The following is a 1,153,433-nucleotide window of genomic DNA, read 5'->3' as shown; positions in this document are numbered from 1 at the left end:
GCATACCCATCACCCAAAGAGAGATTGTCCTCCATCATCCTCTATCCAGTTTTCTTTGTACCCCTCTCCCTTCTTCCCTCTCCCCACCCCCCATAACCACCACACTCCTGTCCATGTCTCTTAGTCTCGTTTTTATGTCCCACCAATGTATGGAATCCTGCAGATCTTGTTTTTTTCTGATTCACTTATTTCACTCCGCATAATGTTATCAAGATTCCACCATTCTGCTGTAAGTGATCCGATGTCATCATTTCTTCTAGCTGAATAGTATACCATGGTGTATATGTGCCCCATCTTCTTTATCCAGTCTTCTATTTTTTTTACAGTGATTAAAAGCCTTTAAGCAAACTCTTGGCCAATACAGCAAGAATCCATAAAAGAGTAGTGTCCTAAACATGTTCACCAAGTCCAAGTTGGCCCCATCACCATGCCAAATCGCTGAAAAATGCAACCCAACCACAGTTCAGTCTGTTAGGAGCTGTCACAGGGAGCAGGAGTCCAGGAAAAGTCCACATCCAGGAAAAGTCCACATGGCACTGGAGTTGTCACCATTCTATACTTTGCAGCTCATGTCCAAGTCCCAATGACCGCTGCTTCTAGCTGGTAATGATTCAGGTAGACTGGAAAAGCCATTTGCAGCATGCATGGATATGGAGCTTCTGTTCTCCTCTGCCTGGAGAGATGAGACCAGGTTGCTTTTCCCTGGAGCTCTGTGACTGTGGCATGGTAAAGAGAACCTTGGGATACACTAAGCTGGGTGGCAAAGGTAGATTCATAATAGAAGTTGGCAAAAGGGGGAAAGAGAGCTCTAAATTAGGAGTAGGTCCCAGCCTGAAATATGAGTGGGGCATTGAGGTAGGAGGGATAAAGGAAACACTATATATTAAGCAAAGCAGCAGCAAATAGGACTATCAACACCCACAACAGAGATCTTTGAGGGAAGAATAAAAAACCTGACTATTCAGGCAAAACATAGTTAAGTGACCCTTGTGCAAATGAGATCAGTTTACCTGCTTCTTGGAAGAAATACCCTAGGCTCGTCCACAGTGTCGTAGATGGGGCCGATGGCCCTGGGCACCTTCAGCCTTCAGTGGCAAACCCCAGCTTTCTGGGCAAGGTTAGGTCATAGGTGGCTGGAGCAGGGCTGGAAGAGACTGAACCCTCCCTTAGAGGAGCGAGGGGGAAGCCTACCTTCCAGTGTCCCTGTTTCCTCACAGCAGAGGCATGTAAGCCTGGCAGGCTTTAGCTCAATGACCTTCCTTTCCACTATTGAAGCAGGATCCAGATGGCATCCTATGAGACCCCTTTGGGGCATTGGAGCCTTTAAGGGTGTATCCTAAAAGCTGGTAGTTCCCCTGATCTCTATTGGGCTTTTTCTGCCTCTAGGTATCTTAAAAACCATGCTCAGAAGATCTCTCTGAGGGGTTTGAGGATCCCCATCTGCCTATATAAATCTTTTCCATATATCTGGAGGTATTTGGAAAAAGACAAAACAGTGTTATTAGCTGGATCTAATAAAGAAGGTAGTAGTTTGTAGGTGAAAAATATTTGGAAAGATATATCTATTATAAATATATATGTACCTAATATAAGAACATCTAATTATACAAAGCAGATTTTGATGGACATAAAGAGCTAGATCATTAGCAATACTATAATAGTATGGGATTTTAATACCCAACTAACATCAATGCATAGAACATCCAGACAGAAAATTAAAAAAGAAATAGCGACCTTAAATGATACACTAGAATGGATTTAATAGATATCTCCAGAACTTTTCACCCCAAAGCAGGAGAATATACATTCTTTTCAAGTGCTCACAGTACATTCTCTAGGATAGACCACGTGTTAGGACACAAAAAAAAGTCTTAATAAATTTAAGATTGAAATCATATAAGCACCTTCTCTGACCACAACAGCATGAAACTAGAAATCAACTACAATAGAAAAACTGAAAAACATTTAAATACTTGAAGCCTAAATGACATGCTATTAAATGGGTTAACAATAAGATCAAGGAGGAAATAAATACCTTCCTTGAAACAAATGAAAATGAACATGCAACAACTCAAAATTTATGGGACACAGCAAAAGCAGTCCTGAGAGGAAGTTTGTTGCATTACAGGCATACCTTAAGAAGCTAGAAAAAGCTCAGATTAACAATTCAACCCTGCATCTAAAGGAACTAGAAAAAAAAACAGCATGTAAAGCCTGGAAGAAGTAGAAAGAAAAAAAAACCAATAAGGATCATAATGGAAATAAATTACATAGAGGCAAAAAACAAACAAAAAAACAATACCGAAGATCAATGTAACCAAGAGCTGGTTCTTGAAAAGGTAAATAAGATAGATGAACTTTTAACCAGACTCACCAAGAAAAAAAGAGAGAGGGCTCAAATAAATAAAACTAGAAATGAGAGTGGAGAAATAACAATGAGCACAGCAGAAATTCAAAGGATTGTAAGAAAATATTATGAAGAACTGAATGCCTCAAAATGGGACAACTATGATGAAATGGATAAATTTCTTGAAAAACACAGTCATTCAAAATCAAAATGGAAAAATCAGAAAACCTAAACAGACTGATTATACCAAATGAGACTGAAATAGTTATCAAAAAAAACTCCCAACAAACAAAAGTCTTAGGCCTAATGGCTTCACAGATGAATTTTACCAAATATTCAAAGAAGAACTAAATCCTATTCTCAAGCTATTTCAAAAAATTCAAGATGAGGGAAAATTTCCAAATTCCTTTTATGAAGTGAATATAATCCTCATCCAAAACAGGTAAAGACACTACAAAGAAAGAAAACTATAGGCCAACATTACTGATGAACTTAGATGCTAAAATTCTCAACAAAATATTAGCAAATTAGATCCAGCAATACATAAAAAAATCATACATCATTATGAAGTGGGATTTATTCTGGGGAGAAAAGGTAGGTATAATATTCACAAATTAATCAATATAATTAGTCACATAAACAAAATGAAGAATAAAAATCACATGATAATATCAATAGATCAGAAAAAGCATTTGATAAAATCCAGCACCCATTCATGATCAAAACCCTCAGCAAAGTGGGAATACAGGGAACATACCTCAAGCTGATAAAGGCCATCTATGACAAATCCACAGCTAACATCATACTAAATGGGAAAACACTAAAAGCAATCACCTTAAGACCAGGAACAAGGCAGGGGTGTCCCCTTTCACCACTCAACATAGTTCTGGAAGTCCTAGCTACAGAAATTATACAAGAAGAAGAAATAAAAGGCATCCAAATTGGAGAAGAAATAGTAAAAATTTCATTATTAGCTGATGATTTGATACTGTACATAGACAACTCTAAAGTCTCAGTCAAAAAACTACTGGACCTGATAAATGAATTCAGCAAGATGGCACAATATAAAGTCAATATTCAGAAATCAGTGGCATTTATATACACCATCAATGAACTGTGAGAATGAGAAATTAAGGAAACAATCCGCTTCTCTATTTTAACAACAAAAAAATAAAGTACCTAGGAGTAAATTTAACCAAGGAGGTTGAAGATCTGTACTCAGAAAATTATAAAACATTGATAAAATAAATCAAGGGAGATACAAACAAGTGAAAGCATATACCATGTTCATGAATAGGTAGAACAAACATCATTAAAATGTTTGTACTACCTAAAGGAATCTATAAATTCAATGCAATTCTTTTTAAAATACCAATGTCATACTTCAAAGATATAGAACAAATATCCTATAAATTTACACCAAAAAAGAACATGAATAGCCTCAGCAATCTTGAAAAGGAAGAATAAAGTGGGAAGTATCACACTTCCTGATATCAAGTTATACTACAAGGCCATTGTACTCAAAACAGCTTGATACTGGTATAAGAACAGGCATATAGATCAATGGAACAGAATAAAAAACCCAGAAATAAACCCACACCTTTATGGTCAATTGATATTTGACAAAGGAGGTAAAAGCATACAATGGAGTAAAGACAGTCTCTTTAAAAAATGGTGCTGGAAAAATTGGAGAAATACATGCAAAAAAAAATAAATAAAACTAGACCACCAACTTATACCATTCACAAAAATAAACTCAAAATGTTTTATCCATTAATATAAATATTAGTTGGGAAAACATAAGCATCTTCAAAGAAAACATAGGGAGTAAGCTCTCTGACATTTCTCGCAGCAATATATTAGCTGATTTATCTCCATGGGCAAGTGAAATAAAGGACAGGATGGACAAATGTGACTATATCAAACTAAAAAGCTTTTGGACAGCAGAAACAACATGAACAAAATAAAAAGATAACCTACACAATAGGAGAACATATTTGCCAGTATGTCCAATATGGGGTTAATAACCAAAATTTACAAAGACCTTGTAAAACTCAACACTAGAAAAGTAAACAATCCAATCAAAAATTTTGCAAAAGAACTGAATAGACACTTCTCCAACGAGGACATACAGATGGCCAATGGGCATATGAAAAAATGTTTAACATCACTAATCATTAGAGAAATGCAAATTAAAACCACAATGAGATACTACCTCACACCTGTCAGAATGGCACTCATTAACAAAACAACACATAACAAGTGCTGGTGAGGGTGTGGAGAAAAGGGAACCCTCCTGCACTGCTGGTAGGAATGCAGACTGGTGCAGCCACTGTGGAAAACAGTATGGAGATTCCTCAAAAAATTAAAAATCAAACTCCCTTTTTACCCAGGTATTTCACTTCTAGGAATATATCCTAAGAATAATAAATCACCTATTCAAAAGAAGAAATGCACCCCCATGTTTATTGCAGCATTGTTTACAATAGCCAAGATCTGGAAACAGCCCAAGTGTCCATCAGTAGACAAGTGGATCAAAAAGTGCTGGTACATATACACAATGGAATATATGTGGCCATGAAAAAGAAGGAAATCTTACCCTTTGTAGCAACATGGATGGACCTGGAGGTATGCTAAGCGAAATAAGCCAGGCAAAGAAAGAAAAATATTATATGACCTCTCTTATATGAGCAGTCCAATGAACAATGAGAACTGAGGAATGGAAGAGGCAGAAAAAGGGTCAAAGAGTCTAGAGGGAAAGGAGGAGAGGAGAGGATTAAAGAAAGGAAAGACATTAGTGAAAGTATATAAACATAACACAGAGAGATAGAAGGCAGGAATAGTAAATTTTGGAGGAAAAGGGGGAAGGTGGTGGGAGGGGCAAAAAGGGTATCAAGGAGAACAAGGGGGAGGGAGAGAGATATATTTGGGGGTACACTTTTAACTATGTAAACTCTACAAATTAAAGTCATAAAAAATAAAAGTAAAAATATACATATATACTTGCAAACACAATAGATTGCATTATAGGAAAAAACCCTAAGCTTAGAGAACCTGAATCTATATATATAAAACCACATTGAGATACTATCTCACACCTGAATGGCACTCATTAACAAAACAACACATAACAAGTGCTGGTGATGGTGTGGAGAAAAGGGAACCTTCCTGCACTGCCATATATATATATATCGTATAATATATATGTATAATATATATATATCGTATATATATTAGACAATAGGTATGCCTGCCTTTTTCTCCAGAGGAAGAATTATTTTTCTTATCTTGTTTAGTAAGCATACTTGTATCTGCCTTTTGCTGTTGAGGGAGACAGTTCTCTGTCTGCCAAGGAAGCAATCTTACTTTTTGCTTCAGAGGGAGAAATTATCTCCACTTCCAAGGTTATTTTTTTTATACAAACATATTTTGTATAAAGACTGCCTCACTTGCAAGATATTTCGAGGCTAATTGAGAATTTGTCTTCCCACAACTGTAATGAAGAGATATTTTCTTATAGAAAGTATTTGTAGTGATGTTGTTATATTTCTCAAAAAACGTGATCATTTGCAGAAAGTTTGCCTGACCAAGTGGTGGTGCAGTGTATAGAGCATTAGACTGGGATGCAGAGCACCAAGGTTCAAAACCCCGAGGTTGCCAGCTTAAGCGTGGGCTCATACGTATGACCTCATGGTCACCAGCTTGAGCTCAAGGTCGCTGGCTTGAGCAAGTGGTCACTCACTCTGCTGTAGCCCTCCAGTCAAGGCAGATATGAGAAAGCAGTCAGTGAACAACCAAGGTGCTGCAATGAAGACGTGATGCTCCTCATCTCCTCCCTTTCTGTCTGTCCCTAACTTTCTCTCTTTCTCAGTCTCTGTCTCTGTCACACACACAAAGAAATCTGCAGAAAGTTTTATAATTACAATATATTTAAGTGCTGAACAAAAATTCCTGTATAGAACAATAATATTGTTCCATGAGCTTCATTGAGCATTTAATATATATTTTTAGAAATGGTATTGTGCCGTAGGTAAAGTAGGGGCTTTGGAGACAGACAAGGTTGATTTTTATTGCCAATTAGGCTGTGTCTTCATACATCAGTGAATAAAAAAAATTCTTTAAGATTTTTTTCTTATTCTGTTCTATTTAATCCCAGGAAAAACAGATGAAATTGGAGAGGGTTAGTATTTTCCCCTACGTCAATGCTAAATGAAGATACTCAGGATTCAAGCCAAGGTCTATCTGACTCCCAATCCTGAATTCTTATCTACTGTATAATTACAAATTCATGAAGTACCTGATATAATCAGTGTAAGGTATTTTTCCCTGCCGAGAAGGAAGGAACAGGGCTCGGAGCCACGAAGTGTGGAATAACAAAAAGGCTTTATTCAGTACAGTGTTCCTCGGACGAGATTCACTGGCCTGGAAGATGGAGGTCAGGAAAATCGCACACGGAGAGACCGCGTGGGTAAATTTAAAAAGGGGTCCCTCCAGGGAAGTCGGGCTAATGTGATGTAGAGAAATCTCACTGGCTGACAGTCAGTCGCTTTTTTTCCAAGGACTCCTAGGAAGTTTCTTTTGGCGCGCTTGACTGTGGGCGGTCCTAGCCAAAGTTCGTGGGCCTAGGTTCCCCACGTGACCATCCCTCATTATCCACCAACCTTACAATCAGTAACAGGTATTTTACTTCTAGTAGTCAGAATTATGTGAGAAGTTGGCCAACATAACTAGAATGTATTCCGAACTACTCCTTGGAAACAGACTAGTGGCAGTTATGTTAAGAGCAGAGAACATCCCCAGAAACAGATCTGTCGTTGTTGTAGAAGTTGTTTTAAGAAAAAAACTTGATATAAGAAAGAAATTTTCATCCATCCACCTGGACATTTTTTATAGGCTGCTGAGATTGTTTGGCTAGAATAGCCTGTAGACACGAAATATGATTTAAATTTATATATTAATTGGTTCATATGTGCCAAAACATTGGGGCAGTGTTTCAAAATATTTACTTTATTTTTCTAGTCAGACACAGAAGAATGTTTTTTACTTCATTGGCTTGGTGTTGGTGGCCAGAGCCATGCTCCATTATTTCAGGTAAGTTATACAAATGAGATTTATATCTGCTTATGTTTTCATCTCTGTGTACTTGGCATTATCAAGTTTGTCTAAATTCTTCTACTTAGAATTTTATTTTGTTTTCATTATGTATTTCCTGGGTGTTAATAATATGAAAACAATGTAGAAGTACCAATTTATCAGTACATTTATCATAGAAATGGAAACATAAAGTGATATTTTTCTGAGATGACAGGTGTATATTTCTATTTTAGATTTAATTCCAATGATAGGACAGTAGATTCTCAAATTCTGTACAGAGTTTATCATCTGACATATTTATTTTGCTAACCTTTAAAATTTTAATTTGGTTGACTACTGTTTTTATTATTGCTGGAATTTATGCTGTTCTATTTTTCTTGCTCAATGGTATAATTGACTCTACTGCCCAGATGTTTGGATAGAGTCCTCTGCCAATAATTAGTAAATACTAATATTTAAGGCTTAGGAAATGAGCTTTGATCCTAAAATAAATGTTTACTTCTGGGACATGCATTTGACTTACCATATAATGTGAGTTTCCTTTGCCCAGATTAATGCTAGAGTTAGCTTGTGAAGAAAGCCAATTAAGTACAGATTAGCCCTAGAAAACAAATGCCTTTTAAACACAGGCTGTTTGCAAAGGGGCACAGCCTATTGGCAAAACATCAAAGTAGAAAGCTGAGGAATTGCATTTTAACCCATTTTAACTACTAGATGATTAATTTGGGGAAAATCTCTTAACTTTTTGGTGATCATTTACTTATTTATGATGATAACACACAGACATCTCTAAAACTGATATATGTGTATAAAATGTATCTGACTTGCACATATAAAATTTATATGTATTTATTTCTTGTTTATTTTATTTCTTTTAACTTTTGTGTAGTGTTTAAACAAGCAATATTGTAGACACAGACAACAGAGGGTGGTTACAGAGGGGAAGAGAGTGGGGCAGAATGAAGAGGGTAGTGTGGGTCTACATATGGTAACAGAGGGAGCCTAGATTCGGGGTGATGAGCAAACAGCACACTATACCAATGATATATTACACAATTATACTCCAGACACATATAATGTTCTTAATTAATGTTACCCTCATAAACTTAGTAAGTAAAAAATTTTTATGAAGTATTCTGTAAACCTCTATGTTCTAGTTCTTATTAATGTACAACTCACTCCAAAATATAGTGGCTTAAAACAACAGCAACCTTTTTTTCTCCTCCTCCTTCTTCATCTGCAGTTTGAGCACAGCTTGGTGGGGTAGCTCACCTCTGCTTTTTGGATGGAAGCTAGCCAGTTTGTTTTCAAGATGGCTCTCTCACATGGCTAGCAAGTTGGTACAGGCCATTTTCTGGGAACTCAGTCAGTACTGTGGGCTGGGGTCTGGTTCATCTTCATCTGAAAGGCTCTGTTGCCTGTTAGAAGTTTCTCATAGCATAGTGACTGAGTTGTCAGAGACAGGAAGTGAAAGCTGCTACTTTTATAAAGACTGGACTCAGAAACAGATATGGTGTTACTTTCGCTATTTTCTATTTTAAATTTGCACTAAGCCCTGTTCAAGGGAGGAACTATAGTTACCACCTTTCAATGAGAGGTGTGTAAAAAAATTTGTTTTATGGCCACCATATTGTATAGATGATTCTTGAACTACTGGAAAATATATCATGTATCATTGTGAATAGCATCCCTAATATTTGATTAACATCTATTTTTTCCCTTGATGTTATACATCTTCCCTCGCTATTAGAGTCATAGTTTATTTTAAAGTCATAGTTTATTTAAGTTTATTTAAAAAGAAGCAAAACACCATTTATTGTTGCCACTTATTTCTAAAAGTAAGACTCATAAAAATATGCAAAACAACTTGAATTAAGATAATTCAACTTGACCAGATGATGGTTCAGTGGATAGAGCATTAGCCTGGGAGGCAGGTTCAAAACCTCGAGGTCACCAGCTTGAGTGTGGGCTCATCCAGCTTAAGTGTGGGCTCAGCAGCTTGAGAATGGGGTTTCTGGCTTGAGCGTGAGATCATAGACATGACCCCACGGTCATTGGCTTGAGCCCAAAGTTTGCTAGCTGAAGCCCAAGGTTGCTGGCTTGAACAAAGGGTCACTTGCTCTGCTGGAGCCCCCTGGTCAAGGCACGTATGAGAAGGCAATAAATGAACAACTAAGCAGTCACAATGAAGAATTGATGCTTCTTATCTCTCTCCCTTCCTGACTGTCCTTGTCTGTCCCTGTCTCTGTCTCTTTCTCTGTCTCTGTCACAAAAAAAAAAAAAGAAAAAGAAAAAGAAAATCCAAACACATTACTGAGGAATGCTCTTTCAATGTGACATCAATGTATCAGCAAAAGGAAGCCTACAGTCTGACCTGTGGTGGCGCAGTGGGATAAAGCGTCGACCTGGAACACTGAGGTTGCCGGTTCGAAACCCTGGGCTTGCCTGGTCAAGGCACATATGGGAGTTGGTGCTTCCTGCTCCTCCCCCTTCTCTCTCTCTCTCTCTCTCTCTCTCTCTCTCTCTCTCCCCTCTCTCTAAAATTCAATAAATAAAATATTAAAAAAAAAAGGAAAGCCTACAGCAGAACTACTGGTCAGTTTTTTAATCATTTTTTTATTTTTCAGTTACAATTGACATACAATATTATATTAGTCTCAGGTGTACACTCCAGTGATTAGACATTATTCAACTTTCTAGATGACCATCCTGATAAATCTTGCATCCATTGACATCATATATAGTTATTAGATTATTGTTGACTATATTCCCTATGCTGTACTTTACATTCCTGTGACTATTCTGCAAAAACCAATTTGTACTTCTTAATTTATTCACCATTTTCTTCTGCCCTCAAAACCCCCTCTCATCTGGCAACCATCAAAATATTCACTGTATCTCTGAGCCTGTTTCTGTTCTGCTTGTTTGTTTATTTTGTTTTTTTAGATTCAGTTGTTGATATATATTTATTGCCATTTTTTATTCATACTTTTGATCTTTTATTATTTTTTCTTCTTAAAGAAGACCCTTTGTCATTTTGTGCAATACTGGTTTGGTGGTGATAAACTCTGTTAGCTTTTTCTTGTCTGGGAAGCTCTTTAAATTTCCTTTGATTCTAAATTATAGCTTTACTGCATAGATTCATCTTGGTTGTGGGTCCATGCTTTTCATCACTTCAAATATTTCTTGCCACTCCCTTCTAGCCTGCAAAGTTTCTGTTGAGAAAGCAACTGACAGTCTTATGAGAGCTCCCCTGTAGGTACTAACTGCTTTTCTTTTGTGGCTTTTAAGATTCTCTCCTCGTCTTTAACCTTTTGCATCTTAAATATGAAAAGTCTTGGTGTGGGCCTCTTTGGGTTCATGTATGTCTATTTATTCATGGACTACACTTCTTGGACTGGTATGTCTATTTCCTTTACCAGGTTAGAGAAGTTTTCTGTCATTATTTTTTAAAATAGACTTTCAATGTACCTTTACTGGGACACCCATGATGCGAATGTTGTAGGTTTCCTGTAGGTTACAGTGGCACAGTTTTCCCATTCACTGGAGCTGGGGACCCTCATGTTGTAGTTGGGGCTTGATTGCTCTTGGCATGTCAGTGGGAGGAATATAACCCCAAGCTAATTGGCTGCGAAGACCGGCTGTGACCACCATGGAGGATCAGCACTTCAGGTGCCCACTTCAGAAAGTAGGAACTTCAGTGGGGCTCTGGTGCCCGCTGAGTCTGCCTCTTAAATTCATCATTTTTGGAGGTGGTTGGGTAGTTCTTTGATATGATCTGGAGCTGTCCACTGGGTACACTGGCTCTGGGCCCTCCTAGATAGGGGAGGCCAGTGTCAGCCACCACTAGTGGTCTGCTCAGGCTCCCTGGCATGAGCTACAAAGTCATCTGCTGATGGCTGTTACTTGTGCCTGGCTTGGAGTTGCCAGAAGAGGCTGAGCTGTGAACCAAGGCTGGCTGCTGCTAGTGCTGGGCTTTGGCCACTTAGTGTGTGGTACAAGGCACACTAAAGCCAGATGCTATTTGTTTGAGAAATTTAGGAAAGTCTGACGATGAGCCAAGACACAGAGGTGGATTTAACAGCGAGTGTACCAGGCATGAGCCCTGGGCCCCAACTTCTGAAGGGCCCTACAAAACTCCAACTTTACACTTTTTTCTAATGACACATAGTTTAGTTTTATATGTGCAATTTTAATTACATACAAGTTTACAATTGGTGGTAAAACTTGATAGTATGTTTATATTTGCTTATTTTCATTATTTCATTACTCTGCTGCATATTATACACATACTACACTGCATAGGCCCCGCACAGCTGTGCTACCACTCATTGGAGCAATAGAATCATATTCTCTACTTTGTACTTACAAAGGTTCTTCTGCAGTGCAGACTTACTATATACATAAATACTCAGGGATGTAAATTAGTTCGTGGATATGTACTTGTTTAATTTACTGTTTTAAAAATAGTTTTCTGTGTTTATAAATAAAAATTTAGGTAAGTTGAAGTTATATTAAAACAAAATTTATTCTTATTGTTGAAATACGTATTAAGATAAAATTAATTCCTATTGTTACATCAATGCCTGGATTTTCTTAGTTTATAAATAATTTTTGAATTTTAATTAATCATTAATTTACAGCATTATAACAAAAAAATATCTTTTCTAGTATTCTAATCATTCAGACTATTAAATTATATATTTTTCTTTTCACTGGTAGCTAGAATAATGAAACGACATTTATCAGGGGCTGAAAAAAGACGTGAGCAAGTTGCCAAGCAACAGAAAGGAGCATTGGACAAATTTATAACTGGCCCTGGCCATTCAGGTCATCATAATTCAAGCAACAATGAAGATGAAGAACAAGGAGTTTCTATCAGTCAACAAAAAGAGTTACTTGAAGTTGAAAACCAAGGTATAAAAGAAAGCAATGATGATGAAGAAAATGAAGAACCAGTCAACAGTCATCCGGGTACAAAACCAGTAGAAAAAAATATAGAAGAAAGTCCATTAGAAAATATTGAAATGAAAACAGAATATATTCCATTTGAAGTTCACTAAAAGATATTGCTCTCTGGCCTAATGTTTTGTCTAATAAAATGGTTGAATTTCTAATTTCAAATAAACCAAGAAGTATAGGCAATATAACTATACTTAAATTGGTCTATAAACATGGTGAGCATATTTACTAGAGACTTGTATAAAGACCATTTTTACAGAAAAATTTCTAATGGTGAAAAAGAAGAAAGAACATAGCTAATTTTTTTCTGAAACATCCAAAACAATTTATTTATACCCATGCATAATGTTTTTGGGCTCAAAGCCTAAGTTGACTATAGGGTTTCAAATTTGGAAAAATAATGTAATAACTTTGTCTGATCATGAAATGTCAAAAGAACATGTCACTTCAGTATGTACATTATACAAATGCTCCTCTATGTTAAATCGCATCAATGTTCAAAATCTGCAAATTACATTGCAAAAAGAAAATTATTGGAGAGAAATTCTGCAAGGAATCGTATCCACAATATAATTCTTCACAAGTTTGAGCATTGCTTTTAGATGCCGTAATGAGAGGGCAACATTTTTGATAAAAGGCAATTATTTGACTAGTGTGGAGTATTTGAGTGAATATGATGATTTTTTAAAGTTGCACTTACAAAAGTATGTAAATCAAGGTAGTGGACTTGTAAATTATTTATTGCATCAGATGTGTAATAAACTTTTGCAAATAATTGCCAATTCTCTTATGGCATACATTGTGGAGGAAATAAAATGCACAAAATATTATAGTATTATTTTAGATTCTACACCTGATGTTCTGCATATGGATCAGCTTACTTTTGTAGTACGCTACTTATCGGCAAATGGGGATGTTAAAGAAATATTTTTAAAGTTCTTCCCTATAGAAAGATATGATGCTGAGTGTCTAGAAGAGATAGTTTTATCTACCTTGCAAAATTTGCCAATAGATATAAAATATTGCTGTGTACAATCGGACGACAATGCAGCAAATATGTTGGGTAGGTACATGGGTCTGCAAACAAGAATAAGACAACATGCTTCATCAGCAACGTTTATTCCTTGCTCTAGTCATTCACTTAATGTAGTTGCTAATGTTGCTGCAGAGAGTTGTAGTAGTGCTTCCAGATATTTTTTATTTGTGCAAATTTGTTTGTTTTTTTCTCTGCAACAATGTTTCAATGGAACATGTTATGCAATAAAGTAGCTAAAAGTTCTTATACATTAAAGAAATTTTTCAGATACAAGGTGGTCTGCCAGGACTGATACAGTTTTAGGGTTAAAATGTGGTTACAAAAATATAAAAGAGGCATTAGATGAGTGCAATTCAACAACAAAAAAATTGTTATTGAAACAAATCATTACTTCAAGAAATGAATGATTATGAAATTGCTGTAATGACAGTCCTATGAAATAAAATTTTGCAAAGGATCAATGCAACAAGTAAATCTTTACAATTTGTTGACTGCACAATTGTTAAAGGTGCATCATTATTAAAATATCTAGAAATTCTTATTAATAAAAACATTAGACATAATTTCAACAAAATCGAATCAAAAGTTAAACAACTAACAAATAAAACATTTGAAGATGATTGCAAGAGAACATGTACAGAAAATCCAAAGGAATTTTTTTACATAATGTACTCTGTGTAATATGTGATCATTTAATAGCAGAACTGAACCAACATGGAAAAATCTATGAAAATGTTATAAGTAGTTTTAGAGTTCTTTTTGTGTTTACATTGTGTATAGAAGAAAAGAAAAAATGCATTAATAATTTAATAGAAATGTAGAAAGATGACATTGATTCAAGTAATTTTAAAGATGATTTGGAACAGTTTTTAATCTTTTTAGATGAAGAAGACAAGTGATCAATTAATAATATATACAAAAAAACATTAGGTATGAAAGCAACTTTTCCAAATGTGGAAATTATTTTGAAAATTTTATTAACCATGCCAATTTCAAATGCATCAGAGGAATGCTCATTTTCTTGTCTAAAAAGAATACAAAATTATCTAAGAAATTCAATATCAGAGGAAAGACTTAATAATATGGCTATTTTATATAGAGAGCTATTTACTTAAAATTATTGATTGTGATGAGATAGTAAGTTTGCAAAATAAAAAGCAAAAAGACAATTTATTTAAATGTTTTCACATTTGTAATTTTAATATCAAGTAAAATTCTATGATTTTTTTGTTCAAATTTCTGACTGTTACTCCTATTATACGTATACTATCATTAATTATAATTATACTTTTACATATGTTCAACTATTAGTTCAAAACTTTGTGATTATTATGCTATTATTAATTATACTATATATATACTCAAATTTTATTGGAAATACAACATTAATAGTATATATTATTATTATTTTTTCAGAGATAGAGAGTCAGAGAGAGGGATAGACAGGAACAGACAGACAGGAACAGAGAGATGAGAAGCATCAATCATTAGTATTTCATATTTCATTGTGCATTGTGAAACCTTAGTTGTTCATTGATTGCTTTCTCATATGTGCCTTGACTGTGGGCCTTCAGCAGACCGAGTAACCTCTTGCTTGAGCCAGTGACCCTTGGGTCCAATCTGGTGAGCTTTTGCTCAAACCTATGAGCCCATGCTCAAGCTGGCGACCTTGGGGTCTCGAACCTGGGTCCGAATCGGCATCCCAGTCCGATGCTTTATCCACTGCGCCACTGCCTGGTCAGGCCATATTATTTTTGATTTATTTAAAAATATAGTTAACATGTATTTTTATTTTCCCTGTCTCTCTCTTTTTTTTAAGGTGTCAATATTTTCTTTTGCGCCTGAGGCCTCAAACTGACCTTAATCTGCCTCTGCCAAGACATACCATCTGTATGGAAATCCACCGTAAACACTTTGAGTGGGCCGAAAGGTTGGTGAGGTGGGATCTTAGGAAATTATCAGGGTGGGTGAACTGTGTTAGGCAGGGTGAGAGTCTGAGATATGGTACCCACCTGCCAGCTGTGTGGGGAAGAGCTCACACGGAGAACTATAGCCCCTGCCAGCACTTCTGTCCATGACAAAGCTGTCTCTCTGGCTTCAGTCTTGCTGCTGAACACTTCAGTTCTTTCCTATATGTCCCTGGTTGCTTCTGAGCTGCTGACTCAATACTGGAGCTCAGTGAGACTGAGCCCTAGTAAGTCTGTGTGCAGGCCCTTTAAGAGGAACTGCCTGGGACTCCAATGGCCCTCTGTATCACTCAGCCACAATCCCTGCTGGTTTTCACAGTCAGAGGTTATGGGGATTTCTCTTCTTGACACTGGAACTCTGGGCTGGGGAGCCTGGTGTGGGACTAGGAACCCTCACTGCTCAGGGGGACATATGCAGGTGGAATATCCATCCCAATTTTTATGTGCCACATGTGGGTGCCACAGTTACAATCTCCACCCCCTCCTACCAGTCTCAATGTGGCTTTTTCTTTATATCCTCAGTTGTTAGTGTTATATTGGAACAGTGAGAAACAAATGTCTTGCCACACAATGAATCAATTAGCCAAAATAAGAAATTAGGAGTCTTTAATTAGCCGGTTACGTGGACCACATGGAAACCTACGTCGTTCAAATCAATGTGGCCCTGACTGCAGTTTGGAGTTAGGTTTTATAGGGAGAATTACATACTGATTGAGGAATGGGGAGGGGAGAAAGCATAGAGTAAACAAAGCAGTGAAACAAGCTTTCTTACAATATTTATCTATAGGGTTAGTTCAGGGAGAAACATTCTGAGAACATCTTCTACTTTGCAAAGCTAGTCCAAGGCCAGAGTCTGGGAAACCAGCCTCAAGGCCAACAGGGAGTAACTTAGTAAGTTCTGCTAAAAATCTTTTTGTTTTAGAGAAAGTAAGTTTGCCAAAAATTATTTATGTTTAAGAGCCAGCCTTTCTTTTCTACACTTCATTCTCTACTGGTTTTAATTAAATTTTAATCAAATCACTGACTTATTTTTATTGCTATCTTCTTGTATTGGTGTGTATTGATTTCTGATTACTATTAATTTGATAGAGTTTATCCTCTCTTGAACAAACCTTATTATAAAATTAATCAAACATGGTCCTACTGTCAGACAAGTTAAAATCAAAGAAGACCAATTGCTGTAGACAAAAGCTATGGTGACTAATTAAACATTCTTTGGAAGTAATTCTGACTGTTCAAATTATTTTCTTCCTTTTTTCTATGTTTTCCTTAAACAATAATAGGCTTTCTATAATTATACTAGAATTATTAGCATAGAAGTAAGAAGTTTCTCTTAATGCTGCACATAAGCTACCTTGTTGAAGGAAAAGTAAATTTAAGTCTTTTTTATTTTGTATACAAATAAACTTGAGGCATAACATTTGCTAGAATACAGAGGCTTATTCTGTTCCCTAAGCCTGTTGTGTTTTTTTTCTCTTCGTACAAACCGCTTATAATTTGCACAAACCTTCTTCAACTTACATAAACTTTCTTATCTATTCAGAAATAACTACTTTTCATAACAACTTACTTTTTCTCTTTTCTTAAAAGTAAATTTATATCTTATACCTTCTATTATCAAAACTACACAATCCATTTTTAATCAGAACTCTTAATTTTTAAATATTTTAACCTTAAGTGACAACTTAAGTTAGCAATAAATAATTTTCTTTTAAAATATGTTTGTTGTTTAATTTTTGGTGGCGTCCTCCCTCTAAGTAGCTTGTCGGACACATGATTAATATTTATATGTTACTTTACAGGGGTAGCTATGAGTATATATATTTTTTATTTACTTTGTAGCTTTTTTTTCTTAGTGAAGGGACCTACAAACCCCTTCTCTATGACTCATAGCAGTGCATGCATCAAATCTTAAGATGACTCGCTCTGGGCTTCTCCCAATTCGAGCTCCCCATCCTTCCCAAAGTTCAATTATAAAGGAGTCCCACACAGTGAGGTTCCTTAAGCTTCTGTCATAAGTAGACCAGCCAGCTTCCAGTTTGTAGCTGGAGCAGGGCATGTGTCCTTCTCAGGGTAAACTTACAGGGGTTGGTGGGATCCGTTTGCATCGTGTCTGTCTCCGAGGGGGTCTTCAAGGGAGCCTAGGGGGAAGGGGCATCGCCCTGCCTAACACAATTCTATGTGGGTGAATTTTTCCCAATATGGGGTATATTTAGCTTCTAGCAAAACTAGGGGGAGTAAGTCAGTCCAGTTTTCACAAGTTTCTAAAATAAATTTAGTTAATACTTCTTCCAGAGTTTGGTTCATTCATTCAACTTGTTCCAAGCTCTGAGGCCTATAAGCATAATGCAACTTCCAATTACTGTTAAGTGCCTTTCCTACTAGCTGTGAGACCTTAGATACAAATGCAGGCCCATTATTAGGTCTCATATTAATGGGCAAGTAAAATCTGGGAATAATTTTATATAGCAATTTCTTAACAACTGTTATTGTGGTCCCATTTCTAGTAGGAAAAACTCCTACCTATCCTGAAAAGGTGTCAGTAAAAACGGATATTTATATCCCTGTGCTAGCAGCTTTATCTCAGTGAAATCTATCTTCTAACATTCTCCTGGGAAAGCTCCTCTAGTTGGTTATAAAGAGGTGTCTCTGGCAGTAAGCATTCTGGTAAAGTCACTAAGATTTCTCAGGACCCTACTGATTTTAAAGCAACTTCTTTGGCTGCCTTATCTGCTGCCTGATTTCCTTTGCCTCTGTTGAGTCCCCTTTCTGGTGTCCTGGGTGATGAATAAGGGCTACAGTTTCCAGCAACCAAATAGCTTCTAGTAAAGCTAAAATCCCTTCTTTGTTTTTAATATCCTTATCAGTAGATGTCAGGAATCCTCTCTCCTTATACATTGCTGCATGAACATGAGCAGTAGCAAAAGCATACCTACTGTCAGTGTAAATGTTGAGCTTCTTCCTTTTGGCCCACCTCAATGCCTGGGTGAGAGCAATAGGTTCTGCCTGTTGAGCTGAGGTCCCATGGGGCAAGGCTTGGGCCCATATGGTCTCATCAGGAGTTACTACAGCCACTCCAGCATATTGAACTCCATCTAGAAAAAAACTGCTGCCATCAGTGAATAGCTGAACTTCTGCACTAAATAGAGGTACATCAGTATGGTCTAGTCTTGCAGTTTGAACAGAGTCTAACACTTCAGAGCAGTCATAAAGGGGATGCTTGGTTCTTCGTCAGGCATGAGGCTTGCTGGATTGCCTGAATCTGGAAAAACTTAATGCTAGGCTGATCTATGAGCAGGGCTTGATACTATGTGATTCTAGCATTAGATATCTACCTAAGCAAAGTCTCTACTGTATATGGGGCTTTCAGGAACAGTTCTAGCCCCATGGTTAGTTTATCTGCTCCCTTCACTAGTATGGCAGTGGCTGCTATGGCTCAGAGATAGTTTGGTCATCCAGATGCAACAGGGTCCAGCCGCTTAGAGAGATAAGCAATGGGCCTGCCCATGGCCCTAAAGTTTGGGTCAAACTTTATTGCTATTCCTTTGCTTTTATGAACAAAGAGCTGAAAAGGCTTTGTAATGTTGGGCAAAGCCAGGGCAGGGGCCTCAGTGAGGGCCTTCTTGAGGGTTTCAAAAACTTCTTGTTTCTTATCTGTCCAAATTAACTCTTGGGCTCCTGCTGTACAGGAGTATAAAGGCTTGGCTATCTCTGCAAACCTAGGGATCCACAACCTGCAGTATCCAACTGCCCTGAGAAATTCTCAAACTTGTCTCTTGCTAGTGGGGGTTGGGATTCGAAGGATTGTCTCTATACGACTGGAGGAGAGTGTGCTTTCCCACCTCAATGTGGTAGCCTAGATAGGTCACCTTGGAGGTGCAGAGTTGTGCATTCTTAGCTGACACCCAGACCCCCAGGGTCTGCAGTGTTTGTAGAAGTCCCTCAGTGGCTGTGCAGCAGCTTACCTCCGTTTCCGCAGCTAGAAGCAAATCATCTGCATACTGTAGCAGCGTGCATTCCAGATGTTCCTGGCGGAAGGCGAGCAGGTCCTGATATAATGCCTCATTGAAGAGGATCGGTGAATTCTTGAAGACCTGTGGGAATCTGGTTTAGGTTGGTTGTCCTGAAATGCCTGCTTCTGGGTCATTCTACTTGAAGAATGGGCTGGCTTGCAGGGTCCAGGAGAATACTGAAGAAAGTATTTTTCAAATCTAAGACAGTGTAAAGTTTCAAGTCTGGTGACAACAGGCTTTAAAGTGTGTAAGGGCACAGTTGGGTGTATTGTCTCAACCCATTTATTTACCTCCTGTAAGTCTTGGACTGGATGATAGTCTTTGGTGCCTGGCTTCTGGACAGGCAGTAAAGGAGCATTCCATTGGGATTGGCAAGGAACAAGAATATCAACTTCTAACAGTATTTTAATATGAGTACTTGCTTCCCTGAGAGCAGTCTGAGGAGGGCAGTGAGAACAGAGTGAGAAGCTCTAGTGCTAGTGAGGAAGTCTACCGAGTAGCCTCCTGCTTGTAAAGGCTAACAGGTGTGGAGCCCTGGCCCCGTCAGTCCTCCTTTAGATTAAAGATTCTTGGAGTCTGCTGTGACTTTCCTTTCAGCTTTGGACAGTCTTCCAATGTCCTTCTTCTTTACAATATGCGCACTGATTTCTGCTTAACTCAGGCTTCCTTTTCTTTTTCTTTTTCTTTTTTTTTTGTATTTTTCTGAAGCTGGAAATGGGGAGAGACAGTCAGACAGACTCCCGCATGCGCCCGACTGGGATCCACCCGGCACGCCCACCAGGGGCGACGCTCTGCCCACCAGGGGGCGATGCTCTGCCCCTCCAGGGCATCGCTCTGCCATGACCAGAGCCACTCTAGCACCTGGGGCAGAGGCCAAGGAGCCATCCCCAGCTCCCGGGCCATCTTTGCTCCAATGGAGCCTTGGCTGCGGGAGGGGAAGAGAAAGACAGAAGGGAAGGGGGGGGGGTGGAGAAGCAAATGGGCGCTTCTCCTATGTGCCCTGGCTGGGAATCGAACCCGGGTCCCCCCGCACACCAGGCCGACGCTCTACCACTGAGCCAACCAGCCAGGGCCTTTCTTTTCTTTTTATTCTGGTGTTCTAAAACAGCTACAACTACCTTTGTTATTTTCTTAGTCTGTTTCTCCTGAAGGGTGCCTCTGTTATTATAAACTTCCTGAGCTATTTTTAACAATTGGTAAATTACTATCCCTGGGAAGCCTTCTAATTTTTGTAGCTTCCTCCTGATATCTGAAGCAGACTGTGACATGAAAGCTAAGTTAGCTGCCCTAGCATTCTCTGGTTCCTCAGGGTCTAGAGGTGTGTAGACCCTGTAAGCTTTTTGCAGTCTCTCTAAGAAAGCTGAGGGAGTTCCTGGGGGCCCTGGATAACCTCTGACACCTTAGATAAATTCATGGATTTCTTAGCAGCTTCCCTGATCCCCGCTTACAGAAACTGGTGAAAAGTGTTCAAAACTTCCCATCCTGCAGTAGTGTTAGGGTCCCATTTAGGATGGACCATGGGGAGCACCTTATCAAGGCGGTCCTGATTGTCTTCCTCAGAGCTATTGCTCCCCAGCAGGATAGCTTTTCTAGCCTCTGATTTTATTCTTTCTCCCTCTCTAGTAGTAAACAAAGTAATTAAAAGTTGCTGGCATTCATCCTAGGTGGGGCAATGTGTGTACAGCACAGGTTCCAACAGTCGTGTTATAGCCTGAGGCTTCTCTGCTGTGGATGGAGCTGATGGAGGAAGAAGATATGGAGAGGGCAATCCTGAACCTTCCTGAACTAGAGCCCTCCACTGATCTATATATGGAACTGGTCTGGGTGGCCTGGAAGCTTAGCTATTACATTCCATCCAGCTCTGACATCTCTAGGATCTAATAAGCCCTGTTTTGGTCACTTTACCCCAAAGGATGGCCATTCTAGTTCACAAAGAGTGCAAAGTCTCCTTTTGCTTAGTTTTACACTATAGTTATCAGAAAATCCAATTTTGAAATTCTTAAGCATACACTCAAGAGGAGTTTGACTCTTACTTTGCCCTTCCTTCCCCCATTGTTACAAACAATATGAGTACAAATGAACTTCCCAAGATCATAAAAGGGATCGTGAACCGAGGTTTCATGTGCCAGTTCTCTAAAATGTCCCCGGTTGGATCATATTTTGGAGAACCAAAGAACAAAGAACTTTCAGACAAAGAGGGAAGGGGATGCCCATGGAGAGCCACAAACTGGAAACTCAGGCTCAGGTGCCTGAGCTCTTTATTCACACATTTACTCAGGGGTTTCAACACAGAGCTAGAATAACAAAACAAAAGTGAAGAAGGAGATCTCAGCAGAAGTAAAATCAGAGAGGGAACCTTTAAGATAAAGGTCCTCTCTCCAGAAAAGAATGCAGGAAGAAGATACTGAAGAAGGACCAAATTAGGAGATGTCTCTTAGGATATCCTGTAAAAATAAATGGAAGTGGCAAAACAGACAGAGGGCAGGAATATGGACCCAACTCCAAATGTGTCCTGGGAAGCTTGAGGTAGGACTCAATCCCAGCAACTGTCTTCCCAAAAGCACACAAATCCCTCTTTCAGACAACACTCTGCTAACATCTTGGCCTTGGCGAGCCCATTTCGGAGATCAATAGTGTCCAACACTCGATGACAATAGTACAGACGGCTAGCCACAGACAGACAGATTACAGATTGAGCAGATTGCAAATCTGCTCTACTTAACTTTGGAGGCTTTCTTGAAGACTCCAAATGGGTGGAAGGGCATGCTGATTGTCTACAGCTGACTGTCAGACAGAAAAGACCAGTGGGGCCATGGAATGTCTCAGGTGGCACCTGCCTTGCTAGGTTTCTGCTCCTGGCAGTCAGACCAAGGAGGTCAGCTCCCTGCTTGTGTTGCAAAGACAAAAAGATAAATGAGTCCAAAGGACTCTTATCTCACTGGGGCCTCCATATGTTATATCGGAACAGTGAGAAACAAACGTCTTGCCACACAATCAATCAGTTAGCCAAATTAAGAAATTAGGAGTCTTTAATTAGCCAGCTACAGGGACTGCATGGAAATCTAAGTAATTCCAATCAATGAAGCCCTGACTGCAGTTTGGAGTTAGGTTGCATAGGGAGAATTACATACTGATTGAGGAATGGGGAAAGGAGAAAGCATAACAGTAAAAGAAAGCACTGAAACAAGCTTTCTTACAATGTTTATCTATAGGGTTAGTTCAGGAAGAAACATTCAGAGAACTCCTACTGCTTTGCAAAGCTAGTCCAGGGCCAGAGTCTGGGAAAACAGCCTCAAGGCCAACAGGGAATAACTTACTTTCAGAAAAAGTAAGTTCTGCTAAAAGTCTTTTTGTTTCAGAGAAAGTAAGTTTGCCAGAAATTATTCGTGTTTAAGAGCCTTTCTTTTCTACACTTCAGTTAGGACTTCTGTTCAGCTAGATTTCAGGAGGTTCTGAATGATGGTTTTTCTATAGTTCAGTTGTGTTTTTGATGTATGAGAGGTTCTGAGAACTACTAGTAGTCAGTTTTGATAACTTTAGAGCATAAATACATTACATCTGAGCACTTTCCCACCATTCTAATCAAGGTCATTGATAAGCATTCTCAACAAGAAGGGGAAGAAGTCATAATCAGTTTGAGAAAACACTGTACATGATGGGGTAGAGTAGACTTGGCCATGGTTAGCTCAGCATGGGAACCAGGATCTCTAAGCAGCTCCAGAACAGTGAAATAAGGTGGAGACACTGAGTAAACAGAAAGGTCACAAGTCCTATAAAATACCCACTGAAGCACAATTTCAGAGGTTTTTTTAGCACAGTTTTAGAACAGTTTAGAACAGTTTAGTTTGGAAGATGCATATACAATATAAAATGGGATGAGTAGGAGAACATAGTTTCAAAAAACAAACCAACATAGTTTAAGTCAATATAAAATACTAACTAAAGCTAAATTCTAAAGACTCCTGCAATAACAGGGGCATCTGTTCTGGCCCATGTCCTTCCAGGAGTTTTAAGAAGAAAGGAGATGGCCACATGACAGTTGCTTGCATCCTGGTTACCTTCTGTAAAGATTTGCCTAACTCCTCAAGCATAGAGAAATCCTTGGCACTCCTCTCCGCTCTCCTGACAGCCCTCACTTCTGATAGTGTTAGCATAAGTGGCTAGATATTAATAAAAGAGAAGGGACCCAAACTGGCTAAGCTCAATTTGACTGGAAGCTACAGCTTCACATGCTCCAGTGGATAGCTGATTGCCCTGCCAAGTGGATTAATATTCCTCCAGAACAGCCTTTCTAATCTCCCCAGGGGACAACCAGCCATTAGGTTAGCTAGGATCATGGAGGGAGAGATAAAACAATAAAGAGGAAAGTCCCCTGCTTTTTGCATGCCCAGTAAAAGCCAAGATGGCACAGGGGAGGTGCTTCTACTTTTTTATGTTTATTTTATAGATTTTAGAGAGACGATGGGAGAAATAAAGAGAGAGAGAGAGAGAAGCATCAATTTATTCCTGTATGTGCACTGACCTAGGATCAAACTGGCAACCTCTGGATTTCCAGATGATGCTCTAACCAATGGAGCTATCTGGCCAGGGTGGAGGTGCTTCTACTTTGAGGCATGTGCAATAGGAAGGAGGATGACAACCATAATGGGGACCTCTCTAGTCTGGGAAAGGGATCGAATTGGGTAGGGGAAGAGCCAATATACCCGTGAAAGATTGGAAAAGAGATTGGTTAGTTTAAAAGAAAAGCCTCTCTTTTCCAAGTCAGAGGTAATATATAATCAGCTTAACAAAGGCCAATTTTTGGAGCCCTCCTCTGCCTGTTGGTTTGCTCATTCTTTCACCTGTTGGGTGTTACAGCACAGTGCCAGCAGACTTGTTGCAAGGAGCAGACTAAGGTAACCAAATCCGAACAGAGATTGAACTGGACTAAGCTTTGGCATGGACTGACCTTAACTATGCCTTGCCAGTGCCCACCAATGGCACAGAATTTCTGGAACCTAGCCCTTCTTATGGACTTGGTGAAGACAAGGCTAGACTTCTTCCTCAGCAGTAGAGCTGAGCCCTGTGGTTGTGGATAAAACATGGGGCACCTGCAGGCCATCATTTATTTCTACCCTGATAAACCTTACCACTACACCTTACACTCACATGTGAATGCTCTCCTTGTGACTCCATGGGAGAACCACATTTCCATGAGCAATTATAGCACTTTTATGTTTATTACAGTTTTTTAGGCTACATGTGCTTTTCCTTTACCTAATATACCATGATACCATAATTTGTGGCATGAAATAAATTATTATTCTTTGGTCGAATGTGTGGCTTTGTATTCCATTAAGCAGTACATCCCACTTTTGCACAACTTGACTCATTCTTCTTGATTGGTATAAAACCACCTCTTGGTTCTCACTGTTAAGTTTGTAGAGAAATATTTATCTCTCGAAAGGGCCTCATGAACCAAAAACTGGTTTCTTTGGTCACAGCCACACCCAGTAATGATTTAAGATTATATTTTCAACTAGTTTCTTACCACAACATCATGCACAATTAACTTAAAAGTAAATACTTTAATAATTTTTTCCACTGAGAAGGAAGATTGAACAATGTAAAATGGTTTATGTTGGTCAAATAAGTTTATAAATATGATATATATGTTTGCTCGCTTATAGTTTGCATTGAGTGTGGGGGACACGCTGTAAGCAGGCCGGGTCGTTATAGCCTAAGGCTTAGTTTTAAGACTAAGCTTTTCCCCACATCCTTGACTGATGGCATGATGTGGGTGGTGCACTCTCATGAGGAATCCCATTATGCCTCAGATAAGTGACTTTGTATCAGAGACTTCCTTGTTTGTATATTGGATTAAAGGTTTTGATTTCTATACTATAAAGTAGGACAGATCGGGAGCTTGCTCTCTCTCAGTTCCTGCTGTCACCATTGCAGGGACCTCCCTGATCCCTTGCCCTCCATGGGAAAAGCAGGTTTTCTGCTTTTCCCTTGTCTTCTCTTCTGACTTGCCTGTCTTGGTGAGACACCAATAAACAGAATGGCCCACCATCCTCCCAGTTTGCCACTTCATTACTGTCTGCCTGAATCCAATTGGAACCTGTGTGTGAATGGCCATGATGGTGGCTCCTGGTCTTACAGTTTATTTCTGCCTTACTTATATTTGTTTTTTATTGAAAAATGATACCAAATATACATTTCTTACTCTCATACCTTCTTTCTTTTTCCAGTCTCTCATCTCTGTTTCTTATGATCACCTTCCAGTATATACTGCTTGCATGCAAATTCTTGCCTTAGGCTCTATGTTTTGGGAAATCTGAGCCATGATATCAGAAAAAAGGACAAAGGCAAGAAGGCTCAGGTACTGAAGTATTCCTAAACACTGGTGTTTATTTATTCACTTGGCTGTTCACTGCTGTCTTTACATGTTGATCTCTTTTTATTTTGTTATAGAAGATATATTTTGGAGAAAAACTGTGCTGTACAACAGCCTTTCCAATCTCCATGGTAATGGTATTGTGTAGGTATTTACAAGAAAGTATAGAAGCATATGAGAACATAATAAAAAAAGGCTCAACTACAAATGACTTGTGCTCTATTAGTATTTTTCTTTTGCCTAATTCTACATTCAAGTACACAGGTCAACTCATAAACATGGTGCTACCAATATGTAAACGTCATGTGGATTTTACTTTCCATGTTTACAGAATTGAAAAACAAAAATTAAAAAATAAGTTAGAAACATCAATTTTTTGAGAAATTAGAAAAATATAAGAAGCAAAGTAGACACTAGTCCAGCGATGTTTTGATAAAGGTGTCTACATAATGCTTGGGTTCTGCATTTTAGCAGCTTAATTGAATTTATGTATAAGGCAATTATGTACTTGCATTTTCTGCCTTATTATTGTCTTTCTTCTTCCTTGTTGAGGCGTGGCATCATTTTTAAACACCCTTTTGTGATCTTTACTCAGCTTTGAACTGGTAATAACCACGTTGATGAGATGACTGCATAGCAAACAGTAGCGCCTTTCACATTAATCATATTCAATGTATATTTCAAATTTCTTCCTAAAATTCTGGAAAATTTGGATGATTTACTAATCTTTTTGGTATCCTTGAATAACCTAGATGTTTTAGTGCATATTTTTCAATATGAAAGATTCATGTAAGCATAGGAAAGTAACTTGCTGAACCTAATGATAAAATTGCCATTGGGTCACACAATAGATTAGAACAGCAAAATGGAATATTATCTGGAGAGAAAGCAGCAGTTTTTGCTAGTGCACATGAGTGTTCTTGTTCTTTCTCCCTAGGACCGCAAGATATCCTATCTCTATTTTTCCTTTATATGTTTGCTTCATTCTTTCTCTCTCTTCAAAACAGCACCAGACTTATGTGGTCTCCCACCTACATGTTCAAGAGGTACATGCTATATTTGTACTATATATCCCAGATACTTTAAGATGCACCATTCATTTATATATTACTAAGCAAACATACTGGCTATGAAATATGATGCATAAACTATTGGCAGATGCCTTGTGATTTCAGACATGCTAAATCCTATCTCTTAGCATCAGTGAATTATGATACTGAAATGTCTTGTGTCTGGTTTTTAAATTACTGGAGAGAGAAAGCCTGAGTGGTTCAGTAGTCAATGAGTTGTCTCCTTCACACTCAGGTGTCTAACTCAGATCCAATCAGCCACAGCGCAAAGTACTACTGCTGGCTAAGGGGGGAGTTCTCAGGCAAGGAGCAGGTGGGTGGAGGGAGAACAAGAATTAAAAAGGTTGTCTAATGTATACTAGTCTTAGTATTTTCTAGAGTTTTACTTTCAATATTTTTCTAGCAAAAAAAATTATATATTTATTCTTAGGTTTTCTGTTGATTTTGAGTTACTGGGAAATATGGGTTGAAAGCTATGAGAGCAAATATGTATATATTATGTTATTAATTTAGAAATAAAAATACCTCTGAGTGTTTAAAGTTTTATTATGGGGGCACAGCTATACATTTCAAATAATTTCCACTTTGTTCAGGTTTTGGGTATGACTTTACTAAAAATTAATATTTAATTATTTATTTTGAGATAACTTTAGACTTACAGAAGAGTTGCAGAAATAGTACAGAGACATCTCAGATGCCCTTCTCTCAGCTTCCCCTCAAGCCAACATCTCACAAAACCACATAGAAATGATGAAAACTAAGAAATTAACCTCAGTATACAGAGTATTATTAGCTAACATGGAAACTTCACTGGATTGCACCAGTTTTCTGGTAATGCCGTATTTTGCTCCCATGAGCCAATCCTGGTTCCAGATCACATTCAATTGTTCTGTCTCTTTGAGTCTCCTTCAGTGTCTCCTTGTCTTTGTAACATTGCCATTTTTAAAGAGTATTGGCCAGTTGTGTTGAAGAGGGTTCCTCAATCTGGCTTTAGCTGATTTCAGCTGATTAGAATGATATTATGCACAATCAGGAAGGATACCTGAGAGCTATCAGTACATACTGTCAGGGGTCCATGATGTCAATGTATATTATTTGTTATGTTAACCTTGGTTAACCACTTGGTTAAGGTGATGTTTGTAAAGGTTTTCTATTGCAAAAGTAACTATTTCTTTCACTTGAAATTACTAGATATTTTGGGGAGATCTTTTCGTCTGCCTAAAGGTCCTGTTCTGCCATCCAGATGCGTTCTTACACTCTTTGATGAATACTTTTCTCTCAGCACTTTACTTTCTGATACCACAAGATGCCCCTGGCTTACCTTGTGCTATTGCTGCCTCAACCTTGAAATCAACCAGAGTTCTAAGGAGCCTTTGCTCCTTTAATTGGAGAATGGCATTTGGAAACTAAGATGTGAGTACTAGAGGTGTTCATTTTCACTGGGGTGTCATTTTTTCTAATGCCTTTCAGTAAACAGAAGTAGGAAATAATATGTACATATGGTAACCCATATCTACTTTTCTCTGAATCTCTGTCCCATATTTTAAAAACACCATTCCTTCTTTAATGCAATCCACACCTTCAGCTTTATTCTAAAAAAATTAGATATTTTTTCATTATGGTTGGAATATAGAATCTGTTCAATATTTATTCTTTGGAATTTATTGAGACTTCCTTATATTGAGACCTAATCCAGTAATTTATTTTAGTAAATTCTTTTCATAGGTACTTGAAAAGAATCTGTGTTCTGCTTGTTAGATACAAAATTCTTTATATAGCTAATAGCTGAGCATATTGTCCAGACATTCTATATCTCTGGTTTTTGTTTTATTTTTTCTGCTTGATATTTGATTACAGAATGAACTTTATTACAGTAGTTCTCAAAGTGTGGTCACGGGATCTGCAGCATTAGTATGTCACTGAAGAACTTGTTAGAAATGCAAATTCTTAGGTTCCCCTCTAGATGGGAATTTTACTCCTTTGTAGATGATCAGCTCTTTTCTCTCTGAAATGCTTTAGAACTTTCTACTTGTATGATGTTCTTAAAATATCCCGTCATTTGTTTTCCTGTGGATTATTATTATTTTTTCTTATCTTATATTCAACACACTCTCTGATACCTTTTGGTGAGAGTCCTTTTGTCCGTTTTTAATTCTGAGAAAGTTATCTTTATTATTTCTTCAATACTTTGCCCCTTCAAATTTGTACTTTTCTTCTAGGGTTCTTATAATCTCTATCCTGGTATTATATATTTTCAAATTCTTTAGCTTTGAAAATAACTTTATTTTTATTATCTTTTTCTGCTACTTTCTCAGCTTCTCAATTTACTTTTCCAACTCATCAATGTGCTCTTAAAACAATATTCATCTTACTGCTTAATTTATGTATCATATTCATTATTTCAAATATTTTATTTTTGTAATTAATATTACACTTGATCCTATGTGTAATTACTTTTTCTACCTTCAAATTGCAAATAACATTTTAAATATTTTTACCAAGGGTTTTAAATAGTCATTTCTTTTTTTTTAATTAATTTTAATGGGGTGACATTGATCAATTAGGGTACATAGGTTTAGAGAAAACATCTCCAGGTTATTTTGACATTTGATTATGTTGCATACCCATCACCCAAAGTCAAATTGTCTTCCATCATCTTCTATCTGGTTTTCTTTGTGCCTCTCCTCTCCCCCACCCTGATAACCACCACACTCATGTCCCTGAGTCTCATTTATATGTCCCACCTATGTATGGAATCATATAGTTCTTAGTTTTTTCTGATTTACTTATTTCACTCAGTATAATATTACCAAGGTTCATCCATGTTGTTGTAACTGATCCTATATCATCATTTCATATGGCTGAGTAGTATTCTATAGTATATATGTACCACATCTTCTTTATCGAATCTTCTATTGAAGGGATTTTTGGTTGTTTCCATGTCTTGGCCACTGTGAACAATGCTGCAATGAACATGGGGCTGCATGTATCTGTACGTACCAGTGTGTTTGAGTTTTGGGGGTATATACCCAGGAGAGGAAGTTCTGGGTCATATGATAGTTCTATTTGTAATTTTTTGAGGAACCACCATACTTTCTTCCATAATGGTTGTACTACTTTACATTCCCACCAAAAGTGGATGAGGGTTCCTTTTTCTCCACAGCCTCTCCAATACTAATTATTACCTGTCTTGTTGATAATAGCTGTTATAACAGGTGTGAGGTGGTATCCCATTATAGTCTTGATTTGTATTTCTCTAATAGCTAATGAAGATGAGCATCTTTTCATATATCTGTTGGCCATTTGTATTTCTTTTGGAAGAAGTGTCTGTTCATGTCCTCTTCCCATTTTTTTATTGGATTGTTTGCTTATTGTTGAGTTTTATGAGTTCTTTGTATATTTTGGATATTAGGCCCTTATCTGTGCTATTGTTTGAAAATATCATCTCCCATTAGTTAGCTGTCTGTATGTTTTGTTGTCGGTTTCTTTTGCTGTGCAAATACTTCTTAGTCTGATGTAGTCCGATTCATTTATCTTTGTCTTCACTTTCCTTACTTTTGGAGTCAAATTCATAAAGTGCTCTTTATAAGCAAGGTCCATAAGTTTAGTACCTATGTTTTCTTCTATGTGATTTATTGTTTCAGGTCTTATATTAAGGTCTTTGATCCATTTTGAATTAATTTTAGTACAAGGAGACAAACTGTAGTTGAGTTTCATTCTTTTGCATGTGGTTTTCCAGTTTTTCCAGCACCATTTGTTGAAGAGGCTTTCTTTTCTCCATTAGGTGTTGTTGGCCCCTTTATCAAAAATTATTTGACCATATACATGTGGTTTTATTTCTGGCCTTTCTACTCTGTACCATTGGTCTGAGTGTCTATTTTTCTGCCAATCACATGCTGTTTTGATTACCATGGCTCTATAATATAAATTTGAAGTCAGATATTGTAATGCCCCCAGCTTTGTTCTTTTACCTTAGGATTGCTTTGGCTATTAGAGGTTCCTTATAGTTCCATATAAACCTGATGATTTTTTGTTCCATTTCCTTTAAAAATGACATTGGAATTTTGATGGGAATTGCATTAATTTTGTATGTCGCTTTGGGTAATATAATCATTTTGACTATATTTATTCTTTTCCATTTTATTATATCGTTTTTTATTTTCCTTAACAATGCTTTGTAGTTTTGATTATATAGGTCCTTTACATTCTTTGTTATGTTTATTCCTAGGTATTCTATTTTTTGTGTTGTTGCAAGCATGAAGGGGATTATTTTTTTGAGCTTGTTGTCTGATGTTTCAATGTTGGCTTATAGGAAGGCAATGGACTTTTGTTTATTAATTTAGTATCCTGTGACCTTACTGTATTGGTTTATTGTTTCTAGTAGTCTTTTTGTGGAGTCTTTGGGGTTTTCAATGTATAAGATCATATCATCTGCAAAAAGTGAAACCTTTACTTCTTCTTTCCCAATATGGATGTCTTTTATTTCTTTCTCTTTTCTGACAGCTCTGGCTAGAACTTTTAGCATATGTTGAATAAGAGTATAGACAGTGAGCAACATTGCCTTGTTCTTAATTTTAGAGAAAAAGTCTTCAGTTTTTTGCCATTTAATATGATGTTAGCTGATGGTTTATTATAACTGGCCTTTATTATGTTGAGATATTTTCCTTCTATACCCATTTTGTTGAGTGTTTTACACATAAAATGATCTTGTATTTTATCAAATGCCTTTTCTGCATCTATTGATAAGATCATATGGTTTTTGTTCTTTGTTTTGTTGATATGATGTATTATGTTAACTGTTTTACATATGTTGAAACATCCTTGTGATTTTAGGATGAATCACACTTGATCATGATGAATTATTTTTTTTAATTTGTTGTTGTATTTGATTTGTTAGTATTTTGTTTAGTATTTTAGCTTCTGTATTCATTAGAGATATTGGTCTGTAGTTTTCTTTTTGTGTTGTCCTTGCCAGGTTTTGGTATGAGGGTTATGTTGGCCTCATAAAATGTGTTTGGCAGTATTGCTTCTTCTTTGTTTTTTGGAAGACTTTGAGTAGAATAGGAACCCAGTCTTCTTTGAATGTTTGATACAATTTACTAGTATAACCATCTGGCCCTGGACTTTTATTTTTGAGGAGGTTTTTTTTTTTTTCTAATTTAAAATTTTTTTTTTTATTTTTCCAAAGCTGGAAACGGGAGAGACAGTCAGACAGACTCCCGCATGCGCCCGACCAGGATCCACCCGGCACGCCCACCAGGGGGCGATGCTCTGCCCACCAGGGGGCGATGCTCTGCCCCTCCGGGGTGTCGCTCCGTCGTGACCAGAGCCACTCTAGCACCTGGGGCAGAGGCCAAGGAGCCATCCCCAGTGCCCAGGCTATCTTTGCTGCAATGGAGCCTCGCTGCAGGAGGGGAAGAGAGAGACAGAGAGGAAGGAGAGGGGGAGGGGTGGAGAAGCAGATGGGTGCTTCTCCTGTGTGCCCTGGCTGGGAATCGAACCCGGGACCCCTGCACGCCAAGCCAACACTCCACTACTGAGCCAACTGGCCAGGGCCTGGGGAAGTTTTTGATAGTTGTTTCTATTTCATCTCTGTTTATGGATCTGTTTAGGCTTTCTGCTTCTTCATGACACAGTCTGGGAAGGTTGCGTTGTTCTAGAAATTCATCCGTTTCTTCTAGATTGTTAAATTTGATGGCATACAGTTTCTTATAGTATTCTACAATAATTATTTGTATATCTATGCTACCTGTGGTGATTTCTCCTCTTTCATTTTGGATTTTTCTTATATGAGTCCTTTCTCTCTTTTCCTTGGTGAGTCTTGTCAAGGGTTTGTCAATTTTGTTGATCTTTTTAAAGAACCAGATCCTTGTTATTTTAATTTTTTTATAGTTTTTCTGTTCTCTATTTTGTTTATTTCTGCTCTTATTTTTATTATTTTCTTTCTCCTGCAGGTTTTGGGTTGTCTTGTTCTTCTTCTAGTTCCTTAAGATGTAAAGTTAAGTTGTTTATTTGGGCTCTCTCTTGTTTGTTCATATAGGCCTGTAGTGATATAAACTTCCCTTTTATTACTGCTTTTGCTGCATCCCAGAGATTCTGATTATTTTTGTTTGTATGTATCTTTTGATTTCTGCTTTTATTTCTTCTTTGATCCACTCATTTTTTATAAGTATGATGCTTAGTTTCCACATTTTTGTTGATTTGTTTACCTCCTTTTTGCAGTTGAATTCTATTTTCAAGGCTTTATAATCAGAAAATATGCTTGGTATAATTTCAATCTTTCTAAATTCGTTGATGTTATTTTTATGGCCTAACATATGGTCAATTCTTGAGAATGTTTCATGTACATTAGAGAAAAATGTATTCTCTGATACTTTGGAATTAAATGTCCTGTAGATGTCTATCATATCCAATTGTTGTAGTGTTTCATTTAAGGCCAATATTCTTTATTGATTTTCTGTTTGGATGAATGATCTAAAGCTGTCAATGGTGTATTGAGGTCTCCAAGTACGATTGTATTTTTGTCAGTTTTTGTATTTAGGTCAGTCAGTAGCTGTCTTATATATTTTGGTGCTCCTTGGTTTGGTGCATATATATTAAGAAGTGTTATGTCTTCTTGATTCAATGTCTCCTTTATCATTATGAAATGACTGTATTTATTTCTGATTACCATAACTGTCTTGTAGTAAGCATTGTTAGATATGAGTATTGCTACACCTGCTTACTTTGGATGTTATTTGCTTGGATTATTGTTTTCTAACCTTTCACTTTATATTTGTTTTTATCCTTGTAGCTTAGATGTGTTTTTTGTAGGCAGCATACAGTTGGATTTTCTTTTTTAATACATTCTGCTACTCTGTGTCTTTTTATTGGTGAGTTCAATCCATTTAGATATAGTGTAATTATTGACACTTGAGGGTTTCCTATTGCCACTGTATATATTTCTTTCTGATAGTTTTGTATTTTGTTTCATTCTTCTTTAATTTTATCATTTGTTTTTGTTTGGTTGTAATCCAGACTTCTTTTCTCTGTTATTTCTTATTTCTAGTCATATGCTTCTGTGGTGGTTTTTTCAGGGGTGATTACATTAAATAATAGCAAGGATACATATCATGATCATTATAGTACATTATTTCATGAGTACTTCTGCACTCCAGTCTCCTTTGCTACTGTTAATCTTTGTCCTCTCCAGTTTTTTATTTTTGTTGTCACAGATTAATCTTGTTTTTATTACGATCTTGATGGAGTTTTTACTTGTAGTTTTGTGTTTTTTTGTTCTTTGTATCTGGTTGGAAAACCCCCTTTCATATTTCCTGAAGTGGTAGTTTTCTGGTGATAAATTCCCTCATCTTTTCTGTATCTGTGAATGTTTTTATTTCTCCTTTGTATTTGAAGGATAGCTTTGATGGTGTAGTATTCTTGGCTGGAAGTTCCTCTCTTTCAGAAATTTAAATATTGGGGTCCATTCTCTTCTAGCTTGTAGAGTTTCTGCTAAGAAATCTGTTGATAATCTAATGAGCCTTCTTTATATATTATATTCTTCTTTTCCCTGGCTGTGTTGAGAATTTTTTCTTTGTCATTTGTTTGTGCCAATTTCATTATGATGTGCCTTGGTGTAGGTTTGTAAGGGTTAAGAATACTTGGTGTTCTGTTTGCTTCTTGAATTCGAGACTTTAGTTAATTTCATAGGCTTTGAAAATTCTCATCTATTATTTGTTTGAATATGTTCTCCATTCTATTTTCTCTCCCTTCTTCTTCTGATATACCCATTATTCTTATGTTGCTTTTTCTGAAGAAGTAAGACAATTCTGTAGGGTTTTCTCATTTTTTAAATTTGTGAGTCTTTCTCCTCTTCTCTCTCTAATGCCTGTAGTTGCCTGTCTTCTATGTCACTAATTTTCTCCTCTATCTGGCCTGTTTTATTGGCTAAGATTGTTACCTCATTTTTCAGTTCATGTATTGAGTTTTTTTTATCTCTGTTTGATTCATTTTCATAGTTTCAATTTCCTTGGTGATGTATTCTTTCTGTTCATTGAACTGTTTTTTGAGCTCCCTAAGTTGCTTTTCTGTGTTTTTTTATATATCCCTGAGTATTTTTAGAACTTCAATTTTAAATTCTCTGTCATTTAATTCCAAGGTTTCCTACCTATTGAAACGTTTTTCTGTAAAATTTTTCTCAACTATCTGAGCTACATCTCTGTCTTTTGTATCTATGATATTTAATTTCTTTTTCCTTAGTGGCATTTGAGAGTGGTATTGTTAATATCAATAATAAGAGTTGATAAAAAAAGAAAAAATTTGGAAAAATTCAGTGAAAAATTGAAAATTCAATTGTGCTAAGTGGAACAAAAATACGTAGAATAGAGGACCTGAGTTGGGGGAGGTGATAATGAGGCAAAAAAAGAGGCAAGAACCCACATAATGTCATAAGACAGAAATTTGGATCAAGAACAATATAATTTGTTTATAAATGATGGTTGAATGAGAGAAATGGTGTAAAAGGAGAGAAGAAAAATAAAAAGAGAAAAATATACTGTGAAAAATAAAAATTCTATTTTATTGAGTAAAACTAAAACTACATAGAATGGAGAGCCAGATTTGAGGGAAATGCTAAAGATATAATAAGTGAAGTAAAAAGCACACAAAATGCTACAAAAAATTTGAATCTAGAATAAAATAATTTGTTTTATGGGTGAGATTCAAATGAGAAAAATTGAAAGAGCAAAGAGGAAACAAAAAAAAAGGAAAGAGAGAAAAAAACTGAGTTAAGTTTTTTGGAATGTAACACTCATAAAAAAATGAAAAAGTAACACCTATGGGTAATAAAGTTCAAAATGAAAAGAAAAGAATAAAATGGAAAAAGGATAAAATGACCAAGGTGGAAGAAAAAGAGAAAGATAAAAAATACAAGAAAAAAAAATAATGTTATAAAGACTGTAGATTTTTTCTGGTTTAGACAAGTTGTCTTGTTCCTTTTTCTTTCTTCTCTCTCTTTTTGGCCGGTGGCACTGTTCCCCAGGTTCTGCTCCTGTGGCACTCTTAGGCTGATGTTTGCAGTTGATGTATTGCTATAGTGATGACATAAACTAGGCTTCAGTCCCATTGGTAGGTGAGGCTTGTCAGTGTTTGCAGGCTCCGACAATGGTAGAGTCCATTTTCCCTGAGCCTCTTCCCAAATCTTCCTTTCTGAACCAGCAGCCTGGGGATCTAGCTGTGAATTTTCCCCAGCTATTGCCTGGAGAGTGAGAGGCTCTAAGAGCTGCCAAATTCCCCCTCTATCCCTTCTCAAATAGGGTTCTGGGTAAGGCTTTGCCAGCCAGTGCCGCCAGCATAATCAGGCAGGGCTGGGAGCCAATTACTTTTCAGGTGTCTTTCGATGAGCCTCCTGGCATATCTAGTATGCCTTAGCACTCCTCAGGTCTACTCTCCCCAGGCTTGATGTACTTTGTAATCCAAATCAGCTGGCTGGAAGATGCCCCAGTCAATGCCTGCAGAGCAAGAGGTCCTAAAAGCTTCCTAGTCCCTCCTCCAGGTTCGTATAAAGCACAGCTCTGTATATGAAAGCTTTGTCATCCAGAGCCACCAGCTCAAGCAGGCAAGGGAGTGAGCTGATTTCTGGTTCTACTTAAATTTGCCTCAGCTCTTCATGTGTCTGCTTTCCATAGGCTTCTCCCTTGTTAGGAAGTCTACAGCCTAGCCTGCCCAAATTCCGCATTTTCTCTGTGGTCTGTTCTGTGGGACTGTAGTTTTTAACCTGTATTGGCTGGCTGGAAGTTGCCCCAGCCACTGCCTGTGGAGCAGAGGCCCTGAGAACTATCAAGTCCCTTCTCTGGGTCCCCTTAAATAACAGTCCTTGGAAAGAAGGCTTTGTCAGCCAGAGCCACCAGCATAAACCCACCGGTCAGTGAGCAGACTGTGGATTAGGCTCCTTTTAGCACTCAGAGGATCTGCTCTCCAGAGGCTGTCTGCGCACCCTTTCCCCCACCACTTTCACAGTTCTCTTTCCCGGGAATGTGCTTTGTTCACTTGTATGGCTGTCAGAGGTGCCCATAGGAAAGCTGGTTCTTTGTGCACTTCCTGCACGCTGCTGTTTGGGGCACCGAGATTATACAGAGACTTTGGTCACAGCCCATGCAGAGGGCCTCTGTTGACAGTCTCTGTCCCAGCACTTCTGTCCGGGAATGTGGGTGCCCATGCCTGAGGTGCCAGGTGGACCCACTCTCACACTGCCCACGCTTGCTGATTGGGAGACCGGGAGTAACCAAGGCAACTGTTCGCCCACCTCTGCTGGGGTCTGCAACTGGCATTAGCTCTGTGTTTGCTGAGCCACGGGCACACTCTCTCCTTGGCTTGAATGTCTCTGCCCTAGCCTAGCTTTTTCCATGCCCCCAGCCCTCCCTTTCTCTCAGTTCCAAGTGAAAGCAGCCCTTGCTCAGGTCAATGAGGAAAGCGGAATACTCTGTTCTCCATCTTATTTCCTTCAGAGTGGGTTATATATTCAGCCACCTTTCGCCCAATCGTACCTTTGTTTGATGTATGTATATTTTAGCAAATTCAACAATTAGAGACAGAAAAACAATCACAGGTGCTCTAATTGTTGAATTTGCTGAAATTTCAGGGAGAGGTTTTGGGAGCCCCCCTCACAGTGTCATTTCTCTGACATCACTTTCTTAAATAGTCATTTCTTAATCCTTCCAACTCATTAATTCTTCTGTAGATTTTATAGATTTCTAATTTGACATCATTTATTTGAAGTCATTTCAAACCTCAGTTGGCTAGTTATTTTGTCTGTGTGTGTTTTTCTAGGGTACCCTCTGGCAATGTGAATTTTGAAAGAGCCAGAAATCTAGGCCCTAATCACTGTCATTCTGGACAGTTGTTGGGAAAGAAGACGGGCCACACATTTGATTAGGGGACACCAGTCATCACTGAACTCTACCTTGAATAACTGCACCTATAACTACCTTTTGTCCTTGATGGAGAGAAACAGCACTGAGTGGGTAATGACTCCCTTAGGTTTTATTTCACCAGCCCAGGGAGTGTTAAACAGGAGTGGAGAGAAATGCAAGAGGGCCATAGTTGTATTGTACTTCGACTTCTAATAAGTCGAACTCTCCAGCAGTTTTTGTTCAGCTATAATCACCTCCCTAACCAACCAAAAAGACCTGGGCTGTTGGTGCAAATTTCTGTGGTAAACATAATGGTTTTCCATGGTAACATAAGGGACAGGAAAGAATAACATTTAAACAGCTTTCCTTCACACCATTCTTTTACAGCTGTTAGTCATCTTTCTACTTCCCTTCTTACATCTACATCTATACCAAGTTAAGACTGTTTCCATTCCCTTCAGGAATTTCTCACATTTGATTCACTTATTTGATTCAATTTTTCCTGGTTCTGGAATCCACGTTTGCTTCCTGATTCTATATTTCTCCAGGGTTGGATTTTGGGAAAAGATGTTAGCAGTTCTATGCTGCATTGCCATCTTAATTTGCATTGATCTATGACTATAGACTACACTTGGACTGAACTCTTGGATACCCTCCAGTCCCAATAGCCACTGCTGCCTTGCCATTGTCCTGGAGCATGAATCATGGCTAGTGGAAGTCAGAGAACTAGCAGAGCCTGAACACTTAAGATTCCTATTCATAAATTTTCTGCCCTTCTTTAATGCTTCTTAGGAATCCACATATGGACTATGCTAGGTTCAGGGACTTATCTTCTTTCCTTCAATTCTCATTTTTTTCTTCTTTTTAAAAATCATATATACATGGTTTTATTAACAAATGTCACCCCAATAAATTTAATAAAAAAGCTGTAAAAATTTCTAAGAGAGTAGATCTCACATGTCCTCATTACATAAGAGAAATGGTAATTATATGACAAAACAGTGGTTTTAGCTACAGCTGCCTTGGAAATCACTTTGCAATCCATAAATGTACCAATTCAACATGTTGTATACCTCAAAGTTATACAATGTTATATGTCAGTAACATGTCAATAAATCTGCAGAAAGGGTGATGTTTACAATGAAAAAAATGTACATATTTTTAACAGTAAGATAGATCAATTTTGGATATTGAACTATTTACAAATTGTATCCTACTCTGTATTTTTCTGTGACCTGCTTTTGCTAATGTTGAGTAAGTGAAATTAACAAATTCTCCTGCCAACCCAGAAAATATCTTCACAATGGTAATAGAAAAAGAAAACAATTGTATTACTGAATAAACATTAAAGCAGTGTGATGTTCATCACAGGCAAGTGGCATTACAAAATAATACCAAGTTGTTTTCCAAAATTGTTGAATCAACTTACCTCAGTCTAAAAAAGTATTGTTTATTGTTCTATTTATTACTATTGTTTTATTTATTGCTACTTGCTAAAGTTGGGTTTTAACATTTTTGCCAATCTGGTGAGTGTAAAACACTCTTTCATGGTTTAATATTTGTATCCCTGTTTAAAAATAAGATTAGATAAAGAAGGTGCTACATTTATACAATAGCATACTACTTAACCAGAAAAAAATTATATACTGCTATTTGTGACAACATGGATGGACCTTGAGAATATCGTGCTAAGCACAATAAACCAGACAGAAAAGTCAAGAACCATATTATTCACTCATATGTGAGATATAAAACTGAAACTCATAGATCTTTGTATTGATAACAGTATTTTTTTTTTGACCGAGACAGAGTCAGAGCAAGAGACAGACAGGGACAGATAGACAGAAAGGGAGAGAAATGAGCAGCATCAATTCTTTGTTGCAGCATCTTAGTTGTTTGTTGATTGCTTGTTCATTGATTGCTTTCTCATCTGTACCTTGATGGTGGGGAGACTACAGCAGAGTGAGTGACCCCTTGCTCAAGCCAGTGACCTTGGACTTCAAGCCAGCAACCATTGGGCTCCAGCCAGCAACCATGGAGTCATGTCTATGATCCCATGCTCAAGCCAGTGACCCAGTACTCAAGCTGGCAAGCCTGCACTCAAGCTGAAGGAGCCCACACTCAAGCCTGTGACCTCTGCATCCCAGTCCGACGCTTTATCCACTGTGCCACTGCCTGGTTAGGCTAAAGCATAGTATTGTGGTTACCAGGGGGAAGGGGACATGGGGAGTAGTAAAGGGTAAAGAATGTTAAGTATTGTATATGGTGACAAAAAAAGACTTGACTTTGGGTGGTGAGCACAAAATGCAGTATACAGATTGTGTATCATAGAATTGTACACTTGAAACCTGTATTATTTTATTAACCAATGTCATTCCAATAAATTTAATATAAAAAATGGGCTACAGAATTTTTTGATTATGGACTCAAAAGACTTCTAGCCACTCCTGACATAAAAAGATGTCAAAAATTTCTCATGTCTTTTTTTTCATGTTAAATTAAGATATTACTGAAAATAGCATTCTCTACAAGCTCACCTCAATTATTTCTTGGATGATTGCTCGAAACATCCACAGCTCTTTTTGGAATTTCACTGGGGAAATTACAGTAGACTTGTTTAAATAGCACCCTCCTTCCTCATGGAGTCAACTCAGGATGGGCTAGAATGTGCAGATAAAAGTAGGTGTTTCTCTAAATGGGAGAACTCCACAGCTTAATGGTGTTTTTATTGTGTCAATGTGCACAGCATTGACACCAACATACAAAAATAAAATTGGGCACATCTCCATTTATTTAGTAGATATTTATATTTCTTCTTTTGCCCATTTTTCAATTTGTTGTTTATTATTTACTTTTGATATATAACAATCATTTATGTATTTCTGATTTATGCTCTGTGAATTATAAAAATATATTTTATGCTTAATATTTGAGTTTACATTTCTTTTTAAAATTTCTCTTAATAAAAATATATCTTACTTTTAATGGGTCAAGTGTATTTATTGTTTAATCATGGTTGATGCTTTTGAGTCTTGTTTTAAAAAGTCATACTTATTGCAGGGTCCTGAAGATATTCACCTACGTATATTTTTTAAATTAAACAACTTTGTTCTCACATTCTAAGCTTTAATTTTTTAGAATTTATTTTTCTGTGTGGTGTGTGCTGGAGGTCCTGTTTCTGTGTTATGTGTTTAATCAGTTATTATAGCATCAGTGGTTTTTAGCTTCAGTTTTTAAGACCCAGTTCATCCCTCCTGACAGAAAGCCAGATTGTGTTTCTATGATTATAAGGGTCAGCCTGGCAGCTTTCTGCTTCAGAGGGCTCTATCTGGAGCCACGTGAGTATTGGTGCAGAAACAAATAAATTGAAAATATTTGTTTTTCTACTTTTTAATTTTCTTAAAATCTGCTATTAATTCTCTTCTTTATCTTCCTGGTTTATACTTTTAAGTTTTTATGACTTTTAAAGGCTCTTTTCTGAGACTGTTTCTTTGCATTTTTAATATAACTATGTTGTGATTTTTCTACTAAAAAAGAAATCCTGCGTATTTCTCAGTTTTGTCATTTCTAAAAAGTTCTTAAAAATTATTCTTCAGTTTTTTGTTTTTTCTTGCTTTTTTTCCCCTCCCACTTCTGTATTCTTTCTGTCTGGAACCTCTTAAATTCTCTTGTTTAGTTTGAGTGCATTTAGGTACTTTCTTCAGATTTATCTTCTGGTTTTGTTTTATGAGCTGTTTAATTCTCCACCTGAGTCTTGAACTTCAATGCTTATTATACTTTATTTTTAGACCTTTTACTGGGTTCTTTGTCAAATTGTCTTGGTCAGTTTTTATATATTCTTTTCTTTATTGATTTTAATTTGTTGTGTTTACATAATTACAAATGTACCCCTGAATATATCTCCCTCCCTCCCCCCATGTTCTCATGATACCCCTTTTGCCCCTCCACCACCACCTTTACCCCTTCCCTCCATGATCTACTATCCTGCCTTCTATCTCTCTGTGTTATTTGTATATACTTTCACTAATGTCCCTCATTTGTTTGATCCTCTCCCCTCATTCCCTTTCCCTCTGGATTCTCTTAAACCTTCTCTGCCTCCTTTCCATTCCTCAGTTCAAATTGTTCATTGGACTCCTCATATGAGTGAGGTCATATGATATTTTTCATTCTCTGTCTAGCTTATTTTGCTTACCATAATAGACTCCAGATTCATTCATGTTGTCAAAAAGAGTAAGATTCCCTTCTTTTTCAAGGCTGCATAGTATTCCATTGTGTATATGTACCACTGCTTTTTATTCCACTCGTCCACTGATGGACACTTGGGCTGTTTCCAGATCTTGGCTATAGTAAACTATGCTGCAATAAACATGGAAGTGTATTTCTTCTTTTGAATCAGTGATTTGTTATTTTTAGAATATATTCCTAGAGTTGGAATAGCTGGGTCAAAAGGCAGTTCAATTTTTAATTTTTTGAGGAATCTCCATACTGTTTTCCACAGTGGCTGCACCAGTCTGCATTCCCACCAGCAGTGCAGGAGGGTTCCCTTTTCTCCACACCCTCACCAGCACTTCTTATGTGTTGTTTTGTTAATGGATGACATTCTGACAGGTGTGAGGTAGTATCTCATTGTGGTTTTAATTTGCATTTCTCTAGTGATTAGTGATGTTGAACATTTTTCTAATGCCCATAGGCCATCTGTATGTCCTCTTTAGAGAAATGTCTATTCAGTTCTTTTGCAAATTTTTTGATTGGATTGTTTACTTTCCTAGTGTTGAGTTTTACAAGATTTTGTAGATTTTGGTTATTAACTCCTTATCAAATGTTTTGACGAATATGTTCTCCCATTGTGTGGGTTGTCTTTTTATTTTGTTCATATTGTCTTTTGCTGTGCAAAAGCTTTTTAGTTTGATATAGTCCCATTTGTTAATCCTGTCCTTTATTTCACTTGCCCATGGAGTTAAATCAGCAAATATATTGCTGTGAGAGATGTCACAGAGCTTACTGCCTATGTTTTCTTCCAAGACGATCATTGTTTTCTGACTTACATTAAAGTCTTTTATCCATTTTGAGTTTATTTTTGTGAATGGTTAAATTGTTGATCTAATTTCATTTTTTTTTTGCATGTATTTTTCCAATTTTCCCAACACCATTTGTTAAAGAGGCTGTCTTTACTCCACTGTATGCTTTTACCTCCTTTGTTAAATATCAATTGAGCATAAAGGTGTGGGTTTATTTCTGGGTTCTCTGCTCTGTTCCATTGATCTGTATGCCTGTTTTTATGCCAGTACCAAGCTGTTTTGATTACAATGTCTTGTATTATAACTTGAGATCAGAAAGTGCGATACCTCTGCTTTATTTTTCTTTTTCAAGATTGCTGAGGCTATTCATGTTCTTTTTTGGTACTATATAAATTTTGAGAATATTTGTTCTATATCTTTGAAGTATGACATTGGTATTTTAATAGAAATAGCATTGAATTTATATATTGCTTTGGGTAGTATAGACATTTTAATGATATTTATTCTTTCTATCCATGAACATGGTATATGCTTCCACTTGTTTGTATCTTCCTTGATTTCTTTTATTAATGTTTTATCATTTTCCAAGTACAGATATTTAACATCCTTGGTTAAATTTACTCCTAAGTACTTTATTTTTTTGTTGTTGCAATAGTGAAGGGGATGGTTTCCTTACTTTCTCTTTCTGACAGTTCATTGTTGGTATATATAAATGTCACTAATATCTGACTATTGATTATATATTCTGCCATGTTACAGCTTTCATTTATCAGTTCCAGTAATTTATTTATTTATTATTTAATTTTATTTTTTTTTCTATTTTTCTGAAGTTGGAAATGGGGAGGCAGTCAGACAGACTCCTGCATGCACCGGACCGGGATCCACCCAGCATGCCCACCAGGGGGCAATGCTCTGCCCATCTGGGGCATTGCTCTGTTGCAACCAGAGCCATTCTAGTGCCTGAGGCAGAGGCCACAGAGCCATCCTCAGCACCTGGGCCAACTTTGCTCCAATGGAGCCTTGGCTGCGGGAGGGGAAGAGAGAGACAGAGAGAAAGAAGAGGGAGAGGTGTGGAGAAGCAGATGGGCACCTCTCCTGTGTGCCCTGGCCAGGAATCAAACCTGGGACTCCTGCATGCCAGGCTGACACTCTACCACTGAGCCAACCGGCCATGGCTCCAGTAGTTTTTTGACTGAGACTTTAGAGTTTTCTATGTACAGTATCAAGTCATCAGCAAATAATGATAGTTTTACTTCTTCTTTTCCAATTTGGATGCCTTTTATTTCTTCTTCTTGTCTAATTGCTGTGGCTAGGACTTCCAGAACTATGTTGAATAAGAGTGGTGACAGGGGGCACCCCTGCCTTGTTTTTATTTTTAAGAAGATTGCTTTTAATTTTTACCCATTGAGTATGATGTTGGCTGTGAGTTTGTCATAGATGGCCTTTATCATGTTGAGGTATGTTCCCTGTATTCCCACTTTGCTGAGAGTTTTGGTCATAAATGTGTGCTGAATTTTATCAAATGCTTTTTCTGCATCTATTAATATTATCATGTGGTTTTTAACCTTCCTTTTGTTTATGTGTTGAATCACATTGATTGACTTGTGAATATTGTACTAGGCTTGCATCGTCAGAATAAATCCCACTTGATAATGATGTATAATTTTTTTCATGTATTTCTGGATCCAATTTGCTAATATTTTGTTGAGAATTTTAGCATCTATATTCATCAGGGATGTTGGCCAATAGTTTTTTTCCTTTGGAGTGTTTTTGCCTGGTTTTGAAATGAGGATTATTTTCACCTCATAAAAGGAGTTTGGAAGTTTTCACTCTTCTTGAATTTTTTGAAATAGTTTGAGAAAGATAGGAGTTAGTTCTTTTTTGAATATTTGGTAAAATTCGCTTGTGAAGCCATCAGGCCCAGAACTTTTGTTGTTGGGAGTTTTTTGATAATCGTCTCAGTCTCTTTTGGTGTAATCAATGTGTTTAGGTTTTCTGATTTTTCCAGATTGATTTTTGAATGATTATATTTTTCAAGGAAGTTATCTATTTTATTGAGGATGTCCCATTTTTGTGCATTCAGTTCTTTATTGTATTTTCTTACAATTCTTTGAATTTCTGCTGTTAGTTGTTACTTCTCCTCTCTCATTTTTTATTTTACTTATTTGAGCCCTCTCTCTTTTTTCTTGGTGAGTCTGGTTAAAGGTCCATCAATTTTTTTGACCTTCTCAAAGAACCATTTCTTGGTTTCATTGATCTTCTGTATGTTGTTTTTTTTTTTCTTTTGCATCTATGTCATTTATTTCTGCTCTGATCTTTATTATTTCCTTTCTTTTACTTCCTCTGGGTTTTACTTGCTATTTTTATTCTAGTTCTTTTAGAAGCAGGGTTAAGTTGCTAATTTAAGCTTTTTTTCTTCTTCTTCTTCTTAAGGTATGCCTGTAATGCTATGAACTTCCTCTCAGGACTGCTTTTGCTGTGTCCCATAAATTTTGAGTTGTTGTATGTTCATTTTCATTTGTTTCAGAAAGTTTTTTTATTTCTTCCTTGATTTTATTGTTAACTCATTCATTATTTAATAGCATGCCATTTAGTCTCCAAGTGTTTGAATGTTTTTCAGTTTTTCTATTGTAGTTGATTTCTAGTTTCATGCTATTGTGGTCAGAGAAGGTATTTGACATGATTTCAATCTTCTTAAATTTATTAAGACTTTTTTTGTGTCCTAATATGTAGTCTATCCTATAACATGTACCATGAGCACTTGAAAAGAATGTATGTTCTCCTACTTTGGAGTGAAAAGTTCCGGAGATATCTATTAAATCCAATTGATCTATTGTGTCATTTAAAGCCACTGTTTTTTTGTTAATTTTCTGTGTGAAGGTTCTATGAATATTAGTGGGGTATTAAAATCTCCTACTGTTATAGTATTGCTGATTATCTAGTCCTTTATGTCCATCAAAATCAGCTTTATCTATTTAGGTTCTCCTATATTAGGCACATATATTTTTAATAGTTATATCTTCCAGTTGGATTGCTCCTTTTTATCATTATGTAGTGACCTTTTTTATCCCTTACTATAGCCTTTGTTTTAAAGATATTTTGTCAGATATCAGTATTGATAGCTCAGCTTTTTTTTCCTTTCTGTTTGCTTGAAATATTTTTTTCCATTCTTTTACTCTAAGTCTATGTATATTTTTGTTTTGTGATGGGTCTCTTATAGACAGCATATGTATGGGTCCAATTTTCTTATCCATGCAGCTACCCTATGTCTTTTGATTGGAACATTTAATCCATTTACATTTAAGATTATTATTGATATGTAGTTGTTTATTGCCATTTTATTCTTTACATCTATAATTCTCTTTTTCTGAATTTCTTTGTTTATTTGCTCTTTCTACAGTAAGCCCCTTAACATTTTTTGCAGTACTGGTTTGGTTATAATAAATTCCTTGAGTTTTTTTTTTTTTCTGGGAAGCTTTTTATTTTTCTTTCAATTTAAAAAAATAATCTTGCTGGATAAAGAAGTCTTTGTTGTAAGCTCTAGTTTTGCATTACTTTAAATATTTCTTGCCATTTTCACCTGGCCTCAAGTTTTTCTGTTGAAAAGTCGGATGCCATCTTTATGGGAGCTCCTCTATAAGTAATTTACTTCTTTTCTCTTGCTGCTTTTAGCATTTTTTCTTTATCTCTTATCTTTGGTACTTTAACTATGATGTGTCTTTTTTTTTTTTTTTGTATTTTTCTGAAGCTGGAAACAGGGAGAGACAGTCAGACAGACTCCCGCATGCACCCGACCGGGATCCACCCGGCACGCCCACCAGGGGCGATGCTCTGCCCACCAGGGGGCGATGCTCTGCCCCTCCGGGGTGTCGCTCTGCCACGACCAGAGCCACTCTAGCGCCTGGGGCAGAGGCCAAGGAGCCATCCCCAGCGCCCGGGCCATCTTTGCTCCAATGGAGCCTCGGCTGCGGGAGGGGAAGAGAGAGACAGAGAGGAAGGAGGGGGGGTGGAGAAGCAAATGGGCACTTCTCCTATGTGCCCTGGCCGGGAATCGAACCCAGGTCCCCCGCACACCAGGCCGACGCTCTACCTCTGAGCCAAGCGGCCAGGGCCAACTATGATGTGTCTTGATGTAGGCCTCATTGGATTCCTCTTTAATGGAACTCTCTGTGCTTCTTGAACTTGTGTGACTTTTTCCTTCATCAATTTAAGAAAGTTTTTAGCTATGATTTCTTCAAACAGGTTCTCTTCCCTTGTTCTTTCTTGTCTCCTTCAGGAACCTATATGATGTGGATGTTATTTCTCCACATATTCTCACAGAATTCTCTTATAGTTTTCTCAGACTTTTTGAGCCTCTTTTCTTTTTGCTGCTCTGTTTCTGTGTTTTTATTTAACTTGTCCTCTAATTCACTGCTTTAATCCTCTGCTTCATCAAGCCTGCTGTTAAATCCTTCTAGTGTAGTCTTTATTTCTGATATTGTAATTGTCATTTCTGGTTGATTATTTTTTATGATTTCAGTATTCGTTTTGATGCTTGCAATTTCTTTATTTAGCTGCTCATTAAGTCCATTTATTGTAACTCTGAGATCCTCAAGCATCCTAACAATCATTATTTTACTCTGCATGCAGTAATTTGGTTACTTGGTCTCATTCAGTTCTTTTTCTGGGGATTTCTCTTGTTGATTTATATGGATTACATTCCTCTGTCTTTCCATTTTTTCTTTGTGCAGTTTGCATTCTTGTTAGGGTTGTGGGTCTGAGGTTGGTTTATGGAATATGGCTTCTTCTCCAGGTCTTTATCTTACAGCCTTTGTTTATTGCTTGGATTTTAATTCTCCTTAACTAGTAGAATCACTTAAAAGTCTTAATTTTTCTTCTGTTGTTTGCTAAGCCTTGCAGGAAGCTTTTGTATTTGCAGGGTGCTTCTGTGTTTAGAATGGGGGCAATGGGCATATCTTGTTCTTTGGCCCCAGGTAAAACTCTATCTAGGAATGCGGTGGGTGAGACCTCTGAGAACCCGAAGGTGTGGTCTGTGCAGTGACTCTCTGGGGGCAGAGTGTGTTCTTCATATCAGAAGGGTGAGGTGTAGCTCAGGCATCCCCAGAAACCCGAGTCACTGCCTCTCCTCTTTACTTCCTTTTTTCCAAATGACCTTTCACGTTCATGGAGCTGGAGAGCTTTTTGGAGGTGGGTCAACTGGCTCAACACTAGGCTTGTGCTGGATGGAGGGAACATTCCCCCACCCAACTATGGCTGCCTTGGCACTGGAGAATAACTCAGCTCAGGTATTTTTCTCCCTGTGACCATTTGTGTCCCCGTGTTTTGATTTTCCCACTCTTCTCATGCAAGACGAGTCCTCTCAGCCCTCCTATCTTCCAGAGCCCCAAGCAAGTGGTTGTGAGCAATATTTTCTGCACTGGACCTTTAAGGCTGCAACTTCTTCACCAGCTGTTTTCCACAGACAGAACTCCTGCTCTTCTCCCCACTCAATGTTGTCTCTTCCAGCTCTGGAAGGCTATCTCTTCCAGTCTCTGGGTTTCTAGACAGGGGCTCTGGTTCTGGACTGAGGACCCCCACCTCTCCTGGTCTCTCTCCTCGCAATGAAAAATCCTCTGGACCCTCAGCCTCCCTTTGCTCCTGGGAGCTGGGGATCCCACACCATGTTCCTGCATTTCCTACCAGGTTCGGTGTGGTTTCTTCTGTGCTCTTTTGTTTTTGAGTCTGTTCTTTTAGTCCAAAGTTGGTTTATCACAATTATTGTTCTTAAATTAATTTTTAATCCAGTTTTGTTCTGGGAGGTGCCAGTCCATGCATCTGCCTACTCCACTGCCATCTTCTGGAGCTTCATTTTTTATATCTTCTTGATTTTTGCCTATGGTTTGGTTATTCTTTCTTTTTTCAATTAATTATGGTTGATACATAATTTATTGTAATATTAGTTTCAGGTATACAGCATAGTGATTCAATATTTATATACCTAACACAGTGATCACCATAATGTCTAGTTATTATCTATAACTGTACGTAGTTCTTACAATAACATTGATTTCATTCTTTAGGACATACATTACATCCCCATAATTAAGTTTTATAACTGGATGTTTGTACTCTTTAAAATTTTTATTCCAGGCCCTGGCTGGTTTGCTCAGTGGTAGAGCTTCCACCTCGCATGTGGAAGTCCCAGGTCCAATTCTCAGTCAGGGCACACAGGAGAAATGACCATCTACTTCTTCAACTCTTCCCCTCTCCCTTCTCTCTCTCTCTCTCTCTCTGTCTCTCTTGCTTCCCCTCTCACAGCCATGGCTTGAATGATATGACCATGTTGGCCTTGGGCACTGAGGATGGCTCCATGGTCTTGCTTCATGGGTAACATAACTCAGTTGCCAAGCAATGGCGCAGTAGCCCCTGATGGGCAGAGCATCAGTCTCATACAGGCGTGTCAGATGCATTTTGGTAGGGGTGCATATGGGAGTCTCTCTGCCTTCCCACCTCTCACTTATTAAAAATAATAAAATTTTCTTTTCCTTTTCCAATTATTCTCCTACCCTCTCCCCTCTGGAAACCATCACTTTGTTTTCTGTATCAATTAGTTTTCTTCTGTTCTGTTTTGTTTACTTTTTCTGCTTTTTTAGATTCCACATATGTGAAAATACCTAACATTTGTGTTTCTCTGTCCAAGTTATTTCACTTAACATTAATACTCTTTAGGTCCATTTATGTTGTCACAAATGGCAAATTTTATCCTTTTTAAAGAGGAGTCATATTTCATTTTATATGTGTACCGTATTTTTTCATCCAGTTGTCTGTGTATGGACACATATCTTGTCTATTGTAAACAATGCTGCAATAAACATAGGGGTACATATACATCTTTTTGAATTGTTTTTATATTCTTCCTTAATTATTTTCTCTTCTGTGCATTCTGATATTAAATCCTTGGGTATACAAATCTGTTGTTTTTGTTTCTACTGACTCTCACTCAGGATAACTTGTTTTTGCATATGTTTGATAATTATTGTGGAGTAATATTTGATTGTGGGAAAATCCTTTGGGGGCTGACTGGAAGATGCTTTTCTCCAGAGATGTATGTGATCATCCTGGGTCCACTTTAATTAATATTTTGGCTTCTACTTTCCAAAATCATACATGTAATACAAAATGAAGCCCAACTCACATGTGGTGGCAGGTCTATGGACAAAATATTTAATAAAAACCATTTTTCTTCTTCCTTATTACTCCCTGGAACCAAGGCTGTGATGGATGGGTGTACTTCTTAGCTTCCTTTGCCACCAGGCTGAGTTGTTTAGGCATTTTTTATTCTGGTAAAATTGTTATTTTCATGTGTGTGAGTTTATATCCAGCAGTTTTCATTCCAGCAAAGACTCTGAGTCCTTTCTTCATTTACCAGCATGGTGAGGCTTGTGACACTAAAACTCTAGACTCCTATTTTTGGCATTTGTCCCCAGAACACTTGCAGCTTCATATTCCCTTTACAACTCAACTTTTAGCTTATCACCATCATCATTATTTCTCACCTTTGTAAATTTTTCAGACTTTCTTTTTAGGTTAACAATACATTTGAAATATATAATTTTTGTAATTTATCTAATATCAATATATTTTTTAATTTTTTAAAATTTTTTATTTATTCATTTTAGAGAGGAGAGGGAGAGACAGAGAGAGAGAAAGAGAGAGAGAGAGAGAGAGAAGAGACAGAGAGAGAAGAGGGGAGGTGCTGGAAGCATCAACTCCCATATGTGCCTTGACCAGGCAAGCTCAGGGTTTCGAACCGGCAACCTCAGCATTTCCAGGTCAACGCTTTATCCACTGCGCCACCACAGGTCAGGCTCTAATATCAATATTTTAATGCAGTAGGTTAGAATAGTGGGTTCAGAATATTAATTTCTAAATGGCCAGAAACAAAGGTCTCATCGTGTTTTCAGAAATAGAAGGAACTGACATTTCAATTATTCTGATTCCCCGGGGAAAAAGGAAATGTAAGAAATAAATAATTGTCTTGTAATATGAGAAGGTATATTACAAATATATCAAAATTTTGGGAGGTGATGTAACTAGATATCACTAAGGGAGGACATTTTACTTTAGTCACATTTTCTGCAATGCCTGCAAGTATAAAAAAAGCTGATTTATTAATTCTATTCTCTCTGTTACTGTGAAGCTATTGCCCAAAATTACTTTTAAAGGATACAGATTGTAGTCAAATACTCAAGAAGAAGACACAATGTACAGGAAATCTCAATCGCAGTATTTCTAATAAAGTTTTCTTGATTAAGTTTCTGTTCTAAGATCTTCCTTTCTGCCAGTATCTACCACATAAATGTTATATCTTAGAGTTGATAAAATTTCAGTATCTGCTGAATGTTCTTGTATTTAGAATGTCCTGATTATTTTAATATAAACCAAGTAATAACACTCCAAAAATTAAATTAACATATCTTTTATAAATTTTATTTAAAATGTAAAAATCAGGAAGAATGGAAAATATGTAGTAACCCTGGAAAATTTAAATGCCCTCCTGATTTATTTTTCTTTTCTATTTGTACCACAGAGAACTATCAGAATATTTTCTTAAAGCACCAAATCTCAGTATGTAGCCCTTTCATCATTCAAGAAACTTTAATTAATTTCTAGTTCTAATTCCTTATTTGACATTTCTATGTGGATGCACATTTTACAGTCAAGTATTATTTATCTGAATCCTAACTTAACTATCTCATCTCATTAAATCAAGATCTGTTAAAGTATTCCCATATACTGTATTCTGTGCAAGGCAAAGTGAATTATGGATGAACTAGGCATGGTACATATCTTCCAGTTGACGTTTAGTCCAATGGGTACAAAGATGAAGGACAGAAAACATAAAAAATTCACATGGAATGGTAAGTGTTATAATGTAAGTTTATGCAAGAACCCTTTCTTTTTCTTACTTCTCATAGCATTTTATCTTTATCTTTCATATGACATTATTACTGTCACATTTTAGCATAGTTTTTTTGTTTGTTTGTTTGTTTGTTTTTTTGTATTTTTCTGAAGTTGGAAACAGGTAGACAGTCCTACAGACTCCCACATGCGCCTGACTGGGATCTACCCAGCATGTCCACCGGGGGCGATGCTCTGCCCATCTGGGGCGTCACTCTGTTGCAACCAGAGCCATTCTAGCACCTGAGGCAGAGGCCATGGAGCCATCCTCAGCACCCGGGCCAACTCTGCTCCAATGGAGCCTTGGCTGCAGAGGGGAAGAGAGAGACAGAGAGGAAGGAGAGGGGGGAGGGCACTTCTCCTGTGTGCCCTGGCCAGGAATCAAACCCGGGACTCCTGCATGCCAGGCCAATGCTCTACCACTGAGCCAACCAGCCAGGGCTAGCATAGTTTTTTATAACTAATTTTTTTGAGGTGCAAGATATGTATATTACGGTTTGTGATTTTTTTAAAAACAATTTTGTAAGAGCAGTTTTAGAATCATAGGAAAACTGAAGGGATGGTATAGAAATATCTCATATACCCTCAGCCTCCACACATGCACAGCCTCTCTTATTATCAATCTCCCTCACTAGAGTGGCATTTGTTACTACTGATGAACCTTCCTAGACACATTATAATCACCCTGAGGCCATAGCTTAATTAGGGTTCAATGTTGGTGGAATACTTTCTTTGACTATGGACAATATATGATTACATGTGTCTGCCATTATAGTATCATACAGAGTATTTTTACTGCCCTAACAATCCTCTGTACTCTGCTATTCATCCCACCCTCCTCCCTATGATCTCCTTTTTAATTTATTAACACATTTTAACTGAATGTTTTTCATGGAAAAATAGCAATAATGTAACAACAATAAAAATATAAATTATTTAAATATTGTTAACTATGTGAGAGTCTCTATTCTAGTGTTTGAATATATGAATTTATTTAATTTATACAACTACTTTGTGAATTGGATACTATCATTATCCCTGTTCAACTGATGAAGAGACTAAGGCATAAGTTAGTTTAATTACTTGCTCAAACTCACATAGTTACTAATGCAAAGCCCAGAGCTGGATACAGTAGGTAGTCAGTAAATATATATATTGAAGACATAACAAATTAATAATAGGTAGTTGTTTAAAAAAAACTTAAATTCAAAAGACTTGGAAATTCTACATCTAATATTAATGCATTTTCCTTTGGTTTTAGGCTCTATAATATATGGAGACTATATAACTATATGTGCATTAAAGAATTTTATTCATGTTTGATGGGAAACCCCTTAGTTTCTTTGCCCTAAGACATGAAATATGACACATTTTACCTTTAGTAAGTCTTTGGTTTTGTTAATTTGTTTGTTTTTGTTTTTGTTTTTTTTTACAGAGACAGAGAGAGAGAGTCAGTGAGAGAGATAGACAGGGACGGAGAGATGAGAAGCATCAATCATTAGTTTTTCGTTGCGCATTGTGACACTTTAGTTGTTCATTGAATGCTTTCTCTTATGTGCCTTGACCGTGGGGTTACAGCAGACTGAGTAACCCCTTGCTCGAGCCAGTGACCTTGGGTCCAAGCTGGTGAGCTTTTGCTCTAACCAGATGAGCCTGCGCTCAAGTTGGCAACCTCAGGGTCTCGAACCCGGGTCCTCTGCATCCCAGTCCGATGCTCCATCCACTGCACCACCACCTGGTCAGGCTGTTAACTTGTTTTTTAGTTAGATTGTTCTCAAAGGACAAACTTCATTGGCATGCTAAACATTTCTCATGTTTTACATGAAAACTTCCCCAATGCTCTGAATATAAATAAGCCTCACCTGCAATGCATAACAAATGACTTTATAACTTGCATATTAATAGAACACACTGAGCCAGAAGTCATTTGGAAAGTTGGACCCTTTTTGTCGTCCTTGTTCTTTATCTTTAGGCCCTCAGATAGCTTCTCAGAGCTCAAGTTTCCCAACCAACTCCTTTTACAGACAAACAAGCTACAGTTCAGAGAGCTCTGCCTCACCTGAGACCACACCATAAGTTAAGAGAGAACAAAAATGAGAGTTTATGTGACATTCGAATAAAAACTATAAAATACATTAATAGGCTTGGTAAAATAACTTAAAAAGAACTGGTCCAGTAAGTACAGCACATTCCCGGAATAGATGAGACCAGACTCCCAGGATGAATAAGACAGATGAGTCCTAGAGATAGGGAAGTCGCTAGACTCCCAGGATGACTAGGAGCTGATAAGTCCTTGAGATAAGGAAGTCGTAAAAACTCCTAAGATAGTTAATGTGACCACATCCTAAGGGATAGATAGGGACATTTCCAGCTGGGGGCTTTCAACTGTATGACTGGTTACTAAGGCACATGACTAAAATTTGATTTGGAGGAGCCAATTGCTAAATGCCAAATTCGCTTCTGTATGAACTGCTTGCTTGCTACGCTATAAAAACCCCTAGATTGTAGGCGCTCGGTGTGGCTCTTGTGACTACCACTTGAGGGTCCACCCCTGCGCAGGTTAATTTTGCTTTGTTTTGTTCTCTTTTTCTCTTGGCCATAAAACTTTGTCTGAAACTCTCCAAACGTCTCCAGTGTCTGTTTTACCCGGCGAGTGTAACATTTAGAGATGAGACTGACATGCACTGAAGAATCAGATTCATGATTAGAGGATAGTGTGAACTATTACCTTGAAAAAATTATATGCACCATTCCTTGTATTCAAGCAATTTACAGTTAGGAGAAGAAAATACAGGGGTACAAAGTATTACACCATAAAGCAGGCTGATAGGGTATCCACAGGTAATAGAGGCTAGGGGATTGAGGAATAATAGAGGTGCATTCTAGCTGTTGTATTTAGGAAAGCTGCCAATTCATTTATTCATTGGACACATTTTTATCTAGAATATGTTCCAAATACCATTCTACATGTTGGAGAATCAGTAGGGAACAAGGTAGACATGCTTTGTCCTCATGGAATTTGTATCCTGATCAAGAGAGATTGTTAACAAAGCAGAAGTAAGTGAAGACCAGTGTCAACAGAGAGAATAAGCAATGACAATTTATTCAGAACTTGGGAGTCAGCTACTACCATCACTTGCATTTGGTACAGATTCAAAGACAGGCAGAGGAGTGGAAAGCTTTATAATAAAGAGAAAGGGAAGCTTCAGGTGTGCTCTTATTGGATGCTGCTGACATGGCGAAGCTGTAGGCAGTGAACACTTTATGTAATTGGTTAGGGGTATATACTGTATTTTTCACTCCATAGATGCAACTGACCATAAGACACACCAAGGGTTTTAAGGAGGAAAATAAGAAAAAAAATATTCTGAACCAAATGATGTGTTAAAATATTTAATAAAATACTGTATTTTTTGCTCCATAAGACACATGGGCATTTGTCCCTACACTTTTCTGGGAAAAAAAGTGTGTGTTATGGAACAAAAAATAGGTATTTGTTTTGTTTTGTTTTGTTTTTCCCAGGTAGCCCTAAATTGGAAGAAGTCCAAAAATTAAGAAAGTGCTCAGTCCTGGCCATTTAGAGCTATTTTGTTATAGGGGTTATTGTTTGGCTTCCTAGAATGGTTATTAGAGATAATTGATTTGTTACAAGTTTGATTAATGATAATAGGTTGACTTCCTGGGCTGTTTCCTGCCGACTGTGGGTAAGAATTCTATTTTTACATATGAACTAGCCCCTGATTATTTGTATATCTAGTATCTCAACAAGAAACAAACAGTGTAAATAATACAAATAGCCTGACTAGACAGTGGCATAGTGGATAGAGCAGCAGACTGATATGCAGAAGACCCAGGTTAGAAAGCCCCAGGTCTCCAGCTTGAGCACAGGCTCATTTTGCTTGAGCACAGGCTCACCAGCTTGAGTGCAGGGTTGCTGGCTTAAGCGTGGAACCATAGACATGACCCCATGGTTGCTGGCTTGAGCTGAAAGGTTGCTGGCTTGAGCCCAAGGTCCCTGGCTTGAGCAAGGGGTCACTTACTCTGCTGTAGTTTCCTGGTCAAGGCACATATGAGAAAGCAATCAATGAACAACTAATGTACCGCAATGAAGAACTGATGCTTCTCATATCTCTTCCTTTCTGTCTGTCCCTATTTGTCCCTTTCTGTCTCTCTCTCTCTCTGTGTCACACACACAAAATAAAATAAAATAATAATAATACAAATAAATGATGTAAAAAAATTTTCAGGTAAAGGAATGAAGTGTAATTAAGAGGTGAAAAGGGTCTTATTTTAGATATGGTAGGTCAACAGGTATTCTCTGGAAAAAAAAATGACCATGAGTATAGAAATTTGAATTATGTGAAGGAGAAAGCCATGAGACATTTGGGAAGTTGAGAAGTGAGAAAAATCTGGTGGAGGATAAAACAAGTGTAAAGGCTCAGAGCAGAAAGAAGTTCAACCTCTTTTTTCAAGTGCTGAGGAACAGCAGGAGGCCCAGGGTAGGGAATGAGCATGGTGAGTGTTGAGGGCAGCGAGTCTGGTTCAGGGAGAGATGTCAGCTGGGACTGGGTTGTTGTTTCCATGCCCTCTAGATCTTATTCTGAGGTCATCAAAAGTCACTGGCAGTGAGACGAGCTAATTGCTAAATGTCAGTTTGGCTACCACTTGGAGAATAGTAGCTACACAGTCAAATGTGGAAACATGGAGAATGGTTAGTAAGCTAATTGTGAGTGCAAGCTTGAGAATAGTTAAGGCAGAGAGGAAGGAACATTTTGATGTGAAGGAATGGTATCAGCAAATTAGAGGCAGTAAAGAGATATTTATGACAGGGAATGGAGAAACATTCAGGTTGACTGGAGATCTTGTGTTCCAGGCAAAGGGTGGCTGATAAATTGATACTGTAATCTAAGGCAAAATTGTGCAACGCATAGGCTTTGTTAATTAGGAAATAAGCCTCTGCTGACAGAGTAATATCATTAAAACCTTGGTTACAATACTTTATTTCTGTGTGATTTGCTTAGTGGGAGAGGGAGTTTGTTAGCAGAAACACTGGTGCTGAAGTTATCTCAATGAGACAGTCCTGAAATAGTGTGAATAGGAGGAATCAGGGAAGGAATGGATTTTGTTTTTGTTTCAAGAACTCCAAAGAACGAAGAACAAATTCTATTGGGTGGGATAGATGCAGCTTCATATGTTACAAGGCACTACTGTAGCTGTAACACAATTTTTAATTTCATCCATTAGAGCTGGGCCAAGTGTAGTTTCAAATGATAGGAAAGAATATAAAGCAATGACATTCTAAATAATGCAAGAGCCTCAGGCAACATGGGTCAGGAAGATACAATGCCTCTGCCTAAAGCTAGGGAGGTCTAAACATCTTCACCTCACATAGTAGTAGAAAGCCTGTGTTGGAAGTCACCGTACAGAAAGTGGAGGTCAGTTTCAAAGCACATTTTAGTTTCCATCCTGTCTTCCTTCTCTTTGCGTTTTTTTTTTATTTTTATTTATTCATTTTAGAGAGGAGAGGGAGAGAGAGAGAGAGAGAGAGAGAGAGAGAGAGGGGAGAGACAGAAGGGGGGGAGGAGCTGGAAGCATCAACTCCCATATGTGCCTTGAGCAGGCAAGCCCAGGGTTTTGAACTGGTGACCTCAGCATTTCCAGGTCAATGCTTTATCCACTGCGCCACCACAGGTCAGGCTCTCTTTGCGTTTTAAAGCAGCTGAGCTGGGACTGCAGATAAAATTTCTAGTCTTGTTCTTCCTGGGCAATATTAGAATTTTCCTCTGGCATAAAACTGGCAAGCATAATTTTAAAGCATATTCATGTCTTTATACATATACCTTTGCTAATATTTCAAATTATTCCCTGAGGAAATACTACTAGAAGAGAAATGAAGGGTCCTTTCTAGTTTGGTTTTGTTCCTAATAGCTCTTGCATTGTCCTTGAGAATGTAGGAAGGTGGTGAGTCTTTTATTATTCTTTCAAATGCAAATGTGAGAAGTTCAACATGAATTACAGAAACACATCAATGGCTGACATGGAATGAGATAGTAGTGATCACTCAAGTGACTACTGATTTGTACTTGGGTTTTCATATATCTTTAATCGTCAAAGCAGTTCTACAACACAGGCCATTTTTATTCTCACTTTGCAAGTGTGGAAACTGAGGCTGTGAGGGTTAGCCAAAGGTCTTCAAACCTCTATATTAACTCGAGAGACTGTGCTTTTAATCTGACCATGCAGACAAACAAAATGAACTAGACAATAGCTTGACCTACATACATGTTAGTCATTCCTGGTTAACCTTGGGAAGGTGCTAGCCTCTCAAGTTCTCACACTCCTTCCATCTTCTCTCGTCTGCTGAAACTGTTCTCCTCAGAGTTCGTGCTCCCTGTCCTCTCCACTCCCACTTTCCTTGCATTAGCCCTAATAACTGTAGCCACGATGCGGTGAGGTTTTACTGCAGTGTAGTTAAGGGTTCATTACCTTTGCTTGTAGTTCATTCTCCAGTGTAAATTCAGTAGTTACGGAGTAGTGATTTTGTTGTTATCATAAAATTATTTGTACAAAAGACCCTGAAGGACTAAACATTCTTTATTGCGTCCTTTTCAAGACCTTGACCCCAGCCACTCCTCCCCACCCCTCTTGCCAAACCCAAATTGTCCACTTGGCAGCTGCTGAGCTGTCTTCTCACTTCTGGTGCCCTGCCTGCACCATGGCTAACCCCACCTGTTTCCCTGAACCTTCTGTAAATGTGAACAGAAACAAATTTGCAGAATAATATTGGTTGGGGCGTTTCTTTATAAAAGATTTTCTTTAGCTATTTTAGAAACATGTTTTTCAACTCAATTGACCTGATTGACATTTGATGTCACGCATTTTAGCCACAGTTTGTAAAAACCATCTCATCTTACAAGCTCATGCCTCAACAGCAATATAAAACAATAATAAAATCATTTATTAAGCAATTACTTACTTCCAGGCTCTGAGCAGTCTCCATACACTACTGTCATTTATTTCTTAGAAGAAATGCATGAGATGTAATTGATCCTGTTTTAAAAATAATGATACTGAAGTTTAGTTTAAGTAACTTCCCAATGTCACACACATAGAAGTGAGACTTTAGTTTCTAAGCCAACAGTACTGGGCCCCAAAACCCAGGTTTCTAACTTCGACAGAGCCCACATCTGACTAGACAAGACACTCCTAAAACAACTGCAGTTTCAGTTATGTTTAATTTTTTGTTACATAATCAGATCTATAAATGCACACTAAAATTTTCTCTTTGATTAACAAATTATATTGTCTGACCAGGCAGTGGTGTAGTGGATAGAACGTTGGACAGGGACGCGGAGGACCCAGGTTCAAAACTTGGAGGTCGCCAACTTGAGCGCAGGCTCATCTGGTTTGAGCAAGGCTCACCAGCTTGAGCCCAAGGTTGCTGGCTTGAGCGAGGGGTCACTCAGTCTGCTGTAGCCCCCAGGTCAAGGCACATATGAGAAAGCAATCAGTGAACAACTAAGGTGCCACAACAAAGAATTGATGCTTCTCATCTCTCTCCCTTTCTGTCTGTCTGTCCCTATCTGTCCCTCTCTCTGTCTCTATCTCTGTCATACACACAAAAAAATTATATTTAAATGGGTCTTTTATTGGCTCTTCTTTCTCTCACAATACTTTTCTTGTAAAAGCAAATGTGACTGCAATATCTTTTCACAAACAAAAGGCAAAAGAAAGCACCTCACTGGGCTAAAAAGTCTCTTAATTTGTGCTTCAGTGATACATTTGAAGACCATAGGCCAATGCTCAAGTACATATTTTTATAGTCTGAAAGGATGAAATTATGTTATTTATTTAAAATTTAAGAAAATCTTTAAGATTGCTTGACTGAGTTTATCTAAATGACATTATTTTCTGGACAATTTTTATTAAAAATCACTTTATTGATACTTTTTATAAATGTTGTTATTAAATATATATATGAGCCACTTATTTAGCCATTTGTGCTTTTCCTGAGATTGAACCAGCTGACCAGGAAATGCTTAGCTGTCGGTGGCTTCTTGCTGTCTGCCTAGTCTTTAAGATCTGACAGATAGCTTTAAACAAATGCCTTGTAGTTTCCAAAGATAACTGGACAACCGTGTCATCTGTCAGTGACGTTGTTAATTATGCTTTAGACTACGAATTCTGCAGCTAAGTCCATGTCTTAGTCATCTCATTTTTTATTCAGTTTTTCTGCATGTGCAACTGCTATTGTTCAATGAAGAGGCCACAGTCTTAATCATTTGCTGGGCTATCATTACGAGGATGGATTTGCATTAAAGCTAATCAAGCTTTTTAAAAGAAAACCCTCAAATTATATATAAAATTCAATGTTATTGATTCATGATATTGAGTAGGTCAGTCTTTTCATGACTATAAAATATTTTTTGTATGAATATGACATAATTTTCTGTTTTTCTGTTGGACATTTTTGTTATTCGCAGTTATTTATTTACTTATATTTTTTGCTATTACTAAGCAAGTTGTTTGGTTCAATATACACATATCTAGATGCACACATGAAAAATTTTCTGTGGGTCATATACTTAGGTATAGAATTGCTTAATGACAAAGTATGCACATTTTCAACTGTGTAGAAATTGCCAAATTGCTATGTAAAGTGATTGTATCAATTTACATCCCATATGCAATATATAAGGACCCCATGATTTCATATTATTGTTAAAACAATATTGCTAGACTCCTTATTTTTTTGCCTATTTAATGAATATAAAAGATATCTTTAGCTGGTGTTAATTTACATTTTTATGATTACTGGTTATTCTCATTTCAGTGGTCTCCTGTTTATTTTTCTATGAAGTCCCTGTATTTGTTTATATTTCTATTGGCTTGTGTCTTTTCTTAATTGATTTTTAGGACTTCTTCATACATTTTGGATACTAATTCTTTATTGATGAAGATAATAGTGCAAGGATTTGCCTTATGTAGATCTCTTTTAATTGGTATTAGTAACATTTATAAATTTAAAAATTGAGTCTTACATTTTTTGTTGGATTTGATGCCCCAAAACTTTTATTTTTGTAGTTTGAGGAAATGTAAATCATTAAAGACATTCTTTTTGGTGGTAACAGAAGAGCTTCTAATGTTAAAAACTAAAGTTTTTTAATATAAAAGAATACAAATAAAAAGTAGAAAGTATGTAAATTATGGAGAACTCTATTGAACCTGTAATTTATAAACTATACAGTGCTTCATAAATGTAAGTAATTTGTTTTTTTATGTGCGTAGGAGAGTAGTTAGGAGAGAAGAAAGTTTCTAAAGTAAGATTAAAATGTCCTGTTTCATATTAATTAATATTGTAACCATACTCTGTGCCTTTAACGTTATGGTTTCATCTTTATTAGCTATGGTATGTATATTGGAACCATATGTTTGTTGTGTATTATGTAGGTCTGGTTTCTGTTGATTAATATTATGTTGCAATGATTCATCCAAGTTTTGTGACTGGCTATAGGCAATTCATTTCATTTATTCTGTTATACGAATATATCCCAATCTATTCTACTTTTTGAGAAATATTTTGGTTGTTCCCATTTTCTGTTGTTGTTGTTATCATGAACAATGCCAATGTGCACGATTTTGTATATGTCTTGATGCACACACATATGCAGCTTTATTGGATATATACCTGAGAATGGAATTATTGGGTCATTAGAAGAGCATTATGTTCCGTTTTGGTGGATAATGCCAAACAGTTTTTCATAGTGGCTATACCAGTTTTCGCTTCCCAGCACTGTTGAAAAGTTCTTATTTTTCTACATCATCAACAAAATCTGGTACTGATGGCATTTTAAAATTTAACTATTCTGGTGGGTGGCTAGCGGTATTTTATTGTAGTTTTATTTTACTGTCCCTGATGATTAATGGTGGTAAGAATGATGCTAAGTACTTTTTCTTATATTTGTTGTTCATTGGATATTTGCTTTTTGAAATGCCTTTTGTGGTTTTTGCCCATTTTTTAAGTTTGGTAAAAATGGTTTTATATATGTATTTGAGCCATGTGTCCTATGGCAAAGGTGTTCTCCCATGCTGTGACTTGGCTTTTCATTTCTTTTTTTTTTTACTGCTGTTGTTTATTATAAGGATGGTCTAAATTTTAATATAGTTTAATTTTGCAATCTTTTTTGTTATAGTTAGTGATCCTTTTGTTCTGTTTAAGAAATATGTTTATATTTTACGGTCATGAATATATTCTCCTTTACTGTTGTAGATATTCTTTATGTTTTATACTTACATCTGTAATCCAATTGAAACTTTTTGTATGTTGAGTTTTATTTTTCTTCCCTCAGAGGATATCCACTCGCCCCTACACCAGTTAATGAAAAAACCATCCTTTCCTCACTAATGTACAGTGCTATCTTTTTATCTCTCAAGTGTTTGTATAAATATGAGTCTGTTTTAGAATTCTTTTCTCCATTACATTAGTTTATTAATGTGTCCTAGTGTCAACAGCATAATGCTTTAATTGTTTTAAATTTACAATACATTTTAATATTAGTATTGTGAATCTTCTCTACTTGTTTTTCCCCCTCTAAGGGCATATTATCTAACCTTGGCTGTTGCTTTGATAAAATGTTTAGAACCAATTTATTTATTTCTATAAGAAAACTATTGTATTTAATTGGTGATTGCATTTAATCTAAGAATTTATTTAGGAAAAATTGACATCTTTTAATATCGAGTTCTTACAAATTAAGTGCCCATCAGTAAATTAATGGATAAAGATGTGGTACCAATATATAATGGAATAGTACTCAGCTGTAAAAAAAAATTACAGTCTTACTATTTGTGACAATATGTATGATTCATGCTGCACAAAGATTTTTTTTTGTTTTTTTTGTTTTGTTTTTTTTCATTTTTCTGAAGCTGGAAACAAGGAGAGACAGTCAGACAGACTCCCGCATGCGCCCGACCGGGATCCACCCATGGGGCGACGCTCTGCCCACCAGGGGGCGATGCTCTGCCCATCCTGGGCGTCGCCATGTTGTGACCAGAGCCACTCTAGCGCCTGAGGCAGAGGCCACAGAGCCATCCCAGTGCCCGGGCCATCTTTGCTCCAATGGAGCCTTGGCTGTGGGAGGGGAAGAGAGAGACAGAGAGGAAAGCACAGCGGAGGGGTGGAGAAGCAAATAGGCGCTTCTCCTGTGTGCCCTGGCCGGGAATCGAACCCGGGTCCTCTGCACGCTAGGCCGACGCTCTACCGCTGAGCCAACCGGCCAGGGCTTGCACGAAGTTTTAAAACATGCAATTCCTGATTATTTAGTTAGGGGCATTGACCTCTTTTTCCTTAGACTTTCAATGAAAAATGACAACAGACAATACAACAATAGCCATCCAGTGTAAAAAGGGTGAAAGGATTAAATAATAAAAGTTGTTAGTTACTCCCTGACTAGGAGGTGGCACAGAGGATAGAGTTCTACCTGGGATGCTGATGACCCAGGCTGGGAAACCTGAGGTTGCTGGCTTGAGCTCAGGCTTATCAAGCTTGAGTGCTGGTTCATCCAGCTTGAGTGTGGACTCGCTAGCTTGAGTGCAGGATTGCCGGCTTGAGCGTGGGATCACAAACATTATTCTATGGTCAACGGCTTGGCCCTAAAGGTTGATGGTTGGAAGCCCAAGGTCACTGGCTAAGGCCCAAGGTCGCTGGCTTGAGCAAGGGTTCACTGGTTCAGCTAGAGCCCACTGGTCAAAGCACATATGAGAAAGCAATCAATGAACAACTAAAATGCCTTAAGTATGAGTTGATGCTTCTCACCTCTCTGTCTGTCTGTCTCTCTCTGTCTTTCTCTCTCTCACTAAAAAAAAACAAAAAAACATTGGTAGTTATAAAATAGTCATAGGGATATCAATGAGACATAAAGTATATAGTTATAGCCTAACCAGGAGGTGGCGCAGTGGATAGAGCGTCGGACTAGGATGTGGAGGACCCAGGTTCGAGACCCCAAGGTCGCCAGCTTGAGTGCGGGCTCATCTGATTTGAGCAGAAGGCTCACCAGCTTGGACCCAAGGTTGCTGGCTTGAGCAAGGGGTTATTCAGTCTGCTGAACGCCCGCGGTCAAGGCACATATGAGAAAGCAATCAATGAACAACTAAGGTGTCATAATGCACAAGGAAAAACTAATGATTGATGCTTCTCATCTCTCTGTTCCTGTCTGTCTGTTCCTGTCTATCCCTCACTCTGACTCTCTCTCTGTCTCTGTAAAAAAAAAAAAAAAAAAAAAGAATATAGTTAATAATATTTTAGTAACTACATATGGTGCCGAGTGTGCTAGATGCATTGAAAAGATCACTTCATATATTATATAAACGTCTAACAAGTATGCTGTATACTTGAAACTAACATAAAATAATATTGAATGTCAACTGTAATTAAAAAATTAAAAAATATATAATAAATAAAGTAAAATAAATATTGAGTCTTCCAGTCTATGGGCACAATAAATTTTTTCATTTGTTTTGGTCTTGCACAATTTCTCTCATTATTGTTTTATAGTTTTCTATGTAGATGTCTTTTATATCTTTTGCTAGATTTACTCATAAATTTCTAATTTTTGTTGCCATTCTAAATGATTGTTATTAAAACTATCAATTGAGTTCTTTATTTAATATATTTTATTTTTCAATTTTGTTATAGAATGTTCATTTGATTTATTTTATAGATTCTAATTTTTCATTAAATTTCTTCATTCTTTTATCTATTTGATCCATATTTTCTTTATTTAACATATTAAACCTATTTTAAAATTTTTGCTAACTATATATTTTGATTATCTGTATGCTCATTTCTATTGTCTGCCCCCTTTTTTTTTTATTGGTAACATTTTCTTCCTTCTTCAGAGTTGCAGTAGTTTTTTATTATATGTTGAACATTTATATATGTTAGGCATATAAAGAACTTTAGATATTTCTAAAGTTCTGTAAACTTCTACCAGAGAGGATTCTCTATTTTCTCTATTGAGCAGATAAAACGAGAATCTTGTTATCTCAGTTCAATTCAAAATTGAACTAGGTTGAAGTGGAGTTGGAGTTTTAGTTACACAGTCTACCTCTCGCTCATCTTTACTTCTAGGATTTGTCTCTCCCAGACCTCTGGCTTAGAGCCAGGATGGTCTTATTTTTCTCAGGTGGGAAACCTTGTAATAGCTCCAGTTCTATGTTTGAGAGCCAATTCTAAAAATGTGCAGCATATTTCATAGCCTGCACATTTTTAAATTTTGGCAAAAATTGAAGGAGAAACTTGACAGTATACTTTTTTTTTTTAAATAAATTTTTATTAATGTTAATGGGATGACATTAATAAATCAGGGTACATATATTCAAAGAAAACATGTCCAGGTTATCTTGTCATTAAATTATGTTGCATACCCCTCACCCAGAGACAGATTGTCCTCCGCCACCCTCTATCTAGTTTTCTCTGTGCCCCTCCCCCTCACCCTAACTCTCTCCCTCCCTCCCTCCTGCATCCTCCCTCCCCCCACCCCTGGTAACCACCACACTCTTGTCCATGTCCTTAGTCTCATTTTTATGTTCCACCAATGTATGGAATCATGTAGTTCTTGTTTTTTTCTGATTTACTTATTTCACTCCGTATAATGTTATCAAGATCCCACCATTTTGCTGTAAATGATCCAATGTCATCATTTCTTATGGCTGAGTAGTATTCCATAGTGTATATGTGCCACATCTTCTTTATCCAGTCTTCTATTGAAGGGCTTTTTGGTTGTTTCCATGTCTTGGCCACTGTGAACAGTGCTGCAATGAACATGGGGCTACATGTGTCTTTACGTATCAATGTTTCTGAGGTTTTGGGGTATATACCCAGTAGAGGGATTGCTGGGTCATAAGGTAGTTCTATTTGCAGTTTTTTGAGGAACCACCATACTTTCCTCCATAATGGTTGTACTACTTTACAGTTCCACCAACAGTGGATGAGAGTTCCCTTTTCTCCGCAGCCTCTCCAACATTTGCTATTACCCGTCTTGTTGATAATAGCTAATCTAGCAGGGGTGAGGTGGTATCTCATTGTAGTTTTGATTTGCATTTCTCTAATAACTAATGAAGCTGAGCATCTTTTCATATATCTGTTGGCCATTTGTATTTCTTCCTGGGAGAAGTGTCTGTTCATGTCCTCTTCCCATTTTTTTATTGGATTGTTTGTTTGTTTGTTGTTGAGTTTTATGAGTTCTTTGTAAATTTTGGATATTAGGCCCTTATCTGAGCTGTTGTTTGAAAATATCATTTCCCATTTAGTTGGCTGTCTGTTTATTTTGATATCGATTATACTAGTGAATTCTATCAAACATTCAAAGAAGACTTGGTTCCTATTCTACTCAAAGTCTTCCAAAAAATTGAAGAAGAAGCAATACTTCCAAACACATTTTATGAGGCCAACATAACCCTCATACCAAAACCTGGCAAGGATGGCACAAAGAAAGAAAACTACAGACCAATATCTCTAATGAATACAGATGCTAAAATACTAAACAAAATACTGGCAAATCGAATACAACAACATATTAAAAAAATAATACATCTTGACAGTATACTTGAAGTAAGTTTTTTTTTTCTTCTAAGCATTGAGAAACAGAGAATTTCCATCTGCCTGTATAAGACTTTGAACTGTGTCTCCTTACATCTTTATAGTCTTAGAATGCAGAAAATGCCCTTTAAATATATCAGCAATTGTTTTAGGTCCCTCAATTTTTTAATTTGTCAGACTATTTGACTATGAATACTCAAAAACTTTTCTAGTCTACATTTTCCCATTAGAGGTTCTGTGCTTATGGAAATCTGAAGCCTGAACAACCTAGTTTTTAGTCTACAACCAAAATAACCTCATGTTCCGTGTGAAAAATAATTTGCTGTTATTAGCTCCCCTGAGAAAGTTTCTCCCCTTACACACTTTTTAGAATTCTCCTTAGAATTTTATTTTGTCTAACCTTTTGCTTCTTTGGACTCCTAGTACCTTTAAACATGATTTTAATAATTAATTTTTCCCTAATTGCTACAGTAGCATTTGGCCTGCTGTGAAATAGCTATAACCTTGTTTGTTTGGGTTGATTATTTTTATTTTCCTTCTTTATTGGCTTTTTAGTTATATAGTTATTTCTCTATCTTTTAGTTGTTACCCTGGATTTTACAGAATAAACTCCTATTCCTTTTTCCTGGACAATAGAAGGTATTTGTACTATGTAATTTTTGTAAAAAATTACAAAATTTAATTACCTAAACCAACAATTGTTATTTCTTGTGTTTCTGTGGTGATTAGGCTGACTTGGAGAATTCTAACTTAGATTTTCTTATATGGCTCTAATTAGATGATGACTAGGGCTAGAATTATGTATATTAAGGCTCAAATGGGCTGAGTGTTCTTGATGACTCACTTATATGCTTGGTAGATAATGCTGACTATTGGTTGAGAGCTCAGCTGGGATTATCAATTAAGAACTTTTCTATGACCTAAAGTCCTTTTGTATCTTTTCCTTTTTTTCTTTCTTTCTCTTTTCCTTTTTTCTTTCTTTCTCTTTTCTTTTTCTTTCTTTCTTTCTTTCTTTCTTTCTTTCTTTCTTTCTTTCTTTCTTTCTTTCTTTCTTTCCTTCTTTCTTTCTTTCCTCCTTTCAAGTGAGAGGAGAGGAGACAGAGAGACAGACTTCTGCATACACTTGGACTGAGATCCACCCAAAAAGGCTCCTTACTGGGGGATGCTCTGCCCATCTAAGGTTATTGCTTGGCAACCAAGCTAATTTTAGAGCTTGAGGTGGAGGCTCCACAAAAAATCCTCAGCCCCAACTTGCTATAACCAATCAAGCCCTGGATGTGGGAGAGGAAGAGAGAAGTGGGAGGGTGAGGGTTGGAGAAGCAGATGGTCGCTTCTCCTGTAGGCCCTTATTGGGAATTGAACCTGGGGCATCTACATGTTGGGCCAATGCACTACCACTGAGCCAACTAGCCAGGGCCATAAGTAGCTTTCAAAAATCCCCTCCTCAGTGAATCATGTCCCCTAGTATTCACAGCATTATGCATTCTCTTAGCCTTGAGTCTGAGCTGACACTGTGACTCAATTTTTAACCATAGAATATGGAGAAAATTATGTCACTGACTACTGAAGCAATGTCACAAGAAGCCTGGCAACTTCCACTAGGGTCTCTTAGTATGTTTATCCATGAGGTGTTTCCTTATGGAATTCAGTTAGCATGATGTTCACACTCAAATTAGGTGGAAGACCATGGAAAAGTGCTCAGGTTGGCAGTTCCTTCTCAATTGGTCTTTAACTTCAAGTCAAGATCTAACTTTGAGAATCTTTATAAAGCCTTAATCTTATCTGACTCTTCTGGAATTAGAAAATATTTCTGGGGGAAAATAGTTTGAAATACTAGATTCCTCTCTAGTATTCTTCATGGCTATGCATTCTTTTTTATTGCCTCATTATAGATCTTTAAAGAACTTTTCTGCAGCCTTCTAGTTTTTCTCTGAAGAGAATACTAGATTGCCATTATATAAAGGAGTATTTCCATATATGCTTTTAAAACTTTTAACATTGAATTTCTAAGAAATCTAATTAGGACAATCCTCTACTTCATTTCAGTATCATTAACCATTCAGCAGAGTGCAACTTTCATATTGAGTAGAGATAGGACACGGTGGGGATGGAGATAAAAGACAAATTTTGTTGATTCCCCTCTCCTTGAATTACTTCTCAAATACCCTCATCTTATAGTTTATATATTTTGATTTTGGGCTTATGCCAGCAGAATGACAGCTTTTTAATACCAAAATTATATGAAAATATTTATAAGAAAACCTGGGGGGAAAATCTATCCACCCAACCATTTGTCTACTATATAGGCTTTAAGTCCTTGAGGTTGTGCCTTATTTATATCTCACTGTACTTTATGACAATACAGTGGAACCATCTACTTATGTTTCTAAGTCCATGGTACAAAATAAAATGTCCTCAAGGACAAGAACAATTTCTATTTATCTTCTATCCATAGCACCCTAACATGACTGTCACACTGTCACAGGACTCGGCAGTGCATCTTGATCTGACCCGACAAGAGGCACAGCTGTGGTTCTAAGGATTTCAACAGTTTAGGTCTTGTAGCTTTTAGGTAGGAAGAACTAAATATAAATAAAACTGAGTTTAAATATTTTGTGCTTATCAAGGACAAATCATCTAGCATTTTCTGGTATAAAACAGGGCTTAATTCAATATTAAATGATCGTGATGGTCATTAAGTAAAATAAAAATATCAACATTAAGTTATCAGGAAAAAAGAATCTGTCACTGAATTTCTTCAACCATCCTATTCTTTTCTTTTGCTAGAAAAATTACTAGCAAAAAGATAATTAAAAATTACTAATTATCATCATATACAACTGATATTACTTGACCTTCACCTAGCACTGTTATAAATTCAAAAATAGTTTATATGTGGAAAGCAAATATTTACTGATTACTTATCACTTGCCAGGCATTACCTGTGACTAAAGGGAGACATGGTCACGAACTAATAAGGTAAACACTGTTTTCAATTGCATAGTGAAGTACAAAGGAAAACACAACTAATAAGCTTTTTTTTTTTTCCCCAGAGACAGAGAGAGAGTCAGAGAGAGGGATACATAGGGACAGACAGACAAGAACAGAGAGATGAGAAGCATCAATCATTAGTTTTTCCTTGCACATTATGACACCTTAGTTATTCATTGATTGCTTTCTCAATTGTGCCTTGACTGCGGGCCTTCAGCTGACTGAGTAACCCCTTGCTCGAGCCAGCGACCTTGGGTCCAAGCTGATGAGCTTCTGCTCAAACCAGATGAGCCCATGCTAAATCTGGCAACCTCAGGGTCTTGAACCTGGGTCCTCAGCATCCCAGTCTGACACTCCATCCACTGCGCCACTGCCCGGTCAGGCACTAATAAGCTTTATAAGTTTAAAATAAGTCATCACTGCTGAAGACTGAGACTGAAGCGGTCAGGTCTCAAGGTAGACACAGAACTGGAAGAGTGGCATGGCTTTATAAGTTGAAAGATACACTGGTTAGTTAAAATCCTTAAAATTGTGTGACCTAATTGGAGATGAGTAGACTGGTTTAATTCATAGTCTATAAAATAACAAATCGAAAAAATGTTTACTTTTTGAAAGACACTATTGAGACAATAAAAAGATTTACTGAGATAAAGTATTTGCAAATAAAGTGTTTGAATAAAGATCTACATTTAGAATATATAAAGAAATATCAAAACTCAATAATAAGGAAGCAAACAACCCAATTTTAAAAATGGGCCAGTTTTTTTTTGTTGTTGTTTTTTTTTTTGTATTTTTCTGAAGCTGGAAATGGGGAGAGACAGTCAGACAGACTCCCGCATGCGCCCGACTGGGATCCACCTGGCACGCCCACCAGGGGCGATGCTCTCCCCACCAGGGGGCGATGCTCTGCCCCTCCAGGGCGTCGCTCTGTTGTGACCAGAGCCACTCTAGCGCCTGGGGCAGAGGCCAAGGAGCCATCCCCAGTGCCCGGGCCATCTTTGCTCCAATGGAGCCTTGGCTGCGGGAGGGGAAGAGAGAGACAGAGAGGAAGGGGGGGGGGTGGAGAAGCAAATGGGCGCTTCTCCTATGTGCCCTGGCCGGGAATTGAACCCGGGTCCCCCGCACGCCAGGCCGACCGCTCTACCGCTGAGCTAACCGGCCAGGGCAAAAATGGGCCAGTTTTTAAATAACGGACATATTGATAGAAAATAAACATTTGAAAAGATGTTCATCATCCTTTGCCTTTAGGAAATGCAATAAAAAACTACAGTGGATACAACTACACACGTTTTTAAATGATTGAATACATCAAGTGCTGATAGAATGTAGGAGACCTAGACTTCTCACACACGGCTGGTGGAAATGTAATATAGTCTGACCTACTGTATGATCCTAGCCATTTTACTCCTAAGTATTTACCCAAGAGAAACTGAAGTGTAAATCCATTCAGAGACTTGCACACTAACATTCATGACATCTTTATTTGTAATAACCCAAAAATGGAAACAATCTGAATGTCTTTTGTCAAGTGAATGGATCAATTGTGGTATATCCATATACTAGAATATTACTCAATAGTAGAATCAAAAGAACTATTGATACAACCAACAACATGGATAAATCACAAGAAGTTTTGCTGAGTGAAGAATGCTAGACAAAAGGAGTTAATACTCTGTAATATAAAATTCTAGAAAATGTAGATTACTCTAAAATGAGAACCCTGATAAGTGGTTGCCTGGTGTATTAGCTATCTTTTGTATACAACAATAGATAAATTTACTAACTTAAAACAATATATATTTAGTTTCTCATATTTTCTTGAGTTAAATGTCTGGGCACAGCTTAGGTTGGTCCTCTACAAGGCTGTGATCAAGATGTCAGTCAGGATTAGGTTCTCATTTGAGGCCAGACTGTGAGAAAAAATCAGCTTTCAAGTTCAGGTAGTTGAAGGGTCAGTTTTCAAGTTCAAGCAACTTTTCTCTGGTTTGGAGCTAGAAGCTACACTCAGTCCCTTGCATTATGGCCCTTTCCATATGGCATCTCACAAACTAACAGCTTTCTTCCTCAGAGCTAGGCAGGGACATTGCAATCCATGTACATTACCATGCCTATGTTATCACATATATTCTGTCACCTTTGCTATAGTCTATTAGTTAGAAACAAGTCACAGGTTCAACCCACACTCAAGGGGCCGACTTGGCAGGCATCAGAGCCCTGCTGAAGTGAGTCCTGCTCTGTGGGGTGGGCCCTGGCACAGCTGATCTTCTACAGTGGTCAGAGGTCAGTGATCACTGGTCATAGCCAGTCCTTGCAGCTGATTGGCCTGGGGGTAAATCCCTCCCATTAACATGCCAACAACAATCAAGGCTCAACTACAACAAGAGGGTATACACAGCCAACACTTGAGAAGGCATCTTGAGGGCCCAGCTTGGGTAATTGGGGAGGCTGTGCCACTGGATCCTACAGGACACTTACTACATTAAGCCACTCTACAAAGCCTGGGAGACATAGCTGTTCTACCTAATATATAGAAACAAACACAGGGAGGCTGCCAAATTGAAGAGACAAAGAAATATGTCTCAAATGAAAAAACAAAGCAAAACCCCATAGAATGAACTAAACAAAATGGAGACAATCACTCTACTAGATGCGGAGTTCAAAACACTGGTTATAAGGCTGCTCAGTGAACTTAGTAAGAATCTCAACAGCATAAAAATGAGCCAGTCAGACATAAAGAATAGACTAACTAAAATGAAGAACAATTCATAGGGGGTCAAGAATAGAGTAGATGGAGCCAAGAATCAAATTAAAGATTTGGAATATAAGAAAGCAAAAAACACCCAATCAGAATAGAAAAAAAAAAAAAGAATCTAGAAAAATGAAGATAGTGTAAGGAGACTCTGAGATAACTTCATGACTACCAACATTCACATCATGAGATTGTGGAAAGGGGAATATAGAGAGCCAGAAATTGAAAATCTATTTGAAAAAATAATGACAGGAAACTTCCTTAACTTGTTGAAGGAAATAGACATACAAGTTTAGGAAACACAGAGTCCCAAACAAGATGAACCCAAAGAGGTCCACATCAAGACACATCATGATTAAAATACCAAAGGTTAAAGACAGAAAGAATTTTAAAAGTAACAAAAGCATTTGTTACATACAAGAGAGCTCCCATAAGACTGTCAGCTGATTTCTCAATGGAAACTTGGAAAGCCAAAAGGGAGTGGCAAGAAATATTCAAAGTGATGTTAGAAAGTAATGTCCTATAGCTAAGATTGCTCTACTAAGCAATGATATCACTTAGAATCAAAGGATAGATAAAGAGCTTTCTAATGAGTGTAGTCTCCATCCCACTGGGAACTACCACTGTCACCTGGAAAAAAATCTGCTCAAGACACAAACTGATGTCAAAAGGAAAAGGGAGAGGCTGTCAACAGAGACAGTCTGAATCTTCTTCTCCCTCAGCTTTTATTGATCAGAAGCAGAACAAAGTTAACAAAATTATAGAGGAGGGAGATCAAGTGACAAGAAGAAAGAATGACTAATGTACTTCTTGCTGACATGGAAAAAGGGCTAATTTCAGATAGTACATTCTTATTCTTTTGCTAATTAACAAGCACAAAGGAAGGAGCAATCTAGAACTCTCTAGGTTAATTTCCTAAAGCCCATTCACATGCATTCCTTTGAGTCTGCACAAAGGTCACTCATTCACACAGTTTCTTGGTGTTTGTATCCAAGAGATATATTCACATCACAGTTCTTAACTAAAGTTTCCCAGTCCAAGTCATAGAGCAGGGGTCCCCAAACTACAGCCCTGCATGCGGCCCCCTGAGGCCATTTATCGAGCCTCCTTCGCACTTCTGGAAGGGACACTGGTGGTCAGTGAGAGGAGCACATTGACCATCTCATTAGCCAAAAGCAGGCCCATAGTTCCCATTGAAATACTGGTCAGTTTGTTGATTTAAATTTATTTGTTCTTTATTTTAAATATTGTATTTGTTCCCATTTTGATTTTTTACTTTAAAATAAGATGTGCAGTGTGCATACGGATTTGTTCATATTTTTTTTATAGTCCGGCCCTCCAATGGTCTGAAGAACAGTGAACTGGCCCCCTGTGTAAAAGTTTGGGGACCCCTGCCATAGAGGGTTCAAAGTTAGATGGGTGATTCCCTAAAAATGAGAAAAAACTATAGAAGTTTATCACCACCAAACCAGTATTATGTGAAAAGTTAAAGGATCTTCTTAAAGAAGAAGAGGGAAAAAACTTAAAAATATGAACAATAAAATGAAGAAACAAAACAAAACACCAAGAACAATATAAATGAACAAGCAGAACAAAAACAGACTCATAGATACAGAGGTTTTGATGGTTGCCAGAACAGAGGGATGTTGGAAAGAATGGTGAAGAATGTGAAGGGATTAAGAAGTACAAATTGGTAGTTACAGCATAGTCGTGGGGATGTAAAGTACAGCATAAGAAATGTACTCAACAATATTCTAACAGGTGGGGTCAAGATTTATCAGTATGATCACTTAGTAAGATAGGTATTGTTTAATCACTGGGGTATACACCTGAAACTAATGTAATAAAATATGGCAATTGTTGGTCAGATAAGTTTGTAAATATGATATAGATGTTTGCTCATTTATAGTTTGCATTGGGTGTGGGGGACAGGCTGTAAACAGGCAGGGTCATTATAGCCTAAGGCTTAGTTTTAAGACTAAGCCTTTCCCGCCCTAAATGACTTTGTATCACAGACTTCCTTGTTTGTATATTGGATTAAATGTTTTTATTTCTACACTATAAAATGGGGCAGACCTGAAGCTTGCTCTCTCGGTTCTTGAGATTAGCATTAGAGAGGAGAGTAGAGAAAGGAGAGCAGAGAAAGGCTACGTGGAGGAAAGGAGAAGAAGCCAAGATGGCAGAGTGCTGAAGGAGAAGCCAGTTTGTGCAGTTTGTGTAGAGAGAAGGAGATGGGAAAGAGAGGTGAATAAGGCTGGTGAGGTAGAAACCTTTGATTCTAGGAAACTCAGGTAAGTCAGTGGCTTTGGGAGCCCTGAATGTAAAGGGAAGTGTTTTCCCACTGTGTGTATTTCTTGCACACCGGGTGCAAGCTAGGATTAAAGCTAATGGCCCACCCGTTTTTGGCTCCGTTGTTTCATTACCGTCTGTCCGAATCAAATGCAAACCTGCATGGGCCAGGCAGCTGTGATGGTGGCCATGGCTACTGGCTTTACAGCAATTATAATTAAAAACAAAAGATGATTTTTAAAATAATAAAAATCAAGGCCTGTCAGGTTTCTAAGAAGCAGATAAATTGAACTGAATAAGGTGAAGTGTGGATTTTAATGTGGTATGTACTTATAGTAAAAAATTGTTCTACACATCTGTGAAGACCAAATATTGTACTGTTAGCTGTCTGGAAAATTTCCTGGCAAATTATGAACTGTTTCTTTTTTCCATTCTAGTATCCAGTGCATGGTGAAGGTGTTGTTTTTCTGGGTGACTCTGGGGACAGAATGGAGGTCTTCTTTGATTGTTAAGGTTCTGTTGCTTCAAGTTGAATAGTGTGGACAAACTATTCCAGGTCTACTTTGTGGATAGCTAAGATGACTTGCCTAAAGGAAAGAATTGTTCTGTGTAACCATCTAGAATCCATAAAGGATTAATTAAATTATATGAAGGTTTAATTAAAGAAAGATGTTTTTCTGAATCAACTTGACTCTTTTTCCCCTTTGATGCTCATGGCATAAGAATGCATTTAAAAGTGGAAGAGTAACAGGAAAAGTATAGATGTGGTGACTGTCCAGGCATATTTTTGGAAGCCTAGACCCATCAAGCCTTGGACAATTCTTCCTCAGATTGTGGAGTTGGCTTTGCATCCTAAATAAAATGGAAGCTAGAGAGATAATAGAGAGTGAAAACATGCATAATTAAATGCATAGCTCCCAAACCAGTGGTTGTAAGATTGGTCAACAGACTGGACATAGAATGCCCTTTTCCACACATGACCATGTTATATGTATACCATGAGGATAAAATGGTTTGAAAGTACTAATTTAACTAACTGGTGTAGAAGGATAATACTCTGTGTTGTTGTTTTTATATATATATTTGTGCCTTACCATTATATCTTTAACACAATAAGCAATCTTTTACCTTATTATAAGTGCATTTGCAAAAGCAAAGCATATTTATTATTCAAAAGGAAAATCAACAAGATTTAAGGTGTGCACAAACACATGAATCAAGTACCAGGAATAACATTTCCTTTCAAGTCAGACACTTCTTGGGTTACTTTGTTAATGAGGGGGTCATCAAATAAATTGGAGTGATGAAGATCTGTTCTGTAGGTAAGCAGTTGAATAAAAAAAAAATTACCTTCCCTTAGTTCTAATGAAAAATGCTTCAATTTAAGTGAGTGCATTTTGTAGCACTGCTCTCCATATTTAGGGAACTATAAGCTGAAAACTAAGCATTCTTGCTGGGTCAAGATATCACCTAAGATAGATAAATCAAGGTTGCTTTGTGTTTTTCTTTTTATAAATGGTGCTGAATTGCTATTTATTTTCTCTTGTAAGGTTAATACAAATTTTAGCAGCATTCTTTTCTCCATATTTTCTACTTTAGTGACTGAAGCCACTAAATTCTTAATCCTGTAAGTCAGAAATGTGAAAGTTATCTTTGATGTGTTCTTTTTTTTGTCTCTCATATTGAATTAGTCAAATCTCTTTAATATTCTCTCTATTGTTTATGCCTTAGTTTATGATCCCATGGATTATTTCAACAAATTCTTTATTGGTTTCTCAAAATTCAAACCTCTACTCTCTCTTTTGTCCATCTTCCACATTGCTACAAGAATGTTCTTCCTAAAATGCAAGTGTGCTTTTATTGATTTCTGTTTCCTGAAAGATAAAAATCAAGTTTTTTGAATAAAGGGTTAACAAAACTCTTTTCCCTTCTACATGAGACATTAATCTTGAATTAAGTGTTTCTTTTCCTTTAAAAACTTATAAAGATGGAATGTCAGCTGCATTACTGGGCCATATTTCTAATGGTAAAACGGGCTGTCACTGCTATACTGCATCTAGCCTAGGTGAATTGTGAGTTGGAAACCACAGCTTTGGGCTCCTTGAGTGGATTTCTGGAAGATGTTAAAGAGAAATTTTTAAACTCCCAGCCTGCCCACCAGTCTACCAGAAATTTCATGCTGGTCCCCACCCTGATGTTGTATGAATATTATGGACCCAATGATATTAGTTGAATTTGCTTATGCTCATTGTTATTTCTGCCTTAGCAGTCCCTGAAATAATTTTTCTATTTTCATTGGTCTCCAAATGTAAAAAGTTTGAAAGCCACTGGTCCAGAGGACTGTTACAAGAGATGTTGGTTTCCATGTGGGTCATGGGGCTACTAAATTGATGCAGCTCCTATATCCCCCAATAAAATCTCACTCTTTAGCACCAGAGTGTTGGTTGGGTGGGAACAAGAAGACTAATCTCTGTGCTCTGTGAAGATTTCTTCTGAACAAACATGCTTGACACTACCTTGTTGGTATGTCCATGTCCTTCTAAATTAATCCTGTGTCAAGTGTAGCCTCTTACAGTCCTGTGGGTTTGTCTGTTTAGCTAAACTCAAAGATCAACAGGAGGGGAAGTTAGAATCATATGCCAGTTCTTGTTTCTTCTTCCCATGTTTTTCTCCAGCAACTCTCAGACTCATTTCTTATTGAATACATACTGTTTTATCTGTAGTTCTCTGCCTATGATACACTCCCTCAAGCTCAGGTTACTCTGCATTTTTTCTTTCTCCTCTTTTTCTCTTCCTTTTTCTTCTCTTTCTCTCCTTCCTATCTTCCACCTTTTTCTCCAGAACATTATTATTCTGATGAATTTTAGTATTTGAAGTTTCAGCCAATAAAATTCATCTACAATGCATTCCTTAGCTATCTTAGAGGAAGGACAGATCAGGCTTACTGTCTGTTTCCTTTATGATCTGATGCTGTGAGTAACTTTTCATTCTTTTTTGAATAACTGAAAAAAGAAATCCAAAGAAGAATAATATTGAGACATGTAAGCATTGTATGAGAATATCAGTGTTCATAAATAAGTTTTATTAGAATGTAGCTATGTTTATTTATTTATTGTTTACATTGCCTACAGCTGCTTTTGAACCATAGTGGCAAAGTTGGGTCATTGTGACAGACGGTTGGACTCACAAAACCTAAATTATTTATTTACTGTCAGGAATTTTTACAGACAAAATTTGCTAACCACTACTCTAGAGCAACTGTTCAAAAGAAATTTCTATGCGATGGACATGCTTAAATTTCCACTCTTCAATATGGTTGCTACTAGCCTCACATGACTGTTAACATTTAGAGTAATAAAAATTAAATAAAGTAAAAAACTCAGTCCCTTACCCACACTAGCCACTTGTGTCTGGTCACTAATATATAGCACTAGTCTAGAAATCTGGCTCTGTTGTGTTGGATAATCTCACAGCACTCTAACATAACTGTTTTACTACATTTAAAAAATTGTTTGATGACTTCTTATTTTTTAAAAACTTTTTTGACATAGATAGTAAATTTTCAGAAGTAATTTCCTTTAATTATACTGGACCTTTGAGCATTAGGGTCTATTATAGTACGTGGTAAATGGCAAAACCTCAATAAAAGTTTATCTAACTGCTACATAGATATATATGGTTTATTGAGCTACTTTTTTCTTTTTTTTTAATTTTTTATTATTATTATTATTATTATTATTATTATTTTAATTATAATTTTATTTTTTTAATGGGGCGACATCAATAAATCAGGTTACATATATTCAAAGATCAACAAGTCCAGGTTATCTTGTCTTTCAATTATGTTGCATACCCATCACCCAAAGTCAGATTGTCCTCTGTCACCTTCTATCTAGTTTTCTTTGTGCCCCTCCCCCTCCCCCTTTCCCTCTCCCTTTCCCCCCTTCCCCCATAACCACCACACTCTTATCAATGTCTCTTAGTTTCACTTTTATGTCCCACCTACGTATGAAATAATGCAGTTCCTGGTTTTTTCTGATTTACTTATTTCACTTCGTATAATGTTATCAAGATCCCACCATTTTGCTGTAAATGATCCGATGTCATCATTTCTTATGGCTGAGTAGTATTCCATAGTGTATATGTGCCACATCTTCTTTATCCAGTCATCTATTGACGGGCTTTTTGGTTGTTTCCATGTCCTGGCCACTGTGAACAATGCTGCAATGAACATGGGGCTGCATGTGTCTTTACGTATCAATGTTTCTGAGTTTTTGGGGTATATACCCAGTAGAGGGATTGCTGGGTCATAAAGTAGTTCTATTTTCAGTTTTTTGAGGAACCACCATACTTTCTTCCATAATGGTTGTACTACTTTACATTCCCACCAACAGTGTATGAGGGTTCCTTTTTCTCCACAGCCTCTCCAACATTTGCTATTACCTGTCTTGTTAATAACAGCTAATCGAACAGGTGTGAGGTGGTATCTCATTGCAGTTTTGATTTGCATTTCTCTAATAACTAAAGAAGATGAGCATCTTTTCATATATCTGTTGGCCATTTGTACTTCCATCTGGGAGAAGTGTCTGTTCATGTCCTCTTCCCATTTTTTTATTGGATTGTTTGTTTGTTTGTTGTTGAGTTTTATGAGTTCTTTGTATATTTTGGATATTAGGCCCTTATCTGAGCTGTTGTTTGAAAATATCATTTCCCATTTAGTTGGCTTTCTGTTTATTTTGTTATCAGTTTCTCTTGCTGAGCAAAAACTTCTTAGTCTGATGTAGTTTCATTCATTAATTTTTGCCTTCACTTCTCTTGCCATTGGAGTCAAATTCATAAAATGCTCTTTAAAACCCAGGTCCATGAGTTTAGTACCTATGTCTTCTTCTATGTACTTAATTGTTTCAGGTCTTATGTTTAGATCTTTGATCCATTTTGAGTTAATTTTAGTACAGGGGGAAAAACTGTAGTCCAGTTTCATTCTTTTGCATGTGGCTTTCCAGTTTTCCCAACACCATTTATTGAAGAGGCTTTCTTTTCTCCATTGTATGTTCTTGGCCCCTTTATCAAAAATTATTTGACTATATATATGTGGTTTTATTTCTGGACTTTCTATTCTGTTCCATTGGTCTGAGTGTCTATTTTTCTGCCAATACCATGCTGTTTTGATTGTCGTGGCCCTATAATAGAGTTTGAAGTCAGGTATTGTAATGCCCCCAGCTTCATTCTTTTTCTTTAGGATTACTTTGGCTATTCGGGGTTTTTTACAGTTCCATATAAATCTAATGATTTTTTGCTCTATTTCTTTAAAAAATGTCATTGGAATTTTGATGGGAATTGCATTAAATTTCTATATTGCTTTGGGTAATATAGCCATCTTGATTATATTTATTCTTCCTAGCCAAGAACAAGGAATATTCTTCCATCTCATTATATCTTTCTCAATTTCTCTTAACAATGGTTTATAGTTTTCATTATATAAGTCCTTTACATTCTTTGTTATGTTTATTCCTAAGTATTTTATTTTTTTGTTGCAATTGTGAAGGGGTTTATTCTTTTGAGTTCATTCTCAATTGTTTCATTGTTGGCATATAGAAAGGCTATTGACTTCTGTATGTTAATTTTGTATCCTGCGACCTTACTGTATTGGCTTATTGTTTCTAGTAGTCTTTTTGTGGATTCTTTGGGGTTTTTGATGTATAGGATCATATCATCTGCAAAAAGTGATACCTTTACTTCTTCTTTTCTGATATGGATGCTTTTTATTTCTTTGTCTTGTCTGATTGCTCTGGCTAGAACCTCTAATACCACATTAAATAAGAGTGGAGAGAGTGGACAACCCTGTCTTGTTCCTGATTTAAGGGGGAAAGCCTTCAGTTTAGTGCCATTTAATATGATGTTAGCTGATGTTAGCTGTGATGTTTATCACATATGGCCTTTATCATGTTGAGATATTTTCCTTCTATACCCATTTTGTTGAGAGTCTTAAACATAAAATTGTGTTGTATTTTATCGAAAGCCTTTTCTGCGTCTATTGATAAGATCATGTGGTTTTTGTTCTTTGTTTTGTTGATATGGTGTATTACATTAACCGTTTTACGTATGTTGAACCATCCTTGAGATTCTGGGATGAATCCCACTTGATCATGATGTATTATTTTTTTAATATGTTGTTGTATTCGATTTGCTAGTATTTTGTTTAGTATTTTAGCATCTGTATTCATTAGAGATATTGGTCTGTAGTTTTCTTTTTTTGTGCCATCCTTGCCTGGTTTTGGTATGAGGGTTATGTTGGCCTCATAAAATGTGTTTGGAAGTATTGCTTCTTCTTCAATTTTTTGGAAGACTTTGAGGAGAATAGGAACCAAGTCTTCTTTGAATGTTTGATAAAATTTGCTGGTATATCCGTCAGGGCCTGGACTTTTATTTTTGGGGAGGTTTTTAATGGTTTTTTCTATTTCTTCTCTACTAATAGGTCTGTTTAGGCTTTCTGCTTTTTCTTGACTCAGTCTAGGATGGTTGTATTGTTCTAGGAATTTATCCATTTCTTCTAGATTGTTGAATTTAGTGGCATAAAGTTTTTCATAGTATTCTACAATAATTCTTTGTATATCTTACGGTGTCCATGGTGATTTCTCCTCTTTCATTTTGGATTTTGTTTATATGAGTTCTTTCTCCTTTTTCCTTGGTAAGTCTTGCCAAGGGTTTGTCAATTTTATTGATCTTTTCAAAGAACCAGCTCTTTTTTCTATTAATTTTTTCTATAGTTTTACTGTTCTCTATTTCATTTATATCTGCTCTGATTTTTATTATCTCCTTTCTTCGGCTGGTTTTGGGTTGCTTTTTTCTTCTTTTTCTAGTTCCTTAAGGTGTGAAGTTAAGTGGTTCACTTGGGCTCTCTCTTGTTTGTTCATATATGCCTGAAGTGATATGAACTTCCTTCTTATCACTGCTTTTGCTGCATCCCATAGATTCTGATATGTTGTATTGTCATTTTCATTAGTCTGTATATATCTTTTGATCTCTGCACTTATTTCTTCTTTGACCCATTCATTTTTTAAAAGTATGTTGTTTAGTTTCCACATTTTTGTGGGATTTTTTTCCTTCTTTTTGCAGTTGAATTCTAGTTTCAAGGCTTTATGATCAGAAAATATGCTTGGTACAACTTCGATTTTTCTGAATTTGCTGATGTTGTTTTTGTGGCCCAACATATGGTCAATTCTTGAGAATGATCCATGTACACTGGAGAAAAATGTATACTCAGTCACTTTGGGATGAAATGTCCTGTAGATGTCTATCATATCCAGGTGCTCTAGTGTTTTGTTTAAGGCCACTATATCTTTGTTGATTCTCTGTTTGGATGACCGATCTAGAGCCGTCAGCGGTGTATTGAGGTCTCCAAGTATGATTGTATTTTTGTCAGTTTTTGTTTTAAGGTCAATAAGTAGCTGTCTTATATATTTTGTTGTTCCTTGGTTTGGTGCATATATATTAAGAATTGTTATGTCTTCTTGATTCAGTGTCCCCATAGCCATTATGAAATGGCCATTTTTGTCTCTGAGTACTTTCGTTGTCTTGTAGTCAGCATTATCAGTTATGAGTATTGCTACGCCTGCTTTTTTTTTTTGGATGTTATTTGCTTGGAGTATTGTTTTCCAGCCTTTCACTTTGAATTGGTTTTTATCCTTGTTACTTAAATGAGTTTCCTGTAGGCAGCATACAGTTGGATTTTCTTTTTTAATCCATTCTGCTACTCTGTGTCTTTTTATTGGTCAGTTTAATCCGTTTACATTTAGTGTAATTATTGACACTTGTGAGTTCCCTATTGCCATTTTATATCTTCCTTTCTGTTAGTTTTGTGTCTTGTTTGATCCTTCTCTTTCGTTTTTTTATCTTTTGTTTTTATTTGGTTGTATTCCATACATCTTTCCACTGTTGCTATCTTTTTTATCTCATGTGCTTCTGTGGTGGTTTTTTCAATGGTGGTTACCTTTAGGTAATGAAAAGGGTTCCTACCCTGTTCATTGTAGCGCACTATTTTGTGAGTACTTTTGCACTCCATCGTCCTTTGCTACTGTTAATCTCCATCCTCTCCCCCCCTTTTTTTTGTTGTTGTCACAGTTTAAATTTGGTTTTATTGTGTTCTTCTTGGAGCTTTTACTTGTGGCTTTATTTTTTTTTTGTTCTTTGTATCTGATTGGAGAACCCCCTTTAGTAATTCCTGGATTGGGGGTTTTCTGATGATAAATTCCCTCATCTTTTCTGTATCTGTGAATGTTTTTATTTCTCCTTCATATTTGAAGGATAGCTTTGATGGGTATAGTATTCGTGGCTGAAAGTTCCTCTCTTTCAGGACTTTAAATATTGGGGTCCACTCTCTTCTAGCTTGTAGAGTTTCTGCTGAGAAATCTGATGATAATCTAATGGGTCTTCCTTTATATGTTGTATTCTTCTTTTCCCTGGCTGCCTTGAGAATTTTTTCTTTGCCATTGGTTTGTGCCAATTTCATTATGATGTGCCTTGAAGTAGGTTTGTTGGGTTTAAGAAAACTCGGAGTTCTGTTTGCTTCATGAATTTGAGGCTTTAGTTCTTTCCACAGGCTTGGGAAGTTCTCATCTATTATTTGTTTGAGTATGTTCTCCATTCCATTTTCTCTCTCTTCTCCCTCTGATATACCTATTATTCTTATGTTATTCTTTCTGATGGAGTCAGATAATTCTTATAGGGCTATCTCATTTTTTTTAATTTTTGAGTCTCTTTCTTCTTCTCTCTGTTGTGCCTCAAGTTGCTTGTCTTCTATTTCACTAATCCTCTCTTCTATCTGGCCTGTTCTATTAGCCAAGCTTGTTACCTCGTTTTTCAGCTCGTGAATTGAGTTTTTCATCTCTGTTTGATTTGTTTTTATAGTTTCAATTTCCTTGGGCATATATTCTTTGTGTTCATTGAGTTGTTTTCTGAGCTCCCTAAATTGCCTTTCTGTGTTTTCTTGTATATCTCTGAGTATTTCTAGGATTTCTATCTTGAATTCTCTGTCATTTAACTCCAAGTTTTCCAATATATTAAATTTTTTCTCCATAGATTTTTCCTCATCTATCTGTGTTACTTCTCTTTCTTTTGTATCCATGATATTCGATTTTCTCTTCCTTAATGGCATCTGAGGGTGGTTTTGTTGATAGTATTAATGAGATTTAATAAAAAATAAAAAGGTAAAAAAATAAAATATCAAAAAAAGTTTTTTTTTTAAAAAATTAATAATGATATAAAGAAAAATAAAATAAAATAAAAATTTTAAAAAAGGAAATTATTCCCCCCCTCCTTTTTTTTCTCTCCTCTCCTCTCCCCTCTTTCTTGAGAAAATCTTGTGGCGAACTGTGAATTATATTGTATTTAATAGAACAAACAATGCCTGTAATGGAGGGCCTGAATTGGGGAAAAGTAATAAAGGGGAAGAAAAAAAAATAAAAAAAATAAAAAATAAATAAAAAATAAATTTAAAAAAAGGGGGGGTATGGACCCACAAAAAGCAAATAATGAAAAAATTTGGATCAGGAATAAAATGATTTGCATTTAGGTGTTGGTTGACTAAGAATTATGATGAGAGGAGTAAGAGGGAAACAGGAAAATGGGGGGACAAATTAAAAAATTACTATTGTATTTAGTGGAACAAGAGCTTGATAAAATGGAGAGCCAGGGATGGGAGCACTGCTAGTGAGTTAAAAAGGTGAAGTAAAACCCCCCCCAAAATGCCACAAACATAAGTTTGAGTCCCCGATAAAATAATTTGTTTATTATTGAGGTTTGAATGAGAGGAGACGTAAAAGAGAAAGGAAGAAACTAATATAGAGGGAGAAAAGAAAGAGAGAGAGAGAAAAAAAAGAGGGAACCACTAAAAGAAGAAACAAGAAAAAAGAGGAGAGAGAGAGAGAGAGAGAGAGAGAGTTAAGGGTTTTGGAGTGCAACCCTCATAGAGAGAAAGGAAGAGGAAAGAAAAGATAATGGGAGATGTAACACTTATGGGTAGTGTAGTTCAAGGAGAGGAGAGAGTAAGACCGGTAGTGAGTTAAACGACCAAATTGGAGGAGGAAAAAAAAAGAAAAAAAAATGAAGGATGAAGGTAAGAGAAACAAACGAACAAATATAATAAAATGGGATAGGTTATAAAGTCTGCGGATTATTCTGATTTTGAGAGGTTATCTTCTTTCTTTTTCTTTTCTCTCTCTCTTCCTGGTTGGTGACTCTGTACCCCGGGTTCTGCCCCTTTGGCACGCTCAGGTAGAGGTTTGCAGTTGATAAGTCTCTATGGCGATGTCATGTATTGTGCTTCAGTCTTGTTGGCAGTCGAGGCTCATTAGCATTTATAGGTTCTGACAGTGAGAGAGTCCGTGTTCCTGGAGCCTCTCTCCTAATCTTTCCTTCCTCAATTAGTAGCCTGAAAATCCAGCTATGGGGTTGCTGCTGCCTCTGCCTGGATAGTAAGAGGCTCAAAGAGCTGGCAACTCCCCCCTCTATTCCCACTCAGCACAGGGCTCTGGGTAAGGCTCAGTCAGTCAGAGCCGCTAGCATAATCAGCGGGGGCTTCCGCCCACTCAAAGACCTCTGGCTCTGCCACTCTGTCCAGTAACACGGGCGGGTCTGCGCGCGCAGACCAGGATGTTAGACCAGAAGTCTCGCCCTCTGAGTGAAACCCCCCGCCCGCACTGAAAAGTTCCAGTGTTGGAATTGGCTCTCGCTCTGTCCCCGTGTGCGGCTTTTTCAAGGCGCTGGGGCAGCCCATGACTCCGCCCTCGGCCCACACAAAGGCCCCCGACTCTGCCCCTTCGTGGGACAACACGGGCTCCCACTCCGGATGTGCTGGGAGGAGTCTCCTGCCCACTCTCCGTGTGCGCAGATCAGGATGTGAGGCTGGAGTCTCACCCTCTGAGTGAAACCTCCCGCCTGCACTGAAAAGTTCCAGTGTTGGAATAAGCTCTCGCTCCCTCCCCGTGTGCGGCTCTCCCCGGGTGCTGGGGCAACCCGGAGGCTTTCAGCCCACACAAAGGCCTCTGACTCTGCCTCTCTGTGGAGTAACACGGGCGCACCCTCCGGGGGCTTTGGAAGGAATCTCTCGCCCACTATGCACCAACCAGGGGATCAGGTAAAATGGCTGCCCCGCTTGTCTTTCTTTGTCTGGGTTTGGCATGAGTGTTAGCTGTATTGCCCGGGTTGTCACAGGAACAGTTTTTCCTTGGCTTGGATCTCCGTGCCACAGCCTGGTTCAGCCGTTTGTGCCGCGGCCTGGATCTATTCACCCCCTTTGCCCGCCTTAGTTTCTATATTCTCAGTTTCCAGTGAAAATCGCCCTGTTTAGGTTAGTGAGGAAGGCGGAGCATTTCTTACTCCCTATTTCCTTCGGGGTTTGGTTATATATTTAGCCAATTTTTCGCTCGATCATACCTTTGGGTGTATTGCGAAACATCTGGAGGCTCCAAGGATAGGTTTTTCTGTTTCTGGTTGAAGATCTTGTTGAGGTTTGGGGGAGATTTATCGGTATCGCTTCCTACCCCGCCATTACTCTGACGTCATCTCCCAGCTACTTTTTTCAGAGTCATTATAAAGACTTTAGGAATCTACTATATAATATGACTAGACTTGTCAAAATGACCAACAGCATGATCACTCCTCTCTATCAACCAGGCTTTGTAATAGGCATTACTAGATTCACAAACTTAATTTGATTCCCACAAATCTGCAAAGTAATTTATTTATTATAGTCATCATTATATAGCTAGAGAAGAAAAGATCACTCTTCTTGCACTAAGTTTCAGTCCCCGCATTTGAGGATTTCAGATTCATAAAAGGAAGATTTTTTTGACCAATTAAGTGATTCTCTTATGCAGAATTTTAATAATCCAGAATAAGTGAGATGGGATGATATTTAGGGACAGAAAAAAAATCTCTAATATTTTTTTTTGAAATCTCATTATATGGGTAATTATCTACTGTGTTTTTTTTTTCTTTTTATTTATTTATTTATTTAATTTAGATTACTGTTGACATTTAACATTATATTAGTTTATTAGTTTTAGGTGTACAATATAGTGGTCAGAGATTTATATAAATAACAAAGGGATTACCCAGTAAGTCTAATACCCACCTGACACTATGCTTGTGTTTTTATTCATGGATTCCAAAGATGTTTAAATAATATTATTTCATTTATTCACATGGTGGGGCTAGGTATCAGAGGCACACTACCCTAAAATATGGCACCTTGGCTTGTTGAATCTTTTAAGCTAAATGAGTTTGAGAAAACAGCAGAAGCTGTCCTTCTCTTCCCTCTCTCCTGAAACAGATCACAACACCTTCATGGGAGAGGAGCCCTTCCTATACTCAGAGGAAAGGTACGTGGTAAATGGTAACTTATTCTCTGAAGACAAATAGACACTGAGAAGGATCTACACAAACAGGGCTTGCTCAGTTTCCTACATGTACCTCATATACTTTAACTTACCATACTCTTCATGACTGCTCATTCTTCATCAATACTCGCATATATTCTGGTTGCTCCTTCAGGTCTTTATTTCCTTATGCAGGCTCCCATATCATGTAAAACTTATGGTCAATGAATTTGCATGCTTTCTTCCTGTTAATCCATCTTTGTCAGTTTAATGTCCAGACCCAGTCAGGGACTCTATGGCGCTCGAGTCAAACTTATTTTTTCCCCTCCATATCACTCTACCTTATCCTTTGGAGTCATCTACAATCTCTGTGAGATAAATATTGCAAATGTTAATGTATGTTCTTCTAGACCATATATTATTTTTCAAGATATTAATCAGATTTAGCTTTTATATAATACAATCATTCTATGATCATTTTTTCTGTGCACTTGCTTTTATGGCTGAATTATATATCTTTGAGATAATTATGTTAGTGCATGTCTCATTAGCTATTGCCACAATAATGCTGTGTAACAAAAGCCTCCAAAACTTTATTTTTTTTAGTATTTTTCCAAAGTGAGCAGTGAGAGAAGGCAGAAAGACAGACTCCTACATATGCCTGACCAGGATCCACCAGGCATGCTCACCGGGGGCGATGCTAAGCCTATTTGGGGCAGTGCTCCTCTGCAACTGGAGCCATTCTAGCACCTGAGGCAGAGGTCATGGAGTCGTTCTCAGTGCCAGGGCAAACTTTGCTTCAGTAGAGCCTTGGCTGTGGGAGAGGAAGAGAGAAACAGAGAGAAAGGAGAAGGGGAGGATAGAGAAGCAGATGGGCACTTCTCCTGTGTTCCCTGGCCAAGAATTGAACCCAGGACTTCCACATGCCTGGCCGATGCTTTACCACTGAGCCAACTGCTCAGGGCCAAAAGTCCCCAAAACTTAATGACTGAAAACAATAGTCATTTATTACTTCTAATGAGTCCATCATTTAGTTTGATAGTTCTATCCATTGGGCTGATCTCATGTGGGTTTTAATGCATTGGCTGACAAATGTGCTAGGAGCTGGCTGATCTCTACTGACCTGAGCTGGAAAACTTGGCTGTTCTCTATGTACCTCTCACATTTCTCAAAAGGCTAGCTCATGCATTTATAACCATGGAGGCAAGGAGCCAAGAGTTGGGAGGAAACATGCAAGAGGGGTGTCAAGCTTCTGTTGGCATCAAATTTGCTACTGTCCCATTGACCAAAGCATATGACAAGGGAAACCCAGAATCAGTGTGGGAAATGAACTAACAAGAGTGTGAGAAATTGAGGCCATTAATGCAACTGATTACAATACTAATGCAGCATGATTTTAATTCTGCATAATACAATATTGTTGTACCAAAATTTATTAATATGACCCCCATAATGAACAATATGGATGCTTATAGTTTTCACTATTATAAATATTGTTGCAAGGGATACTTTATATACAATTAATTTTTTAAAAGGGATCTATTTCAAGAAAATCTAAATTTTTATATTTCATTGAAAGGAAAATAAATGTTGTAAAAAATATTATTTATGTAAATCCAGGAAAAAGGCTGCTTCCCTGAAATTACATTACTGATTTCTGCCTTTGAAAGCAACATTTTGTGCCCATAACTTGAAATTTTGACTTACTATTGAATTGGGGAAGAACAAAGGGTATTGTTTTTTCCAATTTCCTTTTGCCCGTCTGTAATGGTTTAAAGCGGGTTCCAATAAGGAGAAATAGAAGTTTAGGAACTGAACAACACATAATGTCACGTGAAACTCTATTGTATATTTACTCTTTCTTTATAGAGTATTGTTGATGTCATAACAAGTAGGGCCTTGTGTCATTTAAAAAAAATTTTTAATTAGCATATATGGTTATTTTCTTCTGGGGTCTACAAATAAAAATAGTATTAATTAAAAGTGACATTGAGACCAATATAATAATTAACAATTCCATATACCTTCTTCCTGTTCTAACTACATACATGAAGCAGTGCCTAGCATTTAGTAAGTATTTAAAAAACTTCTATTGAATAAAAGTCAAACTTTGTTTGCAACCACACTATATGTCCCTTAGAATGGAGATTAGATAACAGGATAACTGGGCTGAGGTTTGAGATCTGAGAGATCTTACGCATCAGCTTCTCAAGGACAGCTTTATACAGTGTGAGGATTCTGTTTTGCTTCATTATTCATTTGGTGTCTGAGATGCTGAAAATAATAACTTTTTACCATTATGCAATTCCATTTAGTCTTAGACATGAGTCCTTAAGGTGCAACATAAAGACCAACATAATAGAAATAGATTTGTAAAGAGCCAGGGCCTTGTTAGGGGATCATGTAATTGAAGTCAATTTTCTTAATATAATGAGAGTAGCCAAGGCCTAAAAGCTGAATTTAAAAGGAAAAGATTTATGCAAGTATGAAAAATACCAAATCATTATATAATGAAAGCAATTTTTCTCTTCTGTGATTGCATTTCCTAATAAGTCAAGGTTCAATTTATTTTACTTATAAATGAATATCTGCATTTGTTCTGCCTCCTCCCTGTTTGATTACAAGAGTTTTAGTTCAGAGATCAGGGGATAAATACGGTGCCATCAGTCATACTTAAAGGTGGTGATTATATATAATCACCAAATTCAATTAAGAATATGGAAAACATTTTAAAAAAAAACATTTCCATTTAAAAAGAAGTACAATTTTATTTTTCTTGACAAGAAAAAAAATATAATCTAAAACAGAATAACATATTAGCTATGATTTTTGTCATCCTGAAAAAAAAATAAAAGCATATTCTTTCATTAATGATAAAGGTTACCACTCACATTATGTGCATTAATCTACTGAATTTGTGCTTCCAAGCAGAAAAATATGTCAAATATTTAGAAACTCTTTTGCCCTAAAAATTTAGAAGTCTCTCAGAAATAATGCCTTAACCACATTTAAATTTGGTCTTAGAAGAAAACATGTGGTACTATTGCCTAAGGCAACTTATATTTCTCCAAGTCACACAGGAGTACATGAGGTGGTATGAGGGTCCATATAGAAATACCTCAAAAACGGTCTTCTTATATTTGCTGATGAGAAAGAGAGAGAGACAGACAGGAAGGGAGAGAGATGAGAAGCATCAACTCATAGTTGTTGCACCTTAATTGTTCATTGATTGTTTTCTCATATATGCCTTAACTGGGGGGCTTAAGCCAAGCCAGTGATCCCTTGCTCAAGCCAGCAACCTTGGGCTTCAAGCCAATGACCTTTGGGCTCAAACTGGCACCTCCACTCTCAAGCTGGATGAGCATGTGCTCAAGCCAGTGACCTAGGGGTTTCAAACTTGGGTCCTCAGAATCCCTGGCCAATGCTTGGTCCACTGCACCACTGACTAGTCAGGCTATTTGCTGACTCTTAACACTAGCTGCTCACACAGAGCCCCTGGAGCCCTGCCCCCATCACGTTAGTAAGTCCCCTGGGCTGTCTGAGGGCAAGGCTTTCCCCATCTTACAGTGCTCATCTTCTTCACTGCTACCCAAGCCCTACCTCACCAACACTGGCTGTTCGTGACATTGCTGGGGGTTGATCAGCATGGCCATAGGTGGCAGCAGTCACTGGGAGAACTTATTATGCTGAGGTGGGCTGCTTCTCTTCCCAGTGACTGTCTTTGAGGTACAATAATGCCAATTTAGAGAAACCATTCTATTAAATAGTTCATTTTTTTTATGAGCAAGATCAAATGCAAGTTGTGCATGACCAACATTTCTGAAGGAAGAAATTCAGGCTTCCCTACATTTAACCTAAAATTTTAAAAGATAAGTGATGGCAATGGTGGTGATTCTAGTACAATACTGTCTGCTTATATGTTTATAATTATTATTGTTATTTTCCATTTGGGTGACATCATTACCTTTCTTTGGAAGTAAAGGGCTGAATAATTTCTGTTTAGTGAAAACATTAGTGCTGTATGATAGTGTTAGTAGTTAGGCTGAAATTTATAATTTATGTAATTCTAACACAATAATACAGTCATAAAGTTGTGAATTTTACAGTTTATTAAACTTATGTATATTATAGAATCGGATCTTCATAACAACATTGTGAATGTAGATAATGGATTGTGTCTCTAATTAAATCTCACACATGAAGAAACTGAGGCTTAAGCACTTAACTTGTCTAAAGTAGTGCAGTTAGCAACTGACAAAGACAAAATTTGAAGCCAGTTCACTTGATTTAAATAAACACATTTCCTCCTTTGCTACGAGTATTTAGAGAGGCTGTTACTTTCTTATAATTTATTCCAGTGGTCCCCAACCTTTATTGGGCCATGGACCTGTTTAATGTCAGAAAATATTTTCACGGACCGGCCTTTAGGGTGAGATGGATAAATGTATCACGTGACCGAGACAAGCATCAAGAGTGAGTCTTAGACGAATGTAACAGAGGGAATCTGGTCATTTTTTAAAAATAAAACATCATTCAGACTTAAATATAAATAAAACAGAAATAATGTAAGTTATTTATTCTTTCTCTGCGGACCAGTACCAAATGGCCCACACTCTGGTACTGGTCTGTGGCCTGGGGGTTGGGGACCACTGATTTATTAAAAAGGTCGTCTGTCATTTTGTGGTTCCATTTCTCACATGTGTGAATTCAGATACACACATATTCCATGAGTTTGTTTTACATATTACACGTCCCCTGTATTTTTTTGCTGAGCTTCTTCTCTTTCCTCTTTTCTTCCCTTTCCCATCTAATCACCCTGATCATCCAACTCAAGTATCCAGTGCTGACAACATGTTCTTACTCTTTTCCTGTAAAATATACAGATACATGGATATCAATAATAATTACACAATAGTAAACACAGGTTTCTACATTTTGCTTTTCTCACTTAATGCAATATAAAAATCTCTCCAAATTTAAAAGTTCTGCCTGACCAGGCAGTGGCGCAGTGGATAGTGGTGCATTGGACTGGGATGCGGAGGACCCAGGTTCGAGACCCTGAGGTCCCCAGCTTAAGCGTGGGCTCATCTGGTTTAAGCAAAAGCTCACCAGCTTGAACCCAAAGTCGCTAGCTTGAGCAAGGGGTTACTGTCTGCTGAAGCCCCACGGTCAAGGTACATATGAGAAAGCAATCAATGAAAGCTAAGGTGTCGCAACAAAAAACTGATGATTGATGCTTCTCATCTCTCTCTGTTCCTGTCTGTAACTTTCTATCCCTCTGACTGACTCTCTCTTTGCTTCTCTCTCTCTCTCTCTTTTAATTATTTATTTTTTATTAAGTGAGAGGCAGGGAAGCAGAAATAGGCTCCCACATGTGCCCCGACTGGGATCCACCTGATGAGCTTCTACCAGGGGATGCTTTGCCGGGCTGGACTGCAGCTCCATTGCTTGGCAACTGAGCAATTTTAGCACCTGAGGCCAAGGCCATGGAGTCATCCTCAATGTCTGGGGCCAACTTTGCTCAAATCATTCAAGTCATGGCTGTAGGGAGGGCAGAGAGAGGCAGAATGGAGGGGAGGAGAAGCAGATGATCACTTCTCCTGTGTCCCCTGACAGGAAATTGAACCTAGGACTTCCACACACCAGCTAACGCTCTACAACTGAACTAACCAGCCAGGGCCTAAAACCTCTCATTCATTTCTTTTTAATTGGTTATATATTATATCATGGTTGGTCATACTATAAATTGTCCAGTGATTCTTTCATGATGGGCATTTTAGTTTATATGCAATTTTATCCCCTATCAGCAGTGTTATAATTAAGATATTATATATAAGATATTTTATATAAGATATTATATATATATATATGATTGTTATGTTGAAGGGGTACAATATTCTTAATTTTAATAGTTGCTAATACCTTTTTTCCCAAAGTTTCCAATATAGGGTTGTAAGAAGCACACTTCCACAAAAAGTGTGTGAGAGTAAACTTTTCTTTAGATTCTACCTGAAAGAAATAATTTTATTATTTTTAATTTTTGCCAATCTATGGAAATAAGATGGTATCGTACAGTATATTTTTTAAGTGAGAGAAGGGATGACAGTAAGACAAACTCTGCGTGTGCCAGACTGGGATCCACCTGCAACCCCTGTCTAGGGCTAATGCTTGAGTCAACAGAGCTATTTTTAGAGTCTGGGGCTGATGTGCTTGGACCAACTGAGCTATCCTCAGTGCCCATGGCCAACACTAGAACCAAATGAGCCACTGGTACAGGAGGGGAGAGAGAGAAAGAAGGGGGAGAGGGAGGAGAGAAGTAGATGGTCACTTCTCCTGTGTTCTCTGACTGGAAGTTGAACTCGGGATGTCCATACATTAGGCTGATGCTCTATCTACTGAGCCAATTGGCCAGGGCCTCACAGTAACTTAAATTTGCACTTCCTTTACTGCGACTATAGTTGAACATCTTTCAAAATATATATATTTATGTCACTTAGGTGAGAGCTTTTATGAATTGCTTTACCAAGTCCTCAGTGCATTTTGCACATGGTAATTTACCTCTTCTGTGGTTATTTGTAAGAATTTATTTTATATTACTGTATTATATTTTAATTCTTCATGGTTTGCATTATGATATTTTCAAAACCTCTTACTGAAATGTTAGATTACAGTATCTTCTATTATAAATTTTTTCATTAATTTTAATGGGGCAAGGTTAAGAAATCAGGGTACATATGTTCAGAGGAAACATCTCCAGGTTATTTTGATATTTAATTATGTTGCATACCCATCACCCAAAGTCAAATTGTCTTTCATCACCTTCTATCTGGTTTTCTTTGTGCCCCTCCCCTTCCCCAACCCCACCCTCTGTAACCACCACACTCTTGTCCATGTCTCTGAGTCTCATTTTTATATCTTACCTATGTATGGAATCATATAGTATATATGTACCATATCTTCTTTTTTTTTTTTTTTTTTTTTTAATAATTTTATTTTTTTTTTAATGGGGTGACATCAATAAATCAGGATACATATATTCAAAGATAACAAGTCCAGGTTATCTTGTCGTTCAATTATGTTGCATACCCACCACCCAAAGTCAGATTGTCCTCTGTCACTTTCTATCTTGTTTTCTTTGTGCCCCTCCCCACCCCCTATCCCTCTCCCATTCCCCCCTTCCCCCCCCCCCCCGTAACCACCACACTCTTATCAATGTCTCTTAGTTTCACTTTTATGTCCCACCTACGTATGGAATAATGCAGTTCCTGTTTTTTTCTGATTTAGTTATTTCGCTTCGTATCATGTTATCAAGATCCCACCATTTTGCTGTAAATGATCCGATGTCATCATTTCTTATGGCTGAGTAGTATTCCATAGTGTATATGTGCCACATCTTCTTTATCCAGTCATCTATTGATGGGCTTTTTGGTTGTTTCCATGTCCTGGCCACTGTGAACAACGCTGCAATAAACATGGGGATGCATGTGTCTTTACGTATCAATGTTTCTGAGTTTTTGGGATATATACCCAGTAGAGGGATTGCTGGGTCATAAGGTAGTTCTATTTTCAGTTTTTTGAGGAACCACCATACTTTCTTCCATAATGGTTGTACTACTTTACATTCCCACCAACAGTGGATGAGGGTTCCTTTTTCTCCACAGCCTCTCCAACACTTGCTATTACCTGACTTGCTAATAACAGCTAATCGAACAGGTGTGAGGTGGTATCTCATTGCCGTTTTGATTTGCATTTCTCTAATAGCTAAAGAAGATGAGCATCTTTTCATATATCTGTTGGCCATTTGTAATTCTTCCTGGGAGAAGTGTCTATTCATATCCTCTTCCCATTTTTTTATTGGATTGTTTGTTTGTTTGTTGTTGAGTTTTATGAGATCTTTGTATATTTTGGATATTAGGCCCTTATCTGAGCTGTTGTTTGAAAATATCATTTCCCATTTAGTTGGCTTTCTGTTTATTTTGTTATCAGTTTCTCTTGCTGAGCAAAAACTTCTTAGTCTGATGTAGTCCCATTCATTAATTTTTGCCTTCACTTCTCTTGCCATTGGAGTCAAATTCATAAAGTGTTCTTTAAAACCCAGGTCCCTGAGTTGAGTACCTATGTCTTCTTCTATGTACTTAATTATTTCAGGTCTTATGTTTAGACCTTTGATCCATTTTGAGTTAATTTTTGTACGGGGGAGAGACTGTAGTCCAGTTTCATTCTTTTGCGTGTGGCTTTCCAGTTTTCCCAGCACCATTTATTGAAGAGGCTTTCTTTTCTCCATTGTGTGTTGTTGGCCCCTTTATCAAAAATTATTTGACTATATATATGTGGTTTTATTTCTGGACTTTCTATTCTGTTCCATTGGTCTGAGTGTCTATTTTTCTGCCAATACCATGCTGTTTTGATTGTCGTGGCCCTATAATAGAGTTTGAAGTCAGGTATTGAAATGCCCCCAGCTTCATTCTTTTTCTTTAGGATTGCTTTGGCTATTCGGGGTTTTTTATAGTTCCATATAAATCTGATGATTTTTTGCTCTATTTCTTTAAAAAATGTCATTGGAAGTTTGATGGGAATTGCATTAAATTTGTATATTGCTTTGGGTAATATGGCCATCTTGATTATATTTATTCTTCCTAGCCAAGAACAAGGTATATTCTTCCATCTCATTATATCTTTTTCGATTTCCCTTAACAATGGTTTATAGTTTTCATTATATAAGTCCTTTACGTTCTTTGTTATGTTTATTCCTAAGCATTTTATTTTTTTTGTTGCAATCGTGAAGGGGATTATTCTTTTGAGTTCCTTCTCAGTTGTTTCATTGTTGGCATATAAAAAGGCTATTGACTTCTGTATGTTAATTTTGTATCCTGCGACCTTACTGTATTGGCTTATTGTTTCTAGTAGTCTTTTTGTGGATTCTTTGGGGTTTTTGATGTATAGGATCATATCATCTGCAAAAAGTGATACCTTTACATCTTCTTTTCCGATATGGATGCCTTTTATTTCTTTGTCTTGTCTGATTGCTCTGGCTAGAACCTCTAGTACCACATTAAATAAGAGTGGAGAGAGTGGACAACCCTGTCTTGTTCCTGATTTAAGGGGGAAAGCCTTCAGTTTTGTGCCATTTAATATGATGTTAGCTGATGGTTTATCATATATGGCCTTTATCATGTTGAGATATTTTCCTTCTATACCCATTTTGTTGAGAGTCTTAAACATAAAATTGTGTTGTATTTTATCGAAAGCCTTTTCTGCGTCTATTGATAAGATCATGTGGTTTTTGTTCTTTGTTTTGTTGATATGGTGTATTACATTAACCGTTTTACGTATGTTGAACCATCCTTGAGATTCTGGGATGAATCCCACTTGATCATGATGTATTATTTTTTTAATATGTTGTTGTATTCGATTTGCTAGTATTTTGTTTAGTATTTTAGCATCTGTATTCATTAGAGATATTGGTCTGTAGTTTTCTTTTTTTGTGCCATCCTTGTCTGGTTTTGGTATGAGGGTTATGTTGGCCTCATAAAATGTGTTTGGAAGTATTGCTTCTTCTTCAATTTTTTGGAAGACTTTGAGTAGAATAGGAACCAAGTCTTCTTTGAATGTTTGATAAAATTCGCTGGTATAGCCGTCAGGGCCTGGACTTTTATTTTTGGGGAGGTTTTTAATGGTTTTTTCTATTTCTTCTCTACTGATAGGTCTGTTTAGGCTTTCTGCTTCTTCTTGACTCAGTCTAGGAAGGTTGTATTTTTCTAGGAATTTATCCATTTCTTCTAGGTTGTTGAATTTAGTGGCATAAAGTTTTTCATAGTATTCTACAATAATTCTTTGTATATCTACGGTGTCCATGGTGATTTCTCCTCTTTCATTTTGGATTTTTTTTATATGAGTTCTTTCTCTTTTTTCCTTGGTAAGTCTTGCCAAGGGTTTGTCAATTTTGTTGATCTTTTCAAAGAACCAGCTCCTTGTTCTATTAATTTTTTCTATAGTTTTTCTGTTCTCTAATTCATTTATTTCTGCTCTGATTTTTATTATCTCCTTTCTTCGGCTGGTTTTGGGTTGTCTTTGTTCTTCTTTTTCTAGTTCCTTAAGGTGTGAAGTTAAGTGGTTCACTTGGGCTCTCTCTTGTTTGTTCATATATGCCTGAAGTGATATGAACTTCCCTCTTATCACTGCTTTTGCTGCATCCCATAGATTCTGATATGTCGTATTATCATTTTCATTAGTCTGTATATATCTTTTGATTTCTGCACTTATTTCTTCTTTGACCCATTCATTTTTTAAAAGTATGTTGTTTAGTTTCCACATTTTTGTGGGATTTTTTTCCTCTTTTTTGAAGTTGAATTCTAGTTTCAAGGCTTTATGATCAGAAAATATGCTTGGTACAACTTCAATTTTTCTGAATTTGCTGATGTTGTTTTTGTGGCCCAACATATGGTCAATTCTTGAGAATGATCCATGTACACTGGAGAAAAATGTATACTCAGTCACTTTGGGATGAAATGTCCTGTAGATGTCTATCATATCCAGGTGCTCTAGTGTTTTGTTTAAGGCCACTGTGTCTTTGTTGATTCTCTGTTTGGATGACCGATCTAGAGCAGTCAGCGGTGTATTGAGGTCTCCAAGTATGATTGTGTTTTTGTCAGTTTTTGTTTTAAGATCAATAAGTAGCTGTCTTATATATTTTGGTGCTCCTTGGTTTGGTGCATATATATTAAGAATTGTTATGTCTTCTTGATTCAGTGTCCCCTTAGCCATTATGAAATGGCCATTTTTGTCTCTGAGTACTTTTCCTGTCTTGTAGTCAGCATTATCCGATATGAGTATTGCTACACCTGCTTTTTTTTGGATGTTATTTGCTTGGAGTATTGTTTTCCAGCCTTTCACTTTGAATTTGTTTTTATCCTTGTTACTTAGATGAGTTTCCTGTAGGCAGCATACAGTTGGATTTTCTTTTTTAATCCATTCTGCTACTCTGTGCCTTTTTATTGGTGAGTTTAATCCGTTTACATTTAGTGTAATTATTGATACTTGTGAGTTCCCTATTGCCATGTCATATCTTGCTTTCTGTTAGTTTTGTGTCTTGTTTGATCCTTCTCTTTTGTTTTTCTATCTTTTCTTTTTATTTGGTTGTATTCCATACATCTTTCCTCTGTTGCTATCTTTTTTATCTCATGTGCTTCTGTGGTGGTTTTTTCAATGGTGGTTACCTTTGAGTAATGAAAAGGGTCCCTACCCTGTTCATTGTAGCGAACTATTTTGTGAGTACTTTTGCACTCCATCGTCCTTTGCTACTGTTAATCTCCATCTTCTCCCCCTCTTTCTTTTTGTTGTTGTCACAGTTTAAATTTGGTTTTATTGTGTTCTTCTTGGAGCTTTTACTTGTGGCTCTGTTTTTTTTTGTTCTTTGTATCTGATTGGAGAACCCCCTTTAGTAATTCCTGGAGTGGGGGTTTTCTGATGATAAATTCCCTCATCTTTTCTGTATCTGTGAATGCTTTTATTTCTCCTTCATATTTAAAGGATAGCTTTGATGGGTATAGTATTCGTGGCTGAAAGTTCCTCTCTTTCAGGACTTTAAATATTGGGGTCCACTCTCTTCTAGCTTGTAGAGTTTCTGCTGAGAAATCTGATGATAATCTAATGGGCCTTCCTTTATATGTTGTATTCTTCTTTTCCCTGGCTGCCTTGAGAATTTTTTCTTTGCTGTTGGTTTGTGTCAATTTCATTATGATATGCCTTGGAGTAGGTTTGTTGGGGTTAAGAAAACTTGGAGTTCTGTTTGCTTCTTGAACTTGAGGCTTTAGTTCTTTCCACAGGCTTGGGAAGTTCTCATCTATTATTTGTTTGAGTATGTTCTCCATTCCATTTTCTCTCTCTTCTCCCTCTGATATACCTATTATTCTTATGTTATTCTTTTTGATGGAGTCAGATAATTCTTGTAGGGCTATCTCATTTTTTTTAATTTTTGAGTCTCTTTCTTCTTCTCTCTGTTGTGCCTCAAGTTGCTTGTCTTCTATTTCACTAATCCTCTCTTCTATCTGACCTGTTCTATTAGCTAAGCTTGTTACTTCGTTTTTTAGCTCGGGAATTGAGTTTTTCATCTCTGTTTGATTTGTTTTTATAGTTTCAGTTTCCTTGGACATATATTCTTTGTGTTCATTGAGTTGTTTTCTGAGCTCCCTAAATTGCCTTTCTGTGTTTTCTTGTATATCTCGGAGGATTTTTAGGATTTCTATCTTGAATTCTCTGTCATTTAGCTCCAAGGTTTCCAATATATTAAATTTTTTCTCCATAGATTTTTCCTCATCTAGCTGTGTTACCTCTCTTTCTTTTGTATCCATGATATTCGATTTTCTCTTCCTTAATGGCATCTGAGGGTGGTTTTGTTGATAGTATTAATGAGATTTAATAAAGAATAAAAAGTTTAAAAAAATAATAAAAAAAATAAAAAATCGAAAAGAGTTGTTTTTTTAAAAAAAATTAATAATGAAATAAAGAAAAATAAAATAAAATAAAAATTAAAAAAAAAAAAAAAGGAAATTATTCCCCCCCTCCTTTTTTCCTCTCCTCTCCTCTCCCCTCTTTCTTGATAAAATCTTGTGGTGGACTGTGAATTATAACAAACAATGCCTGTGATGGAGGGCCTGAATTGGGGAAAAGTAATAAAGGGGGAAAAAAAAAAGAAAAAAGAAAAAAAAAGAGCGTATGGACCCACAAAAAGCAAATAAGGAAAAAATTTGGGTCAAGAATAAAATGATTTGCTTTTAGGTGTTGGTTGTCTAAGAGTTATGATGAGAGGATTAAGAGGAAAACAGAAAAATGGGGGGACAAATTAAAAAATTACTATTGTATTTAGTAGAACAAGAACTACATAATATGGAGAGCCAGGGATGGGAACACTGCTAGTGAGTTAAAAGGGTGAAGTAAAAACCCCCCAAAATGCCACAAACATAAGTTTGAGTCCCAGATAAGATAATTTGTTTGTTATTGAGGTTTGAATGAGAGGAGATGTAAAGGAGAAAGGAAGAAACTAATATAGAGGGAGAAAAGAAAGAGAGAGAGAGAGAAAAAAGAGGGAACCACTAAAAGAAGAAAAAAGAAAGGAGAGAGCGAGAGAGAGAGTTAAGGGCTTTGGAGTGCAACCCTCACAGAGAGAAAGGAAGAGAAGAGAAAAGACAATGGGAGATGTAACACCCATGGGTAGTGTAGCTCAAGGAGAGGAGAGAGTGAGACCAGTAGAGAGTTAATCGGCCAAATTGGAGAAGGAAAAAAAAAAGTATCAAGAATGAAGATAAGAGAAACAGACGAACAAATATAATAAAATGGGATAGGTTATAAAGTCTGCAGATTATTCTTGATTTTGAGAGGTTATCTTCTTGCTTTTTCTTTTCTCTCCCTCCTCCTGGTCGGTGACTCTGTACCCCGGGTTTTGCCCCTTTGGCACGCTCAGGTGGAGGTTTGCAGTTGATAAGTCTCTATGGCAATGTCATGTATTGTGCTTTAGTCTCGTTGGCAGTCGAAGCTCATTAGCATTTATAGGCTCCGACAGTGAGAGAGTCCGTGTTCCTGGAGCCTTTCTCCTAGTCTTTCCTTCCTCAATTAGTAGCCTGATAATCCAGCTATGGGGTTGCTGCTGCCTCTGCCTGGATAGGAAGAGGCTCAAAGAACTGGCAACTCCCCACTCTATTTCCACTCAGCACAGGGCTCTGGGTAAGGCTCAGTCAGTCAGAGCTGCTAGCATAATCAGGCGAGCTTTCCGGCCACTCAAAGACCTCTGGTTCTGCCACTCTGTCCGGTAACACAGGCGGGCGCCCACTTCCGGGGCGCTTGGAGGAAACTCTCACTCACTGGCTGCGCGCGCAGACCAGGATATCCGGCCAGCAGTCTCACGCTCTGAGTGAAACCCCCAACCGCAGGGAAAAGTTGCAGCGTTGGAATTGAGTCTCGCTCCGTCCCCGTGCGCGGCTTTTGCAAGGCGCTAGGGCAGCGAGATTCTGCTTTGGCCCACACAAAGGCCCCTGACTCTGCCCCTCTGTGCGATAACACGGGTGCGCACTGCCGAGGCACTCGGAGGAATCGCTCACTCCTTATCTGCGCGCGCAAACCCGGATATGAGGCCGGCTGCGTTTCCCTCTGAGTGAAACAGCCTCCAGCACGGAAAATCTCCACCATTGGAATTAGTTCTCACTCCCTCCCATGCGTGGCTTTCCCAGGGCGCTGGGGCTGCCCAGAGACTCTGCCCTCGGCCCACAGAAAGGCCTCTGACCCTGCCTCTCCGTGGGGCAACACGGGCACCCACTCTCGGGGCCTAGGAAGAAATTCTCGCCCACTAACTGCACACCGACCAGGAGACCGGGTAAAATGGCCGCGCCGCTTGTCTTTCTTTGTTTGGGTTTGGCGCGAGTGTTAGCTTGTATTGCCCGGGTTGCCACAGGATCAGATTTTCCTAGGCTTGAATCTCCGTGCCACAGCCTGGTTCGGCCGTTTGTGTCGCGGCCTGGATGTATTCACCCCCTTTGCCCACCTCAGTTTCTATATTCACAGTTACCAGAGAAAGCCGCCCTGTTTAGGTTAGTGAGGAAGGCGGAGCATTTCTTACTCCCTATTTCCTTCGGGGTTTGGTTATATATTTAGCCAATTTTTCACTCAATCATACCTTTGGGTGTATTGCGAAGCATCTGGAAGCTCCAAGTATAGGTTTTTCTGTTTCTGGTTGAAGATCTTGTTGAGGTTTGGGGGAGATTTATCGGTATCGCTTCCTACCCCGCCATTACTCTGACGTCATCTCTGTACCATATCTTCTTTATCCAAACATCTATTGAAGGGCTTTTTGGTTGTTTTCATTTCTTGGCCACTGTGAACAATGCTGCAATGAACATGGGGCTGCATGTGTCTTTACATACTAATGTTTTTGAGTTTTGGGGGTATATACCCAGTTGAGGAATTGCTGGGTCATATGGTAGTTCTATTTTTAGTTTTTTGAGGTACCACCATACTTTCTTCCATAATGGTTGTACTACTTTACATTCCCATCAACAGTGGATGAGGGTTCCTTTTTCTCCACAGCCTCTCCAACACTTGTTATTACCTGTCTTGTTGATAATAGCTAATCTAACAGGTGTGAGGTGGTATCTCATTGTGGTTTTGCATTTTTTTAATAGCTAATGATTTAAAAAATTTTTAGAACTCAATAAGTTTTCCTTTTTGTTTTATAGCTACTGGGTTCCTATTGGTGGCAAATAATCTAAGAAAATCGAAGAAAATTTCTTAGCTTGTATATTGTACAAAAATCTTGTTTTATGCTTTAAATTTAAATAATTTGTACTTGTAAAATTAATTTAAGTATATGATAAAAAATGGGTTTGTTTTCATTTTCTTCCAGATGCAAAGCTACTTGCTCCAGTATCATTAGTTAAATATCACAGTTTTCTACTGAATTACAATTATTCTTTAATCATGGTGATTTATCAAATACAGACTATTTCTGGATTATGTTTTGAAATTCTTTATCAGGAATTGTGAAGGCTGAGATTTTATCCTACTTCTTATTTAACAAGTTAGCCTGCCATAGGTTTATAGATGCTGAAAGAAAATACAAGTCTCCTGATTCAGAGGCCAAGAACAGTTTACTGCTCACAATAGCAGTAGCTCTCGTTTCTAAGTTTTCTGACCCAGGTTCTCTGAGCCCTAATTCCTTCATGGTATGCAAGAAGGGTTAGGTAACACTGCTTTAGCTGTATTACTTGAATGTTGATATGCTTCAAGTTCTTTCACTCAGTTCAAAAAATTTATAATTTCCATTGTGGATTTCTTTGGCTCATGTTTTTAAATGTGTTGTTTATTTTCAAATCTGAGGATTTCTTATATTTCTTATATTTCTTTTCATTGATAATTTTTTTATTGTGATCAGAGAACACACATTATTTTGTTTTTTTTTTTTGTTTTTATTTACTTTTTTAAAATAGTTTTTTTTACTTTTTAATTACATTTGACATATTATATTATATAAATTTCAGATGTACTACCCACTAATTAGACATTTATATAAATTACCATATTTCCCTAGGTATAAGATGCACCTTAGATTTGGGGCACTAAATTTGAAAAAAAAAATGTATTACATAAAGTTATTGAACTCAAGTTGTATTCATCATAAAATTCATACAACTCTTCATCGTCAAAACTCCCATCTGTGTCTGATGATGAATCACTTTCTTCAACAATGAGTGCAAAACAAGTGTGAAAAAGCAAGAAATGCAAGTAAAAAAAAATCTACAACCACTGTATAAGACATATCCAGTTTTTAGACCCCCAATTTTTTTTAAATGATGTGTCTTATACATGGGGAAATACGGTACAAAGCAACCACCCCAATAAAACCGGTACCTATCTGAAAACATACATAGTTACTACAATATTATTGACTATATTCTCTATGCTGTTCACTACATCTCCATGACAAGTCTGTAACTACCAATTTGTACTTCTAAATCCCTTCACCTTTTTCATTCATCCATAATCTTCTTCCACTTGGCAATGTCAGAAGTTTCTCTGTATCTATAAGTCTGTTTTTAGTCAGATTGTTTATTAATTTTGTGTTTTACATTCAACATATAAGTAAAAAAATGTGGCATTTCTTTTCCTCCGACTTATTTCACTTAGCACAATACTCTCTAGCTCCATCATGAGTTGCATATGGCAAGATTTCATTCTTTTTAAGGGTTGAGCTATATTCCATTGTATATATGTACAACATCTTCTTTATCCATTCATCTATTGATGGACACTTTGATTGATTCCATATCTTGGCTATTGTAAATAATACTGCAATGAACATATGGATGTATATGTCCTTCTGAACGAGTGCTTCAAGTTTTTTTGGTATTTCATAGAATTGGCATTGCTGATCTTTCTTTATCTTTTGTTATAGCCTTTGTTTTAAAAGCTATTTTGTCTGGTAGAATTACTGCTACCTCAGCTTTTCTGTCTTTATTTGGTTTCATTTTTATAAAATATCTTTTTCTATTCCTTTTATTTTAGTCTGTATGTATTTTTAGATCTTAAGTGAGTCTCTTATAGATAACATATGTAAGGGTTTTGTTTTATACATTCAGCCACCATATATCTTTTGATTGGAACATTAAATCCATTTACATTTAAATTAATTGTTGATAGATAGGTATTTATTGATATTTTATTTTTTGCATTAAATTTTTTTTTTATTAAAGAAGGCCCTGTAACATTTCTTTGTAATACTGGTTTGGTGGTGATGTACTCCTTTAACTTTTTTCTTGTCTAGAAAGCTCTTTGTTTATCCTTTGATTCTAGAAAATAGCTTTGCTGTGTAAGTGATCTTGGTTGCAGGTCCTTGCTTTTCATCACTTTGAATATTTTATACCATTTCCTTCTGGCCTGCAAAGTCTCTGCTGAGAAATCATCTGACAGTCTTATGGGAGCTTCCTTATGGGAATTAATTGCTTTTTTCTTGCTTCTTTTAAGACTCTCTTTGTCTTTAATTTTAGCATATGAATTGTGATGTGTCTTGTTGTGGGCCTCTTGGGCTTCATCTTGTTTGGGTCCCTCTGCACCTATTGAACTTGTGCATGTTTTCTTCACCAGCTTAAAAAAAATTTTAGTCATTATTTTTTAAAATTGGTCCTCAATCCCTGACTCCCCCTTTTCTCCTTCTGGTTCCCCTGTGATATGGATGTTATTATGCTTAATGTTGTCCCAGAAATCCCTTTAATTACCCCCTTTAAAAAAATTTTTTTCAACCCTGGCCAGTTGGCTCAGTGGTAGAGCGTCGGCCTGATGTGCGGAAGTCCCTAGTTCGATTCCTGGCCAGGGCACACAGGAGAGGTGCCCATCTGCTTCTCCACCCCTCCCCCTCTCCTTCCTCTCTGTCTCTCTCTTCCCCTCCTGCAGCCAAGGCTCCATTGGAGCAAAAGATGGCCCGGGCGCTGGGGATGGCTCCTTGGCCTCTGCCCCAGGCACTAGAGTGGCTCTGGTCGTGACAGAGCAATGCCCCGGATGGGCAGAGCATCACCCCCTGGTGGGCGTGCCGGGTGGATCCCGGTCGGGCGCATGCGGGAGTCTGTCTGACTGCCTCCCCGTTTCCAGCTTCAGAAAAGTACAAAAAAATATATTTTTTTTTCTTGCTGCTCTGGTTGTTTTCTGCTACTTTGTCTTTCAAATAGCTATTCCAGCCCTCTGCTTCCTCTAATCTACTGTTCATTTTTTCCCATGTATTCTCAAATTTTTTATTTATTTATTTTATTTTTTAATTGATTTTAGGAAGGAAAGAGAGAAAGAGAAAGATAGAGAGAGTGAGAGAGAGAAGAGTAGAGGAGCAAGAAGCCTATTATTCTTATGTTATTCTTTTTGATGGAGTCAGACAATTCCTGTAGAGCTTTCTCATTTTTTTAAATTTTTGAGTCTTCTTCTTTGTGTTGTGCCTCAAGTTGCTTGTCTTCTTTGTCACTAATCCTACCTTCTATCGGGACTATTCTATTAGCTAAGCTTGTTACCTCATTTTTCAGCTCGTGAATTGAGTTTTTCATCTCTGTTTGATTTGTTTTTATAGTTTCAATTTCCTTGGAAATATATTCTTTGTGTTCATTGAGTTGTTTTCTGAGATCCTTAAGTTGCCTTTCTGTGTTTCATGTATATCTCTGAGTATTTTTAGGATTTCTATTTTAAATTCTCTGTTCTTTAGCTCCAAGGTTTCCTATGTATTAAATTTTTTCTCCATAGATTTTTCCTCCTCTATCTGTGCTACCTCTCTGTCTATTGTATCCATGATATTTGATTTTTTTTTCTTAATGGCATCTGAGGGTGGTTTTGTTGATAGTATTAATAAGAATTAATAAGGAATAAAAAGTTAAAAAAATAAGAATAAAAAAGAAGTAAAAAAAATTATTATCCCCCCCTCTTTTTTCCTCTCCTCTCTTCTTTCTTCCTTCTTGAGAAAATCTTTTGGTGAATTGTGAATTATACTGTGCTAAATAGAACAAGCACTACCTATAATGGAGGGCCTGAGTTGGGGAAAAGTGATAAAGGGGCAAAAAAGGGGGTATGGACCCACACAATGCAAAAAGGAAAAAATTTGGGTCAAGAATAAAATGATTTTTTTTTAGGTGATGGTTGACTAAGAGATATGATGAGAGGAATAAGAAGGAAACAGGAAAAGGGGTGAAAATTTAAAAATTTCTATTGTATTTAGTGGAGCAAGAACTAGATAAAATGGAGAGCCTGGGTTGGGAGCACTGCTAATGAGTTAAAAAAGCGAAGTAAAAAACCCCCAAAGTGCCACAAAGAAAAATTTGCGTCCCAGATAAAATAATTTGTTCATGATTGAGGATTGAATGAGAGGAAAATTAAAGGAAAAAAGAAGAAACTAATATAGAAGGAGAAATAAAAGAAAGAGGAAAATGCAAAAAGAAAGAAAAGGAATAAAAGGAGAGAGAGAGAGTTAAGGGTTTTGGAGTGCAACCCACATAGAGAGAAAGGAAGAAGAAAGAAATGATAATGGCAGATGTAACACTTATGGGTAGTGTAGTTCAAGGAGAGGAGAGAATAAGACTGGCAGAGAATTAAATGACCAAATTGGAAGAGAAAGAAAATATTCAAGACAAGAAGATAAGAGAAACAAACGAACAAATATAATAAAATGGGATAGGTTATAAAGTCTGTGGATTATTCTTGATTTTGAGAGGTTATCTTTTTGCTCTTTGATTCTAGGAAACCTGGATAAGTCAGTGGTTTTGGGAGCCCTGAATGGAAAGGGAAGTGTTTTCCCACTGTGTGTATTTCTTGCCCACCAAGTGCAAGCTAGGATTAAAGATAATGGCTCGTCAGTTCTTGGCTCCATTGTTTCATTACCATCTGTTGGAATCTAATGTGAACCTGCGTTGGCCAAGTAGCTGTGATGGTGGCCGTGGCTACTGGCCATACAATGATTAATGAACATCAATTCAAGGCTTTTATCCTATCATTATATCCTCTTCTTTTTACATTTACTCTTCCATATAATTCTCAAAACAATTCTAAGAGGCTATGAGTTAGGTAATATTAGTATTCTCATTTTACAGATAAGGAAACTGAGACATGGAACAAGTGATATGTCTACAACCTATATTACACAGCTAGAAAGTGGCAGAACCAAGATTTATATGAAGCCACTAAAAATGGAGATTTAAGCTATTTATCATTATTTTTCTCATTATAAGTATATCCAAGAAGGATGTTTTGGGTATGACATTTTTATATTATGAGATTACTAACTTAGAATTTTTAACAGAGGTAAATTTAGTGGATCAAATGACAAGAAAAAAGTTTTGAATGTCTTTGACAGTGTCAAGTTGTTTTTCAAAGGACTACACAAATTTATACCACTTAACAATCTGTAACATTCTTGTTCTACTTTTCTTGGGTGTCCTGCTGAAGTGTCCCAGTCTAGGTAGTTTCTTAGTTTGCACTAAAGATAACTATGGTGTATTCTTAATTATTTTAATGTTGAAATGGTTATACAGTTTAAACAAATGAAAGATATAATCTGTTGAGATATGGCCTTAATGCTCAAGGAGCTTTCTTTGTACTTTAATTGCAGGAAGATAATACACTTCTATGTGGAAAGATAACTGATGCTCTAAGTATCCATATGATAAGAGTAAATAAATAGCATGGACAATAAGAATCTTGGTTCTAGCATTTTTCTTCTGTGCTGGCATTTCCGTGTCACGAGATATTGCAGAGGAAGTCAGTTCAGATTCCATCTACTACAAGAAATTGACTACATAAAAAGAGCATCCAGGACCCTGCATCTTCATTGCCAGCTCACCAAACTCCCATCCACAGACCCAGTTAGGGCCTCTATTACTGAGAATGATTTTCTAATTTAAGCCATATTGATTGATATTTTTACTTAGGTTTGTTTTATTATTAAAAGGAATATTCTTTAGGATAGAGCTTACTCTTCATTGCTAATTACATTTTTTAAAAATCCACTTAATTCTTGTGAAGTTTACATTTGCATAGGGAATTGGGGACATTGTAATTCAGTTTACTCTACTTCTGAATAACTATATGTAAAATATTCTTGAGAAAGAATTCATGTAATTGCTTACATATTTTTATTTTAATTGATTTTAGAGAGAGGGGAAGGTAAGAGTGTGAGAGAAAGAGAAAGAAACATTGATTTGTTGTTCCATTGATTTATATATTTATTGGTTGATTCTTATATGTGCCCTGACCAGGAATCAAAGCTACAACCTTGGCTTATTAGGCTGATACTCAACCAACTAGGCTACATGGCCAGGTGTAATTGCTTTACAGAAGGCTAATTTTTTTTTAAATATTTTATTTATTGATTTTTTAGAGAGAGAAGATTGAGAGAGAGAGACACAGAGAGAGAGAAGGGGGAGGAGCAGGAAGCATCAACTCCCATATGTGCCTTGACCAGGCAAGCCCAAGGTTTTGAACCGGCGACCTCAGTGTTCCAGGTCGACGCTTTATCCCACTGTGCCACCACAGGTCAGGCCAAGAAGGCTAATTTTCAATCTGCCTTTGATGCAAAGGTTGGTATCTTATGACTGTGTATGGTTAGACCAGAAGGCTAATGGATCAGGTTCATAGCCTGTTTTCATGTCAACAAATTATGTTTGGAAATATGCTTATAGACTGCCATGTTTAAAGGCCTTACCTAAACAATTGAATTATTTCCCCCATCAAAATTCATATGTTGAAGCCCTACCCCAAATGCGATGGCATTTGGAGATAAGGCCTTAGGGAGGGAAATAATTAGGTTTATGTGAGTTCATGAAGGTAAGGCCCTCATGATAGGATTAGTGCCATTATAAGAAATCTCTCTCTCTCTCCCCACTCTAACTCTTTCTCCCTCCCTCCCTTTGGTTCTCCCCCCCTCTCTTTCTTTATCTCTCTTACAGTGATGTAAGGACCAATGAAAAGTTGGTCATCAACAAGCCAGGAAGACTGCCTTCACCAGAATGCAACCACGCTGGCACCTTGATCTTGGACATGTAGCTTCCAGAACTGGGAGAAAAAAATTTCCATTGTTTAAGTCACCTGGTCTATAGTATTTTGTATGACAGCATAAACTAAAGCACCACTTTCTTGTCTAAATGTCCTGTTTTAATTGCCATTATCTACGACTCATCTGAGGGATTTCTCTCAGGTATTCCAAGTCAGTTCACTCAGCAGTCCGGAAAATGCTGAGAAATTCACTAATGCTCTTCCTACTCTCAGCAACTCTCAACCGCTGGTGGGTGGCCTCTCTCTGGGGGATCACTCTGAGGGTGTATTCTAAGTCACTTATCACCCACAATGCTAGCAGGCATCATCAACCACAATGCAGCTTTTATTTGGCTGCTTTCACCTTGCTGTCATATCCATAGTCCCTAATGGGAATTTCCTATGCCTCCCAAGCTACTGGTACTTAAATCCTTCCTGAGGATCTGCTTCTGTTGGAACACAAGACATGCTAAATGCTATCACCCTCCCCTCTTTTGCCATTTTGTGGAGTGATATCGCTGATTGCAATGGAAGAAATTTCTGAAATCTTGAAACACAAACTTGGGCATCATCTATTATTGGAAAAATATCTAAGCACAAGCTCTAATCCTGGTGGTTTAATAATACATTTTTTCTTTCCCACAACACCCAGGCAACATATGCATGTTTGTGTGGAGTATGTATGTATTTACAGTGAGTATTTTATTATTTTTCTGCTGGTCACATAACAGGCTCTCTCTCTCTTATGTAGCATAATTCACCCAAGCAAGGGCAGGCCCTATTAAGTCACCACACTGCAAGGGGTACTGCTTATTTTGTTTGGGTGCTCTGGGTGCCATAATCTTCACTGCAGTTATTCATCGGAGATGCATGTAGAGTATGTAGCTCAGTCATACTAGTTGTTGGATAGGCAAATACTCCTAAACTGGTTGCTAAATGTCTGCTTTCCTGATACTCCTAAGTAGTATCCTTTTTCCCCTCCCTCTCTCTCCAAGCTGTCCAAACCCTCCTGACTGGTCTCACCATCCAGATCTGAGAACTGAAAGGTAAATGCATACACATTCAATTTCAGCCCTACATATTAAACAACAACAAAATATATAGGTTCACTTAAATGTAGAAATTTTAAAGACATTCTTATAATTAGTTTGAATGAGTGAGTCTACTCAAAATAAGCTCTTCTTATTTTTACTTAAGAATTAGCTTATTTATTTATTGTTATCAGCTACCTAAAACATAAATATATATAAATGTGTGTATATATACACACACACATGAATGTCCATTTTATGTGTTTGTGTATGTAATCATGTATACATAACAAATATCTAATGCGTTCGTAACCAGTGAGTGTCACAGTGCTGCCTCTACTCTGGTCCCACTTCTATAGTCCTGTACTTCTCCTTGGATACTCCTTCATATTGTCCTTTATTTTTACCAACTCTTAATGCATGTAGAAGAAAGCTCAGCTTTAGCTTAACACATCTGGGCTCCTATAGCTGGATTGTGGGGTGACCCCATCAGGGTACAAAGTACTGATCCGAACAAGGGGACTTTATAAGTTAAGAGTCAGCTAAAGAGTCAGCTAAACACGTCTCCTTCTTTCTGTTGATGTGAACAGGATTCTGTCTCCTTTGTTAAAGTCCCTGGTAAGTACCTCTAGCCTGTTATCCTACGAATGGGTTTCCTTCCACTATGGAGTTTTGTCTGGTTTCTGTTCTGTGAACTCTCTAATCCTTTTGTGCCAGTGGGAGGAGTTTATAGAAGTTAAAGAAGAACAGCTTCTGGGCTTGATAATAACCTTAAAAAGTCTTGTTTGGCACACAAAATTATGATACTTCTTTTATTTTAACAGAAAATATTTCTCCTGATGTAGTGAAGTTGTCACCTTTTGAATGCATCAAGTCCAGTAGTGAACATTGTACTTTCAAATGAATCATTGTATTTACTTTCCTCAACATCAGTATGAGTCAGGATATTGGAAATGCTTCAATGTACATTTAAAGATGAGGACACTAAAGTTCAATATTTTGTGGGCTTTATTTCACTTCACCAATATAAATGGCCACATTAATAATGGCAACAACAAGCACAGCTTGAATGCTGTGTAAGAACATTGCTTTCTTGAGTCTCCTCACATAAATGCAGACTCCTATAGCTAGAGTCAAATATAGGCAATTTGTATGAAAAAGGATGCTCATAGATTCATATTCTGGAAGTGAGTGGGTATATGTAAAATGTGATTTTAAAAATGCTGCTAATAATTCAGCATGTGTTTCATTTCTAATCACATCCTTCTGGCTGGTTTCGTTGCTCTTTATTTTTTACTCGGTCAACATATTACCTTCTTTTCCTCATTGTGTTTCCTCTTTATTTTTGCACTGGCCTCAGACATGATCATATGCCTAAAAATCTTTATTATTTGGATTACTAGAAAGCAACCTGATAACCACAATTCTCTTCCCCACTTTCATTTTGTTTCTGTGAGATACAGAGAAGACAATTGGAATTCCTGGGAAAGATCATAGGGATCATTTCTCAATGAAGTGACCATACTTATGCAATTTGAGTGCCCTGGAGTATCTAACATGGAGTCATATGGGCATAAGGCACATGCCTGTTGAATGAATGCTTGAAGTAGAGGAGAACAAGACCAGTAATAAAAATTTACACCTTTCAAATAAAAGGAAGGGAAAAGTACAAGAGTGACCATTTTAAAAGACATTATTTATTGATTTTATAGAGAAAAGAATAGAGATAAGGACTGAGAAATATCAACTTATAGTTTAGTTGTTCATTGATTGATTACTTTTCATATGTGCCTTGACTGAGCAAGCCCAGCATTTGAATTTAGTGACCTCAGCATTCCAGGTCAATCAGACAAACTCAGATTAGAATGATGTGACAAAATATGTCAATTTATGTTCTATATAAAAAAATCAATACATTTTTTCATAGTCATTTAGTCTAGTCATTGATGCACTCAAAAAATGAACTTCTTATTTTGTGCCAACCTTCATGACAGATGGTATGAGGGTACCATGGATACAATGGTGAGTATAAATAGATATGGCTTTTGTTATCATAGTTTATGATTTACTGGGATACAAATAATAACTGTATAATATTTATGGTTTTTCTGATTGTAAGCAGATGTAAAATCAGCCTGCCAAAGATAAAAGTGGTGGAGGTGGGTAGGAGTTTTTGGCACATATAACTGAAAGTTAGAGGTTATTATTTAGACATTATTGGACCAGGTAGCTATCACTCGCCATTTCCTCTCGTTGTTTTCTTGTTGGGCAGCTGGTTTTCAGGCGGGTTCTCTCCACAGCTTAGCCAAGGTGACTCCTTGAGCTCTAGGTTTATATGGCCTCAGCACCTGTGAGCTCAGAAGAAGGTAAATGTTCCATTCTCTGTTGTTCCTCCTGAGATTGTTTTGTATTGGGCTGGCAATTGCTGGATGTGGAAAAACCGCTTACCCAGGTCTGTGGCTGCAGTAGGTGAAACTCTACCCTCATGTAAACCACTTTCTCTATAAAAAGAGTGTTTGTGTTTCAGAATAAGGAAGGAGAGATAATACACAGGCAAAACTAATTATAAATATAATATATAGTAGTAATTCTACTGTACACACTAATGTATCAGTACCACATTTCTTCTAAACAATAGCAAAAATATAAATTATTCATTTGAAAAAATGAAATATAATACTAGAAAATAAAGTAAAAAGCAGTAAAAGTGTTTGAAAATAAAATGACAATAAAAGTTGCTTGTACATATAAAGTGCTTATTTTATGACTACAACAATCATCTTTCTCTGGCCCTGGCCGGTTTGCTCAGTGGTAGAGCGTCGGCCTGGTGTACAGGAGTCCCAGGTTTGATTCCCGGCCAGGGCACACAGGAGAAGCGCCCATCTGCTTCTCCACCCCTCCCCCTCTCCTTCATCTCTGTCTCTCTCTTCCCCACCCGCAGCCAGGGCTCCATTGGAGCAAAGTTTGCCCGGGAGCTGAGGATGGCTCTGTGGCCTCTGCCTCAGGCGCTATAATGGCTCTGATTGCAGCAGAGCGACACCCCAGATGAGCAGAGCATCGCTCCCTGCTGGGCATGCCAGGTGGATCCTGGTCAGGTGCATGCAGGAGTCTGTCTGACTGCCTCCCCGTTTCCAGCTTCAGAAAAATACAAAAAAAAATCATTTTTTTCTAAAAAAATTTTTTATTGATTGATCTTAGAGAGAAAGAGTGAGAGAGATCCAGAAACATTGATCTCTTCCTGTATGTGCCCTGACCAGGGATCGAAGTGACAACCTTTGTGTATCTAGACAACACTCTAACCAGCTGAGCTATTCGGCTACGGCAACAACAATCATCTTTTTTAAATGGAAAAAACATTAGCAGTATTCTTTTAAAAATCATCAAAAAGCCACATATACTGTTGCCATTATATATTATATATTCACCAATTTACTGGATGTTTTGGCTATGTGGTTAGTCAGTAAAAAGAAATGAACAGCATAAAGATTAGAAAGGAAGAAATTCAATTATTGTTGATTTTGTTTGATATAGTTATCTGTCTAAAAATTTTTTAAAAATAATCTACTGGCAAATTATTACAAGTTATTAGGTCTATGAAAAGATTAGCAAGGAGACTGGATATAAGATTAACATAAATAAAGGTTTTTTTAAAACACCATTTATAATAGCAAAAAACTATTATATTTATATAAATAAATCTAAAAAGATGTATAAGATCTATAATTATAACACTTTATTAAAGGCATTGAAGCAGACTCAGCAAATAAAGAATCATGTCAAATTCATGCATGTGGGTGTGGCTGTCTTGGACGATAGAACTGAGGTAATCTATGATGGTCAGCAAGATAAAGGACAAGATAAAGACACCTCTGGGGCAGTATTTAGTTAATAATTTTTTTTATTACATTGTGTATAAAAAAGGAAAAATCAAGAGGCTTAACACCCAAGAAAAGAATCCAGTGATTTATTTAGAAGGGTTTTAGTACCTTCTGAAGTCAGTTTCTCAGAAAGCCATGTGGACATTTCTTTCCTTTACAAATGCTAGAATAAATTATATCAGTGGTGTGCTGATAAACATTTAACAACTGAATTTCCAAGAAAAAGGAAATCTGATATTTAGCATTTCCTGGTTTCTGAATTGTCAATTCTCCCACCATGCCATTTGAACTTACTGAAGGTGAGTACGGGAAGAGATGCATACGTTTGAGCTCTTATGAGCCAGTCCCAGCACACCACAGCCTGTGTTAGTATCTGCCTGTGGGTTTCAATGGACAGATGTGGAGCTTGAAACATGGGTGGGATGACCTCTTTTGATTTCTGTTCTTATGATATTATACCTTCAGCTTTGAGGTCCTTTAGGTAATAGAGAATATAGACATGCATTGTTATTTCAAATATATTTGACTTCCTTACCTACACTATTGAAATCTAAAGTAATTTACTTAATAATTTCTAGATTGAATTTTCAACAACAAAGAGAAGAGGTAGTTTCCCCAAATAGTGAAACATATAAAAACAGAACATCAAGTTTAGTAATTGGTCAATTGCAACTCAGATAGAACAACCTAGAGACTGATAACTTTAACATGAAAGTCACTATTAATGTTCTGTTCAATTCTTTTATCTTTTACACCACTAACTCAACCCTGAACCCCACCTCGCTCTTCCCCATGGTTACAGTTAGTACCATGGATTATTAGGCCAAGGTTCAGACACAAGGAACAAAGATAAAACAACATACATTTGAACTTTGATATGCTGCTGCTTCTCTGTAAAGGAAATTTCCTTTCACTAAGTGACAGGTGAAATGACACCAGGTAAAAGAATAGCCATGTGTCAGTGGGAGGGAGAAAAGATAAAATAATACTATTAAAAAACTTTCAGGAACTATGAAGAAAATTCAAGAAAATCTGTTAACACCATTTCAACTAAAAGATTCTTTCATTACATGTGTTAAGCTTATATATCAAAGTATAATCTGGATATGTAAAAAAGTACTATTTCAATCTTTTACAAATAAAGTTTGTTTAAAAGAAAATGTAGAGCATTTGAAATTCTAGGTAATTTTTTACTAAAAATGAAGATATTAAATATATTCTCCCTTTTTCTCCCTGTACACCTAAGTAGCACAGGCAATTGGAAAATAGTTATAGCAGGTATTAAAATGGCTTCTGAAACCCAATATAAAGGTTTTAGAGGTTTGGTGACCTTTCTTATTTCTAAAATATAGAGTTAAGGAAAAATGATTTGATTATGGAGAGGATTGAAGTAGTTTAGAGTTGGTAATTGACCCCATGTTCCCAGTCTCAGGTGTTCATTTACTCTGTGTTCAGTCTGGATTCGGAAGAAAGAGGCAGCCTTGCAGAAGCCCTTTCAGTACGCCTTCAATTTCAGCTCAGAGTCTGATCTCCGGATCAGCGCTTTTCAACCTGTGTGCAGTGGCGGGCCCTCTGCAGTGCTGTAAGTGTTTTTAAAACATGCAATATCTGACTGTTTAGTTAGAGACACTGACCTCTTTTCCCTTAGATTGTCAAATAAAAAAAATGATAACAGCGAAGATGATAACTGTTCAGTGTGAATGAATCAAAATTAAACTTGTTTTTGTTTTTTGTGTGTGGTGTGTGTGTGTCAGGTTACAGAAAATATATTTTTTGGAGTGTTCCAGAATTTTTGTAATTAGTTTATGTGTGCCATGAGATGAAAATGTTATAAATCACTGCTCTAAATGCAATATTATGCAAATCTCATTTGGACATCAAGCACTTAGAAGCTACCATTTTAGAAAGGCCTCAAAATTTCAACCAATGTTTAATTTGCAGCATGAAATGAAATATTAATACAGAAACAGAACAAATGGCACCTAAAAAGCTAGAGTAAGAGACTATGTCATATATTAACAAACAGAATAATATACATTGTTCTGTACTGCTCACAAAAATTAGGGGATATTTCAAAATGATTATGAAGTGATAATAAAAGAAGCATTTAATTTTTTTTTATTAAACAAGAACATCAGAAAAGCAAACAAGTCAAAGAAAGTTGTTTGATTATGCAAATGAGATGCAAAACCAACTTTTATTTCATTGGTGAAAATGCACTGTACAAAAGGCTGAAAGCACTGGAGTGTCTGCACATTCCCTGATCCCCTAATTTTTGTGAGCAGCGTAGTTTCTCCAAAATGGTGTTGGAATATACAATAATGAAAAACAAAACATGCTTTGTTAAAATCTTTAAAAAAATAGCACCAAGTAATAAATAAAGATGACTGTAGGAGTTTTTTTGTACTTATTTTTATTTACTTATTTTTTATTAAATTATTTTTATTGAATTTATTTTATTGAATGTATTGAGGTAACACGGCTTAATAAAATCTTACAGGTTTCAGGCGTACAATTCTACAACACGTCATCTGTACACTGCACTCTGTGCTCACCGCCCCAAGTCAGGTCTCCCTCCATCACCATCTCTCCCCCATCGACCCTCCTCCACCTACTTCCAATCCTCTTTCTTTCCTGAAATCCCTGCACTGTTGTTTGTGTCTCTAGGTTTTATTCTATGCTTAATTCCTTCATCTTTTTCACCCAGCTCCCCAACTTCTAGCCCCTCAAGTAAATTTAGAACAAATAAAATACTTATTTACATAATGCATAGGAAAATAAGGACATTATAAAATGTTAATAATGTTAAAGTGTCATGGATAGGAGATAACATCAAACCCTATTATTCACAGGTACTGTAGTGCTAATTTACTGTCATGCTAAAATTTATTTGTGACATCAAAATCAACACTTGCCGTGATTTTGCAAGCATTCATGGACATGTACAGATTGGCAAACATTTTGATTCACTTGAAGCTCATGTTCCCTACTGAGGTTAAAGAAGGTGGTATTCTACCTTCTTGTTCTAGGTCTCATACTGTAAACAAGTATTCTTTTCACAGTCCATTAGTGCCATATTTTTTGCTAAATGTCACTAATCATTAGGGAAATGTAAATCAGAGCCACAGTTGTTAGTATGGCTATTATAAAAAATATCACAAAAGAAAAAAATGTTGACAAGGATGTAAAAGAGTAAAACCCTGTACACTGTTGGGAATACAAAATGGTAGAGCTGTTATGGAAAACAGTAAAAAGGTTCCATTTGTTTGCATTTTTTTCGAGGGTTATCTGTTGTTAAAATGGCCCCCAAGGATAGTGCTGAAGTACTATCTAGTGTACCTAAGAACAAGAGCCAGTGATGTGTCTTATGAAGAAAACACATGTTAGGTAAGCTTCATCAGTCATGAGTTCTGGTGCTATTGGCTGTGAGTTCAATGTTCATGAATCAACAGTATATGCAGCTAATATATATATAATGGGAGTCTTTAATCATAAACACAGTAGAACAAGATTAACTAATGACAGTTGAGCAAAATGTTGTGACCAGAGACCACAAAAACTTAATCCTTAGGAGCAATGGTTCAGTGTTCATTAATTTCCTGTCAGAGTGACTTTATGGGACATAACTACAATGAATAAAGAGAATTTGCTATATTTAATATGTTATGCTTGGAAACTCAGCATATTTGAAAGAAACATCCACATTTTAAGGCTGTTGATTCAGAGTACTGTGTCACGTGAAATTACTTGGAATCAGAAAAAAACTAGACTGAGTAGACTGGTTTGATACAGTAGGCAAGGTCTTTTGTTTTCAAAATATTATTTCAAAAGAGCTGATCAAATGAAGCCCAAAGTCTTGAATAATACCAACACATGGAAGTAATATGTAAGGGACAGGGCATGGGTTATGAAATTAGAAAGAGCCAGAAACTCCTTCTTTGTCTAGACATGTGACAATTTATGGGATGCCATCCATCCTCCAGATTATCACTGACTAGATGAAGATGTAGGGTTTTTTTCTTTTTGTGGATACTAGTTTCATTTTTAATTACTTCCTAATGTAATATGATAAACAATTTGACCATGCTTCATTGCAAAACTTGAATTAATATTTGTAATTACTCCTTCACATACAATTGAAAAACATAGGATATAAAGTGCTTTGATGCTTTGGAAGAGAAAACTATTGATTAACTTTTTTAAACAAGTCAAAATATGCTCTTAACTTAGTGAGTCATTAATATAATATTAGTTCTTGTTGGGCAGATAAAATATATTATGCTCACTTTGTTAAAAAATGGTGCTGCCCACGTGGAAGCCCATCTGCCAGGTGATTGCTTGGGATGGGCGTGATTGTATTAATGTGTGTTGGGGGCGGGCTGTGGGCAGGCAGGATCCTTGTAGCCTGGTGCTTGGTTTTGGGACTCAAGCCTTCCCACCCTTTTTGATGTGGGGTGGTGCACTCTCATGAGGAATCCCATTATGCCTCAGATAAGTGACTTTGTATCAGAGACTTCCTTATTTGTATATTAGATTAAAGGTTTTGGTTTCTACACTATAAAATGGGGCAGACCGGGAGCTTGCTCTCTCAGTTCCTGAGATTAGCATTAGAGAGGAGAGCAAGAAGGCCATGTGGAAGAGGACAGGAGAAGCAGCCAAGATGGCAGAATGCTAAAGGAGAAGCCAGTTTGTGTATAGTTTGTGCAGGGAGAAGGAAGGAGATGGGGAACAGAGGTGAATAAGGCTGGTGAGCTAGAAACTTTAGATTCTAGGAAACTTGGATAAGTCAGTAGCTTTGTGAGCACTGAATGAGTGGGTTTTAAAGCCCAGTGTGTGTTTTTACTTGCCTGCTGGGTGCAAGCTAGGATTAAAGATGATGGCCCACCAGTTTTTGGCTCCATTGTTTCATTACCATCTGTCCGAATCCAATGCAAACCTGCTTTGACCAGGCTGGTGTGATGATGATCGTGGATACTGGCTTAACATTTGGTGTAGTCTGTGGCAGGATTCAATACAGATTGGCAAGGAGCCACTACAGCTAGTGCTCTACTTATGACCACGACTGGTTCTGACAGACCGGTCATAACACAATTTGGTCGTAAGTTGAGTAGGCTATATGTACAGTACTGTGAAATGATGTTATAAAAATCTTTAAGTCATATTTTACCATAATTTTCTTTCATTATTGTTATATATCATAATTTTTTTGTTCATTTTATGCAATTTGTATCATCTCTACATCATTTTGTTTCTTATTTTTACATTCGTCAGGTTTAAGTAAAACACTTCATTACCGGTACAACTGGTTTAATATTTGCAAAGACAATTTCCTCTTGGTAGACGTCTTGAGAGTGGTTTGATGAAAAATATCCAAGACACAAAACACAAATTGCTGTACCGAGTCTGGGATAATAGTTGAAATGGTGCACGTGGAGATGGTAGTGCTGCTGGAAGCTGGTCCGCACTGTTGTACGCCCAGCTGGACAATGCTTGCACTGCCAGACGTGGAGCAGTAGTGGCTAGTGATTGTGGTCATAAAGTCAAATGGTCGTAAGTTGCATAGGTCATAAGTCGATCGATATTTGTACCACCTTTGAGTGGTGGAGTAGAGGACTGGCTGCTGTTATGGTTCCCCATGGCTGTCTTTTTGGGTACCATAGGCTGGCTGACTTTTACAGCCATGCGTGAGGAAACTGAGAGCTCTGTGGAAGAGGCTGCCTGGGACCTGCAAACTGAGCAGTGGAAGGAGCTGGAGCAAACATGGGAGAGACAGATGCTGACCCTGGAGCTGGAAGAAGCACTGGAGGCAGAGGTTGACCAGGTTTGCAAGATTCACCTGGAAATGGAGCAGACACTGGAGAAGGAATCATAGGTTCGTGAGTGGCAGCTTGCCCTGGACATTGTGGAGAGCCAGCAGGAGCGGGAGGAGGCCGAGGCTGAGGCCAGAGCTGGGGCTGCAAGGTCTGCAGAGCAGAAGGTGGTGGCAGCCCGGATCTCGAGCCTGACAGTAGGAGCTAATGTTTTCAGTTCCTCTTTGGAGGAAGTAAAGCCAGGATCCATGGCCACCACCACAGCCGCCTGGCCCATGCAGGTTCGCATTGGATTCGGACAGTCAGTAAAGAAACAACAGAGCCAAAAACTGGTGGGCCATCATCTTTAATCCTAGCTTGCACCCGGCGGGCAAGTAAAAACACACACTGGGCTCCAAAACCCACTCATTCAGTGCTCACAAAACTACTGACTTATCCGAGTTCTCCTAGAACAGCGGTTCTCAACCTGTGGGTTGCGACCCTGGAGAGGGTCGAACGACCAAAACACAGGGGTCACCTAAAGCCATCAGGTTAAGAACCGCTGTCCTAGAATCAAAGGTTTCTAGTTCACCAGACTTATTCACTTCTGTTCCCCATCTCCTTCCTTCTCCCTGCACAAACTCTGCACAAACTGGCTTCTCCTTCAGCACTCCACCATCTTGGCTGCTTCTCCTGGCCTCCTCCATGTGGCCTTTCTCTGCTCTCTGCTCTGCTCTCTCTGCTCTAATGCTAATCTCAGGAACCAAGAGAGCAAGCTCCCGGTCTGCCCCACTTTATAGTGAAAAAAAATCAAAACCTTTAATTCAATATACAAAATAGGGAAGTCTCTAATACAAAGTCACTTATCTGAGGCATGATGGAATTGTACCACCCCACATCAAAAAGGGTGGAAAAGGCTTAGTCCTAAAACCAAATCCCAGGCTACAAGGATCCTGCCTGCCCACAGCCCACCCCCAACACACATTAATATCACCTGGGTGACAGGCTTCCATGTGGGCAGCGCCATCTTTAACAAAGTGAGCATAATATATTTTATCTGCCCAACAATCCACCCCTATGCTCACTTTACTACCCACAATCTACATCACTGGCATCCCTGTGCAAGGAAATTAGGCATATTACACAAATTACAACATGACAAATCATACAATTTCAACAATCACAAAGGTACATTTCACCAGTCTCTGAGCACTTTGCCAAAAGCGCAAAATGTCCTTGGCCTTCTTTCTAGCCATGGGAAAAGCTTCCTGGGGCAGGGGAGTGCTTCCAGCAAAGCTGCCCCCCACCCCCATCAGGGTATTTCACATTGTCCAAAATCTGTAAGTCCATCCAACAAAGGAGCCAGTGCCCACTTCAGTCATAGTCGAAGAATCAGTCCATGCACATGGGGCATTAGCCACCCCCCTCATTCCTGCAGTCCTGGCAGGTCTTACACTGTCCCAAAGAGGAGCACGTGGCAATGGCAGTCAGCATTTCCATCTCTGCTCTGTAGAGCATGATGGCATTCACCCCTATGTCCCAAAATGTCAGCGAACCCACCAGCAGTTTAGCAAGCACTCCCTGCTGTTCCAGGGGCCACTAGGCATGCAAGCCTGGCTTCCGGGACGTCTGCTTATCCTCCTGCCACAGCTGTCACCGTTTACCTTGTGGAGTCTGTGAATCACAACTCCGGCCCAATTCTCCTCATCCTCCAAAGATGAACTGAAAACACCAGCTAGCGCTGCCAGAATCGAGCCCTGGGCTGCTGCCACCTTCTGCTCCGCAGGCCTTGCAGCCCCAGCCCTGGCCTCGGCCCCGGCCTCCTGCTGCTGCTGCTGGCTTTCCACAATGTCCAGGGCAATCTGCAACTCACAAACCTGTGAGTCCTCCTCCAGCAGCTGCTCCATTTCCAGGCAAATCTCGTGAACCTGGTCAGCTTCCTCCGGTGCTTGCTTCAGCACCAGGGTCGGCATCTCTTTCTTCCGTGTTTGCTCCAGCTCCTTCCACTGCTCGGTTTGCAGGTCCCAGGCAGCCTCTTCCACAGAGCTCTCGGTTTCCTCTCGCATGACTGTAAATGCCAGCCAGCCTATGGCCCCCAAAAGGACAGTCATGGGAAACCATAACAGCAGCCAGTCCTCTACTCCACCGCTCAAAGGTGGTGGAGGTTCCTTGCCAATCTGTATAGAATCCTGCCACAGACTACGCCAAATGTGAAGCGAGTTGCCAGGGCCACTATCACAGCCACCTGGCCCCTGCAGGTTCGCATTGGATTTGGACAGTTGGTAAAGAAACAACGGAGCCAAAAACTGGTGGGCCATCATCTTTAATCCTAGCTTGCACCCAGCAGGCAAGTAAAAACACACACTGGGCTCCCAAACCCACTCATTCAGTGCTCACAAAGCTACTGACTTATTTGAGTTCTCCTAGAATCAAAGGTTTCTAGTTCACCAGACTTATTCACCACTGTTCTCCAACTCCTTCCTTCTCTCGGCACAAACTGGCTTCTCCCTCAGCACTCCACCATCTTCGCTGCTTCTCCTGGCCTCCTCCATGTGGCCTTTCTCTGCTCTCCTCTCTAATGTTAATCTCAGGAACCAAGAGAGCAAGCTCTCGGTCTGCCCCACTTTGTAGTGTAGTAATCAAAACCTTTAATTCAATATACAAAATAGGGAAGTCTCTAATACAGTCACTTATCTGAGGCATGATGGAATTGTACCACCCCACATCAAAAAGGGTGGGAAAGGCTTAGTCCTAAAACCAAGCCCCAGGCTACAAGGATCCTGCCTGCCACAGCCCACCCCCAACACACATTAATATCACCTGGGTGACAGGCTTCCATGTGGGCAGCGCCATCTTTAACAAAGTGAATATAATATATTTTATCTTCCCAACAGAGGATGAGGAGAATCGAGCTGTAGTTGCAATCCGCAGACTCCAGAAGGTGAGAGGCCAGCAGCAAGGAGTATTTATTATACCCCTGGTAGGTCTGTGATTTTGGGACATAGGGGTGGCTGCCATCATGCTCTCCAGAGCAGAGATGGAAATGCTGACTGGCATTGCTACATGCTCCTCTTTGGGACAGTGTAAGACCTGCCAAGATGGCAGGCATGAGGGGGGTGGCTGAAGCCTCATGTGCATGGACTGATTTCCTGGACTATGAACGGAGTGGGCACTGGCTTCTTTGTTGGATGGACTTAGGATTTTGGACAATGTGAAATACTCTGATGGAGGTGAGGGGCAGCTTTGCTGGAGGCTCTTCCCCTGTCCTGGGAAGTTTTTCTCATGGCTAGAAAGAAGGCAAAGGACATTTTGTACTTTTGGTAAAGTACTCAGAGACTGGTAAAATGTACCTTTGTAATTGTTGAAATTGTATGACTTGTCATGTTGTTGTAATTTGTGTAATGTGCCTAATTTCCTTGCATAGGAATGCCGGTGGTATAGATTGTGGGTAGTAAAGTGAGCATAGGGTTGGGTTGTTGGACAGATAAAATATATTATGCTCACTTTGTTAAAGATGGTGCTGCCCACGTAGAAGCCTGTCTTCCAGGTAATTGCTTGGGATGGGCATGATTGTATTAATGTGTATTGGGGACTGGCTGTGGGCAGTCAGGATCCTTGTAGCCTGGTGCTTGGTTTTGGAACTAAGACTTTTCCACCCTTTTTGATGTGGGGTGATGCACTCTCATGAGGAATCTCATTATGCCTCAGATAAGTGACTTTGTATCAGAGACTTCCTTATTTGTATATTGGATTAAAGGTTTTGATTTCTACACTATAAAATGGGGGCAGACCGGGAGCTTGCTCTCTCAGTTCCTGAGACTAGCATTAGAGAGGAGAGCAGAGAAGGCCATGTGGAGGAGGCCAGGAGAAGCAGCCAAGATGGCAGAATTCTAAAGGAGAAGCCAGTTTGTGCAGAGTTTGTGCAGGGAGAAGGAAGGAGATGGGGAACAGAGGTGAATAAGGCTGGTGAGCTAGAAACCTTAGATTCTAGGAAACTTGGATAAGTCAGTAGCTTTGTGAGCACTGAATGAGTGGGTTTTAAAGCCCAGTGTGTGTTTTTACTTGCCTGCTGGGTGCAAGCTAGGATTAAAGATGATGGCCCACCAGTTCTTGGCTCCATTGTTTCATTACCATCTGTCCAAATCTAATGTGAACCTGCATGGGCCAGGTGGCTGTGATAGTGGCTGCAGCAACTGGCTTTACAGTTCTGAAAATAAATTTACTATATTCTTTAAAGCTGACTTACTAGAACATTATTTTTAATTTTAAGAATCAGAGCTTTAGAACACATATGCTTGTTTTGAGAATTCTACTTTACTAGAATATTTTATATTATTGCAATCTAATTTTGTAATAAAGAACTTCATCTATGCCTTCTCTTATTGAATTTATTGGTATGACATTGGTTCACAAAACCAAACATAATTAAGTGTACTACTCAATAAACATCATTTGCACACTTTCTCATGCACCCATTGCCCCAGTGCCCCAAGCAAAGTCTCTTTCTGTCCCGATTTTCCCCTTCTTTGGAACTTCCACCTACCCCACCCCCAGTCTACTTTCCTTCTGGCTCTCACCACACTCTTATCTGGGTCTGTGTGTTATATTATTTTGCTTAATGCCACAGACCAGCGCAGCTCCTAATAGCGGTGCAGATTTAAGGAAACATACTCATCAAGAAAAAACGGGACCAGGAGGACTCTTCAAACGCTGATGGCAATATCCGAGTGCCCCATAGCCCCAATTTGCTTTATTATATAGCCATATGCAAACCAAGAAAGCCCTTGATACAAAGTTACACATCGGAGGGTAAAACAGGAACTCTCCGAAGGCATAAACAGGAATCCCCCCACCATGCATAAGTGAAATCAACCAACATCTGAACAAACAAAGAGTAAGAGGAAGGGCATGTAAATTGCTTCCAGCAACTTAAGGAAGCAAGTGAAGTAGGTGCAAATACTCAGCTTCATAGCCAATATGGAGGTGAAGGGGGGAGAATTTAGCCTTTTGCTAAGCCTCAAATCTACAGTGGCTTTTTGCCATTTACGGTCCACAACAGCTTAATCCTTTTATCTTCTTTTATCCAGACCCCATGCCCCTCCCCTCTGACTGCTGTCAGTCTGTTCCCTGTATCTGCCTCTGTCCCTATTTTGTTTCTCAGTATATTTTGTTTATTAGAGTCCACATATAAGTGAGCTCATAGAGTGTTTTTCTTTCATCTATGCCTTTAAACATGATAACATGAAACGGGCAGGGCTGCAGAGCAATTATGTTTTAGATGAGACTTCTGGCAAACAGAAAGCTAATAGTAAACTAAATCTTTCTTGCCTTATGGAGCAAATTGGAAGTGACAGTTCAGGAGCAAATGAGTGAAAGAGCAGTAGGGACTTTACTAGATGATTGTTGGTTTTGCCATTTTGTACCCATTTGTTTTTCTCTGGGAAGAGTAGTCCAATTTTCTTCTGGAGGATCACATTCCTTCCTGTGTAGGAAAAATACTCACTGTTTTTCTTTACATTCAATACTTCTGGTCACCAAATGTGTGAGTTGTTGTTTTTTTCTCACACTGACCATTTTTCTAAAACCACCTTCATGTCTTACAATTTGATTCCATTCTGACACTATCTACTAGAGTTCCTATAAGTTAAGGACTTAGTCTCAAAGCACTACCCCACTTTCAATGCTAATTGTGAGTCTCAGGTTGTCATCCATACTTTTGACCAACTGGCTGTAAATTGGTGATCTCAGGAATCTCAAGTTTGACAATGACTCATAGAACTCAGGAAATACTTACCTATAGTTTACCAGTTTATCATAAAGAATATAATGAAGATCCAGATGAATAAGAGTCCTGAGCACAAGAACTTCTGTGTCCTGTGGAGTTGGTGCACCTCCCTCCTGGTACACAGATTTGTTTACTAACCTGGCCGCTCGCCGAACTCCATATGTTTGAGATTTTTATGGAGGCTTTATTATGTAAGCATGATCAATTATTAACTCAATTTCCTGCTGAAAGTCCCAAGCTTCCTACCATGGCTTGGACTTTCTGTTGACCAGCCTTCCCTCCAGAAACCCACTGAGCCTCCTCTCAATAGAACAAAAGATGCTTCTAATACCAAAGAAAGTACAAGAAATTTAGGGGTTCTGTGTCAGATACGCCTACAACTCAGGAAATTACAAGGGTTTTAGGAGGTCTGTGTCATGAAACAAGATCAAAGACAAAAAATGAGCAGAAATTTGGGGCAGGTACAGATTATAAACATTTATTATTATTTATTTTCACACTCATTCTTACTCTATATGCTGAATCCTTAGACCTCTAACTCAATCTTGGCTCCTTCCAGCACCACATTTCATTGGTCACAGTGATTAGTTTAATGATGGACTTAAACTAATCAGAACCAAGGACATATCTGCTGGGACTTCTGGGGGAGTGAAGCATGTGCTTTCATTGACCCATTTAGCTCCCTCACATCAAGAAGGAGGCATAACTGTCTCTCTTAAGAGCCAATGATAAAATTGGAGAATGAAGCCAGCACAGAGGAAGGCAGAGTTGAGATAAAAAAACTGAAGTCTGTGACAGCACTTCACACCATAGAATAGACTGTTCAGCTTTTAAAAAATACTAGTTTTCTTTAGGTTTTTCACTCTTACAACTAAAAATGCCTCAATAGCATCAGGTATCCAACTTTCACAGTCCCAAATTTTAAAGTTGATGGATGTTTTAGTGTCAAATCCCACATTTTACCTTACAATAAAACAGAAATAAGTATGCAGCATTTATTTTTAAAGGAGAAATATACCAGGCATTCTTCATAACCATGTGGAGAGTTTAACCTTTGCCCTACAGAGGCACATGAACATACAATATTACCAAGAATACAAATATAACAATATTAGTTTTAATATTTTCTCTGGTTGTTTAAATTTCTGTTAAAGGCTGATATTTTAAACAAAACATAGTATTTCTTCACCACATCTTAGACGATGTTGACTACAAATGCACTTCAAATACATTCCCGTTGTGTTTAAAATTTTTTTTTTATTTTAAGAAAATAAATGTTGACATCTCCACTTATTAAGTTAGAATAGGTTGATTGATTCAACCATAAAAATGGGCATAATTCAAATGACCTTGTCTATAATATTACATTAATCATGTTAATGAGAAGGTTCAGATACAATTTCTCTTGGTTTCTAAGATACTTTGTATAAGAAAGTTGAAGATTGTGTACTTAAAATTTTTCATGTACAACTATGCTCAATTGGTTCTGCTTTTTCAACTTTCATATCTGTTAGGAGATTGTAGTACAGCATTTTAAAATCTTCCTGGTAAGGCCCTGGGCAGTTGGCTCAGCAGTAGAGTGTCGGCCCGGCATATGGAAGTCCTGCATTTGATTCTCGGCCAGGGCACACAGGAGGAGCGCCCATCTGCTTCTCCACTACCCCCTCTCCTTTCTCTCTATCTTTCTCTTTCCTTCCCACAGCCAAGGTTCCATGAGAGCAAGGTTGACCTGGGCGCTGAGGATGGCTCCATGGCCTCCACCTCAGGCACTAGAATGGCTTCGATTGCAGTGGAGCAATGCCCCAGATGGGCAGAGCATCACTTCCTGCTGGGCATGCTGGGTGGATCCCTGTGGGGCACATGCAGGAGTCTATCTGTCTGCCTCCATCCTCCACCCCACCCTACCCCACTTCTTACTTCAAAAAAATACCAAATTAAAAAAAAAATCTTCCTGTTAAAGTGTATTCTATACAGTTGGGTTACTAATCAAAATGATTGAATCGATACATCTAGATCCTATTTGATAAAGTACACAGATGATTTGTGCCTCTAAGAGACATTTTTAAAATATGACCTTTAATGTGAAAAAGCAAATTGTGTTTATTTGATTTTGGAAAGAGTTTTGTCATAAACCAGTCAGGCTCTCTCTCTATAGTTTTAGAACAAAATTCATTTTGAAAAATACAACTATAAATTCAGTGTGTTGCAAGTCATTTAGAGCAGTGGTCCCCAACCCCCGGGCTGTGGACCTGTACCAGTTGTGGGCCATTTGGTACTGGTCCGCAATGAAAGAATAAATAATTTACATTATTTCCGTTTTATTTATATTGAAGTCTGAACAATGTTTTGTTTTTTAAAAATGACCAGTTTCCCTCTGTTACATCCGTCTAAGATTCACTCTTGATGCTTGTCTCAGTCATGTGATACATTTATCTGTCCCACCCTAAAGGCCAGTCTGTGAAAATAGTTTCTGACATTAAACCAGTCCATGGCCCAAAAAAGGTTGGAGACCACTGGGTTAGAGAGAATGTGGGCAAGCCCAGGAAATGAGAGGTAACAGCCTTGGTCAGCAGATTGAAGAACTCAAGCCCAGTCCCTAACCTTACTCAGATATTTATTAGCCATTACAAATAACTCAGATATTTATTAGCCATTACAAATAGAAAGCAGAAGTTTTCAGTGGTAAAGGACAAGGATTATGCTGACTCCTAATCTCTGTTCTGAGAGCCTAAACTTTTTTTGTTACTAAATCTTATCCTGCTGTTTTGCTGTTCCAAGCATGCATTGTTTCTAGTACCAGGTCAGAGAGGCCCCTGGACTCTCTTCCACTTAAGGCTCTTGCCTTAGGGCACCTTGCTGTTTCTGATTGTTATTCCACCCTCTGATAATATTGTTACTGTGATAATATTGATAACATAAATATTGTTGACAAGTGAACTACATTGCATTCAATGATAATATTTTATGTACAGCCTTGTTTCTCTTGGAAAGTACTTATCTTTTTGTGTTGTTTGTGGCATAGTTTCTGATAGAACTGTAAAACTTCTTTCAAGATATAATGCATTATGTTCTTCCCAACACATATCAGTTTATCCTTGGGCACATAAATCCTAGAGACTAGAGACTTCTACCCATGTCCTCTAATGCAGACTGCTATTATCTAGGTCTGCTCTATAGTTGTCATGTATGATCCAGAAATTTTGCTGCTTTCTTGTGTAGATTACTACTTCAAAAGCAAAGTGTTTGTGACCTTTGTTTAAAAAGATCCTTATTTTCCCCTTACCATTGCTTTGTATTGTACATAGAATTCTAATTTTAAATTATTTTCTTTTTTTCATTGAATTTGTTGGGGTGACGTTGGTTAATAAAATTATATAGGTTTCAGGTATATACAGTTCTACAAATCATCATCCATATATTGTATTGTGTGCTCACTACCCCAAGTCAAGTCTCCTAATCACCATATATTCATGCTTAACCCTCTTCTACCTCCCCCCAACACCTTTCCCTCTCATAATCACCATACTGTTTTCTGTCTATGCGTATGGTTTTTTCTTAATTTCTTGATTCTTTTTCCAGGCTCCTTACACCTCCTTCTGACAGCTGACAGCCTGCTCTCTATCTATGAGTCTGTTTCTATTTTGTTTGTTAGTTCATTAGATTCCACATATAAGTGAAATTATATGGTACTTGTCTTTCTCTGGCTTATTTCACTTAGCATAATATTCTCTAGGTCCATCCATGCTTATAGCAAAAGGTAAGATTTCCTTTTTTTTTATGTGGAGTAGTATTCCATTATGTAAATGTACTACAGCTTTTTAATTTTTTTAATTTTACTTTTATTTTTAAAATTTATTTTATTTTACTCTTTAAAATACTTATTTTATGAAATTTAATGGGGTAACATTGGTTAATAAGATCATATAAGTTTTAAGAGTACATTTCTATGATACAAGATCTGTATATTGCATTGTATACCCATTACCTAAAGTCAGACCATATTTCATCACCTTATATTTGGCTCCCTTTACCCCCCTGCCACCTGCTACCCTTTCCCTCTGGTAACCACCACACTATTATCTATGTGTATGAGTCTCATTTTTATATCCCACACATGAGTAAAATCATATAATTCTTAGCTCTCTCTGACTGACTTATTTTGCTTAGCATAATACTCTCTCTCTCTCTCTCTCTCTCTCTTTTTTGAGAAGCAAGGAGGCAGAGAAAAAAACTCCTACATGTGTCCCGATGGGGATCTACCCAGAAATATCCCTATGGGGTGATGCTCTGCCCATCTGGGGCAGTTGCTCTGTTGCTTGGCAAATGAGCTATTTTAGCACCTGAGACAAGGCCATGGAGCCATCCTCAGTGCCAGGGGCCAACTTGCTCATACCATTTGAGCCATGGCTATGGGAGGAGAAGAGAGAAATAAAGAGAAGGGAGAGGGGAAGGGATGGAAAAGCAGATGGTCACTTCTCCTGTGTACCCTGACTGGGAATCGAACGTGGGACATCCACACATGGGGCTGACACTCCACCACTGAGCAAACCACCCAGGGCAGCATAATATTCTCAAAGGCTATCCTTGTTGTCACAAATGGCAGTATTTCATCTTTTCTTATGGCTAAGTAGTATTTCATTGTATATACATACCACGTCTTCTTTATCCAATCCTCTATCAAAGGATAATTTAATTGTCTCCATGTCTTGGCCATTGTGAATAATGCTGTGATGAACATGGGGTGTGTATGTCTTTGCAAAAAATGTATTTGAGTTTTTTGGGTAGATACTCAGTGGAAGGAGTGGGGTGTTATGATAACACTACTCTTACTTCTTTGTTTCCTTTTATTTTTAAGCTATATATCTCAGTTTTGGTTTTTGTGTGGGTAGTTTCCATTGTTATTGAGAAAGAAAGCATAATGTATAAGGTAGTCCTATGAATTTGTCTTATGAATGCTTCTGCCCTCAATTCTCCTTTGCTAATTCAGAGATTTACCTCCTCCCCTTTTATATTTTTGTTTTGACAAATCATCCCCATGTTGTAAGTTTATTGTAAATCTCACTTGTAGTTTTGTGATGTTTTATTCTTTGTTTTAGGTAGAATACTTTTTATATGACTTATTTCACTTAGTATAACACCCTCAGGTTTCATCCATGTTGATGCAAATGGTAGAGTTTTCTTTCTCATGACTGAAAAATATTCCACTGTATGTATACATACCACATTTTCTTTATTCATTATCCACTGGTGGAAATGTAGGGGCTTTCCATGTTTTGACTGAATATTGTAAATAATGCTGAAGATATCTTTTTGAGATAGTGACTTAATTTCCTTCAGAAATATACCCAAAAGTAGGATTGCTAGATCATAAAGAAGTTTCTCTTTTAATATTTTGTATATATCTCCCCACTCTTTCCTGCCCTGCAAAGATCCCACTGAGAAAACATTGATAGTCCTATAGGGCTCCCTTGTTTGAGATAAGTCACTTTTGCTGCTTTTGAATTTTTTCTTTGACTTTGATTTTTGACAATTTAGTTACAATGTGCCTTTTTGTTGTACATTCTGTGTTCAATTCATTTGGGTTCCTTTGAGCCTCATGAAACTGGATGTTTGTTTCTCTCCCCAAGGTTAGGAAATTTTTATCCATTATTTATTTAAATAGACTTTCTGTCCCTTTTCTTTCTTTTCTCCTTCTAGGATTCATATAAAAAAACCCACATTGTTTCCCTATGGTCGTCCTAAAAATCTTGTAGGTTTTCTTCACTCTTTTAAAATTGTTTTATTTATTTTTAATTTATTAGAAAAACATTTTTCACCAAACCATACAGATTGCAAGTATACAACTCAATACAACACCGTCTGCACCCTGAATCGTGCACCCTTAGCCTTGAGCAAAGTCACTTTCCACCCCTCGCCCACTTGCTCTCCACTTACCCCACCTCCCTTTCTCTCTGGCTAGTGCCACCCTCTTATCTGTTTCTATGTGTTATGTATATTTCTTTTTTTGGCTAATCCTTTCACCTTCTTTCATTCAGTCTCTCGCCCACCTCCCTTCTGACAGCTGTCTACCTGTTCCATGTGTCCATGCTTCTGTTTCTATTTTGCTCATTAGTTTATTTTGTTCATTAGATTTCACATGTAAGTGAGATTATAGGGTGTTTGTCTTTCTCTGACTGGCTTATTTTACTTAGCATGATAATCTCCAGCTTTATCCATGCTGTCCTAGAAAGTAAGATTTCCTTGTTTTTTACAGCTGTGTAGTATTTCATTGTGTAAATGTACCACAGCTTTTTTATCCACTGATGGGCTGTTTCCAGATACTGGCCATTGTAAATAATGTTCAATGAAGATGATGGTGCATATATTCTTTCAAATTACTGTTTCAGATTTTTGGGATATATTTCCAGAAGTGGGATAGCTGGGTCAAAAATGCAGATCCATTTTTAATTTTTTAAAGAAATTTCTGTACTGTTTTCTATAGAGGCTGTACGAGTCTACATTTCTACCAACAGGACAGAAATGTTCCCTTCTTTCCACATTCTTGCTAGCACTTGTTATTTGTAGATTTGTTGATGAGAGAGAGGTGTGAGGTGGTATCTCATTGTGTTTTTAATTTGCATCTTTCTGATGATTAGTGATGTTGAACATTTTTTCATATGCCCAGTAGCCACCTGTATGTCCTCTTTAGAGGGGTGTCTGTCAGGCCTTTTTCCCATTTTTAAATTGGATTGTCTTCCTGCTGTTGAGTTTTATAAATTCTTTATGAATTTTGGTTTTCAACCCCTTATCAGATGTTTCAGTGACTATGTTCTCTCCCATACAATGGGTAATATTTTTTATTTTGTTGATAGTTTCATTTGATTATCAAAAGCTTTTTAGTTTCATGTAATTCCATTTGTTTTCTTGTTTCACATGCCTGAGATTTATTGGAAAAAATATTGCTATGAGAAATGTCTGATCTTTTACTGCCTGTGTTTTATTCTAAGATTTTTATGGTTTTGAAACTTGCATTTAAGTCTTTTTTTTTTCTTTTCATTTCGAGTTTACTCTTGTGAATAGTATAAATTGGTGGTCTGGTTTTATTTATTTATTTATTTATTTATTTATTTATTATTTTGTATGCATCTTTCTAATGTACCCACCACCATCTTTTTTTTTGTATTTTTCTGAGGTTGGAAATGGGGAGGCAGTCAGACTCCCGCATGTGCCCGACAGGGATCCACCTGGCATACCCACCAGGGGGCGATGCTCTGCCCATCTGGGGCATTGCTCTACTGCAATCAGAGCCACTCTAGCGCCTGAGGCAGAGGCCACAGAGCCATCCTCAGCGCCCAGGCAAACTTTACTCCAATGGAGCCCTGGCTGCGGGAGGGGAAGAGAGAGACAGAGATGAAGGAGAGGGGGAGGGGTGGAGAAGCAGATGGGCACTTCTCTTGTGTGCCCTGGCCGGGAATCCAACCCAGGACTCCTGCACACCAGGCCGACACTCTACCCCACCACCATTTATTAAAGAGACTTTCTTTACTCTATTGTATGGTCTTGCCTTCTTTGTCAAATATTAATTGACCATAAAGGCGTGGGTTTATTTCTGGGTTCTCTGTTCTGTTTCATTGATCTGTATGCCGTTCTTATACCAGTACCAAGCTGTTCTGATTACAGTGGACTTGTAGTATAGCTTGGCATCAAGTAGTATGATACCTCCCACTTTGCTCTTCATTATTAAAATTGCTGAGGCTATTCAGGTTCTTTTTTTATTCTGTATAACATTTTGGAATATTTATTAAAATCTGTAAAGTACAGGATTGGTGTTTTAATCAGAATTTCATTGAAGCTATAGATTGTTTTGGGAAGTATAGACATTTAATGATGTTAATTCTTCCAATTCATGAACACAGTATATGCTTCCCCTTGTTTATATATTTTTTTATTTCATTTTTCTTTTTTCAATGTCTTTTAATTTTCTGAGTACAAGTCTTTTACCTCCTTGGTTAAATTTATTCCTAGGCACTTTACTTTCTATTGTTGTTGCCATAGTAAATGAGATTATTTCCTTAATTTCTTTTTTTTTTTTTTTCCATTTTTCCGAAGCTGGAAATGGGGAGGCAGTCAGACAGACTCTTGCATGCACCCGACCGTGATCCACCCAGCATGCCCACCAGGGGTGATGCTCTGCCCATCTGGGGCATCGCTCTGTTGCAACCAGAGCCATTCTAGCACCTGAGGCAGAGGCCATGGAGCCATCCTCAGCGCCTGGGCAAACTTTGCTCCAATGGAGCCTTGGCTGCAGGAGGGGAAGAGAGAGACAGAGAGGAAGGAGAGGGGGAGGGGTGGAGAAGCAGATGGGCACCTCTCCTGTGTGCCCTGGCTGGGAATCGAACCCGGGACTCCTGAACGCCAGGCTGACGCTCTACCGCTGAGCCAACCAGCCAGGGACTAATTTCTTTTTATAATAGTTCATTATTGATGTATAAAAATGTCACTGATTTTTAAATATTAATTTTACATCTTCCTACTGTGCCAAATTCATTTAGTAAGTCTAGTAGGTTTTGGTGGAGACTTTAGGGTTTTCTATGTACAGTATCATGCCATCAGCAAATAATGACAGTTTTACTCCTTCCATTCCCAATTGGATGTTTTTTATTTTTTCTTCTTGTATGATTGCTGTGTCTAGGCTAGGACATTCACTACTATGTTGATTAAGAGTGGTGACATCCTTTTCTTGTTCCTGATCTTTAGGGGAATCTTTTAGTTTTTGCTCATTGAGTATGATGTTGACTCTCAGTCTGTCATATATGTATTTATTATGTTGAGGTATGGTCCCTCTATTACCACTTTGCTGAGAGTTTTGATCATAAATATATGCTGAATTTTATCAAGTGCTTTTCCCACATCTATCAATATGATCACGTAATTTTTATCCTTCATTTTGTTTATGTGATATATTACATTTACTGATTTGTGGATCTTGTATTAGTCTTGCATCCCAGAATAAACACTTTATCATGGTGTATGATCTTCTTAATATTTTGTTGGATGTGGTTTGCTAATTTTTTGTTGAGAATTTTAGCTTCTATCTTTATCTTGGATATTAGCCTATAGGTTTAATTTTCCTTTTCAGTGTCTTTAGATAGTTTTGGAATTAATTTAATGCTTGCTTGTAAAACAAGCTTGAAAGTCTTCCTTCTTTTGAATATTTTAGACTATTTTCTTTCTTAATTAAATAATTTTTAAAAGATCTGACATCAGGTTTTCTGTTTTTTCTTCATTTTTCAAGTCTGCTGTTGAAGATCTTCAGTGAATTTTTTATTAGAAAATTTGACATATAACATTGTATAAATTTAGGTGTACAGTGTGCTAATTTGATACATTTGTATAGTGTAATTTGGTTATTAATTTACCTTCTATTGAATTTTTTAGTTCAGTTATTACATTCTTCATTTCTAGAATTTCTTTTGATGTTTTTTTATTTGTTTGCTAAACTTCTCATTCTGTTCCTAAATTGTTCTACTACTTTTGTTTAGTTGTCTTTCTGAGTGTTTTTATTGTTTGCTGAATACTTTTTAAAAATTTTGATAGGCTATAGATCTTTATATCTTTAGGGTCAGTCATTGGAGCTTTATTAGCTACCCTTAGTGGTTGTTATATTTACCCAATTCTTTTTAATCCTTGTACCTTTGCATTGGTATCTGTGAATTTGAGTAAGAGGTCTCTTCTTCCAGACATTGTGAGTTCATTTCAGCAGAGAAAGACCTTGACCATTAGTTCATTTTTTGTTACTATATTGGTCCTCTGGCAGCATTTGCAGGCAGACAACTCTTGCTATTAAAATCTCTAGTTGTGTGAGGCCACAGCTTATACTCTGAATTTGGGGATTGGGTGTTGTTACATGTGCTCTTTGGTTGAGTGGGACTGCTGACCAGATTTCATTTTCAAGTGGATTTAGTGGGAAGGCTTCCCAGTTGAGTGAAACTGTGGACTGTGCTCTATAATCCCACTCTTGGGTGGGTTGTGCCTTAAGCTGTGTTCCTTGAATGGATGGTTCCACTGGCTGAACTTTATATGTTCAAGCAGGGATATAGGTTGGACTTTATGGTCAGATGAAGCCTCAAAATATACCCCAAACTTGGGCAGGGATACAGTCTGTACTTTGCAATGAGGTGGGCTATTGGCTGTGCTCCATATTTGGTCAAAGTCATTGGTCAGATCCTTTGGCTGGGGAGGGCCTTAAATTGAACCCACCAATTAAGTGAGGCTGGAAACTGTGTTCAGCATGTGTACAGTGAAGTATTCTGAGCTCCCTTGCTTGGTAGAATTGTAGGCTGGGATCTGCATCTGTGTGGTATCATTGACTCTATGACAACATGTGCTCAGAATAGAGACAACATGGAGGAGACACACAATGGATATGTAACAGAAGCAAGAATAATAATCTTGTCTTGGTGTAAGCCCTAGTATAAGTGGATAAGTGTTCTTTCTCTCTTTCTTTCTTTCTTCTTTCTTTCTTTCTTTCTTTCTTTCTTTCTTTCTTTCTTTCTTTCTTTCTTTCATCTTTCTTTCTCTTTCTTTCTCTCTCTCTCTTTCTTTTTCTTTTCTTTTTTAACCATGATATAACTTGATAAAAGTTGAGTGAGGTGTGAAATGGAGTTTTCTTTTTTTATTGCCTTGAGGTATGACCATTTTATTTTCATAGGTTTTAGTCCTTTTTATAAAAGTAGAAGCTCAGTACATACTTTAAACTGAATTAGTAGTTTGTAAAGTAAGTATATAATTTTTAATGAATTTGTTTCCAAGAAAGAGAAAATCAACTTAAACTGGTTTAACAGTGAGGAAAGTTCACTGATTCACATTCCAGGGAAATACAAAGGTGAAAGAGTCTTCAAGCCTGGTTTGATAGTGACTCATTCAGTTCACTAAGAACTGAATTTATCTATGTCTTTCCAATCTGCCTTTGATAATGTCAGCTTTATGCTTATTTTTCCTTATTTAAATAATGATACTGCCAATTACTGCCAGGGCTATGTGTTTTCTTGTCAACACTGGGGAGAGAGAAGGGCCTTTCTAGAAACTCACAGAGCAGTTACACATCTTTCTTGAAAGCACAATAAACCTCTTGAATTTTAGTGATGGGAAGTGAGTCACACATATATTTCTGAAATAATAACTATAATGTATTAACCTCAGCCTCAGAAACAGATTCAACTAGGTATGGTTAGGCTATCCTTAAAAGATATGGGAAGTGAGTTTGCCCAAGGTAATAAATACTTATATGAGCTGGACAAAATTGCAAAGAATACTATACATAAATGCAGCTTTTAAAATCAATCCTTGTATATGAATATGTTATACCTTGTATAAGATGATTTGAATTTTTGATTTTTGCTGAATATTGCTGTGCCTTTAGCATAGCCCAAGAGAAGTAGTAATTTAAGATATTGTGATCTGGTTGCTGCACCAGTGGTTGTGCAGTGGATAGAGCATTGACCTGGGACCTCATGGTTGCCAGCTTCAATGAGGGCTCATCTGGCTTGAGTGCAGGTTCACCAGTTTGAGCATGTAGTCGCCAGCTTGAGTGTCAGATTATCAGCAAGATCCCAACCTTGCTGGCTTAAAGCCCAAGGTCGTTGACTTAAGCCCAAGGTCCATGATTTGAGCAAGAGGTCACTGGCTCCACTTGAGCCCCTTGGTCAAGGCATATATGAAAAGTAGTCAATGAACAACTAAAGTGATGCAACTATGATTTGATACTTCTCAACCCCCTCCCCCTTCCTCTCTCTCTTTCTCTAAAAAAAAAGACATTATGATCAGGCAAGCACAAGACCCATTTAATATGGCCCCTAGATCATTTATCCATGCAAAATCCCAAATGTGATTCCAGTTTTTATACTGTCATGTTCTCCCTTTCACTACATAGCATTCTCTCCCACCCTCTCCTTTTCCTTTCTCTCTCTTCCTCATCTCTCTTTATAACTGATATGTAAATATATGTTTATAATCTATTTGTATCTATCTAATCTACTTATTTATTAATTATTTATTTCAAAGAAATGCTAAAATATATTGTTTTGTATGTCTGTTTCTTTTGATTTGTTTTATAATTACTAAGTTAATGTTGTTTTCTGAAAAATAGCTTCAAGTTTATCAAAATGTATTTCATAGCATATTATATTCCTGGAAAAGTTGCTGGATTAATATACAACCTCAAAATGAATAATCAAAATAAATTTTAATGAAACATTCTTGATTTTCCGTCTTCAGTTGAATATAGCCAAAGTAATTATAAATACTTAGAATTGTTTTATTTTATTTTCTCATAACTATTAACAGGTGTTTGAAGCATGATATAAATTTGACCATCAAAATTTACTTAAAATTTTGATTTTTCTTCTTATTTATCTAATTCTCAAACAGAGATGGTCCAAAGATTTTGCTGAGACACCATTTTACTTTGAATAGTTGATAATCAATCTGATTTTTCTGTTGTGCTAGATGATTGACTGATCATTTATTTATTACATGTCTCAGTGTTTTTTATTTCAAAATAAAATTTTAAAGGGCATTAAATCAATTAGAATACATTTGACAATCATTGCAGATTAGTTGTATGTGGAGCCCTAACCTTTTTTATTTTGTTAAATGTGCAGTGATAAATACAACACTGAAAACTGCTAAGAATCTCATTAAATTATTTTTTATTTTATTCATTTTAGAGGAGAGAGAGAGAGGGGGGGGGGGAGGAGCAGTAAGCATCAACTCTCATATGTGTCTTGACCGGCAAGCCCAGGGTTTTGAACCGGCGACCTCAGCATTCCGGATTGATGCTTTATCCACTGCACCACCACAGGTCAGGCAAGAATCTCATTAAAATGAGAGAAAACTTTACAATAAAATTTTCCAATTTAAAAAAATCCTTCTAATGTGTCCTAAATTTTGAAGTTTCTGTTTTGTAAATGCATGCATAGATTACAAACCAGCAGTTTCCTAGTTAAAAATGCCTAAATTTCCTAGTTAAAATGCAATATTGAAATTAAGTCAACCTGTGATTAATATTTGCATTTTAAAAAGAGAGTATATGTTGTAAGGCACTTGCTTTTAATTTTCTAATCACAGTATTGTAAACTTCTTTATTTGGTGGTTTCTCCCTTTCCAACCGGTAGTTATTTCTCAGTGAATCCATCAGAAAGATGCCCAGGGGATATCAAAGGTGGTAAAACCCAACTGCATATAAAGCTCAGCAACAATGAGCAAGAAGAAGAGCAGTTCAAGTGTTTGGCTGAAAATGAAGTTTCTGAGGGATGCAGTAATATAATTTTGGGTATTAATTGGGACCAATGCCAGTGTGTCCAAAGGAGGCATTTTTCTACAGTTGGGAATAGGGTGCTTGCCTTTTTGCCTGTAATTATATTCTTAGACTTTTATTCCAGGAAGGAATAAAAGGAGGGCATAAATATATTTTAAAGGCATAATGGGAAAAGCAATTACTTTTCATCAGGCAGAACTAAATTTTAATCCCAATAACACCTCTAGTTTTATTTGAATTTACGGAAAATTTTATCTCACCATTTTAAGATTAGGAGTCACCACTGGGTAGTAGGAAGAGTAAAGTTAAGTGAGTTGACATGGGCAAGAATCGGACATAGCTGCCACATGGTAGGGAATGGTCAGTGCCCTCCTTGCCTGCCCTCTTTCTTTACCCACTCTTTCTTTACATTTCTCCCCCAAAAAGAGGAAGTGGGAAGGTGCGGGCAGCTGTGTTAGGCTTGCTCGCTGGCTCATCAGCTGCAGCGCTTTGCCTGATTGCTCGGTAAGCGCATGGCACTGCCATGTGTGTACGGCCTATATAAGGCTATGGGTGCTTGCACTCAGGTGGATTGTGAATGGTGGTTTGTGGATTGCCTGCCTGCCACTGTGATGGGCTATTTTTTGCTGTTTTCTCTGCCTGAGAAGTTTTCCCTGCTTGTTTTTTCATCTGCCTGTTGTGAGAATCCATTATACGGTAATGGTCCAACCTTTTTCAGCTCCACAGGTTTTCTTCCATCTGCCCAAATCCGATGTAGACTTACCTGGCTTGACCGTGGCATTACACCTGGTGTAGTGGGCAGGATTTGGAGCAGATGGGTATGGAGTTACCTATACCCTTGAAGGGTGGGGTAGAGGAGTGGTCGCTGTTCTCCAGTGTATGGTTCCCTGTGGCTGTCCTTTTGGGGGCCGTAGGCTGGGTGTTTTTTACAGTCCCGTGAGAGGAAACTGAGAGCTCTGTGTGAGAGGCTGCCCAAGGTTGAGAGCTCCAGGGTGAGCTGCAGACCTAGCGGCAACTACGGCACGAGCTGGAACGGTCACTGGAGAAAGAGCTGCAGATCCAAGAACTGCAGGTCAGGCTGCAAGCTGAGAACCAGCAACAGCATGAACTGGAGCAAATGCTGGAGAGGGAGGCTGACTGGGTTTAGAGCTACAGTGTGAGATGCAGATTGAGCACCAGTGGTGCTTAGAACTGGAATGGTCTCTGGAGAAGGAGTTACAGGTTCACAAGTTGCAGTTTGCCCTGGAAGCTGAATGTTGGCAGCAACAGCTGTTGGAGAAACAATTGTGGATTCAAGAGTTTGAGAGTCAGCTTCATGCCAAGAACCAGCAGCTGCAGGAGCTGAACTGGGCACAGAAGACAGAGCTGCATTCCTGCCGGAGGAGCAGCTCTGAGTTAGCAGGTGCAGGCATTTCCAACACCACTTCTTCTGAGTGGGAGGCTCGGACTGCAACTGCTATCCACAGACTCAGAGCCTGGCTAGTGGTTGCCAATAAGGTAAAGACCCAGCAGCCAAGAGTCCCTCTGCGGCAAGCACAGCCTTCTCCACAGGTAGTGGAACAATCTTTGGTCTGATCCTATACCCAGGAAGAGCAGATGGAGTAAGTGGTGCAATTACCCACTGAGCCCCTGGCAGCCTGGTTGCTGCAGGGGTGGATGGCATCATGCTCTCAGGAACAGAGGTGGACCATAAGGCTGTGAGGGCTGCTGTCCATGCTGCTCCCCTGACTAACAAGAGAAATAGGCCAGTAAAGATTACCCAAACACAGATGTGGGTAGATTTGATTGTGGCTGGGGCAGAGAGGGAGAAATTAGGTGGCAAACCTAATAAAGTCTTGTTGGAGCTTTGACAGCAGCTTGATCAGAACAGAGGTTCCAGCTGCTGAAAAAGTAAGGGAAGTGGGTGGCTCCAGCATCTGCCAGGAAAATGGCTGGTGTTCAGGTTCAGCTGAGAACTGTCAGGGCAGCACAGGCCTTGAATGTGTTTGTCCACCAAGCCCTGTGAGCTTGGACTTCTGAGGGCTTTGGATGGAGGTTGAGGCAATGGACAGTGCACTTATGGAAAGGTGCTGAGGTCTGTTAAGATCTATATGGCTAGTTACCTGTAATGGACTTTATACCTTGATGATTCGCACAGAGAGCCGGGCTATCTATCATGGACTGCTTTTCACCCATTTGCAGAGATGAACCAGGTTACTTTCTTCAATGGACATGGTCCTAGACTGTACAGGCCCCCTACCTATGATGAGGGGCCTTGTTGGCATTGTGGGGTAAGGGTTAGAGGTGGGCCTCCAGTTAATTCCTTGGGCAGAGTGCTCACGGAAACATTGTGAAGGGCACCTTTGTAATTGTCATTTTTGGTGTGTATGTAATGTATCTATTACGAGGTGAGCAACTCTAAACGGGTAGAATATGGGGCAGCTGCGGTAGGCTTGCTTGCTGATTTACCAGCTGCAAGCCCGTTGCCTAATTAGTGCGTGAGCATGTGGCAGTGCCACGTGTGTATGGCCTGTGTTAGGATATGGGTGCTTATGCTGAGGGGTATTGTGGATGGCAGATTGTGAGTTGCCTTCCTGTCACTGTGATGGGCCATTCTTTGCTGTTTGCTTTGCCTGAGAAGAGGTTTTCCCAGCCTGTTTTTTTGTCTGCCCATTGTGAGACTCTATTAAGTGGTAATGGCCCAGTGTGCCTTTCGGGTTCGCAGTATTTCTATCTGCCCGAACCCAATATGGACCTGCCTGGCCTTGGCCACCAGCATTACAGAAGGTCCCAAGATTAATGTGTAACCCCTTGTTTAGTTGTGAGCTGTCTCAGAATGGGACAACTGTTTCTGAAATTTATGTGAAGGAGGGACTATATTTGATTTCTTACACATTAGGATATAGGTTTTTCACATCACAAAATGGTTTTAATAATTAGGAAAATTATTATACACAAAATTATAATATGTGTAATGCTCCTGGCCAAGGCCAGGCAGGGCTGCATTGAATTTGGGCAGACAGTAGAGGAACTGTGGAGCCGGAAAGCGTTCCCATTTATTGGAGGCTCACAGAGACAGGTGAATGAATAAACAAAGGAAAACCTGCTCTTTGCAGTGGAGGGCAAGGGATCAGGGCCACCGCCCCTCACGGTGGCAGCTGAGGGAATCAGGGAACCACCACACCTCGCAGTGGTGGGAGAGCCATCTGGGAGAATTGTCCCCAAGGGAAAGCACCCATAGCTTTTCATAGAGACACACATGTGCCTCTGCCACGTACTCTTGTGACTAATCGTGCAAAGTGCTTATAGCCAGAAAACCAAAGAGCAAGTCTAACACAGCTGTTTTTCTCACAACATGCTATACAAGGAAGAAGCACTTTAGAATTAGAGACACCTGAACTCAAAAACAGTGGTCCTAGAGTCATGGTAAAACCCTTTATTTTCTCTGAGTTCCAGTTTCCTCTTTCTTCGATTGAGGTAAAAACAAAAATATGTGAGAGATGGTACGTATGAATTCATGTAGCACAGAGCTTGGCACTTAGTAGGCTCTCAGTGAATTTTGCATCTTGGGGCTCCATTATCACAGATAAAGTAAGCTGTGCCAAGTATTCATCCAGGAACTGCCTGCTGAAAGAATTAAAAAGTCGTCTGTGTGCAGGTCCTGCCTGGGGTCTCCCTGCGCACAGCTGCCACTGATCATTGCTGAACTGCTCGGTTAGCCTGGCAGCAAGCTGTTGCTCTCAGACAACTTGTATATTGGGGAAGAGACTTCAAATGATTTCAGAGAATGTACCTGGATTTCAATTCATTCTAAAAGGAATCTCAAGCAATTTGATGACCTACGGTTTAAACTTATTTTTTTCAAATTCTTTGATATAACTTGCTCTCTTTTAAAAAAGAAAGTTGATATAGGACATAATGAATTATTTTGACAGTAACAACACTCAGTGCCAATGGTGTTACATGTTGCATCAGTCAGGAAAGTAGTAAAAGTTTATTGCTTTACTTAAAACCATTAACGCTGAGCATAAGCACTAAATTAGTTTTAAATGCTTTACATTCAAAATTCATGGAACATGATTGGCCATGCTTATAAATTTAGCTGCTGCCAGCAACTGATATATAAATTTAACAGTGAGGATCGAGTTTGGGGATTATAGGTGAAGTGATTAAGATATGCATATAGAAAGGATATTAGCCTTGGCTGTGAAATTAGCTTTGGCCATGATGTGTGTAGGGAAAACAGCTGTGTTAGACTTGCTCGCTTGCACTTTGCATGATTAGTGTGTGAGCCCGTGGCAGAAAGACGTGTGTAAAGCCCGTATAAGGCTACGGGTTCTTTCCTTTGGTGCATGGATAGCTTGCCTGCAACCATGAGGAGCAGTTTGCCTGTTTGCTCGCCTGTCATGAGAAAAGATTTTCCCCTGCCTGTTTGCTCGCCCACTGTTGGAAGAATCTAATAAAAGAGAATGGCCTAATGCTTTCGGCTCTGCAGTTCCTCCACCGTCTTCCCGGGTCCAACAGGAACCTGCCTGGGCTCAGCTACAGCATTACAATGTGGTTTATTGAAGAGTAAGTCCATTCTTGAGCTTGTAGCAGGTCTTTGTGGACAAAAAGGGGGCCATGTCTAAACCTGACAAACTCAGGGGTGGCCTGCATGGCAGGCAGCCTTACACACTCAGAGACTGAAAGTAACCACAAAGGATGGTCTGAAATTAAAACTAACTGAAAGCAAGTCATGACTGGTAGTCATGCCCTAGATGGGTATCTTCTCTGACAAAGGTCAGTTTTACTTATACTGAATCTGTCTATTGTCTTTCTGCATTTAGGTAACAGACCTTTGGAATGTCAGGGTGGTTTCCTTTCTCCAGACCCCTCAGGGCACAATCACCACCAGAGCAGGAAACCACAGAGCCCCTCACTGTTATTGTTAGTCTGTTCATTGTTAACTGTTAACCATCCTATACCCTCCAATGTAAAAGTAGTTTGTATCTACCTATTAGTTTTACTTTTTATCCAGTCTCAGATTTCTCTACTTTGCTTTCTCCCGCCTCCCTAACACAGTGAATGTCATGTAACCCCCTTACTTCTTCTCCTTTGATTCCGGTGTATAAAATGTACTGCGATTTCCTGGATCATTTTCTCAATCCATTGAGATTTTGCTTCCTGGCAATTGTCATCAATTTGGCTCAAAGAAACTCATAAAGAATCGCTACAGGTTTGGACTTTTCTAACACTGGCACCTTAATACCTCCCTCTCCTCCCAGTTACCGTTTTCAATAGCTCCCATGAATAAATACACTTAGGAGGATACTTTTGGTAACAGTTGCTTCAAACTTTTCATGTCCATACATACTGTTCACAGCTTCCAAGATAATAAGCAGAAATCTTTCACTTGAAGTAGATTCTCAGTCCTACTCTGATGGAACCAGCATTATGAATTTGGATTTCAGGGAAATCTCATGAAATTTTCTTAGCTATCTGCTCCTGCTCATTAAAGTACAGAGCAGGGATTCTCAAATTGTAAGTATATCAACAATACCTGAGGGTTTGTTAAACTCGATTACTTGGCCTCTTTTCCAGAGACTGGGACTGGGTTTAGGAATCTGTATTTCTGTAATGTTTCCAGGTTGTTAGTATGGGGAACACACTTTGAGAACCACTGGTACCAGGGAAGGGCTCAAGTAGGATGATTTATGTTACAAATAATTAAATACCTGGCTAAAGTGGCTTAAACAACAGCAATTATCTTGCATTAGTAAGAAATCCAGAAATATAAAGTTTCAGAGTTAGTGTAATGGCACAAGGGTCATCAAGGGCTTACAGGTACCTTCTTTCCATACTTCTGTGACATCCTCATTGTGTTGGTTATGTTTTCCTCATATCACTGGGTAGCTTGTGTTGCAGGAAGCGATAGGATTCTTTCATAGAGTCATGAGAGATGCATTTTGCGGAGCCACACTTAGGAGGACTTGAGGCAGAGTAAGATTCACTGGAGCAAAAACAGAGGACTCTACCCAGGTGCCCGTGTCCAGTATCTCACACATGACCAGATGAGTCAGCTCCATCGCCCTGCAGGAGAATCCCAGACCCACACCTGCACCTTGGCTAAGAGGGCCAACACCCAGAGAAGCAGAACTTCTCTGTGTCTCATTTCCCCATCCAGATGTCTCCTGCCAAGGCATGATGGCACCCAGGCTGAGACCAGTGCTCTTGGACCTGTGTGGCTGCCAGGCCCACACAGCTGCTACGGACAGAGAGCATGTGAACAAATGAGACCTGGGCCTTAGTTAAACTTTGATTCTATCTCCCTGGGTTTGGGAAGGAATAAGCTTTCTTTCAAAATAACCAATCTTCTTCCTAATGCTTGTGCTGGTCTCTCTCTTTACCCAGTCCCTTCCCTGGATCTTTCAGGCTATTGTGCCCTTTTTCCATCTGGTCTTTTCCTCAGATTGTGCTCAGGTTAGACTCCTCCCCTCATGTCACCCTTTTGGCTCCTACTGCACATGTCTCAGCAGAAGAACGCCCCCCCCCCCCGTGCCATCTTGTGTTTTACTGTGCATGGGTCCAGCAAGGAATTTCCCCTTTACTGGTTCTTCCCCCAACTACCCCACCCCTGTATACTGGGGGGTATGGACTGATTCTTTCCTGGGGAGATTAGAAAAACAGTACTTCTTCCCTACTTGGAGGAGGAAGGGATGTTAACCTCCTTGGCGGGGCAATGCACTGTATTCTAGAGCAGTGGTCCCCAGCCTTTTTTGGGCCACGGACCGGTTTAATGTCAGAAAATATTTTCACGGACCAGCCTTTAGGGTGGGATGGATAAATGTATCACGTGGCTGAGACAAGCGTCAAGAGTGAGTCTTAGATGGATGTAACAGAGGGAATCTGGTCATTTTTTAAAAATAAAACATCGTTCAGACTTACATATAAATAAAACGGAAATAATGTAAGTTATTTATTCTTTTTCTGCAAGACGGTACCAAATGACCCACGAACCGGTACCGGTCCGCGGCCCAGGGGACCACTGTTCTAGAGCATCTGGAAATTGTAGCTTCCAAGTCAAACTGGCTTAGCCAGTTCAGCTCCCTTCTCTTTTGTTAACAACTGACTTAGGCCTACACTAACACAAGCATGAGGTACCGACACAACAGTATTTGGAAGCAGACAGAGAGGATAAAAGTATTTTCGGTATCTGCTATGGGAACACTCTTAGCCAGATTCCCCAAATCTACATCCTCCAGTTTATACTATTTTCACAAAAGGAAACTTCATCTTTATAGTGCTCAGGGCGACATCTGGGACTCGTTCTTGATTTTGGAAATAATTCTTTAGCACAGTTTAGTAGCTTTAACTTAACAATATATCCCAAATCTGGCCCTGGCCAGTTGCCTCAGCGGTAGAGGATTGGCCAGATGTGTGGAAGTCCTGGATTTGATTCCCAGCTAGGGCACACAGGAGAAGCGCCCATCTGCTTCTCCACCCTTCCCCTTCTTTTTTTTCTCTATCACTCTCTTCTCCTCCTGCAGCCAAGACTCAAAGGACAGCTCCATGGCCTCCGCCTCAGACACTAGAATGGCTCTGGTTGCAGCGGAGCAACACCCCAGATGGGCAGAGCATCGCCCCATGGTGGGCATGCCGGGTGGATCCCAGTCAGGAGCTTGCAGGAGTCTGTCTCTCTTTCTCCTCGCTTCTCACTTCAGAAACACACACACACACACACACACACACACGAATTTGTCCCAAATCTGACCTTTTCTCCAATCTTTCATAGCTGAAAACTGATACAAACCAGCATTCTCTAGGTTGTCTCTCCTCTGGATGTTCTCACTGCTCCCACCTTGGCTTTCTTAAATTTATTTCCAGCACAAGAGCCAGAATAATTCTGTTGTTTTGTTTTGTTTTAAACTAAGTGGGAGGCAGAGAGGCAGAGACAGACTCCTGCATGAGCCCTGACCAGGATCCACCTGGAAAGCTCTCCTTGGGGAGAGCTCTGCCCATCTGGGGTGTTGCTCTGTTGCTTGGCAACTGAGCTATTTTAGCACCTGAGGAGAGGTCATGGAGACTTCCTAAGCACCCAGGGCCAACTTACTTGAACCATTCGAGCCTAGGCTTTGAGGAAGGAGAAAAGAGAGGGGGGGGAGGGGTGGAGAAGCAGATGGTTGCTTTTCCTGTGTGCCCTGACCAGGAACTCAGAACTTCCACATGCCAGGCTGACGTGCTACCACTGAGCTAAGCAGCCAGGGTCAATTCTGTTCGGATATAAGTAAGATCTTGTCACCACAGTTTAAAATGCTTCAATGGACTCACATCTCATTACAATTTGAGAACCAAAGTGTTGCACTGGCCTAGAAGGTTCCTTAATAATCTGCTTCCCTCCCCACCTTACTGCCCCTAGACCATGCCAGGTGTGTTCTCACCTTGGGACATTTGCTTTTACTGTTCTCTTTCATGATCTGTTTCTTACTTTCTTTAGGCCTTCCTTATATGTTACTTCCTGACTCAGTGGAGAGCCCTTTATCACTCTATTTACAATTTCATCAATGACACTTGTTACTCACTATTTCCCCTTTCTGTCTGTTTTTCATTTGCAACACTTATGACCACATGTTATCCTTTATCTTTTACTTATTTATTGTTTATTGATTTACTAAATTAATTTATTAATTTTTAAAACTTTCTCCACTAGCATTTGACTTCTACAACAGTAGCAACGTTTGCTATTTTAATTGCTCTATCATCAGAACTTAGAAGAGGACCTGGAACATAGATATCACTAAAAGGTATTTGTTGAATAATTGAATGAATCATCACACAGTCATTTAAAATTAATATAATAAATACTAAGCATATACAAAGTAAAGCCAATGGTATAATGAACCAGTTGTACCAATCACCCAGCTTCAACAATGATCATTTTTTTTTACTATTCTTAGTCTGCCTAGCTTATTTATCCTTTAGTCAATGACAATTTAGTGGGCACTCAATTATATTTATTTATTTATTTATTTTAAGAGAGGCAGGGAGAGAGAGAGAGACAGGAACATAGAACTGCTCCTGTATGTGCCCTGACCAGGGAATTGAACTAGCAACCTCTGTGCTCCAGGATGATGCTCCAACTATCTGAGTTATCGCCAGAGCTTAATTTTTATTGATTTTTAGAGAGATGGGGAAGGGAAGCATCATTTGTTGTTCTGCTCAGTCATGCACTCATTGGTTGCTTCCCATGTGTGTCCTAACTGGGGATCAAACCTGAAATCTTGTCATTCTGGGATAACGCTAGTAACCAACGGAGCTAACAGGCCAGGGAAGCTGTTAATTTTCTAGTTAAAAGTCTCTTCATGAGCTATTTTTAATTCTAAAAGTTTAATTTATTGATTTTTCTCTTGTGGTTATTTCTTTTTGCTTTCTAGAAATATTTGCTTAACTTCAGGTGTAATGTAATTTTGTTTTGTTTTGTTTTAAAAGTATGATGATTTTTTTCTTTACATTTAGGACTGCTTTATCTCAGAATAATTTTTGTATATGGTATATAATATGGGTAAAGGTTGTTTACTAATTTTTCCATTAGGATATCCCATTGTACCAGCAGTATTTGTTGAAAATATTTTCCTTTCCCCATTTGATTTATTTGAGAGCTTTGTTAAAAATCAATTAACTATATAAATGAAGGTCTATATCTAAACTCTCTATTGTTTTTCAGTACTCTAATTACCTATCTCTATTCCAAGTCCAAACGGATACTGTGGCTTTATAGCAACCCTTCTAGACTGGTGGCACAGGATCTCCAGCTTTGTCTTTTCTTTTGCAATATTGTTTTGAGTGTTCTAGACCCTTTATATTTCTATATAAATTTTAAACATAGCTGTTCAATTGCTATAAGAATACTTTCCTGTGATTTTGATTAGTATGGTTTTCTGGCTTAACATATTGTCTGCTTAACAATGTTTACATTCATTTGAAAAGAAATATATACTTCAGTTGGAAGATATAGTGTCTATAAATGCCAAAGATCAAGTTGGTTGGTGTCTAATCGTTCTATCTATTACTGAGGAGGAATGAAAAATATAACCAGCTCTGATGTTCACTTTTTAATTTTATTTTATACTTCATGTAATTTGAAGCTTTATAGTTAGGTGTAAACATTAAGTGTTATGTCCTCATGATGCATGAACTCTTTTTCATGATGAAATGTCTCTCTTTATTTTTGGTAATACTTCTTGTCTGAGTGTCTATTATGTCCACTGTTAATATAGTTCACAAGTTTGTATTATACTACTTCACTTTTACAAAAGATATTAGTGCCTGTTTATGCTACCTGAAAGAAATTTGAGAAGGATTTTCATTTTAATGTGAAAAACCATTACACTACTAATGCAGGTCTTTCATAAAAGTGAAATGGTGTCTCATGGACTTTAGGATAGGGGGGTACTGTTCAGAGGCAGATTAAGGTCAGTTGAGGCCCCAAGCACAGAAGAAAATATTGGGCCCCTTAAAAAAGAGACAAAAAATAAAAAATGCATGTTAACCATGTTTTTAAATAAATAAAAATATTATGTACTATTAATGTTAAAATTGCACATATGAAACCAAACGTGGTGTCATTAGAAAAAGGGTAAAGTTGAGGTTTGGGGGAGCCCTTCAGAAATCGGGACCCAGGGCTTGCGTCCAGTGTGCCCTCAGTTAAATCTGCCTCTAGTACCTTTAGTTTCACGCCATTTTGACTTACAAAAGCTTTCCTAGAAATGCTCTACTTTTGTTTTTTTTGTTTGTTTTGTTTTTTTAATAATTTTATTTTTTTAATGGTGCGACATCAATAAATCAGGATACATATATTCAAAGATCAACAAGTCCAGGTTATCTTGTCTTTCAATTATGTTGCATACCCATCACCCAAAGTCAGATTGTCCTCTGTCACCTTCTATCTAGTTTTCTTTGTGCCCCTCCCCCTCCCCCTTTCCCTCTCCCTTTCCCCCCCCCCCTAACCACCACACTCTTATCAATGTCTCTTAGTTTCACTTTTATGTCCCACCTACGTATGGAATAATGCAGTTCCTGTTTTTTTCTGATTTACTTATTTCACTTCGTATAATGTTATCAATATCCCACCATTTTGCTGTAAATGATCCAATAGAAATGCTCTACTTTTGGATAGCAGAAGAAACCTGTGTCATTTTTTAATCCCTTTTAATTCATTTTAATTGTATCTATATTAAAGTACATCTTTTAAAGACATTATATTATAGGGCCCTATTTTTTTATTTAGGCTGCCAACATTTGCCTTCTTGGAGGAAAGTTTAGCTCCTTTAAAATTAATGTAATTGTTGACATGGTTGGATTTAAATCTACCATTTTATTAATTGTTTTTGATTTGTCTCATCTCTTTTTAATTTTTTTTTTTTGTTTTTGCTTTTTTCCTGTTTTCTTTAGAGCAAACCAAACAATTCTAAAATATTTTATTTTGATGCTTATAGTGACATTTTAGTTCTTATGAAAATATTTAGTGGTATTCTAGGAATTTCAGCTTTTATCTTTAACTAATAACTTATTTAGAGTTAATATTGTATTAATTCATTAAAAAATACAGGAAACTTTTATCAGTATAATACTGTTTGCTCCTCTCTTCCTCGTGACATCGTACCATACATTATAACTACATATGTTATCACCTCTATGATATAATTTTTGTTTTAAACTTTTATACAATATAAAAAAATTAAGCTGGCCCTGTCCGGTTGGCTCAGTGGTAGAGCGTCAGCCTGGCGTGCAGGAGTCCCGGGTTCGATTCCCGGCCAAGCCACACAGGAGAGGCGCCCATCTGCCTCTCCACCCTTCCCCCTCTCCTTCCTCTCTGTCTCTCTCTTCCCCTCCCGCAGCGAGGCTCCATTGGAGCAGAGATGGCCCGGGTGCTGGGGATGGCTCCTTGGCCTCTGCCCCAGGCGCTAGAGTGGCTCTGGTCGCAACAGAGTGACGCCCAGAAGGGGCAGAGCATCACCCCCTGGTGGGCGTGCTGGGTGGATCCCGGCCGGGCGCATGCGGAAGTCTGTCTGGCTGTCTCTCCCCGTTTCCAGCTTCAGAAAAATACAAAAAAAAAAAAAAAAAAAAAAAGGCTATTTTGTGATTGATTCTATTTTATATTTTGTGATGGATTAAACATGGCCACAAATACTTATTTTTTGCTACTACTTCTATTGAAATGTGGAATCTAATACCCTATCCTTGTGAACTTGGAACAGACTTTAATGCTTGATCAATAAAATACAGTGAAGGTAATGTTCTCAGTCTGCCAATGTTAGCACATAGAAAACTCTGCAGCTTTTTCTGACTTTCTTGTAACATTTTCTCTTGTAACTCAGCCACCATGAGGTGAGAAGCCCAAAGACATCTGGAAAAATCTTTAGTGAGCTCCTAGCCAGGAGCCATATCAACTGCCAGCTGTAAAGGGAGTCATCTTAAGGCTCCTGCTAGTTGTGTCTTTAGATGACTCCAGCCTCCACTGCCTTCTGACTACAACCGTATGTGAAAGATCCCAAGTAAGTGTTGCCCGGATGATCCCATTAACCTACAGGCACATGAGAGAGAATAATACATTTATATATTAGGTTACTATGTTTACGGGTGGTTTATTAGACTGTTATATATAATACACTCATATTCTTATCATTTTACCTCCAGTTATCACCTGGTGTCATTTGCCTTTAGTCTGAGAAACTTGTATTAGCATTTCTTTTTTTTTTCTTTATTATTAATTTTAATGGAGTGACATTGATTAATTAGGGTACATAGATTCAGAGAAAACATCTCCAGGTCATTTTGATATTGATAATGTTGCATACCCATCACCCAAACTCAAATTGTCTTCCGTCACCTTCTATTTGGTTTTTTTTTTGTGCCCTTCCCAACCCCCCCACCCTTCCCTTCCCCTCCCCTTGGTAACCACCACACTCTTGTTCATGTCTCTGAGTCTGATTTTTGTGTCCCACCTATGTATGGAATCATAGTTCTTAGTTTTTTCTGATTTTCTTATTTCACTCAGTATAATGTTATCAAGGTCCATCCATGTTGTAAATGATCCTATGAAATCATTTCTTATGGCTGAGTAGTATTCCATAGTATATATTTACCACATCTTCTTTATCTATTGAAGGATTTTTTGGTCATCTATTGAAGGGCTTTTTTGGTTGTTTCCCTGTCATGACCACTGTGAACAGTGCTGCAATAAACATGGAGCTGCATGTGTCTTTATGTGCCAGTGTTTTGAGTTTTAGGGGTATATACCCAGTAGAGGAATTGCTGGGTCATATGGTAGTTCTATTTTTAATTTTTTGAGGAACCACCATACTTTCTTCCATAATGGTTGTACTACTTTACATTCCCACCAACAGTGGATGAGGGTTCCTTTTTCTCCACAGCCTCTCCAACACTTATTACCTGTCTTGTTAATAATAGCTATTCTAACAGGTGTGAGGTGGTATCTCATTGTAGTTTTGATTTGCATTTCTCTAATAGCTAATGAATATGAGCATCTTTTCATATATCTGTTGGACATTTGTATTTCTTCCTGGGAGAAGTGTCTGTTCATGTCCTCTTCCCAATTTTTATTGGATTGTTTGCTTGATTGTTGTTGAATTTTATGAGTTCTTTGTACATTTTGGATATTAGGTCCTTATCTGTGCTGTTGTTTGAAAATATCATCTCCCATTTAGTTGGCTGTCTGTTTGTTTTGTTGTCAGTTTCTCTTGTTGTACAAAAGCTTCTTAGTCTGACGTAGTACAATTCATATATCTTTGCCTTCACTTCCCTTGCCTTTGGAGTCAAATTTATAAAGTTCTCTTTATAACCAAGGTCCATGAGTTTAGTACCTATGTTTTCTTCTGTGTCATTTATTGTGTTGGGTCTTATATTTAGGTCTTTGATTCCTTTTGAATTAATTTTAGTACAAGGGGACAAACTGTAGTCGAGTTTCATTCTTTTGCATGTGGCTTTCCAATTTTCCCAGCACCATTTGTTGAAGAGGTCTTCTTTTCTCCATTATGTGTTGTTGGCCACTTTATCAAAGATTATTTGACCATATATAAGTGGTTTTATCTCTGAGCTCTCTATTCTGTTTCATTGGTCTGAGTGTCTATATTTCTGCCAATAACATGCGGTTTTGATTATCGTGGTTCTATAATATAATTTGAATTCAGGAATTGTAATGCCCCTAGCTTTGTTTTTTTTCCTTAGGATTACTTTGGCTATTTGGGGTTTCTTATAGTTCCATATAAACCTGATGATTTTTTTGTTCCATTTCTTTAAGAAATGACATTGAAATTTTGATGGAAATTGCCTTAAATTTGTATATCGCTTTGGGTAATATAGTCATTTTGACTATATTTATTCTTCCTGTCCAAGAACAAGAAAGATTTTTTAATTCATTGTATCTTTTTCAATTTTCCTTAACAATGCTTTGTAGTTTTCATTATATAGGTCCTTTACATTCTTTGTTATATGTATTCCTAGGTAATTTATATTTTTTGTTGCCACTATGAAGGGGATTATTTCTTTGATTTTGTTTTCTGATTGTTCATTGTTGGCATTTAGGAAGGAAATAATAGACTTTTGTATATTAATTTTGTATCCTGTGACCTTACTGTATTGGTTTATTGTTTCTAATAGTCTTTTTGTGCAGTCATTGGGGTTTTTGATGTACAGGATCATATCATCTGCCAAAAGTGAAACCTTTATTTCTTCTTTCCCAATATGAATGCCTTTTATTTCTTTCTCTTGTCTGATTGCTCTGGCTAGAACTTCCAGCACTATGTTGAATAAGAGTGGAGAGAGTGGACAAAACCTTGTCTTATTCCTGATTTTAGAGGTAAAGCCCTCAGTTTTATGCCATTTAATATGATGTTACCTGATGGCTTATCATAAATGGCATTTATTATGGTGAAATATTTTCCTTCTATACCCATTTTGTTGAGTGTTTTAAACATAAAATGGTGTTGAATTTTATCAAATGCCTTTTCTGCATCTATTAATAAGATTATGTGATTTTCTTTGTTTTGTTGATATGGTGTATTATGTTAACTGTTTTACGTATGTTAAACCATCCTTGTGATTCTGGGATGAATCCCACTTGATCATGATGAATTATTTTTTTAATGTATTGTTCTATTCAATTTGCTAGTATTTTGTTTAGTATTTTAGCATCTGTATTCATTAGAGATATTGGTCTGTAGTTTTTTTTTCTTTGTGTTGTCCTTGCCAGGTTTTGGTACGAGAGTTATGTTGGCCTCATAAAATGTATTTGGAAGTATTGCTTCTTTTTCAATTTTTTGGAAGACTTTGAATATAATAGGAATCAAGTCTTCTTTGAATGTTTGATAGAATTCACTAGTATAGCCGTCTGGCCCTGGACTTTTATTTTTTGGTTTTTGATAGTTGTTTCTCTATCCTCTGTTCTTATGGGTCTGTTTAGGTTTTCTGCTTCTTAATGACTCAGTCTAGGAAGATTGTATTGTTCTAGAAATTTATCCATTTCTTCTAGATCGATAAATTTGGTGACATATAGTTTTTCATAGTATTCTACAATAATTCTTTGTATATCTATGCTATCTGTGGTGATTTCTCCTCTTTGATTTTGTTTATATGAGTCCTTTTTATTTTTTCCATTGTGAGTCTTGCTAAGGGTTTGTCAATTTTGTTGATCTTTTTAAAGAACCAGCTCCTTGTTTTATTGATTTTTTCTATAGTTTTTCTGTTCTCTATTTCATTTATTTCTGCTCTGATTTTAATTATTTTCTTTCTTCTGCTGGTTTTGGGTTGCCTTTGTTCTTCTTTTTCTAGTTCCTTAAGATGTGAACTTAAGTTGTTTAGTTGGGCTCTCTCTTGTTTTTTCATATAGGCCTGTAGTGATATAAACTTTCCTCTTATTATTGCTTTTGCTGCACCCAGAAATACTGATATGTCATATTGTTATTTTCTTTTGTCTGTATGTATCTTCCGATCTCTGCTTTTATTTCTTCTTTGACCCACTCATTTTTTAAAAGTATGTTGTTTAATTTCCACATTTTTGTGGGTTTGTTTACTTCACTCCCACCAGCGGGACGGACCAGGTTGACTAGAACTGCAAAAGTTGTTGGTTTTAATAAAAATGTTCGCCATCACGCGTTTACTTCTTTTTTGCACTGAATTCTAGTTTCAAAGCTTTATGGACAGACAATATGCTTCGTATAATTTTAATTTTTCTGAATTTTTTGTTATTTTTGTTGCCCAACACATGGTCAATTCTTGAGAAGCTTCATGTACACTGGAGATAAATATATATTCTAGCACTTTGGGATGAAATGTCCTGTAGATGTCTATCATATCCAATTTTTCTAGTGCTTTGTTTAAGGCCTATATTTCTTTATTTATTTTCTGTTTGAATGAACTATCTAGAGCTGTCAGCAGTGTATTGAGGTCTTTAAATATGATTGTATTTTTGTTGGTTTTTATTTTTAGGTCAGTCAGTAGCTGTCATATATTTTGTTGTTCCTTATTTTGGTGCATATATATTAAGAAATACTATGGATTCTTAATTCAATATCCCCTTTATTATTATGAAATGACCATCTTTGTCTCTGATACCTTTGCTGTCTTCTGGTCAGCATTGTTAGATATGAGTATGGCTACACCTACTTTTGTTTGGATGTTATTTGTTTGGAGAATCGTTTTTCAACCTTTCACTTTGAATTTGTTTTTATCCTTGCAGCTTAAATGTGTTTTTTGAAGGCAGCATGCATTTGGATTTTCCTTTTTAATCTATTCTGCTACTCTGTGTCTTTTTATTTGTGAGTTCAATCCATTTATACTTAGTGTAATTGTTGACACTTGAGGGTTTCCTATTGCCATTTTATATATTGCTTTCTGATAGTTTTGTATCTTGTTTGGTTCTTCTCTTTTGTTTTTTTATCATTTGTTTTTGGTTGGTTGTATTCCATACTTCTTTTCTCTGTTACTTCTTTTTATAAGTCATGTGTTTCTGAGGTGATTTTTTCAGGGATAGTTACCATTAAGTAATAGAAAGGATACATATCATGTTCATTGTAATACATTATCTCATGAGTGCTTCTGCACTCCATCCTCCTTTGCTACTGTTAATCTCCATCCTCTCCCCCCCTTTTTTTATTTTTCTTGTCACAGATTAATCTTGTTTTTATTGTGATCTTGATGGAGCTTTTACTTGTAGTTTTGTTTTGTTTTGTTCTTTATATCTGGTAGGAAAACTCCCTTTAGTATTTCCTGAAGTGGTGGTTTTCTGATGATAAATTCCCTTATCTTTTTTATATCTATGAATGTTTTTATTTCTCCTTCATATTTGAAGGATAGCTTTGATGGATATAGTATTCTTGGCTGGAAGTTTATCTCTTTCAGAACTTTAAATATTGGGGTCTACTCTGTTCTAGCTTGTAGAGTTTCTGCTGAGAAATCTGATGATAATCTAAGGGGCCTTCCTTTATATGTTGTATTCTTCTTTTCCCTATCTTCCTTGAAAATTTTTTCTTTGTCATTGATTTGTGCTAATTTTATTATGATGTGCCTTGGAGTAGTTTTGTTAGGGTTAAAATAACTTGATGTTCTGTTTGCTTCTTGAATTCGAGGCTCTAATTCTTTCCACAGGCTTGGGAAGTTTTTGTCTATTATTTGTTTGAATATGTTCTCCATTCCATTTTCTCTCTCTTCTCCTTCTAATATACCCATTATTTTTATGTTGCTCTTTCTAATGGAGTTAGACAATTCCTGTAAAGCTTTCTCATTATTTTTTAATTCGTGAGTCTCTCTCCTCTTCTCTCTGTAGTGTCTTTAGTTGCCTGTGTTCTATGTCAATAACTCTCTCCTCGATCTGGTCTGTCCTATTAGCTAAGCTTGTTACCTCATTTTTCAGTTCATGAATTGAGTTTTTTATCTTTCCTTGATTCATTTTCATAGTTTCAATTTCTTTGGTGATGTATTCTTTCTGTTTATTGAATTGTTTTTTGAGCTCCCTAAATTGCCTTTCTATGCTTTCTTGTATTTCCCTGAGTATTTTTAGGACTTCAATTTTAAATTCTTTTGTCATTTAACTCCAAGTTTTCCAAGCAATTGAAATTTTTTTCTATAGATTTTTCCTCATCTATCTGAGCTACATCTCTGTCTTTTGTATCTATGATATTTGATTTCTATTTTTAATGGCATTTGATTGCTGTTTTGTTAATAACACTAATAAGAGTTTAAAAATTAAAATTTTTTAAGAAAACAGTGAGAAAATGAAAATTCTGTTGTGCTAAGTGGAACAAAAACTATATATAATGGAGAGCATGAGTTGGGTGGAAATGACAAATAGATTAAAAAATGAGGTAAAAAGCACACAAAATGCCACTTGGAAAAAATTTAAATTAAGAATAAAATAATTTTTTTGTAAGTGATGATCAAATGAGAGAAAAAGTGAAAGAGAAAATAAGAAACAAGAAGAGAGAGAGAGAAAAATAAGAGTTATGGTTTTTGGAATGTAACCCTCATAGAAAAAGCAAAAATAAAAAATGTAACACCTATGGGTAATGAAGCTCAAAATGAAAAGGAAGGAATAAAATGAAAAGAGGATAAAATGATCAAGGTGGAGACAAAAGATGAAAGATACTAGAAAAAACTGGAAAAAGTTATAAAGAATGTGATTTTTTTCTTGGTTTTGAGAGGTTATCTTTTCTTTTTTCTATTTTCTTTTTCTTTTTGGCACTTTACCCCAGGTTTTGTCCCCGTGGCACTCTTAAGTAGAGATTTACAGTTGATGTGTCTCTATGGTGATGGCATAGCTAGGCCTCAGTCCCATTGATAGGCAGGGCTTGTTAGGGTTTGCAGGCTCTGACAATGTGAGAGTCAGTTTTCCCAGTTCCTCTCCCAAAATCTCTCCTTCTTGAGCAAACAGCCTTGGGACCCAGCTGTGAAGTTGCTCCAGCCACTGCTTGGAGAGCAAGAGGCTCTAAGAGCTGCCAAATCCTCCCTCTAGCCCCATTCAAAGCACAGTTCTGGGTAAGGTTTTGCCAGCCAGAGCCACCATTGTAAGCAGGCAGGGCTGGGAGCCGATTGCTTTTCAGGTGTTTTTCTGTGAGCCTCTGGGCATGTCTAGTATGCCTCAGTGCTCTGAGGGTCTACTCTTCCCAGGTTTCTTGCAGTTTGTAACCTGTATCAGCTGGCGGGAAGATGCCCCAGCCACTGCCTGCAGAACAAGAAGTCCTAAAAGCTGCCAAGTCCCTCCTCCAGGTCCGCTCAAAGTCAGTTCTGGGTAAGGCTTTGTCAACCAGAGCCACCAGCGAAAGTAGGCAGGGCAGTGAGCTGACTTCTGCCCAGGCTCCTTTCTAAGGTTCCCTGGGTATGTCTAGTTAAATTTGCCTCAGTGCTCCATGGGTCTGCTCTCCCCAGATTTCTCTGTTATTGGGAAGGCTACAGCCCAGCCTGACCAACTTCCACAGTGTTCTCTGAGGTCTTCTCTATAGGAATGTGCTTTGTAACCTGCATCGGCTGGCAGGAAGTTGCCCCAGCTACTACCTGTAGATCAAGAGACCCTAAGAACTTCCAAGTCCCTTCTCCAGGTCCACTCAAAGCACAGCTCTGGGTAAGAAGGCTTTGTCAACAAGAGCTGCCAGTGTAAGCAGGCAGACTGTGGGTTAGGCTCCTTTCTAAGGGTTCCAGGGTATGTCTAGTTTGCCTCAGCATTCCGCGGATCTGATCTCCAGAAGCTTCTCCCTTGTGCCGTTTGGTAGCCTACAGGAAACTGCTTGTACGCTCAGCCCCCACCACTTCTGCAGGTCTGTTCTGTGGGAATGTGCTTTCTATCCTGTATAAGGCTGGCGGAGGTGCCTTGCCCAGACAGGTCCAGGCCTAGGGAACCCGGCTCTTGTGCACTTCCCACACTGTTGGTCAGGGAGCCAGGATTACACAGGAACTCTGGCTACAGCCCATGCAGAAGTCTGCTGCTAACAGTCTCTGGCCCAGCCCCTTCATCCGCAAATGCACTTGCCCATACCAGACGCACCAGGTGGAACCACTTGCACACTGCCTGCAATCACAGACCGGGCGTGAACAAAGCCCAAAGCCTCTTTGGTGTCAGTCTCTGTAGGCAACCCTCTTGACCACATCTGCTGAGGTCTGCTGCTTGTGCTAGCTTTGTGTCCACAATCTCAGGCTGAGTTGCTGGTGTACTCTCTCCTCAGCTTGAACATTTGCCCTAGCCCAGCTTCTTCCCTCTCCCCTAGCCCTCCCTTCCTCTCAGTTCCAAGTGAAAGCAGCCCTTCCTCAGGTCAGCAAGGAAAGTGGAGTACTCCGTTCTCCATCTTATTTCATTCAGAGTGGATTATATATTCAGCTATCTTTTTGCCCAATCGTACCTTTGTTTGATGTATGTGAATTTCAGATGCTCCTGCGATTTTCTGTCTCTAGTTGTTGAATTTGTTGAAATTTCAGGGAGAGATATCGGGAGCACCATCATGGTGCCATTTCTCTGACATTACTCCAGCATTTCTAATGATGCAGATTTGTGGTGCTAAATGTTTACATTTTATTAATAATCTGAAATGTCTGTTTTGCCTTTTATTTTTGAAGAATAGTTTCACTGGATATACAATGCTGAGTTTACAATTCTTTTCTTCTCTAGCAGTTAATCTTGTCCCATTGTTTAGCCTCTGAAGCTAATAATGAGAAGTTAGCAATAAATTTTAAAATAATTGTTCTCATGCTGCTTCAATAATTTCCCTTTTCTTTTTACTTTAGCTGTTTGATTATGATGTGTCTGACTTGATGTTTATTCTGTCTGAGGCTGGGTAAACTCAAATATATAAATTAACATCTCATCAAATTTGGGAATTTGTTGGCTATTATTTTTTCAGTTTGGGTAGTTTCTTTTAACATATCCTTAAGTTCAGAGAGTCTTTCCTCATATGTCATGTTCAGTCTACTAATGAGCCTATGAAAGGCATTTTTTATTTCTGTTACAGTGTTTTTGATCTCTAGTATTTTTTTAAGTCTTAGAATCTCCATCTCTCTGCTTGCATTTTCCATCCGTTTTTGCATATTGTTTAGTTTTCCATTACATTAGATTACATAAACATTAATCACAGTTGTTTTTAAATTCAGTAAAATAATTATAATATTTATGCCATATCTGATTCTGGTTTTGATGCTTGTTCAATCTCTTCAAGCTGTCTGTGTGTATGTTTTTTTTTTTATTTTTTGTGTGTTGGTTTGTTGTGTGTGTGTGTGTGTGTGTGTGCATGCACGCCTTTTAGTATGCCTTTAATTTCCCTCTGATAGCCAGATATGATGTACTGGGTAAAAAAAAAATATCAGTAATGAAGCTGTTAGTAATGTGGTGGTAAGGAAGGAGAAAGGGGAAGCATCTCATACTCCTATAATTTGATGTCAGTCTTTTAGTAAGCCTGTGTCTTGAGCTGTAAAAATTATAAGTGCTTCTTTATCTATCTATCTATCTATCTATCTATCTATCTATCTATCTATCTATCTATCTATCAATCATCTATTATCTGTCATCTATCATTATTTTTTCCCTAGATGGTACAGGATGGCTAGCAAAGATGAGTTAGGTATTTCCCTCCCCCAGGTTGGTTCAGCTCTGATAAAATTTCAATAAATTAGGCTCTGATAAAATAGTTTTTCTCAAGGGCTGGCCCCTTTTAAGAAGAACAAAGTTTTCTGGTATATTTCAAATGGTTACATTCCCCACCCCTACCAGAAGTCCAGAGGGATTTTTCTTTCACTGTCACTATGAGAACCTGGTAGCGCTCCTGGAGATAAAACTCACATCAGTGAAAGTCTTCCCCTCATATTTGGGTCTCCTTAGAATTTTTAATTCTTAGACTTGTCCACACTGAGCCTTCAGCAATTTTAGAATGACTGAAGGAGGTAAACAAAACTAGATTGGTAGGAGTTTAGATGTTATTTCAAGTATGATTGGAAGTCTTTGGAAGGTTAAATAAGGAGTGATTGGATCTGATTTATGATTTAAAAATATTTTTTCCTAATTTGTGAAGACAGGAATATGATACAGTGGGTAGGACAAATGTAGAAGTTAGGAAACCAACAAGGAGGCTCTTTCAGTTTTCCAAATGAGTGTTGATAACTGAGTGCCATTATACAGCTAGATTCTATCCCAGAGCAGCCTAGAATATTTCCAAAAGCAGAAAGGACAAATTCTATGTATTCAGTGGCCTCTGAAAGCAATATGTCATTTATACTTTACTCTCAGTTTCTGGAATAAATATTGCATGCCAGAAAGCAATGGCTTTATATTAAGCCTTATTTTCATCAACTTTATAGTCCATCCCAAATAATTATTTGTCACTTCCTGAAATTGTATCATATTTCCCAATTCTGTACTTCTACACATGACATTTCTTCCTGTTGGAAATGTATTCCTTATACATTTAAATATTTATTTTTGAGATCTTATTCAAATGCTACTGAGGACAGTTTTCTATTTTCTCCTCACCTCTGATGCAATTTTATTATATTTTTCAAGGTGTAAGCTATATGCTAGTGTGCACTGTAACTGCTATTTTGTAATGTCAAGTACAATAAAAACCTAAGAAGTTATCTTAATTGCTTGGTACATTGGAAATTCACAATTTCATGGGTGCTGACAAAAGACACAAGACTCCTAAGTCAGAGACAAAGGATTTTAATGCTTATGCCATAAAAGGCAATATGAGCTTTATGTTTTATTAGTTGTTCTTGCCCCACAAGTTCTATAAGAATAACACAGAAAAGCCCAGGAGAATTCTGTATAGTCAGAGACTTTGTGTCACACTTGAGGAACAAAAAACTTAGGAAATCTGAATATTTTATAATGCAACACAAATAAGTCTTCTAGATTTTTCTCTAGAGGGAGACATATTTTACACTGAATGATCAGCAAACCTGCCCTTTACACTCTGTCTTCCAAGATATGCATTCCATCAACATCTTTAAAGATAGCCTGGAATATAAAGGCAGTTTGCATTTCTGTTCCTAAGACATGCAAAATCATAAGAGACCGATGGAGAATAGTCTCCAAATGCCATTACTACAAGGATCCAGTTCCTAAATGTTTGATATTTAGGCCACCCAGTCTATGATATATTTTTTTATATAGAACAAACTTATTGAGATATATGCTTATGTCACCTATATTTTAAACAAGTGCCTCTGCATCTAGGTACTCAAGAAAATATGTATTAAGCAAAAGAAATACCTGACTATATTGCTTCTTCCTACTGACTGCATCTATCCAAATCTTACTAATATGTATTAATACCGATTTTATATATTTATTTAAACAAAAACATTTTAAAATGTGTTTAATGTTTATAATGATGTTAGTTCAATTTTTTTAGAGAGCACAGATTGGGGGAAATTAACTTGTCAGGTATTTTCTAAAATGTTACAGATTTAAAGGTATGAGAGATAACACAAAGAGGTTTACCTTAATAGGAAGTAAGGAAATCTTGGAAAAGGCAGTTCAGAGAATGTGTCCTGGCTAAGTATCAACTTGTCAGCTTGCACAGGGAAGAGATTCTTTAGCCAGACAGCAAGCATGTACAGTGGCTCCAAAAGAGAAACCCCAAATTCCAAGGTTCTCAGTCATAACAATCAAGTAAGCTATGATACTTAGTTCTGCAGTATTTCTGAGGGGAGCACCATTGCTGTTTTCTTCAGGAAAATTCTTCATGGTTAGGAGTTTCCTAATGAATTTCAGGACGTCTAGCATCTCTCACTCTCAGGTCTTTTGTGTGAGCAAAACTCTCCAGGTACTATTTGCTATATATATTTGTAAAAATATACCCTTTAGCAAAACAAAATAAAACAAAACAATCTGCCCTAAAGAAATGATATAGTTCCTTATTGAGAACTACTGGGTGAGGTGTAAAGGTCACACACTAATATACTGTGTGTCAATATAAAGATAAAATCTGATGCTTTACTGTGTCAGTGACTGAAATTGTGGACACAGGCTCTTTGAGGCAAACCCTACAGATAAGTATTAAAATTCTTTTTAGATGCAATCTTCCCCATATAACTAATAAATTTTCTATATCTTGTTTATACTTGTGTGTGTGTGTGTGTGTGTGTGTGTGTGTGTGTGTGTGTGTGACAGAGACAGAGAGAGGGACAGATAGGGACAGACAGACTGGAAGGGAGAGAGATGAGAAGCATCAGTTCTTCTTTGCAGCACCTTAGTTGTTCATTGATTGCTTTCTCATATGTGCCTTGACTGGGGGGCTATAGCAGACTGAGTGACCCTTTGCTCAAGCCAGTGACCTTGGGCTCAAACTGGTGAGCCTTGCTCAAACCAGATGAGCCCGTGCTGAAGCTGCTGACCTTGGGGTTTCAAACCTGGCTCCTTCACGTCCCAATCTGATGTTCTATCCACTGTGCCACTGACTGGTCAGGTTTGTTTATACTTTCTTAATCCAGCACCTTTTATTCACTTGTTTAAAATGATTGTTGGGCTGTCACAGTGTGCCAGATATAGTTTTGGTTGTTGGATAAGAAAATGCTTCTGGTTTATAAAGTTTGCATTCTATTAGGAGGAGATACATAATAAAAGTATGCAATTAAAATGAGTAATCTCATATGGTATCAACTCCTTTGGAGAAAACAGGGCTGAAAATTGCCATGAGGAGGGGTAAGGAGAGGTTTCTTTGATTCATAGCAATTCAGGGAAGTTGCCATAGGATGGCATAATTAAATGGATATAAAAAAGATAATAGGAGGTTAGGCCTAGGAAGAGTTGATGGGAATATGTTTCACAGGGAGGGAGGAGCAAAGGTGCTGAAGAGAAAAAATAGTGTATGTGTTTTGTACTAATTAATTATTGGATACTACCTCATGACACCTTTTATGATCACAAAGGTAACGGTTATCCTTTATCCTGTCCTTTACAGGGACTTCACATTCATTAGCTCATTTAATCCTCACAACGATCTGAGACGCATACGTAGTTACTAATTTAGAGATGTGACAACTCTGTCTTGGAGAGGTCCAGTCACTCAACAATTTGGATATAAATGCATGTCATGTTGTCTAGTTATACCTGTTTCTGACTTATTAATTTATTTTGTTTCTCTCTTGCTTTCCTAGATAGATCTTAGGTTTTATTTTAAAAAATAACATATTTGTCAGCTTGGAATAACATAACAAAATACTGTTACTGGAACATGCTATGATTCATGTTTCCCATCACCCTTTCAGCCAGTTTATGAGAGACAGGGACCAAGTAGGTATAAGAGTGTCTTTAATTCAAATTGCAGCAACTTGAGAAGGCTAGGGTCTAAAAACAGTATTAACAGTGCCCTGATGATGACTGTTTTTATAGGGTTTCCAGGGCTGTTAGTAATGGTGTTAGAGGCAAAAGTCCATGCAGTTAGTCATGTGACAACGTGCAGGAGATGAGGGTTCAGGTGGCAGGCATGGCTTCCGTACAAGTTCTTCTGATGACAACACAGGCCCAATTAGCATGGTCCTCTCTGGTCTTTTTGGTAAATCTTCAAGAGAGCCAGGACCTGATGCCTCTGAGACCATCTGCTTCTGGGAATTGTCTGCAAAAAAGATTCCTTGTTTTCATAGGAGACAAAGAAAAGATTTAAGATGTGTAAACTAAGTTTCTAATTAATTTATAGGCCTTAACTTTTCACAGTACATCCTGTGACTAAGCTTTTTCAAAGAACTATTGTGATTTAAACTTTTCTAATCTTCAGATCAGGCCACAAGTAAACTTTCCCACTTTTCACTGCATTTCAAAGTAAAGGCCAGGGAGCCATTAAGAGAGAATAAGAAACACATTAACTATTGATATTTCCTAACCCTTACATATCTCCTATTTATTACAACTAAAAAACGACTATAATTGAAGCCAAATTTCTAACTTTTGGGTTCCCTATCAACACTATCGACTGAGTGGCTTCAAGGAGAGAAACTTATGGCTGGAAGTCCAGGCTCAAGATGATAGCTGATTGGTTCCTGGTGAGAAACTTTTTCACTGTGTCCTCAACATGGTGGGGAAAGAGAGAGCTCTGGTCTCTCTTCCTCTTCTTAGAAAGACATTAATCCCAACATGGGACACGACAGTTATAATCTCATCTAGGCCTAATGAATGCCTCTCCTCTAAGTACCATTATATTGTAAATTAGGGTTTCACCAGATGAATTTTGGGGGGACACATTCAGTTCATACTATATGGGAACTGTGTATTGTATACATTGGGCACCTTCTAAAATACTAATCAACAAAAGAGTAAAACAATATTACTAGAATGAAAACTAACCTATTTTACCTAACTAATTCCAATTTGTCTTGTAGATTTCAGTGTAGCTGCTAGCTTTCCAGGACATCCGGGGTTAGCTGTGTCTCCAAAATGCTTTCCTAGTATCTTACTCAGCCATTAGTGATTTCTTGTCTTTTCTCCCTGACTTTGTAAGGTCTTTGAAAACAATTACCATTTTATTCCTAGTGGGGGTGCTGTACCTTGAACACAGCAGCTCAATAATGATTTCATTAAATTGATCTATCAATCCTTGGCATAGTAAAAGCTTTCTATATCTTAATTTTCTCATCTATAACATATAGATAATCTATTTCATTTGGTTAAAAGAATTCTGTGAACTGATGGCTATGGAAGGATTGTTGTGGAAGACGTCCAAACCTGTATGATTTTTTATGAGTTTATTTGAGCCAAGCTGATGGCAATTGCCAGGAGGCAAAATTTCAAGAGATTGAGAAAATGCTCCAGAAAATGGTCTTTCACTACTTATTATATACATTAGAATCAAAGGGGAAGACGTAAGGAGTTACGTGAAATCCATTGGTGATAGATTAAGGAGGCAGGAGAAAGCAATTTAGTGAAATCTCTGACATTGGACAAAAAGTAAAACAAATAGGTACATAATTCTTTTACATAGATGGGTATAGGGTAGTTAGCAGTAAACAAATAAATATGATAATAACAACAAGGGGATTTGTGGTCTTTGCTCTGGTACAGTGGTTGTGTCCAGGGGTTCAGAGAAAAAGAAAATTAATTTGATATTCCAAATGTATGTTATCAGGTATGTTATCTTAGGTATAAAAAGACAACAGACAGGCTAAAGTAAAGATTGAATCTTTGTTTGGGAAATATACTGCTCTGCCAAATGACTACTTGCCATGAACTGCTTTTAGTTACAAAGTTTTCATTTCAGACCATCCTGTTTGGTTACTTTCTGTCTCTGAGTTTGTAAGGCTATACCATGCAAACCTTCTCTGAGCTTGTCAGGTTTAGTATGTGGCCTCTTTTTTATCATATTTCTTTTTTTCCCCCTTGTCTCCTCATCCACCATTTATTTGTTCTCTTTTAAAGTTCTTCACTTTACTTGCAACATACCTATGATTTAGCTATCTATAAAGGTTAAGCAAACTGGAGTAGGTGATTTCAAAATGGATCTATATTTCTAGAATAATGGGTGTAGTTCTTTAAATGCCAAGACTAAAACAGCATGATGATTGTTTTGTCTGACAGTGACCTTTATCACACTAAAGATATAAGCAATAGATTTTTCTGGTTCTCCTGTAAAAGGTTTATAATAGCACTACATTAAGTTCTTTGATATGCCTAAATTACATTAGTGATAGGTTAAAAACATAGAGAAACAATTTTCAACCAGAAAATGAGGCCACATTTTCTGGCACACATAAACATTTATCAGGGTAGTGGGATAAAACATTAGAAATTATGACTATTCTGGAAAATCTAAGGAGGTATACACATGGGTCTAGGTAATTTTAAGGTACATTATTATTTTTATCAGAAGTTATTTATTTTACAAAGCTCCTTGAAGATAATGAAATTTATTTATAAATATATACAAATAATATAGATATAAATAGATTTAACTAAAAATGAGAAGACGTATAAGGAGTACCTGATCATTGTATTTTTATTTTTAATTAATTTTATGTTTATCAACATAATATATGCACTTGATATTAAAATGCCAAGCTTGCCGTAAATGGCAGGAGTCTGCCATCCTAATCCTTCTCAGCCTTTAATCTCTTTCTACAAAGGCAATAACTTTCTACAAAGTCTTGCTGTTTCTTTTAACATTTACATCTATATTGTTAAACAACGTGCAAATGTTATTTCTTGATTGTTGGTTTTAGACTTTGATGCCTTCCTGTTATGGTGACTGATAATGTGCTTCTCTTAGACCACTTCACTCATTGGCCACCACCACCATCATCCTGGTGTAGTTATATTCCAGTTTTTATTTACACCAATAATCAGTGCTTGCATTATCGTTATTATGTGACTACTGTTGATGATTTTTTTTTCTGGCACAACCTCTCTTTTCTTTTTTCCTGGAATTAACAGCAGCTTTGTTTTTTTAAATAAAATTTTGCTTAGTATTTTCTTTACTCATTTTGATTTTCTACCAAATACTCAATAGACCAATAATTTTCCAAATATTCAAACACATCAATTAACCCACACTTTCTGTTTCCCTAGAAGCCTCCTGCTGTAGCCCTCTGCCCCGCACCTGCCTGGATGGACTGCCCTTGAGGTGAGCTGCACAGCTTTCATCCTGGGACCTCACATAGTCTAGCCCCCAGTGTTAGAAAGACTATGTCTTGAATCCCATGTCTTCCTCGCTTGGTTTTTTTCCTTGTTATTCTATAACACATTTGATTGGAGGTTTCTAAGGAAAAGAACAATGATAAATGTTTGGCACTTACCTGTTTTGAAGTATCGTTTTCTTGGTAAACTTAAAAGTTGATTTACAGTTTCACTGGGTTTACAATTCTAGGTTGAAAGTAATTTTCCTTTAGAATTTTGACCCTATTGATTTATTACTTTCACATCCCCATTGTTGTTGTATGAGAAGTGCAGGGCCATTGTAATCTTTTAGATATAATATGCTTCTCTTACTCAGATATATATGGCCAGATATAATTTTATATATGCTATACACATATATATGTAAACTTTTCATTTTGGAATGATATTAAAATTCCAAAAATGTTGTAATAATAATACAAATAATTCTTATGTATTCTCATCCAGACTCCCTGAGTTCTTAAATTATTTTCTTAATAATTCACTTCTTCTGTATTCTCTGCTCTCTCTCTCTAAAATCTTCATTACTGTGATGTTGAATGGACTGAGTCAGTTCTTAGATTTTCTCATATTTGTCTGTTTTTAGCTTTGATCTACTTTCTGGTATATTTTGCTTGTTCTGTCTGGCATCTCCCATTCACCTAATCCACGTGGGTGGCAGGAATTGGGTGCTTGGGTGATGCAGTCTCCAAAGCTTGGCCTCCTGGGTCACACAACAAAATGGAGTGAGAAGCAGGGTGGTCTGGATAAACAAATGGAGAATATCTCATTCTCTGCTGTGCACTCAAAAATAATAATACAAAAAAAACCTAATTGGAGAATATAGGATTCTGTAGAGGACAATCTTTGGTCTTCTATCATATAGAGGCCTATCTTTAATTTTCTATATAATAAGAAATGGAGGAGAAAGGGAAGGAGAAGGACCTGCCCATGCTAGGTTACAGACAGATCTGAAAGCCTCAGATTTGTGTACTGGACTTTAACAAAATCTTAATTTTTATTTCTGTTGAGGAAGGAGACCCCTCCTTCAAATAAGAGGCTTCAAGGATATTTTATAATTCAGGCCAAGTGTTCAGAGAGAATTTGTAAATATATTTTGTACTTGTGTAATTTACAAAAGCTCAAAATGGCTGACATATTCCTGCTTAGGAAGGGCTGTTATATTATAAATAAAGAGGTTTTCATACTTAGAAAGTTTTGAATAGAAGGAGGAAGGAGACTTGGACCCCCTACCTTCTATACACCTGGGTGAAAGAAGGTAAAACAGCTACAAATATAGGAGGGGAAGGGATATTTGAGTAGCCCTTTCCTCTTCCCCTTTTTTTTCCTTAATGGGAGATTTACAAATGATTATCCTCTGGCATCCTGTAAGCCCCCCCTCCATCCTGAAATTGTGTGATTGACAACAAAGGAATCAGGAGACCCATGAATGTGAACTTATGTTCTGTAAAAGGTCTATAAGATGTAAGAAATCTAATTTCAGGAAGCATATGTCTTTGCAGCTATAGCCCCGTGTGCTCTGCCAGCTTAATAAATTCTCTTTTTCTTCTTATACATTATCTGAGTGTCAATCCTCCGAGTTTTTGCTCTCCTGCAACACTAACTTAACTTTGCTTTCCAAGGCATCAGTGCCTCCGATGCTGAAATCATCAGGATTTCTATGAGACACTAACTTTTATCCTCCTCCTCTCTGCTAAAGTCATTCACAGTCTCTCCGTCTACTCTCCAGCATGCAAACCTTTGTTGAAATGGTTGAAACCTCATTTCTGCTATTAAATTTTGTATGGCCAGTAGTCATGGCCGTTGTGGCCATTCACATGCAAGTTCCCATTAGATTTGGACAGACGGTAAAGAAACAGTGGAGCCAAAAAATGGTGGGCCATTCCTTTATTCAAGTCTCATACCAACTGATGAGCAAACACACAGGCAAAACACACTTTCCTTTCACTCAGCTCACAAAGCTACTGACACATTCTCCATTTCCACAACCAGGAGAATCTTCTCCAGTTCCTCTGAGAATCAAAGACCTCACCAGTCTCAGAAGAGCTCACAAAAGCCCCTCACCTCCCCATCTGCCAATATGGCTTATTACTCTCTGCAAAACTGGCTTCTCTCTTCTTCTTCTCTCTGCAAAACATTAGCATAACAATGGCCCTTCCCAAGCAGGAAGGTAATCTGCAATTTCACAGATCTACATATACCTGATGTTGCCCAGCCTCCAATGCAAACTATAAACCAATAACCATAAAAATCATATTTTAAACTTATTTGACCAATAAATTTCTTTCATAATCTCAGTACTTTTGCATTTATAGCTTTGGGTCTTTTATCTTTATTAGTTAGTTTAGGAATCAAGGTGACTGCTATGGTTAACTAACATTCTTAAATATTTTATAAATTGGTTCAATAAGTCTCACAAATGGAGTCAGAAAATTCAGTAAGTTAAGAGTAGTGAATAAGAGCAATTTCATCTACTAAGCAGCTTTTTTACTCTAGAAATTCATTAATGTAAAAACTATATGTACAATGGAAAATACTGTTTTATACAGTATTGAGTATATCAAGGGGCTTATTATTATCTAGTGTTTTGGTCATTTTTTTTGTCTTTAAAAACAGGCAAAAGAATGTGTGATGTTACTATTTTTAATGTGGAGTCATAAGCCTGGCAGGGACATATGCGTATTCACCACTTCTTATCCTGCTTGTCCTCTGGCAAGAGTGCTCATACACTGAACTGCAGAGCATGAGGGAGAAAGAAGGAAAGGAACTGAGTTATCCCCCCTTGAATGATTGAGAGCTGGTTACAGCAGGCACTACCAAAGGAGATATGCTCAGGGTCCATTGAATCAAACATATTTATAACTCAGTCCTTTGCATTTGTAATTTAACAATTGAATTAGTTCCATCTAGCTGGCAGCAGATGGTGTGTGATTATTGCTTTCCTAATAAAGAAGAGCCTGTCAATACTTGTTAAATATGGATTAAGCCAAGGGTTACTGCCACTTCTTGGGTTTTCATTAATGTAGTTTATTCAGTTTAAATTTGGCAATTAAAATGTGTAGAAATATTAAAGCAGACTTTGATAGACTTAAAGGGCGAGATCAACAGCAATACTATAATAGTAGGGGATTTCAATACCCCATTAACATCATTAGATAGATCCTCAAGAAAGAAAATTAACAAAGAAACAGCAGACTTAAAGGACATATTAAATCAACTCGATTTAATAGATATTTTCAGAACCTTTCACTCTAAAACAGCAGAATATACATTCTTTTCAAGCACTCATGGTACATTCTCTAGAATAGACCACATGTTAGGGCACAAAAGCAGGCTCAGCAAATTTAAGAAGATTGAAATCATATCGAACACTTTCTCTGATCACAATGGCATTAAACTAGAAATCAACCACAATAGAAAAATTGAAAAACATTCAAACACTTGAAAACTAAATAGTACGTTATTAAACAATGAATGGGTTAATATTGAGATCAAAGAAGAAATTAAAAAATTCCTAGAAACAAATGATAATGAGCATACATCAACTCAAAATTTATGGGACACAGCAAAAGCAGTCCTGAGAGGGAAGTTTATAGCATTACAGGCATACCTCAAGAAGCTAGAAAAAGCTCAAATAAACAACCTAACCCTGCATCTAAAAGAACTAGAAAAAGAACAGCAAGTAAAGCCCAGAGCTAGTAAAAGGAAGGAAATAATAAAGATCAGAGCAGAAATAAATGACATAGAGGCTAAAGAAACAATACAGAGGATCAATGAAACCAGGAGCTGGTTCTTTGAAATGGTAAACAAGATCGATGAACCTTTAACAAGACTCACCAAGAAAAAAAGAGAGAGGACTCAAATAAATAAAATTAGAAACGAGAGTGGAGAAATAACAACTGACACAACAGAAATACAAAATATTGTAAGAAAATACTGTGAAGAACTGTACGCCAAAAAACTAGACAACCTAGATGAAATGGACAAATTCCTTGAATCATATAATCTTCCAAAAATCAATCTGGAAGAATCAGAAAACCTAAACAGACCAATTACAACAAATGAGATTCAAACAGCTATCAAATAACTCCCCAAAAAGAAAAGTCCTGGGCCTGATGGCTTCACAAGTGAATTCTACCAAATATTCAAAGAAGAACTAACTCCTATCCTTCTCAAGCTATTTCAAAAAATTCAAGAGGAAGGAAGACTTCCAAACTCCTTTTATGTGGCGAGCATAATTCTGATTCCAAAACCAGGTAAAGACAACACAAAAAAAGAAAATTATAGGCCAATATCCCTGATGAACTTAGATGCAAAAATCCTCAACAAAATATTAGCAAACCAGATCCAGCAATATATGGAAAAAATCATACACCATGATCAAGTAGGATTTATTCTTGGGAGGCAAGGCTGGTATAATATTCGCAAATCAATCAATGTGATTCATCACATAAACAAAAGAAAGGAGAAAAACCACATGATAATTTCAATAGATGCAGAAAAAGCATTTGATAAAGTCCAGCACCCATTCATGATCAAACTCTCAGCAAAGTGGGAATACAGGGTACATACCTCAACATGATAAAGGCCATGTATGACAAACCCACAGCCAACATCATACTCAATGGGCAAAAATTAAAAGCAATCCCCTTAAGATCAGGAACAAGGCAGGGGTGCCCCCTTTCACCACTCTTATTCAACATAGTTCTGGAATTCCTAGCCACAGCAATCAGACAAGAAAAAGAAATAAAAGGCATCCAAATTGGAAAAGAAGAAGTAAAACGATCATTATTTGCAGATGACATGATATCATATATAGAAAACCCTAAAGTCTCAGTCAAAAAACTACTAGACCTGATAAATGAATTTGGCAAGGTGGCAGGATATAAAATACTCAGAAATCAGAGGCATTTTTATACACTAATAATGAACTTTCAGAAAGAGAAATCAGGGAATCAATCCCCTTTACCATTGCAACCAAAAAAATAAAGTACCTAGGAATAAATCTAACCAAGGAGATTAAAGACTTGTACTCGGAAAATTATAAAACATTGATAAAAGAAATCAGGGAAGATACGAATAAGTGGAGGCATATACCATGCTCATGGTTAGAAAGAATAAACATCATTAAAATGTCTATATTACCCAAAGCAATTTATAAATTCAATGCAATACCGATTAAAATACCAATGACTTACTTCAAAGACATAGAACACATATTCCAAAAATTTATACGGAACCAAAAAAGAACACGAATAGCCTCAGCAACCCTGAAAAGGAAGAAAAAAGCGGGAGGTATCACACTTCCAGATATCAAGTTATATTATAAGGCCATTGTACTAAAAACAGCATGGTACTGGCATAAGAATAGGCACATAGATCAATGGAACAGAACAGAGAACTCAGAAATAAACCCACAGCTCTATGGACAACTGATATTTGACAAAGGAGGTAAGACAATACAATGGAGTAAAGACAGCCTCTTCAACAAATGGTGTTGGGAAAACTGGACAGCTACCTGCAAAAAAATGAAACTAGACCACCAACTTACACCACTCACAAAAATAAACTCAAAATGGATAAAAGACTTGAATGTAAGCCGTGAAACCATAAGCATCTTAGAAGAAAACATAGGCAGTAAGCTCTCTGACATCTCTTGCAGCAATATATTTGCTGATTTGTCTCCACAGGCAAGTGAAATAAAAGACAGGATAAACAAATGGGACTTTATCAAACTAAAAAGCTTCTGCACAGCTAAAGACAATAAGAACAGAATAAAAAGACAAACTACACAATGGGAGAATATATTTGATATAGCATCTGATAAGGGATTAATAACCAAAATTTATAAAGAACTTGTAAAACTTAATACCAGGAAGACAAACAATCCAATCCAAAAAATGGGCAAAAGAAATGAATAGACACTTCTCCAAAGAGGACACACAGATGGCCAACAGGCATATGAAAAAATGTTCAACATCACTAATGATTAGAGAAATGCAAATTAAAACCACAATGAGATATCACCTCACACCAGTCAGAATGGTGCTCATCAATAAAACAACACAGAATAAGTGCTGGTGAGGATGTGGAGAAAAGGGAACCCTCCTGCACTGCTGGTGGGAATGCAGACTGGTGCAGCCACTGTGGAAAACAGTATGGAGATTCCTCAAGAAATTAACAATCGAACTGCCTTTTGACCCAGCTATCCCACTGTTAGGAATATACCCCAAGAACACCATAGCACTGTCTGAAAAGAAGAAATGCACCCCCATGTTTATGGCAGCATTGTTCACAATAGCAAAGATTTGGAAACAGCCCAAGTGTCCATCAGAGGACGAGTGGATTAAAAAGCTTTGGTATATATATACTATGGAATACTACTCAGTCATAAGAAATGATGACATAGGATCTTTTACAACAACATGGATGGGCCTTGATAACATTATACTGAGTGAAAGAAGTAAATCAGAAAAAACTAAGAACTATATGTTTCCATACATAGGTGGGACATAAAGATGAGACTCAGAGACATGAACAACAAACAGTGTTGGGGTTACAGGGTGGAGGGAGGAGAGGGAGGGGGTTGGGGGGAGGGGAGGGGCACAAAGGTCATGGCTTTTCAGCATTTGCCATATTCCCCCTTTAATCTATAGACAGACACCAAATATTAACGTATGGTGTTCCCACTATAAAGACTGCTGTCTTAGGGACAAATGCTGATAAACTATTTCAGCAGTTCCTCCTTCTTCAAAGACTTATATGTCAACATAGAGCTCCATGTTTCATAGGACATACTCAAACTCACTCCATGCTCCCTGGAGCTTTAGCACAAGGAAATGCCCCCCCCCCTTTTTTTTTTAGTATTTTTTATTTATTTATTTTTTGTATTTTTCTGAGGATGGGGATGGGGAGGCAGTCAGACAGACTCCTGCATGCGCCTGACTGGGATCCACCTGGCATGCCTACCAGGGAGGAATACTCTGCACATCTGGGGTGTTGCTCTGTTACAACCAGAGCCATTCTATCGACTGGGGTGGAGGCCATGGGGCCATCCTTAGTGCCCAGGGTGGCTTTGCTCCAGTGGAGCCTTGGCTGCAGGCGGGAGGAGAGAGACAAAGAGGAAGGAGGGGGAGGGGTGGAGAGGTAGATGGGCGCTTCTCCTGTGTGCTCTGGCCAGGAATCGAACCCGGGAATCCTGCACACCAGGCCAATGGCTCCGACGGGTCTACAATATCATGCTTTTTACTTAAAAAAAAGAAATTACATTTCTTTTGAATGCTGATGAACAGGAGACACCAAATCTTTTTCGCCTGCAAACTACTACCTTCTTTATTAGATCTAGCTAATAACAGTGTTCTGTCTTTTTTCCAAATAGCTCCAGATATATGGAAAAGATTTATATAGGCGGATGGGGATCCTCAAACCCCTCAGCGAGATCTTCTGAGCATGGCTTTTAAGATACCTAGAGGCAGAAAAAGCCCAATAGAGATCAGGGGAACTACCAGCTTTTAGGATACACCCTTAAAGGCTCCAACGCCCCAAAGGGGTCTCATAGGATGCCATCTGGGTCCTGCTTCAATAGTGGAAAGGAAGGTCATTGAGCTAAAGCCTGCCAGGCTTACACGCCTCTGCTGTGAGGAAACAGGGACACTGGAAGGTGGGCTTCCCCCTCGCTCCTCTAAGGGAGGGTCCAGTCTCTTCCAGCCCTGCTCCAGCTACCTATGACCTAACCTTGCCCAGAAAGCTGGGGTTTGCCACTGAAGGCTGAAGGTGCCCAGGGCCGTTGGCCCCATCTACGACACTGTGGACGAGCCTAGGGTATTTCTTCCAAGAAGCAGGTAAACTGATCTCATTTGCACAAGGGCCACTTATCTATGTTTTGCCTGAATAGTCAGGTTTTTTATTCTTCCCTCAAAGATCTCTGTTGTGGGTGTTGATAGTCCTATTTTCTGCTACTTTGCTTAATATATAGTGTTTCCTTTATCCCTCCTACCTCAATGCCCCACTCATATTTCAGGCTGGGACCTACTCCTAATTTAGAGCTCTCTTTCCTCCTTTTGCCAACTTGTATTATGAATTTACCTTTGCCACACAGCTTAGTGTATCCCAAGGTTCTCTTTACCAGGCCACAGTCACAGAGCTCCAGGGAAAAGCAACCTGGTCTCAACTCTCCAGGCAGAGGAGAACAGAAGCTCCATATCCACGCATGCTGCAAATGGCTTTTTCTAGTCTACCTGAATCATTACCAGCTAGAAGCAGTGGTCATTGTGACTTGGACATGAGCTGCAAAGTATAGAATGGTGACAACAATTCCAGTGCCATGTGGACTTTTCCTGTGGGGAACTTTTCTGGACTCCTGCTCCCTGTGACAGCTCCTAACAGACTGAACTGTGGTTGGGTTGCATTTTTCAGGGATTTGGCATGGTGATGGGGCCGACTTGGACATGGGGAACATGTTAAGGACACTACTCTTTTAGGGATTCTTGCTATATTGGCCAAGAGTTTGCTTAAAGGCTTTTAATCACTGTAAAAAAAAATAGAGGACTGGATGAAGAAGATGGGGCACATATACACCATGGTATACTATTCAGCTAGGAGAAATGATGACATCGGATCACTTACAGCGGAATGGTGGAGTCTTGGTAGCATTGTGCGGGGTGAAATAAGCGAATCAGAAAAAACAGGAACTGCAGGATTCAGGAACTGCAGGATTCCATACATTGGTGGGACATAAAAGCAGGACTAAGAGGCATGGACAGGAGTGTGGTGTTTACGGGGGGTGGGGGGAGGGAAGGAGGGAAAGGAGGAGGGGGAGGGGTACAGAGAGAACTGGATGGAGGATGGCGGAGGACGATCTCTCTTCGGGTGATGGGTATGCAACAGAACTAAATGACAAGATAACCTGGAGATGTTTTCTTTGAATGTATGTACCCTGATTTATTGATGTCACCCCATTAAAATAAAAATTTATTTAAAAAAATGTGTAGAAATCTTATACTTCACCTATGCATTATGCATCATGGCACCTTAACTTTAAACCGAAGTAGTTCGGTAGTGATTTCTTCTGGAAATATATCTTTTTTTTTCTATTTTAAGTTTGAAAATAAAAATGTTCCTGTGTAAACGTAGGCAGAAGTCTGCATATTTTAAAATGATTATGTTTGTGAAATGTTATCCTCAAGCCTGGGAGACTTTGCAGCCTGCAGATATACTCGCCATTCTCTCTGGTTAAGAGGAAGGCAGCTTGTGAGGAACAAACACAGGCTTCCTTACAGTCCAAGCAGCCTAGTGAATTTTTTTTGATTAATTTTAATGGGGTGACATTGGTAAATCAGAGTACATATGTTCAAAGAAAACTTCTCCAGGTTATTTTGACATTTGATTATGCTGCATTCCCATCACCCAAAGTCCAATTGTCTTCCGTCACCTTCTAACTAATTTTCTTCATGCCCCTCCCCTCCCCCCACCCCCTCCCTCTCCTCCCCCCACCCTGTAACCCCCGCACTCTTGTCTTTGTCTCCAAGTCTCATTTTTATGTCCCACCTATGCATGGAATTATATAGTTCTTAGTTTTTTCTGATTTACTTATTTCACTCAGTATAATGTTATCAAGGTCCATCCATGTTGTTGTAAATGATCTGATGTCATCATTTCTTATGGCTGAGTAGTATTCCATAGTGTATATGTACCAAAGCTTTTTAATCCACTCTTCCACTGATGGACACTTGGGCTGTTTCCAGATCTTCGCAATTGTGAACAATGCTGCCATAAACATGGGGGTGCATTTCTTCTTTTCAAACAGTGCTATGGTGTTCTTGGGGTATATTCCTAACAGTGGGATAGCTGGGTCAAAAGGCAGTTCGATTGTTAATTTCTTGAGGAATCTCCATACTGTTTTCCACAGTGGCTGCACCAGTCTGCATTCCCACCAGCAGTGCAGGAGGGTTCCCTTTTCTCCACATCCTCACCAGCACTTATTCTGTGTTGTTTTGTTGATGAGCACCATTCTGACTGGTGTGAGGTGATATCTCATTGTGGTTTTAATTTGCAGCCTAGTGAATTTAAATCATATTTTTTTCTCTTCAGGAACTAACCATATTAAAAAAAATAAAAAGATATATTATTATCCAGCAAGTATATAAACCTGTTCAGAATAGTTTCTTTTTTCTAATTGACTGCTTTCGCTGAAACTAAAGTTAATTTAAAAAATCATTTGGAAGTTTTCAGAGTAGAACTTCCTGTGTTAGACTGAGTGGAACCCATTGAAATATGTACTGAAGGCAAAATAGTGCAAATCATTTTGTCTTAGGCTTGAGGTGTGTGTGTGTATTTGTGTGAATGTGTTTTATGATATTTTTTTCTAGGGTTTTTTGATCACTGCTGTTTGCAGGGTTTTGCCTTTCCTGCAATTCATCATTCATCCTCACGACATTTTCCGGGGAAATCTCTATTTCAGACACAGGTCCAAGCGTAGTCCCTGGTGATGTTCCTTTTTCTCCCTCCAGGGCTTCATTGATCATTCGACTTGGTGAATTCATCACTTTCCTCTCAGCTTCTGAGAGCTCATCACTCATCTGTTTTCTGACTTAGATGCCTCTTTTTTCTACTTAGAAAAATATATTTTTGCCAGAGATTTTAAAAAAATTTATTGATTGAGAGAGAGAGGAAGCTAGACACACAGAGAGAAGCATCAACTCGTTGTTCCACTTAGTTGTTTCATTTAGATGTATATTCATGGATTGCCCTGATCGGGGATCAAACCTGCACCTCAGCATGTGGATGTTGATGTTTTATTCACTGAGCCACCCAGCCAGGGAACCAGTTATTTATTTTTAAAGAAAGCTTTTAGATGAATGTGTATGTGTGTGTATGTAGGTGTGTGCATGTGTGGATGTCATGAGGTACTAGAATAAAATAAGCATAGTTATAGAAAGAGATAGTAAATATTGCAAAGGCAGATGTATCTTGTTAAGTTGAAGAAACTTGCCAATACAATCCAATAAAATCCCAGTCTATTTGCCCTAGCTGGTTGGTTCAGTGGTAGAGTGTTGGCCTGGTGTGTGGAAGTCCCAGGTTCAGTTCCTGGCCAGGGCACACAGGAGAAGTGCCCATCTGCTCCACTCTTCACCCTCACCTTCCTCTCTATCTCTCTCTTCACCTCCCGTAGCCAAGGCTCCATTGGAGTAAAGTTGGCCCAGGTGCTGACGATGGCTCCATGGCCTCTGCCTCAGGCACTAGAATGGCTCCAGCTGCAACGTAGCAACGCCCCAGATGGGCAGAGCATCACCCCCTAGTGGACATGCCAGGTGGATTCTGGTCAGGCACATGTGGGAGTCTGTCTCTCTGCCTCCCCTCCACTCACTGAATTTAAACATACAAACAAACCCAATCTATTAGGGCTTTGATCCTTCATCTACAGTTGCTTGGATATAAATTAGGAGACATATAGGTCAAATCATATACAGATTTTTAGGAAATCAGCAATTTAGAGTATCAAAAATTTTTATACTCTAATTTTTAATTATGCAATGTGATATTTGAAAAAATTTTCAGTAAGAATTAACAGGACTTGGTACCATTGTATTAGGTGTTAAGAGAGGACAGAGTTAAATAACTTGAAAAATCTTGATCTTTGGTGTTTATCTTGAATCTAAATTCATCATCATTAATATTAATATAGATAATAGCTATCATATATGAAAATAATTGTTTCAGATATAATTCCATGATAAATATTTCATATATATGTGAATGATCATCTAATAATCTATTCTATGAGGACAATTATTCTGAATTTCGTGGAGTGGGAAAGGGAGGATCAGAGAGGTTAACTAACTTACACAGATTACATGGGTAAAAGGTGGTGAAGTCTGAGTTCTCAGTTCAACTTCCTGACTCCAGAGTCTGTCCCATAGGCACCAAGTCCTTCTTCATTGTGCCCGGACTGTGTCCCTTGTCCAACAGTTGTCCCCAGTGCGTTTACTTCCTCTCATGTTCTGTAAGAGCATTTTGATATGTCTTCTTTCTCCTTGAGCCCCTGGTTTTTACTACCCTCTACTAATTTTTTCAGCTCATGACTTTGCTTTCTACATCTCTAAGAAAATTAAAGCATTCCAAAAAGAACTTCCTAACACTCTACTGTTCTACTGCTCTGCCTTACAAAGACATGATTCAAATGTCAGAAAAACTCCTGAGTCCTTTATGATATTAACTTTTATGCAACTTAATGTATGATCTCATTTGGAGATTTGGCTTACACCTACCTAAATCTGTGATTGCGTATACTTGACCTCATTGACAGTGAATATGGATCAGCTGCCCTGCAAGCCCCTCCACCCCCTGACACTGGGGTACGTCGCCTTTCACCAACTCAAGGGTAATCCTGCAGAAGTGCCCTCCTCTTGTGCATTGTTCATATTTGCTTTTCTTCTGGGTTATTCTCATGAACCTACAAATAGGTCATCACTTCCTGCTTCTTAGACAAAGAAGCTCCTTCGATCCTACATATATTTTTAGCCCCTTTTTACTGTTTTCACCTGTGATGATGAAACTCTTAGAAAAACTTACTTATAATCACTTTCTGAAATTCCTCTTTTCTCATTTGGTTTGAACTCCCAGAAAGCTCTTGCCTGCTGCTGTTGACAAGTCACCAATAACCTTGACCTTGTTGCTGTGCCCATCAGTGACTCCTCTTAGCTGTCTGCTCAGCTTCATTAACATTGTTGATCACTGTCTCCCTTTTCTTTCCCTCCCTCCATTCCCTCCTCCCTCCCTTCTTCCTTCCTCCTATTAATGTACAGGGAAGGCAAAGGCAGTTTACAGTTGTTCATTTGGAAAATAATACAGTGATTACTAAATAATAATACAAAAATAAATTCTGTTTGACAGCCTCACAACTGTAAACCTACTTTTGTTCCCATCCTGTATACTATACATACAATCACTTTTATTTCAGTTTTAATTTTAATTTTTTCCAAGTACAATTAACACTCAATATAATATTTGCTTCAGGTATACAACATTTGATTTCACTTATATGTGGAATCTAAAAAAAACCCAAAAACACCAGAAAATAAATGAACAAACAAAACAAAAACAAACTCACAGATGCAGAGAACTGACTGGTGGTTACCAGATGGGAGGGCGGTCGGGGGGCTGGATCAAAGGTGAAGGGATTGGGAAGTACAAACTGGTAGTTACAGAAGAGTCATGGGCAGGTAGAGTACAGCATAGGGAATACAACCAGTTTCTTTGTAAATGTAGTTTGTGGAACGACCGTACTGGCTTTCATTCTACTTCGTTTTTCCTTATCTTTCTGACCCCAGACACTGGAGTGACCCAGGAGTCAAAGTTCTCTCTCTACCATGGTGCTCTCCAGCTGCAACGTGGCTTTCAGTACTGTTTACATCAGCTTTTCCTGAGCAGCATTGCAGAGTCTCTTAGACTCACTTTCTTTGGTTCTCGCTCTGCATTCGCTTTGATCCACATATCTGCACTTTTGTTTTGCTGCCTCCTGTATGACATAGACCTAATGTTTGTGTCCTTTCAAAATCCATATGCTGAAACCTAATCCCCAAGATAATGATATTTGGAAGTGGGGCCTTTGGGAGTGATTATGTGAGAATGAATGAAATTTATGTTCTTGTTAGACTTCAGAGTGCTCTCTGCTCCCTTCTCCCATGTGAGGACACAGAGAGAAGGTGCCATCTATGAACCAGAACGTGGATCCTCATCAGACGCCCAATCATCTTGGATGTTATACATCAATTTTTGTTGTTTGTGGGCTGCCCAGTCTGTGGCATTCTGTTAGAGCAGCCAAGTGGACTGAGACACTGATAGAGTCTTCTCTAGTAATGTCATCTGGAGACCTGTCTGCATGTGCCACTCATCCATGCTTGTGTGACCCAGCAAGGCGTTAACACTGGAGGTGAGAGCCAGTGGATAAATTCTTCTGTCTTCACTTTGCAACTGTCCTGTCACAGTCAAGTTTGCTGTCCCATTCCCTGGTGCTTTTGGTTTTTTTACTCCTTCAAAATTCTTCTAAAAATGAGAGCAAGAAAAGAGTACCATTCACCTATTCAGTAAAATACTCCAAACAGAGCTTTAACAAAAATATTATGCATCTTTTTACTATATTCCAGAATTGCCCACAACAGTTATATGCCATAATCTAATTGTGGATCGTATATTCTGTGTCTATCTACTGTGTTGAATTATACTCATTGTAAACCTTTTGATTGTTTCATAAGCAATTTCTCTGTTGCTATAATGTACCACACATAAATAAATGATGGTTTATTTTTTCCTTGCCTAATTTACTTTCTAGTTTCCAGTTAAACAATCAGAGATATCTTGCTTTCATATAGGTGCTATTCCAGTTTCTTCTTGATTTGATCTCATCTTTATCTCAGTGAATCTCTATGGCTTTTCTCCCAGTTTTCCTTGCTTTTGTTAACCATCTGCTTTGAACTATCTCTCAGTGTCTTGCTGCAAATGTCTCCGGCCCATACTTTCTCACCTCTAGCCCATATCATTCACATTTTGTGTTCTCTGACTTTGGATTTTATTCAACTATAATTCTAAGAACTTGGAACATATCTTGGCCTTTAAAAGGTTGAAGCAGAAAGTAGCTCAAGATAAAATAAAATGGTGACTAGAGAAACACCAGATGTGTCTTTGTTTACCATTGAAAAGTGAAAAAGGAAAAAAAAATATTTTTATTATTCCACTTGGACATCTTCCCTTTCAAGCTTTTGAAGCTCCACTCTATGAAGTTTTATAATAATAACAAGCAGCCTGTCCTGGGGCCCCCTTCCTCTCACTCCTACGTCTGCACTCTTGCCAAAGAACAAAGGGGAAAGGGCAAGTACAAAAGCAAATGTCAAGGAACTGCATCAGCAAGATTTAATCACAACACTTGGCATATTCTGTGTCTGACTTGTCTGTCTAGCTCCATCTTTAAACCTACCATGCCAGGTCTTACTTATGTTACATGGAGAGATAAGAATTTTAGTCATTTGTTAGGTAACAAAAGTAACATAATTGAAGTTTCACTCTTTTTTCTAAATACAAACACACATGGACACACACCCATGGACACACAATTGTTTTCTTCATTTATAATTCTGTATTTTCTGAACTGATCACCTTAACTCTAGACATCTATCCTTGTGATGTTGCCAAGTTGTTCAGACCTAAGTCCTTTAATTTTCCTTTTTATGTGAATTGATTGCTAACTTCTCTCTGTAACCTTTTTATTTGGTGCCATTCTTCTCTGGCTGCCTTTGTCAAAGCTGGCTCTCAAAACTTTACAACAAAACCTTTGGATGAATTTATTGTTCAACAGGCAAGGAAGAATATGACCTTACAAAGCTTGGCAGTGTCTCATTTGGAGATTTGGCTTAACACAGGTCTTTCATTGTAAGGACTTGTTTAGAATTGGGTAATAATTATAATATGTATTACAAGAGTTCAGAATGATTGGAAACAATAGATGAGGATTTTGTGGCAGATTCAAGGAATTTGAAGGTACATTCCCAAGGATAGTTTGGGAAGAGGAAGAAATGCTGAGGAAGACAGTGAAAGACTGCAGAGCCACATAGAGGAAGGCAGTATGATACACTTTTGACTTTCACATCGGTCTAAGTCTTGGGATTGACAGTTTGGTTTTCACCTTCTACCTTATTTCTATCCATGAAGAACTAAAATACCTAAAAATAAATGTGCTTTTTCTGACATGCTCCTCATGAATAGAGAGATGATTATTCTTTATCCAGTGGGGGATATTTTCTAGTATGAAGTTGAAACATGCTGGTGTCTTTGGTCAACTTTTTATGTTACCAAGTTATATGTAGTGTCTGGAACAATTTAAACTTTAGTCTGTTGCCATTTTTACAATGCCATTTGTGGTTGCTATAAAAAAGTCAGTACACTAAATCCCCTTCAGTAGTGTTTCAGCCTTTGGATATGGTACACCACTAAAGTCCATTTCTTGTGCTATAGGTGTTAAGAAAAAACATTTTTACATACATTAGGGTGAGAGCTACTTCCTCATGAATTGTACCTAATGGTTCTAATTGTACCTCTTGGGTTGTGTAGAATAAGGTTTAGCAATCCCATATAAATGATCTCCAAACACTGAAAACAATAGTATGATTTTCCTTGATTCCTTTTTCCTTCTAAACTGCTTAGGACAAACATTTGGGTCAATGTACAATCTTGATCGTCCTCTTGATCTCCTCTTGAAAAGATTGTCAATATTTCTTTTAAAGCAGGACATTCAAACCTGAATAATTCTGAAGGAGCTGTCAGACACTCTAAATTGGGAACAGAACTATCACTTGAACCCTGAACACTTCAAAAAACAAAAAATTAAATGAACTCTTTTGGATGTCATATCACACATTAATCACATAATGTTAATGTCATAAAAGACTCAGGAGTTTTTCCTGAGTGTTTGGTAGCCACATTTGAACCATGTCTTTGTAAGGCAGAGCAGTAGAGCAATTAGACACATAGTCTTAGGAACAGCACTACTGAGCCTTTAACTCCAGCTTCATTGATTACTAGTTAGGTGAACTTGGGCAACTCATTAACTCTCTGACTCTTAGTTTTGAAATTGAAAATAGGATTAGAAAATGATGTATCTCATTGGATACTATGAGGATCCATGTGACGTCATGTCAATTTCTACCAACAGCGAGCGCCTGGTATGGAATAAAGGGCTGATAAATAATAGCATTTACTATATTGTAGGCATCTCTACTTTTCAAAATAAAAATAGCATTTTATTACAAAAATTAGTACATGTACATCACTTTAAAAAGCAATCTATAATGCAAGTTATAGGAAAAATATAATTTCATAATCAAATTACCACTGTCTTAATTTTACTCATTGTCTTCTACATATTTCTGTATGTATTCGTATCCATATGCCTTTGAAAAATGTTATTAAATAAAATTCTACACATGCAGTCTGTGTATTATTTAATATATGAACATCTTACCATGTCATTTTTTACAGCTCTGTTTCAAGGGTCAGCAAAAATTTTCTGGAATTGGCCAAATAGTAAATATTTTATCTAACCTGCAAGTCACATGTAGTTTTTGATACATAATATTCTTTGTGGTTTTTTGTTATTGTAGTTGTTTGTTTTATAGCACTTTATTTTTTTCATAAAATACTTTAATTGAGTCATTTAATGAATTCCATAAGATGCATGTGCATTTATAAGATTTTTATTTTTCAGTGCTAACATCTAAAGGTCTGATAACAGAGTCCCCAAGTCTATAGGTAGAAACATAACTCTGTGTGACTATTATTCTAGGTTCCCATTTATTTCTCGCTAACCTACCTGGACTTTTATACTGTATTTACTAACACCACAAAGTCTAACAAGTGGCAAAGTCATAAAATTTGCATTGCTGGTTTAAAAAAAAACCCAGACAATTTAGAATTATTTCGAAGTTAACCAATGAACTCCAATCCATTATTTCTTTTTTGTGGGGGAAGGCTTGATGATGAATCTTTATTTTTTTATTTAAAAATAATAATTAATGTATTTTTAACTTATTGAGATGACATGGGTCATCAAACCATTTAGGTTTCGAGTGTACAACTCAATATAACACCATCTACATACCACATTGTGTACCCTTTACCCCAAGCAAAGTCTCTTTCTGTCCCCATTACCCCCCTTTGCCCTCCTCTCCACCTCCGCACCTCCTCATCCCCCTTTCCCTCTGGCTATTGCCACTCTGTTGTCTGTTTCTCTATGTTTATTCTGTGTATATGATTTTGGCTGATCCCTTCACTTTCTTTCATCCACTTCCCTCATGCCTCTCCCTTCTGACAGCTGTCCTTCTATTCCTTGTGACCCTGCCTCTGTTTCTATTTTGTTCATCAGTTTACTTTGTTCATTGGATTCCAGATATAAGTGAGATCATAGCACTTTACATATATAAAAACCATTTCTTAGCTCACAGGCTGTACAATAATAGGCCATGATCAAATTTGGCCTACAACCCTACAACCCATAGTTTGTCAACCCCTGATTTATAAAATAACTTTTCAATAAATAATTTGTACAAGTTATAATATTTATTAAACTTTTACACTACTTACATTTTTTCCCCTATTTTAAGAAACTGGGATGAATTTTGGTTAATTTTTTTCTATTGATTTTTAGAGAGAAAGGAGGGGGAGAGAGAGAAAGAGAAGTACATTGACTTGTTCCATTATTGATGCATTCATTGGCTGTTTCTTGTACATGCCCTGACCAGGGATCAAAACCACAACCTGGAAATATTGGATCAATGCTCTCACAACTGAGTGCCCTGTACAAAATTTTATACACAATTTTTTGAACAATTTTGCTTTCTTCTCAGAGAAAATTTTAGAACTGTAATTGTTGTGTTACATTTTTAAATGCATATTAAAAATGTTATCTTAAACTTTAAGCTAAATAAGAGTTTAAATTAGAAACCTGATTCTGTCCTCTGAATTTTTGGGTATTTTCCACAGCTTTGATTATTGGAGAATGTCTTCAGAAGTCCCACTTCTAAGTCAGTGCTAAGGTCAAAGCAGAGTGGTGTAGTGTTCAATTACCTACCTACTTTTACTTTGGTATCATGCATTTTGAAATTGTTTGGAAAATTTTTGAAACAAGAACTGAATTCTATATAACTGTAGTTTTATCAAAGATACATTTTTGTCAGCTAATTCCCAATAATATTAGAGGTTATCAAAAGACTAGCAGAAATAATGATTGGTTTCTTTCTCTATGGTTCACATACTTCATTTGAACCATTCCAAAATATTTTTCTAAATTGGTACCAAACCCTAGCCTGCAGTCTGTAGAGTCTATTGTTTATTAGTTGTGAGCACTTTTCTGTGGGGTTACTCTGTCATGGGTTGGGGGTATACTGATAAACAAGATCTCATCATCTTGTCCTCAATCCTAGTGGGGAGCAGACTAATGGGTTATTAGACTGCTCTCTGAAATTAACACGAGATACCTAAAAGTCAAGGCTTTCTTTGTGTAGTAGCCATATTCAAAACTCTACTAACTTTAAGAGTGCAAAGATGACTGATGGAATTTTTTCCCTGAGTTGTCTCAGTATCCTGGGAGATCAAAACTGAATTAGAGGCACTAATTATGTCACTTCCCTCTATCAAATGGGTGCAGAGCAAACCTTGTGAATGAATGAATGTCTTAAACATATGAATTGAACAGAAAACTAAAAATATTGACTAATCCACTTTAATTGTTAGGTTACAGTGATAGTGGTTCTGGATTCTATGACCAGAGTATGAATTTCCTGTTTTAAGAGTTACACAAATGAGAAGAATAAAAAAAGGAAAATTAGAACATTTTGGTCTTAATAGAACTACTCAAAAGTCATATGTCAAGAAGATTTTGAAAGCATCATTACTTTAAGAAACTCTATAATTCTTTTCATTTGTTCTGGTGAATTCCTGGTTTCAGTACCTGGTTGCGTTTTGAGGACAAAGTGCAATTTATGTCACTCAGTGGAGTTAAGCCATTCAAAAGTTTTTGAAATCAGAAAGTACTGCTGTGGGCATATTGTTATAACTGAATATATCAGTTTTTACACCAAGGAGACAAGTGAGTCCTGAACTTCAAAGATGGATTATATAGGAGTCTTGATGGGGATGAAATCAAACTTCTTTCCTGTGATCCATTTCAGTCTTTGAGACTATATTTCATCCCCCTGACAATAAATCTGATGCTGTAGAAGTGTGTCCCCTGAGCCAGAACCCAGAGTCTCAGTACTAACTGAGACTCAGACTTTTCTTGTTGTAGTGATTATAATTTTTTTAGCTTTTTTTTCCTTCTGTTGACAGTTTTAATCTGATGGTGGTAGCCACAGCACTGTAACTTAATGACAGTCCTTTGCCAATAGAAACAAAAAAAGGTGCCGTCACTGGCAGGATTCACTGCCTTATTTCTTTATTTCACAAATCCCTTTTCTTTTGGTAAGTGTGTCTTCTGGTGAATTCAAGTTATTCCAGTACATCACATTTTAAGCTCAAAAGTACAAACCTTTTTAGTAGCCTACAAAGCCTCAGCCATGACTCCAGCCTGCTTTCCAGATGTAGTCCCTCTGTGCCCGCTGTGTGCCAGCCACTATGCTTAAAGCCCGAACATGGCAGGCAGTTGCCTACATCTGTACATTTGCTCAAACCCCTTTTTATGCCTTCCAATAAGAATGTCCTTCTACCAGCTTTATCTCCCACATCAACATTTTTCTGATTCTCTAAACTGACATGCCAAAGCTTTTTAAAAATTTTAATTAATTTTATTTTATTGTTAACATGGATTCATGTGTCCCACTCAATATAACACCCTCTCCCCAACCCCTGTGTCCCTATTTAGACCCCATTTACCCCTCTCTCCTTAATTCCTTCTTCCCCTCCCCTCTGGGATTTGCTGTCCTGTTATCTGTATCTCTGTGTTATGTATATATAATTTCACTAATCCCCTTATCCCCCTTCCCTCTGACAGCTGTCCCTCTGCTCCCTGTGACCTCACCTCTGCCTCTATTCCATTCCTCAGTTCACTTTGTTCATTAGATTCCACATATAAGTGAGGTCATATGGTATTTGTCTTTCTCTGCCTGACTTATTTCACTTAGCATAATGCTCTTCAGGTCCATCCATGCCATCGCAAAAGGTAAGATTTCCTTCTTTTTCATGGCTGTGTAAAATTCCACTGTGTATATGTACCACTGCTGTGTGTGTGTGTGTGTGTGTGTTACAGAGACAGAGACAGGGAGAGGGACAGACAGACAGGAAGAAAGAGAGATGAGAAGCAATAATTCTTCATTGAGGCACCAGAGTTGATTGCTTTTGACCAGGGGTCTACAAAAGACTGAGTGGCCCCTTGCTCAAAGCAGTGACCTTGGGCTCAAGCTGGTGAGCCTTGCTCAAACCAGATCGAGGTTTTGAACCTGGGTCCTCTGCATCCCAGTCTGGTGCTCTATTTACTGCACCACCACCTGGTCAGGAATATACCACTGCTTTTTAATCCACTCATCCACTGACGGCCACTTGGGCTATTTCCAGATCTTGGCTATTGTAAACATAAACAATGCTGCAATAAACATGGGGGTGCATATCTTCTCTTGAATCAGTGATTTGGTATTCTTAGTCTATATTTCTAAAAGTGGAATAACGGGGTCAAAAAGCAGTTTCATTTTTAATTTTGGGGGGAATCTCCATACTGTTTTCCACAGTGGCCGCACCAGTCTGCATTCCCACCAGTAGTGCAGGAGGGTTCCCTTTTCTCCACATCCTCGCCAGCACTTATTGTGTGTTGATTTGTTAATGAGAGTCATTCTGACTGGTGTGAGGTGATAATCTCATTGTGGTTTTAATTTGCATTTCTCTGATGATTAGTGACATTGAACATTTTTTTATAGTCCTGTTGACTGTATGTCCTCTTTGGAGAACTGTCTATTCAGTTCTTTTGCACATTTTTAAACTGGATTGTTTACATTCCTGGTGTTGAGTTTTAGAAGCTCTTCATAAATTTTGGTTATTAATCCCTTATCAGATGTATTGGCGAACATGTTCTCCCATTGTGTGGATTGTCTTTCTATTTTGTTCATGGTGTCTTTTGCTGTGCAAAAGCTTTTTTGTTTGATATAGTCCCATCTGTTTATTTTGTCCTTTATTTCACTTGCCCGTGGAGATAAACTGGCAAAAATATTGCTACAAGTGATATTGGAGAGTTTACTGCCTATGTTTTCTTCCAAGATGTTTATGGTTTTGTGACTTACATTTAAGTCTTTTATCCATTTTGAGTTTATTTTTGTGAATGGTGTAAGTTGGTGGTCTAGTTTCATTTTTTGCAGGTAGCTGTCCAATTTTCCCAACAACATTTATTAAAGAGACTGTCTTTACTCCATTGTCTGCTATTATCTCCTTTGTCAAAGATCAATTGACCATAAAGACGTGGATTATTTCTGGGTTCTCTGTTCTGTTCCATTGATCTGTATGTCTGTTCTTATGGCAGTACCAAGCTGTTTTGAGTACAATGGCCTTGTAGTAAAACTTAGTATCAGGAAGTGTGATACCTCTCACTTTCTTCTTTATTTTCAAGATTGCTGAGTCTATTCGTGTTCCTTTCTGGTTTCATATAATTTTTGGAATATTTGTTCTATTTCTTTGAAGTATACCATTGGTATTCTAATAGGAATTGCATATAATTTATAGATTGCTTTGGTTAATGTTGACATTTTAATGATGTTTATTCTTCCTATCTATGAACATGGTATATGCTTTCACTTATTTGTATCTTCCTTGATTTCTTTTTTTCATGAAGTGTGTTCGTAACATGAGAAGGTACCCTCATTTGTTCATCTTGCATTTACTAGGTTCTCTGCCATCTTACTCTATTAGAGTAACTTTTGCCTTCTAAGAAAAACATTTTATTCAGCTATAAGGCTAGGTGTCCTGTGAGTTTTCAGCAAGACCATGAGAGCACTGGAGCACTGTGGCATTCACAAAGTCTTCTTTTAAATAGCCTTGACATGATACTGTACATAAAAAACCCTAAAGTCTCAGTCAAAAAAACCTCTAGACCTATTAAATGAATTTGGCAAGGTGGCAGGATATAAAATTAATATTCATAAATCAGTGGCATTTTTATACACCAACAATAAATTGTCTGAAAGAGAAATTAAATAAACAATCCCTTTCACTATTGCAAAAAAAAAGAATGAAGTACCTAGTAGTAAATTTAACAAAGAAGGTAAAAGACTTGTACTCAGAAAAGTATAAAACATTGAAAAAAAATATTGATCTTAAAAATAAATAAATAAAGCAGATTGACCCAAAGACAGATAGCTGAAAGTGCTGGGGGAAAAGAAAGTAAAATGGACAACCACCATTATTATTAGCTCATCTCTTAAGAGTTGTGAAATTGCAACCTCCCTAAAAAATTGAAGCTACATGGTTTGTTATTCAGTGTCAGTGGAAAATGGAGCCATTCTATTTTCTTGTATTTGTACAATATATTGGGTAATTGCTGTGATTTAAATTTTTTATATTCCTGGGCAGTAACTTAAGGGTACTTCCTGTACACAACACCATAAATGCCATTAATCTTATGTGCACTATAGCTAAGATCACCTCCAAACCACATATAGATAGCATCTGCTATGGAATGATAACAACTAAAGCTTACATCATTAAGCAAATTTCTGTTTGGAAAACGCTTCAAAAGATATATCTCAATGATTCGTTTAACCCAAATTAGAGTATCAATTATAACTGTTCTTTTGGATGAATATTAAAATAATTTAGACAGGTTGAATTATAATGTTTAAATATATATTTACTTTAAAGAATTTTAAATATTAAAATAAAAATTATATACAATAAAACAATAAGAGCAATGAGATAAATCATTGGTTTGTTTGTAGTTTTAGAAAATATTATTAGTTTAAAATAAGCTTTGAAAAAACCAATTGAAGAGTAAGAGAGTTCTTGGAGAGATTTTAAAAATGAACTTTTCCTTAAATTTGAAATCAATATTTTACCTTATTTCTTAAGTTCAAAATCAATATTAGGTAAATAAAAAAAACTGACTAGTTTGCACAAAAAGAAGAGCTGGGCCATTTCGTTTCAGAAGCATGGATTAATCAACATAGAGGCTAAATGAGTGAAGAGGTGGAACTAAATCTGAAGTTCTTGACATCTAGAGAGGGCAGAGCAGCCATGAGAGGGACGATCTGCAAGACACAGTTGAACAGTTGAGGAAGATCTCTGAGTAAGCAGCTGAAGCTCTGAGGAGAGAGAGGGGAAAGAGGCAACTCTAGAGCCTGAGAAAACGCATGTGTCCATAGTATCAGAGTAAGAATGAGGAGAGAGGGAGAAGGCATCCATTTCCAGAGCCTCTCAGTTTTTGAATTTCTCATCTATTTCCTCCATTACCAACCAAACTGCCCTGTACCATCTCCTGTTTTCTAGGTCATTACTCCACTTCTATTCCTGTTCGTCTTCTACCCTTCCTCAAGCAGGAGCCACAACAACCTTTTAAAATGTAGGTCAGATGATGAAATGCTTCTGGGAAAAAAAAATCTCCTAAAGGAGATTTTCTCCTTGTGTAATTAGGATCCTTCCACCTCTCTGACCTTTTTCTAGCCTCCTTCCATGTGCTCAGCTGCACTGACAAGCTGCCTGTTCCTCAAATGTGCCATGCTTTTTCTTTTATATGTCATAGGAAACTCACATCTGCTATTCTAGTTGCTTGGAATGTGCTTCCTCCAGATTGTCCCATGAGTGACTTTAAGCCTTAGCTTAAATGGTACCTTCTCAAAAAATAGCCTCACCACCTTCTTTCTTTCTTTCTTTCTTTCTTTCTTTCTTTCTTTCTTTCTTTCTTTCTTTCTTTCTTTCTTTCTTTCTTTCTTTCTTTCTTTCTTTCTTTCTTTCTTTCTTTCTTTTTCCTGAAGTGAGAAGCAGGGAGGCAGAGAGACAGACTCCTGTATGCACCTCTCCAGGCTCCACCTGGCATGCTCACTAGGGGGCGATGCTCTGCTCATCTGGGGCATTGCTCTTTTGCATCCGGAGCCATTCTAGTGCCTGAGGCAAAGGCCATAGAGCCATCCTCAGCGCCTGGGCCAACTTCGCTCCAATAGAGCTTTGGCTGTGGGAGGAGAAGAGAGAGATAAGAGAGAAACGAGAGGGGAAAGGGTTGAGAAGCAGATGGGTGCTTCTGTGTTCCCTGGCCAGGAATCGAACCTGGGACTTCCACATGCTGGACCAATGCTCTACCACTGAGCCAACCAGCCAGGGCCTCACCAACTCCTTTCTGTTGTTACTTATTGTTTCTATTTCCCATAGAACTTAAGAGTATTTGAATTTTTTCCTTGCTTTCCACCTTCCCTCCCTCCCTTCTTCTCCCCTTCCCTTCCCTTCCCTTCCCTTCCCTTCCCTTCCCTTCTTTCCATAACTGAGACTGAGAGGGTGCCAGGATCGCAGGGTGCTGCAGTGAAGTAGCTTAGGTAACTAGGGGACAGAGTGGAGGAGGGAAAGGGGGGAGAGACTGCCTTCGAAATTCTAAATAGAGTTGAACTTACACTTGTGCTGTCTCTGGGTAGTGATAGAGATGGGAGACAGAGTATCGGGAGTTTTAAGGAGAGAGGGAGATAAGGGGACCACAATAATTTAGAAGTTGAACTAGCATTCAAAGCAATTCCGTCTCTCTTCCTTCTTTTCTGCTTATTCACAAGTTGACATAGACTATGGAATATTTTTCCTTGGGGCTTAGCCTTGTGGAGTTCATACCCCCAATGCTGAGATCTGATGGGAGGGCTGAAGCCATCTAGCCCAGCTTCTGGATTTCTGGGGAGGAACTTGTATCAGGGGTGTTGTGAAGATACAAGCTGTCTCTTTTACTGCAGAGAAAAAGTCAAGGTGTGAAATGCCCTGAGTGTCATGTGGCTGAAAACCTGAACCTTGTGCTTACAGGTATCTTGAAAAAAGATAGTCTGAACAGCTTTGGAGATCTGACTTCCTTTCCACTCTTTTTACTTACGCACAGTCAGCTCTCTCTAGGGTAGTGTTTATTTTGTGGCGGAAACCTGTAATAACCAGTGCCTACTCCACTGTGGAGGAAAGCATCTGAACACGCACTTTGGGAGATCATAGAATTTTGATTACTCCAAGCCACTGGACCACTCTTCCTCAGGTGGTAATGTGGGCTGGGCTCCCACCATGAGCTGCTTTTGGCATTTGCACTGGCTGCCCATTCTCAAGCTGGCTGTCCTCTCACTAAATTGGCAGTATTATGCTATTGAAAAGTAGAGCTAGCTGCTAGAATTCATGTGAGTGCCAGAACACACTGAATAGCTCAACTTAAAACACATCTAATGCACTTTTTTTTTTTTTTGTATTTTTCTGAAGTTGGAAATGAGAGGCAGTCAGACAGACTCCCGCATGCGCCCAACCGGGATCCACCCGGCATGCCCACCAGGAGGCAATGCTCTGCCTATTCAGGGTGTTGCTCTGTTGCGACCAGAGCCATTCTAGCGCCTGAGGCAGAGGCCACAGAGCCATCCTCAGTGCCCGGGCCATCTTTGCTCCAATGGAGCCTTGGCTGCGGGAGGGGAAGAGAGAGACAGAGAAGAAGGAGAGGGGGAGGGGTGGAGAAGCAGATGGGCGCTTTTCCTGTGTGCCCTGGCTGGGAATCGAACCCGGGACTCCAGCATGCCAGGCCAATGCTCTACCACTGAGCCAACCAGCCAGGGCCTCTAATGCACTTTTATCCCCAAGTTTCTGAGTTGATTTGTTCTCTCTCCCAGTGAGGGCAGGACAAACCAGAGAAAAAGGGGGAGGGGCAGGCATGTTATACCTTTACCAGTGCAAAAGTAAACAAAGACACCAAAATGGGAATAAACAGAGACAATTTTTCAGTATTTGCTATAGCAAGAGTCAGTCTCTGTTACTGCCACAGAGACTCAAAGTCAGGCAGAGAAGTAGGGAAGCTTTATAATGAAAAAAAGAAAGGAAGGCTTTGGGTGTGCCCTCATTGGACATGTTTGGCATGGAGAAGCTGGAGATGGACTAGCTACCTGAAATGAGGCATGCTATGTAACTGATTTGGGGAGGATAGTTGATTTCCTCTTGTTGATGCAGACTTGGACACAACACCAAAATGGAAAGAGACTGGCGGCCATTGAGCCATAGTCTATGTTAACTTCTGAATAAGCAGAAAAGAAGGAAGGGAGATGCAATCTCTCTGGAAGAGAAACAGAATCTCTGGAAGAGATTGCAGAGAATTGGAATAATTATTTCCCTAAATGTTTGGTATTGGTCACTAGTGTTATCATCTGGGTCTGGTGCTTTCTGTTTTAAAGGTTATTAATCATCAGTTGAATTTCCTTAATAGATATGGGCCTAGCTTGAGCCAATTTTCATGTCTGGAACCCACTGATTGAAAGGCGGCCATGTCCATAGGATGAAAGACTACAAAATCATGAAAAATGTGCACTATATTCTCCAAGCCCTTTCCCAGAGTTCCTATGAGCATTTAGTTGGGTGTGCCCTACACTGGGTATGTTAATCCTGGTCCTTTAAGAAGTAAACATCAGGATAGAATAGTAATTGTGCAGAAAGCCACTGCGCCTGGGTGCATCTGGCCTGCATGCAGCTGAGAACAGAGGAAGGGCCCTACTCGGCCTTGAGTGACCTGGCAAGGGAGGCCACTAAAACAACTTGAAGGCTGTTCATGGCATTGATGCCAAAAGCAGGGCCAGTGGTGACACAATGGATAGTGTGTCGGACTGGGATAACAAAGGACACAGGTTTGAAGGCCCAAGGGATTTCCAGCCTGAAAACAGGCTTGGAATCATTGTGTCTCCATCAGAGCACATGTCCCACCTGACCCAAACTCTCTATATATCTCTGTTTTCCTTAATCCTCCATTGCCCCCACTCAGGTCTTTACTTCCTCACGTTTGTTGTGGCACAATTGGAATCTGCGAGCTAACTCTTGAAATATCTCCTAAAGTTTACTCTTTAACTCTTGCCTAGTATTTTGAAACCAGCTAAAAGTTGATTATAAATTATTTCCAGCCATTCCACTTATAGGAATATATCCCAAGGACACCATATCATCAACTGAAAAAAGAAATTCACCCCCATGTTTATGGCAGCATTGTTCACAATAGCGAAGATCTGGAAACAGCCCAAGTGTCCGTCAGTGGACGAGTGGATTAAAAAGCTGTGGTACATATGCACAATGGAAACCTATGGGGCTATGAAAAAGAAGGAAACATTACCTTCTGCAACAATATGGAGGGACCTGGAAACTATTATGTTGAGTAAAATAAGCCAGGCAGAGAAAGAAAAATATTGTATGACCTCACTCATTTGAGGAATCCAATGAACAGTGTGAACTGAGGAACGGAATTGAGACAGAGGAGGGATTAAAGGGACCAGAGGAAAAGAGGACAGAGGGAAAGGGGATGATAGGAGGGGATAAACATGAAGGGAAGGGGGGAGGGCGCTGTAGGGAGAGGAGCAATGGAGATGTTGAGGGGAGTGGGGGGGAGGCATTCGGGATGACCCTAGAATCTATGTAAACACAAAAAAATTTAAAAAAATTTTCTGCCTAACTTAATAGAATATTTTTGTTTGTTGTGTGTTGTTGATCGTTAATTGACTTGTTCACAAATATGGTTGCTGACTCTGGTATCTAGGATGGGTCATCTTGATCTGATTTAGTTTCAAAGCAGTGGAAACCCTGTCAACATGGAAGGATTAGGCACTGTATTTTGTGGCAAAAGTTGTACCATTTCATTTATGTTGAAATATGGATTGAACAGTATGTTGAAGAGAACTTGGCAGACCAAGTCACTGCTATGAAAACCATTATGGTTGATAAAGAAATACAAGGGTTATACCATCGGCTGGAGGCAATTCTTAAAGAAAGAAAATTACAGACTTAGGCTATTAAATCTTTAGCAAAAGCATGGACCAGGAAATTTCAATGCTTTCCTAAATTAGCTTTTTTTTTTTTTTTTGCTTATGGATTGTAAAGCCAGTAGCCACAGCCCCCATCACAGCTGCCTGACCCATGTAGGTTCACAATTAATCTGGACAGATCGTAAAGAAACTGTAGAAACAAAAACTGATGGTCCAGGCCCTGGCCAGTTGGCTCAGCGGTAGAGCGTCGGCCTGGCGTGCAGGGGACCTGGGTTCGATTCCTGGCCAGGGCACATAGGAGTAGCACCCATTTGCTTCTCCACCCCCCTCCTTCCTCTCTGTCTCTCTCTTCCCCTCCCGCAGCCAAGGCTCCATTGGAGCAAAGATGGCCCGGGCGCTGGGGATGGCTCCTTAGCCTCTGCCCCAGGCGCTAGAGTGGCTCTGGTTGCGGCAGAGCGAGGCCCCAGAGGGGCAGAGCATCACCCCCTGGTGGGCAGAGCATCACCCCCTGGTGGGCGTGCCGGGTGGATCCCGGTCGGGCGCATGCGGGAGTCTGTCTGACTGTCTCTCCCCGTTTCCAGCTTCAGAAAAATACAAAAAAAAAACTGGTGGTCCATTTTTTTTTATTTAGACTCATACTTGGCAAGTGAGTAAAAACACACAGTGGGAAAACACTTCCCTTTTCATTCAGGGCTCCCAAAGCCACTGACTCATCTGAGTTTTCCTAGAATCAAAGGTTTCTACCTCACCAGTCTTATTCACCTCTGTTCCCCATCTCCTTCTCCTGTACAAACTGTCTTCTCTTTCACCATTCCGCCATTTTGGCTGCCTCTTCCATGTGTCCTCCCTGCTCTGCTACAACATGGGCTCCTCTTCTCTCTACCCTGGAACAACATAGTCTCCTCCTCTCTAAGAACATGGTTTCTCTCTCCCTAATGGCCTCCTAGCTCCACCTTTTAAAACCTTTCAGTTAAAAGCCCCTCCCCCAACACACATTAGCATAACCAAGCTTCTTCCCAAGCAAGAAGGGCAATTAGCTGTATCACATGAAAGCATCACCATGTGAGAGCAGTGGCCATCTTTAACAGAGTGAGCAAAAAATAACTTATCTGCCCTGCCTGACATGGACCAAGTCTGTTTTTGCAATTTGTTTCTTTTAAAAATGTAGTTTGAATCTATAGACTCACTAAGGCTCTTACATAAATGTCAGGGTGTTGATTATGAAAGTGTGGGACCTTCAGAATTGGAATGGCAAATTAGGGAGGGTTTGGATGACTGCAAGTAACTCTAATTCCTTCCCACCACTCCACCTGCACTCCAGCTTCCCTTGCAAAGAGAAGTAGTCCTTCCTCCTGCTGAGCCTGGTTCTACTTGCCTGGAGTTATGCAGTCACCTCATTTGGAGAAAGGACTTCACTGAGCATTCGGGTTTTTCTTCTTATTTCCACCATTCCCACCATTTCCAGAACTGTAAACAGACCTGTGAAGAGTAGACTGACACACCAAAAAGATTTTAATCTTTTGTTCACTCATATCAGTAGAAAATGGAAAATATGCACAATAAAGAGGTTGAATTAGGTAAGGAAAAACATAATTTTGAACTGAGTTGAAGATTTCTTTATTTTTAAGCATCTAGAATTGGTTTTAGGTGATTGCTCAGATCAGCTGCTTGAGACCTAGTCTCTATAGAGGCTTATATTAAGTTAATTTGGGATACCCGTAATGAAGAGGTAGGAATTCAAGACTTGGGATAATAGAAATGTTGAAGCAAATATTTGGTAACCAATAACAAATGGTCATCAGTGGGATTTTTAGTATGCTTTGTTCATTCATTGCCCATTCTATATGAAGTGAATTCTAGAAGATCCCATGTAATAAAACATTTAGAAGTACTTTAATGAACAGAATATCAGTATTCTTACAAAATATTATAGTGATTAACTTATTCATATTTAATGTAAAGTGGAGATGATGGTATCTCAAAATAATGCTGGACACTGATGAAACTAAATTGTCAGATGCAAGAGTAGCATGATTATTATAATACTCATAATAGCCAGCAAAGCCAGGCACACTACGGATCATTGGTGGTAGCTAACAGAGTTGGCTATGCAGTGAAATAAAAGAGCTGGGTCACTTATTAAAATCCTATATGGTTTGATATGAAAAAAAATTATCTGGGTCTTGTTTCTGTGCTAGTCAGTGATAATGGCTCACTAGAAAATGGGAAATAGACCCTGGTTCTAAGTTTAGGTTAACTCGTTTCTATCCAGAAAATCACCCTGGTCCTATCATTCAGAGATATCAGATGGTTAGAAATAAGTAGACTTTATATACAACTCCACCTGTCAGTGGCTCATAGGTTCTGTAAAATCATGCTGTGGGTATTTTTTTTTTCAGAGGCTGAAAGAGTAGTTTGGAATACACGTACTCGGTGGTATTTTCACATTGAATCCTGGTCCAATGAATGAGTTCTATTGTGGTGCTGTGTAGTGTGGTGGTTGCCAGGGAGAGGGGAATGGGGGAGGAGAGGAGGGTATAGGGGAGATAACTGGTGATAGACAGAGACTTGAGTTGGGTTGGTGAACACACAATACCGTGTACAGGTGATGTGTTGTAGAATTGTGCACCTGAAACCTCTACAATTTTGTTAATGAGTGTCATCCCAATAAATTCAATAAAAACCAGATCAGTAAAGGAGAATGACGTATGGGGCAATATATGGGGAAAACCAGGGATAACTTCCAGAATTCCTCACGTTTTGGAGTCACACAGCACGCGCTTAATTCCAGCAACACATTGTGACAACACAGGCAAAATGACACCAACTAGCAGAGCTCCTCAGATACTCAGTGGGGGTTAGTTAAGCAGGCAGATTCTGCCTGACACATCCCCAAATTCCAGACTCCCAGAGGAAACCAAGGGTCAGTATAAACTACACTTTTGTTTGTCCAAATGGTTCAGGCATAGTGAGCCACTCTTACCATTCCAAATGCTGGAAATATTCCCAGAATGGAAGTTCCCAGACATCAATCAAAGGCCAACGTTGTAAGCATGCCTTCTAAGGACAGCAGCCAGTTCCGCTATGTCCACTCTTTCCTGCACAGGTGGGAACGCACAGAGGAGGCTCCACCTCAGGGGTCTGCAGGGATTGGTGCTACAGCTGGCAGTAACTCCTCTTACCCCTAATTTGACCTACCCCCTTGCCCTTTCAGAGGGTGATGGGTCTTGGAAAATAATGGAAGATTATTGAAAGTATAATCAGATTATGACTCTGGAAGCAGTTACTCTTCCACATGTAGGTTCTTTACTGAAACATATCAGTAAAGCCCTTATATAGCTGTCAAAGCAGTAAATGTATTAATTTTCTTTACCCCCAAAGCAGAGAATGCTAAAAATTCCTTTGTTCTCAGTTAAGAGGGACAGCAATATACCTTCACTATCATACCTCAGAACACAATCCACTCACTTGCTGTCAGTCATAATGTGGTCTGAAGATGCCTTGATGGTCTCACTGGTGCACAGCACCTCATGCTCTTCCACTGTAAGTGCAGCATTCTTCTGAAGACTCTGGTAAGCATGGATGAGCAGGACGCCTAACTACGGTGATGAAATCCACATGTCACAGAGGTTAGGTGGTAAGTACAGTGGGTATACAGGGTTCCGGTACCTTCATGAAGTTCTGGGGATGTAGACAACTCTCCAAGTGAGAGGCTGTTTGCCGCATCTTACACCTGATGCCTCTAACAAAGATAGGAAATTTGGTTGGCCTATTTGAATTTTGGAAGCAAACTGTGAACCAAAGAAAGTGTAAGGCTGTGTGGTACCTAAAACAAGACACAGTTCCTGAGTTCTTTGGAAGATCAGTATGCTTGATAAGACTATGTCCAACTGTGTGAGGGAATCGTGTTGTAGGTCCCTACAATAGTGTGGTTAAGCCAGCAAATAGCTATTCTCATGAAAATAGCTACTGAGCTCAAATTGAGACTAAATTCCTGACACTGATGATACTGCAACTTGAGCTGCTCAAACTACATTGAATGTAATATGATCCACTGAATCATGACTGTGAGTGGGACAGACTGCATTCCATCACGAATGGAAGCAGTCTACATAAACCAGGACTGACCAGGCTCTGAAGACTCAAATACATTCTAGAAACCCATGGCTCATACCACGGCATCTGTTCATAATACCTTATCATTTAGATATGTGGTTTTAAATTTTTTCTCCTTTTAAAAATATTTTTTCTTTTTGATTTTGCACTGAATGCCATTGCCATCAGAGAGTCATCTGCATAATACTGTCTTTTAAATCTTCTGAAACTGGTTTTATGAATTCTCATTTTTTTCATGTATTCTTGTTGCATGCAGAACTCAAAATATAACCATTATCTGCTGTAAATAAACCCCCTCCAATTGTTAATCATCTCAACATTTATTTTGTCCTCTATCCTGAGTAACCATATACTAAGTTTAAGTTCAATTGTATTTTTTTCCTTACCACAATGAAAATGTTATCCAGTATCTTAAATTTGTTACACATGCCATTCTCTGATTTGTTTATATTGTTGCTTTTGAGCAGTTAACTGCCAGTCTAAATAATATTTCTTTGTAGATAACAGGTTTTGTCTCTAATTGATTTTAAAACTTCACTTTTCCTTGGAGTTCTTCAATTTAACTGTTGTGTCTAGCTGAATATTTCTTTTTAGTTAAGCTACACCTTGAATTTTAGAGTTCATGATTTTCCTCATTTCTGGAAAATGCTCACTTCAAACATTGCCTCTCCCTATTTTCTCTTTTCTCTCCCTTATAATTTACATTTGGTCACATGTTGGACTCTATCATTCTGTGTTCTAGGCTCTTATACTATATATTTTTTCATATTTATCTCCCAATTCACTAAATGCTATATTCATGATCACTTTTAAAGACTATGCCTACTCTCTTTTTTCTTGTGTTTATTTTAAAGCTTTGGTGCATAATTATTTTATTTTAACTATCACATAATGCCAATGCATACATTCTAAAATTTTTCTTACAATCTATATTTTAGGATGGTCATTTAGTAATAAATGCTGGTGTGTTGTCCTTACCCCATCCTATTCTTTTTTAACTCTGGGGATTTGCTTTACATTTTTCAAGCTCAGGACTCAGTTATATATTTCAAAGTCTTTCACATTCTACTTGGTCCAATATTTAATATTTCTTTCTTTTTTTTTTTTGTAGTTTGAGAGTTGGCTTAGTTTTTAAAATGAAAATATAATCCACTATTTTCTAGCCCAAACTGGATGTAGTGTGTGAACCTTTTAAAATAAATTTCCCAGGTTGTAAATTCTTTTAAGTCGGGGACATTGTCTTACTCTTCCTTACATCCCTCCCATCTTCCTTCCCCACCCAGTTAACTAGCATAAAGTAGATGCTCAATTTTTTCTTTTTAAAAGATAAAACAATGTGGTCATTGTAAATGAGTTTGCTCTGTCAGTTTTAAATATTTTGCCTTTTGGAATCCCAGCCAGTGGCTCCTATTATTGAAAATATACAGTTGACCCTTAAACAATATGGGTTTGAACTGTATGAGTCCACTTTTCCCTATAACACTATAAATGTATTTTCTCTTCTTTATGATTTTCTTAATAACCTTTCTCTAATTTACTTTATTTTAAGAATACAGTATATAATACACATAACATACAAAATATATTTAATCAACTGATTCTGTTCCAGTAAGACTTCTGGTAAGGATTAGGCTATATAGTCAGTTTTGGGGCATCAAAAGTCATACATAGATTTTTAACAGTACAGGCAGTCAGTGCCCCTAATGCTTGTGTTGTTCAAGGCTCAACTATAATTTGATAAAAAATTACATGGTTATTTTCTTTTCCTATCTTGGATTTTCATTTAATTTAATTATGTGAGCTTGGGCAGCTGAGTAATAATTTTAGAAGTAGAAGCAGGAAACAAGGCCATGGGTGTTTGAATCTAATGAGACAATGTGTTTGAAACTCAGTGGTAGAGCACGGGGCTCTGTAAGACTTATTTCCCTTCCTCAAAAACTGGACCAAAACAGCCTGGTTTCTATCAGTATGTTTCTTCCTTGCCCTTTTTGATACATATAGAGAAAAAGTGATAAGGAATTTATCAGCTGAAAACAACTTTATCTTTTGGCCACAAAATATAAATTTGTTTTATAAAATATTATACTACTGAATTATACTGGTTTACTTTGGGTGCCACCCTTCTGGTGCATTTCTTATTTAAGTGATGAATGGCAGGTAAAACAGTATAGGATAATGTTCTTTTTACTAGATAATTACTGTTAATAAAGGAGTTTCTCAGCAGAACTACACAATACACAACTATGACAGTAACAAAATATGTGATTTTTTAAAAAAATGAAAAATAGGGAATATATAAAATGTTACAGGACGTGTATGCAGAATCAGAATGTCAAATCGAAACATTTCTGTTCAAAACCCTTCTCTTTGTATGCTTTGCTACTCTTTTATACTTCTCTTCCCCCTTCCCTTCTAAGAAAAACTTGAAACAGGCTTTGGCGTGATATAATCATTTAGTTATTTAGTGTGTGAGGAGTGTTGGAGTGCATTTATAATGTAACACAACATTGCAATTTCAAAATCAAAAGTGCTTTTTAAAGTAACACAAGATTTAGACATGGAAATGCAACATTGACCACAGAAATGATACGCCTTTTATACAGTAGCATTTTAAAATCTTAGTCATTGTGTTGAAATGATTAGAAGCCCTCATTAATTTATTTTAATTACCAAGAACCTATTTAGCAATTACTATGTGCCAGAAACTCTGCTGATACCTGGGGTTACAATAGTGAGAAAGTCATGATTCTGCTTCAATATTATAGACATGTCAGAAATCACAGAAGTAAACAGACAATGGCCATATCAGACCTGTAAGTGGTAAGAAGAATGAGAACAGAAGACTGAGGAAACCCAGGAATGAAATTTAACTCAGCCTGGAAAAATGATCCATGATAGCTTAGGGAAATTCCTCTAAGTTGGAAAATCAAGAATAATTTGTATCAACCTGATAATTGGGGTAGGAAAATGATCTCAGAGCTGGAGACTGGAGACAGTATGTTCAGAGCACAGCCAGTGAAATAGTTTTGTAAATTTGTGACTGAGAAGATAAGGCAGGGTAAAATAAGCAGTAAACCTTAAATGGTAAGCTGTGTTTGTAAGCCATGCTCAGGAGTGTGACATTTATACTGATTTCGGAATGGAAACATAGAGGAGTTGATTGGTGCTTTAGAATGACTGCTCTATCTGAAGAACTGAAAATGCATTGTGGGTAAGAGAAACATCTGGTCGGGGGTGCTGCTGAGATGAGAATTAATGGGTCTTAAACTGATATATAGACTACATAAGACTTGATAATTGATAGGTAGAGTGAGTGAAAGTGGTTCAGGACCAACATACAGGTTCCTGGCTTGGAAGTTGGACCAGAAAGGTGCCATTCATTGAAATATAAAATATGGGAGTGATAGTTGATTGGCAGGGAGTAGGAAAGGGAGATGAGTTTAGTTTTTGATTATAGGAGACATGTCTTTTAGGCTGTCTTGTCTATGTCTTTGTGTGTGTGTGTGTGTGTGTGTGTGTGTGTATACTCACAAGAAGACTTAATATAAATTTGAGCAACATATCACATCAGGACTGCAGATATAGATTTGTGAGACAACAATGTATATAGATAATACTTAAAATTATAAGTGTGAAGAAAAAGCCTAGAAAAAAGTGAAAAAAATGTATAATTTGCACAGAGAGGAGGACAACTGTGAAATTAAGGGTCATCAGCATTTAAGAGACATAAAGAAGAGTAGGCAAGGTATCACTCACTTACAAACCAGAGAAGTAGGGGAAACAAATATTTTTGAAGTTGGAGTGAAGTGCAGAGCAATGAAACACTAGATCACGTGGCGTGTTCAATGACAGGGCAAAATTACAGATTTTCTGCCCAGAATCCTCAATTCTCACACCTTAGAATTTTATTTTTATTGGTTCTTTTTTTTCTAGACTGTAGGGGAAATCTTACTTTCCTCACATCTTTTTTAAATATGCAGGATGCATTCTCTACTCCTGTGGTATAGTTCTTTATACTGTACCTTCTCCAATTGCTTTTTATACTCTCCCGAGCTATCTTGGTCTCTTGCTGTTATATTGCAGAAGTTAAAAGAAAGAATTTGAAAAGGAACTTTAACATGTCTTTAAATCAAATATAAGTATTCAGCTTCATATAACTTCTATAATTATCCATCTTCATAGAGTTTTATTATTAATATGTCATTGTGTTCTGAACTTTAGTATATTGCGCTTTCTGTGTATACATCTGAAATCTTGTGTTTCACTGTAAAAGCAAATGAAAATGAACTTACTACTGAAGAAAGAACACTGCACTCAGCAATATGATATTCGAATTCTAGCTGCTAATACCAGCTTATTACATTTTCCCATGTCTCTTAACTTTCTTTGGCCCAAGTTATGTGATTTGTAAAATAATAATCTTCAATGTCTCTTTAACTTTTAAAATCTTACTGTTCTCAATTTATATAAACAAGCAACACAAAGTCTATTCAATTATAAAAGATAAGCCTTTATTCTCACAGAGCAATTCTATTATTTGGGCCTGAAATATTTGAGTAAGTTTAGTAACCACATTAATGTTGTAAATTACATACATTTTATTAAATAAGCATAGGAATGAATGCAGAAGATTTATTGTGGCTCCCCTCCATTTATGTGCTACTTACTCCCTTTTATTGTAAATTTTCTTTGGGGAGCTAGCATGAACATAATGGCTTACATTGTCAAACGTGGTATAAATAGGGCAATAAACATGACTGTTTACCTACATATAGATATGGTGCAATTACTCAAGTTAAATATTTTTTAAAGACACTCCCCTGAAAGACTACAGGAACTGCCTTGGGAGTCATTTGTTAGGGTTGTGGATAGTTAGCCACAGAATCCAGTCATAAGAGGCAAACCTGAAAAAGGAAAAACAGAGAAAGTAAAAAGTGTTTCTAATTATGCACTCACCTGTTCCAACTGCCTGAAGTCTAATAGGCATACCCCGCAGTGTTCTTCTGCCTGGCCAGAATGTTAGCGTTCCCAGAGAAGGAGGCTGGTTGTGTCCCTGGGATTTTCTGTGCTTTCCTCTCTGCACTGCTGCTGCAGCAAGGAGCAGAGGCCTTTCAGTGTGGCAATGGGGTCTCTGTGCCGTCTGACAACGTGTGTGACTTCACAGATCACTGTGGTGACAAGAGCGATGAACAGCAATGTAAGTTCCATTCCTCTCTTTTCTCCAATTTCTGTGTCTCTTTACACCAGGGGCCGATGCGCAGACTGGGGAGATTCAGGTAGATTTATTTTATAAACCTGCAGTGTGAAGCAGAAACTAAAATATGTTTTTCATTAAAGGGGCCCATACATAAAAATTACTCTAATTAAACAATATGAAATTGTTAAGATCCTAATTAGATGTATTCTAAAACCATTTTTACTGCTATATAGAAAGAATGATGGGCAGAAATGTAGCTGTTTATGTTATATTAGTGGAACAAAATTCAAGAGAAGTGCATTGTGGAGCTTTAAAATTCTGTGATGGCAATGATAAGCTTAAAGTTGAATTCAGCATAAAATATTTTAAATAAATTCTAAATTAAATGAGTAGATATTATTTTGCAGTAAGATGGTACCCACAATGAAATGATTACACAGTGACCACAACTCTCTCTCTGGCTTGTACCACTTGATCTCAGGGTGGAGGAAAGAGCAGAGGCTCACAGAGCACAGGACCTCGCACTGGGTCCTGGATGAACCATCTGCTAAGTGCGTGATCTTGAACCTCCACTTTATTATAAGAGGACTTGAAGTGAAATAAACCAACTCTCATGAGCAGGAAAGTACTCCATTACTTCCTGGTGCAATACTAATAAAAGGAGACCATTTACCACAGGAAGACATGGGTAAAGACACGCATGTGTTTGCAGTTTCTCTTGCAACATTATCTGCTGGAGGAATTACTGCATTCACCAATGGAACCAGTGCTGTTCTTACATGTGATCACCTTTCATTAACAACCTTTTTATACAATTAAATGGATTCATTGTTGATTCATAGTAATATTGACTCACTTGTCTGAAGGCACTCATTCTAGTATTTTAGATTATTTTACTCAAATGTATTTTCTATTTTTCCTTAGATATTATATTAATTAGTGTTTACAGAATTATTTTGTTCAGATAGCTATATTAATTTGTATATATAGAATTTCTTCTGCTAAAATAGCTTCTACATATTCCATTTTGCTATTGGTGGCCTTCTGTTTACATATTCAGTCATTACATTCAAACATGAAAAAAGTTTACTGAAAAATTGCTTCTCCATTGAAGAAAACAGTCTAATGATTGTTGTCCCAGAGCCAGATCTGGGATAGCTATGGTGCACTTGGTAACTATTAGATACAAAGCACAGCCAAGACAAGGATCCATTAATATCTGTTTAGTTTCACCAGAGGGGCTCCCTGTGGGCATGCTGCCCACCCTCTCTGGCCCACAGGCCTGTCTGTGGAAGCCCTTGCTGGCTTCTCTGGTGAGCAGCGGAGAGGAACTGCCCCGCTGGTCTGAGAAGTGCAAAGCCCCTTCCATTATTAATCTCCATGAAGCTTCCTTTACTCTCTTGCTGTGATAACGTGTATGGTCCTGCTTCAGGGCCAAGGTTAATGTGAAGAAGGAGAAAGCCACTGGGTAGAAAGGGTCCCGGCTGCCTGAAAGATTCTGGTAAGTTGCAGCTATGGAGGAAAAGAAGTAACACATCAGTCGAAAAAGATTTCTTTTTAAGTGTTACATGGGGTGATCACCTTTTGCCACTCTCGCTTTTCGTTTCCATTTCTGAGAAGTTTCCCCTTTGCTTATTTCATTAAAAATGTGGACCGTACCCAGTAGATAAAATTGAGAATCACTTTAAGTGTGGGTTTCTTTTGTGTACTACACCAAGGGGGAAATACTGAGAAAGAATAATGGCCAATTTCTCTCCTGAAAATTTGTGATGCTACATTTACCAATGAGATTTTTTTAGAAGCTAACTTTATAATGATGTTAAACTAGTCACATTTTGAAAAATAAATCAACCTGTGCTCCCTTTTAATATGATGTGATCTTTAAGAAATAGATTAATATGTTGACTTTTCTTAATGAAATTGGCATCAGTGAAGTTGAGTTTCAGATGCAATGAGTATTATTCATAGGTTTTTAAAAATGTTCTTATTTTAAGTGATAAAACTCTTTTTAAGAATACTCAAACCATTTAACTCAGGTGTTTGTTTGTTTGTTTTTACATTAGGTTTATGGAGACTGAATTTCCCAATGGAAAATATGCTATTTATACACACTATTAGAACTTACTATCTAGTGAGCAGGAAAAATCATTTTTATGTGTAACAATTATTTGGTCCTAGTGTTGACAAGAATCTGTCTTTGTTAGAATTTATTGATATTCTGAGCTAGGGAAAGAAATATGGGAAGGTCTGGATGTATTTTTTTAAAGAGAATCATATCGCATGTTTTGTACTGTCTGTTTTCAAGCTGATCCCTATTTCCTGGTTTTCATCCCCTTGTATCTTGTTTATTTATTTTAATGTCAAAGTCAAGACTAAGTATAGAGATAGTCTAATGTTTCTTCTAATAATTTGCTCCAAATTATTTTATGTACAAAGGCTTTACTCTGCTTTATTTTTCTTAACAATAAAGGCAGCTGTGTTACTTATGTTACCACCATTCAAATCCAAACCAATCAGAAAATTACAAAATGTACTGTTGCTACAATGTTGAGATATATTTTATGTAATGGGTCCCTCTCTCTGGAATGCTTCCAGTAAATATACCTAGAAACTTATTGTTGCCTTATCTGAAGTTAGTATTAAAACTAGCCATTATATACATTCACTTTTAGAGGTAAATTTATTCTAAATTTACTGTGACTCAAAGATGAAGAAAATATATTCAGTTTATGAAATACTTTTCCCCTTACCTACGTGACATGCTTAAGAAAGTTTTCGTTCACTCTAGCATATTTATAAGCTGATAGGAATCTATTTTATACTTTGGCTTGATGGAACATATTATAAAGATTTGAGATTTTACAAACATTTTGAATTTAAGAACCAGAATTCTTTTTCAAAGTGTAATTATTTCATATACATCTAAATTTATATGTGAAATATGCAAAAAGTACCTTAGAGGTGCATTCTCAAAATTTGGGAGGTGACAGTGTTTAATGAGGTGATATACTAAGTGAAACTTTATTTCTTCACTAGAGTGACATTAATATCAAGTACTTTTAAAAGTAATTGACTCATTAAAATACTTGAAGGTAAAGTGCTGATAGAGTGAAATTGAGGCTTCATGTGCAATATTTATTTTATAACATTGCATGCACAATTTTTATACACATTGTCATGAAGCAACTAATAAAAATACTTTAACAATTCTATTTACCTTAGCAACATATCTTAGTTTAGCCTACCATCACATATATCATAGACTAGGTGGTTTAAACAAGAAACATTTATTTCTCACAGTTCTAGGGCCTGGGAAATCCAAGATCAAAATGCTAGAAGAATTGATGTCCTTTGAGGGCCCTTTCATGGTTTGCAGACAGCTGTGTTCTTGCCACGTCCTCACGTGACAGAGAAAAGTCATCTCCAGTGTCTCTTCTTATAAGGGCACTGAACCCTCATGACCCAATCACATCTCAAAGACCTCACCTCCAAATACATCACATTAGGTATTAGAGCTTAAACATGTGCATTTTAGAAGGATACCAACATTCAGTCCATAGCTCAACAGAGTTATGATATGTAAGAAATTAATAATAAATATGTAAAACTTAGCTCAGGAAAATTAGAAAATTTTCACAGATTGCAGTCTTGGCCTAAGTGAAAACCATAGTTTTGAGTCCTATAATATTACCCTAATTTTGTGTAACAACTTGAGCACACTGAATTGGGTACTCAATGAAAAATAGCAAAACATCTTTTTTATTCATTGCATTGGGCAGACTAATTAAGACCATTTTACTTTAAAATCTCTGGAACTCTTCTCTTTGGCAGCATTGGATGTTTAAAATGCTGCTGTGCACAGTTGTGTAACATAAATCATTTTCCTTTTTAGATTTTGATGTCTAAAACTGTTTCACAGTTGTGAGCTATTTTTGTTCATAATGGGCAATGGAAACTTTAAGGCAAAGATGAACCACATGCCAGATGGGCTGTCCTTTCATCTTTGAGTTTGTGAAAACATGTTTGTAAAAATGAGGAAGCATCCTTGGTACATGATCTGAAAATTGGCTGGACAGTGAACCTCCCTCCCAAGAGAGAGGTTAAAACATTACTGAATATTTGTCTTGATCCATCCTTCAGAGTTTCTATTACAATCCCAACAAAAGATGCCTTACAACAAATAGGGCAAACTCGAAGGAACATATATCTGGGTGTTGGTCAAATAAGTGTGTAAATATGATATATAGGTTTGCTCGCTTATAGTTTGCATTGGGTGTGGGGGACAGGCTGTAAGCAGGCAGGGTTGTTATACCCTAAGGCTTAGTTTTAAGACTAAGCCTTTCCCATCCTAAGTGACTTTGTATCAGAGACTTCCTTAATTGTATATTGAATTAAATGTTTGGATTTTTACACTATGAAATGGGGCAGACTGGGAACTCGCTCTCTCTCGGTTCCTGAGGTTAGCATTAGAGAGGAGAGGAGAGAAAGGCCATGTGGAGGATAGAAGAAGCAGCCAAGATGGTGGAGTTCTAAAGGAGAAGCCAATTTGTGCAGAGAGAAAGAGATGGGGAACAGAGGTGATTAAGGCTGGTGAGGTAGAAACCTTTAATTCTAGGAAACTTGGATAAGTCAGTGGCTTTGGGAGCCCTGAATGGAAAGGGAAGTGTTTTCCCACTGTGTGTATTTCTTGCCTGCCGGGTGCAAGCTAGGATTAAAGGTAATGGCCCACCAGTTCTTGGCTCCATTGTTTCATTACTGTCTGTTCTAATCAAATGTGAACCTGCACTGGCCAGGCGGCTGTGATGGTGGCCATGGATACTGGCTTTACACCGGGTGATACTCTAAATAAAAAAGCAAGTCTTTATGAAATTATGCCACCCTTCTGGAGATACAATGTTAGCCCCATTAGTGCAGGGTGTTTATCTACATTTTCTAGAAGGCTGATTAGTGTAGTCAATAAGTATTTGATATACTGATTGATTACTGGATTACTGACTGGCTGCATGCATGATTGGGGAAATTCTCAGCTGCATTTTTTTATTTTATCATGGAATTAGATAAAACTGCTCAGTCTTGCAATGCAGTCTGCTCTTGTTTTGTGACTCAAGTGTGCAAGTTGATATCAGCCAAGAAGGACATTCATTTGGTAAAATCCCTTTGAAAAGTTCAAAGACACCTCAATGATATCAAATGCTGAACTGTTTCTTTCACTAGAAAAATGTTTTCTGAAGCCAGTATCTGCATATAGATAGCTGAAGCTTGTCATCCCACATAACTTTTCTGTTTGTCAATAAACATCATTTCTCTATGTGCATGTTGACACAAAAGGCTTGACTAGGAGTTCTGAAAGAAGACTTGCATTCTATTGTCAAAATTATCAAATTTTTGAAAGCCAGACCTTGAATTACAGCTTTTAAATAAGTTTCCATCAAAGAAATAGGAATAGAATATAATGTTCTTTACTGCCCAGAAATAATTATGACTTTCCAGTGAATAAATCTTGGAATGATTGACTGGATTTAGAAGAGAAATTTTAATTATTTTGAGAGAAATTGAAAACCCATTTAGAAAAAGAAATGACAAGAGTTCATTTATTGTGAATTAGTTTCCTTGATGGAAAAGTTTGTACATGCAAGACATATCATTTTCTAATCAGAGTTCTGTATTCACCATTATAGAAACCACTAAAAAAAATCCTTAAGATCTTCTGGCCAAACTGTCTCTCTGGAACAGAATTATATGTAAACAGCTATGCAACAATTGTAGTACCTGAGTGTATACTGCTGCAAGTTGGAGGGAATGCTGTGCCTTCTCCATATTTCTGCAGAAAACACCAAACACAAACACTAGAGGCCTCCTTTGAAGGTTACTAAGCTTAAACCATGTTAAAGGCAAAACACTGCTTGATAATCCTTTTCTCATTGACATAGCTATCAACAATGATGAAATTACTGCCAAAGATATTCTGAGTAAGTGGAGAATAAAGTCAACTATATGACAAGAATCCAACATAAGTAATATTGAATAATTCTGGATGGGTTAAGGAAATGCTTATTCCATTTGCTATTGCATACCTTTGTGAACTGAGGTTTTTCCTGTTTCTATCCCAATGAAAATATTAAAATCAATTCAGTGTAAAATATAACAAACATTTCTTGATAAAAAATTAATTAATATTTTCAAATTGCCAGGCCAAATAATATAAATCTTTCATTGAAATCTATTTTTGGAAATAATTAGTTTTTACCTCTACTTAATTAGAATTTTTGAATGTCTTCATCCTTTGTAAGAACTGGCAATTATTCTTGACAGTTAAAGAGAGTAAAGAAGATAATTATTTGTGAAATGTTTTTCTATGTTATCTACATGAAGGAATTCATTTTCTATATAGTTGAATGAATTTTATGTAAACTTTTATGACTATGTAATTCATTGTTTTTCTTAAAAAGTAAAACACTGAATGAACTAGGAATAAAGAAAACTACTTCAACACATTGAAAGGTAAGTATAAAAAATCCACAGCTAACTTCTTACTCAGTGGTGAAAGACCGAAAGCTTTCCTTCTAAGATCAGGAATAAGAAAGGATGCCCTCTTTTGTTACTTCTATCAACACAATATTGGAAGTTCCTGCTATAGTAATTAGATAAGAAAAAGTAATAAAAGACATTCAAATTCGAAATTAACAAGTAAAATTATTTCTGTTCACAGAAAATATGATTCTTAAACATGGAACACCATAAAGATTCTATCAGAAAGTGTTAGAACAAATAAATGCATTCAGTGAAGTTGCAAGATATGAAATTAACATATAAAAGTCGGTTGTATTTTTATACACTAACAATGAACAATCTGAAAATGAAATTAAGAAAACAGTTCCATTTTCAATAGCATCAAATAATAAAATGCTTAGTAATAAACCTAACCAAAGAGACAAAAACATGTCTATGAAAAATTAGAAATTGTTGCTGAAAGAAATTAAAGAAGATACAAATAATTTGGAAGAAATCCATGTGTTCATGAATTGGAAGGATTAATACTATTTACATGTTAATACAATTCAAAGTAATCTACAGATTTATTGTAATCTCTAAAATGTTTTTTCTTTTTTTTTTTTGCAAAGTAGTACAATCCATTGTAAAATGTATATGGAATTTCAAGGGGACCCAAATAACAAAAACAATCCTGCAAAATAACACGGTTATAATTCTCACACTTCCTGATTTCCAAACTTATTAGAAAATCACAATAATTAATAGTGTAAAATTTACATAAATACAGACATATGGGCTAATGGAATAGAGCACCTAACAATAAGCTCTCTCAGTTATGGTCAAATAATTTTCAAAAAGTATACCAACACCATTCAGTGGGAAAAACCACTCTTTTCAAAAAACAGTGTAAAAAATTTGACATTCATACAAAAAAATTAAAGTTGGATCCTTACACCATATACAAATTTAACTCAAAATGGATTGAAGACTTAAATGTAAGAGCTAATACCACAAAATTCTTAAAGGAAAACTTAAGGAAAAAAAATTGTAATATTGAGTTAGGCAATGATGTTTTTAGATATAATACTAAAGTCACAGGCAGAAAAAAAATTAGACTTAAAATAAAAATATTTTGCACATCAAAGCACACTAGCAGAATGAAAAGACAATCAATAGAATGAGGAAAAATATTTGCAAGTCATACAACTGATAAAAGATCGATATGCAGAATATATAAGGAACTCTTACAAGCCAACCACATTAAAACAACCTGATTTAACAAATGGTCAAAGAACTTGAATAGACATTTATCCAAAGATATATAAATGTTCAAAAAATACATAAAAAGATGTTTATCTTCACTAATCATTTGGGAAATATAAGTCAAAACCACAACGAGGTACCAGCTCATACCCATTAGAATGGTTGTTATAAACAACAGACAAAAACACCAGAAAATAACAAGTATTGGAACATGGTGAGAAATTGAAATGCTTGTGCATTGTCAGTGGGAATGTAAAATCTTATTGAATCTGTGAAAACAATATGGCAAGTCCTCAAAAAAATAAAATAGAATTACCAATTGATACAGCAATTTTACTTCTGGAAATATATCCAAAAGAAATGAAAGCAGAGATTCCAACAGATATTTGTACATCTGTGTTCATAGCAGCCTTACTCATCAAAACAAAGAGGTGAAAGACACCCAAGAGTTTAGCAATAGATGAATGGATACACAAAAGGTGGTGTATATATATATGCAATATTATTCAGCTTCAAAAAGGAAGGACGTTTTGACACATGCTACAACATAGGTATAATGTGAGGACATTATATGGTGAAATAAACCAGTTTAAAGAACAAATTAAGTATGTTTTTACTTATCTGAGTTATCTAGAGTAGTCAAATTCATAGAGACAGAAAGTAGAATGGTGGTTCCCAGGGGATGGAGGGAGGGAGGAATGAGGAGTTATTATTTAAGGAATATGCAGTTCAGTTGGGGAAAATGTAAAAGTTCTAGATGGTGGTGATGGCTGCATAACAATATGAATGTATTTAATATCAGAACTGTGCAACTAAAATGGTAAATTTTATTTCATGTGTATTTTTGCATAATTTAAATGAAAAAAAGTGGTATTTATCACTAAGGAAAAACTACGACTGTGCTTCATAAAAGTTTTAGGAGGAAAGTAGATATGCATTATTAAGCTGGGCTCAGGTGATATAGTGGTTTGCTTTTAATAACTCCTACCTCTCCCCTTTTAGATTGCTCCTAATTGTTATATTTTTTTCTGTATTCTAAGAACATTGTAATGATCTACCTATACCATTCTTAATTAATCCTGAATTCTGCACCAATTTCTCCACTATTACTACTACTAAAACTATATTCTACTCCTTCCCACTTTCTCAGAAGCATGCCCTAACTTATTTTTAGGGATATAATTTAATATTTTTCTTCCCATTAAGGTGCTAATGATTGTATCTATGACAAACTCTTTAGTGAATTTTACTGAGAATCTGCACTGCGGAAGCCAACTCAGGAGATAATTGGGCTTTCCAAGAAACCACAAATTTCAACACAGAGACATGGACTACAATGTTTCTGACCTTTGGGATAAAGTTGAAAACAAAATTATGAGTTCTACACATTCGAAAATCCTAGGAACGTGGATTCTAACAATAAGTTCCTGCATACCCTTCCTCATTGTTGCATACACTGTCCAACTGTTACAATTTAGTGATAGCTCTGGTAGCAGAAATATGCATGTAGGCAGATTTTAATGTAGCAAATAGTTTCAGATTTGAATGTAGATGTGTGGCATGTGAAATTAAAAGGTAAATCATTCACAATTCAAGAAAAATTGTTTAAATGATTTAAGAAATACAATTTTCTATTGGGAGAAATGATACTTAGAAAATGTTCTGGTGCATTTTTGAAAAATCCACCAGTTATTAAAAGTTCATGACTACTTTTTAAAATAAGAATTAGTGGAAAATGTATGCTCATTAGTTTCATTTTATAACAACACAACAACAAAATCTGTTAAGACTGGCGGGAAAATATTTTATTTAGCTATTTTTTTTCTACCACTTTCAGAAATCATCATCATTATTTTTGTGTATTAAAAAGAGCAAAGAATATTGCCAATAGACATCAACTGGTAATTATACTGTGAAGTAATTTCTTGGTACTTATAAAATGTTTGACACCTATATGAGAATGTTGTACATTTCATACACAAAATTGCTAAAATATGCTAATAAAATAGTTTTAAATATTTTGTAATCACAGATCATTGTAAAAATGGCTAGGAACTAAAGGCAACTATAACAATACCTATTTATGCAGGTACATGCATAGCTATTTAAATGTACACACATATATACTGTACAACTAACTACTATATGTAATTTAGTTTACTTTTGTTCAACCAAAGTCCCTGAACCACTAGAGGTCCATGGGAGTAATAATTAGGATATTCTGGCTATATCAAATGCTCAAAGGCATTATGGAGATTGTAAATTTAACCATGGTATGATTCAACCAAATTTCTTTGCTTTTGGATAGAATGACATCAATTCTTTTCTGAAAACACTAGGCTGACTAGTTCTTAGGCTGACTAGAACCTATGATACACATCTAATTCTAGGTCTTAGATAAAAATGGGACAGTTAGATCTTAGAACAGAGCTTTAAGAGCTCATGTCCTGGAGTCAAAAAGACCTGGCTCTAATCTTGATGCCAGCACTCACTGGCATTCTACCTTGGGCGAGTTACTTAATGCCTCTAACACATCGCCTATGTTTTATAATATTTAAATAAGGAAAAATGCCTGCTTCATAAGGAATAAATAAAAGCTTGCAAATAGAATATCTAACACAGAACAAACTATGATTCTAAACTGTGATTATTAAATTCCCCATTATTATTACAGAATACAGTCAGTTTGTAAAATCTTTCAAAAAGAGAATCGAAGTAAAACTAATAAAATAGACCATTGGTAATAAAGCAGGTTTAATTAATGTTGTTTAACAGTGATGTTTCTAAATCAGCTTTTAGTTTTGATGTAGATAATCTCAAGAACATGCATCAGATGTATTATTATTAAATAGTATTTTGTCCAAAGTGTAATTAAAAATTCATTGCTTGTGAGAATGTAAACTGATATAGCCACTATGGAAAACAGCATAAAGACTCCTCAAAAAAAATTAAGAATAGAATTACCATATGACCCAGCCAACTTTCTTCAGGTATCTACAGAAAAAAATTCAAAAACATTTATTCGTAAAGATAAATGCACCTTTATGTTCACTATAGCGTTATTCATGGTAGTCAAGACAGAGACAACAAAAGTGTCCTTTGAAAGAGGAGTGGATAAAGACAGCATGGTACATATATACTATGGAATATTACTCAGCCATAAGAAAAGATAAAATACTGCCACTTGTAGGAATATCAGACTAAGCAAAATAAGTCAGAGAGAAAAAGTCAAGAACAATATGATTTCACTCATATGTGGAATATAAAACTGAAAGCTAAAAATGAACAAACAATTCAGAGACCAAGACAACAATATTGTGGTTATCAGAGGGAAAGGGTTATGGGGTGGGAGGTAGTAAAGGGTAGAGGGAGTAACATTTTGGCGACAGAAGTTTTGAGTGGGATGATAAACACACAATGCACTATGCAGATGAGGTATTATAAAACTGTAATGATAAACCTACGTTATTTTATTAACCTTAGTAAATTTTAAAAATGTTTTTAAACATTTAAAAACACATTTAATTTGTGACTAGGTTGCCAAGCAGTATCTAACAACCAGCACATTTATGCCTACTATGGCTCATGCAACCAGCCAGGGCAAGAACAATCTTGTCAAAGGGAAATCTCCAGAGTTACTAAGGATTACAGCTCAGGAAGGGGTGATTTGCAATTGAGACAACATTTTTTTTTTTTTTAAGGTTGAATGTCTCTTAATATATCCAGGAATTTTTTTTTTTTTGATAATGGAATAAAGCCTTACCTGAGTGTTTATTGTAAACAATCAAGTGTCCCAATCTTGTTGGATCATTTATACCCTGCCCCCCACATCTTCCCTACCCCCTCCACAGAAGCCAGAAGGAGATGCCTTTTCTGTGGTAAAAGCATTCGCAATTTCAAGAACATTGAGGTTCAACAGGGAGATGCTTTGTTTAATTCCAGGGGACCATCACAGATATATGGGTGGTTGAGTTGTGAACTGAGGATACTTGGTGATTTGATCTGTCCAAACCTGAAATTCTGATATGCCTATGAAGTTGTGTTGAACACGTAACCTTAATAATAATTCCTCATATTTTTTGGTGCCTATAAGTTGTCAAGTGTTTTTATGTACATTATGTTATTAGATCTTCACACCAATTGCTTAAGGGAGACAGGCAGGATGTCATTATTTTAATCTTACAATTGAAGAAAAGGGCTTGCACTCAGTTAAGAGACAAAACTGGTATTAGGTCCTTAGTCTTCTGCTCTTGTGCGGTCTTCTTTCTCTCTGTCTATACTGGTTTTTGTGTGTAATGACTTATTAGAATGTCATGTACAAAAAACCTTTACATTAATAAAGTAAACTTAAATGTGAAAAATAATCCTTGTGTTAATATACATTTGTCATTTGTTGCTAAGCAGTTTTATTTTCTATTATTTCCTTATTTCTTAAGAAGTCAAATGGGTTGTGAAAGCTGAAGTCTTTTTTTCTCTCACTAGGCTCGAATTATGAAAGATGTGATTTTGAAGATGGGCTCTGTAATATAACACAAGATCAGAGTTTGCAACTTGGTTGGACAAACAGAAATGGAATGACTAGTCTAACAGCTCCATTTTATGATCACAATGGTGATATATCTGGTAAATGCTATGAGTTTCTTTTCTTTCTTTCTTTCTTTCTTTCTTTCTTTCTTTCTTTCTTTCTTTCTTTCATTTCTTCCTTTTTTTTGTCAAATGTTTGATTATAGCAGTAGAATCTTGAGTGATATTTAGATATGAACAAGTATAATGTCTAATTTTCTTTCATCCTTAACCATTTTCAAGATATTTATTATTTTAAAATATCACACTGAATTTTTATAATTGGGTTTCTGGGATCTAGAAGTCTAAGTAGATCATAATTGGATGTAAAACTGAAAGCAGCCTAGTGTTGGATACATTTTGACGCTTTATGGAAATTGTGAAATTTAAACAGCATAATGTTACATAGATTAATTCATCAATTTAGGTTTTGCTTTTTGCTGGACTGATTTCAGCTCTGTCCAGTAACATTTATCTCCTTGGCTGACTAGAAAGCTATGATGGGCTGCCTTTGAAATAGCTCTGGAACCAGACATTTATCAGTTTCTTTATTTGTTAACTAATGAACTTCATTCATTCATCATTTTGTACCAGGTGATTAAGATATTTTAGTGAGCAAAAATTAACTCCATGCCTGCCCTCATCTGATGGGCTTACATGTGATATGAAAACAAGTAATGCATTGCCTGTCAAAACTAATTAAAGGCTAGTGATATTTTTTATAAAAGTGATATTCCTCTTAAATTTAAGTACAATAAATGTTAAATATAAGTATGTGCTGAGAGATAATTTAAAGCAAGATAATAATCAAGCACTAGATGTTAATTGTTTGGAAATGTTTACATAATACATGTGTGCACTAGAATCCTGGCTCCATCACTTGTAAGTTGTATGATCTTGATCAATTTACTATTTTAAGCGTTGTATGTGTCCATTTTAAAGGGGGAATAATGTTGTTTAGTTCATAGACTAGTTGATTTAAAAGCTAATTGAGATAGTGTTGGTAAAACTTGTCATAAAATACTTACACTCAAGAAAGTTTATGCCTGACCAGGTGCAGTGGATAGAGCGTCGGACTGGGATGCGGAGGACCCAGGTTCGAGACCCCGAGGTTACCAGCTTGAGTGCTCATCTGGTTTGAGCAAAGCTCACCAGCTTGAACCCAAGGTCACTGGCTCGAGCAAGGGGTTACTCGGTCTACTGAAGGCCCACGGTCAAGGCACATATGAGAAAGCAATCAATGAACAACTAAGGTGTTGCAACAAAAAAATGGATGATTGATGCTTCTCATCTCTCTTTGTTCCTGTCTGTCTGTCCCTATCTATCATTCTCTCTGACTCTCTCTCTGTTTCTGTAAAAAAAAGAAAAGTTTATATTTAGTATATTTTTGAATTACTTTGGTGTTGCTAGCTTTAACTTCTATATAAGTAACATGGAGTTTATTTTGCTTGGCTGTGATGTCAGAAATACCTGGAGATTATAATGCTAATGAAGTAAGCCAGGTAGAGAAAGACAAATACCATATGATCTCACTTATATGTGAGATCTAATGAACAAAACAGACTGATGAACGAAGTAGAAACATAGACAGGGACACATAGAACAACTGAGAGCTGTGAGAGGAGGGAGGGTGAGGTGACCGAATGAAAATGTGAAGGGATTAAGCAAACGCACACACATGGATAACATGTAGACATAGATAATAGAGTGGTAATTAGCCAGAGGAAAAGGGGTAGAGGGTAGGTGGAGGTGGGCAAAGGAAATAAAGATGAAAAGAGACTGCTTGGGGTGATAGGCTCACAATGCAGTGTGCAGGTGCTGTTTTACTGAGTTGTACACTTGAAACCTGTACCACAATACATTCAATAAATAAAAAATGATTTTCTTAAAATGAAGTACTGCCATTTGCAACAATGTGCATGCATTTTGAGAATATCATGCTAAGCAAAATAATACAGGAAAAAGTCAAGAACCATATGATTTCACTCATATGTAGGATGTAAAACTGAAAGCAGCAAAAGAACAAAAAAGACAAACAAAACTTACAGACCCAGAAAACAGTAATGATTACCAGAAGGAAAGGGTGTAGGCGGTTTGTGAAGGGTATGGGGGTTGAGTGTGTGGTGTCGAAAGGAAGTCTGGCTTTCGTATTCAGCACATAATGAAATATACAAATGCTGTACCATAGAATTGTACACTTGAAACCTATATAACTTTATTAACCAATGTCACCTCACTACAAGAGTACAAATGAAAAAATATTAAAAATTGTTTTCTAAAAATAATTTTAACAGTTGTTAGGATTAAGCCAGTTTTATCACAACAAAAGAGACCAGCTTTACTAACAGGACCAATGACACACTCCAATACATAGACCTTTCATTATGGATTCGATTATGTTAGATGGTGATGTTGAATCCGGTTCCCAACATTTAGCTATTGCAGTGCCTTACGAATTGTATGACCTCGTATTTCTCTCCTTTAAAACTTCCCCCTATTTGTTCCTCTTATTAGAAGATTTTCTACAGCATGCATTTACTCAACCTAGTCTTCTTCATGGGCAGAATACCTAATATTTTCTCTTTTTCTTGTGTGTGGCTCTTAATATTTTTTGTTGCCTCCTCATCTTGCAGTTAGACAACATCAATATCTCCATCATCATGCTTTCCTCTTTTCTTTCCTTTTTTCCTTCTTCTTCTTTTTCTTTTTTTCTCTTGTTTTGCCATGCTAACTTTTTGATAGCCTAGTCAAGAGATACAAAACTGAGATGTTAGCTATATAGGCAGACACCCTTTTAGCCATAACTCTTGGTTTGATTTAAAATCTCTAGAAACAAACTAAATGGGCTTGAACTTGCTAGCTATGTGGTCTCAGTTTTCTCATCTGTAAAGTGGGAATAATAATAATACAAGCCTCAGGGAAAATGGGGCCAATATTGCCTGGCATATAATTGAAGGCTGATATTAATAATATTGATGCATGTCTTACAACTATAGTTACATATTTTTTAAAGTGAGAAGAGGGGAGGTAGTAACAGACTCCCATATGCTCCCCAACCAGAATGCACCCAGCAACTGCAGTCTGGGGCTGATGCTTGGACCAACAGAGCTATCCTCATCACCAGCAGCACAAGCTCGAACCAACTGAGCCACTGGGTGAGAGAGGGAAAGAGAAAGAGGAGGGGGAGATAGAAAAGTAGAGAAGCAGATGGTCGCTTCTCCTGTGTGCCCTGACCGGGGATAGAACTAGGGACATCCACATACTGGGCCAATGCTTTATCTCTGACAGAGCCCAATTATGTATTAAAATATGAATATTTTTCTACAGATAATTTTAAATAAGCAAATTTTTGCCTTTATATATTATCTGTTTGAAGTGTTGATAGAAAAACAGTCTGGTTGGAACCTTGTCTCCTTTCAAAAATCCTTATTTCATGAGTGTTAATACAATTTTTGATTATTTATTCTTAAAATAATTTGCCAGTGTTCCAAAACATTATTTTTCATAATGTAATTAATGTTTTAAAAGTTTTGAGAGATAAATTTGAAAATCTATTAGAACATTAAGAACATCCTTGTTTCAGTACTTGAATCTGCTAAAGTGAAGAGATTACAATGTAGTCCTGATTTTAAAAAAGATCACTTTTTATTTGTATTTAAATTTAATTTAAGTGGGAATATTGGAACTTTTGTTACTTTAGTCAGTTGTTAAATTGGAGCTGAAATACATATATTATGAAATGTACACACACTATTAAACAGCATCCAATCTTTTTTGTTGTTGTTGTTCTAAAAAAGTATGATGTTCTTATCCAAGGATTTGAGGGCCTTTGCTAGTCTCCATAACCACACCTGCAGTGACCCATTGCTGAGCATTTTTTGATCATGTGGAATTGTTGGGCAGCAAACAATAGTTTTGAATGTTTCATCTACATTGTGTTGTCATGACCATATTAACTTTATTTTACTTAGTAAGTTATAAGCAGGTTTATGTGCCCACTTATTTTTTACTTGTTTAGTTTCCCCTCTTGACAGTTTATTGTAAAAATTTTCAAGCATATAAAGAAGTTGGAAAGATTTACTGTGAATAGACATATACCCACCACTAAGCCTATACAATTCAAATAACTCTGTTTTATCAAATATCTATTCATCTAACCAACCCTTTCTCCATTCATCCATCCATTGTATTTGCAAAACATTCAAAGACAGTTGCAAGAATCACTTTACCCCAAATATATTAGCATGGTATCTTTAACTAGATGTGGGAATCTGCAAACCATGGCCTTGAGTCAATTTCTGATTTCTGTAAATAAAATTTTATAGGCAAACAGACATGCTCACTAATTCACAAATTATCTATGGCTGCTTTTGTGCTACAACCTTGGAACTGAGTGACTGTGATGAGACCATATGGTTCCATAAAGTCTAAATAATCTGGCTCTTTATGAAAAGTATGTCTGCTCCCACACTAGAGTCGGTATTCAGAGTTCTTTTTATTTCTTTTTCAAGTAAAACTTAAATGATATAAAGACACCAATGGTAAGTGTGTTATTTGATGAAGTCTGACAAATGAGTTCACCTGTGCAACCAATCCCTAAAAAATGTGGGACATTACTGTCACGTGACCGGTACCCTCCTAGACCATCATTCTTTTACCCTGCCCTCTCAGCACAATCACTGATCCCAGCCAACACCCATAGATTGGTTTAGCCTGTTCTAGAACTTGATATAAATGAACTCATACAGTATATGCAACACAATATATACACTCTTGCATAAGGCTTTTACACTTAGCATAATACTTTCAGATTCATCCATGTTGTATCATGTATCATTAGTTCTTTCTTTTATTGCTGGCTAGTATGTAATTGTATGGATTATTCACCCATACCCCATTGGTTGACACCTTTATTTCTTTCCTATTTTGGGCTATAATAATAAAACTGCTATGAATATTCTTGTACAAATCTTTGTGAGCACATATTTTTAAATCTCTTTGGTAAATACCTAGAAGTGAAATGCTGTGTCAATATATGTTTAGTTTTGTGAAAAATGCCAGAACTTTTTTTAAGGGGATTGTACCATTTCACACTCTCCCAGCTAGCTATGAGATTTCTTATGTTCCACTCCTTTGTAAAGACAGTGTATTCAGTGTTGTCTATTTTTATTCTGCTAAATATATAGGAGTATCTCACTGTGATTTGAATATAAATTTTCCTGATGACTGCTAGTACTGATCACTTTGCATGAGCCTATTGGCTATATTTTGTGAACTTTCATCTCACATATTTTACCTGTTTTACTTAAAAAAAAAAATCTCTATTTTTTCGGAATGGTTTTAGATTCACCACAAAATTGAGCAGAAGTTATAGAGATGTCCCATACACCTCCTCATCCCCCACAGGCACGCAACCTCCCCCACTATGAAAATTCCACACTAGACAGGCACATTTGTCAGAATGGATGAACCAACATGGATACATCATTGCTACCCAAAGTCCATAGTGTATGTTCAGGTTCCCTTTTAGTGTTCTGTAATTTTGCCTTTTCCTGTGACATAGAGTTGGAATCAAACACTGTATAACATTTTCTCTTCTCCTCTTCTCTTCTCTTCTCTTCTCTTCTCTTTTCTCCTCCCTCAGTCCCTCCATCCCTCCCTCCTTCTCTTCCTTCCTTCCTTTCTTTTTTTCCTTTTTTGTTTTATTCAGTGAGAGGAGGAGAGACAGACTCCTACATGTGCCCCGCCCAGGATCCACCCACCAAGTGTACTAGGAGGTGATGCTCTGCCCATCTGGGATGTTGCTCCATTGCTCAGCAACTGAGCTCTCCTTAGTGCCTGAGGCTGAGGTTATGGAGCCACTCGCTCCAATCGAGCTATGGCTGCAGGAAGAGGATAGAGAGAGAGTGAGAGTGGAAAGGGTGGAGAAGCAGATGGGTGCTTCTCTAGAACTGTGTGCTTTAACTGGGAATCAAACCCAGAACATCCACATGCCAGGCCAATGCTCTACCCCTGAGCCAACCAGCCAAGGCATATAGCATTTTCAAGTTGGCGTCTTTCACTAAGTAATATATATTTAAGGTTCCTCCATGTCTTCATGGCTTGATAGCCCATATCTCTATTTTTTTTTTTTTACTAAATTTACTGGGGTGACATTGGTTGATGAAATTATATCAGTTTCAAGTGTAAAATTCTAATATACATCATTTATATATTGCATTGTGTGTTTACCACCCAGTCCATTCTCCTTTTGTGATAATATGTTTATCCCCCTTTACCCTCTTCAGCCTCCTCTCACCCCCTTCTGCTCTGGTAACCACCATAATTTTGTCTGTGTCTATGAGTTTGTTTATTTGTTTTGTATGTGTGTTTGTTGCTTTCAATTTTATAACTTTATGACTGAAACCCTTTTCTGTCTGACTTATTTCACTTTGCATGATTCTTTCAAGATCCATCCATGTTGTTTTAAATGGCAATATTTCATCATTTCTTATTGTTAAGTAGCATTGCATTGTATATATGTATCATATCTTCTTTATCCAACACCCAATATTTTAGTACTGAATAATATTCCAATGTCTGAATATACCACAGTTTATTCACCTACTGAAGAGTATCTTGGTTGCTTCTACCTTTGGCAATTATAAATAAAGCTGCTATTATATCTATGTCCAGGTTTCATATGGATCTAAGTTTTCAACTATTTTGTATAAATGCCAACAAGCATAATCACTGGATCACATTGTGCAATTATGTTTATTTTTATAAGAAACTACCAAACTATCTTCCAATGTGAAGTACTGTTGTGTGTTCCTATCATCAATAAATGAGAGTTCTTTGAACTTTTTTATTTTTATTTCTTATATTTTTTTGTATTTTTCTGAAGTTGGAAATGGGGAGGCAGTCAGACAGACTCCCACATGTGCCCGACTGGGATCCACCCGGCACGCCAACCAGGGGGCGATGCTCTGCCCATCTGGGACGTCACTCTGTTGCAACTAGAGCCACTCTAGTGCCTGAGGCAGAGGTCATAGAGCCATCCTCAGCATCTGAGCCAACTTTGCTCCAATGGAGCCTTGGCTGTGGGATGGGAAGAGAGAGACAGAGAGGAAGGAGAGAGGGAAGGGTGGAGAAGCAGATGGGCACTTCTCCTGTGTGCCCTGGCCGGGAATCAAACCCAAGACTCCTGCACGCCAGGCCGATGCTCTACCACTGAGCCAATTGGCCAGGGCTTTTTGAACTTTTTATATATCTTGAAATCCCATTCTTTGTGAGATTTATGTTTACAGATAGTTTTTTTCAAGTCTATGAAATGTAGGGCTAATCTTCTTATTGATAGTTTTTGAGTGATAGTCTTTAACTTTTATAAAATTCATTTTTTCTCGTATGTTCTATTATGTCATATCTGTTGACATGAAATTATTCTTAATGATCATTTATTCTTCCAATGTCAGTAGAATGTGTAGCAACAACCCCTTTATTCCTGCTGTTGCTTATTTGTGTTTTATCTCCTCTATTTCCTCTCTGCTTCTCTTCTACTTTGTATTTCTTTTTGCTTTTTTACTTTTCTTGCTTCCTAAGGTTGGACTTTTGATTCACTAATTTTGATATGTTATATATTTATTATTCAGTTCAAACAGTTTCTAATTTCCCTTGTGGCTTATTCTTTGACTCATGGGGTATTTAGAAGTGTGTTGACTTTCTAAATATATTGTATGTGCATTTTCTACATATTATTATTGACTTTTAATTTAATTACATTTCAATTAGAGAGCATTTTTTTATTTCAACCTTTTAAAACAGGGGTCTCAAACTCAACTCAGCATGTGGGCCGCAGAGCAAGATCACAGCCGTCCGGCAGGCCGCACTAGGTCTACAAAAGGCAACTGTTACGCAACACTTTTCTCACTGCAGTTGAAAACAGTCTGCGGGCCGCACAAAATTGTTCGGCGGGCCGCATGCGGCCCACGGGCCGTGAGTTTGAGACCCCTGTTTTAAAATATTTTGAGACTTTTATTAATAATACTGCACATACTCTAACTTGGTGAAGATTACCGTATAAATTTGAAAATAATGTGTATTCTGCCATTACTGGGTGTGGTGGTCTATAACTATCAATTATTTCATAAAATAGAGTATAAGTCATATGCCTTTTCTGATCTCTTGATAAGTTGTTCTATCAATTGCTGACAGAGGGGTATGAAAATTATTTTATTACTTTTCAGTTTCATCTTTTTAAAAATTTTTATTGACTTTATTGGGGTGACATTGGTTAATAAAATGAGATAGGTTTCAGTTGTACAATTCTATAATGCTTCATCTGTATTGTGTGTTCATTTCCCCAAGTCAAGTCTCCTTCCATCACCATTTATCCTTGCTTTACACTCTTCTACCTCTCCCACTCTCATTTTCCTCTAGTCCTTTAAAATATATTTTGCCCTTTATATCTGTCAAATTTTGTTTTATATATTTTAAAGCTCTACTATGAAATGTAAATACATATATTAAATCATTTCTAATATGTTGATACATTTATTATGGTAAAATGCCCCTTTCATCTCTACCAATGAAATTTGTTAAAGTCTATTAAAGCTAATATTGATATAGTCACTATTTTTTGTATTATTGTTATTTTTTTTTGTATTTTTCTGCAGTAGGAGCAGGGAGGCAGAGAGACAGACTCCTGCATGTGCCCAACTGGAATCCACCTGGCAAGTCCACTAGAGGGCGATGCTCTGCCCATATGGAGAGTTGCTCTGTTGTAACTGGAGCCATTCTAGCACCTAAGGTGGAGACCTTGGAACCATCCTCAGTACCCGGGCCAATTTTGCTCCTAGGGAACCTTGGCTGCGGGAGGGGAAGAGAGACAAAGAGAAAGTAGAGGGGGCAGGGTGGAGAAGCAGATGGGTGCTTCTCCTATGTTCCCTGGCCGGGAATCAAACCTGGGACTTCCACATGCTGGGTTGAAACTCTACCACTGAGCCAACCAGCCAAGGTTTGATATAGTCACTTTCTTCTCTCCTTTTATTTGTTTTCAACTGATCTGTGTCTTTTATAGACAACGTATACAGGGGTGAACAAAAGTAGGCTTACAGTTGTGTGTATGAAAATAATACACACAAATAATATGTATAATAATAAATGATAATGCAAGGATAAACTTACAACTGAAAATTTATTTTTCCCACTCCTGCAGTTAAATGTTGATTTTGTATACATTCTGTTCATTCTGAGAATTTTCACTGGCATGCTTAATTAATTTAATTTAATAAAATTAATGGTATTGTTAGAGTTATGTTTACATTTTCTTACGTGTTTTCTATTTGAGGATTCTATTTTTGATTCTTCTGTTCCTCTTTTCTGCCTTCCTTAGGATTATTTAAATATTTTTCTTAAATTCTGTTTCAGTTGACATTTTAAGTAAATGTCTTTTTCTTAATTAATTTTAATTTATTGTGTTTACATGGATTCAAGTGTCCCATTGAATGTAACTCCCTCAACCCCCATCCCTGTGTCATTTTTTATACCTCTTTTCTCCCCCTCCCCCTAAATCTGTCCCCCCTTCCCTCTGGGACTTGTTGTCCTGATATCTGTATCTCTGTGTTATGTATATATAATTTCACTAATCGTTCACCTTCTCTAATCCCATCCCCTCATCTCCCTTCCCTCTGATAGCTGTCCCTCTGGTCCCTGCGACCCCGCCTCTGCCTCTATTTCATTCCTCAGTTCACTTTGTTCATTAGATTCCACATATAAGTGAGATCATATGGTATTTGTCTTTCTCTGCCTGGCTTATTTCACTTAGAATAATAATCTCCAGGTCCATTCATACTGTCACAAAAGATAAGATTTCCTGTTTTTCATGACCATGTAGTATTACATTGTGAATATGTACCACAGCTTTTTAAAGCACTCGTCCCCTGATTGAACTTGGGGTGTTTCAGGATCTTGGCTATTGTAAACAATGCTGCAATAAACATGGGTGTGCATATCTTCTTTTGAATCAATGATTTAGTGTTCTTAGAATATATTCCTAAAAGTGTGATAGCTGGGTCAAAAGGCAATTCCATTTTTAATTTTTTAAGGAATCTCCATACTGTTTTCCACAGTAGCTGCACCAGTCTGCATTCCCACCAGCAGTGCAGGAGGGGTCCCTTTTCTCCATACCCTTGCCAACACTTATTGTGTGTTGTTTTGTTAATGAGTGCCATTCTGAAAGGTGTGAGATAGTATCTCATTGTGGTTTTATTTTTCACTTCTCTGATGATTAGTGACATTTAACATTTTTTCATATGCCTACTGGACATTTGTCTGTCCTCTTTGGAAAAGTGTTCATTTCTTTTACCCATTTTTTAAAATTTCATTTAGACAATTAATTTTAATGGGGTGATATTGATCAATTAGAGTACATAGATTCAGAGAAGATGTCTCTGAATCATTTTGACATTTGACTATGTTGTATACCCATCACCCAAAGTCATATTGTCCTCTGTCACTTTTTATTTGGTTTTCTTTATGCCCCTCCCCTTCCCCACCCCTCCCTCTCCTCCCTTCCCCTCCTCCTGGTAACCACTGCACTCTTATCCATGTTCATGAGCCTCAATTTTGTATCCCAACTCTGTATGGAATCATACAGTTTTCAGTTCTTTCTGATTTACTTATTTCACTCAGTATAATGTTATCAAGGTCCATCCATGTTGTAGTAAATGATCCTATGTCCTCATTTCTTATGGCTGAGTAGTATTCCATAGTATATATGTATCACATCTTTATCTATTCTTCTATTGAAGGGCTTTTTAGTTGTTTCCATGTCTTGGCCACTGTAAACAATGCTGCAATAAACATGGGGCTGCATGTGTCTTTATGAACCAATGTTTTTGAGTTTTGGGGTTATATACCCAGTAGAGGGATTGCTGGGTCAAATGGTACTTCTATTCTTAATTTTTTAAGGAACCACCATATTTTCTTCCATAATGGTTGTATTACTTTACATTCCCACCAACAATGAATGAGGGGTCCTTTTTCTCCACAACCTCTCCAACACTTGTTGTTACCTGTTTTGTTGATAATAGCTAATCTAACAAGTGTGAGGTGGTATCTCTTTGTAGTTTTGATTTGCTTTTCTCTAGTAGCTAGTGAAGATGAACATCTTTTCATATATGTTTTGGCCATTTGTATATCTTTCTAAAAGATGTGTCTGTTCATATCCTCTTCCCATTTTTTATTAGATTGTTGGATTGTTTGTTGTTGAGTTTTGTGAGTTCTTTGTATATTTTGGAGTTTTGACCCTTATTTGAGCTGTTGTTTGAGAATATCATCTCCCATTTAGTTGGCTTTTTGTTTTGTTGTCAGTTTATTTTGCTGTGCAAAAGCTTCTTAGTCTGATATAGTACCATTCATTTATATTTGCCTTCACTTCCCTTGCCTTTGGAGTCAAATTCATAAAATGTTCTTTATGGCCAAGACCCATGAGTTAGGTACCTATGTTTTCTTCTATGTAATTTATTCTTTCAGGTATTTTTTAGGTCTTTGATCCATTTTGAATTAATTTTGATACAAGGGGACAAACTGTAGTCTAGTTTCATTCTTTTGCATGCCACTTTCCAGTTTTCCCAGCACCATTTACTGAAGAGGCTTTCTTTTCTCCATTGTGTATTTTTGGCTCCTTCAAAGACTATTTGACCATATACATGTGGTTTTATTTCTGGGCTTTCTATTCTGTTCCATTGGTCTGAGTGTCTGTTTTTCTGCCAATACCATTCTGTTTTGATTATCATGGCCTTATAATATAATTTGAAGTCAGGTATTATAATGCCCCCAGCTTCATTCTTTTTCCTTAGGTGATTTGGCAATTGTTTTTTTTTTTATAGTTCTATATAAACCTGATGATTTTTTGTTCCATTTCTTTAAAAAATGAAATTGGAATTTTGATGGGAATTGCATTAAATTTGTATATTGCTTTAGGTAATATGGTCATTTTGACAATATTTTTTCTGCCTATCCAAGAACAAGAAATATTTTTCCATTTCATTGTATCTTTTTTGATTTCCCTTAACAATGTTTTGTAGTTTTCATTATATAGGTCCTTTACATTCTCTGTTATGTTTATTCCTAGGTATTTTATTTAATTTTTTGTTGCAATCATAAAAGGGATTATTTTTTTAGTTCATTTTCTGATGTTTCACTGTTGACATATAGGAAGGCAATAGACTTCTGTATATTAATTTTGTATCCTGCGACCTTACTGTATCGGTTTATTGTTTCTAATAGTCTTTTTGTGGAGACTTTGGGGTGTTCTATGTACAGGATCATATCATCTGCAAAAAGTCAAACTTTACTTCTTCTTTTCCAATACGAATGCCTTTTATTTCTTTCTCTTGTCTGATTGTGTTGGCTAGAACTTCCAGCACTTTGTTGAATAAGAGTGGGAAGAGTGGGCAGCTGTATCTTCTTCCTGATTTTATAGGAAATGTTTTCAGTTTTTTGCCATTTAATATGGTAATAGCTGAAGTCTGCCAAAAATGGCCTTTATTTTGTTGAGATATTTTCTTCCTATCCCCATTTTTGAATGTTTTTAAACATAAAATTACGTATTTTATCAAATGCCTTTTCTTTTTTTATTATTTTTATTTTATTTATTCATTTTGAAAGGAGAGAGAGAGGGAGAGAGAGAGAGAGAGAGGAGAGATAGAGAGAGAGAAGGGAGGAAGAGCAGGAAGCGTCAACTCCCATATGTGCCTTGACCAGGCAAGCCCAGGGTTTCGAACCGGCGACCTCAGCATTTCCAGGTCGACGCTTTATCCACTGCACTACCACAGGTCAGGCTCGAATGCCTTTTCTTTATCCATTGATAGGATCATATGGTTTTTGTTCTTTTTTTTTTTTTTTGATATGGTGCATTATGTTTACTGTCTTATGTATGTTGAATTATTCTTATGATTCCAGGATGAATCCCACTGGATTCTGATGAATTATTATTTTTTTATGTATATATATTTTTTTATTCATAAAGTCTATACCTATACCATCATTTTTTTTTAATTATAATTTTATTTTTTTAATGGGGCGACATCAATAAATCAGGTTACATATATTCAAAGATCAACAAGTCCAGGTTATCTTGTCTTTCAATTATGTTGCATACCCATCACCCAAAGTCAGATTGTCCTCTGTCACCTTCTATCTAGTTTTCTTTGTGCCCCTCCCCCTCCCCCTTTCCCTCTCCCTTTCCCCCCTCCCCCCGTAACCACCACACTCTTATCAATGTCTCTTAGTTTCACTTTTATGTCCCACCTACGTATGGAATAATGCAGTTCCTGTTTTTTTCTGATTTACTTATTTCATTTCGTATAATGTTATCAAGATCCCACCATTTTGCTGTAAATGATCCGATGTCATCATTTCTTATGGCTGAGTAGTATTCCATAGTGTATATGTGCCACATCTTCTTTATCCAGTCATCTATTGACGGGCTTTTTGGTTGTTTCCATGTCCTGGCCACTGTGAACAATGCTGCAATGAACATGGGGCTGCATGTGTCTTTACGTAACAATGTTTCTGAGTTTTGGGGGTATATACCCAGTAGAGGGATTGCTGGGGCATAAGGTAGTTCTATTTTCAGTTTTTTGAGGAACCACCATACTTTCTTCCATAATGGTTGTACTACTTTACGTTCCCACCAACAGTGTATGAGGGTTCCTTTTTCTCCACAGCCTCTCCAACATTTGCTATTACCTGTCTTGTTAATAATAGCTAATCTAACAGGTGTGAGGTGGTATCTCATTGCAGTTTTGATTTGCATTTCTCTAATAACTAAAGAAGATGAGCATCTTTTCATATATCTGTTGGCCATTTGTACTTCCTCCTGGGAGAAGTGTCTGTTCATGTCCTCTTCCCATTTTTTTATTGGATTGTTTGTTTGTTTGTTGTTGAGTTTTATGAGTTCTTTGTATATTTTGGATATTAGACCCTTATCTGAGCTGTAGTTTGAAAATATCATTTCCCATTTAGTTGGCTTTCTGTTTATTTTGTTATCAGTTTCTCTTGCTGAGCAAAAACTTCTTAGTCTGATGTAGTTTCATTCATTAATTTTTGCCTTCACTTCTCTTGCCATTGGAGTCAAATTCATAAAATGCTCTTTAAAACCCAGGTCCATGAGTTTAGTACCTATGTCTTCTTCTATGTACTTAATTGTTTCAGGTCTTATGTTTAGATCTTTGATCCATTTTGAGTTAATTTTAGTACAGGGGGACAAACTGTAGTCCAGTTTCATTCTTTTGCATGTGGTTTTCCAGTTTTCCCAGCACCATTTTGTGAAGAGGCTTTCTTTTCTCCATTGTATGTTCTTGGCCCCTTTATCAAAAATTATTTGACTGTATATATATGGTTTTATTTCTGGACTTTCTATTCTGTTCCATTGGTCTGAGTGTCTATTTTTCTGCCAATACCATGCTGTTTTGATTGTCGTGGCCCTATAATAGAGTTTGAAGTCAGGTATTGTAATGCCCCCAGCTTCATTCTTTTTCTTTAGGATTGCTTTCGCTATTTGGGGTTTTTTATAGTTCCATATAAATCTGATGATTTTTTGCTCTATTTCTTTAAAAAATGTCATTGGAAGTTTGATGGGAATTGCATTAAATTTGTATATTGCTTTGGGTAATATAGCCATCTTGATTATATTTATTCTTCCTAGCCAAGAACAAGGTATATTCTTCCATCTCATTATATCTTTTTCGATTTCCCTTAACAATGGTTTATAGTTTTCATTATATAAGTCCTTTACATTCTTTGTTATGTTTATTCCTAAGTATTTTATTTTTTTTGTTGCAATCGTGAAGGGGATTATTCTTTTAAGTTCCTTCTCAGTTGTTTCATTGTTGGCATATAGAAAGGCTATTGACTTCTGTATGTTAATTTTGTATCCTGCGACCTTACTGTATTGGCTTATTGTTTCTAGTAGTCTTTTTGTGGATTCTTTGGGGTTTTCGATGTATAGGATCATATCATCTGCAAAAAGTGATACCTTTACTTCTTCTTTTCCGATATGGATGCCTTTTATTTCTTTGTCTTGTCTGATTGCTCTGGCTAGAACCTCTAGTACCATATAAAATAAGAGTGGAGAGAGTGGACAACCCTGTCTTGTTCCTGGTTTAAGGGGGAAAGCCTTCAGTTTAGTGCCATTTAATATGATGTTAGCTGATGGTTTATCATATATGGCCTTTATCATGTTGAGATATTTTCCTTCTATACCCATTTTGTTGAGAGTCTTAAACATAAAATTGTGTTGTATTTTATCAAAAGCCTTTTCTGCGTCTATTGATAAGATCATGTGGTTTTTGTTCTTTGTTTTGTTGATATGGTGTATTACGATAACCGTTTTACGTACGTTGAACCATCCTTGAGATTCTGGGATGAATCCCACTTGATCATGATGTATTGTGTGTTTGCTAGTATTTTGTTTAGTATTTTAGCATCTGTATTCATTAGAGATATTGGTCTGTAGTTTTCTTTTTTTGTGCCATCCTTGCCTGGTTTTGGTATGAGGGTTATGTTGGCCTCATAAAATGTGTTTGGAAGTGTTGCTTCTTCTTCAATTTTTTGGAAGACTTTCAGTAGAATAGGAACCAAGTCTTCTTTGAATGTTTGATAAAATTCACTGGTATAGCCGTCAGGTCCTGGACTTTTATTTTTGGGGAGGTTTTTAATGGTTTTTTCTATTTCTTCTCTACTAATAGGTCTGTTTAGGCTTTCTGCTTCTTCTTGACTCAGTCTAGGAAGGTTGTATTGTTCTAGGAATTTATCCATTTCTTTTAGATTGTTGATTTTAGTGGCATAAAGTTTTTCATAGTATTCTACAATAATTCTTTGTATATCTATGGTGTCCGCGATGATTTCTCCTCTTTCATTTTGGATTTTGTTTATATGAATTCTTTCTCTTTTTTCCTTGGTAAGTCTTGCCAAGGGTTTGTCAATTTTATTGATCTTTTCAAAGAACCAGCTCTTTGTTCTATTAATTTTTTCTATAGTTTTACTGTTCTCTATTTCATTTATTTCTCCTCTGATTTTTATTATCTCCTTTCTTTGGCTAGTTTTGGGTTGTTTTTGTTCTTCTTTTTCTAGTTCCTTAAGGTGTGAAGTTAAGTGGTTCACTTGGGCTGTCTCTTGTTTGTTCATATATGCCTGAAGTGATATGAACTTCCCTCTTATCACTGCTTTTGCTGCATCCCATAGATTCTGATATGTCGTATTGTCATTTTCATTAGTCTGTATATATCTTTTGATCTCTGCACTTATTTCTTCTTTGACCCATTCATTTTTTAAAAGTATGTTGTTTAGTTTCCACATTTTTGTGGGATTTTTTTCCTCCTTTTTGCAGTTGAATTCTAGTTTCAAGGCTCTATGATCAGAAAATATGCTTGGTACAACTTCGATTTTTCTGAATTTCCTGATGTTGTGTTTGTGGCCCAACATATGGTCAATTCTTGAGAATGATCCATGTACACTGGAGAAAAATGTATACTCAGTCACTTTGGGATGAAATGTCCTGTAGATGTCTATCATATCCAGGTGCTCTAGTGTTTTGTTTAAGGCCACTATATCTTTGTTGATTCTCTGTTTGGATGACCGATCTAGAGCCGTCAGCGGTGTATTGAGGTCTCCAAGTATGATTGTATTTTTGTCAGTTTTTGTTTTAAGGTCAATAAGTAGCTGTCTTATATATTTTGGTGCTCCTTGGTTTGGTGCATATATATTAAGAATTGTTATGTCTTCTTGATTCAGTGTCCCCTTAGCCATTATGAAATGGCCATTTTTGTCTCTGAGTACTTTTTTTTTCTTGTAGTCAGCATTATCAGATATGAGTATTGCTATGCCTGCTGTTTTTTGGATGTTATTTGCTTGGAGTATTGTTTTCCAGCCTTTCACTTTGAGTTTGTTTTTTTCCTTGTTACTTAGATGAATTTCCTGTAGGCAGCATACAGTTGGATTTTCTTTTTTAATCCATTCTGCTACTCTGTGTCTTTTTATTGGTGAGTTTAATACGTTTACATTTAGTGTAATTATTGACACTTGTGAGTTCCCTATTGCCATTTTATAGATTGCTTTCTGTTAGTTTTGTGTCTTGTTTGATCCTTTTCTTTTCTTTTTTTATTTTTTGTTTTTATTTGGTTGTATTCCATACATCTTTCCACTGTTGCTATCTTTTTTATCTCGTGCTTCTGTGGTGGTTTTTTCAATGGTGGTTACCTTTAGGTAATGAAAAGGGTTCCTACCCTGTTCATTATAGCGCACTATTTTGTGAGTATTTTGCACTCCATTGTCCTTTGCTACTGTTAATCTCCATCCTCTCCCCCCTTTCTTTTTGTTGTTGTCACAGTTTAAATTTGGTTTTATTGTGTTCTTCTTGGAACTTTTACTTGTGGCTTTATTTTCTTTGTTCTTTGTATCTGATTGGAGAACCCCCTTTAGTAATTCCTGGAGTGGGGGTTTTCTGATGATAAATTCCCTCATCTTTTCTGTATTCGTGAATGTTTTTATTTCTCCTTCATATTTGAAGGATAGCTTTGATGGGTATAGTATTCGTGGCTGAAAGTTCCTCTCTTTCAGGACTTTAAATATTGGGGTCCACTCTCTTCTAGCTTGTAGAGTTTCTGTTGAGAAATCTGATGATAATCTAATAGGCCTTCCTTTATATGTTGTATTCTTCTTTTCCCTGGCTGCCTTGAGAATTTTTTCCTTGCCATTGGTTTGTGCCAATTTCATTATGATGTGCCTTGGAGTAGGTTTGTTGGGGTTAAGAAAACTCAGAGTTCTGTTTGCTTCATGAATTTGAGGCTTTAGTTCTTTCCAGAGGCTTGGGAAGTTCTCATCTATTATTTGTTTGAGTATGTTCTCCATTCCATTTTCTCTCTCTTCTCCCTCTGATATACCTATTATTCTTATGTTAGTTTTTCTGATGGAGTCAGATAATTCTTGTAGGGCTATCTCATTTTTTTTCATTTTTGAGTCTCTTCCTTCCTCTCTCTGTTGTGCCTCAAGTTGCTTGTCTTCTATTTCACTAATCCTCTCTTCTATCTGGCCTGTTCTATTAGCCAAGCTTGTTACCTCGTTTTTCAGCTCGTGAATTGAGTTTTTCATCTCTGTTTGATTTGTTTTTATAGTTTCAATTTCCTTGGACATATATTCTTTGTGTTCATTGAGTTGTTTTCTGAGCTCCCTAAATTGCCTTTCTGTGTTTTCTTGTATATCTCTGAGTATTTTTAGGATTTCTATCTTGAATTCTCTGTCATTTAACTTCAAGGTTTCCAATATATTAAATTTTTTCTCCATAGATTTTTCCTTTTCTATCTGTGTTACCTCTCTTTCTTTTGTATCCATGATATTCGATTTTCTCTTCCTTAATGGCATCTGAGGGTGGTTTTATTGATAGTATTAATGAGATTTAATAAAAAATAAAAAGTTAAAAAAAATAAAAAATTGAAAAAAGTTGTTTTTTTTTAAAAAAAAATTAATAATGAAATAAAGAAAAATAAATTAAAATAAAAATTTAAAAAAAGGAAATTATTTCCCCCCTCCTTTTTTTCTCTCCTCTCCTCTCCCCTCTTTCTTGAGAAAATCTTGTGGTGAACTGTGAATTATATTGTATTTAATAGAACAAACAATGCCTGTAATGGAGGACCTGAATTGGGGAAAAGTAATAACGGGCAAGAAAAAAAATAAATAAATAAATAAAAAGGGGTGGGGGTATGAACCCTCAAAAAGCAAATAATGAAAAAATTTGGATCAACAATAAAATGATTTGCATTTAGGTGTTGGTTGACTAAGAGTTATGATGAGAGGAGTAAGAGGGAAACAGGAAAATGGGGGGACAAATTAAAAAATTACTATTGTATTTAGTGGAACAAGAACTAGATAAAATGGAGAGCCAGGGATGGGAGCACTGCTAGTGAGTTAAAAAGGTGAAGTAAAAACCCCCCAAAATGCCACAAACATAAGTTTGAGTCCCAGATAAGATAATTTGTTTGTTATTGAGGTTTGAATGAGAGGAGATGTAAAGGAGAAAGGAAGAAACTAATATAGAGGGAGAAAAGAAGAGAGAGAGAGAGAGAAAAAAGAGGGAACCACTAAAAGAAAAAAAAAGAAAAAAGAGGAGAGAGAGAGAGAGTTAAGGGTTTTGGAGTGCAACCCTCATAGAGAGAAAGGAAGAGGAAAGATAAGATAATGGGAGATGTAACACTTATGGGTACTGTAGTTCAAGGAGAGGAGAGAGTAAGGCCAGTAGGGAGTTAAACGACCAAATTGGAGGAGGAAAAAAAAAATAAAAAAGGAAAAAAAAATCAAGGATGAAGATAAGAGAAACAAACGAACAAATATAATAAAATGGGATAGGTTATAAAGTCTGTGGATTATTCTGATTTTGAGAGGTTATCTTCTTGCTTTTTCTTTTCTCTCCCTCTTCCTGGTTGGCAACTCTGTACCCCGGGTTCTGCCCCTTTGGCATGCTCAGGTAGAGGTTTGCAGTTGATAAGTCTCTATGGTGATGTCATGTATTGTGCTTCAGTCTCGTTGGCAGTCGAGGCTCATTAGCGTTTATAGGCTCCGACAGTGAGAGAGTCTGTGTTCCAGGAGCCTCTCTCCTAGTCTTTCCTTCCTCAACCAGCAGCCTGAGAATCCAGCTATGGGGTTGCTGCTGCCTCTGCCTGGATAGTAAGAGGCTCAAAGAGCGGGCAACTCCCCACTCTTATTTCCACTCAGCACAGGGCTCTGGGTAAGGCTCAGTCAGTCAGAGCTGCTAGCATAATCAGGCGGGGCTTCCGCCTACTCAAAGACCTCTGGCTCTGTCACTCTGTCCAATAATACGGGCGGGTCTTCGCGTGCAGACCAGGATGTTAGACCGGAAGTCTCGCACTCTGAGTGAAACCCTGCGCCCGCAATGAAAAGTTCCAATGTTGGAATTGGCTCTCGCTCGTCCCAGTGTGCCGCTCTTTCAAGGCGCTGGGGCAGCCCGTGACTCTGCCCTCGGCCCACACAAAGGCCACTGACTCTGCCCCTTCGTGGGACAACATGGGCTCCCACTCCGGAGGTGCTGGGAGGAGTCTCCTTCCCACTCTCCATGCGCGCAGACCAGGATGTGAGGTCGGAGTCTCGCCCTCTGAGTGAAACCTCCCGCCCGCACTGAAAAGTTCCAGTGTTGGAATTAGCTCTCGCTCCCTCCCCGTGTGCGGCTCTCCCCGGGTGCTGGGGCAGCCCGGAGGCTTTCGGCCCACACAAAGACCTTTGACTCTGCCTCTCTGTGGAGTAACATGGGGTACCCTCCGGGGGCTTTGGAAGGAATCTCTCGCCCACTATGCGCCTACCAGGGGATCAGGTAAAATGGCTGTGCCGCTTGTCTTTCTTTGTCTGGGTTTGGTGTGAGTGTTAGCTGTATTGCCCAGGTTGTCACAGGAACAGTTTTTCCTTGGCTTGGATCTCCGTGCCACAGCCTGGTTCGGCCGTTTGTGCTGCGGCCTGGATCTATTCACCCCCTTTGCCCGCCTTAGTTTCTATATTCTCAGTTTCCAGTGAAAATCGCCCTGTTTAGGTTAGTGAGGAAGGTGGAGCATTTCTTACTCCCTATTTCCTTTGGTGTTTGGTTATATATTTAGCCAATTTTTCGCTCGATCATACCTTTGGGTGTATTGCGAAACATCTGGAGGCTCCAAGGATAGGTTTTTCTGTTTCTGGTTGAAGATCTTGTTGAGGTTTGGGGGAGATTTATCGGTATCGCTTCCTACTCCGCCATTACTCTGACGTCATCTCCGAATTATTTTTTTAATGTGTTGTATTCATTTACTAGTACTTTATTTAGGATTTTAGCATCTGTATTTATTAAAGATATTGATCTGTAGTTTTCTGGGGGGGGGGGGGGGTTTGGTTGTTTTTTTTTGTTTGTTTTTTGTTGGTTTTTTTTTTGTCTTTGCCAGGTTTTGGTCTGAGGGTTATGTTGGTCTCATAAAATGTATTTGGAATTATTGCTTCTTCTTCAATTTTTTTGGAAGATTTTGAGTAGAATAGGAACCAAGTCTTCTTTGAATGTTTAATAAAATTCACTCTTATAGCCGTCTGGCCCTGGACTTTTATTTTTTGGTAGGTTTTTAAAAAATTTTTAAATTAAATTTAATGCAGTAACATTGACAAATCAAGGTACATATGTTGAGAGAAAACATCTCCAGATTATTTTGACATTTCATTATGCTGCATACCCCTCACCCAGAGTCAAATTGTCTTCCATCACTTTCTATCTGGTTTTCTTTGTGCTCCTCACCTCCCCCCACCCCCCTCTCTTCTTCCTCGCTCCATCTCCTGCCCACACCCTCCCCCGTTACAGTCACACTCTTGTCCATGTCTCTGAGTCTCATTTTTATGTCCCATCTATGTATGGATTCATATAGTTCTTAGTTTTTTCTGATTTACTTATTTCACTCCGTATAATGTTATCAAGGTCCGTCCATGTTATTATAAGTGATCCTATGTCATCATTTCTTATGGCTGAGTAGTATCCCATAGTATATATGTACCAAAGCTTTTTAATCCACTAGTCCTCTAATGGATACTTGGGCTGTTTCCAGATCTTCGCAATTGTGAACAATGCTGCCACAAACATGGGGGTGCATTTCTCCTTTTGGAGCAGTTCTATGGTGTCCTTGGGGTATATTCCTAAAAGTGGCATAGCTGGGTCAAAAGGCAGTTTGATTTTCAGTTTTTTGAGGAATCTCCATACTGTTTTCCACAGAGGCTGCACCAATCTGCATTCCCACCAGCAGTGCAGGAGGGTTGCCTTTTCTCCACATCCTCGCCAGCACTTATTCTGTGTTGTTTTGTTGATGAGTGCAATTCTCACTGGTGTGAGGTGATATCACATTGTGGTTTTAATTTGCATTTCTCTAATGATTAGTGATGTTGAGCATTTTTTCATATGCCTATTGGCCATCTGTATGTCCTCTTGGAGAAGTGTCTATTCATATCTTTTTTTTTTTTCTTTTTGCGGGTTGACACTTTATTCACTGACCCACCTGGCCAAGGCTGGGAGAGTACTTCTTATTATAATGTGCATTTTAATGAGTAGTCACGTTTTTAAGGAACAATGTTATGGACTGTTTGCTATGGCAGCATCATGAGTAAAAGGTTGTGAACAGGAATCAGATAGCCTGGGCTCAGTCTGGCTCTGCCTTTCTTGAGTTATGTGGCCCTGGTCAGGTTCGTTTTTTTTGTTTTTCCCCAATAATTTTATTTTTAATGGGGTGACATCAATAAATCAGGATACATATATCCAAAGATAACAAGTCCAGGTTATCTTGTCTTTCAATTATGTTGCATACCCATCACCCAAAGTCAGATTGTCCTCTGTCACCTCTATCTAGTTTTCTTTGTGCCCCTCCCCCTCCCCCTTTCCCTCTCCCTTTCCCCCCTCCCCACTTAACCACCACACTCTTATCAATGTCTCTTAGTTTCACTTTTATGTCCCACCTACGTATGGAATAATGCAGTTACTGGTTTTTTCTGCTTTACTTATTTCTCTTCGTATCATGTTATCAAGATCCCACCATTTTGCTGTAAATGATCCGATGTCATCATTTCTTATGGCTGAGTAGTATTCCATAGTGTATATGTGCCACATCTTCTTTATCCAGTCATCTATTGATGGGCTTTTTGGTTGTTTCCATGTCCTGGCCACTGTAAACAATGCTGCAATGAACATGGGGCTGCGTGTGTTTTTTTTGTTTTGTTTTTTTGTTTGTTTGTTTTTTGCATTTTTCTGAAGCTGGAAACAGGGAGAGACAGTCTGACAGACTCCCGCATGCGCCAACCGGGATCCACCCGGCACGCCCACCAGGGGGCGACGCTCTTCCCACCAGGGGGCGATGCTCTGCCCATCCTGGGCGTCGCCATGTTGCGACCAGAGCCACTCTAGCGCCTGAGGCAGAGGCCACAGAGCCATCCCCAGCGCCCGGGCAATCTTTGCTCCAATGGAGCCTTGGCTGCGGGAGGGGAAGAGAGAGACAGAGAGGAAGGCGCGGCGGAGGGGTGGAGAAGCAAATGGGCGCTTCTCCTGTGTGCCCTGGCCGGGAATCGAACCCGGGTCCTCCGCACGCTAGGCTGATGCTCTACCGCTGAGCCAACCGGCCAGGGCCGCATGTGATTTTACATATCAATGTTTCTGAGTTTTGGGGGTATATACCCAGTAGAGGGATTGCTGGGTCATAAGGTAGTTCTATTTTCAGTTTTTTGAGGAACCACCATACTTTCTTCCATAATGGTTGTACTACTTTACATTCCCACCAACAGTGTATGAGGGTTCCTTTTTCTCCACAGCCTCTCCAACATTTGCTATTACCTGTCTTGTTAATAATAGCTAATCTAACAGGTGTGAGGTGGTATCTCATTGCAGTTTTGATTTGCATTTCTCTAATAACTAAAGAAGATGAGCATCTTTTCATATATCTGTTGGCCATTTGTACTTCCATCTGGGAGAAGTGTCTGTTCATGTCCTCTTCCCATTTTTTTATTGGATTGTTTGTTTGTTTGTTGTTGAGTTTTATGAGTTCTTTGTATATTTTGGATATTAGGCCCTTATCTGAGCTGTTGTTTGAAAATATCATTTCCCATTTAGTTGGCTTTCTGTTTATTTTGTTATCAGTTTCTCTTGCTGAGCAAAAACTTCTTAGTCTGATGTAGTTTCATTCATTAATTTTTGCCTTCACTTCTCTTGCCTTTGGAGTCAAATTCATAAAATGCTTTTTAAAACCCAGGCTCATGAGTTGAGCACATATGTCTTCTTCTATGTACTTAATTGTTTCAGGTCTTATGTTTAGATCTTTGATCCATTTTGAGTTAATTTTAGTACAGGGGAACAAATTGTAGTCCAGTTTCATTCTTTTGTATGTGGCTTTCCAGTTTTCCCAGCACCATTTCGTGAAGAGGCTTTCTTTTCTCCATTGTGTGTTGTTGGCCCCTTTATTCTATTCCTTTCTTTTTCCCACTTTTTGTTTGGATTGTTTGTCTTCCTGTTGTTGAGATTTACAAGTTCATTATAAATTTTGGTTATTAACCCCTTATCAGATATATTTTCAAATATGTTCTCTCATTGTGTGGTTTGTCTTTTTATTCTGTTCTTATTGTCTTTAGCTGTGCAAAAGCTTTTTAGTTTGATATAGTCCCATTTGTTTGTTCTGTCTTTTATTTCACTTCCCCGTCGAGATAAATCAGCAAATATATTGCTCCGAGAAATGTTAGAGAGCTTACTGCCTATGTTTTCTTCTAAGATGCTTATGGTTTCACGGCTTACATTTAAGTATTTTATCCATTTTGAGTTAATTTTTGTGAATGGTGTAAGTTGGTGGTCTAGGTTCATTTTTTGCAGGTAGCTGTCCATTTTTCCCAACATCATTTATTAAAGAGGCTTTACTCCATTGTATTTCCTTACCTCCTTTGTCAAATATCAGTTGTCCATAAAAGTGTGGGTTTATTTCTGGGTTCTCTGTTCTGTTCCACTAATATATATGTCTGTTCTTATGCCAGTATCATGCTGTTTTGATTACAATGGCCTTGTACTATAACTTGATATCAGAAAGTGTGATACCTCCCACTTTATTCTTTATTTTTTTAAGATTGCTGAGGCTATTTGTGTTCTCTTTTGGTTCCATATAAATTTTTGAAATATGTGATCTATATCTTTGAAGTATATCATTGGTATTTTAATTGGTATTGCATTGAATTTATAAATTGCTTTGAGTAATATAGACATTTTAATGATGTTTATTCTTCCTAACCATGAGCATGGTATATGATTCCACTTGTTTGTATCTTCCTTGATTTCTTTTATCAATGTTTTATAATTTTCCGAGTACAAGTCTTTAGTCTCCTTGGTTAATTTTACTCCTAGTTACTTTATTTTTTTGGTTGTAATAGTGAAGGGGATTGTTTCCTTAATTTCTCTATCTGACTATTCATTGTTGGCGTATAAAAATACCTCTGATTTCTGAGTATTAATTTTATATCCTGTCACTTTCCTGAATTCATTTATCAGGTTCAGTAGTTTTTTCACTGAGACTTTAGGGTTTTCTATATACAATATCATATCATCTGCAAATAATGATAGTTTTACTTCTTCTTTTCCAACTTGAATGCCTTTTATTTCTTCTTCTTGTCTTATTGCTGTGCTAGGACTTCCAGGACTATGTTGAATAAGAGTAATGAAAGGGGGCACCCCTGCCTTGTTCCTGATCTTAAGGTGATTGCTTTTAATTTTTGCTCATTGAGTGTGATGCTGTTGGCTGTGGGTTTGTCATAGATGTCTTTTATCATGTTGAGGTATGTTCCCTGTATTCCCACTTTGCTGAGAGTTCTGATCATGAATGGGTGCTGGATTTCATAAAATGCTTTTTCTGCATCTATTGAAATTACCATATGGTTTTTCTTTTTCTTTTTGTTTATGTGATGAATCACATTGATTGATTTGCAAATATTGTACCAGCCTTGCCTCCCCAGAATAAATCCCACTTGATCATAGTGTATGATTTTTTCCTTATATTATTGGATCTGGTTTGCTAATATTTTGCTGAGGATTTTAGCATCTAAATTCATCAGGGATATTGGCCTATAATTTTCTTTCTTTGTGTTGTCTTTGACTGGTTTTGGAATCGGAATTATGTTCACCTCATAAAAGGATCTTGGCAGTCTTCCTTCCTCTTGAATTTTTTGAAATAGCTTGAGAAGGATAGGAGTTAGTTCTTCTTTGAATATTTTGTAGAATTCACTTGTGAAGCCATCAGGTCCCAGACTTTTCTTTGTTGGGAGTTTTTTGATAACTGTTTCGATCTCCTTTGTTGTAATCGGTCTGTTTAGGTTTTCTGATTCTTCCAAATTGATTTTTGGAAGATTTTATGTTTCAAGGTATTTTTCCCTTTCATCTAGGTTGTCTAGTTTTTTGGCATACAGTTCTTCATAGTATTTTCTTACAATATTTTGTATTTCTGTTGTGTCAGTTGTTATTTCTCCACTCTCATTTCTAATTTTATTTATTTGAGTCCTCTCTCTTTTTTTCTTGGTGAGTCTAGTTAAAGGTTCATTGATCTTGTTTACCTTTTGATAGAACCAGCTCCTAGTTTCATTGATCCTCTGTATTGTTTCTTTAGCCTCTATGTCATTTATTTCTACTTTGATCTTTATTATTTCCTTCCTTCTACTACATTTGGGCTTTACTTGCTCTTTTTTTTTCTAGTTCTTTTAGATGTAGGGTTAAGTTGTTTATTTGAGATTTTTCTAGTTTATTAAAGTGGGCCTGTAGTGCTACTGCTTTTGCTGTATCCCTTTAATTTTGAGCTGTTGCATACTCATTGTCATTTGTTTCTAGGAATTTTTTTGTTTCTTCTTTGAACTCATTCTTAATCCATTTGTTATTTAATAACCTGCTATTTAGTTGCTATGTGTTTGAGAACTTTTGAGCTTTTCTGTTGTGGTTGATTTCTAGTTTCATGCCATTGTGATCAAAGTGCTTGATATGATTTTAATCTTCTTAAATTTGTTGAGACCATTTTTGTGCCCTAACATGTGGTCTATCCTAGAAAATGTACCATGAGCACTTGAAAAGAATTTATATTCTGCTGCTTTAGGGTGAAAGATTCTGAAGATATCTATTAAATTGAGTTGATCTAGTGTGTTCTTTAAGTCTGCTGTTTCTTTGTTAATTTTCTTTCTTGAGGCTCTATCTAGTGATGTTAGTGGAGTATTGAAATCCCCTACTTTTATAGTATTGCTGTTGATCTCGCCCTTTATATCCATCAAAGTCTGCTTTGTATATTTAGGTGCTCCGATATTAGGTGCATAGATATTTATAATAGTTATATCTTCCTGTTGGATTACTCCTTTTATCATTATGTAGTGGCCTTCTTTATCTCTTACTATATCCTTTGTTTAAAAGTTCATTTTGTCTTATATAAATATTGCTACCCCAACTTTTCTTTTTTTCATTTCCATTTGCATGAAATGTTTTTTTCCATCCTTTTACCTTCAATTATGGGCATCTTTTTTTTTAAGGTGTGACAGCTCTTGTAGACAGCATATGGACAGGTCCTATTTTCTTATCCATGCAGGTACCCTATGCCTTTTGATTGGATCATTTAATCCATTTACATTTAAGGTTATTATTGATATGTAGTTGTTTATTGCCATTTTATTCTTTAAAGCTGTATTCCTCTTTTGCTATATTCTTTCCCCCCTTTGATTTGTTTACAACAGGCCCCTTCACATTTCATGCAGCATTGGTTTGATTGTAATGAATTCCTTGAGTTTTTTTTGTCTGGGAAGCGTTTTATTTTTCCTTCAATTTTAAATAATAGCGTTGCTGGATAAAATAGTCTTGATTGTACGTTCTTGTTCTGCATTACTTTGAATATTTTTTGCCATTTTCTTCTGGCCTCAAGTGTTTCTGTTGAGAAGTCGGATGTCATCCTTATTGGAGCTCCTTTGTAGGTGATAGTTTTTTGTTTTTTTTTCTCTTGCAGCTTTTAATATTTTCTTTTTATCACTTAGCTTTGGTATTTTAATTATGATGTGTCTGGTGTAGGTTTCTTGGGTTTCTCTTTAATGGAGTAGTCTGTGCTTCTTGAACTTGTGAGAGTTCCTCCTGCATTAATTTAGGGAAGTTTTCCACTGTGATATGATTGAACAAAGTTTCTATCCCTTTTTCTTTCTCTTCTTCTTCAGGAATCCCTATGATGCAGATGTTATTTCTCTTCATGTTGTCATAGAGCTCTCTTAGAGTTTCCTCAGACTTTTTTTTTCTTCTCTGCCTTCTTGCGTTCATTCAAGTTGTCCTCCAACTTGCTGATTTGATCCTCAGCTCTATCCATCCTGTTTTTAATTCCTTCCATTGTAGTCTTCATTTCTGATATTGTATTTGTCATCTCTGACTGATTCTTTTTTAATATTTCAATATTCATTTTTATACTTGCTATTTCTTTATTTAGCTGTTTGTAATGACTATTCATTGTTCTTCTAAGATCCCTAAGCATCCTTACAATTATTATTTTAAACTCTGAATCCAGAAGTTTGGTTATTTCCATTTCACTCAGTTCTTCTTAAGATTTCTCTTGTGGTTTCATTTGGATTTCACTTCTTTGTCTTCTCATTATGTCTGTGCATTTGGGTATTTTGTTTGTAGAGCTTGTTGAGTCTAGGCTTGGTGTTGTCTCCCTCCAGTTTTCAATTGTGTCATTTCTAGGTCTTCTTGGGTTAGCATCAGCTATTATTTGTAATCCACTTTTGGATTTAGGCTGCTTTGAAGTCTTGATTTGTTTGTTTTCTTAACAGGTGATAGTTTTGTTTACTCATATCAGCAGGGGGTTTCCTTGAAACTGTATCCAGGAATGAAGTAGGTGTAACCTGAGACTCTGAAGGCCTCATCTACCAGTTAATCTCTCTGGGGGCAGGGTATTTTCTCAGCTTCAGTAAGGGGAGGTGTATCTCAGATCCCCATGGAGATCTGAGTTACTGCTCCTCCTCCGCACTTCTTGTTTTCAGCTGTGTCCTGTTGTGCTGACTGGAACTGGAGAGATGTCTGGAGATCTGTGATCTGGAAGCAATTTATTCTTTTATTTTGTGGAAGGATCAGTCCTTTCTCCAGCTATGGCCACTTCCAGCACTGGATGAGTCAGCTCTTTAGGTCGTCCCCTGCATTCCTCTGCCCCTCACCATCTGTCCCTCTCTCCCCCCTTTCCTCTTGGAAGAAAAGCCAGTCCTTTCAACACACCTCGCTCCCTGGTTGCCAGGCAAGTGGCTGTGAGCAGTATTTTCTGCTCTTTTCCCTGGAGTGAGATGAGAGCCCCTCTGGCCTCTCAGCCTCACCCCCGCCTCTGTACCTGTAAGCAGGGGAGATTAAGGCACTTTCTACCAGGTTTGTTGTGGCTTCTTCTTTGCTCCTTGGTTTTTGAGAGCTGTTCTTGTAGTCCAGAGTTGGTTTTTCATGCTGTGTATTCCTCAATTGATTTGTATTCCAGTTTGGTGGTGAGAGCTGGGAGTCTGCCTACTCCGCTGTCATCTTCAGGTCCCCCATTTTTGTATGTTTTTGATAGATGTTTCTATTTCCTTCCTGCTTATGAGTCTGTTTAGGCTTTCTGCTTCTTCATGACTCAGTCTAGGAAGATTGTATTTTTTTTAGGAATTTATCCATTTCTTCTAGATTGTTAAATTTGGTGACATATAGTTTTTCATAGTATTCTACAATAATTCTTTGTATATCTATGATATCTGTGGTGATTTCTCCTTTTCATTTTGGATGTGAGCCTTTTTTCCTTTTTCCATAGTGAGTCTTGCTAAGGGTTTGTCAATTTTCTTTTTCTTTTTAAAGAATCAGCTCTTTGTTTTATTGATATTTTCTATAGTTTTTCTGTTCTCTTTTTTATTTACTTCTTCTCTGATTATTATTATTTCCCCTTTGTGCTTGTTTTGGGTTGCTTCTGTTCTTGTTTTTCTAGTTCCTTAAGATGTGATGTTAAGTTGTTTACTTGGACTCTCTCCTGTTTGTTCACCTAAGCCTGTAGTGATATGAACTTCTCTCTTATTACTGCTTTTGCTGCATCCCAGAGATTCTTATATGTTGTGTTGTCATTTTCGTTTGTCTGTATGTATCTCTTGATTTCTGCTTTTATTTCTTCTTTGACCCAGTCATTTTTTAGAAGTATGCTGTTTAATTTTCACATTTTTGTGGGTTTGTTTATTTCTTTTTTGCAGTGGAATTCTAGTTTCAAAGCTCTATGGTCAGAGAATATGCCTCGTATAATTTCAAACTTTCTGAATTTGTTGATGTTAGTTTTGTGGCCCAACATATGGTCAATTCTTCAGAATGTTTTATGTACACTAGAAAAAAATGTAAACTCTGGTGTTTTGGGATGAAATGTTCTGTTGATGTCTATCATATCAAATTTTTCTAGTGTGTCATTTAAGACCAATATTGCTTTATTGATTTTCAGTTTGGATGAATGATCTAGAGCCATCAGCAGTGTATAGAGGTTTCCAAGTATGATTGTAATTTTATTTTTAGATCAATTAGTTGATGTCTTATATACTTTGGTAATCCTTGTTTTGGTGCATATATATTAAGAAGTGTATGTCTTCTTGATTTAATGTCCCCTTTATCATTATGAAATGATCATCTTTGTCTCTGATTACCTTTGCAGTCTTTTAGTCAGCATTGTTAGATATGAGTATGGCTACACCTGCTTTTCTTTGGATGTTATTGCTTGGAGAATTGTTTTCCAACCTTTCATTTTGAATTTATTTTTGTCCTTGTAGCATAAATGTGTTTCTTGTAGGCAGCATACATTTGGATTTTCTTTTTTGATTTACTCTGCTACTCTGTGTCTTTTCATTGGTGAGTTCAATTGATTTGCATTTAATGTAATTATTGACACTTGAGGGATTCCTATTGCCATTTTATATATTGCTTTCTGATAGCTCTGTATCTTGTTTGGTTCTTCTCTTTTGTTTTTCTGTCATTTGTTTTTGTTTGGTTGTATTTCATACTACTTTCCTCTGTTTCTTCTTTTTTTTAAGCCATGTGTTTCTGTGTGATATTTTAAGGGGTGGTTACTATTAGGTAATAAAAAGGCTATGTATTATATTTATTGTAGTACATTATCTCATGAGTGCTTCTGCACGCCATCCTCCTTTGCTACTGTTAATCTTTATCCTCTCCTCTTTTTTGTTTTTGTTTTCAGAGATTAGTTCTGTTTTTATTGTGATCTTGTGCTGCTTTTACTTGTAATTTTGGGGGTTTTTTTCTTTGTATCTGGTTGGATAATCCCTTTTAGTATTTCCTGAAGTGGGTGTTTTCTGGTGATAAATTCCCTCATCTTCTCTATATATGTGAGTGTTCTTATTTCCCCTTTGTATGTGAAGGATAGCTTTGATGGATATAGTATTCTTGGCTGGAAGTTCCTCTCTTTCAGAACTTTAAATATTGGGTTCTACTCTCTTCTGGCTTGTAGAGTTTCTGCTGAGAAATCTGATGATAGCCTAATTGGCCTTCTTTTATATTTATATTCTTCTTTTCCTTGGCTGCCTTGAGAATTTTCTCTTTGCAATTGGTTTGTGATAATTTCATTATGATGTGCCTTCAAGTAGGTCTGTTTAGGTTAAGGTAACTCGGTGTTCTGTTTGCTTTTTGGATTCAAGGCTCTAATCTTTCCACAGTCTTGGGAATTTCTTATCAAGTTTTTGTTTGAATATGTTCTCCGTTCCATTTTTTCTCTCTTCTCCTTATGATATACCATTATTCTTATGTTGCTCTTTCTGATGGAATCAGACACTCCCTGTAGGGCTTACTCATTTTTTTAAAATTTGTGAGTCTTCTCTCCTCTTCTCTCTGTAGTATCTCTAGTTGGCTGTCTTCTATGTCACTAATTCTCCCCTCTATCTGGTCTATTGTATTAGCTAAGCTTGTTACCTCATTTTTCAGTTCATGTATTGAATTTTTTATCTCTGTTTGGTTACTTTTTTAAGTTTCAACTTCCTTGGTATAGTATTCTTTTTGTTCATTATATATTTTTTTGAGATTTCTAAATTTTCTTTCTGTGCTTTCTTGTATTTACTTGAGTATTTTTAGAACTTCATTTTTTAATTCTCTGTCATTAATTTTAAGTTTTCCAAACAAATTTTTTTCCTAGAGATTTTTTCATCTTCTATCTGAGCTACCTCTTTGTACTTTTTACCCATGATATTTTTATTTCTTTTTCCTTAATAGCATTTGAGAGTGGTATTGTTAATATGACTAATAAGAGATAATTAAAAAAATAAAATAAAAATTGAAAAGATACAGTGAAAAAATGAAAATGCTATAATGATAAGTGGAAAAACAATTACAGAGAACAGGGAGCAGGAACTTAGGGAAAATCACAAAAGAGAAAAAAAGAAGTAAAAAATATGCAAAATGCCAAAAAGAAAAATATGAATCCAAAGTATAATAATTTTTTGATAAATGATCAAATAAGAGAATCAAAATAAAACGTAATGGTTTTTGAAATGAAACCCTCATAAAAAACAAGAATGAAAAATGTAATATCTATGAATAATTAAGTTTAAGAGGAAAAGGAAAGAATAAAAAGGAAAGAAGATAAAATGTCCAAAATGGAAAAAAAAAGAGAAGTTATAAAAAATGTATTTTTTTCCTGGTTTTGAGAGGTAGCTTCTTCCCCCTTTTTCTTTTTTGGTGCTATACTACAGTTTTGCCCCTGTGGGGCTCTTGAGGAGAGGTTTGCTGTTGTGTAGCTATGGCAATGAGGTAGGCTGGAACTCAGTCCTGTTGGTAGGCGGGGCTTGTTAGGGCTTGGAGGCTCTGACAATGGGAGTCTCAGTTAGTTTTCTAGGTGCCTCTTCCCACATCTCTCTCACCTGAGCTAGCAGCCTGGGGACTTAGCTGTTAGGTTTACTCCAGACACAGCTTGCAGAGCAAGAGGCTCTAAGAGTAGCCAAGTCCTTCCTCCAGCACCGCTCAAGGCACAGTTTTGGGTAAGGCTTTGCCAACTAGAGCCACCAGCGAAAGCAGACAGGGCTGGGAGCTGATTGCAGATCAAGTGCCTTTCTAAGGGCCCAGGCATGTCTAATATGCCTCAGCACTCCACAGTTCTAATCTCCACAGGCTTCTTCTCCCTTGTGCACTGTTTGGTAGCCTGCAGCAAGCCACATGCGCACCCAGCCCCCACGAATTCAGCAGTGCACATGGAGGTTTGCTCCTGTCCACTTAGATGCACAGCACCTGTAATCTCCATCAAAGCTGGGAATGCAGGAATGTGCATTGAAACTTGTATCAACCCTGCAGAGGCACTCTATCCAGGCAGTCCCAGGCCTAGGGATCTTGTTCCTTGCTCACTTTCCATGCTAGTAGTCGCAGAGCCGGGATTAAACAAAGATGCTGGCAACAGCCCACACAGATGTCCAATGCTGATAATCTCGAGCTAAGCATTCAGCCCACGGGCACGCGCACCCTTTCCAGAGGTGCCAGGTGGATCCAATTGCACACTGCCTGTGATGGCAGAGCCAAGAGCGCACTAGCTGCTGGCATTGGTGCTAGTTTCTTCAGGTACTCCCCCCCCCCCACTGACAACCTTTGTTGGAGCCTGCCACACATGCTCACTCTGTGTCTGCGATGTCAGGCAATACCGGCATGTTCTCTCCTCTGCTTGATCATTCATCTTAACCCAGCTCCTTCCCTTTGCCCCAGACCCTTTGCTGCTTCACTTGATCCCAGACAAAAGAGGCCCTTCCTCAGATTGGTGAGGAAAGCAAAATACTCCATTCTCTGTCTTATTCTCTTCAGGTTAGATTATATATTCAGTCACCTTTTCACCCAGTCATACCTTTGTCTGGTGTGTGTATATTTTAGGTGCTCCTGAGAGTATTTCTGTGTCTTTAGTTGTTGAATCTGGTGAAATTTCAAGAGGAGATATCGAGAACACCCCTCACGGTGCCTTTTCTCTGACGTTGAGTTCTTTTGCCCATTTTTTAATTGGATTGTCTACCTTCCTGGTATTAAGTTTTAGAAGTTCTTTATAAATTTTGGTTATTAACCCCTTATCAGACATATTGGGGTCTTTATGAAGAAGATGGGCTTGGTGGTACTGTCCTCTAGGCTACTTCTTTTTCTTGTTCTTGGAATGCTACTTGAGGGTACAATTTTCCCTCTTGTTGCATGTGAGTATTAGATGCATTTGGTCCTTTAAGGGTACGGTTATCCCTTCAGGTTGGCTGGCTCTAAGAGTCAACTTTGATCATGTGTATTATACATTGTGCAATGTCTGTCCTGTTGGGTGTGTTTATTCTCCACAGTGTCTGTTGCCTGCTAGACTCCACCTTTGTGTGTGTTTGTGTGTTGCTTGTGTAGCTAGCTGAGTCTAGAGTTAGTGCTGTCTGCCACCCACTACAAGTAGTGTTGGTTCTAGTACTTCTTGGGTTGGTGTCAGCTGTTGTTTGTAACCTGCTGTGGGCTACCAGTCTGCAGCTACTGCACTTTTCACTGTTTGTGTCTGCATTTTCTGTGCCTGGGTACTGTGGGAGGGGCCAACCCCTGTATAAGGATTAGCTTCCTCGTGCTTAGAGATGACAGCAGCTCTGTAGAAGCCCCAAGCTCTGTAAGATTTGTACTTTTCAGCTGCTCCTCCTCCTCTTGCAGCTTCCTGGTCTTCCCACAGAGTCTTCTGTAGAAAAACTATGGTGTGAGCCCAGACTGGCTTCACCCAACTAACCCATTTACAGGTTGCATACTTGGTGGGCTAGGGCAGCTGAGGTTGTGAATACAAAGTTACTGAGACCCCTTACATCAGGGGTCTCTTGGTCAGGAGTTTAGTATGGGGCTTGTGGCCCTAACTCCAGAGCTTGATCCCTCAGCCACTGCTAGATACTCAAATTTTATTTCTCCCCAAAAAAGGTGAGCAGCAGGTTTAGACCAAGTGTGGCCGACAGTCCCTCTGCAGAAGTTCTTTCAACTGGTGAGACCCTAGTCTCAGAGAGGAAGACTGACAGAGTCCTCTCCTGAGGCTGACTGTGCTTCTCCCGAAGGTGGCTAAGCCCCTCAACCAGATCCAACAATACAATCACAAGGACCCACACATTAAATGTCCATGCTCCAATCCTCTCTCCCTTTCTCTTGTGGAATCTAGCCCTGCAGGGCAAGATATCCACCGCTCAGGCTGGCTGACTGTGAAGCTCTACCTTATCCAATGCACATGAGTTGCTGTGCCAGTGTTGATCGCAGAGAGTGGAACTCACCTCAGCTGGGCCAGATGTGAGGTGTTTTTCCTTAGGATACCACTCTAACAAGGGTTTGTAGGTCCTGAACCAATGCTTTCCACAGCTCTGGATGTGCCAGCCCTGGGCCTCCCTGGCAGGAACCTGGCACAGACCAGTGGGAGACACTGCCCATGATTGGTCCTATGCAACCTTCTTGGAGCTACAAGAAATTCAGATTTTATGGCTGCCTCTGCTGGGCCCAGGTATACATGGAAATACCAAACTGCACTCCTAGCTGGTTTTTACCCACACTGGTGCTGGGGGAAGTTCTGCTCAAATTGTCTAGTTTCTCTGAGTCTTGCCTAGGTATATGTCTTAACATTTAATTTTAGTGGTTCATCTAGGAATTATGGAGTAAATTCTTAACTCCTTATAGTTCACTTAAAATTGACATTATATAATTATACAGATGATAAAGAAAACTTAGAAGCTTAGATTCATTTCTTTCTTTCTCGTTGCCTTTTTATAGTGGTCACATATATTTCATCTATAATTTATACATTATAAATCTCAGAGTGAATATTACAATTTTGTTTTAACAATATTAAAGAAAAATATGTTCTTTTATTATATTTACTACTTGCAATATTCTTTATTTTTTCTGACTAAATTATTGTTTACTGTTATTTTTCTTAAGCTAGAAGAATTTCCTTTAGTATTCTTGCAGTCCAGTTCAATAATAAATTATGTGTTTTCCTTTACTGAAATGTATTCTCATTAGAATAGCATTTCATGGAAATATTTTTTTTTTATTTTGGTGCTTTAAAGATATTTCATTTCTTTCGGCTTCTTTAGTTTCTGACATATTCACAATTATTCAAATTATTTTGTTTTTGCTATTTAATATGGTTTTATATTTTGATGTTTTGAAGATTTGATCTTTTATGTTGATTTTAAGCAATTTGGCTATGCTGTGCCTCGGCATGAGATTTTTATAATCTTACTTGAATTAAATAAACTTCATGAATCTGAAATTATGTTTTTTCACCAGTCTTGGAAAATATTCTTCCTTATTAATTCAGATATTATTTTCTGCCTCTTTCTTTCAATCTTTTCCTTCTTGGACTTTAGTCATTTAATATATAAGACAACAGGTTTAAATATTGTTACTGAGTGTCCCATCATATATTTTGATATGTTTTCTCTGTTTTTCACATTGAAAAAATTTAATTGATTTATCTTTAAGTTCTGTGATAATTTCCTTTGTTATCTTGATTATTCTTATAAGCATATCCAATGATTTTTAGAACTTTAGATATTGTATTAAATTTTCATTTGTTTGTTTTTAAAATTTTAATTTCTCTACTAAAATTTTCTATATATTTTCATTATAAACATATTTTTTACCTCATTGAGCATAAATATAATTGCAGTTTTAAAATTCTTGTTTGCATCACCCTAGAATTGACCTTTGTTGATTGTTTTTCACCAATATTATAGTCATATTTTCATGATTCTTTGTGTATCAAATAATTTTGGTATATCTCTTTAACAGTATGAATTTAATATTGTGGAATCTCTGGGTTCTGTTATATTCTTTAACAGAGTGCTTATGATTTAAGTGGATGGAGCCTCTTTAGGCTTAAATTGAAAACTCTGTCTAATTTGTTGTGGGCAGTAGTTCAGATATAAATTTGTCCTTCTAGTTTCCTTCACATGGATGTTTCAGTTTTTTTCTTGTTTTTTTTTTTTCCTTTTCTGCATTTTTCTGAAGCTGGAAACGGGGAGGCAGTCAGACAGACTCCCGCATGTGCCCAACCGGGATCCACCCAGCACACCCACCAGGGGGCGATGCTCTGCCCATCTGGGGCGTCGCTCTGCTGCTACCAGAGCCACTCTAGCGCCTGAGGCAGAAGCCACAGAGCCATCCTCAGCACCCGGGCCATCTTTTACTCCAATGGAGCCTCGGCTGCAGGAGGGGAAGAGAGAGACAGAGAAGAAGGAGAGGGGGAGGGGTGGAGAAGCAGATGGGCACTTTTCCTGTGTGCCCTGGTCGGAAATCGAACCCGGGACTTCTGCATGCCAGGCCAACGCTCTACCACTGAGCCAACCGGCCAGGGCCCGATGTTTCAGTTTTAATGAGAGATTTGGGTAAAGTTTATTTGTAGAACATGAGTCAACCTTGCTTTTGGCTTACTTGTTTCTAGAATTTTTTTGTTTACTTATGGTAGACCTGGCCATCCTAGGTCCTTTTTCTGATTCTTTGGGCAAAGATATAGCACCATTCTATCAAAGTTTTAGCCACTCCGGCCAGCTCCAACTGCACCCTAACCTCAGGCCAGAACCTGAGGGAATCTAACTTGTTTTGATTTATTCCTTCAAGTCTCCATTCCCATTACATATGTACCTTCTGTTTATCTTTAAAATCTCCTGAAGTTCCAGGTTTTAGTTTTTTTAAAAAAATAGAAAACATTATATTACTCCCTGTGTTTTCTAATGCTAGTGTGTCCTAAACTGCTTTATGCTGTCCTTTCTGGAGGTTGCTAGGAACCATAACCCATTTCTTAATACTTATCAGGCTGTATTATGTGGACAGTAAATTAGATTTTTTTTTTTAAGGAAAACTAGCAGAAGACAAAAAATTGGGAAGAAGAAACTTACATTCTCAATCTCTATGTTTTTTCAGCCTTGATAATCTTAACATCTATTTAGTTTGGAATCAGTGAAAAATTAATGTTCATTTATTCTCTTATGTATTTATTATTTCAAAAACTTTGTATTGAGGATTTCTGTTGCTCCACATACTATTTTAGGACCTGCAGATATAATAGTTCTTGTCCCCAGCGAATTTATAATCTAGTGATGGAGACAAAAATCTCATGCCCATTCTATTCCAGAGATCTGCATATGTCTTTTTAAAGGGCCAGACTGTAAATAATTTTGGTTTTTAGGCCACACAGTCCATGTCCCAGCTACTCCGCTCTGCCACTGTATTGTGAAAGTAGGTATAAACAATACATAAGGATTAAGCCTGGCTGTGTTATAATGAAATTTTATACTTGAACACTTGAATTTATAATCCATATGACTTTTACATGCCATAAAATATTATTTTGAAAATTTTCAACCATTTAAACATGTAAAAACTTTTAGCTCCTAGGCCATACAAAACCAGGTAGCAGGTGCCATTTGTCTGTGGGCTGTAGTTAGTTTGCTACTTCCTAGTCTGTTTAATAAACATTGGAGTATTTTTGCATCTGACAATATGCAGTTTTGGTGGTGATACATGAGTGAAGGATAAAATCTTTCCTCTAAGTACTAACAGATAAGTTATAATCTTAACTTTAGTAGTCAGTGTTCACTTCTATAGCAAACAGGTGAAGCCTTCCTTGTTGTATGTACCCTGATTCTGTGTAAGAATCAGATTTATTATTTCTGTTATTTAAAAAGTTATCTGAATTTTTAATTAATGAAATTTTATAGCCATTAAGCCTTTTTTTGCAATAAAATATAATATTTGTGTTCACGCAGTAGAATTACAGTGCTATTCTATTTGTCTTGTTTTAATGTTGTAGTTACACTATTTTAAAAGTAAAAAGTAAAGATGAAAAATTTATTTTATGTTTATATACACATATTTATATAACAGTGGTGACAATTATTCATTTTAATTCAAAATCTTTTATTAACCCCAGTGTGTGTGAGGCATCATAATAAATCTGAATATTATAAAGACTATTAAAATATTTGTTGCATATTAGGTGTTTATGATCTCTTTGGAAACACTTTTAAGAATAATAAATTAGTCTATGGCATACCATTCTGAGCCCACCTGGTCTCACCTGATCTCAGAAGCTAAGCAGAGTCGGGCCTGGTTAGTACTTGGATGGGAGAATAATACTATTAATTACAACACAGGGAGAAATTTGAAAGGTGCTATTATGTTAGTCTAAGCAAGTTGTCCTGTAATTACAAGGAAATTCTTACACTGAAAAGGAGTGGGCATTTGGGAAAAGACTTGAAAAGTGAATGATTGTCAGTGGACAGTGAGGAAAAAGAAAAGATATCTTAAACTGAAAGAATGGTATAAGGACCATACAGAGATACTGGTTGTGCTCAGGCAATAATATAGCAGTCTGCTATGATTATAGGATACTATCTCTGGAAATGAAGATTAGGCCAAAAGTGTATTTGGGAATATCAAGAATATGTCACCAAAAGGCTACTGATGTTACTCATCAATACCATGCCCTTTGCTCTTTTTCCTACTCTACCCAAACTCCTTCACAGTTGACAATTTTCATTCTGTTGCTGTCCAAACAGGCAGCCAAAATGAGAGACATTGATGGATGTGGCGGTGGCTGAGGAGCTGCATAAAGAATTTCAAGGGCATACACATTTAGTACTTAATGATTCATTCTTCCACAAGGCGTATTTTGTGGAGAGCCTTAGTTTCTTCCATAAATTTTTTGATTATCAAGCTAATATTATCAAGGTCTTTGATATGTGCCTGCATGAGTGTGTATATTAAAGCAGTAAGCTATGTGAGTTTTCCATAATTCCTTAACAAATTTTATGCCTATTTTTATGGCATACTATAACTTGTTTATTTTTCCATTTCTTTTATTTCAAATTCAGACTAATACATCAGTCAAGGAGAGTTGGCAATTTAGATGATTATTTGAATTAACTGGTATGACATCAATAAAATTTCTCCACATAAGTAGTTAAGCTGTCAAATATCTTCAAGTAAATAATAAATGTTATTTATTTAATTAGAGCTAAAATATATTCTATAATTTATCCATAGAAATATTTTCTTATGTGTAATTTGCTTTCCTTTTCACAGGAAGGTTATCTTTGCAGGCAGATGGCTTACTTATTGGTTCAATTTATAAGGGTACATATTTTTTACATGAATTTAGTCACAAGAGAGAAAACATAAACTTAACAGAAATACACAAAGTCAAATATTAGTATGTCAAAATAAATACAATACACATTTCAAGAAATCCTTCAAACTATAATCACATTATCAGTGGACTAGATTCTGTCAAATTAAAGTGGGCAGGAAATTTTACCAATTGAAGTGACAGAACCAACTCCTGTTCTCTGCAAACCAAGTCTGGCAACTGTAATTAGCAGTCGCATTGATTCATTGTGTCCTACAATGTACAGAGCGTCAAGAACATTAGGCTTTATAGACTTTGGTCAACACCTTAAAAACAACAAATGGAGCAAGAGAACTAAATTAGTACCTACCTAAATATTACAGGGAGAATTCTAAAGATGCATCCTTCACCCCAAGGATTCCCATTCCCAAGTTATTCAATCAAACACTAATCGAGATATTTCTGTGAAATAACTTTGTAGGTGTCATTAATGTTATTATTGAGATAGCCTTAAAGTAGGAAAGTTGTTCTGGACAATTCAAGTGGCCCCGAAGCAATAACATGGTTCTTTAGGACTTTCCATATCTGTCCTTGGCAAAGAGAGATAGTCTTAATTTCTGTTCCCATTCTAGATGCCTTTTATTGGACTTCTTTGATGATTGTCTGACTAGAAACTTTAGTGCAATGTTGAGTAGAAGTGGTATTGCAGTTATCCTTATCTTACTCCTGTTAGAAACTTTTTCAATCTTTTCATTTTGTTATGATATTAACTGAGGATTTTTGGTAGACACCATTTATTAGGTAAGCATGTTCCCTTCTGTGAATATTATGTTAAGTGTTTTTATCATGAGAAAGTGTTAGACTTTGTCAAAAGTGTTTTCTGCAGCTATTGAGTTGATCACGTGGTTCTTGGCCTTGATCAGTTTATAGTGATTAGTTTTCATATGTGGAATTAACTTTGCATTCTCAGTATCAATTCTACATGAATATGTTGGGTAATCCTTTTTTAGATCCTGTTCAATGAGGCTTTCTGGTATTTTCTTTAGTTTTTTTACATTTTTATTTGCCATGGATATTGATTTCTCATTTTCTTGTGATGTGTTTGGTTTTGGAATCAAGATAATAGTGCCTTCACAAAATGGGTTGGGAAATGACCTCTCCTAATTTGTGAAAAAGTTTGTGAAGTGTAGGTGTTAATTCTTCTTTAAATGTGTTGTATAATTTACTAGTTATCCTTCTTTGACTGAGAATTTCTTTGTTGAAAGCTTTTCTGTTGTTGTTAAAAAGGTTTTTCTAATGATTTCATTGCATTTACTTATAATTTATTCAGATTTTCTATTTCCTCTTTTCAAAAATATTTTTTAATTTTTTAATCACAGTTGACATACAATACTATATTTGTTTCAGGTATATAACATTGTGATTAGACATTTATGTAACTTACAATGTCATCACCCCCAATAAATCTATTACCTGATATCATAGTTATGACAATATTATTGACTATATTACCTATACTATACTTTACATGCCCCTGACTGTTTTATAACTTGTAATTCTTAATTCTTTCTTCTTTTTTACCCATCTCCTAACCTTCCTTCCATTTGGTAATTATCAAAATGTTCTCTGTATGTGTTTGTTTCTGTTTTGTTTATTATTTTTTTGTTCACTTGTTTGTTTTAGATTCCACATATAAGTAAAATCATCTGGCATTTGTCTTTCTCTGACTGATTTATTTCATTCAGTAAAATACCCTGTAGGTTCATACATGTTGTTGCCAATGGCAAGATGTCATTTCTTTTTATAGCTGAGGCAGATTTTCGTAGTAAATACATACCACTTCTTTTTTATTCATTCATTAATTAATGGACATTTAGGTTGCTTCCATATCTTTTTCATTGTAAATAATGATGCAATAAACATATGGATACAAATGATACAGATGTCTTTTTGAATTAGTTCTTGGGTTTCTTTGGATTAATACAGTGGTGGGACCCAGCTGGTTCGCACCAGTTCTGCAGAACCAATACCTAATCTTTTGTTGAGTTGTTCAAATGGCACTTGTAATCAGGGTTCTCTCTAAGATGGGCGCCTGGGCAGTTGCCCAATGTGGAAATCACAAATTTACATTCCTTACTCTTTTTTTGTGTGTTCATCTGTGCAACAGTGTATTCTAAAACACCATAGTAATGATCATTCTGTCCATAGGTGAAAAAAATTGCAAGTGAGGATGCCAATTAAGAAGCAATATGGAAATATCTTAAATAACAGTTTTACTGGTTTTTGTCAGGTATTATTAAATATTTTTTCATTAATATTTTAAAGCTCTTTTTATAACATAATATAGTTTTGTGTATGCTTTTGTTACTCTTTTTTTTTCAAAAGTTTTTTATTTGTATATGTGTGTGTGTGACAGAGACAGAGGGAAAGACAGAGAGGACAGATAGGGACAGACAGACAGGAAGGGAGAGAGATGAGAAACATCTATTCTTTGTTGCAACACCTTAGTTGTTCATTGATTGCTTTCTCATATGTGCCTTGACTGTGGGTCTTGAGCAGACTAAGTGACCCCTTGCTCAAGCCAGCGACCTTGGGTTCAAGCTGGTGAGCTGTGCTCAAACCAGATGAGCTCACGCTCAAGCTGGCAACCTCATGGTTTTAAACCTGGGTCCTATGTGTCCCAGTTTGACACTGCCACCACCTCATCAGGCTCTTTTGTTATTCTTACTTAAGTATTAAATACATGAAATAATAAAATATCTTTTAGTATATCAATTTTTTATACTTAAAATGGTCATTAGGGCATAGGTCCAGTTGTTAAATTATTTGAATCCCACCACTAAATAAATACCCAGAAGAAGAATTGCTAGGTTTCCCCCTCGCATTAATCTCTTATATTGTACTGAGTGTTTACCACCCCAAGTCAAATACCTACCATCATCATTTATATCACTTTTACCCTCTACTACCTTCACCCACCTCCCTTTCCCTGTCATATTCAATGTACTGTTAGTCTATTTTTTTGGCTTAATCCTTTTACCTTTTCCACCCAGACCCTCAAAACTCTCACTGACAGCTGTCAGTCTGTTCTCTGTATTTGTGAGTCTGTTTCTATTTTGTTTGTTCTATGTTTTACTTGGTAGAATCCACATATAAATGAAATCATATGGTACTTGTCTTTTTCTGACTGGCTTATTTTACTTAGCATAATACTGTCCAAGTCCACCCGTGCTGTCACAAAAGGTAAGATTTTCTTCTTTTCTACAGAGTACTCCATTGTGTAAATGTACCACAGCTTTTTTTTTATCCACTCATGGGCACTTGAGCTGTTCCAAATTTTGGCTATTGTAAATAATGCTGCAATAAACATAGGGGTGCATATAATGTTTCAGATTAATGTTTTGGGTGTCTTTGGATATATTCCCAGAAGTAGAATTGCTGGGTCATAAGGCAGTTCTATTTTTAATTTTTTGAGGTAACTCTATACTGCTTTCTACAGTGTCAACACCAATCTGCATTTCTACCAACAATACATGAGGTTTCCCTTTCTCCCACATCTTTGCAACACTTGCTGTATGTTGAATTTTTGATGATAGCTATTCTGACAGATGTGAGGAGATATATCATTGTGGTTTTAATTTGCATTTTTCTGATGTTTAGTGATGTTGGGCATTTTTTGATGTCTATTGGTCATGTGTATATCCTCTTTGGAAAACTATCTATTCAGGTCCTTTGTCCATTTTTTAATTGAACTGTTTGCTTTTTAATGTTTTGTTTTATAAGTTTTCAATATATTTTGGATATTAACCCCTTATTAGACATATCATTGTCAAATATGTTTCTCCATTTAGTGGGTTGTCTTTTCATTTTGTTGATAATTTTATTTACAGTACAAAAACCTTTAGTGTGATGTAATCCCATTTGTTTATTTTTTTCTCCTTGCCGGAGGATATATATCAGAAAAAATAATGCTAGTAAAATTTTCAATATTTTATTGCCTATATTTCTTCTAGGATTATTATCATTTCACATACAATATTTAATCCTCTAATCTATTTTGAATTTATTCTTGTGTGTGGTGTAAAAAAGTGGTTTATTTTCTTTTATTTTTTGCATGTGTCTGTACAATTTTCTCAATACCGTTTATTGAATAGTCTGTCTTTACATCTGAAGATGTTTTGAGTAATATGGACATTTTAATATGTTAATTCTTCCTATCCATGAACACAGTATATGCTTACACTTATTTGCATCTTCTTCAATTTCTTTCTTCAGTGTCTTATTAATTTCCAAGTACATCATGGGCAAAATTTATGCCTAGGTATTTTATTTATTTTGAGGTTTGTGAATGAGATTCTTCTATTAGTTCATCTTTCATGTATAAAAAATGCAACTGATTCTTGTATACTTATTTTTTATTCTGTTGCTTTACTCTTCATTTATCCATTCTAGTAGTTTTTTGTTAGAATATTTAGGGTTCTCTATATTCAATATCATGTCATCTGCAAATAATGACAGTTTTACTTCCTTTCCACTTTGGATGCCTTTTATTTTTTCTTATCTGATCACTGTGGTTAGAATATTCAGTACTAATTTGAATAAGAGTGGTGAAAGTGGGCATCCTGTCTGGCTCCTGATCTTAAGGAAAATGTTTATAGATTTTGCCCATTGAATATGATGTTGACTGTGGGTTTGTCATGTATGGCATTGTTGAGGTATATTCTCTTTATATTAAATTTGCTGAGTTTCTTCTTCCTTTTTTTTTTAATAAATGGATGCTGGATTTTATCAAATGCCTTTTCTGCAACTTTGATAGAAGGATATGATTTTTATCATTCATTTTGTTTATAATGTGTATTATGCTTATTGATATGTGAATATTTGACTACCCCTTTATTCCTGAAATAAATCACAATTAATCATGGTATATAATCTTTTTAATGAATTGCTGCATCTGGTTTGCTAATATTTTGTGGAGAATTTTAGCATTTATGTTTACCAGGGATATAGACCTATAATATTATTTCTTTGTAGTGCTTTATTTGTATTTGGAATTGAGATAATGCTGGCCTCATAAAATGAAGTTGGGAGTTTTTTCTTCTCTTGAGTTTTTTGGAATAGTTTGAGAAGGAGAAGTGTTAGTTCTTTGAATGTTTGGTAAATTTACCTGTGAAGCTATCCAGTTCAGGACTTTTGTTTGTTGGAAGTTTTGTTTTTTGTTTTGCTTTGTTTTGTTTGTTTTACTACTTTAATTTTACTATACTAACAAAAACTAGGGGATATTTCAAAATGAATATGAAACGATAAAATATCGCCTAATTTTTGTGAGCAGTATAGTTGTAATCTGTCTATTCAGAGTCTCTGATTCTTTCTGATTCAGTTTAGAAAAATCATGTTTCTAAGAATTTATTAATTTCATCCATTTATGCAATTTGTTGGCATATATACTGCTCACAAAAATTAGGAGATATTTCAAAATGCACTTTCAAGGTCAGGGAATGTGCAGATACTCGAGTACTTTCAGCCTTTTGTATAGTGCATTTTCTAATGAAATAAAAGTTGGTTTTGCATCTCATTTGCATAATTGAACAACTTTCTTTAACTTGTTAGCTTTTCTGAAGTTTTTGTTTAATAAAAAAATCAAATGCTTCTTTTTTAAATTGCTTCATATTAATTTTGAAATATCCCGTAATTATTGTGAGCAAATTTTTTTTTTAATCTTTTGTATTTCTGTGGTGTCAGTTTTTACTTCTTTTTTGTTTCTGATTATGTGTATTTGCATCTTTTTTCTTTTTTTTAAATTAATGAGTCTGGGTGAAGTTTTGTCAATCTTGTTTATTTTTTTCAAAGAATACGCTGTTGGTTTTATTTATCTTTTGAATTTTATTTTTGGATTCTATTTATTTCTGCTTTGATGTTTATTATTTCCTTTCTTCTACTCACTTTGGACTTTGTTTGTTGTTTTTTTGTTAGTTCCTTTAACTGAAAAGTTATATTGTTTATTTGAGATTTTTCTTGATTCTTGAGGTATGCTTGTACTGCTGTGAATTTTCTTTTAAGGGCTGCATTCTCTGTGTCCCAGACTTTGGGTTCTTGTATTATTTTTCATTTTTAAAGACATACTTTGTTTTCTTTTGTTTTTCCTTGTCATATTTAACCCATTCATTGTGTGTTTTCAGTTTTCTTTCCTTGTGATTGATTTCTGGTTTCTTACCATTATGATCAGAGAAAATGATTGATGTGATTTCAATCGTCCTAAATTAACTGAGGTTTGTTTTCTGTTGTAACATGTGGTCTATATTAAAAAATGTTCCATGTCCACATGAAAAGAATGTTTATTCTGCTGCTTTGGAGTGAAATGCTCTGAAGATATCAATTAAATCTATTAGATCTAGTGTATAAGGCTCCTATTTCCTTGTTAACTTTCTGTATATCAAGTAAATCTATCTAATCTAGTGTATCATTTGAGGTCATTGTTTCCTTGTTGATTTTCTGTCTAGAAGACCTATCCCTTGATACCAGTGGGGTATTAAAAATCCCCTACTATGATGTGTTGCTGTCAATATCTCCTTTATGTCCATCAAGATTTATTTTATATATTTAGGCACTACTCTATTAGGTGCATAAATATTTACAAGGGTTGTATCCTCTTGTTGGATTGCTCCTCTTATCAATAGGTAGTATCCTTCTTTGTATTTTACTATAGCCTTTGTTTTAAACTCTATTATGTCAGATATAAGTATTTCTATCCCAGCTTTTACTTTCATTTCCCTTTACATGAAATATCTATCTTTTTCCTTTTCTTTCCTTTTAGCTTGTGTGTATTTTTTGTTCTCGGGTGGGTCTCTTGTAGACAACATATGTACAGGTCTTGTTTTCTTATCTATTCAGCTACCCTATGTCTTTTGATTGGAGCATTTAAGTAATTTCTGTTTAAAGTGATTATTGATAGATACAGAATAATCGCCAGTTTATCCTTTTTACTATGTTCTTCTGTTTCTTTTTTTTCTTCTTCTTAAAGAACCTTTAATATTCTTTGTAATACTGGTTGGTATTAACAAACTTCTTTAGTTTTTTCTTATCTGGGAAGTTCTTTACTTCTCCTTCAATTTTAAATGATAGCCTTGGTTGGTAAAGTAATCTTGGTTCCAGATCTTTGCTTTTTATCAGTTTGACTATTTTGTGCCATTCTCTTCTGTCCTGAAATATTTCTCTTGAGAAGTCAGCTGACATTCCTATGGGGCCTCCTTTGTAAGTCACTAAGTTTCTTTTACTGCTGTTAGGATTCTCTCTTTTTCTTTAAATTTTGCCTTTTTAATTTTGATGTATTTTGGTGTGGGCCTCTTCAGCTTCATCTTGTTTGAGACTCTCTGTACTTCCTAGACTTGTGTGTTATTTTTCTTCATCAGGTTAGGATACTTTTCAGTCATTATTTCTTAAAATAGGTTTTCAATCTCCTGTTCATTCTCTTGCCCTTAGGTATCCCAATGATGTGGATGCTCGTTCTCTTCATGTTGACCCAAAGATCCCTTAAATCATTGTTATTAAATTGTTTTTTCTCTTTGTTGCTTTGATTGGATGTGTTTTGCTCTCTTGTCTTCTAAATTTCTGATTCATTCCTCTGCTTCATTCATCCTACTGTTTATCCCTTTTTAGTATATTCTTTATATCATATATTGTATTTTTCATTTCCTCTGGGTTCTTTTTTTATGGTTTTATGTCCTTTTTCATGCCGCTGTAGTTCTCATAAATTCCATTTAGTTCTCAATAAGTTCCTTGAGCACCCTTACAACATTTTTGAACTCTATACCTGGGAAATTGCATGCCCCCATTTCATTAAGCACTTTTTTTCTGGAGATTTTTTTTTTTTTTTCATTAGGAGCATGTTTCTCTGTCTCCTCATTTTGGATGTCACTTTGTGTTTATTTTTATGTATTAGGTGGATCCTCTGTGACTCAGTCTTGGTAGGGTGAGTGGTCTTATGTAGTAAGATTATGTGGGATCTAGTAGAGCAGTTTTCTTTATCTGCCTCTACCTAACCATCTGTGGGCTCTCTGTTAGGCTCAGTCACTGAAAGTCATATGGTATCTGGGGACACTCAATTTGTGTGAGGTATTTTCTCAGTGAGTCGCCAGGTAGGGGTGATTGTTGTTCACCAGATCTATACAGGTTCAACCTCAGTAACAGTGTTGGGTTTAGTGGTACTCAGAAAATATTCCAGTGTATGTCAAGTCTAGCTGTCACCTTCTGGGTGCATGCACACACCTTTGTGGTGTGGCAGGGTTTCAAGGAATCATCAGGGTGAGGCCAATAGAGTTTATCAGTCTCCCAAAGACCAAGACTTGGCTGTGTGAAGGAAGGCTCTGTACTGCTGTGGTGCATGAGGGAAAGTTTCCCCATTTCAGACCACACAACTCAATCTGTCTCAGATTGTACCAGGAGCCCCACTGCAGCATTGCAAAGCTGCTGGGAGTTGGGAGAAGAGAGGTAACAGTCAGGTTTGGAGGAATTTTAAGACAGTGTCTCCCATTCCAGAATCACACAACTCAGTCTGTCATGAATTCTACCCAGAATTTGGCAGGTGGAACCACCAGGAGTTGAAAACGTGGGGCTGCTGGGATCCTGGAGAATGAAGCTAGCAAATCTCTCTCATGAGGAGGTTTTCAAGAAAGTTGGAAAAAGAACTCGTACTTCAAATCCACACAACTCATTCATTGAAACTCCCTGAGTATGCCCCAACCTCTACACCCCTGCCCTGGTAGCCCATTCTTTAACAGGGCACAAAAACTGCAGAATTGGGTGACAGAAAGTCCAGAGGGTGGGGCCATGACATTCTCCCAGACTGATGCTGCATGGAGGTGCTTGTTCTATCCAAGAAAGATGGTGCCTGTTGTATGGGAGAATGACTCTACAAAGGTCTGTTGTATGGAAAATGACTCCTGGTGGCTTTCCCTTCAGCTCTCTCTCCAGAGCAACAAAACTCAGTCCCTCTTTACACAACTACAATCTGTACTGCTGTCCTTGTGCAAGAGCCCAGGATGAGTGGCTATAAACAAGATTTTGTGTGTTGACCCTTTAAGAATGCACCTGTGTCTCTAGCATACTCACGTCTCTCCCTGGAAGACAGAATCCCCACTGATTTTCACAGGCAAATGCTATGTGGTTGCTTCTTATTTTTTTATACAATACATCAACCTTAAACTTTTAATTGGACTCTTTATCTATTTACATATAACAAAATTACAGCTGTGATAGTTTTTACCTTCCATCTGCTTTTTGTTTTCTGTCTGTCTTATGTTTTTTTTGTGTGTTACACTGATATTTTCTAGTGTACCACAGTAATTCACTATTTTCACAATATATATTGTATTTGAACTATTTTTTAGTGGCTTTCCTGGGGATTAAAACAATCTAGGTTAGATTAATAACAATGTAATTATAATAGAATATGAAAACATTTGTTCTACCTAGCTCCATTCTTCCTTTATGCCTTTACTGCCATAAATTGCATCTTTATATATTGTGTATTCATCAATATTGAATTATAATTTTGATTTTTTATCATAATATCCAATTATAAGATACTGATATTTATATTGTCTTTACTGACATTCTCTATATCTGCAGAGAAAATGAATTTTATCTAAGACTATTATTTTTTCTCTGTTATTTTAACTGAGGCATATTTCTGTCATAGTTGAACACACTTTTTTTTCCAAAAGTTTTGACATTTTAACCTTTGTCAGGCTTTGAACCTCATCATAGTGATTCATTCCTGCAGCCTGATATTTGAAAAATATTCTTAAGAAGTGGTAATATTTCACTACTAAAATACTTAATTTTTTGAGATCCTTTGAACTAGTTTGTTACTCTGTAGTATACAACAAGATTTATGTTTTTCCTGCTCACAATCATTTCCATTAAACTCTTAGAACTTGTGAAATGAAGGGAACACAAGATGCCTAGTAACAGTTGAAGAAAGTGAGACTGAAAATTCTACCTTCTCTTTCCTGAGAACTGGTTGGTGGAATTCACTGCCACAGTTATTGGATTTAGCTCAAAACTTGATTCATTGTTTTTGTTGGCTTTATATTTTGTATTCTTTCTTTTTCTGGTTGTCTATCTTGGTTATACTTGGACTTTACTCCAACACCTACCCAGCAACTGAGAAAAGAATAATTTTGAAAACCCTTTAACATAAACTTTTACCATCGTAAATGAAATCATGTTGTTTATGTTCTTTGTAATTTTAATAATTAACATTTTATTATAAGTTTATTTTAGTATGTTCTAAAGATATGCTATGCAGTTGCTTCTATGGAAGTGGGCTTAAATATGAATTTATGAATTGTATAAATAAGTAAATATATATTAGAGATTAATAGGATACCTAATGAGGACAATGTTGATATGTTAAGATGCTCTTTCAAGAAGTAAGAGGGGTGTGTATAAAGAACAGTGGATACATTTTTTGTTATCAGCTTTATAAATTTTTTTTTTTTGATGTTTAGAGCCAATAGTAGGAAGAAATGTCAGATGAGGGAATCAGCCTGTGGGAAAACCTTACACTACCAAGGGTCTGCTTCTTTCTTTTATATTCATGGAAAGTAAGAGAACTTTTTATAACACAGTATTCAGCGGTGAGATTCAGCTGGTTCACACTGGTTTAGCAGAACCAATACCTGATTTTCTGTTGAGTTTAGTGAACTAGTTGTTAAAATGGCACTTGTAATCAGGGTTCTCTCTAAGGTGGGCCCCTGGACAGCTGCCCAAAGTAGAAATCACAAATTTACAGCCCTTACTCTTTTTTAACATTCTTCTGTGCAACAGCATGTTCTAAGTGCCCATAGTAATGTTCATTCCGCCCATAGGTAAAAAAGATTTGACAGAACTATGCTTGTAATATGTATTTATTCATTTCATAAAACTCATTGTAGTTTTGATGAAATACTGCATTTTTAATCGCCTTGTGTTTGTTACTTCAGTAAAGAAATATACAACATAAAGAGAAAAAGTGCCAAACTATCTGGGGTGACAAGCTGTCATTGGAAATATGTTAAATAACAGTTTTATTGTTTGTTGTTAGGTATTATTTAATATTTTTGTTAATGTGTTAAACTCTTTCTTATATTATAAGAATAGTTTTATGTACATATTTTAATGTTCTTATTTAGTATTAAATGCATGAAATAATAAACTAAGTTTCAGTATATCTTTTTTTATACTTAAAATGGTCATTAAGGTCAAGAACCAGTTGTTAAATTATTTGAATCCCACCACTGATGGTATTCTTCTCTAAGAAATATTTTCATCTGCAATTAAAGAAATTCTATACTCATATTATTAGGGAGTCAGGTAAAATTAAGCATTTAAAAAGATATCTATTATTTCCACTAAGTTGTAATTAAAGTCAGAAAACAGATATTGATATTGGGTTCATTTTCAACACTTTTTTTCCCCCATGAAAAGAAAGCTTATTACTAGAACAAACGTTGAAAGATCTCAAACTGTTTCTGAAGATAAGTTTTACTTTGTATGATAACCTGAACATTAAATTTTATTTAATTGCTGATGAAATACAGAATAATATATAGTGTCATAGACATAATAAATGTATAGTTTATATTTATCAAACCCCCTACTTATTTAAAAAGTATTATTTTATTTAAAATGCTGCTTTATTATTTATTAGCACAATTGAATCTGGTTTTTGACCACATGTTTTTAAGTAAACATGATTAATTTAAGTAATTTTCTTGACAAATGAAAGCAATTTTTTCTGTATATTCATGAATGCTTTGTAGTAGCTAAATATTTATAAACAATGATTTAAGGCCTGTTGGATACTATTACCCTTTGTATTACTAATAATATTATTTAAACCTAGAACAATAATTTCATATGGATGTTTATGCCCATTTAATTACTTACTTGCTAATGTTTGCTTTACCTGATGAATATGAAGTAAGAGCAAACTAATGATGGTTCTCTTGTATCACCATGATACCAGCTCTTCATCTAAATTGTATTTATATAATAATTCTAAGGAATACATTCTCAGAACATTTTTCTGTCATTGCTGAGATGTCAATTATGTACCTGATTGTATCTGTAAGTAACATTAATGTTATTTTTTTCTGCTTAATTAGAGTATAATTTTGGAATAAGTCTAGAGAAAAAGAATTTTTTAAGTTGTCATAAGTTAACTATTGATCTTTTTCAATGATGTGACAATTAAATTTGATTAACAACCCAGCTTTAAAATACCACTGAATAGTTTGGGTAACTATATGATCATAATCATTATCAACATAATTTTTTCCATTCTTTTTGACAAACAATGGCACACCAAACAGAGAGGCAGAAAATAATAGCTCCCAGATTATATACTGTAACCTTGTCAAGCATTGCAGGAAATCTCTGAAAGCCCAGGAAATGTTCTACATTTATTTTGCAGTCTTTTAAACAGTACATGGCACCATCTGTACTGTAGCACAGAAAAGAGTATCAGGGCTCAGTGTTGTTTTCCATAATCCTGGGAAAAGCTGGAACTACTTGATCAAAGTCTTTCTGGAGAAAATCACAGCAAACAATGATCTTTTTCAAAAAATTTTTACTTAATTGCTTATTTTGATGGGCAGTCCTAAGATGATGTTTTCTCAGTATACCGTCTTCACAGAGTTATAACTTCCTATGTCATAGAAGGTGAATTGGGCTATGAATTGCTGCCCATAATAGTGTTATAGGACTATAATCACAACTAGTTATTTCAATAGGGGTATAATAAAGTAAAAATATCAATCAAACCATTTGCTGTTGCAAATGTGTGGCTAAATGTTTTGTTCTTTGAACAAGAATGTATTGATCTGTTGTGGAGAGAAGCCTGATTTACTGTCTGGTGTATTAACAAAGCTGACCAGCAATTCCTCTGACTCTTGTTTCTAACAGCACACTTTCTCTCACTGGCCTACAAAGTGGACTCTCCTTCAAGCTTAAGAAGCCGAGTCTTTCTTCCAACAACTAACCAACATGCTTGTCAGGTATTTGAATGCACATAGCATTTTAAAACTTTTCACAGTTGGGAACTTCTTTATTATGATTGTTTGGATATTAATTATTTTTCACAGATTACATTTTATTACTTCTTCAGCCATGTGAGTGGCAAATTAACAACTGGCCTTCAAACGACCTGCGGTGGTCCTATTCAGCCTTTATGGCAAAACACAGCTGGGACCCGAAATCTGTGGGAGAGAAACGTCATCAAAATCCAGTCCTCCCAGAAATTTCAGGTATGTGTGTTGTTTTTTCTATGTATTTGAAAGAAAGATGATAAAATACACATTTAAAAAATTAAGTTAAAGGCAGGGAGTCAGAGAGACAGACTACCACATTACCCAGACCAGGGTACACCAAGGAAGCCCCCTACGAGGGGGATGCTCTGCCCAGCAGGGGCCACTGCTCTGTTGCTTGGCAACCGAGCTATCTCAGCATCTCAGGCAAGGCCATGGAAACATCCTCAGCATCCAGGACCAACTTGCTTGAACCATTCGAGCCATTTCTCTGGGAGAGGAAGAGACAGAGAGAGAGAGAGAGAGAGAGAAAGGGGTAGAGAAGCAGATGGTCGTTTCTCATGTGTGCTCTGACCACAACTGAACCCTGGGCTTCCACACATTGGGTTGATGCTCTACCTCTGAGCCAACCGGCTAGGACAGATACAGATTTTTTAATACCAGTTGAATTAAAAAAGAAATTACTAATTCTCCTAGTTGTCTGAGGACTGAGGGCTTGACCAGGACTTTCAAGTGCTGAGACCAAATAGCCCCATAAAATTGGGGTGGCCAGTCACCTTAAAAGACATTTAAAGAAAGGTTTTAAGTTTACATATCAAAACCAAAGTTGATATGTATTACAATATATTGATATAGCATTAAAATATGACCTAATTCTCATCTTGACTTCTTGAGTCCCCCTTATTTTCTTCATTTCTCTTATTATTACACCGTCCTGTTTTTTTATTTCTTTTTCTTTGTAATTTAAAAAAATTAATTATTGATTTGAGAGAGATAAGGAAGGAGGAAGAGAGAGAGAGAGAGAGAGAGAGATCAATTTGTTGTTCTACTGTATTTATGCACTCATTGGTTGAGTCTTGTATGTGCCCTGACCAGGTATTGAACCTGCAACCTTGGTGTATCTGTATGACACTCACAACACCTGAGCTACCTGGACAAGGCTCATTTCTTATTCTTAAGAATAACTTTCCCTTCAGACTCTTCTCATGCTTTTGAGAGAACAGGGTTATGCTGGGTGACGAGGAAAGAGAGTATTTGATTTAAATTCCAAATATGGTTGAAATGAAATAATTGTATATATATTTCATAGTTAAACTCAAATTACTCAATACAACCTTTATTTTCCAAAATGTTTTTGAGAATTAAATCCAATGCAGTCCTATAAAAGATAAACTTATTTATGAAACCTATTAAAACATATATGGTGGAAATTATAATCTAATGTTCTTAGAAAAGTATTGCATATTTTAATATTTGGGACAGCCAAGTAAAATTTTTCCAGTTAAAAAGGGGTTCCTAAAGCATTTTATTCTCAATGAATTTGCTTTTTAAACCTAATTTTTGAGCCAATTTTATCCCCAAAGGATTCCTTTTTCATCTGTTATTAGAATAGTATAATATAATATTATCAATTTTATAATTTTATGAAGTACAAAATCATCTGACATGTGATAAATTTAGAACTTTCTTAAATATATGATTTGAATTGGGTTGAACTTTAGGTACAGCTATTTTGAATGACTAAGAGAAAAGACAGGAGAATGAGCAGGATCTCTGTTATAAAAACAATTATAAGATAAAAGAATGGCACATTTCCTTAACTGAGCTGTCACAAAATCACTGAAATTTGGAGTTTTCAGACTTTTGTAAACTAAGTGGAGATTTGAAAAAGATCAAAGAAAAGCCCTTGGTAGATGGTTACATGACTCCTGAACAGATAGGACTTAAGTAGAATTGCATGGTTGGAGACATAATTGTGTCATTTTGAGACTGCACTCTATTGAAGTCAAATATCGGTGTGTATTAGGAAGTTGTTTGAAGCCATCAGGCATTTAAGTTTTCCTGTGAATGACTAATTCATTTATTTAACAAAAACATATATGGGGCACTTGGGATGTACTAGGTGGGAATTAGAAAATGTTCCCAGCTCCATGTTAATGGGAAAAGATTTTTCCCCCCAGCTCTATTGAGATATAATTGATATGTAATTGTGTAAAAGGAAGAGTATATGATGATGATTTGATGCACATATATATTGTGGAACGATGACCACAATAAAGTTACTTAACACATCCATCACTTTATATAATTATATGTTGATTTTTTTTTTGGTTATTGTGTGGTGAAAACTTTTAGGATCTAGTCTCTCAGCAACTTTCAAGTATATGTGATGGTATTATTAGCTCTGTTCACCAAACTTCATGTCAGATACCCAGAACTTATTCATCTTATAACTGGAAGTTTGTATCCTTTGGCCAACATGTCCCTATTTCCCTCACACCACAGCCCCTAACAACTACCATTCTACTCTTTGTTTGGCTTTTTTAGATTATATATACATAAGTGAGATTATATAGTATTTATTATTCTTTGTCTGACTTAATTCAATTAGTGTAATACCTTCTAGGTCTATCAATGTTGTCATTAATAGTAGGAGTTTCCTTTTTTCTAAATTACTTTTTTCCTTTTTATTAAGTGAAAGATGGGGAGGCAGAGAGACAGACTTCTGCATGCGCCCCTGACCAGATCGGGATCCACCCGGCAAGCCCCCTACTGGCAGATGCTCTGTCCATCTGGGCCACTGCTCCATTGCTTGGCAACTGAGGTATTTCAGTGCCTGAGGCAAGGCCATGGAGCCATCCTCAGTGCTTGGGGCCAACTTTGCTTAAACCATTTGAGCAATGTTTGCAAGAGGCAAGGAGAGAGAGAGAAAGAAAGAGAGAGAGAAGAGGTAGGGTTGGAGAAGCAGATGGTCACTTCTCCTGTGTTCCTTGACCAGGAAGTGAACCCTGGATTTCTACACGCTGGACCGATGCTCTACTGCTGAGCCAACCAACCAAGGCTAAGTTACTTTTTTATATGTATACACCACATCTTCTCTATTTATTTCTTCATCCACAGACACTTGAGTTATTTCCATGTCTTGGTTGTTGTGAATAATGCTGCAGATATGTGAGTACAGATATTTCTTTGAGATAGTGATTTCACTTTTATTGAATATATGCCCAGAAATGGAGTTACTGGATCATATGGTAGTTTTATGTATAACTTTTTAAGAAATTTCATATTGTTTTTCATAGTGGCTGCAACAATTTACACTCCCACCAACAATGCATAAGAGTTCCCCTTTCTTCACATCTTTGCCAACACATTATCTCTTGTCTTTTTGATAACAACCATTCTAACATGTGTGAAGCATATCTCATTGTGGTTTTGATTTGCACTTTCCTAATGATCAGTGATCTTGACACCTTTTCATGTACCTGTTGGCCATTTGCATAAACCTCTACCTGTTCAGGTTTTCTGCTCATATTTTTATTCTTTTTTTCCATTGAATTGTATGAGTTTCTTACATATTTTGGATAGTAACCACTTATCTGATATACAGTTAGCAAAGAGGACATTTCTGACAAGCATGAAAATGAGACAGAATGTGTTTCCAGATTTGGCAGGGAGTAGTGTGTAGAATGAGAACCCATACACCAACAATGTATCTGATTTGTTGTGGATGCTCTGGTGTTATTAACTGCTAGAAGTTTCTAGTTTAGTTCCTACATTTTATTTCATATTTCCCTGTGTCTCTCGATAATGACAAAAGCAATAATACAGAACCAGGAGTGCTTTTGAGGGCCCTGAGTTGACTAGATGCCAAAGGTGAACCTGCTGAAGTCACTTTGGTCTGTGTGCTTCTGTGAACTTTAATGGCTGAAATGAGAATCTGTCTATGTATAAATTTTGTCACTGGTTACATAGCTTTCCCCACTTTAAAACAGAGTAGATAGTGAAAGAGTCTTAAACTATCTTATGTCAAACTATCTTTAGTTCAGGGTCTTTACTAGCAAAGCAATAGATTTGGCTGTTAGGCAGATCTGGAATCTGCTGGATCTTGTAGGTTAAACCTTTTAAAATAACTTCTTTATTTTCCTTAGCTGTCCATTCCCAAATGGCACATTGTGTGGGTTGATGATCAAATATGCTGTTCTTCTGAGTGCTTTAAAATGCAGCGGTGGCTTCATTCAAAGCAGCGCATGCATTTTTTCCCCCCAATACAGTCACTGCTGTTATGACAAGGGTGCTCCTACCTTAAAGGCTTTGTAAAAATGAGGAAACTATATGACTCTTTGGGGATCTTTGGCTACATCAATCTTTAAGATCGCAGGTATGCATTAGTTCTCTCCTGTCAGCAGGGGAGCAGATGTTCATTTGCTTCTGTTGAGCTGGACAGCAGCCAAGTGCGGTGCTTGTGATCCTGCCGGTGCCCTCCATAGCACGTTCCTGAAAAACTCCGCTGAGAGGCTTATTTGGAGCATTCTGTAATCACCTTCTCCAGACAGTATCTGCTGCCTCATCAATTTACAATTCTCTGAGTATTATTGTTTTTTGCAATTTCCCCTCCATGCTGCCTTCTGATCATTTAAAAGTCATTCATGCTTCCTTTGGAAATACTAAATCAGAAGGTGTAGTCCCAGTCGGGCCCTGGCTCAGCTCTAGCTTCTGACACAGCCTCTGCTGGGAGGGCCTGTAACATATGGAAGGTCCATCCCTCAATAAAATTGAGCGCATATTCAGTTCTGAGGTTCGTAAACAAAGAATGATGTTAATGCATTCAATCAATATAGAGGGTTGCATTTCAATAAATTCATAAAATCTTTAAGAAATTATATCAGCAACCATTTATTGAGCATTTCCTGTGTAAGGACGCTTTCTTTAGTCCTTTGTGTATATTATCATATTGATGCTTCAGAGCAGTGCTCTGCACTAAAACTATAATTTACCCCACTGTTCACATGAGGATCATGAGCTTTAGACAGTGGAATAACCTAGTAAATTCTAACCAGATTAGAACCTAAAATAGTTTGGTTTCGACTCTCAATCATTGAGTCACTGGCCCATAATAATTTTTTCTTGTCATGCTAAAACATTATAAAGATTTATAAAATATAGAAATAATCCAACCCCCAGATTTGGACAAATTTGTTGCCTGAAACTCATTAAATATTCGTTTGTCTGCTGTGACGGGGAAAACAATATTATTATGCATTGCAGGCTGCTGATTAACTGCAATCACATTTTTAAAAATTGCAGACATAAACAATTGTGCTTTTGTCCTAAAATGTTCATGGAAGCAAAGAGTAAAACAATCTCGCCTGACCAGGCAGTGGCTCAGTGGATAGAGCGTCAGACTGGGAGGCAGAGGACCCGGTTCGAGACCTCGAGGTCGCTAGCTTGAGTGCAGGCTCATCTGGTTTGAGCAAAGCTCACCAGCTTGGACCAAGGTTGCTGGCTTGAGCAAGGGGTCACTCAGTCTGCTGTAGCCCCACGGTCAAGGCACATATGAGAAAGCAATCAATGAACAACTAAGGTACCGCAACGAAAAACTGATGAATGATGCTTCTCATCTCTCTGCGTTCCTGTCTGTCTGTCCCTATCTATCCCTCTCTCTGTTTCTGAAAAAAAAAATAATAAAAAGAGTAAAACAATCTCAACATATAGGAGAAATTTTTTCCCAAACTCAAATGAAACCTTTCCTTATTTTCCCCTCTTTTCTGTTCTTGAAGGGAGCTGTGTATTGGTTTTATGGGTAGAAAGAAGGAAATACTATGTTACTGACTATAGTTTTCAAGTTGAATGTTTGAGTTGTTAAGGTAAATGAGCACTCAGTACCTGAATTTTAAGAAGATATGGGAGAATTTTTAATGTTATTATTTACTTGTCATTTCTTTGATATTCCATTTAGAAGTGCCAGAGAATTTTCAGCATCCTCTCTTCCTAAAATAATAGAATTCATTAATACAAAAAAATATGTTATTCATGCAAATAAATATAAGTTGTTACCTTAATTTTCATATTCCACTCTGAAAGTTTTCAAAACTATTACCTAATTATTACCTAAGACCTTTTACCTTTTAATTCAAGAATATTTACTATGTAAGCATATGATGAGGAAAAGATTATCTTTTTGTGTTTCACATATTTACTTGGGACATGATATTGAATGTGTACTACTAATTGAGAAAACTCTAATATAATAAATATCATTATAAGAGTTTCCATTCATGTAGTTACTAACATAATCCAGCTGGGTTCATGTCCATTATTCACATATTGCCGAAGTTTCAGCTAAGAGTTGAAGCAAGTAGCTTGAGTGCTGAGCCTTCTGCCCCCTTCAGAGGCTGTCTTCTCTTCAAATGTTTGGGTGGAAGGAATTTGTGTCATGTTTACTATGGGATCAGAGCAGGTTGTTCTGTCTTTTGTGATGTTGCCAACTCCTGACTATCATTTATGCTGTTGATTAGTTTTTATTCTGCCACCTTTTAGCTCTTTTATTATTTTCCCTAACACAGTTGAAATGAGGTGGATGGTTGGAGAGAAAAGGCTTTGCCCAAGTTTTGGAGAAAACAAGGAATGTTAGACATCACTTTCCTAAGAAATACAATGACTATACACCAACACAGCCTCTGAGCATAGGACCTGGCTTTTTCAAATCATCTTGGGGTTTTACATTCTTATGTATTCAACCCATACCTTGTTCTAGGATCCCAAAATTCCTGGAAAAATCTTTTTGTTCAAATATATTTAATTAGGTGACCTAGTATGCCTGATGAATCTTGTGTTTTATAGCTACAAAGACCCATCAGTAAATTCACCTACACTTAGAGAAATAATTCTTTCCATTAGAAAAATGGCCCCTCTTGCTGAATCAGTAGGCTCCAAGGGCAACCAATTTCACACTTCAGTTACACCAAGTTCACATTAATTTAGTTAAATTGATAAATATGTTATATGTAGCCTGACCTGTGGTGGCGCAGTGGATAAAGCATTGACCTGGAAATGCTGAGGTCGCCGGTTCGAAATCCTGGGCTTGCCTGGTCAAGGCACATATGGGAGTTGATGCTTCCAGCTCCTCCCCCCCCTTCTCTCTCTCTGTCTCTCCTCTCTCTCTCTCTCTCTCTCTCTCTCTCCTTCTCCTCTGTAAAATGAATAAATAAAAAAATAAGTAAAAAATGAACTTTAAAAAAAATATGTTATATGTATTACAAACTCTGGTGAGGAGAGGATTGAAGGTAAGAGAGTTATTTAAATTAGATTTACTTTATTGGATCATGTGTAAAGATAGAGCATTGCAAAGGGCAGGGGAAGAAGAGAAGGCTTAATAGGTCTTAACTGATTGGAGAGGAGACTGGAGGAGAGAGTGGTTCTAAAGGTCCATTCGGAGTTTTGAGCATTGAAGAGTAGGTCTTCTGGTACCACGGTCAAGAGAATGAGCATCAGGTAATAGGTCCAGTTCCAGGGTAAGGAACATTTTGAATGAGAAGTGACTTGATGGCATCTGAGTAAAAGTGCCAGCAGGCTGTGGCAGTATGGGAGGTGAGCCCAGGAACAAGTGGACATTTGTGATGTAAATTTATATTTCATCAACCTGGGTAACAGTTGAAACCCTGAGGATAAATGGGTTTGGCGAGAGAGTGTGGAGAAAAAGGGAAGAGCCTGGTGATTAGTTAACACTTATTTTCTACTTGTCTCTTTTAATATGGCTACAGTAGGTGTGTGTAAGCTCAGCTCAGCAAGAACTGGGGACTGTATCTATACAAAAAGGGTTTCAAGAAGAATAAAATATAATTCTGTAGAAAATTGATTTTTTTCTATAAACACACTCTTCATATAATAGCTCACATATTTTAATAAATTTATGTTATAATAGCTAACACATTTAAATACCAACTATATATCAAATGATGTTGTGCATATATATCTCATTTATCCTTGTATAAGCCTTATCATATAGGTAAGAACTTATTATTATTATTATTATTATTATTTGCATTTTTCCGAAACTGGAAACAGGGAGGCAGTCAGACAGACTCCCGCATGCACCCGACCGGGATCCATCCAGCATGCCCACCAGGGGTCAAAGCTCTGCCCCTCTGGGGCATTGCTCTGTTGCATCCAGAGCCATTCTAGCGCCTGAGGCAGAGGTCACAGAGCCATCCTCAGCATCCGGGCCATCTTTGCTCTAATGGAGCCTGGCTGCGGGAGGGGAAGAGAGAGACAAAGAGGAAGGAGGGGGGGAGGGGGGGAGAAGCAGATGGGCACTTCTCCTGTGTGCCCTGGCCGGGAATCAAACCAGGGACTCCTGCACGCCAGGCTGACGCTCTACCACTGAGCCAACCGGCCAGGGCCAGAACTTATTATTATTGTCAGTACCCTTTTACAAAGAAGAAAACTGAGCTATAGAGATCTTGAGTAACTTCTCCAAGGTCATGTTGCTAGCAGTACGGTGTAGCTGGGTCCTGATCCCAAGTAGTGTGGTTCCAAATATACGCTTTAACTACTCTGCTATACTGCCCTCATATAAAACCATCACTACACAACAATCTTTGATAGGCCTTTTTCAACATGGTCCTTCCATGAAAGTAGTCACATGGTTGTTATGTTTAATGTGAAGGAAAGCTGACTTTCTTAGGGCTGTATGTTGACAAGATGCTCAGTAGGTTATGGATGTTTTCATATTTTTAACAGACTAGCAGATAGCAGCTGGTCTGATAGTAAATAAATAACCTGCCAGGATTGACTGAATACAGACCAGTTGTTAAGCTAAAAAGCAGTGCTGACTCTTTAAAATAAAGTATTTATATTATAAACAAGGCTGACCAATGAACACAAATGTAATGTATACATGAATTAAACCTCAAATGTCAGTAGTATTTAGTAAGGGTGGGATAATACTCTTTACCTACACACTTATTTCTTGTTGCTTTAAGTAATTAGAAACTGGAGAATAGTTTCTTTCTAAGTTTCTCAGACTTGTTATACTTACATATTTCTCTTGGTGCAGACTTGGTTGATGTTTTAAAATGTCAGTCATTTTAACAGTAAGTCACTGAACAACCATTTCGAATCATTGCCTGCTATGTTTATTTTTTATTATTATTTTTAAATTTTATTTGTTGACTTTATAAAGAAAAGGGAGAGAGAGAGAGAGAGAGAGAGAGAGAGAGGCTTGTGGGAGGAGTGGAAAGCATCAGTTCATAGCAGCTTCTTATATGTGCCTTGACTGGGCAAGTCCAGAGTTTTTGAACTGGTGACCTTAGCATTACAGGTTGACGCCTCATCCACTGAGCCACCACAGGTCAGGTTATCCCAGCTGTGTTTTTAGATCATGACAGAAAATGTGTGACAGAAAATGTGTCTTACACCCAAGGTAATACTGTGAGTTAACTTTAGAAAAACAGAGGTAGAAATGGGCCAAAGTTGCAAAATGCCAAGAACTGTAGTTTAAGGTGGAGCCAGTTACAAAAGCTGGTAAATACTAAATAGTATGAACACATGGGAACCAAACACAGAATGTGACTATGAGGCAGAAGTCAGGTGAATATTGCATCTTTTCACAGACATATTACCTAGCCTGTGCTGGACATGTGAGTGAAAAATGACAGATATTTTCTTGTCCTTGAGCATACATGCTGTGATATCTTTCCACTTGGAATTGGGGTGTTCACCCAAGTGTTTCCAGGATGTGACATGTTTCTTATTGGTAGGCTTTCTACCTTAATGATGTTCTTTGCTTTGTATTTTTGTTCGGTTTTGCTTTTCTTCTGCAGGTTGTTTTACTTTCTTTTTCTTATTTTTTTTAAAGATTTGCAAATAATTTTATTTCATTTTATGCAGGTTGTTTTTCAAGGTCAATTGATTTCAACTAAGGAACAGAATGAAGTTATAGCTATTGATGATATATCTTTCAGTTTAGGCTGCTTGCCTGCAAATGGTAAGAACTTTTTCTCATTTTAATCCTTATTGTGTATAATAAATTCAGTGCAACGTAAACTTTGTAATGACTTTGATCTGTTTATTTTTGCCTGATAGTTTACAATGTCTTGTTTTCCACTGTGCTAGTACATTGTATCATAATGACTAGATTTTTGCTAGAAATGAATATAGGCTATTTTTTACTGACTCCTAGAAAGAGTTAAAGGGAATAATTTAGTTTCAGATTTGAAATCTTGTACCAATGTTTACACTGACTAGTTAAATTGTGCCAAGAGAACTCTGTGCGGTCTAGCAAACTGAAAAAACAATAACAACAACAAAAAAACCCAACAAACAAAAAACACTGACCTCCATAGACTTGAAATTGAATTCTTACAGAGTTGGTGAAATTATTCCATTGAGAGACACAAATAAAGATAGATATTAGCTATAATCTATTTTCTATTTAGACTGAAACAACTAGATTGATAAACGACACATATCAGATCTAAAAAAATGATCCATATTGGTCCCTTAATTATATTAACTGAAAAATATTCAGTTCCCCATTCACATTGTTCTCAATAGAAAAGTTTTATATTAAAATTTAATTTGACTAGGCAAAATTAATGTAGTCTAATAATCAGGCAGGATTTTTATATATATCATGTAGTTGACAGATTTTCCCCTTTTTAAATTTTATTATACTGTAGCATAATTTATCAGAATAAATATAGTTATTTTTAGAGAGGATTCCAAGTTATAATTTGGTGTAAAGTTATGGTAATTGTAGTAATATTTCAAGAACAGGAGAGATGGGTTGGTCTGCTTAAAAGAGACCAAGAAATCTTGATAAAGGATGTCCTTATTGTGCTTGGATTTTAAACAGCACTCCTGCACATATGATAAGAACTTATAAGTATGTACTACCCAGACAAAGATAGGGTTTTATAGGAGCTGATGAAAACCCATCCTAATACTGGAGCATATAAAGGTCTCTTTCATCTTTGTAATATATATCTTTCATCTTTGTATATATATTGTGCTCAGTATATCTTAGGTAAGAAATCACTATATGATGAGTTGAATACAGATAAATCGAAATGGAGTACTTTAAGGGGATGAAGTGTAACTCTCTTCCATTCCTAGAAGTAAATAATTGAAGTATAAACTTCAATGTCTTTTCACTAAAAGAACATAACATTTATTAGCCTTTTCAGAAGGGATGCAATATATCAGTACAGAACACATAGTTAACTTCAGGCAAAGCAAACTCTATTGACTATTCTGTTATTCAAATGTCCCTTAATATTCCCTCTTCTGTTACCCTGCATGATATTCCTGGGTCCACAGCACAACCAGCTAATGCTTGATTTTCAATAAGACATCTAGTTCTTGACTTTGATCACTTCATTAGTGTCTTTATATATCTCAGTTTTATAGTTTCCAGAGAAATTGAAGTCAGCCATAAAAAAGTGATTCCTAACTAGTGTGAATTATTGGCCAATTTACTTAATCACCCTCAAAGGTGAACAAGACAATAAAATCAGTCATTGGCTAGACTTTCCAAACTGTTAGGAATTTAGGAACTGGCTTCTGTCAGTGAAATTTTGTATTATAAATTTATACAGGAGCACACTGGGGTTGTGTTATGGAATTAAAATCACCTGTAATAAGATTCTACTTTATTTCAGACATGCACTTTCTCTCCATCTTTGGCCCTGGGAACCAGAGCCATTTCCATAATTTCCCATGATAAAAATGCTGGGTCAAAGACCAATGTTGATGAACCATAATAAATCACAAAAGATAAATGCCATATCTTTTCATAAGCACTTACCAGAACTATATAAAATTATTATACAAAGAAAAAAGCAATAGTATTGGGAGTGAGAGTATCATAAAGTTGGACATTCAAGAAAGAATTCTGGTCAAATAGAAAAACATTAGACCCTACAGTTTCTAAGACAATAGTTCTAGATAATATTATAACCATATTGTTTTTGAGGTGATGTGATAATGAAGTTTACTAAAGATGAGGCATGAGTTTTAAAGCTAAGTTATTGGCTAGACATTTTATATGGATATAAATGTGATACAAAATTGCAAGATCTGGGACTACAGAAGAGAACTTGGACATCCAAGACTAAAGTCTTCGATAAATATGGAAAGCAGACTTGTATGGACACAGGGCGATGAATTAGATATCATGAGCCAAGATGTTTTTGCACACAGAAGAGTAAATCGTTATGTAGAAGCAACAATTTGGACTTAATTTTAGGCCTTGTGTTTTATGGGATATTGGGAAAGGATGTCCACCCTTGGTAAAGGTGCAAAGGAGGTGATCTTACGGAGAAAGCCAGTATTCAGATAGGTAACATGGTGTGTTCTCTAAAGGTGAGTCTGCAGGGAGTTTTGTGTTTTGCTTCTGAAGCAGCGTGAGAATTGAGGAACTATCTCAAGTTTCGGAGGAAAATATCACCAGGAGGATTAATAATGGAGAAAAAGGATAAGCATGATGGAATGAGATTGGCATTTCAATGAAGTTGCATTTTGTTAAAAGTAAGAATATGAGAGATGGTAAAATGGTATAACATTGAATTTCCAAATGAGGCTCTCCAGTCAAGTTCAGGCACTAGCCTGATAGACTAAACCTAGCTAATTATTAGAATCACGTGGAGGAGTGATTGATTTGGGGTTCCACTCCAGACTTTCTGATGGGACTCACTGAGGATGGGGCCTGCATTTTAATAATGTTCTCTAGCATTCTTTGTGAAGCCAGCCCATCTCAGGTTTAAGAGCAGAACTGGCATTTGGGATGCTGGTCCATGTTGATTACTGAATCAATGACTGTCCTGGGTCAGAATCCAGCTATCCCAAATCAGTGCTTTCAGTCTCATGTCATCCTGGTGATGACAGTCCAGGGTAGTGGGCACATCTGAGACAGGTAGGCAGCCAACACAACATGTTCCAGAGATCTCCATCAGAAAATTGTGCTCCAAAGGAGGATAAAATTAGGAATGCATTTGGATGCAAAAAACAAATGTTTTCATAGGTGACTTATGAAAATAGAGGAGATAGACAGTTATGGCATAGTTTCTTCAATACATCACATATATTTTTTTAATTATAATTTTATTTTTTTAATGGGGCAACATCAATAAATCAGGTTACATATATTCAAAGATCAACAAGTCCAGGTAATCTTGTCTATCAATTATGTTGCATACCCATCACCCAAAGTCAGATTGTCCTCTGTCACCTTCTATCTAGTTTTCTTTGTGCCCCTCCCCCTCCCCCTTTCCCTCTCCCTTTCCCCCCTCCCCCCGTAACCACCACACTCTTATCAATGTCTCTTAGTTTCACTTTTATGTCCCACCTACGTATGGAATAATGCAGTTCCTGGTTTTTTCTGATTTACTTATTTCACTTCGTATAATGTTATCAAGATCCCACCATTTTGCTGTAAATGTTCCGATGTCATCATTTCTTATGGCTGAGTAGTATTCCATAGTCATCACATATTTTCTAATACTGTTAAAGTAAAAAACATTGTGTTAGGTAAAGGCAATGTTTTTGGTCCAGTCATTGGCTGAACAATTGTTACAGACTTCCATCCTCCAGCACTAACAAAATAAATTTTGTTGGTTTAAACCATCCAGTGTATGGTACAGTACTTTGTTTTGGCAGCCCAAGTAAACTGAGATGTCTACTAATGAAGATAAATAATATTTTAATACAATATAATAAAAATAAAAATTAATAAAAAATCAATTATGAACAAAATATAAAAATGTTGAATAAATGCAGAATTAGTATTATTGAATTTTTCAGGCTCTGGTATGGATTGGCCAGGCACTAGTGTGCTATAAAACAAACTTTAAGAATTAAATTTTTTTTTTTTAATTTATTGTGTTAACATGGCTTCACGTTTCCCACTCAATATAACACCCTCCACCCACTGATTTAGCTCCCCCTCCCCCATGCAAAATCTCTTTCCATCCCCATTTCACCCCGTTTGCCCCCCTTTCCCTATCTTCACCCCACCTTTCCCTCTGGGACTTACTGCCCTGTTATCTGTATCTATATGTTATGTATATATAATTTGGCTAATCCTTTTATGTTCTTTGATCCCATCTCTTCATCCCCCTGCTCCCTGTAACCCTGCCTTAGTTTCTATTTTGTTCTTCAGTTTATTTAGTTCATTAGATTCCACATATAAGTGAGATCATATGATATTTCTCTCCCTTGGCTTGGCTTATTTCACTTAGTTTAATTATTTCCAGGTCCATCCATGCCATTCCAAGAGGTAAGATTTTCTTCCTTTTCAAAGATGTGTAGTATTCCATTGCGTATTCCATTCCTGCTTTTTTATCCACTCGTCCACTGTTGGATGCTTGGGCTGTTTCCAGATTTTGGCTACTGTTAACAAGGCTACAATAAATATGAGGGTGCATATCTTCTTTTGAATTAGTGGTTTGGGAGTCTTAGGATATATTCCTAAAAGTGGGATAGCTGGGTCATATGGCAGTTCCATTTTTAGTTTTTTGAGGAATCTCCATACTGTTTTCCACAGTGGCTGCACCAGTATGCATTCCCACCAGCAGTGCAGGAGGGTTCCCTTTTCTCCACACCCTTGCCAGCACTTATTGTGTGCTGATTTGCTAATCACAGTCATTCTGGCAGGTGTGAGACTGTATCTTATTATACTTTTAATTTGCATTTCTCTGATGATTAGTGACATTGAACAGTTTTTCATATGCCTGTTGGCCATCTGTATGTCCTCTTTGGAAAGGTGTCTATTTAGTTCCTTTGTCCATTTTTTAATTGTATTGTTTACCTTCCTGGTGTTGAGCTTTAGAAATTCTTTGTAAATTTTGGTTATTAACCCATTAACCTCTAATCAGATATATCAGTGTTCTCCCTTGGAGTAGGTTGTCTTTTTATTTTGTTAATAGTATCTTTTGCTGTGCAAACCTTTTTAGTTTGATATAATCCAATTTGTTTATTTTGTCTGTTATTTCTCTTGCCCACAGAGATGTATTGGACAAAATATTGGTACAAGAGATATTGGCGAATTTACTGCCTGTTTTCTTCCAAGGTTTTTATGGTTTCGGGACTTACATTTAAGTCTTTTATCTATTTTGTGTTTGTGTTTTGTGAATGGTGTAAGTTGGTAGTCTAGTTTCATGTTTTTGCATGTACTTATCCACTTTTCCCAACAGTATTTGTTAAAGGCACTGTCTTTATTTTATGCTCTTACCTCTTTGGTCAAATGTTAATTGACCGTATCGGCATTGGTTTATTTCTGGATTCTCTGTTCTGTTCTGTTAATTTGTATGCCTGTTTTTATGCCAGTACCAACCTGTTTCGATTGAAATGGCCTTGTAGTATAACCTTATATCAGGAAGTGTGATACCACCCATTCTGTTTTTCATTTTCAAGATTGCAGAGGCTATTTAGGTTCTTTTTTGGTTCCACATAAACTTTTGGAATATTTGTTCTACATCTTTGAAGTATACCATTGATATTTTAATAAGAATTGCATTGAATCTATAGATTACTTTGGGTAGTGTATGGTCACCACTGTTGTCGCCATTCACATGCAGGTTCTCATTGAATTCGGACAGATGGTAAAGAAACAGTGGCTCCAAAAGATGGTGGACCATTTTGTTTATTTAAGTCTTGCTCTGGCCAATGAGCAAACACACAGGGAAAACACTTCTCTTTCGTTCAAGGCTCTCAAAGCCCTGATGCATTCCCCAGTTCCACAACCAGGAGAATCTTCTCTAGTTCCTCCTAGAATCAAGGGCCCCCACAAGCCTCAGGAGGGCTCTCAAAGCCCCTCAGCTCTGGTTCCACATCTGAACATCTTTTCTCTCTCTGCACAACTGGCATCTTCTTCAGCACTCTGCATTCTCTCTGCTCTCCCTGCAAATCTGGCTGGGCCCACAAAGACCCCTCCTCCAGCAAACATTAGCAAAGCAATGGCCCCTCCCTATCAGAAATGCAATCCACCATTTGCAATCAACTGCCCTGCTCTGAGGGCAAGCACACATGTGATTGCCCAGAGCTGTTTTTTAACAATAAAAGTCAACAAACTCAAAAAATACAAATTTTATGAACTCATTTGCCCAACAGTTTGCATAGACATTTTAATGTGTAAATATTCCCATCCATGAACTCAGTATATGCTTCTACTTGTTTGTGTTTTCTTTGATTTCTTTTTTCAGTGTCTTATAATTTTCTAAGTACAAGTTTTTACCTTCCTAAATTTATTCTTAAATACAAAAATTAAAAATAGAATAGTATCTTTTTAAAGCTGGAAAAATTCTGATGGTGAGGATGTATTACATAGATTAAGTATAGTATTATTTTTAGAGAAAAAATATAACTATTCTTTTACTACATATATTTCTCTTTACTATTGAAATGTCAATTACTTCATAAAAGTATAAGATTTAGGTATTTTAATGTTTTTTGAACATTTTGCATGTTGGACAAATAAACTAAATTTTAAAAATAATATTAAAGAAATCATTTAGAATATTTTCATACCTTCAAACAATGTAATTGTAATTACAGCTTTTCTTAAGATATAAATATGAACTGTACATTTATTGAATAGGAAGATCTCTTCAAACTTCACCAAGGTAGCAATTATATGAGATAAAGTCAAGGTTTGTGACTCTAAGTAAGAATGTGCTTAATTACTGCTTCTTGAATAACACTGATTCTTGATTAAATGCTTATTATAATTTTTATAAAGATTGCATGCTGTGGATCATATGTAGAATATTTTTACTATTCTGTGAATATTTTTATATTGGTCTGCCAGAACGCTGCCTTTGTCAAATTTATAAAAGCCTGAAATACACATGTTATCCCTTAGTGAGTCTCAGAATGATGCATACGTTTTATCCAGTTAAATAACTGAGAACCTAGTTCCCTTTTTTAAAAAAATCTTACTAACTTTTAACTACTTGTTCATATCTAATAACTGTTCACTGAAATCCATTACTAATTTATAATTTAAGAAAATTGACAGAGAGGGTCTAAAGCCGGTGGAGTCAAAAGTGGATGTTGATTATAATATTTATTGTACTGGCCTTGAGAATTGAATTTCTTTCTCTACCATCTGAGAGAATCTGGCCAATTTCATATAACCTGCTTCAACAAGATAAGATTTAAAGGATGGTAGGTACTAAATATGTGGTCTCATTGGTACAGAGATCTTAAAATGTTTGTCAAAGATTCATCCTGCTGATCATGCATCATTAATGAAGAATTTTAAAAAATAATAATTTTCTATAGCTAGATTGTGGTGTATGTAAAAATGATAGAGAAAGAATATGAAGAGGGAGAGATAATGAATATAAATATAAATAATTGACATTTTTAAATAGTTTTAAGCTCTGGGATAAACACACTAAAATAAAAATGTTATTAGAAGATTAATTGAGTGACAACTTATACCCCCATGACATTGCTTTCATGGTTGTAAGTTCTAGTTTGGAGCCAAAGGTAACAAATGTGGTTGATATTGGTGAAAAATATTTAATACCAATAAGTACAAGTTACATTTTAAATTCCATGCAATTTATACTTGACTCTTTTGCTATTCTTGTTTACAGTACTTTTGCGAGGTTCTTTTGTCTTGTATAAATAGTGAAAAATTAAAAGTAATATACAACATTTAGTTGAACTATAGCCAATATTTAATTATGTAGCTCTAAAGGGGAGAAGATTTATAGCTATTATACAAATCCAAAGAAATTACAGTTTGAATTGTTTCATGGTAATTGTCATTGTGCCATCATAGCTTCATTTATAGCACACACTCCCTTAGTTGCATTTGCAGTTTTATTTTCGGTGGATTTCCCATTCAGAGGGCTTTGCATATTCATTATTTGTAAGCTTCCATTAGGAGAAACTGGATTATGGATGTTATTTGTAGATCATTTTCATAACCAATCACTTCAATTTCATTTCAAATAAAAATGTAAACAATTTATATAGAGTGTATGATATTTTAAATTTCGATAAATTTTTCTTAACTCTTTCATTTATCCATTAGTGAAATGAGAATATATTGAGCATATATATTGTACCAAAAATTTTTCTAGACACTGGGCAGAGTAACAAAGGAAACAAACAGTAATCACTGCATTCATGGAGCTTACATATTAGTCAGAGGGAAAAAGACTCTAAGCAAATAAACAAAGATATATTTTATGCCAAGCAGTGATACGTGCTATGGGGAAAAATAAAACAGAAAACCAAGATGAGGTGAGGGTGAGATGAAGTTTTAGAGCAGTCAGTCATGGTCACGTGAAGATCATAGTTTGTGAGAAAAAAAACCAAGTTGTTGATCGAGCAAGTGATGTGTACATCGGAAGGTACTATAAATGCAGAGCCTGAGGAAAGAGAAAGCCAGGCCTATATGAGGATGATCATGGTGAAGACTTTTCTGTTTACTTCATGAAGGCTAGAAAGCCATAAAGTGGTTTTGAGCAGAGGAGACATGACCTGACTCACATTCTAGGACAAAGACAGAAACATAGAAGGAAAATAACTTATTACTTAAATCCAGAAAGAATGCAGTTCCATTGAATACGAGTAGTGCAGGTGGTAGGACAGTCAGATTCTTGATGTGTTTCTAGATAAAGGAAAGACATGCTGATGGATAGTATATGTTCAATGTGAGAGACAAAAATGGCTCCAAATATCTTACCTGAACTAGACGGATGGAGTTGTCATGAACTAAGATGGAAAGGAATGTGGGAGGAGAAAGTTTGGTCAGAGACAATCAGAACATTAGTCTTGGACAATATTTCTATCGAGATGTGTGCTAGTTAGCCAGGGGAAGGGGCCAAGTCCACAGCAGGCTATCTATGTGGGAGTCCAGTAAATGTCTGGGCAAATAAGATTTAGTTTTATGAGTCAGTGGCATGTGAGAAATGTTTTAAAGGTGTGAGACTAGGTGAGAAAAAGAAGGTCATGACTGTAGAGAAGAGATCCAAGGACAGAGCTTTGGGAGACTAACGTGGCTTTCTGTAACCTTGAGGAGGCAAGGAAAACCTCACAAAAAGACTGAGAATGAACAGCTAGTAATTTAAGGAAAAAAAAACAAGAGGAAAAAATTATGTACAAGAATCTAGGGAAAAAACATTTCAAGAAGGGGGCTGATCAACTAGGTCCAATATTACCCATATGGCAGGTATGTAGAGAGGAAAAATTAAATACTAGAGTTAGCAACAAAGATGTCAACCTTTTCATATGCAGTTCCAGTGGAATGGTAGGGTTAAAAAAGGGAGGAAAAAGTTCTTATAGATGCTACAACATGAATGATCCTTGAAAATATTATGTTTAATGGAAGAAGTCAATAACAAAAGGCTGCACATGGAATAATTCCATTCATATAGAATGTATAGAATGAGCACATCCATCCAGTGGTTTTCCACAGCCAGTCTGTCGATCGGTGCTGGTCCACCAGAAATTTTGAGGCAGTTCACAAAAGAATGAAATACCCTGATGGTTGCTAGAGGCTTGTGGGATGAGGGAGGAGAGAATGAGGATTGCTATTAATAGTTATGGAACTTTATTTTGGAATGATGAAAATGTTTTGAAATTAGCTACTGATGATGATTGTAGAACATTGTGAATGTGCTAAAAGCCATTGAATTGTATATTTACACATGATTAAAGTAGGTTTAATGTTATCTGAATTTTACCTCAATAAAAATATTGACAATAACCTTATTGGAACAGGTTCAAGAGAAAATGGTGGAGGAGAGCTGGAGTGCGGTCAAAGAGAATATGAAAAACTCAGAAGAGTTAGTTGGAGAGAGTCGTAGGTTCAGGTTCAGCCTCCTTAAGATGGGTGAACTTCAGCCACATTGTGTACTGGGGCCTGTTCCATGAGAATGTGCTGCTGTAAGGAGAAGAGGAAATTGCTGAAATAATTTCTGAGACAGGCAACAGGAGATGCATTTTCTATACGAATGAAAGAAATGGTCTTAGAACAGAGCATGGCTCATTGATCCAGTTTCTGGGGGAAAAACATGGGGACAGCTGTGTAGGAAGATTGATGGTGGGATCTGTGAAGTTTTCTTCTGATTATTCTTATGAAATGTGAAGCAAATGATCAGCTGAAAATGATGAGGTAGAAAGAAGAATGATAAGCTGACATGAAGGAGGAGGTAGAAATTTAAGGGAGGGGGTAAAGTTTTTTGAATAATTGTCTAGGGATAGAGGAAAAGGAAAGAATTAGAGAATGTAGTATGGGATTGCTACAATACAGTGAAGAGAGTAGTCTCAAATATGTCATTTTAATTGTCATAGTATCAAAGTCCTCTATACTCAAGGTCTGCTGCACAGATGCAGGATGGGGTAGGTGGTGGGTTTTGTGTAGATCTGAGCCTGTTCATGGTGATGCCTTCAGCTAGGAATGCTTGGGGCACTCACTGGGGTTCTTACTACTTGTGGCAGACCCCACAATACTTTTCTTCCTGGAACCACTATTGTGGCTGGACCAGCCCTTGAGGTGGTTCTTAAGATCGGGGGAGGCACCTCAGCAACAAACATCAGAACAGTTTGAAAAAACAAGGCTCATTACTCAAAAGTCCTAGAGGATACAGGGTTCTCCTGGGGCCACACAACTAGGTCATGATGGAGAAAAAGAGAGAGACTGGGAGAGAGCACCAGGGTTTCTTTCATTATTGGAATAAAGGGCAGGGTACCTAAGGTTTTATGGGTTCACTCTTTATTGGTGAATTTAAAAATAAGTGCAGGGAAGGGAAAATCAGGTTAGTCAAACAGTCAGTTATCTAGGTAACCCTGAGCTTTCTAAAATGAGAACTTCATGGGTGGGGGCTGTCTGGATCTTTATCCAGTTCTGTACCTGGCTATGTGTTTATTTGAGATGGATGCTGTATGGCCAGTAGTCGCAGCCGTTGTGGCCATTCACATTGCAGGTTCTCATTGAATTCGGACAGACGGTAAAGAAACAGTGAAGCCAGAAAATGATGGGCTATTCCTTTATTCAAGTCTTGCACCAGCTGACAAGCAAACACACAGGGCTCCCAAGCCATGACACATTCTCTGGCTCCATAACCAGGAGAATCTTCTCCAGTTCCTCCTAGAATCAAAGGCCTCACCAGTCTCAGTGGAGCTCATGAAGCCCCTCACCTCCGGTTCCCCATCTGCACACCTTCTCTTTCTCTGCAAACATAGCTCCTTTCCGCCTCTTATTCTCTTTTTGAAACAGGCTGGGGGCAATCAAAATCCTCCCCCAGAAAACATTAGCAAAACAATGGTCCTTCCTAAGCAGGAAGATAATTTGCAATTTCACAGACCACTTATACCTGGCACTGCCTAGCCCCCAATGCAAACTATAAGCAAGCAAACATAAAAATCATATTTTACAAACTTATTTGACCAACAGATGCCCTTGAAATAGGTGCTTCAGCAATCAAAAGCTTAATGTAAGGCACTTACTTGATAATTACAAAAGCTAATTGTTCAGCCCTTTGACTATATGGAGAGTTGTACTTACTAGTTTTTGCCCTTAGAGTATTGGGAAGCCTGAGAAGGGCCAGGGATGAGGGGTTATCTTACATCTATCTATAAGAAGGGAAAGAGGACATGACAGAGGACTGAAGGAAATGGTAAGATGGTAGGACCATTAGCTGGTAGGGCATGATGCTGTAAAAAAATTTTTACAGTTGAGATACTAGAAGGAGTGAGCTGGCACAATAGGGATGAAGGTTGTGGACTAGATCACAAGGAAATGTAATCGTTAGTAGTGATAATACTCAGAGGAATGGCAGTGCCCCAGTGTCCATAGATGACTGCAACAAACTGGTTCTTTGATGTCAAGAAAATCAAAACTTCAGTATTTAGGAAAGCGAGAGTGAGAATTATCTGGAAATGGAAACTGAGGCAGGAGGGACACTTGGGAAAATGAGTTTGTAAAATTTGTATTTTCTAAGTTGCTCACTTTTATTGTTAAAAATGGCCGCTGCCCACGTGAATGATGCTGTGCAGGTAAGGGTGCTAATTACCTTCCTGCTTGGGAAGGAGCTTTGTTATGCTCATGTGTGCTGGAGGAGGGGTTTTACGCCAAAAGGTTTTAAGAAGAAAGAAAAAAATAAGGAGGCCATGTTTTTGCAGAGTGAGAGCAGGGAAGAAGTGTGCGGAGGAGAAGCAGCAGCCAAGATGGCAGAGTGCTGAAGGAGAAGAGAGTTTGGGCAGAGAGAAGGAAATGGGAAACCAGAGGTGACTTAAACTGGTGGGGGGCCTTTAATTCTAGAAAAAAACAGAAAAGATTCTCCTGGTTGTGGAACAGGAGAATGTGTGAGTGGGGTTTGGTGCCCTGTGTATTTATTTACTTGCCTGCTGGTGTGAGGCAATGGCCCACCAGTTTTCGATTCTGCTGTTTCTTTACCATCTGTCCGAATCTAATGGGAACCTACACATACCTGGCAGTGACAGCAGCAGTGATGGCAGCAACTATTGGCCATACAGACCACTTTGAGGGGGATGTGGGAGGGAAAACATCCATCATTAAAGAGGGCAGCAGTGAAAATAGTTTCAGGGCAGATCCAGCTTCTAGTTAAAGAGGACACCATATGTTACATTTTATGCATGAACTATTTTTCTTCTTCTAAATAATAGGTTCTTAGTTTTCACGTTAGGGCAGATTACTTATGTGGAGTTGGAAAATTTGGTTTTGGCCTTCACCACTGAGAGCTGATTAAAGTTCAGAAACATTGTCATGGTTTATTCTCTCTCTCTCTCTCTCTCTCTCTCTCTCCCCAAAGGGTGATGCCATCATAATGAGGTTGTAGAGCAAGTGTTCATGTTCTAAGAAATATATAAGTCTCCTAACTACTTCTGCATCTCACTCTTGCCAATTTAAATTTATCAGATGAAACTTTACCATGTCAGGAAGTATTGGATACTAAGAAAGAACTCTGCCATCCTGGTACAAGTCTCTGCAGATCTGACTCTACAGTTGAAGAATTAAGGTGTAAGTATTAAATTGACATGTCCAACTTGTTGGCGTGTTGTCCATTCATGAGACTTATCACTAATGGGAATATCAGATACTCACTTGCCTTTTTGTAATTCATGCCCAAGTGTTAGCTGCAGTGTTACTGGCATTTTAGCTGGAATATTATTGGAATTTGTTAACAAGTGAACAATACTAAATATGACAATTTACATTGATGTTGTTTTGTAAAATAGTTCCTTTAAAGACCACTGTAGATATATATGCAATGATTCTTCTTTAAAATTTTGGTGTGATTATGAGTAGTCAATGATGTTAAGCCTAATCTGGAGGGACCCGAAACATTGAAGACACAAACAAAGTCCATTGATTACACGCCAAAGCTTTATTGTCTAGCTTGGCCAAGCGGCGGCTCCTCCAAAAGGGTCTGAGGGAGTGCGCGCCGGCCCTTTGTTCTACTTGGTTTTTATAGTTTTGTAAGTGGGAAGTACAGAAGCAAAAATTGTAATTAGTAGCCCTTTACCACTATTGGTTATAGTCATCTGTCCTTTAACATGATAGGACCATGTTCAATTTGCAAGCCATACATCTTTTTGGAGAAAACAAAATTTACAAGTCAACACAATGACAGAAACATATCTTTTTACATATTAAAAGGTATTCCCATATTATCTAGTGTTCATCTGCTATCTCTCTGTCCAGAGTCACACGTGTTAACTATATGCTTTACATAGGAGAGGTAGTTTCCATGGGGACAAATACCCGCAAATGGCTCATAGTTATAAGAAAAGGTTTATTTTGGCTTTTCTCTCCCTGCACCTGGCTAGCCATTCACCCCTTTCCCCACAGGTGTGGTGGAATGTCTGGGGATCCATGTTTTCCTCCCTTTGCATTTACAATATAATGCCAAGGTCCATCCTGGTTATGCCAATCACATAGTACAGAGACTATTCTCACAATTTCTCTGCACACCTTAACCCAAATTAATAAAATGTTCTCCAAGCCTCTTAAAATATTAATACTAATTCTGTAGTTTTTGTTACCTTATAACACCTGTGGGTGAAGTGGCTCCAGTGGCTCCTCAAATGATGTAAGCAAACTTATTTCCATAAAGTAGCCAAGGTCAGATATTATACTATTTAAAAAATCAACACCAAAGATAGAAACTTTTCATTATTTATGGCAATGGTTCTCATTTTTGAGAATGCCAATCTAAGTCAGTTGAATAACTTGAAAAATAGAGTTGCTGGTCCACTATAAGGCTTATTGAATCAAAATGTCCAGGTATGCTTTTGTGTGTGTGTTTATATGTGTATGTATTTAAGCCTCATTGCAACACTTAACTGTGGTAGTAGCCACTCTCATAGATGGTGAGAGTTCACCAAGGTTTTTCTCTCCTCTTTTCAGTGTGTCAGCCCTGTGGGTTTGAATTTGACATGTGTGACTGGGCATCAGAAGCACCTGCTGGGCAAATTTCCTGGATGCGAACAAAAGCAAGAGAAATTCCTGCATTAGAATCTACACCTCAGCAGGATAAAAGTAGTGATGATGAAGGTAGGAAATAAGACATAATATCTTTTATATATTATTTTTAGAATTTGGCTGTATTGTGACTAGTATGAAGGCATTTATTTGGGGGTCTTCATGAACATACTGGGTATATTTTATAGAAACAATTTTATGTCATAGGTATTGAAAGTGAGAAAAATAATTTCTTTTTTTTTATTTATTCATTTAGAGAGGAGAGGGAGAGACAGAGAGAGAGAGAGACAGAGAGAGAGAGGAGAGACAGAGAGAGAGAAGGGGGGAGGAGCTGGAAGCATCAACTCCCATATGTGCCTTGACCAGGCAAGCCCAGGGTTTCGAACCGGCAACCTCAGCATTTCCAGGTCGAAGCTTTATCCACTGCGCCACCACAGGTCAGGCGAGAAAAATAATTTCTAACAGTATAAAGAAAAAATTATACTAGATTATTTTAATTTTTTTAAATTTTATTATTTTCTTATTAGGAGACAATAGATTTTGTGTGAACAACAAAAAAATGTTTTAGCAAGTCTGTTAGCTCCATCACTGCAGTATTTATTGTCCATGAGTTTCATCCTCTTATTCTAACACTATGTTTGTGATTTCTGTGTACTTTTCTTTACGTGGCTTTGTCTTTTTCTAAAATGTTTTTGGAGGGATATTGTTAGTCTTTTTAAAAATTTGTAATTTAAATTTTAATTCCAGCAGAAACTAATCTACTTCCATGTAGATTTTATTATATCCATAGTTTTGCCTTTTCCAGAGTATCATCTAGTTCAGCGGTTCTCAACCTGTGGTTGCGACCCCGGGGGGGGGGGGGGGGGGTGTCAAACGACCAAAACACAGGGGTCGCTTTGGGGTCGGGACCCACAGGTTGAGAACCACTAATCTAGTTGGAGTCACATATATAATATAGCTTTTTCAGATTAACTCCTTAGTAATATGTATTTAAGGTTTCTTCACGTCCTTCAATGGGCTTGAGAGCTCACGTCTTTTTAACGCCTGAGAGTACAGTTGTCCCTCGCCATATCATGGTTCACTTTTTACGGTCTCACTGTATCGTGGATTTTTAAATTGTATATATCTAATTTTGTATCATGGATTTTTCATTATGTCACAGGATTTCGCAGTATATAGATATTTTTATATATTTATTATTTTAATTATTTTTGCAGTAAAATAAGCACAGGAAGTGTTTATGAATGTGAGAAAGGTTTATAAGAGTGTAGGGAGAGTATATAAATCTTAAAATATATATAAATAATAAAAAAAATATAAGGTCGCTACTTCACAGATTTTTGCCTATTGCGGGGTGTTCTGGAACCTAACACCTGTGATAGACGAGGGACCACTGTGTTCCAATGTCTGGATGTACTATAATTTATCCACTCACCTATGAATAAAGCTACTCTGAATATACATATGCCGGTTTTTATGTGGATCTAAGTCTTCAGCTCCTTTGAGTAAATACCATGAAAGATGATTACTGAATCATTTGCTAACAGTATGTTTAATTTTCTAAGAAACCACCAAACTGTCTTCCAAAGTGTGTACCATATTGTTGTGTTTCTCAACAGAAATGAATAAAATTTCTTTTGCTCCTCATTCTCTCCAAAATTTGGTGTTGTCAGTGTTTTGGATTTTGGCCATTTTATGAGGTGTGTCATGACATCTTATTGTTTTAATTTTCTTTTTTTATTTTTTATTTTGACAGAAATAGACAGAGAGAGGAACAGATAGGGACAGACAGACAGCAAGGGAGAGAGATGAGAAGTATCAATTCTTCGTTACAGCACCTTAGTTCTTCATTGATTACTTTCTCATATGTGCCTTGACCAGGGGACCACAACAGACCGAATCATCCCTTTCTCAAGCCAGCAACCTTGGACTCAAGGTGGTGAGCCTTGCTCAAACCAGATGAGCCTGTGCTCAAGTTGGCAACCTCAGGGTTTTGAATCTGGGTCCTCTGCATCCCTGTATGATGATCTATCCACTGTGCCACCACTTGGTCAGGCTAATTTTCATTTTCTTAATGACATATTAGTTGGAGCTCTTTTCATATACATACTTTTCATCTGTATATCTTCTTCAGTTAGATGTCTGTTAAGGTATTTGGTTGTTCTTTTATTTAAATTTTTTCTCATTGGCTTAGATGCTTTAATTTATATGTTTTATATTTTAATGGCTATTTAATATTTTTAACATATAGCTTTAATATTAGATTTATTTAACAAAACCTAAATTGCTTCAGTATATTTGTCTCTGAAATGAAAGGAACTTGACATAATTTAATTATTATTTTAACACCTTTTTTTGGACTTGAATTATAGTTTAATATTTTCAAAAACACTTAAATAAATATATTTTGAAGCTATTATATTTTCAATTATTACAATGATATATTTTCTTATTTTCCCTACTCACTGTTCTTTTATTTCATCCTCTCAAAGTTCTTTTTTATTTTTTTATTTTATTTACTGATATTCAGAGAGAGAGGAAGGTGGGGGAGAGAGAGACAGGAGCATTGATCTGCTCCTGTCTGTGCCTGACTGGGTTGATCCAGCAACCTCTGCTCTTCAGGATGGTGCTCTAACCAATGAAGCCATCTGCCCAGGGCTCATCCTAGCTCTTTTCCTTTTCCTTCTTGCAAAGGTTCACTTTTTAAACTAAAAGTTCTTTTATTTATAAAAGATTTGTGGTGATGAACTAGCTCAGTATTTATAAACTTCAAACATTTTTTAATTGGCCTCACACCTAAATAATAAGCTGCCTGGTCATACAATTTTAGAATAAAAGTCTGTTTATTTCATTTTTAACTACATGGAGATAGTCCTTTGTCTTTTTTTTTAATGTGACAGAGACAGAGAGAGACAGAGAGAGACAGAGAGAGGGACAGATAGGGACAGACAGACAGGAAGGGAGAGAGATGAGAAGCATCAAGTCATTGCAGCACCTTAGTTCATTGATTGCTTTCTCATATGTGGCCTTGACCGGGGGCTACAACAGACTGAGTGACCCCTTGCTCAAGCCACAACCTTGGGCTCAAACTGGTGAGCCTTGCTCAAACCAGCAACCTCAAGGTTTCTAACCTGGGTCCTCCATGTCCCAGTCTGATGCTCTATCCACTGTGCCACCACCTGGTCAGGCCTTTATCTTCTGATATCTACTGTAGACTTACACTTTCTTTACCCTTCCTCCATTCTTGCCTGATTTTTTCTCTGTACCTACCTCCTTGCTCTGTGATTTTGTTGTAGCATTACTTAGTTCTCCAATACCTTATCTGATTAACAATACTAAAGTAGTGTTTCTTATTTCATGGCAATGCTTGGAGTTTTACACATCCTGTCTCATAGCCATCCATAGCCTGAAATGGTGACCGTAGGCATATTTTCCACCTCAGTTTATAAGCAGAGTTCCCATCCCTGGTCATCGTTGAGAGAATGGATTGTTCTCCAGCTTTTCTAAAATTTAAATTATCAATAGTTAAAAGTCAAGCTACCACCACCTGCTTCTCATTCCAAAGCCCAAGTTCTGTGTTTTCAGTGCAGCTCATCACTTAGAATATCGGTTCTTTCTTCTCTCTCAAGATGGCATTTGATCTGTCTCTGCTTTTGTAAAAATGCATTTTACATTTATTATTACTTGTGTATAGGTCAGATGCAAAGTATTAACTTACTGTGCTATTTTGATTAAAGTCTAACATTTCTGGTAAATAACAGTTCACTTAATTTAAACTTACAGTTTTTAGAAGCTGCAAGAATATTTACTAATTTACAAAAAATAAAGTATTTGAAATACTTTATTTTTAAAAATTAAGGTTGTAAATTTATAAAAATATCATTGTATCTCTGCACTGTTTATATTGTTGAGTTAAAGAAGAATCCAAATTGGTTGTAAGCATCAGATGAGAAAAAGATTTTGGCAATATTTTTAGGTACTACAAAATTCACAAGTATAGTTTAGTAGGACTGTAGATGTTTGATGATTCCATTTAATTTGGCTAAAAAAAGATGGCTTTTTAATTTATATTCTGTCAAACTATAAAGGTTTTTCTATGAAAGATAGAAAAATAATCAAAAGGGAAAAGAATTTTGGGAAGATGAGAAATTCTTTTTTTTTTTTTTTTTTTTTTTTTCCATTTTTCTGAAGCTGGAAACAGGGAGAGACAGTTAGACAGACTCCCGCATGCGCCCGACCGGGATCCACCCGGCACGCCCACCAGGGGCGATGCTCTGCCCACCAGGGGGCGATGCTCTGCCCATCCTGGGCGTCGCCATGTTGCGACCAGAGCCACTCTAGCGCCTGAGGCAGAGGCCACAGAGCCATCCCCAGTGCCCGGGCCATCTTTGCTCCAATGGAGCCTTGGCTGCGGGAGGGGAAGAGAGAGACAGAGAGGAAAGCTCGGCAGCGGAGGGGTGGAGAAGCAAATGGGCGCTTCTCCTGTGTGCCCTGGCCGGGAATCGAACCCGGGTCCTCCGCACGCTAGGCCAACGCTCTACCACTGAGCCAACCGGCCAGGGCGAGAAATTCTTGATTAAAAAAAGATTGCATTGAGATATTTAAAAGGAAATGATAATTTGGTGGTATAAAGATTTCTTTTTCTTTGTTTTTCAAGTGAGAGAGTGAGAGACAGACAGACTCTGCATGCACCCTGACCAGAACCCACCAGCCAACCTCCATCTGGAGCCCATGCTCTTCCCATCTGGGGCTGCTGGCCACCAAGCTATTCTTACCGCCTGAGGCAGAGGCTCCAAGAAACCATCCTTAGTGCCCAGCCGATGTGCTCAAACTAATCGAGCCATGGCTGTGGGAAAAGAAGAGAGAGAAGAGGGAGAGAGGGGGGTGGAGAAGCATATGGTTGCTTCTCCTATGTGTCCTGACCAGAAATTGAACCCAGGACATCCACATGCCCAGGCAACACTCTACCACTGAGCCATACAGCCAGGGCCAGTATAGAGATTTTTATACCAGTTTTTTACAAAACTATTGGTTTTTCAGATGGAGGGCATTATCAAACTTTAATTTCAGAAATTAGGAGCAGATTTTGATACATTTTAGAGAGCACACGTGGAAATGAAAATATCATTTGTAATTGATGTAATTATTACAAACTATCATATATTTTTAAATAAAATATTTATGATTCACGTCTGATTTTGAAAACTTTAGAAATAATTTTGTTCAAACAGAAAATAGCTATTTTTCTCTAAATTTCTTTTTTCTTTATTTTTCAGGTTACTATATGTGGCTAGGAGCTAAGCATGCTTCTACTCTTAGCCGTTTAGACAGCAAGGCTTATCTAAATAGCTCTATGTGTCGCTGCTTAGGCAAAAGCTGCCATCTTCAGTTTTATTACACTCTGGAAAGCAGTGTTCTGAGCGTAGGTCTATACAATAATAAGGTAAAAAAAATTACATTTATTTTAAAATGTTTGAATAAATGAAATTTCTATTCTTGGCAACTTGTGTTTCTATTTTTCAGTTGTGTAGGCTTTATGTATTTAACTTGACTTTATTTAGTATGCCTTTAAAAAAAATATTAACAAGTTAGTTTAGGAAACATTGTCATGTACAAAAGCTAATGTGATAACTGCACTATGTATTTCCTAAAACTCTTAAAATTCATGAAAGCCTATTAAAGAAATGATAGGTCTAATACAATGAGCTATTTGGGAATCTTTCATTATCTCTGTATGGAAGCTCTGATGTGATCTGTTTTGAATTTTAGATCTACATGCCATTAATGCTGTAAATATGATGGAAGCAAATTACTTGTTCTGGTCTATAGATACAATTTCAAAGGCTGGCAATTACTGATTAAATACAGATAAATAAGTAATTTGAATTTAAAAAATGATACCCTAGGCAGAGTGTAAGTTATAGTGTTAATACTTATAAATAAAACAAATCCAAACCTTTTTTAAAAAAAAAATTACTTGAACAAAAAACTATACAAGTGGGCAAGTATTTGAGCCACTGAGAATTTATTTTGTGAAGAACAATTTACTTATAAATAGATGTAAAGAAATCATAGGGTTAAAGAGTGATCATTTTAGAAATGGGAAACATTTGACAATAGTTGCAGGAATTCTGACATTAAAAAAAGGAAGACAGTGAAAGCATCCGAATTCATTTTCCTTGGCTCAGGATGCTTTGGGTAAATCCAGCTGAAACTCCCACATGACATCAACTATACTCATTTTTTTAACAAAGGGTTACTTATCAATTGCCACTAACTATCTGTCAGTAGCATTTTCTTCTGAAGCTTGAAGTACCATTATAATTAATCCTCAAGGATCAGAATGCTGATTAGCAAGATACCTAAAAATTAAAGAAAAGTTCTTTTTCTTCCTAGGTCTATTACATCACCTTTAACCTTTTCCTTTTGTGTCATTTTCATCATGCCCAGCCTTTTTCTTTATAGTTTACTTCTCCAAGACAGTCACAGAGTTCTAAAGCATAAAGTTGGATGAATACTCTCATCAGATAGCCTAATACATTTCCTTTTGCTATATGAATGAGACACAATTTCTAGCAATCTGTAACTATGTTATAGTTTTTAGTACTGCATATTTTGTAGTAGTATTTGGCAGCGTAATGCCCTGTAATCTATTTGATCTATTTAATCTAATTTGGTTAGGTGTGCTGGGTGGAGGGGTTAAAACATCTCCCTGCCTTTTCTGTAGTTCACCAAAATTCCTAGATATATGGGAGCAATATTACCAAAAAAAAAAAAAAAGTTTAAACTTTACTGATATATGTTGTAATACTTATATCTTAAGTATCTTTCAGTTATTACCTGTGCCGTGTAAACCAAGCCCAGGAAGCCTCTCTGCAAATTGCAGCCCTGTATAATTTCCAACTTCCTTTTCAACAAAGAAACTCTAGAATAATTTTGTTATGCTTATGTTATAGTTTAAGATGCTTAAAAATATATGGTCCTATGATAGTGCTTTCACATGGCAAATAATTAATATTCAGTAAATGTTTAATAAGTTATTAACCTAAATTTAAGGAGAAATTTGTATCATATATGTTCTAATTCAGGGGGGTTATTTTAATCTATCCTGAACACCAGTGACAGATTTTTTTTAAATTTTATTTATTCATTTTAGAGAGGAGAGAGAAAGGGAGAGAGACAGAGATGGAGAGAGAGGGGAGAGAGAGACAGAGAGAGAAGTGGGGAGGAGCTGGAAGCATCAACTCCCATATGTGCCTTGACCAGGCAAGCCCAGGGTTTTGAACCAGCGACCTCAGCATTTCCAGGTCGACGCTTTATCCACTGCGCCACCATAGGTCAGGCAGTGACAGATTTTTAAAGTTTTAATATATGTCAAATAGAGTTAGCAATTACTGAAAATGAGCAATATCACTTTTCTGATGGCTTTGGGATGATACAAGAAAAGAGTGAAACACATTGGTTTTAGATACTACCTCATACAATAAGAAAAGAGTAATCAACAATCTATTTCCCACATTATGAGAAAGAAGTTAATCATTGAGAACTGATGTGGTGTATTAATTGAACCACTAAGTATACATCATAGTGTTGACTGATGTTTGATTCATTAGTTTACCCAGTATTCTGCAAGACAGTGTTCTATCTCTTTTGACATTTAATGTGCTATTCTTTATACATGTAACATGTATGTCACTAATGCAAAATCTGCCTCAGCCTGACCAGGCAGTGGTGCAGTGGATAGAGCGTCGGACTGGGACGTGGAGGACCCAGGAACGAGATCTCGACATCGCCAGCTTGAGTGCCGGCTCATTGGGTTTGAGCAAGGCTCACTAACTTGAGCCCAAGGTCACTGGCTCAGGCAAGACATCACTCAGTCTGCTGTAGCCCCCAGGTCAAGGCACATATGAGAAATCAATCAATGAACTAAGGAACTGCAACAAAGAATTGATGCTTCTCATCTCTCTCCCTTCCTGTCTGTCTGTCCCTATCGGTCCCTATCTCTGACTTTCTCTGTCTCTGCCACAAAAGGAAAAAAAAAATCTGCCTCAAAGTACAGGTTGATGTTTTTATCACAAACTTAAAAATTATCCCAAATCTATTATTTACAAAATAGCTCTTGATGAAATGATCATTTACCTCTTCCATGAATCTAATGAAGGAAAAACCTTTACAATATGTGCAAGTAAATCAAGAAATACCTAGTGAGAATACTGAGACATTTTCTTTATATTAAAAGAACATTAGAACTTGAGAAATAAAATACACAGGCGAGAGTCAAGTTGTAAATCGTTGACTCAGATTCAAGTCAGTTTATGGGTATAGAAGTTCTAGTTTGTGCCATCTAACAGTTGTTGGAATTAAGTCTCTGTTCATTATATATTAAGGCAATAATCATAGCAACAGCCTTTTCTTTGAGAGAGAGAGAGATAGGAAGAGAGATGAGAAGCATGAAGTTGTAGTTGCGTCACTTTAGTTGTTCATTGATTGCTTCTCATATGTGCCAAGCCAGTGACCTTGGGCTTCAATCCAGCAACCATGGGATTATGTCCATGATTCTACACTGAAGTAGGGGACCCCACGCTCAAGCCAGCAACCTCGGCGTTCCAGTTTGATGCTCTATCCGTTCTGACACCACTGGTCAGGCACAACAGCCATTTTTTTTTTTTTTTATCCTAAGGAGTGTTTCCTTGTTACTGAGCCAAGAACAGTGCCCAGACTGTGGTCCTCTTATATATTTTCTAACTTTCTGCTGGCAAGTGGGAAGAAAACAGTAAAGACAGGAAAGACAATGCCTTAGAAAGTTTCTTTTATTGGATATATTACAGTTCTTAAAACCATAATTACCTTTCCTTGATGGAAAATCTTTACCCAAGTACATGATCCTATCACTACATGCAATCAAAAGTAGTTAAAAGTGAATAAAGTAAAACCTTAAATTAGTAACATTGATTGAATTCACAGGAAGAGGGAAAGATAAGCTGAGATCTCTAAGATATTTAGTAATAAATATTTTTCTTGGGTGGTAAAATGGCATTGTTGGTGCTCAACCGGGGGAGTAAGGAAGGGCATTTTTAAAGTTTTTACTTATTGATTCAGATACTCATCAATTAGAACATCACTTGAAGGGCTTTTCTGAGCTGAGGGTCTCTTTTATATTGACAGCTGTTCCAGGTAAGTAGGTAAGTGTCTGTGAGGACAAATAAAAGCTGATTTTATTTAGTTAGGGTTAATTAGGTTTTTTTTTCCATTGCTATGTCATGAGACAGGAAAAGTGGTAGAAAAATCTAGATTTCATACACAATATACCATTAACTTAAGTGTATGAAAGCCAATTAAGTTTAGAAAATACTCTGTTCACTTTTCAAAAAAATGTAAATGTATTGTTCTTTCAGTAGAACAGAGGGGAATCAGTCATTGTGAAAAAAGAGCACAGTTGTACTCAACTATTCTCATAAAATGAAAGTGAGGGGAAATGATAAATGCAACTTGTTAGGCACTGTTATTAAAAGCAGGTGTGGAGGAGACAAGCATCTTGTTGCAAAACATCTGAAGTTATATAGGAAATAATTGGAAGAAAAACTAGTTGTATGTCTCAACTTTAAATAATTACAATTCGGAGTGACGTCACGGAAATGGTGCCGTGAGCAGCGCGTCTGACAGATCTCCCCAAAATCTCAACAAATTTATCAACTAGAAACAGAAAAATATATCCTCAGAGCATCCCGGAGTTCCACACACACACACACAGAAAGCGAAAGGACTGTTGCCGAGAAGGGAATACGCCTGTGGTGAGTCAACCCACACGTGCAGCTACCTGTGCCGCGGTCTGGAGTCCCGGCTACCGTTGTGCGCTAAGAAGCCGCACGCGCGCCCTGTGCCGCCATCCCGGAGTCCCGGCTACCGGCGTGCGCTAAGAAGCCGAGCGCGCACCTCGTGCCGCCATCCCGGAGTCCCGGCTGCCGGCGTGCGCTAAGAAGCCGCGCGTGCGCCCCGTGCCGCCGTCCGGGAGTCCTGGCTAAGGCGTGCGCTGAGAAGCCGCGCGTGCGCCCCGTGCCGCCGTCCGGGAGTCCTGGCTAAGGCGTGCGCTGAGAAGCCGCCCGCGCGCCCCTGTGCCGCAGTCCAGGAGGGGCGCCAAACCTGTCTTTCCTAGTCAGGAGATTCTCTCCGGGGGCGGGGCACCTCACCCAGCTATTCAAGCTAACAATCAAGCGTTGGGGGAGGGGCGGCGCAGGCAGCCTGAAATACTCTCTGGAGCACAGCTGCGGATATCACTGAAATTAGCTTAACCCATGAAATCTACGCACCCACGGGGTTCTAATTGATAAGATCTCTCCCAGTTCAGCGATCCAAGACAAGAGGCATAATATTTTTCAGTGCCGTTCGCTAAAGGAGCGGGGGAAACTTCTGATTGACAGAGCCTCCATATTCAGGGATATACCTAACAAGAGGGACTTGGCAGATATTAAGATCTATACAGCAAGCAGCGAATAGTGCATCTTCTTCCCAGCCAAAACAGGCTACAAAGTGTGGAAAGCCTGGGTTGAGTGGTCCAACTGAATGGAAGTCACTGAACAGTCACCTTGACAACAATTGACTCCCAGCCCCACCTGATTACGCTGGAGGCTCTGACTGCCAGAGCCTTACCCAGAGCCTTGTGCTGAGTGAGGATAGAGTGGGGATTTCCCAGCTCTTTGAGCCTCTTACTCCCCAGACAGAAGCAGTGGCAGCCTCATAGCTGGATCACCAGGCTGCTAATTCAGGAAGGAGAGACTAGGGGAGAGACTCCAGGAAAGCAAACTCTCTCATCGTTGGACTCTGCAAACGCCAACAAGCCTTGACTACCAACGAGACTAAAGTCAATTATATGACATTGCCATAGAATCCCATCAACTGCAAATCCCTACCTAATCGTGACACAGGGGCAGAACCTGGGGTACAGAGTCACCGACCAGGAAGAGGGAGAGAAAAGTAAAAGGAAGAAGTTAACCTCTCAAAATCAAGAAAAATCCACAGACTTTATAACTTGTTCCACTAATTCTTTGTTGTTATTGTTTCTTTCTTCTTACTTATTGCATTTAATATTTGTATTTTCTCCACCTCGGTCCTTTTATTCTCTGCCCATCGTATGCTACCCTTTTCTTGAACTACACTACCCATGAGTGTTACATTTTATTTCTTTTATTCATCTTTACTATCCTTTAGGGTTACACTCCAAAACCCTTAAGTCTCACTCTCTCCCCTTTTGTTTTCTTTTTGGGTTTTTTTTGTTTTTTTTTTCCTTTCCATTTTTTTCTTCCTTTGTTTCTCTCTTTTTCTTATTTTTTCCTTTCTATTCGTTTCTTCTTTTCTCCTTTTACTTTTCCTCCCAGTTAATCCTCAATCACGAACAAATTATTTAATTTGGGACTCAAGGTTTTTTTTTTGTTTTTTTTTTGTTGTTGTTTGTTCTTTTTTATTTTTTTTTTCTTTTCTGCTTTTGTTCTTGGTTTTCCTTTATTTGTTTGTTTTTGTGGCATTTTGGGTACTTTTTACATTGCTTTTTAACTCACTAGTATTCCTCCCAACCCAAAGTCTCCATTGTATTTAGTCTTCACTCCACTTAATACAACAGATTTTTACTTATTATTTTTATTTTTTCTTCTTTAAATATTATTATTTTTTTTCTCCTTTTTTCTGTTTCCCTCTTAGCCCTCTCATTATATCTCTTAGTCGACCATTATTTACAAGCAAATCATTTTATGCTTGTCTAAGATATTCTGCGATTTTTTTTTCTGTTTTTATTTTTATTTATTTATTTATTTATTTATTTTTTGCATTTAGTAGGTCCCTACTCCCTTTTTTGCTCCTTGAATTCTTCACCCCAAATCAGGCCCTCCGTTATAGGCAGTTTTTGTTCCATTTAGCATAATATAATTCACAGATCATCACGATATTTCCCTAAAGAGGTGAGAGGAGGGGAGGAGAAGAAAGAAAGAAGGAGAAAATAATAAATTATTACTTTAACAAAAAAAATACAAAACCACAAGTAACAGCTCCACCAAGAAAACAATAAAACCAAACTTAAACTGTGACAACAAAAGAAAAAAAAAGGGGGAAAAAAGATGAAGATTAACAGTAGCAGAGGACGATGAAGCATAGAAATACTCATAAGAAAGGGTACTACAATGAATATGGTAGATACCCTTTTCATTACTTAATGGTAACCACCCTTGAAAAAACCACCACAAAAACACTTGACTTAAAAAAGGTAGCAACAGAAGAAAGAAGTATGGAATACAAACAAACAAAAACAAACAATAGAAAAAAAAAAGAGAAGAATCAAACAAGGTACAAAACTAACAGAAAGCAATTTATAAAATGGCAATAGGGAACCCACAAGAGTCAATAATTACACTAAATGTAAATGGATTAAACTTACCAATAAAAAGACACAGAGTAGCAGAATGGATTAAAAAAGAAAATCCAACTGTATGCTGCCTACAAGAAACTCATCTAAGCATCAAGGATAAAAACAAATTCAAAGTGAAAGGCTGGAAAACAATACTCCAAGCAAACAACACCCAAAAAAAAGCAGGTGTAGCAATACTCATATCTGATAATGCTGACTACAAGACAGAAAAAGTACTCAGAGACAAAAATGGTCATTTCATAATGATTAAGGGGACACTGAATCAAGAACACATAACAATCCTTAATATATATGCACCAAACCAAGGAACACCAAAATATATAAGACAGCTACTTATTGACCTTAAATCAAAAACTAACAAAAATACAATCATACTTGGAGACCTCAATACACCGCTGACGGCTCTAGATCGGTCATCCAAACAGAGAATCAATAAAGATATAGTGGCTTTAAACGAAATACTGAAACACCTGGATATGACAGATATCTACAGGACACTTCATCCCAAAGCGACAGAGTATACATTTTTCTCCAGTGTACATGGAACATTCTCAAGAATTGACCATATGTTGGGCCACAAAGACAATATCAGCAAATTTAGAAAAATTGAAATTGTATCAAGTATATTCACTGATCATAAAGCCTTGAAACTAGAATTCAACTGTAAAAAAGAGGGGGAAAGCCCACAAAATTGTGGAAACTAAACAACATACTTCTAAAAAATGAATGAGTCAAAGAAGAAATAAGCGCAGAGATCAAAAGATATATACAGACAAATGAAAATGAAAATACGACATATCAGAATCTCTGGGATGCAGCAAAAGCAGTAATAAGAGGAAAGTTCATATCACTTCAGGCCTATATGAACAAACAAGAGAGAGCCGAAGTAAACCACTTAACTTCACACCTTAAAGGAGCTTGAAAAAGAATAACAAAGACAACCCAAAACCAGCCGAAGAAAGGAGATAATAAAAATCAGAGCAGAAATAAATGAAATAGAGAACAGAAAAACTATAGAAAAAATCAATAAAACAAGGAGCTGGTTCTTTGAAAAGATCAACAAAATCGACAAACCCTTGGCAAGACTCACCAAGGAAAGAAGACACAGGACTCAAATAAATAAAATCCACAATGAAAGAGGAGAAATCACCACAGACATCATAGATATACAAATAATTATTGTAGAATACTATGAAAAACTATATGCCACCAAATACAACAATCTAGAAGAAATGGATAAATTCCTAGAACAATACAACCTTCCTAAACTGAGTCATGAAGAAGCAGAAAGACTAAACAGACCAATCAGCAGGGAGGAAATAGAAAAAACTATTAAAAACCTCCCCAAAAATAAAAGTCCAGGCCCAGACGGTTATACTAGTGAATTCTATCAAACATTCAAAGAAGACTTGGTTCCTATTCTACTCAAAGTCTTCCAAAAAATTGAAGAAGAAGCAATACTTCCAAACACATTTTATGAGGCCAACATAACCCTCATACCAAAACCAGGCAAGGATGGCACAAAGAAAGAAAACTACAGACCAATATCTCTAATGAATACAGATGCTAAAATACTAAACAAAATACTGGCAAATCGAATACAACATATTAAAAAAATAATACATCATGATCAAGTGGGATTCATCCCAGAATCTCAAGGATGGATCAACATACGTAAAACGGTTAACATAATACACCATATCAACAAAACAAAGAACAAAAACCACATGATCTTATCAATAGATGCAGAAAAGGCTTTCGATAAAATACAACACAATTTTATGTTTAAGACTCTCAACAAAATGGGTATAGAAGGAAAATATCTCAACATGATAAAGGCCATATATGATAAACCATCAGCCAACATCATATTAAATGGCGTAAAACTGAGGACTTTCCACCTTAAATCAAGAACATGACAGGGTTGTCCACTCTCTCCACTCTTATTTAACGTGGTGCTAGAAGTTTTGTCCAGAGCAATCAGACAAGACAAAGAAATAAAAGGCATCCATATTGGAAAAGAAGTAGTAAAGGTATCACTTTTTGCTGATCATATGATCCTATACATCGAAAACCCAAAGGACTCCACAAAAAGATTACTAGAAACAATAAACCAATACAGTAAGGTTGCAGGATACAAAATTAACATACAAAAGTCCATAGCCTTTCTATATGCCAACAATGAAATATTAGAAAACGAACTCAAAAAAATAATCCCCTTCACGATTGAAACAAAAAATAATAAAATACCTAGGAATAAACATAACAAAGAATGTAAAGGAACTATATAACGAAAACTATAAGGCATTGCTAAGAGAAATAGAAAAAGACACAATGAGATGGAAAAATATTCCTTGTTCTTGGATAGGAAGAATAAATATTATTAAAATTGCCATATTACCCAAAGTAATATATAAATTTAATGCAATTCCCATCAAAATTCCTATGACATTTTTTAAAGAAATGGAACAAAAAATCATAAGATTTATATGGAACTATAAAAAACCCCGAATAGCCAAAGCAATCCTAAGGAAAAAGAATGAAGCTCGGGGCATTACAATACCTGACTTTAAACTATATTACAGGGCCACAATAATCAAAACTGTATGGTATTGGCAGAAAAATAGACACTCAGACCAATGGAACAGAATAGAAAGCTCAGAAATAAAGCCACATATATATGGTCAAATAATCTTTGATAAAGGGGCCAACAACACAAAATGGAGAAAAGAAAGCCTCTTCAACAAATGGTGTTGGGAAAACTGGAAAGCCACATGCAAAAGAATGAAACTCGACTACAGCCTGTCCCCGTGTACTAAAATTAATTCAAAATGGATCAAAGACCTAAATATAAGATCTGAAACAATAAAGTACATAGAAGAAGACATAGGCACTAAACTCATGGACCTGGGTTTTAAAGAACATTTTATGAACTTGACCCCAATGGCAAGAGAAGTGAAGGCAAAGATAAATGAATGGGACTACATCAGAATAAAAAGTTTTTGCTCAGCAAGAGAAACTGATATCAAAATAAACAGACAGCCAACTAAATGGGAACTGATATTTTCAAACAACAGCTCAGATAAGGGCCTGATATCCAAAATTTACAAAGAACTCATAAAACTCAACAACAAACAAAGAAACAATCCAATAAAAAAATGGGAAGAGTACATGAACAGACTTCTCCCAGGAAGAGATACAAATGGCCAACAGATATATGAAAAGATGCTCAGCTTCATTAGTTATTAGAGAAATGCAAATCAAAACTACAATGAGATACCACCTCACCCCTGTTAGATTAGCTATTATCAACAAGACAGGTAATAGCAAATGTTGGAGAGGCTGTGGAGAAAAAGGAACCCTCATCCACTGTTGGTGGGAATGTAAAGTAGTACAACCATTATGGAAGATACTATGGTGGTTCCTCAAAAAACTGAAAATAGAACTACCTTATGACCCAGCAATCCCTCTACTGGGTATATACCCCAAAACCTCAGAATCATTGATACGTAAAGACACATGTAGCCCCATGTTCATTGCAGCACTGTTCACAGTGGCCAAGACATGGAAACAACCAAAAAACCCTTCAATAGAAGACTGGATAAAGAAGATGTGGCACATATACACTATGGAATACTACTCAGCCATAAGAAATGATGACATCAGATCATTTACAGCAAAATGGTGGGATCTTGATAACATTATACGGAGTGAAATAAGGAAATCAGAAAAAAACAAGAACTACATGATTCCATACATTGGTGGAACATAAAAACGAGACTAAGAGACATGGACAAGAGAGTGGTGGTTACCAGGGGTGGGGGGAGGGAGGACGCAGGAGGGAGGGGGGGTGAGAGTTAGGGAGAGGGGGAGGGGCACAGAGAAAACTAGACAGAGGGTGACGGAGGACAATCTGACTCTGGGTGAGGGGTATGCAACATAATTTAATGACAAGATAACCTAGACATGTTTTCTTTGAATATATGTATCCTGAATTATTAATGGCATCCCATCAACATTAATAAAAATTTATAAAAAAAATAAAATAAAATAAAAAAATAAAAAATAAATTTAAAAATAAATAAATAAATAAATAAATAATTCCAATTCATCTTGATGTGACCTGGAAGCTATCAGCTGAAAATATACTGCTCACTAAATTTAGGAGATATTTCAAAATAAATATGAAGCTATAAAATATCCCCTAATTTTTGTGAGCAGAATATGTCTACCACATATATTTCTATCTGGTAGGAGTCTTAAGAGTCAATAAAAATAAGTAATATAATGAAGTGCATTTTAATAGATTTAGACTATCTTTTGAAACAGTTCAGACTTGGAAAGTGGAGTAGTCATCAGAGGTTAAGAGACTAAGTTGAAAGTAGATTAATTTTTTAGAAAATTGCAGGTATGAATCAAATAACTGAAGCCAAGTGAGGAGATAAATGCTTATAAGAGTTTGAAAAATATGAGTGTCATGTGTCATTACAACTCGAGGCCACTTTCCAGGGCTGCTGCCTGGTGTCACAGTAAAAGGAGGACACAGAGAAAGGCTCAAAGCTCAACCTAAGACATATTTATGCTAAGTTATGCATTTTCATTATTTTGATATATGAAGAATTAGTGCATCCTATTGGTAAATATTATGAGGTCCCATTTCCTTATTTTTCTTTTAAAAATTCTCACACAGCTTTTTCACCAACACTTTAGATTTCTTAGCACTTAATATCATATCATACAGGTAGGGTAAACTTTATTAAAATGTAATCAGGAGAGTACATATGTAAATATGAGAGTAGGATTTGGGGAATAAATAATATTCTTTTCTTCTACTCAAAGGAAGAAGAAATATTTTGGACATATAACACATCAACTCACAGTAAATGGGTGAAAGCAGATGTGTTAATACCGGAAGGACTGAAGACATTTAAGGTATAAAAGGGGAAAGCAAGTATTTTTATAAGTTTTATTATTAGCTTTGAAGTAGTGAATTTATCACCAATTGCTAAATTTAAATTACTATTTAAGTTTGAGATATCAACTTAGATGTTGGAGAGAGCAATTATTTACTTTTCATTGTTCCTAGCCCTTCTTAAGTCAAATGTCCCCTGAGTAGAGGACACCAAGTGTGACTACTTTGGTTTAAAGCTTCCTCATTTTCTATGGGCTCCCTCACGAGCATCCGAACACCATACATTACAACTAGGGAAGCAAACTGCATTATGAAGCAGATAAAAAATAAATTGGGATTGAAAAGCAGTAATTCACATCTTTATAACACATCATAACTCTACCTATACAGAGATATAATTGAAATATACATATGCTCAGTGCTCAGTGGGAAGCCTGTATTTTAAAAAATTTACTTGGGGTTTTATTGAGATTGTGCAAAAAATATATATCTAAACATTTTCTTAAATTTTCATATTAAATGTTTGCCTTTCTTTTCTACTATTATGGCACTATCACAAAGTATACTTAGTGGGGTAACATTTAAATATCCAGTATTATTAATTGCTATTTTGAATTTTAATTTTGAAGTACATTACTTTACTTAAGATTACATTTATTTTGTGTTGTATATAGAGTATATAAATATATTTATACTAGATGTGAGTAGAGGTATGGCTCATAAAACCAATTTTATTTTTTATGCTAATGCCATATTCATATATTTTTCTAGGTGTTAAAAAAGAGAACTCAAATTATACTGACTGATAATCATGAGATTTTTAGCATTTTGTTTACCACTGAGTTTGGGATTTCTGAACCATTACATTTTTGTAGCAATCTCAGTAAAGTTTAGTTTTTTATTGTAGCCTATCAAGTTAACATCTTGACAATATTTTAATTTTTCTAAGTTAATATCTACCTTTATAACTTCTGAAAGAAGTACTAAAGGATTGGAGTTTTATTCTTTTTTACCTAGACTGAATATTAAAATGTTATTAAATTCAAAAATAAAATAAAGTAAAATATAAATACAATAATTTTGAAGTCATTCTAGATTTCCAAATACAAATTAAATGTAATTAGATTTTCTATAGTGGCAGATTTTTGAAACTTAAATTAAAAATTTTCAATTTTGAGACTTAAGTTTAAACTCTTCAATATTTGTAAATGAAACAGATATTTTTGCATATCTGATGTCTTGCTGCTTTGAAAATATACAGCTTTAGGTCCAATGATTTTTATAATTTTTTTTTACTATGATACTCATTATGGAGAAAGTATACAGTAGCATACAAAATTTTCTTATTATTAAATATAATTTAAATTTAATATTATTTTCTAGACTAAATCATTAAATATATTTGCAAACCAAACTTGACCTTAAGTAATTCTTAACAAACAAATATATATATGTTCTTCATGTTTTTGCTAAAAAGAAAATTTATTCAGAAACTTTAAACTGAAGAGACAAAAGAAGTCAGCTTTTATTCCTAGTATTTTATTTACATAACAATGTCCAGACAGCACTGTTCAACAGAACTTTCTGTGGTAATAGAAAAAAATTGTTTTTCTTCTTTTCCAAGTGAGAGGAGGGGAGATAGACTTCTGCATGTGTCCTGGCTGTGATACACCTGGCAAACATCATCTGGGACCAGTGCTTTGCCCATCTGGTGCCATGCTCACAACTGAGCTATTTTTAGTGCCCGAGGCAGAGCCTCCAGAAAGCTGTCCTCAGTGCCTGGGGCCAATATGCTTGGACCAATCGAGCCATGGCTGCAAGAGAGACAGGGAGAGGGAGAGGGAGAAACAGATGGTCACTTCACCTTTGTGCCCTACTGGGAATCGAACCCAGGACATCCACATGCTGGTCTGATGCTCTACCACTGAGCCAACCTACAAGGACCAAAAATTTTCTATATCTTTGCTCTCCAATATGGTAGCCACTAACTACACGTGGTTACTTGAACTCTTGATATGTGTCTACTATGACTGAGGAGCTGAATTTTAATGAATTTAAATTGAATAAAATATTCTTATGTAGCTAGTGGCTACCATACTAGACAGAAGACAATTGGTTATTTGCTATACAGTCAACTATTTCTATCTCTCCTTTACTCTTGTTCATAACTATTGTTCATGGTAGAACCTCAAGGAATATTAATGCTTTGACATTATCTTACATTGGACTAGCAACATATGATTGTTTTACTTGGCTAATATTGTATACATCAGAAAAGCTGACAATTTGAAGAAAATTAGCTTTACTTTCTTTAATTTGCACTTCTTTGATATTATTAAAGATATTGTGCTTAGATAAAAATAAATAGATTTTTATATTTATTCTTTAAAATTTTGATTCTTTTGTTGCATTCCTCACTATTTGCCAGACATTTGTCTCTATGCATTTCAATACTACTTTCAGTAGTTAAAAAATAAGATGCATAGTTCTTGCTGTGTGTGTAGTGACAATACTTACTCTTTCTTGAATATTAAATAAAGAGAAACACAAAGATGATGATCAAGTAAAAAGTTTGCAGTCAGGGACATTGTCGATTGTTAAGTGAGATGCTGCATTGCCTGTGATCATGGTTGGGTTCTCAAAGGCCTCAGTAGATCTAATGTGCCCATCAATCTTACATGTGTGAGTTAAACTTCTCAAATAGGACCTTTGCTATCAATTGTATGTGTCTGCTCTTTAAATAGGTTTTTTCTTAATAATTATATTTCTTTTATTATTAGTAGTAGTCTTTTTAAGAGATGATGAACACATACATTTTTTCCCCCTCACTAAAGATTATTTTTGAAGGTGTTCTTTTGAGCCAGAAGAGTTTTATTGGGCTAGACCAGCTCTGGGTCTATGTCTGGGCACCAGCCCCATCCAGAAAGCCTTGCTCAGCAGATGAATTCCCTTGTGCCAGCGGCCAGTGCATTGCCCAGGAATCAGTCTGTGACTCTCGGCAGGATTGTTCTGATAGGAGTGATGAAGATCCAGTGATCTGCTGTAAGTCAATCAATATATTACTCATTAACATGCTCAAAATCATGACGGTGGTTGGATTTAAAATACTAATCTTTGTTTTAAACAAGGTAAAGCTAATATGTAATAAGATGAATGAACATTCTCATTCTGAAGCCAAGAGCACTGTTCTATGTGGGGGTCTCTATGCTAATAAAATATTTTGGTAGTCACTGCTAACACTGCAAAACTCTCTGTTAAATAGATGAATAGTTTTGATTAGTGTTGTTTTTGTTTGTGTTTGTCTGTGTGTGTATAGATGTATATGTGCTTTCATTAAAAAGAAAAATGGGTGGGAAAGGGAACTCTTTCTAGTTTTCCCTTGGAGACATATATTATGAATTGCTAACGTTTATAAATGTAGGACTTTTTCCATGCTGACCAATTTTATAGGAAGCTGTGGGCAGAGTGTTAACAGGAGAAAGGCTGCCATTACCTCAGACTGACATGATGACTACAGAAATCATGTCACCCACAGTTGGCATTCATATTTTGGCATAAAGGCCCAACACCTTTCTGTCAGGCCTTTTATACAGAATCTTTGATAGGAGTGATGACAAATTTTATATCTATTCAATCCTAGTCATATTTAAAAGGAATATAATTTAAACACATGATGGTTCTCATATAATTTAGCAACTAAGATGTGTGTCTCTTTAGAAATGATGAATTCCGCCTGACCAGGTAGTTGCACAGTGGATAGAGCATCAGACTGGGACGCAGAGGACCCAGGTTCAAAACATCAAGGTCACCAACTTTAGTGCAGGCTCATCTGGCTTGAGCACAGGCTCACTGGCTTGAGGACAGGCTCACCAGCTTTAGCAAGGGGTTGTTGGCTTGAGCGTAGGATAATAGACATGATCCCATGGTTACTGGCTTAAGCCCAAAAGGTCACTGGATTGAAGAACAAGGTTGCTGGCTTACGCCCAAGGTTGCTGGCTTGAGCAAGGGGTCACTCACTCTGCTGTAATGCCCTGGTTAAGGCACATATGAGAAGGCAATCAATGAACAACTAAAGAGCTGCAATGAAAAATTGATGCTTCAAAAAAAAAAAAAAAGAAATGATGGATTTTAATTAAATGAAGCTAATTCCTATATCTCAAACAAGTGGGTTTAAAAAAACTATTAAAATTTGAAATTTATTTTGATGCAGTGTTTTATTTTAGTGATGTGTTTTGTTGAGCAGTAGAAAAACACTGTAACAAGGTGAACGTCACCTTTTTTATGGGAAGCTCTTTGTACCATATGCTTCTGTTGGGTAAGTAAGGGTTGTATTAAGAGCAATGAAGGAGATAGGAAAAGAAGGAAGAAATCTTCTATCAATAGCAATTCAATTAATTCCTCAAACACCTAGCTTTAAAGCATAGTTTCAAACAAAATAATCCACTTACCAATATGATCTCAATGGAATTTCGGGGTGGTTTCCTTTTTGAATCCCCTCCAAAAAAATCAATGTGGGGACAATTTATTTTCTCTAATGTGAGTTTCAGATTCTTTTCTGTGCTTTATTTGAAGTTTTTACAATTTGGTTTATTTCTTTTGCAGAAATTCACCTTTCTAATGGTTTGCATTATTCTCAATTTCAATAACTGAAAGAAATATATTTGCTGACTTTTCAATTGTGTTTTTCCTATGTTCTTTTAAAATAATTCCATTGATTTGAGAGGTAGAAAGAGGAATAAGGAGAGAGAAAGAAAAGCATTGGCTTGTCTCCCTTAGTTTTTCTGTTCAGTTGTGTTCCCATTGGTTTCTCCTCTGTGTGCCCTAACTGTGGGTCAGCCCAGTACATGAGAAGTCCTATGTTCTTTTCAAATTGATTTTCTTATTCCAATTCCACCTGGAGTATTAGTAGATATTTTAGCATTGACTTTGGATATATTTTCCCATTTCTATTCCTATACTGAGGCTTTCTTGATTAAACTTCTGGCATTTTTCCAGGAGTAAGTATACCATTCTGCTATGTCCTTGGTATGAATGCAGGGACAAATGTCTGTGCTAACCAGGAAATAGGTTACTTCTTAGCCTGTTAAGTTTCCCAAATAGTTTTACCTTATTTGACAAAAAAAAAACCACCTGGCATGTTTGCTTGACTGAGATAACTTGATATAGGGGATATGACATAACAATTTAGGCATGTTACAAAATATCTATATATTTTCATGCAATTATCCATATACTTTTATGCAAACATGAGTATTTCATGTAAATATCTGTACAATAAATTTTGTTCTGAGAAAATTATTTATATAGCAATTGAATTAAAAATGTTACACTATTTTCTGCACTAACGTATTTATTTATGTATACATACGCATGCATATGTATAAACCACTTTGAAACATTTTACATATACTTTTATGTTTATATTTTATTTTAATTTGTAATACAGAGATGTCTTAAAATGGATGTTTCAAATGTATGAAGCACAAGAAAAATGCTTTTATATCTTCTTTTTATTCCACTTTTGTCCTAAAGATTTAGAAGTTTATACATACAGTTTGAATAGCACCAAGAATACTAACCACATTCTGGAGACTTAATAAATATTAACTTGTGAATATTGTCAGTGTACTATATACTCAGTATAATAAATATTTCTGTTTGACCCAAAAGGCACACACATTCAGGTGCTCTTTCAATTACCAAGTTCCTCTTTTAGATACTATGGTATTTTTAACAAACGTAGTTGGCTGAGCCTCTAGCCCAGTGCCTTTTCAACATCAGTTGATTTTAAAGTGAAATTGGTTTTTTGCTAGAGTATTGCTGCTATAGTGTCCCTGGTGAACCAGCATCAGTTTCACCTGGAGGCTCTTACCAAATGCAGGACCTCCAGCCCCATCCCAGTCTTACAGAGCCAAAAGTTGCATTTTTAATAATGTCTCGGGTGATTCGTATGTATGTTAAAGTTTGAGAATCACTGTGCTAAGTAAGCCTCAGAAATAGAGACAGCTGAGAGAGAAAACAGATACAGACTTAAGGCAAATTAGAGACCTTTCACAAAAGAAGCCAAAATCCCCAGTAACTTGTTGCATCCACCGGGTACGAGAACAAACGTCAGAGACTTTCAGGAGTTTAGATGTTACTTTATTGGCCAGTTTAACCTGCGCAGGGGTGAACTCCCAAGATGTCCGGAGACACCGTACTCACAAGGAGCTGCAAAAGGGAGTCGTGCCTGGCACTTACAGCTAGGTCCTTATATATCCTAAGCGAGCAAGCATTTACAGAAGCAGGTGTGGCAATTAGCTATTCGCTAGGGAGGTCACACACAGCATAGCAACAGGGGCTGGAGCATAGCAACAGGGGCCAGTTTTAGCTTAGTGGCGAATTTCAAACATAAACTTCTGATAAGGGTCTCTGACCTTCTTTGTCCTCAACCTCACAGGGACCCTATCAGCACTCCCTGTTCCTTCAATAGTTACACTCTTGGCAGCCCCAGCATATCAGCACTCCCTGAATCTAACATAACTCACTAATTCCTGCGAGCATCGCTGTACCAAACAATATATATATTTTTAAGTTTTATCAAGGTATAATTGATATACTTAAAAAAAAAAACCCTGCACATAATTAATGCATACAACTTGATGAGTTTGGACCAATACATACACCAGTGAAAACATATCTGTACACTTCACCTCCAAAAGTTTTCCTGTGCTTTTTTTTCTTCCTTTCCATTTTTTCTTCTCCCATCCTCCCTCCCTTCCCCTTGCTTCCTGCCTCATTTTTTGTAACAGGAACACTAATGAGGTCAACCCTCTAAGTGAGCCAACCACGCTCATGGTGGCCGTGGGGGCTGAGGTGCTGGCCGGGTTACCTGTACCCACCATTAGCCCTACTCGGCACCACAACCCCCCTCACCAGCTGCAAAAATGAGGGTGCAGAGGCGGGCAGCTGGTAGCACCAGGGTGGGTGGGGACACCTTCCTGCTTCCTCCTTCTCCTTGTGCTCTTTCCCAGACTTCCACAGCCCTGCTGGGGGGGAGAGCCACCTCCACCGGGCCTGCGGGCTGGGAGCCCCCATGTGGCCACGCAGGTGTGGCTGCTGGTCTGCACAGGACGCCACCGGGGTGCTTCCCAGCCACCAGTGGGGCCCTGTCCTGGACCTCCCACTGGCCCCCTTCTAGGTGAGGGGCGAGCAGAACCCCAGGGCACAGAGGGAGAAAGGGGGCAGCAGCTGAGCTCTGAGCCCCGAAGGAGCAAGCGATGTGGGCGAGGGAGGTGCCTGGCCGCAGTCAGCAGGAGGACAGGCACTGGGTGCCGTGGGGTGTGCTAGGAGCCAGAGGGATAGGACCCCCAGGGCTGTGATCCAGGGCAGCTGCGGATGTGGACAGGTCTGGCCACGGAGGGAAAGACTGAGTGGAGAGGGTGAGAAGTGCATGTGCTCCCCTTCTCAGCGCAGAAGTATGGCGGTGTGAAGCAGCTGTGTTAGGGTTGCTGGGGGTTATCAGCTGCAAGCACCTTGCATAATTGGTATGTGAGTGTGTCCTATATGTAAGGTATTTTTCCCCTGCTGAGAAAGAAGGAACAGGGCTCGGAGCCGCAAAGTGTGGAATAATAAAAGGCTTTATTGAGTACAGAGCACGCATTCGCCCGGTGAGGTTCCCTGGCCCCGAGGAAAGATGGAGGCCAGGGAAATTGCAAGGATTAAATTGTGTGGTAGATATTTAAAGGGGTCCCTTTAGGGAAGTGGGGCTACTATGACGTGGTGAAATTTCACTGACGGGCAGACAGTCGCTTTTTTCCAAAGGGTTCATGTGAAGCCTCCTTTGGCACGCTTGGTTGTGGGTGGTCCTAGCCAAAGTTCACGGGTCTGAGTTCCCCAAGTGACCATCCCCATTATCCACCAACCTTACACTATATAAGGCTGCTGGCGCTCACAGGGACTGTGGATGTATTGATTGCCTGTCTGCCACTGTGAGGGGCCATTTTGCTGTTTGTTTGCCTGAGGTGGTTTTGCGGCCTTTGTGCTTATTTGCTGTTGTGAGACTTTATTAAACCGAATGGCCCAACTCTTCCCAGTTCCAGTTTTTCTACCGACTGCTGGAATCCAATGTGAACCAGCCTGGTGTGGGTGGAGCGCAGAGTGCATTCCTAGCAGCTTTGGCTGATGCAATGTTGTGAGAACACTCCAGCTCCCAGAACCCTCCTGGGCACACCCAGGAAGGGAGCTCGCCCGCTATAAGGAAGTGACTTAGCGCCAACCAGGCAGCTCCCTGACCTTTTCAGCCATTGGCTTTGAGGAACACGCTGTAACATCCTATTGGCTGAACCCATGTATATAAGCTAGCTTACTTCCTGAATAAAGTGGATCTGCATCACTGAACCTGGTCCCTGGAGTCGGGTCTTTGCGTCTCCGTTGTCCTCACCCCCAGCAGGACTTGTCCACAACTGGTGCCCGAATGTCGGGCAAGGACCTAACCGGCATCCAAGGGATGGGTGAGTGACCCTCTGCAATGGGAAACCTTCTCCCCCACTCTTGAGCCCCACACGCCATATTGCAGAGTAGGCGAGTTAAAGTTAGTGAAAAGGGTCTCTGTACCTACTGGGAGATCCTCTCTGGTTTCAATCCTTGGTTCTGGGATGCGCCTCTCTGGGACCCCAATACTTGGGCCCAAGCTTTCCGGTGCATCCCTTCAGCAGAAGTACATGGGGGACTAACCTTCCCTCTCGGCCTCACTCCTGCCCTGCTAGCAATACATGCCTGCCTGACCAGTGCTCCTGCTGGGGACCCTCCACTGGTGTCAAAGATATTGCAGGCTGCCCCTTTCTCTGAGAAGCCCCTACCTCCCTATTCACCCGCCTCCACTGAGGAGGAAAGTAGTTTAACCTCCAAGTTTGACAAAATCGCGGCTGAGCGCGCAGAAACAAAGCCAACCGAATTGCTAACTGCTCCATCAGCTCTGCCCCTGGAAAAGTGGAAGTCGCTACTTCCGCATTCCCTGCCAGAGCTCAGTGCCCCACCCCAGTTTCTCAGACGCCATTTTCTCCAACACGTGTTCCTGCTACAGACCCATGGGCCAGCTTATACGCCCCCAGGTGTCTTTTTTCTTTCTGTCTGTCCTATCTATTTTTCTGTATCTCTCGCTCTCTCTGAAATGATGCTAGAATGACTGAGCCAAGGCACAGTGGCGGGGAACACACCCTCTTCAAATGCAAGGGAGAGGTTATGCTTGTGTTACTCAGCCAATTTGAATCCCAGGAGCCCCCCCCCCCCAACCTGCTTGACAGGGTTTCTTGGGAACCCACTAAATGGTTCAGTCTTCACCTGTCCAAAGCCACAGCCCTGGCCTTCTCCACACCAACTACGCCTGAGGGGAGGAGGTCCTCAGTGCTCCAGAAGAAGGCCTCGTGGCCGGCGTGCACGCCCCATCACCTGGGGGGATGTGGAGGCTTTAGTGGGTCAGGCCCAGAGAATTGTGCCTGACAGGACCCCAGGCCCTGGTGCTCTGTTCTTATGTGTGCTGTAGTAACCACTGACTCCCAGACGCAGGTGGTGGCAGCCCAGGGATTAAGCCCGACAGCACGAGCTGGTGTTTTCAGTTCATCTTTGGAGGATGAGGAGAATTGGGCCGGAATTGCGATTCGCAGACTCCAGAAGGTAAATGGCAGCAGCTGTGGCGGGAGGATAAATGGAAGCCAGGCTTGCTTTGCTGAGTGGCTGCTGGAATGGCAGGGAGTGCCTGCTACACCGCTGGTGGGTTCACTGACATTTTGGGACATAGGGGTGGGTATAATCATGCTCTCCAGAGCAGAGATGGAAATGCTGACTGCCATTGCCACGTGCTCCTCTTTGGGACAGTGTAAGACCTGCCAGGATGGCAGGAATGAGAGGGTGGCTGAGGCTTCATGTGAATGGACTGATTTCTTAGACTACAACCCGAGTGAGCACTGGCTCCTTTGTTGGATGGACTTATGGATTTTGGACAATGTGAAATACCCTGATGGGGGTGGGAGGCAGCTTTGCTGGAAGCACTCCCCTGCCCTGAGAAGCTTTTCCCATGGCAAGAAAGAAGTCCGGGGACATTTTGTGCTTTTGGCAAAGTGCTCAGAGACTGGTGAAATGTACCTTTGTAATTGTTGAATTTATATGATTTGTGATGTAATTAGTTTAATGTACCTTGCAACCATATGCAGTACGCAGCCCATGGCAAGCCATCCATTCTGTGTTTGGATGCTGGGACCTATGTGGGAAGGTGGCGTGCATGAACCTACATCCATTTTTTACAATCAAAATGGAACTGTGTTTAACAGCACCTAGATGGTCTCTGTAACACAATGGGAGGGGAATGACATCCTGACACCTAGGAGGAATCCCCTGTTTAAGACCCCCGTCCTATTTCCTAACTAGTTGAACATTACAGAAGCTTGCCTCATTGTTTAATCGAGCTAATCTATTAGCATATAGTATAATAGGTATTATAGTTGTTTTAGTTCTAGGGTTCCATTGCATAATGTTGTAGCATTCAGAAGCTACAAGAACAGCAAGCTATCATTCATCAAGTTCAATTGGCCTTAATTAAAAGAGAAGGGGGAGATGTGGGTGGAGTGCAGAGCACCTTTCTAGCAGCTGTGGCTGATGCAATGCTGTGAGAACACTCCAGCTCCCAGAAGCCTCCTGGGCATACCCAGGAAGGAAGCTCGCCCACTATAAGGAAGTGACTTAGTGCCAACCACGCAGCTCCCTGACCATTTCAGCCATTGGCTTTGAGGAACATGCTGTAACACCTTATAGGCTGAACCTGTGTATATAAGCTAGCTTACTTCCTGAATAAAGTGCATCTGCATCACTGAACCTGGTCCCCTGAGTTGGGTCTTTGTATCTCCATCGTCCTTACCCCCAGCAGGACTTGTCCACAGCCTGGCCTTGGCCACCAGCATTATATGTGGTGTAGTGGCAGGATTTGAAGCAGGTTGGTATGGAGACACCCATACTCTTCAGGGGTGGAATAGTGGAGTGGGTGTTCTGGTTGGGGACTATGTGCTGGGTATTTTTTAAAATTCTGTGAGAAGAAACCAAGAGCTCTGTGCAAGAAGCTGAGTGAGATCAAAAGCTCCAGGATGAGCAGCAATGACTGCGTGAACTGGAGTAAGTGCTGGAGATGGAGGCCAACTGGGTTCAAGAGCTGCAAGGCACAATGGTGCCTGAAACTAGAGCAATCTGCAGGTTCACAAGTTGCAGATTGCCCTGGAAGTTGAACGTTGGCAGCTGAACTTGTTGGAGGAATGTCAGAAACTCGAGAGTCAGCTTCAGGCCCAGAGCTAGCAGCCGCAGGACCCAAAATAGGCATGTAAAATGGAACTGCATTTCTGCAGGCAGAGTTACTCTTGAGTTGGCAAGAGCAGGAGTTTCCGACTCCTCTGAGGGGAAGGCTCCAGCTGCAACTGCCACCCACAGACACAGAGCCCCACCAGTGGTCACCAATAAAGTAAAGACCCAGCACACTCAGGAGCAGCCACAGTCTCCTCCCCAGGTAGTACAGCACTCTCTGTTTCTGCCCTACATCCAGTCAGAGCTGATAGAGTTGGGGGTGAAATTCAGGCAGAAATCCATGGAGCTGCTGGCAGCCTGGTTATTGAGGTTGTGGTACATAGGGGTGGATGGTATCATGCTCTCTGGAACAGAGATGGAGAAATTGGCTGCCATTACCACACACTCCTCCTTGAGGCAGTGTTATCAGACCTGCTATGACAACCCAGGGGACCATACCCTATTAGAATGGGTGATGGTCTGTTGGTAAGAATGTAAAGTAGTACAACCACTATGGAAGAAAGTATGGCGATTCCTCATAAAATTAAGAATAGAACTACCATATGACCCAGCAATTCTTTTACTGGGTATATAACTGCAAAACTCAAAATCATTGGTACGGAAAGACACATACAGCCCCATGTTCATCACAGCATTGTTCATGGTGGCCAACACATGGAAACAACCAAAATCCCTTCAATAGAAGATTGGATAAAGAAGATGTGGTACATATACACTATGGAGTACTACTAAGCCATAAGAAATGATGACAGAATCATTTACGACAACGTGGATGGACCTTGATAACATTATAATGAGTGAAATTAGTAAATCAGAAAAAAAACTAAGAACTGTATGACTTCATACTTAGGTGGGACACAAAATTGAGACTTGCAGACATAGATAAGAGTGCAGTAGTTACCAGGAGGAGTTGAAGGGAGGAGACGGAGGGGACGGTGGGAGGGGAGGGGCATAAAGAAAATCAAATGAAGGGTGATGAAGGACAATTTGACTTTGGGTGATGGGTATACAACAACATAATCAAATGTCAAAATGATCTAGAGATATTTTCTCTAAATCTATGTGCTCTAGTTGTCCAATGTCACCCCATTAAAATCTCTAACTAAAACTATAATTAAAAAAATAGTTACTAAATGGACAGAAGAAAAAAAATGGGTGATGGCTGCCACTCGTACAGTCTGGCAGAATGCTAGGGACTTACTGGGGGCAGTGAGTTGGTGGCAGTGCTACAGTTAGTTAGTAAAGGTCCTTTGGAAATTAGGTATGAAGAATGCTGCTTTCCACCCAGGGTCCTGTGGACCAGACGAGGAAGTGTTTATGGCCGGGATGTGGGATCTTATCCTCTGCAGCGCCCCATCAGCACTTTTTGGGTCACTAGTGGCTACCCTGGGCCCCTATGTGGGACAGCCTATCAATGCAGTTACACAGATGGTAGCAGATTTGGAGGAGCTGGAGGTAGCACGGAATCACAAAACAGTGAGGGCTGCTGCTGCTGCTGCCCACCCTCCCACCCCCACAAACAAGAGAAATAGGCCTGTGAAAGTTACCCGAACACAGATGTGGTGAGATTTGATTGCAGCCAGGGCAGATAAAGAAAAATTAGATGGCAAGCCTAATAAAGTCTTGTTGGAGCTTTGGCAGCAGCTTGAGTCAGAACAGAGGTTTCAACTGCTGAAAAAGTGAGTGAATCAGATGGCCCCAGCATCTGCCAGGAAAATGGCTAGCATTCCAGTTATAGGATCCTCACGTCTGTTGTCCCAGTTTGAATAGGGGAAGGATGAGGGACCCGTCCTACAGGAATGGACAGGAGCCAAAGGCCGCATGTGAAATTGGCAGTCCATTGGTACCCTTCTAATGTGCAGCAAGTGTTGGCATTAGAAGGTAATAGGTGGGGTTTTTTTACAGCAACAGCAGCTAAGAGAACTGTTAAGGCGACACAGGCCTTGAATGTGTTCGATCCTGCCAGGCTGTAATGCTGGTGGCCAAGGCCAGGCAGGTTCACATGGATTTGGGCAAATGGTAGAGAAACTGTGGAGCTGGGAAGTGTTGGGCCATACCCATTTATTGGAGGCTCACAAAGACAGGCGAGCAAATAACGAAAAGTGCAAAAGCTAATACACAAAGGAAAACCTGCTATTCGCCTAAGGGCAAGGGAGCAAGGAAAACCACAGCTCACAATGAAGGGAGAGAGCTCTGGGAGAATTGCCATCCAGGGGGCAGCACTCACAGCTTTATACAGGCTCTGCACACGTGCCTGTACCACGTGCTCATGCACTAATCAGGCAAAGTGCTTGCAGTTGGTAAACCTGCGAGCAAGCCTAACACAGCTGTCCCACACAGGTACTGTGATCTTGTTGAGCAGTTTGTATGAGGCTGTGGCAGTGGACAGCACACTATGGAAAGGTGCTGAGGTCCATTAATACAGAGCTGTGTGCCTAGTTGCCTGTAATGGACTTTTACCTTGGTGATTTGCACAGACAATCGGGCTGTCTATCATGGACTGACTCTTGGACTGTGACCAGAGGGGGACACTGACTCCCTTGTTGGATGGACATGCCACCTTTGGACAGCATGAGAGACGCTGATGGGGGCGGCTCACCCTGTTGCACAGACGCACCAAAGATACGTTTTGCTCTCAGTGGTCATGGCTGTGGACTGTATAGGCCCCCCCTACCATGGGTGGCCTTGTTGACACCATGGGTTGGGGAGTTGGAGGTGGCCTCCAGTTTGCTCCTTGGGCAAAATGCTCAAAGAGATATTGTGAAGGACACCTTTGTAATTATTTTGTTGTTGCTGTAGTCTCTGTTTGATGTCATGTAGATTGTGAAGTGAGCAACCCTAAAGGGGTGGAATTTGGGGCAGCTGTGCTAGGCTTGCTTGTGCGGTTACCAGTTGCAAGCACTTTGCCTGATTGATACGTGAGTGTGTGGCTTAGCCACGTGTGTATATACAGCTATGGGTGCTTGAGCTCCAGAGAAATAGGGGAGTGTGGATGCTGGATTGCCTGCCTGTCACTGTAAGGGACCATTTTGCTATTTGTTTGCCTGAGAGGCGGTGTCCCCCTGCCTGTGTGCTTGTCCGCCATTGTGAGACTTTATTAAATGGAATGGTTCAACCCCTTCTGACACTTTTTCTACCATCTGCCTGAATCCACTGTGAATGTGCCTGGCTTCGGCCACCGGCATTACAGGCTGTTAGCACTGCAGGGATTTCACAGCCTTTAGTAAAGCATCTATCTGTGTGTGGTGTGCACACTAACGTTACTTCAGGTCACTTTGCAGAATTTGCCAGAAGTCTTATAAGCCTCCCGGCATGGAGAGGGAGTATCAGCTGTCAGATTTGTAAACAGACTAGGTGCTCCCATGTCGGGAGCCGATCCACTAATGCTGGCTAACTAGGTCACAGCAGAAGAAGATCCACAACTGCTGGTTGACAAAGTCACAGCAAAAGAAGATAGAGTCACCGCAGTAAAGACCAACAGCTGCGGGTTGACAAAGTCACCACAAGGAAAGGCACGATACTTCCCCCTTTAATCTTTCGAATTAATCTGGCCTTATATCCCCCCTTTTTCTGGGTGTGTGCTATTATTTGTGGCACAGGGATAATAGTACCGTGCTTTCCCTGTAGATTTGTAGTAATTTCTTTGGAAATGAGACAGAAGGTGTAAGTTCCACAGAAAAACCTGTAAGCCCCTTGATCTGGGCTCGTAAACATAAGAGGCTGGCTATGATATCCCTCGTAAAGGGTTAAGTTTGTAGGAGAATTTCTTCTTAATCATGTTAGAAAGAATAGATTGTGACTTGTGAATGGGTAGAAGGCAGTGGCTGTGCACAGAGCACCTTTTGGCCTTCACTTAATTCATCATTTTTCCTCCCTAGCCTTTTCATGTAATAGAGTAGAGAAACTTTCCTTTCTTCTTGCTTATTTGATCTGCAGATAGTGGAACACTCTAAGAAGAATATAGTTAGAATTTACTAGTGTGTGAATATAGTAAATAAATAAAGTTTAACTAGACATAGAATCTTAGGTAAGGTGTTATAGAATGGCCCATTGCGTGGCCTGGGATGGGAACGCAGTCAGCAAGAAAAGAATGTTTTGCTAAGAGAATTGTTTTATGACTGAAGGCAGTTGCTGGGCTTTCTCAGTGAGACACTCTCATGAGGTTTGTATACCTCCCCAAAAATTCTTTCTTCAGATAATGAGAGGTATGGAAGGGCATACATAGAAGCAATAGCAATTAATGTCTTCTGAAATTATGTTGCTACTAAGCTATCTTGCGAGTGCACTCTATATATCTTTAAGTAAAAGTTACTCTTAATGTTATGTCAATTTCTTAATGGGCAAGCCTTTTGTTATCTTGTGAGGAAAGTTAGGACACTGCATAAACTCAAGGCCATTTGCCTGAGCAAGTGGTGGTCCTTTGCTAGTCCTTAATGATTTTGTCTGTTAATCTCTCTCTGCCCCTTGACTCACAACAACAGTAAAGTTGAGTTATTAGTTAGTACTAATCCTTTAAAAGCTTTTACCGATGTTATCGCTATTCAAGTTATTTTTTAATTGTACTTTGAATGATTTGCCACCTGATTTGTAGTTTATAGATATAAATTAACTGTTATCTGGAAACATGTAAACATAGTGAAACAGAAGCAATGATTAATACCATGTAATTGTAACTTGGTGTGTGTGTATAAAAAAGGAGCTGTACTAGCATTTGAGAGAGATGCCTGGCAGTAAATGCTAACTAGAGAATAAAGAGAAAGAAAAGAATTCGGCTCTCTCACTCGATTTTGCCGACGCCGTCTCCTCCTGTGGGACCCCTGGGTCCCCCCCGGGGCTGGACCCCGGCACTCCCACCCAGGAAAATTCTGCCACATCTACCCTTAAAGGCCACATAGTCAAGATTTGCGCAGGAGATGCAAAGGCAAATGTAGATCTTGTATCAGCAGTTTCAGCTTCAAAGCTTCAAATAGATCATTCAAGTGATGGGGAAAAACAAGACACACACACAATACATAAAGCGGTTCTGTGAAAGTGTGCCCTTGGAGCAGATAAATGATCTATATTCTACACCCCTTTCTCATTCCTCTGCATTCTTCTCAAACTACGCCAGGAAAAGTTGTATTTTGACAAAGGCTTTAAATAAAAGTATTGCAAAACAATGGAAAAATAAAGTGCAGAATATAGTCTTGTTGACAGTAGGCACTGTATTGTACAGCAGGTCTCTAAAACTGATTCATCTTATATAACTGAAATTTTATAACCACTGAACAACTCCCCATGTTCCTGCCTCCCCAGCCCCTGATGACCCCTGTTCTATTCTCTGTTTCTATGACTTTGAGTATTTTAGATACCTCATATATTGGAATCAATGTACTAAATGAAATAACCAGTCAGAGAGAGACAAATACTGCATGAGTTGAAACAATAGTTTTTTGATGATTACTAAGTGATCCTATATTAAATATAGACATTTAATAAAACACAGTATTCAGTATATTTAATGTTTCTCATAAAATAAATAAAATATAATGTATAAAATATATAAAAGTATACATTAGCTAGCTGAACAATTTACATAGAAAATATACCTAATGTTTAGACTTGCTACAACATGGATGAACCTTGAAGACATGCTAAGTAAAATAAGCTAATCACCAAGGGCAAATAACATATAATTCTACTTATGTAAGTTACATATAGAAATCAAATTCATAGAAATAGAAGTCAGAATGATAGTTGCTGGGGTAAGGGGTGATGGGGAGTTAGTGCTTAATGAGTATGGGTTTCTCTGTGGGAAGATGAAAAAATTCTAGAGGTATATAATGGTGATGGTTGTACAGCAGTGTGAATGTATTTAATCCACTGAGCTGTACACTTAAAAATGGCTAAAAAGGTAAATTTTATGCTATGCATATTCTACAACATTAAAATTTTGAAATAATATATATCTAATTTTCAACCATAAAAAATATTTTAAAAATACTCTGTGTATGTGCTCCAAAAAGAATGGAAGGATACATAGATCTGTGTTTAAATCACAACAGTGAAAAGTAATATGGGGGAGAAATTCTTTTACTTTTAGAACTTGTTAGAGCATTTTTAAATGCTAATATAAGTTTTGACACTTCAAAGGAAAACTTGGAACAATATTTAAGTGAAAGAAGCTTAAATCAAGAATCCAATGCAATGTATCTAATTTTTAAAAATATTTAAAGAATTTATTGATTTCAGAGAGAAAGAAAGAGGGAGAGAGAAAGAAACATCAATTTGTTGTTCCACTTACTTATGCATTCCTTGGTTGATTTTTTTTTTTTAATGTGCTCTGAGCAGAAATCAAACCCACAACCTTGGCATATTGGGACAATACTCTAATCATCTGATCACGGTGCAATATACTTAATTTTCATTGAGATATTGTTTCTGGATAACTTTCATATTTAAAAAAATATATTGAATTCTAAAATAGTTCCCAAAAGCCAAGGGAAGTATGTATGTGTGTATATATATATATATATATATATATATATATATATATATATATATATGGCCTGACCTGTGGTGGCACAGTGGATAAAGCGTCGACCTGGAAATGCTGAGGTCTCCGGTTCGAAACCCTGGGCTTGCCTGGTCAAGGCACATATGGGAGTTGATGCTTCTAGCTCCTCCCCCTTCTCTCTCTCTGTTTCTCTCTCTCCCTCTCTCTCTCCTCTCTGAAAGTGAATAAATAAAATTAAAAAAAACAGAAAAAAAAAACCAGAAATTATATCTATATATCTATATATATCTATATCTATCTATCTATCTATGTTTAGTGGGAAAAAAGATTCTTGTGGTTTCTTTATAAATATTAACAGAAATGTTTATATAATGTAACCATACTAAAATCTAGCATCTGCCTATTGAATGGAACATTCCTTGTTCATTTCTGTATGTACAGTTTTCTTCTCTGATAGAACTTCTGAACTAGAGAATTCATAAATATTTTAACTTTTATGATTTAGAAGAATTTTTCTCAGCTGCTACAATTAAATTGTTTTTCTTCTGCCAATATACTGCAGCAGTTAAATATACAACAGGAGGCTTTGTCATAAATAAAAATATTACTCTAAGTGATGAACTCAGTGAAATTTCACTAAAATTATGAACAATAGCATATCATACTCTGATCAGAGATGGTGAAATGTATTATATAATCCAAAAATTTAAGTAACAACCACTAAATAATAAAAATCACTGTTTACAATGAATATATTTTGTTATAATATTAATAAATGATCTTTACAATTTTATCAATATATAATATTTAATATATTACATATAAGATATAAGTATAAGATATCATAATATTTGACCCTCCTGATTTTCTTCATATTTTTATAACTTTACTGTAAACTTTTTAAAATTATATATGGGAAATACTAATGGAATACCTTCAACTTTGGTGACTAAAATTTGACTTATATTTTGTAGTGCAATTAAATTCTAGAATTTTAGCTTTCAAAAAAGTCCTTGAAGTATACTAAAACACACTCTATTGGTAGAAACAACTGAACAATTTACCACAATTTTTACAGAACTGCTTGTACCATTTTGCTTTTCTATATACTTATAGTGATGCATTTTAAAAATTATCACTTTTCAAAGGACAGTGGTGATCCATGGAAAGTACAATAAGTGGTGTTTCAATTGATAAAACATCCAGCTAATGAAAAAAATGATTTGAACTTTTCCTTTTAAAGCCAAATTTTAATAATTATACAATCCAAAGTTATTATGTCTTGAAATCATCTCTACAGCTTTGAAGTTAAGTGTGAAAAGTTCGTTGAAGGGTCTGGTGATGCTTGGGTCACGCTGTACTTTTTATTTTCACACTCATTGGTCTTCTAGCCATTTCACACCATTGCTTATTTGAGAAGTAGGATGGACACTGCCATGATAGGCTACTTCAGAGGCTACCTGCAGTGAATAAATTATTTGTACTTGAATCCTTTGTGTATCAATACATAATTTATTAATAGACTGTATTTAATTTATTGCTTATATAGGGACAGTTAATAGGAAAAAGGAGAAGTTGGTAATTATTATGCAAGGACAACAGGCATAAACTGGAAACTGGGCATTTCTGGGCAGATGTGAAGTCACCCTACCGATGCAGATTTTCTACCAGGGAAATATGTCTCTTAGGAGTTGGGAATACCCTTGGGGGAAATAGAAAGATTCCTTGACTAAGTTCATAACAATGAATTTGGAACTTGTAAGCACATTTAAGAGGCCAAGTATATATTTCAAAATTTGTTTAGCTTTGCATCCACCAACTGAGTTAGAAGAGCTGGGAGGTAGCCTAGTAGATGGCAAAGTTCATAGAAGACCAATACAGTACACCAGAAGATTTTCTGGATGCTCAGAGAGACAGGCACAGCTAGGTCATAGGTGCTTAAGGTTACATAGAAAACCAGAGTTGATTCTCCTTTGAGGAGTAAGTTTTTATCAATAGCAGTATCCTATAAACTCTTCTCGCTGAACTGAGAGAAGAAAAACATACTCAGAAGCAGTAGATTTCCAGTTAGCTGTAAGGGTAAATGTCATTTCCTGTCATTGACTTACCATGAAGGAATGAGCACCATTTTTCATTATTATACTATAGTTAATTCATTTAGTTTTATTTTTTGGGATAACCATTTGAGGGAGAAAATATTAGCTTGTAAGAAAAACATATCCTACATCATATATCTATTAATCTGGTTATCTAAATAAGCATGCTTTAAGATCTAAACATTTGATTTATCTGTACATAAAATTCAGTGGCATTATTTGCATAGTGCACTTTAGTGTTTCAGAATTGACATGTTAGTGATAAAATATCTGGTCATGAAACCAGGCATTCCTGTTTAGATATTTGAAAATCCTTTGATTAAAATATATGAACTTAGTAAGGGAGGTGGAGGGATAGAGCAAAAAAGGATACACACAAAACAAAACATGGACACAGACAACAGTGTGGTGATTTCTGGGATAGGTGGTTGAGGAAGGTATGGGGGCATAAATGATGATGGTGAAGCCTTGACTTCATGGAGGGAGCAAACACAAAATACAGTGTACAGAGATGTATCATAAAATTGGGCACCTGAAACATGTATAATTATTTTAACTAGTTTTGCCCTAATAAATTCACCTTAAAAAAACCTACTTAATATACTGGTCAAATGGTCATATTATTTAAAATTGAAAATAATGGTAGGAGCAAGCATATGGTAATGGAGTCTTTTTAATTAAGAGACATGGTGCCGGGTGTAGGAAGGTTTCAAAGTGTAAGCTTTGGCATTAGGCAGTTCAAAGAATAGCAGTCCCATTTACAAAAACCTTAGGCAAGTTGCATACTGCTAAAGTTACATTTTACTTATTTTAAAAAATAATTACACTTACTGTGGAGAGTATTTGTGAAGACTAATACTATATGCAAAATACCAGGACATACTTAGAGCCCAGTGGTAAGTCTATTGTATTGTTATTAAAATAATAGCATTATAATCTTAGTGAGCTTGTGAAACTATGTATTTTGTGACCAAGAATTATTTTGATATCCTTTTTGCTGTTGTAAAAAAATGCATCTACATAGAGAGAAATATGTTGAAACATTTTAAAGTAATTGTAATTTATATTAAATCTACTGATTCTTATTTTAGAAAATAAGCACATAAAAACTAATATTTCAAAAGCACAAATCAACTTGTTAGAATTTCTAGTTTACTGCTCAACCCTCTGAGATTTGCTTTATTTTTCTCACTAATTTGCTGAAAAATCTGTGGAAAAAATGCTTATGAATCGTACCCCAAATCCTGACTTTCACTAGCACTAGTTCTTCTGTGATAAATATAGACAGTTAAAGTAGTTTTAAATATTTTAGTTATGTATTAAAGGAAAAACAACAATTTAGAATATCTAATTTACCTGCAATTCCAAAATGGTAAGCCATTTTTATTTTTAGAAACTGTTAAAATAGTAAAATAGAATGAATACCAACATGCTGAACTCAACTTTTTTAGATGCTCAGAATTAATTTAAATTCCTTACCTTTATATGGATATTTTTAAACCACCATGTGAGTAGGTGAATCTTGTTCATCTTGGCCCGTGAGTTAGTTATTCCCTGAAAAGCTGTAGAGTTTCACTTTGCAATTTAATATAATGGAGATGGCCAACCAAGATGAAATGTGTTAGACTTGTAGATAAATATACAATAGCAGGGTGTGCCTCACACAGCACATGGAAAACTATGTGAAATTGGAAAAGTAAAACAGTCCTGATAATCAAAAAAACATTCTTTACCAAGTAGAATGATTATTCTTACCTAAGTTGACTGACTAGTATAGGTCAGTGTTTCACTGTATGCTCCAACTTTATTTTTCCTCACCTGTTTTCTTTTCCATGTACAACAGCACATCATCTCCTATGTGACTTTGAATCTGGTTTCTGTGGCTGGGAGCCATTTCTCACAGAAAAGTCACACTGGAAATTTGTGAGAGAGTTGACCAGTGGAAAGAACCATCTTCCTGAGGCTGATCACCCAGCAAACACAAATCATGGTAGGCCATTAAAAAAAAGTTGTCTTTCTTTCAGGGTGCGGAATGATGATACTACGTATTTTCATTTCTGTTTGTAGATTATGTACATGGATTTCTTGTTTGTCTTGCTTTAAACTCTCCCGATCATCTTAATAATTTTTAACTTAATAAAAATTCAAGTTAATTGAATTTCTTGTTTTAATAATCGACATTTTTGTTGATGCATTTTTGAAAAAAAGATTAGATTGAAGGCACAAAGAGAGGAGGAAAAGTCTTCTGATAATCTTCTCCACTTGCCAGGGATTATGTACGGTAGGCTTGCCTCTATTTTAGACCAATCCAATTTTTGTAAAACAGTTCTCATTCTGAGAACTGAGAAAAGAGATTCAGCACAATCTTTATATCTACAAATAATTGAATGTAACTTAATCACTCTTAAGGCCTCTTTATAAAAAACACTCTTGCTTCTTCCTCATATATTTTTAACTACCATTACAATTTTTACATATCCTCTTAAAGTAGAACAACCATAACTACACATAGCATTCCAATAAAGATTTGTGAACCTTCTCCAAAAACAAAGTTTCTTCTATTTTTTCTTTTTTGTTTAGATGCCATTGCCCAGATACATTAGTATCAAATTAACTTTAAAATAACCCAACAGTACTGTAGATCCTCTGTAATCTCCTATATCCCCATTGAACATTATTTTATATGTTTCTCTTTTGATATTTCCAAAGAAGTATGTCAAAACTAACAGTGCTGACCATATATATATATTTTTTTTTTCTGAAGCTGGAAACGGGGAGAGACAGTCAGACAGACTCCCGCATGTGCCCGACCGGGATCCACCCGGCACGCCCACCAGGGGCGACGCTCTGCCCACCAGGGGGCGATGCTCTGCCCCTCCGGGGGGTCACTCTGCCGCAACCAGAGCCACTCTAGCGCCTGTGGCAGAGGCCAAGGAGCCATCCCCAGCGCCCGGGCCATCTTTGCTCCAATGGAGCCTTGGCTGCGGGAGGGGAAGAGAGAGACAGAGAGGAAGGAGGGGGGGGTGGAGAAGCAAATGGGCGCTTCTCCTGTGTGCCCTGGCCGGGAATCGAACCCGGGTCCCCCGCACCCCAGGCCGACACTCTACCGCTGAGCCAACCAGCCAGGGCCAGACCATATTTTAATTTTAGCCATTGTAAATTGAAGTTGGTGGGGGAGGATAGTAGTTTATGGTAGGGAAACTTTGGCTATCCATCTATTGTCTAAAACTGTAAAACCAGCTCATTGTTTGACAGTGGAGTAAGGTCTTAATTTATGCTTTTGTGCCAATGAGTTTTATTTTTCTTTAATATTATTTTGGAAAAAGGGATTAAATGTAAAGTTTATAATAGAAAGGGGACTATTAATCTTTGTAACTGTATATTTCCGGTATGTTTTCTCCAAACTCATATAATGCATTGTTTCCTTATCTTTTCTTAAACCAACTGTTTAGTACATACCATATACATACAAGATCTAGGTGTGCACCAGTGGAAGCCATGGTCTCTGTATTGAGATCACACTCTAATAACTGAAGCAAATACATAAGGATTTGCAATAAGATATGATAAATGTTTTATAGAGGATGAATGGTGACTCCAATGGATTTGAGATGCTTCACTGAAAGAGAGGACTCCTGAAGTGAGCACTGAAGATAAATGAAAAGTACTCAGGAAGGCAGAAATAAGGGGTCAAGGAGAGGTGGCAGAACAAAGAAGAGATGGCAAGGAATGCATTTTAATTAGAGGAAATGTACTGAAGGAAAATGGGTGTATGTAGGTAGATCTAGTAGAAAGATGTGCCTGTCTGAACAAGGAGTATAGAAAAGATAACACAGGAGAGGAAGTAAGGGGACTGCAGAGGGTGCCTATTGTTATAATTTTATTTATGGTTTGGACTCGCAAGGAATAAGACACATCAGATGAAAGTAGTGCAAGCAGAGGACTGAAACTCAGAAGAGGAATCTGTCCTGAGAAACTGCACACTATGTATTTATTGAGTTCCAAAAGCCACAGCTCAGCAGATGAAACTAGAAAGCTACATGCCTTTTTTTTCCCATTCGTACCATCCCTAATCCTGTACGTCTACTGTTTCCTTCATGATCAAAGACACAAGAAGAGTCAGAGTCTCAGAGTTTATCAATCATAAAGGACATCTGGTTCTCAAAGGCATTTCTCCAAGAACCCTGTGTACTTGTATTCAAGTGACCCCAGGCCAGTCTCCTGTTATAGTTTATACTCTCCAAGATCTCTGGTCTCCAGGTAACCCCTGCTCTGAAGTTAACCACCGTTCATATTTGTGCAAGGTCTTCCCTTCATATCGCCCTTTTAGTGTAGCTCGCACCTTATGTAGTATAAGAGATAACATGGCAGATTTCTGCTATATTTTGCTTTGATGTCGATTTCCTCTTCTTCTGACTATAATAAAAAATATGTAAAACAAATGATTAGTATAATGCCTTTTATAGTTCCTCCAGAAATCTTAAACTGTTTTAGAGGATTCAAATTCCTGATTTCATCAGAAATAGCAGTTAATAAATTTTCTCCATCAATCAATTTCAACTGATCCTTAAAAGTGGTGTCAATATGCTTTTGTAAATCTAAAATTTCCATAGTTAAATTTCCATGATTTAACAAGTGTTTTTTAACATTTTCCCAAGGGAAATTAGTATAATTCCAAGGAATAGGGGTAATACAAAAAGTAGTCACATTCCAATCACATTTTAGCTTAATTTGTCATTGCAGACTAACAATTTGATCTCCTAACATAATCACAGTCTAAATCATTAACCTTAGCACTAATTTTGCTATCTATACATTGTCAAGAAGACTACAGTTGTTCAGAATTTTTATGCCATTTTTGTACACAGTCCACAGTATACTTTGATGTAATGCAACTCCAGATACAGCAGCCATGGTGGTTACAGCTATTCATCCCATAATGATGGCGAGGATCCATCCAACCAGTCTCTTGGTTCACTTCAAAGACTTAACGAGATGTTGTAATAGCATCATAGAAGGGGAATCTTGCCACATCCAGTGCATTTGTACTGGAATTCAGACTCCTGTTCTGGCTTTTAAAATGTATAGACTTTGACTATTTTTATTAAAATGAATGGAAGAGGTAATACATGTATAAAAAGCACAGTTATTGCAAGTTATAGAATAATTTTCAGCTGTCCATTTGGTTTCACCAATAATAAACATATAAGGCAATCTAACACAAGCAGATATAAAATGTGTCTCATTCTTTTTAAAGGTTAACATAGTATGATTAGAAGGATGATTTCTCCTTTCCACACTGGCATATGTTTAAGTGCCATAGCTATTTTCCACAAATGATATTGTATAGGAACAAATTTTATGTGAAGAGCTTGAGGTGACATCCCTCTTCCATGCCATATGATAGTATGATTACCTTGACCATCAGCTGTAATTGAACCATTGTTCTTATGCCACCTTATCAGCACACTGCCCTTTAACTCAAGCAGAACCATGAGGGTTCCAATCTATGATGTTTCCATAGGAAATATTAAGTAAAACCTGAGCAGTTTCACCTCTGCAATTTTCCCAATGTACCCATTCACTTAGCTGATTAACAATTGCAGTATGACAGGATGGTATATCAGGTGGAAGTTCAGGACCATGTACAGATGTATTACCTTTAAATCCATATCCTTGTAATAAAAGCAAATTTTTTTTTCCTTCTTCTTTACTGTTATCTTTACAATAGAGAGCCAAGTGTAAGCTTCTATTTTTAAATAATGTGGCTCATATCCTATAAATGTAAGTAATCTCTCAATTCCTGTTGTATAATTTTCTAATCTTATTCCTTTTTCCGAAGATACTAAGTGGCCTGTATCATCAAAAGGTCCTGGAAGCCAATTAAAATCATTAACAAAAATAGGAACGGCACTATCTTACCAATGAATAGCTCTAGCTAATGGAGGATTAGGGATGTATGCCCAGTAACTAAAATTTCAGCCATACTTACCAGAGTTGTACCAGGCAATAATTGCTAAGAACAGATTAGTAGCATTTTGTTCCTTTCTAGTAGCTTGTAGCATCTCTTTTTGTGTGTGTGGTTTGTGTGTGTGTGTGTGTGTGTGTGTGTGTGTGTGTGTGTGTGTGTGTGTAGCATCTTTTTACTCTCAAATGTCAGCTTTTTAAGTTGAGCCCAACTTGGTATTTTAGCCCTCTCAGTACTAGGCAGTAGTACCTTTAAGGTTCTTCTTCCAAGGTTCAAGGCTTCCGTCTTGGCAATGAAAGGATATCGAGAGAATCTATTTCTCTTGCTCATGTTGTTAGTTTAATTCTGTGGGCAGGGTTCCAAAGGACTTCCCTGGATTCTGAAATGACACAAGCAAACCCTCTTCCCCAATGTTGCACTACACCAGGTACCCATTGAGCCAATTCATTTTTATAATGCACAGGTTGTTTAATCTTAGAACTATTATTTTTTGTCCAATGTCTGCAGCAGTCAAATTATCCTCTCTTGTATTTAAGAAATTTAAAGTAAATAAAGCTTTATGTAACATAATTCTAGGGGATAATTTCCTTTCTTCCTTCTCCTCCCTTTTGTTTAAGTAACATATTTTTTAGAGCACGATTACTGTGCTCAATAATTGCCTGTCCTTGTGGATTATATGGAATTCCAGTAGTATGTTTAATATATATTCCAGAATGCTAAGACCTGGTTGTAAGTGCCCAATGGGTTGAATTATTGAATTAACTTCACGAAGATCAGTAAGCATTATCCATTTCCCAGATTTTTTCTTTACTACAAAGACTGGAGAATTCCAAGGACTTTGTGATTCCTCTATATGTCCTAATTCTAAGTGAGTCTGTACCAATATATGTAAAGCTTCAAACTTCTCTCCTTTCAGCGACCACTGCTCAACCCATATTGGTTTTTTACTTAACCATTATCAATATCAGACATTACTTCACAAGCTGGAGGACAGGAGGATTTAGAATCAGACTGTAATGTCTGCAAAGCCAAGGAAATGGAATTACAAAGAGAACAAACAGAAAGAGGAATAGTATCTCCTTGTTGATGAGCACCCCGTGAAGCTCTCATTATTTGTTTCCATGTTTTCAAACTTAAATCAACTTTTCCTTGTGGCTGGAACCAATGACAATGCTTCCTAACATTTTAAAAAAGTAACTTAAAATTCTTATCTTTAACAGTTATACCGGACCCCTTTAACAATGCTTGTAGTATTTTTATATACTGAGTCTCAACAGATGGATGGGGAATTCCCCATTACTCTGCCTAAAATATCCTGAAGGTTTCACTTTTGGTTCTTGAAGGCATTCCTCCAAGAATCCTGCGTACTTGCATTCAAGTAACCCCAGGCCAGTCTCCTGTTATGGTTAACACACTCCAAGATCTTTTGTCTCCAAGTAACCCTTGCTCTGAAGTTAACCACCGTTCATATTTGTGCAGGGTCTTTCCCTTCAGCCTATAACTGTAAAATTTATCTAGAGGATAATGGTGACTCATTAGTCATATTTAAGCATGCAACCAATCAGATTTGTTCTAGAAAGCTATTCTTGCTGAGATGAGGGTAATGGAGAGGTTGAAAGACTGGGGTAAAACGTAACAAACGGATTAAAGTAATATCAATGAGAGGTAATATTGGCCTAAGCCAAGGCAGTGATTCATCAAAGAAAACTCACAGTGTGTGTGGTGACATTATGTGACATCTACCATAGAGGGTAGTGAGCTCACTGGCTGCCTGGGTGTTTGATGCTGCTTGCACACATTTGCTAATACCTCCGTGATTCAGAATTCTAGCTGGAAAATAGGAAAAATAAAATACCTTCCAAGTAAAATTATTATGAGAATTAAATGAAATAATACCCCTTAGGGTTTTTCATATAGTAAGAGCTCAATAAATATCAATATATATTTCTTGTCCATTCTAACAGAAATACTGGGAATACCACCAGTTACAATTCAAAAACACATTTATAATTCACAATCAGACTCTTGCCATCTTATAATTACCTGTTAATTATGATTCATGCTTAAAAAGATGATAAACCAGCTCCTTTGTTAAATATTTAAGACCCATTTTTGTTTTCCTGTGATAGAAACAATATTGAAAGGTAACAATAGATTGGTCAAACTGGAGGCAGCTGTTATAATTCAAAGGTGAGAACAAAGAAATTGAAGTCTTTTTCTTTTCAGAAAAGACAAAGAATTATCTCAACGAGTCAACATTTATCACCTATGATTGTGATTATACAACCTTAAGATAATCACTAACAGTCTTAAGTCAAAAATGAGGAGGAAAATAAACCAGTATGGGCAGTTCCCGGTTTCCAACATGACAGGTTCTGTAGGTTTGTTCTTAAGTTGAATTTGTGCATGAGTTGGAACAGGTACATTTACCTATTAAATGCAACTTAGGCCTGTCCTGTGGTGGTGCAGTGGATCAAGCATCAACCTGGAACACTGAGGTCGCCAGTTCAAAACCCTGGGCTTGCCTGGTCAAGGCACATAAGGGAGTTGATGCTTCCTGCTCCTCCCTCCTTCTCTCTCTCTCTCTCTCTCTCTCTCTCTCTCTCCCTTCGTCTCTCTTCTCTAAAATGAATAAATAAATAAAAATAATTTAAATGCAACTTAGATGTTTGTCTTGACATAACATTTATTTTTACTTTTCTGTGCATTCTCAAATACAACCTTATGATTAGAAGATGGACTTGTTGGAGAGGATGGGACTGGTGTTAGAGTCAGGGTTTCATTCTGCTGCTGGAGTCAGTTTCTTGAAGTAGCATCAAGGGAGGTTTGTACAGAGCTTTTCTTTTTCTTGACATAAATGGCCCTGTAGCATCTTGGACCTTTGGTAACTGTATGTTAAACTTTGGTGAACCTCTCTGTATTAGGATCTGGCTCCTCTAACTTTGCCATTTCTGCTTCAATGAGATGAAATGCATCACCTCACTTTTTATACAAAAACATTTTCAGTTCTGGAGTTTCTAGGTTCCTGTTTTCTTCCCTAAATGCTATCATCTACTGCTCTAGTTTCATCAGGTCTTCATTGGTTAGTTCTTTGCCATAGAGTTGAGTAACTGCGATATCATTTACACTGATAGCCAACTGTAGTTGATTACCAGTAGCCCTTATGCCACTCTGTTCCTAAGTATGAGTTGTATGTAAATCAGATGTCTACAATTTGGGGACTTAGAGTACTCAGAAGAGAATAGGAGAGAGTGAAATGGAAGTTTCTGGGGAAATGCAACAGAGTCCATCTTATAGCTTTCACATCAAAGACCACAGAGTTTCAGTTCATTTTGTTTTTAGAGCTTTGTGTTTATTGACTACAGCTTTAAAAAAGTTTAATATCTAGCATTTTTTATACACACACAGTCCCATATGTACTTTTATATAAAAGATAAATGGGTTGACATTATGTAGCTTATTTTTTTTGAGTGAAGCCTTGATTTTCCTACTCTTCTCTTTTGATTGGCTTCTACTTTCTCATTTTTACCTGTTCTGTTAAACATCCAGCCTGTACACATAGTATATATGTAGAAGTATTTTTGTGATTGTTTATTTTACCAAAATTGAGATCATATTATAGCTATTATCCTTGTTTTTGTCACTAAAGATAGTTCATGGCAATTCCTCCATGTCATCATTGCACATTAATATATAATTTAAATGCAGTACAATTCAACTTTTTTGGTACACAGTTCACTAAGTCTGAATAAACACGTACTATTGTGTAAACATCATAAGATGTAAAACAGCTCCATCCCCCCCTCCAAAATTCTGCTATTCCATCTCTACTTCGCAGCTCTCTCACCTCCAGCCACTAGCATCTGCTGATCTGATTTGTGTCTATAGTTTTGCCTTCATCAAAATGTAAATGAAACCACACAATGTGTAGCTTTTTGAGCCTGGTTTCTCTCAACCCAAGCGCAATGGATTTGAGATTCATCCATGTTGTTGATGGCAGTGGTAGTCCCTTTCTTTTTTATTGCTCAGTGGTCTTTCATTGCATGTATCAACCACCGCTTGTTTTCCACTCACTAGCTGAAGGACGTTTGGGTTGTTTCTAAATGTTTGGTCATTATGAATATATTATAAAATTTGCATATAGCTTTTTGTCTGAACATAAGTTTTCATTTGACTAGAATTCTCTACCTGATAATTGTTTTTTTGTTTTTCTCTCTGGTGGTGAGAAAAGCCTATTGTAGGCTGTTTGTCACCTTTGGGACATGTTGCAGCTGCCTGTTTCATGTTTACCCCAGCCTCAGGTAGTTCCCTCACCTTCATGCACTGGTCAGTGCTCATACAGAAATATGGCAGGGGCTGGAGACCTCTCTGCAGATCTCTGCAGCTCTCTTTCTGTCACCCTCTCCTTACCGCACTCTTCAGCCACCTGGATGTCTCCAAAGTACCAACTTCATCAACTTGAAGAGACCACCACCTCCCTCCTGGTTTCTTGTTTTCTATGTGGCAGCTGGAGACTCTGTCTAGATGGTGTGCTGGGGTGATTGTATGGCTTAGCTCATTTGCTACCCCTCTTTCAGAGATCATTTTCCAGTGATGCTTCATTCCTATTGTCCTACATTTGAAAACAATATATATATACTTATTTTGCAGGGTTAGAACAGAAGAGTAAATCTGGTCCATGCTGCTCAACCTTGCCTCAAAATAAAGGAAGCCTGTTTCATTTTGTTTTTTTCATTTCTTTGAACTGGATATGCTTATGTATCTAGTCATTCTCCATATAGATTGACAGTATCATAGCAATGTTCTCAAAATTCATTCTTGTACACATTTTCTTACATAGGGTATATTTAATACTATGCAATAGTTAACTGGGTTTGAGACTTCTATATTTTCATGAAGAGATGAGTATTTATCTTTTTAATAAATATTGATAGATTACTTTCCCTACAAATTTTAATAGTTAAATTTTAACTAGCAAAATAGGAGTGAATATTTTCATTTACCTACCATAGTCATTTTATTCTTTTAAAATTTTAATTTGTGAATATAAAATTATTTTTTATAGATGTAAAATGATTTCTTATATGTAGTCATTATTTATATTTCTTTGAAAAGGATGTTTTCAAATGTTTCTAACTTCTCAATTTACTTATATCTCTTTAGTTTCTCTAAATAATATTTTATAGCTTTCAATGTATAAATTTGAAAAATCTTTTGCTGACATTTTCCTGGGCTTTTGATATTTATATTTTACCATTGCTAGTATGATAGAAAAGCAATTTTAAATATTGACCTTATATCCAATTACCTTGCTAATTTTATTTATTATAGTAAATGTGTGTGTGTGTGTGTGTGTGTGTGTGTGTGTGTATATATATATATATATATATATATATATATATTAAATGAGAGGGTGAGAGGCAGGGAGACAGAGAAACACACTCCTGCATGCACCCCTACCAGGATCCATCCTGCAAGTCCATTAGGGGTTGATGCTCTTATCTGGGGCTGTTGCTCTGTTGTTTTGCAACAGAGCAATTTTAGTGCCTGAGGCAAGACCATGGAGCCATTCTAAGTGCCCAGGGTCAAATTGTTTCAACTGAGCCATGGCTGGGAAGAGAGGGAGTCAGAGAGAGAGAGAGAGAGAGAGAAAGGGGGGTGGAGAAGCAGATGGTTGTGCCCTGACTAGGAATCAAACCTGGGACTTCCACACTCCAGGCCAATGCTCTACTGCTGAGCCAACCGGCCAGGGATATGTTTATTCTTTAGTATTTTCTAGGTTCACAATTATTTTGTCTGTAAATAACGACAGTTTATTTTCTGCTTTCTAAATCTGTGTGTGTGTGTGTGTGTGTGTGTGTGTGTGTGTGTGTGATTGAGCTGCCTAGGATTTCTGAAAAAAATGCTAAAGACCCTGGGACTGGGTTCAGAGTTTATATTCTTTTTACCCTTTAGTTTCTTACATACATTTTAATACCATATCATTCATTTTTCAAATATTTGGTTAAAATTCTATTAGGATTGCATTTAGCTTCCAAATAAATTTTTACTAACAATATTCTTACATTATTATGTAAAAATACATTATAGGTTTCTTTTTATTAGAGAGTTTATAGTCTTGTACAAAGTTTTATAATATTCTTCTTATAAGTTCTGTCCCTTATTAAATTTATTTCTGTGTAATTTGTATTACTGTTAGTATAAAGAGAATATTTCTTATCATTTCTATAATTATATCTTATTGCTATAGTTAGTAAAAATAACTATAAAATATTTGTTTTCACTTACCTTATTGAATTCTTTTATTAATACTTGTCATTATTTGAAAAATAGAATTCCTGAGACATTCTACTTTTGCAATCATATTACTGGCAAAACATGAGAACCCTTTTTCTACTTTTCTATTATGTTTACTAAATATATTATTTCCTTGATGTCTGTATTTGCATGACCTATAAGATAATATTAGTCTAAGATAATTGACATTACTTAATATTATCTCTAATTAATGACAAAAATTTCTAGTTAGTTACTCATTTTAACTAAACTATTTTTTTTCCATGGGGCTGTACATTTCTAGTAGATGTTTTAAAATCACATTTCAATTTATCTTGTGGTATAACAATTATTCAAACTCTTTTTCATCTTTCAGATTTTGGAGTTTTAATGTTTTTATGTTCCATTCTTCATTAAGTGATTATTTGAAATTGCATATACTTTTAAATGTTTGAAGGAGTAAGATCTATGAATATTCATTAATTTTTAGAATTTTGATTATACTTTTGAAAACATTCATTGGAGTTTTACTTAAACCTGGGGATTTTAAATTTGGAATAATTCTTTATGGGGGTAATGGAGAACTTAATGAATTTATGTGTATGCTGTTTCTATTAGTCTTAGGTTGGAATTTGGGAATAGTAGTCTTTATCCTTCCCAGTCAGCTTTGAGATTTCAGACCATATAAACTGGGTTCTATTTTTCCCACTCAGAAGTGACATTGCTGACTTGCAACCTTGGTTATTTTGTGGTTATTTTTACAGATGTGGAAGTATCTCTAAAATAATAAATTTTAATTCAGAAATCCTTTCATTTCTGTGCAGTCAGCATTGACTTTTATCTAGAAATATCACCTTCTGAATTTGGTATTTTCCAGTAAAAGTAGTTGGCTTTCCAAGGTGCCTATCACTTTGTGATTATCAGAAGGCAGAATCAGACCTGACATTGTTTGGCATAGCCTTCCTTTTAAATATTCCAAATTCAACCACAATAACTCCCTCCTGACAGCAGTTCAGATGTGTGACCTTTTGAGCTAAGAGATGTTATCCCCTGTACACTTGTCATGAGCACATTCACTGTTCTTAAAATCATTCCGATTAGATCTTTAATTAAGCTTCCATCCCCACCAGTACACACAACAATGTCACACATGGAAGTGCCAGGAGAAACTCAACTAATCCCATAGGCTTGTATCCTTCATTACTTTATGAAGAAACTTAAAAATAAAATTCTCATGTGAGTTTCCTTAGGGCATACTGAATACCTAATTGTAAATTTATAAGTTTAATTTAACTTAATTTCAAATTCTATGTTGTGAGTTGAACCAATAAAACATTAGTTTAGAGGATTAGTTCAAGAGATTGTTTTTAATCAATTGGATTTTATTTTAGGTTGTTTAATGTTATTCATCTGAAAGCACTTTTGATTGTCTACAGAGCTTAACAGTAAATAAATAAAAGTATAATTTTCTTTATTGATAGTTGAATGTGTGCAAGGATAAGAAATGCTAAATGTAAAACAGTAAAATGTCTATCCATATGGCTTTATGTTTGTTTTTTCAGGATTGTATATTTATTTTCGGTCGCATCAATTGCCTGGAGTAGCCAAGCTTGGAAGTCCTATTCTTACAAAATTACTTACTGCCTCTAACCCATGTCAGGTAATTATTGAAATTTCCATTGGTCATTCTGTGGTTGTCAAATGTTATGCTTGAGCTATTCATACTAGCAAATGTCTGCTGTTTACCACTATTTTCATGATGAACCGAGACATTTCTATGAATTATTTCAACATGAAATGCCATGTCCTTTCAAAAGATCATTTGTGACATATAACTCACACCACTCACAGGGGGTGGTATTTAAGAATATTTCTATCATTTTATGTTCTTTCACATAATTCTTTCAATAATCTATAAACTGTGGATATATGTTGTCAAAACTGCCTTTTATTTTAGCCAATAATGTTAATTGAGTAAAATAAAATCAGTTAAATAAATGCCTGTTGTAAAAAGATGAAAGGATGAATTAAAAAAAGATAAATATGTGCAGAAAAAAAATAATTATATTTTCTGAAATTTTATTTTTTAAATTAATCCTCCTGGTTCTATATAAACACAGACAGGAGATTAGGATACTCAATTCATTTCAAAAGCACAATAGAGAAGAAAGCGGAGATCTGGAGTCAGGTGGACTTGGTGCAAATCTCAGCTCTGCCACTTATTGGATCTTAGTTCTTCCACAGATTCAATGCTCTCTGCGAGACTCAGTGTCTACTGCGAAGTACTCATATTAACATACCTTCTTCACATCCTTGTGAGGATTAAAATGTGATTAAATAAATCACCTGGCAAAGTATCTGGCACAAAATAGGTGTTTACTAAACATAATTTCTAAAAACTAGATTAGATGTTTCTATTTAGCTTGCCTTGTTTTCACTCCTTTGACATTTCTGACATGTCTCTAAGTCCTTAGAATTTCAGTTCATACATATATATATATATTTACTTATCAAAAAATAATGAAGAGATCAATACTGGCACATACTAAATTCATTACCTGTAAATACAGGTTACAACACTTTACTCAGGCATTCCTGGTGATAAGCCTTCAGAGAAAGACAAGCACCATATGATTTCACTCACATGTGGAATCTAATGAACAAAATAAACTAAAAACCAAAATAGAAACAGGCTTATAGGAAAGGAAAACAGACTGACAGCTGTCAAAGGGGCTGCGTGAAAAAAAGCAATGGAATTAAGCAAAAGAAAAACTTATGGACACATACAGCAGTGTGGGGATGGCAGAGGGGAGTGGGCAGAGGAGGAGAGGGAAGAGGGGGGATAGATGGTTGGAGAGGGAGACTTGACTCAGAGTAGTGAACACACAGTGCAATGTACAGATGATGTATTGTAGAGTTGTGCACTTGAAACCTGTATAATTTTTATTGACCAATATTACCACAATAAACTGAATAAAAATTTAAAAATAAATAAATAAATTATAAATCATTCAGAGGTATAAATATAGTTATGTTTTCAGCTTGATAGAAGTCTGAAAGTCCCCAAAATTTTTAATAGATGTCCTTCCTCCTTTTTTGTCTATTTCATTTTGTTTTGTTTTGTTTAAGAAATCCTGGAGATTTTCCTTGTTCTTTCAAGAAAGACATTGGATACAAAGGGATAGAATGTATTAACTCTACCTCTTAAAATTTTTATATTTATTGATGTTAGAAAGAGATGAAGGGGGTTGAAAGAGAGAGAGAGAAAGAATGAGAAAAAGAAAGAAAAAGAAAAAAAAAGAAAGAAAGAAAGAAGAAAAGAAAGGAAGGAAGAAAAAGAAAAAGAGAAGAAGGAAGGAAGGGAGGAAGGGAAGGAAGGGAAGGGAAGGGAAGGAAGGAAGGAAGGAAGGAAGGAAGGAAGGAAGGAAGGAAGGAAGGAAGGAAGGAAGGAAGGAAGGAAGGAAGGGAGGGAGGGAGGGAGGGAGGGAGGGAGGGAGGGAGGGAGGGAGGGAGGGAGGGAGGGAGGGAGGAAGATTGATTTGTTTTTCCAACTATTCGTGCATTCATTGGTTGATTGTTCTATGTGCCTTGGCCAGGGATTGAAGCAACCTTGGTGTACTGGGATAATGCACTAACAAACTGAGCTACCAGGGCAGGGTCAGTTAATGATACCTCTTTTACAAACATTTGAACACAGACCTTAAGAGCTTATTACACACTTCTGAGACTCACTGAGAAATCATGTTTTTGTTTATTTTTTCTTTTTAGATAATTTACATTTTCCATTGTACATTTGTGGTCACTGAGATTGTGTATTAATTTTAGATTATTTCTACTTGAGAATATTTTTCTCTACTGCTATTTAAATTTGAAGCTTCTCTGTGGGTAGTTATTTCGGTGAGGACCCAGTGAAAGCAATGTACAGTTTGGATGCTGGACATTTCACCTCTCTGAACCAAGTCCTCAACCTCCCAAAGCCTTAAATACTGATTTAATTGTTTGATTTCATTTCTGGAAAAGTAAGAGTGCTTCAAAAACCCATTATAGACTGCCAGAGAGGTATTTTTTTTTATATTTTCTCTGCATCTGCTTTAATATTAATAATCTTTGAGTTATAGGGAGGAATATTTGGATTACTTTATGATATTTTCTAGCTTAGGAAGTAGTACTAGACTTTTAGAGAACATTTTTTTTATAGTCTGGGATATACTTATCTAATGTTATCTCCAAAAGGAATGTTCTAACAATATAATTCTACTTTCTTATGTCTGCAGTAATGTTTGATTCTTTCTTTTTTTTGGGGGGGGGGGCTTTGTATTTTTTTTTTTATATATAATTTTATTTTTTTAATGGGGTGACATCAATAAATCAGGATACATATATTCAAAGATAACAAGTCCAGGTTATCTTGTCGTTCAATTATGTTGCATACCCACCACCCAAAGTCAGATTGTCCTCTGTCACCTTCTATCTTGTTTTCTTTGTGCTCCTCCCCACCCCCTATCCCTCTCCCATTCCCCCCTCCCCCCAGTAACCAAAATTGCAGAATAAGGGAACAAAGCAAATTCTTATCATCTTGAGTAATCAGAAAATCCAGATGATCTTCCTAACTGGAACATATCGACTATAGTTATATTCATGGAATAACAAATGTCCTTCATTATAAAATGATAAAGTGCAACAATGAGATAACCAGGCACTTTGTATGATCAAAGCCTTCATTATATAACATTATATGATTTTTTTCTCCTACATAATCATATGGGGCTAATACAGCTAAGAACATTTTTTAAAAGGGTTTTAAAAGAACATGAAGCTTTCTTTTGGGTGTTTTTCTTCTAACAGCAGACCTTTCAGGTTATTTTGCATTATTAACTTGTACTTTATGCATAGCCAACACATGGCATCAACATGCACAATTGTTCCTAGTTTATCATTGTTCAAGATGTGGACTTCATTTAAAAGCTTTAAACCTTCCTTCAGTCCCTGGGAGAAACTTGGCATTTTTCTCTTTAATAGCCATGAGTAAAGACAAACTGAACATGTGGAAGCCAGAAACCAGTATTTCTTACTGATATTGAAATGTGGTTACTGTTTTCAATTAGCCAGGAAGTATCAAAGATGAAGGGGAGTTATGTGAGTTAATATATTATGAGTTCTCATATTTACATTACTGTACAAAAGACATAATATCTCACTTTTAGGATTTCACAATTAAATATTGGAAGATTCATACTATAAAGCTTCTGATTCTTTATATATTTTGTATATTTAAAAAATTCATAAATTAAAAAAAGTGAGGAAGCTATCAAGGCAAAGAGAGATGAAGCAAGAGATGCGTTGGTGCCCACACCAAGTGTATTAGAGCCAGGCTGCCCATTTGCATTAAGTTTTTCAGCAGCCAGTGCAGAGAACACACACCAGTCATCATTTGGTTCAGATTGTAGAAGGTAAAAATTAAAAAACAAAACAAAGTAAGTTCACAGACTTCTGACTTGAATGCTCACAATGATACAAATATAAACATTTTTTATCTGATTCAGTGCAAAGGGAACTTACCTACTCTGTGTTGATCATAGCCCTTCATGCTGGGCCAACTTAGACACATGCTTGTCCTAACAAAAAGCAGAGCATAGTGAGGGGTACTGACAACAATTCAGCATTAGGTGCTACAAGAGAGTTAGTGTAGTATAACAATAATAACCCACTTACAACAACTCTCTCAATGAGTTCTGAGAAGCCATGTCGTACAGTGTTCCCCATACAAAGCGATAGACTCACACTGAGGACAAATGAAGGGAAAACAAGTAATTATGGAATAGGGCTTGGAGTAAATGGTGCAGACATGCTTTGTTTCCTGATTTTGTTTAATCCAAGGATAGTTGTTAACATTTGAAGGATTCTAGAGGAAGCAAAAGTTATGGGCTATATATTAAGTAGGTAATCTCTCCACTTAACGTGTATATGATCAAAACACATGGAGCTTAATTGGTAAATGAGAAAAACAGGTTATACTTTACTGAGAATTCCAAACTTCTACATAAGCTTGTTTATAAAGACTGCACAGGCAAAAATATAATTGCTTCTAGGAGTCATTAAAATCACTACGGTAATGGTGAGGCGCGTGTGTATGTGTGTGTGTGTGTGTGTGTATGTGTGTGTGTGTGTGTGTGTGTGTGTGTATGTGTGAGAGAGAGAGAGAGAGAGAGAGAGAGAGAGAGAGAGGGAGAGAGAGAGATCCTTTTTCAATACTGACTTATTGCCAGCAGAATTTTGAGGAGCTACAGATATTATACTGTTTCCTTTTCTTCTCTTTTCTTTCCTTTTTTTCTTGCTAGTTTTATTATTCTAGATCTTGAAGATAGAGCAGGTGTAGCAAAACAGACAGGGTCCAATTTAAAGAGGGGATGGCAGAGGTAGCTGAGCATTGGAATATGGCTGAGTAAGGGCATGAGGAGAGGACAGGCAGCTCTGAGACAGGGAAGCATTTGGAACAAAGACCATAGGGAAGTTTAGGAAAGAAGCAGAAAATTTGAAGAGTGGAGTTTCAATCAGAGGCCAACCAAAGGCAAATAAAATAGAAAATAGAGAAATAAGAAAGAAGTCATTTTAAGCTTCTAAAAAATGTCCTGTTCTACCCATCACAGAATTAAGTATCAGAGAGCCTAATTACTCCTATGTAGAACTGGCCACTCCCCCAGGGAACATGTCAGGGCACCTTGGAAACCAAAGAACAGGTGGCTCTGCTGAGATTATCAGCACTCCTGTTTAGTAATCACCTGTACTCAGTAGCCAGTGAGTAAGTCACTTGATAAGATGTCCTTTCCTTTTGTAGTAAAATTGATAATTTGATATTTTTAAACATGCAAATAAGATAAAATCAGAGAATACAATTAAAAACAATAAAAATTTGACCTTTATTTTTTTCTCTTCAGTTTATAATGAAAGAAACTGCTTTGTTAGAAGCTTTTTTAATCACATGAAATTCTCTTGAATACAGGGATTCGTGTTTTGTATAAGTCACACTACGTATAAACGTGCCTTACTAAAAATCCAAGAGAAATAAAACCAGGCCTTTAATATTAACATTGTATTTAATTGCTTTTTAATGAATCAGGTATGAATCAAGAAAATCATTTTTTAATGATAATAAGTAATACATAAATTTTAAAAGATTGGTGTAATTTTGACCTACATGCTTTGCAGCTCTCTTTAGTAGAACTTTCTGTGATGATGGAAATTTTTCCTTTGCTGTGTGGACTATAGCCACTAGCTACATACAGCTACCAAGCACTTAAAATATTATAAGTATAACTAAGAATAGAATTTTAAAATTTTGTTTAATGTTAATTATTTCACATGAAAATAACCACACTTTTTCATACCTTTGTCATTATGCACATTATACCTAATCATTCCTTTCCTTTGCACTCTCCCCCATAGAACTCTGAGGACTGTAAGGACGCTGAATGCCTTGTACATTTTCTGACACAAAGCAGATTTTCTCCTTTCTCTCTCTCTCCCCATCTTCTTTCTTTCTCCCAGTTTCTCTCTCTCTCTTTCTCCCTTTCTCTCTTCCTCTCTCACTCCCTCTTCCACTCCCTCCCTCCAAAATTCATACTTAAGCTAATGGTCCGCTCATTCCTCCCTTTGCTCTTTCAATACTTATTAACTGAATATCTACTGAATACAAATTGCCATGATAGGTCCTGTGAGGAATCCACAACATGCATCCTGGTTTTGAGTTTCTTTCTTGTTGTTCTAATACTAGTGTGTATCAGATTGAGAGCCTCAGACCTTACACACTTGGTGAGTCCTTATCAGGAATCACAGCTGCATTAAAAACTTTTGTTCTCTGCTTTCAGTCTTACAAATATTAAATGTGAAAGATTTGTAGAAGGTCTCTTGTTGTATAATAAAGTCAAGAATTCTTTTTAAGCCTGACCTTTGGTGGCGCAGTGGATAAAGTGTCGACCTGGAAATGCTGAGGTCGCCGATTCGAAACCCTGGGCTTGCCTGGTCAAGGCACATATGGGAGTTGATGCTTCCAGCTCCTCCACCCCTTCTCTTTCTCTGTCTCTCCTCTCTTTCTCTCTCTCTGTCTCTCCCTCTCCTCTCTAAAATGAATAAATTAAAAATTAAAAAAAAAGAATTCTCTTTAAGTCTCTATACTGCCAATTATGTTAAAATAGTAAATTAAATATAAGTTCTAAGCCCTTATCCTATTGAATATGAATCCCATTGGTTCTCATTCTTAATACACTATTAAAATATGTTGGCTCTGGTGATACACTGAGACAGTTTGACAGCCAAAAATTCTGATAGCACATCTCTTGTACAACTAGGTTTAAAGCTCTGTTTTGCATATTTACTAGCTTGGAACATGTTGAAATTACAGCAGGGATCTAAAATTTTATTGTAATTGGGGAACCTACGCCCTCCTTTTGCATGGAATTAAATTACACATTTATTTGACTTTACATTTCTGCTTACCTGTCAAGGTGAGAGCATGTGAACCTGGTAGTGAAATCTAAAATGAAGTGGACAGCCAGAACAAATTATTTTTTGATCAGAGGGTGGCAATTAAGTAGACATTGAAAAAAATTTTCATACCACATTAGAACGAAAAAGACTTGATATTTTAAAATTAACAAGTTTTAAAACAGAATTTAACAAGATTTTACCCACTTTCATCTCCACAGAAATTGGTATCATCAGTGAAATAAATGCATAGCCTATACATATGCACTAATATCAGCCCATGTAACAAAATAAAAGCACAATAATGAAAGAAAAAAGCAAAAAATATATATATAACATATAGTAAAACTAAAAAGGAATCACTTTGAATCCAAAGAGAACGATTTCGTTTCTGTGGGGCCTCCTCTCTAAATGTTCTGTTTTTCCTTAAAAAATGCTGCCTTAAGATTCTGTGTCATAATGAGAAAGAGGAAAAAAAAAAAATGACCGCTGTGTGTCTGAACCTGTTTTTGTGGAGGTTTAGTTGACATATTTTATAGAGTGAATTATCCAACCATTGAAGGAATTAATTTTTGCCTTCCACAGTGCCTGGTGCTTAGTCAATGGTCAGTAATATTGGTTAATAAATTGACAATGCTGAAGTCTATGTTATAGCTACTGCTATCAGCACCTAAAATAATCTTCCCTCTATATTTTCTTTACTACATAGTTAACTTGTCCAACTTTAAAATTATATCATCTTCAATGCTGAGGACTAAGGCTTCCTAATTTCAAAAAGGAACAATATTTTACTTGGATTAAATAATTAATGAGTAGTATCATATGAGGTCCAAATTTTTTTGATGTCACAACACGAAAGGGATTAATGATAAGTAGTTATTATAATTATCTTTTATGTGAGAAAATGATTTTTTTCTTTAAAAGTTTTTATTTATTTTAGAAAGGCAAGAGAGAGAGAGAGAGAGAGAGAGAGAGAGAGAGATGGTAGGGAAGAGCAGGAAGCATCTACTTCCATATGTGCCCTGACCAGACAAGCCCCAGGTTTCAGATCAGAGACCTCAGTGGGCTAGATCAACACTTGATCCACTGCACCACCACAGGTCAGGCAAGAAAACAATTTTTCAAGAAAATTTTTTCTTGGTTTGGTGTTGAGAGATCAAGGAGAATGAATAACAATCCCTGGTTTTGTAGCTGAGACAGACAAGTGCCTCCCCAGATTTATAGGAATCAACAAAGGAGGCTCCTGGAAAACTGCATGATACTGTGGACAGATATATGTGCTCACACTTGCTTTGGCAGTATGTTAATGCTCCACTTCTTTTCTTTTCTCTCTCTCTCTTTTTTGAGTGAAGCAGGGAGAGAGAGAGACAGAAACATAGAGTTGCTCCTGTATGGATGGAGAATCAAACTCACAACATCTGTCTCTGGGAGGATGCTCCAATTGACTGAGCTATCTGGCCAGGGCTTAATTTATTATTATTATATTTTTATTTTCAGAGAGACATAGAGAGGAAGGAAAAGAGAGGGGAGGGGTAAAGGAAGCATTCATTTGTTGTTCCCGCAGTTGTACATTTATTGGTTGTTTCCCATGTGTACCCTGACCGGAGAGCAAACCTACAACCATGTTGTTTTGGGACAATTCTCTTAAGAAATGAGGGTGGGCCTCACTTCTTTAGACATCTCCATGATAGGGTTTTTTTTTTGTTTTTGTTTTTTTTAATAACTTTTTATTAATGGTAATGGGATGACATTAATAAATCAGGGTACATATATTCAAAGAAAACATGTCTAGGTTATTTTGTCATTAAATTATGTTGCATACCCCTTGCCAAAAGTCAGATTGTCCTCCGCCACCCTCTATCTAGTTCTCTGTGCCCCTCCCCCTCCCCCTAACTCTCTCCATCCCCCCCACCCCTGGTAACCACCGCTCTCTTGTCCATGTCTCTTAGTCTCGTTTTTTTGTTCCACCAATGTATGGAATCATGTAGTTCTTGTTTTTTTCTGATTTACTTATTTCACTCCGTATAATGTTATCAAGATCCCAACATTTTGCTGTAAATGATCTGATGTCATCATTTCTTATGGCTGAGTAGTATTCCATAGTGTATATGTGCCACATCTTCTTTATCCAGTCTTTTATTGAAGGGCTTTTTGGTTGTTTCCATGTCTTGGCCACTGTGAACAGTGCTGCAATGAACATGGGGCTACATGTGTCTTTACGTATCAATGTTTCTGAGGTTTTGGGGTATATACCCAGTAGAGGGATTGCTGGGTCATAGGTAGTTCTATTTGCAGTTTTTGAGGAACCACCATACTTTCCTCCATAATGGTTGTACTACTTTACAGTCCCACCAACAGTGGATGAGAGTTCCCTTTTCTCCGCAGCCTCTCCAACATTTGCTATTACCTGTCTTGTTGATAATAGCTAATCTAACAGGTGTGAGGTGGTATCTCATTGTAGTTTTGATTTGCATTTCTCTAATAACTAATGAGGCTGAGCATCTTTTCATATATCTGTTGGCCATTTGTATCTCTTCCTGGGAGAAGTGTCTGTTCATGTCCTCTTCCCATTTTTTTATTGGATTGTTTGTTTGTTTGTTGTTGAGTTTTATGAGTTCTTTGTAAATTTTGGATATTAGGCCCTTATCTGAGCTGTTGTTTGAAAATATCAGTTCCCATTTAGTTGGCTGTCTGTTTATTTTGATATCAGTTTCTCTTGCTGAGCAAAAACTTTTTATTCTGATGTAGTCCCATTCATTTATCTTTGCCTTCACTTCTCTTGCCATTGGAGTCAAGTTCATAAAATGTTCTTTAAAACCCAGGTCCATGATTTTAGTACCTATGCCTTCTTCCATGTACTTTATTGTTTCAGGTCTTATATTTAGGTCTTTGATCCATTTTGAATTAATTTTAGTACACGGGGACAGGCTGTAGTCAAGTTTCGTTCTTTTGCATGTGGCTTTCCAGTTTTCCCAACACCATTTGTTGAAGAGGCTTTCTTTTCTCCATTGTGTGTTGTTGGCCCCTTTATCAAAGATTATTTGACCATATATATGTGGTTTTATTTCTGGGCTTTCTATTCTCTTCCATTGGTCTGAGTGTCTATTTTTCTGCCAATACCATGCTGTTTTGATTATCGTGGCCCTATAATATAGTTTAAAGTTAGGTATTGTAATGCCCCAGCTTCATTCTTTTTCGTTAGGATTGTTTTGGCTATTCAGGGTTTTTTGTAGTTCCATATAAATCTGATGATTTTTTGTTCCATTTCATTAAAAAATCTCATAGGAATTTTGATGGGAATTGCATTAAATTTATATATTGCTTTGGGTAATATGGCCATTTTAATTATATTTATTCTTCCTATCCAAGGACAAGGAATATTTTTCCATCTCATTGTGTCTTTTTCTATTTCTCTTAATAATGCCTTGTAGTTTTCGTTATATAGGTCCTTTACATTCTTTGTTATGTTTATTCCTAGGTATTTTATTTTTTTTGTTGCAATCGTGAAGGGGATTATTTTATTGAGCTTGTTTTCTAATATTTCATTGTTGGCATATAGAAAGGCTATGGACTTTTGTATGTTAATTTTGTATCCTGCGACCTTACTGTATTGGTTTATTGTTTCTAATAATCTTTTTGTGGAGTCCTTCGGGTTTTCGATGTATAGGATCATATCATCAGCAAAAAGTGATACCTTTACTTCTTCTTTTCCGATATGGATGCCTTTTATTTCTTTGTCTTGTCTGATTGCTCTGGCTAGAACTTCTAACACCACGTTAAATAAGAGTGGAGAGAGTGGACAACCCTGTCTTGTTCCTGATTTAAGGTAGAAAGTCCTCAGTTTTATGCCGTTTAATATGATGTTGGCTGATGGTTTATCATATATGGCCTTTATCATGTTGAGATATTTTCCTTCTATACCCATTTTGTTGAGAGTCTTAAACATAAAATTGTGTTGTATTTTATCAAAAGCCTTTTCTGCATCTATTGATAAGATCATGTGGTTTTTGTTCGTTGTTTTGTTGATATGGTGTATTACGTTAACCGTTTTGCGTATGTTGAACCATCCTTGAGATTCTGGGATGAATCCCACTTGATCATGATGTATTATGTTTTTAATATGTTGTTGTATTCGGTTTGCCAGTATTTTGTTTAGTATTTTAGCATCTGTATTCATTAGAGATATTGGTCTGTAGTTTTCTTTCTTTGTGCCATCCTTGCCAGGTTTTGGTATGAGGGTTATGTTGGCCTCATAAAATGTGTTTGGAAGTATTGTTTCTTCTTCAATTTTTTGGAAGACTTTGAGTAGAATAGAAACCAAGTCTTCTTTGAATGTTTGATAGAATTCACTAGTATAACCGTCTGGGCCTGGACTTTTATTTTTGGGGAGGTTTTTAATAGTTTTTTCTATTTTCTCCCTGCTGATTGGTCTGTTTAGGCTTTCTGCTTCTTCATGACTCAGTCTAGGAAGGTTGTATTGTTTTAGGAATTTATCCATTTCTTCTAGATTGTTGTATTTGGTGGCATATAGTTTTTCATAGTATTCTACAATAATTCTTTGTATATCTATGATGTCTGTGGTGATCTCTCCTCTTTCATTTTGGATTTTATTTATTTGAGTCCTGTGCCTTTTTTCCTTGGTGAGTCTTGCCAAGGGTTTGTCAATTTTGTTGATCTTTTCAAAGAACCAGCTCCTTGTTTTATTGTTTTTTTCTATAGTTTTTCTGTTCTCTATTTCATTTATTTCTGCTCTGATTTTTATTATCTCCTTTCTTCGGCTGGTTTTGGGTTGTCTTTATTCTTCTTTTTCTAGTTCCTTAAGGTGTGAAGTTAAGTGGTTTACTTCGGCTCTCTCTTGTGTGTTCATATAGGCCTGAAGTGATATGAACTTTCCTCTTATTACTGCTTTTGCTGCATCCCAGAGATTCTGATATGTCGTATTTTCATTTTCATTTGTCTGTATATATCTTTTTATCTCTGCGCTTATTTCTTCTTTGACCCATTCATTTTTTAGAAGTATGTTGTTTAGTTTCCACATTTTTGTGGGTTTTTCCCCCTCTTTTTTGCAGTTGAATTCTAGTTTCAAGGCTTTATGATCAGAAAATATGCTTGGTACAATTTCAATTTTTCTAAATTTGCTGATATTGTCTTTGTGGCCCAACATATGGTCAATTCTTGAGAATGTTCCATGTACACTAGAGAAAAATGTATACTCTGTTGCTTTGGGATGAAGTGTCCTATAGATGTCTATCATATCCAGGTGTTCTAGTATTTCGTTTAAGGCCACTATATCTTTATTGATTCTCCGTTTGGATGACAGATCTAGAGCCGTCAGCGGTATATTGAGGTCTCCAAGTATGATTGTATTTTTGTTAGTTTTTGTTTTAAGGTCAATAAGTAGCTGTCTTATATATTTTGGTGCTCCTTGGTTTGGTGCATATATATTAAGGATTGTTATGTCTTCTTGATTCAACTTCCCCTTAATCATTATGAAATGACCATTTTTGTCTCTGAGTACTTTTTCTGTCTTGTAGTCAGCATTATTAGATATGAGTATTGCTACACCTGCTTTTTTTTTGGGTGTTGTTTGCTTGGAGTATTGTTTTCCAGCCTTTTACTTTGAATTTGTTTTTATCCTTGTTGCTTAGATGTGTTTCTTGTAGGCAGCATATAGTTAGTTTTTATTCATTATTTCTCATATGTGCCTTGACCTGAAGGATCCAGCTGAGCCAGTGAACCCTTGCTCGAGCCAGTAACCTTCAGCTCAATCCAGTGACCATGGGCTTTAAGCCAGCGACCTTTGGACTCAATACAATGACCATGGGATCTTGTCCATGATCCTACACAAAAAACAGTGACCCTGCGCTCAAGCTGGTGAGCCTGTACTCAGGCTGGATGAGTCAGCACTCAAGCCAGCAACCTCAGGGTTTTGAACCTGGGACCTCAGCATCACAGGTTGACACTTTGTTCACTGTACCACCACTGGTCAGGCTGTAAGTCTTTAAAAATATATATTAAATTTATTGGGGTGGCATTGGTTAATAAAATAATACAGGTTTCAGGTGTAAAATTCTATAATACATCATCTGTAAATGCAATTTATGTTCACCACCCCAAGCCATATTTCTCTTTATCACCATCTGTTTCCCCTCATACAATTCAGCAACAACAAAACAGTTCAGTTTAAAAAATGGACAGAGCCTCTAAAACAGACACTTTCCCCAAGAAAACATACAAATGGTGAACAGATATATGAAAAGACACTCAACTTCACTAGTTATAGGGCAAATGCAAATAAAAACCAAAATGATATACCACCATACAGCAGTTAGACAAGAAATAACAACTGTTGGTAATGATGTGGAGAGAAAGGAACACTCATATACTCTAGTAGGAATATAAATTGGTACAGACACTATTGAAAACAATGTGAAGTTTCCTTGGGGAAAGTGTCTGTTTTGGATCTCTGTCCATTTTTTTAAATTGAACTGTTTTGTTGTTGTTGAATTGTATGAGTTCTTTATATATTTTGTATATTAGCCCCTTATGGAAAATATTATTTGTAGCCCTGGCTTGTTGGCTCAGTGGATAGAGGGTTGGCCCAGCATATGAACAACTCGGGTTCAATTCTCAATCAGGGCACAAAAGAGAAGTGACCATCTGCTTCTGTCCCCCTTTTCCCCTCCTGCAGCCAGTGGCTTGATTGGTTTGGGCGTCAGCCCTAGGTGCAGAGGATAGCTCTGTTGATTCGATCATTGGCCCCAGACATGGGTCAGGCATATTCCAGTCGGGGACCATGCAGAGATCTGTCTCACTATTACCCCTCCTCAAAAAGAAAAATGTTGTTTGCAAATATTTTGTCCCATTCAGGTGGTTACCTTTTGTTTTGTTGATGGTTCCTTTTTCTGTGCAGAAGGCTTTTAATTTTATATAGCATATTTATTGTTAAAAAGGTAAAAATACGATATATCCCAGTCTATACCTTAAGCTGTCTTCCAATAATATACTATACTTGTGGCTTAAATTGTCACATAGCAATATTTTAATTTTAAATTATTAATTTGCATGTTTTAAAGCACTTCTATAAAAATTAATTTCTATTTAAATTTTGTTTGTCACTTCAAATGACTATATAATAAAATTTATGTTTCAGAATCAACTTGGATTTCAAAAGCAAAATCATTGTGTTTGGAAAAGTGACTTAAGGCCAGCAAAAAATTTAAATCTTGACTGTAAAATTCTCTGTTTAAATTCAAAACATAATCTTTTTACATCATAGATAGAGTTTGGCTAATTCTTTGACTTAATACTTTATAGAGAATTTAAATTAAGGGACAGGAAGATCCTCATGCAAATGGACCCCAAATAGTCAAATAGGCAGTTTTGAAAGTCTAATCATTACTTAAGTCCTGCAAGCTCATTGCAACAGTGTACATCATGCCTGTGGTTACTTTGCCATTCTACCACTGATTGATATTTTGGTCACTTCTACTCCTGGACCTCAATTAATAAACAGTATTGCAAATGTTGCCTGAAAATTACCACACTTCATTTTTCTTTATCTGTATAAATAAAAAACATTTGCACCTGGATGTCAGGTGCATCATATGTTCTGAAGTTATGTTTCCTTAATCAACATAGTAAGTGGGAAACTTGCATTCTTAGAGGAGCTAAATGTACTAATCAAGGATGACATAGGAGAAAAAATTCTTGATTGAGACCTGGATTAAAGAACTTTTAATCAAAAGGTCGTTATTAAAGACATTTTTCATTGGATAGTATAATTTTATATTCTAACTTTATATTTGGTAACATATAATTACTCTATTCTTAATGCATGTCCTGGGCTTATGAAAACCCTTTTCACATCCTGCATGTGTGTGTGCACGTGCCTCTGTGCATTTCTCATAGACGTTTAAGAATGCAAAGCAGCAGATTTGATGACTAATGAGTTTTTGATGGTTAACCAGCCTTACTTTATTTCTCTTATTTAATTAAACATTTTCCTTCTTTTAATCAAATACCACATCACCCTAATTGGAGCAGTAGCATGACCTCAAAGATGGCATTGAAGAAAATGTACTTGGGGGCAGAAGTGTGGCTAAAGGTTGTAAACTATCACAAAAGTCAACTTTACCAGAAGTCTCAGAAATTTTTATCTCACAGAGAATTATTTTTGTAAATAAACTTAAAACTCACTTATTTGTACCTCAATCCAAATACCAGCTCAGTTGATTAAAGCATAACTCTAATTAGACCAAAGCCATGTGTATTATTCCTGAAAGGTTCAATGGTTTCACACAAAAGAAATAAAAAGTGTTTACTGTTTTTTCAAAGTTGTTCAGTAAGCAGTTATAGGCTCTCCTTTATGGAATTTAGTATTACCACCAGACAGAAGTCTAGGACCAGCACTGGAAAGGGCGTTGAAAAGATATCAAGTCCCACTGGTAGTGGATTTAGATGTGTTTGTGGGGCAGAATGGCCAGGGTTTTACCTCAGCCTTGTACTTCAGTTAATGCCTTTGAAAGCTTCAGCTGGCATTGCTAAGGACAACAACCCTTGAGAACAATTCTTAGAATTGGCCTTATGTTTACATTTGAAGCACCAGACTCATGATGGAAATAGCAAATTGTACTTGGATTTGTCCTTCTCCACAGCCTTTTTTTTAAGCATATTTAAAAAGCAGTATTCATGAAACAATTATGCATTCTTTTTACTTGTTAGAGAAATGGATGGTTTACTCTCTTATCTCTTAAATTTAAAGGAGGATGTGTGCTGCATGAGGATGCAGGATGCATTGCATCCAGCAAGTTCTGTGATTTTACGTCTGACAGCCCAGATAGAGCAGATGAAGCTGATTGCGGTGAGTGAGTATTTTGGTCACTTAGTCACTTTTAGTGACTTTTCATTACTTTAGTAGTCACTTGGCTAAGATTTATGTGTGTGTATTCACTCTGTGAATATAAAGTGCACACAACTCTAGAGAGGGGTGTTTAATGAAGACAGAATTGTGACTTCTCACAACTGAAATGACTTGTAGTTGGAAGCGAACCAGAATAGCTTTAAAACAGTAGCAATGAGTGAAGACATGCTCCTTTCAATTTTGCTGTGTTGAAATATAAAACTTGAAATAGATGCAAGAAAGAATTCAAAAGACAAGAACAAGAGCTTATTGTAAATATTCTTTTAGTAAGTTGCTTTTGCTATTTTTAGAAGCTCTAACGTTATCCTAACACCTCTGGAAATTTAATAAAGCTTTTGCAAAAGGATTTATATAACTACTGTTGAAGAAAATAAGGACAGATAAAAGGGAAGATTGCAGGAATATCATTATTGGACCCCATGCCTCCATACCCCATGTCTAAGTAGTTTTCAGTAAAGAAAAAATGGTGGGGCATGGACATGTCCATGAGGTATGGAGGAGAACAGAGTTGGAGAGACTTGCAGCCAGCATGCAGAACATAGATCAGAATGATGCATTTTGATACAATGGCAAGGTTGCCATGCTGTGACTCACCACAAACCTTTCTTGAGTGTCTGCTCTGTGCCGAGAGAGCCATTAAAGAATAAAGTGTGATCATTTTCCTCAAGAAACGTTGCCTATAAGGAAGAAACACTTCAGCAGTGTTTAGTAGTACTTCACTGTAATTATAACTAGAACAGAAGTGTAAGCAAAGTGCTATTTTAACTCTAAGGAGTTGGAGAATGTATTCTCTGGATGGTAGATAATTTCTCAGTGGAAATTTCTTAAAATGCTTTCTGGCTGTATCAAAAGACTGATATACTGACAGGTCATCCAGGGATTAGTGGTTTGATCTGCCTTTGGTATACATTGACTGTTATCAAATATACCTGGCTCAGGAATTTTATCTATATAAACTCTTTTAATCATCAAAACAAGTCTAACAGGTAGGCACTATTATCATTATCCTCACTTTAAGACTTTCTCATCAGTTCGTGCCCGTTCATGAGAGAGAAACCACGCAAGAAATTTGAACAGGGAAGATTTAATATAAAGAATTAAAGTGAAGTAAATAAAATGGTAAAAGAGAACAGTAAAGAAGAAAGGAGTAACAAATGTGGAGAGCAGCTTCTGCATCTAGGGCTGAGAAAGAGAATTCAAGGAAAGAATCCATTTGGATAAGTATATATATCTTACCTACACCCAACACTGGGATTTAGTCTTTATCAGAGAGGGTGTGACTGGGACACATTGGAGTGTGGGGACATTATGGGGGCGAGATTTCACAGCTGATGGCCATAGGCCACAATGCCTGAGAAACTCACTGAAGGTCCCTCTACATTGCTTGCAGTCACAGGGCAAGAGGAAAATAGAAGTATCCTGGAACCAAAAATAGAAGTTCCTTCCTCTATTATGCTTTGTGGTACCTATCTTGTTTTCTCTACTGAAAAGTCTAACATTGTGTGAACTAGTTCAAAAGAAAAATGTTTATAGGACTCAGTTCCAGTATGTCAAACCAGGGCAAAGGGGACATTTGTAGCCGAGACACAGTAAATGTATAATTGTGTCTTACCTAACATTGTCTAGTGTGTAATTGATGGACTCCCATTTTCAGTGCATGCAATCTGCCGTGGGAACCCATATTCTTAACCACATCACTGGCCCTTCTATCCTTTCAAGATCTTTATTAAATTGAGAATGATAGTTCTCAGAAATGAAGAGTTGCCTTTATGAGCAGTTTGAGCAACAGGAAGTTTGAAGCAAGAGATAAAGATTTCAGTTTTGGAGGTAAAATTATGCTCTTCCTAAGGTCCCTAGGAAGTCAAATAGTAACTTAGTAAATTCTGTATAGAAATTTAAACAAGTGATGTACTTATAAATGACCACGAAACAAAATGTATTCTCTTTAGTAAATTGCTTCTTTAATCACATTATATTTAATAAATCTGAAATGTACTGAACTGCCCTCAATTCCTGCAGGGCATTGAAAGATTATTTTCTTTTCTTTTTTTTTTTTTATAAATTTTTATTAATGTTAATGGGATGACATTAATAATTCAGGGTACATATATTCAAAGAAAACATGTCTAGGTTATCTTGTCATTAAATTATGTTGCATACCCCTCACCCAGAGTCAGATTGTCCTCCGTCACCCTCTATCTAGTTTTCTCTGTGCCCCTCCCCTTCCCCCTAACTCTCTCCCTCCTTCCCTCCTGCGTCCTGCCTCCCCCCACCCCTGGTAACCACCGCTCTCTTGTCCATGTCTCTTAGTCTCATTTTTATGTTCCAACAATGTATGGAATCATGTAGTTCTTGTTTTTTTCTGATTTACTTATTTCACTCCGTATAATGTTATCAAGATCCCACCATTTTGCTGTAAATGATCTGATGTCATCATTTCTTATGGCTGAGTAGTATTCCATAGTGTATATGTGCCACATCTTCTTTATCCAGTCTTCTATTGAAGGGCTTTTTGATTGTTTCCATGTCTTGGCCACTGTGAACAGTACTGCAATGAACATGGGGCTACATGTGTCTTTACGTATCAATGATTCTGAGGTTTTGGGGTATATACCCAGTAGAGGGATTGCTGGGTCATAAAGTAGTTCTATTTTCAGTTTTTTGAGGAACCACCATAATTTCCTCCATAATGGTTGTACTACTTTACATTCCCACCAACAGTGGATGAGGGTTCCTTTTTCTCCACAGCCTCTCCAACATTTGCTATTACCCGTCTTGTTGATAATAGCTAATCTAACAGGGGTGAGGTGGTATCTCATTGTAGTTTTGATTTGCATTTCTCTAATAACTAAGGAAGGTGAGCATCTTTTCATATATCTGTTGGCCATTTGTATTTCTTCCTGGGAGAAGTGTCTGTTCATGTCCTCTTCCCATTTTTATTATTGGATTGTTTGTTTGTTGTTGAGTTTTATGAGTTCTTTGTAAATTTTGGATATTAGGCCCTTATCTGAGCTGTTGTTTGAAAATATCAGTTCCCATTTAGTTGGCTGTCTGTTTATTTTGATATCAGTTTCTCTTGCTGAGCAAAAACTTTTTATTTTGATGTAGTCCCATTCATTTATCTTTGCCTTAACTTCTCTTGCCATTGGAGTCAAGTTCCTAAAATGTTCTTTAAAACCCAGGTCCATGAGTTTAGTGCCTATGTCTTCTTCTATGTACTTTATTGTTTCAGATCTTATATTTAGGTTTTTGATCAAACTTTGAATTAATTTTAGTACACGGGGACAGGCTGTAGTCAAGTTTCATTCTTTTGCATGTGGCCTTCCAGTTTTCCCAACACCATTTGTTGAAGAGGCTATCTTTTCTCTATTTTGTGTTGTTGGCCCCTTTATCAAAGATTATTTGACCATATATATGTGGTTTTATTTCTGGGCTTTCTATTCTCTTCCATTGGTCTGAGTGTCTATTTTTCTGCCAATATCATGCAGTTTTGATTATTGTGGCCCTATAATATAGTTTAAAGTCAGGTATTGTAATGCCCCCAGCTTCATTCTTTTTCCTTAGGATTGCTTTGGCTATTCGAGGTTTTTTATAGTTCCATATAAATCTTATGATTTTTTGTTCCATTTCTTTAAAAAATGTCATAGGAATTTTGATGGGAATTGCATTAAATTTATATATTACTTTGGGTAATATGGCCATTTTAATTATATTTATTCTTCTTATCCAAGAACAAGGGATATTTTTCCATATATTGTGTCTTTTTCTATTTCTCTTAGCAATGCCTTGTAGTTTTCTTTATATAGGTCCTTTACATACTTTGTTATGTTTATTCCTAGGTATTTTATTTTTTTTGTTGCAATCGTGAAGGGGATTATTTTTTTGAGTTCGTTTTCTAATATTTCATTGTTGGCATATAGAAAGGCTATGGACTTTTGTATGTTAATTTTGTATCCTGCGACCTTACTGTATTGGTTTATTGTTTCTAGTAATCTCTTTGTGGAGTCCTTTGGGTTTTTGATGTATAGGATCATATCATCAACAAAAAGTTATACCTTTACTTCTTCTTTTCCAATATGGATGCCTTTTATTTCTTTGTCTTGTCTGATTGCTCTGGCCAGAACTTCTAGCACCACGTTAAATAAGAGTGGAGAGAGTGGACAACCCTGTCGTGTTCCTGATTTAAGGTGGAAAGTCCTCAGTTTTATGCCATTTAATATGATGTTGGCTGATAGTTTATCATATATGGCCTTTATCATGTTGAGATATTTTCCTTCTGTACCCATTTTGCTGAGAGTCTTAAATATAAAATTGTGTTGTATTTTATCAAAAGCCTTTTCTGCATCTATTAATAAGATCATGTGGCTTTTGTTCTTTGTTTTGTTGATATGGTGTATTACATTAACCGTTTTACGTATGTTGAACCATCCTTGAGATTCTGGGATGAATCCCACTTGATCATGATGTATTATTTTTTTAATATGTTGTTGTATTCGATTTGCTAATATTTTGTTTAGTATTTTAGCATCTGTATTCATTAGAGATATTGGTCTGTAGTTTTCTTTCTTTGTGCCATCCTTGCCAGGTTTTGGTATGAGGGTTATGTTGGCCTCATAAAATGTGTTTGGAAGTATTGCTTCTTCTTCAATTTTTTGGAAGACTTTGAGTAGAATAGGAACCAAGTCTTCTTTGAATGTTTGATAGAATTCACTAGTATAACCGTCTGGGCCTGGACTTTTATTTTTGGGGAGGTTTTTAATAGTTTTTTCTATTTCCTTCCTGCTGATTGGTCTGTTTAGGCTTTCTGCTTCTTCATGACTCAGTTTAGGAAGGTTGTATTGTTCTAGGAATTTATCCATTTCTTCTAGATAGTTGTATTTGGTGGCATATAGTTTTTCATATTATTCTACAATAATTCTTTGTATATCTATGATGTCTGTGGTGATCTCTCCTCTTCCATTTTGGATATTATTTATTTGAGTCCTGTGTCTTTTTTCCTTGGTGAGTCTTGCCAAGGGTTTGTCGATTTTGTTGATCTTTTCAAAGAACCAGCTCCTTGTTTTATTGATTTTTTCTATAGTTTTTCTGTTCTCTATATCGTTTATTTCTGCTCTGATTTTTATTATCTCCTTTCTTCGGTTGGTTTTGGGTTTTCTTTGTTCTTCTTTTTCTAGTTCCTTAAGGTGTGAAGTTAAGTGGTTTACTTCCACTCTCTCTTGTTTGTTCATATAGGCCTGAAGTGATATGAACTTTCCTCTTATTACTGCTTTTGCTGCATCCCAGAGATTCTGATATGTCGTATTTTCATTTTCATTTGTCTGTATGTATCTTTTGATCTCTGCGCTTATTTCTTCTTTGACCCATTCATTTTTTAGAAGTATGTTGTTTAGTTTCCACAATTTTGTGGGGTTTTCCCCCTCTTTTTTACAGTTGAATTCTAGTTTCAAGGCTTTGTGATCAGAAAAGATTATTTTCTAGACATGAAAAGAAGATGAAGATCACTATTAGGCAATGGACCCATGACCACAGTGCACTGGGATAAAATGAGCAAATAAACTCCAGTTCTCTAGAGTCTGTTTTCATTTCTTTGCCTGCTTTATTGCAGAACTTATTATATATTGGGAATCTGTATATTCATAGAAATGCTAATTCTTCATCCCATTTTTATAGACCTATGCATTAAAGATTCTGACACTGAGTTGAGATAAAATAAAGTCACTGGGAAGAATTTAGAGGAGTTGAGTAAGAGAAAGGAGAAAAGTGCATGGATTTTAAGCTGAGTGTCTAGCATTGAACTTGCCAGCATATTAATTTCCCCATAGAAAACTTAACTGCTTGAAAAAAACAGATATTTTCTGTAAGTGGAAAAAGACAATGCCACCCTCAGGATTGTTATTCATAAATATAAACCTTTCTTAAAAAGACCATTGATATTCTGGAATTTTAAATATTTAATATTTTGATGCAGTTTATTCCAATTTTCTCATTTTCATGAACATTGCTAATCCAACTTGATTTCTTTTTCTTTTAGATAAAAATGAATATGGCCTACTACAGAAATAGTTATTAAACTTACTAAGAATTAGGTTATCAGTGCCTCTGAAATATCTCTAAACCTGTTAAAAATATTTATGTTTTAACCAATTTTGATAAAAAATATTTTAAAAAGTTCTTAGATTAAAAAAAGTTTGGCACTAGAGCACCTGGATATGATAGACATCTACAGGACATTTCATCCCAAAGTGACTGAGTATACATTTTTCTCCAGTGTACATGGATCATTCTCAAGAATTGACCATATGTTGGGTCACAAAAACAACATCAGCAAATTCAGAAAAATTGAAGTTGTACCAAGCATATTTTCTGATCATAAAGCCTTGAAACTAGAATTCAACTGCAAAAAAGAGGAAAAAAATCAAACAAAAATGTTTACTTAACAAAAAAAAAATTTACATGTCTTTTGAATGCTGATGAACAGGAGACACCAAATCTTTTTCGCCTGCAAACTACTACCTTCTTTATTAGATCTAGCTAATAACAGTGTTCTGTCTTTTTCCCAAATAGCTCCAGATATATGGAAAAGATTTATATAGGGGGATGGGGATCCTCAAACCCCTCAGCGAGATTTTCTGAGAATGGCTTTTAAGATACCTAGAGGCAGAAGAAGCCCAATAGAGATCAGGGGGAACTACCAGCTTTTAGGATACACCCTTAAAGGCTCCAGCACCCCAAAGGGGTCTCATAGGATGCCATCTGGGTCCTGCTTCAATAGTGGAAAGGAAGGTCATTGAGCTAAAGCCTGCCAGGCTTACACACCTCTGCTGTGAGGAAACAGGGACACTGGAAGGTGGGCTTCCCCCTTGCTCCTCTAAGGGAGGGTTCAGTCTCTTCCAGCCCTGCTCCAGCCACCTATGACCTAACCTTGCCCAGAAAGCTGGGGTTTGCCACTGAAGGCTGAAGGTGCCCAGGGCCGTCGGCCCCATCTACAACACTGTGGACGAGCCTAGGGTATTTCTTCCAAGAAGCAGGTAAACTGATCTCATTCGCACAAGGGCCACTTATCTATGTTTTGCCTGAATAGTCAGGTTTTTTATTCTTCCCTCAAAGATCTCTGTTGTGGGTGTTGATAGTCCTATTTTCTGCTGCTTTGCTTAATATATAGTGTTTCCTTTATCCCTCCTACCTCAATGCCCCACTCATATTTCAGGCTGGGACCTACTCTTAATTTAGAGCTCTCTTTCCTCCTTTTGCCAACTGGTATTATGAATTTACCTTTGCCACCCAGCTTAGTGTATCCCAAGGTTCTCTTTACCAGGCCACAGTCACAGAGCTCCAGGGAAAAGCAACCTGGTCTCAACTCTCCAGGCAGAGGAGAACAGAAGCTCCATATCCACGCATGCTGCAAATGGCTTTTTCCAGTCTACATGAATCATTACCAGCTAGAAGCAGCGGTCAATGGGACTTGGACATGAGCTGCAAAGTATAGAATGGTGACAACAATTCCAGTGCCATGCGGACTTTTCCTGTGTGGAACTTTCCTGGACTCCTGCTCCCTGTGACAGCTCCTAACTGACTGAACTGTGGTTGGGTTGCATTTTTCAGGGATTTGGCATGGTGATGGGGCCACCTTGGACTTGGGGAACATGTTAAGGACACTACTCATTTATGGATTCTTGCTGTATTGGCCAAGAGTTTGCTTAAAGGCTTTTAATCAACGTAAAAAAAATAGAGGACTGGATGAAGAAGATGGGGCACATATACACCATGGTATATTATTCAGCTAGGAGAAATGGTGACATCGGATCACTTATAGCGGAATGGTGGAGTCTTGGTAGCATTGTGCAGGGTGAAATAAGCGAATCAGAAAAAAACAGGAACTGCAGGATTTCATACATTAGTGGGACATAAAAGCAAGACTAAGAGGCATGAACAGGAGTGTTGTGGCTATGGGAGGTGGAGGGAGGGAAGGAGGGAGAGGGGGAGGGGGAGGGGTACAGAGAGAACTGGATGGAGGGTGGCGGAGGACGATCTCTCTTCGGGTGATGGGTATGCAACATAACTAAATGACAAGATAACCTGGAAATGTTTTCTTTGAATGTATGTACCCTGATTTATTGATGTCACCCCATTAAAATAAAAAATTATTTATAAAAAAAAAAGAAAAAAAAAAGATATATACAGACTAATGAAAATGACAATACGACATAACAGAATCTATGGGATGCAGCAAAAGCAGTGATAAGAGGGAAGTTCATATCACTTCAGGCATATATGAACAAACAAGAGAGAGCCCAAGTAAACCACTTAACTTCCCACCTTAAGGAACTAGAAAAAGAAGAACAAAGAAAACCCAAAACCAGCCAAAGAAAGGAGATAATAAAAATCAGAGCAGAAATAAATGAATGAGAGAACAGAAAAACTATAGAAAAAATTAATAGAACAAGGAGCTGGTTCTTTGAAAAGATCAACAAAATTGACAAACCCTTGGCAAGACTTACCAAGGAAAAAAGAGAAAGAACTCATATAAACAAAATCCAAAATGAAAGAGGAGAAATCACCACGGACACCGTAGATATACAAAGAATTATTGTAGAATAATATGAAAACCTTTATACCACTAAATTCAACAACCTAGAAGAAATGGATAAATTCCTAGAACAATACAACCTTCCTAGACTTACGCAAGAAGAAGCAGAAAGCCTAAACAGACCTATCAGTAGAGAAGAAATAAAAAAAACCATTTAAAACCTCCCCCAAAATAAAAGTCCAGGCCCTGACGGTTATACTAGTGAATTCTATTAAACATTCAAAGAAGACTTGGTTCCTATTCTACTCAAAGTCTTCCAAAAAATTGAAGAAGAAGCAATACTTCCAAACACATTTTATGAGGCCAACATAACCCTCATACCAAAACCAGGCAAGGATGGCACAAAAAAAGAAAACTACAGACCAATATCTCTAATGAATACAGATGCTACAATACTAAACAAAATACTAGCAAATTGAATACAAAAACATATTAAAAAAATAATACATCATGATCAAGTGGGATTCATCCCAGAATCTCAAGGATGGTTCAACATACGTAAAACGGTTAATGTAATACACCATATCAACAAAACAAAGAACAAAAACCACATGATCGTATCAATAGATGCAGAAAAGGCTTTCGATAAAATACAACACAATTTTATGTTTAAGACTCTCAACAAAATGGGTATAGAAGGAAAATATCTCAACATGATAAAGGCCATATATGATAAACCATCAGCTAACATCATATTAAATGGCACTAAACTGAAGTCTTTCCCCCTTAAATCAGGAACAAGACAGGGTTGTCCACTCTCTCCACTCTTATTTTATGTGGTACTAGAGGTTCTAGCAAGAGCAGTCAGACAAGACAAAGAAATAAAAGGCATCCGTATCGGAAAAGAAGAAGTAAAGGTATCACTTTTTGCAGATGATATGATCCTATACATTGAAAACCCAAAGAATCCACAAAAAGACTACTAGAAACAATAGGCCAATACAGTAAGGTCGCCGGATACAAAATTAACATACAGAAGTCAATAGCCTTTCTATATGCCAACAATGAAACAACTGAGAACAAACTCAAAAGAATAATACCCTTCACGATTGCAACAAAAAAAATAAAATACTTAGGAATAAACATAACAAAGAATGTAAAGGACTTATATAATGAAAACTATAAACCATTGTTAAGGGAAATCGAAAAAGATATAATGAGATGGAAGAATATACCTTGTTCTTGGCTAGGAAGAATAAATATAATCAAGATGGCTATATTACCCAAAGCAATTTATAAATTTAATGCAATTCCCATCAAACTTCCAATGACGTTTTTTAAAGAAATAGAGCAAAAAATCATCAGATTTATATGGAACTATAGAAAACCCCGAACAGCCAAAGCAATCCTAAAGAAAAAGAATGAAGCTGGGGGCATTACAATACCTGACTTCAAACTCTATTATAGGGCCACGACAATCAAAACAGCATGGTATTGGCAGAAAAATAGACACTCAGACCAATGGAACAGAATAGAAAGTCCAGAAATAAAACCACATATATATAGTCAAATAATTTTTGATAAAGGGGCCAACAACACAAAATGGAGAAAAGAAAGCCTCTTCAATAAATGGTGCTGGGAAAACTGGAAAGCCACATGCAAAAGAATGAAACTGGACTACAGTTTGTCCCCCTGTACAAAAATTAACTCAAAATGGATCAAAGATCTAAACATAAGACCTGAAACAATTAAGTACATAGAAGAAAACATAGGTACTCAACTCATGGACCTAGGTTTTAAAGAGCATTTTATGAATTTGACTCCATAGGCAAGAGAAGTGAAGGCAAAAATTAATGAATGGGACTACATCAGACTAAGAAGTTTTTGCTCAGCAAGAGAAACTGATAACAAAATAAACAGAAAGCCAACTAAATGGGAAGTGATATTTTCAAACAACAGCTCAGATAAGGGCCTAATATCCAAAATATACAAAGAACTCATAAAACTCAACAACAAACAAACAATCCAATAAAAAAATGGGAAGAGGATATGAATAGACACTTCTCCCAGGAAGAAATACAAATGGCCAACAGATATATGAAAAGATGCTCATCTTCTTTAGCTATTAGAGAAATGCAAATCATAACGGCAATGAGATACCACCTCACATCTGTTCGATTAGCTATTATTAGCAAGACAGGTAATAGCAAATGTTGGAGAGGCTGTGGAGAAAAAGGAACCCTCATCCACTGTTGGTAGGAATGTAAAGTAGTACAACCATTATGGAAGAAAGTATGGTGGTTCCTCAAAAAACTGAAAATAGAAGTACCTTATGACCCAGCAATCCCTCTACTGGGTATATACCCCAAAAACTCAGAAACATTGATACATAAAGACACATGCAGCCCCATGTTTATTGCAGCATTGTTCACTGTGGCCAGGACATGGAAACAACCAATAAGCCCTTCAATAGAAGACTGGATAAAGAAGATGTGGCACATATACACTATGGAATACTACTCAGCCATAAGAAATGATGACATCGGAACATTTACAGCAAAATGGTGGGATCTTGATAACATGATACGAAGCGAAATAAGTAAATCAGAAAAAACCAGGAACTGCATTATTCCATACGTAGGTGGGACATAAAAGTGAAACTAAGACATTGATAAGAGTGTGGTGGTTATGGGGGGGAGGGGGGAATGGGAGAGGAAAAGGGGGTGGGGAGGGGCACAAAGAAAACAAGATAGAAGGTGACAGAGGACAATCTGACTTTGGGTGGTGGGTATGCAACATAATTGAACGACAAGAAAACCTGGACTTGTTATCTTTGAATATATGTATCCTGATTTATTGATGTCACCCCATTAAAAAAATAAAATTATTAATAATAAAAAAAAAAGTTTGGGAGTCATGAAGTTTATAACATTTTTTAGAACTTTGATAACCTTTGATGATAAGTGAATATTTCTATAATTCTTTATATTATAATATAAAACTACAATTATTTCAATTGCAACCTAGGTGTTAATGTTTCCAAAGAGTTTCTTTTTTTTCTTCATCCCTCCCTCCCTCCCTCCCTTCCTCTCTCACTCCTTCACTCCCTCTCTCCCTTCCTCCCTTCTCTTACTCCATCTCCTCTTCCTTTCTTTCTTTCTTGGACAGTTAAAGATACGATACACGGATTATGGTACTAAATTAAGTTTCTCCAGTAGTTATTTATGGTGACTGAAGAACTGAATACCTACATAGCAGGGCAGATACAACATTGTTAGCAGAATTTGCCTTGGCTTCAGACCCTAATGGGGTACGCTGCAGGGTAAAGCTCTGATTTTTCTCTGGGCATGGTAGGAACATATCAGAAAAGTTCGTGCCAGAGTGATTACTGAGTTTGTGCTGTTATTTATGAAGAACTTTTGCAAGAAATCTGTATGTCTTCATTTAAGAGAATGTCAGAGTATCTCAGCCTTCAAGCCCAACTTGGCATCAGTAGAAGAAACCCTAAAAGAGTTTGGGAGCTCGGGTGGGAGACAGAGAGCAGAGTGAGTGCCAGGGTCCAGGTGTGTGCATAGAGTTCAGGGTTCTGAAAAGTCCATTTCCCATGCACAGTGTAGAAATATGCCACTGTCATCCTTTATAAGGACAGCTATTTTATTTTTCCTAGATTAAAAGATTAAAATTGTTAATTTGTATTATTTCTTTAGGATAGGCACTAAAATTAAATTATTGACTATAATGTTTATTTAATGACACTCAATGAATTTTGTCCTTTTTCTTTAATTTTGGCAAAGGGTTACTTTGTCAATAAATATACCAGCAAAACAGAAGGTTCCAGTTATACTGCACTTGAACTTCATTTTGAAATTTGCTTTAACTTATCTGTGATCATGAAGACACTGTTCAGAAGTTCCCATTTTTTTGAACAAATATTTAGTTTTCTTGAAGACTAAACTTGTAAGGACTACTTTACAGTGTTTAGTCTAGAAACTAACTGATATATTGGAGAATGAAGACTTCATATGTCAAATAGTGTCAGTGATAACATTTTTTCATTTTCTCATGTCACATTGGATAAACAGGATATATATATATATATATATATACACACACACACACACAATTTTGATCTAGTCTCTACTATGTAAAGCAAATGAGAAAGCCAATTTAGTACTTTGCAAAGATTTTTTATTTTAAAAGTTTTTTATTTTATTTTAAGGTCCTTGTCCACAAGAAACAAATTCTAGCATGGAAGATAGAAAACAACCCAAAATAATGAACAGGAAAACATACTATAAGTTAGAAAGTGGTAAGTGAAAAGAACTGAGCAAGATTAAGAAGGTCTAAGAATAAGAGGATGTGGGAGTGACAAAGGGGTAAAATTTTATTTGATTAATTTTAATGGGGTGACATTGATAAATCAGGGTATATATGTTCAGAGAAAACATCTCTACATTATTTTGACATTTGATTAAGCTCCATTCCCATCACCCAAAGTCCAATTGTCTTCCGTCACCTTCTAACTGGTTTTGTTTGTGCTCCTCCCCTCCCCCAACCCCCCTCCTCCCCCCTCCCCCGGAACCCCAACACTGCTGTCCATGTCTCTGAGTTTCATTTTTATGTCCCACCTCTGTATGGAATCATACAGTTCTTAGTTTTAATGATTTACTTATTTCGCTTAGTATAAGGTTATCAAGGTCCATCCATGTGTTTGTAAATGATCCAATGTCATCATTTCTTATGGCTGAGTAGTATTCCATACTATATATGTACCAAAGCTTTTTAATCCACTCGTCAACTGACAGACACTTGGGCTGTTTCCAGATCTTTGCTATTGTGAACAATGCTGCCACAAACATGGGAGTGCATTTCTCCTTTTGGAACAGTGCTATGGAGTTCTTAGGGTATATTCCTAAAAGTGGAATAAAAGTGGGATAGGTGAGTCAAAAGGCAGTTTGATTTTTAATTTTTTGAGGAATTTCCATACTGTTTTCCACAGTGGCTGCACCAGTCTTCATTCCCACCAGCAGTGCAGGAGGGTTCCCTTTTCTCCACATCCTCGCCAGCACTTATTCTGTGTTGTTTTGTTGATGAGCACCATTGTGAACCAGCACTTATTCTGTGTTGTTTTGTTGATGAGCACCATTGTGACCCCTGTGAGGTGATATCTTATTGAGGCTTTAATTTGCATTTCTATAATGATTAGTGATGTTGAACATTTTCCTATTGGCCATCTGTATGTCCTCTTTGGAGAAGTGTCTATTCATTTCTTTTGCCCAATTTTTGATTGGATTGTCTTTCTGATATTGAGTTTTACAAGTTCTTTATAATTTTTGGTTATTAACCCCTTATAAGATGTATTGTCAAATATATTCTCCCACTGTGTAGTTTGTCTTTTTATTCTGTTCTTATTGTCTTTAGCTGTGCAGAAGCTTTTTAGTTTGATATAGTCCCATTTGTTTATCCTGTCTCTTATTTCACTTGCCCGTGGAGATAAATCGGCAAATATATTGCTGCGAGAGATGTTGGAGAGCTTACTGCCTATGTTTTCTTCTAAGATACTTACAGTTTCACGACTGACATTTAAGTCTTTTATCCATTTTGAGTTTATTTTTGTGAATGGTGTAAGTTGGTGGTCTAGTTTCATTTTTTTGCAGGTAGCTGTCCAATTTTCCCAACACCATTTATTTAAGAGTCTGTCTTTACTCCATTGTATACTCTTACCTCCTTTGTCAAACATCAGTTTGTCCATAGAGCTGTGGGTTTATTTCTGGGTTCTCTGTTCTGTTCCATTGATCTATATGCCTGTTCTTATGCCTGTACCAGGCTGTTTTGAGTACAATGGCCTTATAGTATAACTTGATATCCGGAAGTGTAATATAATACCTCCCACTTTATTCTTCCTTTTCAAGATTGCTGAGGCTATTTGTGTTCTCTTTTGGTTCCATATAAAGTTTTGGAATATGTGTTCTATATCTTTAAAGTAAGTCACTGTTATTTTAATCAGTATTGCATTGAATTTATAAATTGCTTTGAGTAATGTAGACGTTTTAATGATGTTTATTCTTCGTAACCATGAGCACGGTATATGTTTCCACTTGTTTGTATCTTCCTTCATTTCATTTATCAATGTTTTATAATTTTCCTAGTACAAGTCTTTAATCTCCCTGGTTAAATTTATTCCTAGGTACTTTATTTTTTTGGTTGCAATAGTAAAGGGGATTGCTTCCTTAATTTCTCTTTCTGACAGTTCATTGTTAGTATATAAAAATGCCTCTGATTTCTGAGTATTAATTTTATATCCTGCAACCTTGCTGAATTCATTTAGCAGGTCTAGTAGTCTTTTGACTGAGACTTTAGGGTTTTCTGTATACAATATCATATCATCTGCAAATAGTGAAAGTTTTACTTCTTCTTTTCCAATTTGGATGCCTGTTATTTCTTTTTCTTGTCTGATTGCTGTGGTTAGGACTTCCAGAACTATGTTGAATAAGAGTGGTAATGACCTGACCTGTGGTGGCACAGTGGGTAAAGTGTCAACCTGGACACGCTGAGGTTGCTGGTTCAAAACCCTGGGCTTGCCTGGTCAAGGCACATATGGGAGTTGATGCTTCCTGCTCCTCCCCCCTTCTTTCACTCTCTCTCTCTCTCTCTCTCTCTCTTCCCTCTCTATAATGAATAAATAAAAAATCTTTAAAAAAATAAAAATAAAAAAATATATATAAGAGTGGTAAAAGAGGGCCCCTGCCGTGTTCCTGATCTTAAGGGGATTGCTTTGAATTTTTGCCCATTGAGTATGATATTGGCTGTGGGTTTGTCATACATGGCCTTTATCATGTTGAGGTATGTTCCCTGTATTCCCACTTTGCTGAGAGTTTTGATCATGAATGGGTGCAGGATTTTATCAAATACTTTTTCTGCATCTATTGAAATTATCATGTGGTTTTTCTCCTTCCTTTTGTTTCTGTGATGAATCACATTGATTGATTTGCAAATATTGTACCAGCCTTGTCTCCCAAGAATAAATCCCACTTGATCATGGTGTATGATTTTTTCCATATATTGCTGGATCTGGTTTGCTAATATTTTGTTGAGAATTTTAGCATCTAAATTCATCAGTGATATTGGCCTACAATTTTCTTTCTTTGTGTTGTCTTTGCCTGGTTTTGGAATCAGAATTATACTTGCCTCATAAAAGGAGCTTGAAAGTATTCCTTCCTCTTGAATTTTTTTTTTTAATAATTTTATTTTTTTAATGGGGCGACATCAATAAATCAAGATACATATATTCAAAGATGACAAGTCCAGGTTATCTTGTCGTTCACTTATGTTGCATACCCATCACCCAAAGTCAGATTGTGCTCTGTCACCTTCTATCTAGTTTTCTTTGTGCCGCTCCCCCTCCCACTTTCCCTCTCCCTTTCCCCTCTCCCCCCCGTAACCACCACACTCTTATCAATGTCTCTTAGTTTCACTTTTATGTCCCACCTACGTATGGAATAATGCAGTTCCTGGTTTTTTCTGATTTACTTATTTCGCTTCGTATCATGTTATCAAGATCCCACCATTTTGCTGTAAATGATCCGATGTCATCGTTTCTTATGGGTGAGTAGTATTCCATAGTGTATATGTGCCATATCTTCTTTATCCAGTCATCTATTGAAGGGCTTTTTGGTTGTTTCCATGTCCTGGCCACAGTGAACAATGCTGCAATAAACATGGGGCTGCATGTGTCTTTACGTATCAATGTTTCTGAGTTTTGGGGGTATATACCCAGTAGAGGGATTGCTGGGTCATAAGGTACTTCTATTTTCAATTTTTTGAGGAACCACCATATTTTCTTCCATAATGGTTGTACTATTTTACATTCCTATCAACAATGGATGAGGGTTCCTTTTTCTCCACAGCCTCTCCAACATTTGCTATTACCTGTCTTGCTAATAATAGCTAATCGAACAGATGTGAGGTGGTATCTCATTGCCGTTTTGATTTGCATTTCTCTAATAGCTAAAGAAGATGAGCATCTTTTCATATATCTGTTGGCCATTTGTATTTCTTCCTAGGAGAAGTGTCTGTTCATATCCTCTTCCCATTTTTTTATTGGATTGTTTGTTTGTTTGTTGTTGAGTTTTATGAGTTCTTTGTATATTTTGGATATTAGGCCCTTATCTGAGCTGTTGTTTGAAAATATCACTTCCCATTTAGTTGGCTTTCTGTTTATTTTGTTATCAGTTTCTCTTGCTGAGCAAAAACTTCTTACTCTGATGTAGTCCCATTCATTAATTTTTGCCTTCACTTCTCTTGCCTGTGGAGTCAAATTCATAAAATGCTCTTTAAAACCCAGGTCCATGAGTTGAGTACCTATGTCTTCTTCTATGTACTTAATTGTTTCAGGTCTTATGTTTAGATCTTTGATCCATGTTGAGTTAATTTTTGTACAGTGGGACAAACTAGTCCAGTTTCATTCTTTTGCATTTGGCTTTCCAGTTTTCCCAGCACCATTTATTGAAGAGGCTTTCTTTTCTCCATTGTGTGTTGTTGGCCCCTTTATCAAAAATTATTTGACTATATATATGTGGTTTTATTTCTGGACTTTCTATTCTGTTCCATTGGTATGAGTGTCTATTTTTCTGCCAATACCATGATGTTTTGATTGTCGTGGCCCTATAATAGAGTTTGAAGTCAGGTATTGTAATGCCCCCAGCTTCATTCTTTTTCTTTAGGATTGCTTTGGCTGTTCGGGGTTTTCTATAGTTCCATATAAATCTGATGATTTTTTGCTCTATTTCTTTAAAAAACGTCATTGGAAGTTTGATGGGAATTGCATTAAATTTATAAATTGCTTTGGGTAATATAGCCATCTTGATTATATTTATTCTTCCTAGCCAAGAACAAGGTATATTCTTCCATCTCATTATATCTTTTTCGATTTCCCTTAACAATGGTTTATAGTTTTCATTATATAAGTCCTTTACATTCTTTGTTATGTTTATTCCTAAGTATTTTATTTTTTTTGTTGCAATCGTGAAGGGGATTATTCTTTTGAGTTTGTTCTCAGTTGTTTCATTGTTGGCATATAGAAAGGCTATTGACTTCTGTATGTTAATTTTGTATCCGGCGACCTTACTGTATTGGCCTATTGTTTCTAGTAGTCTTTTTGTGGATTCTTTGGGTTTTCAATGTATAGGATCATATCATCTGCAAAAAGTGATACCTTTACTTCTTCTTTTCCGATACAGATGCCATTTATTTCTTTGTCTTGTCTGATTGCTCTGTCTAGAACCTCTAGTACCACATAAAATAAGAGTGGAGAGAGTGGACAACCCTGTCTTGTTCCTGATTTAAGGGGGAAAGCCTTCAGTTTAGTGCCATTTAATATGATGTTAGCTGATGGTTTATCATATATGGCCTTTATCATGTTGAGATATTTTCCTTCTATACCCATTTTGTTGAGAGTCTTAAACATAAAATTGTGTTGTATTTTATCAAAAGCCTTTTCTACGTCTATTGATAAGATCATGTGGTTTTTGGGTTGTTTTTTTTTTGTTGATATGGTGTATTACGTTAACCGTTTTACGTATGTTGAACCATCCTTGAGATACTGGGATGAATCCCACTTGATCATGATGTATTATTTTTTTATTATGTTGTTGTATTCAATTTGCTAGTATTTTGTTTAGTATTTTAGCATCTGTATTCATTAGAGATATTGGTCTGTAGTTTTCTTTTTTTGTGCCATCCTTGCCTGGTTTTGGTATGAGGGTTATGTTGGCCTCATAAAATGTGTTTGGAAGTATTGCTTCTTCTTCAATTTTTTGGAAGACTTTGAGTAGAATAGGAACCAAGTCTTCTTTGAATGTTTGATAAAATTCACTGGTATAGCTGTCAGGGCATGGACTTTTATTTTTGGGGAGGTTTTTAATGGTTTTTTCTATTTCTTCTCTACTGATAGGTCTGTTTAGCCTTTCTGCTTCTTCTTGCGTAAGTCTAGGAAGGTTGTATTGTTCTAGGAATTTATCCATTTCTTCTAGGTTGTTGAATTTAGTGGCATAAAGTTTTTCATAGTATTCTTCAATAATTCTTTGTATATCTATGGTGTCCGTGGTGATTTCTCCTCTTTCATTTTGGATTTTATTTATATGAGTTGTTTCTCCTTTTTCCTTGGTAAGTCTTGCCAAGGGTTTGTCAATTTTGTTGATCTTTTCAAAGAACCAGCTCCTTGTTTTATTGATTTTTTCTATAGTTTTTCTGTTCTCTATTTCATTTATTTCTGCTCTGATTTTTATTATCTCCTTTCTTCGGCTGGTTTTGGGTTGTCTTTGTTCTTCTTTTTCTAGTTCCTTAAGGTGTGAAGTTAAGTGGTTCACTTGGGCTCTCTCTTGTTTGTTCATATATGCCTGAAGTGATATGAACTTCCCTCTTATCACTGTTTTTGCTGCATCCCATAGATTCTGATATGTCGTATTGTCATTTTCATTAGTCTGTATATATCTTTTGATCTCTGCACTTATTTCTTCTTTGACCCATTCATTTTTTAAAAGTATGTTGTATAGTTTCCACATTTTTATGGGATTTTTTTCCTCTTTTTTGCAGTTGAATTCTAGTTTCAAGGCTTCATGATCAGAATATATGCTTGGTACAACTTCAATTTTTCTGAACTTGCTGATGTTGTTTTTGTGGCCCAACATATGGTCAATTCTTGAGAATGATCCATGTACACTGGAGAAAAATGTATACTCAGTCACTTTGGGATGAAATGTCCTGTAGATGTCTATCATGTCCAGGTGCTCTAGTGTTTTATTTAAGGCCACTATGTCTTTGTTGATTCTCTGTTTGGATGACCAATCTAGAGCTGTCAGCGGTGTATTGAGGTCTCCAATTATGATTGTATTTTTGTCAGGTTTTGCTTTAAGGTCAATAAGTAGCTGTCTTATATATTTTGGTGCTCCTTGGTTTGGTGCATATATATTGAGAATTGTTATGTCTTCTTGATTCAGTGTCCCCTTAGCCATTATTAAATGGCCATTTTTGTCTCTGAGTATTTTGCTGTCTTGTAGTCAGCATTATCCGATATGAGTATTGCTACGCCTGCTTTTTTTTTGGATGTTATTTGCTTGGAGTATTGTTTTCCAGCCTTTCACTTTGAATTTGTTTTTATCCTTGTTACTTAGATGAGTTTCCTGTAGGCAGCATACAGTTGGATTTTCTTTTTTAATCCATTCTGCTACTCTGTGTCTTTTTTTTGTTGTTGTTGCTGTTTGGTTTTTGTTTTTATTTATTTATTTATTTATTTATTATTTTTATTATTAAATTTAATGCAGTGACATTGATAAATCAGGGTACATATGTTGAGAGAAAATATCTCTAGATTATTTTGACATTTGATTGTGCTGTATACCCCTCCCGCAAAGTTAAATTGTCTTCTGTCACCTTCTGTCTGGTTTTTTTTGTGCCCCTCCCCTCCCCTAACCCCTCTCTCCTTCTTCACCCCATCCCCCCTCCCCCAACCCCCCGCCCCTGTTACCATCACATTCTTGTTCATGTCTCTGAGTCTCATTTCTATGTCCCTTCTATGTATGGATTCATCTTAGTTTTTTTTCTGATTTACTTATTTCACTCCGTATAATGTTGTCAAGGTCCATCCATGTTGTTGTAAATGGTCCGATGTCATCATTTCTTATGGCTGAGTAGTATTCCATAGTGTATATGTACCAAAGCTTTTTAATCCACTCATCCTCTGACGGACACTTGGGCTGTTTCCAGATCTTCGCTATTGTGAACAATGCTGCCACAAACATGCGGGTGCATTTCTCCTTTTTGAGCCGTTCTTTGGTGTCCTTGGGGTATATTCCTAAAAGTGGGATAGCTGGGTCAAAAGGCAGTTCTATTTTCAGTTTTTTGAGGAATCTCCATACTGTTTTCTACAGTGGCTGCACCAGTCTGCATTCCCACCCTCAGTGTAGGAGGGTTCCCTTTTCTCCACATCCTCGCCAGCACTTATTCTGTGTTGTTTTGTTGATAAGCGCCATTCTGACTGGTGTGAGGTGATATCTCATTGTGGTTTTAATTTGCATTTCTCTAATGATTAGTGATGTTGAGCATTTTTTCATATGCCTATTGACCATCTGTATGTCCTCTTTGGAGAAGTGTCTATTTATCTCTTTTGCCCATTTTTGGATTGACTTGTTTGTCTTCCTGGTGTTGAGTTTTACAAGTTCTTTATAAATTTTGGTTATTAACCACTTATCAGACGTATTGTCAAATATGTTCTTCCATTGTGTAGTTTGTCTTTTTATTCTGTTCTTGTTGTCTTTAGCTGTGCAAAAGCTTTTTAGTTTGATATAGTCCCATTTGTTTATTCTGTCTTTTATTTCACTTCCCCGTGGAGATAAATCAGCAAATATATTGCTCCGAGAGATGTCAGAGAGCTTACTGCCTATGTTTTCTTCTAAGATGCTCATGGTTTCACGACCTACATTCAAGTCTTTTATCCATTTTGAGTTTATTTTTGTGAGTGGTGTAAGCTGGTGATCTAGTTTCATTTTTTTGTAGGTAGCTATCCAATTTTCCCAACACCATTTGTTAAAGAGGCTTTCTTTACTCCATTGTATTTCCTTACCTCCTTTGTCAAATATCCGTTGTCCATAGAACTGTGGGTTTATTTCTGGGTTCTCTGTTATGTTCCATTGATCTATATGCCTGTTCTTATGCCAGTACCAGGCTGTTTTGAGTACAATGGCCTTGTAGTATAACTTGATATCAGGAAGTGTGATACCTTCCACTTTATTCTTCTTTTTTAAGATTGCTGAGGCTATTCGTGTTCTCTTTTGGTTCCATATAAATTTTTGGAATATGTGTTCTATATCTTTGAAGTATGTCATTGGTATTTTAATTGGTATTGCATTGAATTTATAGATTGCTTTGGGTAATATAGACATTTTAATGATGTTTATTCTTCCTAATCATGAGCACGGTATATGCTTCCACTTGTTTGTATCTTCCTTGATTTCTTTTATCAATGTTTTATAATTTTCCGAGTACAAGTCTTTAGTCTCCTTGGTTAAGTTTACTTCTAGGTACTTTATTTTTTTGGTTGTAATTGTGAAGGTGATTGTTTCCTTAATTTCTCTTTCTGACTGTTCATTGTTGGTGTATAAAAATGCTTCTGATTTCTGAGTATTGATTTTATATCCTGCCACTTTGCTGAATTTATTTATCAGGTCCAGTAGTTTTTTGACTGAGACTTTAGGGTTTTCTATATACAATATCATATCATCTGCAAATAATGATAGTTTTACTTCTTCTTTTCCTACTTGAATGCCTTTTATTTCTTCTTCTTGTCTGATTGCTGTGGCTAGGACTTCCAGGACTATGTTAAATAAGAATGGTGAAAGGGGGCACCCCTGCCTTTTTCCTGATCTTAAGGGTATTGCTTTTAATTTTTTCCCATTGAGTATGTTGTTGGCTGTGGGTTTCTCATAGATGGCTTTTCTCATGTTGAGGTATGTTCCCTGTATTCCCACTTTGCTGAGAGTTTTGATCATAAATGGGTGCTGGATTTTATCAAATGCTTTTTCTGTATCTATTGAAATTATCATATGGTTTTTCTCCTTCTTTTTGTTTATGTGATGAATCACATTGATTGATTTATGAATATTGTACCAGCCTTGCCTCCCCAGAATAAATCCCACTTGATCATGGTGTATGATTTTTTCCATATATTGTTGGATCCGGTTTGCTAATATTTTGTTGAGGATTTTAGCATCTATATTCATCAGAGATATTGGCCTATAATTTTCTTTCTTTGTGTTGTCTTTGCCTGGTTTTGGAATCAGAATTATGCTCGCCTCATAAAAGGAGCTTGGCAGTCTTCCTTCCTCTTGAATTTTTTGAAATAGTTTGAGAAGGATAGGAGTTAGTTCTTTGAATATTTGGTAGAATTCCGTTGTGAAGCCATCAGGCCCAGGACTTTTCTTTGTTGGGAGTTTTTTGATAACTGTTTCGATCTCATTTGTTGTAATCGGTCTGTTTAGGTTTTCTGATTTTCCAGATTGATTTTTGGAAGATTGTATGTTTCAAGGAATTTGTCCATTTCATCTAGGTTGTCTAGTTTTTTGGCATACATTTCTTCATAGTATTTTCTTACAATATTTTGTATTTCTGTTGTGTCAGTTGTTATTTCTCCTCTCTCATTTCTAATTTTATTTATTTGAGTCCTCTCTCTCTTTTTCATGGTGAGTCTGCTTAAAGGTTCATCAATCTTGTTTACCTTTTCAAAGAACCATCTCCTAGTTTCATTGATCCTCTGTATTGTTTCTTTAGCCTCTATGTCATTTATTTCTGCTCTGATTTTTATTATTTCCTTCCTTCTATTACATTTGGACTTTACTTGCTGTTCTTTTTCTAATTCTTTTAGATGCAGGGTTAAGTTGTTTATTTGAGCTTTTTCTAGCATCTGAAAGTGTGCCTGTAGTGCTATGAACTTCCCTCTCAGCCCTGCTTTCGCTGTGTCCCATAAATTTTGAGTAGTTGTATGCTCATTGTCATTCGTTTCTAGGAATTTTTTTATTTCTTCTTTGATCTCATTCTTAATCCATTCATTATTTAACACCCTGCTATTTAGTTTCCATGTGTTTCAGAATTTTTGAGCTTTTCTTCTGTGATTCATTTCTAGTTTCATGCCGTTGTGATCGGAGAAAGTGTTTGATATGATTTCAATCTTCTTAAATTTGTTGAGAGCACTTTTGTGCCCTAACATGTGGTCTATCCTAGAGAATGTACCATGAGCACTTGAAAAGAATGTATATTCTGGTGCTTTAGGATGTAAGGTTCTGAAGATATCTATTAAATCGAGTTGATCTAGTGTTTCCAATAAGTCTGCTGTTTCTTTGTTAATTTTCTTTCTTGAGGACCTACCTAGTGATGTTAGTGGGGTATTGAAATCCCCTACTATTATAGTATTGCTGTTGATCTCGCCCTTTAAATCCGTCAAAGTCTGTTTTATATATTTGGGTGCTCCTATATTAGGTGCATAGATATTTATAATAGTTATATCTTTCTGTTGGATTACTCCCTTTATCATTATGTAGTGGCCTTCTTTATCTCTTACTATATCCTTTGTTTTAAAGTCCAATTTGTCTGATATAAGTATTGCTACCCCAGCTTTTTTTTCATTTCCGTTTGCATGAAACGTTTTTTTCCATCCTTTTACCTTCAATCTATGTGTGTCTTTTGTTCTAAGGTGTGTCTCTTGTAGACAACATATGTATGGGTCCTGTTTTCTTATCCACACAGCTACCCTATGTCTTTTGATTGGATCATTTAATCCATTTACATTTAAGTTTATTATTGATATGTAGTTGTTTATTGCCATTTTCTTCTTTAAAGGTGTATTCCTTGTTTTTTTTTCTGTATTCTTTTCCCACTTTGATCTGTTTACACCAGGCCCCTTAATATTTCTGGCAGCATTGGTTTGGTTGTAATGAATTCCTTGAGTTGTTTTTTGTCTGGGAAGCTTTTTATTTCTCCTTCGATTTTAAATGATAGCCTTGCTGGATAAAGTAGTCTTGGTTGTAGGTTCTTGTTCTGCATTACTTTGAATATTTCTTGCCATTCCCTTCTGGCCTCAAGTGTTTCTGTTGAGAAGTCAGATGTCATCCTTATGGGGGCTCCTTTGTAGGTGATAACTTTCTTTTCTCTTGCAGCTTTTAATATTTGCTCTTTATCGCTTAGCCTTGGTATTTTAATTATGATGTGTCTTGGTGTAGGTTTCTTTGGGTTTCTCTTTAATGGAGTCCTCTGTGCTTCTTGGATTTGTGAGAGTTTCTCTTGCATTAATTTAGGGAAGTTTTCAGCTATGATATGATTGAACAAAGTCTCTATCCCTTGTTCTTTTTCTTCTTCTTCAGGAACCCCTATGATGCGGATGTTATTTCTCTTCATGTTGTCACAGAGCTCTCTAAGAGTTTCCTCTGACTTTTTGAGTCTTTTTTCTCTTTTCTTCTCTGCTTTCATGCCTTCATTCCAGTTGTCCTCTAACTCGCTGATTCGATCCTCTGCCCTATCTATCCTGTTTTTAATTCCTTCCATTGTGGTCTTTATTTCTGATATTGTATTTGTCGTCTCCAACTGATTCTTTTTTATACTTGCTATTTCTTTATTTAGGTTTTCAAACTGCCCCTCCATTGTTGTTCTAAGATCCCTAAGCATCCTTACAATCATTATTTTGAACTCCACATCTGGAAGTTTGATTATTTCCATATCACTCAGTTCATCTCTCGAAGGTGTCTCTTGTGGTTTCATTTGTATTGCACGCCTTTGTCTTCTCATCTTCTTTTTTTGTTTTGTTTTATTTGTAGAGTTGGGTGAGTCTAGGCTTGGTGTTGTCTGCCTCCAGTTTTCAGTTGTGTTATTTCTAGGTCTTCTTGGGTTGGTATCAGCTATTATTTGTAATCCACTTTCGGATTTGGGCAGCTTTGAAGTCTTGATTTGTTTGTTTTCTTAACAGGTGATAGTCTTGTTAACTGATCTCAGCAGGGGGCTTCCTTGAAACTGTAACCAGGAATGCTGTGGGTGTAACCTGAGATGCTGAAGGTCTCTTCCACCAACTAATCTCACTGGGGGCAGGGTGTTTTCTCAGCTTCAGTAGGAGGAGTTGTATCTCAGATCTCCATGGAGACCTGAGTTACTGCCCCTCCTCCCCACTTCTTGTCTTCAGCTGTGTCTTGTTGCGCTGATTGGAGCTGGATAGATGTCCAGAGATCTCTGATCCGGAGGCACTTCAGCTCTGTTTTGTGAAAGGTTCAGTCCCTCCCCCAGCTATGGCCGCCTCCAGCACGAATGAGTCAGCTTTTTTATTTCGTTTCTTGCATACCTTAGCCCCTCACAGTCTGTCCCTCTCCCTGTCCTTTCCACTTGGGAGATAAGCTGGTCTTTTCAACCCACCTTGCTCCCTGGTCGCCAGGTAAGTGGCTGTGAGCAGTAGTTTCTGCTCTTTTTCCTCTGTGAAATCCTCTCTGAGCTCTCAGCCTCACACACCCCCTTCCGTTCCTGTAAGCAGAGGAGATTCAGGCACTCCTTACCAGGATTATTGTGGCTTCTTCTTTGCTCCTTGGTTTTTGAGAGCTGTTCTTGCAGTTCAGTGTTGGTTTTTCATGCTGATTTTTTCTAAATTGATATGTATTCCAGTTTGGTGTTGAGAGCTGGGTGTCTGTGCGTCCGCCTACTCCACTGCCATCTTGGAGCTCCCTGTGTCTTTTTATTGGTGAGCTTAATCTGTTTACATTTAGTGTAGTTATTGACACTTGTGAGTTCCCTATTGCCATTTTATATCTTGCTTTCTGTTAGTTTTGTGTCTTGTTTGATCCTTCTCTTTCAATTTTCTATCTTTTGTTTTTATTTGGTTGTATTCCATACGTCTTTCCTCTATTGCTATCTTTTTTATCTCATGTGCATCTGTGGTGGTTTTTTCAATGGTGGTTACCTTTAAGTAATGAAAAGGGTTCCTACCCTGTTCATTGTAGCAAACCATTTTGTGAGTACTTTTGCATTCCATCGTCCTTTACTACTTTTAAACTCCATCCTCTCCCCCCCTTTCCTTTTGTTGTTGTCACAGTTTTTTTTTGTTTGTTTGTTTGTTTTTTGTTTTTCTTTTCTGAAGCTGGAAACAGGGAGAGATAGTCAGACAGACTCCCGCATGCGCCCGACTGGGATCCACCCGGCACACCCGCCAGGGGCGATGCTCTGCCCACCAGGAGGCGATGCTCTGCCCATCCTGGGTGTCACCATGTTGTGACCAGAGCCACTCTAGTGCCTGAGGCACAGGCCACAGAGCCATCCCCAGCGCCCAGGCCATCTTTGCTCCAATGGAGCCTCTTCTGCAGAAGGGGAAGAGAAAGACAGAGAGGAAGGCGCGGCGGAGGGGTGGAGAAGCAAATGGGTGCTTCTCCTGTGTGCCCTGGCTGGGAATCGAACCCGGGTCCTCCGCATGCTAGGCCGACGCTCTACCAGTTGTCACTGTTTAAATTTGGTTTTATTGTGTTTTTCTTGGAGCTTTTACTTGTGGCTCTGTTTTTTTTTTTTTTTTTTGTTCTTTGTATCTGATTGGAGAACCCCCTTTAGTAATTCCTGGAGTGGGGTTTTTATGATGATAAATTCCCTCATCTTTTCTGTATCTGTGAATGTTTTTATTTCTCCTTCATATTTGAAGGATAGCTTTGATGAGTATAGTATTCGTGGCTGAAAGTTCCTCTCTTTCATGACTTTAAATATTGGGGTCCACTCTCTTTTAGCTTGTAGAGTTCCTGCTGAGAAATCTGATGATAATCTAATGGGCCTTCCTTTATATGTTGTATTCTTCTTTTCCCTGGCTGCCTTGAGATTTTTTCTTTCCTGTTGGTTTGTGCCAATTTCATTATGATATGCCTTGGAGTAGGTTTGTTGGGGTTAAGAAAACTCAGAATTCTGTTTGCTTCTTGAACTTGAGGCTTTAGTTCTTTCCACAGGCTTGGGAAGTTCTCATCTATTATTTGTTTGAGTATGTTCTCCATTCCATTTTCTCTCTCTTCTCCCTCTGATATACCTATTATTCTTATGTTATTCTTTTTGATGGAGTCAGATAATTCTTGTAGGGCTATCTCATTTTTTTTAATTTTTAGTCTCTTTCTTCTTCTCTTTGTTTTGCCTCAAGTTGCTTGTCTTCTATTTCAGTAATCCTCTCTTCTATCTGACCTGTTCTATTAGCTAAGCTTGTTACTTCATTTTTCAGCTCGTGAATTGAGTTTTTCATCTCTGTTTGATTTGTTTTTATAGTTTCAATTTCCTTGGACATATATTCTTTGTGTTCATTGAGTTGTTTTCTGAGCTCCCTAAATTGCCTTTCTGTGTTTTCTTGTATATCTCGGAGGATTTTTAGGATTTCTCTCTTGAATTCTCTGTCATTTAGCTCCAAGGTTTCCAATATATTAAATTTTTTCTCCATAGATTTTTCCTCATCTAGCTGTGTTACCTCTCTTTCTTTTGTATTCATGATATTTGATTTTCTCTTCCTTAATGGCACCTGAGGGTGGTTTTGTTGATAGTATTAATGAGATTTAATAAAGAATAAAATGTTAAAAAAATAAAAAATTGAAGAGATGGTTTTTTTAAAAAAATTAATAATGAAATAAAGAAAAATAAAATAAAATAAAAATTTTAAAAAAAGGAAATTACTCCCCCCCCCCTCTCTTTTTCCTCTCCTCTCTTCTCCCCTCTTTCTCGAGAAAATCTTGTGGTGAACTGTGAATTATAACAAACAATGCTTGTAATGGAGGGCCTGAATTGGGGAAAAGTAATAAAGGGGCAAAAAAAAAAAAAGAAAAAGAAAAAAGAAGGGGTTATCGACCCACAAAAAGCAAATAAAAAAAAAATTTGGGTCAAGAATAAAATGATTTGCTTTTAGGTGTTCGTTGACTAAGAGTTATGATGAGAGGTATAAGAGGAAAACAGAAAAATGGGGGGACAAATTAAAAAATTACTATTGTATTTAGTGGAACAAGAACTAGATAAAATGAAGAGCCAGGGATGGGAGCACTGCTACTGAGTTAAAAAGGTGAAATAAAAACCCCCCAAAATGCCACAAACATAAGTTTGAGTCCCAGATAAGATAATTTGTTTGTTACTGAGGTTTGAATGAGAGGAGATGTAAAGGAGAAAGGAAGAAACTAATATAGAGGGAGAAAAGAAAGAGAGAGAGAGAAAAAAAGAGGGAACCACTAAATGAAGAAAAAAGAAAAAAGAGGAGAGAGAGAGAGAGAAAGAGAGAGAGAATTAAGGGTTTTGGAGTGCAACCCTCATAGAGAGAAAGGAAGAGGAGAGAAAAGATAATGGGAGATGTAACACTTATGGGTAATGTAGTTCAAGGAGAGGAGAGAGTAAGACCGGCAGAGAGTTAATCGGCCAAATTGGAGGAGAAAAAATATATCAAGAATGAAGATAAGAGAAACAAACGAACAAATATAATAAAATGGGATAGGTTATAAAGTCTGCAGATTATTCTTGATTTTGAGAGGTTATCTTCTTGATTTTTCTTTTCTCTCCCTATTCCTGGTCAGTGACTCTGTACCCCGGGTTCTGCCCCTTTGGCATGCTCAGGTAGAGGTTTGTAGTTGATAAGTCTCTATGGCGATGTCATGTATTATGCTTTAGTCTCGTTGGCAGTCGAGGCTCATTAGCATTTATAGGCTCCGCCAGTGATAGAGTCCATGTTCCTGGAGCCTTTCTCTTAGTCTTTCCTTCCTCAATTTGTAGCCTGATAATCCAGCTATGGGGTTGCTGCTGCCTCTGCCTGGATAGTAAGAGGCTCAAAGAGCTGGCAACTCCCCACTCTATTTCCACTCAGCACAGGGCTCTGGGTAAGGCTCAGTCAGTCAGAGCTGCTAGCATAATCAGGCGGGGTTTCCACCCACTCAAAGACCTCTGGCTCTGCCACTCTGTCCGGTAACACAGGCGGGCACCCACTCCCGGGGCGATTGGAGGAAACTCTCGCTCACTATCTGCGCCCACAGACCAGGATATCCGGCTGGCAGTTTCACGCTCTGAGTGAAACCCCCAACTGCATGGAAAAGTTCCTGCATTGGAATTGGCTCTCGCTCCGTCCCCGTGCGCGGCTTTTGCAAGGCGCTGGGGTGACCCGAGATTCCGCTTTGGCCCACACAAAGGCCCCTGACTCTGCCCCTCTGTGCGATAACACGGGCGTGTACTGCCGAGGCACTCGGAGGAATCTCTAGCTATCTGCGCGTGCAGACCAGGATATCAGCTCGGCCGCTGCGTTTCCCTCTGAGTGAAACCCCCACCAGCACGGAAAAGTTCTACCATTGGAATTAGTTCTCGCTCCCTCCCATGCGTGGCTTTCCCAGGGCGCTGGGGCTGCCCAGAGATTCTGCTTTCGGCCCACACAAAGGCCTCTGCCTCTGCCTCTCTGTGGGGTAACATGGGCACCCACTCCCGGGGCTTTGGTAGAAATCTCTCGCCCACTATCTGCACGCATCGACCAGGAGATCGGGTAAAATGGATGCCCCGCTTGTCTTTCTTTGTCTGAGTTTGGTGCGAGTGTTAGCTTGTATTGCCCGGGTTGCCACAGGAACAGTTTTTCCTCGGCTTGGATCTTCGTGCCACAGCCTGGTTAGGCCATTTGTGCTGCGGCCTGGATCTATTCACCCCCTTTGCCTGCCTCAGTTTCTATATTCACGGATTGCAGAGAAAGCCGCCCTGTTTAGGTTAGTGAGGAAGGCGGAGCATTTCTTACTCCCTATTTCCTTCAGGGTTTGGTTATATATTTAGTCAATTTTTCGCTCGACCATACCTTCGGGTGTATTGCAAAACATCTGGAGGCTCCAAGGATAGATTTTTCTGTTTCTGGTTAAAGATCTTGTTGAGTTTTGGGGGAGATTTATCGGTATCGCTTCCTACCCCGCCATTACTCTGACGTCATCTCCTCTTGAATTTTTTGAAATAGCTTGAGAAGGATTGGAGTTAGTTCTTCTTTGAATATTTGGTAGAATTCACTTGTGAAGCCATCAGGCCCCAGACTTTTCTTTGTTGGGAGTTTTTTTGATAACTGTTTCAATCTCATTTGTTGTAATCGGTCTTTTTAGGTTTTCTGATTCTTCCAGATTAATTTTTGGAAGATTATATGTTTCAAGGAATTTGTCCATTTCATCTAGGCTGTCTAGTTTTTTGGCATACAGTTCTTCATAGTATTTTCTTACAATATTTTGTATTTCTGTTGTGTAAGTTGTTGTTTCTCCACTCTCATTTCTAATTTTATTTATTTGAGTCCTCTCTCTTTCTTTCTTGTTGAGTCTTGTTAAAGGTTCATCGATCTTGTTTACGTTTTCAAAGAATCATCTCCTGGTTTCATTGATCCTCTCTATTATTTCTTTAGCCTCTATGTCATTTATTTCTGCTCTGATCTTTACTATTTCCTTCCTTCTACTAGCTCTGGGCTTTACTTGCTGTTATTTTTCTAGTTCTTTTAGATGCAGGGTCAAGTTGTTTATTTGTTTTTTCTAGCTTCTTGAAGTATGCCTGTAATGCTATGAACTTTCCTCTCAGGACTGCTTTTTCTGTGTCCCATAAACTTTGAGTTGATATATACTCGTTATCATTTGTTTCTAGGAATTTTTTTATTTCTCCTTTGATCTCATTGTTAACCCATTCGTTATAACATGCTATTTAGTTTCCAAGTATTTGAGTATTTTTCAGTTTTTCTATTGTGGTTGATTTCTAGTTTCATGCCATTGTGATCAGAGAAAGTGCTCAATATGGTTTTAATCTTCTTAAATTTGTTGAGGCCACTTTTGTGCCCTAACATGTGATCTATCCTAGAGAATGTACCATGAGCACTTGAAAAGAATGTATATTCTGCTGCTTTAGGGTGAAAAGTTCTGAAGATATCTATTAAATCGAATTGATCTAGTATGTCCTTTAAGTCTGCTGTTTCTTTGTTAATTTTCTTTCTTGAGGATCTATCTATTAATGTTTGTGGGGTATTGAAATCCCCTACTATGATAGTATTGCTGTTGATAGTATTGCCCTTTAAATCCATCAAAGTCTGCTTTACATATTTAGGTGCTCCTATATTAGGTGCGTAGATATTTATAACGGTTGTATCTTCCTGTTGGATTGCTCCCTTTATCATTATGTAGTGACTTTCTTTATCTCTTAGTATATTCTTTGTTTTAAAGTCCATTTTGTCTGATATAAGTATTGCTTCCCCAGCTTGTTTTTCATTTCCATTTGCGTGAATATTTTTTCCATTCTTTTATCTTCAGTCTATGTGAATCTTTTGTTTTAAGGTATGTCTCTTGTAGACAGCATATGTATGGGTCCTGTTTTCTTATCCACACAGCTACCCTATGTCTTTGGATCAGATCATTTAATCCATTTACATTTAAGCTTATTATTGATATGTAATTGTTTATTTCTATTTTATTCTTTAAAACTGTATTCCTCTTTTGCTATATTCTTTTTCTTCTTTGATATGTTTACAACAGGCCCCTTAGTATTTCTTACAGTCTTGGTTTGGTTGTAGGGAATTTCTTGAGTTTTTTGGGGGGTCTGGAAAGCTTTTTATTTTCCTTCAATTTTAAACAATAACCTTGCTGCATAAAGTAGTCTTGGCTGTAGGCTCTTGTTTTGCATTACTTTGAATATTTCTTGCCATTCCCTTCTGGCCTCAAGTGTTTCTGTTTAGAAGTTGGAATTCATCCATATGGGGGCTCCTTTTTAGGTGATAGTCTTTTTTTTCTCTAGCAGCTTTTAATATTTTCTCTTTATCACTTAGCTTTGGTATTTTAATTATGATGTGTCTTGGTGTAGATTTCTTTGGGTTTCTCTTTAATGGAGTTCTCTGTGCTTCTTGAACTTGTGAGACATTTTCCTGCCTTAATTGAGGGAAGATTTCAGCTATGATATGTTTGAACAAAGTCTCTATCCTTTATTCTTTCTCTTCTTCTTCAGGAACCCCTATGATGCAGATGTTATTTCTCTTCATGTTGTCACAGAGCTCTCTTAGAGTTTCCTCAGACTTTTTGAGTCTCTTCTTTTTTTCTGCTTTGCTTCCATGCCTTCATTTATCTTGTCCTCTAACTCGCTGATTTGATTCTCAGCTTCATCCATCCTGCTTTTAATTCCTTCCATTGTGTTCTTCATTTCTTATATTGTATTTGTCATTTCTGACTGATTATTTTTTATTATTTCAATGTCCTTTTTTATATTTTCTATCTCTTTAGGTGTTCATAATGACTGTCTATTGTTCTAATATCTTTGAGCATCTTAACAGTTGATATTTTAAACTCTGCATCTTGTAATTTGGTTATATCTGACTCACTCAGATCCTTTTCTGGGGATTTCTCTTGATTCATTTTTGTTGCAATTCCCTGCTTTCTTATTTTGTCTGTGTAAAAGAAGGTTTTGACCACTGGCGTCCACTGTGTGTGTTCTCTGTGTTCCCTATGTGTGGTTTGTCTGCAGGCCACAACCCCCTCTGCTGTGGCTGCCTAGGGCGTTCAGGTATGGGCGTTGCGGTGCCTGCCCACTCTTGCTGTGGTTTCCACCTCTCCTTCAAGGGAGAGGCTGTGATCACGTGCTTGCTTATACAAGTCTCGGTGGACTTGGCCTTCGCCCCGCCCCCATGGGTGGCATTATGCTCGGCCCTGAGGACAGGGGTAAGCACCTTTGCTCAGCTGTCAGTCTCTGCCTGATTCCGTGCTTTTGTCCCGCCCTTGCAGGAGAAGCCTGCTCATGAGATGGTTGTAAGCCTTGGCTCCACAGGCTGGGCAGGGCTGCATGCCCAAACTCAGTTGCTGGACTCAGCCTATTCTGGGCTTTTGGCTCCACCCCACGGGAGGAGCCCACTTCCAAGTCAGGCTACAAGCCTCGGTTCTGCAGGTGGTGCAGGGCTGTGCTCCTGCACCCTTACTCTAGGGTGGGTCTCCACCCCTTCTGGGGTTCCTGCCCTTCCCCCCCCACACAGGCTGGATTGCAGAAGGCCCACAGCTGGGCTTGACCACATTTGTACATCCCTTCCTTCCCAGCCAGGCAAGACTGAGCTCACACCTGAGCCTCAGTGGTGGCCAGCCAGCCTCCGCCCTTGCCGACAGAACCATGCTTCTGTGTCCCGCAGCCACCCATCCTCAGGCAAGCCCTCAGCTTTGTGGGTGGTTGCGCTGCAGCTCAGCCCCTGAGACTCACTACTGTAGTCCCGAAATCTCCCTCCTAAGCGACTCTGCTCTGAGTGCCCCGGGAGAGCTCGTTTGGCTGGTGTCCTGCTTCCTTTTCCTGATATTGCTGTTTCCAGAGGAAATATTCACTTCAGATTTGGGAAGTGACTCAGCCCAGGGTTTAGGGTGGCTGTCTCTCAAAATGTTTCTCCCTGTGCCTCCTAGATTACACTCTCTTCCTGCTACTCCAGTCCTCTCCTCTCTCCCTGTACCCTGGAGCCCTGGGCAAGTGGTTGTGAGAGAGGTTTTCTGAGCAGTCCTTTTAAGAAGAATCCTGGGTCTGCAAAATCAGTCTCTTTCTCACAAACAGTATCCTGTCTTGTTTCCAGCTAAATACTGTCCATACACCTCTTCTAGGCTCTGGGGCTGCAGGCTGGGGCTTTGTTCCTGGGACTCAGGACCCTCCCCTCTCTGCTAAACTCACTTCCCACCACGCGAGTCTCTCCCAGCTTCTGTTCACTCCAGGGAGCTGGGCAGCCCTCTCCGCATTTCTGCTTTTCCTATCAGACTCAGTGTGCCTTCTTCAGTGTTCCTTGGTTGAAGAGTCCTCTTAGTTTAGTCCAAAATTGGTTTTTCCAGATGATGGTTCTTAAAATTAGTTTGTAATCCACTTTGGTTCTGGGAGGTGGATGTTGATACTTCCACCTACTCCATCACCATCTTGTCTCCTTTGCAAAGATATTTTAATATTCTCAAACAACATTTTTTGAACTCTATAATATATTACTATCTAAAAACTTTTTAGTCTGAAATTGATGGGCTTTTCTTTCTAAAAATAGATCTAAAGAATTTCTTATTTCCTACTAATCTCTGTGCTCATGGGAAAAACCACATAAGTCAATAATTGATATTTAAATTTAATAAAGCCTAAGCAAAGACAGGTCACACGTATAGGAAAAATAAATGTTTTATAATTTTTTTTATTTACTTTTTTTCCCTTCTTTTCCAAGTGAGAGGAGGGGAGGTAGACAGACTCCTGTCTGCACCCCAACTGGGATCCACACAAAGACCTTGATCTGGGCTGATGCTCTCTACTCATCTGTAGAAATGCTTGCAACTGAGCTATTTTTAACACCTGAGGTGGAGGCTCCACAGAGCCATCCCCAGCACCTGGGGCCAATGAGCTCAAACCAATCAAGCTATGGCTATAGAAGGGGGAGGGGGAGGAGAGAGAAAGAGAGAGAGAGAGAGAGAGAGAGAGAGAAGGGGGAGGAGTAGAGAAAGAGATGGTCACATCTCCTGTGTGCCCTGACCAGGAATTGATCCTGGGACATCTACATGCTGAGCTGACACTCTACCACTGAACCAATGGCCAGGGCTCTCATTTACTTTTACAAACATAGATACTGTTGTCTGTTTTCCCCAAACTACTATATCTTTCAGAATCTTTAATGCATACATTAATAAAAATGGGGTGAATAATTAGCACCCATGAATCTATCCATGAATGAATAGATCTCCAGTATAAAATTAGTTCTGCAAAGGGCAGGCAAAAAATGAAAACAAAGCCTCAGAGATGTGGAGTTCCATTTGCTAATTGTTTAAACTCATTTTCCTATGGTCATGGGTCCATTGCCAAATAGTGATCTCTTTCTTTTTCTCAAGTCTTTAAAACAATCTTTTAAGTCCCTGAAACACAGTACTGTGTTTTATTGGAGGCAATTTAGTACATTTCAGGTTATGAAATGTAATGTGATTGAAGAAATAATATGTGGTTAAAAATGTGGGTTCTGGAAACAGATACCTGGCTTAAAACAGAGCTTGACCAGTAACAGACTGAACAATTTTAGGTAAGTGTGCCATTTATAAATTGATTGTGTCTAAGTTCCAAATTCATCTGTTTCTTGCCCTGCTCTGAGTGAAACACTGAAATGGACTATATAAATATTTCTTTTTTGACTAGTGCACACATGTTAGGCTTTGTAAGGAGAGAGCACAGGATGTATACTGCAAAGCATAATATATAAAGGAGCATCTCTTTTTGGATCCAATGTACCTTTTTTTCCCTTTTGGGTGCATCCCGATGGATAATTTCTTCCTTACCCTACTGGGTATTAACCAGTGTGTATGTGTGTGTGTTTGTCTTCTACTTAGGGCTGCAATATTTTTCACATATTTTCTGAAAAAAAAAAGTTTTTGAAAAGCTATTTTTAGGTAATATTGGATATATTTAAATTTAATTATAAAATTAAAGGCTTCTTAAGCTAACATATCTTTCTGAATTACCACAAATTACTTTTTATTTTAATAAAGATGTGAAAATAATCTGCTATTTTCTATTTTATATTGTATATGATTTTCCATAGACTTGACTACACAGAAAAAAAGTTTCTTAAAATAAACCTATATTTCTTCATTTTTGAGCATCTTACATTTTTATTACATGCATGTTGGTAAAAAGACTAGGTATTTATCATAGTAAACTGGATTCTCATTTTCTTCATATTGTTCTCAAATTATAATCTAGGTATTGTTTTTCAGTCAAAAACAAAATAATCAAACAAAAAACTTCCTTAGAGGTATTTTTAAAATATTGGAATGGGAAGTTGTTTCTAGTGAAGGGTCATTTCTGTGATATAAAACCAAGTAGAGAAAAAAGCCCATTCATTCTCATCTATGGAGGCATTGATCACTGAGGGATAAAAAGAGAAAATTATTTCTGTAGACAAATAAAATCTGGTAAATTACTCATGATAGTTTGATCAATTTCTGCCATAGATAATTATGATGTTGAATTGGTGAAATTCAGGATAGTAGATATCAAATAGATATGATAGTAGATATTTAAAAAATAAAAGATTCTTCTTTTACAGTTGAAATTGTATTAAGAATATAATCTGTGTGGTTAATAAGAAAATCTTTTTCTATGATTATTTAAGATTAAATTTAATATATTATTAGTGGTATCTATGAAGAGTGAATTTTTTCTGTGCATTACATTGAGCACATTTTGGCTTTTATATTTCAGCAATAGCATTGTTCTTTACTCTAAGAATTATAAATTAGATGTTGAAGTATCTTTGTTTGTAAGCTCATGTATATCAATCCTTTTTTTCTCATATTTATTACTCTTGTATATTTTGTTCTGTTTTCATTTTAGTGAAGTAAGTAATGAGAAGTATAAAAAGGTATAATAATTCTACTCTTTTCAACAATAAGTTTCCTTAGAAAGAAATGTCTCTTTGCCTTGCCAGAACTTTACTACTATTTATAGTAAAATTTACATTTTCTTTCAATGTTGATATAAATGTTTCTCTTTGGACTATGGACTTAAAGAAAGCTAAAAGACCATATGATAATAATATAAATACCCCCTAACGCACTTATAAAGCACTTATTTTGTATCTAACATTGTTTACAATATATTTATACATATTAACTAGTTTATAGCTAATAAAAGTGAAGCACAAAGAAAATGAAATTCATGGCCCTTCCTATGGTCAGTCAAGTAGTTTAGAGTAGAAGTCAGCATGCAAAGTGAATCTCAGAGATTGATTTTAATTTTTTCACTAAATTTTCCTGGATGATGAAAATGAAAAGATTCTCAAGTAATGTAGACTTCTTCATACCTATGGGCATTTGGAACAAAGACTTTTATTTTATTTTATTTTTTTTTGTATTTTTCTGAAGTTGGAAACGGGGAGGCAGTCAGACAGACTCCCGCATGCGCCCGACCAGGATCCACCTGGCATGCCCACCAGGGAGCAATGCTCTGCCCATTTGGGGCATTGCTCTGTTGCAACCAAAGCCATTCTAGCACTTGAGGCAGAGGCCATAGAGCCATCCTCAGTTCCCAGGCCAACTTTGCTCCAATGGAGCCTTGGCTGCGGGAGGGGAAGAGAGAGACAGAGAGGAAGGAGAGGGGGAGGGGTGGAGAAGCAGATGGGCGCTTCTCCTGTGTGCCCTCACCGGGAATCAAACCCGGGACTCCTGCATGCCACGCTGACACTCTACCACTGAGCCAACCAACCAGGGCCAGAAGAAAGACTTTTAAAAATAACTGTTTAACATCTACTAAAAGGAAAGTATATAGTGTATGCAAAGATGTTTAATATATTTGGTCTGCTGTGGGGTAGTTTGCAATTTATATTATAAGATACAAAATTTATATAAAATCATAACTAATAGAAAAAGCTAGTATAAGGAGTGTCTAGGAGAGGTAGGAATAAAACTATGAGATAAGATGCATAAGGAGGAGTCTTAATGAAAATTTGAGAATAAAGCTATTTCTTGTCTTAAATTGGATTCCATAAGACAGAGGGACAGTTGGCTAGGGATAGAGTTTGAATTACAGAATGGAGATGTTCATAAAAAGTTAAGTGTGAGGCAACTTGCTAGAAAAGTTTTTACTTGTGGATTTAATTTTGTATCACAGGGGTAAAGGAACAGGTATTTTGGGAGGGTGATTGGAGAGATAGGTTAAAAACCTTGAGGTTAGTTCATTCATTCAATAGATATTTAACAAGCATGATACTTGGTTCGAAAGCTATTACAGAGTAAATAAGGCATATGTGGTTATTGCCTTCATAGAGATTCCAATCTAGTGCGGAAAACTACAATACACTAATACATACAGAACTCCAAGTTTGATGAGAGATATGTAGGAGTTACAGAATGACCGGTGATAATTATATATAATTTTATATATATAAATATATAATTTACTCATTTTAGACAGAGAGAGAGAGAAGTAAGGGGAAGAGCAGGAAGCATCAACTCCCATATGTGTCTTGAACAGGCAAACCCAGGGCTTCGAACCAGTGACCTCAGCATTGCAGGTTAATGCTTTATCCACTGTGCCACCACAGGTCAGGCCATGTGATAGTTATAGAAGCATTCTATTTTTGGCCCTAGTGTGAAGGTATTAGGATTTTTTTTAAGTATTTTTAAAATCAGACATTTTAAAGCAATTCTACATTCACAGAAAAATGGAAGGTACAGAGATCTCCCACTTACCCCCTGTCATCACTCATGCATAGCCTTCTCCATTGTCAACATGGCCCATCAAAATGGGAAATTTGTTATAATTGTTGAACCTACACTGACATAACATAATCACCTGAAGTACTAGATTACCTCAGAGTTCATTCTTGATGTTGTTTGGAAAAACCCATTATTTTGGTGTCTTACAGAATATTTTCACAGCCCTAAAAACCCTCTGTGCTCTGCCTCTTTATCTCAATCTCTCCCCCAAATACAGGCACCACTCATCTCTAATGTCTCCATAGTTTGCTTTACCCAGAATGTCATATATACTGCTAACAATAATTAGAGGATATTTTCAAAATGAATATGAAGTGTAGTTGGAATCACATAGTATGTACCTTTACCTTATTGGCTCCTGTCACTTAGTAATATGAATTTATGGTTCCTACATGTCTTTTCATTGTTGATAGATCATTTCTTATTAGGACTGAATAATAATTCCAATGTCCAATATTTTATATGAATAAAACTTCTATAACATCCATGTACAGATTTTTATGTTAATATAAGTTTTCAACTCTTTAGGGTAAGTATCAAGGAACACAATTACTATATGATATGCTAAAAGCATGTTTAGCTTTTTGAGAAACTGACAAACTGTCTTCCAGAGTGCCTGTGCCATTTTGTTTACCATCAGTGATGACTGAGTGTTTCTGTTGCTTCATATCCTTACCAGCATTTGATGTTCTCAGTATTTTGCATTTTGACCATTCTAATAGGGTGCGGTGATATCTTATTGTTATTTTAATTTGTATTTCTTTGATAATACTGAGGACAATTTTTTTTTCATTTTCTGTTGCATGAAGTTTTAGAACTGTTTCTATATACATCTGCATCACTGATTCAAAATCTGAACTCTATTTTTTGGTGCATGCTCTAGTTTTTATGCAATTTTAATTTCTTTTTGTTACAGTTAATGGCATGCATTGGTTCTTAAATTGAAGTTAAAGGGCAATGACTCTTGGATTGAACATAACCACAAGGCAATTAATGTTTTACAAACATCACTTTTACATAATTATAATTGTTTTTAAATGTAAGAAATTATTATCTGATAAAAACACCCTCTTATTTTGTTTTAAGATTGAATTATGACTTCTTTGAGTAGGCATAAATATAATAGTCCTGATACCTTCTGTTATATATGTGGCTGTTATACACTTCAATGTCAAAGGTGCAATATTTCATTATTTGTGACATGTGCATATATTTCCTATTTTCAAGTTCCCCTTGGCGAATACGACAAGAATTGGGCTCCTCATATTGTGTGTCATAATTGTGAGGAAATGCTTCGTGACTGGACAAAAGGAAAACTCAAAGGAATGCCTTCTGGTATTCCCATGGTTTGGCGTGAACCTAAGAATCACAGCAGTGACTGTTATTTCTGTCTGATCCATACAAAGGACATCGGCAAGAAAAAATGGCATATGATTGCATATGCTAATATTCCTTCAGCAATACGACCTATCCCACACTCTGAGACACTCCCAGTTCCAGTTTTCAATGGTTTTATTTCTCCTAAGGACAAAGAAAGTGAACACGGTGATCAAGTGCATTTTGAAAAGATGCATGAGGAAATGGTTGTAGAATCTGAAGGGTCTTCTTCTGATGCCAAGAAGTCATTAACCCCTCAGCAGTTTAGCTAACCGGAATTGAATGTCTTAGAAATTTGGGCCTATCAAAGTAAGCAGCTGAGTTATTAGCCTTCAGGCTTCAAGAAAAGAATGTACTTCACTGGTCAGTTAAAGTATAGCATTTGAGGAAGCATGAACAAATTTTTGTGGACATTTTTCCTGAAGACAAACACTTTGTTTACTGCCATGATATCAGTAGTCTTCTCAGCCAGCTAGGTGTTACCACTTACTGTCCAACAGAATGGTGGCTATTTCTTGACAGCTCTAAACAGGGTCTGAAATATGTTCTCCTACACAATGGTAATTTTTATGCAGCGGTTCCAATTGGTTACTCAACTCATCTGTGAGAAGATTATAATGACATAAAAATTGTCCTCGACTTTCTGAAGTATGAGGAGCATATCTGGATCATCTGTGTGGATCTTAAAATGGTAAATTTCCTGCTAGGACAACAGAGAGGTTTCATGAAGTATCCCTTGCTTTCTGTGTTTGTGGGACAGCCAAGCTTGGGAGAAACACTGGACACAGAAGGAATGGCCGAAACGTGAAGCTCTGGAAGCAGGGATGCAAAATATTGTGAATGAACCTGTAGTTAATCAAGACAGGATCGTTTTCCCCCCACTTCACATCAAAGTTAGCTTAATGAAGCAATTTGTTCAGGCTTTGAATAGAGAAAGTGAATGCTTTCAACATATTATTTCTGCTTTTCCTGTCTTGTCTTTCAAGAAGTCAGAAGCAGGTGTACTCGATGGACCTCAAATTCGAACCCTCATACATGACAAAGAATTTGCCAGGAAAATGAATAAGGAGGAGAAAGCAGCATGGCAGTCTTTTGTGGCAGTTACAAAGAACTTCCTTGCAACAGAAAAGCAGAAAACTATGAACTTCTGGTTGAAAGGATTCTGTTGGCTTTCCACGACATTGTATGTAACATGAGCATTAAGATTCACTTCCTGAACAGTCACCTTAATAAGTTTCCTGAAAATTTTGGAGCTGTTAGTGATGAGCAGAATACTGCTGGAGCATCAAATGAAATTGTCTTCCACAAGAACACAAACAAAGAGCTATAAATGCAAATTTTTGCCTGAATAGTGTTTAAATAAGTTTTGTGCAAATTTTATGATTAAAATAAGTGTTTTAACATGTTCTATTTTGAAATTGTAGACAAATTCTGATGCAATCATATCTTTTAGTGTATTAGTGTATTTACTGCATTAAACAAATTATATTTTCACAAAGATGATGCCTAAGAAGACATTCTACTTCATTATGTTAAACTAAATGTTGAAAATTTTACAATAAGATGAAAATCTAAAATCTTAAATTGCAAAAACTGTAGCTTACAGAGAAAAATTGTCAGATTTGAGATCAGCACACTCGAATTAGGTAAGAACAAGTGTTTTTGTGGATGCAACAAAAATTTTGTTCCCCAGTGTGATATGTTACATGGAACATCTTTCCATATGCTTATTTGCCAGCTCTATATCTTCTTTGATGAGGTACCTGTTCAGATTTTTGACCTACTTTCTAATCATTTAGTTTGTTTTCTTACTGTTGAGTTTTAAGAACTTCTTCTTTTGTATATTTTAGATAACAATCTTTTATCAATGTTCCTTTTGTAAGCATTTTCTCCCAGTATAGGGTTTGTATTCTCTTGACCTTGACATTGTCTTTCACAGAACAGAATTTAATTTCAATGAAGTACAGCTTATCAATTATTTCTTTCATGGATCATGCTTTGGTGCTGTATTAAAAAATCATCACCATACCCAAGGTCATCTAGGATTTCTTCTTTGTTAACTTATGGGAGTTTTATAGTTTTGCATTTTATATTTAGGACTGTGATTCATTTTTAGTTCCTTTTGGTGAAGAATGTAAAGTCGTTGTCTAGATTAATTATTTTGCATGTGATAGTCCAGTTTTTTGTTGTTGTTGTTTGTTTGTTTTTGTACTTTTCTGAAGCTGGAAACAGGGAGAGACAGTCAGACAGACTCCTGCATACGCCCAACTGGGATCCACCCGGCACGCCCACCAGGGGGCGGCGCTCTGCCCACCAGGGGGCGATGCTCTGCCCACCAGGGGGCGATGCTCTGCCCCTCTGGGGCGTCGCACTGTTGCGACCAGAGCCACTCTAGCGCCTGGGGCAGAGGCCAAGGAGCCATCCCCAGCACCCGGGCCATCCTTGCTCCAATGGAGCCTCGCTGTGGGAGGGGAAGAGAGACTGAGAGGAAGGAGAGGGGTAGGGGTGGAGAAGCAGATGGGTGCTTCTCCTGTGTGCCCTGGCCGGGAATCGAACCCGGGACTTCTGCACACCAGGCCGATGCTCTACCACTGAGCCAACCGGCCAGGGCCAGTCCAGTTGTTACAACATTATTTGCTGAAAAGTCCATCTTTTCTTTTTTGTGTTGCCTTTGTTTCTTTGTCAGGATGAATTGACTATACTTGTGTGGAACACATTAATTTCTAAAAGAAAAGTGATGGAATAAATTTGAATAGCTTGGTCAAAGTAAATGGTATGTTCTAAAAAGAAGAAATGATCTGTGACATGATGTTAAAATGGCAGAGGGATAAAGTATTCTTGATTTATTAAAGAAACAGAAATAATAAAGGTAACTTGAGCAGAAATACAAGAGGGGCCCAGAGATTGTTGGAGGTTATCTTAACCATGTTAAAGATTGGACATTATACTTAATAACAAGGAAGCCATTTAAGGATTTTTAAGCAGTATGAGATGAAGAATTAATTTTTAAGTTGTTTAAATTTTCATACTCTGGCTGCAGTGCATAGTATGATTTGAAGGAGAGAATATGAAAGCAATGGTTTCAGACAGAGAATTTTGGAGTAAAGATAAGAGATTAATGTTGACTGAACTGGCATGTAGAAATACATTATAATAAAAAAAAATTTAAATTGAACCTAAAAGTAAAGAAATACTTGATTTGCAAGAAAGGGGAAAAGGATATTCTAAGTAATACTTCTAAGTTTTTACCTCAAGTTTCAGGATAGAGTGGGCAAAAGGAGGCCAGCAAGGTAGAGGGAGGAGATCATTATTGTCTATATTTTAGACAGTTGTGGCACTAACAAGAGAGCAGAGGGTTGGAGAAATAATTATTGAATTCATTAAAAAAAATAAAAGTTATTGAAGCTCTGGTGTTGGGTAGGGTTTACCAGGGAGAAAGTATAGAGTAAGACGCAGTGTTTTTAACTAAATCTCTGACACTGATGACACTACTTGAAGTTTTCTACTCCACATGATGTATGCATACTTAACTAATCCTCCTTTGAGGTAATTAATATATAATTATAAATAAGAAATTATAAAGATCAAATACTGAACCTAAGGTGACATTCAGCATTAGTGAATTATGACAAAAGAGAAACCTATTTAAAAATTATGAATGGATGGGCTGATAAGTATGATTATATTAGGGTACCAACTTAAGTAAGTCTAACTCTGTAATCAAACCAAAAATTAGAGGAAAAATGAGAAATAAGAAAATTTTATTTTGGAAAAAGGAAGGTCACAGATGGATGCTTGCAAAAAATGTGTATTGAGTTATTTAGTGCTTGCCATGTGCCAAGCATTCTTAAATACTCCACAATATGTAAAACAGACAAACATCCCTCTTCTCTTGGAGCTTGCTTCCAAGTAGGAGATTGACTAAAACTATAATGAATGAGTAAATGGCATATTGTTTTATAAGGGGATATAGGTCATAGAAAAAATAAAGCAAGATAAAGGCAACAGGGGAGTAATGGAGGAAAGAACTTTGCAATTTTAGGCCAGCAGTGATATGTTACATTCTTTTTACACTTTCAATTTCTCTGAATTCTTCTACAGTGATTTGGATAATTTTTTTTTTGTATTTTTTTGAAGTGAGAAGTGGGGTGGCAGAAAGACAGACTCCCACATTTTCCCAACCGGGATGCATGCTCCTGATCAGGATCCACCTGGCATGGCCACTAGGGGGTGATGCTTTGTGCATCTGGGCCATTGCTTCGTTGCAACCAGAGCCATTCTAGCACCTGAGGAGGAGGCCATGGAGCCATCCTCAGCACCCGGGCCAACTTTGCTCCAATGGAGCCTTGGCTGCAGGAGGGGAAGAGAAAGATAGAGAGAAAGAGCAGGGGAAAGGTGGAGAAACATATGGGCACTTCTTTGTGCCCTGGCAGGGAATTGAACCCAGGACTTCCACTCACTAGGTCAATGCTCTACCACTGAGCCAACCGGCCAGGGCTAAAAAAATTTTTATTCTAAAGCATTTATTGATTACATTTGGCTTACCCAAATATCACCATATCTTAGGTTAATTCATTAGTAACCGTGGTTACATCTGCAAAATCTGTTTGCCACTTAACAGCAGGGGACAGAGACCATGGAACTATGTTAAAATTCTCTCTACTACAGTTCTATCTCTGGTCCCCAAGATTTCTCTAATATGCAAAATATACTTACCCTCTCCCAAGGTTTCAAAGTATCTCATTCTGTTATAGCTATAATAAAAATTTTAAATGCTCAACTAAATTGTATCAGTTCAAGAGTCTAGAATAATTATCCTAATTATCTAATCAGGTTTAGGTGAAGTACAACTTCTGAGTACAATTTCTTCCATTTGTTGACTTTTGAAATGAAAGAAAAGTTACTTTCTTCCAACATTTTTAATATACAATTATGGGAAAGCCATAGTATAACAAATGACTTTTTGGTTAAAAAAGGGAAGGAGAATGGGAAGTAAAATGGAGTTACTGGTCCAAAACAATTTTGAAATTTAGCTGTGCAAACTTCAGCTGGAATTTCTTTATTAAGTTGTAATACTTGAATTCTTGCTTCTGCCATCTGGACTATTGATTCTGCCATTGGGTTTCTTAGTTCCTTAGTTCCACCCTATGAATAAATTTTCCTTTTTCATGAAAGGTAGTACAAGGTTTTGTATGTTTTTTCTTTTTTTGCAATAACTGAGACCTCTCCAACTCTACTCTAAGATCCACTGTTTAATGACACTGTCTATTTTTCTAGCTCTCTTCCTCTAATTCCATAATTCTATCAATATATTGATGTTTCCAATACCATCTATTGATCATACCAAAGTGCCAATATTCCTCATTCCATTATATATTTACTTGACTTCTTGTGCATTTTAAATTCCATGGTCTAATATTGTGACAACTTCCTTATGCTGACCTTCAATCACCTTGCTGGGTTTTTAAAAAATATGTCATTATCACTAAAGCACAAACTGATTAAGTGTGGCTTTCAGATTACCCAGAGCCAGAATCTTCACAGCTGAAAGTATAGCTGGCAAAGAAAAAAAAAAAAGAATATCATCTGTTCTCCTTTTAAATTAATGATCACTGTTCTAGACAGGATTGTTAGTACTGCCCAGGATCCCCACTTCATTCCCTACCCAATGTCCTCAAAAAACAATCCATATTTTTCTCCCATCTTTTCTAACATCTGTCTTCTATTTTTATATCCCTATTCTCAACTAACAATCTTACATCCTATTTCACTAGAAAATAAAAACCAAAAGAGGATTTTCATTAGCTCTGACACCTCTTCTAACTGTAAACTATACCTTTTCTCCTTTACCATGGATTAATATCACGCGCCTCACAATAGCCAACTCTTCTTCTTCAAAGTGGAAACCATCTCTGCTTGCTCAGCAGCACTGCTCCAGGAATGTTTCTTCTCTACTAGATACTTTCTGTCAGTATAAAAACATGTTTTTATTTCTTATATCTTAAACAAATCTCTTGATCTCACTTCCGTTTCAGCTATCACAGCATTTTTCTCCAGTCCTTTTCAAAGCATACTTCTCAAAAGAAATAACTATATCCACTATCTTAACTTTTCTTTCTGAATTGCCTCTTAATTCAATCAGGGCCTTGCTGTCACCACTCAACAGAAACTGTCTCTTCAAAGTCATCAATAGTCTATTCTCAATCTTCATTTCACCCATCAACAGCATTTGACACAGATGGTAAAACCCTTCTCCTTACAATATTTACTTAACATCGCTTTTGTGTCACCAAAAACTACCCTATTGATATTTTTCTATTTGTATGCCTTATTCTTGCCAATCTGATTATTTTCTGATTTATATCTTTCTCCTGGACTTCCTACTTGAACTTCAGACTCATATATCTGGCTCTGTCCTTGACATTATCACTTGAATACGTAAAAGCAATCTCAAATATAATGTGTCCATAACCTAGGTTCTGATTTCTTACTGCATCCAAACCTGCTTTTTCACATTGCTCTCTATCTCATGGTAGCTTCATTGTTTGAAATACTGAGGTTAAGACTTTGAAATCATGTTGATTTCCTTCTTTTTCTGTTATTAGATAATTCAATAATGTCTATCTTAAGCATGTATCCAGAATGCGTCATCCTTAATTTCTTTGCTACCTTGGCTAAGATCACTATCATTTTTGTTCTGATTTTTGCAATATTCTCCTGTATCTTTTCTTGTGCGTCCAACCCTAAATCTGCCTTTTCTCAATGTAATAGCCACAGTGATCATATTAAGTAAGAACTTGTCATTCCTTTGTTTGAAACATCCCAACTGTTTCCAATTACACTCAAAATTGAGTACCAAAATTTAAAGTGACTTTTCTAATTTCACCTATTACTACTCTCCTTTACTCACCATTCTGGAAATATCCTGGTGTCTGATATTTCTGGACCATGAGAGGCATGCTCTTGCCTCAAGATTCTTGCCCTTGCTATTCCCTTTGTGTTGAGTATTCTTTGTCTACATAACCACATTCTTGGCTTTCTAACCTATCCTTCAAGAGTTTATCTAGTTGCCAACTTTTCTAGGAAGTGTCTATTGATCACCATCTATAAAATTTAACCCTTCTTTATAACACTCTATTTCTTTCTTTATTTTATTTTTCTTTTTAGCCCTACTGTGACTAGTAGACTATATCATATTTATTTATCTTACTTTTCCACTATCTTCCCTAATGTTCCTACCTTCCTCCCTTCTATTAATTAAACTCCATGAAGACAGAGATAATTTTTCTGTTTTATTTTCCCCTTTTTACTTTATTGTTCTTTCTCAGACCCCCTACATGTGCCAACCATATAGCATATGCTCAATAAATATTTGCCAAATGAATGAATAAAAAAATTAATGAGTACATAGTCATCATGACTCTACCATAATTACCTATTTGCTTACAAATTTCCCACACTGGATTTAATCTCCTTAGTGGTGGGCACTATACATATAATATTTAATGAAGTGTGTATGTCAGTGCTGTGATGGTTCTTAAACTTTATTTATAAGCAAACAAGTTAGTTTCCCATAAATGTATCGATGCAGCAGAAGAAGTGAGACTCCTGGATCAGAGACAAAGGACTGTATTACCAGTGGTATAGCAAACAGCATAAGTGTCATGTTTATCTTTGTTCCTCTTACCCTCTAAGGTCCAGGGGTAACATAAAGGGTCCCACGTTTCTGTACATAAATAGTGAGTTTGCATAAGAGCTAAGAAAACCTGAGCTTATGGACCACAGACCTTTTATAATGAGTTTTGTTTTGTTTTTTTTGAAATTAAAGCAGTGAAGAATTATTTTTTTTAAATTATTTTTATTTATTTATTCATTTTAGAGGAGAGAGAGAGAGAGAGAGAGAGAAAGGGGGAGGAGCAGGAAGCTTCAACTCCCATATGTGCCTTGACCGGGCAAGCCCAGGGTTTTGAACCGGCAACCTCAGCATTCCAGGTCGACACTTTATCCACTGCGCCACCACAGGTCAGGCTTATAATGAGTTTTAAAGAAAACTCCTGTGTCCTTGCTTTAGAAGAAGGCATTATTTTTATTATATTATATGGAATAATACATTGCTCTTGGTGGTAGATGAAGTCACTCTCTATTTTCATGACTCTTTGCTGTTTAAATATCCTTGAAGGAATGGTCTAGAACAAAGAAACAATTAATGGCTCAACTTGTAACACATGAGAAACCCATGGAGAAGCATTTCACAGAAGTGTCTTCATTGGTCAGATCACAAGAGACTCTTAAAACTAGATGGAGACTAGGCCCTGGCCAGTTGGCTCAGTGGTAGAGCATTGGCCTGGCATGCAGGAGTCCCGGGTTCGATTCCCGGCCAGGGAACACAGGAGAAGCGCCCATCTGCTTCTCTACTCCTCCCCCTCTCCTTCCTCTCTGTCTCTCTCTTCCCCTCCGGTAGCCAAGGCTCCATTGGAGCAAAAGTTTGCCCGGGCGCTGAGGATGGCTCTGTGGCCTCTGCCTCGGGCGCTAGAATGGCTCTGATTGTGGCAGAGCCATGCCCCAGAGGGCATGCCGAGTGGATCCCGGTCGGGTGCATGCGGGAGTCTGTTTGACTGCCTCCCCGTTTCCAACTTCAGAAAAATACCAAAAAAAAACAAACCAAAAAACTATATGGAGAATAAAGTAATTAATCATTCTTATTTTAAATATAATTATTTTGCAGGTAAAATATTGGTACTTATGCACTAATATTCCTTTAAAAGTTTTCTTTATTTATATTCACTAATATAGACATCATTTAATTGCATAATACTTTTGCAAATACTCCATTACTATTAAATATTATGTTTAAATAAATGATGAAAGTTAACTATTGATGAAATCTAGAGTTTAAAAACATTAAACCATTTGAATGAGTGAAAAGTGCTGAAACTCAGAGAGAGAACCCCAGGAGAAAACAGGTTCTAAAATGGGATATATAGTATTAATGCACTTGAAGCTTGTAGTAACCTCTGCTTACTCAAATGAAATACAACCTCACCGAACTTAAGCCAGCATACTAGAATTCTCCATTGACTTTTGTCCTCCATGCAACAGGAGGGTCAAGAAATCTGGAGTAAAAATAAATAAATAAAAGTTTAAAAGAGAAAAGAGAGTCAATCTAGTGGATTTATAGTTATTATATAGTTTAAAATCTACTTCTAGAGTATATTCTATAATCACACATGTTTAGGTTATATATGATATTGAATTAAAAAATATAGCACGGTACCTGGCATATAACATCTGTTCAAAAGTGTTTAACTATCATTATTATATATATATTTTTTATTTACTAAGAGTAAAATAATTTTTTAAAAGCACTAGCTTTTTTTTTTTTTTTTTTTTTTTTTTACAGAGACAGGAGAGAGTCAGAGAGAGGGATAGATAGGAACAGACAGACAGAAACGGAGAGATATGAGAAGCATCAATCATCAGTTTTTTGTTGCGACACCTTAGTTGTTCATTGATTGCTTTCTCATATGTGCCTTGACCATGGGGCTGCAGCAGACAGAGTAACCCCTTGCTCGAGCCAGCGACCTTGGGTCCACACTGGTGAGCTTTGCTCAAAACAGATGAGCACACGCTCAAGCTGGCGACCTCAGGGTCTCAAACCTGGATCCTCTGCATCCAGTCCGATGCTCTATCCACTGCGCCACCGCCTGGTCAGGCAAGCACCAGCTTTGACATCAGATCTAGAATTGTGCCAGTAATTATGAGCACTGAGAAATTATATGTTGCTCTTCTTTTAACCTTATATTTTTCATCTCTACAATGGGACAATCATATTCTCCGTATTTTATGACCATCAAATAAGATGACATACATATACTGAATGGATGTATTCTACACTAAATTTATGTTTGCTGGTTCAGATCTCTCTGTGAACTACAGTGGTGGTCCTCAGCTGGGCTCTAGGTTTCTAACTCTTTGCCATTCCTACTTGCTTATTTAACCATTTCTCTTTCTTTCCCTAACCTGAGCATCGTTAGCCTTTGTGGCGAAAGCCAGGAGAAAATTTGAAGTTCAAGCATGCGATGTCTGGAGACATATTTTTACCTATAAATTTTGTTTTTGATTTCTTTTTATTAAATATAATACTTCTATTCCTTAACTATTAAGATGCTTTAAGGGCAGTTTTAGTTTCAGAGAAAAGTTGAGGGAAACGTAAAGACTTTTCCCATGTATTCCCAATCCCCACACATACATAGACTCCCCATTATCAACATCCCCCACAAAGTGGGACATGTATTATAATTTATAAGCCTACACTGATACCTCATAATTACCTAAGGTTCATAATTTATATTAGGGTTCACTCTTGGTGGTGTACCTTTTATAGGTTTGTTCAAAAGTATAAAGACACATGTCCATCATTATGGCACCATACAGAGTAGTTTTATTGTCATGGAAACCCGGTGTGCTTCACCTATTCATCCTCCCCCTCCCACAACTGCTGACAAGCACAGACCTTTTCATTGTCTCTGTAGTTTTGCCTTTTCCAGAATGTCATAATTGGAGTCATACAGTATGTAGCCTTTTCATAATGGTTCCTTTCACTTAATCATATACATTTACATTTCTTCTGTGGCTTTTCATAGCTTGATAGCCTATTTCTTTTTAGCACTGAATAATATCCCATTGTATGAATGTGCCACAATGTTTATTTATCCATTCATTTACTGAAAAACATCTTGGTTGCTCCCAAGTTTTGATGGTTTGTGAATAAAGCTGTTATAAACATTCATGCACAACTTTTTATGTGGACATGAGTTTTCAATGCCTTTGGATAAATGTTAAGCATCTTTCTGAAAATTTTTAAGTCTTTTTGGAAGGTCCAAATGATCAGTTTAGACTTCTCTTTTGTGTACTTTGTGTTTATGCCTTACAAACAAACCTCTGTAGATGTCACTGAAACCATTAGAAGAATTCTAAGTCAGTGAATATAAAATGAGACAGGGTCTGATTCTGAATTTTCTTTTTTTCCTTCACAAGCTCCCTTGGCTCCTATATGCGTTAGTCTTTTGCTTATGTGGAAAGATCTAAAAAGGACACTGATAGTTCAGGACGGTAGATCTAGTTGTTTTCCACCAAATACCCTCTAACATCTTTTCCCCAAGGGTAACTAATGAATTATATGTACATAAGTAATTGAGCTCAATAGCTAACTGCTATTGAGTCACTAACTTTTCTACCCATAGCTATAAAGTTGACATGAATGACTTTTATAAATTCGGTCAGTGTCCTGTTATGAATATAATAGCCCCTAGCCCAAAACTAGTACACAACAATCCCTGAGTAAATGGTAACTGTGATTGTTATTGCAAATTGAGATGATTCTGGTGATGATGATAATTGAGACAGTTGATAATCATGCTCCCCAAACAGTGAAAAATCCTTAAATCTCAATTATTAAAACACACCTAGAATATTGTAGTTCTGTCAGAAAAAGATATACTTAATTTTCAGAAACCATTCTAATGAGGTCTGTCTGGTTAACAGCTAACCAGAGGTTAATGTCATCTGATTATTATATACTAGTAAGCCCGGCGGTCATACAAAATGACCGCTGTTCTAGATATTATAAATTGTAATTAAAATGATTTGTGCAAAGGTGTCTGCTAATTCAAACTGAATTACCCAGGGCAGGTGGCGAGGATGCCCCTTTGCTTAGTGCCCCATGGGGTTTCCCCATTCTACTTGCTTAATTGCTTAAAGTAGAGTGCAATGAAGGAAACCACTGGCGGTACATTTCTTAAGAGCCACCGCTAGCTCAATAAATAAAGGTGATTTAAATAATAAAATGTTAATTCACATGTCAAAGATTTCTTTGTACACAACATTTCTTGTGTAGATCTTTCCATCATTTTTAAGCTCGCCTTGCAGAGGACCATCAATTATTTTTAATTTTATGTCCATTCTTTCATGAACTCTTGAACAGGCAACATAAAGTTGACCGTGTCTAAATGCAGGCTCAGGTAAAAAAATGCCAGCACGCTTAAGCATTTGGCCCTGAGACTTATTGATGGTCATAGCAAAGGCAAGTTTTACAGGAAATTGTCTACGTCTCAATTGAAACGGCAACCCTGGTTGAGATGGAGCCAAATCAATTCTTGGAATGACATGTATTTCACCTTTAGAGGAGCCAGTCAAAGACTTAGCTATTATGACATTATTTTTCAGTTGGAGGACCTCTAGTCTTGTACCATTGCAAAGAACCCTTCTGGTGTTAAGATTTCTTAACAGCATAATAATTGCTCCAATCTTTAACCTCAATTTGTGAGGTGGCATGCCAGAAGGTGACAGACTATTTAAAAATTCCATTGGAAAGTTGTTGGCACTCGCTTTATTATCAGCTACAACGGAATCAACACTTAAATATGTTGTGTCGTTCCCTTCTATGATATTTAAGACATCATCATTTAGTTTGTCTACATCAGAATTTTTAGGACAATATTGCCCTTTCACTAATTTCACTGATGTTTCCAGGCTGGATTTTATTACCAAAAACCCAATCCACTAAACTATCTTTGCATATCATTGACAAAGGAATCTTGACAACATCTTCACTCAATCCATTATCATCAGAAAGAGTTCCATTTCCAAGTTTTAAAAGCCACTCACTATATTCGGGGTCATTTGACCTCATGTTCATTGTCAGTGGGAGTTTCTTAAATAAATCCCATGATTTTGCAAATATTATGCTATTTTGTATTATTGCGGCTTGTGGAGCATGAGGCAATACTGATAGACATTGTCTAAAGTCACCTCCAAGAAGTAAAACTTTTCCTCCAAATGGATAATCATTTTTCATGATTTCTTTTAACAACCTGTCAGTTGTATCCACGGTCAAATTGATTAGTTTCTATCTTGAAGTTTAAGGACTGACAGTGTTCACATTTAATATTCATGTCACCAGAGGAATGCTCAAAAATAAAAGTTTCTCCGTTTGAAACTGTTTTAATCCTTTTTGCTTTTTGGTCAGCATTACTCTGTCGTTTTTTTGCATTTCTCTCCTGCCTTTGTTCAAGAGACTCATTTTGTCAAGACAGGCTTTTTTGTCTTGCATCTGAGGCAAGCCTTGTTTCTCTATGCTCATCAATCTCATTTTGCCGAGAAAGACGCATTTGCTCTGCGACTGAAGCAAGCCTTGTCTTTCTCTGCTCAGTGGTTTCTTTTTGTCGAGAAAGCCGTTTTTGTGCAGCTTTAGCTCCTTTTCTCTCCTCTTCAGTGCTGTATTTTCTAGGAGGCATTCTTAAAAGAAATTATGTTAAGACGTAGTTTTTATGTAAAACAGATGATTGCCAATGCAAACAAATGTTCACCTTCCCCTGACACGCTCAATTTGCATTCAGCCTTAAATTGTTTCAAAAGCAGATGATTGCCAATGCAAACAAATGTTCACCTTCCCCCTGACCGGCTCAATTTGTGTTCAGCTGTGGCAACTTCACCCCATTGGCTAGTACGGTTACGCAAGCAACCAATAAGCTATTGCGACAAACAGACACTTAAGCCGCATATAATAAAGATGGAATCACTTGAGGTGAATTTTTAAATGTGTATAGAAATCTAATTATATAGGAACAAAGTATATTATAGCCTATTAGAAATTTAACGGTATAATCATCTGTTAAAATCACAATCTTTGAAGGGCCTTATGGAAGAGAACTATAAAATTGCTGCTATAGTTTCTTTTACTACCATATCAATATTCTTTCTTTTCCACAGCACTATCTCCCTGAATAAGATAAGGTTGCCTTTCCAAGTAACTATGGGGGATAAATTTTATACAGTAGCAATATTCTGTTTTCTTTTTATGTTTTCATAACAAGAACTCCTAGATCCTATTTTCAAAATTGTCTGAAAAGGAAACAAAAGTATTTGCTTCCTCAGTGATGGAAAAGGCTTCAACGTACTTTGAAACCGGAGCAATTTATGTTCATTTATGGGTTATTGGCATATTATGTATTTACAAATAGAGATGGCCTTTAAAATGCAACCTTAAATATTCTTAGCATTTATTCCCAACTAGTTATATTTATCATTCTTTTTTCCTTCAAGTGCCATTTAATTTGCTTCACCATGGAGTTCTCGATTTGAGAAATTTGTATTCTAAATATAGCAGTACTTCATTTGGCAGTACTAATATAGCAGTACTAATTTATATTTTTTCTATATGTTTTCTAATATATCATTATCCCTTATTAAAGTTGACACAACGTTTTTAAAGTATTTATTTTAAAATATATTCATACATTTTCATTGACTTTCTTTTTCAAATACGATTTATATTCCATATTAGTTTTTATTGGCTTCAGGTGTACACCACATTGATTAAACAATTATATACTTTACTGAATGTTCCCTTCCAATTGACTTTTTTTGTTTGTTTGTTTTTTACAGAGAGAGAGTCAGAGAAGGGGGTAGATAGGGACAGACAGACAGGAATGGAGATCAGTTTTTTGCTGCGACACCTTAATTGTTCATTGATTGCTTTCTCATATGTGCCCTGACTGCAGGTCTTCAGCAGACCAAGTAACCCCTTGCTCAAGCCAGCGACCTTGGGTCCAAGCTGGTGAGCTTTGCTCAAACCAGATAAGCCTGGGCTCAAGCTGGCGACCTCTGGGTCTCGAACCTGGGTCCTCCGCATCCCAGTCCGACACTCTATCCACTGCGCCACCACCTGGTCAGGCCCCCATTGACCTTTGATAAAATTTGAAATACTATGCTCTCCATATTTCCAGCCAGGAAACTTGACTTAAAACAAATACATTTTAGAAATCAGATATTTATATATAAAAACTATTAAAAATTAAATTATTATTATTTTACTGTTTACTTCATATTTTTCCTTAAATAGAAGTAGCATATTCAAAATTGAAAATGCTTTATAATTAAGTTTAAAATGTTGCACTCGCCGGGCAAAACAAACACTGGAGATGTTTGGAGAGTTTCAGACAAAGTTTTATGGCCAAGAGAAAAAGAAAACAAAACAAAGCAAAACAAACCTGCGCAGGGGTGAGCTCAGGTGGTAGTCACAAGAGCCACACCGAGCGCCTACAGTCTAGGGGTTTTTATAGCGTAGCAAGCAAGCAGTTTATACAGAAGCGAATTTGGCGTTTAGCAATTGGCTCCCCCAAATTAAATTTTAGTCACGTGCCTTAGTAACCAGTCATACAGTTGAAAGCCCCAGCTGGAAATGTCCCTATCTATCCCCTAGGATGTGGTTACATTTACTATCTTAGGAGTTTTTACGACTTCCTTATCTCAAGGACTCCTCAGCTCCTAGCCATCCTGGGAGTCTAACGACTTCTCTATCTCAAGGACTCCTCAGCTCCTAGCCATCCTGGGAGTCTGGGCTCATCTGTTTACTGGACTAGTTCCTTTGAAGTTATTTCTAAAGCCCATTAATGTATTTTATGGCTTTTATTCGAATGTCACAAAAAATGCCTTTACAGTTTTATATTTTATAATCTCATTGAGTGATTTATTTTATTCTTTTATTCTCTAAATTTACTGCTTACTTCTTGAGTTCTTTTACAAAGGAACACTATATCCAAGGATAAAAATAGCCAATGAACAAGAATTTCAAGGTAATATTCATCAGTGCGAGTGAACCTCACTGTGTTGGGATATAGAGTTAATAGCTGAACATCCACACTAAGCAAATTTAGATTGTGCTTTTTTTTGGTTTATTCTTTTTACAGTCTAATGATATTTAACAGTTATTGTCAATAGTTTCAGAAAGAATATTAGACTAAGAGTCAGAATATTTGGATTCCAAACCCTCTCTACAACTTCCTAACTATATGACTTTGTTAATAACTTCACCAAACCTTCCCTATAAAATAATGATGATAATAATAATAATAATAATAATAATAGCTTCCTCATAACGGCTGTTATGAAAGTTAGATCTAGATAAAGCATGCAGTAGTACAGAATTTATTACATAGGATATTCACTGAACATTAGCTATATTAATATACTGCTATTATTATAACTTTCTTTTCTTTTCTTCCTCTTCTCTTCCTCCTGGAAGTTAATTGATTTTTCTGTATATTTACCTGAAAACTAGGTCAAATTATTCTTCCTTGTACAATTAAGCAATAAATACAAGGCTATAGGTAATATTAAAGTTCTATAAAAACGGGAAGTAAGCAACGTGGCTGAATAATGCTGCTTCTTAGAATACTTGAAAAGATTGAATTTTTAAAATTGATAAATCTGCATTATCAACATTCAGTTTGATTAGCACAACTCCAGGTTTTTCAGATCAGAATAAACCCCTTTTTTTCTTTGAATGTATTCCTTGATGTACTTAGACGAGCCTAACAAGGTGATTTTCATTGTATTCTACCTTTTGTAAAGTGTGTGAACACTTTGAAGAGCCACCAAAAAGTCACATGAACAGTCAATTCTAAAAGTCACATTTTTGTTCTTCAGCCTCCAAATGTGACTTTGAAGCAAATAGCTGTGGTTGGTTTGAAGCCATCAGTGGTGACCATTTTGACTGGACATGGAGCTCCAGAAGTAGCCTTTCTGCCAGTATTGAGCAGCAGGCCCCACCCCATGATCACACTCACAATACTGCTCAAGGTAAGAAGTAAGCAGAAGCTTTGGTAACTACCTCAGTTTCCCTTTGGTCAGGTTTGAGAGGAGAGAGAGAAGCAGATAACATTTCATATTGCCACAACATATAGGGAGGTTGTACGTTATCGATTATACTTTTGTTGTCTGCATAAGAATGGAGTACAGATATATTTTTGCCTGAATTAACTAAAATTACCAGTTGCTTCTTCTAGGCATCATTTAGACTTTCATATAGGTTATAGTTTAATATTTATAAGAGCAAAATTGACTAACAATCACTTTTATTGATTTTTAATTGTTGTATGGTCTTAATTTTAGATGGACATGGAACTTATTTACTGTAGGGTTAAAAGAGAGATGTCTCACTTTATTATCCAATAGGTTAATTTATGATTTGTTTTTGCATACCAATAGGGCATTTTCTGTTCATTCTCAAGGAAAGCAGCAGCTTGTCACAAGTTGCTAAACTCCAGAGCCCAACTTTCAGCCAGACAGGAAGAGGATGCACGTTTTCTTTCTGGTAAATATCAAAAACAATGGTCAATTACCCTAGCAGCCCCATGGTTTCAGGCTTACTCCTGCAAGTAGTAGACCTTATGAGTTGCCTCAGGTTTTGCTTTAAAATAATACTGCTTTAGATCCACAAAATTAGCATTTTACTTAAGAGCTCATTATCAGTGTTTGTTGTGTTCTTTCAAAAAATGAAAGGGACTCTTTCCCTCCAACAATGGGTTGTAATTTAATTAGCACTGCTTCTTCTGCTTCGGACTGAACTCCTTGAGAAAGGTGCCTGAGGTCCTGAGAGTCAGAGTATGCACATTAACAGATAAGCTTTGCAAACGCACAGCCAGGATTACTATAAGGAATAAAGGCATCCATTATGCTAACTAATTATTAATTGTTGACTGAGAGTCTAAAATTTAACTGTGTAGTCTGTTCCATGAATCATTTCCATTTCTCTTGTTTATGCTTCTTCAGGTTTTATAACTATGGCCTGTCAGTAGGAGCTGCTGTCCTCCAGCTGCATGTGGAAAACTCCAAAGACTCCACAGTACTCTGGAGAGTGTTATATAACCAGGGCCACCAGTGGTCACAGGCCACTGTTCAGCTTGGGCGCCTTACGCAGCCCTTCCATTTGTCACTAGAAAAAGTCAGTCTTGGCATTTATGATGGGGTCTCAGCTATTGATGACATCAGTTTTGATAATTGTACCCTTCCACTCCCTGCTGAGAGCTGTGAAGGACCAGACCGTTTCTGGTGTGGACACACCAAGGCTTGCATACACAGACTTCAGCTCTGTGATCTGCTGGATGACTGCGGTGACCACACTGATGAAGATGACTGTGGTAAGCATCTTCTAGTTTCTATTATGTTGATAGTGGTAATATTAAGTTTCCTGTTTCTAAGTGATCAAGTCAAAAAAACTAAGCATTGTTCCAGGGTTGCTGAATGTTTTGTGTGATATCATTAATCAATAGTCAAGCCATCAGTATTTATTGTGTAAATTATAAAACAAATATTCAGGATACACTGTTGGACATAACTACAGAGTCCCTGCTGTCATGGAGCTTAAAGCCTAATTGAGGAGAGATATTATTCAAATGTTTAATAAATAAATGTAAAATAGCAATGTTGACTGGACTTACAGATAGATGTGACATGACTTCATGTAATAGCAGCATTGGACTTCTAGAGGTGATGACTTAGCTGAGATTTGAAAAATAATAAATCAAAGCTTACACGCAGAAGCTTCAGTATGTGACTGCATGGCAGACGGGAGATAGATAAAGTGTGGCTGGTGCCAGGAGAAAGGGGAAATAAGGTACAATGTAAGGATCGAGATGGAAGGGGAAGCAAGATTTGCAGGTCTTTTTTAGTCCATATAAAAGAAGTTGTTCCTCATGTGAAGATTTTCAAGGAGGACAGTATAATAAAATTGGCATATTTGAAAATGTCACTATGGATATGGTGTGTAATAAATGTATTCAAGGAGAATGGATTTGGGAGATCCATTAGGAAGCCATAGCAGTAGTTAGCAGAAGAGTTGGCAGCTTGTCATAGTGATAAGGATGGAGATGAAGGGATTAAAGTTTGGATAAATATCTATTTAGGAGGGGCATTTGATGATGTTTTGGTCATAGGGAGCAAAGATGAGTCTAAGTTTCTAGTTTAAATTACCAAAAAGTCTGTGTATCTGATGGTTGTGTAGGTTTTGCAATTTAATAAACTTAGTTCCACTTAGTACTTAATGCAACTGCTCCTGAAAATACAACAGAAGCTAATAGTTGTTTTATTTTTCAATAACTGTTATAAAGTACTGCACCCCAGATTCTGAAAGGCACTGTACCTCACTTCATCGAATTCACGTAGAGACACCCAGTTCAGAAAAGTTTTGAAGAGTTTAATTAAAGGAGGAGATTTATTAAATATGCCCGCCACATATGGCTGACAGAGGGCAACAGACCCAAATTGTGTGCGAGCCCCCAAAATAGTTCAGGGGCTGTTGATATACCCTTGATCACACACGGGTGGGGGAGAGCATGACATCATGGCACAAGTTGACAAAATTTGTTTAGGGGATACACAGAAACATTAAGACTTTCAAGGTAACACAATCAAAGATGTTTACAAATCTTTCAGGGTTCATCTTCCCTCACTAGCCTAGAGGTATTTTACTCTCAAGATTCCAGGGAGGGGGAGGAATTACAGTCAATGCAAGGTGGTATGTAAATTATGCCTCCCATTGAAAGAGAAGAAGTTTCTGGTTAACCTTTATTTTAGATTTAAACTAAATGATCCATTGTTCTTGCAAGTCAGAAACTTCTACATTCTTCTCCCTCCCCTCCCTGAAGGAGGAACGGGACAGAAAAGCCTGACAGGAAAGCTTGACCTTTCCTCCCAGAATATCAAATCAATTTTCAGCTTTTTGATACCTTACAACATTACAAAACTTTATCAGGAAAAAAATGTGTATATTTTTTCCCCAGAAACAGCAGTAACACTTAAAAATCAAGGTATCTATTACTTTGGGAAGCCAATTATAAACCAAAGTAAAGCCACAGAATGCTAGGTACATCAAAGAAAACAATACATTAGGAAATTTTCATATAAATCATCGTAGAAAGTTTTGCATATACATGTGTGATCTTTGATATAGTCAGAAATTTTATTACACAGCTGATGTTCAAGTACATATAAACAAATGATTTCAACAATGGATATTATAAGAAGTGTTGCTTTTTCTACATCTAATTTATTTCTTGCAAATTCAGAAAGCCTTGTCATCTTTTTTCAAGCTCTCCAAATTCCACTCTTTAAAAAAAATGTTGCTCTATTGCTAAAAGTAAGCAAATTATCCTCAAACATGTCAGTATTAACTTCATAAAATGGGTTATGGAAATAACAATTAGAATATAAATATACTTCTTTTGACTAAGTATTAATGAAAGGATATAGTAGTGGCATTAGTCTGTCAGTTCCATCTACACAAATTACTTTATTATATAGAATACATTAGACATACCAAATGCTCACTGTGTTTCCTGAAATATGTTTAGGGTCATGGTCTTTTTTATAAGGCGGAGCTACCAGTACTCCCTTTTGAGATGAAGATTGAAGATGTAGTCAGTATGAAAACAGACAACATACAAATCTGTTAGCATTATGTCAAAAAAACTCAGCAGCTTGACATTCTCTTTCTGCTCTGTAGCCAGAGACTGACACCTAGAGAGCATGCCCTGCGTCCCCAGTTCACATCACAGCTAGGCTTGATTAGTCACAACTGAGGAAATATCAGACGAAAGCACATCCTCACTTGACATTTACTCACGTGGTTCCCTTTAGCTCTAAGCTCCTGGTTCCGGTTTTCAGATATCTATGATTAGTTCTTGCCCAGCTGCATTTCTTCACATATGCTTTTATCTATTGTTTGAATATTTTTTCACCTTTGATGCCATATGCAGTTATAGTAAGACAAATAAGTGATAGCTGACATTTATTTTTCAAAAATATTAAATTATGTAAATGAAGCTAAAATGTAGGAATAGTCATAAATTCTAACTCCTGTCCCTTTTGCCCAAATAATGTCAAATGTACATTTGTCCCATTTATTCTAAATAAATACTTAGTATTGACAAAATCCTCACATCTTGAAAAATGAATATGTTCCTGTGTTATCCTAGAAATTTAGGTAGACTATTTAATTGATAAAGGAAGAGTCAACTCTTTATAAGTGGTTTGAATTTCTGTAGTGACTGAAGGCTTTAGAAGTTTATTTTTTATTTTTTTTAATTTATATTTAAGTCTGAATGATGTTTTATTTTTAAAAAATGACCGATTCTCTCTTATATCCATCAAAGACTCATTCTTTTTTTTTTTAATTTTTATTAATTTTAATGAGGTGATATCCATAAATCAGGGTACATAGGTTCAAAGAAAACATGTCCAGGTTATTTTGTCATTCAATTATGTTGCATACCCTTCACCCAAAGTCAATTGTCCTCCATAACTGCCGGGGTCCAGCCCCGGGGGGGATCCAGGGGTCCCACAGGAGGAGACGGCGTCGGCGAAATCGAGTGAGAGAGCCGAATTCTTTTCTTTCTCTTTATTCTCTTGTTAGCATTTACTGCCAGGCATCTCTCTCAAATGCTAGTACAGCTCCTTTTTTATACACACACACCAAGTTACAATTACATGGTATTAATCATTGCTTCTGTTTCACTATGTTTACATGTTTCCAGATAACAGTTAATTTATATCTATAAACTACAAATCAGGTGGCAAATCATTCAACGTACAATTAAAAAATAACTTGAATAGCAATAACATCGGTAAAAGCTTTTAAAGGATTAGTACTAACTAATAACTCAACTTTACTGTTGTTGTGAGTCAAGGGGCAGAGAGAGATTAACAGACAAAATCATTAGGGAGTAGCAAAGGACCACCACTTGCTCAGGCAAATGGCCTTGAGTTTATGCAGTGTCCTGACTTTTCTCACAAAATAACAAAAGGCTTGCCCATTAAGAAATTGACATAACATTAAGAGTAACTTTTACTTAAAGATATATAGAGTGCACTCGCAAGATAGCTTAGTAGCAACATAATTTCAGAAGACATTAATTGCTATTGCTTCTATGGATGCCCCCCCCCCCCATACCTCTCATTATCAGAAGAAAGAATTTTTGGGAAAGTTTATAAATCTCATGAGTGTCTCACTGAGAAAGTCCAGCAACTGCCTTCAGTCATAAAACAATTCTCTTAGCAAAACATCCTTTTCTTGCTGACTGCATTCCCATCCCAGGTCATGCAACGGGCCATTCCATAACACCTTACCTAAGATTCTATTGTCTAGTCAAACTTTATTTATTTACTATATTCACACACTAGCTAAGTTCTAACTATATTCTTTTTAACATGATTAATAAGAAGAAATTCTCCTACAAACTTAACCCTTTATGAGGGATATCATAGCCAGCCTCTTATGTTTATGAGCCCAGTTCAAGGGGCTTACAGGCTTTTCTGTGGAACTTACACCTTCTGTCTCATTTCCAAAGAAATTACTACAAATCTACAGGGAAAGTACGGTACTATTATCCCTGTGCCACAAATAATAGCACACACCCAGAAAAAGGGGGGATATAAGGCCAGATTAATTCAAAAGATTAAAGGGGGAAGTATCGTGCCTTTCCTTGCGGTGACTTTGTCAACCCGCAGCTGTTGGTCTTACTGCGGTGACTCTATCTTCTTTTGCTGTGACTTTGTCAACCAGCAGTTGTGGATCTTCTTCTGCTGTGACCTAGTTAGCCAGCATTAGTGGATCGGCTCCCGACATCTCCCCCTTTTTTATTATTTAAATAAAGCTTTTGTATTTTCACCGTTGTTTCTCTGAGATTGCTGTTTAAGAGTCGGAACATGACTGGAAGGACAAGAAGAGTGATAATTGCCACAGCTATTATTATGCCTATATCAGTAGCCAGAGAGGTCAGGCCATGCATAGAAAACATACTTTTAATGTTTTCAACAAATTGATCAGCTACTTCTGAGGCAGAGACTAAAGAGCCTGAATGTCCTAAGTTTTGTATCTGCTGATGTAATTCCCTTAAATCTAAACTAATATCACTATTATTCCATACACCTAACAAATGATTCTGTACATTATTCCATGCTATGATAGACTGATTGTATTCTAAAGGAGTCACACATATCCACCTGAATCCTGCATGGCATCTAAGAGTCTTCTAGCTTTCATAGCTAACAGCTCATTACATATGTGAATAAAAGCCTCCTCTAAAGCATTCACTTTCAATTCTAACTTCCTATCTATAGTCTCCTGTACTGCTAATGCAAGAGATATATTACGAGATAAACTATCCACATGATTTGCAGTGTGAACTGATTGAGCTAAAGCAGTGGTGGAAGCAGCTACAGATCCTATAATAGCAATAAGAGCAGTAATTCCCAAAATCAATTCGGCAACAAATCGCTTTCCTCGATGGTGAGCAAGCGCTTCAGAAGCAGCCTGTAGTGCATGCAACCCTGGGTCATCATACCAAGGCTGAGACAGACTAACAGGTAACATCACATAAGGTGGCTGCCGCAAAATAAACATAACTTGAGCTTTGGTGTCATAAGATAGACAGTTTGTTAAAACACAGCGAGAGCAGGAAATGCTAAATATAGAATTATAAGTACTAACAGAAAGATTACTGTCCATAGTAGCAATCAAGAGTACATAAGGAGCCTGTACACAAGCCTGAACAAAAATATTCTGAACAGGATAAGGGTAAGGCCTAACCAAATATGCTGGTGCAGCAGCTGCAATTAGCTGCCAAAGCTTTGTTTGATACCTGGTGGTTAATTCATCCTGATAAGTCAGCTGTGCAGGTATCCATCCAGCAGACTGCCAACGTGTGATGATTTTATTTAAAGGATTATATTTATCTGACCAACTGTAATCATCTCTCATTTTCTGCACTAATTTTCTATAATCATATTCAAAATAAGGACTAGACCAATCTTGTACAGTGAAATTAACAGCATATGCAGTATAATTCATATAATTGTAATATGCACATTCTTGCCATGGGGGAAAACCAAATCTATTCTCCACAGACCACCAGTAAGGCTCTTGAGTTGCCTTTTTTGGAGGATAAAGTTTACATGGGTGAAATCCCTTAGGAGGCAATGTAACAGGATTATACTCATGGGTGTCAGGGCCTCCAGGCATTAAAATTGTGAGAGACCATAAGTCTCTTGTTGGGTGTCCAGGTTTATTACTTTTAGGAGAGTCAGTCAAAATAGTCTTAAGTGTAGTAGAAAAACATCCAGAGATCTTGTGAGTATTATTAAACATAAAACATATAGGTATTTTATCTGTTTTTCCATGAAATGAGAAATTTGAATCAGTTTTATGCATAATAAAAGAACTACATGATCCTCCCAAAAACTTAGTATGATTATTAAACACAGGTATATCATCTCCTCCCCAAGTAACAGGCTTAACTAATGGTGGATTTGGAATCTAAGCCCAATAAGATTTGTTTTGTTCAGTAGCCTCAACATTAAGTACCTGAATTTAAAGTACAGCTAGCATAGCAATAAACATATTAACAGGGTTACGATGTATATTTTGTCGATGACAAATTAAATTAGCCCTCTCAGTCAATGCCTTCAACTGGTCCCAGGTTGGTGGGTTGACAGTTCTAGTAGAGTGAATCATCCGTTGACTGTGATAGGGAGGTCGTCTAGCTTCCTGTAGTGACAATCGCTGCATCACTCGAGTAATAGGATTATACAGAGAGTTCTTTGATGGCTTTTGCTGGAAAGTCACTGGTGATGCGGGTGGCACAGAAGTCTCCTTCTGGCTGGGAGGGGGCAGCAGTGGCAGCAGAGGCCTCTGGTGAGACATGGCGAATCAGCCGGTCTGGGATCCAAAGAGGCGAGTCAGCGTCCTGTGGAAATATACAAGCATACCCTCTCCCCTGAGTTAGAATTACATCTGGACCTTTCCATTGACCTGTCAATAAATCCTTCTACTTTGCTATTGGTTTAGGCTTATCCAGATCCAGATTCCAGTGTCTCAGGTGTTGAATAATCCTGTATATTAGTATTTAAAAGAAATTTTTTAAAGTAATAAGCATGATAAAAAAGATTTGCAGGAGTTCCAGTATATGAGTTTTCTGTATTAATTTAAAGAACACGTTAAAGCTGGAAAATTCTAGTGTGGCTTTTATTATTTTTCTATATTAAAAAAAAATCTACACCTTTGTTGGGTAAATCTACTCTGCTTCATGCTCTGCAGTGGCAGCAAGTAGCCTGAAGCTTGAAGTAGTTTAGTCAAAATTAACAAGTCTTTAGGATTCATATTTCATATTATTTAAATTTAAATGAGCGCGCTTTACTTGTTTCAATTAAAATTATAAATTGGTAGGGATGATATTTTATAATATTAGAGCCGGCATATTCAATTTTTGCATGCAAGAACTTAAAAAATCACATTTAGACAACATTAAACAAAGACCAAACACAAACAAGAATCAGACAAAGTAGACAAATAAGAGAGAAACCCGGGATTTTAGAGATTGGAATATGGCCTGCTTGATTTTTACACAGGGCAATTTTGATTGGAACATATTGGATAGAAACTAAACAGAACTCTCTCTCAAAAAGTCTTGAGAACGGCCGTTTATGAGATTACGTTTAGCTATATCCAAACAGGTGTTCCCTTTGCCCTCTTTTCAGGCATAGAACAGGAAAGAAATAAAATGAGTTGAGAGAAAGAGGAGAACAAAAAAAACTGTAATTTTTCCAAACTCTTAAGTCCTTCTATTTACTAAAGAAAATCAGTAATAACACAACTTTAAAACTCATCTTAGTCTCTAATCATTCTTAAATTCTAATAGCTGCTGCAACCGGCAGCCGAAATCCCTCCATTTCAACCCCCACAAGAGGCTTGCTTCTCATATTTTGCATGGAGGCATGGGTGGTTCAGTGGTAGAACTCCCGCCTGCCACGCGGGAGGCCCGGGTGAGGTCTGAGACAGACCGGAGTTGACAAATGGATTCAGGCTGGCCCCAATTGTTATTGGGGCCTGAGGCTGGCCCCCTTGCCAGTTTCCCTGATTACTACTTGGATTGCTTGCTAGATTTTGATTTTGTGGGGGCTGCCATTCTATTCCTAAATTTGGTCCTAATGGCTGTCTGTTTTTGTGAAATTTAGAACGGCACAGCTTTGCCCAATGATATCCTTTTTGACAGCGTGGACACAAAGTCTTAGGCAATGGGACATTATTATTAGCATTATTAATTACGGGAGCTGTCCCTTGCACTCCTGGGCCTGCTTGCCCACTCTTGTTAGGGCATTGTCGGCTAAAGTGGCCCGTTTGATTACAAGTAAAGCAAGTAAGACTTCCCTTAGAGGAAGCTTCATTGACAGAAGGCATTTTTCCTTGATACATAGTCTTAATAAATTGAGGATACGTTTCTCCTTTTAAAGCTGCAGCAATAGTTACTCCCTGAACAAAAGCAGGATTTACATCCTGACAGGCTTTGATGAAATCTCCTATCGTTCCTTCTCTCCTCACTGACCGCAACATAGCCTGGCAAGTGGAATTAGCATTTTCATAAGCCAACTGTTTAATTATAATATCTCCTGCCGCCTCATTTGAAATAACTCTTCTTACTGCTTGAATCAACCGAGCAACAAACTCCTCATAAGGTTCATCACCTTTCTGTTTTACTCCTACCACAGTAACATCTCCACCAGACAAAGCTGGCAACTTTCTCCAAGCTGATATAGCACAATTATTCACTTGTATCAAAGCTGGTTTAGAAAGTTTTAACTGTTCACTGACATCAGCAAATTCTCCTTCTCCCGTAATCATTTCTCTAATCACAGGATTATGAGTCCTCCGATTCCTAACTGCCTGTTGTTTAGCTTGCTCCTCATATTCAGCTCTCCAAAGGAGATAATTTCCTCCAGATAAACAAGCTTTAGCCACTTGTTCCCAATCATAAGGAGTCATCCAATTATGAGAAACTGTTTCTATCAAAGACATAGTATAAGGAGAGGTGGGTCCATATTGACTGCAAGCCATTTTCAACTCTTTCAATAATTTATAAGAAAGCGGCTCCCATGTAGGATCCTCCTCATCAAATTCACCAGCCACAGCCACAGGAAAACATAATGCCAAATCAGTTTCCCCTTGGTCGCAAGAAGCTTGAATTGCCTTCTGCAACCCTGTTAACCCAGATGATTTTTTCTTTTCATTAACATCTGGTGATTGTACTGGTAGAGGCAAGGACATTTTAATAGCCTTATTTTTATCCTTTTTGTCAGTCTTGGAGGGATATAATATGGGCAAGACTGTTTTTGATTTCCAATCCTCATTATCCCTATTATTTTTAGCTGCCTCATCTTCTAATTCAGCCTCATCTTTTGGAGATAAAAGATTTTCACTATCATCCTGATGTTTACTTAATTTTAAAGAGGCCATAGCATGATTTGTAGTATCTTGAGACTGCCTTTTACTTCTAATTAACGGAGTCTCTTCTTTTGGAGGAGCAGTTGCCTTAGAAAGTTTATACATCTCATGTTCTGGATTTAAGGCATCTTTAATCAAGCTCCATAAAGCAACTGTATCAACTGGGACCTTTTCTGGTCCATGTACCTCATAATAAAGTTTTAAATCTTCTCCAACTTGAACCCATTCCTCGAAATCAAGCGTTCCCTCATCTGGAAACCATGGAGAACATTTTTGTATGAATTTCATAAAACGAGCTACTTGTTTAGTGGAAACATTAACTCCTTTTTGGGAAAGTGTATACTTAATGACTTTTATAAAGAGTCTTCTTTCTTTAGACTCAGTATGGCCCATGACTTCTCAAAATCTTAAGTTCTGAAATTCTCCACCTATCCTCACCCTGTCTTTCTTACAGGGGGGTCTGCAGCACCCTGAGTGGAGTCCTAGCCGTCCCGAGACAACGAGGGGGGATTACCTGTAGGTCCCTGTTCGGGCGCCAAATGCCGGGGTCCAGCCCCGGGGGGGATCCAGGGGTCCCACAGGAGGAGACGGCGTCGGCGAAATCGAGTGAGAGAGCCGAATTCTTTTCTTTCTCTTTATTCTCTTGTTAGCATTTACTGCCAGGCATCTCTCTCAAATGCTAGTACAGCTCCTTTTTTATACACACACACCAAGTTACAATTACATGGTATTAATCATTGCTTCTGTTTCACTATGTTTACATGTTTCCAGATAACAGTTAATTTATATCTATAAACTACAAATCAGGTGGCAAATCATTCAACGTACAATTAAAAAATAACTTGAATAGCAATAACATCGGTAAAAGCTTTTAAAGGATTAGTACTAACTAATAACTCAACTTTACTGTTGTTGTGAGTCAAGGGGCAGAGAGAGATTAACAGACAAAATCATTAGGGAGTAGCAAAGGACCACCACTTGCTCAGGCAAATGGCCTTGAGTTTATGCAGTGTCCTGACTTTTCTCACAAAATAACAAAAGGCTTGCCCATTAAGAAATTGACATAACATTAAGAGTAACTTTTACTTAAAGATATATAGAGTGCACTCGCAAGATAGCTTAGTAGCAACATAATTTCAGAAGACATTAATTGCTATTGCTTCTATGGATGCACCCCCCCCCCCCATACCTCTCATTATCAGAAGAAAGAATTTTTGGGAAAGTTTATAAATCTCATGAGTGTCTCACTGAGAAAGTCCAGCAACTGCCTTCAGTCATAAAACAATTCTCTTAGCAAAACATCCTTTTCTTGCTGACTGCATTCCCATCCCAGGTCATGCAACGGGCCATTCCATAACACCTTACCTAAGATTCTATTGTCTAGTCAAACTTTATTTATTTACTATATTCACACACTAGCTAAGTTCTAACTATATTCTTTTTAACATGATTAATAAGAAGAAATTCTCCTACAAACTTAACCCTTTATGAGGGATATCATAGCCAGCCTCTTATGTTTATGAGCCCAGTTCAAGGGGCTTACAGGCTTTTCTGTGGAACTTACACCTTCTGTCTCATTTCCAAAGAAATTACTACAAATCTACAGGGAAAGTACGGTACTATTATCCCTGTGCCACAAATAATAGCACACACCCAGAAAAAGGGGGGATATAAGGCCAGATTAATTCAAAAGATTAAAGGGGGAAGTATCGTGCCTTTCCTTGCGGTGACTTTGTCAACCCGCAGCTGTTGGTCTTACTGCGGTGACTCTATCTTCTTTTGCTGTGACTTTGTCAACCAGCAGTTGTGGATCTTCTTCTGCTGTGACCTAGTTAGCCAGCATTAGTGGATCGGCTCCCGACAATTAACCTTCTATCTAGTTTTCTTTGTGCCCCTCCCCTTCCCCTTGTCTCTCCCCTGCCCCCCCCCCTAACCACCACACTCATGTCCATGTCTTTTAGTCTCATTTTTATGTCCCACCTATATATGGAATCATGCAGTTTTTTTCTGATTTACTTAATTCACTCTGTATAATGTTATCAAGATCCAACCATTTTGTTGTAAATAATCTGATGTCATCATTTCTTATGGCTGAGTAGTATTCCATAGTGTATATGTGCCACATCTTCTTTATCCAGTCACCTATTAAAGGACTTTTAGGTTGTTTCCATGTCTTGGCCACTGTGAACAATGCTGCAATGAACATGGGGCTGCATGTGTCTTTACATATCAATGTTTCTGAGTTTTGGGGGTATATACCCAGTAGAAGGATTGCTGGGTCATAAGGTAGTTCTATTTTCAGTTTTTTGAGGAACCACCATACTTTCTTCCATAATGGTTGTAAGACTTTACATTCCCACCAACAGTGAATGAGGGTTCTTTTTCTCCACAACCTTTTCAACATTTGCTATTACCTGTCTTGTTGATAATAGCTAATCTAACAGGTATGAGGTGGTATCTCATTGTAGTTTTTTGTTTGTTTGTTTGTTTGTTTTTTTGTATTTTTCTGAAGTTGGAAACGGGGAGAGACAGTCAGACAGACTCCCACATGCGCCTGACCGGGATCCACCCGGCACGCCCACCAGGGCCGATGCTCTGCCCCTCCAGGGCATCGCTCTGCCGCAACCAGAGCCACTCTAGCGCCTGGGGAAGAGGCCAAGGAGCCATCCCCAGCACCCGGGCCATCTTTGTTCCAATGGAGCCTTGGCTGCGGGAGGAGAAGAGAGAGACAGAGAGGAAGGAGGGGGGTTGGAGAAGCAAATGGGTGCTTCTCCTATGTGCCCTGGCCGGGAATTGGACCCGGGTCCCACGCACGCCAGGCCAACGCTCTACCGCTGAGCCAACCGGCCAGGGCCTCATTGTAGTTTTGATTTGCATTTCTCTAATAACTAATGAAGATGAGCATCTTTTCGTATATCTGTTGGCCATTTGTATTTCTTCCTGGGAGAAGTGTCTGTTCATGTCCTCTTCCCTTTTTTTTATTGGCTTGTTTGTCTGTTTGTTGTTGAGTTTTATGAGTTCCTTGTATATTTTGGATATTAGGCCCTTATCTGAACTGTTGTTTGAAAATATCATTTCCCATTTAGTTGGCTGTCTGTTTGTTGTCAATTTATCTTGCTGAGCAAAAACTTGTAGTCTGATGTAGTCCCATTCATTTATCTTTTCCTTCACTTCTCTTGCCTTTGTAGTCAAATTCAAAAAATGCTCTTTAAAAGCAAGGTCCATGAGTTTATAACCTATGTCTTCTTCGATGTACTTTATTGTTTCAGGTCTTATATTTAGGCCTTTGATCCATTTTGAATTAATTTTAGTATAAGAGGACAAACTGTAGTCAAGTTTCATTCTTTTGCATGAGGCTTTCCAGTTTTCACAGCACCATTTGTTGAAGAGGCTTTCTTTTCTCCATTGTGTGTTGTGGCCCCTTTATCGAAAATTATTTGACCATATACATGGGTTTTATTTCTGGGATTTCTATTCTATCCATTGGTCGGAGTGTCTGCTTTTCTGCCAATACCATGCTATTTTAATTATCGTGGCTCTATAATATAGTTTGAAGTCAGGTCTTATAATGCCCCCAGCTTCGTTCTTTTTCATAGCTCTGGCTATTTGGGGTTTTTATAGTTCCATATAAGCCTGATGATTTTTTGTTCCATTTCTTTAAAAAATGACATTGGAATTTTGATGGGAATTGCATTAAATTTGTATATTGCTTTGGGTAATATGGCCATTTTGATTATATTTATTCTTCCTATCCAAGAACAAGGAATATTTTCCCAACTCATTGTATCTTTTTTTATTTCCCTTGTCTGTTATTTGTTTGAATATGTTCTCCATTCCATTTTCTCTCTCTTCTCCCTCTGATATACTTGTTATTCTTATGTTAGTCTTTTTGATGGAGTCAGACAACTCCTGTAGGGCTTTTTCATTTTTTTTAGTTTTTGAGTCTCTTTCTTCTTCTCTCTGTTATGCCTCAAGTTGCTTGTCTTCTATTTCACTAATCCTACCTTCTACCTGGCCTGTTCTATTAGCTAAGATTGTTATGTCGTTTTTCAGTTCATGAATTGAGTTATTCATCTCTGTTTGATTTGTTTTTATAGTTTCAATTTCCTTGGTAATATATTCTTTGTGTTCGTTGAGTTGTTTTCTGGGCTCCCTAAATTGCCTTTCTGTGTTTTCTTGTATATCTCTGAGTATTTTTAGGATTTCTATTTTATTCTCTGTCATTTAGCTCCAAGGTTTCCAATATATTAAATATTTTCTCCATAGATTTTTCCTCATCTATCTGTGCTACATCACTGTCTTTTGTATCCATGATATTCGATTTCCTTTTTCTTAATGGCTTCTGAGGGTGGTTTGGTTGATAACACTAATGAGAATTAATAAAGAGTAAAAAGTAAAAAATAAAAATAAAAAATGTGGAAAAGAAGGAAATTTATTATTTCCCCCTTTTTTTCTTCCTCTCCTCTCCCCTCCTCCTTGAGAAAAAAATTGTGATGAACTGTGAATTATATTGTGCTAACTGGAACAAAAACTACCTATAATGAAGGGCCTGAGTTGGGGAGAAGTGATAAAGGGGCAAAAAGGAGGTAGGGACCCACAAAATGCAAAAAAGGCAAAAAATTGGGTCAAGAATAAAATGATTTGCTTGTAAGTAATGGTCGACTAAGAGATATAATGAGAGGGATAAGAGGGAAACAGAAAAAAGAAAAAAAATTAAAAATTACTTTTGTATTAAGTGGAGCAAAAACTAGATAGAATAGAGAGCTGGGGTTGGGAGGAATGCTAATGAGTTAAAAAGCAAAGTAAAAAGCACCCAAAGTGCCACAAAGAAAAATTTGAGTCCCAAATAAAAGAATTTGTTTGTGATTGAGGATTGAATGAGAGGAAAAGTAAAGGAGAAAAGAAGAAACTAATATAGAGGGAGAAAAAAAAAGAGGAAAAGAGAAAAGAATAAAAAAGAACAAAGAGAGAGAGAGAGTTAAGGGTTTCGGAGTGCAACCATCATAGACAGAAAGGAAGAAGAAAAGAAAGAAAATGGAAATGTAACACTATGGGTAGTGTAGTTCAAGAAGAGGAAAGAATAAGACGGGCAGAAAATAAAAGGACCAAGGTGGAAGAGAAAGAAAATAATCAAGACAGGAAGATGAAAGAAACAAACAAAAAAAATGAAAAAAGTTATAAAGTCTGTGGATATTTTTTTATTTTGAGAGGTTATCTTCTTCCTTTTTTTCCCTCTCCCTCTTCCTGTTTGGTGACTCTGTACCCTAGGCTCTGCCCCTTTGGCATGCTTAGGTAGAGATTTGCAGTTTATAAGTTTCTATGGAGATGTCATATATTAGGCTTCAGTCTCGTTGGTAGGTCGAGGCTTGTTAGCATTTGCAGGCTCCGACAATGAGAGAGTCCGTTTTCCCGGAGCCTCTCTCCTAGTCTCTCCATCCTGAATTAGCAGCCTGATGATCCAGCTATGGGGTTGCAGCTGCCTCTGCCTGGAGAGTAAGAGGCTCAAAGAGCTGGCAAATCCCCACTCTATCCCTACTCAGCACAGGGCTCTGGGTAAGGCTCTGTCAGTCAGAGCCGCCAGCGTAATCAGGCGGGGCTGGGAACCAATTTCTCTCAAGGTGCCTTTCTATGATCCTCCAGGCTTGTTCAGCATGCCTAGTACTCTATGGGACCACTCTCCCCAGGCTTTTTGCACTTTGTAACCTGTTTTGGCTGAAAGGAAGATGCCCTAGTCACTGCTTGCAGAACTCGAGGTCTTAAAAGCTGCCAAGACCCTCTTTTTAACGTATAGCCCTGAGTATGAAAGCTCTGCCAATCAGAAGTTGCCCCCACCCCTACGTGCATAGCAAGAGGCACTAAAAAATATCACACCTCTTGTCTTAGATCGCTGAACTAAGAGTGATCTTGTCAGTTAGAGCTGCATAGGTCAGTTGGGAGGTGAGCAGACTGTGGGTTAAGCTAATTTCAGCAATTGGATCTGCAGATCTGCTCCCGAGTCAGACTGCAAGCTGCTTGTGCACCCCTCCCCCTAACACTTTTGTATTTTTTTTTTTCCCCAGGGATGTTAGCTTGAATGGCTGGGTGAGGCACCCGCTGCCCAGAGCAATTTGGGCGTAGGGAATTTCGCTTTCACACACTCCCCGCGCCGCTGTTCAGGGTGCAGGGACCACACCGAGATTCTGGTCACAGCCCACGCAAAGGCCTCTGACCCTGACCCTCTGTCTGGGAACATGGGCGCCCACTCCCGGGGCGCTAGGAGGAACCTCTCACACACTATCTGCTCTCACTGACCAGGATATTGGGGCTAATGGCAGCTGCTGCTCACCCGTCTTTGACATGGTCTGGCGCGGGCATTAGCTCGCGTTGGCTGGGTCACCATGGGCACACTCTTTCCTTGGCTTGGATGTCTGTGCCACAGCCTGGCTCCCTCCACACCCTTAACCCCCTTTAGCCCCCGCTCTCTCTCAATCCCAAGTGAAAGCAGCCCTTGCTCAGGTTAGTGAGGAAGGCGGAGTGTTCCTTTCTCCATCTTATTTCCTTTGGGTTTGATTATATATTTAGTCAGTTTTTTGCTCGATCATACCTTCATTTTCAGAATGTGGGATTTTTAGACGCTCCAAGGATAGATTTTTCTGTCTCTGGTTGAAGAACTTGTTGAAATTTTGGGGAGATTTATCAGTAGCGCTCCTCATGGCGCCATTTCCCTGACATCACTCGGCTTTAGAAGTTTAAAACCTCCAGTCCAAAGGAGCTACAATGCAGCAAGCTGAAAAGACTACCACTGAAGAGATGCAGCTAGAATCAGCAAGGCACGTGATAGAACATTCAGCATAGAAAGGGGTGGAATGTTTAGGGCACATTGGAAAGATGGTGCTTGCTAACAGGAAGGACAAAGGGGAAGTTAATTTCATTTGGGAACAGTAATGCTTAAAGATAGCAGAGTTCAGATTTAAGTTTAGGTTAAATAAATGTATGCTCAAGGATTTTGAGTAGAGAAGAAAAATGATAAACTTTCACAGAAGGATGGTTATTCTGGCACGGGGTGAAAGGGACACTTGGAACTGGGGTTGCATGGAGCCAAGAGAAGAGTTTCTCAGAGGAAGATCTGGAAAATGTCTGCTTCATAATTATCTTGGTTACTTGGCAAAAACACAAATTTCTGGACTTCACCCTATATCTAACAAACTAGTATTTGTATAGGCTTTATTATATAGCAATTTTACTCTGTATATCTGATGATTCAGAAGACTGAGACCCATTTAAATATGACTCATCTCAGCAATGCATGTTAGAATCACCAAGGGAGATGATAAAATGTCTTTTTTCTTTTTGTATTTTTCTGAAGTGAGAAGTGGAGAGGCAGAGAGACAGACTCCTGCATGCACCCACCCGGGATCCACCCATCATGCCCACTAGGGGGCGTTGCTCTGCCCATCTGGGGCATTACTCCATTGCAACTGGAGCCATTCTAGCACCTGAGGTGGAGGCCATGGAGCCATCCTCAGCGCCCAGACCAACTTTGCTCCAGTGAAGCATTGGCTGTGAGAGGGGAAGAGAGAGAGATATATAGAAAGGAGAAGGGGAGGGGTGAAGAAGCAGATGGTCACTTCTCCTCTGTGCCCTGACCGGGAATCAAACCCAGGACATCCACACGCAGGGCTGACACTCTACCACTGAGCAACCAGCCAGTGCTAGATTATCTTGATGACTGGCTGTATCATTTGGACCACTTAAATCAACACTTCTTGAAGATTAATTCTGGGCTTTGGTGTTTCTTTTGTTTATTCTTTTAGTGTTCACTGAATTATTAAATTCAGCTAAGGTTGAAATCTACTGAGCCAGAAATTTGTTGTAGTGAGCCAGCTGTTGGTTTGTGGTGGTTTGTCTAGCGTTATGGTAATAGAAATGGAGAAGGATAGGCATGAATGGCATTTGGAAAATAACAGCCAAAATAATTCCCCCTTCAGTCCATAGACTATTACAACCTGATGTATTATCTGGGATTTGTTCACTCTTTTATAATTTAATTGTTGCAATTTTTTAGACTAAATTGCTTACTTTGGCAGGAGTAAAATATAAACTAGTATTCTTAATCATAACTGTTTTTATCCTTATTTTTTACTATTATTTAATGCCAATTTCAGCACCTGAACTACAATGTAACTTTGAAATTGGAATTTGCAACTGGAAACAAGATACAGAAGATGATTTTGATTGGACCAGGAATCAGGGGCCAACATCAACACTTAACACAGGGCCAATGAAGGATAATACTTTGGGCACAGCAAGTGGCCACTATCTCTACATAGAATCTTCAGAGCCACAGGTTTTCCAAAACTCAGCTGCTTTACTCAGCCCAATCCTTAATGCCACTAGTACAGGACGCTGCACCTTCCGCCTCTATTACCACATGTTCGGAAAGCACATTTATAGGCTGGCCATCTACCAGCGGATCTGGAGTAACACAAGGGGGCAGTTGCTGTGGCAGATATTTGGGAATCAAGGCAACAGATGGATAAGGAAACACCTCGACATTTCCAGCAGACAGCCTTTTCAGGTATGGATAATGGGTTTCCTAATGTGTATTGGAAATGCATCCTAATGTCTAAGGAACATGAAAGGTTGCTGTATTCTTGAATTTAAAGCAGGTGGAATTTGATAAAAGTTACTTTGGTACACATTTATCATTTAATCAAGGGTATGCCAAAGCTTGTTAAGTTTCTTTCCTCCTTGACTACCCCCAATAATGTGTGATTAAAATCTTTAAAGATGGGCACATGGCATTGAAAACAGCTGCCAGGTCCTTTGATTTCAAGTATTCATTCTACTGAAAAATCTGGAGGGAAAAGAAATTTGGTACCATCTCTGGCCTTCTGAAAAAAGTTAAGAATCTTCTTTGTGTTGTTTGGAATAGTTTATCTGAATTTTTCACATTTTATAGGTAAGCCGTGGGAATCCAGGAAGAGTGTATGCTTTGTTGGAAAACCACACAGCCACTCAGGAGCAGAGCTACATCCAGTTCTCTGTACTCCTGGTGCAATAGCTTATTCTCGCCTGCCTTCTCCTAAAAGTCCAATTTATAACAGAGAGTTCGAATGCATCTGTGATTTTCACAGACGGCATGTGTAAATGACTTTTACATAAAACTATCTATTTATTTCTCAGCAATTCCCTGAAGTGGGTAAGTTAGAGATCCCTTTTGTCAATTTTATAATTATGAAGAGAAAACTTAGAAAATATATCACTAATTTTCACAATATATAAGTCCTATAAAATTGTACTTACTTTTCCCACACTTTTTATAAATATATTTCAGAAGTCATTTCCAGATTTCCATGATGCAGAATAAAGTGTGGCATGACAGCCTTATGAACATGGAGAGTGGGGCCTTTAGATATTGTAATTTCTGGAAATCCCAAGACTTTCTGAATGTGTTTGATGCTTACAGTGCTGGTCATTCATACTAATTATAAAATAATTTACTATCCTGATACTAATAATATTCTATATTACATTATTAATTGGCACATTGCTCTTAATGAAATCATATAAAATTCTGCAGAGAAATGGTTTGTATATGGACATGATATAGTGAGTCAAAATAATGTTTCTTTTTCCCAAAGATATTTTCTTGGATATTTTGCATTTCAACTGGTTTATTTTTGTAAGTGTGGGTCTGAGGTGAGATAGTGTCTGCGAGCCTGTGATCCTGTACTAACATTGTGGGATACATTCATGTATGACAAGCAGTGTTCCATTCATTCCAGGCACTACCTACCACCAGCATAATGTTCTAACTCGATCCTTAAGTGTTTGGATCCAAAACAGTTTACTGTGCATGTTTTATCCTAGACTGCCATTGGATGGCAGTCTTAAAATTTTAAATCCTGGACAGTTTGTCCATCTTTTCCTTTTGAAGAAGTCTTATTTCTTTTTCTAAGCTGGTTTGCCTAATGTGATCAATAAGACTGCTTCATTAAAAAAAAAAATTATTTACAATTTCTTAGGATTCACTGCTAAATTCTTTTCCCAGCGTGCTTTTTAGGTAGGAAACACCTCTCTTTCTCTCCAGTCTGTACCACCAGTGCAAAATTTCCCTGAAAAATCAATACAGCAAAACAACTCTCTATAGAGCACCTGTGTGGAGGGTCACATCAACATGTCAACAAAGGAAGGTATTTGAGCCATTTTCAATTGTAGAGGCTAGTGAATAAAAATAACAGAAGAGTCACTTTACCACAACTGTTTAAAGAAAATTTCAAGTTATAGCTTCTAAAGAGTTTTAAATTCACAGTACTGATCATACTACTGAACTTCTGAAAGGACAGTTTCTAATAAAAAAAGATAATGAGGTTTGTTTTTTTTTATCAGATATGGTCTTACCCACACGTCACATTTTTACTTACACTTAAATGAGGGTCTACCTACATAATGAACAATAACTATTTCACACAAGTACCTATTACCTCATGTCTTCAGCTGCCCCCTTTTTTTATTGGTGACACACTACAAATGTTATATCAGAATTATAATATTTGAGTACAACTTGAATTATTGTATTTAACATTAAAATTACTTCAAGCATTTTCTTGCTTGAATGTTTCCTTTGCAAAAACATATATTTATGTATATGGTAGATGTGGGGAGAGTAAATGTACTTTCAAAGAAAAGATTGTTTATCTAGACTTCTTTATACATCAGAACTTCCTAACTCACTGTTAAAGGATTCTGTTGTGTTCTGGCAACATCCTAAGAGTGGTTCTCAAAGTGTGCGCCAGGGCACACTGGTGTACCCTAGGAGATTTCCAGGTGCACCCTGTGGTATTCCAGAGAAATATGTGCCTGTTGGGGAACAAAAAACCAACAGGGTTTTTGGAGTTTAGATTTTTGGGGTACAGAGGTGTGGGGAATTGGCTGTAGGCTGACAGTCTGCCCAACCCCCCACCTCACTTGCCTGATTAGGTTGCAAAAGGCTGTTAAGCTGTGGTGCTGGATGGTTTACACTACCCACCATGTTCCCCAGAAAGACTGGAGGCAAGTTTCTTCTTTATTTGATGCAAAGTTGATATGTATGGTGGGGGTTTTCTACACTCAACACAGTTAAGAGTTAAAAGAGAGAAATTCTTCGATGTATTGATGAGGAAATGAGAGTTTGCCTTTCAAATATATGCCCAAACATTGAAAAAATTGTTAGGACACATCAGGCTCATGTTTCTCATAAGCACAAGAATGAAATAACTTAACACATACATGCCAGAACCTGCTGAATTTACTAAATCTTACTAAGAATGTATCTATCTATCTATCTATCTATCTATCTATTTATATATATATAAATAACTTTTTTTGTTGTTTTTATTTTTTAACTCCTCTTATTTATGAATTCTAAAAAGCATAACTCTAAAAATATAACATAAAAATGTTTTTTAATGTCAGAATAAATTTAATTTTGTCATATATATTTTGGTTAATTACCATAAAGTATGCTTGGACCTTATTTTTTTTTCTTTAATATTTGACTTAATTATTATAACACATTTCTCAGAAATTTGTATATAGTGTGCCTACAATTATTTGTAGGATTTTAAATGTGCCCCAACATCAAAAAGTTTGAGAACCACTGTCGTAAGGTATAAAGAAAAAGATTTTTCCCAGGTGCATTTTGTTGTGAAAGAATTTAAAAAATCTATTCATAATCATAATTTATTTTTTCATTTGTGGAATATACCTTTACATCCTAAATGGTGCATCAGATTTCAGTACTCCTTGGAAACAATATTTCTGAAGTTGTGTTGTAAATAAAACAGGACCATATTTAATAATGTTAGGTTGACCCCGTTTTCCATAAAATTATGTACAGAAATGCTAAAAGTCTAAATTATATATGCAGCTTCATATAAAATTTTTCTTTAAAGTGTGTATAGTTGCTATAATTTGCACTGAAAAGTTTTGGATGACTGGCTTGCATCTGGTGTAAAAACACTCAGATTAGTTGCTCACTGAACATACATTAAAACTTCCACAATCGGCCCTGGCTGGTTGGCTCAGTGGTAGAGAGTCGGCCTGGCGTGCGAAAGTCCCGGGTTCGATTCCCAGCCAGGGCACACAGGAGAGGCGCCCATCTGCTTCTCCACCCCTCCCCCTCTCCTTCCTCTCTGTCTCTCTCTTCCCCTCCCGCAGCCGAGGCTCCTTTGGAGCAAAAGATGGCCCGGGCGCTGGAGATGGCTCCTTGGCCTCTGCCCCAGGCGCTAGAGTGGCTCTGGTCGCGACAGAGCGACGCCCTGGATGGCAGAGCATCACCCCCTGGTGGGCGTGCCGGGTGGATCCCGGTCGGGCGCATGCGGGAGTCTGTCTGACTGCCTCCCTGTTTCCAGCTTCAGAAAAACAAACAAACAAAAAAACTTCCACAATCTTAGATTCTTGAATGAATCTTTCACAATCTTAAATTTATTTCATACTATCTTCTTCAACTAGACTCAGATACAATCACAACTTATTATGTCAACTTTTCATCCAATCCTGATACAAAGTGATGAACTTGGTTTCCAGGCTGAAGAACAAGAAACTAGAAAAGGGGAGAAGAAAAGGTTAGGTCGAGGTTATTGCCACGGCATATGTACCCGAAAACAAACTTAATTTCTTTCTTCCTTTTTCCCTTTCTTTCTTTCAATTTTTTTTTAATTTATATAGAAAATTATAATTTTCTAAATAAAATTAATTAAATTTAATTTTTGGTGACAGTGATCAATAAGAGTGCCTAGGTTTCAGGTAACTATTTCTACAGCATTTGAAGTGTTGATTGTATATGTATGCCCATCACCTAAAGTCAAATCATTTACAGTTACCATATATTTTCCCTCTTTACTCACCTTCCCCCACTTACCTCCCCCACAATCCCCTTCTCCTGGTAACAACTTCACTTTTATTTATGTCCATGAGTCTCATTTTTATATCCTACCTATGTATGAAATAATATAGTTCTTAGCTTTTTCTGACTTACTTATTTCACTTAGTAGAATGTTCTCAAGGCCCACTCATATTGTTTTAAATGGCAATACAGCTAGTGCTTGACTTACAACCACGATTGGTTCCGACAGACCAGTCGTAACATGATTTGGTCATAAGTTGAGTAGGCTATATGTACAGTACTGTGAAATGATGTTATAAAAATCTTTAAGTCATATTTTATTATAATTTTCTTTCACTATTGTTATATATCATAGTTTTCTTTGTTCATTTTATGCCATTTGTATCATCTTTACACCATTTTGTTTCTTATTTTCACATTCGTCAGGTTTAAGTAAAACACTGCATTACCAGTACAACTGGTTTAATATTTGCAAAGACAATTTCCTCTTGGTAGACATCTTGGGAGTGGTTTGATGAAAAATATCCAAGACACAAAACACAAATTGATGTACTGAGTCTGGGATAATAGTTGAAATGGTGCACTCGGAGATGGTAGTGCTTCCAGAAGCTGGTCCGCACTGTCGTATGCCCAGCTGGGCAATGCTTGCGCTGCCAGACGCGGAGCAGTCATGGCTAGAGATTGTGGTCATAAAGTCGAATGGTCGTAAATTGCATAGGTTGTAAGTCAATCAATATTTGTATGTCTTCATTTCTTATGGCTGAGTACCCACTGTATATATGTACAAGATCTTCTTTTATTCAGCCTTCTATCAAAGGACATTTTGGTTGTTTCCATATCTTGGCCACTCTAAATAATGCAATAAACATGGGATGCATGTGTCTTTGTGTACTAATGTTTTCAAGGTTTTGGTAGATACCCTAGAGGAATTACTGGGTCATATGGTAGTTCTAGTCTTAATTTGTTGAGGAACCACCATACTTTCTTCCATAATGGCTGTTACCAGTTTACATTTCCACCAGCAGTGAATGAGGCTTCCTTTTCCTCCACAGCTTCTCCAACACTTGTTATTACCTGTCTTGTTGATAATAGCAAATCTAACAGGTGTGAGGTGGTATCTCATTTGTAGTTTTGATTTGCATTTTCCTAATAGCTAGTGAAGTTGAGCATCTTTCCATATATCTGTTTGCCATTTGTATGTCTTCTTGGGAGAAGTATCTGCTCAGGTCCCAGCCCCATTTTTTATTGGGTCATTTGCTTGTTTGTGGCTGAGCTTTGTAAGTTCTTTATACATATTTGATATTAACCCCTTATCAGAGCTATTGTTTATAAATATCATCTTTCATTTGGCTGGCTTACTTTTTGTTTTGTCATCAATTTCTTTTGCTGTGCAGAAGCTTTTTAGATTGATATAATACCATACATTTATTTTTTTCTTTCTTCCCTTGCCTTTGATGTCAATTTCATGAAACATTCGCTATGGCCAAGTTTCATAAGTTTACCACCTATGTTTTCTTCTATGTAACTTCCTGTTTCAGATCTTATATTTAGGTCTTTGACTAATTTTTTAATAAATCTATTATTTAAATCTTATTCTACTTGTTGTAATTTCTATAATGCTAATATATTAACCCTCCAAAATTACAATAAAATATAATTATGGATAATTAAGCATTGGAAATATACTTTATATACACATAGGTAGGCAAAAGTAAGTTTACAGTTATGAATATGTGAGTTTATTCTTGATTATGATTTATTAATTATTGTATTATTTATTTGTGTTACAACTATAATATATACTTTTGCCCATCTCTATTATTAGTGACATATAATGTATTTTATTATAGGTCATTGAGCATTGCAAAATCATAAAAAGTAATATATACCATGGTAATATTCAAACCTTTCTATATTCCATGTTGAAAAGAAACAAAGAAAAAGAAGAAGGCAAAAAATATATAGATTTGGGTTGTGGGGTTAAATTTTTAAGAATTGCCAATGAGTTGTTCAAAAAGGATTAGAAAATTATTAAATATAAATGAATGCTTCAATTCTAGGGTGTCCTTTATCCCTTCATAGTCTATGTCCTATTTTGAAGCTTCATATAACCATAATTTTGTTTGCCCCTTTTCCCCTGGTGCTGCATATATGCGTAATATGGGCACTTTCTACTCATGGATACTTCCAAATCATTTTACTCTGCCTTCTGGCTAGGTGTGGTAGAATGGACTGAAAAAACATAGACCCAGTATGGGTAGTTGCCATGTCTGATTTTGCATATTTGCCACAGAGAGGCTGTAAGCTGAGGAGCTATGAGTGGTGTTAAAATCTCAGTTGTGGAATTTATTTGCCATTTTAAATTTGCATGAAAATGCTGGATGTGCTAATAGCTGCTCTGCTGGCCTCTTCTCTGTAAGTAAGTATTTCACTACACTTGTGTGAAGCTGACATATGAAGATGTGTATTAGATTATCAGTGCTGGGTTATTTTGCTAAAAACTATAACATACCAGATAAGAATCTTCTTATTCAGACTGTAGCTCTGTATCTGGCTATAGAAACAAAAGCAACAGTTTCTTTCCTTCTGATGTAGTGTTCTCTAGAAATAAACTCTATGAAATGGCTTTCAAATGTGGTTTTCTCTGCTGATCCAACCTTGTTTTGATCATGTGAAACACTTTAGATTTGCCTTTCCTCCATAATTTTTTAACCATGTAACATATTGAACCAAATAGTTTTGCTAGCTGATATTAATGACACAAGATTTTGGCTTTTATCTCAGGAGAAAATCAATGAGTCACAGCATTCACTAAAAAAATGTATGGGACCTCTTTGTAATTCTTTGTTAGATGATTACTTTATCTTGATTTATGCCTTTAAACTTTTTCTCCTTCAAGAGAAAATATTGTATCACCATCTTTGAGAGCAAAGCAATCTTTATCGATTTATGCTCTGAGTATAGCCTCCTTCCAGGACGATTTATAGGACATATTACCTCACAAGAGATTACAGACACAATACCTCTTGTTTTCTTAAACATGGCAGATTAATGATTTTGGTTTATATCAAATTTTTATATCAAAGTTTTAGTAAAAATATTCCTTCCTAAGGTAAAAGGAGATTGTAGTATTTTTTTGTTTGTTTCTACTCTAGTGCTTCCCAAAATTTTAGGGTCTAAAAAGAATTCAGTGTTCTTGGTTTTAACAGAATTGTCCTTAGAGCAGGATTGCCATTTGGAACTGCTTTAGGAGCTGTTCTGAAACTATTTTCAAAACAGCATTGTCAACTATTGCCAAATTGAAATCTGATTATGAACTTTTAAAAACTGTTTTTTAAATGGAATTTAAGATACTATCTTCCAAGTTATTTTTCTTAAACCTAAACACACATTCTAGTTTATTTTATTATGTCATTATTTGTGTTGGAAATAATATTTTACTTTGTTACCATTTTAAATCTTTTTATTGAGCTGAAAACTTTTTAGGTTTCCTTTGTACTCATATAGAAAAATGTTCTTTACATTTTATGAAAGAAAGCCCTTTACTAAGGGGTAAAAAAAAAAAATAAGAATGAATGCAATTCTGAAATGCTTTAGGTTAAAGATGTTTATTGATTCCTGAACTAGTCTAATGGAAGGTAAGAAGGAGAGAATGAAAGTGTTTAAGAGTCCTGAAAAAAGATAAAAATAAAAGTCCTTATAATCCCAAACTTATGATCTATTGGGGAATTCCATGATGACATTAAGGCCTCTTTACTGAATATTGGACAAAAATTTTTGCTCCCAATTTCTGTAAGAGTTGCTACATATAGACATTTTATTTGCATTTGAAACAACTAAAATTTCCAGGAAAATTGGAATTTGCATGTGTCATTAGTATGATTATTATTTTAACTGCAGTGTTCCTATTGCTTCAATTGCTACAGAGCAGACCTTTGCTCACCGTGTCCCTGTAGTTTTATCTAAATTAAAACACAGTCAAAAGCAATCAAAATAACTGAAGAGCACACGGGCTGTGTCTTAGGATAAAATTTAGATTTTTTAATCAAATGCCATGTGTAACTACTTGTTTTGACCTCTAAGACTCTATTGCTCCTCCTATGGTATAGTTGTCCCTGGCATTCTGACCTCTGATTTGATTACATTTTAAGCTATATTCTTGTTTCTTTCTCTGTGTCTGATACTTCTTCTCTCATTGGTAATGAAAGCTTCTTCTATCACTCGGCATTCTTCTTGCTCAGATATCTGCTAAAACAGAGGTAGGTGTTTTATGTGTCAGTCTATCTAAATAAACTGCATCCTGAGACTACAATGTGTACTTTTATATGTATATAACAAATTATAATGTTATACTATCACCATTATTTATATAATGTTATAATTTTACATTAACTTGGAACTACTATTTGGTGTAAAATGTGAGTTTATTTTATTTCATATTTTAAGGAGCTCAGATTAAAGTTGAATTTTTGGTAATATAAACTTGACCTTTCACTATATTATAGAGTATATTCAAGTTTTTGTACAAACATAGTATGGGTCTTTGGAGTAAAACTGCTTAAGTTCAAATCCTGGCTCTGTCATGTATAGCATAGAGCTTTAGGAAAATTATATAACCTCTGTGAGCCATGGTTTCTTTACCTATAACTGGATATAATAATAATACTTACCTTGCATAACTTTTGTAAAATTTACATATATATATACATAAATTCTTAGAAAAGACAAAGCATACAGTAACAACTAACAACAGCTAACAACAAATGTTAACAACAAAAACTATAATAAATATACAATAATAATAATTATACTAGGTATTATTATTAAGTTGAAAAATAAAAATTGAAAACTTTCATTAAACTAGAATAAACATTATAGGATCTCTATCCCTTTCTAAATGGTTGAGGACATAAAAGCCATTTGTACTATCTGTATACTCAGTTATTCTGAACAAAAAAAAAGTCATTTTTTCTCTCATGGTAGCCAGACTAAAATGCCTCATATTTCTCTTACTATTCAATAGAATGATAAAGGTCATTAGTACTAAATAATAGTCATAATGACAGAGTTCACTGAAATTTAAAAGAAAAAAGTTTTGCAAAATTTACAGCAATAATTTGGACAACTTAGATGAAATGGACACAAATTACCAAAACTACTCAATAAGAAAAAGAAAATGCAAAATATCCTCTATCAGTTAAAGGAATTTATTTCACATTTAAAACTTTACATAAGAAAAACTCCAGACCTGGTTATATCCTCTGAATCAAAGTCAAAAAGGAAAAGAAAGGAGGAAGAAACATTTCCCAACAGAGGCCCGTATTATCTTGATACCAAAAGTTGTTACAACAGAAGAAAATGAGTAACCAATATATGTTATGAACTTAGATGACATTTTTCAAAGCAATATTAAAAAATGATAATATATTATAATTAAGTGGGGTTTATCTCAGTAATACAAGATTGGATTAACAACTGAAAATCCACCATGTTAGTAGAAAAGAGGAGATAAATTCTGTGATCATCTCAATAGAGGAATACAAAGAATTTACAAAATCTAACACCCTTTTACAATTAAAACTCTCAGCAAGCTAAGAATAGAAAGGAACCTTTGCAAACTGATAAAAATGTGCTTACCAAAAAGATCATCTACAGCTACTTAATGATGAAATACTTGATGCATTCTACATAAGACTTGGAAGAATGCAAGGATATTCACTCTTTCCAAGTCTTTTAAATATTATACAAGTGGTCCAAAGCAGCTTGACCAATCGGTGGTGCAGTGGATGGAGCGTCGGACTGGGATGCGGAAGGACCCAGGTTCGAGACCCCGAGGTCGCCAGCTTGAGCGCGGGCTCATCTGGCTTGAGCAAAGAGCTTACCAGCTTGAACCCAAGGTTGCTGGCTCCAGCAAGGGGTTACTCGGTCAGCTGAAGGCCCATGGTCAAGGCACATATGAGAAAGCAATCAATGAACAACTAAGGTGTCACAATGAAAAACTGATGATTGATGCTTCTCATCTCTCTCCGTTTCTGCCAATCTGTCCCTCTCTTTGACTCTCTCTCTGTCCCTGTAAAAAAAAAAAAAGAAAGAAAAAGAGGTCCAAACCAGTGAATGCAAAGGGAGAGAATAAAAAAGGAGGGAATGAAGGAAGGGAGGGCAGAAGCAAAGGGAGGGAGAAAAGGAAGGAGAGGAGAGGAGAGGAGAGGAGAGGAGAGGAGAGGAGAGGAGAGGAGAGGAGAGGAGAGGAGAGGAGAGGAAAGGAGAGGAGAGGAGAGGAGAGGAGAGGAGAGGAGAGGAAAGGAGGAGAGAAGGAGAAAAGAGAAGGAAGGAAGAAAAAAGAAAAGAGGCATATATTTTGGAAAGGAAAAAAACACTATTGTCAGATGACATGAATGTATACTTAGAAAGTTTCTAAGAACATGCAGAAGGTGCTAAAAGTAATAAATGGATTTAAGCCAACTTGTAGGTAAAAGGTCAATAAATAATATTAATTGTATAACAAGCACTTTAAAAAATACATTACATAAACAACTCAACATACAATGACATTAAACATAACAAAATACTTAGGTACAAATTTAATAAAAAAATGTGCAGATCTGAAATTTATAAAACAGTAATGTGTGAAATTAAAATCAATATGACCAGGCTATGGCAGAGTATATAGCAGGGGTCCCCAAACTATGGCCCGTGGGCCGCATGTGGCCCCCTGAGGCCATTTATCTGGCCCCTGCCACATTTCTGGAAGGGGCACCTCTTTCATTGGTGGTCAGTGAGAGGAGCACATTGACCATCTCATTAGCCAAAAGCAGGCCCATAGTTCCCATTAAAATACTGGTTAGTTTGTTGATTTAAATTTACTTGTTTTTTATTTTATTTATTTATTTATTTATTTATTTATTTTTGGTTCTTTATTTTAAATATTGTATTTGTTCCCATTTTGTTTTGTTTTTTTACTTTAAAATAAGATATGTGCAGTGTGCATAGGGATTTGTTCATAGTTTTTTTTTATAGTCCGGCCCTCCAATGGTCTGAGGGACAGTGAACTGGCCCTCTGTGTAAAAAGTTTGGGGACCCCTGGTATATAGAGTGTTGGACTGGGATGCAAAGGACCCAGGTTCAAAACCCCGAGGTTGCCAGCTTGAGCATGGGCTCATCTGGTTGGAGCAAGCCTCACTAGCTTGAGCCCAAGGCCGCTGGCTTGAGCCCAAAGTCACTGGCTTGAGCAAAGGGTCACTTGGTCAGCTGTAGATCTCTTTCCCCCCCACCCCCCCAGTCAAGGCACATATGAGAAAACAATCAATGCACAACTAAGGTGCCGCAATGAAGAGTTGATGCTTTTCATCTTTCTCCCTGTCTGTCTGTCCCTATATGTCCCTCTCTCTGTCTCTCTCTGTCTCTGTCCAAAAGAAAGGAAAAAAAATCTAAATAAATGGAAATGTATATGTGAATTTCACAGATAAAATCTTAATTCTTATTAAATAATAATTTCCAAATTTGTGTCTAGAATCAATGTGACTTCAATCAACCATATAGGCCTTTTTGGAAAAATTACAGAGCTGATTCTAAATTTTTATGGAAATACAGATGTCTTAGTATAACCAAAGCACTTGAAGAAGAGGAAGAGCAGGAAGAAAGAAGAGGAGGGAGAAGGAGAAGAAAAAGAAAAAAGAAGGAGAAGAGGAAGAATAAGAAGAAGAAGAAGGAGGAGGAGGAGGAGGAGGGGAAGGAGGAGAAGGAGGAGGAAGAGGAGGAGGAGAAGGAGGAGGAAGAAGGAAGAATAATAATAATGAAGTTGGAGAACTTAACATTCTAGATTTCAAGAGATATTACAAAGTTGCTTTAACAGAATAAGAAGTTTAGAACAGACCCAGTCTTGGATAGCCAGTTGTAATTTCAATAGAGAAATAAAAATCTCTTTTAAAATGTTTCTGTCAAAACTGAATATTAATGGAAAATATGAACTTCAGCACTTCACACCATAATCTCAAAGCAACTCAAGATATACCGTATTTCCCCATGTATAAGACGCTCCCATGTATAAGACATACCTTAATTTTGGGGTCCAAAATTTGAAAAAAAATATATTACATAATTTTATTCATCATAAAATTCATACAATTCCTCATTATTGTCAAAACTCCCATCCATTAGTTTGTCATCATCTATGTCTGATGACGAATCACCGTCTTCAACAATGAGTGCTAAAACAAATGCAAAAAAGCAGGAAATGCAAGTAAAAAAATCTACAACCACTGTATAAGACACACCTAGTTTTTAGACCCCAAATTTTTCAAAAAAGGGTACATATATTTTATATATATATGTAAAAATAAAATTATAAAACATGTAGAAAACACAAGAAAACCTTTAATGAGCTTGATAACTGCAGGGCATTTGGTCCTGTCCAAAATGTCCATGGAGACATTCAGTCCAAGCCATATGGTCCTTGAAATTTTGTCCTGTTTAAAACATATATCACTAATTATTGCTCTCTAAAGATTCATAAATAAGAAAAGTAAAACATAGAAAAAGACAATGTTTTAAGAGTGATGATCAATATATAGATTTTAATTATTCTTTTAGTTTTAGTCACCTAACAGGATAGGTTATGTAGTTTTGATTCACTGGCTGTGAATGAACTGTGTCCACACAGTTTCTTATGAGCAGTTTGTCGTAGATACTGTTGTGCATGATGCCAGTGCTCTCTCAGAATGAAGTAAGTACTCCTCCCCCAACTGTGCCAAGTGTTGGCAGCTAATGCTTTCCTGCCGATTCTCTCTTAGAAATTGCCTTGTAGAGGGTTGACTTGTCAAGGTGTGATGCCCCCTCTTCTAAGACAGCTCAAATCGGAACAGCCAATGGAGGGTATAAAATCTCAGTATTCTTGACTCAATTTAGGGCAACTCCCCAGTTCCCTGAGGCCTTCCTTGTGACTGCATCATAGCTCAACTGCTCCCTCCATTCAGCCCTGCTGCTTTCTCTCCCCTGCAGTTATTGATTCCAACGGAGTTGCCCAGTAAAAGTTCCGCACCCACATCTTTATCTCAGATATGTTTAACAGGGAAAAAGAACTGACATATTTTTCCTAGGTTCTGGCCGTAATTCTAATTAGTCATGAAATGCCAAAGCCAGATATGGGAGCTTTACCTTGTGTTTTTCCTTATACCTTCTATTTCTACCAAAGCTTTACTCTTCTAGACATAAAACAAAATTAATAATTACAGTTAATATTTATTTAATGCTTCCCTTGTGCCAGGTGCTGTGTTTTTTAAATGGCCCTTTTATAATCTCTGCAAAACACTAAAAGGAGGAGAGTTCTACTCTCTCATGGTGAAAATGAAGATTTTTCTGTAAAGTGTTAACATTAGGAGGCTCAGGCCCTGGCTGGTTCGCTCAGTGGTAGAGCATCGACCTGGCGTGCAGGAGTCCCGGGTTCGATTCCCGGCCAGGGCACACAGGAGAAGCACCCATCTGCTTCTCCACCCTCCCCTTCTCCTTCCTCTCTGTCTCTCTCTTCCCCTCCTGCAGCCAAGGCTCCATTGGAACAAAGTTGGCCCGGGCACTGAGGATGGCTCTGTGGCCTCTGCCTCAGGCACTAGAATGGCCCTGGTTGCAACAGAGCAACGCCCCAGATCGGCAGAGCATCGCCCCCTGGTGGGCGTGCCAGGTGGATCCCGGTCGGGTGCATGCGGGAGTCTGTCTGTCTGACTGCCTCCCCATTTCCAACTTCAGAAAAATACAACAACAACAACAACAAAAAAAAAAGTTAGGAGCAGGGGTCCCCAAACTTTTTACACAGGGGGCCAGTTCACTGTCCCTCAGACTGTTGGAGGGCCAGACTATAAAAAAAATATGAACAAATCCCTGTGCACATTGCACATATATTATTTTAAAGTAAAAAAACAAAACGGGAACAAATACAATATTTAAAATAAAGAATGAGTAAATTTAAATCAACAAATCAACAAACTGACCAGTATTTCAATGGGAACTATGCTCCTCTCACTGACCACCAATGAAAGAGGTGCCCCTTCTGGAAGTGCGGTGGGGGCCGGATAAATGGCCTCAGGGGGCCACATGCGGCCCGCGGGCCGTAGTTTGGGGACCCCTGGTTAGGGGGCTCAGACTGAAGGACATCGAGGAGACTCCATTTTTTATTTTTGCATCTTTTCTATGAGTTTAAAATTAGGTAAAATAAAATGGTTTAAAACATTGAGTAGTGGAACTAGGTTTTTAAGATTTGCATCAGTGTAGAGTTTAAGTTCTAAATTCATAACCTAAGTAATACAAGTGTGTGCCCTTTTGCACAGATTGGAATGGAGTGTTTGTCCTCTCAACAGTCACTTGCAACGTCCTGCTATGGATATATGAAGTATATAAATTATCAGTTCAATATTAGCACTTTGATTATAATTACCAAAAAAAAGGGACCGACTTCTTGTGATTTTCACTGTATCAGCTAAAATCAAAAGTACATATGCAAGCTTACAGATGAATTTTAGTGAATATAGAGTTATCAATGCCCAGGTAAATCAGTATGTGACTCCTACCCTCTTCCCACTTGCTTTTTCAGTGTTCCAATGATGCAACATAATGGGCCAGTCAGCTTGTCTCCCCACACTTTCAGTTAATAGCATTTTATCTTTAGCACTTTGTCATCTTTAAGATACAACTTATCTTTTCTCACAGACCCCAGTTCTTGCAATGCAAAAGAATCCTTTATTTGAATAAGACTGTCCCATTAAAATAGCTTTCCAAGAAGCTTTAAAAAAATATCATTGGAAATTAGTATTCTTCCTACTGATTTTCAACATGGTGACCCTTTGTATTTCCAGCATGTGTGAAGATGAGAAATTTATTTTCTATTTTGTATAAAGCATAGTGTAATGTAATGACAAACAAAATTGTAATGGAAAATAAGTAAAATTTTAAAGTCAGTTTCCTTCTATTTGAAACATTGGATTAATATGAATTAGTATATATATATTTTATCATGTTTACAAATAATTTACATTTTTTTTTTTGTATTTTTTCTGAAGCTGGAAACGGGGAGAGACAGACAGACTCCCGCATGCGCCCGACCGGGATCCACCCGGCACGCCCACCAGGAGCGATGCTCTGCCCACCAGGGGGCGATGCTCTGCCCCTCCGGGGCGTCGCTCTGCCGCGACCAGAGCCACTCTAGCACCTGGGGCAGAGGCCAAGGAGCCATCCCCAGCGCCCGGGCCATCTTTGCTCCAATGAAGCCTTGGCTGCAGGAGGGGAAGAGAGAGACAGAGAGGAAGGTGGGGGTGGGGGTGGAGAAGAAAATGGGTGCCTCTCCTATGTGCCCTGGCGGGAAATTGAACCCAGGTCCCCCCCCCCCCCCCTGCATGCCAGGCCGACGCGACAGGGCTACCTTTTTTTAAATAATCAGTTAATTGAGCCAATCAGAAGGGACTACTAGATAGGTTAGTCTGCTGGCTGTGAGGAGGCCTTGTTGAAGTGGGACAATCAAAGATAAATCAGGACTTTGGTGGGAACAGCAGGAACCATTATATTAGGAGTCATCAGGTGAAATGCAGAATAAATGGGGAAAGGAAGAGAGAGGAGAAAGTTTAGGGAGAAAGATTAGCTGGTTTAAGACAGTTTAGAACTTGGAGGTTTCTGTTGGACATTAAAACAGAAATGTCCAGCTACTGGTTGGGGGGGAAAAAGCAATCTGAAGTTTAGGGTAGAAGTGTAGATTGATGAGATATTTGGGATTGGATTATGTATGGAGAGTATTTAAAGTGTGAAGAACAGAGAGCTGATCAAAAATAGGTGCTTTTCAAGCACAAGTTTTGATCTCAGGCTTTGAGCAGTTGGTGCAGATGTGATAGGACAACACTTGCCTGGATGAACATAGCTCATGGCCTCAGCAGGTGGAATATCATGCAGATGTCACTTAGGATATTCATGCAGGTGCAAGCCAGGTGTCTGGGAGAGTTTATGTCCATGGGGCCACCCACGACCAATAAAAGAGGGAGCCCTTTTCTCCTTCTAGATTGACAATTTTTAGATTATTTTATAGAGCTCCTTAGAAAATCGGTTAGGTTCCAATGCAGCTATAACCAAGTTGATAAACCATTCTTTCTTTTTTTATTTTAATTTATTTTTTTGAAATTAAATCTACCGGGACGACATTGGTCAACAAGAGCACATAGCCTTTCGGTGAACATCGCTATATCCTTTAAGCTGCTGACTGTGCTATGTGCCCACCACCCAAAGTCAAGTAATTTTCTGTCACTGTATATTTGTCCTGCTTTTCACCCATCCCCCCCACCTTCTCTCCTAGGTAACCATTTTTATCTATATCCATAAGTCTCAGTTTTACATTCTTCCTGTGTATAAAATCATATAGTTCTTAGCTTTTTCTGATTTACTTATTTCACTTATTATGATATTCTCAAGGTCCATCCATATTGTTGTAAATTGCACTATGTCATCATTTCTTATGGCTGAGTAGCATTCCATTGTATATATGTACCACATCTTCATTATCCAATCCTCTATCAAAGGACAATTTGGTTGTTTCTATGTCTCAGCTACTGTGAATAATGCTGCAATGAACAAGGTGTGCATGTGTCTTTGAATACCATTGTTTCTGAGTTTTTTAGGTAGATATCCAGTAGAGGGATTACTGGGTCATATGGAAATTCTATTCTTAATTTTCTGAGGAACCACCACATTTTCTTCCATAATGGCTGTACCAGTTTACATTCCCACCAGCTGTGAGTGAGGATTCCTTTTTCTCCACAGCCTCTCCAACACTTGTTATTACCTTTCTTGTTCATTACAGCCAATCTTACATGTGTGAAGTGGTATCTCATTGTACTTTTGATTTGCAGCTAGCGAAGATGAGCATTTTTTAATATATCAGTTGGCCATTTGTATGTCTCCTTGTAAGATGTCTGTTCAGGTTTTCTTCCTATTTTTAAATCTGATTGTTTGTTTGTTTGTTGTTAAACTTCATGAGTTTTTTTTTATATATTTTGGATAATAGCCCCTAATCAGAGCTGTTGTTTGTGAATATCATCTCCCATTTGTTTGGCTGTCTGTTTTATTATCAGGATGAACCATGCTTTCTTTTTTCTTTTATTTATTTTTTATTCAGTGAGAGGAGGGGAGACAAAGAGACAGCCTCCCGCATGCACCCTGACAGGGCACCACCCAGCAAGCCCACTAGGAGGCAGGCTCTGCCCATCTGGAGCATTGCTCTGTTGCTCAGTAACCGAGCTCTTCTTAGCACCTGAGGCAGAGGCTGTATGGAAAACCATCCTCGGTGCCCAGGACCAACTCATTCCAATTGAGCCATGGCTACAGGAGGGGAGAGAAAGAGAGAGAGAGAGAAAAGAAAGAGAGAAAAGTGAGGGGGGCATAGAGAAGTAGTAGATGGGCGCTTCTCCTGTGTGCCCTGACCAGGAATTGAAACTGGGACATCACATGCTGGGCTGATGCTCTACCACAGAGCCAACTGGCCAGGGCCAAACTATTCTTTCAATGAGCCTTCTTTCCTTCCCTTCATCACTCTGACCCTCACTCTTTCCTCCTGGATTAACTCTCAAAATAAATGCTCGCTTTCCAGTATTTTCTTTCACATTAGGAAAAATATTTTGAAATTCCATTTGATATCCCACTTGATAAAAATATTTGGTGTCCCATATCTCAAAAACTTAGGTGCTTACCTATAAAACACCAAAGCCACATAAAGAAGAAAATTATATAGAAAATTTGGCTTTACAGATGAAGCTGTCAATTTCTAAAATACTTTAATATGTTATCATAGATATGCCTTTCACTGTTATAAGCCTCATCTAATAGTAGAGTTCACTTAAGAGCATATTATATAACATATTTTGTATTTCAGAAGATTAGTTAGGACTCTCTTATAATTGCGAAGATCTATAAATGTTTCTAACACATTTTTCCCCCAGTTTTAGAACTACAGTGAACACAAAGCTCTTAAACTTTACTTTGATAAAAATGAAATATGGTACCTAAAAAATGCTACTTTGAACAGTTTAGTCTCAATTATTTAACATTTAGTGATTTGGTAAGATAGTTTTACATTTTTAAATTCTTTATTTAAAAGTTAAAGATTGTGAAAGGACCTTTTAATTGTGTCATTGATCCTCACAGTCACAACAGCTTTAATCTATACCAGGCATTTGCAAACTCTTCCTGTTAAGAGCTAGGTAGTAAATATTTTAGGCTCCGTGCTCTGTTCCAATTAAAAACAAAACACAACTTATTTATTTTTAATCATCAGGCTTCTAATTAAAGAAAGAAACTTTATTTATAAGTTTGCTGATCCCTGGTTCTTATAACTAGCCACTGTGGAGTCCACCAAGAATTATATTCTTTTAATATTGTAATAGCAGAATCTCTTTTCCATTTTATTTATTTTATTTTTTTGAGAGGGACAGGGAGAGAGAGAGAAGTATCAACTCATTGTTCCACTTAGCTGTGCACCAATTGATTGTACAAGCAAGATTTCTGTTGTTGATCTTAGAAATCATCTGTCATCCTTAGATGTATATGATCCTTAATGTTATTCTATTTTTCTTTTATTCTGTGATGTCACATTACCAATCCAAACATAACCTTTAAATGTTTTCAAACATTGCCTGACCAAGCAGTGGCGCAGTAGATAGAGCATCAGGCTGGGACGCAGAGGACCCAGGTTTAAACCCTGAGGTCACCAGCTTGAATGTGGGCTCATCCAGCTTGAGTGCAGGGTTGCTGGCTTGAGTGTGGGGTTGCTGGCTTGAGCATGGGATCATAGTCATGACTCCATAGTCACTGGTTTGAGCCCAAAGGTCGCTGGCTCGAGCAAGGGGTCATTCACTCTGCTGTAGCACCCCCCCCCCCCCCGTCAAGGCACATATGAGAAAGCAATCAATAAACAACTAAGGTGCCGCAATGAAGAATTGATGCTTCTCATCTCTCTCCCTTCCTGTCTGTTGGTCCCTATCTGTCTCTCTCTCTCTGTCTCTGTCACAAAAAAATAAAAAAAGAGAGAATGTTTTCAAATATCATAATTTGGTAAGATTTCTTTAAATGGTTACCAACCATTTCTTTAAGTGTTAAACAACCACCACTAACTGGCTTTTCTTCTCTTACTGTGGAGATAGAACACATAATTTTTAATTAAAAGATATATTTGGAATTGAGCATCTATTTTAAGGAATATATAATAAAACAAGCTTAGCATAGAACCTGTCTTCTGGCACCCTAGAAGGCTATAACATAAGTAACGGTTCTCTGATGAGGTTGAAAATAAAATGTTTTCAAAAACTTAATAGAATAGTTTGGAAAGAGGTCACTAACCGAAGGCTGAAGGAGATGCAAAAGAGTGTGAAAGCAAGGCTTTGAGAAGGAAGACCTTTTAACTCTAAGATTCTTATGAAATCTATAGAAGTGAGTGCCCTATCCTTAAATTAAGCCAAAGAAATCATTTTTACAAATCTGTATATTATCTAAAAACGTGTCTTAAATGAATATCTAGTTTTCTAAGAATAGCCCTTTACCCATGCCTTAAGATGTGTTAGGTGACATTCTGTTTTATTACTACGGCGCGTCATGCTGTTTATAGATTATTTAATTTACTACATTTATTCCCCCACTGACTCTTTCCTCAGAGGCCTTACCTTTCAATGCAAGCTTAGGTAATTTTATGTAAAATTAATTTTTAAGAGATTAGTGAGAGATGAGACTTTGTTTCCATGTGATTAAAAGTTAGTAGACCTCCTGGGCTAGTGATTGTTTTTAAAAAGATTGTCACTTACATTTCTGTGGAACCAGCAGACATGTCAAAATGCAACTCAAAAACCAGGATGTTTTATATGTGTACCTAGACTGTAGATTGACATAGAGACTTGATTATTGCAGAGTTCATCTGCCAGGCAAAATGTCAACTAGTGGTCCTGTATCTTGGTCTCTTTAACACATTAAAAGGGTATAGCTGTGGTTGTGCATTAAGAGCAAGGACAGCTGTCCCTGTTATGTGGATGCCTATCTGTACTTTCCACAGGGGATGGTGAGCTGAACAATAAAACAGGAGCAGTGAGAATCATATCTCAACTTACTTTAAATTTTATAATGATGTCTCATGATTTCTGTCACTAAATTTGCAGCTTTGTGCAAACACACCTTTTAAAATCCCAGGGATGAAGAGAAAATTTAAATAAATTCTGTACTAAGTGGCTATTGTTCTTCTTCTTTTATTTCAACTTTAAAATATTGTCATTAAAGGATATTCCTATTTCACACAAACTTAAATACCCAGAATTCACTATGAGATACAGTGTTATTTTCCATGTAGCATAGGGAATGATGGAGAACTAGAGAAAACAGAATAGATTTTTAAGGCCCTGTTTGGCTCAGCGATAGAGCCTCAGCCTGGTGTATGAAAGTCCCAGGTTCAAAGTCCCTGGTCAGAGCAAACAGGAGAAGTGATCATCTGTTTCTCTACCCCTTCCCCCCTCTCTCACTCTCTCTCTTCCCTTCCCGCAGCCAAGGCTTGAATGGTTTGAGAAAAGTTGACCCAGATTGCTGAGGATGGCTCCATGACTTCTGCCTCAGGTGTTAAAAAGAGATTGTTTGCTAAGCAATGGAGCAACACTAAGCCCTGATGGGCAGAGCATTGCCCCTAGTGGGCTTTCTGGATGGATACCTGTCAGTAGGGGCAGGTCTGTCTCTGCCTCCCTGCCTCTCATTTAGATGAAAAAAAAGAATAGATTTTTAAGAAGTAGAAAATTATATTATAATGCTCAATGTTTTACTTTAAAATTAAACAGTGTTTCCTTTTAACAAATTTTGTATCTAGGACATACTCATCTGTGTAAATACTTTAAAGTAAAATTACATAATGAATATAAATGTGCAAGAAAAAATGTGTGACAGGAAATACAGGGTGGGCAAAAGTAAGTTTATAGTTGTGAGTTCACAAAACAATTTATTCTTGTATTGTTATTTATTAATCATTGTGTTATTTTATGTATGAACCACTGTGAACATATTTTTGCCCCCCCCGTATTGTATTAATAATATTACAGTGCTAAACACTTAGTAGATTTTATATATTTATAATCAGAATTAATAAATATCTAAATGCAAATAATTATCTAAATTGCTCTTGTATTATTTACATAGCTTCCCCTTTCATTTAACTCATATTAGTCACTATCAGATTAGCATGAAAGCTCAGAAGCATGATAAAAGTAAATATAACAAGAAAAGTAAAATTTTTGTTAAAGTGTTTGGACTTTAAACCAGTCAAGTAAAAAACCATTTTTTTAGTGTTTTGGATATTATTTTGCCAACAGTCTATCTGTAGACCTTTGGGTGAATTATTTAAAGTTTCTGGTGCTCATTTATTCAAATAAAAATAAAGCTTTTGGATTCTAAATGTTCTCTAAGTCCCATTCCATGCATAAATTATTTTTTAAAATAATTATAACATTAAAAAGTTGTTGAAAGCCTGCCTAAAACTAATATAGTTATCAAATGCAGGCAGGTAATTTAAAAGAAATCTTTCCAATAAATGCAATTTATATTTTCCAAATAGAAAGTGGTGTCAGAGAAATAGCTGAAGACTGAGAGAAGGAACTGAAAATGTAGATATAGTAAATTTAGCAGTGAAATAGGAAGAGAAGAGAACAAAACCATACAAATACAGGTAGATATTGAATTGGAATCCAGGAACAAGGCTGTGTCACAAAGAGACATAAGGACATGATGTGTTATAAAATAGTGTACGTTAAACCTGTATACTTTTATTAACCAATGTCACCCTCAATAAATTCAACAAAAAGTGTTAAACAGAAAAAAGAAATAAGATTTCTCAATAGTTTATATATGTAGTATGAAATACTGAGACAAATCATTATATTTTGCACCTTTTATTTTATAATCATCAAGAGAAACCTTATAAGTTTTAGTTGAAATTGGAAGTTTCATTTTCCCCTAAAATGTCACTGTGCCAGGTGCTGTGTATGCAGTACATGCCCCTCAGTGAGCCCCGTGTAGCCGTCCTGACAGTCCCGAGAGGAGGCAGACATAGTGCTGTTCAAGTACTGATATAACTTAAAAAATGGGGAAAGTTTGTAAAGCACAGTAGGTTGAACTTGAGTGATCAAGGAAAGCTTCTCTAAGGAAGTGACATCTAGACTGACACTTGAAGTGGAATTTTTAATTCACAATGTTCTCTAGTGGGTATTATAGGATATTGAATTATAGCAAAGGAGAAATGTGGATTCTTGATTGGGTTTAAATGTATGACCTGGTTTTTCTTACTTTAGGTCTGGATCAGTTTTAAGTTGCTACTTAGAAGTAGAGGTTACCCTGGCTGGATTAGCTCAGTTGATTAGAGCATTGTCCCAAAGCACAGAGGTTGCCAGTTCAATTCCCAACCAGAACACATACAGGAACAGATCAATGTTTCTGTTTCTCTCTCTCTCTTTCTAAAATCATTAAGATAAATAAAAAAAGTGGGGGTAGATTTAGAGTCTCCTCCTTTCATAAGGACGATAAGGGACATGGGGTTATTTTTATAAAAATACTTGTATATAAAATGATAAACTATAGTTTTTTTCCTTGAAATATTATCATTAGTGGTGTGGAAGATAAGAATAAGTCTGATGATTAAAAATTTTTTTTAAGAATTTTAGAACTATGCTACTTTAATGAGAATTTAATTTTGGTACCTGTGAGCCAATTCGACAGTATTACATTGTATTCGATTAAAATCTTATTACTGTATACAATTCTCCACAGTGGCTGCACAAGTCTGCATTCCCACCAGTAGTGCAGGAGGGTTCCTTTTTCTCTACATTCTCGCCAGCACTTGTGTGTTGTTTGGATTTCCTCAAAAAATTAAAAATGGAACTGCCTTTTGACCCAGCTATCCCACTTTTAGGAATATATCCTAAGATTATCAAATCACTGATTCAGAAGAAGAAATGTACCCCATGTTTATTTTAGCATTGTTCACAATAGCCAAGATCTGGAAACAGCCCAAGCGTCTGTCAGTAGATGAGTGGATTAAAATGCTGTGGTACATATACACAATGGAATACTATGTGGTTGTGAAAAAAAAAATCTTACCTTTTGTGACAGCATGGATGGACCTGGAGATTATTATGCTAAGTGAAATAAGCCAGGCAGAGAAAAACAAATAGCATATGATCTCACTTACATGTGGAATCTAATGAACAAAGTGAACTGAGGAATGGAATAGAGGCAGAGGTGGGGTCCAGGGAGCAGAGGAACAGCTGTCAGAGGGAAGGGGGATGAGGGATGGAGTCAGAGACGGTGAAGGGATTAGTGAAATTATATATACATAACACAGAGATACAGATAACAAGACAGCAAATCCCAGAGGGAACGGAGGGGGAGGGAGGGAGATGGGGGGATGGGGCAAAGGGGTATACAAAGGGACACAGGGGTGAGGGTGAGGGAGTTATATTCAATGGGACACCTGAATTCATTTAAACACAATAAATTAAAATTAATAAAAAAAATAAAAAGAGAATAAAGCAGGAAGTATACAAAATTTTCTGATGCTTCAGGAAAAGCAAAAAAAAAATCTTATTACTGTATATCTTATTGAATCATTTTAAAATCATAAATACACAATTTTCTGAGCTTTATAATCAATAGTTCTAAATCTTCTTTACTTTTCTATTGCTAAAATTTATCAAGCTCTTTTCAATTAAATGCTTCTTTGTAACCTCCAATCAAATAGGTTCTATATGAATTTTTAGGACTGGATGAATATTTGTTCTTATTCAAATAATAGATGAATGTGAAATGTGGAATGGGTTACATGGTAGATGAGTCCCCAGAAGATGCTTTAAAATTGCATTGAGTTTGTAGAATTTCTAGTAACAAATTAGCTACAAATTGATCATCGCTGTCTTCTTTTGAAATCCATTTATGTAAGTTCCAGAAAGGCACTATTATATATTGAAGGGGGGCAACCTGCCCAGATTTGGGCCTTCCTGTATGTACATCTGAAGTGCCATAGAAATGTAGTTGAAATAACCTCTATGATTTCCCATTCCCTTAAAAACCATGGAAAGCAAATAAATCTGATATGACCTGAATAGTTGAGGTGGTTTTTTTTGTTTGTTTTTGTTTGTTTCTTTGTTTTTTATGTTTTGGCCTTTTTCATTCAAGAAGAATAACAGAAAGAATTCTATCTAAATAAAGAAACATGAATGAAATTTTGAATGACCTTATTTCTTTCACCACATTCCCCACTCCTTGATTTTTTTTTAAAAAAAATCTCCACCTCAACACAGCAGAAACTCTGAAGGGAACAAATGGGTGGAAATAAAGTTTGGCCAGCAGCATAAAGGTGGCCTTCTCTAAAAGTATTAAATAATGAAGTATTATAGAGGAGGAAAGATGGCTGCATTGTTGTGAACATTTCAGTTTACACATACTTTAAGGTTCTTTCACAAACTAAATATATCAGCCATGTAGCACCATCCAACTGTACTGTTAGGAGACAACTAAAAACTCTTTCTTTAAAGTTTTATATGCTTTTTTATGTTTTCACTTTTTTACGTTCAATATTTATATTTTCTTTCATAACACAATTCTTTTTGGATTCTTTGTGTTCTGCACAGTTCAACCTCTGAGGAAAGGATGTATTTGAATAGATTTACCTGGAGATAATTGCTTACATTCCTGAGTAAACACCTTCTTCCCTCCTTCTTCCCTTCTCTTCCCTTCTTTTCTCTTCCTTTCCTTTTTTTTCCTTCTCTCTTTCTGAAGATAAGCAGATGTCAAGGTTTCTCTTCTATGATACAACCCACTGCAGGTGCAGGAAAACATCTGGCCCTCATCATGTTATAGTAGTTATTGCATGTAGCATTAGTTTCTTCCTTTTTATTGCTGAGTGGTATTCCATCGTCTAGATCTACCAAAGTTTGTTTATCTATTTACCATTTAAGGAATATCTGAATTGTTTCCAAATTTTAGACATCATTAATAAAGCATTGTTAAACTTTGTAAACAGGTTTTTGTTTAGACATGTCTTCATTTCTCTTGAGTAAATGAATACCTATATAGGATTACCACATCATATGAAAGTGTGTGTTTAATTGTGTAAGAAATTGCGAAAACATTTTCCAAGGTGGCTGTACCATTTTAAATTCTCACCAGCAATGCATTGGAGTTCCTGTAGTTCAACATATGACATTTGCTTCTATAAATTTTAAAAAGGAATTTCTTTATTTTGAGTCTTTCTGGAGATGCATTATATTAAATATTGATACATTATGCTAAAATTTTATATTCTTTTCCAATGCATGATGGCTAAAGTAATTGCCAATTTGAATTAATTCCATTTTTTCTATCTTATGAGTTAATAAAGCCTATAAAACACAAAAACATATATATACATACATATATCTTTTAAAGCTAAGTAATTAAAGATTGGCAAATATTTTGATTAGATTGTGTGTTATATATAATAAACAATAGTTTTCAAATCATTTAAACATTTCTGGTCAATAATTTTATTTTCTTGAAGAATGAGTTCAGGTGAGTCCCTAGAGTCTTATTAATATTTGAATTTTTAGTTATATTAGAACTAAAAATTTCAAAGTAGTTGACAAGGCCACTCCATCTTTATTTGAGCATGCAGCAGCCCATGAAAAGAACAACTAAGAAGAGCTAGATTAATTTATAAAATTCCAGGCCAACAATAGTTTTAATGTAAGCAGAATTGGCCTTTCTAGATAATGCAGGCCATTTAAGATGGAATTTTCAATTGCCCTGTAAATCATTCAGTAACGTACTAATGAAATTTAGTATAATTTGGCTTTCCTAATTTTTAGAATGGCAATACTATCTCACATACAATAACATTTATATTTGAATATTTTTCTATTTATTCTGGGACAATCACCATAAGTGAAAGTAAATTTCCAGAAAAGAGACACTTAGTCTCTTTTTGTGGGATTATTTTCTTAGAACTAGGTTTTTAGGATATTTTGCAAAGTTTCTTACAAAACTAGATTAAATAACAGGATAAAAACAGAAATAAATCTCAATATTTATAACTTTTTCTCAAGATGTGACTTGTCCTCAAGTAGGCTTTTTAAAAATGGCTGCCTTAAAAAAAATAAAAATAAAATAAAAATGGCTGCCTTAATTTAATATTCAAAAGAGGCTGCGACTGCAATTACATATACAGATTGATATTTTTAGTATCTCAACTTAAAACTATTGTTTGTTATTTCTCAAGGATGCTGACATTTAGAGGATTAGGAAGTTGAAGATATTTTGTTAAAAATTACTACTAAATTGTGTCTTAAAGCAAGACCCAACTGTCCTCTGCCCAGAACTATTTCTGTTTCTTCTCTTTGACATTGAATGCTGATAGAAGCAATATCAAAGTGCTTATCATATAATGTGAAGTAAACTCCAAAACAAATACGCCTATGGAGACAGCCTCCACTCAGAAATGCTGCTTACCTCATGTGGCCCACAAATGAGAAAATTTGTAATTTTTACAAATGGCCAATTTTTAACAAAAGAATACTTTGGAACAGTTGAGCCCACACACTCAAATGGAATTAAATATATGTATATATCCTAAAATTATCTTACAGATATTTTTTTTGAGAGAGAGAGGATGCAGGGGAAAGAGAAAGAGAGAGAGAAGAGAGAGGAGATTTAGCTTGTTGTTCCTCTTAGTTGTGCACCCATTGACTGCTTCTTACACATGCCCTGATCAGGGCAAAAACTTGTGCCCACAGGATCAAGCATGCAACCTCAGCTCTCCAGGTTGATGGTCTGTCCACTGTGCCACTGGCCAAGACATCTTACAGATATTTATATGTAACAAGCATGCTTTTTATCAACTTTGGAACAAATGCATAAACAAGAACTAAATAAACTAACAAAAACTCATAGAACCAGCAGTATGGTGGTTACCAAAGGGGAGGGAGGATGGAGTCAAATATGTGGTGACAGAAGATGATTTGACTTTGGGAAGTGAACACAATCCAATATACAGATGATGCATCACAAAATTGTATACTTAAAGCCTACATAATTTTATTAACCAATGTTATCCCAATAAAATTTAATTTTAAAAAGTCAACTTTTAGAATATGATATCAATGTTCTATCTCTTCTCATTAATTAATTAAGATAATCATGAGTAGCATAGCCAAGTCAATGATGTTAATTCTTACATACCTTAGTTTTTCCTTTTTCTTGCATCTTGTGAGCCTTTGATTAGCATATCCTATGTGGTATTGCAGTGGGATAGATGCATAATGATCCAAGAATTTTTTTAGTAATTAATTAGTCTTTATGACATTTTTCCATTGTTTAACCAACTACAGTCTTGTTTTCAATAAAATAAAGAATAATCTTTCATTTTTTTATTAGAATTGTTTGGTTTTTGTACAGTATTCTTCCTGAATTTTTGTTTTCTCTGCCTATGGTGTTACTTTGACTCCTGCTGGAGGTGAAAAGAACAGTGCCTTTTATTTGGAGCAGTCTTGTGTCAAGCAGCAGGACACTTCTGCACACCACTGTTCAGTGTTCCTCAGACAGTAGTAGGCAGACTATTTGCTCATTGGTTAGATACGTCAACCTTTCCCACGCCGATTAATTCTTGTAGTGACAAATCAGGGAGAAATACTGCTAGTTCTCAAAGAAGACTAAAAAGTTAAAGGAAGATGTCAAAAGGTTTGAAATCATTAATCTGACCTTTGAAAATTTTCCTTTAACACATCAATAAATATTATATGAGTCAAGTTTTAATGGAGGGTAGAATTTGAAAAATTAAATAAAATTTCAACTCTCGCATATATCATTTATGAAGAAAAATGAAATGAAAACATATATCCATCTAGTAGTGGAAAAAGAGATCGTGTTTTTAAAGTTTGAGTTTGCTGCCCTGGCGGGATAGCTCAGTCGATAGAGTGTCAGCCTGAGCACAACGGTTCCCGGTTAGAACCCCTGGTCAGGGCACATACAGGAACAGATCGATGTTCCTGTTTGTCTCTCTCTTTCCCTTACTCTACTTTTAAAATCAATAAATAAAATAATAAAATAAAATAAAGTTTGAGTTTGCTTGAAGTTCATTATTAAATTAGAGCAGGATTCCTAGTAAGTATGCAACATATTTGCATAAGTATTAAAATAATTCATCATGATTAATTTTATTATAGTAAATCTCAGCCCTAATCACAATCTGCTGTATACTGCAGTGGTTTGTCAGTATTTCATATTTTACTAGAGTTTTGATGGAATTGCAGTTTCTGTAACAGCACAGACATCATCTGAGTTCACTGTGATTAATGTGGTTCTGAAGGAGATTTAATAACGATTAGCCGGTTTCATAAAGTGTTGCAGAATCAGGTCAGTGTGAGAAAAGTTGTAAAGCTCTTCCATATGTACGTTCTAGCAAGTAACTCTGGTAGCAAATTGGATTTTCTAAGGATGAAGAAGTTTAACCTTGGAAACAGATGAACTACTAGGGCAATGGTGGGAAAAGGGGACAATAATTCACCTTCAAATACTTAAAGGATGAGAAGAAAACATGGCAAGTCTAGAAATAATGGTTGACAGTTGTAGGGAAGTAAATATCACACTGATATGGACTTCTTGACTTCAACAGGCCCGACAAGGTATGGAGTATCCTGTGTGTAGGGACATACAGGTAGAGGCAAGATGCCTACTTGTGAAGACTATTGCAAAATATTTTTTAGAATGGTTCAGGAGAAAGTTCACTTCAGGTAAATTCTGAATTCCTTTTCAGCTATGAGACTTCATATATTAGTTTTTTTATAATGACAACAAATCTTTTATATTTTTCTTAGATTTTGGTAGAGGCATCAGTGGGAGATGGCTTCACAGGAGACATTGCAATTGATGATCTGTCATTTATGGACTGTATCCTCTATCCTGGTAAGAGAATGTATTTCTGTAGATGACTATTTTGGCCTGTTTACTTAAAAACCCTGCCAAAAAAAAGAACATTTCATTTTAACAAGTATTCCAAATTACCCTTAATTCTATTCTCTCAAATATATGAACTCTGAAAGAGATTATTGTAAATCTTTGCTAGTAATTAAATTCAAAATCTCTGCAAAGATAGTGAAAAAGTTTGGATCAGTTGTGTTCATCATCACATGCAAAATATTAGGAAATCATGCCTGAAGTTAAACTGTAATTCCATTATATTTGAGGGGTTTTAATAACTAAATTGTTTGCCTTGTAATTGCATTGTTTTGGAGACTTTACTAACCTCCAAGTTACCTTCAATGATGTTTTATTCTCAGGATACACTTTATATATTCTTTTTTTTTTTTTAAAGTTGTCCACATTTGTTTTAATAAAGAGAATCCACAATTTTGAGTATGTACTAATTGTCAAAAAGGACACAATTTGCTCTTTAGCATAGTTTGGATCAAGTGAAACCCTGAATAATAATCATAGCAATAATAAAAACATACATTTCTATACCGGCTTCACAGTTTACAGAATGCTGATGGTGTTTCATTTTATTTGTGATGATGTGGTAATTCATTTGTTGGTTGTCCTTAACTCTCTCCTGCCAGGGTGGTTTGGATTATTCAGACACTGTAGAGAAAGATTTTTAACCTTCTACATGTCAGGCAGAAAGTTATTCTTGCTGGACCAGGTGGTGGTGCAGTGGACAGAGTGTTGACCTGGGATGCTGAGGACCCAGGTTTGAAACCCCAAGGTCACAGGATTGAGGACAGGCTCACCAGCTTGACTGAGGGGTCACTGGCATGAACATGGGATCATAGACATGAGCCCAGAGGTCGCTGGCTTGAAGCCCAAGGTCGCTGGCTTTCTTGAAGCCCAAGGATGCTGACTTGAGCAAGGGGTCACTGGCTCAGCTGGAACCCCCCAGTCAAGGCATGCATGAGAATCAATCAATGAACAACTAAAAGTGTTGCAACTATAAATTGATGCTTCTCTTCTCTCTCCCTTCCTGTCTGTCTGTTTCTCTCTCAAAAAGAAAAAAAAAATCATTCTTCTAATCTCCCTCTTTTTGTCTTGCTTTCCCACTCAAAAGGCCCTTCCTTTCTTTTTACTCTTGGGGTGGAGGAAGTGGTGGGATTCAGCCAGTTTGTACCAGTTTGACAGAACTGATACCTAATTTTTTGTTGAGTTTGGCGAACTGGTTGTTAAAATGGCACTTGTAATCAGGGTTCTCTCTAAGGTGGGCACCTAGGCAGCCACCCAATGTGGAAATTACAAATTTACATTCCTTATTCATTTTTAACATTCATCTGCGAAAAGCATATTCTTTTTTTTTTCTTTTTTTTCCTTTCTTTCTTTTGCCCCACCCCCTCCCCTTTCCCTCTCCCTTTCCCCCCTCCCCCCCATAACCACCACACTCTTATCAATGTCTCTTAGTTTCACTTTTCTGTCCCACCTACGTATGGAATAATGCAGTTCCTGGTTTTTCTGATTTACTTATTTCACTTCGTATAATGTTATAAGATCTCACAATTTTGCTGTAAATGATCCGATGTCATCATTTCTTATGCTGAGTAGTATTCCATAGTGTATATGTGCCACATCTTCTTTATCCAGTCATCTATTGACGGGCTTTTTGGTTGTTTCCATGTCCTGGCCACTGAAAAATGCTGCAATAAACATGGGGCTGCATATTTATTCTTTGACCCATTCATTTTTTAAAAGTATGTTGTTTAGTTTCCACATTTTTGTGGAATTTTTTCCTCTTTTTTGCAGTTGAATTCTAGTTTCAAGGCTTTATGATCAGAAAATATGCTTGGTACAACTTCGATTTTTCTGAATTTGCTGATGTTGTTTTTGTGGCCCAACATATGGTCAATTCTTGAGAATGATCCATGTACACTGGAGAAAAATGTATACTCAGTCACTTTGGGATGAAATGTCCTGTAGATGTCTATCATATCCAGGTGCTCTAGTGTTTTGTTTAAGGCCACTATATCTTTGTTGATTCTCTGTTTGGATGACCGATCTAGAGCTGTCAGCAGTGTATTGAGGTCTCCAAGTATGATTGTATTTTTGTCAGTTTTTGTTTTAAGGTCAATAAGTAGCTGTCTTATATATTTTGGTGTTCCTTGGTTTGGTGCATATGTATTAAGAATTGTTATATCTTCTTGATTCAGTGTCCCCTTAGCCATTATGAAATGGCCATTTTTGTCTCTGAGTACTTTTGCTGTCTTGTAGTCAGCATTATCCGATATGAGTATTGCTATGCCTCCTTTTTTTTGGATGTTATTTGCTTGGAGTATTGTTTTCCAGCCTTTCACTTTGAATTTGTTTTTATCCTTGTTACTTAGATGAGTTTCCTGTAGGCAGCATACAGTTGGAATTTCTTTTTTAATCCATTCTGCTACTCTGTGCCTTTTTATTGGTGAGTTTAATCCGTTTCCATTTTGTGTAATTATTGACACTTGTGAGTTCCCTATTGCCATTTTATATCTTGCTTTCTGTTAGTTTTGTGTCTTGTTTGATCCTTCTCTTTCGTTTTTATATCTTTTGTTTTTATTTGGATGTATTCCATATGTCTTTCCTCTGTTGCTATCTTTTTTATCTCATGTGCATCTGTGGTGGTTTTTTCAATGGTGGTTACCTTTAAGTAATGAAAAGGGTTCCTACCATGTTCATTGTAGTGCACTATTTTGTGAGTACTTTTGCACTTCATCGTCTTTTGCTACTGTTAATCTCCATCCTCTCGCCCCCTTTCTTTTTGTTGTTGTCACAGTTTAAATTTGGTTTTATTGTGTTCTTCTTGGAGCTTTTACTTGTGGCTCTGTTTTTTTCCATTCTTTGTATCTGTTTGGAGAACCCCCTTTAGTAATTCTTGGAGTTGGGGTTTTCTGATGATAAATTCCCTCATCTTTTCTGTATCTGTGAATGTTTTTATTTCTCCTTCATATTTAAAGGATAGCTTTGATGGGTATAGTATTCGTGGCTGGAAGTTCCTCTCTTTCAGGACTTTAAATATTGGGATCCACTCTCTTCTAGCTTGTAGAGTTTCTGCTGAGAAATCTGATGATAATCTAATGGGCCTTCCTTTATATGTTTTATTCTTCTTTTCCCTGGCTGCCTTGAGAATTTTTTCTTTGACGTTGGTTTGCGCCAATTTCATTATGATGTGCCTTCGAGTAGGTTTGTTGGGGTTAAGAAAACTCAGAGTTCTCTTTGCTTCTTGAATTTGAGGCTTTAGTTCTTTACACATGCTCGGGAAGTTCTCATCTATTTTTTGTTTGAGTATGTTCTCCATTCCATTTTCTCTCTCTTCTTTCTCTGATACACCTATTATTTTTTTTTATAATAATTTTATTTTTTTAATGGGGTGACATCAATAAATCAGGATACATATATTCAAAGATAACAAGTCCAGGTTATCTTGTCGTTCAATTATGTTGCATACCCATCACCGAAAGTCAGATTGTCCTCTGTCACCTTCTATCTTGTTTTCTTTGTGCCCCTCCCTCTCCCCCTTTCCCTCTCCCATTCCCCCCTATCCCCCATAACCACCACACTCTTATCAATGTCTCTTAGTTTCACTTTTATGTCCCACCTACGTATGGAATAATGCAGTTCCTGGTTTTTTTCTGATTTACTTATTTCGCTTCGTATCATGTTATCAAGATCCCACCATTTTGCTGTAAATTATCCGATGTCATCATTTCTTATGGCTAAGTAGTATTCCATAGTGTATATGTGCCACATCTTCTTTATCCAGTCATCTATTGACGGGCTTTTTGGTTGTTTCCATGTCCTGGCCACTGCGAAAAATGCTGCAATAAACATGGGGCTGCATGTGTCTTTACGTTTCAATGTTTCTGAGTTTTTGGGGTATATACCCAGTAGAGGGATTGCTGGGTCATAAGGTAGTTCTATTTTCAGTTTTTTGAGGAACCACCATAGTATCTTCCATAATGGTTGTACTACTTTACATTCCCACCAACAGTGTATGAGGGTTCCTTTTTCTCCACAGCCTCTCCAACATTTGCTATTACCTGTCTTGCTAATAATAGCTAATCGAACAGGTGTGAGGTGGTATCTCATTGCAGTTTTGATTTGCATTTCTCTAATAGATAAAGAAGATGAGCATCTTTTCATATATCTGTTGGCCATTTGTATTTCTTCCTGGGAGAAGTGTCTGTTCATGTCCTCTTCCCATTTTTTTATTGGATTGGTTGTTGTTTGTTGTTGAGTTTTATGAGTTCTTTGTATATTTTGGATATTAGGCCCTTATCTGAGCTGTTGTTTGAAAATATCATTTCCCATTTAGTTGGCTTTCTGTTTATTTTGTTATCAGTTTCTCTTGCTGAGCTAAAACTTCTTAGTCTGATGTAGTCCCATTCATTAATTTTTGCCTTTACTTCTCTTGCCTGTGGAGTCAAATTCATAAAATGCTCTTTAAAAGCCAGGTCCATGAGTTGAGTACCTATGTCTTCTTCTATGTACTTAATTGTTTCAGGTCTTATGTTTAGATCTTTGATCCATTTTGAGTTAATTTTAGTACAGGGAGACAGATTGTAGTCCAGTTTCATTTTTTTGCATGTGGCTTTCCAGTTTTCCAAGCAACATTTATTGAAGAGGCTTTCTTTTCTCCATTGTGTGTTGTTGGCCCCTTTATCAAAAATTATTTGACTATATATATGTGGTTTTATTTCTGGACTTTCTATTCTGTTCCATTGGTCTGAGTGTCTATTTTTCTGCCAATACCATGCTGTTTTGATTGTCGTGGCCCTATAATAGAGTTTGAAGTCAGGTATTGTAATGCCCCCAGCTTCATTCTTTTTCTTTAGGATTGCTTTGGCTGTTCGGGGTTTTCTATAGTTCCATATAAATCTGATGATTTTTTGCTCTATTTCTTTAAAAAACGTCATTGGAAGTTTGATGGGAATTGCATTAAATTTATAAATTGCTTTGGGTAATATAGCCATCTTGATTATATTTATTCTTCCTAGCCAAGAACAAGGTATATTCTTCCATCTCATTGTATCTTTTTCGATTTCCCTTAACAATGGTTTATAGTTTTCATTATATAAGTCCTTTACATTCTTTGTTATGTTTATTTCTAAGTATTTTTTTTTTTTTGTTGCAATCGTGAAGGGGATTATTCTTTTGAGTTCCTTCTCAATTGTTTCATTGTTGGCATATAGAAAGGCTATTGACTTCTGTATGTTAATTTTGTATCCTGCGACCTTACTCTATTGACTTATTGTTTCCAGTAGTCTTTTTGTGGATTCTTTGGGGTTTTCGATATAAACGATCATATCATCTGCAAAAAGTGATACCTTTACTTCTTCTTTTCGGATATGGATGAATTTATTTCTTTGTCTTGTCTGATTGCTCTGGCTAGAACCTCTAGTACCACATTAAATAAGAGTGGAGAGAGTGGACAACCCTGTCTTGTTCCTGATTTAAGGGGGAAAGCCTTCAGTTTAGTGCCATTTAATATGATGTTAGCTGATGGTTTATCATATATGGCCTTTATCATGTTGAGATATTTTCCTTCTATACCCATTTTGTTGAGAGTCTTAAACATGAAATTGTGTTGTATTTTATCAAAAGCCTTTTCTGCATCTATTGATAAGATCATGTTGTTTTTGTTCTTTGTTTTGTTACGTTAACCGTTTTACGTATGTTGAACCATCCTTGAGATTCTGGGATGAATCCCACTTGATCATGATGTATTATTTTTTTAATATGTTGTTGTATTCGCTTTGCTAGTATTTTGTTTAGTATTATAGCATCTGTATTCATTAGAGATATTGGTCTGTAGTTTTCTTTTTTTGTGCCATCCTTGTCTGGTTTTGGTATGAGGGTTATGTTGGCCTCATAAAATGTGTTTGGAAGTATTGCTTCTTCTTCAATTTTTTGGAAGACTTTGAGTAGAATAGGAACAAAGTCTTCTTTGAATGTTTGATAAAATTCACTAGTATAGCCATCAGGGCCTGGACTTTTATTTTTGGAGAGATTTTTAATGGTTCTTTCTATTTCTTCTCTACTAATACGTCTGTTTAGGCTTTCTGCTTCTTCTTGCGTCAGTCTAGGAAGGTTGTATTGTTCTAGGAATTTATCCATTTCTTCTAGGTTGTTGAATTTAGTGGCATAAAGTTTTTCATAGTATTCTACAATAATTCTTTGTATATCTACGGTGTCCGTGGTGATTTCTCCTCTTTCATTTTGGATTTTGTTTATATGAGTTCTTTCTCTTTTTTCCTTGGTAAGTCTTGCCAAGGGTTTGTCAATTTTGTTGATCTTTTCAAAGAACCAGCTCCTTGTTCTATTAATTTTTTCTATAGTTTTTCTGTTCTCTAATTCATTTCTTTCTGCTCTGATTTTTATTATTTCCTTTCTTCGGCTGGTTTTGGGTTTTCTTTGTTCTTCTTTTTCTAGTTCCTTAAGGTGTGAAGTTAAGTGATTCACTTGGGCTCTCTCTTGTTTGTTCATATAGGCCTGAAGTGATATGAACTTCCCTCTTATCACTGCTTTTGCTGCATCCCATAGATTCTGATATGTCGTATTGTCATTTTCATTAGTCTGTATATATCTTTTGATCTCTGCACTTATTTCTTTTTTGATCCATTCATTTTTTAAAAGTATGTTGTTTAGTTTCCACATTTTTGTGGGATTTTTTTCCTCTTTTTTGCAGTTGAATTCTAGTTTCAAGGCTTTATAATCAGAAAATATGCTTGGTACAACTTTGATTTTTCTGAACTTGCTGATGTTGTTTTTGTGGCCCAACATATGGTCAATTCTTGAGAATGATCCATGTACACTGGAGAAAAATGTATACTCAGTCACTTTGGGATGAAATGTCCTGTAGATGTCTATCCTATCCAGGTGCTCTAGTGTTTTGTTTAAGGCCACTATGTCTTTGTTGATTCTCTGTTTGGATGACCGACCTAGAGCCGTCAGCGGTGTATTGAGGTATCCAAGTATGATTGTATTTTTGTCAGTTTTTGTTTTAAGATCAATAAGTAGCTGTCTTATATATTTTGGTGTTCCTTGGTTTGGTGCATATGTATTAAGAATTGTTATGTCTTCTTGATTCAGTGTCCCCTTAGCCATTATGAAATGGCCATTTTTGTCTCTGAGTACTTTTGCTGTCTTGTAGTCAGCATTATCCGATATGAGTATTGCTATGCCTCCTTTTTTTTGGATGTTATTTGCTTGGAGTATTGTTTTCCAGCCTTTCACTTTGAATTTGTTTTATCCTTGTTACTTAGATGAGTTTCCTGTAGGCAGCATACAGTTGGAATTTCTTTTTTAATCCATTCTGCTACTCTGTGCCTTTTTATTGGTGAGTTTAATCCGTTTCCATTTAGTGTAATTATTGACACTTGTGAGTTCCCTATTGCCATTTTATATCTTGCTTTCTGTTAGTTTTGTGTCTTGTTTGATCCTTCTCTTTCGTTTTTATATCTTTTGTTTTTATTTGGTTTTATTCCATACATCTTTTCTCTGTTGCTATCTTTTTTATCTCATTTGCTTCTGTGTTGGTTTTTTCAATGGTGGTTACCTTTGAGTAATGAAAAGGGTTCATACTCTGTTCATTGTAGTGCACTATTTTGTGAGTACTTTTGCACTCCATCGTCCTTTGCTACTGTTAATCTCCATCCTCTCGCCCCCTTTCTTTTTGTTGTTGTCACAGTTTAAATTTGGTTTTATTGTGTTCTTCTTGGAGCTTTTACTTGTGGCTCTGTTTTTTTCCATTCTTTGTATCTGATTGGAGAACCCCCTTTAGTAATTCTTGGAGTTGGGGTTTTCTGATGATAAATTCCCTCATCTTTTCTGTATCTGTGAATGTTTTTATTTCTCCTTCATATTTGAAGGATGGCTTTGATGGGTATAGTATTCGTGGCTGAAAGTTCCTCTCTTTCAGGACTTTAAATATTGGGGTCCACTCTCTTCTAGCTTGTAGAGTTTCTGCTGAGAAATCTGATGATAATCTAATGGGCCTTCCTTTATATATTGTATTCTTCTTTTCCCTGGCTGCCTTGAGAATTTTTTCTTTTCCGTTGGTTTGTCCTAATTTCATTATGATGTGCCTTGGAGTAGGTTTGTTGGGGTTAAGAAAACTCGGAGTTCTGTTTGCTTCTTGAACTTGAGGCTTTAGTTCTTTCCACAGGCTTGGGAAGTTCTCATCTATTATTTGTTTGAGTATGTTCTCCATTCCATTTTCTCTCTCTTCTCCCTCTGATATACCTATTATTCTTATGTTATTCTTTTTGTTGGAGTCAGATAATTCTTGTAGGGCTATCTCATTTTTTTTTATTTTTGAGTCTCTTTCTTCTTCTCTCTGTTGTGCCTCAAGTTGCTTGTCTTCTATTTCACTAATCCTCCCTTCTATCTGACCTGTTCTATTAGCTAAGCTTGTTACTTCGTTTTTCAGCTTGTGATTTGAGTTTTTCATCTCTTTTTTATTTGTTTTTATAGTTTCAATTTCCTTGGACATATATTCTTTGTGTTCATTGAGTTGTTTTCTGAGCTTCCTAAATTGCCTTTCTGTGTTTTCTTGTATATCTCGGAGGATTTTTAGGATTTCTATCTTGAATTCTCTGTCATTTAGCTCCAAGGTTTCCAATACTTTACATTTTTTCTCCAGAGATTTTTCCTCATCTAGCTGTGTTACTTCTCTTTCTTTTGTATCCATGATATTCAATTTTCTCTTCCTTAATGGCACCTGAGGGTGGTTTTGTTGATGGTATTAATGAGATTTAATAAAGAATACAAAGTTAAAAAAATAAAAAATCGAAAAGAGGGTTTTTTTTAAAAAATTAATAATGAAATAAAAATAAAATAAAATAAAAATTTAAAAAAGGAAATTATTCCCCTCCTCTTTTTTTTCTTTCCTCTCCTCTCCCTTCTTTCTTGAGAAAATCTTGTGGTGAACTGTGAATTATAACAAACAATGCCTGTAATGGAGGGCCTGAATTGGGGAAAAGTAATAAAGGGGCAAATAAAAGAAGAAAAAAAAAAGAAGGGTGTATGGACCCACAAAAAGCAAATAAGGAAAAAATTTGGGTCAAGAATAAAATGATTTGCTTTTAGGTGTTGGTTGACTAATGTTATGATGAGAGGAATAAGAGGGAAACAGGAAAATGGGGGGGAAAATTAAAAAAATTACTATTGTTTTTAGTTGAACAAGAACTAGATAAAATGGAGAGCCAGGGATCGGAGCACTGCTAGTGAGTTAAAAAGGTGAAGTAAAAAAACCCCAAAATGCCACAAAGATACGTTTGATTCCCAGATAAAATAATTTGTTTGTTATTGAGGTTTGAATGAGAGGAGATGTAAAGGAGAAAGGAAGAAACTAATAAATAGGGAGAAAAGAAAGAGAGAGAGAGAAAAAAAGAGGGAACCACTAAAAGAAGAAAAAAGAAAAAAGAGGAGAGAGAGAGAGTGAAGGTTTTTGGAGTGCAACCCTCATAGAGAGAAAGGAAGAGGAGAGAAAAGATAATGGGAGATGTAACACTTATGGATAGTGTAGTTGAAGGAGAGGAGAGAGTAAGACCGGCAGAAAGTTAATCGGCCAAATTGGAGGAGGAAAAAAAATATCAAGAATGAAGATAAGAGAAACAAACGAACAAATATAATAAAATGGGATAGGTTATAAAGTCTGCAGATTATTCTTGATTTTGAGAGGTTATCTTCTTGCTTTTTCTTTTCTCTCCCTATTCCTGGTCGGTGACTCTGTACCCTGGGGTCTGCCCCTTTGGCACGCTCAGGTAGAGGTTTGCAGTTTATAAGACTCTATGGCGATGTCATGTATTGTGCTTTAGTCTCATTGGCAGTCGAGGCTCATTAGCATTTATAGGCTCCGACAGTGAGAGAGTCCATGTTCCTGGAGCCTTTCTCCTAGTCTTTCCTTCCTCAATTAGTAGCCTGATAATCCAGCTATGGGGTTGCTGCTGCCTCTGCCTGGATAGTAAGAGGCTCAAAGAGCTGGCAACTCTTACTATCCAGGGCTCTGGGTAAAGCTCAGTCAGTCAGAGCTGCTAGCATAATCAGGTGGGGTTTCCACCCACTCAAAGACCTCTGGCTCTGCCACACTGTCCGGTAACACAGGCGGGTGCCCACTTCTGGGGCGCTTGGAGGAAACTCTCGCTCACTATCTGCACGCGCAGACCAGGATATCCGGCCAGCAGTCTCATGGTCTGAGTGAAACCCCCAACCACATGGAGAAGTTCCTGCATTGGAATTGGCTCTTGCTCCGTCCCCGTGCGCGGCTTTTGCAAGGCGCTGGGGAGACCCAAGATTCCGCTTTGGCCCACACAAAGGCCCCTGACTCTGCCCCTCTGTGCGATAACACGGGCGCGCACTGCTGAGGTACTTGGAGGAATCTCTCTCTCACTATCTGCGCGTGCAGACCAGGATATGAGGCCGGCCGCGTTTCCCTCTGAGTGAATCCCCTGCCAGCACGGAAAAGTTCCACTGTTGGAATTAGTTCTCGCTCCCTCCCATGCGCGGCTTTCCCAGGGCACTGGGGCTGACCAGAGATTCCGCTTTCGGCCCACCCCAAGGCCTCTGACTCTGCCTCTTTGTGGGGTAACACGGGTACCCACTCCCGGGGCTTAGGAAGAAATCTCTTGCCCACTATCTGCGCGCGCCGACCAGGAGATCAGGTAAAATGGCTGCTTCCCTTGTCTTTCTTTGGGTTTGGCGTGATTGTTAGCTTGTATTGCCCGGGTTGCCACAGGATCAGTTTTTCCTTGGCTTGGATCTCCATGCCACAGCCTGGTTCGGCCGTTTGTGCCGCAGCCTGGATCTATTCAACCCCTTTGCCCGCCTCAGTTTCTATATTCACAGATCCCAGAGAAAGCCGCCCTGTTTAGCTTAGTGAGGAAAGTGGAGCATTTCTTACTCCCTATTTCCTTCGGGGTTTGGTTATATATTTAGCCAATTTTTCGCTCAACCATACCTTCGGGTGTGTTGCGAAACATCTGGAGGCTCCAAGGATAGGTTTTTCTGTTTCTGGTTGAAGATCTTGTTGAGTTTTGTGGGAGATTTATCGGTATCACTTCCTACCCCGCCATTACTCTGACGTCATCTCCCTATTATTCTTATGTTATTCTGTTTGATGGAGTCAGATAATTCTTGTAGGGCTATCTCATTTTTTTTAATTTTTGAGTCTCTTTCTTCTTCTCTCTGTTGTGCCTCAAGTTGTTTGTCTTCTATTTCACTAATCCTCTCTTCTATCTGGCCTGTTCTATTAGCTAAACTTGTTACCTCATTTTTCAGCTCGTGATTTGAGTTTTTCATCTCCGTTTGATTTGTTTTTATAGTTTCAATTTCCTTGGAAATATATTCTTTGTGTTCATTGAGTTGTTTTCTGAGCTCCCTAAATTGCCTTTCTGTGTTTTCTTGTATATCTCAGAGGATTTTTAGAATTTCTATATTAAATTCTCTTTCATTTAGCTCCAAGGTTTCCAATATATTACATTTTTCTCCATAGATTTTTCCTCATCTAGCTGTGTTACCTCTCTTTCTTTTGTATCCATGATATTTGATTTTCTCTTCCTTAATGGCATCTGAGGGTGGTTTTGTTGATAGTATTAATGAGATTTAATAAAGAATAAAAAGTTAAAAAAAATAAAAAATTGAAAAGAGTTGTTTTTTTTAAAAAAATTAATAATGAAATAAAGAAAAATAAAATTAAAATTAAAAAAAAAGAAATTATTCCTCCCCCTCCTTTTTTTCTCTCCTCTCCTCTCCCCTCTTTCTTGAGAAAATCTTGTGGTGAACTTAGAATTATATTGTACTAAATAAAACAAACAATTCCTGTAATGGAGGGCCTGAATTGGGGAGAAGTAATAAAGGGGCAAAAAAAAAAAAAAGAAAAAAGAAAAAAAAAGGGTGTATGGACCCACAAAAAGCAAACAAGAAACAATATTGGGTCAAGATTAAAATGATTTGCTTTTAGGTGTTGGTTGACTAAGAGTTATGATGAGAGGAATAAGAGGGAAACAGGAAAATGGGGGGAAAAATTAAAAAAATTACTATTGTATTTAGTGGAACAAGAACTAGATAAAATGGAGAGCCAGGGATGGGAGCACTGCTAGTGTGTTAAAAAGGTGAAGTTAAAACCCCCCCAAATGCCACAAACATAAGTTTAAGTCCCAGATAAGATATTATTCGTTATTGAGATTTGAATGAGAGGAGACGTAAAGGAGAAAGGAAGAAAGTAATATAGAGGGAGAAAAGAAAGAGAGAGAGGGAGAAAAAAGAGGGAACCCCTAAAAGAAGAAAAAAGAAAAAAGAGGAGAAAGAGAGAGAGAAAGAGAGTTAAGGGTTTTGGAGTGCAACCCTCATAGAGAGAAAGGAAGAGGAAAGAAAAGATAATGGGAGATGTAACACTTATGGGTAGTGTAGTTCAAGGAGAGGAAAGAGTAAGACCGGCAGAGAGTTAATCGGCCAATTGGAGGAGGAAAAAAAATATCAAGAATGAGGATAAGAGATACAAACGAACAAATATAATAAAATGTGATAGGCTATAAAGTCTGCGTATTATTCTTGATTTTGAGAGGTTATCTTCTTGCTTTTTCTTTTCTCTCCCTATTCCTGGTCGGTGACTCTGTACCTTTGGTTCTGCCCCTTTGGCACACTCAGGTAGAGGTTTGCAATTGATAAGTCTCTATGGCAATGTCGTGTATTGTGCTTCAGTCTCGTTGGCAGTCGAGGCTCATTAGCATTTATAGGCTCCGCCAGTGATAAAGTCCATGTTCCTGGAGCCTTTCTCCTAGTCTTTCCTTCCTCAATTAGTAGCCTGATAATCCAGCTATGGGGTTGCTGCTGCCTCTGTCTGGATAGTAAGAGGCTCAATGAGCTGGCAACTCCCCACTCTATTCCCACTCAGCACAGGGCTCTGGGTAAGGCTCAGTCAGTCAGAGCTGCTAGCATAATCAGGTAGGGCTTCCGCCCACTCAAAGACCTCTGGCTCTGCCACCCTGTGGGATAACATGGGCGTGCACTGCCGAGGCACTTGGAGGAATCTCTTGCCCACTATCTGCGGGCTCAGATCAGGATATCAGGCCAGCCACCTCACCCTCTGAGTGAAACCCCCTCCCGCACGGAAAAGTTCCAGCGTTGGAATTGGCTCTCGCTCTGTCCCCATGCTCGGCTTTCCCAGGGCACTGGGGTGGCCCGGAGATTCCGCTTTTGCCCCACACAGAGGCCTCTGACTCTTTTCCTCTGTGGGGTAACACGGGCGCCCACTCCTGAGGTGCTGGGAGGAATCTCTCGCTCACTCTCCGTGCGCGCAGACCAGGACATCAGGCCAGCCGCCTCACCCTCTAAGTGAATCCCCCTCCCGCACGGAAAAGTTCCAGCGTTGGAATTAGTTCTCGCTCCCTCTCCATGTGCGGCTTTCCCAGGGCGCTGTGGTGGCCCGGAGATTCCGCTTTTGGCCCACACAAAGGCTTCTGACTCTGCCTCTGTGTGGGACAACACGGGCGCACACTCTCGGGGCTTTGGAAGGAATCTCTCGCCCACTATCTGCTCGCGCCGACCAGGGGATCGGAGAAAATGGCTGCCCCGCTTGTCTTTCTTTGTCTGGGTTTGGCGCGAGTGTTAGCTTATATTGCTTGGGTTGCCACAGGAACAGTTTTTCCTCGACCTGGATCTCTGTGCCACAGCCTGGTTCGGCCATTTGTGCCGCGGCCTAGATCTATTCACCCCCTTTGCCCGCCTCAGTTTCTATATTCTCAGTCCCCAGTGAAAGCCGCCCTGTTTAGGTTAGTGAGGAAGGCGGAGCGTTTCTTACTCCCTATTTCCTTCGTGGTTTGATTATATATTTAGCCAATTTTTCGCTCGACCATACCTTCGGGTGTATTGCGAAACATCTGGAGGCTCCAAGGATAGGTTTTCCTGTTTCTGGTTGAAGATCTTGTTGAGTTTTGTGGGAGATTTATCAGTATCGCTTCCTACCATGCCATTACTCTGACGTCATTCCCACTTTATATATTCTTAAGGATTGTTGTCAAACATTTTCTCTCCGTTTTACAGCTTCTCCATTAAAAACTCAAACATGTTTCCAGATATATGTGTGTGTGTGTGTGTGTGTGTGTGTGTGTGTGTGTGTGTGTATATATATATACACATACATAATATACATATAGTTTATTATTATATATATACATAAAACTATTCTCAGCATTTCCCCTGAACTGCAGTCTTATGTACTAAACACCTACTCAACATTTCAACTTAGATTTCTAATTGGAATCTCAAAGATGACAGAAAAAATAACTTGAAATAAGCCCCAGGGGAAGCTCATTCCGGCCTGTGCTATGGATCCAGTAGTCCTAGGTATCAAGCTCGTAGGGGATGATGCTGGCAGTGAGGCTTGAGGCTCTTAAAATACATGACAAGGGGGAGCATAGCCTTTTTCCTGGAGTGACCAGAGGCTGGGTATTGAAAAGTCAATCACAATAATCCCTGTAGAAAGCACTCTTGTGAGCTGACAGCTCAACCCCAGCCCTGCTCCATCAGCAGCCCCTGCCCAGACATCGTCAGAGGGCTGATTCCAGTTCTTTCCCCTCGAAACAATGTGACACAGCTTTGGTTTTCCACCTCATCATCATCTGCGCAGGGTTAACCACCATCACCACTCTGTGCAGTGGGGCCCACAGAACTTTGCAGGAAACCCAATCCTTCTCTGGGAAGCCAGCAAGAAGGAAATCAGAACTGAACAAGTTTTCTCTAACTCTCAAGGTCTAAAAGTAAATTGTTGGTTTCCACATGCCCTTCAATTTTGCCTTTCCTCCATGCCTCCCTTTATCAGTAAATGACAGTTTCTTTCTAGTCACTTATTCTTCATTAACAAGTCTGGTCAGCCACCAGCTTTAGGTGTATCCATAGTTCACTTCTCATGCTTTCCCTCTTCTCCTTTTGGTCCAAGCCAGCATTGTCTGTGAATGGGTTCTTGCAATTGGTTTTTAAGGGCTCTGTGTACCTTTACCCTTGAACCATATAATCTGATCTCAAAACAGTAACCAGAATTGTCCTTTTTAAACTTAGAGAAGGTCATGTCATCCTGTTATTAGAGTTTTCCTATGACCATCTGATCTCATTTAGAGCAAAAAATACTGAACTTCTTCCAATAGCTTTCAAGGAATAAATAACTGGCTCCCATATACATCTCTGAATTCACCTTCCACTAGAGCACCTCAAATTGACTTCTTTCAATTATAAGGCCTTTTAACTAATCCTTTACCACCCCAACCTATTTATGCCTCAGGGCTTTTATACCTGATCGTCCCTCTCCCTGGAATATGCTTCTCCCAGATATCCTTTTGATTGTGTTCTTTACTTCTTTCTAATCTCTGTTCAGTTCTCCTTTAGTGAGGCCTTATCTGAACACTACACAATCAAGGGCACACACAGGCATACACACAAAGTTTCTTCTTATCTGGTGTTTTTCTTTCTTTTCCCTGTTACTTCTTTACAACACTTATCCCTCTTATAGTTAAATTCCTCTCCCCCACACAATAATGAGAGCTGCGTGAGAGCATGAATTGTACCTGTTCATTGCCTTATCCCAGCAGCTTACATAGTGTCTGGTACATAGAAGTTCCCAATAAATATTCATTGGTTAAATGGATGGGTAGAGAAATGTTTATATTGTTTATATACTTTGTTATATATTTTAGTTTATTATTATTACTAAAGTATTAAGTACTTCTACATGCAAGATATTATGTCATGTGTCAGTCAATTATTCTTAAAAGCCATATCTCAGTGACTTACAACCACAAGCATTTATTTTATATTCTTAATTTGGTTAGTATAGAACAATAACAATATGTATTTCTCATTTATAGCTCTCCATAATTCTATGTAGCTCTAAGCTATGTGTCTCTGCTCTGTGTGTCCTATCTGTCTAGGTCCAAGGCTAAATGACCAAATTCTGATGGGATATGTTTTGTTGTCAAGGAGGAGGGCAGGAAAAAGAGAGCATACTTAAAGCTACTATTGGACATGGTATGCATCATGTCTGCTCATGTCTGTTGGTCACAGCAAGTCATGCAGTCGAGCCTAAAAATGGGACAAGGAAATAGTCTCTACTGACAGGGAGCTTGGCAAGGGAATGTAAATATAGACACCATAGTAAACCTATCACTCATATGTATCATTTTGTATAATTTTATAACCTTTTCAGAGTCTAGAAAGGGCCTGGTCTGTTGTTGGTGAACAAATGTTGAATGGTGAATTAAATTGACCCTTTTGTTACCCAATTTTATGGAGCAAACTGAGAAGGAGATAACTTGATATTATGAAGTGGCAGAATATGATTGTATGCTTATTTGGACCATAATATTAACCTTTGTTATAAAGCTCACTAAATCTACTAATTTAGAAAAGAAGATACTACAATTTCCATTTTACAGATGTGAAAAATTAAACTTAAGGAGCATAAGTGACCGGAAGGAGAATGCACAGTTGAGGGAGAAATGAGATTTTCACCTAAGCTTGTCTGATACCAGTGGCCTAGGATTTTTTCAACTTGCCTCCCACTCTGAGGTAAAGGAGCATCACCATGACCCGAGCAGCAGAGAACATCAAAGAATACAGTGTCTGCACTGACACTGTCACTCCAGTTATCATGTTAAATACATTCTGTGGCTGACAGTTCCAAGGTGCAGAGAGAAGAGCTGCCAGAACCATGGCAGGGACGTGGAATGTCAGTCACAGAGCATCAGTCCCTATTTTCTGGTTCAAGTATTGGAAGAAAAATATGGAATTCTCAAAACTGTCTGAACCGTGCGGTTTTAATGTTGGCTTCATAACAAAAGAAACTTTGAGTTGAAACCACAAAGCCTGTCGTAGCCATAAGTTTAAGAAATTTGAGGTGATCTTGCCATAAGATGAAAAGAAAAATAAATATTAGGTTCTTAATGAAAATAGTGTTCTTAATGAACAGTTTTACTCATGACATCAGGTTTACAGAGGTGGGGGCCATACATATAGGTTTACTTACAGACATTAATTTGCTTTCAGTATAAACTGACTATCCACATCATTTTTTTCTCCTTGGTTAATAAAACAAAACAACTAAAAAACATACAGATGAATACAAAATATTGACCTGATCTCCAAAGTATGGATTTTTACATTTCCTATAATTTTTATTTTATACTAAAAGTGATTAAGAAGTAGATTATTTTATTTTTTATCTATTTTTTTAACATCAAACTTTTTCTCTCATGCCCTCCTTGTTTCTTTTAATGACATCAGTATTCTTAGAAACCCAGGACTGGAATTACACCATATCCTTCTACTTTTCCTTAAACAGGCCCACTTGCAAATCTAGCTGACGCCAACTTCAAAATATTTATCACAACTTTCTGTTTTTTTCCATTACCTCTGCTGTGACCCGGATTCAAAAGTATTGACTTGAATAGGCTTCTTAACTGCAAACTTTCGTTAATTTTTTCCCGATGGTGTTCATTGTAAACTTAGTTTCTTTCTCCTTTGTTCTACCTAGAGCATCACTGTTTGCTCTTCCATCTCCACTCTTTCCTATTTTCTAGCTTCTGGTTGTTTCTAACTTAATTTTTAAATTCATTTTTAATTATGGATCATATTTCATTGTAATATTTTGGCAATATTGATTCTTATTTAAAAACTGGTCCAGGAGGATACTAGAGAAAAAAACTATTTAGGCAAGATTAATTACATTTCTGTGGAAGTAGGCAAATTTAACCATGTACCTAAATCCTATCATTCTTTGCCTCAGTGCATGAATATGTTGGCCATTTCCAAAGTAGATGGTGATGGGGAAAGATGGCAAAGTAAAATAGCTCCCCTCACGTTGAATCAGACTTTCAGAGTACATTATTAAGTAAGAATTGTTGCCAGACATTCAGATTTAAAAATGAATATCCCAAAGGAAATATCTGTTTCACATTATATTTTTTTATGTGACACGAGAAAAGCAAAAAGTATGTTTCTTTCAGCAGAACACATATGGCAGTTTACTTTTTTACATCAAGGATTATTGGGAGGTAGCTGGGTTATTTGGAAAAATGAAGCCATGACTATATGATATCACGACATACTGCTTGCAAATGGAAGAAGTAATTGCCTATGCATTTTTAAATTTAATTTAAAATTTCCGAATTCAATTTAGTTACTAGCAGTATTAATTATTAGAAAGACTTTCACATTCAAGGTGGTTTAGTGTTTTACCTTTCTCGGGAAAATTGTTACTAAGTCAGTGGCATATCTTGCAATTTAGGATGCCTTAAAATTAAGAAAGTGTGGTGAATATTTATAGGATGTTTAACAGCGATTTTTATCATGCCCTCCCCCGCCTGATGACAGTCTTTTTGTTTTTGCTGTTGAACTGAGTGAGCTGATAGAAATTTTCGCATCCTTCTTCATTAGTTATAATATCTCAAAAGTTTTAATTTTAAATGCATGTTTCAAGTTTTCTGTTTTCCATGAAAAGCAGTTTTTACAATGTGAATAAGATGGCAAGGGAAAAAGTGTGAGTGCTTTTGTCTTCACATTTAAGCTACCACCTGCAGCTTTTACCTTATTATAATAAGCTATTTGTTGTATCTATTACATTTATCTCAGAATAATGAATTATGTGAAAGCACTAAGTTTTAAGTGCTTTGTATTTTTCTAAAGGAAATATACACTTTGAAGAAAATACAAAACAATTGTAAATATTTGCAGTTTAATAAAAGATTTCAAGGCAAAAATAAAGAAATATGAGATTAAGTAATTGTGATCTTAAATATACTAGTTTTAGCATATTTGATATTCTCATAAAATGATTTGTATATACCAAGGGAAAAAAATCACCCAAAGCCAAAGGTCAATCAAACTTAGTATTGTTATTTTTTTCTAGAGAATAAAGATAGACAAATAACTAACTTAACCTAATTTAAATTTAAAACTTTTAAATTTTGTCACCTTTAATTGAGGGAATTGCTAACTGCCAAAAATGAAGAAGGCTGATAAAATACTAATGTTTTACTTTTAGAATTGTCCAACTGATACTGCAGCTTACTTATAGTCACTTTTAAATTAGTATAATATCTGTAAAAATGGAAAATATCTTGTACTATCTGGACAATTGTGTTGAATACATGTATTAAAGTGAAAAATATTTCAGAAAGAGCTGATTTGATATTGAAGACAGGAACATAGGAAAGAGTGGAGATGGAAGAGCAAACAGTGATGCTCTAGGTAGAACAAAGGAGAAAGAAACTAAGTTTACGATGAACACCATCGGGAAAAAATTAACGAAAGTTTGCAGTTAAGAAGCCTATTCAAGTCAATACCTTTGAATCCGGGTAACAGCAGAGATAATGGAAAAAAACAGAAAGTTGTGATAAATATTTTGAAGTTGGCGTCAGCTAGATTTGCAAGTGGGCCCGTTTAAGGAAAAGTAGAAGGATATGGTGTAATTCCAGTCCTGGGTTGCTAAGAATACTGATGTCATTAAAAAAACAAAAAGGGAAGGGCATGAGAGAAAAAGTTTGATGTTAAAAAAATAGATAAAAATAAAATAATCTACTTCTTAATCACTTTTAGTATAAAATAAAAATTATAGGAAATGTAAAAATCCATACTTTGGAGATCAGGTCAATATTTTGTATTCATATGTATGTTTTTTAGTTTTTCAGTTGTTTTGGCTTGTGAGTATAATTCTAAGTTACTGTACTAAGTGCAGTAGGAAAAATGTATGCTTTACCCTGGAGCTATACATATTTCAGATTTTTCAAGTTTCTGAAGATTATGTTTAAAGCTCAAGTAGACTTTTTTTTTGTAGTCTTTTAGTTTTTTTTATTTTTTATTTTTTTATAATTTTATTTTTTTAATGGGGTGACATCAATAAATCAGGATATATATATTCAAAGATAACAAGTCCAGGTTATCTTGTCGTTCAATTATTTGCATATTCATCAGCCAAAGTCATATTGTCCTCTGTCACCTTCTATCTTGTTTTCTTTGTGCCCCTCCCCCTCCCCCTTTCCCTCCCCCATTCCCCCCTCCCCCCTGTAACCACCACACTCTTATCAATGTCTCTTAGTTTCACTTTAATGTCCCACCTACGTATGGAATAATGCAGTTCCTGGTTTTTTCTGATTTACTTATTTCGCTTCGTATCATGTTATCAAGATCCCACCATTTTGCTGTAAATGTTCCGATGTCATCATTTCTTATGGCTGAGTAGTATTCCATAGTGTATATGTGCCACATCTTCTTTATCCAGTCATCTATTGACGGGCTTTTTGGTTGTTTCCATGTCCTGGCCACTGTGAACAATGCTGCAATAAACATGGGGCTGCATGTGTCTTTACGTATCAATGTTTCTGAGTTTTTGGGGTTTATACCCAGTAGAGGGATTGCTGGGTCATAAAGTAGTTCCATTTTCAGTTTTTTGAGGAACCACCATAGTTTCTTCCATAATGGTTGTACTACTTTACATTCCCACCAACAGTGTATGAGGGTTCCTTTTTCTCCACAGCCTCTCCAACATTTGCTATTACCTGTCTTGCTAATAATAGCTAATCGAACAGGTGTGAGGTGGTATCTCATTGCAGTTTTGATTTGCATTTCTCTAATAGATAAAGAAGATGAGCATCTTTTCATATATCTGTTGGCCATTTGTATTTCTTCCTGGGAGAAGTGTCTGTTCATGTCCTCTTCCCATTTTTTTATTGGATTGGTTGTTGTTTGTTGTTGAGTTTTATGAGTTCTTTGTATATTTTGGATATTAGGCCCTTATCTGAGCTGTTGTTTGAAAATATCATTTCCCATTTAGTTGGCTTTCTGTTTATTTTGTTATCAGTTTCTCTTGCTGAGCTAAAACTTCTTAGTCTGATGTAGTCCCATTCATTAATTTTTGTCTTCACTTCTCTTGCCTGTGGAGTCAAATTCATAAAATGCTCTTTAAAACCCAGGTCCATGAGTAGAGTACCTATGTCTTCTTCTATGTACTTAATTGTTTCAGGTCTTATGTTTAGATCTTTGATCAATTTTGAGTTAATTTTTGTACAGGGGGAGAGACTGTAGTCCAGTTTCATTCTTTTGCATGTGGCTTTTCAGTTTTCCAAGCACCATTTATTGAAGAGGCTTTCTTTTCTCCATTGTGTGTTGTTGGCCCCTTTATCAAAAATTATTTGACTATATATATGTGGTTTTATTTCTGGGTTTTCTATTCTGTTCCATTGGTCTGAGTGTCTATTTTTCTGGCAATACCATGCTGTTTTGATTGTCGTGGCCCTATAATATAGTTTGATGTCAGGTATTGTAATGCCCCCAGCTTCATTCTTTTTCTTTAGGATTGCTTTGGCTATTCGGGGTTTTTTATAGTTCCATATAAATCTGATGATTTTTTGTTCTATTTCTTTAAAAAACGTCATTGGAAGTTTGATGGAAATTGCATTAAATTTGTATATTGCTTTGGGTAATATAGCAATCTTGATTATATTTATTCTTCCTAGCCAAGAACAAGGTATATTCTTCCATCTCATTATATCTTTTATGATTTCCCTTAACAATGGTTTATAGTTTTCAATATATAAGTCCTTTACATTCTTTGTTATGTTTATTCCTAAGTATTTTATTTTTTTTCTTGCAATCGTGAAGGGGATTATTCTTTTGAGTTTATTCTCAGTTGTTTCATTGTTGGCATATAGAAAGGCTATTGACTTCTGTATGTTAATTTTGTATCCTGCGACCTTACTGTATTGTCTTATTGTTTCTAGTAGTCTTTTTGTGGATTCTTTGGGGTTTTCGATGTATAGGATCATATCATCTGCAAAAAGTGATACCTTTACTTCTTCTTTTCCAATATGGATGCCTTTTATTTCTTTGTCTTGTCTGATTGCTCTGGCTAGAACCTCTAGTACCACATTAAATAAGAGTGGAGAGAGTGGACAACCCTGTCTTGTTCCTGATTTAAGGGGGAAAGCCTTCAGTTTGGTGCCATTTAATATGATGTTAGCTGATGGTTTATCATATATGGCCTTTATCATGTTGAGATATTTTCCTTCTATACCCATTTTGTTGAGAGTCTTAAACATAAAATTGTGTTGTATTTTATCGAAAGCCTTTTCTGCGTCTATTGATAAGATCATGTGGTTTTTGTTCTTTGTTTTGTTGATATGGTGTACTACGTTAACCATTTTACGTATGTTGAACCATCCTTGAGATTCTGGGATGAATCCCACTTGATCATGATGTATTATTTTTTTAATATGTTGTTGTATTCGATTTGCTAGTATTTTGTTTAGTATTTTAGCATCTGTATTCATTAGAGATATTGGTCTGTAGTTTTCTTTTTTTGGGCCATCCTTGCCTGGTTTTGGTATGAGGGTTATGTTGGCCTCATAAAATGTGTTTGGAAGTATTGCTTCTTCTTCAATTTTTTGGAAGACTTTGAGTAGAATAGGAACCAAGTCTTCTTTGAATGTTTGATAAAATTCGCTGGTATCGCCGTCAGGGCCTGGACTTTTATTTTTGGGGAGGTTTTTAATGGTTTTTTCTATTTCTTCTCTACTGATAGGTCTGTTTAGGCTTTCTGCTTCCTCTTGCGTCAGTCTAGGAAGGTTGTATTGTTCTAGGAATTTATCCATTTCCTCTAGGTTGTTGAATTTAGTGGCATAAAGTTTTTCATAGTATTCTACAATAATTCTTTGTATATCTACGGTGTCCGTGGTGATTTCTCGTCTTTCATTTGGATTTTGTTTATATGAGTTCTTTCTCTTTTTTCCTTGGTAAGTCTTGCCAAGGGTTTGTCAATTTTGTTGATCTTTTCAAAGAACCAGCTCCTTGTTCTATTAATTTTTTCTATAGTTTTTCTGTTCTCTAATTCATATATTTTGGCTCTGATTTTTATTATCTCCTTTCTTCGACTGGTTTTGGGTTTTCTTTGTTCTTCTTTTTCTAGTTCCTTAAGGTGTGAAGTTAAGGGGTTCACTTGGGCTCTCTCTTGTTTGTTCATATAGGCCTGAAGTGATATGAACTTCCCTCTTTTCACTGCTTTTGCTGCATCCCATAGATTCTGATATGTCGTATTGTCATTTTCATTAGTCTGTATATATCTTTTGATCTCTGCACTTATTTCTTCTTTGACCCATTCATTTTTTAAAAGTATGTTGTTTGGTTTCCGCATTTTTGTGGGATTTTTTCCCTCTTTTTTGCAGTTGAATTCTAGTTTCAAGGCTTTATGATCAGAAAATATGTTTGGTACAACTTCAATTTTTCTGAACTTGCTGATGTTGTTTTTGTGGCCCAACATATGGTCAATTCTTGAGAATGATCCATGTACACTGGAGAAAAATGTATACTTAGTCACTTTGGGATGAAATGTTCTTTAGATGTCTAACATATCCAGGTGCTCTAGTGTTTTGTTTAAGGCCACTATGTCTTTGTTGATTCTCTGTTTGGATGACCGATCTAGAGCCGTCAGCGGTGTATTGAGGTCTCCAAGTATGATTGTATTTTTGTCAGTTTTTGTTTTAAGGTCAATAAGTAGCTGTCTTATATATTTTGGTGCTCCTTGGTTTGGTGCATATATATTAAGAATTGTTATGTCTTCTTGATTCAGTGTCCCCTTAGCCATTATGAAATAGCCATTTTTGTCTCTGAGTACTTTTTTTTTCTTGTAGTCAGCATTATCAGATATGAGTATTGCTACGCCTGCTTTTTTTTGGATGTTATTTGCTTGGAGTATTGTTTTCCAGCCTTTCACTTTGAATTTGTTTTTATCCTTGTTACTTAGATGAGTTTCCTGTAGGCAGCATACAGTTGGATTTTCTTTTTTAATCCATTCTGCTACTCTGTGCCTTTTTATTGGTGAGTTTAATCCGTTTACATTTAGTATAATTATTGATACTTGTGAGTTCCCTATTGCCATTTTATATCTTGCTTTCTGTTAGTTTTGTGTCTTGTTTGATCCTTCTCTTTCATTTTTCTATCTTTTGTTTTTATTTGGGTGTATTCCATACATCTTTCCTCTGTTGCTATCTTTTTTATCTCATGTGCTTCTGTGGTGTTTTTTTCAATGGTGGTTACCTTGGAGTAATTAAAAGGGTCCCTACGCTGTTCATTGTAGCGCACTATTTTGTGAGTACTTTTGCACTCCTTCGTCCTTTGCCACTGTTAATCTCCATCCTCTCCCACTCTTTCTTTTTGTTGTTGTCACAGTTTAAATTTGGTTTTATTGTGTTCTTCTTGGAGCTTTTACTTGTGGCTCTGTTTTTTTCCATTCTTTGTATCTGATTGGAGAACCCCCTTTAGTAATTCCTGGAGTGGGGGTTTTCTGATGATAAATTCCCTCATCTTTTCTGTATCTGTGAATGTTTTCATCCTTCTCTTCATTTTTCTATCTGAAGGATAGCTTTGATGGGTATAGTATTCGTGGCTGAAAGTTCCTCTCTTTCAGGACTTTAAATATTGGGGTCCACTCTCTTCTAGCTTGTAGAGTTTCTGCTGAGAAATCTGATGATAATCTGATGGGCCTTCCTTTATATGTTGTATTCTTCTTTTCCCTGGCTGCCTTGAGAATTTTTTCTTTGCTGTTGGTTTGTGTCAATTTCATTATGATATGCCTTGGAGTAGGTTTGTTGGGGTTAAGAAAACTCAGAGTTCTGTTTGCTTCTTGAACTTGAGGCTTTAGTTCTTTCAACAGGCTTGGGAAGTTCTCATCTATTATTTGTTTGAGTATGTTCTCCATTCCATTTTCTCTCTCTTCTCCCTCTGATATACCTATTATTCTTATGTTATTCTTTTTGATGGAGTCAGATAATTCTTGTAGGGCTATCTCATTTTTTTTTATTTTTGAGTCTGTTTCTTCTTCTCTCTGTTGTGCCTCAAGTTGCTTGTCTTCTATTTCACTAATTCTCTCTTCTATCTGACCTGTTCTATTAGCTAAGCTTGTTACTTCGTTTTTCAGCTTGTGAATTGAGTTTTTCATCTCTGTTTGATTTGTTTTTATAGTTTCAATTTCCTTGGACATATATTCTTTGTGTTCATTGAGTTGTTTTCTGAGCTTCCTAAATTGCCTTTCTGTGTTTTCTTGTATATCTCAGAGGATTTTTAGGATTTCTCTCTTGAATTCTCTGTCATTTAGCTCCAAGGTTTCCAATATATTAAATTTTTTCTCCATAGATTTTTCCTCATCTAGCTGTGTTACCTCTCTTTCTTTTATATCCATGATATTCAATTTTCTCTTCCTTAATGGCACCTGAGGGTGGTTTTGTTGATAGTATTAATGAGATTTAATAAAGAATAAAAAGTTAAAAAAAATTAAAAAATAAAAATCGAAGAGTTGTTTTTTTTTAAAAAAATTAATAATGAAATAAAGAAAAATAAAATAAAATAAAAATTTTAAAAAAAGGAAATTATTCCCCCCTCCTTTTTTCCTCTCCTCTCCTCTCCCCTTTTCCTTGAGAAAATCTTGTGGTGAACTGTGAATTATAACAAACAATGCCTGTGATGGGGGGCCTGAATTGAGGAAAAGTAATAAAGGGGCAAAAAATAAAAAAAATAAAAAATAAAAGGGGGTATGGACCCACAAAAAGCAAATAAGGAAAAAATTTGAGTCAAGAATAAAATGATTTGCTTTTAGGTGTTGGTTGTCTAAGAGTTATGATTAGAGGAATAAGAGGAAAACGGAAAAATGGGGGGACAAATTAAAAAATTACTATTGTATTTAGTGGAACAAGAACTAGATAAAATGGAGAGCCAGGGATGGGAGCACTGCTAGTGAGTTAAAAAGGTGAAGTAAAAACCCCCCAAAATGCCACAAACATAAGTTTGAGTCCCAGATAAGATAATTTGTTTGTTATTGAGGTTTGAATGACAGGAGATGTAAAGAAGAAAGGAAGAAACTAATATAGAGGGCAAAAAGAAAGAGAGAGAGAAAAAAAAAGAGGGAACCACTAAAAGAAGAAAAAAAAAGGAGAGAGAGAGAGAGAGAGAGTGAAGGGTTTTGGAGTGCAACCCTCATAGAGAGAAAGGAAGAGGAGAGAATAGATAATGGGAGATGTAACACTTATGGGTAGTGTAGTTCAAGGAGAGGAGAGAGTAAGACTGGCAGAGAGTTAATCGGCCAAATTGGAGGAGGAAAAAAAGTATCAAGAATGAAGATAAGAGAAACAGACGAACAAATATAATAAAATGGGATAGGTTATAAAGTCTGCAGATTATTCTTGATTTTGAGAGGTTATCTTCTTGATTTTTCTTTTCTCTTTCTCTTCCTGGTCAGTGACTCTGTACACCGGGTTCTGCCCCTTTGGCACGCTCGGGTAGAGGTTTGCAATTGATAAGTCTCTATGGCAATGTCATGTATTGTGCTTTAGTCTCGTTGGCAGTCGAGGCTCATTAGCATTTATAGGTTCCAAAAGTGAGAGAGTCCATGTTCCTGGAGCCTTTCTCCTAGTCTTTCCTTCCTCAATTAGTAGCCTGATAATCCAGCTATGGGGTTGCTGCTGCCTCTGCCTGGATAGTAAGAGGCTCAAAGAGCTGGCAACTCCCCACTCTATTTCCACTCAGCACAGCACTCTGGGTAAGGCTCAGTCAGTCAGAGCTGCTAGCATAATCAGGCGGGCTTTCCACCCACTCAAAGACCTCTGGCTCTGCCACTCTGTCCGGTAACATAGGCGGGCGCCCACTTCCGGGGCGCTTGGAGAAAACTCTTGCTCACTATCTGCGTGCGCAGACCAGGATATCTGGCCAGCAGTCTCACGCTCTGAGTGAAACCCCCAACCGCATGGAAAAGTTGCAGCATTGGAATTGGCTCTCGCTCCGTACCCATGCGCGGCTTTTGCAAGGCGCTGTGGCGGCCCGAGATTCCGCTTTGGCCCACACAAAGGCCCCTGACTCTGCCCCTCTGTGCGATAACACTGGCGCGCACTGCCAAAGTACTCGGAGGAATCTCTCACTCTCTATCTGTGCATGCAGACCAGGATATGAGGCCGGCCGCGTTTCCCTCTGAGTGAAACCCCCACCAGCACGGAAAATTTCCACCATTGGAATTAGTTCTCGCTCCCTCCCGTGCGCGGCTTTCCCAGGGCACTGGGGCTGCCCAGATATTCTGCTTTCGACCCACAGAAAGGCCTCTGACTCTGCTTCTCTGTGGGGTAACACGGGCACCCACTCCCGGGGCTTCGGAAGAAATCTCTCGCCCACTAACTGCGCACCGACCAGGAGATCGGGTAAAATGGCTGCCCCGCTTGTCTTTCTTTGTCTGGGTTTGGCGCAAGTGTTAGCTGTATTGTATTGTCCGGGTTGCCACAGGATCAGTTTTTCCTCAGCTTGGATCTCCGTGCCACAGCCTGGTTCGGCCGTTTGTGCCGCGGCCTGTATCTATTCACCCCCTTTGCCTGCCTCAGTTTCTATATTCACAGTTACCGGAGAAAGCCGCCCTGTTTAGGTTAGTGAGGAAGGCGGAGCATTTCTTACTCCCTAATTCCTTCGGGGTTTGGTTATATATTTAGCCAATTTTTCACTTGACCATACCTTCGGGTGTATTGCAAAGCATCTGGAGGCTCCAAGTATAGGTTTTTCTGTTTCTGGTTGAAGATCTTGTTGAGTTTTGGGGGAGATTTATCGGTATCGCTTCCTACCCCGCCATTTCTCTGACCTCAAGTAGACTTTTTAAATTACATATATTTCTTTACATTAGAGGTCACTGGAAAAACATGTGCATAGTAACCTAAAGATAGGTAAATGGCATTATCAGTCTAGTAATTCACACAATTATGATATGTCTAAAGCTGGTAATAATTTATTAAGAACTAGGGATGTTAAAATATCAATTTTATTGGTTAATTATTATGGGAATGACTATAAGGGGAGAAGTCTAAAATAAAACAAGTTGGAAAATCTGTTCTGTCAGAATGATTGTATTATATGTAATGTATATAGTATTTGTTACGAGGAACTTACAGAGCAAAAAGTTAGAACATGGAATCCATCTGGAGCCTGAATCATCTACACAAAATGACAGATGTGCAGTTGGGTGGGTTTGCCTGTGGCTTAGGGATGAGAGGAAGATCACATCAACCAGAATAATCTCTACTTCTCAGTGAGTGCAGAATTCAGTCATTTGCATTTCACTTTTATAATTTTGTTACATCTGCAAAGGTATCACTGTTGTTTCTGTTCGGAAATTTAACGCTATCATTGCTACCAACTTTATCCTTTCTATGTAATTCTAGACATAATAATAATAATACCAATCTCTGCTCTGTACTGAATGTTTATGGCACATCAATTTTTATATATTGAAACCTTAATCTTCAATGTGATGACCTTTGGAGGTAGGGCCTCTGCGAGATAATTAGAGTTCAGTTAAGTCATAAATGTGCTGCCCTCATGGTAAAGTTAGTTTCTAATAAGGAGTGAAAGACAAGAGGTATCTCTGTGCACATGTACCAAAAAAAGGACACGTGAGGACTTACTAGGAATGGAACTCTCACCAAGAACCCTACTGTGCTTTCATTCTGATCTTGGACTTCCAGCCTACAAGAACTACAAGAAAGAGGTTTCTGTTGTTTAAACTATCTCTTATGTAGTATTATGTAGTGTCAGGAACCTTGCAGTTCTTGCCATGCCTTAGTCACCAAATAACGTGTTGGCTAAACCATATTCCTGGGATCTGTTTTACTTCTACCTGGCAGAGTCTAATGAATCAGCTACAACCCTATCTTCCCTCTTATAAATACCACTATTGTCAAAGTTTGGCTCCAGAGTAAGAATCACTCTTCTCAATATGTCTTTTGGTATTCTCAAATACAAACATATTGGGATTATTTGGTTATTGAGATTTGCTCATTCTGGTGGAATAGCAAAGAATAATGAGGAAAGGATAAATAATCTCATAATCTTATGATTTCTTTTTTAGAGTAGTGGTGTTTTTTACCTATTATTCTGATCCTTTCTGAGATGAAAAATGAGTTTTATCTACTGTTCCTGAGTATTATCTCACCAATCTCCTCTTTCTAAAACCACTCATGCCCATGATTTCCTACTAAGGGGAACTGATTGCTACTTTAAATTGAAATCAAGCCCAAATGCAGTTAAGACTACTGATTTTAATAAGATGGAAAACCAGATAATCTGAAAACTATAATACTGACATATACCAAGAAATGTCAAATATAATATTTATTTAATTGTGTTAAGCTGATTTAGAAAAGAGAAATCCTCAGGTGAGAAAAACAAAGAGAATACTTAAAAATAGAACAGAAGGCATAATGTGACTGCCAGAGTTAGGGAGTAACAGAATATGGGATGATGAGAGCGAGGAAAAGGGTTAGGAGGGCTAGAGGGATAGAATACCCTTGGGTGGGGTTCTAAAAGAAACAACTCTAAGTTATCTAGAAGTACTCTTCTATAAATAAGCTCATAATGGAGCCTCCTAGACAATTCAAGCATAATAAATTATGGTAGCCAGCTTCCAAAATCACCCAAGTGATCCCAAATCTTGGAATTCATGCCCTCTATACCACTCCCCTTTCAGATTGAGAAGGAGTGACCTCCGTAACCAATGACTCATGTGGCAAAGTCTAGTCCAAAGCTAGACTTCTACTTTCTTCTCCTGGATCATTTGCTTTGAGGGAAACCAGATACCAAGTCAAAAAGATACTCAGGAAACCCTGTGGAGAAAATCCAGGAACTAAGGCCTCCTGCCAATCACAGTACTAACTCCCTAGGTATGTGAACAAGCTCCCTGAGAAGCAGATCCTCCAGTGCAGTTAAGCCTGCAGAGGACTTCAACCCTGACTGACATAGTAACAATATCCTTTTGGACACTCTATCAGGTCCTCCTAGCTAAGCCTCTGCTGCATTTCAGACTTAAAAAATTGTGCAAGATTAGATATTAGTTTAAACTTCTGAAGTTTGTAGATTTGTTACTCAGGTATAGAAAACTAATAAAAAAATAATTTAAAATATTAAAAAAATTCCAAGCCATAACAAAATGGCATGGCATTGTTAAAACACACACACACACACACACACACACACACACAATATATATATATATATATATATAAATATCAAACTCGCCTTCTCGATATGAGAAATAAAGTCAATGAAATAAATTTTTTTTTTTTTTTTTTCCATTTTTCTGAAGCTGGAAACGGGGGAGAGACAGTCAGACAGACTCCCGCATGCGCCCGACCGGGATCCACCCGGCACGCCCACCATGGGGCGATGCTCTGCCCACCAGGGGGCGATGCTCTGCCCATCCTGGGCGTCGCCATATTGCGACCAGAGCCACTCTAGCGCCTGGGGCAGAGGCCACAGAGCCATCCCCAGCGCCCGGGCCATCTTTGCTCCAATGGAGCCTTGGCTGCGGGAGGGGAAGAGAGAGACAGAGAGGAAAGTGCGGCGGAGGGGTGGAGAAGCAAATGGGCGCTTCTCCTGTGTGCCCTGGCCGGGAATCGAACCCGGGTCCTCCGCACGCTAGGCCGACGCTCTACCGCTGAGCCAACCGGCCAGGGCGAAATAAAATTTTTAGTGGATGAATTAAATAAATAAAAGGCAACATCTTTATTGCAATTAGTTAGATAGAAAATAGCTATAATAAAATTGCAGGGTACAATATATAGTTAGAAAACAGGAAAATAGGGACAGGAGGATTATTTGAAGGATGGGATCATAAAAACTAATGGAATTCCAGCGATATAAAAAGAAAATTATTGAGAAGCAATTTTCAGAGTATAATTGCTCAGAATTAATATAATACATGGATTTAAGAAGCTTAGAGGGGTGATCACATTATAAGGTATAAAAATGTGGACTTACTATATGGTACACCTGAAAGTGATAAAACCAGTAGAAGATAGTTTACCAACTATGCATAAATAAATAAAAAAATAGAAAAGGAAGCTTAGTGAACCTCATGCAAACATTATAATAAGACTAAATCCAGGTCTAGAGTCATGAAAATAAATTTTAAAACCTACAAGAAATATATTATAATAAAAACATTTAGAGATTAAGCCCAGAGGAAGTATAAGGAAGGAAATAATAAAGATCAGAGTGGAAATAAATGACATAGAGGCTAAGAAACAATACAGAGGATTAATAAAACCAAGAGCTGGTTCTTTGAAAAGATAACCAAGATTGATGAACCTTTAATCAGGCTCATCAAGAAAAAGAGAGAGAGAGAACTCAAATAAATAAAATTAAAAATGAAAGTGGAGAAGTAACAACTGACACCACAGAAATACAAAAGATTGTAAGAAAATACTATGAAGATTGATAAGCTAATAAATTGGATAACCTAGAAGAAATGGATAAATTCCTAGAAACATACACAATCTTCTAAAATTCAATCTGTATCAGTAAACTTAAACAGACCAATTACAACGAATGAAATTGAAACATTTCCCAGTAAACAAAAGTCCTAGACTGGATGGTTTTACAGGCAAATTTTACCAAACATTCAAAGGAGAACTAACACCTATTCTTCTCAAGCTATTTAAAAAATTACAAGTGGAGAGAAGACTTCCAAGATCCTTTTATGAGGCAAACATTATCCTCATTCCAAAACTAGGTAAAGACACTACAAAGAAAGAAAACTATAGGCCAATATCCCTGGTGAACTTACATGCTAAAATTCTCAACAAAATATTATTAGAAAACCAGATCCAGCAATATATGAAAAAAATTATACATCCTGATCAAGTGGGATTTATTCTGGGGGGCAAGGCTGATACAATATTTGCAAATCAATAAATGTGATTTATTACATAAACAAAAGGAAAGATAAAAATCACATAAAAATACCAATAGATGCAGAAAAAGCATTTGATAAAATCCAACAACCATTTATGATCAAAACTCTCAGCAAAGTGAGAAAACAGAAAACATACCTCAACATAATAAAGACCATCTATAACAAACCCACAGCCAACATCATACTCAATGGGCAAAAATTAAAAGCAATCTCCTTAAGATCACGAACAAGGCAGGGATGCCCCCTTTCACCATTTATTCAACATATTTCTGAGAGTGCTAGCCACAGCAATCAGACAAGAAGAAGAAATAAAAGATATCAAAATTGGAAAAGAAGAAGCAAAACAGTCATTATTTGCTAATGACATGATACTGAACATAGAAAACCCTTAAGTCTCATTCAAAAGACTACTAGACCTCATAAATAAATTTGGCAAGGTGGCAGGATATAATATTAATATTCAGAAATCAATGGCATTTTTATACACCAACAATAAACTCTCTGAAAGAGAAATTAAGGAAGAAATTCCCTTCACAATTACAACAAAACTAATAAAGTACCTACTAGTAAATTTAACAAGGGAGAAAAAAGACTTGTACTTGGAAAATTATAAAACATTGAACAACTAAATTAAGGAAGTTACAAACAAGTGGAAGCATATACCATGTTCATGGATAGGAAGAATAAACATCATTAAAATGTCTATATTACTCCAAGCAATCTATACATTCAATGCAATTCCTATGAAAATACCAATGGCATACTTCAAAGATATAGAACAAATATTCCAAAAATTTATATGGAACCAAAAAAGAACACAAATAGCCTCAGCAATCTTAAAAATGAAGAATAAAGTGGAAGATATCACACTTCCTTATATCAAATTATACTACAAGACCATTGTAATCAAAAGAACTTGGTACTGGCATATGAACAGGCATACAGATCAATAGAAAAGATCAGAGAACCCAGAAATAAACCCACACCTTTATGGTCAATTGATATTTGACAAAGGAGGTAAGAGCAGACAATGGAGTAAAGACAGTCTCTTTAATAAATGGTGTTGGGAAAATTGGACAGCTACATGAAAAAAATAAAACATGACCACCAACTTACACCATTCACAAAAATAAACTCAAAGTAAATAAAAAGTCTAAAATGTAAGTCGTGAAACCATAAACATCTTGGAAGAAACATAGGCAGTAAACTCTTTGATATATCTTATATAAAATATAGTAATATTTTTGCTGATTTATCTTCACACGCAGTGAAATAAAGGACAGGATGAACAAATGGGACTAAATCAGATTTAAAAACTTTTGCACAGCAAAAGACACCATTAACAAAATAAAAAGACAACCCACACAATGGGAGACCATAATCTCCAATACACCTGATAAGTGCTTAGTAACCAAAATTTATAAAGAACTTCTAAAACTGTACACCAGGAAGGTAAACAATCCAATTAAAAATGGGCAAAAGAAATGAATAGACACTTCTCCAAAGAGAACATACAGATGGCCAATAGGTGTATGAAAAAATGTTCAATGTCACTAATCTTCTAAGAAATGCAAATTAAAACCACATGAGATACCACTTTACACCTGTCAGAATGGCTCTCATTAACAAATCAACACACAGTAAGTGTTGGTGAGGGTGTGGAGAAAAGGGAACCCCTGCACTGCTGGTGGGAATGCAGACTGGTGCAGCCACTGTGGATAACAGTATGTAGTTTCTTCAAAAAATTTAAAATGGAACTGCCTTTTGACCCAGCTATCCGAATTTTAGGAATATATTCTAAGAATACCAAATCACTGATTCAAAAGAAGATATGCACCCCCATGTTAATTGCAGCATTCTTTACAATAGCCAAGATCTGGAAGCAGCCCAAATATCCATGAGTGGACAAGTGGATTAAAATGTTGTGGGACATATACACAATGGAGTACTACACAGTTGTGAAAAAGAAGGAAATATTTCCTTTTGCGATGGCAAGGATGAACCTGGAAATTATTATACTAAGTGTTAAAATAAGCCATGCAGAGAAAGACAAATACCATATGATCTCACTTGTATGTGGAATCTAATGAACAAAGTGAACTGAGGAATGGAATAGAGGCAAAGGCGGGTAACAGGGAGCAGAGGGACAGCTGTCGGAGGGAAGGGGGACAAGGGGATGGGATCAGAGAAGGTGAGGGGTTTAGTGAAATTATATATATATAACACAGAGATACAGATGACAGGACAGCAAATACCAGAAAGAAGAGGGGAGGGAGTTAGGGAGAGAGTGGCAAAGGGGATATAAATATGGACATGAGGGTGGGGATGAGGGAGTTATATTGAGTGGGACACTTGAATCCATGTTAACACAGTAAATTAAAATTAATAAAAACTTAAATAATGTAATTAATTAATGTAAATAAATAGAGATTAAAATACAATTATAAAACAACTACAAATAGACTGATAACTAACATCACAACAGCAAGAATTGAAGTCAAAGACATTTAAATGTTGTATTCAATGTTCTGAGAAATTATAACAGTATAGAGTAAAACAAAGTTCAAGAATTAGAGTCAAAAAAGGCATTCAGAGAATAACATCCAAAACTGAACAAGAAATATCTTTATTTCTCTAGTCTTTGGTTTTACCAAATAAACTACATAAATGTGAATATCAGAAAGAGACAAAATGAACTCATCAAGAACAGATATGCAAAAGGAAAGATATAGTAAAAGAAACTGAAAAACACATGGGTAAATTTAAACATACCAATGGTTAATGAGTATGTATTACAACCATAATATGCACTGCTAGGTCCTGGGCGTTGGTTCAGTGGTAGAGCGTCAGCCCAGCTTGTGGATATCCTGGGTTCGATTCCTGGTTAGGGCACACAGAGAAGCACCATCTTCTTCTTCACCTCATCTCTTCTTGCTTCTCTCTCTCTCTCTCTCTCTCTCTCTCTCTCTCTCTCTCTCTCTTCACCTCCTGCAGCCATGGCTCTATTGGAATGAGTTGGCCCCAGACACTGAGGATGGCTCCATGGCCTTCATTTCAGGCACTAAGAAGATCTTGGTTGCTGAGCATGAAGCAACACCCCAGATGGGCAGAGCATTGCCCCCTAGTGGGACTTTGGGCTTGCTGAGTGGATCCTGGTCAGGGCCCATGAGGAGGCTGTCTCTCTGCCTCCCTTTCTCTTACTGAAAAATAGGTATCTATATATAAACACTGCTGAGAAGTATAGAAATTGATGCAATTAGTTTGATGCACTTAATCTAGTAAAGGTGAAATTGAACATGCTCTGTGACCAAGCAATGCCACTTTTAGATACAGAGGGTGAATGTATAAAATAAACAAAAAAACCCTGAAACCTACTCAACTCAAACATTAATGCCTGAACATGTGAGATATTCATACAGTGAAATATTATACAACAGTCAAAATAATGAATTATACAAGAACATGCCTGATCACAGATGAATTCACATGATGTTGAGTAAAACAATCAAGTAGTAAAAGATTATATACTGAATGAGACCATTCATCTAAAGTTTAAATCTTAACAAAGTTTATTTATTTAAAATGATCTACATGTTACTCACTTAATACAGTCACTATTCTAATTAGTTTTTCACATTTTATTTAATCATATAATGATGTAATGAATAAGCATAATAAAAGATTGTTTGCTATATATCAATATATTCAAATTAGCAAAATGAGTGGTAATCTCTATCATAAATTTATGGAATTGAGGTATAATGAAAGATTTTCCTGACAATTTTATCCACTAGTCTGCAAACTATTTTATTTCAATGACTGCATATTTGATTTAAATCCATTGCACCTACTATGTACATGGCATAGGGTTGTTATTAATAAATGTTTATTAAATAATTTACTGTATAAATTAATCAACTTCTATGAATTTCTTTTTAATTCTGTAATTACAGAAATTATTTTTTTAATTGTTTTAATACTTCTAGATGAATACTTCTGGTATGGGTCTTTCTTGCAACCTTGAATCTTGACTACATGAGGATGTGTGAGAGAAAGATGAAGAGATGTTAGATTCATGGTAGCAGTGGAAGGACAAAGTTCATTTCCTTGGTGGACTAGAAGGTTTGCTCAGACCTTGACTCTAGTTCCATATTCCAGCACCTGGAGCTCCCTTGGTTTCTTCTGATATTCTAAGCCCCATTCTTAGGCCTCCTGTTTATTCAGTGAGCTCCAAATTGTTTTTCAAAAATTTCCATCTACACCTTCACATGTTTTTATAATCAAAGATATCCAGAGTTATTTGCCATTGCTAAGACCAAGAACCATAATTTATATGCTTACATAAGAAAGTTCAGTAGATTAGCAAATACTTTCAGATATTCTATGTTGAATGTGAAACATTTTTAGATAACCTTATTGTATAAAATCTGTAAGAAATGAAAAACCTGCTAAATGACACCTTAATATTCTTCCTTTCAAGGTAATTTGCCAGTGACCCTTCCAACTCCACCAGAAACTTTAATCCCAGTAACATTACCTCCACACAACTGTACAGACAATGAATTTGTCTGCAGGTCCAATGGCCAATGTGTTGAAAAAATTCAGACATGTGATTTTAGATATGACTGCTCTGACAAATCAGATGAATCATTCTGTGGTAAGTAAATTTCTAAATTTTAATTAAATATAGCCATAAAACAGATACAAAAATACCTGCATAATCTCTAAGGTACATAGCCTAAGCCTAATGTCCTAGTTAGAAAATTTCAACATAGCAACTTCTTAATATAAACACTCTGTATCTGACAAATAAAATACAAGACTCAGCATGTATTCTTCCATCATGCCCAACAAGAGATAAGTGTCCTTTAATTTATGTTTTGGATTAAAAACACTTAGTTTTCATGGACCTGAATACAGGATTTTCACACATGACTTAGGAATGCTTAGGGAGGAAGCATTATAAAACCCTCAAATTAGATGAATTTGTTCAAATTTTCTCAATGCCAAACTGCACATATAAAATAATTTCTATGCAAGATATTCAGAGTTCATGAAAAACTGGTTCTAATACAGACTGGCCCTTCAACACCAATGTCCTATTGAAAGATTGTTTTCATTTACCAATATCTGCCAATCCAAAGATTTTCCAAAATGGATCAAAGGAAAACTATTAATTTACAAGTGACCTCAGACAAAGATAAAGTCAGAGGAGAATTATTAGTCTGTATCTGAATGGGCAAAGCACAAGATCAAGCGGAATAAACACTGTGACATTTTCCTCTCCCTGCTCTTTATTTAGTAGTATGTGAATTTACTCTACTATCATATTCTCAAGGGTCCTGATAATATTAAAGGTTCAGGTCATATGGATAATATAGAGTTCAGTGAAAACCTAATTTGTTACCTTGTCAAGAAATTTTAGAACTTAAAAATTTTTAAAGGTTCATATTTATTCTTTTAACACAGAAATAAAATGATTCTAAGGAAAAATTATTAATTTATTAACCCAAACTGAAAACCTCATAAAATAAAAACTGACTTATTTTGTGAATGAGATGGGACAGTAATTAACTCAAGTGGTTATCATATTGTACATCACAGATGGAAGATAATAAACAAGTTATGGTATTCAGACTTTATCACGGGGTGACATTAAAATCCTCTTACAATCATACTTAAGTTGTGAAATTTGTAAATTGTATAAAAAATCTAATTAATTATACCTAGTAAATATCTTTGGTGCATACTGACTTTCCTCTTAGTTCAATTTTATTAACAATATTTATGATTGGAAGCTAAGTTTGATAAGTTTTTAAGTGTCATGAATGATGTTTACTATTAAATTATTACTTTTAAAACAAAGGAATATTTATTTACTTTGAATAAACATGAATTATTACTATTTTATTTCTGAGTGAATTGTGCATTATTTCTTCCCTCTCTTTGAAAGATGAACTCTGATAAATATGTCTGTCCCCTAATGTCTTACATTTTCTGATGTTTTTTATTGTGCTAAGAGTATAACATGAGACCTACCATCATAACACATTTTTAAGTGTATAACACAGTATTGTTGACTACAGGTACAGTATTGTACAGCAGCTCTTCAGACCTTATTCTTCTTGCTCGACTGAAACTTTATGCCCTCAAGTAGTTCTGTTTTTAATCTATAATGTTTATCTCTTTTAATGATATGAAGGACAGAATTTTATTGAGTCCTAAATCTCTGTACAAGATAAATATAATATGATCAATATTAATATTAGAGATTAAGTGACACACCTGAATGTCATTATTAAAAAAAATTTTTGATGGAGTTTTTTATCTCAGCTTTTACATTAAATCTTGACCCCAAGTTCCTAAGAGGTATAGTGGCATCCAGGCATCCCCAAACTACGGCCCGCGGGCCACATGCAGCCCCCTGAGGCCATTTATCTGGCCCCCCGCCACACTTCCGGAAGGGGCACCTCTTTCATTGGTGGTCAGTGAGAGGGCACTGTATGTGGCGGCCCTCTAATGGTCTGAGGGACAGTGAACTGGCTCCCTATGTAAAAAGTTTGGGGACCTCTGGATGCCATTTAAAAGCTGAGGGCATACCAGGCTTTTTATAGTATATATAAGAACTCATTGAATTGAATCAGTGGAGGATGTAAGACTGACAGATAGACACATGAACACATTAAGAGGAAGAGAAAGAGAGAGAGCATTTTCACACAGAACCAATGAATATAAAAAAAGACATAATTATGTGCAATATTAGAATGCACTCATTACAAGAATATTGAAGACTTTCAAGCAAAGAGATCCAATATAAAAGTTATTGTAAATTTTATTACTTTGAACCTAAGTAGTTTAAAATTTGAAACAACTCCTTCAGAGACTGAGCTAAAGTTTAGCTTTGTTAATATCATTGTGGAAAAAGAACAGACATCAGAACTTAGAGGTCATGCAAGCAATGTCAGTGTTATGTTAGAAGACACTGGCAATGTTTACATTGCTGCTGTAGGAGCTAATTAAAATCTCACTTCCTTATGAAAGCAGAATCCCCATATTTCAATTACTATTGATATTTGCCTATAATCACTTCGATTTCTTTAAAACTTCTCTAGTAATTATAAAAATTGTTTGCCTAATTATTTTAATTATGCTAAAAGTTAGACTATAATTTAAAAAAACAAGAGTTAGAAAGTGGTTGGTGATACAGGTAGAAATCACCATTTATTGACAAATTTATTTTGATTAGCTGATCCTGTCTTTGTTCTATCTTATTCAAGCAATGGAAGTTTGCAGCTTTGAAGAAGAAAGCCTGTGTGAATGGTACCAGTCAATCCCTAAAGATTTAATTCAAGATTCAAACACATTCATGTGGGGGCTTGGTAATGGAACCAGTATTCACCAGGGGGAAGAAAACCACAGGCCATCTGTGGACCATACGAAGTAAGTGAGCACACATGTGGCACGTGTCTCTCGGGAATTCCTTGCGCAGCCAGACTCCTGCCCCACCACCTTCCCGCAGGCCTGCGCTGCTGTGGAGATGGACGTTTAATTTACAGAATGGGAGGGCTTCAGTATATTCTTTCATGTGACATTGAAAAGGTTCAACTGAAAAAGGAGTGAGTGCTGTTTTGAAACACATACAAAGTAGAGAAAAGCATGAGTAAGTAGAGAAAAATAATTTGTAATATCACCACTCATTAAAAAGCACTGTGAATATGTTGTTTTAAAGTGATCTCTTTATTTCTCCCCATCAAATCCGTTTTCTCCTTCTCCTCTTCCAGCTCTTCCTTTACTTCCTTGCCACTTTCCCTCTTTTTCCAATCTTTACTTTTCATCATCATTTATTTTGATCTTTCCTTGGTCTTAACGTACACCTTTCCCATTTGTAGTCCACAGATATCCTGAGTGCTCACTGTCCTGCATGATCCCAGCCTTCTTTCCTTTTAATTTTTTCAAGGAAATGTACTGAAGACAACAGGGTATTCCCCGTTTATATCACAGAGAATCTTTTCAAAACCTTTATGCCTTCACACTTATCCACTGTCAAAGCTTCATTACCCTGAGCTTCTATGGCTGGTGTTTTAAAGAAAACTGGTGTGTTTGCTGCTTCCTCTGCGATTGCCTTGTACTCAGGGAGAGTCACGATGCCTGTAGTGTGCAATGATTTTCTTCTCCTGGGTGGCTTTTCGCCTTAGATTTCTGAGCTCTCTTTTGTTACTGTTTTTGTTCTATTAAAATGGTTCCATGCTATCGATTTCAGCATTGGCAGTCAAGCTGCTCAAAGTAAATAGAAAAGCAGATACCAGTACTTTTTTTTGATCACCTATGACAGCTGGCAAATAATTTTTGAAATTTCAATATACAAATTTTTCTTGGGTTATTTCTGATTTAAGGAAAAGCAAAGGTTAATTTCAAAAACCTTTTCTGCCTCAGGCAGATAAACCACATCTCATTAATAATCTATATTTCCATGAAGAAAAAGGCAAATTAGAATTTCACTTCTGCCTGACTGGTGGTGACGCAGTGGTTTGAGCATGATTCAAAACCCCAAGGTTGCCATCTCAAGCGTGGACTTGCCAGGTGAATGCAGGGTTGCTGGCTTGAGCCCAAAGTCACTGGCTTAAGCAAGAGATCACTGACTCAGTTTGAGCTCTCCCCTCCCAACAAGGCACATGTGAGAAGCAATCAATTAAAAACAACTAAAGTGAGGCAACTATGAGTTGATGCTTCTCATCTCTCTCCTCCCTCTTTGTCTCTTAAAAAAAAGGAAGAAGAATTTCACTTCTAAGTGGTAAAGGTATAGATAGAAATATGGTAACATATTAAAAGCTCAGTTACATAATTAGTTTTAATACTTGTCTTTCACTCCATCCCCACCCCCAAGAGACTATATGTCCTGAATAGTCTCAGGGACTGTGATTTCCTATAGTATTGAATTATTTCTAAGTGACTGTATATAGAAAGGCTCCATGATTATTTGTTGAATGAATTACTTGATGATTAGAATCTATATATTTATGCTTTATGATTATAAATTACAAAGCACAAAATAATTATATTTTAAATAGGAGTACTTAATAATCAGACAACCGTTAAGAGATGTGCTCTACATGACAGTTTTTACTGGACTGAACAAAACCCAGTTGCCAGTCAAAAGATAATTTTAAGATGATTTAATGAGAAGACACTTGATTGCTTGCCAGTTCATAAGGAACACACTGGACAGCACTCCCAGAGCAGTGTGTCCCCAAACTTGAATTTGTCTTTCTTTAGAGAAATCATGTATAAACATCATGGTGAGCTTGTCATCACATGTGTAGGTGAAAACATTTCTGAGCCTGTGCAGTTACCAAACATGCCTATACATACATTACATGTTCAAAACTGGTGGAAAATCTCCACTCCTGGGAAGAGATTTTAGTATTACAGTGATGATATAATGAGAAAAGTTCATGAGGAGGTCAGCAGTAGGCCCTGCAGGCTGCTTCTGCCAACCCTGGGCAGTTGGAACTTGATAAGCCCCAGTTTCTGCAAATCACTCCCCAGGTTTTCTTTAAAGGACAGGTCTGACTATTGTGAGAGTTAGGGATGGAATAGGTATGTAATAAATTTTGATTAAGTCTCAGCCCTTATGTTAAACTCTTAGCAGATTAGCATGTAGTTAGAGCACCTTATAATAATTAGAGTGATTGATCTAAGTGGGTTTACAGGTTAATCTAAGCAAAGTCATGAATTCAAATAAAAGTTAGTCTAGGCTAGGTGACCTGCAATGCTAATACATGTACAGTACTAGGTTACACAGTGAATCATGGAGGAGGAGCTGTCCCTAAGCTCCTATCTCCTCTTGCCTTCCTCTCCCCTCTTTCTAGGCTTCAAGGAAGGTTTGATATTTTTTACTATGTGGTAAAAAATAGTTCTTCCACATCATATATCTAACCCTATGGCTTATAGTAAAACTCCAAGTTCAGTTTTCTAAGTTTTGTTTTTTATATTAAAAGGGAACCTATTCTAATTAAGAAAATGCCTTTCTCTCTCAAATGTCTGGCTCAAGAAATTTAAAAATAGGTTTTAAGACCATCACATCTGAATAGTTTTAAAGACCAGTTTTACAAATCAGAAAGCTCTGTGCCAGTTCTTTCTCTTCTCATTCCTTGGTTCCAGTTCTCCCTGAGGTGAAGAATGCTTCTGGCTCAGGTTGGTGAGCATCACCCATAAGCAAGTGCAAAAGAAAGAAAGCACATGAACACATTTAAATATTCAGTGAAGAATATGCACATGAACACTTTATCCATTCAGTGAAGAATATGCAGGGAAGTTCTCATTAGTTAGTCCAGTCTTAGATGAGATCTTAACATGTGTTTTTCATCAAGAAAATGAAACAGTAAAAGCTAAATACAGTGATACCCCACTGCTCCCCCCCCACTTTGATGGATTAAACTTTGTACCTAAAGATGTGGAGTTAACTCTGTCATCTAAAATAAGAATTACATCTTTATTTTTTACTTTCTTATTTGTGGGAGAGTCACAACATTTCATACAGCTAGTTTATTCAGAACTTTCATATAGCTTAAAAAAATGTCATATCTTTTTCTCTCAGGCTGGTCATATGCAGCCATGGCCTTGGCCCAGTTCTTGATGAATGGATTTTCTCTTCTCCCTGCTCAACAGGGGCCGAATAAGGGCACCTGGCATGATTTTTTTTCAAGATTGAAATCAAAGCATATACAAATAAATATTTTTCTCAGTTTTAATCCAGTAAAATAATAAAGTGCATTTAGTGTAAATATTATCAGTTGCATTTTACGTGTTCTTTCAAGATTGGGGTTGGATGAAATTAGAATTTTCTTTAACTTACATAATAAAAAAGAACATTTAGTAGAAACATATTTCTTAGTATTTTTGGGAAAAAAACCAATCTTGTGAAAAAGGGAAAAAACAGAAAAAAATGAGTTTATATCCATTCATTTCCAGGAAATACTGGTAAACTTGGGGAAAACATTAGTCCTACTCAGCTGAGAATATTTAAAACTTGTTATTTGCTTATCATTGAATCAAGGTATTTGAATCACCTAGCATCTGAGTGTTGTAGATAATTCACATTTAAATGTTTAGTATATTATAGGTTTGGAAATATTGTATAATTATTCTTCCAGGTGTGAAATTTCATATGATCTCAGAATCCTTTACTCTGACAATCAGCAGTCAGTTTAATTGGCCACGATTTTTAGTCCAACCAGTTTTATCAAAGTATATATGCTGGTTCATAGCTACATAATATAAATTTCATAATAATATTATCTCAAACAAAAAAACCTCTGTTTGACCCAGTTTAATCATTTTTTACTGTGAGAAGGCAAGGAGAGCAAAGCTGAGTCCTTGGTCCTCAAATTCATTTTATTTGACTAAATTCTCATTTATTGCTTAAATAAGTTTTAATATTAAGATTTATTAGGAATATAAACTCCTCATCTCTGGCAAACTTACAATCTCCACCCTTTATTATTCAGATGGAATGATGTTTAGTGGAACAGGTATGTATATGCTAAATTAGTTGTTTCCAGTGGTGCTCATAGAAGCCTTAGGGTAGTTTCCTCAAGCTGTGGACTGAAGGCTAATGAAAATTTATACATGTATATAATATATTTATAGTAATTGCAGATTTTGAAGCACTTAGATTAAAAATTTAGAGAATAAGTTTCAGAAGTTGGCAATGGAGTAGGTGGATGTTCAAAATGCTACCTCCCAAGACCAAACTGGATTACAACTTAAGAACAGTCATCTTGAAAAATCAATTTAGGACTAAACAAAGAGAACTCTATAACCAAGGTTCACAGAAGAAGCCACAACAAAACTGGTAGGAAGGGCCAGGACTTGAAGAGGGCTGCTTCGCTCCCAGGAGCGAGCAAGGGGGAGGGTCTGCAAGGACCCTCACTGTGAGGAGAGTGGCACTGAGTGGTGTGGATCCTCAACCCCAAGCCTGAAGCCTCAGCTTAGGGCCCCAGAGTCTATAAAAGGAGCTGGGACAGTATTTAATGGTGAAAAGAGCCGGGTTACTGTTTGCAAGAAAGAGACAGAACTCTCAGACCCAGGCTCCATTTAAAGGGCCCGCACAGAAAACTTCCTTCATAGCCACTTACCCAGGGCTCAGGTGGCAGAGAGAGCTGAGAGGACTGGATTTGTGAGAGGAGAGTGTAAACTCGAAGGCCCAGGGAGAGACACTGTGGGTAAGGCCACCCCTGTGCTGAGTCATTCCCTAATACTAAGCTGGCTATTTTTCCTGGGAGAAGCAGCACCAGCAAAGGGAGGCAATTACTCTGCCCACCAGAGTCTTTTTAGCTCCTCAGGGAAAAGGGTTGCTCAGAAGCAGGGGGCACATCAGGGACACAGGTTTTGGGTGGTGAGGCCTGAGCCCCCACACACTATTGAGTACTCCCCGGAGGGTGGGCAGGCCAAAGGCAGGGGCACACTCAGTAGTGAGCAGAACAAACCTCTGGATCTCAGAGGCCACACCCACTGAACTCCTGTGGCCACAGCCAACTGAGGTCTGAAATTAAAAAAAAAAGAAGTCTGTATACAATGACACCTGAGGCCAAGGGGCAAGCCACACCCACTACCTTTCCTAATCTCTGAATTACTGTGCTGAGCCCAACAAGCAGCCAGCAGTAAAAGGGGGCATAAGGCAGGACTCAGGGGAAATTGAACTTTTTAGCAGACTTTCCCCAGGCCAAAAGTAGTTAAAAGCCAGCTTAGGAGTACAGCTGATATTAACAATGGCACCTGGGACCAGAGGAGTTAGCCACAAACTCTGGATTACTTGGGGCTCCAAGAAGGTTGTTAAGGGCCAGTCATAGGCAGTGACCCCCACAGGTCTGTGCCAGGTTCCTGCCAGGGAGGTCCAGGGCTGGCATATCCAGCAGCCAGATGTAGAAAACCAAACAAACCTTTTTAGAGTGGTATCTTAATAAAAGATTCCTCACAACTGACACAATTAAGGAATAGAAAATGCCAACACAAACAGCGAAAACAACAGTAGCTGCTGACAAGAAGCCCACAGTGGATTACAAACAACAGCTGATGCCAACCCAAGAAGATCTAGAAACAACACAACTGGAAGCTGGGGGCAGAAAACACCAACCCTAGACTCAGCAAGCTACACAAACAGCTCACCCAAAGGAGGAGTCTATACACAGACAAAATAGGAAGACAGAGAAATGCAATCCAAATGAATCCACAAGAGAAATCCCCAGAAAAAGAACTGAATGAGATGGTAGTAACCAAACTACTGGATGCAGAGTTAAAAACAATGATTTTTAGAATGCTCAAAAATCTTAGAGCAACAATGGATGGACATAATGAGCAACTAAATAAAGAGATAGCAAGCATCAAAACTGGCATTGAGATCATTAAAAATAAGCAGTCAGAAATAACAAGTACAATATCAGAAATAAAGACTTCACTAGAAAGAATTAACAGTGGGCTGGATAAAGCAGAGGACTGCATCAACAATTTAGAGAATAAGATAAACAAAAGCACAGAAGCAGAACAGCAAAAGGAAAAGAGGGTCAAAAAGTCTGAGGAAACTCTAAGAGACCTCTGTGACAACATGAAGAGAAACATCATCTGCATCATAGGAGTTCCTGAAGGAGAAGAAAAAGGACAAAGAATAGAGAAAATGTTTGAAGAAATCATAGCTGATAAGTTCCCTAAATTGATGAAGGAAAAAGTCACAAGAGTTCAAGAAGCACCGAAAGTCCCATTAAAGAGAAACCCAAAGAGGCCTACACCAACAAACATCATAAATTAAATACCAAATTTAAGAGACGAAGAAAGAATACTAAAAGCTGCAAGAGAAATGCAGTAAATTACCTACAGAGGAGCCCCCATAAGAATGACACCCAACTATCTAGGATAGACCACATGTTAGGACACAAAATGAGTCTCAATAAATTTAAGAAGATTGAAATCATATCAAGCATTTTCTCTGATCACAGTGGCATGAAACTAGAAATCAACTACAATAGAAAAACTGGAAAACATTCAAACAGTTTGAGGGTAAATAGCGTGTTATTAAATAAAGAATGGGTTAATGAGATCAAGGAAGAAATAAAAATTTTTTTGAAACAAATTAAAGTGAACATACAATAACAAAATCTATGGGACACAGCTAAAGCAGTCCTGAGAGGGAAGTTCATAGCATTAAGGTATACCTTAAAAACCAAGAAAAAACTCAGGTAAACAACTTAATCCTGCATTTTAAAGAATTAGAAAAAGAACAACAAATAAGGCCCAGAGGAAGTAGAAGGAAGGAAATAATAAAGATGAGAGTAGAAATAAATTACATAGAGGCTAAAAATACAATACAGGAGATCAATGAAACAAAGAGCTGGTTCTTTGAAAAGGTAAACAAAATACTAATATATGAACCATTAACCAGACTCACCAAGAAAAAAGAAAGGAGACTCAAATAAATAAAATTAAAATAAAAGTGGAGAAATAATATCTGACACCACAGAAATACAAAGAATTGTAACAAAATACTATGAAGATCAGTATGCCAAAAAACTGGACAACCTAGATAAAATGGATAAATTTCTTGAAACATATAATCTTTCAAAAATTAATCTGGAAGAATCAGAAAACCTAAACAGGCCAATAACAACAAGTGAAATTGAAAGGGTTATCAAAAAACTCCCAACAAACAAAAGTCCTGGACTGGATGGCTTCACAGGTGAATTTTACCAAGTATTAAAAAAAGAATTAACACCTATCCTTCTCAAGCTATTTCAAAATTCAAGAAGAGGGAAGACTTCTAAACTCCTTTTAAGAGGCAAGCATAATCCTCATTCCGAAGCAAGGTAAAGACACTACAAAGTAAGAAAACTATAGACCAATATTCCTGGTGAATCTAGATGCTAAAATTCTCAGCAAAATATTAGCAAACTGAATTCAGCAATTCATGAAAAAGATCATACATTATGATCATAGATTATGGGGAAGCAAGGCTAGTACAATATTTGTAAATCAATCAATGTGATTCATCACATAAACAAAAAGAAGGATAAAAATCACATGATAATATCAATAGATGCAAAAAAGGCATTTGATAAAAATCCAACACCCATTTATAGTAAAAACTATCAGCAAAGTGGAAATACAGGGAACATACCTCAACATGATAAAGGCTGTCTACAATAAATCCACAGCCAACATCATACTCAATGAGTAAAAATTACAAGCAGTCCCCGTAAGATCAGGAACAAGGCAGAGGAGCCCCCTTTCACCACTCTTATTCAACATAGTTCTGGAATTCTTAGCCACAGTAATCAGACAAGAAGAAGAAATAAAAGGCATCCAGATTGGAAATGAAGAAGTAAAACTGTCATTATTTGCTGGTGACATGATACTGTACATAGAAAACCTTAAATCCTCAGTCAAAAAACTACTATACCTAATAAATTCGAAAAGGTGGCAGGATATAAAATTAATACTCAGAGATAATTGGCATTTTTATACGCCAGCAATAAACTATCTGAAAAAAAATAAGGAAACAATCCCCTTTATTATTGCAACAAAACTAATAAAGTACCTATTAGTAAATTTAACCAACAAGGTAAAAGACTTGTACTCGGAAAATTATAAAACATTGATAAAAGAAATCAAGGAGGATACAAACAAGTGGAAGCATATACTGTGTTAATGGATAGGAAGAATAAACATCATTAAAATATCTATATTACCCAAAGTAATCTATACATTCAATGCAATTTCTATGAAAATATCGATAGCATACTTCAAAAATATAAAAGAAATATTCCAAAAATGTATATGGAACCCCCCAAAAAAACCAAACAAACCACCAATAGCCTCAGCAATCCAGAAAAAGGAGAATAAAGTGGGCGGTATCACACTTTCTGATATCAAGTTATACTACAAGGCCATTGAACTCACAATACTTTGGTGCTGGCATAAGAAAAGATCAATGGAACAGAACAGAGAACCCAGAAATAAACTCACACCTTTATGGCCAATTGGTATTTGACAAGGGAAGTAAGAGCATAAGTGGAATAAAGACGGTCTCTTTAACAAATGGTGTTGGAAATATTGGACAGATACATGCAAAAAAGTGAAACTAGACCATCAATTTACACCATACACAAAATTAAACTCAAAATGGATAAAAGGCTTAAATGTAAGTCATAAAACCATAAACATTTTGGAAGAAAACATAGGAGGTAAACTCTCCAACATCTCTTGTAGCAATATCTTTGCTGGTTTTTTTTCATGGGCAAGTGAAATACAGGACAGGATGAACAAATGCGACTTTATCCAGCTAAATAGCTTTTGCACAGCAAAAGACAACATAAAGGAAATGAAAAGACTACCCACACAATGGGAGAACATATTCACCAGTATGTCTGATAAGAGGTTAATAACAAAAGTTTATAAAGTATTTCTAAAACTCAACACCATAAAGGTAAAGAATCGAATTAAAAAATGGGAAAAAGAACTGAACAAACAGTTCTCCAAAAAGGACATACAGATGGCCAGTAGACATATGAAAAAATGTTCAACACCACTAATCATTAGAGAAATGCAAATTAAACCACAATGAGATATCACTTCACACCTGTCAGAATGGTGCTCATTAACAAAACAACACATAATAAGTGCTGGAGAGGGTGTGGAGAAAAGGGAACCCTCCTGCACTGCTAGTGGGGATGCAGACTGTTGCAGCCACTGTGGAGAAGTGTATGGGGTTTTCTCAAAAAATTAAAAATGGAACTACCTTTTGACCCAGCTATCCCACTTTTAGGAATATATCCTAAAAACCCCAAATCACTGATTCAAAAGAAAATATGCACCCCCATGTTTATTGTTTACAATAGCCAAGATCTGGAAACAGCCCAAGTGTCTATCAGTGGACGAGTGAATTAAAAAATGTGGTACAGGCCCTGGCCGGTTGGCTCAGTGGTGGAGCGTCGGCCTGGTGTGCGGGGGACCTGGGTTTGGTTCCCGGCCAGGGCACATAAGAGAAGCGCCCATTTGCTTCTCCACCCCCTCCCCTCCTTCCTCTCTGTCTCTCTCTCTTCCCCTCCCACAGCGGAGGCTCCATTGGAGCAAAGATGGCCCGGGCGCTGGGGATGGCTCCTTGGCCTCTGCCCCAGGTGCTAGAGTGGCTGTGGTCGCAACAGAGTGACGCCCCGGAGGGGCAGAGCATCGCCCCCTGGTGGGCAGAGCATCGCCCCTGTTGGGCATGCTGGGTGGATCCCGGTCGGGCGCATGCAGCAGTCTGTCTGACTTTCTCTCCCCGTTTCCAGCTTCAGAAAAATACAAAAAAAAAATGTGGTACATATACACAATGGAATACTATGTGGCCATGAAAAGAGGTAAATTTTACCTTTTGTGACAGCATGGATGGATCTGCAGATTATTATGCTAAGTGAAATAAGTCAGGTGGAGAAAGACAAATATCATATGATCTTGCTTATATGTGGAATCTAATGAACAAAATGAACTGAGGAACGGAATAGAGGCAGAGGTCGGATCAAAGGGACCATAGGAACAGCATTCAGAGAAAAGGGGGTTGGGGGATAGGATCAGAGAAGGTAAAGGGATTCTTAAAATTATATATACATAACACAGAGATATAGATAGCAGGACAGCAAATCCTAGATCCATGATGGTGAACCTTTTTATAAAAACTGCCCACTTTTGCAGTGCTGGTCAACCTGGTCCCTCCCGCCCACTTGTGGCGCCCTTTGGTTGCTCCACTACTGCCCACCATAAAAGCTGGACTGCCTACTAGTGGGCGGGAGGGACCAGGTTGACCAGCACTGCAAAAGTGGGCAGTTTTTATAAAAAGGTTTGCTGTCACAGTCCTAGATAGAAGGAGGAGGTTGTTTACAGAGGGGGACAAGGGTATGAAGAAGGGCATTGGTGTGGGGGGTGAGGGAGTTATATTTGGTGTACACTTGAATCCATGTAAACACAATAAATTAAAATTAATAGAAAATTTTTAAAAAATTAAGAGAATAAAATTTAGAATCTATTTTTAGTATAATTCCTGGATGGTTCTAGAACCTCATGTTTAGGCTCCTCCACAGCAAGAAGTGGGGAAGGTATGGCTGAAAGACAGCAAGTGGCTCTCTTACCCCGATTCCAATGTTGATTAGAGCAGATTTGTTTTTTCTCAATCTAGTGAATAATTTAAAATAGTGTATAAAATATTTCAGAACAAAGAAATTAAAAAAATGTTCTAAGGTAATTAAATTTAAAAATAATATGTAATTTGTGTGCTGTAAAGTAACTATTATAATTGAGAAATAGTTTGAGAGAAAGCTCTTTACTCTAAGTAATTCTAAGAAACATATCATTTCAAGGTATCCTCTTTAATGCTCCATTTGTTGTATAATACCCAACATCTTTTCTGAAACCTTTTGGCCTAAGTGTTCTTTACTTTCTAATTCTAATCAAAATGACCCCTGTGATTCTGTTAGACCAAAACAAACTTACCAATCTTATGGTTATTTGGAAAAGACAAATATTTTTAAATATTTTGGAATTTAGGGTTTGATTACAGATTGTTCAGAAACTATTTGAATATGAACCATCTCATTCAACATGCTGATTAGATGAAACACAATTTCTCAAGTATTTTATTTATAAAGTGGAAGTATTTTTTTCTTAGATTTTTATTTTTATTTATTTATTTTTTTTTTTGTATTTTTCTGAAGCTGGAAATGGGGAGAGACAGACAGACAGACTCCCGCATGCGCCCGACCGGGATCCACCTGGCACACCCACCAGGGGCGACACTCTGCCCACCAGGGGGCGATGCTTTGCCCCTCCTGGGCATCGCTCTGTTGCGACCAGAGCCACTCTAGCGCCTGGGGCAGATGCCAAGGAGCCATCCCGAGCGCCCAGGCCATCTTTGCTCCAATGGAGCCTCCGCTGCGGGAGGGGAAGAGAGAGACAGAGAGGAAGGAGGGGGGGATGGAGAAGCAAATAGGCGCCTCTCCTATGTGCCCTGGCCGGGAATCGAACCCGGGTCCCCCGCACACCAGGCCGACACTCTACCGCTGAGCCAACCAGCCAGGGCCAGATTTTTATTTTTATGTATAATAAAAAGATCATTATCTTCCAGGTAGAAGTGAAACATAGCTCTCACTGTGGCAAAAGCACCTACACTCCTATATATATTATGCATTAATACAAGCTTGACGTCATAAACTAAAAGGCACATAGATGAGGTAAATTGTCTTTTTGACATAACTGTGCATATCATAATGTAGCTAAATTCTGGATATAAATGTTGATGAAAATTTCAGTAAAACTTAAAATATTTTAATGTTTTCTCCTCTGCAATAGTAGCAATGTTCAAAGTGTTAGTCTCTTAGACATTAAATACCAGAATTATTGCTTTCTGAGAGCCTTCTCTGGTAAGAAGTTATGTTAATATTTTATAGGCTAATTTAAATACCTTATCAATCTTCCAACATAATTTCTAAAAGATTCAGTTTTATAAATCTTGAATAGTGGTTAAATACCAGCCTTTAGAAACACTTGCTGAAATAAAAAGTATAAATGGTCAAAATTTAAATTAACTGTTGTAATTTTCTCTTAACTATTTTAATACCTGTGGAAGTGGTATTTCTGGCAGTGTTACTGCAAGACTGAATGTAAAGCATAATTTATGTCAAAAACACAAGAAAACATTGTTTTTATGTTAGTGTCCTTGAGTTAAGCACTCATCTTTATATTTGCGTTCTTTATATATGCATATATACTAGTAATTAGTTTTAAGTAATTTGAATGCCTTTAGTTTTAATTTTCTTTCAATGTATTTTAGCTTGAGAAGTAACTTAAATAATTAACTACAGTGACTTGAAAACATGAAAGTTAAGAGAAATTAATGCAGGAAATAATGCTTGTAAACTATACCTAAAATAATGTACTTAGGTATAATATTTGCTATTTAAGGTAAAGTTTTAAGAATATATTTATGACTTGGTTTGTTGGTGCAATGGCAGAGTGAGAGATACCCTTGATCCCTCCCCTTGAAATTCAAACAATATAAACAGCTATAAGTCAGCAAAGGAACACCAGCTGGGCTTCAGAGAGGTGAGAAAACCAGTGTCTGGGTGTTCTTCTGCCAGGAGGAGCCGAGAGCTTGAGGGGAAACCTTGAGGAGTGCTAAACCAGAGCAGTGACTGAATGTGAGGACAGGGCAGAAGATGATACTCTGGTACACTGCTGGTGTTCCCATGGTCTGCCCATGGCCTGCACTTGGGACAAAGAAAAGGAAATATCATACAAAGAACCAAGCCGCCCTCCCCCAATTTCCCAGATCCCACCTCTCTCCCTACAGAAACTAATAGTGGCATTCCCTAGAACTAACTCTGCAGAACCATTGGTTTCTCTGAAGAATAGGGCACTCTCTGGCTGGTCCTTCATCTTTCAGGACACATGGAAGAACATGCAGAGGCCCAGGATTGCCATTGCCATAAAGAAGAACAAAAAAGATGAAAAAGTCCTAACAGCCCACCTGCCCCCATCATCTTGTCTATGCTATAGAGTCAGCTGGGGGATTTCACAGAGCTAAAACTTGTAATACAGCACCACCTACTGGAAAATAATAGAAAAACCTTTTGGAACAAACTACTAATAAAATGCCACTTAGACACAGAAGGAGTCCACTGAATACTGTGAATAACCAAGAAAGAGACATGGTTCAGAAAGAAAACAGAAAATCTTCAGAGAGCAACTTAAGTCACATGGAAACTTGGGAATTAAACGACAGAGAATTCAAAACTGAAGTTCTGAAAATACTCAAGGTGATGTGAGAAAACACTCTTAGGCAATTTGATGCACTCAGAAAACAAATTAATGAACAAGTATTTCACCAAAGGTTGAAATTTTAAAAAAGAACCAATCAGAAAGAATAATATAAGAATAATAGGTATACTAGAAGGAGAAAAAATGGAGAAGGGAATGAAGAGACTATTCTAACAAATATTTATAATTGATGAAAACTTCCCAAACCTATAAAAAAGAGTTAGAGGCTCAAGTCCAAGAAGCCAACACACCTAGTCACACCTAGTTACCTCCACCCAAACAGGCTTAGTCCAAGGCACATTGCATTAAAACTGTCAAAAATCAATGACAAATAAAGAATCCTCATGGCAGCTAAGGAAAAGAAGAAACTAAATATAAAGGAGAGCCCATCAGTTATCATCAGACCTCTCAACTGAAACTCTACATGCCAATAGAAAGTGAACTCAAACATTCAAAGTAAGGAATTACCAGCCAAGATTACTATTTCCATCAAAGTTACCTTTTTTTTTTTTTGGTATTTTTCTGAAGCTGGAAATGGGGAGAGACAATCAGACAGATTCCCGCATGCGCCCAACCGGGATCCACCCGGCACACCCACCAGGGGTGACGCTCTGCCCACCAGGGGGCGATGCTCTGCCCCTCCAGGGCGTCGCTCTACCACGACCAGAGCTACTCTAGCGCCTGGGGCAGAGGCCAAGGAGCCATCCCCAGCGCCCGGGCCATCTTTGCTCCCAATGGAGCCTTGGCTGCGGGAGGGGAAGAGAGACAGAGAGGAAGGAGGGGAGGTGGGGGTGGAGAAGCAAATGGGCACTTCTCCTATGTGCCCTGGCCGGGAATCAAACCTGGGTCCCCCGCACGTAAGGCCGACGCTCTACCGCTGAGCCAACCGGCCAGGGCTCAAAGTTAACTTTTAAGTACAAAGGAGAAATGCAAACTTTTCTAGATATACAAAAGCTGAGGGAATTTATCACCAGAAAACCTCCATTGCAGGAAATACTCGAGTGTGATTCTACCTGACAGAAATGCCAAAAAATATAAAACTACAAGTAAAAGCTCCAAGGAGCTTACAATATAAACAAGGATAATCTATGACAACAAAAACATAAAAGAGGAGGGAATAAAGTTCTGAATTAGAAAATGAAGAATAAGGGAAGGAGCATTCATAAAAGTAAGAAATGTTGTATATATTAAACTTTTTTTTAATCAATAACAAAACTGAAATACATAGCTTAAAAAAGAGGAAACAGAAGAAAGAAATATGAAATACCACTAAACAAAAACAGCTGACAGAAATATAAAGGAAAAAATAAAGGACACACAGAGGTACCAGAAAACAAAACATAAAATGGCTATAGGAAATCTTCAAGCATCAATAATTACCCTAGATATAAATAGACTAAACTTGCTAAGAAAGAGGCACAAAGTAGCAGATTGGATCAAAAAAACAAAACCCAACAATATACTTCCTTCAATAGATACAAGTTGCCTTCACTGGACACAAGCTGCAAAAACAAAAGTAGAATCAAAGTGAAATGTTGGAAACAATTCTTCAAGTAAATAATGCCTGAAGAAAAGCAGGTATAGCCATACTTATATCTGACAGTACTTATTTCAAGACAACAAAGGTAACAAGAGACAAAGATAGACATTTAATAATGATAAAGGGGACACTATATCAAGAAGACATAATTCTTTTAATATATATACACCAGATCAGGAAGCACCAAAATATATATAATCACTAGCAGAGCTAAAAGGAGAAACAGACAAAAAAAAAAAGTTATAGTTGGAGATCTCAATACTCTATTGACAGTTCTAGATAGATCCAAACAGAGAATCAACAAAGAACTATTGGCCTTAAAGGACACAATAAGCCAAATGGACATAACTGACATTTAGAGAACTTTTAATGCCAGAATATCAAATTATACATACATTCTTTTCCAGTGCACATAGAACATTTCAGGGATAGATTATATGATGGGTCACAAAATTAGCCATAACAAATTCAAGAAGACTGAAATTATACCAAGCATTTTCTCTGACAATATGCTCTGAAATTAGAATTCAACTTAAAAGGAAAGTAAAAAAAAAAAAAAAAAAAAAAAAAAAAAAATTTTTTTAAACCCACGGAAATGTTTAAATTAAACAACATACTTCAGAAAATGACTGGCTGAAAAAAGAAATAAAAGATCAGGTCAGCCCTGGCCGGTTGGCTCAGCGGTAGAGCGTCGGCCTAGCGTGCGGAGGACCCGGGTTCGATTCCCGGCCAGGGCACATAGGAGAAGCGCCCATTTGCTTCTCCACCCCTCCGCCGCGCTTTCCTCTCTGTCTCTCTCTTCCCCTCCCGCAGCCAAGGCTCCATTGGAGCAAAGATGGCCCGGGCGCTGGGCATGGCTCTGTGGCCTCTGCCTCAGGCGCTAGAGTGGCTCTGGTCGCAATATGGCGACGCCCAGGATGGGCAGAGCATCGCCCCCTGGGGGGCCGAGCACCGCCCCTGGTGGGTGTGCCGGGTGGATCCCGGTCGGGCGCATGCGGGAGTCTGTCTGACTGTCTCTCCCTGTTTCTAGCTTCAGAAAAATGAAAAAAAAAAAAAAAAAAAAAAAAAAGATCAGGTCAAAAGGTATATACAGATAAATAAAAATGACAATATGACATATCAAAACTTCTGGGATGCAGTGAAAGCAGCAGTCAGAGGTAGATAGAGTTTATATTATTACAGGCCTATCTCAAGAAATAAGAGAAATCAAAAGTAAGCCATCTAACATTACATCTTAAAGAACAACAAAAAGAACAAAGGCACTTAAAGGTTAGCAGAAGAAAGAAAATATTAATAATTAGAGCAGAACTAAATGAAATAAAAAAACTATAGAAAAAATTAATACAACAAAGAGTTGGTTCTTTGACAAGATCAATAAAATAGACAAACCCTTGATAAGCTCACTAAGGAAAAAAAGAAATATTTATCTAAACAAAATCTGAAATAAAAGAGGAGTTACTACAGACATCATAGATACACAAAGAATCATACTAGAATACTATGAAAGAGTATATGCCTCCAAATTCAACAATTTAGAAGACATAGATAAGTTCCTAGACCTCTACAATCTTTCTAAACTGTGTCATGAAGAAGTGGAAAACCTAAATAAACCAATAAAGTGAGAAACAAAACAACTATCAAAAACCTCCCCCAAAATAAAAGTCTAGGACCAGATGACTTCACTAGCAAATTCTACCAAACATTCAAGGATGTGATACCTATCTTTCTCTAAGTCTTTCAAAAAATTTAAGAGGTAATACTTTCTAACATATTTTATGAAGCCTACGTAACACTTATACTAAAACCTAGCAATGACAACACACAAAAATGACACTACAGACCATTCATCTCTAATGAATACAGATACTAAAATCTTAAACAAAATGCTAGCATATCAAATACAAGAACTCATTAAAAAAAGTAATATATCATGATCAAATGGGATTTATTCCAAGAACACAAGGATGGCTCAGCCTACTCAAATCAATCAATCTAATACACCACATTAACAAAACAAAGAACAAAAATCATATGACTCTATGAATAGATGCAAAAAGGCATCTATAAGATACAGCATTGTTATGATTAAAACAGTCAATAAAATGCATATAGAAGGAAAGTACCTCAACATAATAAAGGCCATATGTGATAAACCATCAGCCAATATCATATTCAATGATGAAATAGTGAAACCTTTTCCTCTAAAATCAGTACCAAGACAAGGATGCCCACTTTCTCTACTCTCTTATTCAACAGAGTTCTGGAAGGCCAAGCCAGAGAAACCAGGCAAGAGAAAGAAATAAAAGGCATCCATACTGGGAAAGAAGATGGCATGGTTTTGTATATAGAAAATCTTAAAGACTTCACCAAAAAACTATTAGAAACATTAATAAATACAGTAATATTGCAGGATACAAAATCAATATACAAGTTTACTGCTTTCCTATATGCCAACAACAAACCTCAGAAAATGAAATAAAAAAAACAATTTATTTTACAATTGCAACAACGATGAAATATCTAAGAATAAACTTAACCCTTTGAATAGTGAGTTTTATTCATGCTCACTAACCCCAGGGAGGGAGTTTTTTTTAAAAAATAAAATTAGTTTCAGTTACAGTTATATTAACTTAAAATAATGTTTGTTTGATAGCCAATTTATGGAAACAAGAAGAACATACATTTGCCTTTTTTTAATGTTGCCCTACACATTTTTAAAATAAACATTTTTGTTGCAATGATACTCTGGATGGCCAGGAGGCACGAGAACGTACATGAATGTCCGTACTACTCAAAGGCTTAACAAAGTATGTAAAAGCCCAATATTCTGAAAAGTACAAAGCATTCTTAAAAGAAATTGAAAAGGACACAACAGAATGGAAAACTGTTCTGTGTTTGTGGATTGGAAAACTTAACATAGTTAAAAGGGCATTTTACCCAAAGCAATATACAGATTTAATGCAATTTTCATTAAAACCTTGATGTCAGTTTTTAAAGAAATAGAACAAAAGTCACCATATTTGTATGGAACCACAAAGACCCTGAATATCCAAAACAACCCTGTGAAAAAAGAATGAAGCCCGAGGTGTGACAGTACCTGACTTCAAGTTACACTACAGAGCCACATAATCAAAACAGCCTTGTATTGGCAGGAAAAGAGACGTGCAGACCAATGGAACCGAGTCGAGAGCCCCAAAATAAAAACAACATCTATATGGGCAAATAACCTTTGACAAAGGAGCCAAAAACACAATAGAGAAAAGAAAGCCTCTTCAAAAATTGGTGCTGCGAAAACTGGAAAGTCACATGCAAAAGAATAAAACTTGCCTATAATTTATCTTCCTGTACAAAAATTAATTCAAAATGGATCAAAGGCATAATTATAAGATCTGAAACAATAAATTACATTGAAGAAAACATAGCTAATAAACTTATGGACCTTGAACACAGAGAATATTTTATGAATTTGACCCCAAAGGCAAGGGATAAGGCAAAAATAAAGGAATGAGACTATATCAAACTAAGAAGCTTCTGCACAGCAAAAGAAACTGACAACAAAAAAAACAAAAGGTAGCCAACTAAATGGGAGATGATATTTGCATGCCATAACTGCAATAAGGAGTTAATATCCAAAATATATAAAGAACTCACAAAGGTCAACAACAAAATATCCTATTAAAAAATGGGAGAGGACTTGAACAGACATTTCTTTTATGAACATACAAATAAATAGATATATGAAAAGATGGTCATCTTTATTAGCTATTAGTGAAATGAAAATCTAAAATACAATGAGATACCACCTTACACCTGTTAGATTGGCTGTTATCAACAAGACACATGTGCCCTCATGTTTACTGCAGCATTATTCATAGTGGCCAAGACTTAGAAGCAACTAAAATGTCCTCTGATAGAGGGCTGTATAAAGATGTGGTGCATATATACAACTAGCTGCTATTTTGACTTGTAAAATTGAAAAATATGAATATATACAGCTAGCTGCTACTTTCTTTGACCTGTGAAATTGAAAAAGATAAATACTCACTGTCTGGCAAGCATACAAAAAATAAACACCATTATATGTACTGTTTGCAAAATGGCATATTTTGGAAAAGAACTTAAAATTATAAATCAAATGTTTTAAAATATAATATTAATTAATATAAAAATTATGCTCTGTTAGGATTTTTTTACACCCAGAATATAATCTGTGATATGTACAAAGTTGCATGTTATTCAGTGCAGACTGAATAAATTTGGTATAATCAAAAAGCAACTTATAAATCAAATAGTGAGAAACTGAATTACTGAATTATGTTGCATCAATTTAATGGGTTTCTATTGGCCTGTTATGTATTGGTAAATAGGCCCTGGCTGGTTGGCTCAGTGGTAGAACATCAGATCTACATGTGGATGTCCCAGTTTCTATTCCTAGTCAGGAAACACAGGAGAAGCAACCATCTTCTCCACCCTTCCCGCTTCTTTTTCCTCTTCTTCCTTATCTCCTTCTCCTTCTCCTTCTCCTTCTCCTTCTCCTTCTCCTTCTCCTTCTCCTTCTCCTTCTCCTTCTCCTCCTCCTCCACCTACTCCTCCTTTTTCTTCTTTCTTCTTTTCTTATTCCTCTTCTTCTTTTTTCTCTCTCTCTCTCTCCCCACTATTCCTTCCTTGCAGCCATGGCTCAATTGGTTCGAGTGCATCAGCCCTGGGCACTGAGGATTGTTCTGTAGAGCAGTGGTCCTCAACCTTTTTTGGGCCACGGACTGGTTTAATGTCAGAAAATATTTTCACGGACTGGCCTTTAGGGTGGGATGGATAAATGTATCACATGACCGAGACAAGTGTCAAGATTGAGTCTTAGATGGATGTAACAGTGGGAATCTGGTCATTTTTTAAAAGTAAAACATCGTTCAGACTTAAATATAAATAAAACGAAAATAATGTAAGTTATTTATTCTTTCTCTGAAGACCAGTACCAAATGGCCCACGGACTGGAACCGGTCCGCGGCCCGGGAGTTGGGGACCACTGCTGTAGAGCCTCCCTCTCAGGTGCTAAAGATAGCTCATATGAGAGCATGGCCCCAGACTGGGGTTGCTGGGATCCTATCAGGGTACATGCGGTAGTCTGTCTCTATCTCTTTCCTCTTCTCACTTGAAAAAAAAGTATTGGTAAATAGGTTCTTACAGATTGTATATAAAATAAAAAGTGGATTTGACAACAATGTGTCAAATTTCCCTCTGCCTTACTCTTGTAAAAACACTTGTAACTCTAGTTAGCCTCCTTCCAGAATATACAGGTTAATCACTCAAACCCAGATCGTCAGTTTTATCACATCTGCATAGGTTTTGCCATGTAAAGTAAGAGGTTTTGCAGGTTCCAGAGATTAGAACCTGGTATATAAGAGGCCATTACTGAGCCTACTATCATGAAAAATCCTGAAATCAAATAACATTAGGTTTAACCCAGATTCAGCATTCGTTAGCTGTGTGGACTTGATTGTATAAACTCTCTGCATTTTAGTTTTGTTATCTGAAAAAATGGGCATAAGTATATATATACATCTAATATGGTTATTCTCAGCCACAAGTAAGAAAAATCATGCAAAACAATTATCAAAGTACATGTCTCATAAACAACTTTAAATGTGTAGTTATTACAGTGTTTTTAAGATTGGAAGGACATGTTGGGTCAAATTGCAGAGAGCCTGAAATGCTATGTGTAGGAAAAACAGCTGTGTTAGGCTTACTCGCTTGCACTTTACATGATTAGTGCATGGGTACGTGGCAGCGCCATGTGTGCATAGCCTATGTAAGTAAGGCAATGGGTGCTTGCCCTCAGGGTGGATTGCGGATCGCTTGCCCACCACTGTAAGGGGCTGTTTTGCTGTTTGTTTGCCTAGTCCCATGAGAAGAGGTTTTCCCCTGCCTGTTTACTTGTCTGTCATTGGGAGAATGTATTAAATAGGAACGGCACAACGCTTTCCAGCTCCACAGTTCCTCTAACTTGTGCCTGAATCCAATAGTAACCTGCCTGTCCTCGGCCACCGGCATTACACTATGCTGAGGAGTTTAACATTCACAGTAGCACAGGGATGTGGTGGGGGGCTGTTGGGGCACACAGGAATCAATTGAGGTTTTCTTTATACAAATGAATCAGAAGATAATAGAAACAATTTAAAGTAAAATCTGATATATGAGTAAAGACAAGATTGAGAAAAAAAAAGCTGGAAGAAAATTAGTTGAAATAATTGAGAGGGTTTTATTGACACAAACTAGAGGGAAATAGAATCTCGGAAAAGTAAAGACCTTATATGTCTTCCCTGGACCATAAGCAACGGAGGCAGTGCCATTGTTATTATCTATTTTTTACAATTTATCCTGAATGAATGACTGCCTTTCTATAGTACTAAAGATGAATTTTCTGTTCTGTTTGTAACATACACTCACTCTCAATACACTATGAATTATTGTCAGGCATAAAGGGAAAAGGATGGTTCTCTAAGAGGGGATAGAGAAATTCACAAAAATAAAGGATGCCACTTAGAAAAGATGAAAACAAGTTATCACTTTAGTAAAGAAGTGAAAGTATAATAACTTTTGTTTTTGAGGTTGGCATCATATCGTTGATGGCTGTGAAAGATAACGTAACAAAATATTGTGGGCAGAATATGTCTAAAAAATAGCATTACAGATTCCTGCAAAGCAATGCATATTAAAGTTTGAGGGTACTGAGTATATCAGAATTAAGTTGGATGAGAATCTTGACTAGAATTTACTGAGGATGGTGGAGAATATACTTGGCCGTGTTCAGGATGCCAGGAAGGAAATGGTTATCATTTATGGTAATGTTTGTCAAGTAAACTATTATCAAGTGGAGAGTAAGGGAGGTTGAAATGTAAATAACTTTTATCTGTCTTTAGAGTTATAATTTGTTTCAGGAATACCCTCATGGCTATCATCACTTTTCATATATTTAGCATTAATTCCATCAATTGTTTTTTGTACATATCTATCTGGGTTAATTTTTTTTCTCCTACTAGGTTTAAGTCTCATAGGGTCCACTGGCCTTATTATATTTTTAATGTCTTTTCTAAATTCCACCACTAAGAAAAGTGCTTTGAAAATACTTTTTTGGGAGATTGCTTCATAAAGTGTCTTCCTAGTTAGCCAAATGCATATCTTACTATAATTTGCATTGAAACATCTTAAATTTAGTCTAATGAAAACACTTATTCACCTGCTTGATTTAGAACTATTTCAAATTGATACTTTAATCTTCATTTTAAACATTATTAATTTAGTTTAATATTTTCAATGACCAAGGATTACCCAAAATGTGGGTCTTTAAACTTCTGTCTACTTGAAATAAATTCACTAACTTGCACTTGAACTTTTCTGTGGATTTTGAGATACTAAAATAAATTGAACAAAATTAATATGATCTACATGAGGTTCAGTATAAAAATATACAGTGAGCTTTAATAGAGCAAAAAAGAAGCCTCTACTATCTCCTACATTTGTTGTCTATTCCTCTGTAAGCATAGAAATATGCGTGAGGGAAGACTGCGATTTCTTTATGATGTGAAGCTTTTTGTTGAAATGAAATGCTTGTATTTTGCATTTTAAAGAGATATTTATTTATAGAATGATATTTAATGTACCTATCTAAGTATCTCTGACTCTAAGAACATAAATAATTCTTGAGAGTTTATAAGATATTCAAATTAAACTGTAAAGTAGGAGCAGAGGTAGTTTTCATTAATAATGCTATTTAGCACAGAATTTTCTCCTAAGTACTATTTCCATTGATCTTACAGAGTCTATCTTTTAGAACTGCAGTCATAATAAATTCAAAATATAGTTCCTTAATCTCGTGGACTTTTTCAGTTAGGTTGCTATTTAGAACGAATAGTCCTCAAGTTCTTTGTGGCATTCTTATCCAGGAAGAGTAGTTTTACCTTAATTACCAAGGGTGATCAGCAGATCAGACCAAAAAAGGAATATGTTTTTTGGGTTGTTTATATCTGTTCTGTTTAAAAGATCATGTAACCAAAGGATGGAAGAAAGATTGTGGTCAGGGATTAACATAAGGAAGAAAATATAATAATAATTACTTTTCATTTACAAATAGGTAAATATTTCTCAAATATTTAAAATGCATCTATAAATTTATTAAAATGTTTGCTTTAAAAGTGTCTATTAAAATACATGAAATGTATTTTTTAAATCATGCATAGTCTTTCACATAATAGATACTAACACAAATGTGCTTAAAAGTCATAATCCAAATGTATGAACTAAAGAAAATTATTATGTTCATTCAAGTATTTCTTCTTTAAGTCACTTTTCTTTGGAGACTTTATGTGATTTAGTTATCAGTGGTAAGTTTTAACTAGAATAAAAATAAATTATATCTGTTTTTTATACTTAAAACCTATCTTTAATTTGTTTATTTCAAAGAATAGTACTACAACAGTTAAGTGAACACTGATAAAGAAAATTGGGAACCCCTGGTTGGTTGGCTTATGGTAGAGCGTCAGCCTGGCATGGGGATGTCACGGATTTGATTCTGGTCAGCGCAAACAGGATAAGCGCCCATCTGCTTTTCCACCCCTCCTCCTCACATCTCTCTCTCTCTCTCTCTCTCTCTTCCACTCCCACAGCCATAGCTCTATTGTTTTGAGTGCATTGTCCTTGGGTGCTGAAGATGGCTCCTTGTAGCCTCTGCCTCAGGTGCTAAAACTAGTTCAGTTGTGAGCATGGCCCCAGACAGGGGTTGCTGGGTGGATCCCTGCCAGGGTACATGTGGGAGTCTCTCTATCTCCCTTTCTCTCACTTGGAAAAGAAGAAAAAAAAATGGGGAAAATGCCAGGTTGATAAACAAATTCTGATATTTAAGTGAGTATGTGTTTTTCAGCTTGTCCTCTGACTACACAAAACTAACAGGAAGCTCTGGTAAATGAACAGCAGTGGCTTTCACATAATGAAGCATTCTAGAAACGAGAAGAGTCCTAATCGAGTGTTTGTTAAGTGATAGATAGACTTGCTAAGGTGTCTTCCATACATAATTATGTTAAGTCTTCCCAGTGAACTTTGGGATTTCATATAATTATCCCTGTTTTACAAGTAAGCAAACCAAGGTTTAATAATGCTTGCCTGTGAGCACCCCATTTAGTAGCTTAAGAGCTGGGAACTGTAAATTTAAATTTTACAAATGCTCATGTGCTCTTAAATATTATTCTGATCTTGTTGTGAGTCTCTTTTTCCCTTTTTTATTTTTTTATTTATTTTTTTATATTCTGTGAGAGGAGAGGAGGCAGAGACGGACTCCCACATGCGTCCCGCCAGGGATCCACCTGGCAAGGCCACTAAGGGCCGATGTTCTGGCCACCTGGGGCATTGCTCTTTTGCTCAGCAACTGAATTCTTCATAGTGCCTAAGGTGTAGGTCATGGAGCCATCCTCAGTGCCCAGGGCCAACTTGCTCCATCGGAGCCATTGCTGCTGGAAGGGAAGAAAGAGAGGGCTAGAGAGAGAGAGAGAAGTGAGAAGGGGAGGGGTAGAGAAGCAGATGAGCACTTCTCCCATGTGCCCTGACCAGGAATCAAACCCAGGACAGCCACATGCTGAGCTGATGCCCTACCACTGAGCCAACCAGCCAGGGCTTTGAATCTCTCTTGCTTAAAAGCCATGTGTTTGAAAGAGTTGACATGACTTGAGTGCATTTTTATACCACAGGAGATGAAGAGACAGAAAACTGGTACTCTTTCAATAATTCTAAAGAAAAGGAAGGAAAGATAGATGATGTACTAGTGATGGCAACCAGGAGTGAAAACAATAGCCAAGAAATGTTTAAAGCCCCAAACCATTTTTGTCTTCTTTCTTAATATACAAAAGCCAGATTTTGTTGACATTAGCCAATCAAGGTGATATCATACTGTTTTGCTAGAGATTGTTTTAGTATTTGTCATTCTCAAACATTCGTCCAAATCACCTGGAGAGCTTGTTAAAACAGAAATTCTGGGCTCCCTCCAGCATTTTTTATTAGGTAGGGCTGGGGGGACCTGAAAATTTACATTTTTCACAAGTTCCCAGGTGATGCTGCTGCTGGTTTGGCAACCATACTTTGAGGGCCTGTTTGTTTAGTCAAGATCTGGTGCTCAACATTGTCAGCATGCTGGAATTACATGGAGACACTGATAAAAGATACTGAAATCCAGTGCTTATGTGGACAACCCAAAACACAAGCTCCAGGCACCATTCCTTGCCTGATTCTCAGGCAAGAATGGCTCCAAGAAATGAGCTTCTAACTTTACTTTTTCACTATCTTCAACTTCTTGTGTATGTGCTCACATGACTGGACTATTTTTTTATACCTCCACCTCCCCAAAGATAACTATTTCCTCTTCTACAATTCCAGTTCTTTTATTTTCTAGTTATTTGTTGTTCTGAAATGCTGTACAGTTTGTAACTTGGCAACTGGGAGTCTGACTTTCCCACCTAAGAGTTTTATGTGAGGAACAAGCATGCTTTGGAATGATTTTTCTTTGCATAAGTACATGAATATTTTTTTGTGCATGTTATGTTTTCCCCTGAGTTTTAACACACACAAAAAAGTGTGTGCTGGTTTTTAAGAATAGTTAAAATATTTAATTGTCTTTTTGTTATTGACTCAAAAATATTATTCAATTTATATGACCATTTTAGCTTTTACAGGTTTATATTAAAATATGATTTCTTCTGAGGCTTTTTACCCTTTATGCAGTTTTAACTGAATTTATTGGGGTATAGATTCAGGTGTGAAACTCAATGAAACATTATCTGCATATACTGCATTGTGTGCCTGTCACCCAAGCAAAATCTTTGTCCCCATTTCTCCACTTTATTCATCTCTACCTACCTCTGAGCCCCCATTTTTCTCTGGCTATCACCACACTGTTGTCTGTGTCTACATGTTTACATATGTATGTAAAACATGTAGAATAGTATGTAAAACATGTAGAATATATATGATCCATTCCCCTCACCCCTTCTCCTCTGAAGCCGTCAGTCTGTTCTATGTATCCATGCTTCGGTTTCTATTTTGTCACTCACTTTAATTTGTTCATTAAATTTCACATGTAAGTGAGATCAGCCTCCTCTCTTTGTATAAGTCTGTTTCTATTTTGCTTGTGGGTTTAGTTCATTTTGTTCATTAGATTCCATGTATGAGTAAAATCATATAGCACTTGTCTTTCTCTGACTGGCTTATTTCACTCAGCATAAAAATTTCTAGATCTATCCATCCTGTCACAAAAGGTAAGATTTCCTTCTTATTTATGACTGAGTAGCATTCCACATGTAAATATATCACAGTTTTTTTATCTGCTTATCTACTGATGTTCACTGTTACCCAGATCTTAGCTATTGTAAATAACGCTGCCATTAACATAGGGAGACATTCATTTTCCAAATTAATATTTCAGGATTTTTAGGATATATTCCCAGAAGTGGAATTGCTGGCCAAAATGCAGTTCCATTTTTAATTTTTTAAACTACCTGATTTGATTTTGGGTGTATATCCTCTTTGGAGAAGTGTCTCTTTAGGTCCTTTGCCAATGTTTTAATTGGATTGTTTGCCTTCCTGGTGTTAAGTTATATTAGTTCTTTATGTATTTTGGAAGTTAACCCCTAATCACATGTATCTGGCTTGATTTTTTTCAATGGAGAAAATACAGAGGTCTTCATTAACTTGTGGGCAGATCTTTTGGGAATAACAAGATTATTTGAAGTTTTATTGATTTTTTTCCTTCAAGGTTTTAGTATTAACAAGAATTGCCTTGAAACAAATGCTCAATATAAAGACCTGACTGATATTTGAAAAGACCCAGCATTACGTTATGATAAATTATAATAGGTTTATAAAGGATAAAGTTAATTATCTTACTGGTTATTCATATATTGAGTTATTGAACTAATACACCACTCACAAAAATTAGGGGATATTTCAAAATGAATATAAAGCAATAAAAAAAAGGCATTGGATTATTTTCATTAAACAAGAACATCAGAAAAGCAAACAAGTCAAAGAAAGTTGTTCAATTATGCAAATGAGGTACAAAACTAACTTTTATTTTATTGATGAAAATGCACTATATAAAAGGCTGAAAGTACTGGAGTATCTGCATGTTCCCTGATCTTGAAAGTGCACATCCAGCAATTTCCCAGCCCTTGCAATGCCCCTGCAACACGACTTGCCCAAATGCAAAGTCTGGAGGGTCATAGGACGTCTTGACGCTGGTCAAACACAGACAATAGTGGCAACAGCACTTGGAATATCCCAAAGCATCATTAGCAGACTGTGGAATCTCTTTAAAGAGACTGGCACAGTATGAAGAAGACAAGGGCAGGTTCACCCATCTACCACAACAGCAAGAGATGACTGATACTTGACCTTATTGGCAAGAAGGAACAAGTGCAGCAATGCAACAGAGCTGCCGGGACAGTTTCTTGCTGCCATTAGACGATGGATATACACCCAGACAGTACAAAATCAGTTCCATTATGTTGGACTGCATGCTCAGTGACCAATGGTAGGCATTCTGTTATCTGCTAAATGCTGTAGAACCCATAGAAGGTGGGCTGATGAGCATTGTCGTTGGACTCATGATCAGTGGTCAACTGTCCTCTTCTCTGATGAGTCATGGTTCAGTCTGCAGCCTGACAACCATCATGTCCTGATCTGCCGTGAACAAGAAACACAGGAGAATCTACGTTTCATGTGAGAAAAGATTCCTTCGGTGATGGTGAAATCATGGTGTGGGCTGGCATCAGCTTTGGTGGTTGTACCAACCTCCGCATCATCAGAAACAGATTGCTGACTGCTATCAGATATCAAGATGAGGTCCTGCACCCTATAGTGGTACTCTATTCTGGAGCAGTTGGAAGCAACTTTCTTTTCATGGACAATAATACCAAGCCCCACTGTGCATGTCTTGTCAACAATGTGCTTCAGGAGGCAGGAATCGAACGCATGGACTGGCCTTCACATTCTCCAGACCTGAATCCCATTGAACGTGCTTGGGATGCACTGGGAAGATGTCTGGCAAACCGTCCAGTGCCTCCTACAACACTTCTTGAGCTGGAGGTTGCCCTGGAGCAAGAGTGGCAGAGGATCCCACAGGAACTGCTGGACAGTCTGACCCTGTCCTGCCCCATGGCTGTCAGTATGTTTTGGCAGTTTGGGGTGACCATACATCCTACTGAATAGACGATATATGGCACTCTGGTCCAGTTTGACATGCTTCTGTTTACCCCACAGATATGTCACTTGCTACTCAATCATGACAATTGAGTTTATATCTCATTTGCATAATTGCACAACTTTCTTTGACTTGTTTGCTTTTCTGATGTTCTTTTCTAATAAAGAAAATCAAATGCTTCTTTTTTTATCACTTCATATTCATTTTGAAATTTCGCCTAATTTTGTGAGCAGTGTACATACCAGTATTTGCTAAACAAAGTCACTGAATAAATCATTAGGCAAATCTTACTTTGTTTTTTCTTTATGAAGATATTTCTGAAAAATTAGATTTTAGTCTGTTATAAGTACATGATATAATTTTACTGAAAATTTGATTTAGTTTGTGTTTTTTTGAGACCCTGAATTATATTACTCTTTATGCCTTTCTGTTTGTAATCTAATATTAGTGATTCTGTGAAACATATTGAATGCATTTAAGTGATCATGTTTTATTCATGGCTCCATTTAGTGTCTCTTCTCTTTTTTGGTCTTATTATTTTATATGTGTTTGTGTGTATTTGTGTCTTTTAATTTATGTTATTTATCATATGTAAATTTGTAAATAACATTTTCAAAAATAAGTTGAGATTTAAGTATAATAATAAAATTATTTTAAGGAATTGCAAGCAATATTAATCTCATTAAGAATGTACTGGTTTTGTGAATTTTGTTTTAGTTAGACTAATTCATTATTTACTTATAATACTTTTTATTTTTATAAAATAATTTCATTTTCTTCATTATTATTCAGCATAAAATAATTTAAAAGAATTCTTAAATTTTACATTGATAAGATTAAAAGCAATTTAGAGATAGTTTTGCATAGAAAAAGATAAATACCATGTAATTGCACTTGTATTTTGGTTATAAAAAATTAAGTAAATGAATATATAAAACAGAAACAAACTCATAGATACAGAGAACAAATTGATGGTTGTAAAAAGGAGGGGGGTTAGGGAAATGGATGAAAATAATAAAGGGATTAATATATATAAATTTCCAGATATAAAAATAATCACAGGGATGTAAAGTATGAAATGAAGAGTATAGTTTATAATATTATAACAACTATATATGGTGCCAAATGGATCTTAGACTTATGAGGTTAATCACTTCCTAAGTTATATACATGTCTAATCACTGTTGTAAATCTGAAATTAATATAATATTGTATGTCAACTGTAATTGAACAAAAAGTTTTTAAATAACATCTTTGGTTGTTTTCTGATTAGCAACCCCTGTATTAAATTTAAGTTTTAAAATAGAAAAGAGATTTCTGCATACCTGTTATGAAAAATATTTTAAGCAATAACAGAAGGGGATGAAAGAATTTTAAAATTTAAGAATACAAATAAGACAAATTTTAAAAATTTGAAATCATTTAAAACATAATAGAAGGTCTATAAAAAAGGTACAGTTATTTGAGCAAAGAGGTGTGCAGCTTGATAGTGCACAAAATAAAGATGAACAAATAAACCACATTATGATAAAAAGTATGTTTTGGAATGGCTCTAAAAAGCCACACACAGTTTCACCAAGCAACAATAAAGTGGTGGTTGTCCCCATCATGGAGGAATGATAAACATGAGTTTTATAATATAAAAATTTAATAACTCAGAGAAAGTGGATAGCCGACAAATATTTGACATCCAGATTCAGTACCTTGGTGACTGGAGGATAGGCTGTACCTCAAACAGAAATGAAGATCTCTTGAAAAGGAGATGTTCTGCAAGACAGCAGATAAGAAATCCAAGGAAGGAAATTGGTACCTGAGAAAAATATTCTATTTGTAGTGGGTAATGTTGATTGTTAAACAATATGTTCCCCCTGTCCACTGGAAATCATCAGTGCCATAGGGATATGTAATCACTCAGCCATAAGACAAAAACATGACTATAGAACCTGTAAAGGTATCTTCTTCTAGTTAGCAGGACTAGAAAAGGGAAAGAAGGACCCCATTTACATTTGCATCAAAGTATATATATGAGTAAATTTAACCAAGGATGTAAAAAACCTGTATTCAGAAAATTAGGAAATTGAAGAAAGACATAGAAATTACAAACAAGTGGAAGTGTATACTATTTTCATTGATAGGAAAAATTAATATCATTAAAATGTCCAGATTACCAAAAGCAATATATAGGTTCAATGTAATTCCTATGAATAGATGAATGGCATATTTTACAGAACTAGAACAAATATTCTAAAAATTTATAAGGAACCCCAAAAGGCCCTAAATAGCAAACTTGAGTTAAAAGAATAATGTGGGTTTTACTTCCTGATATCAGGCTATACTATAAGGTCATACTAGTCAAAAGAGCCTGGAAGTAGCATAAAAGCAGACATATCGGTAAATGGAACAGAATAAAGAGCTCAGAAATAAATCCACATCTTTATGTTAGTATTTGACAAAGAAGGCAAAACATACAATGAGGTAAGGACAGTCTATTTAATAAATGGTATTGAGAAAATTGTACAGATACATGCAAAAAAATAAAATAAAACTTGTCACCTTGTTACACCATACACAGGAATAAACTCAAAATGGATTAAATACTTAAATATAATACTTGAAACCATAAAAATCCTAGAAGAAAACAGGTAGTAAAAATTTCAGACATTTCTTATAGCAATATTTTTCTGATATGTTTCCACAAGCAAAAAAAAAAAGAAAATAAATAAATGAGACTACATCAAACTAAAATGTTTTTTCATAACAAAGAAAACCATTCACAAAATGCAAAGACATTCTGAATGTGAGAATCTATTCACCAAAGATATATCTGATAAAGGGTTAATATTTAAAATACAGAAAAACTTATAAAACTCAATACCCAAAAATCAAACGATACAATTTAAAAATGGGCATAAAACCTGAATAGATACATCTCCCAGGAGGACATACAGATGTGCAACAGACATGAAAAAATGCTCAACATCACTAATCATCAGAGAAATACAAATTAAAACCACAATGAGATATCCCCTCACACCTGACATGATGGCTATAATTAATAAATTAACAAACAACAAGCATTGGTGAGGGTGTGGAGAAAAGAGAACCCTCCTTCACTGCTGGTAGAAATGCAGACCTGTGCAGCCACTGTGGAAAACAAAAAATTAAAAATGGAACTGCTTCTTGACCCAGTATTCTACTTCTGGAAATATATCCTAAGAATCCTGGAGTACTAATTCAAAAAAATCTATGGACCCCTATGTTCATAGAAGCACTATTTACAATAGCCAAGGTTTGGAAGCAGCCTTTGTGCCCATCAGTAGATGAGTGGATTAAAAAAATGGAATACTACTCAGCCTTTAAAAAAAAAAAAAAAAAAAGGAAATCTTACCTTTGTGATAGCGTGCATGTACCTAGAGAGTATTATACTGAGTGAAATAAGCCAGTCAGGGAAAGACAAATATCATATAATTTAATTTATATGTGGAATCAAATAAACAAAATAAACAAACAAAATGGAAACAGTCTCAAAGATACAGAGAACAGACAGCTGTCAGAGGAGAAAGGGATTGTGGGACTGGGTGAAAATCTCATAGACACAGATGATAGTCTGGTTCTTACAGAGAGAATAGGGTTGGGAGAGTGAGATTGGTGAAGGAGGGGATGAAGAGTGAGGGAAGGAAACTTGATTTTGACTGAGGAACACAATTCTTTATACAGATGATGCATTATAGAATTGTATACTTGAAACCTACATAATTTCATTAATCAATGTTACCCCAATAAATTCAATAATTTTTTTTTAATGGGAAAAGAAAAGCACACAATATCTTGGCAGAGAGGCTGAGATGCTGGAAAGCATAGGATTAAGAAAAACTGCTGAGTTTGGCTTTCCCTTGAGAAGCTTAGCTCCAATCAGTTCAGTCCATACTTGAATTAAGGTAATTTGCTGCTTGACAGTCTGTCTGCCAGAAGTAACCATTTATATTCTGTAGAGGGATATATTATCAAGAGCCTCAAATGCCCTGCCTATTCCTATGCACAATGTGTAAAAACAAACTAAGGTAAACCTGGAATTCTGTACTCAGCAAAATATTGTTCTAAAATGAAGACTCCATAAACATATTTGCAGGACACACAGTGCAATGTACAGATGATATATTACAAAATATTATTCTTAAAACCTATATAATTTTAGTAACCAACGGTACTGTTATGAATTCAATTATTTTTTAAAAAAAATACATTTGCCAACAAATTAAGAGAATTTGTCACCTGTGGATTCACACTAAAGGAAATAATAAAGGAAATTCTAGAGCCAAAGGAAAATAATCCTAGATAGAAATAAGGAAATAAATAGATGAAAAGCTAAAAGATAAATATATGAATTAGTGTATATGGTGATTGACTATATAAAATAATAGTATTTATGGCCTTAATATATAAAATAATATATTAATTAAAATACACAGAATTAATACCATTAAGAGCAGAAGTACCAGGCCCTTTCAGAATAACATGGCTGGTACCTCTGGAAATCTGTGTCTCAATTAAACAGGAAAATATTACCATGTTTTTTCAGAACTCTGGGAATTAAATAAAGGCAAGCAACCATCCAGGAATGTTTTTAAAAAGTGGTTTCTTTCATGCTTGTCTAACCTCATCCTAATCTATTCATAATATCTATAGTCATCTTAAAAACCACCAAACAGCCTTGTAATTTCTGTTGCTGTGAAAACTAGCAGTTTAGTAGACACTGGAGGGACAGAAAGGATTTAAATCTCCCCACAAATTCATTCCCCAGATAATTGTCACTATTTGACTGACAGATCACTGAAAAAATGTTGTCCTGGTTTGTCCTATATGTCCTGATTCACAGCTAAGAGAACAAACTTACTCTCATGGAATTTGTTAAAAATAATCAGGTGCAATTTATTTGAAGTTACCTGAGACCATTACAAACTGTGGCACACAAGAGTCTGAACAAACTACTCAAAAAAGAAACCTGGGGAATGAGGTCTATAAATGGTTTTGACATGATTCGCAATATTCCTGAGAAGACTATGGATATGCACAAGGCTGTGTCGATGCCTAGGAAATACCTGAGAAAGTCTTGTGTAAACAGAAAGTGAAGTCAAAGGCAAATGAATTGCTTACTAGAGTATTGTAAACATGCCCTCAAACATACATGGAGCCCCTTAGCAAAAGCTGAGTTCCATATTGGTTCAATGCATTTAAAGAAATTTACACTCCATCATTTGACCGCAAAGCTAATGAGGCAGTCTTCAGTGGCTGCACACACTGATGGGTAAAGATTTTAGAAAATTAGTCCATAATGTCACTTAAAATACCAACAAAAACAACAGCAAACAGAAGCAGCAACAAACCCTGGGGGAGGAGATATTATTTTCTTTTCTTTTTTTTTTTTTAATTGGATGTCTTGCAGGGTTTTCTTTTTAATTTTTATTAATTTTACTAGGGTGACATCAATAAATCAGGGTACATATGTTCAAAGAAAACATGTCCAGGTTATCTTATAATCAATTATGTTGCATACCCATCACCCAAAGTCAGATTGTCCTCCGTCACCTTCTATCTAGTTTTCTTTGTGCCCCTCCCCCTTTTCCTCTCCCTCCTCCCCCCAACCACCACACTCTTATCAATGTTTCTTAGTCTCATTTTTATGTCCCACCTACGTATGGAATAATGCAGTTCTTGGTTTTTTCTGATTTACTTATTTCACTCCGTATAATGTTATCAAGATCCCACCATTTTGTTGTAAATGATCCGATGTCATCATTTCTTATGGCTGAGTAGTATTCCATAGTGTATATGTGCCCATCTTCTTTATCCAGTCTTTTATTGAAGGGCTTTTTGGTTGTTTCCATGTCTTGGCCACTGTGAACAATGCTGCAATGAACATGGGGCTACATGTGTCTTTATGTATCAATGTTTCTGAGTTTCTGGGGTATATACCCAGTAGAGGGATTGCTGGGTCATAAGGTAGTTCTATTTTCAGTTTTTTGAGGAACCACCATACTTTCTTCCATAATGGTTGTACTACTTTACATTCCCACCAACAGTGAATGAGGGTTCCTTTTTCTCCACAGCCTCTCCAACATTTGCTATTACCTGTCTTGTTGATAATAGCTGATCCAGCAGGTGTGAGGTGGTAAAGAGATATGGTTTTCTGAGTTTAGAGGGTCACAGTTTGGCTCACACACAGGAAAAGAAACAGTCAAAAGCAATTTAGGAAGCCTAGACATTGAACTTACTAGACAAAGACATTAAATCAGATATTATAAATATGTTTCAAGAACTAAAAGAATTAAAATAGTTAAAAGTAATATACACATGCCTTACAAAATATGAAATATCAATAATATAGAAATTATCAAAAGGAACCAAATAAATTCTGAAGTTGTAAAGCTCAATAGCTAAAATGAAATATTCATTAGAAAGGAATAATAGTAATACATGTATGATGTAAATGCAGTACAATTGGGTGATTAATTGGGAATGCAAGGTAAAGAGCATCTAAAGAGACCATTAATTTTTAACTTGGAAATCTGGGATGGCAGAATTCCAATTAGAAATTTTCTGTAGAAACAGAAGGTAACCCATTTTACTTTTGAATTTTTAAATTTAGAACACCTTACAGACTTTCCAGATAAGTGTCCTTCATCTCCTTTACTTGGTGTTAAGATTATTCCTCAGATTTATTGAGATATAATTGACATTTAACATTTTGTAAGTTTAAGTTGTACAAAGTAGTGATTCTATATGTGTATATATGGCAAAAAGGATTACAACAGTAAGGTTAGTTAGCACATTTATTATTAAGGACATTTATTATCCAGCTAAGTTTTCTTATTTTGGCCTCGTCATTAACCCACTCTTCCATTCATCCAGCAGATCCTTTTATTCTTCAAATATGATTCTGTTACATGACAGAGTGCCTTTATTCAACAACCTCCTCAACAGAATTCTGAATTTAGTTAAAAGTCAACTCTTCTGGGAAAATTTTCCTGATCCCTCTCTCCAGTCTAATCCAAATAGTTCTTCTTTTCGTATTCTCTGCATTATAGCACATATTCCTGAATACCATCAATAGTAATTCACTTGACTAACTCCTTCATGATACTATCAGCATCTCAAGGAAAAGGGACACCTACTTGGACTGTTTTAGTCAGTATCTAGCATAGTGCTAGTTACATGCCAGGTGACTCTAAGAAAATACAGACAATATGAATGATGAAAAGATAAGACAACAATGTTCAAACATTTAATACTTTTACTAAAGTAGGATAATCCTTAAAAGATCAAGTTAAGCTGAAGGCAAAACCAAAGGAGATTGGTAACAATAAAATTTTAAAGATAAAATTAGTTTTCTAAGTTTCCACAGATATATTATTTTTATTAATTTTGGATATTTTTACATCAGCTGTATAGTTTCTTATATAAAAAAAGACACAGAAAAATGTCTTGAAATTTTATTTGGGGAAAATCACTAGATTTGACATTAAATATTCTCATGTTCTCCTTAAAGTAGAGAGCTAAATTTCTTGCCAAAGATTATTTTGCAGTCTCTTTTAAATTAAATACTGTTGGGCAGATAAAATATATTATGCTCACTTTGTTTAAGACGGCGCTGCCCACAAGGAGGCCATCGCCCAGGTGATATTAATGTGTGTCTCTGTGGGCAGGTAGAATCCTTGTAGCCTGGTGCTTGGTTTTGGGATTAAGCCTTTCCCACCCGTTTTGATGTGGGGTGGTACAATCCAATCATGCCTCAGAGAAGTGACTTTGTATTAGAGACTTCCCTATTTTGTATATTGGATTAAAGGTTTGGAATCTACACTATGGTGGCGCAGTGGATAAAGTGTCGACCTGGAAATGCTGAGGTCGCCAGTTCGAAACCCTGGGCTTGCCTGGTCAAGGCACATATGGGAGTTGATGCTTCCAGCTCCTCCCCCTTCTCTCTCTCTGTCTCTCCTCTCTGTCTCTCCCTCTCCTCTCTAAAAAATGAATAAATAAATTTAAAAATAAAAAATAAAAAATAAATAAATAAATAAAATGGGGGCAGAATGAGAGCTTGCGCTCTTGGTTCCTGGGATGATTAGCATGAGAGAGCAGAGGGAGCAGAGCAGAGAGCAGAAAGAGGTCATGTGGCCAGGAGAAGCAGCCAAGATGGCGGAGTGCTGAGTGAGATGCCAGTTTGTACAGAGTTTGTATCTGGGATAAGGAAGGAGATGGGGAACTGAGGAGAATAAGGCTGGTGAGCTAGAAACCTTTGATTCTAGGAAACTCGGATAAGTCAGTGGCTTTGTGAGCACTGAATGTGAGTGGGTTTTGGAGCCCAGTGTATGTTTTACTTGCCCGCCGGGTGCAAGCTAGGATTAAAGACTATGGCCCACCAGTTTGTGGCTCCGTTGTTTCTTTACCTACTGTCCGAATCCAATGTGAACCTGCATGGGCTGGGCTGCTCTGATGGTGGCCCTGGCTGTGGCCGCTGACCTTACAAATACAAAGTTTTCTAACCAAACACAGTCATACTGCTAGCTAGGATGTCATAAACTCATGCTATCTGGGAATAGTATTAGTGAGGTAATTAGAAAATATAGACTTTAAAATTATTTTATTTTATTTATCATTACATCATTTTAAATTAAATTCAGTATTTTAATTTATTTGTGTGTGTGCAGAGACAAAGAAAGGGACAGATAGGGACAGACAGACAGAAAGGGAGACAAATGAAAAGCATCGATTCTTCATTGGGGCACCTTAGTTGTTCATTGATTGCTTTCTCATGTGTACCTTGATGGGGGTAGGGGGGCGGTTAAGCATGGAGAGCGACCCTTGCTCAAGCCAGCAACCTTGGGCTCAAGCTGGTGAGCCTTGCTCAGGCCAGATGAGCCCACGCTCTAGCCAGCAACCTTGGGGTTTTGAACCTGGATCCTCTGTGTCCCGGTCTGATGCTCTATCCACTGCCTGGTCAGGCAGTAATTTAATTTTTTATCAAAAAAAAATTTTAAAACATATAAACATAAATATGCAATAATTTCAGGCAATAAAATCAGCCTACCTTAAAGCCTGGGGTAAAATAAAAGGACATGATAGATAAGCTTTTTATGAAATGAAAAAATCTACTGCTAAATTATCCTGGACCAGACCTTTTTACTATTTATGTTCAAATCAAAAAGTGTTTCCTTGTAACAATAGTTACCTGTGGTAGCTTGTACATTTCTATTTAATTACTAGGACTGGCTTCCTATAGGTTTCAGTCTAACATTTTGTACTGGTATTATTAGAAAAATAGACAATTAGCCACAAAGAACTGTGGTCTTGTCTGTTTAAGTTTCAAAATATTTCTAACATTATCTCTCTTTTTATACATTCAAAATTTAGATTGACCATTCCATCACAGGCCAGAGATACTATAAATAACAAATCATGGCTGATGAGCATAGCTGTAGAATAATGTAAAGGTCAAAGAAGGTAATTCATGATCATCCTTAACAAAGTATACAAGTCATTAAAATACTGATATTCAACTTGAACTCTGATGGCAAAGTACAGAGAAGTAATAGCACAGCATGACTCCCCTCATTTACATATGATTAGGAGGAGGATAAGAACTAGAAGCAGTTCATCTGCTCTCTCAACAAATATATAAATCGAACTGTCAGCTTAGTAGATAGTTTTCAACATTGTAGCTAGTACTTACTCATATTCTATTACTAATTTAATTTCCAGTTCAGTAGAATCGCTTTAAAAAATGGTTCAAAGGTGGAAGTATTTAAAATCTCAATATAGCATAGCCTGTAACATTCGACAATAACAGGAAAAACAATAATATTTAAATACAGGAATTATTTAAATTTTGAGCATAAGATGCCTTCTTGTTTTTTCTAGTCCCTGGTAATATGGAAAAGTAAGAATCTGATTGGAAAAACCTTGACTCATGTATATTTGTAATTATCATTTACATCTGACAAGCTTATTTTACATTTACATAGACAGCTTCCTTGTATATTTCTTTTACCCCATAAAGAAGCAGTCTAACACTGACTATAGGTTATTGAATAAGCAAAACTGCTTCTCAAAGGAAGGTATATCTGAAAAGTAGTCTTTTCATTATAGATATTACTTTTTTGAGACAGAGTGTAGATTTCTGCACATGCCCATTCTCCTTTTAGCTCTTATAGTCCCACAACTAAATTTACTAGTTAATAAAAGGGGGGGAGCTTAAAAATAGCTGTGTTTTTCAATCTTCTTTATGTCATGGGAACTACAGAAAATGGTAATGCTGGTAAGATACACCAGGCAAATCAGTGGAGATTTGAGGATGTCTTTAGTTGTATGATGTTTAAGATAAACATTAATAAATAAATGCATTTACTGTAAATATGGCTAGGCTGGCTCATGTTGTTTCAATATATAGTAAGAGTTCACTTTTAGTTATTCTTGTTGGACATTGAAATCAATAACATAATGACTATATCATTTATGTAACATATTAAAATTTATTAAGCAATTTAGTGTCTTTTACCTTATTTCTATTTATAATATACATCAGCCTCTGTGTCTATAGATCCTTTCTTTTGTGCTAGATGAGCCCTACCTCATTCTCTAGAGAGAATCCTGGTACATTTGTTCCAATTGATGAAGCTACAATGACATATTAAAACACCCAAAAGTCATATTTTTCATTATGGCTCCTCTTGATGTGACGCATTAAATGGATTTGTACAAATATATAATGACATCTATTCAGCATTATGGTATTAGACAGAATATTTTCATTGCTCTAAAAATATTCTGTGCTCTGTCTATTCATCCCTTACTCCAAACCTGGTAACTATTGAACTTTTACTTTCTTTCATAAATTTTCTTTTTCAGAATGTCATATTGTAAGAATCATACAGTATGTGGCCTTTTAAAATTGGATATTTTGACTTATTAATATGCATATAAAGTTCCCCTATGTCTTTTCATGGCTTGATAGCTCATTTATTTTTAGCACCAAATAATATTTTATTGTTGAATGTACCAAAGTTTATATATTCACCTAATAAAGGACATCTTTGTTTCTTCCAAGTTTTGACAATTATGAATAAAGTTGCTATAAACTTCCATGGCAGGTTTTTGTGTGGACATAAATTCTCAACACTTTTAGGTAAATACCAAGGAATGTATTTTCTGGATCATATGGTAAGAGTATGTTTAATCACGTTAGAAAACACCATACTGTCTTCCAAAGTGGCTGTACCATTTTGCATTCCCATCAGCAATGAATGAGACTTACTATTTATTCCCCACATCTTTCCAGGATTTGGTGGTGCTAGTGTTCTAGACTTTGACTATTCTAATAATTGTAGTGGTAACTCATTGTTTTACTTTTCACTTCTCTGATGGCATATGAATGAATGGAACATCTTTTCATATGACTATTTGCCATCTGTATATATTCTTTGGTTAGGTGTCTGTTCAGGTCTTGGTCCATTGCTTAATTGGGTAGGGTTGGTTATTAGATTTTTTTTTATTGAGTTTTAAAAATTCTTTGTATATTTTGGTTAGCAGTGCTCATTAGATGTGAATGTTTATGTAAGTTTAAGACAAGTGTGTAGTTTGCTGTTGTTAAATAAAGTAATTTATAGATGTCAGTTATATACAGTTGATTAATGTCATTTTGTTCAACTATGTTCTTACTGATCTTTTACCTTCTATATGTGTTCATTTCTGATAGGAGGGTGTTGAAGTTTCTAAGTAAGATAGTGAACTCATTTATTTCTCTATTAGTTTTTGCATCACATAGTTTGTAACACTTTTTATTTCTTATAGATTTCTAATATGTTTTCACAGCTAGGTCAAAAAGTTTTTAGTAGAAGATATTGCTAATGTAGTGACTCTCAAAGATAAGTCATTAGTCTTGTTTTAGTCAGTCACTTGGCAAATATTTATTGACTGCTTACTATGTGACAGACTTTTTATTTTTATTTTTTGGTCAAATATATTACAGGTGTGTGATTTTTAAAAAAGAACAATATAATGAACAATTTGTTATACAACCACAAAATTTTTGTTAGAGACATGGATACATGGAACAGACTGACAGCTGTTGAGGAGAGAAGAGGAACTGGATCAGAGAAGATAAAAGGATTAAAACAAAAAAACATATATATATATATATATATATATATATATATATATATATATATACACATACACATGTATAACAGGTAGACACAGACAACACGTGATAACCAAAGGGAAAAGGGGTATGTGGAGGTAGGCAAAGGGGGGTGGGTAAATAGGGATGAAAATACTATGCTTTGGGCAATGGGCACAGGAGGCAGCATGCAGATGATGATTTATTGAGTTGCACACTGAACCTGTACCTCAATAAATTCAACTTAAAAAAGTAAATAAATATTTTTAAAAATTTGTGTGTGTGAATGTTATGCACTGTGATTCTCAAATACATTTGACTTGAATGAATTCCAACCCATACCCCTCCCAACTACCTTTTTCCATACTTTTTCTTTTTTTTTACTAAAACATCTGACCTAGTTTCTATACAGTATGTAATAGCAAATAAGCTGTTTTAAATTCAAGCATCAAAATTTTGTTTTTATCTTATTTATTTTCCCCAGAGGGTTCATTTGAAAAATAAAGCTTAAATATCTACTTCTCTAGGTATTTCTTTTGGATTGGCATTTTGATTTAGCAACTTGGAATTGTAAATACCATTTTAACTGTTATTGTCAGTGGTTTCAGGCAGTGAGTCTTAATGTTTAGCATGCACCAGAATAAACTGGAGAATTTGCTAAACAGATTGCTGAACCCTTCCTCAGAGTTTCCTTCAGTAGGTCTGATGGAGACAGGGTCCCCAAGAATCTGCATTTTAAACAACTTCCCAGGTGATCCTACTGGTTCAGACACCACTCTTAGAGGACAACTAGTTTGGGGTATAAAAACATGGGGAGACAGATCAAAGTCCAGTCCTGGGTTCTATACTCATCAAGAGAATTACCACTGCAAATTATATAAAAAGTATCTTGTTTATGAAGTAGTAATGATTATAATACTACTTTCCCAGACATGTTGTGAGTGTCCAATGACAAACTATTAATATTCTCTAATTTAAAAAGTGAACTAAAAACCTCCAATATGTTTTTTATACATCTCAACACTTGGTGTTCCTTTGGCTTAAAATCTATTTTATAAAGAACATACTTATATTAGTGAGACTTTTAAAATCCTGCTTTGAAAGATAAGTAAATGCAACCACATGGTGTCATTTCTTAGACTTTTAAATTTTCAAGTTTTTAAAAATGTTTTTCTACTTGCCTCACAAAGACTGTTCTTTAGTGAGTGTCATATAATATTGATACAGGAACTATGGGTGCTCTTAAAAAAATAGTTGGCTTTGGTACCTTTGTCATTGAATTTTGAGCTGGTAAAACCCTCAGGTGATTATATAAAATTTCAACCAATGTTCAATACTTCATTTTTATTTCATGAGGCTAGGGAAGAGAAATCCAAAAGTACTCTGCTAAAATTGTAAGTCCTTTTTTAAAATTGAGATGCCTTGCATTTGCAAAGGAGAGTTTTGGCATTTAAAGTATGTACTGCTTTTATTTAGCAACAGATACAAGAAATATTTATTGATTATCGATTGAGTTTAAATCACTTTAGAAGGGGTTATAGATACTATAATAAATTAGTTAAAATATATGCTTTTATGTGTTAATATAATGGAGCATATTGTTTCATATTCAATGAATTAAAATCTAATATGGAAATCTATTTTTAAAGTTATGTATAAAATGCAATGAAATTTTTAACTAAGGTAATAAGTAAGTTTGAATTAAGGAATTTTGAATCTAGGAATCTAAGAAGGCTTGGAAATGAGACTGTTTTGATGTATGTTGAATGTAGAGGATAAATCAAAATATTATAGAGAAAGGACTAATTGCGGGGTTTATTAGTATGCCCAGAAGACAGATTGGTATAAGAAAGACAGAACAAAGGAAGTGCACGATATATTAGAGTAACTGCATGGGCATATACAATGAGTATAAATCTATGTATCTACGTTAATGTACATTTAAGTTGAAGCCAGATATTCATGTGGAAAGTTATTCCTCAGAGCCCAATGAGGTGAGATTTAGCCATAGAATAATGGTGAGCAAACTATGGCCTGTGGGCCAATTCTGGCTTGATCCCTGTCTTTGTAAAAATAATTTTATTGAAACACGATAAATCCATTTATTTAGGCAGTTCATGAATGCTTTTATGCTGTAAAACTGAGTTGAATCATTGTAGTAGAGACTATACAGCCCACAAAGCCTAAAATATTGACTGCATAGCCTTTTTCTTTTTCTTTTCATTTTTCCAAAGCTGGAAGCGAGGAGGCAGTCAGACAGACTTCCACATGCGCCCGACCAGATCCACACGGCATGCCCACCAGGGGGCGATGCTCTGCTCCTCTGGGGTGTCGCTCTGTTGCATCCAGAGCCATTCTAGTGCCTGAGGCAGAGGCCACAGAGCCATCCTCAGCGCCCAGGCCATCTTTGCTCCAATGGAGCCTCGGCTGCGGGAGGGGAAGAGAGAAACAGAGAGGAAGGAGAGGGGGAGGGGTGGAGAAGCAGATGAGCGCTTCTCCTGTGTGCCCTGGCCGGGAATCGAACCCGGGACTCCTGCACGCCAGGCTGACACTCTATCACTGAGCCAACCAGCCAGGGCCTATATGGCCTTTTTTGAAGACATCCTTTGAGCCTAGTTATATACCAATGCAGTATGAAATACAGTCTGTGGGTTGTTCATTATAAATACATCACTAGATGAAGAGTTTGCACTAGAATGCAAATTTACTCACTGCTTCCTTTACAAAGAAACCTCATATGAAAAATAAATATGTCAGTTGGTCTGGATAGTGTGTGTAGTGAATTGATACATATTTTATTGAAGCTTTTTATTTACCAACACAGAGTTTAGCTCAAGAATCTAACTGAGTCATTAAAAATGTATTGAATATTTCTCAGCAGGGTGGTAGAATCAGATGAGCATTTTAGAAAGGATCAATAAGTTCAAATATAATTGTTTTGTCTCTTCTGCAAGACTATAGCATAGTGTGGAGGGCATGTGTAGAGTTTTGGAATAAAACAGAACTGGTTTCATACTTTGGGGAGTCAGCTAGCAAGGAGATTGGACGCTCAAGAAAGAATGTTTATTTTCCTTTGATTTATATTCCAAAAACACTACATAAGAACTTTGATTGGTCTGGTTTAAGAAGCCTATCCCAGCAACTGAAGGATCAGAAACTTTGTTTGTTATATTACACAATGGATTTTGGTGGGAGAGGTGGGGAGCTATTCGACACAGCAAGAATGGTTCACTACATATACTAGGGTAAAACTATGGGAACCATCAGAAGAACTGGATTATCAAACACTTTGTATTTCTGCTACTTATGAAGCTGATAAAGTTCATAACAACTCTTAGTAGAAAATATTGATCAGTTATGATAAAATAGCCTACAATATTATAATAAATCAAAAGGTATATCTCAGCCTGAAGAATAAGCCCAGAGAATATGTCCCTTGTCTGGAATATTTACAAAATCAAAGGTCAATTGACCCAACTTAAAAATATTTTAATCAGTTCATGTAGAGTATTTTTTTATTATTAATTAGAGAAAATACCTAAGATCCTCAAGTAAGAAGGGGGTGAAGATAATATTTTAATTGCTTAAGCTGTGTAATTATAAGACTTTAAAAACCGATTACTTGTGAGACCTAGGAGACTTTCTTTAAAATAGCATGCACTGTCAATCAGATCTCTTTATAATGACTTTTTTTTTTAAAATAACTTGTATATCATTACCTAGAATCTTTACATTTACAACACCTAAGTATATAACACTACTTTCTTTAAAATTTTACTGCTATATGGCTTATGATATGTTTTATTAGAAAAGACATATTTCTATATAAAGCATTCTATTTCATGCCTTTCATAAGAAGGCAATTCGAAGGCTGGTAGAGAGATGCTGTTATTTCATGGGTGACAGCACAGTTAGGTGTGATCATTACTGCTGTACTCTTTATTAGGAAGGGTTGATTTCTTTTGCAGGTACATGGTTGAGTAATCTCACCCCAGACACAGGCAAGTGTTTGTGTAATTCTTCATTTTTCCAATAGGAATCATACATACATCATGTGCCCAAGCAAATGCACACAAGATACACCACGATTCTGGCAGCTGTTTTCATGGTGTGAGAGAAACACACAAATGCACTTTTGTTGTTGAGAACTTTCACCTTGATCTCCTGTCCTGTCTCCCTTTTCTTCCTTGTATACGAGGAGATATTTCAGAAATATATAACTATAAAGACTTTTCTTCAATAATTTACTTTATTCTTGTGACTGAATTTTCTGGATTACATTGTATTAGGAAAATTTTAAATTCTTATCATTTTCATTATATACTTTCTGGGAAACCAATACAGGGACCTCAAGTTGAACTATAGACTAGATCAGGGGTCCCCAAACTGTGGCCCCCTGAGGCCATTTATCTGCCCCCACTGCACTTCCGAAAGGGGCACCTCTTTCATTGGTGGTCAGTGAGAGGAGCACAGGATGCGGACACAAAGTGCGGCGTGCTCACGTACAGTACTACTTCTGGTGACGCGGGATGCATGCGTCACAGCTCAGGAAGCGCATCATATCACTTGGTATGGCTAGCAGTGACAAATATGGAACCAGACATTGACCATCTCATTAGCCAAAAGCAGGCCCATAATTCCCATTGAAATACTGGTCAATTTGTTGATTTAAATTTACTTGTTCTTTATTTTAAATATTGTATTTGTTCCCATTTTATTTTTTTACTTTAAAATAAGATATGTGCAGTATGCATAGGGATTTGTTCATAGTTTTTTTTTTTTTATAGTCCGGCCCTCAAACGGTCTGAAGGACAGTGAACTAGCCCCCTGTATAAAAAGTTTGAGGACCCCTGGACTAGATACTTTTTATCATTGCCAGAATTGTAACTTTTAGTCACTTAAATCCTCTATGGTCTCCAGATATGTTAGCTTTGTTCTGTCTCTTCTGATGGTTGCTCTTTTTTACCTCCCTAGGACACATTATCAACTTTTCAAATATAATTTCACCTGAATCCACTGTTCTGTCATTTCCTTCATCTTTTATTTCCATATGTGTTCTACCCATTTTAAACACACTTGTTTATTTTATTTACCAAGTATTTTTGAAGGTCTACTATGAACCATGCACTGATTAGGAAACAAACTATACATAGCCCCCCAGCACAAATATAAACATTTTGACATTTTGGAATATTTCATCCAGTTCTTGTTTGTATGTATGTTTATAGTTTCATAATATGTATATATAGCCACACACACACATACACACATATATATTGTTGACCATGTGGGATAGTGCATGTTATTTAGTTGGCAGTCAATAAGTGTTTAATTTATTAAACCTGGTATACCTGTTTTCTCCCATTCACCAGCTTTTTAATCATTGTATTGGTGTCTTTGATAAACAGAAACCCTTAATTTGAATGCAACCTCATTTTTTAATATTTCCTCTTATGGTTAGTAATTTTTATATATTGTTTAAAGAAAGTTTCTAATTCCTACATTATAAGATATTATATTAGCTTAGATAGGCTTCATTGTTTTACCTTCCACATTCCTGGTAAAATTTACCTGGAGTTTATTATTTTTGAATGGCTACCTAATTTATTTAGTCCAAAATGAAAAGATTTTCCTTTCCATAACTGCTTGAAGAGCCTAACTTTTCATAAATCATATGTACAAATATTTGTGGATTAGTTTCAGGATTAATACATTCATTTTTCCTGCCCATTTGTCTGTCTTTACTCCAATAACACTCTGTTTTGATTGTTCTACCTTTGTATTGGATCTTGACATCTGATAGAGTAACTTCTCCACCTTTGTTCTCCTTCACAATAAAATAGGCTATACTTAGTTCTTGATTTTTCTTTATTTAAAAAAATGTTTAAAATTTAAATTGCAATTGATATTCAATATGTATTATTTTCAAGTGTATATATAGCATAGAGGTAATCCCCTGGATAAGTCTAGTACCCACCTGATACCATAAATAGTTATTCTATTTGAAGCTTTGAATCAGTTGTCAGTTTCTGGGGAAAACATCTATTAAAATTGTGCTGAATCTCAATGAATATATATATCAATTAATCATTCATATATCCATCTTTGTTCTTAGTACCCCTGAGAATCTAGGATATTAAACATAAAGGAACAAAACTGGAAGTTATTATAAATTGAGACACAATTCAGAAACATTAATACAAAATCTTACCTCTTAAGAATGATCTTAATTTATATCCCCTGTGGTTTGCAGGACACTGAACTCTTTTTACCATTAGTAGCAACTAATAACATAAACATAACTGCAAATCACAGCTACCATTTATGAAATAATAACATTTGCCAGCTACTGATGTGTCAGATGTTCCACTCACTTTATTTATAATTTCTATTAAGATCATACATGGAATTATCCCATTTTACAAGTGGTACATTGTCCCAGTAGTACATTTTATAGGGAAAAAAATCAGTCCAATACAGGATCACATATCACACCTAGTTTTTATTTCTTCTTAGTGTCTTTCAAACTGGAATGATATTTAATTATTTCCATCATTATTTTCTTCTTTTGTTTGAAACTAGTAGAGAGAAGGCATACTAAAAATTATCTACCAGCTTATTAAAATATGTTTAATTAAAACTGACCTAAATTAATAGAGAATAAATGTGAACCTGCAAGACTTCTAGACATAAGATCAGAACCCGGGGCCACTTCTCTTTCTGGTTTTTATGCATTATATATATTTATGCCTCTTCATAAGTTATTTAGTACTTCAGGGTCTTATTCTGCCTACATGAAAATAACCCCTACAAAGTTGATTAGAGTATTCTATGTATATCATTGTAAAAATAATAAAACAAGTTATTAAAGAGTAGACCTGGTAATCACAGTTTTTGCCATAATTTGTACACATTATACTTGTTGATATACAGATTCAAACTCAAAATAATAGAGTAATTATTTTTGCTGAGGGCTATGAGTCATCATCATGCTATAAAACGTTCTTATACTTTTAGGAAAAATTATAGAATGATAAAATATGATCAGTGACAAACTACATTTTATAATTTTCTTTTTTACATATAAACATCATACTTTCCCTAGAAAAACTGCAGATGGCTGGTACCTGTACGCTGATAGTTCAAATGGAAAATTTGGTGACATGGCTGACATCCTCACTCCTCTTATTTCACTCACGGGACCAAACTGTACCCTGGTGTTCTGGACTCATATGAATGGAGCCACTGTTGGTTCTCTTCAGGTACTGCTTCGAGTATTGTATTTTTCTGAGTTTCTTATATCAAAATACATAATATATAATTTAGCATTATTAAAATATAGTCTGCTAATAAATAAAAATGAACAATTTATAAATACTTCACTAGTTTTAACATGGTATGATTGGAAAAATGTTTTAGCAAATTTAACCTGAATGGCTAGTAGGATATATATTTTTTTTACTGTTGAATTTACAATTTTTGTCTTTATTCTGAGGTTGCAGCTTCTGTGTAATCCAGTTTTCCACTTGAGCTTTTTCATGTAGGTTTCAGTATCAGTGTTCTGAGAACAGCACAAATGACTATGCATTCTTTAGTGAAACTGTGTGTGCCTTCCTCATGTTGTTTTTGGTGGTCCTGGTGCTCATTCTCCCGCTGGTCTTTTTTCAAATTCTTTCTTTGTAAAAAGATTACATTGTTTCAAACTTACAAAATGTTACAAGCACTTTATGGACAACAGTGCAGCCTCACTCAGAGATTTACTAGTTGCCTATTGTCCCAGTCACATATTCTATAGGGAAAAAATCAGGCTAATACAGGATCACATATCACACCTAGTTTTTATTTTTTCTTAAGTGTCTTTCAAATATTCCTTAATTTTCCTAGAATTTTATGACACTGATATTTTAAAAAATTGTTATTCAATTATTTTGTAATGTTTCTCAATTTGGATTGGTGAATGTTAACCTGCTCCCGCCCAGTAACATCAGCCATATTGCCTTCTTTATAGCGCATCCCATTGCTTAGTACGTGATGTCTATTAGTTTCAGAACTTTTGTTCCCCATGTTGTTAATAAATATTTTGTTAAGAAATATTTTGTGTATAAAATCATGATCTCAACTCAATTTGCCCACTTATTTTTGCATCCTTTAGAATTTTGTAATGAATTTTACTATGATGACTCTATAATTGTAATTTTCCAAATTCATTATTTTGTCTACTTTTGTAGGTTAGTTTTTCTTTTCCTTTTTTTTTTGTATTTTTCTGAAGTTGGAAACGGGGAGGCAGTCAGACAGACACTCGCATGCGCCCAACCGGGATTCACCCGGCATGCCCACCAAGGAGTGATGCTCTGCCCATCTGGGGCATTGCTCTGTTGCAACCAGAGCCATCCTCAGCACCTGGGCCAACTTTGCTCCAATGGAGCCTTGGCTGCAGGAGGGGAAGAGAGAGACAGAGAGGAAGGAGAGGGGTAGGGGTGGAGAAGCAGATGGGCGCTCCTCCTGTGTGCCCTGGCCGGGAATCGAACCTGGGACTCCTGCATGCCAGGCCGACACTCTACCACTGAGTCAACTGGCAAGGGCTGTAGGTTGGTTTTCTTATGTTAAAAAAATAAATTCCCTTCCTGGCAGGTTTGCTCAGTGGTAGAGCGTCAACCTAGCGTGTGGAAGTCCCGGGTTCGATTCCCAGCAAGGGCACACTGGAGAGGCGCCCATCTGTTTCTCCACTCTTCCCCCTCTCTTTTTTCTCTATCTCTCTCTTCACCTCCCACAGCAGCCAAGGCTCCATTGGAGCAAAGATGGCCTGGGCACTGAGGATGGCTCCATGGCTTCTACCTCAGGTGCTAGAATGACTCCAATTGCAACAGAGCAACACCCTAGATGGGCAGAGCATCGCCCCCTAGTGGACTTGCTGGTGGATCCTGGTCAGGTGCATGCAGTAGTCCATCTGTCTGACACCCTGCTTCTCACTTCAGGAAAAAAGAAAATTATTTTTCCCCATTTTATTGATCCATTTTTTGAACATTTGTTGATATATCAGTGTGGATTCATGGATTCCTATTGCACTCAATTTATCATCTATTACTTTAATTTTTTTTTATTTAAATTGTCCCAAATTTGGACATAGGAACCCTTTAAGCTGATTTCTTTGTTCCTTTGACAATCTCATTACTCTTTGAGTATTTCTTTTTTTTTATGTCAAAAAAGATGTTTTAGGACAGGTTCATCTTATTTTAATCCTGTTTCATCCTGGGAATTAACTATTTCTCAAAGGGGCCCTGGTTACTTTTAGAAAACTCAGTTGTACAGGTAAACCTGAGAGAGGTCTTGGAATCCGAACGCACACTCTTAGATCCTGTCTACCACATCTGAAATGCCTTAAGTAGTATACAGTTTATAAGTAATATGTGTACATACATCATTTACATAGAGAAGCTAACTCAGTTTTTTAAAGCATCTCCTTTTATACTCATTTTTATAGCTTATATAATGTTTTCTAGGAAGCCATGTCTGAAGAATAAATTCCAAAATTTTAGAATTGTTTACCTTGAACAGTTTTTAGACCAGGGATATTACAATAGAAACAGCCATAGATAAGGACTGTCTTCGCCCCATCAAATAACAGTAAGATATTGACAAAAAAGTCTGTTTTTATCATATTTGCAAGGCGATTACACTTGAGTTACCTGCTGTTTTTTTCCCCAGTAAAGAGAGAGAAATAGAACACAGACGAGCTGCTAAACTACTTCTTTCCCAGTTGCTTGATCATAATTTTAATATTCGGTGTTTCTCCCTCTTCCAATTTTATTACTATCTTTGTCTAGGGTTTTTCTGGTCATGTTAAATATTTATTTTTCCAAATACATTTTTAGATAAATATAGTATTTCAAAAATGTATTTTTTAAAATTGGAAACATTAAATTGCTAGATAAAATTCAGAAGAATTGTCTTCTTTATTAAGATGAGACATTTTATCAAAACAATTTAAAAGTAAACTTGTTCATATGTGCATGTTTGGTAATCTGAAAGTATTCAAATAGTCTTGTGGATTGAAGTTGCAATTTATCACTTGTTTTACATTGCTTTTTGAAAAATAACTTTAGGCAAAATGATCAATACATTTTATTGCAGGTTTTCATTAGAAAAATAATTATTGCCTACTATATTTTGTAGTTGAGATTAATTATCTAAAATATGCTTTCATTTACTGATAAGATTTTGTATAAATAGAAAAAAATTATAAAACAGTATGAAAATTTTATATGTAATTATTAAATAGTTAAAATAGTAATACATAAAAAAATAGTAATACATAAAATCTTTATTTTCATGTATGGCTGAATAACACTAACTGTTGTATTACTATTGTATGTTGCATGAACACATTTTTTCTTAGTCATATGTATATAGAGTAATATTCATACAAAGGATATCTGCTTCCCAGATATTCTTTCTAGTATCCATCAATACTGATTTTTATTTTTTTGAAAATTATATTTTCATGACTTTTATAACATACTGAATTTTATAGACAAGGAATTTGGTGATATATTTGCTAGCCACATATTATTTGGTAAAACAAGACTAGAAATTCTACTACTATGAGCCTAGCCATTTGAACTTAATTTTAAAAAATACATAATGAAACCATTTAAAAGTTATCTTTACTTTAAAAAGTCAAAACCATCACAAACCCTTTACCTGAATCATTATATGATTTGTACAGATTATATTTTTAAAAAGTATTGTTAAAAATAATTAAATAAACCATCTAAGTGGAATCATTCTGTTCCCTGACTCTCCTCGGTTGCTCCCTTGATGGCTCATTTTATATCATTCTGAGAGAAGAAAAGTAATAATTTGTCTGCTGAGACTAATCTAAATTTTACCTTAGAATGAAGAGACAATACTGATGAGAATTTGTAGTTTCAAGGCTGTTGGGTAGGGAGATATTACTAGCATCGCATGAGTAGGGCCTGCTCAGATCACCCATGTGTGCTGGGAAAACTGAATGTGCTCACACTGTAATGGCACCACTGTCCCCACTGAAGCCAAGAAGATGAAGAAGGCCATTCTGAAAAGAGTGTTTTAGTAAGTAATTTGTGCTTTATAGTTGACTACATGGATATTACTTAATATATAAAATTCCAATTGTTACTGCTGTTAGATTTTAAAACAGTTAATGTAGTTAGAGTTCTTAATTAAATGGTGTCCAGATACCTTCTGACTTGACTAACATATATTCTTGCTCACTTTTATTACACAAAGCTTGTGAGGTACCCTGGAGACACAGGGCTGTATAGAAACAAAAACATCTAATGAAAAATGTCTCAGCTTTTCTCTCAGGGACTTCCTGTTGATATTAAAAAAATTTTTAATGAGAAAATTCTACATGTTTAAAATGTATCAACACAAATCATTCAGCACTTTTTACTTGAATTATCTTTGCAGGTACTCAGCATGAAAAACAATGTTACTTCTAAATTGTGGGCTCAAAGCGGACAGCAAGGTTCACAGTGGAAAAAAGTAGAATTGTTTTTAGGCATTCATTCACAAGTGCAGGTTTGTAATCCAAGTACTTGAATGAAGGAATGTTGTTTAATTTTTAAATTGAATTTTATTTGGGATGGCAGTGGTTAAAACAATTATACAGGATTCAGGTACCCAGTTCTACACCACATCTATGTACACAATATTGTGTTCACCCCACAGAGTCAAGTCTTTGTCCCTTGCCATTTGTCCCCCCATACCCTTCTCTACATGCCCCACCCCCAGCAATCACTACACTTGTCTGTGTCCATGAGTTTCTTTTCTCTCCCCTACTTCACGCCATATCCTCCCCCAGCAGTAGTCAGCCTCTCTCTTGGTATAAGGAGGCTTCTCGTTTCCACGTTAGTTCATTTTGTTCATTAGATTCTACATATGACTGAAATCATACGGAATTTGTCTTTCTCTAACTGGGCTATTTTACTTTGTGTAAAACACTCAAAGTCCATCCATGCTGTCACAAAAGGTGAGATTTTATTCTTTTTTATGGCCACATAGATTTCCATTATGGAAATTACCACAATTTTTTATCCACTCATCTATTGATGACACATGGGCTGTTTCCAGCTCTTATAAATAATGCTGCAGTGAACATGGGGGTGCATATATATTTTTTTAATTAGTGTTTCAGGATTCTTAGGATAAATTCCCAAAAGTGGGATTGCTGGGTCAAAAGGCAGTTTCATTTTTAGTTTTTAGTCTGGTTTTATTTATTTATTTATTTTGCTCTAATCTGTCTGATTTTCTCATGTGTGTCCTGACTGGGGATTGAACGCAGGACATCAGCACGTAAGGCCAAATCTCTATCCACTGAGCTAACCAGCCAGGGCCACAACCTAAATACCTATTTCCCCATGGATAAGATGCACATTTTTTTGAAAACTTTGGGGTCTAAAAACTGGGTGCATCTTATACAGTGGTTGTAGTTTTTTTACTTGCATTTCTCGCTTTTTTGCGCTTATTTGGGGGCTCATTATTGAAGACAGTGATTTGTCATCAGACACAGATGAGGACACGCTCATGAATGGGAATTTTGACAGTGATGAGAAGTTGTATGAATTTTATGAGGAATAAAACTTGAGGTCAATAACTTTATGTAATACTTTTCTTTTCAAAATTCAGGCCCCACAATTAAGGTGCATCTTATACATAACAGTATCTTATACATGGGGAAATACAGTAATATATTGAAAATTTTTCATTTTATTTTTAGTAAATTTTACTTACTTAAATAGTAAATTTCTGACTAGGACCAAGTGTTTTTTATTATATATTCCATTGATCAGTATACCTTTTTTTAATGCTTTTTTATTAGTATGGCCTTATAGTTAGTTTGATATCAGGTAGCATGATTATTTTTTTAATTAAGTGAGAGGCGGGGAGGCAGAGAGACAGACTCCCGCAGGCACCCTGATCAGAATCCGCCCAGCAAGCCTCCCTACCAGGAGATGCTCTGCCCATCTGGAGCTGCTGCTCTATTGCTCAGCAACTGAGCTATTTTAGCACCTGAGGTGAGGCCATGGAGCCATCCTTAGCACCTGGAGCCAACTGTGCTTTCAAACCATTCAAGCTACGGCTGCGGGAGTGGAGAGAGAGAGAAAAAAAGAGAAGGAGGATGGAGAAGCAGATAGTCACTTTTTCTGTGTGCCCTGACAGGAAACGGAACCTGGGACTTCCATACGCCAGGCTGACGCTCTATCACTGAGCCATCCGGTCGGAGCCATGATTCTTTCCATTTTGTTCTCTCCCTCTTCTCTCTCCCTCTTCCCCTCTTGTAGCCAATGGCTCAACTCGTTCTAGCATCGGCCCTGCCACTTAGGATAGCTTGGTTGATTCAAGCATCAGCTCCAGATGGGTGTTGCCAGGTGGATCTAGGTTGCAGCGCATGTGGGAGTCTCTCTCGATCTCCTCTCCCCTCACTTAAAAATAAAAAAGGTTGTAAAGAAAAATAGACATTTTGAGGTTGAAATCCTATTTTAAAACAATATTAAAAGTATCTGTAAATAAGCTTAAAAGTTTTATGTCTTTAAATTTTTCATAACACTAAAACATTACTTCATGCTACCTTATTTACTTAACTAAATCATCAAGTCCTTGGGAGCATTTACTCTGCCTTAGTTATGTTTTTATTTCCAGTACTCCCAATAGATAATTATACATTTGTTGAATGTATTACTAAGAAGGTCCAGTGTTTTATAAACCTAAGATTTCTTAGGGACACCTTTAAATAAACAAGATTGTAAACTTGGCTAAGGAAAAGTGTATGGCTCCTGAAGAATGAAGTCTAATATTTTCAGAGTAACCTTTGTTTTTCATGCTTGATGTTAGCCTACATTTCTAACCTGAATGGTGCCTATATATACATATGTTGTATGAATACATACATAATTTTCCACAGAAATTTCCAATTTTCAGAATGTTCTAATTTCTCACCATTAGACAACTATGCTTTTCAGAACATTTAATTTTAATGACAACTATCCTCCTTTCCACAGTCTCCCATATATAAAAAACATATCCATTTAATTTTTTTTCTTTTTGTATTTTTCTGAAGTTGGAAACAGGGAGGCAATCAGACAGACTCCCGCGTGTGCCCAACCAAGATCCACCCGGCATGCCCACCAGGCGGCGATGCTCTACCCATCTTGGGGCATCGCTCTGCCTCATTCAGAGCCATTCCAGTGTCTGAGGCAGAGGCCACAGAGCCATCCTCAGCGCTCGGGTCAACTTTGCTTCAATGGAGCCTTGGCTGCGGGAGGGGAAGAGAGAGACAGAGAGGAAGAAGAGGGGGAGGGGTGGAGAAGCAGATGGGCGCTTCTCCTATGTGCCCTGGCCAGGAATCGAACCTGGGACTCCTGCACACCAGGCCGACACTCTACCACTGAGCAAACCAGCCAGGGCCTAAGAACACATCCATTTTATAAATATATTCTCAGAAATATAAATTATATTAATTCATTTAAATTTGATTAAAATGACATATTTTTAAAAACATTATATTATTGAACTTTATTAGAGATAACAGATTTACTTAATTTTAAAGTTTTTTTGGGGGGAGAAACAAAATTATGTGATGTATTTGTCTTAATCTTGATTATAATAATATTAGGAGGATAAGACCTGTATATATCTGACAATTAAAGAATAGATCAGGCCCTGGTCAGTTGACTCAGTTGGATAGAGGGTCGACCTGGCATTTGGATGTCCCAGGTTTGATTCTCAGTAAGGGCACACAAGAGAAGCAACCATCTCCTTCTCTCTCTCTTCCTCTCCCCCTTCTCTCCCTCTTACCCTGCCACAGCCAGTGGTTCAACTGGTTTGAACATTGGCCAGGCATTCAGGATGGCTCAGTTGGTAAGATCAAGTCAGCCTCAGATTCTGAGAATAGCTCTGTTGATTCGAGCACCTGCCCCAGATTGGGGTTGCCAGGTGAATCCCAGTCAGGGCACATGTAGGAGTCTGTCTCATTATCTCCTCTCCTCTCTTAAAAAAATAAAAATCAATAACATAAATAAAAAAAAACAAAAATAAAGACCAGAACATAGATTAAAATATTAAAATGAAAAAATTACATGCCAAAATATTTGGTATGGATTTTATGTTTTTGGACTATCAGGAAATCAAGAGCTCTATGGATGTGTGTGTATTGGTTTAAAAATTTATTTTGGGCAGAATAAGAGTGTTCTTGGAAGATGAGCACAACACAATCAACTGTTCAAATGCTATAGAAATGTTTACCTAAAACTTATATACTCTTATTGATCAATGTCATCCCATTAAATATAATTTTCTAAATAGAATTTTAAAAAAATTATAGTTAAGGAACGACTATAAAACTAAATTTCATTTAAGAAAAAGAAAATGAGGCAAATATCTATTCATCTTAACTGCACAGGGCTTAATTCTATAAATATAGAATTACAGTGGTACCTTGAGATACGAATTTAATTTGTTCTGTAACTGAGCTTGTAAGTCAGTCAACTTATGTATCAAACTGCCAATACTGGACCCGTGCGCCAACACGCCAACTAGCTGCAGCTTCCCGAATCATGACTCATATCTTGGAAGTTTGCTCGAATCTCAAACAAAAATATGGACCGAGTCGCAGCTCGTATCTTAAAATTCATGTTGGTCTGTTCGTATCTCAAGGTACCACTGTAGTTACTTCTAGATAGAAGATATATTGCTAATTATTACATGTACAGTCCTCTACATATGCAGCAGAAGTATCCACTGCAGTGTTTGTATCTATAGTCATGTCCTATGTCTGACAGATTAGCCCCTCTCAACTCCAGTGGAAGCACAGGCTAGGTACAGCTGTACAAAGACATTGATACAGCATTATTCCTATCTCCTTAAAATGGTAAATGTAATAAATCCTCCTATATTTTTGGTTTCTCACTAGAATCTAGGTTTTTTAAGGGTTATTTGTAGATAATTTAGGAAATGAGTAAGAAGTAAGTTCAACCTGATGACGTAAATATTGGAGAGCAATTTAACAGCCTTGTACAACATGAGATTTATTATTGAAATGATTCTACCTGTTCAACTGCCAAGATCTTTTAACTTAGGCAAAGAATCCTCAGCAACAACATTAGGAGGTTTTACTGCTGCCAGACATAAGCTTTCCTCATCCCACCCCCTCACCAGGAAATGAAATCCTAACTAGTTTTGTGTAAGTAGAATACAGGATTGGGCTCCAGTAGGTTTACAGTTGTGAATACAAAAAACACAAAGTTTATTCTTGTATTCTTATTTATTAATTATTGTATTTTTTCTTTTTGACAGAGACAGAGAGTCAGAGGGATGGATAGATAGAGACAAACAGACAGGAAGGAAGAGAAATGAGAAGCATCAATTTTTCCTTGAGGCACTTTAGTTGTTCGTTGATTGCTTTCTCATATGTGCCTTGACCATGGGGCTACAGCAGACCGAGTAACCCCTTGCTCAATCCAGCGACTTTGGGTCCCAGCTAGTGAGCTTTGCTCAAACCAGATGAACTTGCGCTCAAGCTGGTGACCTTTGGGTTTCAAACCTGGGTCCTCTGTGTCCCAGTCCGACACTCTATCCACTGTGCCACCACCTGGTCAGGCTAATTATTGTATTTTTTCCCATATGAACAACTGTAAACCTACTTTTGCTTCACCCTGTATTTATGTAGTACTATCATCACAGAATGACATTAAAGGGGATTTAAGCAAGAGGAATCAATTAGTAATTTAACCTTTCCAATATTTAATTTTTAACATATTGAAATTTGATTGAAGAGAAATATACTCATGTTGTTTAAATCTTCTTTTATGTAATTCCCTGATTCTTTCAGTAAAAACTCATTAAATACCTACTATGTGCAAAGCAAAGTACTGTGTAGTGGAGCTGTAGTGATGAGCTGGCGTACTGTTTGTGATTCTTCTACTTTTACAAAATCATTTCCTTTAGTCTCAGAAAGACAAATGGCTCTAACCCTTGAGTAAAAGTATAAAACATTTTTAGAAATTACATGCTGAATTAGCAGTAGGTTGTTATCAGAGTTTTATTTGGAAACCTGCACATTTAAACAGAATCTTTAATTATAATAATTTTTTAACCAAAGCAATCATACACACACACACACACACACACACACACACACACACACATATATATATAAAACTACTAATAGCTAAGAACTACTCCAGTAATTTAAAAAACACTCCTTTAGTTTTCACAATAACTGTGTGAGGTTCATACTATTATTATCACCACATATAAATCTGAATACAAAAATACACTCTATATGTGGCCCACTTTATTCCTCCCCTTCTCCCACCCCTCTCCCTCTGGTAACCATTCACTTTTATCTTTGTCCACGAGTTTTGGTTTTATATCCCACCTATGTGTGAAATCATATATTTCTTAGATTTTTCTGATTTACTTATTTTGCTGAGCATAATATTGTCAAGGACCATCCATGTTGTTGCAGATGGCAATAGTTCATCATTTGTTATGGCTATCTTATTCAGATTTCAGTCTAATGTCCTGTAGTTAGTGGTTGCTCTAAGTTTTGAATTCTTGATGGACAGTTCAACTGAAACTGGTTTCCCTCCCTCCCTTCCTCCCTTCCTCCCTTCCTCCCTTCCTCCCTCCTTCCCTCCCTCCCTCCCTCCCTTCCTTCCTTCCCTCCCTTCCTTCCTTCCTTCCGTCCTTCCTTCCTTCCTTGTTTCCTTCCATCTCTATCTCTCTTTTTTCAGATTGTTTTCAGGGCAAAACGTGGTGTCAGTTACATGGGAGATGTAGCAGTGGATGATATTTCCTTTCAAGACTGTTCTCCCCTGCTAAGCCCAGACAGAAAGTGTGCTGCTGAAGAATTCACATGCGCCAACAAGCACTGCATTGCCCAGGAAAAGCTGTGTGATTTTGTGAATGATTGCGGTGATAATTCAGACGAGACTACCTTCACTTGCAGTAAGTGAAAGTGTTCTGTTTCCTTACATTCGCCTGTCTCCCACATCCTTAATGAATGTGGTGTGTTAATTGTTGAAACACACTGTGTCCATATTTTGCAGCAGCCAAGGCAGGTAGGTTTATCTGACTGTTTAAATACAGTACTTTCTCCCTCTCAATACTTAATTGTGAACCAGAATTCATTTAAAACTTGACGATGGCCTGACCAGGCTGTGGCGCAGTGGATAGAGCATCCAACTGGGATGCGGAAGGACCCAGGTTTGAGACCCTGAGGTTGCCGGCTTGAGCGCAGGCTCATATGGCTTGAGTAAAAAGCTCACCAACTTGGACCCAGGTGTCGCTGGCTCAAGCAAGGGGTCTGCTGAAGGCCCGTGGTCATGGGACATATGAGAAAGCAATCAATGAACAGCTGAGGTGTCGCAGTGAAAAACTGATTGATGCTTTTCATCTCTCTCCGTTCCTGTCTGTCCCTGTCTATCCCTCTATCTGACTCTCTATGTCCCTGAAAAAGAAACACAAAAAAACAACAACAACAACAATAAAACTTGATGATGAATTGGTGTGAATTAATTGGAGATAAATTTAAAAACAGGTATGTTCAAAAGCAAACAGAATGGAAACAAGTATTTTTCCTGTGAAAAAAAGTTTTGGAAAAAAGACAAGCAGAATATCCACAAAAACCAATTCATGTAAAGTTATCAAGCCTCCGTGCTTTGATGCATTTCATAAAGTAATCATTCTTTCATGTAAATGATGAGATGTGATCAGTTGTTTAAACACCAAAATTGCATACCCAGATATTACATAAATATACAAGGTAATCTCCTAAAGGAGATACATATCAGCTATGTGATAGTGTTGTGGGAGATTGACTTATAATAAACAGCACCTACTAAAGTAGCCTTAGCCAGATGGGCTATATGTGCTCATTCAAGTAATTCTGTAAAATTGTGCAATACATCAGTTGCCTGATTTCATTGCAAATGAGGTGAATACAGATTGTCAAAATGAAGTTTGACAAAGTATTCCACTATACTAGTAATAATTTCTGGGCTAAAATATTATAGCTTGATATTTTTTTTTGTCTCTTGAAACCAAATCTGTAATATCAAGAATAAACTTCAGTATAAGAGGAGCTCATACTTACAAAGAACTTCTGACGTTCAAAGCCCTTTGGTCTGCAAATCTTCACTGAAGCTTTAGAAAACCTTGAGGGGGTAAGTAGGGCAGATATCACCAGTGCATTCCACAGATGAAGTCAGGAACAACAGTGGTTAAGACTTTGTCAAAGTTTATCGAACTGGCATTGACAGAGTTGATCCCATGAACCATTACTGTGGCCCAATTTACTGTACTACTTCTGTGTAAAACTGAATCATAAAAAAAATAGTAGATGTACAATTGTATTTATAGCATATTTACAATTGTGGATTCTTTCTTACAATATCCATTATTATCATATACAAACTGAACAAAAATGTCTGGCAAATCTCAAATTCTGTGTTAATATTTATCTCTACTTTATTAATATTTTCTGCTGTATTTATAAACTGCAACAAATGTTCTTACATATTCATTATTGCCATTTTCATGTGAATATTACACAAATCTATTACGTTATCAGTCAAATAGAGTGGGTATTATGCTTTTGAGTTTTATTTGTAATGTTGCCAATGCATCTCTTTCCCAAGATATAATTTAATGCAATCCTTTTAGTACTGAAACTACAAATTATTTCTGACCAAATTTCCTTGATTCTTTGCATTTAGGAACTAACATTGTGAAATTTCTAGGAATTCATCCTCTGTGTTGAGAAAAGGATGCTGACATACTCAGAGGGTCAGAAATGTATTGAAATTGAAATTTGCTGTCTTGGTAGTTCTTTAGTATGGTAAAAACAAAGGGAAAAGAAATCATGAGCCTTTGGAGGAAATGTTGAACTCAAGGTGCTCTTTGGTGAACTGATTGCTGATTCACTTTAAGTGTGAGTGGGCCTACTTCTATCAGTAATACTAGAGCAAGAAAGCTTAATTAGTCCCAGCTAGTACATAGAAAAAAGAAAATTTTTTTTAGCTTCTTAGAACAAATAAACAAACTAACAAAAAACTTGCAAGAAACTCTAAAAGTAACCCACATTTTTATATTAGTTCTCATTACATGAGTATGAGTTCTTTTTACATAGCATTGCTTATTTTTATTATGTATTTAAAATTTATCTCATTCTACTGTTTTAAATGTTATGTTTTAATTATAGATGGCTAAAATCTGCTCTCTTATGAGTGCTGTTACTTATCCTTATAACTTTGATGTTCTAATTACACCCAGAAAAGTAGATGGGGGATGTAATTACCATAGGAACTGATCTCAGAAGTTTGCCTGACAACCAACTAATAATTTAGGCTTCAGTTCAATAATCTTTGGGTTGTTGTTGTTGTTGTTTTGAGAATTCTAAATAAAGGGTGAATAGTTATCACAATTCCAGGAAAACTTCTCAATTATCATTAGGTAGAAATATGACACATAGAAATAGCAAAGAGAATTTAAAAACTCAAATATTTTTAAAGGCTTAGACTACTTCTGATGAAGGAAAAGAAAATACTCCTTTATAAACAAAAGTAACTGCTACTTTAATTTTCTATATATCAGTGTAAACTCACAAAGTAAAATCTAGCAGAAAAATTAGAATGTTAATTATTGCTTTATAATATAAATAATGTGCCTGACCAGGCGGTGGCGCAATGGATAGAGTGTCAGACTGGGATGCAGAGGACCCAGGTTCGAGACCCCGAGGTCGCCAGCTTGAGCGCGGACTCATCTGGGTTGAGCAAAAGCTCACCAGCTTGGACTCAAGGTCACTGGCTCAAGCAAGAGGTTACTTGGTCTGCTGAAGGCCCGCGGTCAAGGCACATATGAGAAAGCAATCAATGAACAACTAAGGTGTTGCAATACGCAATGAAAAACTAATGATTGATGCTTCTCATTTCTCTTCATTCCTGTCTGTCTGTCCCTGTCTATCCCTCTCTCTGACTCACTCTCTGACTCTGTAAAAAAAAATTAAAAAAAAAATAATATAAATAATGTCTAAAATATAGGACATAGTCAAAGAAGAAAGTGATTTCTGTATGAGGGAACTGTACAATCTAATTTGAATATATCTTTGCCATTGACATTGTGGCTTTTTTCCGAAAAAAAAATTTTGTTTTTCTATACATTCTAATCAATATATTTATTGTTGATATACAGTTAAGAATATCTCAGTGGTACTCACAATAATTTAATTCTCTGTGATTAGTAAAGATGCTAAATATTTGATAAATATCATTGATAAGTAATCTGAACCTAATGGGCAAATGTAACACTTTATTACTAATTGCAGATATCTATTCTTTTCAAGCACATACAGAAGATTTACATAAAAGTGTATATAATAAAACATTGAGCAAATTTACATAATTTTAATTGGTTAAAGTAGCATAGATTATCTCTTTTTAAATATGCTGTGAATCAATTATAAGACAAAAGCTAGAAAATCCTATTGGTTAGGAGAAAGATACAGTTAATATGTGCTTCCCCCCAAAAAAATTCAGAATATAATTAGCAAATAATAATACATAAAATCTGTTAGATTTAGGTAAGTGAATACTTAGAGAAAAATTTGTAGACTTAACCTTTAAGTTAGAAACTTTCTTACTTCATTCTTAGTCAATAATCATATAAAATCTAAGCAAGCATTCTGTAATTAACACTGGAGTACCTGACACTGTTTCCATTCACTCATTTGGTAACCATTGGGGGGGCACCTCCACTATATGAAGCCCTAGAGCAAAACAAAGAAAAACAAGATCGTCTCTGAATCATTGTGAATCTCCTTGTATAAAAAAAGTGACAAGTATGTAAACATTTACATTACAAATGAGCATTAAAGAAGTGAAAAGCATTTTGGGGGGAGTGAAGGAAAGATAATTTAGTCACATCTGAATACTAGTTCCAACATGGGCTTTTATAAATGCAACATGTCATTTTGAAAACAACTAGTATATTTTGGGTTTTTTTCATATACATACTTTGTTAACCATAAACTGTGAATAGCTTTTCTTTTCTTTGGGAGCTTTTGTTAGAAAGTAGGTCAGATATCATCATATTAATAAACCAGGCTTCCTGTGAGGGATCAGCTGTGCTAAGCTTCAGGAATTCATTGCTGCAGGCTCTAGGTGAGTGACTGGGGGTGTAGAATGTTTTATTGTCTTTCCAAAATTACCTCACTGGTCAGGACTTGATGTTTTAAGTAACATGTTAGTATGTTTTCCAAATTCTGAAATAAGGTCCTCAGGGAAGACAAAATTATGCATGAGGGACTTCTCTGGAACGATTTCTGCATTGTAAAATTTTAAAACGTTGATATTATGAATGAGATTTTTCCAAATTGTTCCCCAAAACCCTTTTTATATAAAAACCAATATTTGTTTTACAGAACAATTGTTCTTTAAAACAGTTTAGAAAGAATTATTTGTAGAATCTATTATTACTTCATAGAATAAGGAAATATTAAAGAAATGACTATATCACAAGTTTCTAACAATGTCACTCAATAATAATTGGAACATGGCATTAATTCTTTAAAATTTGAATTTTGAAATAATTATGGATTCATAGATAGTTACAAAGATAGTACAGAGAAATCCTGTATAACCTTTATGCAGTTTACATCTTATATAACTATAGTATCATATCAATGCCAGGAAATTGACATTCGTTTAATATTCATGTATAGTTCTGTGGCAGTTTATTGCATATGTAAATTTTTTCATCATTGCAATAAAGATAGTCCATCTCCACAAAGATCTCCTTGAACTGCTCTGTGAGAGTTACACTTACTCCCACCATCCCTAACCCTGGAAAACCAGTGCTTCATTCTTCATTTCTAGTCTGTCATATCAAAAAGTTACATAAATCAACCATGCATTATGTGACTTTTTGGTACTGTTGTTTTTCATTTAGCTTAATTCTCTTGTGATCTGTTCAACCTATTTTGTATATAAATTATTTTCTCTTTTTGTTACTGACTCTATTCAATGCTCTAGCTATAACATACCATAGTGCTAGTTTCCAGAGAGGCTGTGACATTTTATATTCCCGCGAATAATGTATGAGAGATCCAGTTTCTCCACATCCTTGTGAATATTTGTGTATATCAGGGGTCGGAAACTTTTTTGGCTGAGAGAGCCATGAGTGCCACATATTTTAAAATGTAATTCTGTGAGAGCCATACAACGACCCATGTACATTACACATTATCCAATAAAAATTTGGTGTTGTCCCAGAGGACAGCTGTGATTGGCTCCAGCCACCCACAACCATGAACATGAACGGTAGGAAATGAATGGATTGTAATACATGAGAATTTTTTTTTTTTTAATTCATTTTAGAAAGGAGAGAGAAAGGGAGAGAGAGAGAGGAGAGAGACAAGGGGGGGGGAGCAGGAAGCATCAACTCCCATATGTGCCTTGATCAGGCAAGCCCAGGGTTTCGAACCGGCGACCTCAGCATTTCCAGGTCGATGCTTTATCCACTACGCCACCACAGGTCAGGCGAGAATGTTTTATATTTTTAACATTATTATTTTTTTTATTAAAGATATGTCTGCGAGAGCTATAGGTTCTCTACCTCTGTTATATATGATAACTACTTTATTTGTATTTTTGCTGTTCTTACAGATGTAAAACAAGATCTCATCATGGCCTTAATTTGCATTTACCTAATGATGTTGAACATCTCACATATTCTTTGCCATCTGTATTCTCCTTGGTGAAATGTTTATCTCTTTTGCCTGTTTTCTAATCAGATTTTTTTAACTTTTAAATTTTGAGTTCTTATGTATTACAGATATAAATCCTTTTACAGATAAGTAAGTGGCAAATATTTACTTCTAAGCTTTAGAATGATTTTTATTCTTTTAACAGAACAAAGAGCAAACTTTTTTATGCTAATATTAATTTTTTTTCTTTTAGAGATTATGCTTTTGATTACATGTCTAAGAACACCTCACCAAGACCTATGTCTTAGATTTTCTTCTAATTTTTTTTTAAACTTGTACATCATATTTTACATTTAAATCTATGATCCATTTTGTTAACTTTTGTATAAGGTTTTTATGTGAGCTTTAAGTCAAGATTTTGTTTTGCCTATCCAATTGTACCAACACTATAAACAAGGTTCTCCTTCCGTAATTTAACTGTTTTGTATCTTTGTCAAAAATTAGTTGGTTGTACTTTTGTGAAGCAATTTTTGAGTTCTGTTTTTTATTCTATTGATCTAAGTGTCTATTTCTCATCAATACCACTTATTCTTGGTAACTAAAGGTACATAATATAATAATCTTGAAATCAAATACTGTATTTCCTCCTAATTTATTATTTTTCAAAATTGTTTTAGTTATTCCAGTTCCTTAACTTCCTATATAAGTTTTAGAAAAATTATGCTTATATCTAGAAAAGTGCTATACTTTTGATCATTTCATTAAGCATGTATATCAATTTGGGAGAAATATATTTGATACATTGAGTCTTCAAATCCATGAATACAGTGTTTTTGTCCATTATTTAGATTTTGTTTTATTTCTGTCATTACTGTTTTATAATTTTCAGCCTACAAGTCCTATATGTATTTCATAAGATTTACACCTTCATATTTCATTATTTACCAGATTGCAAATGGTATATATTTAAAATTTTTGTTTCTATGTGTTCATTGACAATATATATAAATACAATTAATTTTATATGTTGATCTTATGTCCTTTGACCTTGCTGACTCATTCATCAGTTGTCAGAATTTTATAATACACTCCTTTGATTTTTCTGTGCAGACCAGACCATCAAGTCATTGAAAAATTGGAACAGTTTTAAGTCTTCCTTCCAATTTATGTAGAATTATCCAATTGGACTATCTAAACCTGGAGATTTTCAGAATTTTTAAAAATTTGAATTAGGTTTCCTTGATAGTTATAAAACAACTCAAATAATTTTGTATTATATGTTTTTGCTTTGCAAGAAATAAGTCCATTTCATCTAATTGTCAAATTTATGCATGTGGAGTTGTGAGTAGTATTATTGTATCATCCTTTTGATATCTACAGGGTCTATGATATTTCCTGTTTCATTTCTGCAATAGATAATTTGTCTCTTGATATTTTCTTTGATATTCATATTTATTAAAAATGTCAATTAATTAAATAAAAAGAAACAATATAGCTCCAATCCCTTTATAAATATAATATAAATAATTTTTCAAAATATGATATAAAGTTCAAATAACTAAATAATGTAATGAAAGAATTATGGAGATGCTGAGAATAAAAGAAATTAATCTAAGCTCTTTAAAACAGGGATTTTAACACTAAGACTTCTATGAAGATTCACTTTCACTCATACATTTTGAATCTCCATTCTAGCATTTATTACATTCCATAAAATGTGAGAGAAATCCAGTAGGACATGTTTATTTATGAATCAGCCCCAATAGCTAGTAAATTTCTACTGAATAAATTGAAAAATGAATCACCAACCAATAAATAAATTCTGTAACTTCCCTGACCTGGCAGACAATGAAGATAGTGATGAAGAATCATTTAATTTCTGCTTGAAAATTTTTATAAAAGGTAATACACTGCCTCACATTAAAAGCCTTTTCAACTGTCAGTCACTTCTTGATTTAAATGTTATATTCTAATATTAAATCAGTGTTTCCATATTTTCCCAGTATGGGTATCTGATGATAATATATTTTACTACTTGTACTTGTACATGATAATAAAACTTCAAGTATTGGAAATAGGCACCATCATTTCTGCACATCTTTTCACAGTCCTCATTCTTATGTTTGTTATCATGATATCAAAGTAAATATTGTTGAATGCTTTAATAGCATCCTTTATGCATGGTTTTAAATTTCTATTGTCTAGTCTTTCACACATTGGATAGTTTTAATTCTCAATTTTTTTTAAACATGGAAATTCAATTTTTAAAAAATACTACAAGTAACCATGATTAGACCATCACAATATGGTCTCTTCCTGTCTACCATAACATGGTCATATAGCCTGAGAATTTTTATACTTTAATTTTTATTCTTTTAGTCTTATGTTGCTCTTGACTAACAAGAATGAATAGGGAGTTTGTTGAATAAATACTAATAGGTAAAAAAGGTCCTAGATGGTATGAGAGGGGCTTGACCATATTATTCTTCAACTCTTAGCTCTTTAATTGTGTAATACTAAGCAAAGTACTATAACTCTGAACTTCAGCTTTCTCATCAATCAAAAAATAAGAATCATCACTATTGTATAGAAATGTGAGACTTAAATAAAAGATATAAAGAGAATGCTCAGGACCTGCCTGACACACACTTATTTAATACACAGAAGCCCTCTTTCCTGTCAGTTTTTCATTTTCTTAAATGTGCCTTATTTATAACATATGCTCAATAAGTGTATATTGAATGAATAAGTGAATAGAGTGGTGAAATCTTAAAATTAGAATTTGATGGTAGGATTTTAAAAAGACTTGGGTGATGCTCTTTCAAAATGATTTATTTTTTTTAAACGAAATAGCCATTTCATGCTGATGAAGTTAATGATCGATAGAAAAATTGTAGCATTTAGAAAAGCAGAAACTAGCTTAATTGATTATACAGCTGTAGACAAAGGTTATCATTTCCTTCCCGATGACACATCTGTCTGGCACTGGCATTAATCATTCCACGAAATGCCAGGAATTGGCTTCTGTACAGAAGACTACTGGCTGTTTTCTCCCCTGGTACCTGTAGGGAATAGTAAAGTTGTTCTCTCTCACCACAGTGATGAGAAATTGAAAGAACTTATACCTGCTTATTGTATCTCTCCAGTGATATGTTAGAATTAAACTTTCTAAGGGAATGTATCCTCCAATCTCTAGTAGGTATCAAAAGAAAAAATACTATTTACATTATTGAGATTCATTTGTATGAGTTTTGAAACCAAATGTTTTTTAGGAGCAAACATCATTCTTCATACAAATATCTTCTCTAGATGCTAGTCTATATCATAATCGAGTCCACATAGGCTACTGAATTTTCCAACACAAGAGCAACTGAATTAATTACGTCATTTTATAATGCTCAACCAAGTCCACAGTTCAGATTCTACACAAGATTCTGAGTTGGGGTTTGGTATTATTTTAATAAGATTTACCTCCCTTCAGTCCTCTGAAATAACACTTAGGAGAATGCTAATATTCTGAATTAAAGGAAGTTATAAGAATTACAGTCTATTCTAGGAAAGAGTAAACTATCAAAATAAGTTTCAAATGTAATTTTATCACAATTAGCAGTTGGACAGAAAACACCATCCTATTCATTTGGTAACAGAGACTATGACAGAAAAAAATTTCTCATCCTGGCCAGTCAGCTCAGTGATAGAGCATTGACCTTACATGTAGAAGTCCTGGATTCTGTTCCTGGTCAGGGCATAGCACACAGGAGAAATGAACATTTGCTACTACTTCCATCTCTGTTCTCTCTCTCTCTCTCTCTCTCTCTCTCTCTCTTTCTCCCTCCCCTTCCCACAGCCATGGCTCAATTAATTCAAATGCATCATCCCTGGTCACTAAGGATGATTCTGTGGAGCCTGGGCCTCAGGCGCTAAAAATAGCTTGGTATTTTATATCTGCCCAGATGGGCAGAGCATTGGCTCCAGACAGGAATAACTGGGTGGATCCTGGTCAGGGTGCATGTAGGAGTTTGTCTCACTATCTCCCCTCCTCTCACTTAAAAATTTTTTTTCTATCCTGGAAAATATAATAAATCAATGTTAATCTGACTGTTAAATTAAACCATTGAAAAAACCATTAGTCCTGATGCTTTCTTAAATTTTTCAATGTTTAGTTCTTTCAAAAGCTCAAAATTATCATTTTAAACCATACTTTATTGTTGGGCAAGTTCTTTACTGGAAAGTATGATTAAGTAAATTCTAATCTTCATAGTCTTACATACTTTAAAATAGTATAGAAACCATGATAAAATCTGTATGTTTTTCTCCACCTTATTGACTACAAAGAGAATAGGGATTACTTTGTATATTCAAACATGTTTATCTAATCTGTGCTAACCAGGAGAATGTATCTATAAAGAAAAACATGGTTTTGATGCCTAGCACACTTTGGAAATTCTTAAGAATACTGTAATACAATAGTGATCATTTTTCATCTAGGAATTGCCATGGTTTCAGCTAGAACGTATTTCTGTCTTCCTTTGGCCTGGGTATTGAATAGCAGTTCCCTGAGAATTTTGGTGGCAAAATTATTTCTACTCTCATTTAGATAAAATTTCCTAAAAATATTTGAACAATTGTTCAAACAAGTGTTCTTTAAGAGAGAGATCTTTATCTAAATATAGATCAGCATGTTGAAACTTGGGTTTTTCTCAAGTATTTTTAGTCTTTGGATGCCATCTCACATAAAATTATGGTTGTAATTTTCAGTTGTAATATTCAAACAAAACTTAATATAGAATTACTGTTATCTAATAATTCTAAATAGTATATTTTATTTCTTATTATCAAATTAATCACACATTGGTTTTATGCTGTATCATGCATATTTGCTTAAAATAAAAACTATAAAATGTAGCCTAAACATAAAATTTTATAAGATATTATACCTCAATTACACAATACTTGGTTTTATAATATCTTACCTTATATTATTAACCTTGTGATTTACTGTGCAGAATTCAAAAAAGATGTTTGTATAATTCCAACTATCAAGTTCTGTATCTGAGAAGCTTGGAAGTCACAACTCTGTCCTAACAGTAAAATGCTGAACAGAGTGAAAAACCAATAGCTTTCCTGGGAGCCATAAGATTATGGGTGATGGGGGAAGTTGAAAAGGGTATAGGAGAGATAAATGGTAATGGACAAATACTTGTCTTGGTGGAGTGGGGGGTGAATACACTATACAATGTACAGAGATATGTTGCAGAATTGGGCACCTTAAACCTGTATAATTTTATTAACCAGTATCATCCCAATAAATTCAATTAAGAAATAGAAAAACACTGTAACCAAAATGAAGAATGCCTTTTATGGCCTTATTCATAGCCTGACACAACTAAGAAAAATATCTGAACTAGAGGATTTCACAACAGAAATCACCAAAACTGGAAAACAAAAAGACTGAGAAGAACACAACAAACTACATCGCACTATCCAAGGACTTTAGGACAAACTATAACATATGGGTAATGGGAATTTCAGAAGAAGAAAGAGAAAAGGAACAGAAGAACTATGTGAAACAACAACTGAGAATGTTCTCAAATTAATGTCAAGCACAAAACCACAGATTCAGAAAGCTCAGAGATTATAAAGCAGAATAAATACCCTTTCCTCCCCCTGCCAAAAAAATTACACCTTCCTAAGCACATTATACTCAAAGTAAAGAAAAATCAAAGTTTCAGTAAAATTATGTAAAAATGTCATTGGAAAGAAGTACCTTACCTATAGAGGAACATAGGTAGAATGACATCTGGCTTCTTCTCAGACATCATGTAGTCAAGAAGAGAGTGGAATGTATTTAAAATGTGAGGGTGGGGAAAAGCTACTAAATGAAAATTCATACACTGAAAAATTTTCAGTCAAAAGTGAAGGAGAGAGTAGTGACATCAGAGAAATGGCACCATGAGGTGTGCTCCCAATTTCTCCCCCTGAAATTTCAACAAATGCAACAACTAAAGCCAGAGAAAAAAATCTCAGGAGCATCTGAAAGATACCCACACCAGACAAAGGTATGATTAGGTGAAAAGGTAGCTGAATATATAATCCACTCTGAAGGAAATAAGATGGAGAACGGAGTATTCTGTTTTCCTCACTGATCTGAGGAAGGGCTACATTTGTCTGGAACCAAGAGAAATGAAAGATCTGGGGTAGAGGAAGAAGTTGGGGTAGGGTGAATGATCAAGCATAGGAGAGAGCATGTCGGCTTGGCCTTAGATCGCAGATGCAGGGCTGGGACAAGCAGCATGCTCCAACAGAGGTTGTGAGTTGTGTTGCCCATGGAGGCCAGTGCTGGAGCGGCTTTCTGTGCTCCTGGTCCACAATTGTGGGTGGTGTGCGAGTGGCCCCACCTGGTGCCCTGGCAAGGGTGCACGTGCTTCTGGGCAGAAGGGCTAGGCCCAAGATTGTCAGCAGTGGACTTCTGCATGGGCCATAGCTAGCATTTCTGTGTGGTCTCGGTTCCCCGACCAACAGCACGAAGTACACAAGGGCCAGGAGCCCTAGGCCTAACCTGTCCAGGCCGCGCACTCTGTAAGTGGATACAGATCTCAATCGCATTCCTGCATTCCCAGCACTGACTGAGATCACAGGCATTGTGCACTAAGTGGGCAGGAGAAGACCTCCATGTGCACTGCGGAAGTCATGGGGGCTAGGTGTGCACGCGGCTTGCTGCAGGCTACCAAATGGTGCACAAGGGAGAAAAGCCTGTGGAGATTAGACCCGTGGAGAGCTGAGGTATACAAGACATGCCTGGGGGCCCTTAGAAAGCAACCTGATCTGCAATTGGCTCCCAGCCCCCCAGCATGCTGAGACCAGCTAGACCAGTCTGCTGGCCCTTAGAAAGGCACCAGACTGCAATCAGCTCCCAGCCCTGCTTGCTTTTGCTGGTGGCTCTGGTTGGCACAGCCTTACACAGAACTGTGCTTTGAGCAGTGCTGGAAGAAGGACCCGGCTGCTCTTAGAGCCTCTTACTCTGCAAGTAGTGCCTGAGGCAACCTCACAGCTAAGTCCCCAGGCTGCTAGCTTAGGAGGGAGAAATGTAAGGAGACGTACTTTGAAAACTAACTGAGTCTCCCATTGTGAAAGCCTGCAAACCCTAATAAGACCTGTGACTACGGAACTGAGGTCCAGCCGAAGTCATTGCCATACTGACACAACACCAAATCACTGCTAAACAGCCTAACAGGGGCAAATGGTAGTACAGCACCACCTGCCAGAAAAAAAGCTAACTTTTAAAACCAGAAAAAAAATAATTTTTTATAACTTCTTTTTCTTTATTTATTTTTCTTTTTTCCACATTGTTCATTTTATCTTCTTTCCTTTACCATTCAAACTTCATTATTCATAGTTGTTACATTTTTCATTCTTGTTTTTTAACTTTTTTTTCTTCTTTTCTCTTTTATTTCTTTTTCTTTTTCTCTCATTTGATCATCATTTATCAAAAAATTATTCTATTTTGGATTCATATTTTTCTTTGTGGCAATTTGCATGTTTTTTACTTCATTTTCTTTATCTCTTTGTCATTATCCCTCAGTTCTGGCTTCCCATAATCTGTAGTTCTTTATCGACTTCTCATAATAGATTTTTTATTTTTTCACTGTATTCTTTCAATTTTTATTTTATAATATTTTAAATTATCTCTTATTAGTGTTACTAAAAATAGCATTCTCAAATATCATTAAAAAAAGAAATAAGATATAATGGATACAAAAGATAGAGCAGTAGCTCAGATAGATGATGAAAAATCTCTAGAAAAAAATTTCAATTGCTTGGAAACCTTGGAGTTAAATGATAGAGAATTAAAAATTGAAGTGCTAAAAATACTCAGAGAAGTACAAGAAAGCATGGAAAGGCAATTTAGAGAGCTCAAAAAACAATTCAATGAACAAAATGAGTACATTACCAAGGAAATTGAAAATATAAAAAGAAGTCAAAGAGAGATTATAAACTCAATACATAAACTGAAAAACTAGGTAAAAAGCTTAGCTAATAGAACAGGCCAGATAGAGGAGAGAGTTAGTGATGTAGAACACAGGAAACTAGAGACACTTCAGAGAGAAGAGAGAGACTTATTAAATTTTTAAAAAATTAGAAAACCGTACAGGAATTGTCTGACTCCATCAGAAAGAGCAACATAAGAATAATGGTATATCAGAAGGAAAAGAGAGAGAAAATGGAATAGAGAACATAGTCAAACAAGCCTGTGAAAAGAATTAGAGCCTTGAATCCAAGAAGCAAACAGAACACTGAGTTACCTTAACTCAAACAGACCTAATCCAACGCACATTGTAATGAATTTATCACAAACCAATGACAAAAAATTCTCAAGGCAGCCAGGGAAAAGAAGAATACAACATATAAAAGAAGGCCCATTAGGCTATCATCAGATTTCTCAGCAGAAACTCTACAAGCCCGAAAAGAGTGGACCCCAATATTTAAAGTTTTGAAAGAGAGGTACTTCCAGCCAAGAATACTATATCCATCAATGCTATCCTTCAAATAAAAACATTCATAAATACAAAAAAGATAAGGGAATTTATCACCAGAAAACACCCACTTCAGGAAATACTAAAAGGGATTATCCAAACCGATACAAAGAATAAAACAAAACAAAATTACAAATAAAAGCCCAACAAGTTCACAATAAAAACAAGAATAATCTGTGACAACAAAAACAAAATAGCAAAGTGGCAAAGATTAATAGTAGCAAAGGAGGATGGAGTGCAGAAGCACTCATGAAATAATGTACTACAATGAATATGATATATATACTTTTTATTACCTAATGGTATCCACCCCTGAAAAAACCACTACAGAAACACATGGTTTAAAGAAAAAGAAACAGCAGAAAGAAGTATGAAATACAACCAAACAAAATCAAATTACAGAAAAACAAAAGAGAAGAACCAAACAAGATACAGAGCTATTTATTTTATATATAAAATGGCAATAGGAAACCCTCAAGTGTCAATAATTACATTAAATGTAAATGGATTGGACTCACCAATAAAAAGACACCGGTAGCAGAGTGGATCAAAAAAGACAATCCAACTGTATGCTGCCTTCAAGAAAGAGATTTAAGCTATAAGGATAAAAAAAAATTCAAAGTGAAAGGTGGGAAAAAAATTCTCCAAGAAAATAATATCCAAAGAAAAGCAGGTGTAGCCATACTCATATCTAATAATGCTGACTAAAGACAGAAAAGGTAATCAGAGACAAACATGGTCATTTCATAATGATAAAAGAGACATTGAATCAAGAAGACATAACACTTCTTAAAATAGATGCACCAAAACAGGTAGCACCAAAGTATATAAGACATCTACTAACTGATCTAAAAATAAAAAATTAAAAAAAAAGTCATAAGTGAAGACTTCAATACACCTCTGATGGCTCTAGATTGTTCATCCAAACAGAAAATCAATAAACAAATATGGGCCTTAAACAAAACACTAGAACAATTGGGTATGATAGACATCTACAGGACATTTCATCCCAAGGCACCAGAGTATACATTTTTCTCCAGGGTTCATGGAACATTCTCAAGAATTGACCATATGTTGGGCCACAAAAATAACATTAACAAATTTAGAAAGATAGAGATTATACCAAGCATATTCTCTGATCATAAAGCTTTGAAACTAAAATTCAACTGCAAAAAAAAGAAGTAAACAAACCCATGAAAATGTGGAAATTAAATAACATCTAAAAAATGAATGGGTCAAATATAAATAAAAGCAGAGATCAAAAGATACATACAGAGAAATGAAAATGACAACACAACACATCAGATTCTCTGAGATGCAGCAAAAACAGTAATAAGGGGAAGTTCTTATCACTGCAGGCTTATATGAACAAACAAAAGAGAGCCCAAGTAAACAACTAAACATCACATCCTAAGGAACTAGAAAAAGAAGAACAAAGGCAAACCAAAAACAGCAGAAGAAAGGAAATAATAAAAATCAGAGCAGAAATAAATGAAATAGAGAACAGAAAAACGATAGGAAAAACCAATAAATCAAGGAGCTGGTTCTTTGAAAATATCAAAAAAATTGAAAAACCCTTGGCAAGACTCACTAAGGAAAAAAGAGAAAGGACTCATATAAACAAAATCCAAAATGAAAGAGAAGAAATTACCACAGATATCATAGATATACAAAGAATTATCATAGAATATTATGAAAAACTATATGCTACCAAATTTAACAATCTAAAAAAAAATGGAAAAATTCCTAGAACAATAAAATCTTTCTAGACTGAGTCATGAAGAAGTAGATAGCCTAAACAGACCCATAAGCAGGGAGGAAATAGAAAAAACTATCAAAACCTCCCAAAAAATAAAAGTCCAGGGCCAGACGGCTATACTAGTGAATTTTATCAAACATTCAAAGAAGATTTGGTTCCTATTCTACTCAAAGTCTTCCAAAAAATTGAAGAGGAAGCAATACTTCTAAACACATTTTATGAGGCCAACGTAACCCTCATACCAAAACCTGGCAAGGACAACACAAAAAAGAAAACTACAGACCACTATCTCTAATGAATACAGATGCTAAATTCCTAAACAAAATACTAGCAAATTGAATACAACAATATATTAAAAAATAATACATCATGACCAAGTGGGATTCATCCCGGAATAACAAGGATGGTTCAACATACATAAATCAGTTATCATAATACACTAAACAAAACAAAGGACAAAAACCATATGATTCTATCAATGGATGCAGAAAAGGCATTTGATAAAATACATCATGTTATGTTTAAAACACTCAACAAAATGGGGATAAAAGAAAAATATCTCAGCATAATTAAGACCATTTATGACAAACCATCAGCTAATATCATATTAAATGGCAAAAAACTGAAGATGTTTCCTCTAAAATTAAGAACAAGGCAATGTTGCCCACTGTCTACACTCTTATTCAACATATGCTGGAAGTTCTAGCCAGAGCTGTCAGAAAAGAGAAAGAAATAAAAGGCATCCATATTGGGAAAGAAGTAAAGGTTTTACTTTTTTGTAGATGATATGATCCTATGTATCGAAAACCCCAAAGACTCCTCAAAAAGACTATTAGATACAATAAACCAATACAGTAAGGTCATAGGGTACAAAATTAATATACAGAAATCTATTGCCTTCCATTATACCAAAAATGAAACATCAGGAAATGTACTCAAAAAAAACAATCTCCTTCATCGTTGCAAAAAAAATAAAATACCTAGTAATAAACATAAGAAAGAATGTAAAGGACCTATATATAATAAAATCTACAAAGCATTATTAAGAGAAATCAAAAAAGATACAATGAAATAGAAAAATATTCCTTGTTCTTGGATAGGAAGAATAAATATAGTCAAAATGACCATATTACCCAAAGTGATAAAAAAATTTAATGCAATTCCCATCAAAATTCCAGTGACATTTTTTAAAGAAATGGAATAAAAATCATCAGGTTTATACAGAACTATAAAAAAACCCAAATAGCCAAAGTACTACCAAGGAAAATAGAATAAAGCTTGGTACAATACAATACCTGATTTCAAATTATATTATAGAGCCATGATAATCAAAACAGCATGGTATTGGTAGAAAAATAGACTCTCAGACCAATGGAACAGAATAGAAAGTCCAGAAATAAAACCACATATATATGGTCAAATAATCTTTCAAAAAGGAGCCAAAAACACACAATGGAGAAAAGAAAGCCTCTCCAATAAATGGTGCTGGGAAAACTGGAAAGCCACATGCAAAAGAATGAAACTCAACTACAATTTGTCCCTTTGTACTAAAATTAATTCAAAACAGATCAAAGATCTAAATATAAGACCTGAAACAATAAAGTATATAGAAGAAAACATAGGTACTAAACTCATGAACCTTGGCCATAAAGAGCACTTTATGAATTTGACTCCAAAGGCAAGAGAAGTGAAGGCAAAGATAAATGAATGGGACTACATCAGACTAAGAAGCTTTTGCACAGCAAAAGAAACTGACAACAAAGCAAACAGACAGCCAACTAAATGGGAGATGATATTTTCAAACAACAGCACAGATAAGGGACTAATATCCAAAATATACAAAGAACTCATAAAACTCAACAACAAACAAGCAAACAATCCAATAAAAAAATGGGAAGAGGACATGAACAGACACTTCTCTCAGGAAGAAATACAAATGGCCAACAGATATATGAAAAGATGCTCACCTTCATTAGCTATTAGATAAGTGCAAATTAAAAGTACAATGAGATACACCTTACACCTGTTAGATTAGCTATTATCAACAGGACAGGTAACAACAAGTGTTGGAGAGGCTGTGGAGAAAAAGGAACCCTCATTCACTGTTGATGGGAATGTAAAGTAGTATAACCATTATGGAAGAAAGTTTGGTGGTTCCTCAAAAAATTAAGAATAGATCTACCATATGATCCAGCAATTCCTCTACTGGGTATATACCCCCATAACTGAAAAACACTGGTATTAAAGACACATGCAGCCCCATGTTCATCGCAGCATTGTTCACAGTGGCTAAATCATGGAAACAACCAAAAAGCCCTTCAATAGATGATTGAATAAAGAAAATGTGGTACATATATACTATGGAATACTATTCAGCCATAAGAAATGATGACATAGTACAGGGGTCCCCAAACTACGGCCCGCGGGCCACATGCGGCCCCCTGAGGCCACTTATTCAGCCCCCGCTGCACTTCCAGAAGGGGCATGTCTTTCATTGGTAGTCAGTGAGAGAAGCAGATTGACCATCTCATTAGCCAAAAGCAGGCTCATAGTTCCCATTGAAATACTGGTCAGTTTGTTGATTTAAATTTACTTGTTCTTTAATTTAAATATTGTATTTGTTCCTGTTTTGTTTTTTACTTTAAAATAAGATATGTGCAATGTGCATAGGTATTTGTTCATAGTTTTCTTTTTATAGTCTGGCCCTCCAACAGTCTGAAGGACAGTGATCTGGCCCCCTGTGTAAAAAGTTTGGGGACCCCTGACATAGGATCATTTACAACAACATAGATGGAACTTGATAACATTATACTGAGTGAAATAAGTAAATCAGAAAAAAAACTAAGAACTGTATGATTTCATACATAGGTGGGACACAAAATTGAGACTCATGACATGGACAAGAGTGTGGTGGTTACCAGGGGAAGGGTAAGGGAGGTGAAGGAAGGGAAGTGAGGGTGATGGTAGGGGCATAATGGAAACCAAATAAGAAGTGACAGGGGACAGTTTGACTTTGGGTGATGAGTGTACAACATAATCAAATGTCAAAATAATCTGGAGATGTTTTCTCTGAATCTATGTATATAATTAATCAATCTCACCCTGTTGAAATTAATTGTCTAAATAAATTTTTTTTTAAAAAATGAAGGAGAAAGACTGCTTTAGACAAAAAGGGGGACTATTTTGCCACTAGTGGTACCTTGCAATAATGTTGTTTTTTGGTTTGGGGTTTTTTTTTCTGATTTACTTATTTCACTTCATATAATGTCATCAAGATCCCACCATTTTGTTGTAAATGATCCGATGTCATCATTTCTTATGGCTGAGTAGTTTACCATAGTGTATATGTGCCACATCTTCTTTATCCAGTCTTCTATTTTTTTTTACAGTGATTAAAGCCTTTAAGCAAATTCTTGGCCAATAGAGCAAGAATCCATAAAAGAGTAGTATCCTTAGCATGTTCACCAAGTCCAAGTTGACACCAACACCATTCCAAATCCCTGCAAATGCAACCCAACCCCAGTTCAGTCCGTTAGGAGCTGTCACAAGGAGCAGGAGTCCAGAAAAAGTCCACATCCAGGAAAAGTCTGCATGGCACTGGAATTGTTGTCACAATTCTATACTTTGCAGCTCACTTCCAAGTCCCAATGATTACTGCTTCTAGCTGGTAATGATTCAGGTAGACTGGAAAAGCCATCTGCAGCATGTGTGGAGATGGAGCTTCTATTCTCCTCTGCCTGGAGAGATGAGACCAGGTTGCTTTTCCCTGGAGCTATGCGACTGTGGCATGGTAAAGAGAACCTTGGGATACGCTAAGCTGGGTGGCAAAGGTAAATTCATAATAGAAGTTGGCAAAAGGGAGAGAGAGAGCTCTAAATTAAGAGTAGGTCCCAGCCTGAAAAATGAGTAGGGCATTGAGGTAGGAGGAATAAAAGAAACACTATATATTAAGCAAAGCAGCAGAAAATAGGACTATCAACACCCACAACAGAGATCCTCGAGGGAAGAATAAAAAACCTGACTATTCAGGCAAGACATAGTTAAGTGGCCTTTTGTGCAAGTGAGAACAGTTTACCTGCTTCTTGGAAGAAATACCCTAGGCTCATCCGCAGTGTCATAGATGGGGCCAATGGCCCTGGACATCTTCAGCCTTCAGTGGCAAACCCCAGCATTCTGGGAAAGGTTAGGTCATAGTTGGCTGGAGCAGGGCTGGAAGAGACTGAATATAGGAAGGTCTTTGAGCTAAATCCTGCCAGGCTTATATGCCTTTGCTGTGAGGAAAAAGGGACACTTGAAGGTAGGCTTCCCCCTCACTCCAATAATGTTGTTTTTCAGAGAGAAGGAAAATGATATAGACAGAAAATGTTGTATATCAGATCTGCATTAATGGAGGCCATGAGTGAAGAAGGAATAAGTGAAGATAAAATAAAACATTTAATTTTTCTTATTTTTAATTGATCTACCAGATAACACTGTTCAAAATAAAATAGCAACAATGCATTTTATGTTTATTTATATCTCATATATATATTTATATATTCATGTATGCTTTTATATATGATAAAAGTATTATAGCAATGGTACAAGGAATGGTAGGAAGAAATAAAGATTATATTTTTTGTTATAAGGTACTTACAGTACTCATGAAGGGACATAATGTTATTTGAAAGTGGATTTGTATTATTTGTAAAGGTATAATATAACACTAGGAAAATCCGTAAAAAAAATAATAATGTATAACTAATATGCTAAGAAAGGAGAGAAAATGCAATCAAAATATTCAATTAAAACCATAAAAAGCAGAAAAAGTTTAAAAGACAAAAATGGGATAAAAAATTAAGGGCAATGAATTGAAAATAATAAATATTTAAGATATTAATTGGGCTTTCTCAATGATCACTTTGAACATCAATGATCTAAATCCACCAATTAAAAATAATTTTTCAGAGTGGATAAAAAAAAAGACCCAACTATATGTTGCCTATAAGAAACCCACTTTAAATATAAACACATGTACAAATTGAAAGTAAATATATGGAGGGATATATATCATGGTTAAACTAAACAAAAGAAAGCTGGAGTAGCTATATAAATTTCAGACAAAGCTGACATCAAAGAAAGAAAGCTATCATAGATAAATAAGAGCGTTACAGAACGATAAAGGGCTGAATTCTCTAAGGCATGACAGTGTATGAGTAAGTACATAACAACAGAATGTTATGTAAGCTATGTGTGACAAAACTAATAGTCTTGCATAGAAATTATTGAAGCCATTATTATAGTTGGGAATTTCTTTACTTCTCTATCAGAAGTAGATAGATCCCTCATGCAGAAATTCAAGAAGTTAATTCAATAATTCTTAGTATCCAGGAAACGGAAGAAAAAAACTTAAACAACATTAGTAATAAGATATTTTGTAAATACTAAAGAGATAGTTGGTATTTAATGCAACTTAACATTTAATTTCTGCAACTTATAATAAATTTTCAAATCTTTGAACTTTTTACCTTTTCTGCTTCACAATTTTCTATCCTTAAAATGAGGATATATTTACAAAATAATTATCATTATTAATAACTTATGCTTTAAGCAACATTTCCCAAGCCCAACTGTATTGTGAAATAATAAACTTCTTAAATTTCCTACCAAGCCTGGAGAAGCAAAGATGAAGGAGAGAAGACATGTTACTGTAAAAGGAAGGAAATATCACCCTTTGTGTCAGCATGGATGAATTTGGAGAGCATTATGCTAAGAAATAGCTAGACAGAGAAAGTCAAATGCCATAAGATTTCATTCATATGTGGAATCTAATGAGCAAAATAGAGAAGAGACTCAGAGAGAGAGAGAACAGGTTGACAGCTGTCTGTGGGGGATGGAACTAGGAGGGAAGCAACTGAGAGCAAAAAAAAAGAGAAAAACTCATGAACATGACCAACAATGTGGTGATTGCCAGGGGTGGGGTGGGGTGGAGAGTGGAATGGGAGGGAGGTAGAGGAGGGTATAGGGGGATAAGTGGTGATAGATGGAGACTTGACTTGGGGTAGTGAACGTACAATTCGGTATACAGACGATCTGTTGTAGAATGGAGCACCTGAAACCCGTATTATTTTGTTAGCTGGTGTCATTCCACTAAATTTCATAAAAAGAAAATAAATAAACAAATTACATTGACCAAATAGGTACTTGGTAGAGAAAATGTGTGCAATGCTAAAATATTTTCTCACTGGTTTTGAGACTGGGAACCAGATTTGTGAAGAAATAAACTTACACAACCCATAGAAATAACTTTGTGTAGCAAACTAAAATACTGTTTGAATGTTGCTGTCAGGATGATATTGTAAAGTTTTTAATATTATGTGATGTGTCACGACCACTGTAGTTTTGGATTGCATGCCTTAAAGTCAGATAGTTTCCTCCTTCTCTTTACCACAAATTGGGAAATGTTTTGCAGGAACCTCCAGTGGGCGCTGTGATTTTGAATTTGATCTTTGTTCCTGGGAGCAGTAGCAGGACGATGACATTGACTGGAATCTGAAAGCCAGCAGCATCCCTGCTGCAGGCACAGAGCCAGCGGCTGATCACACCTTGCGGAATGCGTCTGGTCATTACATCTTCATAAAGAGCTTGTTTCCTCAGCAGCCCATGAGAGCAGCCAGAATTTCAAGCCCAGTCATAAGTAGGAGAAGCAAAAACTGCAAGGTATGGAAAAAACAAATATTATGGTCATCTTCTGATAGAGACAAATATGGAAAATTAAATGGTCAGGATCAAATTGAAGATGTGTTTGAATTTATTCAACTTGGGATATGCGAGGGAGAAAGAAGGTAGGTAAGGATGAGAAGGAAGGATTGTTAGAACTTTAGGAAGAATTTATTCTGCAGATACATTTCATAAATATTAGAATTTGAAAACCATTGGAAAATTTCATAGTAGTTATCCATGGATAATAGATACTAAAGGAGTAATATACCAGTTGTTTTACTTCAGGAAGTTTAGTACATATTGAAATTGTGAAAATATTATCATCAGAAAAAAATTAAACATATATTTAAATATATCCAAAAATTAATTAGAGATACTTGGAGTTACAATAAAATGTTTGAAGATGTATTCATGGAAAAAGAAAGACTGAACTTGGTTGGCCCTTAAAAACATAGAATATTTTCTGTAGGCAGTAAGCAAAAATATTTTGTTTGGTCATTATCCTGTGGAAATTTGAAGAAAATCTGTATAAAGTGTTAAAACAGCTCTTATGGTAAAACAGCCTCACAAAGTGCCTATGTATACACAATTCTTCACTTTCCTTTACCTGTTTGTTTGATGGTGTTTAGTCCACAAAAAATTAGAATCAGTGACATTAGGAACTTAAACAACTACATATAATATAAAGTTAGCCCTCAGAAATAACTTCACAAGAATCTTGCTTTTGAGAAAATGCTATGTAAATAATTGTGCCACTTAGTTGAATTTACAATGAAAAGTTCAGTCTTCCTAAGATCTGAACACGTGTATTCTGACCAGTGTGCTTCCTAAAGTTGGACACTAACAGTGTATTTCCCAAAGTTGGACACTAAAAGAAAAGCCAATTATATCCCCAAAGTTGCTAGCTGATCAGAGAAATCAGGCTAGGGGGTAATGGTATGATTTAATTTGTTACTGTCTTTAAATTCTAATGTTCTTCTGTAGCTTCCTCCACAATATTGAGAGCCCTAACCCTGGGAGGGGACATTAAATTGTTGCTCAAAGGCTCCCTTGATTGCACTTGTGCCTATTAAAGATGCTTGCTCTTGTTTCATACTTCAAACCTACCACTGGCACAGTGTTAATTAATATATGTTAAACCTTTGGTTTGTTTTAGGAGTTATTCTGTCTGAGTTTAAGTTGATTTCATAGGTAAAGTCTCAGATAGTAATCTCATCTCTCTTATCTCTTCAGGTGCATTTGATAGAACTTTTGTCATTAGATTCAGAGATTTTTTTGCAAGAAAGTGACATGTTCAGATCAGAGTTATAGAGAGAATGCTCAATCAGCAGTTCAGAATTAATATAATAGATCATATGGAATTATATTAAACTTTAATTAGCCTGACAAAAAAATTGACTTTTAATCAAATATTTGGTTTGTTTTTATTGTCTTCCAATTTATTTAATAATTTTTCAAAAATAAAGCCCAAACACACCAGATTTTATATATGTTGAGTATCTATAAAGCAATATATATAAATATACATATATATATTACAAATAAGTATTAGTCTTAGGAAGAAAATTAAAAATTAAACATGAATTATATAAAATTCCAGTTTGACTTTACTCTGAAAATGTTCAAAAGATTTTTCTTTTCATACTGTAATAACCAAGGCTTTCATCCATCTCTATTTTTCCCTGGTCCCAGAGCTATAGTCCCTCCTGTTTTAAACATCTGTGTGAGAATAATGAAGTATGCCTAGAAGAAATGTCAAAAATTAATGATGAATGGTTTATTTTATAAATATTTATGATATAGTTTGAATACAAAGAAGTAAGGAAAGGTCATGATGGGAATGATTGGTTCTCTCATATAAAAAATGTGTTTATTAAATAAGCAGAGTGACTTCCCAAATTTTCATGAAAATTCTGTCACTTGACCTTGTAGAATACCTTCAAACAGAAAAAAACAAATTGGAGATTTTTCTTCCTTTTGAGAAATGGGTGGTGGGAGAGATGCAGACAGAGATTGATGAGGGAAGAGATCAAACCTGTGAGCAACAAAAATTTGCAGTGAAAATGCCTCTTTAGAGTTCAGTACTTCACAGATTTTTATTCACTCACCTGTCCTGTGATAAAGTTATGCTTTCATCAGTTGTCCTCTGCAGAATTGAAAGTATTTAGATGTTTGTTTACACAATAATCTGATGGCATCACTCACAAAATGGTCTCAAGAAGATAGGAAACTATTTACCGTGATGTAAAAATATATGTCCCCTGTTGCTTATACACATAAGAAAACAAAAGAGACCATGTCTGTGACTAGAAGAGATCCAGGTAGACAGGTGCTGTGCCCATCAGGTTGTTTTTTTCTCTGGACTGTTCATGCTGCCAAAAAGTCTGGCCCCATTCCCTCTTTTTTCTCACTCTAATAAAGTTATACCACCCTGGTTTTACCTGGACAAGGCACAGTGGTCATAAATCTCATGTTTCCAACATTGACTGTAGTATAATACCTGAAGGTTTCATCAGCTGGAAATTTTTTTTTAAATTTTTTTTTATAAATAAATTTTTATTTTAATGGGGTGACATCAATAAATCCGGGTACACATATTCAAAGAAAACATTTCCAGGTTATTTTGTCATTTAGTTCTGTTGCATACCCATCACCCAAAGAGAGATCGTCCTCTGTCACCCTCAGCTGGAAAATTTGAGTCATTTACATGGCTTGCGTGTTCTTGGTGATTTTTAAAGTATGCATTACATATATTGTACAATCATATCCTTTACTTTTTAAACACATCCATTTTTCTTTCTCTAGAGTGTGATATGCAATACTGCTATTGTTTCCCAAATGTCTTTTCCTGAGTGAAGATCAACTCCTATTACAGTTTTCCTCATCCATGCAAGTGACAAAAAAAAGTTCAAAAACCCTATGAGTTCCTGTTCTTCCTAACCTATACTGTTCGTTCTCACAATTTTTTTAATTATCCCCTTCTATCTAACAATCATTAAAAAACTAATCAAATTCACCTTTGAAATGTTAAAATATTCATTAATTTTTACTCAGGAAAATCTCCCAAGGCTGCTCTTCTAAAGCATGTTTCTAGCATTTTGAATAAAATTTAGATAATTACTGTTCCAGTGATTTTGCTATGTGTAGTGGAGCCTGGAGGATTTTATAGAACTGAAAATATGTTTCAAGTACAAGAATGTGGTGGAATAAGCAAGAGAATACTCTGCTATTTTGAGAAAGTGACTCAAGTTTCATGAGATTGAAAATAATTGTCTTTAGCCCTGCTATTTCTTAATCCTGAAAAGACTTTTTATATATGCATCATTTTTTAGTCATGTTTTACTCCTTTAATAGTGGATGTTAAGAGTTTATCAAGGAATTCTGCTCTTAGAAATCACATAAAGAAAGTAAACTCTTCATTTTTTCAACTAAATTTCTGTTTGATCATGATTGTAGTGTCTTCCATATATAGCAACATATGATTTAAGGCTAGTCTAACTTCACTCAGTGTAAGAGTACTCACAGAGCAATAGGACATAAAGATTTAGTTTTCCTTCTAGAATCTATTAATAAAGAAGAGGGCAAGATGATATGATTAAAAATAAAATGGAATTAATTGTGCTAATTATATATAATATTCTTATTCTTGGTTACAGATAATTTTTTATTATCACATGTATGGAAAGGGCATTGGGGCACTCGCCTTGATCCAAGTATCAGTTTCAAATCGAACAAAGTTCCTAGTTAACCTCACTGAAGAACAAGGCAACTTCTGGCAGCGGAAGGAACTGTTATTGTCTGGTGATGAGGACTTCCAACTTAAATTTGAAGGTAGTGTTGGGAAAGGACACCGTGGTGATATTGCGCTGGATGACATTGTGTTTACAAAGAGTTGTCTGCCATCCCATCAATCAATGAAAGAACAGCTGGTGATGCCTCCTCCAACAGGTACATTTTAATTTGTGTTTGTTTGGTGCTTTCACAAGGTAGGAGGTGGTAAGGAAAAAAGAAAATGAAAAGAAATGACAGAAACAACTTGTAATTTACTGCTTTTGTGATAAAAAAAAATGTATTCTAAAAAGTTACCTTTCATGTATTTTCTTAAAGAATTGTCTTCTAAATGTTCTCCAAACTTCAGTATATTTAACAGTTTCTGAGTTTTCTGTTTAATCAGCTTCATCTTAGAACAATGAAATAAGAGAAGACTCCTTTGTTGGGAGTCTGATACAGAATATAAGCTTTAAAAAATATAAACTTAATAAAACATAAGAACATCAAGGGCAGAATTATTCAATTTTTATTAGAGATTACTGTAGTTATACTGTTTACTGTATTCTTTTTAGACTGAAGAACATTTCAATTTGAGTGGCTATATTTATGTATTTAAAATAAGTTAGATGATTAAATATGTCCATATACTCTTTTTTTTTTTTTTTGTATTTTTCTGAAGTTGGAAACAGGGAGGCAGTCAGACAGACTCCTGCATGCACCCTACCGGGATCCACCTGGCATGCCCACCAGGGGGTGATGCCCTGCCCATCTGGGGCATCACTCTGTTGCGACCAGAGCCATTCTAGTGCCTGAGGCAGAGGCCATGGAGCCATCCTCAGCGCCCGGGCCAACTTTGCTCCAATGGAGCCTCAGCTGCGGGAGGGGAAGAGAGAGACAGAGAGGAAGGAGAGGGGGAGGGGTGGAGAAGCAGATGGGCACTTCTCTTGTGTGCCCTGGCCGGGAATCAAACCCGGGACTCCTACATGCCAGGCCGAAGCTCTACCACTGAGACAACTGGCCAGGGCCTTTTACTTAAAATACTCTTTTACTTAAAATAACTTTTGATAATTTGTCTAAAAAAGTATATTAAAATTTTGAGTTGAAAGATGTTCAATATAAAACATGCAGTGACAATGTTGTAAGAAGTGAAAATAGCAACTACCATGAATGCAGAAATATGAGATAAAAATAAATGCAATGTGTGTGTTATTAAAATGACGAACAAATTTTGTAAGCTGATAACAGGACATATATTTATATTTAAACCCTGAGTTTAGCATCAAAAATAAAAATGTTTTTCTTTGGTAGCTAAATGATTTCTCCTGTAATAATGAAAGCGTAGTGTTTTAAAAAGAATGAACTTGTTTGCTTTGACTTTAAAGATGGTGAATGTTTAAGGAATATTGACATTTCTGCCTTTACCCATCCATTTCAAAGAGAGTGTTTTAAATTGGTTACAACAGAGCTTCTAGATAAAAGTGTTGCTGTTGAGAACTAAACAGGTTCTTATCCTACTATGAATCTGGCACTATAGGGGTTCCTAAAGAAGAAGAGAAAGAACAAAGGATAGAAACTTTGTTCAATGAAATCATACTTAAAAATTTTCCTAAATTGATGCAGGAAAAAGTCACATAAGTGTGAGAGGCACAGAGAATTACATTAAAGAGAAACCCAAAGAAATCTACACCAAAACACATCATAATTAAAATACCAAGGCTAAGTGATAAACTGAAAATATTAAAAGCTGCTAGAGAAAAAAAGGCTATCATGTACAAAGAAGCCCCCATAAGGTTGACATCTGGCTTCTTAACAGAAACACTTGAGGCTAAAAGGGAAAGGCAAGAATTTTCAAAGTAATGCAGAACAAGAGCCTAAAACCAAGAGTACTTCATCAGCAAGGCTATTATTTAAAATTAAGGGAGAAATAAAAAGCTTGCCAGACCAAAAAAAAAAAAAAAAAAAAAAACCCAACAACTCAAGGAATTCATTGCAACCAAGCGAATGCTATAAGAAAAGTTAAAGGGCCTGTTGTAAACATATAAAAGGGGGGGGGGGAAATATAGCAAAAGAGAAATACAGCTTTAAAAAATAAAATGGCAATAAACAACTAAATATCAATAATAACCTTAAATGTAAATGGATTAAATGATCCAATCAAAAGACATAGAGTAGCTGCGTGGCTAAGAAAACAGGACCCATACATATGCTGTCTACAAGAGATGCACCTTAAAACAAGAGGCACATAACTAAAGGTAAAAGGATGGAAAAAAAATATTTCATGCAAATGGAAATGAAAAAAATAAACCTAAGGTAGCAATACTTATATTAGACAAAATGGACTTTAAAACAAAGGCGATAGTGAAAGATAAAGAAGGTCACAACATAATGATAAAGAGAGCAATCCAACAGAAAGATATAACCATTATAAATATCTACACACCTAACATAGAAGCACCTAAATATATAAAGCAGATATTGATGGATATAAAGGGTGAGATCAACAGTAATACTATAATAGTAGGGGATTTCAATACCCCACTAGCATCACTAGATAGATCCTCAAGAAAAAAAAATTAACAAAGAAACAGCAGACTTAAAGGACACACTAGATCAACTGGATTTAGTAGATATCTTCAGAACCTTTCACCTTAAAGCAGTAGAATATACATTATTTTCAAGTGCTCATGGTACATTCTCTGAAATAGACCTCATGTTAGGGCACAAAAGCAGTCTCAACAAATTTAAGAAGATTGAAATCATATCAAGAATTTTCTCTGATCACAATGGCATGAAACTAGAAATCAACCACAACAGAAGAACTGAAAAATACTCAAACACTTGGAAACTAAATAGCATGTTATTAAATAACGAATGGGTTAACAATGAGATCAAAGAAGAAAAAAAATTCCTAGAAACGAATGATAAGGAGCATACAACAACTCAAAATTTATAGGACACAGCAAAAGCAGTACTGAGAGGGAAGTTCATAGCATTACAGGCATTCCTTAAGAAGCTAGAAAAAGCTCAAATGAACAACTTTACCCTGTATCTAAAAGAACTTGAAAAAGAACAGCAAGTAAAGACCAGAGGTGGTAGAAGGAAGGAAATAATAAAGATCAGAGAAAAATAAATGACATAGAGGCTAAAGAAACAATACAGAGGATCAATGAAACAAAGAGCTGTTTCCTTGAAAAGGTAAACAAGATCAATGAACCTTTGAGCAGACTCGCCAAGAAAAAAAGAGAGAGGACTCAAATAAATAAAAGTAGAAATGATACTGGAGAAATAAAAACTGACATAACAGAAATATAAAAGATTGTAAGAAAATACTATGAAGAACTATTTGCCAAAAAATTAGACAACCTAGATGAAATGGAAATATTCCTTGAAACATAATATTTTAAAAATCAATCAGGAAGAATCAGAAAACCTAAACAGACTGATTACAGCAAATGAGATTGAAACAGTTATCAAAAAACTCCCAACACACAAAAACCCAGGCCGCAAGGCTTCACAAGTGAATTCAACCAAATATTCAAAGAACAACTAACTCCTATCCTTCTCAAGCTATTTCAAAAAAATTAAGAGGAAGAATGACTTCCAAGCTACTTTTATGGGGTGAGTATAATTCATATTCCAAAACCAGGCAAAGACAACACAAAAAAAGAAAATTATAGGCCAATATTCCTGATGGATCTAGATGCTAAAATCCTCAACAAAATATTAACCAACCGGATCCAGCAATATATGAAAAAAATGATACACCATGATCAAGTGGGATTTATTCTGGGGAGGCAAGGCTGGTACAATATTCACAAATCAATCCATGTGATTCATCATATAAACAAAAGGAAGGAGATAACCCACATGATAATTTCAATAGACGCAGAAAAAGCATTTGATAAAATCTAGCAACCATTCATGATCAAATCTCTCAGCAAAGTGGGAATACAAGGAACATACCTCAACATGATAAAAGCCATCTATGAGAAACCCACAGCCAACATCATACTCCATGGGCAAAAATTAAAAGCAATCCCCTTAAGATCAGGAAAAAGGCAGGGGTGCTCCCTTTCACCACTCTTATTCAACATAGTCCTGGAAGTCCTAGCTATAGCAATCAGACAAGGAGAAGAATAAAAGGCATCCAAATTGGAAAAGAAGAAGTAAAACTATCATTATTTGCAGATGATATGATATTGTAAATAGAAAATCCTAAAGTCTCAGTCAAAAAATTACTGGACCTGATAAATAAATTCAGGAAGGTGGCAAGATATCAAATTAATACTCAGAAATCAGAGGCATTTTTATACACCAACAATGAACTGTCTGAAAGAGAAATTAAGGAAACAATCCCCTTCACTATTGCAACAAAAAAAATAAAGTATCTAGGAGTAAATTTAACCAAGGAGATTAAAGACTTGTGCTTGGAAAATTATAAAACATTGTTTAAAAAAATCAAGGAAGATACAAACAAGTGGAAGCATATACCGTGCTCATGGTTAGGAAGAATAAACATCATTAAAATGTCTGTGTTACCCAAAGCATTTCATAAATTCAATGCAATACCAATTAAAATACCAATGACATACTTCAAAGATATAGATCACATATTCCAAAAATATATATGGAACAAAAAAGAAGACAAATAGCCTCTGCAATCTTGAAATGGAAGAATAAAGTGGGAGGTATCACACTTCCTGATATCAAGTTATACTACAAGGCCATTATACTCAAAACAGCATGGTACTGGCATAAGAACAGGCACATAGATCAATGGAACAGGACAGAGAACCCAGAAATAAACCCACACCTTTATGGATAACTGATATTTGACAAAGGATGTAAGAGCATACAATGGAATAAAGACAGCCTCTTTCACAAATGGTGTTGGGAAAATTGGACAGCTACCTGCAAAAAAATGAATCTAGACCACCAACTTACACCATTCACAAAAATAAACTCGAGGAAAGGACTCTGGTCACCCACCCAGAAAGGTGAGGTCCAAGATTGAAGGTAGAAACAGGTAGAACTTTCTAAGAGATCCTGTCACACCCCTGGCCACAGCATTCTGTGGCCACCCAGAGACTCAGTATATAACATAAGAGTCATTTAAAACTAGGCTCCTGACCTGAAGATGGCAGCGGAGTAGGCAGATGCACAGACTCCCAGCTCACACCACCAAACTGGATTATAAACTAATTTATAAACAATCACCATGAAAAACCAAATCTGGACTACAAGAACAGCTTTTAAAAACCAAGGAGCAAAGAAGAAGCCACAACAAACCTGGTAGAGAGCGCCTGAATCTCCCCTGCTTACAGGAACAGTGAGGGTGAGGGGTGAGGCTGGGCTCTCACTCCAAGGAAAAAGCAGTAAATACTGCTCACAGCCACTTGTCTGGCAACCAGGGAATGAGGTGTTTTGAAAGGGCCCTCTTGTCTTCTAAAAAGAAAGGAGAGAGAGAGAGACGGATGATGGGGGGAAGAGGAATATAGATGTTGACATGAAAAGCTGACTCTTTCAGTGCTGGAGGTGGCCATAACTGGGGGAGGGGCTGATCCTTCCACAAAGCAAAATACAAAAGTACGTCCAGGTCACAGAGATATAGTCATCTCTCCAGCTCCAATCAGCGCAACAAGACACAACTGAAAAATAAACTCAAAATGGATAAGAAATTTAAATATTAGCCATGAAACCATAAGCATCCTAGAAGGAAACATAGGCAATAATCTCTCTGACATCTCTCACAGCAATATATTTGCCGATTTAACTCCACGGCAAGGGAAATAAAAGAAAGGATTAAAAAAATGGAACTATATCAAAATAAAAAGCTTTTTGCACAGCTAAAGACAATAAGAACAGATTAAAAAGACAAACTACACAATGGGAGAACATATTCAACAATATGTCTGATAAGGGGTTAATAACCAAAATTTATAAAAAAACTTGTAAAACTTAACACTGGGAAGATAAACAGTCCAATCAAAAAATGGGCAAAAGAAATGAATAGACACTTCTCTAAAGAGGACATACAGATGGCCAATAGGCATATGAAAAAATGCTCAACATCACTAATCATTAGAGAAATGCAATGTAAAACCACAATGAGATATCACCTCACACCAGTCAGAATGGTGCTAATCAACAAAATATCACAGAATAAGTGCTGGCGAGGATGTGGAGAAAAGGGAACCCTCCTGCACTGCTGGTGGGAATGAAGACTGGTGCAGCCACTGTGGAAAACAGTATGAAGATTCCTCAAAAAATTAAAAATCAAACTGTCTTTTGACCCAGTTATCTCACTTTTAGGAATATACCCCAAGAACACCATACCACTATTTCAAAAGGAGAAATGTACCCCCATATTTATGGCAGCATTCTTTACAATTTTGAAGATCTGGCAACAGTCCAAGTGTCCGTCAGTGGATGAGTGGATTAAAAAGCAGTGCTACATATATACAATGGAATACTATGGGGCCATGAAAAAGAAGGAAATCTTACCTTTTGCGACAACTTGGATGGACATGGAAACTATTATGTTAAGTGAAATAAGCCAGGCAGAAAAAGAAAGATATCATATGACCTCACTCATTTGAGGAATCCAATGAACAATGTGAACTGAGGAATGGAATTGAGACAGTGGAGAGATCAAAGGGACCAGAGAAAAAGAGAACAGAGGGAAAGGGGATGATAGGAGGGGATAAAGCTGAAGGGAAGTGGGGAGGGCTCTATGGGGAGGGGGGCAAGGTAGATGTTGAGGAGAATATGGAGGAGGAGGGATGCTTTGGGGGCAACACTAGAATCTATGTAAACTGAATAAATTAAAAAAAAAAAAGATGAGAATGCATCTGTTGAGGACATTTGATTTGAGACAGTTTTACCAGATGCTTCAAATTCCCTTCTCCTAGCTGTGTGCTGCATAATTTCTCACAGACACAACTTCCTCATGTATAAAGCAAAGATATTGTCACCTACTTCTTAGTTTCTTAGGTTCTTAAGAATAAAAAGTGGTAATTGCCTATATAATTTGTCTAGCCTCATGGCTGGTATATGATAGGCATTTATTCAATAAAATCATCTCATTTTATATTATTTGATATTTTGAGGCACCTTTATCAGATACACATTCCTTAGTCAGTGTATCTGTTAGAGAGTAAGCCTTTATTATTTGCATTTTTATTAAAACATGTTTTTATCATTTGTTTTGACAAAATTATTTTTCTTGCAGAGATCACAGGTATATAATTATTTTATAATACATTATAATCATTTAGTTCTATCATATATTGATAACATCTTTAATTATTTTGATATGTCATAAGTAATGTGTATGTAAGTTTGTATCTTTGTAAATGTTTAATATTTTTTTATTTCTCATTACTGAAAATATACTTAACTTGGAACTTTCACCGATTAAAGAAGGGTAAATGCCATTATGTTCCAGAAATAGTGGCTTACATTTATTAACATTGTGGAAGTAACTCCAGTTCATGCAGACATTTTATCTATATTCATGTATGCAGGCTAATAACTCCATCAAGAAATTTAAAAATAGAATAGACAAGAGGAGACAAAACATGTATATTTGAGAAAATACCATTGAAGGGAATCTGAAATTAGTCATTCTAATTAGTCAAATAAGACCCAAGGCTTTATTAACAAAATTAGTCTTAAATTATTATTGTTATATTTCAGAGCTTATTTATGGTTATTTATTTATTATTTATTTATTTTTAGAAAGGAAGGCTCATTTTTTATTATTGAGTAGATTTAGTAAGGATATAAATAAGCATGAAGAAATGCATTCATAAAAATTCCTCTTTTAGAATTTTTTTTTTTTTTTTTGTATTTTCCTGAAGCTGGAAACGGGGAGAGACAATCAGACAGACTCCCGCATGAGCCTAACTGGGATCCACCCGGCACGCCCACTAGGGGGCAATGCTCTGCCCACCAGGAGGCGATGCTCTGCCCCTCCAGGGCGTCGCTCTGTTGCGACCAGAGCCACTCTAGCACCTGGGCAGAGGCCAAGGAGTCATCCCCAGCGCCCGGGCTATCTTTACTCCAATGGAGCCTTGGCTTCGGGAGGGGAAGAGAGAGACAGAGAGGAAGGAGGAGGGGGTGGAGAAGCAAATGGGCGCTTCTCCTATGTGCCCTGGCCGGGAATCGAAACTGGGTCCCCCGCACGCCAGTCCAACGCTCTACTGCTGAGCCAACGGGCCAGAGCCAGGATACATATTTTCAAAGAAAACATGTCTAGGTTATCTTGTTGTTCAATTATGTTGCATACCCATCACCCAAAGTCAGATTGTCCTCTGTCACCTTCTATCTAGTTTTCTTTGTGCCCCTCCCCTTCCTCTTTCCCTCTCCCTCTCCCCCCTCCCCCCATAACCACCACACTCTTATCAATGTCTCTTAGTCTCACTTTTATGTCCCACCTACGTATGGAATAATGCAGTCCCTGGTTTTTTCTGATTTACTTATTTCACTTCGTATAATGTTATAAGATCCCACCATTTTGCTGTAAATGATCCGATGTCATCATTTCTTATGGCTGAGTAGTATTCCATAGTGTATATGTGCCACATCTTCTTTATCCAGTCATCTATGACGGGCTTTTTGGTTGTTTCCATGTCCTGGCCACTGTGAACAATGCTGCAATGAACATGGGGCTGCATGTGTCTTTACGTACCAATGTTTCTAAGTTTTGGGGTATATACCCAGTAGAGGGATTGCTGGGTCATAAGGTAGTTCTATTTTCAGTTTTTTGAGGAACCACCATACTTTCTTCCATAATGGTTGTACTACTTTACATTCCCACCAACAGTGAATGAGGGTTCCTTTTTCTCCACAGCCTCTCCAACATTTGCTATTACCTGTCTTGTTAATAATAGCTAATCTAACAGGTGTGAGGTGGTATCTCATTGCAGTTTTGATTTGCATTTCTTTAATTACTAAACAAGATGAGCATCTTTTCATATATTTCTTGGCCATTTGTATTTCTTCCTAGGAGAAGTGTCTGTTCATGTCCTTTTCCCATTTTTTTATTGTTTATTTCCCATTGTTTGTTGTTGAGTTTTATGAGTTCTTTGTATATTTTGGATATTAGGCCCTTATCTGAACTGTTGTTTGAAAATATCATTTCACATTTAGTTGGCTGTCTGTTTATTTTGTTATCAGTTTCTCTTGCTGAGCAAAACCTTCTTAGTCTAATGTAATCCCATTCATTAATTTTTTACTTCACTTCTCTTGCCTTTGGAGTCAAATTCATAAAATGCTCTTTAAAACCCAAGTCCAGAAGTTTAGTACCTATGTCTTCTTCTATGTACTTTTTTGTTTCAGGTCTTATATTTAGATCTTTGATCCATTTTGAGTTAATTTTATTGTAGTACAGGGGGAAAAACTGTAGTCGAGTTTCATTCTTTTGCATGTGGCTTTCTAGTTTTCCCAGCACCATTTGTTGAAGAGGCTTTCTTTTCTCCATTGTGTGTTCTTGGCCCCTTTATCAAAAATTATTTGACTATATATATGTGGTTTTATTTCTGGGTTTTCTATTCTGTTCCATTGGTCTGAGTATCTATTTTTCTGCCAATACCATGCTGTTTTGATTGTCGTGGCCCTATAATATAGTTTGAAGTCAAGTATTGTAATGCCTCCAGCTTCATTCTTTTTCTTTAGGATTGCTTTGGCTATTTGGGGTTTTTTATAGTTCCATATAAATCTGATGATTTTTTGTTCCAATTTTATAAAAAATGTCATTGAATTTTGATGGGAATTGCATTAAATTTGTATATTGCTTTGGGTAATATGGCCATCTTGATTATATTTATTCTTCCTAACCAAGAACAAGGAATATTCTTCCATCTCATTATATCTTTTTTGATTTCCCTTAACAATGCTTTATAGTTTTCATTATATAAGTCCTTTACACTCTTTGTTATGTTTATTACTAGGTATTTTATTTTTTTTGTTGTAATCGTGAAGGGGATTATTCTTTTGAGTTTGTTCTCAAATGTTTCATTGTTGGCATATAGAAAGGCTATGAACTTCTGTATGTTAATTTTGTATCCTGTGACCTTACTGTATTGGCTTATTGTTTCTAGTTGTCTTTTTGTAGATTCTTTGGGGTTTTCGATGTATAGGATCATATTATCTGCAAAAAGTGATACCTTTACTTCTTCTTTTCCGATATAGATGCCTTTTATTTCTTTCTCTTGTCTGATTGCTCTGGCTAAAACCTCTAGTACCACATTAAATAAGAGTGGAGAGAGTGGACAACCCTGTCTTGTTCCTGATTTAAGGGGGAAAACCTTCAGTTTAGTGCCATTTAATATGATGTTTGCTGATGGTTTATCATATATGGCCTTTATCATGTTGAGATATTTTCCTTCTATACCCATTTTGTTGAGACTCTTAAACATAAAATTGTGTTGTATTTTATCAAAAGCCTTTTCTGCATCTATTGATAAGATCATGTGGTTTTTGTTCTTTGTTTTGTTGATATGGTGTACTACGTTAACCGTTTTACGTATGTTGAACCATCCTTGAGATTCTGGGATGAATCCCATTTGATCATGATGTATTATTTTTTTAATATGTTGTTGTATTCAATTTGCTAGTATTTTGTTTACTTTTTTAGCATCTGTATTCATTAAAGATATTGGTCTGTAGCTTTCTTTTTTTGTGCCATCCTTGCCTGGTTTTGGTATGAGGGTTATGTTGGCCTCATAAAATGTGTTTGGAAGTATTGCTTCTTCTTCAATTTTCTGGAAGACTTTCAGTAGAATAGGAACCACGTCTTCTTTGAATGTTTGATAAAATTCTCTGGTATAGCCATCTGGGCCTGGACTTTTAATTTTGGGGATGTTTTTAATGGTTTTTTTATTTCTTCTCTATTATTAGGTCTGTTTAGGCTTTCTGCTTCTTGACTCAGTCTAGGAAGGTTGTATTGTTCTATGAATTTATCCATTTCTTCTAGGTTGTTGAATTTAGTGGCATAAACTTTTTCATAGTATTCTACAATAATTCTTTGTATATCTATGATGTCCGTGGTGATTTCTCCTCTTTCATTTTGGATTTTGTTTATATGAGTTCTTTCTCTTTTTTCCTTGGTAAGTCTTGCCAAGGGTTTGTCAATTTTGTTGATCTTTTCAAAGAACCAGCTCCTTGTTCTATTAATTTTTTCTATAGTTTTTCTGTTCTCTATTTCATTTATTTCTGCTCTGATTTTTATTATCTCCTTTCTTCAGCTGGTTTTGGGTTGTCTTTGTTCTTCTTTTTCTAGTTCCTTAAGACGTGAAATTAAGTGGTTCACTTGGGCTCTCTCTTGTTTGTTCATATATGCCTGAAGTGATATGAACTTCCCTCTTATCACTGCTTTTGCTGCATCCCATAGATTCTGATATGTCGTATTGTCATTTTCATTTGTCTGTATATATCTTTTGATCTTTGCAATTATTTCTTCTTTGACCCATTCATTTTTTTAAAAATATGTTGTTTAGTTTCCACATTTTTGTGGGATTTTTTTCTTCTTTTTGCAGTTGAATTCTAGTTTCAAGGCTTTATGATCAAAAATATGCTTGGTACAACTTCAATTTTTCTGAATTTGCTGATGTTGTTTTTGTGGCCCAACATATGGTCAATTCTTGAGAATAATCCATGTACCCTTGAGAAAAATATATACTCTGGTGCCTTGGGATGAAATGTCCTGTAGATGTCTATCATACCCAATTGTTCTAGTGTTTTGTTTAAGGCCCATATTTGTTTATTGATTTTCTGTTTGGATGACCGATCTAGAGCCGTCAGCAGTGTATTGAGGTCTCCAAGTATGATTGTATTTTTCTCAGTTTTTGTTTTAAGGTCAATAAGTAGCTGTCTTACATATTTTGGTGTTCCTTGGTTTGGTGCATATATATTAAGAATTGTTATGTCTTCTTGATTCAGTGTCCCCTTAGCCATTATGAAATGGCCATTTTTTTCTCTGAGTACTTTTGCTGTCTTGTAGTCAGCATTATCCGATATGAGTATTGCTATGCCTCCTTTTTTTTTGGATGTTATTTGCTTGGAGTATTGTTTTCCAGTCTTTCACTTTGAATTTGTTTTTATCCTTGTTGCTTAGATAATTTTCTTGTAGGCAGCATACAATTGGATTTTCTTTTTTAATCCATTCTGCTACTCTGTGCCTTTTACTGGTGAGTTTAATTCGTTTACATTTAGTGTAATTATTGACACTTGTGAGTTCCCTATTGCCATTTTATAGATTCCTTTCTGTTAGTTTTGTGTCTTGTTTGATCCTTCTCTTTCTTTTTTTATCTTTTTTTTTTATTTGGTTGTATTCCATATATCTTTCCTCTGTTGCTATCTTTTTTAAATCATCTGCTTCTGTGGTGGTTCTTTCAATGGTGGGTACCATTAAGTAATGAAAATGGTTCCTAACCTGTTGATCGTAGTGCACTATCTTGTGACTACTTTTGCACTCCATCGTTTCTTACTACTGTTAATCTCCATCTTCTCGCCCCCTTTCTTTTTGTTGTTGTCACAGTTTAAATTTGGTTTTATTATGTTCTTCATGGAGCTTTTACTTGTGGCTTTGTTTTTTTTTTTTTTTTTTTTTTTTTTGTTCTTTGTATCTGATTGGAGAACCCTCTTTAGTAATTCCTGGAGTGGGGGGTTTCTGATAATAAATTCCCTCATCTTTTCTGTATCTGTGAATGTTTTTATTTCTCCTTCATATTTGAAGGATAGCTTTGATGGGTATAGTATTCATGGCTGAAAGTTCCTCTCTTTCAGTACTTTAAATATTAGGGTCCACTCCCTTCTAGCCTGTAGAGTTTCTGTTGAGAAATCTGATGATAATCTAGTGGGCCTTCCTTTATATGTTGTGTTCTTCTTTTCCCTGGCTGCCTTGAGAATTTTTTCTTTGCCGTTGGTTTGCGCCAATATCATTATGATGTGCCTTGGAATAGGATTGTTGGGGTTAAGGAAACTCAGAGTTCTGTTTGCTTCTTGAAATTGAGGCTTTAGTTCTTTCAACAGGCTTGGGAAGTTCTCATCTATTATTTGTTTGAGTATGTTCTCCATTCCATTTTCTCTCTCTTCTCTCTCTGATATACCTATTATTCTTATGTAATTCTTTTTGATGGAGTCAGATAATTCCTGTAGGGCTATCTCATTTTTTTAAATTTTTGAGTCTCTTTCTTCTTCTCTCTGTTGTGCCTCAAGTTGTTTGTCTTCTATGTCACTAATCCTACCTTCTATCTGACCTGTTCTATTAGCTAAGCTTGTTACCTCGTTTTTCAGCTTGTGAATTGAGTTTTTAATCTGTGTTTGATTGGTTTTTATAGTTTCAATTTCCTTGGAAATATATTCTTTGTGTTCATTGAGTTGTTTTCTGAGCTCCCTAAGTTGCCTTTCTGTGTTTTCTTGTATATCTCTGAGTATTTTTAGGATTTCTATTTTAAATTCTCTGTCATTTAACTCCAAGGTTTTCAATATATTAAACTTTTTCTCCATAGATTTTTCCTCATCTATCTGTGTTACCTCTCTTTCTTTTGTATCCATGATATTTTATTTTCTCTTCCTTAATGGCATCTGAGGGTGGTTTTGTTGATAGTATTAATGAGATTTAATAAAGAATAAAAAGTTAAAAACATAAAAATAAATAATAGAAAATATTTTTTTTTAAAAAAACATTAAAAAGAGATAAAAAATATTTTTAAAAAAGGAAATTATTCCCCCCTCTCTTTTTTTCTTCTCCTCTCCTCTCCCCTCTTTCTTGAGAAAAATCTTGTGGTGAACTGTGAATTATATTGTAATAAATAGAACAAACAATGCCTGTAATGGAGGGCCTGATTTGGGGAGAAGTAATAAAGGGGCAAAAAAAGTGGGTATGACCCACAAACAGCAAATAATGATAAAATTTGTGTCAAGAATAAAATGATTTGCTTTTAGGTGTTGGTTGACTAAGAGCTATGATGAGAGGAATAAGAGAGAAACAGGAAAATGGAGGGAAAATTAAAAAATTACTATTGTATTTAGTGGAATAAGAACTAGATAAAATGGAGAGCCAGGGATGGGAGCACTGCTAGTGAGTTAAAAAAGTGAAGTAAACCCCTCCCAAAATGCCACAAACATAAGTTTGAGTCCCAGATAAGATAATTTGTTTGTTATTGAAGATTGAATGAGAGGAGACATAAAGGAGAAAAGAAGAAAGTAATATAGAGGGAGAAAAGAAAGAGAGAGAAAAAAAGAGGGAACTATTAAAAGAAGAAAAAAGAAAAAAGAGGAGAGAGAGAGAGTTAAGGGTTTTGGAGTGCAACCCTCATAGAGAGAAAGAAGAGGAAAGAAAAGATAATGGGAGATGCAAAACTTATGGTTAGTGTAGTTCAAGAAGAGGAGAGAGTAAGACTGGCAGAGAATTAAATGGCCAAATTGAAGGAGGAAAAAAAAAATCAAGAATGAAGAGAAACAAATGAACAAATATAATAAAATGGTATAGGTTATAAAGTCTGTGGATTATTCTTGATTTTGAGAGGTTATCTTCTTGCTTTTTCTTTTCTCTCCCTCTTCCTGGTCGGTGACTCTGTACCCCAGGTTCTGCCGCTGTGGCATGCTCAGGTAGAGGTTTGCAGTTGATAAGTCTTTATGGCGATGTCATATATTGGGCTTCAGTCTCATTGGCAGTCGAGGCTCATTAGCATTTATAGGCTCCGACAGTGAGAGAGTTCATGTTCCTGGAGCCTCTCTCCTAGTCTTTCCTTCCTCAATTAGTAGCCTGATAATCCAGCTATGGGGTTGCTGCTGCCTCTGCCTGGATATTATGAGGCTCAAAGAGCTGGCAACTCCCCACTCTATTCTCACTCAGCACAGGGCTCTGGGTAAGGCTCAGTCAGTCAGAGCTGCTAGCATAATCAGGCAGGGCTTCCGCCCACACAAAGACCTCTGGCTCTCTGGCTCTGCCACACTGTCCAGTAACACGGGCGGGCGCCCACTCCCGGGGCACTCAGAGGAAACTCTCGCTCACTTTTTGTGCACAGACCAGGATATCAGGCCGGCAGTCTCACACTCTGAGTGAAACCCCCGCCCGCCCAGAAAAGTTTCAGCATTGGAATTGGCTCTTGCTCCCTCCCCGTGCGCAGCTTTTTCAGGGGGCGCTGGGTTGGTCCGAGATTCCGCTTTATGAAGTTTTTTTATTTTTATTTTTTGCTTAATCCCTTCACCTTTCCCCCCAGCTTTCCAACCCCTCTCTCCTCTAATAGTTTATTTTGAGGGCAACTCTGTTAATTGCTAAGTTATGATGGATATAAGTTGTTTAATAAATTTAAGTATGAAAAATAAAACAACCAAGATTCCTCTTCTGAATGTTTATATGCAAATCAGTCACTTTCATATTCTCAGTATTATTGTCAGATACTTAATAAAACCTCTAAGTATAATGATGTCAGGAACCAAACGTGTATGTGTGTGTGTGTTGTGAGTTTTATGTCCCCACAGTTATTTCCAAATTTGAGTTATAGAACAAGTATATTTGATAATACAACATTGTAATCAACTTTTGCTTTCAAAATGTATGTAAGGCATTGGGAACTGAATAGATTAGCTCCTCTTTGAATTCATTCATTTTCCTGAAATATTTGGCAGTTGCTAAAAGACTGCTACCTACTGATTAGAATGCTGTCATAGCAAATCAGTCAAGAGTCCTGAGTTAAGGAAATCTGGCTCAGTATACTTGGCTTTATAATTTAGTGAATCTTGTACACAGTGTTTGCTGCAAAGTGCATGCTTTTGATGTTTAAAAACGTAAACTTGGACTTCTTACTGTGTAATCAGTCACCTAATCCACTTAACCTCACTAGTTACTTTTCTTTCCTATAAAAATGGAGTAATTTACTCCTAAGAGATTTGAAAAAGTAATTGAGATAACATACAGTATATTTAAAAATATACATTTAGCATATAGTTGGTTTTCAGCTATTTTCCTTTATTTGCCACTCATTCGGGGGGGGGGGGTGGAGGATGAAATAAAACTACAAAGTTGAAATTTATTAAAATTATATTGTCTATTTGCTGGTTTTTCTTTTTCACAGTTCATTCAGTGCTCGAAGCAGTGGTTTAGACCCTTTTTGTTCTTTCAAAGGAATTACTCTCACAAAAGCACCAAAATATCCAATTGCTAAATTTGCTGATTTTATTTATTACTTATAATAAGTGATGGAAAGAAAAGATATATCACTGAAAATCACAGATGCTGATGACTTGGCTGGATATGGTATGGGTGGGAAGAGGAAAGAAGTTAAATTTTAAGTATAGACAAACTCCTCATAATGTTTTATAAGTTAATGTTTTTTAACTAGAACACCTCTTGGTCTTAATACTTGAATTCATAGAATACACATATCACTTCTTACTCTTTCTATTTCACTAGAATACTATTTAAAGAATATATTATACAGAAAAAATTTTCAAGTTTATTACAAATACAACTGGTAGACAAAAAGGTTTTGAAAATTTCATGCAGTGGCAATACAGAGGCTGTTAATCATGGGTGTTGTTATAGTTAGGAGAAGCATCACAGCAGCAAATGCACCATGAGCCATTATTTCATTGTGCATTTGTCCTGAGTATGTTTCTCCTGTATATGTAGGACACATAGGATATTGATATGTAGCCATCGTTTTATTTGATGTAAACAATGAATGCTCCATGAAATTGAGAAAGTGTCAGAGAAAATTGAGGAAATGAAAGCAATGTAAGTGAAAAAGAGATTAAAATATAAGAGAAGATAAAAGGATACAACCTTTTGGCCAAGGACATCTGGCTTTGGAAAAGAGGCAGATTAAAAAATTGTTGAAGAGCCCTTATGTTATGTTACCAAGGGATTCACTACTGGATTATGTAACTGTATAATGGTAGGCTAAGGAAGATGGCCAGCAAATCCAGCTGATACACATCACTGGCTTCTCTGGCTTTGATTTTAATGGGTACTTTTTCTAGGTAACTGCAGGGAATATTTAAATTATTACTGAGTGCTGTAGACTACAAGCAACTTTTAATAGTAACAGATCCTCACTTCTTCCAAATCAGATCAGATCGTGTAAATAATACAGATGAACTCAGACAAAAAATTTACATGAAGTTTAATTGAGCAAAGACTTGAAGGAAGTTTGAAAATTGCCAATGAAATATCAAAAAGCATCAAAGTGTATAAAGGTGGAGTATCTATCCCTTGGATACTCTGTGATATCTGATGGCTAATTCCTAAGCCTCCCTTAAGTCTTTGCTCAATAAACTGCATTACATTAATTTTTTATTGTCTGTGTTTACCTCTATTAGAAACTGTAAAATAAAACACTACACCATAATATATGTGCCTGTGTTTTTCACAAACATGGTCCTCACTGAAATGTTTATAATCAATGGTAATCAACCTGGTCCCTACCGCCCACTAGTGGGCATTCCAGCTTTCATGGTGGGCGGTAGTGGAGCAACCAAAGTATAAATAAAAAGATAGATTTAACTATAGTACATTGTTTTATAAAGATTTATTCTGCCAAACAGCAAAAATATGACATAAAGTACTTGGTAAGTAATTATTATTATATGCTTTAACTTGCTGTAACTCTGCTTTATAAATTTTATAAAGTAAAGTTACTTCCCAACTTTATAAATCACCATTACTGTGGAACCAGTGGGTGGTTAGAAAATTTTACTACTAACAGAGATACAAAAGTGGGCGGTAGGTATAAAAAGGTTGACTACTCCTGGTTTATATTATATGCAATGTTAGAAATTACTGTGTTATCTTGGTTAAAAAGATAAAATTAAACTATTTTTACTGTTTGAGATTCCAAAATACATTCTGATTAAATTTAAAAAAGCAAGATCATATAATAAGCTATTTAAATCAATTCACTTAAGTGAAACACACAGTTTACATTTCTCTAGGAAGGAAAATCTGATTGTATGGGAACCAAATATATTTCATGTCTTAATGAACTTAATATGTTGGAAAATATCTGCTTTACTTAAAATGCCAATTGGCTGTACCTTATTTAAATAGTGGAGAGATATGCAGTTTAAAATACTTTAATTTTAAACTCTATCATTGTTCCACCAAGAAAATGTCTTTCATGTAAGGATTTTTTCCACATGTGCCATTTCTTTCACTTTGTGATAAGAATATGGAGCATTAGGATATTCATGTGCTGTTTCTTTAACTGATATTTGGGCTTTCCAATGCATGTTGTCTGCTTAAACAAACAAATGGATAAGTAATCAAAATAAAATTATCTAATTGCAATATCATTTGAAATTACAAAATGGAAGATATAATATTTTGCGACAAAATAAACATTGCCTCTTTTTGAAATATTTTTATCTCAAAAGATTTTAATGAAAAAAAGCTTAAAAATCTTTAGATTCAATTTGCTGATTTGTTTTTACTTTTATCTTTCTGTGATTTATTTTCTTGCTTTCTGAAATAGTCTATAAGAAGTCTCTTTAATAATGATCTTTAATTTCTAATTAGGTTAAATGCTTTAGTCTGGATGTGATATTTGAAAGGCAGTTACACAGATGTGCAGGTTTGACTGGGCAGTTATTTTCTGTTAGATATTGTTGAGAGGCATTTTCCCCTGTCTCTTGGCTTCTATTCATTGTTATGATCAAGAAATCAGCTCTCAATCTAATTGCTATTTCTTTGTAAGTAATGCCCCCCGTTTTTTTGCCTCTGCTTTTCTTTCTCTGGTATTCTACTAAATCATGTGATTAAGATAGGGTTCTTTTTATTTCTCTTGCTTGAGGTTCAGAGAACTTTTGCAATCTGAGGATTGATGTGTTTCATGAATTCTGAAACATTCTAAGCAATTATGACTTTGAATATTGCTTTTCTCATCTGGATCTCTCCTAAGACTTATGTTTAATCTTCTCATTTTATCTTTTCCTTTTAAGAAATGAAGTGTAATTCAATATAGCAGAATGTGCAGATTTTCAGTATGCAATACAATGGATTTTAACAAATGCATACAAACATAATACAAAACACATCAAAATATAAAACATTTTTATCACCCCAGAAATTTTCCTTGTTCTTTTTGTTAGTAATATTGCCCACTATTTCATCAATCAGAGGCAACCAATGGTGGTGTTTATCATCATAGTTTAGATTTGTGTTTCATGAGCTTCCCGTTAAGGGTGTGACTGACTCCTTTTGTTTAGCATGAGGTTTTTAAAATTCATCCACATTGTTGAGTGTATCACTATTTTGTTTCTTTTTATCTGGGACTAATATTCAATTTTATGAATATATCACAATGCGTTTATTTATTCTGTTGATGAGCAAATGATTTGTTTAAAATTATAGGATATTACAACTTAAGCTGCTATGAAAATGTGTCCACATCTCTTTATAGAACTATATCTTATATCTTACATACAAATACCTGAAACTGAAATTACTTGATCCTGGAAAAGATGTATGTTTTACTTTATAAGATATAACAAAATAATATTCAAAAAAGATTATATACTGCTTATATACAGATTATAAAATAAGCTTTTCTGCTCACAAAAATTAGAGGATAATTTATCTCTTCATATTCATTTTGAAATATCTCCTATTTTTTTGTGAGCAGTATAGCTTATTTTATAATCCCACCAATAATGTATGAGTTTGTCAGTTGCTACTCATTCTTACCAGTATTCAGTGTGTTTGTATTTTTAATCTTAGAAAGCCTAGTGCATATAAAGTGGTATCTCACTATGGTTTCGGTTTACTATTTCCTAATGATTTTTTTATACTTGTTGGTTATCTGTATATATTGCTCTATAGAGTTTCTATTTAAACACTTTGTATACACTTGTATGTTTAATATTGAGTGATAGATATTTGTTATATACTCAGGATACAAGTATCAGCCTATGTATGTATTTCAAACCCCTTCCCCCTCTCTCCCCACTTCCCGTGAATGTTCTATTTCCTTAATGGTGCCATCTCATAATGAAAACTTCCAATTTGTAAATGTGTTATATAATGATTGCTGCTTTTTATGCCTCTTTAATCTTTCTTATCCAAGGTCACAAAGATACTTTGTATTTCCTCAAAATTTTAAGTTTTGGCTTTACTTTTAGGTCTCTGATTCATCATGAGTTAATATCATGTATGATATTTCAACATTATTTATTGAAGTGACTTTTGCTTACCTATTGATTGCCTGGAAGTTTTTGTCAAAAAAATTTTTAAATCTTATAAGTGTATAGATGAAAAAACCAGTACTTTATTCTCTTCCAATAAACTATTTGTCTAATTTTACTACCTGTTCTGTTATACACATTTTTATATAAAGTGTATAGACATGTCAAGATAAGCTGCAGGGCCCCCTGAGATCTGCCTCCACCTGCTGGCTGCCCGTCTGGCTCAGAGCCTGAAAGTGGTTCTAGCAGTGTGTGAGTTGTGTGATGCAGGTTCTCAGTGATAACCAGGTAGGGGATAGTGGTGTTCACCAGAATGATACAGATTCAATCTTGACACCAGTGCTGGGTCTGAGGTCATTCAGCAAAAATCTTAGAATACATCAAGTCTGGTGGCCACCTGCCTGGGGCCTGTGAACCTTTGGTGAGGCAAGATCTCAGGGAGTTGTCAGGGTGAACCCAGTGGAGTTCGTCAGGCTAAAACAGATTAATATTTGGTTATGTGGAGGGAAGGCTAGGCTCAGGAACTTTGGCACTGTTGGGTGTACTGGAAAAAAATGCCCCTCTCCAGAGGCCACATAATTCAGTCTCTCCTTCTGTGTCTGACACCCTCTGAGTTGTCCTGGATCAAATTGAGTGTTCCTAAAGAACGATTGCAGTGAGTCCAGGCTGGCCACAACTAGCTGACTTTTCGGCCTGGCACAAGTTGTTGCGGTGGGCCACAAGGAGTCAGGAGAATGGCTTTAGTGCATTTCCCCAGGCTGATGCCATAAGGAGGAAGGTGCTCCACCTGGGAAAGATGGAATCTGTGAGTGGTGTGGGGGAAGGCCTCAACACAAGAACAGTGGTGGGTGTTCCTCTAGTCCCCTCCTTAAGCCATACAATCCAATTTCTCCCTGTATGATTCCCGTCCAGTGTGAGCTGCTGACCTTCTGCCAGATTTCAGAGTAAGTGCCCATGAGTGATATTTTGTGCATTGGTCCTTTAATAAGTCACCTGGGTTTCTAGAAGTTCCCAGACTCACCCTGGTGGACAAAATCCCCACTGATTTTTTTTTTATAAATAAATTTTTATTTTAATGGGGTGACATCAATAAATCAGGGTTCATATATTCAAAGAAAACATTTCCAGGTTATCTTGTCATTTAGTTCTGTTGCATACCCATTATCCAAAGAGAGATAGTCCTCCATCACCCTCTATCCAGTTTTCTTTGTACCCCTCCCCCTCCCTCTCCCCCTCTCCCTTCTTCCCTCCCCCCACCCCCCGTAATCACCACACTCCTGTCCATGTCTCTTAGTCTCGCTTTTATGTCCCGCCAATGTATGGAATCCTGTAGTTCTTGTTTTTTTCTGATTCACTTATTTCACTCTGCATAATGTTATCAAGATTCCACCATTCTGCTGTAAGTGATCCGATGTCATCATTTCTTCTAGCTGAATAGTATACCATGGTGTATATGTGCCACATCTTTATCCAGTCTTCTATTTTTTTTACAGTGATTAAAAGCCTTTAAGCAAACTCTTGGCCAATACAACAAGAATCCATAAAAGAGTAGTGTCCTTAACATGTTCACCAAGTCCAAGTTGGTCCCATCACCATGCCAAAACCCTGAAAAATGCAACCCAACCACAGTTCAGTCTGTTAGGAGCTGTCACAGGGAGCAGGAGTCCAGGAAAAGTCTGCATGGCACTGGAATTGTTGTCACCATTCTATACTTTGCAGCTCATGTCCAAGTCTCATTGACCACTGCTTCTAGCTGGTAATGATTCTGGTAGACTGGAAAAGCCATTTGCAGCATGCGTGGATATGGAGCTTCTGTTCTTCTCTGCCTGGAGAGATGAGACCAGGTTGCTTTTCCCTGGAGCTATGCAACTGTGGCATGGTAAAGAGAACCTTGGAATACACTAAGCTGGGTGGCAAAGGTAGATTCATGATAGAAGTTGGCAAAAGGGGGAAAGAGAGCTCTAAATTAGGAGTAGGTCCCAGCCTGAAATATGAGTGGGGCATTGAGGTAGGAGGGATAAAGGAAACACTATATATTAAGCAAAGCAGCAGAAAATAGGACTATCAACACCCACAACAGAGATCTTTGAGGGAAGAATAAAAAACCTGACTATTCAGGCAAAACATAGTTAAGTGACTCTTGTGCAAAAGAGATCAGTTTACCTGCTTCTTGGAAGAAATACCCTAGGCTCATCCACAGTGTTGTAGATGGGGCCGACGGCCCTGGGCACCTTCAGCCTTCAGTGGCAAGCCCCAGCTTTCTGGGCAAGGTAAGGTCATAGGTGGCTGGAGCAGGGCTGGAAGAGACTGAACCCTCCCTTAGAGGAGCGAGGGGGAAGCCTACCTTCCAATGTCCCTGTTTCCTCACAGCAGAGGCATGTAAGCCTGGCAGGCTTTAGCTCAATGACCTTCCTTTCCATTATTGAAGCAGGACCCAGATGGCATCCTATGAGACCCCTTTGGGGCGTTGGAGTCTTTAAGGGTGTATCCTAAAAGCTGGTAGTTCCCTGATCTCTATTGGGCTTTTTCTGCCTCTAGGTATCTTAAAAGCCATGCTCAGAAGATCTCGCTGAGGGGTTTGAGGATCCCCATCCGCCTATATAAATCTTTTCCATATATCTGGACCCACTGATTTTTACAGCCAGATGTTATGTGGGTTGTTTCTGGCACTGGTGATCTGGGATGGGGAGCTGGACATGGGGTTAAGCCCCCTTGGTTCTTGACTGATGTGACTGGAATCTTTGCAGCTGAGATGATCCTCTGGATTCTCAACTACCACATGTGTGTGTGCATGGCCAGCCTTTTTTCACATCTCTACATTTCCTACTGCTCTGAATGTAGCTTCTTCTGCAAAGCTTTAGTTAGAAACTTCTGTTCAGTTAGTCTTCAGGTGATTATTCATGCTGATTGATAATTTAGTTGTAATTTCTATTTGGTCCAAGAAGGTAAATGTGACTTCTACTTTCTCTGCCACCATCTTGCATTTTACTTCTTAACCATTTTTAACAATTTATCTCAAAATATTTTTATTTTTTAGTGCTATTGTTAGTAGTACCTTTTTATTTTACTTTATTTTACAAAGGTTCATTGTTAGGATGTAAAACTATGACTATCTTTGATAATTTTATATCTTAACAGCTTTACAAAATTCACATAAATAATTTTATAGTCACCTTTTCACAAATTCATTAGAGACTTAAAATCATGGAACATATAATAAAATATAGTATTATTCTTTATTTCCAAACTTTAGGACTTTATTTTTCTTTCTGGCTTAGATATCCAGAACAGTATTCCAGCCACCACTGCAGCTTTTATTAGTTTAAGACATTTTATTCTATTTCTAATCTAAGAATTAATCATGATTATATATTAACTTTTATCAAATACTATTTCTGAATGTGTGAAAAAATTATGGTCTTTCTTCTTTAATATCTAACTGTGAGTATTACATTAACTGATTTTCAAACCTTGAACAAGCTTTACATTCTTAAAATTAACCCCACTTGATTAGAAAGTATTATTCTGTATATATGTTGATAGAATTTAAATGGTAAATTTTTGTTGAAGATTTTTGCATATGTATTAATGAAAGCACTGTTCTGTAACTTTCTTTTCTTGTAACTTATAATTACTTCATTTTCTATTATACGTATCACACATATTTATATATTTATTTTGTTTTACTCTCACAGAAATTTAAATTGCATGGTGGCATTTAAAAAATTGCTTTGTTTACTACCCAACACTTAGTTGCAGCTCGGTATGTAATTATTTTCTACATAAATTAATTAGAAAGGCAAAGTGAATTCCCACAGATATGTGTATGCAGGTGGTTCATAAGGCAATCAATCAATATTGGGTCAGGAGGCACAAACTGCAGAAACAATATCTTTGAGAAAACACAGAAGTGTACAATTACCTCATAGAGTTGACTATATTTAAGAGGACTTCATATCTCAATTATTCAGTCAAATGAATAAAATAGAACATAAACAAAGAAGAAATAATTTTATAAGAACTTAAATATAATCAACATGAATATATATGGTAAGGTAAAAAATAATATTTATATAGTTATAATAATATATCAACATTGAGTATAAATGTAACCAAAAATGATAGGAACTCTTCAATATATGAGAGGAGAGAAACATATGTATTGGAGAGGGAGTCATATAAGGCTTGTACCCTTATTCCCCTTAACACAAAGGCCATAGATTATACCTGCACTTGAAAAATCATGAACTAGTTTTATAAATATCTTCTTTAGACACATGCAGAAAATGCCAAAGTAGAAAGAGTTAAAAATAAGTTTATGCAAAGTATGACAGTCGACTTAGTGTCAGATAAGACGTAGGCTACTTGAAGTAGTATTCACCTTTTAAAACTCCATACATAAATTATTTTACTAAATAGTGAAAATTAATTTTGGTAAGAGAGGTTATTTGTAACACATAGGTTTGACTGTTCTAATTTTTAAAATAATCAGATTTATCAAGACTGGTAGTACCAATCAGGCCATATATTGTCATTCTAATTCCCATTTCATTTTGTCAATATAGTCCTTATAAATAATCTTCAGTAAGATCTTAAATAATGGAAAAAATGAATATTCTTGTGAATTAAGGTCTTGGCTAAATAGTTTATATTAGTAGACTTTCAAAGGTAAAATTCTTAGAAAATGTAAATTTATAATATTTTAGGAAAAAAAATAAGTCTTTACTAAGATTTATGCTATTTCAATACATAAAACAGAAAAATAAAATCTGCTCTCATTTTTTTTTTCCAAAAGGCTTTCTGTTTGCATTTTAGACAATTTATAAGGTTAACAAGGCAAAGACTGAGGGAAAAGATTTCTGTAAAATGTTTAAAGAAATACATCCTCGTGTATTTCTCACACCTTTTTTATTTTCTTTTTTTTTACAGAGACAGAGCGAGAGTTAAGGGATAGATGGGGACAGACAAACAGGAATGCACAGAGATGAGAAGCATCAATTATCAGTTTTTCGTTTTGGCACTTTAGTTGTTCATTGATTGCTTTCTCTTATATGCCTTGACCGTGGGGCTATAGCAGACCGAGTAACCCTTGCTCAAGCCAGCAACCTTGGGTCCAAGCTAGTGAGCTTTGCTCAAACCAGATGAGCCCACACTCAAGCTGGCGACCTTGGGGTCTCGAACCTGGGTCCTCCGCATCCCAGTCTGACGCTCTATCCACTGCGCCACTGCCTGGTCAGGCTATTTCTCACACTTTTATGGGTAGTTTTCTCACCTTGAATTCCCCTTGCATTTGTAGGCTAGACATTCACAATGTTTTCCTAAAAATTATAAAGGTCTCTTAGCCAAGAAGCTTTGACAGTTTTCACACTGTTGTGGCTATGACCCTGACATCAAAGTGAAAATATAGGTCAGCATGGAAACTAAAAAATTGGAATTTTCTGTTGCTAGATTTGCACTGAATATATAAAAACACACATTTATTAATTCAAAAACAATTTGTGACTAGCTAGTTTCTCCCTTATGGTGCATAGTGCAAAAGCAATTGAACTGAATGAAATGCTGTTCCTTACTGCTCACTTAGCATAAATTATCCTTTGTACTGGGAAATTGTTTGAGAAGCTATTTGGAAAGGGACTTTAATTTTGGCATCTTTATTGCCTTTCCAAAGGAATTTCATTTAAATATGTACATGCATTAGCTACTATTTAAATGTTTTCAGTAACTTAGACTGCATATATAAACACACACAACTATTTTTAAAATGCTTTAGCTATTTACACTACATGCATAGTACAATAGAGTAATGATTTAGAAATCCATTTTCTTATAATTCAGAAAAGATTTTAATATACTAGAAATTATACTGCATAATCTTACCAGCATATACAAATCAGATTTCAATTTATATTAATACTATAGCCTATTCTGATAAATTTTAAAAATCAAGGTAATATACATCATGATAAATGTGTACATTAAAGATTTAATAATTGGTATGAAGTTTAATAGCACAACTGGTACAAGGCTGTTTTCTGCAAGCTATCAGAAATCTAGTTAGTGTGTTTCCTGAAGCTCTATGAAAATTTTTATGGCAATTACATGCTTTTATTTGGTATCACATCTTATTTCATAAGTGATATGAGAAAGCATTTAAATAACGTATATTTTAAATGTATATGCACATACATGTATACATACATATGCATATAAACATGCATCATCTTCAACTAAGGGTTTATGAACTCAAGATTCTTCCAATTCACTGTCTGACACTTATTTTTTTATTTTTTAGAAGACTTTAATCTATTTTTACTTACAGCTGACACACAATATTACATTTGTTTTAGGTGTACAACTCAGTCTTTAGACATTATGTAATTTACTAAGTGATCAACCCAGCCACTTAAAGCAATCTCTAGCTGACATTGAAAAGAGTGCTGATTTGCACAGGCAAAGGGTTATAAAGAAATGAAAGTCCATGGTGTTCTATTGTACAATAGTTGTTGTCATTAGAGATATAGCTCTTGCTGTTCTGTGTGCCAGGTATTTGACATGGTCATTTCCCCTCCCCACACCCTGCTCTGCATCTATCAAAAAATCAGTATGGTTATTTATATTGGTTAATAACACTGGGAAACAATTTTTTTTTATTTTCTGTTGCATGAGGTTTTAGAACTGTTTCTATATATTTCTGTATTGCTGATTCAAAATCTGAAATTCATTTTTTGGTGCATGCTCTAGTTCTTATGCAATTTTAATTTCTTTTTGTTACAGTTAATGGCATGCATTGGTTTTTAAACTGGAGTTAAAGGGCAATGACTCTTAGATTGAACATAACCACAAGGCAATTAATGTTTTACAAACATCACTTTTACATAATTGTAGTTGTATTTAAATGTAAAAAATTATTATCTGATAAAAACACTCTTTTAATTTGTTTTAAGATCGAATCATGGCTTCTTTGAGTAGGCATAAATGTAAGAATAGTCCTGACATCTTCTGTTATATATGTGGCTGTTTCACACTTCAACGTCAAAGGTGCCATATTTCATCATTTGTGACATGTGTATATATTACCTATTTTCAAGTTCCTTTTGCTGATTAAGACAAGAATTGGGCTCCTCATATTGTGTGTCATAATTGTGAAGAAATGCTTCGTGACTGAACAAAAGGAAAATGCAAAGGAATGCCTTCTGGTATTCTAATGGTCTGGCGTGAACCTTAGGATCACAGCAGTAACTGTTATTTCTGTCTGATCCATACAAAGGGCATTGACAAGAAAAAAAGGCATATGATGCATATCCTAATATTCCTTCAGCAATACGACCTATCCCACACTCTGAGACACTCCCAGTTCCAGTTTTCAATGGTTTTATTTCTTCTAAGGACAAAGAAAGTGAACATGGTGATCAAGTGTATTTTGAAAAGATGCATGAGGAAATGGTTGTAGAATCTGAAGGGTCTTCTTCTGATGCCAAGCAGTCATCAACCCCTCCGCAGTTTAGCCAACCCAAATTGAATGACTTAGTAAGAATGACATAAAAATTGTCCTCGACTATCTGAAGTATGAGGAGCATAACTGGATCATTTGTGTGGATCTTAAAATGGTAAATTTCCTGCTAGGACAACAGAGAGGTTTCATAAAGTATCCTTGCTTTCTGTGTTTGTGGGACAGCTGAGCTCGGGAGAAACACTGGACACAGAAGGAATGGCCAAAACGTGAAGCTCTGGAAGTAGGGATGCAAAATATTGTAAATGAACCTGCAGTTAATCAAGACAGGATCATTTTTCCCCACTTCACATCAAACTTGGTTTAATGAAGTAGTTTGTTCAGGCTTTGAATAGAGAAAGTGAATGTTTTCAACATATTATTTCTGCTTTTTCTGCCTTGTCTTTCGAGAAGATAGAAGCAAGTGTATTCAATGGACCTCAAATTTGAACCCTCATATGTGACGCAGAATTTGCCAGGAAGATAATAAGGAGGAGAAAGCAGCAGGGCAGTCTTTTGTGGCAGTTACAAAGAACTTTCTTGGCAACAAAAAAGCAGAAAACTATGAACTTCTGGTACAAAGGATGCTGTTGGCTTTCCGCGCCATTGGATGTAACATGAGCATTAAGATTCACTTCCTGAACAGTCACCTTGATAAGTTTCTTAAAAATCTTGGAGCTGTTAGTGATGAGCAGACTACTGCTGGAGCATCAAACGAGATAGTCCTCAACAAGTACACAAACGCAAGAACTACAAACGCAAATTTTTGCCTGAATAGAATTTAAATGTTTTGTGCAAACTTTATGATTAAAGTAAGTGTTTTAATATGTTCTATTTCAAAATTGTAGACAAATTCTGATGCATTCATATTTTTAGTGTATTAGTGTATTTACTGCATTATATAAATTATGATATTTTCACAAAAATGATGCCCAAGAAGATATTCTACTTCGTTCTGTTAAACTAAATGTTGAAAATTTTACAATAGATGAAAACCTAAAATCTTGAATTGCAAAAAACTATAGCTTACAAAAAAAAACTAATGTCAGATTTGAGATCAGCACACTTGAATTACATAAGAACAAGTATTTTTGTGGATGCAACAAAAATTTTGTTCTCCAGTGTAATCAAACATATTATTTATATCCTAACACAAACATTTTATTCAGCATTTTATCTTTCATGCCACTGTATTTTATTTGCTAATTTATTTAAGAATATTGTGCCTATGTTTATAGGTAATATTGATCTATCACTTTTTTATAATTCCTTTTTCTGCTTTTGGTATTAGGATAACATTGACTTCATAAAATGAATGGGAAGCTCTCCCTTTTACTTTATATGATGGAAGTGTGTATGTTAGATTAATAGTCTTTTTTTTTCCTTAAAAGTGTGGTAGAATTTACCAACTAAATTTTGTTCCAGAGTCTTCTTTGTAGGGGGGTTATTAAAAGTGCCAATATTCCATTTGTGTTAAGCTATGGTGGGTTTTGACTTACACCAAAATTTGAGTTACATCACTGTCATAGGAACAAAACTTTTTCTTTGCTCGAGGAAACCCCGTAGTTTTCAAATGCTTTACCTCTATTTTGAGATTTTTACATCAAATTTTGGCATTATTGTTGTCATTGTTTTCTGACAATTTCTGTCCCAATTCCTTTACTCTATATTTCTTTTAACATCTTAGATTTTCCTTCTAGGATCATTTGACTTCTTGAAAAAGAACATTCTTTAGTGATTCTTTAACAGGGGTCTTTGGTGATAAGCTTACAATTTTTGTTTATCTGGCAGTGTCTTTAATAAACCCTTGTTTTTGAATGCAGGTTCATGGGTATAAAACTCTTGAATAACAGTTATTTTATCGCAGTTTGAACACGTTATTCCACTCTTTTCAGAATTCTGTAGTTAACTGTTGCCAATGTATTAATATTACTAATTAGAAATCTATATATTGAGCTTTTTCTTGCTTCTTAAGGTATGCCTATCATGCTATGAACTTCCCTCTCAGGACTGATTTGCTGTGTCCCCAAAATTTTGAGTTATATGTTCATTTTCATTTGTTTCAAAGAAATTTTTTATTTTTTCCTTGATCTTGTTGTTAACCCATTTCGGGTGAATTTGAGTAGAATAGGAACCAAGAATTCTTTAAATGTTTGATAGAATTCACTAGTATAGCCATCTGGTCCTGGACTTTTATTTTTGGAGTGGTTTTTAATAGTTGTTTCTATTTTCTCTCTGCTTATAAAACTGTTAGGCTTTCTGCTTCTTTATTATTCAGTCTAGGAAGATTCTATTGTTCTAGGAATTTATCCATTTCTTCTAGATTGTTAAATTTGGTGACATAGTTTTTCCTAGTATTCTACAATAATTTTTTATATATCTATGATATCTGTGGTGATTTCTCCTCTTTCATTTTGGATTTTGTTTATTTGAGTCCTTTCTCTTTTTTTCTTGGTGAATCTTGCCAAGGGTTTGTCAATTTTGTTGATCTTTTCAAAGAACCAGCTTCTTGTTTTATTAATTTTTTCTATAGTTTTTCTGTTCTCTATTTCATTTATTTCTCCTAGGATTTTTATTATTTTCTTTCTTCTGCAGGTTTTGGGTTGTCTTTGTTCTTCTATTTCTAGTTCCTAAAGATGTGAAGTTAATTGGTTTATTTGGGCTTTCTCTTGTTTTTTCATATAGGCCTGTATTGATATGAACTTCCCTCTTTTTACTGCTTTTGCTGCATCCCAGAGATTCTGATGTCATATTGTTATTTTCATTTGTCTGTATGTAACCTTTTCATTTTTTTTTTATTTTTTTTTAAATAAATTTTTATTAATGGTAATGGGATGACATTAATAAATCAGGGTACATATATTCAAAGAAAACATGTCTAGGTTATTTTGTCATTAAATTATGTTGCATAACCCTCACCCAAAGTCAGATTGTCCTTCGCCAACCTCTATCTAGTTCTCTGTGCCCCTCCCCCTCCCCCTAACTCTCTCCCTCCCTCCCTCCCATGTCCTCCCTCCCCCCACCCCTGGTAACCACCACAAACTTGTCCATGTCTCTTAGTCTCATTTTTATGTTCCATCAATGTATGGAATCATATAGTTCTTGTTTTTTTCTGATTTAATTATTTCACTCCGTATAATGTTATCAAGTTCCCACCATTTTGCTGTAAATGATCTGATGTCATCATTTCGTATGGCTGAGTAGTATTCCATAGTGTATATGTGCCACATCTTCTTTATCCAGTCTTCTACTGAAGGGCTTTTTGGTTGTTTCCATGTCCTGGCCACTGTGAACAGTGCTGCAGTGAACATGGGGCTACATGTGTCTTCATGTATCAATGTTTCTGAGGTTTTGGGGTATATACCCAGTAGAGGGATTGCTGGGTCATAAGGTAGTTCTATTTGCAGTTTTTTGAGGAACCACCATATTTTCCTCCATAATGGTTGTACTACTTTACAGTCCCACTAACAGAGAATGGGGGTTCCTTTTTCTCCACAGCCTCTCCAACATTTGCTATTACCCGTCTTGTTGATAATAGCTAATCTAACTGGGGTGAGGTGGTATCTCATTGTAGTTTTGATTTGCATTTCTCTAATAACTAATGAATCTGAGCATCTTTTCATATATTTGTTGGCCATTTGTATCTCTTCCTGGGAGAAGTGTCTGTTCATGTCCTCTTCCAATTTTTTTATTGGATTGTTTGTTTGTTTGTTGTTGAGTTTTATGAGTTCTTTGTAAATTTTGGATATTAGGCCCTTATCTGAGTTGTTGTTTGAAAGTATCATTTCCCATTTAGTTGGCTGTCTGTTTATTTTGATATCAGTTTCTCTTGCTGAGCAAAAACTTTTTATTCTGATGTAGTCCCATTCATTTATCTTTGCCTTCACTTCTCTTGCCATTGGAGTCAAGTTCATAAAATGTTCTTTAAAACCCAGGTCCATGATTTTAGTACCTATGTCTTCTTCTATGTACTTTATTGTTTCAGGTCTTATATTTAGGTCTTTGATCCATTTTGAATTAATTTTAGTACACGGGGACAGGCTGTAGTCGAGTTTCATTCTTTTGCATGTGGCTTTCCAGTTTTCCCAACACCATTTGTTGAAGAGGCTTTCTTTTCTCCATTGTGTGTTGTTAGCCCCTTTATCAAAGATTATTTGACCATATACATGTGGTTTTATTTCTGGGCTTTCTATTCTGTTCCATTGGTCTGAGTGTCTATTTTTCTGCCAATACCATGCTGTTTTGATTATCGTGGCCCTATAATATAGTTTAAAGTCAGGTATTGTAATGCCCCCAGCTTCATTCTTTTTCCTTAGGATTGTTTTGGCTATTCGGGGTCTTTTATAATTCCATATAAATCTGATGATTTTTTGTTCCATTTCTTTAAAAAATCTCATAGGAATTTTGATGGGAATTGCATTAAATTTGTATATTGCTTTGGGTAATATGGCCATTTTGATTATATTTATTCTTCCTATCCAAGAACAAAGAATATTTTTCCATCTCATTGTATCTTTTTCGATTTCCCTTAACAATGCTTTGTAATTTTCATTATAAAGGTCCTTTACATTCTTTGTTATGTTTATTCCTAGGTATTTTATTTTTTTTGTTGCAATCGTGAAGGGGATTATTTTTTTTAGTTCGTTTTCTAATATTTCATTGTTGGCATATAGAAAGGCTATGGACTTTTGTATGTTAATTTTGTATCCTGCGACCTTACTGTATTGGTTTATTCTTTCTAGTAATCTTTTTGTGGAGTCCTTTGGGTTTTCGATGTATAGGATCATATCATCAGCAAAAAGTGATACCTTTACTTCTTCTTTTCCGATATGGATGCCTTTTATTTCTTTGTCTTGTCTGATTGCTCTGGCCAGAACTTGTACCACCACGTTAAATAAGAGTGGAGAGAGTGGACAACCCTGTCTTGTTCCTGATTTAAGGTAGAAAGTCCTCAGTTTTATGCCGTTTAATATGATGTTGGCTGATGGTTTATCATATATGGCCTTTATCATGTTGAGATATTTTCCTTCTATACCCATTTTGTTGAGAGTCTTAAACATAAAATTGTGTTGTATTTTATCAAAAGCCTTTTCTGCATCTATTGATAAGATCATGTGGTTTTTCTTCTTTCTTTTGTTGATATGGTGTATTATGTTAACCGTTTTGCGTATGTTGAACCATCCTTGAGATTCTGGGATGAATCCCACTTGATCATGATGTATTATTTTTTTAATATGTTGTTGTATTCGGTTTGCCAGTATTTTGTTTAGTATTTTAGCATCTGTATTCATTAGAGATATTGTCTGTAGTTTTCTTTCTTTGTACCATCCTTGCCTGGTTTTGGTATGAGGGTTATGTTGGCCTCATAAAATGTGTTTGGAAGTATTGCTTCTTCTTCAATTTTTTGGAAGACTTTGAGTAGAATAGGAACCAAGTCTTCTTTGAATGTTTGATAGAATTCACTAGTATAACCGTCTGGGCCTGGACTTTTATTTTTGGGGAGGTTTTTAATAGTTTTTTCTATTTCCTCCCTGCTGATTGGTCTGTTTAGGCTTTCTGCTTCTTCATGACTCGGTGTAGGAAGGTTGTATTGTTCTAGCAATTTATCCATTTCTTCTAGATTGTTGTATTTGGTGGCATATAATTTTTCATAGTATTCTACTATAATTCTTTGTATATCTATGATGTCTGTGGTGATCTCTCCGCTTTCATTTTGGATTTTATTTATTTGAGTCCTGTGCCTTTTTTCCTTGGTGAGTCTTGCCAAGGGTTTGTGAATTTTGTTGATCTTTTCAAAGAACCAACTCCTTGATTTATTGATTTTTTCTATAGTTTTTCTGTTCTCTATTTCATTTATTTTTGCTCTGATTTTTATTATCTCCTTTCTTCGGCTGGTTTTGGGTTGTCTTTGTTCTTCTTTTTCTAGTTCCTTAAGGTGTGAAGTTAAGTGGTTTACTTCGGCTCTCTCTTGTTTGTTCATATAGGCCTGAAGTGATATGAACTTTCCTCTTATTACTGCTTTTGCTGCATGCCAGAGATTCTGATATGTCGTATTTTCATTTTCATTTGTCTGTATATATCTTTTGATCTCTGCGCTTATTTCTTCTTTGACCCATTCATTTTTTAGAAGTATGTTGTTTAGTTTCCACATTTTTGTGGGGTTTTCCCCCTCTTTTTTGCAGTTGAATTCTAGTTTCAAGGCTTTATGATCAGAAAATATGCTTGGTACAATTTCAATTTTTCTAAATTTGCTGATATTGTCTTTGTGGCCCAACATATGGTCAATTCTTGAGAATGTTCCATGTACACTAGAGAAAAATGTATACTCTGTCGCTTTGGGATGAAGTGTCCTGTAGATGTCTATCATATCCAGGTGTTCTAGTATTTCGTTTAAGGCCACTATATCTTTATTGATTCTCTGTTTGGATGACCGATCTAGAGCCGTCAGCGGTGTATTGATTCTCCAAGTATGATTGCATTTTTGTTAGTTTTTGTTTTAAGGTCAATAAGTAGCTGTCTTATATATTTTGGTGCTCCTTGGTTTGGTGCATATATATTAAGGATTGTTATGTCTTCTTGATTCAACTTCCCCTTAATCATTATGAAATGACCATTTTTGTCTCTGAGTACTTTTTCTGTCTTGTAGTCAGCATTATTAGATATGAGTATTGCTACGCCTGCTTTATTTTTGGGTGTTGTTTGCTTGGAGTATTGTTTTCCAGCCTTTCACTTTGAATTTGTTTTTATCCTTGTTGCTTAGATGTGTTTCTTGTAGGCAGCATATAGTTGGATTTTCTTTTTTAATCCATTCTGCTACTCTGTGTCTTTTTATTGGTAAGTTTAATCCATTTACATTTAGTGTAATTATTGACACTTGTGGGTTCCCTACTGCCATTTTATAAATTGCTTTCTGTTAGTTTTGTATCTAGTTTGATTCTTCTCTTTTGTTTTTCTATCATTTGTTTTTGTTTGTTTGTGTTCCATACTTCTTTCCTCTGTTGCTACCTTTTTTAAGTCAAGTGTTTTTGTGGTGGTTTTTTCAAGGGTGGTTACCATTAAGTAATGAAAAGGGTACCTACCATATTCATTGTAGTACCCTATCTTATGAGTATTTCTGCACTTCATCGTCCTTTGCTACTGTTAATCTCCATCCTCTCCCTCCTTTTTTTTCTTTGTTGTCACAGTTTAAGTTTGGTTTTATTGTGTTCTTGGTGGAGCTGTTACTTGTGGTGTTGTTTTCTTTTGTTCTTTGAATCTGGTTGGAAAACCCCCTTTAGTATTTCCTGGAGTGGGGGCTTTCTGCTGATAAATTCTCTCATCTTTTCTGTATTTGTGAATGTTTTTATATCTCCTTCATACTTGAAGGATAGCTTTGATGGGTATAGTATTCTTGGCTGAAAGTTCCTCTCTTTCAGGGCTTTAAATATTGGGGTCCACTCTCTTCTAGCTTGTAGAGTTTCTGCTGAGAAATCTGATGATAATCTAATAGGCCTTCCTTTATATGTTGTACTCTTCTTTTCCCTGGCTGCCTTGAGAATTTTTTCTTTGTCATTGGTTTGTGTCATCTTTATTATGATGTGCCTTGGAGTGGGTTTGTTGGGGTTAAGAAAACTCGGTGTTCTGTTTGCTTCTTGAATTTGAGGCTTTAGTTCTTTCCACAGGCTTGGGAAGTTCTCGTCTATTATTTGTTTGAGTATATTCTCCATTCCATTTTCTTTCTCTTCTCCCTCTGATATACCTATTATTCTTATGTTATTCTTTCTGATGGAGTCAGACAATTCCTGTAGGGCTTTCTCATTTTTTATTATTTTTGAGTCTCTTTCTTCTTCTCTCTGTTGTGCCTCAAGTTGTTTGTCTTCTATTTCACTAATCCTATCTTCAATCTGGGCTGTTCTGTTAGCTAAGCTTGTTATCTCGTTTTTCAGCTTGTGAATTGAGTTTTTCATTTCTGTTTGATTTGTTTTTATAGTTTCAATTTCCTTGGTAATATATTCTTTGTGTTCATTGAGTTGTTTTCTGATCTCCCTAAATTGCCTTTCTGTGTTTTCTTGTATATCTCTGAGTATTTTTAAGATTTTTATTTTAAATTCTCTGTCATTTAGCTCCAAGGCTCCCAATATGTTAAGTCTTTTCTCCGTAGATTTTTCCACATCTATTTGTGTTACCTCTCTTTCTTTTGTATCCATAACGTTCGATTTCCTCTTTCTTATTGGCATCTGAGGGTGGTCTTGTTGATAGCACTAATTAGAATTAATAAAGAGTAAAAAGAAGAAAAAAAAAAGTAAACACCCCACAAAAAAAAAAAAACAGTAATAATTTATTATTTCCCCCTTTTTTTCTTTGTTCTCTTTCCCTCCTCCCCACTCCTCAGGGAAATATCGTGATGACCTGTGAATTATATTATGCTAAATGGAACAAAAACTGCCTATAATGGAGGGCCTGATTTGGGGTGAAGATTTCAAGGGGCAAAAAAAGGGAGTAGGGACCTACTAAATGCAAAAAAAATAAATAAATAAAAAAAATAAAAAAAAGGAAGAAAATCTTAGACAAGCATAAGATGATTTGCTTGTGATGGTCGACTAAGAGATATAATGAGAGGGATAAGAGGGAACCAGAAAAAAGGAGGAAAAAAGAAGAAGAATAAAGAAGAAAAAAATAAAAATAATAAGTAAAAATCTGTTGTATTAAGTGGAGCGAAGACTAAATACAATGGAGACCTTGGGTTGGGAGGAATGCTAGTGAGTTAAAAAGCAACGTAAAAAGTACCCAAAATGCCACAAAAATAAACAAACAATAAAAAACAAAAACAAAAGCGAAAAAGAAAAATAAAGCCAAAAAAAACCCTTGAGTCCCAAATTAACTAATTTGTTCGTGATTGAGGATTAAATGGGAGGAAAGTAAAACGAGAAAAGAAAAAACGAATAGAAAGGAAAAAATAAGAAAAAGAGAAAAACGAAAGAAGAAAAAAAAAAGGAAGAGAAAAAAACAAAATAAAGCAAAACAAACAAAAAAAAAAAACAAAAGAGGAGAGAGTGAGAGTTAAGTGTTTTGGAGTATAACCTTAAAGGAGGGTGAGGATGAAGAAGAGAAATAAAATGTAACACTCATGGGTAGTGTAGTTCAAGAAAAGGGAAGCATAAGATGGGCAGAGAATAGAAGGACCGAGGTGGAGGAAATAGAAATAATAATATTAAAGGCAATAAGATAGAAGAAACAAACAACAACAAAAAAAAAATTAGTGGAACAAGTTGTAAAGTCTGTGGATTTTTCTTGATTTTGAGAGGTTAACTTCTTCCTTTTTCTTTTCTCTCCCTTTTCCTGGTCGGTGACTCTGTACCCCAGGCTCTGCCCCTGTGTCACACTTAGGTAGGGATTTGCAGTTGATGGGATTCTATGGCAATGTCATATAATTGGCTTTAGTCTTGCTGGTAGTCAAGGCTTGTTGGCGTTTGCAGGGTCCAACGATGAGAGAGTTTGATTTCCTGGAGTCTCTCTCCTAGTCCCCCCTTCCTGAATTAGCAGCCTGGTGATCCAGCTATAAGGCTGCAACTGCTTCTGCCTGGGGAGTAAGAGGCTCAAAGAGCTGGGAAATCCCCACTCTATCCCCACTCAGCGCAAGGCTTTGGGAAAGGCTCTGGCAATCAGAGCCTCCAGTGTAATCAGGCAGGCAGGAGTGGGAGTCAATTGTTGTCAAGGTGACTGTTTAGCACCTAGCATTCAGTTGGACCACTCAACCCAGGCTTTCCACACTTTGTAGCCTGTTTTGGTTGGGAAGAAGAGGCACTAGTCTCTGCTTGCGACTAGTGTAGTATAGATCTTATTATCTGCCAAGTCCCTCTTGTTAGTGTTTATCCCTGAATATGGAGGCTCTATCAATCAGAATTTGCCCCCGCCCCTTTAGCGAGAGGCACTAAAAAATATCACGCCTCTTGTCTTGGATCGCTGAACTGAGAGAGATCTTATCAATTAGAACCCGTGGGTGCGCAGATTTCATGGGTTAAGCTAATTTCAGTGATTGGGTCCGCAGCTGTGCTCCCAAAGGTATTTCAGGCTTCCTGAGTGCCCCTCCCCCAACGCTTGATTGTTAGCTTGAATGGCTGGGTGAGGTGCCCCGCCCGCGGAGAGAATCTCCCAAGTAGGGAAGACCGCCTTGGCGCCTCTCCTGCTCGCCCCGCCGCTGGCGGCTGGGACGCACCGGCCGCAGGATAATGGGGCACCCTGGGTGTGCGGGCCAGTAGGGCGCTCTGGGCGTGTGGATTGCCCAGGGCACGCGCACGAATGGGGTGCTCCGGGCACCGGTGGCTGGGGTCTCTCACTCGCAGTGCACGGGCCGCTGGGAACGTTAGCAGTGCTCGGTCTGCAACCAGACCGGGCGCGCGCCGGCGGCTGCTCGCCGCTCCCGATTGTGGGCGGTACTCGCTCTGCAACCGGACCGGGCGCGCGCCGGCGGCTGCTAGCCGCTCCCGAGTGTGGGCGGTGCTCGCTCTGCAACTGGACCGGGCACGCGCCAGCGGCTGCTCGCCGCTCCCGAGTGTGGGCCGACTCACCGCAGGCGCACTCCCTCCACGGCTCTCGAGTGTGGGCGGAATTCGCTCTGCAACCGGACTGGGCGCGCGCCAGCGGCTGCTCGCCGCTCCCGAGTGTGGGCTGACTCACCACAGGCGCCCTTCCTCCGCGGCTTGAATGAACGTCTCTGCGATAGCTTCCTCTACACCCTCGTTTCTCAAATTCAAGTGATAACAGTCCTTTCGCTTTCAGTTTGTGTGGAACTCCGGAGTGCTCCGAGGATAAATTTTTCTGTTTCTAGTTGATAAATTTGATGTGATTTTGGGGAGATCTGTCAGACGCGCTGCTCACGGCGCCATTTCCGTGACGTCACCTGTATGTAACCTTTTATCTCTGCTTTGATTTCTTCTTTGACCCACTCAATTTTTAAAAGTATGTTGTTTAGTTTGACATTTTTGTGGATTTGTTTACTTCCTTTTTTTCAGTTGAATTCTTGTTTCAAGGCTTTATGATCAGAGAATATGCTTGGTATAATCTCAATCTTTCTGAATTTGTTGATGTTATTTTTGTGGCCCAACATATGATCAGTGCTTGAGAATGTTCCATGTACACTAGAGAAAAATGTATACTCTGACACTTTGGGATGAAATATTCTGTAGATGTCTATCATATCCAATTGTTGTAGTGTTTCATTTAAGGCCAATATTTCTTTATTGATTTTCTGTTTGGATCAACAATCTAGAGCCATCAGTAGTGTATGGAAGTCTTCAAGAATGATTGTATTTTTGTTGGTTTTTGTTTTTACGTCAGTCAGTAGCTGTTTTATATATTTTGATACTCCTTTGTTTGATGCATATATATTAAGAAGTGTTATGTCTTCCTGATTAGTGTTCTCTTTATCATTATGAAATGACTGTTTTTGTCTCTGATTACCTTTGCTATCTTGTAGTCGCATTGTTAGATATGATTATTGCTACACCTGGGTTTTTTTTTGGATGTTATTTGCTTGGAGTATTGTTTTCCATACATTTACTTTAAATTTGTTTTTATCCTTGTAGCTTAGATGTGCTTCTTGTAGACAGCATACAGTTGGATTTGTTTTAATCCATTCTGCTACTCTGTGTCTTTTCATTGTTGAGTTCAATCCAATTTCGTTTCGTGTAAATGTTGACATTTGAGGGTTTCCTATTGCCATTTTATATATTGTTTTCTGATAGTTTTGTATCTTGTTTGGTTCTTCTGTTTTATTTTTCTATCATTTCTTTTTGTTTAATTGTAATCCATACTTCTTTTCTCTGTTACTTCTTTGTTCAAGCCATGTACTTCTGTGTTGGTTTTTTCAGGGGTGGTTACCATTAAGTAATGGAAAGCATACATATCATTTTCATTGTAGTATATTATCTCAGGAGTGCTTCTGCACTCCATCCTTCTTTGCTGCTGTTAATCATTCTCCTCTCCCCTTTTTTGTTTCTCTGTCACAGATTAATCTTGTTTTTATTGTGATCTTGGTGGAGCTTTTACTTGTAGTTTTGTTTTGTTTTGTTCTTTGTGTCTTGTTGGAAAACTCCCTTTAGTATTTCCTGAAGTAGGGGTTCTCTGGTGATAAATTTCCTCATCTTTTCTGTATCTGTGAATGTTTTTATTTCTCCTTTGTATTTGAAGGAAATATTTGATGGCTATAGTATTCTTGGCTGGAAGTTCCTCTCCTTCAGAACTTTAAATATTGGTGTCTACTCTCTTCTAGCTTGTAGAGTTTCTTCTGAGTAATCTGTTAATAGTCTAATGGGCCTTCCTTTATATGTTGTTTTCCTCTTTTCCCTGGTTGCCTTGAGAATTTTTTCTTTGTCATTGGTTTGTGCCAATTTCATTATGATGTGCCTTGGAGTAGGTTTGTTAGGGTTAAGATAACTCGATGTTCTGTTTGCTTATTGAATTCGAGGGTTTAGTTGTTTCCACTGGCTTGGGAAGTTCTCATCTATTATTTGTTTGAATATGTTCTACATTCCATTTTCTCTTTTTTCTCCTTCTGATATACCCATTATTCTTATGTTGCTCTTTCTGATGGACCTACAATTCCTGTAGTGTTTTCTTATTTTCTTTAATTCATGAGTCTCTCTCCTTTTTTAAATTTTAAAAATTTTTTATATTAATTTTAATGTGGTGACCTTGAAAAATTAGGGTACATATATTCAGTGAAAACATCTCCAGATTATTTTGACATTTTATTATGTTGCATACCCCTCACCCAAAGTCACATTGTCTTCCGTCACCTTCTAACTGGTTTTCTTTGTGCACCTCCCCTCCCCACACCCCCTCTCTCTTTTTCCTCTCCCCCTCCTCACCTCCCCACCCCTGGTTACCATCACATTCTTGTCCATGTCTCTGAGTCTCATTTTTATGTTCCATCTATGTATGAATTCATATAGTTCTTAGTTTTTTCTGATTTACTTATTTCATTCTGTATAATGTTGTCAATGTCCATTCATGTTATTGTAAATGACCTGATGTCATCATTTCTTATTGCTGAGCAACATTCCATAGTATATATATACCAAAGCTTTTTAATTCACTTGTCCACTGACGGACACTTGGGCTGTTTCCAGATCTTTGCTATTGTGAACAAAGCTGCCATAAACATGGGGTTGCATTTCTCCTTTTGGAACAGTTTTATGGTGTTCTTAGGGAGTCTTTCTTCTCTTCTCTCTGTTGTACCTCTAGTTGCCTGTCTTTATGTCACTAATTCTCTCCTCTATCTGACCTGTTCTATTGGCTAAGCTTGTTACATCATTTCCCAGTTTATGAATTTAGTTTTACATCTCTGTTTGATTCATTTTCATAGTTTCAATTTCCTTGGTGAAGTATTCTTTCTGTTCATTAAATTGTTTTTCTAGCTCCCTAAATTGCCTTTCTGTACTTTTTTGTATATCCCTGAGTATTTTTAGGACTTCAATTTTAATTTCTCTGTCATTTAAGTACAAAGTTTCTACACTATTGAAATTATTTTCTATAGATTTTTTCTCATCTGTCTGAGCTAGATCACTTTCTTTTGTATCCATGATATTCAATTTCTTTTTCTTTAATGGCATTTGAAAGTGATATTGTTAATAACACTAATAAGAGTTGATAAAAAGAATTTTCTTTGAGAAAATGCAGTGAAAAACTGAAAATTCTATTGTGCTAAGTTGAACAAAAATATGTAGAGCAAAGGGCTTGGGTTTTGGGGGAATGAAAAAGAGGCAAAAAAATGAGGAAAGAACCCACAAAATGACACAACGAAAAAATTAGGATCAAGACTAAAATAATTTGTTTGTAAATGATGGTCAAATGGAGAAATAGTGTAAGAGAAAAAAAAGAGAAAAAGAAAAAATATGTAGTGATAAAGAAATACTCTCTTGTATTAAGTGGCAGAAAAATTATACAATGGACAGCTGGAGTTGGGGTAAATGCTAAAGAGATAAAAAGTGAAGTAAAAGGCACAAAAATGCCACAAAAAAATTTGAATTCAAAATAAAATAATTTTTTTGTGGGTGAGATTCAAATGAGAGAAAATGTAAAAGAGAAAAGAAGAAACAAAAAGAGAGAGAGAAAAAATTGAGTTAAGTTTTTTGGAATGTAATACTCATAGAAAAAAAAAGAATGGAAGATGTAACACCTATGGGTAATAATGTTCAAAATGAAAAGAAAAGAATAAAAAGGAAAGAGGATAAAATGACCAAGGTGGAGATAAATCACCAAATATATTGCTGTGAGAGATATCAGAGAGCTTACTGCCTATGTTTTCTTCTAAGATGCTTATATTTTTTAGGCTTACATTTAAGTCTTTTATCCATTTTTAGTTTATTTTTGTGAATGGTGTAAGTTGGTGGTCTAGTTTCATTTTTTTGTAGGTAGCTGTGCAATTTTCCCAACATCATTTGTTGAAGAGGCTGTCTTTACTCCATTGTATGCTCTTACCTCCTTTGTCAAATATCAGTTGTCCATAAAGGTGTGGGTTTATTTCTGGGTTCTCTATTCTATTCCACTGACCTATATGCCTATTTTTATGCCAGTAGCAGGCTGTTTTGAGTACAGTGGCCTTGAGGTATAACTTGATATCTCGAAGTTTGATACCTCCCCCTTTATTCTTTCTTTTCAAGATTGCTGAGCCTATTTATGTTCTTTTTTGGTTCCATATAAATTTTTGGAATATGTGTCCTATATCTTTGAAGTATGTCATTGAAATTTTAATTGGTATTGTATTGAATTTATAAATTGCTTTGGGTAATGTAGACATTTTAATGAAGTTTATTCTTCCTAACCTTTAGCACGGTATATGCTTCCACTTGTTTGTATCTTCCCTGATTTCTTTTATCAATGTTTTATCATTTTCTGAGTACAAGTCTTTAATTTCCCTGGTTAAATGTATTCCTAGGTACTTTAGTTTTTTGGATTCAATGGTGAAGGGGATTGCTTCCTTAATTTCCTTTTCTAACAGTACACTATTAGTGTATAAAAATGCCTCTGATTTCTGAGTATTAATTTTATATCCTGTCACCTTGCTGAATTCATTTATCAGGTCCAGTAATTTTTTGACTGAGACTTTAGGATTTCCTATATACTATATCATATCATCTGCTAATAATGATAGTTTTACTTCTTCTTTTCCAATTTGGATGCCTTTTATTTCTTCTCCTTGTCTGATTGCTGTGGCTAAGACTTCCAGGACTATGTTGAATAAGAGTGGTGAAAGGGGGTACCCCTGCCTTGTTTCTGATCTTAAGAGGATTGTTTTAATTTTTGCTCATTGAATATGATGTTGTCTGTGGGTTTGTCATAGATGGCTTTTATCATGTTGAGGCATGTTCCCTGTATTCCCACTTTGCTGAGAGATTTGATCATGAATGGGTGCTAGATTTTAATCAAATGCTTTTTCTGCATCTATTGAAATTATCATGTGGTTTTTCTCCTTCTTTCTGTTTATGTGATGAATCACATTGATTGATTTGCGAATATTGTACCAGCCTTGCCTTCCCAGAATAAATCCCATTTGATCATGGTATATGATTTTTTCCATATATTATTGGATCCAGTTTGCTAATATTTTGTTGAGGATTTTAGAATCTAGATCCATCAGGGATATTGGCCTATAATTTTCTTTTTATGTGTTGTCTTTGCCTGGTTTTGGAATCAGAATTATGCTCGCCTCATAAAATCAGCTTGGATGTCTTACTTCCTCTTGAATTTTTTGAAATAGCTTGAGAAGGATAGGAGTTAGTTCTTCTTTGAATAATTGGTAGAATTCAGTTGTTAAGCCATCAGGCCCAGGACTTTTCTTTGTTGGGAGTTTTTTGATAACTGTTTCAATCTCATTTGTTGTAATTGGTCTGTTTAGGTTTTCTGATTCTTCCAGATTATTTTTTGGAAGAGTACATGTTTTAAGGAATTTTTCCATTTTATCTAGGTTGTCTAGTTTTTTGGCATATAGTTCTTCATAGTATTTTCTTAAAATACTTTGTATATCTGTTGTGTCGGTTGTTATTTCTCCACTCGCATTTCTACTTTTATTTATTTGAGTCCTCTCTCTTTTTTTCTTGGTGAGTCTGGTGAAAGGTTCATCAATCTTGTTTACCTTTTCAAAGAACCAGCTCCTAATTTCATTGATTCTTTGTATTGTTTCTTTAGCCTCTATGTCATTTATTTCCCCTCTGATCTTTATTATTTCCTTCCTTCTACTAGCTCTGGGCTTTACTTGCTCTTCTTTTTCTAGTTCTTTTAGATGTAGGGTCATGTTGTTTATTTGAGCTTTTTTTAGCTTCTTAAGGTATGCCTGTAATGCCCTGAATTTTCCTCTCAGGACTGCTTTTGCTCTGTGTCATCAATTTTGAGTTGAGTTATGATCATTATCGTTCGTTTCTAGGAATTTTTTTATTTTTTATTTGATCTCATTGTTAAACCGTTCGTTATTTAATAACATTATCACTAAGCTTTGGTATTTTAATTATGATGTGTCTTGGTGTAGATTTCTTTGGGTTTCTCTTTAATGGAGTTCTCTGTGCTTCTTGAATTTGTGAGATGTTTTTCTGCATTAATTTAGGGAAGTTTTCAGCTATAATATGTTTGAACAAAGTCTCTATCCCTTGTTCTTTCTCTTCGTCTTCAGGAAGCCCTATGATACGGATGTTATTTTTATTCTTGTTGTCACAGAGCTCTCTTAGAGTATCCTCACACTTTTTGAGTCTCTTTTCTTTTTTCTGCTCTGCTTCCGTGCCTTCATTTATCTTGTCCTCTCACTCACTGATTCAATTCTCAGCTTCATCCATCCTGCTTTTAATTCCTTTCATTGTGTTCTTCATTTCTGATATTGTATTTGTCATTTCTGACTGATTCTTTTTTATTATTTCAATATCCTTTTTTATATTTGCTATCTCTTTATTTAGGTGTTTGTAATGACCATCTGTTGTTGTTCTAAGATCTTTGAGCCTCCTAAAAATCATTATTTTAAACTTTGCATCTGGGAATTTGGTTATATGTGACTCATTCAGGTCTTTTTCTGGGGATTTTTTTTTATTCATTTGTGTTGCATTTCTCTGCTTTCTTATTTTGTCTGTGTAAAAGAAGATTTTGGCCACTGGGGTCCACTATGTATGGCCTCTGAGTTTCCTAGGTGTGGTCTGTCTGCAGGCCTTCTACACCCTCTGCTGCTGCTGCCTAGGGCATTTGGGTATGGGCGATGCCGGTGCCTGCCCACTGGGGCTGTTGCTGTGGTTTCCGCCTCTCCTTCACAGGAGTGGCTGTGATCACATGCTTGGGTGTACAATCCTCGGTGGCCTCAATCTTTGCCCTGCCCCTGCGGTTGGTATTATGCTTGGCCCTGTGGGCAGGGTTGAGCACCTTTGCTCAGCTGTGGGTCTCTGCCTGATTCCAGGCTTTCGCCCTGCCCCTGTAGGAGGAGCCCGCTTATGAGACGGTTGCAAGCCTTGGCTCCACGAGCCCAGTGGGGCTGCGTGCCCACACTCAGTAGCAGGACTCTGCCTGTTCTGGGCTTTTCACTCCACCACTGCGAGAGGAGCCGGCTTCCACGTCAGGCCTCAAGCCTCGGTTTTGCAGGCGGGGCAAGGCTGCGCTTCTGCGCCTTTGCTCAAGGGCAGGTCTCCACCCCTTCTGGGGTTCCCGCCCTTCCCCCTACAGGCTGGATTGAAGACGGCCCGCAGCTGGGCTTGTCCACTTTTGCACATTCCGTCCTCCCCAGCTGGGCAAGACCGAGCTCACACCTGGGCCTCAGTTGTGGCCAGCCGGCTTCCGCCCTTGCTGACAGAACCGCACTTCCGCATCCCGCTGCCACCCGCCCTCGGGCGAGCCCTCAGCCATGTGGTTGGGGGCACTGCAGCTCAGACCCTAAGACTCACTACTGTATTCCCGAAAGCTACCTCCTTCTAAGCAACTCTGCTCTGAGTGCCACGGGAGAGCTTTTTTGGCTGGTGTCCTGCTTCCCTTTGTTGATATTGCTGTTTCCAGGGGAAATATTCACTTCAGATTTGGGGAGTGACTCGTCCCAGGGGTTAGGGTGGCTGTCTCTCAAAATGTTTCTCCCTGTGCCTCTTAGATTACATTCTCTTCCTGCTACTCCAATCCTCTCCTCTCTCCCCATCCCCCAGACCCCCGGGTGACTGGTTGTGAGAGAGGTTTTTTGCATGGTCCCTTTAAGAAGTATCCTGGGTCTGAAAAATCAGTCTCTTTCTCACAAACAGTATCCTGTCTTGTTTCCAGCTAAATACTGTCCATATGCCTCTTCTAGGCCCTGCGGCTGCAGGCTGGGGCTTTGTTCCTGGGACTCAGGACCCTCCCCTCTCTGCTAAACTCACTTCCCACCACAACAGTCTCTCCCAGCTGCCTTTTGCTCTGGGAAGCTGGGCAGCCCTCTCCATGTTTCTGCTTTTCCTACCAGTCTTAATGTGGCTTCTTCAGTGTTCCTTGGTTGAAGAGTCCTCTTAGTTTAGTCCAAAGTTGGTTTTTCCAGATGATGGTTCTTTTTTTTTTTTTTTAATTTATTTATTATTCATTTTAGAGAGGAGCGAGAGAGGGAGAGAGACAGAGAGAGACAGGGGGAGGAGCTGGAAGCATCAACTCCCATATGTGCCTTGACCAGGCAAGCCCAGGGTTTCGAACCGGCAATCTCAGCATTTCCAGGTCAACGCTTTATCCACTGTGCCACCACAGGTCAGGCAAAGATGATGGTTCTTAAAATTAGTTTGTAATCCACTTTGGTCATGGGAGGTGGAAGTTGGTACGTCCGCCAGTCCATCGCCATCTTGTCTCGAATTTTGATTTTTTTTTTCCTTTGCTTTTTTTACAGCAGGCCCCTTAACATTTCTTGCAGTACTGGTTGGTTATAATGAATTTCTTGAGTTTTTTTTTTTCTTTTTGTTCTGGGAAGCTTTTTATTTCTCCTTCAATTTTAAACAATACCTTGCTGGGTAAAGAAGTCTTGGTTGTAGGTTCTTGCTTTGCATCACTTTCAATATTTCTTGCCAATCCCTTCTGGCCTCAAGTGTTACTGTTGAGATGTCAGATGTCATCCTAATTGGGGCTCCTCTGTAGGTAGTAATTACCAGCTTTTCTCTTGCATCTTTTAGTACTCTTTCTTTGTCTCTTAACTTTGACACTTTATTATCATGTATCTTGCTGTAGGTCTCCTTGGGGTCCTCTTTAATGGAAATCTTTGTACTTCTTGAACTTGTTTGGCTTTTTTCTTCATCATTTTAGGGAAGTTTTCAGCTATGATTTCTTCAAACATGTTCTCTATTCCTTGTTTGTTCTTTTCTCCTTCAGGAACCCCTGTGATGCAGATGTTATTTCTTTTCATGTTGTCACAGAGCTCTCTTAGAATTTCTACAGACTTCTTAATCCTCTTTTCTTTTGTCATGACCTCTAAATCGCTGATTAGATCCTCTTCTTCATCCAGCCTGCTGTTAATTCCTTTTAATTTAGTCTTCATTTCTGATATTGTATTTGTCATTTCTGACTAGTTCTTTTTTATGATTTCAATGTCCTTTTTGATACTTGCTAGCTCTTTATTTAGGTGCTCATCATGTCCATCCATTGTTGCTCTAAGATCCTTGAGCATCCTAAAAATTGTTTTAAACTCTGCATCTGGTATTTTGGTTACTTTCATCTTATTCGGTTGTTTTTGGGGGAGTTTCTCTTGTTGATTCATTTGGGTCACATTTTTTTGTCTGCCTATTTTGTCTGTATTAGGTAGCACTGTCTGACTTTGAAATATTTGTGAGATCTTTGTGAAGAAGATGGGCTTGGTGGTACTGTCCTTCAGGCCACTTTTTTTCCTTGTTCTAGGAATACTTCTGGAAGGTACTATTTTTCCTTTTGTTGTATGTGAGTATTAGAGGCAGTTGGTCTTTTTGTGGGTATGTTTATCCCTTCAGGCTGGATAACTCTAAGGGTAAACCTTGATTATGTGTATTACACACTGTGGAATGTCTGTCCTATTTGGCATATTTATTCTCCACAGTGTCCTGTGCCTGCTAGACTCCACCTTTGGGTGTGCTGCTTATTTAGGTAGTTGAGTTTAGGGTTGGTGCTGTCTGCCACCCACTGCCAGTAGTGTTGGCTCTAATTCTTTTTGGTTTGGCATCAGCTGTTGTTTGTAACCCACTGTGGGCTACAAGTCTGCAGCTACTGTACTTTTTGCTGTTTGTGTCTGCATTTTCTGTGTCTTGATACTGTGAGAGGGGCCAACCTTTGTATAAGGATCAGTTTACTCCTGCTTAGAGGTAACAACAGCTCCATAAAAGCCCCTGCTCTGTAATATATTTCTCCACTTTTCAACTTCTCCTCCTATTCTTGTAGGTACCTGGTCTTCCCACAGACTCTTCTTTAGTAAGATTGTAGTGTGGACTCAGATTGGCTTCACCCAACCAACCCCTCTACAGCTTGCATACTTGGTGGGTTAGGGCAGCTGAGATTGTGAAATCAACATTTGTGAGATTCCCTACTCCAGGAGTCTCTTGGTTAGGAGCTTCGTACAGGAAACGTGGCCCCTACTCCAGTGCTTCATCCCTCAGTTACTGCTGGATACTCAAATTTTATATCTCCCCACCAAGGTGAGCAGCAGGTTCAGACTGAGTGTGGCCAATAGTTCCCTCTACAGAAGTTCTCTCTGCCAGTAAGACCACAGTCTCAGGGAGGAAGACTGAGAGAGTCCTCTCCTGGGGCTGTCTGTGCCCCTCCTGAATGTGGCTAAGCCCCTCAACCAGATCCAAGAATAGACTCACAGGGACCCACACTTTAAATGTCCATGCTCCAAGCCTCTCTTCCTTTTCCATTTGGAATCTAGCCTAGCTGAACAGAATATCTAGTTTAGCTGTCTGTGAAGCTCCACTCTATCTAATAACACACATGAGCTGCTGTGCTGGTGATGATCACAGAGAGTGAAAGTCGCCTCAACTGGGTCAGGTGTGAGGTGCTTTTCCTTAAGATACCATTCTAACAAGGGTTGTTAAATCCTGAACTGATGCTTTCCACAGCTGGCCCCTAGATGTGTCAGCCCTAGACCTCCCTAGCAGAAACCCAGTACAGAGCACTGGGAGACTCTGCCCATGACTGACCCTCAGCAACCTTCTTGGAGCTTCTAAGGCCAGTAGCTGCAGCCACCATCACAGCCACCTGGCCCGTGCGGATTTGCATTTGATTCAGACAGACGGTAATGAAACAACAGAGCCAAGAACTGGTGGGCCATTACCTTTAATTATAGCTCACACCCAGCTGGCAAGAAATACACACAGAGGAAAAACACTTCTCTTTCCATTCAGGGCTCCCAAAGCCACTGACTCATATGAGTACTCTTAGAATCCAAGGCCTACCGGCCTTATTCACCTCTGTTCCCCATCTTCTTCTCTCTGCACAAACTCTGCATAAACTGGCTTCTCTTTCAGCATTCTGCCATCTTGGCTGCCTCTCCTCTGCAATGCTGATGGCAGAATATGAGAGTGAGCGAGAGACCCCAGTCTGCCTCATTTTATAGTGTAGAAATTAAAGCCTTTAAGCTAATATACAAATAAGAAAATATCTGATACAAAGACACTTATCTGAGGCATAAATGGGATTCCTCATAAGAATGCACCACCACACATCATGTAACAGTCAAGGGTGCCAAGAAAAGCTCAGTTTTGAGAAGATTTTAATATTAAAAAGGTGGGAAAGGCTTAGTATTATAACAAAGCCTTTGGCTATAAAGACATTGTCATTCTACAGCCTGTCTCCCACACCCAATGCAAACTATAAGTGAGCAAACATATACATCATATTTATACTTATTTGACTAACAGTGCTACAAGCAATTAAGAGTTTGTGGCTGCCTCTGCTAGGCCCAGGTGTACATGGAAGTACCTAGTTGCACTCCTAGGCTGACTTTTACCCACTCTGGTCCTGGGGAAAAGTCTGCTCAATGGGCCAAGTTTCCCTGAGTCCCATCTCTTACAGCCTCTGTCTGCTGACTGCTTGTTTGGCTCAGCTGCTGAAAAAGCCTCTGCTAGAGTCTAAAGCCTGTGGAAATTCAGGGATTAGAAAGGGTGTTTGGTGTGGCTCTGCCCCTCAGCCCCAGGTGTCAGTCTGTCTAGACTTTTTTCACAGACTTCAGTTGGGTGTGGCCTCTGAGACTCAGAGGTGTAGTCTGCCCACTCTGGAAAGATTCAGTGGAGTCCCTGGTGAGGTGGAAGCATCAGTTATAGACTCGGGAGAGTGTTTGGGTGAGCTCAGGTCTCAACACCAGACAACTGAGTCACTGACACGTCCCCTGCTTCCTGGCCTCTCAGAAGGACCTTTCACCATCTCTGGGGTAGGAGAGACTCCCGAGGGGGAGCAGCTGCTTTTCATCAGGCTGATGCCACTCAGAGGGGATTACTCCATCCAAGAAAGATTGTGACTGCAGTATTGGAGAATGACTCAGCACTGGAGTTCTGGTTTCCTTCGTTCACAGTGTCTCTCTCTGGGCTTCCAACTTTACACTCTCCTCCTGCAACTCCAGTCCTCTCAGCTCTCCCGCCAGAGCCCCAGGTAAGTGTCTGAGAATGAGGTTTTCTGTGCGGGCACTTTTAAACAGAGTCTGCGTCCAAGAGGTATTTCTCTTTCTCGCAGACAGACACCCAGCTCTTTTCACAGCTAAATGCTGTCTGGGAGCCTCTTCTAGGCTCTGGGGCTCTAGGATGGGGATCTGGGGCTGAGGACCAACACCTCTCAGGGAAACCCAGCCCACTGTGAGAGTCCCTCTGGATCCTCAGTCGCTCCTCGCTCGTGGGAGCGGGGCAGCCCTTTCCATGTCTTCGCCCTTCCTACCAGTCTCAGTGTGGCTTCTTTGGTGTTTCTTAGTTATAGATTCCTCTTAGTTTAGTCCAAAGTTGATTTTTCAAGATGATTGTTCTTAAATTAGGTTGTAATCCAATTTGGTCCTGAGAGGTGGCAGTTGAAACATTCGCCTACTTTGTTGTCATCCTTCTTCCCCTCAATAGTTATGTTTTTTGAGAAATCAGAAGTCATACATGGATTTTCAGGGTAGGCACCACTCCCCTCTCATTGTTCAGGGGTCAACTGTACTCTACTACAACATTAGTGTCTTCCAGTCAATTTGCTCGTCAAACACTAGGTCAATTCTCTCCTGTCAGAACACCTTAAAAAGCACCCTAAAGATGGTCTTACACACATGTGGTTGGTATACAGCAGTGCTTTCCTAAAGAGCAAGGTTGTTACCTTGCCTCTTGTGAGTTTCTTGGTTTGTGAATCTTCTAGATCTTTTGAAAAGATGATCTATGATGAGTATTAATATCATGAAATCTGACTCAGCTGCCACCAAACTATCTAACCCCCTTGTCACAACTTGACTTACTATCTTTGTATCTTCCATTGTCCAAGCCCCATACAGTTTAAATTACTTAAAATATCAATATTGTAAAATATATTTTATAAATTTTTTGAAACCCAACCATTCATTATGTCTTAATCTTCATGCACTGTACAAGTAAAGTTTTGTTTTGTTCCTACATATTTTTTCTTAAAACTCATATAATTATTATCAATTAGTTTGGGCATGACCTCCCAAAAGCTTTCCATATCATATTTCTTATGGAAAGAACCCACATTGTGTGGTGTTTACTTGTGAAATGGTGACTTTTCAATAGTAATGCTAACCTCTTATTAGTAACTTGGAAAGATAATTTTGTGCTGTCCACTGTGAATAGGCCTTTGTTATTTACTAAGTACCCATAAAATACACATGTAAATTTAGTGTACACTGGCACAGTAGAATATATAGTAGTTATGTTGTAATTAATTACATTTATTTGTTATGATATAAATTGTATGGTTATATAACTTGTAATATTATAATTTCTTGTGCTGCAAAATGCCTTTTAATACCAAAACTGGATATTAGCAAGTATTTTCCACTGTCAACTATATATTTGAAAAAAAATTAAAGAAACAGAATGTACAAGATCAAAGGAGAAATGGTTTTATCTCCACTTCATATTTGGTTTAAATATTTCTTTATAAAAATATCTTATTTTTATCTGAGAGACTAATGCATGTGAAATTAGAGTTAATAAAAGAAATAATATCATATGCATATTAGGAATTGTGTTATTTTACCATAGTAAAATATTCATAAAATATGTTGATTGTACCATGGCTGTGTAACTGCCATACTATTACATTAATGATTAAAGATATGTAAATAGTGTTTACATATTTTCCACAGGAGATGTGTGCACCTAGTCTGAAGGAGACAATACTGAGTATATATTTTTTCATTTTTATGTTTAATTTATTGCATTGACATGGTTTCAAGTGTCCCACTCAATATAGCACCCTCTACACACTGCAGTGTGTGCTCCCTTACCCCATTCAAAGACTCTTTCCAACCTTTTTCCCCCTCTTTTTCTCCTTCTGCCCTATCTCCACCCCACTTTCCCTTTGGCTATTGCTACCCTCTTGTCTGTATATATGTGTTACGTATATATGATTTGGACTAATCCCTTCACCTTCTTTGATCATTTTCCCTCTTCCCCCTTTCCTCTGACAGCTGTCCATTTGTTCCCTATGACCCTGCCTCTGTTTCTGTTCTGTTTCTCAGTTTATTTTATTCATTAGATTCCACATATAAGTGAGATCATATAGTATTTGTCTTTCTCTGCCTGTCTTATTTCACTTACCATAATAATCTCTAAGTCCATTCATGCTATTGCAAAAGGTAAGATTTTCTTTTTCTTCTGGTCACATAGTTTTCCACTTTGTAAATGTACCATAGCTTTTTTTATCCATAATCCACAGATAGACACTTGGTCTGTTTACTGATCTTGGCTATTGCAAACAATGCTGCACTGAACAGGGGGGTGCATATCTTCTTTTGAATTAGTATTTTGGGATTCTTAGTATATATAACCAGAAGAAGAAATACTGAATCATAAAGGAGTTCTATTTTTAATTTTTTGAGGAAATGCCACAGTTTTCCACAGTGGCTGCACCAGTCTGCATTTCCACCAGCAGTGCAGGAGAGTTCCCTTTTCTCCAAACCTTCACCAATACTTGTTGTTTGTTGATTTGTTAATGAAAACCATTCTGTCAGGTGTGAGATGGTATTTCATTGTGGTTTTAATGTGCACTTATCTGATGATTAATGACATTAAGCATTTTTTCATATGCGTATTGGCCATCTGTATGTCCTCTTTGGAGAAGTGTCTACTCAGGTCCTTCACTCATTTTTAACTGAATTGTTTACCTTCCTGGTGTTGAGTTTTAATTCTTAATAAATTATGGTTATTAATCCATTATCAGACATATCAGCAAATGTTCTCCCATGGAGTGGGTTGTCTTTTTATTTTATTAATAGTGTCTCTTGCTATGCAAAAGCTTTTAGTTTTGATATAGTTCCATTTGTTTATTTTATCCTTTATTTCCCTTGCCCGAGAAGATATATCGGCAAAAATATTGCTTCAAAAAATGTCTGAGAGCCTACTGCCTGTTTTCTTCTAAAATTTATATGGTTTTATGACTTACATTTAAATATTTTACCTGTTTTGAGTTTATTTTTGTGAATGGGGTAAGATCTAGTATCATTTTTTACATGTACTTGTACAGTATACTCAACAGCATTTATTAAACAGACTGTCTTTACTCCATTGTATGCTCTTACCTCCTTTGTCAAATATCAATTGTCCACAAAGGTGTATGTTTATTTCTGGGTTCTCTGTTCTGTTCCATTGATCTGTATGTCTATTCTTATGCCACTACCAAGCTGTCTTGATCGCAGTGGCTTTGTAGTATAACTTGATATCAGGAAGTGTGATATCACCCACATTGTTCTTTATTTTCAAGATTGCTGAGGCTATAAAGGTTCTTTTTTGATTCCATATAAACTTGGAATATTTTTTCTTTATCTGTGAAGTATGCCATTAATAAGAATTGCATTGGATTTATAAATTGCTTTGTATAGTATGGCCATTTTAGTGATGTTAATTCTTTCTATCAATGAACATAGTATATGCTTTGACATGTTTGTATCTTCTTTGATTTCTTTTTTCAATGTCTTATAATTTTCCATGTAGTCTTTTAGCTCCTTGGATGAATTTATTCTTAGGTACTTTATTTTGTTGTTGTTATTGCAATACTAAATGGGATTGTTTCTTTAATTTCTCTTTCTGAGAGTTCATATTTGGTATATAAAAATGCCACTTTCTGAATATTAATTTTATATCCTACTGCTTTGCTGAATTCATTTATAAGGTCTAGTAGTTTTCTGGCAGAGACTTTAGGTTTTTCTATGTATAATATTATATCATCAAAAACGACAGTTTTCTTTCTTCTTTTCCAGTTTTGATGCCTTTGATTTCTTCTTCTTGTCTGACTGCTGTGGCTAGGACTTCCAGTACTATTTTAAGTAAGAGTGGTAAAAGGGGGCACCCCTGTCATGGTCCTGATCTTAACAGAATTGCTTTTAATTTTTTTCCATTGAATATAATGTTGGCTGTGGGTTTGTCACATATGGCCTTTATTATGTTGAGGTATTTCTCCTGTATTCCCACTTTGCTGAGACTTTTAATAATAAATGGGTGCTGTATTTTATCAAATGCTTTTTTCTGGTGGTTTTTACCCTTCATTTTGTCTATGTGATGAATCACACTTATTGATTTAAGAATATTGTACCTGCCTAGCCTCCCTAAAATAAATCTCACCTGATCATGATGTATGATCTGTTTAATGTATTGCTGGATCTAGTTTGCCAATATTTTGTTGAGAATTTTAGCATCTACCTTCAGCAGGGATATTAGCCTATAGTTTTCTTTCTTTGTAGTGTCTTTTCCTGGTTTTGGAATTAGGATAATGCTAAACTTGTAAAATGAGTTTGGACATCTTTCCTCCTTTTGAATTTTTTGGAATAACTTAAGAAGGATAGGTGTTAGTTCTTTGTGTGTTTGGTAAACTTTGCCTGTGAAGCCATCCAGTCCAGAACTTCTGTTTGCTGGGCATTTTTTTTTTTTAAGTGAGAGGTGGGGAGGCAGAGAGACAAACTCCTGTATGTGCCTATACCAAGATTCACCTGAAAAGCACCCTACCCAGTGATGCTCTGCCATTCTAGAGTCATTGCTCAGCAACCAAACAATTATAGCACCTGAAATGAGGCCATGGAGCCATCTTCAGCACCTGGGGCCAACTTGCTCAAACCAATTAAGCCATGGCTATAGGAGGAAAAGAGAAAGATAGATGGTGAGGCGGAGGGATGGAGAAGCAGGTGGTTGCTTTTCCTATGCAGCTAGACTGAGAGTCGAATGCTGGGCATTTTTTTGATAACTGTTTCAATTTCATTTGTTATAATTGGTCTGCTCAGGATTTCTGATTCTTTCAGATTCAGTTTTGGAAAATTAGATGTTTTTAGGAATTTATCATTTGGCCCGGTTGTTCAATTTTTTTGTATATAGTTCTTCATAGTATTTTCTTACAATCCTTTCTATTTATGTTGTTGTGGTTTTTTTTAAAGTGAGATGTGGGGAGATAGAAAGACAGACTCCTACCTGTGCCCTGCCTGGGATCTACCTGGCAACTTCCATCTGGAGCTGATGCTCAAATCAACTGAGGTGGGGGTTTTTTAGTGCCTGAGGCTGACAAACTCAAAGCAACTAAGCTATTCTAGTTCCCAGGGCTGATGCTAGAACCAACTGAGCCAATGGCTGCTGAAGGGGAAGTGGGAGGAAGAAAGAAGCAGACAGTCACTTCCTTTGTGTGCTCTGGCCCCCAGAATTGAACCCAGGATGTCCATATGCTGGGCCGACACTTTATCCACTGAGCCAAACTGCCAGGGAGTAGGTTATAATTTTACTACAGACATTTTATTGCATGTTAAACAGGTTAAGTGAGGTAAAAACAGTTACAAAAGCACAATTCCACTCCGAGCATATTCTGAAAAACACCTTGGATACTACTGCCTTCTTTTTTTTTTTTTTACAGGGACAGAGAGAGAGTCAGAGAGAGGGATAGATGGGACAGACAGACAGGAATGGAGAGAGATAAGAAGCATCAATCATCAGTTTTTTGTTGTGACACCTTAGTTGTTCATTGATTGCTTTCTCATATGTGCCTTGACCATGGCCCTTCAGCAGATCGAGTAACCCCTTGCTCGAGCCAGCAACCTTGGGTCCAAGCTGGTGAGCTGTTTGCTCAAACCAGATGAGCCTGTGCTCAAGCTGGAGACCTCAAGGTCTCAAACCTGGATCCTTTCACATCCCAATCCGACGCTCTATCTACTGCGCCACCACCTGGTCAGGCTACTACTGCGTTCTTGATAGTCATATGTGTGTAGCTTTTTGCTGACAAACTTGCTTTGTATATAAGAAATTTCACAGATTAAGAAAAAAAAGATGGAGCCATTTGGTAAGTGTTGACCTTTCACATATGACAAAGCATAAACACTCTTACAAAACAAAGTTTTTGTATGGGTTATTTGATGAATGAAGGCATGTCAAGCTGAAAGCACACAAACAATTGACTGAAGATCAGATATAAAAGCCACAAGAATATGCTTCATACAAAACACACACATAGGAATTTAATTACCAGACTCAAGAGGCAGCCAACTTTCATAGCTATTATCTTTCATTTTTAACAATGATCTGAACCTTCCAATGAGGCCAACAAGAAATATTTTGCATCTATGAAGGGCTGTGCAGCAGGACCATTCAGATGTAGTCGTATGCTTCAATCTCATAACAGACATAACCGATTAAAGAAAAACTGTCAAAAATATTTATGTCTGAATGGAAATAAGATGTTGCAGACAAATATAATTCTTGTTGCAATTTTCAAGTGAGATATTCAGTTTTACAACAGATAGTTCTGTATTTTTAACCAATGTGCTTGAATTGTTCTGGAAAAACAATAGAATAAAATCAATGTTTTTTGTAGAGACTATAGAATGAATTTGATAACATTAAGTTACTTTTACTGCCTGTCTCTTCTTCCTATATAAGTTCAATAAACATAGGCATATTGTCACAATTTAAAGTTAAGAATTCCTTTGCCAGAAAATTGTGCATAAATATGTAAATATAACATAGTTTGAAAGTGGAAAGCAAGAAAATAGGCACAGATGAACATTTTTCTATAGCTGCAAAAACAAGAATCGAATCATGTGTTGAGATCTTAAACACATCAGTACAGAGTTACTGTGACATAGGGGGCAAAACACACACACACACACACACACACACAACACATAATTGATATCTAGTTAGTTTATGTTTTTAGAGTCTTCAACAGAAATCATTGTGCTGAGTAGAAGTAGTTATTTCTAATTCGCATAAGCTTATCTTATTAAGAAGTGGAAGGAGAAGCCTCAGGAAAGCCAATGTGGGATTTTTTTTTTTTTTTTTTTTTGAGAAGGAAGCATGGAGAGAGAAACAGGAACATAAAGCTGCTCCTGTTTGTGCCCTGACTGGGGACTCGAACGAACCACCATGCTCCGGGATGCCAATGTTGATTTTATAAACCAGATATTTTTACACATAATTATCTTCTAAAATAATACTCAGGTTAACTTAATAGTACCATTATTGAAATAGGTTACAGAAACATGAATTTTTCCTCACCATGCATTTTTCCTCACCGGGGAAATCTTTACTTGTGAACAGTCCTTTGTTTATTTATTTTATTTTATTTATTTACTTATTTTTTGTGGCAGAGACAGAGAGAGTCAGAGAGAGGGACAGATAGGGACAGACAGACAGGAAGGGAGGGAGATGGGAAACATCAATTCTTCATTTCAGCTCCTTAGTTGTTCATTGATTGGTTTCTCACATGTACCTTGACCAGGGGGCCACAGCAGACAGAGTTACCCCCCGCTTGAGCCAATGACCTTGGGTTCAAGCTGATTAGCCTTGCTAAAACCAGATGAGCCTGCGCTCAAACTGGCAACCTTGGAGTCTCGAACCTGGGTCCTCCACATCCCAGTCCAACGCTCTATCCACTGTACCACCACCTGGTCAGGCAACAGTCCTTTGTTTAAATGGTATTTAGTAGTAACTCTGTCCATTGTGCCTCTTTTAATTAAGACCATTTTATTTGTGAAAACTCTACTGCTCTGAGGCTTAGTATATTTAACATATATCCAATATATGCTCCTTACTGTATTTTTGTCTTAAAAAGAAACATATTGGTAGTTCAATTGAGCATTTTCTTTGAAAGGAAGTGAGAGGAGAAATAGAAAGAGAGAGGGCAATTAGCGCATGATACTGCCATTTTCAACTAAGACTACAGTACAGTAAAAACATCTATAAATATAATTAATAATATGAGTGTAATTCAATAGTAACCATGTAAAGCATCTTGAGCAAAGTTATTTTATTTGTTTCAAGATGCTTTCCAATATACTTATACAGTAGTTTGACATGGCATTTGTAAGATATTGAAACCAAATAACAGTGATATTTAATCTATTAGTTATCATGGTTACCAGAATAACAAGCCAGTTTAAATAGACCCATACACAGTTCAAGCCTTTTTAGTTAAAGTGGATACTATACTGCTCACAAAAATTAGGTGGTATTTTAAAATGAATATGTAGCCATATAATATCCCCTAATTTTTGTGAACAGTATATATGGGGACCATAAGGTTAATAGTGAGTAAGTTCCACATTAGTTATATTTTCTAGAAGAACAAAGAGACCATATGGCATTTAAGGTAGACTATAGCTGAATACTTGTGCTTAGTGAAAAAAAAATTTAATGCAAAGAATTAAATATTCATGGACAACTATCTATACAAACACTTTTATGTTTGACTTTGATAAAAATAAAATAACTTTATTCCCTGGTATTCAGAGAACTTCCAGAAGTATTGAAAAAACACATTCTAAATATAAAAATAAATAGAGAAGAATGAGGCACAAAATTGTATATTGCGATTAATGTGTTTTAAATGAATAAGTTTAAAAATTACAAAGGAAAATCTTTCAGATGTTTTTGCCTTGATCCCTATAATATGAATGAGGGGAAAAAGGGATATCCATGATCATTGGAAGCTGGGTTCAGGCAGCATGTCCATACCATATCTGCTGAGGAATTCTAGGTACTTCAGAGAGGAATATCTGAAGAAGGGGATAGCTCATCCCATGCTTCCCACATGTGAACAAAATATTTTTTCTTTTCTTTTTTGTGACAGAGACAGCAAGAGAGACAGATAGAGGGACAGATAGAGACAGACAGGCATGAAGGGAGAGAGATGAGAAGTATCAGTTCTTTGTTGTGACTCCTTAGTCTCTTTAGTTGTTTATTGATTACTTTCTCATATGTGCCTGGACTGGGGGGTGGCAGCAGAGCAAGTGACCCCTTGCTCAAGCCAGTGACCTTGGGCTCAAGTCAGTGATGGTGGGGGTCATATCATTGATCTCAATATCAAACCAGAGACCCCATACTCAAGCTGGTGAACTCCCGCTCAAGCCAGCAACTTTGGGGTTTTGAACCTGGGTCCTCCACATCCCAGTCCAATGCTCTATCTGCTGCACCACTGCCTGGTCAGGCCAAAACACCTTAGGGCATAAGTGGAAGAGACTGCAGAAGAAACCTGTGAACAGCTGCTAATTCCTAAAGGCTGGTGCTGGAACCAAAAGGACAGTTTGGGTATATGGGGTGTATGGGTGAATGGAGACATGAGAGGCTATACAGTGCTGTTTACAATTAACATGGACAGTCATGCTAGGAAAAAATATAGGGCCACAGATAATTGGTGTTATCACATCAAAGATGGTGGAATGGGAGAGCCAAACAACCAAAACCTCTACCATACAGACTTTAAGCTTTAAACTCAACCACCTCAAAAAAGAGCTCTCTTCCATTTTCCTGTTCTCCCAGACCTGCTGACAACCTATCATCAGCTAAGACCACTGGATCATTCATTGAAAAATCAAATAGGGGCCCATGCAATTTTTGACAGAATCTATCACAGTACCCAATCTGACCATCCTTACACTTTCTCTGGCTGGTGGACAGAGTTGTCACTGATTTGAAGAATAAAGGAGGCCGTCTGGGAAGGAGTGCAGGTGGTTCGTAGAAGCAGAAGAGCAGCGCCTGACTGATACCTCAGACCTGCAGTTCCAAGTAACTAAACTCTGTCAACACCGGAATGAGATTCCACAAATGTTTTTCCCAAAATCTCCAAAGAAAACTCAACTAGACCAAAACCTTGATTTCATGTTTGTAAAGCAGTGAACCCAGGATAGCCTTGGTCAGACTTCTAACAACCAGAACTTTGAGATAATAAATTGATATTGTGTATGCTTTAAATATGTGAGAATCTCTAACATGACAATAGAAAATTTATATGTAAATGTAGCAAAAACACTGATTTCAAGTACACATAGAATATTTTATAAGATATTGAAACCTAAAACTAGTCTTAATAAATTTAAATGAATGGAAATCATACAGAGTGTATTTTCTAAACACAATGGAATTTAATTAGGTATTAATAGGATCACATCTGGAATATTACAAATACACAAAATTAAGTCACATTCTTCTAAATAAGTCAATCATCAAAGAAGAAACATAAGAGAAAATCAAAAACATTTTGAAGTGAATCCAAATGAAAATAAATTTAATTGAAGCTAATTTTGTGATGTCAAATCACCACAATATGAGCTATTCTCATATACTGCTCAGTTTTAAATGTTAGTTTTACCTCAATTCCCTTAATTCCAATCTTTTCTGAAAATAAACTGTTTCCTGTCTCCTTTCTACATTCAGTTATTGGGAATAAGAGAACTTTCCTTTGCTGTCCTGTTAACAGCCCAGACACTGTTATTGTTGGAGGATTTGGAATGGAAGGGTCACAGAAATGAATGGCTTCTCTGCGACTTGATGCAGCATGGGGAGCACTCAGGAACTCTCCTCTACAAACTAACCACAGAGTAGTTAATCTTATACAGTAAAGCCAGCCAACAGGCTTCCAGATAAATACCTGGTTGAAATTGGGCTGCCATTCATTTCCTTCTCTGAAAGAACCCTTAAATGATGGACATGTTTATAGAGGAGACATATCTCTCTTTAGTGAGTACATAAAGAAAATAGCATTTAGCCTTATGTGCCCAGAGAACTAAGAACCATAAAGCACATCAAACACCAAAACCTTAACTGCAAAAGCTACCAAAATTAGGGAATTGGAAAACTGCAATTAATGAGTGTGCAGCTGTCTGCTAAATGAATGAGAAACAGCTCCAAAGTGGATTTTTAGGTGTCTATGGCACTACTTAAAATATCTTGTGATAGTGTGATTAGTATTCACTGTGTTTCATTTTATTCTATTTCTACCATAGTCTGACTACTCTAAGACCTACCTATTTGTATACAAACAGTTCTCTTCAAAATTGTGAGTATTCTTAGGGCCAGATTGAAGTTCAGTTTGACAAATATTTAAAGTGCCTATGCCATGCAATGCATGAGATTGCTGTAATTGCTATTAAATTCCTGATGTGCAATCATAATAATGGAATGTTGGTTTTAAATTATACATCAGAAATATTTTGTATTTACTAACTCCCCGTTTTGGTTGTGTATCAGATAGTTCTTTTTATTGATTCCATTGTAAACATATGAAACATAGAGGTTATTGTTTACTAGGTAATATGAACAAGAGGTTTAGGTGGATGCCTGTGTTTAAGTTGTTTTAGGAAGCATAAGTGTGGAAAAGGATGAAGGAAGTTTCTGTTTTTGTTGTTTGTTTATTTTTCATATTTCTTAGTGGCAAAAAAGGTTTGTTTATTTTTCATATTTCTTAGGGTCGGACTTCATGTGAGGAGGGAGCCCAATAAGCTCACCTCACATATGCAGTGATTGGTTATTCTTATGGGCAAAGGAGCACATTCACATATTCTTAAAGTTTGGATTAACTTTGCATCCTTTACTAACAAGCAGTGTCATTAAATCAACTTATTACTATCTAATAAATTAAGACTTTTTTTTTCAAATTTACATATGTCTGTTTGTATTGGTTTTACTTTGACATCTCAAAATTTACCAACTTCATTACAATAGATAGTATTGAAATCCAGAAAGCTAGGGTCTATCATAGCATGCATCACATATCAGTTTATTTCATTTATCATTATTTCTACAAATAAGTCAACCATTACTCTTTAGTTTTAATCTATTGTTGAAAAAGAGAGTATATCATGAGCCCTACTCATGTCCTTGATGAGTATGCCAAACTGTCCCTGGAGACTGAATAGTCCCTGTAGCTATTCTCAAAGGTAATTAAGCAGGTCAAGATGACCACAGAATCTATAAAATGATTGGCTCCTCCTGGGGGAGAAGAACTGGTTTGTTTGCTGCTGGTTGCAAAAGGAATGGAGCCCCAGGTCTTGAGTGTCTCAGAAATGACACACGTCGAGCCATCTCTGTGTGTCACAATGCCTCTGTACTACTGAGAGGCTGATCTATAATTAGAGAAAGAGAAAAGTCCAGGACCACTTTAGACAATAAAGAGCTTTATAGCCTTGGCTGGTGCCTCTGTGAAAGAGCAAGGGAGAAAGGTCATGCTCTTAGGGGTGAATGACAATACTGAGGCCACCTCATCATGACTTCACGCCTCAAGCCACTGAGGTTCAGCTGGCGGCAGAAGTTGCCCTACAACAAAGAATGCTACTTTGTGTTTCTGTTTCTATGACTTTATTGTAGCTTACATGGGGACCCTTCTCCACAGCCAGTAAAATTTCACATAATCCCATAGAGGGTGCTAGTCAAAGCTGCTTCATTCTGCTGGATAATTTGACAGAATGACAGCCCCAATTGTGAATTCCTCACCCAGGAAGGATGGTAAATTTTAAGATTAACTCTACCCACATCTCCCTAATATGGAGGATTTCACTAAATTTGTTAGTACCAGGAGGCCTTATGTAGGAGGCTATGATCATCTTGTGCCAAAAGATGCTCAGGATAAAGATAGACTTTCCCCTAAATTAGGCAAAGTTTTCAATTCAAGCCATGCAGGCAATTATGCAACTTGTTGATAAAGAAGTACTCTTGTAGAACCAAATTCTTTTATAGAGAGAAATCTTCCTTTACTAGAAAAAGCTAGAAAAAATTAATCCTTCATCTCCTCCACTATCTTACCCTGGGCCTCCATATCCTGATTTGACAGTCTTTAAATCAGGCAGAATTGGGTGGGACTCAGGTTTTAATTTCCAGGTGAAACAGAGACTACAACACAGTCAAGGTACTCTGGGGTAGCGGCAAAACAATCATTCAGCCACACGACAGTTTATCTTACTTAAGAGGACTATTTAGATATTTCATTATGATAAACATTTATGCTCTTTGGATATCAGGTTCTCTTGAGAATTGGGAGCCAGGTATTCAACCAGCTGGGTTTGGAAATGGAATAAAATCAAGAAGAGAAAATCAGTAACTGCAACCTTGGGTAAGGTCATTCATTGAATTCCTTTGTGGATGCTGCTGAACATATAGTTGTCATTAATATTTTACCTGATTGTACTGTGACTGCTCATCAAGTCCAAGTGGGACTTTCCTGATTGCAAAGATTACCTTGCACTACACTAGTAGACTTGTTGACAGGTAGATCTGTTGATTGCACTAGTTCACATTATAGTGGCACTAGTGCCCATAGACCACTAAATAGACTTCCTTAAAAACCAATATCAAATTCTAAAGGAGAAAGGAAAGTAAAAATTTCCTTAATGACTTCAACACAGCAGAGCTATTTTTTTTAAGATGCAGTATCTCCATATATCAACTTTGTGTAATGAGTTAAATGTAAATTGTTGACTATCACTAACTTAATTTAGTGTAGTCTCCACCTCAGCTATTTTAGGCATTGTGACTATAACTGAGTCAAATGCACAGCTGACAATACCTGTTATGCAAGCATGGCCACTGCTAATACCTTTGTCTTGATCTCTTTGGTATTAGATCAAGATCAATTTACCATAATCTGGTGGGGCCTCCAAAGTATTGTACAATTACTATGCCATCCTAGAGGTGTTTGAATTCTCCTGTGTGCCATCAATGGATGTATTGAGACATAGAAAAATCATTCTTAAAGACTAATTGGTTTTACAACTTTGATAATATAATACTGATAGGCCTCAAAAGAACAAGCAATAATGGTTTTAGAGCTGATACAAACTCAAACGAGACTCAGGAATGACTCATTAATCCTGGTGAGATAATAAGGACCAAACAACCAATGTTGGGAGACAATTCTCCATGCATCTCTTTACTGCTCTTTAGATGTTTGCATAATAAACATCTTTGGAAGATAAAAACATTGTCTTTTTCCGAAGCAAAATCCAGGTTTGCTATTCTCTTTCTGAAGCAAAAGGCAGGCATACCTACTGCCTCCTACAAATATTTGGGTTTCTTATATTCAGTGCTCTTCTCCTTCACTGTAACCCACTACTTGTGCCGACACCATATAGTTTTACATCACCATGTGGAGACAGAGATTCAGAAGACTAACACACAAAAAGTGATGATCCTCAAGCTCCTTCTATTACTGTGAGTAATAAACTGCCCTTCATCTCTGATCCAGGAGGTTTATGCTTTCAAATAGGTACTATATAGCAATAATAGGCTAACTTAGCAGCTATCAATAGTGCAAAATCTCAGACCCAATCACAATTCTTGATACTCAAGTCAAATTCTGAGGAACCGTACAGGCTGAAGCTCAAAGATTGATCCCTGAGACAAGAAAAGGAAACTTACTTGCTCTGTGATCCCCATGACTGAAAAGGAAATCCAGCCCCTGATCAGGCCGTTTGAGAATTAGAGATAATATTTGCCTCATCTAGAACCTTTTACCACCCCCATGATGAATAATAACAGGAGATACTTTTGACTACTTTGGGACCCCACTTCCAGGAGTTTCTGAGAGCTGCTTAGACTGGGTATGATGGCTTGTCTAAACTAATGGTGTCCACTGGGTGGCAGCAGCCATCCAAACCCAATTACTGCTCTGAAAGACTCTTGCCTTAGACTTGTAATGGGCAAATCACAGTATTCATTGTTTATTTTATGTTTCATGTATGAATGTCTTATTTACTAGGAAGATTTTAAGTTCATAGAAGGCAGGGGTTAGATTATATATTTTACATACGGCAATATATATATATATATATATATATATATATATATATATGAGAGGTACATGCCAGTACCTCTCAAAATTATCCCTCAGTTCAAGATATCTATCTCTATACATACATACATACATTTATTTATTTATTTATTTATTTATTTATTTATGATTATAGCTGAACTTAAATTGAATTAAAAATTTTTAATATTTTTATTTTATATCTTGTCCCAGTGTATTTGAAACATAAACTCTAATTTATGTATGTCTTGATTTGGTTGTTCTAAAAACAATCATATAGCCACACAACAGTTTACCTTACTTAAGAAGACTATTTAGATAATTCATTGAGTGAGATTTGGGCAAGATAACAAATGGTGAATTCTTATTATGTTCTGGTGCAGATCCCAATGGTCTCTTGCCCCAGTCAAATACACTGAAAAAAAAAGACCCAGTGTTGGCTTCTGAGGGGTGCCACATCCAAGAATCTTATTAGGCTGAATGATTCCTATTCATATCTAGTAATTATTCTTATTCTTATACTTCTTTCTTCATTATTCTTAATATTATTGAGACCTATGAGACCAAATGTAACCAGAAACTATTGTAGGCATAGACTAACAGGAGTGACTTCACATGGTTTTATGTCCAGCTTCAGCCCTCTATTTTGTTTTTCTTTTTTTTTTTTCTTTTGTATTTATTTTTATTTTTCTTGAAGTGAGAAGTGGGGAGGCAGAGAGACAATTCCCACGTGCACCCAACCAGGATCCACCCGGCATGCCCACCAGGAGGCGATGCTCCTCCCATCTGGGGCATTGCTCTGTTGCAACCAGAGCCATTCTAGTGCCTGAGGCAGAGGACATGGAGCCATCATCAACGCCCGGGCCAACTTTGCTCCAATGGAGCCTTGGCTGTGGGACGGGAAGAGAGAGAGAGAGAGAGAGAGAGAGAGAAAGAGAAAGTAGAGGGGGAAGGGTGGAGAAGCAAATGGGCGCTTCTCCTTTGTGCCCTGGCCAGGAATCGAACCCGCAGCTTCAGCCCTCTAAAGCAGTGCTTCCTTGCGAATTACGCTGGACCAGCGTAGGCTGTCCCTAGGTAATTTCCCATTATATTTTGACAAGCGGGACTGTCTGACAGGTGACACAGCTTTTTAGCATTCTGCATTAAGTTCACCACCAGACTCTAAACCACAAGTAGCAATGCTATATAGTACAAAGAATATTGGACTTGATTTTTAAAAAAATAAATTTTAGCCTTTTGTCTCCTCAGAGTTAAAATATCACTTTCAGTAAGTGACTTCACCTCCCTGTGTCAGTTTCCTAATCTGTCAATTATGAAATGCAAGAAACTAACTAATTGAGACCTAACTATAGATTATAGTCTCACTGCCTCTGGACACTCCCAATTTCAATTCATTTTTTAGTTAAAAATGATTGAAATTCCTAGAACAATACTCTGACCACATCACTCATCTGCTAGGGATTCCCAAACAGCTTTCCCATGTTAACATATAAAGTTTAAACTTCTTAGACAGGTATTTCACTTTGTTTCAATTAAACATTTGCTTATTGAGTGGATACAATATATATAATAATGTTCTAAGCTCTAGTGATGCAAAACTAAATACCATAAGTCTTTTGTTCTTCTGTAAGAAATTTATAATTTAATAGGAGAGGCATCCTTGTACATGAGTAATTATTTTAAAACATATTATGTGCTATAATATTGTGATAAACATGTGTTATGAGGATCCCTTAAAGAAATAAATGATAATTAAAATAATAATAACAGCCATCATCTATAGATACTCTGCTATGTATGGTGTACCAGGGCATAGTTTGGCATTTTAGATGCATTTTTGTGTAAAATTATTCTCCTTTTATATATGATATAACTGAATGAAAATGTGCCTTACTCAAAATTACACAAAGAGAAGTGGGATTCACACTCATGTTTGCCTAATTAAAACATTTATGTCCCACTGTATTTGTTTTATATTATTTCTGTAACAAAATGCTACAAATTCAGTGGCTTTAAAAGAACATAGTAAATTATCCCACAACTCTGTAGGTCAGAACTCTGATAAGGAGTCTCACTGAGTGAAAATCAGTGACTTTAGGAGTACTTTCTTTTCTGAAGGCTCTAGGAGAGAATCTGTTTCTTCACTCATTCAGGATGTTGGCAGAATTCAGTTCCTTGTGGTTGTAGGGCTGTGGTTTCCATTTCCTTGCTGGCTATTAGCTGAGGGTCATACCCAGCTTTTAGAGGCCACCCCCATTTCTAAGTTAGTGGCCCTTTTGCTCTATCTTCAAAGTCAGTAATAATGGGTCTAGTCCATCTCATAATTTGAATCTTTTCTCCTCTTTTTTCTGTTTTTGGACTTAAATCTTCTGACTTCTTTCACTTTTAAAGGTTTACGTGATTTGTTTATGCCCACCTGGATAATGCAGGATAATATTCCATCCCATGATCATTACCTTTGGTCACATCTGCCCAAACCACATCTTCCCCGCCCCTCTATGTAAAGTAACATATTGATGGGTTCCAGAGACTTGGAAAGGGACATTTTGATGATTCATTATTCAGACTACAATACCGAATTTCTTTCTTTATCTTTTTTGCCTAAAATGAGGGATCTGATTCGGTTAGTTATATATGATGGAATACGTAGTAGCTTTTTAATACAGAGATAAAGTTATGCAGGCACACCTCATTTTACTGCACTTCAAAAACTCGCTTTGTTGTGGCGTATTTGTACCTAAAGCTAGGAAGATCATGGTCAAAGCCTCAGGTATGTAAAGGCCCGGGTATGTTTACAGGAATAAAGAGATAATCTGATGTGAACAAAGGGCAGATAATATAGTGAGAACTTCAAGTAATGATGCAAGAAAGATGGGCTGGGACTAGCTGGTGAATGTCTTTGAATGCTGTGGCCAAGGAGTTTATACTAAATCTCACTGAAGATGGAAAATGAAAAAAGTTTTGAACATGAAACAGGCAGTGGAGTATCCTAAATAATCATATCTCCATTAATCCCCTAGATCAGGGGTCGGGAACCTATGGCTCACAAGCCAGATGTGGCTCTTTTGATGGCTGCATCTGGCTCGCAGACAAATCTTTAATAAAAATAATAATAACATTAAAAATATAAAACATTCTCATGTATTACAATCCATTCATTTCCTACTGCTCATGTTCATTATTGCAGGTGGCTGGAGCCAATCACAGCTGTCCTCCAGGACAACACCAAATTTTTATTGGATAATATGTAACGTACACAGGTTGTTGTATGGCTCTCATGGAATTACATTTTAAAATATGTGGCGTTCATGGCTCTCTCAGCCAAAAAGCTTCCCGACCCCTGCCCTAGATGAGTTTTGAAGTGACAGGGCATAAGTTTTGAGTTCTGGCTTCAATATTACCTGGTTTATTCTCTACATAGTTGCTCTTAAAAGTTTGATGCAGAACAAGTATGATCAGAGACATGTGTGCATGCACATGTACATACATGTGTGTAAATTTCTACACAGCATACATATATGAAAGTGCTTTTGAAATTACCAAGTGCTATAAAAATCTTAGTTTGCTGTGAATGACATTTTATTATTTATGCCATTTTCAATTGCTGGAAAGCCATTTTCTGTTCTCCATATTTCTTCTAGGAATCCTACCCTGCTTTTTAAGACACTGAAGCGCCAAATGCTCTGTGGAGCCACACTAGTGCAATTGATGTCACCAGCCTTTCATAACATTCACTATGCCATTCAGTTCTCTTACCATGTATTGAATGGCAGTGTTGGACACGTTTCATATAACTGTATACATGGTTCTTATTTGTAAACTCCATTAGAAAGTGTTACAGACTTGTGCTTCTTGTTATTTCTTAGTTTTTTCTGTTTTAGCCCAGGATTTTATGCAATGTCATAGAATGAGAAAAAAGCAGACTTCAGAGCTACATCTATTTGCATCTAAATCCCAGATCTGTCATTAACCAGAATCATGAATTTGCACAAGTTAATTAATATTGGGGTAAAATCAAGATAAGATGTATTGTTAAATATTGTGAGAGTAAGAGCTAATATGTATAAAATGTCTGGGATTGGTTAGCATTCAGTTAATTTTAGCTATCATAAAGAAAGAAATGACTATTAAAAATGAATGTTATTTTTTTAACCAAAGCCGATGTGCACCTAAATTTGTTTTAATATAATTAAGTACTGATTCATTTTTTCCTAAAACATCTTATAAGCAATTATTTATATTTCAAAATGTCCTTGTGAGGTCAGTTTTAATAACTGTTTCAGAAATGGAAAAGTTTTTATAGAGAGAGGTTAGAGGAACTGATCATGACCAGACTTTAAATCACAGAAGAGCTGTGACTTGACCTGAATGTGGTGACTTTAGGTGCTGTGCTTAGTTAATGGTTTTGCTTCCTGCAATTAGCCTTCTTTCACCAAAAGTAGAATTCATGGTGAGAAAATTATCTGGCATTTGTATACATTCATCAAAATTATTTAGCCTCTTGATTGTGCAACAGGCAATCTGAAAAAAATATATAAAGGCTGATATTCTGATATTTATTTGCTATTAAGTTTTTTTCTTGCATTTTTCAAAAACTTTAGAAGAAAACAATTTGTGTTTACCTTTGATTATCTTCATTACTGTGATTCCTTTAGCCTTTGAGCCAGTTCTCACCCTTTCACAGTAATTTATGACTATTCCCTTTTATTTTTATAAATAATATGGTTAATAATTATACAGATAGTTGCTTATCAGCAAATTTCAAGGAAAATTCAGCATTGTTCTTTTCCAGAGAGAACAGTTGAATACAACAGTACAGATGACATTTGCCAATGCGTGAAGTGCTGTGATAACATATCCTGGCTGATTTATACTTTGATGCCATTTATACTTCCTTCAAGCTCAGTTTTCTCATCTCTATAAAAAGGATTGTGGTCTCTGCAGCTTGCTGGGGATTGAGATGAAGGCAATCAATATAAGATAATACACGTTAATGTCCTATAAATATGAGATATTTACATTTAGTATGAGAGAAAGTTTTCTTTCTTGCAAATAGTAATTGAATAGAGTTTTGTTTTGCCTCAAGCTTCTCCCCATGCCCTACTTGAGTAAACAGCTACATCGTTCAGTGAGTTTCTCATGTGGAGAAATTGAAAGTAACTTGGCCTCTTGCACTCTGATTATCCACCTGTAATCTATTAAGAATTTTCATGAACTTTATCTTAAAAATATTTTCTAATTTCAGCGACTTTTCACCATTAACCCTGCTCCTATGCTCATAATCATGATAAAATATCACATCTGTTGAGCACCCACTGTGTTCCAGGCACTACCTATTTAATGCTCTTTTCTTAAATTGAATTCATTGTGATGGCATTGGTTCACAATGCCATACAGGTCAAGTGCACAACTTAAACAGCATCTGTACACTTCATCAAGTGCCCTCCACCTCAAGCAAAGTCTCTTTCCATCCCCATTCCCCCCACCGTTGCCCACCTCCACTGTTCTGAATACCACTATTAATACCACTATTCTGAACCTACTTCACAGCCTAAACTGGATATTATAATAGCCTCCTAATTGGTCTCCTTTTTTTTTTTTTTTTTTTTGTATTTTTCTGAAGTTGGAAACGGGGAGGCAGTCAGACAGACTCCTGCATGTGCCCGACCGGGATCCACCTGGCATGCCCACCAGGGGGCGATGCTCTGCCCATCTGGGGCGTTGCTGCGCCGCAACCAGAGCCATTCTAGTGCCTGAGGCAGAGGCCATAGAGCCATGCCCAGCACCCGGGCCAACTTTTGCTCCAATGGAGCCTTGGCTGTGGGAGGGGAAGAGAGAGACAGAGAGGAAGGGGAGGGGGAGGGGTGGAGAAGCAGATGGGCGCTTCTCCTGTGTGCCCTGGCCAGGAATCGAACCTGGGACTCCTGCACGGCAGGCCGACGCTTAATTGGTCTCCTTTTATGAATTCATGCACTCTGTTGTCCCTTTCCATGTGCCAAGATTTTCTTTTTAAGGTTTTTTTGTGTGTGTTATCAATTATCACGTGATTCAAGGCAAAAACTGCCTTGGCTCCTCACCTCAGAGTAGAGCTGAAGTCCTTACAATGGCCATAGAGCCCTCCCACTGACCCTCTCATAATCATGATAATAAGTCACATCTGTTGCTATATTCCCACAATTCAGACAAATGCTAAATACTATAAAGTTGGAAATTTCACTTTAGCTTTCTTATCCTTAATTGCCACATTTGAAAATGGAGATAACTAATGTTTCTTGCAATATTGTTATGAGGATTAGAGATGATATTCATAAATTGCCTAGCAGAAGCACAGTATATAAAAGGTGATTAATAAATAGTAATTTGCCATTATGATGAATTTTACCATTCTATTAAAAATTGATCTTCATTCCTTTTAAACTATATTTATACATATGCTAATTCTTATATGTAATATTTTGATATATACATGCATATAATACATATATGTATGTATTTTTATATATGTAAAATATGAAATACATATATATATATATTGTCTGTGTGGGTACACACAAGTATTTACATACACAAATACTAAAAAATAGTTTAGCCTAGTTAGATGATATATACTTTAAGGGAAGAGAGACCATAATCTAATCCCATTGTAAAGAATTTTTTACTCTACTTACTATAAATGGTATAGACAAAGTGAAAAATATATAAACTAAAGTAAATTCAAATGTAGTTTATCCCAACTAATTTATTTCTTTTATATATAATAGTCTTTATTTTTTAATTTAATTTTTAATATTATTATTATTTTATTTTTTTAGAGAGAAGCAGGGAGAGAGCGATAGAGAGACAGGAATAGTACGTGCCCTGACCAGGGATCGAACTGGCAACCTCTGAGCTTCAGGTGATGCTCCAACCAACTGAGCAATCCAGCCAGGGCTTATTTTTATTTATTCATTTTTTTAGTTTATTAATTGATTTTTAGAGGAGAGAGAGAGAAAGGGAGACTGAGCGGGAAGAGAAGCATTCATTTGTTGTTCCACTTAATTGTGCACTCATTGGTTGTTTCTCATGTGTGCCCTGACTGGGGATCGAACCCGTAACTTGTCATTTTGGGATGACACTCTTAACTAACTGAGCTAACTGTCCAGGGCCTAACTTTTCATAGTATTTTATATCAGTTTTTGGAACACCACTGTTAGGCAATCATATAATTTACAATGTGATCCTCCCGATATTTCAGGTATGCTAATGGCACCATGCATAGTTGTTACAATATTATTGACTATATTCCGTATTCTGTACTTTAGATCCCTGTGATTATTTAGTAATTACCAATGTGTACATCTCAATCCGTTCACCATTTCTTTTTAAAAAAAAAAGCTTTTCTTTTTTTTTAATTTTATTTATTCATTTTTATTATTAGAAAGAGAAGAGAGAGAGAGAGAGAGAGGAAAGAGATAGAGAGAACAGAGGAGGAGCAGGAAGCATCAACTCCCATATGTGCCTTGACCAGGCAAGCCCGGGGTTTCGAACCGGCGACCTCAGGGTTCCAGATCGATGCTTTACCCACTGTGCCACCACAGGTCAGGCCCGTTCACCATTTTTATCCAACCACCAATGCCGCCTCTCCTTTGTCAAACATCAATTTGTTCTCTTCATTTCTGAGTCAGTTTAGTTTTGTTTGTTCATTTACTTTTCCACATATAAGTAAAATTATAAGGTATATGTCTTTGTCTCACTTATTTCACTTATCTTAATTAATTTTAAAATAAAATACTGCCCAAAAATGAGTGATGTTTAGGCATACAAATGCTGTGGATGTGATTTGCTTTCTTTTAATAGGATTTAGCTTAGATGGTCTGTTTTCTTTTATTTTCCCCTTTGAACTAAATAATTGATTCAGTTTCATTACACAAATTTGTTTTAACCAGGTCAGCAAGGTTTACAAATGAAAATGGCTTTGTTATAGCATCAATTTATGCAAAAGTAGTATCAAATTGGGATTGTGACTATAGAATTCTTTCTCGAGTATAATGGAGAAGTCTTTGCTTAAAGTATTGGAAATACATATTTTGAACAAATTGATTAGTTGCTGTCATTATTCAAAACAAAAGAAAGAAACCCAGAAAAGTTTGTCATTTGCACCAGAGCAAATGGGTCTGAGATAGTCGACTCTCTTCTTCTACGACCTTCAGACTTTAGTATTTCAAAGTTTATCAATCAAAACACAGCCCTATTTTTTCATTTTTGTCCAACAACCAAAATGCCAACTGACCTTCCAGTTAACCATCAAGAAAATGCTCATTCACTAAGTGTTATGTGACTTCCTCCTGGATTTATTCATTCGGTTTTTGTTTCTTTGTCCGGAAAATGTATAGTAAGCACTTTTTAATTTTTTTATTTTTTAATTGCATTTTATGTACAATATTGTATTAGTTTCAGGTGTACCACATAGTGATTAGACATTATATAATTTATGAAGTGATCATTCCAATAAATCTAGTACCTACCTGACACCATACATAATTATTATAATATTACTTCCTAAGTAAAGCCAGTTTCTATCCCCAAATCTATGGACCCCACAGGATTGTGGTGGACAGTTGTTATGCAAATAATCAGGCAGATAAGTCCAAGTTGAATGTTATTAAAGTCCTGTGAAAAGAGAGGCATGATATGTGAAGATGCTATTGTAGAGGGAATTGAGCAATAAAAACTTCTTCTGGGAAGTGGCGATTAAAATAAGATCTACAAGATTTCCAAAGAAGGAGTTCTGGAGAGAGGTGACCCATCATTTGTAAAGTATCTGTAGTTGAAGGAACTGCTAGAAGTTTAGTCAATTTGTGCTGGAGAGTTGAGAAGAAGGCTGAAAGATGAGTAGCACACAGATTTTGAATTGTTCTTCTGTCACGTTAACAAATTTGGTCATTACCCTGTGATGGGAAGCCATTAAAGATTTTCAGGCAGCGTGGCGATACAAGTTGCATTTGGATACATCATTCTGCCTACAATGTAGGATATGCATTTCAGGAAGACCTATATAGACACAGAGCAATCATTAAGAAGCTATGTCATTAGTCAAGAAGAGAAGTGTCCCATGAGAGAAGCGAATGATTTAAGAGGTATTAAAAAGTAAAATGGATGGTGCTAGGGATTGATTGAGTATGAGAAATGAGAAAGGAACGGGGATCAAAAATGACTACTGAGTTTCTCTTGAATTCTCTTTATCACTCTTCACTTTTATATTGCTTTATCTTTTATAACTCACTCTACTATAAATTTAGCATATTTTTTCTTGTCTGAAGTGATATATCAGAAAAAATATTGCTACAAGAAATATTTGAGATTTTACTGCCTATGTTTTCTTCTAGGATTTTTATGGGTTTTTTGTCTAATATTTAAGTCTTTAATCTATTTTGAATTTATTCTTATATATGGCATAAGAAGATGGTCTAGTTTTATTTATTTTTTGCATGTATCTGTTCAGTTTTCCCAACACAATTTATTGAATGGATTATCTTTACTCCACTGTATGTTCTAGTTTCCTTTATCAAATATGAATCAACTATAAATGTATGGGTTTATTTCTGGGATCTTTATTCTGTTCCATTGATCTGTATACCTGTTTCATTCCAGTACCATGCTGTTTTGGTTACTATGGCCTTGTAGTATAGTTTGATATCAGGTAGAGTGACTCTTCCAGCTTTACTCTTCTTTCTCAAATCACTACTGCTATTTAGACTCTTTTGTGGTTCCATATAATTTTTATCTATCTATTTATTTATTTATTTATTTATTTATTTATTTATTTATTTATTTATTATTTTTCTCAAGTGAGAAGTGGGGAGGAAGAGAGACAGACTCCCACATGGCATGCACCAGACTGGGACCCACTCGACATGCCCACTAGGGGACAATGCTATGCCCATCAGGGGTGTTGCTCTGTTGCAACCGGAGCCATGTTAGTGCCTGAGGCAGAGGCCATAGAGCCATCCTCAGTTCCCAGACCAACTTTGCTCCAATGGAGCCTTGGCAGTAGGAGGGGGAGAGAGAGACAGAGAGAAAGGAGAGGGGGAGGGGAGGAGAAGCAGATGGGCGCTGCTCCTGTGTGCTCTGACCGGAAATCGAATCCAGGTCTGCCACATACCAGGCCTACACTCTATCACTGAGACAATTAGCCAGGGCCATATAAATTTTTTAAATATTTCTTGTAAGTTTTTGAAATACATCATTGGTGTCTCGATAAGAATTGCATTGAATTGATAGATTATTTTAGTAGTATAAATCTTAGATATTTGTGCAGAAAATTTTGTTTTTTATATATTCACTTCTATACTGATATTTGGCTCTCTTTTAATTTCAACATTTCTTCCATAGCCACCTGGAGTGGAGAGTGTTCTCTCTTCCACTTCCCAAAGCCATGTTGTTCAGAAACTGTCAACATTATTGTAACTCATTCCAAATTAATGCTCATCCAAGCAGCTTCAGCTTGTCTTGCATTGCCCAAGTATAACTTGACTACATACTTCAAACCTTTCTTTATCATGTGAGGCTCTGTCATTCTCAGGCTTTTAGCCTAGCATCATATTATTAGTTTTAAATATAAAGCAAATACTTATTTAAATACACACACATACACAGTGTTACCAAAACTGAGCATAGCTTAAAAAAGTTTTCTTCTTCTGACTTCTACCCTTAATGTTACTATTTCCAGAGGAGTCCTTAATTTCTTATGTATATCTTCAATGACATTTAATAAATACACCAGCATGTGTATATATTGTCTGTGTATCTATTCCTCTTCTTCAATTTAAAACTTTCATTGTTTATTTGATATGCCAAAATAAATTTTAGGTGCGACAAAAATTTAAAATTTTTAAAAACTGCAATTATACATACAGTATCAAAAAAGATAAGGGAAATTTTTATTTAATATTGGAGTTTCAAACATCATAAAAGGAAATATTGACAAGTTAGACTGTGTGAAAGTACAAAATATAATTTACCTAAAGTGATTTTGACCTTGAGGTTTTTTCCCTAGGTCATATTTCCAGCTCTAGCTCTGCCTCATGGCAGCCACTCCTTCATGATGGCTTAACCCAAACCAATTCTCCTTGAGTAGTCAAAGCCTCCAGCAGGTGCAAAAACAATTCAGTGGACTGTCTTCATGTCATTACTGGTAGTTGAATTTAAAACTTTAGAAGATAAAGATTTTCAATGATCAGACTCACTACCTTGCCTTTCTAAATATGATAACTAGAAAAAAAGGCATGCAAATTGTTCAGAAATTTCTTCCAATTTTGAATCACTAAGAAATGTGTATTTTTACAAGTAACATTAGATTTCTTGTTTGAACGCTTTTCTATTATAGAGTTAGGATCAGTTGAAGGTTAGCATGTAATGTTCACATAACATTTTTTAAATGTTGACATGCAAAATGGGTAACTTAAAAATGAGGAATCAACCATTTTTTCTGGAAATATAAATGAATTTGAGTAGAAACTTTGTTAGTGTACATTTTGTCATGCAGATCAAGACAGTAGAAAGTATGGCTAGAATATTGGGTAGCCACTTTTTGGAATATAGAAGGCAGAGACTGCAGAAACAGTCTTTGGACCAGTTTGCACATTGTTTCTGGGTTGGGGGCTGGGACGAGGCCTAATATGCATTGCCCAGGAAACCTATAAACACAGAAAACTGCTGTTAGCTCTGAACTAAAGCTTCACCCATATTGGATCATGCACTACATTTAGCAAGCCACTTAGAACCACACTCGGCCTTTCTCCTTAAAGTCTGGAGGCTTCCTTTCTGCCTACACTTCCCTCCATGCTTTTCCTTTTTTCTTAATGTAAATCACAATTTTTCTACCTATATTTTGGTCAGTTCCTTAAGACTATTGTAATTTATTTCACAGAATTCCTTCTACATATTATCTTCTTTCACACTAACATTGAAAGTAGATTCCACTGCAACTTCCTAGTTTTAAGCTTTTGCTGAAAATTATTAAAGAGAAAAACCAAACAGCTTAAAAATTAACAGATATGATGGCCTTTTAAATGTTTCAAGATCTCCCCAAGTAACTGGCCTGCCATTTTGTTTTCCTACAAAGCAATTAGGCAAAGGGGTTTTCTTTTCTGTTCTCTGATCATGTATGAAGGTTAGCTGCCCCTCTGAGCTCTCTCGCCTTGTAAGCAGAATGGCAAAGTGAGGTAAGTAAAGCAAGCAGTCCCTGACATCCCGCCATGGCCTTGTGCTATCGGACAGACCTTGGTGATGCTGCAAGCCGCTGGTTTTTCTGTTGAATGTAAACAACTTCACAGAACTTCAATGTCGGACAAAGCCACTCTGAGAATAGGATGGATTAAGATCAAAATGAGATCACTTTTAATTGTGCCTGAATGCAAGATGTTATCTCAGCTCAAAGAGTAAGCAGCATGTTCCTATCTTGATTCATCTGAGTGAGAGATGTTTCTAACCAATTATAACTCTAACCTATTCTGGTCTTCCCTTTGTTAGATAAGAATTATTAAAATAATCTAGTTATAGAATTAGCCCTACTTCTTGATACTACTCAATCTGGAGCACAACTCCCCAAAATAACCTAACCAAAACCCTAACCCTATGATAAGTCCTTTATACCCTGTTACTGAGCTGCCTCGTGGATCCCATGGCATTTGCTCTCAATCTCTGCAACAAGTAATAAATGAAGCCAACAGTTTAGCTACAAATGTTCAGATGTGTGCTTGGTAACTTTGGCTGGGCAACAAGAAGAAGGAGAAAATGGAGCAAGATTGTGGGGTGCTTCTTGCCCATTTTAAGGATTTAGCTTTGAATCTGAGTGAGATGTGATGCCATTGGAGGATTTTATTTTTTTACATTTAAAAAAATTTGTAATAGTTTTCAATTTACAGAAACATCACAAGAACTATGCAAAGAACTTATACTTCATTCAGGTTCACAAATTATGTTTGCCCACTTGTTCTCTATATAATCCTACTTTCTTCAGACTCATTTCTGAGTAAGTTGCAAATATCATAGTGCCCTTTTACCTCTAAATAATTCATAGTCTGTTTCCTATACTAGAGGGCATTCACTTACAAGTATAAGGATCAAATCAGAAAATTTAACATTGATACATATTATTATTCAATTTACGAGCTTCATTCAAACTTTACTAATTGCTCCCAAAATTTCCTTTGTGTAATTTTTGTTTTACACCTGGTTCAGGGTCCAATTAAGGATCATGTACTACATTTAGTTTTTATGTAGCTTTAGATGTCTTTAATCTACAACAGTTACTCATACTTTGTCTTTTTTAATAAATTGACACATTTGAAAAACGTAGGCCTTTTATATTTTGGAATACTCCCAATGTGTGTTTGTTGGTTTCTCCTCATAATTAGATTCAGTTTATGCATTTTTGGGAAAAATACTATATATTAACTTGCCATCATTATTGAAAATCAGTTGATCATATGTTTGTGAATCAACTTATGAGCTCTATACCCTGGTCCACTGATCAGTCTGTCTATATTGCCAATACTACACTGGGTTAATTATTATAGTTTTATATTATGCATTAAAATCAGTTACTGTAAGTCTGCCAACTATTAAGCTAATCTAGGTACTTTGCATTTCTAAATACATTTTTGGATCATTTTGTTACTATTTACTAAATCCAGCTGAAATTTTGATTGGAATTATATTTTAATTATAAATAAATCTGGAGAAAATTGAGTTCTTAACAATATTGAGGTTTACAATCATAAACCTAATTTATTTAGGGTCTCTTTTATTTTATCAATGTTTTATAATTGTTGATATAAAAGTCAGACAAGTATTTTGTTAAATTTATCCCTAGAAATTCATGATTTGAAATGCTCTTTTAAGAATTTTAAAAATATATATTAGATTCAAGTTGTTTATTTCTAGAATATGAAAATTCAATTGATTTGTGTATATTGATGATATATAGTCCTCCTGACTTACTTGTTAGAAAATAGGTTTCTATTGATTGCGTCAAATTGTAGGTGAACACATTGAGTATATTTATGATAACTACTTTAATGTCTTTGTCTGATAATCCATCATATCTATCGTATCTGTACTGGCTTCTATTGACTAATTTTTCTTCTGATTATAGATCACATTTTTCCTGCTTCTTCATATGCTAGTTTTTTTTTTGTTTTTTTTTCTTTATAATAAATTTTTTATTAATGGTAATGGGATGACATTAATAAATCAGGGTACATATATTCAAAGAAAACATGTCTAGGTTATTTTGTCATTAAATTATGTTGCAAACCCCTTGCCCAAAGTCAGACTGTCCTCCGCCACCCTCTATCTAGTTCTCTGTGCCCCTCCCCCTCCCCCTAACTCTCTCCCTCCCTCCCTCCCATGTCCTCCCTCCCCCCACCCTTGGTAACCACCACACTCTTGTCCATGTCTCTTAGTCTCATTTTTATGTTCCACCAATGTATGGAATCATGTAGTTCTTGTTTTTTTCTGATTTACTTATTTCACTCCTTATAATGTAATCAAGATCCCACCATTTTGCTGTAAATGATCTGATGTCATCATTTCTTATGGCTGAGTAGTATTCCATAGTGTATATGTGCCACATCTTCTTTATCCAGTCTTCTATTGAAGGGCTTTTTGGTTGTTTCCATGTCTTGGCCACTGTGAACAGTGCTGCAATGAACATGGGGCTACATGTGTCTTCACGTATCAATGTTTCTGAGGTTTTGGGGTATATACCCAGTAGAGGGATTGCTGGGTCATAAGGTAGTTCTATTTGCAGTTTTTTGAGGAACCACCATACTTTCCTCCATAATGGTTGTACTACTTTACAGTCCCACCAACAGTGAATGAGGGTTCCTTTTTCTCCACAGCCTCTCCAACATTTGCTATTACCCGTCTTGTTGATAATAGCTAATCTAACAGGAGTGAGGTGGTATCTCATTGTAGTTTTGATTTGCATTTCTCTAATAACTAATGAAGCTGAGCATCTTTTCATATATCTGTTGGCCATTTGTATCTCTTCCTGGGAGAAGTGTCTGTTCATGTCCTCTTCCAATTTTTTTATTGGATTGTTTGTTTGTTTGTTGTTGAGTTTTATGAGTTCGTTGTAAATTTTGGATATTAGGCCCTTATATGAGCTGTTGTTTGAAAATATCATTTCCCATTTAGTTGGCTGTCTGTTTATTTTTATATCAGTTTCTCTTGCTGAGCAAAAACTTTTTATTCTGATGTAGTCCCATTCATTTATCTTTGCCTTCACTTCTCTTGCCATTGGAGTCAAGTTCATAAAATGTTCTTTAAAACCCAGGTCCATGATTTTAGTACCTATGTCTTCCTCTATGTACTTTATTGTTTCAGGTCTTATATTTAGGTCTTTGATCCATTTTGAATTAATTTTAGTACACGGGGACAGGCTGTAGTCGAGTTTCATTCTTTTGCATGTGGCTTTCCAGTTTTCCCAACACCATTTGTTGAAGAGGCTTTCTTTTCTCCATTGTGTGTTGTTGGCCCCTTTATCAAAGATTATTTGACCATATATATGTGGTTTTATTTCTGGGCTTTCTATTCTGTTCCATTGGTCTGAGTGTCTATTTTTCTGCCAATACCATGCTGTTTTGATTATCGTGGCCCTATAATATAGTTTAAAGTCAGGTATTGTAATGCCCCCAGCTTCATTCTTTTTCCTTAGGATTGTTTTGGCTATTCGGGGTTTTTTATAGTTCCATATAAATCTAATGATTTTTTGTTCCATTTCTTTAAAAAATCTCATAGGGATTTTGATGGGAATTGCATTAAATTTGTATATTGCTTTGGGTAATATGGCCATTTTGATTATATTTATTCTTCCTATCCAAGAACAAGGAATATTTTTCCATCTCATTGTATCTTTTTCGATTTCTCTTAACAATGCTTTGTAATTTTCATTATATAGGTCCTTTACGTTCTTTGTTATGTTTATTCCTAGGTATTTTATTTTTTTTGTTGCAATCGTGAAGGGGATTATTTTTTTGAGTTCGTTTTCTAATATTTCATTGTTGGCATATAGAAAGGCTATGGACTTTTGTATGTTAATTTTGTATCCTGCGACCTTACTGTATTGGTTTATTGTTTCTAATAATCTTTTTGTGGAGTCCTTCGGGTTTTCGATGTATAGGATCATATCATCAGCAAAAAGTGATACCTTTACTTCTTCTTTTCCGATATGGATGCCTTTTATTTCTTTCTCTTGTCTGATTGCTCTAGCCAGAACTTGTACCACCACGTTAAATAAGAGTGGAGACAGTGGACAACCCTGTCTTGTTCCTGATTTAAGGTAGAAAGTCCTCAGTTTTATGCCGTTTAATAGGATGTTGGCTGATGGTTTATCATATATGGCCTTTATCATGTTGATATATTTTCCTTCTATACCCATTTTGTTGAGAGTCTTAAACATAAAATTGTGTTGTATTTTATCAAAAGCCTTTTCTGCATCTATTGATAAGATCATGTGGTTTTTGTTCTTTGTTTTGTTGATATGGTGTATTACGTTAAACGTTTTGCGTATGTTGAACCATCCTTGAGATTCTGGGATGAATCCCACTTGATCATGATGTATTATTTTTTTAATATGTTGTTGTATTCGGTTTGCCAGTATTTTGTTTAGTATTTTAGCATCTGTATTCATTAGAGATATTGGTCTGTAGTTTTCTTTCTTTGTGCCATCCTTGCCAGGTTTTGGTATGAGGGTTATGTTGGCCTCATAAAATGTGTTTGGAAGTATTGCTTCTTCTTCAATTTTTTGGAAGACTTTGAGTAGAATAGGAACCAAGTCTTCTTTGAATGTTTGATAGAATTCACTAGTATAACCGTCTGGGCCTGGACTTTTATTTTTGGGAGGTTTTTAATAGTTTTTTCTATTTCCTCCCTGCTGATTGGTCTGTTTAGGCTTTCTGCTTCTTCATGACTCAGTGTAGGAAGGTTGTATTGTTCTAGGAATTTATCCATTTCTTCTAGATTGTTGTATTTGGTGGCATATAATTTTTCATAGTATTCTACTATAATTCTTTGTATATCTATGATGTCTGTGGTGATCTCTCCTCTTTCATTTTGGATTTTATTTATTTGAGTCCTGTGCCTTTTTTCCTTGGTGAGTCTTGCCAAGGGTTTGTCAATTTTGTTGATCTTTTCAAAGAACCAGCTCCTTGTTTTATTGATTTTTTCTATAGTTTTTCTGTTCTCTATTTCATTTATTTCTGCTCTGATTTTTATTATCTCCTTTCTTCGGCTGGTTTTGGGTTGTCTTTGTTCTTCTTTTTCTAGTTCCTTAAGGTGTGAAGTTAAGTGGTTTACTTCGGCTCTCTCTTGTTTGTTCATATAGGCCTGAAGTGATATGAACTTTCCTCTTATTACTGCTTTTGCTGCATCCCAGAGATTCTGATATGTCGTATTTTCATTTTCATTTGTCTGTATATATCTTTTGATCTCTGCGCTTATTTCTTCTTTGATCCATTCATTTTTTAGAAGTATGTTGTTTAGTTTCCACATTTTTGTGGGTTTTTCCCCCTCTTTTTTGCAGTTGAATTCTAGTTTCAAGGCTTTATGATCAGAAAATATGCTTGGTACAATTTCAATTTTTCTAAATTTGCTGATATTGTCTTTGTGGCCCAACATATGGTCAATTCTTGAGAATGTTCCATGTACACTAGAGAAAAATGTATACTCTGTCGCTTTGGGATGAAGTGTCCTGTAGATGTCTATCATATCCAGGTGTTCTAGTATTTCGTTTAAGGCCACTATGTCTTTGTTGATTCTCTGTTTGAATGACCGATCTAGAGCTGTCAGCGGTGTATTGAGGTCTCCAAGTATGATTGTATTTTTGTCAGTTTTTGTTTTTAGGTCAGTCAGTAGCTGTCTTATATATTTTGGTGCTCCTTGGTTTGGTGTATATATATTAAGGATTGTTATGTCTTCTTGATTCAACTTCCCCTTAATCATTATGAAATGACCATTTTTGTCTCTGAGTACTTTTTCTGTCTTGTATTCAGCATTATTAGATATGAGTATTGCTACACCTGCTTTTTTTTGGGTGTTGTTTGCTTGGAGTATTGTTTTCCAGCCTTTCACTTTGAATTTGTTTTTATCCTTGTTGCTTAGATGTGTTTCTTGTAGGCAGCATATAGTTGGATTTTCTTTTTTAATCCATTCCGCTACTCTGTGTCTTTTTATTGGTAAGTTTAATCCATTTACATTTAGTGTAATTATTGACACTTGTGGGTTCCCTACTGCCATTTTATAAATTGCTTTCTGTTAGTTTTGTATCTAGTTTGATTCTTCTCTTTTGTTTTTCTATCATTTGTTTTTGTTTGTTTGTGTTCCATACTTCTTTCCTCTGTTGCTACCTTTTTTAAGTCAAGTGTTTTTGTGGTGGTTTTTTCAAGGGTGGTTACCATTAAGTAATGAAAAGAGTACCTACCATATTCATTGTAGTACCCTATCTTATAAGTATTTCTGCACTTCATCGTCCTTTGCTACTGTTAATCTCCATCCTCTCCCCCCTTTTTTTCCTTTGTTGTCACAGTTTAAGTTTGGTTTTATTGTGTTCTTGGTGGAGCTGTTACTTGTGGTGTTGTTTTCTTTTGTTCTTTGAATCTGGTTGGAAAACCCCCTTTAGTATTTCCTGGAGTGGGGGCTTTCTGTTGATAAATTCTCTCATTTTTTCTGTATTTGTGAATGTTTTTATATCTCCTTCATACTTGAAGGATAGCTTTGATGGGTATAGTATTCTTGGCTGAAAGTTCCTCTCTTTCAGGGCTTTAAATATTGGGGTCCACTCTCTTCTAGCTTGTAGAGTTTCTGCTGAGAAATCTGATGATAATCTAATAGGCCTTCCTTTATATGTTGTACTCTTCTTTTCCCTGGCTGCCTTGAGAATTTTTTCTTTGTCATTGGTTTGTGTCATCTTTATTATGATGTGCCTTGGAGTGGGTTTGTTGGGGTTAAGAAAACTCGGTGTTCTGTTTGCTTCTTGAATTTGAGGCTTTAGTTCTTTCCACAGGCTTGGGAAGTTCTCGTCTATTATTTGTTTGAGTATATTCTCCACTCCATTTTCTTTCTCTTCTCCCTCTGATATACCTATTATTCTTATGTTATTCTTTCTGATGGAGTCAGACAATTCCTGTAGGGCTTTCTCATTTTTTATTATTTTTGAGTCTCTTTCTTCTTCTCTCTGTTGTGCCTCAAGTTGTTTGTCTTCTATTTCACTAATCCTATCTTCAATCTGGGCTGTTCTGTTAGCTAAGCTTGTTACCTCGTTTTTCAGCTCGGGAATTGAGTTTTTCATTTCTGTTTGATTTGTTTTTATAGTTTCAATTTCCTTGGTAATATATTCTTTGTGTTCATTGAGTTGTTTTCTGATCTCCCTAAATTGCCTTTCTGTGTTTTCTTGTATATCTCTGAGTATTTTTAAGATTTCTATTTTAAATTCTCTGTCATTTAGCTCCAAGGCTTCCAATATATTAAGTCTTTTCTCCATAGATTTTTCCACATCTATTTGTGTTACCTCTCTTTCTTTTGTATCCATAATATTCGATTTCCTCTTTCTTATCAGCATCTGAGGGTGGTCTTGTTGATAGCACTAATTAGAATTAATAAAGAGTAAAAAGTAAAAAAAAAAAAAAAAAAAAAAAAAGGTAAAACACCCCACAAAAAAAAAAAACAGTAATAATTTATTATTTCCCCCTTTTTTCTTTCTTCTCTTTCCCTCCTCTCCCCTCCTCAGGGAAATATCGTGCCTATAATGGAGGGCCTGATTTGGGGTGAAGAGTTCAAGGGGCAAAACAAGGGAGTAGGGACCTACTAAATGTAAAAAAAAAAAAAAAAAAGGAAGAAAATCTTAGACAAGCATAAAATGATTTGCTTGTAAGTGATGGTCAACTAAGAGATATAATGAGAGGGATAAGAGGGAACCAGAAAAAAGGACCAAAAAAGAATAATAAAGAAGAAAAAAATAAAAATAATAAGTAAAAATCTGTTGTATTAAGTGGAGCGAAGACTAAATACAATGGAGACCTTGGGTTGGGAGGATCCAAAATGCCACAAAAATAAACAAACAAGAAAAAAAATAAAAACAAAAGCAAAAAAGAAAAATAAAGCCAAAAAAAGCCTTGAGTCCCAAATTAATTTGTTCGTGATTGAGGATTAAATGGGAGGAAAGTAAAATGAGAAAAGAAAAAACGAATAGAAAGGAAAAAATAAGAAAAAGAGAAAAACGAAGGAAAAAATAAAATAGGAAGAGAAAAAAAACAAAATAAAGCAAGACAAAAAAAAACAAAAGAGGAGAGAGTGAGAGTTAAGTGTTTTGGAGTATAACCTTAAAGGAGGGTGAGGATGAAGAAGAGAAATAATATGTAACACTCATGGGTAGTGTAGTTCAAGAAAAGGGAAGCATAAGATGGGCAGAGAATAGAAGGACCGAGGTGGAGGAAATAAAGGCAATAAGATAGAAGAAACAAACAACAACAACAACAAAAAATTAGTGGAACAAGTTGTAAAGTCTGTGGATTTTTCTTGATTTTGAGAGGTTAACTTCTTCCTTTTTCTTTTCTCTCCCTCTTCCTGGTCGGTGACTCTGTACCCCAGGCTCTGCCCCTGTGTCACACTTAGGTAGGGATTTGCAGTTGATGGGATTCTATGGCAATGTCATATAATTGGCTTTAGTCTTGCTGGTAGTCAAGGCTTGTTGGCGTTTGCAGGGTCCAACGATGAGAGAGTTTGCTTTCCTGGATTCTCTCTCCTAGTCCCCCCTTTCTGAATTAGCAGCCTGGTGATCCAGCTATAAGGCTGCAACTGCTTCTGCCTGGGGAGTAAGAGGCTCAAAGAGCTGGGAAATCCCCACTCTATCCCCACTCAGTGCAAGGCTTTGGGAAAGGCTCTGGCAGTCAGGGCCTCCAGTGTAATCAGGCGGGGGTGGGAGTCAATTGTTGTCAAGGTGACTGTTCAGCGCCTATCATTCAGTTGGACCTCTCAACCCAGGCTTTCCACACTTTGTAGCCTGTTTTTGCTGGGAAGAAGAGGCACTAGTCTCTGCTTGCGACTAGTGTAGTATAGATCTTATTATCTGCCAAGTCCTTCTTGTTAGCGTTTATCCCTGAATATGGAGGCTCTATCAATCAGAAGTTGCCCCCGCCCCTTTAGCGAGAGGCACTAAAAAATATCACGCCTCTTGTCTTGGATCGCTGAACTGAGAGAGATCTTATCAATTAGAACCGAGGGTGCGCAGATTTCATGGGTTAAGCTAATTTCAGTGATTGGGTCACAGCTGTGCTCCCGAAGGTATTTTAGGCTGCCTGTGCGCGCCCCTCCCCCAACGCTTGATTGTTAGCTTGAATGGCTGGGTGAGGTGCCCCGCCCACGGAGATAATCTCCCAAGCCTCTCCCGCTCGCCCTGCTGCTGGCAGCTGGATCGCACCAGGTGCAGGATAATGGCGCACCCTGGGTGTGCGGGCCAGTAGGGCGCTCTGGACGCATGGAATGCCCAGGGCACATGCGCGAATGGGGTGCTCCAGGCACCGGTGGCTGGCAACTCTCACTCGTAGTGCGCGGGCCGCTGGGAACGTAAGCGGTGCTCGCTCTGCAACCGGACCGGGCGCGCGCCCGGCGGCTCGCGGCGGCTCGCGGCTCCCGAGTGTGGGCTGACTCACCACAGGCGCACTTCCTGGCGGCTTGAATGAACGCCCCTGCGGTAGCTTCCTCCACACCCTCGTCTCTCAGATTCAAGTGATAACAGTCCTTTCGCTTTCAGTTTGTGTGGAATTCCGGAATGCTCCGAGGATAAATTTTTCTGTTTCTAGTTGATAAATTTGTTGTGATTTAGGGGAGAGCTGTCGGACGCGCTGCTCATGGCGCCATTTCCGTGACATCACTCTATGCTAGTTGTTTTTAATTTGACACTAAACATTGTGAATTATGTGTTGCTGAGTGCTAAAATTTGGTATATTCCTTTAAAAAGCATTGAATTTTGTTCCAGAGGCACTTGAGTTGCTTACAGTCTGTTTAGTCCTTTGATGCTCATTTTTTAAAAGTATTTGTTTAAACACAAGTTTAGAACAGAAGTCAGCAATTTTTTTGTACCATTTTTTAAACTTTAGGGGAAATATATTTAATCTTCTTTTCAAAGCCATCTCATTTAAACCAAGTGTAAAAGAAAAATAAGCCTGGAGAGGGAATATGTTTAGCTTTGTATGTCACATGATCTTCTCTGCAGCTGCTTGGCTGATCATTTTAGTTTGAAAAGAACCTAACCATAGATAATATGTAAGCAAGTGAGCGTGGCTAAGTCCGAGTAAAACATTCTTTACACAGGCGGTAGGCCAGATTTGGTCCTGATGCTCTAGTTTACCAATCCAGTCTACTTCCTTCTCGAGTTTCTTTGCTTCATTACTAAAGTGAGCCCTTTCTGGGGTTCTGACTCAGTGCCCTGCCTATTCAGCAAGGGCTTTTCACACTGGCTGGTAGAAACTAAATGGTGTCTGCCTCTATGTGAACTCTGGTAATTTTTCAGCTTATAGGTACTCGTTATTTTACCTCTTAGAAATTGTTTCTCTCTCTCTCTCTCTCTCTCTCTCTCTCTCTTTCTCTCTCTTGTTCTTTGGATTTTATCCTATAAATATGAAAAATCAGAATTCAGCCAAAGACTTAAGCAAATTCTCCGACTCTCTTTCTCTATACAACTCCCTTTTCTGCACACCCTGCCTCACAAATTCTAGCTGTCCCAGACTTGGACTTCCCAACTCAGCTCAGCCTCATTTTTTGCTGGGCTGACCCTTTAGGGACTATAGTCTAGAAAGTGTCTCAAGCAGAAACCTGGAGTGATTATAGGATGCTTTTTCCTCCTTCAAGAGATCACAATCTTGTTGTTCAATTATCTGAAAACACAGGTTTTGTGTATTTCCCCTAGGTTTCTAGTTGTTCATGGCTGAAGGAAAACTTCATTCCCTCTTATCCTTTCTTACTATGTCATGCTAGGAACAAACTCTTCTCATCACTTATGCTGAGCATCGTTGTGTAGTATTTGAATTATTGTATTTTAAAATTACACAGCTATTTATGTTTATAAATGTAAGCTTAATCATTCTAAAATATTATGTATATTTATAATTAATATATTGAAATTTGTAATGTGTTTCCAAATAGAAACATATCCAAATTATTTTGTTTGTCTTCAAAGAAAGAGATTTTAGCTTGATTTAGTTAGTTTAGATAAATGTTTCCTCAAGATGAGCTTGTTTTTACTCCTCACAGAAACTGGAATTGACAGAATCAATACCAATGCCAACTTGGATAAAATTAAATAATGTAGTAATTTCTCCGGTTCTCTGTAGCCCTGTGAAAAATTATGCCGCTGGGAGTCAACACCATCGTTTTTGTTCCTTGGTGGTCTCGTGTGTTGTGATAGTCAACCTGATAACACTACTCTTGTTTTCAAATCAATAGATTTAAAAAATAATTCTTTAGACATTAGACCTGAGTCCAAATTGCATCTCTGCTCTTGAAAAATCAGCAAGTCATTTAGAATCTGTAATCCTCGGTTTTCTCATCTATAAATGTGAGGGTTAATGTAAGCAATCTCCACAACTATGTCACTCAAAAAATGCTTTAATGTTCTGATTTAGAGTCAAACTCTGTAGTTGAAACATGAGAAATCTTTTGTCTTACCCCAATCTGCTAAAATGGAACTGGGCATCTAAATGAAAATATTTTAAACCCATACTGCAAGAAAGAGTCATATTAACAGTCAACACAAAGTTTTGTGAGAGACATAATGCACAGGTGAAACTTATTTTCAAAGGCCTTGTAATTGTAAAGGCCATTTAATTCGGCAATCTTGAACATGAAGTCCAGGAACAATTTAATGTGCAGAATGGCTAGGAGCCTTCAGACACCAGGCTCCTCCCCAGTGGTTTCTTCATGGCATTCCATTCACCTCCTCCCACTTCCTGCCTCTTAGCCACCTATTTACTTAAATTTGAGAAATATACAGAATATAAAAGCTTCCAGATAAGATTTTATTTATTGTTTTATTTTTTATTGAATTTATTGGAGTGACATTGGTTAATAAAATTATATAGATTTCAGGTGTACAATTCTATAACACATCAACTGTATATTGTATTGTGTGTTCACCACCCCAAGTCAAGTCTCCTTTTATCATCACTTACCCCCTTTCTATTCTTTTTACCTCCCTTGTCCTCCTTATCTGTTATTTTTTTTTCTGAATCCCTTAACATTTTTTATCCAGCCCTGCAACCCCCCTTCTCTCTGACAGCTGTCAATCTGTTCTGTATCTATGAGTCGCTTTCTATTTTATTTGGAATGTACTTCCAAATGTCCCAAAATATATAAGCTCTTAGTACCCTAAAGATTTTGTTTCAGGCCTGACCAGGCGGTGGTGCAGTGAATAGAGCGTCGAACTGACCCAGGTTCGAGACCCCGAGGTCGCCAGCTTGAGTGCAGGCTCATCTGGTTTGAGCAAAAGCTCACCAGCTTGGACCCAAGGTCACTGGCTTGAGCAAGGGGTTACTCAGTCTGCTATAGCGCCACAGTCAAGGCACAATATGAGAAAGCAATCAGTGAACAACTAAGGTGTCATAACAAAAAACTAATGATTGATGCTTCTCATCTCTTTCCATTCCTGTCTGTCTGTCCCTAACTCTGATTCTCTCTCTTTCTCTGTAAAAAAAAAAAAAAAACAAAACAAGATTTTGTTTCAGGTTTAAAAAATGAAACAAAATGGCTTATAGATCTAATTTACATCCTTGAACACAGCTTACAAGAAATGATGTATTTGTGGATACTTGGGGTCCTTTCTATATCAATAAAGTAATATTTCTTTTTCTTCTTCTTTTTATTTTGAGTAATCCTTAGGAATGTTCTATAGGCCAGAACACTGGGGATAGTTAGGACAGATAGAAAAAGGATCAGACAACTCAAACTCCGAAAAACACCATGTTTCTTTATATATTAAAGTGAATCCACTATTACTACCTTTTAACTTCACAATGTGTTAGTAGTGGTTCCTCATCCATATTTTGTTTTGTATTGTTTTCTGTTTTTTAGGTTACTGTCCACATGGCTATTGGGAATGTAAGAATGGCAGATGTTATAAACCAGAGCAAAGCTGTAATTTCGTAGACGACTGTGGAGATTCTACTGATGAAAATGAATGTGGGAGCTCCTGTACTTTTGAAAATGGCTGGTGTGGCTGGCAAAACTCTCTGGCTGAAAACTTTGATTGGGTTCTGGGGCTTGGCTCTCATCAAAGCCTAAGACCCCCCAAAGACCACACACTTGGAAATGAAAATGGTAGGCTCTTAGGTTGTTATGGTCACTCTAATCATATCCACCATAAGCATCACATCATCTTCCCTGACAGTAACTGCAGAGCTCTGGAAGTACCACCATGGTGACACGGCAACTGAGCCAAACAGTTAATGAGTGTATTTATCTCCTAGGACTGCCATAACCAAGTGCCACAGACTGGAGAGTATCAATGACAGAGTATCAATTTATTGTCTCACAGTTTGGGAGGCTAAAATTCTGCCGTCAGATGTCAGAGGAACCAAATTTGAGGGCTGTGAGGGAGAACCACCTGCTCCATGGCCCTCTCCTAGCCTCTGGTGTCCTTAGCTGTTTTTTGGCTTGCAGATGGTATTCTCCTTGTGTCTTCACATTTTGTTCCCTCTGTGCATGCCTGTCTCTGTATCCAAATTTTCCTTTGTTATTAATACACGACCATATTGTGCTAGAGCCCATTCTAAATGACCTTACTTTAACTTTATCATTGACAAAAAACTTACTTCCAAATAAGGTCACATTTAAAGGACTGAAGTTAAGACTGCAGCATCTCTTAGGGAACACAATTCAATCCCTCACAGTGAGTAATCAAAATCTAATCTTATTGGTAATCGTAGATAGATGATAATGCATGCTGCCATAAGGTGCATTTTCCTACATGACACAGTCTGAATTCTGCCACTCATGTGATCTCTTCAGGTTCTCAAAATCCTCATCTCTCAAATGGCGATTGTAGCATTTGCCCTGTGTGCCAACAGGGTTGCAGAGGTCCAGGGAGGTGCTGTGTATGCAGGGAGAGAGTGTGAAAGTGTGGAGGTGCTGGGCAGATGTCAGTCATCACTCTAAGTTCACATATGCTAAAGGATGGAGGAGGGCTCATTTTTGCAAAGAGGGGCTCAAGTCAAGCCTCAGACTTACTGGTGAATTGACAAAGAGCATTAGCAGAATAAAGAAGAGGTGCTGCATTCCTGGGTACGACAGAGTAAGAAAACCTGTCTAAATACTGAAGTTCCACAGGTTTATGAAAAAACAAAGCTCTATGACAGCCTGACCAAGACAGAGCACTCAACTCTATATATGTAAAATCTTTTGGATATTTGGATAAATATACAGGTGTAAATATACAGTATCTTTCCAATTGTGTTGCATATTATCATTCTTAGTGATTTATTTATGCACTCTACTGATGACTGAATTTTTAGTACCCCCTTATTGATATTTTATAGGTAATCTTAGAATTATTTTATAAAAACTGGATAGTTTGAGGGGTTTCATTAAATGATTTCTATAATTGTCTTGTTGATTAAATGGTATAAATTTCTTATTTTATTTACTTAAATTTTTTTAGTTTATTGATTTTAGAGAGAGAGTAAAGAAGAGAGAGAGAGAGAGAGAGAGAGAGAGAGAGAGAGAGACATATATCTGCTTCTGTATGTGCCCTGACCAAAGTTCAAACCAGCAAGCTCTGTGCTTCGGTTCAACGCTCTAACCAACTGAGCTATTTGACCAGGGCAATGGCATAAATATCTGGTCGATGAGTTAATCTGCATACTGTGAAGTACTTTGCTAAAAGCACGCAGTTGGAAATTGTTCTGTCAGTGAGTTAGAAAAAAGGCTCTTAGATTTCCCTTTATTTCCCAATGGAAATGCATTTGGCATCTCAGATTATATGAAATATAATTAAAAACTCTAACCAGTCATCCATCTATGGAAACTTAGATTGCTTCCATATCTTTGCTATTGTAAATACTGCTGTAGTGAGCATAAAAGTGCACATATCTTTTTGAATTCCTGTTTTCATTTTTTTTAGATAAACATCCAGGAGTAGAATTGCTGGATCTTATGGTAGTTCCACTTTTAATATTTTGAGGAACCTTCATATTGTTTTCCACAGTGGCTACACCAGTTTATATTCCCATCACCAGTGCATGAGAGTTTTCTTTTCTCCGCATCCAACCAACACTTATTATTTCTTGTCTTTTTCATAAGAACCACTCTGAAAGGTGTGAGCTGATATCTCATTGTGGTTTAATGTACATTTCCCTGGTAATTAGTGACGTTTAGCATCTTTTCACATGTCTGTTGGCAATCCATGTCAACTATATTTTAATTTAAAAACAATTTAAAGACGAAAAAGCTAAAATAATCTCCCCCTTTGCTATCTCTATCCTATCTGAAGCTTGTCCTTGTTCTTAGGGCACTTTTTGTATCTGGAGGCCACTCCCATGGGCCTTCGGGGTGAAGAGGCACACCTCAAGAGTGCTGTGTGGCAGGAGTCCAGCGTCGCCTGCACCATGAGCTTCTGGTATTTCATATCTGCAAAAGCCACAGGGTCCATTCAGATTCTCATTAAGGTAAGATCTTTGCCCATGAAGCTTCTGAGTGTAGTGAAGTTTCCTACAGGTAGCACATGACCAAAAAGGAGTTTATTACAACTCCGCTACCTGGGCCAGAGAAAGTTGCCTTTAGTTTCTACTTGTGGTTTAGATGCTCTATGAAGTTCAGTAAGCTAGACCTTAAAACCAGCTTTGAGCTCAATGTCATCTCCTGTGACTATGATTGAATCTCAGAGACTCCTTTTATGTTATCAATAGGTCTAAGACATGCAAGTTTCTTCTTTCTACTTAGATATTTCCTTCTCTATCCTTCTTAGTAAAATAAAGTAAATTATTTGTATATCTTAAAAAAGAATGAGCATCCATTTTAACTCATATGTGAGTGACCATTAAGGGAACTTATAATAGACATTTTGGTTCTAAGCACACCATGCAAAGTGCTGAATGGCTCAGGAGAACGATCAGGTGTGATTACATTGAACTGCTTATTGACTGTGACATAGTAATGCATTTTCTTACTGAGGATTAATTGGATATTTCTGTCAGGGCTTTAATTTAATATAATAAAGTGACAGTGTTCAGAGAGCAAAATAACAAAGTATATATTAATATTCATAAGACTTGGCTTATATACCTTAACCCTTTGGCAAGTTGAAACAGCCGCAAAAAGAAGATGAGCGAATGTGTGTGTGTGTGTATGTGTATGCATTTTAAGAATCTAGTTAGAATTTTAGGAAAGCTGTCTTGAAAACCATGCTCTAGAGGCCACTGCTGTTTGATCACGCATGAGCTTTGGAGAAGTGCCCTACACTGATGAGTGAAGCCTGACCAGAAACCCACAGCTCAGGGGTCTCAATAGCAAATAGCTACATAGTCCACATTTTACTGAAACCTAAGTTAACTTTATAATTTGAGACTCTGCTATAATAATGCAAAGAAGCTGGTCTCAACAAATACATACAGCAAATATTATAGGGGTTTATTCTTATATTTAAATAGGGAAACATTAAAATAGAATGCTTTCAGTTTTCATTGAAGTGTTTGCTAGTATCTGCTGAATGTGATACTTGATTATGTAGTGTGTCTCATGTGAAGCACTTGGTTCAGCTCTGCAGAATTTGCTTTCTTTATTTGTTTCACTTATATTTACTTATTAGCTCTATTATATTATAGAAACATACTTTATATTACTATAAAATATACACTTAAACTATTTTGAGATATGTCTTTCTAACAAGTATTATTGAACTCCTATGGCTCTTCCAATGAAATCCTCTAAACATTTGACAGCAGGGTTTTTTTTAAATTTTATTTATTTATTTATTCATTTTTTGAAAGGAGAGAGAGAGACAGAGAGAAAGGGGGGAGAGAGAGAGAGAGGAGGGGGGAGGAGCTGGAAGCATCAACTCTCATATGTGCCTTGACCAGGCAAGCCCAGGGTTTCGAACCAGTGACCTCAGCATTTCCAGGTCGAATGCTTTATCCACTGCACCACCACAGGTCAGGCCTTAACAGCAGTTTTTAAAACCTGTCTTCCTACTATATTAAAAATAAAAACTTATTTAAGCATGACCAGGTGGTGGCACAGAAGATAGAGTGTCAACCTGGGACACTGAGAACCCAGGTTCAAAACCCCAAGGTTGCCATCTTGAGCACAGGGTCGTCAGCTTGGGTATGGGATCATGTTGCTGGCTTGAGCCCAAAGGTCACTGACTTGAAGCCCAAGGTCACTGGCTTGAGCAAGGAGTCACTGGCTCAGTGGGAGCCCCAATTCAAGGCACGTATAAGAATCAATCAATGAACAACTAAAAAGTTATAACTATGAGCTGATGTTTCTCATTCTCTCTGCTTCCTGTCTCTGTCTCTGTCTTTCTTTCTCTCTCACTAAAAAAAAAACAAACAAAACAAAAGACAAAACACTCATTTAAATATATGCCTATTTTTATTCAGTGATTCTTATTACAAAAAAGAATTTTTTCATAACATGTGTTGAATTTTTTAATGAATTTTAGGGCGATTGTTTTATTTTGCTAGTTAATGTGATACGTAATTTGGTCACTACTGTAACGCACTCCTTAGGGTTCTGTCTGTGTGGAACCAGGCTGGATTTCATCCCAACCAGAAGGCAAAACCACAGGGGCAGGGAATCTGCCTTTCATTTTTCTTCTTTGTGCCTCATATTTCTAACTAAAAAAAAATGTCCCTCACAGTTCCAAAAGTTCTTCCTGCTTACTAGCTATTCATTTATATTTATTCTACTTCAACAGATAAACTATAAAATCCTGTGGGCAAGACCTTGCGGTTTTAGTCTCTGTGTCCCCCTCTGCAGCTCTTCAGAGAAGGGACTGATAGATAAAGGCACTGCAGGAAAAGAGTGCTACTCTTCCAGAGCCTGCTGCCAAACTCAGGGCAACCCTTGTTTGGGACAAAGAAATGGCTGTTAGGTATTACATACACATTAAAGTCTAATCTGGAGAATTTGTCATGTAAATCTGAAATACAGACATGCAATCAGATGCAAGAGTCACATAACCATTGAACAATAATTTACTGATGATATAGTTTTAAAGGGTAGTATTGATTATGGAGCAAAACCACAATAATGCTCAAGAATAGATACATTTATTGAAATTCAACCATATACATTTTATTGAATGTCAACACATACTATTCATGTAATTTTTGGCACAACCTTCCAAGTTAAATAATACGAGCTCCATTTTACGACAGCAGGGGATAAAAGAGTCTCATAGATAGAACCTAACTATCCTATGGCTATCAGACAGTCAGTGACAGTCTGGGAGTTGGAATTCAGGGATAGTTACATCTAAAACTTATGTGTTTACTCCTCACCAACCCTAACTGGCCCTCATTGATAATAGTGAGTGTTTTGCTCTCATAATGAGATGATTTTATTTTACTGAGATCCAAATTCATTACATAGAGCTTATTTTCTTTTTTAAGAAAACAAAATGAATAATGATTCTTAGGATGGATATGTGTGATTTTTAAACTATTCTCTTAATAAAAGAGTAATTTCAGGGAAACCCCAACAAAGAAAAGCTATTTCTTTAGGAAATATTTAATAAAGAGCAGTACTGTCTTACATATTGTATAGGTTATACTTCTATGTTTCTTACTTTCAGTGGCATGAAACTACTTTTCACTAAACAGGTATAATTGAAACAAATGTAACTTTTGTGTCTTAAATCAAAGTGATAAGTGAATTACAAGATAGAAGAAGTATTCTGTTGAGAAATGAACCTTAATATTTTTATGTCCTTTGAAGTTTGCTTTAGTTATAAGTACTGTATAACAAAATATACCAGAATGAAAATCAGGATGAAATAAAGTAGTTAACTTCAAGAGAAATAACAACTAAAAAAAATACAACTAGTTTTATTGTAAGATTAAAGAGTTTGCCAGGGAGAAGAATTGTTGCCTAATATTCATGCTTGGGCCAAGCCACTTTGAGAATGAGATATATTTTTCTGCTTTTCCACTGTCTGCTCACTCCAATGTGCTAAAATATAAGTCCAAGGTTTAAGTAACTGGAGAAGCTAGGAGTTGAATTCAAGTATTATAAAAATTAAGATTAGAATGCTACACAGTCTGTTTTCTTTCTATGGAGGAAGATTGGATGTTGGTAGTGTAAATTTAAATACATAGGCAGTCTTTTTCTGAATTTAGTAATAATTCATTTTTAAAATAGTAAACATTGATCATTTTTACCGATCTTTTAAGTTATTTACATTCAGTATGTATTGCTTTACAGATCATCTAAGATTTAAAACAAAAACTAATCAAATGCTCAGGAGTAGAGTAAGAATTCTACAACATAAAAATTGATTTGTTTTTATAAGTATATTTAATTTTACTTATATTTCCAGTCACCTGTTTTCTTTTCTTTTTTTTTTTTTTTTTTTTTTTTTTTTGCATTTTTCCGAAGCTGGAAACGGGGAGGCAGTCAGATTCCCACATGCGCCGGACTGGGATCCACCCGGCATGCCCACCAGGGAGCGATGCTCTGCCTATCCGGGGCATCGCTCTGTTGCATCCAGAGCCATCCTCAGCGCCTGGGCAAACTTTGCTCCAATGGAGCCTTGGCTGCGGGAGGGGAAGCGAGAGACCGAGAGGAAGAAGAGGGGGAGGGATGGAGAAGCAGATGGGCGCTTCTCCTGTGTGCCTTGGCTGGGAATTGAACCCGGGACTCCTGCACACCAGGCCAATGCTCTACCACTGAGCCAACCAGCCAGGGCCCAGTCACCTGTTTTCTGATGGGGTTAGTTAATAATGAATAATACGTAGATTTTAATACACTAAAAAGTTTGGAGGGAGGGATATTTTAATTTGCCTGTGTCTAACAATTTGTTGCCATGGGTATAAGTCTGTTTATCCTCATTAAGAAACAAAACACCTTTGCATCTTTCCAGTTAGCCATTGAATAAAATGCAGGAACACCTGCTACCTGAGCAGCATTATTATGTTTTGGAACTATTCCATCTGTAATAAACTGTTATTTTAATCAAGATGGCTGTATGCTGTAGGGAATTTGAATCTCTTTGAAGGCATTCAGGGCTATCCATTATACCATCATGATAGAAAACATATTCAAGCCAAAAGTGGAGAAAAATAATGCATTTCAGGAGAGCTCTCCTGATTCTAGCAGCCTACTTATGCTGAAAGACCGTAATTGAATTAGTTCATTGCTTTATCTTGCTTAGTGATTCAGAGAATTTTAGAGCTGGTGGGGTCCTTGAAATACATTTAATCTAAGCTATTCATTTTATGGATGAAGGAACTAAGATTATGAAGTTATATTTCTTGCCCCACCTCACATGGCATTTTAAGAAAAAAAAAAGTTAGATATGATTCCAATTTCTCTGACTTCTAATTTAGAGCTCTTTTACATGACGTCCTGGAACTTCTCTGTAGAGATCTTACTGAATATGGAAATACAGATTTTGTTCAATAGACAGTGGAAAATGTCAAAGCAACAAACAAAAGGCCAGACTCCTTTGCCTACCTAGCAGACTGTGGTGATTCTGAGTCATCTTTTACTCTCAGTGTAGGGAACAATGAGCCTCAGTTGTCAAATGGCGAAAGTGAACATTCTCCATCCTGCCAAACCCACCACTACCCTGTCCCTGCACACACTCACCACACCTAGGTCTGAGACGGACAACCGCTGAGGCTGCTAACACTACATGTGTCTGAGTATTAGAGTAGGTCAGCCAGATTTTTGCATTTAAGCATATTTTGATCTCTTCGGCTTACTGAATAACTGATGTTATTTCACTCATATTGCTGGCATTTTATTTATTGTTTCAGAGAAAATGACATAGAAAATATTGATAGAAAGGATACATAGAATCTATTTTGATATATAATCTGAAAAATTGATTGTTTAGACTGCTATGGGGATTTGGGACTGTAAATTCATTAAATTAAACTTTTGGTACCAGAACTTTTTTTTTTCAGAATTGTTTCAACATTTTAAAAATTTGGTCTGCATAGTTTGAGCTCTATTGCATTCCTGACTGGGACCAAATCAAGGGAGAAAAGTTGATCTTTGCATTTCAAGCTGGCCTCACCCACTAGAGTTTGATTAAATTAGCTGCCGAGAGATCACAATACTCTGACTTCTATGTACTAAGTGTTCCTTTTTATCATCCTGAGAACATGGAAATGTTTGTTCCAGGCATATTTTTGACTGTGATATATTTTTTTAAACTTTTTGCTTCTATCTTTTCCCTCTATCTGGTGCCTCTCCTGCTCCCACTAGGACTCCTATGCAGCGAGTTCCACTGGGGTCCCTTATGTCGTGGAGAAAAGACTTCTTTAATTTAATTGATCCCAGGAGTTTTTGCTTTACAAGAGATGTATAAGGTCAGCACTACAAAACATTCTTCTTGAGACTATAGCTGCTATTTAACTTCTGGTTTGGCTTCCACTGCTGCTACTATTCTTTTAACTTCCAGTTATTGGCTGATTCCTTTTTTTCATACACAATGTTAAGTCTTTTATGTACATTAACTCATTTAATCTTCAAAATAAATTTGTGAGGCCCCAGCAAAGTGGCTCAGTGAATAGAGCATTGTCCCGCACACCAAGTGCGCGGCCCAGTCAGGGCACATATGAGAAGCGACCAGTGAGTGCACAACTAAATGGAACAACTAAGTGGAAAACGACTTCATGCTTCTCCTCTCTCTGTCACTCCTTTCCTTTCTCCTTTCTCTCCCTTCCTCTTTCTCTCTATCCTTCAAGTCAATGGAAAAATTTTTTTTAAATAAGTAAATTTATGAGGTAGATACTTTGTCCTAATTTTACAGTTCAGGTAATTGAGACCCAGGTTACATGAATAGTAAGTAGTGTAATCAGGATTAAAATCCAATTCTAATTTCAAAATCCACACTCTTAACTACTACTTTTAGCTTCTGCTATTAGAATTTAAACCATTCTTATACCCAGGAGACAGAGACGTCACTGTCCATCAAAGTTTTACAGTGCCTCTGAAATCATGAGATTAGAAATTTCCATCTCTACATATTAATAACCCCATAGGCCTGTTCCACACATGTTAGAGAGGAGAATTGATTATGTTCAACAACTTCTGTGTTTTATTTATTTTTCTACCTTAGCTTGCCAATGTCTATTCACAGTAATTGTATTTATCTAAATCATTCTCCCTCATATCTAATATAATTCAAACATTTCAAAATAATAGTTAATAGCTACATTTTTATGGTGATAAGGAAGAAGTGAATTAAAAACTATGTAATTTGCTTCTTATTACAAAAAAACTAGCTAGATAAGTATCAATTAATTATATTAATTATTATTCAAACATGACATTTTTAAGACTATAACAAAATCTATTCTTTCAGATTCGTCCTCTCATATGATTAAATTGGTCAATAACAATTTTTCTCTCTTTGAAAATTGAGACATTCCAAATTAAAAGCAGAGTTCTTCATGATCTGGGGTTTGCTGTGTGTGTAGGTGTTTCTGTGTTTCACAGACCTCTTTGGCAATCTGATAAACTTCTGAATTATTTCTCAGAATACTGTTATAAATGTAAAAATTAAAATATTAGAATAATAAAAGAAACAAGTCAATACTAATTATTAAAATTTTTAAATCAGCATATGACTTAATGAATGCATGTTAAATGACAAGATCTAACAGGATAAGATACTACTGATTCAAAGGAGTGATAAGCAAAAATGGTATTTTTTAGGTAGTCACTGCACTATAATGTTATATTAAATATTCATTATTGGTGAGAGAGTCACAGGTACTAATACCTATGATTTATTGCCTGTATTCACAATTAAAGAAAATACCAATATTTTATCTGAAGTTAGTAAAAATAAAGATGTATTTCCTCTATTCATCTTACAACCCTCTTGAAAACTAATATTTTTATACCTAAAGGGCCCTGAGAAGTTTTAACTTTATAAGGGTGTCTATTTTATATCTTTAGTGTTAAGATTCATTTATTTATTAAGAAAAATCAGTATGCCTTATCTGAGTTGTAAGCTTTAGTGTGAATCAATTCCAGTTCTCACTGATTGAAACATAAAAGCAGTGAAGATAATATTTAATCTGAAGTCATTTTAGAGCAGGCTAAATGTAAATGGACTGAGCTTCTGCCACAGCCAGGAGCTGTCTCAGTGGCGGGATATCAGCTTGCAGCCAGGCGGAGTCAGCACTTCCCAGCGGACTGCCTCTCATTGATGTACAGAGAGGTTTGTCACCCAGATTCAGGACTGCCTTTTCAAATGCAGTAAGTAATCACGCTACTGACTTTTTGTTTAACGTAAAATCTAGGATAAGAGGAGAAGAAAAACAATGTTGTAATTGCCTGGTTTAAGATCTAGTTGGCAAGTAGCTCAAATGGTTACTGGTCATTTGCCCACAGAAAATTCACAGGCACAATTGTTGTGTACAGAACTGCCCTATGTAGGCATTCTGAGTGCCAATTAATTTCACTTCAACACTCGCTTATTTCTGAAAAAACACTTGCATTTTAACAGTTTCAAAGGAAGTTATCATGGCAAAACATTCTGCTTTTTCTTTCATTTCTTTTTTTCAGTATATTGTCTGAAAAATCGTAATAGTTTTTCTCAAATGATGGTAACTATTTGGAGCTCATAAATTCTCATCAGTTAATTTTTAACACTTGCTCTGCTAATTTCCTGTGGAAGTTGCAACACGGGCTTCTACTAAAAGAGGTTAAAAGTGCTGCTCTGTGGGCTGATTGTTCTAACTGAACCACACCTCTGACTCAGAGTCTGCTAGGCGACTGGCAATCTTTCTATCCTCATTGTAGAGCAGAGTTGGAGTAGTGCAAGGCCCTACGACTCACCTTTGTATGTATCATATTATCAAATTAAATAACTAAAATCTCAGTAATATTATCAATCTTATCTTTAAAAAGATGAGTATATAACACATTTCTACTTGTAATCTTTGATGAATTTTAGTTAAAACAAATGTTTAAAACCTAAGAAATAAGCTTTAATTGATATTGTTCAAATTACTGCATTTCTCCATATCTTCTAAAGAAGTCAGGAATTTTTTTAAATAACCTATAAATCTAGGATTATGTAAAAGGATTAAATAAAGAAAAGCTGGGCAATTTAGTATATACAATTAGCTAATTTAAGTGCCTGTTGCTAACCCAGTCTCTTTAATTTAGGTCTACAACTCTCCTTTGCATATACTGAGCTGCAGCTGAGTACCAACTCTTTCCACTCCTTGCTTCTGTTCATGCATTCACACAAACCTCAGTGAGCCTGTACGCTCTTGCTGGCATGGAGCTTGTGAGCTTAGACTTTTCTTTTTTTTTAGTGAGAGAGAGTGAGAGACACAAGAAGGGAGAGAGATGAGAAGCATCAGTTGGTAGTTGCGGCACTTTAGTTGTTCATTGATTACTTTCTCATACATGGTCTAGCTGAGGCAGTGACCTCTTGCTCAAGCCAGTGACCTTGGGATTCAAGCCAGTGACCATGGGGTCATGTCTGATCCCACATTTAAGCAAGCGACCCCGCACTCAAGCTGGTGATCCTGCGCTCAAGCCAGATGAGCCCACACTCCAGCCGGTGACCTAGTGGTTTTGAACCTGGGTCCTCAGCAACCCAGGCTGAGGCTCTATCCACTGCACCACTGCTTGGTCAAGCTAGAGCAGACTTAAAAGCTTGCAAAACAAACAGTAAGGCAGTCAGTCTTTCTATCAGAAATAGTCACATCGTTTCTACTAGAAACTGAATGTTCTTTGACATTTTATTGTCCTCTTTCCAAAATTATACTCTTTCTGAAATTATGACATTCTGTGCTGCATTTTTGAAACAGGGAGTTTCATGGTGTAATGCTAGTGGCGGACGCCAGGCAGGTTCACATCAGATTCGGGCAGATGGTAGAGAAACTGCAGAGCCAGAAAGGGTTGGGCCATTCCATTTAATAAAGTCTCACAAAAGGGGACAAGCACACAGGCAGGGGAAACCACCTCTCAGGCAAACCACAAAAATGACCCCTCACAGTGGTGGGCAGGCAATCCACACATCCACAATCCCCCTGAGCGCACGCGCCCATAGCCTTATATAGGCCACACACACGGCACTGCTACTTGCTCATGCACTAATCCGTAAAGTACGTACACCTGATAATCTCGTGAGCAGGCCTAACACAACTGCCCCACACACACTAATGGGCACACAATGGCCAATTCTTGTGATAAGATTTAATACTGAATATTAATCAAGAGGAAGTTCTCTAGAGTCATCTATTAACATTTTGTGGCACTCATCTTGCATACATTTTATGTAATTTTAAAGAACTTCATGTTTTTTTGTTTATTTATTTATTTATTTTTTAATGGGGCGACATTAATAAATCAGGATACATATATTCAAAGATAACATATCCAGGTTATCTTGTCATTCAATTATGTTGCATACCCATCACCCAAAGTCAGATTGTCCTCTGTCACCTTCTATCTAGTTTTCTTTGTGCCCCTCCCCTCCCCTTTCCCTCTCCCTCTCCCCACTCCCCCCGTAACCACCACACTCTTATCAATGTCTCTTAGTCTCACCTTTATGTCCCACCTACATACGGAATAATGCAGTTCCTGGTTTTTTCTGATTTACTTATTTCACTTCGTATAATGTTATCAAGATCCCACCATTTTGCTGTAAATGATCCGATGTCATCATTTCTTATGGCTGAGTAGTATTCCATAGTGTATTTGTGCCACATCTTCTTTATCCAGTCATCTATTGATGGACTTTTTGGTTGTTTCCATGTCCTGGCCACTGTGAACAATGCTGCAATGAACATGGGGCTGCATTTGTCTTTACGTATCATTGTTTCTGAGTTTTTGGGGTATATAACCAGTAGAGGGATTGCTGGGTCATAAGGTAGTTCTATTTTCAGTTTTTTGAGGAACCACCATACTTTCTTCCATAATGGTTGTACTACTTTACATTCCCACCAACAGTGTATGAGGGTTCCTTTTTCTCCACAGCCTCTCCAACATTTGTTATTACTTGTCTTGTTAATAATAGCTAATCTAACAGGTGTGAGGTGGTATCTCATTGCAGTTTTGATTTGCATTTCTCTAATAACTAAAGAAGATGAGCATCTTTTCATATATCTGTTGGCCATTTGTATTTCTTCCTGGGAGAAGTGTCTAAGAACTTCATGTTAATGCTGCTCATGTGATACAGAAAAAAAATAATAATTAGGTAGGAAAGAACAAGATTTTTCTGGATAATGTTGAGCTTTGGAAGGCCACAAACCATTGATATATCTAGGATTTGACTCCCCAAAAAAGAAATGTTTGGGTCCCATTAAAAACAGACATTATACCCTCCTTCTTGCCTCTCTTTAAGTGCCATCTGTGCTGTTCTGAAATCCCTTTTCTCTTCTGGGGGACATCATTATTCATCTTTCCCAAGGCAAGTTTTCCAACTTAATATTCTTGCTAAATTGAGTATTTCCCTTAAAATATTTCTCACTAAGCAATTATAACCATATTATCTATACATATTCTTTTCTATGTTCACATTCATGCCTTTTAATTATCCATGACTTTTTAAAAACTTATGTCTTGACCTGGTTCAGTAATTCAGTGGTTGGAGCATGGTTCAGATATGCTCGATGTTGTGGGTTCAATCCCAGCAGGCCACATTCAAGAATCAACCAGTGAATGCATAAGTGGAACAACAATTCAATCTCTCTCCCTCCTGCCCCAAATCAATCAATAAATATTTTTAAAAATAAAAATCTATGTCTTTTTCTATAGTCTTCCAGAATTTGTCACTTTCTACTGCTCTCTTAAAGATAAATATAGGTACAATTTATTTTTGTGACCTCCATAATAAATGGCACGTTGTAAGCATATATAATATTTACTAGAAAAAAATAAGAGGTTCCCAATATCTCAAACTTACATGTAAACAGGGATAATAATATATACACAGAAATTTATGAAATAGAAAACTTGGTGGGAAATTTTGAGCAAAAACTGAATATGGAATTACCTAAGCAGTGTAGACAGATTTTTCTTTCTATATAAAGCCATGGTTTTGTGGACCTAATTCAAAACTTATATTATGTTATGGTTGATATTACTCTGTCAAGAATGAAAAAAAAACAGAAAGATATTAAAAATGGACTTGGCTGAATTACTGTTTTTTTAATAAATTAGACCACCTACTTATGGATTTACTTTATGGATCAGACCATACATATGAAAGATTTCACATTCAAATTTCTGAGAATGACTCATTAAGGACTTTGTTATGAGTTACAAGTACTAATTAATTTTATTTTCCACTCAAGATAAGCCATTTACTACATCCCACAGCTGATCATTGTACATTGCTTGTCCTCTTTTATGCTAACCTGTTGGTGGCAAGAGAGCTTACTTAGTTCTTCAGTTTTATAAACTGAGGGATTATTATTCTGAGAGCTAGCAATTGAAGGGACATGGAGATTTGAGGTTAAATAGAAGGGTAAAATAATATTTTCTGTGAATTCATGGATTTCTTTTCATCAGCATTCATGAACCCTAAGGATTTTAGAGGTCATATTTTTAATGTTCTCTTGACTTTTTTCAACTTCACTGGGTATCATTCATTAAATAAAGTCTCACCAAAGTTAGAGGTTCATATGTCTCCTAAATGATGACAGAATTGTAACAAAACTCTTTAGGTTAAAGGAGGAGGACTTCATTTGAGAGGTAGTGTTATTTAAATAATTTTTGAGAAAATCTCTTAATGAGGTAGAATGTTGAAATTAGTGACTTTATTAGCTTCGTTTGGATCGGAGCTAACTTTTCTTTCTGATTAAAAGAACATGCACACATACACAAGCACATAAATTTCAAAGTAGAAAATGATACTCCAAATGGCATTAAACAAGCTAAGCTATTGAAAAGCAATTTTATTCCTTTTGAGTTATTTTTTTCAAAAAATGTCAAACTAGAAGATAAATTAAGAAAAAAATGTCAAAATTAGAAGAATTTTTAAAATCATCTCTCTTCATGAGCACAGAATATGATGGGAATGCAAAAATGCATATTTTTAAAAATTTTTATTGTTGATCCTGGCCAGTTGGCTCAGTGGTAGCATGTTGACCCTGTGTGTGGATGTCCCAGGTTCGATTCCCAGTCAGGGCACACAGGAGAAATGACCTTCTGCTTCTCCACTCCTCTCTCTCTCACTTCTCTCTCTGTCTCTCTCTGTCTCCACCCTGCAGCCATGGCTCGATTGGAGTGAGTTGGCCCCAGGCACTGAGGATGGCTCCATAGCCCTCTGCCTCAGGCACTAAGAAGAGCTTGGTTGCTGAGCAGAGCAATAGAGCAATGCCCCAGATGGGCTGAACATCACCCCTAGTGGGCTTTCCAGGTAGATCCCAGTCAGAGCACATGTGGGAGTCTGTCTCTGCCTGCCCTCTTCTCACTGAATAAAAACATTTTTTTATTTATTTACTTAGATGTGGAGAGGTTGTGAACAGTTTTATTTTTACAGATATATAGTTAGAGTGCACTTAGGCTTTCTTGTTACTACTCTATGCATGCAGTAATACACCTCACTTGAAAAAACTCATACAACACCTTTAAACAGTTATCTCAGTACTTGAAAAATGTTTTTATATTTTGTGAAATGATTAAATACACAGCATTGATCTGGATGTACAGATAATTCTTTTCTAGATAATTTATCTTTAGTCAAGATGTACTACCTTGTATTTCAAATCAGATTTTTTTTTGCTATATCCTACTTACTTGAAAATCTCCCATTTTTTCCCTTCAAACTTTCTAGACATATAATTGGGCTTATACTGCATCGGTGAGGCACTATTAAATTTTCAAAAAAACATTTTGAAGGCAAACATAGTCAGTCAGTGAACTAGAACCAACTACATGGCAGTGCATGGTTCCAAATGACTGACAGATGACTGACCATAGCTTCACTTAGTTTTCATAGATCTCTGGGGAAGAAAGCTCCATATTACATTTTATTTTGTACACACATAATGTAAATTAATTCATTTATAAGTCAGAACTTTGTAAAAGTTTGTTAAATTTAATAACTGCAATGAATTGGTAGAATCAGAATCATTATACAAGACACAGTACTCAATTTCTCTACCTGTACCTTCTCATATATGATAACTGCTCTGAAGATAAATAAAATTATATGCACAGAGAACAGAAAACAAATTTAATAATTTTTTCTTGTAATTTTCTATAAGTATATTCATGTAAATAAAAGGTCTATATATGTATTCAATAAGATAATTAGCATTTTATTCAAAAGGTATTTCATACGAGACCAAAAAATAAATCTTGCAAAAGGGTTGTGTGGAAATAACTACAATTTGAAATAAGGCAGTAGTAGTCTTTTGCATATATTAACATTATTTAATTTTTTTAATATTTTTCAATTTTATAATAAATCATGAAACATTTCCTTGTTATTTTTGATGAAAGAAATGAAAACTAGTAGAATGTAGAAGGAACTGTAAGAACAAAATCACTACTTTTATAGAAATTAATGTTCAACAAGAAGGACCGTCTTTTCTACCCCTTTGAAGGTCACTATTATCTCATATTTTGAAATTATTTTATTATTCACCACTGAGTTATCAGGAAACTGCTTCTCAGCAGTGTGTACTTTTACTTGCATATATTTCTAGCCATTGATTGTTTTGTTCCAGTTACTGTCTGGGGCTCTGAGACCCTTGGCTTAATACCCTGCTACAATTTCCTTGCTATTTTCAATAAAGAAAGAAAACCACATTTCCTTTTGAGTCAATCCTTAACAGAAAACTACCAACCCCAGGTTTACATGTCTGTCAGATTTTACAGAAGAGTTCTATCTAACAGAATTTTAGTATTTAGGAAAAGAAACAAAAGTAGTTCCCAGTCTTACTCCTTTGCTTCACTTTGACCCTTGAACTTCTCAAGGATTCACATGACTTATACTTCCAGTACAAAATAGACTCCTGCTTCAGATAACACCACCCCAAAACATTGTAACTGATCTTAACCTTAGATGTATTTCTTCCTTTCTTTATTAAATATATCAGAATCATAATAGTTAACATAATTATACATATTTCAGATGCACAACTCTATAGCACATCTCTGTACACTGTATTGTGTGTTCACTGCCCCCTCCAGTGAAATCTTCTTCCATCACCATTTATGCCCCACACCCTCTTCACCTTCCCTCCTCCCAGCAGTCACCACACAGTTGTCTCTATCCATAAGCTTCTTTATTTTTTGTCCTTTTTTGCTCTCTCCTTCTACCTCTCTCACCCAGTTTCCCCCTGCCCCCGGGGGTTCTCTATGTATGAGTCTATCTTTATTTTGCTTGTCAATTCATTTTATTTATTAGATTCCACAGATAAGTAAAATTATAAGGTACTTGCCTCTCTATTATTATTATTTTTTTGTCAGAACAATCATAAGAAGCAGTGACCTTAATCAACTCATTTCCTAAAGTGTGGGATTTGGGGTCAGCAGAAAGAATACGACAGTAGGCTTCTGGAAATGACAGAAGATCATTGGACATGCAACCAGAAACAGAGAGATTTATATTTAAGTCCCAGCTCAACCACTTATTATTCATGACCTGGGGCAAATCGCTTAGCATCTATAACTTGTCCTCTCTCTTACTCTTAAAAAAGATGGTCATAATATGAGTTAAAATAGTTTTAAGATCATCAAATGCTATAATAGTGGGTGAGTGAACTTCAAAAACTATAAAGCATTTAACAAGTTTTAGGTCATTTTTTTTATTAATTGTTAGTGAAAAGTGAGCATAGGAAAAGGAAAAAGTAACATTCAGAATATGTATTTATTTTTGTTAAAAAATAAATTTAACTGTATTTAAATATGTATCATCTAAAAATGGATGATTCTTCACTATTCTAATCAGAAGATTTGGTATTGTTTCCATTTAAGTGTCTTTCTCTTTGATGCCAGAACTCATTATCTTGTTTGTTCTCACACATTGTCTATTTGGATGCTGTGCATAGTATTTTGTGCCTGTGTTCACTGATAGCTGAGCCATGAAGAGATTCTGTCAGGCATTAGACTTCGAACACAAGCTGTTATTGTTTGCTTCCCATGACCTGGCTGAGGATGTCTGTCATTTAAGAGATAATATAAAAAATGCAGAATGCTGTCATGGGGTGGGTTATTCAGGACAAATAAATACTCAGATAAAATTAAGATGTTTGTTTTAAAGAAAAGGAAGGGCATTGAGATATGTCAACATAACCCATTAGAAAAACATCATTCCCCTTCTCTCACATGAGAAATGTTCAAAGAGTCACCATATCTCACAGATAAAGGAGCATTAACATGACATAGTGCCACAGAAAACCCATTTAGTAGCTCTGTCCAGGAGGGGGAGGGATACAAAGCCCACAGTTTGCCAGCAAAGAGCCAGTTCTCCATAAAAGCACTAAATTGAAGAGGCTAATCTAACAATTGATATGATTTTAGATGATTCTGTCAGATTTCCATGTACAAACCATGTACCCACCTTCTACCTCCAAACACACATGCAGCTTTGTAAATGAGGAGGAGTCCTCCCATCAAATGATGAAAGGGGATCCCTCCCCTCTGGTATGGATTGTATCCATCCTGGACTCTGGCTTGACATGAGCCTGGATTAACTCAACATTTAAGTTCTAGAATCTGCAATTTTAACACTATACAATATTTTCTCTATAAATAAAGACCTCTAAATATTGCTAAAGCATAGCCACATGAGCAAAAGACATAAAAAGGTGATCCACCTTTAAGAAAGTACAAATAAATGGTCACTGAACATGAAAAGATGCTTTGCCACTGTAATTAGGAATCAAGATTATGCAAATCAAAATACAAGCAGATATTATTTTATACCCGGTGGTTGAGCAAACATTTTAAAGGAAATACCAAGTATTTCCAAGAATGTAGAATAAGCAATAAAATCTTTTATACAGTTTGGGAGTGGGAATGTAAATTGGTATAATAATTCTGAAAAATAACTTGGCAGTAGTAAGTAAATTGAAGCTATCCATAATCCTGTTATCCAGCTATATTTTTCCTCTGTGTATTTTCTGAGAAATACTGTACTTTGTTATGTGTTCAGAAGTATAAAGCCAGTAGCCACGGCCACCATCACAGCCGCCTGGCCCATGCAGGTTCACATTAGATTTGGACAGATGGTAATGAAACAACAGAGCCAGAAACTGGTGGGCCATTAGCTTTAATCCTAGCTTGCACCCAGCAGGCAAGTAAAAGCACACACTGGGATCCAAAACCCACTCATTCAGTGCTCAAAAAGCTACTGACTTATCCGAGTTTCCTAGAATCAAAGGTTTCTAGCTCACCAGCCTTATTCACCTCTGTCCCCCATCTCCTTCTCTCTGCACAAACTTTGCAAAAACCTGGCTTCTAACTCAGCATTCCTCCATCTTGGCTGCTTCTCCTCTCCTCCACATGGCCTTTCTCTGCTCTCCTACAGCATGGGCTTCTCTAGAACATAATCATTCCTTCTCTGGAACAACGTGATCTCTCTTCCTTTTAAAACCTTTTGGTGCAAAAGCCCTCCCCCAACACATATTAACATAATCACGCTCATCCCAAGCAATCACCTGGGCGACAGGCTTCCACATGGGCAGCACCATCTTTAACAAAGTGAGCATAATATATTTTATCTGCCCAACCAGAAGTCATTAATATTTTTTAACATTTTATAAAAGCTCTAAGCTAGAGGCAACCCAAATATCAGTCTATAGGAGAGTGACTGACTATGACTATTCCTGTAGCACAAAAGGAAAAAACAAATATCAAACTTTCTGTTTTAACCCCCCTTGTAGTCTATTCAAGGAATCACAGTCCTTCCTTCTAATGCATAGACTCCACTAAATAATGTGTAATGTGTTCAAACAGTGAAAATCATAGGTTAGTAAAATGCATTGAAAAATAAAATATTAAACAATTAAACAGCCTGACCAGGTGGTGGCGCAGTGGATAGAGCGTCAGACTGGGATGTGAAGGACCAGGTTTGAGACCTCGAGGTCGCCACCTTGAGCGCAGGTTCATCTGGTTTGAGCAAGGCTCACCAGCTTGAGCCCAAGGTCGCTGACTTGAGTAAGGGATCACTCGGTCTGCTATAGCCCCCATCAAGGCACATATGAGAAAGCAATAAATGAACAACTAAGGAGACGCAATGAAGAATTGATGTTTCTCATCTCTCTCCCTTTCTGTCTGTCCCTCTCTCTGATTTTCTCTGTCTCTGTCACTACAAAAAAATAAAAATTAAACATGCTATTTAATTAGATAATGGAAAAAAGACAGGTGGCAAAAAAATTATAAAAGGGTTTTTAACATTATTAGCTATTAGGGAAACACAAGTTAAATCTACAACAAAATATCACAACACAGCTATGTATCGGGCTAGAGTAAAAATAAAGAATGTCGACACCAAAAGCTGAAAAACATGTAGAGACACTGGGTCATTCATATATTGCTGAAATAATGTAAAGTGGAGAATCCACTCTGGAATACAATTTGGCAGTTTCTTAAAAACAAACAAAAACTAAACATGCAACTAACATAAAATCTAGTCATTGAACTGTCAGGTGTTCATCCCAGAGGAAGGAAGATATGTTCACACAACAATTTGTACACAAATGTTTATATCCCTATTATTTGTTACAGTCCAAAACTAGAAACAACCCATTTGCCTGTCAGGGCGTGAATGGTTAAATGAATCATGGTATGTCCTTACCATGGAATGCTAACCCAGCAATAAAAAAGAATAAATTATTGATATAGTAGCAACCTGGCAGACTTTAGAGAATAATGCTGAGTGAAAGATGGTCCCAAAAGTTTATGAACTGTATGATTCCATTTATATAGTGTTCTGGCAATAGCAAAATTATATAAAATGAATAACAGATTGTCAGTTGTTACGAGCAAAGGAGGGGATGGAAGTTGGGTAGAAGTTTGTGTAGCTCTAAGAAGACAATGACAGAAAGAAGTGGTTCCCATGAAAGGTTCTGTATTATTGTCAGTGTCCTAGGGCTGGTAGTTACTGTGGTTTTATAAGACATTAATACTGGGGGAACTGGGTAAAGAGTTTTCTTGCTGTATTATTTCTTAAAACTGTATGTGATTCTATAATTACTTCAAAACAAGCAGTTTAAAAATAATCACATTTTACATTTAAATCCCAGTGGTGGTTTTATTTCATCTCTACCCAGCTAAAGTTTCTCTGCAATTTACACAATCTGAAAGTTCGCCTTCTTCATAATTATTATGTCATATTTAGCTTTGTAGAATCTGTACTTCCAGATTTTGCCACAAATGGAACATAATAATCTTAGTTTATGATAATACATATTTTAGTGAATTGGTAGCTTGCTCTGTTTCTGTTCAAGCCATGTCTTGTCACTAATACACAGATAATATCCCTGGCTACTTCTAGCTTCTACTGAATTTTACCCTTATTCCAGAAATTCTTATTTCCAAATGTATTATTTTCACACTTTCTGTTTTTCATATTATCTATATCAGCCCACGTCAAGTTTTAGACTTTAGCTGTATGATAAATGAATTTTAATATTTTCTACCCAAGTTCAGTTTAGATTATTTTTTTACCTCATTACAAATCACTCTAAAGAAACCTCAAAGCAGTCTTCATGAGTGTCAACATTAGAAAACAGACACTTTTTTCACTACTTTAAAATCTAGGTAAAATAATTCATATTTTGGGCTAAAGCTGAGGTCATAGTCAAGTATTTCAAATCAAAAGAATTACATAGTACAACTCACCCAACCTTTGGAAATCAAAATTAAATCAACTAAGTGTGAACATTGTGCACTTCAGGAAATAAACTCAGGGATAGTGGAGCAGACAGGAACTAGTGAACTGCTCCCTCTCTCTCCCTTATCCCTTCCTTTCTTCCTTCCTCCTTCTGTCCCTCCCTCCCTTCTTCCCTTCTTTCCTTTCCTTCCTTCCTTCCTTCCTTCCTTCCTTCCTTCCTTCCTTCCTTCCTTCCTTCCTTCCTTCCTTCCTTTCTTCTTTCCTTCCATCCTTCCTTCCTGTGATTAATTAGGACCTACTTTAAGCCAGGCACAGTGGGAATAAATGTTGCATGATGCAACATATAGATGATTAATTTAAGTCTAAGAATTGCATTTTGCTTGTAGGATAGTTTAGCGGTTACAAACTTGAACACACACTCTGTCAAAAATGGAATTTGTATAAAAGAACATACAAATTAATCTTCTTGATTTAATGTTTCCTAGAAACATAGTCTCTCTTGATAAGTTATTTGACCATAAGGTTTTTTTCCCCAAGTTTGGTTCATTAATGCTCTCTCTTCACTGGGCTTTTTTTGGTAAATGTATTACAATTTCATTTTCAGAAAATTGCCAACTCAGTACATGATTTAGTATGGTATCGTGTTGAATAGTTTTTTTTTTCTATTATGAATTTGAATATTGGGCCATTCTCTTAGCAACAGTAAAAGAAAGACAAATATCTTCAAATTATGCTATAACAATTGTTTGTGATGATGTGTAGGCCAACCCTAAATGTATAAATTCGAGCTGAAAACAGTTTACTATTTATGCTCCATCATCTCACCCTTTTAAGCAACAATCGTATGTGAACAGCTAATTTAAAATAAGTAGGTTTATGAATAGATATAGCTGCTGCTGCTAAGGGCTCTCTAATACCAGCATTGCCCAAATATCACCTAACATGTAATAGACAATAGATAAGGGCATTAAGCAATGAAACAATGAATGGTAGCCAAGTCTTATTCATCTTTTCTATTAAACATTCTTTTAACTAAATACGATACAGTGTATTTAGTTTTATTCTTATAATAACTGTATTATACTCTTATTATTATTAGGATCTTAATCAAATGAGTAACTAAGTTGCAAAGTAATCATAACTTGCTAAAGTTAGTAAGTGGTTGAGCTAGAATAGAAATCTAGACAGCCCAACTCCAAGATTCAAGCTCGTAACCTCCCATCAGGCTGCCTCTGAAGTTGTAGGATTTAGAGATATACAAATGCAACACACAGCTTTCCCTCAACATCTAGCAGGCAACCCACCAAGGACATTAGCACTTTCTTAGAATTTGTTAAGCATAAGAGAAATTTGGAGTGTTTTATGGAACATTTAATTTAATTTATGTTTTTATATTCAGTTAGAGAACTGTGTTAAGGACTTTTTTTTTTTTTAAAAAAGAGTATGAGCTTTGTAGGAGAACTGAATGTTACACATTTTCTGATATCTTTACACATTGATCATTGCATAATAAATTGCATAATACACAACCATATTAAAAATTTTAGAACGGAGTCTACCCTTTTAAAGAAGGGCAAATGGGTTTGGCTCATTTAAATTACCCTCACAAATTGAATCAATCAATCAATAATTGTACTGGAAAAACTCTATCAACCAGCAAGGAATAAAAATAAAAATGTTTGATATCTTTCAGGAGTCTTGTGGGGGGCTGAAATATCTCTGAAATAACTTGAAACTCCAATTTTTAAAAGTACTTCAGTGGGAAATATGGTCTTCGTGGCAAGACATACTGGGCTAAGAAATTAGTATTAGAACAAATATAGGTCAACTTTTACCTTTAGGGCTGAACTTGAAGGCCTACGGGACACAGTCACAACTGGACACACACAATCTGGAAATGATGAACTCACAGTGAAAATGGCAAACCTAAGCAGGAAATAAGCCACCAGGCTGACTGAGCCACCATAAGGCTGAAAGGTTGTGTCACTTACTCCCAAGTTTATATCTTGTCATTTTTCTCCGTGAAAATCTGACTTATCTTTAGAGAATTCATGAGTTGTGAGTCACTTTTCCTTCTCATAGTACTGTTAAGTGAGGACCATGCATTGAGAACACTAAATTATGATATTACTATGTAGATCAAGCATTTCATTTTACAGAAAAGAAAAAGAGGCATTACTATATAATGTATTTTAGAAGATAATTGTATTCTTATATCTTGAACTCACTTGATGCACCTGGATTTAAATATTTGAAAAGATAGTGATGGTAAACACTATCGTTCTATGGTTTATGTTCTATATACAGGGACACCATATACCTGTTGTGTTATAAGTCCCTCAGAAGTATTATGAAATAGTTATAACTCCATTTGAAAAGTGAAGAACCAAGAGTCAAAGACTTAAAGACTCTCTGACTTCATAACCCTCAATAAGAGTGAACAACTACTACTAAATAATTTTGATATTTGAGAGCTATTAATAATTATACACCAGCATTTTGAAAGATGCCTTTACCATTTTATCATTGTGTAATAATACTTCAAATTTGTGACTGAGACTTTGATAGACTTATGTTCCCAGGGAAAGCACGATAGCACTCTAATAATACTACTACTCAGTTTACCTGCTTTCCTTATGTTTCTTTGGCCAATTTCCTGCTTTCTATTGAATTGATCTTGACCGATTTTCTTTAGTCATAATTTTTTATATAGTGCCCTGGCCGGTTGGCTAAGTGGATAGAGTATCAACCCCACATGTGGATGGGTTGATTCCCAGTCAGGGCACACAGGAGAGGAGACCATTCGCTTCTCCACCCCTACCCTTTCTCTCTCTTTCTTTCTCTCCCCCCCCATTCCTGGGGCCATGGCTCCATTGGTTCGAGTGCATCAGCCAGGGTGCTGAGAATGGCTCTGTGGAGCTTCCACCTCAGGTGGTAAAAATAGCTCAGTTGTGAGCATAGCCCCAGATTGGCAGAGCATCAGCCCCAGATGGGGGCTGCCAGGTGGATCCCAATCAGGATGCATGTGGAAGTCTATCTCTCTATCTCCCCTCCTCTCACTTGAAAAAAAAAAAAGAAAATTATGTAATAAATTTATATTTATTTATTGGACACAAATTAATTGGACTCTTTCTCTTAATCATGAAAATATATATTAGAAACATTTTAGAAAACATTATTCTCTTGTTTCACCATACAGCCAGTAAATGGTTTTGTTTTGTTTCTTTAGTTGTTTGCCAATTTCTTTCCTCATTGTTGCTTCTCATTCTTTCCAAGTTCAATTTATTTTTACATGTAGTAAATAATTTAATAGTTTTCTGGTAAAGGTCTGCTAGTTTTGGACCCCACAGACTTTCATATGATAACATATTATGTTCAGTAATCAAACTTCTCAATAAATAATCTCTACACTTTTTCCAGAAGGTTGTTATAATGGTAGCACATAGAATGCACAAGAAAGAGTAAATCCATTCATGTATAATTTAAAACTGTCTTAAAGTAATAATTGATAAACCATTTTGTCACAAGTAGGATGGAAACTATGTGATAATATTTTAAAAACACATTGTTAAGTGGTTTGTGACTTGGAATTGGGAAAAATAGGTATAAAAACCTTAAGTTTTTGGGGAGAGAGAAGATGGCAGCGGAGTAGGCGGATGCACAGACACCCAGCTCTCAACACCAAACTGGAATACAAATCAATTTAGAAAAAATCAGCATGAAAAACCAACACTGAACTGCAAGAACAGCTCTCAAAAACCAAGGAGCAAAGAGGAAGCCACAATAATCCTGGTAAGGAGTGCCTGAATTTCCTCTGCTTAAAGGAACGGAAGGAGGGGGGTGAGGCTGAGAGCCCAGAGAGGATTCCACAGAGGAAAAAGAGCAGAAACTACTGCTCACAGCCACTTACCTGGTGACCAGGGAGCAAGGTGGGTTGAAAAGACAAGCTTATCTCCCAAGTGGAAAAGACAGGGAGAGGGGCAGACTGTGAGGGGCTAATGTATGCAAGAAACGAAATAAAAAAGCTGAATCATTCGTGCTGGAGGCGGCCATAGCTGGGGGAGGGACTGAACCTTTCACAAAACAGAGCTGAAGTGCTTCCGGATCAGAGATCTCCGGACATCTATCCAGCTCCAATCAGCGCAAGAAGACACAGCTGAAAACAAGAAGTGGGGAGGAGGGGCAGTAACTCAGGTCTCCATGGAGATCTGAGATACACCTCCCCCTACTGAAGCTGAGAAAAAACCCTGCCCCCAGTGAGATTAGTTGGTGGAAGAGACCTTCAGCGTCTCAGGTTACACCCACAGCATTCCTGGATACAGTTTCAAGGAAGCCCCCTGCTGAGATCAGTTAACAAGACTATCACCTGTTAAGAAAACAAACAAATCAAGACTTCAAAGCTGCCCAAATCCGAAAGTGGATTACAAATAATAGCTGATACCAACCCACGAAGACCTAAAAATAACACAACTGAAAACTGGAGGCAGACAACACCAAGCCTAGCCTCAACCAACTCTACAAATAAAAAAAAAAAAAAAGAAGATGAGAAGACAAAGGAGTGCAATCCAAATGAAACCACAAGAGACACCTTCGAGAGATGAACTGAGTGATATGGAAATAATCAAACTTCCAGATGCGGAGTTCAAAATAATGATTGTAAGGATGCTTAGGGATCTTAGAACAACAATGGAGGGACAGTTTGAAAACCTAAATAAAGAAATAGCAAGTATAAAAAAGAATCAGTTGGAGACGACAAATACAATATCAGAAATAAAGACCACAATGGAAGGAATTAAAAACAGGATAGATAGAGCAGAGGATCGATGAAGCGAGTTAGAAGACAACTGGAATGAAGGCATGAAAGCAGAGAAGAAAAGAGAAAAAAGACTCAAAAAGTCAGAGGAAACTCTTAGAGAGCTCTGTGACAACATGAAGAGAAATAACATCCGCATCATAGGGGTTCCTGAAGAAGAAGAAAAAGAACAAGGGATAGAGACTTTGTTCAATCATATCATAGCTGAAAACTTCCCTAAATTAATGCAAGAGAAACTCTCACAAATCCAAGAAGCACAGAGGACTCCATTAAAGAGAAACCCAAAGAAACCTACACCAAGACACATCATAATTAAAATACCAAAGCTAAGCGATAAAGAGAAAATATTAAAAGCTGCAAGAGAAAAAAAAGTTATCACCTACAAAGGAGCCCCCATAAGGATGACATCTGACTTCTCAACAGAAACACTTGAGGCCAGAAGGGAATGGCAAGAAATATTCAAAGTAATGCAAAACAAGAACCTACAACCAAGACTACTTTATCCAGCAAGGCTATCGTTTAAAATTGAAGGAGAAATAAAAAGCTTCCCAGACAAAAAACAACTCAAGGAATTCATTACAACCAAACCAATGCTGCAGGAAATATTAAGGGGCCTGGTGTAAACAGATAAAGTGGGAAAAGAATACAGAAAAAAAGAAAAGAAAAGGAATACACCTTTAAAGAAGAAAATGGCAATAAACAACTACATATCAATAAGAACCTTAAATGTAAATGGATTAAATGATCCAATCAAAAGACAGAGGGTAGCTGCGTGGATAAGAAAACAGGACCCATACATATGTTGTCTACAAGAGACACACCTTAGAACAAAAGACACACACAGATTGAAGGTAAAAGGATGGAAAAAAAACGTTTCATGCAAACGGAAATGAAAAAAAAGCTGGGGTAGCAATACTTATATCAGACAAATTGGACTTTAAAACAAAGGATATAGTAAGAGATAAAGAAGGCCACTACATAATGATAAAGGGAGTAATCCAACAGGAAGATATAACTATTATAAATATCTATGCACCTAATATAGGAGCACCCAAATATATAAAACAGACTTTGATGGATTTAAAGGGCGAGATCAACAGCAATACTATAATAGTAGGGGATTTCAATACCCCACTAACATCACTAGATAGATCCTCAAGAAAGAAAATTAACAAAGAAACAGCAGACTTATTGGAAACACTAGATCAACTCGATTTAATAGATATCTTCAGAACCTTTCACCCTAAAGCAGCAGAATATACATTCTTTTCAAGTGCTCATGGTACATTCTCTAGGATAGACCACATGTTAGGGCACAAAAGGGCTCTCAACAAATTTAAGAAGACTGAAATCATATCAAGCACTTTCTCCGATCACAACGGCATAAAACTAGAAATGAATCACAGCAGAAAAGCTCAAAAATTCTCAAACACATGGAAACTAAATAGCAGGGTGTTAAATAATGAATGGATTAAGAAAGAGATCAAAGAAGAAATAAAGAAATTCCTAGAAACGAATGACAATGAGCATACAACAACTCAAAATTTATGGGACACAGCGAAAGCAGTGCTGAGAGGGAAGTTCATAGCACTACAGGCACACTTTCAGAAGCTAGAAAAAGCTCAAATAAACAACTTAACCCTGCATCTAAAAGAATTAGAAAAAGATCAGCAAGTAAAGCCCAAATGTAGTAGAAGGAAGGAAATAATAAAGATCAGAGCAGAAATAAATGACATAGAGGCTAAAGAAACAATACAGAGGATCAATGAAACTAGGAGCTGGTTCTTTGAAAAGGTAAACAAGATTGATGAACCTTTAAGTAGACTCACCAAGAAAAAGAGAGAGAGGACTCAAATAAATAAAATTAGAAATGAGAGAGGAGAAATAACAACTGACACAACAGAAATACAAAATATTGTAAGAAAATACTATGAAGAACTGTATGCCAAAAAACTAGACAACCTAGATGAAATGGACAAATTCCTTGAAACATACAATCTTCCAAAAATCAATCTTGAAGAATCAGAAAACTTAAACAGACCGATTACACCAAAGGAGATCGAAACAGTTATCAAAAAACTCCCAACAAAGAAAAGTCCGGGGCCCGATGGCTTCACAACGGAATTCTACCAAATATTCAAAGAAGAACTAACTCCTATCCTTCTCAAACTATTTCAAAAAATTCAAGAGGAAGGAAGACTTCCAAACTCCTTTTATGAGGCGAGCATAATTCTGATTCCAAAACCAGGCAAAGACAACACAAAGAAAGAAAATTATAGGCCAATATCTCTGATGAATATAGATGCTAAAATCCTCAACAAAATATTAGCAAACCGGATCCAACAATATATGGAAAAAATCATACACCATGATCAAGTGGGATTTATTCTGGGGAGGCAAGGCTGGTACAATATTCGTAAATCAATCAATGTGATTCATCACATAAACAAAAAGAAGGAGAAAAACCATATGATAATTTCAATAGATGCAGAAAAAGCATTTGATAAAATCCAGCACCCATTCATGATCAAAACTCTCAGCAAAGTGGGAATACAGGGAACATACCTCAACATGATAAAAGCCATCTATGAGAAACCCACAGCCAACATCATACTCAATGGGAAAAAATTAAAAGCAATACCCTTAAGATCAGGAACAAGGCAGGGGTGCCCCCTTTCACCACTCTTATTTAACATAGTCCTGGAAGTCCTAGCCACAGCAATCAGACAAGAAGAAGAAATAAAAGGCATTCAAGTTGGAAAAGAAGAAGTAAAACTATCATTATTTGCAGATGATATGATATTGTATATAGAAAACCCTAAAGTCTCAGTCAAAAAACTACTGGACCTGATAAATAAATTCAGCAAAGTGGCAGGATATAAAATCAATACTCAGAAATCAGAAGCATTTTTATACACCAACAATGAACAGTCAGAAAGAGAAATTAAGGAAACAATCCCCTTCACAATTACAACCAAAAAAATAAAGTACCTAGGAGTAAACTTAACCAAGGAGACTAAAGACTTGTACTCGGAAAATTACAAAACATTGATAAAAGAAATCAAGGAAGATACAAACAAGTGGAAGCATATACTGTGCTCATGGTTAGGAAGAATAAACATCATTAAAATGTCTATATTACCCAAAGCAATTTATAAATTCAATGCAATACCAATTAAAATACCAATGACATACTTCAAAGATATAGAACACATATTCCAAAAATTTATATGGAACCAAAAAAGGACACGAATAGCCTCAGCAATCTTGAAAAAGAAGAATAAAGTGGGAGGTATCACACTTCCTGATATCAAGTGATACTACAAGGCCATTGTACTCAAAACAGCCTGGTACTGGCATAAGAACAGGCGTATAGATCAATGGAACAGAACAGAGAACCCAGAAATAAACCCACAGTTCTATGGACAACTGATATTTGACAAAGGAGGTAAGGAAATACAATGGAGTAAAGACAGTCTCTTTAACAAATGGTGTTGGGAAAATTGGACAGCTACCTGCAAAAAAATGAAACTAGATCACCAGCTTACACCACTCACAAAAATAAACTCAAAATGGATAAAAGACTTGAATGTAAGCCGTGAAACCATAAGCATCTTAGAAGAAAACATAGGCAGTAAGCTCTCCGACATCTCTCGGAACAATATATTTGCTGATTTATCTCCACGGGGAAGTGAAATAAAAGACAGGATAAACAAATGGGACTATATCAAACTAAAAAGCTTTTGCACAGCTAAAGACAACAAGAACAGAATAAAAAGACAAACTACACAATGGGAGAACATATTTGACAATACGTCTGATAAGGGGTTAATAACCAAAATTTATAAAGAACTTGTAAAACTCAACACCAGGAAGACAAACAACCTAATCCAAAAATGGGCAAAAGAGATGAATAGACACTTCTCCAAAGAGGACATACAAATGGCCAATAGGCATATGAAAAATGCTCAACATCACTAATCATTAGAGAAATGCAAATTAAAACCACAATGAGATATCACTTCACACCAGTTAGAATGGCGCTTATCAACAAAACAACACAGAATAAGTGCTGGCGAGGATGTGGAGAAAAGGGAACCCTCCTGCACTGCTGGTGGGAATGCAGACTGGTGCAGCCACTGTGGAAAACAGTATGGAGATTCCTCAAAAAACTGAAAATCGAACTGCCTTTTGACCCAGCTATCCCACTTTTAGGAATATACCCCAAGGACACCATAGAACGGCTCGAAAAGGAGAAATGCACCCGCATGTTTGTGGCAGCATTGTTCACAATAGCGAAGATCTGGAAACAGCCCAAGTGTCCGTCAGAGGACGAGTGGATTAAAAAACTTTGGTACATATATACTATGGAATACTACTCAGCCATAAGAAATGATGACATCGGATCATTTACAATAACATGGATGGACCTTGATAACATTATACGGAGTGAAATAAGTAAATCAGAAAAAAAACTGAGATGAATCCATACATAGAAGGGACATAAAAATGAGACTCAGAGACATGAACAAGAATGTGATGGCAACAGGGGCGGGGGGTTGGGGGAAGGGGGATGGGGTGAAGAAGGAGAGAGGGGTTAGGGTATGGGAGGGGCACAAAGAAAACCAGATAGAAGGTGACAGAAGACAATTTAACTTTGCGGGAGGGGTATACAGCACAATCAAATGTCAAAATAATCTAGAGATATTTTCTCTCAACATATGTACCCTGATTTATCAATGTCACTGCATTAAATTTAATAATAAAAAATAATAAAAAAAAAAAAAAAAAAAAAAAACCTTAAGTTTTTAATTTGAATGATTGGTATAAAAATTGTAACTAGAAAGTAAGGGAAGTCCAGAAGAGGATCCATTTCATTTAGGGGAAGAAGCTGATGAATTAGTTTTGGTTGTGTTTTATTGCTTACAGACACACAACTTATAATTTGAATCGTGCAGCTATGGCCAGAAAGACGTTGGAGTTGGAAGATGGGAAAGTTTCATATTCACTCTCAGAAAGGAGTTAAATTTGGGAGAGAGGAAGTAACCATCATTTCAGCATGTAGGGAAATGTAAGGAGGTCTTAATGACAGCTACTGGTAATCAGTATTGTAATCAGCATCATCTGAGTTACTTATTCCCCCCAAATTTCATAGGTTAGCAATGTTCTGGTCAGTTGGGGAACAGTTCTTGGAAATTTTATAAATGCTTAGGATTTTTACATAAATATAAAGCAAGCAGGGAGTATTTTGAATATACAGTACTATAACTTTTGCCTGCCAGCCAAACTGTCCCCTATCGATCATAAACAGCCCGAAATGTGTGAATGATTTATTTTCCAAGCAATCACCTAAACCAGCTGAATATATAGAACCCTACTGAAACTGTAATGTAGCTCTAGCTCTGAAATTAAAATAATAGGTATAAAACACAGTTTTTTCTTTCTTTTAAACACCAAAATATAATTAAGCACATTAAACAGGCAAAATCTTCTTCAGTAGATACAAAGGTTTTAAATGTGTTCAGAGATAACTAAACCAAATGAAAAATATACCCTGAGTAAAATGGGTCTTTTGATATACTTCAGGATATTAGAAGTTGAAAAATATTAAATTTATTTTTGGAATGATGAAGGAGATGGAGAGATGTGAAGGCTAAAGAAAATTCATGGGAAATTTCAAAGTTCTTGAACATTTATTGTACTTTTCTGTTTATTATATTTAACCCTTTTTCCCCTCACTCCCTTGGGATTGGTATATTGCCCACAGCACTGTTTATGTTCATTTTATTTATTTTTTATTTATTTGCATTATAATTGAAGCAAATACTTTTATTTGAAAGCACCAAACTTTTCTAACTGTCTGATTTCCCTAATTCTTCAGGGTTAAAATTACATTTTATTCTCCCTTGAATTCATTTTGCCTATCCTACTTTATTATAGTTTTTTTTTCTATTTTTTTTTTCTTTTGTGCATGTGTGTGTGAGAGAGAGAGAGAGACAGAGACAGAGAGAGACAGGGATAGGGACAGATAGGGACAGACAGACAGGAAGGGAGAAAGATGAGAAGCATCAGTTCTTCTTCGTTGCAGTGCCTTACTTGTTCATTAATTGCTTTCTTATATATGCCTTGACCAGGGGGCTACAGCAGATCAAGTGACCCCTTGCTCAAGTCAGCAACCTGTGCTCAAGCTGGTGAGCCTTGCTCAAACCAGATGAGTCTGTACTCAAGCTGGTGACCTTGGGGTTTCAAGCCTGGGTCCTCCGCATCCAGACCAATGCTCTATCTACTGCGCCACAGCTTGGTCAGGCTTTTTCATTTTTTTGTTGTTACAGTTTTCTTATCTTTTTGTTTTCTCCCTCAGCGGAGGATCCCTTCTTACTTATCAGTCTTTTCCTTTTCTCTTTTATGTATTTGTTGGTTTGTTCTGCTTTGTGTCTCTGGCTAAAACTCAGTCTAGCCAGAAGATATCTGAGCTCAGAGTCCTAGGTCTTCACACTGATGTCACTGCCTCATTAATTGTCAGGTGTCCCTCCAAAGAAACTGAGATTCCCAGTACTTCCCAGTCCCATGTTTGAGCTCTTTAAGCACAGAGATATAAACTAAGTAAATCACAGGACTTAAGATAATATGGAGGCTTTAGTAATGTGCTGTTAAGGCATTAGTCATGAAGTACTATAGACATAAAAATATTACATCATATCTTTAAAACCAAAGACATAGGATTGGAATGGGTAGAAGACTTCCAGATCAGGTACTGTGGGCATCAAGGGAGGCTTGCCCAGTCCTCTGCATCAAACAGCTAAACTTAAAGGATGTCCTACAGGAGCAGCGAAGGGTGGACAGGACTTGGGTAGAGATAATAAGTGCCACAATAGCCACCCAGATAGACTGTCAATGAGCTAAACACACCTACTAATAAGATACAGCCATAAAAGGATTTTTCTCTTTGGGCATTGCTCATGCCTCCAGATCGGTATAAAATCCATATTCATTTAAATGACAATTGTTTATGTAAACTTTTGAAAATATAGCTAATGGTATTGGAATTCCCCCTTCTGAGTTATTAGGAAAAATCAATAATTTAAATATATAACTTCAATTTTTGAGAATCTGTTAGTTAATATGATTTATATTTTCATAAATAATGTATTATTATACTGTCTTTAGAGCTAATTGAGTTAATTAGCATATTTAAATATGATAAATGGCAATCACAAGTCATTTCTACATGTAGACTAGATAGGAAAGCAGGATTTTAAAAAATAGGACATATACAAATTACCAATTTTAATAGTTAGATATTTTTAGATTTATAAATGTGCTCTTTTAAGAAATAGATTCTAGAGAATAGGTCATTTCTACAAACTTCCACAAAATAAATATTTTTTAAAAAATATTCTAAGATAGTTTTCATATTTAATAGGGGTAATGTAGAATACTATGTGTAATACTGCCAATAGAAAAGGGTGTGATTATGGTCGTTAAGATCTCTGGGCAATAAACCATTTTGAAGTGATTAGAGTTTTTTGTCTGTTTTGTTCATAGACTAATTCCAAGCATTAAGAATTGGGCTTGATAGAGAGGCACTTAAATATTTATTTTAATAAATGAAATGGGCTTTAGAAAAAATATAAGTAAGAGCAGTTTTGTAGGTTGTTTCTGGATATAAACAAACTATGTTGTTTGCCTGACCAGGCGGTTGTGCAGTGGTTAGAGCATCAGACTGAGATGCGGAGGACCCAGGTTCGAGACCCTGAGGTCGCCAACTTGAGTGTGGACTCATCTGGTTTGAGCAAAAAAAAAAAAAACAAACACAAAAGCTCAGCAGCTTGGACTCAAGGTCTCTGGCTTGAGCAAGGGTTACTTGGTCTGCTGTAGCCCCACAGTCAAGACACATATGAGAAAGCAATCAATGAACAACTGAAGTGCCACAACGAAAAACTGATAATTGATGTTTCTCATCTCTCTCCATTCCTTCCTAACTGTCCCTATCTATCCCTTTCTCTGACTCTCTGACTCTCTCTCTCTGTAAAAAAAACAAAACAAAACAAAAAACTATGTTTGTAAAGAGAAAGTGCTGGTTGAAAACAAACTACTTGCATGTTTATTAACAAACTGTGTGTCAATCAATACGCCCAAGGGAGCAAGGCAGAAGTCAGAATGTCTATACAACCCAGCTTCAGAAGTCACACACTGTCATTGTCACAATTACCTACTGGTTACATAGACTAGCACTGTTTAATGTGCAAAGGTCTACGAAGATTTCTCAGGCCAGAAGTCTGAATACAGGCCAGAAGTCAGTGAATACCAGCTTGTAGAGGGAGATTAGGGGCTATTATAGAGGTTGCCTGCTACAGGAATATCCTGATAATCACTACCAACTTATTTTTATTGATATAAATTCTAACAGTTCTTTTTTGCTCTTATATATTCAGCAATTTCTCATTTCCAGCTTAAAAAATAAAATTCAAACCTGTAATCCTTGCATATTATTCTCATCACACCGGCACAAATCAACTCTGCATCCTCATCTCTTACTTGTCCAGGTGCAGCTGTATGTGCTCTGTATTGTGACACCTCTTCCATTCTCCCATGCTTGCTTCCTTTATGATACCGCTTCTCTTCTGTTTTTAGTTCACTTTTTCATTGCCTTATGCAAACATCTTCTAAAAATTTTACATCTATATAATTTCTTGCTTCAGTTACCACCTCTTTACTGGCCTTCCCATTCACCATAAAATATATTAAAAAGTAGTTATTCTTGCTCTCACTTCTCCAACTTGTATTCACTCCTCAGTCAACTTGTATTCAACTCTCAAGACTCCACTGAATCTTCTCTTGTAAAAGGTACCAGTTTCATCCCACCAAAGCCAATTAACACTTTTCTGTGTGCTAATTGTTTGGCTGCTCAGCAGTATTTGACATCTGTGGCCATCCCTACACAGAAACACTGTCTTAATATTTTGGCTATGGGAGACCAGACCTTTGTGGTTTTCTTTTAACTATTATGTCTCCTTTTCATATCCTTTTCCAATTCTTCTGTCTCTGTGCTGCCTGTAAAATACTTGATGACCTCAGGACCGATCTTTGCCTCTATTGTTCTCTTTGCAACGCCTTATGGTATTTTGTCCTTTCATATAGCTTTAAATGTCTGCTGTTTTGTTTCTTGTATCACATCAAACTGCTTAATGAATCGCATTTCTAATCATTTTAGCATGCCAATTAAACTTTGATTTTGGTGCATGCTCTTTAAGTTCCTTATTTTTATAAAAGCTTCATGTATATAGCACTTTCTATTTCTCAGAGTGGTTGAAATATCAGGTCACACTTTTATATTTTTTATGACACATAATATGATGATGCTTAAACTATTTGATGCTTAAAATGCACTGAATTCAACTATCATAAATATAGAAGGGCAAATATAAACTATAAAATAAGTACAGTATCAACTCTAATAAGTGGAACAAATTTACTTGTAAATTAAGTTGTTAATTAACCTTACTATAATACTTTATACAAGCAGAAATATCTAAAATTTTATCTTAAGCATAGGTAATATTTTATTTTTATTTTATTTATTCATTTTTAGAGAGGAAAGAGAGAGAGAGACATTAAGGGAGAGAGAGGAGAGAGAGACAGAGAGAGAGAAGGGGGAGGAGCTGGAAGCATCAACTCCCATATGTGCCTTGACCAGGCAAGCCCAGGGTTTCGAGCCAGCGACCTCAGCATTTCCAGGTCAACGCTTTATCCACTGTGCCACCACAGGTCAGGCCATAGGTAATATTTTAAAGGGGTGGAATATACTTTAAAAATATGCTTCATTAATAAAATATAGTTTTTCTAAACTGATATACTTTATTTTTGTGTATGTCATGTGTAGTTGTGTTCTATTTTTATTCATTACTTCACTGCATTGTCAACTGTAGATTTCACAATTCAGAATAACAATATGTGTATGCATATATCTTATATATCTAATATGCTATATATTGCATTATATATCACATTATATAAATATCTGATGTAGAAAAACACCACTTTCTTATCTTTTTTTATTTTTATACAGAGATAGAGAGTCAGAGAGAGGGATAGATAGGGACAGACAGACAGGAACAGAGAGAGATGAGAAGCATCAATGATTAGTTTTTCGTTGCGACATCTTAGTTGTTCATTGATTGCTTTCTCATATGTGCCTTGATTGTGGGCTACAGCAGACCGAGTAACACCTTGCTTGAGCCAGCGACCTTGGGTCCAAGCTGGTGAGCTTTGCTCAAACCAGATGAGCCCGCGCTCAAGCCGGCGACCTCCGGGTCTCAAACCTGGGTCCCCTGCATCCCAGTTCGACATTCTATCCACTGCGTCACCACCTAGTCAGGCCATTTTTTTATCTTTTGACAAATTTTTGCTGTACCTGACACTAAGTTTGTAACAGCAAACATATACAATCCCTTGTCCTCTGGATTAATATCTTTTACGGCGAATAGATTTACCTATGAAAGGTCATAACAACTTTATGTTCATAAACTCTTATAAATATTATCATCACAAAGAATGCAAACTTTCAGCATAAACATAGATCTCCATAAATAACTATACTGATAAACTATCATTATAGCTATGCATAAGAAATAAGTATGTTCAGCTACCTAGCTAGTAAATAAATAAAATACACACCAATCCCCTCCACACACACATATATATTACTTTCAAGCATAAATACCATGTTTTAGAAGATTCTTTTATTATATTATTATTATTATTATTATTATTATTATTCAGTGAGAGGAGGGGAGGCAGAGAGACAGACTTCTGCATGTGCCTGGACCAGGATCCACCTGGCCTGCCCACTGGGGGATAATGTTCTGCCCATCTGGACTGTTGCTCTGTTCCTCAGCAACCAAGCTCTTCTTAGCGCCAAGGAGCAGGCCATGTAGCCATCCTCAGTACCTCCAGCCAACTTGCTCCAATCAAGCCATGTCTGCAGGAAGGGAAGAGAGAGAGAAAGAGAGAGAGAGAGAGAGAGAAGCAAGAGGGGGAGGGTTGGAGAAGCAGATGGGTGCTTCTCCTGTGTGCCCTGACCAAGAACTGAACCTGAAACATCTACATGCAGGGCCAATGCTCTACCACTGAGCCAACTGGCCAGGGCCAGAAGATTCTATACTAAAAAAAATTTTAAAAGATTATATATTTCAACTTAACTACTTTTAGTATAACTTTGGGAATTGAATTATACATTTTTTTAGTTGGTGGACAAGGAGATATTTTCTCCAAGTCACTCTGAAAAGAAGCTTTTGATTTTGTTTAATGTGTTGAATATGAGGTCATTACTCTGCATTAATTTTGATAATCAGAAATATATCTGTGTTACATTCACTGTAAATGGAAAAAATAAATTTATATATCTGTTGTTATCTTTTTCTGTCACCGTAGATGTTTCTATTGCTTGTGTGTGTATGTATATGTGCGTGTGTGTTTTAAACCTAAAATTTGTTACACACTATGTTTCACAAATACTGTTAATGAGAATCAATATTTGAACCTATGTTTTCTGATACATTTTGGTTCTAAGGACTGACACTATAATGCTGGCTTCGGAACTTGTAAGAAACTCACTGACTGGGCTCCCCAGTCATCTTAGCAGTTGTTCTTGCTTGGGGGCCACTCCCCCTCTAAAACAAGAAGATGATGGCCACAAAGAAGATGAAAAAGTTGATAGTCAATCAACTCTAGGCTCCAACTTGTTATGAAAAATGAAAAGTACGTGCTGGGTTACACAAGCAGACTCTGAAGATGATCAGACAAGGCAAAACAAAACTGGTCATCTTTGCCAACAACTGTCCAGCTTTGAGGAAATCTTAAATAGAGTACTATGCCATGTTAGCCAAGATTGGAGTCCATCACTACAATGGCAATAAGACTGAATTGGGCAGAGCGTGTAGGAAATACTGCAGAGTATGCACACTGGCTGTCATTGGTCCAGGTGATCTGATATCATTAAAAGCATGCCAGAACAGACTGGTGGAAAGTAAATCACGCAAAATTGTTCTTTAATAAAAGTGGCCAGAGCTTGGTTTAAAAACCAGTGGCTCAGCTGGTTCGAGTGTCATCCCAATATGCCAAGGGTGTGGATGTGACCTTTGGTAAGGCACACACAAGTCAGCCAGTGGATGCATAAGTAAATGGAGCTGCAAAGTGCTGCTTCTCTCACTTGCTCTCTCCCCCTCTCTCTATAAAATCAATCAATATTTTAAAAAAACAACAAACTCACTAACTTAAATAGGGAATAAAAAAGTAATACCTAATCACTGGAGGTCATTGTACAATAGAACAGGACAAGCAATGTCAAGAGGGCATTTTTAACTGTGGTTAAGGCCACAGTGAAATAAGTACGTCATAGACACAAGGCCTATAATTACGGTGTCCCTGGCTAATTACTCCAGGGCTAGAGAATCTTCAAAAATTTTACACACTGAAGATTGTAAGAAATAGATACATTTTATGTTTGCACATTGGACCAAGTATAACAATAATTAATTAATATTCTGGTTAACATGTTCTGTGTATCCCATTCAGTTAGTATAATTAAAAATATTATCTAGGATATTTTCACTATCATTGTGGCTTGTCAGTAGTCCACAAAGAAGATTTTGATAATTCATCATATCCTTCTCCAGTCTTCAAAGGCAGAGTGTTATTGCCTTTTTTTTCTTTACCAGGACTGGGTTAAAACCCGTAACTTGAAGGACATGTTGAGAGTTTAGCATTGGTACAGGAATTTCAAAGACCAGAGCCAAAGTGTGTTTGTGCCAGGAAAAAGGATGGAAGGATCACATGACTGGACCCATCTGTAGCAAACTGCCTTTGATGATGCAACAGCAACAAAAATAAATAAAGCACAACCAAGAACAGTGAAGGATTCTAGTAATGAACAGAATTCTTTCGAAGAAAGATATCGATACTGGTGCAGAAAAATAGCATTTCTTTCAGGAAGAAATTTTTAAAAGAAAAACCCTTTCTTTAAAATCTAAAGGTGTCTTACTGCTTCTATTTGGGCTCTTGTCCCATTTATATTCTTTCCTAACTTCATGTTGGCACTAATAATAGTTAGTAAAATAGACTATGGAGATGAGATAGCAGTACACAATATTTTTGCAATCTTATGATCAATAAAATATCATTATACAGAACATAGTAATCAATGTTTGAGAAATGAATTACAAACAAAGCAATAATAAAAATTAAAGCAATATATATATATCTTTTAGATGCTACTAATGCTGTATACAGACAACAAATGTAGCAACACATGAACTAAAACCAGAGTTCTTCAGTTGTTTGGAGAAACCGTAAGAGAAGGACCTGAAGCCTTAGGTCTTTCTAAGGTTTTTCATGCTAGAGAGAATTCAATAATAACAAAGATAATTGCTACCCCATAATATTTTTGCATAGAGTGAAAGTTGCCTTCTGGTTGCAGAGACACAGATTTAGAGTGAAATTTAACAAGTGAGAATTTTATGTTTATACCTAATGATAAAATGTAGAATTCTCTGGATCTATGGTTTATTAGAACAATGTAAAATATTACTATATTATATTACCTTCTAAGTCAGATTTTTCTTTCTATCTAGAATTCTTTCCTGAAGTCTATTTGTCTGAGTTTTCATTTTCCCTACAATATAGTAAATTATGAAGCCTTTACTAATTGGCCTGGAAATTTCTATGAGAAATTCAAGTGGTGGAATAATGACAGCATTTTCATTCTTTATGCCTATGCTTCTAGGATGCTCCCTCAAATTAGTTTGAGTTCAGTCTTTGTCTCACATTGGGGCACTCCCCTCATTAAACAGTCTCTGCTCTCAGTTGCAGTGATTATAACTAACCTAAGCAATGAAGCTCCCAGTGAGTTTCTTGTGCTTTAAAACTGTGCTCACTCTGTTCTCAAGGCTGCCTGGGTTATGTGGTCAGTTTGGAAGTTGTCTCTTCAAATGGAAAGACTGAGATTCAACCAAAAAGAAAAAAAAAGTGCTTATTCTGATCAGAGAAATTTTTTTAAACTTAGTAATTGCTATATAGGGTGCAGCCAAATCTAACTTAGAAGATTTTATAAAATTGCAATTGTTTGTATTATCCCGACAAACCACAGCTCTAGACACTGTACATGCTCACCAGTCTATATTAAAGTACAATCCTATTTGATAAGTTTTACTCTAAATCTGTTTCTTTGGGCAGTGATCCCCAACCTTTTTTGGGCCACGGACTGGTTTAATGTCAAAAAATATTTTCATGAACCGGCATTTAGGGTGAGACAGATAAATGCACAAAATAAAATTATGCGACTGGCCTAAAAACTGTGGTATTTTTAAATATAATTGTCGAATTTACAAGACAAGCATCAAGAGTGAGTCTTACATGGATGTAACAGGGAATTTGGTCATTTTTTTAAAAATAAAATATCGTTCAGACTTAAATACAAATAAAACAGAAATAATGTAAGTTATTTATTCTTTCTCTGCGGACCAGTACCAAATGGCCCATGGACCGGTACCAGTCCACAGTCCGGGGATTGGGGACCACTGTCTTTGGGGACAGAAATTTACTAATACTTCATTAACAAATATCATAGTAATCATTTTTACTCTAAGGCAGTTTATTTAACTTAAGTGATCATAACTTAGGAATAATAATAGTCCTTAAAGTTAATATGATACAAAAATGACCAAAATAAACAAACAGCCTATCATGTGCATTTACTCCATGCAAAAGATGATGCTGAAATTTAAACTCAATGCAATAAACTATGAGTCACGCTGTTGCACTTGAATGCAGGGGAAAATCTCAGCATATTGAGGGACCCCAATGGCAGTTCAGCATGTGTGTGAAGAGCTGAGACAACCGACCCTGCTTCTAGTAATGAAGAAAGAAGAAAACAAGGAATTGAGGCCCTGGGAGGATTGTTATGTGTTCCTCCCTGACACAGTGCCCAGAGCCTAACTATTAACAAGGCTGAAAAAGAGACTGGTTAATTGGCAGCTTTGTGTCACCCTTAAGCACATGTGTCTGCTGTTCTTGAAGGTTAGGATGCAATAGGGCATCTGATTTCATTCAGTGTAAGTTTGACTATTCTAACATTGAACACGATTTGAGATAAGAACAAACTGACAATCTAACAAAATGAAATAAGATAATTATGTCATATAGATCATTTATGCTGGGCATTAATTTGACAGGATAAAATATAAAAATATAAAGAAAATCAATCGCAAAAGAGAGAGATCTAACAAGGACAGCTAAAATAAGAAAGACCAAAGAAAAAGATAAAAAAGAAAAATGCTTTGTTTAGAATGTATATATAATTAAATTAATTGAACCAATAGTTTGGTTCATGTTTCTGAAATTATGCCAATTATTCCTTAACATAATCTTAACTAATTTCAACTGAAACAGAAAAAAAAAAAAAAGAGAGAGGGAGAGAGAGAGAGAGAGTGAGAGGTTACTGACTGCTCTACACAAAAACATGTACTATCATGAGATTTTCTTCTTTTCATTGGGCATTTCAAAAGTCAGAGCTAAAGTCATTTTCAATACTATAATCAAAAATATTACAGCCTGACAAGGCAGTGGCACAGTGGATAGACCATCAGACTGGGATGCGGGAAGACCCAGGTTCGAGACCCCAAAGTCGCCAGCTTGAGCGTGGGCTCATCTAGCTTGAGCAAAAATCTCACCAGCTTGAACCCAAGGTCACTGGCTCGAGCAAGGAGTTACTCGGTCTGCTGAAGGCCTGTGGTCAAAGCACATATGAGAAAGCAATCAATAAACAACTAAGGTGTCGCAACGAAAAACTGATGATTGATGCTTCTCATCTCTCTCTGTTCCTGTCTGTCTGTCCCTATCTCTGACTCTCTCTCTGTCCCTGTTAAAAAAAAATACAGAAATACATTTGTTGCTGGTATGAAATAGACACTTCACTGTTATTTGTTTTTATGTTCAGAATCTCCTCCAATTGTGTTTGTTGTTAAGTATTAAAACTCTTAAAAACACATTAGTTCTTGTTCTCTAAGTCTTGAACTAGTCTTCGTCAAAAAGTGATAAGATTCTGATCTGAGTTTGCTTGGCAACAGTACCAGCAACCAGATTAACATCAGGTACCATAGAATTGTGGGCCTCTTGCTAACAAAGGGTGGCTCTTTAAAATTGAACATCAGCCTGACCTGTGGTGGTGCAGTGGATAAAGCGTCGACCTGGAAATGCTGAGGTGGCCGGTTCAAAACCCTAGGCTTGCCTGGTCAAGGCACATATGGGAGTTGATGCTTCCAGCTCCTCCCTCCTTCTCTCTCTCTGTCTCTCTCTCTGCTCTCTCTCTCTCTGTCTCTTTCTCTCCCTCTCTCTCTCATCTCTAAAAATGAATAAATAAATAAATAAATAAATAAATAAAATTGAACATCAACAGGTTCAAAGAAAACAGTAAAAAGAATATTGTCACAAAGGAAAAAAGAATAAGATTGGAGCGGGTGGCCCACTTTTCAAAAAGCATCTTAATGGTTGCCATGAATTATTTCTGGATTAATTTTAACATATTTTAGCTATATATTTAATTACATCACTAAAAATGTTTGGGCGCATTTCCTCCCTATCTGCTTGTCTGCCAAAGTTGCTTTCCAAGACAGTGGTTATCTTCCCTCAAACAACTAGTGAATGACAGTGTGAAGTCAACCCCAGCCCTTTCTATTAGTCTTAAAAAAATCAGTCTTTTTCTCTACTCTTAGCTTTAATACTAAAGTTTTGGTTGTTTATATAGATTCTTAACTCAGTTTGGTCTTTAAGTGTTAGTCATGATTTCTCCCTTTTTTCCTTTCTTCATCATGGGTGACTCCTCCCTGTGAAAAAAACAAATAGCTTCTAATGACCCCCAAGAAACATTAGCATCGACTAGGTTACGACAGATATGCATATCTGTGTATGTGTGTGTGCATGTGTGTGTGTGTATATATACAGATACATACAGAATGGTAGTAGATATGCATACATATGTGTGTAGATATACACAGTCTGGTGTGTATATATGTGTGTATAAATGTATGCATAGATACTTACACAAATTTTGTTTTTTTACTGGATCCTGGCTAGTGTGGAATTGGAGGACAAATAGATTTAATGTGGAGAACTTTCTGGTCCAGAAATTGTGGAAAAGTTTCCTTTGGGCCAAGCTACCAATGTGTTCATTAATCTCCCCATCACTGCCACCAAATCCCATTAATCTAATCCTTGAGAATAAATATACTTTTTTTCTAATTTTTATTTTATTTACATTACTCTCCCAGTACATTTAAGTGGAAAGAAAATAGAATATGGGATGATACTGTTTAAATAATTGTGATTTGTATTATAGAAATACATTTTAAATTTGTGATTTTATTAATCAATGTTTGTTAGGAACATATATTGGTAAATTGTTAATATTTTCTACATCAGATGTCCTGTTAGAAACTTCAAATAGTTGATTTTAAGGCTTCATAAAAGACTTCAAGGTGAATACAACAGTTTTCACTTTCTGGCTGTGAAAAATGAAGGTTATAGTGGTTAAAAAACTTGCCTAATTAGTAGAGACATGAGTTATTTCCATTAGACTCTATTGAGCTCAAACTAAAATAATTATAGATGAGTCAAGTTGGAAAATACTGGCAGATTCTAGCTCATTTATCACTTACCACACAGTTGAAGCAATGGGAAATAGGTGTGAAAAGCAGCCCTGTGTTTCCATCCAAGTCTGACGGAAGACATCACTAACTGCTCAGGACGTTTTGTCTGAGTCCACCTGCAGCGGGGAATTGTTGGTCTGTAGGAAGCAGAGGAAACTCTGGGGTATCAAGTCTAAGGCTAGAACTTTAAATCTTCTTTATTCTTTTTAATGTGTTCTAACATTTTTCTATCTTCCTGTTTTTAATCATACATACATGTGTATGTGTGAGTGTGTGTGTGTGTGTGTGTGTGTGTGTGTGTGTGTTTGCAGCTTCTTTTTACTAATGAATGTGACTATGAGGAATGTCTCTGGCTGACATCTAGGTCAGTATATTGGATTTGCCTAATTTTTACTCTATGAGTTTTCTCTTAAATATAGTTTTATCACTTAGTTTTATAATATACTTTAGTATCTTTATTTTTAATCCTTGGAACAAAGACATGACTAAATTATTCAGTTGTACACCTGAACCCTATATGGTTCTGTAAACTAATGTCACCCCTATGTATTTAATTAAAAACTAAAAAGGAAATGCAATCATTATTTATTCCATATAATTATTGTCCTTAGTAAACTTCTTACCATTTACTGTTGAGTAATTAGTGGACTAGTCATGGTCATTTGGATCTTTATGTTATTGCTAGAGTTTTTCAGGGACAGAAATGGCTCTTTTATGATATTAAACGTTAATGAGCATAAATCTCATATTTTTATATACATAATAAATAGAAAGGCTAAAACAAATCAAACTTTCATTTTTTAGTTCTTATTCTGGATTTCAACAGTTAAATTGTACAGATAATAAGTTATAGAGTGATTGTTGTTATTACCATTTTAAAGAAAAATCTTAGACCTGCATAGAAAGGACTTAATCCATGCTTTGCAGAAGGCCTCTTGTTGTATAGCTCTCTGATGCCAGATAGTTGGCAGCAGCATGGGCATTAGACTCAGAGAAATCTGAATTGTATCTCTGCTCTACTATATTTCTTGATATGTGTTCTCAGCTTCAAGTATTCTCACTAATAAGCTTCAGTTTTATTATTTATAAAATGGATTAATAATAGGTACTTTCAGGCCTGACTTGTGGTGGTGTAGTGGATAAAGCATTAACCTGGAACACTGAAGTTGCTAGGTCAAAACCCTGCACTTGCCTGGTCAAGGCACATACGGAAGTTGATGCTTCCTGCTCCTCCCCCTTCTCTCTTTCTTCTCTAAAATAAATAAATAAAGTCTTAAAAATTTAAAAAGAAAAAAAATAGGTACTTTCAGAGTTTTTATTGGCATTAAATAGACTGTATTAAGACCCCAGAATAATTACAAATATTAGTATGTTAATATTACTATAATTTATATATACAGTGTGTCTGTAAAGTCATGGTGCACTTTTGACTGGTCACAGGAAAGCAACAAAAGACAATAGAAATGTGAAATCTGCACCAAATAAAAGGAAAACTCTCCCAGTTTTATACCTATTCAGTGCAGTTCAATGTGGGCTCATGCACAGATTTTTTAGGGCTCCTTAGGTAGCTGTCCCATATATCCTGTACAGACTCATCACTGACTGATGGCCTACCAGAACGGGGTTTCTCCACCAAACTGCCGATTTCCTTCAACTGCTTATCCCACCGAGTAATGTTATTCCTATGTGGTGACGCTTTGTTATAAATGCACCGATATTCACGTTGCACTTTGGTCACGGATTCGAATTTCGCAAGCCACAGAATACACTGAACTTTCCTCTGTACCATCCACATCTCGACTGGCATGGCCGTGGGCTGCTCTGCTGTATATACTGTGTTACGTCATCATCTGCGCATGCGCACATGCTGCCACATCATCTTACAGAAACTAGGAGAGTTTTCCTTTTATTTGGTGCAGATTTCACATTTCTATCATCCTTGTTGCTTTCCTGTGACCAACTTTACAGACACACTGTAGTATTACATCATGAAAGCTTAAAAATGTTTTTATTATTTAAAATTTATTGTACACATTCTTTATAGGACATATTGTACTAGGCACCTTTGATAGAGAAACACAAAGAAATAAGACATGGAATTTCCTAAGAAAAAAATGCATTCTAATAAGACACATATGTATACTACATACTATAATGTATACATTTAAACAAGCAGATGGAATATCCAATCACATGCAATGATTTCCTCAATTAGAAACATAAAATTCTGTGGACACTTAACCTCTTTTTCATCACCTGTCCAGAACTCTGACCAGCATCCACTGGTCTAGGTCAATGTCCCCACCTTGTGGAGAGAATAATGAACAGTTTGACCAAATATCACTTTCCCTCACTAACTTCATGTCTTCTTAGGGTAAGGAGAGAAAAAGGCTAGTGATTGGGAGGTGAGGAAATCGTCATTGAAGGTATACCTAGCTTATTCTTTCACTGCTTGTTCTACACTGGGTTAGTTTCATCAGAGTTCTTCCTTCTTTATTCAGCACAAGCCTATATTTCCTTCTTCCTCTTTTCCTTTCTTCCAAACTTCCTCCTAAGCTACTGCTGAAAAACAATAACAACAACAACAAAAAAACATTTCTTTACTTGAAATTGCTCTAATTCTAAATTATTTAACTCTGCAATTCTAATCTCTGAATACTTCCTTTTGTTATTTTATTTCTCAAATTACTAAACATTATTTTCTGTGTCAGTGTGACCCCACATCCTTTATTCTTCTATCTGCCTCTTTTCTCCATCGTGATCACCAGCGTCATCCTCATCGTAAAAACTACTGAATGTTTCCCATAGGCAGGTGATCTTCAAAATCTTTCATAAGCCCTGGCCGGTTGGCTCAGCGGTAGAGCGTCGGCCTAGCGTGCGGAGGACCCAGGTTCGATTCCCGGCCAGGGCACACAGGAGTAAGCGCCCATTTGCTTCTCCACCCCTCCGCCACGCTTTCCTCTCTGTCTCTCTCTTCCCCTCCCGCAGCCAAGGCTCCATTGGAGCAAAGATGGCCCGGGCGCTGGGCATGGCTCTGTAGCCTCTGCCTCAGGCGCTAGAGTGGCTCTGGTCGCAACATGGCGACGCCCAGGATGGGCAGAGCATCGCCCCCTGGTGGGAAGAGCGTCGCCCCTGGTGGGCGTGCCGGGTGGATCCCGGTCGGGCGCATGCGGGAGTCTGTCTGACTGTCTCTCCCTGTTTCCAGCTTCAGAAAAATGAAGAAAAAAAAAAAAAAGAAATAGAAAAAAAAAAAAATCTTTCATAAATATTATCATTTCTTCACAACCCTGCGTATCAGGTGCTACAGGTCCACACACTGCCCTAGTTATAAATTCAAAGTTCAAAAAGCTATGAAGATGAAAAAATAAATTCAACTCAATATCAGAACCTGACAAAAACTGACATGAGGCTTTTGGTAGTCTTTTATTTATTACAGACTTACTAGGTATTCACTTAATATATATACTCATATCTTTCTAAAATTTGAAAAATACTGAATTAAAAAACACATTTGATTGCAAAGGTTTGAAGTAAAATACTGTGAATAAATATTGCTGTCATCTCTATTTTACATCTAAAAAATAAGAGGCCAAAATAAATTGTGACTTACCAAAAGTCAAACATTAGTAAGTAACGTAACTAAGGTTCAAAAAGAATTACTCTGTACCCAGAACCTGGGCTCCAGGCATGTGGCTTCTTCTGATAATTGCTGTAGCCCTAAACTTTCTCAACTCTGACCTATATATTTTACTTCCATATTTTTAACAATCTTTGTTATAATTTCTAGTTTTTTCCTTTTTTTATTTCATTTAGAAAATTAAATTTAATGGATAACATTAATAAGAGTACATAGGTTTAAGGTAAACACTTCTATAACATTTGAACAATTGATTGGGTTGTGTGCCCATCACCCAAAGTCAGATTATTTTCTGTCACTCTATATTTGTTCCCCTTTACTCCTCATCTTTCCACACTCACCACACCCCCAAACACTTCCATCCAGTCACCACTTCACTTTTATCTATGTCCATGAGTCTCAGTTTTATATCCTACCTATGTGTGAAATCATATAGTTCTTAGCTTTTTCTGATTTACCTATTTCACTTAGTATAATGTTCCCAAGGTCCATCCATGTTGTCATAAATAGCACTATGTCATCATTTCTTATGGCTGAGTAGTATTCCATTGTATATATGTACCACATCGTTTTTATCCAATCCTCTATCAAGGAACACTTTGTCTCCATGTCTTGGCCACTGTATATAATGCTATGATGAATATGGGGGTGCATATGTCTTTGCATACCATTGTTTTCGAGTATTTTGGGTAGATACCCAGTAGAGGGATTGCTGAGTCATATGATAGTTTCTAGTCTTAATTTCTTGAGAACCACCATGCTTTCTTCCATAACTGCCATACTAGTTTACATTCCCACCAGCAATAAATGTGGCTTTTTTTCCCACACAGCCTCTCCAACACTTGTTATTACCTGTCTTGTTGATAACAGCCAGTCTAACAAGTGTGAGGTGGTATCTTATTGTCGTTTAGATTTGCATTTCTTAAATAGCTAGCAAAGATGAACATCTCTTCATATATCTGTTGGTCATTTGTATGTCCTCTTGGGAGAAATATCTTTTCATGTCCTCTCCCCATTTTTTAATTGGATTGTTCACTTATATATCACTGAGCATTGTAAGTTCTTTATATATTTTGGATATTAACCCCTTATTAGAGCTGTTGTTTGTAATATCATCTCCCATTTAGTTGGATGCCTTTTTGTTTTGTTGTCAGTTTCTTTTGCTAGTCTCATTCATTTATTTTTTTCCTTTACTTTCCTTGCTTTTGGGGTCAAATTCATAAATTTGACCAAGGTCCATAGTTTAGTACCTATATTGTCTTCAATGTAATTTATTGTTTCAGATCTTACATTTAGGTCTTTGATCCATTTTGAATTAATTTTTGTGCTAGGGGACAAACTGCGTCAAGTTCTCATTCTTTTGCATGTGGCTTTCCAGTTTTCCCAGCACCATTCATTGAAGAGGTATTCATTTATCCATTGTGTGCTTTTGGCTCCTTTGTCAAAGATTATTTGTTTATATAGATGTGATTTTATTTCTGGGCTCTCTATTCTGTTCCACTGGTCTGGATGTCTATTTTTTTTTTTTTTTTTTTGCCACTATTATGCTGTTTTGACCACCTTGGCTCTAATATAATTTGAAGTCAGGTAATGTGATGTCTCTGGCTTCATTCCTTTTTCTCAGGATTGCTTTAGCTGTTCAGAGTTTTTTATGGTTCCACACAAGCTTGGTGCTTTTTTGTTCTATTTCTTTAAAAAATGACATTGTGATTTTGATGAGGATTACATTAAATTTGTATATTGCTTTGGGTAATATGACTATTTTAACTTTGTTGATTCTTCCAACCCATGAATTGGAATTTTTTCCATTTCATTGTATCTTTTTCAATTTCTTTCAATAATGCTTTGCAGTTTTAAGTATATAGGTTCTTCACATTCTTTGTTAAGTTTATTCCTAGGTATTTTATTTTTTTGTTGCAATTGTAAAGGAATTGATTGTTTAGTTCATTTTCTGAAATTTCATTGCTGGCATATAGGAAAGCTGTAGACTTCTGTGTATTAATTTTGTTTCCTGCGACTTTACTGTATTGGTTTATTATTTTCTAATAGTTTTTCTAGTTCTTGATTTTGACCTACTGAGAAAGCCATGTACTTTATACTGATCACTTTCATTTTGAACTTATGACTTCCAATTTTAACTAGAGCTTCAATACAGCCCCTCAAGTCTCCCATTAATTCTAAAAGCAATATTTACCCTCAAGAACCTCAGCCTTTGTTCCAAAATTTTACACATTCTTGGTGGTGCTACCCTCTCCCAAACTAGTTGTACACTGTGTCCATATTTTCCTTCATAACTCTGTGATTAACTCCTATAAATTCATCCAACCCAGTATCTTCAGTTCTTTCTCCTGAAGATCTGATCTTTCAAAACAGACCTAGTCAAAATAGTCCCTAACTTAACAATTGTCAGTGGCTTCTAATTGGTTATATGAATGAGCCTCACATCCTGAAGATAGGATGGACATTCTCCATAATGCGGCCTTGGTCTATAAGTTTAGTCTTAACTCCTCAATCCTTTGGATATATTAAGCACATCAGACTATATAGGGCTTCCAAAATCCATAAACATTTTCATACCCCAGTGCCTTTAATCACATGGACTTCTTTGCTTAGATTTCTTTTGCTCATATATCTTATGCACTTGGTGATATCCTGTTCAGTTTTTAAAGCCCAATTCAAATGTTACATTTCTTTTTTTTTTTTTCCAGAGACAGAGAGAGAGTCAGAGAGAGGGATAGATAGGGACAGACAGACAGGAACCGAGAGAGATTAGAAGCATCAATCATCAGTTTTTTGTTGCAACACATTAGTTTTTCATTGATTGCTTTCTCATATGTGCCTTGACCTTGGGGCTATAGCAGACCAAGTAACCTCTTGCTCGAGCCAGCGACCTTGGGTCCAAGCTGGTGAGCTTTGCTCAAACCAGCTGAGCCCTCACTCAAGCTGGTGACCTTGGGGTCTTGAACCTGGGTCCTCTGCATCCCAGTCAGACGCTCTATCCACTGCGCCACCACCTGGTCAGTCAAACATTATATTCTTTATTGCAACTTCCTACCTTCACATAGGCTCTTCATTTTATTGCAGCCTCACCAAAACACTATACCTTTTTTTATAATATAATAGAATCTTCTCACACTCAAGTGTAATAGTTACATGGTGTTTTTGCTTGCATTTATTTGTGAGCCCTTAAACATAACTTCTAACTTTTCTTTTGACAACCAGCTTAATTAATGACATACAAAAGACATATAATTATAACTGATTTAAATTAAAATACTACACTCATGTGAATTCGATGTATTCTTTTCTTTTTTTTTAAATTGATTTTAGTGCGAGAGGAAGGAAGAGAGGGAGAGAGAGAGACAGGAACATAGATTTATTCCTGTATGTGCCCTGACTAGGGATCTAACCAGCAAACTCTGAGCTTTGGGACAATGCTCTAACCAACTGAGCTATTCCACCAGGGCAATCCTTGTATTCTTATTGCATTGCTTGTTCTCACCTGCATTAGGGAAGATTAAAATGTAGTAAAAAATTAAACATGCCTCCATGAGTTTATGTAAAACAATCTTCATGTTAAATGTTGTTTCTGTTATTATAACATATTATCATCAAGTAGAAGGATGCCTGACTTAGACTTGATGCTCAATATATGAATACGGAAGTATAAAAATAAATAAGTTCATTTTGACATGTTAAGGCCTTAATCTTTAATTAAAAACCACTGTTTATCCTACTTTATTTCTATCATATGTGAATTGATGGCTATCTTTACCCCTTTTGTTATCAACATGATTGTCCTACTAATGTTGGCTTTTCATCTTTTTTTTTTTTTTTTTCATTTTTTTTTTTTTTTTTTTTTTTCATTTTTCTGAAGCTGGAAACAGGGAGAGACAGTCAGACAGACTCCCGCATGCGCCCGACCGGGATCCACCCGGCACGCCCACCAGGGGCGGTGCTCTGCCCCCCAGGGGGCGATGCTCTGCCCATCCTGGGCGTCGCCATATTGCGACCAGAGCCACTCTAGCGCCTGAGGCAGAGGCCACAGAGCCATCCCCAGCGCCCGGGCCATCTTTGCTCCAATGGAGCCTCCCTGTGGGAGGGGAAGAGAGAGACAGAGAGGAAAGCGCAGCGGAGGGGTGGAGAAGCAAATGGGCGCTTCTCCTATGTGCCCTGGCCGGGAATCGAACCCGGGTCCTCCGCACGCTAGGCCGACGCTCTACCGCTGAGCCAACCGGCCAGGGCTGGCTTTTCATCTTTAAGCTATATATTATGTTAGTGATCCTTTTTTCAGTGCATCTCTTTATTTCATTAACATATTGGAGAGTAAAAGTTTGTATATTTTTTGTCTATTAAATACCTTCTGTTTTGGTGACTCCAATGATGTATGCAAGCAAGAAAATCCTCCCATTCTTTATGTATACCTAATATATACTTCTATGGTTAGTAACACCTTTTCACATTTCATTTTATTTCTACCATTAGTGGGTATTGGTTTTCAGAGGATTTTGAATTGAAAGTATTACCTGTAATACTCTACTAAAAGCTTTTTTAATTTATATTATATAAGCAATGTACACCAGTGTTCCCTTTGGAAGAAAAATTAGAAGGTCTTAGCTTCAAATTTGCTATTCACTTGAAGTTGTTTGCTGTTTCACTCACATATATTTGTTTTCTTTCTCATTATTCTCCACTCCTGGAGGAAGAGAGTGAGTTTAATTATGTCCAATAATTTTGTCATTAAATGCTGTTCTTCTGTTTCCATCGAATGGTTATCAACCCTCAGGAATAGCAGCATGCCAACAGACAGATACAATCATTCATGACTGACATTTTGCTCCAGACCTTCCTGCCTCCTCTTATTATTCTTCCTGTCAGATACTTCCTAGGACTTCTCATTTTTATTTCTTCCCAACATTGTTCTTATATATTTAAGCATATGAATGTCTTTCTCCTTCAGGAACCAAATGTAGTGTGAAAGACAGTAGAGACCAGGCATCAATGCCTAAGTAGAAAATAACCTTGAATATCATGGGTTGAGAATTTTAATTGGGTTAGTGAGCCTTTTTCATAGAGTATAATAAAGACCTTGCAAGAATCATTTTGAATATAACATTGTAAGAATTACCATAGCCTTTTCCTTATTATGCCTACTTCTTACTCATTTTTGTATCACCTAAGATTTAGAACAATTAAAATATACCTCAGAAAGTTATCTATATAAATGTAGTACATTTATTAAACTAGTGACCTCAGCATTCCAGGTTGACACTTTATCCATTTATTAAATATTAAACTAAATATTTAGAGAACATACTTTTAGTGAGTTTTTAAATATTTACTACAAGTTATACAATTTAAATTTATTAAATTTAGTTTTACCTATATCAAAGAAAGAATCTAAAATCTAGTCAAAGTTTTATAGGGAAGCTTTAAGCCAATTTTCAGCCAGTTCTTTTCTTTTCTTTTTTTTTTTTTTTTTTTTTTTTGTCAGATAGACAAAAAATATAATTTTGTTGTGCCAAAAAATTTTAGTAGTTTGTATGCAACAAGATGAAAAAGGTTGAAAATTACTGGGATAACCCACAATTTTTTAAATTTTATTTATAAAATTAAATTTAATGGGGCTACATTGATAAATAAGAATATATAGAAGTGACATCAGAGAAATGGCACTGTGAGGAGGGCCCCGATTTCTCTCTCTGAAATTTCAACAAATCCAATAACTAGAGAGAGAAAAACAATCCCAGGAGCATCTGAAATACACATACACCAAACAAAGGCGAAAAGGTGGCTGAATATATAAACCACTCTGAAGAAAATAGGACAGAGAACAGAGTATTCCGCTGCCCTCACTGACCTGAGCAAGGTCTGCTTTCACTTGGAACTGAGAGGAAGGGGGGGCTAGGGCGGAGACGGTGGGCTGGCTGGAGCGGAGACGTTTGGGCTGAGAAGACAATGATCCTGGGGCTCCACCAACGCGGAGCTAACACCAGAAGCAGGCCCCAGCAGAGGTGGGCGAGTGACTTGCCTGCGGATTGGACTTTGATTACTACCGGTCTCCCATTTGGTGAGCGCGGGCAGTGTACGAGCTTTTACTCCTGGCATATCAGGCATAGTTGCCCACAATCCCGGACTAAGGGGCTGGGTTGGAGACTGTCAGCATTGGCCTTCTGTGGGAGTATCTGTGTGGTCCCTGCTCTTCAAACAACAGCATGCGGGGAGTGTGCAAAAGCCGCTTCTCTACACCCAGACCTCCCGGGGTGGGGCACCTCTGCCAGCCATACAGACTAACAAAACACATTCCTGGGGAAGAAAAAGACAGAAGTGCTGGGAGGAGGGGCATGCAGGCAGCTTGCAGTCTCTGGAGAGCAGATCCATGGATTGGATCGCTGAAAGGAGCCTAACCCGCAGTCTGCTCACTGCCCAGCTGGCTTATGCCAGCAGTGGCTCTGGCTGACAAGGTCTTCTTTCCCATGTCTGCGATTTAAGAGAACCTAGAGGAGAGACTTGATAGTTTTTAGTGCCTCTTGCACTGCAAGCAGTGGCTGGGGCAACTTCTTGCCAAATGATACAGGTTAAAAAACACATTCTTACAGAGCAGAAGTAGGGCAGGCTAGGCTATAGGCTTCCTAACAAGGGAGAAGCCTGTGGAGAGCAGTCCCACAGAGCGCTAAGGCAAATTTAACCAGACATACCCAGGGAACCTTAGAAAAGAACCTGACCATAAGTCAGCTCACCCCCCTGCCTGCTTAAACTGGTGACTCTGGTCAGCAGAGCTTTCATACACAGGGCTGTGCTTTAAAAGGACCTGTAGGAGGGATATGGCAGCTTTTAAGACTCCTGTTCTGCAGGCAGTGACTAGGACATCTTCCTGCCAGCCGATACACGTTTCAAAGTGCAAAAAACCTGGGGGAGAGTAATCCCGCAGAGTGCTAAAGCATACTAGACATGCCTGAAGGCTCATAGAAAGACACCTGAGGAGGAATTGGCTCTCAGCTCTGCATGATTATGCTGGCGGCTCTGACTTGCAAAGCTTTACCCAGAACCCTGCATTGAGTGGGGATAGACAGGAGAACTGGCAGATCTTAGAGCCTCTTGCTCTCCAGGCAGTGGAAGAGTCAACTTCACAGCTGGGTCCTCGGCTACTGGCTCAAGAAGGAGAGACTTGGGGAGAAGCTCCGGGAAAACAGACTCTCCCATTGTTGGAGCCTGCAAATGCTAACAAGCCCTAACTAACAACGGGACTGAGGCCTAGTTCATGTCAGCAACATAGCAACACATCAACTACAAATCTCAAACTAAGAGTGCCACAGGGGCAGAACCTGGGGTACAGTGCTGATGGCCAAAAAGACAGAGAAAGATGAAAAAGAAAAAAGATAACCTCTCAAAATCAAGAAAATCCAGTCTTTATAACTTGTTCCACATTTTTTCTCTTTCATTATTTATCTTTTTTTTCTTCTACCTTCGTCATTTTATCCTCATTCCAGTTTATTCTTTTCATTTTGAACTTCATTACCCATAGGTGTTATATTTTCCATTCTTTTTTTCCCCTCTCTATGAGGGTTATATTCCAAAAACCTTAACTCCTTTTTTTTTTCCTCCCTCTCTTTTTGTTTCTTTTTTTCTCTTTCACTTTTCCTCTCACTCGATCCTCACTCACAAATTATTTTAATTTGGATTTAAATTTTAGCATTGTGTGTGTCTTTACTTTGTTTTTTGCCTCTTTCTCACTTCTCCCAAACTCAGGCCCTTCATTCTATAAACAGTGTGTCCGTAGAGTCATGGTGCACTTTTGACCAGTCAAAATTGCACCATGACTCTACGGACACAGTGTAGTTTTTGTTCCATTTAGCACAATATAATTTTCAGTTTTTCACTGTATTTTCTCAAAAAAAATTTTTTTTAATTTTTATATTTTCTTTAATTTTAATTTTTTTATTTTAGTTTTATCAATTTTTATTAGTGTTCTTAGTAAAACTACCCTCAAATGCCATTAAGGAAAAAGAAATCGAATATCATGGATACAAATCAGAGATGTAGCACAGATAGATGAGGAAAAATGTATAGAAAAAATTTCAATAGCTTGAAAACCTTGGAGTTAAATTACAGAGAATTTAAAATAGAAATCCTAAAAATACTCAGGGATATACAAGAAAGCACAGAAAGGCAATTTAGGGAGCTCAAAAAACAATTCAATAAACAGAAAGAATATATCACCAAGGAAATTGAAACTATGAAAACAAATCAAATGGAGATGAGAAATGCAATTCATGAACTGAAAAATGAGGTAACAAGCTTAGCTAATAGAACAAGCCAGATAGAGGAGAGAATTAGTGACATAAAATACAGGCAACTAGCCCTGGCCAGTTGGCTCAGCGGTAGAGCATCAGCCTAGCGTGCGGAGGACCCAGGTTCGATTCCCGGCCAGGGCACACAGGAGAAGCACCCATTCGCTTCTCCACCCCTCCGCCACGCTTTCCTCTCTGTCTCTCTCTTCCCCTCCTGCAGCCAAGGCTCCATTGGAGCAAAGATGGCCCGGGCGCTGGGGATGGCTCTGTGGCCTCTGCCTCAGGCGCTAGAGTGGCTCTGGTTGCAACATGGCGATGCCCAGGATGGGCAGAACATCGCCCCCTGGTGGGCAGAGCATCACCCCATGGTGGGCGTGCCGGGTGGATCCCGGCCGGGCGCATGTGGGAGTCTGTCTGACTGTCTCTCCCTGTTTCCAGCTTCAGAAAAAAAAAAAAATACAGGCAACTAGAGGCATAACAGAGTAAAGAGGAGAGAAACTCATGAATTAAAAAAAATGAGAAAGCCCTACAGGAATTGTCTGACTCCATCAAAAAGAGCAACATAAGAATAATAGGTATATCAGAAGGAGAAGAGAGAGAAAATGAAATGGAGAACATATTCAAACAAATAATAGATGAGAACTTCCCAAGCCTGTGGAAAGTACTAAAGCCTCAAATTCAAGAAGCAAACAGAACACCAAGTTTTCTTAACCCTAACAAACCTACTCCAAGGCACATCATAATGAAATTAACACAAACCAATGACAAAGAAAAAATTCTCAAGGCAGCCAGGGAAAAGAAGAATAGAACATATAAAGGAAGGCCTGTTAGATTATCACCAGATTTCTCAGCAGAAACTCTATAAGCTAGAAGAGAGTGGACCCCAATATATAAAGTTCTGAAAGAGAGGAACTTCTAGCCAAGGACACTATACCCATTAAATCTACCCTACAAATACAAAGGAGAAATAAAAACATTCACAGATACAGAAAAAATGAGGGAATATATCACCAGAAAACCCCACTTCAGGATATACTAAAAGGGGTAATCCAACCAGATATAAAGAACAAAACAAAACAAACACACAAATAAAAAGTCCATCAAGAACACAATAAAATCAAATTTAATCTGTAACAACATAAAAAAGGGGAAAGCACGAAGATTAACAGAAGCAAAAGAGGATGGAATGCAGAACCACTCATGCAATAATGCACTACAATGAAAATCATTGGCACCCATTCCATTCCTTAATGCTAACCTCCCCTGAAAAAACCAGCACAGAAGCACATGACTTGAAAAAAGAAGTAACAGAGGAAAGAAGTACAGATTACAACCAAACAAAAACAAATGATAGAAAAATAAAAGAGAAGACTCAAACAAGATACAAAACTAACAGAAAGCAATATATAAAATGGCAATAGGAAACCCTCAAGTGTCAATAATTACACTAAATGTAAATGGATTGAACTCACCAATAATTCTGACACAGTGTAGCAGAATGAATTAAAAAAGAAAATCCAACTGTATGCTGCCTACAAGAAACACATATCAGCTACAAAGTTAAAAACAAATTCAAAGTGAAAAGCTGGAAAACAATACTCTAAGCAAATAACATCCAAAGAAAAAGCAGGTATAGCAATACTGATATCTAACAATGCTGACTACAAGACTGCTAAGTAATCAGAGACAAAAACGGTCATTTCATAATGATAAAGGGGACATTGAATCAAGAAGACATAACACTTCTTAATATATACATATATGCACCAAACAGAGGAGTACCAAAATATATAAGACAGCTACTGACTGACCTAAAAACAAAAACTGACAAAAATACAATCTTACTTGGAGACTTCAATACACTGCTGACGGCTCTAGATCGTTCATCGAAACAGAAAATAAACAAAGAAATATTGGTCTTAAATGAAACACTAGAACAATTGGATATAATAAACATCTATAGAATATTTCATCCCAAAGTGCCAGAGTATACATTTTTCTCTAGTGTACATGGAACATTCTCAAGAATTGATCATATGTTGGCCACAAAAATAACATCAACATATTCAGAATGATTAAGATTATACCAAGCATATTCTCTGATCATAAAGCCTTGGAACTAGAATTCAACTCCAAAAAAGAGGTAAACAAACCCACAGAAATGTGGAAACTAAACAACGTACTTTTAAAAATTGAGTGGGTCAAAGAAGAAATTAAAGTAGAGATCAAAATTTACATACAGACAAATGAAAATAACAGTACAACATATCAGAATCTCTGGGATACAGCAAAAGCAGTAATAAGAGGGAAGTTCATATCACTTCAGGCCTATATGAACAAACAAGAGAAAGCTCAATTTAACAACTTAACTTCACACCTTAAGGAACTAGAAAAAGAAGAACAAAGACAACCCAAAACCAGCAGAAGAAATGAAATAATAAAAATCAGAGCAGAAATAAACAAAATAGAAAACAGAAAAACTATAGAAAAAATTAATAAAACAAAGAGCTAGTTCTTTTAAAAAATTAACAAAATTGGCAAACCCTTGGCAAGACTCAAAAAGGAAAAAAGAGAAAGGATTCATATAAACAAAATCAAAATGAAAGAGGAGAAATCACCACAGATATCATAGATATACAAAGAATTATTGTAGAATATTATGAAAAACTATATGCCACCAAATTTAACAATCTAGAAGATATGGATAAATTCCTATAATAATACAATCTTCCTAGACTGTGTCATAAAGAAGCAGAAAGCCTAAACAGACCCATAAGCATGGAGGAAATAGAAACAACTATCAAAAACCTCCCCAAAAATAAAAGTCCAGGGCCAGACTGCTATACTAGTAAATTCTATCAAACATTCAAAGAAGACTTGGTTCCTATTCTACTCTAAGTCTTCTAAAAAATTGAAGAAGAAGCAATACTTCCAAACACATTTTATGAGGCCAACATAACCCTCATACCAAAAACTGGCAAGGACAACACAAAAAAAGAAAACTACAAACCAATATCGCTAATGAATACAGATGCTGAAATACTAAATAAAATACTTGCAAATTGAATACAACAACACATTAAAAAAATAAGTCATCATGATAAAGTGGGATTCATCCCAGAATCACAAGGATGGTTCAGCATACGTAAAACGGTTAACATAATACACCATATCAACAAAACAAAGAACAGAAACCACATGACCCTATCAATAGATGCAGAAAAGTCATTCGATAAAATACAACACAATTTTATGTTTAAAACACTCAAAAAATGTCTATAGAAGTTAAATATCACAACATAATAAAGGCCATTTATGATAAACCATCAGCTAACATCATATTAAATGGCATAACACTGAGGACTTTCCCCTAAAATCAGGAAAAAGACAAAGTTGTCCACTCTCTCCATTCTTATTTAACGTAGTGCTGGAAGTTCTAGCTAGAGCAATCAGACAAGAAAAAGAAATAAAAGGCATTTATATTCGAAAAGAAGAAGTAAAGGTTTCAATTTTTGAGATGATATGATCCTATACATAGAAAACCCCAAAGACTCCACAAAAAAGACTACTATAAACAATAAACCAATACAGTAAGGTTGCAGAATACAAAATTAATATACAAAAGTCAATTGACTTTCTTTATGCTAACAATGAAATATCAGAAAACGAGCTCAAAGAACAATCCCCTTCATGGTTGCAACAATAAATAAAATAAAATACCTAGGAATAAACATAACAAAGAACATAAAGTACCTATACAATGAAAACTACAAAGCATTGTTAAAGGAAATTGAAAAAGATACAATAAAATGAAAAAATATTCCTTGTTTCTGGTTTGGAAGAATAAATATAGTCAAAATGACTATATTACCCAAAGCAATATACAAATTTAATGCAATTCCCATCAAAATTCCAATGTCATTTTTTAAAGAAAAGGAACAAAAAATCATCAGGTTTATATGGAACTATAAAAAACTCTGAATAGCCAAAGCGATCCTAAGGAAAAATAACAAATCTGGGGGCATCACAAAACCTGACTTCAAATTATATTATAGAGCCATGACAATCAAAACAGCATGGTATTGGCAGAAAAACAAACACACACACCAATGGAACAGAATAAAAAGCCCAGAAATAAAACCACATATATATGGTCAAATAATATTCGATAAAGGAGCCAACAACACACAATGGAGAAAAGAAAGCCTCTTCAACAAATGGTGCTGGGAAAACTGGAAAGCCACATTCAAAAGAATGAAACTCGACTACAGTTTGTCCCTTTGTACTAAAATTAATTCAAAATGGATCGAAACCTAAATATAAGACCTGAAACAATAAATTACATTGAAGAAAACATAGGCACTAAACTCATGGACCTTGGTTACAAAGAGCACTTGATGAATTTGACTCCAAAGGCATGGGAAGTGAAGGCAAAGATAAATGAATGGGAGCACATCAGACTGAGAAGTTTTTGCACAGCAAGAGAAACTGACAACAAAACAGACAACCAACTAAATGGGAAATAAAATTTTCAAACAACAGCTTAATTAAGGGCCTAATATCCAAAATATGCAAAGAACTTATTAAACTCAACAACACACAAACAAACAATCCAATAAATAAATGGGAAGAGGACATAAATAGACACTCTCCTAGGAAGAAATACAAATGGCCAACTGATATATCAAAAGATATTCATCTTCATTAGCTATTAGAGAAACGCAAATCAAAAGTACAATGAGATCCCACCTCACACCTGTTAGATTAGCTATTATCAACAAGACAGGTAATAGCAAGTGTTGGAGAGGTTGTGGAGAAAAAGGAACCCTCATCCACTGTTGGTGGGAATGTAAAGTAGTACAACCACTATGGAAGAACGTATGGTGGTCCTCAAAAAATTAAAAATAGAACTTCCATATGACCCAGCAATCCCTCTAATGGGAATCTACCCCCAAAACTCAAAAACATTGGTACATAAAGACACATGTAGCCTCATGTTCATTGCAGTATTGTCCACAGTGGCCAAGGCATGGAAACAACCAAAAAGCCCTTCAATAGATGATTGGATAAAGAAGAAGTGGTACATATATACTATGGAATACTACTCAGCCATAAGAAATGATGACATCGGATCATTTACAACATGGATGAACCTTGATAATATTATATTGTGTGAAATAAGTAAATCAGAAAAAACTAAGAACTATATCATTCCATTAATAGGTGGGATATAAAAATGAGACTCATGGCCATGTACAAGAGTGTGGTGGTTACTCTGGGGCAGGGGGGAGGGAGGAGAGGCAGGAGGTGGGGGGAGAGGCACAAAGAAAACCTGATAGAAGGTGTTCGAAGACAGTTTGAGTTTGGGTGATGGGTATGCAATATAATCAAATGTCAAAATAACCTGGAGATGTTTTCTCTGAACTTATGTACCCTGATTTATCAATGTCACCCCATTAAAATTAATTAAATAATGAATATATAGGTTCCATGTAAACATCTCTATAGCAAGTGAACTGTTGATTGTGTTGTGTGCTTATCACCCAAAGTCAAATTATTTTTTTATCACCATATGTTTTTCCCTCTTTACTCCCCTCCCCTAAATCCCTTTCCTCTTGTGACCACTTCACTTTTATCTATGTCTATGAGTCTCAGTTTTATATCCCACCTATATGTGAAATCATACAGTTCTTGACTTTAAAATTTACTTATGTCACTTAGTATAACGTTCTGAAGGTCCATCCATGTTGTCATAAATGAAAATAGGTCATCATTTCTTATGGTTGAGTAGTAATTCCATTGTATATATGTACCACATCTTCTTTATCTAATCCTCTATTCAGGGAAATTTTGTTTTTTTTCCATGTCTTGGCCACTGTGAATAATGCTGCAATAAACATTGGGGTGCATGTGTCTTTGAATACCAGTGTTTTAGAGTTTTTGGGGTAGATACCCAGTAGAGAGATTTCTGGGTCATATGGTAGTTTTAATCTTAATTTTTTGAGAAACCACCATACTTTCTTTCATAATGGATGCACCAGTTTATATTTCCACCAGCAGTGAATGAGAGTTCCTTCTTCTCCACAGTCTTTCTAACATTTGTTATTACCCATCTTGTTGATAATAACCAGGGTAACAGTGATGAGGTGGTTTCTCATTGTAGTTTAGCTTCTCATTTCTCTAATAGCTAGCAAAAATGAACATATATCCATTGGCCATTTGTATGTCTTCTTGGAAGGAGTGTCTATTCAGGTCCTCACCCCATTTTTTTAAATTTTAGGACAGGAGGGGAGGCAGAGAGAGACTCCCACATACAATTCGACTGGGATTCAACTGGCAAGCCATGATGGGGCGATGCTCTGCCCATCTGGGGCCCTTGCTCCGTTACAACTGGAGCCACTTTTTAGCACCTGAGGCAGAGGCCATGGAGCCATCCTCAGTGCCCAGGACCAACTCCCTCCGATTGAGCCATGGCTGCAGGAGAGGAGGAGAAAAGAGCGAGAGAAGCAAGAGGGAGGAGTTTGGAGAAGTAGATGGGCACTTCTGCTGTGTGCCCTGACCAGGAATCAAACCTGGGACATCCACACGCCTGGCCAATGCTCCACCACTGAGCGAACTGGCAAGGGCTTATCTCCCCATTTTTGATTGGATTGTTTGCTTGTTTGTTGCTGAGCTTTGTGAGTTCTTTATTTATCTTGTATAATAACACCTTATCAGAGCTGTGTTGGTAAATATCATCTCCTGTTCATTCAGCCAGTTTTAATAATTCCTTGAAACATCTTAATTCACCAAGTTGAAATTCAATATTCATTCATTAAATAAACAAATACATTTTTAGTGCCAACGCAATGCCAAGCTCAGTTTTGGGATGTGACATTCAGAAGTGAATAAGATAGAGAAAGTCCTTATCTTCATGAACTTAAAATTGCGGTGGGAAGAAAAACAATGAAAATTATTGAAATAATTAAAATATAAGATGAAAATAGAAAATGAGAAGTGAAAGGTGCTATAAAAATTAAAGTGGGCTGAAAGATATGAGTGAGAATAGGCACCTCCCTGGAGATCCTGGGAAGGCTTTTGCAAGATGACATTTAAAGAGAAAAAGATCATCACAACTTATTGCAATCCTGTTATTCCACTAATTGCATTTGTGATATGGTCTTGTCTTTCTTCCCCAAACACCCAATATCCTATGCTTCAAAAACAGTTTGAAAAGAAAATTGAAATATTTGGGGTACTTTATAATAAATATATGTTCAGATTATAATCTTTACATTGCATACATATTTAGTAACAATTAAATAATGCACTTTTATTTTCTCTTCATATGAATATGTATATGTAAACATATGCATTTCAGTTATTTATTGAGCACCTTAATATCTTCAAGGCTCTGGGCTGGTTACTATTGATTGATTTTATCCAAAATTATGTTTTGTTTATCTGAAGGAAGAGAGAAATGTTTATCAAGTCATCACACTAGTAAAGACTATACAATTACAAGTGTGATAAGTGCTATAGAAGAAAAATACATAGTGATCTGAAAGCCCATGATAGGGAGGTATGACTTAGTTGAGATCAATGAGGCTGCATGAGGCAGTGATAATTCCACTGAAACATGAGTGGGAATTAACTAGATTGAAAAGGGGAAAGAAAAGGATCATTTCATATAAATGTGCTGAGATGGGAAGAAGTTGGGCCATTGGAGGACTGAACAAGTATGGACATAGTTGGAGCAAGATAAATTAAAAGATAACTGGTAGGAAATGAGTTAATGAGAGGGCCTCTGAGTCCCTTTAACATGAGATTGTGTTGTCTTCTCATTGAGAAGTAGCCATCTCCTGTCATAATATGGACATTAATTTCATAGGATCACTTAAGAGAACCAAATTATGTCTAATAGTGTGTCAGCCATATTGCTTATTGAATATTCACAGTGCTTATTCAGATATAATTTACTCTACCACTATAACAGATGTGTCTGTGCAATAGTTATCGTACAAGATGATGATCCAGCAACTCATGCTTTCCTGGTTAAACATCTTAATGATACATTTAATAGATGATAAAATGATTAAAGATCAGGTATGCTATGGTACCCTTGATGTCCAGACCCAACAACTTATGACCATCGACTTTAGGCCATCAAAGTGGGGAAATTCTTTAACTCTGCTAATTATATTTGAAGACCTAAAGATAGCTGTCAGATATTGCTTTATTAAGCATGGAAGCAAATGACCATGTGAACATGGAGAAAAACATTAGAATCTGTGTGGAAAATGAAAAGACTTAAATGAGAGTCATGGGTGGGGTTTTATAACCACTGTATAAACAGAAAAGAAGCAAACAATTCATGAACCTTCTGGACTATGTGCTAAGATATTGATGAACCTTCTGGACTGTGTGCTAAGATGTGGCTCTTAATCTTAAAGGAAGATTATTGAAGGGCTTTCATCAGCAGTGATATGGCAAAAACTCATGCATGTGTGTGTGTGTGTGCGTGTGTGTGTGTGTGTGTGTGTGTGTGTGTGTAGAAAGATAGATAGACAATTTATATCAGTTCTATGTGTTTATAGGAATGAAAGAGAAACTAGACTTTCTAATAATGCAAATGAGTTTATATTCTGTAGTTGGAAACTCTGGAAAAAGGAAAGATTGGTAAAAATTAATATAATTATAAGAAATTAATTATATAACTTCAGTCTCATTCATCTCTAACTTTTGCATAAAACTGTCTATCTCACTTGAGAGGCACATATTGGTTACCTAGATCTTTAAATAAAATTGCTTAAAAAATATTTTGGATTTAAAGGAACATTATTCTAGCAAAAAAATGTGAGGATGTTCTGTCTGTTTAAGTGATTTTACAAAATAAATGTCCATCTAAAACCTCATATATCTACCCAATGAGTATATTGATCTAACCTTCAAAATTATTTTCTTGGGGCAGAAGACTTTCTGTAAACACAGGAATCACTTACTTAGAGATCTTACTCCAGGTGTAATAGCAATGTGCAAGATATTTCTGGGGAAGAGATTTTTTTTTTTTTTTTTTTTTTTTTAATTTCTGAAGCTGGAAATGGGGAGAGACAGTCAGACAGACTCCTGCATGCGCCCGACCGGGATCCACCCGGCACGCCCACCAGGGGCGACACTCTGCCCACCAGGGGGCGATGCTCTGCCCCTCCGGGGCATCGCTCTGCCGCGACCAGAGCCACTCTAGCACCTGGGGCAGAGGCCAAGGAGCCATCCCCAGCGCCCAGGCCATCTTTGCTCCAATGGAGCCTTGGCTGCAGGAGGGGAAGAGAGAGACAGAGAGGAAGGAGGGAAGGGGGTGGAGAAGCAGATGATGGGCGCTTCTCCTGTGTGCCCTGGCCGAGAATCGAACCCGGGACTTCTGCACGCCAGGCCGAGGCTCTACCGTTGAGCCAACCGGCCAGGGCCGGAAGAGATTTTTATGTAAATTTAAAACACCCAACAATTTCATTCTTTTTGAAAATTCAACATAGCATTAACTAATATATAAAATAATAAATATTTTAATATGTTTGCAGTTTTATTTTTTTATTTTTTTTAACAGGGACAGAGAGAGAGTCAGAGAGAGAGACAAACAGGAATGGAGAGAGATGATAAGCATCAATCACCAGTTTTTTGTTGCGACACCTTAGTTGTTCACTGATTGCTTTCTCATATGTGCCTTGACTGCAGGCCTTCAGCAGACCGAGTAACCCCTTGCTCGAGCCAGCGACCTTGGGTCCAAGCTGGTGAGCTTTGCTCAAACCAAATGAGCCCGTGCTCAAGCTGGCGACCTTGGTATCTTGAACCTGGGTCTTCTGCATCCCAGTCCGACGCTCTATTCACTCTGCCACCGCCTGGTCAGGCAATGTGTTTGCAGTTTTAAAGATTTTGATATTTTTAAATATTTAATATTTTAGATTATTTAAATAATTGTATAAGTTTATCTGCTAGATATAGATATTCTAAATCCTAGCCACTCCTCATTTGTTAAAAAGTATTTTTAAAATATTTTATTATAACTATGGAAGCTTTTAATGCCAGTTAAATCATCCATGTGGCTTCAAATAATCAACATTTTAGTCTTGTGTAGAGGGAGAAGACAAAATTAAGCTACCATGACAGTAATATGGGCCAACTAGAAATTAAATTATTTTTGTTGTTTTTAGGTTCAAAATGATTTCTGTATGGCATTTCATCTCTTTTATATATCACATCAATTTCTAATGAGCAGTATTTATTTAAAAACGTGTTTTTATTTTTTTAATTGATTAAAAAATGTTATAATAAACAATAAAAGGCTTTTTTCAAATTAGAATATTTGGAAGAATGCATTCTCTATTATCTTAAAAATGAGTAAAGGTCAAATAGATCTGATACTTTCCTTTTTCTTGTTTTCTCAGATTTGATTTGATAAAGTCTAGTTATTCATTGGAATTATGTAAAAGATAATTATTTAAATTACATAGAAAGATAATTATATAAGATAATGTATCTATACTAATATCTAGCTATTAGTGTATAAAATAAAGAGAGCAGATCTTAAAAGTTGTGTTTGTTAAACTTTTAATTTATAAGGGTTTTCAATTTCTATAATTATTGCAATGATACTTTAGAGAGTTCCTATATACCCTACACTCCAGTTTCCCCTATTACTAATATATTTTATTTGTATGGCATACTTGTCACAATTAATGAACCAATATTGTACATAAATCATAACTAAAGTCCATGTTTTTTTCAGATTTCCTCAGTTTTTTCTTAATACCATTTTTCTGTTGCAGTAGTCATGACTTTTTAGCTTCCTTTTGATTGTGTTAGTTTCCAACTTCCCTTTATTTTTTTTTCCTTGATAACATTGTTGACTTTGAAAAGTATTTTTCAAGGATTTTGTAAAATATCTGTCAATCAGTATTTAATCTAGTGTTTTTTTATAATTAGACCAGGGGCAATATGTTATGGGAAGTAAGACCACAGAGGTAATAATATACCATTCTTATCATGTCATATCAAAAATACATATCAAAATGTGATATAACTCTGATAGTAATCTAGATCATGTGGCTTGAGATAGTGTTTGTTGTGTTCCTCCACTGTTCAATTACTCTTTACCCAACTTTTTATATGGTACTTTTTGGAAGAAAGTTATGCTCTTTAAAGGTGGTATATCTACAATAATCTTTAGAATTCTTCAGTGAGACAGACTTGCCTATTCTCATATATTTATTCAACTATTTATTTATATCAAGATGGACTCATTGATATATATTTCATACTGTAATTTGTAATCCAGTATTTTCTTATTTATTTTGTTCTTCAACATTGTTCCAACTTTGGGCTTTGGGCACTTTTTCTGTTGGCACCCTTGTCCCTTTGATATGCCCCTATCATAACGAGTGTTTATTCTTTAAGCACTTTCTCACTTTATGATGCTGTAAGATGCCTGAGGCTCATGTTGTATATTTTCTGAACCACTCTCAGAATCAACCATTTTCTCTGAGGAATCCTGATTCCTTTCATGGAGGAATAGTATTATAAACCAGATCTGGGCTCCAGATGTGCTCCTTGCTAATGAAGTCTTGTTGCTTGTATGATCTGTCCACTGACAGAGCTAGAATATATGTGTATGTGTGTATATACAAACCTATGTAAATACACATATTATACATATATCTGTATAATCATTTGTCTATATTAATCTAAATACAAGCTTATCATTTTTTTACTGTAATCTATTACCACATAGATTATTCTAGCTTTACCCCTTACTTGTCTGTAACCTCTCACTCCAAAGATAACAAACCTGTCTCCCACTATTCTCTATGCATTTAATTAATCTATCTGTTGTAGGATACATGCATAGTAGTAGTTTAGTTGTTTAGGCATACTGTGATCGGAGGCCACTTTACTAGACTGCAGTGCTTTTTGCCATTCCTTTTGTCTCTAGTCTAAAGACTCCACTTATTTCTAAATTTACTTAAATCTAAACCTTATTCCTCCATTTCCAAAGTGAGAGTGTTTCATACTTTTGAAATACATTTAGACTGTTTTCTCACAATTCACATTCCTAATTTTTAAAAAATTGCATAACTTAAGGTTTTTAGCTACCTTAATAGATCACGGATATTACACCTTAAAACTGAATAACTAATTTTTGTAAAGTTTGGCAATCATTGTTAGAAGCAATGAGGAAGAAAGACCTGACTTTACAGAGCTCCCCTACAACCCACACTCTTACAGCTCCCTTTTTACTAGACTGTAGCAATTTGCTCCCACCCCCAAGACACTGATGTTCAAGACAACATATAACTTCCCAGGTGTTTTTCAGTTTCTCGTGTGTGTGTGTGTGTGTGTGTGTGTGTGTGTGTGTGTGTGTGTGTGTGTGTGAGAGAGAGAGAGAGAGAGAGAGAGAGAGAGACAGAGACAGAGAGAGACAGAGAGAGGGACAGACAGGAAAGGAGAGAGGTGAGAAGCATCAATTCTTTGTTTCAGCACCTTAATTGTTTATTGATTGCTTTCTCATATGTGCCTTGACCAGGGGGGCTACAGCAGACTGAGTGACCCTTTGCTCAAGCCAGAGACCTTGGGCTCAAGTTGATGAGCCTTGCTCAAACTGGATGAGCCCGCACTCATGCTGGCGACCTCAGGGTTTCAAACCTGGGTCCTCCGTGTCCCAGTCTGATGCTCTAACCACTGCTCAACCACCTGGTCAGGCTCTGCTTTTTTCTTTCTTTATTTCTTTTCCTGTTCCTCAAACCAGTCTTTCCTAATAGTTCACATAGTATTTCAGAATTGATATTGGGTGAGGGAGGCATCAACTATTGCTAGTTTTCCATCCCGACAATATGATTATTTATGTTATTAATAGCAAAGAATAACAGAGAAGTAACTCAGTAACTCATTCAGCATTGTAACACACATTGTAATATATCTAGAAATAAATTTTGTAATAGGTATGTAAGTTATTTATTTAAAAACACTATTTTAGTCAGTGGCATAAAAAGAAGCCAACATCTCAAAGAACAAATGATATCTAATGTCACAGAGATAGCAACTACTTGAAGACCAGATGGAATGCACCAAGGGACATAGGGGAGACCACCTCACAATCCCCTGTACAGGTTTTGTGAGACTGGCCCTGACCCTCAGTCCCTATGGCTATTTTATTGATACACAAAAATAGAAGCAGAGATGAGAATGAGGAAGTCAGGAAAGGGAACTTCATTAGAGCAAGGAAAAGGGTTAGGGAAGTAGCTCACTTTTGAAATATCTACCTCACCTATTGATTAATCAAAATTACAATTCTATCCTGATTGTTCTGTGATTAGCCAGGTCTATGTTCAATACTTTCTGTCAGTGATGACACTGTGGCTTTTGCATCAGGTCACTGAAGTTTGTCCCTGTTCTATGTTCTTATTCAGGGCCTTTACAATCTCAGGGTTAAGTAATTTAATATTTAAATGTTTCAGTATCAATTAAATTATTCTAAAATTCATTTGGAAGAATGAATGTATGAGAAAACCAAAAGGCAAAATAATATTAAGGATAAAAATTTGACCTATTAAAATGTAACATTAAGATTTAACTGACTCAGGTGTAGAAACTTTACCTTTCTTTAATGTGTCTTTACTTTCTGTTCAAAGGCATTCCTTAAGCCATTTATTTAGAGTAGGTCTATTGGAGACAAATTTTTTTATTTTTCTTTGTTTTGAAAATGTCTGGGGAAAAGGATGTGCAGAAAAGGGAACCCTTATGCACTGTTGGTGGGAATGCGGATTGGTGTACCCACTGTAGAAAACAGTATGAAGTTACCTCAAAAAATTAAAATAAAACTGCCTATGACACAGAAATTCCACTTTTGGGAATTTATCAAAAAAAAACAAAAAACAGAATCACTAATTCAAAAGAATATATGCACCTCTGTGTTCATTGCAGCATTATTTACAATAGCCAAGATTTGGAAGTAGTCCAAGTGTCTATCTGTAGATGAGTGATAAGTGTATTAAAAGGCTGTGGTACATTTACACAGTGGAATACCACTTGGCCATAAAAAAGGAAATCTTATACTTTTCGACAACATGGATGGACCTGGAGAATATTATGCTAAATGAAATAAGCCAGTCAGAAAATGACAAATAATGTATGATTTCATTTAAATGTGTAATATAATGAACAAAATGAACTAACAAGCAAAACAGAGATAGACTCATAGATAGAGAGCAGGCTGACAGCTATTGAGGGTTCTGGATAAGGGTGATTGAGGAATTGAGCAAAAAAGAATAAAAGAGGAAAAAAGTCATGGACATGGACAACAGTGTGGTGATTGCCAGGTTGCCAGGAAAAGGATACACAGAGGGAGGTAGAAAAAGGTATAGGGGATATAAATAGTGGTAGATGAAGACTTAACTTGAGGTGGTGAACATATAATACAGTGTAAAGATGATATATTGTAAAAAACGTGCACCTGAAACCTGTTTAATTTTTTTACCAGTGTCACTTCAATAAATTTAATAAAAAGGAAAAAAATTCAAATAAAATAAACTAAATATAATGTCTAGGGGTTTTATATATCTTTATCAGGAGGAATATGGAAAATAATTTCACTCAGAGCTTCCCAGAAAAAAATATAATGACTTAATAAGTATGACATTGATGGAAGAATATAGATTAGAGACTGATATGGAAACTCTATAAACTGGTTCAAAATACAATAAAAAGAAAAAAAAAGGTAGAGGAAAGAGTTGTTGATCAATTGGTTTTGGATAAAATGGCTAATAATTTTAGTAAAAGTTATATATTCAGCTCAAACATATGAAACAGAAATTCTAAGTGACTATCGAGTACCTTATTAATGTATGTCTACAACTTGAAATGTCTCTTATCTTTTTGTATTTCTTATTGCTGCTATTTACATGATGCAAAAGGGAAAAACTAGAAAAAGTATGAAGACAAACACACTGTCAAAACAAGTAAGCATCATACAAGATAAAAGGGTTATTATGTATAATAAATGGAAATTCCAAGTTGTGTGAAAATTTAAGTTTTAAGAAGATAGTATTTTCTCAATGTCCATAATTTAAACATTATTCTATTAATGTCTACTTTTAATTATTATTAGTGTGGTTAATCACTTTTAATATGTGTATGGCCTTGTGTTCCTGAATTTAATATCCACATGGATACATGGGATATATTCTTAGACAGTGGCAAAGACATTAATTTGAATTGAGAGATTCTTTGATCTCAATTTAGAATGGATTAAAATTGAGAATGGATTAAATAAATAAAACACCAGAGTATGTGAAACAAATATTTGAGGATTGATATAAAACCACTTTATAAAAAGTTGCTCTGTTTATATTTCTATAATTATTTTTATAGTAATTTACTTTTATGATTCTCTCATATTAGATTATTTGCATTACTAGTAGGCACCCTTTCTATTCAGCTTTTTATTCCTGGTGTGGCCTGACCTGTGGTAGTACAGTGGGTAAAGCATTGACCTGGAATGCTGAGGTCACTGGTTCGAAACCCCGGGCTTGCCTCGTCAAGGCACATATTGGAGTTGATGCTTCCTGCTTTTCCCCCTGTCCTCTCTCTCTTTCCTCTCTCTCTCCTCTCTCTCTAATAAAAATGAATAAGTAAAAAAATAATAATAAATATTCCTGGTGTGTAGCATAGCATGTGGGACTGTGTGAGAATTAAATGTCCACTAAATAAATGAATGACTGGATAGAAAGTAAATTAATAAATAAATCTACGTTGCTCATTCGGATGAATGCTTTTGCTAATTATGGTGATAAGATCTGAAATGTAAAGTGGAAGAATAGCAAATATATTAGAATGATATTCTACAATAACACATCACTAGATTGATCCATGGTTGGTTTTCAAAAGAATTCACCCTTGTTTTCTTTTCCTATCACATAAAATGACAACAAATATATTATTCAAATATATTTTTACTTAAAAACCTGTGGTAAGATTTAAGAAATGCGATGACATCAGAGTAATGGTGATGTGCTGCTTCTTATCTCTCCCCTTGAAATTTCAACAAATTGAACTGCTATAGTGCAGTGAAGCAACCCTAGATGGGCTTTCAGGTGCACCTGAAAAATCCACACACCAAATTAACTAAAAGTGGGAAGGGTAGAGAAGGGGAGAAGAAAATAAGATGTACTTGTGGTCAGTTCCAGAGAGGAGAGAGGCCTGGACTGTCCAGGATTTTGTCCACTGGGGCTATAGAGAGCAGGGAAGCCTGGAGTGTCTGGTGTACAGAGAGGAAAGAATCCTGGAGTGACTGGATCTCCACTGCAGGAAGGAACAGTGAAATTGAGCTTCAAAGGGGGATATATTAAACCAAAGTGATTGTAGAATAAGGTGTCATGGCTAGTGTTCCTGGGAACTACCCACATCCAGCACTCAGCTCAGAGACAGAGAAAACCAAAATGTGCCCCCCCCAGCCACCCAGATCCCACCTCCCCTTGCAGGTACAGAGATTGGCAGAGACAGACCCCACAGCTAACTCTCCAGAGCCACTCTTTCCCCTGAAAAACAGAGGGGCTCCATATTTGGTGCCCTGGTCTGTTGAGACAAGGGAAGGAGCACCCAAAGTCCTGAGAACACCATTGCTAAAGCCATAAAGCTGTAAAGCCCTCACAACATGACCAACCCACCAACATTACTGAGGCCCTACCTACATCATTAAGACAGCAACATCAACCCAGGAATTCCACAAAGCTAAAACTTGTAACACATCAGCACCTACTGGAAGAAAACAGAAAAACCTTTCAAAACTGAAATATTTCTCTTCTTTATTTTCCCCTTTTTCTTTTTTGAATTTCATTTTATTTAATATTTATATTTTTATTCTTATTTTTGTGAGCATTTTGTTTTTGGGTTTTTTTTTGTGGTTTTTCTTTTTTATTTGTCTTTATCTTTTAATTTTTTATATTTTCCATTGTATTTTTCACTTTTACTTTCATTTTCTTAGTTTTTTTTATTAGAGTTGTTAACAATACCACTCTTAAATGCCATCAAGAGAAAAGAAATCAAATATCATTGCTACACAAGAAAGAGACATAGTTTAGAAAGAAAATAAAAAAATCTCCAGAAAGCAAGCTCAATCACATGGAAACATTGAAGGTAAACAAAAGAGAACTCAAAATTGAAGTTCTAAAAATACTCAATGAGATGCAAGAAAACACTGATGGACAATTTAATGATCTCAAAAGCAAATCAATGAAAAAATGAGTACTTCACCAAGGAGAATGAAACTTTAGAAACAAAGACGAAGAACTCATTACATGAATTGAAAACTGAGGTAGCAAGTTTAGCTAATAGAATAGGTCAGAGAAAAGAGAAAATCAGTAACATTGAAGACAGGCAACTAGAGATGCTACAGAGAGAAGAGAGAGACAGATTTTTTTTAAAAAAAAATGAGAGAGCTCTACAAGAATTGGATAACTCCATCAGAAAGAGCAATGTAAGAATAATTTGTATATCAGAAGAAGAAGAGAGGGAGAAAGAAATGGCAAGCCTAGTCAAGCAAATAATTGACAAGAACTTCCCAAGCCTATGGAAAGAGTTAGGCTTCAAATCCAGGTAGAACACCAAGTTACTTAAACACAAACGGACCTTCTTTAAGGACCATGGTAATAAAATTGTCAAAAATCAATGACAAAAAAGGAATCCTCAAGGCAGCTAAGTAAAAGAAAAACATAACATATAAAGAAAGGCCCATTAAGTTATCATCAGACTTCTCAGAATAAACTCTATAAGCCAGAAGAGAGTAGACCCAAAATTTCAAAGTACTGAAAGAGAGGAATTACCAGCCAAGAATACCTTATGCGTCAAAACTATTCTTCAAATGTGAAGGAGAAATAGAAACTTTGCAGACATACAGAAACTGAGGGATTTATCAACAGAAAACTTCCTCTGCGGGAAATACTCAAGGAGGTTATTCAACCAGATACAAAGAATAAATCAAAACTACAAGTAAAAGCTCCAACAAGATCACAAAAAAACAAGGATAATCTGTGAAAACAGTAACATAAAAGGAGAGAGGATAAAGAGCAGCTGTAGCAAAGAAGGATGCAGTGCAGAAGCAGGCATAAGACAAAAAAACTCTTGCACATATGACTATTTTTCTCTTAGAAGCCTATTGGTAACCACCCATGAAAAAGTCACTATTAAACACATAGCTTAAAAAAACAAAAAACAAGGAAAAAATGTATGGAATACCACCAAAGAAAATTACAGAACACAGAAGAGCCAAAGGAGACACAGAGCTACCAGAAAACAATACATAAAATGGCTATAAGAAATTCTTCAGCATCAAATTTACCCTAAATGTAGATAGACTGAACTCACCAATAGAGGCACAGAGTAGCATATTGAATCAAAAAGCAAAACTCAACCATATGCTGTGCTGCCTTCAAGAGATGTGTCTAAGCTACAAGGACAAAAGTAGACTCAAAGTGAAAGGTTGGAAAATGATCCTCTAAACAAATAGTGCCCAAAGAAAAGCAGGTATAGCCATACTAATAACTGACAATGCTCACTACAAGACAACAAAGGTAATAAGACACAAAGATAGACTATCAGAATGATAAAGGGGGCATGATATCAAGAAGATATAACACTTCACTATATATATGCACCAAATCAGGGAGCACCAAAATCTATAAGGCTCCTAACTGATCTAAAAATAGAAACAGACAAAAACAGTCATATTTGGAGATCTCAATAAGATGTGGTACCTATATAAAATGGAATGCTACTCAACCATAAGAAATTATGACATTGGATCATTTACAGCAACATGGATGGACCTTGAAAACATTATACTGAGTGAAATAAGTAAATCAGAAAAAGCTAAGACCTATATTATTTCAGACAAAAGTGGGATATAAAACTGAGACTCCTGGACATAGATAAAAGTAAAGTGGTTACCAGGGTGAGGAAGTTGTGGGGGAAGGGGGTGGAGGAAGAGGGTAAAGAGGGACAAATATATGAGACAGAAAATGATTTGACTTTGAGTGATGGCCACACAACCCAATTAACAGTTCAAATGCTATAGAAATGTTTACCTGAAACCGATGTACTCTTATTGATCAATGTCACCCCATTAAATCTAATTTTCTAAATGAAATTTTTTAAAAAGATACAAGAAATGCTTCTCATTATATTGACTAAGGTGATCACATAACCTTCTTCTGGTGATTTTTCTTAAAAATTCTTTGAGGTTTGGCATAGTTGATGGGTGGCTCTATAAACTGCAGAAGCAGATTAAAAAGAAGAATAAGCAAATGAATGAAGTTTGTAAATGAAGCGCCCATCTGCTTCTCCACCCCTCTCCCTCTCCTTCCTCTCTGTTTCTCTCTTCCCCTCCCGCAGCCAAGGCTCTATTGGAGCAAAGTTGGCCCGGGTGCTGAGTATGGCTCTATGGCCTCTGCCTTAGGCGCTATAATGGCTCTGATTGCAACAGAGCAACACTCCAGATGGGCAGAGCATCGCCCCCTGGTGGGCATGCTGGGTGGATCCCATTCGGGCGCATGCGGGAGTCTGTCTGACTGCCTCCCCGTTTCCAACTTCAGAAAAATACAGAAAAAAAAAAAGACAGACTTGATTAATATCCATGCCTGTTATAAAGCTATGAGTCAGACAGACTCTTTCTATGTTAATCTATAAATTAAGTAACCATTCCTTTGATTCCAAATCCCCAGAACATCACTAAGAGTCAAAGACTAAACTTGAAATAAGCTTCTCTTCTTCAGTCGTCTCAAAAGTATAAAACTCCTTTAATTAGGTGTTTTTCATCGTCTTAATGCAGAAGTTAAACAAGTCTCTGATTGTAAAGATTTATGGTTATTTTGGAAAGGAAGTTGACAAACCTATCTTAGTTGTTTCATAAGTAAGTTTTAGATGAACTGATACATAGTTGCACTTTCTCTCTGTAATTCCACAGAGAAAGAACGACTTGATTGATCTGTGTTCTACCTCACAAGGGTCAGCCATATTTACTAGCAGCATTCCCTAAAAACATGAAACTGTGAATGTTTACCTCCTTTAGATATCTTTTTCAAACATTTCCCTTTGTTCTTTAGACTACATATTTTTTTAACCTGTAAATTTTGTATTTCAGAGTTGTATACTATAAATCTGTTGGAATATCTTTCTTATTTTTGGATGCTATTACACTAAATATTCCCCTTTTCTCCACTGTTTGAATACAAATTTCAGAGACAATTTTTCCAGTGAAAGCAGTACTGAACACTGAGATATTAACTATTTCGGGCTAACCATAAACACAATGTAATGTATGTATGTATGTATTATATATATATATATGTATGTATGTATTTTACTTTCTTGTATTTGTGATGATTTATTAAACGTCTAATTCCCAGAATTCGTTTAAAATAGCCAAGAAGAATGTAGACAATATAAGCCTTGTTCTTGTTCTCAATTGGCTTATATTCTGTTTTACTGTAGGTAAAACAGATCATTTTTATTTGATCATTAGATTTATATTATATGTCATGTTATGTTGTAGTATACTGTGACTATTCATATATCATAAAACTGTGATACTGGTAGACCTACCTTAGACATTCAGAGGAGATATTTACATAATTTTTTAGAAAAATAATTTTTCTCTTTTAAATGAATTTGCTACATAAATAGTTATAGTTAATGCTCATATAATAATCATATATTACAGTTTTAAGTAGTTAACATAATAGAATAATAGAACTTTTGAACTCTGACTGATTTAGAAATTGTCACTTTCTGTCTATGCTCAATTCACTTCACAATTCCTTTGTCATATTTATCAGATATGTGGTTTTCCCCACATGTTCCTCCTTTTGTCTCACTTTTCACTTTCCTACTCTAAGTTATTTCATTTCTTTAAAGGAAGGTGTAATTTTAATAACTAAAGCATAGAAATAGAAGGTGGGGGAATATCCGAGCTATAAACCCAGGATTTCTGTAAACTGTTCAGATTCCTTCAGATACAGAAAACTTTGTATCCATACAGGGAGAGGTGAATTGAACTGAGTAGGGTATTTTTAATAATGGTGTCTCTGGAAATATCAAAGCAAGTTTATTGTGACTCCTGCTAGTATTGCTTTTGGAAAACAGTTCAGTAGATTAGTATGTCTTTTTTGATTATATAAAGCATATCATAGTTAAACATAGTCTCAATTTTTTTTCTTTTTTTTTTATTTATTGAATTTAATGCAGTGACATTGATAAATCAGGGTACATATGTTGAGAGAAAACATCTCTAGATTATTTTGACATTTGATTTTGCTGTATACCCCTCCCCCAAAGTTAAATTGTCTTCTGTCACCTTCTATCTGGTTTTCTTTGTGCCCCTCCCCTCCCCCAACCCCTCTCTCCTTCTTCACCCCATCCCCCTCCCCCCACCCCCACCCCTATTGCCATCACACTCTTGTTCATGTCTCTGAGTCTCATTTTTATGTCCCTTCTATGTATGAATTCATCTTAGTTTTTTTTCTGATCTACTTATTTCACTCTGTATAATGTTGTCAAGGTCCATCCATGTTATTGTAAATGATCCGATGTCATCATTTCTTATGGCTGAGTAGTATTCCATAGTATATATGTACCAAAGCTTTTTAATCCACTTGTCCTCTGATGGACACTTGGGCTGTTTCCAGATCTTCGCTATTGTGAACAATGCTGCCACAAACAGGGGGATGCATTTCTCCTTTTGGAGCCAATCTATGGTGTCCTTGGGGTATATTCCTAAAAGAGGGATAGCTGGGTCAAAAGGCAGTTCGATTTTCAGTTTGTTGAGGAATCTCCATACTGTTTTCCACAGTGGCTGCACCAGTCTGCATTTACACCAGCAGTGTAGGAGGGTTCCCTTTTCTCCACATCCTCGCCAGCACTTATTCTGTGTTGTTTTATTGATAAGCGCCATTCTGACTGGTGTGAGGTGATATCTCATTGTGGTTTTAATTTGCATTTCCCTAATGATTAGTGATGTTGAGCATTTTTTCATATGCCTATTGGCCATCTGTATGTCCTCTTTGGAGAAGTGTCTATTCATCTCTTTTGCCCATTTTTGGATTGGGTTGTATGTCTTCCTGGTGTTGAGTTTTACAAGTTCTTTATAAATTTTGGTTATTAACTCCTTATCAGACGTATTGTCAAATACGTTCTTCCATTGTATAGTTTGTCTTTTTATTCTGTTCTTGTTGTCTTTAGCTGTGCAAAAGCTTTTTAGTTTGATATAGTCCCATTTGTTTATCCTGTCTTTTATTTCACTTCCCCGTGGAGATAAATCAGCAAATATATTGCTCCGAGAGATGTCAGAGAGCTTACTGCCTATGTTTTCTTCTAAGATGCTTATGGTTTCATGGCCTACATTTAAGTCTTTTATCCATTTTGAGTTTATTTACGGAATGGTGTAAGTTGGTGGTCTAGTTTCATTTTTTTGCGGGTAGCTGTCCAATTTTCCCAACACCATTTGTTAAAAAGGATGTCTTTACTCCATTGTATTTCCTTACCTCCTTTGTCAAATATCAGTTGTCCATAGAACTGTAGGTTTATTTCTGGGTTCTCTGTTCTGTTCCATTGATCTATATGCCTGTTCTTATGCCAGTACCAGGCTGTTTTGAGTACAATGGCCTTGTAGTATAACTTGGTATCAGGAAGTGTGATACCTCCCACTTTATTCTTCTTTTTTAAGATTGCTGAGGCTATTCGTGTTCTCTTTTGGTTCCATATAAATTTTTGGAATATGTGGTCTATATCTTTGAAGTATGTGATTGGTATTTTAATTGATATTACATTGAATTTATAGATTTCTCTGGGTAATATAGACATTTTAATGATGTTTATTCTTCCTAACCATGAGCACGGTATATGCTTCCACTTGTTTGTAACTTCCTTGATTTCTTTTATCAATGTTTTGTAATTTTCCGAGTACAAGTCTTTAGTCTCCTTGGTTAAGTTTACTCCTAGGTACTTTATTTTTTTGGTTGTAATTGTGAAGGGGATTGTTTCCTTAATTTCTCTTTCTGACTGTTCATTGTTGGTGTATAAAAATGCCTTTGATTTCTGAGTATTGATTTTATATCCTGCCACTTTGCTGAATTCATTTATCAGGTCCAGTAGCTTTTTGACTGAGACTTTAGGGTTTTCTATATACAATATCATATCATCTGCAAATAATGATAGTTTTACTTCTTCTTTTCCAACTTGAATGCCTTTTATTTCTTCTTCTTGTCTGATTGCTGTTGCTAGGACTTCCAGGACCATGTTAAATAAGAGTGGTGAAAGGGGGCACCCCTGCCTTGCTCCTGATCTTAAGGGGATTGCTTTGAATTTTTGCCCATTGAGTAAGATGTTGGCTGTGGGTTTGTCATAGATGGCTTTTATCATGTTGAGGTATGTTCCCTGTATTCCCACTTTGCTGAGAGTTTTGATCATGAATGGGTGCTGGATTTTATCAAATGCTTTTTCTGCATCTATTGAAATTATCATATGGTTTTTCTTCTTCCCTTTGTTTATGTGATGAATCACATTGATTGATTTACGAATATTGTACCAGCCTTGCCTCCCCAGAATAAATCCCACTTGATCATGGTGTATGATTTTTTCCATATCCGGTTTGCTAATATTTTGTTGAGGATTTTAGCATCTATATTCATCAGAGATATTGGCCTATAATTTTTTTTCTTTGTGTTGTCTTTGCCTGGTTTTGGAATCAGAATTATGCTCGCCTCATAAAAGGAGCTTGGAAGTCTTCCTTCCTCTTGAATTTTTTGAAATAGTTTGAGAAGGATAAGAGTTAGTTCTTCTTTGAATATTTGGTAGAATTCTGTTGTGAAGACATTGGGCCCCGGACTTTTCTTTGTTGGGAGTTTTTTGATAACTGTTTCGATCTCATTTGTTGTAATCGGTCTGTTTAGGTTTTCTGATTCTTCCAGATTGATTTTTGGAAGATTGTATGTTTCAAGGAATTTGTCCATTTCATCTAGGTTGTCTAGTTTTTTGGCATACAGTTCTTCATAGTATTTTCTTACAATATTTTGTATTTCTGTTATGTCAGTTGTTATTTCTCCTCTCTCATTTCTAATTTTATTTATTTGAGTCCTCTCTCTCTTTTTCTTGGTGAGTCTACTTAAAGGTTCATCAATCTTGTTTACCTTTTCATAGAACCAGCTCCTAGTTTCATTGATCCTCTGTATTGTTTCTTTAGCCTCTATGTCATTTATTTCTGCTCTGATCTTTATTATTTCCTTCCTTCTACTACATTTGGGCTTTACTTACTGTTCTTTTTCTAATTCTTTTAGATGCAGGGTTAAGTTGTTTATTTGAGCTTTTTCTAGCTTCTGAAAGTGTGCCTGTAGTGCTGTGAACTTCCCTCTCAGCACTGCTTTTGCTGTGTCCCATAAATTTTGAGTTGTTGTATGCTCATTGTCATTCGTTTCTAGGAATTTTTTTATTTCTTTGATCTCATTCTTAATCCATTCATTATTTAACACCCTGCTATTTAGTTTCCATGTGTTTGAGAATTTTTGAGCTTTTCTGCTGTGATTCATTTCTAGTTTCATGCCGTTGTGATCGGAGAAAGTGCTTGATATGATTTCAGTCTTCTTAAATTTGTTGAGAGCACTTTTGTGTCCTAACATGTGGTCTATCCTAGAGAATGTACCATGAGCACTTGAAAAGAATGTATATTCTGTTACTTTAGGGTGAAAGGTTCTGAAGATATCTTTTAAATCGAGTTGATCTAGTGTTTCCAATAAGTCTGCTGTTTCTTTGTTCATTTTCTTTCTTGAGGATCTATCTAGTGATGTTAGTGAGGTATTAAAATCCCCTACTATTAAGTCTCAATTTTTTTAATCAGTTTTCACTGATCAAATGTTTCTGCTTCAAATGCCTGGTTGTTTTCTTCTTTTTCCTTTGTGTTTAATCATTGCCCTAATACAATATTTTTTTACTTCCAGACAAAAAAAGGACTATCAAAAGTATGGCAGAAAAGCAAGCCGAATTCTGGTGATCATTGGCAAAAGACTGTCATACTGCTAGGAAAATTAAGAAATTTTGAAGTTATATTTCAAGGTATCAGAACAAGGGATCTAGGAGGAGGGGCTGCAATTGATGACATTGAATTTCAAAATTGCATGACTGGTAAGTTTCTAGAACACATTTCCATTTGGAAGCACACTTAAAATCTAGCTTTTTTATTCTTGTGTTTAAAAAATGTTATGCTTTGATATATTCTGTACATATATAAAAACCAATTGAAAGATAATTTTATAACTGTTGAACCTACGCTTACATAAGAGAGTATTTTTTTCGTCTGCCAATTGCACAGTAATGTCGCTCTCCCTTTCATACCATCCCCTTTTTAACATGCAAAAGTGTTCTCCTTTGAATTATTTATTTTCAACACAATTTAAAGTGTAGACTAATGTTTATACACATTTCTCTACTTCAGATTAATTAAAAATGAACCAGTAAAAGAGGGTTAGAAAGCCAGCAGTTAGTAAATATATGAGAAATAAGTTCAACCAGGTATAATTCAAGTAGAACTTAGATTGAGCACTATATTTAGGAGATTTAAGTTGCAAGTGAACAGCAATTTGAACTTTGCTATTTATCATATTTCTAAATGTGAAGTCTAACTACACTTAAATTTTCTTACAAAAACACCTAGAAAATATCAAAAATAATTATAAATCCCTTTGTGCATTTTCACAATTGGCATAGTTCTTTCTGAGCAATTCTTTTATCTGCTTTCCAAAATAACCCTGTGAGAGATACACTGCCAGTGACAGATAAGCCTTCTGTGATTTTCTGCACTAAGTTACTTGGAAACAAGCCCCTGGGACTGAGAGCAAAATGTGGATGCTGTTTAATTTTATGGTTGCTCTCATATTAAAATATGACTTTAAGAGGCAGTTAAAATTGTGACTTTGGTTTTTGGTGATGTTATAGCATCTGCTCTTTTTATGACCAGGCTTCTTCAAAGGATTCTGCTTGGAAGACAGTTTCTTTAGTTTGATTTTCCCCACTATCTTTCCAGGAACATGTTACATGCAATCAGAATTCATGTGCCCCAGATGATCTAGGGAACACAAAGCTCCAGGTGTCTATGTCAAGCAGGAGACAGGACTTAGGCTTAGAGAAGTTGGGGAGACAGTGCCAGGACAACAGAAAGAGGGTTCTGAACATACAATCATGAGAAGGTATCTTCAAAGTCAGAATGTGCTGCTTCTGTTCTTTCCTAGTAACTTTCCTAGTAATGTGGTAAATTTCTATTATAGTTAATCTAGAAATACTTCTAGCAACTTAACATTATTATTAAAGCTTTTTCTAATATTTTTGGGAAAAAAGAAGCTTCTACTAAACAAGAGAGATTTCTTCTTTTCAAGGGAAGCAAAATAATTCCTACATAGTTTGATTCAGGACAGAATAAAAGTGAAAATTATTCCAACTTTGCCAGATTCCATGTAGAGTTGTACTGTTTCTTCCCCTTCTTATATTGAAGTCCTGTGAAATTTTACATGATTGTAGTTAATTTTGACCAGTTCAACCCAATGCTCAGCTTACTGAGTAATAGTTTAATGTCCTATATTTACTAATAAATGATTACAGTTCCTTCTATGTCATAAATAATAAAGAGGTAAGTTGTGGTTAATTGTATATTAAATGTATTTTAGGAAAAGCTCACCATTGTTTTTAATAGCCCATCTTGCTACAATAAATGAGAATTTTCAAATTTTATTTTAGTCAAGATAGAAAGCAAAAGAAAAGCATTATAAAAAAGTTTTAAAAAACTATGTATGGTACTAAAATAACAATGACCCCTCAGTTTTAAATTATATACAAATGTATTGCCAGTGCTGGGAAATATGGGTAATGATAAAGAGTTTAGCTTATAAGGTACCCTATATTTTTTTCTACTATTGCAATTTAGAAGAAAAGAATAGTTGACAAAACATCTAAAAAGCAGACAGGCACTAAAGAATAGTGGTTAAGAACAAGGAGTCTTGAGTCAAACTATCTGAATATGGAATCTAACTCTACTTCTGTCTAGCTTAGATAACTTTATTTATTTCACTTTGGCTCAGTTTTCTCATTAATGAAATGGGGATAATAATAACAATGCTTCTTCTGTCATAGATTTCTATGAATACTGAGTATGTCAATGTATACGCAGTGTTTAGAATAATCTTGGCAATTTTGTAAAAATTTTGTAGCACATTTTATTGCTATAATAATCACTATTGACTATGCCATCTTCTCAAATGTTCCATTGCCCTGCATTGGGAATCCAACTTCAAATCATATGCAAATAATTTGCCATAAAAATCTATCATGTAATTGCTGCTGGTTTCCATTTCAGATAAAATTTTTTTAAAAATGACTTAATGTTTATTTCTCTGTCACATCCTGCCAATAGCAAAAGACCACATATTGTATGATACTATTTTTAAGAAATGTCCGGATTAGTAGATGTGTCATGATTGAGAGTAGATTAGTGGATACTCTGGGCTGAAGAAATGTGGGTCTGGAAAGTAACTCTTATTGGATATGGGGTTTTTTATAGGGTGATGAAAATATTCTAATTTTCTGTGGTGATCAGTGCACCATTTCTTAAGTATACTAAAACCATTAGATTTCAAACCTCATATGGATTAACTTAATGAAATGTAAATTTTAAATTATAAATCAATAAAGCTATTGAAAATAAGAAAGAAATGAAGGAGAATTATGGAGAGATGGTGGTGGTGGTGTTAGAATAGCTTTTGGGTTTTCCAAAGTCCTCACATCAAAACACGCAGAGCATCTAGTTAGCAAAGTCAACAAGCCATGAAAAGCATACACAACAAAACTGAATGTAAATTCATACCTTCAAAATCTATAAACTAATGAAAACAAACTGGCAACATCCACAAAACCTGTGTAGTATTTATATCTATAAGAGAGAAGGCAGGAGAATCACAACAGAACCAACAGATATATATAGTTACTGAAATGCCAGTCAGGTGGTTTGAGAATGCAGCTAAAACTGGGAGGGGTTTTACCCACTTTGAATATGTGGGCCCAAGTGGTCTGTGACAGGTCTGTGGGACTGGAACAGTCTAGACATCCTAATGTCTCAAAGTGAATCCACCAGGATTCCTTTCTAGGACAACAAGCAGCCCGTGTTCCAAACCAATAAAAAAAAAAAATGAACAACCAAATAAAAACACCACTGTGAATGAAATTAAAATCAAGTGGACCAAGGACAGATGAAGGAAAGAGAAGACCAGATCAAAGTGAGTCAGGAACTCTCAAAAAGAAAGTCACCATATTTTTATAGACTTTTTAAGATTCTATAGACATCACATTTTTCAGGGTTTTGGCACTAATAGCCTAACATTGGTCATGTCATTTTAGAGCCTCAGTTTCTTCATTTGTAAAATGACAGGATTGTAATAGACCATCTCTGAGATTTTAATAGGACTATCTGACAACTTTGCAACCAATATGTAATTTTTAAATTTACACCACTTTACTAAAAATATATTGCTTGCCACAATGAGAATATAATTTATTTATTATTTTTTAAAATAAATTTTTAAATAAATTCAGTGGGGTGATTCAGTTAATAAAATTATACAGGTTTGAAAATATAATTCTATGATACATCATCTATATTGCCTTGTGTGTCCACCACCCAGAGTCAAATCTTATTTTGTCACCATAAACTTGGCTGCCCTCTGCCCTCTATTATCCCCCTTATCCCCCTTCCCTCTAGAGAGCACCATACTGCTGGCTGTGTCTATGAATTATTGTTTGCTTTTCTTGTTTGTTTATTTGATGATTTCAGTTTTATATCTCACATATGAGTGAAATCATATGGCTCTTGAATTTCCTGTCTGACTTATTTCATAAGAGCAATGTTTAACTGATTAAGAGTGAAAGTAGAAGGAAAATGATATATATGATATGTATTTGATGGTTATCTACGTTACCTGCAAATAGGAAAGGTGTTTGAACTTCATATTTATTTTTTACTTTGCATTCAGAAACTTATAACTTTATTTGTTATGTAATATTTAGTACATGGCCAAAATAACCTAGATTTTTTTTATTTCTTTGCATTCTTCTATTGATTATCAATTTATTGTATTTTTTCAAAAAGAAAAATTAAACCAAAGAATAGTCATATTCTTTTGTCTGCCGAAGAACGCATTAAAAAATTTAAAAAAAGAGAGAGACAGGGAAAAAAAGAAGAAATATATCTCCTTTTTGGATAATTTAACAAGGAAGCAAGCAGCTTAGAAATAAAAAAAAAATGAGAGATTATAAATTGATATCTCTTCTTTTTAAATTCAAACTGATTTAAAAATAGCTGGTACAAAAATCATAAAATGCTACCATTACTCCATAGAGCAGAAAAATAGGAAGAGAATTTATATAAAAAAATAATATTCCATCAATGTAATTATAAATGTTTCAATTCTAAATTTAAATGTTTAATCAATTTTCAATCAGAATAGTATTTGTTTATTAAGTATAATTATTCACCTGATTCTATTGAGTATCTTATTAATACTAAAGAACATTTATGTCACTTCTGCCACAGGACCGCTGTGCAAGTCCTAGCTTAGCCACTTGCTATTCTTGCTATTGGTTCTGTGGTTTTGCTTAAAACCTTCCTTTATCTCATTATCTCACCTCCAAAATGGAGCTGATACTGCTTCCACCTCATAGAGTCCTTGTGAGAATGAAATAATTTGTTTTATATAAAATGCTTTGAAGAATGCATGAGACATAGTTGGCTAAAATTATAAATGAACAATAGCCACACCAGACATAACACTGTTTTAGGAGCAATACATTTTATAACAGTGTTTAAGATCTGGTTCTGTTCTGTTCACCTATTCAGCAAATATTTATTGATTGTGTAGGCTGCGGAAAGCCATGTGAGGTGCACTCAGCACATCTCTTCGGAGCAGGACCAAAATGCGTGTCTTACACAGTGTTTGATTTCATTCATTTTTCCCACCTTTTAATTCCCCTTTGACCCCTAGCATTTCCTCTCCTTCCCTGTGTGTTCCTCCTGCATCTCACATTTCCAGGATTGCTCCATGAACTGCCCCCAAGACATGGAAAACCTGGTACCTCAAGTGAGAGCCACTAATGGCATAATGGTCTTGTCCACCAAATATTCTAGAAGATCCAATTGAATGGTGACCAGTTTCCAGTTTAGTGCAAAGAAATAATTTAGGGAATAGAAAATGCTTCCAAAAGTCAATAACATCTTCTAAGTAAACAGTAGCTACTTTGTCTCTCTAAAGTCACATAGATCAAAACACATCATGCTCCCCAAATAATCCTAAATGTGAAAAGAAGAAATAACTTGGGAAAAACTAAGAGAAGCCAGTGTCATAATTTTAGATGTCTAGTATATTGTCTTCGCACATAGCCTGAAAACACATCTTTTTTATTATTACCACTTTCACACCTTTCATCTTTTCCCCTTAAAAACTGTATGTATGATTCCTAGGTATCTTTTAAACAGTTATTGGTCTGGAGTGAAAAATAGTGGCTTGATGATAACGATTTCAGTGGAGCATCACTCTGGATTCAAATTGAATTTAGGAGATCACAAAACAGAGATAGCTGTATATACAGTTCACAAATACATAAATTTATAAACAGAACTCTGTAGAGTCTTTTCAGAACTTACCTTCTTCACTGAATTTAAATAAAAAGCTATATTTCTGCTCAGCATATGAGTGTTCCAAGTGTTGCACTTAGGTCTTTCACAGTTTTCTTTGAAAATAAATGTTGTCAGAAAAGTCAAGAAAAGAAAGATGGTAGGCAGTAAAAAAAAATAATTAAATATCTCACCTTAATGAAATAATTAAAATCAATATGCATTTTTAATAAGTTACAACTAGACAATCTGCAGGTATCACTATAATGTAAAGGTATGTAAATGATGATAAAAGGGAATATGAATGGATGGATGGATGGATGGATGGATGGATGGATGGATGGATGGGTGGGCAGATAAACAAATGAGTTAGTAGAAACCATTTATTCAAACCTTGTTGTATGTGTGAAAATTCAGAACAAAGCAAATTCCTCCCTTCACTGGGCTACATTCTGGTGGTAGACTCAGACAACAACATAACAGCAATATTGTATCACATAGTGATAGGCATGATGACTGAACTAAGATGGAGGTGATGGAGAATTATTAACTGAGGAGAGTGGTCAGAAACTGTCTTTTGATGATTACTGTTGCATAAAGGCTTAAATAAAAAAAAGAGGCAAGCATGCAAACATCTTGGGGAAGAGCACTCCAGGCCTCAGAACTAGCAAGGCAAACTCACTGGGAGGGGAGCACCTTGATGCGCTAGAAGGAAACAGAGAGATAGCAAGGCCTCACCATGCAGCACTTCGTCATCAGAAATCCTGCTCTGCAGGTGGCATCCTCTCAGCACAGCATTAAGGAGGCTCAGGAGTTATTCTTCTTAGGTTTAAAGCCTGATCCTGCCACTTATTTGTTTTGTGACCTTAAATAAATACTTATAAACTGGGTGCCTAAGTTTCATTATAGCAATAAAAAATAGAAAGTAGCTTATATGATAATTGTGAAGATTTATATATATGCCGGGTGCTTTGAACAGTAACTCATCGTGGTAATTACTCAATAAACGTTACATACGATTATCACTGTCATCATGACAGCAACAATTAATTTAATCCTTAGTACAACTTTGAAAAACTGAGATACCAAGAGGTTACACTAAATAATGCCAGCCAGGCTTACTGATGCTTAATGGTGCTGAAACCTAGCCATGTTTAGTCATAACAGCAACGAACACTGCTGAAATCATGACTAGTTTGGGAGTAAAAGCAATCACATAATACCTGCCACACCTGGTTTATCAATAATATCAAGTGCTCTTGAAAGAAAACAGAACTATTGCTAGTATTCCTAAAAGTGGAATGTTTTAATAATACTAGTTAAAATATTTTAAAACATTGTAAATCCTGTTTCCTAAAAATGTAATGTTCAACAATTTTCATTTTTATGGACTTACTTTATTTTGGATTAGAAAAGTTTTCAGTAAAGAAGGGGAGGGAAAGAAAACAAATCTATGTACCAATGTTATAGAACTTGAACCCAATCCATGTTACAGTAGTTTCTTTTTTTTTTTTTTTTAAATAAATTTTTATTAATGGTAATGGGATGACATTAATAAATCAGGGTACATATATTCAAAGAAAACATGTCTAGGTTACCTTGTCATTAAATTATGTTGCATACCCCTCGCCCAAAGTCAGATTGTCCTTCGCCACCCTCTATCTAGTTCTCTGTGCCCCTCCCCCTCCCCCTAACTCTCCCCCTGTCCTCCCTCCCCCCACCCCTGGTAACCACCACACACTTGTCCATGTCTCTTAGTCTCATTTTTATGTTCCACCAATGTATGGAATCATGTAGTTCTTGTTTTTTTCTGATTTACTTATTTCACTCCTTATAATGTTATCAAGATCCCACCATTTTGCTGTAAATGATCTGATGTCATCATTTCTTATGGCTGAGTAGTATTCCATAGTGTATATGTGCCACATCTTCTTTATCCAGTCTTCTATTGAAGGGCTTTTTGGTTGTTTCCATGTCTTGGCCACTGTGAACAGTGCTGCAATGAACATGGGGCTACATGTGTCTTCACGTATCAATGTTTCTGAGGTTTTGGGGTATATACCCAGTAGAGGGATTGCTGGGTCATAAGGTAGTTCTATTTGCAGTTTTTTGAGGAACCACCATACTTTCCTCCATAATGGTTGTACTACTTTACATTCCCACCAACAGTGAATGAGGGTTCCTTTTTCTCCACAGCCTCTCCAACATTTGCTATTACCCGTCTTGTTGATAGTAGCTAATCTAACAGGGGTGAGGTGGTATCTCATTGTAGTTTTGATTTGCATTTCCCTAATAACTAATGAAGCTGAGCATCTTTTCATATATCTGTTGGCCATTTGTATCTCTTCCTGGGAGAAGTGTCTATTCATGTCTTCTTCCCATTTTTTTATTGGATTGTTTGTTTGTTTGTTGTTGAGTTTTATGAGTTCTTTGTAAATTTTGGAAATTAGGCCCTTATCTGAGCTGTTGTTTGAAAATATCATTTCCCATTTAGTTGGCTGTCTGTTTATTTTTATATCAGTTTCTCTTGCTGAACAAAAACTTTTTATTCTGATGTAGTCCCATTCATTTATCTTTGCCTTCACTTCTCTTGCCATTGGAGTCAAGTTCATAAAATGTTCTTTAAAACCCAGGTCCATGAGTTTAGTACCTATGTCTTCTTCTATGTACTTTATTGTTTCAGGTCTTATATTTAGGTCTTTGATCCATTTTGAATTAATTTTAGTACATGGGGACAGGCTGTAGTCGAGTTTCATTCTTTTGCATGTTGCTTTCCAGTTTTCCCAACACCATTTGTTGAAGAGGCTTTCTTTTCTCCATTGTGTGTTGTTGGCCCCTTTATCAAAGATTATTTGACCATATATATGTGGTTTTATTTCTGGGCTTTCTATTCTGTTCCATTGGTCTGAGTGTCTATTTTTCTGCCAATAACATGCTGTTTTGATTATTGTGGCCCTATAATATAGTTTAAAGTCAGGTATTGTAATGCCCCCAGCTTCATTCTTTTTCCTTAGGATTGTTTTGGCTATTCGGGGTTTTTTATAGTTCCATATAAATCTGATGATTTTTTGTTCCATTTCTTTAAAAAATCTCATAGGGATTTTGATGGGAATTGCATTAAATTTGTATATTGCTTTGGGTAATATGGCCATTTTGATTATATTTATTCTTCCTATCCAAGAACAAGGAATATTTTTCCATCTCATTGTATCTTTTTCGATTTCCCTTAACAATGCTTTGTAATTTTCATTATATAGGTCCTTTACATTCTTTGTTATGTTTATTCCTAGGTATTTTATTTTTTTTGTTGCAATCGTGAAGGGGATTATTTTTTTGAGTTCGTTTTCTAATATTTCATTGTTGGCATAGAGAAAGGCTATGGACTTCTGTATGTTAATTTTGTATCCTGCGACCTTACTGTATTGGTTTATTGTTTCTAATAATCTTTTTGTGGAGTCCTTTGGGTTTTCGATGTATAGGATCATATCATCAGCAAAAAGTGATACCTTTACTTCTTCTTTTCCAATATGGATGCCTTTTATTTCTTTGTCTTGTCTGATTGCTCTGGCCAGAACTTCTAGCACCACGTTAAATAAGAGTGGAGAGAGTGGACAACCCTGTCTTGTTCCTGATTTAAGGTAGAAAGTCCTCAGTTTTATGCCGTTTAAAATGATGTTGGCTGATGGTTTATCATATATGGCCTTTATCATGTTGAGATATTTTCCTTCTATACCCATTTTGTTGAGAGTCTTAAACATAAAATTGTGTTGTATTTTATCAAAAGCCTTTTCTGCATCTATTGATAAGATCATGTGGTTTTTGTTCTTTGTTTTGTTGATATGGTGTATTACGTTAAACGTTTTGCGTATGTTGAACCATCCTTGAGATTCTGGGATGAATCCCACTTGATCATGATGTATTATTTTTTTAATATGTTGTTGTATTCGGTTTGCCAGTATTTTGTTTAGAATTTTAGCATCTGTATTCATTAGAGATATTGGTCTGTAGTTTTCTTTCTTTGTGCCATCCTTGCCAGGTTTTGGTATGAGGGTTATGTTGGCCTCATAAAATGTGTTTGGAAGTATTGCTTCTTCTTCAATTTTTTGGAAGACTTTCAGTAGAATAGGAACCAAGTCTTCTTTGAATGTTTGATAGAATTCACTAGTATAACCGTCTGGGCCTGGACTTTTATTTTTGGGAGGTTTTTAATAGTTTTTTCTATTTCCTCCCTGCTGATTGGTCTGTTTAGGCTTTCTGCTTCTTCATGACTCAGTCTAGGAAGGTTTTATTGTTCTAGGAATTTATCCATTTCTTCTAGATTGTTGTATTTGGTGGCATATAATTTTTCATAGTATTCTACAATAATTCTTTGTATATCTATGATGTCTGTGGTGATCTCTCCTCTTTCATTTTGGATTTTATTTATTTGAGTCCTGTGCCTTTTTTCCTTGGTGAGTCTTGCCAAGGGTTTGTCAATTTTGTTGATCTTTTCAAAGAACCAGCTCCTTGTTTTATTGATTTTTTCTATAGTTTTTCTGTTCTCTATTTCATTTATTTCTGCTCTGATTTTTATTATCTCCTTTCTTCGGCTGGTTTTGGGTTGTCTTTGTTCTTCTTTTTCTAGTTCCTTAAGGTGTGAAGTTAAGTGGTTTACTTCGGCTCTCTCTTGTTTGTTCATATAGGCCTGAAGTGATATGAACTTTCCTCTTATTACTGCTTTTGCTGTATCCCAGAGATTCTGATATGTCGTATTTTCATTTTCATTTGTCTGTATGTATCTTTTGATCTCTGCGCTTATTTCTTCTTTGACCCATTCATTTTTTAGAAGTATGTTGTTTAGTTTCCACATTTTTGTGGGTTTTCCCACCTCTTTTTTGCAGTTGAATTCTAGTTTCAAGGCTTTATGATCAGAAAATATGCTTGGTACAATTTCAATTTTTCTAAATTTGCTGATATTGTCTTTGTGGCCCAACATATGGTCAATTCTTGAGAATGTTCCATGTACACTAGAGAAAAATGTATACTCTGTCGCTTTGGGATGAAGTGTCCTGTAGATGTCTATCATATCCAGGTGTTCTAGTATTTCGTTTAAGGCCACTATATCTTTATTGATTCTCTGTTTGGATGACCGATCTAGAGCCGTCAGCGGAGTATTGAGGTCTCCAAGTATGATTGTATTTTTGTTAGTTTTTGTTTTAAGGTCAATAAGTAGCTGTCTTATATATTTTGGTGCTCCTTGGTTTGGTGCATATATATTAAGGATTGTTATGTCTTCTTGATTCAGTGTCCCCTTAATCATTATGAAGTGACTATTTTTGTCTCTGAGTACTTTTTCTGTCTTGTAGTCAGCATTATCAGATATGAGTATTGCTACACCTGCTTTTTTTTGGGTGTTGTTTGCTTGGAGTATTGTTTTCCAGCCTTTCACTTTGAATTTGTTTTTATCCTTGTTGCTTAGATGTGTTTCTTGTAGGCAGCATATAGTTGGATTTTCTTTTTTAATCCATTCTGCTACTCTGTGTCTTTTTATTGGTAAGTTTAATCCATTTACATTTAGTGTAATTATTGACACTTGTGGGTTCCCTACTGCCATTTTATAAATTGCTTTCTGTTAGTTTTGTATCTAGTTTGATTCTTCTCTTTTGTTTTTCTATCATTTGTTTCTGTTTGTTTGTGTTCCATACTTCTTTCCTCTGTTGCTACCTTTTTTAAGTCATGTGTTTTTGTGGTGGTTTTTTCTAGGGTGGTTACCATTAAGTAATGAAAAGGGTACCTACCATATTCATTGTAGTACCCTATCTTATAAGTATTTCTGCACTTCATCGTCCTTTGCTACTGTTAATCTCTATTCTCTCCCCCCCTTTTTTTTCCTTTGTTGTCACAGTTTAAGTTTGGTTTTATTGTGTTCTTGGTGGAGCTGTTACTTGTGGTGTTGTTTTCTTTTGTTCTTTGAATCTGGTTGGAAAACCCCCTTTAGTATTTCCTGGAGTGGGGGCTTTCTCGTGATAAATTCTCTCATCTTTTCTGTATTTGTGAATGTTTTTATATCTCCTTCATACTTGAAGGATAGCTTTGATGGGTATAGTATTCTTGGCTGAAAGTTCCTCTCTTTCAGGGCTTTAAATATTGGGGTCCACTCTCTTCTAGCTTGTAGAGTTTCTGCTGAGAAATCTGATGATAATCTAATAGGCCTTCCTTTATATGTTGTACTCTTCTTTTCCCTGGCTGCCTTGAGAATTTTTTCTTTGTCATTGGTTTGTGTCATCTTTATTATGATGTGCCTTGGAGTGGGTTTGTTGGGGTTAAGAAAACTCGGTGTTCTGTTTGCTTCTTGAATTTGAGGCTTTAGTTCTTTCCACAGGCTTGGGAAGTTCTCGTCTATTATTTGTTTGAGTATATTCTCCACTCCATTTTCTTTCTCTTCTCCCTCTGATATACCTATTATTCTTATGTTATTCTTTCTGATGGAGTCAGATAATTCCTGGAGGGCTTTCTCGTTTTTTATTATTTTTGGGTCTCTTTCTTCTTCTCTCTGTTGTGCCTCAAGTTGTTTGTCTTCTATTTCACTAATCCTATCTTCAATCTGGGTTGTTCTGCTAGCTAAGCTTGTTACCTCGTTTTTCAGCTCGGGAATTGAGTTTTTCATTTCTGTTTGATTTGTTTTTATAGTTTCAATTTCCTTGGTAATATATTCTTTGTGTTCATTGAGTTGTTTTCTGATCTCCCTATATTGCCTTTCTGTGTTTTCTTGTATATCTCTGAGTATTTTTAAGATTTCTATTTTAAATTCTCTGTCATTTAGCTCCAAGGCTTCCAATATGTTAAGTCTTTTCTCCATAGATTTTTCCACATCTATTTGTGTTACCTCTCTTTCTTTTGTATCCATAATATTCGATTTCCTCTTTCTTATTGGCATCTGAGGGTGGTCTTGTTGATAGCACTAATTAGAATTAATAAAGAGTAAAAAGTAAAAAAAAAAAAAAAAAAAAAAAAAACCAAAGGGTAAAACACCCCACAAAAAAAAGCAGTAATAATTTATTATTTCCCCCTTTTTTTTCTTCTCCTTCCCTCCTCTCCCCTCCTCAGGGAAATATCGTGCCTATAATGGAGGGCCTGGTTTGCGGTGAAGAGTTCAAGGGGCAAAAAAAAAAAAAAGGAAGAAAATCTTAGACAAGCATAAGTTGATCTGCCTGCGGGTGATGGTCAACTAAGAGATATAATGAGAGGGATAAGAGGGAACCAGAAAAAAGGACAAAAAAAGGAATAATAAAGAAGAAAAAAATAAAAATAATAAGTAAAAATATGTTGTATTAAGTGGAGCAAAGACCAAATACAATGGAGACCTTGGGTTGGGAGGACCCAAAATGCCACAAAAATAAACTAACAAGAAAAAAAAAAACAAAAGCGAAAAAGAAAAATAAAGCCAAAAAAAACCTTGAGTCCCAAATTAACTAATTTGTTCGTGATTGAGGATTAAGTGGGAGGAAAGTAAAACGAGATGAAAAAACGAATAGAAAGGAAAAAATAAGAAAAAGAGAAAAACGAAGGAAGAAATAAAAAAGGAAGAGAAAAAAACAAAATAAAGCAAAAAAAAAACAAAACAAAAGAGGAGAGAGTGAGAGTTAAGTTTCCTGGAGTATAACCCCAAAGGAGGGTGAGGATGAAGAAGAGAAATAAAATGTAACACTTATGGGTAGTGTAGTTCAAGAAGAGGGAAGCATAAGATGGGCAGAGAATAGAAGGACAGAGGTGGAGGAAATAAAGGCAATAAGATAGAAGAAACAAACAACAACAACAACAACAACAACAAAAAAAAAATTAGTGGAACAAGTTGTAAAGTCTGTGGATTTTTCTTGATTTTGAGATGTTAACTTCTTCCTTTTTCTTTTCTCTCCCTCTTCCTGGTCGGTGACTCTGTACCCCAGGCTCTGCCCCTGTGTCACATTTAGGTAGGGATTTGCAGTTGATGGGATTCTATGGCAATGTCATATAATTGGCTTTAGTCTTGCTGGTAGTCAAGGCTTGTTGGCGTTTGCAGGGTCCAACGATGAGAGAGTTTGCTTTCGTGGATTCTCTCTCCTAGTCTCCCCTTCCTGAATTAGCAGCCTGGTGATCCAGCTATAAGGCTGCCACTGCTTCTGCCTGGGGAGTAAGAGGCTCAAAGAGCTGGGAAATCCCCACTCTATCCCCACTCAGTGCAAGGCTTTGGGAAGGGCTCTGACAGTCAGGGGCTCCAGTGTAATCAGGCGGGGGTGGGAGTCAATTGTTGTCAAGGTGACTGTTCAGCGCCTAGCATTCAGTTGGACCTCTCAACCCAGGCTTTCCACACTTTGTAGCCTGTTTTGGCTGGTAAGAAGAGGCACTAGTCTCTGCTTGCGACTAGTGTGGTATAGATCTTATTATCTGCCAAGTCCTTCTTGTTAGCGTTTATCTCTGAATATGGAGGCTCTATCAATCAGAAGTTGCCCCCGCCCCTTTAGCGAGAGGCACTAAAAATATCACGCCTCTTGTCTTGGGTCGGTGAACTGAGAGAGATCTTATCAATTAGAACCGAGGGTGCGCAGATTTCACGGGTTAAGTTAATTTTAGTAATTGGGTCGCAGCTGTGCTCCCGAAGGTATTTCAGGCTGCCTGCGCGCGCCCCTCCCCCAACGCTTGATTGTTAGCTTGAATGGCTGGGTGAGGTGCCCCGCCCGCGGAGAGAATCTCCCAAGTAGGGAATACCGCCCTGGGGCCTCTCCCGCTCCCCGTGCGCAGGCCGCTGGGAACGTTAGCGGTGCTCGGTCTGCAATGCTCAGTCTGCAACCAGACCGGGCGCGCGCCAGCGGCTGCTCGCCGCTCCGGAGTGTGGGTGGTGCTCGCTCTGCAACCGACCCTGGCGCTGCTCGCGGCGGCTGTCGGCGGCGGCTGTCGGCGGCGGCTGGCGGTGGCGGCTGGCGGCGGCTGCTCGCGGCTGCTGCTCGTGGCTCCCGAGTGCGGGATGACTTACCACAGGCGCACTTCCTCGCGGCTTGAATGAACGTCCCTGCGGTAGCTTCCTCCACACCCTCGTCTCTCAGATTCAAGTGATAACAGTCCTTTTGCTTTCAGTTTGTGTGGAACTCCGTAATGCTCCGAAGATAAATTTTCCTGTTTCTAGTTGATAAATTTGTTGTGATTTTGGGGAGATCTGTCGGACGCGCTGCTCACGGCACCATTTCCGTGACGTCACTCAGTAGTTTCTTTATCTTATTATATACAACTATTTTTATTCTGTTTTCTTATAAACTTCAATGAACCTTTTATATCTAGAGCTGAAACCTTCTGCCAAAACTTGGTTATTTTTTGTCATATAATCTAGATCCTAACTAAAACATCATGTAATTTCCTATATTACATAGAGGAATATTATTCATAATTAGGGCTACTATAGATTTATGCTTTATATAGGTAGAGTTGTACTTGACATTGGGTTGTCCAGCACTGTAACGTAAGAATCAAATATACTTGTTGTCTTTAAGAATACATTATAAAGATTGTGGTTGCTTAATTAATAACCAAAAAGAAATCACAACCAAGGCCCTGGCTGGATAGCTCAGTTGGTTAAAGCATCATTTTGATACTCCAAGTTTGCAGGTTTGCCAAGGTTGCAGGTTCAATCCCTGGTCAGAGCACATACAAGAATCAAACAACAAATGTATAAGTAAGTAGAACAACAAATCTATGTTTCTCTGTCTTGTTCTCTCTCTCTAAAATTCAATAAATAAATAAAAAAGAAGAAAGAAATCACAACCGAGATATCAACCCTTTGCAGGCTCTTTTTAAACTAGAGATGTAAGAGAGAAGCATATTTATTTTTTAGATTCTGATACTCTAAATATATTAAAGAAGAGCTCCAGCCTTGTTGGGAAAGAGGTTAGGGAAATAAAGTTGACACTAAACAAACTCAAAACCAGAAAGTGGAGAGAATCCCTGTAGCATCAACCCTCTACTGCCATTCATTGCTATTGATTTCCCTCTTTTTGCTTTATTGATTGAATTTATTTGAGACAGGCCTCAGGCAAGAAGTCTCATTGTCATGGTTAATATATTCTTTCTACATTAAGACTTAGAGCCAAGTTATTTGCTACTTGTTAATCAGAGGTTAGATACTCAATCTTCATCCCATGCCCATATTTTAAACAATAGGACTATGTAGTTAAGTTTTTTATTATATCTTTAATCAGCTATTTTATTTTATTTTATTTTATTTATCTTATTTTTGTTTCTGTGACAGGGACAGAAAGAGAGACAGAGAGAGAAGGACAGATAGGGACAGACAGGAAGGGAGAGAGATGAGTAGCATCAACTCATTGCAGCACCTTAGTTGTTCATTCATTTCTTTCTCATATGTGCCTTGACCAGGGGGCTCCAGCAGACCGAGTAACCCCTTGCTCAAGCCAGCGACCTTGGGCTCAAGCTGGTGATCCTTGCTCAAACCAGAGGAGCCCGCACTCAAGCTGGAGACCTCTGGGTTTTGAACCTGGGTCCTCTGTGTCCCAGTCTAACGCTCTATCCACTGTGCCACCTCCTGGTCAGGCTAATCAGCTATTTTAAATTAAAAAATTAAAGCCTTGGATGGATCTAATTACTTTATTGTATTTCAGCTAACCATTTATTACACACCTAGAAAATATTAGCTATTACCTCATCTTTCAAAAAATTAATAAAATTAACATTTAAATGTCAAAATGGTCTATATTTAAAGTTGTGATTATAATATAATGATAAACTGAATATTATAGTTAATGTTATACTTAATTATAATCCACACACAATGATATCACTATGTTAATTCATAATATTAAATAAAAATGATTACTTCAGCATGCATTTTAGTAAGCCTTAAATAGCCTTTAAAATATTCTTAATGAAGGTTACTATAAATCTGAATATTAACATTATCTTCAGTTTAAATAAGTTCTAATTAGAATTTATTTCAATTACAATGAACATTTTCACAATTATTATCTGGGTCAAAAGGATCATTTCATAGGAAATTTGTGACAATATGGCATTTCAACTTATATTACACTGTATTTTACTATTTTATTATTCAAAATTAATACTTATCAATAAGACTTTCACTTTATACTTATGATATGTATTTTTTTTATTTTCATTACACAGTTGAAGGATATGCTTCTCAGTCCTGAAACAAATGTATATGACATATAAGTTACAGGTGTACTTAACATGAGTAGATGTAGAACTAAAGAAATTTATATCCCATTGCATCAAACATGAAGAAATTGGTTTTGGTAAAATATTCAAGTATTTATACATGCACAAATACTAAGCCAGGGCCAGAAACCAATTTTCCTGTCTATGCATATGATAGAATATATGAGTTTCTGAAAAGTCTTGTTTTGAATAATCACAAAAGAAAAGGGCTAATGGAAAAATAGAGTTGAGGCAAGCCACAGTGAGCATAGGTAACTGAGTTGTACCATGCTAATATAAAGAACACAACCATAATAAAAATAATGGCACATTTTAAAATATTTTAAGATTCTAATAGATAAACTTTTCAGTAAAATAGTACTTTACCTAAAAAAAGAGATGGGGTAGGGTGGTAAGCAAGGAATCTTTATGGAAAGGTGCTATAAAAAATTTCAGAGCTGTTGAATTATGGAGACCAAGGAATAGTGACCAAAAATTGAAAAAAAAAATGTAGGACAAATAAATACATCTAAAAGAGAGCATGTGGTGGAGGATCAGCAGTCACCACTGGGTGAAACAATACTCAACAGCCCTACATTCTACTGCAGCTGTCAGGCTCAGCTGACTTACTGTTTTTATCTGCTGTGCCATAATAGCACAAGACGTTATTGTAGAGAAAATCATGTAGGAATCAACACAACTTCTGTGTTATATTGACCCAATTCCTTCATTACTCAGTGACATACCCACCTCATGTTTTATGGCAACGTGGTTTGGATACCTGATGACTAAGACAAAAGGGAACTAATATATATTGAACTCCTAATGGGTATCAGGATCAAACTAGATCTGGCACATACCTTATCTCCTTTAAGGAGAGAATGATGTTTTATACAGGATGGACTCATGAAGGGTTTGAGCAAAATGAGAGCACATAAATTATCTGGAAATTTGCCTCAGAGGATTTGCAAAATAGTTTTTTAAGTATTGATTAAAAGGTCAGGAAAGAACTCCCGAAAAAAACAAAAACAAGCATAATTTGGATTTATGTTAACCAGTTTACTTTACTTTTTTTGTGTGTGTTTGCTTTTATACATTCTCATGATAATTTTTAAGAAATCTATAGTTTAATTATGTCTAGTATGATTGCCAATATCATTGAACATAATGGGACTTTATGTAAGGATACAAGTAGAGGAGGATTAAGGTCGGTTGAGGCCCCAGGGGCAGAAGAAAATACTGGGGGCCTTACATTAGAAAAAAAGTGTCAAGTTGGGATTTGTGAGGCCCTTCAGAAGTTGGGGCCCAGAGTGTACACCCAGTGTACCCGCCATTGAATTTGCCTCTGGATATGAGGACTCTCACCAAGGTCAGGAAAATAGTCGAGCTTCAGGAAGGTACTGAAACCAGGAATATATTTTATAATTGCTTTTCTCTACACATATATTTCAGTTTCCTCTCTCCATGGAACCAGCTTTCTCTGCTTCAGCACACATAGGTAGCACCATGAGTGCACCACAGAATTCAAGAGTTTTTAACACATTGTTGCAGAAACTGATTAGTTACATTTCTAAATATTATGATAGGTGTCTCTGATAGACCTGTCTTAGGTCAAATAGCCACCCTGGAACAAATCAATCATAGTCATATGGCAGGGACATGCTGTACAAACATGCCTACTGGGCCCCCACCTTGATGATTTTATGGATGAGGGGAGTCCTTGGATGAAGGGAGTAGGATAAACAAGTTCACTATTGGTTCATTAAAAATGTATTCTTAGAATGGTAATCATTGTACAAATCCTCATACAGTACCTCCATAACCAAGTAAATTGAAGGGAATGATTCAGTGAGTTGATTGTCCCAGTAAATGGCTAGTCTAATGGTGTAGGTAAAGAGTAATGAATTGCTTTAGCCAGAGGCGGATTAAGGTCGACTGAGGCCCCAGGCACAGAAGAAAATATTGGGCCCCTTGTCATTAAAAAAAAAAAGTGTAAAGTTGGGGTTTTGGGGGCCCTTCAGAAGTCAGGACCCAGGGCGCACTTCCACTACACCCACTGCACCCACCATTATGTCCATCTCCAGATCTAGCATATGCAGTAGTACGAGAGATGAGACTGCATATTTGAAATATTGTGGGGGAGATGATTGGGTGATTCAGAATGGGTGATTTAACTCTAGACAAGTCTCCCTTCCTGCTGGCAGGAAAAACAACAAGGCAGGGAAAGAGGCAAAGAGCACATAACTTTAAAAAATTTCCTTGAAGCTACTGAATATGCATTTGACTTATAACTAATTAGACAAAATTTTGTTTTGCATGATCAAATCAAAAGAAAATCTTGGAAATATGTTCATTCTAAACTAAGGTAGAGGAAGGAAATGGATATTTGTTTAGAGCTACTACAAGTTCCTTCTAGGCAATTTCTCAGCCTAAGAGTATACAACATTATCAATTTAATATATATTGTCAATTAAGAATGAGTATAAACATCTAAATTTCCACTGACAATCTTCATCCACTGTTTTTAATATGTTTCTCTCTACATGCTCTCTTTTAACATTGCTTATTGCTTAGTTCTCTTGTATTTTGGGGCATCCTTCTTTCTCTCCATAATTCATCACCTTAAATTTATCTTAAACCCTCATATTTCCATCAAGATCACTTTCCCTTTATATCTTTATTTATTTATTTATTTACTTTAAAATTTTTAATTGGTTTATCCACCATTTATATATTCTTGACTTGAATAAATCAATATTTACATATGAACATGGGAAAATATTCTGAAACATATGAAAAGATAAAAAATAATACACCTTCTCATACCCTATTCCTCAATCACCAGGACCTCTTTTGAAAGGACCCCTTTATTCTGTTTCTTATACATTCTTTTAGTTATAGTTTATACATATCTAAATTTGGTAGACAATTATTTTATTTCTAATTGATTTAATTGATTGTGTTTACATAGATTCAAGTGTCCTATCAAATATATCTGCCCCCCAACCCCGTGTTCCCCTCGACATCCCCCTTGCCCTCTCCCCCCAATGCCTTCCTCCATTCCCTCCAGGATTTGCTCTCCTAATCTCTATAATGCTGAGTTATGTATGTACAATTTCATTAATCTCTTTCCTTTCCCTGATCCCATCCTCTCATCCCCTTTCCCACTGACCGCTTTCCCTCTGCTCCCTTTGATACCACCTCTGCCTCTATTCCATTTCTCAGTTCACATTGTTCAGTAGATTCATCAAATAAGTGAGGTCATATGATATTTTTCTTTCTCTGCCTGGATTATTTCACTTAGCATAATAGTTTCCAGGTACATCCATGTTGTTGCAAAAGGAAAGATTTTCTTCTTTTTCATGGCTGTGTAGTATTCCATTTTGTAGATGTACCACTGCTTTTTAATCCCCTCTTCCACTGATGGACACTTCGGCTGTTTCCACATCTTGGCTATTGTAAACAATGCTGCAGTAACATGGGGGTGCATTTCTTCTTTTGAATCATTAATATAGTGTTCTTAGGGTATATTCCTAAAAGTAGGATAGCTGGGTCAAAAGGCAGTTCCATTTTTAATTTTTTGAGGAATTTTCACACTGTTTTCCACAGTGGCTGCACAAGTCTGCATTCCCACTAGCAGTGCAGGAGGGTTCCCTTTTCTCCACATCCTCGCCAGCACTTACTATGTGTTGTTTTGTTGATGAGCACCATTCTGACAGGTGTGAGGTGATATCTCCATAGTGCTTTTAATTTGCATTTCTGTAGTGATTAGTGATGTTGAACATTTTTTAATCTGTTTATTGGCCATTTGTAGGTCCTCTTTGTAGAAGTGTCTATTCAGTTCTTTTGCCCATTTTTTGATTGGATTATTTACCTTCCTGGTGTTGAGTTTTACAAGTTCTTTATAAATTTCAGTTTTATTAACCCCTTATCAGAAGAATTGGCGAATATGTTCTCCCATTGTATGGTTTGTCTGTTTATTTTGTTCATATTGTCTTTAGCTGTACAAAAGCTTTTTAGTTTGATACAGTCCCATTAGTTCATCCTGTCTTTTATTTCACTTGCCCATGGAGATAAATCAGCAAAAATATTGCTGTGAGAGATGTCGGAGAGCTTACTGCCTATATTTTCTTCTAAGATGCTTATGGTTTCACAACTTACATTAAAGTTTTATCCATATTGAGTTTATTTTTGTGAATGGTATAAGTGGGTGGTCTAGTTTCATTTTTTTGCAAGTACCTCTCCAATTTTCTCAACACCATTTGTTAAAGAGACTGCCTTTACTCCATTGTATGTTCTTACCTCCTTTGTCAAATATCAATTGTCCATAAAGCTGTGGGGTTATTTCTTGGTTCTCTGTTCTGTTCAATTGATCTATATGCCTGTTCTTATGTCAGAGCTTAGCTGTTTTGAATACAATGGCCTTGTAGTATAACTTGATAACAGGAAGTGATACCACCCACTTTATTCTTCTTTTTCAAGATTGCTGAGGCAGGCCCTGGCCGGTTGGCTCAGTGGTAGAGCCTCGGCCTGGCATGCAGAAGTCCCGGGTTCGATTCCCAGCCAGGGCACACAGGAGAAGCATCCATCTGCTTCTCCACCCCTCCCCCTCTCCTTACTCTCTGCCTCTCTCTTCCCCTCCCGCAGCGAGGCTCCATTGGAGCAGAGATGGCCCAGGCGCTGGGGATGGCTCCTTGGCCTCTGCCCCAGGCGCTGGAGTGGCTCTGGTTGCAACAGAGCGATGCCCCGGAGGGGCAGAGCATCGCCCCCTGGTAGGCATGCCAGGTGGATCCCGGTCGGGCGCATGTGGGAGTTTGTCTGACTGTCTCTCCCCATTTCCAGCTTCAGAAAAATACAAAAAAAAAAAAAAAAAAAAAAAAAAAGATTGCTGAGGCTATTCGTGTTCTCTTGTGGTTCCAAAAATATTTTTGAAGTATTTGTTGTATATCTTTGAATTATGCCATTGGTATTTCAATAGGAATTGCATTGATTTATAAATTGCTTTGGGTAATATAGACATTTTAATGATGTTTATTCTTTCTATCCATGAACCTGGTATATGCTTCCACTTGTTTGTATCTTTCTTGATTTCTTTTATCAATATTTTATAATTTCCTGAGTATAAGTATTTTATCTCCTTGGTTAAATTTACTCCTACGTACGTTTTTGTTTTTTTTTTGTTTGTTTGTTTTTTTTGCTGCAATAGTGAGGGGGATTATTTTCTTAATTTCTCTTTCATACATTTCATTGTTAGTGTATAAAACTGCCTCTGATTTCTGAATATTAATTTTATATCCTGCCACCTTGCTAAATTCATTTATCAGGTCCAGTAGTGTTTTGACTGAGACTTTCAGGTTTTCCATGTACATTATCATATCATTAGCAAATAATGATAGTTTTAATTCTTCTTTTCCAATTTGGATACCTTTTATTTTTTCTGATTGTCTGATTGCTGTGGCTAGGACTTCCAGAACTATGCTGAATAAGAGTGGTAAAAGGAGGCACCTTTGCCTTGTTCCTGATCTTAAGGAGATTGCTTTTAATTTTTGTCCATTGAGTATGATGTTGGCTGTGGGTTTCTCATAGATGGCTTTTATCATGTTGAAGTATGTTCCCTATATTTCCACTTTGCTGAGAATTTTGATCATAAACGGGTGCTAGATTTTATTAAATGGTTTTTCTGCATCTATTGATATTACAATGTAATTTTTCTCATTCCTTTTCTTTATGTGATGAATTACAGCAATTGATTTGTGAATATTGCACCAGCCTTGCCTCCCTAGAATAAATCCCACTAGATCAGGATGTTTGATTTTTTTCATATATTGCTGGATCCAGTTTGTTAATATTTTGTTGAGAGAATTATAGCATCTAAATCAGGGGTCTCAAACTCAACTCAGCATGTGGGCCGCAGAGCAAGATCACAGCTGTTCGGCGGGCCGCACTAGGTCTACAAAAAGCAACTGTTACGCAACACTTTTCTCACTGCATTTGAAAACAAAAAAAAATCAGTACAACAAGCACAATCGTACATGCAGTTTACTCAGTGTCACAAAACGACCAGAAACTGTAGTTCGCATCACAACTGCTGTTAACTAAGCTAATATCTAGCTAGGATGCTAGAGAAATGAAAAATACAAGTAGGCCCCTAGGCTTACTTAATTTTATCCAAAATATTTTGAACTTCGTGGATTAGTCTGCGGGCCGCACAAAATTGTTCAGTGGGCCGCATGCGGCCCATGGGCCGTGAGTTTGAGACCCCTGATCTAAATTCATCAGGGATATTGGCATATAGTTTTCTTTCTTAGTAGTGTCTTCACCTGGTTTTAGATTGAGGATTCCCTGGCCGGTTGGCTCAGTGGTAGAGCCTCGGCCTGGCGTGCAGAGGTCCCGGGTTCAATTCCTGGCCAGGGCACACAGGAGAAGCGCCCATCTGCTTCTCCACCCCTCCCCCTCTCCTTCCTCTCTGCCTCTCTCTTCCCCTCCTGCAGTCGAGGCTCCATTGGAGCAAAGATGGCCTGGACGCTGTGGATGGCTCCTTGGCCTCTGCCCCAGGCGCTAGAGTGGCTCTGGTCACGGCAGAGCGACTCCCCGGAGGGGCAGAGCATCACCCCCTGGTGGGCGTGCCGGGTGGATCCTGGTTGGGCGCATGCGGGAGTCTGTCTGACTGTCTATCCCCGTTTCCAGCTTCAGAGAAATACAAAAAAAAAAAAAGAATGAGGATTATGCTCACCTCATAAAAGGAGCTTGGAAGTCTTCCCTCCTCCTGAATTTTTTAAAATATTTTTTAGATTTTTATTTATTCATTTTTAGAGAGAGGGGAGAGAGAGAGAAGGGGGGAGGAGCAGGAAGCATCAACTCCCATATGTGCCTTGACTGGGCAAGCCCGGGGTTCTGAACCGGCGACCTCAGCATTCCAGGTTGGCGCTTTATCCACTGCACCACCACAGGTCAGGCTCTTGAATTTTTTTAAATAGCTTGAGAAAGATAGGAGTTAGTTCTTTGAATATTTGGTAGAATTTGCTTGTAAAACCATCTTACCCAGGACTTTTGTTTTTTTTTGTTTTGTTTTATTTTATTTTATTTTTTATTTTTCCAACAAGATGGGTTTATTAGGGAACAACAAAGAATTGAAAATTTAAACACACAGTCTAGTAGTGAACCATTCTCAAGCTTTTTTTTTTATATTTTTAAATTGATTTTAATTTATTGCATTTACATAAATTCTAGTATTGTCCCAAATGCATCCCCCCTCCCCCATAGTCTCCTCAACATCTCCCTTGCCTCCCACCTCATTGTGCCCTCCCCCCTTCCCTTCAGGTTTATCCCATTCAATTATTTCCCTTCCGTCTGTCCTCTTTTCCTCTGGTCCCTTTGATCTCGCCTCTGTCTCAGTTTCATTCCTCAGTTCACATTGTTCATTGGATTCCTCAAATATGTGAGGTCATATGATATTTTTCTTTTTCTGCCTGGCTTATTTAACTGAACATAATAGTTTCCAGGTCCATCCATGTTGTTGAAAAGGTAAGATTTCTTTATTTTTCATGGCCCCATGGTATTCCATTGTGTATATGTACCACCGCTTTTTAATCCATTTGTCCACTGACAAACACTTGGGCTATTTCCAGATCTAGTTATTCTGAACAATGCTGCCATAAACTTGGGTATACATTTCTCCTTTTAAAACAGTGCTATGGTGTTCTTGGGATATATTTCTAAAAGTGGGATAGCTGGGTCAAAAGGCAGTTCGATTTTTAATTTTTTGAGGAATCTCTATACTGTTTTCCACAGTGGCTGCACCAGTCTGCATTTACACCAGCAGTGCAGGAGGGTTCCCTTTTCTACACATTCTTGCCAGCACTTATTCTGTGTTGTTTTGTTGATGAGAGTCATTCTGACTGGTGTCTGAATTGTCTGATTGCTGTTGCTAGGACTTCAGAACTATGCTGAATAAGAGAGGTAAAAGGAGGCACCTTTGCCTTGTTCCTGATCTTAAAGAGGTGATATCTCATTGTGGTTTTAATTTGCATTTCTCTAGTGATTAGTGATGTTGAGCATTTTTTCATATGCCTATTGATCATCTTTATGTCCTCTTTGTAGAAGTGTCTATTCATTTCTTTTGCACATTTTTGATTGGATTGTTTATCTTCCTGTGTTAAGTTTTACATGTTCTTTATAAATTTTGGTTATTAATACCTTATCAGATGTATTGTCAAATATGTTCTCCCATTGTGTGGTTTGTCTTTTTATTCTGTTCTTATTGTCTTTAGCTGTGTGCAAAAGCTTTTTAGTTTGATGTAGTCCCATTTGTTTATCATGTCTTTTATTTCACTTCCCCGTGGAGATAAATCAGCAAATATAGTGCTGTGAGAAATGTCGGAGAGCTTAGTGCCTTTGTTTTCTTCTAAAATGTTTATGGTTTCATGGCTTACATTTAAGTCTTTTATCCATTCTGAGTTTATTTTTGTGAATGGTGTAAGTTAGTAGTCTAGTTTCATTTTTTTGCAGGTAGTGGTCCAATTTTCCCAACACTATTTATTAAAGAGGTTGTCTTTACTCCATTGTATGCTTTTACCTCCTTTGTCAACTATCAGTTGTCCATAAAGGTGTGGGTTTATTTCTGGGTTCTCTGTTCTGTTCCATTGATTTATATGCCTGTTCTTATGGTAGTGCTTAGCTGTTTTGAGTACAATGTCCTTATAGTGTAACTTGATATCAGGAGGTGTGATACCTCCCACTTCGTTCTTTCTTTTCAAGATTGCACAGGCTATTCTTGTTCTTTTTTGGTTCCATGTCAATTTTTGGAATCTGTGTTCTATATCTTTGAAGTATGTCATTGGTATTTTAATTGGTATTGCATTGAATTTATAAATTGCTCTGGGTAATATAGACATTTTAATGATGTTTATTCTTCCTAACCATAAGCATGATATATGCTTCCACTTGTTTGTATCTTCCTTGATTTCTTTTATCAATGTTTTATAATTTTCCAAGTACAAGTCTTTAATCTTCTTGGTTAAATTTACTCCTAGGTACTTTTTCTTGTTGTTGTTGCAATAGTGAAGGGGATTGTTTCCTTAATTCCTCTTTCTGACAGTTCATTGTTGGTGTATAAAAATGCATCTGATTTCTGAGTATTAATTTTATATCCTGCCACCTTCCTGAATTCATTTATCAGGTCCAGTAATTTTTTGACTGAGAGTTTAGGGTTTTCTATATACAATATCATATCATCTGCAAATAATGGTAGTTTTACATCTTATTTTTCAATATGGATGCCTTTTATTTCTTCTTCTTGTCTGATTGCTGTGACTAGGACTTCCAGAACTATGTTGAATAAGAGTGGTGGAAAGAGGGCACCCCTGCCTTGTTTCTGATCTTAAGGGGATTGCTTTGAATTTTTGCCCATTGAGTATGATGTTGGCTGTGGGTTTGTCATAGATGGCCTTATGATGTTGAGAAATGTTCCCTGTATTCCCACTTTGCTGAGAGTTTTGATCATGAATGAGTGCTGGATTTTATCAAATACTTTTTCTGCATCTATTGAAATTATCATGTTGTTTTTTTCCTTTCTTTTTTCTATGTGATGAATCATATTGATTGATTTGCAATTATTGTAGCAACCTTGCCTCCCCAGAATACATCCCACTTGATCATGGTGTATGATTTTTTTTTATATATTGCTGGATCCAGTTTGCTAATATTTTGTTGTGGATTTTAGCATCTAAATTCATCAGAGATATTGGCCTATAATTTTTTTTCCTTGTGTTATCTTTGTTTGGTTTTGGAATCAGAATTATGCTTGCCTCATAAAAGGAGCATGGAACTCTTCCTTCCTCTTGAATTTTATGAAATAGCTTGAGAAGGATAGGATTTAGTTCTTCTTTGAATATTTGGTAGAATTCCTCTGTGAAGCCATCATGCCCAGGACTTTTGTTTGTGGGGAGTTTTTTGATTACTGTTTTGATCTCATTTGTTGTAACTGGTCTGTTTATGTTTTCTGATTCTTCCATATAGATTTTTGAAAGATGATGTGTTTCAAGGAATTTGTCTATTTCATCTAAGTTGTCTAATTTTTTGGCATACAGTTCTTTATAGTATTTTCTTACAATCCTTTGTGTTTCTGTTGTGTCAGTTGTTATTGCTCCACTCTCATTTCTAATTTTATTTATTTGAGTCCTCTCTCTTTTTTTCTTGGTGAGTCTGGTTAAAGGTTCATTGATCTTACTTACCTTTTCAAAGAACCAGCTCCTTGTTTCACTGATCCTCTGTATTGTTTCTTTAGCCTCTATGTCATTTATTTCCACTCTGATTTTTATTATTTCCTTCCTTCTACTACCTCTGGGCTTTACTTGCTGTTTTTTTTTTTCTTCTAGTTCTTTTAGATGCAGGGTTAAGTTGTTTATTTGAGCTTTTTCTAGCTTCTTGAGGTATGCCTGTAATGCTATAAACTTCCCTCTTAGTACTGCTTTTGCTGTTTCCCATAAATTTTGAGTTGTTGTATTCTCACTATCATTTGTTTCTAGGAATTTTTTTTATTTCTTTTTTGATCTCATTGTTAACCCATTAGTTATTTAATAACATGCTATTTAGTTTCCAAGTGTTTGAGTATTTTTCAGTTCTTCTGTTGTGGTTGATTTCTAGTTTCATGCCATTGTGATCAGAGAAAATGCTTGATATGATTTCAATCTTCTTAAATTTGTTGAGTCCACTTTTGTGCCTTAACATGTGGTCTATCCTAGACAATGTACCATGAGCACTTGAAAAGAAGGTATATTCTGCTGCTTTAGGGTGAAAGGTTCTGAAGATATTTATTAAATCGAGTTGATCTAGTGTGTCCTTTAAGTCTGCTGTTTCTTTGTTAATTTTCTTTCTTGAGGATCTATCTAGTGATGTTAGTGGGGTATTGAAATCCCCTACTATTATAGTATTGCTGTTCATTTCACTCTTTATATCCATCAAAGTCTGCTTTCTATATTTAGGTGCTCCTCTATTAGGTGTGTTGAAATTTATAATGGTTATATCTTCTGTTGGATTGCTCCCTTTATCATTATGTAGTGATCTTGTTTATATCTTACTATAGCTTCTGTTTTAAAGTCCATTTTGTCTGATTTAAGTATTGCTACCCCAGCTTTTTTTTCATTTCCATTTGCATGAAATATTTTTTTCCATCCTTTTACATTCAGTCTATGTGCATCTTTAGTTTTAAGGTGTGTCTTTTGTAGACAGCATATGTTTGGGTCCTGTTTTCTTACCTAAGCAGTTACCCTGTGTCTCTTGATTGGATCATTTAATCTATTTACATTTAAGATTATTATCGACATGTAGTTGTTTGTTGCCATTTTATTCTTTAAAGCTGTATTCTTCTTTTGCTATATTCTTTTCCCCCTTTGATCTGTTTATAACAGAACCCTTAACATTTTTTGCAGCATTGGTTTGGTTGTAATAAATTCCTTGAGGTTTTTTTTTTTTTTTTTTTTTTTTTTTTTTTGCCTGGGAAGCTTTTTATTTCTCCTTCAATTTTAACCAATAATCTTGCTGGACAAAGAAATCTTAGCTGTAGGCTCTTGTTCTGCATTACTTTGAATATTTCTTACCATTCCCTTCTGGCCTCAAGTGCTTCTATTGAAAAGTTAGATGTCATCCTTATTGGGGCTCCTTTGTAGATGATTGACTTTCTCTTGAAGCTTTTATATTTTTTTTATCTCTTAACTTTGTTATTTTAATTATGATGTGTCTTGGTATAATTCTCTTTGGGTTCCTCTGCAATAAGACTCTCTGTGCTTCTTGAATGTGTGTGACTTTTTCCTTCAATTTAGGGAAGTTTTCAGCTATGATTTCTTCAATTGAATTTTTTTATTCCCTGTTCTTTCTTTTCTCCTTCAAGAACACCTATTAGGCGAATGTTGTTTCTCTTCATGTTGTCACAGAGCGCTCTTAGAGTTTCCTCAGACTTTTTGATCCTCTTTTCTTTTTGCTGTTCTGCTTCCATGCTTTTATTTATCTTGTCCTCTAAATCACTGATTCAATCCTGTGCTTCATGCAGCCTATTTTAATTCCTTCTAGTGTTGTCTTTATTTCTGATATTGTATCTTTTTATTTCTGTCTAATTCTTTTTTATGATTTCAATGTCTTTTTTGATGCTTGCTATCTCTTTATTTAGGTGCTCATTATGCTGTCCATTGTTGCTCTAAGATCCTTGAACATCCTAACAATCATTATTTTAAACTCTGCTTCTGGTATCTGGTTATTTACATCTCATTCAGTTCTTTTTCTGAGGATTTCTTTTGTTGATTCATTTGGATTGCATTTCTCTGTCTTCCGTTTTTGTCTGTGTATAGGCTGCTTCTTTGGGTGTGCTTTTGTGTAGCTAACTGAGTATAGGGTTAGTGTTGTCTGCCTCCAGCTTCCAGTTGTGTTGATTCTAGATCTTCTCGGGTTCACCTCAGCTATTGTTTGTAATCTGCTGTGGGCTACTTGTCTGATGCTACTGCTCTTTTTGCTATTGTGTCAGCATTTTCTACACATTAGCTGGGTCAGGTGTGAGGAGCTCTTCTTAAGATACCACTCTAACTAAGGTTGTTAAGTCCTAAGCTGATGCTCTTCTTATCTGGCTGCTGGATGTGCCAGCCCTGGACCTCCCTGGCCAAAACCTGGTGCTGACCAATGGTCGTCATTGCTTATGACTGGCCCTTAGCAACCTTCTTGGAGCTACAGGTGATCCAGAATTTGTGACTGCCTCTGCTGGGTCCAGATGCCATTGTAAATATGAGCTGCTTTTATCTACTCTTGGCCAGTGAGTGTGAACTCTCTATTCTCGAGGTGTGGTCTGTCCACTGGCCTGCTGTCGTTGCCATGTGGGGCCGCCTCACTGGGCACTACCCCCACTGCCACGAGCACACAAACACAACCTCAGCCCAACTCACCCTTCCGAGGGTACTCAGCAGCATGGGGGGGGGGGTGTAGCCCAGACCTCAGCACTGAAAACCTATGTTCCTGATGTGCCCCCTGCTTCTAAGTGACTTTTGCTCTCAATAGAGTAAGAGAGCCTCTGGTGATTGGGGTAACTGCTTCCCTTTGCTGGCATTGCTTCTCCCAGAAAAAATGGCCGCTTTAGATTTGGGGAGTGATCCAGAACAAGGGTTAGGATGGCTGTCTCCCACTGTTTCTCCCTGTGCCCCAAAACTACTCTCTCCTTTCGCAACTCCAGTCCTCTCAGCACTCCCTGCTCCTAGAGCTCTGGATAAATGGCTATGAATGAGGTTTTCTGCACGGTTCCTTGAAGATGGAATCTGGGTCCAAAAGTTCTGTCTCCCTCTTGCAAACAGTAACCCAGCTCTTCTTTCAGCTAAATACTATCTTTACACCTCTTCTAGTCTCTGGGGCTCAAGGTTGGAGCTCCAGTCCTGGGGTTGAGGACCCACAACTCTCCAGGCAACCCACCCCACCGTGAGATACCCTCTGTGCTGCCGTTCGCTCCTAGGAACACTTTCAATTTCTCCAGCCTTCCTACCAGTCTCAATGTGGTTTCTTTGGTGATGCTTAGTTATAGATTCTTCTTAGTTTAGTCCAAAGTTGGTGTTTCAAGATGATTGTTTCCAAGTTAAGTTGTCATCCACTTTGGTTGTGAGGTGGAAGTTATAACCTCCACCTATTCTGTTGCCATCTTCTCCCCCACTTTCTCATTTTAGTTTCGGTAAATGTAAATTAATTTATCCATTTTTTTTTTTTACATTTTCACTGTCAATTTTCTTTACATTTTTATAAGGAAATTTTCCTAATTTAATAATAAGGTTAATTTTTTTAAGGAAACATGTTTGTTTTGGTCATTCACATTTCTTCTTTTGCAAATAACCCATTTATTTCCTTGCCAAAAAGTTTTGTTACAATATTTTCTTTCTTCTATTAATTTGTACATGCTCTTTCTTTACTAATAATATAAATATTACTTTATAATATGTTTAAATATATCTTTCTTGATTTTTATTTTCTTTTCATATTTTTATAAAAAACATTCTAATTCAATTTAATATAATGTGTTACTTTATAGTTTTGCCTTTATCACTAGACTTAAGAAATACTCTGAGATTAAATAAATATTATTCATATTTTTTTCCATCTTTACTTTTTAGTACTAATATTTGAATGTCTTTGAGCCATACATGTTTCCACTTTACCAGGTTTTGTTTAATTTTAGTAATATTTTATATTTTTGGTTGTTCTTTCACCAAAGTTCTTTATCAAAATAATTTACCATAAGGTTGTTTTGTGATTTATTTTTACATGTTGGCACATTTTACTTTCTTAGTATTGTTATCTACTAATTTCTACTTTATTCTATTGTACAGTGCACTGAGGGAACACCCTGGATTTATTTTAGTTGTTTATTTCTTAGTAGTTAATTATAATTCTCTTAATTATCTCACTCTGGTAGAAACTAAAATGTGAAATTAAATGATTACCCTGATTATCAAAGACTCATAGGAATTCATTTGGCCGAGAAAAATTTCATTTTCTTTACTGCTTTAAGTATAAGCATAGTCCAAAGTATAGAAAGGTTATTTTAATGTGTATGAAAGCTAAATGTGTTGTTTGAGCTAAGAAAAGAAAAAGTAAGAAAATATTAAGAAATTAATAATTTTATTATTCACTAATGGATGTTTTACATATTATTATGTTTCTAGACCATCTTTAATGTGAGTATTTTATGCCTAGATATATTTTTATGAGTTGAGTCATTGACTGAAAGTTATCTCAATTGTTCTTAAGTATTGTAAGCACATTGAAATAAAGTTGAGTGGGATATAACCTTCTTTGGGCTTTGGATGCAATTACCCAATAAACTGGAATGTCCACCAAAAACCATGAGAATGTGACTTGGTAAGGCATATGAAGGCCTTCAACAATAGATAAACTATAGCCTCAGTGTTTAAAATGATCTGAAATAACTGGGTTCTCTAGTTTTCCAGGATTCAAGAAATCCCATTACTGGAAACCAAACCAAACCTTGCTGGAGTTTTTGTTGTTTTTTTTTTTTTTTTTTTGTGGCAGAGACAGAGAGAGTCAGAGAGAGGGACAAATAGGGATAAACAGACAGGAAGGGAGAGAGATGAGAAAAATCAATTCTTCGTTGCAGCTCCTTAGTTATTCATTGATTGATTACTCATATGTACATTGACCTGGGGGTACAGCAGACTGAGTGACCCCTTGCTCAAGCCAGCTACCTTGGGCTCAAGCTGGTGAGCCTTGCTCAAACCAGATGAACCTGTGCTCAAGCTGGTGACCTATGGGTCTCGAACCTGGGTCCTCCATATCCCAGTCTGACGCTCTACCCACTGTGCCACCACCTGGTAAGGTACAAACTGCCAGATTTTATACACCTTCTTTTCTCATTGGTTCTGACACTTATGGTACCCATAACCGACTATGACAAATGATTTTTCTGAAGGGTTAAAATTGTTTTTCTTTCTTATGCCCCTCCTCAGTCTCTCCTTCCCTCACTCTTTCTTTGTCTCTCTTTTTTTTTCTTTTCTCTTATAAAAATAAGAAAACAATAATGTTTACTCCTTTTGTGAAATGTATCAGTGATTGTAGTTCTCAGCCTTGACCATACATTAAAAGTTCCTGGGGGGCTTAAAATGATATATAAATTGTGATGACATGCACAAAACATAAAGTTTACATTGTTGTGCAACCTTCACCAGCAACAGTCTAAGACCTCTTTTCATGTTGCAAAACTGAGACTTTGTGTCCATTAAAGTATAACTTCTCATTTCCCCCTACCCCAAATCCCTGGCCACCACCATTTTACTTTCTGTGTCTATGAATTTGACTATTTTAGATACCTCATAAAAGTGGAATCATACAGTGTTTGTCCTTTTGTGACTGGCTTAGTTCACTTAGCACAATATCTTCCAAGTTCATCCATATTATAGCATATATATATAAGAATTTCTTTCTAAAGCTAAATAATATATCATTGTATATATATATTCATTTTTTTTATTCCTCTGCCACCTTTTGGCTATCAGAAATAATGCTACTGTAAACATAAGTGTACAAATGTTGAGTCATGCTGATGATCCCCTTTTTTGGGGGGTGGGGAGAAAGAGTAAAAAAATAGGAAGAGATAGAGGAAAGGAGAGAGATGAGAAACATCAAATCATAGTTGTGGCGCATTAGTTGTTCATTGTTGCTTTTTCATATGTGCCTTGACTGAGAGGCTCCAGCTGAGCCAGTGACCCCTTGAGCAAGCCAGTGTCCTTGGGCTCAAACCAGTGACCATGGGTCATGTCTATGATCCCACACTCAAGCCACTGACCCTGCGCAACTTTGTGCCAAATTAAAATTGCTGGATCATACATAATTATATTTTTAGGGTATTCTAATTTCTCATTTCCTCACCCAAACTTCCCTGTTTATTTTTGTTTGGTTGGTTTTTTTTTATTATTATTATTATTTTTTTATAGTAGCCCTCATAATAGGTGTGAGGTGGTATCTCACTTGGTTTTGATTTGCATTTCCTTAATTTATATTAGTGATGATGAATATCATTTCATGTGCTTATGGGCCACTTGGATATATTCTTTGGAGAAACAGCTGTTCAAGTTTTTTTTTCCATTTTTTTAAATTGGATTGTTTGTCTGTTTTGTGCTGTTGAGTTTTAAGCCAATATTTTTAAAATGAGTACACAGGTAAAGATAAGCAATAAGGCCACCCTTTGCTTTGTCATTGAGCAGCTGCATCAGAAAATATAAATATATATGTAATATTAATATACAAACATTCATAAATATGCCCCATTTCTATTGTAAGTTCAAATATACTGTGTAAAACTGCCTAAATTCAGCAATCTCTTCCTTGCTTGCTATAATCTCAGTAGTAACGTAATTTTTTTTGCTCAAAGGCATAGATTTTTTTATTGTTGTTAATCTATCGTAATTTTTTATAAAATCTGTCAAACAGTGGCTTCTGCCATTATATTCATTCCTCAAGCACAGTGATGCCATTACAGGGAATCAGTATCTTTGGCTATCCTTGGGTGTTGAAATAAACATTTCACTCATAGCTACTAACAGTACATCAGCTGCTGTTATTTTCCCAACTCTGTGTATGCTTCCTTACTCCTCACTATGAACAATGCTAATTTGTATCAAAATTCCAAAAACAACTTTGAGAAGAGCTTAAAAATATAAAACTTAGTTACATTTGTACTTGTATATTTAGCTTTTTTTAATTTAAGAAAACATCTTTATTTTTAGTTATGGATGTCTTGATAGGAAATAACATTGTGTGATAAATGGTTTCATGCTATGTTTTTATTTTACCTCATAAAGCTCTCCATCTGGATAAATCATTCTTTGAAAATAGTCAAATAATTAAAAGTATGAGACTGTAAATAAGCTACTGCCACAACGTGCCCATACATATTTTAGAATGCCAAATAGAGGGAAAGATGCAAAGCTCTGTCTTCTAGAAAGTGTGAGTACAGGTGTGCAAAGGAGAACCAGAATGGTCAGACATACTTTCTCAGGAACATCAATTTTAGGAAGCTTCATATTGAAAATGGAGAGCTAGAAATTGATTTCCTTGTAACTATGTGCCTTTATCCCCCTTGGCAAAACTCTATATCCTCTCTGATGTGCCCTTAACTCAGCCTGAAGATTGCTGATCATTATAATTGGTTTATTCTTCCCTTCCGACATGCACGCCAAGTCTTCCAAAAATCAAATTTTTAAATACATGAGTTTCAGTTCTAAGTCTTCTATTATGTCTCTATGGTGGATTAGTCTGTGTCTTTGCCATTCCACTTTATTTATTTATTGTAATTTATCAAAATGTTTAGATAAGTTTTGTTATCTAAAGTGTATACTCTCTTGATTTTGATCTTTCTTATGAATGTCTTGGTCCTTGTTAATCTTTTGTTATTTTGTATATATTTTAGTTCTTTTTCTTCAGGTGATATATGTTTAATTTCCACTACTTCTGAGAGACAGGCTTATTTCACATTTACTTTAATGCAGGAAGTATAAAACTATTAGTTTCAATTTTTGTGGGAACCTCCAATAAATTCTCTGCCCTGAGTGAGCCCTAGGCCAACAAAGGTATCTAAAGATTTCAACAGAAATTACTTGTTGGCTGAATTTATATCATTTCTGGGTTTTAAATAGTATTGAATTTAAAATATGTTTCAATATTTAATTATACATTGTAGATATTTCCTCTCAGATTAGGTGAGTTAAATCTCACACTGCCAAAAATAAAAGTAATAAATGGTTTTTTTATCTATAATATTTAAAAATGTAAAATATTAACGTAAAGGTGTTTTGGAATGGCTTACAGCATATGTTATGGAAAATTATACCATAATTACTTGAATGTTTAGCCACTTAAAATGTATATCTTCTTTCAATATATCCATCCTGCCTTATTCTTTAGGACATAATACACTTTTAGGTGAGATTATCTTTAAAATAATTTATACAACCTATTAAGCAACTTGTATATTATTATCAGTTTGGCAATGAATCCAATGAGCTTTCAGATGTTTCTAATCTAAAAATATACCAAGACCTCTACTTTTAAATCTTTTAACCATTTTCAGAGTGTCTTAAAAGTATAGAACACACACTTTAATTAAATTTCTTCATCACCATTTTGAATGGCAAGCAATATCTTAAAGGTTGTGTAACAATAGGATTTGCAATCATTATCTCAGTTTGAATTTTAACTTCACTATTTCTCAGCTGTGTTACCTGGGGCAAGTAACTTAACCTCTCTATACCTCTTCTATACAATTGAACTATTGTGAAAATCTATTGATTTAATCCTCGTACAGTGATTAAGCAAGTGTCAAGCCCATAAGTCAGTAATTAATAAATCTATTAATTCTGATATTTTTAAGTATATTTAGAAAATAAATAACATAAAATATTATTGATGTTTCCTTCAAGTATTATTTTGTTGTAAAAGGAATGCTGGCTTAGGATGAATGCAAGGAGTTTCACCAGCTTTATGTATTTTATCTTCAAGAAAAAAATTGGAAAAACAAACATTAATAGAACATGTACTAAGTGTCAAGTATATACTGAAAACATACATTTTTATAGTTAGTGTTTACACAACTCTATTATTCATAAAGGAACTTTACTATTTCCATTTGACAGGTGAGAAATCTGAGCTTAAAAAAGTTTGATTAATTAAACCAAATCACATAAAATGTTACAGATTTTGCTCAAAGAAATTTTAAGATTTTGTTTAAAAATACTTTATATTTTTCTAAGCTATTTGCTAACAATTATAAAGTACATCTAAATACTTATCTTGAGTCCCAGTTTCAATGACATACTATATTGAAAACAAAGTGTAGATTAATTTTTATACATCTCACTAATATGAAAGAGTCAATGGAAAACATTTAAAGATAATATTATATTGCATATATTTTATGTAGAAAACTCTAACTTGACCATTGTTTGACTGTGAAATTTGCACATAAATTGAAAATTATGTAACAGTATTCTGTAGTGACCTTACTACATAAATAGTAGACAACTTGGGCTAATTAAAAAGTCTGAATCAGACTGTCCAGCATTTCAAATTTCTTATTCTTTATTAAAGCCCATTAATGGGATTGACATCAAAGAGGTTTGAGAACCTTACATTTTTAGGAAGGCTATATATTTCCTTGAACATAGGTGTGATTGTTTTTTCTTTATTACACATATAATTGATTATTATTGTAGCCCTCCTACTTCTACAGTTGGGCCAATTTAGATCAATAATAGATGCAGTTAATAGCTTATATCATTTTAGTGCATGTACTAAAAATCAACCTTTCAACCTTACATAAATCAAGGTCATTTTTGTTAATGATTCTGGGATGCATCAGAAAACTGAAGAAACAGTTATGCTTGGGGAGAATCAGTTTCAAGGACAGAAGCAACAGGGCTCATGAAAATTTGCTCCAGTGAAGTGCCCATTAGACACCTGTGTCCCCCAAACATACTGTTTTCATGTGTCTTGGTGCAACGTTCAGTGTCAATGAAATAATTCTGTTGGCCTGTCTTTAATCAGCTGTTTAACCTGAGATCAATCAGCCATTTAGTGCCACCTTGAAATTCTAGGCAATGAGCATTAGAGGGTTGGGTTCTGTTCTGTCCATCCTCAGGCTACACTCCTCCTCAGGTAGCAAGGGGTCTGTCAAGAGCTAAAGAACATGTCCACTCCGAACTCATGTTCCCTGTTCTAATTCTGGGATCTCAGATTTCTCTGATTATGCAACTTTGAACTGGTTTCAGAGGCTATTGCAGGAACTTTCCCCAATTCCGTCCTCTGTGGATGAACTGGACTGCTGGTATGCATACCCTGAGCTGCAAGGTTAGCTAAGAAATGACTATGGAGATGAGGGTGAGATTGTACCTACAAACTGGGTTGTTTGCTATAGAACCTGTGTGTGTTAAAGGGGTACCTTAAGCCATAGCCTGAGCAATCACCTTGAACCAGAAAGTGCATTTATCTTTTATTTTGAACATAAGTCCCAGCTGCACATAACAGCACTTATTTTATAATACTGTGTTCATGTTTTTTATCCATGTGATATGTTCTCACACATTAATCATTGAGATCATGACCTTGGGGGTATATACACTTCAGAAATAGATATCTATTTCAATCTGTACTTCCAAACTCTCCATGTCCTTAGCCTAAGTTCTTCACCTAAATTTTCAAAAGTATGTTGTACTAAAAAATATTAGTGATGTGGTTTTATTCAGTTATCCTCGCATCTTAGTTTTATAGAATCATTGCTAATAAACTGTTAGGCTTTATGTAACTTTTAATTTCTCCATTCTAGTGGAACTTTACATGCTGTAGTGGGAATGCCTACAACTTGAAACAGCCTACAAGAGTAATTTTTAACTCTATAATGCCCAACAATTTTAATAGAATTTTGATTTTACAAATTACCTCATAAGAGAAATGTCATTTTGGACAGCTGAAAATGATAATTGTACAATAGATTACTTGTTACATTTTTGTACTCGCATTTATATCTTAAGAAAACAGAAATTTTTTAGTATATTAAGACTGTGTTCTCTGATATTTAATATTTTATAGAATTTTAGAGGGGAAATATTATAGCAATATAGTATTGCTATATTTGAATAATTGTATTTCAAGTTACTTTGGATTTTTACAAATATAAAAACAGAAATATGACTTATTGACTATCAGTTTAGTGATTATTATATCATTCCATGGTTGTTGTAAAAGAAAAAGAAATAAACATGGTAATTGCTGACTTGGTTAGTAAAATTTAAAAAAAAAGTTGTTTTCAATTTTATCAAAATGAATCAACTATTTACTGCATAATATATTATGTATTAATATTTTGAAACAATCAACAAATGCTTCAGTATAAATTCTGTTCAAAAGTTACTGGAGCAAAGGTAAAAGCAATAGTATTCTGAGACAAAAGCTAAGTAAGCAGTTTGATCTTTCTCCTTGGACAGTCCCTATCAGGTGCATTTGACATTGTGCTTTAGTGTGGCACTCTCCTCTTACACATCACTCCAGTGAAGTGGAGACAAACCTTGAGCAAAGTACATATTCCCCTCTTACTATAGCAGTTAGAAAATTTTAATTAGGTCTGCACACATGACATCTTCCATCCATTATGAGTCTTCTTCAGTTAGTGGTTGATTGTAGCATCTAAACATATATTTTTAATGACTGGGCTACTAGTTAATAATGATTAGAATTTTCCCAGGTACTGTTTTTCTTTTCTTACAATTTACATCTTATACTAAATCTATTCTTTTTTTTAAAAAAAAAGCCTTTATTATCATAATACTCTGTTGTTGCCTTGGCCCACTCCTCTGCAGACTGTCTTTCCTTTCTGCCTTATGTCATCACACACTGTGAGCCTCCTTGTCTGGGTAGCAAGCAGTAAATCACATCATTAGCCATGTTTATATGCACTATTAAACTCACAGACTCTATTACATCCCAGAAATTATCTTAGGCTGTGACAATAATTACACACAGCCCATTTATCCTCTGAATAGTTTTCAGTAGTTGACAGTTTTTATAATTATTTGTAACTACAAGGTTTTGTAATAATGACTTTTGTCTAATGTATTTTAAATTTGTTAAATGCAATTCTAAGTTCTTAGTACTCATAATATGCTTTCAATTCATTTTAAATTTAAATAGCCAACTATTCTGATTGCACTGGTAAAGTCCAGCCAGCTTTACCAAATTTAAACACAGTTTGGCAACTATTATTCACCTGAAAGAGCCTGGCCTCTGTGCTATGTTTTAGGAATATAGCAATAAATATAGTATAATTGCTTCCTTTAAGGATTCCCCCATATTTTTTCAGAAGGACTATGTCTAGTTTATCCATTGTGTAGTCAGTAAATCCAACAGAAAGTGTATCAAGGTACTATAGTTCAATACCATCTGATATAACTGAAATTAGCTAGGGCAGTGAGAGAGTTGAATAGATAAAATAGGCCTTGGTAAAAACAACACTTAAATTGTGGCTTATAGGATTAGATTTTTGAGCAGGAGGAAAAAGGCTGGAGTTTACAGGTTAAAAATAAAGACTGCGGACCTGGCCGGTTTTCTCAGTGGATAGAGTGACATCCTGGCATATGGACATCCAGGGTTTGATTCCCAGTCAGCGCACACAAGAGAAGTGACCATCTGCTTCTCTTCCCCTCCCACTCCTCCTTCTCTCTCTCTTCCCCTCCCACTCCTCCTTCTCTCTCTCTTCCCCTCCCACTCCTCCTTCTCTCTCTCTTCCCCTCTTGCAGCCAGTGGCTTGATTGGTTGGCGTGTGGCCCCGTGCTGTAAGGATGGCTTGGTTGGTCCAGAGGAGGTCAGTATCAAGCACTAAAAATAGCTTGGTTGGTTTGAGCATGGCCCCAGGAGGATTCTATCTCGGGTTACAACAGTCTCGACATAAGACATTTCGAGTTTATAACACTCACTCCCAAAAAAACTTTAAAAAATTGGGATGTAAATGTTTTGGCTTACCCCATTACCACCGAACTTACAGACTATGTGGGTGAACTAGTTTGGTTGCACGGCAGAATACGCAGTGACGCAGCTTATGAATGAGAGAGTTGGCGTCCCCCAGTACGCTTACCTACACCATTTTGTACTGTTAAAAGTGCCAGTGTTCCATTTGTGTTGCTTTGTTTGACAACATTTTGGCTCTTATCATGGCTCTTAAATGAAAGTTAGAGTCTCCAGCTGGTAATGCTCTGAAGAAGAAAAAAGCCATCATGATGGATATGAAATTAGTCACTGTAAAGAGATCAGAAAAAGGAGAATCAGTGACAAACATCAGCCCACATGCTAGGTCTTAGTCACTCTACTGTCACAATTATCAAGGATAAAAACTATACCCTAGAGCAGGCGTCCCCAAACTACGGCCCGCGGGCCACATGCGGCCCCCTGAGGCCATTTATCCGGCCCTGCCGCACTTCCAGAAGGGGCACCTCTTTCATTGGTGGTCAGTGAGAGGAGCACTGTATGTGGCGGCCCTCCAACGGTCTGAGGGACAGTGAATTGGCCCCCTGTGTAAAAAGTTTGGGGACCCCTGCCCTAGAGCATGGAAAGGGTCCACCTTTATTAGTGACCATCACATCTCTAGCCAACAAGGAGAGGAGAAAAGCATGACAAGGAGTTGTTGAAGTTTGTATGTTTTCACTTGGAAATGGTGCATATCACTTCTACTCACACACTTTGGGATAGCACACACCCCAGTGGCCCCACTGAGTGGCAAATATAACTGAGAAATAAAGTGTCTGGCTGAGCAGTCACTAACCAAGAGCAACTGCACACTATAGAGATTTGAGCATATGGTGTAAATAGCCAGCCATTCTACCACATGGATGAGGAAGGATGAGGGCATAAAACATAAATGAAGGCAAAATTAAGTAAGAAAAGATATGTATCCTTGATCTATACAATGATAGCTGCTTTGAGGTATATTGTGAGGCAAGAAGTAGAGAAATATAAAGTAAAAAGGAAAAGAAAGTGTGTGCATTTTTGGTTATGTTTAGTGTTTCTGATATGATGCACAGAAATCCAATAGAAAATGCAAAATTAGAAAAAGTTTCAGATTGGAATGTAGCTATTGTGACATCAGCACCCAGTTGGTAGATAAAACCATGACAGTAAATATGTTGCCCAAGGAAAAACAAAGGTAAATGAATCAGGAATCAGGGTCACCAGCACTTAAAGGCCTGGATTGGATCAGGAGCCAAGAAAGGAGAAGGAAGGTTAAGAGAAGGCAGAATAGCAGGAATGTGAGGACAAGGAGCTAATGGAGGCTACAAAAAAGAAGGAATTGTTGGCATATCCGATGCAGTAGTAAACTTCACAATGGAAAGGATTGATATATCTTCTTAAAATGGTAATTAGGAAACTGCCAGATAATTGAGAAAATGTTGTTTTGGTAGAGTGTTTAGACTTGACAGGAGCTGAGGAGTCCATAAGGACTTCTGAAACATTAAACCCCTAAATATATTTCTTCATGCTTCTAAGTGTAGTGCTTTCTGTAAGTTATACCTGTTCTGAGTTTTGTTGCTGGTGTGATTTTATTTTCTTAATATATCTTCTGTCTTCTTCCTGGACCTAAGAATTATTTTTTATAAGACAATCACTGATATATACATAGCTTAAAGTTTAGCCATCTGTTGTCCTTATATTACATGAAAAATCATTAAGAAACTATTTAAATTATATCCATATCTATAAAATTAAAGGTAGAAATCTGTGTTTCATCTCTGAAAAGAGAGGTTGATGTATGTAGCTTTCTTTCAGACAAATACAGAAATATATAGTTTATAAGGCCACCTTTTATTTTGAAAACATGAAAAGTTGATCTTTAAAATATTTTCCACTTTGCAGGCTCCTTACCTCTGGGTGTCACAAGCGGAATCACATTTTAGATGATTCTCGGAATTCTTGCTTTCCAGTAACTCCAATAACACTTCTGATCATTTGACACAAACTGAGCTTTGCTGTCACTGAGATCACTGAGGTCACAGTTTCAGATGTGTTGCTATCGATTTTCTGATTTGTACACTGAACTTCTTGATACAGTAATTTTTCTAACATAAGATAGATTTAAAAGCTCATGGAGAATAGAAATTATGAATCACATTTTTGTTACTTTCTGGACATTTGAAAATGTCACGTGAGATTAAGATTTCAGCAGTGTTGAGATTTCCTTTATTTTTCATTTAATTTGGGGAAGTTTTTCATTTTTATTTACCTTTTTCATTGAAGTTATTGGTGTGACATTGGTTAATAAAAGTATATAGGCTTCAAGTATACAGTTCTATAATATATACATCTGTATCTTGTATTCTGTGTTCACCACCCAAGTCAAGTCTCATTCCATCAGTATTTATCCAGCATCTATCTCTTTGCCTACCTCTTCCAACCCTTTTCCCCTATGGTCTTGTCTGTATCTATGAGTTTTGCTTTTTGTTTTGTTTTGTTTTTTGCTTAATCTCTTCACCTTTTTCACCAGCCTCACAAGCCCCCTCTCCTCTGACAGCTGTCAGTCAGTTCCTTATGAGTATTGCTATTTTCTTTCTCAGTTTATTTTGTTTATGAGATTCCACATATAAGTGAAATCATATGGTATTTATCTGTCTCTGATTGGCTTATTTCACTTAGCATCATACTCTACAAATCTATCCATGCTGTTGCAAAGGGTAAGATTTCTGTCTTTTTTTTTTCACAGCTGAGTAGTATTCCATTTTGTAAACGTACCATCCTTTTTTTTTTATCCATTCATCTGTTGATGGACAGTAGGGCTCCTTCTAAATCTTAGTTATTATACTGCTGCAAAGAATATAGGGGTTCATATGTTCTTTCAAACTGATGTTTCAGGGTTTTTTTATATACTCCCAAAAATGGAATTGCTGGATCATAAGGCAGTTCAATTTTTAGGTTTTTGGGGTAACTATACTGCTTTACACAATGGCTGCATCAATCCGCATTCTCACTAATGGTGCATAAGAGTTCCCTTTTCTCCACATTCTCCCCAACACTTGTTGTTTGTTGATTTATTGATGGTAGCTATTCTGATAGGCATAGCTGTCAGATATCTGGCAGGTGATATCTGATTGGGTGATATCTTATTGTGGTTTTAATTTGCATCTCTCTGATGATTAGTAATGTTGAGCATTTTTTCATGTGCTTATTGGCCATCTGTAAGTACTCTTTTTTTTTTTACACAGACAGAGAGAATCAGAGAGAGGGATAGATAGGGACAGACAGACAGAAAGGAAGACAGATGAGAAGCATCAATTCTTCGTTGCGGCACCTTAGTTGTTCATTGATTGCTTTCTCATATGTGCCTTGACCCGGGGCTATAGCAGACTAAGACCCCTTGCTCAAGCCAGTGACCTTGGGCCCAAGGTGGAGAGCTTTGTTCAAATCTGATGAGCCCATGCTCAAGCTGGCAACATTGGGGTCTCAAACCTGGGTCCTCCATGTCCCAGTCTGATGCTCTATCCACTGCACTACTGCCTGGTCAGGCTGTAGATGCTCTTTAGAGAAGTGTCTATTTAGGTTTTTTGCCCATTTTTTAATTGGATTGTTTGTGTGGGGGGGTTGGTGTTGAGTTGTATAAGTTCTTTATAAATTTGGAACATTAACCCCTTATCAGATGTATCATTGGTGAATATGTTCTCCCATTCAGTGAGTTGTCTTTTCATTTTGTTGATGGTTTCCTTGTTGTTTAAACACTTTTTAGTTTGAGGTAGTACCATCTATTTATTTTTACATTTCCCTTGCTGAGGAGGTATGTCAGAAAAATATATTACTGTGAGAAATATCCATGATTTTACTGCCTGTTTTCTTCGAGGAGTCTTATGGTTTTGAGTCTAACATTTTATTTAGTGTTTAATCCATTTTGAGTTTATTCTGCGTATGTTGTAAGAAGGTGATTTTAGTTTCAATTATTTGCATGTATCTGTCCTATTTTCCCAACACCATTTATTAAATAGACTATTTAGTAAATCTTTATGCTTTTGTATGTTTTTGCCCTTCTTGTCAAATATTAATTGAGCATAAAGGTGTGGGTTTATTTTGGGGTTCCCTTTCTATTCCATCAGTGTATATCTGTTTTTATGTGAGTACCATGCTGCTTTGGTTACTATGGCCTGGTAGTATAGTTTGATATCAAGTAGTGTAAGTCCTCCAAATTTGTTCTTCTTTCTTGAGATTTCTGTTGCTCATCAAGGTCTTTTGTGGTTCCATATACATTTTTGGAATGTTTGTTCTAGTTCTAAAGCATTATTCTATTGGTATCTTGATAGGAATTGAATCTGTAGATTGCTTTGGGTAGTATGGACATTGTAGTGATATTTAGTCTTCCTGTTCGTGAAAATGATATGTACCTCCACTTACTTGTAGCTTCTTTAATTTTTTTCTTCAGTGTTTTATAATTATCCAAGTTAAAATTGTTCTTGCTTAACTTTATTTCTATGTATTTTTTTATATAATTGTGAATGAAATTGTTTTCTTAGTTTCCCTTTCTGGTAGTTCCTTATTGGAGTATAAAACTGAAACTTATTTTTGGTTATGTTTTTTGTATCCTGCTACTTTAATAAATTTCTCAATAATAGTAGTTCTTTGGTGGAATCTTTAGGGTTCTCTATATACAGTATCATGTCATCTGCAAATAATGACAGTTTTACTTCTCTTCTAATATGGATTTTTTTTTTATTTCTTCTTGCCTGATTGTTGTGGATACAACTTTCAGTATTATGTTGAATAAGAGTAGAAAAAGCAGAATCCTTGTCTTATTTCTTTTTTTTTAATTAAAGGAGAGCAGGGGAAGCAAAGAGACAGACTCCTACATGTGCCCCAACTGGGTTTGATGCAGCAAGCCCCCAGTGGAGTGATGCTCTATCCATCTGGGGTATTGCTCTGTTGCTCAGCAATAGCTATTTTTAGCACCTGAGGCAGAGGCCACTGAGCCATCTCAGCACCTGGAACCAACTCACTGGAAAGCCAATTGAGCCATAGCTATGGGAAGATGGAGAGAGAGAGAAAGTGGGAGGGAGAGAGGATGGGGAGAGGTGGAGAAACAGATGGTCACTTCTCCTGTGTACCCTGACTGGGAATCAATCCTGGAATATTTACATGCTGGGCTGACACTCTACCTCTGAGCCAACTCTCCAGTGCCTTAAATATTAAATTTATATTAAAAGTTAGGCTACAGAAGAATTTTCAAATTGTTTCATAAGATATGCTTTTCATTTATTAAAACATAAAAATATTTTAAAGCACTTATTAATGCTCTAAACTGAAACTTGAAAAACAAAATCTGCTAGTTCTAGAACCAAAGGGGAATCAAAATGTAGATCACAGGTGGAAGCTGACTTCCCAGTGGCCTAAAAGATGTGGAGACCGGATTTTCTTATCCTCTACTAGAAGAGGAGAGCTAGACATGACCCTTCCCACAAAGCTTAGTTTTTTTAGGGAAGGCTCAAAGAAATTTGGTTGTTTGTCCAGGGGCTTGTACAAAATGAAAGAAAGACAAACAAATAAAGCAGTACATCCCTGCACAAAACCAAAGCCCTGAACTTGTACCACACCACATATAGGCTAGTACATGATGTGAGAATGAGAATTTCAATATAACTTAATATTGAAATTTTAGCCCTGGTGAGTTGGCTCATTGGTAGAGCGTTGGCTCAGTGTGTGGATGTCCTGGATTTTTCTTCACTCCTTCACCTTTTACTTTTTTTTCTCTCTCTCCACTCCTCTTCCCCTCCAGAAGCCATGGCTCAACTGGAGTGAGTAGGCCCTGGGCACTAAGGATGGCTCCATGGGCTCTGCCTCAGGCTCTTAGAAGAGCTCGGTTGCTGAGCAAGGGAGCACCCCAGATGGGCAGATCGTTGGCATCAGACAAGGTTTGCCTGGTAGATCCCAGCCAGGGAACATGCGGGAGTCTGTCTCTCTGTCTCCCTTCCTTTCACTTGGAAAAAGAAGAAGAAAAATAAAAAGAGAAAACATTGTGGATAAAATGAGTAAATCAAATGCTTTTCAAATGAAAAACTCATAAGTAGAGAACAGAGACTTAAGGAAAGACATGACTTAAAGAAATAATACTGATCATTTTCTAAATTAAAAGTGGCATGATGCTTCAAGTTATCATAGCATAGTAAAAAATAACATCTCAGTACCAAGAAGCAAGCTGGTACCTAGATTTTGGTTTCTAATAGCATTCTCCAATAAAAGAAACCAGCACTCCTTGGAGAAATGGCTGATGACTGATTCAATGACTGAGTCAGGGAATATATAAGATCACCCTGAGCAACTTAAAGTGATAGAAAATAAGGCCATGTCTAAAAGAAAAGCCTACATTGATGGGGGTACTTCAAAGGAAAACAGAAACCAACTGAAAGAGCTTCCCTTGGCCAAAGCTGGAACAATTTAAGTAAAAAAATAAAAGTAGCATGAACTCTGTGTATAAAACTATATAAATCCAGGGTAGAGAAAGATGGTGATGGAGTAGACAAACATTCCAACTGCCACCTCCCAAGACCAAATTGGATTACAACTTAATTTAAGAACAATCATCTTGAAAAACCAACTTTGGACTAAACAAAGAGAAGTCCATAACCAAGGATCACCAAAGAAGCCACACCGAGACTGGTAGGAAGGGCGGAGATGCAGAAAGGGCTGCCCCACTCCCAAAAATGGGAACGTCTGATGATCCAGAGGCACTCTCATGGTGGGGTGGGTTGCCCTGAGAGTTGTGGGTCCTCAGCCCCAAGCCTATAGCCCCAGCCTAGAACCCCAGAGTCTTGAAGAGCCACCCAGACTATTTAGCTGTGAAAAGAGCCAGGTGTCTGTCCGCAAGAAAAAGAAACACCTCTCAGATGCAGACTCCGTTTTCAAGGTCCTGCACAGAAAACCTCATTTTCAGCCACTTACCTGGGGCTCAGGTGGGGAAGACCTGAGAGGACTGAAGTTGCAGGAGGAGAGTTTCAAGTTGGAGGCCCATGGAGAGACACTGTGGAGAACAGCAACCAGAATCCCTGTGCCGAATCATTCTCCAGTACTACAGTAGCCATCTCCCTTGAGTGGAGCATCCCCTTTGAGTGGCACCAGCCTGGGGAAAAGCAGCTGCTCTGCCCTCGGGAGTCTCTCCTATCCCAGTCATGGCGATGGGTTGTTCTGAGAGGCCAAGATGCAGGGGGAGCATAAATGACTCAGTTTTCTGGTGTTGAGCTTTGAGTTCCCCTCCATACTCTACCGAATCTATGACTGATGCTTCAACCTCACAAGAGACTTAGCTGAAACTGTCCAGAAAGGGGGGAAACCACATCTCTGGGTCTCAGAGGCTACACCCTACTGAGTTCTGTGAAAAATGTCTGGAGAGACTGACACCTGGGGCCAAGGGGTGGAGCCACACCCACCACCCTGACTAATTGCTGAATTGTCACATGCTCTAGACTCTAGCAGGGGTTTTTTCAGCAGCAGAGCCCAACAAGCAGCCAGCAGACAGATTGTAGGAGGCGAAACTCACGGAAACTTGGCCGTTTGAGTGGACGTTCCTCCAGGATCAGAGTGGGTTAAAGCCAGCCTAGGAGTGCAGCTTGGTATTCCCATGTACAACTGGACCCAGCAGAGGCAGCCACAAACTCTGAATTGCTTGTAGCTCCAAGAAAGTTGCTGTGGGCCAGTTATGGGCAGTGTCTCCCACTGGTCTGTTCTTGGTTCCTGCTTGGGAGGCTCAGCACTGAAATATCCAGGGGCCAGTTGTGGAAAGCATTGGTTCAGGACCTAACAACCCTTACTAGAGTGGTATCCTAAGGAAAACTTCATCACACCAAGCCCAACTGAGGCAAGTTCTACTCTCTCTGATCAGCACTGGCACAGCAGCTCATGTGCATTGGATAGGGTGTAGCTTCACAGTCAGCCAGCTTAGGCAATAGATATTCTGACCAGCTAGGCTATATTCCACAGGGGGAAGGGAGAGAGGCTTGGAGCATGAACATTTAAAGTGTGGGTCCCTGTGAGTCTATTGTAGGATCTGGTTGAGGGGCTCAGCCACCTTTGATAGGGGCACAGTCAGCCCCAGGAGAGGACTCTCTCTGTCTTCTTTCCTGAGACTGAGGTCTCACCAACTGAAAGAACTTCTGCAGAGGGGACTGTCAGCCACACTGAGTCAAAAACGGCTGCTTATCTTTTTGGGGAGAAATAAAATTTGAGTATCTAGCAGTGGCTGAGGGATCAAGCACTGGAGTAGGGGCCACATTCCCTGTACTGAACTGCTGACCAAGAGACTCCTGATGTAAAGGGTCTCACAAATGTTGTATTCCCAACTTCAGATGCCATAACCCACCAAGCGTGCAACCTATAGAAACATTGGTTAGGTGAGAACAATCTGAGCCCCACTACAGTCTTACTATAGAAGACTCTGTGGGAAGACCAGGCCACTGCAAGAGAAGGAAGAGCAGATGAAAAGTGGAGACAAATATTACAGAGCTTGGGGCTTTTATGGAGCTGTTGTCATGTCTAAAGAGGAGGAAGCTGATCCTTATACAAAAGTTGGCCCCTCCCACACTACCCAGACACATAAAATGCAGACACAAACAATGGAAAGTGCAGTAACTGCAGACAGTTAGCCCACAACGGGTTACAAACAATAGCTGATGCCAAACCAAGAAGAACTAGAGCCAACACTACAAGTAGTGGGTGGCAGATAGCAATAGCCCTAGCCTCAACTACCTACACAAAGAGCACACTCAAAGGTGGAGTCTATCAGACACCAGACACTGTGGAGAATAAATACACTTAACAGGACAGACATTGCACAGTGTGTAATACACATAATCAAGGTTGACCCATAGAGCCAGCCAGCCTGAAGGGATAAATATACCCATGAAAAGACCAACTGCATCTAATACTCACATAGAACAAGAGGGAAAATAGTACCCTCAAGAATTATTCCTAAACAAGGAAAACAAGTGGCCTAGAGGACAGTACCATGAAGCCCATCTACTTCATAAAGACCTCACAGAAATTTCAAAGTCAGACAGTGCTACCTAATACACAGACAAAATGGGCAGATACAGAAATGTGACCCAAATGAATCAACAAAAGAAATCCCCAGAAAAGGAACTGAATGAGATGGAAGTAACCAAAATACCAGATGCAGAGTTGAAAACAATGATTTTTAGGATGCTCAAGGATATTAAAACAATAATGGATGGATATAATGAGCACTAAAATAAAGAGATAGCAAGCATTAAAAAGGACATTGAAATAAAAAAGAACCAGTCAGAAATGACAAATACAATATCAGAAATAAAGACTGCACTAGAAGGAATTAACAGCAGGCCACATGAAGCAAAGGGTTGAATCAGTATCAGTGATTTAGAGGACAAGATAAACAAAAGCACAGAAGCAGAGAAGCAAAAAGAAAAGAGGCTCAAAACGTCTGAGGAAACTCTAAGAGAACTCTTTGACAGCATGAAGAGAAACAACATCCTCATCATAGGGGTTCCTGAAGGAGAAGAGAACAAACAAGGAATAGAGAACCTGTTTGAAGAAATCATATTGAATAATTTCCCTAAATTGATGAAGGAAAAAATCACACAAGTTCAAGAAGCACAGAGATTTCCATTAAAGAGGAACCCAAGGAGGCCACACCAAGACATATCATCATTAAAGTGTCAAATAGACAAAGAAATAATATGAAAAACTGAAAGAGAAAAGCAATTAATTACTTACAGAGGAGCCCCCATAGAAATGACATCCAACTTCTCAACAGAAACACTTGAGGCCAGAAGGTATTGGCAAAAATATTCAAAGTGATGCTAAGTGAGCACCTACAACCAAGATATCTTTATTCAGCAAGGCTGTCACTTAAAATTGAAGGAGAAATAAAAACCTTTTCAGACCAAAAAAAAAAAAGACTCAAGGAATTCATTACAACAAAACCAGCACTGAAAGAAATGTTAAGGGGCCTGCAGTAAAAAAAGCAAAGAAAAAAAATTGAGAAAAATAGGATTATAGATTTAAAGAAAATATGGCAATAAACAACTACATATCAATATTACCTTAAATGTAAATGGATTAAATGCTCCAATTAAAAGACATAAGGTAGCTACGTGGATAAGAAAATAGGACCCATACATATGCTTTCTATAAAAGACCCAGCTCGTACAAAAGATACACATAGACTAAAAGTGAAGGGATGGAAACAAGTATTTCACACAAATGAAAATAAAAAAAAGTTGGCATAGCAATACTTATATCTGACAAAATAGACTTTAAAACAAAGGCTATATATTGTAGTAAGGGATGAAGAAAGTCACTACATAATGATAAAGGGAGAAATCCAACAAGAGAATATAACTATTGTAAATATCTGTGCACCTAATATAGAAGCACCTAAATATATAAAGCAGATTTTGGTATAAAGTGCAAGATCAACAACAATGCTATAATAGTAGTGGATTTTAATGCCACACTAATTACCAATCTATCAATGGATATATCCTCTAGACAAAAAGTGAACAAACAGTGGCCTTAAATGAAACACTAGATCTACTCAGTTTAATAGATATCTTCAGAACTTTTCACCCCAAAGCAGCAGAATATACATTCTTTTCAAGTGCTCATGGTACATTGTCTAGGATAGACCACATGTTAAGACACAAAAAAAGTCTCAATAAATTTAAGAAGATTGAAATCAATCAAGCGACTTCTCTGATCACAAAGGCATGAAACTAGAAATCAATTACAATAGAAAAACTGAAAAACATATAAAACACTTAGAGGCTAAATAGCATGTTATTAAATAACAAGTGGGTAAACAACCAGTTCAAGGAAGAAATCAAAATTTTCCTTGAAACAAATGAAAATGAACATATAACAACTCAAAATTAATGGAACACAGCAAAAGCAGTCCTGAGAGAAAAGGTCATAGCATTATAGGCATTCCTTAAGAAGCAAAAAAAAAAAAAAAAAAAAAAAAAAAAAAAAAAAAAAAAAAGCTTAAATAAACAACTTAACCCTGCATCTAAAAGAACTAGAAAAAGAACAACAAATAAAGCCCAGAGGAAATAGAAGGAAGGAAATAATAAAGATCAGAGTGGAAATAAATGACATAGAGACTTAAAAAAAAAACAAAAAACAGTACAGAAGATCACTGAAGCCAAGAGCTGGTTTTTTGAAAAGGTAAAGAAGATTGATAAACCTTTAATCAGACTCATCAAGGAAAAAGAGAGAGAGATGGAGTGACATCAGAGAACTGGCACTGTGAGGAGCGCTCCCGATACCTCTCCCCAAAATTTCAACAAGTTCTTCAACCAGTGACAGAAAAATCTATCCTTGGAGCATCTGGAAGCCCCACACACTGAACACGAAGGTATGATCGAGCAAAAAAAATGACTAAATATATAATCAACCCTGTAGGAAATAAGACGGAGAAAGGAACACTCCGCCTTCCTCACTGACCTGAGCAAAGGCTGCTTTCACTTGGAACTGAGATAGAGTGAGGGCTGAGGGCATGGAGGGAGCCAGGCTGCAACACAGACATCCAAGCTGAGGAAAGGGTGTGCCTGTGGTGACTCAGCCCACACAAGCTAACGCTGGCACCAGACTCCAGCAAAGGCGGGCGAGCAGCAGCTGCCATTAGCCCCGATATCCTGGTCGGTGAGCGCAGAGTGTGTGAGAGGTTCCTCCTAGTGCCCGGAGAGTGAGCGCTCATGTTCCCGGACAGAGGGGCAGGGTCAGAGGCCTCTGGGTGGGCTGTGACCAGTGTTGGGCAGATAAAATATATTATGCTCACTTTGTTAAAGATGGCACTGCCCACATGGAAGCCTGTTGCCCAGGTGATATTAGTGTGTGTTGGGGGCGGGCTGTGGGCAGGCAGGATCCTTGTAGCCTGGGGCTTGGTTTTAGGACTAAGCCTTTCCCACCCTTTTTGATGTGGGGTGGTGCAATCCCATCATGCCTCAGATAAGTGACTTTGTATTAGAGATTTCCCTATTTTGTATATTGGATTAAAGGTTATGAATCTAGACTATAAAGTGGGGCCAGAATGGGAGCTTGCTCTCTTGGTTCCTGAGATTAACATTAGAACAGAGAGCAGAGAAGAGAGCAGAAAGAGGCCATATGGAGTAGGAGAAGCAGCCAAGATGGCGGAGTGTTGAGTGAGAAGCCAGTTTGTGCAGAGTTTGTGCAGGGAGAAGGAAGGAGATGGGAAACAGAGGTGAATAAGTCTGGTGAGCTAGAAACCTTTGATTCTAGGAAATTAGGATAAGTCAGTAGCTTTGTGAGCACTGAATGAGTGGGTTTTGGAGCCCAGTGTGTGTTTTTACTTGCCCTCCAGGTGCAAGCTAGGATTAAAGATGATGGCCCATCAGTTTTTGGCTCCATTGTTTTTTTACCGACTGTCCAAATCCAATGTGAATCTGCATGCGTCAGGCTGCTGTGATGGTGGCCTTGGCCACTGGCTTTACAACCAGAGTCTCGGTGTGGTTCCTGCACCCTGAACAGCAGTGTACGGGGAGTGCATGAAAGCAAACTTCCCTACACCCGGACTTCTGGCGGTCGGGGCGCCTCACCCAGCCATTCAGGCTAACATCCCAGGGAAGAAAAAAATACGGAAGCACTAGGGGTAGGAGCACGCAAGCAGCTTGCAGTCTGTCTCTGGAGCAGATCTGCAGATCCAATCGCTGAAATGAGCTTAACCCACAGTCTGCTTACCTCCTAACTGACTTATGCAGCTCTACTGACAAGATCTCTCTTAGTTCAGCGATCTAAGACAAGAGGCGTGGTATTTTTTAGTGCCTCTTGCTATGCACATAGTGGCGGGGGCCACTTCCTGTCAGCCGATACAGGGTGAAAAACACATTCCCACGGAACAAACCTGAGAGTACACTGCAGAGGTTAGACAGACTAGGCTGTAGGCTTTTTAATAAGGAAGAAACCTGCAGAAAGCAATTACATGGAACACTAAGGCAAATTTAACTAGATATACCTGGGGATCTGAACAGAAGTCAACACACCCCCCCTACCTGATTAAGCTGGTGGCTCTGACTGGCAGAGCTTTCATACTCAGGGTTATACGTTAAAAAGAGAGACTTGGCAGCTTTTAAATCCTCCTGTTCTGCAGGCAGCAACTAGGGCATCTTCTTCCCAGCACAAACAGTTTACAAAGTGTAAAAAGCCTGGAGAGAGTGGTCCCACAGATTGCTGAGGCATACTGGAAACGCCTAGAGGCTCATAGAAAGGCACCTTGAGAGCAATTGACTCCCAGCCCCGCCTGATTATGCTGGTGGCTCTGACTGACAGAGACTTACCCAGAGCCATGCACTGAGTAGGGATAGAGTGGGGATTTGCTAGCTCTTTGAGCCTCTTACTCTCTAGGCAGAGGCAGTGGCAACCTCATAGCGGGATCATCAGGCTGTTAATTCAGGAATGAGAGACTAGAAGAGAGGCTCCAGGAAAACGGACTCTCTCATTGTCGGAGCCTGCAAATGCTAACGAGCCCCAGCTACAAACAAGATGGAAGCCTAATATATGACATCATAATAGAGACTCATCAACTGCAAATCTCTACCTAAGCATGCCAAAGGGGCACACCCTGGGGTACAGAGCCACTGACCAGAAAGAGAGAGAGGAAAGAAAAAGAAAAAAGATAACCTCTCAAAATCAAGAAAAATCCACAGACTTGATGACTTTTTCCACTTTTTTTTGTTTCTTTCATCTTCTTGTCTTTATTATTATTTTTTCTTCCACCTTGGTCCTTTTATTCTCTGCCCATCTTATTCTTTCCTCTTCTTGAACTACACTACCCATAAGTGTTACATATCCCATTTTATTTCTTTTCTTCTTCCTTTCTCTCTATGAAGGTTACACTCCAAAACTCTTAACTCTTTCTCTTTTTTTCTTTTTTTTCTTTTTTCTTTTCTTTTTTCTTCTTTTCTTTTTTCCCCTTTTCTTTTCTCTCCCTCTCTATTAGTTTCTTCTTTTCTCTTTTACTTTTCCTCTCATTCAATCCTCACTCACAAACAAATTATTTTATTAGGGACTCAATTTTTTCTTTGTGGCATTTTGGGTGCTTTTTACTTCACTTTTTAACTCATTAGCATTCCCCCCAACCCCGGCTCTCCATTCTATCTAGTTTTTGTTCCACTTAATATAATAGTAATTTTTTTTCTTTTTCCTGTTTTCCTCTTATCCCTCCCATTAATCTCAGTCAACCCTCACTTACAAGCAAATCATTTAATTCTTGACCCAAATTTTTTCCTTTTTTGCATTTTGTGGGTCCTTACCTCCTTTTTTGCCCCTTTATCACTTCTCCCCAACTCAGGCCCTCCATTATAGGTAGTTTTTGTTCCATTTAGCACAATATAATTCACAGTTTTTCACGGTATTTTCTCAGAAGAGGAAAAGAGGGAAAAAAAGTAATAATTTTTTTTCTTTTTTTCTTTTTTTACTTTTTATTCTTTATGAATTCTCATTAGTGCTATTAACAAAACCACCTTCAGATGCCATTAAGGAAAAGGAAATCAAATATCATGGATACAAAAGACAGAGATGTAGCACAGATAGATGAGGAAAAATCTATGGAGAAAAAATTTAATATATTGGAAACCTTGGAGATAAATGACAGAGAATTTAAAATATAAATCCTAAAAATACTCAGAGATATACAAGAAAACACAGAAAGGCAATTTAGGGAGCTCAAAAAACAACTCAATGAACACAAAGAATATATTACCAAGAAAATTGAAACTATAAAAACAAATCAAACAGAGAAGAAAAACTCAATTCATGAACTGAAAAACGAGGTAACAAGCTTAGCTAATAGAACAGGCCAGATAGAAGGTAGGATTAGTGACAAAGAAGACAAGCAACTTGAGGCACAACAGAGAGAAGAAGAGAGAGACTCAAAAACTTTAAAAAATGAGAAAGCCCTACAGGAATTGTCTTACTCCATCAAAAAGACTAACATAAGAATAATAGGTATGTCAGAAGGAGAAGAGAGAGAAAATGGAATGGAGAGCATATTCAAACAAATAATAGACAAGAACTTCCTAAGCCTGTGGAAAGAACTAAAGCCTCAAATTCAAGAAGCAAACAGAACACTGAGTTTTATTAATCCCAACAAACCTACTCCAAGGCACATCATAATGAACTTGGCACAAACCAATGACAAAGAAAAAATTCTCAAGGCAGCCAGGGAAAAGAAGAACACAACATATAAAGGAAGGCCTACTAGATTATCATCATATTTCTCAGCAGAAACTCTACAAGCTAAAAAAGAGTGTACCCCAATATTTAAAGTTCTGAAAGAGAGGAACTTTCAGCCAAGAATACTATACCCATCAAAGCTAACCTTCAAATACAAAGGAGAAATAAAAACATCCACAGATACAGAAAAGATGAGGGAATTTATCATCAGAAAACCCCCACTCCAGGAAATACTCTAGGGGGTTTTCCAACCACATACAAAGAACAAAACAAAACAAAATTATAAGTAAAAGCTCCACCAAGAACACAATAAAACCAAATTTAAACTGTGACAACAAAAAGAAAGGGGGCGGGGAGAGGATGGAGATTAACAGTAGCAAAGGACGATGGAGTGCAGAAGCACTCATAAGATAGGGTACTACAAAGAAAAAAGAGAGGACTTAAATAAATAAAATTAGAAATGAAAGTGGAGAAGTAACAACTGACACCACAGAAAAACAAAGGATTGTAAGAAAATACTATGAACATCTGTATGCCAAAAAATTGGACAAACTAGGTGAAATGGATAAATTTCTAGAAACATATAATCTTCCATAACTCAATCGGGAAGAATCAGAAGACCTAAACAGACAGATTACAACAAATGAAAGTGAAACAGTTATCAAAAACCTCCTAGCATACAAAAGTCCTGGACCTGGCTTCACAGATGAATTTTTTCAAATATTCAAAGAACAACTAACACCTATTCTTCTCAAGCTATATCAAAAATTCAAGAGGAGGGAAGACTTCCAAGCTCCTTTTATGAGGCAAGGATAACCCTCATTCTGAAACCAGGTAAAGACACTACAAAGAAATAAAAATTTAGGTCAATATCCCTGATAAACATAGATGCTAAAATTCTCAACAAAATATTAGGAAACTGGATTCAGCAATACGTGAAAAAAATTATACATCAGGATCAAGTGGGATTTATTCTGGGGAGGCAAGGCTGGTACAATATTTGTAAATCAATCAATGTGATTCAACAAATAAACAAAAGGAAGCATAAAACTCGCATGATATTTACTCAATAGATACGGAAAAAGTATTTGATAAAATCCAGCACCCATTTATAATCAAAACTCTCAGCAAAGTGGGAATACAGGGAACATACCTCAACATGATAAAGGTCATCTATGAGAAACCCACAGCCAACATCATACTCAATGGGAAAAAATTAAAACCAATCCCCTTAAGATCAGAAACAAGGCAGGTGTGTCGCCTTTCACTACTCTTATGCAACATAGTTCTGGAAGCCCTAGCCACAACAATCAGGCAAAAGAAGAAATAAAAGGCATCCAATTTGGACAAAAAGTAAACTATCATTATTTACTGATGACATGATACTATAACTAGAAAACCCTAAAGTCTCAGTCAAAAAGCTACTAGACCTGATAAATGAATTCAGCAATGTGGCAGGATATAAAATTAATACTCAGAAATCAGTGGCATTTTTATACACCAACAATAAACTGTCTGAAAAAGAAATTAAGGAAACAATCCCTTCATTATTGCAACAAAAGATATAAAGTACCTAAGAGTAAACTTAACCAAGAAAGTAAAGAACTTGTATTTGGAAAATTATAAAACATTGATAAAAGAAATCAAGGAAGATACAAATAAGTGGAAGCATATACCGTGTTCATGGTTAGGAAGAATAAATATTAAAATGTCTATTATACAAAACAATCTATAAATTTAATGCAATTCCTATTAAAATACCAATAGCATACTTTAAAGATATAGAACAAATATTCCAAAAATGTATATGGAACCAAAAAAGAACACAAATAGCCTCAGCAATCTTGAAAATAAAGAATAAAGTGGGAGGTATTACACTTTTTGATATGAATTTATACTACAAGGCCATTGTACTCAAAACAGCTTGGTACTGGCATAAGATCAGGCATACAGATAAATGGAACAGAATAGAGAACCCAGAAATAAACCCACACCTTTATGGTCTATTGATATTTCAGAAAGGAGGTAAGAGCATACAATGGAGTAAAGACAGTCTCTTTAATAAATGGTGTTGGGAAAATTGGACAAGTACATGAAAAAAAAATGAAACTAGACCACCAACTTACACCATTCACAAAAGTAAACTCAAAATGGATAAAAGACTTTAATGTAAGTCATGAAACCATAAACATCTTGATAGAAAACATAAGCGGTAAACTATTTGATATCTCCCGTAGCAGTGTTTTTGCCTATTTTTCTCCATGAGCAAGTGAAATAAAGGACAGGATGAACAAATGGAACTATATCAAACTGAAAAGCTTTTCACAGCAAAAGACACCATGAACAAAATAAAAGGGCAACTCACACAATGGGAGAATATATTTGCCAATACATCTGATAAGGGATTAATAACCAAAATTTATAAAGAACTTCTAAAACTCTATACTAGGAAGGTAAACAATCCAATTAAAAAATGGGCAAATAATTGAATAGACACTTCTCCAAAGAGGACATACAAATGGCCAATAGGCATATGAAAAATGTTCAATGTCACTAATCATCAGAGAAATGCAAATTAAAACTACAATGAGATACCACCTTACACCTATCAGAATGACGTTCATTAACAGAACAACACACAATAAGTGCTGGTGAGGGTGTGAAGAAAAGGGAACCCTCTTGCACTGCTGGTGGGAGTGCAGACAGGTGCAGCCACTGTGGAGAACTGTATGGAATTTCCTCAAAAAATTAAAAATGGAACTGCCTTTTGACCCAGCCATCCCACTTTTAGGAATATATCCTAAGAATCCCAAATCACTGATTCTAAAGAATATATGCACCCCCATGTTTATTGCAGCATTGTTTACAATAGCCAAGATCTGGAAACAGCCCAAGTGTCCATTAATGGACGAGTAGATTAAAAAGCAGTGGTACATATACACAATGGAATACTACATGCTGTGAAAAAGAAGAAAATCTTAGCGTTTGTGACAGCATGGATAGACCTGGATATTATAATGCTAAGTGATATAGGCCAGGAGAGAAAGACAAATATCATATGATCTCACTTATATGTGAAATCCAATGAACTGAGTGAACAGAATAGAGACAGAGATGGGGACACAAGGAGCAGATGGACAGCAGTCAGAGGGAAGGGGGATAAGGGGATGGGATCAGAGAAGGTGAAGGGATTAGTGAAATTACATATACATAACACAGAGATACAGATAATAGGACAGCAAATCCTAGAGGGAAGGGAAGAGGGAGTTGGGGGTAGGGGGACAAAGGGGATATAACAAGGGATACAGGGTGGGAAATGTAGGAATTATATTCAATGAGACACTTGAATTCATGTAATCACAATAAATTAAAAAATAAGTTTTAAAAAATTATATAAATCTAAATAAAATTTATAAAGTCAATGACACTTTTCCTTTAAATTCTGTTTCAAAGCAGAATATAGCCAATTTTTAACTGGTGTTCCATTCAGGATGGTGACATTTTGTTCAAATGCAGACTGAAATAGTCCTATATATACTTCATGCTTTCATTGGGTTAAATATTTCTTATAGCTCATTATTTGCAGGCCTTTTCTTTCAAACATTTTTCAATTTATCATGCTTTAGTTTTAGTTCTTTAGGTCTCTATCAACTTTATTTTGCTAAAATAAATATTTAGGTTTTTTTATATGTTATATTCTGCCAGCCAGGTTATTTTCAACTCTTTATTATGAGCACCAATGTTCTTTTCATTCTCATATCATTAACTTTAGGATACATGAATTTATTTTATTTTTTATACTTTCCAAGTTTATCAGATCTGGATCCAGAGTTTATCATTTTGACTGAATGGAGAAACTACAACTGGTTAAACAAATGAAACATTTTCACTCAATCTAATTTTTCTATTTACCATAATATTTTTGCTATCAACAGTCTGCTAACAACAGGTTATTCTTCTCTTAAAATTTACTTGTCTCAAAATTTCAGGCTTTTTAGTATTTTTCTTAGTATAATTCACATACCATAGAAATTCTAGCAATTGCTCGGTTTACTGCATTTCAAAGCATTGCATTGGTTTCTCTTCATGTCTTTGCTATTCTATACTGTTAAGGAAATAAGCCTCATTTAGTGCTGTAGTTATTTAGTCATTTTTTTAAAAAAACTCAATTTCCAGTTATTTAGATTATGAGTTAAATCATTCCCTCTGAGGAGTAATTATATGACTCCATAGCTTATGGTATCGAAAAATGAAATAATCTTCAATGCATAGGCTTGCATACTAAATAATGTCTACATATTGCTTTGGGAAACTCTAAATTCTCACTGATGTTAATTAAAATTATTTGGCAAAGATTCTAACTATTCAATGAATATGTCCTTGAATTCTTCATTTTACTGATGCCCATAGTTGAAATATTGGCTATTGTCTTAAATGCCTTTTCTTCAATCTTCAATTTTGAACTACATGTTACTGGTAAATTATTTCTGCAATTTTTCAGATTTTTGCTTTTGTGTGGGGGGATAATTCATAGTCTATGAAAATGCACTTTTATCAAATTTTTGGAATTTTACCATTTTCCTTTGTAGAAACATGATTTAACCTTGACAAAGTTACCCCCACCTCAGGCACAACAACCTGAAATTATAGTCTATGTATCAAAGGTATTACTGACCTCTATTTAATTTGTTGAATTTGATAAAAATAATTTTATACCTTTAATGTATATCATTTTGAAGCTGTAAAAAATTATCATAAGACTTTATATCAGTTCAAAAAGTATTCAGATATGTGATTGTCTTTGAAAATTCTGTCAATTCATTCTTTTTAGTTTCCTTTATATGAAACCATTATACCTTCAATTACTAAAACTAGCATTTATTAAGCACAAACTATATAGTAGGTGCCATATTAGCCCCAAGAGAATACAGTAAAAACTCCTCCCATTAAGGGGCTCTTAAATGAAGGGCTGAATATTTACCATAGGAATAAAAGGGGTCTTTGGTGGCATGAAGATGGGATCATCTGGTCTGGGAATTGGATGATAAAGATTTGTAATGCCTTAATTAGAAGTTTAGGTTCATGTCATAGCCAGTGGTCAGCCCTTTATTGTTTAAAAGATATTTTGAAAGTATAGTCTATATAACTTGCTGAACAATGGAGACAGAACTGAAAAAAGGGGAGTTGTCTAGACATCTACCTTGGACAACTATTAAAATCACCAGCTTATTTAATAGTGTGAAATCTATAAAATGATTAAAAGGAGTATTCAAATTTAATAAAAAAATATCACAAAGTAATGCTTCTGCTTGTTATTTTCTTTTTCCCCAGTGGGAGAGACTTCTAAGATTTGCCCAGAAGCCACTGATTTTTTGTGCCACAACAAGAAGTGTATTGCATCCCACCTTGTCTGTGACTATAAACCAGACTGCTCTGACAGGTCTGATGAAGCTCACTGTGGTAAGTGATTTTGTCTGTTCTAATACTGCCAACTGAACACAGACTTTGACTTTATTAGTCGAGAAACATACTGGCATTGATAACTAAGACGATATGTTTTTTTCATACACTAGAGTAGATTTAGAATAGCCAAAATACTTTTGCAACTCTGTTTGAAAGTGTACAGATAGGAGTCCTCTCGTTCTTCTTGCCCCCACACTAAAATCTGCAACAAATCTACAGGAAATCATGTTTCCATCACGTCATTATATAGAATAGAACTGTGAGTAGAGTAAGCATGAACATTGTCAAACTCTTAACTAGCAGTCTCCATTTCTTTCTTTTCATTACTGTTCCCATTCCTTTTTTTCTAAAAACTTATTGTTTTTATAGATGATGGTAAAAATTAGCACTTGGAATAAATATAGATTTAATGAAAGTTTTATCACTTACATTGCACTGTAAAAAGCAGTATTATAGAATGAATGAGAGAGATGCGCACAATCAAACATGATTTTAACTTTGGCGATGAGATGCGATTAGGCCTCAGGAGTGAAGTGGTGATATTTTATGAAAATACTCTCAGAAAGCCGGCAAATTTTCTATAAAAATTTTTTATAAAAATATATGAAAGCTGTATTTGTTATATATTTGGTGTCCATTTTAACAGCAAGTTTTTCTTTTGATGAAGTTTCTCTATGCGTACATTAGTTTTATGGTAAGAAAAAGTTATTAGCAAAAAACCAACTGAAAAAGAAATGATAAAAATAACACAAACTTCACCTTTCTAAAAAAGGAAAAGTCAATGACAATCTCAGTTGCTTCATACTGATTCAGTCACCCAATAATTCATTCTGTCTGCATAACACAGTTTTTATAGCGAATGTTCCAATATCATAACTGCTGTGCAAAAAAAAGAAAAAGAAAAGCAGATACCGAGGTGTTATGATGGCACTTTTCACATGTGACTAGTTATTATCTCTACTAGTTATTATCCCAACACGCTCAATTATTATCTTGTAATTTTTTATTGTGAATAAGTTAATTTTAATGGTTATTAATCAATACTTAGAGAAGAGAACTTCTCTTATTATTTACTGACTAGCTCTGGAATGTTTATGTGGGTGGTTGGTATGCCAAAAGGCTTTGTGTCCATACCATTTTTACTATTTCTTCCAAAAACAACTTCTCTTTAGTAACTGATTTTGCCTCTCTAAGGGTCTGTGCTGTTCAAACACCAGAGAAAGCAGAGCAACTTAGTTAAATATTTGGACAATTGAAACTATTGATTTTTTCAACCTGAATTATCAGTATTAATATAATATTATGTTCACTGTTTATGTGTAAATACAGTTTCATCTATGATCAATTAAGTATTAGTCAATCCATATAGCTTTTTAATGGATAAATGAAAATACTGATGCACTACTTCCAGACCCTGTGATAAAAAAACTGGTATATCAATGGGTACAAATGTCCAGGTTCTATAAATTTATTTATAAAGAATTAGAATACATATATACAATGGAATACTATGGGGCCATGAAAAAGAAGGAAATCTTACCTTTTGTGACAACATGGATGGACCTGGAATACTATGGGGCCATGTAAAAAAAAGGAAACCTTACCTTTTGTGACAACATAGATGGACCTCTTATGTTAAGTGAAATAAGCCAGTAAGAAAGAGAAAAATATCATATGACCTCACTCATTTGAGGAATCCAATGAACAATGTGAACTGAGGAACAGAATTGATACAGAGGAGAGATCAATGGGACCAGGGGAAAAGAGGACAGAGAAAAGGGGGTAATAGGATGGGATAATCCTGAAGGAAAGGGGGGAGGGTGCTGTGGGGAGGGGGGAAGGGAGATGTTGAGGGGAATACGGCAGAGGGGGGGTGCATTTGGGCAACACTAGAATCTATGTAAACACAATAAATTAAAATCAATTAAAAAAAAGAATGTAGAGATACTAATTAAAATCATCTCTAATGCAGGATAATATCAAGTACAATAGAGATTTCAAGAACATTTCATTAAAATTTTTGTTTCCATAGGCCAATACACAGCTACAACAGGAAGCTGCAATTTTGAATCAACTACAGGGAACTGGACCACAGCCTGCAGTCTTACTCAAGACTCTGAAGATGACTTGGACTGGGCCATTGGCAACAGAATTCCCATTGAGGCATTGAGTGCAGATTCTGATCATACACCAGGTAAGTCTGCTAGAGATACACAGGCCAAATAATAAATTTTTGGAAACCTGCTTCAACTATTTGATTGAATGTCAGAGTGTGTCCCTTCTATTTTTGGGGAGAAGGGATTAGAGATCTATTGGCCTTATGGAAAGAAAGTTAATGCTTTCTATTTAATCTCTGAATTACTGAATAGAGTCAGAATTGGCTTTGCTGCAACAGAGAAATACATGTTTTTGTTTTAAGAGACTCACAGATTTTGTTTCCTGTACCCTAAATGCATCCTTAAATCCCCAATCAAGACAAGGGAAAGTAGGAGGCAATTAATCCCTGGTTAGACAAAGGTATATAATAACAATGGTAAGGGTTCTTATGATGCCGCAATGGCCAGAAGCTGATCACCAATTTTATTGCATTCCCTCTGAAGTACTGGAACACAGATGTAAAAAGTAGGTGGTGATAGAAGGAATGAGCGTATACAAAGTATTGACAGGTTTTGCTTTGTGCCCTGTGATTTGAGATTAATGTAATCTTTTTATTGGATTTATTGGAGTGACATTGGTTAATAAAATTATAATGGTTTCAGGTGTACAATTCTATAATACATCATCTGACTATTGTATTCTGTGTTCACCACCCAAAGTCAGATCTCCTTCCATCACTATTTATAGCCTCCTTACCCTCTTCTACTTCTCTCCAGCCCGCTTTCCCTCCTGTAATTTTTAATGGTTTTACAGTTTATAAAGTCAGAATATATGAAGGCTTGTACTTTATTTACTTTGACTCTGAAATCTTGCCTAGTCATAATTTTCCTTTTTTCAGAATCAACTTATCCTAGGGATAAAAAATAACTGTTTTTACAGATAAATTTTCTTAAGAATAAAAAACAGGAAGTTTGTAGTGGTTAATTTTATGTATCAACTTAAAGGGTCTTACTAGATGAAGTTAACATATTTTTTTGCATTCAGTATTAATTTGTATTAGTTTTAGGTGTGCAGCATAATGTTTAGACATTCATACAATCTACAAGCTCTTCCTTATGATAATTCTAGCAACAAGTGACATGGTACACAGTCATTATAACATTACTGACTATATTTTCTATGTTGTTCTTTACATCCCCATGACTATTTTGTAACTATCAATCTGTACCTCTCAGTCCCTTCAACTTTTCCACTCAGTTCCCTAATCACCCTCCCATCTGACAACTGTCAGTCTGTTCTCTGTATCTAAAAGTATGTTTCTGGTTTGTTTGTTCATTTATATTGTTCTTTAGATTCCGCATATAAGTGAAATCACATGGTATTTGTTTTTCTCTGAATTATTTCACTAAGCATAATACTTTCTAGGTTTATGCTGCTGCAAATGGGAAGATTTCATTCTTTTTAATGGATGAGTAATATTTCATTGTATATATGCCACCATAGCTTTTTATCCACCCATCTATTGATAGGCACTTGAGTTGCTTCCAGATCTTCGCTATATAAATAACACTGCAGTGAACATAAGGGTCATATAGTCTTTCAAATGAGTGTTTTGGGTTCTTTGGATTATATTCCCAAAGTTAAATGGCTAGATCATAAGGCAATTCTATTTTTAATTTTTTAAGGAAACTGCATACTGTTTTCCATAGTAGTCGCACCAATCCCCCTTCTCAGCAACAGTGCATGAGAGTTCTCTTGTCAGCACATTTTTACCAACACATTTGTTTGTTGATTTATTGATAATAGCCATCCTGATAGGTGTGTGGTGACATTTCATTGTGGTTTTAATTTGAACTTCTCTGATCCTTAGTGATGTTGAGCATATTTTTATGTTTATTGGCCATCTGTATGTCATGAGGTTAATATTTAAATCAGTAATGTTTGAGAGGATTGCCCTTCATAATGTGGGTAGACCTCATTCAATCAGTTGATGACCTAAATAGAAGGTAATTTCTCCAAAAGACTACCTTTAAACTTCAACTGTACCATTGGTTCCTCTGTTTCTCTAGCCTGTTGGTTAATACAGCAGATTTGAGGCTTACCAGCATCCATAATCATTTGAGCCATTTACTTGTGTTAAATATAATTTTATATTTATATACATTCTATCAGGTCTGCTATTCTGGAGAAGCCTACCTAATAAAATAATACTCAAAAGAATGGAAGCATAAGCAAAATAAAAAAGAGCAAGATTATATGGAATTAAAATAACTTTTCATAGAAAAAATATATGAAGTTAGCCCAGTCATTTTATGACTATTTTGGAAAAAACAATAGTTTTATTTTTATTTTTAGGTGGATTGAAAAATATCATGGTGTTTAATTATAGCATGTGTGCTCATTCTTATTTTAAAGTTTTTCCCTAGTTTATCTTCAGATTGAATGCTATTAATTCTTTTGACCTTCCAAGTTTTACTTCTTCTTTCTTTTACTGTGTTTTTCCATGAGAAACATGAAGTTAGTATCACTGGGTTATATGTTAATAGAACAGAATAGAGAATCAAGACACTAAGGTCATTATTATGCTAAATAAATTAAGCCACTCAGAGAAAGATAAGTACCATTTAACTTTATTTATATGTGAAATCTAATGAACAAAATAAAACAGCAAACAAAATAGAAACAGACTCAGAAAAAGAGAACCAACTAATGGCTATTAGAGGGGAGGGGTTGGCAGCTTGGTGAAGTAATTAGGCAAAGAAAACCTCATAGACTCAGTATTATGCTAAGTGAAATAAGCCAGGTAGAGAAAGACAAATATCATATGATATCACTTATAAATTTGAAATCTAATGAACAAAAGTGAACTGAGGAATGGAATAGAGGCAGAGGCGGGGTCACAGGGAGCAGAGGGACAGCTGCCAGAGGGAAGGGGGATGAGGGGATGGGATCAGAGAAGGTGAAGGGATTAGTGAAATTATAGATACGGAACACATAGATACAGATAACAAGACAGCAAATCCCAAAGAGAAGGGGGGATGAGTGGGCAATGGGGGACAAAGGGTAGGGGTGAGGGAATTATATTGAGTAAGACACTTGAATTCATGTTAACACAATAAATTAAAATTTAAAAAAAGTCATAGACACAGACAAGAAGATGGTGATGGAAGGAGACCTGACCTGAGGTGGTAAACACACAGTACAGTGTACAGATGATGTGTTGTACAATCATACACCTGAAACCTGTATAATTTTATTAACCAATGTCACCCCAATCAATCCAATGTAAAAAAAGACACTGAGGTCAGTCATTAGGAGTATTTAATATATAACAAAGGTTAATTCAGTGAAAAAAAGATGTATTGTTTAATATGGTGCTGGTATATCAGGTTATTCATCTGGAAAGAAATTAAATTAAACTCATTTTTCTTCTGTAAATTTCATATACAGAAATATAGTACAGATTGATTAAGGACTGAAATGTAACAACTAGTAGCAATACAATTCTTGCAAGAAAACAGGGAGTGAAAGATGTGCAATTTATTTATTTTTAATTTTCTTAAGTGAGAACTGAGGAGGTAGAGAGACAGATTCCTGTGTGTATCTCAGGATCCACCCTCAAACCCCCTATGGGACAATGCTCTGCCCATCTGGTCTGTTGCTTCGTTGCTCAGCAACCAAGCTATATTAGGCCTGAGGCAAGGCCATGGAATGATCCTCAGCTTCTGAGGTCAACTTGCTCAAACCCAGCCAAGGCTGTAGGAGGAGAAGAGAGAGAATAAGAGAGAGAGAAGGGAGAGAAGGAAGGGTGGAGAAGCAGATGGTCACCTCTCCTGTGTGCCCTAACCGGAAATCGAACCTGGGACATCCACACACTGGGCCAATGCACTACTGCTGAGCCAAACAGCTAGGGCACAATGTGCAATTTAAAAGCAGGATCTAAGTTCCAAAGGTCAGAAACTACAAAAGGAAAGATGTACATATTCATTAAATGAAATTATAACTGTGATGTAAGAATTCTATAAACAAAGTCAACTGGAACATTTTAGGTTCGAAAATTTTTTCTTACTGATTACAAGTAAGATTTTCTATATATATGTATATGTCTATGTATAAATAAAATATATATATAAACTTTTACAAACTTAATAAAAATGACAGTTTTAACAACCAGAAAAGATTTGCATAACCAATTTACAGATGATCTAATAAATTATGCTCAAGTTCACAAGTCATTGAAAAATCAAACTAATTAACAAAGAGACAGAAAAAGTTTTTCAAAAACCACCTAGAGATGACTAACAGATGGAGCGAGGGGAGCAGGAGAAGGATACTCATATGTGGTGATGAGCAATTTTCCATCTTGGAAAGCATTCTGGCCATGTAGAAATGAAAAGACCAATGCATAAGGACATGTATATAAGGATATTTATTTCTGCCTTATTTGTAAATGGGAAATAAAGTGAACGCCCATTATTCATGCAACCATTTATCTGTTCCTTTGTTGTTTTCTGTTGTTTCATTAGTTTATTGAATGCTAGGCACAGTTCTAAGTCTTAGGAATACATTAGTGCAGGGGTCCCCAAACTACAGCCAGCAGGCCACCTGTGGCCCCCTGAGGCCATTTATCCGGCCCCGCCGCACTTTCGGAAGGGGCACCTCTTTCATTGGTGGTCAGTGAGAGGAGCATAGTTCCTATTGAAATACTGGTCAGTTTGTTGATTTAAATTTACTTGTTCTTTATTTTAAATATTGTATTCGTTTCCGTTTTGATTTTTACTTTAAAATAAGATATGTGCAGTATGCATAGGGATTTGTTCATAGTTTTTTTTATAGTCCAGCCCTCCAACAGTCTGAGGGACAGTGACCTGGCCCCCTGTGTAAAAAGTTTGGGGTCCCCTGCATTAGTGAATAAAACAGACAAAAATTGCTGCTGATGCAATTTTTCTACATTCTCCAAAGAGAGGAAAGATAATGAGCAAACATAATAATTAAAGAGATTATATGGACTGTTAGAAGGTAAGGAGAAAAAATGAGTAAGTAGGACTGGAAAGGATGGTTGTGTCCATTGTAGTGGGGGGGGCACTGCACTTAAAATAGGCTAATCAAAGGAGGCTGCACTGAGAAAATGCCATTCAGAAAAAGACTTGAAAGTGGTGAGGGTGCGAGCATGTGGATACCTACAGGAAGTGTTCCAGCAAAGTCACAGCCAGCACCAGATGCTCTGCGATCAGAGCATGCCTAATGGCATCTCATCATGAGCCCTAGTGATGGTTTGGATCATCAAGCTCACTGCTGTGGGGCTGCCTAGTACAGTGTAGGTTATTTAGCAGTGTTCCTGATCTCTACCCGCTCGTTTCCAGTAGCACTCCTCTCCTAGCCTTGACAACTCGAAATGTCCTTAGAAATTGCCTGCAGTTCCCTGGGAGCCCAAATCATCACCCTTTAACCCCAACCCCACTTCTGCTGTGAATCTAAAGGAACAACCTGGTCGTCAGTGGATCTTGTTAAATGCACAGCATGCAATATCACAGAGCCACGAAAATGGAGTTTAGTGCTATACAGTTGATGTACAGGGATTTCCAAGATATTTTTAAGGAGGAAAGCAATATGCAAAATAATTATATAGTATGATCTAGTTTTTCTAGAGCAAAGTATGACTAACACTCCTTATTTGTACATATGAATAAATATGTAAGTAGATATTTCCATGGATAGCTATATGAGCATGGGGGAAATGATGATAAAAATGTATACCCAGCTGTGGCCAGATGGCTCAGTGGTGGAGCATCGGCCTGGCGTGCAGGAGTTCTGGGTTTGATTCCTGGCCAGAGTGCACAGGAGAAGTACCCACCTGCTTCTCCACCCCTCCCCCTCTCCGTCCTCTCTGTTTCTCTCTTCCCCTCCCCGCAGCCAAGGCTCCATTGGAGCGAAAGTTTGCCCAGGTGCTGAGGTTGGCTCTGTGGCCTCTGCCTCAGGCACTAGAATGGCTCTGGTTGCAACAGAGCGAGGCCCCAGATGGGCAGAGCATCGCCCCCTGGTGGGCATGCCGGGTGGATCCTGGCCGGGCGCATGCGGGAGTCTCTCTGACTGCCTCCCCGTTTCCAGCTTCAGAAAAATACAAAAAAAAAATGTATACCCATTCGTTAACATGGATTACTACTTGGAGGTGATAAGGTTGGAGTAAAGGAAAGAGGGAATAAATCCAAAATGAAAAAAAAAAAGAAAATAAGTGAATAAAAACAGGAATTGCATCTCATAAATAAATCTAATATATGTGATGGTAGAATATTTACTTGCTTTTCATTTTTTTAATATTTATTTTTCTTCAGTATTTCTTTTTATCAATTTTACATTACTAAAGATTACATCTTTTTCTAAGATTGTTGAATTATAAGCAGAAAAAAAACTTCTCTAGTAATAAAGTGATATAATCTATAAGTTTTATATTTAGTACCTTACAAAATATAATGTGAATAAGTTCTGTTATAGAATAGATTTAGCAATTTAGTTTTAGTTATAGCATAATATTTTACATTTTGAATATATAATAATTTATAAAATTATTTAATGTCAAAGCTAACTTATTTTTTAACATATTTACTATAATAAAGATCAATAATCAATATATATTTGGATGAGTATTTATTGTTGTGACATTTATTGTAGTTGTGATACATCACAACAGTGAATATACATTTCTTTATTTTCATAATTATTCCTAAGAATAAGTATGTTTCTTTACTTAAGAAGTTATGAGAACCCAATTTTTACTTTTACTATGAAGATTCAGACAGTAATATCTAGACACAAATGCCTGTAAATTCTTTTCTCTAATTTAAAAAAACTTTAATTACAGGTGACATTTAATATGATATTAGTTTCAGGTATACAGCACTGTGGTTAGACATTTATATGATTTAAGAAGTGATACTCCCAAAAATTCTAGTACACACCTTGCACCATAGTTATTACAATATTATTGACCATAGTCCCTATGCAGTATTTTCCATCCTCATGACAATTTCATATTTTGCATCCCCATGATTATTTTGTAACTAAAAATTATAGTTCTTAATCCCGTCAATTCTTTTATCCCTTCTGTCTTTAGTTTATTTCCTGTATCTATGAGTTTGGTTTTGTTTTATTTGTGAATTCTATAGCTAATACTTAGAGCATTTTTTTTTCTTAAGACGATATTTGAAAACTTCAGAGCAAGTCTGCTAGTATAATGCTACACATGGTACAAAAAGTATTTTAGTTCAGTTTAGGAGAAGATAAAAATATAATCAATGGACATTAGGTTTCATGCATGTTCAAAAAAACAAACATAAGTGACCAATGGATAGCATGTAATGGAACAATTAAAGACTGTTAATGACAATATTTACTTTTTTGAACTTTTATAACTGTGAGTTCATTAAAGACCACATAAAAAGTTTGGGTCTGGTTATTTATGCAATATTGTACACAAAGAATGTTGCCCAGAGATAAGGAAAAGTAATCATTCGGACAGAATACTTTCTTTTTTTCCTTGTTAATCACTGCTTGATTGTGTGTTTCTACAGTGTTCTCCAAAGCAGCTTGATTATATCATCCTTGAAGCACTAACACAGCTCACTGAACTTGTCTGAGCTTCTCTGAGACAATGGGCTGCTAAATAAATCGTAAGGACATTAATTAATTTTGACCCTCTGGGAAGAAACAAAATTCTTTCTGAGAAGGCCAACAGATTAGAGAGCCTACGGTCTATTTCTAAGCATCACAACATTGCTGTTAATTAAAACTGTGTTTATTTATCTTTTCAGTTATTGTTACTAAGATGAAGTATTGGATACATAAGAGGACATTTGCAATGCCCATCACAGGCCTATTTATTAGTCTTGTTGGAGCCATTGCTGAAATTGCAGAAAGAAACTACAAACATTAATTTACTCTCTAATCTGCACATGAATAGTGTTTAGACTTATACGTACAGGATTTAATTGCAAGAGTGACATTAGTGTGACATGAATTAACAAAGGTATAATGGAGATGTCTGCTGTCTTTTTGTCCCCTCCCTTTATAACTTTTTTTTATGGTGTCATTAACCATCTCCACAATTAGACTATAAACTCCAGTAGGGCAGGGGACACATCCTTTGCTATTTTTATATTCACTCCAGCATTTAAGATTGAATAGCACTTGATATCTGTGTAGGTCTTATGTTACTTAGACCTTTCTCCTGTATTTTTTAACGGCAAAGTATTTTGAATTAATTAATGTGAAAAACATTTCTTGAATGTTTATTAAATACCATACACAACTGAGGATGTTTGTAAAGTAACCCGAATGGAATATGCTGCTTGATATAACCCACATGCTAACTGTTGTGCAATTCTATATTCACAACTCAAGGTCGAGCATTACCCCCAATCTTAGTGCTGCTTATGTCTAATGTGTATAATAGCAGTTTATGACATTAAGTGTTCAACAAATATAACTTACTTTGTAAACAGAGCCCTGCAAGGTAGGTAGATAATGGCACTTCCTGTTCAGAAAACAAGACAGACATTATTTCTACATTATAAATGGTGAAAATACTAAATGACTTCTCTAAGCCTGAACCCCTGGTGAATGAGACCTAATCCAAGCCGTTCCCTAGGACTCCATCATGGCATATGATGTCCTTATTCACAGCTCTGCCAAATCTTCATACTTGGGGCCACTTAACCTTTATTTCTTTCAGGCTTATGTCAACATTTTACCCTGGTCTCTGATACTTGGTAAAGGGAGATTCCCATATTCATTTGCTTGGGACGGTTGGTACTAGGTCAGCGATATGGAGTTAGATAGAGAAAAGTCAAATGACACTGAGAAATATCAAAGAATATGACTTGTAAATCCTGCTTTTGTTTTACCTGTTCCTTATTAACACATTAGAATTTATTATGATATAAGTTCAGAGCAGATTTCTGTTTAAGATTAAGTGTTTTTTGGATACTTCAAGAGGATTTCACTACTAATGTACCACTACTAAAAATAATGAGATTAAAGTCTGAGAAGAATGCTGAAGTATTAAAGGGAAACAACTACAATTTGTGTGATATTTCAGCCACCACTTTAAAAAATACAGGAGGGGCCAAAGTAGTTTTACAGTTTTCAAATGGATAAGAATACAATAATTAGTAAATATAAGGTCTAGCGGAAAGTTCTGTCCATTTCTATCACAAGTTTCGACACGTAAGCACATGTTTATTTGGTGCATGTGTGCCTCTCTATTTTTATCATTTAATGTATACATACTGACGTAGCAAATTAACTAAAACAAAGTTGATTCACGTTAGTTTTATGTGTGAAGCGATAGTGTACCCATGGCTACTGATAAAGTTCATTTACGCCACTGTAATTTTTTACGAATTTCAACAAGGAAGAAATGCTACAGAAGCATGTAGAAATTTATTGAAAGTGTTTGGTGAAGGAATAATACCGATTATCACTTGTTTTTGTCCTTACAAAATTTTTTGAAGGGCAAAAAATTCAAAAATGAAGAAGATATCAAATAAGCACTGGTTCAATTTTTCGCATCAAAACATAAAACATTTTTCAAAAATGGGATATACAAATTGCCCTCACGCTGGCAAGAAATCATTAATAATAATGGAAATTATATTATTTAATAAAGTTTATTGATGGTAAAAAAAATTTGTATTTTGTTTTATTCCAAAAACGGACAGAACTTTCCACTAGACCTTATAATAACAAGAATAAACTTTCACGTATTTATAACCATAAACCTACTTTGCCACACCCACTATATTTGACTAAATAGAAATTTCCACTGGCAAGCATTATAGAAAATGATATATATTGCAGTGGTTAAAAAGACAAGTTTTTCCATATTCATTTATTCAAGAAATATTTGTTGAGCTTATCTAGGTGCACATACGTGTTAAACACATCAGAGAAGAAGCTCTAACATCATGTGGCTGAACTGTAGCAGAAAGAGATAGAAAATCAATATCAAATATTATAAACAAAAATTCTGTATAGTTTTTTTGTAAGTTGATTAGTACTATGGGGCAAAAAAAGAGGTGGAGCAGTAAAACAGAGATCAGTCAGGAACCAGTAGGGAGTAGTAGCTCAAGAATAAAAAGGGGTGGATCAATTAGGTTAAAAAAATAGTCCTGTAGCTATTGGAATGAGGATGCCCACATTACTGTTTCCAGTTTTATAAAGTATTGTGGATAGATGATAAATAGTTGCTCTTCTTTTCTATTCACATAACTCTAAACGAAAGAACATTTACTATTCTTTTTCCAAACAAAATAAGGAGACATCTCAAGGGATTCAGAAGACAAGAGCTAGCATTTGTTAAATATTTCCTAAGAGGAAGAGACTATAAAAGAAGATTTGCATATGTTATCTCATTGAATTCTCTTGAAACATTGTGGTGTAGAAGATACCAAGTTTTTGAAGGATTAAATAACTAGGCCCAGGCATTGTCTAGCATGTGAATGTCCCGGGTTTGATACCCAGTCAGGGCACAAAGTGACTATATGCTTCTCCACTGCTCCCCCTCCCCCTTCTTTTTCTCTCTTCCCCTTCTGCAGCCATGAATCAATTGATTCAAGTGCATTGGCCTGGGTGCTGAGGATGGGTCTGTGGAGCCTGCAGGTGCTAAAAATAGCTCGTTGGGAGCATGGCTCCAGATGGCAGATCATTGGCCCCAGATGGGAGTTGCCAGGTGATTCCCTTTCAGGGTACACACAGGAGTCTGTCTCTGTATCTCCCCTCCTATCACTTGAAAAAAAACTGGACCAAAACACAGGGGTGAATGGGCACTGGGATTGGAATACCAAACTTGGACTCCAAAGGCTCCCCTTTATAGTGTACAGTGTCTAAGATGTAGCCACCAGGTAAGGAACTCTTGAGCCATTGAAATGTGGCTGGTCCAGACTGAGAGGTGCTAAAGTAATATATAACATAAATATAAATGCACACTAGACTTTGAAGATGTAGTACAAAAAAAAAAAGAGAAAAAACCCAGAATATAAAATGTATCTCACTAATAATTTATACATTGATTATATGTTAATTTAAAGCATTATGTGTACATTTGATTAAATAAAGTATATTACTATAATTCATCTCATTTATTTTTTTACTTTTTAAATGTTTCTACTAAAAAGTCTAAAGCTCCATCTATGGCTCACGGTATGTTTTTAGTGAACAGCCCTATTCTATATTTCACTGCAGACATAGGAAAGGCTTTCTGATTTATCATTTGAATAAAGCGCTTGAATTGACTAAAGAAATACTGAAAAGTGCCTATCTCTGCATATCTTGGAAGATGAGCAATCCTTTGTAATTAATTTACACACTTGCAGCTAAGAACTGCTAAGATGACCTATTTAACTTCTACTACTTTCAGTGAAAGGAACTTAAAAAAAAAAAGAACATATAAAAAGCAAAATGGTGTAATTATAGTCTAATATGTTATATTATCTTCATAATATTATACTATATATACACTACTACATCTTAACCCCAATAATTAAATATTATCATGCACTTTTCTTATGTCCAAAGATAACACTTCCTGAGTTATTGTCCAAATATGGTAGTTCCTGGAGAGTAAAAGAAAGATCAGTCAGGAGCTAGTGGGGAGCAGCTCAGGAATATGGAAGGATGGGGTAGCCATTGGAATGAGGGCACCTGCATTAATGTTTCCAGTTTCAAGTTCCTCAAAGAGAAGAACTAATTTTATTACTTCCATATTTACTTTCTTTTCTTTTATGTTTTTCTTTTTCTAATATATAGTCAAAATTCAGAGGTAATACTTTATTGCTTTTATGAAATTAGAGAGGCTCTGACCTGTTGGACAATATTTATGACTGTATAAAAACATTCCTATGAAGGTAGGGATGTTATCACACATCCCTAATTATCTCTATAATTAAATATACAAACATTCCAGATATATATGTATATATTTTGTATTAATTTTTATAGAATCTGCATTTTTAGGTAACAGCTTTAAAAGGTTTTCAAAAGTACTATAATGCAATAATTCTTGTCAGCAGAGTAATGCTTTCTTTAAATAAATGCTTAGCTCTTTCACTAGTAGACGATCATATTCTGAAGTTTCTGAATAGGAAGAGCCTTGCCTCACTACATAACTGGGCTGAAGTGTAATGACAATCACTACATCAGGAATCTATACAATGTGACTACTACCAGTATCACTGCAATTATGACCGTTAGCGGTGGCCCTGCCACCTGAGTCATTACTGGTCTTTGAAATCGATTTGCTTTGGATACTTTGCTTTGACAATGACTTAGACAGCATTACCCTCAGAGCCTTATCTGGTATGATGTGGAATCTCATTTTGTAACCACATCTGAATTTACCTCAGATTATTTTAAAAGCTTTCTCAGTTTTTCTTAATTGTAAGAGCTGTTGATTTCTTTGACTTGCCATACATAGATCCCTTAATGTTTAGCATAACTACAAAAATGTTTATACACGTACTCTATTTTCATTCATTGCCAATATTTCTCTAAAGTATGCTGAAGTTATGCATGACAGCATGATGTTCATTGTGAATATTAGTATTTTTTCTCATTCTCTCCCCTATTTGTACTTCTTTTCCTTCCTTCTTTACTTGTTTTATGATACAAGCTTTAGGTAAAGGAGAGATTACATATAATTACAGGAAAAATTACATATAATATAGAATAAAATAACCAATAATAAGTGTACAATATTTTTCTGACTTTATTATATCTTTTGATAACTTTTAATATTATCTTTTAAAAGTAATTTGGCTCTGATATTATCTAAGTAATATATTAGTTCAATCATTAGAATAAAAGACTACCAAATGATCTTCTTATAGTGCTGATGAAAATGTTTTTTATTGCTATTCTTTATTCTTTTTCAAGAAATCATATTCTACTAAAATAAATAATAGCATGTCTAACTAAATAGAGCAGTCTTGTCATCAAAAACTGATATGACTATTTACAGCTACCATTCACTGATGGCAAATCACTGTTTCTGGCTTTATTCAAGCTTTCTTATTTAATCCTCACATTTACCTTGAGGCTCTTTCAGAAGAAGAAATTGATGCACAGAGCAGGTAAATAATTTGCCCCTTGCCATGTAAAAGTCACTTGAATCTATCATTGGGACCCACGACTCTCTGGAGCAAAAGCCTGTATTTGTAACCATCAATCTCCACAGCTCAATAGGACATTCTCAAAACTTCCTGAAATGTTTCAGCTGATGATTGTACAAATACTAAACACTTGATAGTTTCTCTTCTAAAACATACAAATGTTGGAAGTGATATTTTCCTATATTAAAAAGGTGACATTTAATCAATAACAAATGGCTCAAAACAAACAGTGTGTTTTTTTACATTTCTTATTTATTCTAGTTGCCATTTTCTTTTGCAGTTCAGTATCATTTCTACTTTCTCTGTCTTGTGTTATTTTTTAGAAACACAAATCTTCCAATCCAATTACGCAGCAATGCCAAGGAATAAAACCAAGAGAATTTTAGCTAATAAGTCTCAGAATACATCTTGCAGATTTAGTTTTCTCCCTGCAGAAAGGTAACAAAAGATATGCATCATTTATTTGTTTACCAGAATTAGAATAAAAGCAGTGCTCTTCATGAAATCATAGTGAGTGTAGAGACCATGGCCATTCTGTTCCACATTATTCTCTGAGACAGGATTAACTTGACTTTAGTGGTGATTAGGCAACAAGAAAGCCCAGAACATGTATAACTCTTTTTCTTTAGCAATTCACATGATCGGACACTGATTTCCATTTCGTTACCAAAAAGCAATTCTTGTCTCAAACTATAAACCTTTTCCAATCATCTACATGTGCCATTTGAATCAATATCCCATCCAATTTGTATCAAAATTTTCTTCCTCTGGAGAGAAAAATAATTTTAATTTCTATTATTCTTTCCTTTTTCTTGCTTTATTTTACTACATACTAGAACCCAGATGATGCTTTCTTTTTTTCAAAATGCCAAAAGATATCATCTGTGAAACATGGTACTCATAGAAAAGCATGTGATGAATCACTTTTTTTAGAGTCCTGGAGGACAAGATTTTCAGATTATTCTTGAGTAAATAATCTGAAAATCTTTAGGTTAATTTTTTTTTTATCATTTTGCAAATAACCGAGCATCCTTATTTCTCTAAAAGAAATTTACTAAATGCATATATATTGGCCAACTTTACTTCTCAGTAAAATAATGAATCATTGAACATATATCCCTTGTTATCTTCTCAAATCCCTACCTGTTTGTATGTCTTCCTTTTGTAAAGTATCCTTATACTGCTCCGCTATTATGACTGCATACATTTTGGCTTCAAGCATTACAATTCTCCATTTCTTTAAAAAAATAACAAAAGAAAGAAAATAAAATATCTAACCTTTATTTTCCTTCCGAGTATTGGTTTTCCTTCTTATATCTCAAACTACCATTCCCACTCATTTGCATTCTCTACCTCACTATACATACCTTCTTCAGTTCTGTACAATCTGTCTTCTGCAAATAATAATTGGTCACCCACAGTTGGTCACTGGTCTAGACACTGCAGTGATACTACAAATACAGCCCCAGCCCTCACAGAACTTATATTATAGGGCTCTTTGAGGACATTATTGATTACATAATCATAATAACCTGATTCATTTTGTGAATGTATTTGATACTACTGACCAGTCCACACTCGCTGAGTTTTCATCTGTGTTTTTACTACAGTAGACAGTGGTTTTTTTTCCTAATTCTATTTCTGACTTTGATGCTTTTTTCTTCCTCCTTCTAACACCTAAATGTGAGTCATATCCCATATTTTGATTTTACTTTTTTTTTAGCTCTTTCTATACTTTTGCTTGTTCAGAATTTTATTCTTCCATTGCTCAAATTTTCTAATTCCTGCATGTTTCTAGTTCCTATTTCCACATCCAATCTCACATTGTCAAGTGCAGCTGAGCAGTTTCCTTATCTCCAGGTCACACAGCCAAACGCAAACTTACCTTCTTTTCAGAAGGAGACTCCTCCATCATATCCTAATACTTATTACTGATATTATCATGGCTAACACTTAATTCTCTCTCAATTTCAAATTCTGTCCACTCTTTATTCTCAATTTATATGTTTTCCTTTTTTTGCCTTTCCACTTCTATTGCCTTAGTTCACTCTTGGGCTATTGCAAATGTCAAAGAAACTGATCTCCAATGCAAATATTCTCCTAAACCAGGCCATTCTTCGTGCTGATGCAGGATTATTATCCCTAAATGGTGGCTTCCAGTCCTCCAAATCATCAGATGCCTGTCACTGCTCTTCAGTTTGTCCCCAACGTCTCCTTTGCTCTTCTCCAAATTGCATTTCTGACATTAGTTCTTATGTTATTCTGCTACGAACTCTGTGTTCTTGTTCCTCAGATATATTTTGGGTGTTACAAACATCAATGAACTTTTGGTCATATTGTTGTTTTAACATGATGTCATTTCTGTTGACAGTGGGCACAATATGCTGGGTAAAAGAAACTTTGGTAAACAGGCCATTAAGTTTTTATCTAGCTTAGAGTAAGGTTGAGTTTACTGTTCACTGTAAAGGTCAGAAGGTAATATTTCCTCTAATGACCTTGTTTTTGTCTCTCTTGTTTTATTTTGATTTCCCTAGAGACTTCTTAAATAAGGTCAGAGAGAAAAAGTTCTTTCAGTCCCTGCTAACACACAGGAGCCCTATTGATGTGCAGTAAGCCGTAAAGGTGTCGGGTGGTAAAGTCAGAGGAAGGGAAGCACTCTAGACTCCTGTGATTTAATTACAGTCTTTTAGTGAACATTTCATTGTGACTTTCATCAGTGCTTCTCAGTTTTCCTCTCCCCTTATCCAAGAAAGGACATCTAGACCTGGCTTAGAAACATAGGCACCCTTCAGAATGGCTATTTTTCCCTATGCCTGTAAAAATCAAAGATCTTTCTCGTCTTCATTGTGAGAACTTGTTAGAGCTTTTGGAGATAAAACTTTGACCGTGCCCCTAAGATTTGACCCCCTGGAGTGCCCATCCCTAGCTTCTCCACATTGAGCCTCCAGCAACTTGGTAAGTATAGCTGACATGTTCCTCGCCCAGGATGGGCTCCATCCGTGGCTCCTGCTCCTGGACTCTGCCCCACTACACTGTGTCTGCCTGTTTGTCTCTCCGTTTTTGGGTGGCAGCAGTTTGCCTTGTGACCTCTACTTTATTCTCTGATGGATCAAAGAAGAGTCTTTAGTTTTCAGTTTGTTCAATTTTTTGTTGTGAAGATGAAACAGATGCCTTCCAAGCTCCTTTCATGCTGAACTAGAAACCAGATGTCTCCCCACAGTTCTTTTTTTTTAGAATGATCTTTGCCACACTAAGCTGGTTTATTTGCCTGCTACCACTATTTTCTTTAATATGCTGATTTAATGACATACATTTTAAGAGTATTTCCTCAGTCACCAAATTTAAGCCATCATTATCTGTTGAACAATACAGCATTTAGGATCTATATCGATATTTGGTGTTATAGATCACAATAATCTCATTGGGCTGTTGGTTGCTACTACTACTACTACTAATAGTAGTACCAGTAGTAGTAGTGACAGTAGTAGTGACAGTAGTAGTGACAGTAGTAGTGACAGTAGTAGTAACAGTAGTAGTATTCCCCAGTTGATAGGTGACGAGTATGAGACATGGTGAGGGTTTAATTATTTTCCCGAAATCAAAGGCAAGCCTCAGAATTTGGGTTTTAACTCAGTCTGATCTAGAGCTTGTCTTCTCCACACTACATAATGACAGCTTTTATTGTTAGATTCTTGGGTTACGTTTCATATTTCCCAGCCAAGATTTGCCCATCTCCCTAACCTCCAAATGCAAAACATATTGCCATCTATATAGTAGTAGTTATCCAATCAATAACTTGTGATTGATAGTCTCTTACTACTGCTAAAATAATCTTTCTATTTTCTAAATTCCCCAGGAGAACAGCATTAATTTGAAACTGTGTTTCAAATTATATAGAGGCACTTTATATAGAGTGTATCATTTAATTTTTACCACAACCCCATGAGGCTAAAATACTTACTTTAATTATCTTATTGCTTCGGAGTCCTAAAGAATTTAAATAGGTTGCCCAAGGTCACAAACATAATAAGTGGTAGAGTCAAGATTTGAATTGAAACCCACAGCTTCAGTGCCTACAGGCTTCACTGGTAGACAGTCCTGCCCACAGTTTCTGCTTATTATATATTCATTAAAAGAATCTGATAATACTGTTTTATGTTTCATTGCAAACAAATATCCTTCTGTTATTTGCTGTCCATATTTTCAGTTTAAATGGATATCAACTCTAAAAGTCAAAGCTCTCATCATTTATTATCTATCCTAAAGAAAGAAGTTTATAATTCATTAGTTCTTTCTTCATACATTACTAGGAAACAAGTTTTCTTTTTAATCTTAATTTGGCAAATGAAATCAAGTTTCAGAAATGCTATGAAGCCAATGAATGTTTCCAAAAGCATCATGACAAGAAAATCACAAAAAGAGGTTCTTCTGGGTTCTTTTAATATGAGATAAAGAGATTCAGAGTTCTTTGTCTTGACCTAAGTTTATAGGACGTGCGAACCAATCCCATCCATATATTATTGTCATGTGACTGAGAGAGATGCTGTTGCTGTGTAATTAGAACCTTTCAAAATAAGATGAACCTACCCTGTGTTGGCATGTCATAATTAGAAGCTTCATTTTTATATCAGATCAATGTACTCAGAGAGAAAAAATTTAATGGTACCAAATTTGATAATAGCATTTTAAAACAGAAGTCCCCAAACTACAGCCCACAGGCTGCATGCGGCCCCCTGAGGCCATTTATCCAGCCCCCGCTGCACTTCCAGAAGGGGTACCTCTTTCACTGGTGGTCAGTGAGAGGAGCATAGTTCCCATTGAAATACTGGCCAGTTTGTTGATTTAAATTTACTTGTTCTTTATTTTAAATATTGTATTTGTTTCCGTTTTGGTTTTTTTTTACTTTATAATAAGATATGTGCAGTGTGCATAGGGATTTGTTCATAGTTCTTTTTATAGTCCGGTCTGAGGGACAGTAAACTGGCCCCCTGTGTAAAAAGTTTGGGAACCCCTGTTTTAAAACAAGATATTCTGCTAAAAACTTTTTTTCAATAGGTAATAATTACTCTCAAGAAAGAATAATGCCTGAAAAAGAAACTGTTGGAAAAGGCAGAAATAAAGAAATGCCAAATCTATTCATTATATAGCCCTTTAAAAAGCAAATGCAAGTGATGCAACGATAGACATTTCTATCAAATACCATAAGAAAATTTCATTTGATTAGAGTCACTCTGTCTACAGTTGCCATTTTGGAAGCTTTGAGAAAACTTTTGTTGTTTCTCTTAGCGTGCTTACGGTTTCACAACCTTTAAGACTTGCAGATGCAAATAGCCAGCACCTTGAAAATATGGGGGTAAATAAAAGTGAAAAAAAAGAGATTGAGGGCATTTCACGGATAGTCATTATGCCCCCTTTTATTTTAGAGCAAGGGACAGGCAGAGATGACAGAGGATGTGGTGCCAAGCTTAAGTAAGTCTGCCTCTGAAGAAGGGAGCATTTTGCTGTTTTGAAAGAGAGGCATATTGCATTGCACTTTTAAAAAGCTGTTAGGCAGCTTTCTTTTATCAGAAAGAAAAAAATAACAGACCAAAATTACCTACAGTTTGAAAGCAAGGAATGAACTTAGATCATGAGAATGGGAAATTGCCTTTTATGATATGACCCTAGTGAAATGAGTGTGATTCTACTGAGGGCATTGGAGCTGTAAAAATAGTCCTGTCTTTTAAAAGTATTAACTGAATTTTTTAAAAAAGAAATGTCAGATTTATTACCATGTAGCATAATAACTCAAGAAAATATTTTCAAAATCCCAAGATTGTAGTTAATAACATCTAAAAGACAAATTAGAATCTTTACTCTCTGCCAATACCAAAATGAAAAACAGCATCCACGAAGCATGGTAATGGATTGTGAATGTGGCTAACACATTTTGGCATTCCGTTGTCAAGTAACAATGGTCATTTACACAACGTACACTTGGATGCTGAGTTTTTACTATTGGACACTAAGTAGATCCCAGTTTTCAAAAATCTGTGCAATTCTTCAAAGAGTTTTTAAGGTTAAAATTGAATAAAAATGAAAAACCTTGTGCCTGATTTACCTAAGAGGTAAAATATAAAATATCTACACTAAGAATATTAAAACCTTATAATCATAAAATCTGTGCAAGCAAAACTAAAGTATTAAACTGAAACTGTACAGAAAATAAGAGAAGGCAGAGAGGGTGGGGAAAGATAAAACTCAAACATGTTTAAAGAATGCCCATGTTCAGAGTACTATATCTAGCAGTACTTATGTAACATACAATAGATTTTACAAAGTTAATTGAATACATCCAATCTAAAATATGAGAGTTAAGTAACTTCTAAAATGGCCAGTAAAATCTGTAAAACAGTCCAAAATAAAGCCAACAAAATTTCCACATTAATGTTGTTGCTCATTCCACAAAGTCATATATAAATAAAGTGAACTGGTTAATGAACTGCCATTAAATTCTAAATATGCTGCATCAGTTGGAACTTTTAAGTTTTATTATCTGCTTTAAAAAAATATGAACTTTGTGTTAGATGCTAGAGTGACCTTCTCCAAGGTTTTTGCTAGATATATAAATAGGTAATTTTCAATGAAGCCACTGAAAGTTTATAAATGTTTAAAAGTGGGTCTAGTCTGAGCTTCCTAAATAAAGAATGAGTCTTTCTGAAAATATAATTCAATGTAAGGTTTTATAAATTTGTTATACAGTAATAGTTCTTGGATAATTAATGTATTTTTAATAATTTCAAGAGGCTAAGCAACTTTCCACCTTTATGATTCTTGAGTAAAAATATGGGATTGCAACAAGTCTTTTCTCCTTACAAAGTTAAAGTTAGAAGGCCCTGGCCGGTTGGCTCAGTGGTAGAGTGTCCACCTGGCTTGCAGGAGTCCCAGGTTCAATTCCCGGCCAGGGCACTCAGGAGAAGTGCCCATCTGCTTCTCCACCCCTCCCCCTCTCCTTCCTCTCTGTCTCTCTCTTCCCCTCCTGCAGCCAAGGCAAAGTTGGCCCAGGTGCTGAGGATGGCTCCATGGCCTCTGCCTTGGGCGCTAGAGTGGCCCTGGTTGCAACAGAGCAATGCCCCAGATGGGCAGAGCATCACCCCCTGGTGGGCATGCCGGGTGGATCCCGGTCGGGCACATGCGGGAGTCTGTCTGACTGCCTCCCTGTTTCCAACTTCAGAAAAATACAAAAAAAAAAAAAAGTTAAAGTTAGATATGCTAAAGTTTCAGATTAAAAATCTCTAAAGATTAATTTTGCCATGGTGACTTCTAAATTGCCAGGTATGGTTTTATATTCTTAGATTTTAAAATGGATAAAACCAATGGTCAGATTCAGCCGATTCACACCGGTTTGGCTGAACCGATACCTAATTTTTTGTTAAGTTTGACAAACTGATTTTTGAAATGACAGTTGTAATCAGGGTTCTCTCTAAGGTAGGTGTCTGGGCAGCCGTCCCATGTGGAAATCATAAATTTACATTCTTTACTCTTTTTTAACATTCATCTGTGCAACAGTGTATTCTAAGTGCCCATAGTAATAATGTTCATTCAGTCCTTAGGTGAAAAAAAATTGCAAGTGAGGATGCAAATCAAGAAGCAATATGGGCCTGACCAGGTGGTGGCGCAGTGGATAGAGCATCAGACTGGGATGCGGAGGACCCAGGTTCGAGACCCCGAGGTTGCCAGCTTGAGCACGGGCTCATCTGGTTTGAGCAAAGCTCACCAGCTTGGACCCAAGGTCGCTGGCTTTAGCAAGGGGTTACTCAATCTGCTGAAGGTCCACGGTAAAGGCACATATGAGAAAGCAATCAATGAACAACTAAGGAGTCACAACGAAAAACTAATGATTGATGCTTCTCATCTCTCTCCATTCCTGTTTATCTGTCCCTGTCTATCCCTCTCTCTTACTTTCTCTCTGTCACTGAAAATTAAAAAAAAAAGCAATATGGAAATATCTTAAATAACAGTTATATTGCTTTTTGTCAGGGAGCATTTAATATTTTTTCCTTAATATTTTAAAACTTTTTTATAACATAATCTAGTTTTTTATACCTCTTTTATTGTTCTTATTTAAGTATTTATTAAATGCATGAAATAATAAGTATATCATTTTTTTATACTTAAAATGGACATGAGGGCAGAGAACTGGTTGTTAAATTATTTGAATCTCACCACTGGATAAAACTTCAAAATTGCATGAACTAATACATCACCCAGAAACTTATTTACTGATATTTGTGTGCAGCTGTAGGATTTTGTAAGACCAAAATTGAACATGCAAGTTTGAAGAGGTTAGGTGAAAATGTTTTGAAGACTCATCTAGAAACCCTTAATTAATAATTAGAATTTCCAGCTTTGATGTTGAGCTTTAAATAACATTATTTATCTTTTACTGAGGTTAATATGCTTCAATGAAATTATGAATTATTAATATACCCAGTGGATTATGTATTTTTTAAATTGAATTTCATAATATAGTCCTAAAATGCAAATTTCAGATTATACTACATTCTTTATAATGGTCATATCTTTGCTAAACTGGCTTTTTAGTAGTTGCTATAATAGAAGTAAATACTAGGGAAAATAAACAGAAAATAAGAAATTTGGAATAGGAAGTAAAGATGTTCAATCTAATTTATAGTTTTGACAAACTGATCACTCTCCAGTAAAAATTAATTGTGGCGATAGACATATAACATAAAGTTGCCAACAGTTGCCAAAAAATGGGACAATCTGGAAGAAAATGATAAATTCCTAGAAGTACACAGTCTTCCATAACTGGGTCAAAAAGAAACAAAAAAATATGAGTAGACCAAAAACTACTAGCTGAACAGAATCACTAATGAAAAAACTCCCAAAAAATAGTCCTAAATTGGATGACTTCACAGATGCATTTTACCAAACCGCCAAAGGAGAATTATCAGTTATCCTCCTCAAACTATCCCAAAAAAATCAGGAGAAGCAAAGGCTTCCAAGCTTATTTAACAAGGCTAGCTTTACACTGGTTTCGAAACCTGAGAAAGATATTACAGAAAGAAAGAGAGAAAAAAGAATGAAAGAAGGAAGGAAGGAAGGAAGGAAGGAAGGAAGGAAGGAAGGAAGGAAGGAAGGAAGGAAGGAAGGAAGGAAGGAAGGAAGGAAGGGAGGGAGGAAGGAAGAGAGGGAGGGAGGGAGGGAGGGGAGGGGAGGGGAGGGAAGGGGAGGGGAGGGGGGAGGGAGGGAGGAAGGAAAGAAGGGCAAGAAAGGGCAAGGAAGACAAGGAAGGAAAGAAGAAAGAAAGAAAAAGAAAATTATAGGCCAATATCCCTCATGAACACAGATGAAAAAATCTTCAACACAATATCAGCAAACCCAATTCAGCAATACAGTAAAAAGATCAAACACCATGATCAAATGGGATTAATTCCCAGGATGTAAGTTTAGTTTAATATTTGCAAATCAATTAATGTGATATACCACATAAAATGATGGATCAAAATCATATGACCATACCAGTAGATACAGAAAAGCATTTGACAAAATCCAGCACCCATTTATAATAAAAATGCTCAGCAAAGTGGGAATAAAGAAAGCACACCTTAATGTAATAAAGGCCATATATGACAAACCTACAGCTAACATTATACTTAATGAGCAAAAACTAAAATTCTTTTACTGAAGATCAGGAACAAAACAAGGTGAATTTTCACTACTTCTGTTCCGCATAACATTTTAAGTCCTAACCACAGCAATCAGGCAAGAGTTAGTACTAGGATAGGAAATCCCTGATGATAACTGATGAGTTGCTGCAGCCTCAGTGTGGACAAGCATGAGAAATATCAAACATAGGGGATTTTATTATAGGGATCCTCCACGCCTTTGTAATTTTTAACTTTTAGAGCATTACCAGTTTCCCACATGGATGATTAGAAGAAAAATCTTTCTGCTTTCAGTGGGGGTGGGGGATGGAAGGGGAAGAAACCATTCTGAAATTTTCCTGGCATCTTCTGTTCTTAACATGGCCTTCCCTTAAGATAAACTACTATTTTACCAGAATCTTACTGACCTAGGGGAAGAGATATTCAACAGCGTTAAAAAGATGGGTGAGATTAATTGGAAATACTCTAATACATAGGTCTTGCACTACCCATAAAGTCTCACAGTTAATTTGAAAGTTGTAATTTTATATTACAAACTTAAGGTCAACCAGTAGAAAAAAGTAAAAACAAAATTTAGTATAACTGATATACTAAAAGAGGATAATTAATAAATCATATAAAATGTCCAATTAAAATCAGAGAAGAGAGAAAAAGAGTAAATGAAAAAGAGGAACAAAGAACAAGAATAGTGAATAGAAAATAGTAAATATGGTAGATATTAATCCAACTATCTCAATAATTTCTTTAAATGTTCTTAATCTAAAATCCACCAATTAAAAGACAAACAGTAGATTTAAAGGAAAAAAATTCCAAAAATATACTGTCAGTAAGAAACCACTTTTATTGTAGAGATGGAGAAAAATATACCACATTAACATTAATAAAAAAAAAAAAGCAGGAATAGCTGTGTTAATTATGGACAAAAATAAATTCATCAGAAAAAGTATCAGGGATAAAGAGGATGAATATGTATATAATAATCAAGGGGTCATTCCTCCAAGAAGACAAAACATTCTTAACACCTAGCATCAGAACATCAAATACATAAAGTAAAACCAAGTAGAATTACAAGGAAAAATCGATGACTCTACTACTATAGTTGGAAACTTCAACCCTCCTTATTAGTAATAGTACCAGAAGGCAGAAAAACAGTAAGGAAATAGTTAAACTGAAAAACTCCATCAATCAACTTGAAATAATTGACTTGTATAGAATATTTCATCCAACCACAGCTGAATGCACACTCTACTGAAGCTCTCATGAAACATTCACCAAGATACACTTGTTTGGGGCCAAAAAACACACGTTAACAAATATAAAAAAATGTATAAATCATACAATATCTACTCTCAGACTCCAGTGGAATTAAGGTAGAAATCAGTAGCAGAAATATAACTGGAAAACACCAGAATACATAGAGATTACATAGCAAACTTCTAAATAACATATAGGTCAAAGAAGAAATCTCAAGAGAAACTTTGAAATATTTTGAATTACATGAAAAAAATACAACTTATACAAACATGGAGATTTAGTAAAAGCAGAGCTTAGTATGAATATTTTAGCATATATTAGAATGCATATATTAGAAGATAAGAAAGATCTAAAATCAATCTTTCTAGAAACAAGAGCAGTTTTATCCAAAGCAAGATGAAGAAAACTAAAGAAGAAATTAATGAAATTGAAATCAGTAAATGAGCAGAGAAAATCAATAAAACCAAAAGCTGGTTATTTAAAAAGATCAATAAAATTGAAATATTTTAGCCAGGTTAACTAAATATATATATATATATATATATATAAATTAATAATAAAGATAAAATAAAAACCATCTTTACTATCTTTACAGATCCATGGACACTCATTTCATAATACTATTATGAAAAACTATAGGCTCACAAATTTGATAACCAAAATGTACCAGTTCCTTCAAAGACAATCTACCAAAACTTATACAAGAAGAAATAGATCATCTGAATATGCCTATATTTATTAAATAAATTGAATAAATATTTTAAAACATTTCAAAGCAAAAAGTACTAAGCCTAAATGGGTTACTGACTAATTCTTCCAAACATATTATACCTCAAAAAAATCTTTTTTTGTTTGTAACAGATACAGAGAGAGAGACAGAGAAAGATACAGATAGGGACATACAGACAGAAAGGGAGAGAGATGAGAAGCATCAATTCTTCATTGTGGCATCTTAGTTGTTTGTTGATTGCTTTCTCATATGTGCTTTGACAAGGGGGTGAGGAGGGAGCTACAGCAGAGTGAGTGATCCCTTGCTCAAGCCAGCAACCTTGGGCTCAAGCGAGCAACCTTAGGCTTCAAGCCACCAACCTTTGGGCTCAAGCAGCAACCATGGGGTCATGTGTATGATCCTACACTCAAGCTAGCAATCCCATGGTCACATTGTTGAGCCCGTGCTCAAGCTGGTGACCTCAGGGTTTCAAACCTGGATCCAGTCTGATGCTCTGTCCACTGCATCACCACTCAGTCTGATGCTCCCAGTTCAATACTCTATCTACTGTGCCACCACCTGGTCAGACATCTCAAAAAATTTTGAAAAAAAAATGTTTATAGAAAACTTAAAATTAACATCAAACTTCATGGTAAGAAACTAGATGCTGTCCTGCCAGAATGTCTATTCTTCTTTCCAATTTAACATCATCCTGGAAGTCTTAGTTAATTCAGTGAGACAAGTGAGAAAAATAAGACTTACAGAATGGAAAGGAGTAAATAATTTTTTTGAATGATACTATTGTCTATATAAGAATTCTGAGTGATGCAAAGAAAAACTCATGGAACTAAAAAGCAATTATAACAATGTTGCAGGATACAAAGTTAAGATACAAAAGTCATTTGCTTTGTGTTATACCAACAATGAACAATTAGAATTTAAAATTAAAAACACTATAACATTACATTAGCAACAAAAAAGAAAGACACACTTAAGAACAAATCTATCTAATAAGTACAAGGTCAACTTAAAAAATAGCAACAAATAAAATCAAACGCTCTCATAGATGCAGACAGCAGTATGATGGTTAGAAGCAGGGAGAGGACAATAGGAAAGGGGGTCAAATGTATGGTGATGAAAGACTAGACTATGGGTTGTGAGCACACAATGGAATACACCGATGCTGCATTATAAAGTTGTACACCTGAAACTTAAATAATGTTATTAACCAATGGTACCCCAATGATTTTTTTTCCGGTTCTTTTTATTTTATACACTTAAAGTTTATTTTCTTCTGATGTTGTAAAGTGACCAGTGAGTTCCAGAAAGACACCAAAAGGGTGTCTTTCATCAATAATTTTTGCCAATAAATTTAATTTAAAACATTACTATTAAAAAAAGGAAAGCTTCATAAAAGAAGCCTCCTGTACTATTAACTCACAATTAATGAGTTAAAAACATACATCTGTAACAAATAATACAGGAAAAATAATATTTTCAATTTGAAAATATTTTAATAGCCTCAATTTAGAAATACAAAAAATATTTAACCTAAGAAAGCATTTGTGTTAGGGTTAGGTTAGAGTAATATATATGTATCATTCTCTCCCAGTAATGCCAAATAGGAGATATAATAAATTTTGATGATGTCTGTAGAAAAAAAGTCCAGCCATGTTTAAATGGAGAGATCTTTCCCATATTAATGTCATAATGCCGTTAAGAGGAATATCAGCACTCATTATTACTGTGGTCAGAGTGAGAATCTGAACAACCAAAAATGAGATACAACATCAATCAGCCCCAATACCTGCACTACATGCAGCCTACAAAATATTTTATTTACTTAAAACTGATGCACAGTTGCACAAAATGGGACAAACACACTTGACCGCTTTATGTACAAATCACATCCCCAGGTGAATTTTGTGAATCACATAACCATAAGGACATTTTTTTGTTCAAAAGTTAAATGTTACTGACATATAACTCACAAAAAGTAAATGAATTGTGTGTGTGTGTGTGTGTGTGTGTGACAATGAAATATGTGCATGGTGTAAAAACATTCTGCTTCATGCTATAAAACATATCATTTCACTAAAAAAAGTTATATATTCATCTGTTTCAAGGTAGTGGACAGCACTTCCTGTATGTCAACTCATCTGGCCCGAAAGAAGGATACACAGCAAGAATCACTACTTCCCAATTCTTCCCCAGAAGCCTTGGAATGTGTACTGTGCGGTTCTGGTTCTACATGATCGATCCCAGGAGTATGGGAGTATTAAAGGTACAAAAGGAAGACAGACATTTGTGTTTCACTAAAATCTTCATAGCATGTATTTAAACATTTTTTGGGGGTAGTAACACAATACTAATTCTGATTCTGTTAATTTCCCATTTCTTTCTGGGCAATGGGAGTTTGACAGTCAGTGCTGTCATTCATCTTAATCTCATTCAAGATTTATTCATTCATGGCTGCCACCTGAACTCAATTATGGTGCTTGTTATTTAAAAGATTATCAAGAGATTAAAGAGTAGGGAATATTCTAAATGTATTTTTTAAGAACAACTTAGATTAGGGACAGTGAAGAAATGATAATAATGAAGAAGATTTTCTTCCCCAAATAAAGTAAAGGCAAAACAAATTTAAGATTTTAAGTCTATATCAGTTCCTACTAAAACAACATGCCTGCTCCATTTTTAACTAATTTAAGACAATCTACACCAAACACAAATGTTTTGGGAGATATGAGTTACTGCATTTATACTTCTCATTTTCAGGGGGAAAAAAATCAATGAGCTTTACAATCATAATGCACCAATTTTGAAATCTTGATTTCTCATTAAAAGATTGTATATCTGAACACACATCTAGTGTTATTGCCAGGACATCCACATGCCAGGCCCGTGCTCTACCACTGATCAACCAGCCAGGGCCCAGTACAAAATTATTAAGAACATTTTGGCAATTAATAGCTTTGTGATTGTGTATTATTTACCAAAATATTCCACATCTAGAAATATAAGAAAATACAGACACGTATTATATTTTATGTTTTGCTAATCTCACTCTTTTTTATAATAGTAAATATTTAACACTATCTAAATGTCAAATGTTAGGAATTAGTGAAATACATTACATTCACTTTTTCTATTAAATACCAAGGAAAAATTAATTATGTGAATGAATAAGTAGTAATAAAGAGAAGTGTTTATGGTTCATTAATAACTAAAGCAGATATTAAACAATATGTATTCTAGAGTGCCATTTAAAACATATGTCTAATTTTGAGTATATTATTGTATCTATATGTTAATCTATATAAATATCTTATTCTATATGTTAATCTATATAAATATCTACATCTATATGGGAAAAGCAAAATATGAAAGCATAAACACAAAAATGATTAGAGTACTTACCTCTAGATGGGGGGGAAAAAGATTTTAAAATAATTTTCATTCTTATTTATATTTTTCCCACATTAAAAATGTATTACTTTTCTAATAAAAAATGTCTATCTAAAGGGTCTTTATAATTGAGAAGGTTGAGAGACACTGCTCTGGAATGTAACAAACAGATGACTTCTTCAGTTTATGAAGAGCAAATGTGATTTTGGAGCACAGGGCAGAGTATAGTTGTGCTAATCTGAAACTGCTTCTTATGCTGATTACATAAAGCTTTTAGAAAGGATATGGCAAAGAAAGTACCTAAGATGAGGATTTATAGTAGAGGGTTTATGAGGCAATAAAAATAGTGAGGCATTCCTAAAAGAAATTTCAAGTTAGATTTCTGTAGCGTGCTTTCTTGCCAGCATAAATTTTATGAAATTGCATTACATACTGTATATTCCCTACCCTTCTGTGCTCTGCTCTTGTTATAAAGTACTGTACCTCATTTCTGCGGGTTCATGTAGAGACACCAAGTCTAATATGAATTTTGAGGAGTTTTATTATGAAAAGCTAGCGGCATACACGGGGCAATCCTCCTACCCAAATCACACAGCCCTGATTACCTCTTTCAGAGGCTGCTTATATACTCTTTGACCACATACAGGTGGGGCGAGGCATAACGTCATGACACAAGCTTACAACTACATACAGGTGGGGATTCACAAGACATACATTTCACAGATTCTTCCAATGTCTCTCCCCTCCCTCCATTGCCTAGGGGCATGCTATTTCTAAGATTCAAAGAGGGGAAGAAAGAAAGCAATACACAAATTCTATCTCCTATTGAAAGCAAGTTCTTCAAATACCTTACTACACTCTGTATTCCAGAAAACTACACTTCTCAGGCTCCTTTGCTCTTGGCCTTCCTGGATAAGTTTGGCTAATGAAAGGCACTGGCCAAAGACCTAAAGGCTAAATGTCTAACTGCATCTTATCTGTAACTCAGTTTCCCCCAGATAGGTGCTGGCTCCTTAGTTCTAACTCCTACCAAGGTAAGCCTGCCCAATTCTAGTTTCTTCCAGAAACTCAGTTTTGGTGACTACTTTCCTTCAACCTAGTTTTAGGGGTAGCAACATCTTCCTGTACAAACTAATCTATTGTCTTATAAGTTCTTTGGTGGTTTTGTATCTCATCAATAAACTTTGTAACCAATTTGCTATATTAAATTTCTTTTATTTTTGAAATATGTTAGTTTATCTTTTCTAACTTGCCCATCTGATATTAGTGCCTACCCCAAAGAAAACACAAATCTTTTAAAGATATTAACTTGAAAAACAATGAAAAATTTTGTTATAGTAATATAATGTTATAGTAATTAAATATATAGAAATATAGAAAAATATAGAAGATGTATAGAAATAAGTTAGGATATAATATTAAAAACTATTAAGGCAAGTGAATAAGGCTCTGCCCTCTGAGTGGGAGCTAATCTGGTGTGTAGGGATATGATAGGCAAAACTATGCCTTCTGCACAAGGCCCAGGTAGTCTGTATGTATGAAATTATATATAGATAAAAAGAGCTTTCTGCAAGGAACTTCCTAAAAGTGGCTTGGTGTGACAGCTCTGTAGATTAACACCTCTTAGAAGGCATATGCCAGAAAGGGTACTAAAGCCGAGAGTCCCCCAGCTGCAATTAGTTGTCCAGACTCCAGCGTTGAACATGGACTGTCTCCACATCGCTCTGACCAAGGACAGCCAAGAGGAGCATGCTGACAGAGCTCCATTAAGCTGTACCCAGGCACGCCATAGGATTTGTGAGTAATAAACTGCCTGTGTGATTCTTGCAACTAACTTGTGTGTGGGTCGTGTCTTTCCTCCGGTGGCTATTGGTCTTGGTTCCAATAAGTAGAATCCTCATAGCTGCCTCAAGAGTAGTTTCGAAGAGGCCACCAGCCCTGCTGTTAAGCAGAAGTGTCCCACTGTATGGGGAAGTTGAATCAGGGATGCCTGACTGACGTAGAGCTCAGGTTCTACTGGGACAAGAAGAAATTTTAGGGCAGCAGAGCTGGAACAAAATAAGAGAGAGAGAGAGAGCAAACAGGCAGGGGCCCTCTCATGTAGGGCTTTGTAGGAATGGTGAGGTGATTATATTTTATTCTAAGGACAACAGGATATCATTGGAGAGTGTCTTGATCAGCTTGGGTTACTATGACAAATTACCAAGGACTAAGTTGTTTAAACAACAGAAATTTATATCTCCCAGTTCTGGGGTCTAAAATGTCCAAATCAAGGAACCCACCAATTCTGTTTCTATTGTGGATCCCCTTCCTCATTTACAGAGGACTGCTGACTCACTCTGTGCTCACCTGGCAGAGAGATTATCTCTTGTGGGTCTCTTTTTATAGTGACATCATAGAGAAAACAGCTGTGGTTAGGCTTGCTACCTTGTTTTCCAGCTGCAAGCACTTTGCATGATTAATACAAATTACCACATGTATGTATAGCCTATATGAGGTACTTTCCCCCAGGGTGGGTTTCCGATAGCCTGCCACCAGGAGCAGTGGTTTTCCCCTGCCTGTCTGCTCACCTGCAGGTAGGAGAATTCAATGCGGTTCAGCTCTGCAGTTCTGGGGTCTGACCAAATCTAATGTAAACATGCCTGGCCTCCACCACTGGCATTTCAGACACTAATCCTATTCATGGGGTGTTCACCCTCATGACCTAGTTATCTTGCAAAGGCCTCACCTCAAAAAAACTAAAACTTTGAAGTTGAGGAGACATAAACAGTCAATCCTAGCAGAGAGCATTAAATTGTGGAATTGGAATTGTATAATCTTATTTGAAAATTTGAAAGGTTTGTCTGGCTACTATATGCAAAAGGAATGGATACTGGTGGGCAGGAGGTGGCCAGAAAGGGTAGTGAAACAAGGAGATAAGTTAGATGATTGTCAGGAGTTTGGGCAGAGAAGATATTCCTTGGTTTAGAGTGTAGCATAATGGTAAACTGCATATTTCTACAAATTAACAAGACTTAGATCTTCACAGGCATATTAAGATTGTTTTTTAAATAAAATATGCTTAATTTTATTAGTATATTGATGAAGAATATTGATTAATATATAATACTAACAGAGTCTAAGAAGACTTGTACAATTGACAAAATCAAAGTGAAATTCAATTATGATATTTTTACTACTTTTTGGAATAAAAAGCCAAACCAGATTTATCCCAGTCTGCAAAGTAAACTCTTGCATAAAGAAGGCAAATGCTTTATAGGAAACTGGTACCCTGATGATAAATGAATAATATTCAGAATAATAAAATATTCATACAGAAATCAATATCCTTTGATTTAAATTCTAAGGAAATTATAGAATAATACTAATAGATACTTTATTTTCTAGGTCAGTTTCTTTGTCTTTCAATTACCTACATACATATAAACTTAAAAACATAAGTTAAAATGATGCTGGTTACTTATTGATACACATTGTCAAAAGAGCCCTAAATGACCCAAAGCAATTTCAAAATCAATAATGAGAATATTTGGTTCCTGTAGTTTAGCTTATTTCAATATTTAATGCTAATTCATGTGAACTACTTAATGTCTATGGAAAGAGGTCAAGTTTGACACAGGACAAAGGCATTTCTCTAAAAATGACAAATAGTCTTTAATTACCCCAGACTCATTTTTTTAAAGATACAAAAAGGAAAGCAGGTAACTTTAATAATTAATATTTTTATAACATTTTTTGTAATTTATAGAAATTTCTAATTGCTCAGAGAAATAAAAATGACTGACTACCTAAAACTGTCTTCAGTGATAACAGATGAATTCATATCTCTAAGTGGGTTTGTAGAAGCCTATTATTCACATTTCAGAGCAGTCAAGCTGCCATGCTGAAATGGTGTCTATCTGAGAGTTAGGAGTTTAGACTTAAGTAATTTCTGCTAAAACCTATGGAATTTAGAATGTAGTTGTTCCATTCAGCAAGTCGTCATTGCTGTGGTCTGGTGCTTGTGAGATTTCCTTTATTATGTTTTGTTTTGCTTTGCTTTGTTTGTTTTTGTTTTAGTGTGATGTTTAGGTAAATAGTAAGAGCAGGGAAAGAGCAGAGAAGAGTACCTGATGGTTGCTTTATGCCATACACTGTTTAATTTGCTTTATATCTATTGATTGCTTTGATCCTCACATCCTCCAATGAGACAGTATTGACATTATCTATTTTTTAACAACTGAGGAAAATAAGATAGAAAATACTTCAAGAATGTGTCCAAAGTCATAGAGCTAGTAGGTGGCAGGCCTGGGTGTCCAAGAGCCACAGGCCATAGTCTGGGCTTTACTGCCTCTCAGAACTAAATGGCTATTTTTTGCCATATTTTATTTCCTTCATTTTTATTATTCCAAATCACCCCTTATTTTGTACCAAAAGTTATTGAGATCTAGTTCTTTAAAAATGTACTTTGCATATTTTACATCCTACATATGGTAGTTTTAAAAATAATTTAGGTTTGAATTGCATATTTTACAAAAAAATTAAAAAGTCATAATGGTAATTTGAACAGGGAGATATGCCCCAAATGAGTAATGTATGTGAGGTGGTATGCCGGGCGTGGTAGGTTTGTGTTTTCCCTATAACTGCCTAGATGATGTGCCATGTAATCCTTCTGTTCTGCTGCTTTTAATGATTAAATGGTTTGGGGGGTTTCTGTTGTTGTTTTTTGAGACAGAGAGAGGGAGGGAGAGAGAGGGAGAGACAGGGAAGGAGAGAGATGAGAAGTATCAACTCATAGTTGCGGCACCTTAATTGCTCATTGATTGCTTCTCATATGTGCCTTGACCGGGGGGCTCCAGCCAAGCCAGTGACCCCTTGCTCAAGCCAGTGACCTTTGGGCTCAAGCCAGCAACCTTTGGGCTCAAGCCAGCAATCTTTGGTCTCAAGCCAGTGATCTTGGGATCATGTCTATGATACCATATAAAAGCCAGTACCTCAGGGTTTCAAACCTGGACCTTAGCCTCTCACGTTGATGCTCTATTTACTGCGTCACCACCAGCCAGGCATGATTAACTGTTGAATGAACGGTTCAAGGCTAACAGCCACCGAGACTATGTCGTCTTCATTAAACTGATTAAGGCCTCCTCCAGCCAGTTTTGGAATCTTCTCAAATTTGTCATTAAACTTATAGATATCCTATTAGAAGAGTCAGAATTTTCAGGGGGTCACCTTCTGTATGCAAATGCAGGAGGAAATTCTATTAATTCCCTCTGATGCTCCCAGACCCTGAGCTTCAGAATAAAAAGTTAGGCAGAAGAGGAAGAGTCTCACTCCATTTTGGCCTTGTTTCTTAAACGCAAAGTGACCGTGGGTTTTCTGGGCATGGTGCAGAGTCACCCTGCACTAGCAATGGCCACGGGCATTAAGATATCCTAGAAGAGACATTTGATAGAGCACTCACCTTCAGCACCTATGTATAATTATATGATAAATATTGAACAACAACAAATCAGTGAAATACAGTGCACAAACAGTTCCAAGTAATACAGGAAATATGTTTTAGATTTACATTCACTTAATTAAGGCACTATTTGCCATTTGGTAAAGTGAAGAATAACTTACAAAATGATAACCTCTGTTAACAAGTTGCCCAAGAGCATCTGGTTATTACCATGAAATGTTACCACATACCATATTTTTTGCTCCATAAGACGCACTTTTTCCCCAGAAAAGTGGAGTAAAAATGCCCACGCATCTTATGGAGCAAAAAATACAGTAGGCGAGGATTGGGTCTATTTTGTAATTATCACTTGTGCAACATAAATTCCTCCAGTCACATGCTGGACAAAATAAAACTGATATTAAAAATGTTAAGTTTCAAAAGGGAAAAAATATTGAGTATTTTTAAGTTACTTTTATAAAAATATGTATTAAAAAAATGTGCCACTGGTCGGTTGACTCACTAGTAGAGCATCGGCCCAGTGTGTGGAAGTCCTGAGTTCGATTCCGGTCAGGGTACACAGTAGAAATGACCATCTGCTTCTCCACTATTCCCCTGACCCATCTCTCTCTTCCTCTTTCGCTCCTGCAGCCATGGCTCAAACGTTTCAGCAAAGTTGGCCCTGGGAGCTGAGGATGGTTCCATGGCCTTGCCTCAGTTGCTTAAGTAACTCGGTTGCTGAGTGTAAGCTGGTAGCCATTGCTGTAGTGGCCATACATGTTCTCACTGGATTCTGGCAGGCAGTAAAGGAACTATGGAGTCAGAAAATGGCAGGCCATTCCATTTATTAAAGTCTCCTAATGGTGGATGAGCAAACAGGCAGGAAAGACTGCTCCCTTTCTCTCAGGGCTCCCAAGCTCCTCAGCACTCTGGACTCACTGGACTCATTATTCTCCAGACTCACCAGATTCACAGGCCCCCACCAGCCTGAGCACTCCCCAGCCAAACAGGCCTGGCAAAATACTCCTTCTCCAGCAAACTCTTGCCCCTCCCCACGGAGACAGGCAATCTGCAATTCGCAATCTGCAGCCCTGAGGGCAAGCACCAGAAGACTTCCACAGACCACACACACATGGTCCTGCCCTGTGCCAATGCAAAATACAAGCAAGCAAACCTGAACACACTTTACAAACTTGTTTGCCCAATACTTAGTAATGGAGCAGCAGCCCCAGATGGGCAGAGCATTGCAGGGTAGTGGGCTTGCTAGCTGAATCCCAGTCAAGGCGCATGTGGGAGTCTGTCTCTACCTCCCCACCTCTCACTTAATAATAAATAAATAAATAAATAAATAAATAAATAAATAAATAAATAAATAAATAAGTCCTCCTTTGCATGGCATAATCCTTAAGGGAATTTATACTTCTGATTATTTTGTTTTATTCCTTCTTCATATTATTAATACAATTTTTATAATGTTATATTGGGAAAGTTGTTGAGAGGTACTATCAGTGTTCCATCTATCAATTTATTCTTTTTAAAAGTATATTTGTACTGATGTTTCAGAATAACCAGATCTCTTTCACTCTAGTTCATGCTAAACTTCACAGTCATTGTTTTCCCGAATGCTGGCACACTGCTTATCAAGGGCAGCTTTGGGAAAGAATAGTAGGCCTGGCCGGTTGGCTCAGTGGTAGAGCGCTGGCTTGGTGTGTGGAAGTTCCAGGTTCAATTCCCAGCCAGGGCACACAGGAGAAGCGCCCATCTATTTCTCTACCCTTCCCCCTCTCCTTTCTCTCTGTTTTTCTCTTCTCTCTTCCCCTCCCACAGCCAAGGCTCCATTTGAGCAAAGTTGGCCTGGGTGCTGAGGTTGGCTCCATGGCCTCCACCTCAAGTGCTAGAAAGGCTCTTATTGCAATGAAGCAACGCCCCAGATGAGCAGAGCATCACCCCCTAGTGGGCATGCTGGGTGGATTGTGGTCAGGCAAATGTGGGATTCTGTCTCTCTGCCTCCCTGCTTCTCACTTCAGAAAAATACAAAAAACAAACAAACAAACAAACAATAGTAGATTGTGTTTATGAGAGTAAACAATAGTATATGTAATATCCCAGGGCATAAATGGTAGACATATGTGGGAGAGTAGCTGAACACACTCAGCAAATGTCTGCCCTCCAAAAGACTTCCAGAAGATCTAGATCAAGGTCCCCAAATTTTTTACACAGGGGGCCAGTTCAATGTCCCTCAGACCATTGGAGGGCCGGACTATAAAAAAAAACTATGAAAAAATCCCTATGCACACTGCACATATCTTATTTTAAAGTAAAAAAACAAAATGGGAACAAATACAATATTTAAAATAAAGAACAAGTAAATTTAAATCAACAAACTGACCAGTATTTCAATGGGAACTGTGCTCCTCTCACTGACCACCAATGAAAGAGGTGCCCCTTCTGGAAGTGCGGCAGGGCCGGATAAATGGCCTCAGGGGGCCACATACAGCCCGTGGGCCATAGTTGGGGGACCCCTGATCTAGATGATACTCTAAATTGTGCATTTCATATGTTTTAAGCATAAATATGGAAAACAGTGTACTGAGACAGTAGTTCTCACCATGTCATACATACTGGTATATGGCATTCATTTGTGCAATGTAACAAATAATATACAATAAGTTAAAATGAACCAAATTACTTTTTAGTAATTTTTTCCCTTTTTGAATATAGATTCAAGGGGTTTTTTTGTGTGTGTGTGTTTTGTTTTGTTTTTTTTTTGACAGGTCAGTGTCCTATATTTTAATCTGGTCGGTCCTATTATTAACTAAAAGGGAAAGGTGAGGTTGTATCTGCTGTGCCAGGCATTTTGCTAGGCTGATTGTATGACAGAAAGGACCCTACAACCAACCGGCTTCGCCATAGAGAGTGTGTCAAACACATAACCACCGTCTATCACAAAGTAAGAATCAAGAGCTTACGTTATAGCTTAGCAAAGGTGGATTTGTAGACCTTGACAGCAAGTAGGTACTTTGATAGCACAGGTATAAAACCTATGCTGAGATACATTATGTATCTCCTATTGTAGAAAGTAGAAAAATAAACCTTAGGATGTTAAAAGATGCTACTGTAAGTTGCTATTAAATGATAAATTAAGTAGGATGGGAAGGCACCACATGAAATGGAAAGACTGACACTCAAGGAGCTAATCTAATTTGACCTTCAAAGTAGATTTTATCTTTAAAATATAATAAAAGCAGAAAAAGAAAAGTGACCTCAAGTTGAATTATGCTGCTAATTTAAATTAAAATTATGTCACAGTTTTAATACACAGACATGGAAATTTGAAAAGGTTTCTCAGACGCCTGCCTACAAACATGCTAGTTGCAAAGTCACCTTGAGAAGGAACCAAAAACCAGCTTTGTTTAGATGTCTAGGTCCCAAGCTGATATGACATCTCAAAAAAAAAAAAAAATCCCATATGCAGTTAAAGTTGCTTTTCCTTTGCATTTTTTATTTAATTAAATCTGTTAATCTAATTTCCTATAGATTCTGGCTTTAATACATTATTTAGAAAGTACTTTCCTGCCATTAAAAAAGAACCAAAATATTTATATTTATTTAGTGTTACACAATTTTTATTTCTACATTTAACTAATTAATCCACTTAAAATTTATTTTGTGTGTGTATGGTGAGAAGTTAGAAGCTCATAATTGTTGCCCTTTGCAAGCCAGTTCCTCCACCACCATTGATTCAGTACTGTGTCCTTCCTCTGTTGATTTGACATGTTTTCATTACTATACATTAAGTTTATATATATATGGCCATGGCAGGTTTGCTTAGTGGTAGAGTGTCAGCCTGGCATGTGAATGTTCCTGATTTGATTCCTGGTCAGGGAACACAGGTGAAGCTATCATCTGCTTCTCTTCCTCTCCCTCTCCCCTTTCTCTCTCTCTCTCTCTCTCTCTCTCTCTCTCTTTCTTTCTCTCTCTCTCTTTACCTCATGCAGCCATGGCTTAATTGGTTTGATGCATTGGCCCTGGGCACTGAACATGGCACCATATGGGAAGAATGTTGGCCCAAATGGGGGTTACCAGGTGGATTCTGGCGAGGGCACATGCAAAAGTCTGTCTCTCTATCTCCCCTCCTCTCACTTGGAAAATAAGAAGAAGAAGAAAAAAGTGCATATATGCATTTGTAAATTTTCTACAGATGTATGAGAGAATGATTGTCTCTCAATTGGATACAAACATAATATAGATGTATAGAAAGATGACAGAAACACAGAGATATGGTACATCATCATCATCTACATGCTGACTTATTGCCATCTACCTAATTTGTCAATATAGGAAAAAGGTGTTTTAAATTTCTCCAATATAAGTATAAAAGCCTGTCTTTTTGTCCTTATCAGTCTCAGCCCTTTATAGTTCGAAGCTATATTGTTGACTGTGCAAAGATTCAGACAGTTATATCTGCTTGGGGACTTATAACTTTTATCAATATTAAATATCCCTCTTTATACTTTCCTTGAAATCTTTTGTCTGGTAATAACATGGATGTTCTTACCATTTAAAAATAATTTCCATAATACTTTTTTAAACTTAGAAATTACATTTAATAGGGTGACATTGGTCCATAAGAACATGTAGGTTTCAGGTAAAGAGCTCTATAGCATTTGAACTGTTCATTACATTGTGTGGACTTCACTCAAAGTCTAATCATTTTCCGTCACTGTATATTTGGCTCTCTTTAATCCCTCCTCCCAAATCTCTCCTTCTGGTAACCACTTCACTTTGTCTATGCCCACGAGTCTCAGTTTTATATTCCACCTATGTGTGAAGTCATATATTTCTTAGCCTTTTCTGATTTACTTATTTCACTTAGCATAATATTCTCAAGGTCCATTCATGTTGTTGCAAATGGTAATGTTTCATCATTTCTTATGACTGAATAGTATTCTATTGTATATATGTACCACATCTTTTTTAGCCAACCTCTATCAAGGGACACTGTAGTTGTTTCCATGTCTTGGCCACCATGAATAATTATGTGATGAACATGGTGGTGTTTTTGCATACAAATATTTTCAAGTTTTTTAGGTAGATACTAGTAGAGAGATTACTGAGTCATGTGATAGCTCTATTCTTAATTTTTTGAGTAGCTGCCATACTGTCTTCTATAACAGCTGTACCTATTTACATTCCCACCAGCAGTGAATGAGGATTCTCTTTTCTCCACAGCCTCTCCAGCACTTGTTATTACCTGTCTTGGTGATAACAGCCAGTCTAACAGGTGTGAGGTGGGATCTCATTGTAGTTTTTATTTGAATTTCTCTAATAGTTAGTGAAGATGAGCATTTTTTCATATATCTGTTGGCCATTTGTATGTCTTCTTGGGAGAAGTGTCTGTTCAGGTCCTTTCCCCATTTGTAATTGAATTATTTGCTTGCTTGTCGTTGAGCTTTGTGAGTTCTTTATATATAATATAGGATATCAACCCCTTGTCAGAGCTGTTGTTTGTGAATATTAACTCCCATTTGGTTGGCTGTCTTTCTGGTTTTTTTTGTTTTGTTTCTTTTTTATTTTTTTTATTATTAAATTTAATGCAGTGACATTGATAAATCAGGGTACATATGTTGAGAGAAAACATCTCCAGATTATTTTGACATTTGATTATGCTGCATACCCCTCACCCAAAGTCAAATTGTCTTCCGTCACCTTCTATCTGGTTTTTTTTGTGCCCCCCCACCCCCCTCTCTCCTCCCTCACCCCATCCCCCTCCACACCCCCCCAATACCATCACATTCTTGTCCATGTCTCTGAGTCTCATTTTTATGTCCCATCTATGTATGGAATCATATAGTTCTTAGTTTTTTCTGATTTACTTATTTTACTCCATATAATATTATCAAGGTTCATCCATGTTATTGTAAATGATCCAATGTCATAATTTCTTATGGCTGAGTAGTATTCTATAGTATATATGTACCAAAGCTTTTTAATCCATTCATCCTCTGACAGACACTTGGGCTGTTTCCAGATCTTCGCTATTGTGAACAATGCTGCCACAAACATGGGGGTGCATTTCTCCTTTTGGAGCAGTTCTATGGTGTTCTTGGGGTATATTTCTAAAAGAGGGATAGCTGAGTCAAGCTGTCTTTCTGTTTTATTATCAGTTTCTCCTGCAGTACAAAAGCTTTTTAGTTTAATATAGTCCCATTCATTTATTATTGCCTTGACTACCCTTACCCTTGGGGTCAAATTTATAAAATCTTCTCTAAGACCAAGGTCCATGAGTTTAGTACCTGTGCTTTCTTCTATGTAATATATTGTTTCAGATCTTATATTTAGGTCTTTAACCCATTTTGAATTAATTTTTGTGCAGGGGGACAAACTGTAGCCTTGTTTTATTATTTTTCACATGGCTTTCCATTGTGTGTTTTTTCTCCATTGTGGGTCAAACATTATTTGTCCGTACGTATGTGGTTTTATTTCTGTGCTCTCAATTTTTGTTACATTTTTCTGTAAGTCTGTTTTTCTGCCAATACCATGCTGTTTTGATTATTGTGGCTCTGTAGTATAACTTGAAGCCCAATAATGTGATAACTCTGGCTTCAATCTTTTTTCAGGATTGTTTTTGGCTTTTTGGGGTCCTGTGTGGTTCCATACAAACCTGGTCATTTTTTTGTTCTATTTCTTTAAAAAATAACATTGAGATTTAAATAAGTATCACATTAAATATTTATATTGTTTTGTGTAATACTGCCATTTTAACTGTATTGATTCTTCCAGTCCATGAACATGGAATATCTTCCATTTCGTTGTGAATATTTTATGTTTCTTTTAATACTTTGTAGTTTTCAATGAATAGGTCCTCCTTCACTTTCTTTGTTAAGTTTATTTCTAGGTATTTTATTTTATTTATTTTTGTTGTTGTTGCAATTGTAAAAGGAATTGTTTTTTTCAATTTATTTTCTGTGGTTTTATTGTTGGCATATAGAAAAACAATAGACTTTTATATACTGATTTTGTATCCTGTGACTTTACTGTATTTGTTTATTGTTTCTAATAGTTTTATGGTGGAGTATTTAGGTTTTTCTATATACAGAATCATGTCATCTGCAAAAAATGGTATCTTTACTTCTTCTTTCCTGATATAGATGCCTTTTATTTCTTTCTCTTGCCTGAGTGCTCTGGCTAAGATGTTCAGAACTATGTTGAATAAGAGTGGAGAGAGTGGGAGCCTTGTCTTGTTCCTGATTTTAGAGGAAAGGTTTTCAGTTTTCCACCATTGGGTATGATATTGGCTGAGGATTTGTTATATATGTCCTTTAATATGTTGAGGTACTTTCCTTCTATACCCACCGTGTTTTAATCATAAATTGATGTTGTATCTTGTTGCTAGAATCATATAATTTTTGTCCTTTGTTTTGTTGATGTGGTGTATTACATTGATTGATTTGTGTATGTAGAACCATCTTTGTGCTCCTAAAATAAATTCCACTTGGTTGTGATTACTATTTTTTAATGTATTGTTGTATTTGATTTGCTAGCATTTTGATTAGAATTTGCATCTGTATTCATTAGAGATATGGTCTGTAGTTTTCTGTGTTTGTATGTTGTCCTTGTCAGGTTTGGTATCAGCGTTATGTTGGCTTCATAAAATGTGTTAGGAAGTATTGCTTCATCTATTTTTTGGAAGACTTTGAGAAGGATAAATACCAAATCTTTTTTGAATGTTTGGTAGAATTCACTAGTAAAGCCATCTGGTCCTGAACTATTATTTTTGGGGAGGTTTTTGATAGTTGTTTCTATGCTGCTCACAAAAATTAGGGAATATTTTACTTCTTTGTATTCATTTTGAAATATTCCCTAATTTTTGTGAGCAGTGTATTTCCTGCCAGACTATGGGTCTATTTAGGTTTTCTACTTCTTCATGACTCAGTCTAGAAAGATTATTTTCTTAATATTTTATCCATATCTTTATTTCTGATATTTCATGATACTTGGCTTTAATTATGTCAGTTATAAACAGCATATGGTGGCTCTGGCTGGTTGGCTCAGTGGTGGAGCATCGGCCTGATGTGTGGATATCCCGGATTCAATTCCCAGTTAGGGTACACAGGAGAAGTGCCCATTTGCTTCTCCCCTTCTACCCCTCTCACTTCTCTCTCTCTGTCTCCTCTCCTCCAGCAGCTATGGCTCAATAGGAGTGAGTTGACCCCACATGATGAGGATGGCTCCATGGCCTCCACCTCAGGCATTAAGAACAGCTAAGAAGAGCTTGCTGCTGAGCAATAGAGCAATGACCCAAATTGGGAGAGCAGCACCCTCTAGTGGGCTTTCTGGGTGGATCTTGGTCGGAGCTCATGAGGGAGTCTGTCTATTCCTCCCCTCCTCTCACTGAAAAATAAACAAACAAACAGCATATAGCTGGATTATTTTCCCCTATAATCTGAACTTCTAGTTTTTATATATCAATTCAGCATTATGGTTAGTTACTGTTTCATCAAAATGGAAACCTAGGGTTTGTATGTTTACTATGTGTCTTTTTTCTTGTTTTATTATTTTTCGCTTTATATGACTTTAGTTAAGTTGATTAAGTATCCTTTGTTCTTCCTTATTCCCAGTGTTTATAAAATTTAATTGCTGTGTCTCTTTTTCTGAAGTAGACCATTTTTAGTAAATCCATTTAAAATATTTATCCACTATCATTGAAAATTAATTGCATACTTCCAACCTACCCACTCTTCAAATGAATGAAGACCTTTGGCAAAATTTTATTGACTGGTTTATCCTCCCAAACAGCCCTATGACTCATTAAAATTTGCTGAAATTTAAGATTCTGGGTATAAATAATTCATCTACTCTCTCAGTAATCACATTCTTTGAAATGTTTCACCAGTATATAATTATCAAATAAAACTTCTACAGACCCTGGCCTGTTGGCTCAGTGGTAGAGCGTTGGCCTGGCGTGCAGAAGTCCCAGGTTCGATTCCCGGCCAGGGCACACAGGAGAAGCACCCATCTGCTTCTCCACCCCTCCCCCTCTCCTTCCTCTCTGTCTCTCTCTTCCCCTCCCGCAGCTGAGGCTCCATTGGAGCCAAGATGGCCCGGGCACTGGGGATGGCTCCTTGGCCTCTGCCCCAGGTGCTAGAGTGGCTCTGGTCGCAACAGAGCGACGCCCTGGAGGGGCAGAGCATCGCCCCCTGGTGGGCGTGCTGGGTGGATCCCGGTTGGGCGCATGCGGGAGTCTGTCTGTCTCTCCCCGTTTCCAGCTTCAGAAAAAACAAAACAAAAAAAAAAAAAAAAAACACAAAACTTCTACAGTTACCTTTGCTCACTAGTGTTTATCAATTCCTATGCACTCGCTATATTGAATTATTTTTGTTTGGTGTGTGTATTAGTTTGCTACAGCTGTCATAACAAAAAACCATAGACTGCATAGCTTAAACAACAGAAATTTATTTTCTCACAATTCTGGATTCTACTGGTCAGGGTGTTAATAGGTTTAGTTTCTTCTGAGTTCTCTCTCCTTGACTTGCAGATGGTAACCTTTTCTATGACCTGGTGTGTGGATATCCCGGATTCAATTCCCAGTCAGGGTACACAGGAGACGTGCCCATTTGCTTCTCCCCTACTACCCCTCTCACTTCTCTCTCTCTGTCTCCTCCCCTCCAGCAGCTATGGCTCAATAGGAGTAAGTTGGCCCCACATGATGAGGATGGCTCCATGGCCTCTATCTGTGCACATCTCTGGTATATTCCATCCTGTGTCCCTATTTTCTCTTCTTACGGGTCTTCTTCTTAGTACTCACCTTAATAGCTCATTTTAACTTAATCACTGTTTTATAGGCCCTGTCTCCAAATATACTCACATTTTAAAACACTGGGGTTTAGTGTTCAACATATGAACTCTGGGCCAGGCACCTTCAGCCCATTACATGTTTTGTTCACACATATTTTGTAAATAGTGCATACGTGAGTGATAAGCTTTTGAGTTCCTGATTGACTGGAGAAAACGTATTATGTACCCACACTAGAGAGATAGTTTGATTGGGTATGAACTTTTAGGTTTAAAATTATTTTTCCTAAAGGTTGCATTGTATTCTAATATCCATTATCAGCCTGCCTTAGAGAAGGCAGATAGATGTCTAACTGATTATTTCTCCTCCAGGATTTTTACATATCTTACTTTTCTATCAGGAAGTAGGTAAACTATTTTTTGATCCCTGGAATTCAGAAATTCTCCTGGAAATATGATGGTCCCTCATCATTTTTTACCACCAGGAAATTTTTATCTGTAATTTATTTTATGATGTCCTTCTGAAAAATCTATTAGATGTGTAAACTTCTGAATCTGTCCTTGCTATCCTCTAACATATATTCTCAAAACTACCATCTCTTGGTCTGTTGGCACCGTAGTCAGATCATTTAGTTCAGTTGTCCAATTCACTATTAGGAATGTATTCTGTATTGATTCTGCTTTTCAGTTCATCTCTGGGGGTTTTATTTTAGCAATCTTACTGTTAATTTCAAAGAACTCTAAATGCTTCTTTTTCTTATTATCCTGTTCTATTTTATAGATATAATGGATGCCCACATCTCTCAAGGGAATTACTTTTATTTCTTCATTTACTGTCCCATTTATTCTATTAAGAATCTTCCTCAAGTGGTTTACTTATATTCTGTTTAACTTACTGTCTCTCAGAATTTTTCTCCCCTGTTTGGTTTTGTATTACTATATGTGGATGAGTCTAAATTGAATAATATTACTATATATTTTATGCCCTCCAACCAAGTAATAAATTTCATTTCCCTAACAGTGCATACATACTCAGTCTGAATCAAGATATCTGGTTTTACATTTCTCTAATATAAAAAAGAAACTGACTTTCTAGTGTGCTTGCATTTGTGATGTAATGGTAGCTTGTATATTTGCTGAGGGAGGTGCATGTATGTTATAGTGGTCACAAGGGACACTTCCTCATTCCTCCAGTCTCATTCTCAGTGCCACACATGGACACTCATGTGTCAGAGCTCCCACTCCAACATTATTTACCAAACTGTGTGTTCTAAGTATGAATGCTAGTCAGCAACTCCTCGCACAAGGGATCAACCTGACTTTTTATTGAGTTCTTTGATGAATTACTAGCTAGTGACTCATTAAGTTCCTTCTATATGCTCTTGACATTTTTGAATTATTCCAAACTTCTGCTGAGAACAGGCACTTTTTTGGTTGGTCTTTTCTTTACCTGTAGGTGTTTGCAAGTTCCTCGGTTTTGTTTGCATATTTTTATCAGTTTCCACTTGGTTTAAACTTCCGGACAGTCCTTAGTTGTGTGTGTGGTGACCATGTCCTTGGTTTTCCAGGGCTTCTCTGGACTCATTTTAGTATTTTTCCTTTTTTCAGTGGAACATTCTTGAGGAATACAGGTAAACGTGTTTTCAGTTAGCTGTCAGAATCAGAAATCCTTTCTTCAGATATTTACAATTTTCTAGAGAATGTAAAAGAAAAGTAAATAAACACACTATTTCATTACTTTATCCATTTGATGTTTTTCCATGTAAATTTTTCTTCTTTTTGAGAAGAGGTATTTTGAGGGCATTTTGAAGGTGATCTGTACAGTGATATTTTAAGCTGGGAGAAAAAACATGGAAGTTTCAGGCTAATACTGAATGCTACACAGGTCATTCTGCAATTAAGACATTTGGTTGGTGCTTTATTTCTGATTACTTTTGAATAGTCTGCCTCTTTCAAAGGATGTGAGGTTAATGTAGAGCTAAATACAAATTAGCCATTTCAACTTTCACATGCATAGTTGCTGAAATTTTTCTCAACTCTTCCTCTGACTCCACCAGTGATGTTTATTGCAAATGGAGTGCTGTTCAGAAAAGGCAATCTCCTGGAGACAGAGAACCTTTGTCCTAGACCCAGCTTCCTAAGTTACTAATGACTGGAAACTTTGAAAAGTTCTAAAGCTCTCTAGTCTCATTCCCTTTATTTAAAGGACTCTAACAATGCTTTTGGAAAAAACTTGAAAAATCTGATATTTCACCCTAAATTCCACAAAACTGTCAGCCCTGGTGTAAGAACTGGTATTCTTTTTTTTTTTTTTTTCATTTTTCTGAAGCTGGAAATGGGGAGGCAGTCAGACAGACTCCCGCATGAGCCCAACCGGGATCCACCGGCATGCCCACCAGGGGGCGATGCTCTGCCCATCTGGGGCATCGCTCTGTTGCATCCAGAGCCATTCTAGCGCCTGAGGCAGAGGCCACAGAGCCATCTTCATTGCCCGGGCCATCTTTGCTCCAATGGAGCCTTGGCTGTGGGAGGAGAAGAGAGAGACAAAGGAGAGGAGGAGGGGTGGAGAAGCAGATGGGCACCTCTCCTGTGTGCCCTGGCCAGGAATCGAACCCGGGACTCCTGCACGCCAGGCCGATGCTCTACCGCTGAGCCAACCGGCCAGGGCCAAGAACTGGTATTCTTATATCCCATCTCAAATAAGAAAGACAAAGAAAAAAGGGTGATCTATTTCTTCAACCTCTAAAGATAGTGCTTAAGTATAGATTGATTTATATTCTGACAGTTCTAAGGTTATATATAAATATGTGTATATATATATATATATATATATGAATGTGTATCAGATATATATAAAAATTACCCATGCCTATACTTACCTATGGTAAATTTCTTATTTTAAGGCACCATAGCTTATCTACTGTATAATTTAGTGACCTCCAAAGCAAGACATAAAGTTGAGATGATGTTGTACTGTGAACAAGTAATTATTTGTAAACATGGTGATTAAAGCATTAATAGCTCTTACTGAAGTTCCTGAATAACGCTGATTTTTGTAAATAAATACACTGATTTTTCAAATAAAAGAAATTTGCTAAGGAAGAAATTGCACAATGAGAAACATGAACTTCTACTTCTGCTTCTATTATTGAATAGTGAATCAGTTATTCCCTCTGGTCTTCTGTGAAGGTTTTGAGTGGAAGTTCTCCAAAATCTTTTTAAAACAGTAAAGTTCTTAAAAATTTTAACTTTTCCATTATTTTATTCTTTAGCAAATGTTTACTTAGCAGTGTTCCAAGTATTCAGGATACATAATTAAACAAAACAGACAAATTCCCTGCCTTCATAGAATTTAGTTTTAATGGAGAAAGGAGACAGTAAACAGAGAATGTGGTAAATGAAGAAGCTGGGTGATAATTTTAAAGACTGTAACAAGAAAAACAAAAGAAAAAATAAACAAGGGAAACTACATTGAACTAAAAACATTTTTGTACCACAATATCATCAACAAAATGAAAGACAACCCACTGAATGGAAGAGCATATTTGCCAATACATCTGATAAGGGCTTAATATCCAAAATTTATAAGGAACTTATAAAACTCAATACATAACACCAAAAACAATCCAATTAAAAAATGGCCAAATAGCCTGAATAGATGCTTCTCCAAAGAGGACATACAGATGGCCCAGAGACGTATGAAAGGATTATCAATGTCACTAAAATTCAGAGAGTTGAAAATTAAAAAGACAGTGAGATATTACCTCACACTTGTCAGAATGGCTATCATCAATAAATCAACAAACAAGTGTTGGCAAGGGTGTGGAGAAAATTGAACCCTGTGCACTGTTGATGGAAATGCAGATTGGTGCAGCCACTGTGGAAAGCAGTACAAAGTGACCTCAAAAAACTAGAAATGAAACTACCTTATGACCCAGTGATTCCACTTCGGGGAATATAGCCAAAGAAACTTGAAACAAGAATGTAGGCACAAAAAAAAAATAGAATGTAGGCACCCTCTATGTTTATTGTAACATTATTTATAATAGCTAAAATTTGGGAGCAGCCCAAGTGCCCCAGTTGATGAGTGGATAAAAAAGCAGTGTTACATTTACACAATGGAATATTATTTGGCCATGAAAAAAAGAATTTTTTTCCTTTTACGACAGCCTGGATGGACCTGGAGATTATTATACTTAAGTGAAATAAGTAAGTGAAATAAGCCAGTGAGAGAAAGTACTATATGACTTCACTTATACATCAAATCTAATGAACAAAAAAATAAACAGACAAAATAGAAACTGGCTGATAAATACAGATAGCAGACTGATAGCTGTTAGCTGAAAGAGGGATTGGAAGGCCAGGTGAAAAAGGTGAAAAGATTAAGCAAACAAATAAAAAAACATATCCTCATAGACACAGACAATAGTAGGGCGATTACCAGAAGGTGTGGGGGAGGAAGGAGAGGGTAAAGGGGGATAAATGGTGACAGATGAGAGCTCACTTGAGGTGGTGAACACACGATGCAATACACAAACGATGTATTATAGAATTGTGCGTGTGAAACTTATATAATTTTATTAACCAATGTCACCCCAATAAATACAATAGAAAATTTTAAAACAATTGTCTAACAAAGTAAAGCACAGTAAGAGAATTGTTGGAGTTGGGTAGGGCTCATTTTCCAAACCTCAGGCAGAGTGGGCTGCATTCAAAATGTCAACTTAGAGCACACACTTGAAGGAGGTGAGGGAGTGAGCCATGCCAATGTGAGCTCCAGGGGAGGACACTGTAGACACAGAGAAGAAGTAATGCAGGGCTCCAAGTTGGAGTGTCCCTGGTGTTTGGAAGGACTGACAAGGAAGCCTGTGGCTAGAGCACAGTGGGCTGTGGGGAAGAGTAATAAGATGCAGAAGAAAGAGGCAAGGCAGAGAAATCTTGAAGGCACTTTTGTAGCATTGGGAGGGCATGCTTATTAACTGTGCTTGAGAGCCCCGTTTTAGAAAATTGCTATGATTAACTGAGCTCTTAAGGACCTCCTTTGATACCTTAATGTTCCTGGTACTTTCATCGTTCTTGCCTCTGATCAGGCAAAATTGCTAGGTCTCTAAAGAGGGAATTGGGAAAAGTAGTTCACATTGGCAAAATTACACATGATGTGCCACCTGACTTTTTTAAATATCTAAAATTAAAAATAGAAAGTGTGATGGAAAGGGGGAAGGAAGGAGAGAGTGAGTAAATGTGTTTAGAAGACCAAGAGACCATTTGACTAATTGTTTTAATTGCCATTGAAATGGATGAGACATTTGTAGTTTCCCAACTAATTAGTCAATTGAGTGAGTCAAGGCAAATAAGGAAAATTCCATACTAGCTCTGCACTTGTATATTTTTGCTTGTTTTTTAATTAAAAGACTTTATTTTTAGCAGTTTTAGGTTTCCTGGAAAACTGAGTAGCACACACTGACAATTCCCATTGCCCCACGCATCACCCACCCCCAAGTTCCCGTTATTTTTCTTTTCTGGGTTTTTTTTTTTTTTTTTCTGAAGCTGGAAACGGGGAGAGACAGTCAGACAGACTCCCGCATGCGCCCAACCGGGATCCACCCGGCACGCCCACCAGGGGCGATGCTGTGCCCACCAGGGGGTGATGCTCTGCCCCTCCAGGGCGTCACTCTGCTGCAACCAGAGCCACTCTAGCGCCTGGGGCAGAGGCCAAGGAGCCACCCCCAGTGCCCGGGCCATCTTTGCTCCAATGGAGCCTTGGCTGCGGGAGGGGAAGAGAGAGACAGAGAGGAAGGAGGGGGGGTGGAGAAGCAAATGGGCGCTTCTCCTATGTGCCCTGTCCGGGAATCGAACCGGGGTCCCCCGCACGCCAGGCCGACACTCTACCACTGAGCCAACCGGCCAGGGCCCTGTTTTTTTTTATAAATAATTTTTATTAATTTTAATGGGGTGATATCAATAAATCAGGGTACATATATTCAAAGAAAACATGTCCACGTTATCTTGTCATTCAATTATGTTGCATACCCATCACCCAAAGTCAGATCGTCCTCAGTCACCTTCTCTCTGGTTTTCTTTGTGCCCCTCCCTCTCCCCCTTCCCCTCTCCCTCCTTCCCTCCCCCCCCATAACCACCACACTCTTGTCCATGTCTCTTAGTCTCGTTTTTATGTCCCACCAATGTATGGAATCATGCAGTTCTTGGTTTTTCTGATTTGCTTATTTCACTCCATATAATGTAATCAATATTTTGTTGCAAATGATCAGATGTCATCATTTCTTATGGCTGAGTAATATACCATAGTGTATATGTGCCACATCTTCTTTATCCAGTCATATATATATATTTTTTTTTTTTTATTTTATTTTTACAGTGATTAAAGCCTTTAAGCAAACTCTTGGCCAATACAAGAATCCATAAAAGAGTAGTGTCCTTAACATGTTCACCAAGTCCAAGTTGGCACCAACACCATTCCAAATCCCTGCGAATGCAACCCAACCCCAGTTCAGTCCGTTAGGAGTTATCACAAGGAGCAGGAGTCCAGAAAAAGTCTACATCCAGGAAAAGTCCGCATGGCACTGGAATTGTGGTCACAATTTTATACTTTGCAGCTCATGTCCAAGTCCCAATGACCGCTGCTTCTAGCTGGTAATGATTCAGGTAGACTGGAAAAGCCATCTGCAGCATGTGTGGAGATGGAGCCTCTGTTCTCCTCTGCCTGGAGAGATAAGACCAGGGTGCTTTTCCCTGGAGCTCTGCAACTGTGGTGTGATAAAGAGAACCTTGGGATACTCTAAGCTGGGTGGCAAAGGTAAATTCACAATAGAAGTTGGCAAAAGGGGAAGAGAGAGCTCTAAATTAGGAGTAGGTCCCAGCCTGAAATTTGAGTGGGGCATTGAGGTAGGAGGAATAAAGGAATCACTATATATTAATCAAAGCAGCAGAAAATAGGACTATCAACCCCCACAAAAGAGATCTTTGAGGGAAGAATAAAAAACCTGACTATTCAGGCAAGACAAAGTTAAGTGACCCTTGTGCAAATGAGATCAGTTTACCTGCTTCTTGGAAGAAATACCCTAGGCTCATCCACAGTGTCATAGATGGGGCTGATGGCCCTGTGCACCTTCAGCCTTCAGTGGCAAACCCCAGCATTCTGGGCAAGGTTAGGTCATAAGTGGCTGAAGCAGGGCTGGAAGAGACTGAACCCTCCCTTAGAAGAGCGAGGGGGAAGCCTACCTTCCAGTGTCCCTTTTTCCTCACAGCAAAGGCATGTAAGCCTAGCAGGGTTTAGCTCAATGACCTTCCTTTTCACTATTGAAGCAGGACCCAGATGGAATCCTATGAGACCCCTTTGGGGCATTGGAGCCTTTAAGGGCATATCCTAAAAGCTGGTAGTTCACCTGATCTCTATTGGGCTTTTTCTACCTCTTGGTACCTTAAAAGCCATGCTCAGAAAATCTCGCTGAGGGGTTTGAGGATCCCCATCTGCCTATATAAACCTTTTTTGTATATCTGGAGCTATTTGGAAAAAGACAAAACAGTGTTATTAGCTGGATCAAATAAAAGAAGGTAGAAGTTTGCAGGAGAAGATTTGGCATCTCCTGTTCATCAGCATTCAAAAGAAATTTAAAATTTTTAAAGTAAAAAGCATGATATGGTAGACCTGTAGGAGTTCCAGGATATGACTCCCCCCTTTAAAATTTTTTTTAAATTAACCTTAAAATATTTGCTGGGTACACTTTAATAATACCTTGACTTTAAAGATTGTAAGAAATACCCATAATTCGAAAGGTTTGACAAAATACAGTAAATGCTTTTGCTACATATGCAGAAGCATTGTCAGTTTTAACCAGTTTAGGAAATCCAATAATAGAAAAATGCATACAGAAAATGCATACAGACAATGAGCTATAACCTGCTTAGCAGCCTCTCCTGTTCTGGCAGAGGTTACTATGTATATAAATCCAAAATAAGTATCCACTGTAATGTGGATATAGGGCTGTTTGCCAAATGAAGGTATATGAGTAACATCCATTTGCCAAAGTTGTCCTGGTAGGAGTCCTTGAGGGTTAACTCCAAATGAAGGGAAAGATTGTAGTATAGGACCCCTTGGACAGGATTTACGAATCTGCGATGCTGCTTCCCAAGAAAGTTGAAACTGTTTACACAGGGCTGCAGCGTTCTGGTGATGAAATAGTATGAGACTGAATTGTTCGATCTGTCATGGTTGCTTCAAATAATTTTCTTTTGGGTAGCTTGATCAACAAGGGCATTCTCTTGTGCTAAAGCTCCATGGAGCATGGAGTGAGCTCGAGTATGTCCTATAAAACATGGAGCTCTATGTTGACATATAAGTCTTTGAAGAAGGAGGAACTGTTGAAATAGTTCATCAGCATTTGTCCCTAAGACAGCAGTCTTTATAGTGGAAACAACCATAAGTAAATATTTGTTGTCTGTGTATAGCTTAAAGGAGGAATATGGCAAATGCTGAAAAGCCATGATAATGGCATGTAATTCTAGTCTTTGAGCTGATTTTAAGTTGACTGTTTCAGTATAAAGTTGTCCATTGATTTGCAAAAGCGATTTGCCATTTAGTGGAAGTTTCCGAGAGCCATTGTTGTTGATCCTTTGAAAAAGGGAACAACAATAATTTTGAGGCTCAAAACCTATAAGCTGTAAGGGTCACCTATGCCCCTTGATAATCAAGGAGGCAACAAGATCAAAATGTGGAAGTGTATTCCATGGGCTATTACATGGATCAATGTGCCTAAGCTGTAGCTGCTCTTGTACCAATCGAGCAGCTGCCCTAAATTTCTCCTGAGAAAGGGGCCATTGGTCTACCCATACAGGATTATCTGATTTCCAAGTAATTGGGTCTGCACAATGCATTACTAGGGTAGCAGGAGCTAACAAGGTCCCTATGCTAAATTTTGATATCCTAATCCACACCTTCTGGTATTGGGTGCCATTTCTATGGGGGTGAGAATTCCTCGCTGTTCATTCCCTAGTCCCTTGGTGGGCAAAAATCCCCAATCAAGCCTCTGAGTACTGACTAAACCATTAGGACTGACAAGCAATGTTCCTGTATTTTTCAAAACATCTCTACCCCACAAATTAACTGGCCATCCAGGGAGCGCATAGGTTTAAAAAATCCAGAATGACCTTCTTAATCTTCCCGATGTAAAAAACTAGAACTTTGTTGAGGGGATTTACTCTGCCCTATACCTTGTAATTCTGTGGCTGCTGCATGAATGGACCAGGAAGGAGGCCAATGTAGCTTAGCAATAACAGATACATTAGCTTCGTATCTAAAAGTCCTTTAAATTTATGCCCTTGTATTGTTAGTTCCATTTCAGGGCAATCCTGACCTATTTTTTTTAAATCCAGTTGGCAAAATCAGAGGAGCCAAAATGCCAATTTTCTTGGGGCCCCTTTTGCAGAATGTGGCCTGAGAAGCAGAATTAGCATCCTTATACTATTCTTCTAACTGCCTGAATTAGCCCTGAGACAAATTCTTTTTTTCTTTTTTTGATTAATTTTAATGGGGTGACTGATAAATTAGGGTACATATGTTCAGAGACCCCAAGTTCCCATTATTATTGACACCTTCAATTATTGTAGTACATTCGTTACAACTGATGAGCCAATGTTGATGCTTTATTATTAATTAAAGTCCCTAGTTTACATTTTGGCTTACCCCTTTGATTGTACATTCTGTGTTTTCACAAATGTATAATGACATATATTTAGAGAATATATACATGTATCCTCTAATTCTGCATATATGTATATATTCTATATATACAAATACAGAATAGTGTCACTGCTCTAAGTTCTCCTGTGCTCAACTTTTTCATCCCTCCCTATGTTCCCCTCACTCCTGGCAACCACAGATTTCTTAATGCATTAGTAGTTTTACCTTTCCAAGAAATTCATATAGTGACTATCATACTTGGTATTTTATTTATTGTACTGTATTGGCTTGGAGGGAAGGGTCGATGGATGGGGTGTGCTGTGCCCTGATGACCTGTGCCCCACTCGGGTGCCTGGTGCCTGACCAGATTCCCCAAAGTGCTGTAGCTAACTCTACACACCCAGGGAGCCTCCAAGAGCCTGACCCTCTGTCCCCCCACCTTCAGGCCAACCATTCCCTAACCCTGGAGAAACTGCCTTCCAAAGGTCCCAGCCTACTGGTGAGGGACAGGAGAAAGTGAGAAAAGGGGACCTTAGTAGAGCTGAGGCCTCTGCCAGCCCTGCTTACCCCCTGGCTTCCCAGGACAGAACCTGTACTTGGGCCTCTTACCCACTTGACTTTGTTCCTCTGTCCCTCTGTTTGTCTTTCTGCTCCCCTGGGTCACTCCTGTCTGCCTGTTGGTCTGTTCCTGGGATGCTTATCACTTCAGGCTCTAGCAAACTTCAAGTATGTCTTATACTATTATCCATAAACTAATCTCACTAAAAAAGAAAGCAAAACCCAATGTCAGCCAGATTTTCTCCTATGTTATCTTCTAGAAGTTTTATAGCCTTTTCTGATTGCCTTCTTTCACTTAGAAATGCACACTTAAGTTTCTCCATGTCTTTTTGTGTCTTGATAGCTCGTTTTCTTTCACTGCTGAATAAGATCCAAGTGTATGTACCAAATTGTGTTTATCCATTCACATGTTGAAGAACCTCTTGGTTGCTTCCTAGTTTTGACACTGTAAGTAAAGTTGCTATAAACATTCACTTGCAGGTTTTTGTATCGATGTAAGTTTTCTTATATTGATAAGTTACTTTTGAGTAAATACCTAGGGCACAATTGCTGGATCCTATGGTAAGAGTATGTTTATAAGAAAATGCACAATTGTCTTCTGAAGGGGCTGTACCAATTGGCATTCTCACTAACAATGACAGAGAGTTCCTGTTGCTCCTCGTGAGCATTTGGTGTTGTCAGTGCTGTGAATTTTAGCCACTCCAGCACGTGTTTGAGTTTGCATTTCCCTGATGACATATAATGTTGAGCATTTTATCGTATGTTTATTTTCCATCTGTATCACTTCTTTGCTGAGGTGTCTGTTCAGATCCTTTGTGCATTTTTTAATTGGATAATTTGTTTTCTTATTTTTGAGTTTTAGAAGTTATTTATTTTGGATTCCACTACTTTATCAGATACGTGATTTAAAATATTTCCTGCAGTCTCTGAATAGCCTCTTCATTCTTAAATCAGTGTCTTTCACAGAGCAGAAATTTTTCATTGCAATGAAATCCAACACACTGATTTTTTTCATTCATGGCTCATTATTTTGGTTTTGTATCTAAAAAAATCATTGTGAAAACAAGATCACCTAGATTTTCTCCTATATTACCTTCTAGAAATGATGTAGTTTTGTGATTGAATTTTGGGCCTATGAAACATTTTGAGTTAATTTTGAGGAACTAGGGAAGCTCTCTTCCTAGAGTCCTTTTTTGCATGTGAATGTCTAGTTGTTTCAGTACCATTTGTTGAAAAGACTAATCTTCTCAATGAATTGCCTTTGTTCCTTCGTAAAAGATCAGTTGACTGTATTTATGCGGGTCTGTCCTGGCTCTTTATTTAGTTACAAGGACTAACTTGTCAATTCCTTCATCAGTACCACACGGTCTTAATTAGTGCAGCTTCGTATGTGTGTTGCAGTCAGGTGGTTGTCAGTTTTCTGACTTTGTTCTTTTCCGTCAATACTATGTTGACTATTCTGAGTCTTTTGCCTTTCTGTATAAACCTTACAATGACTTGGTCAGTAGCCTCAAAATAACTTGCTGAGAATTTGAGTGGGATTAAATTGAACCTATAGATCAGTTTGTGGATAACTCACACCTTGACAATATGAGTCTTCCTTGTAGAGAATAGCATCCATTTATTTAGATCTTTGTGGGGGTTTTTTCATCAGTTTTGTAGTGTTCTTCATATAGATCATGTACTTTTGGTTATATTTATACACGTATTTCTTTTTTCAGTGCTAATGTACATTGTACTGTGTTTTTAATTTTAAATCCAGTTGTTTATTTTTAGAATACAAGATAACAACTGATGTTTGTATATTGACCTCATGTCTTGCAACCTTGCTATAAACTCTTATTAGTTTCAGGAGTTGTTTATTCTTTGGATCTTCTATATAGATAATCATGTTATTTGTAAGCAAAAGCATTTTTATTTCTTCATAATCAGTATATAATCAGTATACCTTTTATTTCCTTTTCTTCTTTTATTTCATTAGCTAGGATGTCTAGTACAATGTTGAATAAAAACAGTAAGAGCAGGCATCCTTGATTGTTCCTGATCTTAGGAAAGTATCCAGTTTCCCACAATAAAAATGAGGTTAACTGTGGGGTTTTTTTGTAGATCTTCTTTATTAAGTTGAGGAAGCTCCATTTCTATTTCTAGTTTCAGAATAATTGTTACCATGAATGGGTTTTGAATTTTGTCATATGCTTTTCCTGCATCTATCCGTATAATTATATGATTTTTCTTCTATATCTTGCTGAAATAATAGATTAGATTGATCAATTTTTTAATGTTTACCAACCTAATATACCTGGGATAAATCCTTCCTGGTAGTTGTATATAATTCTTTTTATACATGGTTGGATTCAATTTGTTAATATTTTGTTGAAGATTTTTTTCCTCTATGTTCATGAAAGATATTGATATATAGTTTTCCTTTTTAGTTATGCTTTTGTCTGCTTTTAATATTAGTAAAAAATTGGCCTCATAGAATAAATCTGAAAAAGTTTCTTCTGCTTCTGTTTAATGGATACTATTGCAGAGAATTGATCATTTATTTCTTAAATATTTGCTAAAATTTACCAGTGAACCCATCAGGCCTGGTTCTTTTTATTTTGGAAGGTTATTAATAATTGATTCATTTAATTAATAGTTTAAATTATGTAATTCTCCTTGTCTGAGTTTTGGTATATGTGACTCTCAAGGAATTGGTCAAGTTCATCTAGATTATCAAATTTGTGGGCCTAAACTTGTTAATAATAATCCTTATTATCCTTTTAGGAATCAATAGTGATGGTTTCTATTTCATTTCTGATATTATATTAGTGTCTTCTTTCTTTTTCCCTCAGTATCCTGGCTAGAAGTTTAGCAATTTTATTGCTCTTTTCAAAGAACCAGCTTAGATTATTGATTTTAGACCTTTCTTACTTTATTTATTTTTTATTTTTTGTATTTTTTTTTTGAAGTTAGAAGCCAGGAGGCAGTCAGACAGACTCCAGCATGTGCCCGACCGGGACCCACCCAGCATGCCCACCAGGGGGTGATGCCTTGCCCATCTGGGGCATTGCTCCACTGCGACCCGAGCTATTCAAGCACCTGAGGCAGAGGCCATGGAGCCATCCTCAGCGCCTGAGCCAACTTTGCTCCAATGGAGCCTTGGCTTCAGAAGGGGAAGAGAGAGACAGAGAGAACGGAGAGGGGAAGGGTGGAGAAACAAATGGGCACTTCTCCTGTGTGCCCTGACTGGGAATCAAACCCGGGACTTCCACACACCAGGTCGACGCTCTACCGCTGAGCCAACCAGCCAGGGCTAGACGTTTCTTACTTCTTAATATATGCAATTAATTCTATAATATTTCCTTATAAAAACTGTTTAACAAATTTTAATAAGATGTATCCTCATTTTTATTTAGTTTGAAAAACTTTTAGTTTCTGTGTGTGTGTGTGTGTGTGTGTCTTTAACCCATGTTTTATTGAGAAATATGTTGTATAATTTCCAAGTATCTGGAGCTATCTTCTTGTTTTTGATCTCTTGTTAAATTACCTTGTAATCTGAGACCATATATTGTATGATTTCCATTCTTTTAAATTTGCTACAGTCCCTTTTGTGGCCCAGAATGTTGTCAATCCTGATGATATTCCCTATGAGTTTAAGAAGAATGGGTATTCTGCTATTGCTGAATAAAATAGTCTATGAATATAAATTAGATCCAGTTGATAGATGCTATTAAATTCAACTATGCCCTTATTTATTTGAAGCCTTCTGATCTGTCAGTTACTGATGGAAGGATATTGCAGTCTCCAACTGTATGAGTGGATTCATCTAGTTCTTGAAGTTCTACTGTTTTGCTTCATTTGACTCTATTGTTAGGTGCATATACATTCAGGATTGTTATATCATGTTAGGGAATTGACCATTATCTCATTGTGTAATATCTTTTTGTCCCTAATAATTTTTTTTCCTGAAGTCTACTTGCCCAAAATTAATACAGTTTTTCCAGCTTTCTTTTCATTAACATTATTATGGTATTTTTTTCTTCATCCCTTTATTTTTATTCTATTTTTCTATTTATATTTAACTTGCGTTTCTTTTAGAAAACATATAGTTGACTCTTGTTTTTTAATCCACTCTAACAGTCCCAATCTTTTAAGTGGTGTATTTACAAAATATATTTACAGTGATTATTGATCATTGAATTAAAATTTAGTATATTAGTTATGGTTTTATATTTATTAACATACTTATTTTTTTGTTTCCACTCTTTTTTTGCCTTATTTTTTTAAGTGAGAGGAGGAGAGATAGAAAAACAGACTCCTGCATATGCCCCAACCAGAATTCATCCAGCAACCCCCATCTGGAGCCGATGCTCGAATCAACAGAGCTTTCCTCCAGGGCCCACACTTGAACCAATTGAGCCATTGGCTGTTAGAGGGGAAGAGAGAAAGTAGGGTGACTGGGAAGCAAGAGAAGCAGATGGTCACTTCTCATGTGTGCCCTGACCCAGGATTGAACCCAGGACTTCCGCATGCTGGGCTGATGCTCTATCAAGGCCATTTGCCTAACTTGTTTCAGTTGAGCATTTATATAATATCCTTTTTAGTCCTCTCTTAGCATATTAATATTTTAATCTTATTTTATTGTTGGCTCATGAGTTTATAATATGCATTTATCAATAATCCAAGTTCATTTTCAAATAACATTATAACACTTCATGGTAGTACAAGTACTACCTTATAAATACAATATTCTCAATTCCTCTTTTCCACCTCTTGTAACATGTTGCCATTCATTTCACTTACCCCAAAACTATAATCACTGAACATATTCTTGCTATTATTACTTTGAATCAACTGTTAGTTATTAGATCAATTAGAATAAAAAGAATATTTCATTTACCTTCATTTATTTCTTCTCTAAAACTTTTTTATATAGATCTGATTTTTTAACTGATGTCATTTTCCTTCTTTCTGAATAATTTCTTTTAACTTTATTTACAAGGCAGATATACTAGCAAAATATATCCTCAACTTTTTTATTTTATTTTAATTTAATTTTATTTTTTTACAGAGACAGAGACAGAGTCAGAGTGAGGGATAGACAGAGATAGACAGACAGGAACGGAGAGATGAGAAGCATCAATCATTAGTTGCGCATTGCGACACCTTAGTTGTTCATTGATTGCTCTCATATGTGCCTTGACCCTGGGCCTTCAGCAGACCGAGTAACCCCTTGCTGGAGCCAGTGACCTTGGGTCCAAGCTGGTGAGCTTTGTTCAAACCAGATGAGCCTGCGCTCAAGCTGGCGACCTTGGGGTCTCGAACCTGGGTCTTCTGCATCCTAGTCTGACGCTCTATCCACTGCGCCACCGCCTGGTCAGGCTATCCTCAACTTTTGTTTGAGAAAATCTTTCATTTTGATCAACAATTTCGCTGAATACATAATTCCTTGTTAAAAGATTTTTTTTCTTTCAGCACTTTTAACATTTTATTTCATTACCTTCTTGCTTGCATGGCTTCTGAAAATAATTCAGATGTAATTTTTTTTTCTTTTTTCTTTTTTGTATTTTCCGAAGTTAGAAACAGGGAGACAATCAGACTCTCACATGTGCCCTACTGGGATCCATCTGGCATGCCCACCAGGGGGCGATGCTCTGCCCATCTGGGGCGTTGCTCCATTGCGGAGGGAGCCATTCTAGTGCCTGAGGCAGAGGCCATAGAGCCATCCTCAGAACCCGGGCCAACTTTGCTCCAATGGAGCCTTTGGCTGCGGGAGGGAAAGAGAGAGAGAGGAAGGAGAGAGGGAGGGGTGGAGAAGCAAATGGACGCTTCTCCTGTGTGCCCTACCAAGGAATCAAACCCAGGACTTCCATAACCTTGGCCCATGCTCTACAACTGAGCCAACCAGCCAGGGCCTCAGATGTAATTCTTAATCTTGATCCTCTGTAAGGTATATTATTCCTCTGGTTTCCTTCAAGATTTTATTTTTATCTTTGAATCACTGCAGTTTGTATATCATATACCTGGGTGTATAGATAAATACCAGTTTGATGTTTATCCTGCTTGGTGTTCTCAGATCTTCCAGGATCTGTGGCTTATTGACAATTACTAATTTTAGAAAAATATTATTCATTACCATTTTAAATATTTTTTTCTGTTGTTTCCTCTTCTGCTATTCATTTTATATATGTGAAAACCATTGTAACTATTCCACAGTGTTTGGATATTTTGCTTATTTTCAGTTGTTTTTTGTTTTGTTTTTGTTTTGTATTTTAGTTTACATTTTTATTTGCCTATCTTTAAGATGACTGATTCTTTTATTACTGTGTCCCATCTATGATATGCCCATCAAAGGCATGCTTCTTTTCTGTTAGAGTGTTTTGTTCGTAAACAACCCTTTGATTGTTTATTGGAGTTTCCAGCTCTCTGTTTATATTATCTATTCATTTTTGCATGTTTTCCACTTTTACCACTACCGCTTTTAGCTTCTTAATCATACTTACATTAAATTCTTTGTCTGATGATTTCAAAATTTCTCCCATATCTTAATCTGGTTCTTATGTTTCTTTCATCTCTTCAAACTGTACTTTTTGTCTTTCAGTGTACCTTGTAGTTTTTTGACAGCCTGACATGATGTCAGGAAAAAAGAATTAGACTTTTAGTGTGAGTTTTTGTTTATCTTCCTAGAGATTGTGTTGTATTTACTCTCTGCTGTAACTATGGATATAAGGGGCTACACTTTACCCTGCTGTCCTTGTCTTCCCTATTGCCTTGGGTTTCCAGAGAGATTTCTTCCAAAATAAGGTCTGCCATCTTCTGCTCTTTCAGTTGTATTTCTGTTATTACACAGAAGCCCTATGTATTGGTAAGTTGTGAGGTGAGGGAAACCTTTCTATAGAACTATGACTAGGTCTCCGTCTTTCACTGAATCTTTAATTGGCCCTTATACTTCAGATTGCCTCTCGGGATTCCCCTGACCCCGCTCCTTAGGTAAGACAGGAAGGCAATAGGTAGCTGGAATCTCTTATTTCCCTTATCTCACATGGAAAGTTACCAGAGGCTGGAGTTGAATATTTTTTTCTTTTTCCTATTTGTTAAGCTCTGGTAAACTCCAGTACATCAGCCTTTCTCTAAATAGTTTGTCTTAAGGACATGACTGGCTAAGAAGAAAAGAATGTTGAGTATATTTCAAAATGGTTTCCTTTCTCCACTTTTCCTACCAAACGGTTGCAGGAATTTTTCTCTGGTTTTATCCAAAGTTATGTTGGTTTAAGTGCTGAGGAGTTGCTTCCTCAGTAATTTAACATAAATTTAATTGGATAATATGTATTTAGAAAAAATTTTATTCTATCTATGTTTTGATTTAGCAAGTTTTCTTCATTCTTGCCCTAAAAGATACACAGTTGCTTTGAGTATATCATTCTTCATATAATATAATCTTTATATATTAAAATATATAAACTTTATTTTATCTTTATTTATGTATTCTGTGAACTCACATTATTTTTATTAAAAACTCATGATAAATTATTTTGCCATGTAAAATGTTAATTCTTACTATATTGAGTATTTGTTCAACCAAAATCCCGAAATTCAAAACACAAGTAGCCAAATTATTCATCCAGTAGTTGAATTTTAGAAAACTATTTTAAATGATAAGGTATTATTGCAGGATGTATTGTCTTTTCCATGAAATGTGCATAATGAAGTATAAAATTAGAAACAAATTAATGATACTTCTAAAAAATTAATGACAATAAATATAAAATTTTAAATTAATTACTTTTCAAGAATATTAGCTAGTTTTATTTTTCAAATAGATGTTTAAAAGTTTTAAAAAATATTTTCTTGAGAGTTATCACACACACAAATTATTAAGAGACAGTAAGTATTATTTCTATTGAAAGACAAGAAATGCATACTATAATTTTAGCCTTCATGGGTTTCTCATTGACCAACATTATATGGAGTCCTTAAAATGACCCTCCTAATTTTTCCATTGGCAACTGTAGATGCAGAAACACTTGACATCACATACGGTTCTTCCATTTAATACATTGGTGGCATTATAAATACACGTTTCTGTTAAAACATTCCATAAACTTGTCAAAGTCTTTGGAATTACATAGTTAGTAAAGTTGACCAGAATTTATCTGAGCTATACTAAAGTGAAATATGAGATAAGAATAGTTGACATCTATTGGAGAGTTAATGTTCATGATGGGGTGATTAGCGTGGAAGGCGTTAGGAGCAGTCAGATGATGTCATGGTGAGGTTTTGAGAATTATAGTAGAAGGACACTGGCAGAAAAGAGAATTTGGCAGGAGCATGTAAGATTGATTGAAGATTTAAAAGACTAAATGCAGAGAATAAAATGAAGCATAAATAAAATAGATAAATTAATAAATAAAATACATATATGCTAGAAAAGAACAAAGTTGGGGGAAAAGATCAAAGTTTTAGGCTACTTTTTCATATAATTGGTTTTTTTTTTTTTTTTTGTATTTTTCTGAAGCTGGAAACGGGGAGAGACAGTCAGACAGAGTCCCGCATGCGCCCGACCAGGATCCACCCGGCACGCCCACCAGGGGCGATGCTCTGCCCACCAGGGGGCAATGCTCTGCCCCTCCGGGGCGTCGCTCTGCCACAACCAGAGCCACTCTAGCGCCTGTGGCAGCGGCCAAGGAGCCATCCCCAGCGCCCGGGCCATCTTTGCTCCAATGGAGCCTTGGCTGCGGGAGGGGAAGAGAGAGACAGAGAGGAAGGAGGGGGGGGGTGGAGAAGTAAATGGGCGCTTCTCCTGTGTGCCCTGGCCGGGAATCGAACCCAGGTCCCCCGCACGCCAGGCCGACACTCTACCACTGAGCCAACCGGCCAGGGCCTATAATTGGTTTTTTTAACTGAGTTTTTCAGAAAAATAGTTACAAAATAAATAAAATAAAGCTATTTCTTTTTAAATCTTTGTAAAGTAACACAGGATTTATGCAAAAAGAACTCAATTTAGTAAAATTGTTCTGTTATCAAGCTGAACTAAAAGCTTTATTCCTTTTAATTTTTAAGTTTAAAATAATGGGGACAATTTGCATAAATTTTACCACTAAGTATCCACCACATCCTGGAGCTGAAGACTCTTTGGGCTGAGTGCTTATGTATGAGCCTGGAAACAACCAGCTGACCCCAATTTCTTTCATGTTGAGTCTTGGCATATTTTGTTTATTTAGAAATCAACATAAAAAGTTATTTTTGCTTAAGAAATGTCTGCTTTTCCAAATGTTGGTGTTAAAGTGTCACTCTCAGGTTCTCAAATTACACATGTTTTCTATTTTTCTATTTTGATTTTGATTTATCTTTGGTGTTTGGCTTAACTTTAATTAACAGTGAGTTTCTGTTTTGACCTCAGATTTTTTTGTAGTGATCAACATTGACAACATGACTAATTTCTGAGTCTAGATTATTTGATAGTTTTTGGAAATATTTCTGGAATATCAATATAATATGTGTAGCAAGATGAGTGGTATCATCTCCTTATGGTAGTATACATTTGAGATACATTTTTATATAGTAAATTATCTGTAGATAAATTTTGACACTAAGAAAAGAGAGAGTAAGATTTTTCAATAACGGAAAATGTCAATGGATTAAAAGACAATTGTAATGGAAGAAAATATTATCCATGTATTTTCTCTGGGTTTTAGTTTTCTTATATAAATACAAGAGTGGTATAAGCAATTGCTAAAGTACATTACAAGCCATACACACACACACACACACACACACACACACACACACACACAGTCTAGGGAACTGATAACCATAGAAGTTCAGTAAAAAGAAAATACAAAAAATATCTTCTCAACTTCACCTTTTTTGTGGTTTAAATATAGATTTGTTTTTGAAGAGAACTATAAATGACTTGTTTTTTGAAATATTTTTACTGTTTAAAAAATGATTAGAACTTGGCGTGGTGGTTGGTTTCAAATCTAACTGTATTTTTATTTTATTTCTTCTTTGTTGAGTCTGTTAGTCCTTGAATTTAAAAAATCCTGAATATTGATGTTAGATAATTTAGGCAGATTTTCTGTCAAATTTTTAAATATTTTCTGCACATTACTTTGCTTTCTGTAATTACTTGAAAATTCTCATAGTCATTTACTAGGAGGATTTTCTTTTTCTCTAGTGCCACGGCCCTAGTCAAATAAGGATGATGTTTTTTAGCAATGAGAAATTCTAGTTGTATATGAGCTTCAGTTTTTTAGATGTTTAAAACAGTTATAATTCTTTATCATGTCCAATTTGATATGTGGAAATCAACACGACAAAACTATAAGCCTTATATAACACACATAGGCTCAATTTATAACCACTGTATGTACATATAACAAATATTATAGTCAAGGCATTGAGCTGTCACAGTGCCAGATTCCATTCTTTTGTTAACAACATGGATGTTAATGAAAACCAGAATCAGGATACAAACATGGGCTGTCTGGCTCCAACCTTGTCCTTTGAACCACCAAGCCATGGTTTTGAGATCATAGGTTTATCACATGGCCAATTAAAGGAAGGACTAATCATATCTTAATCTGCAGCAGCTGACAGTACATTATACGGAAATAAAGCTAGTCCCCACATTTCAAAAAACTGACAACATCGTTAGTTTAGAGTACCCTCCAGCCCTCCTTCCTTCCTAAACACTATGGAAACAAGCAAAAACAGCATAATAGTGTTTTCCATTCACATTGAGAAGGTTCTATTGCTTTGGTAGAAGATACCCAATTATACTTCTAATATCCAAACCACAAAGAATTGCTTTTCCTCAGTTTTGTTTTTTCACCCATTATTAGGTGTATATCATTGAGGAATCTGGACTAAACATCCTGGTGTGGTCAGAGATTGGCAGTAGAAGGACTGGTTGGACGTATGGACATGTACATCTCTCCAGTAACAGCCCATTTAAGGTGGCATTTGAAGCTGATTTGAGTGGAGATGAATACATCTTTATTGCTCTTGATGACATCTCCTTTACCCCAGAATGTGTATTTGGAGGTAAGTGATTTCTTCAGAAACAGGGATGTTTTTATTTTGTTTTTAATGTCTAGATACAGAAACATTGAGAATTTCTGAAGAATTGCAATTTTTTTCAAGTTCAGTCCTACTCATATATTGAAGAGCAGTCTGTGTTGTAGAAAGTAAAGTTTTCTGTTCATGACACTTCACTATGAAATTTTCATGTCATCCTGCCAACAAAAGAACTTTGACTAAAGTTCTTTAAAAAAACATGACAGAAAAATATTTTTAATATGGCTTTACTGTCTACTTTGTTTACTTCCCAAGGGTTGCAGTAACTGCACAAGGTAACGATCCCTCTGGTCACATCTCATATTTCAGACTGTTTTTTCCATCTATAATAACTTGACCCCTTCCCTGGGCTTTACCCCTTCTCCTGTTTATACTCTACAATCTAGAATTCTTATTCTATTGCATAAAGAAAGCAAACATCTTGTCTTGAACTCCTTTCCTAAGAAATCACCCGCATACCTAAAATCTGAATTTCTGCTACTTAAGATATTTCCACTTGTATGGATATTTGTTCTCTTACAAATTTAGTCCTCAAAATTCATTGCAAGGTAGTATGTTCATTGTCTTTCTCTTCCTCAATGCCCCTTCCAATATTTTGTTATTCTAGCCATAAATCTGGGTTCTTAGTCTTTTCGTGATGTTTCTTTGGATCCTGAATTCTGGGTAGTTTCTACTTTCAGGTGATTCACCTTGTGTAAACACTGACCTTTACTTCCAGTCCCCTTCATAAATATTTTTATTCATTAATGTACTTTCATAGTTACGTTCTGGACCTTATAATATCTTCTGAAATTTTAAGGTTTAAATTTTAATTTAATCCTATGTTTTCTATTTTCTTATTACTCCTCCTAAACCTGTTTTCCAACATAACTAATAAAAAAATATCATTTTAGGTTCTCAGTGATTTATGCTTTTTTTGTAAAACATTCTATACTCTTTTTTTCACTAATAATCCCAGATGTAATGAGCTAACCCCTCAATTCCATTTTAACCAGCACTTCGAATTTTTTATGTCCTATTTTTTTCAGTTCAACATAAATTGGGTCTTAATTCTATACAGTAATTCTGCTAAGTACTTTGCATATATTTATCTGACCTCCTTGGAGAATAGTTATAAGTATCTAGCTCATGTTTGGTCATAATGTCTTTAAGTCAATCTTTAAAATTGAGTTACTATGACCATTGATGTTTTCCAAACTGTTGATGATCATGCTCATTGGGACAATTAGAAAAGTTGGTTTATCACTTTAGCTAAGCCTTTAAGGGTCCTAGACACATGTGTTTGCCATTCCCTAGCACTGTTTATCTAGAAGAATTCTTAAATCCTCCAACTTCCCCCTTGAACTTTCTTTATTCTGTCAGTGTTATTATATACTTTAAATAGAAAACAGAACCCATTTTAAACAAAGGCCCCTAATTTTCTCTTTTCTGCCTCCAAAAGTATCTACAACCAAATTATTTTTTTTATAATAATTTTATTTTTTTAATGGGGTGACATCAATAAATCAGAATACATATATTCAAAGATAACAAAACCAGGTTATCTTGTCGTTCAATTATGTTGCATACCCACTACCCAAAGTCAGATTGTCCTCTGTCACCTTCTATCTTGTTTTCTTTGTGCCCCTCCCCACCCCCTTTCCCTCTCCCATTCCTCCCTCCCCCCCGTAACCACCACACTCTTATCAATGTCTCTTAGTTTCACTATTATGTCCCACCTACGTATGGAATAATACAGTTCCTGTTTTTTTCTGATTTACTTATTTCGCTTCGTATCATGTTATCAAGATCCCACCATTTTGCTGTAAATGTTCCAATGTCATCATTTCTTATGGCTGAGTAGTATTCCATAGTGTATATGTGCCACATCTTCTTTATCCAGTACAACCAAATTATTTTTATCAGCATTTGTCTCAGTAAAAAAAAAAAATCTACATTTTTCCAAGAATTAATGCCTCTCCTTGGCATTTATTTTTATTTTTCACAGCTATAATTTCCCACTAATTTTGAGCTGCTCATGAATAAGAGGAGCTTGTGTATTTCATCTCTGGCGCCTAACACAGGAACTAAAAAGTTTGGAACACAATTTAGTGGGGATTGAGATGAGTCACACCGCTGCTGCTTCCAGTACACAGATGGGTACATGGTTGGCAGAATTGTTACCAGCGATATGGGCAGGCATAGTTCCTGCTGTGTCCTCTGCTGGATGAAACTGCCTCCAGGACCACAGTCCAGCAGAGCTGGAGGATCACAGATGGCAGACCTGTTACCAGGGTTGTATGTGTATGTGGCTCCCGCTGTATCCCTGGGTGAGTGAGTCCAAGGGGATACAAGACTGCCTCCGTGACTGTCTAGAGTAGGGCTATAGATGCATCACAAGGCTGCTTGTAGATCTGCTGTTTTGTTCAAAATCAGCAGGTCTGTGAGTGGGCATGCTGATGGGTGTGACTCTCACCATGTCCTTGGGTGGGCAGGTCTGCCTTCAGACTATGATAGAGCAGCAGTCAAGACAGGTCACAAGACTGCCTTAGGAACCACAGTTAGGTTGAGGTTGGCTGGACTATTACTAGGGCACAGATAGGCATGTCCCCTGCCAGTTTCTGGATGAGCAGGATTTCACGTGTACCATGCAAAACAGTGTTGGAACTGAATCACAGGACGGCTTCAGGGTCTACAGCCAAGACTAATGTCAACAGTCCTGCTTCCCAGGGGCACAAACAGGTGTTTCTGACCCCTGTGTGGGCAGGAATGATGCTAGACCACCCTAGGGGGTGGTCTAGGATGGAGCCCAGTCTCAGGACCACTCTAGGAACCACAGGTGATTCCCAGGTCAGTGGGCCTATTCCTGAGAGCACAAACAGGCATGGCTGCTCCCAGATCTCTTGAAAGATAGAGCTGGTAAAGAACTTCAGCTAAGCAAGGCTACACTGTGTCCACTGGGGGACAGGGCTACTTCTTGACTATCGCCAGGACCTCATTCAGCGAGCCTGCCACCAGGTCAGGGGCCTGCCTCCTCAAAGTGGCTCTCCTGGTCTTGGGCTTTAAGGGGCTTTTACAGCCTTCTACCTGGATCTTAAAGTTCTACCAAGGACACTTTGTCCATGGACAACTGCCAGATTGTTGTTTGTGGGGAGGGGATATGGGACATGAGCTAAGGACCTCCTATAAACCTGATGTCATTCTGGTGTCACATACCTCATAGAGACCTCATACAGACTTGTTTAAGGCTTTCAAGAAGGAAAATACACACACACACACATCAGCAACTTGGATAAAAAACAATCTTTTAAGTATTAATACTGAGCCAGGAAAACTTCATTTTTCAGTAATGCTGGACAAAAGAAGCATTGGTTTCACATAAAATTCCAATTGATCAAATATTGATACATTTTTCTCTAAATTTTCTATTTTTGTTATATGAAAATCCCAAGAATGGGATACAGTTTTCCAGTGAAATATTATTGTAAAATACGGGAAAATTCTGATAGTAAAGGATTTGCTACACTGAATGTTTATTGAACAAAGCAAGAGAAAGAAATGTAAATGGATTTTCCCAGTATTCATTTATGTGTGTTCTTCTTCACCCAGCTCTTGAACAAGGGGAAACCTTCTATACCATCAAAACTGCTTGCTTTTCCATCTTTCCTTAGTCTGGAATCAAATTACTAAGGTAGCTCAATTAACTTAGATAATATTTTTCAGATCTTATAATAAGAAATCCAGATTTTTACATTTAGCATACCAGCTTTTTATTCCTGTTCAGATTAACATCCTACGATGAAAAATAGCTAACTCCTAACTTGATTCCAACCTCATATTAGGATTTTTATTCTTCTTTTAACTATCCTCCTCATTCCACCCCCAAAACATACACTCTCCCATAACACAAAGAAATATAGAACTATGGCATTTGTTACCACAAGTTACCTGTACTTTTTCCTCCGTTTAGAAGATTGTCCTGTAACAGTAGCCCCTCCCCCAACCCAAAGACTCTGCTTTCTCTGTTATTATTTCTCCATTCTCCCTTTAATTACTTTTAGTTTCCCAGAACAACATTTCCTAAATGAAGACATTCTTGATCTAGTAAAACAAACAGTGGGATTCAGCCGGTTTGCACTGGTTCGGTAGAACTGATACCTAATTTTTTGTTGAGTTTGGTGAACCAGTTGTTCAAATGGCACTTGTAATCAGGGTTCTCTCTAAGGTGGGCGCCTGGGCAGCTGCCCAATGTAGAAATCAGAAATTTACATTCCTTACTCTTTTTAACATTCATCTGTTCAACAGCGTATTCTAAGGGCCCATAGTAATGTTCATTTGGTGCATAGGTAAAAAAAATTGCAAGTAAGGATGCCAATTAAGAAGCAATATGGAAATATCTTAACAGTTTTATTGTTTTTTGTCAGGTATTATTTAATATTTTTCATTAATATTTTGAAACTCTTATAACATAATCTATTTTTGTGTACCTCTTATTGTTCTTATTTAAGTATTAAATGCATGAAATAGTAAACGACCTTTTGGTATATTAGTTTTTTTAAACTTAAAACCGTCATTAGGGCAGAGAATCAGTCCTCAAAATATTTGAATCCCAGCACTGAGTAAAATATCTCCAGCAATTCTGAGTCAGCAGAGAACTGTGTTTATTTTCACAGAGTTTGTTTTCTCTAGGTAGAAAACAAACTACTTAGAGAAGAACTGGTAGCCAGTTGAATTCTCTAGGTAGAAGGTATTTGCTGTTTTCTCCTACAATTTGAAACATAAAGGATAACATTCTTTTTCATGCTAAACAGACGTTTTACAAGGCTGGTAGGGCATTGCTGTTTTAGAACTATATAAGAACTTTTAAAGTATTAGAAATAACAATAGGAGAGCTATTATTATAGAACGCTTGAAGATATGTTACATTTCTACATAATTTTGTCTAATAAGTGGGCAAATACCAGTAGACACAACTAGAGGGGGAGTGATAGTGGAAGCAGATTATCTCAGCACCAGAGTTTACTGATGTCCTGGGTTAAATAGTATTTCCCCAAAACTCATGTCCTTCCCAGAACTTTAGAATGTGACCTTATTTGAAATTAAGGTCTTTGCAGATGTAATTAAGCTGTAAGTTAAGATAAGGTCACACTGGAGTAAAGTTGGCCTTAATACAAAATGACTGGTGTCCTTATAAGGAGAGGAAAAGGGACACACAAACAGGCACACAGGAAGAGGACCATATGACAAAGGAGGCAGAGACTGAGTTGATACCTCTATGAGTCAAGAAATAACAAGGATTGCAAGCAAAACCGATAGGTAAGAGAAAGGAATGGACTGGGTCCTCCTATAGAGCCTTCCTTCAGAGAGAGCACAGCTCTGCTAACCCCTTGAATTCAGACTTCTGGCCTGCAAGACTATGAGAGAATAAATGAATGCTGTTTGAAAGCGCCCAGTTGGTGGTACTTTGTTACAGCAGCCCTGGGAAACTAATATAAGTGGCAACATTGAGGTCTGCATCATAATCAAGAAATGGATCCAAGCCCTGTCCAGATAGCTCAGTTGTTAGAGCGTCATCCGAAATGCAGAGGTTACAGGTTCAATCCCTGGTCAGGGCATATATAAGAATCAACCGAATATGGCATGAGTAAGTGGAACAACAAATCAATGTCTCTCTCTCTATATATATATCTCTGTCTCATTTCCAGTCTCTCTAAAAAAATCACTTATAATAATAAAAAAAAAAAAACTGGGTTCAAGACTTCATTAAAATCCTTACTGCCTATTTGACCTGATTTTTTTCATCCCTGAAATGGCTATTATCAAGATTTAGAAAATGTGCCATCTCTAAAAGAGTTTCATTAACTACTTCAAGGCAATTAAATAATCATTAGGAAAACCTAATAATTATTAAGTAATCTAAGACATCTTGTCTTATACTGAATAACATTTCTAATTGAAAAGTGCTTATGTTCATTATATAAATATACAGTAAATAACAAGATTTGCTGCAGTATATTTAAAAGCTGAGACTCCAGTTTAGAGGACTAACTTTATGAACAATTTTCCAATTAGATTCTTTTTGTTGAATCAAAAGAAAATAGATATTTAAGGAAGAAGGAAAATTGAAAAAAAAGAAGAAGAGAAAGAAATACTATCCTAGGGCACCTTTTTTTTCTCCTTAAGTTGGCAAATGTGAAATGATAGCAACTAGCAAAGTAACAAACAATATAAAGAATAATGATGATAAGGAATTCAAGGGGAGTAGGCAGCCACAAGTTTCCCTTGTTTATATTACCACTGTTAAACCATTGTTCTTGCCTCACTCATGAATCAAAATTCTCATTCTTGTTTCATATTTTTGGACTTGAATAGCAAGTATTACTCTGGAATATTTCCAAGACAAGTGTAGTCTCTTGAACGCAAATTATTTAAATGTGGAAATGTTTGTTTTCATCATCTTCATCATTTATACCATGTTCAGTGGAGTAGTCTACTTGCCTAGAAGAGTTCCTGTTATATAGTAGATAGTCAATAAAAGTACTGTGAATAGAGAAATAAATATGTTAAGTGAAAAGATGAATAAGGAAAAGCTGTCTCCAACTGAACTTATATGGTACTGCTCTTCACTACCATCAATGAACTTACCTTCCAATCTTGTTCTCAAATACCTGTTTGGAAAGGAGGGGAGAGGAGGGAGCATTTTTATGGCTGAGCAATATTTCATTGTATAAATGAACCACAGCTTTTTTATTTATTCATCTACTGAAGGACACTTAGGTTGCTTCCAAATCTTAGCTATTGTAAATCGTGCTGCAATAAACACAGGGACGCATATATTCTTTTGAATTAATGTTCCAAGTTTCTTTGGATGTATACCCAGAAGTGGAATCCCTGGGTCATAAGGCAGTTTCATTTTTTATTTTTTGAGATAAGTCCATACTGTTTCCACAGTGGCTGTACCAATCTGCATTCCCACCAACACTGCACAAGGGTTCCCTTTTCTCCTCATCCTTGCCAATGCTTGTTGTTTCTTGAGACTAATTGATAATACCCATTCTGAAAGGTTTGAGGTAATATTTGATTGTGGTTTTAATTTACATTTCTCTGAAGATCAGTGATGTTGAACATCTTTTCATATGTTAATTGGCCATTTGTATGTCTTCTTTGAAAAAGTGTCTATTAAATCCTTTGCCCATTTTTAAATTGGATTGTTTGCTTTCTGGTGCTGAGTTTTATAAGTCCTTCATAAATTTTACATATTAACCCCTTATCAGATGTATATTGGCAAATATATTCTCCTATTCACTGAGTTGTATTTTTATTTTCATGATGGTTTCCTTTGCTGTGCAAGAAATTTTTAGTTTGATATAGTCCCACTTGTTCAATTTTTTCTTTTGTTTCTCTTGCCCAAGGAGATATATCAGTTTGTTCTTTGAAAAACTAAAGAAGATTGACAAACCTTTAACCAGACTCATCAAAAGAAAAAAAAGAGAGGATTCAACTAAATAAAATCAGAAATAAAAGCAATTATACTAAAGAAATAGAAAGGATTGTAAAAAATATATATCATGAACAACTACATGCCAACAAATTGGAGAAAATGGATGAATGAATAAATTTCTGGAAACATATAATCTTCCAAACCTGAATCAGGATGAATCAGAGAATCTGAATAGACAGATTGCAACTAGTAAAATTGAAGCAGTAATAAAACAAAGAAATAAACAAACTCCCAATAAACCAGATAGATTCACAAGGGAATTTTTCTAAACTTTCAAAGAACTAACACCTATCCTTCTCAAACTATTCCAAAAATTTCAAGCAAAGGGGAGACTTTCAAACTTATTTTATGAGGCCAGCGTTATTTTAATTCCAAAACCAGATAAAATAACTAAAAAGAAAAAAATATTATAAGCCAATATTTCTGATGAACATAGATGCTAAAGTCCTCAACAAAATCTTAGCAAGCCAGATGCAGAAATACTTCAAAAAGATCATACACCATGATCAGCTGGGATTTATTCTGGGGATGCAAGGTTGGTAAATATCCACAAATCAATAAACATTATACACCACATAAAGTGAAGTATAAAAACCACATGATTATATCAATAGATATAGAAAAACATTTGATAAAATTCAGCACCCATTTGTGATAAAAGCTTTCAGCAACATGGGAACAGAGATAGTATACCTCAACTCAATAAAGGCCATATATGACAAACACAGCTAACATTATACTTAGTGGGCAAAATACAAGCATTTCTCTTATGATAGGGAACAAGATAGGGATGTCTACTTTCACCATCCTTAATCAACATGGTACTGGAATCTTAGTCATAGCAATCAGACAAGAAGAAGAAATAAAAGAGATCCAAAGTTGAAAGGAAGAAGTAAAGCTGTCATAATTTTCAGATGGCATGATACTGTATATAGAGAACCCTAACAAATCCACCAAAAAAATCTATTGGAAATGATAAATAGATTCAGTAATGTAGCATAATACAAAATAAGTATCCAGTAAACAGCATTTTTATACACCAATAATGATCATCAGAAATGATAACTTAGAAAACAATGCCATTCAAAATTGCTTCAAAAAGAATAAAATACCTAAGAATAAATTTAACCAGGATGTAAAAGACCTGTACTCAAGAAAATTATAACACTGAAGAGAGAAATTAAAGATACAAATAAGTAGAAAAATATGCCATGTTCATGGACAGGAAGAATTAACATCATTAAAATGTACATACTACACAAAGCAATCTATAGATTCAATGTAATTGCTATCAAGATACAAATGATATATTTCACAGAACTAGAACAAATATTTCAAAAATTTATATGGAACCACAAAAGATCCTAAACAGCAACAGTGATCTTGAGAAAAAAGAATAAAGTTGGAGGAATCACACTACCTAATATCAAACTATACTACAAGGTCACAGTAATCAAAACAGTGTGGTACTGGCATAAAACAGGCATATAGATCAATGGAACAGAACAGAGCCCAGAAATCAACCCATGTCTCTATAGTTAATTAATATTTGACAAAAGTGGCAAAAATATACAAAAGGGAAAGATAGTCTATTTAACAAATGATGTTGGGATAATAGGACAGATACATGCAAAAAAAAAAAAAAAAAAAAGAAACTAGACCACCTTCTTATACCATACACAAGAATAAGTTCAAAATGGATTAAAAATTTAAATGTTATAATTGAAATCATAAAATACAAGAAGAAAACACAAGCAGTAAAATCTCAGCCATTTCTCATAACAATATTTTTCCTGATATATCTCCTAGTGAAAAAGAAATATGTTTGCAATTAGAGACTTGTCACTATTTCATGATTTTGTGAACTTTTGTAAGTCAGCCTTTCATTAATTCAGTGTTTGTTGGTTTAGATTGTGCTGCCCTGGATTTAGATTTGAAAGACCAGTGTGCTGCCCTGGATTTAGATTCGAAAGACAGAAATAAATATAATTTTATCACCAGCTCTCCAGGAGTATACAGTTTGTTTATTTATTTATTTATTTATTTATTTATTTATTTATTTATTTATTCTTAAGTGAGAGGAGAGGAAATAGACAGTCTTCCACATGCACCTAAAGTGGGATCCACCTAATAACTCCCATCTGGGGGCTAATGCTCATAACCAATCTATTTTTAGCACCTGAGGCAGAGCCGCCAGGAAATCATCCTCAGCACTGAAGGCCAACAGGCTTAAATCAATCAAGCCATGGCTTTGGGAGGGAAAGAGAAAGAGAGAAAAGGAGAAAGGAGAGAGAGGAGAAGCAGGTGATCGCTTCTACTGTGTGCCCTACTGGAGATTGAACCTGGGATTTTCACACACTGGGCCAACACTCTTATCACTGAGCCAGTGGCCAGGGCCAGGGTTTACAATTTAAAAAGCTACTGAGATAATGATGCATACCTGGGAGTTTAAAAGTGGTATTCAGTATATTTGAAACTCTTTCAGCTCTAAGATCTGTCGTTCTAAGATTATTTCATTTCACTATCATCAAGTATACAGAAGTAATTTCTTGAGACATTGTTGAACATTTAGGAAAAACAGTCAGTGGTTTGCCAGTAATCTAGCTCTCTTTAAAATAAAATTAAAGAACACTTGCTGACCAGACAGTGGCACACTGGATAGAGCATCGAACTGAGATGCAGAGGACCCCGGTTTGAAACCCCAGTCACTGGCTTGAGTACGGGCTCACCAGCTTGAAGCCCAAGGTCACTGGCTTGAGCAAGGGGTCACTTGCTCTCCTGTAGCCCCTTGGTCAAGGCACATATGAGAAGATAATCAATGAACAACTAAGGAACTGCAACGAAGAATTGATACTTCTCATCTTTCTCCCTTCCTGTCTTTCTGTCCCTATCTGTCCTTCTCTCTGTCTCTGTCAAAAAAAAAAAAAAGCAAGCCATGATTTGTAACCTTTACTTATTTTCTGGGTGTAACTAGTACTCCTGACATGGTTGACATCACTGGAGGTGGCATTGGGAAGAGACATACACAGTTGGTAGCACTGGCTGCAGCACACACTGGGTCAGAAGAGTGTGCCTCAGGAGTAGTGGTGCTGCCTCCCTCTTAGCTAGACAGTTGAATAAAAACTGAGACTGTAGTTTAAGACAGAGAATGAGCACATTTACTAGCATTATCAATCAAGATTATTGCTAGTGAAACATTCCAGAATAAGGAAATTTGTATATTTTGTATAAGTTGATTAAAAACATTCTGAGAAACTTCTTGGTTATGCATAATTATGCCTTTTTAAAATTTTTCTAAATATCTATTTTAAAACCAGTTTTTTTTACTCCTTAATTTACTTACTCTAAACATACCTCAGACTACAAATTCTATAGATTTTACCCTTTTTTTCCTCACTCAGTTTCATTTTACTGCTGGAATTCTAGTTCGGTCCTTCTTATTATTCATCAGAATCTCTATAATATTGTAGCTTTATAACTGATTTATCTATTTTATTATCAGTTATCATATATAAGTATCAAATTAATCTTCTAGTACCTATTATAGTGTAAGTTCCAGAAAAGTAAACCTTATATCTATTTTTCTTATTCACCACAATAACAAAAATAATTATATCATTGCAAGCAAAAAAAAAAAAAAAACTGACTTGGGCTAACTTAAGCATAGAATAAATTTACTGAAAGGATACTGGATAGCTCCACTGATCAAATGTAAAGCTGAGAATCTGAGACGATGTAAAAGAGAAAACTGAGTGGGAAACAAGTAAAATGGACTAAAACAAAGGGTAAGAATGACTAATTCCACTGCCTTTGAATAATTCTTTTGGAAGCTGAGATATCTGCTCCCTTGTCATAACTGTAAATAATCTCTATTTGTCCTCATGTCACTTCCACAAAATTAAAAGAGTTTTTTGGAAATATACCATAGACCAAGCCAAAAGCCTATGTCCATATGTCAAAGTCTCCTTAGTTTGTTACTCTTCCATATCTAATTTCCACATCATTCATCTCTGGATGAGTCTATTCTCTCTCTCTCTCTTTTTAAATCATAATCAAGCCTAAAATATTCTGGAACATACAAACCAAATTATAAAGTTGACTTGCAAAACTAAATTCTCTATCTATACTGTAATATTGAGAGAAAAATACTAGAAAAAAAATCAAAATATACAAAATCATATAAGTTACAAGAAAGAAGAAAATATATTTAGAGGCTCTCCATTGCCTACCAAATAGGTTTCTTTTCCTTAGTACAATTCTTGCCATATTTGTATGTGTTTGTATGCACAACAATCCCTTAAAATTGCACCTCTTACCTTTCTGTGCTCGTGCCCCGTGTTCTCTTCTCTCTGTGACTCTAGTCTGTTTCCTGGCTGGGAATGCCCTGCCCTTTACCTACCCTTGGGCAAATCCTTTTCTACTTTTAAGAGCAGAGAAAAAGCCACGTTCTTCATGATTTTTTCTTTAATCCTCCCACAGCAAGCCAAACTCTGTTGTAGATCTAGCCTGAAGATTGCAGCTCTCTTACAATATAACATGCCTTACATGGTATTTTGTGATACATGTAGCTTGTTTTCTGTCATTTTTAGTTTCTCTATATTGAAAAGTCCCCATTTTCATTATCTTGTTTGTTTGTTTGTTTGTTTAAATTTTATTGAGAATAAGAGATGTTTAACTTTTAGGTTGATGAAGAAAACCATAAATTTCAAGTCAGCATATGAAGTATATATCTATTTTATATCAGAAGTTATATTAAAGTAATTGTAGATAAGTTATTTAAAATGTGGTTTTAATAAAGGGGTTATTCTATAATTTTGATTCAGTTAGTGATTTGTGGACCTAATTTTAAAATGAATAATGGTAAATGTACAAAAATGTTGAAAGGAAATGATTATTAGTAAATCCTGATTCACTTAGAGGCTTGGCTTATAGAATATTTTTAGGTTTCAAATCTATTATCATGGATTATGAAGTCCTCACCATTTGTCCAGGGGTGGGATAATTTCTCTTAACTCCTGGAAGAGATATTGAATTTAAAGGGAAAAAAAGAAAAATTAAGAACCAGAAAATGGCATTAAAAGCTCTTACCAAGCAGGCGTCCAGGACCCTGACTGGGTTCCTTCCCAACTGCACTGCAGAAGCTTACCTGTTGTACTGAGAAGTGGTTCAGACCTGGTGCTTACCTGTTGTACTGAGAAGTGGTTCAGACTTGGTGCTTACCTGTTGTACTGTGAGTGGTTCAGACCTGGTGCTTACCTGTTGTACTGAGAAGTGGTTCAGACCTGGTGCTTACCTGTTGTACTGAGAAGTGGTTCAGACCTGGTGCTTACCTGTTGTACTGTGAGTGGTTCAGACCTGGTGCTTACCTGTTGTACTGTGAGTGGTGCAGACCTGGTGCTTACCTGTTGTACTGTGAGTGGTTCAGACCTGGTGCTTACCTGTTGTACTGTGAGTGGTTCAGACCTGGTGCTTACCTGTTGTACTGTGAAGTGGTTCAGACCTGGTGCTTACCTGTTGTACTGTGAAGTGGTTCAGACCTGGTGCTTACCTGTTGTACTGTGAAGTGGTTCAGACCTGGTGCTTACCTGTTGTACTGTGAGTGGTTCAGACTTGGTGCTTACCTGTTGTACTGTGAGTGGTTCAGACTTGGTGCTTACCTGTTGTACTGTGAAGTGGTTCAGACCTGGTTTCCTGCTGCTTCTCGGGCTGTAAGGAATTTTGTTGAACTGGGGGAAGAGATCCAAATGACAACCATGAAAAAACCAGTCCCATTAGCCTGGATTTGATAAGTGCCTTATAGTGAACTTAAACTTGAAGACAGAACATAAATCACTGTCCCAATATTCTGTCTTAAAGGTGAAAGCTTTTATGTGAGCAATGGTATTTCCCACATCAGTGTGTGTACTGGTGTAACTGCATATGTAATACATACTTGAATATATATCTAATACAATGTATATATAACATAAATATGGTATGATTTAGTAATTTCTTTACTGTATAGAAACAAAACCAATTCCAAAATTCCTAATAATTTTTGGAAATGATCATAATCTTTGCTGACTCTTCTTTTCCCTCAGAAATACACAGCAGGCCAAGTGTTTTACCAGGCCAAGTGCATCTGGGTGCTTTCCATAGCCAAGGTCAATCTGACCATGTTTGGTCTTCTTGGACTCTTAGAATCCATTTTTATTATGGGTTTTCTGATTTTCTGGAAGACATATGTTGTTATCTAAAAACATTCAGACTTTATGAAAACAAGTTTATGTGTTTGTTGCCTAAGAAATAGAATAAAAAAGTGGCATTGCTTCACTGAAAAAAAAATGTTTAAAAAAAATTTTTTTCAGTGGAAAAACAAATGACTTCAACTGAATGACCAGTTTTTCTGATAGCATCTTATTAGCATATGAGAACATTTTACCCAGAAAACACTGGTTATTCTTTGTGTAAATAGTTGGGAATGGGAAAAATAGAAAACAAACAAAAAATTCTTGGCTTCCCAAAAAGAAAATGGGTTTACATGTATGTCTAATCACATTTATATTACATATTCCCTAATATAAATTTTCCTAAAATAGAAAACGTAGGCCCTGGCCGGTTGGCTCAGTAGTAGAGCATTCCCAGCATGTGGAAGTCCCGGGTTCGATTCCTGGCCAGGACACAGAGAAACACCCATCTGCTTCTCCACCTTTCCCCCTCTCCTTTCTCTCTATCTCTCTTCTCTGCACCCGCAGCCAAGGCTCCATTGGAGCAAAGTTGGCCCAGGCACTGAGGATGGCTCCATGGCTTCTGCCTCAGGTGCTAGGATGGCTCCCACTGCAGTAGAACAACACCCCAGAAGGGCTGAGCATTGCCCCCTGGTGGGCATGCCAGGTGGATCTCGGTCAGGTGCATGTGGGAGTCTGTCTGTCTGCCCCCCCCCTGCTTCTCACTTCTCACTTCAGAAAAATACAAAAATACAAAAAAAAAAAAAACCAAACAAAAAAAACCCCAGAAAACATGAAGCTAGAAAAATAACCAGGTTTAGGTAAAAAAAAGGGCCCAAAGAATGACAGGCCCATGGCTGGGCCATCCTGTAAGACGGAGTAGGTAATGATCAAATAGGAGGTCAGTCCAGATATTCTTGCTTTTTGACTCTTCCACTTTTTCTGATTGTAATGTAATTGATGTAAGGGTTGTTAGGCAAGTCTCCTGTAGGATTCTAAATGGTGCAAGGTAGTCCAATATACTTTAAAATAATCACTTTTAATCATTTTACTAGAAAGGCAGAAATTAGTCTTAAAATGATGTGGTTTTAAAAATAATAATACATTCATATACAGCACTCCAAACTTAGGTTAAGCTACTCATCCATATTCCTCAAAAGTAGTGTTATTTAAAGATAGCTATATGTGTCCCTGTCTTTAGTGTCAACATCCTGTTAACTGGAAGTTATGTACCATAAACACCTTCTGTGTTTGGTTGGCTCTCAAAGACAGTAAAGTCATTACAGCTGGGTGGTCCCTGAAAGTCCTCCACAAAAAAACCTGAATGGTTTTCTCTGTTGCCCACCTCCTTTGACATTCCTGAGGCATGTAAAACAGGTGTTCCCAAAGTATGCATGAAATTAAACAATATTCTATCACAGTTAGATTGCAAAAAACTCTTTAGATTTCCTTCAATTTATATATTTGTTGTGTGTGATGGAATGTTAGCTTCCTGCTCTCCATTCTCAAGCCTTCTACACAAAAAGGTCTAACAAGTAATTGATGAAAAAAAACCCCACTTATAATTTCTGTAAGGAAAAGCCTTTCCACTCAGAGGATTGATGATGACATTCTCTTTTCTGGCCCCATCCCAGCCAGCAAAGACTATAATGCTGCCACGTCTAAAATATTCATTATTTCTTCTGCAGTTTTAGGTTTTACAGGGAGAGAGAACATAGGTGAGACCAAAGCAGGTGTCAGGTCATTGAATACCAAGGACAATGTCAATGTCATTTAATCCGGTAAGAACAGGGGACTTAATTACATAAGTTATCAGAGAACCATTTCTGAGCAGGATTCTTCCTTTGGGAAATGTGTACTGGAAGCGATGTGAAGCATGAATTAAAAGGGGACTGTATTTCATAACACAGTTCTCAAAGTTAGAAATCATGAGTTCGGCATATAGGGTATTCTTTAACTATTAACTCAAGATGCAGTTAATATGTAATAGAGCTATCAATGAACAATAGCATTAAATTAGGCCAAGTATATAACCTGTCCAACTTTGCATATAGTAGAGGCCACACCAGTGTAAATATGTCAGATCTGGAACTCTAGCACCATCTGGAAATAATAAAATAGGTATGAATCTGTAACCCACTAGGGTTCTGTCTGGATTTCAGGACTCGTGGCAAAAAAGAAATGACCAGCAACCTAACATTTCATATTTTTATATATGTTTCTACATTCTCATAAGTTTTAGATTATTTTGAGTTATATAAAGGCAGAAAATTCTTTATTTATGAAATTTCAGTCACTTTGCAGTGATATCACTATTTTTAGTTAGGAAAGAAGTCTCTATAATGATGGCAAATGTTGACGTTCAGTAACAGTGATAACTCTCTGGGAAGCCTCTTAAAACCTTCTGCTTCTTCAACTCTAATTTTCCCTGAGATGGTAAATATATATATTCTTGATTTTCTTTCATGTCTCTGTATGTGCTGAGGGAATAAAAGAACTCTCATAATAGGTGCTCACCCCTCTACTACAATCCCATGTTTTCTCTCCCTTATGTTGTTCAATATTCACTACCTAACCTCTCTCCTCCCCAGCAAATAAGCTGTGTGTGTGTGTGTGTGTGTGTACACATGTGTACAATGCAAACATACATACACAAAACATTTGCACAAGTTCACATATATACATACACAAGTACCTATATGCTTCTCTACATGCACTTTGGATCTGTCTGGTCTCTCCTATATTTGTTGTTGCGTTTTAGTCCTGCCTGGCTGGCTATAGCTATCCAATTTGAAAATAATTATCACTTTCTATTTGGCATTTGATCTCAAACACTTAATAGCTCCTGTATTGGATTCAGCTTCTGGAAACTTAGACTTTCTTTACATTGTCTCTTTGGCCGAACTTTTGACTCTTCTCTTCCGCACCGCTTTTCTGCCCAGCCCAGCAAGCCTTCCTGACTTGTACTCCACAGGCCCCCACACCTCATTCTGTGTCCCGGCACTTCTGCTGTGTAGAGGTCACTGACCATTTTTCAGGAATATATAAACTCTCAGATATTGAAATTAAAAAAGAAGGTCAAAATGATTCTCTTAAGACTTCACCTTAGAGATGACTATTTTTTGAATTAAAAAATAAATGGGCCCTGGCCGGTTGGCTCAGTGGTAGAGCATCGGCCTGGCGTGCAGAAGTCACAGGGTCGATTCCCGGCCAGGGCACACAGGAGAAGCGCCCATCTGCTTCTCCACCCCTCCCCCTCTCCTTCCTCTCTGTCTCTCTCTTCCCCTCCCGCAGCTGAGGCTCCACTGGAGCATAGATGGCCTGGGCGCTGGGGATGGCTCCTCGGCCTCTTCCCCAGGCGCTAGAGTGGCTCTGGTCGCAACAGAGTGACACCCCGGAGGGGCAGAGCATCGCCCCCTGTTGGGCAGAGCGTCAACCCCTGGTGGGCGTGCCCGGTGGATCCCGGTCGGGCGCATGCGGGAGTCTGTCTGACTGTCTCTCCCCGTTTCCGGCTTCAGAAAAATACAGGAAAAAATAAATAAATAAGTAAAAATAAATGAATAATTTTTATACTTTATTACAAAACTTAAGAAATGATAAATATAAAATTGTAATTCAAAATAACTCCAAACCAGGGATTCTTAGGAATTGCACTTAAAAATGATCATTTCTCTTCTCATAGGTTTTTTGTGATTTTTTTCTATTTAATTAATAAAATTCCTGCCAGAGACAAACAACTACTAAATTACAAGTGATATGTTATATTTTACAATGAGCATTTTACCACTTCCATCACTGAGTATGGCAGTATTTTGCAAGAGTTTAATTCCTCCTCATTAAAACAGAAAAACTTTGCATATGTTTTTTTTTTCCTTCAACACAGGTAATCCATTTTGCTTTCACTAACCATATTAATCAAAAAGATAAAAATCCATCAGTGTATCCTTGGGCAATTCGGGTTTTTATTGTGTTTATATAAAATTCATGCGAATGTTTCATTGTATTTCACTGTAAATGATCAGTATGAAGTAATTTGTATTGCCTTAAGAAATATATTTCAATTGCTGCCCAAACTAAGTGAACAGTAAAGTTTAATTCATTCTGTGGGGGGACAAAAAAGTAACCAGAATGACAGGAATTGTACCTGGCCATATGGGACAGAATGAGGTAAAATGTGATGCTCAGAGGAGTTTCTTGGTTACAAGGAATGCAAAAGTTAAGTTTTTAAACTGCTTTATCTTGGGTGGGTTTTTCCTGACACATTTTTTTCCTCTCTTCTAACATTTATTACAAAACAAAAAGGCAGATTTACTTTTACACATTTATGTATAGTCTTGTTTGCAAAAGTTCATTATGTAAAATCTCATAGAACTTCTAAAACAATTGATAAAAAGCCATAGCATCTATATCAATAACTTTTGTTACTAAATTATAGATTTATATTCAAATGTATGAAAAACTTATTTTTAAAAGCTTTATGATTTCAATTTTCCTAATCTATCCTATTTTGTGGTTTATTAAATCAATGGATATAGTCAATTAGTCAATGCATTCTTTATTTCTTTTGGTTACGTTATGTTAATCATCATAGAATGGTTAAACTACATTAACTATTGATTTATTATTGATTAAAATGAATTTATTAAACACATATCCTCAAGCATTAACTGTTGGGCAGTAAGATGTCACCATATTTTCAAAGAAAAATTAAAATTTTTCTAGCTCTGACTTGATATGTTGAAACACAATGTGAAATCGTTGCTCTAGAATAGGTAAAGACCTGGTAAAATGCTGTTGCCATGACACAACTGAAATTTTCTGATGGCATTAACATAGCTTTGATTGTGGGATTTCCTACTGGCTTCAGAATCACTGTTCTCAAAACTAACAAACCCTCTATACAAGGGGTCCTTGGGTTACAACAGTCTCATAATATGATTCGAGTTTACAACGCCCACTCCCATAAAAACCTAAAAAAATTGAGATGGGAGTGTTTCAGCTTATGCCATTAGCGTCGTACTAATGGACTAGACTACATGGGCAACTACTTGGGTTGCGTGCAGTAGAAGAATAAGCAGTAATGCAGCTTATGAGTGAGGGAGCTGGCATCCCCCAGTATGCTTACCTACCTCATTTTGGACTGTTGGCAACTTTTTGGCCCTTATCAAGGCTCCCAAATGAAAGTCAAAGTCTCCAGGTAGTCATGCTTTGAAGAAGTGGAAAGCCATCACAATGGAAGTAAAATTATACATTGTAAAGAGATCAGAAAAAGAAGAATCAGCAATGAACATGGGCCAGGTGCTAGGCCTTAGCCGTTCTACTGCAGCCACAACTATCAAGGATAAAGACCATATCGTATCCTGACCTGTGGTGGCTCAGTGGTTAAAGTGTTAACCTGGAAATGCTGAGGTTGGTGGTTTGAAACCCTGGGCTTGCCTGGTCAAGGCACATATGGGAGTTGATGCTCCCAGCTCTCCCCCCCCCCCCCCATCTCTCTCTCCTCTCTCTTTCTCTCCTTTCTAAAATGAATAAATAATTATTTTTTTTAAAAAAGACCATATCCTAAAGCAGCGGTTCTCAACCCGTGGGTCGCGACCCCTGCGGGGGTCGAACAACCAAAACACAGGGGTCGCCTAAAGCCATCGGAAAATACATATTTATTATACAATACAAATACAATACAAATACAATACAAATACAATACAAATACAATACAAATACAATACAAATATGTATTTTCCGATGGCTTTAGGCGACCCCTGTGTTTTGGTTGTTCGACCCCCGCCGGGGTCGCGACCCACGGGTTGAGAACCGCTGTTAGAGCATGTAAAGGGATCAGCCCCTATGAAATCAACTGTGATTACTTATCAGCAAAGTGGCATAATGATTGAGATGGAGAGATTGCTAGTTTTGTGGCTGGAAGACCAGCATCAGCGGCATATACCAGTGAGGATAGGTAAGTGGCTTAGGCTAGGGTGTGTATCAACTTCCACCCAAATCCAGGTTACGTCATTGTCGTAGGAATGGAAATGTGTCGTAACCTGAGAACCCTCTGTACACTTAAATCAGCATATCTTAGCTTATTTTCTTTTTAAGCACATGAGAGATAATGTTCATGTGTTTGTCACGCAACTTGTGCACTATAAGCAAGAAAGTGATGACTTAAAACAATTTTTAGACAATAGCTACAAATCCACCTACTTATTTTTTACTGGAGAAGCATTTTTGGTGAGATACTAGGGAGTCAGCATACTTTTACTGTTAGGATAGCCTTGAATCAGCTCTGATATACAATACAAAGAGTAAATTAGTTGCAAACTACAGCACGAGATACACTTTATTGTTATCTCCACAAACTTGAGACTTGTGATTCATTTGAGAAATCTAATATGATGCTACAGTGGTCCCTTGTCTATCACGAGGGTTAGGTTCCAAGACACCCCCACCCCATGACAGGCGAAAATCCGCGAAATAGTGACCTTATATTTATTTTATTATCTATATATTTTAAGGCTTTATAAACCCTTTGCACACTCTTATAAACCTTTTCTTAACTGTTATTAACTTTTCCCACACTTGTTTTGCTTATTTTACTGCATAAATAATAAATATGTAAAAATGCCTATATACCGCAAAATTCTGCAATATAGCGAAAAATCTGCGATACAAAATTAGATATATACAATTTAAAAATCCGTGATTCAGTGAAACTGTGAAAAGTGAACCACAATATGTGGAGGGACAACTGTATATATTAAAATGCACACGTGTGTGTGTGTGTGTGTGTGTGTGTGTGTGTAAGTGTACTAAGCTTTCATAACAGTCTCTTCTTCCTGTCCCAGCATCAGGTCTACACAGTACCCTTAATCTGATACAACCTGAGAAATGTTGAATTAACAACAATAAAGACAAAACTTCAAGTTAAATGATGAATCATTGCCAAATGAATCTGCATGGGTTTTTTTTTGGAGTAATGTTTTTTCCTCCTCTCTCTCCTTCTGTCACAGTCACCAAAGTTCCCTAATTTCCTCCCTCTTTCCTTCTTACTTTATTCTTTCTTTCTATTCTAACAGTATCTTTGGGGTATATGACAATGGCATTCTAAGTACTGAATGTACTATTTCAGTTTGTTTTCCTGATGTAGATCATGCTATCTGCTCTCCCACAGAGTCAGTTTCTCCTGTAAAGAACAAGAACATGCATTTCCAAGGAAGCTCACTAGAGGGCGAACTGAGGTGGTGCAGTTTTCCTATGGAGTCCCTGGCCTTGACTCTCAATGCTATGGCTTTTATATAACCTGACTGAGAAGCTCAGTGGGCATGGGGAAAAAATGTGTCAATGTGCTTGACTAGTCCACACCACATTTTAGTCAAGTATTATGTCCTTTAAATGTTGGAATTAAAAAGGGATTTGTAGAAACTAGGATATAGAAATTTCAAAAGAAGAGTATAAAACATGAAGTACACATTAGAAAATAAATTCTGAGGGATATTGGTCCTGAGATTTGTATATATACCACTCACAAAAAATAGGGGATATTTCAAAATGGATATGAAGCAATAAGAAAAAAAAAAGCATTTGATTTTGTTACTAAAAAAGAACATCAGAAAAACAAAGAAGTTAAAGAAAGTTGTTTGATTATGCAAATGAGATGCAAAACCAACTTTTATTTCATTGGTGAAAATGCACTATACAAAAGGCTGAAAGTACTAGAGTATCTGCACATTCCCTGAACTTGAAAGTGCATTTTGCTGTGCAAAAGCTTTTTAGTCTGATGTACTCCCATTTATTTATCTTTGCCTTCACTTCCCTTGCCTTTGGAGTCAAATTCATAAAATGTTCTTTATGGCCAAGGTCCATGAGTTTAGTACCTATGTTTTCTTCTATGTAATATATTCTTTCAGGTCTTATATTTAGGTCTTTGATCCATTATGAATTAATTTTGGTACAAGGAGACAAACTGTAGTTGAGTTTCAGTCTTTTGCACATAGAAACTGACAACAAAACAAACAGGCAGCCAACTAAATGAGAGATGATATTTAAATTTTTATTAATGGTAATGGGATGACATTAATAAATCAGGGTACATATATTCAAAGAAAACATGTCTAGGTTATTTTGTCATTAAATTATGTTGCATACCCCTCACCCAAAGTCAGATTGTCCTCCGCCACCCTCTATCTAGTTCTCTGTGCCCCTCCCCCTCCCCCTAACTCTCTCCCTCCCTCCCTCCCATATCCTCTCTCCCCCCACACCTGGTAACCACCACACTCTTGTCCATGTCTCTTAGTCTCGTTTTTATGTTCCACCAATGTATGGAATCATATAGTTCTTGTTTTTTTCTGATTTACTTATTTCACTCCGTATAATGTTATCAAGTCCCCACCATTTTGCTGTAAATGATCTGATGTCATCATTTCTTATGGCTGAGTAGTATTCCATAGTGTATATGTGCCACATCTTCTTTATCCAGTCTTCTATTGAAGGGCTTTTTGGTTGTTTCCATGTCTTGGCCACTGTAAACAGTGCTGCAATGAACATGGGGCTACATGTGTCTTCACGTATCAATGTTTCTGAGGTTTTGGGGTATATACCCAGTAGAGGGATTGCAGGGTCATAAGGTAGTTCTATTTGCAGTTTTTTGAGGAACCACTATACTTTCCTCCATAATGGTTGTACTACTTTACATTCCCACCAACAGTGAATGAGGGTTCCTTTTTCTCCACAGCCTCTCCAACATTTGCTATTACCCGTCTTGTTGATAATAGCTAATCTAACAGGGGTGAGGTGGTATCTCATTGTAGTTTTGATTTGCATTTCTCTAATAACTAAAGGAGATGAGCATCTTTTCATATATCTGTTGGCCATTTGTATCTCTTCCTAGGAGAAGTGTCTGTTCATGTCCTCTTCCCATTTTTTATTGGATTGTTTGTTTGTTTGTTGTTGAGTTTTATGAGTTCTTTGTAAATTTTGGATATTAGGCCCTTGAGAGATGATATTTTCAAACAACTCAAATAAAGGCCTAATATCCAAAATATACAAAGAACTCACAAAACTCAACAACAAACAAACAAACAATCCAATAAAAAAAATGGGAAGAGGGTATAAACAGGCACTTCTCCCAGGAAGAAATACAAATGGCCAACAGATATATGAAAAGACGCTCATCTTTACTAGCTATTAGAGAAATGCAATTCAAAACGACAATGAGATACCACCTCACACCTGTTAGATTAGCTATTATCAACAAGACAGGTAATAACAAGTGTTGGAGAGGCTGTGGAGAAAAAGGAACCCTCATTCACTGTTGGTGGGAATGTAAAGTAGTACAACCATTATGGAAGAAAGTATGGTGGTTCCTCAAAAAATTAAGAATAGAAATACCATATGAATCAGCAATCCCTCTACTGGGTATATACCCCCAAAACTCAAAAACAGTGGTACATAAAGACACATGCAACCCCATGTTCATTGCAGCATTATTCACAGTGGCCAAGACATGGAAACAACCAAAAAGCCCTTCAATAGAAGATTAGATAAAGAAGATGTGATACATATATGCTATGGAATACTACTCAGCCATAAGAAATGATGACATAGGATCACTTAGGACAACATGGATGGACCTTGATAACATTATACTGAGTGAAATAAATAAATAAAAAAAAACTAAGAACTATATGATTCCATACATAGGTAGGATATAAAATTGAGACCCATGGACATGGATAAGAGTACAGAGGTTACCAGGGGGAAGGGAAGGGAAGAGAAGGAGGGAGTAGGGGACGGGAGGGGTGTAAAGAAAGCCAAATAAAAGGTGACAGAGGACAGTTTGACTTTGGGTGATGAGTATACAACATAACCAAATGTCAAAATGATTGGGAAATGTTTTCTTTGAATCCATGTACTCTAATTGATCAATGTCACCCTGTTAAAATTAATTGTCTAAATAAAATTGAAAAAAAGAAAGTGCATTTTAAAATATCCCCTAATTTTTGTGAGCAGTATATTATAAAAATATATTATATATACTTATTTTTAGAGAAGTTTTTATTTTATAACAAAATTAATTAATAATTAAAGATAGTTCCTGTATCCTTATCTCTTTCTACACTCATACCTTCTTCACACTCAACATCGCCCACCGAGTGATACATTTATTAGAGTAGAATGGATGAATTAACATTGACACATCACTGTCACCCAAAGTCCATAGTTTAAATTTGGGTTCACTCTTGGTGTCGTAAATTCTATGAATTTGGACAAATGTATAATGGCATGTCTAATATGTTAAGATTTCTAAAAAGAATATCATAGTCTAGGTGGTTTACATACAACATACATTCATTTCTCACAGTTTTTGAGGCTAAGAAGTCCAAGATCAAGGTGCCAACAGGTTTGGTGTCCAGAGAGACACTGTCCTTATAGACAGTGCCTTCTGGCTGTGTTCTCATGAGATAGGAGGAATCAGGAAGCTATCCAATAGCCACTTTTACAATGATACTAATTCTATTTATGAGGGCTTTCTCAGAACTTAATCACTTCCAAAGGGCCACCTCCAAATATCATGACATTGGGATTTAGATTTCAACTTATAAAATTTGGGGAGACACAATCAGTGTGTTGCATGGCATGTGTCCACCATTACAATATAACACCAAAGAACACTGCCCTAAATTCCCCTGAGCTTTTCATACTCAACTCTTCTTTCTCCTCAGCCCCTGGAAACCAGTGCTGGTTTTCTTCTATCCACAGTTTAGCCTCTTGCAGAATATCATATAATTGGAATCAGACAATATGTAGCCTAAAAGATTGACCTTTTTCACTTAGTAATATGCATTAAAGGTGATAAGATTTTTCAGTTTATAAAATATAACAATTAATACTGTTCATTTTTTACAGAAATATGAAAAAAGATATTAACTGTGATAATTAGGTAACTCCATGGGTGACATCCAAGAATAAACATGTTGATATGAAAATTTTAGGAAAATTTTGCAAATGTGCTTTTGCAAATCTAATATAAGGAAACAGTATAAAGAAGCACATGCACACACACATTTGGAATAAAGTGAGAAACTTTATTGTTGATTCCTCAAAGAGAGTGTAAAACAGAATACTTTCAATTCAAAAGGTAAACACAGTACATCTTCCAGGAGTAATCATTTTATTTGAAATGAGGAGTGGAGAAAGCTTTTATATTAAAAAGCATGTATATACAGAACTTTCATTAGATAAAACAAGAGACTTGAAAAAAAACATTGAACTTATGAAGTGCTCTGGCTAAGAGCCTACTTAAACTCCCATAGGGCTACAAGTTCATATTCCTTTTGCATTAGAAATATTTCAGTGGAAATTAGAGACGTGATTAAAAAAAAGATTTAATTTAAGACCAGATATAGAGTGACGTCACGGAAATGGCGCCGTGAACAGCGCGTCCGACAGATCTCCCCAAAATCACAACAAATTTATCAACTAGAAACAGGAAAATTTTTCTTCGGAGCAAACTGAAAGCAATAGGACTGTTATCACTCGAATCTGAAAGACGAGGGTGTGGAGGAAGCTACCCCAGGGACGTTCACTCAAGCCGCGAAAAAGTGCGCCTGGGGTAAGTCATCCCGCACTCGGAAGCCGCCGCTGCCGCTGCCGCTGCCGCCGCCAGCCCGGGTCGGTTGCAGAACGAGCGGCGAGCAGCTGCTGGCGCGCTCCCGGTCTGGTTGCAGACCGAGCATTGCAGACCGAGCACCGCTAACGTTCCCAGCGGCCCGCGCACGGGGAGCGGGAGAGGCCCCAGGGCGGTATTCCCTACTTGGGAGATTCTCTCCGCGGGCGGGGCACCTCACCCAGCCATTCAAGCTAACAATCAAGCGTTGGGGGAGGGGCGCGCGCAGGCAGCCTGAAATACCTTCGGGAGCACAGCTGCGACCCAATTACTAAAATTAACTTAACCCGTGAAATCTGCGCACCCTCGGTTCTAATTGATAAGATCTCTCTCAGTTCACCGACCCAAGACAAGAGGCGTGATATTTTTTGGCGCCTCTCGCTAAAGGGGCGGGGGCAACTTCTGATTGATAGAGCCTCCATATTCAGGGATAAACGCTAACAAGAAGGACTTGGCAGATAATAAGATCTATAGCACACTAGTCGCAAGCAGAGACTAGTGCCTTTTCTTACCGGCCAAAACAGGCTACAGAGTGTGGAAAGCCTGGGTTGAGAGGTCCAACGGAATGCTAGGCGCTGAACAATCACCTTGACAACAATTGACTCCCACCCCCGCCTGATTACACTGGAGGCCCTGACTGTCAGAGCCCTTCCCAGAGCCTTGCACTGAGTGGGGATAGAGTGGGGATTTCCCAGCTCTTTGAGCCTCTTATTCCCCAGACAGAAGCAGTGGCAGCCTTGTGGCTGGATCGCCAGGCTGCTGGTTCGGGAAGGGGGGACTGGGAGAGAGAATCCACGAAGGCGAACTCTCTCGTCAGTAGACCCTGCAGACGCCGGCAGGCCTTGACTACCAGCAAGACTAAAGCCAATTGTGTGACATTGCCGTAGAACCCCATCAATTGCAAGTCCCTGCCTGGGTGTGGCGCAGGGGCAGGGCCTGGGGTGCAGAGTCGCCGACCGGGAAGAGGGAGAGAGGAGAAGGAGGAAGAGGTTGACATCTCAAAATCAGGAAAAATCCACAGACTTTGCAGCTTGTTCCACTGTTTGTTTTTTTTTGTTTTTTTTTTGTTTTTTTTTGTTTTTTTTGTTTTTTTTTGTTGTTGTTGTTGTTTGCTCCTTCTATCTTATTGCCTTTATTTCCTCCACCTCAGTCCTTCTATTCTCTGCCCATCTTATGCTTTCCTTTTCTTGAACTACACTACCCATAAGTGTTACATTTTATTTCTCTTCTTCATCCTCACCCTCCTTTGGGGTTATACTCCAGGACACTTAATTCTCACTCTCTCCTCTTTTGTTTTTTTTTTGCCTTATTTTGTTTTTTTCTCTTCCTTTTTTATTTCTTCCTTCGTTTTTCTCTTTTTCTTATTTTTTCCTTTCTATTCATTTTTTCTTTTCTCGTTTTACTTTCCTCCCATTTAATCCTCAATCACGAACAAATTAGTTAATTTGGGACTCAAGGTTTTTTTTGGCTTTGTTTTTCTTTTTCGGTTTTGTTTTTGTTTTTTTCTGGTTGGTTTGTTTTTGTGGCATTTTGGGTCCTCCCAACCCAAGGTCTCCATTGTATTTGGTCTTTGCTCCACTTAATACAACGTATTTTTACTTATTATTTTTATTTTTTCTTCTTGATTATTCCTTTTTTTGTCCTTTTTTCTGGTTCCCTCTTGTCCCTCTCATTATATCTCTTGGTTGACCGTCACCCGCAGGCAGATCAACTTATGCTTGTCTAAGATTTTCTTTTTTTTTTTTTTTTTTTTTTTTTTTTTTTTCCCCCTTGAACTCTACACCGCAAACCAGGCCCTCCATTATAGGCACGATATTTCCCTGAGGAGGGGAGAGGAGGGAAGGAGAACAAAGAAAAAAAAAAAGGGGAAATAATAAATTATTACTGCTTTTTTTTTTGTGGGGTGTTTTACCCTTTGTTTTTTGGGGTTTTTTTTGTTTTTGTTTTTGTTTTTGTTTTTTTGTTTTTTTGTTTTTTTGTTTTTTACTTTTTACTCTTTATTAATTCTAATTAGTGCTATCAACAAGACCACCCTCAGATGCCAATAAGAAAGAGGAAATCGAATATTATGGATACAAAAGAAAGAGAGGTAACACAAATAGATGTGGAAAAATCTATGGAGAAAAGACTTAACATATTGGAAGCCTTGGAGCTAAATGACAGAGAATTTAAAATAGAAATCTTAAAAATACTCAGAGATATACAAGAAAACACGGAAAGGCAATATAGGGAGATCAGAAAACAACTCAATGAACACAAAGAATATATTACCAAGGAAATTGAAACTATAAAAACAAATCAAACAGAAATGAAAAACTCAATTCACGAGCTGAAAAACGAGGTAACAAGCTTAGCTAGCAGAACAACCCAGATTGAAGATAGGATTAGTGAAATAGAAGACAAACAACTTGAGGCACAACAGAGAGAAGAAGAAAGAGACTCAAAAATAATAAAAAACGAGAAAGCCCTACAGGAATTATCTGACTCCATCAGAAAGAATAACATAAGAATAATAGGTATATCAGAGGGAGAAGAGAAAGAAAATGGAATGGAGAATATACTCAAACAAATAATAGACGAGAACTTCCCAAGCCTGTGGAAAGAACTAAAGCCTCAAATTCAAGAAGCAAACAGAACACCGAGTTTTCTTAACCCCAACAAACCCACTCCAAGGCACATCATAATAAAGATGACACAAACCAATGACAAAGAAAAAATTCTCAAGGCAGCCAGGGAAAAGAAGAGTACAACATATAAAGGAAGGCCTATTAGATTATCATCAGATTTCTCAGCAGAAACTCTACAAGCTAGAAGAGAGTGGACCCCAATATTTAAAGCCCTGAAAGAGAGGAACTTTCAGCCAAGAATACTATACCCATCAAAGCTATCCTTCAAGTATGAAGGAGATATAAAAACATTCACAAATACAGAAAAGATGAGAGAATTTATCACCAGAAAGCCCCCACTCCAGGAAATACTAAAGGGGGTTTTCCAACCAGATTCAAAGAACAAAAGAAAACAACACCACAAGTAACAGCTCCACCAAGAACACAATAAAACCAAACTTAAACTGTGACAACAAAGGAAAAAAAAGGGGGGAGAGAATGGAGATTAACAGTAGCAAAGGACGATGAAGTGCAGAAATACTTATAAGATAGGGTACTACAATGAATATGGTAGGTACCCTTTTCATTACTTAATGGTAACCACCCTAGAAAAAACCACCACAAAAACACATGACTTAAAAAAGGTAGCAACAGAGGAAAGAAGTATGGAACACAAACAAACAGAAACAAATGATAGAAAAACAAAAGAGAAGAATCAAACTAGATACAAAACTAACAGAAAGCAATTTATAAAATGGCAGTAGGGAACCCACAAGTGTCAATAATTACACTAAATGTAAATGGATTAAACTTACCAATAAAAAGACACAGAGTAGCAGAATGGATTAAAAAAGAAAATCCAACTATATGCTGCCTACAAGAAACACATCTAAGCAACAAGGATAAAAACAAATTCAAAGTGAAAGGCTGGAAAACAATACTCCAAGCAAACAACACCCAAAAAAAAGCAGGTGTAGCAATACTCATATCTGATAATGCTGACTACAAGACAGAAAAAGTACTCAAAGACAAAAATGGTCACTTCATAATGATTAAGGGGACACTGAATCAAGAAGACATAACAATCCTTAATATATATGCACCAAACCAAGGAGCACCAAAATATATAAGACAGCTACTTATTGACCTTAAAACAAAAACTAACAAAAATACAATCATACTTGGAGACCTCAATACTCCGCTGACGGCTCTAGATCGGTCATCCAAACAGAGAATCAATAAAGATATAGTGGCCTTGAACGAAATACTAGAACACCTGGATATGATAGACATCTACAGGACACTTCATCCCAAAGCGACAGAGTATACATTTTTCTCTAGTGTACATGGAACATTCTCAAGAATTGACCATATGTTGGGCCACAAAGACAATATCAGCAAATTTAGAAAAATTGAAATTGTACCAAGCATATTTTCTGATCATAAAGCCTTGAAACTAGAATTCAACTGTAAAAAAGAGGGGGAAAAACCCACAAAAATGTGGAAACTAAACAACATACTTCTAAAAAATGAATGGGTCAAAGAAGAAATAAGCGCAGAGATCAAAAGATACATACAGACAAATGAAAATGAAAATACGACATATCAGAATCTCTGGGATGCAGCAAAAGCAGTAATAAGAGGAAAGTTCATATCACTTCAGGCCTATATGAACAAACAAGAGAGAGCCGAAATAAACCACTTAACTTCACACCTTAAGGAACTAGAAAAAGAAGAACAAAGACAACCCAAAACCAGCCGAAGAAAGGAGATAATAAAAATCAGAGCAGAAATAAATGAAATAGAGAACAGAAAAACTATAGAAAAAATCAATAAAACAAGGAGCTGGTTCTTTGAAAAGATCAATAAAATTGACAAACCCTTAGCAAGACTCACCAAAGAAAAAAGGCACAGGACTCAAATAAATAAAATCCAAAATGAAAGAGGAGAGATCACCACAGACATCATAGATATACAAAGAATTATTGTAGAATACTATGAAAAATTATATGCCACCAAATACAACAATCTAGAAGAAATGGATAAATTCCTAGAACAATACAACCTTCCTACACCGAGTCATGAAGAAGCAGAAAGCCTAAACAGACCAATCAGCAGGGAGGAAATAGAAAAAACTATTAAAAACCTCCCCAAAAATAAAAGTCCAGGCCCAGACGGTTATACTAGTGAATTCTATCAAACATTCAAAGAAGACTTGGTTCCTATTCTACTCAAAGTCTTCCAAAAAATTGAAGAAGAAGCAATACTTCCAAACACATTTTATGAGGCCAACATAACCCTCATACCAAAACCTGGCAAGGATGGCACAAAGAAAGAAAACTACAGACCAATATCTCTAATGAATACAGATGCTAAAATTCTAAACAAAATACTGGCAAACCGAATACAACAACATATTAAAAAAATAATACATCATGATCAAGTGGGATTCATCCCAGAATCTCAAGGATGGTTCAACATACGCAAAACGGTTAACGTAATACACCATATCAACAAAACAAAGAACAAAAACCACATGATCTTATCAATAGATGCAGAAAAGGCTTTTGATAAAATACAACACAATTTTATGTTTAAGACTCTCAACAAAATGGGTATAGAAGGAAAATATCTCAACATGATAAAGGCCATATATGATAAACCATCAGCCAACATCATTTTAAACGGCAAAAAACTGAGGACTTTCTACCTTAAATCAGGAACAAGACAGGGTTGTCCACTCTCTCCACTCTTATTTAACGTGGTGCTAGAAGTTCTGGCCAGAGCAATCAGACAAGACAAAGAAATAAAAGGCATCCATATTGGAAAAGAAGAAGTAAAGGTATCACTTTTTGCTGATGATATGATCCTATACATCGAAAACCCGAAGGACTCCACAAAAAGATTATTAGAAACAATAAACCAATACAGTAAGGTCGCAGGATACAAAATTAACATACAGAAGTCCATAGCCTTTCTCTATGCCAACAATGAAATATTAGAAAACGAACTCAAAAAAATAATCCCCTTCACGATTGCAACAAAAAAAATAAAATACCTAGGAATAAACATAACAAAGAATGTAAAGGACCTATATAATGAAAATTACAAAGCATTGTTAAGGGAAATCGAAAAAGATACAATGAGATGGAAAAATATTCCTTGTTCTTGGATAGGAAGAATAAATATAATCAAAATGGCCATATTACCCAAAGCAATATACAAATTTAATGCAATTCCCATCAAAATCCCTATGAGATTTTTTAAAGAAATGGAACAAAAAATCATCAGATTTATATGGAACTATAAAAAACCCCGAATAGCCAAAACAATCCTAAGGAAAAAGAATGAAGCTGGGGGCATTACAATACCTGACTTTAAACTATATTATAGGGCCACAATAATCAAAACAGCATGGTATTGGCAGAAAAATAGACACTCAGACCAATGGAACAGAATAGAAAGCCCAGAAATAAAACCACATATATATGGTCAAATAATCTTTGATAAAGGGGCCAACAACACACAATGGAGAAAAGAAAGCCTCTTCAACAAATGGTGTTGGGAAAACTGGAAAGCCACATGCAAAAGAATGAAACTCGACTACAGCCTGTCCCCGTGTACTAAAATTAATTCAAAATGGATCAAAGACCTAAATATAAGACCTGAAACAATAAAGTACATAGAAGAAGACATAGGTACTAAACTCATGGACCTGGGTTTTAAAGAACATTTTATGAACTTGACTCCAATGGCAAGAGAAGTGAAGGCAAAGATAAATGAATGGGACTACATCAGAATAAAAAGTTTTTGCTCAGCAAGAGAAACTGATATCAAAATAAACAGACAGCCAACTAAATGGGAAATGATATTTTCAAACAACAGCTCAGATAAGGGCCTAATTTCCAAAATTTACAAAGAACTCATAAAACTCAACAACAAACAAACAAACAATCCAATAAAAAAATGGGAAGAAGACATGAATAGACACTTCTCCCAGGAAGAGATACAAATGGCCAACAGATATATGAAAAAATGCTCAGCTTCATTAGTTATTAGGGAAATGCAAATCAAAACTACAATGAGATACCACCTCACCCCTGTTAGATTAGCTATGATCAACAAGACGGGTAATAGCAAATGTTGGAGAGGCTGTGGAGAAAAAGGAACCCTCATTCACTGTTGGTGGGACTGTAAAGTAGTACAACCATTATGGAGGAAAGTATGGTGGTTCCTCAAAAAACTGCAAATAGAATTACCTTATGACCCAGCAATCCCTCTACTGGGTATATACCCCAAAACCTCAGAAACATTGATACGTGAAGACACATGTAGCCCCATGTTCATTGCAGCACTGTTCACAGTGGCCAAGACATGGAAACAACCAAAAAGCCCTTCAATAGAAGACTGGATAAAGAAGATGTGGCACATATACACTATGGAATACTACTCAGCCATAAGAAACGATGACATCAGATCATTTACAGCAAAATGGTGGGATCTTGATAACATTATAAGGAGTGAAATAAGTAAATCAGAAAAAAACAAGAACTACATGATTCCATACATTGGTGGAACATAAAAATGAGACTAAGAGACATGGACAAGAGTGTGGTGGTTACCAGGGGTGGGGGGAGGGGGGACAGGGGGAGGGTTGGGGGGAGGGGGAGGGGCACAGAGAACTAGATGGAGGGTGGCGAAGGACAATCTGACTTTGGGCGAGGGGTATGCAACATAGTTTAATGACAAGATAACCTGGACATGTTTTCTTTGAATATATGTACCCTGATTTATTAATGTCATCCCATTACCATTAATAAAAATTTATTTAAATGAAAAAAAAAAAAAAAAAAAAAACAAAAAAAAAAACAAAAAAAAAAACAGATACATTTTGATGGTTGTGTAGTTTCTTAGATTGGATTCCCAGGGAAGTGGACTCTGAGGCAAAAAATCCCATGTATAAGGTTTATCAGGAATTCCCCAGGAACAAGCCCTGTGAAGGGGAGGGAGCAGGGCTGGGCAGAGGGAAGGTTGACCTGTGACGCAGCTGCAATAGGGGCTTCAGTAAGTGCCCCTGGAATTCTTGAGTTGTGTTGGTCCTCAAGGCTGTCCCGGCTTGGGTCCTCTTATCTCCAATTCACCAGTCAATGAATGGAGCTGCTCCTGTGTGGCAGCATAACGTTCCAGGGAAATTTCTGGAGCTGAACTCAGATGTGAGTTGTCAGCTAGTTATGTCCCACCAGTTAGGGGAATGAATACCTTAATCTTAATAGAAAACAGAATCGTTTATAGGTAGTACAAGCTCACCTGCTTCCTTGTAAAGTAAGCCTGGAGTACGTGACTTGTGGGTACCTGTTGATATAAATGGCTCTGAAATTTAATGACATTGCTACCTCCAGATAAAAGAGAGAATTGTGCTTTTGCAAATCCAATATAAGGAAACAGTATAAAGAAGCACATGCATACACACATTTGGAATAAAGTGAGAAACATAAGAAATTTGTACTTGTCTTAGAATAGAGAAAAAATTACTTCCCTCCTGTTTTTTTCAGAGAAAGTCTTAACTTAGCTAAGTAAAGGAGTGTTACTAAAGTTGGTTCTAGAGTTTCATCACATGTAAAAAGGTAATTCAACTTTTTTAAACTTTGGTAAGTTCATAAAGATAAATGTTTAATGCATAAAATATTTTAGAAAACAACAAAAATAAGGATATCTGCCCTATCTTAAATGTGAGATTACTGTAACAAAAAGAATGAAGAAAAACTATTTGACCATTGTTATATATATATATATATATATATATATATATATATATATATATATATATATATATATATGTGTGTGTGTGTGTGTGTGTGTGTGTGTGTGTGTGTGTGTGTATATCTATATATATAGATATATATATACAAAGTCCACTTTACTTTCTAAGCTTGAATTTAAAATGTTGACATTGGAAAACTACACTTGTATATGCTGTGGTGATCTTCAACTGTTAGATAAAACCATGGTGCCAGTGTCTCCAGTGTTTACCCCTCCTCTAGTTAATTATGCTGGTTTACCTGAACAAAGACTTCCTGAGCCACCATAGAGATCTCAGCTACACAGAGTGTGAGTCTAAATACATTCTGAATATATCACCACTACTGAATGAGTGAAGAGGGAAAGGAACTTTGAAATTTCATTTTTGAAATGAATTCACAATGCCACTTTTATATGTAAAACAAATCACACTCATATAATTTATATATAAAAGAAGTTTAAAATGTAAAGAACAGCCTGACCAGGCGGTGGCACAGTGGATGGAGTGTCAGACTGGGATGAGGAGACCCAAGTTTGAGACCCCAAGGTCGCCAGCTTGAGCGTGGGCTCATCTGGTTTAAGCAAAGCTCACCAGCTTGGACCCAAGGTCGCTGGCTCGAGCAAGGGCTTACTCAGTTTGCTGAAGGCCCGCGGTCAAAGCACATATGAGAAAGCAATCAATGAACAACTAAGGTGTTGCAATGAAAAACTGATGATTGATGCTTCTCATCTCTCTCCATTCCTGTCTGTCTGTCCCTATCTCTGACTCTCTGTCCCTGTAAAAAAAAATGTAAAGAACATAAACTATTTCTTAACTAGTCCCCACTACTATCTATTTTTTCCCTTAATATACTGATGAACCCATTAACAGTTGTCACAGAGACAATATGAAGAATAACATTTTCACTAATATTTCAGCAAATTCAGAATAGATATGAATATATAGGACTCTTTGCTCGTGCTTTAAGTTTTGACTTAAGAGTTGACTTAAACCTAAACTGCAGAAGTTTCATGCAGTAAAATTTATCAATCAAACTGCATTGTATCTTTGGACACTCAAATTTTATGGACCTCAGTATCCTCATCTGTAAAAACAGTTTGTTAGGTTTGAACCACATTATCTTCACAATTCCTGCTAATACAGTATCCCGGCTTAAACTATGATTTCACCTACACATTAGTTATGGCAACACATGGCCCTGGAGCTGAACTCAAGACCCAAGGCCCAAGTGTAGGGCAGCAAAACCACAGCAGATCTCTACATCTGTGATTCAACACTGACCACAGTCACAGGAGGCAAATTCCCCAAGTGGAGGCCACTGAGAGACAGTTAATAAACTGAATACTGATATAATAACATTTCCTTTAAGTTCTAAAATTGTTAGTACAATTTTCCAAAGTACCTAACTTTCTGTGTAAAAGTATATTTACTCTCAAGGAAAATCTGACTTAGTGCTCAGCTTTCAGGATCATGAATCAAAAGGTTTTCTTTAATTTGAAAGTGTCATTTTTTTTTCACGCCAATGATGCCCCTTTTAAAAATGTTGAGGATGTGGTACATATTATACAGTGAAATACTACTCAGCCATAAGAAATGATGACATAGTGTCATTTACGACAACATGGATGGACCTTGTTGTACCATTATACTGAGTGAAATAAGTAAATCAGAAAAATCTAAGAACTGTATAATCCCATATAGGTGGGACATAAAAATGAGACCCATGGACATAGATAAGAGTGCAGTGATTACCAGGGGGAGGGGAAGGGAGAAGAGGAGGAAGGGGAGGAGAGGGGGAGAGGCATAAAGAGAAACAAATGTAAGGTGACAGAGAATGATTTGACTTTGGGTGATGGGTATACAGCATAATCAACTGTCCAAATGATGTGGAGATATTGTCTCTAAATCTATGTGCTCTGGTTGATCAATGTCAACCTGTTAAATTTAATTGTCTAAATAAAAATAAATAAATTTTTAAAAAATGTATTTCTGATGTTAAAGTAAGGCATTTTCTCTAATCACATCTGTATGTTTATAGAGTTCATATTATTCCTAATTGGAAATCAATTTACTTAAAATATCAAAGTGTTTCATGTTTACTCAAGAATTAATATACCCTACAGTGTTTCAACACTAGACAGAGGCATAACTCTCCAGATGCCCAAAATGTCTTGACTTGCTTTCTCTTTAGGCCCTGTCGCAACACAGCCACCACCTTGTGAAGCGGATCAATTTTCCTGTGTCTACACACTCCAGTGTGTCCCTCTCTCAGGGAAATGTGATGGTCAGGAGGACTGCACAGATGGATCCGATGAAATGGACTGTTCTCTCAGCCCCCCTCCTCAGCACTGCGGTACAACGGAGTTCCAGTGCTCTGCCCAGGAGTGTATCCCATCCCTCCTGGTCTGTGATGGAGTGCCCGACTGCCACTCCAATGAAGATGAATCCAGCTGCTGTGAGTTACTTCACTGGCTTAGTATGCCAGGGAAGAAGTGCTGTTTGGGAATGATGGAGAGAGTTTGACAGATAAAACAGAGTTCTCTGGAGTCAGACCGTGATAGTATCATCAATAACACTTGTTTGCAGAGTATTGCTAAACAAAGTATGCAGCCCTTGCTTAGCATTTCTAGAAGCATGCTATTTATGCAGTCATGCTAATCTCTGTTAAACTTATCTGATTTCCTTTTTTATATCTGAGTCACTCATAGGGGGATGGTCTTATATATTGGTTATCTTTTTAACAGATGTTTGTGGAAATGGATTGAAGACATGTAATTCTCATTTCTTCCCACTGTAAATGTTCATGAAGATGCTCAAGCGAAGTGCTATGGGCAAATACTCATTTCAATGACTATACGCAGAAGGGGCGTGACCTGGAGAACACCTGGGTGACTGTCAAGTTACTAAGAGTTTATTTATATAAACCCTAAACACATAGGTTTGAGTCACATCCTTGTCACTCCCTGTTCAGTCTTGGGAAAGTTATTTAAGTCAGTGTCTTCATCCATGCAATACCTCCCTTACAGGGCTTTGAGGATTGGAGAAAATGCATGTAAAATTCCCAGCCCTTTACTTAGCACCTTCAATTTTTACTAAAATTGGCCTATGTCAGAGGGAATAAAAAGTTTCAGTTAAATAATTACAAAAATTTTCAAGGGAGGCACATAACTGTGATTGAACCAAAGCACCATTCACATGTTATGTAATTATTTATTTGCTTTGCTTAGTTTTATATTATATTAAACTATATCATATTTTTGGCAGAGGCTGTGGTAATAGAACTTCATAAACCATATGTAAATGACCACATTATTTTTTTGAAATAGTAAAAAGCAATTTGGAGTATAACCACAAGAGGGAAATATTGAAAGAAATATAATAATCAGTGCCCTGTTGAGTGTGGGCATCCAGAGTTATGGTAACTATTGGAAAAGATGTAAAGATGAATGAAGGAAAAGGGAGACAGCCTCTGGATGTTTAAAGGTTTCAGCCTTAACTGTAAAATAAAAAATAATCAAAAATTTCAGTCTTAAATCAGTTAACTTCTTTTCCTGAATTAAACTTAGAGACTGACTTTCTAACTCCCTGCTATTTAGTACAGGTATATTCTTTATGTAATAAAGCCAACCTGTCAAGTCTTATATTTTCTTAGAGGCTAGGTAAACAAATGGAAGGGAATAAAGAAAAGAGAGCCTGCCAACTTACTTATTCCTGTTCCCATCAGGGCTTTAATGTAATTTGGCTGACAGAAATCATATTAAGTTCAATATAATCATGTGATATTTGACTTGAAATAACAATGCTATTTAAAGGAAAGCTTAGGAAGGTACTGTATCCTTATACTTTAGACATTTGTTGAAAATTGGTGTTTGATAAGGTAGCAGTATATGGAGTTCTGCTTCCAAAAGGAAATAAGTCCACATTAGAAATAGACTGCTATCATGAGCAAATTCCTTCTATCCATCTCTAAAATATTTAATTGAGTTCTGACTATGTAAATTGTATGAAAATGAATAATAGACAAATGCTTTAGTAAAATTACCAAATAAAAGCATCCAATGATGGCATTTCACCAAAAAATTGAAGGTATAATATTTTTTTATCTGGGCTCACCTACTGTTTTAGAATGGTGTTTTGTAAACTCACATTCATTCATTCATGCACACACTTTCAGTAGGAACACAATTGATGCCACCTGTTGTATTGGGCACTGATGATACAGATGGGTATGGCATTGTACCAGCTCAGTTCATAGAAACATCATATATTACTGCAGGAGATTAGTTAGTGACAGTTGGAAATTTCATGTGATAAGTTCTGTGACAGAGATAGATACAGGGTATTGAATACATAGGCTACTCTATAACTGTGGAACTAGGGAGTCTGTAAACTTTAAAAAGAGCCAAATTTGGAAAGAGAAGTAGTCACTAGGCACAGAAAGATGCTTAATTCCATTAAATAATGTTCTATGAATAGAGAAATGGTTCTTTGAAGCACATTTTATATAACTAGAGTAGTTTGTGGTGAGAAATAAGTCTGGAAAAGAAAGCAGGGCTAGATCTTGAAGTGCCCCACCCCATCTTGCTAGGGCTACACAACCATTTCAGGAGTACATGCAATGTATTAGAGTGGGGAAGAAGGACTAGTTAGGAGGTGTTGCAGTTAAACTATAAAAGGACTGATTAAATAATGGTCTGGGCCCTGGTCGGCAAACTGCGGCTCATGAGCCACATGCGGCTCTTTGGCCCCTTGAGTGTGGCTCTTCCATAAAATACCACGTGCAGGCGCTACCTCGATAAGGAATGTACCTACCTATATAGTTTAAATTTTTAAAAATTGGCTCTCAAAAGAAATTTCAATCGTTGTACTGTTGATATTTGGCACTGTTGACCAATGAGTTTGCTGAGCACTGGCTGGGGTAAAAATAGGAATAGGTTTAAGAGACATTCAGGTGAAAAGGAAGAGAAGTGATCAAATTTCTGATTTGGGCAACAGGACAACAAATTTGCCATTTTTTGAGATGGAGAAAATAGAGGAGAAGGACCTCTTAGGATAAGAGTGTGGCTTTATTTTTAAACATGTTGTGTTTGTGATATCCGCGGCACATCTACATAGCATTGTTCAGAATGTGTTTAGAAATGAGTATCTAGAGCTCAGGAAAGAGATAAGCAAAGTCTATAGAGATGCGTGGCCATGAGCATATGATGCTTGAAACCACATGGAGTAAAAACAGAAGGTGGCAGATAGCATCCTAAGGAACATCTGAAGGACAGTTAAGAAAACCAAACATTAAAAGACACTGAGAACCTCAGAACCACAAAAAGAGGTTCATGATGTTAAAGGTAGAAAGTTTTAAGTATCAGAGAGTGTTCACAGGTTGGAATGCTTCTGAGAGAGAAAGACTAAAAAATATAGGTTAGGATAAGCAAAAGGTGGTTTCTGGTGATTTTTGAAGAGAGAATTTGCAGTGGAAGGGGAGAGAATTCTGAGTCAATCTTCTGTAAAGAAAATGGGAAACGGCAAAGAGAAATCAATTATAGGCAGCTATTTCAAGAAGTTGACATTTAGTGGGATGTAGGACAAAATAAGGGGAGTATTGGTATGGTTTGTTTGTTTTGAGAGGTTTGCACATGTTTAAATGTAGGAATAGGATTCTAAGATGTTTACAATTTTATGCAGGAAAATCAATAGCAATTGATATTTGGAGGTCTATTCTTGCAAAAATACAGTAAATGCTGTAATGGTCAGAATGTTTAAACAAATCTGTGAGGATTTCAATGTTTAGAAATAGTTTGTAATTATTTTTATTTATTTATTTATTTATTTATTTATTTATTTATTTATTTATTTATTCATTTTAGAGAGAAGAGGGAGAGACAGAGAGGAGAGATAGAGGGGGGGGGGAGCTGGAAGCATCAACTCCCATATGTGCCTTGACCAGGCAAGCCCAGGGTTTTGAACCAGCGACCTCAGCATTTCCAGGTCGACGCTTTATCCACTGCACCACCATAGGTCAGGCAAAATAGTTTGTAATTAATACTGTCTTTCCATTGGAAATGTTTTAATGAATTGAGTAATACTTATTTTATCGAAAATATCCCCTTTCCCTTATAAAGTGAAAAAAAAGTGTGGTTTAATTATATGGGAATATAGCACAAAACTAGGAACATTCTTCTCACTGATAGCAATCCTCATTCTAAGAAGATTTCATAATTTCATCAATCAGTATTCTGTCAAAGAATAGATGGCACATTGGTACTGTATAATTTAAGAATGTTTTAAAAAAGGGATTATTTATTAGGAAAATAGTATGCAGAAGGATAGTATGAAGAGGGGATTTGATTGCACATAGACCAAAAGGATATAAGAGGAAAGAATAGTTGTATGAACCTGGAGTCAGAGAGGTCTATTTGTAAAAAGTCATGCTTTTTGGTCAAAGGGTGATCTCACAGTCTTTCCCTTATATTAATCTCCTGCTGGTGTTACCCATTGGCCAACTAATTTTGTAAATTTTCATTGATGCATATGTATTAATAATAGAAGAGAAAAAGAGTAGTAGTTCATTTGTTTTTCTATATTTGGTACAATGTCCTTTCCAGTATATGTATCAATAAATATTAATTGCATTCATAATTTGTCACCTACTTTTAAGACAAAATTGATAAACATTCATTAACTTTAATGTTATATTATTTAAAATGCCATAGAAACTATGATTTTTAGTTTTCAATTTCATAAAAGGCTAATTGTTAACTGCTTAAACTAAAAACTTTCTATAAAAAAGAAAAAAGTAAAACTTTTTATAAATTGAAACTGTTTATTTTATTATACAGGTATATTTTATATCTTTTAATGATATTTGAGCCATAATTGAGAATTTATAACACTGATAAGCTAAAGACCTTCATTGTGTAATCATCTTGAAAATAAGCTACCAGTCCCATTGAAAACTGGGTGAAGGAATGTGGACAAATTTGTATTTCTGAGAGAAGGGTTCAAAATAATGCTTTATAAGTAGATGAGTTGTGTCTACTATCTTTGTATACAAATTTCAACTTATTATATTAAATTTATATTATATAATATTATAATATTATTTAAAACATTCAAACTATCATCTTATATTATTTCTTGGTCCCTTGTAATACAAAACAATGATAACAAAAGTATTTCCTTTTTACAGACCTCCTTACACTAAAGCAGTGGTCCTCAACCTTTTTTGGTCCACAGACCGGTTTAATATCAGAAAATATTTTCACGGACCGGCCTTTAGAGTGGGACAGATAAATGTATCACGTGACCGAGACAAGTGTCAAGAGTGATTCTTAGACAGATGTAACAGAGGGAATCTGGTCATTTTTTAAAAATAAAACATTGTTCAGACTTAAATATAAATAAAACGGAAATAATGTAAGTTATTTATTCTTTCTCTGAGGACCGGTACCAAATGGCCCACGGACCCATACTGGTCTGCAGCCCCGGGGTTGGGGACCCCTGCACTAAAGGAATCTCTTGTTTTATAGTGTTTTTCTATAGCAATGCTTTACCAGCTCAGTGTGGGCTTCTGGTGTTTCTTTTATTATGATTTTGAACTGCCAGTCACTCTTGTATTGTTATCTTGCTTTTGTTGCCATGTTCTGATTTTTCTTTTTAAAAATATTTCCCCTGTACTCTTGTTGAAGTTGAAGTGCTAAGCACAGTGTCTTCCATGCAGTGACAGTTTAACAATATTTATTGGTGTTGAATTGATGTCCTAGCACTTCCGGAATGATTGCTGAATGAAGAGCATCACTTTAATTTTTCAGAGCCAACATTTTAATCAATGAAAATACATATTTTTAAAAACACTATTTCTATGTTCAACTTGAAAATAAATTTTGATAAGCAGTTCTCATACTAAACTGTGCCAAAATCCTATGATAAGTCAAATAAACAATTCCTTCCAACCTACAATTATGCCTGAAGAGATATGTATTGGAACTTAACTGACAATCTGTGCAAGAACCACACACTCGGACCTTAACTCCTGTGTCATCTAGACTAGCCATTTAGCTTGAGAAGTTTGAACTTAGTTGTCTTTATTCTAGTAGAAGTAGCTTCCCAGTTGAGTCCTTTTAAAATTTTTAGCAGCAGATTTGGATTAAAATGTTCAAATAATATACTTTATATGACACCATTAATAATAAAAGCAGATGTTTGTTTGTTTTAACTTGGTTGAAGCCCCAAAAAGCCCTGGCTATTCACTACTGTCTTCCACGTATCTCTGCAAAGTGCTATGACTCAAAGGAAGAAGGTTAGAAGAACAGTGTTAACCAATGGGTTCATACTTTGATGCTTTTTCTCTGTTCAAAACACATAGTAATACTAGATAGAAGAACTATCACATAAAAAGCCTTGGAGACATTAAATATTGGCATAGAAAACTGAGGTAGAATAAGCAAAAATAGAGATTAGGCCTGAAACCCAAGCCTGCTGGTTTCCAGGTTCTCAAATAATCAGGAGGAGAGAGACACAGATGTCAGCCCAGACTGAAAAGTTCTGGTTCAGCCCTAACTCATAAATAGAGTCGAAAACATAGCTTACTCCTTTATAGGGACTCATAATCCTAAAGAGACTAGAGAACCTGAGAGGGGACAGAGAAATACAGTTTAAGGACAAAGAGTGGAATCCAAGGGAGGCCAAGTGCTTCGCAGGACTAGATTGCCATTAAACTCTCGGTATTCTTGACAGGCATCAATAAAGACATTTTTTTTGAAACAATCAAAGTCTTGTGAATAAGATGTCTGCTTATTCCTGAAGTCAGGCTAACAAGAGACTCTGGGAATTGTAAAATCTCTCATCATGCACTAACACAATGCTGTGAAGGCACATAGTCATTGTACATTGAGCTGCTGTGACCTACACCATCACCCAGATCTAATGGGTACCTAGCGACAACTCATGACTTATATTTCCGTTGGAAATTGTTGGACTTTCAAGCAAGTTTCAGTACTTAACAGTTCAATTGTACATGATATCAGGGACATTAGGGGAGCAACAGATACCTGCCTTGATATAAACTTGCCTCTAGTCTAAAATCGATCCAGACTATATAGCACATACAATGCATTTTCTACATACATAATGCAGAGCTGAGAAATTATTCCATCAACACATTTGTTTTTAAAGAAAATTTTAATTTATTAAATTTAACATATAATTTGAATATGGGAATAGAAAAATGAAGGATAATACAACAAATTGTATTATTTCATTAGAAAAAAATTCTCAGAAAAGATGATGATGATTGTCTTCTTTTTCTTTCAGCCAATGTCAGCTGTTCTGATGGAGCTCTGGTGTGCACCTCCTCGAACAGCTGCGTCCCAGTTCACGAGCGCTGCGATGGGCTTGCCAACTGCTTGGACTTCCAGCTGGATGAGTCCAGCTGCTCAGGTACTCCATTCCAACTCAAACAGTCTTTGCAATATCAGACAGTAACTTAACCTGCAGACAATACTAACATTAATACTCAAAATTCAAATAATAGCAAGCTGGAAATAATTGCATTTCTATTATTGGTTTGGGGGCAGAAAAAATGTTGACATTTAAGTATTACAAATATATATAATACCATATAATAAACTCATGCTTATTCTATATAAACATTGCTAAAAAACTATATTCTTTGTATTTTCATAAGACTACTATATCTTTGTATTTTTCAAGAAAAAACATTATAAGTGACAACAGCATGATAATTATAATCACATTTATAATCAAATTATAGTGTAGGAAATCTTAATTTTTATGCTGCTGAATATGAATCCTCACACAGCACTGAATTTTATTAATACAAAACGAAATCAGCCTGACCTGTGGTGGCGCAGTGGATAAAGCATCGACCTGGAAATGCTGAGGTCGCTGGTTCAAAACTCTGGGCTTGCCTGGTCAAAGCACATATGGGAGTTGATGCTTCCAGCTCCTCCCCCCTTCTTTCTTTCTCTCTCTCTCTCTCTCTGTCTCTCTCCCTCTCTCTCTCCTCTCTAAAAAAATGAATAAATAAAATAAAATAAAAAATTTAAAAATAAATAAATAAATAAATAAAGTTTATATAAAAAAAAAACGAAATCAAAAGTGAGCAAATCTGGTCCTATAAAATAGGCCAACATAAATGCTCTTTATTTCTCTTTATTTCCCTATACATCAGATTAGACAACCAAAAGTAAATCCTCTTGCTCTGTCTTCATAGAGTGAGACAGATATTAATGAGAAAATTCCATTATTTGAAACTTAAGACACCGTACTTAGGTCCAGTACCCAAACGTATTTACATAGAAGTGAGCTTTCTTCAGGACAATTATATTGAATATATGAGAGCAGATACATTATAAGATGCTATGGTTTATTGTCTGCTTTGACCTTTAAAAACACATTCAAAAAAAGACAACCTGCCACTCATACCAAGTGATAGATACCCTGTAAGTAATAATATAGAATATGTTTTTGTTGCCCATCTATTTTAATCCTCACCAATTCATTTACAGTTCATTTACAATGTACAGGTCATATTGCCGCAGCTTCTGGGTTACAGTGAAAAGAACTAGTGAAACTCCCTGACCAGGTGGTGGCACAGTGGATAGAGCTTCGGACTGGGATGTGGAGGACCCAGATTCGAGACCCCGAGGTCACCAGCTTGAGCGCGGGCTCATCTGGTTTGAGCAAAGCTCACCAGCTTTGACCCAAGGTCGCTGGCTCGAGCAAGGGGTTACTTGGTCTACTGAAGGCCCCTGGTCAAGGCACATATGAGAAAGCAATCAATGAACAACCAAGGTGTTGCAACACGCAACAAAAAACTAATGATTGATGCTTCTCAACTCTCCGTTCCTGTCTGTCTATCCCTTTCTCTCTGTCTCTGTAAAAAAAAAAAAAAAAAAAAAACCACTAGTGAAATAGTCTTCAGAAATAAAATGACTATTGTGTTATGTGTTCTCTATTTACATTTTAAATGCATTTTAGTTTCTCAAACAAGTACATAAAATCAATGCTTCCGTTTTTTAGATGCCTTTAGTGCTAATCCACGCTGAGATGCATCAGTGCACATTATACTTCCCTGTTTCTTCCACATCATATTCCTTTATGGTCAGCATTTCATAGACTTTTATGAACCCAATCCTTACAGCATCCAATAATTATCCCAGTGGTCATACAACAGATGGTGAGCAGCTGCTCTACCCTCACCTTGAGGTTTAAGTCATTAGCAAGAACATCAAGCTCAGGCAATGTATGGGTGTTACCAGTTAAGTACATTTCAATGAGTCTGGTTCCCAAGTTTCACTAAAAAGACATATTATTTTCAAATTTGACTGCTTATGCAGCAGAAAATCATTGAGCAGAATTTGTCTGATTTAATTTAAATTGAAAGTCTTCAGTAATTTGCAGTAGTATAGGTTAATAATGGCGATACTATCATTATGATAATCCCTTAATTGACGGAAAATTAGGAAAAGGCACTAAAATATAAATTTAGAGGATGGAATATTATGAATATAATTTAATATATGAAAATAATAATAAAGAAAAATACCATTTCAAAAGGTTTAAAAAGAAACAAAAAAAAAAAACAAAAAACAAACAACAGCTTCTTATGCAAGTACAGTGGAACTATTTCAAGCTTCTGAGCAACATTAATCTCTTCTGCAGTCCCAGTGCTGGGAGTTCAAGATAAAGAGAACAGTCTGTGCCAAATGGGAACTGGTTTGCTGCACAAGCTTCGTGGTGGGCTCTTAAAATCCAGACAGTTCTGAAACTGCTCTGCTGTTAATTGTGTACGTGGCCATTTCATCTGTGGCAGTACAGAAAGGCCATCTGATCCAAAGCGACAACTGCAAGGGGTTATGGAAATTCGGAACTGAATAGCAGATCATTTGACTTTTTGAAATTGACCAGCTTTGGAGTTAGAGGACAGGAATTTAATTCAATATCCTCTGCTTCCTTGCTGTTAACTTCAGCATTAACTTATTAACTAGTTTCCTCCTCTGTAAAAAAAAAAAAAAAAAAAGATATGTACAGGATGTACCACAGAGTACTCTGAAGATTAAATGAGGTAGCTTAGGACAGAATATGACATAAAGCAGGCCTTCAGTAAGTGGTAGTGGTGATCATAATGTTATAAGGGGAAGAAGAAAAGAAAGATGAGAAGTTGGAGAATGCAGTGGTAATGGATATTAGATTTCATGAGAAATTCAAAGAGCCCCAAAAATAGAGGGATACATGAGAAAAAATATTTAATAATTTATACATACCATCCACTCTTGTAGAAATATTACAAATATATGTAATTTATCCTCCCAGTAGCCCTATAAGAAAAGTAATGTAATCCTCACTTTAAACATGAAGAACCTTAAAGTACTTAGCCCAAAGGCACACAACTTATTAACTGAGTACATATCATGGAGGAAAAATCAGGACTCACATGACTCTAAGTCTTCCCAGAAATCCACTGCTTAAGAGTTGTCATTTCCTAGTCTCTCTACACATTAAGAAAAACAACAACAATAACAAAGATAAGTGACTTGTTGCAATTTGTTTACATTTAAGAGTTACTTTTGGTTTTATAGTGATCACTTGTTCAGTTTATAGGTGTTCCTGCTTTCCCAAAGTGATACACCACAGTGGAATCAAACTTGAATTCTTCCAAGAATGATCTTTCTACAAAGTTAGTCATGAGTTGTATTCACCGCTAGACACATGGCCATGATAACCAATCAAGAGGGTACAGGCAGTGAGATCTGAACTTGGCTAAAGAGCCTGGAAACCAGGGCTGATTCTAAAATCAACCCCATGGATTCCTAGTTCCCATCTAGAGAACTATCTATATACTTCTTGACTGGAGATATATTTAGTCTCTTCATTACTAAATAGTTATATTCATCCCCTTCACTTCATCTACCCTCTGCTCTAAATTGTTTTGAGTAAATTAAAGATGAGAATACTGTGTACTATGTTTCCATTTTATGGATGAAAAACCTGACTCAAAGGCAGAAACTCATAAGAACTATTAGAGGTAATCTACAAATCTTCTGTCCCAAACTACCAGGGTTCACTTCTTGATTTGGCCAACAGCACTCTTCTTTCCACAGTGATCCATTATTCAGTGCAAGAAAGGACATAGCTAGATTCCCACAGAATCTTTATGATGTAAAGCTAGCCTGTGTCTCACTTGCTACAAATAAAAGTAATTATTAAAAAAAAGTAATTATTAATGACCCCAATAAAAAATGGGCAACTGTGTGTATTTTTGATAGTTTGCATTATCAGATATCTACTGGTGCCTGACCACATGGTGGCACAGTGAATAGAGCATCAGACTGAGATGCAGATGACCCAGGTTTGAAACTCCAAGGTCACCGGCTTGAGCATGGGCTCATCAGGCTTGAGCATGGGCTTATCTGGCTTGAGCACAGGGTCACTGGCTTTAGCGCAGGGTCGCTGACTTGAGCGTGGAATCATAGACGTAACCCATGGTCACTGGCTTGAGCCCAAAGGTTGCTGGCTTAAGCAAGGGGTCACTTGCTCTGCCATAGTCCCCCAGTCAGGACACATATGAGAAAGCAATCAAGAACAGCCAAGGTGCCACAACAAAGAATTGATGCTTTTCATCTCCCTTCCTGTCTGTCTGTCCCTATCTGTCCCTCTCTCTGACTCTCTCTGTCTCTGTCACAAAAAATAAAAAGAGAGAGATACTCCACTGTTTTTTTCTAAAACAAAACTCTCATTTAAGGAAGACTAAAATGGCACTTAAGACCAAAAAATATCCATAAAATGGTTTATCTAACAAGGATTGTATCTATTTATGCCTTATCATATTGGTGCGCTATTTTTTAATCAAACCAGCTCAATTCTTGTTTATGAAGGAAATTTACATCTGTTCTATTCAGCTGAGCCTGCCTCTGGCACCTGAAAAATAAAACTCTTTCCTCTTATCTTCAACACCCTGCCCCCGATTGTAATTAGTTAAAGAAGGAGGAGTAACAGTAGGGAAAGTGGAGAATATATCCTTGGAAAAGGAAACCACAAGTCCTAATCTAGGGAGAAGAAAGTCCTCTTCTCTGGTCCACAGCTGGGCATGACCTCATCCAGGGTAGCAGAGCCCACTGAACAAGTTTGGGGAAGACAGGAAAGTAGCCTAGTAGAATCCTTATGCTTTTAGCAACTAGAAGCAATTTATTCTCAGTTAGATTTGATGCAAGGACTAACAGTAATATGATCACCTTCTTCCTAGTAATATTTATAATTAACTGGTTTTCTATGATGCTGCTTTTTAGAGTGTCCAACAACTTATTGCAGAAATGGTGGGACTTGTGTGGTGGAGAAAAATGGCCCTATGTGTCGGTAAGGAGCATCATCTATTTTTTCTTAACATGTATTGCAGTTGGTTTACTTATTTTTCTTGAAGCTGATATAATAGAGCATCAGTGAATGTGTGGTTACTAAGGTAAAAATAGTGGATAATGATATTATTTACCTATATCTGTCTGAATATAAGAAAGATGTGAGTGCATTTTAGAAAAATATTAATTATTTAATATGATTTTATGACTTTCAGAATTTTGTGTTATATGGAATATATAGTTTTAATAATAATACTCATTACTCCTTGGTTTTAATATTTATATCAGGCTGTAAAAAGATTTTTATGCGGGTATCATAGTATATCAGATCAACTATAACTAGTGTTTGTCTTTCCCTTACTCCCTTTTTATTTCAAATTCCATTTTTTTAAGAACAAAGGATGAAATTAATTTATAAAAATACCTACTTCTGGTTTATGCAGTTGATGTTTATGAATAGCTAAAGTTAAGGTACTGATAAGAAATACCTATGCATACTTAAAATATTTTTAAAAAATAAATAAAGATACACAGGCTCATGATTTCTTTTGGGAATTATTTATATTGTACTATATATTAAACATTGCTTGATTTTCTACTCTCATCCTTTAGGAAACTATGCAAAACAGTTTCATAAATTCCAAAGGAAATTATGCATAATTTATTATATTTGCATCTGTGACTTTTTAATATGGCAGACCAATGGACATATTATTACCTTGCTTATAAAAGAACTGATTGCAGGTTGATACTCAAGTATCATATGAAAACATATAGCAATATCTAAAAAATATGATTAATAGTTCCTTAAATCCTTATATCCCTATGATCAACACTCATATTAGGAAACATTGTTTGTCCCTTAAAAAAAAAGCAAAATCTTTTATGAATTAAACAAAAAAAAATTTATAATGAGATATAGGTATTTAGACACTGTTTTAACATTGTTGAAATTATTTCTCAAAGTGTTTCACAAATTTATTACATAATTTATATCACATCTCAACAAAATTATTCTTTTCTGTATCTGTTATCATGGAAATTAATTTGTCATAGTATGACATGATGGAATATATAATATTAATATCTAAAATCTCTTGAAAGAGACAGAATGATATCATAAGTAATATATATTGACAAAGAACCCAGCTCCTGCTCTCCCTCCCAGGAGCACACCTACGCCTTCCCCTTCTCCTCGTCTTCCCTCACAGGCATGTGTCTCCTAAAGCCTAAGGGAGACTTGCAACAAGGGGACCCGTGGGCAGTGGCAGCTTGTCCCTGGCTTATCCCCTGAACCTGTCTCCATCGCCCCTTATCTCTGACTTTCCAGGGAGCTGACAGTAGCCCCAGCTTGGCTGGCTTCTTTCCTCTAACACTTCTAGAGAAGCCAAAGCAGCCCCACCAAGGCTACTTCCTGTTGCTTCTTCTCTCCTAGCCCCTCCCTGTTTCCACTGTCCCCGGCTTTAATAAATGTAGTCTCAACATCAGTAATAATAATAATGGATGCTGAATGTCAGCTGAGTGAATAATGTCATTTAGTATCAACCGTTTATAGTAAGGAGTTTTGAATTGTTGTCCCTTCTAACCCTGATGGACAAGAAAACTCCCAGCTAGTCTCAGCTGAACGAGCAAAGAGATTTACATCCTTGGCAACATCCTCATGTACTTAAGTAAACTTTAAAAATTGAAATCCAGATAGAGAAACTCTACTCTGGGCAGAAGATTCGAGAGGAGAATTGAAAGGGGGATAAAAGACAGGAAATCAATGAAGCAAAATGTAGAAAGGAATAACTAACTGGAAAATCCATCAAATATTTTAATATATTAATTTTGATAGTAAATAATGGTTTTCAGATATCATAAATAATTATAATTACCATCAATACAAGCAAATGTTTGCAGTAGTGCCATATAAAACATAGGTATAAATAAAATGACTTTTGAAAACATTTTTACATTACAATGTGGTATTTAAAAGTGTGAACTGAAATTAAGATTATTTACTGAAGTATATTTTTAAAAATATCATAATGTAACAGACAAAAAGTAGAAATTCCAACATCCAAATCCCACTCTTTAGTAGTATGGTCTATATTTATTAAGAAATACTTTTCCCTTTCACAGTTTTCTTAATTATTATTATATCATGCTATTTTACGCTGTGTAGCATACAGTATTTAATGTACATGTTTATTTGATCATTTAATTAACCTCATTTATCTTATTAACCGTTGTTCTTAAATATTTGCTTTCACAAGTAACTTGTAGTATTGCCTTTTGACTTACCCTTGCATAATTCCTTATTTTAAGCATAGTATGTCTTATTGAAATTCCAAATAACTATATAAATTATTTCTACTTACACTTTGTATCAAATTTATCTTTAAGTAAATTTAGTGTCTAGTTCATTTGTCACATACAGGTGCTTATTTCTGGATTTAAGTTTACAGGAAGACAGTTTTAGAATATGGAGTTCAGGTACTTCAAGGGCACGAAGAGAGGTGTTGACTTGCTGCCAGACCCCACTCTCTCGTTCCCAAGTGGGAATTCATTGTCTTTGTTGCCAGAAGAAGTAAGGCCAACAGGGCAAAGCCCACCTCTCACCCAAGTCACTGTGAACACAAGGTTTTGCTGGACCCCTAAAGAGGCCTACCACTAAAGCCTTTAGATTTTCTCCTGGGATATAAATTGCCTTGAAAAAAGACCTTCAGGTTTGTAATCCCAGAAATGAGAGGCTTTACAAGAAGGTCATTGGGTTCCCAGGAGTTTATAATTATACACAAGAGTAAAAGCTGCGAGGTGAACCATGTTTCCCGTTGCTGGAGAATCACTAACAAGGTGGCGTGCTTGTCTGAGGCAGAAGCAGCAGAGCAGGAGCCAAGAGCGGGAAGTTATCCTGCATCTGAGGATGTTTGATTATTATATATTTTGATCTATCAATATTTTTGTTAGATAAAATAAGACTGAGCTACAAAATATATATTCCAAATTAATATGCATTGCAGGAAAGAGGTTACAAGAAAATCAAGTTAGCAATGTTAAAAGAGAGAAACAGGAAACAGCATGAAATTAAAACATATCTTATTTCCTTGTATCTATGGAACACATTGACAATGTAGTCAAGCATTTGGCTAAAGTAAAAAACCTAATAAAATCCTAGTTGGTTTTGCTCAGCCAATTTATCTAACTGTAATCTAATAAAACAAGAAATCAAAAACAGAGTGATGACAAAGAAGAAAAAAAAAACACCTCTTGGAAATTTTAAATACTATTTCTAGGAAGCCCTTATATTGATATTAGAAAGGAACTTCAACCTGGAATTAAAAAGGCAATAAAAATGGTAATTTCTCATTTCTCACCTTCTCAAGGTGGCAGTATTTGAGGATGGATCACTTTTTCTTCATACCTGCTTTCTGGGGCATCGCTGACCACGCCTTTCTCTTTCTTTTACTGCTTCCTTGTCTTTCCTGATGTGCAAATATGGCATGATCCAGCACTCAGTGCTTGAAACTCTCTTTTCTGCCTACCCTTACTTATTACATGATCCCATCTAAGCTTGGGCTGATTTATAGACTTTGAGTACAGTTAATCAGTAGTCCAAACCTATACACTAAATTCTACATTCTTAAATTCACTTGAAAACAAGACCCAAATTTCACACTTCATTTCAATATCTAATAGGCATCACAAATGTATCTTGTGAAAAAAGACCTGTCCCGTAGACAGCCCATGTTTTTCTTTTCTTCCAAGCTTTGAACACACTGTTCCTTCCACCTAGAGTTTTCTTTTTCTATCTTATTTGCCCAAAGGATGCCTTTTAATCTTTTAGATCCCATATAAATGGCATTTCTCTAAGAAACCTATCCCAAACCAACCGAAGAGAATGGCTCATTCTTCTTTCTGAGTTCCTCTATGCTCCATCCCTTGTTATTTTACAAGTATTTGTTTTTATTAAAAACTTCTTAAATTTTTTAATGTTTTCTTAATGTGCCCTATATATTCTATTAAGAATGACATTTCCAATAAAATTTTATTCTTTGTGACCATCAAAAAATTTTTTGCTAGTTTTATTTATAAAGATAACTTTTGTACAATTATGGTTATTAAAAAATTTTAAATAGCCTGACCAGGTGGTGGCGCAGTGGATAAAGCGTCGGTCTGAGATGCGGAGGACACAGGTTCGAGACCCCGAGGTCGCCAGCTTGAGCGCGGGCTCATCTGGTTTGAGCAAAGCTCACCAGCTTGGGCCCAAGGTCGCTGGCTCGAGCAAGGGGTTACTCAGTCTGCTGAAGGCCCACAGTCAGGGCACATATGAGAAAGCAATCAATGAACAACTAAGGTGTCACAACAAAAAACTGATGATTGATGCTTTCATCTCTCTCTGTTCCTGTCTGACTCTCTCTGTCTATGTAAAAAAAAAATTTTTTTAATAAATTATTGTTCTTATTTTGTTGCAGAAAAGCATAATCCAAGGCTGTAGAGTATAAAATATATTAGGATAGAAATCTGTTGGAAAGGAAAATCAAAATACTTGCTTAAAGAGGAAGGGAAACAATTAATATTTCTAACTGTTAAAAACAAATTATTTCATGTATTTTTTGTTGTGGTTGTTGGACAGTGATGAGTATTCAAACATCATGGTATTTACATTTCAGTGTCTAAATTTAAAGAATGTAAGAGTTTTGTTTGCTGTAGCCGGGGGAGTATATTCTTTGCAATTGCTCAATTTAATAAAAAAAAATAATAATTTGTCTTAATATTAAGGGAACTACAAGGTTTTTCAAAAACTCTTTTAGAGAGTGTGTGGACAAAAATGTTGAAGACAGTTGTCTTATAAAATAAAGGTCATGTTTTCCATACCTTTCATAACTAGTACCTAATACATGTCTAACACTACAATACTGAATACGGCTTCAGTATTGCTGAAAGTAATAATTCATAATAGTTTGATTTACTAAAGAATATTTTTAAAAATGTTACAACTAAGGGAAGCACTGGTAATGTGGTTGCCAGTTTCTTTTTTCACATTATGGAAATCATCTCCATAGCAACCAAAAATAGTTCTTTACTAGATGGAATACAGAACAAATCGCCCAAATTTAAGATCACCACTTCTGTTATTCTTTTCAACACTTCACTCAATCACTAAGAACTAACAAATGTATTTATAATAATAGCACTTAAAAAAAAATAATAGCACTTGCATTTTTCATAAATGAAAATCATTTCAGTGTATCAAAAAATTAATTTAAAGAGGAGAGCATTTATATATCTTTTATTTAGTAAGCATGAAAGGTCATGTAGATGCATTTCTTTCAAATCCAACACATGGAACAGACAATTTCATGGGAAAATATAAATGACCAAAATTGCCCTGAGAGAGAGAGATTAAGGGTGAGCTGATTGAATGACACAGTAGAAAATTTAAAAATCAAAGATACAGTTCTTCCTTCCAAAAATTCAAATATGTATATCTATTTAAAACACTGAATGCATTTTTCCAAAAGCCAAATTAAAAAGAAAGCTCTACTAGCACTGGGATTATTCTATTTGCTCAAGATATTTTAACCAAAGGAACAAGCAAAAGAAGTAAGACTAAAAGCATTGAAAAGAAGAAACACTGATGTTATTGCAGATAGCCACAGCCAGGAAACTCAAGCAAATTAACTGTGACACTATTAGAATGATAAAAAGGGTTCGACAAGGTTAATGGATACAAGATAAATATGCAAGACTAGATAAATTTCCCTTTCACCAGTAGGCACAATAATTGAAGAAGATAATTGGAAAAGAGTTCTATTCTGAAACAGCAGTAATTATTTTCATATAAACAGGCCTACACTTAACAGTATATGTTTAAGGCCCACATAAAGAAAACTAAAAAGCTCAAATGAAGGTGAGAACACTCAAAGACCTGATTAAAGGGATAGGAAAATAATGAATGAACTTACTTTCTAGAAGCTGCAAAATTCAATAGTGCACAAATGACAATTGACCAAAGAACCTTTTTAGTGTCCTCAATATTTGGGGTTTTTTTTGAAACAGACCAATGGATTTTAATGTTTTACCTAGAAAAAAATGTATAATCTTTAAAACAAAAATTAAGGGTTGGTATTTGCTGTACTTGGAATTAAAGCTTGCTATAATATCCTGGTTATAAATAGTGTGGAGCTGGGACAGAAATAGACAAATAGACTATAAGAACAGAATAAAGAGTTTACAAACAGGTTAATGTAGCTATGTGACATCAGTATTAAATTGGTGGCATTTCAAGTTGATGAGAATGGAGGTTGGAATTATGTAATAATTGGTATTAGAAAATTTTAGCCATTTATTTAAAATATAAATTATTATTGACACTATACACAGAAATTAATCCCAGTATTATTAAAGGTATAAATAGAAAAATTTATAAAATTTTAGAGAAAATATAGAATAAAGGAATATTTAAAAATCTTGAAATGTAGAAGTTATTTATAAGTTTATTAGAAACCAGAAAAGAAAAATTTAAAAGTTGACCACATAGATGGTTTTTAAACAGAATTAATACAGCAGAATGGTGAAAAACACCATAAAAAAATTTTAAAAGCACAATAACAGGCCACAAAAAAGATATACAGTATATACTACAGACAAGGACTAGCTATAATACATATAGCATCCCCTCAAAGGAATAAAATGTATACAATAGATAACTGGACAATGATTATTCACAGGACAAAGTATATAAATGATCAACACGTCTGAAAAAATTCAACCTGTATTAATATATAAGTACAAAAATAAATCTTTGAAATTCCAGTTTTACCTGTCAGAATGAGAAAGAAAAAGTTTAGTGATAAACACTATAAACTTACAGAAACACTAGCCCTTTTATACATCAATTCTGGAAAAATAACTAAAGCTACTGGCATATTAACAAGAAAGGTATGGATAAATGTGTTGATTTGGGTATTTTGTAGTACTAATAGTGAAAATGAACTTAAAAGTTCAAAATAGTGTGATGGAATAGTACATAACAATTTTTAAATGGAAAATATAATGCTTGATATAAAAAAGTATCTACAGGAGTGTGGTGGCTATGGGGGGTGGGGGGAGGGAAGGAGGGAGAGGGGGAGGCGGAGGGGTACAGAGAGAACTGGATGGAGGGTGGCGGAGGATGATCTCTTTTCGGGTGATGGGTATGCAACAGAACTAAATGACAAGATAACCTGAAAATGTTTTCTTTGAATGTATGTACCCTGATTTATTGATGTCACCCCATTAAAATAAAAATTTATTAAAAAAAAAAAAAGTATCTATATTATTTGGTGAAAAGTGCAAATTCCAAAGTAATGTTTATATGGGGGGGAGAAGGTGTGTAAGTGTGTGAGTGTGAGAGGGAAGCAAATTCACCTGATGGTACTAGCAGTCAAGTGACCTCTGCAAAAGGAACTGGCTTCCTCTTTTTGTTTCTGCATTTTCATCTTAACAAGCACTGCTTTTATAACTTACAAATGCTTTTTAAAAGGGATCTTAATAACAGTTACAGTATTTATTAAAAAAAAAAAGCACAATAATATCTCTTACAGTAAAAAGCAGAGCCAACTGGTTATTTTCAACAGTGGCTCTGAGATGAATGTGCCTGTCCCTCAGTTTTTTCCCCTGTTGTCAGAAAGCATTACACACTTTCTGCCTCATGGAGAGCCAAACAAGCCAGACAGACCAGGAATGTGATTGAATATGAAGCAAATAGTCTCTCCCACCAAGCCTCCCTCCCCATCACATTCCCAAGGCTGGATTCTTCTCCAATCATACGTGCCAAAAGAGTTATGAAAATGAAAAACACAGTGGTACCTAATTTGCCTTCTCCTCCCCTTTCCCAGGAAGAAAGCCACATGAGGTGTTTGTACATTTAACTGTTAAATTGTTTCTAGACTTTCTCTGCCAACTGTAAGCTTTCACAGCTGAAAACGGCATTGCTTTGACAATTTGGTGTGAATGCCTCTTGAATGACCTGTTGACTCATCCAGGAAAGGCATTCTCCAAGGAAGGACATGGCCCAGATTCTGCTCACTGATCACTGCTGACAGGGATTTGAGATCCAGATATTTTCCCAAGTGTTTGGTATGACCTGACTATTAAGTAGATAATTCTCTCCTCCTGGAAGAAAAGTGGTGGGCTATTTCTGGGGCCGTATCTAATGCCAAAGGACCTGCTTTAAAAGAGAGAACAAGAGATAGCTGTCTATATTGTAAGGATCAAGAACTTCGAAAAGCCCACTACTTCACGGATCCTAAAATAGCTGAATAGGAAAATATTCCCTCTTAATCAACACAATTTTTATTCTATCACTTTTCCTAACATGTGCACTGCTGAGCTCTAGTGGGGTGGCAGTTGGTTGGAAATGACATCTTTTCTTTCTTGGCTGTTTATGATGTGTGTATATGTCTCCAATGTACTCTATTGAATGCGGGAGAAGGAGACAGCCTAGTGGAGGCGCTCAGAGACCTGAGCTTTGAAGAATGTGGACAAAAAGTCATTTCTCAGATTGAATTTCACAATTTTCCAAACCAGGCTCCCTAGTGGCACTGGAACTGCTGGCCATGCAGCTCTGCCTTGATCCTACATAGCTTTTCTTCCTGTTCAGCCAGCATGAGTTTAACTATGTCACAGTAGAATCTTTTGTGCTGTTGCTAGGTGGCTGATCTCTGCCTTACAGAAGCAGAATCTAGCAAATGAGGTAGAACTTTTTGAACTTATCCCTCTTACTAGTGAAATGTTGACAGATCTAAGGAGTTAAATGCATTTCAATTCTAAAACCCCTGTGGGATTTTTCTTATCCTCTGAAAGCCCTCGTTTATGTTTGCCATGGCCTTAATCTGCTGTCCATTAGTAACCCTGAGATGTAGGGCATCCCTTTGTATGCTTCCTAGAAAGACAGTATTTTTTTTTTTCGCCAGGAGGAAGAAAGAGGTAATAGCAATTGTTTGTGTCTCCAAATTTAAAATTAAATTATGAGAATTACCCACGCCCAGGATGGGCAGAGCATCGCCCCCTGGTGGGCAGAGCGTCGCCCCTGGTGGGCGTGCCGGGTGGATCCCGGTCGGGCGCATGCGGGAGTCTGTCTGACTGTCTCTCCCTGTTTCCAGCTTCAGAAAAATGAAAAAAAAAAAAAAAAAGTAAAAAAAAAAAAAAAAAAAAAAAGAATTATCCATGACCCTGGTTTATGGCTTAGTGGATAGAGTGTTGGCTCATATGGATGTCCTGGGTTCAATTCCTGGTCAGGGCACACAGAAGTGACCATGTGCTTCTCCCCCCTCCCTTTCCTCCTTTTTTCCTCTTCCCCTCCCACAGCCAGTGGCTCCATTGATTTGAGTCTACTGGAGCACTGGGGATAGCTCTGTTGGAGCACATCAGCTTCAGGTGCTAAAAATAGCTTAGTACTCGAGCATCAGCCACAGATGGGGTTGCCAGATGGATTCCGGTCAGGGCCCATGTAGGAGTCTGCCTCACTATCTCCCCTACTCTCACCTAAGTAAAATTATGACTATCCTTGATCAGTGGCTAGATTTTTATATAATCCATAAGTTTATAGGTCCATATTATCCTTCTGTTTACTTACTATGTATTGAAAAATAAAGAATCATGACTTTCATATGTGAAAACTTAAAAATATAACATACAACACAGAAAAAAAATTTCTAGAAATTATGGTGATGGTGTTGATAGAACTACTCACCTTCTCATTTCCTGTGTGAAGGCAATGAGTGACCAGATACATTTGTTAAAACAAACACCACAGTAGCAGAAGCAAGAAAAGAGATAATAGAAAGAGAACATGTGTTTTGGTATTGCATTTAGAAAAATGCATCCCTTTTGAACTTATTGCTTGAGGATCCAGAATAAGAACATGTAAGATCACAGCAAAGCTTTACATTTTGGTGTCTCCATTATCTAACAATATACAGAATTCTGATTCTAAAAAATAATTTTCTTAATGATTATATTTGTCATTTCATAGATAAAATAACAACACTGTTTCTGATGAGAATGTATTTATTTTGAATAAAAAGTAAAATACAGGACAAAGGTTTTATATATGTATATTACTCTTTTCCATTTTGGTGAAATCAAAAATATTACAAGAATTTTATCTGTAGCAATGTAAATGATAATGCATTGCCTTTTCCTATTGGTTATGGTTTTTATAATGTTGAGAGAATACAAGTTATATACCTAAGAAATGTTATATGTTGATAAATGGTATATAACTTATTCTTTTTATAGTATATTGTTTACTAAGATAAAACACTCTACTGAACAAATATCTATCCACATTGACAAGTATTTTGCCTATGTTCCTTTATTTTTATGGCAAAGCATCAAAATATGTAAAAATTAATCATTCATTGAGTGTTAAGTATCTGAAACATTGTGAGGTGCAGTGGAGAGAAGACTGGGCATGCAATTAGATGAGCTGTCTTGATGACATTTAATAATTATATATCAGAACCAGGCGGGGACCCAACAGAAAAGTTAATTTACCACAGATGGCTAAAATAATAAAACTTTTTTCTTTTTTTTTTTTACAAGACAGAGAGAGAGACAGATAGGGAAGACAGATAGGAACAGAGAGAGATGAGAAGAATCAATCATCAGTTTTTCATTGCAACACCTTAGTTGTTCATTGATTGCTTTCGCGTATGTCCCTTGACCGTGGGCCTTCAGCAGACCAAGTAACCCCTTGCTCAAGCCAGCAACCTTGGGTCCAAGCTGGTGAGTTTTGCTCAAACCAGATGAGCCCGTGCTCAAGCTGGCGACCTTGGGGTCTCAAACCTGCGTCCTCCGCATCCCAGTCCGACTCTCTATTTACTATGCCACCCCTGGTCAGGCTAAAATAATAAAACTTTTAGGAACACTTACTTTCATGAAGGCATAGGCAAGGTTAAAGGAACAACAAAGAATGTTGATATTCCAAGAGACTAGTAACAATATAAAGATTAAATTGAAGTTACAAGGAGTGGATGGTGTATCACCAGTTACCAGGAAGAGCTGAAATTGTGTGGAGGGCCACACCATAGGAACCGTTGTTGAAGGATGCACCAACTACCCTGGTAGAGAAGCTAGAGGAAACAGACAAAACATATCCAAATGATATCTCCTCTTACCCTCCAAACTCCAGCTACCATTGGCTTAATGCAGTAAAAAGCCAACAAGGAGACACAGAGAAGAATGTGATCCTTTGAGATTCTTCTCTCAGAATATAGAATATGGCATAGAAGGCGGTCCGGCCAGCAGAGTGAACTTGATAGATCTCCTAACCTTTCTCTGTGTTAGTATATGTATCAGTTAGAAAGCCCCTCTAGCTTCTTTCTACTAATAGAGATCTGGTTACAGTGACTTAAAAATGTGAGGATAAAATCATTTTGCTGATAAAAGTTCTAGAGGAAAATGATTACTGGCATTTCACTCATTCATGAATACCAAAACCCCCTGGGCAGGTGGCTCAGTGGACAAAATGTTGTCCCAGCACACTGAGGTCGCAGGTTCCCTTCCCAGTCAGGACATATAGGAGAAGCAATCAATGAGTGCACAACTAAGGAAAAGATAATTGGAACAGTGAGTTGATGCTTCTCTCTTTCTCTGTCTCTCTTTCTTTCTCTCCCTCTCTCCCCTTTCCTCTCTCTGTCTCTCGATGGAAAACTTAAAAAAAAAATAAAAAAAAAAATATAAAGAATGCCAAAACAATAGCTGTTCTTCTCCTGACACATTCTGGGCTAGGTGCTCCATTAGAACTCTTTTTCAGACAACTCAAAAAAAAAAGCAACACCAATGGAAATAAAGGACTTGACTAGAAGCACCACCTAACAATGTTCATACATACCTCAATTTCTTAAGACATTTACATAACAGGAGGAATAAAGATCAATAATATTATCAAGTGATAAGAAATTGTGATTTTTAAACCCTTATTGCAACATTGAGACTATTAAAAATGTTGAGGGAAAAATCACAAGGTAGTAAATTATTTTTTATTTATTTATTTATTTTTTCATTTTTCTGAAGCTGGAAACAGGGAGAGACAGTCAGACAGACTCCCGCATGCGCCCGACCGGGATCCACCCGGCACGCCCACCAGGGGCGACGCTCTGCCCACCAGGGGGCGATGCTCTGCCCATCCTGGGTGTCGCCATGTTGCGACCAGAGCCACTCTAGCGCCTGAGGCAGAGGCCACAGAGCCATCCCCAGCGCCCGGGCCATCTTTGCTCCAATGGAGCCTTGGCTGTGGGAGGGGAAGAGAGAGACAGAGAGGAAAGCGCGGCGGAGGGGTGGAGAAGCAAATGGGCGCTTCTCCTGTGTGCCCTGGCCGGGAATCGAACCCGGGTCCTCCGCACGCTAGGCCGACGCTCTACCGCTGAGCCAACCGGCCAGGGCCTACAAGGTAGTAAATTATAAAGATTTTTTGGTCATGCTGAGTCCCACCCCATCCCTAAGAGAAACACACAGTGAAATGGGCTTCAAAGAGACCTCTCAGAGGGCACGTATAGGTTTCCTACAGTCAGAAAGCTCACAGGACTCTTTGTGTACATGAGATGGCAGTGGCTATTGTCTTACAGAAGGAAACCGTGGCTGGGACATCGGAAAACAGCTGCATACCTCCCCTTAGTAGTACATCAAAAGCACACAAATCTTGGAGACAGAATATTCAACTCATATTAGTAATGTCAGCCTGGTGATTTTTTTTTTTTTTTTAATAATTTTATTTTTTTAATGGGGTGACATCAATAAATCAGGATACATATATTCAAAGATAACAAGTCCAGGTTATCTTGTCGTTCAATTATGTTGCATACCCACCACCCAAAGTCAGATTGTCCTCTGTCACCTTCTATCTTGATTTCTTTGTGCCCCTCCCCACCCCCTATCCCTCTCCCATTCCCCCCTCCCCCCCGTAACCACCACACTCTTATCAATGTCTCTTAGTTTCACTATTATGTCCCACCTACGTATGGAATAATACAGTTCCTGTTTTTTTCTGATTTACTTATTTCGCTTCGTATCATGTTATCAAGATCCCACCATTTTGCTGTAAATGTTCCGATGTCATCATTTCTTATGGCTGAGTAGTATTCCATAGTGTATATGTGCCACATCTTCTTTATCCAGTCATCTATTGATGGGCTTTTTGGTTGTTTCCATGTCCTGGCCACTGTGAACAATGCTGCAATAAACATGGGGCTGCATGTGTCTTTACGTATCAATGTTTCTGAGTTTTTGGGATATATACCCAGTAGAGGGATTGCTGGGTCATAAGGTAGTTCTATTTTCAGTTTTTTGAGGAACCACCATACTTTCTTCCATAATGGTTGTACTACTTTACATTCCCACCAACAGTGTATGAGGGTTCCTTTTTCTCCACAGCCTCTCCAACATTTGCTATTACCTGACTTGCTAATAACAGCTAATCGAACAGGTGTGAGGTGGTATCTCATTGCCGTTTTGATTTGCATTTCTCTAATAGCTAAAGAAGATGAGCATCTTTTCATATATCTGTTGGCCATTTGTATTTCTTCCTGGGAGAAGTGTCTATTCATATCCTCTTCCCATTTTTTTATTGGATTGTTTGTTTGTTTGTTGTTGAGTTTTATGAGTTCTTTGTATATTTTGGATATTAGGCCCTTATCTGAGCTGTTGTTTGAAAAAATCATTTCCCATTTAGTTGGCTTTCTGTTTATTTTGTTATCAGTTTCTCTTGCTGAGCAAAAACTTCTTATTCTGATGTAGTCCCATTCATTAATTTTTGCCTTCACTTCTCTTGCCATTGGAGTCAAATTCATAAAATGCTCTTTAAAACCCAGGTCCCTGAGTTGAGTACCTATGTCTTCTTCTATGTACTTAATTGTTTCAGGTCTTATGTTTAGATCTTTGATCCATTTTGACTTAATTTTTGTACAGGGGGAGAGACTGTAGTCCAGTTTCATTCTTTTGCATGTGGCTTTCCAGTTTTCCCAGCACCATTTATTGAAGAGGCTTTCTTTTCTCCATTGTGTGTTGTTGGCCCCTTTGTCAAAAATTATTTGACTATATATATGTGGTTTTATTTCTGGACTTTCTATTCTGTTCCATTGGTCTGAGTGTCTATTTTTCTGCCAATACCATGCTGTTTTGATTGTCGTGGCACTATAATAGAGTTTGAAGTCAGGTATTGAAATGCCCCCAGCTTCATTCTTTTTCTTTAGGATTGCTTTGGCTATTCGGGGTTTTTTATAGTTCCATATAAATCTGATGATTTTTTGCTCTATTTCTTTAAAAAATGTCATTGGAAGTTTGATGGGAATTGCATTAAATTTGTATATTGCTTTGGGTAATATAGCCATCTTGATTATATTTATTCTTCCTAGCCAAGAACAAGGTATATTCTTCCATCTCATTATATCTTTTTCGATTTCCCTTAACAATGGTTTATAGTTTTCATTATATAAGTCCTTTACATTCTTTGTTATGTTTATTCCTAAGTATTTTATTTTTTTTGTTGCAATCGTGAAGGGGATTATTCTTTTAAGTTCCTTCTCAGTTGTTTCATTGTTGGCATATAGAAAGGCTATTGACTTCTGTATGTTAATTTTGTATCCTGCGACCTTACTGTATTGGCTTATTGTTTCTAGTAGTCTTTTTGTGGATTCTTTGGGGTTTTCGATGTATAGGATCATATCATCTGCAAAAAGTGATACCTTTACTTCTTCTTTTCCGATATGGATGCCTTTTATTTCTTTGTCTTGTCTGATTGCTCTGGCTAGAACCTCTAGTACCACATTAAATAAGAGTGGAGAGAGTGGACAACCCTGTCTTGTTCCTGATTTAAGGGGGAAAGCCTTCAGTTTAGTGCCATTTAATATGATGTTAGCTGATGGTTTATCATATATGACCTTTATCATGTTGAGATATTTTCCTTCTATACCCATTTTGTTGAGAGTCTTAAACATAAAATTGTGTTGTATTTTATCAAAAGCCTTTTCTGCGTCTATTGATAAGATCATGTGGTTTTTGTTCATTGTTTTGTTGATATGGTGTATTACGTTAACCGTTTTACGTATGTTGAACCATCCTTGAGATTCTGGGATGAATCCCACTTGATCATGATGTATTATTTTTTTAATATGTTGTTGTATTCGATTTGCTAGTATTTTGTTTAGTATTTTAGCATCTGTATTCATTAGAGATATTGGTCTGTAGTTTTCTTTTTTTGTGCCATCCTTGCCTGGTTTTGGTATGAGGGTTATGTTGGCCTCATAAAATGTGTTTGGAAGTATTGCTTCTTCTTCAATTTTTTGGAAGACTTTCAGTAGAATAGGAACCAAGTCTTCTTTGAATGTTTGATAAAATTCGCTGGTATCGCCGTCAGGGCCTGGACTTTTATTTTTGGGGAGGTTTTTAATGGTTTTTTCTATTTCTTCTCTACTGATAGGTCTGTTTAGGCTTTCTGCTTCTTCTTGACTCAGTCTAGGAAGGTTGTATTGTTCTAGGAATTTATCCATTTCTTCTAGGTTGTTGAATTTAGTGGCATAAAGTTTTTCATAGTATTCTACAATAATTCTTTGTATATCTACGGTGTCCGTGGTGATTTCTCCTCTTTCATTTTGGATTTTGTTTATATGAGTTTCTCTTTTTTCCTTGGTAAGTCTTGCCAAGGGTTTGTCAATTTTGTTGATCTTTTCAAAGAACCAGCTCCTTGTTCTATTAATTTTTTCTATAGTTTTTCTGTTCTCTAATTCATTTATTTCTGCTCTGATTTTTATTATCTCCTTTCTTCGGCTGGTTTTGGGTTGTCTTTGTTCTTCTTTTTCTAGTTCCTTAAGGTGTGAAGTTAAGTGGTTCACTTGGGCTCTCTCTTGTTTGTTCATATATGCCTGAAGTGATATGAACTTCCCTCTTATCACTGCTTTTGCTGCATCCCATAGATTCTGATATGTCGTATTGTCATTTTCATTAGTCTGTATATATCTTTTGATCTCTGCACTTATTTCTTCTTTGATCCATTCATTTTTTAAAAGTATGTTGTTTAGTTTCCACATTTTTGTGGGATTTTTTTCCTCTTTTTTGCAGTTGAATTCTAGTTTCAAGGCTTTATGATCAGAAAATATGCTTGGTATAACTTCAATTTTTCTGAATTTGCTGATGTTGTTTTTGTGGCCCAACATATGATCAATTCTTGAGAATGATCCATGTACACTGGAGAAAAATGTATACTCAGTCACTTTGGGATGAAATGTCCTGTAGATGTCTATCATATCCAGGTGCTCTAGTGTTTTGTTTAAGGCCACTATGTCTTTGTTGATTCTCTGTTTGGATGACCGATCTAGAGCCGTCAGCGGTGTATTGAGGTCTCCAAGTATGATTGTATTTTTGTCAGTTTTTGTTTTAAGGTCAATAAGTAGCTGTCTTATATATTTTGGTGCTCCTTGGTTTGGTGCATATATATTAAGAATTGTTATGTCTTCTTGATTCAGTGTCCCCTTAGCCATTATGAAATGGCCATTTTTGTCTCTGAGTACTTTTCCTGTCTTGTAGTCAGCATTATCCGATATGAGTATTGCTACACCTGCTTTTTTTTGGATGTTATTTGCTTGGAGTATTGTTTTCCAGCCTTTCACTTTGAATTTGTTTTTATCCTTGTTACTTAGATGAGTTTCCTGTAGGCAGCATACAGTTGGATTTTCTTTTTTAAGCCATTCTGCTACTCTGTGCCTTTTTATTGGTGAGTTTAATCCATTTACATTTAGTGTAATTATTGATACTTGTGAGTTCCCTATTGCCATTTTATATCTTGCTTTCTGTTAGTTTTGTGTCTTGTTTGATCCTTCTCTTTTGTTTTTCTATCTTTTGTTTTTATTTGGTTGTATTCCATACATCTTTCCTCTGTTGCTATCTTTTTTATCTCATGTGCTTCTGTGGTGGTTTTTTCAATGGTGGTTACCTTTGAGTAATGAAAAGCGTTCCTACCCTGTTCATTGTAGCGCACTATTTTGTGAGTACTTTTGCACTCCATCGTCCTTTGCTACTGTTAATCTCCATCTTCTCCCCCTCTTTCTTTTTGTTGTTGTCACAGTTTAAATTTGGTTTTATTGTGTTTTTCTTGGAGCTTTTACTTGTGGCTCTGTTTTTTTTTGTTCTTTGTATCTGATTGGAGAACCCCCTTTAGTAATTCCTGGAGTGGGGGTTTTCTGATGATAAATTCCCTCATCTTTTCTGTATCTGTGAATGTTTTTATTTCTCCTTCATATTTGAAGGATAGCTTTGATGGGTATAGTATTCGTGGCTGAAAGTTCCTCTCTTTCAGGACTTTAAATATTGGGGTCCACTCTCTTCTAGCTTGTAGAGTTTCTGCTGAGAAATCTGATGATAATCTAATGGGCCTTCCTTTATATGTTGTATTCTTCTTTTCCCTGGCTGCCTTGAGAATTTTTTCTTTGCTGTTGGTTTGTGTCAATTTCATTATGATATGCCTTGGAGTAGGTTTGTTGGGGTTAAGAAAACTTGGAGTTCTGTTTGCTTCTTGAACTTGAGGCTTTAGTTCTTTCCACAGGCTTGGGAAGTTCTCATCTATTATTTGTTTGAGTATGTTCTCCATTCCATTTTCTCTCTCTTCTCCCTCTGATATACCTATTATTCTTATGTTATTCTTTTTGATGGAGTCAGATAATTCTTGTAGGGCTATCTCATTTTTTTTAATTTTTGAGTCTCTTTCTTCTTCTCTCTGTTGTGCCTCAAGTTGCTTGTCTTCTATTTCACTAATCCTCTCTTCTATCTGACCTGTTCTATTAGCTAAGCTTGTTACCTCGTTTTTCAGCTCGTGAATTGAGTTTTTCATCTCTGTTTGATTTGTTTTTATAGTTTCAATTTCCTTGGACATATATTCTTTGTGTTCATTGAGTTGTTTTCTGAGCTCCCTAAATTGCCTTTCTGTGTTTTCTTGTATATCTCGGAGGATTTTTAGGATTTCTATCTTGAATTCTCTGTCATTTAGCTCCAAGATTTCCAATATATTAAATTTTTTCTCCATAGATTTTTTCTCATCTAGCTGAGTTACCTCTCTTTCTTTTGTATCCATGATATTCGATTTTCTCTTCCTTAATGGCATCTGAGGGTGGTTTTGTTGAGAGTATTAATGAGATTTAATAAAGTATAAAAAGTTTAAAAAAATAATAAAAAAAATAAAAAATCGAAAAGAGTTGTTTTTTTAAAAAAATTAATAATGAAATAAAGAAAAATAAAATAAAATAAAAATTTAAAAAAAAAAAGGAAATTATTCCCCCCCTCCTTTTTTCCTCTCCTCTCCTCTCCCCTCTTTCTTGAGAAAATCTTGTGGTGGACTGTGAATTATAACAAACAATGCCTGTGATGGAGGGCCTGAATTGGGGAAAAGTAATAAAGGGGCAAAAAAAGAAAAAAAAAAAAAAAAGCGTATGGACCCACAAAAAGCAAATAAGGAAAAAATTTGGGTCAAGAATAAAATGATTTACTTTTAGGTGTTGGTTGTCTAAGAGTTATGATGAGAGGATTAAGAGGAAAACGAAAAAATGGGGGGACAAATTAAAAAATTACTATTGTATTTAGTGGAACAAGAACTAGATAATATGGAGAGCCAGGTATGGGAGCACTGCTAGTGAGTTAAAAAGGTGAAGTAAAAACCCCCCAAAATGCCACAAACATAAGTTTGAGTCCCAGATAAGATAATTTGTTTGTTATTGAGGTTTGAATGAGAGGAGTTGTAAAGGAGAAAGGAAGAAACTAATATAGAGGGAGAAAAGAAAGAGAGAGAGAGAAAAAAAGAGGGAACCACTAAAAGAAGAAAAAAGAAAGGAGAGAGAGAGAGAGAGAGAGTTAAGGGTTTTGGAGTGCAACCCTCATTGAGAGAAAGGAAGAGAAGAGAAAAGATAATGGGAGATGTAACACTTATGGGTAGTGTAGTTCAAGGAGAGGAGAGAGTAAGACCGGTAGAGAGTTAATCGGCCAAATTGGAGGAGGAAAAAAAAAGTATCAAGAATGAAGATAAGAGAAACAAACGAACAAATATAATAAAATGGGATAGGTTATAAAGTCTGCAGATTATTCTTGATTTTGAGAGGTTATCTTCTTGCTTTTTCTTTTCTCTCCCTCTTCCTGGTCAGTGACTCTGTACCCCGGGTTTTGCCCCTTTGGCACGCTCAGGTGGAGGTTTGCAGTTGATAAGTCTCTATGGGAATGTCATGTATTGTGCTTTAGTCTCGTTGACAGTCGAAGCTCATTAGCATTTATAGGCTCCGACAGTGTGAGAGTTCGTGTTCCTGGAGCCTTTCTCCTAGTCTTTCCTTCCTCAATTAGTAGCCTGATAATCCAGCTATGGGGTTGCTGCTGCCTCTGCCTGGATAGTAAGAGGCTCAAAGAGCTGGCAACTCCCCACTCTATTTCCACTCAGCACAGGGCTCTGGGTAAAGCTCAGTCAGTCAGAGCTGCTAGCATAATCAGGCGGGCTTTCCACCCACTCACAGACCTCTGGCTCTGCCACTCTGTCTGGTAACACAAGCGGGTGCCCACTTCCGGGGCGCTTGGAGGAAACTCTCACTCACTGTCTGCGACCAGGATATCTGGCCAGCAGTCTCACGCTCTGAGTGAAACCCCCGACCGCAGGGAAAAGTTGCAGCGTTGGAATTGAGTCTCGCTCCGTCCCCGTGCGCGGCTTTTGCAAGGCGCTGGGGCGGCCCGAGATTCCGCTTTGGCCCACACAAAGGCCCCTGACTCTGCTCCTCTGTGCGATGACACGGGCGCGCACTGCCGAGGCACTCGGAGGAATCGCTCACTCCTTATCTGCGCGCGCAAACCAGGATATGAGGCCGGCCGCTTTCCCTCTGAGTGAAACACCCTCCGGCAAGGAAAATCTCCACCATTGGAATTAGTTCTCACTCCCTCCCGTGCGTGGCTTTCCCAGGGCGCTGGGGCTGCCCAGAGACTCTGCCCTCGGCCCACAGAAAGGCCTCTGACCCTGCCTCTCCGTGAGGCAACACGGGCACTGACTCCCGGGGCCTAGGAAGAAATCTCTCGCCCACTAACTGCGCACCAGCTAGGAGACCGGGTAAAATGGCCGCGCCGCTTGTCTTTCTTTGTTTGGGTTTGGCGCGAGTGTTAGCTTGTATTGCCCGGGTTGCCACAGGATCAGATTTTCCTCAGCTTGGATCTCCGTGCCACAGCCTGGTTCGGCCGTTTGTTTCGCGGCCTGGATGTATTCACCCCCTTTGCCCGCCTCAGTTTCTATATTCACAGTTACCAGAGAAAGCCGCCCTGTTTAGGTTAGTGAGGAAGGCGGAGCATTTCTTACTCCCTATTTCCTTCGGGGTTTGGTTATATATTTAGCCAATTTTTCACTCAATCATACCTTTGGGTGTATTGCGAAGCATCTGGAAGCTCCAAGTATAGGTTTTTCTGTTTCTGGTTGAAGATCTTGTTGAGTTTTGGGGGAGATTTATTGGTATCGCTTCCTACCCCGCCATTACTCTGACGTCATCCCCCAGCCTGGTGATTTAAGAAGCAGTTGGGAAAAAAAGGAGACAAGGGAGGAAAAAAACGCCAACTCAGCTATTCTCAAAAGGTAGTCAGGCTTCCTGCTAAGGGAGGAAAGGAGACACAACTCTAAGGTTGGGGTTTTGATTATCACATAAGATAGATCATTTAGATCAGTGGTCCGCAACCCCCGGGCCGTGGACCGGTACTGGTCCATGGGCCATTTGGTACCAGTCCACAGAGAAAGAATAAATAACTTACATTATTTCCGTTTTATTTATATTTAAGTCTGAACGATGTTTTATTTTTAAAAATGACCAGATTCCCTCTGTTACATCCGTCTAAGACTCACTCTTGATGCTTGTCTCGTTAAGTTCGACAATTATATTTAAAAATACCACAGTTTTTACGCCGGCCGCATAATTTTATTTTGTGCATTTATCCATCCCACCCTAAAGGCCAGTCCATGAAAATATTTTCTGATATTAAACCGGTCGGTGGCCCAAAAAAAGTTGGGGACCACTGATTTAGATCACGAAAATGAGACTAAAGTTTGTCACTTTTGTGACCATTACATTATTGATTAACAAAAAGTGAGGAGGAAAGAAATCAGGCCACCTGGAATTTGTATTTATATGTAGCAGACTTAAAGATCATGGAAGACAAAAATCAATTTTATTTTTATTATATTAAAAAAATTGTGCTTGTGCAATATACAGGTTTAATAGCTTTTCAGCTGGGAATTTTTCGGGGTTCCTTCAATAAAGAAAGACAAAACGATATGGACGAGGTGCCCAGAAGTCTCTCCCTTAAAACTCTGCTGCAAACTGAGCAGTACAAACTAAACCAGTGTCCTCAAATATAACAACACAACTATAAAAAAAAATGCTATAAAAAGCAAGTGAGCTATAAAAATTTAGTAAGAAGAGTTTGATTCCAGAGACTTACTTGGCTAGAGCCAAATGAAAAAGGCAAAGTTTTCTGGACATTTGATTTTCATAGAAGAATTAGTACCAGAAGTCCTCCTAGTTTGATGGGAGAATACATGAAATGAGGTATGCAAGAAAAATTCTGCGCTCATAAAATTAAGATTGAAAAATATTGCAATTGTAGCTTCTATGTGTACCTTTTATAAAGCCGAATGCCTACATAGAAAGGGCCAAGATTGCTTTACAACTATTAACTAGACCAAACCACTCATGAGAGTAAGAACTACACACTTACGAGCTCCAGAATCATGGCAGTGACGGGGTATTGAAACAAATAAAGACTCGACTGGACAACAGAGGGCAACCTAAAGAAAGCACCTGAACCACTACGCTGGAGAGAATCACGAGAGAGGGTGTCAATTCAACATGAGCTCACACAATAAACCTCTGAAGCATAAGAAAATCTAATGATAAGAGAAGCAGTAAACCAAATCACAAATGGGAAATAAAACTAAAAAGAAGCAATTTAAAATAAATTAAAAATAGGTTTTTTAAAGTAGTGGATTTTATTATAAATTTCCAGGACAATGATTCAAAAAAAACTGAACTGAAAACTAGTCATTTTATTTTAAAATAAAATACAACTTTTAGTTGAACATGGTTAAAAGAGAATTAATAAATTAGAAGGTATTATTAAAAAACTGAATAAGATTACAACACAGAAAGGCAAAAAGATTTTAAAATATGAATGGTTATGTTATATGAAGAGTAGATTGATGAACTTTAATATACACCCCTATGATTTCTAGATAAAAAACAAATAATTAAAAAGCAACAATGTTATACATACACACATGCACAAAATAAAACAAAAAATTAAATACCTTTAATGTGTCTTTAAAAAATTGCAGGATATCAGGGAAAACAGAATATTTTTAAATCACCTAGAGAAAAGATACAAAATATTTATGAAGTTTTATAAAATTAAACTGACATTGGAATTCTCCCAAGACTATAGATACCAGATGATGACAAAATTTGGAAAATGCTGAGGAAATATTATTGTCACACTAGAATTTTGTGCTCCAGTAAACTTTAAACTAGGTGTGAAGGAGGGTGTAATAAAGACATCATCAGTCATTCAGAGCTTAGGAATATTTACTACCCATAGACTGTCCAAAAAAAAAGAAATAATTTCTTGGTAATTACCTAAGTGAAAAGAAAAACTTATCTCAAAGTGAAAATAGGGATGCACAAAACAATGATGACTAAAATAACTAGTGAACTCTTCTATAAATTTACTATTAACTCTAAAAACAAAACCCATTTTAGAAATTGTTTTAAAAGGTCAGAACTAAAATCTGGAGAGGAATAATATTGAAATGAGGAAAGAGAGTTCAGAAGGTAGTTATATGTGCTAACTTTCATTTCAGAAGAAGATATTTTAAATTATTTTAGGATTTGCTTGAGAAATAGTACTTATAAATATATTTTTTCGTTATTTTATTGTGGTAAAATATACATAAAACTTAACCATTTTAGTCATTTTTAAGTGTAGGATTAAGTAGTATATTCACATTGTTGTGTAACCCTCACCATCATCCATTTCCAGAACACTTTTTATCATATAATAGATCAAAGAATTTTGGAAAGAAGGCAAAAGTTCTAGTCCTAATGGATCAACAAAAGGCATGCCAAAGATGAATAGTGTTTAAAGTTAAAAGGCAGTGAGTGAAGTCACATGACAAAGACTTTTCTTTTTCTTTTGGTTTCTCTCCATAGCTATTAATTGAATATGAGTGACAGAATATAAGAAAGAAGAATTATAGATTACCCTAAGCTTTTTCAATAACTTGCAAAATGATGGTATCCTAAGGAGGAACTTGAATGTCTGGAAGAGGAGTTGTTTTCAAGAGGAGAGACCTACTCTTCTATTAAGCTATGCAGAAAGTATATTTTCAGCTACTTCAGGAACGTGAACCAAGCAATCCTTCACCAGAGCAAGGGTTTGTTTGCAATTATTATGGCTATTTTTTTTTTTTAGCCTTTGCTCTCAAATTCCAATGAAGTCACCTCCCACAGAAGATTGTAGAAGCTGAGCATTTGGCAAGACTCCTAGTGAAGGAAGCCCATACTCAAAGCATAAGAGACGTGTCAGCAAGCAGTTTAACTTCCTTTCTGTCATGTGGATAACCAGAGGACCAAGAAGGCTAGGTTTTGTTTTTTGGGTTTTTTTTTTTAATTGAAGCCTCATGAAAACTAAATTCTTAAATTTTGCTTTGTCTGAGTCCAAAGGGAAGGGGGCTAAAAGCTTAATAAGACATATTAAAGTGAAAGTAAGAGTTAGGAAAGTTAAATATAGAGACAGATTATATAAAATGTGCAACATTTTCTCTTTCAAAAAAGTATGCTATAGCAAAGAAAAACAATTAGTCTTAAAACTGGGCTTACATTTCAGAAAAGACATCCATTGCAACACCAAGTAGGGTTCAACTGTATACACAGATGGGTGAAATACATATGTTTAGTGTTCTCTAGAATAGTCAGCATGTAGTCAGTCATATAGTCATCTCTAAATGATCTTGACTAGGAAAATGGCTGAAAGAGAGGAGCTCAAATTCAACAGGTACTTGTTTTTGATCCCCCCAAGTATCCTGTAAAATAGCTCTCTGCCTACCACACATGGAGGTTCCCAAACCTTTGAAATCAACTTTTCCCTCACACCATGCATTTTGGGAAACATGCAAGAATAATAAGAACAACAATAATACATCAGAGTCAGAGTTTGACTCTCCACAGTATGTATCCCCAAAGAAGTCACTGAAATCTCAGAGTTGCATTCCTTCAGGATGCAGGAACTGTAGTGTACATCTCCAATCTTCCTCCATAAAATCAATGTGAAAAATGATAGATACAAATTATTTTATTGGGAGACTAACAATTGAACATTAGAACTTCTTCTGATCATATTTGCAACATTTATGCCTCTGGCCAGATGCTAACCACTGTATTGTTTTCAGAATACAGATAATTTGAAGGTTTTTAGACAAGTCAGGATGTAGTTGGTATCACCAGAACTACACCTCAGAGTTGCCATTGTCTTAACAAGTCAATATACAGCTTTGTGTCTATATGTCACATATATCAGAATATATGCAATTTTTTTCAGGACTGAGGATAGTGGAATTGAAGGTAGTTTCCACAGCAAAGCTGGACAAATTAAATTAAAATTAGTTCAAGTCACCTCCGTTCCCCCCAACACATACCATCTCAGTGACTCACCATTAACTTGGTGTCCACCAGGGGGTACTGCTTCCTTGTGTTTTCCTGGGATGCTATTTCCTGCAGGCCCATCATGGTAGCCAAGAGTGTCTTCAATCCTAAAAAAGCAGAAAGAAGAAAAAAAGGCGATATGTTTTAATATTTTTAAATAAATACATGTCTACAGGGTCTTTCAAAAAATGCAGTTGATATTGAACACTGAACATTTTATTGATGTTCCTTTTTACCCTAACTATATTCTGTGTCAAATATTTTACAGTGTGATAGCTCGAGACTGTTTTGGAAAATGTGGTATCCAACAACATCTAATTCTCATTTGTATCTCTCTGTGTCACTGTTACCCTGTGGTTAAAAGTTCCTTTCATTTCATTTCTTGAACTTCTCTAGTTTCCTCCTTGACCTCTTTGTGCAATCCAGAAATAACTGTGATCATAGTATTATACAGCAAAAGAGCTGAGATATGGAAATTATATAATAAATCTTTGTTTTTCTAAGTGAAAAGTAAAAAAAGGCAAAGAAGAAATTCATCAGAAAAACAATGTTTTGTCTTTGAAAAAAATTGGTACTACATATTTTTCTTTCTTTTTCTTTTCATATCCAACTAGAAATCATGCAGGAATTGCTTTCTCTTTATATTATCATCTTAATATCATCTGTATTTATTTATATCTGACCTCCATTTTTACTAATGGTCCCATGGAAGAAAAAAAAGGTTTAAATAAGGGAAAAAGACTAAAATTATCAGATTTCAACATCCCAAAACTATATTTATCACATATTTATCAGGTTTAAAATCCCAAGTGTAATTTTAATGTAGTATAGGCTCTCTATCACAGGCGGACTACAGAGTTAGATGACAGTATATATAGTATAATGAATATGATAAACAGCAACTAATATATTAGGACATTCTAGACTTAACATTCAAAATTTATTGTTAGAGAAAAATGGTTCAAGTGAGTATAACACTAAACATATTATAAGTAAACTATACATTTCAGAGTACTAAGCATTAGTTATATGTGCATTCATTGTCTTTTGATTATTAGATGAAGGCTTTGCATGCCAAATAAAAATGTGCCTTCTGAAATACAGGAAAAATACTTTATGAAAGAATATGGTAATTACAAGCAAAAGAGATCATTTTAAGACAAATTAATAATTTTGCTTTACTTATTTAACAGATTTTTTCCAATATAATGTTAGACTTTGTTTAGAACTTTTTTTGTGTGTGGTACTCTAGTTCTCCATTACAGATTTTAGAATCCAACAAACAAATTATGGAAAAGGTTAGACCTTCAAGGAATAATAGAAACCATTTGTGACATTCTTGCAATGAAAAGCCTTTATTGTGCGAGACTGAGCATTGTAGCACTGTTTGGCTGTTTACAATCTAATGTGAGTTTGCCATAAGTGCCTGGAAAAAAGCAGCCTGATTTAATTACAAGTATATTTTACAAAATATTTTCTAACCACTAGACATGACTTCCCCAGAGTCAAATTGTAAGTTATCTCATATATATGAAATGACAGAAGTTGTGTTATAATCTATACATCTAAAACCCGTTTTATTATTATTGGTAACAACAAGTAAACTCATAATAGCAGGAACTGAGCTTATCTTTCAGTAAAATAAAGATTAGCTCATACCTTTTCTCAAAGTTAAAACTAATCTTAGTAATTTATAGCAGATTTTTAAAATATATTTTCTAATGATAGTAAACCCAAACTAAATTTATTGGAACTTTACAACATACTTCATTTTTAAGGGCTCTGTCAGCTCTATATGCATCTCCTTCTATTGGCTTGAATCTTTGAGGAAACAGGATAACAGACTATTCCAGAAAATATACTAACTGTCTTTGGGGTTAACCTCATAACTCTTCCGTGAAGGTGGATTGGACTCTGTGATCTTCACAGATAGCAAAATGGATAAATTTTTAACTGGACCCTGTGCCCCTGCTGTTGAAATCCACTTACAGGTACAAAAATTACTTGTGAATAACCAAACCAACCGTAAATATTGAGTTTCTCTATCTAAAGTTTAGCCCACCTGCATGGTTGACTCTCCTACATTGTTACTTCCAATTCCTCAGTAAAAGCGAAAGATAAAAGAAAGGTAAAATAAACAATATAAAAACAAGCTAAAAAATTTACTGAATAAAATGGTGGGGGGGGTGTGATCAAAATAATTAGTTCTGTAAATACACATGTAATCCAACTGGGAAAACCTATTTCTAAGGCTCAGAACAATACTCTGAAGAATGTTGACAGCTCTAAGAACAACAACAAAAAAAATGCAAAATGCATAGAAATCCAACTTAAAGTTCAATTTTTGTAACATTTCTATGAGAAGCTATGAGTCTTTCAAAAGTTGAAATCCTAGAGTAGATAAAACTTAAGTTTGAGAATCTAGAAAGAAAAAATCAAAGAATTCTGGCATCTGTGCATTACTTTCGACACTATGGAGTGTCAGGTTAGAAGGAGGCCGGGAGGATAAGGTTTCTGATAGGCTTCAGGAGTGGTCTCAGTGGCTCCAGAATTCTCTCTCTTCTTCAGCCTCTCACTGAGTTTGATTCCTAATATGACTTAGTAGGTGTAGTAATTTTGTAATTAGTTTGAACATAACTGTCTTTATACCCTCTTGTGGGTAACAATTCCAGTTTGTTCCTGGGTTTCCTTTGGATGTATATTTCCTTTGTTGTAGAAAAAATTTGCATACCAACAAGTATGGGAAATATTGGTAATTTGAGTAAAATGTAAATTGTTTAACATAAATAGGGTTTTGCATGCTATTTGTTCATTTAGCCAGAATTGCACTTGATTAAACTGTCTAATAAATTTAACATACTTTTGTAACATGAGCTCATATTAATTCTGACAATAGAGGGGAACAGTCAACACCCATTCTTCTAATTTTAGCTTCTGCCTCCACTAGCTGATCAAATTAAATGTTTGACATAAGAATTTTTTAGAAAGAGGTTTATTGGCTCTAGCCAGTTGGCTCAGTGGATAGAGCGTCAGCCAGGACTATGGACGTCCCGGATTCAATTCCCCATCAGGGCACACAAAAGAAGCAACCATCTACTTTTCTCCCCATCCCTCTCCCTCTTCTCTCTCTTTCCCTCTCACAATCAGTGGCTCAGTTAGTTTGAGTGTCAGTCAGCGTGCTGAGGATAGCTTGGTTGGTACAAGCATCAGCCCCACATGGGAGTTGCTGGGAGGATCGTGGTGGGGGCGCATGCAGAAGTCTGTCTATATCCCCTTCCCTCACTTAAAAAAAAAAAAAGTTTATATACTAGTATGCAGTGTCAGCACCAGAAATACTGCACATTCTATCCCCTCCTCGCAGCATACATTTCGTTTGTCTCCACCCCATTACCTACTCTCCACCCTCTTTCCCATGCTCTGGGGTTGGCATGCTGACCTTCCTGGACTGCATCAACTCCCTGGTCCTTTGGCTTCTAATTGAATTCAGCCAGTGGGAGGCACTGGTAGAGGTCAGAAGATAGAGGGAGAAGGAGGATATTTTCCCTGGCCCCTCCTTGCAGAGCCATTGCAGTCTGACTGTGTCCTTCTAAGACCTAGCTTCTGACAGGAAGCCTTCCTCCACTTCTGGTCTCTTTCTGAACTCAGGAAAGAGCTCTCTCTCCTTTTGCCCTTTTAACATCTTACTGTTTCATATCCTGGTGTGCTGACTCATCCTTTGTTGTTTTGACTAAGACCTACCTTTACTTTTTAAAAAAAATCCCTTTAATAAATGCTCCTCAATAAATTAAATTGACTATGTCGTCTGTTTTCTTCCAAAACCCTGACTAAACCGTTTCTCTCCAAACTCTTAATTTTGAGAAAGAAGTCTCAAAAGTAGTACTCTATAGGCTTATAGATTCCCTAAGTACAGGAATCAGAGATCCTTTGGGGTACCATCTTCCTGAATTCACTTTAGATACCTGATCTGACTAAGAAGCCTCATCATTATTCATTGGAAAGGGCCATTGAGCCATTGAACTTTGTTTCAAGTCTCAGCGGATACTCAGCACAACTACTCTATCAGCCTCTTTTGTCGCCTCCAAGTGATTTGTTTGTGGACATCAGAGATGTGCAGGAAGATGCAGTGCATTCAGTAATGGGGACATTTACACTTACGTAGATATATGACCGTATGCTTATGTGCAAGGCAACATCTTATTCTAATCATCTTAAAGATTGGCATTTTCCAAGAAGATCTTATCTCATGACATGATCCCATGATGAGTCAAAACAGTTATGTTAGTAGATAGTATATCATCTAATAATATAAATGACCATCATTTTTTTTAATACTATTGGTCAGACACAGGTGTCTCATTAAATTTTAAAGATTTTTTAATTTATTTATTCCTTTTAGAGAGGGAAGAGAGAGAGATAAAGTAGGGGGGAGGAGCAGGAAGCATAAACTCTCACATGTGCCTTGATCAGGCAAGCCCAGAGTTTCGAACCGGCAACCTCAGTGTTACAGGTCAATACTTGATCCACTGAGCCACCACAGGTCAGGCCATCATTTAATTTTAAAGGACAATAGTCCATGAGGATGTGTTTTCAGATGATGAACCTGACTGAGGATATTTAGTATCTTTCCCAAAGTTACTCATCTAATAAGCAGCACAATTGGAATATAAACTAAATCTTGTAAGGTATTTTTTTCCCACCGAGAAGGAAGGAACGGGGCTTGGAGCCGCAAAGTGTGGAATAATAAAAGGCTTTATTGAGTACAGGGCATCCCGCCCAGCAAGGTTCCCTGGCCCCGAAGAAAGAAAGATGGAGACCAGGGAAGTTGCACGGATTAAACCGCGTGGGAGATATTTAAAGGGGTCCCTCTAGGGAAGTAGAGCTAACATGACGTGGTGAAACCCCACTGGCTGGTAGATGGTCGCTTTTTTCCAAACGGTTCCTGTGAAGCCTCTTTTGGCACACTTGGTTGTGGGCGGTACTAGCCAAAGTTCGCAGGTCTGAGTTCCCCACGTGACCATCCCCCATTATCCACCGACCTTACAAATCTGTTAGACTATAAATAATATTTCATAACAATTAACCCTTATAATTAAAGTCTTGGTGCATATGTAAAAACAAATAGTTCATAAAGCTATTTTTTGTAATAGATCCTATAAAAATTAGTTATATTTTATAGCAGTATATCAATAATTATCTGATACTGTTTAGAACTTGGAATACACAGTATGTATCAATCCTAATTAAAGGAAATTATCAGATAATTTTCCTCATTTTTTCTTATTTACTGGTGTCATTATACCTTGTAAAAATCAGTGATCTCTGAATTTAGTATATATGAAATGGGTAGGTATCCAATTATTTTCTTAACTTCTAAATGATAATTTAAACAACAATGCAACTTTTTTCCTACAAAAACAAATTCTGGTTTCCTTCATTTGCATTTTATTTTGTTGGCAAAAGGCAAGTTTTTAGCTCATGAAAATAAGAAGAAACAAAGTTGTGCTATGTGAAATATAGATCCCGTATCCCCCGTGTTTTTTCTCTTGTCTTTTTAAAACATGACTCTCTTTCTTCTATTGTTTATTTTCTTTGAGAAGCATCCAAATGCTAGCATTTCCTTCTTCAGCAGTTCATTAGGGAGGGTACTGGCATGTAGCTGCTGGCTGGAATTATTAACAGGAAAACTCATTCCACTGTCTCATCTATTACATTATTTCCAACATTTGGTTAACCAATGACCCAAATATTTGTAGAATATGAAATAGATTATGTTTAAAGTGGGATTTAAAGCTTTCTCTCTTAGTTTCTCAATTATTGGGCTGAAAACTGTTTATGGCTGTGTCCCTGGTACTCAGAACAATGTTTGGCACATAGGTCTTTTAAAAATAATAATAAAGCAAATAATAAGACATTTTTTTTTCTTTTTCTTTTTTTTTTTTTTCTGTATTTTTCTGAAGCCAGAAACAGGGAGAGACAGTCAGACAGACTCCCGCATGCGCCCGACCGGGATCCACCCGGCACGCCCACCAGGGGGCGACGCTCTACCTACCAGGGGGGATGCTCTGCCCCTCCGGGGTGTCGCTCTGTTGTGACCAGAGCCACTCTAGCGCCTGGGGCAGAGGCCGAGGAGCCATCCCCAGTGCCCAGGCCATCTTTGCTCCAGTGGAGCCTCCTCTGCGGGAGGGGAAGAGAGAGACAGAGAGGAAGGAGAGGGGGAGGGGTGGAGAAGCAGATGGGCGCTTCTCCTGTGTGCCCTGGCCGGGAATCGAACCCGGGACTTCTGCACGCCAGGCTGACGCTCTACCACTGAGCCAACCAGCCAGGGCCAATAACAAGACATTTTAACAGAGTTGTTTTAAGTGTTGAATGAGATAACCTACGCACAGTCTTTCACTCCCTCTGGTTCAGGAGTAAAAAGTACAGAAATATACATTGCTTTGTTTTTAAGAAATAAAATGTGCTGGGTATATATGTAATCCTTAACAGAAAGCTTGTAACAATTGTGCTGAGCACTGAGTGATGAAAGACATTTGAGAGGTGACTGGGTGGACAGAAGAAAGGCACTGAGATCATTTTAAAAGTTGGATGAGATTTGAAAAATATCCTCAGGTGACCTAAAAGTTCCTCAAACTTTTGAACCAAAAGAGCACGAGCAGCTGAAAGACATAATGAATATCCTCGGGAAACTTCCAGCTGCTGCTTGGTGCAGCTCTGTGCAAGTGTGACAACCTGATCATCTCCTGCTGTGGCTTTTATAGATTAGCAAAATCTGCCATGCCCACCTGTCGTATCTGCATTTCTCTATATAGAATAATGCTTTTCAAAAGTCTTTTTTTTTTTTGACAGAGACAGAAAGAGAGACAGAGAGAGGGACAGATAGGGACAGACAGACATGAAAGGAGAGAGATGAGAAACATCAGTTCTTCATTGTGGCATCTTACATGTTCATTGGTTGCTTTCTCATTTGTGCCTTGACCGGGGGCTACAGCAGACTGAGTGATCCCTTGCCCAAGCCAGCGACCTTGGGCTCAAGCTGGTGAGCCTTGGGCTCGAACCAGATGAACCCACGATCAAGCTAGTGATCTTGGGGTTTCAAACCTGGGTCCTCTGCGTCCCAGTTTGATGCTCTATCCACCTCGGCACTGCCTGGGCAGGCTCAAAATTCTTTTAACATAATCAATGACTCCAAATTAGATACCTTTCTATCACATTTTACATATTTTGTAGTATACTAACTCATTCAAATAAAACCAACCTAAAGGAGTTTCACATTAAAATTATGCTATTAGAAAAATGAGGAAAAGAAACACCAATTAACAAATAAAAGGGACAGAGCCTTAAGAACCTTTTATATAATATGGAAGGTTTTACATATTTATAGTAGGAGTCCAAGACAGAGAGAATGAGAATTGACCATATACATATTTAAGGACATAAGACCAAAAAATTACCTAATTTAGTGAAAGTTATCAACTTAGAGATTCAAGGAATTCAACAAACTCTAGCCAAGCAAGATAAATATGAAAAAAACCCATTTAAATATATCATAGTAAAACTGTTAAAACCAAACTTAAAGAGAAAAGAAAAAAATCTTAAAGCTGCTGGAGAAAAAACAATGCATACATACAAAGAACAAGTAATACATGTGAAGCTGATTTTCTGTCAGAAACAACAAAAAAAATCAAAAGGACCAGGTGAGGTTGGCAACCAGACTAATATTGTTGTGAGTTTATTATAATTGTTAAATGGGAAATAGAAAGTTTAAGTGTGAATACATGGGAAGTCTCCCTAATTAGAAATTGATCATTTAAGAATGCATGATTATAGCCCTAGAGCAGCAACTGCTAAAACAATGTTAAGAGGTATAGCTAAGGAAAAAAAGAAAAAGGTGTAGCTAAGAAGTTAAAGAAGAACTAAAATAGACTTCCAAAAATATTCAATTAACCTAAAGAATTCAAAAGCAGGAGTGAAGCTTCACAGAATCAAAAACGAAACAAAAGAATAAAAGGGGGGAACAAATGGAAAACAAATAGCAATAAAAAGGATTACATGAAGTTACATAAATGTAAATGGACTAAACACTCAAATTAGAAGGATGATTCTCAGAAGGAACAAAAACAAACAAACAAACCAATAAAAAACCAGCAAGACCCAAGTATATCCTGTCTACGAGATACTCACTAATTTTAAAGACACAAATCAGTTAAAAGTGACAGAATAGAGGAGGACATACTATGCTGACACTAAATATGAGAAAGCTGCTTTGGCTCTGTTAATGTCATATAAAGTAGCTTTCAAGACAAAGAGTACTATAAGAAATAGAGAGGGGCATTTATAATGATAAAAGGAAAATTAACTAAGAAAAGACCTGTTGGTCTAAAATGTATGTAATTAATATCAGAGCTTCAGAATTCATAAAGCAGAGTGGCCACTGTTAGCCATGTGATGGTGTTTGAATTTGAGAAAGACATTAGTTTTTTTTTAAAAATCAATTAAATATTTTAGATGTCTTTTATATATATTAAAGTACAATGTTATCACATCTGTCAGCATTATTAAAATTTTATGTTCACATATATTTATTAGTTGCTGTTGTCAAATGTGATCACAGAACTATTTACATTTTAAACATGCTACAGAACTAAAGTATTGTTTAACACTTTTTAGAATAAAAGAAGATAAACTGACTAAAGCAATATGGAAATATTAGAAAGAATAAAGTGGATATTATTGGCCATTCTCTTTAGACCATCTAATGGGTAATAGAAAAATTTGAGGTGGCTTGCTAAAAGTAGCTTTTAAATTACTCTAAAGGAGAATTGACTTATTGACTTAATCTTGTCAGAACTTATTTACTTTTATTTTTTTTTTTACTTATTTACTTTTAAAATTGTGCCAAGCACAATCCTTATCTTAGAAATATGACAATGAATGGTAAAGTCCAACAAAGTACTTCTCCTCAAGGTGACCTGTCATGGAGCTAGACAAATTTGTAACTGTGATACATGGTTGTAAGGTCAGTCAAATGACACTGCAAAGCTCAACTAATGTCTCTGTAAGAGCTTTTTAGAATTTCTTTGTGTCCCAGATTTCCAACCAATTTACATGCATCTTTTAAGTCAGCCATATCTCTACACACTGCCTTTTAGGTCTCCCATTAGGTTAAATCTGCAGCAACACTTCGTTGTGAGAGTGAGAATTGGTGTGAGTTCACTCTGACAGTCAATCCTGACAATTGGGAGACTGTACTGAAAATTGGAGAAGACATTGGGTGTTGTTTCTAAATGCACAGAAACCCTGTCTCCCATCCTCTCTAGACTTAATGTCCCTGTCAAAGGTTAGTCTCCATTCTTGACCAAAATAGAATACTTTAAGTAAATAATGGAATTTTTTTTAAGTAAGAGGCAGAGAGACAGTAAGACAGACTCCTGCATGCTCCCTGACTGAGATCCATCCTGCAACCTCATCTGGGTGATGCTTGAATCAACCGAGCTATCCTCAGTGCTTGAGGCCGACGCTCAAGCCAATTGAGCACTGGCTGTGGAGGGAAAGGGAGAGGTGGAAGCAGATGGTGCAGTCTCATGTGTGACCGGGAATCAAACTCAGGATGTCCATATGCAGGGCCGACGCTCTATCCTCTGAGCCAACAGGCCAGGGACAGAATATTTTCAATAATACTATTTCTCTTCTTTTTCTCTGTTAAAAATAGACTAGTCACAAGTCCAGAGAATTTTGGCACTGTTTTAGTTACATTAATTTTTGTTTAACTACCATGATTAGGAAATAAATTTATTTTTTAATTAAATTTATTGGGGTGACATTAGTTAATAAAATTATTTAGGTTTTAAATGTACAATCATCCGCATATTGATTGCATTGTGTGTTTACCACACAAAGTCAAACCCCTACTGTCGCACTCTGTCGCCCCACCCTCCTTTCCTCTGGTCACCACCACACTGTTATTTGTGTCTATGATGATATTTTTAGTTAACTGAAGGTTAGTTAATAAAATTGACTGGGACTGGGCTGCCCTTGAATACATTGGGATGTCCTATGTTGACCTATACCTTATTTAATTTCAGAAACATTTCTTACCAAATAAGCACAAGATTATTGTTGTGTCTCTCAACTATGTGTCTTGCTTAATATCGCCTGGGCGATGCAATTAATGTTTTTAATGCAACAGAAATGACTGGTAGATCTAAGTAGAAAGGAGCTTATTTTTAAAATACTGCATAGTCTTCAGAAATACCTGGAAAATTGGAGAATAATGTTCAGGGGCTAGGAAGCCAGGAACAGTGGCCAAATTCTTGCCCCAGAACCAAGACTGAAGGGACATCACTATGGCTGCCACGGAACACAGTACTAAGCTTGTAGCACTATAGCACATTGTCCCAGAATATTGTAACATATTATGTGAATACTAGGACAACTGATGAAACTGCCAACACTACCAGCAAAGATGCCCATGATGCATCACTAATCCTAAATTCAAAATCTAACCTCTCCTTAGCAAAGCCTAAGTCACATGCTAGTAACATCTTAGCTGCCTTGATTCCTGTAATGGATGTGAGCTCTACTCTGACCTCTTATATGAAGTGCTGTTAAGGTGATGCTTCATAAACAGATGTTTACAAATAGAAAAAAAACTGCGCATTCTAAGAAGGAACCAAATATTCAAGAACTTGCTGCTTAAGTACGTGGCCCATGTGAAAGAGGCATGGAAAGTAAAATTCTAAAAGTAGTCAGTGTCTACATCATGAAGATGCCTCAGTAGGGAGGGTAAAACTTATCCTGGGAGAAACTAGGAAAGACAGTCTTGTATTTGAATGTCATAGAAATCGCTGTGCACAATGAGAGATGCTCTGGGAATGGCTGTTGGACAGTACTACACTGAAGCAAGCAGGATCAGCTAGGCAGCTATTGAATTAAACTAAGGGAAGAGTGTAGATAATGGCTATGGCTGTGGAAACAAAGAGGAAGACACACAAAATGTGTAAAAAAGAAGTCAGCAAGACATAAAAACTGATCAGACATAAGGATGGGGAAAATGAGTGGCTTAAGATAACACTCATGTTGCAGATTTGTACGAGGTTGCTAGGAATAGTAGTCTCTGAAATGAGAAACAGAAACAGTAGAAGTTTGGCAGGATGATGTTGACTGTAACCTTGTATGTACTGAACCAGGACCTGTGGGACACACACAGAGGGCCCTCTGGCGAACTCAGTGGGAGTGTTGAGAAAGAATCAGTATGGCATGGGACAGAGACGAAGCTTCTGGTGGGACTGCTTTTACTTGGAGTCGCCACTCTACTACTTATAAACTGTGTGACCTTAGCAATTTGTTTAAGTTCTTGGAACCTTAGTTTTTAGTCTAAAATGGGAATAACTGGCCTGACCTGTGGTGGCGCAGTGGATAAAGCATCGACCTGGAAGGCTGAGGTCGCTGGTTCAAAACCCTGCACTTGTCTGGTCAAGGCATATATGGGAGTTGATGCTTCCTGCTCCTCCCCTTCTCTCACTCTCTCTCTCTCTCTTTCTCTCTCTCTCTCTCTCTCCCCCCTCTCTAAAATGAATAAATAAAAATAAAATAAAATAAAATGGGAATAACCTCTGAACTAGATAATATATATCAATTATAATGTATACCTGCTAAGACAGGGCTCTTAACTTTTAGAGCTGGAGGTTTTGATAAATGCAAGGAGTGGAAAGAGTGCGGAAAAGAATATAAGGAGGAGCCTGAGTGAGGTGGAGAACTGGGAGCGCTGCGTCGTGGAGCCCTCCGGAGGATTTCTGGAATCCTAGAGAACCTCAACCCCAGGTTTCCTTGTGAACAAGAATGCTGTCAGCAGCCTTAATTAAAACAGTTTCAGTGAATTGGTAAGGTTTATGGGATCTACGGATATGACAAGTGTTTCCAAAATAAAACTAAATAAACTAGAAGCCAATGGTGTTTCTTAAAAATTCCTTTCAGTTTAAAAATGCAAAGAATCATCTGGCTCCCTAGCAAAAAATAAAACTAAACAATTACTGATTTTTTTCTCTCAGATCAAAGTTCCATTTTCTGGAAGTTTCAAGCAAATCAAACAAACAAACAGAAGGGTAGCAGAAAGGAATTCTTGGGAGAGAGTTTAAATATAATTTTCCCTCTTTTATTCAAGTTTTCTTTTGTTCACTTCTAATATTTTTTATGTGTGTGCTTTTAGAAAATGTATTTCTTCATTAACTCGATGCAGATAATTCAAAGGTAATTTCTTAAAGTCTTCCCAAATTTCAGAATAGTATCTTAGTTATTCTTTGGTGGTCCATGGTGATCCATTTTCATATAATATTTCCACTGTTAATAAAAAATGTGTAAATTTTTCAGCATTGTGTTTGGCTCCTAATCATCATTACAAATATACATTTGTAAAGTTATGCAAGATGAAGGTGTCAGTTGTCTAAAGGCTTTAGCCAACTCATTTTGCTGTAACAATCTTTGAATGTTTTACAAATTAAAGACATCACTGCCTTAAACTTCTGTGCCTATCAATTCACTAAAGTCCTAACTAACCAAGAGGATAAACATTGCTTCTTTTTCAACATTTTAGCTCTCAAACGTAGTCTGTTGTTGAATTAAGTAACTAATTAACTTAATAATGGAACAAAATAGTAGAGATATAAAGACTTCTAGAGAAAGATACCTTATTGCCATTTTCTCTCTTCTCTATTTATTGAAACCTTAATGGAGAGATGATTTAAGCATTCTTTACTGCAGAGAAATGGTCCGGGATCCCGATTGTCACCCAGATAGCGAAATCCAAGTAGAACTATAATCATGTGTTAACAGTTTAATTAAGCTCTTTGTTAACAATGAGCCAAGTTATCATTGATATACTGAGTGGCTTCCTGACATGAACAGCATTAAAAATAGGCAGCCGTAGACTTTATAACATAATATTGTCTCCTGTGGGAACAGATGAATTTGTGATTTTCTTGAAATGACAAAATGATTTATCACCTTCCATATGTACTGCCATCCAACAGGCAGCAGTACTGTTTCCCCTGGCGGGCTTCCTCCAGTGAGAACAAAACAACTTTGATGGATAAAAGACTAAAGCAAGATTAAAAAAAGGAAAAAAATTTATCCAAAAGTGTGAGGTATTCTATGCATCTTATTAACAAGATGTGTAGCATAATACATTTCACCAAGCACAGTCATCATTCAAGCCTTGAAGTGAAGGTCTTTTTAATATTATCAATGCTTTGCTGCTTTATAAGTTAAGCACCAGCGAAAATAGATGTAAAAGCTGTCTTTGGCGGAGACAACTAACCATTGTCAATATTTCTACAGAGATGGGCCCAAATGGAGAGTCATATTAAAGAGTACAATTTCTTGTTCTCACCAAGTTTTTGAAAGAAAACCTTTGCTGTAACAAATGGCTGTGTTTCTTTGCTTTCCCTTACTCCCGAGTGCAAATACCTTTCCATTGAATCTAAAATTCACTGTTCTTAAAGTAAAAAGAAGTTAGGGAACAAAGTTCCCAAAAGAAACTGCCTTTGATGTTGAATGCAGTAAAAGAGAAAATGAAAAATCATGAAAATTGAAGCTGAAAATATCCACTTACAGAGGGGAAATCAGAAAGTGACTACCAGGAGAATCAAATGCAAGAAGGGTATGTAAGAGATAGACACAGTGGTGTGTGCTGGGGCTGAGTTCTTGAATATGCATGTCCTGTTTCAGCTTCCTGCCCACCTGCACATAACAGTCTTGTGAAGAATTGAGGTATTTTGATTCATTAGAGAGTAACAAACTGCAATGATTTTCCTGTTGATCTAGCAGAAAAGAATCAGTCCTTCTCCTCTGATAATAAGTTTAATTTAATCACAGAATTTATGTGAAACTAAAGACTCATATTAGAAAGCAGAAAATATGACACAATTGGTCAATACTTTGCCCTGTTCTTTGGGATACAAATCATAAAAAGTGGAACAACACAAAACTGTAAAAGTTATAAAAACTGCATTTAAGATCAACTAGAAATATCAGTTTGTGTTTATGGTTGTTCTACAGTCTTCTGATCAAATTAATTTTAATAGTGAATTGCAAATAAAAGAAATTTTAAATTCTACAGTAAGACTTGGGAGAAGGGCCTGTTTTTAGGAGTCTGACTTTGTATGCAGGAAGACCAGTGACCTTATAGAGCTAGGTCAGGAACCTTTTTGGCTGAGAGAGCCATGAACGCCACATATTTTAAAATGTAATTCTGTGAGAACCATACAATGACCTGTGTACATTACGCATTATCCAATAAAAATTTGGTGTTGTCCCGGAGGACAACTGTGATTGGCTCCAGCCACCCGCAACCATAAACACAAGCAGTAGGAAATGAATGGATTATAATACATGAGAATGTTTTATATTTTTAACATTATTTTTTTTATTAAAGATTTGTCAAAAAAAAAAAGAAAAAAAAAGACCCTGGCCGGTTGGCTCAGTGGTAGAGCGTCAGCCTAGCATGCAGGAGTCCCGGGTTCGATTCCCGGCCAGGGCACACAGGAGAGGCGCCCATCTGCTTCTCCACCCCTACCCCTCTCCTTCCTCTCTGTCTCTCTCTTCCCCTCCTGCAGCCAAGGCTCCATTGGAGCAAAGTTGGACCGGGTGCTGAGGATGGCTCTGTGGCCTCTAGAATGGCTCTGGTTGCAACAGAGCAACACCCCAGATGGGCAAAGCATCGCCCCCTGCTGGGCATGCCGGGTGGATCCCGGTTGGGCGCATGCGGGAGTCTGTCTGACTGCCTCCCTGTTTCCAACTTCAAAAAAAATACAAAAAAAAAAAAAAAAGAAAGAAAGAAAGATTTGTCTGCGAGCCAGATGCAGCCATCAAAAGAGCCACATCTGGCTCGCGAGCCATAGGTTCCCGACCCCTGTTATAGAGCATTTGTGGTCCAGATTTATTCCTGTTGCTTAGCACTCTGGGCCTGGCTTTCTTCAATGGAACTATTGATGATTTGAAGATATGCTTGCTATCAAAGAACCTATAGATTCAGGATGTCAGGTATATTTGTACAGATAAGACGATAGTGTTATCCAAAATTATTCCCATTAGAGCTGGGATAGAATGGTTTCTATGTGAGATATATATACACATAAGACATATCCATGGCTGAAGAAAAATACCAGTAGAATAAAGACAAATTTTTAAGACAGCTGTGACTCTGGTAGGAAGCCCCATACCATTTCTGATTTACCTTCTCACAATTTCCATCTAAAAGGCCACACTTACCTTAATTGTGTACGATCTTATTTTCAAACAGTAAAATGTCATGATTAAGTGTATAGAATTCAGGATTCGAGGTGTTCAAGTTGATTCCCTCTCTCTGATGATATCTGACTGCATGAATTAGAGAAGTTAATTATACTCTTTTCTGTGTTCTCACATGTAAAGTATACATTGTAACAGAACCTACCTCATAGTGTAGGTGTGAAGATTAAATGGGCTAATACTGGCTAAACAACTAAAACAATGCAAAGTACTTTGTCAGTGCTCAATTATTGTAGCTATTATAATTGCTTTGATGGACTGGCAGTAAGAGAAAGCTCTACCATTTCACAGAACCTATAAAAAATCAGAATATCTATTGTATTAAACTAAATATATTAGACCTAACACATTTTGAAATGTCTAAGGGTTCCAGGTCATATTTATGTTTAATTATGCTGAACATTTATAATCTCATATTTGGAAAATATTGATAAAAGATCAGTTATCTTATAATGCTTTCTTTGATATTGTCCATGATAGTCATTATATTATCCTTGTAATTAAAGTTTTGTGAGAACAATCATCAGACATACTCACCTAAATTTCCCAACTTATTGATTCTATAAATAAATGATTTTAACTAAATAGGATTTAAAATACTATATTAAAGGCCAATTATTTCTTGCTGAATTGCCATCTTTCATTCTCATTATTCCTTTTACTATTGTGATCCAGGAATCTCTGGCAATATTTCTCACAGTAAACTTTGTTTTTCTGTACAACCCAAGCTAAACTTCAGCCCCGGGTATTTATCTGTCACCTCCATGTCATTCTATAAAAACTTTCCAAATAGATATATAATTGGCATTCTAGGAAATGTTTTTAAGCTATATATGCACCTTCCGAGTAATACAATGATTTTGCAGCATTAAGGTTATCCGTCAGATTGCCCAATGCTGCTCTTGACCTTGTCTCCATGAAACATTTTCCTTTGGGACTCTTTTATGACATCCTCAATCTTTTTCACTCAATTGGCTTTCCTCGCTCTGCAAACAAACACTCTATTCTATTTTGATCTATCTTTTCAGATTTTTAAAAAATTTGTAATAGCTAAAAGGATGGTTGCTACTGAATCAATATATTATATTGATGCAGCTATGAATCAAATAATATTGGTCCAAATGATTAGTGATGATTTTGTATACCTATTACCATCCATCACCAAATATCTCTATTTATAAATTAAACTTGCTACCCTCATTCTCTCTCAATCTTTTAATTGTTTGCCTTTTATATTTTTGATGTACTGTCATAGTTTTTCAACTGCCCTCAATTGTTTAATCCAATCCTTTTTCCTTCTGACCTGCTTTCATCTTTTGCTTTGTTGTCTGATTTGTTCTTTAGAGTAATTGGATTTTTTATTTTTTATTGAATTAATTTCCTTCTTCCACACCCTAACAATGTTCATTCTCCCACACAAAGCTCAGGCCTTTGCTTTTTCTTTCTTAAGGATGTAAAGTTCACAGTGGCTTCCCAGAAGAACCAGGGAAAGTATATTCTAGGGCTCACATCAGGGCATTTCGAACTTAATTAAGGAGGAGTCCTGCCCAGACACCAAGAAATGACTGCAAGGACAGGAAGGTATATTTGTTTTTATAATTTTTTTCTTTCAAAATAAAATAATTAAGAAAAATGAATCAATTATTACATATTATACATATACAAATTCAATAATTGGTTAAGTATAACGCTAATTTCAAAATATGCACATTGGCAATTGTTAAGATCTTTCATGATCTTCTAAGAGCTTAGGAGACATTCTTCTCTTCTGCTATTATTGCTTGTGAGACATCCATAAACATTGATTTATCCATCTTCAAAATGGGCTGCAGCTTTACCTTGACTGCTTCATAGGGCTGTGCTGAGAATTGAATAAAATAATGTATATAGAAATTCTTTGAGAATTCTATTATATAGATATAATGAGATGTTAGGCTTTGACAGAGAATAAGCTGCTTCATCTATGAGGACCCACTCTGTTTCTCTCATGGTACTCAGCTAATATTATTTGATTAAGCTCCACTAATATTGTGAGCATTTTGATACTCAGGCACAGTATAGGATATTATATTTTTTACAAAAGATCAAAATAGATTTGTGAATCTTATGCACAATCAAAATAATAGTGCTAACTTATATTGCGTCTGGTCAGTTTTCAAGGGCTTTTTACAAATACTACTGATATCCTTGCCTGTTCACAATGCAACTGGGAGCACAAACATCTTAGACACTTAATTTTGAGAGGTGGGAGTGTTGTGAACTACTGTGAATGTTAGAAGAGGTCACTGGAATTTTCTTCTCTTTGTATTCCATTTTCAAACAAAAGACAATTAAAACGCACAGCAGTTTAGAAGATTAGAGAGATTTTAATACTAAGGGTCAAGAGTCATGGACTCTGATGGATATTCAGTCATAAGCTAGGTCATTTCTACCAAGTTAATTCACTTCTCTGATCTCTGATTTCCTTTTATGCAAACAGAATGGGTCAGCAACTTGAACCAGAATAGCAATAAGGGCCCTTTCCGTGTGAATTTTTATCACTCTGTCCTGTTTACCCACAGAGGTATTTGGCACGGCCTCCAATTTCATACAATTTATTTTACATTGTCATGTTGGCCACAGCTGAGAAACACTCAGGACTCTCTTGGTGCTTTACCTCTGAGAGTCATCATATCCCTGCACTGATTTTGTTAGAGGCCTTCCATAAAAACAATCTTTTTTTTTTTTTTAAGAGTAAACGAAAAATCAATTGAGCCAAATGTTTACTTTGGAAGACAAATTATTTGATATCCTGTGTTTTAATTGGCAAAGTAGAAAACGGCCTGTTTGCCAAACTGACCATAAAAGTGACTCATTTGTATCTTTTCCTACCATTTGCTCTTTAGTCATCAGTGTTATTCTCGGGTGAGGAGCTCTCTCCTGTCGAGTTCAATATTTTGAATGGTATTTACGCTGCTAGTCATTTGTTGAACTTTTGATCAATATGTCAATTGCTTTAGCCTTTATATATCTAATAATTAGTAGTATACAGTGCATATATTAGGATCCTAATAAAATATTTATCTATGATAATAATAGCTAATATTCATACAATGCTTAATATATACCAGGTACAATTATAAGCACTTGGATGTATATTGAGTTGAGCCCTAAGAGATACATGTTATTATATTTATGTAATTTATATAACTACTGAAGCACAACCAGATTAACTATCTTCCACATACTGGATTGGATTCTTAAGTTTATTCACTACATCAATAAACTATTTTTTGAAAAGCCTATTTGTATATTCATTTTCTCTAATATATATCTTGATTTTAATTTTTTAACTCTGTTGATTTAAATTTCTATATAATTTTTCATATTCCTTTTTATATTCATTTTTGTTTTCTTCTCTCTTCTCTTTACCATTTGTCTGTTTCCTAGGAGCCATTCTTATGGAAGATCACTCTCAGGATCTATAGGATAATGTTTCTGTCAAGTTCTTTTAACATAATTTTTAAGATGGCATATTTATTTTGCTGTAGAATGAGGTCAAATCATCTGGCAGGGTGATTTGAAGTTCATCTAAAATCCAATGGTGATGCTGTACCAGCTTCAGCTCCATGCTGTGGTGCTAAGGTGGAGAACCTCCTATCCCTGCTAACAGGCTTTGGCTCCCTTGGAATGCTGGATAACAGACACTAAATTGCATAAGATAAAATGCACAGCCAGAGCTGCCATGAGCATTTTCTCCCTAACTTCATCCCCCACTCAGTGACTTGAGCTGTGAGGACTTTTTCTCATAGGACATACTGTGTCCAAATCAATATGTTTGGGTCATGTTACTTTGTCGTGGAGAATACCCTTGCTACCTCACCCCCACACTGAAAAGACAAGAGATAAAGCACTTAGCGTTAACAAAATGACCCCTTGTTGTCTTCTAGGTAGGCCTAGAACTTACAAGATGTTGAAGTTTGGGTGTTTGTCTTAATCTGCCTGATTTGTAATTTGAAGAAAGTTCTACAGTCTCTGTCAATAGAGAAAATATCAGTTTTAGTTTTGGGTTCTGTTTCTTCTTCTCTGGATCATCACAAATAGCAATACAAGAAGTTATAAACACCCAACACAGTTTAATTTGGAAAGTATATACTGAATGGCCAGGAAGTGCCTCTTTCCCCAGCCTGCAGGTGACGCAGTAAACAAGACAAGTTTCTGCTGCTTCTCATGGGCCTTAGAGGTCAGAAGCAAAACATACTCTTAAATGTTGGCATCTATGCCTGATGAGTACATGAAAATGGAACAGTATACCAGGCCTATTTACAGTAGTTAGGTATCCTTTTGAAATACCCAAATTATTTTATAAGCTACCTCCCCTCTTCTCCATGTGGAAAAAAATAGTTTTGTTTTGTTTTTCTTTGCTTCTGAAAGCCAACAGCCATTGTAATTACTTGAAAGCATAGAATATTTTCTCACATAAGCATCTAATCAAACAAAACAACATGCTTTCAAAATAGTAGCATTAATTCTAGAAGATTTTTCTACTTTCTTACATTTTCATTAAAGAGAAACTTAATTGGCTACAATGATCATAGTTCCTTAAAGAACTGTTTTACAATTGGGCTTTCTTGTTAAAATCTCTTGCACGATGAGGTGGGGGAAGGATTTTTGTTTCCATGTTAGAGGTGTAGACGATACTTTAGTTACTCCATGTCATCATTTCTATCACACTTAAAATTTTTTTATTATTATTAAAAAGAAAAACAGCCTGACCAGGTAGTGGTGCAGTGGATAGAGCATCGGACTGGAATGCAGAGGACCCAGGTTTGAGACCCCGAGGTCACCAGCTTGAGCGTGGGTTCATCTGGTTTGAGCAAAGCTCACCAGCTTGGACCCAAGATTGCTGTCTTGAGCAAGAGGTTACTCAGTCTGCTGAAGACCCACGGTCAAGGCACATATGAGAAAGCAATCAATGAACAACTAAGATGTCACAACAAAAAACTGATGATTGATGCTTCTCATCTCTCTCCGTTCCTGTCTGTCTGTCCCTGTCTATCCCTGTCTCTGACTCTCTCTCTCTGTCTTGGTAAAAAAAAAAAAAAGAAAAAAAAAGAAAAAGAAAAGAAAAACAAATGATAGATTGGCATTAATTACAGTGTAATCACAGAGAGCAAACCAAGGAAAACAGACTTACTTGCTATCATGAGAATTCGAGGCATGTATTAAACACCATAGCTTGCACCAAGATAAACAAAATAGGCACTTCCGATGGAAATTTGAGGTTTTGAATTAACTTTCCAACATTCAAATGGGTTCCCATAACTCCCACTCCTTCATTCTTTCTCTTTTTGACTTCATGAATCCCCCCAAAATATGTAGCATCTATTAATACAATCACACACTTCTTTAATATGAAGGAGTGTAATTAGTACATACTGTTCTATGTCCTATGGAGAAAAAAAATAGTTGAACAAGAATTTGTCATATATTTTTGCAATTGATTAGGTATACTACCAGCCCCATATTTATAATTGAATACATGTTTATTAACTAATCAGTTGAAGCAAAGTACATACAGTAAAGGGGAATTAAAGGACCTTTAGGATGAAAGTATTCATTGAGCCTCTACCTAACTTGCTTTTTGAAGATGAGTAACAAGGCACAGCAAGTACATTTCAGGGTGTCAGCTTGTAGAAGCAAAAAAGCAGAGAGAAATAGTCCTTTTTTTATCATCACTTGTTACTAAATGAAATCAAACATTACTGTTGAATTGATATGGTATTATTCTTTTTTAAGAATTCAAAATACTTTCCCACTCTTGAAATAGTTATTTATGTGTAGCATTTCTGAAACATAGAGTATATATGCTGTGGATATATGCAGACAAAGGTATTGAGAGTTTACATAATTTTACCCAAGGTCATCTAGTTTCCCAAAGAAAAAGGAAAGTGAGATTTTAAATTTTCCAACTGCTCGTATTTTAGCACTATTTTGTGTGTTTCTGTATATAACTTAGTAAAACGGGATTCCTGATTGTGGTTCATCAATGAAGCTTTCCCATCACCCCCATCACCTCCACCACAAGAGCAGTAAGGGTAAAGAAAGTAAGTTGAAACTATTCTGAAATCTCTGGGTGATAGCCTTTCGTTTGTAGAGGAGTGGATTGAGAAGATAATTGAGTTGCTCCAGAAACACCAAGGTAAAAATCCTTTTAGCATCACCATGGGATGTTAGACCACAGGAGAGGAATATGATCATGTCTGGGCGAGTGCGCCCCAGAGCAACACTTTTAATGGGGTTTCAGAAGAGAGAGCAAAACCCAGATACCATAGTAAGGATTTTACTCAACCCCTACCGGGATCCTCCAACCCTTACAGAGACACCCATTCTCAAACTCTATAGATGAGAAAAAGAGAAACTGCTTTTAGACCAGTTGAGAAAAATCCACTGTTTCCAATAGAGAAATGAAGTTTTATTCCTGGGAGTGATCTGGAGAACAGGTCGGTGTGGTTAAGAAGTTTCTGTTCTTCTGGGGCACCTTTGGCCAGTTTTATGGATGGAAGGAGCAGGTTCTGAGCAGATTTATTTACAACACCTGTGGGTGTTTGTGAGTTGTGGTTTTTTCTACTGCCCAAGCAGGGACAGACAAGAGGCAAAGAGAAAACCGACACACAAAAGCACCAGGGACTCTCTCCTTAGGGGATTCCTCCATTCCTGAGCTCTCTAGCCAGTCTGCTTGAAAAAAACAGTGACTGGTTAAATTTACCTACCTATTAGACTATTAATTTAAAGATTAATTAGATCTAATATAATTTTTGCTTTATATTGTTTTATGACAGTGGTTCCAAATGCTGTCTAATTATCAGAAAAACACCACCTCACTTCAGTAATTCTCAGGTAAAGCCATGAGATCTCACTCACTCTTTTCTCACTCTTTTGTTTAGTGTGTGTGTGTGTGTGTGTGTGTGTGTGTGTGTGTGTGTGTGTGTGTAAAAGAGAGAGATAGAAAGAAAGAGACAGGATGAGAGAGATAAGAAGCATCAACTCATAGTTGCTTCACCTTAGTTGTTCATTGATTGCTTTCTCATATGTGCTTTGAAGGGAGAGGGGAGGGCTCCAGATCTCACTTTCCGCCCACGAACCAGTGGCCCAGCGCTCATGCTGGAGAGCCTGCACTCAAGCTGGGCGGCCTCTGGGTTTCAAACCTGGAACCTCAGTGTCTCAGGTTGAAGCTCTATCCACTGCACCACTGCCAGTCAGGCTGTTGTCCTTTTTCAAATAGCTTCCTTAGTGATGCTGGTGATGAATCCAGATTGGAAATCGTTGCCTTAAAATGTTCATTCAGTTTTAGGATGAAATTATCATGTCCTTTTTGTATCTCAGAATATTAGTCTGAAAGTTTTGTACAGTAACTTTTTTCAAATAAAGTAAGCCCACATCTAAGTAAAAGAGAAGATTTAATTCATGGTAGTGTGATATATTTTTAATAATGCTTGTTGTTTCCTTTTTATAAAGAGTAATATTTTGATATATTTATTATAGAGGATTTTTAAATTCAGAAGTGCATCAAAGCAAACACCACAGAAAATATTAAAATTAATATGTTGATGTATGTTTATTTTTAAAATTAAGATCATACCATCTGTGTATTATCTGAATCCTTTTTGTACTTTCCATTTTATTATAAACATGTTTTGCATTTTATTAAAAAATTGCTTTTAAATAATATTAATTAGTCACATACCACTGAGCATTTAAATTTAAGCCAAAGGCTATGAAGAGGCTTGGTAGATAAAAGGGCACCTATTTGGGATTGATTATATTGATTATTATATCTTGCCTCATCTTACACTACTGATCAAAGCAGTTACCCTAATTCTACCAAAATTTAGGCTTTCATGCCTTAGCTTAAACATTAATTTTTCTACATTTTTTTCTCAGACATTTATTATCACCAAGTGTTTTCTATTCCGTTTTTTAAAAAATGTATTTGCTTACCTAAATCAATCTTTCAGCTCTCTCCATTTTCCAAGATTTATTTCTTCTGTTCCCTTATCTCCACATGTGTGGTCAGCAGACTTTCCCATAGCCTTCACTCCTTCTAGGATGGTTTTCTTCACCTTCCTTGCCATAAAAGAACACGGGCTCTTCCTTCAGAACTGTGTCATCTGGGTATACCACTTGCTACTTCTCATTATTCTTGGCATCTGACTTTCCACATTTATTGAGTTTGGCTTTCAACTAAATTCATTTTCACTTGGGTAATCATTCTTAGTAACCTAAATATATCTATTTGTGTTTTTCAACAGTACTATTGGTCTTTCCCATTCGCTGACTTTTTCCCAGTTAGCTTTCCTTCTACTCATGCAGACTTGTTTATTCTTATAGTCACATTCTGGACATTGTCACCACCTTCATCTACATTTTTTAGATTTCAAATATCACTCTTTCCAATTTGAGTGCCCCATACTACAAGACCATATAATCTATATAGTATATCCACAAAGATATTCTCTGTTGTTATTCAGATTTCCAAATTGTTGACCTCAGACTTTTTCACATCCATTCTCATATGTCCTTCAGTTCTTACAGAGCTTAAATCCCATGTTTTATTATTAAACATATTTTCTTGGTAATATTTTCAACTCCCTTTCACATTTCTTTCTGTATCATGTCTATTGGGGAAAACTTCACGTCTGAATGAATCCAGATCCCTGTCCTTTCTATGAATTATACTGGAGTGATTAAATGCATATGAAGATAATTACAAAAGTAGGTAGGTTGAATTTATGTTAACCCAGTTTTCTCTCCAGACCCGCCAAAACAAGAACACACACGAGAAAACAAAAGCCATATAAATTTACAAGGGCAAGGCAATGAACAATAGAAAAGAAACAATAAGAGAAGATGCTAGCATTTTAGAAGATAAGATGTAAGTGAAGGACAACATCTCTGAATGCAACAAGCTGAAATCTAAGCACCTACTGTGGGACTTCCAGTGAGGTACAGCGCACTCACTCCACACATACCCAAACAGCCCAATAGCTAGAGGCACTGAGGACCCCAATGGCAGAATGGAACACTAAGTTGCAAAAGTAATTTTTGAAAGCCTGTAAGAAAGTCTTAGATATGCACCCCCCCCAATTGCACCCACCCATTCAGATCTGTTCTCTGGAGAAATGTGCTAAGGACCCCACTAGAATAGCATGTTCAGTAGACATCAGCCATGAGATGTTGCTCCAATTATTACCTGTTTTCGTGTTTAACGGTGAAAACCCTATTTTCCTAAATCCTTCCATGCTCCCAGAACAAAATCTTATATCTTTCCCATGTCAAACTCCATCCCAACACAAATTTAAATCTCTCTCAATGGAGAGGCTGAATGACACCACAATAAAGACCTACAAATTTTATAATAGAGCAGCACAAAGCAAAGGAACCTTGTTACCTTAAAATTTAGTCCATCAGTTAACCAGTTCAGCACATGCCAAAACCCAGTGACAGCCTTTTAGGGCTTTGCTCGTAAATACACTTAGAAAGGTAAGAATGACCAAATGTAAAAGGAAGCCACTAAATATGAAAGACAGATAAACTAATAAAGCAACAAATTCATGTAGAAAAACAGAACTCAAATGAAACAGAAACAGTGTGGAGAGATGTTGAAAAATGTTTAATTGCAGTTAATGTGCTTAGAAAGTTAGGAGATATCTATGAAAAATAAGTCATTATTTAAAAAATACCTTTAGTAAACTTAAAATACAACACTTAAAAAGGTTAAACACTAATAAAAATATTGGAATATAAAGTCAGAGCATCCTTCCAAAAAATAGAATATAATGACAAGGAAAGTGTGCAATAAAAATAAAAAAATTTAAGGACCAATTCAATAGTTTCAACACCCAAATAATAAGAGTTCCAGAAAGAAAGGACAGAGTAAATAGAGCAGAGAGAGAATTGTCAGAAGAAATAATGCAAAAAACTTGCCCAGATTGATGAAGTGTCAAGTACAGTAACTGAAAAAAGAACCATACAATGGCCCTCCATGTGGAAATTTCAGAAAACCTGGGATGACAACACTATCTGAAAATTTAACAGTTCACATACAAGAAATGAGAGTATAATCAGAGAAGTACTGGAAACTAGAGATAATGGAGACATTTAGCAGCAAGAATATAATGCAGATATATAGAACATAATAAATCTTCTGGTTGATTATATTATGTGATTTTCTAGGCTGAGTTCTAAAGCCAATCAAACCAAAATTTGAATCAATTTTGAGTGCAGTATTTCAAACAAAGGATCTCAAAAATTTAACATCCCTCACATACTGTGCCCCAGCAAAATGAGGAAACCAAGGAAGAAGATGATATAGGGTCCAGGAAACAGGACTAACATTGAAGAGAAGTCCTAGAAATTCTCAAAGAATAGGCCTAAAGAACAGCAGTCCAGATTGGCCCAAAGAATCAGAAGGCTTGGGACATCCCCAAAAGAAGAAGACTGAGAGGCTATCTGATATTTTAATCAAATGGAAAATTGTATAGAGAAGGTGTTGGAGAGTTTAAGAAACACAAAGCACAGAAAATTTAGCAAATTAAAATGAATTAGGTAATTCACTCTAGGGGAAAAAAAACAAAAAGGTAAATAGATCATTAATCTTTGTACATTATTGGCTTAGCAGTGAACAGCAATATTTATGTAATAATGATATCATAAACTGAATATTTTCTTAATTACATGGAGTGGTGGAAAGAGGCCTCTGAAAGGCAGTACATAAGGAGTTGCTGTTTATAAAATGTAGTAAACATTTTAGCATAACAATAAAATAGCCCAATCAAAACCCAACACATTGTATATTATTAATAAAAATAGAGGTTCACACTAAAATAAATGGTTAAGGAAATCAAAAGTATTTGTCTTAGGAGCTTAAGAGCAACTTGAATTTTTGAGCAATAAGCATGCAATGCTTTAATAAAAATATAAGTACAGCAAAATGTCCCATTGACGAATACATACACACATTTATAACTTCAAATGGACATTCAGCCATATGTGAAAATGCTGTTGTGTGCATCTAGTTTGAGCGATTTCTGAGAGTCAAAAAATACTCCAATTTATGCTTTCTCCTCTCTTCCTCAAGTCCCAGCACCACAGTACCATCTCTGCTATTTTCTTTAAAAGATTCATCATCAAAGAATCCCAAGTGATTCTAAAGCAAATAACCCATGTTCATGTTCTGTGTCTTTTCTCAGAAAATACCTGTTCCTCCATTTACTCTGAAATCTATTGCTTCTCTTCCCAAGAATTTCTCCTATCTCACCCCTTCTATCTTTATTAGACACTAGCCTTTCTATGTCTATTGAATTAACATGCTATTGTAGCTATTCCCTTAAACACACACACACACACACACACACACACACAATTCTTACTTGTACCCACTGTCTGTTCCTGCTCAGAACAAATTCATCTTCTCCATTTTATGGTAAAACTTCTCACAAGAGTTGTCTACATTCAGTTTCCAATTGTTCCTTCTATGGGCACTTCAATCTCTGTAAATCCACCATAAATAGTGACATCGTTTGTTTATTGTCTTTCTCCACACTTCCTTTACTCAGTAAAATGTATACTTCATGAGGTCAAGACTTTGTCTTCTGTGTGGCTATCCCAAAACTTAAGACTTCACACCACCTGGCTGGCTAACTCAGTTGGTTAGGGTATTGTCCCAACATGCCAAGGTGGCAGGTTCAGTCCCTGAACAGAACATGTATAAGACTCTACCACATTTCTCCATGTATAAGACACATACTTATTCAAAAAATTTGGGATCTAAAAATTGGGTGCATCTTATACAGTGGTTGTAGATTTTTTTTACAATACTTGCATTTCCCTCTTTTTTGTGCTTATTTTTGTGCTCATTGTTGAAGACAGTGATTCGTCATCAGACACAGATGAGGACAAGCTAATGGACAGGAGTTTTGACAGTGATGAGGAGTTGTATAAGTTTTATGATGAATAAAACTTGAGTTCAATAACTTTATAAAATTTCAAATTTTAGTCCCCAAAATTAAGGTGCATCTTATACATAAGAGTGTCTTATACATGGGGAAATGTACCAATGAAAGCATAAATAAGTGGAACAACAAAATGATCTTGATCTCTCTCTCAAGTCATTAGTCTTTTTTTTTTTTTTTTTTTTTTTTAGTGAGAGAGAGAGAAAGAGAGTGTGAGGGGCAGACAGGGATAGACAGACAGGAAGAGAAAGAGATGAGAAGTATCAATTCGTTGTGGCATCTTAGTTGTTCATTGATTGCTTTCTCATATGTGCCTTGACTGGGAGGGCTCCATCAAAACCAGTGACCCCTTGCTCAAGCCAGTGAGTGACCTTGGGCTCAAGCCAGTAACCATGGAGTCATGTCTATGATCCCACTCAAGCCAGCAACCCCAAACTAAAGGTGGTGAGCCTGTGCTCAGGCCAGATGAGCTTGCGCTAATGCCAGTGACCCTGGGGCATCAAACCTGGGTCCTCTGCATCCCAGGTCAATGCTCTATCCACTGTGCTACCACCTGGTCAGGCAAATCAATAATTTTTTTTTAAATTTTAAAAAAACTTACCACTTAGCCCTCAATAAAAAAATATTTAAGCTAATGAATCAAGTATAAATTCTTATTTCAAAAGAATACAATAATTCACTTAAAAAGATATTTAAGTATTAATTTATGGTACACAATATGGAGCATACAGTGTGACAGTTAAATGAATATTTGTTTAAATCTGTGCTAAAAACCCTTTGAAATATGCTATGTGAAGCAAATAAAAATATGCTTTTTATGATTTTCACTAATCTAATTTTATATCATATATAAATATAACATGCTACAAAAATAATTATTTAGTAACATAAGCACAACCAATATGTGCTGCATATCAGTTTTCATTGCCTAAAAATCTGAGTTTCAGTACATATTTATTTCTTTGCAAATGTGGTAAAGTTCTTAGAAATAATTAAAAATTTACCAGGAATTGTTTTTGTTCTGAATTTATGGTGTGATAAAATCATCTAAGATCAGGCTGTATTATAATAGAAACTGCTGAAACCTAAGGAGAAGATAAAGCAATGTCTCTGATAAAGAACTGTTTGTATCATTGGCTGACTCATACCTTGCTTTTTATTTTTTAATTTCTCTTTCCTCTTATGCACCTATAGTATCCCAGGCCAAGTGGTTAATGACCTATCATTCTTAAAATGTATGAGATTTTTACAGCATGAAATAGCCCTTAACAAAGTCATTTTTCTTCCATTGCTGGCTGCACCACCCTAATCTTATTCCAGAGATTTCACTTCTGTGCCTACTGTACCCATTCATCTAGAATGCCATCATCACCAGATGTTGCACATTAAGGTCCATCATTCTTCGTGTTGTCCAAGGTGTGAAGTTTTGTTGTTGTTGTTTTTACAGAGACAGAAAGAGGGACAGATAGGGACAGACAGACAGGAAGGGAGAGAGATGAAAAGCATCAATTCTTTGTTGCAACACCTTAGTTGTTCATCAATTGCTTTCTTATATGTGCCTTGACTGGGGGTTACAGCAGAGCGAGTGATCCCTTGCTCAAGCCAGCAACCTTGAGCTCAAGCCAGCGACCTTTGGGCTCAAGCCAGTGACCTTTGGGCTCAAGCCTGCGACCATGGGGTCATGTCTATGATCCCAAGCTCAAGCAAGTGACCCCATGCTCAAGCTGGTGAACCTGTGCTCAAACTGGATAAGCTCATATTTAAGCCAGTGACCTCAAGGTTTTGAACCTTGGTCCTCTGCATCCCAATCCAATGCTCTAGCCACTGCGCCACTGCCTGGTCAGGCCAAGGTGTGAAGTTTTAAGAGATTATCAGATAATACTGTGTAACAACAGATCTATAACAATGGGAGTATATAATTATGTATATATTTTAATAAATACTATTGTCTGGTATTTAAACTCCCTAGTAGAAAACATTTTTCTGTATTTTCTTTTGGAATATTGGTACATCTTTGAATGAAATTGATCTACAACTTTCTGATTATGCTTTGGTTGATTTAGGTAGCAGATACATATATTTATGTACCTACATGTATATATACACATATGTATGTGTGTGTATGATAGAGCTTTATAAAAGAAATTAGTTTACCTTAATTAATTCATATATTTCAAGGGGTATATATAATCTGTGAATTATCTATTTATTAAATATTTGAAAGAAATCACCAGTATACAGGTATAGGCCAGGAAATATATCAGGGGATTATTTGTTAGTAACAACATACTTTTCATTTTTATTACCCATTTTATATGTTTGAAGAATTTATGTAACTTGAAGGTTCCTTGTTCATTAAGAATTAGAGAAAAGGCATTGGTACAGTTATTGTTCTACTACAGCTTTACTTGTACCCCACAAAGTCCAGGGCTCCTTATACAGATTGATTTGTCTTTCCCTTGTGGATTATAACTATATACTGAAGGAAGAGGCAGTTTTTACTAAATCCTACAGAAAAATGTACTCTTGTACTTGCTGTGTTGGTAATTTATTTAAGATTTTGATATCTATAAGTAACATTGTTTACAAGTTTTCTTCTGTGCATGATAGTTTTTGAGGTTCTGTTATCTGACAAACTTTAGCTCCCTGCAGTAAATTGAGTAGCTTTTTATTTTCTGAATTGCCAAGTATAAGGATCATCTTTTCTTGAAACTTTAAAAGACCAAAACAGCAAAATAGTCTGGTCTTGATGCATTTGTTAAGGCTATTAAAATCACACATGTTATGGAACTACTCTGAAATTCTAGTTTTTATATTAATTTTATAATTTGTATTACCATTGTAAAGTCATTTCATTGAGGTTTTCAAGTTTTCATTCATATAGCTTAATATATATTTGTATGTATATTAATATAATATGTAAGCAAATTTATTTTATATTCACTATAGGCAACATGTATATTTTTATAATTTTTTAAATTTAATTTAGAAAATTAACTTTAACAGGGTGACATTGATCAATAAGAGTACATAGCCTTCAGGTGAATATTTTTATAGCATTTGACTGTTGATTATGTTGTATACCCATCACCCAAGTCAAATAATTTTCTGTCACCCTATATTTGTCCCTCTGTACACCCTTGTGCCCACCCCTTTCCTCTCCCCATTCACTCAAGTTCCCTTCCCCCTATTTTTACAAATTAATATTTATACTTACAAATATATTTTAAATATACATACACATATTATAATGCATGTGTATGCATAAAATTTGAGTAGTAACGTGCAGTGAAGAAATATGATTGGGGTGAACAGACAGATTGCCAGACGGGGTGAGGAAGACCTGCTAGCAGTATATTTTACACTTGTTGACTAAGGCCTATGGGCTGGTGTAATTTGAGCCAAGATCACAATTCCATGAGAGTGCAAACTATTTCAAGATTTGGGCAAACTGCTAACTGTCAGAAAAAGCAAGAAACATAAAATCCCCCAGCCTAATGTGTTTAGGAAGAGCATCACCATTTTGTGAGGGAGTGAGTTTGGAGGCCAATAGCAAATGGTCTGAGGGACTATAATGCACCTGGAGCAAGTCCTTGTTCAATAATTACTAACTGAACAAAGAGTGCAGAATTTTTTCTTAGTTTGATGTAAAATCATTAGAAGATTTCTTGTTCTGTGTTGAGCAAGTAAAAGACCTTCTTACTTTACTAACGGTCAAAGTGGGCCATAGGCACCCAAGTGGGCTCGCCTTGTGAGTACTGTGGTTATGGAAATTCCTTCCAAAGCCCTGCATTTCACTGCTCCTTCTTTCACATTTCCAGCCTTACCATTGGGTGATTACATGCACATTTTCATGTGTATTTTTGTGTGTAAAAATAAATAAAACATTAGTAAAGTCTGAACCTATGTTTTCAAGGAACATTCTTTCATGTAGCACATGTTGGCAGAAGAAAAATTTCAAAACACTATTTCTTGCTGGTACCATACTCCACAGAAAGTGTGATGCCTTTACCTTCTTCATATTAGAACAGGACCAGTTTCTACTGAACTGCAGCCCCTTTTCAGTTGTCCAACTTGTGAATTATTTAATTTCCTTGCTATTTCTTCATTTTTTATTTCATGCAAAAAAAAGAAGAAACACAAAAAAGAAATTCTTTATCCAAGAAAGTACATATCTCTTCATAACAGCTCCAAGAGTCAGAAGAAGAAAACTTAAAACATCAACTTTAGGAATTTTCTTTTTTTCCTCCTTTTTTTAGTTATATATCAGTTATACTACTACACCAACCTGTTTGAATAAAAGGAAAATGAAAGAACACTTCCTTCTGCTTTATTTCTACTCTGAAGTAAGATTAGAGACAGTTGTTTCTTTGATGCTGTAATTTGAAATAATAAATAATATATGAATGTGCTTTCTTCCTACATTTGCAATTCTGAGCAATTTAACTACCAGTTCAAGTGGAAATTGCTATAGAAGACACAGGAACATGTGATTTGCATTTTCAAATTATCATCTCCTGCAAACAGAATCTGATAATGTAGGCACAAACGCTTGACGAGGAGGTGGTGCAGAGGAGAACATTGACCCAGGACGCTGAAGACCTAGATACAAAACCAGGAGGTCGCTATCTTGAGCCGGGCTCATCCAGCTTGAGTGCAGGCTCACCAGCTTGAGTGCAGGGTTGCCAGCTTGGGTTCAATATCATGAACTTGACCCCATGGTCATTGGCTTGAGCCCAAAGGTCGCTGGCTTGAAGCCCGATGTCACTGGCTTGAGCTCAAGGTTGCTGACTTGAACAAAGGATCACTAGCTCAGCTGAAGTCCCCCAGTCAAAGCACATATGAGAAGCAATCAATGAACAACTAAAGTGACACGTCTCTTCTCCCTCCCTGTCTTTCTAACTCTCTCACTAAAATAATTATGCAGCTACTACTTTTGTGAGAAAGTTGAATATAGTATTTCATGGATATTCATATGATATGATAATAAGAACACAGCTAAGCAGGTCTAAGAACTTGAATTCACCACTGAAAAAGCCATTGTTCTCTGAGTTTCAATTTGCTCTCTGTAGATTGGGAATAATAACACACACTCAACTGGATATTCTATCCTAGTGAGTCTCAAAGTGTGGCCCAGACTGGTAGAATGAGCGTCCTCTGAGAAATTATTAAAAGTGAAATTCTGAGGTTGCCCCAGACATACTGAATGGGAAACTCCAGGGATGGGGCCAGCAACTGTGATTACAAACTTTCTAGGTGATTCTGATCCATACGAAACTTATAAATGACAGTTATATTGATTAAGTGAGATGCTAAAAGTAAAAATAAAAGTGCTTTGATAACTGTAATGAATCTTCCATGTGTTAACTACAATTATTGTGATGATAGTGAATATTTTCAGTAAACCTCTATGAGCAGGATTGTGCTCATTGGAGCATTTGAGGGCACACACAAGAATCAACTAATGACTGCACAACTAAGTGGGCCAACAAATCAATGTTTCTCTTTCTCTCCCCAATTCTCTCTCTCTTTCTCTAATCAATAAAAAGAAATTCTAAAATATAGAAATTGTTTCTTACCTATATATAAAAAAAACTAAAATCTTTTCTCTTTCTGGTGCTTTAAATACCATATTTCAAAATAGGATTAAGATTCCCTTTAGTTTCATAATTGTCAGAAAAAAATGCATTCAAACATGTTCTCCCCATTATTCTGAGTCAGTGAAAAACATTGAATTAGGTCACTTAATTTACATTTATAATCTCTTCTAAATTTGAATGTGTAAATATCAACATTTTAATGAAATAACCACGCCTCTGCATTAGCATTCAATTTGTCCTTTTATTATATTAGCCCTATTTGAATAGTTGAAGTAATTTTAAAAAAGAGTAAATCTCTGCCAGCTCCCACCAAATTAATCCATGAATTCATGCTTAGAAAATGTGTGGTTCTTCCTGTTTCCTGGCAATGAGACACAGGAACTGGAGTCAACATACAAATGACAATAAGGATGGGAGGAGCTTTTGTTCCGGGTGTTAGTGAATGATAAGTGGGTGTTACCAAGCACACAGAGAAATAAGTTATTTCATAACCCCTCAGTTATAATGTACTAATAGCAGAAGACCTGTTACAATTGAGGACAGAGTGGGCTCTGGCTGATAAGATCTAATTATATTTTATTTCTGCCTTTCTCCTGTTTGTGTTAAGAAAACAGACTCTTAAGCATGGATAAAATAAGACATTTATCTTTCTCTCTCAGGTGAGCTCTCCCACATATTTTTAAATTTGATAAAATATGTTGGAGCTAATTAGTCAAGGAGGAAATTAGTCTAAGCACATTAATTACTGGTATTCAGTGTGGAATTTCGGTACTTTGTGGCTCGGACATTATTTAGTGGGTTCTCCTGCTTTCTTGTTTTCTGTTAATTAATTTACCCAATAAGGAAGGCTTGGTAAGGGGTCCCTTGATTGTCCCACACCCTTACTGTTGGCACAGGCTCAGCACATAGCCCTGAAAACATGTGTGAGCTGATGTTTTTACTCTAATTTGGGACAGCACTACCTCTTCCCCTTGGAGTACAGACTTCCGATGGGTAGAAACCTCAGGGCTTTGGGGGGGAATACATTGCAGGCACTGAGCACATTCAACAACAGCTTTCTCTTCCCCACCTGTATAACTGGATCAAGAACCTCGAGGCATATCAATAGATAATTTTTAAGTAGCATAATTAATATACCATAAAAGCCAAAGCTGTGGCAATGGCTTTCTGCCACTTTATAAGTCTTAACCAATGCTCAGGTAAGGATTGAAGACCGGGCAGGTACCCCATGCCAGTTCCCTGGAGGGACAGTCTGTTAAAGCACAGGTCAGCAGGGAACAGCCATGACCATGATTTCTACCAGAAAGCAAAAGATTGAGTATTGAACAGCCTGGCACAGATAACATTTCACAGTCTGCAAAGAACTTTCATATGCATTGTTCAGTTCTTATACACATCTTGTTAAGTGAGTTGTAACTGTTGCTGCTTACAGTAGAAAACTGAATTCATCTGATTCTCTCATAGTTAGAAGGTTGCAATGTTTAGCCTCAAACTCAGGTAATCTGAGTCTTCTTTTAGCACTACATCCACCTCCTCTATACTAGAGGTGTTCCCAGGGTAAAGCTTAATGAGATAGATAAATAGACATTTTCAGACCATTAAGATCAGAAATTTCTCCAGTGATCTCTCCCCACAGACAAAAATGTTAGTTTTCTACCATTATAAACAACCGTATTCCTATTTTGGGAAGAAATAGAAAGCAAAACCATTTAGTGCACAGAGCATTGGTTGATGACACAGAGAGATAAAAGCTTATTCAGAATCCCTGGGTGACTTACTGCTCAAATTCTCTGTGCCTTTATTTCTTCAACTAAGATATGGTAAAATAATTCCTATTCTGCAACATTACTGTATTACAAATAATATACTAAAGCATTCAGAATATTGTTGAGCATATAGCAGGTATTCAATTGTAATTCCTATTGGACAGTATATATTGTAGTCTTCTGAAGCATAGAATGTAATTGTATAATGATAATGGCTTCTATAAACAAAAATAATATACAGGAATTTAATAATCATAAGATGTTACTATAAAATACCTAATAAAGAGAAAAGCAAATCTACTGCTATAATGCTAAATTATAAATCTAAACTAAAATACATTCAAATGCATGCTGTTCTAAAATGACTTCTTTTCTCCATCCTTACAAACTGCAATATTGGAGTAAATACAGCTGAAAAAATATAGTGAAATAATATTTGGGAAGTCTAGAGGTTAATTTAGGATTCCAATAACAACTTGTATTTGAACATATTTCTCCAGATCTCATCAATTATAATGATCTCTATATTCTTGGATGGTCAATTTTTTGGAGGCATTGTTATATAATACTTATCTCTAAGCACTTCATTATTTGGAATAAATATTATTTAACATATCACCTGTTCCATAAGTGTATAGTTGAGATTGCACATTTTTCACTTTCTGGATCTGGAATTATAACTATTCATTTATTTATTTTTTAAATTTAATTAATTATATTTACATAGATTCTAGTGTCACCCCAAATGCATCTCCCCTTCCCCTTATTCCCCTCAACATCTCCCTTGCCCCCCTCTGAACAGCGCCCTCCACACTTCCCTTCAGGTTTATCCCCTCCTATCATTCCCTTTCCCTCGGTCCTCTTTTCCTCTGTCCCCTTTGACCCCTCCTTTGTCTCAATGGAAATATAATTATTCTTGAAGCAATTCTTTCAACCTTTCCTTTAGCACTTTTTCTAACCTTATATTTCATATATTTTATTTTCTACTTTGTATCTGTATTTTTATAGTTTTTTTATTCTTTAAGTTTATACCTTTATAAATTCTCAAAGATATCTTGTTCATCCTTTATATATCTACTAGCATTATCTTGTACCTAACAGACATTCAACAAATATAAATAAGGAATCATTGATTTAATGAAGAGAACTGAGGGATCAAAATGAAGAGTAGAAAATCTCAAGTTGTGTATGCTTGTTCTCATAATAGAAGAGACAGCTCAAACGGCTCAAATGATGAAAGAATTTATTGACTCGTGTAACTAAAGAGTCTAAATGCAGACCAGTCTCAGAACAAGAATTGACAGAGAAGTTTTCAGTGCCATTAAGTTGTTCCTCTATTTCTCAATGATTTTATAGGCTTATCTTCCTATTAGTTTGTTTTATCTTCAGGTGATGTTTGTATCTAAATGGTAGTGATAGGGTTGCCTGATCTTACAATGCTCCATGCTTCTTGTTCACATCAGAGTTGGAGAGGGTATGCTTCTATACAAACATCTATCAAAAAGTATCCCATGGTAACAGAATTCTTATTTGAGGGGTGGAAAAGCAGATAGTTGCTTCTCCTGTATGCCCTGACCCGGAATCAAACCCAGTACTCAAACCCAGGACTTCCACACACCAGGCCGATGCTCTACCTCTAAGCCAACCAGCCAAGGCCATTCTCCCTGTTTCAATGGAGTCTGGGGATCTGACTGCCACAATTACTTTGAACACTAACTTATCTACAGAAGAGGTTTAATATGACGAAGAAAGATAAAATGTATGTTAAAAATTCTTACTTGCTTCTTTTGGCAACACAACCCAGATAATGTTTCTCCTTAGTGAAGAGGGATGAGAAGAAAGAAAAGGCAACAATAAAACTTTAAACTAAAATAATGTATTATATGATCTGTTAATTTATGAAGATTGAGTGTCTATATGGGTTGTTTGTATAAGGAAATCCAAGATGCATTGTTGAAAGTAACAGCCAGTTTATTACAGAGAGAAGTAGATGCTTCTAATATGATAAACACACCAACTTACATATATGTGCACACATGCGTGTGTGTGTGTTCTATGAGGGAAAAGGAGTGGAAAGAGGCATACTTGACTGTTTATATTAGTTACATTAGGAGGATAAAATTGCATATGGAGATAAAGGGTTGTGTTTTAACATATATTTGTGCATAATTGTGCATATTACTTTAAGCCTTTATTATTTTTCACCTAAATGGAAAGCGAGTGATGGTTTGGGAATCAGGTTGATGTGGAGATTACAATTTTTACCTCAAAGAATAATTTGTTATTGACTAAAATTTTTTGAATTATAGCTATTACTGTATAATTTTAAATTTTAATAATTTCTATTTCTATTTAAAATTAATTGATATCTATTAAAACTCACAGATGAAAACATGTATAGAAAATGTTTGGCTTTTTTTTTTTTTTTTATGTGAGTGGAAGGGAGATAGAGAGACAGACTCCTGCATGTGCCCCAACAGGATCAACCTGGCAACCCCACCTGGGGAAGATGCTCAAATCAATTGAGCTATTTTTCACACCTGAGGTTGACGCTCAGACCAACTAAGCTATCCTCAGTGCCCTGGACCAACACTCAAACCAGTTGAGCCACTGGCTGTGAGAGAAGAAAGAGAGAAGGGGGAAAAGGAAGAAGAAAAGAAACATAGGTCAGTTTTCATGTGTGCCCTGATCGGAGATTGAGCCCAGGACATCCACATGCTGGACTGACTCTCCGTCCACTGAGCCAACCAGCCAGGGCCCACATTCATACTTCTTAAATTCAAAATTTCCTTAGCCAAAAGTGACTAAAAACCTGCATGTTATGAAACTTACTTTAGCACTTAAAGTATATTCTTTTTTATTACTTTTTTATGTTAGTTGATAAAATTCTATCACTTTGATTTATTTTTTAAAATAATCGTTCCTTTGTAAATAAATAAATAAAAATTCAGCAATAAGTATATTAGCTAGCAAAGGACAATTGTAAAGTGGGACTTGCCCCCAGGGGATCTTTTCTCCTCTAGCATATCGCTGGTCTTACTGTTTAGACCCCTGACCTTTCAGATCGCTGGTCATGTAGTTTGGACCCTCCCCTGACCTCTCCTCCCCTGGCGTGTCACTAGTCATGCAATAAATGTCTCCTATCTCCAAGCCACTCCAGTTTGTGCACATGTGAAAGACTGAAATGTAGAGTCTTACTGTCAGTTGAGGACTGATAGGACTACATCTTAAGTAAAGCAAAGATGATAAAATTCTAGTATCCCTAATACATCTCATGAGATTATTAACCTGATACTAAATCTATGAACTTGAAGGATTATCTGTTTTTAATGAAAAGTAAATATGCTCTATGACTTACATTTATGATAAACTATAATTTGAATCTTCTCTGCTAGTCTCTGAAAAAATTTAAATCCATTTACTATTGAAAAATGTGCTTTAGCATTGAGACAAATGATGAGTAAGGTAGTGAAAATAATACAATTTAATTTTGTTTTGACTTTGGTTTAACATTTGTGGTTTCTTATCAACATGACTCATCTTCCTGGTTATCTCATTGTTTATTGACATCTACCATTTTACCCCATGACAATACTGCTAAAATATGTTTCTACTACTTGTTTTTCTTCTATCATATTTTGTCTCACTTTCAGATGCAGCCAAGGATGGGAAGGACACCGATGCCACATCAACGTGACCCACGCTACTGCAGGTCTTACGTACTCTCAGAACAGTAGGTGACATTGTCACTGAGCAAATCACTTGGTTTTTGAGTGTCTAATATTTCTGATTACATAAGTATCTTTTTCATTGCTACGAAATTCTAGATGTCTGGACTCTGCTGGGCATTGGATTAGCTCTCCTGATGACTCACATTACAGTTGCAGTCTTGTGTTTTCTTGCGAAAAGAAAAGTGCCAGTAGGGTAAGTGATGCCTTTGATTGCTAAATAAAATATATAGTGGCAGACAATTTCATCAAACGTTTAATTTGCTGTGTTTTTCTTTCACCATTTTACATTCAGGTAGATTTAGTGTTTTCATACTTTATGGATTTTTTTTTTCTGTTCAGAAAGCAGAAACTACTTAACAATAATCACTTTTTTTTTAATAAAAAGCCTTAAATTGACTTTTCAGATTATGTTAGAAGCATTTTTGGTGACAACATAAAAGAGAACATGGCAATGTTCACAGATTAAAAAACAGAAAGGGATAGGCCTCCACTGTCTGGTAGTGCCCAGGGAAGGCAGCAGAACTGCAAAGGAAGTCCTTTCCTGGCTGCCCAGCTGGCGGAACTCTGGGTGCCAGCTTTCCAGGCCAAGGCCCCTGTTTCCTGAACAATGCACAGGACAGAGGCCAGGAGCTGCTACACCAGGAGGACTTCTGCAGGCTGGGCACAGGCGTAACTCAGAAGACCTCACAATCTACAGTGCTGGTCAGGATGCCGGAAGCTTCCTACCTTACACTCATCGTTCATCACCTGTATGGGATACAAGTCACCCGAGTAATGAAAGTGACTGACTTTTCCATGAATGAGCAAGGCAAATGCTCAGAATAAGATTTAATAAAACTGTAAGAAATTGAAGAAACACTTCACGTCTTACATGCTGAGTTAGTCATCAGATTCAGATGAGCTGCAACATAAGATAACTTTATTATCCTTGCTCTCAGTTGCTATATTCCAGCACTTGGTGATTCTCCAGATCTCCTCCCCACAATCTTATTCATGAGCAGACACCAAACTTGATGTTATCAATTGAAACAAAATTATTCTAGAACGATGGTGTTCATTAGAAAAAAAAATAGGACATTTTAATCCATTATCATCAAGAAGATCTTGCTGATCTATTAATTCTGTAGCCATTTCTTATGTGCCTAAAATAGGCCAGACAATGTGGATATAAACATGAATGAGAAGCAATCTGGACTTAAAGAAGTTTGTAATCTAGTGGGGAAAACAGACACAAAGCTACTAAGTGAAATACCGGTTCCATGCGGGAATGTGCACGTGTGTTAGTGTTCTCCAAGGAAACAGAAACAATGGCTAGTGAGCTAGATGGATAAATAGATTATTTTTTCTGTCCACATCTATATACTGTACAACTATGTAACTATATATATAAACTATAGATAATTATATATCTATATATTACTACATTATTTATTATACAAATATTATAGTAATATATTAAAATATATACCATATTTTATTAATGTAACATATTAAGATATCTTAAGAGTAACTTGTATCTATATGTAAATAATAAAATATATTAACATTATATTATCATTTAATATATCATAATAATACTGATCATATAAATTATACTTAGGATATTAAATAAACATTATTTTAATTATATTAATTACAAGTAATATAATTATAATAATATTATGATTAATATAGTATCTTGAGCTAGAGAAAGATTTATTGTGAGGAATTGGACCATTCAGTTGGGGCTGGCAAGCTTAGAACTTGTTGAACAGGCTGGCAAATTGCAAATTTTTGTAAAGGTTTACAGTGAAGGCTTCAGTCCAAACTCCGCCAGGCTTGCTATCATGCTGGAAACATAGGGCTTTTTAGTCACAAACTTGAGGCAGAATTCCCTTTTACTTTGGACACCTCAGTCTTTGTTATTAAAACCTTTAAATGACTGAATGAGACCCACCCACATTATAGAAGGTATCTGCTTTTCTTAAAGTTGGCTGATTGTAAATGTTAATCATACCTAAAAATACCTTTGCAGCAGCATCTAGACTAGTGTTTGAGCAAAGAACTGGACTCCATAGCCTACCCAACTTCTTAACACATAAATTAATATGACAGTATGTGAACAAGTTGTCATATAAACACAACCAGTGAGAGTACTCTGGAAGAAAAATTTCACATGTTTTCCAGACTTACGTTAGACAACGTCTGCCATTGGGGCTTTGAAGAGGCCTCTCGGCAAGTGTTGGAGGTTCTCTGCCCAAGCCTGACAGGCCAGCTCTCTTCTGTCTCATTTGTCACTCTTTTTCAATATTCCCTTCCTCATCACACCTCACCTTCTTTCTTTTCCAAACTCTATTTGTTTTCTCTTTCCCTATTTTTTTTATTTCAGTATTGATTTTTAGAAAAAGAGGAAGTGAGAGAAAGAGACAGAGAGAGAAAAAGAACATTAACCTGTTGGACTTGTTGTTCCACTTATGCATGCTGTCACTGGATGATTCTTGTATTTTACCTGACAGTGTCAAACCTGTGACATTGGCATGTTGGGATGATGCTCTGACCAACTGAGCTACTCAACTGGGGCTCCCTATTTCTTTTTTTTTTTTTTTTTTTTCTAATTTCTTTTTCTTTTTTTTTTTTTTTTACTTTAAATTTTTTTTATTTATTCATTTTAGAAAGAGAGAGAGACAGAGAGAGAGAGAAAGGAGAGACAGAGAGAGAGAAGGGGGGAGGAGCTGGAAGCATCAACTCCCATATGTGCCTTGACCAGGCAAGCCCAGGGTTTCGAACCGGTGACCTCAGCATTTCCAGGTCAACGCTTTATCCACTGCGCCACCACAGGTCAGGCGGCTCCCTATTTCTTTGTTCATCTCCTCTTAACCGTTCCTCTACCTCTGACTTAAAAAAAATTTAGTCTCTTTCCTTCTTCTCATCTGTTATTGATGGTCTTTAAGGTTTCTTCTATATGACTCCCTTCCCATTCTACTATTTTCCAGTTAAGATGTCATTTATTTCCAAGGTTTCACATTTCATCTATACATTGATGGCTTCAAATCATCTCTCTTTTGTACTGAAATTCTGTTCCATGTTCAAGATCCATATTATGCTTCCAATTATTTGCTAAACTACATAGAAAATTTTTAGATGCATTGAGTTTAACATATGAAATATTAGTGCCCATCATTTGTAGGTCCCAGAACATACCTTTGAAATCCCCAAAATAAAGAATACCTTTATTATTTGAGATGAAGAGCTTAGATATAGCTGCTTTTATCATCCTACCTGACCATACCAGAACTCTTATCTTACAATAACAAGCTCTGTCGCACAATATATACAAGAACTTGAGCAGAATTGGCTACATTTTACAAATAAGAGATACTCAGTACCACACATTTTAAAGAATTGCCATAGATGACCAGAAATTGGAGTGAGACACAATTTACTGAAGCTTCTAATGGAAGCAGAACCACCATCAACCAATCTTTTATTTCTTCAGGCTACATAAGGAGAGGACTGGAAAGAAAAGGAAAGGGATCCTTGAAGTCATTGTTTTTGGAGAAGTGTAGTGTTTGTAGTGGGTTTTACCTCTTCCCAATGAAGAAAGGAGGAAGATATTAGCTCCAATACTACCCAAAGTAACATGATCAAAGGGCCCCCAGAGAATCAATAGTTAAAGGCTGGTAATGCCGAGAAGAAAAGGTAAAAATTCTGCAAAATCAGACTCCTGTGCTACATCAGAGTGCAGTGTAGAGAAAAGTTCCTAAGAGTATTTGACACTTGTACCCTTTGCAAACAGACATAAAGACAATTTTCAGTTCTCTGTTCTGAAAGTGGGTGGCCCTGGGAGCATCCTATGCCTGCTGGTCTTGAAGGACTGTGGTATAATATTCCTGGAAACAATCAGAGAGTTGGGAAGGGGTATTATACTCAATCCCAATTATACACAACCCTTAAATGTATGGAAGATAACCTGGAGTTTCCTCCTTCAGTCCATTTGAAGAAACACAGAGAACAGAGATGAACTGATGTTGTGAGGTTGGTCAGGCAGCTGTCAACTTAAGTGAGGTGATGCCCCTCCTGAAAAGGGCATTAAGGAAAGAACTGAGGTAAAAGTTGGCACAGCTTCCTTTCCTTTAAAAGGTATTCAATAATAGAAGGGGCCCAGATGAAGCTGATTCACACACACACACACACACACACACACACACACACACACACACACACACATATAATCCATATGCTATCACCATGGAAGGCACAACAAAAGAAAAGTGAGAACCACCCATTGTGCAATGGATGGTACCTTCTAACCAGTGAAAGGTAACTAGTTACTAAGAATATTCCAGCCTAGCATTCCCCCCTAATCTCTGTGTCCCCACAATAGAGCTAAGCCTTAAAAATGGCAGGGCAAGGGAGGGAGATTACTTGGAAGCCAGATAATTACCTTCACACTCGTCCTGACTGCAGCAGCAACCATGATCAGATCTCAAGTTTGAAATGGGGAAATGGCAGGCAACAAAGAGAGGTTAAAATCCAGTATTACTTGGCAGCTTTAAACTGGATTGGACTATGTTTTAAACATTAAAAACTAACTTATAATCATTAAAAGAGACAATAATGTTATGCAATTTGTCCAAGATATATGTGAACTAGATCAAGAAGGAAGGATGATGGATAAAATATAGTAGAAATAATTGATTGAAAATGTGTATAAATACCTCAACCAATCATTACCCAAAACTTAAGTCTCATGAGAAAGCAATCAATGAACAACTAAGGTGCCGCAATGAAGAATTGATGCTTCTCATCTCTCTCCTTTTCTGTCTGTCTGTCTCTCTCTCTCTCACTAATATAGATCTGCTCACAAAAATTAGGGGATATTTTATAGCTTCATATTTATTTTTAAATATTCCCTAATTTTTGTGAGTAGATATGTGTGTATGTATATATATGTGTGTGTGTGTGTGTGTGTATATATGTGTGGGTGTATGTGTATGTATGTATGTATATATATATATCACATACACACATATATATATATATATAAATATGTGTGTGTATTTTAAGAGAATGCAAGTGACAATGGTCAAAAACTACTGCAACAAGTTTAATTTTTTACTGTTCCCACCCTTGTTCACACAACCCTTGGAAAAAGCCTCACTATTCCCCCAAAGCAATGTCTTTCTGCACCATCAGCCTGGCGGAATTATTCAACCTCATATATTTTTGATGCCAGGTAAAAAAACTTCTGGCACCCATTCAGAATGTCAGAATATCAAGAAGACAGTTACAGAACTATTGTGTAGTATTATTACTTAGCTATTTCCATATTAACTAATCCTCAGTATTTTATCCCCAGTAGCTGACATTGTATGTATTTTATAATAGGTATCCAGTGTATGACTATTGAAGATTATCTACTCTTTATTGAATATTATCATTACTTCTGAGCATCATCAAAATCATTGTTTATATCTACTAATTCCATTTAAATAAAACTGTTACACATTAAATTTAAAAAAAAATCTGCATGAAATCATTTAAGCCATAATGCAAGCTAGAATATTTGGCCAAGAGACGGACAAGTGAAACAACGAGTCACCTCAAAAATAATGCCAAAAGTTTGACATACACAGGAATTAATGTCAATTGGAAATTCTTCACCATCTCTAAATAAACCTTAACATGAAGAATTTTCATTTGATTTTCTAAAAAGAATCTATAACATAAGAGGCCCTTCAGTGACCTGTAAGAAACATTTTTTATCAGTTTTCTTTTAAACATAGGATGCAGCACTAATGGTTAGACAAAGCCATGCATAGCAATGAGCCTCTTAATATTGTTTTTAGAGATGTAGTTTCTTGGGCTTAATTGTCCATTCTTTGATCTTCTGTTAGCTACTTACCACCTGATGTATTATTGAGGACACTTTGATTACAGGTAAGGAATGTAACTCAAACTGGCTTAATCAAAGAAAGAATTCAGTATAAAAATGCTCATGTCTTCCAGAGTTCAAGGGTAAAAATGGAAATAGTCTACCCACAGACTGGCTTGGACCCAGTGGAATTCTCTACCTGCCTCTTGCTGCTTCTTTTTGATTCTCAGCTTGGTGATTTTTCCTGAAGACATATATCTTCTACTCACTGTTTATATAATAAAATGGTGTCACCAAGGATGGATGCTAGATACTTATTAGATCTCAAAATTTGGAAATTCTGAATAAGTATTTATCTTTTTGTTCCCATTCAGTATTCTAAAAGAAAACGTTCTGATTAGCCCACTTGTGTCAAGATCCCATTTCTGGCCCAATCCATCCTAGGTGAGATATGGGGGGAGGTCAATAGTACCCCATATCAAAGCACTGTATTGGTGGGGATGGGCCAAGAAAAAGGGTTCTTGTGGAAAGTCTCTGAAGGTATCTACTACCTGTCCCCATGGTCCAGACTCCACCAGATTTTTTTTCTGCCATGGTACTTTAGAGGAAGTAAAAATATGACAACCTTCTAGAGTTGTTAATGGTAGTAGAAAGAGATCTGATCATCAACAGCAATACCGAGAAATCAAGACGAAAGGATAGAAATAAATAGTGGACTATTCTTTCCTTACTAGCAACTACATAATACCTACTGCTTCCTAGTTTTGACTATATCATCTTTTTTTTTTTTTTTTTTGTATTTTTCTGAAGCTGGAAACGGGGCGAGACAGTCAGACAGACTCCTGCATGCGCCCGACCGGGATCCACCCGGCATGCCCACCAGGGGCGATGCTCTGCCCACCAGGGGGCAATGCTCTGCCCCTCTGGGGCGCGTCACTCTGCCGTGACCAGAGCCACTCTAGCACCTGGGGCAGAGGCCAAGGAGCCATCCCCAGCGCCCGGGCCATCTTTGCTCCAATGGAGCCTTGGCTGCGGGAGGGGAAGAGAGAGACAGAGAGGAAGGAGGGGGCGGGGGTGGAGAAGGAAATGGGTGCTTCTTCTATGTGCCCTGGCCAGGAATCAAACCTGGGTCCCCCACATGCCAGGCCAATGCTCTATCGCTGAGCCAACCGGCCAGGGCTTATATCATCTTATTAAAATTAAATTTATTGAGCTCCAAGATGGCAGCGGAGTAGGCAGACGCACAGACGCCCAGCTCTCAACACCAAACTGGAATACAAATCAATTTAGGAAAAATCAGCATGAAAAACCAACACTGAACTGCAATAACAGCTCTCAAAAACCAAGGAGCAAAGAGGAAGCCACAATAATCCTGGTAAGGAGTGCCTGAATCTCCTCTGCTTACAGGAACGGAAGGGGGGGGGGAGGCTGAGAGCCCAGAGAGGATTTCACAGAGGAAAAAGAGCAGAAACTACTGCTCAGGGAGCAAGGTGGGTTGAAAAGAACAGCTTATCTCCCAAGTGGAAAGGACAGGGAGAGGGACAGACTGTGAGGGGCTAAGGTATGCAAGAAACGAAATAAAAAAGCTGACTCATTCGTGCTGGAGGCGGCCATAGCTGGGGGAGGGACTGAACCTTTCACAAAACAGAGCTGAAGTACTTCCGGATCAGAGATCTCCGGACATCTATCCAGCTCCAATCAGCGCAACAAGACACAGCTGAAAACAAGAAGTGGGGAGGAGGAGCAGTAATTCAGGTCTCCATGGAGATCTGAGATACACCTCCCCCTACTGAAGCTGAGAAAACACCCTGCCCCCAGTGAGATTAGTTGGTGGAAGAGACCTTCAGCATCTCAGGTTACACCCACAGCATTCCAGGTTACAGTTTCAAAGAAGCCCCCTGCTGAGATCAGTTAACAAGACTATCACCTGTTAAGAAAACAAACAAATCAAGACTTCAAAGCTGCCCAAATCCGAAAGTGGATTACAAATAATAGCTGATACCAACCCAAGAAGACCTAGAAATAACACAACTGAAAACTGGAGGCAGACAACACCAAGCCTAGACTCAACCAATAAAACACCATGATGAGAAGACAAAGGAGTGCAACCCAAATGAAACCACAAGAGACATCTTTGAAAGATGAGCTGAGTGATATGGAAATAATCAAACTTCCAGATGCGGAGTTCAAAATGATGATTGTAAGGATGCTTAGGGACCTTAGAACAACAATGGAGGGGCAGTTTGAAAACCTAAATAAAGAAATAGCAAGTATAAAAAAAAACCAGTCAGAGATGACAAATACAATATCAGAAATAAAGACCACAATGGAAGGAATTAAAAACAGGATAGATAGAGCAGAGGATCGAATCAGCGAGTTAGAGGACAACTGGAATGAAGGCATGAAAGCAGAGAAGAAAAGAGAAAAAAGACTCAAAAAGTCAGAGGAAACTCTTAGAGAGCTCTGTGACAACATGAAGAGAAATAATATCCGCATCATAGGGGTTCCTGAAGAAGAAGAAAAGGAACAAGGAATAGAGATGTTGTTCAATCATATCATAGCTGAAAATTTCCCTAAATTAATGCAAGAGAAACTCTCACAAGTCCAAGAAGCACAAAGGACTCCATTAAAGAGAAACCCAAAGAAACCTACACCAAGACACATCATAATTAAAATACCAAAGCTAAGCGATAAAGAGAAAATATTAAAAGCTGCAAGAGAAAAAAAAGTTATCACCTACAAAGGAGCCCCCATAAGGATGACATCCGACTTCTCAACAGAAACACTTGAGGCCAGAAGGGAATGGCAAGAAATATTCAAAGTAATGCAGAACAAGAACCTACAACCAAGACTACTTTATCCAGCAAGGCTATTGTTTAAAATCGAAGGAGAAATAAAAAGCTTCCCAGACAAAAAACAACTCAAGGAATTCATTACAACCAAACCAATGCTGCAGGAAATGTTAAGGGGCCTGTTGTAAACAGATCAAAGTGGGAAAAGAATATAGCAAAAAAAGGAATACACCTTTAAAGAAGAAAATGGCAATAAACAACTACATATCAATAATAACCTTAAATGTAAATGGATTAAATGATCCAATCAAAAGACATAAGGTAGCTGCATGGATAAGAAAACAGGATCCATACATATGTTGTCTACAAGAGACACACCTTAGAACAAAAGACACACATAGATTGAAGGTAAAAGGATGGAAAAAAACGTTTCATGCAAACAGAAATGAAAAAAAAGCTGGGGTAGCAATACTTATATCAGACAAATTGGACTTTAAAACAAAGGATATAGTAAGAGATAAAGAAGGCCACTACATAATGATAAAGGGAGTAATCCAACAGGAAGATATAACTATTATAAATATCTATGCACCTAATATAGGAGCACCCAAATATATAAAACAGACTTTGATGGATTTAACGGGCGAGATCAACAGCAATAGTATAATAGTAGGGGATTTCAATAACCCACTAACATCACTAGATAGGTCCTCAAGAAAGAAAATTAACAAAGAAACAGCAGACTTATTGGAAACACTAGATCAACTCGATTTAATAGATATCTTCAGAACCTTTCACCCTAAAGCAGCAGAATATACATTCTTTTCAAGTGCTCATGGTACATCTCTAGGATAGACCACATGTTAGGGCACAAAAGTACTCTCAACAAATTTAAGAAGACTGAAATCATATCAAGCACTTTCTCCGATCACAACGGCATGAAACTAGAAATGAATCAGAGCAGAAAAGCTCAAAAATTCTCAAACACATGGAAACTAAATAGCAGGGTGTTAAATAATGAATGGATTAAGAATGAGATCAAAGAAGAAATAAAAAAATTCCTAGAAATAAATGACAATGAGCATACAACAACTCAAAATTTATGGGACACAGCAAAAGCAATGCTGAGAGGGAAGTTCACAGCACTACAGGCACACTTTCAGAAGCTAGAAAAAGCTCAAATAAACAACTTCACTCTGCATCTAAAAGAATTAGAAAAAGAAAAGCAAGTAAAGCCCAAATGTAGTAGAAGGAAGGAAATAATAAAGATCAGAGCAGAAATAAATGACATAGAGGCTAAAGAAACAATACAGAGGATCAATGAAACTAGGAGCTGGTTCTTTGAAAAGGTAAACAAGATTGATGAACCTTTAAGTAGACTCACCAAGAAAAAGAGAGAGAGGACTCAAATAAATAAAATTAGAAATGAGAGAGGAGAAATAACAACTGACACAACAGAAATATAAAATATTGTAAGAAAATACTATGAAGAACTGTATGCCAAAAAACTAGACAACCTAGATGAAATGGACAAATTTCCTGAAACATACAATCTTCCAAAAATCAATCTGGAAGAATCAGAAAACCTAAACAGACCAATTACAACAAATTAGATCAAAACAGTTATCAAAAAACTCCCAACAAAGAAAAGTCCGGGGCTCGATGGCTTCACAACAAAATTCTACCAAATATTCAAAGAAGAACTAACTCCTATCCTTCTCAAGCTATTTCAAAAAATTCTAGAGGAAGGAAGACTTCCAAGCTCCTTTTATGAGGCTAGCATAATTCTGATTCCAAAACTAGGCAAAGACAACACAAAGAAAGAAAATTATAGGCCAATATCTCTGATGAATATAGATGCTAAAATCCTCAACAAAATATTAGCAAACCGGATTCAACAATATATGGAAAAAATCATACACCATGATCAAGTGGGATTTATTCTGGGGAGGCAAGGCTGGTACAATATTCGTAAATCAATCAATATGATTCATCACATAAACAAAAAGAAGGAGAAAAACCATATGATAATTTCAATAGATGCAGAAAAAGCATTTGATAAAATCCAGCACCCATTCATGATCAAAACTCTCAGCAAAGTGGGAATACAGGGAACATACCTCAACATGATAAAAGCCATCTATGAGAAACCCAAAGCCAACATCATACTCAATGGGAAAAAATTAAAAGCTCATCATCTACCCTTAAGATCAGGAACAAGGCAGGGGTGCACCCTTTCACCACTCTTATTTAACATAGTCCTGGAAGTCCTAGCCACAGCAATCAGACAAGAAGAAGAAATAAAAGGCATTCAAGTTGGAAAAGAAGAAGTAAAACTATCATTATTTGCAGATGATATGATATTGTATATAGAAAACCCTAAAGTCTCAGTCAAAAAACTACTGGACCTGATAAATGAATTCAGCAAAGTGGCAGGATATAAAATCAATACTCAGAAATCAGAAGCATTTTTATACACCAACAATGAACAGTTAGAAAGAGAAATTAAGGAAACAATCCCCTTCACAATTACAACCAAAAAAATAAAGTACCTAGGAGTAAACTTAACCAAGGAGACTAAAGACTTGTACTCGGAAAATTACAAAGCATTGATAAAAGAAATCAAGGAAGATACAAACAAGTGGAAGCATATACTGTGCTCATGGTTAGGAAGAATAAACATCATTAAAATGTCTATATTACACAAAGCAATCTATAAATTCAATGCAATACCAATTAAAATACCAATGACATACTTCAAAGATATAGAACACATATTCCAAAAATTTATATGGAACCAAAAGAGAACACGAATAGCCTCAGCAATCTTAAAAAAGAAGAATAAAGTGGGAGGTATCACACTTCCTGATATCAAGTTATACTACAAGGCCGTTGTACTCAAAACAGCCTGGTACTGGCATAAGAACAGGCATATAGATCAATGGAACAGAACAGAGAACCCAGAAATAAACCCACAGTTCTATGGACAACTGATATTTGACAAAGGAGGTAAGGAAATACAATGGAGTAAAGACAGCCTCTTTAACAAATGGTGTTGGGAAAATTGGACAGCTACCTGCAAAAAAATGAAACTAGATCACCAGCTTACACCACTCACAAAAATAAACTCAAAATTGATAAAAGACTTAAATGTAGGCCGTGAAACCATAAGCATCTTAGAAGAAAACATAGGCAGTAAGCTCTCGGACATCTCTCGGAGCAATATATTTGCTGATTTATCTCCACGGGGAAGTGAAATAAAAGACAGGATAAACAAATGGGACTATATCAAACTAAAAAGCTTTTGCACAGCTAAAGACAACAAGAACAGAATAAAAAGACAAACTAAACAATGGGAGAACATATTTGACAATACGTCTGATAAGGGGTTAATAACCAAAATTTATAAAGAACTTGTAAAACTCAACACCAGGAAGACAAACAACCCAATCCAAAAATGGGCAAAAGAGATGAATAGACACTTCTCCAAAGAGGACATACAGATGGCCAACAGGCATATGAAAAAATGCTCAACATCACTAATCATTAGAGAAATGCAAATTAAAACCACAATGAGATATCACCTCACACCAGTCAGAATGGCGCTCATCAACAAAACAACACAGAATAAGTGCTGGCGAGGATGTGGAGAAAAGGGAACCCTCCTGCACTGTTGGTGGGAATGCAGACTGGTGCAGCCACTGTGGAAAACAGTATGGAGATTCCTCAACAAACTGAAAATCGAACTGCCTTTTGACCCAGCTATCCCACTTTTAGGAATATACCCCAAGAACACCATAGAACGGCTCGAAAAGGAGAAATGTACCCGCATGTTTGTGGCAGCATTGTACACAATAGCGAAGATCTGGAAACAGCCCAAGTGTCCATCACAGGACGAGTGGATTAAAAAGCTTTGGTACATATATAATATGGAATACTACTCAGCCATAAGAAATGATGACATCGGATCATTTACAATAACATGGATGGACCTTGACAACATTATACGGAGTGAAATATGTAAATCAGAAAAGAAACTAAGATGAATCCATACATAGAAGGGACATAAAAATGAGACTCAGAGACATGAACAAGAATGTGATGGCAACAGGGTCGGGGGGTTGGGGGAGGGGGGATGGGGTGAAGAGGGAGAGAGGGGTTAGGGGAGGGGAGGGGCACAAAGAAAACCAGATAGAAGGTGACAGAAGACAATTTAACTTTGGGGGAGGGGTATACAGCACAATCAAATGTCAAAATAATCTAGAGATATTTTCTCTCAATATATGTACCCTGATTTATCAATGTCACTGCATTAAATTTAATAAAAAAAATTAAATTTATTGAGATGACATTGGTTAATATGATTAAATAAGTTTCAAGTGTAGATTTCTTTATGATACATGATCTGTATATTACATTGTATGTTAACTGCCCAAAGTCAAATCTCCTTCCATCGCCATACACTTGACCCCCTCCTACCTTTCACTAATCACCCACCTTTTTTCCCTCTGATAACTTCAATATTTTATCTATGTCTGTGGGTTTCACATATGATTGCAATCATATGGCTCTTAGCTTATTCTGACTGGCTTATTTGCCTTAGCTAATATTCTCAAGGTCCATCTAAGTTGATGCAAATTGCAGAATTTCACCTTTCTTATGGCTGAGTAGTATTCAGTTCTATATATGTACCACATCTTCTTTATTCAGTCCTCTACTGAAGTACACTTTGGTTGTCTCCATGTCTCTGCCACTGTGAACAGTGCTGCAGTGAACGTGGAGGTGTTTATGTCTTTGCAAATAAATGTCATCAATTTTGGGGGTGTAGACACTCAGAAGAGGGGTTGCTGGGTCATATGATAATTCTATTCTTAATTTTTTAAGAAACTGCTATACTGTTTTCCATAATTGTTGCACCGATTTACATTCCCACCAACAGTGAATGAGGGTTCCTTTTTCTCCACAGCCTCTCCAACACTTACTATTACCTGTCTTGTTGATGATAGACATTTGACAGGTGTGGGGTGATATCTCATTATAGCTTTTATTTGCATTTTACTAATAACTAGTGAAGTTGAGCATATTTTCATATACCTGTGGGCCATTTTATTCTTCTTGGGAGAGGTTAAGCTATATCATCTTTGCCTAGGGAAAAATTGTCAGTAAATAGCTGCCTTGTGGCACTTTACTCCTGATGATTAATTTAATAAATATACTAACAAAACTTTAAAAAGCAAACATTTTAATTATTCTGAGAAACAAGATATGCCTGTGTAAGTATTTTTGGAAAAATTTAGATGTGGAAATTTTTTAAATAATTTTATAGGATTTTAAGTAAGTATGTGTAACAGTAGGAATATTGCTGAATAGAAAATTACAAGACCTGAATGTGGTCTTGGAAATGTCTCATGATTCATTTGCACAAACATTTATGAAACCTTCCCATGTGCTAGTCTTGAGAGATCTCAAAGATATATAAAATGATATCCCTGCTTTCTGACTCATATTCAATTACAATGTCTGTTTAACTATGGTGAGTATAATGGTAGAAATGTAAACCAAAATACTTTGGGGGTAACATTGAAGGAGAAAATAATCTAAATATTTTTATATATTTCTAATAAGAAACAGAAGAAACTAGAATCCCAAAAGCTGAACATGCTGCCCTATGTAACCACATTGGAAATACAGATGTTCTTACTGTTTGACATTCATGAATGAGTGGCTCTGACCTCTAAATAAAATATCTATCTCTATAATACAATTCCTCTGCCAGAGAGTGGGTTATCTTTTCCACTGCTAACACCTTATATAATAATGTGGAGTATTGGAGACAGAAGTTTAGCTGCTCATGTAGTTTGAGATCCCTGGAGAGGCCTACCTGGGCCCAGGAATAAGTATTTATCCTTAGAAAAAAACATAACCTTGTTTCTTATATGCCTCAAGGAATCCAGCTGCTTCTGCAGCTACAGTATCACCAGGAGCTTGTCCTGGTCCCAGAAACAAAGACCTAGTCTTAGAAAACTGGAATTCCACCAGCGGTACTGGCCACTGCAGTCTTCTAATGCTGGCAAGCCCTTGCTCTCTCCACATGTGCTCACAGAAAGTACAGCTGTTAAGATCCATGAACCTAAGTCCTCAGTCTCAGGCCTTTGTGCATATAATGACCATGCTCTGCCAACACTGCTAAATGTTTCCTTTGAGCAAGAAAAGAGAAATTGAGAAGAGCAATTCAAAATCTTCCCTTGGAAATGGGATTAGATCACCTGTGATGGACCTTCTCTACCTCCTCCTTCTCTCCTTTTCCTCCTTTCTCTTCCTCCTCCTTCTTCTCTTTCTCAAGAAGCCTATGCAGCTTGTTCCCTGATACTTTCCCCTTAATCCTCACCTTTCTTTTCTTGTCCTGAAGTGGTAGAAAAGGCCCATAAGAGAGGACTCAAAGGAAAAGAACATTTGTCCCAGGCTTGTCACATTTCTGCTTCTCCCATATGAGCCTTCCCTCCTGCCCTGTGGCCAGGGATCTCATAAAGTCACAACTGCTCTTACTCAGAGTGGAGTGAGTGGAACACAGGGCAGACAATTTACCACATGGAAGCAATATTCCAGAAAGCCAGCATCTGGTTGGATGGATGGATGGATAGATGGATGGGGCTGCAAAACGGAGGTAGCATTTGTATTGATACTTGAACGATGATGAAACCAGGCAGAGATAAGGGAGGGGGGTTTAAGAAAATAAAAGAAAATATGGAAGCTCATGGTTTCAAAAATGTCTCATGTAGCTATAGAATATGGGAGAGGACACAATAAATTACACTTAGAAAAGTATGTTGAAGAAAAGCAGTTTAAAGCATTTGAAATGCCTACTAAAGAAATTTCAATTCATTAAGAGAAAAAAAAAATAGGACTGAGTGCTATCTTCTATCTGTCCCTGATCTACTCACCACCTTTCTCTGCCAAACAAGATAGAGAAGTGTAGAGGTAAATCTGGAGACATGCCCTTTTTGGATTATATTAACAAGCTTTCTTGTCATCTGAATTTTTGTGATTTTTGACCAAAGTGAGGCACCTTGAGGGAGGAAAGAGAAGGAGCTGGTTATTCATAACCCTGGCTCCTTCCTGCAATGAAGTTCCAGCTGGCTGCTAGAAATGACAGGTTCATCAAGAGCCCCTGTGCATTCGACAGCTACCTCCTTTCCCTCTTCCTGCCTCAGGGATAACAGGCCCAATGTCCCTGGCCCTGCTACTCGCCATCTTTACCATAGCTTTGCAAATTGTCACTTTATCATGCACTCCTCAAATGTTCCAACTTTAGTATTTCAGTTATTTCCTGCTAGGGCCCTAACTGATACCACCAGGAAAAGGTTTTTAAGTGGAAGAATGACAAAATCATGTCTGTGTTTTGTTTTTTAAAGAATGAAAACCATGAGAATAAGTACAAAAAGATTAAGAAAGAGATTAGCAGTCTAGGGGACACACACCTAAGGCAGAGGCCACAGATTGACTTCATAGAGGAGGTAAGAAAAGTGCAGTGTCAAGGCGATTCCAGGGTATTATTCCTAAGCAGCTGCATGGTTGGTAATGTCACTAACATTCCAGGGTATTATTCCTAAGCGACTGCATGGTTGATAATGTCACTAACATTCCAGGAAATTATTCCTAAATGGCTGCATGGTTATAATGTCACTAACATTCCAGGGTATTATTGGTATTATTCCTAAGAGGCTACATGGTTAATAATGTCACTAACAGAGATCCAGAATTCCAGGAAGAAAGATAGATTTGGTTTGACAGTAGGGAATAAGATTACTTTAACATTCTATATTTTCTTGAGTATAAAATGAGGAAATTTAACTGAATCAATATTTCCAAATTTCTGTCATTAGTAGACTACCTCCACAATTGAAGGCTTCACTATGTATTATATTTACTATCACTTTTATTTATCTTTAAGTAGTCTAGCTTTTTTAACTTAGCCTTCTCTTAAGAAATAATTATTCAAGAAGTCATGGGTTTAACATGCCCTTATATTTTCTATTATACCGTTAATATAAAATATAACTATAAAGTTAAACTGTTTGTGTTGCCTAAATTACCCTTTCTTATAACCATTATTTTACCTACTACATACTAGGAAATGATAATTAAATTATTTTAAAGTTTTTCTCCAAGCTCCAAAATTACATAATTCAAATAAAATATTGAGCATCATTCTCTGGGCCCTGAGTATTCCCTGGTTGTAATATAAGCTACTTTGGCTATATTAGGGTGCTTTTGATCTGAGTAGTGTACTACCTTTATCTTTGCATTTCAATATCCTAAGACAATTAATGCTTTTTTAAAAAAGCAAAAAGTGCCTAACTTGTAATTCACTATTGGACCAAACACATGGCAAACCTATCTGTACAGTGGTCTTGACTACCCAACTGACTGAGGTTAAAACCAACAATGTCTGGGACTCAGTTGTAGTTCTATTCACTGACAACTCTGTGGAAAGTAGTGACAACATTGTTTGTTTATCTTGCCTCTTGCCTAACACATGGGGTGTGTTTCATAAAGAACCTGTAGGACAGATGAGAAATCAGATAGCTTGGATTTGTAAGTTAGCAATAATACATCAAAGTCTTGGAATTCAGGCTTTATTGACTGATTATGCTCAAGACGTAAATGAGTGATGCCAAATGCAACCTTTCCAAAGTGGCATGGCCAAAGGAAGGTAGACCAAATTTCCAGGAATGCTGGATTTACTTCCTCCTTCACCAAAAAACAAACAAACAAAAAAAAAACCATAGAAAGGTAAGTCTTTCACAAAGGCTAACCATGGCAGTGTGTCCTCTGCAAATCTCCCCAGGGCACTTGGAGAGAAGTAACCATGCCTGTTTCTTTCTTTTTTAAATATTTTTTATTAAGTGAGAGGCAGGGAGGCAGAGACAGACTCCCACATGTGCCTGGACCAGGTTATACCCAGCAAGCTCCTACCAGGCCATGCTCTGCCTGACTGGACTGCAGCTTTGTTGCTCGGCAACCGAGCTATTTCAGTGCCTGAGGCTGAGGTCATGGAGCCATCGTCACCACAGGGGATGGGGCAACTTTACTTGAACCATTCCAGCCATGGCTGAGGGAAAGGAAAAGGATAGGGAGGAGCAGATGCATGCTTCTCCTGTGTGCCCCAACCCTGAATCGAACCCGGGACTTCTACACACTGAGCCAACCAGTATGGGCCACCATGCCCATTTCTGAGCTTCCAAAACACTTTGTTCTCAGTTTGATTTTCACTCACCACATTGACCTTTGGTTTGATATTTTCTGTAACAGATTTTGAGTCTTTGGATGGCAATAGTCCTTGTCATATTTACATTTATATCACTAAGTTCACTAATAGCCATTAGGAACACATCTCAGCAAATATTTGTTGAATCAAATTTCTTTCTTTCTTTTTTTTTTTTTTTTTTGTATTTTTCTAAAGTTGGAAATGGGGAGGCAGTCAGACAGACTCCCACATGCGCCTGACAGGGATCCACCTGGCATGCCCATCAGGGGGCGATGCTCTGCCCATCTGGGGCGTTGCAACCAGAGCCATTCTAACACCTAAGGCAGAGGCCACAGAGCCATCCTCTTTGCTCCAATGGAGCCCTGGCTGCGGGAGGGGAAGAGAGAGACAGAGAGGAAGGAGAGGGGGAGGGGTGGAGAAGCAGATGGGCACTTCTCCTGTGTGCCCTGGCCGGGAATCGAACCCGGGATTCCTGCACACCAGGACGATGCTCTACCACTGTGAATCAAATTTCTTAGCCTATCTACAACAGAATGTTGGAGCCCAAATAAACAATGTATATTCCAAAGCAATCTTTTACTTGGCCTTAATTCTCTAGAACTTATTTATACTAGAATCCTCACAGATACCTCTTGTTGAGATATCACTGGGCATTCCTGAAGAATTTCCACCCAGTTTGACTAAACTTCATTCCATTATGTGAAAGCTGAAAACAAATCAAAGGACATCAAATGATGCTCCATGAATGACCATTGGCAGACTGATTATTATGGTCTGTGATGGACTACAAAATCAGTCCATAATGAGAAGCTTAAATAAGATCATTAACGAAAAACAATAGAGAGTACCAAAATCTGCAAATATAAACATTCAAAATCTATGTATCAAATAACCTGAGCATGTCAAAGAGGCAGGGCATTTGGTTCAAAGAGTAGCTTTGTTCACTTTGTCTTGAGTTGTCCTCATTCATCCTAGACCATTTAACTTAGTTAAAGATATGTATGACAGGTTTTGTCTGAAATTTCTGAGAACATTGCTTGCTATCTGCCATCCTAATGTAATTACCAATTTTACTTATAAAGGTATTATTAGTCTCATTTGATTTTCTTAGAGAAGTCATTTCCAAATCAATGTATATATGAACACTTTTCAAGAAAATAGCATTCATATTTATCAATGGAATAAAAGTAGAAATTTTATATCAGTTTCAAAATTATTTGCTATTTTTACTAAATATCTAATAGTTTTTAAACAACCAATTCCCTTATTATTTAAGAAATATATTATTTGACTAAATAAAGTTAGTTTACATGCAATGTGTCAAGATGCATTACATGCAATAATGTATTAAGTCTTGAATAATGCCAGCTTTGATTGGTGTGTACATGTGTGTTGTTTCAAATCTATTGTCATTGAACACAAACTCCAAATGGTCTAAGGAATAAAATCTGTCTAAAAATTTTAAAGAGCACTTTACTGTGTAACAGCCCATGTTCTAATTATTTAATCTGAACATAGCCATGTCTTCATTTTGAAACAGGTTACTGTTTCACAGAGATAGTGCCCAGGGCCAGATTAAAGGTACTTTCCTCAGTTCAAAATTAATCTTACATAGCAAAAAGACAGCATTTCAGTCCATGATATATGTATTTCTATGTTGCACCGTTTCCTTGTATCTGGCCATTAAAATAGATCAAAGTTGTTGTAGGAAAATCAGAGTTGTTCCTTGAAAGAGTAACCTATTTAAATGAGGAAGGACAAAAAGGCGGTCAAGATAAGTAAGATGTGTATTAATAGTAAATCATATAGCTCTACTGTGACATGCAGCAAATACATTCCGCACCTTTGACTGGAGTATCAGAATTCTAAATGTTGTTCTTTATCATTGTTACTAAAGAATAAGGAATTTGGAAGGGGGAAGGATGGGAGCGACTTCATAATTTTTTATAACTGCTTTGCTATCCTCCTGATAGACTCCTTTGAGCTTTCAAATCATATTTCACACAATTTTTCCTTAAAGGCATCCTTAGGGATATTTTCACAAACTCAACAATATGTTTACTGTATTGGAATTTCTAGCTCACTAATGAACCAAAGGACAGGGTTAACAACAGAACTTAAATGAATAGCTTATTTTTACCTTTGTAAAAAAAAAACAAAAACAAAACCCCATAAATCAGAAACTCTTAGTGATTCCTTCATGTGTTTGTTGGCAGATTTCTTAAGCATCTATTATGTGATAGGCATTGTAGTATGGGCTGGGAATATAAAAAATAATTTTACCTCTGGTAAAGTATGCCTACAGGCAGTCCCCACATTACAGACAAGACAGGTTCTGGAGGTTTGTTCTTAAGTTGAGTTTGTATGTAAGTTGGAACATCTATATTTATCTATTAAATACATCTGAGACAGATGTTTGTTTTAACACAGTATTTATTTTTACCTTTCTGTGCACATAAATACTTACACATTTTCAAATGCAACCTTAAACAATCTTGGATGATGCAGAAGAAGATGGATTTGTTGGAGAGGATGGGACTGGTGTTAGAGTCAGTGTTTGATTCTGCTGCTGGAGTCAGTTTCTTGAGGTAGGCATCAGGGAGGTTTGTACAGAGCTTTTCTTTTTGTCGACATAAATGGCCCTGTAGCATGTCAGTCCTTCGGTAACTGGACAGTAAACTTTGGTGAACCTCTCTGTATCAGGATCTTACTCCACTGACTTTGCCATTCCTACTTCAATGAGACAAAAAGCATCCGCCAACTTTTGTAGAAAATATTTTCAGTTCTGGAGGTTCTAGGTTCCTGTTTTCTTCCCTAAAAGCTGTCATCTACTGTTCTAGTTCCATAGGTTTTTGTTTTGTTTTGTTTTGTTTATTTTTCTGAAGCTGGAAACGGGGAGGCAGTCAGACAGATTCCCGCATGCGCCTGACCGGGATCCACCCGACATGCCCACCAGGGGGCAATGCGCTGCCCATCTGGGGCATCGCTCTGTTGCAACCAGAGCCATTCTAGTGCCTGAGGCAGAGGCCACAGAGCCATCCCCAGCACCTGGGCCAAATTTGCTCCAATGGAGCCCTGGCTGCGGGAGGGGAAGAGAGAGACAGAGAGGAAGGAGAAGGGGAGGGGTGGAGAAGCAGATGGGCGCTTCTCCTGTGTGCCCTGGCCGGGAATCAAACTGGGGACTCTTGCACACCAGGCCAATGCTCTACCACTGAGCCAACTGGCCAGGGCCTCCATAGGGTTTCATTAGTTAGTTATTTGCCATGGGTGTCGAGTAACTCTATGATATCATTTTCACTGATGGCCAAATGCAGTTGATCACCAATCGTCCTATGGCACTCTGTTCTTAAGTACGAGTTGTACATAAGTCAGATGTTTGTAACTCAGAGACTTACTATATAGAAAAGCAAGTAATACCAATTTTTCAAGAAGCATATTGTAATAAGCACATATAGTTGCTTCCTACTAAACACCAGAGAAACATGGATCAAAGAGAGGCTGACTTTTCTTCAGAGGTGAATATATAATATGGCGCAAAGTTGAAGAAGGATTTAGTGAGGAATAGCGAGCACTCAAGTCTGACATCTTGGGTTGAAATCCACCAGATGAAAGAGAGGAAGAGCATTCCAAGAGGACAAAAGCACTTACTTGTGTAAAGGCACAAATTCTGACAGAGAAAGACATGGTTATTTTGAATAAAAAATAATTCAGGTAAGATAAAAAAGAAAAGAAATATACTGGGAATCAACAAGAATGGATTATTTTGAACAAATCTACATAGAAGCCTAATTGTGTGCTTGTGAGATTATAATTTTTCTTTATGTTTTAAAAAAGGTTGTTTTTTAAAAATAATAAAGAATATACAATTTTATTGCTTTTCAAAAACTGTTATGTATTATAAACTGAACTTAATTCGTAAATCCAAAACAGCTTTAACTACAACTATTAAATTAAAAATAGAGTCTATTTAAAGGAATTTATGAATATTTTGAGAGTCATAATAAAACAAGTGTATGTTTCTAGACAGATTCTCATATAGTGTTGTCCATTTTAAAGTCATCTAACAAGGTTTAGAAAGAAGCAAGTTGCTAGGCAATTGCTAAGGGAAGTCACGAAGTATGATAATTAACTTCAACACTGCAATCAGTTTCAATCAAACAAACTATGTGTCCAAAAGAATTCAATAAGGAAATTAGAGTGAATTTTCATAAAGAGCAATTTACATGAAAACACATTTCATTCTGATCAGAGGAAGTAATATAGTTCTTGGCCCTTTCCAGCAATGGGACTTTGAGGTATCACATTCTTAAGGAGAAAGGAAGAGAAAAGAATATTTTCATAAGAGGTAGTTAGCAAAACGTTATTAAAGGAGAAGAAGTCAGCCAAACAAAGGGGTATTTACTCATATGTGGATACCCAGTGTCTGTAGAAAAGAGTCATTCAAACTCTTTGTGGTGAAGGGCCAGCTCTATTTTGGTTTGTTGTTTTTAATCCATCACATACCAAAGCTTTTGTGAGAATTATTGAAAATGAAACTAAAAGATATTAAATACTAGTACAAATTTCTTATTCTTAGCCTCAACAGACATAAATTTACTTTGTCAAATTGCTACAAATGTTTTAAACACTGATTTTCAACTTTTGTATTTATCTCATTGTGAAGCAATAAACAGAATAAGACCAAACCATAAATAAGTCACACTCTGAGTGGTTCTGTAATAGAATACATGACACATTCTTGGGACTCAGCAGTAATGTTTCCTGAAGAAATGGTGAAATACAGATTTAAGCTCGGCCCAGAGGAAGTTAGAATTCAAGTAGGAGAGACATTATTGTAAATAAATAAATACAACTAAGTCCATTTTCTAGACAGATTCTTACATAAGGTCTTCATTTTTAATTTTAATTTTTTTATTTATTCATTTTAGAGAGGAGAGAGAGAGAGAGAGAGAAAGGGGGGAGGAGCAGGAAGCATCAACTCCCATATGTGCCTTGACCAGACAAGTGCAGGTTTAGAACCGGCGACCTCAGCTTTTCAGGTCGACGCTTTATCCACTGTGCCACCACAGGTCAGGCAGGTCTTCATTTTTAAATTGTCCAACATACTTAACAATGAAGCAAGTTGCTAGGTGACTTCTACCGAAAATCACAAAGACTAATTATTAACTTTAATACTGCAATCAGCTTTCAGCAAAGAGATCACATGCCTAAAAGAATTCAATAAGGAAATTAAAGTAAGTTTTCATACAGAAAAATTTATATGGAAAATAATTTTATTCCAATTAATGAAAGTACCATATGAGTTCTGGCTAGTTAGCTCAGTTGGTTATCATCATCCAGAAAAACCAAAGTTGCCATTGGATCACCTTTTAGGGCATATAAGGGAAACGACCAATGAATGCACAACTAAGTGGAACAAGTGAATGCCCCTCTCTCTCTCTCACTCTTTCTCGCTCTGTCTTTCTAAAATCAACCAATAAAAAGAAAAAAAAAGAAAGAAAGTACTACATGTCCTGAAAATAAAGTGCACAGGGCTTAGTGGAGTATAAAAAGAGAAATGGTTTATCTGGATCCAGAGCTAACAATGGTTCTGGGTGATAAAAGGGCCTGTAAGAGTAAAAGCAGGACTTATGGGAAAACATGACCCATCCAAAAACTGTAAGTAGTGCAGCAAGATTAGCAAGTAGACTTTGAGGAAAAATATTAACAAGGGGGTCAGGAAAGATGGGAAAAATGAAGATCATGAAAGATGTGGATGTTCTTCTTTAGGCAAATGATTTATTTACAAGGAGCTAAGGCAGTGTGGGGTGAGGAGCTCAAGCAGGGGAAATACTTTGTGATCATTACCCAATTGTAAAATCCCAAACTCAAAATTCTGATACACAACATAATGAAAAGAATTTGGGAAATACAATGAATTCCAGGAGAATTTAACATTACATTTAACTTTATCACTCAAGTATTCATACTGTTACCATTTTGATGTATCATTTTCTCAATTTTTATCATTTGCACACACATACATATTTTTATCTTTATCTTGAAATCTGAATTATTGTCCATGAATTTTTTTATTTCCCCATGTTGATCATTCTCACATTTTTGTTCTCAAGATACCTTTATATCTTTAAAAATTATTGAGCACTCCACAGAGCTTTTTTCAATGTGGTTATAACTATCAAAATTTATTACTTAAAATATTTAAACTAAGAAATATTTAAAATTATATTTATTAATATATTTTAATAATAAATTGACATGTTAAAAATATAATAGTTATAAAACTATAATATTTTATATATAAAATACATTATATAAATATATGTAAAATTATAATAACATTTTATGAAAAATTACCTTTACCCACTGTAGGATTTTGAGGTATCACATTCAGAGGGAAAAAGAAAACAAAATAAGTATTTTCAGAAGAAGTAGGTAGCAAAAACTTATACTTAAGAAAAGTAAACAGCTAGAAAAAGTAGTTACTGATATTTAAAGACTCAGTCCTAAGTAGAGCAGACATACTCAAATTAAAATGAAATTTTAAACTAGATAATCATATCTACCTTTGCATTAAAAGCTTTGCTATATTGTTTTGACTGAAGTATATAAATTTAAAATGTTCACTTCACACAAATAAATATTTTGAAAAGTATATTTTTATAGCTTTTCAGGTAATCATGGATAATTTTTATACTACACTAAAGTTTGACATTGTGGTAGTTTCTGCAAGTATAGTTATAATGTGGAATCTGAAACTTTATCAATACAAATTTTGTAGTTACATTAGAAATGCATTGGTCTATCTTGCACTTTGAATGGATCATTTATCCATGGCTGATACTGTAATATCATGCATTTTTCACTTAGAAAATATTAGTTTGCTGAATTATGCAACTTGTGAAATTTTGAATCTTTCTTTTCTTTCTTTTTCTTTCTGTAAAACTCTTTAATTTCTTAGTTGAATTTTATTGGGAAAACACTGGTGAACATAATTACACAGCTTTCAGGAGCCCAAGACTGCACTGTATCTCTGCACTGCATATTGTGTGTTCACCTCCCCAGTCAAGCCTTTGTCCATCACCATTTATCCCCCACCTCCTACCCTCTGCAATCATCACACTGTTATCTGTGTCCATGAGGATTTTTTTTCTTTTCTTTTTTCTTTCACCTCCCTCACCCAACCCCCACCCCACCGACAGCTGTCAGCCTGCTCTCTATGTATGAGTCTGTTTCTAAGTAGCTTGTTAGTTCATTTTGTTTGTTAGATTCCACATATGAGTGAAATCATATGATACTTATTTTTCTCAGACTGGTTTATTTCACTTAGCATAATGCTCTCCAGGTTTATCCATGCTTTCACAAAAGGTAAGATTTCTTTCTTTCTTATGGCCATGTAATATTTCACTGTATAAATATGTCAGTGCTTTTTTATGCACTCATCTACTGATGGGCACTTGGGCTGTTCCCATACCTTGGCTATTGTAAGTAGTGCTGTAATTAACATTGGAGTACATATATTTTTTTGAATTGGTGTTTCGGAATTCTTAGGATATATTCCCAGAAGTGGGATCTCTGGATAAAAAGGCAATTCCGTTTTTAATTTTTTGAGATAACTCCATACTGCTTTCCACAGTGGCTATACCAGTCTGTGTTCCCACCAATAGTTCACAAGGGATTCCTTTTCTCCACACCTTGGCCATGACTTGTTGTTTGTTGATTTATTGATGAAAACCATTTTGTCAGGTGTGAGGTAATATCTCATTGTGGTTTTAATTTGCATTTCTCTAATGATTAGTATATTGGGCATGTTTGAGCATCTTTTAATATGTCTATTGGCCATTTTATGTCCTCTTTGGAGAAGTGTCTATTCAGGACTTTTGCCCATTTTTTAATTGGATTGTTTGTTTTTTTGTGTGTTGAAACTTTTTGTTATGCAATATAATAAATATCTCATCAGACAAGTCTTTAAAGTTTTGGCAAACTGGAGTTCATGGTAAACAACATAAGCTTTTTTCAAAATTCTAATTTTTGTTTGAAAGTTCAAAAATTATATTGGCAAGAGATATTGTGAGATGTTTTATTTGATGTTAACTAGCCTTTCTTCATTTTTCATTAAAAAAAAGTCTGCCCAACTCCCCAATATGAATGACCAGAGTTTGTCTGTCAGTCATTTTTAAAATAAAAATTTTGTTGCATGAAAAAAGTAGTTAGTTTAGCAAGCAACTCAATCTCACAATGCTTTTCCACCTGACAGCTTACACTTCAATATGGCAGAAAGGTGTTTTATACAGACTTCCAAGAATATTAAAACGATTTGCACTGAAGAATTTAGATTTAATATAATTAGTAACATCTCTGCTTCCTGAGGTCATTTTGAAGTGAAACTGACTTTTAACACATTTTACTGCACACACATGGTGATGAAGAATATAATGTATAACTCAGTAGCACTGACTTGATTTCTGCTAAGATTCTGGCAGTTTTTACCCACCATACACTTGCACTATTGGTGCAAATATCAACACAGTCAAAAGCTTGTTATGATTTATATCAAGAATTAATTTATATAGTTTATACTTTGACTAAATCTTTCACCCCTGAGTTTTATTATGAAAACAGTTCTGAATTTTATAGCCCCTAGAGATGTCTTAGGCCATCCAGTGGTCCATAGGCCACACTTTGAGAAATGCTGCCTTTATACTACAAAACCATTATTTGAAAGAACTCACTAATGCTCTGTTAAGTACATGTATTATCATTTGACTATGCTCCTATTATTAGATATTCAGGTTGTATTGAATTTATCATTATCATCAGTCATTTGTGATGAGTCTCTTTCTATGTAAATTGTGTTCTTCTCTAATTATTTCCTAAAATCTGGCTCCTTAATAATTTTACTATTTGACAAAAACTTTTCAAGGTGTGCTATCAAATATATTTTCGAAGGTCTCCCCTGCTCTGCATCTGTTTCATGTCAGGCAGTTGAGAAAGTGCTAACACTGCAGTCACAAAGGGAAAAGCCCAGTGGAGTCTGCTCTCTCTGGCAGCACGAGGTCTACTTCAGGTTGAGCTACAGGACCTGGGTCCACTTTATTCACACTAATTGCATCCATACTCCTGAAAATGTTCCCATTTAAGCACTCTGCCACAACAAGATCTCATTAAACAATGACAGGTTTTGTGGTCAGTGATACTTATTTCCTGCCTGAAAAAAGTAGGAGGAAAATACAGCAGCTGCTGTAACATGTGAATAAATTTAGTGAAATTTGGTGTCCCAGTTGTTTGGTTTTGTGACCTCGGATGATTAATCCTTTCCTTTCCCTTTTGTGGCATTTCTGGTTATGTTTGCAAACCCAATTCTTTCTGATTTTTTTTCCACTCAAATATTTGGTTCAGTTTGTTCCTTAAAGCTTTGGAAATAAAAACTTGAGCTCATGGACATTCCCTTCTGTTTTTTCAAAGTAGCTTACTTCTTTTCTATCTTTCCCTTTTCCCCAGATTGTTTGTTTTGATACTTTATTTAAAAAGTCATCATCTTGCCAGAAGTAGAGACCATTATATAGCTGAATGGTCTCATTTACTACTCCGCATGTTTCCTTCCCTCTTTTCTCTAGCAGTAGTAAGACAATATATAGTATTTTACAGGCATATATAGTCAATGCAGAAACATTGATTTAATAAAGTCAATTTGTTCTTTCTTATATTGCCTTATGATATCATGTAATTTGTTCTACCTATAGATGCTTATAACAGATTTAATGTACCAACTCTATGCATTCCACATTATAACCTTGGTGACCTTTTTTTTTTATAAACTTGGTGACTTTTTATGATAAACTCACACATAAAAATGCCCTCAAATAAAATTCTCTAAGGCACTTGTGTACTTCAAGGGTTTCATAAAATTCATTCCTTTTCTTGCTACTTCCTTCCCCTAGACAATTTTTACTAAAGCATATGTTGGCATAGTTTCAACCTGATAAGTGGAAAGATACAAGTGAACAACCTAGTGAACCACATTGGTGCTATTCTTAAAATAATGTTTTGGGGGCTTGTTACCTGTTAGCCTAGACCAGTGGTTCTCAAAAAGTGTGCTACGGTGCACTGGTTCACCCCAGAAGATTTCTAGGTGCACCCTATGGCATTCCAGAGAAATATGTGCCTGTTGGGGACCAAAAGACCAGCAGGGTTTTTGGAGTTTAGATTTTTGGAGGACAGAGGTGTGAGAATTGGCTATAAGCTGACAGACTGCATAATCCCCCACCTCACTTGCCTGATTAGGTTGCAAAAGGCTGTTAAGCTGTGGTGCTGGATTGTTTACACTACCCCCCCATGTTCCCTGGAAAGACTGGAGGCAAGTTTCTTCTTTGGTGTAAAGTTAAGATGATATGTATAGTGGGGATTTGGGGTTGATGATTAAACATAAGGAATTATCTCGAAGCCTTTTGGCCTGACCTGTGGTGGCACAGTGGATAAAGCATCGACCTGGAAATGCTGAGGTCTCTGGTTTGAAACCCTGGGCTTGCCTAGTCAAGGCACATATGGGAGTTGATGCTTCCAGCTCCTCCCCCCTTCTCTCTCTCTGTGTCTCTCTCTCATCTCTCTCTCTGTCTCTCTCTCTCCTCTCTAAAAATGAATAAATAAAATAAAAATATTTTAAAAAAAAAAAAAAGAAGCCTTTTGGATTTCTGTAAAGGAAGAATATGTGGCAATATCTAAAAAAGCCTTGAACATTTTACTACAATTTTCAACATCTTATTTATGTGAATTAGGATTTTCTACCCTCAACACAATTAAGAGTAAAAAGAGAGAAATTCTTCAATGTATTGATGAGGAAATGAGAGTTTGCCTTTCAAATATATGTCCAAACATTGAAGAAATCACCAGGATACATCAGGTTCATGTTTCTCATAAACATAAGAATGAAAAAACAACACATTCGCGTTGGGACCTGCCGAATTTACTAAATTTTACTAAAAAAATGTATCTATATATATAAAAAGATAACATTTTGGTTTTTTTATCTTATAACCCCTCTATTTCACAAATTCTAAAAAGCATAACTCCAAAAATGTAACATAAAAATGTTTTTTAATGTCAGAATAAATTTAATTTTGTCATTTATTTCATTTAATTACCATAAAAGCACGCCTGGACTTTATGTTTTTTTCTTTAATATTTGACTTAATTACTATCATATATTTCCCAGAAATTTGTATATAGTGAACCGACAATTATTTGTAGGATTTTAAATGTGCCCAACTTCAAAAAGTTTGAGAACCACTGGCCTAGACTATGGTAACAGGATGCATAATTTATAAATTAAGTCTGCTCTCCTCAGTTGGAGAAGATGTAATTCTAAGCACCTGATTTCTTTCATTTTGAAAGTGTGACTTATGTAACTGATTGTCCTGCTTAAATTTGAATTAATGAATCTTAAAAGCAAATTTGTATCCTACATTTAATAACTATAAAGACTCTCATGATACCCATTTCATGTGCTGTCCATCTTGTTTCTTCTGGTTCCACTCTATTTTCCAGTTCTCACAGTCCCTTTCTCTAACTTCTTATCTACTTTTTATTTATTTTACAGTCTTTTATTATGCTTATCTTTACACAGTGTCATAAGTCTTTTCTTATTTAAAACAGAAAAAATAGTGTCTAAATTTTAAAATGTGTGAGAACTCTGCTTAAAAACAGTCTACTCAAACAGATTAAAATTTAAACTGGAAATGATCAGAGACAAGTCTTAAAATAAAACTTGTCTCAAGTTTTGAGAAAAGAAATATGGGATGTGTGAATTATGCGCCACTGACTTAGGAAGTACTGTGCACCAATCTATTACTACAAGTTCAAAATGAACAACAAAACACCTCGTTTTCTAAATTCTAAAATCAGGAAATAAAAAGAAAAAAGAGGAAACACTCATTAATTTTTATGATGAGACTGAGCAAAACAATTATGATTACCTTAGTCAAGAAACAAATATTTCTAACCTGACCATGCCCTGAGGTTGCTGGCCTGAGCACGGGCTCATCTGGTTTGAGTAAGGCTCACCAGCTTGAACCCAAGGTCACTGGCTTGAGCAAGGGGTCACTCACTCTGCTGTACCCACCCCGTTAAGGCACATATGAGAAAGCAATCAATGAACAACTAAGGTGCCACAACAAAGAATTGATGCTTCTCATCTCTCTCCCTTCCTGTCTGTCTGTCCCTATCTATCCCTCTCTCTGTCTTTCTGTCTCTGTCACAAAAATATAAAAGAAACAAAATTTCTAAAAAGATCTCTTCTTGACAGAGACAAATATGTTTAATAGATATTAAAATTAGATATAAGTAAAAGTGGAAACCTAGACATATTTTATTTTTATTAGGATTCTATAATACATTTTACTATTATCTGAAAGATTAGCACACTCATAAGGGCTTCATACAAAGTGTTAGTAGTAGAAACACTTGGAAAACCCCTAATTGAAGAATTTAAATTGACAGAGGTAGAAATGGGGAGAGAAGAATAGATATTTCTTTTCTGGGACACCCAAATTCACCATTAATCAGGCTAAGCAAAATTTAACTTAATAGGCATGATGCTCAGAATAAATGAATTCTATTTTCACGAATGAAATGCTTATATTTCATGATTTAGATAGGTCCTTTTTAAAAATATATGTTACATGTCCTTTTCCCCCAATAGTAACAAAAAAGAATACTTCATAGCCTGAAATTTATTTCAAGATCCTGATATTTATACACTAGAATTTCATGCCTCTCATTTTTTCAGAGATATGTATAATATATTGTATGAATGACACAGAACTTTTTTTTTCAAATATTATGAAATGAGTTATTTGTACCAAATTATTTTTTTTCCAATAAAATGACTTTTTCAGTTTCTATGTAATGGGAAGCGATGGAAGGGCTATCCCTATTTCTATTCTACTCTGCTCATCTTCAGGGAAGCCACCAAGCTACTCCTCTGACTAACACAACTGGTTGAAAATAGAATGAAATTTTACAGAAAAATGGTGGGATCTTGATAACATTATATGAAGTGAAATAAGTAAATCAGAAAAAACCAGGAACTGCATTATTCCATACGTAGGTGGGACATAAAAGTGAAACTAAGAGACATTGATAAGAGTGTGGTGGTTACGGGGGGAGGGGGAAAGGTAGAGGGAAAGGGGGAGGGGGAGGGGCACAAAGAAAACTAGATAGAAGGTGACAGAGGACAATCTGACTTTGGGTGATGGGTATGCAACATAATTGAACGACAAGATAACCTGGACATGTTATCTTTGAATATATGTATCCTGATTTATTGATGTCGCCCCATTAAAAAAATAAAATTATTTAAAAAAAAAAAGAAAGAAAATAGAATGAAATGAGGTAGAAGGCAAAAGTTAGCTCCTGGCCCACTTAAAGTCTTTTGCTAGGTGGAACAGAAAGCTAAGTACAAATGTAGCTCAAAGATAACAATAGCTAAAATGGATGTCTTTTTCCCTGGATACTGATCAAGTATATTGTTGGGAATGGCAATGAGGAAACAGAGTAGAGAGCAGGTTAGTATTCTGTTTTATCATTAAGCCTTCAGACTATATGCATTCATGAAATTGTTCTTTCTATAAACACTCAGTTAATTCCTACTACACTAGGTACTCCATTGGGTACTGAGATAGAGAGAAGAGAAAACCAGATAAAAATCCTCGTATAGTATATACTGGGGGAAGAATTTCAGATATGAAAAAGGCATTAACTAAATGATTAAAAAGGTACTTGCTAGCTTTAAATTAATAAATCTATTTTTAAAAAATTATAAAGTACAGCTTGACCGGTGGTGGCAGTTAGATAAATGTTGACACAGAATGCTGAAGTCCTCGTTTCAACCCTGGGATTGCCAGCTTGAGCACGGGGTCACTGGCTTGAAAGTAGGATCATCAACATAATCTCAAGGTCACTGACTTGAGCCAATGTCACTGGCTTGGGCAAGGGGTAATTGGCTTAGCTTGAGCACCCCTCCACCACTGTCAAGGCATGGATGACAAGCACTCAATGAACAACTAAAGTGAAACAACTACAAGTTCATGCTTCTCATCTTTTTCCTCCCTCCCTCTCTCTTTCTTTCAAAATCAGTAAAATAAATTAAAATATGCAAAGTACTGTAGTAATTATTATTACAAATTTTGATACTTATTTTTGTTATCCTAACATCACTTCATTAATCCCAGGTTTTGGAGTCAAGCTTAGAACTTCAAAAGGAGATATAAAAGACAAAAAGAGGAAAGAATAAGAAAATAAGGTAGAGAGAATAGCACTCAAATATTAGTGGATATCTAGTTGTGGTAGGTATTTTATAAATATATAATTTAACCCAAAAGCCAGAAATCCCATGTCTACCACCCTCCCAAAGAAGTTCTAGAGGCAGGAGCTATATATATATTAATCAACCTTGTAAGTCTAGGACCTGACTCAGTACTTAGTATATAGTATGTATCCTAGAAATGTTGTATAAATTTAAATAAATATGAAAGTTGTTAAATAACATAATCAACATTCTGTCATTATACCTTTTAACACAGGACAGTCATTTTTTTGGATCTTAAAATATTCTTTAGCATTTAGAAACAACATATAGAAATCATCTTATTAGTGGAAGCATGAGAGCAATTCTTTTCTACACACACATGCCCAGAAAATATCTTTTGGTAAAAATTATGTTTATTCCTTTAAATCACCTTCATTGTTGCATTATAATTACCCCAATTTTAGATAGTGTAATAAGAAAACTTAACTAGAGCAATTAGACAAGAAAAAATAAATAAATAAAAGATATCCAAATTGGAAAGGTACAAGTAAAGTTATCTCTATTTATAAATGATATAATTGTGTATATATAGAAAATCTCAGCCTTGGCCAGTTGGCTCAGCAGTAGAGCATCGGCCTGGATTGTGGAAGTCCTGGGATCAATTTCTGGTCAGGGCACACAGGAGAAGAGATCATCTGATCATCTCCTTCTCCAACCCTCCCCCTTCTCTCTTTCTCTCTTTCTGACCCCTTCCCACAGCCATGGCTCAAATGATTCAAGCAAAGTTGACCCTGGAAACTGAGGATGGCTCCATGGCCTCATCTCAGGCACTAAAATAGCTCATTTACCGAGCAACAGAACAGCAACCACAAATGGGCAAAGCATTGCCCTGGTGGAGGGCCTGCTAGTGTATCCTGGTAGGGGCACATGTGGGAGTCTGGTTCTCTGCCTTCCCACCTCTCACTTAATAAAATAAAAAAGAAAAGAGAAAATAAAGAAAATCTCAAAGAATCTACAAGAAAGTTATTGGAGCTAATAAATCACTCAGCAATGTTGCAATATACAAGATCAAACCACAAAAATCAGTTGTGCTCCTAAATATCAGCAACAAAAAGATCAGGAAAATAAATTAAGAAAGCAATCATATATGACAATACCATCTAAAAGAATATAATACCAGTGAATTTAACCAGGCAGGTGAAAGATTTCTACACTTAAAACTACAAAGTGTTACTTAATGAAATTACAGAAAACCTAAATAAATGGAAAAACATTTCAAGTTTATGGATAGGAAGACAATATTATTAAGCTGTCAATGCTATCTAAAGCAATCAATACAGCGCATTCCCTATTAAAACTCCAACAGCCTTTTTGCAGAAATGTAAAACTGATTCTTAAATTCACGTTGAAATGCAAGGGTACTTAAGAACCAAAACAATCTTGATAAAGGACAAAGTTGGAGAACTCATACTTCCTGATTTCAAAACTTACCATATAGCTACAGCAAACTAAATAGTGAGATATTAGCATGTGAATGGACTAGATCAGGGGAGGTCAACCTTTTTATACCTACCGCCCACTTTTGTACCTCTGTTAGTAGTAAAATTTTCTAACCACCCACCGGTTCCACAGTAATAGTGATTTATAAAGTAGGGAAGTAACTTTACTTTATAAAATTTATAAAGCAGAGTTACAGGAAGTTAAAGTATATAATAATAATTACTTACCAAGTACTTTATGTCAGATTTTAGCTGTTTGGCAGAATAAATCTTTATAAAACAACTTACTATAGTTAAATCTATCTTTTTATTTATACTTTGGTTGCTCTGCTACCACCCACCATGAAAGCTGGAACGCCCACTAGTGGGTGGTAGGGAACAGGTTGACTACCACTGGACTAGATCAATGGAATAGAATTGATCATCTAAATATAAACCCATATATTTATAACCAATTGATTTTTGACATGAGTACCTAGTACATTCAGTAGGGACAGAACAGTCTCTTGAATAAATAGTGCTGGGATAACTTGAATTTTCACATGCAAAAGAATGAAGTTGGCCCCCTATCACACAACATGCTCAAAAATTAACTCAAAATGGGTCAAAGACCTAAATATAAGAGTTAAAACCATAAAACATATAGAAGAAAATATAGGAAAAAATCTTCATGATCAGGATTTGGCAATGCATTCTTAGACACGTATGACACCCATAGCAGAAGAACAAAAGAAACAGTTACTAAATTCTTCATGCATCAAAGGACATTATCAAGAAAGTAAGAAGATAACCTACCCAACATTTGAAATTATGTACCTAGTAAGAGTAAAATACCCAGAATACATGAAAACTCCTTAACTCAATAACAGAAACCAACAATCCAATTAAAAAGATAAGCAGACTTGAACAGACTTTTCTTCAAAGAAGATTAAAAATGGCCAATACTAAAGTTGTTAGTCATTAAGAAAATGCAACTCAAAACTACAATCAAATACCACTTCACACTTGTTAGGATGGCAATAATAGTGAAAACAATAACAGAAACAGTGTTTGTGAAAATGAGAATAGAAAGCCTCATATATTATTGGTTGAAATGTAAAACAGTGCAGCTGCTATGGAAAACTGCTTGATGCTTCCTCATAAAGCTAAAATAGAATTACCATATGAACCAACAATTCTACTCCTAGTTATAGATGCAAAAGAACAGAAATAGGGACTCAGATATTTACATGCCAACGTTCATAGCAGATTATTTACAATAGCCAAAAGATGCAACTAACTCAGGTGTCCATTATCAGAAGTACAAATACACAAGATATATCAGATGAACAATATGGATGAACTTTGAAAGCATTATGTTAAATGAAATAAACCAGACAAAAAAAGATAAAATTGTATGATTCTACTCATATGAAGTATCTAGAATAGGTAAATTCAGAGACAGAAAATAAATTAGATGTTATAGGGACTGGAAGGAGAAAATGGAGAATTATTTTTTAATGGCTAGAGAGTTAGTATTTGTGGTGATGAAAATATTTTGGAAATGCATAGTGATGATGGTTGCATAACACTGTGAATGTAATGAATGCCATTGAATTGTACATAAAAAATTATTAAAATGTCAAATTTTATGTTATTTTAACACAGTTCCCAAAACTAATAATTAATTAAATTAATGAAATCAATATTACCTAAACCTTTAATTATATATTTTGAATGAATGAATTGTATAGTATGTAAATTACAAATCAATAAGTCAGTTAAGATACTATCTATAAAATAAATAAAATAAACATTTACCTCAAAGTTGTATTTACTGTATTCAACATAGATAAGTTTTTTGTTTTATTATTTTTAGTTTTCTTCATTGCTCATTTACAATAATTTCAGGTATCTGTTATAAACCCTTCCATATTTTTAATTAATACTATAGTGAATTCTTTTAGATGTATACATATTCTTACTAAATAAATTGGGAATTCCCATTAGGATTAGCCTATTTCTGCACTGACATATCTCTCTGTATGCCACTCAGAATTTTACTTTATACAGTATCGGCATGTATTGAATGTAGCAAGAGCATAAATAATTTAAGTGAATGCATAAATTACAGGTGGAAAACGATGTGATCCATGCAGTTTCTTTCCTTTTACTTGAATCTTCTAAGTCAATTCCTTGATGATACCTAGAGGTGGTTTAAATTCTTTGAAACCTCAACTCTTTCTGTACCATCTGTCTTGTCTATCTACAAATAAATAAGTTAAACATAGCATTTTTTAGCCTAATGCAGGCTTACCATTGCACCATACAGTATTAGAACTAGCAGAAAACTTTATAATAAAAAACATTTTATCTTCCTCATATAAAAAGAATCCATCATTTTAAGTAAAATTGCTTATGTTTGAATATCAAACTTCAAAAAATTGATGAAGCTAGAAAACTTTATCATTGAATATGAATGCGTAAATATATAAGGTTGACACTAGAAATTCACTGAATGGAAGTATTTATGAGTGGTAGGGAATATTTTATCTCATAAATAGGAAAAGCATTAAGAATTGATTTCAATACTGGGAGACATCTTTTGATCAGGAAAAAATAAAAGTTTGAGATTACTAATAAAATAATTTGAAATAAGAAGAATTAACCATTGCTCACATCCTACTATTCACACTATGACTCTTTCCTTTTCATTACCCTTAAGTAGCTCCCTTCCTTTAAATAGTTACCCAAACTCCAAAGGGTGTCCACTTACATTATTTTTTCATTTTAATAGAAAATTGTTTAAGATGTAAAATCCTTTCAGAAGTAAACTCACTAGCTGAATTAACAGGGCTGGACATTTTACCTGACTTCTGCCTGCTAATCTAGGTCTAGGTCATCTGGGGTCGCAGCAGTCTAAAACAAAAAATAATCATTTCATATCAAGATCTTCTGTGTTGCTTTTGCATCACTTCTATCTAATTGAGAGCCAAGCCTGTTGGTTGCCTGCCTGGTCTTTGGACCATCTGTCCTGTCTAGCCATATGGTTTGGGTTTCCTCCTGATTCCTGATTTCATGCCTGATTTCAGGCAAGATTAATTTTTCTGAGCTGTCGATATCTATGACTGTTCCATCTTTACCTACTCCCTAATTTTCATTTTGTTAGATTCTCCCCACCTCCATGTCAATCTCACGTGTATCAGCTTTTGCTTTGACATTTTGAACATTTCAATACTGCCCTTCACTTCCTACCAAGTCTCAACTTTGAGAGCTGCCCTTCTCATCCTCCAACTTTAACACTTACTGAGCTACCACTCTGAGAATTTAACATTGATGCATCTTGGAGGAAGAAAAGGCAAGGTATCAGACACCACATGTGTGATGTAATTGGAGAAAATCATAAGTATTCAATTAATATTTATTGTCTCATCATTTAAAAGTATTTTATGATGATTGTTTTTTCAAAATATAACCTACAAAAGCTGCTATTGCCCTTTTCATCAATGACCAAATTGTAGACCCAATGAAGGTGAACTGGTAAGGCTATTGAATTTAAGCCAATTGCAAAGATACAGTGGAGGTCAGGAAGCTTAGAAGACACTGAATCCACAGGGAAAAAATACTGCCAGGCCAGATTATGCTATTGAGCTCGCTCTTTATAGAAGAGGACCATGTGGTTGGTTTGGTGGATGAATAAGAGGTAATACCTATGATAGTTTATTGTCAAAAAGCAAATCAGCAAAAACATCCTGTTTTCCTACCTTTGCTTTTAGAATTTAAAAGAATATTGTTGACAAATTTATTGTTGTTATACTCTGATTAGGCAAAAGTATTTTTAAATATATTTTTCTTCAGTTTCCCTAAAGACACTGGCAATCATTCTGGAACTAGTCTTTTATTCTCCATTATATGTATATATGTGTGTGCACATGTGTTTTTCTGTTCCTGTGATGTGCAATTTTTCTTTATCAGTTGTGAGCAATTATTCCAGGGCTTGTTGTCTTCTGATAAGTCTATTGACTCTTGAGTAATTAAAGTATAAGCAGAAAATGATCTTTTAGGAGCCCAGGGAATCTGAGTAAATGATGCAGATTTAGACCAATATGTGAGATTATCAAGGACATGTTTCTTCATGATTCATATAATGAAACGTTAACATAAAGAACTCATCAAAAGAGCCATATTTAAATGTTCTGTTTAAAATATTGAAGACTGTAGAGCCATAAATCTATAAGACAGACATTGTCATGGAAAATAGTCATTGGGCTGTGAGGGCGTGGTGCTTTTGAAGGCTCAGAGACTTTAGGGTGACCTTTCCTTATAACCAATAACCAGTTTGGCTTTATATTTTATTATTCTTCCTAATTTTGTATGCTTATAGTATTTAAGTAATTTTTTTTTTACAGGGACAGAGAGAGAGTCAGAGAGAGGGATAGATAGGGACAGACAGATGGGAACAGAGAGAGATGAGAAGCATCAATCATCAGTTTTTTGTTGCGACACCTTTAGTTGTTCATTCATTGCTATCTCATATGTGCCTTGACTGAGGGCTACAGCAGACTGAGTAACCCCTTGCTTGAGCCAGCAAAACCTTGGGTCCAAGCTGGTGAGCTTTTTGCTCAAACCAGATGAGCCCACGCTCAAGCTGACGACGTCAGGCTCTCGAACCTGGGTCCTCCGCATCCCACTCCAAAGCTCCGTCCACTGCACCACTGCCTGGTCAGGCTTAAGTAATATTTTAATAAATCAATTTTAAGACCAACTTATGCCATTTTTACCTTTGCCTGAGTTTATTTGGATATATTCAGAGGTCAAATAATATTTACTTTTCAAAATGTAGTTAGTTGCTTTGGTGTCTGTCCTCCATAAAAGTCTTTACTTATGGTAATAAACTCCTAAAAGTAAGTACTCTGGCAAGACAATGTGTCTCTCAAAGATTTCTACTAGATAATAGCCTAAAAATGTACTGTAGTATAATTCAATAATTTATCTCTCTCTTTCTCTTTTGTGGTCCTGTGTATTTTAAGGAAAACTAAAGGAAGTGATAATTGTGCATTTGTTAATCCAGTTTATGGGAACTGGAGCAATGCAGAGAAATCAGAGGTAAGAAGTAATGGTAAACTGTACTGTTTCAGAAGCAGAAACACCCACACCCACAGTGTTGTTTGAACATGCTTTCAGTAGGAGGAATGTTCTTGTGGAGTGATTCCATTTGAGGGCGGAAAGAAGTTTCCGACTCTCTAAATGTGTTATGAGAATTTTCCAGTGCAGGACAGTTTCAATCTGCTTGTAAAATCAGTTACACTGTTAAATGGCTTTGTGGTCACTGTTTATACTCAAAGAACTGGCAAATCTGGAAAATATCTGTTTAACCCACAGAGTGTTAGTTAGCTACTCCCAGTCATACTCATTGAATATTCATATTTTATTGTCAAAAAAAAGGGAGGATAGTGTTCTGTGTTTCCTCCTAATGTCAGTGAGGACAGTGAGGACCTTTACCCAAAAACTCAGAAGACAAAAAAGGAAAAATACATCATCTATCCTTCTTGACCCTTTTTAAAAAGACTACTCCTTACCAGCATAATAACAAGTGGGCTAGAGAGAAAATGGCAAGTAAAATCTCTCTCACCCTTTTCCTAAGTAGGTAATATGAGCCATTCATTTGGGTATAAAGTGGAATTAGCCATGACACATTGCTTTCTCTCTATGTATGCTTCCTTATGTCTAATTTTAGAAATATTATTATGAAATTCTTTCTCTTGTCAAAGTGAGCATATAAAAGTTTTAATTTTCCCCAATTTTTTAAAATAAAAATAGCCTATGAGCAACTGTAACCGTTATTAAAAATGAGCACCATTGGGTGTCTAGTGGTTTAGAGGAGAGGCTGAAGTCTAACACAACCCTTGACTTTTTCCTGTTTTCATCAATAACAATATCATGCATGTTTTTAGTATTGCTTTGGTGGGTGTGAAAACAAGAAGTAAGATATTTCTCAGAGTACAGAGATTATTAATTTGTATGATTTGTCAAGTCAATCAAGACATTGAGTAAAAGTGAAATGTAGTCCTATTTAATGGTTAATAAATAAATAAATAAATGCATATTTAAGAGACCGAATGTATCTTTTGGACAAAGTAGAAAGGTATAACACACGCCTATTTTAATTTTTACTAAAAAAAAATTAATCTTTTTTATCATTAGCTTCATTTAACTTTTAATATCTAAAGACTACACATGATGTAGGGATTAAAATGTAATGTTTTAAGTTTGGCATTTTTAATTTTAACATCTGATAAACTTGCAATGATTAAATATATGCTAGGAAGGCATTGTGCGTGCTTTACATTTACTGAGAAGACGGCCTCTCCGGGGCACAAGACCCACCAGACCTACTTTTCCAAGTGTTTGCTGCCAGCTGCTCTACTGTGGATGCACAGGGCAGTGCAACTGACAACTCTAAAAAATCTTGGAAGCAATTTTCTTCTATTTTCTAGTAAATATTCTAATGAAACAAATCCTTCTTTCACATTCCTTTTCCTTCCGTTAAGAAAGGCTAGGGAAGAAATCCTCTAATTGCTCTTGACCTTTGTTGCTATTTTGATTTCTATTGTTTCAGAAATAAATGCCTTTGTATTAAACTAAGTGTATATTCTCTGACATTACAACAGAGAAACAGACTTCTCCAAAATACTCTTCTATACACGCAGAGAGAATTCTCATATTCTGATTCAGAAATTGAGATAATGGTATAATGAACTGCTATGTACCCATCAGCCAAATTCCACAATTGTCAATCTGTGGTCATTCTTGTTTCACTTCTACTGCCTCCCATTTCCATCACCCACCAGAGTGGTGGTGGAGTTTTTTCAAATAGACTCTATTTTCTTTAGAGAAGTTTTAGGTTTGCAGCAAGACTGTGCATACTGTACAGAGAGCTCCCATATATCCCTGCCAACCCCACACATAGCCTCTTCCATTATCAACGTCCTGCACCAGAGTGCTATTTGTTACAATTGATGAACCTATATTAATATGTCATTATCACCCAGTGTCCATAGTTTATAGTAAGGTTCACTTTTAGTGTCAACCAGAATGTTTTTAAGTAGATCCCAACTATCATTTAATTTCACCTGTAAAGACTTTAGTTATACTTTTAAAAAATATAATTATAGTATCTTACCTAAATATTTAACATTGATCCTGACCTGTGATGGCACAGTGAATAGAGCATTGACCTGGAATGCTGAGGACCCAGATTTGAAACCCCAAAGTTTCCAGCTTGAGCATGAGCTCACCAGCTTGAGCACGGGATAGCCGGCTTGAGTATGGAATCATAGCCATGACCCCATGGTCACTGGCTTGAGCAAGGGGTCACTCGCTCTGCTGTAGGCCTCCGGTCTTGGTACATATAAAAAAGCAATCAATGAACAACTAGGATTCTGCAACGAAAAATTGATGCTTCTCATCTCTCTCCTTTCCTGTCTGTATACTCCTATCTGTCCCTCTCCCTGTCTCTGTCACACACACAAAAAAAGAAATAAAGTCGTTTGCCCTATAAAATGTTCAACATTTTAGATTTTCTAATATATACTGCAAGATATAGTTGTCCCAACTGAAAGCTATTGGTTGTTCTTATTATATTTTTTATTTTCTTTTGTTTAACCTAACTAAAATAAATTACAGCAGACTTAGAGAAAGCAGCACCATAAAAAGTAGTGGTCAAGATACTGACAATTGCATTCCCCCATCCCACCAGAGGTAAGGATGAGGCAGTGGCTTCTAAGCACAGAAGACAGGCGCACACCAAGACTAGGCTTGTGTCAGAGATGCAGGCAGTGTAGACTGGGAGAGCTGGAGGAAGAATTGGGGATACTAGACCCAGTAGAAATTCATTAAGAACGTGCTACATTCTGCATAATCTGAAAAGAAGTCTCTTATTTTAATCCCTAAAATCCTAACCTCTTTAATGTGTTTTTCCGTAGAGTTCTATGTACTCCTTCTCAAATCCGTTATATGGCACAACGTCAGAAAGCCTGCAGACCATATCTAATCACCTCAAATAGAACCATCAAGATCAAGTATCATCTAGTATGTGCGGTATATAGCAAACTTCAATCTGTCAAATCTGGTAGAAATTCATGTTATGTAATAGTAAAAATAGAAGGGATTCAGATTACTACTGTAATTATTACATTTAAGAATAAACATTCTTACTGAATAGATTAAATGTTTTCATGGAATCTGAGTCAGAACATTGTCATTATTGTACAACTGAATATTTCAATAAAATGTTCTACTTAAGTTTCTTGTTTATCTTTGATTTTACCAAGGTTATTTCTTTATTTCCCCCCAAGGTTATTTTTAAAATAATGAAACAAATTGTCTCAGATCCTGAATAAGAAGAAGTTTTAAAATGCTTACTTACATGCACAGAGTGCAGAAACAAAGGTGAACTATCTTAGTATTATATAAACTTGCAGAAAGAAGATGATAGTAATCCTAATCAACCTAACTATGAGTACAATTTATTTCTGAATTTTGGAGAAAAAGTGATAAAGTATTATCCTAAACTTGACTTCATTTGAGTAATTATTTAACACATCTTAATATATAGGAAATTATTATATTACAGACTTTAATACAATGTTATATGTCAATTATATCTCAATAAAACCAGAAAAAATATAATTCTTCACTATAAAAGATAATTTGTATTCATGAACGCTAAGAAATTTGAAAATCTAGATAAGAAGGAATGATTTTCTAGGGAAATGCCAGTTACAAAAATGGATTCAAGATATGACAGAAAACATGGAAAAAAAAGAATTGACTGAGAGTATAATAGAAAAAGAATATAAAGTTCAAATCCTAATTTAGGTTATTCAATGCCAAATTATAGCAGACTTTTTATAGAACTCAAGGTTATAATCATATTAATATCAAGAATGATAACATTGTGTCAGTCTGGCTGCAAATTAGAAATGATTTTCCAGGTGTAGTAGAAGAAAATGTATTCATTTAAACGACATTAATTCTGACTAAGGTAAGTAGCAAAATTAAGCCCATGTATAATTCTAGCCTATGTATATACACAGGTGTCATAAGAGAGAAAAGACATGTCCTTATGTCTAGATGATGTTCAATTCAATGGAGAACTTTCTAGTGATGATGCAAACAAACCATTGATAAGAATTGAGGGCCTCAAGAACAATAATAATACAGATATAAGTATAAGTATAGATGCAAATGTATGTATATAGATGTACGCATAGGTTGGTAAAAAGTTAGACGAGCAAATGATAGATCTAGAGAGAGGGAAAGAAATCACACCATTATGGTTTGTGTCAAATCTTAGATTGAGGCCTAAATCCTTTCTTTTGATACTCTCTCTTCAGTTTGTCCAAATAGAATTAAGATAGCTTTACCATGGCTATCATGAAGAAAAGCCACCTCTCCATACCTTCCCAGGTGAGCCAAGAGAGGAAGTGCTCCTAGTGGTAAAATTCTTAAGTGACCTTCTCTATGTCTGCACAGTCCTTGGGTTTAAGGAGCTGTGCTGCTTAAGGACCCATTGTGACAGAATTGAAAGATCTTTCTCCTATAGGTAAAAAAAATACTAAAGACATATGGAGAAGCTTAACAGCAACTTCTCACAAGATTTTTCTTTTCTTTTTAATCTAAAATTGGTAGTTTACATTCTTAATAACGTACCTATTAGAAAAATTTATGTTTCTGTTGTGCTTATAAAACTACAAAAATGCCCCTAGACTTTTTTTGATGTTTTATTTATTCTTTTATTACACTTTTTTATTTTTTATTTTAATGCAGTGACAATCAGGGTACATATGTTCAGAGAAAACAACTCCAGATTATTTTGACATTTGATTATTCTACATACCCCTCACCCAAAGTCAAATTGTCTTCTATCTCCTTCTAGCTGGTTTTCTTTGTGCTGCTCCTCTTCCCCCACCCACTCTCTCTCCTTCCTCGCCCCCTCCAACCCCCCCCCCCGTTACCATCACATTCTTGTCCATGTCTCTGAGTCTCATTTTTATGTCCCATCTATGTATGGATTCATATAGTTCTTAATTTTTTCTGATTTACTTATTTCACTCCGTATAATGTTATCAAGGTCCATCCATGTTATTGTAAATGATCCGATGTCATCATTTCTTATGGCTGAGTAGTATTCCATAGTATATATGTATGAAGGCTTTTTAATCCACTCATCCACTGATGGACACTTGGGTTGTTTTCAGATCTATTGTGAACAATGCTGCCTTAAACATGGGGGTGCATTTCTCCTTTTGAAACAGTTCTATGGTGTTCCTGGGGTATATTCCTAAAAGTGGAATAGCTGGGTCAAAAGGCAGTTCGATTTTTAATTTTTAGAGGAATCTCCATACTGTTTTCTGATAAGGGGTTAATAACCAAAATTTATAAAGAACTTGTAAATCTCAACACCAGGAAGACAAACAATCCAATCAAAAATGGGCAAAAGAAATGAATATACACTCCTCCAAAAAGGATATACAGATGGCCAATAGGCATATGAAAAAATGCTCAGCATCACTAATCATTAGAGAAATGCAAATTAAAACCACAGTGAGATATCACCTCACACCAGTCAGAATGGCGCTCATCAACAAAACAACACAGAATAAGTGCTGGCGAGGATGTGGAGAAAAGGGAACCCTCCTGCATTGCTGGTGGGAATGCAGACTGGTGCAGCCTCTGTGGAAAACAGTATGGAGATTCCTCAAAAAATTAAAAATCGAACTGCCTTTTGACCCCCTAGATTTTAATAAATTGTACACATCTTACTATAAAATGAATCCCCTGGAAAATGTTTATTAAAAAGAAACTCTGGAAATTCACTTTCTGAGGATATATTATAATCAGAGATTTTGTATTATAAAATTAAATAGAATAAAATATTTAACATTTTCATTTAAAATGATAAATGTTAGCAGAAAAAAATGGTGCAAAGTAGCCCAAGCCCTAAGTATGGAGACAAGACAAATTGTGCATGTTCCAAGGAGGATTTTCATGATGTCTGAAAATAAATTTTAAGATTCTCAAGAGCACTAGACATTTTGCTCTTAATGGATACCTATTTGGCAGAAACCCATTTACAGTTCCCTGAAGCATTTATATTTCTCCACACTTAAGGGGCTTGCCAAATATAAATATGAAAATAAATAAATTCTAATTCAAAGGACTCCCAGTTCAGAGCTTGGTATTATACATTTCATTGCTTGATCATTTAGTATTGCCACAGTATTAAACCAATTCTTTGAAATGGAATTACTTATTTGATGTGACTTACATTAACTGCAGAACCCTCTACCACACACAGAAAAATGCATGTCTAAAAGAGAAAGAATATCTTTTCCAGGAAAGCCAGCCTCAAAATGATTATTTCTATCTGATGTTACAGAAAGAACTTCAACAATAGGCACATATCAATTCGGCACAATTCAGCTTATCCTTCTACGATGGATCCATAATAGATACTATTGTAGCTGTTCCAAGCATTCTTGTTCCTCTTCATCATTCTCTATCACACTACAACTCACATTGCTGCCTTTGAAAAGCTTTGATCTACTGCAGCATCTAGAGGCAGAAATGAAAAGAAAGGGGTATGGAAAGAAAATTCAGAAAACCAGTCCATATGCTGTTCATTCCTATGCAGAGCATAAAACCATCACCAGGCCAAAGATGAGAGTGAATGTAGTTCAATTAATGCAAGAAAAATGGTCAGCATTTGATGTGTTCCTACAGCTATAATTTGGAAGTTATAGGAAATTTTATAGTAGAATTGCAAGCACAACATTTTTACATTTTATTGGAACTGAATGTGTTTAATGAAAAATGAAAAGATAAATATTCTATTTTCCCTATGTCTTTTTTATTTTGTATTTTTCTGAAGTTGGAAACAGGAAGGCAGTCAGACAGACTCCTGCATGCGCATAACCGGGATCCACCTGGCATGCCCACCAGGGGGCGATGCTCTGCCCATCTGGGGCGTTGCTCTGTTGTGACCAGAGCCATTCTAGCGCCTGAGGTAGAGGCCATGGAACCATCCTCAGCGCCCGGGCCAACTTTGCTCCAATGGAGCCTCGGCTGCAGGAGGGGAAGAGAGAGACAGAGAGGAAGGAGAGGGGGAGGGGTGGAGAAGCAAATGGGCGCTTCTCCTGTGTGCCCTGGCCGGGAATCGAACCGGGGACTCCAGCACGCCAGGCTGACGCTTTACCACTGAGCCAACCGGCCAGGGCCCCCTATGTCTTTTGGATCCAAAATATCTGTGTAAGAATGAAGTAAAAAGTATGAGGAACAAATAAACACTCTTTTTTCTTTTGATTTAACACCCTTATGATTGCCTGGGGTTCTACATGGTGACTGTAGATTTTCAGTGGTATATTTGAAACATGATGCCCTAGAAGAGGATGTTATAATGCAAGCTTATTATTTTGTTGCTACCATAGTAATGAATGGAGAGTAGAATACTTCAGCTTATTGCTTGCTGTTTAGAACAAAATTGCTTTTAAGCTTTCACTACTGTATTTGATGGTGCTGATAATATCTATAATAGAACAAAGTATTGTCCACTAGATTCCTTGCCTAAAAAATTTCCTAAAAAATTAATCCTAGTTATTTTATATTTAAATTTGTAGATAGGCCACAGTAAGAAAAAGATAAAGTTTACCAACTGGAAAATTAAAGACATTAAAATATTTGTACAATTTATAACAAATGTTTTATAAGAGCACACTGTCTTCATTAACTATCAAGTTTCTTTTAAAGTATAACATTTAAAAAAATATTTTATTTATTGATTTTTGAGAGAGAAAGGTGGAGAAGAAGAGTGGGAAGCACCAACTGATATGGTATGTGCTTTGACCATGTAAGCCAGGGGCCTTGAACCGGCAACCTCAGCATTCCAGGTCCATGCCTTATCCACTGCGCTACCACAGGTCAGGCAAAGTGTAACACTTTTTGATCCAGAGATATTATATATTATATAGGCAAGTAGTTATATTATTTTTAACAATTATGTTGGAACATAGACTATGTATCAACTTATCACAAACTTCAAATATCATTTCATGTACAATGTAAAAACCTTCCACTTTCTCCTTGATCCTATGTGAAGTTTTTGTCATACTTTTTATCATCTGTGTATGTCAAAACTACAAAATGCATTGTTACTACTTCTGCATTATTTTTTAAAGCAATTAAAATGATCATAAACTTCTGTTATTTACCATTATTTATACTCTTTCCACTACACTATTTCTCTAGGTAACTCTCAATTTCCATATTTCTCTAGATAACTTCCTTTAACATTTTCATCCTTAAAATATTTCTTATGGCAATAAATTGTCTCAGCTTTTGTTTGCCTAAAAAAGTATTTATTTTGCATTTATTTTTTAAGAATATCTTTGCTGAGTATTAAAGTCTGTGATGAAAATTTTTTCTATAGTTGCTTACTTTAAAGAATTTCACTCCATCTTATTCTGGGTTATACAGTTTCTAATAAGGAATCTGATACAATTATCATCTTTGTTCCTCTCTAAGTAATTCTTTTGTGTATTTCCTGATTTCTTTCCAGATTTTTCCTTTTATCCTTAAGATTTAGCTGATTGACTGGAATGTGTATAGATGTGTTTTGGGGAATTTATCCTGCTACAGGTTCTTTGGAATTCATGAATCTGTGGCTTCTAATCCAGCATGAATTTCAAAAAAAATGTTATGGCTATTACATCTCCATATTCTTTTTTTAAAGTAATTTAATGGGGTGACTAATCAATCAGGGTACATAGGTTAAGAAAAAACATCTCCAGGTTATTTTGACATTTGATTATGTTGCACACCCCATCACCCAAAGTCATATAGTCCTCCGTCACCTTCTATCTGGTTTTCTTTGTGCCTCTCCTCTCCCATCAACCCCACCCCTTCCCCTCTCCACTCCCGGTAACCACCACACTCTTGTACACGTCCCTGAGTCTCATTTTTATGTCCCACCTATGTATGGAATCATATAGTTCTTAGTTTTTTCTGATTTACTTATTTCAATCAGTATAATGTTATCAAGGTCCATCCATGTTGTTGTAAATGATCAGATGTCATCATTTCTTATGGCTGAGTAGTATTCCATAGTGTATATGTACCATCTCTTCATTATCCAATCATCTATTGAGGGGCTTTATGGTTGTTTCCATGTCTTGGCCACTGTGAACAATGCTGCAATGAACATGGGGCCGCATCTGTCTTTAGGTACCAGTGTTTTTGAGTTATGGGGATATTTTCCCAGTAGAGGGATTGCTGGGTCATATGGTAGTTCTGTTTTTAATTTTTTGAGGAACCACCATACTTTCTTCCATAATGGTTGTACTACTTTACGTTCCCACCAACAGTGGATGAGGGTTCCTTTTTCTCCACAGCCTCTCCAACATTTGTTATTACCTGTCTTGTTGATAACAGCTAATCTAACAGGTGTGAGGTGGTATCTCATTGTAGTTTTGATTTGCATTTCTCTAATAGCTAGTGAAGATGAGCATCTTTTCATATATCTGTTGGCCATTTGTATTTCTTCCTGGGAGAAGTGTCTGTTCATGTCCTCTTCTCATTTTTTTTTATTGGATTGTTTGCTTGTTTGTTTTCAGTTTTATAAGTTCTTTGTATATTTTGGATATTAGGCCCTTATCTGTGCTGTTGTTTGATAATATTATCTCCCATTTAGTTGGCTGTTTGTTTTGTTGTCAGTTTCTCTTGCTGTGCAAAAGCTTCTTAGTCTGATGTAATCCCATTTATTTATCTTTGCCTTCACTTCCCTTGCATTTGGAGTCAAATTCATAAAGTGCTCTTTGTAACCAAAGTCCATGAGTTTAGTACCTAAGTTTTCTTCTATGTAATTTATTGTTTCAGGTCTTATATTTAGGTCTTTGATCCATTTTGAATTAATTTTAGTACAAGGGGACAATCTGTAGTCGTTTCATTCTTTTGCATGTGCTTTTCCAGTTTTCCCAGCACCATTTGTTGAAGAGGCTTTCTTTTCTCCATTGTGTGTTGTTGGCCCATTTATCAAAAATTATTTGACCATATACATGAGGTTTTATTTCTGGGGTTTCTATTCTGTTCCATTGGTCTGAGTGTCTATTTTTCTGCCAATATCATGCTGTTTTCATTGTCGTGGCTCTATAATATAATTTGAAGTCAGGTATTGTAATGCCCCCAGCTTCGTTCTTTTTCCTTAGGATTGCTCTGGCTATTGGGGGATTTTTATAGCTCCATATAAACCTTCCCTTAACAATGCTTTGTAGTTTTCATTATATAGGTCCTTTACATTCTTTGTTATGTTTATTCCTAGGTATTTTATTTTTATTGTTGCAACCATGAAGGGGATTGTTTTTTTAGCTTGTTTTCTGATGTTTCATTGTTGGCATATAGGAAGGCAATGGACTTTTGTATATTAATTTTGTATCCTGTGACCTTACTGTATTGGTTTGTTGTTTCTAGTAGTCTTTTTGTGGAGTCTTTGGGGTTTTCAATGTACAGGATCACATCATCTGCAAAAGTAAAACCTTTACGTCTTCTTTACCAATGTGAATGCCTTTTATTTTTTTCTCTTGTCTGTTTGTTCTGGCTAGAACTTCCAGTACTACGTTGAGTAAGAGTGGAGAGACTGGGGCCCTGGCCGGTTGGCTCAGTGGTAGAGCGTCAGCCTGGCGTGCAGAAGTCCCAGGTTTGATTCCTGGCCAGGGCACACAGGAGAAGCGCCCATTTGCTTCTGCACCCCTCCCCCTCTCTTCCTCTCTGTCTCTCTCTTCCCCTCCCGCAGCGAGGCCCCATTGGAGCAAAGATGGCCCGGGCGCTGGGGATGGCTCCTTGGCCTCTGCCCCAGGCGCTAGAGTGGCTCTGGTCGCAACAGAGTGACGCCCTGGAGGGGCAGAGCATCGCCCCCTGATGGGCAGAGTGTCGCCCCCTGGTGGGCGTGCCGGGTGGACCCTGGTCAGGTGCATGTGGGAGTCTGTCTGGCTGTCTCTCCCCGTTTCCAGCTTCAGAAAAATACAAAAAAAAAAAAGAAGAGTGGAGAGACTGGACAATCTTGTCTTGTTTCTGATTTTAGGGGAAAAGTCCTCAGTTTTATGCCATTTAATATGATGTTAGCTGATGGTTTATCATAGATGGCCTTTATTATGTTGAGATATTTTTCGTCTATACCCATTTTGTTAAGTGATTTAAACATAAAATGATGTTGTATTTTTTTTGTGTGTGTATTTTTCCAAAGTTGAAACGGGAAGGCAGACAGAAAGACTCCCACATGCACCCAAATGGGATCCACCCAGCACGCCCACCAGGGGGAGATGCTCTGCCAATCTGGGGCTTTGCTCTGTGCAACCAGAGCCATTCTAGCCCCTGAGGCAGAGGCCACAGAGCTATCCTCAGTGCCTGGGCCAACTTTGCTCCACTAGAGCCTTGGCTGCGGGAGGGGAAGAGAGAGATAGAGAGGAAGGAGAGGGGGAAGGGTGGAGAAGTAGATGGGCACTTCTTCTGTGTGACCTGGCCAGGAATTAAACCCAGGACTCCTGCACACCAGGCCGATGCTCTACCACTGAGCCAACTGACCAGGGCCAAAATGATGTTGTATTTTATCGAATTCCTTTTCTGCATCTATTGATAATATCATATGGTTTTTGTTTCTTGTTTTATTGATATGGTGTATTACGTTAACTGTTTTATGTATGTTAAATTCCAGTGGTCCTCAACCCCTGGGCCGCGGACCAGTGCCGGTCCGTGAGCCATTTGGTACCTGTCCGCAGAGAAAAAAGAAATAACTTACATTATTTTCATTTTATTTATATTTAAGTCTGAACGATGTTTTATTTTTTAAAAATGACCAGATTCCCTCTGTTACATCTGTATAAGACTCACTCTTGATGCTTGTCTCATAAGTTTAACAATTATATTTAAAAATACCACAGTTTTTACACCAGTTGCATAATTTTATTTTGTGCATTTATCTGTCCCACCCTAAAGGCCAGTCCATGAAAATATTTTCTGACATTAAACCGGTCCATAGCCCAAAAAAGGTTGGGGATCACTGTGTTAAACCATCCTTGTGATTCTGAGATGAATCTCACTTGATTGTGATGAATTATTTTTTAATGTGCTTTGTTTGTTTGTTTGTTTTTTAATAATTTAATTTTTTTAATGGGGTGACATCAATAAATCAGGATACATATATTCAAAGATAACCTATCCAGGTTATCTTGTCGTTCAATTATGTTGCATACCCATCACCCAAAGTCAGATTGTCCTCTGTCACTTTCTATCTAGTTTTCTTTGTGCCCCTCCTCCTCCCCCTTTCCCTCTCCCTCTCCCCCCTCCCCTCATAACCACCACACTCTTATCAATGTCTCTTAGTCTCACTTTTATGTCCCACCTATGTATGGAATAATGCAGTTCTTGTTTTTTTCTGATTTACTTATTTCACTTCGTATAATGTTATCAAGATCCCACCATTTTGCTGTAAATGATCCGATGTCATCATTTCTTATGGCTTGTATTTGATTTGCTACTATTTTGTTTACTTTTAGCATCTGTATTCATTAGAGATATTGGCATGTAGTTTTCTTTTTTTGTGTTGTCCTTGTCAGGTTTTGGTATGAGGGTTATGTTTACCTCATATAATGTGTTTGACAGTATTGCTTCTTCTTCAATTGTTTGGAAGACTTTGAGAAGAATAGGAAGCAAGTGTTCTTTGAATGTTTGATAGAATTTACTAGTATAGCTGTCTGGCTCTGGATTTTTATTTTGGGGGAAGTTTTTAATAGTTGTTTCTATTTCCTCCCTGCTTATGGGTCTGTTTAGACTTTCTACTTCTTCTTGACTCAGTCTAGGAAGATTGTTTTGTTCTAGGAATTTATCCATTTCTTCTAGATTGTTAAATTTGGTGGCATATAATTTTTCATACTATGCTACAATAATTATTTATATATCTATGATATCTGTGGTGATTTCTCCTCTTTCATTTTGGATTTTGTTTATATGAATCCTTTCTCATTTTTCTTTGGTGAGTCTTGCCAAGGGTATGTCAATTTTGTTGATCTTTTCAAGGAACCAGCTCCTTATTTTATTATTTTATTATATTTTTCTATAGTTTTTCTGTTCTATATTTTGTTTATTTCTGCACTGATACACTGGGGAACAAATTTTTATTCATTATCTGTTGCATGAGGTTTATAACTGTTTCTATATACCTCTGCATCACTGATTCCAAATCTGAAATCCATTTGTTGGTGCATACTCTAGTTTTTATGCAATTTTAATTTCTTTTTGTTACAGTTAATGGCATGCATTGGTTTTTAAATTGGAGTTAAAGGGCAATGACTCTTGGATTGAACATAACTACAAGGCAATTAATGGTCTACAAACATCACTTTTACATAAGTATAGTTGTTTTTAAATGTATAAAATTATTATCCGATAAAAACACCCTCTTATTTTGTTTTAAGATTGAATCATGGCTTTTAGAGGAGGTGTAAATGTAAGAATAGTCCTGACACCTTCTGTTATATATGTGACTTTAATGTCAAAGGCACAATATTTCATCATTTGTGACAAGTGCATATATTGTCTATTATCAAGTTCCCCTTGGCAATCAAGACAAGAATTGGGCTCCTCATATTGTGTGTCATAATTGTGAGGAAATGCTTCATGAGTGGACAAAAAGAGAATGCAAAGGAATGCCTTTTGGTATTTCCATGGTTTGGCATGAACCTAAGGACCACAGCAGTGACTGTTATTTCTGTCTGATCCATACAAAGAGCATCAGCAAGAAAAAATGGCATATGATCACATATCCTAATATTCCTTCAGCAATACAACCTATCCCACACTTTGAGACACTCCCAGTTCCAGTTTTTAATGGTTTAATTTCTTCTAAGAATGAAGAAAGTGAATGTGGTGATCAAGTGTATTTTTATAAAATACATAAAGAAATGGTTGAAGAATCTGAAGGGTCTTCTTCTGATGCCAAGCAGTCATTAACCTCTCAGCAGTTTAGCCAACCCAAATTGAATGACTTAGTAAGAATGACATAAAAATTGTCCTCGATGTTCTAAAGTATGAGGAACATAACTTGATCATTTGTGTGGATCTTAAAGTGGTAAATTTCCTGCTAGGACAACAGAGATTTTTCACAAAGTATTCTTGCTTTCTATGTTTGTGGGACAGCCAAGCCTGGAAGAAACACTGAATGCAGAAATAGTGGCCAAAACGTGAAGCTCTGGAGTAGGGATGCAAAATATTGTGAATGAACCTGTAGTTAATCGAGACAGGATAATTTTTCTTCCACTTCACATCAAACTTAGCTTAATGAAGCTGTTTGTTCAGGCTTTGAATAGAGAAAGTGAAAGCTTTCAACATATTATTTCTGCTTTTTCTTTCTTGTCTTTCGAGAAGATAGAAGCAGGTGTATTCGATGGACCTCAAATTTGAACCCTCATATGTGATGAGAATTTGCCAGGAAGATGAATAACAAGGAGAAAGCAGCATGGCAGTCTTTTGTGGCAGTTACAAAGAACTTTCTTCACAACAAAAAAGCAGAAAACACTGAATTTCTGGTTCAAAGGATGCTGTTGGCTTTCCACGACATTGGATTTAACATGTCCTTTAAGATTCACTTCCTGAACAGTCACCTTGATAAGTTTCCTAAAAATCTTGGAGCTGTTAGTGATGAGCAGACTACTGCTAGAGCATCAAATGAGATTGTCCTCAACAAGTACACAAACGTAAGAGCTACAAACACAAATTTTTGCCTGAATAGAATTTAAATGGGGATGACGTCAGAGTAATGGTGCAGTAGGAAGCAATACCTATAAATCTCCCCCAAACCTCAACAAGATCTTCAACCAGAAACAGAAAAACCTATCCTTCGAGCCTCCAGATGTTTCGCAATACACCCGAAGGTATGGTCGAGCAAAAAATTGGCTAAATATATAATCAAACCCCGAAAGAAATAGGGAGTAAGAAATGCTCCGCCTTTCTCACTAACCTAAACAGGGCAGCTTTCACTGGGAACTGAGAATATAGAAACTGAGGCGGGCAAAGGGGGTGAATAGATCCAGGCCGCGGCACAAACGGCCAAACCAGGCTGTGGCACAGATATCCAGGCCGAGGAGAAAACTGTTCCTGTGGCAACCTGGGCAATACAAGCTAACACTTGCGCCAAACCCAGACAAAGAAAGACAAGCGGGGCAGCCATTTTCCCTGATCTCCTGTTCGGCGCGTGCAGATAGTGGGCGAGAGATTCCTTCCAAAGCCCCGAGAGGGTGCGCCCGTGTTGTCCCACAGAGAGGCAGAGTCAGAGGCCTTTGTGTGGGCCGAAAGTGGAATCTCCGGGCCGCCGCAGCGCCCTGGGAAAGCTGTGCACGGAGAGGGAGCAAGAACTAATTCCAACACTGGAACTTTTCCATGCGGGAGGGGGATGCACTCAGAGGGTGAGGCGGCTGGCCTGATATCCTGGTCGGCGCGCATGGAGACTGAGTGAGAAATTCCTCCCAGCACCTCAGGAGTGGGCGCCCGTGTTACCCCACAGAGGGGCAGAGTCAGAAGCCTCTGTGTGGGCCAAAAGCGGAATCTCTGGGCCGCCCCAGCACCCTGGGAAAGCCGCGCACGGGGACGGAGCGAGACCCAATTCCAATGCCGGAACTTTTCCGTGCGGGTGGGGGTTTCACTCAGGTAGACTGCTGGCCTGATATCCTGGGCTGCGCGCGCAGATAGTGAGCGAGAGATTCCTCCGAGTGCCTCGGCAGTGCCCGCCCGTGTCCCACAGAGGGGCAGAGTCAGGGGCCTTTGTGTGGGCCAAAAAGCGGAATCACGGGCCGCCCCAGTGCCTTGAAAAAGCTGCACACAGGGACGGAGCGAGAGCCAATTCCAACGCTGGAACTTTTCCGTGCGGGTGGGGGTTTCACTCAGAGTGTGAGACTGCTGGCCTGATATCCTGATCTGCGCGTGCAGATAGTGGGCGAGAGATTCCTCCAAGTGCCTCGGCAGTGCGCGCCTGTGTTATCCCACAGAGTGGCAGAGCCAGAGGTCTTTGAGTGAGCAGAAGCCCCGTCTGATTATGCTAGCATCTCTGACTGACTGAGCCTTACCCAGAGCCCTGTGCTGAGTGGGAATAGAGTGGGGAGTTGCCAGCTCTTTGATCCTCTTACTATCCAGGCAGAGGCAGCAGCAACCCCATAGCTGGATTATCAGGCTACTAATTGAGGAAGGAAAGACTAGGAGAAAGACTCCAGGAACACGGACTCTCTCACTGGTGGAGCCTATAAATGCTAATTAGCCTCTACTGCCAACGAGACTGAAGCACAATACATGACATCACCATAGAGACTTATCAACTGCAAACCTCTACCTGAGCGTGCCAAAGGGGCAGAACCCAAGGTACAGAGTCACCGACCAGGAAGAGGGAGAGAAAAGAAAAAGCAAGAAGATAACTTCTCAAAATCAAGAATAATATGCAGACTTTATAGCCTATCCCATATTATTATATTTGTTAGTCTGTTTCTCTTATCTTCATTCTTGATATTTTTTATTCCTCCTCCAATTTGGTCATTTAACTCTCTGCCGGTCTTACTCTTTCCTCTCCTTGAACTACACTACCCATAAGTGTTACATCTCCCATTATGTTTTCTTTCCTCTTCCTTTCTCTCTATGAGGGTTGTACTCCAAAACCCTTAACTCTCTCTCTCTCTCTCTCTCTCTCTCTCTCCTCTTCTTTCTTTTTTCTTCTTTTAGTGGTTCCCTCTTTTTTCTCTCTCTTTCTCTTTCTTTTCTCCCTCTATATTAGTTTCTTCCTTTCTCCTTTACGTCTCCCCTCATTCAAACCTCAATAACGAACAATATCTTATCTGGGACTCAAACTTATGTTTGTGGCATTTTGGGGGTTTTTTACTTCACCTTTTTAACACACTAGCAGTGCTTCCATCCCTGACTCTCCATTTTATCTAGATCTTGTTCCACTAAATACAATAGTAATTTTTTAATTTGTCACCCCATTTTCTTGTTTCCCTCTTATTCCTTTCATCATAACTCTTAGTCAACCAACACCTAAAAGCAAATCATTTTTATTCTTGAATTTAAATAAGTTTTGTGCAAATTTTATTATTAAAATAAGTGTTATAATATGTTCTATTTTGAAATTATAAAGAAATTCTGATGCAATCATATCTTTTAGTGTATTAGTGTATTTACTGCATTATATAAATTATTATATTTTCACAAAGATGATACCCAAGAAGACATTCTACTTCATTATGTTAAACTAAATGTTTAAAATTTTACAATAAGATGAAAATATAATATCTTGAATTGCAAATAAACTATAGCTTACAGAGAAAAATCTAATGTCAGATTTGAGATCAGCGCACTAGAGTTAGGTAAGAACAAGTGTTTTTGTGGATGCAACAAAAATTTTGTTCCCCAATGTTATTATTATTTTCTTTCTTCTGCTGGTTTTGGGTTGTCTGTGTTCTTTTGCTAGTTCCTTAAGATGTGAAGTTGAGTGGTTTACTTGGGTTCTCTCTTCTTTGTTCATATAGGCCTGTAGTGATATGAACTTCCCTCTTATTGCTGAATCCCAGAGATTCTGAGATGTTGTATTGTTATTTTTGTTTGCCTGTATGTATCTTTTGATCTTGGCATTTATTTCTTCTTTGACCACTCATTTTTTAAAAGTATGTTTAGTTTTCACATTTTTGTAGGTTTGTTTATCTCTTTTTTGCAGTTGAATTCTAGTTTCAAGGCTTTATAATGAGAAAATATGCTTGGTATAATTTCAATCTTTCTGAATTTGTTGAAGTTAGTTTTTTGGCCCAACATATGGTCAATTCTTGAGAAGGTTCTATGTACACTTGAGAACACTGTATACTCTGGCACTTTGGGATCAAATGTACTGTAGATGTCTATCATATCCAATTGTTCTAGTGTTTCATTTTTTTTTGTTTGTGTGTTTGTTTGTTTTTTATTAAATTTAATGCAGTGACATTGATAAATCAGGGTACATATGTTGAGAGAAAATATCTCTAGATTATTTTGACATTTGATTGTGCTGTATACCCCTCCCGCAAAGTTAAATTGTCTTCTGTCACCTTCTGTCTGGTTTTCTTTGTGCACAGCTAAAGACAACAAGAACAGAATAAAAAGACAAACTACACAATGGAAGAACATATTTGACAATACGTCTGATGAGGGGTTAATAACCAAAATTTATAAAGAACTTGTAAAACTCAACACCAGGAAGACAAACAACCCAATCCAAAAATGGGCAAAAGAGATGAATAGACACTTCTCCAAAGAGGACATACAGATGGCCAATAGGCATATGAAAAAATGCTCAACATCACTAATCATTAGAGAAATGCAAATTAAAACCACAATGAGTTATCACCTCACACCAGTCAGAATGGCGCTCATCAACAAAACAACACAGAATAAGTGCTCTCTCCTCCCCTAACCCCTCTCTCCTTCTTCACCTCATTCCCCTCCCCCAACCCCCCGCCCCTGTTGCCATCACATTCTTGTTCATGTCTCTGAGTCTCATTTTTATGTCCCTTCTATGTATGGATTCATCTTAGTTTTTTTTCTGATTTACTTATTTCACTCCGTATAATGTTGTCAAGGTCCATCCATGTTATTGTAAATGATCCGATGTCATCATTTCTTATGGCTGAGTAGTATTCCATAGTATATATGTACCGAAGCTTTTTAATCCACTCGTCCTCTGACGGACACTTGGGCTGTTTCCAGATCTTCGCTATTGTGAACAATGCTGCCACAAACATGCGGGTGCATTTCTCCTTTTCGAGCCGTTCTATGGTGTCCTTGGGGTATATTCCTAAAAGTGGAATAGCTGGGTCAAAAGGCAGTTTGATTTTCAGTTTTTTGAGGAATCTCCATACTGTTTTCCACAGTGGCTGCACCAGTCTGCATTCCCACCAACAGTGCAGGACGGTTCCCTTTTCTCCACATCCTCGCCAGCACTTATTCTGTGTTGTTTTGTTGATGAGCGCCATTCTGACTGGTGTGAGGTGATAACTCATTGGGGTTTTAATTTGCATTTCTCTAATGATTAGTGATGTTGAGCATTTTTTCATATGCCTATTGGCCATCTGTATGTCCTCTTTGGAGAAGTGTCTATTCATCTCTTTTGCCCATTTTTGGATTGGGTTGTTTGTCTTCCTGGTGTTGAGTTTTACAAGTTCTTTATAAATTTTGGTTATTAACCCCTCATCAGACGTATTGTCAAATATGTTCTTCCATTGTGTAGTTTGTCTTTTTATTCTGTTCTTGTTGTCTTTAGCTGTGCAAAAGCTTTTTAGTTTGATATAGTCCCATTTGTTTATCCTGTCTTTTATTTCACTTCCCCGTGGAGATAAATCAGCAAATATATTGCTCCGAGAGATGTCAGAGAGCTTACTGCCTATGTTTTCTTCTAAGATGCTTATGGTTTTACGGCCTACATTTAAGTCTTTTATCAATTTTGAGTTTATTTTTGTGAGTGGTGTAAGCTGGTGATCTAGTTTCATTTTTTTGCAGGTAGCTGTCCAATTTTCCCAACACCATTTGTTAAAGAGGCTGTCTTTACTCCATTGTATTTCCTTACCTCCTTTGTCAAATATCAGTTGTCCATAGAACTGTGGGTTTATTTCTGGGTTCTCTGTTCTGTTCCATTGATCTATATGCCTGTTCTTATGCCAGTACCAGGCCTTGTAGTATAACTTGATATCAGGAAGTGTGATACCTCCCACTTTATTCTTCTTTTTTAAGATTGCTGAGGCTATTTGTGTTCTCTTTTGGTTCCATATAAGTTTTTGGAATATGTGTTCTATATCTTTGAAGTATGTCATTGGTATTTTAATTGGTATTGCATTGAATTTATAAATTGCTTTGTGTAATATAGACATTTTAATGATGTTTATTCTTCCTAACCATGAGCACGGTATATGCTTCCACTTGTTTGTATCTTCCTTGATTTCTTTTATCAATGTTTTGTAATTTTCCGAGTACAAGTCTTTAGTCTCCTTGGTTAAGTTTACTCCTAGGTACTTTATTTTTTTGGTTGTAATTGTGAAGGGGATTGTTTCCTTAATTTCTCTTTCTGACTGTTCATTGTTGGTGTATAAAAATGCCTCTGATTTCTGAGTATTGATTTTATATCCTGCCACTTTGCTGAATTCATTTATCAGGTCCAGTAGTTTTTTGACTGAGACTTTAGGGTTTTCTATATACAATATCATATCATCTGCAAATAATGATAGTTTTACTTCTTCTTTTCCAACTTGAATGCCTTTTATTTCTTCTTCTTGTCTGATTGCTGTGGCTAGGACTTCCAGGACTATGTTAAATAAGAGTGGTGAAAGGGGGCACCCCTGCCTTGTTCCTGATCTTAAGGGTATTGCTTTTAATTTTTGCCCATTGAGTATGATGTTGGCTGTGGGTTTCTCAGAGATGGCCTTTATCATGTTGAGGTATGTTCCCTGTATTCCCACTTTGCTGAGAGTTTTGATCATGAATGGGTGCTGGATTTTATCAAATGCTTTTTCTGCATCTATTGAAATTATCATATGGTTTTTCTCCTTCTTTTTGTTTATGTGATGAATCACATTGATTGATTTACGAATATTGTACCAGCCTTGCCTCCCCAGAATAAATCCCACTTGATCATGGTGTATGATATTTTCCATATATTGTTGGATCCGGTTTGCTAATATTTTGTTGAGGATATTAGCATCTATATTCATCAGAGATATTGGCCTATAATTTTTTTTCTTTGTGTTGTCTTTGCCTGGTTTTGGAATCAGAATTATGCTTGCCTCATAAAAGGAGCTTGGAAGTCTTCCTTCCTCTTGAATTTTTTGAAATAGCTTGAGAAGGATAGGAGTTAGTTCTTCTTTGAATATTTGGTAGAATTTTGTTGTGAAGCCATTGAGCCCCGGACTTTTCTTTGTTGGGAGTTTTTTGATAACTGTTTTGATCTAATTTGTTGTAATTGGTCTGTTTAGGTTTTCTGATTCTTCCAGATTGATTTTTGGAAGATTGTATGTTTCAAGGAATTTGTCCATTTCATCTAGGTTGTCTAGTTTTTTGGCATACAGTTCTTCATAGTATTTTCTTACAATATTTTGTATTTCTGTTGTGTCAGTTGTTATTTCTCCTCTCTCATTTCTAATTTTATTTATTTGAGTCCTCTCTCTCTTTTTCTTGGTGAGTCTACTTAAAGGTTCATCAATCTTGTTTACCTTTTCAAAGAACCAGCTCCTAGTTTCATTGATCCTCTGTATTGTTTCTTTAGCCTCTATGTCATTTATTTCTGCTCTGATCTTAATTATTTCCTTCCTTCTACTACATTTGGGCTTTACTTGCTTTTCTTTTTCTAATTCTTTTAGATGCAGAGTGAAGTTGTTTATTTGAGCTTTTTCTAGCTTCTGAAAGTGTGCCTGTAGTGCTGTGAACTTCCCTCTCAGCACTGCTTTTGCTGTGTCCCATAAATTTTGAGTTGTTGTATGCTCATTGTCATTCATTTCTAGGAATTTTTTTATTTCTTCTTTAATCTCATTCTTAATCCATTCATTATTTAACACCCTGCTATTTAGTTTCCATGTGTTTGAGAATTTTTGAGCTTTTCTGCTGTGATTCATTTCTAGTTTCATGCCGTTGTGATCGGAGACAGTGCTTGATATGATTTCAGTCTTCTTAAATTTGTTGAGAGCACTTTTGTGCCCTAACATGTGGTCTATCCTAGAGAATGTACCATGAGCACTTGAAAAGAATGTATTTTCTGTTGCTTTAGGGTGAAAGGTTCTGAAGATATCTATTAAATCGAGTTGATCTAGTGTTTCCAATAAGTCTGCTGTTTCTTTGTTAATTTTCTTTCTTGAGGACCTATCTAGTGATGTTAGTGGGTTATTGAAATCCCCTACTATTATACTATTGCTGTTGATCTCGCCCGTTAAATCCATCAAAGTCTGTTTTATATATTTGGGTGCTCCTATATTAGGTGCATAGATATTTATAATAGTTATATCTTCCTGTTGGATTACTCCCTTTATCATTATGTAGTGGCCTTCTTTATCTCTTACTATATCCTTTGTTTTAAAGTCCAATTTGTCTGATATAAGTATTGCTACCCCAGCTTTTTTTTCATTTCCGTTTGCATGAAACATTTTTTTCCATCCTTTTACCTTCAATCTATGTGTGTCTTTTGTTCTAAGGTGTGTCTCTTGTAGACAACATATGTATGGGTCCTGTTTTCTTATCCACGCAGCTAATCTATGTCTTTTGATTGGATCTTTTAATCCATTTACATTTAAGGTTATTATTGATATGTAGTTGTTTATTGCCATTTTCTTCTTTAAAGGTGTATTCCTTTTTTTTTTTTTTTTTCTGTATTCTTTTCCCACTTTGATCTGTTTACACCAGGCCCCTTAATATTTCCTGCAGCATTGGTTTGGTTGTAATGAATTCCTTGAGTTGTTTTTTGTCTGGTCTAGTGTTTCATTTAAGGCCAATATTTCTTTATTGATTTTCTGTTTGGATGAACGAGCTAGAGCCATCAGCGGTGTATTGGGGTCTTTAAGTATGATTGTATTTTTGTCAGTTTTTGTTTTTAGGTCAGTAGCTGTCTTATATATTTTGGTGCTCCTTGGTTTGGTGCATATATATTAAGAAGTGTTATATCTTCTTGATTCAATGTCCCCTTTATTATTATAAATGACTGTTTTTGTCTCTGATTACCTTTGCTGTCTTGTAGTCAGCATTTTTAGATATGAGTATTGTTACACCTGCTTTTTTGGGGATGTTAATTGCTTGGAGTATTGTTTTCCAACCTTTCATTTTGAATTTTTTTTATCCTCGTAGCTTAGATGTGTTTTTTGTAGGCAGCCTACAGTTGGATTTTCTTTTTTAATCCATTCTGCTACTCTGTGACTTTTATTGGTGAGTTCAATCCATTTATGTTTAGTAATTGACATTTGAGGGTTTTCTATTGCCATTTTATATATTGCTTTCTGATAGTTTTGTATCTTGTTTGGTTCTTCTCTTTTATTTTTTTATCATTTGTTTTTGTTTGGTTGTAATCCATACTTCTTTTCTCTGTTACTTCTTTTTCCAAGTCATGTACTTCTGTGTTGGTTTTTTCAGGGGTGATTACCATTAAGTAATGGAAAGCATGTTCCATATCAATGAACATACATATCATGTTTATTGTAGTACATTATCTCATGAGTGCTTCTGCACTCCATTGTCCTTTGCTACTCTTAATCTTTGTCCTCTCCCCTTTTTTGTTTCTTTGTCACAGATTAATCTTGTTTCTATTGCGATCTTGATGGAGCTTTTACTTGTAGTTTGTTTTGTTTTTTGTGTCTAGTCGGAAAACCCCCTTTAGTATTTTCTGAAGTGGGGTTTTCTGGTGATAAGTTTCATCATCTTTTCTGTATCTGTGAATGTTTTTATTTCTCCTTTGTATTTGAAGGATAGCTTTGATGAATATAGTATTCTTGGCTAGAAGTTCCTCTCCTTCAGAACTTTAAATATTGGGGTCCACTCTCTTCTAGCTTGTAGAGTTTCTGCTGAGAAATCTGTTGATAATCTAATGGGCCTTCCTTTATATGTTGTATTCTTCTTTTCCCTGGCTGCCTTGAGAATTTTTTCTTTGTTGCTGGTTTGTGCCAATTTCATTATGATGTGCCTTGGAGTAGGTTTGTTAGGGTTAAGATAACTTGGTGTTCTTTTTGCTTCTTGAATTTGAGGCTTTAGTTCTTTCCACAGGCTTGGGAAGTTCTCATCTATTATTTGTTTGAATATGTTCTTCATTCCATTTTCTCTCTCTTCTCCTTTGGATATACCCATTATTCTTTTTTTTTTTTTAAATTGTAACTTTTTATTATTTTTCATTTTATTTTTTCATTTTAGAGAGGAGAGGGAGAGAGAGAGACAGAGAGAGAGAGAGAGAAGAGACAGAGAGAGAGAAGGGGGGAGGAGCTGGAAGCATCAACTTCCATATGTGCCTTGACCAGGCAAGCCCAGGGTTTCGAACCAGCGACCTCAGCATTTCCAGGTCGACGCTTTATCCACTGCGCCACCACAGGTCAGGCCTACCCATTATTCTTATGTTGCTCTTTCTGAAAGAGTCAGACAATTTCTGTAGGGCTATATTATTTTTTAAAATTTGTCTCTCTCCTCTTCTCTCTGTAGTACCTCTAGTTGCCTGTCTTTTATGTCACTAATTCTCTCCTCTATCTGGCCTATTCTATTGGCTAAGCTTGTTACCTCGTTTTTCAGTTCATGAATTTAGTTTTTCAACTCTGTTTGATTTGTTTTCATAGTTTCAATTTCCTTGGTGAAATATTTTTTCTGTTCATTGAATTGGTTTCTGAGCTCCCTAAATTGCCTTTCTGTGCTTTCTTGTATACCCCTGAGTATTTTTAGGACTTCAATTTTAAATTCCCTTTCATTTAACTCCAAGGTTTCTAAGCTATTGAAAATTTTTTATATAAATTTTTCCTTATCTATCTGAGCTACATCACTGTCTTTTGTATCCATGATGTTCAATTTCTTTTTCTTTAATGGCATTTGAGCGTGGTATTGTTAATAACACTAATAAATGTTAATAAAAATTTTTTTTGAGAAAATGCAGTAAAAAACTGAAAATTCTGTGTGCTAAGTGGAACAACAATATGTAGAATGGAGGGCCTGGGTTGTTGGGGAGTGACAAGGAGGCAAAAAAAATGAGGCAAAACCCCACAAAATGCCACAAAGAAATAATTTGGATCAAGAATAAAACAATTTGTTTGTAAATGATGGTTGAATGAGAGAAATAATGTAAGAGAAATGAAAATAAAAAAGAAAAAAATACAGTGAAAAATTAAAATTCTATTGTATCAAGTGGCACAAAAACTATAGAATAGAGAGCTGGAGTTGGGGTAAATGCTAAAGAGATAAAAAAAATGCCACAAAGAAAAAATTTGAATCCAGAATAAAATAATTTGTTGGTGGGTGACATTTGAATGAGAGAAAAAGTGAAAGAGAAAAGAAGAAACAAAAAAGAGAGAGAAGAAATCTGAGTTAAGTTTTTTGGAACGTAACACTCATAGAAAAAAAAAGCATGGAAAATGTAACACCTATGGGTAATAACATTTAAATGAAAAGAAAAAAATAAAATGGAGGAGGATAAAATGACCAAAGTGGAAGAAAAAAAAAAAGATAACAAATACAAGAAAAAAATGGAAAAAGTTATAAAGACTGTGGATTTTTCCTGGTTTTGAAAAGTTATATTCTTTCTTTTTCTTTCTTTTCTCTCTTTTTGGCAGGTGGCACTGTACCCCAGGTTCTGCCCCTTTTGCACTCTTAAGCAGAGATTTATTGTTGTGTCACTATGGTGATGACATAAACTAGGCCTCAGTCCCATTGGTAGGTGGGGCTTGTTAGCCTTTGTAGGTTCCAACAATAGGAGAGTTTGTTTTTCTGGAGCCTCTCCCCAAATCTCTCCTTCCTGAACCAGCAGCCTGGAACCCAGCTGTGAAGTTGCCCCAGCCACTGACTGGAGAGCAAGAGGCTCTAAGAGCTGCCAAATCCCCCCACTATCTCCACTCAACTCAGGGTTCTGGGTAAGGCTTTGCCAGACAGAGCTGCAGCATAATCAGGCAGGGCTGGGAGCCAATTGCCTTTCAGGTATCTTTTTATGAGCCCTGGGCATGTCTAGTATGCCTCAGCACTCCGCAGGCCTGCTCTCCAGAGGCTGTCTGCAAGCTGCCTGCACGCCATTCCCCCCACCACTTCAGCAGTTCTCTTCCCCAGGAGTGTGCTTTGTTAGCCTGTATGGCTGGTGGAGATGCCACACCCAGACAAGTCTGGGTGTAGGTAAGCTGGCTTTTGTGTACTTCCTGCATGCTGTTGTTTGGGAAGCCGGGATTATTCAGAAATGCTGGTTACAGCCCACACAGAGGGCCACTACTGACAGTCTCCGACCCAGCCCTTCCATTCAGAAATGTAGGCACCCACGCCCAAAGCACCGGGTGGATCCACTTGCACACTGCCCATGCTCCCTGACCCAGATACCGAGAGTAAACAAGGCAACTGCTCACCCACCTCTGCTGGAGTCTGCCGCTGGTGGTATCTCTTCATGGGCTGAGCCGCGGGCACACTCCACGGCTTGAACATCTCTGCCCTAGCCCAGCTTTTTCCTCGCCCCCAGCCCTCACTTTCTCTTAGTTCTAAGTGAAAGCAGCCCTTGCTCAGGTCAATGAGGAAAGCAGAATATGCCATTCTCCGTTTTATTTCCTTCAGAGTGGATTATATATTCAGCCACCTTTTCGCCCAATCATACCTTTGTTTGATGTATATGTATTTCAGATGCTCCTGAGATTGTTTTTCTGTCTCTAGTTGTTGAATTTGTTGAAGTTTCAGGGTGAGGTATTGGGAGCACTCCTCACAGTGCCATTTCTCTGACATCACCTATCACATCTTCATATTCTTATTGTTTCATTCTTTCTCTCTTCTTTTGAGACTAAAATTATGTTAGACCATTTGATACAGTCTTAAAGGTCTTGAATACTCTCTTTTCTGTTTGGGGTGATTTTTTCCCCACTTTTTTATCTTTGAGTTACTGTTTGAATAATTTTCATTAACTTACCTGGAAATGTAATTACTGTTTTCCTCAGCTGCACTTGGTCTGCTGATGAGCCCTTGGAGAAATTCACCATTTCTGATATTCTTTTATTTTAGTGTTCTCATTCGACATTTAAAAAATAGTTTTTTTCCTGTCTGCTGAAATCCTGCATCGGCTCATACATGTTGCCACTTTTTCCACAAGATTTGTATTAATTATAGCTATTTAAAATTCTCTATTAGATCATTTCAACAACTGGGTAAATTTGAAACTGTGTCTTTTGATTAATGTACCTCTTGATTATGGATTGATTTTTATTGCTTTTTTTGTCTGATAATGTTTTATTGAATGCTGGATAACATATGTGGAATATGATAGAGACTGAAGTAAATAATATTTATTATGAACTGAGCATACCTTTTCTTTACTCATGCTTTCAGTATGTGTGTTGCATGTGTGTGTGTGCGTGTGTGCATGTGTGCACACACACTTGGGGAGGGGTATATTCCAATCAGGGGTTTGGCTTATTTTGGGTTTTGTTGCTGCTCTTATAACCTCTTGTTTGAAATAGATTTCAACTACTATAGCATTTGGTTATTATTACCTTGTTCTAAGAGTGGGGCCTGTAGTTCCACAGGTTGTTGTCTTTTTTTTCTTTAGTATTCCTGCTCCACCCTCATGTTCAGCAATATATGAATTATGTATTTACAAATATTTTCTGCTATTCTGGGGTGGTCTTTTCATTTTCTAAATGGTTTCCTTAGAAGCACAAAGGTTTTTAATTTTGATGATTTCAAATTGTTATTTTTAGTTTTGTCATGCTTGTTTTTCCTACCACACTTAAGCATCCATTGCCAAATTTGAGGTCGTGAAGATTTACCTCCATGTTTTCCTTTAAGAGATTCATAGGTTTGGCTCTTACATTTAGGTTGGGTTTTTTTTTTTTGTTTTTTGTTTTTTGCATAATTTTTGTATTTGATGTGAGAAAAGGGGCCAAATTTATTCTCTTGCATGTGGCTATCTAATTGTTGCAGACATTTTTGTTGAAAAGATGTTTGTTCTTCCACTGAATAGTGTTGGCATCCTTATTGGAAAGCAGTTGACCACAGAGGTACAGATTAATATCCAGACTCTGAATAAAAATTCTATTGATTGGTATGTCTATCCTGTGCCAGTACCATACTTTCCAGGTTACTCAAGCTTTATAGTAACTTTTCAAATAAGAAAGTGTGAGTTTTCTAACTTTGTTATTTTTTTTCCAAAAATGTTTGGCTATTTGAGTGCCTTGAAATTCCATATGAATTTTTAGAATCAGCTTATTCATTTCAATACAGAAGTCAGCTGCCATGTTTATGGGCATTGTGTTGCTTCTGTATATCAGTTTGAAGACTATTGCCATTTAAAAAACATTATGTATTTTGATCCATGAATGTAGAATTTTTTTAATTATAACATCTTTTTTAATATCTTTAACCATTGCTTTGCTTGGTAGGTAATTTTTTTTATTGCTGATTTTCTTCCCAGGTGTATTTCACACTTTCCTGTTTCTGTCTTTCTCAGAATTGTTGTTGGAAATAGGACAGAGTATTATAATATATTGCAGTAACTCTGAGTATTAGTTCCCACTCTGAGGCTTGCTATTATTACTTGATGGTTTATTTGTGTAGTGACCAACTAGATTACTTCAGTGAGGTCGAGTCTCACCTTCCCACTCCTCAATGTCAGCTTCTAATGTTGTTCCTCAGGATGGTACCTCCTGTGGGTATGTCCAGTAACTCTGGGATAACAGTGATGCTGGTAGGAGTTTTTTTCATAGCTTTTTCCTGACTATCCCCAGTTGTTAAACTCTACCAACGGACCTATTGTTTTTTATAACATTCTTGGGCATAAATTTTTCACAAGTTAATCTAGTTATATGTGACTTCTTTGAAAGGATAATTTCTCAGACAAATGTTTGATTTTTGTTCTGATGTCAGGGGGACCTAGCTGTGTTATTCCCGAGTTCTCTTCTTCAAAGTAGCTGACTTACAGTTTATCCTATAGCTTGAATATCCTCCCAATTGCCTTCATCACAACCTCCATCATTCTTGAGAGTGCTTTGAAGCTGGAATTTTTTCACTGTATTGTAAATGAAGTCAGTTCTTTTGGACAAAATTGATAGTAATATTTTTGTTTTGTGCTTGTTTTTCTTCCCCAGAAAAAGCTCTGAGCTAAAGTTCTGGAGTTAGGTGGGAGGACAGTCGCAATCTTCTGTGAGTGGAACCCTGGTGCAGGAACCTAGTGTTTGATGGGTGGGGACAGGAGCTTGGAGTCTTCTCAGCTTGCCCTTCCTAGAATAGAACCACCATTTCACCAATTGGGGCAAGAGTGATCAGGGTGCTGCAGCCAAGGGAGAATTTCTGTTTCCTAAATGAAGACTGGACAGAAGAAGGGAGCCCCAGCATTTCAATTGGATTCACCAAAGACATCCTCAGTAATGGGTAGCTGGGGGCAGAAATGAGACATGCTGATGTCCCACTCCTCTTTGGCAAAAAGCCCTCCCTCTAGGACCTGAGAGGAGAGGGACATCTGTGTTCATGGAGGCAATAGTGTGGAATACAGTCTCTGCCTCACTAAGCTAAGATACAAAGGAAGAGGGCAGTCTTGGTTCAAATACTACAGTCTCTAACTTTTATTACTAAATTTTCATAGCAACTTTTTTTCACTTTCTATCTGTCCTGGAGACCATTTTCAGAGTTTTAAATGTTCTGTTTGTTTGTTTGTTTTTTTAACATAGTTTTCACAAGTTTCACTGAAGAACAAAGCAGTCTAACCACTCATGTTGTCATTTGGAAGTCTATCACTTGATTTCTTCTTATCTGATTATGTGGTGACTATCTCTTTCTCCTGCATATTGTAAAGTTGGAACAGTTGCTATGTCCTCTGTCCTTTGAGACACAACTAAGGAATTTAGTCTACTTGCTTTATCTTGCAGTCTCAGCTCTCTAACTGACTCCAAAAGATTATAATTTTGCAGATTGTCTGGCTTTCTCTGATTGTTGGGTTGGGAGATACATATTCTTGATTACCTACATTCTAATAATTTATTTTTATTTTTCATATTAAGAAGCAACTGTCTATCTTTCCATTGATGCTGTAGATGGTAACACTACAATGTGTAGCTTAGAAGGCAGAATGTAAGAAAAGAAAGTAAGAAAATTGTCCTGAGTTTTCTATAACTAAATATTATTGAGTATACCAGACTTTATCAAAATAAAGTAGTTTCGCTTTTGATCATCCTTTTCATTTCCAATGTATTCAGAAACAGACTATTAATTCAATAATTTATTTAGCAAAATTTGTTACACACTTCTATATATGATACTCTAAATTGTAGTTGTCAGGAAGTAACAAAATAAATCTTGAGAGTTAGTGTCTAGGAAATGTTAGTCTACTAGAAGAAACATACATATAGACAGAGAACTAAGGAAAGACTTAATAAAGGAGGTTCTATAAGCTAAGTGTGAAGAATGAATGAGAGATTTTAAGACAAGAAATGTTGGGAAAGTTTAGTGAAGTAAAAGCCAGAATAAAAGGACAGAAGTAGAGAAATGATGGATAATTTCTAGAAGAGTTTAATTAATCAGTGTAAAGCAGGCAATGTAAGATAATGAAGACAGGAAGTAAAATAAGAAATATAACTCCATGCATATAACAAAAGACACTGTGTTTTAATAAGAAGTTTGGGTTCTAGCCTATATTTACCAGAAAACCCATAGTGGTTATTTTAGCAAGGAGTGGCATGATAACACATTTCTTTTATTATTATTTCAGAAAAATAGCTTTGTTTTTAACATGATAGATCATTTCTGGATAAGGAATAAATGATGACAGTGAGACTGATGTAAATGCTATCATATGGACCAACAGTTATTTGACTTGGACTAAAAACATGGCTATGTAGATAGAAAGGTTTTTGAAACCCACCTTTATGGTATAATGGGCAGTGTCTTGACTATGAAGCTACAGTGGGTTAGGGGAAAAGGAAGAACTTAAAAGGACACTAGGTGTTTGGCTGAAGAAATAAAGTAGATATTAATATAATTAACTAACTTAGACATGCATTCAGAGAAACAAATATGGGAAAGAAAATAATGTTTAGATATAAACACTTTAAATTTAAATAACTTATATATCTCAGGGAAGACTCCAATAAATAATAAGTAAATAGGTCTGCTGCTCCAGGCCAAGGTAGAAGGTGTGAAGGTGAAAACTGAAAATTTACATCTTGGTTTTCTTAAACAAGATATTTTAATGTCATTTTTAAATGCAGATAATGTTAACAACCTAATAGAGTTTTTAGTGGGCAAATAGATGAAATGTACACAGTGCCTCAATAAATGACAGCTCTGTTATTATTATTTTTGAAGTTATTTGGATTAAAAGAAACAAAATAAAGCAACCAGAGAAAATGTATAATGTATCTGAAGTTAAATCTAAAAACATGCTTCAACGTATATTTTTGTGAGTTAACAAAATACTTCAACTTTAGGTCAAGTGTGATATTTTGTGTAGTATAGCAGGAGAAAACCTAAAGGTAGTTTGAGTTTTGTGCAATTTTGCACCTTTCAAGGTATCATTTTATCAAATTCATAAAATCATCCTTTTAAGCAGCTATTATTATCCTAGTTTTATAAGGTTCATGACTTGCCTTCAACGGTCATTCACAAAGTAGAGTGATGAAACTGACCTTGCAAGTTTGGCTTCTGACTCTTAGCACATAGCTCTGCCTTATCAAATCTGCCACTCATTGAGCTCAACATTTGTCCTCTTGCTTTGGAACTTACCCTACGCCTCAATAAAACAGTTCTAAGAACTACTTCATTTAAAAGGCAGCTCTGCTGCACAATATTTTTGACCTTGAAAGCACCTTAATAGGTCATTACCCTCATTTAAAAAAACCTCCAAGAGTGAAACAAAGGTTAAAATTCTACAACCAACTTAAGGTATTTAGTACACAATTCAATTAAATGATGGAAATACAGGGGATCCTTGGGTTACAACAATTTCAACATATAAAGTTTCAAGTTTATGACTTTCACTCCCACAAAAACTTTAAACAATTGAGACATGAGTGTTTTGGCTTATGCTGTTAGCATCATACTTATGGACTACATGGGCAAACTAGTTTGGTTATGTGCAGCGGAAGAACACGCAGTAATGTGGTGTACAAGTGAGAGAGTTGGCATCCCCCAGTACATTTACCTATGCCATTTCGGACTGTTAAAAGTACAAGTGTTTTGTTTGTGTTGCTTTTTTTGGTGACTTTTTGGACCTTATCATGACTCCTAAATCAAAGTTAGTCTTCAGATGGTAGTGCTTTGAAGAAGAGGAAAGCCATCACGATGGAAGTGAAATTAGACATTGTAAAGAGATCAGAAAAAGGAGAATCAGTGACAAACATCAGCCACATGCTAGGCCTTAGCCGTTCTACTGTAGCCACCTTTATCAAGGATAAAGATCATATCCTAGAGCATGTAAAGATATCAGCCCCTATGAAATCAACTGTGATTACTAAACAGCGAAGTAGCATAAAGATTGCTAGTTCTGTGGCTGGAATACCAGCATCCACAGCATACACCAGTTAGTCAAATGTTGATTCAGGACAAAGCTAAATGATTGTTTGAAGCAATAAAAAGTGAAAGGGGGAAAGAGAGTGAAGAGTTTGTGGCCAGTAAGGGTTGGTTCATATGTTTCAAAGCTTGTGCCAACTTGCATAAACTTAAGGTGCAGGATGAAGCTTCTAGTGGGGATGAGAAAGTAGCGAGCAAATTTCTTAATAGGTTGTTTGAATTAATTAAAGGGTGGGCAACTGTGCTGAACAGTGTTTAATGTTAATGAGACAGGTCTTTTTTAGAAGCATATGCCTAACAGGAGCTATATCACCAAGGAGGAGAAGACAGCACCAGACCATATAGCTGGCAAGGAGAGACTGACTTTGCTTCTTGAGGGGAACACTGCAGGTGACTTCAAACTCAACCTCTTGGTGTACCGGGCAGAGAACCCAAGGACACTAAAAGGCACTTGGAAGGGTCAACTGCTTGTCATCTGGAGGTCTAAAAAGAAGGCATGGGTGATGCTTCAGATTTTTGAGGAGTGGTTTTCCAGCCAGTTTATGCCAGCAGTGGAGGACTACTATATTAGCAAGGGCTACCTTTCAAGGTGTTGCTAGTCCTGGACAATGCCCCATTCATCCTGCCCACTTGAGTGACTTTAACCCTAATGTCAAGGTGGTTTACCTTCCACCTATTACCACTGCCCTTTTACTGTCCATGGACAAAGGTATCATTGCCTCTTTCAAAGACTACTACCTCCAAAGGACATTTGCTATGGACCTTAATGCAACTGAGAAGGACAAAAAATGACAGTCAAGATTTGGGGGCCTGACCAGGTGGTGGCGCAGTGGATAGAGCATCAGACTGGGACACGGAGGACCCAGGTTCGAGACTCTGAGGTCACTGGCTTGAGCATGTACTCATCTGGTTTGAGCAGGGCTCACCAGTTTGAGCCCAACATTGCTGGCTTGAGCAAGGGGTCATTCATTCTGCTGTAGTCCTCCAGTCAAGGCACATATGAGAAAGTAATCAATGAACAACTGAGGAGTCACAATGGAGAAGAATTGATGCTTCTCATCTTGCTCCCTTCTTGTCTGTCTGTGTCCTAGTTTGTGTGTGATTTCCATAGTTTTGAGGAGTCAGTGAAGGTTATAACAGAGAAGATTGTTTTCATGGGTAAATAGCTTAATATGGAGGTGGAGACTGAAGATGTCACAGAGTTACTGTCACCACATGGAGAGAAGCTGTCTGCTGAGGACCTCATTCAGCTGGAGAAGTAGATGATTGCAGAAGAAGAGAGAAACCTCAGAACCCGAGATATTTACTACAAAGGGTTTGGTAGAAGGCTTTCCTGTGGTAGAGAATGGGTTGGCAAAATTTCAGGCTGAGGACCCCAGCAATAACAGATTCAGTGAGACCTACAAAGCTGTTATGGATGCCTTGGAATGCTATAGGCAGATTTTGGAAGAGAAGAAGTCATCAACCTTCCAGACTAGCCTGGAACAATTCTCTAAGAAGGTAGAGAGGCCTGCAACAGATCCTGTACCCTCTACATCAGCTGCTTCTCAAATGAAACATCTGTAGTGCAGGTAGAATCATCTCCACCATCTCCTGCATGTTCCTTAGGCAATCCTGATGCACCTGACCCAGTATTTCTAAAACTTTCTGTAGGTTCTCCTGCCTCTCCAGCTTCCTCCTCCAAATATGTCATTCTCTTCCATCTTTCAATGCCCCTGCCAGTGTGCAAGCCAATTACAGGAATAAAGGTAAGAAATATTTTTACACTCATTTTTTATGTTACTAAAGTACAGTATACAGTACAGTATATTCATTTTCTTTTCCTTTTTCTGCAGCTTAGTTGTGTTTTTATGTTTTAGATTATGATTTTACAACTATGTTAGGTTAGGTAAATGACTTAGGCTAGGGTGTGTTTTGACTTACACCAAAATTTTGGTTATGTCACTGTCATAGGAACAAAACTGTGTCATAGCCTGAAGACCCCCAGCATAGGTGTGAATGATTTTTTTAAGAGTTTGTGTGTGTGTGTGTGTATGTGTGTTGAAATTCTGATACTGTTTTAACATTAAACCAATATAAATCTTTAAAGGTTTTGACTATCTCTACAAATTGAGCCACACATATTCAGTGCTGTTTTGATTAATAGTTACTCATGTAGAAAAACATACAGCATGTTAGCTCTATGCCAACATGATCAAGTTTGAAATAAAGTAGAAGAATATGCTATAGATTTTTTCTTTTACCTTTTTATCTCTTCAACACTGTTTTTTCTTGAGTATAAAAAAAGAAATTATTGTTTTATAAAGAAAGTTGAAGCAGGGAAGACAAGATGGCACTGGAGTAGGCGAACGTACCAACATCTACCTCCCAGAACCAAAGTGGAATACAAACTAATTTTAAGAACTATCATCTGGAAAAACCAACTTTGGACTAAACTAAGAGGACTCTTCAACCAAGGAACACTGAAGAAGCCACACCGAGACTGGTAGGAAAAGCGGAAATGCAGAGAGGGCTGCCCAGCTCCCCGGAGCGAACGGCAGCAGGGAGAGACTCGCGTGGTGGGAAGTGAGTTTAGCAGAGGGGGAAGGGTCCTGAGCCCCAGGAACAAAGCCCCAGCCTGCAGCCCCAGAGCCCAGAAGAGGCATAAGGACAGTATTTAGCTGGAAATAAGCCAGGATACTGTTTGTGAGAAAGAGTCTGATTTCTCAGACCCAGGATCCTTCTTAAAGGAACCGCGCAGAATATCTCTCTCACAAACACTCACCCGGGGCTCCTGGGGACGGAGGGAGAGAGGAGAGGACCAGAGTAACAGGAAGAGAGTATAATCTAGGAGGCAAAGGGAGAAACATTTTGGGAGATAGCCACCATAACCCCTGGGACGAGTCACTCCCCAAAGCTGAAGTGAATATTTCCCCTGGAAACAGCAATACCAGCAAAGGGAAGCAGGAGAGCAGCCAAACAAGCTCCCCTGCAGCACTCAGAGCAGAGTTGCATAGAAGGAGGGAGCTTTTGGGTCTACAGCAGTGAGTCTTAGGGTCTGAGCTGCAACGCCCCCACCCACGTGGCTGAGGGCTCACCGGAGGGCCGGTGGCAGCGGGAGACAAAAGCGCGGTTCTGCTGGCAGGGGCAGAAGCCAGTTGGCCACCACTGGGCTCACGTGTGAGCTCAACCTTGCCTGGCTGGGGGAAGGGGGCGTGCAAAAACAGCCAAACTCAGCTGCCGGCAGCCTGTAATCCAGCCTGTGGGAGAAGGGCGGGAACCCCGGAAAGGGTAAAGACAAGCCCTGGGGCAAGGGCAGAGGAGCACAGCCTTGCCCCGCCTGAGCAACCTAGGCTTGCGGTCTGACTTGGTAGCCGGCTCCTCCCGCGGGGGTGGAGCCAAAAGCCCAGAAGAGGCAGAGTTCCGCTACTGAGCTGAGCTTGGGCACTTATTCCTGCCCGGTGGTAGAGCCAAGGCTAGCAGCCATTCCTCGAACAGGCTTCTCCTGCAAGGGCAGGGCGAAAGCCTGAAAAAAGGCGGAGACCCGCAGCTGAGCAAAGGTGCTCGCCAGTGCCCTCAGGACCAAGCATAACATCACACACGGGGGCGGGGCAAAGGCCAAGCCCACCAACACTTGTGCACCCGAGCGCGTGATCATAGCCACTCCCGTGAAGAGAAAATGCAGAGGCAGAGAAATACAACACAAATAAACCAAGAGAAATCCCCAGAAAAGGACCTAAGTGAATCAGATATAACCAAATTACCAGATGCAGAGTTTAAAATAACGATTGTTAGGATGCTCAAAGATATTAGAACAACCATAGATGGCCATTATGAAAACCTAAATAAAGAGATAACAAATATAAAAAAGGACATTGAAATAATAAAAAAGAATCAGTCAGAAATGACAAATACAATATCTGAAATAAAGAATACAATGGAAGGAATTAAAAGCAGGATGGATGAAGCAGAGAATCGAATCAGTGAGTTAGAGGACACGATAAATAAAGGCATGGAAGCAGAGCAGAAAAAAAAAAAGAGACTCAAAAAGTCTGAGGAAACTCTTAAGAGAGCTCTGTGACAACATGAAGAGAAACAACATCCGCATCATAGGGGTTCCTGAAGAAGAAGAGAAAGAACAAGGGATAGAGACTTTGTTCAAACAAATCATAGCAGAAAACTTCCCCCAATTAAGGCAGGAAATCATTTCATATGTTCAGGAAGCACAGAGAACTCCATTAAGGAGAAACCCAAAGAAACCAACACCAAAACACATCACAATTAAAATACCAAAGCTAAGTGATAAAGAGAAAATATTAAAAGCTGCTAGAGAAAAAAAGACTATCACCTACAAAGGAGCCCCCATAAGGATGACTTCTGACTTCACAACAGAAACACTTGAGGCCAGAAGGGAATTGCAAGAAATATTCAAAGTAATGCAGAACAAGAACCTACAACCAAGACTACTTTATCCAGCAAGGCTATCATTTAAAATTGAAAAGAAATAAAAAGCTTTACAGACAAAAAAAAAAAAAAAAAAAAAAAAAAAAACTCAAGGAATTCACTGCAACCAAACCAAGGCTGCAAGAAATGCTAAGGGACCTGTTGTAAACAGATCAAAGGAAAAAAAGAATACAACAAAAGAAGAATACAGTTTTAAAGAAAAAAAAATGGCAATAAACAATTACATATCAGTAATAACCTTAAATGTTAATGGATTAAATGATCCGATCAAGAGACATAGGGTTGCTGCGTGGATAAGAAAACAGGACCCATACATATACTGTCTACAAGAGACACACCTTAAATCAAAAGATGCACACAGACTGAAGATAAAAGGATGGAAAAAAATATTTCATGCAAATGGAAATGAAAAAACAGCTGGGGTAGCAATACTTATATCAGACAAAATGGACTTTAAAACAAAGACCATAGTTAGAGATAAAGAAGGTCACTACATAATGATAAAGAGAGCAATCCAAAAAAAAGTTATAACCATTATAAATATCTACACACCTAATATAGGAGCACCTAAATATATAAAGCAAACTTTGATGGACTTAAAGGGTGAGATCAACAGCAACACTATAATAGTAGGGGATTTCAATACTCCATTAACATCATTAGATAGATCCTCAAGAAAGAATATTAACAAAGAAACAGCAGACTTAAAGGACATATTAGATCAACTCGATTTAATACATATCTTCAGAACCTTTCACCCTAAAACAGCAGCATATATTGAATATTATACATTCTTTTCAAGTGCTCATGATACATTCTCTAGAATAGACCACATGTTAGTGCACAAAAGCAGTCTCAACAAATTTAAGAAGATTGAAATCATATCGAGCACTTTCTCTGATCACAATGGCATTAAACTAGAAATAAACCACAATAGAAAAATTGAAAAACATTTAAAAACTTGAAAACTAAATAGCATGTTATTAAATAACAAAGGGGTTAACATTGAGATCAAAGAAGAAATTAAAAAATTCCTAGAAACAAATGATGATGAGCATACATCAACTCAAAATTTATGGGACACAGCAAAAGCAGTCCTGAGAGGGAAGTTTATAGCATTAAAGGCATACCTCAAGAAGCTAGAAAAAGCCCAAATAAACAACTTAACCCTGCATCTAAAAGAACTAGAAAAAGAACAGCAAGTAAAACCCAGAGCTAGTAGAAGGAAGGAAATAATAAAGATCAGAGCAGAAATAAATGACATAGAGGCTAAAGAAACAATACAGAGGATCAATGAAACCAGGAGCTGGTTCTTTGAAAAGGTAAACAAGATCGATGAACCTTTAATGAGACTCACCAAGAAAAAAAGAGAGAGGACTCAAATAAATAAAATTAGAAACGAGAGTGGAGAAATAACAACTGACACAACAGAAATACAAAATATTGTAAGAAAATACTATGAAGAACTGTACACCAAAAAACTAGACAACCTAGATGAAATGGACAAATTCCTTGAATCATATAATCTTCCAAAAATCAATCTGGAAGAATCAGAAAACCTAAACAGACCAATTACAACAAATGAGATTGAAACAGCTATCAAAAAACTCCCAAAAAAGAAAAGTCCTGGGCCTGATGGCTTCACAAGTGAATTCTACCAAATATTCAAAGAACAACTAACTCCTATCCTTCTCAAGCTATTTCAAAAAATTCAAGAGGAAGGAAGACTTCCAAACTCCTTTTATGAGGCGAGCATAATTTTTATTCCAAAACCAGGCAAAGACAACACAAAGAAAGAAAATTATAGGCCAATATCCCTGATGAACTTAGATGCAAAAATCCTCAACAAAATATTAGCAAACCGGATCCAGCAATATATGAAAAAAAAATCATACACCATGATCAAGTGGGATTTATTCTTGGGAGGCAAGGCTGGTACAATATTCGCAAATCAATCAATGTGATTCATCACATAAACAAAAGAAAGGAGAAAAACCACATGATAATTTCAATAGATGCAGAAAAAGCATTTGATAAAATCCAGCACCCATTCATGATCAAAACTCTCAGCAAAGTGGGAATACAGGGAACATACCTCAACATGATAAAGGCCATCTCTGAGAAACCCACAGCCAACATCATACTCAATGGGCAAAAATTAAAAGCAATACCCTTAAGATCAGGAACAAGGCAGGAGTGTCCCCTTTCACCACCCTTATTCAACATAGTCCTGGAAGTCCTAGCCACAGCAATCAGACAAGAAAAAGAAATAAAAGGCATCCAAATTGGAAATGAAGAAGTAAAACTATCATTATTTGCAGATGATATGGTATTGTATATAGAAAACCCTAAAGTCTCAGTCAAAAAACTACTAGACCTGATAAATGAATTCAGCAATGTGGCAGGATATAAAATCAATACTCAGAAATCAGAGGCATTTTTATACACTAATAATGACTTGTCAGAAAGAGAAATCAAGGAATCAATCCCCTTTACCATTGCAACCAAAAAAATAAAGTGCCTAGGAATAAATCTAACCAAGGAGATTCAAGACTTGTACTCAGAAAATTATAAAACATTGATAAAAGAAATCAGGGAAGATATGAATAAGTGGAGGCATATACTGTGCTCATGGTTAAGAAGAATAAACATCATTAAAATGTCTATATTACCCAAAGCAATTTATAAATTCAATGCAATACCGATTAAAATACCAATGACTTACTTCAAAGATATAGAACACATATTCCAAAAATTTATATGGAACCAAAAGAGAACACGAATAGCCTCAGCAATCTTGAAAAGGAAGAATAAAGCAGGAGGGATCACACTTCTGGATATCAAGTTATATTATAAGGCCATTGTACTCAAAACAGCATGGTACTGGCATAAGAACAGGCACATAGATCAATGGAACAGAACAGAGAACCCAGAACTAAACCCACAGCTCTATGGAAAACTGATATTTGACAAAGGAGGTAAGGAAATACAATGGAGTAAAAATAGCCTCTTCAACAAATGGTGTTGGGAAAATTGAACAGCTACCTGCAAAAAAATGAAACTAGACCACCAACTTACACCACTCACAAAAATAAACTCAAAATGGATAAAAGACTTCAATGTAAGCCATGAAACCATAAGCATGTTAGAAGAAAACATAGGCAGTAAGCTCTCTGACATCTCTCGCAGCAATATATTGGCTGATTTGTCTCCACAGGCAAGTGAAATAAAAGACAGGATAAACAAATGGGACTTTATCAAACTAAAAAGCTTCTGCACAGCTAAAGACAATAAGAACAGAATAAAAAGACAAACTACACAATGGGAGAATATATTTGACATTGCGTCTGATAAGGGGTTAATAACCAAAATTTATAAAGAACTTGTAAAACTTAATACCAGAAAGACAAACAACCCAATCCAAAAATGGGCAAAAGAGATGAATAGACACTTCTCCAAAGAGGACACACAGATGGCCAAAAGGCATATGAAAAAATGTTCAACATCACTAATGATTAGAGAAATGCAAATTAAAACCACAATGAGATATCATCTCACACCAGTCAGAATGGCGCTTATCAATAAAACAACACAGAATAAGTGCTGGCGAGGATGTGGAGAAAAGGGAACCCTCCTGCACTGCTGGTGGGAATGCAGACTGGTGCAGCCACTGTGGAAAACAGTATGGAGATTCCTCAAGAAATTAAAAATCGAACTGCCTTTTGACCCAGCTATACCGCTTTTAGGAATTTACCCCAAGAACACCATAGCACTGTTTGAAAAGAAGAAATGCACCCCCATGTTTATGGCAGCATTGTTGACAATAGCAAAGATCTGGAAACAGCCCAAGTGTCTGTCAGAGGATGAGTGGATTAAAAAGCTTTGGTATATATATACTATGGAATACTACTCAGCCATAAGAAATGATGACATAGGATCTTTTACAACAACATGGATGGGCCTTGATAACATTATACTGAGCGATAGAAGTAAATCAGAAAAAACTAAGAACTATATGATTCCATACATAGGTGGGATATAAAGATGAGACTCAAAGACATGGACAACAGGGTTGGGGTTACAGGGTGGGGGGAGGAGAGGGAGGGGTTGGGGGAGGGGAGGGGCACAAAGATCATGGCTTTTCAGCATTTGACATAGTCCCCCTTTAAGGAATAGACAGACAGCAAATATTTACTTATGGTGTTTCCACTATAAAAACTGCTGTCTTAGGGACAAATGCTGATGAACTATTTCAACAGTTCCTCCTTCTTCAAAGACTTATATGTCAACATAGAGCTCCATGTTTCATAGGACATACTCAAGCTCACTCCATGCTCCCTGTGCTCCCTGGAGCTTTAACACAAAGGAATGCCCTTTTTTTTTTAACTCTTTTCTTTTTTTTTGCTGTATTTTTTCTTTTATTTATTTATTTTTTGTATTTTTCTGAAGATGGAAATGGGGAGGCAGTCAGATAGACTCCTGCATGCGCCTGACCGGGATCCACCTGGCATGCCTACCGGGGGGGAATGCTCTGCCCATCTGGGGGGTTGCTCTGTTGCAACCAGAGCCATTCTAACAACTGAGGCAGAGGCCATGGGGCCATCCTTAGGGCCCGGGGTGGCTTTACTCCGGTGGAGCCTTGGCTGTGGGACGGGAGGAGAGAGACGGAGAGGAAGGAGAGGGGGAGGGGTGGAGAGTAATAACACTGTTTTGTCTTTATCCAAATAGCTCCAGATATATGGAAAAGATTTATATAGGCAGATGAGGATCCTCAAACCCCTCAGCGAGATCTTCTGAGCATGGCTTTTAAGATACCTAGAGGCAGAAAAAGCCCAATAGAGATCAGGTGAACTACCAGCTTTTAGGATACACCCTTAAAGGCTCCAATGCCCCAAATGGGTCTCCTAGGATGCCATCTGGGTCCTGCTTCAATAGTGGAAAGGAAGGTCATTGAGCTAAAGCCTGCCAGGCTTACATGCCTCTGCTGTGAGGAAACAGGGACACTGGAAGGAGGCTTCCCCCTCGCTCTTCTAAGGGAGGATTCAGTCTCTTCCAGCCCTGCTCCAGCCACCTATGACCTAACATTTTCCAGAAAGCTGGGGTTTGCCACTGAAGGCTGAAGGTGCCCAGGGCCGTCAGCCCCATCTACAACACTGTGGATGAGCCTAGGGTATTTCTTCCAAGAAGCAGGTAAACTGATCTCATTTGCACAAGGGCCACTTAACTATGTTTTGCCTGAATAGTCAGGTTTTTTATTCTTCCCTCAAAGATCTCTGTTGTGGGTGTTGATAGTCCTATTTTCTGCTGCTTTGCTTACTATATAGTGTTTCCTTTATCCCTCCTATCTCAATGCCCCACTCATATTTCAGGCTGGGACCCACTCCTAATTTAGAGCTCTCCTTCCCCCTTTTGCCAACTTCTATTATGAATCTACCTTTGCCACCCAGCTTAGTGTATCCCAAGGTTCTCTTTACCATGCCACAGTCGCAGAGCTCCAGGGAAAAGCTACCTGGTCTCATCTCTCCAGGCAGAGGAGAACAGAAGCTCCATATCCACGCATGCTGCCAATGGCTTCTCCAGTCTACCTGAATCATTACCAGCTAGAAGCAGCGGTCACTGGGACTTGGACATGAGCTTCAAAGTATAGAATGGTGACAATTCCGGTGCCATACGGACTTTTCCTGGATGTGGACTTTTCCTGGACTCCTGCTCCCTGAGACAGATCCTAACAGACTGAACTGTGGTTGGGTTGCATTTTTCAGCGATTTGGCATGGTGATAGGGCCAACTTGGACTTGGTGAACATGTTAAGGACACTACTCTTTTATGGATTCTTGCTGTATTGGCCAAGAGTTTGCTTAAAGGCTTTTAATCACTGTAAAAAAAAATAGAAGGCTGGATAAAGAAGATGGGGCACATATTCACCATGGTATACTAGTCAGCTAGAAGAAATGATGACATCGGATCACTTACAGCAGATTGGTGGACTCTTGATAACATTATGCGGAGTGAAATAAGCAAATCAGAAAAAAACAAGAACTGCAGAATTCCATACATTGGTGGGACATAAAAGTGAGACTAAGAGACATGGACAGGAGTGTGGTGGTTACGGGGTGGGGGGGCTAGGGAAGGAGGGAGGGGGGCAGGGGGAGGGTTACACAGAAAACTGGAGAGAGGGTGACGGAGGACGATCTCTCTTTGGGTGATGGGTATGCAACAGAACTAAATGACAAAATAACCTGGAAATGTTTTCTTTGAATATATGTACCCTAATTTATTGATGTCACCCCATTTAAATAAAAATTTATTTATTAAAAAAAAAAAGAAAGAAAGTTGAAGCATATGAACAGTATTTTGTTACCAAATCCATGATACAATATTTCTTAAAAACCTACTCCTCTAGTGGCAGGCAGTATTATTATCCTGTGAACAGTTTCACCATCTGTAAAATGGAGTTTACTTTTTACATGAGTTAATGTGGCATTTGGCAGTTTTCTGTCTTTCAGGAACTTCAAAGCATTCCCAAAATAACACTTTTGTTATTACAAGAACAATTTCTCCTCAAGCTAGTTTCTATTTTACTCTCATCTTCTATGAGATAATATCCCATGACACAGGATGATTGGAACTTAATTCTGTTCAGGCACATAACTGCTCCAGTCCATGGAAAATAACAGCAATAGATCTGGAATTCATCTAAAAGGTATAATTACAGATTAAATGATCCAGTTTATGCTGGACATCTGCAGCATATCATTATAATTAATCAAGAATGGGTAAGTGTAAAAATATTATGTATGAAAATAAGCATGCACTGTTTCTAATTTTTTTCCCTTCCACAAGAAGAGAAAACAAACATTCTGGAAGTATGAATAAATTGAAAAGGAGGAAGAAAAAAACTTATGATGATCCAGAGAAGAAACAGAAAAAGAGAATGGAGGAGAGGCACTTTGAGGAAATTTTAGGCTAGCCACCATTCTTTGAGGAAAAGTTAAATGATCAAATATAATTTTAATATTCTGTAACTCAGTCCTAGGAAAAACTAGAAAGTATGCCAAACATCCAAGGAAAACACTCTAATAAAAGTCCCAAAACTATGTGCATTTTATAAGCATACATAGACCCAAAACAAGTAGAATTCCTGATGCTCTCATATCTGCACTGAAAAGGAATTTAATTCAGTCAACAACTGTTGAGGCACCATATTACCTGCAGTGTAGATGAGTAACATCTAGTTACTTAATAAACTAAGAATCCAGGCAGTATGTACCCCAACCAACTAACCAACCCTCAAAAACTATAATAAACTACTGCAACAATAAATATGAACAAATTATCACCAGGACACGGAAATAAGAGCTGCCTCTTTAGCCTAGTGGAAGCAGAAATGCAGAATAATAAATGATCTCTCAGAGGAAGTGGCACTTGAGTTGGCATTTGATAGATGAATAGTTGTTTCCAGGTAGGCCTGGGGAAGACGTGCTTTGTGAGCTTTAGACACTCTCTGAAGTGCTTAATATTGTATCAAACATGTTTTAAAAGTGCTGATATCAAATATGAAATTATACTTTATAATTTATACACAATCCTATAAATTTGACTGCATTCGACAAGAGCTGTAATGCTACATTGTAAAGAATGAATTAAAAGTTTATCAATTTAATTTTGTAATTTTTTTCACGTGTTTACTGCAATAGATTTAATAAGATTGCTGATTAACCCTTTGTAGATGAACTCATTTCCTCATTTGCTTAAACCAATCTACCCTGTGATCAGTATCAGCAACAAAGTTCATGAAGGTCCACTCTGAGAGTTTATTCCCCTATGACTCTCTGATCATGTGTGAGCCCCTTAGCCTCTTCAGCCTTTGTTTCTCTATTTACAAAATAAAAATGACAGTATAATGTTACAAATATTATGTACAGTGTGTCCGTAAAATCATGGTGCACATTTGACCAGTCACAGGAAAGCAACAAAAGACGATAGAAATGTGAAATCTGCACCAAATAAAAGGAAAACTCTCCCAGTTTCATATCTATTCAGTGCAGTTCGATGTGGGCTCACGCACAGATTTTTTAGGGCTCCTTAGGTAGCTATCCCGTATAGCCTCTACAGACTCATCACTGACTGATGGCCTACCAGAACTGCCAAACTGCCGGTTTCCTTCAACTGCTTATCCCACCGAGTAATGTTATTCCTGTGGGGTATGCTTCATTATAAATGTGCCGATATTCACGTTGCACTTTGGTCACAGATTTGAATTTAGCGAGCCACAGAACACACTGAACTTTCCTCTGTACCGTCCACATCTCGACTGGCATGGCCGTGGGCTGCTCCACTGTATACACAGTGTTACGTCATCATCTGCACATGCACACATGCTGGCATATCATCCTACAAAAACTGGGAGGGTTTTCCTTTTATTTGATGCAGATTTCACATTTCTATCGTCTTTTGTTGCTTTCCTGTGACCGGTCAAAACTGCACCATGACTTTACAGACACACTGTATTTGAAATTTGACATAGAAGACTTGCTAGAGATGGAAGGCATAAGAAGAGTCAAAATAATACAGCGCTTTTTGGCTAGCATTAAAAAAAATCTAGTATCAAGGAATGCCAACAGTTTTTAAAATGCTTTCTTTGCTAGAAAGACAGTATATAATACAAAGATGTGAAGGACTCCTCCCTTCTTTAAGGAAGCGTTGACAGAAAGGTATTTTGTTTGTTTGTTTCGAAACACAGTGAAACTTTAAAAAGTCAAGGGTTCCAGGAAAGTAAGCCTGCCAGATACTCAGAAGTGCAAGAAGCTTGAGAAACTTCCTGCTGATGGGGTGCTCTCAACGTGCATCTGACCCTGGTTACCAGTCCAGAAGGGGACGAGTGGCCCTCATAATCAATAAATAAAAATTTTAAAACTGAAAGGTATTTTTCCCCACCAAGAAGGAAGGAAGGGGCCAGAGCCATGAAGTGTGGAATAACAAAAGGCTTTATTGAGTACAGAGCACGCATCCCGCCCGGTGAGGTTCCCTGACCCCGAGGAAAGATGGAGGCCAGGGAAGTCGCAAGGAGTGACCTGTGTGAGGGATATTTAAAGGGTCCCTAGGGTGGTCGAGCTAATATGACATGGTGAAATCTCACTGGCTGGCAGATGGTTGCTGTTTTCCAAAGGGTTCCTGGGAAGTTTCTTTTGGCGCGCTTGGTTGTGGGTAGTCCCAGCCAAAGTTTGCAGGTCTGGGTTCCCCACGTGAGCATCCCCCATTATCCACCGGCCTTACAAAAACAACTCTTTACTGACAGGGAGGAGGGTGCCTGCCCCGTCCCAAGCTCAGGGCCATGTCCATCCATCTTTCTCCTTTACAACAGTGTGCAAAAATATCTGCAAATATCTCCACACGGGATCACAGAACAAGTTCCGCTTGGCAGTTTTCCACCTAGGAAGTGATGGGGCAGTGCAAGAATGGTCAGGCAATTTCCGTCATTCAAAAGCCAGGGCGCCACCAGCTGCCTCTGGTTCTCCACTCAGCATATCCTCTGCCCTCTCTTTAGGAGCTGGCTGCCGGTGCCTCCACCACCAGTGGCCTCCAGTGGCCTTCTGATCCCCCACAAGCACTTTCTGGCCATTCCTTCTTCACTCATGAGTATGGCGGGCAATGAAGCAGCTGAAGAAGACCTGTGTCCGGGAAGTAGATTGTGAGTGCTCTGAGCCCTGGGGCCTCAAGTCTGCCTGTAGCTAGATGTGGCCCTGGGTCCCACGCAGGCACAGCCAGCCAAGATGGCGGCCAGGGCATGGTGAACAGGAAGCGCACCAGGTCTCATGCAGAAAAGCGCCTTCTCTTTGTTTGGAGACCTAGAATCTTCAAGCTGGTCTGCAAAGGCCCAGGCTACTTCTCTTCTGCACTCAGCGTGGCACAGCTCTCAGTAGCCAATGCTGGCTGAGGAAAGCCAGCTCTCCAGAGAGCTCATGTGCTCAGTGTGCCTGGGCGGCAGCATGGGGAAGGCAAGCTCTCTCCAACAGGCAGAAAGACCATTGCTTGGCATGTTCAAGACCTAGATGATGGTTGAGAGAAGCCATCCTTTGAGATCAGCTGCACCAAGTACTGGAATGGCCTCAACAACTTTGAAGAAGGTTGGGCTGCCGGAGCAATCAATCACAGAAGTCACCTACTATCATGGCCACAGGGAAGCCCATGTCCTTAGGGTCCACAGTCCATAACCACAGGAGCGGTGATCTGCAGCATGCCTTAGTCTTGATTCACTGCAGCCTGGTTCTGGGTTCTGGCTGATCCTGCTACGTCAGTGCCTCCAGCTCTGCTCCAGCCCGCACCTGTGTTCAGAGGCCAGGTGCAATGTATAACCTGAGTTCAACCTGTAAGAAGTTGGGTTAGTGATCATCATGTGAATGTCAAGAGTGACAGCAATATGGTCTGAGGCATTTGGCCTGGGGAAAGATGGACAGTGGTGTTAGCTTGACAAGTGCATTTACAAACATGACGAGCAGAAAATTTAAAAATGCATAAGCTTATTATTTTACGGAAAAAGACTATAATTGAAGTATCTTGTCTGATTTGCCTATACATAACCCCCAACTTTGCTACTGCATTACAGCTCTTACATAGTTCCACTGTAACGATTCTTTCCAGACCAAAGAACAATTTTTTTCTTTATAGTTATGTTATTGTTACTTTTCTTAAGTATGTATTTATACTTGATCTTTGAGCAACAGTGGTTTGAACTGTGCTGATTTTTTTCAATAAGTTTTTTGGAGATTTGCAGCAATTTGAAAAAATAAATGAGCAGGGTAGCCAACCTAGAAATTAGGTTGACTTGAGGGGTATAAACAACCACAGAAGTATGTCAGTTCAATCCAGTTATATGAAAGAGGAAACTAAAACCCACCCAGGGAGATTGAGCAAATTGCCCAGTTGACAGCTTTACATATCAGGAATGAAAACATCTCTTTTCGCTCTGTGTTTCTGCATACCTGGAGAGTACGGGTCATGTGTTTGTGTTCAGATCAACACTAAGCATGGTGCCTTGTGCATAACATATTTGGAAGAAGGGGTTGTTACCGTTGTTTTGTTGTAAATTTGATGTAAAATGTACATCTCACTCTAAGTTTTAAGACTATTAGCTCAGTAATATGATAGACAGGTGTTTGTACCAATGTGCTTTCATATGGTGAACAAATACTTGTTTTTCCAAAGCTATTGGATAACAGTTTTATCATGTATTTTGACAGTCTCACCACAACCCACTCACTTAGCAAAACAAGTTTTGTGCAAATACAGATAGAAAAGAGGAGAGGAAGTTTAGAAAATTGATTTTGTTAACAATTTTTTTAAAAGAGAAAGCACATTATTTTTACCCCATGCCTCACCTCTCCACCCAACCCAGTAGAAAACCTGGAGACAGCAGTATGGTGTTTACCAGAGGAAGAGGGGGAGGAGCATATAGGAAGGAAAAATGGTGATGGAAGAGCTTTGACCTGGGGTGGTGAACACACCATACAGTATACAAAGGATGTATGTATTGTAAACAAGGAAAAATAAAACCTGCAAGTGTATGTGGAGCAGAGACAAGGGTGAAGGGATACTGGCAAAGAAGAGTCCTACAATAAGATCATGTACTTGAATCATTTATTTGTATTTGTATAAAAAAAAAAGTGTTACTTTAAATATTTACTAGCTGTCCTGACATTTGGAGTGAAAAAGGGAGACTGTTAGCAGTTACTGGGTTAGGGCCAGGCCTGCTACAGTCTCACCTGCCCATCACCCTCCACTGGTTACAAGTGCCCTGGTAACATGGACTACTTATTGTGTTCTAAGTTCTTGAAACCAAATCATCTAAATTCCTACTGATTATCAAACTTCATTAAGTCTAGACCAGGGGTCTCAAACTTGCGGCCCGCCCACCAATTTTGTGCGGCCCGCAGACTAATCAAACTTCATGGATTAGTCTGCGGGCCAGTCTGCGGGCCGCACAAAATTGGTGGGCGAGCCGCGAGTTTGAGACCCCTGGTCTAGACACTTTGCTGTTTCTCTCTTGAAGAGGCTTTTTTTTTCCTACCACAGTCCATAATCTTAAGTCTTTGGCAGAAGTCACGCAGTCAGTCAGGACCTCAAACACATGCTGAGGTTGACTTTAAATCCCAAACTACCAAAGAAAGGCTTGAGGCATCTGCCATCACCTAGAAGCAGGATGGAGATGCCTGCAAAGGAGATAGTATATGTTTGATAAAATGTTGTTAAAACTTCTTTAAGTTGTTAGAGGGATGCCAGACTCTGAATATCTTTCTCCCAACTGACCTCACCTTGTTCCTCTGCCCTATTACTCACTCATCACCATTTGTTGCTTATACCATTGGTCACAACGCATTTCCTCTCAGCCTCATAGTATATTCATCTCCTTTCATGTCATGAGTGTAGATTTCTGACTAGGCTTTCCTCTTTCTTTTCCCACTATGCACAAGAAAGACTTGAGATTGCCTCCATATTAGTCGAATATCTCCTGTAAAGACCAGGAAATGATGGAGAAAGCCTTTCTGGACACTGATTCTTCTCCCAAACTCAACCCGACAGTACATATAGTTTCCAAGATGTGTTTTATTGTTTGTTTGTTTGTTTGTTTGTTTGTTGTTTTAATTAAGTGAGAGCAGGGGAGGCCAAGAGAGAGATTAATGCATGAGCCCCGACTGGGATCCACTCTGCAAGCTCCCTATGGGATGATGCTCTGCCCATCTTGGGCCACCGCTCTGTTGCTCTGCAACCAAGCTATTTTTAGTGCCTGAGAGGCCACAAAGCCAACTTGCTCTAGCCCAGGGGTTGGGAACCTTTTTGGCTGAGAGAGCCATGAACACCACATATTTTAAAATGTAATTTTGTGAGAGCCATACAATATGTTTAACACTAAATATAGGTAAATGTGTACATTTTATGTAAGACCAACACTTAAAGTACAATAAGTCTCTGAATTCTTTTTAATAACGTTGTTATGCTATTGCTAACCAATGATGAATAAAGTACTTCTTATCATTAATGTGACTTCTGGTGCTGCATGGTTTTGCTGATGGCTTTGTAGTCTGGTTGATACGTGGTGAGGTTAAGCTTCATGCAGGCGTTGAGACTTCCATCCATTAAACGTAATCGTAGGTTGGTCTTAACATTCTTTAGATGTGAGAAAGACTGCTCACATGCACACATAGAGACAAACATTGTCAGTACAGCAATACTCACACCCTGCAATGTGTGGTATGTGACAGGAAGCACGTTCCAAGTTTTGACAATCAGCTGGTCTGTGGGTTGAAGGTTTTTCATTTCTTCCCACTTGTGTTTGCTCGCCAACTCTGCTTTCTGTCGTGCAAGTCTATCCAAGTCTTCATTCAGTGACTTGAACTTATTCACCCACATGTCTGAGGCCTTCAGGTCAGCAGCTTGTAGCTCAAAATCTCTGACGGAGACACCAGGGATGTAACTCAGGTTGGCCCTGTCCACTGCACACTTGTGTAGATGAGTGAACTTAAAAAGATGAGTGTGCTCATGAAATTCACCAAAGTGTGCTTTGAATGACTGCAGATTAGATGTGAAGCCCACTAGCTGCTGGAGATCAAGATGTTGAGCAGGGTCACTTGCTGTGCATGAATTTTTAAACTCTCCCAGTTTTTCAAAGTGTAGTAAACGACCTGTTTCAATGTCAGAGATGAAGAGTTCCAGCTTGTTTTCTAATGCAAACACTGCTTGTTGAAGGGATAAGACTGTATTTCTAACACCTTGCATTTTCACATTGAGCCGGTTCAGATGTTCAGTCATGTCCACGAGATAGTAGAACTTCAGGAGCCACACAGTGTTAGCTAACTCAGGATGCTCGATGTTTTTCATTTCACGAAAAGTCCAGATTTCGCTCAGACAAGCCGCAAAATGGCTGAGCACCTTCCCTTTTGACAACCAATGCACATTGCTGTGCAGAAGCAGACCAGGATAATTATTCCCAACTTCATCCAGCAGTATTTTAAACTGGCGATCATTTAAAGCTTGAGCAACAATAAAATTAACCACCCGAATGACCAGCGACATCACCTCACCAAGCTGCTCACCACACATCTGAGCACAAAGCGCCTCCTGATGTAGGATGCAGTGAAAACTTAGGATGGGTCTCTTTTCATGTTCATGCAGAAGTGCTACGAATCCTGTTTTTCCCCACCATGCACGGAGCACCATCAGTACACACCGAAATAAGTTTATCCATCGGTAGATTTTTTTCTTTAGCGAACTCAGTGAAAGACTTGAATAAATAATCCCTTCTTGTCTCCTTCATAGGCAAAACAGCAAGCCTTTCCTCATGTAGTGTGTCACCGACAGCATACTTTGCAAACATACTCAACTGGGATAAATGGCTTATGTCTGTTGACTCATCCAAAGCAAGAGAAAAGAATGGTGCTGCATTTATGGCCTTCACTTGTGTTGCCTCAATTTGATTTGCCATCATGATGGTACAATTGTGAACAGTTCTTGCCGACAGAGGCATGTCTTTTATTTGTTTGATTATCTTGTCTTTGTCCAAAAAATCATCAAAAAGTTTATTGGCAACATCAAGCATGAATGTTTTGTCATACTCCCCATCTGTGAATGGCTTTCCGTTTCTCACAATTGCTAAAGCACCAGCAAAGTAGCCGAATTACAGTCACCTTGTTGGGTCCAAACAGAGTTGCTGCTGACTAGCTTGCACTCTGCACAGTAGCTCTTAACATGCTTTCTTCCTGCTGTCCCCCGCTGGATATTTCGATGCAAATGTAGTACAGCATGTGTTAAGGTGCCACTTTATATTTGACCGTTTCATCGATGCAATTTTATCATTGCATATTAGACACACTACAGAACCTACTCTCTACACAAAGGCGAATTCCTCTGTCCATTTCTGCTGAAAAGTATGATACTCCTCATCTTTTTTTCTTTTAGCCATCTTCTTCACCAAAAGGGTTTCTGTAATTAGCTAGCTGACTACTTGATTAAAAGGAGGGAAGTTTACTTCCTGACCTCACAACAACCTGTGTATGCTATGCATTATCCAATAAAAACTTGGTGTTGTCCCAGAGGACAGCTGTGATTGGCTCTAGCCACCCGCAACCATGAACATGAACGGTAGGAAATGAATGGATTGTAATACATGAGAATGTTTTATATTTTTAATGTTATTTTTCTTTTATTAAAGATTTGTCTGTGAGCCAGATGCAGCCATCAAAAGAGCCACATCTGGCTTGGGAGCCATAGGTTCCTGACCCCTGCTCTAGCCAATTGAGCTGTGGCTACAGGAAGGAAAAGAGAGAAAGAAAGAAAGAGGGAGGAAAAGGAGGGGTAGAGAAGCAGATGGTCATTTCTCCAGTGTGCCCTGACTGGGCATTGAACCCAGGACATCCACAAGCTCAGCCCATGATCTACCACTGAACCAACTGGCCAGGGCCAGGATGTGTTTGGATTAGCTGAATCTATTTAGTTATGACTGGTCTTCTTTCTTAGGGCAAAGTTTTTTAAGTCTTTGAACTGTTCTTACTCTCTGGGTTGCACAGATATAGTAATAAAAATAACAGTAATGTTAAATAACACTTATTGAGGACTCTGTAGGTGCTAGATACTGAACAATTTATTTTTAGATGTATTAATCCTATATTAGGGTTCTGCAGAGAAATAAAACCTCTGAGTGTGTGTGTGTGTGTGTGTGTGTGTGTGTGTACCTCCTACTGTAATGTTTACATTATGAGGAATTGGGTCATGCGATTATGGAGGCTGAGAAGTGTGCTAGCTGGAAATTCAAGAAAACAGTTGTGTAATTCAGTCTGAGTCTGATGGCCTGAGAATCAAGGGCATTGATGGTATAAATCCCAGCCAAGGAAAGAAGAAGGTGAGATGAAATCTCCCAGCTCAAACAGTGAAACAGGAGAAAAGTGATGAGTTTTCTTTCCTCTACCTTTTGTTCTATTTGAGCCCTCAATGGATTGGATAATGCTCAGCCTAATTGGGGAAGAACATCTACTGAGTTCAAATGTTAATCTCATCAGTCATGTTTTCACAGGCAACTCAGAAATAATATTTAATCTTAGTACATTGTGGTCAGTCAGTTGGCATGTAAAATTAACCACCACAATCCCCTTAGGTCTGTCAGATAAATAGTTTATTATTTCCATTTCATATTTAATGGTGTTCAGGTCCTGAGTAGTATAGAAAAATGTGCCCAGCCCTGGCCGGTTGGCTCAGCGGTAGAGCGTCGGCCTAGCGTGTGGAGGACCCGAGTTCGATTCCCGGCCAGGGCACATAGGAGAAGCGCCCATTTGCTTCTCCACCCCTCCACCGCGCTTTCCTCTCTGTCTCTCTCTTCCCCTCCGGCAGCCAAGGCTTCATTGGAGCAAAGATGGCCCGGGCGCTGGGCATGGCTCTGTGGCCTCTGCCTCAGGCGCTAGAGTGGCTCTGGTCGCAATATGGCGACGCCCAGGATGGGCAGAGCATAGCCCCCTGGTGGGCAGAGCTTCACCCCTGGTGGGCGTGCCGGGTGGATCCCGGTCCGGCGCATGCGGGAGTCTGTCTGACTGTCTCTCCCTGTTTCCAGCTTCAGAAAAATGATAAAAAAAAAAAAAGAAAAATGTGCCCAAAGTCACAGTTTACAGTGTTGGAGACAAGATACAAACTCAGTTTGGCTTTAGAAATTGCATTCTAAACTGTGAGGTTGAGCTGCCTTTCATAATGTGCATTTCATAACAATAATGATAACAAAAGACAGTATAGATAGATACCCATTGATAGACATGCACTTTGAGTAATTTTTCAATGAGTTTAATGACTGCACTCTGCTAAATCATTGACACTGTCTCCCGTGGTTCCTGTGAATGGGAGCACCATTTGGGGTGGCCTCATGAAGCTGGAAGAGTAGTCTGTAGGTATGGAACACTAGAGGGGTTTTTGTTGTTGTTAAATCTAAGTTAATTATTTATTAATAGCCTCTCTAGAAACTTGCGTGTTTTTAGAATATTGTTAAAAACCCAGACTACTTCAAAGAATAATTGAAGGTTCAGATGATTTCATGCTTCTTCAGTCTTATCATACAGAAGAGAAACCACTCTTTAACTGCAAGTAAAAAACCTGAAACTTATTTATAGAAAAGGAGAGCATAAAAATGCAAATTTTTCCCCTTTCCTTTGAAATCCATCTCATTCCTTTACTGTGATGATCAAGCAGAATGAGTATAAGAAACTCTTTTTTATTTTCCTGTGCAATACTTTTTGACTTTAACAGTTGATAAATTTGAAATGTACTAAATTTTTTATAGTATTGTAGTTTTTGAGGAAGTGTTTCTTTTTTGTTTGTTTGTTTTTCTGAGAGCATTTAGAAGAAGGAAATACTATAACTCTCATTTGTTACATATTTTGTATGTATAAGACACACCTTAAATCTGGGGCCTGAAATTTGAAAAAAATGTGTTACATAAAGTTATTAAACTCATTTTATTCATCATAAAATTCATACAATTTCTCATCACTGTCAAAACTCCCATTCATTATTAGTTTGTCCTCATCTGAGTCTGATGAGGAATATCTTCATATATTGTGTCTTCATATATTGCCTCGTCCTCAGTTCCATCTATGGCATTTGAAATGCCACACTTATACAACCACTGTATAAGGCGCACTCAGTTTTTAGATCCCAAATTTTTCAAAAAAAAATGTGCATTTTATACATGGGGAAATATAGTATGTTGTAACAGTTCCTAAGCATTATAATTTATTCTTTAGAACCTATTTGTATGAAGTTGGAGAACTTATTATTTTAGGGATATTTTTAAGCTTTTCTATTTTTCTCTCCTGGTACTTTCTAAAACTTTCAAAGTTAACTTTAACATTTCATTCCTGAAATTCACTGAAAATCACTTAGGTCTTGATTATCTCCACTAGAAACCAATTGAATGACCAACTGTACATGTTTTCACACCACCGGAAGAAAATAAATCAGAATAAGAAACTTTCCAGAAATTATGAGTTTACTAATTTAAGTATTTAAAACTTGAAAAAAATATATATAGCTAACAAACATTTCCTAGCTTTAACAAATATATGTGAAACACAATCTAACCACTTTTGATATTTTGGTTTCAGTAGAGGTAAATATTATAGAATGCTAAAATAGTAGAACCACTATGATCTTGTGGATAATATTTCTCCCTCTCACCTTAAACTCAATAAGCATATTTAATGAACACTTATAATATTATATCTTATTCTGAGTTGCTAGGATTGTAGAAATTAATAAAACAGTCAATGCAAACTGTACTCTGATCAAAAATATAGACTATCATCAGCACCTTAGAAGCCTCCCTCACATTTTCTTTCAATCAATCTTCTTCCCAATGGTAACTACTCTCGACTATTGACTCTATGTGTTAATTATTTTGCTTTTTCATTTTTTATTTTATTTATTTGTTTATTTATTTTTAGAGAGAAGAAGGAAGGGAGGGAGAGACAGGAACATTGATCTGTACCTGTATGTGCCCTGACCAGGGATTGAACCAGCAACCCCTGTGCTTGGGGACTATGCTCTAACCCAGGGGTCCCCAAACTTTTTACACAGGGGGCTTGTTCACTGTCCCTCAGACTGTTGGAGGGCTGGACTATAATAAAAACTATGAACAATCCCTATGCACACTGCACACATCTTATTTTAAAGTAAAAAAACAAAACTGGAACAAATACAATATTTAAAATAAAGAACAAGTAAATTTAAATCAACAAACTGATCAGTATTTCAATGGGAACTATGGGCCTGCTTTTGGCTAATGAGATGGTCAATATCCAGTTCCATATTTGTCACTGCTAGCCATAACAAGTGATATGGCGTGCTTCTGGGGCCCTGATGCATGCATCCCGCATTACCGGAAGTAGTACTGTACGTGAGCAATGGCCGCACTTTACATTTTGCATTAACATCCTGTGCTCCTCTCACTGACCACCATTGAAAGAGGTGCCCCTTCTGGAAGTGCGGTGGGGGCTGGATAAATGGCCTCAGGGGGCCGCATGCGGCCCATGGGCCATAGTTTGGGGACCACTGCTCTAACCAAATGAGCTATCCAGTCAGGGCTATTATGCTTTTTAAATGATAGTATATATTCTTTTGACCTGCATTTTGTTCAACATGCTATTTGTGAGCATCATTCATTTTGTTGGATTTTGCAGCAGTTTTCTTGTTATAAAGTATTGACCACATAGATATACCATAAATTATCCATTCTGTTTTTTGTGGGCATTTTGGTCTGGTTCTAGTTTGGATAGTTTGGAGTTATATGAATAATATTGCTATAAATGTTTTTCAACATACCTTTTGTTAAACATATATATGCATTTTTGTTAGCTATGTACCTAACAATGGAAATGCTATGTATCATGAAGTTTTAATTTATGTTTTCCTGATGACTAATAAGGTCAAGACCTTTCCTTATAATTTTTGGCCATTTAATTCCACTCGCTTGTGGAGTTCTTAATCAGATCTCTTGCTAATTTTCCTGTTGGGTTGTCAGACTCTTTTTATTGATTTGTAAAATTAAAAATTATATTCTTTATTATAAACACATGGTTGAATATATGTGTTGCAAATACTTTTGATGAACAAAGGTTTCTAATTTTAATGTGGTCCTCTTTATCCGTCTTTTTCTTACGGCTAATGATTTTTGCATCTGATTTGAAATGTATATCTGTACCCTAATGTCATGCAGATTTTCTCCTATTTTATCTCCTAGATTTGCTTTACCTTTACATTTAGCTCTTGAATGCACATTCTATAATTTTGTGAGTTGGGTGAGACAGATGTTAAGTTTTATTTTTATTTTCCAAATAGCCCGCACATTTATTGACAAAACTATGTTTTCTTCACCACTCTGCAGTGTTTCCTTTATCATCAGCTATTGAATTATGGCTTCATGTAACATTGATAAACATAAGAAAGATATTATCAAGCCAAAAAAAAAAAATAAAGAGCAAGTTGCAGAAGAACATAAAGATTATGAATTTACCTAAGTATATATTAAAACTTGCTGTGTTAAACAGAACAGTGTTTAGGGGTAATAGTTTTAATGACACTATAAAGAAAGTGAAGATAATATAAAAATATTCAGGATAAAGTTAACTCTGAGTGAGGAAAGGAAAGTATTATAAGGAGCATGGAGGAGACTTTACAGACTCTTGTAAGCATTCATTTTATTATGATTATTTTCATACTATACTAACACTTAATAAATGTTATTGTATCGATTCAGTGTTTAAGTGAAAGTTTGAACAGTGATTGACAAACTACCAGGGGAAGCTATGCACTGTTAATTTCATCTTATCTTCATGGTTTCTAAGTTCCTCTTTACCCCTCTTCATTGTCTACCCTTTGGGAGTCTCCTTAGTTTCTTATAGTTTACTTATACACTTAGCAAGGTGTTTCTTATACTTTGTCCAACATTTCTAAGTTTTCTGTTGGGAGGCTTTCCAAGATATGTGTATTACCACATCACAGAAAACGAAAGCCTTCCCATTCACTTCTTTTATTTCTCTCTAGTCCAGGCATCCACCCACCCCCTCCTTCCCATTAAAATTGTTCTTGTCAGAGTTCAATGTTTTCCATGAGAGCCAATCTTTTTTTTCCATGTCATGTTAGTCAGTCTTAGCATTTTTATTTTTGTATTCAACTCATTCAATTCAATTCTCTACTCAGTTTGTTCAATATAATTTACAACACCCTATATCTTGGTATTTTTCATTTTTTTACCACTATGAAACCACAATCTTTGAATTCTCTTACTATCTTCTTTTCTCAGCCTCACTCTCTGGTTTCTCTTCTTGTGCTGATACTTAAGTATTGACAGCCCCAGGTCTCAGTGCTGGGCCCTTTTCTCTTTTCTACCTGCCCTTCCTTCTTCCTACCTGATCTTATCAATGTTATGCTTAACTATCTTTATTTTTTTTAATTGGTGAAAGGAGGGAAGATAACAAGGCAGACTCCTGCATGTGCCCTGAACCAGGATTCATCTGGCAACTCAATGCTCCAATACCGAGTTATTATTAGTATCTGAGGCTGATGCACTCCAACAGAGCTATCCTCAGCTCCTGCGCCAGGCAGCAACAAACTGAGCCATTGGCTGTGATAAGGGAAAAGGGAGAGGACAGGGGAAGGGATGAGGGGGAGAAGCAAGTCAATTCTTATGTATGCCCTGACCAAGAATTGAACCCAGGACATCCATACGCTGGGCTAGCACTCTATCCACTAAGGAACTGGCCAGGGCCGGTTTAACTCTCTTAATGTCTCCCAAATTTTCATCTTCAGCCCTAGTCTTCCATTTTAGAACCAGATTTTTATATCCAATTGCTTACTTGATACTTGCATTTAGATGTCTAATGGGCATCTCAAATTATCATTTCAAAACATAGTTCTTAATATTCAACCCCTCTTCTCAAGCCAGTTGGTTATTACTGGAGATTGAATTCAACTGCAAGGAAAAGAAAATATCAAAAATAGTGCCTTGAAAATATAAAATTTATTTTTCTCTTGTAGGAGAGAGGCCTGAAGGTCAGCATTCAGAGCTGCTGCATGGGCTCCTTGGTCACTAGGATTTTTTTTTTTGTTTCTAATTTAACATTGTAGAAAGTGCACCTTTTAGATCTCTTCATTATCCCAGTCGTGTCATGCCACCCATTGTATACAATTCTCACAATGACAGGGCAAAGACAGGGTGAAAGGCATATCACCGTGTCTTAAACAATCTTTCCAGAAATCTCACAAAATATTTCCAATTATATGTTATTGGCCAGAACCTTGCTAATAGGCACACACCTACCTGCAAGGAAGGGAACACACAAAAAAAGGATTTTAACTGGATCTGTTTCTATCTATATAAATAAAAATGTAAATGTTTGTTCAAAATCTTAAATCTCCGAAAGTTCTTACCGATTGCTTTGAAATTTTGATACAACGTTGCATTCGAATGTGTGCTCTTTTTTATATACCTACAATTATATAGATGTAGATGTCACACCTGTGACAGGTAAAAACAATGCCATCTGTTGGGCGTAAAAGCAACAAATGCTTTGCTAAATATTTTACAATTCTATTTTAATGTTTCCAATATACGATCCATTTACGTGCAGCCAGACTTGAGGATGCATGGGTGCAAGTACAGCAATCATGTTCTGCAGCTTCAGATCTACTTTGTTCTCAACAGATTGAACGCAACAGGCTGAGAGTGGCTGAAAGACATCAATGAGAAACAGCAGATCAGCGTCAAACACAACTTCGTGCTCAGCAATCACGCAATTACAATTGCTTTGCATTCCAGTACAACCCAGCTGATGATTATAGTTTGAGCTGGCATGTTCTCATCAGCAGTATAACTGAAGTGTGTCCTTATTGCAAGGCTCTGAAATTTAATGGAGAAATGAAAGAAATGTGTTGCGCCACCAGAAAAATTAAACTGCCTCAACTTGGAGAACTGCCAGAGCCATTAAAAACTTTGCTTGCTGGATATACCACCGAATGAAAGCATTTTCTACCTAACATCAGGAAGTAGAACTCATGCTTCCAAATGACATCATTCGGTGCAGAAATTGTAACAGCTCAATTCATGCCAACTTTCAAAGTGAAAGGACAAATTTATCATAATGCCGGCTCCCTGCTTCTGTTCCCAAATGGTCAACATAAAATCCTACAAATGTATTTCATTGGTGATGGCAATGATGAATTGAATGCACACTGCGGAATTTCTACCTGCATAAAAAGGTCCACGTTTCCCAACTGCAAGAGCTTCTTCACGAAAAAAACAATTTAGTGCGTTTGTTCAAAACAGCAATTGACATGATGCCATCTGATACACACAAGATTGTTATTCATGCTGACAAAATGGCTGCTGGAGAACATGTGCGAAGATTCAATGCTCCAAATATAGAGGAAGTGGCAATTGTTATAGTCGGAAATCAATTCCAACCTAGAGATATTATTCTTCATTGGAGAAATAATCAATTGACAAAACTTGCAGAAACTCATCAAAGCTATGATGCCCTGCAATATCCAATCATTTTTTGGGATGGTGCCTATGAATATCACTTCAACATTAAGATGATAAATCCAGTCAGTGGTGAAGAAACAAATATGAAATGCAGCACAATGAACTATTATTCATGCTTATTAATGATTCAAGAGAATGATGACGATCACATTTTGAAATGCCGTCAATTGTTTCACCAAAACATCGTAGATATGTATGCAAAAATCAAAACAGAACATTTGATATTCATCCGTTTGAATCAGATCAAGCTTCACTCTGAAGACTACATTCATTTGCGAGATGCAGTTGTAAATGATGGTAATACAACCAATGTTGGAAGACTAATAATTTTGCCATCTTCATGTGCAGGCAGTCCATGTCATATGCATAAGTGTGCTCAAGATGCAACTGCGTATGTTTGTCACTACAGGCTTCCAGACCTATTCATTATATTCACATGCAATCCAGCTTGGGACGATACACAACAGCTCTTTCTTCCTGGCCAATCGCCGGTAGATAGGCATGACATCACAGCAAGTGTTTTCACACAGAAGCTGAAATCGCTGATGGATTTCATGGTGAAACATGAAGTGTTTGGGTCTGTGTGCTGTAAAAATTAATGAGCAATGTCATAGAAGCAAGAATCTTGACAGGACCTTTCAAAGGTGAAGATGTCCTTATTCCTCGCATTCCTATGATTCCAACAGATATGCCATTTCAATTTAAGACATTGCAATTCCCAATTCAATTGGCATTTACAATCACCATCAACAAAGCTCAGGGCCAGTCTTTAGAATTGTGCGCTTTAGAGCTACACAAGGATTGCTTCTCACATGGACAATTATATGTTACATGTTCTAGATTCAGCAAACCAGACAATCTCTATATCTGCACAGAAAATGAAACAAAAAAAATATTGTATACCCACAAGCATTGTGAAATTATACATATTAGAGATGTGCACTTTCTCTTTTCTTTCTTTTCCATTTAACCAGACTGAGCCACAGCAACGGGTGGCCGAGTACAGCTAGTCTTTAATAAAATAAGAATTCTGTTACCAAGAAAGAAAGAGAATTGATACTGTGTGTCAGTAGAGATTTCTTCCACACTATTTCTCCTTTAATCCTTGTCATCTCAGTAAACAGAATTATTGTCTACCAGTGAATTAAACTGAAATCTCAGGGTCATTCTTGATCCTCTCCATATGCCATCTATCAGCAAATTCTCTTAGTTCTATTTCCAGAATATACCTTGAATCTATAATCTCTCCTTTTCTCCTCTGCTGACCCTTTCATATGTAAAAGCCATAGGACTCTCTCAGGTAGATACATTATTACAGTGGCCTCCTGTGGGGTCTCTTTCTTCTAGTTTTGATCTTGCATCACCCTCAGAGCAGCCAGTGTGGTTTGATTAGGTTTTTGCTGTTGGCTGTGTTTTACTTGTTTGTTTGTTTTCATTTGTTGTTGTTTTAAACTAAAACCACATCAGCTCCCTACCTAGAAGTTTTCAGTGGCTTTATGTTGTAAATATAGTAAAAACTCAACTTCTTAATAGTGGCCTGCTTGAGTATCTACATATACCAATCTCATCCTTTGTTACCTTTTCTAGTCACAAAAGCTTCCTACACATCAAATTCTCTTCACTCTAGGACCTTTGTGCCGGAACACACTCCTTCCAAATGTTTTAAATGTTTGTTTTCTTTGTAGTCTGTCTGCCACCACTGGGACATAGCTCCCTGAAGACTGGGCACTCTTGGAACTTTTCACCTACCCCTGGAGCAGAGGTAGTGCTCAGGACAAGTGAATGAACAAATGCATATCTTATTTGTGAAGCTATGAGAAATGTTTTTGTTTTTATGGCTTCCATTATATTCTAAATATTCCAAATGTTCTATAACAAAAATGGATTGCTTTTGGATGTTAAAAAGGTTTATTTTAGTTAAATGATTCAGTTTAGTTAAATGAATTACAACATTAAATAATCTGTAGTATATAATTATTAAGTCTAAAGTTAACTAGTTTGAATCTGTTTTGCAGCAGCACTTACACTATGTAAGATATGGGCTAGGTAACGAACAAATGAGGCACATTATAACCTCAAGTAGCTTACAACTCAGAAATGGGAACTAAGAAATAAGTATAGCTAGCTATCATCTAACCCAGACTTTGGTAAGTACTAAAAAAGAAACAAATCTGAGGTGAGTGTGCTCTACAATCCTCCCATCTCATTCAACAAGTATACTGCACTGTATAAACATGGCCTCCTATACAGCTGCTGCACAAACAAATTCAAGTTGTCTCTTGTTCTCACAGCAGAAAGGTTCTTCTATCCTATTTCTCATTAGTGTCTTTATTTACTCCAAAATGAAATGGAAACAAAAATAACAAAAAACTAACAAAATAAATAATTAAACAAAGACATTCTAATTAATAAGTGATAGAGTTGAGAAAAATATTTTCACTTATAATTCCCAATACAGTGTTTTCTCAACATTATAGTAAAATAAACAAATAAATACAAAATACTTAAAATGCACCCAACCAGAAATAGGTTTTATAAAGAACATAGGGCCTGACCAGGTGGTGGTGCAGTGGATGGAGCGTCGAACTGGGATGTGGAAGGACCCAGGTTCGAGACCCCGAGGTCGCCAGCTTGAGCGCGGGCTCATCTGGCTTGAGCAAAGAGCTCACCAGCTTGGACCCAAGGTCACTGGCTCCAGCAGGGGGTTATTCCGTCTGCTGAAGGCCCACGGTCAAGGCACATGTGAGAAAGCAATGAATGAACAACTAAGAAGTCGCAACGCGCAATGAGAAACTGATGATTGATGCTTCTCATCTCTCTCCGTTCCTGTCTGTCTGTCCCTGTCTATCTCTGCCTCTGTAAAAAAAAAAAAAAAAAAATATTAAGTAACCTTTATATTGATAAAAAAAAAAACTATAGTTGCTTATACTGCTCAAAAGTAACTAGGGAAATAAAAGATAAAGGAATCACTAAAGTGAATTTAAAACAGCACCTTCAGATTACTAAATTTTTCAGTGCTTACTATGATATTAGTCTTGGTTCTTATAAATAAATAACTTACTGAACATCTTTCAATATCATGAAGCATTTATTCTTCAAGATAGACTAAAGCTATTAAATGTTTCCACTTTTATTTTAATTCACTTATACTTATCTGTAGAGTTCTTTAGTGGTCTCAAATTTTTTCTGCTTTGATTTTCTAATGGTGCCTATCCCTGAGGCTGTTATTAAAATAAAAAAGCAGATTAATCAGCATATATCAAGCCTGACCAGGCGGTGGGTGGTACAGTGGATAGAGCATCGGAATGGGATGTGGAGGACCCAGGTTCAAGACCACAAGGTCACCGGCTTGAGCAGGCTCATCTGGTTTAAGCCAGGCTCACCAGCTTGAGCTCAAGGCTGCTGACTTGAGGAAGGGGTCACTCGCACTGCTGTCGTTCCCCCCCCCCCCCATCAAGGCACATATGAGAAAACAATCAATGAACAACTGCGGTGCTGCAATGAAGAACTGATGCTTCTCATCTCTCTCCCTTCCTATCTGTCCCTCTCTCTGTCTCTGTCACACACACACACACGCACACACGCACACACACACACACATAAATCAGCGTATATCAAGTATGCTGCTCACTTTCTCTGAAGTAACCTAAGTAGCATCTCTAAGTTAGGCCAAGTGCTTTAAAGGAATTTGTATGAGGACAGGATGGAAGGTCCTCTGGAATCTTGAACCAAGGAGATGAAAGGTAGATATTTACAGGTGATTTCTGTTTTTTATGTGTTCATCTTCCATAGATGTTTTATTTTTACAAGTTATACTTCATTGTCCCAAAACAATCTTTAGGGTTCTGAATTCAGACCTTTAAAATCAGCTGACAAATATTTCAACTGTCAAGAAAAGGACTATTCCCAGGCTATAGTTCAATTTAGGTGACATCACTATGGATGTGCACCAGTTTTGTAGGTACAGATGGTTGCCAACTTGTGGAGGGTTTAATTTAGGACTTTTTAACTTTATGAGGGTATAAAAACTAGAGGCATTCAATAGATATGGGCTAGGTTTAGCTACGATGTTTGGTGGGTTAGGCGTATTAAATGCATTTTAAACTTAACAATATTTTCGATTTTATGTTAGGTTTTTCAATATGTAACCTAATGGAAAGTCAAGGAGCATTTGTATTTTATAGTATATTATTGCATTTTGTTCTTATCCCTTTTTGAAATATATGAAAACTGCAAAACAAAACAGCTGGCAAGAAGTATGGCTCCTATAAACTTAATACATTTATTTATTTTTTAATTTAAAATTTTTTCCCATTGATTTGAGAGAGAGAATAAAGGGGATGGGGTGAGGTAGAAAGCGAGAGAAGGAGAAGTATCAGCTCTGTGGGGACATAGGTGTTCCATTAGTAGTGATCTCATTGGTTGCTTCTCATATGTGCCCTGACTGGGGATTGAACCCATGACCTTGGCATATGGAGACAACATTTGATCCATTGAACAACCTGACCAGGGCCTAAACCTAATACATTTTAGATAACAGTAGAAAATGTTTACAGTGTGTCATAGAGTCTCATTAGATTTAAGGAAATCAACTATGTATTTGATTGTCAAATTAAAACACAAAACAAAATTTAAGGATATATATGGAACGTTGGAATTTTCTTCCTTTTTTAAAAAAATTTTTTATTAATTGTAATTTATTGTGTTAACATGAATTCAAGTGTCCCACTCAATATAACTCCCTCACCCCCACCCCCTTGTCCCGTATAGGCTCCCTCTCCCCCCTTTCCTTTGGGTTTTCCTGTCCTGTTATCTGTATCTCTGCGTTATGTATATATAATTTCACTAATCCCTTCACTTTCTCTGATCCCTTCCCCTCATGGAATGTTGGAATTTTATCATTGAAGATTATATGTAACTGAATAGAGATAGCTTTACTTCCCTTTAAACTCTCTGAGAAGAGAAATTCTTCCTACATTTGATTATTATTTGACTACTGTACAGGAGGCTTTCACACATGTCTTCAGAAATGCAGTAAATATGGAAGTAGACCCACAAATGGAGGTATCTGGTAGCCAGTTGGTGGTGGTATTCTCACTCCTCTGCAAAAGTATCCCTCCCCTCCATTTCTCTCTTTTGCTTTCTCTGTCACCTTTATTGTTCCTCTGTGCATCTTTGCTTCTACATTAGGCCTGCTAGTGACACCTAAAGGTGCCCACAGGCATTGCACACCTTAAGATCGCTAGAAAAGTTAAGACTGGTTTAACTCTACTGTGAATTTTAAATACTGTATTTGGAAGTTTTGGAACCTATATGCTTTTTCTCTCATGTTTTAGAATCTTGAAGAGAATATGAGGAGAAAGTTAATCTTAGAAATGTTTGGCTAGCACAGCATGGGGTAGTGGAAAATGTGTGTGTGCTTGCCCCAAATTAAAAACTGGACTCTTAATTGATCAGCAGGATAACTTGAGCTAGTTACTTATCCACTTAGAAAGTCAGTTTCCTCATTTATAAATGTGTTTTAAAAGACTGATAATTTTATATGTGAAGATTAGACACATATATATACTGCTCACAAAAATTAGGGGATGTTTTGTAGCTTCATATTCATTTTGAAATATCCCCTAATTTTTGTGAGCAGTATATATATATGAAGCATCTGGTATATAATAGACATTAAATAAATGGTATTATTGTCATGATGCTAATTGTACATGTTATTTTTCTATTTTATTGTAGTAAATTACTGTTATGTTTACATGTATACAGTTTAATGAAATTACAGGTTCTCCCTTCAAAAAAATTAAAAAAATTTTAAAAGCAAAAATGACTACCCTTCATATTTTAATTTTATCCTTAAGGAAGTGATAGTCAGCCTGAGTAGGCAGTGGTGCAGTGGATAGATTGTCAGATTGGGATGCAGAGGACACAGGTTCAAAACCCTGAGGTCACTGGCTTGAGCATGGACTCATCCGGCTTCAGTGCAGGCTCACCAGCTTGAGTGTGGGGTCACTGGCTTGAGCATGGGATCATAGATATGACCCCATGGTTGCTGGCTTGAGCCCAAAGGTCATTGACTTGAAGCCCAAGGTCACTGGCTTGAGCCCAAGGGTGCTGGTTTGAGCAAAGAGTCACTTGCTCTGCTGGAGCCCCCTGGTCAAGGCACATCTGAGAAAGCAATCAGTGAACAACTAAGGTGCCGCAATGAAGAATTGATGCTTCTCATCTCTCTCCCTTTCTGCCTATCTGTCCATATTTGTCCCTCTCTCTGTCTTTCTCTGTGTCTCTATCACAAAAAAAGGAAGTGATAATCGATTTCTAAATGTCCAATAATGGAGTCTTGCAAATCATTGACAAATACTAATATAATTAAAACTGAATAAGTTAATCATTAAAGTTTACCTATTTTTTATTATTATTTATTGCATTTACATAGATTCTAGTGTCTCCCCAAATGCATCCTCCCCTTCTTCGTATTCCCCTCAACATCTCCCTTACCCCCCTCCCAACAGCTCCCTCTGCCCTTCCCTTTAGGTTTAATTCCGTTCCTCAGTTCACATTGTTCCTTGGATTTCTCAAATGAGTGAGGTCATATTATATTTTTCTTTCTCTGCCTGCTTATTTCACTCAACATAATAGTTTCCAGGTCCATCCATGTTGTTGCAAAAGGTAAGATTTCCTTCTTTTTCATGGCCCCATAGTATTCCATTGTATAAATGTACCACAGCCTTTTAATCCACTCGTCCACTGGTGGACACTTGGGCTGTTTCCAGATCTTTGCTATTGTGAACAATGCTGCCATAAACATGGGGGTGCATTTCTTTTTTTGAGTCAGTGATATGGTGTTCTTGGAATATATTTCTATAAGTGGGATGGCTGGGTCAAAAAGCAGTTCCAATTTTAATTTTTTGAGAAATCTCCCACAGTGGAAAGTTGACCTATTTCTTAAACATAAGATAATAAACAAGATGCTCATTGATTTTCTTATAACACAGAAATGCCAAAATGGAACTGAATCATGAATACCTCATATCTTTACATAGTATAACAAAAACACTTCCCAGGAAGAATGGAATTCAAAAAAGTTGTAGATGGAAATGAAGCAAAGGTCAGTATTGAATCTTTGCTTCTTTCCTTATCTTGTACTATAAAGACCTTTAAATACTCCAGGGAGCATACGGGATAGCCATTAAAACTAAGAAAAACCAACATCCAAGGAAAGAATGTGAATAATTTTTAAAAATATATTTATTGCTTTCTTTAATATATTTCTTTTTCTCCAAAAATTGTATTTTCCTCCTCTGTCCTGCATAATGGCTTCTTTTCTCAATATCTCAAACTCTTCTCTCCACTTTGTCTCTATATCCCTTCTCATAATTCTATTCATTTGTGGTCAGTCTATTGATTCTATCCAAACTGTAAGATATAAGGACAGTTTGAGAATATGCTGAGCTCAGTAACAACAGTAAACAGATAAAATATGAGCTCTGAACAGAATGTCAAGGACATAAAAACTTGGTCTTTTAAAAATCAACAGGCATAAAGGAAAGATGTCATTCTATGCTAAGGTGTCTCTCATAGGTGATGGATTAGGTCTTTGATAATGGCTAGGGTCAGAAGAGAGGCTGCAATGAGGAGTTAGCTGTACAAGGTGGGGCAAAAGTTGATTTACACTTGTGAGTACACAGGGCAAAGTCAGGAGAAGCTTAAGGATAGGAGTGAAGATGAAAAGTGCAGTGCGAATGATGCTGAGATACCCATAGAATAACCAGGGGCAGCTGTAGATCTTAGGAGAGTTACAGTACAAAGAAGACAGGAACTTACATGTTCCTGTGTGGCAAGCATGAACTTCATAGTTAGAGTCAGTATGCTGTTCTCTATTGTGAAAATCACAGCAAAGGTGAGTGTGAGGCAAGAAAGAGGTGAGGGCATAGATCTCTCTTCTCAAAAATCCTTGAGCCAACATCAAACTAAGAAGTCATTAACTAGCACTAGAGTTAGAAGATTTTTGAATACCATTAAAATATATGTATTCCCCCACATAGGTAAACAAGAGCCATTCAGATCTTTAAAAAAAGGACAGTTCAGAATTGGCACTCAATTAATATTTGTTGAGTGGATGCACATTCATGATTTTTTAAAGATATAATTATAGATCTATGTGGAGAAAAAGGAATTTCATGGACCCCTCTTTTATAACTACTGTGGTAAAATATATAAATATTTTTAAAAGACTATTTTTACCATTTTAAAATGTATAATTTAGTAGCATAATTACATTCACAATGATGTATAGAACATTTTTATCATCCCAAGCAAAATCTCTGTTCCTACCACTAACTCCCAGCTGACTCCTCCCAGCCCCTGGTAGCCTCTAATCTATGTCTGTGTCTATTGATTTGCCTATTCTGACTATTTCTTTTTATATATATATATATATAAATTTTTATTAATTTTAATGGGGTAACATCAATAAATCAGGGTACATATGTTCAAAGAAAGCACGTCCGGGTTATCTTGTCATTCAATTATGTTGCATACACATCACCCAAAGTCAGATTGTCCTCCGTCAACTTCTATCTAGTTTTCTTTGTGCCCCTCTCCCTCCCCCTTTCCCTGTTCCTACCTCTCATCCACCCCCCCCCCCCCATAACCACCACACTCTTGTCCATGTCTCTTAGTCTTGTTTTTATGTCCCACCTATGTATGGAATCATGCAGTTCTTGGTATTTACTGATTTACTTATTTCACTCTGTATAATGTTATCAAGATCCAACCATTTTGTTGTAAATGATCCGATGTCATCATTTCTTATGGCTGAGTAGTATTCCATAGTGTACATGTGCCACATCTTCTTTATCCAATCATCTATTGAAGGGCTTTTTGGTTGTTTCCATGTCTTGGCCACTGTGAACAATGCTGCAATGAACATGGGGCTGCATGTGTTTTTACGTATCAATGTTTCTGAGTTTTGAGGATATATTCCCAGTAGCGGGATTGCTGGGTCATAAGGTAGTTCTATTTTCAGTTTTTTGAGGAACCACTATACTTTCTTCCATAATGGCTGTACTACTTTACATTCTCACCAACAGTGGATGAGGGTTCCTTTTTCTCCACAGCCTCTCCAACATTTACTATTACCTGTCTTGTTGATAATAGCTAATCTAACAGGTGTGAGGTGGTATCTCATTGTAGTTTTGATTTGCATTTCTCTAATAGCTAATGAAGATGAGCATCTTTTCATATATCTGTTGGCCATTTGTATTTCTTCCTAGGAGAAGTGTCTGTTCATGTCCTTTTCCCATTTTTTTATTGTGTTGTTTGTTTGTTTGTTATTGAGTTTTATGAGTTCTTTGTATATTTTGGATATTAGGCCCTTATCTGAGCTGTTGTTTGAAAATATTTCCCATTTAGTTGGCTGTATGTTTATTTGTTGTCAGTTTCTCTTGCTGAGCAAAAACTTCTTAATCTGATGTACTCCCATTCATTTATCTTTGCCTTCACTTCTCTTACCATGTTCATTGTAGTACCCTATCTTATGAGTGCTTCTGCACTCCATCGTCCTTTGCTACTATTAATCTTCATCCTCTCCCCATTTTTTTTGTTTTTGTTGTTACAGTTTAAATTTGGTTTTGTTGTGTTCTTAGTGGAGTTTTACTTGTGGTTTTGTTTTGTTTTGTTCTTTGTATCTGATTGAAAAACCCCCTTTAGTAATTCCTGGAGTGGGAGTTTTCTGATGGTAAATTCCCTCATCTTTTCTGTATTTGTGAATGTTTTTATTTCTCCTTCATATTTGAAAGATAGCTTTGATGGGTATAGTATTCTTGGCTGAAAGTTCCTCTCTTTCAGGGCTTTAAATATTGGGGTCCACTCTCTTCTAGCTTATAGAGTTTCTGCTGAGAAATCCAATGATAATCAAATAGGCCTTCCTTTATATGTTGTATTCTTATTTTCCCTGGCTGCCTTGAGAATTTTTTCTTTGCCGTTGGTTTGTGCCAATTTCATTATGATGTGCCTTGGAGTAGGTTTGTTGGAGTTAAGAAAACTTGGAGTTCTGTTTGCTTCTTGAATTTGAGGCTTTAGTTCTTTCCACAGGCTTGGGAAGTTCTTGTCTATTATTTGTTTGAATATGTTCTCCATTCCATTTTCTCTCTCTTCTCCCTCTGTTATACCTATTATTCTTATGTTAGACTTTTTGATGGAGTCAGACAGTTCCTGTAGGGCTTTCTTATTTTTTTAATTTTTGAGTCTCTCTCTTCTTCTCTCTGTTGTGCCTCAAGTTGCTGGTCTTTTATGTCACTAATCCTACCTTCTATCTGGCCTGTTCTATTAGCTAAGCTTGTTACCTCACTTTTCAGTTCATGAATTGAGTTTTTCATCTCTGTTTGATTTGTTTTTATAGTTTCAATTTCCTTGGACATATATTCTTTGTGTTCATTGAGTTGTTTTCTGAGCTCCCTAAATTGCCTTTCTGTGTTTTCTTGTTTATCTCTGAGTATTTTTAGGATTTCTATTTTAAATTCTCTGTCATTTATCTCCAAGGTTTCCAATATATTAAATTGATTCTCCACTGATTTTTCCTCATCTATCTGCGCTACATCTCTGTCTTTTGTATCCATGATATTCGATTTCCTTTTCTGTAATGGCATCTGAAAGTGGTTTTGTTAATAGCACTAATGAGAATTAATAAAGAATAAAAAGTAAAAAAAAGAAAAAAAGGAAAGAAAAAAAAAAGAAAATTTATTATTTTCCTCTTTTTTTCTTCTCCTCTCTCCTCCTCCTTGAGAAAATATTGTGATGAACTGTGAATTATATTGTGCTAAATGGAACAAAAACTACCTATAACGGAGGGCCTGAGTTGGGCAGAAGTGATAAAAGGGCAAAAAAGGAGGTAGGGTCCCACAAAATGCGAAAAAGAAAAAAATTTTGGTCAAGAATAAAATGATTTGCTTGTAAGTGATGGTCGACTAAGAGATATAATGAAAGGGATAAGAGGGAAAAAGGAAAAAGGAAAAAAATTACTATTGTATTAAGTGGAGCAATAACTAGGTAGAATGGAGAGCTGGGGTTGGGGGGAATGCTAATGAGTTAAAAAGGGAAGTCAAAAGCACCCAAAATGCCATAAAGAAAAAAAAATTGAGTCCCAAATAAAATAATTTGTTTGTGATTGAGGATTGAATGAGAGGAAAAGTAAAGGAGAAAAGAAGAAACTAATAGAAAGGGAGACAATAGAAAAAGGGAAAAAGGAAAAGAAGAAAAAAGAACAAATAGAGAGAGAGGGAGAGGGAGTTAAGGGTTTTGGAGTGTAACCCTCATAGAGAGAAAGGAAGAAGAAAAGAAATAAAATGGGATATGTAACACTTATGGGTAGTGTAGTTCAAGAAGAGGAAAGAATAAGATGGGCAGAGAATAAAAGGACCAAGGTGGAAGAGAAAAATAATAATAATAAAGACCAGAAGATGAAAGAGACAAAAAAAATGGAAAAAGTTATAAAGTCTGTGGATTATTCCTGATTTTGAGAGGTTATCTTCTTGCTTTTTCTTTCCTCTCCCTCTTCCTGGTCGGTGACTCTGTACCCCAGGCTCTGCCCCTGTGGCACACTTAGGTAGAGATTTGCAGTTGATAAGTCTCTATGGCGATGTCATATATTAGGCTTCAGTCTCATTGGTAGTCCAGGCTTGTTAGCATTTGCAGGCTCTGACAATGAGAGAGTCTGTTTTCCCAGAGCCTCTCTCCTAGTCTCTCCTTCCTGAATTAGCAGCCTGATGATCCAGCTATGAGGATACCGCTGCCTCTGCCTGGAGAGTAAGAGGCTCAAAGAGCTGGCAAATCCCCAATCTGCGCATGGCTCTGGGTAAGGCACTCTCAGTCAGAGCCGCCAGCATAATCAGGCCGGCCTGGGTGCCAATTGCTCTTAAGGTGCCTTTCTATGCACCTCCAGGCATGTCCAGTATGCCTCAACACTCTGTGGGACAACTCTCCCCAGGCTTTCCGCACTTTGTAACCTGTTTTGGCTAGGAAGAAGATGCCCTAGTCGTTGCTTGCAGAACACAAGGTCTTAAAAGCTGCCAAGTCCCTCTTTTTAATGTATAGCCCTGAGTATGAAAGCTCTGTCAATCAGAAGGTACCCGCACCCTTACGTTCATAGCAAGAGGCACTCAAACATATCACGCCTCTTGTCTTAGATCACTGAAATGAGAGAGATCTTGTCAGTTAGAGCCACGTAGGTCACTTGGGAGGTGAGAAGACTGTGGGTTAAGCTAACCTCAGTGATTGGATCCACAGATCTGCTCCAGAGACAGACTGCAGGCTGCTTGCATACCCCTCTTCCTAACGCTTTTATATCTTTTCTTCCCGGGATGTTAGCTTGAATGGCTGGGTGAGGCGCTCCGCCCTCCCAGAGAAGTTTGAGCATAGGGAAGTTTGCTTTCACGCAGTCCCTGTGCGCCACTGTTCAGGGTGCAGGGACCACACTGAGACTCTGGTCACAGCCCACGCAAAGGCCTCTGACCCTGCCCCTCTGGCCGGGAACACGGGTGCCCACTCCCACGGTGCTAGGAGGAACCTCTTGCACACTATCCGTGCTCGCCAACCAGGATATCGGGGCTAATGGCGGCTTCTGCTCGCCCATCTTTGCTGGGGTCCAGCGCAGGTGTTAGCTTGTATTGGCTGAGTCACCACGGGCACACTCTTTCCTCACCTTGGACATCTGTGCTGCAGCCTGGCTCCCTCTATACCCTTAGCCCTCTATCTCAGTTCCAAGTGAAAGCAGCCTTTGCTCAGGTCAGTGAGGAAGGCAGAGTGTTCCTTTCTCCATCTTATTTCCTTCAGGGGTTGATTATATATTTAGTCAATTTTTTGCTCGATCATACCTTCATTTTCAGTGTATGGGACTTCCAGATGCTCCAAGGATAGATTTTTCTATCTCTGGTTGAAGAACTTGTTGAAATTTTGGGGAGATTTATTGGTAGCTCTCCTCACGGCACCATTTCTCTGACATCACTTTCTATTCTGACTATTTCATCTCAATAGAATCATTAGAATCATACAATCACATCATAGAGGTTTTGGGGGGTTTTTTGTTTTGTTTTCTTTTGTTTTGTTTTTTACTTTAGTGGTAAGAACACTGAAGTATGCAGTAGGTTACTGTTGACTCTGAGCACAATGTTGTACAGCTGATCTCCAGAGCTTCCTTATCTTACTCAACTGAAACTTTATCTCTGTATATTAATAATACCCCATTTCTCTCTTTAATTTGGGTTTTGTCTTTATAAACTTGATGATTTTACATACCTCATATAAGAGAAGTCATGTAGTATCTGTCTTATCTGTCTCATGGCCTCCTGTTTTCTAAGGAAAAGTAATATGGAAAAAGGGCAGGCATTATAGTTACACTTAAGCTGCAGATGCTATCCACACACTTAACATCTCCAATAGAATATAATATTGTATCACTGATTGCTTTAGAGTTTGCAACATGCTTCTATATTACTTCATTTTTACAACCTTCCTGTGAAGTAGGACAAAAATACAGTGGTATCTTGAGATATGAGCAGAACAACATACAAATTTTTTTAAGATACGAGCTGCAACTCAGTCCGTATTTTCATTCAAGATCTGAGTGAAATTCTGAGATATGAGTCGTGATTCAGGATGCTGCCACTAGTTGGCATAGTGGTGCACAGGTCCAGTATCAGCAGCACAACACCAGTATCTCGTTCTTTCTCATGTGTTACCTGCGGAATCAAGTTGAATATCATGCGCTGTACTCGTTCTGGCATCATTTTTGCATTTTTTACTAACTTTTTGTGTGCTATTATGGGGCTGAAGAAAGTGAGTGTAAAGGACAGTGGTGAGAAGAAGAAGAGAATGATGTCAATAGATAATAGAATAACATGAGCGTGGTGTACGAGTGATTGAACTGGCAAGACTATATGACCGCAATACATCTACAATTTGTACCATCATTAAATAAAAGGATGCCATCAAAAGTGAAAATCCAGTGAAAGAAACTACAATTCTGTCCCAATTAAGGACAAATATCCATGAAAAAATGGAGAAGCTTCTGCTGGTGTGGGTGAAAGAGAAAGAACTGGCAGGAGATACAGTGACGGAGATTGTAATATGCGAAAAGGCACGTATTATTTACAGTGACTTGAAGAAGAAAGAACCATCAACCTCAAAAGAGGCAGCAGAAGATACGTTTAAGGCAAGTCACGGCTGGTTTGAAAATTTCAAGAAGAGATCTGGCATCCACTCAGTGGTGAGGCATGGTGAAGCTGTGAGTGCTGACATTAAGGCAACTGAGGGGTACATCACACGTTTTGCTGTGCTTATTGCAAAGGAAAGTTACATCCCCCAACAAGTGTTCAACTGTGACGAAACAGGATTGTTTTGGAAAAAAAAATGCCCTGGAGGACTTTCATCACCGCAGAGAAGAAGAAGCTGCCAGGCCATAAACCCATGAAGGACTGTCTGACCTTTGCATTGTGTGCAAATGCTAGTGGTGACTGTAAAGTAAAGCCACTGCTAGTGTATCATTCTGAAAATCCTCGAGCCTTTAAGATCCATAAGATTCTTAAAAACTGCAGGTTATGTGGCGCATCAATGCTAGGGAATGGGTTATGTGGCAGTTTTTTATTAAATGGGTAAATCTCATCTTTGGTCCTGCAGTGAAGAAATTTATTCAAGAAAATAAACTCCCAATAAAAGCATTACTACTAATCCTTGATAATGCTCCAGCCCACCTACCTGGTCTTGAAGATGACATTCTCGATGAGTTCAAATTCGTGAAAGTTCTCTACCTCCTACCTAACACAACTCCAATATTGCAACCTATGGATCAACAGGTTGTTTCTGACTTTAAAAAGCTTTACACAAAGCACTTGTTCTGCCACTGCTTTAAGGTGACTGAGGATACAAATCTAACCCTTCGAGAGTTTTGGAAAGATCACTACAACATTGAAATATGCATTATTTTACGCATTATTAACTTGGCATGGCAAGAGGTTACAAGAAAAACTTTGAACTCAGCATGGAAAATGTTATGGCCTGATGTTGTTGCAGATAGGGACTTCGATGGATTCGAACCAGAGACCGAGACTGAAGTAGAAGCATTGGAGGAGATTGTGTCTCTCGGAAAGTCGTTGGGTCTGGAGGTAGATGAGGGTGATGTAAATGAGCTCGTCGAGGAACATGGGGAGGAACTCTCAACTGAGGAGTTTAAGGAGTTACAGATGATGCAACATACGGAGCTTCTGCAAGAGATTAGTCGTGAGGAGGAGGTAGAGTCGGAGGAAGTGACTTATACAAGTGAAATTAAAGACAGGCTAGCAATGTGGGAGAAGCTTTCAAGTTTCATTGAAAAGAAACACCCAGAAAAAGTTTCAACTGTTATGCTTCAGCACTTTTTAATGACACTTGTTTGTCACATTTCTATAACATTTAAAAGGCAGGCAAAAGCAAACCTCTTTGGATAGATTTTTATTCAAAAGTCCTGCAAGTGAAAATGCTGAAAGTGCAGCCAAAAAGGCAAAAAAAGGTCATGATTAAATGAAAAATACATAATGTTAAGCTTAGGTTAAGTTTAAAGTTTAAAAAGTGCATATTTTTTTTACAATTAAGTTTTGTGGTTTCATTTTAGGTAAAGAAAGTGCAGTCTTAGTTTTGTTTAAAGTAAAGAAAATGCAGTTTTAGTTTACATTTAGTGTTAAGAAAGTGCAGTTTTAGTTTACGTGTCTGCAGTGCCTGCATCCCTTCCTCCCTCCATCCCCCCTCCACCATTCACCTCCGTTAGCTGCACTCGTCTGTCTCCAAGGTAAGAATACAGTACTAAATAACACTTTTTTCTTTTATTTCCTATATTTTGTTATGCATTGGTAAAGTATGTATGTGTGTTTCTTAATTAAAAACATGTCTTTTTCATAATTTAGGATGGTTTGGGGATGTTTTACAGGGCTGGAAGGGGCTGAATCTATTTCAGTTATTTTAAATGGGAGAAATTTGTTTGATATACGAGTTGACAGCAGATAAAAAATTAATTTATCTGCTGAGTAGTTAACTAATCAGATAATGCCTTACTTAATAACACTAATGTTATTAACTTGAAAGAATAATCAGAAATTATTTACATCTGAATGTACTAAAATTGTAGTTGATGGAATGAGCCAGAATTTGCCAACATTTCAAAATATAGATGCCCTACCAAACCTTATTTTTAAAAAGTTCTCCAAATAATGAAAAAATGATTAATAGATTGTCTCAGAGCAAAAATACATAGAATAATGGATGACTTTTGAAAGATTACATTGCTTTCAAGTGTTTGGTGAGTATTTGAAAGGAATTGGGATTTATGTAGGGTGGGGCAAACACAATGTCTTTAATACTTGGTAATTTCAATAAAATATGAATTGTAATCGAAACAAGTAAAATCAGGTGGAGTAGTACATTGAATTCTTTGGTCTTTGTTAATCTCATCTGCGGGATGCCTGATGATTAAGATCAGAAAGTTGAAATTGCATGTCAGCTGTTCAGTGTGTTCTGACCTGTATTCTCTGATTTTTAAAAAAATTCAGAATGGTGCCACAGTGGTATATTTCTTCTAAAACCTAGGAGTGCCTACGCCCTTGCCGGTTGGCTCAGTGGTAGAGCATTGGCCCAGCGTCTGGATGTCCCAGTTGCGAAACCTGGTCAGGGCACACAGGAGACTCTGTCATCTGCTTTTCCACCCTTCCCCCCTTCTCTCTCTCTCTCTCTCCTTCTCCGATAGCCATGGCTCGATTGACTTGAGGGCATCACTCCCAGGTGCTGAGGATGGCTCCATGGAGCCTCTGCCTCAGGTGCTAAAAATAGTACAGTTGTGAGCATGGCCCCAGATGGGCAGAGTATTTGCCCCAGATGGGGTTGCCAGGTGGATTCAGGTGGGGTATGTGGAGTCTCTCTCTCTACCTCTCTTTCTCTCACTTGGAAAAGAAGAAAAAAAATAAAGTACCTGATACATAGAAAGAAAATGGAAAATACAAATCGGCAAAATTAAAACTTTTGCTTATGCATAAATGATTTTCCTGCTTAGCTTAATTTCTAAAGACATCTCTCTGTGTGCTGGCCAGTAAAACAAATGGAAAACTCCCAGCCCAAAGTCACCTGATAACTCTGTCAGGACTTCATGTAACATTCTGAAGGATGTATTTCAGACAGAGGTTTATACTATGCAGTTTTAAAATGATAGTCAAAAAGAAAATAATTTTTGAGAAAGGCTAATTTGCTTTGCAGTCAATTCTACCTGAATGTGTATATTTCTTACATGTGCATGTGTGAAATGATACAATGTTTAAAGAGACATTTTAATTCCTCACTGTATTCTATGGCCCTTAGTCAGATTGCCATGTTGTATTTTAATGGTTTTCTTGGCGCCCACAGTTAACAACTACATGCATTTGAATTAATCTCCAAAACAGCAGTAAAACAATACCCTGTAATTGGGACAAAAGTATAGGAGTGGTAAGGGTGGGGTTGGTATGTAAGGAAAGCAAGGCTAATTAATTATTTCCAGTCTAACTGCTTTTCATTTCATGTGTTCATCTCAGTCAAACTGGGGACTTAGATGCAGCTGATTTTGGCAGACAGAAATTGAAAGAAAGTTCCAACAAGGAAGAAATTGTCAACTTTACAGATGTGTCCAGTACGTAGGACAGAACCTGGCATATAATAGGATCTTGTTCATTTGTTCAACAGCTATTTATTGAGTGCTTATTATGTGCCAGGCAGTATTCAGAGAAATGCAAATATATCACTGGAACAAAACATATAGCATCCATTGTCCTTTGGAATTTATATTTCAGTAGGGGAAGACAAATAATGAGCATAGTAGATAAAGCATTTGGAATACTAAAAGGCAGTGTGCTATGGAACAATAACAACACCTGGTAAGGAGAATTAGGAGCGTTGAAATAAAAGGCACAGTTGAGTGGCCGGGGTAAGACTCAGCAAGGGGAAATGTGAAGAAAGACTTGAAGAAGAGGGCTGGGAGCCACATAGCTATCTGGGGAAGAGTATTCCAGGACAGGGACTTAAGTGAAGTAGCAACAAGACTCATCTGTAGGGAGAACAATGAGCAGGAAACAAGAAAGCTAGCACAGAATGCAAGTGAAAGTAGGTTTGTTTTAATAGGTTCCATTAGAGGGTGCACATGGTGTAAAATGGTGGAGGCCACCCAAAGAACCTGATTGAAGAGAGTTGGGTTTTAAACAAGAGAAACACAATCTAATTTACGTTTGAAATAGATAACTCTAGCTGCTGTGCTGAAAATAGATGGAGGCAGGAGAAGAGCAGGGAGGCCTGTGAGCAGGCTATTAGAATTATTCAAGTAAGAGATGAGAGTGGCGCCTGACCAGGCGGTGGTGCAGTGGATAGAGCATTGGACTGGGGTGCAGAGGACCCAGGTTCAAACCCCGAGGTTGCCAGCTTGAGCGCGGGCTCATCTAGTTTGAGCAAGGCTCATCAGCTTGAGCCCAAGGTCGCTGGCTCGAGTAAGGGGTTACTCAGTCAGCTGTAGCCACCCAGTCAAAGCACATATAACAACTGCAATGAAGATGCTGCAATGAAGAACTGATACTTCTTATCTCTCTCCCTTTCTATCTGTTCCTATTTGTCCCTCTCTCTGTCTCTCTCTGTCTCTGTCACATAAAAAAAGAGAGATGAAAGTGGCTTAGATCAGGCTGTGAAAGCAGTGAGTTCACTCATCCAACTATTCATTTTACAAATCACAATTCAGGGTGGTATTTTTGGGGGGAGATCAGATACTGTTCTCAATATTCTAAATATTCACATGCCTTTATTTGCTTATATAATGTACTAGGCTGATTAATGACACTCCTTAAGCCCCCACCAAAGATGTCCACATCCTAATCTCCAGAACCTGTGAATGTGTTACTTAGTTTACATGGTAGAAGGGATATAGCAAATGTGATTAGTTTAAGCATCTGGAGATGGGAAAATGCCCCTGAGTTATTCCAGTGGGCAGAGTGTAATCACAAGGGTCTTTATAAGAGAGAGGCGGGAGGATCAGAGTCAGTGGCGGTTGATGTGAGGATGGAGGCAAAAGGTTGGAGTGAATGTGAGGAGGAGAGGCTCAAGAACCAATGAATGTAGTAGCCTCCAAAAGCTGAAAAAAGTAAGAAGGACCCTACCCAGAGGAAACACAGCCTTACCAACATCTTTATTGTTCTCAGTGAGACCCGTGTTAGACCTCTGACCTCTAGAACTGTAAGGTAATAAACTTGTGTTATTTTAAGCCACTAAGTTTGTAAAATTTCCAAATAAATGCATAACAATTATATGATTCTGCTAGAATTTACTTAACCACACCTGTATTGTTTAAATTTCAGATTGTTTTCATTTTTTTTCATTATAAAATGCTGAAGAGACTCCTTATGCGTGAATCTTGGCACGCACTTCTGATAATTTTATTAAGTTTGGAAATAGAATAACCTACAATAATAGATTTTTGTATTTTAAAATACAGCAAGAGTATAGAGAATCGTACAACAAACACTATATTCACATACCAAGATGAACATTTATTAACATTGTTTTATGTAATAACTAAAATATAAGTGGTAGAGGTTAAGTATTTCTAATGTCCTTTCCCATTTTGCCTCCCTACCCCCATCTCTTCTAACACAAAGAGCAACCAATGTGGAACGATTCATAAACATGAGCCATCTTTGCACACTGGCTGTGTTCATCTCTGTGCTGTTCCAATTTTAGTATAGTGCATATCGACAAAGTTAGTATCAGGGTTTTCTTTTAATCTTAAGAAAAACTTGAAGAAACATAGCCAATATAAAAATTATAGCTTATGACAATAACATGTTTAGATTCAAAAATATAATCTTCATAGAGAGTAAAAAGCAAATGTAAGCATAAGAGAAAGAAGAATAAGAAAGAAAAAGGTTAAAATGAATAATGAACTAATCATAGCCCTTTTTTTCTTGATGTGAATGTAATCTCTATCTCACATTCAAAGTATTACTATAAGTTAAACATATGAAATCTCCCAATTATGCACTTAAAAGCCATTACTAATTTTGTCACAGTTCCCAAATAAAATTGGCCTGTGATATGAACTGAGAAGAAAAGGATATTGTTCCTTTACTGTAATTCTACTGTTTTATTAGGATGTCACAGTGCCCACTTCACAGTCTAGTTTGAGAATAGGTCCCTTTGTCAAGCTTGGTCATACTTTAGGCAAACCCTCTACTTAAGCAGAGCACAACTCAGTTATGAAGATGAAAATTCATTGATATTAGAGGATATCCCAAAACTAGAATTTTGACTTAATAGATTCACCAAATAAAAATACCTGAAATGTAAGATTTTTTTTTAAGATCTATAATTTTTAAGTAGAATTCCAAATTGCATGTATGACACTTTAAGTTTATATTGAAACAATCATTTTGATTCATTTAGAAAAATACTTCTTTTACTCTGGTCAATCTAAATATTCTAACACAGTTACATACTGTAATTTATGTAAGAACTACAAGATACAAATTATTACCATTGAAAAGATACACTTTTTGGATTAATTCTTGTAAAATATCTTACATAAGCAAAAGCCCATGATGCTGTAAACTGTTAATACTTGAAACACAAGATATTTATTTCTAACATTTCACAAGAAAACTGTTATGTGCTGTCTTCTCATATAAAACTATGAAAAATAGTTTATTAGTTTGAATAATAAAAATTATTTTGAAGAGTGGAAATGAATAATTAAATAATTGATGTCTGTATATTATATTACACATACAATGAGAGATTGTATCTGTATTTAAAAGGCTAGTATTTTTTCTCCATAGAAATTTTATCTATCTTTAAAAAAATTAAAATGTATGAAAAATGAGAAGCCCCATATAGTTTTTTTTTACCTATTTTTATTAATGAAACAAGGAAGGAAAGGAGTTCCCATAAATGTCTCTTAAAAGCCCAGTAAGTTTCACTATCACTTTAGAATAAAAAAGATTTAATTTCTGACTGATAATAACTCATAACCAAGCAGGATCTATTTCATAGATGGGCTTGTCCTCAACGTGACTATAATTTTCTAAATTCTGAATTATAACACCTCATTATATAAATGGATGAATTTATTCTTATAAAAATGTGCTTTATATTTAATTTTTAATGTATGCTTACTTTCTAATATGAATACTAGGGCTGAATGCAGAAATTTAGATGCTAGAGAAGGTAATTTTTAAAAATATTATGTATTATTTTATAGAAGTACTTTTCCTTTTCTATTAATATAATTTATCATGACAAAAAGAAGAACAGTAAAAAAATTGCATTTATACACACATGTACAATGAAAAGGATTTTATTGTCATGCCTTTACACCGGGGAAGTGTTTTCCAAGTGTGGTGTTAGGATGACTTGCCTTATTTAATCACTGAAAGAGCTGTTAAAAAATTAAATTCCCCACGTTCCACCCCAACTCAGAATCATTGAATCAGCCTTCTCAGGCAGGGGCATGGATCAGAAATATGCATAACAAAACAAGCATGCCTGGAGATCCAGATGGAGACAATGTCACGTTTTTCTAAGGTTTGTTCAATAGAGCTTCCTTAAAGCCACTTTAATATAATGCCAGATGTGTATCTAGCATATATTTTATGTAGCTTATATTAGAACTAACGATTTAGGCCCTGACCAGTTGGCTCAGTGGTAGAGCATTGGCCTGGCATGTGGATGTCCTGGGTTCGATTCCAGATCAAGGTACACATGAAAGGTGATCATCAGCTTCTCCCCACCCCCCCACCCCCCCGCCAACTCTCTCTCTACCCCTCCCGCACCCATGACTTGATTGGTTGAGTGCATCTGCCAGGTGCTGAGGATGGTTCTGTGGACCCTCTACCTCAGGCACTAAAAATAGCTCAGTTGCGAGCATGGCCTAGATGGGCAGAGCATCAGCTCTAGATGGGGGTTGCCAGTTGGATCCTGGTCGGGGCACATGTAGGAGTCTCTTTCTCTATCTCAGTTCCTCTCACTTGGAAAAGAAGAAAAAAAAACTGATGATTTATAATTTGTGGAACAGATTATGATTTTGGCAATAATTATCGATTTTTAAATATCACTAAATAAGTCTAATTTGGCTTTGACAGTAGGTTAGTCAGAACTACTCAAATGTTGACTGGTGCATATACTTGACTGACAACCTTTAACTAGGCATTATGCCACACTGACATTATTTTCTGCATTATTTTATATTGTCCTTTGATAAATGTAAAAATCACACTCCTTTCTCATGAAGATTCTGATATGACTCTCCTGGCAAGTGCTCACTATGCTCCAGACTCAGTTAAGAATCATAATCTCTTTTGCATTCCCATTAGGTCAGGTGGTATTTTTTTGTAGTTTGTAGTTTGAAAAGTAGATTTCCTTTGTTTTCAAAATACAAAATTATAATATCAATTTTTTTCTGTCAACTCAGCCTTCTTTCCAGTGGTGGGATTCAGCCAGTTTTCGGGTAAACTGATACTTAATTTTTGTTGAGTTCAGTGGACTGGTTGTTAAAACAACACTTGTAATCAGGGTTTTTTCTAAGGTAGGTGCCTGGGATGCCGCCCAATGTGGAAATCACAAATTTCTATTCCTTATTCTTTTTTAATGTTCATCTGCACTACAGAGTATTCTAAGCACCTAAAGTAATGTTCATTCTGTCCATAGGTGAAAAAAATTACAAGTGAGGACACCGATCAAGAAGCAATATGGAGCTTGACTAGGTGGTGGCACAGTGGATAGAGCCTCAGACGAGGACGCGGAGGACCCGGGTTCGAAACCTTGAGGTTGCCAGCTTCAGTGCAGGCTCATCTGGTCTGAGCAAGGCTCACCAGCTTGAGCCCAAGGTCGCTGGCTCGACCAAGGGACCATTTGTTCTTGGTCTGCTGTAGCCCCCCCTACCCCCCAACCCCGGTCAAGGCACATATGAGAAAGCAATCAATGAACAACTAAGGTGCTGCAACGAAGAATTGATGCTTCTTATCTCTCTCCTCTCCTGTCTGTCTGTTCCTCTCTGTCTGTCACAAAAAAAAAAAAAAAAAAAAAAAAAAAAAAAAAAAAAAAAAAAAAAAAAAGAAAGAAAGAAAAAAGAAGCAGCAGCAATATGGAAATACCTTAAATAACAATTGTATTGTTTTTTGTCAGGTATTATTTAATATTTTTTATTAATACTTTAAATATCTTTATTATAACATAATCTAGTTTTGTGTACCTCTTTTATTGTTTTTGTTTAAGTATTAAATGCATGAAATAATAAACTACCTTTCAGTATATCATTGTGTTATACTTAAGATGGTCATTAGGGCAGAGAACCTGTTGTTAAATTATTTGCATCCCAACACTGCTCTTTCCCTCCAAATATCTGTTAGCCCTTCAAGAAGTACCAACATGCTCATCTCAATGAGAATCACATTTATATAAAATACTATCACGCTTAAGATGAAAATTTAGATATTGACTCAAGTTGCATTATTAATTTGGACCCAGTTTGATAGTTTACAAGACTGACTCCACATGTCACATGGTTTGTGGATGATGCAAGGGCTCTGGGGTATCTTTTGGAATGGCTGTAACCCTGTAACTGTCCTCTGATGAAGTTTTCTTTGTATATCTTTCTGTCCTCTATCTGGAATCATTCCTTAGTGCTGTCTCCAGAAATTCTCTGTACACTATTTCCCATGTCAGTTATACATGGTCATCATTTGCTAATACACATTTCTATTTAGACCAGTCTCTATCCTCACAACTTTTCAAAGATCTACCGAGTCTTTAAATTACAACCTCCTGATTTGTACCTTTTAATGCATTTTCCTTCACTCCAGCATGAGGTTTCTTTTTCCCTGCTATCTCCATTCATTCTCTATCTCTATATTTAGATACCACCAAGAAAACTTGTGTATGTCCTCCCTACTGTAATGCAAACATTTCTTGTGTCTGGACCTTGATCTTGGTTGAATTTTCTTAGGTAAATTCAAAAGTTAATCCTCTATCCCCAAACATCTCTTTCCTTTCCATATCTCACAAAAGCAAAAGTTTAAATGATCTAAGTATTAATACAAAACACTTCATAGTTCATAAAACAAGAAAAAGAAGTAGCTAATGATTATCATCAAATCCAATATATTAGAAAACTCTTACCCCTATATGTCACAGGATTTGGGGGTTGTAGAATATTTACATGCTATATAATGACAATAAAAGGGTAAGGTTTTTTATGTGAGAAAGCTACTTATTTTATTGATGGTATTGAATAGGTATGGAAATCTAAATTTTCAAAAATTAAGTTATATTTACTGATGAAAAAAGTTAAAGCATTAAGAATAAGAAATATAAAAGTGAACTGAAACTAAAATGAAAATTAAAATGCTGTTAGAAAATTTATGCCTGACAAGGTAGTGGCTCAGTGGATAGAACCTCAAGCTGGGATGCTGAAGACGCAGGTTTGAAACCCCGAAGTTGCCGGCTTGGGCATGAAACTATAGACATGACCCCATGGATGCTGGCTTGAGCCCACTGGTCACTGGCTTGAAGCCCAAGGTTGCTGGCTTGGTCACTGGCTTAGCTGGAGGCCCCCGAGCAAGGTACATATGAGAAAACAATCAATGAACAACTAAAGTGCTGCAACTATGAGTTGATGCATCTCATCGCTCTCCCTTCTTGTCTGTCTGGCCTTGTCTGTCTGTCTAGTTCTTGCTAAAAAAAAAGAGTAATATAAGAAAGTCACTGAAGTATTTTCAAAGTAACCTATCAGAAGAGAAAATAGCAAATAGGTAAAACTGGTGAGGCAATCCCAAAAGCCAATAAGGAGAAAAATTTTTGTAAAAATGATGGATGATTTAATCCAGACAATGAGAATTAAATCGGAAGGGAATACACACAGGTAGTAGAATATGTTAAACCACAATTTGTAGAGCTAAAAAAAAAATGGGTTCTTGAATTTTTTAATAATAAATGGAATACTCTAAGTACTAAAACTAGTAGATTTTCCAGTTACATGTAAAAGGCATAATAACACATTAGAAATCATTAATGTTTTTGATGCTTTAAGAGATTCTAAAGCTTTCATTTGCCTTTTATTACACAAATTATACTGTTATTTCTCTGTCATGTTAAATAAGTCATAGAATACATGAATTTCTTCTTCTTTTCAGAATTTTAATAAATATTGCATAATTCAATTAATCAGCTACAATGAAATCATACTGATGGTCTATCACAAAAATACAATAGCAACAAAGTTCTATATATTTAAAATTACCTTAATATATAGATCTGTAGAAAAACTCAAAGTGGATAATAATATATTACTTGAAGATAACTTTTGTTACTCTTTTGGTTTATAGTTATAGTATTACGGTACTTCTTAAATTGACATAATATTATTCCATGTATTTCCATGAAATATCCTTTGCCTCTTTCTGTCTGGTTAATTAATAAAATATTTTTAGGTATGCACTCAATATATGATAGTATTGATTGTGTTATTCTTTTGACAATCTTCTTTTCTGAAATGAACTAAAAAGTTATTTTAGATTGTCCTGGTAACTTATTATGGCATTAACAGATCTCATAACATATATCACAATATTTTTGCTATAAGTATATTGTTTTAAGTTAAAATTTTTATATGGCACTGGATCATTGTGACACAATGCCTTATAACTAGGAATTTGCATCTTCTTCTCTTGAAAAATGCAACTTTTTACATATTTGCCTACTAATCCTGTTCTAGTATAATAAAATTTATCTAACACTTATTTAACAGAATAGAAAGGAACAGAAACTATAAACCAAAAGAGTAACAAAAGTTATCTTCAAGTAATATATTATTGTCCACTTTGAGTTTTTCTACAGATCTATATATTAAGGTAATTTTAAATATATAGAACTTTGTTGCCATTGTATTTTTGTGATAGAACATCAGTGTGATTTCATTGTAGCTGATTAATTGAATTATGCAATATTTATTAAAATTCTGAAAAAAAGAAGAAATTCATGTATTCTATGACCTATTTAACATGACAGAGAAATAACAGTATAATCTTTAACTTTAGAAATTATTAGCTCAGGTCTTCTGAGGATCACATGTGAAGAGAATATGATCTACAAAATTTTGGGTTTATCTTTTCATTTTGACAAAAAAAAAAAAGAAAAAGAAAAGGCAAAGTTAAGAGTCTTGGAGATGACTATGTCTGACACAACTTGTTTATATGGGTGTATAGAAACTGACTGAAGCCGTCAAATCTCAGTTGACTGAGTATACAGCTGAAAGAGTTTCACCACACCCTTTCTTGACTTTCTCAAGGTTTTGCATCACATTGCATAAGCAAGTCTGCCTCTTGTGTTTGTTGATTTTAATCATCCACATCCCATATGAGGTTTGGCTTTCATTCCTTAATAAGGGTTGCTGTAGTTGTGATAACCTATTAACATTTCTCAAAGCATGTATTTGTAATTGTGTTCATATTAATTTTCTTTCTTAGCAATAATAGAATGTTTATAGTAAATGAGCTTCATGGTATTTTCTTATTGTGGAATTAAAAAAAGAGAGAAAAAGTAGAAATTATAATCTTTAATGAGAAAAAAAATGTAGTAGTATTTAAAGAAGCAAAGGAGACCTTTTAGGGGGGAATCAGATTGCCAGGTAAATTCTGAAACTAGTGACGGAAAAACCTAGGTTAGAATAAAGAATGAAATCAGACTAGATACAAAACAAAACATGGTTATTGAAAAATTAGTGCCATAAAAGATACATACAATATTTATCAAATATTCATTAGGACTATAGGTGTATGTTATGGTTTATGATTCTTAATGGAGAATAATTAAGAAATTGACACAGAGAATATTAACACAAAACAAATCAGGTAAATGTTAAATTTCAGCCAGCAATGGATATTGTATCCATTTCCGGATTAACATATGAAATACTCAGGTTTACCTACATACTAGCCATGTAAATGTGGCATGATAATACATGTATGGATGTCTTGAGGGATTTATATTTATTGTGATTATTCTGACACATACATTTTTTTCAACTCAGTTTATTATTAAACATATGGCTTAATTATATATCATTGACCTGTTGAAACAGTCTCAAATGGCTGTCAGTGGATGAATGGATAAACAAAATGTGGCATCTACAAACAATAAAGGTGAGACTAAAGGCAGCTAGAGATGGTTAGGAACAAGGAAGATCCTCTCCAAGACACATTGTAATGAAACTATCAAAATCAAAGATAATCTTAAAAGTAGCAATGTAAGCTTGTCATTCCCTCTGCCATAAGGCTATAAGCAAGTTTTTTAGCAGAAATTTATAGGCCAAGACTAAATGGGACGATATATTCAAAAACTAAAGGAATAAACTTTAAACTTTATCTGGCAAAGTTGTCCTTCAGAAATAAAGGAGAGATAAAGACTTTCCTAAACAAAGCTGAATGAATTCACCACCACTAGACCTGCTTTGCAAGAATATCTGAAAGTTGTTGTTCAAACTGGAGTGAAAGGATACTAATTAGTAACATGAAAACTTGTAAAACACATTAGTAAAGGTAAGCATATAGTTGAGTTCAGAGTACTGTAATTTGGTGGTGAGTTAATCATTTAACTCTAGTATAAAGATTAAAGAACAAAAGTATTAAAAATAGCTATAGCTACAATAAACTGTTAGTGGACACAATATAAAAAGATGTAAATTGTGATATCAGAAACAAAACATGGGGGAGAGGAGTAAAAAGGTAGATTTTTTTTATATAGGATTAAAATTAAGTTCTTTTTGGCAAGTCAAAAAGGAAGACAGCATAAAAGGAACTACATTTCAGCCAGAGAACAACAAAAGGGAATTACTAAATTCTTATGTATCAATAGTTCAATAATTGCTCCAGATGAAAACGGATTGAATCCTGCAATCAAAAGGCATCAAATGCCAGAATAGATTTAAAAAATAAACACAAAAAAACTCAAAAAAACCAAGACCCAACTATGTGTTACCCACAAGACACTCACTTCTGCCTCGAGAACATGAATAGGGTCAAAGTGAAAAAAAATGGGAAAAAGAAAATAGTTCATCCATCAATACAGAGGAGGGGTGGGTATACTTATATTAGACAAAATAGACTTTGTGTCAAAGATTGTAATGATAAACAGTATAATGATGAAAAGGTCAATACATCAAGTGGATATAACAATTGTAAATACTTATGCACATAACATCAAAGCACCTAAATATATTAAGCGAGTACTAACATATCTTTCGGGAGAAATAGAAAACAATACAAGAATAGTTTGGTACTTCACTTTTCTTTTTTTTCTTTTTTTTTTTGTATTTTTCTGAAGCTGGAAACGGGGAGGCAGTCAGACAGACTCCCGCATGCGCCCGACCGGGATCCACCCTGCATGCCCACCAGGGGGCGATGCTCTGCCCATCTGGGGCGTTGCTCTGTTGCAACCAGAGCCATTCTAGCACCTGAGGCAGAGGCCACAGAGCCATCCTCAGTGCTCGAGCCAACTTTGCTCCAATGGAGCCTCGGCTGCGGAAGGGGAAGAGAGAGACAGAGAGGAAGGAGAGGGGGAGGTGTGGAGAAGCAGATGGGCGCTTCTCCGGTGTGCCCTGGCCGGGAATCAAACCCAGGACTCCTGCACGCCAGGCTGGCGCTCTACCACTGAGCCAACCGGACAGGGCAGTACTTCACTTTTAGTACCCCACTTTCAGCAATGAGTAGGTTATATAGACAGAAAATCAATAAGGAAACATTGGATTTGAACTATACTTTAGATCAAATAGACCTAATAGATTCAGAACATTTATCCAACAGCAGAAGTATACACATTCTTATACACGGGCAGAATATTCTTTAGTATAGATCATATGTTAGGTCACAAAACAAGTCCCAGCAAATTTAAGGGGATTGAAATCATACCAAGTATTTTTCCTTCTACAGTGGAATAAAACAGAAATCAGTAATAGGATGACAAGTGGAAAATTAACAAATATATGGAAATTAACACACTCCTGAAGAACCAGTTGGTCAAAGAAGAAATGAAAAAGGAAGTAAAAATGTACCTTGAAACAAATGAAAATAGAAACAACCCACTGAGATTTATTGGAGGCAGGAAAAGGATTCTAACTGGGAAGTTTAGAGAGAGAAATGTCTATTTAAAAAAAAAAAAAAGACCGCCTGAACAGGTGGTGGCGCAGTGGATAGAGCATTGGACTGGGACGTGGAGGACCCAGGTTCGAGACCCTGAGATCGCCAGCTTGAGCATGGGCTCATCTGGTTTGAGCAAGGCTCATCAGCTTGAGCCCAAGGTTGTTAGCTCGAACAAGGGGTCACTCAATCTGCTGTAGCCCCCCAGTCAAGGCACATATGAAAAATCAATCAATAAACAACTAAGTTGCCTCAACGAAGAATTGATGCTTCTCATCTCTCCCTTCTTGTCTGTCTGTCCTTATCTGTCCCTATTTGTCCCTCTCTCTGACTCTCTGTCTCTGTCACAAAAATAAATAAATAAATTATTTTAAAAAAGCAAAGAAGACCTCAAGGAACTAGAAAAAGAAGAACAAACTAATTCTAAAGTAAGTCAAAGGAAAGAAATAGCAAAAATAAAATAGAAAATATAATAGTAAAACAATGGATAAAAATCAACAAAATAAGACTTTTTTTAAAAACGATAAACAAAATTGACAAACTGTAGTTAGACTTACCAAGAAAATGAAATCACTCAGAAACATAAAATTATAAATGAAAGAGAAGGCATTATAAGCAATATGACAGAAATATAGAGGACATAGGAGATTATTATGAGCATTTGTATGCCAACAAATTAGATGATCTAGAAGAAAGCGATAAATCCTTAGAAACATATAACCTACCAAGTCTGAATCATGAAGAAATAAAAACTCTAAACAAACCAATAACAAGTAAAGTGATTGGATCATTAACCAAACACCTGCCAACCAAAAGAGCCCAAAAACAGATGGCTTCACTGGTGAATTCTACCAAACATTTAAAGGATTAAAGGCAGTTCTTCTCAAACTGTTACCAAATGTTGGAGAGAATGCTTCCAAACTCATTTTAAGAGAGCAGCATCTTTTGGATACCAAATAGTGACACTGATACTAAATAGAAAAGCAATAGTCTCTTGAGAAAACAATGCTGGGAAAACTGGATATTTACACTCAAAGGATGAAACTTTCACATACAGTATCTTAAAACGCTCACAAAAGTTAACTTGAAATGGATTAATGATCTAAATGTGAGACCTGAAACCATAAAACCCTTAGATGAAAGTGCAGAGAAAATCTGGGTGAGAGGAAAGGAGATAGTAGGCAGACTCCCTCATGTGCCCCAGCCAGGATTTACCCGGAAACCTCATCTGAGGCCAATGCTCAAGTACTGAGCTAGTTTTAGCACCTGAGGCTGGAGCAGTTGAACCAACAAAGCTCTCCTCAGCACCTGAGGCCATGCTTGAATAAACCAAGTCACTGGCTGTGGGAGGGGAAGAGGAAGAGAAGGGAGAGAGGGAGGGAGAGAGAAGCAGATGGTCGTTTCTCCTGTGTGCCCTGACCAAGAATCAAATGCAGGACATCCATACACCAGGTCAACACTCTATCCACTGAGCCACTGGCCAGGGCCGGCAATGATTTTTTTATTTGATATACAAAATACAAGCAACAAAAGGAAAAATGAACAAATGGGATTATATAAAACTTAAAATCTCTGCACAGCACAAAAGAAACAATCAAAATAAAAACACAACCTATGGAATGGGAGAAGATAAATAAAATAGATAACTGAAAACCCATAGAGAAAGTCAGAAAAACCAAAAAGTGGTTCTGTGAATAATAAAAAATTGACAAACCTTTAGCTCAGTTGATCAAGAATAAAAGAGAAAAGACCCAAGTTAGAAATATCAGGATTGAAAAAGTGGACATTACCACCAACCTTACAGAAATTAAAAATAAATGATTATAAGAAAATATTATGAACAACAGTATGCCAACAAATTAGGTAATGAATGAACAAATTTTGAGAAAGATACAAGATCTCAAAACAGGCTCAGAAAGAAGTAGAACCTCTGAATAGACTAATAATAAAAAGTAAAAATTACTTTCCACAAAGAAAAATCCATACCCAAGCGGCTTCATTGGCAAATTCTATCAAATGTTTAAAGAATTAATACCAATTCTTCAAACTCTTCCAAAAAAGAGAAGAGGTGGGAATAATTACTAACTCTATATTCTATTAGCCTAGTTTTATCCTGATCTCAAAGTTGAACAAAGACATCACAAAACCAAATTTAGAGACTTTAGGATGCACTTGCACAGTGCAAAGAGAGGCTCCTGAAAAAAATCACACTTGCTGACATCTTTATCTTGGACTTAGCCTCCAGAACTGTGAGAAAATAAATTTATGTTGTGTAAGCCACCTCAGCATGTAGCATTTTGTTTTGTCAGCCCTAGAGAACTAATATACTAGCCATGTACAATCTAGAATGACATTAAGAAAACAATTCTATTTATAATCACATCCAAGAGAATAAAAGACTTAAGAATAAATATAATAAAAGAAGTTCAAGGCTGATACACTAAAAACTGCAAAACAATTTTGAAAAATTTTTTAAAAGACCTAGAAAAATGAAAAGGCATTCCATATAAATAGAATGAAAGATCTAATATTGTGAAGATGGCAAAACTCTCCAAATTTACCTCCAGATTAAATTTAACCTCTATAAAAATTTCCACTACCATTTTTTCAGAGTAACCAAAAACAGTTTCATACTGTTACTAGGATAGTATTTAATCAGTGGGATAGTATTGAAAGTTCAGATATAAACCCATAGATCTTTGGCTAATTGATTTTCAACAGTGATGCCAAATTCACTCAATGAGACCATAATAATCTTGTCAACAAATGGTTGAGACAATTGTATTTCCACACGTGCAAGAATAATTTTAGTCCCATTCTTTACACTGCACACAAATATTTTGACAAAGTGAATCAAAAACCTAAATGTAAAGTTAAAAACTATAAAACTCATAGGAGAAAACATAGGTATTACTCTTTATGACCTTGGATTAGACATGGGTTTCTTATATGACACCTAAAGCAGAAATAACCAATGAAAAAATATATCTATAAATTGGACTTAATTTTAAAAATGTGTATATACAAGGAAACTTAAGAAAGTGAAAAGACAATCCACAGAATGGAAGAAAATATTTATACTTCACATGTCTGATAAGAGCCTAGTGTCCAGTATATGTAAAGAACTGTCACAATGAAAAATAAACAACCCAATTAAAAGGGGCAATGGGTTTGGATAGACAGTTCTCTGAAGAAGATCCTGAAACGTTCAGTAAGCACAGGAAGAGGTTCAATATCAGCAGTAGAAAAATGTAAATTAAACCACTGTGAGATATCACTTCAAACCAATGAGGACGGCTATAATAATTTAAAAAATGGAAAATATGTAACAAGTGTCTGTGAGGATGAGGAGAAATTGGGACCCTGATACATTGCTGATACATTAAATATAAAAATGTGCAGCCACTTTGGAAAACTAGTTTGTCATTTCCCCACAAAGTTCACCAGAGTAACTGTATCATCCGTAGGTCCACACTTGTACATGGATGTTCATAACATCATTATTTATCATAGCCAAAATGTGGGAAAAACTGATGGATATAAAAGAATGTAGTATATCCATTCAATAGAATATGATTTAACAATAAAAAGGAATACAGTACTGATGCATGGATGAACTTCTGCAACATTATGCTAAGTGAAATAAGTTAGACTCAAAAAGCTACGCATTGTACAGGAATAGACAGATCCATAGAGACAGAAAGTAGATTAGTGGTGGCCAGAGGGTGGGGGCGGGTTGGGGAGAAGGGAATGGGGAGTGACTCTTAATGGTATAGGGTTTCTTTTTGGAGTGATAAAATTGTTCTGGAATTAGAGGTAGTTTTGTTTTAAAAACTTCTCCAGTAATACTAAAAAGCACTGAATTATATATACTTCAAAAGAGTGAATCTTAAGCTATGTGAATTATATATTTAAAAACTCATAAAAGTGAAAGGGGAAATTTAAATTTTAAAAGGAGAAGAAACAAAAACAAGATGAGAGCAAGGTGAGGAGAAGATGTGCAGTGGAAGCCATCGAGACTGCGGGTATGCCACCGTAGCGCCATGTGGCGCAGGGTGCTCTGGCAGTGAACACAGCCTCGCGATCGGTGCCGGCAGGAAGAGCCCCACCAAAAGCTCCGTGGAAGCACAGTTTTCGCTGGAGCTGACAAACTTAGGAAATACTGTATTTCCTGTGAGTCTGACACTTTTATCAGTTCAGAAAAATCTGGATGGGATTGAAGAAGGCTGACAATGTCCACAATCAATATTTTCAGAACTTTCCATGTGCTCCATTATTAGGCATTGTGCAACATATTCATTAACATGTTTATTTTATTAATTCATTAAGTACTTGACCATTTTCCTTCCTTGCAAACTGTAGGAGTTGAACTAGTCTTTGAGTATAATGTTGAAGAATAAGGTCTATGTTTCTGCTACATTGTTGCTACTTGAACAGAAATATAAGATAATGCCCCACCCTTTTAAAGAGTGTACAATTCTATTTTATTTTAAGATTTTTTAAAATTATGTATTCATTTTAGAGAGAAGAGAGAGAGAAAGAGAAGAGAGAGAAACAGGGCTGGTGGGGGGAGCAGGAAGCATCAACTTCCATATGTGCCCAGGGTTTCGAACTGGCGACCTCAGCTTTCCAGGTCAATGCTTTATCCACTGTGCCACCATAGGTCAGGCCCAATTCCATTTTAATAATTTGTTTTCTACTATTTTGAGTAGCCCATTTTTGTACTAGTCAAAAGAAAAGCTCCTTAGCTTATTAAGATTTAGAAAGAAGAGCCTGACAAGGTGGTGGCTTGGTGGGTCTGAAATGAGGTTGGACTGAAATGAGGAGGAACCAGGTTCGAAACCCCAAGGTCCTCGGCTTGAGCACAGGTTCTCCAGCTTGAGCGCTGGTTCACTGGCTTGAGCATGGGATCATAGACATGACCCCATGGTCGCTGGCTTGAGCCCAAAGGTTGCTGGCTTGAAGCCCAGGGTCACTGGCTTGAGCCCAAGGTTGCTAGCTTGAGCAAGGGGTCACAAGGTCTGCTGTAGCCCTTCCCCCCCTCCCCTCAAGGCATATATGAAAAAGCAATCAAACAACAACTAAGGAGACTAAGGAGCCACAACGAAGAATTGATGTTTCTCATTTCATCCTTACTGTCTGTTTGTCCCTATGTCTCTCTCTCTCTCTCTGTCACACACACACGTACAAAAAAAGATTTAGAAAGAAGAAAGTATAAACATATGCCATTTTAATGCAATATTTTATTATGAATGAACCAAATATAATTGTATTGCTAATTTCAACTACATAGTAAATGTAGCAGTGATGTAAGAACAAAAGGCATTACTTATCTTGCATGTTAAATGTTCCCATAAAAAAAGTGATGTTAGTGGTTAGGTGAATTATTTAAAATGCTTGTTTGATTATAAATACTCTATTTATAAAGTTTTTACTTAAAACTATAAAAGAGCAAAGAGCTAAAATAGCCATCAATAATGTAATGAAATCCCAGTTGATTCTGAGAGCAGAAGTCAGACAAGATGAACACATAAGTCTTCTAATTGCATACCAGCAGTTAAAAAATTAGCCCTATCAAATGAGGAGGGAGAGTAAATACCATGGACCTAAAGGAAAAGGTCATAATATTAGTTTAAGATTGAATTAAAGCAGTCCAAGGATAGCAATTTCCTGTTGTCTGATAGCAACGGTAGAAATTTTTAACAAATCCTATTATAATAGACAAAGCTATTTCCTGAAATAATAACAGTAAATACTAAGCACTCCACAGCCTTTACTGCATCTCATTTTTTTCTCCAAGTAAGCATAATGAGTATCCCGTTAGCTAAGTTTCAATTTAGCAAAGGTCCTTGGAAATACAGCAGTGTGAAAATTGGAGGTGGGATGAAATAGGTAACTGTAATTTACTTTATAAAGATAATACTGCACTTGGAATGTTTAAAAGCCTCTCCAAAAGTTGGTATACATAAGGGTTGTATGCAGTTTTGAAATCTGTACAGACTTTAGCTCAGGTGCTAAGATCTGCCTAAAGTTCTACGCTGTTGAGAATGATTCTGAAATATGATATTAGGATCCTAAAAGAGAGAGTGTTCTGTGAATTCCACATCTTTGTCATGGACAAAGAACTCAAGTGGTACTTTTTTGTGATTCCTGATTTATTTGTTTGTTGAGAGGTTAGCTAAAATTAAACCAATGTGTTAAAAAAACAAAACAAAAACCAGCAATTCAGTTCTTATAACTATAGTGACATAGAAACAGACCTCAACTCATTATAACTCTTCTCACAAGTCAGATGGAAGATGAAACTTTTTCCACAAAGAAACCTTAATTTCTCTCCATGAAATTGAAAGAGATAATTCTGTGGTGAAATGTACATGGCAAATGCAAAAATCATTTTAGGCCATAAGGTATTACTTGGTATACCACAAGGTATAACATTACTTTTAGTTAGCCAAGATTATTTGAGTAATCAACTCCATTTCACTCTGAACATATTGTGTTAACTACATTTCAATTATTGGTTGCTAGCTGTAATGTAAAAAGAAAATATATATTTTCTTTACATTATATAAAAAAATATATATTTTACAAATAATTTTTGGTTTACACTTAAGGCAAAGTGTCAAAGCCTAAGTTTAGTATAATGCTATATTTCCTTTCTAAGTTCTGGGCACTAAATCATCATGCATGATTGATTTTTGCTTACCTTTATCTTCTCTCATATTTATTTTCTATGTGGTCAGCTCCTCAGAATAAGATTAAGATATGACTAAAATGAAAAACTTCGGCAGCAACCGTGAGATGGCAAAAACATTTAAAAAGCCTCTTCAGACTCCCTCTGAATGCCTCCTTGGTTCATTTTCAATTTGGGGCATTATATCATTATATTTCTCCTGAAGGAATATAGCTTCAATCAGGAGGGCAAAGCATTGCTGACAACAAACAAGAAAAAAAAATCACTGCTAATTTCAGACATCATAACAAAGGAAAAAAGAAAAGAAAAAGATACCAAAGGAAAGGTGGGGACTTGTTTCTTCTCATAGAAACAGGAAACATCCATTTTTCTTTTGTGAAAGTAGAAATACTCAAGGCTAAAAGAAGAGATGCTTTCTTGAGATGGCTCCTGCTGGCTTCCCAAAATTTTGTGTCTAATGGGAATTGGAGTTGTCGGGATTATCCTTTTGGGAACCTTTCCACACAGACTCATGACCTAGTGACCTCACTGGGGATGCAGACCAAAATAAATCAACATCAATTAAACAACAATCAGAGTTTGATAGGAAAACTAATTTTCCAACTTGATGTTAAAGAGACAGTGTCACAGGTACTTTTGTTTACATATATTGTTATATGAAAGTTAAAAATTCTTGGTTGAGGCCCTGGCCGGTTGGCTCAGTGGTAGAGCGTCGGCCTGGCGTGCAGAAGTCCCAGGTTCGATTCCCGGCCAGGGCACACAGGAGAGGCGCCCATCTGCTTCTCCACCCCTCCCCCTCTCCTTCCTCTCTGTTTCTCTCTTCCCCTCCCGCAGCGAGGCTCCATTGGAGCAAAGATGGCCCCGGCGGGCGCTGAGGATGGTTCTGTGGCCTCTGCCTCGGGCGCTAGAGTGGCTCTGGTCACAACATGGCGACGCCCAGGATGGGCAGAGCATCGCCCCCTGGTGGGCAGAGCATCGCCCCTGGTGGGCGTGCCGGGTGAATCCCGGTCGGGCGCATGCGGGAGTCTGTCTGACGGGAGTCTGTCTGACTGTCTCTCCCCGTTTCCAGCTTCAGAAAAATGCAAAAAAAAAAAAAAAAAAAAAATTCTTGGTTGAGCAGAAGTAAAAGCACCAGGTTTCCTACTTATATTTAGGAGGGAGAAATGAACCCGCTGGCAGAGCAAGGATCTTGGCATAACAAAGTGTGTATGCATGGCATGTCTCTATATACTTACATAGACTTCTGAAAAGTATATATAATATATTTATTATGAAATAAATAACAAATTGAGTATAGAATTGGGGAAAACAGTTCCCTTTTCCCTTCTCACCAGCTTAGTGACCATGAGACAGCCATTCTTTCAGCATCAAATTCGCAGAGTAGTTTGATTATCCTGATCCATTTCCAGTGGGTATTGTGACAAAATTAAAGTGTCTACTGATGGCACTGGTAAACTCCTCAGAGCATGGAACAGAGTGGACAACAATAGACTAACAGTACCTTTTGTACTTACAACACCTGAGGAAACTTTCCATTTGATCTGGGACTCCTTTCTCCTCTCCCCCCACTTTCTTAAGAGTCATGTACTTTGTGCCAGGCACAGACCTCAGTTCTTATCTGCAGTATTAACTCATTTAATCCAATACAACACCTATGAGGGCGTTACTACAATTCTCCCCATTTGATGGCTGGGGAACTGAAGCGCCACGAGATGACATTAAGGAAATTGCTCAAAGCATATAGCTATTAGTGGGGGAGTGGAATTCAGGCCAGTCTGGTAATAGGATCCGTACTTTTAACCAATATGCTTTGCTTTTTTCTTTGTATTTATCCTGTTAAAATGAGGTTAACTGCAAAATAAGATGTAAACTAATAGGACGGGTGGAAAGGGTTAACTCAAAGCACAGCCGCGAGCTGAAAAAAAACAACAAAAACAAAAATAAACTAGCCAGCGAATGCCTGTTAAAGCTCTAGCAGGATACTCAGTGGGCTTCCTGTTTCCTTAAACTCTCGCTTTCGCCCGGGCTGACACTTGACAAAGCAGCTGTGGCGGCTGGACCACGCTGCCGCGCGCCTACTTCCTCCCGCCTCGCGGGTCTGGGGTCCGAAGGGGCTTCGCGGGGTCAGTAACCGTACCCGTTCTAGTTTGCTTTCCTCACACTCCAACCACTGACTGCCACACACGCCCTCTCGGGAATGGCGAACTGTATTAACCCTTTAACGTCCAGGAAGAACTTGTTCGGCTGGCCGCAATCCCCCAGAGTCGTGCGTGAAGGCGATCCGGGGGCCAGAGGGATGCGGGCGCCGCTGGCTGGAGGGCAGGCTTGCTGCAAGGATGGCGCCTCGGAGGCGCAGAGGTGCCGCCCGACACTCCCCTCCCAGCTTCCCTTTCTTGCCGCCTCTCCCGGCGCTCCGAGCCGCCTGCTGCCGGGGCGCGCCGGGCTGGAGTTGCCCTCTCACTCCCCCTTGCTTTGGTCTCTCGGTTTAATCTCTCGGCGACTCCACTGCCAGCCCCGAGGAAAGTGCAGCCATTGGACAGGTCGGTGCTAGCTGCTGGTTTCGGGGAGGAAGGTGGGAGAAGGCTGGAGGAGCGAGGGGGAGGGAGGTGGGAGGAGGGAGGAGGGTGCAGCGGCCGTTCTGGCAAATTGCTGGCTGCCTTTCCTCCCCAAAGTGTGGAGCAGGAGCGCGGGGGAGCGCGGCGAACGCGGCGGCGGCGCCTCCTCCACCACCACCGCCAAACTCCGGGGTTCGGTTGGGCTTGGGGCCACCTCCTCCTTAGCCAGGAGGAACCGTTTCCAATACGTTTCAGCCTGATTTTTTCCTACCTGTTTCTTCTTCGTTTTCTTTCCTTTTTTTTTAAACACCCCCCCCCCCCCGGCTTTGAACCTCAGACTACTGCAGCCCGAGCCTTCCCAGGGCTCAGCTCTGTGGGCTGCCCATCCCTCCGGCTGCGAGGAAGGACGCGCGCCCGGCGTCGGCGAAGAAAAGAAGAAAAACTTGTCAGAGGGGTTTCGCCAGTCCACAGTAACCCCCTTGACGCAAACCCAAACCTCCGGCGGGGCCATCCCAAGACTGGGGAAAGTTCCTTGCGAGCGACTGCCCTCTTGGATTTGGAAGCATCCGCGCCGGCTGTGGAATTAGTTGTTTTGAACCCAGTGGAGCGCATCGCGGGGGGCTCGGAAGGCACCCCGGTGGCGCTGCCTGTGCGGAAGGAAGAGTTTGCGAGCCCTAGCTGCAAGTGGTCTTTCCTCCCCGCGGTTGCTGTTTTGTGTCTGGGGTAAGGGCTGCGAGTGTTGTGGCAAGTTGTGAAGAGAGACCCGGAGGTCCGGAAAGGACTGCGCTCCCCTGGTACTACCTTTCTCTTCTGGCTCTGGTGTGTGAAATCCCAGCGAAATTTACAAAGGCTTCCTGGCACCGCCAAGACCTGTCCGCTGCGTTAAGCCTGGTCGTCCCCATTCCCGCTGGGAGCCCCGCGCGCCAAGGGAAGGACTGGCGGGTAGGAGGAGGGAGGACTCGGCGGCGGCATGGCGAGGTTCCCGAGGGCCGACCTGGCCGCTGCAGGAGTTGTGTTACTTTGTCACTTTTTAATGGACCGTTTTCAGTTCTCTGAAGGGGAGCCTGGAAACCAAATCAATGGTAAGATGCACTTTCGCTTGTTGATTTTGTGCGCAGCCGAAGCCCTCTGGCAACCCCGTTCTCAACCGGCTTCCCCCCTCCCCCCCATCTATCTACCCTTGGGAAAGTTACTGCAGTTGCTTTTCGAGTAAACTTGGGCTTTCCAAACGGGAAGACTAGGGTTGATGGAGGGCACTGGGGGTTTTCTTTAATATTAGGGCTTGCTTCACCTGAGCTCCAGGGGGTGGTACTGACTCTAAGTCTCCCGGAGAGGGCTCTGATCAAAGAGCAAACCTCGTTCTGTGGATACCTTGCCTTGGAGCTGGCATCCCTGGGCTAGCTCATCTCCGGCTCCTCCTCCTTCCTTGCTGCCGGGATCAACTGAGCAAATGCGTGATGCGGGCTGTGGGTGGGGGACGTGGTGGCAGTAGGGGATTGCAGGGCTCCTGTCAGCTGGAGAAAATTACCAACGGCCTCACCTTTCTCCTCCAGGCAATCCCCATTTAGCCCCCTTTTGCTCTCTGGGGCTAGATGGGTGCTGTAAGTGGGGCGGGGCGGGACGCAGACGAGCGTAGGAGGTGGCCGAGGTGGGGCGAGCGCGCCTCTGAAGACCAGCCCCTGACCCTATTGTCCTCCGCCGGCCGGCTTCGCAGGCAGGCCTGAACGTGCCGGGGTTCCTCCGAGTGCCCTAACTTTACCCGTTCGTGCAGCCCGGCCTCCGCATCTGCCCTGGGGCAGCGCCTGTGTTCCGGCGGCTGCTCCAGCCAGGTGCGCGTCGGGCGGGAGCCGCGTCCCCGGGGGCAGCGCGGAGCCGCGAGGCCGCTCTTCGCCCGCCCCCGGCCGGCTGCTCCGGGAGCGGCGCTGATGAGGCCGAGGTCCTCCCGGGACCCTGCTCACTGCCAACCGATGCCTGCCCCCCATTTCTACCGCTCAGGAAGAAAGTGAAGAGACAGGCAGATACCTTAGCAGAGATCTCTGAACTCGGGGGGACTTCGAGAGGAGGTGAAATGAGGGGAAGAACATTAAAACAAACAAACAAAAAAACACCAGGGGGAAAACATTGCTGTTTAAGATAATAAAGTTTGGTGTTTCAATTTTGAGGGCGGAGGTCGGGGGGGGGGGGGGGCTTGGACGGAAGAATAGTAAGTGAACCCTCAGAAAGTACACAAGTCTCCGAAAATGTGAAACAGGAAATGGCACCTGAAGAAGGCTAGGGAGGGTACCTGGGGATTCCAGGTAACGGGAATCTTGAAGAGGTCCTTGAATAAAATTTTTCAAGCTGAAACCTGGCAGTCCAAAAACTGTGTCGGCCCAAGGTGTAAATTCTTAGAGGAAGCACAGATTCGTGATTGGAGGAAGGTGTGTGTGTATTGGGAGGACGGGGGCAACACGGTGGCAACACTTTGAAAATATAATAAAAATCAAATTTCCAGAATGTTGATTAATCTTTGTCACATGTATTTGATCTCAGTACAGGGACTTAGGTCGTTCTTGACTAGGTATTATTTAAATCAATACATCATACCTTCTGTTTATTGCTGTTAAATTCCATTGGTTAAAGAAAAAATAAGACGCTTCCAGGAAGCAACATTATTTTAAAATGTGCAAAGTACTTTTAGTGAACATATTCATGAGATAGATAAATGCCTTTTTAAGCATGTAAGCAATTTAATTCGTCTCACAGGAGGTCAGAGTGATGTTTGTGCCAAAATACATCCCAAGTTGTTTATTTGAAAACTTTGGCACTGGGAGTAAATAATGCATTTAGAGTAAAAAATAAAAGAAGGTCAGCAAGTCTTTATTTTTTCTAATTTTTTCATTAATAATATATAATGCTCCCAAAAATTAAGGGATATTTTATAGCTTCATATTCATTTTGAAATATCCCCTAATTTTTATGAGCAGTATATTACTGAGGAAAGAATATATACAATAAATTTACTATTCTAAGTTCTTAAATTGAGGATGAAATTTATTTCACTCTAAAATTGGTCAGATAATTACAAGCTTTTGCTTTGGGAAATATAAAATACTTAAATTGTTCAACATGAATGTGCAGGTATTTTAAACCAATTCATTATTTCTGGTGAAAAACTAGAAACCCACATACCTACCTGTATTTATAAGATTGAGTAAAAAAGGAATAGTTTTAAATTTCTTGACAAATTTATTTGCAGATTTACTACAAACTGAAGTACCTTTTATTCTAGATATCAGTCTACATATAATTTTATGAAATAATCCTGGATTTAAGTGATTAGCCCACAGAATATATAAAATAGAACAATAAAATGGAAGAAAAATACAGTTTCCTTTGTAAAACAGTCTAGCTAAAAGTTCAATACAATAAATTAAATAGTCCAACAGTCTTGAAATTTGGCATGTAGCAATCAGGATTTTTATTACAGACATTTTGGCATGGAGGGAAAATCTGATTGTGTTACAGGGATATTTTATTATGCATTAATTTAGCAATGCTGCAGTTGATTTTATTGCCACCAGAGGGCAGAGTAACTGCTATTTTCTTCTATTCCGGTTTCCCAAATCTCTGTTCAATATTTTGTTTTTTTCTGTGTGCAACATTTTTCAGTGTTTCTGCTTTGATAAATAAGTGGAAATTTACTGTAATGAGATTTCATTATAATTTTTATTTTCATTGAAATTAATTAAATATTCATTCAACCTATATGTAAAAAAAAAAACCCTATACTTTGAATACATTATAATCAGTGCAGTGGAAAAAACTAAATACCAGCTTTTGCATGATTGTTGGAGATTATTTAAAAATTATTGTGGAATTTTCAAAAATATAGCTTTAAAATACCTCTCGTTAAAAGTTCATTATTGTATAATTAATTTAATTTTAGGAATGACTGTACTTTATGCATATCTGGAAGGTATTTCCTCTTCCTAATTAGTATAGCTTAACACCAAAGTTTGGAGAAAAATAATCTTAGAATAATTCCAAATTTTATAAATCTCAAGTCATCTCTATATTATTATACATTAATATATATATACACATTATATATATTTTTATATATAATGTCAAAGGAGAAAGATGTATTAATGTCTTGAAAAATTCTAAAATTTAAGTGAGGAAAAGCACCTAAAATATACAGTTGGATTTTGATCTGATTGTTACTCTTAAATGTGACTTAATGCAACAAGGAAGTTCATTGTATAGAGAGAGGAAACTAATTCAGGTCCCAGGGGAATTTTACCTTCCCCAACTTTTAGTATTGTTGTAGTCTAAGAAAATTAGTTTATTTTTAGAAGATTATTTACATGTATTTTTTTGTTTATCCAGTTGGATATTTTTCTATCTTCTGCTTTCACTGGAATGACAAAACTTAGTTTGAAGTGTTACTCATTTGTGAAGTTCGTTATGAGAGTATATCTGTTGAGACATACTGTGACTAGTATAAATTTTGTTTGTATGTCTACCTAGAGCAAATGACATGGTTCAGATTTTTGGACAAATGACAACCATAACTTGTGACTGCATACAAAACTTTTAAAAATATGAAATGTGAGTGTCCTTTCCCTTAGAGAATAGGTACAAGTTGAAGCTGGAGGTTGGGCAAGTTTGGACTGCAACATCAGTGTTATCTAGAATATTTTGTCAGAGATTAAGTTTTAGTTCATGCATGTCTGCATAGAGATCTTGAATTATTACAATTATGACAGTTTATGCATTTGTGAAATCTGATCTTTAGAGATAGGTTCTTACCATGGAGAATATGTGTGAGTAAAGATAATAGAAGATACTCATTTGCTTGAGGTTTCTTCTCTGCATGAGTCATACATTTTTTCGTGCAGAGAGATGAATAATATGGATTTTTTAAAATTAGTTTTGTCAATCTTTTGCTTTCTAAAAGATATCTTCTATGGTAGACACAGTATGTTTATAAAGATGAATAAATAGATCAGCAACTGTGATCATGAGACCTAACGTCTTGAGCTGTTTCCTTTAAATACAGTGTCATCACCATGGCCTTCAGGACCATGTGTTCTCAAACTACTTTCCCCCATTTTTCTCCTCTATGTTGTTGTTTTTTTAACCTCTAACCAAATGTGGCTCCTTGATGCTCCCTGAACATATGCCATGTGTTACTGTCTCTTTGCCATTCCTCCTGCTCTTCCTTCTCTTACCCATCTCCATCCATCCATCTTCTACTTTTCCTTACAGGCAAGCAACACCATTCCCAAAAGAATGTGATATTTTAGAACCCACAGAGAACTCTATGGCTTGTTTAAGGTGCTTGTTTCACTCTGCTTGATATTGGAATATTTTTTCCTTTTTATTTCTGCATCTTTTTCATACGTTCTCTTAGACCACATCACATGCTCTTGAGGTCACAGTCTCCGTCATTTATTTCTGAATCTCCTGCAGCATCTACCCCACAGGCATACGGATAAACAGTTGTTGAACTGAGTGGAATTTTAGTTCTAGCTGGACTGTTGACTTGAATGTCACCTTGGGAGATGTTTTTCTACTTCTTACTCTATCACTTTTTCCATTAATAAGATGGAATTAATTATATACATGGCCTTCATAGAAAAAGTTTCAAATGCAAGAATTGGATCCAGAGGTCTGCCCAACTATTATACTGCACCTGGTAGATGATATTTATACTAAACTTTCTGGTAATATATAGAACTTTCAAAAATTTTATAATACTATCCTCTTCTACTTCTGATTTCTGACTGAGTTTTCATTCACTTTCTTAATCTAATACCTTAAAGTACTGTGTGTGGCCTGACCTGTGGTGGCGCAGTGGATAAAGCGTCGACCTGGAATTCTGAGGTTGCCAGTTCAAAACCCTGGTTTCCCTGGCCAAGGCACATATGGGAGTTGATGCTTCCTGCTCCTCTCCCCTTTCTTTCTCTTTCTCTCTCTCTCTCTCTCCTCTCTAAAATGAATTAAAAAAAAAGTACTGTGTGTGCATGTGTGTTTGTATATGAAAATGTATGTGTATTTATGCATAGATATGTATACATATAGTGGTGATGGTCTAGTTTCAGTGGAGATGAACACTATTAAACAATTTTAGTTCTTTGTGAAATTACTTTTGAACTGAACATGGCTTAGGCCTCATGCCATTAATCTATACTAAAGAAGGATTTAAAAACATAGTCTCATAAAACTTGTTAGGGTGGCTGTTATAGGGTGTGGTGGGAAATATTTTGCAGTGCATAGCACAGTGTCTGTTCCCCAGTAGCAGAGAGAGAGAGAGAGAGAGAGAGAGAGAGAGAGAGAGAGAGAGAGACTGTCTTAATAGAAATAACAGATATAGTTGTTTTTCTGAACTGGTTTGTTTGTATTTGTTTGTGTCTTCTGGGCATTAAGAATAGTGACCAGATGTATTATCATTTAAATAATGGTTTCTTGAAAACTCAGAGCACAGTGGCCCACCTCCTACAAGTGTCTGAACCTCCTAACTACGTACTGTAAGCGTGCTGGCCTGGGTACTTCATCTTTCCTTGTCACACTTATCTTTCTCCGGCGTTTCTCACTGAAAATCTTGTATTTATACAAAACAGGAGATGAGAAATAAATCAGATGTATTTTGGAATTTTAGGGATGAGAAATAAGTAAATAAAAGGTAATGGCTATAATACTTAGGGTGCTATATTACTAAATTGCTCTTTGGCTTTCTTTTAATCTGACGAATTCCAGTCCTTCGCCTTTAATCCGGGCACATTTTCTCAAAGCTCTAATTATCTCCTTACAGTGCTCGACTCTGAGAAGTCTTTCTTCTTCACTAAGGTTCGCACAGGATGTTTCCCCTCACTGTCCCCCAGACAATGATTCTGTTCAGCTGCAGAATGACAGACTAAGTAGGGATGCTTTTGTTAAGACAGTTTCTCCCACTATTTGTTGAGTCATAGACAGCTGGGCCAATTTAACAGAATCGTATCTGAGGAAAGAATAAAATATAATATATTCTATGTTGTGTTGCAGCCAGACTTTAAATCCATTTCTTATTTGTGCTTTTGTTTGTTTTTATTTTTCCCTCTTTAGTTAAAAAGGTGGTGAGATATGGATTGATGGTCCAGATTTGGGCATTTCGATAGAATTAGAAGTCTTGACAGGCACCTGTTTGGAATTAGTATAGCCTACTGTAAGGCCAGGAGCCGCCATCGTGGCCATTCACATGCAGGTTCCCATTGGATTCGGGCAGACGATAAAGAAATGGCAGAGTCAGAGGACGGGGGGCCATCCTATTTATTGGTGTCTCACCAAGACAGGCAAACCACAAAAGAAGACAAGGGAAAAGCAGAAAACCAGCTCTTCCCATGAAGGGCAAGGGATCAGGGAAGCCCCTGCAATTGTGATAGCAGGAACTGTGTGTCCAAGCTCCTGGTCTGTCCCACTTTATAGTGTAGAAAACCAAAATCCCTTAATCCAATATACAAACAAGGAAGTCTCCGATACAAAGTCACCCATCCAAGGCATAATTGGATTCCTCATGAGAGTGCACCACCCAGATAATACAATCATTCAAGGGTGTGGGGAAAAGCTTAGTCCCAAAACCAAACCCCAGGCTACAACGACCTGGCCTGCTTATAGCCTGTCCCCCACACCCAATACAAGTCACAAGCGAGCAAACATATATATCACATTTACAAACTTATTTGACCAACATTCCACCCCTTTTGCTCGCTTTACAATCTAAACCACAGGCATCTTCCATGATGGTCACTGTGCAAGGAGTAGGATACATTGCATAAACAGAAATAGTACCAACTACAGCAATAGGATTAACAGATCAAAAACTATGGGCGAAATGAGAGAGCTGTCAGTGGCACCAAGAGAGGCAAATCTTTTCCCTCTGGCAGAATACAGGCCAGAGTTTTGTCTGCAGACAGCACCGTAGCTGGCACCAGAGGCCGCCCTGAGCGGGCATACCAAACCTTATTGGCCAATACACCAGCATCTGCTGGTTCTATGTGTAGTAAAATAGGGGAACTCATTATTGGCCATAAAGAAATTACAAAGGTGCCCTTCAAAATGCTGTCCCCTTGAGCACTCAAGGGATAATACACTTCTACCTTAGGTGGCCAGGTGCTGGTTGCCCAAGGAGTTAACTGGAGGTCCACCTCTAACCCCTTTCCCCATGGTGCCAACAAGGCCACCCATCTCAGATGGGGGGCCTGTACAGTCCAGGGCCAAGTCCATTGAAGCCGTTGTCCTTTAAGAAGGGCTGTTGGAGCAGGCAAGAGCACGTTGCCCTGCTGTCCGAAACCTGGCTTGAGTAAAATGTCCTTGTTGCGTATCTGCAACTGAATAGGGGCAGCTGTCCGATGCAGGAGGGCCTCTACTGGAGCTGGGCTTTCCCGTCGAGGTCGCTCATTCAAAATCCGAAGTACTGTCCATAAGCGGCGTGTCCTACCAGTAAGAGAGCCGGTGCCCCCCTCCTGTCGCAGTCCCTGCTTTAAGAGTCCATTATAACGCTCAATGATACCAGCAGCCTGGGGGTGGTAGGGAACATGGTACTTCCAGTCCACCCCCAGCTTTTGAGCCCATTGCCTCACCGTTGAACCAGTGAAGTGGGTACCATTGTCACTTTCAAGGACCAGCGGTCGCCCGTATGCAGCACTCAGGCGGTCCAGAGCCTGTATGACTGCCCTCTGGTCAGGGTTACGAGCGGGGTAAGCAGCAAGCAGCCCGGTGGCAGTATCTACACAAGTGACTGCATACTGGTACCCTTCTGACTTTGGTAAGGGTCCAATGATGTCTATCTGCCATCGTGTCAGTGGGACATGACCCCTCTGGATCTGTCCAGGTGACACCAGTGGTCTCCGAGGGTGTTCCTTGGAACATACTGCACATTGCTCACAGGCTGCAAGTACCTCTGCATAGGACACAGGCAAGTTCCAAGCCTTAACCGTAGCCCACATAGTTTTCTGTCCTGCATGGAGCAGGCGCCGGTGGAGCCACTGTGCCACATCACCTGCAGGTGCAGTCTCCAACCATCGCACCCTTGCCAACGTATCTGCCTCATCATTCCCAGGATGGGCTAGAGGGGCATGCCCTGTGACATGATATACTGTCACCTGCTTCTGGTGTCCTATTTCCCATAAGTCCTACCACATGGCCTGACCCCATAATGGACAGTGCATTACCATCCACTGGTTAATGTGCCAAGTAGCAATCCAAAGGGTCAGTCCACGATAGACAGCCCAACTGTCAGTACAGATCACCAGAGGTGAAGGTTCATTATGGGCAACTAGCCAAACAGCTCTTAATTCTGCCCATTGGCTGCTTTGGCCTGTACCCGTGTCCATCCAAATAGTCTCAGTGGCCGGATGGAAGGCGATAGCCGTCCATTTGGCAGGTTGGCCCCTGCTGGAACCATCAGTATACCAGGCATCTTCGGGGATGGGCACCCGCCCCTCCTGGTAGGGACTGACCTCAGGTTCTGCCTCCTGAGCCCCAGTTGCACCTGACTCTAAAGTCGCATAGGTGACTGGACCCAAGACTTCCTGCAGTTCTGCCCTCAATGGGCTGGTGCTAAGAGCACAGCGTTGTTGCAGATAGGCACCCCACTTGGCCAGGGTAGACATTTGGGCCATACCACTACGTGGTTTAGTTGCCCAATCTCTCACCCATCCAGCTATAGGGTATGTTGTTTTGACTGTAACTGGTGTTGTGGTTGTAATACTCTCAGTTGCCAGGAGGGCAGCATACACAGCTGCCAGCTGCTTCTCTACTAATGAGTAACGAACTTCAGCACCTTTCCACAATTGGGACCAAAATCCAATAGGTTGCCGTAGGCGCTCTGTCCGCTGCCACAAGCCCCATCCAAACCCCTCCGAGGTTACATGAACATCCAGCTCACAGGGCCTGGCAGGATCAAACACATTCAAGGCCTGTGCCACCTTGACAGCTCTCTTAGCAGCTGCAAATGAACCTTGCGCCTGCTCAGTCCAATCCCAGCCTTTTCTGCCGTTCTATTTTCAATTCATACTGAAGCTTTTGACCTCGGGCAGTTTCCTCTTGAGTAAAAAACATGTAGCCCATGGCCCCTAAAAGGACAGCCATGGGGAGCCAGAGCGGCAACCAGTACTCTATCCCACCCATCAAGGGTGGTGGCTCCATACCAATCTCTGAATCCTGCCGGAAACTACGCCAGTTGTAAGGCCAGGAGCCGCCATCGTGGCCATTCACATGCAGGTTCCCATTGGATTCGGGCAGACGATAAAGAAATGGCGGAGTCAGAGGACGGGGGGCCATCCTATTTATTGGTGTCTCACCAAGACAGGCAAACCACAAAAGAAGACAAGGGAAAAGCAGAAAACCAGCTCTTCCCATGAAGGGCAAGGGATCAGGGAAGCCCCTGCAATTGTGATAGCAGGAACTGTGTGTCCAAGCTCCTGGTCTGTCCCACTTTATAGTGTAGAAAACCAAAATCCCTTAATCCAATATACAAACAAGGAAGTCTCCGATACAAAGTCACCCATCCAAGGCATAATTGGATTCCTCATGAGAGTGCACCACCCAGATAATACAATCATTCAAGGGTGTGGGGAAAAGCTTAGTCCCAAAACCAAACCCCAGGCTACAACGACCTGGCCTGCTTATAGCCTGTCCCCCACACCCAATACAAGTCACAAGCGAGCAAACATATATATCACATTTACAAACTTATTTGACCAACACCTACTAAAGATTGCAGATCTGAACATGGGGTCAGAAACTGTGTGACCCGCCTGGAGATCCAGACTTTTAATCCCTTTCTCCAGAGGCCGTCCACACAGATCTGAGCACTAGCAGCTCTTTCCCCTGCAAATTAAAATCAGCTGACTGCCCGCTTCTGCTTCAGGCCTACAGTGGACAGTGGCCTGCGATTTTATCAAGGTCAGGATGCAGAATGACTTCCATTTGACCTTTCTGGACTCATTAATTAGTTCCTCTCCCCTCCCCACCTATTATTTTTACTCATTGATTGGAAAATATTCCTAGAATTCATAATTGTCAAAGATCTCATCCTGTAGATAAGGTGCTTTAGCTCATTGAGGCTTTGGGAATATAAAGAGAATGTGAAGAATTTGCCCAGTAGATAAACTTCACGAGACTCAAATGTTTAAAGTGAATTTTCTACATATTCCTTGGAGTATTCATTGATTGAAAGAAGTCTAAATAAACCTGATGTTTTCTATAAGCATGATATTTGTAAGTAACCCTTGGTTTATTTAGATTAGGATAATGTATTCTTTGGTCTAATTGGAATATGGAATGTTCAACATACACTGATATTTTTTAGCTAGTAGTAGTATTCTCTGTGTATATGTATTTGTTGGTAGTGGGACCTTCCATCTTATTCTTTTTGAAACCATAATCTGACATCCAAGAAAGTACTTATTTTTTCTAAACACTAAAAGGGGACTTGTAAGATAAGCAGAATTTGCAATTTTAGACTATGAAATTCATGAATAATAATGATTTTTGAGATGTAAAATTGTCTTGAGGGTCCATTTAAGGTATAGTTCATGCTGAATCTATTATAAATATTTTCTTCTCTCCAAGATACAGACTTAGACTCTAGCTACCACTGACCCAATGAGACTGATTATTTAACTGGATTATAAATTTTTTATTTGTTTGGTCAAAAGAACCACTGATCTTACTGCAGGCGTTGTTGGGAGCAAGTCCAGTATTGTATCTTACTTTTCTCGGTGGCCCCCTCTCCTTCTGCTAACTATTTAAAGTCTATACACAAATCATATTAATTAAACCTGTATTCTAAGATAGTCATAAAAAGTGAGTGTGAGATGATTTTTAGTATACTGAATCATATTCTCAGTGCATATGGGTTCTTGTTATTTAAAGTAATCCGGTCCTGAACTTTTGATTAAAAAATAATGAAACTCTTAATTATTTTGCTAGCCCATACTTTTAACTTAACTAAGTATACTACATGCAAATAATTATTTCAAAAATTATATTATTTGATATTAGCTATTTTGATTCTATTTAGTATTTTTATAGGTCCTGGGAGTATACACCTTTGAATATTTTTTAGTAGCTTAGCCATTGAGTAGGCAATCAACTTGTTATTAATATTATGTTCCTAGTTGCTGATTTACATGATATTTTGGATCTATTTTTAGAATTTTAGTTACAGTTATTTACAATTTGCTCTTTTCCAAGAAACAAAACTGAATTAAAAGACATATCACTGTATTTTTGCTTTTGTTCTTTGGTTCTTATTTGGAGTGAAAATAAAAATGGTCATTTGAGTTTTTCTGACACAACAAAAGTTTAAAGAATATTCTAACACCTACCTGAAAACTCTGGATACCCTGTAGAGTTGACTTGTAAGGTTTAAAAAATGCCATTTTAGATTTTAGTTTGATTGAAACCATTCCTGCTATAATATAAAGATATCACTTGATGTTTTATTTCATATGCTTATTTAACATTATAGGATATTACATATTTTGCATAATGTATCTGTGTATCTGTTTTGACTCATAATTTAGAGTTTAAAATATGTATTTTTTTAATGTTTCTTTTAATCAAATTAAATGAATTTTATGAAAGCTTTTTACTTGACATGAAATATGTGTGGAAATATTTCTTGTGTCAGAATATTGTGGTAACATTTGTTAATATGGCAAGACTAACCAAATGCTGATGAGTATGTTACAAAACAATTTTGGTTGAGGCTAAATTGTGTAATAATTCACATCACTTGCTGTTTTGTACACATGTATTACATGGACTTGACTTGGTCCTCCTTTTCCACAACTGATTTATCCCACAGTTGATTTATCCAACCTTTCATCAGTGAAAAATGAGCACTGTTTTGCACAGTGGTTCTCTGCCTCTCCTCGCAGATGTTTCTTCATATACCAGAGTTACTCAGCTTCTATTTAGAGGTGAGATTCATAAGTTATTGGGCTTGTGAATACTGTAAAAGATGATTTCTGGCATAGGTCCTGCTAGATCTCCCAAGACTAAGTGTTTCAAAGATAAGGGTGGAGGGCAGAAGAGGTTAAAATCCTGATAATTATCCTTTTACAGATATCACAGTCTTGACTACTTTGCTTTACAGTGAGTCTTTATATCTGGTGCATCAAACCCATCCTCCATGATCTTTTTTCTTCTTCTTTTCCAAGTGAGAGGAGGGGAGATAGAGAGACAGCCTTCCACATGCACCCCAGCTGGGATCCACCCGGAAGTCCCAGTCTGGGGCCGATGCTCTGCCCTTTGAGGGCTGTGCCTGCAACAAGCTATTTTTTAGCACCTGAGGTGAAGGCTCCATAGAGCCATCCTTATCTCCCTGGCTGATATGTTCGAACCAGTGGAGCCATGGCTGTGGGAGGGGAAGAGAGAGAAAGAGGGTGTGTGTGAGAAAGAGAGAAAGGGAAGGAGAAGGGTGGAGACGCAAATGGTCACTTCTCCTGTGTGCCCTGACAGGGAATTGAACCTGGAATATTCACATGCTGGGCTGACACTCTACCACTGAGCCAACTGGCCAGGGCCCGTCCTCTATGTTCCTGATCTTCAGGAGTGTCCTGGCTATTCTAGAAGGCTCTTTACTTTTCCGTAGCTATTTTAGAAACTTTTCAGATTTCACAAAAATATTTTGGACTTTTGATTGAAGTCACATTAAATCTCAGGGTTATTTGGTAAAGATATTAATTTGTAGACAACTTGGAAACGATGTAAATCCTTTACTACAACAGAACAAGTACCACAGTGCTTCCTAACGAATTGTTAATAGTGGCTCTTTGGCAGTGACCCTTTTCAGTTGAACATGTTACTAGATTGGAGTCTAGTGATGTCTCCCTGATCACATCATGAAACTAACCATAGATCTGATTGTTTCTGAAGAAATACAGGGAGAAATCATTGGTTGATTAAAATGAGCAAGTCAACTAAGGGAAAGAATAGTAATTCCTAACTTCTTAGGAATTAACACAATTGAGGCATGATTCCCAGGCAAATCCTACATGGAAATGATGAACAGTTTTACAGTGTCCCCTGACCAGCATAGAAGTTCTAAGCAAGACTTTTAAGTTTGCTGCTTTATGAGACCTAGCCTGGGGAGAATGGCAAAATCCCCTGGATTTGGGATTCTTCTTAATGTTTGGCTAATTAATATCAAATCCATGGGATATTTGCCTTAAAGAGAATACACTGTAAGTTGCTACCATTTAAAGATGACAGATTTATGATTTTATTTAAACTCCAGGCATTTAAAAATTAGTGGTTTATAATTTGCTCAATTGAAAATCCTTACTTCACCTCCATCTCAGCATAGTGTGTGTCTGGCTATTGTCCTGAACTCATACATGCTGATCTGGATATTTTAAAATCAGGAGTATATGGCTGGGCAGTCTGCTTTATTTCTTTGTTATTTAGCCGTCATTATCTTTTTAACATCTGTTGTTCGTTTCAGATATTTTTAAAAACAAACATGATTCCAAATCATTCTGCAGATGATAGTTTCGTTGTCTGGACATTGCAAAACAGCTTTATGTGGGAAGCCAGGTTTATGCAATCTCTGCTTTGTCAAGCTGTTTTTAGAAGAGAGGTTTGTAAAATAGGCACAACCAATAAGAATATGATTTTGCTAAAAGCAAACACTCATGTTTGACTGAGACAGCTCTTCTCCACCCCCACTTCCCTGAGTCCGGCTCTGACAGGCTGTCATCCTTTTGAATCTAGTTTGCTTCAGTAGCTCCCACCTTTCTTCCAAAAGTGTCCTGCTGGAATCCACAGCCTGAAAATATTTCTAAAGTGCAAATCTGGCTGTTTGATTCTTTGCATCCGCGTCCCTGCCTTCCTACTGCTCCTGGTTGACCATGGCAGGTTCAAAGTCATCACTCCTCTTGGCCGCCTCTCCCAGGTTTCCCACACACTCCCTCCCCTCTGAACCGGCGCCTGCCCTCTGTCTCCTTGGAATTCCCTTTCCTCTTTTATTTTGGCTCTTTGTCGATCAGGTCAAAGCTTCAACCTGACTTTTGGCGTATCGAGTCATTCCTTACTATCTCTGCCAGCTCCAAGTCTGGGATGAGTGCCTCGTCAAAGTGCGCTTACACACCCTATCTTAACAACTTATCATCAGTAGTGTGATTGGTCATGTGTGCACTTGTAATTAGTCCTAATCTGCCCAAGGTTAGAGGCCACATGTGACTGATTGTCATTGCACCACTTGCTCCAAGTATAAGAAACCCTTTGAAAACTTGTTGAAGAAAGCAATCTTGTTAGTGTTTCTTATTGGTGGTCCCATATTTTTTAGATTTATCACACAGGCAGAATTTTGTTTGTACCTGATTTCTACATAGTTCTTAGAGAAAAATTTCTAAATCATAATTTCTTTAACACGATGGCTCAGATTTAAATATCAATGACTAAAATATATAAACAAACAGATGGACTTCAGAGTAAAAGGAAAATGTCATATGCATTTGGGAAGAATTCATTTACAAATGATACTTTAGGGATAATCAAACCATTTACTAAGCTACCAAGAACAGAGAAAGGGATATTTTAATTATTTAAAGTGCAGAAACTTGAATTGTCTGATAAAATATTAAAATTGCTTACTTCCTAGGGAAAATTTTATAGTTAATTAACTATTGGTTTAATTAATCAATTAAAATTGGTTATTCTCTAGAGAGTTCCAAAATTAAAAAGGCTTTATAGATAAAAAAGCAATGAAGTAGAAATTAAAGCCAGAACCATGAAGTTTGTTTAAACAGTATTCTAGGTGTCTCAAAGCTAAACATGCACACTGGGAGGTACTCCTTAAGATTAGATATTTAAAAGATTTCCAGATACAAATAATTGGGCAGCCTTCTAAACAATTTTTTTCCCACAAGGGTCAAAAAGATGTCTAAGCTGTACTCAGTGCTGTGAGTTCACTTTTTCAAAGGTCAAATGTGGTCCACTTTCTGAAGTTTCATCAGTTTTGCTCAACATCCTTTATGTACTCAAAAACTTTTATTCTCCAAGCACATTTTTCTCACTTTTGTTTCCCTTTGTTGTTTTTCTTGAAACATTCTCCAAAGTTCTTCCTATATTCCATACTCATTTTATGGTGTGAACCACTGGGATTTTTATCTCCGCGTTTTCTCTGACTGCCTTATGGTCCTAGCACGTCCTCATCATTTGAGAATATCCTTCCTCAGACTCTGTTTTCCTGGGCCTTTTATCATGGTGTCATGCTTCCCCAGACAGTTCAGCTGTGTCCCAGAGGTGGCTACTCATAATAACCCTTTGTCTGGTACCACAGGCCAATTAGGCCTTCCCTCAATGTTACAAACATATTCTAGAAGAGAAAAGGTTTTTACTTGTTGCTTAAAAAATTTTTAGGTGTTGCAGCATTAGGAAGATATTAAGTCTAAAGCCATCTATAGTCAGTTTTAGACTTCCCAATAG

At 36.8% G+C, this 1,153,433-nt stretch overlaps 2 protein-coding genes, 2 non-coding genes and 1 pseudogene across 5 annotated transcripts in view; 3 read left to right on the top strand and 2 right to left on the bottom strand.

Annotated features, from left to right (window-relative positions):
• Positions 1 to 157,717: 157,717 nt before the first annotated feature.
• LOC136406563 (protein SPO16 homolog pseudogene) lies at positions 157,718 to 190,443 on the top strand (annotated as a pseudogene).
• A 14,145-nt stretch (positions 190,444 to 204,588) lies between these two features.
• MALRD1 (MAM and LDL receptor class A domain containing 1) lies at positions 204,589 to 1,042,011 on the top strand. Its single transcript, XM_066386561.1, is given in 39 exon segments — positions 204,589 to 204,929; positions 217,167 to 217,307; positions 269,846 to 269,937; positions 270,025 to 270,186; positions 279,856 to 279,952; positions 292,865 to 292,966; positions 294,356 to 294,502; positions 299,707 to 299,873; positions 311,682 to 311,774; positions 314,589 to 314,796; positions 333,515 to 333,661; positions 345,478 to 345,575; positions 361,121 to 361,259; positions 417,456 to 417,608; positions 418,017 to 418,122; positions 418,581 to 418,948; positions 436,227 to 436,639; positions 465,832 to 465,919; positions 502,204 to 502,380; positions 505,001 to 505,163; positions 552,610 to 552,766; positions 556,956 to 557,066; positions 563,282 to 563,495; positions 585,995 to 586,242; positions 589,902 to 590,193; positions 679,955 to 680,200; positions 682,388 to 682,545; positions 761,321 to 761,504; positions 821,809 to 821,937; positions 823,973 to 824,134; positions 850,961 to 851,118; positions 888,541 to 888,742; positions 924,721 to 924,984; positions 931,836 to 931,961; positions 936,833 to 936,899; positions 999,933 to 1,000,012; positions 1,000,107 to 1,000,203; positions 1,038,738 to 1,038,813; positions 1,041,693 to 1,042,011. Coding segments are annotated over 39 exon segments (6,294 nt in total). The 5' UTR covers positions 204,589 to 204,748; the 3' UTR covers positions 1,041,774 to 1,042,011.
• Positions 334,725 to 334,800, bottom strand: TRNAP-GGG (transfer RNA proline (anticodon GGG)). The gene has a single exon. It is a non-coding gene; the product is annotated as a tRNA-Pro (tRNA).
• Positions 519,380 to 519,455, bottom strand: TRNAV-UAC (transfer RNA valine (anticodon UAC)). Its single transcript has one exon. It is a non-coding gene; the product is annotated as a tRNA-Val (tRNA).
• Positions 1,042,012 to 1,136,520: 94,509 nt separating the features above from the next.
• Positions 1,136,521 to 1,153,433, top strand: part of PLXDC2 (plexin domain containing 2) — a 527,178-nt gene continuing 510,265 nt past the window's right edge. The window contains exons 1-2 of one of the 2 annotated variants that reach the window (XM_066384654.1): positions 1,136,521 to 1,136,954; positions 1,137,307 to 1,138,051. In XM_066384654.1, the coding sequence (XP_066240751.1) occupies positions 1,137,940 to 1,138,051 (112 nt within the window). In that variant the 5' untranslated portion in view covers positions 1,136,521 to 1,136,954; positions 1,137,307 to 1,137,939. Of the gene's footprint in view, positions 1,136,955 to 1,137,065; positions 1,138,052 to 1,153,433 lie in introns of those variants that run through there. The other variant, XM_066384653.1, reaches the window with a different exon arrangement.

Source organism: Saccopteryx leptura, chromosome 5 (genome assembly GCF_036850995.1).
Source record: "Saccopteryx leptura isolate mSacLep1 chromosome 5, mSacLep1_pri_phased_curated, whole genome shotgun sequence".
NCBI classification, from domain to species: domain Eukaryota; kingdom Metazoa; phylum Chordata; class Mammalia; order Chiroptera; family Emballonuridae; genus Saccopteryx; species Saccopteryx leptura.
This window is presented reverse-complemented; position numbering and strand designations above follow the sequence as displayed.